Here is a 1153433-nt window from a genome sequence, read left to right as displayed (position 1 = left end):
CCAAAATTTTATTTCAAATTGCATTTGCGCGTACGCCAGTTACATGAAATAAGTTATTTTTAATCAATTTAACGTTTTTAATTATATTTAATGAAGTAACCATGGTTTTTAATGATTATAGTGACGATTTAGTTTATGATGTTATTAGACAAATACGCGAAAATAAATTTATTGATCTTTTTGAAGGTATTGGCTACCATTACAAGTTCAGTGAATGATTATTATTTTAATATGGTTTTGATGTGATACTTGTTGTATTTAGATCCACACGTGAGAGTCGCTGGTCGAACTGATGATGTGAAGCTGGCTCGTGAGAAAATTATCCAGTTATTGGACACAAGGGTATGTAATTAATTAAATTACTTTGAATAATTTTCGTTTCCTGCATTTATTATAAATATTTGTTTTAATAGGTAATAGTTTAGTTCAGTTTTATTTAATGTTGGGTGTTTTGTGTATTTGTTAATTATTTATTGTTAAATTAAAATGACGGCGCATTTTAGGAGATACATTTTAGTTTTACGATTAACGTAAGTTTTTTTTGTATGTGGTTTATCATTTAATTGAAGACTTCAACTTCCAAATTAATGTCTGATATTTGAATAAATGAAATTATGATTTAATAACAAGATATTAAAAAAATCCATGTTTTTTTAAATGTTTTAGTCTCTTTTACCTAGGCACCTTTAAAACCCAACATTTATTTTATAGTTACTGATGAGTTAGACTGACATGGCGCGCACCCATCCAAAAACGAACCTCGGAGGGGGCTGCTTAACTTTACATCTTATTATGATTTACGCTTACTTGCAACTCTATTTTAACCTCATTTATAAGCCTATGAGTCTACGGTTTACAAGTCAGATAGGTCCGGTAATGTATCAGCAGTATATAGGTACATAGATGTATATACGTACTTGTCACGTACGGACAAGTACATTTTAGGTGCAGTGTTATTTAAAATGTAAATTGTAAGTCTAAGTGTAGGTTTTCAACTTTTCTAGAAGCTGAATTACAGTCAATTTTGTGAATAGGGAAAGGTCACTGACCTCTACTGCGTATGATTGAATTAAAAAAAAAACAAGGAATTAGGTTTTCACTGCGGTAGAGCAAAGCTAACCATAGAGTCACCGAAAATACTAATTACTTCTACCTGCTCTACAATCGACTGATCAAAGTGTCTGCGAATAGAAAAAAACGAGACCAATTCCTCACTTCAATTATACGGTCATTTGTTAATAAGTACATTTATTATTTAGAACTTGCTCTCCATTCGATCAAAATATTAATTTAATTATATTTTTCAGAATAACCGTGTTACAATGAAGATAGATGTCAGCTACACGGACCACTCGCACATCATAGGAAAGGTGAGTTTTTTTTTAATCTGTCAAAGGCATCGTTTCACAGGCCAATGTAAATGTCTGTTTAATCTGCCTATTTGCGCTTGCTCATTTGCAATCGCGTCCTCGATTTGTTTTTTCCGCGTCGTTTACGAGCCCACATTAGTGTTGTAAATACATATCAGCGATCTTTAGTTTATTAGGCCAGTCATCAAAGGAGTTTAATATTCGACGCAATTTGTTTTTTTTTTTGTTACATTGGACAAGGAGGTTTTATGTTCTCAATACAATTTTCTTTTAAGAACTTTCATAAAGGTACCTAGTCGTGAAAGCTTGCGATTTGTCTTGAAGCCTTCCATTTTATTTTAATTTTATTTAATATTAAACATTTATTTAATTTACATTGCGCTCAAACTTGACATGCTTTATGCTATGTTAAAAGGTTTTAAGATGGGCTACCATTTTGTATCAGAAATCGTCTTTGTGCGCAACAAAAATTGATTCCTCAACAGAGCTTCCCTGTAACAATCTACTTTCATTTTAGCATGTCTAATAGCGTCGCAATTAACAATAAAAATACTTACCTAGGATCTAAAAAGATGATGACAACAACACAGTTTAAGACCGGTAGTATCTAAAAGTTCAAATGATTTGAACTTATTAATTACTCTACATTGTAATGAAACGGCATGGCAAGTAGCTCTACCTCGTTTTAATCATCATCATGAGCATTATAAACATTTATTACATCATTGATGTATGGCTGCCATCTTGTGGTACGGTTTTTCCAAATACCATATTGATAGGCGTAAGAGAATAACGAAATTACAATTCTTACTTTTTTATGGAAATAAAAAAATGAAATACTTTTACGAATACAAAAGTACTTCCATCAGGATACAATATTGTATGTGTGTGTATTCTCCATAATATATAACAACTTATCTTTCTATTAACAGATGAGACAATGATATCAATCATTAAAAGTAGACGTGATCGAGTTACACTTAATGCTAGGTACCTAACTATTTAAAACGCTATTTACACTGTATACATCTCTCTTGGTATCAAGTAACAGACTAATGTTCCTTGAGTGCTTAAATAAATCAATGTGACAGCGAAACTCGCCGTATTATAGTAGTATCGAGATATCCCCCGTACCATGAAACTTCAAAACCAAACTTTTAACTCGCATAATTAGTTAAGATGCCTCGTATATAATTAAATATATAAGTAACATAATGATATTTGTTTTTTAACTCGACTTGTGTCGCGAGGGTCTCACAAACATTAAAGTCATCATCATGATCCTTTTCCCTACTATTTTGGGGACAGGTTCCAGTCTAATCGCATTCAGTGTTTTTCATGGAGCGACTGCCTATCTGACCTCCTCAACCCAGTGACTTGGGCGACACGATTAAAAATTCTGACAACTAGTCGTAAGGGGTACCTTAGACTAGTTGTCAGAATTTTTAGCTTTGACTACCGACCGTCGGAGATGAATGAATAACAGTGAGGAAAAGCAATTTAACGTGCCTTCCGAAACACGGAGAGAGGGCCCCGATTCTGCTATTTTACAATGGCCGATGAATGAATGGCAATTGGATTAAATTTGAAATTATTCCTATTCTCTTAAGCATTTTGCCAATACAATAATTGGAAGTTAATTATATTGACCTTGGGTGTACCCCGTGTACCGTTACGTACTGAATTTCCAATTATTTAGCAGGAAAAAAATACAAAAAATGTCATTTTTAAAAGCCTTCATCGGCCATTGTAATTGACCAGAATTGGGGCCCTGGTCTCGTTATGACAAAGATGGTCACCCATCTACAGAACGACCGAGTCGATCGTAGCTTAATATATCGATATTTATAGTGCTGTCTCTTTCCAACTGGAATAAAGATACTATTACGTTCGAGCCAAGTTGAGTAGAACTATGCAACTTGTCCTATTTGTAATCCTGACGCTAATGATTTCACATCAATTACAATTCTCGAGTATTCTCGAGTTAGTGCTACCCGCTTATTTGTAGTAATGTTCTTGGAATACCTATATTATGGTTTTATTGCTGCTGGTGTTTTATGATGGGTTGGGTAAGCTTGTGTAGGTCTTTGTTGGTTCTAGATGATATACATAATTTCGAATAATGCACTATGATATTCGTATTGAACTACAAAAGCCTCTCGTTTAACTCGCATTACGTTTTTCCTTAACGTGTGATTGATTTTTTTACAAGTAACATCAGAAAAAAACCACGTGTAGGCCTCTGACATGTCTGAACGCACCCCGTTCGGACATGTCAGAGGCCAACACGTAAACAGAAATGCTGGTTTTCTATCAATGATCTCCTTTACAAGTTTTGGCCAGTTACAATTACTTTATAATTGGCAAACGAATTCGAAAAGACATTGGCGGTTTCCGGGATTTGAACTATTGAACTCTGACTTGGTACTCCACTGTACTGGTCCGCTATTATACCACTTAATTTAATCTGAAACATTTTCAAAAACAAAACAAATCGAAATCGAAAAATCACTTTGAAATTCATAAACGTTTCATAACTATATCCGCTTTTAAATGGTTTCTATAACCAATTAAAAGGAGACTATGCAGCATTATATTATAATACGTTTATAATTACGAAATATTAGTTCAATATCAATAAAGAGCAGGAAGACACGATCTTTCAGAACCAATGAGAATTTATTATAAATATCTTTCACATTATTGTAATTACAATCCTTGGACACCGCCATTGTTATCATTTCAATAATTATAATAAATAATGTCTGCCACCGCCAGGTGTTGTTCACAAGGCCTTGTTTTTACACATTATAAGCAGTTGTAACAAATCTATTACTTCCCTGTTTACTTCATATTTCACACGGTTGTATTTCTCTTTACTGGTAACATTTTAAGTTTGGCACTGGGAGTTTTAAGAGAATAAAAATATATTTTTTCAGTAAAATTAGAACTAGACGTTGTAATGTAATAAATTACGCATTTAATGATATATCGACTAAAAACCGCGTAATCGTAAATCCTGTACCCCTTCACGGAGTCACAGATTACTAAATAGTTTGACGGAGTGTAGTTATTTAATAGAGAAACCATTCACTATAGCAATAACAAGCTGTATTGCATTATCAAGTCATCGGTCTTAAGCTTAACCATCTCATTAGTCATCTTATGATGGGGTTGCTTTCAACGACAAAAACATTACGGAAGGCTAAAAACGGGCTAAAAAGGCTAAAACTTCACAAGTTTTGACAGGATAAACGTGACTTGCTCGACAACACGACACAACTACGACACGACACACGACAACTGTCCTGTAAAACTGTCTCACTACACTACAAGACCTGAATAAGATTTGAAAGGAGGATAGATAGAGGAAGAAAGGTCATTGCCCTGCAGCAATACAAAAACAAAATAAACAATTCTGAATTGAAATAATTACACTTTTTACAATAGACCCATAATAATTTACGTTAAACTGCTCAATAACTTAATCGTCGATCTTGATAAGAACCGACCTTATATCTTGCTTACAGATAAACAATGGCAATTAAAAAAAAAACAAGTATTTACCTGCAATTGAAACTAAACATTAATTATTCGTTAGACGTAACTTAATAATTATTTTATTAAGTGCGTCACTATGTAGTATGTTATTTGCCTTGATTTGCAAGTTAATACGGGTACCCATACTGCAATTACAATTAACTATAAGTAGCATCTATACAATATAAGGTCTTTTCAGTAATAAAAAGTAGTATGTTTATAAATACCTAAGATTATGTCTGTATGATGGAAAATGGTATGGTTATTTCGTTGAAGGAAGTTTGTAAAATTTTACTTCGTTATGCTACGCCTTAACCTTATTATAATAATATGGTCTATTGACTATTTAGCAAGCTACGGAAGTCCAAATTTGGTTTAATTAAGCCACTTGGCACTGCATGATAGGCCAAGAATGTCAAGGTATATAATTCCAAACCTGGACTTGGAAGTCTTCAACAGCTGAAAGCATAGTAAGAGTCGTATATACATACTTTGAAAGCTGAAATGAAAATAAAAATATCGATGCAAACACTAACTTTTTTTCCTGCAAAAAAATATTATATTCAATTCTGTATTATTGTTGACACTTGCAACGTAATTTATTATCTTTAAAAGTATAAAGGTATCAATAATGTAATACCTTTCCTCAAGCAAGGTCTCGAGTTCTCCCAGCATTGCGAATAACTTATAAGTGCTTATTATTAATGTAATATAACATTTTGTAGGGTGGTCTAACGATAAAGCGCGTGATGGAGGAGACGGGCTGTCACATCCACTTCCCGGACTCGAACCGCACCAGCGCCGTGGAGAAGAGCAACCAGGTGTCCATCGCCGGCGATATGGAGCGCGTGGAACGCGCCAGGGCACGCGTCAGGGTCAGTAACACTAATATGAATAATCAATTATGTTGTTTTAACAAAGGAAATGTAAGACATTTCAAATAAAAAAAGTACCGAGCCAAATTTGATGAAGTTTATATGGGATGAATGATAGCTAGTTCAATAAAAAAAGAATAGTCAAAATCGTTTTTTCGGTCATTAAGTCCGAAGTTAACAATTTCTAAATAAAAACTAAAGACTGAATTGAGAGCCTCCTCCTTTTGGAAGTGGAATAAAATTAGTTAAGATTGTTTTCTTTGCTGTATGTTTATTTAATTTTTTGTAAAAATCTACTCGCGCACTAAGTAATTTAATCCTTGTGTCGCGGGGGTTTGACAAACATACAATTCACATGCACAAAGACACCCAGACTCAGCACAAGCATTCGTGGATCGCACAAATGCTTGTCCGGGGGATCGAACCCGCGACACGTCGCGCAAAGTGGGTCTATCCGTGCAGTCATTTCAGTCATGCAGTCAATTCCATAAAATAAGCAATTATTATATGCAACTCTCATTATCATTATATTACTTATTCACTATTTTGTTTGTAGTAGGTTGACACTATTTGATCAATAATTCATGAAGGAAATAGAGGTACAAAGGTAATACCTGTGTGTTACATCATCATAAAAATATTATGTACTCTAGGTACACCTATGTAATTGAGTAGTTACATACAACTCAATTGCAATATTTTTTTTTTCAGTAGGTAATATACACAGAATTGTAATTTTAACCATTATTTTATATTGTTACGTTAAACTGCTTTTTTTATCACTATCATAATAAAAGCTACATTACACAAAAGTGACACAGTTTAAATATTTGGGGCACTGTGTCACGGATGACCTTGGGGATCATGCAGATATTGAACGGGAACGCAGGGCTCTTGCTGTGAGAGCGAATATGTTAGCACGTAGGTTTGCTCGCTGTAGTAAGGAGGTAAAAGTTACTTTGTTTAAAGCGTATTGCCAAACCTTCTACACGAGTAGCCTGTGGTTTAGTTACACGCGTGGAGTATTGGATAAATTGAGAATCCAGTACAATAACGGCTTCAGAATGCTTTTGGGCTTGCCGCGTTTCTGTAGTGCCTCAAACATGTTCGCACAGCATCACACCCATGACTTTTATGCCATGATTCGACTTAAAACGGCGTCACTTCTGCAAAGGGCACGGTCAAGCTCAAATGGCATTCTGGAGATGTTAACAAATAAACTTGACTCGCCTATTATGCAACACTTTATGCAAATACTGGTGAGGCAAGAGTAATGTTAAGGTTTTATTATTATATTTTATGTGTGTGTTACTAACATAGCTTTTATAAGTGTTTCTGTAACTAACCCGTGGACCTCTGTTGTCTGAGAAAAAAAAAAAAATTATTATTACAGCGCCTGATAAAACTACCATAGTCGCGACGCTGAGTAATTGCGCAGACCAATATCCAAAAACCTGTTTGTTGGTTTGTACCCAAATTAATATTTTATCTATTTTATATTATCTGTTTTTACGTGCTAGGCTCTCACCCCGCTGGTGTTTTCCTTCGAGCTGCCTATAACGCACAGCTCGCAGCCGCTGCCCGACATCACCTCGCCTTACGTTCTCAATATTCAGGACCAGTACAATGTGCAGGTTAGTGTCTTCTTAAAGTACACTAAAACTGAGTGTTGTTGTTTCATGTATAATTATTGCGAACCGCTGAAACACTCCCCTTTTATATCTTAATTTTTTGTCTGTTCACAATGTGACTGTAAATTGTTAAGTTGATTTCAATTTGAATCGAAAAAAAAAATTACCTGTATAATCAGTGCTGTAGTAGAAATTTATTCTTTTACCTCCGTCAGTAATCCACATGAGAAATCATCTTTCAAACTCTTATTTGACAATTGGATTTAAATTTTAAATTTTCCCACAATCAAATGATACGAGCCATGATGTGTCGGGTGTTAATGAAACTGTCGCGTCTCGTAGGTAATGTTACGCAACCGTGCTAAGCTGCACGCAAACCTGTTGGTGGTGAAGGGTGTGCAGTGGGAGCTGCACGCCACCATGGAGGCCACCAACCTGCTCATGAACTACATGTGTGGCCCGCTAGCTGTGAGTATACAATATATCCCTGCTTTGATACATACGTGATAATTAGATAATAGCATAAATTTCTTTCATATGATTAATGTACAAACTGGTGTCAGGGTAGGGTTTTGAGCTTCTGACGGACAACCGTCAGGAGGCTTTTAGGGTGTTTATAAAATTCTTGCTTGTGCCGATTTTCTCACGATATTTTCCTTCTCTATTTATAACGACTGATAATATAACTAATAATACGCACACGAATTCGATTAATCATTTTCGTGTGATGTTCTAGAAGTGTTTTTTAAAGAAAGGTCTTCAATAGTGCTACCCACAATGTTGTCAAGTAGTGTTTGTGAAAGCAAGCACGCTTCGACAATTACAACACTCTAAGAATAAAAGATGGCGGGAAGCCCACTTGACTAGGGAGCTCTCGTCTTTTGGGTCTACGATATTCATTTAACTTAGGAAGGAGGTGAAAACACTGTACCAAATTCCTTAAAACTAAACTAACCACAACACTTCCAGAGCCAAACCCAAGTACAGATGTCCCTGGAGATATCCCCGATGCACCACAGCGTGGTGATGGGGCGCGGCGCGGAGCAGCTCAAGGTCATCATGAAGGGCACCAACACGCAGATCATGTTCCCGGACGCCGACGACCCCAACATACCCATGATCAAGAAGAGCTGTGTCACCATCACTGGCAATATCAAGGATGTGTATGCGGCTAGGCAGCAGTTGGTTGTAAGTCACTTGTAAACAGTTCTGGAAAGAAGTATTCAATGTTTTTCTCGTAATAATATAAATGATTCGTTTCCAAATCTATTAAATTATAAAAATATAATAGTGTTATCCATTTAAAGGGTGAAAACTCATCAGTTCTTATTAAGAGCACCATTGGAGTCTAAATACTTTCATGTAGGTAAACCACGAGATTCTGCAATGTGTAATCCATTTCGTGGTTTAAATTGATCAGTTATTAATTATCAAGAGCCCCATTGAAGTCTAATTGTGTTCATCTAATCAGGGGTTTTTTCTGTTATAACGTCTTGGTGCTTAAAAACATGACTCCTGTATCTACCTCATCAGAATCTCACTCATAATCTTTTTTTCTCCTTGCTTTAATTCAGTGCTTATAACCGAGAAACTTCTATAGTCAATTTATTCGTATCTTCATGTAATACGCAGGAACAGAACGGCCACAAAAAAGACTCACACTTTGTTTTATTTTATACGTGCTTCCTCTAATACAAACTAAACTTTCTCCATAACTATACAAATAGGGCAGCCTCCCCCTGGTGGTCATATTCGACGTGTCAGACGAGGCGTGCCGCATCGAGACGGAGACAGCTAACAAGCTCATGCAGAAGTACAACGTGTACATCAACATCAGACGCAAGCCGAAACAGGGGATCACGTCTGTGGTTATTAAGGGGATTGAGAGATGCGCTGGTATGTACCATTTATATTGTATTACTTGTAAACTATAATATATGTCACATGTCCTCAATAATAAATGGTAATAAATGTTGTCCAAAGTGGAATGAACACGCAACAATAACGGCAGTGGTTTAAACAACAACAAACAACACAGTTAACACAAAAGTTAACTATAGTTGTTCACTTACATCGTTTCGTAGAATAAATATTAAAAGGAAAAACTCCCTTATATTATAATTATCGTATGGTACATACATTAATGCTACGGCAATGGCAAAAAATAAGAAAAGGAAAAGGAATAACTAACAAATCAATTTCAGGTGACATCTACGAGGCCCGTCGCGAGCTTCTAAACGACAAAGAACCAGTTATAAACGCTGAAATACCTGAATCTTACAACATCCCGTCCATATCCGCAAATAACTTAGGAGCATTCGGGATGTACAACCCGTTCTCACCCAGTTCAGGCTCACCGTTCAACATCGGGTCCCCTCTCCTGGCCCCACTCGCTATGTCACCACTATCACCACCAGTGTTCGCGACGCCGTGGGTTTTGCCTTCGCCGCCCGCGCCCGTACATCCTGCACACCCAGCTCATCCGAGAGCCTTCCATTATCCCAGTCCCAATTTGATACCGAACCACAATAATGTCATGTATAAGAATCAGCAGGGATCTTGGAACAGTAAGTTACTTTATAATATTTTCATTACTTTATTCAGTTTTGAGATGTTTTCTTTTGTCTTCCGCACTTTGTTATTCAATCCTTGTGTCGCGGGAGGTTTTATAAACATACAATTCACATGCGTAGAAACACCTAGACCAACAACAAGCATTTGTGGATCACACAAAATCATGTCCCACGCGGGGGTCGAACCCGTGACACCTCGCGCGCTTTAGGTTAGGCGGGACCTCAACCACTCACACAAATAGATCCACGGTTCTTTATAACCTCACAGATTTACCTATACTATTTACCTGAGGGCTTGCCGCCACATAACAAAGTAATATTGCAGTTCTGAAAGCTTGACAGCGCACTTAACAACGAAGAGATTTACAAATCTCCGTTTAGTAGGCCCTATGTCTCGGCAAAATGGAACTAGTACGTATCAAAACCCGTGAGGGTTACCTTAACATGAACATTAAATAAGATATAATAACATATTTCAATTGCAGTGATGTCGAATGGAGCTGAAATGGGTCATCCACAGCAGCAAATGAACATGATGCAGCCTCAGTACCAGCAAATGCCGGTTGATAACAGACCTGTTAGTAAAACAATTATTATTAAACTTGTTTTTGTATCACAATTATGATTTAGTGAAGTTATTAAAGTGTCTATATTACAAAAAGATTCCAAGAAAAGAGGTCCCATTGATGGTCTGACTGTATTTAATTATTAAAACATGTATTAAGAAAATTAACACGTAATAAATACAAAAGTTAAACTTTACTCTTTATTGCAGACAACCCTAAGTCAAATACTGAATTCAAGCTCGCAGGCAAGCAGTGGATACCAAAGCAACTTTACAGGCAGCTCTGTGTCTCTTGACGCTCAGAATTTATCTGGTAAGAATTCTTTCAGTATGTTTTTTTTTAATTCCCTTATACCTTAGCCTCCCGCTACTCTAATTTAAGAACCTCATAAAGCAGAGATTTCACGAGCACCGTTTTACTTCTCAGTTAAGTCTACTGACCAAGCATTATAATAGTAGGTTCCCTAAGTATTAAGTTTGTCATGTGATACAGCATGTTACAAACCAGCCATAATATTTTTTAGCTTAAAGTTCATATAGTATGTACAGATGTTTAAACTTCCAACTTTTGGTATACAGGTGGTGATGGCAGCAACGTGGTGTCCCCATCAGTGTCTCCGATCAGCAAGACTCACAGCCCCGCGCCCTCGTCCGACGCTGAACGCTCTCAACAAGGTGCGTTTGCGCATATAATAGAGAAGTACCTGTTTTTAAACAGTACCCTCGTTATTCTGTTTGTTTCTTATGTAACATAGTGTTTATCGATATAAGGATTACTAAGGGACAAAAAAGCGGTAACAATATCTACTAGCACTCTTCTCAAAGCTAATACCTAGCATATACGTTGAGATCGCTTACAAACTAAAATCAATACACAAATTGATGTATTGACCATTTTGTCGGGTATTATTATGACCCAGCAATAATTAACTCCAGATGTAACATTGTAACTTATTTGACTGACAATTCTTTTAACACGGTCTAGTATGTCCAGAACTGGCGAGCATTATATCAGACTTGCCGCTGTCGGACCGGCGCGCTGTGGGCTGCGAGAAGAAGACTCTCGAGACCCTCAACAAGCTGTCCCCACTCTCCGAGTACAGGAAGATGAAGGTCGAGGCTGGAAAGGTTAGTATTCAATATTGTTATAGTAAATTTCGTTAGGCGGATTGGTTATTATACATTTAAGAACGGTTTTCACACGGGATAGCCCGAATACTTTCAGACCCAACCGGAGTACAGTAGTATTAATATAGCTAGTAGCGCAGGCAGCCGTAGTAGTATTAGTACGTAGAGCTTCCGGTGTACGTAAGGTCCTTTATTGGTAAACAAAAGGGTGCGCAAGCGCATTAGATTATACTCTTATACATAGAACCATAATCTTCTTCTTATATATAAAAATGAATTGCCGTTCGTTAGTTTCGCTAAAACTCGAGAAAGGCTGAACCGATTTGGCTCATTTTAGGCTTGAAATATTCGTAGCACGCCAGGGAAGGCTTAAACGGTTTTAAAATATGAAAAATTAAAAAAAAAATACATCAACTGTTAGGCGGTACGTAGTTCGCCGGGAAAGCTAGTTGTGTATAAAATAAAATTGTATGGACTGGAATCACTTGAAATGGTTGATGCTAAAATTCAACATAGTCACAAGGCTTACAAAATATTTATTGTTATTTAGCTAGTGCAAATTAGACTCGAACATCGAACGATGTCTTCAATATATCAATAAGGAAATAAACAAATTTATTGCAATATCGCCCATGGCCCTTCCGAAATAATTTACAACTGCAGCCTTCGTAACAAGGTTTGTGGTACTGGCATACTAATCATACCAATGGTGTTAAGGTCGGGGCAAATTATTTGCCTTAAGTGCAAGCCATGCGCGCATGCATAATGCATCGGAACTGTCAATATCAAGGAGCCAGTTTGGTGATATACGATGTAAGGCGACATAACAATGTTAAAACGAGGATATTATTCCATTTCATTATACTCATGAAGAAGGCGGTATATTGAGTTTTGTAGGTGTTAAAAGACATAGAAAGTATTTCTCAAAAGTGGAATCAAGTTCTTCTTGTAGGCATCGGTCATTCCAAGAAAACAGTTTTTCTCATATCAAAGCCTAATTATGGATATTTTTTTCAAAACGAATCGCGAATAAGGCTGCAATTGTTATTGCTACCAGAGAATTACTTTATTCGCTGAGCCTTTGATTGTTAGCTATCATCCGTGGTTTGTAATGCTCTGCTTTCTTAGTGTAATTTTGAAACTTATTCAATTCAAAACATTATGTCTTAAATATTGTTACCAGAACACATTGTTGTTTTATTCAGCGGCTACTGTCCCACTGATTCCACTGAATACCAAAGGCTTTTTCCTATCTCTCAGATTAGACAGCATTTTAAGTATTGCATGTTACTTAACTAATTTGTCTTGTGTCATGTTCAGGCTATGCGTGAAACTGTGGGCAATGCATACCGCGTGCCGACGCCTCGCTGGTCGGGGTACTACTTCAGCCACACCTCGCCCGGACCCATCAACCTCAACGAGAACCAGGATAACGTTACTACCGTAAGTTTTTCAAAAAATAGTGATCATGTTGGCAGAAATAACTTTAAATCCGTTATCTTTGTTACCCTCTGCTTACTGTTTTTTAAACGGCTCGAAGATATTCATGCATCACCCCTGTTTATTGGTATTTCCTTTAAAATACAGAACGAGTATTTAAGCATTTTTTGCGGAGTTGGTGATTCCGAAAACAAAAATTTTGAGATCCAGAGTTTCCCGCGATATTTTACGTCACCATTAAAAAATATTTTACTAGTTTGGAATCGAATTCAAATTCGCTTCTTGCATCTATAAGCTACACGCTCTGTAGGCTTAACAAAGCCATGGGTACTATTCTGTAGTGATGTTAATTCGTATAGCCAGGTATTGCACATATATGCTTTTGTTTTTCTATATTTTTCGTCCTCTAGTATTCTCCTAATTTAAAACCCTATCCCCAGCCTGAGAAAGCCTGGAACCGCTCCGAGCTGGTCCGGCCCAACATCGCGGAGCCGGTGTGCTCGCCGCCGACGCCTGCGGCCGCGAGCCCCGCCAACAACTGCCGCTACCAGCAGCTGTACGCGCTGCTCAGGGATGTCGGACTGCACAAGTATATTGGTGAGAGAAATTACATATTTGGGTTTTTATGATAGGTTACTGTTGTACCTACTCTGTATCGCGTTACGCTGCTTTCTAAGTGGTCTGAATATGGGAAAGAGACTACATACTAAGTTCAAACGATAACACAATTCGGTAACTACGTACTAAAAGGCCGGCAACGCGCTTGTGACTCGCCTGGTCTTTCGGATGTCCATAGGTGATCGTTTGTCTTCTGTCGAAGGAAAAAGAAACTCAAGTTAAATTTGTTCCTTAAACAACCAATTGCTGTGACATTCGGTGTATAAATACACGGTGATTTTTTAGTCGTCTTACAAAAGCAGCCCAGTTCATGTATCCGACGTAAAATTCCCCTAGGCACGATTATTATTTTTTTATCATCAACTAAGATAATAAGTACGAAGAAAAATTAAACAATAGAAATCTGAAAAATACTCATAAAAATGATAAAAACGCCGCCGATTACAGCTCTGTTGCGCCCGCGCCCCTCACCATTGTTACAAGGCTCGAACCGCGCTCGCAACAGAGCTGTGTTTCTAAAAAACTACAAATTACATCATAATATTGAATATAAATTGCATTTTTAATTTATTGAAATCTCATAAATACCTATTTTTTATCATGAACGTGTTCTAGTCATTGGATACATGAACTGGGCTGCTTTTGTAAGACGACTAAAAAATCAAGGTGTATAAACGTGCAAGTAAAAACTGAAATAATATATACCTAATTTTTTTCTTTCAGATTTGTTCAAGAAGCACGAGTTAGACATGTCGACGTTCACGTCCCTGAACGAGGCGGACCTCGTGGAGATCGGCATCACCGCGTTCGGCGCCCGCAGGAAAATGCTGCTATTGATAGCAGGTAAATACATACTTTAACGTTAACTTACTTAATACGGTTAACTATAGTTATGATAAGGAAATAGGTGTAAGACGGGCCTTTAACCCTCAAAGACTGTTTAAAAAAACAGCGAAAATATAAAATAAAAAAAAATCAAAGAAAGCCTGTCAAAAAAAAGCAAAGTATTTGGGTTCAGTGTTATTGTTCGAAAGTAGTCGACCATTACAAAAATGATATAATCTAAAAGGCCAATGATATATTTACCATATCTTACTGGCGCGAATTCTGTATCTCCATAACATATAATCAAGTATCTCTAATCACTCTCTGTTTTCCACAGATCTAAAAAACCAGAAGGGCGGTTACAACGCTTCAAGTGCTGACCGTCCGATGGTGGGTTCTCCGTCTCGGTTCCCGAATCTAGCACAGGACAAATGGTAAACACGCAGCGTATATGGACATAGGTGCGGTCATTAAATAGCCACCAATCGCATGTACAATTAATTATACCGAGAAATATAAGTACTAAGCAATCAAATCTAGAGTCTTCAATATAATAAATTAAGTCAAGTTTACTATGAGATAAGCAAAACTTAATGGCTATTTAACATGACCAACCTTACCGTAATATGCGTAAAAAGACTGGAGAATTAAGACTGATTCAAAAGTACAAATTAATTTAGATCTTATAATTATTCTCTTCAGTCCCACAGACCAAGTCTGATTGTTGTTTTTTATTATACTCAATGCAATGAAAAGGTAGACTTCATATTTAAGACGGCATTTATCTTTAAGATTTTGTAATGTACTGATATGATTAGAACTACCTTTGTAATAGAATGAGATGTTATTGCAATGAGCTTGTTCCTATCACGTTGATTTTTTGAGAATTTTATCAAATGTAGTCCATAAGATGTTTTTTTATATAGATTTTTACGATAGCTAAAAGCAACGACGATTAGATCTCTACAGGTAATTGTTGAAGTAAACGGGCCAAGCGCCGTAGAATTATAGTTTTTAAGTATTTTTTTCTTAATTATTTTAATCGTAGAATAGAGAGAGCATGTTTTATTTTTTAACCCATCGTTTACAATGTTTTAGCACAGAATATTCAGACTATTTTGATTACATTATTGAGCTTTTAACATTTTATCAACTAGTGCTAAGGAAAATGTTTTCGTAATCATGTGTGCATTCCTTTAATTCCATATTTGGCAAAATATGATTTTCAAGGACACTTTTTAGGTCGAAATTGGAAAATCGCACATTCGATTCTTGTATTATTCATTACATTTATAACACAGGTCAGACCGGCCTCTTTCGAAGTGCCATTTTTCAGTTTAGATACGAAAAATCTTATTCAATCGATCATTTTCCGCACAATCGGCAGAAACAATTTGGACAGCTAGAATTGACTTGATTTTAAATACGACTATTTTTATACTGTTCGGCGATAACTTATGTGACAATTATGTATCAACGCGCGTCACAGTGCTGCATTTTAATCAGTTAACATTTTAATAATGTATCCTCCAATCATTGTGTTTGTGATTATGAATTTAAGTTTTTTTTTACTGCATTTTTGATTTTAACTATATTAACATGCTAATTAAATGTGAATGCTTTTTGTTTTAGATTAGATAGGTGTATTGTTTTACATAGCTATGTAAAGTTTTGATACATAACTGTTGCGAACTTTTAAAACGCAGTCTACAGTTCTATTCTTTTTCATAATTTTTCCACCAAGAAGTTATGTATCATTTCGTTTACTCTATGATTCTTACTTTTATAAGGTCATAAAATGTAGTGTAATGTTTTAATCATGAACTTGTGATTACGATCAATCTGTTTTAAAGTATGATTATGAGATGTTAGTATGTAATTTTTGGTTTTTAGATTATGGAATATTACAATTTAATTTGGTATGTTTGTGTTTTAAATTTAGAGGCTCTAGTTTTAATCATTTCGGTGTCAGGTTGTTTATTTCGTTTTATTTTTATATTTCCTGTAGAAAAGGAAAGTTTTAACTCTAATTTTAAGTTTTGCTTGTCTAATTAAAGTTTGAAATAATTTTGTCGTTTCATTTCGAACTAACATACGCTCTTATATTTAGAGGTACTAAAAGTATTATTATTACATTGCAAAAATGTACTTGGTTGGTGAAAAATTGCGTTCACTTACACTACACGACTTGTCTCATAACGTTGTTTGTAAACGCACACAGTTCTGACGGCAACGACCTTGCATCCATGTGACATCTGTCACTTGTCTGTAGTGTCATGTCAGTTGGTTGTCATTGAAGGTCGAACTTGGCGTGCAAGTGCGATTTTTGCATAGAATTGCATCAGATTTTCGGTATTCTCCTTAACAATGGGTAATGCAGATGCTAAAGCTGCTGATGTGAAAGTAGTGGAGCCTCCGGCGCCGGCGGCAAACGCCGAGAAACCTAAACTGAAGCCGTGTTGTGCTTGCCCGGAGACCAAGCGAGCGCGAGACGCATGGTAAGGTTATAAATTAATTCCTGTTATTACGCAATACAGCTTATTCTAGAATAATAAACACTGTACAGAAATTAGGAACCATCATTTCCAGTATACTCGTGTTAGGTAATATAGTTTCCTACAGAGATTCTACGCCTTATCTAATGTTATTTTAGTCATTAGCACCGCTGCTCGAATTATTTCCGGTGCTGTGGTATACATAATTCTGATTAAATAAAAATGAGTATACTGCAACAGATGTACCAGGCCTTAAATAAATAAATGAATAGGAACAACAGAATAAATCAATTTGTAAATAAAAATAAACAGTATAATGCTCTTGTTGGTATGCCAAATCTTCATAGTGGTTGTCACTGGACATACTTTACCAACAATATTTTCATTGTGGAAAACCCTGATGATATCAGCTATTTATTCTACCTTTTTTTTCCTTAACTAAATTACTTACTACATTAAAACTAATTTGTGGTTTTTACTTTACAGCATTATTGAAAATGGCGAAGAGAACTGTGGCCCGTTGATAGAAGAACACAAAGCTTGTATGAGGAAGATGGGATTCAACATATAATGAGATATGGCTGCGAACAAATATAGTACTTAATTAAGGTCCCTTTTAATTCTATTTAAATCATTCTCATGGAGGCCTCATATCTTAAAACAAATGTTTAAGAAGAAAAAGCAAATGTTAAAGAGGTTTTATTATCTATTAGAGTCAAGGCTCACACTAACATTTTGTGGTGAATATTGATTGAACTTGAAAAAATGTATATATTATAATATCATATTTGCTTCACTTAGTTGAGTTGAGATATGTCACACAATTTTGAAGAACTATAATTACCATTATTGTACAAAGTGATGTGGAAATAAATAAATAATTTCATTGACATTGCTAAGATATTCTACGCACTGCCAGTAACACACCACCAAATTTTGGAAAACTAAAGCGATGAGAATCAAATGGTTTGAATAGAATTTAAAAAGATAAAAGGCACAGATATAATTTATTTTGTTTGAAATTAAAACCTAGTTAGTGAGAAAATAGTACTTTATGGTTTACAATAATTTGCTTTAACAAGAACCTAAATGGCCATTATATTTTAAGAAAGTTTGGATTATGTGTAAATGAAATTGTATGAATGGAGAAAGCATTTTATTATTTATTAAGATTTCAGTCACTAACGGTAGGTAATAAATTGACCGCCAAAGAATATTTCATCTTTCATTTGTCCCCAACTTATGCAGAAGGATTGCAATGTTTAACTGAATTAATGTCAAAAATACATTATACCTTAACTTAATTGAATTCTTGAGGTTATTTATTACATTTTTTATTGCTTAAAGATGCCAGACAGTATAAAAAATGAAGATGAAAAGAAACTATGGACAACCTTGAATATTTAGATTATTTTTATTGCAGTTATGTTACAATAACTCATGCCTTTTAATTTGTTTCTTTTATTTATTGTTAGTAGTATTGCTATTGTAAATAAATATTGATAGTAAATTATTGTTTCATTTGTCTGATTGTTTAATTAGTCTTCGAGATAAGAAAAAGGATGTTATTTGCAATACTAAGTATTAAGTAACTAGAAAATACTAAGTAAAGCTATGTTTCTCAAATTTTCAGTAATTACGTTATTTTTTACACTTGTTATAAGTGTAAAAACATTAATAACAATAGTCAACTAAAACTTCCTTTTGGGCAGTGATAATGTGGTAGGACTATAGCTATTTTTCTAAAGTGATCATCTGAGGAGCAGTAGATTAAAAAAAATACGAGTCCCGCTGTAAGGAATTTAATCCTTGTGTCGCGGGGTGTTTTACATACATACAATTCACAGGCACAATTACACTCAGACTCAGAACAAGCATTTGTGGATCACTCAAATACTTGTCCTACGCGGGGATCGAACCCGCGACAAGTCGCGCACAGTGAGTTTGGCGTATGTTTGAATTACCCGTTTTCAACGGACTTCAAAAACGGGGTGAAAAACGAGGTGGTTCATAGTTCCGCCCTATAATGGGAAAAGGTTAGAGGGAGGCCTTTGCCCAGTAGAGGAACAACACGGTCTTAAAATAATAAATAGTAACGTCAATTACACACTGCGAGACTTAAAGTTGAACGTATAGGTATTTCAAAGCTATTTTTTTTTCGTAAATTGTAGCTTAAAATTTAATTGCTATTTATACAGCAATGTGTGAGTGAAAACGGATATGATCATTATATCAGGCGCTGAACATAATTTTTATCTTAATGTTTTAGCAAATAAAAAACATAATTTTTCTTTATTAATCTGGAAAGGTCGCCAGGTTTATCATAAGAATTTTGTCGCAGTTCCCGATACCGTACTTCTACACAGTTAAGATAACATTTTTTATTTTATCTGCTCTGTTTTGAAATCATACAAAGTGGACGTGACTTGAAAAGCTCAGCTAATTTGTCCGGAGACAAAGCAAGGATCATCCATATTGCACTGCTTTTTATTTTGCAGAAAATAACCTGACGAAAGGAGAAAAGGCTATATAAATTTATCAGGCTATCGATAATATTGGATTCCTAATCTCCAGTCAGTCCGGAATTCAGTTGCCACCAAGCTGGTCTAAGTTAATACCCATTCGATGTACTTACTGCTTAACCGCGGTAAACAATAGAAGTAATGTTGAACTGACTAAGTAAAGATTATAAAGATTAAACAAGCTCAAACAAACGTTTTGCAAAAGAGGGGTAACATCAAAACATAGGACACTAACAGTTTTAATATAATTATGTAACAAAGAACGTATATAATTGCAGGCATTTTGCTTGTACATACCGACGGCTATGAATGACATAACTATTAACAAACGAATTCAAAACACAATAATCCTGAGAGATTAAAATTTAAAATTTCATTTGGTCATAAAACAATGAGATTATCATAATTAAAGGAAATAAGCAGTCACCTAAATCGAAACTTAATTTAAATTACAAACGATTATTAATCCTTCTTGACTACGCAATTCTGACTAGACAGTGTTTTACAAATAATATCTACAAAACCAAGTGAAAATAACTTTAAGCTCTGTTATCTGCCAATAGCAGACTAGCAGTGTGAACTCAGGGCACGGCTGTGGCGCCTGCGTCTTAAAACAGCCTAATTTAAAAAAAAATATAAGTAATACAGATAAGAAATTTGTTGAAGTGATGAGGTACGTCGAGAAAATAATGGCGCGAACGCGGGAAGACGATTCAGCAGCGAGTTCAGTGAGATCTACGGATAGTTACGAGTAAGTGGCATTATTTCTATATGTTAAATATGCTGTAGCAACCTATTATGTGAGGCAACACTTATGTTTGATATATAGATGTTTTTTTGTTTTGTTACACTGGCAACTCTCTCTCTGCAATCGGTCATGGTGGACGTCGGGCGTTTGTAAAACTTCATCTAAATAAAAATCCATTGTGTGTTAACTCTGCATCTGCATTTTATTCCAAAAGTCCTAACAGGTTATGGGCCCAGGCCCGTAAACGTATTTAGGTGAAGATTGGCTTTGGATAAATCGTCTGGAAGGAGCTTGGTCGGGTGTCGACAAGCAAGAAGGAACGCGGTGGCGGCCGGCATTTTTGGCGTCACTCGGTTTGCTTTGTTATTGCGAGACGAAATATCAAGATGGAAAAGCTCGGCGTAATACGACTGGAGGGAGCAAAGAACTGGAGCGTCTGGAGATTCCAGATGGCGGTGATTTTGAGAGAACAAGGATTATACCAGGTTGTAACGAATCCGAATCTCAAACCCAGTAATGGCAGTGCAGCGGCAGCGACAAAACCAGATGAAGTGTCGGCGAAGCCCGGTCAGGCGTCAGCGGAGCCCGAGCAGGCGTCGGCAGACAAGGATTTGAAGGCGATGAGTGCAATTGTGACAAGATTGGCGGAACCAGTTCTACATCAAGTAATTACTTGTCAAACAGCGCATGAAGTATGGAACCGGCTGCACAGTATATATGAAAAAAGTGGAGAAACGTCACTGATGCTGCAACAGCAGCGATTCTTTGCCCTAAAATTTGAAAATGACATGAGTGTCGCGGACTTTATTTCCAAGGTGCAGGAACAGCAGCAGATCTTGAGGCGACTGGGAGAAGCGGTAACCGACAGGATGGCTATGTCGAAAATCATCATGTCACTTCCACCGAAGTATTCTCACTTTGTTAGTGCGTGGGAATCATGTGCAGAAGAAAAACAGACTGTTGATAATTTAACGGCACGGCTCTTAGTTGAAGAGGAACGGCTAAATAATAAGAGTAGCAGTAAGGTAGACGAAAGTGTAGCATTGTTTTCTAAAGGTCAAAAAGGTAAAAACAAAGGTAATTATAAATGTTTTTTATGTAACAAGTCAGGTCATTTGAAGAAAGATTGTAAGCTTAAAGATGTGTGTTTTAACTGTCAAAAGCCAGGTCATTTTAAGGACAAATGTAAAGCTACTAAAAATAATAAGAAAACTGAAAATGCTTTTGTGTCTAAAGTGCCAGTTAGCGCAAGTGATCGTTTAATAGATGAAAAATGGTTGGTAGACAGCGGTGCCAGTCACCATATGACATATCAGAAGGAATTATTTTGTGAATATGAAAGGTTATCCACTCCTAAGGTTGTGATGATAGGTGATGGACGACACCTAAATGCTCTAGGTATAGGCAAAATAAAATTAATGGCATTTGATGGTGAAGAATATGTCAGTTGCTCGATAAACAATGTTTTGCATGTTCCTAAATTAAAGATTAATTTATTTTCTGTAGGTAGTGTGGTATGCAATGGTTTTCAAGTGAGTATGACTAATGATCAGTGTGTATTTTCCAAGGATAATAGAGTGTGTGCTATTGCTAATAAGGAATCATGTTTGAAGCTGTATGTAATGGACTTTAAGTCAGAATCTTTGGCGGCTAATGTAGCTAAACTTGAGTTAAGTGAATGGCATGAGAGGTTAGTACATCAAAATTATACGGAAGTGAAACGAATTTTAAAGAAAAATAATATTGATTTTAGTGAGTCACCAATTGACACATGTACAGCTTGTGTACAAGGCAAACAGCATAGATTACCATTTGATAGTAGTAGAAGATCTACAAGTAAGACAGGTGAGTTGGTGCATGCTGATTTGTGTGGGCCAATAGAAGAAAAGTCAATAGGAGGGTCAAGGTACTTTCTTTTATTAAAGGATGATTTCTCAAACTATAGGACAATTTATTTCTTAACTTACAAGTCGGAAACTGTTGAAAAGATTAAAGAATTTATTATGAGGGCAAAAACATTAAATAATCCAGTTTGTACACTTCGCAGTGATAATGGGACAGAATTTGTAAATGCAGAAATGAAAACCTTATTGGCAGAGCATGGAGTGACACATGAGACTACAGTACCTTATTGTCCAGAGCAAAATGGGAAAGCTGAAAGAGATATGAGGACTCTAGTTGAAGGAGCAAGAACTCTGTTGCATGCAAAAAGAATGGACAAAGTATTCTGGGCTGAAGCGATTAACACAGTTGTGTACACTCTAAATAGAACTTACCATAGCAAAGAAGAAGGAAAAACACCATACGAGTCATGGTCAGGGAATAAGTTTGATGTAAATGGTTTACATACATTTGGCAGTGAAGTCTTTGTGCACATACCAAAAGAAAAAAGGAGGAAATTTGATGCAAAAGGAGAAAAAGGTATTTTTGTAGGTTACGGAGAGTACACAAAAGGGTTTAGGATCTATTTTCCAAGGAAAAATGCAGTGGAAGTAGTGAGAGATGTTACATTTGTGAAGAAACATGATAAACCTGAAAAAGCAGAGCAGGAAGAACAGTGTATATATTTAGATATAGAAGAAAACTTGAACAATGAAGAATACCAGTCTGTGTCGAACACTGAAGAAAATGAAGAATTTGAGGATTGTGAGGTAAGTGACAATATCATGCAAGAAGTGGAATTTCTAGAAGAGGAAATTATAGAGGATGAAGAAATTCAAGAAGTAAATGATAGTAGAAGAACACGCTCTAGAAAAGCACCCAATTGGTTTGATGACTATGAGGTTGGTTTTATAAGCATGCATAATGAACCTAGTACCCTTAAGGAAGCCATGGAGTGTGAAGACAAAGAAAATTGGATAGAAGCTATGAACAGAGAAATTACCACATTGAAAGAAAATAATACATGGAGTGAAGTAGCAATGGTGCCAAAGGGAATAAAGGTAATAAACAGTAAATGGGTGTACAGGATAAAAGAAAATCCAAGCCAAGAAATTCAATACAAGGCCCGATTAGTTGCTAGGGGTTTTGAGCAGACTGATATGGATGGTGCAGAAGTTTATGCCCCCGTTGCAAGTTTGACTTCTTTCCGTACTTTGTTAGCTGTAGCAGTAAAAAAGAAACTTCCAGTATACCAGATGGATGTAACAGGAGCCTTTCTTTACGGTGACATTGATGAACCTGTGTACATGAAACTACCTAATGGAGGAATAGGTAAATTAAATAAGTCTATATACGGATTGAAGAAAAGTCCTAAGTACTGGAATAGAAAGTTTAATGATTTTATGTGTAGTGATGGTTTCATAAAATCCAAAAATGATCCATGTTTGTATTTTAAATGTTGTAAGGAGTATTCCATTTATGTGCTAATTTTTGTAGATGATTTGCTATATTTTAGTGATAGTGACATACAGATCGGAAAGTTCAAGGAGAAATTGTGTAAGAACTTTGCTATGAAAGATTTAGGTATGGCTTGTAACTATTTAGGTATTAGCATTGAACAGGATGTAGAAAATGGAAAGACTGTTATAAATCAGAAGGATTATTTGTTAAAAGTATTAAGAAAGTATGGGATGTCTGATTGCAAAGCTTGTAACATACCTATTGATCAGAATTTTAAGTTTGAATTGTTAAGAAGGGAAAAATCTGAAAGTAAAGAAATCGAATTGAAATGTAGGCAGATAATTGGAAATTTGCTGTACGCTTCTAATGCTACAAGGCCTGATTTGTGTGTAGCGATTGGTTTCTTAAGTAGATATCAGCACTGTGCTAGTATGTTGCTATTAAAATGTTTACAGCGTGTATTGAGATATGTGAAAGGTACAGTAGATTTGTCATTGGTGTATGGTTGTAATGGTAATGATAAATTGGAGGGTTATGTTGATGCTGATTGGGCTGGTGACACAAAAGACAGAAAATCTACTTCAGGATATATATTTAAAGTATTTGATTGTGTAATATCTTGGTGTACTAAAAAGCAATTATGTGTATCTTTGTCATCAACTGAGGCAGAATATGTAGCACTGTGTTTAGGTATAGTTGAGTCATGCTTGTTAAAAAAACTTATTATTAGATTTTGGATTTAAATTGGAAGTAAAGATTAATGAGGATAACCAGAGTGTAATCAAAATAGCAGAAAACAATTTCAGTAATAAGAGGCTTAAGCATATTGATGTAAAATATCATTTTATCATAGAGAAAATTAATGACGGTTGTGTAAGTCTATCCTATGTTAGTAGTTCTGATAATCTTGGAGATATGTTTACTAAAGCATTAGGTGGACAGTTGTATGTAAAACTTAGAAGTAAGATTTTAAAATAAGTTTTCCATTAAGGGGGTGATATTTTATTAGTGTTGCTTCTGAATTTGTTTTAATTTTTACTGATTTTGTTAAGGGGCTGGATGTGTATTATGTTGTTAAGGCAAGTGTGTCCACTGTGTTATAAAGGGGTAGTTATCTTTGATGTTGTTATGCTAGAGTTGCTAGACATAAAGGTAAAGTTAGATATATTAGTTTAAGCAGGTTAATCAATCAAAAATTAAGTGTTGAGGGGGTGTGTTAAATATGCTGTAGCAACCTATTATGTGAGGCAACACTTATGTTTGATATATAGATGTTTTTTTGTTTTGTTACACTGGCAACTCTCTCTCTGCAATCGGTCATGGTGGACGTCGGGCGTTTGTAAAACTTCATCTAAATAAAAATCCATTGTGTGTTAACTCTGCATCTGCATTTTATTCCAAAAGTCCTAACACTATAAAATCGACTTTACTATACAGTAATTTATTGTTTAAAAATGTTTACCCAGTAATTAAATAATTGCTTTTTGCGGTGCTTTTATCGCTGATATAAAATGTATCTATGTTCGTCTAAACACATGTCATATCGGAAAAAATATATATCACAGACCCTATGCCTAAAAACCATTTTACTTAAAAACATCTTCCTATTATAAAGCAGTCTGGTGCACCTATTTACTATTTAGGTAATTTTTCGAGTCATATGCCATTATAGGTACTCTCCTTTTTTAATTTAGGTACACCATTACAATTAGATTTGTGGTGTCCCTGTGATATAGGTACTTTATTAGAACGGCTAGCTGATACCTATTAAATTTATAAAAGTTCCTTATACATATGATTTCCCCTACTGAGCGGATCAAGTCGCAGGTTAATTAATCTTAAAAATTATGATGGAAAATTATAGAATTCTTGCACTATTCTGTATCTAGGCCTAGCTATGGTTTTTTATCCCATCCATCCCATATCACGCCTCTACTACACGCCTGTAAATATAGAAAGTCTACTGCTATAAGCTGTAGGCGCTGTAGCCTATTCTTCGATTTACTAAATTTTAATATTTCATTTATACCATGAACCGTTTAGTGTGGCGAGACATGAAATAAAAAAGTCAACTCTGTCCGGTTTTTTTTCCGAATGCCTGAGAATCCGGGCACCGCCATCTTCCTACGTAAATAAAAAAATTACGAGTACTAACATACCTAGTACCACCTACTTTTATTACTTGAGAGGTCAATAATAGATGTAAATAAGACTAATGTAAGATGACGAAATGTAGATAATTGTGTCGTCAGCCGAGCCCCCGACCCCACACGGCTATATTTACTTTCCTATAAATCAAGTTGCATGTATATGTGACGTCACTGATACTAACTTTAGAATGTTAGTAACTGTCTAGTTATATGTATTCAAGATAGAAAGGTTAATTAATTATTTACTTTCAATCAATATATCAACGTTTTATTTGCCCGCTAAGATCGGTCAGAAAAGTCCGATCTACCATCAGAATTAGAACGCTTTATTTGTACACTAGCTGTTGCCCGCGACTTCGTCTGCGTGGTTAGAAGATATAAGTTATGACTTTTCTTCGCTCCTATTGGTCGCAGCGTGATGATATATAGCCTAAAACCTCTCTCGATGAATGGTCTATTCAACACAAAAATATTTTTTCAATTTGAACCAGTAGTTCCTGAGATTAGCGCGTTCAAACAAACAAACAAACAAACTCTTCAGCTTTATATATTAGTATAAGTATATTAGTATATAGATGCCAACGATATCTTCGCTACGTTTCATCGATTTTTAATTTCTCGCGCGGAGATTTTAATATTACGATAACTCATTACCTATTCACTTTTTTGGTGTAGTGTAAAAGGCAATTTTGTTCTATATTACATGTATAATATATCTAACTTATTTATTTGTATAAGGATTAATACTGTATTGTTAAAAATAGGTTCGTAAATAACCCATAATTTTACTGTATTAAGAAAACACATAAAAATGGTTATTGTGGGTTATCCTTGGAAGATAGACATATACCACCGCGGACTTTTTTGTAGATTTATTAAAGAGGTACAAACCCGCCATACATAGTTTTGTTGTAACTCAAAAGGTTTTGGCAGCGTTCTCGAGGAAAGCTCTCGAATGGCTTAATTTTTTCCGACATGTTTAACTAATATCGTTGTAATATTGTCAGTTTACACAAAACCTAAACTTATTATACACTAAAACCTTCCTCAAGAATTGCTCTATCTATTGTTGAAAACCGCATCAAAATCCATTACGTAGTTTTAAAGATTTAAGCGTTCATAGGGACATACAACATGACACATGACAGAAAAAGCGACTTTGTTTTATACTATGTAGTGAAGATGCGACGAAAAACGGATCATGATTTAGCTGAAGTTGTTTTTTTTTATTAAACAACTCTCAAATTAAGGAATTTAATCCTTGTACGACGGGATATTTCGCAAACATTCATAAATACAGTGTACAGTAAAAATAAATTCTCCATCCCACAGCCCTTATAAAGTCTTCTTTTTGCAAGGATGGCCCTAATCCCTTTTTAATAGCCCTGCAATAGCCCACCTATAATTATATTCCTGTTTTACAATACAAATAAATAATGAATGAAAACAGCACCAACGTATCGTAAGACATTATCTGAACAAAGAATTCCAATCCCGTCCAATGAAGATCGTTCAACCACACAATGTATCATCATTGAAGGGATCAAGGCGATACGGGGTGGGTAGCCTTGCAACCTTTGTTGTGGTTCATGCAAGTTTGTTGCAATATCAACGTCCGCTTTGATAATGAACTTACGAGAGTACCTACATTCCCTTAACTACCTCACTCTCTTTACCAATGCAACCGTGTAAGGGAGATAGGGCTCTACATTGTGTATTTGCGTCCCGCTTTAAGTATGGGCTTCAAGACCTCGTAGCGACTGGCTGGGGAAATATAAATATTGATTAACGGTTTGTTGTGGAATTTCTGATATACTTACAACAGGCCGAAATATGATCGAGTTTTTAAATAAGTAGTAGTATTTTTTAAATAAGTATATATTATCCCGCTCTTAAGAATTGACCTCCTCTCTTAGGCTCACTTCCTATATATCACAGACTTGGGACTAGCATTATATTATGCGTAAAGTATAGGGCTGTAAGAAAAGACAGGTGAAATGCTAATTAACAACAATGCATGCATGCATGCCATTTTTTTTCGGTAATATGTACTTTAATGTGAGTTTCACACCGGCTAATCAAAGTAATTCGTTTCATAATTAATATCGTACTGTAATAATTAAAACGAATTTGCCACTTATTTACCTCAGATAGTGAAACACTTCATTCAATTCAAAGTATATTCAGACTGGGAATCAAACCCGCTTCTAGTCACGTTTTGTATCACGAGAGAGGCCCATACAGAAGACTTTATCTTGTCGTAATTGTAATTCATAGTTACATCGTATTTAATTTTCTTTTAACATTGTATTACAGATAATATTAATTACCTACCTATTATACGTATAATTACGAAGCACTTGTTCAATGTGAGATATGAATAATTAGTGTATTTTTTTATAACAATTACCGTATATTATAATCTGCTGGTACGTATAATGGAACGTAGGTATGGTCATAGAACGCTAATTTTATAGATATCAAATTGTTAATCTTAATTGCGTGCAATGAACTTGAAAAGGTTTGGGGCTCTGGATGGTTAGTACCTAAAGCAGTAATTTTGATACATTTCCATAATTTCTGATTTTCAGAAGTGTATCTATAATTGTACACTTGAAGAATGTCATTTTTTTACCGTTCTTCTTGTAGGTTACTGCGTAATAATGGATACGTATTTTTTAATTCTGTTCCACATTTATATATTGAGCAAATTACTCTATTACAGTGAATGGAAGTTTCTTACGTGGAAGTCACGATTGTGTATAATTTAAAATTTTACGAAATCGTTACGGCTCACGCCCCGTGTAACAAAGCAGTTAATCTTTATCACTTTTATTTGTTCAGAAAAAGACAAAGCTACGTGATAGGTAGTATCATTTAATTATCTATCAGTCTTTTTCTTCCCAAGTTCTTTTTTACAAACAATAATAGGGATGATGACTGGGTATAAAAATAAAAAATTTCATTAGTCCCTCAGATAATTGAAAAGTATGAGACACGTATTTTTCCTTTTTCAGAAAAACTAGAATTGACAAAGATTAACTGCTTTAAAGTTTAGGAGAGGGGGCTTGTGACGTAACGATATTATTATGGTAAAATTTATACTCAATCGTGACGTCACGCGTAAGTTTCATTCACTGTAATTTGGTCAATTTATGTTTGCGGGACAAATAAAAAAATACGTATCCATTATTATACAAAAAACTACAAGACGGACCCTGCAAAAAAAAATGTTATCATCCCTATTACATCTCTAGCTCTGCCACGAAAAATGTTTTCTTAAAATAGATAAGAAGAGGGTAGAAAAAAAAAGTCGACAGAAGTGTCAAATTTTCAAGGTTTCTACATAAATTTTCACACTTCCTATTAATGAATATTAAATAAATAAAATTCAAAGCAGATATCATTTAAAATAAGAGTAATCTTGTACTCCAGTGACGTAAGTAAATACATAGATTGACAGATAAAAACAGTAAAACGTGCGTTGTAGTGTAAACGGGCAGTGGTAATCACTTGACGACAACATACCGACTTTTGCACGCAGTTTATATTTTTTAATTTAATTAAAAAAACTACAAGTAATCATCGCGAAAGTTGTCATTTTACTAATTTTATTCTTGGTAAAATGTTTTTTGTGTTCTTTATTTAAATGTGAATCTGTAAACGATTTTAAATTTAATTTAAGTTTTGCTTCTGTTTTTTTTTTCGTGTGATAGTTTTAAAAGGTTTTAGTTACTAGTTACTTGACAGAAATTTGTGTTTTTGTAGAATATTCGGGAGTGCGTGTTCAGACATAACGGACTGTGAATATTGTGAGGATCGGAGAAGATTCTACGAGAAACATAAAAGGTAAGTCAAAATGTAGGGAGATTTTCATATAATTATTTTATACGAGGCCTCTGTTATAAGAAACACTAAATTACATAGAACAGTGTTTCTTCTTACGGATGGTTTTAATAAAAGCATAAAACTGAAGAGGTGCTAGCGTCAAAACTCATCAATAATTTTGAATTACCCTAACTCAAGTCTCTAACGATGAAATTTAATATTCGAGATGTAGGATGTTAATCAATCATGCCCTCAAAATTAGACTAGACTACAGACAACCCTGAAAAATATAGCAATAAAAGAGTAATAAAACTGACAAAAACTATATACCTTTCTATAGTTATTACAACTCTCCGAGCATCACCAGCCACAGCTACTACAGCGCCATGTCCCGGGCGGAGGCCGAGCCGCTGCTGCAGGGCGCCGCCACCCCCACCTACAGGGCCATCAGCACAGAGAGCATCGACTCCTTGGTGAGTACAAATAGGACTTACGAACCCAGCCTCAGCCCAGCCAAAGGAAATAGCTACAATCGTTACTGACAATAGTAGGCAGTCGAATGTATGGAGATGACAGGTCAGTCACGTGACTTATCGAAATCAAATATGGGTGATATTATCCATCCTTTACAATCTTGGTAAATATCAAAGATGCGGCCAACGTACTGTTTGTGTCCTGAACAGCAACAGTTGAGGAGATTGGCTACGTTTTTCATATAAGGAATCTTATAATAAGTTAGTAATTTTCAAGAGATTTGATTTTGTATCATATCAGTTAAATCCCAACACTCCAAAGACTTTTGTCTTGTCTTCCAATTTTTGTTTTGCCAAAGTGCTTACGAGAATACGAATAGTGTCATTTTAATCATATTTCCATTCATTCATCGGCCATTGTAAATAGCAGAATTCGGGCTCTGTGGTACCTAAAGCCAGTTTATTTTTAACTCGTGTAAAGAGTTTTTTAAACTTAGTAACAAATGGCAAGGTCTTTTTGACTATATTTAGTTACGAATGTTACGCTGTCGATAATGCTTCTCAAGAGGTCAAATCCGTTGGTTGCCATTTTTATCAGGGCATGATAATGTCTGAAACGTGGTTTGCCCCGTGCCCGAAATAAAACAATATATCGCCGTGTCATTGTTTTAAGTTGCTATGACAACACTGTAAATAATGATGTCTTGTTTTTTAATTTCACTGCACGGATATCGCAAGTCATTATGCCAAGCCCACTGTAGTGGGTTCGATCCCCACATAGGGTAAGCATATTTGTTTTATCCACGAATGCTTGTTCGGAGTCTGGGTGTCTTAAGATCTCTGATGAGGCAATAATCGAAAGCTGAATTTCCCGTGTACTTACTTAAGATATAGACCAATACTAATATTTATCGCCAATATTCCTGTACCCAGATGGCAGATAAGGCGCACGTTCCAAACTAGATAAAACCAAATACCATCAATATACAACTATATCTTAAACACGAATAGCCTTAAATAACATTTATCAATTCAAAACTGCTCATTATTAGCTAAATGGACCATCTATATTTAATCAAGGATACTATTTCGATAATACGCATGTTTGTAACGTATTTATCTCACGAATGTTTTGACTGATCGACGCCAATAGCGAGTACATTTAATTTAATTAAAGTTGATATTGTGTGAGATAAGACGTGGCCCTGATTCCTGATAATAGATTATATAGTCATGTTTTGATTATTTGTTTGTTTATAAGGTCTGTAGTGTGCGAGGCAACGCTTAAATCAATTAGTGTTACCATTTATTCAAACTAGGCTCCAAGTAACAATTATTGAACGTCAATTTTACACAGACAGCTCCCTGTACAGCAAACCCTTCACCGCTTCCTAAGGGATTTCCTCTGGAAAGAAAAAACGTCGCAACAAACTCCACAGCAGAACTCAGATCGAACTGGTACTTTCCTCAAAAGGCCAGTCCAAAGAAATACTCAGCATTAGTTTATATATTTATTCTCGCATTTTTAAATTGTCTGGTCTTTAAAAGAGTCTGTGAGACCTGAGATGGTTTCGACATTTCTTCTCAGGGTAGTCAGGTCGGAAATGTCGACATGTAAAAGTTCTCAAAGAAGACATGTAAAAGTGATGATAAATTCTACTCGCAGAAGATATGATTTCATTTCAACATAGCACTCCGCTACATACTAGTTTCCGAAAGCCGACTTGTTTAATATATGACGACTCGTGCTAGTAGATATACCTACAGATGCTTAAGAGTTTCTAGGGGAGTAGCTAAATGGCTGAGATAAATTTTATACCTTTTAAAAACTTCGAGGATCGGAACCTTTCTTGATTCATGTTTGAAGGGGCTGGCTTAACTCGCCAATTTTGCATGAGTAGAAATACATTATTAACTAATATAATTTCTATTATAAAGCGGAATATGGGAAAACATTACTTTTTACCGAACGAGTTACATAACAACTAAGATTCAATAAAATATAATTATTCAGTCTTAATATTGTTTATTTATCATTTTCTCGTAACATCCGATACATTTTAACATCGACCTATCAACTCGATCGTCAAACAATTAATTACACATGTACACATATGTTTAAATAATATATTATACGCAATTACTACAGTAACATCGTAATTAACTTTATGTATGTTTCATCATTGTTGTAATTTCACGTAGTAATGCGTATTACGGTCAAAGGTCTTTTGTTTTTGTATGTTATCGTCTTATTGTTATAACCACTAGTGACAAAAATCAGAAATATGATTATTTTAAACTACTCAAAAAAAGGCATCGAAGATAACGAACATGACAAAACATCTTTAGCAGAATTGCAAATTCTGAGATGCAGTAATTGTTACTCTCATTCGATAATCGGATTCCATTTCCCCACAAGCAATGCCATGTTTTCATCAAAAGAAGCTAAGGAATCTCTTAATTAAGTTATCAATATTCATTTCATCACAATTTCATTCACCCCCCCCACATCTTTTATACCGATCAACTGATTTATTTGAAACGTGTAATTCACCTTTAATACAAATCAAACCAAAATGAAAACGGAAAGGGAATTATAATGCCACAAACAGAAGAGAGAGAGAAGCTGACATACAGCTACCCCTAACTAAAAACAAGGCCATTTTCATAAATTAATTAGCGTACCTTAATTTTGTTTCAGGGCCCAGCAGAAATATCGGCACGAGACATCCTCTCCACATTTAACAAACAATTCGAGAAGTCGATAAAACCAGAAAGGAATAAACAGAGTTCTCTAGTCACTATGTAAGTATGCATTATATGCAAGCATGTAAAGCATTTTTTGTGATCTTCAAATTTTCACCGAGTCTGGATGTCTTCGCATATCCCACTCAAATTTTGTAAAGGACATTAGTGCCGACGTCACCTTAAAAAAAAGTACCTACTGGGGTTTTGATTAATTAAGAATTTTCTTGTAAGCGTTCCTTTTTTGCAACAGTTTTTCAGTATGGAACACGATAATGGGCTCGTCCCTGCTGACGATGGCGTGGGGTGTGGAGCGCGCGGGGCTGCCGGCCGCGCTGGCGCTGGTCGCGTTCATGGCCGCGCTCTGTCTCTACACCGCTTATGTCCTGCTCACCGTCAACAAGCATCATGGTGAGTAGCTTATCATAAGCAGTGGTCTTTGAACGACTAAAATTTAAAGAACGAACCTTAAATTGCGCAGAGAGCCATTCTTATTCAGCTTACTTTAAAAGAGGTTAAAAGGGGTTACTTTAAGAGAGGAGCTCGTGGTTAAGCTCTAACCTCATAAGTGAATCGATCAGAGGCTAAGAGACGCTTGACGTGGTTGGTCCGTAGATGGGTGAAAATCTTTGTCATAACGAGTTTCTCCGTGTTTCGGAAGGCACGTTAAATTGTCGGTCCCAGCTGTCATTCCTACATATTTGACAGTCGTTACAGGTAGTCAGAAGCTTGTAAAGTGTGACAACCAATCTAACTAAGAGATATCTTGTTGCCCATGTAACTGGGTTGAGGAGGTCAGATAGGCAATCGCTCCTTGTAACACAGTACTTAGCTGAATCCGTTTAGACTGGAAGCCAACCTCAACATAGTTGGAAAAGGCTAAGTTACTTTAAGCATACTAGTTAGCTTCCCCCCGCCCTGGGCGCAGGCAGCGACAGCTGCGAGGTGCCGGCGCTGTGCCGCGCGCTGCTGGGGCGCGGCGCGGAGGCGCTGGCGCACGTGTTCTCGCTGCTCGTGCTGCTCGGCGCCAACGTCGTCTACTGGATACTCATCACCAACTTCCTGTACTTCACCGTCAACTATCTCGTGGGTGAGTGGCTCGTAATCAGTAGGTACACGCAAGAAACAAAGATGAAAGTATAATTTGCGATCTCTGCATCAGTTTTTCCCAAAGTTTCCCTATGCGTAAAAACGGCACTCTATTAATGAGGTTATGCTGTTTTTCCGTCCGTCCGTCAGCAAGCTGTATCCCATAAACCGTCATAGCAAGACACTCGAAATTTTCATAGATGATTTATTTTTTTTATGATGTATTTTCTGTCCTACTTTCACGTAATTGGTTTCAGTATATACTTGCAACATAAAAGGACTTAGCCGCACAGATAAAAATGACATATAGATCAATATTTTGCAAGTCGGGCACTTAATATCATCCCATATTTTTTTATACTTTATGATACAGTTCAATTATGATACACTTCAATTAACCCACTATAATACTTTCTTCTTCAGAAAAAACGAGCATCATAATTTGATTTATCATTTACAAAACAGTTAAAACCTTATGACCACCAGATCTCAACACATCAAACACGACGGTATACAACACGAGCCTGCTGTGCCCTCACAACGTGAACCAGTCCCTCATGATAGCTGAACCCGAAGCCGACTCCGTGTACTGGGGGCTCCACACCACAGTACCACTCTACGTGGCGCTCATCGTCTTCCCACTACTCAACTTTAGAGATGTGTCCTTCTTTACCAAGTTCAACTCTTTAGGTAAGTTTGGGAGATACTTTTTGGTTGGATTAATTGATTGTGTGATTCACGAATCCTTGCTTTTTCAAAACCCCCAGCGACAAAAAAAAACAATTTCATAGCGACGCAATTATCCTTTACTTAAATTAGTAAAAAAAAGTCCAGTTCAATCCTTGTAACATAATCAAAATCAAAAGTCACTTATTCAAATTAGGCTACGGGTCAAATTACATTCGACAGCACCCAGTTTCGCCCACCCTTCACAGCTTCCTAAGTGCTTTCGCTGTGAGAGAAGAAACGGCGCAACAAACTCCCCAGCAGCATGCTGTTTTTCCGTTTATGTTTATTATTACTACAGAAAATATAACAAAATAAGTGTGTGGATGCCGTGCCAAACAAACAAATAAATAAATAACCATCTGTCCCCTGCAGGCACGCTATCAGTAGTGTACCTGCTCGTGTTCGTGATAGTGAAGGGCTACACGTGGGGCATCAACATCGGGACCATCTTCACAGAGACACACCCCATCAAGAACGCGGCGGTACTCAGCGGGATGCTGGCCCTGTCCTTCTATATACACAACATTATTATCACTATCATGAGTAATAATGCTAGGCAGGATAAGAATGTGAGTTGGTATATGATACATTTTAAAATTTTAATTGCTATTGTAATATATTTTAGAACTGTCAAGCAACGCTATCTAGGCTCAAACTAAGCAACATTTTCCCAGAGTAATTAGTACCAGAGAGGAATATTATCGACTGGGCAGAAAATCCAATGATGCCGGAAAAGCTCGCAATTACTGTAGATGTAGATTTTTTCTTTTATCCTGACAAAAAAAGTTGTACTGATATTGTTATCCTGAATCCTGAAAATAATATTTAGAAATTTTGAACAACATTTTTTGCAAAACGGAAAAATGGGTAAAGGAGCCCCTAAAATTTGAAAATATCCAAAAAGTCCAGTATTTCAATTATTTGAACTTCTAAAAACGGAAATTGAACTAGGTGTCCCTGAAAATATCAGGAATATGATATTTAAATTTTATCCCTTATGTTTCAGGGTAGAGACCTTACGATAGCATTCATACTAGTCACAGTAACATACACGCTAGTCGGAGCTGTCTTCTACATCTGTTTTCCTCTCGCCAAGTCCTGTATTGAAGATGTAAGTATATATATTACTTATTAAATGGAAAATATAAAAAAAAACCCTGTTTACTAATGACCTTTTTTTGTTTTCAGAACTTATTGAACAACTTCGAAATGCATGACGTCATGACTGCGGTTGCTAGAATATTACTTCTGTTTCAAGTGAGTAGAAATGTGATAAATCTTTTTATTTTTTTTATCCTGGCTGAAGTGTTGCTGGCTTTGTTCAACAAAGTTTAGTATCTGTTTTACGAATGCTAGTTGCAGTATCACTTTCCAGGTGTAGGTCCTCCTAGGTAGGTATTATCAATGGTCTTTATCACTTTATTTGTATTCTTTATCACCTTCTTTTCGGACACGAAATCATCCAATAACTCTTTCCACTTTGGGTTGTGCGGAAGGCAGTCTTACACTTTTACTGACTAAAATCTATACCTTCGTATACCAGGGTCACATTAGCCTCCTAAGTCCTTTTGGACAGTCCCGCTGCCCAGAATTTTTTTCAGTACTTCAGATGTAAGTGATCCATCCCCTTTTAATCTTGCAGGTGGTCACGGTGTACCCGCTGGTGGCCTTCATGCTCCGCTCGGAGGCGATCCTGCTGCTGCCGCTGAAGCAGTCCCGCTGCCTCACCGTCCTCATCAACGTGGCCATCATGAGCATGTGCGTGCTGGTCGCCTGCTTCTGTCCGAGCATAGGGACCATCATCAGGTACATACTGTTCTTTTATGATTATATCGATATTTTATCCCAGGGTGTCATTTGTAATGCTAAGTTGTTGTAATGCTATTCAGTAAGCTAAAAAAAATGTTATTTAGAAAATATTTTTTATCCCACTAAAATAAGGTTTTAATCCCACTTACTGAATAAATACCCTCCTTTCCGAAGCCCCTCATAGCCGTTCTCTTTTTGTGCATAGGACTAGTGACGGATTTAAAGGATTTAAAGCATCAGCATTCAGGTTTTGTTCGCTGACATGGCTGAATTGCCTCCAAAAATAGTGAATTTTCAATTTTGTAAAAAAAAATACGACTCCCGAAGTAAGGAATTTAATCCTTGTGTTGCGAGGGTTTGCACAGACATTTTGAAAGAACAATTCTAGCATGAACAACTTAATTCAGACTCTGAATTATGCAACTTGACTCAGAACAAGGATTCGTAGATCATGCTTGTCCAGTGCAGGGATCGAAACACGACACGTTGTGCACATTGGGTTTGGTGTGATGACATTTACCACAATTATTTGATATTCGTGCAGTCATGTTAATTAAAAAGAAAGTTTCTTATATATTTGACTATACCTATATTTCTTGTTACTAGATACACGGGTGCAGTAAGCGGGCTAGTCCACATCTTCGCGTTACCCTCATTCCTACAGATCCGGTCGCTACAGCTACGCGGTAAGCTGACCTGGTGGAAGACCCTCTTCTATGCTGCTATCGTACTCTTCGGAGCTGGAAACTTGCTCATGCAGTTCTTTATTAATGAATAACTTGGGTTTCGGTTGAAAACAAAGGTCAGGATATCTGAAAATTAATCTGGAGGTAATGAATATCGTGGTCACGTGATGTCAAGTAAAAAATCCTGCGGGTTTTATCACAGATTTTTTCTTGTAAACGTTTTAAAACTTAATATCTTATGATATCAGGGCCTCAGGGCTCAGGGCCCTAATTCTGCCGTTTAAAATTGCCAATGAATGAAAATTGGGTTGAAATTACACTGTTCGTATCCTCTTAAGCATTTTTCCATCACAATAATTGGAAATTCAGCGCAGGGCAGAACACTCACGGTCAAAACAATAAAATTCTAACAACAATTGCAAAATGCTCAGGGGAATACTAAAAGCGTCAAATTTAATCCAGTTACCATTAGTCGGGCACTATATCATTTTAATGTTTGCATCGACTTTGTTAAACATTTGTTGTTTTTACCAAAACTAAAAGCATATCTTGTAAGATGTAAAGTCAAATAATAAGACAATTAGAAAGTCTTACATACTGGCTTCTTTTTAATTATTTTGCCACAAATAATGTATACGGATTTAGTTATTAGATGTTTCCAAACATTAGTAAGCTTAACTTTACTGGCGTGTGGTAGAAATATATCCAGTAAAAGTGCGTTGCCGTAATGTTTGGAAAAGCCTTTATTTTAGTTATTTTAATTTAAGTTAAATATGCTGAATGCCATTCCGCTTGATAATCCAGTTTAAATAATAATAGCGTATATTGTATTACTATATAAAATGTGTAAAAACAACCAAGTATGTGAAGTACCTAAAAACTATTCTTATGATTTATTTTCTTAATAACTTTCTACAGATTCTTAACCATAAGTTTCAAACTAGCTTTCCTGTAAATAAATCTATTAAATAGGTACTTATCACCAAAGTCTATCTAGTCATAGTCTATTTATAAGTCAAATTAGGTTATAATTATTTAAAACACATGTGTGTATACAATCATTTATTAATTCAAACAATTAAATATAAAAATAGGATTTTGTTTCATAATTTCAATTTTAAATCTTTGGTTGAATCATTTAATATACAGTGATATTTATTTTCTACATTAAATGTGATAAAAAAAATTGTATAGATTTTTCAAGAGAATATATTATTGTTATTAAATTACATATATGACAATAAACTTATAAATATTTACAGAAAATAAATACAAAGTGAAACCTGTCTTTCCTTAATTATTTAGACATTTTATTTTTACAACAATCTCTCTTTATATTAATCGATTTTAGCCACCCAATTAAACTTAACATTAAATAAAAATATCAATTTATCAAACACTTGTATCAAAATACATTTCAATAAAAAACATTATAACCAAGTTTCGTTCTTTTATTACAATTAACATCAATGAAACACAGTAGCGATTAATTTCACAACACAACCAAAAAAAAAAACTATGAAACTTTCATCGATCAACAAAAAAAAAGAAAATCCGAAAAAGAAAATTCAATACAAAAGTTGACCTTACAGGTAAATGTAAAAAAAAAAAAAACCGCCTTTTTTACACTGACATATGTCAGCGATATAAAAAATGACCGCAATCTATTTAAAATTGACTTTATATTAATCTTAAACAACAATAGCCTTTACTTAGTATATACCTATGTACTGGTACCTATATACCTACCTGGTACCTATATATTACGTGATGACGGTGGGCGCGTCCCGGCCGGTGTAGTGTTGAAGCCGGGACAACTGCAGAGCGACATCTATGAGCGGCTTCAACATCACCTGAGCATCGCCCAACACGTTCTTAGCCTCGTACGAGTCTATGTATAACCTGCAATATTGAGGTTAGGTTACTTAAGTGACAGGATAGTTTCGATCTCAGAGTAATGTTTGTGTGGTGAGCCCAATCATTTGTTCTGTGTCTGTGGTGTAATTTTTTACCTATAACTAAAGAAAATAATGAAATCGGGAGAACTATACTATGGTTACTATCCTATCCATGTTATAAACTATCTGTGTACCAAGTTTCGTCTTAATACGTTCAATGGTTTTTGCGTGAATGATTAACAAACATCCATCCATCCACATGCAAACTTTTGAATTCATAATATTAACTTAATAATTAATAGTAGGTATTCGTTTTTAAATACTGTTGAACTTATTACAAACCTGACTGTGGCCCCAGAACTGCCGGTACCACTCAGTCGCAGCACGATACGGGAGCCGTCCTCGAAGATGATGCGAAGACCCTGGAAAGTCAAATTTAATAAACAACCAAGATCTTCAAAAATTGGTTTTGGACAGTCAACATACAAACACTCATAATAAATACCAGATTTAAGAAGCTTTTCCTATTTTAGTGTCGGTCAAAATTTTATTAGAAGTACTGTACGTTGTTTCATAGTATTAAAAAAGCGACTCAAGCAATAAGGACTTTAATCATCCCAGTGTCTCGGTTCGTTTCACAAACATTCAAGTCAAATGCTCAAACACACCCAGACTCAGGGCAAGCATTCGTGGAGCACTTAAATTCTTGTACAGCACGGTGAACTCGCAACACTTCGCGCTCATTAAATTCATAGTGACCTCAACCACTCGATTATATTTGCAGCTATCTTATCCTTAAAGAAGAAGTGGCTGCTTTTTGCCGCGAGTATTATAAACATTCTAAGTGCTGTGGAAAGATACAAGGATGACTGATATTAAACAACTATTTATTGATCGGAATACACGTGTTTAATAGATAAAGACCAGATTACGACCAATACATTCTGAGATCACTATACACGTCGTATTTTCTCGCCAAAGATCAGTGTACTCTTTGGAATAACTGTGATGGTTCAAAAAGACGTCCTAATTTCTAGATAACGCAAATTAATTCCCACCTGTTTCATAGCAACACTCTGGTCGATGGGGTCCATGTAAGAGAAGTTGTCGGCTTCTTTGACGACGTAGGTCTTGTCCCCGCTGGAGTGGGAGGATCCCACGAAGCCGGGAGAGGTGATGGTCTTCTCCAACACCTGCATCATCTCGTTACAGGGGTCGCTGGCGCACTCCTCGTAATCGTACCTGTGTGCGGTGTAAGAGGTTTGTTTGAGTAAAGTTGTTTGGTAACTGAGTTGTCTGATATCCGTAGGGCATTCTTAGTTTTTTGTTTTGAGTTATCGTCGGAGTCAAAGAAGAGGCGATTGATTCTTAATTCTATAGAAAATATAGAAATCTATATCTATATAGGATCTGTAAACCAAAATTGGCAATTATGTATATTTTAAATGCGTGTGGGTCTGGTTATTACGCTTTCACAGCCAAACCGCTGAACTAATTTGAATTAATTAATATGGAATTCCAAAAAAAATACTAAATCAGGAAAATTGGAGCAGCGACAAACCATTAGCTGAGGCAAAAAGTAATACCTCGCTTTCAACCTAGACTTCAAACCACGTCAAGGGCACGGGGGACGGGGCCGATATATCTCTCACCCTGGACCCATTCTACTGCGTAAGCCAAAGATACGAGATCGCTGCCCATACTCTGCGCAATTCTACCTGGTAACCTTACCTGGTAAAGTAGTTCCTGCCGAACTGCGCCCAGTGAGCCTTGAGAATGTCCTCGACGCCTTGTCCCTTGGCGGCCAGTACGGAGAGCCACGCCAGCGCCGCCCACAGACCGTCCTTCTCTCTGATGTGATCAGACCCGGTGCCGAAGCTTTCCTCACCGCAGAGTGAGAGTCTGCCCGCGTCCATTAAGTTGCCAAAGTATTTCCAACCTTATGATGGTAGAAATAAGGATTAATTTATATTGTGTTATGTGTTGTGGTTTTTAGAAAGGTTTTTTTATCTTTTATTGTATTTAAATCGGGGTTTTATCAAACATTTTGCGTCCATGAAGTTGCTGAAGTATTATCAAACTTATGTGTCTTAGACTTGGCTCAAAAAAAGCTTAGAGGCTTTAATTCTTTCAAAACTTTCAAAAATATTAAGATTTTAGTCTAAAGAAGTATTTTTAGACCAACGAATTTTGACTCGAACTCGAATTTTGATTGAAGCGTTTAGACAACTTTATATTACAACATTATTAAAACATGATACGGAAAACTTAGATTTATAAAACTCTTACCAGTAGGCACTTCAAACATCTCATTGCCCGTAGCAGCGGCGACCCTGTCCACTGCCGCAGCGGTGGGCATACTGCGGGCGAAGCCCTTCACGCCGGTGCGCTGGAAGTAGGGGATGTGGTGGAGGTGGTTCGCGAGGACAGCCAGCGAGTCGGAGGGGGTCACGAAGAACGCGCCTCTACCGATTATCATGTTCCTGTCACCTGAGAAGATTGGTAATATGTTAGGTAATATGTAAGTAAGTAAATAAATATGTCTTCAAATAATGAACATAGTTTCATAACATAAGTTAGAAGGCAGGAGAAGAAAATACGAGGGTCATTTATGCATAAAATTTAATGATGCGCGATGATAAAAATATCGGCTATACAAAAAGAAAAGAATTTTGATAAATAAGCAGATTGAAATTAAAACAGCATTAAGTACATTACTGCCAGCCTTATCGAACTTTCCATTTAATTTTATTCGAGACAAAAGGTTTCTAATAAGAAGGTAATTACATTATCTAGGTACTGTACCACAGCCAGCTAATTCAATTCATCTATTTGTAACCGCGATAACCGATATAAACGCGAGCGCAACGGCTGGGAAAAGCTAGCCTTACGACGCGTCATGATGAGTCAAGACTTCGGTTGGGTTTGAAACTAGTCAGGCTATCCTGATAAATACATTTGAGTATACCGATACATCGTAAAAGTAGCCATTTTTTTCACTTGCCCATCAGTTGTAATAAATCATATTTTATGATACTAGTACTCACTGTACTCAATCACGGTTACTGCAATAATAAAATATCTATACATTTACATTCTGTCTGACGCACACATAAGTATTGCAACGTCTAAATACAATTATCATTCTTAGTATCAAGGATGTACCTTGTACCTGACAACCAGTTCACACGAAACTCGATAAATGCCTTGTCATGGTGATAGAGATTAATGCAAGACCTCACAAGATCGCGATAAATGAAAACGGATAATTTTCTGGCATACAAAAACATATAAATAATAAACGAGTTTCCGTATTTTTTGGTGTTATTATTTTTTGCAGATTGTTTAGTCATGGAAGTTATAGTTATTTGAGAGGTCTTGTTGGGTCGTTGAGATAGATATTAGATGTTCCGGTTGTTTCATGTATGTGTATTAAGTTGGAAAGGGCAACTCAGGGGAAGATTGCTTTGATTGCGTTGTAGAAAATGGCTTCTTAAGACAGCTTGTATTCTTGACTGTATTCGAAACAAACAGTTTAAAACAACTTTATTTCTCTACTATCTCTCTGTTCTCTTTCTATTAACCAGAATCTACAATGAAACCAACGGAAACCACCGAAACACACTGTTTATCCCAGGGGCATCAATTGACTACCCTGAAACCAGCAACGAAATTATCTAGAAACTAGCTGTTGCCCGCGACTTCGTCCCCGTGGGTAGAAGATATAAGTTATGATTTATACCTGCCTGGTTCTTTTTCACATTTTCCATTATATCTTTGTTCCTATTAGTCGCAGCGTGATGGATTATAGCCTAAAGTCTTCCTCGATTAATGGTCTATTCAACACAACAAGAATTTTTCAATTTGGACCAGTAGTTCCTGAGATTAGCGCGTTCAAACAAACAAACTCTTCAGCTTTATATATTAGTATAGATATAGATAGTAAGAGGGAGGAGCAAGAAAAGTATTCCACTTCCCTCCATAGCAAGTAGAAGACAAAAGGAAGTACATACCGTCACCATCAAAAGCAGCTCCGAAGTCGTAGTCCCCCGCCTTCACCGCGTTCACAAGGTCAGCGGCGTACGTGAGGTTTGGATCCGGATGGGCGCCGCCGAAGTCCTCCAGCGGTATGATGCGACGGACGTTGGCTTCTTTAGCTCCCAGCTCGTCAATAAATATGCGCTTTACGTAGGGACCCGTCACTGGGGATACAAAAATGTTTTTGGTAAAGGGTTATAAGGTATAAGCTATTCGTGAGGCGGATTTATTATTATTCATTTTATGATACACCGCATGATGATTTAGGACTCCGGTGGGGTACGAAACTAGTCGGGTTATACCGATACCGAATACCAGCCTGACACCATTACTCTAATAAATCTGGACCACATAGAATCTATTCATACTGATAAAAGTATTCAGTTACGTAGGAATCTTGTTTTGGGGTAAATATTGAGTACTCGTAGATTTCAGCTATAATGAAACGTTTTTTGGTTTCAAAGGCTAGTAATTTAATACTTTTCGGTCGGATTAAGATTACATTCACACCAAATTCCAGATATATTAGGGGTGGGGAAGGGTATTAGCTAGCTCCATCAAAGACAATATTTAAAACCTGTGTAAGAGGAAAATAATTTTGCAATATCACGCCTAAAATTAGTATATGACGCCGAACACACCCACAAAATATCAAGTCATTTACCACACGTACGTCACAGACAGCTATCAGACAATCCGATACACGGCGGATGTACATCATATCTATACATATATAGATATGCTTGCTTATATAGATAACTGCCACACCACCTTTACAAGTGATTTTGACATAGTTCTAATTATGCAGAAATTCGATTAAGATCAGAATCTTTCAGGGATCGAATTATGATAGGTACCATAAAGCTGATCTAGTGGCAGAGAAACTGCTCGGCTTATCAGTTTGAGTAACTCAGGAGAAAACTTGATGTAATTTATGGGAGCAAATGACAGCTTTTTCACTCCAGAATCAACAAAATTGGTTCACCCAGTCCGGAGTTCTAAGGTGCCGAGAAAAAACAAAATACAGACGAATTGACAACCTCCTTATTTCTGAACTTATTAGACGTTTTACTTTATCATGTAATCAATGTGTTAATTATATTTTAAAGATTATTGTTTGATTTTTGTCAATGATTGTTAATGATATAGTATTGAAGAAAAGGCCTAAACATATGGAAAAATATATAAAGTATGGAAAAATTGTATCGAAAATAATCGTCGACGTCGCCACAATCTAAGATCTAAGCATCTGAAGGACTCCGGTGGTATTTTTTAGAATATTACATCAGACGTTAGTCAGCATTTTGTATTGTGTAATAATTATCTTTAGGTACCTTTACAAATCTACTGGTCATCACGCAAAACGCACGATCCTTGTGACTTGGATGTTTGTGAAACCTCCCGCGACATAAGGATTAAATTCCTCAGTGCGGGAGTCGCTTTTAAAGTAAAAAGAGGACTAAGATGAATCGTTATCATTGTGGATAACCCTTTCAGAGACCACGACTTTCAACTGCATGTTGTATGTCATTACCACATTCTTTTTTTCTTATTTATTTTAAAAACTACGCCTGCACTAGATATTTTAATCTATCTATATATTTATTTGTCTTGGAGGGTTTCACAAATATTCAAGTCACATGCACAGTCACCCAGACTCAAACAAACATTCATGGATCACACAAATACTTGTCCTACGCGGGAACTGAAACCGCGACACGTCACGCACAGTGAGTTTGGCATGGTGACCTCATCCACTCTACTATCTGTGCAGTCCTTTCGTTCGTTCCTTTCTTACCTCCATTCATAGAGTCAATGAGGACGTTGAAGGGTTTCCTCTGTCCGGATCCCTGGATGAGAGTTTTGATCTGCGCGAAATCGAAGATCTCCTTCATGTAAGCCACATAGTCGTTCACTGAGTCTATGACTTCTACTGTGAATTTGTTGCCACCAACCTATTCAAAAGAAATATTGAATTTAATATTGACTGGCTTATAAAAATCTCTACAAGGTAGTTTTAAGTATTTGGGAGAGAAAATGTTACATCTTTAAATGAGAAATGCCAGAATTTTAAGAAAGTGGTGTATTCGTGTTTTTGATACTCAGGTTCATCGAGAGTAAATTTGAAAAAGAAATATATGTTACTGGAAGAAAAGTGAAAAAAAGTGGCGTTAAGGTAGTCCCAATGTTGTGAAAAACAGGTACAGAGCAATTCGGATATCAAAGTACTAGTTCTTAAAAGAAATATATTTTTAGACAAATTTAATTGCAACTACTTAACATGTATTATTAGCACTGATTAAAGAAGACTCAACTCCACTATGTTACAATATGCTGATGATTCTCCAACTAGCAACATTTGGCTATGGTATTCTTAACTACCAAACTTTATTTAAAATTAATTTTTCTTATTTATTAAACTGCAGCTTTCTCTTACCTCATAATTACTGACTCCAAGTTTAGTAATATCGCACACAATATCCGGTACTATTTTGTACTGGTTGATGGTCGTCGTGATCGCGTATATCTGGTTGGTGTTGGCGTCTGGCGCGGGGCCACCGTTGGCGCAGTTGAACTTGATGCCGAAGTCATTGTCGATACCGCCAGGGTTGTGGGAGGCGGTGAGGACGATGCCACCTGGGGCAAATGAGAATATTGGGCGTAAAAAAAGAAGATATAGCATAAATGGTAAAGAGTTGCTATATAACGCATGCAATGAAAACACCTCAGACAAGACTCGAACCTGCGGCTTCTCGCTTAACGAGCCAATCGCTTTACCAATTAGCTACTGGGGTCACTGACCAGGACTACGACTTTAAATTAAACCAACGTCTCTCTTTCATAAGTGCCGCCGTTACAGCCAAGTGATATTTCTACAATCATTAGCGCCAATTGAAAACACCCAAGTTAGTAAGAACTTCAACTTAATGCTAGTTATGACAGCTTTATGTGTTGCTGGACTACAAAATAGAACAGAAACAAGCATACAGCATTTTGAATTTGAGAACTGAATGACAAAATTCTCGTTTGTAACTCGCTATGTGCGATAGGCAGGCCATTATGATCACTTGGACTATTATTCTGCAAATACACAATGCATTTGCTGTGTCTGACCGAAGCTTGGGGGCTATTCCCCAATACCCCCCAAGATTGGGTCAGACTTTAATTATAGTAATCTAAGTTTAATTTATTGTTACCCAGAGCCTTGTATTTCCTGATGAGGCATGACACGGCAGGAGTTGACAGGATACCATTTTGACCAACTAGCAGTTTTCCCACCTAATAAAAATATACACTAAACATTAATAAATAATTACTTTGCGATAAACAGAATTGACATATTTTTTTTGGCTTTAATCAACAATATGATTGCAATATAATACTCTCATTATATATACAGTAGTAATCATGTGTCTGTGGTTGCAACATTCAAGTTGAATCCACAACACGAAAATGTGGCTTTGGCAGACTAATAATTAAAAAAAACACTCCTAATAATATCATTATGTATGCCTTTGAGTTATAATCTGTTTAGGGGGATATTAGGGCAAAAACAATTGTTCACACATTATTTTAAGGCAAAAAAATTACAACAGGCTATCAATTACATTGGCAGAGTGTCAGTATATGTTAAAACATAAATTGTTGAGAAAAATGTAAAAGAACTTGTACAATTTATGATATTTCTATGGTTAATGCAATTTGGAATTATAATTATTATGATTTGATTACAATATGCGAGTTAAATATCAGTGCAAAGATAAAACTTGTTGAAATAAATTATCACCTAACTTTCATAAAACATTTCCAAGATCGGGAGAGCCAATATTCATTTTAATAAACAATTTTATGGTCTGATTTAGGTATACGGCTATTTATGTTGCGTTTAAACATTATATTATCGCAATGCCCTTGCTACAGTTGCTACTGCAATGTGCTTATGTTATTTAAATAATTTTCAATTATTTAATAAAATTGCAGAGCTGCAGGGGATGAAAAATCATAGCCTACAACTGAAGGGTTATAAACTAGGTAGGTAGTAATTAAATTTAAAAATAAATTCAGTCACTTACCCCATTGGCAGCCGAGATCTTAATAATTTTGTCGACAGTCTCCTTCACTAGATACCGGCCGTCCCCGCCAACAACTAACGTGCTCCCAGCCAAGGAGTCCTTATTTGAATCTAAAATAGCTTGTATAAAATTCTCCGTATAGTTTTCTTGAACAAAAACTTTAACTTTTTTACGTAAACCACTTGTACCCGGCTTTTGACCCTCGTAGGGGTTAGTGTTAACCGTAACGACACCAGGCATTTTTTTATAAATTAAAGAATGTTCTAGCTAACGAAACGAGCTATCTGGGCGCTCTGTTCTAATAAAATAACATTTATTATCGGAGTTTGTAAGGTCACGAAGATCGCGCAAAGTTATTACAAAACTATTGTCATGAGTGTCAAACCAATGTCAAAGCAAGGTCATATAATAATGCGTTCAGTAAACTTCAAATATATTAAATTTTGTATTCCAATCATTACATTTTATTTTATTATTATACAATGTTATTCATTATGTTCTACTTGGTATGAAGTACAGTGCAATAGAATACATTTTTATTGTCCTTTTATCAAGTAGCGTTAAATATACCTAACCCAAAAAACTTGCAAAAAACTTTATAAGAACGCACCATTTGAAAACCCTGATAGCGCGATAAATTTGATTTACGATTAATCTCAACATTGATATCACAATTTAATTACTGATATAAAGCTGTTATCAATGCGTTAGGTTTTGCAAGTAATGCTACGTCTGACTACTATACAAAGCAAAGTATCAATGCTATTTATGGATTAATTGTTCAACTGTGCTGTTATCTAGAGTTTTAATCTAACGTATACAGTTAGTAGGTATACAATACATATGTGTACAACTGTGTATGTTAGGTTTTGATCACACAAACTTGGTGCATATATTATATTATGTCTATATTTCAAATGGGTTAAGTTAAGTTATATTGCAATTAAGTCAAGCTTAGTATGTTGTTCATATAAATATTCTTAACATAGATACTAAATTCATTTTTTTAATACTTAGGTACTCTTTAAAGAGACTTGAAATTGCTAGATATTTATTATATTTAAATTCAAAAATTGGGTTCAGAATACTTTCTACCCTGGATAACAAAAAGAAAACACACACATCTTATAAAAAATATAAAATAAGATTTATTAATCCTTCACATGTTTAATTAGACATAGTAACATAATATAATAGGAAACTATTGAGTTCGGTCACGGGTGACCGATGCGACTTAGTCTACAATCTATTTGATTTTGCAAGCCCTGACGGCTCCTCCGAACTCCTTCTCCAAGTACTTGGCGACAGTGAGGCAGAGCGCGTCGTTGTATGGAGCGGCTACCACTTGGATACCCAAGGGTAGGCCTTGGGAGTTCACGCCAAGGGGAACCTGGGAATAGGAACAAGTGTTAGAAGGTGCTTTGGACAGTCCACAAAGTAGTGTTGGATCCATGTTGTAAAAACTCGACTGAAGGTGGCCGTCCTAGTCTACTAATTTTTATCGAATTTATTCGATTGAAAAAATGATAGTTTTTTTTCTTCCTTATATTATGGAAATACTTAGTTTCATATTAACCACTATTTCTGACGAAAGTTTTAAACCGAAAAGGCTGTTTCAATTGAAGCCAATTAAGAAACTATCAGGTCACTTATTAACTCGAAACCTCATGTTTTTTTCTTTATAAGGAAAGTGTTGGCATTTAAAAGTCTCCACGGCTCAACCCTAAAAAAACTAGCCAACTATGTTTTTTTTTTAATAATAACTCAAGTTTCCAAATGAAGGTTTTATATGTATGTCAGAAAAAGAATAAGGCATTACCTGTGTAGCGGGACACTTGAGGGCGTTGACGATGCCCCAGTAGGCGAAGTTGTAGGGCCTCAGGAAGCAGGAGTAGTGGTAGGGCGCCGGCTGCGGACCGCTCGGCATCAGCAGGACACCGTTGTCACCCAGCTTACTCTGAAAATAGCATAAAGAAGATAAAGTGGTTAGTATTTTTGTGCCTTGTAGTCTGAATGAATGCATAAAGACTAGTCGTCAGTCTTGATAGATTCTGGGATAATTACAAGACGATGTAATTATCGACTATTGATTATTACTAGACTATTGATAAACATATTTATATTTTTGAGATAAATTACGCCCAGACACGGAAAAAGAGATCTTATCAATCATCAAAAAAAAAAGACCTCGTCACACAATCAAACCCACAACATCCGGTATAGCAATCAGGGTCTCTTACCACTAGACGATTATATCATTTCTCTGAGCGCTATAAGTGAATAAATCGCTCAAAATGTACTGAAATTAAAAATCTGTCTCGTAACTGGTTTGTAACGTAAATTGTGAGTTCCATTCATTTGGGCGATTCGATTGGCTGATTAAAATTGCCACCTCTTCTACTTAAGTGACGTAAGTAAGTCGATATATAACAAAGGCAGGTATCTACTTACAAATAAGTCATCTTTCAATTCCTTGGAGATCTTCTCCGCCCATTCGGAGTCGATCTTCGGCAGGTACTGGTCCTCGATCAACCGCACGATGGTGAACAGACAGTTGTGGCTCAGACCCACCACCTGGGAAACAAAATTTAATATAATTATTCATTCAATAAATAAATGCAAATGTTTATCAACCAACTTAAAGAAAGAAGAGGTTCTCAATGCTTCAAATTCTAACTGGATGACATAAAGTTAAAGTTAAATTTTCTGGTCAGGTAAGTGGAGAAGAAAAATTAGGAAAGCTGACCCCACCACCATGTGGGACATAATACATATGCATAGCTGGGAAGAGAGAGAGGTTGGAGTTTGGTTTTTAACGACGACTTTTTAGCACTCCAAAATGCTTTTTAGGGCCTTTCCAATGTCACTAGCTTATAGGATACTATGACAAGAACTAAGTCTTAAGGAGTCGGTTACAAACCTACATACATACAAGCAAAGTTAATGAAAGCATAAGCAAAAATACAGGTTTAACACCTACCTTTTTAGCCAACTCAATGAGTCCATTAGCATCGTTAGTCCCGTTAGTGTTTAAGATGCTCTTGTAGTCAGCCTCCTTGGTCATCCAGTACTTCCACAGGTTGTACATGTGGTCGAAGCCGCGGTGGTAGTACGGCTCGGGGGCCTTGTCTGATGAGGTGGTCTCTTGGCTAATCCTGGTTATTACTCTGGAGAAAAAATGGGGTAAAAGTTACTTATAAATGTGATCCTTCGCTTTTCTTTTTGAGAAACTTGGGTAGGGTCGTATTTTTAACATTTGTCAGACAGGTGTTGGAAAAGTTTTTTTTCTTGACTGTCCAAATGCAGGGCAAAGGCCTCCCTTAAATTTTTTCACTCCGTCCGGTAGTTATGCCAGAAAGTTATGTTTGCAAAAATATCGTGCCGTTACGAGGACATGTTTATATTATTCTCCGTAAGATATTGAACTAGTTACTATTTACAAATTACTAATGGAAGTTGTAAAACTATCCTAAAAGCGCAGGTTTCATGTTCTGTTTCGTTCTCACCTCTTCATAGCGCCTCTCAGGTCAGCCCTGATTGTGCTCACCATCAGATCTTTGCTCGTCTCCATATAGTAAAACTTGATGTCCTGTAATATCAAAAAAATCTTTCTGAAGCAAGAAACGCAGAAAGTTTATTTATGTGTATGTTGTTAATTAATGGAATGATCGAATTAATCCTGAAGTCGTTTCAGATCTCCGCAGTTCGCTTGACCTCTAGCTATGTCTGCTTCAGCGGACTTATTTGAACGACTTTGCAAGTCTCCAGCCAGATTCAAAGTAGCACTTTTTGAAGGATAAAAATAAAATAAATGCGGACTACATAACATACATTGTTCCGAACCCAAAGTAAGTTGCTAAAGCACTTGTGTTATGGAATTCAGATACAACGAAGGTTGAACCTTCACAGACACCCAGACCCGAGACAATATGGAAATGTGAATTTTACATTGAACCGACTGGGGATCAATCCTGGGACCTGAGCTAGTGATACCTTGAAACCGGTGCGTACGCCACGCGACCACGGAGGTCGTCACTTTTCGTGGGACAATTTACATTGGACAGCACACAGTTACGCTTCCCAAGTGCTTTTGCTTTGAGAGATGGAACAGCGCAACAAACTCTAGCAGCACATTATCTTCCGTTTATAACAGTGGTTCCCAAACTTATTTTGTCTACTGCCCACTTTGAGAATAAATATTTTTTTAGCGCCCCTATTTTTTCACCTGTTTAAAAACCACTATAACTTGAAGTTAAATTAATTAATAATTGTGACCTATATAATATGTATATTAACGGAGAATTCTAAACGAAACTTTTATTATAACCCGCAACTTGAAACCTCAGCGCAGTCTGTAGGTAACATACAATCACAACGTCCCCATTTTCTTTCTGCGTCTCTTACCGCCCCCCATGAGACCTGCAGCGCCCACAAGGGGGCGTTATCGCCCACTTTGGGAAAGACTGGTTTATAATATGGTATACAAGAAGAATGTAAGTTTGTAGATGCCGTGCCAAACATTAAATATTAGAAGTCGCTATATCTAATAGAACTAAACAATTGTACGAAACTTCTGTATTATATGGTGTCCTCACCTTAATATCGACAACTTTGTCCAGCTTCAGCTTGTCAGCTTTGTCACCGGCGATGACCTTGGAGAGCGGCGCCAGGTCCTCCACGTGCTTGGAGATGAAGCCCAGCGACAGCATCGTGTCCTCTACGTCAGCTTTGCGGAAGCACACTCCTGGGAAGATGAAGTGGAGATTTTAGATTCGAGAATTTGGTTAGGCATTCCATTTTTTTTCCATGTCAGAAATCTGGCGACTTCAACGACCGCTTAATTGTTTGGGATTAAGGTCGCGTCGAAAGTGGAAATTATGGTAAATACATATATTAAATACGCTCGCAAAACATGACCTTTGTTCTGAGGTAGTCGTATCAAAAGGAAACTTGATTCGTAGTTATAATTTTAGTTATTATTGTGAAGGCTTTACTTAGTTCCAAATCGAATTTACGGGGATTAATCAAGAGAATTGTCAGACTGTTGCTAGCTGTTTTATTAAATTTATTGCTCCAATGAGCTGATCGCCTACTTTTTTTGTATTCTCATCCGTTTTCTGTACTTTTTGCTACAATTATCTTTATACTGGAAATGCCTTTTCCATACCTCTTGAGTTAGTGTTGCCGGGAGTGACGTGATGTCCAAACAAGCCGCAGTAGAACGCTGGCATACGGGTGGAACCGCCGAGGTCCGAACCTAGGAATTGTACATGACAGTTTTATGAAAAATATCACTTCTGACGAAAACATCTTTGTTTAATTGAACTTAATACTATTGTACGGGGTAGAGCCGTGTTGTTAAATTAATTAAATTTTTATAACGCAGGCTGTAAGCAGTCAAATAAGATCGAACAAATAAGTTACTAAAATATTTAAAGATTGAATTGCTTTTCTTTATCCTCTTTTGGACATGCTAGTCCTGCTGTCTTGGTTTTTGATGGCGATGCGTTTAGCCAATAGTCAATAGGGCTTTAAGCCCAGACTGCGATTATTTTTTTCCAATCCAGCAAATGATTTTACATTCTAGTTAATTCTAGCAGGTGATGAGATACTGACAGAGGCTGACGACGGAGGCGCAGGTGGCGGAGAGCGCGGCCTCGGCGCCGCTGGAGCCGCCCGGCGAGCGCCCCGTGTGGTGCGGGTTGCGGGACATGCCGTACACCGGGTTGCGGGTCTCCTGCCTGCAGTGTCACAGGAAATGCTCAACAAGGACGTTTTTCCCAGGCAAAGGGTATAATGGAACCCTATTACAAAGCATGTCTGCATGTTTATCCATCACCAGATTGTTTTTCCAGAATCATAATAGCTAAATAATTAGAATTTACACAGATTATGTGCAACGATTGGTAATTTAATTTTCTTCAGGCGCATATTTGTATGGAACTCTTCGTTTTAGAATTGGTCATGTTAGTTAGAGTTTTTTGCCAACCAATGTGCTTGTCGTTAGTGGAGTGCTTTCAAAACCAAGTCTGAAAAGTATAAAACTGGAAAGGGCTTTAATGAATTCTGTAACTTTAAACTGTCTTCAGCAGATTTTTGCGATCGAAGCCAATTTATCCTTACCACTTCAGCTTGCACAACGTCAAAACAACATTTTATTCCATAATACGAATTGCGAGATCCAAGCCCAAAGCTTGTATCGATAAATATTATTTTTAAAATGCCACATCAATGGCAATCAGTATTGACAAACATTTCCGTTACAAGTACTTATCAACGAAGGGAATTAATAATTGTCATGAGTCAACAATATTAAGACTTTCTATCAATATTTGGTGTACAGAAACTGATAAATTAATGATCATACTTTGGAGTTTGGACCTCATTAGGATATATCTTCAACCGGACTCTTTACTTAATATTTAAGTCATTAAGATTATTTAAATAAATAATCGTTAGTATCTATTAATTAGGTACTTGTACAATATCCGTGTCTAATTTTGGTAACTTACGTTTTATGGTGTAGAATTTGCAGGTTGTTAAACATTTTGCCTGAATTTCTGATATCTCAGTGAAAATTAGCCTATGAAGTCGGCAGATATGTATAGTATCTAAGGCAGACATTCAGTTATTACATGAACCTACACTGTACGCTGTTGATTGATTTCAAGTGGAATTCGAGAATAAAATGTATGGGGCGACAGCTTTTGGTCAAACTCACGACCTGTCTCATAAGCTCATTCTTAGAAGGGACGGAACAAAAAAACCTTTGCTAAATAATTCACAATCAGACTGACTGACAGATTATATGATGCAGCACTTTCTCACCAAACCAGCAGCTCCGGCAAGTTGGTTGCAGCTACGACGATGGCTCCGGCCGCCTTCAGCCTGACGATGGCTTCGCTGTCTTCAGTAGCGACCTCCTTGCGGCGCCACCACAGCCCCAGGGTGAAGGGCAGACCTTTCACCGCTTGACTCTCCTTCGACGTGAATGGGACACCTGGGAAAATTAGGAAATTCGTTTTTGGTTCCTTTTGGAAAAATATAGTTAAATGACAAGGTGTTAAAATAAGGTATTTAATGCCACATTCTAAATACTGTGTCCTGAACTGTAAAATGCTGTAATGGCCAATTTGTTCCTTGGCCTCTTTTTCGGATGGGAAATCATCAAAAGAGTTCTTCCACTTTGGGTTGAGCGGATCGGAGTGTCAGACTTCTACTGACTAAAACCTACCCATGTTCCTTACTTTGCCTTACGTGTACCGGGGCCACTGTAAGCCTTTCGGACAATCCCGCTGCACCAGCAGGCATCATCCCTATTGTGCTCCACAGAGATACTCACCTAAGAATGGTTTCTTGCTAGCCTCCTCCTCTGAGATCCCGCTGGCAATGAGTGCGTCCACCTCTTTAGCTTCATAGATCGCAGCTTCGTACCTATCAGCAGCTACAGCATTTATCATTGGGTTAACCTGGAAATTACCGATTGATATAACAATTGCTTTTTAAATTTATTCAAATCTCATAAATACCTATTTTTATCATGAACGTGTTCTAATCATTGGTTACATGAACTGGGCTGCTTTTGTAAGACGACTAAAAATCACCGTGTATATCAATCAAAATAATCAATATAGAAGGATCGTGATCATTAGACAATTAGACTCCTTGTAGAGTCCAAAACAGTTCTTTTTTTATCAAAAAAAAAATGTATGAAACTATCTAATGTACTTCTGGAGTTTACCCATAAGTAATTGTTTAAATTTTTTCTATATTACCTACAAATATATAATATGTTGTTGTTGGTGAAACTTTTTATGAAAAAAATCTAATGGCCACCCATAGAAATATTAAAGTTGAGTGTCTAACTGTCTACACGAAATATACGGTTATAGAACTAGTATAATACATACATACTTGTACTGTGAATAATATGATTGCATTGAAGCATATCAGTTAATCATTAAATTTAATGGATGAATACTTAAACTGATACATATTTATAACTCATTGAAATATCACCCAGACGTGTTAAAATGGACACTGACAAAAAGTAAATATTTTAGCTCCGCCTAGCATGATACTTTTTGCGTTGATTCCAAATCGATGCTGTTTTTGTCAAGTGTGATTGACGTATTTTGTTTTTCTGACATTACCTACTCAATGCCACCTAAAACGGTAAATGATACATGTTGTGTTTTTAAACAAACAATTGTCAAATAGCCGTCCTTCATTGATTGGAATGGTAATTTTTCTAGGACGTCGCCATATGCCCGTCATGTTCATTGCAACTACTGTTAACCAGATAAAATATGAAACCATCATCGAATCGACACTCAAAAAACAATTGACAGTCTTGGAAGATGGGAAGAAATTATTTAGAAATATGTTAACACTAAAAACGAAGAAAAAAATATATAACACCGGACAACTTCAAAGCATGCGGGAGGCTAAAAAAAACAAGTCATCATAAAAAAACCTCCTTAAACTCACCTCCTTAATTCTTTCAATCACAGCTCTAACTAGATCTTCTGACTTGAGTTCTTTCTGCCTTATCTTCTTGGCGAGGGTCACAGCACTCTCTGTCAGAATCGCATGTTTCTTGTCCAGGTCCGGGATGGGTTTCTTCCTTCTGTCCCAGTACAGCGAGAAGAAGAAGTCTACAGCCAGGTCAAAGGCTAACCTCGTATAAATATATAGAGCTCTCCAAATGTTCCCCATTTTCGGATCTTGGTTTCACCTGTAAAGAAAAAAAGAACTATTCAAAATCTAAAACCAATGTCTGCTTTATTAAACAACGTTTGTTTTTGGAGGTGTTTGTTTCTGGGGGCCATTAATATTTTTTCTGTCTTTTAAGAGCTACATCCTTGTCCGTCGCGTAGTGAGTTTTCAGAACTGCAATAATACTCAGTACCTGGTTGAGGTGTAAGGGTTCCTGAAGTTCCAGTTACGTATAGTACTTAATTATCCCTGTTGGCAGGAAAATGAGAGACTCTTTACTGTTTCGGGACAAGTCCTCATTTGAATTTAAAGTTGCATCTGTTTTACCTCGCATACAGAAATTGGGGCTCTTATTTCTACTTACAGACTTCGGTAGGTCCTCGAGATCTATCAGAGTACACTTAATTATACTACTCACTCGTTTATAATTTTAAAATTGCATGTCGACTGTTGTTCATAAAACAAGATTTCTATGATACGTCCAAGTTAATTGGCAATGCCATCTAGATAATGTGCGCAACTCAATTATTAAACGTTATTAAAAATAAGTTATAGTTTATTGTTGTTCTTATGGCAGAAAACAATATCTCTGCCTGTTTCTCCCTTGAACTCGTAAACAAGGGTCATTGGAAGTGAGACGGGTTATACTCTACGTAGCAGTGTTTCGCTTGCACTGCAAAAATAACACTAGTGCTGAGGCAGTGAAGTAAAAAGTCTATGACTTGATCCATTGTATAATAAAATTACGCGTGTGTAAAAATCGTAGGATTTATGACTCATTTATTCTTACATACTTCTCATACATACCATGCATATGGTATATCACACAAAATATTATATCCTCTTTCTTGGAAGGCATCATCGTTTTAAAATAACTTAAAGCTTCTAAAATAAATTTCGAGCAGACTTTTTCATGCTTATGATTATTTTCATATGCATTAAAATAGCCGTATCTCATTACCGTTACTTGAGTTAATCGTGTAGTTACACAAGGCAGTCGGCTGAAGGCGGGAACTTTCCAAATGATCACAATTACTTAACTCGGTCGTCGAACCACCAACCTATTGCTGTATTGCGTAAATTCGTACTGTCATGCACTCATGCATAGAGGTTAGTAACTACAGTAGCTTAAATAACTGGTGGAAACGGTTGTTAGGGTTCCGTAAACAACCGGTACAAACGAAGCCCGTCTGTGCCACTGTCTGTCCGATCGTCATCAGGCTAAATCTCATGAACCATGATACCTAGGCAGTTGTCATTTTTACATAAGATGTATTTGTGTTGCCACACTGTTTGTATGGAACCCTCAATCTCCTGGCTACACTTTACCGGTTTTTAGAATTACCAAATAAAGAATGATTAGGTGAATAAATGTAATTTCTTAACAGAACACAAAATTTTGTAGATGTTTTACAGAAGAGATAAACAAGAAAGCATTACTGCAAAATTTAAAACTGGTATTTAATTTACTTCTTTCATGCAATCCAAAATGACACTTGACTTGACTTATACAATTTTTTAACTTTATCATGCTCGAAAGCATGTCATGGCTGGATTGAGATAAAACTGGATTTCAAAAAAGGCAAAAGTAGATAGATAGAATACTCTTTATTGTACACCATAAGGAAAAACAATTTAGGTCAATACAAATAATATGATGAGTACAAAAGGCGGTCTTATCGCTAAAAAGCAATCTCTTCCAGACAACCTTTGGATGGAATCGAATTATGGAAGAATTTGAAACGGGGTAGTTAATGGCGTACATTTAGATAAATATATATATACTACGTAAACATATTATTAGAACATAGAATAAACTAGGTAAAACTAGGTAGCATTCAGGTAATCAAAAAATATTTTGCGTTGAATCATTTTATGAATAAAACAAATATTTTCAAAATCGTTTTATGCTTTTGCATGTGTAGAAAGAACACACTTTACTAATATAAGGCCGTTAACTCAGTGGCGTTTAAGGAGCGTTTGCGCAGAGGCGACGTTCGTTAAACGTCAGTGGGCTGCGGCTTTAGTGTAAAAGTCTTTTACTATATGTTCATTAGATGCTCAAAGGTCCAACTGCAAATTAACATTCGAATTCGTAACACTAAGTAAGTACCTATTATACGAGAAATAAGTGTTTACCGGGTTAAAGTGCTTGACTTTCAACATTTCCATTAAGAAATCTATAAATAGATTTACTTCATGCGACTAAGTGTCAGCATGTCAGTAAATATTCGTCCAAAAATTAACTTAGGCCCTCATCTAAGTATTTGGGATGAACGAAGACACTAGAGTTTATGTAAAGACAAACCTAAAAATCTCTTTGTAAGGTTTCCACATCAATCAATCGTTGATTATAATGGCGGCGACCGAATATCGAAATTGTCAAGAAAAGTCTATTGATCTTCATCGCCAGTTTCTCGATTGTGTTCGTGTGTATACCCAACATGTTACATTCCCCATAACACCGGTCATTGCCCAGGACAAACCTTACTCGACTTCTTGCAAAACGAGGGCTAAAAACGGTCCTAGAACTATTTTAGTACATCTTTGCACTGGCACCGTTTTTCAGCAAACTAAATTATTTTTAAACCAAGGAGTATTTAAGTAAATAATCTGTATATTGTCTTCTGTTGACAATTCTCTTTTTAAAGATAAACTCAGAATTAAATTTGCATTAAGACTACGTTGACTTAAATCCCGTAAACCTGGCAGCCGACCCTAAATAGATGGGGAAAAGGCTGGGCAGATGATGATGATGATAATCTTTGCCAATACAACGGTCCAAGTCACATCTTTTAATAAGTTTTATTTCGAATGAAACCCTTAAATAGCGACCTTACTGCACTTGCCATCTGTCAAGGTGAACCGGCAATGGTGTCGAGTTTACTCAAAACAAATAAATACAGGCACGTGATAACTCAATCTAGCTATTTTAAACTCCGATGATTTCAATTCATAATAATATGAAAATACTTACAAAAGATCAAACATGTGTATAGAATAATTCTATTTAGGTTTTTTTATGCCGAAAATTTGTAAAACTAATATTGTTTCAACAACAAAAACACAATCGACTTCAAATAAAAAGTACTGAGCCAAAATTGATGACATTTATGGAAGTAAATGACTACGTGCATTGGGTATAACGTGGTGGCCTTTACTATAGGGTTATCCGTGAAATTGGAAATTTTTATAGTTACTGTCGTGAGAATGATTCATTATTAAATGATGTAACGGTTTACTCACGCGTATTTATCGGGGAAGCCCGACTAGTTTCGGACCCAACCGGAGTCCTTAGGGATCGCTTTTGATTTTGGTCAATTATGTGAAAGTGTGAAATTGTAGGGATTCTATATTTGTCCGGACAAAAAATATTTTAATATAATTTCTGAATAGTTACTTCATAGTACAATAATTTCTAAACATTTTAGGTTTTATCTAAAACGTAGATAACCCCCTAATTATCTATGATGTAAAAGTTCACATAACTGGTATGTGTCAGATATTTTGTATCGACGGAACCTACACTATTATTTCAGTATGCATTCAGTATTTAAGCTTGTAAACTTGCTAACCGTATAATAGATAGATAGATAGAATACTCTTTATTGTACACCATAAGGAGAAACAATTTAGGTCAATACAAATAATATGATGAGTACAAAAGGCGGTCTTATCGGTAAAAAGCAATCTCTTCCAGACAACCTTTGGATGGAATCGGATTATGGAAGAATTTGAAACAGGGTAGTTAATGGCGTACATTTAGATAAATATATATATACTACGTAAACATATTATTAGAACATAGAATAAACTAGGTAAATACTAAGAGTGATAGATATTAGAAAAATAAAATAATAATAGGTACCTACAGTGTGGTGACACGATTAACAAGCCAAGTAGTGGACTTTCACCATTTTAAAAAAAAAACGACTATAATAATTGTGTATTTATTTTTACTCTTTCACGTCGTCATGAACGATTACAAAATTGTCATGATCTATGAAAACAAACTTCGAAAAGGCTGAATAATTTGATACTATAAGTATGCAATGCATTTTAGCATACCTACCATATAATGTGTGGTTCAAATTACTTACGCAAGTAAATACGTTCACACATTTCCCACATAAATCACGTCCCCGTAATGCTTACACCTTTGTATCAGCGTTTTAACAATGACGCTCATTACGTATACTTAGCTGTTTTTTACATGTTTATTTCCAAACAGATTTTATGATTGACTTGCGGTTTATTGGGTCCAATAACATTCTACTGATATGCCCATTAGTCCTAAAATAGGAAAGTTGTCTATTTTTCGAGAGTTCAAAAAGAAGGAGTACTTAATTTGTCAGTAATTTGTTTTTTTTTTTACCACAGTCTTTCGAACCGATTTTCTTGTTTTTTTTTTTTTATTCAACGGTAAATAGCCGTTCTTTTGTCCCGTTTGTATATCTATCATCAAATTCGGCACATAAGCTTTTTATTGAATGTCGATTTTGTTTTTAAAACAATATAATTTGAATAAACTATTTATAGTTTTATACATTTGATTTTAAGTTACTTTTTCGTTACGTTTGTATAAATTTACTTAGCGAACTAAGGTGATGTAGATATTAGGTATTCATTTCATATACTGGTAGTTAGAATATGTCAGAGGTTGAGCAGGAGATTGAGTGTGAATTTCCAATATTTTTTTAGTCGGTGGGATGCTACATGTGCTTCTTCCATTTAGGGCATAAGACGAGGGAGTTTACCGGACTCCTGCCGGCTAAACCGGTGTGTTTTGCTTTCCTATTTTCTAAAGCCAGATAGGAACAGGAACGCTTTAGCAAACAACTGCGACAACCGACTCTATCAAGACGAATAAGAAACACTACAGAATTTTGTAAAGATTTTTATATAAATGGTAATTACAATAATTGTAATTGCATGACATGGAAATATTTTTACCAAAGATAAATCAAATGTAAGAAAAACATACTAAATATCGGTACGTGTGGATGACTACAGTCAAAAGTGTCAGAATGCGTAATTAATACATTCATGTTAACTAAGTATTGTGTATTTATGTGAGCAGTCATTAAATATCAATTAAATAGTTGGTTTGATTAACTTCTCAATTTTTATCAACGATATTCATATAGTATTTATCGTTTAGGAATTTTATACGATAATGAAAAAGAAATTCTATTGTTATCTACTAAAACGGTCATTTTACAACTTTTTAAATTGAAACAATAAAAGCAAACAAATAAAAAATCAACGTACACTTTGCGCGCGAAGTGTAGAAATGTTGACAGCTCTATATCCACAATAGATAAACCACTTTTTTTAAAATATATCACAGACGGTCTCACGCGTGCATTCTGCCGCGAGTTTCGGAAGGCACTGAATGATATACTTGAGCGCCTTGATTATTCTCCATTGTACGTATATGCACGTATTTCGTAACATTTAATGCCGGCCGGTGAGTTAAAGGAGAAAAAACATTACGGACTACTGAAATTGCGCAGTAACTCTGAGAAGGTTCTATCGATTGTGGTTTCTATGGCCAATGATAGTACGGAACGTTTAATAGGTAATCTGCCTTTTAACGGCTATAAAACTAGTTATTCCGATGGCTGACTTTGAATGACATAATCATAAATCTACAGCCAGAAAAAATAAATCAAAACTGCTTTCATTCATCAGGTCTTTCATTGCAAAAATCTTTTAATTTCAATACTTTTCCGGCTCCTGGAAGTTACACATATTTGTAGTGTAGGTAATACAAGAGAGACCCATTTAAAAGAGTGGGAATCAAACCTGGAGCATGTCTCATAGTTCCGTTTTGACAACATAATATTGTACAAAATAGACAATATTTTTTTGCCAGCGTGAAATGCTAAGGACTCCAAGATGGCAGTTCCCATAAAATGGCGGATAACTTTTTTTTGCAGCTCTCCATTGACATGAAATTACATTATAGAGACTCTATGTATTAATAATATTGTACTAGTTAGGCTCTAAGTTTGAAGGAAAAACCTTTTTTTTTATTTAAAAGTAAGTCCACGCGGAAGATTTTATTAAATGTATGGTTCCTGTTTCACGCAAAAACCACTGAGCCAATTTTTAAGAAACTTGGTAGGTACACAGATTGTTTATGACCAGGATTAACACATAGGATATATTTTTATCCCGATTTAAGGATTATGTGGGATCATTCTCGATTTGTAGCGGGCGGAACCACAGTAAGAGCTAGTAGTTTATAAGGCATAGTTCATCTTCATAATATTTGTCAGTAACACTAAAAACACGTGAGTTCAAAGCGATATAAATTAGTTTTTTGACATTATTTACCATCTAACTTATTAACATCTAGGAGCAATAAATTGCTTATCAAAATACTGTTGTTTGCACTTGTAGGCTAAGGAAGGACAATGTTCACACCGTGGTGTGCTCAGCAGCCGCAGTCGATAAAGAAACCAGGATTCAGACAATATTGGTTTTCAGTAAAACTATGACCAAATTTGTATAATCTTTTTGACCGTTTTTCGTGATACGTGATAATTATTTATATAAAAGTACGAATAATATAGGCCAAAATACTATTTTTAAAAGACTTCCGCACTAAGGCATTGCATTATTTGTGCCCATAATTCGACTTTCAAGTGCACAAAGACACCAACATCGCGCTCTTTGAAGAAATCTATCGAGTATCCCATCAAAAACATAAATATGAAATAAAGCCAAATTCAATATTATGATATTTGCTTGTGTTGTTGACTTGAATGCTGAAAAAAGTGAGATCTAAATGGCTGCGACGATCAGTCCTGAAACAATATAATAACGACCAATAATATTATTTCTTCTTGTAGCTTTTCATACTTTGATGTCTTAGCGACCGATAGTTGTATCCCTTTCAGGCGTAAATTATATTAGAAAGTAAATCCTTTCTTTTTTTCTTTCTTTAACGAAAGATCTTAGAACTTGTGATGAAAATTTCGAAGGGTCAACAACGTGGCATTGCGTACTAGCCGAGACCACCTACTTAGTTTTGTTATAAACTAACGATGACTAACGGCAATATATTTTATTCATTGTGGACGGACGATGCATCTAAGATGTTCACCTCATAGAAAGTAGAATGTAACAAGGTAAACGACCGCAATGAAAGCATTGGCTGCAGTGCGGAACGTAATGCTACATAGATGTCGGATAACCAGAGCAATTTGCAGCCTTATGACCAGATCATGTTTAATTAATTATACTTTCATAAGATTTCTTACTAAAAAGTATTTATACAAAACTTGAAAATATGTTCCTTTTTTTCGGTAAGACCGAAGCTTGCAGTATCGGGAAATTATAAAAAAACCACCTCTTTGGGACAACCACGTTAACATAGACTTAACATTTGATTGTTTGGAAAGTGGTTATCTAAAATGACTCTCTATTTTTATGAGTTCAAGCGAAAATACTTATATCGCGATATGAAGTGTAATGAACAGGTAAACAGTTTAATAAAAACAAGGTAAAAGAAAAACATACTAATTAGTAGATAAAAGAGGTGCGAGGTCAATAATTAGGGCTTTCACCTCAAAAGGATACTTAGTATTGCTGTGTATTTTTTAAGTCATAGAGAAGGATCACAAAACTGTCTCTAGCAGATATGCTAGGGTTGAAACTTTCCATAGCCACTTGTAATCATAAAATACTAGGGAGAGTTTAAAAAAGTAGGTATGTGGCAATTAATAAAAGTAAATGTATCGATCAAGACATTTTATTTATCTGCTTTCCAACCATTTGTACAGTAGCTATTTGAAGCTGTAATAAATCATTATAGTTTTGCTGAAGTATTTTACTTCACGACTTTCCTTCGAATAATATCCGAACTTCAGAATATTAAACGAAGTGCTAATATTTTCCCACAGGCGTTTTAGTAAATCACCCAAATGAGTAATATATTGAAGGCTACTTAGGAATTTCATTAAATACTGTTTATAAATAGATAGTGTCAAATGATGCTGTAGAAGTGCTGCTCCAAACTGCACAAATATATTTTATCCGTTTTTCCAAACTTGAAATTTATTTCCAAGTAATAGACCTACGTCAAAGGCGATTGACAGGTGACGTGACAGTTTGACATTAGGCAACAACAAACAAGCCTCATCATTCGTACTTCTGTGCGTATCGCAACCTTGAACTTATTTCCATACATGAATACTATTTTCTGATTTGATTATTTTATTTAGAATTAATTACTTAGGTGACTAAAACTGCAAAATAACGGCTTTTAAGATAGAAAACCAGCAACGGCATATAATCAGACAGCAATAAAGTATTTGTGCGACGGAATGCAATTAAAATATTTTTTTGCCTTACTTTAGCTCGCATCTTAATATTTTACAGTTTTAGTCACTAGCGTCAGTGATATTCGAAGCGAACTTTTTGCTTGCTAAGTTGTGAACAACCGCTACCTAGATATTCAATGTACCTATTGATAGTTCCAATCGAGCAATGAGTTCGACAACCAGCGCCAAGAAAGAAGTGACTCAGGTGAGTTTATTGATTATTAAAATAGATAGATAGAATAAGACCCTGGAATAATAACTTAAAATGTGTAAGCATTAAAAAAAACAATCTTGTCCTTGCACTTGCATAGTTCAATGATCTTGACTCTAACAACCAGTTTCAGTATAGAGGTAAGAGGCCGTATATGTCCAATGTTAGTTGCTTTAATATTGTAATTTATGTCCAAAGGGAACAATGGTTAGACTCATACTAATTTAAAACTTGTGGATATCGGGTGTAAATGACTGTATTCTTATCATCACTTTATCAGATCATAAAATGTTATATTTCTAGTTAAGTTGCTATTCATAGTTCAACAGTGGAAGTTGTGTGTGATACTGGATATATTTTATTCTAAAGGTAGAAAATAGTTTATATATTTTTTTCATTTATTATAGAATTAAATTAATCTTAATATTAGTCAAACAATCTATTCATCACATTATTATGGCTATAATGTAAATATAACTTGTGTACCAAAATATTACTGGGCTGTTTACTCAATACCTTGTGTTGACAATGACCATGCAGTTACATTACTATAGAGTAAAAAAGACCATAAACTTTTTTTTTTTATTGTGGCATCAAGTATTTATTGTTGTAATTCTTGTAATAAAGATTACTAGTAGTAACTAAGATACAATATTATTATAACTTATTTACCTCCTTCATAATCAGAATACTTTATTATTCAGTAGTATCTAGTTGGAGTTGAAACCGACTCTAACACAATTTGGAAAAAGGCTGGGGTGGCTTTAAAAAATTGTCTAGATTATTTAGGTAATGTAGACAACTTAATATTTTTTTTTTTAATGTCTAGTGTCTGTCTCACATGCAAATACATGACATGTACATATTTAATTTATATTTGGATGCTTGTTCAATGTTAATATAATAGTAAGTAGTTGTTTTATTGAACAAAGATTGGTTGAGGGTAAAAAGTTACTTGAATTTATTAAATGTTTTTTTTTGTTGCATTGGTTTCTGTATTTTTTTTTTATCTGTTTTTAGCTTTCACTATAATTAGCCAATGTTGTTCTTTTAAGTGAAATCTTCTCTTCCATTTTTAAATAAAGTAAAACTTCTGTATTAAGATATATCTGTGTATCTATGAGTGGTGTTTATTTTATCACAAGATCGCTTATTATATGGTTATGGTATGTAAGGTGATGTAAGATGAACAGTGATAAGAGTGTTCAGTGTCTCTAATGCATAAAAACAAAAGAAGATAAAATCTATACTTATGAAATAAAAAAAATATGTACATTGGACTTTATCTAATTTAGATATATTGATTAAGTAAATAATTAAATGTTAATTGGACTTTGTTTGCTTGATTAGTAAAAATTTGAATATCATTAAAAATAGATTTTTTGACTTTTTTATGTTTAATAATATTATAAAAACTAACAAAACATTTACAATACATTTTTATATATAAATTTTAGTTAACCATCTTTTTCTTCAGAAATGTATTTGAAACAAATTAATAAATAATAAATAATAATATCCTAATAATATCCTGGGACAACTCACACACGGTTATCTGATCCCAAGCTAAGCAGAGCTTGTGTTATGGTAACCAGACAACTGATAAACTTACTTATATATTTCTAAATACATACAGATCACAGACTTTCTAAAAAAAGAAATAAAAAGAAAAAAAAATGATCCCTATATTTCTTCAACTGATTATAATTGAACTCAATTTTAATTCATTTTAATAAATACCTATTTCTACAGTATCATAGAAACAAACCAGACAAGATTTTCATCGGAATGGCGTCCAACATTTTCAAGCATGCCATCATCCTCTTCCGGATGTACATTGACTGGCTCATCGACCTGGTCTTCGGCTTCTACTGGGAGGGGAAGAGGGTCAAGATCCCTGACCTTGAGAAGAGGCACAGCATCCTGACAGAGAGTGCTGTGGATATAGCAGCCAAGATCAGAAACAAACAGTTGAAGTCAGAAGATCTGGTTAAGATCTGCATTGAGAGGATACAACAAGTGAGTCTTTTGTTTAATTTAATGGTTTCTACAAGTCTTAGGTTGTATTCTACAGACAATATCGCACTGCCAGGCAAAGGTTCCCTGTATATATCTCGTTTTTCGGTAAGCTTCGCTTCAGTTACAAATTTCCAGATGTAAAACATTATCCATCACCAGCTTATCCGGTGAACTTTATACGGACGACCTGATTTGACAGTCTTAGTCATTCATGATTAGACGCGGCGGTGATTATGACCCCGAGTTATAAGATTTGTTGATGAATTGCAAAATTATTGTGTGTTCTTCTGCCCGAGTGCGTGAAAATCCTGGTGGTCTGATTTGATTCTCTTGCTTTATTTTTTATTCATAGAAATGTGTTACAATTTCTAATCTAAAATACACCATCCCACCTTGCCCCATAATGACCCACTTCTGGGCAAAGGGCGCCCCTTCTTGCCTTAAACACATCATAATTTCCGAAACCTCGTTAAATATTAGTTTATCATTTTACCTATAACCTATAAATGTTATAAACAATGAAGTAATCTTTTTGATATCGCCACTGTTGTAAATTTACATAAATTCATAAAAGTGAGTTCCCACTTTTTTATTATATGTTTGATAATGGATAACACTTTGTGTAGTAAATAGGATGTTAAATAACTTGTTATGAAATTCGATTAATATCAGATAATATTTAGATATTTATTTGCTTCTTATAAAGCAGCGTGTAGATTGGAAGACCAAGAAACATAGTTGAGAAAAGGATATTCAGATGATGATGAATTTAGACTATTAAATGCTTAAGAAAGACGAAAATTTCCATAGCATAGTAACCAAATTATCTAACTTTCCAGTTTTACAAAATTAATGCTGCAGTTCACATTTTTCGTACCCCTGTTTCACGCCTACTCGTTTGCTTCACAACCTGAAAATATACATAAAAATATCCTTATAAGTAACAGACGTGTTCATACATACATTTCATAGAGCACTTTCGGCTCGGCAGGGCGATATTGATACAGAACTATGATATATTGTAAATGATCCAACGAGAACATAAAATCGGAATAAAAGCTTTCCTCTGTGTTCATCCAAGTTATAAACTATCTGTGTAACAAATTTTGTCCAAATCCGTTTAGTGGTTTTTGCGTAAAAGAGTAACAAGCGTCATTCGTTACCTACAAACTTATTATAGTATTACTTGGATGTTTAGTATTAGGACTTGCATTCCTGAGATAACCAGCTTTAGCCTATTGGATATAGGTGCCTAGACTGCCTAGGTATACTGTGGTAGCACAGATCAATGACCGGTTGCGTATGCGCGAGGTTGTGGGGTGGGATCCTGGCTAGTACCATCCCGACCTTTCACAAGTCGTATTTCCTTTGTACTTATTTTAAGTAATGCTTAACTTACCTGAGTATCGTCTAAATATATAGCTAGTTGGGACGGTACTTAGGTAAGCATTCACTTAAGTAAGTGAAGTTCTGAAGTCATTTAAGCTAGGTGACGTCCGTTCTTATTTTTTTTGTCATATCATTGATGTTGAACTTAGTATTGGAGTTTAAACCTCCCTTAGTCGTATGACGTAACTTTGCATGCAGTTGAAAATTCTCGGGTTTCCTTACGATTAATTTTATTCCGTTTTAAACAAGTACTGATTTATAATTAACAAAAGTAGTACAAAATAATAGTTGTAAAAAAATACATTCCCGTTTTGAGGGATTCGAACCTACGATCTTTGTCTTTCGAGTCGTAATCAAAATCACAAGTCAATTTATTCAAACAGGCCGTTGTCCAGGCACTTCTAAAACGTTATAGTTATGACTCTAGTTGCGCGCTTCCAAAATGTTATTCCTCAAGAGAAGAACCGGCAAGAAACTCCATTCACTACGTCAGCTGAGTTTTTCTTACATAAAAGTCTATCCCAGTAACAAACGTGTGTAGTACAAACGTTAATTTTACGATTATTATATTTAATCTTGTACCGTAACGCTTGTTTTGTACAATCTATTCTACAAGTAATAAAAATGTACATGTGAAAGTAACTGTGCTTGTCTGTCACGCTTTTACGAGTAAACCGCTAAACCGATTTTGACTAATGATGATGAGATTAAATTAGATCTCGACAAAGTATATTTAGCCTAGAGGCCACGGTATAAAACTGTCTTTTTTATTTTTTGTACAACCTGGTGTCAAAATTTTAAACTTCCATGCCTTGCGTTGATTTCCATACCCTTGAGAAAGCCTCTTGTTGTAGGTGGAAAATATATTGGTGCGTGTCGGGATTCGAACCTACACTTTGAACCTACATTTACTTTGAGAGTCCAACGGTCATACCACTAGGCTATCACTGACGAAGCTATTAATATTTTTAAATAGTTTATAATTAGCTTAATAGGCTTACAAATATATCAAAAATATTAATAGACAAAACAAAATTAATCCATACTAATATTATAAATGCGAGAGTAATGAGAGTATCTCTATCTGTCTGTCGCTTTCCGCTTTCACGCAAAAACGATCTACTGAACCGATTGTTATGAAATTTTGATACACAGATATTATAGACTGGTTAAAATAATGAAAAATATTCACAGCTGCTTTTTGGCATTATGGTTGTATGGCGGGGTAATGGGAGCGGAGTGTGAGTCAATTTGTCCCGGCATTCCCACAGAAACGGGAACCACCGCGCTGTAAACTGAACTCAACGCGGACGGAGTCGCGGGCAACAGCTAGTAAAATCATAAATATCATATCATACAGATAAATATTTAATCTATTATCTATAACGAACTAGTCCTATGGTGACCTGATAGTAATTTATAATAGTTTTACAACAGATAACATTATATCTATATCTTAATCGCTTGTACGGTAATGATACTTATCTATATTGCAGGTTAACCCTATAATCAACGCGGTTACCGACGAGAGATACGAGGCGGCGCTCGAAGAAGCCCGCGAAATCGATCAGAAGATTGCTAAAGGATTGCCCGATGAGTATTTCAAGAAGAAACCGTTTTTGGGTAAGTTTAACGTACGTTTCACGATGAATTGCTATGCATTACCGCGCCTACTTAATGCGGGAGACGTCGTACGGCGGTTCAGATTTAGTTAGTAAGAGTCTGACAGTACCCGCTTCCTCCCCAGGTGATGGGTTTCCAAGAAAAACATCAAATCCTCTATGCACGATATGTCGCGCTTTCGATCAGCAGAGGACAAGCGTTTGAGGGAACCACGAATGCTTGTTCTGAGTCTCTTTCAGAACAAGCATTCGCAGTCTCTGGGTGTCTTTGTACACATGACTTTAATGTTTGTGAATCCCCCCACGATATAAGGATAGTATAATCATTGTGGAAGCATCATAGCGCATGACACGGTATTTAAAGCGGCGACACCTCCACAAAATCAATAATATAACTTTCATATAATATATGGTAGTAGTCACACAGACAGCAATTTTGTGATGTGACGTTATTAGTTAAAGTAACTTACTAAAGTGCGTCTCTACCATACAAATTGTAGCTTTAAAAAAGCCTCAAGTTTTTTTACAGTTACCATTTGAAGTATACTCGTGCGTCATCTATGTACTTAGTTCGTTAACGTGCGTCAATATATTTTGATGTAATAAGATTTAAGATTACCAGATAATTATTATTATAGGTCTACTTCGTAGCCAATCTTGGGTGAATGGATTTTTATTTTATTTTATAACTAAAATGTTTTTAGTAATTAATCAAAGCGGGAGAGATATTTTCTTTGGAGTATAGGTACATATAGATAGAGTAGCTGATTTTATAAATACCGAAATTTCGTTATAATTTTTTTTTTAAAACACAATTATCCAATAATCAATCTTGATGTCAATATTAGCACGTGTAAAATGATTGTATCGATGCATATTCAATCCAAATATCACAATTTTTTTGAAGCCATTTTTCCGAGGCTTTCATTATTCATTAAAATTTAATTCAATATCGCTAATTACGTAATAATTTCAAATGCGACAAACATTAAAATGGAAATAGTTTTCTTTTGAAAGTGACTGCGCCCCGGATAACAAGCGGACTGTAGTTTAGAAAGTTCTATAATTACATATTTTATATCTAATTAGAAATATGACTCGGTGTAGTAATTAACGCTTTAAAATGTACTTTCGTTATAAGCTATCTAAAGTAATGATTTGATTGTTGTAGTAAAAGTTTGCAGCTAAAAAGTATAAGAGAAATCGAAATGTTTGCGTTTTTATTGAGGTTTAGTTATAAATATTGGGAGAAATGTTTTGTGCAATTGTTTATTATGATTCAAAGCCCCAGTTCTGCTATTTAAAATGGCGATGAATATATTGAAATTGGATTAAATTGGCACTATTCGTATTTAAACATACAGTGTTAACTTTTAACAGCTGACAAAAACCAATGACATGTTTTCGCTTTTAAGTATCTATGCAGAGCATGCTTGAAGAGAAAAAATAAATAAAAAACTTATTTAGAAGACCGACTAACTCTGAACCACAATTCAGCGTCTCCCAAAATTAATTAAGTGCATAGCATCTTATTCACTGGGAGTATACCTACCTAATCCTTTTTTCCCTCGGGGAGGAATTGGGCTGTGTCAGACTTTTACTGACTAAACCTTGCAGTCCTTCATACACCGACCGCGGGCTTCCACCGGCCAGTAGTGTGGGCCGTTAGGTCACTTTCGAAACCTACCTAACCTAAAACAAACACATATTGATCTACCATCGTTCTCCCCAGGCGTACCCTTCACAGCCAAGGAGAGTCACGCGGTCGCTGGTCTCCTGCACACGCTGGGTGTGCTCGCTCGGAAAGACATCCGCGCCCATGAGGACGCGGAGTGCGTGCGTCTGATGCGCGAGGCCGGGGCCATACCCCTCGCTGTGACTAATGTGCCGGAGATTAACAAGTGGTAAGTTAGGTTATCTCCTAGGTTTGTCCTAGGTTGGCCAGCTTATGTAAACTTCATCATCATCGTCATCATCGGCCTAGCCTTTTCCCAACTATGTTGGGGTCGGCTACCAGTCTAACCAGTGTTTTACAAGGAGCGACTGCCTATCTGACCTCCTCAATCCAGTTACCTGGACAACACGATACTCATTGGTTAGACTGGTTGTCAGACTTTTGGTTGTTAAACTTACAAATTGTAAATTTGGTTTTAGAACGCTAATCGGATATTAAAACAAGATAAAGTTACTAACTATAATATAATATTTCACAATTTTCACACAACGCCATCTAGTCTCAATCTAAGGAAAGCTTGTACGTTGAGACAACTGATAGAAATACTTATATACTTTTAAATATATACATACATATTTGAGTATTAAGTATCTTAAACAATCCCATGCAGATTAATGCATTCATCATTAAGTTATGTATTATTTTGCCATGTGTTATATATTACTTTATTATTTATATTTATAGACTTATTTCATTATTTACATCATAGGTATACACTATCTAGCGACATGAGTAGGTTTTGTCTCACATCGTGCTACTGGCGGTATCGTACCAGATTGTGCGGTTCCCTTAAAATGGTAGAGCTGCATGAGCTATTTGGGGTGTATAAACTTTACAAGGAACCTGATGAACGAGGAGTAAATGATAACACTACAACGAAATTAAAACGTATATATTAATACATTCGGTTAACAAAAAATAAAAAAAATTACAAAAGTATATATTATAGTTTCACATGTAATAAAACCATAGCGCGATCTAATTCGATACCAACGCCATCTATCGAGCCTTGGGTCAAACTTTTTTTACAATTATTGCTGGACTCGATTTCAAATGCGATTGATTGCGTTTCTGCTTCGCGTACAACGCTGAACATGGGGCATACATGCCGCTTGATGGCACAAGCTTGCTCAGATTGATCTAGCGCTTTCTTCCAAAGGCCAGTCCAGGAAAAGCATTTATTTACTCATTACGGAAAACTATATTGTCTGGTCTAAGACGCGATGTCTCATCAATTTGTTTCCACGTTTCTTCTCACCAATTTTTAAGTTTTTTTTCTCTTGAGGATGTTCTGTCTTCATTATATATGACGTTGCAGGATGGAGGCCCGTAACTACGTGTTCGGGCAGACCAACAACCCTCACCACACAGGCCGCACGGCGGGAGGCTCCAGCGGCGGGGAGGCCGCGCTACACGCCGCCGTCACTGTGCCCATCTCGCTCTGTAAGACACAATCGAGTCTACCCTATTATTGGTAGAACTTTTTATTATAGCTATTATCTGTCTGCCTTGCAGCAACTTAGAGTATTTATTTTCATATCCATCCAGTAGGCGAAGTGATGGGAAATCATACAATGATTCCTTCTGCTTTGTCGAGTGCACCATCACTCAGGGTTCCACTAACTAAACCCCACCCATGTTCCTTCCCTTGGTCTTCGTGTACCGGGGTCGCGGTAAACCTTTCGCTTTTCAGACAAGACCGCTGCGTGTTGTGTCTGACGAGCTAACCTGTTCGGACCACAGGTGGATTCGGTACCAACTAAAAATGGCCATCGCTCCTGCAACACCAAGACGAAACCCCCGGAAGATAGACCGCAACAAGTTCAGAAGCTTAACCGCGGAAGGTCTGAGGGAGGCAGACGCCGAAATCCACCACGGCACCACTGCAGACATCGAGAAGCATGTGGAACAAGTAACGCATCTCTTGAATGACTGCTTTGAGAAAGCCTGTCCTTCAACACTACCCCAGGTCAAACCGAGGGGTGCGAACCAATGGTGGGGACCTGAGCTAGACAAACTCCGCCACAGGACAAGACAACTGTTCAACAGAGCAATGAACACCAAATACCAAGAAGACTGGGAGCTCTATAAGGAAGCCCAGCGACGTCTAAAAAAGCGTATCCGACTCAGGAAGACGGAAGCCTGGAGACGTTTCTGCGAAGATATTTCAAGCAACAACCAAGCAGTCAAGGTAAAAAAGATCCTATCATGCGAACCTGAGCGCAATATAGGGTCCCTTAAAAAACCTGACGGTGAATACACCAGAACCGACGATGAAACATGCGAACTTCTACTCCAAACCCACTTCCCGGGCTGTAGGATTACCACGGAGAAAGGATGGCTGGGAACGGAGATACACGTGCCGCAGGCGTCGGACTGGAGCACCGCCCGAAGAATTGTCGACGAGGACAAAGTCAGATGGGCCATAAACACCTTCCTCCCCTTTAAAACAGCGGGCCTAGATGGGATATTCCCGGGTCTGCTGAAATGGAGCGCCGAGGGGCTGATAAAGCATCTGGTAGGTATCTACAGAGCCTGTCTGGCCTTCCGGTACACCCCGCAAAAGTGGAGAGAAGTGAAAGTAGTATTCATACCGAAACCCGGCAAGAGTGACTACACACAACCAAAGTCCTACAGACCTATCAGCCTGACATCCTTCCTTCTGAAGACGATGGAAAGGCTCTGCGACAGGGACATTAGGTCAAACGCGCTACTACAACATCCGCTTCACCCAAACCAGCACGCCTACAGCGCGGGCAAATCAACAGAATCGGCACTACACAGTGTGGTCAGCACGATCGAAAGAGACTTATCGGCAAAGCAGTCGACCCTAGGAGTCTTCATAGACATTGAGGGAGCCTTTGACAAAACCAACTTTACTAGCATTGCAAAGGCTCTAGTACGACATGGCGTTGATCCAACGGTAGCCGGATGGATAGATGACATGCTCAGGAACAGGGCCATACAACTCACCGTAAATGACACAACCAGGGCCATGGTGGCGAGAGGCTGTCCTCAAGGTGGAGTCCACTCTTTTAACTAAAAGCCTATTTTGCATGGCACCAAAATTGTATAATAAACTCCCCAATTCCATTGTGAAAATTGATACTATTGATAAATTTAAAAAAAGACTCAAAGAATTTCTTATTAGTAAATGCTACTATGATATTAGAGAATATTTAGAGGATAAGTTTTGACATTTGTTATTTTGCATTGTTATTGTTTTAGTTATATGTATTTGTCTTTAGAATTTGTATTTTATAGTTACTTTTGAACTTATTATTTTGTATTTTAATATTTAATATTTTGCATGCCTAATGGCGGAATATGTTATAGAACTATTTTAAACCTTAACATCTTTATTATGTACACATATTCGTAAAATAAATTATTTGATTTTGATTTGAGTCCTTTCGCCGCTTCTGTGGAACCTGGTGGTCGACGAGCTCATCACAAGACTCAACGCACAACGCCATTTCACGGTGGGCTACGCGGACGACATCACCGTCCTAATCAGCGGACCATGTGAGAGTACTTTGTGCAATCTTATGAGCTCTGCTCTAAGGACAGTCGAAAAATGGTGCATAGACCACGAGCTTTCCGTAAATCCAACGAAGACGGAACTCATACTATTCACCAACAAACGCAAACTGCCAAGCCTAAAACTACCAAAACTATTCAACACCGAACTCTGTTTGACCAGTGACGTCAAATATCTGGGAGTGACCCTGGATAACAAACTGCTATGGAATAAACATGTAGAACAAAAACTCAACAAAGCCTGCATCACCTTCTGGCAATGTAAAAGACTAATGGGGAAAAGATGGGGCCTTTCACCCAAGATTACCCTGTGGTTGTACACAGCCGTAATAAGGCCAATCATCACATATGGAGCGGTAGTATGGTGGCCCAGGACCAAACTAACTACCGCCATGGATAAACTACAAAGCTTCCAAAGGCTAGCATGCTGTGCTGTCACAGGATGCATGAGAACAACACCAACAGCGGCTCTGGAAGTGCTGCTTGGACTGCCACCGCTGGATCTCTTCATACAACAAGAGGCAGCGGTGGCTGCTACAAGACTACAACACTCGGGACTGTGGCGCGCACAATCTAGAGGTCATGGTGACATATGGCACAAAAGCCTTGAGTCCATACCAATGCTGAATGCACCATGTGACCGAATACCTAGGATGTATGTCTTCAACAAAGCATACACGATACAAACTACAGAAAACAAACAAGATTCCTCGGGAATACACGAGGTACGCGTCTACACAGATAGCTCAAAGACGGACTCAAGCACGGGCGCAGGAGTATTCTCAATGGACCTGAACATCAACATATCAATACCTCTGGGTGCAGATAACTCGATCTTCCAGTGCGAGTGTGTAGCCATCACCCAGGCGGCCAGAGCTATAGAAAGAAGAGGGATCCAGGACCAAGCCATCAGGATTCTCTCCGATAGCATGGCGGTTCTGAAGGCACTGGACAACTACATCATCACATCGTCGCTGATACAAGAGTGTCACCAAGCACTTGAGCGCATTGCTGCAAGCAACATGGTGACCCTGCAATGGATAAAAGGCCACAGCGGATCCCTAGGAAACGACGCTGCTGATCAGCTGGCAAGGAGGGGATCGGACACGCGGATCTTTGGCCCCCGGCCATACCTGCCTGTGCCCTTTGGCCAGTGCAGGTCATGGCTAAGGCGACAGACTACTAACAATCACAACGATCGCTGGGCTACAGTTAACGGCTGCAGACAGTCAAGGGAGGCGGTCCCTATCCGTTCACCGAAACTGTCTCGCGGCCTGATTGGGCTAAAGCGGGTCGACTTACGAATAGTGGTGGGCTCGCTGACCGGGCACATTCCACTCAATAAACACCTTTTCACCATCAATGTTACAGATAGTCCACTATGTAGAGGCTGTCTTCAACATGAAGAATCAGCGGCACACGTGCTCCTGGAGTGCACGGGGGTCGCGGAATGCCGGGCAGGGATCCTCGGTTCACCGAGCTCCGTCACAGAAGCCTGCGAACGTCCCAGGAGACTTCTGCGCTTCTGGAGGGAGTTGGGATGGCTGGACTGACAGCCTCCCAAAGCCACCTGACGCACAATGGGCCGACTTAGAGCCTACGTGCGGAAAAAGGAGCCCATCACCAACAACCAACCAACAACCGCTGCGTGTTGTCTACAATTTTGCCCACACACATGTTCTAGCCTCCACCCCAACCCCGCCTTTTTCTATTACCTAAGTGTTAAAACAAATATATTTATACATTTAAAAATGGACTCAATTTATTTACACAAGTTATTATGTAATCATTATTCAGGTTCTGACATCGGTGGTTCAACCCGGATGCCGGCTTTCTTCAATGGTCTGTACGCGCTCAACCCCACCCCCGGACACACCAGCCTTAAAGGTACAATAGTGAACAAAACACAAATAGAATTACTTTTATATTCATTATATATGAATGGATCTTATGTGTATATATTATTAAAATATTTTGTAAATACTTTAGATAAAGTTTTATAAAACGTATTTTAATGAAAAATCATAATATATTTAAATTAATTATATGAGGGATACCAGCATTATAAAATAGCACATCCTAAGCCTACATATGACTATTGAGCAAAACAATTTAACATACCTTAAAAACTAAATTACCATTCTTATCTTCCTTAACTTAAGAGATTCCTTACCTTCCACTTACCCTCAGGTTCTGGTCTCCGCACGGGTGAGGAGCCGACGATGGCGGCCATCGGGTTCTCCAGCCGCCACCCCGGGGACCTCGCGCCGCTCACCAAGGTCGTGGCCGGGGACAAGGCGCATCTGCTCAACCTGGACAGGGTCGTCGATATTAAGGTACACAGCCTATGGTCTATATTCTTCAAAATGTTGAAATAATCATCATCCGTCCTTTCTCCCCGTTAAAAAAATGTTTGACACACGAATTAATGTATCCAACGTCACCGGTTACTGTATATTTACAAGGGTTGCCCATATTAAGTGGCGCCGTGCGCAAAGATGAGGCGAATTGACAATAAACTAATTATTAGAATTATTACATAAAAAGTGAGCTGCATGCGGATCTCTTTGTTTTTTCAAGCGTTTTGTTTAATTACTGTATGTTTTTTTCACAGAAACTGAAGTTCTACTACGTGGAGAGTTCTGACGACTGGCGCCCCAGCCCCATCTGTGCGGACCAGAGGAACGTCATGAAAAAGTAATAAACAATAATTTAATTGAGACACATATGGTATAAAATCGTAGTATTAATTCCTCACTCCTTTTTGCTGGATGAGTAATCATCAAATTACTCTTCCTGCTGAGCGGAAGAAAATGCCGGACTATAACTGACTCAAACCCAAAGGGTAAAGGCAGGAACATGGGTGTTCCATCCTTTGGCCTTTGTGTACCGGGGCCGCGTTAACCAGGCAGAAATTTCCCACTCCATACTTTCATTTCCTTTCGTCTTAAGTATTTTGTAGATGTCGCCATGGTCGAAATCAGTCGGATACATCATCGTCATCTTTAATATACCATCCCAGACTCGACTGAAAACTGTTTTATACAGAGGCAATCTGTCTTTTTGTTTGATTTATTGCACGAAACAAACTAAATGTTCCTTACTATACATTCCCAGAGCCATAGCCAAGTTGACGGAAGACGCCGTGTCCACCGCCCACGTCCCGCAGCCGTACTACCACTCCGGCTTCAACTACCTGTTCCTGTTGTGGCGCTACTGGATGACGCACGAGGTCGAGGACTTCGCCTCCATGATCACCAACCGCAAGGGCCGCGCTAGCTTCTGGAAGGAGCTCGCTAAGAAGGTACGGTTAAACCAACCAGTAACTATACTATGATGATAATTATAACTGCACGGATAGCTGAATGGTTGAGTTCGCCATGGCGAAACCATTGTGCGGGACGTGTCGCGGGTTTAATCCCCGTTTATGATAAGCGTTGTGTGTTCCACGAAGTCCTGTCTCATCATTCAAATCAGCTGTTAGCAATTCAGTGACCTAAACAAGGACAGTAGAATCACAATAATATAATGATTACGAATTAACGAAGATGCGAGTGTGTATTTATGTTTGTTACCTCTATGGATGGATCGATTCCTATAAAAAAAATGGTACGTGTATATCTAACTCTTTAACTAACACACTGGCTACTTTGAAGCGGGTGAAGTAGTGATCAACTGCTAGTTATATAATTCGTTAACATTCCAGTGTGTGGGTATGTGTGACTACACGTTCCCGGCCCTCATGAAGCTGTTCGACGAGCAGGTCGTGCCGCCCGTCAACAAGGAGTGGGCAGAGACCACCACCAGGGAACTCAAGGACGCTCTCATTGTGAGTACACTGAGGAGATAAGAGGAAAATGGGTCAATACGACTGGTTGAAAGGCTTTGACTATGTGTTATACAGGGAGTGATAATTCTAAAAATGATAAAAAAAAATAGTTATATCTATTATTTATTTTTTATCATTTTTAGAGAGATAAGTAGAATCGAAATAAATACCCACGTTTTTAAATTTTACTCCATCCATTTTTTTTTCAAAATCAGTCCAGCCGTTTTATAGTTGTAAATTGCATTGTCAGGGTTTTAAGCTACCCTGAAAATGTCAGCCTGTTTTCTTATCAAGTGCCTCAAAATTGAGTTACGAAAATCCAACCAATCATACAAACTAGAAAGTGAGTGTATAAAAACGTGGGAATAAAAAACTGCAGTTGTGCAACAGTGAGATATCAACCTATCACTGAAATAAATAAGTTTAAACTGGCCCATGTGTGGTCATAACACGAAACTGGCAAACATTTTTGAAACAATCAGCAGATTATCATAACGAAAAAAAAGAAACAGGGTCCAAACTTACTAATTTACAAAACTAAACAATAATGGAAAATTTAACATAGCAATACGTTTGGTACGGAATTCATGATAAAAACTACATTTATTTATAATTTCAGGAGTTGTTAGGCGATGACGGCGTGTTGTTATTCCCGAGCTGCCCGCTGCTGGCCTCCTACCACTACGCGCCTATTCTGCGCCCTTTCAACTTCGGCTACTGGGCCATCTTCAATGTACTACAGTTTCCTGCCGCACAGGTATATAAATATAAACATTTTTGATAGACTATTTGCTGTTTAAAATGTCTGAATTAGGTAAGTTTTTGTGCTAATTCTATTATGTGCCTCTTCATGTTTGGTAAACAGTTATTTTAATTAAAAATAATTATCTTGGTATTCTGATATTCTCTGTTCGCTATGCGTTGATCTTTTTGACAGATGTCATACAACGTAACAAATTTATAGTGCGGTTTTCGTATTTTTGTAAAACGAAAAACTAATTTTAATTACTTTGAAATGTATTACTATATTAAGCTGTAACCATCAAAATTTTAGGAGCACTTTTTTTATTTAAATTTGACAATCACTACTAGTTATGATCGTTGAGATTTAGCCATAGGTCTAATACTTTCACAAAGTCATTATTACATTATTAAATACATAATAACCCGTCCTTCCCCAGGTCCCGTGCGGTGTGAACAGCGACGGCATCCCTCTGGGTGTCCAGGTGGTGGCGGCGCCGCGACACGACGCGCTCTGCACTGCTGTGGGCGCCAGCCTCGGACAGGCTCTGGGCGGCGCGCAGCCACCCTGCAGGGTACACTAGGGGGCTAGTACTCAGTTGCCTATCAAAACATGGTAAAACAGTGCCTGGTCACACACATAGGAAACATAAATTTAAGTGTTTCAGCATCATCAGAACATGGAACGTAGGAATTAAAATTATTTTTTTATTCTTTGAAAAACGACTCCCCCGAATTTAATCCGTGTGTCGCGGGGGATTTTACAAACATACAAATCAGGGGCACAGATATACCTAGACTCAGAACAAGCATTGGTGGATCACACAAATGCTTATTATAAGGGGTCGAACCCGCGAGATTTGGTGTAGTGACCTCAAATAAACATTAAATCTACAATATTACACAGAAGTAAGCAGGCAAAATCGAAATAACATCCTAGATAATAACTTTTACAAAGGAAATAAAATTCTATCCTATTTTGTTACATCTATTCATATGAATGCATTTAAGCAATTCAATGTTAATTGTCTAGATGTAAGTATAATATTGTTGTAAGCAAATTTTGCTAATTGTATCTTTTAAGCAATAACTTGGTGCCTTGTAGTCATAAGTTAAATATTAATATAAAAATTCTCACTCACTCATTTGACTGCTTTGGTTGTGGAGTATATGAAGAGATGCTATTTACAAATCATTATATGGTCGAATTAGTAATTAAGTATTGAAGTTTATTTATTAAATGTTGGAAGAAACATTGGCTGATGAATAAAGTACCGTAACATATTGATTATTTTTACTGTTAATTGTATAAGTACATAATAAAATCTAAAAATAGCAGATTCACATAAGAAACAAGTGTTTAAAACAATAATATGGTAAAAACAACAGTTACAGTACATTGACATCTCATAATATGAATAACAAGTATGTTTAACAAATGATTAAATTGAATGTAAATTGTTTTGTTGTAAACATCTGTTTTGAAGGGTGTGCATTTATTCATAATTAATAATTTATTTTATAATTAAAACTTTGATGTAATATTTTTATCAATCTATTTTTTGGTTTGAGTTGAAGTCAATGTATTTATTTTATTAACGTACACAATCACGTAAGTCGTATTTATTATTATATTAAATAATATATTTGCATAATTAATTAATTATTTTATTTTAAGACTGATGTCAGTTCTTGGTGGAGGATAAGCAGATAAACATTTGATTACTCAATAAATTATTATTTTATAGTTGTTGTTGTTACTATTTATCCTTCAAGTAATAATAGGGATGATGACGATTTTTTTGCAGTGTAGTTTTTTATATAATAATGGATACGTATTTTTTAATTTGTCCCGCCAACGTAAATTGACCAAATAACAGTGAATGAAACTTACGCGTGACGTCACGATTGAGTATAAATTTTACCATATCGTTACGTCACAAGCCCCCTCTCCTAAACTTTAAAGCAGTTAATCTTTGTCAATTCTAGTTTTTCTGAAAAAGGAAAAAATACGTGTCTCATACTTTTCAATTATCAAACTGAGGGACTAATGAGATTTTTTCTTTTTATACCCAGTCATCATCCCTATTATCATTAAGTTACCCCGTGAATCAAGAGATGATCATAAAATGTATTTATTCGAGCAACAGAGATTCACAGGAAATTGCAGGTAAGGCAGTAAAAATGACATTCATTAATCAAACACATCTCAAGTTTGTATTTTAGCAAATATATCAAATTCAACAATTAACCTTACCTATCTAAACACTACGAATTTTAAGTGACTAACTTGCTTTGTGTAGCAAGTCCACCTATCAACGAATGTCAAGTTAAACATGCTATTTTTTCCAAGTTAGAATTAGCTTCGAAAGTCAATACAATTTTATTAAGGACGTAGTGTTCAGCGAATTTCATGTAGACTTGATACGAATGTAGTTTGTTACACAAAACAATTCCATTTCGCTACGAAGTGTGTGACACGAATGTCATGGATTTTGGTACGAACGTCAAGTGTATTGCGAATGAAAGAAAGTCGAGTACTCTCCTGTCGTTTCACCATTCATGCGAAATGTGCTACCGACACAGGCTATAGCAGGGTAGGCGAACCAATGGCACGCGACAATATTTTGGGCACGTCGCAGAATTAGGTATTTTAAGACGATCAATTTGATAGTATTTATAATTATTATTTTCCAAATAATCAGAAATTCGAAATTAAACTTAAAACGTTTTTTTTTTTAAATGGCACGTTGATGCATAAAGGTTCGCCTACCCTGGGCTATAGTAAGTATATGGGCTACGAATGTCAAGTCGTCTTTGCTACGAACGTCATAGATGCAAAGTTCGAGTAGATTGCTATGGACGTTGAGTGATCAAACAAGGGCTTGCTACGAAAGTAAAAGGTTATTTCTACGAACTCAAGTGGGCTACAAATGAAAGTAGGATTGCCAAGAACGTCAAGTGCTTTATGACTGTCAGGTGGGTTTGCTACGAACGTCAAGTGTCCTGCAATCTCATGTTGTCTTGCAACGAGTGTCAATGCTCGTGCTTATTAAATTGGTTTCTCTGTCTACGGTCGAAAAGTATTGATCAAAAATCGGGATATAAAAAATAAACTGCAATGAAATCCATTCAAAATGGCTTTATTTAAATTCCAATGCTTAGTTACATTAATACCTCATTTCTCTTTAAGGTGTCTTTATTCAGTAATCCTTATTACAAATATCTGTAATTTTGATCTACAAACTATTTTCATTAACGAAGAAATTTGGGTCAAAAAGGTACGAAACGAAGAGGTCAAATACAGAAACATGTCAATAAACTTTTATAATTGTATAATCATTTATTTATAAGATACATCACAACTTTCTTTGTAATCCTTAGACTTATGTACAATAAATATGACATCTTTCTTAGTTTCTATTCAGGGTCTACGTTTACAATGTTGAAATAAAATTCGAATGTGAAGTCGAAATGTTGAGTGAGTGTCGGGCTGGGCGTGCGGGCCGGGCGGGGCCTGGCGGGGCCGCGCGGGGCCGGGCGGGGCCTGGCGGGGCCTAGCGCGGCGGCTCGCAGCACAGCAGGCGCGCGGCGCGGCGCAGCAGCGTGGCCCGGCCCGGCGCCGGCCCTCAGCTCGGGAACTTGCAGTACAGCCCGTACTGCAGCTCGTAGCCCGAGAAGCGGCAGTGCTGCGACTCCAGCGGGGAGTACTCGCCCAGCGCTGGGAACTTCTTCAGCTGCCGCGCCGCAGACGCGCCCGGGGAGTCCTGCGAGGAAACAAACATAAGTACTGGGAACGCTTTAGAATGTATTAAATTGAAACTAGCTGACGACTACCGACCTAAAAGTCGTAAAAATGTTGTATTTTCTTTTTTTATTGTTAAACTAATTACTATTTAATTAGTAAACAATCAGTATATCTAGAGGTAGATAACTCACCGGCGTGGCGAACACGGTGAGCACGAACTTGGCAGGTCGGAAGGCCTGCAGCACGCGCGCGATCACCTCGTTGTAGCTGGAGACCGGCACGTTGGACTCGAACGACACGTACGAGCACGACCGCTCCGGAGTTATGTGGATGGTCATGTAACAGCCCTGAGAGGGAAAACTTATGTTAATTGACTTATAGTTACAGATGAAACACACAATATTTTAATTAATGCTAGCCTGTGAGCATGCGTTGACTGTTTTTTGGACTTTAAAAAAATAGGTGACTTTCTAATGAACGAAAAATGTTATGGAATATTTTTAAAGATCATCGGGGAGGGGAGCTACGCAATATACCGGCTAAGCTAACTTATAAAAGAGTTTACTCACTATCACAGTTCAGATCATATTTAATTTTAAATTGTTTAGCAGACAGATGTCTAATTAATTTTACTTTACCTACTTAGTTCGAAATTGTACTTCAGAAGTAAAACGGAAAGTCGGGTAAAATTGATGACCTACTATGGACAAAAATATGATTGATGGACAACAATTTTGATGTTTTAATTGTAGAATAATAAATCTAAAATCTATCTAATCTAATCATCTACACAACAAGATATTCTTTACAATCGCAATATTTTAGGGCAATATACAAAACTTGTGGAACAGGTCAACATATAAACTTTGGACCCGAATAACTTACAGATGGTAGATCCTTATCTCCCTTTAGCAGCGTGAACAAATATTAAAAGCATTATAATCTTGTATTTATCTTATAAACAAACATATGGACATAACTTGAGAATCCTTATTAAAATTGTATTTACAAAAGCCACTGCTCTACAGTTACAAAACGGTTTTAAGTCAGTCTTGCCTACTGCCTACTGATATATTGTATTAAGGCTAAGCTATAACCGCAGCAGTGAAACGATCACAGGTAAAGCTATGCTTGACACGGTTGGTCCGTAGATGGGTGACCATCTTTGTCATAAGGAGTACCTCCGTGTTTCGGAAGGCACGTTAAATTGTGGGTCCCGGCTGTTATTCTTACATCTTTGACAGTCGTTACAGGTAGTCAGAAGCTTGAAAAGTCTGACAACTAGTCTAACCAAGAGGTATCGTGTTGCCCAGGTAACTGGGTTGAGGAGGTCAGATAGGCAGTCACTCCTTCAACTCCTTGTAAAACACTGGTACTTAGCTGAAACCGGTTAGACTGGTAGCCGACCCCAACATAGTTGGAAAAAGGCTAGGCCAATGAATTGCTAGGTCTTAGCAAATAAAAATAGTTTCGTTTTTTTCAGGACAGTTGCAAAACAGCCTGTCAACAAGTGTCTTCCAACTTAGACGATACTGTTTTATGTGCGACAAGGCTGGGTAGGGAAGACCTGCGACATGGTGCATATAGTATTGCGTAAAACAAATAATTGTTTTATGACTATCTGAATCATAACGCATAAACACCCAGTAATATTTCATGTTTGTTTACATAACTGTAAAAAGCAATTTGAGTCTTACTTTGTAGATCTTAAAACACAAACTCGTGAAACAAATATTACAGATTGTTTTGTAACTAAAAATACTAGTAAGTTAAGTGTTTCGTTTCGATCTATGTTTAGACAGACGTATTAAGATCTAAACTTAGTTAAAAGCTTAACCTCACAACTTACAAGCTTACTAAGTCAGTGAAACATAGTTGAGACAATGAATGAGCAAATGTTGTTTTGTCTAGGTTTCACAATACAACTTGGACTTACACTCCATCTTACTTCTTGATATTTTGTTATTTGACTTATGAACAAATGAAAAATGTGAAAAGATTTAAGGGACTTCCTATCAAGTTATGTTGAGGTTGGCTTCTAGTCTTATTCGACTATCTATCTGACCTTCACAATCCCTTTTGTGGGGTAGTGTAACCCTCAATATTTTCTGGAGAAGCCTGGACTCGGGCAGTATTGAATATAGGAAATAACTTACATCTTTAGCGACTCCATTCATGGAATATCCGCACGGATCAAACAGGAAATCGTCTATGACCATCCCTGGAATTATCTTGTCTATACCAGATTCCTGTCAACAACAAAAAAATAATATTATAACAACTATAGACAAAAGTTCATAACATTCTTTGTTCAATGCAAGCAAAGCGGTTGGTAACCTAAAAATAAATATTTTGGAGTAAAATAATGGCTTCTGATTTAAAACTTGTGTCGCGGGGGGTTTCACAATCATGCAAGTCACATATACAAAAACACCCAGACTCAGGACAAGCATCCGAGGATCACACAAATGCTTGTCGTACGCGGGGATCGAAACCGGGATACGTCGCATCCAGTGGGTTTGGCATGGTGAACTCTACTCGGCTATCCGTGCATAAGTAAACTCCTGTATATAATTGTATGCTCACCTTGGTAGCCTGTGCCGCGTCCGCGGAGTACTGCCTGGTGAAGATGTCCATGACGGCGGGGTCCAGGTCCGACATGAGGATCTCTATGGTCTGGTCGGGCTCGGTCAGACCGCGGCCCTCGCTGGCGTCGCTGTGCTCCTTCTCAAGGGCATCCACAGTGCCTGGAATATTGAAGGAGACGTTAGTGTGTGTAAAAATTATGGGGAGATGGTCTAAGAATGTATAAAATGATCGTGATACATATAAATTGATATTTAGTACCTATCGAAGGCTTAACTTAAACTATGATTGTGATGAAACTATTTGTAGGATCATCAGATATGGCTGACTTTTGGGAGAAGCCTTTTTCGATCTTAAATAGCATGAACAAAAAAAAAACATTTTGAGGAAGTAAATTAAGCTGTAGCAACAATTTAGTGTAACGCCATACCTTCAAGTGGCAGCAGTGTGTAGAGATACCAGCAATCCTTCTCGGGGCCCATGATGTAGGCGCGCCCGTCGCCGAAGTACGAGTCCAGAAGTTTTACCTGAGGACAAATAAATACAAGATATAGTTAAAGAAATTAATTGCGAAAATTAATTAGCGACTTGAACTAAAGATTCTGACTGTTTTTGCTAGGAGTTGGGTAAAATCTTTTGTTGGTTTTTTTGAAAGAGTACTCTACTCTTAAAAAAAGTCAAACTCTTCCAAACTGATCAGGTTGTAATAATCGTCCAAATCGAAAAACTCAAACTTCGCACAGGTTTCATACATCTCGCGAGCTACACGTTAATTGAACAAAGCCGATACAAGACGGATGGCGTATCGCAGTAATTCGATTCTGACTGCGATACCGTTTCCTGCCGCATAACAAAGGTACAATGAGATGACCGCCATTCGAACACCAAGACATGCTAGCGACACGTTAAGACAATTTTACAACACTTTAGTAATCACTTTTTAGGCAAAGTCAAGCTGAAACTTACCCACACCTTAACTTTCCTAAAAGGACACGTCTAATAAGTGATGTAGGTGTTTCAGATATGTTTGCAGCAGTTCAAGCCATGTATGGATAAATTGCCAGTTGCCACGCACCGATCAGAGGCACGGGGCTTACACTTAGTCTGTAAAAGTCTGACAATACACACTTCTTCCACCAAGGAGGTCCATCCATAAGGATTACCCCACTTTAACAAAAAAAAAAGCTCTTCTGAACTATTCAACCAGATCGACTCAATTATTCTTACATGATTGACTTAAAAAAATATAAAAGAATTTCGGTTGTGGTTAAAGCCGGCTAGATTACATAATTTTGCGTCAGATTCCAGTATACCGCTTTATCAAAGCTTTTATCATAACTGGGATAGCCTTGACTAGTGTTTGACACTTGATAACTGTCTCGAATTAGTTTAGGAGTTGCAAAACTTAAGTATCTCCGAAATGAATAACTTATTCTCGGATACTTTTAATTTTAGCGTGAAACCAAATTGTAGGAGAATACTTTATATACAATTAATTAAATTAAAGAAAATGATAAGTTTGGAAAATGAGAATAATTTTAGTAGAGCCGCAAGTCTTTTAGTGGTGTACCTAATATTTTTTGTTTGGTTGGAAAGACACTCAGTGTTGTGGTCAGGGACCGGACAACCCCACTTTAGAGTTAAGCCGTTTGACAGGGTAACCCGTACACGGGGTAACTCATATCGCAGTGTTACCTTTTGTTCGAGTTACATCCTCGAAACCCAGCGAAATGGTTAACACCTTCATTATGGTAACCACGTGAAGGGGTTAACCCTTCAATAACTTAACCCTTTGAAGTGGTTACCTTCACGAAAGGCTTTTATTCGTGTTACCCTGAATTACCCACTAAACTTGAGCTGCATACTTGCACCCTAGCGGCCCCTCATTGCTTTACTAAGACTACAGCTGATTTTCTTCTATCGCCGACGCGTCGCGCCTCTCGGACAAACTACCTACGCGCGAAACGTCATATAGGTAACTAGCTGTTGCCCGCGACTTCGTCCGCGTGGTTAGAAGATATAAAATTAGGAATTTTTGAACGAAAGCCCTCGAAGATTAATATTTTTCCCCGTATTTGCCACATTTTCCATTAAATCTTCGCTCCTATTAGTTGCAGCGTAATTTTATATACCTAGCCTAAAACCTTCCTCGATTATTGGTCTATTGAACACAAAATGAGATCAAATTTTTTAGATGAAATTATTTATAATAATTTTAAAAAAAATCGAATACAAGTTTTTTTTCATTTTTTGCATTTTCTGAGAAGATTTCACGGGTGAATTTTCGATTGAATATAAAAATAAATTACAGCGTATTTGGGACACAAAAAAGTACGTTTTCACCAAATTTCGTTACAAAAATAAATTTTGGTAAAAGATAAAAATAAAAAACCACAATCTTGGTTTTTTAGATTTTTCACATAAATTTTGAGGTTATGTGAAAAAAATGTAAACACAAAAGTTTTAGATCTTTTTCTTTTAGAACTTTGCCATTTGACTTTTTTCGATACGAATTTTAGTTTTGCCGGAAATCGATAAAAACCGTTTTTTTCTCTTCAAATGTCACTCCCACCCCCGTCCCGACCTCAGATCACCCGTAAATTATTTTTCCTTTCATTTTTATAATATTCCCCTCCTTTTCTAATGGGTTTCATCCTACTATTTTTTTTTGGTTTTAAAAATTATCGACCCTGGTCTTCAAGTATAGACACGAAAAATATATATCACAACGTTTGAAAAGTGCGACAAGCAAAATTAAACTGTAAGATCATATCCACAATGATTTTTATTCCATGTTTACAAGTCGCTCGGTAAATGCAACAATGGCGCCGCTGGGCGGTAAGATGTCACGTGCGCTCGTGGTTATACTATTTTCAAACTAATGTCTATGATACAGAGTGCATATTGCATTGTGTTAGGTTGGAGTGGGTTACCCTGTTACAGTGTTACAGGGTAGTAAAGGGTAACCTGTTCGGAACAGGGTTCCAGTAATCCGTTCGAAGGTGTAACATATGTCATAGGGTTTTTTCTTGAAGCGCTTAAAAAAACCCCTTCAAAAACCCTTTCAATGAGTATCCGGCCGGTCCCTGGTTGTGGTTGCCATTAAAATTTTAATTAATATATTCCAAAGAAACTGTTGACGTACTTTCCAATGCGTAATTATTGTAATAAATGTGGTGGGTTTCCTTGTATAGGTTGTCTAAGGATAAAAGTGTATTACAGAGAATCCGCTGTCTGTATGTTCGTCAGTCACCAGGATTTATGGCTTTCACAAATAAAGATTGAAGCAACGGTCTTTTACAAGCTTAGGTACATTTGTTGGCGGGTGATAAATAAATTACAGGATTCTCACACAAGTTTATTTGTCATCAAACTGATTATTTTATCTTCAGACTACTTTTACCCTCACTGTCGCGACTCCGAATCGCACTTGACTATTTTTTGTCTGCCGTTCATAGGAACACTAGGTACGAAAATAAATCAATTTATACACTGCGGTAACACGACAAGCAACTTTGTCACACAAGGGAAATATGAAATGGTCTGAAATGAACACGCGACTTGTAAGCATGCTACACCATTCTTACTGAAATAGAATTACCGCTTGAAATGTAAGCTTGGAGCTTTGACACGACTACGAGAAAGTTCATTCCCTTATTAATGTTAAGAAACGAGGAAGGTTTTTATATATTTAGGTATTTATTTTTACAAGGCTTCTTTGGGAAGCTTGACAAAACGGTAAAGGTCAGCTCTTTTTGTTTTACTTTCATACAGAAAGCTTGTATATCGCATATACATATTTCTAAATACAACCATCACACAAGCATTTGTCTTGGATGGGAATGGAACTCATAATTAGAAGCATAAGACCAAGGGGTCAGCTCACAACAGCCAGCAACAAGTCCCTAAACAAAAGACATTTCTACATTTCCAATCGCTTTACAAGAAAAGAAATGTTAATTACAAGTCTAACAGTCTCTCCTCGAATGCTTGTTCTTAGTGGACTGGGTATTGTGCATGTGACATGTTCGTGAAGCCCCCCGCAATACAGGGATTAAATTCCTGACCGTTGCAAAAAGTTAACAAGCGGCTATTACGTACCCATTACTAACAATACTGATAATTCGTACATGCCGCTCTAGGTGCGTACCTACGCGTCTGAGATACGCTATCAATTGAGGAGATGATTCAATAAGTTCACTTCAATAACCTCTGCGCTGACATCACAGCCACGGGTAAAGCTTATCTGTCCCGTTATCACAGCCGCTTCGAGCGATTCAAAAACTTTACGAGTGCGTGCAAATTGTGTAATTTTTAAGTATTTTTGGACTGCAAGTGAATTTAAGAATGACTGATTAAGATTAGGTAGAGTTTCCAGTTTCTTCCTTCCCTTCTACACAAATCTTAAACAGATGATAACAATTTCGTATAAGATTTTTTTTGTTAAAATTCGAGTTGAATTGACAGTTTTTTTTTTGGGAACAGTTTTGTATTTTCCGCAGACTTATTTATGAAGATATTCCTAGGGCTACTTGAAAACATTGTCTACAACATAAATAATCCTGCATTTAAACAACTTTATCATCAAAATGATTAAAATTTCCGAACTGCTTGCACAATGAAAAAACAATGTAACAGCGGTCTATGCTCCCTACTATTAGGTTCTAGGTGCAGATATTTATCAGTACTGAGAATTACACATTCACACATTGTAACGATACAACAACTTACAACGTTCGTCCGTTTGTCTCCTACGGCTGTCTTTTATCAAGAGTCAAATTTCATAACATTTTTTGCGATGTATGTCTCACAAGAAAATTGAATGACAATCAGATTGTGCAATAAAAGATATCCTGGAATTATGAAAACATGGACAATATTTTTCCCGTAGAATGTTTTTTTATTCAACATTTGACTAATTAGAGAAATTTTTGTATCGTAAGCCACGATTACATTTGCTTAAACAAATACAACTTCTAAATATCATACAGAAATCAAAATGCAATAAAATCTACAGGATTACAGATATAGCCTACCGACCTTCAACGTCCTACAAATATTAAACTTTTCAAAAACTCTTTAACTCACCTAACCTGAACAAACTTCTGCAATTTTTGTTAACCAACGTAAAAAATAAATATAAATTTAAGCTAGACAATTTTCAGGTTAATTAGACCAGGGGCCGATGAGTCGAAGCGTGAACCAATCGGAGACTTGAACATTGGTACGTATCTGGGGCTAATAGACGGAGCGCTTCACTGAAGCGGTATAACTCGCCTGATCAATCTGTTATGTGGAACATGAATACATATTTCACACGGTAATCAGTCGACAAGTGCAGTGCTTGTTTGCTGATGACTTTGACTTATCCAAGGTTGTATTCAAGATTTGTATAGAGGAGAATGATCATGATCATCCATGATCATTGCTGGTTAAAGAGTTACATTAAAGTAGGTTTTTTTTCAACATCCTCCATTACAAGCAGTCTGGAACCGTTATCCATTATGCTTAAAGGGTTAAAGTTGCGAAGTGGGCTCAGGTGTGAATTTAATATTAAGCGGCTTAAAGAGGTTTTCTGTTAAATACGAAGAATTACTTTAAAAAGTGGTGATGACGGTTTATGAATTGAAACCTTAGTATCCTGGGAATTCTAAACGGGAGGAAGTTGCACCACATTTTTCTTCAATGAGATCTAGATGTTATTTCCTAAGCATTTTTTCCTAATGTCTAACTAGCCAAACCTTCAAATTATCAGCCACTTACTTCAGAATCGAAGTTATCATGCGGCTGCAGCTGTGCGGCTGGGCGTGCGAACTCCCGGCGCGAGTAGAACACGTTGTGCACGCGCGCGTGGCCGGCCACGTCGCGCGCGAGCCCCAGCACGGCGCGCACGCAGCGCAGCGGGGTCGTCGTGCCGCACGTCTTCAGGATCCAGCGGCGACGGGACACGAACATGCTGCTCTCGCTGAGGACAAAACATTCAAGATAAGAGAAGCATTGAGCATTAAGGAATATTATTCTTTATTATTCATCATTCAAGTCAAATGGACAAAGACACCCAGACTAAGGAAAAGAATCGAATGCTTGTCCTACGCGCGTCGGTTTGGCGTGGTGATGTCAACTCGACCAGTCGGTTACCCGAGCAGTCGGATTATTGCAATGTATCTTTTTCAGACACCTTCAAAATGTAATGTGTATTGGTTGCGCGATCCCAATATTTTATTTCTATGGAGAAGAACCATAAAAAAATGCTTTCTGCTTATCAGAGTTGAATAACATACAATTATCGTTTGACAGACCGTTACCAATATGAATTTTGAAAAAAAAAAATACCGTAAGATTATAATTATTTCTATTAAATCAATGTTAGCTTATATCACATATATTTTGTAGGTACACAATATGGTATGGACTTCAATGACTTATACAATAGCTTGACCTAAAACACTAAGCGTCCTATTATTCCTTTAATAGAACAGTGTAATATTATAAACCATTTTTATCTTAATTATTGTCCCAAAACACAATAATAGCGTTAACAATTTAGGGCGAGGCAGCAATTAACACACAAAAACATAAACCGAAAAGATGTCAAACCGGTTTCTCTGCAACCGCGACCATTAGGAAGGCCAAAATCATATTTACTAATATTATAAAGCTGAAGAGTTTGTTTGTTTGTTTGAACGCGCTAATGTCAGGAACTACTGGTTCAAATTGAAAAAATCGTGTTCAATAGACCACTCTATGAGGAAGGTTTTAGGCTATAACATCACGCTGCAACTGATACTAGCGAAGAAACAATGGCATGTGGCAAAAACGGGGAAAAATATTAATCGTCGAAGGCTTTCGTTCCAAAATGCCTATGTTATATCTTTTAACCACGCGGAGGAAGTCGCGGGCAACAGCTAGTATTTACTAAAGTTATTAAACATCAATAACTATTTATAAAGTACTTAAACAAGTGTCAACGTTAAACTAAGTAACAGACAACATGATTATTAATCTATTAATAAATGTTTAAATGTTATAAATTCTACTTCCTAATATGATAAACGCGAAAGTTTGTATGTCTGGATGTTTGTTCCTCTTTCACGCAAAAACCACTGAACGGATTTAGACGAAACTTGGTACACAGTTACAACCAGGATTAACACATAGGATAGTTTTTATTCCGATTTTATGTTCCCGTGGGATCCATTTCGATTTGTAGCGGGCGGGGCCGTGCGCCACAGCTAGTACTAGTTAAATTAAGTAACAGATAAAATGATTATTTGACTATTAATGAATGTTATATTCGTTTAAATACTAGATAAATAAATACGCATCACATTATGATAATACGTTAAATATTTTGTGTGTACAAGCCTAATGAATAAATCAATATTTGAAAAGCAGTTAGCAATGTCTGGAACAGATAATTATAATATTTAACAGTTTAATATCATTGTTTTCCGTGAATGAAGATGAATTTGTTTTGACATCTGAGCAATATTCGATGCGTTGATTCTTAAACTTCCTTATGCGATTTTTTTTACTAAACAATGGTATTCAAATTATGGACCTACCAGCAAAATACATGTTATAAGAGTAGTTAATATTGAATTTTATTTTCAAGAGTTAGAAGTTTTAGAAGAATGCTGAAGAGACTGTCTACTTGACAATATAATTAGACTTTTATCGATATTTTCCTCGCAACAATCAAACATTGAGAATAGGTGTTTGTTGTGTCTGGAAATTATTTATCTATTGACGTTTGTATGTGATGTATACTAAGGGAGAATATTTGTTTATTATTTGTCTGGTTATCGTAGTACAGCCTATTTATTAGCTCTATCAAATTGGAAACCGACGGACGGTAATTAATGTAATATAAGTATTTGCTAATCTGTGCTAACAATGCTGTGGAGTTTTTTGCGCCGTTTCTTCTTCACAGCCAGAGCACTTAGCAAGCGGTGAAGGGTGGGCGATACGGGAAGCTGTCTATGTAAAAGAATACATGAGGTTTTAAATGTGCTATTTTGTAGCCTACATGTATTACGAGTACATAGACGCGTTATTTAATAATAATAACGGATTGCAAAGTTTAGAATAATATTTCCTTATTCAGACATTGATAAGGTTCTGATAAATAGGTATTTTTAAAGTACGAACGTACTACGGACCTCTATCTGAGGTCAATATTAGTTGACCTCAAGTCATGTGAGACTATCACACCTTATCAGGTCAGATAACACATCAGTACAATGTTTAATTTGGGTTTTACGCATTAGACTTCCCATAACGCTTTGAACATTAAACTGTGATTACATATCTATCTTAGGTCAAGACGGGGTTATGTTGGACAGATATAAATGTAACAAAAACGTACCCCACGCAAATGTGTTAATTAACATTTAATCAAATGCATGTGTCTGTACCGTGTACTCTTCAATACTGTTGCTATTGTGGAAATAAGACAGCGCGATATACTGTGCATAGTTGCATCTCACTTCTACAACAATAGTTTCATGCATAACGTCTTCATATAGCCTTTAAACCACGTTATAAAGACGTGTCAATATCAGTTCCCAGATTCCCGATAGCTCGCAATAAATCAAGTGAATGCATCCGTCTCGACACACACACACAAACACGATCCATCACACATTATATACAATGTATTTAAGTAACAGTCATCAGTACTGAACCACGCGCCACAGAATGCAGACGTGAAACAGAATGTTCACTCCGCGCAAATATGAATCACCTCCACGCGCCACGAGTTGCATTCCCTGCTTATCACAGTCGTAAATATTGCTGTGTTAATGTGTCGTGTGGTCCGATGACCAATTGCTATGACGGACAAAGTTATTTACGCATATTTATTTAAACTTTAATGTATAGTAGTGATACATAAGGCGGGCTTAATTCCGCAAGAAATTATCTACTTGTCAACCTTTGGGTCAAATGGAGCAACAGCTGGGTTAGGTACAACAGTAAAAAAAACAATATTTACAATTAAAACTACTATATCTAACTACATATTAATATGACCAATTCATATATTATGTACTAATTGAGCAGTGCCCACTATATTTTACGGTTTAATAAATAAAGTGATGCTCAGAAAATAGCAGATATTTTAAAACTGGCATAAAGACAAAAAAAAAAATCGTTTTAGTACACCCAAAGAATACCCTATACAACGTTAACAAATGTAAATTTTTAAGTCTTTTTAATATTAACAAAAATGATTAATATTTCTTTTGTAAGATGACATACTTAACACCCAACTTAGCACTATGCTTGCTTCATATTATGAGATAAATAATAATGCGACAGCTGCATATACATTCGTCATCGTCATAATGTAGGTAATTTCTTGGTTTGGACCTTCTGAGGTCTCCCTTTATGGTCGTACGTGCACAATCAATGCCAATGCTTTGCGCGATAACTATTATGTAATATAGTAAACACGATTAACTTTAACACGTTCCTGGAGTGTGCTATAAGACATTGACTTAATCTTTAATTTATTAGTTTATTTTAATTGCTACAAGTAGGTACTTTTCTCTTTTATAAATAATTGCTTTTTACAGTTTATCCATGCATTAATATGGAATCAGAAGATACAGATGACGTTATTTAGGCAGGTTTTGACAATTGATATACTGACAATATTTCACAAGTCATTTTACGACAGACATCGTTCAAGTATCGACTAAGTATTCGATTGATTTAGGTAGATTAAAAAAAGGTAAAACAATCTTGGTTTTATTTTTTTATACAAACATATTTTAAATAAATACACGACTAACATTACAGTGGTATACTTAATTTGGTAAACTTTATTGTCGTTTTACATTAGTAACTACATTATTCTTTAAAACGACATACCAAGATTGTTTACCTTTTTAAACAACTAAACCAAGCAAATAACGATCAAATCAAAAACAAGCTACCACAAAACATCAACAAATACTATAAAATGGCGCTATTATACATAAACGAATCCAAACCGTCGCCCCTTCACCCGACTACCCAAGTAACATAAGGCCCGCGCAGGGCTCTTAGGTAGTACATAAGCACTAACTACGCAGGTACAATATAAGTTCTACAGGTAACCCCGCTCAATAGCTGGAGGGAGGCGAGCCGTCACTATGACAACCAGACGAATCGATGCGTTGCATGTTGCATCTCACTTGAACGTTACTGATTTCATCTCGACTCCCGATATTGATTTATATGGGCGTTTGAGGTGCTTTATAACGGACAAATGACTGTTTATAGAGAGGGAATTTTGTCGACGTATTTTTGGTAGGGTTCATTATTTTAACTTGAATCCCGATTTTCATTTATGGTGTAAATAAAGTCAGTGTTTTGGTATTGGCTATCTTCGTAATTAGAAGTAAAGCGCTGTTGTGGTCCTTCAAATCGCGGGTATATGACATAATCATGGTTATACTGAGAAAGAGAAAACGGGAAAAATATTGACAATAACATGGGAAACTCCTTAAGATATTTTCTATCGCTTTTCACATTCAATCCCGCCCTTGACGACTGCCCAGCGACCTACATAATACATCAGAAAAGATGCAAAACAATTTATAAAGATTGATCCAAATCGTCGGATAATAGCGAGTCAATTGATTTAACGCTTCTATCCGATGATTACCGAGTCAACCCGATTGATCAATCACGCTCAATAAGAAAAGTGCACTGCACGAGCACGTGGTATGGTCACCAACAGTTTATCTTGTTACGGGGACATAAATAGACCATACTTATTGTTTGCCTGTATTTGTATAGCGTCAGATTTGAAGACAATTTAGAGGTTATTGTAGGTTTTGATGAGGTTGTGATTGCCAGGTCTCAAGTTCGGCACTGCCTGTGTTTTTTGAAATAGATATCACAGCTTCCGTGTTTCAGAAGGCACATAAATTGGTCCTGCACCTGATTTACGGTCATGGTGTCTTGAGACACTAGCCATTGTGTGGGAAATCGGCTAGGACGATATCATAATTAAGTTTTGATGAAAGGGTACTTAGCATTTAGATTATCAAGCACAATAAATGTCTGAAGCTCAAATTTTCCCAACTTGTCATTACAGGTTACACACATTTACAAATAAGTTGTACCAGCAAAAAGCTAACAGTTCCCAAACCAACCTGCTTTCGACATAATTATGGGTCTCCGAAAACAATCCGGTTCTCAAAACTGGGATAATGGGTGCCAAAATGTAGTTTTTGCTTACAGCCAGGCACCGTCTACCGAATAAGGTTATGAACATTTTAATACGACTTCAAATGATTTTGAATCATCTTATTTTCATTTTGCTGAGCTTGGCTGTTGTCTTTAATTATGATATAAGTTTCAAACGTTATTCTTATTCATTTTTTTAAGAATAACTTGTTTTACTTTGCTGGACTTATCCTCCCCCCTTTCACATTTGACGTTTTTTGCTGTTCAGCCACCTTTGTTCCACTGCATCGTAAAGAAACCCCTTCAATTCCCAACATTATAATTTTCCCTTGCAAGTTTATCTATAAACTGTTACAATTACATCTTAATAGATATATAAATAACCTATTTCAACATGCATGCATATCAGTCAGGTCCTAGTGACACAATAACTCCAAGCAAGGTGAACTTGGTCCCCGCACGCTGCGAGACAGATAAGTGACGTTGGTATGACGTGCATCTTACCAATCATTATAATTGTAAGTATAATTACTGCGTATGTGGAGATTTCGCACGTTTACTCCACGCTAGTCAATCTGCACATGGTAAGGCACGTTGATTCAATTTGATATGATCCTACAAATATTATTAACGCGAAAGTTTGTATGTACAAATATGTATAAATAAATTTTACTCTTTAATGCAAAAACCACTAAACGGATTTAGACGAAACTTGGTACAGAGATAGTTAATAACTTGGTTCAACTCATAGGATAGTATGGCACTTGCATCTTGAGGAATGTCTAAGTCCAGCAATAATTTCAGCATATGATTGTCTGATAATAGTTTGTTTCCACAATGAAGGAAATGAATTAAGAATAGTCAAATTATTTAAAATCGATATCTAAAACCAAAGCGAACATCAATCTGATAGAGAACGACAAAGGACTTAAATCAAATACATATTACACAACACAACAACATAAACCTTTATAATAAACGTATTAATCAAATCTGTTGCTGTTTATTTACATGAGATTTCCCAAGTGATAGCGTTATCAATGCTATCTCCGTTATCAGTTAAGCTGAGAGTCAACGTCGTTATGTCTAGAACGTTCGTATCTTTTAATCGGATGATAAGGCGGTGTGGGGTAATCGTGGTGCGGGTGTGTGTCCCATGTGATATGGTGACTTAATGATAAGACAATTGCAATTGTAATTGTAATTGTCGAGTAGAGATTGTGAGACGAGCTGAGATTCTTCAACGAAAGCTATAATATCATTTAACAGAGGAAGCAAAGCTCTGGACTGAGGAGGAGATACAAGGAGATAATGTTAACTTTTTTCATCATACATAGTGGGACAGAAATGAGTAGCAAAAAAACTTGTAATGGTTAAATTTAGTTTTTCGATCGCATGAAACTAAAAAACAGACATGAAGAAAACAAAACGGTCTTACAAGTCGCAAAGCTTATAAATAATTCAATTTATACAGTGTAGGTAAAATAGAAAATTTCAATTTACTCCATGGTCTCCATTTACGATTCCCTTCTCATAATATTGAACCCAGGCCGAAAAGAGACAATACAAATAATACTTTCACGATAAACGCGAAAGTAATATCTTATAATACAATCACGCTGTCCACAAACTCCATAATATTATTGCTATATACTACAAAATCGTAAAGCGAAGCATCGCTCAGTATTAGTCACCCAGTGACCTTGCTGAAACTTGGCCCGATTAGCTGAAATGTTACCGTTTCGTATACAAATATAAGACTTTATGATTTTAACACCTCAATAGATTTATTCACTATCGACACGAACGTGGAACGTTTAGAAGGGCGAAATAGGGTTCTTTTGTTTAATTTTCAGGTAGGTGAAATAACAATTCGACTTTTGTTTGTTTTTAATGCCGGAATATATAGTTATGATAGGTATAACCTGATTCATTTAAAGAAATAAACAAGAATTCATCATCATCTGCCTGCTCTACTCAAAATAAATGCTTTAAATAAAGTTTGAGTCTCTGTCATGTAAGGGAATTGACCGGGCTTAACTATTGCAAAATATTATCAATTTTATAAACAGTCGCAATACATATTTCAGGAGCATCCGCATTAACAGTATAATAGGTACGTTAATAAAAAAAGCTAGCAAAAAAACCCTGCAAACCTAAACATCCTGTTTAATTAATCAGTCTTGCAAACGTATCACTTTACGTAGAATATGTACGATAAGTCTTATATCACAAGTAGGTCAAAAGTTCACGTGAACGCAATAAATCGGTATGTTATTGAACTCGACTGTTACACTCGGATATCAGTCAGTCAATGAATGCAGAGCTAGCAGATTAGAAACTAGACGAGACCAGATAAAACCAGAATTGGCAATATTGTGTTCATGTAATATTATGTTTTTGGTGTGACGTTGCACGCCCACATGTAATGTTTTATCTGTACATGATATTGAATTCGAAAAGTTTCCTGTAATGAGGTAAATATAGCTAAGTGTATGAAATCTAATAAATATGATCAATAATCTGTGCTATATTGGACCATTCTCCGAAATATATACATGCCGCTGTAATGAGCTAGAGACCTCAAAAGATCTCGCTAATTGAATAGCAACCTTTCAAAATACTCAACAAATAAGCCGGGACTTACAGCTAAAAATAGATCAACAAGTTTTCCAAGATGAAATATCGAAAATCGAAAAGTCGAAAGCCTTGCTGAAAGCAGCTTAAGTATTTATATATTTAGAATTATTAATATAAAATCTTTGATGGAAATTTTCCTAAAGAAGAATGAAGGGGCTGCTAAAAGCTCAGTATACAACCGCTTTGCAATTGTGTTAAAACCTCATAATTGTTTGTAGAGGATGCTAAATTCCAAAGGCTACATAGAGACAGTCTAAAAAAGCTCAAACATGGACAGAAAGGTTTTATAGACAAGTACCAACATCGTGAGGTCGCTGAAAAGAGTTACTATACATAAATAAACAGAGGCACATGTTCAGAGGTAACTGCGCCACAGCCTGTTGCTTGCAGGGAGCGCGCAGGCCCCGATCGATACGGGAGCGGGAACGCGACACCACATCAATTATATGCACCGAGTTCCATTCTGATCTAGAAACTTCTACGGGATGAAATACTGCGCAGTTGCCCGCTAGGGGTGGGGGTGTGGCGTACCATCAGAGCTTTGCTTTCACTTTGCTGAAATGATTTACGATTTCAGAGTGCATGGTAGCTGTTTTATACTGTTATGAATAACGTGTCTAATTTATGATGTTGATATTGTTACTAGTTGCATTTGTATTTTATAGTTACTTGCCAAAAATACGTCTTTTAGCCTCAATTGTACGTTTTCCCCTAATGTTTGGAAGGGTTATAAGCAAAAGCATTTCGTGCGTCAGCGACAATTAATAGAGCTTCTATTCCGGAAGATTGTACGCAGACATCTTTCGAAATAAGAAAGCATTTTTAACTCCACGGAAAAATAGGGAAAATATAATAGGCTTTTACCTCAATTAATTTAAAACTGGACCTATCTATAACTACAATATACTGACAACACAAACCTACCTAGTGCATAAACTTATTACCTATAGATAGGGATAGAATTGCGTCGTTCAGAAATATAGGTCATGTAGTTAGCAATACCTTTCACTACGTACAACTGTATAGACAAGCTGATAAATCAATACCGTATGTAGCTTTCAGTAGCAGGTATCGATAGATTAGGTTTTATAACAGGGTTTGGAAGCTGACAATGGAATTCTCGTTTGCATGTTAAAGGAGGATAGGGTATTTGCCAAAAAAACTATTGTATACATACTTTTATCTTGTAAACATGAATGGAATACAGTGATTTAAAATCTTGTGTATCGTCGCTTACTAGTAAGTGATGTTACAAGCCCCCACTACCACACCTTAAGTGATTTTTATCGTCCTCACTTTTTAATGATCTGATAAAATTAGAAATAAGTCTTCAATATTTTTTGGAAACCTGCCTGAAGGACTAATCATATACGCCTAGATTGCAGACATTTACTGAAACTTTTAATGACAAGACTTTTATTAAATTTGATGATGGAGGAATTTCAAACCTTCGGCAGGGTAATAGTAGTTGTTTCAGGTTTCAATCAGGTGCCGGTCATTTTCACAGCCTTAGTTTTGATTCTAGGAAATTTGTTTGCTTCTACACTGGCTTGTTAACATAAGAACTTACATAATATAAAACTAATGCATTATGATGAATGGATTTTTGCATTTTGAGGTATATACAATAGGTAAGATCTGTACATCTGTCCAACTCTCACCCGAAATTTCGATAATGTACTTATTTCTGTTTTGGCTATTGTTTTTTCAAATGTTCATACATCGAACAATTTATATTTTGCTGTTTTTGTAAATCATTATGTATTTCATACATTTAACTTATAGCATTACCATACACTGAATTAACAAATCCAAATAAATACCCGAAAGCCTTATTAAAAACGTGAAAAATAAGGAAAATGTCAAGTGAGCTTCGTAAAAACAATTAAACAGTTACAATTAGCCCTGCACGAGAAAATAAACGTGCTTCTAAAAGGGTAAAATGATTAACCAATAACATAAATAGAAATGCTTTACAAAATAGCCGAGCAACACGTGCTAATCAAGAGGTACTAGAATGTAATGGTTTAGAAATTGAGTTCAAGAAAGTAAAAACATTTGTATCATACTTAATTAAAATTCACTTAACGATGTAGGTGTTAATAGCTAATGATTTTGCAAGTTTTATGAATGATCTCTGTGAAATGTTTAGAAAACCATCATTTCAATATGAGAGTTTCTCTTACTTATAAAATTATGCATCCAACGGTAATAAATTTTGATTAAAAGACACAGAAACGGCACATGAGCATGGTAAACAGATTTTTAATTTTCTAAAAATGACCTAAAATGTCGATCCAGTTTTTGGCAATCTCCCATACTCCCACCGTATATTTGGATAGCGTGATGTAAATAACGGTCAAACTAATATTAGTAAACGAACGATAAGGTGAACATTAGTGCTTGTATATTTAAAGAGTCGTGGACAACCAAAATTTTATTAATTACAAAGCAATAAGACTCAAGACTATTTTTTAGATTTCCTAAATTGCTATTAAGAAAATTGCATTTCAAATGTTTTGTTAGGGTTGCCTACGATAAGGGTAAAAAAATGGGCGTTTTTAGAACAATTTATAAAAATATAATATTTTTTAGCTTCTTTATAGCGGACTCGCAGGATTTTCCTGCGAGTCCGCTTTGCATTTAACCGGTTTTTTTAGTCTAGCTTTAAATCCATCAAAATATTTCGCCCATTTTCGATATACTATCAATACCATATGCCATAATAAAATTTACAAAAGGCACCAACCAGTCTTGACCCTGAAGTTTCAAAGTAAACGTCTCATGTGGTATTCGTAAAGCCAATTCTAATGCGGAGGCTGTTGCAATAGACTGCTGAAAAGGCATATTTCGAAAGTGCAGATGACCCTGTATTTTGTTTATACAACTTCAACAGGTTATCAAGACGCTGCCGCGGAGTCAGCTCATGATTAAGGACTCCAGTTGGGTCCGAAACTAATCCGCGTCACGAAAGTTATTATCAACACGTTACGGCTATAATTTTGTTTATTCTAAGATAAAACCTTAAATAATCCTTTAAGCCGTCCATTATCTTTATCTATATACATTTTTCTATATTCAAATGTTATTAAATGAAAGTGTTATGTTTCTTGAAGAAAAGCAATAAGCGTAAAGACAATTAGCATACAAAGGAGAAAAATAAAAATAGTTTAAATAACATTACGTGAATGGATATAAAGCTAAAATTATTGTTACATAATGAAACACGACACAGCCAGACAACGACCTTGAAGGTAAGTTAAACACTCAAACATTATTATGCAATTCATTATACATCATTCAATAAAAATGTTTTTGCGAAGCATTCGGATATGTTTTTGTATTTTATATTTGGTCAATGAACCGGAGTAGTGATATCATCCTTGAACATTTAGATTGTAAGGAGGCCATAGCAATGAAGACAATAGAAATATTCGCGAGACAAATCTTTGTCGCAATAATGGAGACATAAAAAGAGATTACATTAATAATAGGTACTGAAATAGACACCGTAATAGTGATAAGGTTTCTATATTTAAAGTAGGTCCGAACAAAGAGCAACTGGGATAAAAGTCTGCCTTTTATAGCATGAGGGCGCTTGACTTTAAATTCGACGTTTGAGCGTTACACAAGAGGCCATGCAAGCTTGTATGGAGTACCTGCATCAGCATCTTAAAGTGCAGGGCGCATGCGCGGCGGCGTCTACCTTGACCTTACCCTCGCCCAACCCCTGGCACACCCCACCTCCCGGGAGGCCTGTTGGTAACGACGCTACTATATTTCAAGACAGTGACACACACGATAAACTCTTTGTTCTAGTTTAAAGGATTGAATAAATCAAAAGTTTAGGATCGCAATCTCGAATTTGGGTCACGTACGAGTAGATAGGAACTATCTTTTTAGCGGAGTTATAATTCATAAGCACCTTGATGTGCAACTCATAGTTTCGAAAGATTTATTCTAAAAAAAAAAAGATTATTTTGCAAAAACATTCGCTAACAACAAAGCTTTACGCACAAACGCTTCCTACAGATATTAACAGTTAGCTAGTTTACTTGGCAGCGTCTTAAAATAAATGACATAACGCCTACCCGTTCCGATGTTCCGTTTTTATCGGCGAGGTAAACAAATCGATGGGTAAGGGGCATTCTCAAGGACGTCTGCCAAAATTTTCGACTAAACATTGGTGCATGTGGACTAGCGAACATTTCTTATGCTTTCGCCGAACATTCCAGAAGCATGGGCCCCAGTATGATGCCTTGGAAGAGAACTTTGCAGAAGTAAATTTTCTGAATTGGACATGGATAATATTATTGTTGTCATAATTCAATTTGAGTAATAGATGAATTCTTCCCGCCTCGTGTCAGATCTGCCGGTAGAACGAAACGCTATAAGCGCTGTGTTTTCATATTTGAAATGCGTCGTTAGCGTGACCCAGATTTAGTAGTTGAATGTGAATACCTTTATTTATGTTAGTTCGGATATAGTCATTCGGAGCGTTGCATCTGCTTTGCATAATACATCTTTGGATCAAATCAAGATGCGAGATCAATAAAATTATGGTTCCATCGTTGCTGTTGTTCTAAAATTCGTTAGAATCTATGGAAAGATTGTTCTTCCAATGAATTTCCTCCTACATTTTCATTATTCTGCGGTTCAATTTAAGACGTCGAACCCACAGCAACCCCATTAACTTTACGATTGCGGCGGCAATAAACATTGTAACTAGTTTTGTGTGTAACACTGAAATCATGAGTTTTGTTACCATCCGCCGTTATGTTGCATGAATGGAAAATATTTGTTTAAACAGGGAAACGTACATGTTGAATGTTTCTTTAAAATTGTCAATACTAGTATATAGTTCCTGCTTATATCCAGTATCCAAAAAACTTTTGTTAGTCAGAAGACATTTGCATTTTTTTAATTTCTGTTCTCAAATAAAAGAGAAAAGCCCTATACCATTTTCCCAGCTTCACATTTATCGACAAGATTGCAACCACTATTTCAACAGTCTGATAACAAGGGGATGCACTCAAGCAATCGATCATTCACATTAGCTGATAACAAAATTAATATCAAGGCCTTTTTAAAACGTACAAATATTTTATTGTTACCAAAGAAAAAGCAGATTTTAAAGGAATAGGTAACATTAATCAGTCAGTGATGACGCAAATTGAACTCCATCGAAAACAAATATTGGTAGCATGCTCACCAATATTGGACCAAATATCTGTATCACATATGATTACTCCATTAAACGAAGTGTTTACATACAGCCATGGAACTTTCCAACTTTCCGCCTTTTTTTTTCATAGAGAAATGTATGCTGGAGTTTAAAAGTGAAATATATTTCAATTGAAAGTAGAGCGTAGAGTAAGCGAAATTTTGTTTGAAAAACAACCTATTTTTATTATAAAAAGGAACATGTATTTTAATCAAATGCGAAGCTGCTGCGATCCATTATTTAGAATGTCTGTAAATTTTCGCAACTAACTATATCACCAACTGTATGAGATATAGCGAGCATTTAAATCTGACTAACGTCTTAGATTTCGACAGTCAAAGAAGGAAAGAGTGGCATAACTTTACCAGGAAAAAAAAACAGTGGCTACGACGCTATCATACATTAATTAGGTAAATTTCTGGGCAAAAGCGTCTGTTTACTCGCCAATGTGACGCCAAACATAAATGTGACCCGATATTTTACGTCAGACTACTTTCCCGTAGCGTTTCCACAAACACGAATACAACGACGCGAGCTAAAATCCCAAAATGAAAAGCAGCATTTTATTGTAGGTGTGATAAAATGGCATCAAAGACATACACTGATTTAATAAAGACTTTCCTGCCCCATTACAGTAAGCATGTTTTTTTTGTAGTAGTTAAAAAGGGCGGCCCTTGTTTAGTTCGTGATAGTACAGTATTTTGAATTAAAGCCAATTAATAATATTGCCCCCTCAACTGACGTGATATTATTTCTTGCTAATGTATCGCTATTTGTTTGGATTTTAATGATAATGTACTGTACGTTATAATACTTTATCAAGAATTGATAGCATTTCAATAAGCCCCTTTCCCATTTGTTTTGGTTTATGTGAAGAGCATTTGGTATAAGTCAGAATTGCTTAGAATATGCGTGGCCGATTCTGTGACTCTCTGGTTAGGTTAGGTAAACGTAGGGGACCGGTGTCTTCCTTTCGGCGTGGTTTGACGACATTTGCTTCTCAATCCGACCAAGAAAAAAAGAATACAAAAGCGTAAACTAAATATGTAAGTGGAAATTAGTATCTTTCACTCTTGTGGATTCTTAAAACAACTTGATATGTTTACGTACCTGTTATCCAGGACGAGGATATAGTACGACTCAAGTCTAACCTATACAATTCAGTATTACAATAAACGACTCTTAAATAGTAAACCGTTTGTACTTCGATCATAACGCGCGCCAATAGTTTCAAGATTACGGCTAATTACGTCAACTACCGTCTCTCGTTCCGTCTTGGCGGAGCATTTAGGAAATATTTATAAAATGTTACTTATAATTCCTATAAGTATTACTGCACGCATAGCCGAGTGGTTGAGGTCACCACGCCAAAACCGTGTGCCGCGGGTTCTATCCCTGAGTAGGATAAGCCTTTGTGTGATCCACGAATGCTTGTTCTGAGTCTGGGTGCGTTTGTGAAACTCCCAGCGACACAAGGATTAAATTCCTTAATTTGGGAGTCCCTTTTTTTTATAAGTATTAGTTGCTGTTATGTCTATCTTCTTCTGTTATTTATCTGGAATGGTGTTGTAATTTATATAAATAATCAAAATATATATAATCAATACTAATATTTTAACAGTCTAGTAACTCCTTAGCACCATTTTTCATACATCCCACTTAATTGATCTGATCTTGGTGATCATGGTGTATGGACAATGCAAACTCTACAAAAGGCTATGCTATAACAGGCAGAGCACTAACTAGTATTGAAATACAACAGTAATACTGGAACAGCTTATATTCATACTGGTAAATACATGGTACGTAGTCGTTATAAATAAAGACAATTAACACTTGTTCAAATATCACCAGATATTTCCAGTTTGAAATTACGATTACACTACTGTTAATAGAAATTGGAATAATAGACGTTTTAATTAAGTGTTAAGGTGGTATTCACTCTAGCCAGGTTCATGGCTTGTTTAAATGGTGTTTAGGGATTATACACAGGCATTAAATCATATACAGTTGTTCAAAACATGTAATTCCCAATAGAGTTGACCATAATTACAAATTATTTGACTGTTTGGACGTAAATTAAAAATTGTGTGGACTGTGGAGTTGTTATGAATGTTTTACTATTTTGTTAATTCGGTTCTGTTTCTTGACCCAAAATGATGTTTTGAGTGGGATTATTGTAGCGACTTATTAAGTAAAACAAAAAACTATATCACTCGTCTTTACAAAGCGAACTAATTAATTGCTTTGATAAGTACCTAAGGATAAAAATGTTAGCATAAGTTTTGAAATACTGAAAAATTGTATTTCTTTTGCCGCTTCTCACCACTTATTGATTAGAGAAAAGCAAGCACCTGCTATCAAGGGCAGACTGGTATTGTTCACTATTCCATCTTAAACGATCAATTAACGGCTGAGTACACGTGCTAAGCTTGATTAACAATTAAAGTATTGTTTACTATAGTAGTATAGACCATCCAGTGTGTACTATGAAGTGTTGTATGGAGCTATTGTACGTTGCTCCTTGACTATTATCTAAATTGTTTTATTGTTTTTGTTCTATAGGTTTGACACTGGTTTTAGAATAGTCGGACATGTTTTTTTTTTGGGTTGTATGACCATTGGTTGCATATTTATATTGCATGTATCTATTTGCGATTATAGGTTTTAAATATGATTTATTTATAAACAAATTTAGGAGAAACCTAGAGGGTGGTACATTGATCTGCTGAAGCAATACGCAGTTTTGAAAACACATAAGGAAACTAGCTTTTCGCCCGCGGCTTCGCTCGCGTCGAGGTCAGTTATATCGCGTTTCCAAGAGAACTCTTCAAAATTCCGGGATAAAAACTATCCTATGTTCGTTCTCAAGGTGAACTCTATCTCTGTACCAAATTTCATTACAAACAGTTCAGTGTTTTAGACGTGAAACCGTAACAGACAGACAGACAGACAGAGTAACTTTCGCATTTATAATATTAGTAGGGATTAGTAAAGATAAAAAAGATGGCACGGAACCGATAAAATGGAATATGATTCAAACACGTGCACAATATGATGTTGATGACTATGTTTCAATAACTTGGTAATGACGAACAATAATCTGGTTACTTATAGATGGGGAAAAGGGTTGAGAGCACCCCTGGGCGTAGCCGTAATTATTTTGCTTCTAATTGGAATGTATTGCATGTAGATTGAAGGGGAAATACTAGGAAGGGTGAAATAATGGAAAACTAACATGTTTCGATTTTGAGCTATAAGTCTTGATTAGGTATAGTGACTTTAAAGGTTTGTTGTAAGTATTCATTATATTTTACGGTACCAATAGCAAGGTTTAGCTTGACGTTATTTTTAGTTACACTAGCTAAAAAGCTTTTGTGAACTATTTTTAATGGAAACGTTCCAATTAACATGGACATTTTGTCTAGAGCACTAATAAGATTCGTGTTGAATGCTGTTTCTGTAACAGTTCTGAACATAAGGAAAATTTATTCCAATTGATTAAAAACCTATAATGCATTGAAGAGGAAAATATACCTAGACCATACCTAGGACATAAACGTAGGCCATGTCCCCGTGTCAATAGATATAATTATCACCCATTCGATATGAAGACAATTAGTGATTAGAGCTAAACAGATGGACAAACAGGAATAGTAACTGTTTATGAGTTTTGTATTCAAATGATTTGATGTGTATGATAGTATATACAAAAAGACTCCTTGGTGTCTTAGTAATCAACGTCAAGTCAAAACAGGCGGTAAACCAGGTCGTCATAGTTATCAGAAGAATGAAAAAAAATCTGTCGTTTAATGTCACTGAACTCCTCCTAGAAGGCTCTGCCGGTTTGGATGCTTTTTAATGACTCTCTGGATATTTAAGATTCACAAATTATCCCAGCAGAAGATAGCCGGCCCATGAGCTAGTTGAATATATTATTATATCTGCAGCCCATCCCAATATAGCACGCGTAATTCTAATTCTTTTAAAAAAATGTTATGTGTCTTGAGCTGTAGCAAATCTCAAAAAGAGGTTCAACATCATAAGATAATCCTGACTGTTATTCATTTACAAAATTTTGAACAAGTCAAAACAAAAAAGATCAACCTACACGAAAAAAAAAGAAAAGTCAAAAATAATCTAATTAGATAACCCGAGAAACCTAAACATAACAAATCCAGACAACATGGACGCTTTCACTCGCGTCTGGCGGAGCGCCGAACTGCGTCACTCGTACGCAAGTGACGCAGATGACGCAAATGACGCAAGTGACGTAACACGCATCACCGCTACGTATCAAACGTAAGCGTATAGCCCCTAAATATTTAGTGTTTGGATTAACGAAACGATATTTCAAGTTTACGGCTTGTTTTTATTTGCTAGTTTGATCTCGTTATGGTGGTATTTTAAACTTTTTAAAATTATGACGTGAATACATTTTTAGAGCGTCGCGGACTCGCGTTTTATTATTGAACTTGGTTGTTGACGTTTCAAAGCGTCTTCAAGTGTCATGGCCACGGGTGGACTAAATAAATAATAAAGGAAAAGAATTTGTGCGAAAACAGTTTTATTTTGGTCCGTTTTTATTTTATATACGCGTGAACATGAGAAGTTTACCATAGATAACGTAATCGGTACTTAGACCTATAAGCTGAAAATGTACGAATTAAGCAATGTAGAATATTATAATGATTGCAGTCAAATTTAAAATTCTGTGAACGCGAAGATGCTATCAAAAAGCATCATTGAAATGCAGTGAATAAATTCGCAAGTTTTAAATAACAATTTTGAAAATGTAATAAAAACTGTATCTCGAAATTCAGCTATCGTACAAAAAAACATTCACGGTCTATTAGGTTACACACGCGCACTTGGTACACTTAACATAAATCCATGATTAATGTCAGAAAACAATAAAACCCTCTCTATAAATCAACTGCAATAAACTATGTAATCAAAACCGAAGAACCGGACAACCAATAGAAATACATTGTGACTTTAAGTGGTGTCAAGTAATCACACGTCAACATAACCATTTGTCGTGTCAAGTGTCCGTCAAATCGAGACCATTTAAATTGACAGTTAACGATTCAATCGATTTCAATGATAGCAATCGATAAGTGCACGAAATAAATTGACTGCAGATTGATGCATCAATTGAAAGCTCTTGTAATTTATTTGCAAAATTGTTGTAAGGTCGTTTTTTTAATCAGTTTGTTTTTCAACAATGTATGTAATGAATTCTGAATCCTGCACGTTAAAAATATTTTAACAATTAGTAGATCCGAAATCTGTAATCGCCAAACAGCAATTAGCTAGCGCGGTGATCATTGCTCAAACCTTTCATATATGGGAAGAGCCTGGGGCACTCATAAGCAAGTATTATAACAACACTTAAACCAAATTATAGTAATAAACAATTCACTGTCGCACCATTCAAAATATTACCTACAAATATTCTTCCAGCCACTCTCATCTAAAAATACAAATACATGTGATTAAAAGAAAACAAAAATCACAAGAAACAGCCAGCGTTTATAGTGAGCCGTGACGATTTATTTGTATATCTCGATTGCACATAATCTTTGGCAATCGAAAACATCCGAGTTACCAAGCGTTAAATAATTGTATTATTCATACGTTCAAAGATATCGCATGAATTCCAACTGACTTATGACATGTCAAACTAGAAGCTTCGATCAGATTAAATAACGAGACAATGTTCTTTGTACAAAATTAATTATCGTAAAAAAACACGTCAACTGTTCATTGGTCTCAAAAGACCTCATTGCCACTCACTATGATATGTGATAACCCTAAAATGCTTCCCGATAACCTGCGTTGTCCATGGCACTGGGTGGCATAGGGTTAAAAGTACAACTATAGTTTTAAATATTGATAGGCACGTGCCGCTTTGTCACTATGGCTACAGCGATAACAAGTTACATAATACTATCGATATTTTACAATCGTATAATCGATTTTCGGAACATACATAAATGTCCGTAAAGAAAATCGAGTAAATATTGAATTGTCTTGGACCCGGAATCTATGTGTGTCAGAACATGAAATGTAGTAAGATAAGTGGCTAAATAAAGTCATGTAGACGACCTTACGCACACTTTCGATGATAATATCGTGAGAGAGTTCAACGTCAATTAATTGGAACTTTGAGATACTTTCCGATAGTTTCGTCATCTAAACAAAAAATAATATTTATGTAACAGAAAAAAAAACAAATCACTTCTTCCTAATCATTGCCTAAACTGTATAATACCAGCCTGCCAGCTGAATTGTGCCATCGCTGGTAAAGGCGTCTTCCTAATTAGGTAAGAGTTGAACATCGATCATCAGGCATGCTCTCTGCTAGTAGTCGACTCCCGACTCCAATAATGGTTATCCAGTTTTCCTTATTTTTTTTCACTATGTATGTATAATAAACCAAGCCCCGTCCGCCAAAAACTAGATCTCTTCGCCGGCGTATCGAAAACTTACATCAACAGCTGTCTCATTACAAATTCACTTATCCAACCCTACGACTGCCGCGGTAGACGGTAACCGTCAAATGGCTACAAGGTCACCAACGAAACACGTATTATGAAGGTCAGTTTGGACGTGCATCGCTCAACGGACACGAGTACAAGACCCCGGCGTACAATGGTGATATTTGCTAGCTTTTAAGGTCATTATTTTCAGTACGGGGTGAATAAATTCAAGATTTTTATCCTAAATCTTTCATGCTTCGCAATTTATTGCAGGACACGACAAGAAATTGCAATTTGTGCAGAAACTTACTTGTCAAAAGATCAAAAAATAAATTTCGCATCGTTCTGGAAAATCCATCAGCAATTTTATAGAAGCTGTTCAAATATTTGACAAAAGCGAGTCAATATTCAAAACAAATAAATATTACACAATGAATTTGCAAAATAGGTGTTTAACCTATTAATGAAATATCGTAAAACACTTGATACCTGAATAATCATAATACTTCGGTAATTGGGTCAAAATTTACAAAACCATTTGTTTCTGTGACTAATTTGAGATAATGTATAATTCACGCCAGCTAATTTTCACTGAATGTTGTTTCGATTAGAGTTTACGTGATTGTAGAATCTATAGAATTAATGCAACAGCAATATTTTGATCACCTTTCTACGTATTTTCATGTATATGAAGTATAAACAAACAAATGCTTCTTTCAAGCGACAGTTAGTAGATAAGTATGGTCGTCTATGCTAAAGGGGCTGGTGGTTATTTTCTCGCGCAATTTCTTTGCCAACAAACCGAATAAAATCGATAAGTCAACGAGTGCCCGTAAACGATGTGCTAAAAATAGCCAAGCTACGGTCACATTGTTACTACAAGTTACTGCAGTATTCATTTAAACCTTCTTGAATAAAACAAGAAAATTGTTGTCGATCAACTATCGCCTTGCAAATGTCAAAACTATCGAGAATCGAGTACTCAATTACTCGATTCGTCAATATCAAAAGCTTTAACGATCACTTAATAAGCTGAAATTAATTTGTTTGTGTATTCAAATAGTGAGCCATCATAACACATAAAAACAACTCAATCACAAACGACTTCACTTTCATGTTTACGATTCGTTCGTTTATTTTTAATGGGGAAAATCGATGTAGCTTTACCCATAGCCACGTGTAACATCGCAAGTTATGTATACTTGTGTTATTATACATGGTACATTGGATAGATTGTAATTGACAATTAACGTGTACATGTATATTCGCTGTCATCATTTGAGTCATTCGAGGCAACAAAGAAATATTAAGATAGAAGTACCTACCTATGTTAGATAATTTACATAATACTGTTTCATGTAGTATATTGACATTAAGAAAGTTTTGACGTTATGAGAGCTGGTTATTTTGCGGTTGGAATTGGGCCATGACAAAAAATCATGAACTGCACTTTTTACTTTTCATTTCTACTGTCAAGAAATATATGTTATCTACTACACAATCAATCTACATTAGACTTAGCAGACTGCAGACCTATTTGCCTAGGTTAGAACTCTTTGGTTTAAAGAGTTAATTGAATCACATCAACACGAACAAAGGAGGACATAAAAACTACACTAGGTTGAAACTAGGTTGTACGAAATCGAGAGTGGAATCGATCGTTTTGAACAAGGTTATTATTTACTAAGAAATTATTGCTCTAGACATTGTCTGTACGTTCATTTAAGAACACATTAGGACAGAATTTTATGTCTCATATAAATAGGCAAGTAATTGATTAATTATCGAGTTTTTATTTTATGGCAACATCATAAATCGATTAGAACGTCATTAAACCTATCTAAAATAATTTATGTAAATTGAATTACTGCTCGTGTTTAATTACACATCTTGTATAACACGCTTCAATGTATTAGATTTATTACGACTATGTTTCGCTTGCAAAATGAACCGGTTTGGTCAAGGTCAAGATCGAAACGGTAAGTGCACATCAATTGTATCATTATAACGCTAATAGCACCTTTGTTTGATGGAGGATAAGGTTGATTTTACTATTTCATTGTGACCACTATTTTGCAGTCTACGATAATAAAAACTTGGTATCGTTGACAGTGTAGGCGTGCTATTTTTGGTCGACCATGGAGAAACTAAAAAGGAGTCTTTACGTCTATTTGCTGTAAGGATGTCAGCAAGGATATTTTAGGACTCAGGCCATGAATTTTTAAACTACGTCTGTAGGTCGTTTTTGTCTCGTAGACGAGAATGTATTGTGTGTGAAAAGCATTCTCTCTGTACTCTGACTTAATAAATACGTTCAGTCTATCAGAAAGATTAGCAAAAAAAATATTGGATATGTATTTTGTTTTTTATCTAGTAAACAAAAACAACAAATTTCGTGTGACGTCACTTTCCAGCACACTTTTTACTAGCAAGTGATATTTTAGAGCTCAGTACCAAACTTAAGTGCTTTTAATATTCCTTACTTTTAATGATCAGATTTAGTCAAATACCATATTTAAGTCAAGTCTATATAATGACTAATTGGCAGAGCAAAATTGATACTTAAATACACATTATTAAGTTATTAGAGAGAAAATTTACGATGCTAATAACAACAAGCTATCTTGTTTAACTGGTTGTGTACGTAACGATAATTATTATGTAATGTGATCGATTACGATAGCAGCCGTGACAGTGACCAGGCGAGTATGTGACAAATCTCGTCATTCTTAAAGGCTCATTTAGACGAGGCGAGTAATATCGAGCGAGTAGCTATACCTTGCCGACTGTGATATACAACTTGTGACACTAGAGCTATACGACTCAGCAGTGTATTGCAACTGGTATCATAATTCTTGCATCGTCTAAACGAGGCTTCGCGTTAACTCTTTTGTTTTGAATCACGAGTTGTGTTCGTGGTAAATATCATTACGATTATTTGAATGGAGAGGGGTTGACAGAGAATAGACAAACACTGGTCTATCGTTTCATTGTGTTTTTGTTTAACTGATGTTTAGTACCATATAGATATACAGTTCATTACCCTACTTATTGACTTTGGATTTCACTATTTATTTTTTCAATTAAATTCAATATCTTCATATTATTATCCTCTATTTTCAGACCAGTGTCTAATGTGTCTATACAGTTATTTGATTTATTGCAAGTATTTTAGAGATAATAAAATAACTCTACAAAAATAAGAATGCAAAAAAAATTGAACAATTTACAACATCATTGAAAAAATTTGAACTTTTAGTATTTAGTTGTGACATAAAACTGAATGTACATTGCATTACATATGTACACTACAGTATCGGTTACTATGCTAACAAATGAACAAGTTCCTTAAATGAAACTGCTTTCATGTTTTCAAAATAATTATCTGTTGCCATGTTATTGTAATTTTTTTTTCTGATTCAATCTGTTACATTTAATAAAAATAATGATGTAAATAAGTTAATGGTTTTTTTTTTATTATTAATTTGATTATTTTTAAAAAAGTTACAAGATCATTTGATTGTCTTGTTAAAATTGTAAACATTTTCTCGTCCGAACTCATAAGACTTTTTACAGGTTGGAAGATGTTTCAAATTGGAAGAGGTTCTCAATGTTTGTGTATATTTTTATAATTATTATTGATTATAAACTATTCTTACCTGAGTACGTAAGCGTCGACTTGCTCGCTCTGGGTGAATGAGATGATCTCGCAACGGACTATCTTAAGAACATTGTCCCATTGTTGACTGCAAAGAAAAAAAAACTAACATTATTTTTTTAATTATAACTGGTAGGCAAAGGAAGAATACTTTGCTAAGTTGTGGTTCATACAGAGCTGATATTAATTATAATTAGTATTCAAAGTGAAGATTAAATCAATTTTAAAGTTTTTAGTTGGGTATACAAAATAGTAAATTGAATTTATAATTATACAATCTTGTATATTATTGTCACCATAATTTTGTTGATGCCTCATTTTACATTTAATCAGTCTCTTTTTAATTAATATTTTTATGAGAGCATCAGAAAAATTTGGTATTTGTTATGCTTTATTAGCAGGTGTATTATTAGTATCTTATTGGAAAGTTAATTAGGCAGTTAGAACTCTTGCTTAGTAACAAATGCAAGAGTATTTCATAATTCTTTCAACTTAATTGAATAACTTATAAAGTAAAATATTCTCTATTATTCAATACTTTTTTTAAACCTTGGATATTTGTAACGTTGTATAATTTAGTTGCATTATTTTAGAATGATTTTTGAATTTCGCGCGCCCATCATGGGGCCGTCCTGACATGAGGAGAGGGCCCACTGGCCAACCACGGCACAGGACGACCCTGCTATCACCCAATTGCAGTCTATAAAAGCGAAACAGCTGATTCCAGAACTTTCCAAAATAACTATTTAAAATTTACAACGATTCTAAGTTACATGTTATCAACAAATAAATTTATAAACATAACAATAAATAGCTAAAATACGAAAATTTCTTAACAGAAAAATACCCAATAAAAGTTTTTATTTTCTAGTGTATTTATATTAAGGTTATGAAAACAGGATTTTGCCGGTAACCTAAACACAAAGCTACTAATTACGTAATAATTAGCCAGTACAGTACAGGTAGAAGATGAAGAAGAGACATAATATTACTCACCGAGTGATTTTTCTCAAATCCGCATTTTTTGCCGGTGTAAACCAAATTTCTATGAGCTTTTCGACACCCTCGAAAAACTGCTCATTATTTCCACTATTAGATATTATTTCAGTTTCAGCCATGGCTATTTCTTGTTATTTGTAGTTTTAAAGAATCAAAGTATTTAAATTGGGATTATTTCCACTGAGAACTTGGCGCACAACCGCGATGTTCAGACGTCGGAAGTTGACTGACTGAATGAAATAAAATTATTGGCAAAATGCGGGAGAAAGAAGAGATGGATATATCAACATCTCTTTCTTGCAGAGCGAGCGAGCCGGCGCGCGTTTGCGTTCGGAAGCACGGATCAAGAATAAAGCGACTGCCAGGCCAGAATGTCTTTATATTTTATCGCAACTTTGTATTGCCAATGTGTTAAATAAATAATAACAATCCGCACTCTTTGCTCATTAAATGTGAGGAAATAACCTTTTGTGCGAACAACTCTTTGATACTGTTTGAATCGTTTTTGTAATCAATATTGGGCTTTTCCTCTGTATTTTTTTTTTTAATTCTAGCAAAGCACACTAGTGTCCTCAAACGCATTTTCTTTTTTGTAGGAGAAATGTCCAGAAGCCACAGTCGAATTCATGTCCTTTTCTTTAGTGAATGACTAAAGAACTATGAACACACAGTGGCTACATTAATTCCTATTTAAAATTCACTCATGGATTATGGTGTATATTTTTCCTTTCTTAGGAGTTCACAAAATCCTCTTCATGTGGGAGGAGTAAGGAAACATTGGCAACATTTAAAGGTCATAGATCATAAATCTAAAACGTTTTTTGTCATCTTATCATTATCACCAAAGTTCAGATATTTCTGTAACAGTGATAATTATTTGTGAAAATAAAACACAGAAGGTGGTAGAAAATTCTAAAATATATTAATAATACAAAATTAACACAATAAATTACATAACAAATTATAATAAAAAGTAAATGTTTGTCATAAATCCTCAAAGGCTGAAACTAGTTTGTGTAGGCGGTTGTCTTCTACTTTTTTAATTGGTTTGAACTTGGGTTTGAGCACAGGTATTGTTGGTGGGGAGTCTATTTCTACTTCATCTTCATAGAAGTCTTCAATATTTGGTTCCAGATCTCTTTTTTGAGAAGTAATACTGGATGTTCTCCTGTCTTTCCTACTTTTAGAATTCTCTGCGCTTGCATTCAACTCTATCAGATTCCTGTATATTCTATCATTGAAATGGAAGTTTAGTTTTTTCGTCATCTGTAAAGAATAAATTTATTTTAATTGGTTTACACATTAATATTGCATGCAGAATTGTGATACATAATTTGTACTGTTGTTACCAGATACAGATATTTGATAACATAGACCAAGAATCTAAGCAAGAAAAAAGTAATTACAACATTTTTTAAAGTAGTACAAATTCTTTAACCGACAGCAGTGCTAAGAACTTACTTTGGCACATAGGTGCCCTTTGTCAACATTCAAATCTTCAGAAGAAACTGGCGGAGCAGCCTGTTTCTTTGCATCAGATAAGTAATTAGCTATAGCTCCACTTGAACATAAAGTAGGCTGACATAATTCGTTCTCTTTCTGTGAAGACCGTGTCTGTGAAGTTAAATTTGAAGAACTAGCGGTATCATGAACAACTAACGGCTTCCGGATCGATGGCCTCACTTTAAGTTCATAATTTCGCAGAAGTGTTTTCTTAACTTTCGGATCTGGAGCAGTCTTGTTCATAGTTCTAATAATATTCACAATTTGCCAATAACTACTTTTTGTTTACTGGAAAATTCAAAACAACACTCGACGTTCGTGACAGTTGAATTGACAATTTCTGTCAGGGCTACCAGCAATCAATTTGAAAAAAAGTAAATATGTTTGGTAAAAATCCTATATTATAGAGTATATAATGTCTTTGTTTCCAATGGTCTTCGACGTTTACAAGGCAGTTTTGAATAAATATCTAAATAAATTTATTTTTATATGGATCAGCAGTAGTTTAATTTTCCAGAACAGGACTCATTTCAGTATAAAGTTTAATTAAATTTATGTTTATGTTAATTATTTTTATGAATTATTTGATTATTTTTTAGATAAGAATTAAACTCTACTCATTTATAGTACTTCCAGGATCAATATAATTTTTGTTCGATAAAAACTTTAAGCATTAACATTATCAGAGCCTGTGCATGTACCAGAGCGTGTACAAAATATGGAAATGTATTTGTAACATAGATTTAGAATTACATGTGTGATTCTTTATCTAAGATTTGTAATTCCTTCATAGAACTCCACAAAAATCGACATACCAAACAAGTATTATTTCAAGAGCGAAAATTTCATTTTAAAACGAAATATGATCACACGTTCAGTACCTGTCCATGTCAAATATGTCAAAATACTGTCAAAAAGTATAAACGAAAGAGGAATCGGACTTGTCGACGATTCCAATTTTGCACCATACTTATCATCTATCTATTAAATTTAAATTGTAATAAAACTAGAAGTGGTATATTGACTGAATACTATTAAACAATACAACACCACCGGGTTACCATAGACATGTCTAGCAAGAATGTTGAATTTTGCGTGAGTATTTGCGAACTTTAAGCGAAGTGTGGACTTGCCAACATATTTGAATTGAAACAAAATACTTTTGCAGAACCCTGAGAACTTGCCGGTTGAGAAATTAACATTATCAGTAAAGAATACTGGCGTCGTGCAGGAAATTAAAGCTCTCGTGAGTACTTTTCCGTTGTCAATCATAACATTGTGAAATACTTAGTACCTATTCTAAGTTATTACTATAAAAGTCGGTGAATTCCCCGTACACTTTTATTCTTCCAGTTTTTCCCCCGAACGCCTTTTAATATGGCGGTTCCCTTATTGATAAACATACTCCTACAGAAATTGTGCATACTGTACCTATGGCCTTGAATAGATTGATATTATTAATTATAGTTTCATAGAGGTGTACAAGTATTCGTCTAGATATATAATTAAGATATAGTCGTTTTGAATTAAATTGTTTCATTGTCTGTATTGATTTGCTTACCTAACATAGGTAATGTTCTTTATTTCTTTCATAAAGTATTCCTGTATTAAGTAGAAACTTAGTTTAAGTGCCTTTTTGGTCACCTAATTACCATGAAACAAAATAATATTCTAGTATAAGGAAACCACTAACCCAAGTCTTATACAATTCTTTCAGGATCCATTCTGGGTGGAGGAAAGAGAGTTCACAATATATGAGAGGCCGCCCTCAGGGAGTACCATTGTACTCGGTGCAATAGACACATGGAGGAACCGCATGCAGGGGTACCTGGATGATGTCAAGTGGCTGCTCAGTTTGGAACATTATAGGTGAGGTTTGATGTGATGAATAAAAACGGTAGGTGTAAAGAGTGAAATATTCACTCTTGACTGGGGACAGCAGGACAGCCTGTCTGTAAGCAGGACTGTCCACAAAACAATTACAACTACAACTAAGTGATGTTGGTACTTGGTATTTGATGATGGGCATTCTCTGTATGAGAGCTCCAAATTAGCCCATTGTTCTATGTTATTGTAACTTCACATTTTGTTTAATATTTCCATGTCTTCATATTAATTAATTACATATTAATAGAAAGCTATTTCAAGTGTTTACAATAAGAGTTGTGGATGGATTTTGATGTATAAGAACAAACAATAAAAATTGCAATAAAAATTATGTCTAGAATTATTTGGTTTTTATTAAGCGATTTAAATAAAAATAGGTTCTCAATTATGTTTATACAATAATTTATGGCATAAAAGAAGTACCAGTTCTAATAATATCTTTTTATATATTTTCTGCAGGTTTTGGAGCACAATCCTCTACCATCCACATTGCATGGACTCCCTCGTATCTTTCCTACAAGAGGCTAACCCACCGTATCTACCGCCACATGAATGCAAGGATGTCCAGAAGCTGTACGAGGATATACGGAGAACAGTGCTGGTGGTGTTCAGTAGATTGGTTACTAATAAGGAAAGCAAGGTAAACTTGACTATGAAATAATCTTTGTGATATAATTGGCTGAAAAATTATGTTAGAAGAAGAATCTGAGTACGTAGATTTCATAAAAATATTGTTATTTTAATTTTATTAAATCATATAAAAATAAGATGTAAAAATGTTTCAAAGATGACAATGCATTTGGAAGAGGCGTTATTACGTCACTTGTCGGTAAAAAGTACAAATAAGTTACGTCACACAAGTTTTCGACTGACTTTCATCTTAAATTTTTGTTTACGCGATAAATCAAATATTCGTGATCACATAAATGCTTGTCGTAAGGGGTCGATTGTAATGTATCTAACATTTTACAATTATTTCGACAAAAACCTACAACTCAGCTATTCGAATAGAGTTTTAACAAACAATAAACTACTAATGAACACCACCTTTACAAAGAAAGACCATACATATTACACCTTATTAATTAAACCTTTGTTCTCTTTCCAGTCACAATGGATGAGCAAGGAGTTCATGGCAGATCTCATATACAATAAGTTTATATTCACGATACCGATCGTGTGGGATTTGTGTCTGACGTACGGAGTGGACAACGGCAGGCATGTGGGAAGGGTGCTGGAGTGTGTGTTCGGACTGCAGCCAAGGTACGAGGGCGATGCTGTGGCTGCAGTCGCGTTTGTTAAAGAGGTGAGGTTTATTAAGTTATTAAATGATGCAATGGTTTACTCACGCGTATTTATCGGGAGTGACGCGGTGGGAGTTCGACTCGCGATCCCGCCGCGTCAGCTCATGATTAAGGACTCCGGTTGGGTCCGAAACTAGTCGGGCTAGCCCGATAAATACGCGTGATTAAGCCGTTGCATCATTTAATAATGAAACAGTATCACGATAGTTACTATGAAAATATGTATTATGAAGTAACTTGTTTATTTAGTAACTAGTTGTTGACCGCGGGCCCGAACGCGAAAATTATCTCACGGGAATGTAAATACGGGATAAAATCCTGTGTGTGAAAGTTTTTTTTTATTTCAATTCTACAAAATATGCTACTTATATCATAAATACATCAAAAGTCACAGATAATCAGAACGTCTAAAACAGTTTATGATAAGCTATAATCGTCATTACGATATGAAAATGAAGTAGTATGCATGTAACTATGCAACATAAAGTTATAAGACCACAAATTTAACCATATATTATTTAATCTACAGGCCTTCAAATACATAATTCTACAAGTAAACAAAAACTACGACAGTGATGAACCCCCGAACCTTCCGGAAACCTTCAAGGGGTTCAGTGAGATCCGCCGCCCGCCCAACACGAAGCACCCGGACAAAATCACATTCGATATACTGAGGGACCTGGTCATACACCTGCTGGATACCGCTATGACCATGAGGATATTTATAGAGGTCTACCCCAAAGGTGTCGACATATTTAGGAAAACGAATTTTATTATTAGGTGAGTAAGGTTCTGTTTTGTTTGTTATTTGGGATGGTTCGCTTTTGGATTTAGTTTACAAGTAATATGGTTTATTTTGATCATTTTTGTTTGATTTTGATTCGATATGACGATATATTATAATATTAAGTAATGCAATGGGAGGGTTCGACTATTTCTCAAAATCTGAAATATCAGCTCTCCTCTACAGAATTCACACATAATCATACGATAATTTATTTCGGTATTTTTTATGGTTTCTTATCCAAAGGGTTAAAATGAAACTCTATTACTAATACATCGAAGTGTGTTCGTTCATCTGTCACCACCATAGAAATCTAAATAACAAGGTAATAGAAGTGCCAACGCCGCGTGACCTTGTCGCCACACTGGTGTCTTGGACGACACCAGCGCGCGAACTTACGCTCAGTCGCTCGCGGAACGTCGTCACAGCAAGAACCACTAAAAATGGTGTTTTGCGGGGTTTCTCAGGCTGGAAATTCATCTGCATCGTGTAATAACATAAATAAATAGATAACATTTTATCGGTAAGTGAATTATTGCAGTAATATTGATGTTATTGCAAAATTAAATTTCAAAACATAACCTTCATTATAAACCATATTTATATCGCACCATCCTGCAACAATTGCATTCTTTACTAATCATTGCCTCTGCAGTAAGAAACTTACAGAAATGCACCGTTGTAAAAAGAGAAATGTATAACGAAAAATAATATTTATCAATGCGATCGTATTTGTAGTGGTACGGCCGCACAAAACTGTCGGAAATAGTGATGTGGTTAAGTGCGGACAAATTATCCAAAATGAACATTGTATACGAAAAGTAACAATTTTAATAGTCGTTTGTTTTTGTGAACATATTATTGGATATATTTTTATTTCAGATTCCCACAGGATTGAAATAAATACAAAAGACAAGTGGATGTCTACCACGGGTAAACGAAATTGGTACCCTACAACATAGGCCGAATATACACTATGAAATTAGTTGCATGCTTGATAACTTGCCGCCCGCCCCGCCGCCCGCGCCCCTCTCCATTTTTACGGCTCGGACCGCGCTCGCAACTGAATGTTTCAAAAAGTACGCCTTGCGTTATAGCATAGCATTGAATAAAAATTGCAATTTAAATTTATCCAAATCTCATAAATACCTATTTTTCTATTATGAACGTTTACTAGTCATTGGATACATGAACTGGGCTACTTTTGTAAGACGACTAAAAAACCACCGTAGGTATATACCAAACCTACCTACCAAGTATTTCCTAATATATTTTTTTTGTCAACCGACAATTAGCGAGTTTTTTTTTGTAAGTGCATAATTTAGAAGAATACAACAAAAAACATTGTCACTCATAATTTCGTCTTTCATTATATCCGTAGTCAATCCCTAGTGTAGTTTACGTAATCACTACGACTAACGCAAAAAAATGCAATTACTGTGTGAGTTAGTGAATCCATACAACGACAAAGTCAACCTTATTGTAATAGATGTACAGCCTAGTGTTGTTTGCTTGGTCTTCTCGATGTTAATGTTTGCGTGATTGCGTAGTTATTTGCTGTGAATGTGTTGAAGCCCCGCCCACCGGCGACATGCGTTTCGATAGATCGCCGCGGTGTATGCCATTTCTATTACCTTGTTATTTAGATTTCTATGGTCACCACTAACCAGGCAGTGTCACAAAAATCGATATAAATTTAATGGATAGTTAATTTTGTTATCTTTTTCTTAGTAATTGTGCCCATTAGACCGATACCTGTAACCCTACACCATTAACGTTGGCACTTTTTATTAACAGACAAAACCTCGTACCACTAGCTAGTTTTCCCTAGAACTGTGTGCAGTGTCATTGTGAGTTTGGTACAGTCCGGACGTGTTTTGTGCACTACTCTAAAGTGATTTTGTGATTGGTTAACTGTTGCGTGTTGCAATTCTCGTTTACTCTTAAGGAGATTAAATACACAAATCCCACCCAGGAGGCAGTCTTAGAAAGGGATAAATAGTTTTTGTGAACGTTGTGGACAACGCGGTACCGCCTAGTTTCGAACCAGCGTCCAGTTGCGCCGCAGTCCGCGGCCCCACCTTCGCGACCAGCCGTGTTTGAGCATCGCGCGGCAAAACTACCGACCGCACGGCACGCGCCCCACCCCTGAGTTACTACGTCATTGCGGAGCTAATGAGCGGTATACACCATAGCCCCTACGCAAATTTTTAAGGCAATATTTGACAAATATTATATTGCTATTGTTAATCGAGTAGGAGACCGCATCACCGCGCAGCATGTTTTCAACAAAACGCACGCCGCCCAAAACTGTGCTGCGCACTGAGCAATCAGTCTCTGAACCAGATCTAGCTAAATTACCAACCCTAGACACAGACTTGAATGTAACTATTCGCAAAAGAAAACAGCCGGAGTGCGATCATGAAGCTATGCTGTCGGGTATTCATGCGGATCTTAAGAAGACACTGGAGGATTGGAAAATAAGTACCGATGCCAGTTTGAGTGCAATTAATGAAAATATAAACACCCTGAAGAATAACCTTGATACCTGCGTCATAGAAATGCGGAAGGAAATCGCGGATCTTCGTTCTCAAAACGCGGCCATGAAAGCACAAATAACTGATCTAATACAAGAGGTTGATGGAGCAAAAACATCAACACAATATATCTCAGATCAGTATGATGACTACGCGAAACGTCTCAGCCGCATAGAAAAGCAGCCCTTGGATAATAGCGCAATCAAAAACTTGGAGTCCAAAATTGATAACTTAGAACAGCATGCTAGACAATGCAATATAGAAATAGCGAATATGCCAGAAAAACGTGGTGAAAACCTTGTTATGCTTTTGGAGGACATCGGCAAGAACATTGACTTGACTATTCCACGAGATGAAATCGTATCTATACATCGCGTCCCACACGCGGCTGGACTAGCCAATGATAGACCCAAAAATGTTATCGCGAAGTTGAAAACCCGCAGTTTGCGGGATAATATACTTAGTGCTTTCCGCTTAAAGAAAGGTCTTTCATCCACTCAACTGGGCATCTCTGGACCAACTCGAGTTATTTATGTCAACGAACACCTTACCCTTCAAAAGAAACTGCTTCTTCGTGAAACTCGTGAAGAAGCTAAGAAGCACGGTTTTAAGTACGTATGGGTTAGGCACGCTACAATACTTGTAAAAAAAACTGATACATGTGCTGCCTTAGCCATAAAATCGAGTAACGACTTATTGAAAATGAAGGCTAACTAAATCATTGCACTACCTAGGCATTAATATAACTTAAAATTGTTTAATTTATAATAAAAATGGCTAGCATGTATAATAATCTATGCATTTATTATCAAAATGTAAGAGGCTTACGCACAAAACTTAATTCTATTTATATGAATATACTGTCAAATTGCTACGACATAATTGTGTTAACTGAGACCTGGTTAATACCGAACATAAATAATAACGAGTTCATCGATGACCGTTATGTAGTATTCCGCTGTGACCGTAACAGAGCTGCTATGGGTAAATCGGATGGCGGAGGCGTCTTGATAGCAGTTTTACGCAGATATGATCCGGTTGGTATTACATTGCCGCAACAATGCTTTCTTGAAAAATATTTTGAGCAAACCGTAATAGCTATTCCTACCAATAATAGCACTACAAAAACTCTTATAAGCGTTGTATATCTCCCAAATAACTCACCTCTTTCTGTATATGAACATCATTTTCAAATAATCGATCATTTAATGGGAGAAACGATTGTTGATAGCTTACTGTTACTTGGTGATTATAATATTCCCACAGCTCAATGGGTGTCTAGCCCGAGTCACACATATACCACCTGTCTGGGCACTAGTAATATATGTAATCTTTTGACGAAAGTAATGTCAGTGCATGACTTAAAACAATTTAACCATGTTCAAAACATAAATGGACGTACGCTGGACCTGCTCATCTCGAATGTTACATGCCATGTGATAGTACCTAACCGAGACTTAGTACCCCCTGATAATCACCACCCCCCAATCACTATTCAAATAAACTTGAATCTGTCCGTAAAATCAATTACATCTCAGCATACACCAAAATACAACTTCAAAAAAGCAGATTATATTCAAATAAATACAGACATTAACGAAATCGACTGGGATATGACTTTTAAAAACCTATCGGCTGAAGAATGTTTAAACATGTTCTATGATACTCTATATGGTATAATCAAGCACCGCATACCCTTAATAAAACATAAAAACAATAAATATCCCGTGTGGTTCTCAAAAAGCCTAATTCATATTTTCAACTCTAAGAAAAAAGCATGGTCCAAGTGGAAAACATATGGCAACATTTGTGACTATGAAATATTTTCTTTACATAGACATCGATTCAAAAAAGAGGCAAAAAAATGTTTTTTTAGATATATTAATAACGTCGAAGATAGCATCCCCAAAAATATTAAATATTTCTGGACATATTTACAAAACCGGCAAACCAAAACAAGTATTCCTAGTCGTATGTTTTACAAAAATACCATGTCTAGCGACCCATCGACAATATGTAATATGTTTGCTAGTTTCTTTATGTCGGTTTACGAGCCTTGCAGTTTACCAACTAGTTGGGTTCCGGAGCTGAACGACATTAGCAGCATTACTGATACCCCTCTTAATAATTTAAGTTTTAGTCTAAACACCATTGTTAAAGAATTGAAGTCATTAGACGTTACTAAAGGTCCGGGACCTGATGGAATACCCCCATATTTTCTTAAACGGTCGGCCGATTCGATATCCAAACCTTTACATTTAATATATAATAGCTGTATAAATAACGGTATCTTTCCTTCTAAATGGAAAAAAGCTAACATTATCCCTATTTACAAAGGTGGATCACGACAGGATATAGAAAACTATCGACCAATCTCTCTCCTTAATATACTAGCAAAAATTTTTGAGAGACTAGTCCATCATAAAGTGTATCCAGCCATTGAAAAACATATCTTACCAGAACAACATGGGTTTTTGCAACGTAAATCAACTGTCACCAACTTAATGATATTTACAAACCACCTATTTAGAAACATGGATGCTAGAACTCAAACAGACGTGGTGTATACCGATTTTAAAAAAGCCTTTGACAGAGTGGATCATAAAATCTTATTGAACAAAATCGCCTTCAATGGCATCAGAGGAAATTTGCTCCGATGGTTTTGGTCATATATTAGTAACAGAAATCAGGTCGTTGTGAGTTGTGGCTATCATTCTGACATGTTTGTGGCAACATCTGGCGTTCCACAGGGTTCCATCCTCGGTCCCCTTCTGTTCACAATCTACATAAATGATATAGGGGACTGTTTTCGAAATAGTAAGTTTTTATTATACGCAGATGACCTTAAAGTCTTTCACACAGTTAAAACAATACAAAACGCAGTTCTCTTACAAGACGACCTGCACAGGTTGTCTGATTACTGTGATAAAAACAAACTTAAACTTAATATTTCTAAATGCAAAATAATACGCTTCACCAAAAATAAAAAAGCTATTAATTTTGATTATACCCTGTGCAACGAAACCTTACTCAGTGATTCGACTATCAAAGATCTTGGTATCCTCCTGGACAGCAAACTGCATTTAAATTTACACATCGAAAAGATCACCGCGAAAGCCTTTCAAATGTACAGCTTTGTAATGAGAGCCACAACCGATTTTAAACGGCCCGCCACTTATCTCTATCTTTTCACATCTCTTATCCGCCCTCAAATTGAGTACGCCTGCGCTATATGGGACCCCTATTATTCCAAATATAATACCGCGATTGAAAGGATACAGTGCATGTATTTAAAAGCTATGCAATATAAATGCCACATAGGTTGCTCATCATACACTGACATTCTTAAAAAGTGCAAACTACTCCCGTTAAAATCCAGACGTATATTGTTACAAATAATGTTTCTTTTCGGGCTAATACACAACAACTACGAGTGTCCCGAACTAGTAAATAACATTTATTACATAGTGCCTAGAACAGTGATAAGAAGGGAAGCACGAACGTATCCGCTATTTGCTACATTTACAAGTCGCTCAAATGCGGGAGAACGAGCACCCTTACAGAGAATAGTTAAGATCTATAATGAGAAATTTACCGACATTGATGTTTTTGCCTGCAATCGACAAATATTTAAAAAAAGAATTACGGACAGCCTCAGCATATTTGATAACCTAGATTAGTTGCTTTTACTGTGTTTTGTAAGTAAATCATAGACTAAACATGGATTGTACCTTTAAACTTTGAATTGTAATACGTGGAAACGTCGTGGATTGTACGATTACCTATGTATAATTTGTAACTTGTCTATTGTAAGACACATTGTACAATTGTTTGTTTTCCCAATAAAATAAAATAAAACTACAGCACACCAACCCCACATAATAATACAACCTATTATTCCAGTATAGTCCAGCTGTACGAGTACGGCGTCCCGCTGCTGTACGAGAAACTGGAGGAGACGGGAGACCAGACCAGCGTCGTGTTCACCGAGGTGGAGGGCCACATCGACTGCGCCCGGGCTGAGATCATTGATATATTGAGAGAGATACTCGCCGTCTATAAGAATGCTATCTTTAGTGGAGAGTGAGTATGTTTTTGACTGGACTGGTGTTTTTTGAGATTATAACAACTATTATTGTATTCTAGAAGACAAAGAGATGAAAAAACTTTTTGAACGGTTTTGGCACTGAATAAAAAATATAAAACAGTCGCAGGATTTCACAGGCACTCTTTTAAAATACATGCATGAAAACACCAAGAATTTGAACATGCATTTAAGGCTTTCGGATCGATTCCGCGCAGAGTGGGTTTGTTTATAGCGGGATTAATTTATAAGTATATCTATCAGAAGTCGTACTCAACAATCAACATAGTCATCATACAAGCTTTGCTTAGTTTGAGACTAGACGGCGTTGTGTGAAACTTGTGGAATATTATTATATTATGTTTTCTCGTGGTCATCTATGTCACTCAGCTATCTGCGTATTACAGGGGCAGTATAGAAAGTCACGTGGAAGACTACCTGGCGGTGATGATGGACGGCCTCTCGGAGCGGCTGTTCATCAAGGACTACCAGGCGTGCTACCCCGTGCACGACGATCTAGAGATAGTGCGGCAAGCATACCCTGACATGTATCCTTTGTTATAACTTAAGCTTAGCTTAACCGACTGCAAAAAGAAGGAGGTCCTCAATTTGGTTAGATGGTGTTTAACAGACAGTAGGTATCTGTTCTAATAATAGTTGGGTAGTTTTCAAATAAGCTTTTAAAATGTTCCAGTATTTAAATCAGTTACATAATATGAAAAGTGCTTATGGCAATATATAAGTCACATAGATTATAAGGAAATCCGGAAAATATTTAATCTGCAACCCCTTTTTTTGACAGACTGGTAAAGGTCCATTCTGTCCTATAAATATTCTGTTGCTATATTAATCGCGAATTCTCCCATAAATGTAATGATCTTGTCTCAAACAGCAAGTTTACTGCTAACAAATCAGTATAATATCCTGAACGAAAACCAGTGACACAGTAAAGACTGACTTCATTCTGCAAGCAATCTACTCTAATCTCGACGAACCAATACCAGAGTTAAGCGCCCCACCACCCCCCACCCTGACCAACGGCCATTCTGACGACATCCCCACCACAACCACGGCAAATGACGCAGAAATACCCGACAACGTCAGAGAAGAATCCTTGATAAGCGAGGTCAAAGATATTCTCCCGCATTTAGGGGACGGATTTATATTGAAGTGCTTGCAACACTACGGGTTTAACGCGGAGAGAGTTATTAATAGTATATTGGAAGATACTTTGGCGGATTCTTTAAGAGGTATGTTGGTGGTACCTACAATGTTATGTGATATAATAGAGATATTAGTTACAGAAAAGATGTCACGTGGTTAATTACATTTCTCTTTGTCGATTGCATGACTTTATATTTATGCAGTTGCACTTTTCATAGCCGAGAAATGTGATCGTATAAGAATTTTCAAAATTCATTTAAGAAAATACTTGACATTTCATTTTTCTCAACAGCGTCTATACTTCTAGGAATGTCAATTATTATATGTAATGTTTCAAAACCTAAATTTCAAACTATGTACTTGTCAATATTTCAAAACCAGCAAAAGCTCTTAAGTCACATTAAAGCGTAGGCGAAACTGAGTGCTGTCCAATATAATTTGACCTTCAAAAAGTGCTACTTAGATTAATTTGAAAAAAAAGACGATTCCTTTAATACTAAGTCTATTTATTTTTTGCCATCCAGGTGTAGACCAATCCCTCCCAATAATCCCGGAAGACCCTTGCGATAAGAAGTTCCTAGAGACGGGCATACAGCGTCTGAACGTGTTCGACGGAGACCAGTTCGACATCATGACGCGAGATGACGTCGACCTGTCCAAGATACACGTCGGCAAGAGGAGGTCCAAGTACAAGGACCTGAAGGACATGCTGGACGATAAGACTGACGTCAAACAGAGGGAGGATATTTATAGCAAGTATAAGTGAGTACATAAGCAAATACTCTTTGTAATTGTATAATTATCTTAATGATCTTCCGACTTGCGGACATGAGTGATGGTGTTGATTCATTATAGTTTGTGCGCTGTAGCATGGTGCGGGTGACAGGTGTCAGTCATGTTACGTTTCACTCTTGAAAGTTGCCGCGATTTATGATTATTTCAGGTGCACCATATTTGTATGTAATATATTAAAGCAGTAATCACGGTTATTAATTAAATTTAACCAACCAGAATGTTATAGTCTACAAATAAAATTAAACTGGAAGAAAAAATAAGCAAAGTGTTATGCGTATAATGTAACGCCAAAGACATCTTAAGTGATGGGATGTACTGCTACGATGAAATGTCGATATTTTTATAACGTACATTTTATTCATCTAAACTCATTTCAAAGTCAGAAACATTGAATTGTCACTCAATTCATCATCTGAATCTGTGACTGATATTATTACTGATGACTCAATTAAATTATCAATAGATATATCACGATCCCAATCAGACATAATGTCCCTTTTTGTCTTATTCACGACCTTCGCTTTTAATTTAATATTACAATTATATTTATAATAATAAAAAAAGGAATGTGATTTTAGCTATGAAAAACGTTATCGATAAAATGACTTGCATAACGTTGACGCCATGTGAAACTTATAGATTTCAACGTCATACTGACAATTGTCACCCGCACCATGCTACAGCGAACAGACTATAATTCGCCTTATGATAATTTAACAGCAATTGTGAGAGATTTGTTTGGCGTTGTTTTTGCAAGATACTTAATACGTCATCGGTGGTAGATAGATGTCTTACCTCTGTATCTGTGTTATTTGGCAGCTTCTCCTCAATAAAGAAATAAATTTATATATATGTGCTAAACAAAAACTGATAGCGTGTAACGCTGTGGAGTTTTTTTTGCGCCGTTTCGTCTTCACAACCAGAGCACTTAGGTGAAGAGTGGGTGATATAGGGAGCTGTTTACGTAAAAGATACTTTGACACCCTAAAAGTGCTACTTTGTATCTTTTTTTTTTTTACAAAATAGGACCTTATTTAATTCCTATGTTAATCGGTATAAAGCACTAAGTTATTTTATGTGTGTGCAGCCTGGTGTGTGACGAGGTAGATATGTACTCGGACGAGTACGACGACACGTACGACTCGGAGGGCGTGGCGCCCGCCGCCGACACGCCCGACGAGCGCAGGCCTTTCGTCACGCCGCGCGCGCTGCGGTGCCGACAGGACACCGAGGTCAGTACTCGTAGCACTCGTGCGATGCGGACAGGGACTGCACGAATAGCCGACTGGTTGGGGGGGGGGGGGGCGTAACGTGTTGCGAGTTCGACCCTCGCGTATGACGACCATTTGTGTGATCCACAAGTTTGGATTGATGTGAATCGAATGTTTGTGAAACCCCCTCAACGCAAAGATAAAAGTCCTTACTGCGAACGTTTCAGAGACTGCACTACTACTTAAGATAAAATCACATGGTTATTGATAAAACTCGACGTCGGATCATCAATTATCCTTGCGTCAATCGTCAAATACAACAGAATAACGTATAACCAATATTAAAACACATTAGCGATGGAATATTTAAAAACATACTAACTTAAGCAATCTTTATAAATAACCTCGTCTACGTCGACTATATGTAATTTATACGATTTTATACAATACAATGTAATATTTAACATACAGGAGGAATCAGAAGAAGAGTCGGGAGCTGTGGAAGAAGAGAAACCGAGCAGCAGCAGGAGTAAGATGGACTTCTGCGTGAACCCAGAGGAGTTGCGCGCGCGCAGGGAGGCCAGCTACCTCGCCAGGAGGGGCCGCGGACACAGGCCCGCGCCTGTACCCAGGTACTGTAGCTATACCTATAGAATGCTAGTTATTACTAGGCTAAATTTATTTTTTACAACACCGCGGACAACCGTGGCCTAGACCATGATTACCTGCAAAGGTGTCGAAACGGCGGAAACTGAAGTCTAAAATTAAGCCGCTATCAAATCTGTAAAAGTAGTTTTATTTCAACCGCGGACTACCTTCATAAATGTTTCTCCTTCAAAATTTGTTCAACCAAAGTTTGTCTGGTAAAGGTTGCTTTTAGTGATAAGTCCGCCATTAGTGGCACCGTGTAACTATAGAATATTCCATATAATACTTTTCTGTTTAAAATCTTGTGTTGGCATTAAGGATACAATTTTGATAGAGATTGTCAGGGCTGTCACACAGTGGTAATTAACACAACATTTTTAATGCGTGAGGTCATATATATAAAAAATTGCGCTCGGCGTTCATTATTACGATAATTTATTGCTAATATCTTGGCATCTCATGTTTGCATCCTTGCAAATATTTATATCTTATACTCACCTCTTTTTCACAGGAATACGGACGTGACAGGCAAACCCAAAGGCCAGGGTCAAGAGAAAGAAGTAATCCACAACAGAGATAAAAAGGAGAAGCACAAGTCGGCGCGAGCCAACCACAACCGCCGCCAGGGGGCGCAGTACAAGCGCAGTCAGGGGATGATGCCCTCTTAACACCCTTAGGGGGCATGGGGGCGCGAGGGATGGGGGCTAAAGACGTCAGTTTATGTGGCCTCTTAACATGCCTAGGGGTTTACGGGGGCTAAAGACGCCAGTCTAACGGGGGTCTAAAAACTACGGCCAGTTTCGGATCTTGATACGTATATAGAATTTATTAATTTATATTGTAGAGCCAGGCTCAGAATAACGTATGAACATGGGTAAGACAAGATTGGCAGAATTAGGTATTGATTGATGCCGTCTTAAAAATCCTCAAGTTTATTAGGGAAGGCAAAAACATCAGTTTAATGGGGGTCTTTAAACGTGCGCCCTCGTTTAGAAAGGATAATGTCCATTGCTTACAGTCTGACTGGGAATATTATACTGTAATTATCCGTAATGTATTTATTGGCAATTATCTTAAAATTATAAACCAGTGTATATATTTATATTTTTATACAGTAGAAAGGCAGCGACATTAACTTTTTATACTTATAATAAAAAAGATAAGTCGTTAGAAAAAGCTACTGTAAGCTCGCTAGATACAATAAACTTGGTAATCTAAAATCCATATGAAATTTTGTAAAAAAACATAAAAATATTTAAAATAAAAAAGTTACTGAATTATTTCAATTTACCAACTGGTAAATATCGAACGGATACGACGAAGTATTTTACTTCGAATTTTCATTTTAGGTAATTAATTATTTATTACTTTAAATATTTCAATTGTAACAGCTATGGAATAACTATATTGTATAAGGCCCGAAGCAGATAAAATAGATCATGCCGTTCAGAAAAGAAATTAAAAATATGGTCGTTTTTGTAAACTTTTAACCACGTTACTTTAACTTTTGTAATCATGTTTGTCTCGTTAAAGTCGTATATAAAGTTGATCTTGTATTTTATTTACGTTTGTAATATTATATTTCAAATTATACGTGCCAGTCACGTAGTTATGTGTAAAGTGAGATCAGTTTTTAATTATTATCTGCCTAGATACAACATTTCAATGGTATGTTTATCTCTGAAAAAAAAATATGAACTGTCAAATTGTAAACTGAATTAATTGTTGTAAAACTCTTTCGAGACTTAAACGGTTTGAATCAAAATACAAAATGAGTTGATTTTTGTTTGTCTCAAAACAATTTGTGTTAAAATCAAAGGATAATCAATGCCTGTCCAACGATAGTCAAACGGTTTGATGTCGATGGCCGTTTAGAGCTATGTCCAGTCCATATTACTGCCAGTAGAAAACTTTCTGTTACATTATAAACTAGCAGAAACAGTGCTACGTGATATATAATGAAGTCTTAACGAAAGCCCACGTGATTCGAATTTGTGATTAGTGTAACAATATGTAAAGGTATTGTAACTTTAACTATGTCTAGTGTTTTGTTATTTATATTCACAATGAAGTTTTATTTATTATTTTCTGGTTTTATTTGTATTGATTTTCCCTTCTTTTGGGTTTACATGTTTCCGTGTAAGGTTTTGTACAGCGCCATCTGTTTTTCTATTAACGTACTAAGTTGGGGTCTGAGGTGATCAGTAGTTTGTTGGTGTTTAGAAATTATTGTAGATGTCGCTATTTATTAGCTTCTATTACTGCAGAAAAAAAGGTATTACTACAACCGAATAAAAATATTGAAAGTGAGAGGCTAACACAAAACAAAATAAAAACACGAAAAAATGGAATTTTATCCCATCTTCACTCAGGTTCTGAACTTAATCTAGGGTCCAAAAGGGCAAAAGTCTCACCCTATTACTAAAGCTTCACTTTCTGTTTTTCAACAGCCTGTGTCTCACGAAATTTTCACAAGTGTTTGTATTTTCGTTGCTGTTATAACAAAAAGATCGGTTAAGCAAAGATCGCTTCCGTTGTAAATTATATGAATATATGAATTATGTTATTTCCCTTTTTTGTAGGCAACAATTTTTGCACTTAGCCCTCGAGAGTCGCGAGTCCGAAACGCTTGACCGGTTTTTCTAAATCAATTTAAGACTGTTTCTACAGTTCTTCAAGACATTTATGTAGTTAGCTTGAGCGCGAATTTTGACTTCTGTCCAAGACTGTTTGGGGACCGTCCGTCCGCATCCGAAGTTTCCGGATGCTAGTATTAATATGCATTTTTACCACGTTCAATATTTTCAACCTCAATCTAATATGTACTTTTCATGTCTCTTTGTGTATCGGGACAAGTCTGGGAGGAAAAGGGGCAAGCCTTTGCCCAGTTGTGGGATCTCACACAGGTTACATAGCAAAAGTGTGTAATTTGTGTGTATGTCTGATTCACAGATAAATCAACATAAACATATCAATAAACATGATACCGCACACGTAGTCGATCATCACAAATATAAAAGACATTTAACAGAATAACATTACAAATAAAATTCATGAGAGGAGCGGCGACCGAGGCGATTATAAACGTCGGCTGTGAATAGTGGGCAGAGAATCGAGCGCGTGTCCGGAATAGCAATATCTCATCTTTGTGATGCGCTCGCGGCGGAGAGCGGGTGAAATATAGTGGTGAGCGGAGCGGGGAGCGTTTTTTTCAGCGATTTTTTGTTTAAGTCGTTTCTTGATAGTACACAGATAGTGTGCCTCGCCCTGGGACCATTATGACTACAAAACCTTACCTAGGTATGGGATATTTTGGGAACCATTTAAGGTAACCTAACTCAGCAAATTTTATGACAAATAATTGGACGGTTTAGCCTCAAAAGCCGAAACACAGTGAGCATCAAGGTCACCTAACTTCACCTTCATCACCTTACTTTATTTGCAATTAAAATGTAGTTCCCAGCTTGGTCCAAACAAACCTTCACAAACCAACAGATGCTCAAAAACGCTTAAATCAAAGTCGCACCCAGACCATACCCTTAGCACAAAGCGGGGCCGCATCCATAAAAGTCGTAAGTACAGCCCTAACATCATGCCGATGTCTTCATGTAGCTGCATAAAGCCCGATGTGTCAGCCCTGCAGGCCCTGCGCTGTAGCTAGCTGATAGGGGGAGCTAATATCGGCTATAGACGCGTCGGTTATGAATACTTGGTATTGCCAATTATAAATTATTAGAAATTTTGCAAGGACTTTGTTGTGGGTATTTTATCTTGATTATGCATTTTTTGGCATGAAGATAAAATTGATTTCTAGTATTTCGTGATAGCAAGGCAGTTGTATTTTTCAGACATGATGTATTTTTGTTGCAGCTATTACATATAACAAATAAAATTAGAATTAGGAAACTCCCGGTACCCCCAAAAATCTGATTGGTGTCTGGTCCTTTTGGGTCTTTTTCGTCTTTGTAGAGAACTATTCGCAATGTCGTACTTGCCGGGTTTTTTGATAACTCTCAACTTTCAACTCTTCACATTTCTTCTTCTCCCTCGAGACCGTTTAAACAGTTTAAGAATATAAGTCGCATAAAAACACGATTCAAACTACAAATGACCAATCACAATCAAAGGATAACGACAGTCTAGAATAATTAAAGGCTGTAACAAAACCACGCCATCTAAAACACGAATCTATTCAGATTCCACATCTTATTGTCTTTTACAAATTGCAATTAACCATCTTACAGTGGACTGTGAATTACAGAATAGGTGTTAACTTTTGACCCTGAAATGCCGGTGTTAGACTGGAAGTGTATACTCCGATGTATTGATAAGTAATGATAATGTTATGGGCCTGTAACTGCCAAGTTAAGCATTAGCTGAGCCGCTACAGTTAATGGTAAGTGCTGAAAACGATGTAACTCTTGACGTGGACTAATAAAAGCATTAGCTTTACAGTTTGTCCGTACTTACGTAAGGAATGTTAACTTATTATGCGTTAGAGAAGTGTAGCAGATATACTTGGGATCAGGCAATGAACGAATTAAATCCCTTCGCTTTAGAACTCCTTTTTTTTTTCAATGCTAAAGATATAATCGCTGGCTATCACCACGTTATGTACCCATGTTCACGGAGTTTGGTCATACAAAAATTTGAAACGTGAAATGTCGTGTAAGTCGGTGTAAGCATGGCATTTCACTGTTATTAGTTACATATTCCTCTGTTGTCTTGCCCTTTAAGAAAAACTTCAACATAACTTTACTGTTAAGGCAAGTTTGTATATATTTTTTGCTGCAGTAACTTTCCTCAGCATTTTACCATTATAAGGAATAATACATTATTCATCCCACATCAAACATAGGTGTAATAAAATAAATAAAATACATTAATGTCACTTTAATGACAGGTCTGGGTTCGATCGGGCTGTTTTATTATATTACCTGTAATAGGGGGCATTAGGGCGGGGCGGAAGGATTTAATAAGTGAGCGGCGCGCGCGGCGAAATTGCGATGTTCGCTGCGTGCGCGCACCGCTGCAGGCGCTGCTAGGGCTGGGAAAGGTGAACTGTCGATAAATTTGCTGTGAGAATTTGTAAAGGTTGTAAACGTTACTTTTTAAATAACACCTTGAAAGGTTTTTCTCATCACGGTTTAAGTTTAATAAGCGAAAGGTTAACCGTTGAAAACCCGTTGAAAAGTCGATGCAATCGACGTACATACGCATAACGGTTAACTATTTTAGTCGTTTTCACAAAAGAGTGTCTGTAGAAGTTAATATAGTTTAAAAGAGAAAGAGAGTTCTTTTGATACAATATTAAAAGAGAATCTAAACGAATGTTTTATTTTCGTTTTACATGTAATAATAACAGAATATGCATGTACCTACGATTCAACAGTTATCGATAACATACAAAATTTCCAAACCACATTCCCATCCTTACTGGCGTCGTGTGTAATTTATTTCCCATTCAGTGTACTTGCGTCGATTATTATTATTGTTCCACGAAACTGCGCCGGCGCACACAATGTAGCAATATGTCGCTCTCTGTAAAGTTATTGTTTCATACAAATTGCTGACGAACACGACGTGTTGGAGAAGGTCGTTTTAACTCTTGTTTAAGTTTATGGTAAACTAAGAAAAAATATGTTTAGTGACGACATACGTCAACATAGTATTTAACTCAATACTCATTTTGATTTCTTTCTTTTCTAAGGGATATTTTCTTCTCGTATTATACCTACCTATCTATAGTCTGTAAAAGAAGATGATGAAGAAAGTGGTATTCCCATTTTAAAGAGGTTTTTTCAATTGTGTGTTTCGGTATCCTAACCTTCTGAGTGCCAAAGCATCTCTCCTTTTGAATCCGAGGCAATTTAATTTGTATATGTAACACAAAAATGTAGATTTGGTTTATTATTTAAAAAGGCTGAACCACAGGAACTTAAATTCCGTTACAAATCAATGAAAAAATGAATCATCACATTCATCACAGACTTCCCTCATTTAACATTAAAACAAAATTCGTCCAATCATCGCGTAATCTTGTGTGGCCGCAGATCTATTACACAAAATATTCGAAAAGAGAGGGATGGCAATATGATTTTAAAGTAAGTGCGAGAGGGTGGGGATAAATTTATCTGTGTAGGGCAGGAAATGAGACATCAAAGCGGTCGGTAGTGACCGAGCCAATTAGATAGGCCTGAGTGATGTGCAGGATGTCAGATGCTTCTAGGAACACCACAAAAGATGAGCGATGACGTTATTATTTGATAGAACCGCCTCTATACGGTAACGATTTGTGGGATACGTTCGAATTAAATTGCACAGGAAATTGGCAGGATTTTTTGGTAAGATTATATTTGTTTGAGATACACGCGAGAGTGTCCTTTTCGGTTATTATTTTGATCAAGATTGTGCAAAAAAGATGGAGATATACAAAAAAATGGTAAATACTCAAAATCCTCGAAAAAATTATAGATATCTTGAGTCTACTTCTACGTCTATCTTTTTTTAACACAGTTTAAAATATTATTTTTTTGGAACAGATTTCCGGAATTAGATGTTCACGCCACGCCTAGCACCTTAGTCCCAGGTCAGACCTTTATCATGACCCCACAACCCGCTTGCCGAGTCGTCGGCGCAAGCTATGACCAATATACCCAGTAATCGGTTACCGGGCGCAAAAATAGAACAAAAATCTTGAAAAGATTTTTGTCCATTTCACTATTAATTTAGATGCGTCTTAACTCTTATGTTACTAGCGGATACCTACTCTGTAGATACGTTGCTTTTGTCAGGTCTGGCTGTTGCTTCGATCTTTTTGACTGCACTGATAGCCGATTTGAGCGACCGCGCTAAACCCAGTGTGCGCGACTTTTCGTGGGTTCGAACACCGCGTAGGAAAAGCGTTTGTGTGATCCATGAATGCTTGATCTGAGTCTGGGCGCCTGTGACTTGAATTTTTATGCAAACCCCCGCCACGTAAGGATGAAATTCCTTAGAACGGGAGTCGTTTTTAAGAACAAAAAAATAATAAGTTAGTTTTGTTTTATGAGTTTGGGCATGAGGTGCAACAAATATGTAAACATAGACTCTGTATAGTTTCTGTTATTGTTAAAAAACTACCCATATGTTTACAGATAACTGCAAAACATTAAACGTGTCTGACTGATTGTATGTTCGTTTGTCAAAACAACAGTTGCGGTTCACAAGGTCTAATGTTAATTGTCGTCTGGGTCGCTCATCCGCTCTGTAATTATGCAATCAAGAACTATTGCTCTGCCAATAGATACACCGACAATTGTCATAGATATCGTTTTATAGCCGACATAAATCAATTGAGCTGGTCTGTGAGAATTTTGCTGGTTCTCGGTAAAAGTTAAGGGAGAATTAAAAGAGTTTTTATTGCTTTTAAATTGTTGGACTCAATTTGTAGAGTCGGAAAGTGGTACACTGAGCTATTTTTAGGATTAAATAAATTGGTAACTACATTTTTTTTCGGTTTTTTTAGAGAATCTAAACATCGAATCTCAAGGTCATGATTTTAAACTAGTCGAAGGAATATGAGTTCAGGCTATCCAGATATTTTATCTGCGGGAGAAAGCTGTTTAAAATAAAATTTCAACAATATCTAGGAAAAGCCTCCTACTACTAGTCCTACACCTATACAAAGCTATTAAAAAAAAAAAACTTCTGTCATTTTTCGTAAAATACGACGGTTCTGGAGTAAAATTCTTTCATACTTATAAAGTTAGTCACAGTCAGAGACTATTATTCATCCATTGGCAGATGAAGTACATGCATTACTAAGATAAATCAACTATTTATACGCGTCAGTTTAGCACAATACACTGATATACCGTTACCAAGTGAGAAATGTGAGAATCAGGTAGTTCCCAGCGCAGCTTGACCTGGCAGATGGCAGCACTGAGCCGTCTACAATAGACCCGCCACCAGCCGCCAGCCGGCAGACAATCATTTACGATGATTATACTAACTGTTCTTACATAGGGATGTCAGAAAATAGGCGAGAGAATTGCAAAATGAGTTTGGAACTTGATCAAGGTAGAGCAAATAAATAAATAAATGTAAACGTTAAGTTTAGGGATCCCGAAATATAATTTTGATAAAAAGGCATGCTTTTGGTACATTATGATACGCAATAAGATCAAATATGATAAATGTTAGATCTTATTGCGTATTATAATTATTGTTTTTTTTTTAACATATTTATTTCAGACCATGATAGATCATGCCTTGTATTAGCTATTGCATTTTTGAGTTTTTTTTTCAATTGTATTCCAATTTCGATTTATTGAAACAAGTAGAATATATTACGTCTTTTCTTGGGAACGGGAGTTAACTTTACCTATCGGACTACCCTGAGAAGAAATGCCCAAACAAACTGAGGGGTGGTTCTCTTTCAAAGTCTAGACAATTGTCTGTGCTATAATTTCTACCTACCAATATTCTTGTACTGGCAGCCCTACGTTCCCAATTTCAAAGATGGCTACTACACAGATCGTTTAGATTCGCGGCACTTGACCGCTCACTACAGACACATTAGTATAATTACAGATACATGCGGACAATATCTCACCAGAAAGCGATCTGGTTAGTGTTACTGCATTATTAACTGAACGGCTCAACAAGAGAGCTAGCATATTGTAATATATGTATCATTCTTGGAGTCAGGGAATAATATAAGATGATCTATGTACATATGTCTGTGCTAGTTGTTACCGTAGAAAACTCTTCTTCAGTAAACGTTCTGAAAAGAAATGAGATGCAATATGAAGGCCTAGCACAATACTACGTTGCATCTCTCAACACAGTGTAGTGTTTTTTAACATCAGTTTATTTTTTATTTCGTATTCAAAATCGTCTCTACATTTAAGATCAAGTGACTAAAAAATTTCACAATTCAATTTGCAAAACGCCGAATGGGATTCATGATCGTTTACAAGTTTATTTTACCTACCCCAAAAGTTGAATACTTTTTGATTATATAGAAACAGACTGCTTGACCGAACAGTTTCAAACTGTCTGAAATACGGCTGTCGATTTATAAAAGTAAAAACTTATTAGCGTAGAACTTAATGATTGTTTTGAACACTCCACACAATAGTTACAAATAGCGTGTAATTCCGTCTAATAGCATGCCATTGGCCGCTATCCCGGGGGCACTTAGCCAACATGATCGAGTTACCTGAAACCAATTAGTGTTCTGTAATTACCAATAGATACATACCTCTTTAATGGTTACCTGTTTTCTGAAACGTTTTATAGCTACAGACGAGGCAAACTGTCGATCTTTGCTTCCTCATGGGGGGAAGGGAATTGTTATAGCTAGTTTAAAATTGCATGATGACTTTTCGGTAAATTTTAATGAATTGCAGCTTAAATTCTAGAGCAGGATGGAGTGTCAAAGGTAGAAGGGAAAAATATGATTTATATTATGTTGGATTGCATGATTAAATCCTTCTTGCTTTGTAGTACTCAATCCTGAAGCTTGTGAGCTCAGGGCCTCACTTTCGCATAGATCATGCATCTTCTAAGGAGTGAACTACATCATGGAAGCTGGTTTCGGACCAGCGCATCGGACTTCCACTCCTTGGTCCTTGCCGTCTACTATGTAATTAGGTAGATACATAAACATAAGACCTTTATACTATATTGATGAAAAAAACCAGTGGAGATAACCTTTTTTCTGGAGCATATATTCGTAATGCAGAGCCATTTAATCATAATCACAGGTCTTCTCAAGGTTTGTTTTAGTTCAACATACATATTACGTGACCAATTTAAGCTTCCGAACTCTATTTAGTATCAATTTCCACTTGATCGTCTATGATTTGTTCTTCACCTTGCTAAAACTAACCGATCGAGTATCTTATACCCACATATAATAGATCAAGCTAATATATAATTACTTGGCTATGGGTTCTACCTCCACTGCCCGCACTATTGCGAATGTCCAATAAATTGAGCTCTCAACGTGGGGTCCTTGCGACCAGTAATGTACACTCGGCTACATAGACATGTCAGAATGTAGGAATTTTTTTAAAGGGTTTTTTTTAGATTTATAGATAAAGAGGCGTTAGATATAAAAGAATACTGGACAGGCGTTATATAAACCAGGACTGTACTTTTGTTATATCTTTCGTGCAATTGTTAATATATACGCAGACGTTCGTGCAGTTAAATTTAACTTTCGCTACTAGCATAATAAAAATAATAATAAATCGGTCAATTGCGAATAAGACTCCCGACTCTTAAGGTTCCACGCAAATGTTCTAGGTCCGAAAGAGAACCTAAGAAGAAAGCCGTTTTAGGTTATTAGATGGAATCATCATCGTCATCCTCATCAGCCTTTAGCTGCGCCCTGTCTTCGGCTTGTCACATCCAGCTTCGATTAGATGGAATATCATTCATTAATTTTGATTTCCAAAATCTCGACCTCTTTCCCTTTTCCCAACTTATGAATGACAGCCGGATGAGTTCTCATATCGAAGAGTTTATTAAATATGCATTGTGTCTACATTGCCCACATATCAATCGAGGTCCCATCTACTACAACTACGCAAGTTAATATCACGAGTACATAAATATCATCAAAGTAAATACCGCGGCGGACGCGGGCTGGATCGCCGCTCGGCTGCGCAGGAGTCGCCGGACGCGAATAAATTGCCGCGCTATCGCTCTGACATTTATCGTAATTTAATTATGCGCCGGCGTAGCGCTGCGGTGCATGACGCGGATTTGCCTGCGCCCTTCCTCTGTAATGTGGTTTTTATGTAGCTGTTTATTTAATTTTTTAAGTGAATTAAAAGTTGCTTGACATTCATAATAAATTGTTTTTTTTTTGTTTCAAACTGACAGTTTTAATGAAATTTCCTGCTTTATTAAGTCTTCTTTTTGAACAGTAGCTATGAGTTAAGTGCTTGTGTCCATTTACGAGTTTAATTTTCAAGTTGAATATAGACTTATAAGTTAGCAAGATTATTTTTCTTGCTCGATTTGAACTATTTCTACCTACACAATTTTATACAAATTCATAAATTATATCTGATTTAATGCGTAACTTTTATTTATTCAATAAAAAAAAAATACTACGTATAAGACATACGTATAAGGTATAACTTTACTAGAAAATGTCCTCACAATTCCCTTAAAACATGTCTACTTTCTGCTAAACATTCTAAACACATAGCTCTTCATGGACGACCACACGTACTCATACATACATACATACATCCAACATTTGCATCGCTCGTGACAGCCCGATCGCCTATCGATGCGGCGGCGGCTTTGACGCGCAAACACCTGCACGTTCCACATGCGCGTACTATTAAACTATTATTATGCACTATTAATATTGAATTATCTATATTTACGTAAGAGAAACATTGTTACTTGTTTGCTATGTAAGAACTTAGAAACAAGTAAGAGGTAGTTTTTGTACGAAAGTTTTCAGTTTAAAATTAGAGGCGGCTGAACATTGCAATTCGTTGCTCATTTTAAAATTATGGAAAGTACTTCATCGTTAACTATTTTCACTTTTCTCTTTTTTAACCAATTCCAAAAATCAGGATTTTCTCAATTAGTCTGTATATTTTCAATTAACGTGAAAGATGCCATCATATGGTCCCACAAAGTTTTGGCTAAGTAGGTGTTATTTGAAGTCGTTTGTATATTGTTTTTTTTTTCACCATTGCAAAGAAACTCAAAGATCATTATGCTTATATGCCATACAGATCTAAGTGCTTTCCCGTATTTTTGGCCTACATCCCTCTGCATCCACTGTCGTCGAATAATCTAAGTTTATAGACCCATAAAATTGCTCGCTCTATTTAATATTCATTAATTAATGCTACCTTAATGTCAGATTATCATTTACAAGGCACTTTATTCAATTCATTATGAAATGAATATTAACATCCTTTTAACGCTTGCTACGGTCATAAAGAAAAGCATTTAACTCGGGAGTCTAGTACTTACATTGAAAACTACTTAGTATATACATTATTTATTTTGTAGTTTAAAATAGTGATAATACTTTCTGTTATTAACTGTTCGGTTGTAAGGGACTCTTCAATTGCCGTGGCTTTTTAATAAGACTTCCGTTATATGTAATTAATTGTAAAAACTCGACATTACTGTCGTTTAGATTTAGACTTTCTTCATTAAGTTTTTCAGGTAAAAGTGATACCAGCATTTATAGAATACAAGCCAGCGGCTTCGTCCACGAGGTCGGCCAGATTTTTTTTATGCATTTTTCTGAAAATCCCATTATCATGTTTCATTTAATTATGTCGAGTAGTTTTTGGCTTGAAGGAGTTACAAACATCACAAAAATCTCATTATATTAGTACTAGCTTGTCGCCCGAGTCGAGATCGGTTATATGGCGTTTCCAAGAGAACTCTTCAAAAGTCCAGGATACAAACTATCTTATGTTCTTTTTTAAGGTCGACTCTATCTCATTACCAAATTTCATTAAAATCAGTTCAGTGGCTTAGACGTGAAAGCGTAACAGACAGACAGACAGACCGAGTTACTTTCGGATTTATAATATTAGTAGGGACTACTAGGGATTAGTAGTAAAGTGGGTATAGTATAATACTAACGGTCGCTCTCGGCTAAGTTTCATGACGATCGGTTAAGTATTTTTCGCGTTAGAGCGTAACATACAATATTAGTAGGATTTATATTAATACAATATACATTTGGAATACACTAAACAGCGGGTGTTAATCTCCATGACGAATACTCACTTGATGAGAGTAACAAAACTGCAGAATACAAGTCAAATCTTTTACAAAATGCCATTATCAATTACATGCACCAAAAATGTCATTCAACAATTTCAAGTGGATCTAATGATCAATGAAAAGGGACCAAATAGACCTCCATCACTTAAAACGGAACTATTGTATGAGATAGAGCACTCCAGTGCCCCGATTCTGCTATTTACAACGGACGATGAATGAATGGCAATTGGATCAAATTCGAAACTATTCCTATTCTCTTAAGCATTTTGCTAACATAATTGGAAATTCATTTTATTGACCTTGAGTGTGTCGTTCCGTACTTAATTTCCAATTATTGTGTGAGAAAAATGCTTAAGATAATACGAAAATTGTCATTTTAATCCAAATTAAAATGGCAATTAAGGCGTAAACCTCTGTCTTGCACACCAGTAAAATGTTACTTTCTGAGGCAGTGACAGCTTGGTCCATTTAATAGTTTCTGAATCCTCATATCATCTGTCCTCTCCCAACAATGGGCAATTATGTGAAGCATCATCCCTATGGTTATAGTCTAAGTGTAGGAAGTGCATCAGGGTTGTCAAGTAATTTTTTGTTCTCATCCTGTTCAGGGTTGTCACATCGATCGTCATGGAGGACTGAGCACAATATACGTGGGACTGTATTGTGTTCAGGGTTGTCAGTAAGATAATTTAAATTATTATTTTTTAGATTAAAATTAAAATATTTAGAAGCTTTATCCAAGGAATATGAAATCTTTTTGATCATGTTGCCTGCAAATTGTCTGTAAACTGCAAACAAATTCTGGAAAAAGTTAACTTATTGTAAGTTAACCTCTGCTTGTGTAGTTTAAGCTCTTAAAAAAACTTACTTCAAAAAGGTAACAGTCGTTCTATACGACACACTATCGCCACGATAAATTATTTGACAACATTCTTTTATATTACTTCAAAGTTAGAAAATTTCTACGAAGAAAATTACAAATAAAAAAAATACTGGTATAAAATATCAAATAAAAGTGGCTACCTTAAAAACGCACCTTTAATTAAAACTACAATTACAACTGTAAAATAAATACCTTAACAATTAAAACTTAACAGGACATACAGCTTAAGATAATTATAATTTCAGTTACTATAATTATAATTAAGTTGTAATTAAATAAGGTAATTATGTTGGGGGCAGCCCTAACGTCCGGCCCGCTTCACAAAGAATGCCGCCGACGCGGACGCATGGGCGGGTTCCGTCGCCAGCGATGTCTTCATGACCTGTGTATTGCAGTTCTTAACTTATTTTATTATTGTTTAATATTATTTTATTGAGATGTAAGAATAATATTTTATTGTGCAGAGAATAATTGACGAGATACGATTCTTTATTTTACATTTATTGTGTAGATAAATAAATGACCGACTATGGTCATGATTTGAATTAAACGCATGTGTACGTAGGTACATAATGCACACTAAGTATTATGTCGGTTGTCCGGGAGCAAGATGGGTGGATGACATAATAAAGGTCTCGGGTCGAGTCTCGATGAGGCTAGCACAGGACCGTAGAAATTGGCACGAGAAAGGGGAGGCCTATGCCCAGCAGTGGGAGGATAAAGGCTGTGGATGATGATGATGAAGTATTATGTTATTTTATATTGAGTAATGCATCATGTCAATATTGTGCAATTCAAAAGTTATTCTTCGCGTAAGAATTTTCATGATATACCAAAGTCGAAAAAAGTAATTAAGTTTTTACGAAATTAATATGCACGCTCAATGTTGTTGTAGCCGAAGTTTTTGAACAAAATCCTGTACATGAGTTTAGGTACTGAGCCTTACGCAGGACTACTACTATTACTAAGATTATCTTATACATTAATCTGAATCCATAAACCTCCTTATATTGGACAAAGTAAAAGTATTTGCAATACTCAAAACATCAAAGTGAAAACCGAGACCCACGCGAGCAAAACCGCTGGAAATACCTACATTAAAAACAAACGAATCTTCCAACCGTTTACCTAAAACTAGCTGTTGCCCGTGACTTCGTCCCCGTGGGTAGAAGATATAAGTTATGATTTATACCCGCCCTGTTTTTTTCACATTTTCCATTGTATCTTCGCTCCTATTAGTCGCAGCGTGATGGTTTATAGCCTAAAGCCTTCCTCGATGAATGGTCTATTCAACACAAAAATAATTTTTCAATTTGGACCAGTAGTTCCTGAGATTAGCGCGTTCAAACAAACAAACAAACTCTTCAGTTTTATATATTAGTATAGATATCAGTACCATAATTTAATCTTTATAATCCTCTCTTATAATAAGGAAATATCTCGTTTCACTGACACACAGTTTAGATCCTATCGCTAATTCTGAACGGTGACAAGAGATTGTGTGATAGCTTTGACACGAGTTAGCTAAGTCATGCTTGAAGTTGAGAAGTATAACCTGCTGTACAACTTTCTATTGCAGGATATGTGGAAGCCTTAATCTGTATGGCTAGGCTAGTATATGACGATGAAGAGGCTTTTTTTGGTCGTGGTAATCTCTGAGACGCCGCTATAAAGGGGAGGTTCCATATTTTTTGAAGTTGGATAAAGTAATGGAAAGAGCCTTCTAATTTTGCAGTCGGTTATTTATTATTTAGTTGTCTAATTTATAGTTCTCATACGGCGTCTTGAAAGATATTTAGGCGAGTGATAATGTTAGCCATGTAATTATTGTGCGTCAAGTCGACATTGAACAACACAATGATACGCCGATCCTTCAGCGCCTCCTAACTGCGCTTGCTGTAGAGAAAAAAGTTTGTAACAATTACCCCAGTAAACCCGCTGTATTTCATTTAAAACAATATAAACAAGTCTTCAAGTTTAACCTAAAAGAAAATTTCTTAAAAGCTGACATTTCTGGACGAGATTTTTCCAAATTATCCAGATTCTCATAATTATAAACGGTTAAAATCACGATTAGCAAATGTCCCTCAGCTTTACCTTTTTGCTGACCTCTCATACCTCGCCCTGTGAATCAGTCCAGAGGCCGAAATCCAACATATTTAAAGCCATCATTAAAGATACTCAAAAATGTCATCTATCTACAAAAACGACGCATTTATCTATTTAGTTGGAAATCCTGTCGGAATGACATTGTCCGACACAAAAAACTTGCGTCCTCCGCCGACTAAATTACACCTATAATCGAAGTCAACTTTAAGCCCACGAGACGGACACGACACGAGATGGGAGTATTTTAAACGCGTTTTCGGAGCCGTAGATTCTGAAGAAGTGCGTTTAAAATGTCGTGGTAGCCTTCTGATATGACAAAAAGATGTGCATTGTGCATGCAGGTCGACCAAATAAAGGCAAAGTACTGATGTGACTTTTAAAGTTTTATGAACTTTCTTAATTATTCTAAAACACCACTGATAAGCAGTGAGGAAAACATCGTGTGAAAGCCTCGATTCCAAATATTAGAATCTGAAATCAACCCGTAGTGTCTTGATCGCCAACCCGTAGTGAGCTAACCTTGATGAACCTTCCATGTTATATAATAATATAATATAATAATAATACTACTATACTGTCCACACATGGTTACACACTACGTACAAATTTCTATCTATGTCTTAAACAAATTCATTCAAGTCAATCAAGCACTATTATTTTTTTCCGGGCCAATACCTCCCAGGCATTCATTTTCCAGGGAATGGTTTAGTTAATTGTACTTTAAAGCGCCGTGTTTTTAAGGCGTGAAAAGAATGATGTGCTGTACGAAGTTATATTTTTGTAGCAATTTAATATAAAATGTCATGGTTATTGAATTTTTGCATTAACAGTTTAGGTGTCGTTAAAAACGTCTTTGAAAAGCTCGCAAGACACAATATAGTATATTTTATCTGTGGTTTAAATCACTTGCTATCAAAACCGCTTCGAAATTAACCTTTTTCCTCTTATAATCGATTTCTTTGTTTTACCTAACTTCAGCATTTCCTTGTAAGTGTCGTATCGTCCCGCTACCCATAAAAAGCCCTCTGCTGACGAGCTGGGGATACAGAGCTAATTATTTTTTTAGTCGCATCAAAGTTTGGCTTATTTTGATGACACATAATAACAATAAAAGTATCTTGGCATCGCGTGGGATATTTTTGTATGGAATTACATACGTTTTTGTTTAATTGGGCCCTTTTGTTTTTGTACTGAACCATTTTCATGGCAATTACCGAGTTGTTAAAATGTCAAAGGAATAGCGCTAAATTATCAAACCTGCTCACTTGAGTTATGATAAAAAATATATTTTAAGCTGCAAGGTATTGATATTACTTCATGGAAAGGGCGAAATTATCTACGGAGCGATCTTCATGCAGGAGATGATGGAAATCAGAAGATTGGTCAATAAAATCAAGAGGCCCGATAAAGAATCTGTGAGTTAGTAATCAAGAACGCTATTTATTACTCAGTTTGAATAAGTTTTGGTTATTTCTACAGAGTTTTACATCATTTTTCATGGCTTAAATAAGAAAGTCAAAGGATTTTTTACGTTTTCCCCGGTATTCTTTGCGAAACTTTGCGTTACTCTTTGTTCATTTGATCGTCTCATCAAAATAACCGTTTGAGGCTGCTAGGGTTTAAGATCACTTTATGATGAATGAGATAGCAAGATAGAACAAATGCACATTATGTTTCATTCACAATATCATTGACAATTATTGTACAACTTTTGCGTTTTGATAAATATAAGCTCATGGCTAATCATTTTTTTCGTCACATTATAATGTTATCTATCATACCTAATCGCAGCAAATTCGCATTTTGTCGAACAATCAAACACAAGGATGGCAATGTTGAGATATTAAAAGGCAATATCTGGTTGTTCGTAATGACCATACGCCGCAGTCGGGAGCGGGCCAACCTCTAATGACTGGTAATTACGCCCGTCGTAATGGACGCAGCAATGGCGGCCCGCCACAAAGCGATGCCTCCCTCCATTTTGTTTTTTATTCTTTTTTTATGATGTCTCGCCCGATGCGTTCCGATTCAGCCAGTTTTGATGTTATAAAATGTGTGAAGGTTTTTTAAGATTAATATTTTTTGATTTCGTGTTACTATTGTTAGTGTTTTGTTGTGTTCGAGTTTTGTTAGATAGGTGTTAGAGTTATTGAAGATGGGTTTTGAGTAGATTGTAATTCAATTGCTTGTATCTTGTTTCTTTAACTTTTAACTTGACATTTTATTTTCTTAAAAGAGATTTTGTCTAGGTAGTCCAAATGAATCCTCTAATTTTCACCTATGCAAACTCTTCCTTTCAAGAAGTAACTTCTAAATAGTCAGTTTCACGAAAGAAATTTACAAAAACAGTCAAGTAACATTAAAAAAGCAACAAGAACTTAAGAATCGCTACAGCTACATGCTATACAGCCTGCACATTTAATCTCGACGGATTAATGTTATCCGCAGTAATTACATTCGTACCCATGAAACAAGTAATAAAACGGAATCAATTAGAAAGGTTTTTACTGGATCACAACAAAAACACTAAATTAACTTTACACCTATCACGAAAGGTATATAAATTTATTTCTCTATATTTTTTACAAATTGCCTCCTAGTTCGGAGAAGTCGGTTGGAACAGCACGCATCCCGCCCCGCGCGTAGGGTGACCATCATGCAAGTTTAGATTATTACTTTAATCTGTCGCATAACGGACGTGATTTTATAAGACACGGAAGAGAGAGCGACAGTGACAGAGATGTATTAAAGACTTATTATAAAGGACTCGGACCGCATCAGACATACATATTTTATCTTTGTAAATTCTTCATTTAGTATAAATAGTCCTAAATTTCCATAACAACATTTTTTCCAAGATTTATTATCATTGGAAAACAGTGATGTTTTAGGTGAAAGCCAATTATCACTTCCAAGTTACTAAAAGTTCTATTCCATAGCTCGATTGCTATACACCTGTTGCAGAATCTGCAGCCCTGTGTAAAGCAATTGACATTTTATCCTAACTTCTACATATAGTGTGATCACCACAGTCTGCCCCTCGGCTCATCAGGATGATATGGTTGTTTTTGTGTGTCGGTTTGATTGGTGAGTGCGGTTGATTACGGCGGGTTACGATATTAGACAGGCCGTGTTCACGCGCCCGGCATGGTGTTAGTTTTATGTATGTATGACTTCTGTGCAACTAATATAGGTATATGTATTAATGTTGGAAAATTCTGTATTAAAAAGATAGTGGCGATTTCATAAGCTTAGCAATGTATTGTTACAGGAAACTTAAAAAAATCCTGGGTTTATGATGACCATTATATGTATCTAACAGTTGTATCGCAGCGTTTTTTCTAAAGTAAATTTTGCTTTTAATTTAGGCCCTGATTTTGAGGTTATGTCATTTGATTAAGGATTTCTTATCCATTCTACATTTCTTAACTCCTATAATCTTTGCATATTTAGGGATGATTCAATTCGAGCCTTATTCATCTCTTATCAAATAACTTATTGTTTGACAAAAGACGGTGACGCCATATTTATCGAAACAAAAGACATTCCACTTAACAATTTTACACAAGTATTATGCAATATATTTTACAAGAAAAAATATTATCTCATACCTTAATACATCGATTAGTTCTCAGCGCTCGGCAAAAACAGCTTTCAAAGCTCATATTTAACCCGATATCGATATTAAACTCATCGAGATTTTTTATCGATTAGAAAAAAATATGCCGACGTCACTGCATTGGCCACGAATTTATTAGATGACCGTGGTACTGGATAAGAAAGATGCTTTAAAAATAAAATATTATAATGTTCACATTACTGAATATTAGCGTTTGAAACATTTGACGATGGATATTATATTAATGCTGGTTAATCGGATTCATAATTATGTACTCTATAATGTTAAGCTGCCTATAACAGATAACTTATGAAGCAAAAGCTGCTACGAGATAGCAATAGGAATAGACGCACACAAGAACAATTGTCAGAAAACGTCATAGACTTTTGACATTGTGGAAAAATGGAAGGGATTCCTTTGAGGTCACTGATGGCTAATAAAAAAATAATATAATAAATAAATGCGGACAACATCACATACATTGTTCTGAACCCAAAGTAAGTTGCCAAAGCACTTGTATTATGGAATTCAGATACAACGAAGGTTGGTACCTTCACAGACACCCAGACCCGAGACAATATGGAAATGTGAATTTTACATTGAACCGACTGGGGATCAATCCTGGGACCTGAGCTATTGATACCTTGAAACCGGTGCGTACGCCACTCGACCACGGAGGTCGTCGACCATGGAGCGAATAGAAATGAAAACTTTTACTATTCTAAGAAAACTTATTAATAATTAAATAATAGTTCACAAGTCACCGCAAAAAGCATATTCATGTTCCTAGAACATTTTAATCACGGTTTATATTAATTGATAATAGAAATTTTATTGATAAGCCTATCGTTGATAACAGTCACGAAACTGCAATAATTCATCTGTTTAGATATTACAGATAGTGATATAACTTTGAAATGAGGTCAATGAAATTTAAAAGCTATTTTGTGTTATATTAATTGTTGTCTATTATTATTACAGTTTACTTGCACGCGTTTCTCAGGAATGTTCGTTTAGAAGGCTCCGTACAATTATATACCATATATTATCAGATAATTAAAACAACGAAAATTCTGTGGAATTTGCTAAAATTCTGCCACACTGCCATTTAAGTATTTAATAAAACACAGTGATTTTTTTTATTTAAGAACTGAAACTAAAACGCAAATACGAAACCTCAATTGAATCGTCAAAAATTGTTTTATTTAAATTATCCTATCCTCGACATCAAATTCAAGAAACTAAAACAAAACTTCTTATCCAATCCCTTCGAATCTTCGGAAAAAATAAAACATAAAAATAATCTCGTGGCATTCATTAGTCGTCATTGAAAGCTTACTCGGGTGGCTTTAATACATTCTACACAGTGTTGTTTTGTTTTAAAAATCGCCTAATTACACCTCTCCTTGTAAGGGCAGCTATAGAAAATAGGCGGCCTATTGTGAGGCGTCTTTTAATTAAGATTATTAAAGTGCATTGTGATTGACAATGGAAAGATGATTATTGGCTGTAGTTAAGTACGTTATTAGATGTCGTTGTTATAAGAGGTTGTAGAGGTCTCTATAGATTTTTGTAGCGCCTGAATGTTTTTGAGACAGTTGGGTTTTTAATAAGAAAAGTTAAAAGTCTGTCAGGTATTAAATCAATAAGATGTTATGGAAGATAAAACATGTCAAAGATGGTGGTACCTATGGAAGTGGGAGTTAGTAAAGTCACTTATCGGTGAAGAGTGTACTGACAAGTGACGTCACACGAAATTTCAACTTACTCTATTGTGTGTCTTTTTTTTTGTACAGACACAAACTTATCTTTCTTATCCGTAAGACATGCATTTTATCAAAGCTAAATGCTTTAAAATAAAAGTCTAACCATTAAAAATAAAATAAAATTCAGTACAATTTTCTGATTAAGTGTCAAAATAATTATATATCATGTATTAAATGACGAACTGACCCTGTTCAGAACAGCTTTATCGAATACTCCGTAATCCTAACGTTATAACCATAAAACTCAGACGTAGCCCGAAGCACAACGTTTAGAATTAATTAACTCTCCATAAATCAAAATTCGATCTACTTTTTTTCTGATTACAGTAATTCAATTACGATAAAATCTTGTTTGAATCGTGATAAAAAAAAACCAAAGAAGTTACAATGTCATGTCTTAGCCTACACAATTAAAAATATAAAGATACTTCACCGCCCGCAGTATTTGACATACGAAAATAAAGGATTAAATAAAAAAAAACTATACGTCCCAGTGTAGATAATAAAATGATAATTTTACAAACATTTAATTGCTTCAGCTGAGCTAATTAAAACGCTATTGCATTACTTTTGTCTGGCATTTTGACGCGTTTTCCCTTGGCAGGGTCGGAATTTTTAATTAACGTTAAATACTGACCCAGAAAAGGGTATTAATTGCTAATTTAAAAACGTTTATGATGCTAAAACATTTACATCAAGTAGTATTTTATAGTATACGGGGCCAATCGGCAGACAGACGATTTCTTTAAGATATAAAAGGATAGGTAGATATTATAAATACCATAAAATTTAAGCTTACAATCGTTCGGCTCTCCTTGAACTTTTGAATTCGGAACATTAGCTGCCATCTTGGGATTGTTCTTTTTTTTTAATCCATTTTTTTTATGTTTTACTTTTGGTCACAGTACATCTAGGCTACATTTTTAAAAACATTCGATATGTCAGAATTTACCATTGCATTTCTCGTTATACATACCTATTATAACGACCATGAATAAAACTTTATTTCATAGGAATGTGGAAGAATTGAAATCACAATCACCTTTTATTTCCTGAATGATGTAACATTAAGATATTTATTGCCACATCTGCCGTTAAACCAAAACATAACTCGAATGTGGCTGTATAACATAATAGTGGGGTGCGGGGAATCGAAGCCGCACCGCGAAGTTGCACAGAATCGATTGGACACACCTCGCCGCGGACAGAAAGCAAATTGCTTGCGGCCATCGACGAAAAAAAAGTCGTTCCAAGAATGAGAAATGTGAAGATAATTCATTGATTGTGCTAATGCAAGAATGATTTAAAAAAAAGATTTGTCAATAGTTGTCTTTGCTTTCATCGCGCTTTATGGCAAATTCTTTTTTGCGAATACAGTTGTCTATGAATAGAATTGAAATGTCAGTGTGTGTTCCATTTCACGCGAAAAGCTTAAATAATATTTTGCGAAAATAAATGGCGAGATTTTAAATTTATTTACATACATACCAATTACAAATACAAAAAAACAATATGCCCGTTTTGAACAATTACTAAAAGGTAAGTTATTATGTTATTTTTAACTCTAATTAATAATTATAATCACGTCACGTTATATCTCAACTAAATTGCGATAGTAGAATTTAATTTAGAAACTAGATGCAATAAAAATAAATGGATGTCTAAAATTGCCTCTTGATTAATCTAAAGATAACTTTTATTTTGATTATTGATTAGATAACATAGAGATAAAAATGTTTGGCAATATATAGATTGCAAGTGGTCGATACGAAAAAAAAGAAGTAACAAGTACCTACAGACAAATTGACATAGACATAGTTTGAGGATAAATTGTAAATAAATTCAAATTATAAGATATAATTTTAACCCGTAAGCATCGTTAGGGCTGGCATCTCTATATTTTGGTATCCAGGATAAGAAGCTTGATAACCCTGGATGTTAAGGGCAAGAACTACCTTTTTTTATAACATGCGAATCAGTTCGTCGACTGATCGCGGCGTACAGAGCGAGCGGAAATGGCGCCTAAGGAATATATTTTTTTTTTAACCTGGACCCCCACCCCCCCCTACCCCCCCCTGGACGCTCCCCGGCTCTAATCTAGGACAAATCCGCGAAAACAATGTAATGTGTGACAACCCTAAGTAGAGTTGACACACATCGATTTTTACCTATTTCTTAATAAAATTTAGATCCACGTTCGTGTTTCTCGTATTAGGTAATTCGGTATACACGAAAAGAAAGTTATAAACCACAAAATTATAATGAATGACGTAATCAAATTAAAAACTGTATTAACAGTAAAATCGATTTGAACTACCAACTGCAATAACTATTAACAATAAACTACCATTATAAAATTCAAAATCGAAAGTGTACCAATTAAAATACAAATATTACAAATGATTGCCATCTACATTTTAATGGCATTTACTAAGCGTTAATTGCTATGACCATTTGACAGGTGTTATTTCTTTGGATACGTAAGGAGGTTTTGCAGAAAAAGTCTTGATGTTTCAGCGGGCTGAGGCCACCATAAACCTATTATGTAAAGGATTGCATTTGTCGAAGAGAGATTCGGGTCTATGTCGGGTAGTGCGTTGTTTCTCTTGTTTGTAGGATCCAACATTAGTGGTGGTCCCTAAGTAATTTCTTTGTATTACGTGATTAGGGGAATTTTAACGATATCTGTGGAGAAAAAAGAGGATATTAGATGAGTCTTCAAGCAGGCAGTAGAAGAACTTTGTTATTTTTACCTTTTAAAGAATAAAATGTTAAGAAAATAACATAAACATATACTAAAATAACAACAAATCGTCAACACTCTTCGATTCAAAATTAAAATAACTAACCATAGTAATCATTTTTAGAATCATGAAAATCTTTAGTAGTTACTATAACAATAAAAATTCAAATTCAAGTTTAATGCTGCCGGTCGATTGCATACTTAGTAAATAACGTTCAACATATTATAACGATGAAGGATACAGCGCATGCACATTCCTAACCACCACTTCCCGACCCGGAATCGCTAGGGACCAAAAAACACGACTCACACCTCTGAAGGAAAAAAAAACTTGATCACAATGGTATATATTCTCACATCCCACATAATTAACTCAAAAAATCCTCAGACAATAGTAATTACCTCAAAAAATCTATAATAAAAAGAGAATGATACAAACGTATGTATTAAGGCGATATTAATAACTACTAGAGGCTGCCATGAGACAGGCATCACTAAAAAGGTCCACTCTAAACAATTATGAATCATTAAATTTGTTATGAATGTTTGTAAATATATTATGGATGGTGGTGATATATTGTTTTGTATAATACATAAATCGGTATCTCGTGGTCACTGGAGTAGATATAAAAACAGAACGTGCAAATTTAGACAGATTTAAGTTATTAATCAGGCCATAAGGAGTGACAGGATGTTTCAAGCTTTTACTTGTTTTTTTTTTAAATCATTTATTCATATATAACTTTACATTGCATTTACAAGATTACTCGCCAAGCTATGTCGCTTGTTGGCGAGACACGCTCATTACAACACAACATTATGCGTATTATTTAACACTTTAAAACATTTGTTAAAAACACATCTATAATATATATATTTATATAATATTATATATACTTATATCTATCTATGTTACTACATCTCACTAGTACTAGGGTCAGCTTCGCTAAGCAAAAAGCCCTTCAGCTTAACTTTTAACTTATATTTACTTATTTTAGGTTCAGTTCTTAGTATTTCTATATTGTTAAATATTTTAGGGACTAAATATTCAGTCATTCTCTCTCCGTAATAGTTGTTTATTTTTGGTTTTATTAGTTTTCCTTGTACAACGTTCCTAGTGTTGTATATATTTTCAGTTTTTATTTTGTATGTATCTGTATAATAATGTTCTATGGCTATTAAAAAAATAGTTTTTACATCTATTGGTAATATATTACATATAGGATATAGTTTTTCATATTCTTTATTGCACATTTTTTTAATTTTAGCACTAACTAAATATTTAATGAGCCTTGTTTGAATACATTTTATATCTCGTATATATGTTATAAACGTGCGTCCATATACACTAAGACCATAACTAATTATAGAATCTGCCAGAGCATAGTAGACCATCCTCATCGTATTTTTGTTAATTACTTTTTTAAGTTGGTAAAAATTGGTAAGGACCGGTCTAAGCTTATTACATACATCATTTACATGAGACTTCCAGCTGAAATGTTTGTCGACATTTAAGCCTAAGTATTTATATGTGGTGACTGATTGTATGTTGACACAATTGCAATTTGCTTTATTTCTATGAAGACAGTCATATGTATGCCCTATTATACCTATGCTGCTGTCATCAGCGGCCTTAGCACGGTGATTATACGGTGAGTATATATGCATATACTTGGTTTTTTGAATATTTAAGATTATACCGGTTAAGATTATAAGTCGGATTGAATACTCTCCTGGGCCTCGGTTGACATTAGGTTTTGTAAAAGTGTCTGCACATCTTGCAGCAGTTTGAAGATAGGCTAGTACAAAAAAGACTTACAAGCAAGTTGAGTATCCCTTTTTGAAGTCGATTTTGGAACTCTTGATCATGCCAATTGAAATCTGTCTCTAAACCAATAAGTTTTTTGACAGACTTGACCTTCTGTTTTCTCTTTACGTATAATGATTGTACAATCTGGCGAGTATTATAATAATAAAAAGTAATTTGTGTGGCGCATGCGCGGCGCCGCGGGGCGTGTCTGGGGGGGGGAGGGGGGGAGGCTAATGCACACGATTGTGCGCCTGATCATAGGGTACGAGGCGTGCGCGCAACACTAGTGCCCGGCTAGGGATGTACCAAGTAGAGTAATGTGTTAATTTTCGTTTTTGTTTTTTGATAGTTCGAGTGTTCTCAACATAATCTTATAGCTATAGACCAGACTTAAGGTTGTAACGAGCGCTTTATTGAGTTTGCTAAAACCAAATTTTTTACTTAAAAACATGTGGCCGACAGTTTGAAAAAACCAAAAACAAGCCTATACCAGTAGCTACAAGACCTTCGACAACAGAACACATAAGTTAACATCGATATTTAATAAATTACATGTTTTAATCCCTGTCACCACCCGCGCCCGCGCCGGTACGTCCCTATGATATCGTCGAACTCACGACATGATATCGGCTACTATCTGAAAACTTAGTTCAATCTATCTTATATTCTTATTCCGTTCATTATGATTCAGGAGTTTATGTCATATTAAAACAACTTTTAAATTTGGAAATGTTGTCACACAATCTGCAGCTCTCGTAATCATTAAGTTCACATTTATAAAGTGTACATCTAAAGGTTTTAGTGCCCAACAGTATTCACCTTTAAAATAAAAATCTCAAAGCTATATCCAATGAGGTTTTAAATACGCAAACAAAATTTAGAAGACCGCTGCCGATTTGAGAAACTCTAACAAAACTTTAACGATCAGAATTAAGTAAAAGGTTTACAAAACTGACAGACATATACCTACCAAAAAAAAGCAAATTCCAATGCCTTAAAACCAAATCTTAAATTAAGATAACAGCAACAAAACCCGAAAACCATTTGCAATCCAAATAAACATGAAAATATATCGAGCATTATTAATTAATCGCAAACGCATTCATCTTATCTTCAATACATAAATAATGCGAATGGGTACCATTGATCTTTTATCCTTATCTTGCAGTAACACTATTTTAATTGTGTGAGCGGGATAGCGCGATACACGGTGTAGAGCGACGTCTCACTTGCACATCGACAGTCGAAGGTCAAAAAGTGGTGAGAGGGCCAAGTATTCGTTATAAACCCAGTAAAATGTCAATAAGCATTAACTTGGCGATATCATGAAGCTCAGATTTAACTTTTATTGGTCTTTTGACTGTTAATATCGGAGAATGTAGTCCAGGAGCTTGGACGCAGATGTTTTAAATTATGTTAAGTATTTTTTGTAATTATGAGAATTGATTTTAGAATTGAAGGAAAGCTTTTTAAAAATTAAATACAATACTTCGAAAGGGACAAAGCATAATTAAATTTGTCGTGTTTTGTTATTTGATCCATTTTAAAAATATCCATGTAGGTATCGTTTTGCCATATAAAATGCAAGTTTTCGTAAGAAGTAGAACAATTACATACATTTTGAGGAAGCTTGGATTCCTTATATTAGAAAGTCTGAAATAAGCTAGCGTGATGGTCTATGTTCAAACCTTCCCTATACTGGAATTAGCCTGTGCCCAGCAGTGGCACTTATATAGTATGGTATCATTAGATTAATCAAATAGATAATCTTTTTTCTATAAAAATGTATCACCAATCAAATCAATTATAATATACAAACGTCACATCATTCGATGGTCATGATTAGCTGGCAAAGTGCATGTACATCAACAGCTAATCGTCACTGAATATAATATTTAAATAGAACATTTTCTCAGTACCTATATTTACATTACCAATCATTAATATTCTCATCGCAAACCGACATTTAAATTGAGATGAAGGAAGAATGCAGTAATACAACAATATCGTTGTCTCGCCATAACTATAATGTCACTCTATATTATATTAATTGGCCAATTAAATGCTTTTAATAAGGCTAATTACTAATTAGTAGTAGGACCGATAAATAAGGTAGTTCTTTGAAGCTTTCAAATGGCGTCTTAATGAATGCTATGCAAACGGTACAACTAAAAGTCATTAGGTTAGAAGAAAGAAACACAATTTCACCTCCTTGAGAAAATAGAAAAATTGCTTTTAATCAAGAACTTTGTTACGGAAATGTGGAAACTAAAAATAAAAGAATCCGATTCCTTCGCGAATAAGGCATTTGATTTCTTAAAGAGCATTTATGTTTTTGTTTGATCTTAAATAAATATATAATCACACTCCATAGCTAAGCGATGATTAATTTCGAAGATATGTTTGCAAAATAAAGAAAAAAAAATTGGTCTTTCCTTTAACTAATCACTATTATGCCTATCATATTTGAATAAAAGCCTCGCGATACAAGACCTACCCATTTACGAGAAACGCACTTATCAGGAACATCACGTTTTAATTAAAATTTGTAATTTACAAGTGTCAACTCCAACTTACTGGAAGTCTTAAACAAAAACCTACCAATTACATTATAATTATGGCAACACTTTTCTACCATATCTGTGTAGCAGACATTTTGTTGACAACACCGTCGGCATGTTACCCTTTAGCGCTTTTAGAAACACGCTACGAAAACAATTGCAAAAAACCTTGGCTTAAATGTTTCGCCTTTTCTAATTATCCATTTTAATGACTACAATTAAGTATCGTAAGCTTATTGTCGCGTCTTAAGGGCCTGTAATTACTTTGATGTTGTTCTTAGGAATCAATTTAATGTAACATTCGCATTACTTCGCGCTTGCCACGTTCGAAGGCATTTTTGTGGATGATTACTAGTCAGAAATACTGTACAGCCGTGTGGGGTGGGAGCTAGTAGGATTAGCTGTTATCTATAATTGTAAAAATAAATGAAACTGTAATTGCCACTGGGCGAATAACGTAGAAAACTTTTTGTGGAAAAAGGAATCAGAGAATAACCTTTTTGGTTGGATACTTTATCCACAATTTATTATGTAAACTCTCCTTATTGCCAACAAAAACGATTTCGTTTCACAACGCAATAATACCAACATTTTCTGAAACATAAGTATGTAAATCAGTGCCATATACATAGTGGACTATTTTAGACATCGGCTCCCGGCCTACACGGCTTCACAAAGGGGCCGGATATAATCGAATTGATTCGTTAATTACTTGCTTTATCTGCGTCCACCATTAGCGGGGCCCACGCACACTTAATTGATGCTCATTTGAGGCCACTCACGGCTGGCCTAATACCGATGAATTTATGTTAGATCGATGCTCAGATTATACTGTGATTGCTTCATCTTGTTGCCGAATTTTAAGTAAGCTTTGATGTTAAAACCAAGCATGCAAAGTATGGTAAATATTTTCTGAATCATTCAAGACTTGGACTTGGACTTGTTTTTTTTTTTTTTTTTTGAAGTTACTGAATATAATTATATGTAATTTTAACATAAGTGCAAGTATTAAAGGTTAATTCAGAAGTATGGAAATGTGCGCGCCGTCATGGATTTTTGCGAAGAAGTGATGGCGCTCAAAGAGAGCGCAGAGAGAACACGGGAGAGAAGTGACAATCCTCTACGCGCACGACGAGCAGGGGGCAAAAGAAGGGCACAATTTGCCCTTCTCCAGCCACCCTGATTAGCCTCGGAGAGCAGTATTGGGGAAGACTGCTGTACTGTACCCAGGCAAGGACGGCGCGCGCGATGCTTCAGCGCGCCTCTTAAAGCGATGAGGAAGACACTGCTCTTCCTCTCAATGATGATGCAGCTCTTTTAGGAGCTCCCATGTCGGGGTTCGCGGTAGACTGCGAAAGGGTTCCCGCTTGGCCCCCGACTAAAGGAAGCGGGAAGCATTCCAGTGGTTTTAGCCGGTAGGAGTCCGGCATACCCCTTCGCCTTCCCCAGGGCGAAGGATGTCCATGAGGATTTCCACTGGACAAAAAAAAAAAGAAGTATGGAAATGTAAGCCAATATCGCTTATCACCGAAAACTGAAAAGTATAAAAATTACAACCTATTGTATTTAATATTATGAATTAAGTACAATACGACACCAAAACTTTCAATGTAAACCCGACAGGCCAAAACTGACTTTATAGATCATGATTTAAAAACCATCATATGTATAAAACATTTCTAATTAGAATCGAGTTAATCTTCAAAACGAGTTATGAAAATTAGACAAAAACATCTAAAGGTGAATTTAGGAAAATTCAATTACCTTTGAACAATTGAATTTGAATTCAATTACAATAAATTAATTGAATTATTTAGGTTTATTGAACTGAATTCGCCGACAAAATGTTTTATTGCCAGTGGGGCACTCCCTCGGAGTTGCGGTCATCGGAATGTTCTGCTTGTACTGTTGGTACAGCCAGCAACAGAAGTCGGTTACAAACAGATTTTCAAAACAACTGTACACTATCAAATTCAATGAACTTAAAAAATGGCTTAAATATCGTCAGAAATGGGATATTAAATTACGTAATAGATTACGGAGTTTCATTAATTAATAGCTAATTTTGTGTAGGTAAAAGACTACAGGAGTTGGTGGCTAAGCTAAAACTGCACAATTTGATATGTCATGATGAGTTTCTCTGTTTCCGACTATTATTAATACATCTTTGACAGTCGTTAGGGATAGTTAGAGGATAGTAAGTTTGACAACCAGTCTAGCTAAGCGGTACCGTTTTGCCCAGGGTTGAGGAGGTCGGATAGGCTGTAATTCCTTGTGAAATATTGGTACATAGCCGCATCCTTGGACTAGAAGCCGACCCTAACATAGTTGGAAAAGGCTAGGCTCGTGATGACCTGGTATCATTCAAATATACTAAACACCATTTCTTACATAGCATTATTGAATTCTGACACTTTGTTAACTAGATTGTGTTACAGACTTCTGCCGGTGACTGTACGGTTGTCGTATAACCGTAACATTGTGTTGTATTTTAGCGATTACAATTCAAATTAACGATCTCTTGAATAGTAACATTATGAAATTACTGAATAAAGCACCGGCTAGGAAAGACAAACTGTGTTTTGTTTTACAGGTTTATCAGGAGGTTAAACCACAGTCAAATGAACCAATTATCTATAAAAATATTAAACCGTACCACCAATTGGGACTTTGCTATCTTCAATTGCAATCTACATTAGGTATTACGATTGGGTTTAGGAAGTTTATTTTTTTATTTAATCCGAAAGTTAATGAAAAAGAAAATTACACGTATTTTTGCGTTTATCCAAAAAAAAAAACAAACAAAACTATCTCAGGTGTCACGTAGAAACTTAGCAATATTCATAAATAGAAGTAACGTCACTGACGACACAAATGATGTATCGAATTTGATTGGTTGAGCTAGCCGACTAAAAGTAAAAAGAAAATATCGTCATCCATATGATAATATCAGTTATACTTTGTTTAACTACATATCTATAGAACTTCGCAGCTTGATACTCACGTTTGCCTTTTAAAATACTTAAAGATAAATTTGCAATAAGTTCATTCCATCCGTTCAACCCCAAAAAGGTAAGTATTTATTTACAACTAGTAGACAAAAGTCTAACATAACAGACCTCCGTCTAGACGCCTCAGATTGCATTAACGAGCAACACTTAACAATCATTCGTATCGAGACCACAACTCTACAGATATCAGTGATTAACGTTTATCTGACGCTACAAAAACTCCGGCCATTCATTATGAAAACTTTAATGTAGTTTAAAACAAAAACGATCGTCGCTTGTCGTCACTCTGGGAGCCTACCTCTTAAAATAAGAGAAAGAGGGACAGCGCGCTACGTGAGGGATAGTGGTCTACCACTTTCCCTCAAAAAATACTTTGAATGTATCTTGGGGGTCTAGTGTCTACACTAGACTCCCAAGATACATTCATTTTCGTTATCCTTAGACAGTTTTAAATTGGCCTTTGTAAGTTTCTACCTTTAGTATGAAATACTAATGGTTTAATCTATTTAAAACAGTTTCGCTAGATTTTTATTAGTACCGTAACTTTCGTGAGGATTATTCATACTTACAACATACGACAGTTTCGACTTACCCCGAACCAGCTCATGATCGAGGGCTCCGGTTGGATCCGAAACTAGGCGGACACTCCCATTAATACGCAAGGGTAGACCGTTCCATTTTTAAGTAGTTTTGCTTGAAATCAATTGCCTTATGTTTCCTAAGCTTCTTCTATCAACGTCGATCAGTTGGTATTCTGCAATTTTAGCAGTAAAGTGTTCTCAAGAAGCTTTTTAAGGCAGCGAATCAAATCTAATCAACTTTTATATCGATTCAAGAGAAAAGTGGATATTTAAGCTTCCATATAGAGCAAACCTTCAGTCAGTATTTCAATTTTTGGCATTGATAACCGGTCTATTTACGCTGCCCTATTACAGATGAACTTTTAATGATGTTTGATGGACTTGAAGTTCAAATGTACTACTTCATAGATGTTATCAAAATCCTATATCTAATCGGGTAACTATTGGTCATCAATTTTTTACTCTGTTATTTCTTTAGACTCGCGTATTTTCTACGTAGTTATAAATTGTAAGATATAATATGTAGTAGGTAGCTACACCGCGGCAGACCAATCTAAGATGGCTGCCGATCTACCACCGGGTCACAATTACGCGCAATTAAGCTATCGTTAAGAGTTGTTTTTCTTAGCTGCGCGGGCGCTGCAATTTGTCACGCACGATTCTTATATGTATGACAGTTTGACTACAGAAGTACCATTGTAAATATAGTTGAAAAAGAGTCTAACATGGAAATAGTTTTATTTAGTAATTATTTAGAATTCGGAATTTTAATAAATAATAATAATAATAATAATGTGGTGGCAGTGGATAAGGGCTTCACTCCGCTCTCTCTAGGTAAAGAGAACTGGCACAAACCTATCGTACTAAGCGTCAAAGACCGCAAAGATGTATGGCAAAGCAAGGAGCTACACGGACGCTATTATCGGACCCTTCACGGGGCCGATGTAGATTTCTTAGCGTCCGTGGCCTGGCTACGCTTCGGAGATCTCTTTGGAGAAACCGAAGGGTTTGTATGTGCAATTATGGATGAAGTTATCATGACGAATAACTACCGAAAATATATAATTAAGGATGGTACAGTTGACATCTGTCGGGCATGTCACTCCTCCGGTGAATCCTTGAGACATATAGTTTCGGGATGTTCTCGTCTTGCTAACGGTGAATACTTGCACAGACATAACCAAGTGGCCAGGATTATCCATCAGCAGCTTGCTCTGAAATACAAACTTGTGGAATCTGAGGTGCCGTACTATAAGTATGTGCCCGACCCAGTTCTCGAAAGTGGTCATATCACACTGTACTGGGATCGATCTATCATCACTGACAGGACTATTGTTGCCAATAAGCCTGATATAGTGGTGATCGATCGATCAGAGCGTCGGACAATGATTGTTGATATCACTATCCCCCATGACGAGAACCTCGTGAAAGCAGAAAAAGAAAAACAATTGAAATATTTGGATTTAGCTCACGAGGTTGTCGACTTGTGGGAGGTGGACTCGGCAATCATTGTCCCGATAGTCGTAAGTGCCAATGGCTTAATAGCCAAGAGCCTCGATCAACATCTTCGGAGGCTCTCGTTGGGCGTCTGGGTCAAGGGTTTGATTCAGAAAGCGGTACTTCTGGACACGGCGCGCATCGTGAGGAGGTTCCTCTCTCTGGAGCCCTGACCACCGGCAGCTTGGGCCCTGTACCCGTTGCCGGTTGGACACTATTTTTTATATTTTTAAATGTATGTTGTTTTTTATATATATTTAAAAATGTAATTTATATGTATTTTAATGAAATAAAGGAAATAATAATAATAATAAATCCTGGGACAACTCACACACGGTTATCTGATCCCAAGCTAAGCAGAGCTTGTGTTATGGTAACCAGACAACTGATAAACTTATACTAACTAACTGATATTTCTAAATACATACATATTATAGATAAATTACACCCAGACACCAGAACAAATGATCATGCTCATCACACAACATTTATCCTGGGCGGGAATCGAACCCACGACCTCCGGTATAGCAGTCAGGGTCACTAACCACTAGACCAACAGGCCCGTCAAAATGTTCTTATTTCGGCATTATTTTTAAAATGGTTCACGCAAGATGCTTTCAGTGTCCAACACTTTTTTTTTATTGTCATAGAAACAACTTTTGAGGAGCTCGTGGCTAAGCTATAACCGCATAAGTGATTCGATCACAGGTTAAGCTATGCTTGACGCGGTTGGTCCGTGGATGGGTGATCTTTGTCATAACGAGTTCCTCCGTGTTTCGGAAGGCACGTTTAAATTGTGGGTCCCGGCTGTTATTCCTACATCTTTGACAGTCGTTGCAGATAGTCAGAAGCTGAAAAAGTCTGACAGCCAGTCTAACCAAGGGGTATCGTGTTGCCCAGGTAACTGGGTTGAGGAGGTCAGATAGGCAGTCGCTCCTTGTAAAACACTGGTATTTAGCTGAAACCGGTTGGACTCGTAGCCGACCCCAACATAGTTGGGAAAAGGCTAGGCCGATGATGATGTCATAGAAATAACTTTGAATATTAAATAATTATAAAGTTCCGTTCTTACAACTAATTTACAAAAAAAAAAATTACACAAATGAATGCCAAAACTTAATCTGCATCCAAACAAATTAAGTAACGAACTCTACAATATTTGTTGTATATTAACTCTCGCGCACCACACTGGCCGACAGCGGGCCTGTGAGGGGGGGCATTAATTATGAGGAGCTTCAGATAGGCATTAACTGCTTTGAGGAGCCGCGCCGCATAGGAATGTCTATCAAGTACCCGCTCACCCGTACTCGGCGAGGATGGATTGCCAACACGAAATATAGACGTTCTATCATTCGTGATAGCGAATATATTTGGCGAGGTATAAAGGATGTGTATGTGCATGAACTGCATCAAATTATTTTTGGAAATATGATGAGGAAACCTTTAATTCAAAAGACGTTTTCTCTACTTGAAATGTCCTTTGTTATGTGGAGGCCTCTACCCATATAGGGAAGGGTTGAGGATTGATCTAGTTGGTTTATTATTAATACATCACGTACTTAATTTAATTTTAAAGATTACTTAAAAAATGTGTACCTAGTTAATCCTGTTTGCATAGTAATTAATTTCATTTTATGCTAAACCAACCAAACTTTTTAGAATTGATAGAATAATATGATTATTTCTCGCTAAAAAATACACGTAACACGTTTCTTTTAATAGTTTTCCATTCAACCCAATAATTTCGTACTTCGAAACCCATTAGCAACAATAAAAACATCAATAGTTAAACATTCTAAGGCTTTTGACAATAGGACCGCATCAATGGAGTGAAAGAGCAATTAGCAAACAATTATTGTTAAACAATGGCATTCGCAAAATTGTTGTTCAAAAAGAGTTTGAACACTTTGAACTGTTTATATATATTGTTTAACCTCATGATTGTGTAACGTGCGGCTTACAAGTTATTGTTTCAATTTTGTTGGTTACGTTTTTATGATTTTCGGAAGGGTAACGAATTCTTATAAATGTTGTTGTTTTATTCATGGACACTAAGAGTTAAAAAATACTTCATGTAAGATTGAGAGATCATGAGAACATTTTTTGAATAGACATACCAAATATGTTTACATCAATTATTTTTGGGTCATAGTACAAACACTCGGACTATTAAATAATCTTGGGAATATACATACGTTACATAAGTACATTATTTTCACATTCTTAATAATAATCGCTCCAAAATCAAACGAATTTAATCCTTTGTATAATTTGAATAGTACACTAAAAACTCGAAACTCGGTAATTAAATACTTTTATCTTTATTGCTTCTTTATTTTTTCTATATTGCTTCTCTTTCATCACACCATAAGATCATATTTCGTCCACACACAATCTAATACAGGAACACAGTTGTGGTGCTTCAAAATTAAACAATTAAGCAGTTAAAAATTAATTCGCTCCTACCACATTAACATACATATATTAATAAAGAACATTAAGCCGCCACAATATTCATTGTTAATTTATTAATTAGTCATTAACGCGGTGATAGTTGGTCTCACGCACTACCATCGCATGAGGGTTCTTTATTTCTTGCCACGCCGGATGCGATTCGATAAGCCTACATAATAAACCGATAGGAGTTATTAAAATGCACTTTGTGTGTATAAAAGAAATGTTGGTTGCGCTTCGCGGAGTAAGAGAATAATTCAGTGTGGAGTTACCTTTTTCAACCTTTTTGCGTTGCTACTGGTTGGAATTATGGTTAAGCAGTCTCGTTTTTTTCTAAATACTCTCGCACTAAGGTTTATAATTCTTGTGTCGCTGGGTTTCGCAAATAATCATTTCAAATAAAAAGACATGTAGACTCAGGACGAGCATTCGTGTCGTGGGTCACACAAACGCTTGTCCTACTAGGGAAGCGAACCCGTAACACGTTGCGCACAGTGAACTCAACCATTTGGCTTTCCGTTTACTTATATAGAAATTGAAATGAAACTACTTTACACGGGCAGTTTGCCCGTGACCATGAAACCTGCAAAGGTGTCGAAACGTCGGGAACTAAAATCAAAAATTAGACCGCGATAAAATCCGTAAAAGTAGTTTCATTTGAATGAACATTCGCGTAAACCTAAGAAACCACTATTTAGAAATTATTAAACTCAATTCTATGGTAAGAAAAACCAAATAAAATCTATGAATATCACGATATGCGTTTGTAAATTAAACGTTGAAGTGATTAAACAAAGCGGTGAGTTGCAAAGATATAGGTACCAACAGCGGATATTTGATATTATGCGAATATATATCGAATATTTTGGGTGCAAGGCAAATTATTTCAAATCTCGATCTTATAAGACGTTGCTTCCTAACCTTATATTTTTAACAGCAATACTCTCCATTTAGAAATTTCTCATCTTTTTTTGTACAATAAAGACTGGTTTGTGCTCTGCCCAAGTATTTTACCACAAATCTACGTAGAATCACAAGAAACATTCATCTTAAAAGGCTGTTTTAATTACTTTACTAATGTAAACAAACTTGATACTTCAAGAAAATAAACGGTTTTTTCGTAACGGTCGATCAGGTTTACCTAGGCCCAACTAGATCTAGTGTTTGTAAAAACTAGTAGTAATTGCTTGATCTTAATTGCCTTCAGTAATTAAGGCTTAATGACTATTTAGTTAAGATAGTTGCTAAATTACACGTCCAGGTTAGTTTTTTAATGCTAAATAGTTATTTTAATTCTTTGTGTACCATTGGTCATTTTTTTAGACTGAATTATTGTCACAAATAATCTAGACTAATATATAAAGTTGAAGAGTTTGTTTGTTTGTTTGAACGCGCTAATCTCAGGAACTACTGGTTCAAATTGAAAAAATATTTTTGTGCTGAATACACCATTCTTCATAGGAGCGAAGATACAATGGAAAATGTGGAAAAAAACAGGGCAGATATAAATCATAACATATCTTTTAACCACGCGGACAAATTCGCGGGCAACAGCTAGTAGTATATATAGAAGTAAGACTTTTTACCGGATTTACATGTTTGTCGATCTTCATGATCTCGTAAAAATCTCTTGAATAATTACGAACTAAGAACTACACCCGTCAGTGTTATTATTTACAAATTTCTCCTAGTTTTATGCTCCAAATTTCTAGGAATTACATTCCTGCACCATAGAATTTAATCCTTGTGTTTATACTTTTTTAGTAACAACATAACCCTATTTAACTACAACTGAATCCTTCCAATAATTAGTCTGTTTTAACAATACAAATTACAATTTCCATTAAACAATAGGATACCGTGTAATGTTGCATAGAAGTGAACAAAGCATGAAAACAATAGTTTATACCGTTCAAAGGGTGCACAAAGGTGTGTTGTACAAGTAACAGTGGTCTGCCCGCCGGGTGTGCCCGCCCCGGCTTCAAAGGCGCCGCCATCCTTTGTACTCGCCGCCCCATTGTCCCACACATGTTGTTTTAATACTCTTAATTTCGTGTTGTCATGTTAAAAGTTTATTACGTTTTTGAATGCTGAGCTATTTTGAACCTTAAGTTAAAAGAATTAGTTGATTTTTTTCGTGTTGAAATTATCACTTTGAGATATCTGATCGTTAGTTTTCTTAAGCAAATTTCAATCTTCTTGGCGGGTTTTAAGGTTGGTATTTCGATGTTTCGTTTTCGTACGTATTTTTTTGTCACTTTTTTCGTGTGTTTATAGCAGTTTTTAATAGCGGAAGTGTTAAAAGGGTTCTGTGTCTGTGAAGGAGCCGAGAGGGTGTTGGATGACTTATCTATTAATACTGAATATATACAGGGGCATTAGCGGGGACATGCAATGTGACGGACGGAAATATATTAGTTTTATTAACATATTCCTTTGATATACTTGATACTTCAGTTTTTATATGTTGTGATTTGAAGTAAAATGAGTGTTAGAAGTACTTAAAAAACTCGTAGTCTTTATTCTGAAGGAAATTGGTACTAGTAAAACTACTTTATTAAGGGTAAAACGGAACTCTGTAACTGAGGTTCTGCTGCCTGCTGCTTACCAGGCTCTATCGAAGAAACCGTGACAGGTAGATATTTTAATTTTGATAAGATGGTGTATATATTTCAAAAACAAAAAAAATACCAAAATAACTTCGAGGTAACAACGTTAATAAATTTGATGCTGGGTAGCAAAAGAAAATTGTGACTGGAACACACTTTATTAGTCACAAACCAATCTGTCAAACTTAATTGTACGGAGCCCTCAAAGTCTGTATTCAAACTCACACTTGGCCGATTATTCTTAAGGTAAATTTTGCTCTAAACTAATCGTAGCCTCATAGTATTTTATGAGAAAGAAATCCCTCACTATATATAACTCTTTGACACAAAGAATTGTACCCCACATAGTAACAACTTAATTAGGTGGTACTTCACGTCGCCATATTGCCTCAATATTGTTCGCAAACGTATACATTTTATAGTTCGAAGCATTTGAGAGGTCTCGACAAATTTCACACCGACATTGTCTACACTAACCTTCTTTGTTATATATCTACGTGATATTTACCACAGCAATATCTAAAGATATTAACGTACATTTGAGTTGAATCTTTGTGTGTAAGGATTTAGAGTAGAATTTTCATTGGAGTCAGTTTTAGATTGCTTTTCCGTTGTTTTCGATGATATAGAAAAACCACTTATAAGTTGAGGAGGTTTGTGACGTAATAACTAATCTAAATTAATACGTAAAAGTGTACTTACAATTACTGTACTAAGATAAAATTAATTTTGCGAGATAAAAGAAAATGCTTATTTATAAAATTACAAGTGAAATATTTAAAGATGTTGTCGTAACTATTTTATGTAGGTACAATAAGTTTGAAGTCACTGTGAAGTCTTAGGCTATCTTTAATTTTAAAGACGAAACGAAGAATGACAATGAAGGAATTTCACCGTAAGGCCTTTATATCTTCGTAAGTTCCTTTTTAGTAGTTTTGTAGAGTTTGTATTTGCTTTTTGACATTGTCGTTACTCTCTTACTTATTATCATTTTTTAAAAGTGACTAGAAAACGGCCTTTTTGAAATAGAAACTTTTGATTTTGACTAGATGATAATTATAATTGTCAGCTTTTGTTTTATTACGTAGACACAAGTTTTACATGTTTATGCATAGACGGATGGCGGCCGTATATTAAGTAGATATCCCTTTGACCTTAGGAGTGAAACATGGTGAGTAACACTGACAGTCATAGTCGAGTATATTAAAATGGGGTACGGACAGCAAAGAAAGTGGATGAACAGAGTCACATCTACGAACTGCTTAAAATTTATCAAGATAATTGTTTAATTTGTAGAATTAATTGTGTACAATTAATACTCAAGTAACTGCCGCATCTACTGTATCTCGAAAACATTTTATGAGAATACAAATTAACTCCGAAATTAATCTAGAAAATTATTTTAAAGCAAAGAGTTTTATGATTTTCTGTAAATATCATTATATTAATATTCAGAAGCATTTTAGTAGTATTCCAGTATTTAAGCTAACTAATATGTAATAGTTCCAAAACTAAGTTATTGCAAAAGTCTCGCGAGTCATTAATTGTCCCACTGATAGGCACAGGACTCTTTTCGTAAAGGCAAGTTTCGAGTATTGATCACCACTCTAGCTCACTGCGGGTTGTCGACTTCCGATTTCAACATTGGGAGTCAAAGTTTTCTCACGGTATTTTCTTTCTTAGTCATTGTGACTGGAGTGATATTGATGTGAACTGTGAAATTAATCCACCGTGTCTTTTTGGAAACCGCGAAGGATGGAATGAAATCATTTATTCTGCAAGTAGGATATATCATCACTTTTACTTGTCTTTTTTTGATAACGCTGAAGTCAATGGTTGGCATAATAACCAACCCTTCACGGTTTGTGACTCATAAGCTGTATTTAATTTGACGTTTGTATCATTAAAACTTTGACTTTACTGGATTAAAAATCTATCATACAGAAGCATTTTTTTATGGCCTTTGTAGCTGACTCTACATTTCACAAACAAATCAGTGTTACATAACATACAATGTGTGGCTCCCGGCGCCGGCGGGCGACATGAATAATGCAGGGACTACCACCGCACTCGTCACATTGTCACCGACACACGGACACACCCGCAGACAAATGCTTGTTGTTCAACGTAACAAAAACTGTAGCAGACTACCTACTACAGAGGTACTGGTCTGTTTAGTGTTGGATCTTGAGAGCCAAACAAAAAAAGGAAAAAGCTCATGTATAGATTTGGAAATCTTTGTAAATTCAACTTCATATTTATGCTTAAAACGTTACGTAAAAGTGACTTATCTGAAAAAAAAAATTCCACTTACTATCGACTCTAAGTAAAAGTCTATGAATTGACAGTCATTTGCAGTTCCTATCGAATATATATTGTTTAACAACCAAAATTCGAAAAAGAATGTAAAATATTAGTAAAAGAACATTTTAAAACAAAAAGCGTTAAAAGAAACGAGAGCGGCAACCAAAAAATCCTATAATTTTCAACCAAAAAGCACTAATAATTACACAAGTATTTTCGATTAATACATTTGTATATTTTGACACCTTTATCCTCAATATTTAAAAACAATAGCAAGATTAATGGGTACTGTATTAACGTTATGAACGGAATTGTACATAGAAAGAACAACGGGTGGTCGGCCGTAAAGCAATTTGCTTCGGCCAACTTGAAAGCGAGTGTTTCGCGATTTAGACTTAATTAATTTTAGTATTGATTTATAAACTCTTGCGCACAGCTCGAGTGATTTATAATCGATATTAACTTTAGTTTTTGGTAAGACTGGTTGTGTAGATTATTATTTAGGGCGACTCTGTTTTGTAAATATAAAATATATGTTTAATTTTCATTTCTTAACGGTAGATAAGATGATCTAACCAACCCCATTTTACGAATATATAAAAACATCTTCAATTCAACGCAAGGATTCCCCTTGATACGTATAAAAGTAACTACGTCAATTTTGCATTAACAAAGACCTTTAATTAATAATCAAATCAAAACTAAAAAAGATACAAAAAACATCACGACACGCATTGTCTATCGATAAACACGCTGTTTTCGACTCCTGCGCAGCGGGGGAGCGCATTAACACCTACTCGCGCCCCATGACGTGCGCCCGCGCAGCGCACGGTCGCATGCTGGACTATACACACGCGTGTTTACGATAAATAGTATTATACCTATTATGGTGTCTTGAAGGATACTCAGTGACCTCCCAAGATTTATTTTAGATGTTATTTTGATGTTTTTCAAGCTGGTTGAAGGTCAAAGTCAGTATTGATTTAATTCATGATGCAGGTGTAACTCAGGAATAGGATTTTGTAATCGAAACATTTCAAGAGGTCTACCGACCAATTCTAAAATGATGCTTTTGCTATTGTGAAACGGGATGGCCATCTACTTATAAGGCCTATTGTTACTTTAAAGGGTTAACCCCAGAATATGAGACACCTTTGACCCTGATTTTCTTTGGTGGTGATCTTGTGGTTCTATGTATGACTAGCTGTTGCCCGCGACTTCGTCCTCGTTGGTAGAAGGATATAAGTTATGATTTATACCTGCCCTGTTTTTTTCACATTTTCCATTGTATCTTCGCAGCGTGATGGTTTATAGCCTAAAGCCTTCCTCGATGAATGGTCTATTCAACACAAAAATATGTTTTCAATTTATACCAGTAGTTCCTGAGATTAGCGCGTTCAAACAAACAAACTCTCCAGCTTTATATATTAGAAAAGATTAGAATCTAAAATCGCCAACCCGCAGTGAAACATCGTATTGATCAAAATTATTTCCTATTTGGGAAGAGCTATGTGCCCAACACTAGGACATACAGGCTGCCCAGGCTGGTATTAACTTTTATTATTAACGATTCTCAAGGAATCTCCTTAGATGGGTTAAAGATAGAGTAATAGATTCCTTTAACTAAATAAAAAAATCGGTCAAGTACGAATCGGGCTAGCAACATCTAGGGTTCCTTGCTAATAGGCTTAAAATAAAATATAAACGCTGAAATTTATTTTGTCACCGTCCAAAAAACCTGTAGAAATTCACTTGCCTAAACTCGGTCTTTAATTTTGGCATTTATTGTTAAATCGGCAGGAGAAATACGTAGTCTGTGAAAATATCAACTGTCAATCAAATGTCTACCATAGTTCATGAGATGCACCCTGGTGCCGGACGGTCGGACAGACCTTCAATAAGAGTTTATAACCCTTGGGTACAGAACCCTAACAACGCGTTAACATAAACATTTACTATTCAATTATAACGCATAGTAAATGCGATATTAATTCAGTTTTTGCGACCAAACAAGGGTATTTTACTGAATAAAAAATGGTCTTAAAATGGAAACTTGTAAACATCTTTGAGTGCCATTTGTCTTGTACAATCTAAGTACTTTTCATGTTGTTTTTAAAGCTAGAACTGTTTTTAATATTATCTTTGAGTACATCGTAATTATGCCTGGGGCTAAATGGGTTTAAATATAGTGTTTATTGTGACAAGAGTGAAAGTGCTTTTAAGTAAATGTCACTGAATATATTTCAATGCTGTTTTGAAATACTTTTACATAATGTATATTTAATTTATTTTATTCAATTTGCTTTTATTTTCTGTTTCATATTTATGAACTAAATGCACATAATATTGTTTAACAACTAAAACATAAAATGGTCTTCAAATAAAAACTACTGAACCAAGGTTTATGACATTTTTATGGGACTAAATGACAGATATCTGATGTTATTAAAAAAAAATAAACAACAAATTCGGTTCATCCAGTCCGAAGGTCTGAGGTAATAAAGAAAAAAATACATACGAATTGAGAACCTCATTCTTTTGAAAGTCGGTTGAAAATTGGATCTCGTTGGCTTGAAGATGAAAATATAATAATTAATTACTAAAGAATATGGTAAATTAATTTTTAATATAGATTTGCCGGCTCAAAAGAAATGAAAATTAAATATCTATAATATACGTAGACACTTTCTATGCAATATTGTGTCCTTGTGTGATACATTTTTCTTAGTACTTACAGTCGGTATCAAAATGATACACATGATACATACTTCACCCCTTATGAAGACAAACGGTTTCAGTAACAATTATCAATATTCAAAATTCATATTTCTTGCTGTTCAAATATTCAAACATCGATATTAAAGACTCATTTCGACGTCACGAGAAAGATGACGCAGGTTGCAGTACATTGCGGGGCCACAAAGCATACGTATCAAAAGTGATATGTCATTGCCAGCAATGTATACAACTTGCACATTTTTTCTCGTGCCGTCTTATCATATTTCAGGTTACCAAAAAGCTTGTCATACACTATATCTTAGAAGACATTGGCCAGAATTTTCCGTGTACATTTAACTTAGAGTACAGTTAAGTTTTTGTGTACAGTCGAGGCCGGCGCGCGTTCGTCATAGTTTTTACGTCACCGCGCTCCGCCGGCATTCCGCTCAAATTATACTGACTGTCGAGGCACCATGATTCGTCCAGGACATCAGAATTCGATGAATAAATGAAATATGCAAAAATAATAAAATCCTATTTTGGCCTGGTTCTGTGTGACCCAAGATAGAGAATTGTGGATAGATTTTGGAGCAATCTTCGCCTAGCAGTGGGTCACAGTGGACTAGATAAAAAATTATTCCAAGCCCACAGCTGGGCAAAGGTTTCCCTTCTCTCTTCAGTATTTTCAGAGCGTAAGAGTCGCGCTCGTCATAACATTTCGGGAAAAAAAAATCGGTGATATTTTGTTTCACCACTCTGCTGGCCTTCAGCACATATAGCCTTCCCAATCCCACTATGAACTTACATCTTGACTTTCCAGGTCTTTGATTCGAGCCTAGGAGCACAGTATACATATAACTTACAATTATTCCATATTATTTACATATGGCATTACAATTAGAACTCGTTACGACAGCTGTTACATTATTTGCTACAGGGGCCGCCAGAAGGGTAGAAATTGTTACAAGCGTGTTAATGACGCAACGACTACTAATGTATATTTTATTACTTGACGCAGTTTTTTAATTTAAATATTTATGTTCGAGTTTATTTTCTTCTAATTGTTTTCTTGTTGGTACAGTAAATTAATAATTCTCTTTGTTTATTTAATATTACTTACTTCATGTTCTTCATTCAATAATTGAGGTGAATTTTCAATAATAGGCAAATAAATGTACCTAGTGTAGAAAAGAAAAAAAATATTCTCACAATATGACATTATACTTACTTAACTTAAATCTTAGCTTTCTAGATCGACTCTACATGAACACATAATTTTACTGTTTGCAACATGTACTTTAATAAGACAGACTCATAAAATCTGCTATTGTGGTCACCAGTCCCTAAGGTCCGTCCTCAGTTTTTGTGCCGTCTGTGGCAAATTCAGTTAATTGTGTCTGCGACCCCGCGACTCGCGAGATACGCGGTAATTGCTGGGACCTCGCAAATACGCTTTTTGGACCTCCTTATTATATATAAGACTAGCTCTTCCCAGTTGCTTTGCCTGCATTAATATCAAAAACTACTTAAAATACCACATCCCTCCTTGAAGTTTAAACTATCTCCATATTAGATTTTATCGAAATCGGTAGTGTTGTTCACAGGTTACAAACTGAAACCGATAAACAGACAGACTCATTTGGGGTTTCATATCATGAAGTAAGGTTTCGACAATCCGGCTTTTTGTTGTAACACCGCGTTTAATTGTTTGAGGAGTTATTAGTACTTAAGTTGTCGTTAGAGAATTTAAATTATATTTAGCTCAATGCTGCTATTATATTAATTTGATCTAATTGGTTGTCAGGTGGAGGCTGTGTTGTGTTTTGTTTCTGTGGTAATGGTCTGATACTGCAGATAGTTTCTCATTTTTGTTTTCTATTTAGACTTGGTGTAAGTCTTCTTCTACCTAAACTTTTCCTCTTATGTGAATGCTAAAGGCAGTTCACAGTTATACTTGGGTCAGATGAACGCCATTCTTACATCCACACTAGGAGAAATTGTGTTGCCTATTTTAAATGCTAGTTGTCTGAATTGACGACGTTTCACAGCGTTGATAAAGGCACGAGGGTGTAAACATCACTGCACGTCTTAACTGCTTGTTCTTCTGAGCATTTTTTGACAAAAAATACGCAATATTATACTGTTAGGTTCGGGGTAGTACTCCTCTTGCTGCACAAAAATAACGTGATAGCAAATTCTATTTAATAACTTAAGCTTTTACCTCAACATTGTAATACCCATTGATAAGTCTTGCTAGTTTCATAAATAAACACAGTAGCAGTCATTAGTCACCCTCCCGTTCCAGTCTGTTACACGCGACACTTAGCAACCCGCAACCCGCAACCCGGCAACCCGGTTGCTATAATTACGTAATGCTAAAAACAAACGCAGTTACAACCCACGCCATACGATGGGCAGCTGCTAGCCGTGTGGACATTGCTCAGTCATGCATTTAATAATAATGATAAATTGATTTTGTTATTTACAATTTAAATAAAACGTATGTAGTAATAAGTTACCAATTGTTTATTTTATTCACTCGTCTGCTGCCTGAGATGTGGGTTGTTGCTCCAAAGAGTAATCTAGCCTATAGCTTACGTAGTAATCCAAGGCATTACTTACCACATACAAAATCACCAATTCGGTTAATTCCTTGAAGAGTAAAGAAGCAACAAACACATACTCAAAAATGTCTTCCTTTATTATAATATCGTCACTATGCATGCCAAGCCAGCGGCATTGTCCCAAAAAGCTGCGGTACTCGTGAAAACATGACATAGTAACGAACCTTTGCAATCAGTCGCAATTACACTCAAACCTTTTTAATATAAACAATTAAATCTCACGCACTTCTAGTCAGAAAAAGGATAAAACAAAGTGCACAACTATAAAATCATAAAACATAAGTTCGTGTCACCTTTGTCAAGCGCGTTGATGTCTTTTCTTTGAAGCATTAATTCTAAGGCTGTATTCGTATTGTTACTGACATTAATACTCGCAATCAATGGTAAGAGAGTTTATTGCCGTGGAATATAAATATAAATGACGAAAGGCTTTGATTTTGTAATGAGAAAATATAGCGTGGCGAAATGAATCTTTTTATTTTATTAATTGTTCAAGATAATTACTTAACCAAGGGTTTGTGTGTCTGTAGCATCATTTTTTTCTATTTACAAATAGCGATTCAATATTTTTTATGAAAAGTATTGACCGTCTAATATCAAAGTTTAGGATATTTCAGAGTCGTTTGTTGAATTATTGTTATACATGGTAAATGAGGCAATTATTGTTTTCGTACATATAATTATATATGTCTATCTAATCTGTTGTTTGCATAAAATTATTATTATTATGACATCTCTCTTCTTCGTTTCTTTGGGAATGACCTCTTTAGACCACACACTTAAGGTTTAACTTATGTACTTCAGCAAAAAAATAAACTAACAATATAGTTTTAAAAAGCCTTCATTGTTACAAGATTGCCATTCTTCCTTGGACCTCCAACTTTTAAATAGAGCAATTAAAGAGAGATTTCCAGACTTTTCTACAAAGTAACACGTTCCTTTAGTCAGTCGTAATAACATTCTACCCAATACATACACTCTCATAATCGATACAAGCTATTATTCATCAGCATAAAAGTATTAATAAATAAAGTCTGACAATAACTGATACAGCGCACGTCCGCCATTGTCACAAAGTCACAACACCTCCAATTCAGTGACCGGCGCACGCGCATCAAACGGCGGCGTGTTTCATGACGATATCATGGCGATATTAATATTCGTTTAGTATGTGTCTTCCTGTCAAACAATTGGGCTGTATTAGCATTTGGCGCGAATCGCGGCATCACCGCCGACGCCGCCATATCTGACGTTTTAATTACGATTCCGGACTGTATGTAAGGTGGGTTGGGTTCAGATTATAGCGATCGTGTGATCTAGATAAGATGAGATGAGTTTCAATTGTAAAATCACAAATGATGATAGAGGATTGATCAAGGTAACGTTTAACTACATAATGAAAAGTTCATTTCGATAAAATATCTAGGTATAAAAATATGTATAAACCAAATTTGTGACTATTATCATTCATGATCTCCAAATACTTCTGAGGAGATCAAAATGCTCTCCACAAAGCCTTCATTGTTCTCGCTTATTTCATCCAGCCATGCATGAAGCCTGCCATAAGTATCTCGCGACCCGCTGCTTGCTGTCAGTGGGACCACACCCTGCACTAGTCCACGCATGCGTCCTTAATTAGGCATTCCCGTGGCGTCCGGCCGGCGTACGCGCAGCGTGCAGGCGGCGCCTTTGACACAACCTCGCGCCGTCCCACTCACACAATGCAACTATTCATACTCTCCCACCAACATAACTAAACCTCTCAGATCCTTTCAGTATCAAACATTCTCTCTAAGGACGACAGCTCAAGTTATACTAGTCAAGATATCGGACGCAGATAGGAATACGAACAAGAAAATTTCAACTCTACATATTTTAGCATAAGGTTGGATTTTAGTAGTTGTGATAGCGAGTATCAAAGGTGTTATTGGAGTGATGTAATGAAGGGACCTAATTGTGTATTCTACTTGGGAAGCGCTGAAAGATAAAGGCACGGCCCTCGGCAGAAAGGACGGCGCTGGCTCTTTCACCTAGCTCTACATTATCTTGAGTATTGATATCATTTGAAACATTGCAATCTAATTGCAGAATTTTTTGCTGACTGTCAAGATGTTTATATAAGGCTCTTATGTAACTTTTTGTAGAGTTTATTTGAATTAGTGTTATACTTTGCAAATGCTATTATAAGACTCGTTTGCTGCGACAACAGTGTTATTTAAATAACTTCAAGACAACATATTATTGATAACTAGTCTCTATCAATCTAATTTCCCTCACCACCTATCATTAAAAATCCATTTACTGGTCTCTAAAAAATGAATAACAATTTCATACTTCTTTTGTTTAAAACATTTCAAATTACAAATTCTCCAATTTGTTGAAAAACCATCAGAACAAATACATTAGCAGTATACAAAGACCAAATGATTAATAAATATTCCATTACAGATCATTTGTCAATAGTGCTTGCAAATAACAGCGAATGGCTGGTCAACCTCGCGGTTGGTGGCAACTAATGGAGAGTCACTGAATAAATTACTTTAATAAATGTCTCTTACATTGTAGACAGGTTTTTTTTTATAAATAATAGCTCGTGCTGTCAATTTCACTTAATGAGCACAATTTCATTAATGATGACATGCTTGAAATAAAAATTGGCACGGGAACATGTGTGTGATTATCTTTTTTTTTCTGTGGCCTAATTATGTCACAGAAACTAATGAACTGACGTATTTATATTTATAAAATGCGTAATGTTACACTAAATTGTATGTTCCTTTCAATAGTTGAATATGATTATGGAGCATCCTTTGCTGAATAATGCAATTCTCAAATTGATACAGTTCTTAAACTCTACCATTGATCCTAATCTCTTTTTAATAGAGCAAAATGTATCTTTAAGTTTATGGTATTGCTCTACTCTCTCATACAGTTACAAATATGAATAACTTGTGGTAGAGCTCAGCCATCATCAATACATAACTTGTAGCGCATCAACCGATGTACCTACAACGTAGTAACGTCCAAGCTTTGTAATAAAATTTTAGAACCTCTCAATTACCGACACTTTTATTGCATCAATTTCGTAAAATAAAATCCAACCTCATGGGCAGATACACTTAATTTTATACGTTCTTCATTGTTCTATCCATCCCACTCCATCCCGAATTAAAGACAGAGACGGCTAAAATTACTCCCACTGATTGCAGTGAGCCGTACACGAATTAGGCCCTTTTCGTTTTTTTCTTTTCATCTTAATGCCCTGTTCATGCGTTCAGACCTTTTATCGGAACATATGCATGTTTCTGAACGCACCGGCCGACCGGTTTCGTTCCTTTGCCTTTGAATTGAAACGCCGCGCCGCGTTCGAAATTTAAATCAGTCTGCGTCGAGCTATAGACGAGAGAGGGTGTGCGCTTATTATTTCTAAATATAAAATATGTTTACGATTAACCAGTGTTTACTAATAGTGTTTTTGTGACTGAGTTGATTGAATATGACATGATATACCAGTGATATTTATTATTTGTGAATTATATACGATGGCTCGGATTTTTTGTGTGCTCCTGCTTGTGTGGCTGGTGTCCGCTGACCAGGAAGAGGGTGAAGGTGGCAAGTGCGAGAGGATCAAGCTGCCACTATGCCAGGATTTGGGATACAATTGGACTGCCATGCCCAACCTGATGGGCCACAAGGATCAGAAGGAAGCTGAGGAAGCGGTAAGATTAACTTTCTAGTCATTAAACTTAGTTTAAACTTTCGGTAAAGTTCGGACTTTGTAGAAATAACTGGGTATTCGTAGGAAAACAACTCAACACACATAGATGACTGTAAAATTACATTATTAACCACAGAAAAACATCAATAAGAAATGTAGAGCCAAATTTTCCAACTTTCCAAAACTTTTCGAAGTAACTTTATCAGAATTTGAAACCAATTTCCTTGAACATTTGCACGGACTAGGGGTTTGTAGCGATATATCACGTATAATGTTATATTGTATCATATGTTGAGGCCACCCCATTGTAACTGGTTGATTTACAATGATAGCTGAATAGATTTTATGGTTTGTCAAACTGATATGGGACTTGTAACGCGATGTTCCCGAGGGCCCTATTGTTGACTCTTGCTACCATATTTTTAACGAAGGGTGTCCGTCCCAATTTTCGCCCTTGTTTCACATTCACACGGGAAATCGTTGTTATGATATATCAAGACAGATTCATAAAGGCCATTTCTATTCTAAACGAGATTTGTTTACAGTTTTAGAACGTTTGTTGTGTTAACATCTCAGCGGCTTCCTATATTGTTTCCACTTAAGGAGATCTTATTTAAAAAAAACAACTCATAAAAAAGTATGTTTCCGTTGATAATCTAATTCGTGTTCCATATAGAGTCTTCGCTATTGTTTACGCGATAAATTATAAAGAGTGGGCGTCGGACGACAGACGTGAGCGATAACGGGCAGCAACTAGCGGTCCCTTATCGGGCGGCACATCAAAGCGGCAATCTTGTATCGACACCGCGCTGGCCGCGACCGGCTCACATCCAGCGCGCACCGCTCCGACCACCTGTTCCCCGCGATGTCGCGAATAACGATACCATCAAACTTCTCACTGAAGCTGAGAACTCAAGAACTGATAAAGTAATCGCCTCGCTCCGGCCCCCTTAATAATAATCCCACTTTCCGAGCTGTAAATGATATTGCAAATGACAGGATTAATGTCGGTGGTATGGCAGCATTAAATCAATAAACATACTACCGGCACTTTCATGCGCGTACTATCGCTGATAGCAATATCTTTACAACGGCATAACGCAAGAGTAACCATTTATTTTTATTTATATCCGTTATCGAGGCGCGCTATCTTTGCCTTAAGTGCCGATGTGTATCGGTTAATGCCACTTTATCACCGGCATCGCTTTAAAACTCAATATATCTGATATCTTTAGTTATATATGAATTTGCTAAGCCGATAGTGCAAGACACTATGGTGACGTTGTTTTTGTGTACATCACACATTAAACGGTTTGCGATAAAAATGGAGAAAAAAAATTTTTTTGTGAGGTTAGGTTTGGAAGTTCTTACTTTTCAAGAACTGTAAAGTCAGGAAGCTTTGTTTTTTCGTTAGTTTGAGTACTTAGACTGGTATTAAGGTATGTTAAACAAACTCTACCTGAATTAGCACAAACATAAATCTAAAATCACAAATTACATTTCCGCGTAATGTTATCAACAGAGATAACTTCTATAATAGTTGTACGTTATCTAGTTTTTTTGTTAATTAATGGAACTATTGGAATTCTAATTGGCGGCGTTTATCTTCGATCGGAGAACGATTGGCTCTCATGAATAATCATGTATCGTGCTCGTTACCATTTAAGCTGTATTAATCAGAAGTCAACTTTAACTTCATATCTTTATTTTTATTAAAAAAAACGCCTTCCTAGTACTTAATTTAATATTTCTGACGCGGAGGTTCCACAAACAATCAAGTCACAAGCACAAAGACATTCAGATTTAGGACAAGCATTTGTAGGTCAGACAAATGCTTGTCGGACGCGGGGATCGAACCCGCGACAAGTCGAGTGTAGTGTGTTTGGTTTGGTGACCTCAACCACTCGGCTATCCCTGCCGCATACTTGTATGTACATTTCTAATGTATTTCATTGCCTAGCGTGGTACAGAGTATGCTCTAGCCACATCATTGTAAATTTTAAGAGTCACGTTTTCATAGCTCTGTGGTCCATATTTCTCAAAAATATCCACGACTTTCGACATCCATAATCTCGCGGCATCGCACTCCCACGTGCTTTTTTATCTTTACCCAAATGATCTAAGTCGTTGTTTCTTGAGTTCAGAATAGCGTTACCACGACACAAAAGTGTTGTCTTTCCAGAATTCTGTAGCTCCATAACTCCATCTGTATCTCGATTAGAATCTCTGAGGTGAAGTAGGCCGGTCCATTCACGAGGACTGATGTTCGCCGGACGCGGGCCGTTCACCTTTCGTATTGGGCAATTAATGTTACATTTCTGGGCCGATGATTTGTTACGTGTATTATCGTAGAAACAATTTAATGGCTGGTAAAAATCGAGTTCCTAACTTGTAAGTGTTATCTTCTTGTATTTAAAATTCTCGTGTCTCGGTGTACGAAATAGAAATCCTCCGAAACGGCTTGACCGATTTTCATGAAATTTTGTGTGCGCATGGAAATCGGACAACATTTTTCATAGCCCTATTTTTTTATTCCCTAGAACTAATTCATATTGCAAAACACTAGTAAACTTATAAAACATCATGTTTCTAAACTTGAATGTCTTTACACAAACGTTTTATTTCAACAAATACAATTTCCTCCACATTTTTTGTAACAAATTCAAAATCCCGTACAAACAGTCGTCCAAGGCCAACAAAGACCGGCTTTTAGCTCTGGAAGGTGGTAATGAGCTAATTTTGAGGCACCCACACTGCTCGGCTATTAACACTGTGTAAAACTAACAAACCGCTTCGGCTTTAATACCGCCGTAACAACTAACGTCTATACTTTATGATGTACTGTTGCAATTTGTAGCCTATAAAGCTAATTCAGGTATTTCTGCCCAGCCAGTTGAAATAACTCCGACCGGGAAGTCTCAACTGTGAAGGCACGTTCTTTTGAAGTCAATCCTTTGAACCTGTTGTACAACTTACCTGCCAAAAACAATGAGTTGTTGTTTTTAAATATTCATAAAGCATTATCTCGCAATACCGTTTCGGTAATATCTCTGACAATAAAACAATCAAGTGTGTTTAAAGAGCAATAAAGTTGCGCACATTTTGATAACCCATTTCCCTATAACATTGGTTGCTTTGTGGCCGTTCAAATTGCCGGCGCTTTTTTCGTCGGTTGTTTCGCTGGCACCAGGTACTGGAGGTGTTATTGAGAAGTCCCCGGTATTCTTTGAACCGGCACCCTATCATTAGAGCAGGTATGCGTGTATAATGTAGCATCATAAAAGGCCGGGTGTCTCACGGATGAAAGAAAGTTTTTGATGTTGTTAAATCCTCTTTCGTTATTGTTAAGCTCGTTATTTTCGTCCGTCGCTTCCTCGGGATCAATGATGATGGATATCTTATCTTGCTCTTCATTATCTTTTTCGTTGCATATGTTTTTGTGTCATAATCTACAATGACGATTTCGCTTGCAGGTCAGTTGATTCATTTGTAGCGCTATTTGGTTAAATCAAAATGTATAGGAATTACGAGTGGTCCATTCTGCAAAATCCTCAATTCGTTGTTTTTTCTTTATGTTCTTTTAGGAATGGGAAACTAAATCTTAATTTATACATCTGATGGAGCTCGGAATCATATTTATTGGTTGCGTCGGACCTGTTTTTGAATAACTTAGCACTTTTTATAGTAAAAAAACTGGGCACTTTGTGCGGCCGCCTACCTGAGGTAATTAGGGGCGGCAATTTGTGAGTTCTCCGCTTCGTTTTTGCCGTTTTAACTGCGCAAGCGCCGCGGGGCTTGTCTTCGTCAGTCGGAGCCATTCTCAGCCTTGGACTCAAACTATCACAGAGTGAAACAGATCTATAATTATAGGCCTTACGTGTGATGCACTTTATGATGCATGACTTTTGATGTTCTTGATGATATTTACAGGAAATCATAAACTTTTCTTCATATGATTGTTAATTTCGGAGTTAATTTAGATTCTCATAAAATGTTTTCGAGATACAATAGGCGCGGCGGTAACTTGGGTATTAATTGTAATTAAACCTCTGTTAGAAGTCGCCGCAAATCCGTCACGCATGGCATTGAAAGGGCGAACGATTCTCATATTAAAGACGTGCACTGCAGGCCATTTTAATTGCACTTTAATTGTACCGTTAACAATCACAAATTACTTGTAATAAAGTCGTAGTTAAGTGCGTTGCGGGGGAGGGGCGCGGCGGCGCGGGCGGTGGGTGGCGGCGAGATCAAAGGCGCGCGATTACCGCACGATGCGCGAGCGCATTCGTTTCGTTTTATTGCGTCGCTCGGTGCGTCGACCCGCGCGATGCGATCTGGATGCGTTCACTATACCTACTCGTTGCCGGATCGATGGCGAGCTTTTAATTGTAGATCGCTGTCGGCTTTTTGTTTTATTATTTGTTAATTGATGAGTTGTGTTTAAACCTTTTTTATAGTTGATTATTAAGTGTAACTGGTTTTTGCTAATAGGTGAGCAATTCACTTATAAATTACATTTCAATGCCTTTACACAAAAAAATAAAATAACATTTTTTTATAAACAAGGCAAACTACTATCTAAATGATTTTATCAGCATAATTCGTACACGCGAAATTTCCTAGAACCGTAATCGAACCCCACAGCCTTCAAAGGGCCGAGTCATAGGCAGGAAGGGCCGGTGGGAGGCGCGAGGAATGTTGCCCAATTAGATAGATTCCAACTCCCATCCGACACGCCACAGTCATTACGAACCTCGGATTACAGACACATTTACAACACGCCACGCCACACAAGTTTCCAGTTTTGCATTACGTTACTTTGTTGTTTGACACATTTAATAAGTACCTAAGTCGTTAAGTTAATGTACGCATTAACGGCAATGCTACAATTGCAATTTCTAATGGAATTGACAGATTTTTATAATGATCTTCCGTGTTAATATTTTGTCGCTTAAGTAATTCTAATTGTATGTCATCTACTTATCAACATAGTTTGATGATTTTTTTTGTTTCACCAATTCGTGGCGTGTCGTATCGCTAGTATGTTCCGCAGTAGGTTGCGCACCACTCACCCGTATCTAAATAATGTTCAGTTAATGATCTACAGATATTGTCGACGTTGATTGATATTTTTATCGACGATAGCTCGATCGCTATCTCATGATATGTCGGGAACGAATAAAATAAGTACTTATCCACTTATTATTGTCAGTCTTTTTCGGTTTTCGCAATTTATATATTTCATTCATATTTAAAGTTTTTCATTCATACTAATTCATGAGCTCATTGCTACGGGATAAGCACTTACGCATTTATGCGATAGCGATCTTTCCCAACCACTTACGGCGTCACCATTCATTAGTCGATCGAATTACCGACAATCGATAATTTTAAATTGAAATCGATATACGTGAATGCTCACATTCAAGTTTCTATAGATCCGATACTTCGATATAATTGTAAAGGAAAACGATCGTGAATCGAATCACAGCTAAACACGGGTCACTGCTCGCCTCTATACAATGTAATCGATTAAAACAGTTAAAAAGGTCGCCGGTATTGGCGAGTATTTAATTCAACCCGTGCCTTTTAGAGGATGCTCGTTGGGACCGGCGCGCGCGCATAAATAACCATTAAAAACTGTTTATCTCTGCTCACGACAACGCTGACTCGTTCTCTTGTCAATTACACTTCCACAGGGGACGCATACGTTAACTGCCATACCAGTTGAATGGCTAAAACCTTTTTGTTTGGCGGCATCGGGTTTTACATGTGTTTAAAAATAAATTAACTATCAAATGAACACTAGAAATGCAGGGACACGCACGCACCGCTTAATTTATTCGGTATACTTGTCAATTAACGAGAACAACCATCGGGAATTAACATGCATATCTTTCGGAGCATATAGGTATCGTTCGGAGACATTAAAAGACAAGCCATTTATTAATTTATTCGAAATAATGTATAAAGTTGATGGTTATAATGAAACCACATTAAAGGGAGATAAAACGTTAATGTTTTAAAGTTATGGACATGTTTAAAACAGTCCGCTTAAGAGGCAGGCCGCAGCTGACAAACTTAATTCACCGTCCCATAGAAAATAAAAATAAAAACTGAACCAGAATATTTTAAGCATTCAATAATTGAACTCTACATTTTAAAAACTTGATTTCTGCATTATCATTTCTCAGTAAACACTTACAGAGTTCACAAACCAGTATCCCTTCACAATACTATTAATTATATCTGTGCCGGCTGACTGCGATATGCCATTGACCGCTCGCTATGAAATAATGAGTGGAAAGCAATAGAAAGTCATTAGTGCAACGGCTACGGCGGGAGATAATCGCCGCAGAATGCTATAAATCCAGATTTTTATCTAAAACCAGGTATTTATGAGATCTAGAGATCTTTAAATGACGATTGAGATTCTTGAAACTATAATCGCTTTTTTGTGAGCATTTGTCGAGCTTTACGCGGTAGTTTAATGTTTTTGCATAGGAATTGCAAGATTATGCAAAGATGCCTTTTAATAAAGACATTACCGATTTGTTAATGACAGTTGGCTTTTAAATGACTGCCTGATGCTTATTCTGATTACTTTTTATTTTTACAGAGAAATAAAAACGTTGTTTTTTTAAACATCTGGCCAGCAGTAAATAATCGGAAATAACAATAGATGTGGCTCGGCGGAATAGCTTTCAGTTTTATAGGTGGCCATTTCCTTACGACATAAATTACTCGGTCACTGCCTCGCTTGCCAGATGAACTATACCATCTTGAAATGTCAAATTCGTACGATTTGGCGGCCATCTTGAAAAGTAATAGTCTGTAAGTTTTTTACGTGTGCATGTATTATTGGCAAAGGTATTTGGCAAGCCGGCCTAGACGTTGTTTGAAAACAAATAATGGATGTCAGTGCGCGCAATGTTGACACAGACGATTTTATTTGAGGTCGTTACTGAACGACGTTTCTGCTGTAAATATAAAATGTTTTCTTGGAAATTAGTTTTCAAATAGCTTTATTATTAAACCCAGACAGTAATATTATTCTGGCGCTGTCTAGTTTCCTGTTTTATTGTTTTACTTACATCTGCAGTACATTCATATAATGTTGAAAAGTTTATGATAAATACTTATCTAACTCTCATTACACAGTAGGCAGCTACCAAAACACACAGACAGAAGCTCACGGAAATTTAATTTTATAACATGAAGTCTACGATAAGAATAATTTCCTCCAAATGCTATAAAACTAAGTACTTTATTGTGTTTATTCAAAAAGAAACAAGAATTTAAGAGTGAATGTGTCTTGTGCACGTCCTAATTAAACGTTATCAGCTGATAACAGCTGGCGCCGTCCGCTTGTAAACCATTCACTATACGACTTTTATCCGGCGGTCATGAAACAATTGTCTTGTCGACTGCACCTCGTATTAGCGGCCATTTGCTTGCTAATTGCTGTGATCGGACACCTTGACTAAGCTAATAGGGATGGGTAATAAATGATACTATTATGTTTATATTACTTTCCTGGCCTCTTTATGGTTTTGAAAAGGTTAACTATTCAACTGTTCAAAGTACGCCTATAGAATGGGCGTTGTTCAATGACATTGATCGATTCTGTCTCTATTTCTGGGTACAAATATGATTGCGAAGAATTCCTGTTTTAACCTTTGATACTCCTACTAGTTTCGGACCTCACTAGAGTCCTTGGTCATAAGCTGATGCGGCGGCGGGCGCGTGTCGTGAAACATAAACCTTTGCATTATTTAATTATGTAATATAAAATGTTATATTGTTACACAGATTTACAAACGCACGTGAAAAATAAGGCATTTCGATTTCATGTCCAAGCTTGTGTCGTACTGTGAATAGCCAGCTTTATTCGTAGAGATACGCTAATTATCTCCGTGGCCTGCTATAAAAAGCTGAGATGTGAAATATTCAGTCGAGCACTTAACTACTAATTGTGATTTATACAAGAAAGACCATAAAAGCTTTTTAATTAGTAGATGTCCGTGGTTTAACTATAAATGTACTCTTTTAATGTTAAGACGTAGCAGTTAGAGCATAATAAAGCAAGATTATTAATAATATTGACTGTGATCAAATTTAATTTACGTAATAAATCCAACAAAACATACGTGAAGTACTGAAAAGAAAACATTCAAAAATAGTTTATTTTTTGTTAATGGAATATGAAACTAATTTATCGTCACTCTTTTAAATTAATAAAAATAATATCCCATCAGATCATTCATCAAAGGAGTTTATAATACTTTAATCTGTCTTGGTCATGTCAGCCATGATGTCCATAGGCGGAAGACGATTCGTCACTTCCTTCACATTTGTGACGCTTCCAAAACTACTAAGACATGAGTTTTTACGAGCTGCCTAACGACTGTGACTGCCAGTAGAACGGAACGTATTATATTTATATGTAAATATATAGATATAGATAGATTTTAATGTTTACAGTACTCCAATCATTGTAATTGTTGCTTTAAATCGGGTTAGTTTTATAATAGTGCAAAATTATTCAATACTCTATGAAAAACCAATACGTATTTAGGAATTAATTAATAATAAAAAATCTTATTAACTTAGTGTTTGAGACAAATTCAAACATACCTTAATGTCGTTGACTTGCCCTGTCACAAAAAAACACTTGAAAAATCAAAGAATTGTAACTGGCACTACTGGCAGACACAAAAATATTCATGCTTGAAATAATTTACATTTATTTCACAAGCAAAAATATTTCACACGAAATAATATTTTAAATTAACATACATCATACCTACATAGTTTAGATTTCAACACGATACATTTAACACGACATTATTTTAAACGAATGCTACGTGACTTTTGCCTAACCTTAAAAAAGTTTAAACTGTCACTTTGTTATGTTATGGCCGACAATATAATCTGTCATCAGCCACAAAAAAAAGTAATAAAAACATGTGAAATACTTTATTGTCGCCGGCCAGTAATCTACGCAAAATAAAATGTGTAATAAAAACTACATAGTGATCTAGATTTTAAATTGTGTTGCTTGTAGACTATTATTTTGTTTTTAAAAGCTTCTTTATTTAAATTCGACGTCACAATTATAAAAATTGAAATATTTATTTTATCTTTGTATTTAAGCTGAACGCAACTTTGAATGTTTGCATATACTTTTATTATATTAAGAAAAACAGTTACTATATATTATTAAGTTCAGTATCTGTTCTCCTATTGTTGCCGTGGGAATTTCGACTGTTCTTCAGACAAAGTCGCGATGAAAGTGTAATATAAATAGCTTGAGTTCCCAGCTCTTCTGTCATCAGTCAGGCACTTAAGCCATTGGCTTTCGGCCAGTGCACTTGAATTGATGAATTGGTGGCCATGCACATGGTGTTCAAAAAACCAAATATTAATTTGTCGTGATTAATTGATTAGTACTATTTTTCACGTTCATCTCAGTTTATTAAGTTTGTTTTCATTTTGAAATGCTAACTTATGTAAAAATATTTTTAGTTCATAATGTTTCATACTTTTTTATTACTCCGATTTTATTTATCCAAAATAATTATCTATTTTCTTTCTGTATCTTAATAGTAAGATAATTTTATCGTGTTCAACGATTTATTTAAATATTTCTCTCAATAGACAGCCCTCCAATGATATACAGTGTGTTGACAAAACGATTCACACACGGCTTATGACCCGCTAAGTGCACATACAAAACGACCCGCCGTTAACCGCTTTTAAATATTTTAGCACAAAATGTAAATACTTTTAATATTGACGACGTTATTCTATGTAAATATGTCGCGGTACACTATAAACGGAGCAAACGTTTCGGCGGCGTCTTTGATGTTAAAACGAACTGTTAGGTGTGAAAACGTTTTATCTATTACTGGAAAATGTGTTTTTACAATGATATTGTTGACGTTATGTTGACGTTGAGTCATTTTTACACCAACGTAAAGTTATGATGAAGAATTATATTTTTTGGTCCTGTAAATATGCATTAAATTTAATGTGGATGACACTTAATATTGTATGTCCATATCTGCGCTTAATACACCTAACAATACTATTTACTTTTTGGAGTAGGTAGCAATAGGAACATTGAAAAAAAATTATATTTTACATTTAAATCATAAAGATAATAAGTTGATTCTAGACAAGTCACCACTCAGCATTATAACAGGACAACTTTTAGCAGAAGACTGACAGAAAACTTCTTACTACAACCACACTTTTAGACTTAAAAGTAAAAACTTACGCGACTCACAAGTTAACAACGGACAAAACTTATCATGAACATAAATCTTTAATATGTAATATTACCGGCAAGCAGGGGTCATCACTCCGTACAGAATTCCTTTAATATCTTCATGAATTAACACGCATCAGGGAACAGCCGCAATCACGGCCGATTGTCTTCAGAGGAGCCGCCGAGACGAATCTCACCATCTACAACATAAACGCACACAGCACAAGCAAAAAACAACCTTAAGTCAACCCAATAGAGTCTTACAAAACCGCATTAAACAAGAGCAGCTCAAAATATCATTGGAGGTAGTCGTGGTGGTAGTGACAAAGGATTTTGGGCTTTATTGTCTGGGTGTTAAGGTGTATGTGAAAGGTGTTGGGTCTGGTTAATGGATACCATCAGTGATAGTCACGAACGGCGTACGATTATTATGAATTAGCCACGCTTCAGCGGGAACGCGCAGTTTGTTCCCGACTGGTCGGAACACTGGTAGTTATGGATACAGTTCGGTGGTAGCCACTTCTATGGCAGGTGAACTAAGATTTTTTATCATTGGTTGAATTTAATTCGACCGATTTGTTAGAATTTCAGCAACTTTTCTTTTTAAAGTGTCACTTTTATTTATTTCATAGTCAATTTAGTAAGAGTTTCATCGATAAATGGAAAACAGGTTGAAGAAGATAAAGTAAACAAATAAAACCATGATATCATAAATTAAACCAAAGTAGCTTAGTCTCTCAAAAATATACTTATTATAAACTTTCAAAAAGCTGAAAATTTCAGCTTTTTGTTGCATACTTCAACATCACATTAAACTAAAAACCGAAAAAGAACTCCCCACCTCCTTACAGCAGTGACTAATAAAATAAACCTAATTAATATTTCACAATAAAGCTCTATAAAACGCAACCCTACCGCTCTACATACACCACTTCGATATCCAACGGACATGTAACTGATACAGGAACATTCTGCTAATATCACTAGCCGGACACCAGGTGTCGCCTGTCGCCATTCAGAACCTTACACCTTCATTGACGTTATCCAGTGACGGAATCTGAGTAACATTAGCAGTGTAACTGTAGAGGCTTTCATGGGACCCTAGCGTTCGATAATGTAAGAATGTTTCCGTTGTGCAAGCGGGACGGCGCTATATAAGGTGTAATGTGTTGTCTCGCTTACTCATGTGCAATAGTTTTTTTTATGTGCTGTAGTAGTATCTAAGTAGATAAGTTGGTTGGTGTTGGTTAAAACAAGAGCAAACAGTTTTTTTAAACTTATATGCTTGTACAATACAGTGAACCTAAAAGGAACCTTAAGGTGAAGTACCGAAAAGTCATTTTATCTTAAGTCGCTTATGACTTTTGTATCCTATAACTTTCTTCAAGCGATTTGATTCGATGTCGCTTAATCGATTAAACCAAAGAGCATAATGTATTCAATATTATCTTAAACAGAGATAGCAAAATAACATTCGTATAACATATTCTAATTAATACAAAAACAGTCACGAATAAATGTTGAGAATCTGCATAAAATACAATTAATTAAGATGTCAATGTGACATAATGTCATTTTAATTAATAGTTGTCAATAAATCAGCTGGAGGACATTAATTTAATAGGAAATAAATCTCCGTGTATCACCCGAGGGGACCGGGGTCTATACATCAATGAAACACACTGATTAACGAAAACAATAGTTTATCAACCCATCCTGCTTTGATTAGTTGAACCAAACTAATAAAAGAACGAATGTCGGTCGTAAATCGGCGCGGGCGCACGCTGCCCTCCCGCGGCCGTTGTCAGGGTGAGATAGTGCAGTGGAACCATTCGGGACAATTATGGAAAGTGTAACTATACAACTAAGTATTTGAGAAATTTTGTTTTTGGTCAGTTATGAAACTTCAGTTATTTTTGTTCCTCCACTTTTTGGTTTCTCTGTGCATTTTGTACAAGCTTTTATTTCCAATTTTTGGGTCTTTAGCTCTAGTTGTGACTTAATAAATAACTTAAAGTAAAGAAAGAGGAGAGGGTGGATATTCGACTTACAGGTTAGACCGAATGGCAAGAATTTATTCTATCAAGGAAATGGGAAATATTTTTTGAACATGAAAGTTAGAAGATTTGATAATTTTTGAACCTTTTGCTTTGCTATTCCTCACGTTAAAGCCATGAACCGCCAATTAATCGGTGATGAGGAACAGAGGGCGCTTTCACATTTCAATCCCATAGTTTACGGTGCGCATGCGCCTCGAATACATCAGCGGAGACGGAAGTGCGACTTGAAGCGAGTCAGCTGTAGAAAGTAGGCCGATGGGAGATAGAACAACATGCTTCAAGTACTTGCTGACGTTAAAGCGCTATTTTGGCAAAAGAAAATACATTAGGTAAATGTTTAAAAATAGTCTAGTGCTAGTTTTTGTTCAAAATGGGGCAAGATATAACAAGGTGATTGAATCAATTCCTCTTACCCCTTTGTAGCTACTTTCTATCTCTCTGTATATACAGAGATTTCCACTTTGATACATTGTTTTTTTAGTTTGTATCGTAGTTCATCATTACATCCCAAATTAAGAATATTGTCAGACTATAACTGAAATAGTCAGTAATAAATCCAATTAGTTTTGTTTATTGATAGCTTTGCACAAATTACTGTGTAAAACAATTCGCAGAAAGCAGTTAGCAGTAGTTTGAAACAAGTCATTTACTGCGTCAGGAAATTACTCTGCTAGTCTAATTGTAGTTTTAATGGCGAGTAGAACATTCGCTGGTAACAGAAATTAATTAAAAGAAAGTGCAGTAGATACTTAAAATGTTGCATTTCTTATTTCTTCTTACACAACAAAAACTTTGTTTGTTTGTTTGTTGTAAAAGCATCTTTTTACCCAATCAATGGATGAAATTTGACCTTAAAGTCCCATAGTTAATCATTAAACTTGAACCACCAATACTTCAAATACGGATAAGATATACATATATACTTAATAATCTTCAAAACTAGTCATGATTGAAGATTATTATTACCTTATGTAGGACGAACATCTAACACCGCTTTCATATCTGTACATGGTTAATATACTTAATATTGACCACTAGAGTCGGCAATAAAATCTAAAACATTCCAATTACATAAACCATAAACACTCATTAATCATAAAACTACTGGTCTATGGAAGCCGACGAAATATGTTCGGTAACTTAGAAAATCAATTAAACTTGTAACCAATAAACCAATTTGGGGCAATATAGAGAGGTGAACAGCCTCTGTGTGATCGCTCAGTCTCTCTATACTCTGTGGATCGAATTGCGTAATATGGCGGTAAAGTAATTAAAGAATTTGTTGCAGTCGCTTTGATGGTATCAAAGTAGAGTTTATGGAGACTGCTAAATTGCATGGTTTTATGGTTAAAAACAAGAATGAATAAATGTCTATATTCAATGATATATCATGACTCATGATGAAATAGAATAGTACGATTTAGATACGACTATTATTAGAATATTTCGATACGACTCTTTCAATGACAAAAGCTCTCTAACTTCGACAGCAATTTTTTTTCTCTATCAATTGCCATCACTTTTATAAATCATCATTCCTCTTCTAGTGACAATATTTCAGAACTAGTCAAACAAGAACTCGATTTATCACTTCCAAAAAAAACCAATCAAAAGTCTTTCTTTATGAAAATACTCGGATTTGTATATAAAAGCGATTAATTCCTTAGTATCGATGGATTCGCGCGTGGTGCGCACACGCAACTTGGTGCACAATCAAAATAAACGGTTGTTGCGTTGTTTTTATGACGCCGCGTCACTCGCCGGCTCGCTGTGTTTACGCGCCGACAAAAGCTTTGATGTTACTTAAACGTAGGGCTGGCGATACTGAAAATCTATTTATGGAAAACAATTATGCCGAAATAAATAAAATCTTACGGGAAAGATTAAGTTAGTTAAAGTCCGCTACACGCTGGCGGGTGTCTCACGAAAATAATACGGTTTCAATTAATTATGTGATGTGTATTTATTATATAGCTACATATTATTTTATGAAAAGAAATCCAAAAAGTATTAAAAACATCAAATATCTAAAATAAACCCACATGGTCAAACAATTGTCTTTACTTTCAAAGTAATTCATAATTATGTGCGTACGTATGCGGCTCACTAACAATTTCTATATTGTAGCAACCCTGCTCCGTGCGTAAGGTTTTATCCACGCAACGCTAGATCAAAGGGCTGGCGGGCCTAATGAAGTGATAAATAGCAGTGGAACCATCACCCGCTATAAATAGATATATAACATCAATTGGAACACCCTGTACCCGTGAAAGTGATGCATTTTATCATAAGAACATTGTAACAATGACATACGTAACTTGGTAGATTATAGTTTGAAGTCGTGGTTTTGTCGGTGACAATATTTTTGCGAATCACTTCGCTTGCGTTGGATTTCGAGGAGTGCAGAGTGCAAGAAACTTCTAGCGCTTTTGTTACATATTTAATAACTGCTTTGCTCTCTTTAATCATAGCATAATGGTGTATATTCCTTTCTTAATAAAAGGGCTATCTACTTATTACTTTACTAGAATATTTGTACGATCTCAACTAACTAGCTCTTGGCAGTTGAGTCCATTCATTATTTTCGATTTCTTAAGGAAATGCCAATAATTACACAAAACTCACCATAAATGAAGCATTTTTAATAAATAAATGTAAATAAACTTATCATATTCTTGTTCATTCTCCTGATAAAAACTTCTTGAACTTTGTTCATACTAGAATGTTAATGAACTAATCAAATCAAATATTGTCATTGACATTGTATCATGTTTATCATAATTATAGTTTGTGAGTACAATTGGAAATAAGAGATTACATTCGTGTGAGTCCTGACCGATATTCATAACATACCTATTTATTCTTATAGATTTTCTTCCAAAAAAACAACTTGTCATTTTGTGGATCGCAAAAACCTGACCTGAAACTAAGAACAATGTTCGAGCTTAATTTTCATATGGAGTTAAAAACCATTCTATCTATTATTATATTTGATTGCATCAGCTAATAATACTTCACAAGTTCAGACCATACATGTATTAATGCAAACGTTCGCTAAAACAAACTCCATTACCGTTTGATATCCAACACTCTCGCAAATACAATGTCTTGCGTCATAAATTCGCGTACTTCACGTTTGTAAATCGATCCAGCTATTTGAACCAGCTAGTTCAAAGTAAACGCAAGGCGGTCCGTTTGATCGTGTCGCGGCGAGGCGTGGCTGGTTCCTTTGATGTGCCGCCATCTCCGCCATTCAAATTAAGATGTGTACATGGAACAAATATGTAGTTTGGTTTAAGATATTAATAGATCATACGAAGAAATATGTTTGTTTAGATAATATTTGATTTAGGAGTTCTGCTATTGATTGTAGTTTGTTTTACTTGGTATTGCGGTGGATGTGGATTGATCAATCTGGGTTTTATCGTAGAGCTTTTAAGAAATGTATTGTTCTTTTGGTACAGCAGGTATCATACTTTGTTTCTTCTATGTTGATACAGTCTATTGGTGAGGGTAAGATGAGAATTTATAGAAAAGTAAAGTTACAGAATCTGACTCTTGTGCTCGAAATTTAATTCTTCAACGTCCATAATATTAGTTGTAAAGCTGTATCCGAGTGTCATAAGCTACTAAAACTAATCCACTCAATCCATCCTTGACTAACACATGACGTGAACCAAAAATTACCATTCGCTTAAACTAAAACATTACAAAAACCTCTATATTAACCTCCCATCCCAACAACAGAAGGGTTGTCATCTAAATCCAAATACCACCCGGCTAATATATTTATAAGTCTCTCATCTGTGGGATCTGCCTCCGTAACTACCCAATACCACGGCCCCAATTCTGCTGTTTACAATGGCCGATGAATGAATGGCGAGTGGATTTAATTTGAAATTATTCCTATTCTCTTAAGCAGTTTGCGAATATAATAAGTAATTGGGAGTTAATTGTATTGACCTTGAGTGTACCGTCCCGTACTGAATTTCCATTTTTTTGTGGAAAAATTCTAAGTCTAAGTTTTAAGCCAAATTTCAATCATTCATCGGCCATTGTAAATAGCAGTATCGGGGCCCAGAATAGGGCCCTGCTAGGAATGTCCTGCCACTACCGCGCCGTCAACTGTCCCGTGAACACATCAAAGCCGCGCCTGCGCCGCTACGCTTCGTGTGCTCTCGGCTATTTTCGTAACATGTCGGTAATTAATTTTTTGTCATCCCCTTTGTTGTTCGTAGATGAAGTTTTGTCGTTTGAGTATGTAGTTTAGTTAGTTTGTGATGTTCTTACGGATATAGTTTTATGGTTTATATTTTGATTTCAGTTTAAACGTCTTATAGAAAATGTTTAACGTTATAGAACTATGATTTCGTCCTTTTAATAACCATAAACCTATAGTTCAGAAATGATTGTCCCATTACACGTATTTTGCGTTTATGTCCAAAACCGTAAAACTAAGTAATTAAAAGGTGCAGTATTTTTTATTGTTATTAGCACATTAAAACCCTAATATACCTTAATAAAATCAAGTTATTAAACTCTACAAACTCTAGCGGAAATTCCTCTCCGTAAATTTTTGTAACATCTACAATTATCGAGCAATAAATTTCAACATACTTCTTGTTTCACCTCCACCTACCCGGCTTATTGTAACAGCGCCCATTGAGTGCTACTCAAATACAACCTCCTTTGTCCAACGATGACGTCATCAATCAATCCGCCGCCACTATCGGTGTTTACCCAAGCAAATAAATAATACGACTCCAAGAACTAAATACTCAATGGCTTAGCCAAAGTAAACAATTGATACAACTTTATTGAACACCACTTGAACCTTATCACCTAGACTTAAGGTTGGTATTGCAATGTTTGTTCGGGTATTATAATCTTGGTATTTATATCAATGGGGACCCTTGTATGTGATCCAAAAACATCCGATGCCTCTCATATGGGTAAATGTTTATTAAGGCGACGTAACTACTTACAATCGTTTTAAACAATTGATGTTTGTGAGTGCTTGATTATTGAATTTGAATAATAATAATTATGCTTGAATTTAATAGCTTTAGCTCCTGAACACACGGTCGTTAAGCGATATAATTTTTGACTTTTAATTTCTCACCATACAAAATCTCGAGCCGAGAGGTTGCCCCGCAAAAGCATTACAAACAATTTTTTGTTTTTGTGATGACCATCTAACACATTTTGCTAAAAAAATATTTGCCGCTAACAATGCTTATAAAAAAGGCTTTTTAAACAATAACAAAAAGATTTAACTTTTAACCATTATTTCCGGTAACAATAAGGGACAGGTTTTTAGGATAATACATAATAGCATTTAATAGAGCTATTTTTAAATGGCATTGAAACCAATTTAAACTTTTAAAATCGACAATTTAATTGACCTGAAATACTATAAGTGACGGAATGCGATAATTATTATTCTTAAAAAGGTTGCACCTGTTCTTATAATAACTCGTATGAAACCTTTGTTTATTTTTAAACTACGTATTCTTAAAAATTAAATTATTTTTTCTGTGATCAGTAGGAAAATTAATATCAACTTACGGCTACGTAAACGAGAATCTCGCGGGAAGGGGAAGAGAGAGAGGTATACTTAAAATACATAATATTCAGACCGACATGGCCTTAACAAAAATATCTTAAGTGCCGCCTAAACCTTTTCGGAAAGCAAGCAACGATGTTTGCTCACAATTGTTAGCTTAAAACGAAGCGTTTTGAAAAAAAAACACGAAAATATACTTCACCTTTGAGTGCGATCTACCGTTCTAATAGGATTTACTTACGCAGGTAACTGTCCGGTACTTCTCAAATCCCGATCGATTTGGCAAAAAAACTGGAGTGCTTTTATTAAGTTTTTAACTATCGTGTTTGTTATTATATGGGTAATTTTGGATGGTGTTTTGTTCAGGTTAAGTAGAGCTACTGAGGTATGTTTTGATAGTACTTAAAGACCAGCTTATCCCACAGCTGGGTAAAGGCATCATTCTATATAGAGATTGTTGATGTTGGACGGACAATAAGAGACATAAGTTAAATGTTTTGTGAGCCTTCCACAATGTTTGGAAGTCTCCAAAACGGTGGTTCTAAACATGATTTTAAAAGTTTGAATTTAAAAAATGCAAACATTTTATTATGAATTACTTAGTAGCAACTAGAAAACACCACACTATGGGAGCCAACGGATGGACGGCGTCGTCGTGGGCGACCTAGGAAGCGGTGGCGAGACGACCTTAACGCTTACCGCGCAGACTGGTTCCATGCGGCCCAGAATAGAGAGTCGTGGAAGGATTTGGGGGAGGCCTTTGCCCAGCAGTGGGACACAGTGGGCTAGAGAAAAAAAAAACTAGAAAACATCACATAGTGATGTGATGACAATTAAACATTCCCTTTTTAAGCAAGCATTGACAGTTTTACTTAAAGTGTTTAATACTTAGCAGTATAACGTGAAGGTTTCTACATTAATATGTGTTATTGGACAATGTATTCGTCGTAATAGTCTATCAGCAGGCCCTAAAGATGAAATACTATTTCCTTTTCAAATAACCGGTGACCCAGAAATCGAGACTTTTGATTTTCGACCGTGAGAATGATGTCTTAGTTTAATTTCTTGACGCACAGTTCTCGTCAGGAAATCCTTATGGCTTTATGAAATGGTTAAATATCTCTTGATTACTGACATTAGCGAACATTTGCCACGATTGCGGAACCTCTCATCTTTGAAGAGGTGTTTAATTAAGACATACGTTAAAATTCGACGATACAAATATGTTTTTTCCGTTTTAAATAATATCTGTTGTTTTCAATGTTCTTTATGTAAAAAACATCTGAATTTTTTCGCCATTTATTTCTATTTATGAATCATACTCATCGTATTTATTTACTTTTATCACACTAAGTAATATTGCACTTGCAGAAGTATGGGAATGTGTTCATATGTATGTTTACCTTTTCACGCTCAAACAACTGATTAAGGTAAATTAGGAATAGAGATAGCTCACACCTTGGATAAACTTAAGGATACGTCTAAAAGACTTCTTCAAAAGAGGATACTGTTTTTGCAACTATAACTAAAATCTAGGCAATCGAAGCCACGAATAACATCTATTTTCAGAAAAAACGAGTTAATATGAATAGTACGGGTCTGAAACCTCTCAATATGTAGGTCACAAGTCTCACTTCCCTATTTTGGCACAGGTTTGCGAATAAAACAAGTGCTTGCGATATAGGTTAAGTGGGATTACGCTATCACAGATTATGTCGAGCGATGACCTTTATGGAACAATCAGTTTACAATTCATTTGTAAATTACACGTTATCTTCGATTAGATAGAATCGTCGCATTCCCAATTATCTGATGTTGGTGGCAGGGTGTAAATAAAAAGGCGTAGGTATGCAAAAGGCAAAAGAAGGTACATTATGTTGGTTTTAGTTGGTAAAAGTATTTAACTTCATTAAACTCAACCCAAAGCTGGAAAAGGAATTTAATGTTTTCCCAACCGAAAAATAGTGAATCATGATTTACTTGCTTTAAGTATTGAAAAATGCATATATAAATGAACATTCAAAGCATCATGTCTTAATGGCGAAACTTAACGGCATAGGTACCTTTACAAAACTAAGTTCACAAGACCGCATTAGTGTTGCGCCAGCAGATTGGAACACAAATCAAATGCCAAATGGAATCGAAGCCGTCATTATCCGATAGCTGGAATCGGCGTAAACTCAAATCGACGTATTAGGGGCCAGTTTTAATGGCAAGAGACGTTTAAGCTGTTTAATGGCCCTGTTAAACAGTTAGAGATAAGTTCTTTAGGAAAGAATGGCGAAGTAATGGTGGAATTGAAATATTAACTGTCGCCGTACAAGGAGTAGTGCGTCGTTTGATCGTTTCAGCAGTAATTGGAGAGGTCAGAGATTGATTGCTGTATCTGCTGTATTGTAATTACATAATTAAAGAGGTTCCTCTCTAAAATGCTAGTTAAGTTTACTTTTAAACGATGTGTTTTCACAAACCAGCGCGTATTTAACGATAACAATATCATAAAAACAACCGCGACCAATCAAACTAAGTATCAAATTGCTAATAAAAACTCAACGAAACCAAAGTGATGAGGTAATTACCATTGCAATAAAAACTAAGATGATATATGAATATCTAGCTTTTTATACCATTTAAAACGTAGTAGCAATAATAAATCGCAGTCACAAGAGTTAATGATCAAAAAACTTTATTTCAAATTAGTCGATACGAAATTAGTTTCGGACCGTCATATAATCCGGCCCAAGGCCGGTCGTTTTGAGAAATAAAGTTTTTGCCGTGCGCTGCCTCCGAGGCAATTACCTACAACAATGCGACAGACATTGAAAAAAACCTTTGGAAACGCTCAGCCGACTGAGATGAACGACTGCTTTGAGCGGAATGAATATCTGTGGTTTATATTGAAGTATTTGTGGTGCATGCATTGTTTTGGACCGAGATTTTGAAGTAGAAAGCGATCTATACTTACATCTATGTAACTAAATGGATAGATAATTTCTAATCATTCATAAATTCATCTAATCACTTCTCTATAGGTGTAATTGTTGGTAGCTACTTAATATGTGAATATAAAAGTTATAGATGGCAGGAAATGTGAAACTTGAGCATGATATAACTAGACACTCGGTATCCGTTACAAGGTACAAGGAATTTAATAAATTGGCAAGCTAGTAGCGTGTGAGGTGAAGAAGCCGCCAGTATCCAGTTACAACGAACTGACCGAGAACGTTCCCATGTAACGTGAATAGAAATATGAAATCAATAGTTGCTATTATATCAAATCAATTTAAATTCCAATCGGACTTTGCGCAACTAAAATTACGCTCTGAAATTAAGTTTTAAAACGCCAATTTTAAGCTCGTTAAGAATCATCAAATCAAGTTATAAAATCAATCTTGATTTTCGTATTTAAAACCCCAAACTGAGTCCTCCGGCCTTTGATTCGATAGCGTGACATCCGCTCTCGCTCCAACAAAAACAAGTCTCTCCAACGACCTTGCTATTGTCTTCCAACCTGTCATTTACTGCTTTTTGCTCAACCGTTTCAAGCTCGGAGGCTTGGGAATACTGCCCTTTGTGAGGGTTTACTATAGCAAAACAAAATAACACTTCTCGACAAACTTTCGAGAACGTCAAATTATATTTTATCCTGCAACCATAACTTGAGAGTCGCATAAATTGTTTTCTTAAACAGTTTTGAGTGTAAATATTCTAAATAGATCTGTTTTGTTGTTACAGATGATGACTTTTGCGGGTATCCTGTCTAGCGGGTGCTCTGTCCACGCGCGGTTCCTGCTGTGCTCGGCCTTCGCCCCGCTCTGCTCCGAGGAAGTGTCGGGCTCCGTGAGCGCGTGCAGAGCGCTCTGCGAAACTGTCGTCGACGACTGCAAGGACCAGCTGAAGCAGATGCTGCCTTCAGTGGTGCTCGACTGCTCGGCGTTTCCCCTCCGAGCTGACCGCAGGCTGTGCATGCGGCCGCCTAACGCCAGTGAATCTGAACCCGAGCCGCCGCCGCCATCGCGATGGCCGTTCCATGATCATGAAATAAGAGAACACGGCTGCCCTCCAGCTCACACGCGGGCGCCCACCGGGGAGTGCTGGCCGGCTTGCGGACAACACGCCAGATACAGTCAGAGCGACAAAAGAAAAGCAGAAATATGGATGAACACGCTCGCCTGGTTCTCCCTGCTGTCCACATCGTTCGCTCTACTGACATTCTGCGCGGAGCCGTCGCGGTACAGATACCCTGAGCGACCCGTCGTGTGGATGGCGGCCTGCCACGCTATCGTGGCTCTGGCCTACGTAACACGAGGCTGGCTGGGATCCAAACTGGTCTCCTGCTCCGGGTCTACCCTCGCTGTCGACGGCTTAGCTTCGCCGACTTGTGTGGCCTTCTTCTCACTCACGTACTACTTCACACTGGCGGCGGACGCGTGGTTCGCCAACGCATGTGTCGCGTGGTACCTGACTGCAGCGAGTGAGTGGTCCACTGAAGCGTTAGAGCGTGCCGCAGCGTACCTGCACGCGGTGTCGTGGGGCTGGGCGGGGGCCTGGACGGCGGCTGCCCTGGCGCTAAGACGGGTGACGGCTGATGAGCTGACTGGAACCTGTGGAATCTCTGACGCGGCGGCGGCGGCGCTAGTGGGCGTGCCGCGCGGCGCGCTGCTGGTGACGTCAGTGGCGCTGGCGCTGGGCGCGTGTCCCGGCATCATGCGCGTGCGGCGCGCGCTGGACTCGCGCGGGGCCAAGCGCGTGGGGCGGCTGGCGGCGCGCGCGGCCGCCGCCGGCTTGCTGTACTTCATACTGGCTGCGCTGGGCACCGGGGCGCGGGTTTTAGAAGCGCGCATGAGAGAGACTCAGAGTGGTTTAGGGTTAGTGGTGGCGTTAGACGCGGAGCGGGTGGAGGCGGGGTCGGGCGCGGGCGTGTGGGTGTGCGTGTCGCTGGCGGGCGGCGTGGCGGCGGGCGCGTGGGCCTGGTCGCGCAAGTCGGCGGCGGTGTGGCGGCGCGCGCTGTGTCCGCCGCGCAAGGCGGGCCCAGCGGCGCCGCCGCTGCTGCGCGCGCACCCGCCCTACTACAAGCGGCCGCTGCACGTGTCGCGCGTCTGACCCGCAGCGACCCGCGCGGTGGACTGGACCGTGTGGAGTGTGAATAGTGCCTGATTATGCCTTCTGTGAAGGCGCTCTCGATATATTTGTACATTTTGTAAATAATGTAAATTTTATTAATATACTGTTGTTTTTTATATAAACACTTTCGTTTTATTATGCTTGAGACTCGACTCGATAAACTCTTTAAAAATCCGATGTGATAAGAAAATGAAAACTAATAAGTTCGTAAAAAACGAACTGTCATCTTAAATCTCACACACTACGTGATTAAAGTTCAAATCCTGAATTACTGACACATTGGTTATTACTGTACTCAGTAGATACAAGTAAACAACCCAACCCGAAAGTAATCTTACATCGACAAACATATTTATGAAGCAAAAACATTAAGCTATTCATTTACTTCAGCTCAAAGATACCAACATCACTTTCTTATACCATAACAAGTAAAACCACAGTGTATGTTATAAACATTTTAATAATAAATTGTTAAACATTATATTACATTGATACAATATTAGTTATATATGACTCTCTATACAAAACGAAACAGATAATTACAATTTACATGATCCCTCCGGTCCAAAACCTTACGATTTCATCTAAATATAAACATTGAAAGGACTAAATAACTTAGCGTATATGAACATGTAGTTAAAACCTCCTAGACAAGTGACATTTACGAATGTTACCGATAGATGGCGCTATCAAGAACTTAGATCACGTGACTCACAGCTGTTTGCAAAAACACTTAGATAAGTGGGGTTTTTGTTAGTACATATCAACCTAAGTGGGATATTTTGCTGTGTGTCCTTTTTTAAACTTGGCTTTTGGCCTTTACTTTCATAGTGAGGATCATTATCAGAGTTATCGGCTGTACGAATGCCACTTGCCTGGACGGACTAAAATGACTTCGCAACGAACTATGGGAGAGGTATATAATGGTAAGGAAATTTTAAACAACAGCACAGTACGTAAGTACATATTATTATTACGATGTAAGTACTGACATATTAAGGAATATTAAAGAAGATGAATATTATCAGCAGAAGAAACAATACAAAAGTTGTGTCGGTTGGCTTTCAATAGTCCAATGTCTGTCAGAACTTTTTTTAAAGAAAGTAATGTAATGAAGTGAAAACTGCATAAGTTTTCTCCAGTTCCTCAAAGTTCGTCACGAAGTGATTACAAGTTTTAAATAAATACAAAAATATATTGGCCTGGAATGTGATACATAAAACAATATTTCTAAAATAAATTATAATTCCCAGTTGTTATTAGGCCGATGCGAAGAAATATCACTTGAAAATAATTTAAAAATTGATTAAAATAATTTCTTAAATACCAAGCTAAGAATACATAAATAATGGTGATTGCCCTTATGATATAGGACTTTATTTTAAAGGTGGTAAGGCTAATAATCCCATGTACATTTAAATATATAATTTAATTAAACTATATTATAACATTAAGTGTATTTTCTAACTAGATTGTATGATTAGACCAGAAATGTTGTATTTAGTGACTGCAAATATATGTTATCAGGACTTTTAAACTGCCTGTTCGTATACTCTTTTGTATACAAATTGAAATTCCGGCGAAATTTATATTTACAAGTTGATATTGTTGGAAACTTCTGGCCTTTCTCAATTTCGTTTACAACCACGTGCCCCGGTCGCGGTCGCTCAGCTATCCCTCCTGTGTCGACATCAGGGTGTCAAACACCTCAGACCCGGGCCCTATCGCCTCACTCACAGACCCAAAGTAACTCGAAAAGTTGAACATTCCTGAATCCTGCCTCACGTTGTCACTCGATCCAAATTGAGCCTTATTCGTACTGTGCATAGGTGTTGTATTTGCACTGAAGGATTTCTTATCTAGGACGGCTAGTAGAGGATTTTGCTCGGGGTTCTTGGGGTCCTCGGGATCGTATAGGGTTGCTTCTTTCGTTACATCTTTGATTTCACTGTACGGGTTGGTTAGGTAGTCGGCGTATAGCTCGCTGTGTGCGACTTTATTTTCGGGGGCCTCGTTGTAAATGTATGGCGTTTGTGTGGGGTCTGGTTGGACGAGGTTGATTGGGTACGGCGTGGGGTAGGCGACGTTCTGCATGAGGTCTGGCCGGGATGGGTCTGGTCTGGGTACGGCGGTCTGCGTGTCAGCGCTCTGCGGGTATAGGATCGGCATCTGCGACTGTATCGACATGCCAATAGGGGTCGAAATCATCTGAAAAAGAAATATGAAGCTGTTTAGAAACTTACACACTTAGTCGTAAATAAACAGATGTTATAAAATTCCAGATAGAGTTAAAACAATCCAAGTTAGACCTAATAAATTTCGCTTAAATTCCGACCTACCTCATTCAAAGGCTGCAGTAGCACAGAGGATGTTAATCCAGCCTGATCGTATAAAGGGTTCCTAATGGGTACCATCCCACTGATTGGCGTAGGGGCCACCAACGTTGGCGTGTTGGCGACCAAGGGCGGTGTTTGTACGATGTTAATTGGGGAGTGGGGGTTGGGTACGTTGGGCACGTTGGCCACGTTGGGTGGGAGTGCTGTGGGCTGTGGGAGTGGTGGGGAGACGGGTAGTAGTGTGGGCGTACTGGCCGCGGACACGGGTACTAGGGCCGGCAGCGACGGAGAGGGACCCTGCACGCTGGCCAGGCTGCTGGGCGGCGGGGCTGTGTCTTTCACTGGAACAATAACACTTACATTACATACCAAAGCGAAAAAATATAGACCCGAAAAAAAAAAACGTAACATATTTAGTTTAGTGGTTTCTTAGGTTTACGCGAATGTTAGACATTGAAATGAAACTACTTTTACGGATTTTATCGCGGTTTAATTTTAGACGTATCATGATTTTAGACGTATCATGGTCACGGGCAGACCGTCTGCCCGTGACCATGATACCTGCAAAGGTTTCGAAACGTCGGGAACTAAAATCTAAAATTAAACCGCGATAAAATCCGTAAAAGTAGTTTCATTTCAATATTTAGTTTAATTTAGAAGAATTAATTTAGAAGCATTGTGCTGCTCTACACGTAGAAAGAATATTATGTTATACATATGTACCTTGTGGAAACAGTTCTTCTTTCAAGTTAGGCAGGAACTCGTTGATCTTTTCCCATGTCTGGTACCATAATTCATTGTAGCCGTCGCCGTTGCTGAATATCTGCAAAGATAGCATCAAATATTATCACTTGGGTCGGTACGATTACTCATTTGTGTCGCTCACGTTTTTTCAAGGACCTTCGTGAGTTTGATTCTGAATAAAATAAGTGCAAACTATAAACTGCTAGGGATCGTATCACATAAAAATCTTCATCATATCAAAATTAGTTATCAGCACGATAACGATTCCGCTTTAAAAACTCATTCACAGCTCCTAGAAGCACCGATAAGTTTAGTTAAAATTAAAAAAGAACTCCCCTGTAAAGTAGTTCTAGATAAGAGGAGTTTCTCCAGAAGTGGTTAACATCATCATCATGACCCCATAATTCGTCCACTGCTGGATAGGCCTCCCCAATTGCACGCCATCGAGGTCTATCTTCGGCACTTACCCTGACGGAGTCCATGACTAGGATCATGTTCTTGAGCGACTCGAGCGCGGCCTCGGTGAGCGGGTCGTCGGGCGGCGCGGCCAGCAGCGCGCGCTGGCGCGACACCACGCGCAGCCACACGCGCCCGAACGAGCCGCGCGAGCTCAGGGCCGACAGGTGTTGCAGGAACACCTGCGCACAGCGGCCACACTTGCTGATGACTAGTGGACTACACTAATGTTATGTAACACGAAGCCGACAACAACATAGGTGGGAAAAGACTAGGCCGATGATAATCTTTGCAACATATGGAGTGCAAAGAATTGAGTAGCTGGGAGGATATTAATATTTGTTTATTTAGTGCATTGTGGTATATAAGTAATTGTTGAAAATAACGTTATTAAAAAAAAAGATAGATCTGTTATGACCTGCCACGTTTAATAAGTGATACCAGCCTGTATACGCACGTCCCAGGGAGGGGCACAGACCTCTTCCCTTATGGGAAGGGTGAATATGAGTGTTATGCATTAACTGTATGATATTACACAAAAATGAGTCCCGTACTAAATCAGTAATATGAAATCCTTGTTTAGCTTGAAAACAAACATTAAAGTTACAACACAGCACAAAAATAATTAGACTTATAACAAGCTTTTGTGAAAGAAACAGACATCCGATGCGGTGAATACACGGTACATTGCTTGCTGCCATTGATATGGTGATTTAAATTATAAAGGCTATATTTACAAAATAGAAACAGTCATATATAAAAAAATGGCATGAAATGAAGACAACGAAGAATATGTACGATGTGGACGAAGCGTTTGTTAAGCGTATGCGCAGCGCGGACACCACGACAACTTGCCAAGCACATCGTGGAATATACGATGCGCTTACGCTCAATGTACGCATATGCTGGTGATGTGATGAAACGATGACGGCTTCGTGTTCGGGTTCCGTACGTAAAGGTTCCAGTGATACCCAATTGCTAAGATACCGTATTAGTCAGACAGTTGAATATGTACAAAGATGAGGTATTTTTCTTGCAGCTATGAAAAATGCATGAAAACAGAATTCAATTAATGTTGATTGATGAATGAACAATTTATTTCCACTTTAATAGTAAGCGATTCTGACTCGCTTTTGTTCGATACCTGTAGTACATACCTTGCACATGATAGTATTGGCCCTGGCGGTGGTATCAGCTCTGCGAGGCAGCTGTTCCAGGAGTGGGAACAGAACGCTCTCGAAGCACGCCTCCCAGCCACTGCCCCCCATGGCAGACAGACCAGGCACCAGGAGAGCCCGCTGGAGATATGCTATAGCACTGTTTGCAACCTGCAAGGGAAATTTACTCTTAAGGACCTTGGAAAATAATTAGATTAAGTGCGAAAATCGTATAAAAATTCTGTCTATCGAAAATTTCTTTTTTTGAGCACATATAGCGCTAATACTAAGTATATGAGTGTCTTTGATTTAGTCTAAGGATGTATGGTTTTTAAGTCTTTTCACTCAAACGTCTATACCGATTTCTATGAAGATAGATGGCAGTTTGGATTAGCAAAGGCTACTTTTATCCGACTTCGACGTAGGCGAAACCGCAAGCAACAGCTAGTTAAACAATATAATAATATCTCACCTGTTTCCGTCTGTCCGTGCAGAATTGTGCGATACCTTGCAGTAGTGGCTTCCACGCTACCTCCCATAGGTCGTATTCTTCAGCACCTGAGAGAAAAATATATACATTGGGTGGTCATAGAAAAAAACAATCTAACATTAATTATAATGGCATCAAAAAAGACTGACTTTGTCCCTGGTCGGCTTCGTCTCGCCACCATTTGAAGATCTGTGCTGTGCGGCTGTGTAGCGTGTGCATCAGGTCTAGTAACTGGAAATGATATTCATGTTAAAATTTCGCGACTAATTTTATTTGGTAATGGTAGAAGACATAGCGTCTCCAATCTTATAAAGTAAAATACCATTAATTAAAAATTGAATTCACCATTACCCATTAAACCAACAACCAAGAAAACGTTGACGGGCCAGTTGGTCTAGTGGTTAGTGACCCTGACTGCTATACCGGAGGTCGTGGGTTCGATTCCCGCCCAGGACAAATGTTGTGTGATGAGCATGATCATTTGTTCTGGTGTCTGGGTGTAATTTATCTATAATATGTATGTATTTAGAAATATATAAGTAAGTTTATCAGTTGTCTGGTTACCATAACACAAGCTCTGCTTAGCTTGGGATCCGATAACCGTGTGTGAGTTGTCCCAGGATATAATAGGATATTTTACGTCAAAATGCAATGAAATCATTCAATTAATTTATCAATATTCGTGCAAAATGCAAGTGAGTATTTACCTGTATGCTGACCATATGATACTGATCTAGAGTATCCACCTCCTCGTCGCTGGAGTCATCGTAGTTCTTCCTGCCAGAGCTAGGCCGAGACTTGCGTCCGGAACGAGATTTGCTAGATTTCTTGCCTGTAACATAAATTATTATTATTGCTATTCAGTATAATGTTGGACTTAACAAATACATTGTCTCTTTGATATATTTCAGAGGTCACACAGATAACAGACACAGAACAGATAGTTGAATCATAATGGTGTGCCACGATATATTTTATTTTGGATCAACATTAGCCCATAACTCTCTTTTGCATTCACTTTTTAGTTGGATTCGATATTTTATTATTATGCTTTGTCATCAGTGCAACCTTGACAATAGATAGAATTTGCATCCATTCAAAACTACACGGACAGCCGGGTAATTGAGGTCATCACGCTAAATCCACTGTGCGCGATGTGTTGCGTGTTCGAGCCCCGCGTAGGACAGGCATGTGTGTGATACACGTATACTTCCTCAGTATAGTCTGGGCGAACCTGCTAGCAGGCTATACCCACCATCATGCAGCGTGGCCCTGGCGAACAGCCTGACGGCGCGCACGGCGGCGCGGCAGTTGTAGGGCGTGACGTGCGCCACGTCGCGCACCACCAGCGCCAGCGCCTCGCAGCAGCGCGCCAGCGCGCCCGCGCGGTGCAGCCGCAGCGGCGCCGCGGGGGCCGGGAAGCCGGCCTGCGGACCTGACTCATTTTTCACCTGGTGGACAAGTGCGGAATGGGAAGTTACGGTCTCTATTCGAGTAAAACGAAAAAAACAAAAACAATAAGAAGAAGCATTGGAAATAGAACCCACATCCTGGATTTGAAGCGCGCTCTACACTCGCGCGCGATTCTTGCTGTGAATTCACGCCACGATTCGCGCCGTTCCCCGCAACGAACGGGGAACGGCGCGAAGCGTACGCACGAATCCATCTGCAAACGCGTTTCGCGGCTTTTGCGGTGTTTCGCGCCGCGAGTCTAGAGCGCGCTTTAAAACACAAAAAGTAATTTAAAAAAAAAATAGTTTTAAATTGTCACTCCGTCCCAATTCTTAAAATCAGCCCAGCCGTTTTTATAGTTGTAAATTGCATTGTTATCAGCATTGAAGCTGCCTTGAAATTTCAGCCTGCAAGCTTATCGGAAAGTGCCTCAAAATTGAGTTACAAAAATCCAAGTGGAACGACAAAAAACAAAAGTGTATAAAAACGTGGGAAAAAAATAGATGTAACACGTATAATAAGACTTTCAATATTTGCTTAATCTACTAGTTCTTGATTAGAACCTGGTCTGCAAGTCTTACCAGTATCCATCCCTGTGTCTGCGGCGAGTGTGATAGTTCACTCTCGGAGGAGACGCTGGTCGGTCTCCTGTCGCTCTCGTCTTCTGAACCTTCAGATCTGCTCGAGGCGGCTGGACCTGAACAAAACAGTCGTTTAGGCAAAGCTTCAAAACCATGGAACTGCTAGGCAAGTTCAAATGTGGTGGCTGGTCGGTCTGCTGACCTTAGTCTTAATAGTTGACGGTCTAACTACATTCTGATTTATAGCGACTTCAAATATAATGTTTCTTTGGCACCACACCTACACAATTATATTATTATTGAATATATTATAGTATTGTATATTGTATTGGAAGTGGAAAAGGGTGGGCGAAATTAGATGCGGTCCATAGTAATTATTATTGCTACTTAGAAGCCTTATTTGAATAATTTGTGTATCTTATTTGGGGGTAAGGTAGCTAATAATTATTATCAAACCTGCTAACACTCATGGCAAATAAATAATAATTTTCATATAGTATGTATACTGACTAGTGGGCTGCGCGTCGTTGGGCCAGGCGCCCGCGCCGGCGGCACACAGCAGCGCGAACACGATGTCCCACTCCTGCGCACTGTGCACGTTCTGAGCGGACGTCTTCACTATCTCGTACATGCCGCACGAGATCTGGATCAACCAAATATGAATTTAATCTTTGTTTTGCGGAATTTTTCAACCTCACAGGTCACCATCACAAAGATATCAAGACTTAGGATAAGCATTCGTGGATCACATAAATGCTTGTCCTACGCGGGGATCGAACGTAGGACACATCGCGCTCCGTGGTTTTGGCGTGGTGCCCTCAACCCCTGGGCTATGTGGACATCAGTGGAGACACAGACTTCGTTTGCTCGGTAACGTCGACGGGATGGGAGAAGATTGCGGTGTTAAGAGAGTTTCTTGATATCTCCGGAGTGATGCAGTCGAGGAGGGCCTTCAGACGCTTCAAGCCGGAGCCTGGCCAAGATCAGGTAAAGCGTAGTAGTAAGTACTCACGACGTCCGCCTGCTGGTAGAACAGCTTGTAGGGCAGCTGGAACAGCAGCGTGAGATGGTGCAGCACGTGCGGCGCGGCGGCGTCGCAGCGCATGAGGCGCGCCGCCGTGCGCAGCAGCGCCGTCAGCGCGCGCCGCAGCGGGCCCGGCCCGCGGGGGCCCGCCCACCACACCGCGCGCTGCAGCTGCGCACTGGCGTCCTCCCACACGCTCAGCAGCCGGTCTCTGGAGTGGCAACAAACAATCAATTCTGCGTATCGAGGGACAAACATAAGCCTCAAGATGCGCAAGATGCTTCCGAATCTAGTCAAACCACCTTCTACGTTACCGCTCCTTCGGGCTGTGGGGAGTAATATACTGCGTTTGCCAATTCATCGTGTCCACTCTAATATTCTTCTGCTCAAACTCTAGGCTATGCCGCTAAATCGGTCACTCCAATTCTTCTCCGGATAATCTCGTCCCTGATTTTCAAAAGCCAAAGAAACTCCGAGCAAAGCTCGCTCCATTTTAAATTTGTGAACCAACCCTACTATTAGGGTATTATTATTACTGCAACCTTTTGCCAACCGCAGTTCAGATCCTTATTGAAATAGGTTTTCCTAATAGTTTCGTACTAGACTAAATAAATCCACTATTTATAAAGTTTGAGTTCCTACCTGTTCTGTATTAGAGTCTGTCCCAGTAGCTCTAAAAAGAATATGGTGATGTCTTCCAGTTGAGGGTTGAGCTGAAGACTGTCGGTGTCAGGTGGTGTACCAACTACTACCATGGCACGGACCAACTCCTGCAAACAACGTAATAAATTATTTTTGAACACAACTAGAATATTCATAAAAGTCAGTCTATACCTCACAGGATCTAGTACAAAATTTCAAAAAGGAATAATAAAACAATATTTTTACAATTACATTCGAAATTATTACCAAAAGCATTCTTAGCAGACGAAGTATAACCTATACCAAAGGGCTAAATGATCTAGATATTATTCTTATTTTTAAGCTTAACATACCTGTAAACTATCTAGCTGCAAGAATTTAGTTTCAGTAATAAGCAGACCGGGCAGGTTGCACTTCGCGACGCACTCCGTCGCGGCATCGATCAGCGTCTTCTCATGAGGCGTCGGGGCTCGCATGCCTATAAAGAATCGATTATTATAACACTACTGTACAGAGAAAATAACACGAATATTAGAAACACGATAATAGTATTTTATATGTCAAAAAGCTGGTTTTATCACTTAAGACAAGTTTTAGAGGTAACGTGCAGTCAGCAAAATGAGATACTAAACCCAATCCGATTTAACAAAGCGTCTATTTCACGAATTGGCGGTTCATTTTATATAAACACAATTGTCTTCATGTTGCTGAAAAAGAAAACATACATTTTTCAGAAACATGAAGCAATCGTTGTCTAGTATAAATTTACATTGCGCCTTGTAAATTGGGTTGTGTAAGTCGGCCTGCGTATCTGACTGTATCAAAGAGAAACGTTACTCTCCATTTTTGGACGGTCGTTTTAAAATACAGAAAATTTAAAACTAAAACAGAAGAAATAATAACGAACATATTTTGAGACCGGAAACAATTGAAACAAGGAGGAAAAAAAGAAAAACAATTATAATATACACGCTGCTTATACAAAAAAAATCAACAAATAATATTTCCAAAAATCAGCCCAAGCTCCGAACGATTTTTTCTTTATCGATTTTATAATCGATATTTAGTCGGTCAGTATATTCATGTCGCCGGCAAGCTGTATAAGCTATATAATAACTCGGCAACGTACTAAGCCTGATACTTTATAGGATCACACAGATTGCGGCGAACATAATAAAAACGTTGAAGGGGACTCTTTGCTGGAATGCGTAACGAAGAAAAATAGATAAAATCATATTTTTGAAGTATCGTAACGATGATTGTTAAATGATGTAACATTTTCCTCACGCTTATTTATTGAGATTGGCCGACTATCCCCGCCAAGTCAGCTTATGATTAAAGATTTCGGTTGGGTCCGAAACTAGTCGGCCAATATCTATAAATAGGCGCGAGAGAAAACCAGCTTTATGACAATGCAATAGAGTATGTTTTTGTGAATCATTGGACAGAGACGTATGTTCTTCTGATCTGCCGCTCGTGTAGAAATTTCTCGGGATAGAGAGAAGTACAAAGCGCGAGAGGCGAGTATCATTCTTCGCGCGCGGTGTACTTCATACCCTTCCCGAGATTGTGGCTTGAATGTTGATGAAGACGGAGAAACAACCTGCTTTTGAATATAGAGAAAAAAGGATGTTAATAGATGGAAATTATGTAATAGTCGACTTTTTGTTTTTAAGTCGGTTTAAATTTGATTAACAAAATTAGTTTGAACTTAGCTTGAATATTTTATTGTGTACTGAAAATTACCAAACTTTGAAAAAATTACTTGCAGATTTTAACTTGAAAAGCACTTTCAGAAGTTCTCCTTTCCACTTTCGATAGCAGAAGAAAACATTAACAGCTATAGCAAGATGGCATTGAAACACGGTTTGTTAGTAACCTCATTACGTACAATGTGACCTCATAAGATGTATATGCCTTATATAATTCTCGTCCATTTTTCCAGGATCGCCTGACTAGTTTCAAATCCCACCCCACGATGGTCACCTTCACGCTAGCTCATGTTTAGGTTCCCGCTAGTCTAGACCTAACACGAGCTGTGTGGACAAAGTATTCATATCGTCAACGTCACAATCAGCACGGATAATTTGTAAAATCCATACCAATTGTAACGAATTTGATTCGAATGCTTTGTTATTGCATTTGTAATAGCGCTCTTTTTTTGTCTGAAACTAGACAGGCAGTACCGAAAAATGTACATAAATACTTCGTCTATAGAAAAGTGCAGCCGTCTTTGCCATAGAACTTACCAATAATCAGACAAAATTTACGCGAAGCAACATGCAATTTAGGCAATAGTTAGGAGGAGTTCAATAGTGAACAATTTGGCACTAGATCTTTTTCTATTGTAAGGAATTGCTCTTCTTTAGATAATAGAAAAATCGCGAAATTTGGCACTTATTATGAGGTCTGCGCAACCAACTGGCAAGAGCTGGATACGAGCAGCCGAAGATAAATCTCGATGTCGAGTAAATTGGACGAAGTGAGGACTGATGATGATGGGGATTAGTATTAGTGGATATCCAGAGGAGAATAAATAATGTTCTATTTACGGAGGCAATGCCAGAGGCAATACTTAGTAATTCGATCTCCAAAACCCCACAGAAGAGATTAGTATATACCCATAATACATAATAATGTATAACATAGTGTACCTGTTTCACCGAGCGCTATGTAGGAGTAGATGCTGGAGAGCAGGCCGGCCTCCGAGCCACGCGCGGCTTCCCGTATGAGAGACACAGTGCCGTTCGGGGCTAAGTAGTCCTCGGCTTCTATTAGACACTGCGAACAGACTTTTTATGTATACTCTAGCTTTAGAAAAAATAGGTAGTTAATGGGCATAATAGATAGAAAATGTATAATATTGAAACTAAAAATCTGAAACAATTAAAGTTTGCAGCGAAAATCCTTTATATCAATGTTCCATTTTGTTAATTAAACATTCATAAATTGTTCTGTTGTTAAAGAGCCCTCATGCACAAAACGTTATTCAATATTTGTATCTTTTGAAACAATGGTATTAGATAGTAATAAGCACCTTATTTACCTTAGGTAAAAGCCGTCCAATATACAGAGTTTTTACAATCTCCAGCAGATGGCGCCACGAGTCGCGCACGCAGTCCGCGTGTCGCGCCGCCACTGCGCATGCGCGGCGTAGAGCCAACTGTGCCTTGCTGGACTGACCCAGTGCTACTCCTAAAAAAAAGATTGAAAAGGTTATAGAACAGTCACTTAAAAGATACTGTGAGCAAAACCAATAACAAGCATCTCACAAGCATCAAATCAGACTGGCACTTGAGTATGTGAAACCTCCGGCGACGCGCAAATCTTAATGCGATAATTATCTTTTCAATACTCAATCATTTATTGCATTCCATGTGTTACAGAGATGGTACAAAAAAATAACAGTTACAGATCAATATGGACCCTGTTGGGCACGCAATAATTTAGGAGAGAGGAACTTTTATGTTCTAATAAGTTTCAAAGTCATCGATTTCGAAACAACTTTAACAGTATATTAAGTGTGTAAATAATTCTTACCTATAGCGATATAATTGGCATATTGCGGCGCTAGCAACCCAGTAAACTTGCACAGAGTCAGCAGTAGTGTATCGAGGGTTATGCAGTCGGGAGGCAGTCTTGCGATCAGGGAGGCACAGCGTTCGAGTCCGTTCAGCGCCATCAAGGCTCCCGTCTCCCGGGACTTGTTGGTTTCCAACTCCTCGACGGTAGGTGGTGATGCGCGCTCGAAGGCAGCTGATAGTGCCGTCACCTGGGGAATCATCAGATTTAGTCTAGATCTACAATGTATAAGTTTTGCTGGTTCAATGAATAAGAAATTAACAAAGCACTGCTTAATACGAAAGGAAAAGGAGATACAGTTAATATATTTAAGAGATATAATTATTTCCACACAAAAAAAACAATCTTGACCGCCCTTATCACGGTAATACTGAAACTTATACACATCAATATCAATAAAAACATTAGACATATTTTAGAATACTCAATTATAAGTAATCACAGTGGACCCAGAACATGCTAAAAAGAAGAATAACACAAGACAGCGCAGGTTTTTCCATAAGGAAATATAGCAAGACGTAATATAGTTAAGGTCTCGGGTCGAGCCTGAATGTGGCAGGCACAGGACGAAAAAGGGAAGACATATGCCCAGCAGTTGGATGACAAAAGGTATGAATTATGGTGTGACATAGATCCTTCAGCAAGACCCATTCACACTTACGCAAAGATTCAGATAAGTAAGGATTATCAGAATATTTACGCCACAAAATCACGCTAAAACGAAATAAAGTGACATTTCCTCAAAAAAAGTCAATTCGTTATAACACCCCGTCATTTTTGCGTCGGGGGCTAAAAACAATAATAAAATACAATCGAACAAGTGCAATACCGTTAACTGAAATATTGGGATACGTCAAACACGTTTACAGGCCCGAAAGCCACGTTCAGACTAGCACAAAGTTCATCAATCATTTATTATAGAAATTAAACAAAGTCCAGTTATGTGGTCTTCATATCCTTGCCGCTCTATGTCTGTTTCTTGTGTGTCTATGTTGTATAGTCCACCACACCGCAGACGATTTTGATTTAATCGTTGCTATAAACTGAAGGATTAAATCAAAGTCGCCTCCGGGATAGGGATTGTCTTATCTTGATCTCGATGTCTTCAACTCTTGAGATTTATCCATCGACGAATGCTCATGTGTAATCCCGATCCCGTAGTCCAGAGGTTCTAGACTTGATCCCAGACGCCCCCACGTTGCATATATAGCATGGTGAAACAGAATTTAGATAGAGGGACCGTTTGAAGGTTCCCGAACACTTACTAACGTGACTGTTTAGGTAATGGTGAAAACGAACATAAGTAAGTTATATTGGTGGGATATACGGTGTTGGTATAGGGTACTTACGGTGGGCGGGCAGGCGACGGTGAACAGCCTGGCGTGGTGCTGGTGGTGGGCGGGCACCGCGCGGTAGCGGGCGCCGTTACCTGCGCCACGCCGCTGCAGCACGCGCCACAGGTAGGCTTCACGTACGAGGCCGGTACGTTCTGCTGGCATCACCATTTCTTCGTTCCTAGGAGAAAGTGAAAAGGTCAATCATCGAATTATTGTTTAAACAGTATTTATTATGCTAACAACTTCGCTGTACCAATAGGTATTATAGTCAAACAAGAAAAAAATCATATATAACTCAGGGGTCAGTGAAATGGTCAAAATTAACCTATTAGTAGCCACTAGTTTCACAAATGACATATAGTTACGATGAATTAATAATTTCAATAAAGACAAAACTAAAACTGCAAAATTCAATATTTCGGCTTATCACTAACTAAATAAGTTATCTTTTTCCAGTATAATTGCAAAACTATATCTGATATAATTTTATATTACTTCACAAAACTTAACCAATCTTTGAAACCCGATAGATACGCAGCACAAACAATAAAAAAAACCCAACTCACTTGATAGAATGGAATATAGCTTCAAGCATACTTTGATCGAAGTCCTCAGAGCCATTCAGCCCCCTGAGGTTCTTGACAAAGTCCTCAACCGTCATGGGTACGTTGAGTTTCTTGGCGTTGTGGTTGTGCTGGTCCATGTTCAGCATGATCACGGAGTAGGCCAGCCGGAAGGCCGCGTCAGTGTTCGCGAATGGCTCTCCATTCGTGCTCTGTGGGAGACACAACGAAAGTTATATGAAAATACTGTACTTTCAATAAGAAACTATTTCCATGTGTGGGCGAGAAATCTAAGTAAAGAATCAATCTCTTATTTATTTCTTTTTTATTATGAGCTAAATGTCTACATAACCCATAGTTAAAGAAAATCGTAGGAGCATACGCATAGTATTTGTCAACTGATAAGAGATTAGAAAAAGCAAAAAAGAGATATGTAATTCGGCGGAAAACCATCAAACTATTACTCACATGCCACCGTTCAGCGAATCGCTCCATAACGAGGAAGATGAGTGGTGCTTCTCCGGGAAGTCTGAATGTCTCCAAGTACAGTCGCAGAGCCTGGTCTATCCTCAAGCCGGCGTAGTCGAAGCTGTCTGCGAAGGCGCCCAGGACTGAGGGTCCACCGTCCTCGTCCTCACCGCGAGACGAGCGCTTGCAGATATATTCACCTGGTGAAACAAGATGGTGAGAAATAAGTTCACATCGAATTAACGAGAAACTTTCTAGTCAAACCAAAAATTTAATTCAAAACTATACTATTTAATATTTATGTAGAAGAAATTGTTGTCATAATAGATATATATATACCCTTAACATATTATATACCTTTTTAATATTGTTAAATCTATGAATGAAACCTACCCGGTTGGAACTTACTACAAATATTAAAAGGTCAATGAAAGAAATAGTTTAAATAAGACCGCCATTGTTTGCCATCACATTATATGTATTAAGAATCACTGCTGCAATTCCATGGTGTACAATAAAGTATATTCAAATTTAGTTTTTTTACGAAAGTTTACAAAAACCATTGAACTTAAAGCTAGGAATCTAAACAATTTAGGCAAAGAAACTCACCAATCATTTTCTTGTCCAGATCCGGGTTTTCCCTGAGGAAGATGGCAACTTCGTGCGGGTCTAGCGGCGTGGTCAGCACCCCGTGCTCCTGCAGGAACTCGATGCCGCGCTCCGGCTTCTGGTTGAACATCTCCGTGCCTTGCGTCACCCACTGCATGTCAAGAACAAGGATCGACATCAGTACAACACATATAAGTCGTTAGATAAGCGCAAGCTTTGATTGATTGATAAGGTGATTCTCAAATAAATAAACACCTACCAAGAACCCTGATATTATGCTTTTGCAAAAATATAGAACTTCGATGAAGGAAACCATTGAAAAGTTACACATTAAAATACAAAAAACGAAAATCACGTAAACATTGATTTGAGTTATCTGCATCTATTGTGATTCTTCTAGCAGAAAAATCTTTAGCGCTCCGGACGTATTATTGAAGTTAGCAACCAAGACACACTGAAAATGTTAGCTTCAATAAGACGCCTGGAGAACTAAAACAGCAGTCTTCGGTTCTTCACAGGGAAGAAGTTTCTTCAGCAAAGTATAACAATCTTCTCCTTGAGGAATAGCTTCAGCGCCCCGGACGTATTATTGAAGTTAGCATGCAGCCTATGATGAAATGTTAGCTTCAATAAGACGCCTGGAGAACTAAAGACAGCAGTCTTCGGTTCTTCACGGGGAAGAAGTTTCTTGAGCAAAGTATAACGATCTTCTCCTTGAGGAATACCTTCAGCGCCCCGGACGTATTATTGAAGTTAGCATGCAGCCAATAATGAAATGTTAGCTTCAATAAGTCGCCCGGAGAACTCAAGTCATTAGATCTTCATGGCGACACGGTTATTCTTTTCTGATGAACAAAATGAGGCTGAAAAATTAAGTGTTAAACAGAAGTGTTTTAAATAACGACAACGTTCAAATACCAGGTACTCTTGTACTACAATCAAAAGTCATTATTCTAGTTGTTTTTTTTTTGTTTCGTTGTTCGTGCTAGGTAGTATTTGAATACTATTTCAATGGGAAGCTAGAGAATAACAACAAGTGTTATTAATCGAGAATAAGCCGTAAAACTTCTTGAGCTGTTGTAATTCTTCAGGCAGAAAGGCTTAACGCCCCCGACAGATTATTGAAGTTAGCATCAAAATCACACAAAATTGTTAACTTCAATAAGACGCCCGGAGAATTAAAGATAACACTCTTCACAGTGCTGTATCCAGCTAACAGCACGTTATTTTCGAATTGCTTATCCTGTAATCATTACATCAAATTCTTAAGCAAATTATTAACACTGATATAGAAAAATAACTTCATCTGTTGTTTATTCTTCTAGTTGAAAACCTTTAGCGCTTCGGACGTATTATTGAAGTTAGCAAGCAAAACATACGGCAACTGTTATCTCCAACAAGACGTCCAGAGCACAAAAGACAGGTCAGCCACCAATGGAGAAAATCATCTTTTGGACCTAGCTAGGAAAATCAAAACTAAAATTATCCGAAAACATACATACATGGTAAAGCAAAGAAACACTTAAATATTTGAAAAAAAATACTGCTTAAACGGAGGTAATTCGTGAGGTTTTATTGTTAAAGATGTCAAACTGTTCGCTTCATCTGTCGTTCTTTTGGAAGTAAACCTTCAGCGCTCCGGACGTATTATTGAAGTTAGCAACCAAGACACACTGAAAATGTTAGCTTCAATAAGACGCCTGGAGAACTAAAGACAGCAGACAGCAGTCTTCAGTAGTTCATATTCTTGATAGTCTGTGAATTTACGTTTTTCTGAAAACATACACAATAAAAAACAATCATCAATCACGACAAAAATTGCCACTTAAGCCGCAGTCCTTTAAATAAGTCTTTTAACTTATTATTAAAGACAATTAACTATTTCATCCCTGTTTTTATCAAGAAGAACACCTTAGCGCCCCGGACGTATTATTGAAGTTAGCAACCAAGACACACTGAAAAATGCTATCGTCAACAAGACGCCCGGAGAACTAAAGACAGTAGTCTTCTGGATGCTTCTGATTCTGTATCCAAAGTTTCTTCTTCGGGAACATTCTGCTATCGTTAATCTTCTAGTAGAAAACCTTCAGCGCTCCGGACGTATTATTGAAGTTAGCAACCAAGACACACTGAAAATGTTAGCTTCAATAAGACGCCTGGAGAACTAAAGCCTTCAATTCTTCAAAGCGGGGGATCAGCTTCTCATGAGAACCTACTCTTTTGAAAACATTAAACATCAAAATTATCATATTAGCCAACGAAGAAAGCCGTACAAAAAAAAAACAAGATATTAATAAAGACAGCATGAATGTATTATTCTTCTAGAAGACTACCTTTAGCGCTCCAGCCGTATTATTGAAGTTAGCATATATACAAGACACTGTTATCTTCAATAAGACGGTCAAAGAACTAAAGAAACCGGCTTGGTGTGGAAGTAACTTGTAAAAAATATTTTAGATTTTGATCCTGTAGGTTGGCTTTAAAACATGTACCGCGTATTGGTCTGGTCTTCATTTCTTCTAGTAGAAAACCTTCAGCGCTCCGGACGTATTATTGAAGTTAGCAACCAAGACACACTGAAAATGTTAGCTTCAATAAGACGCCCGGAGAACTAAAGACAGCAGTCTTCGGTTCTTCACGGGGAAGAAGTTTCTTCAGCAAAGTATAATAACCTTCTTCTTGAGGAATACCTTCAGCGCCCCGGACGTATTATTGAAGTTAGCATGCAGCCGACGATGAAATGTTAGCTTCAATAAGACGCCCGGAGAACTAAAGACAGCAGTCTTCGGTTCTTCACGGGGAAGAAGTTTCTTCAGCAAAGTATAACAATCTTCTCCTTGAGGAATATCTTCAGCGCCCCGGACGTATTATTGAAGTTAGCATGCAGCCGACGATGAAATGTTAGCTTCAATAAGACGCCTGGAGAACTTAAGATAGCAGTCTTCAACTCTATATATAGCTGTTGATGAGGGACGGCCATTTAATCTAAGAGGACAGACATGACAGCATTGAAACAATTTATAAGACACGCTTAAGTTACAACATAAAACTAAAACAACCATCAAAACCGAAAAATATCGAAGAAGAATGACCAGACTTAAAACAACTAGCGCTCTCAAGAAATTTCTAAAGAATGTTTTTCGTAAAACAAGGTCTCAAACCAGTTTTCAAAGGAAAACTGCTGTAATAAATATTCAGTGGCATATGAAGGTAGCACAACACAGAAGTACACATACACAAAAACCATCAACACTCATAGAATAACCACAATAACACAAATTACACAACATGAATAAACGGAACATCAGTTTATCAGCTACAACGTGTCGCCCGATGACTGTGATCTAGAGAACACTCTTGAGAGTATTCCAGATGCGTGAAATGCTCTCAAGACTGTCCGCTAGATCAGTATTGCAGCTGCAGTTAGAAAGTACCTAAATAAATATATTTATTAATATAACATTGAAAAATTGAGTAGCAATAAAAACATACCTGAAAATAAATTATTAACAAGACACATGTTTTTACATACATAATCTCAAAAACAGACTATACATTATAAACAACCAGATCAGTTTATACATGACATACATGAACGTGAAAAATGTACACACATAAAATGGTTCAGCTAAAAATAAGTTTAGTTGCAAATTCCTCAAGAGTTGTTGCCCGATGATTGTGATCTAAAGAACACTCTTGAGAGTATTTCTGATGCGTGAAATGCTCTCAAGACTGTCCGCTAGATCAGTATTGCAGCTGCAGTGACGAAGAACCTAAATGAACATATGTATTTAGTAACATTAGAACATTTTGTACCAATAAGAACAAATTATACAACATGAATAAGCACATCAGTTTATCAGCCATATTTGTTACAAGTTCTTCAAGAGTTGTTGCCCGATGACTGTGATCTAAAGAACACTCTTGAGAGTATTTCTGATGCGTGAAATGCTCTCAAGACTGTCCGCTAGATCAGGATTGCAGGTGCAGTGAGGAAGAACCTAAATAAATATATTTATTAATATAACATTGAATAATTGCGAACCATTAGAAAAATACCCGAATGTAAATGATGAACAACATAAAAAAAGGAATTATACAATATATATAACCACATCAGTTTATCAGCCATATTTGTTACAAGTTCTTCAAGACGTGTTGCCCGATGAATGTGATCTAAAGAACACTCTTGAGAGTATTCCAGATGCGTGAAATGCTCTCAAGACTGTCCGCTAGATCAATATCGCAGCTGCAGTTAGAAGGTACCTAAATATACATATTTAATTATTTACACAGATAATATAACATTGAAAAATTGAGAAGACCAGGTACCATTAGAAATATACCCGAATATAAATGATGAACAACATACAAAAACAAATTATAGATACAATATATATAACCACATCAGTTTATCAGCCATATTTGTTACAAGTTCCTGAAGACGTGTCGCCCGATGACTGTGATCTAGAGAACACTCTTGAGAGTATTCCAGATGCGTGAAATGCTCTCAAGACTGTCCGCTAGATCAATATTGCAGCTGCAGTTAGAAAGTACCTAAATTACCTAAATATACATATTTATTAATATAATATTTAAATTGAGTACCAATAAAAACATACCTGAAAATAAATGATTTACAAGACACATGTTTTGACATACATAATCTCAAAAACAGACTATACAATATAAACAACCAGATCAGTTTATATATGACATACATGAACGTGAAAAATGTACACACATAACATGGTTCAGCTAAAAATAAGTATGACTATTTAGTTGCAAGTTCCTCAAGACGTGTCGCCCGATGACTGTGATCTAGAGAACACTCTTGAGAGTATTCCAGATGCGTGAAATGCTCTCAAGACTGTCCGCTAGATCAATATTGCAGCTGCAGTTAGAAAGTACCTGAAGATAAACGATTAACAACATACATGTTTTTACACATCTTACATAAATACAACAACAGATTATACAATATATAAAGACACATCAGTTTACATAAATATACCTGAAAAGTGTACACACATAAAAAATGTTGACCTAAAAAAGACACACCGCAAAATTTTTCAGAGGAAAAACATACAAAAGACTGATATTAAAAGAAAAGACAATTCGCAAAGAAACCAAACCTTATAACATGTACAGTACCAACTTAATCATATTGAAAAAAACGAAGTCTTACCTTTTTCATGTTCTTGATGTTGTCGAGCTCGGCTTCGGACGGCAGGTCGGCGGAGGGCTTGTGCCTGCCGGTCCTCCCGCAGCCGAAGTACTGGCTGATGTCGTGGGTCACGTGGTCGCTCACCACGGACACGTCGTCCAGCCCGCCCAGCTCCAGCGACACGTGCCCGCCTCGAGCGTCCCTCTCTTTCTCGTCTTCCCCATTCGGTATTTCTATTTCGGCTTTCACTTCTTTGTTTTGGTTGCAGCTCATTTCGATTGCTTCGATTATTGTCATTAAGGCTTCTAAAGATAGGGAATGGATGTTGTACGCTGTTGAGGAGACGACGTTTTTGGACAGTAGTTTCGTGAGTTCTTCGAATATGTCCATACAGTACACGTCACAGTCATAGTTGAGGTATATTTCTGCACAGAGTCCTGGTATCCTGAACATCTGTGCGAGGCTTTCGAGCGCAAGATGGTGGATCTCTTTCAACTCGTAAATAGCCTTCGTCGTGTCAGCTGATATGATTTCTATGATCTTCTTGTAGAAAGCTTCCATTTGAAACTTAAGATGGGTACGGAGTGCTTCGAAGAGCAGGAATGATACTTGGAGATCGAGCGCGAATATTGATATCCTCTCCGTGCTCAGTAACTGTAATTAAAACACCCGTTAGTTTCCTTCTAAAATAAATCAATATTTTCTGTATTGCTCAGTGTGTTGTTCTTAGATCTGGTCTGGTGGATACATTGGACGACGTTGGGTTGATCCCAACCTTCAAGACAAATGTTTTTGTAATGAAAATGTATTCTGTGTCCAAGTGTAATCCATTATATGTATGTATTTAAAAAAAAAAGGTTTGTTTGTCAGTTGTCAACTCATCATAATACAAGCATAGGTTAGTTTGAGACTAGATGGCGTTGTGTGAAAGTTGCGGTATACTATATTAACTCTAAATGTATTAAATGTATAACTCTTTATCAGCTTCGTAATAATGAATAACAATACAAGAATAAAGTTAAAAAGATCACATATCACTCTTTATACAAAAACTATATAAATATAAATAAATTGACATTTGTATTTAAAAAAAGAAAACTATAGCAAAAAAACACATACTTGATATTAGCTTAATTCTTCTGAAATTCAATACAAAGTACATCGAAAGAAGAGTATAATTATCAAGGCAATTCACATACAAATTGAAAACTTAATTAAATCACACATAAGATATGATGTCGCAAAGTACCATTAAGGATCTTCCAAGGAATGATGTCAGCTCGACGTCTTAAGTACCAAACCCAAGACCCAATCTCCGATACAGGCCGAGTGCTGTAGCGAGCGATTGGGCCTTGCGTATAATACTTATTTGATCGCTGCTTGCCTGTCCTCTATACAACTTTAAAACAGTCAAAAAAAATTTGCCGTTTGCGCTAGACACAGACAGGGTACGTTACAAAATTTTCAACCCTAATTAATACTATTAAAGTTTACTTTAAAAAGCGTGGTTTTATGAGAATCTTATAGGCGAAACCAGGGGACCTCTCAGTGTGAAATTGTGATTTGTATACACGAGGTTCGAGTTCTGAACCTACTAAAGACAGAGATACCTATGTGAAATTTTCTAATTCTATGTAAACTAAGGTCATTCGTTTTGTGTTGAACTGACGTGAGTAAACCGTTATTAAATAAATAATTATAAATACTCGTCACGAAAGTTGTTATAATAACATTTAATGATTAAATTTTTCAATAGAAAATCTGACTATTGTTATGTGAAATCGCGTGGATTGATCTATGACATTGACCAAGCTAATGTGGCAGAAAGTTTACAAACATTCCATTTATGGACTAGCAGAACTAAACAGAATATTTTTATACGGAACTGTTTTTTTAATTAACCGGTATTCACTCTTGTTTAACCAGCGCATCATTTAACTGAAACTCCCCCTTCTTAGCCAAAACTATGAAATGAATGAATAAGACAAAGACTATTTAAAATCTTAGAAAGTATATCTTTAGACGTTCTTCCAGGAGTCGATGCCTGTAGATGGCCAGCCCTCCACCCCTCACAGGACGTGACTCATGAAATCTAAGACAAGTTACATCCTGTGAGGGATGACGACCTGGTATCTTTATGTTGTCTTCATCTCCAATTGTCCGTAGTCCAGGTTAATCCTGCATAATTTCCTAAAGAGAATTGCTGCTTTGGTTTCCCGTGCAATTTGGGCTGTCTTAGCAAATACTAAGGTTAACTATTAAATCGTTTTTCATTGAATTTGTTTTAGAAAATGTTGAATCTCCAAATCTGAATGATTAATAATAGTTCTGGTGTAAATGCAAGAGAAACCGCAGGCAACAACAATAGTAAAAATATTTAAACTAATTTTAATGAACAATATGAACTCTACAAAAGAACAATTTTTAATTATCTTTCCAAACATACTTGCGATACAGTAAACAAACTTTACAAACATGTAACTGTAAATTATTGAGATAAGTTAAATTACAACTATCAACATCAGGTCTTTGAAATTGATGTCATAATATGTATACCACAACTTTCTCACATATCGCAATTTAAGGATAATTTTGTGGAATATGTATACAAGTTTTGTAATTTTTAAGTTAAATTGATCATTCAATCTGGACCCACAGAGAAGATTTGGTGTGTAGTACATATGTGTTCGGCTTTATTTGGTTTAACAGTGGACCTGTGTTAATGCACCTATCTGACTTGGTGCTCACGCGGCGCAGGTACAATCCTACCCTCTAATCCGAAAAATTACAAGTCAAAAATGCAATTACAAAAATTGCCTTTCAAAACGCTTATCTCATTTCCAAAGGCCCACACTATATCAAAGAAACTCCTAAAAACACACAGAAAATCAAAAACATAAACATAGGTACTTACACTCAATAGGTTTCTGCAGAGCGGGTCTTTGACCAGGTATAACAGGGATGGGTACTTTGCCAGCTGGTCAGCGGACACCTCTAGGGCTGTGCCCACTAGAGACAGGCCTAGGTGCACCATACCAGACGTGTTCTGACTGTCCAGTGGATTGCACAGCGAGATCAGGAACCTGGTGGAGAAATACGGGTTTTAGAAAGTGTTCAAAAGTTACACAAGTTGGGAATGATGATCTCTATGTCCAGCAGTGGACTGCGATAGGCTGGGTTGATTGATTGAAGGTGGAAATGTGGACTGGCTTATTAGCGAAGTTGTTAATGAAAGCTGGACAGGAGACAGTAGGCTGTTTTGTTCTAATATGCATTTAAAATGATGTAAGTAGAACAAGAGTATAGGCTCAATTTGTTTATTAAGTTATCGAAGATAATATTAAACGAGTGTCGAAATAAATCAGTACATGTGCCTTTTTAAAAAAACCACTACAGAATTCTTACGGCGCGGCGAGGGAGAACACTCTCAGAGCGAGCTTTAGAGGATTACATAAACGCTTGTGTCACTGACTGCGCGAGGATCGAACCTCCGACGCATCACGCATTATGGGCTTGGCGTGTTGACTAATTCCACTCGACTATCTGGTTCACATGTTATGGTGTGAAGAGTATACTATGCTACATAAAATACGGCTGTCCTCCAATCAGCCTATATTCCAAGGTACTGACCTGAACAGCTCCCTGACGCAGACCAGCCCGTACGGCTGCAGGTTGGCGTCCTCCTGCGGCGTGAACCTGATGCCGCGGTGGTTGACGTACTCCGCTGGCTTGTCGCTCAGGTCTTCGGTAATTGGTTCCGGTGTCGTAGGTTCTATGCTCTCTGGCTCCGGGACCGGAGCTTCGATTACTAAAACAATAAACACTCCTTGAAGTTACGCAAGTCAGAAACGGTATTATTGCTGAAAAAAAAATACTTATTAAAAAAAATATGCCTAATAAATTATATATAAGATACTTAGTTCTTTCTCATCATTCAAAAATCGTTCATTAAATAAAAATAAAAAAAACAGCACCAGAAATCTTCAACTTTTCTAGCCAATATTAAAACAATAAAAAACTTCTCATCATTCACTTCCCATACCATGCCAAGTTCTAAGCAAATAACCTAATCTAAAAAGAACATCTATCAGCACCCACCTTCCTTCTCCACCTCCTTAACTTCGTCAGTCTTCTCCGCTTCTTCAGCGGGCTCCACCTTTTCGTCAGCACTGTCGGCGCTGACGCACTTCTCCAGCAGCTGCGTGATGGACGTGTTCCCGTTGGCCGCCAGGTCCATGGACGAATGGCGGCCATGTTTCTTGACCGGACTCTTTACTGAGTCGACCGGTTCTATTGTTATCTCGGCTTCGTTTAGAAGGTGTTTGTCTTGACTGTTAAAATAATTAAATAGAGTTAGATAGCGAAATATATATGTTTTATTTGAGGAAGCAGTATAATGTAATTGTAGTAGTTTTATCAAAATAACAATTAATAAATAAAAACAAAGAAAATAATTCATGTTCGACTAAAAAAACAAAGTTATAAAAGAAATACCATGATTGTAGTTGTATAAAACACTTTATAAAAAGAGGTGTTTATACGAATATTCTAATATTTAATCTTGAAAATTTTCAAACTAAAATCTTGAAAATCTTCAAAAAAGTCAAATGAATCTATATTTATAGTTATAGAAACAATCCATAAAAATAAATGTTTTTTTTTTATTTCTCAAATATCTAAGACAAAGTCTAACTAATATCTAATTGAAATGTCAAATGATTCTTTATCTTTAAGTACCACAAATGTGGTGTTACCTGTGTCTGAGGTCAGTTTTGCTTGCATCAGCATCAGCTTCCAACTCCGCGGCGGGAGTCGTGGGCTGTTCACTAATTGACGACTTCCTTTCCAAAGTACTTGTAGCGCCTGAAACAGGATTAACATAAAATGTAAGGTAAATGAAAATATTTGAAAGGCGAACATCATTTGAGAATAATTAGTATGATTGGAAATAAAACATTGAAAATTAGCAGTCTGTAAAAAGTAAATTGTTAGAATAATTTGTGGCTATACACATCCTTGACGAAATATTTATATGTAATTTTTATAAAACTTTTTCAAAAAACTATAAAAACTGAAATGAAAACAATGAAACAACCAATAATGGTGTACGTCAAATGTTTTATTTGTAGAAGAATAGTGCCTGTAGTACCTATACATGTACACTTAATTCCACTGCCATGAAACAGAAAAAAAAAAGATATGTGAAAAATAAAATAGAAGTTCTTCAAAGTGCTTTTAAAATCATTAAATAAAACAATATAATAATACTATTGTCAATAAAAACAACAAATTATAATGAAACATTTGTTAAACAGTTAATTTAAGCTCAACAATGCAGGATTACTATTATTTAAACGTAAATAAAACATTAATTATCGATAAACAACAATTTATTTAATATTATTGATTACCCAGAAATTATTTTCCATTAAAAGACAACAATAATACAATAAAAAATAACAACGAGCAAGAGAAAATAAACGTCTACGTCGAGGCTACTACTGCAATAAGTTTTCCATGCGCCTCAATAGATGGCGATGTTACACAATCCTGAATCGCGCTATGGTTTCGTTACGCGGCCGACTATATAAGGTGCGACCGATACCGGCTCTTATCAAAAAGGGTGTTTGCCGCTTAGATGGCACACGCACCGGAGACGGCGCGTGGGGTATGGCTATCAAGACATACTCAACACATAATTTTTGAAACGGAGAGGCAGTTGGTTACCCACAAGTACCGGCGCCTCCTCTCCAGAATACATTTGGATAGCCGTCGTTGTCATTATATAGACGAAATGCTCGAGTATAACAATACTATACTATTTGTTCCTAAACCTATTTCCTCGTAAAACGAATTTGACACATTTCCCGATTTCCAATCAAACAGATGTTTTACATGCCGTATACCTAACAAATGTAACAATAATAGTTTTATGATGACCTAATGCAGGAGTTGGAAGACTGGGAAGTTTTCCATAGGTGTTCCGCAATAAAACGATACAAACCCATCAAGCTTGGGGTTGTTTGATTCGTATTGACGAGTACTTTGATCCCGTATAGTACCAGGTTAGAAGGTAACCATAGCAACTCCGCAATTAAACGACGCTACCCTGCCCATGTTTTGTTATTAAACAAGTAAAAATATAATCTTGTTCGTAAAAAAAACATTTTTAAATATTTTTCTTTATATGAATAAAACAGATGTCCATAAACATCTGTTTTATTTTGTTAAATGATTGATTGCATTATATCTGACAGAGATTTTAATAATTGCCTACACTGTGGAGTGCAAATATTTTTTTGCTTCTTTATGCCAATATTAGAAATACTCGAAATATTTGTTGACGCATCGGTCGGGCATCAAAGGTAAGGGCTTGCTGTCAATAGCGCTTATAACAAAAGTTAACGTCACCAAAAAAAAAAAGATTTGCAAGGCAACAGGTGTTTGTAAAGTGTTTATTTCGTTTTCTATAAATTTGATGATGTATAAGTACGATAGGCTTATTTCTAAGAAAATATAGAAATAAAAACTGCGAGGGTTGAATGCTGGATTTACATTGATTTATAATTCGATATAAAAGACACATTCAAAATTGTTTGCAGTATCACAAAACCTGCGTTCAGAACGCGCGGGCGTGAATAATTAAAATAATGTACGGTTCCGTACAAAGCCTTCAAATGTAATATTATTAAAGTAAAATTTATTTTAATGTCATCTTACATTTCTTACTTGTGTTATTTGACAAGGTCTAGAAAGGTAACTAACTCAATCATCACAAAAACTAGAGTTGAGCTAGACTGCCTATTTATTGAGGAATGCTATAGGTTTTTTTTATACTATCACGCTATCATCAATAGGAGAAGAGCAGCAATAAGAAATATTAAAAAAAAGTTTAAATTACGTACTAATTGTGACGGAATTGTGTATCATATTCTTTTACTTCAAACTTTTTTCTGGAACTTCTTCTCTGAAAATTCGCGACAGAATTCGTTCATCTTTAAAGGTGACGATATTTATCGATAATAATTACACTAATCAACGTCAATCATTAATCCTTATCAAAATAATTACGTTAAGCGTTACAAGTTTTTAATTATGAACCAAGATGTCCTTAACATAATTTTATTCCAGAGAATATCTTAGATTTCACTGTTTTCTAAAAACTCCGAAGCAAAATAATTATTGTTGCTCGCGGAAGAGGCCGGTCGTTTAAATATTTTTTTAAATCGTACCTTATACCTATGTATATACTTATGTATTATGTTATGTCATAGACACACGGGCTAAGTCGCGGCATCAGCTAATTTATAATAATATTATTAAGCTGCAGACTTTTTTTGATCGATTGTTTGAACGCGTTTATCTTAGAAATCACTAATCCGAATTGAAAAATTATTTCATTGTTAGATCGTTATGCAGGAAGGCTGTGTGACTTATGACATCACGTTATAATTAATCCATCAAGCACTCTAAATCAGAACAATGTTTTTTATTAATTTAAACAAAAGCAAACTAAAAGATTAAAATTCTTTGTTATGATACGATTTAATGCGCAATTCGTAAATTTATTCTTATTTATGTTTAAGCACAGAATAGGCATTCATATCGCCCGAATAGATCTTTTCATAATGATAGTAACGAAATAATTTGTTCCTTATTAGCTTAACATACATTACTTAATAATAGAATGAGCCAAGTGCTTATGAAAATGTATAAAGGTAACACGAGTGCTCGAGTGATCAATGCAAGCATTTCGGAATGTCATGCGCACTGAATGCGTTAAGGTGTGGCCAGTGAGCGCGTCGATGCGATCCGAACGTTGCTATGCAAGCCAGGGGTAAGGGGGTGAGTGGAAGCAGGAAAGTAACAGGGGAGGCTCGCGGAACTGAAGGCGGGGTAGAGGGGTGGGGGGTTAAAGGGACGTATATAACGAGGATGCAGGAGAGCAACGAGTGCAGCGAATGAACTCAGTGGGTGGAAGGGGGAGCTAGAGGAGTGAGTAAACCTAAGCGAAAAGGGGTGAGAGAGATGTGGATCGGGCTGGTGCAAAAGAGGAACGAGCGGAGCGAGGAAACTAGGCATCCGGAAGGAAGATGAGTGAAGCGAGAAATAAGTGGCGGGGTCGGGGGACGGAGACGGGACGGGATCGAAATTGGATACAATAGGGAGAGGGGCAATAGAGGGGTAATGTAATTAGGGGTAGGATTACGTACGGAATCAGAGTTGTGTGGGCTTTGATCACATGTAATGGGAAATTGAAGGGGTGGTCAGCAAGCAAAATGACGATGTGCTAAAGGGTGGCGGGGGCAGAGCTTCCCATAGAGTGAGGGTTATTTAGGCGTGGTCGGCAAGCTAAGAGAAACGAGGAAACGTAGCGGAGCAAGAGTTGAAATGAGATGTGTTCCCAGCAGAGAAGGGACATATAGGGTGTGGTCGGTTAGCAGCGGAATTATGTCGGGAGGGGGTTGTGATATGGAAATTAATATTGGGCGAGCACACCGGTGAGCTAGGCAAAATTAACAAGGCTAAAGAGCTAAGCGAGGAATGAGCGGAGAGCAGCAGGGAGATTTAAAAGAGCATTTGTCTGAGCGCGAGCGAGAGGAAAACTAAACGCGACACGTCGAACAAGGAATTATAGGCAGGGTCGGATAGCGAAGCGAAAATATGGGCGCGATAGACCGAAGGAAAACACATATAAGAAGTAACTGGCATCGCAAGCATAGCAAGTACTAATTGATGAACCAACGAAAAGGGTTGTTCATATAAACATGTGGCTGACGGCGGATCAAATTAATTACGATACGATTTCAAAATGTTTCCCCTAGTACTTGCAAACGCAAATACCAGGGGTCAATTAGCGCGAAAGAGCAGGGGAGCGAGGGGCTGCGCACGCAGTATTGATCACTACCTAGACATATGCATATTGAAATACAATAAAACGAAAGCTTTGCCCGAAAGACCTTCCAAATAATGTTAAAACTCATTACTCAAAAAGACGTGTTAATAGTAATTTGATTTAAAATAGGACAGCTACGTGGTTAAATTCTGGTAAAAGCTACTCAAAACGGCAGTATTACTAACGATTAATGTTCAGAAATTGTTGGAAGAAGGAAAGTATTTTTTTCTTAATTTGGAATAAAACTCGAGTGGGCGAACCCGCCCACGGGAATTTCTAAGAAAACATCGATATCTATTTTTAGAAAACCTTTTCAACATATTCAATTTGCGTAATAAAAAGAATAGAAAAGTTAATGATTAAGAACCGACGAGAAATTGCGTTTAAAAGTGCTACTATAAATTTTGTTCAGATAAGCAGATAAAAAAATTCCGACTTCTATTAAATTTAAAGTAAAAAAAAATATTATTATTAGTTTTAACAATAGTATAATCATCAATGATATAAAATGAAAATTATAGTCAAGTGAGTTAAATGGACAAGAAAAATATTTTGGCACGTTTGAACAAGAAATTGTAAAAAAAATCGTAGAATTTCTGCACCCTTGGCTCGCCATCCTCAAAGTCATTTGGAATCACCTATAAAATTCACAAATACAAAAAAAATTCACGCCGCCGCTCTCACCGCACCACAAGCCCGATGAATCCCTAAAAACTTATTCTATGCACTTACTGTTAATGCTAGTCAAACTCTTCTTCTTGCTGGTCTTTTCTCTTTTCTTTAGCGACAGGCCGACGGTCGAGAAGCTCGCTGAAGCATTGTCCTCCGGCGGGAACTGCGGCAGCCGCATGAAGATCAACTGCGTCATATCTCGAAGACATTGTTCCGCGTTCCTCCGAAGCAACTCTGAAAACGAATAAAGAATTAGTAAAAAGTCACAAAAACTATTAAAAATTATAAAATTAAAAATATTAAAATTATTCTTGAATATTATGGGGATTAAACCTCATAACAATACGCACCTATTTAAACTAACAGCTTTATTTAAATTATGAACCACTGAATTTACAATTAAATGTGTAAGAGAACAAAGGACTTGAAATTGGAATGCCCAACTAGAGCTCAAGGCAGAAGGCACGTCTGATCCCGATGATAGCTGAGGCAGCTCTGGTCGTGTCCCGGGCGGCGCGGACCTAATATGGCTCGAGAATAGATGCGCACGACGCTGCGCAGAGGGTGAAAATGGTGTAGGGTGGGGGGCGTCGGTAGGAGGAAAATCGATACAGCCGTCTGGATTGGTACTCCCAGCCTCCCGCGTAGGTAGTGCTCCCCTTGTGTACCTGAGCTAAGTAAATAGCCTGACTCGATATTATATGTCTACGAATCAAATAACGACCCCCTGTGTCCTTAGTCAAAGGCAGACGAAGGGTGCCTTTGACTAAGGGTAGAGGGTGGCTGTTATTAAAGGACGAATTAATATCAATCTGGTTTGTTGTTGTGAGTGCTTTTTTGTACTTGTAGGTAATTTGTCTAGCAGTGATTATTTTCTCGATTTATTAAATTTTCATATAGGAGTATATTTTTATAACGTTCACGGTACGCTACGCGTATTTTTCGGGGCTCTACTGGAAGTCACACAAGCTAAGCAAAGTGCTTATATTGCAAATGAAAATCAATTTCTAAATAATTTTATCTGCAACTCTATCTAAGTATTTTAAGTTATTTGAAAAAGTTAAAGGAGCGAATGATTGATCAGATATCAAAATTGTAAAAACTCGAAACTTATAATGTAATGTACGAGTATGTATTTGATACCTATGCATAGCTAAGAAAGAGTCACCAATATCGCAAGTCGAAATCAAATCCAAGTACTTATTCAAGTCCACGTGGACTGCGCGGGTAGCATTGTGGTGTGTAACACCTACATAGCAACCGACGATACGCAACGTGCTACAGCTTCGATGTCAAATTCCCAACATGTGACGAAAAATCCAAAATGTATTTAAAAGTGAAAACTCTTTATGTTTATGAACATTAGACAAAAGAACTGGAGAAATTGTTCAAATTGAACTCAAAGCTTTATCCGAAATACTGTATAAATATAAACTATTCAATTTACTAATTGAAAGATGTATTAAGTATCAATGTATTACTAAACTTTCATTCCAAATAATAGTTCGGACCCTAATAAGTAATGTAACTATACATTAACTACATAAGTGTGTACGCGATATGCAGCAGACGCCGCGGGGATTGAGAGGGGTGAGGGGGTTGAGAGAGATGAGTGCGGGTGAAGCCGGGCGTAAGCACGCCGCGTGCTTCGAACGCGTAGGTTTCAATTATTATTAAGTACTCTACAATATTGTTACATATATGTAGTTTTGTGTTAATAATTTGATTTGGAAATGTAAGTTGTATGCCAATATCTTCCTTTAGACAGATAATTAAGGTAGCTAAGTGAAGGAAAAAAGGAAAAACACAAAGAAATCTCTAAATAAACATTGAAGGATTTCTGAGTATGATGTGGGTGCTTTCTTTTGGGTGTCCGAGCTAAATATTTTGTTTAAATTTACAAGATCTGACTTATGATTACAAACAGACTTGATGTTACCTGCGGGCCCGAACGCTACAAATAGAAAATGATCCCACACGAAAACATAAAATCGGGGTAAGGACTAACCTGTGTGATAATCTTGGCAATAACAAGCACTGGTACTAACAAGTTTCGTCTAAATCCGTACACTGTTTTTTTACGAGTGAAAGAGGAACAACTTTCGCGTGTATAATATTTGTAGCATAAACTTTCAAATTTACACTGATTTTCACTGATAGAGAACATTGACATTAATGGGAATGTATAATACTCATGTACCTTATAAGTAAATTAATTAATAAATACATACAGTACAGTACCTAAGGGTGGACGGGATGTGCACCAGACGCCGCGAGATTGAGGGGGTGTGAGAGGGGTGAGGCGCGATGAGTGGGGGGGAGGCAGGGTGTGGTCAGGCCGCGTGCATGGAACGTGCAGTTTCCAATTATTACTTATTCACCAATACATATAGGTATATTTGCAATCCGAATTATTTGACTAAACAACTTAGATTGTACAAAAGCAATAAAATGATGTCCATGTAGATAGAAAGAGTTACATATTCATAAGTCAAGATGTTCAGTCATATACCCGATTTGAATAATTTTACTGGACATTTATCTCGAATGCAGAGAACGCCATTTTAATATGAATTAGATACAGAAACGTAGAGAGTATCAAACCTCAAGAACTCGTGCTCAAAAGACGGATCGCTATCAGTAAAACTGACCCTCAACAACATGCTACAGTTTCAATTCAGACATGGTACAAAGAAATCCACTCGTTATTGGATAGTCTGTGTGCTACGTGTTATGAATAAAAAAGAACTTAAATTATGAGAGGTTACATCTTTGAAAATTTTACTTGAACTTAATGGGCTTGTTACTTCACGCGCTCTTTAAATTATACTATTAGTAACTGTGCAGAACTAAAATCATGGTTTAAATCATTTATTCCCAAAAAGACAATACAGCCACTTACATGAGAATACAAAATAACATTTAGTTTACTTTAATATCTAATTAACCGCCACCGAGATCAGTAAGTAAAAAACTACTTAGAGACTAGGTAGTTTAAAACAAAAAAAGCGACAATTTGGGTAATATTAAACAAAAATCTCTTCTTAAGTCTGCATATCAATCTGATACCTAATAAACTTGTATAAAAGCAACATCAGGACGAACGCGATGTGAAACAGACGCCATGATATCGAGGGGGGAGGGAGGTGAGGGGAGGTGATACAGGGTGTGGCCACGCTGCGTGCATGGTTTGCGCAGTTTCCAATTGCAATTTTATATTAATTAATTATTTTAGTTATAATTCGATCTGAATTATTTAAATTGCATGAAGGATTACTTTTCACATCTAGATATAGGTAGAAATAGGGTTAAGAAGAGAAATAAAAGATAGTAGACACAAAGTCGACTGCAAGATCTCGAGATAAAAGTTCGGACTCATAGATATAAGAACTGACGCTAAGCACGGAATACGGTTCGAACTCCGATATAGAACTTAGAAATCCAAAAAAAAATTGTGAAAGTTTTCTTTATATGGGTAACCGATCGATAAAGAAGTACGCGTAATAAATTAAAAGTTTAACTGTATTAATATTTTAAATAGACTCGATCATTCACTCTTGTAAATTACACTAATTGACAGCGACAATTATCAGTATAACACTAAATTCAAAAACTACAAATAAAAATTCGGTACTTAACAAGTTCTACTACAATTTTCAACAAGTGCGGACGCATGTGCAACAGACGCCGCGGGTTGAGAGGGGTGAGCGGGGGTGAGGCCGGGCGTGGTCTCGCCGCGTGCTTTATTTCTAAATGTTACTAGCCAACTATTATAATAACTTGATGAGACATATTTGATTAGATAATTCATGTAGTGCTAAGATAGGTTCCTATTTAGAGATAGATCAAATGATGTAAGAAACACAAAGAGAATCGAACACCAAGACCACGTGCTCAATAGACAAACTCCTAAGTACGAAATTTGACGCTAAGCAAGATGCTATACGCTCAACCTCGATATAGGACCAACAAATCCAAGAAAAACATTTAGTTAAATAAGTGCTCTTATTTTTTTCGTTTTTTAGGTACATCTGACCCATGCCCTAAGATAGAATTAATACTCTATGCACTTTACTAAAGGATAAAACGTAACTATGGAAAGAATTGAATTCTAACTATACATTAAAAAGTTTAGTAACTTAAACGTGGTTTGATGAGTAGCAGACGCCGTGAGGGTTGAGAGGGGGTGAGAGGGGTAGGGCAGGGTTGAGCGGGGGTGGGTGTAAGCGAACCAAGGCGCGGCACGCCGCGTGCATATATCATATATCGTGCATTGGAAAATATATCTCAAAATAAAATAACGAATACTCATCAATAGGTACCGAGTTATTGTTTACTTCAAATAATTAAGGATATTTAAGCTAAAATCTTTCTATCTACAGATGCGTAGATAGATGAGGGAAGTATGGAAAACAAAAGATACAAAACTACACACACAAAGGGAATCGAACCTCGAGACCGCGTGCTCAAAATACGGACTTATCAGTACATCTATGCGAACTAACGCTACGCAACGTGCTACGTGTTCGATCACGAACATGGGACAAAGAAATGCAAAAATATTCGGGTAGTCAAAATAAATAATTGCGAATAAAACAAAACACAGTAGCGATTTAAAAATAACAGACTCAACACAAGCTCTTTATGTGTAGGTAGGTAATATCTTGTAAAATATTCGCATCGCAATCAATACACAAATTAGTACCTAATAAGCTACTACATTATTCGGTAAGTACGAAAGTGCGGACGCATGTGCAGCAGACGCCATTAGACGCGAGGGGCGGGGGCGGGGGGGGGTGAGACGGGCGTGGTCACGCCGAGTGCATCGAACGCGTAGCGATCAACTATAATCATTAAGTATCAATATATTGCATAATTTTAATTAAGATGCATGAATACCTACAAAAGTATAAAGACAAAGAGAAACAAAAGACATTAGCCTAATAATAAAACTAACGCAATCTACCACTTCGGTCTAGAATGGAAATCAGCTAAATTTACCCCTAATTGGCAGTAATTATTAACCTCTTTACCTACCTAAAACAACATCTAATACGTAATGAAAGAAGGTTATTTCAAGATCGTACAAGAAAACATCTATCTATCAACATAAGTGACTCCAGACTCCTCCGACGTCGAGACAAAGATCCTAAACAAAGGATAAGTCAACAAAAGGAAATAAGATACTCCTCCAACACCCAACGCCCACAGAAAACACGACGGCGACAAGAAATCTGAAACAATATCTGATATTAATATTACTTACCAAAAATAAAACTGCGAACCACACGCGACACAGTCCGCACAAAGGGACGCTTCGGAAACGACTGAATCTAGCACAAACGTTGGCCGGGGTGCAGGGGCCCGGTGCAGCGGCCGGGTGGCAGGGGTTGGACCCCCCGGCCTCGCAGCTCAGCCCAGCCCTATTCAATCTAGATACCTATGTATCATAAATCAATTTCGACGCGCAGACTCTATAAAGCGCGAGGGGTGAGTTGTTAAGGGCAGACCTAACAGTTTGTTTATGCTAAATATTTTATCTGTTTTTAATTTATTCGTAATATCTCGATACAATACGATACCGCTATTTGAGCTGGGTTTTAAAGAAATTGTCTAAGTACACATTTATTACAGTAATAACTGATATTTTTTACTGAAAAGAGTAAACCATTGACTTTGTACCAGGAAATAAGAACAATTGAGGATCACACAATCTTGGTCGATATCGCATCACGTAGCCGATATTGGGGAGGAGAATAAACATCCCTATTGTGCGTTTGAGTCTAACGCAATCTAACAACTCAAGCAACCTCATAGACCAAAAAGAGACAAAATTCACAATATAGACGCAAAGATCAAATCTAACAATCAAGGATCCAATCCAAAAACTGCTATTCAAATAGAATATTTGGCAATAAATCATAAAAAACCACTTGAGCGAATCTGCCCCTTAAAATTTAATTATCTATCCAGACGGGCACTCACAAAGGACTCGTAGGGTCCAGGTAAATACGGGAGTCTATAAGCTTTATTAGGTACTACATAGTTCGTCTGGCATGATCGATCGCTTCTCCCCACGCTGATGTACAGGGGGATCATGTAATTTGGAGCCAGACATTGCTATCTCACTTTATCACCTATGCAGTCCGAATGTCGAATTAATCTCTCCTGTGAATAAATAACGAGGGTCCGAAATGTTTGAGATGGAATGATTCATGGGGCTTGGACAAAACATTTTGAATTGCGTTTTAAAATATTTTGCGAAAATAATTTATTTCGGTTGAGTTGAGTTTGTAGATTTTCTTAGTTATTTAGTTTGATTAGTACCATAATTAGTAATTGATTAAAATAGGTAATTATGTATTTTAGGAGCAATAATTTTCGACACAAAAGGAGAAGACTGTGGTCTTTTAAGTATGTCACATAAATAATTAAGAAACTTAGTGATTTCTTAGGTTTACGCGAATGTTAGACATTGAAATGAAACTACTTTTACGGATTTTATCGCGGTTTAATTTTTGATTTTAGTTCCCGACGTTTCGACACCTTTGCAGGTATCATGGTCACGGGCAGACTCACTTAGGTCGTATCACCCAGCGATTCAATTGTCTGATTCGCGTGCATCAGATTGCAATCTCAATTATTGGCCTAAAATGTGGGTTATTCGAAGTAATGTGTACTTTCCTTCATATACTAAGACAACTAAGATAAACGGTAAACTATAACATTGTAAGGAATCTAGACTTCATATTTTGATAAAGAACCAACTGGTAAGTGATTCAGCGTTGGGACACCAGGTTTTTCCCCTAAAAAGGAGGGTTTACCCCACAGTACGATAATTACAGATAGGTTTAAATAAATTTTAGTCTTTGTGACAGACGCAGAGATATCAAACATATTATTACGGGACCGATATGTCTGGGTCGTGTGGTTATTTTAGCAGTTGGCGTCGAATCCATGAATAGTGTAATGATATAGGGGGTTTCCTGGGCAACCGACACCATGCAACGTGCTTGGGTTCGATGCCTTCATCGAAGGATATTGTTAGTATTTATGTGGGAATCTAATCAAGTGTAGTGCTCGACATACGTAGCAATTTATTCAAGAAAGCTTTATTTTGTTGCTCGTCATGGGAAAATCCTTAAGGATAGAGAAGGAAGGGAAGGTAGAGGACAATCCCAGCTTTTTTAGAGTGAGACTATCATCAACTTACTTTCCGATTTTCACAAAAATCTAAGACATTTACAAAAGAAAAACTACCAAGCAGCACTTTTGCAACGTCAAAATATCGACAGGTTAATTATAATTTTCAATGATTAGTGTTCTTTACCTGTTGAAAAGAAACCTTAGAATCCTCTAGCAACATGATTTAATCATTATTATAGTTTAAGGACCGCGCTTAACACGTGTTTGGACGTAATATGTACAACATTACCGGGATCCATGCTGCATTCTCTAAATAAAGCAAACTACAATGATAGATACTAATTATTAATTGTATTGACATACCAGTGAGTCTTGTTTCGAAGCATATCCGGAAACAGCTGAGCATGATCTCGCAGACGCTCTCATCTGTCAGCATAGCACCTTCGGGGCTCAGCATCAGAGTTCGAAGGACCTGAAATAAGTATGATATTAATCTTCTGTGATTTTTAAATTTAGTAGCAAAGGAGCAGAACAAGTTTATAGTAGTAGTACCTACATTTTCTTATTTTAGGAAAGTCTGCTAAAGTTAAAGACAAGCTCTCGCATAGACAGCATAATAAATATGCTCCACTTTATATCATATCTTTACTAAAAAAGTGGAATTCAAATTAATTAGAATCTAAGTTATTGTTTTTATTTCTACAAACCAATATATTCAAGAATTCAGTGTTTGAAAGAGCTTGTTAATAAAGTAAATAATTTGATTAAGTTATCATAAAAACGATGTTACTTTTAGTGGCGCCCAACGTGGTACTGAGATTCCGATTAGGGCGTCGTTGACAGCATGGTCCAGCATAGTCAATAGTCATAAAACTACTTTTACCACTATTTCATCTATTTATTACAGGCTTTTAAGTAAATATAGGTAGAATAGGAAATTCATTTGTACTGCTGTAGTAGTAATTCCAATTAACCTTATCTACATTTTATAACATATCGGTCAGTCAGTCAGGTACCTATAATATCGTGTTTATATAAATGATGACTAATTTCTAAAATGTATAACTGATGCATTAAAAACTTACAACGATAATTTAAATAATATTATTAAAACTAAAAACCTATTATTTGCTTTAAAATGCCTTATTTTGGTAACAACTTTCGAAATGATTCATAGTCGGACAATCCCGATAAATAGTGTAATGAAACCGCATTTAAAATTTCATTATTAATAACCTTAGAGACTACAGACTTATTATCCCACAAAGTAAAAATATTAAAGGCCAGTCGACCATCTGATTGCCTCGTATGTGCACCCTCCGACAATTTAGTTAGACCAGTACTTAAATCTCAAACAGATGAATTTGACCCTTATCAATCTGCATAGCAACGATAAAAAAAACTAGTCAAGTGCAAGTCAGACTCGCGACATTTAGGGTTCCAGATAAGGAAAAATAATTTTGAAACGAACATTGGACACTGATCAAATTGATGGCCTTGACGACCGTATTCATAATGAATGAAAATTTCAGTTTTCTAGCTGTCACTTCATGAGTACTGAGACTACATGTCACCCTGGGACCCGATCCTGCTATTTATAATCCCTGATGAATGAATAGCAATTGGATTAAATTTGAAACTATTAATATTCTCTTGAGCATTTTGCTAACACACACAATTGGGGGGGGGGGGGGCTGGTGTCAGATAAACGGACAGAAAGACAGACCGCAGAGCTTTAATAACAGGATTTCGTTTTTACAACTTGGATACTGAACCTGAAAGAGAAAGAATCAGCAAAATACTGATTGACGGAATAATATGTAAAAAGCTCACATCTGTCTGTCCACCCCTTTGAGCCGACTTAATATAAGGGAGAAGCTTTGATCAAATACTTCGCTTAGTTCAAAGAGCTATGGAAAATAATGAGACTCGCAAAGCTTAGGTACTGTGTTGAGTGAGGGGTCAGTTGCTATAGGTAACAGTCAGGGATGTCAGCTTTGTAATTGTAACCGTAATTATCGAATATTCGGGTAAAAATATCCGAAGTTGTATTCTAATTTTTAAGTTACCGCTCAGGAAAAAATCTTAAATAATAATAATAAGATTTTTTCCTGAGCGGTAACTTAAAAATTATCATAATGTCTCTTGAGACAGCTAATGCAACTAATAAATTATTAAAAGATTAAATTAAAGGATTATTTAGGCACGTCAGGATTTCACAGGCCTCTTTTTTGAGCTCAAGGTGTCAATCTAAATATAAAAACGTAAACAAAAACGGCCTAAACTTCTAAAGCTTTAATCTGTAACCACCTCATGAAAGGACAAAATTTTGCGTCCAAAATCCTAACGGAAAATTTCATCGAAAATAATATTAACAATCCGTATCCGAGCTTTCATATCGACAACAACCCTAGCGGGATTACGAATATGTATCGACCCTTCTCGAAATAATAACCTAAGTATAAACATACCTATTTGTAATATAAGTACGTCTGATCTGTACTTGAAACACGTGTATGGAATTAGGGATAACATTTTAAAAGGGACCCTTCAAATTCAAGGTTTTTTTGGTCTAAGGGGTCTTATTCGCGAATCAATTCCAGTTTCAGAGACATTCAAATCACTTTTAATATCCACAATAAGTGTTTGTTGATATCACACATATTCTTCCTATGCAGACATTGGGTCGGATGCATGTATTTATTTAATAGTTTATGTACACACATAAAGGTAAAAAAAAAACAAATGAAACAAATCTGTAGCCGAGCCGCGATAGGAGAGGTTGGGAGAGATTAAAGTCTATAAAAGTAAAGTTTATTTGAGAATTGTGGGATTTACGTTAAGATTTGACAATAATTAGTAGCATCACCATTTGTACTTTTAAACCAAATATTACAAGAAAAAAAAATACGGACCTAGGTAGATCCCTATTCAAAAATACGTTATAACTTATTCAATCAGTTGGTACTCACTTGTAATATCTTCATGAGAACCACTCCGTCGGAAGAGTGGTCAGTGCCGACGAACCGTGCGTGTGTCACAGCATCAGCTATGTCCTCCACCGTGGCGGGCACGCTGGGGTGCGTCGGGTCTGGTCACAAAAGAAAAACGTATTCAATATCTAGTTAAATACTATATTTAAAAATTATCACATCGCATGTATGTAATTGAACTCCTAAGAATCGCCTCCACCGATTATCATAAACTAAAGTGCATATTCAATCAAAATCAAAAGCCGTTTGTCCAAATTAGGCTACTAAGTAGAACTTTTTGAAGGTCAGTTTACATTGGACAGCCCCAGTTTCGCCCAGCCTTCACCGCTTTGTAAGTGCTTCTGCTGTGAGAGAAGAAACGGCGCAACAAACTCCCCAGCAGCAAGCTGTGTTTCCGTTTACAATATTATTACAGAATACAATTACAAAATAAGTGTGTAGGCACCGTGTCAAACAAACAAATATTTGTGGTCGCTGTATCTATTGGGTACCTAGTCCTGAGAATCGGACATCTATTTTTCATACCCTATTTGTTTATTTCCTACTATAGAAATCTATGGCAAAACAAAGTTTCTGGGACAGCTAGTATAATAATAAAAAGGGGACAAGTGCGAGTTGAACTCGCGTGAAGAGGGTTCCGTACGATGTTACCTATCATGTTTTTGGAGTTAAAAAATATGTTCTCCCACACATTCCACCTGCAAATGTAAGTTGGTACGCACACTATTGAGTGATTTACCATATTATTTTAATATCATGGACTTCTTATAGGTTTTCCTATAATCTATAAGGAGAAAACTAATTTCTGTATTTTTTTCAAAATTTTAGGTTCAGTAGTTTCGGAGATAAGGGGGGAGGAATGGTCAATTTTCGTCTATTTTCTTGAATAACTTGGAAACTATTTATTTTAAAATTACAAAAAAATACATTTAAGATCTTCTCAACAAGACCTTTCATTTGATATGCCACACGATGAAGGTTTTCAGATATATTTTTTTTAATTTTCCCCTTCCCCCCCAAAAATGACCCCCCATATACAGATTTCATCTGTTCACGTCACACCTCTGTGTTTGGGTCACAGGAATTGATATGTGTACCAAATTTCAACTTAATCGGTCTAATAGATTCGGAGATAATTGACTGTAAGCGACGGACGGACAGACACACGAGTGATCCTATAAGGGTTCCGTTTTTGTATTCAGACGTACGGAACCCTAAAAACGGGCTCTCTCTCTATCCGAGCATTACAACAAGGTAAAGTTCGTGTATTTATGTCGACATAAGGAGTATTCTCAGGGAATGAAGTCGGCTCTTGTCAGTGAAGAGGTGGAGGGTGGAGTGGTGTTCTAACAGCTTTTATATAATTAAATATAAGATCATAATATTGATAATTAGGATATGCGATAAGTGTTTTGCGTTTATTCGGAAGATTGAAAAAAGTAATAAGCGTGTTTGTTTCACTTATCAAGAAGTTTCGCTCAATTTTAATCATACTAATATTATTTCTTCGATCGTACCAACATTGAAATATGAATAACGTCAAAATTGATATACCCATGTTAATAAATAGCAATAGAATCTTTCAACAAAGCAAAGATACAGTGTATCTAACATATATTCCTTACATAGAAACATCGTTAGTTAGACACCTATATTTATCTCCATTATTTAGCATTGAAAACATTTACAGTGGAAATTAAACTTTTTGCAAGTTTTATACGTTTTCATCCCAGCGCCATCTATCGCAAGCCGGTGGTACTATGAAGTCAGCTTTCTCACAAAGGGCTTTGTAGGACAAACTTGCATACTAATGACAATGTTGTTCTGTTCTTAAATTGTAATGATGTGAGGATAAGTTTAGCTTAATAAGTAAGTACAGAAAAATACATAATGCTTAGTCATTTCAGCAAAGGAAAGCCGGGTTTTATCAGTGATGAAATTAAATTCTACATCAACGTTCGACTTTACCGCCGCCGCGTCAGTGTGCGGTTAGGTCCGAAACTAAACGGGCTATCCAGAAAAAGCGAGCATATAAAGCATAATGTTAACATTTTTATAAGCGACGTAAGTCTATGAAAAAGAAAGCAATGTTTTTTTAGTATTCTATAAACTAGTATTTCCCATGGAATTTATAATACCATAGCAATAAAAAGGACTAGTTTAATATCTGGCATTTTTCATGGTGATTTTGCTTTCTTATAAGATTCTTATTAGGGAACTCAATAAAAATAAATAAATAGTGTATTTTGCAAACAAGTCACGTACAATATTTTTTTTTTAATGACTCCGGCATTAAGGAATTTAATCCATATGTCGCGGGGGGTGCACAAACATAGGTACAACTCACATGCACAAAGACACCCAGACTCAGAACAAGCATATTAATTAACTATAATGTTATTCTCCACAGTAAGTATGTTTATTATTATGGTAATCTAAGAACAGCATTTTTATATTTAAAAAAACAAAATTTAACTGTAAGAACCTAAAATATATGCCAATTAGACATGTGGTAGGGACTCAATTATGATCCATAAGAAAACTGGCTCAAGCCAAAAAGATGAATAAGAGTCAAACAAGAAGTTTTTTAACATTGTTATCTACATATCAAAGCCTTTTAATATGTCTTTATTACATTCTAATAACCATCTGGTACAGGTACCTGAAGAGGCATAATCTGAACAACAATATCTAATAAACATACTTATAATTATAAGTACATATAGTATAAGGAGCACTCACACAGAAATATCTTTTACGCACATTAGACAAATGTTTTAACTGTTTTCAATTACTAGAATTAAACCCACAATTTATCAGTTAAGATCACTAACCAGTAGCCAAGTGACCAGTCAAATTGTCATAATATATTATATCTATCATTGGACTGGACAACTACATCATCACGTCGTCGCTGATACAAGAGTGCCACCAAGCTCTCGAGCGCATTGCTGTGGGCAACACGGTGACCCTGCAATGGATAAAAGGCCACAGCGGATCTCTAGGAAACGACGCTGCTGATCAGCTGGCGAGGAGGGGATCGGACACGCGGATTTTTGGCCCCCGGCCATATCTGCCTGTCCCCTTTGGCCAGTGCAGGTCATGGTTAAGGCGACAGACTACTAACAACCACAACGACCGCTGGGCCACGGTAAACGGCTGCAGACAGTCAAGGGAAGCGGTCCCTATCCGCTCACCAAGACTGTCTCGCAGCCTGATTGGGCTAAAGCGAGTCGACTTACGAATAGTGGTGGGCTCGCTGACCGGGCACATTCCACTAAATAAACACCTTTTCACCATCAATGTTACAGATAGTCCACTATGTAGAGGCTGTCTTCACAAGAAGAATCAGCGGCACACGTGCTCCTGGAGTGCACGGGGGTCGCGGAATGCCGGGCAGGGATCCTCGGTTCACCGAGCTCCGTCACAGAAGCCTGCGAACGTCCCAGGAGACTTCTGCGCTTCTGGAGGGAGTTGGGATGGCTGGACTGACAGCCTCCCAAAGCCACCTGACGCACAATGGGCCGACTTGGAGCCTACGTGCGGAAAAAGGAGCCCACCACCAGTAACCAGTAACCAGTATATCTATCATTAATGAATTAAGATTAAAATTTATCATCAATGATTTTAGAAAGGTAATACTGCATTCTGACTGCCAAAGACACAATAATATAATATAATATATCCTGGGACAACTCACACACGGTTATCTGATCCCAAGCTAAGCAGAGCTTGTGTTATGGTAACCAGACAACTGATAAACTTAATTTTATATTTCTAAATACATACATATTATAGAAAAATTACACCCAAACACCAGAACAAATGATCATGCTCACACAACATTTGTCCTGGGCGGGAATTGAACCCACAACCTCCAGTATAGCAGTCAGGGTCACTAACCACTAGAGTACTAGACCAACAGACCCGTCTAATATAAATTTAATGTTATAAATTCAATTACACTTCACTCAAAACATCAAAACTCCAATGTTTCATTACCTTGATAGCAACAACAGATCCCTTTGAGAAATCCAAACATATTCACAACAACTTATTTGTGAAACATAACATTCACACAAAAATACCATTATTTGAGTACAACAATTATAATTGAATTTGATTTTAAATTAGGTAATACTTTCATTAAACAGCTATTAATCTTATGAATTTAATAATTAAGGTGCAACTAGTTAATGACAAGTAATTCCAATTATTGTAATGGGTGCAACACTACTTCTACTTTTGACTTGCTAAAGCTGTACTATTTTCCACTTTTAGCATGTTATCATTTGTTTATTTATTTTTACTCTAGTTTACATAACCATGTAAATACATAATTTACTAGTTCCAAATTCAAGGAAGGAGTGTACCTTAACAAATGTATCAACATTAAAATAATCATTTATAAAATAAATATAAATTAATAAGGAGACCAACATAAAGTTACATATTATCAATGATAGTTTGTAAAACGGAACCGAATAGAAATTTACACATTGACCTATATTATCTATTTCATTGAATATTCAATGCCAACTGAAAAACGTAAACAACATGTTTTGACAATGTTTTTACTTCATGGGTGATATAAACAATACAATATGGCTTTTAATGGAAATTGAATGACATTAAAAGCCAGTGCAGTGTGTTATTATATTTTATAAATAATCGTAAATATATACGGTACGATTAAATTCAAGTATCACCACTTACCTATCAGTCCATAAGATAAAAACTTGTGTATCGCAGAAAGTGCAAGGCTGGTCACTGGACCAGTGGTCTCCTTGCTTCTAATCACTTCTAGGAAGGGGCTCAGATACGTGGCGGGGTCCAGGAGCCGCAAGTCATCCACTTGATTCAAGATAGTCTTGAGATCTTGGAAGGTTCGCATGAGCACATCGTATTCTTCGTTTGGAAAGCTATGAGAGCCCCAGCGAGTACTCCGTCGCATGGCAGTGACGAGCATTGCCATCTCGCCCTGCACGACGAAGATTCCATTACCAGGAAGAGACATTTTGCCAGTTTATCGCACTAAAAGCTGATCACCATCAACAACTTTTGATTACACTTTATTTATTTGAGCAAATACCAGCAAACTTCATATTTTAACCACATAGCCTATAGTGTCACTGTTCACAAAAGTAATTTTTATTAAAATATCCGCAAATTTCGACGTAAATTTTTAAAAAATCAATGAAAATTCACAATTTGATTAGCAGATTCCATCACGATCATGTTGACGTTTCAGAATTTTAGTAACACTATTCTCCGATAGATGGCATCCATATGCATTTGTCATCTGTGTGTAGTTAGTTGACACTTGACAGCAAAATTACAAAATAGTCGATTTTAGAATGACGGTGTGGTTGTGTTACGGTGCCTTTATTTTTTCTTTTGTTATATTGGTAACATTGTTGGGAAAGATGGTTGACGGTGGTACACTTTTCTGACAAAATTTTGGAAAAAATAATCTTTTTGTTATTCTAGAAGTTCTAAACATAGTTTTTTTGCCGTCGTATGTAACTGTAAGTAGGTAATATTTTTATTTATAGCCTATTGGCCTGCTAGTACTTTTCCTGAAAGGCATACGCGATGAATGTGCGTTGTCACGCGTGCAATGGCTATCGACACAGATTTGACATTTTATTCTTTTTGTGTTAGTGCGGTTATTCTTACCACATGTATCTTGTTACGTATTGCAGGCGGTTACATTGAGACGTGACAATGGTTAAGAAAAAGAGACAGAGCGATCCTGGTGAGAACGGCGACGAATCTACTGAATCTTGTGATGAGAACGTGAAGTCCGCATGTCCTCATGTAGCTAAAGCTGTTGATCTCACTCAGCTGAAGAAGGCGCTAAAGACGGGAGGTTTCCTGAAGGAATGCTCTGAATGTAAGAAGTCCTTAAAGAACGAGGTCTCTGACCCCGACTATGAGGAAGATCTTTCGCTATGGATGTGTTTGCGCTGTGGCAGTCAGCTGTGTGGCCGGACACGTAACAAACACGCTCTAAACCACTTCAAGACCCCTCGCTCCGACTGCCATGCACTCACAGCCAACACAACAACTTGGGACATATACTGTTACAACTGTAACAATGAAGTTACAGCTTCAAGTGCTAAAAAACTTCATGAATGTGTTGAGTATCTTAAGAAACAAGCAGTTACGGGTGGGAATGCTAAATCACTCCCAGCTATTGAACTGCCTTATGATGAGGACTCCAAAACTGACTTACCAGCTGTAGAAACTATAATTAAGATAGACCCATTATCAAAAGGGAAAGACAAAGTCATGCACAGTCTACCAAGGGTAAGGGGATTAACAAATCTAGGAAACACTTGCTTCTTTAATTCAGTAATGCAGTGTCTTGTGCAGACACCTTACTTGTTGCAAGTTCTTCAAGAGATGGCCAACCCTGGAGAGAGGTTTATGTTACCCGGTGGCAAATTAAAGCTGAATGGTGATGGTGAGGAGAGCAAGGAGGTTGACTTGCCGCCTATAGCTGGCCAACTGGCTGAGTGGGGCACTCTAACTCGGACATTGGCTGAGACTTTAAGTGAGCTGCAAGCAGGTATGTAGCATTGAATTTGATATATTTTACAAACTTTTAGACTAGAATAAAAAAAGTCCTATCTATTAAATATCTGTTCTGATCTGTTGTTTTCAAAATCTAATCATAATTACCAACAAATTATGATATTTCAGTTTTAATCAGTTCTATCGAGTTTCCAAGATTCTTAATTTATACCTAACCATGACATTGTGATGTCTTTGTTTATCATCAAAGATAAAAATGGTCTTATGATAGAAAACTATAAGATATCACTGGAGAAAAGTCAAATTATACCTACCTTAATTTATAGATAGTTCTAAAAAAGACTATCTTGTGTTTGTTTAAAATTTAATTATTATTTAGAAATATCTAAAGTAACAGCATTCTTAGTTTACTAAAACATTAAAAATGGTTAAATATGTACAGAAATTAGTATAGAATATAAGGCAAGTTAACAAAAAATAAATAAAAAGGATCATTAAGACATTAGCTATACCAGTAATAAAGAAGTTTCGCAATAGCTTCATGAAACAGATTCAAGGTAGCACAAAGGATATAAGAAACAACCATTATCTCCGCAATCATTGCCAAACATTAGTACTTATGTACCAACAATGCTTAATGCAGTCTTTATTTTAAAAAGTGCTTATAACTGAACTTTATAAATAACTAGGTGATTGTTCTGGGTCAAAAGAAATACAAGAATTTGCTGACATTAACATTACTTTTACTAGTAAGAGCAAATAAATGTTTTTAAGGCTTTTTATTATGGATAGAGACAAGTATGCAGAAGAAATATACATTATGTAGATTGAATGCAAAAGCTACTATTTCTAGTACACAAGTATTTGTCCTTGATAAATTATTATGTGTCATACTGAAGTAAAACCCTTTGTTTTCTTTGTTATGGACTTAACAATTAACAAAGACATCTTGATATGAAACAGATTGTGGATTATCATAAAATTGCTTTTATGGAAATATATCAAGGATTTTTATCCAGTTTTGATCAAATTGCACTATTATCTTGGTGTATCTTTGTTTTGTGGAATATTCTATGTTAATATCATTCATGATATGTTTTGTCTAACTTCTAATGCTTTGTGCCTAAACAGCAACTTCAAAAGATGTATGTTTAACATGAATGTTTGCTTATTAAGTTTCCATGAACTATATTTCTTCCCATAGAGCAATTTAAGTTTTGAAGTTTTATGGCATTTTGTGTAACTATGATACACTCAAACCTTCTTCGGAATAGGTCTGTGGAAAGTATAAAGGCTGTTATTGGTCTTCTAAGCAATAGTGTACTTGATGTGCTGTAAAATCAGCATGATTAATTAGACGAGCAAAGACTGTGTCTGTCCTTACTTCCTGTTGATATTATAAATTCATATTGGACTCATTACTTAACCTTTACATGTGTGTGAATGGTAAACCAAAGTAATGATGATGATTTACTCAAAACTATATCTTAAATACAGGAAATGTTTATATTGAGGAGTTTTTTTTTTATTTTATATAATTGACAAATGTTTTAATTTTTTCGAAATCATCATTCCACTGCTTATCCCAATTATTATTTGGGGTCGGCGCAACATGTCTTCTCCTTCCATACCTTTCTATCTGACGTCATCTCACAAGAAACATAATTCGAAATCAGTTGATGAAAACTAAGCTATTGCAGATTAAAAAATATCTGTTACCGAAATTAATTTAAAAATATTTGTATCCGGATCTGAAATTGCGCGCCAAATATTCCTACTCTGTAAGCTAGTTTTGAGCATACTTTTTCCGCAGTCCACTCTATATAGTGTTAATAGATTAGTGTGTACATTTTGGAACCAACCCACATGATAGGTCACCTATATTTAGAAAGCGACCTGATTTCACGCTTTCACTGTCTGGACTTACAGGCTGAACACGTTTTAAATATATTTTTCCACATTTTGTGTCAAATTTAACATGTGATTAATGAGTTATCAAAATATACGAAGATTAAAGATTATTCTTTTTATTTCTCTGATGTGCACTTAATATACGTAGTGGTTAACAGCTCGTCTTAATTAATTAAGTTGATTGGAGTAACGCCAGAATAATGTGTATCTACAATTACTGAAACACATAAATTGTAGATTTTGTTATTAGATGTTGTCGTTTTTCAATTTGAGATGTTTATTTCTATCTCCGAGGCTTTTGCACGCGGTTACTGTATACTTTGGAAATATTATAAGGCAACGTTAATTATCTCCTTTCATAGCATAGTAACATTTATAAAAAAAGCATTAAAACTGTCTAAACTTTTAGCTGTAGTGGACAGTGTATCTAACAAACGGTAACTTTCCGAATAATAATCGAAAATATACTTAAAAAACAGCCCCAACTTTAAAAAGATGCAACTTACAAATAAATTATTATATACAACATTACATAAGTTATTATTATAACATAAGTATTACGCATTCAGATAAGGGACGAACAGTGAAGATAATAATTAAATTATCGTATTGATATAACCACACAGCGAGATCGTCAACCTCGTAGGCGACCGTAGTATTGGTTCGTTTTAAATTGCGCTCAATAGATAATAGGTTTGCCGATAAATGGTCCTAAAGCGCATAATTCCAACTAGTTCGTGTCTAAAGGGTGTTCAGTACTAGATATATTATAAGTTATTATAAATCTTTTATTCTCAAGGCCACGCAATTGATATTATAATAAGCGGTTTACGATGTATAAATACTGCATCGTTGCTTATAAATCAATAGTAAAAGAAATTCTACTTCAATTATAAATGCAAAAGATTGAATGAATGTATAACTTTGTACACGGATAGCTTATAAAGTGAATTAACGCATAGGATAGTTTTTATTCCGATTTTATGATCCTTGTAGGTACGTTTTCGATTTTTAGCGGGTTGGACCGCGGGCAATAGCTAGTTTTATATAAAAAAATGTTTAATACTAAACTAGTTGAGTCACTAATGCGGCTATCGATTGCGAGGCGAAAGACAAATAGCACGTAGAGTCAGATCTGTTTGCGTATATCTTATTTTGTTTGTGTTACTAGTAAGATAGGTTTGTAGAGGTGTAATAGCCAGTCGTTCCATGTAAAGTATACTATTCGGTTGAAGATAGATGGACCTCTTGCCTATTCCTATATAAAAAAAAATGGTGAGATAGATTGATTGACATGTTTCTATTTACAGGATATATGTACATAACCTTGAGCATATCCAAGTACTATTGTCATATAACGGTTCTTTTAATACTCGTAACGTATTTTCGTACCAAGCAGTCCGTTTTCACTCTAATAAACATTTATATTATTCAGGGCACTGTTAAATTTAAATATTTTGTTTACTTATTATGCAATCCTACGCCTTTAAAATGTAGCCGATGTTGTTTAAGTATTCTACTGCCTACTGGACACGTTGGTAGAGATTGAATTAGTTTGCTGTTGCTGTGGTATTCAAACGAAAAATATTCTAAACACTTAAAATTCATTATTTGAAATTTTAATTTGCAAGCTTTGGGCCTAAGTAACGTGATATATATTCTTATACTTTATCACCTGTATCCACGTTCTAGGGATCAAAAAGTTTTGTTTGGAAGACCTTGCTTTGACATTATCAAAAATTGGTCATTAAAAGTTGTGATTGTTGATAAGAGCGTAAACTATATTGACTTTTTCTTGACCTCTAGTAAATAGCTAATATTAAGCCTGAAACAAATTCATGACCTATTCAATTCCGAATAGTAAATATAAATGTACATACAGGGTGTAAGGAACACCGTACCACCAAAGTCGCATAATGACTTTAAAATAACGTGTTAATTAATATTAAAGAAGTCGCTACCGTCGGAGATTGATATTTATAGATTTAGTCATTTTTGAGCACGCAATGAATTGGTTACCGCGCGATCCTTACGCTCAGCGTACGTACTTACACGAACTGTAATGTGGTAGGAGGGCGACACTCGGCGACACGATCGAAACATTCGAAACGCGCGCGCATTTTATAAAAATGTTGTGATGTAACGAAAAACAATCACAAAAAAAATACCAATCAATTTACACTATTCTGACTTCAATCTGTGTCTTGTGTATTATTAAATCAAACCTACTCTTACCTTAATCTCGCTCACTTCTAACCAGATAAGGTTCGAAATGTCCGCCATCTACGTGCACACAAATTTTGGCGCGGCGAAAAATCTGCTGCTGAACCCAGGGCAAAAAGTACCGCGTCCAGTAAATGTTCATCGCGAGACTTGCATTGCCACGTGCTTCGCCATAACACATTAGCATGTTGCCATTCTCCCGGGCGGTAAAATAACCTATCGAGCTACTAGGATCGTAATTTAAATAATACACACACAACACACGCACTTATATCACTTAACACAATAAAATTGTCTGCCTACACGATAATTAGTCCGCGAATTACCCGATTGCACATGCACATTCGATTAGCGTAAGGAACAAACTGAGTAAAAATAGGTACTATTTTGAAAAAAGCCGAACTTTCGGTTTTACCTTTGAGTAGTGTTGGACCTAGGTACCTATGATTCTTTATCGATAAATTACATGAGGTCGAAGTGAATATCGTAAAATTATTCTTGACAATAAAGTACTTAACTTAAACCTTTAAAATTGATTAATCACAAAATGTACTTTTGTGTAAGAACATAATTGTTTTATGTGACTGGAATAATTATTCAGCAGTTCGTAGGAAAAAAAATGATAAAAATTTTTAGGCAGGAATTTCATTAGTAGATGATGGATATTAGTAACAAAACAGAGTTTAATTTTAGAAAAAATAAATAATTGTTTATAACAACATGTTTTAGAACTACAGAATTCTAAACAATAACAAACTGTTAATAATAAAAGGTTTTAATAAATTTCGTAGTACGATAAGTTGATAAACGCTGAGAAAGTGATTTTTTATTTTATAACATGGAACCCGTGTAACAAAAATCGATGTACTATTTTATCCAGTGTCACAGGTACGTCACTCGCCGATACCGCTGTAGGTGTTTGTCGGCGCGCTGGCGGTGTCGTCAAAGGCGGCTAGCGGTGCCTACAAAGCGCGCGGCTTTTTTTAAAGGAATAGTAGGCAGGATTACGAATAATGAGTGCGAGTGCGCGCGCAATAGTTGCGCTATCTCTTACGGTTGACGCTCATGTATTGGTTCGGTTTTGACGTCACTTTCGGTTAGATTTGCGAGAGAGCGATGACCGACGAGTACCTTTACGAATCAGCTGATCGGGAGCAGTTTTTAGTGTTTCATTTACATTGCCTTTTTTCGTGAAAACGGCTTAATAATTACTTTCGTTATGAAAATATTATTGAAATACGTAGGAAAAATGATTTTATGACACATAAAATTAAAAAAACGCGAAAAAAAAATGCAATTTTCATGAAAAGACCGATGAAAAATTCCAACGCAGGGGGGTCTGGAATCATGTCTAGAACTCAGGTCCCACGGAAAAGTCACGGTGTTCCTTACACCCTGTATAGTTCAAGTAAAGTAGTGCCACTATTAGCGCCTATAAACAAGTTACATTACCATACACTTTAAAGGTTGAATATGTACTCCAAACAAAGTTCTATGACCATTTACACTACATTTACGCTGTAGTATACTTTGCGTAAGCCTCGTTTATACAGCGTAACCCTGAGCAATGCGTTTTCCTTGCCGATTGCATAAATACTATATAATCGTACCAACGTAATCGTGCCCTTGTCCTGAACGAGTTTTTACTAATACGGGCATTTAGAGTCCTTGTTGTTTTGCATGAATTTATATGTTTAATAAATATTATAGTTTTATTTTTCTCCATATTTTTGTAATTCAAATTATTTGATGTGTGATTTTAATGTGACATTTATATGCTGGTATTATTAAAAATGTCGTACGGCGGTTTCGGCGGATAATGATTTATCATGAACTATTGATCCATAAATATCTAATACACAGATTTAATCTACTACTATTAGACAAATTACTATTACTCATCATAAATAATAATATTCCCATTAATTAATTCCAGGTGAAGGTGGAGTGTATACGCCGAGGAAGTTGCTTTCGGCGTTAGTGAACAAACTGCCGCAGTTCGGCGGAGGCGATCAGCACGATGCGCACGAACTGCTCAGGCATCTACTGGAGGCTGTGAGGTATGATCTTATGAAATAATTACATTTACCGAGGACCCGTTGGGAGAAAACTTAGTAAAGCATCGCCGGACTGGTGCTGTGAGCTAGTAGCCGTAGCAGGTTTGAATCCTGTTTTAAGTTTTCCTTTGCAATTATCCGCGTGCCATCCCCTTATACATAGTAAATAAATAAAATAGAATATAAACAGATTTTGGAAATTTGATTTTATTGTTTTATCTTCCAATAGAGGTATACACCTATGGTGTGCCTCAATTATTCGTTTTGTATTTGTGTGTATTAATAGAGTGAATCTGGTTTTCAGGTCAGAGGACCTGCGGCGTTACCAACTGGTGATCCTGAACAGCCTCGGCATGAGCTCCAAGGTCGAACCTTCGAAGGTCGACGGGGAGGTCAAGCAGAAGGTCAAGTTCTATGGACAGCAGGCCTCTGATACTATGCTGAGACCAGAACAGGTAAATTGTATTCTGTTTAATGTGTTTCTGCATAACATATGAGATTCTAAAGTTTTTGAGAGCTGAGGAAAAAACAAAGAATTGGTAAAAGCAATAATTCTAAATTAATTCCATAGGGCACCATTATTTTTCTGATGATGGAAAGATGCAAAGGAACTGTTTCACGCACTCTTGCGTTTTGGTGCTACTTACTGGACGATATTAAAAAGTATTTAAAGGGAATGGCCCTTAAAATAATTAGAATAGTTCATTTGTACAACAACTGCGCACATTATGATACGTCTTTACTAACCTCCACTTCTCATTCCAGGTGTTCCGCGGCTTCTTAGTGTCCACCTTGGAATGCCAGGAGTGCCTGCACCAGTCTGACCGCGCGGAGTACTTCCTGGACCTGTCGCTCCCGGTGGCCGCCAGCCGCCCGCAGCCGCCCGCCGTGGTCCGCAGGAAAACGCCCAACGGTACGTTCATTGCCGCATCTAGATCCGGACAAAAAACCTCCCGTTAAAAACGGTAGTGTATTGTTTTATATCCAGGATGTGTCAAATGTTGTGGTGGATATTTTTTTTCGTGTGTAGTTAAGAATTAGAGCCTTATGTGGTTGTGTGTTGTGTTTTATTAGGAAAAATCCTTTCTTTAAAAAGCGTGATTACCAGTTTTGCTTCTTCGTGTTTGTGTTGCATAAAAGTTGGCTTTTGATGTTTATCAGTGTGGTGTGAAACCAAGTGTCCAACACATCCAAAATGCCTACCCTAGGAAATGTTTTCTTTTTCTGTTCTACCCTCCCTTTGCCCAAAAATCTGTCGTGTACTCTTGAAAAACCGCATGCTTTGCTTAACTGTAACGCCTACTGTGTAGTAACTAAGGCATGTAATGACAAGAGAACATATTTTCAGAAGAGAATATGTACAATACGCAAGAGGAGAACAAACCTTCCAAACATCAGTTGAAGAAGGAGCGGATAGCAGCTCGCAAGGCTGCCAGAAAAAATAAAGGTGGTACTAACACACTTTATTTCTGTCATTAAGCCATATTTACATCACGATAGATAATCGAGGTTATTAGTCGCAATACTACCGTATGTTACCGTGACACGCGACATCACATATAATTAGCCATAATTGTGTAACACACAAGCTCGCTACATAACTCTCACTATCATTAATATGCTTTATCAACACAAATATTAATAATAAAACATCTTTACAGGTAATTCGACGTCGAAAGACGAGCCTTCCGGCGACGCGAACGGCACGAAGACAGACGGAAAGTCGTCGTCGGAGCAGTCGGACGCGGACGTGGAGGACAACCTGGAGGAACTGCCGCGCCAGCCCGACACGCACACCGTGTCCGTGGGCACGCAGGCCATCGCGCACACCGCCGCCAACTTCGCGGCCTACCACATGGAGTCCGGCTACAACTCCGAGAAGGTCATCAGCTCCGACTCCATCCGCACCAGCCCCGTGGACCTGGACAAGGAGAAGGCCGACAACACGCCCGAGCACACCGACAAGGACAAGGTCGAGTTCGCGGACAGCTCCACCTCCACCACCGCGATACCGCTGGAGTATAAACCCCTCATATCGCTAGAGAACCTGTCCAACCCCGACTCGGGAGTGGCGAGCCCAGAGGCTACTAAACACAATTCGACTGAAACCGTCGACAATGTCGATTCTCCCACTAACGGCAAGGAACTGGGCAGTCATAGCTCCCTTTCAAGCGAAATTAACCTGGACCTGTCGAGTCCGCAACACAATAAAATGTCTCCCGTCAAAACGGAGTTTGAAAGACCAGTGTCAAGAATATCTTTTGTACCGGAATACACTAATGAAGTCGTCTCACGGGGCATCAGCGTTCAGGGATGTCGAAGTCTGCTCGAACACAGTGGTGAGAGCAGTTATGAGTCCTTACCGGAGAGTAAGACTTTGAACGATTTGAATAATCATTTGGATAAGCTTAATCTGTATATGGATGATTCCAAGACTAAGAAGCCAGCGTTGCCTTCCCCCGTGACTGTGGAAGCTCCTGTAGACCCCCCGCCGCCCGCGCCTAAACCTAAAGTTAATAACATAGAGGCTGAGAAGAGCCAGCGAGACTTCATGCCCTACTCGCGGCAGAGTCCGCTCTCCCCTCGCTACGTCTGCGATGAGGACGAGTGTAGTATCCAGTCGTGTCTCAGCCAGTTCACCGCCCTAGAACTGCTCACGGGAAACAATAAAGTAGGTTGTGAAACGTGCACGGAAAGAATTAACGGTAAAGACGGCAAGACCGTGTACACGAACGCCACGAAGCGGTTCCTGGTGTCGAGTCCGCCGGCCATCCTGATCCTGCACCTGAAGCGGTTCCAGATCGGGCCGCGCTGCATGTTCCGCAAGATGTCGAAGCACGTGGACTTCCCCACGGTGCTGGACCTGGCGCCCTTCTGCGCCATGGACAAGGTGCGCAAGCTGGGCAACGTGGGCGGCGCGCAGACGGCGCTGCTGTACTCGCTGTACGGCGTGGTGGAGCACTCGGGCGGCATGCACGGCGGGCACTACGTGGCCTACGTCAAGGTGCGCGCCGGCGTGCGGCCGGGCGAGCCGCGCTGGTGGTTCGTGCCGCCCGCCGGCGCGCCGCCCGCCGCGGGCGACGCCGCCTCCGACTCCGAGCTGTCGGGCTACGAGTCGGGCGAGGGCCCGCCGCCGCCCGCGCCGCCGCCGCCCGGCCGCTGGTACTACGTGTCCGACAGCATGGTGTCCGAGGTCAGCGAGGAGAAGGTGCTGCGCGCGCAGGCCTACCTGCTGTTCTACGAGCGCATCCTGTGAGCTGCGAACTGAATACTTTACTTTGTTAATGAATTGTTTATGTATGATATTGTCTCGTCTCTTGTCGCTGGTTGTGAGACGCCTCCGCGCGGTCTGCCGCCACGGTTGTTTAGTTTACGCATTGTCACAGTATAATCTTGTTACCATGGGTGCTAAACATATAACCCGACCTAGATGTAAGATAATAGCGGAACATTGTTTTACAACCAGCGGTATCTCGACACATCCTAAGCTTGTTATAACGAACCAATAGTTTTATATGACGAACTTGAGAATACACGTTACTGTCCACAGCCTAATCTGTGCTCTCATTAAATTATGATTTTAATAGCATTTGATTTTTTAAACTATAGCTATAGTATAAATCGTCACTTGTCCTAACGATGCGATGTATTCGAATCGATTTTGTGGCGTATTTTTCACATAAAATATAGATCATAATCACCGCGAAAGATTACTTCGTAAATGTAACGGAATTGACAGTGCATGCGATACAAGGGCACTTTACATTATACGTCACAGTGGTGCATAGTTTCTAATATGTCAATGTAATTGATAATTATGTTACGTTGATAAAAAACGAATATTTAAATTCATCTCATTAAGATTAAATGTTTCACCCGAATGTACGTAACTCGACGATTGTTTTAATGTATTTATTGTTTCTGATTTACGCGAATATCACTTACTGAAATGAGACTATTCCGATACTATCACGGTTTATTATTTTATGTTCCGGAACTTCGAACCTATTACTTAATAAACTATCATTCTTTATTATTTATTATTCGATCTACGCATCAAAAGTTCTTGGGTTTGTCTGACTGGCAAAATAAAAACCGGGGTAGAATAATTTTCATTTAACTATTTATTTCGAGTTCTTTATTTCGTATTTGCCGATGTCGGGGGTACCACGCGCGAGTCATAGTGTCTTGCGACTACTGAGGGTAGGTCAAAATACCCGCCCTTACCTCGTCTCACTCCCAAAGGGAATGTCTTCCAACTAGGTGTCAAATGTACACACACAACATTAATATCGGCTAGCAAATGTTTTAACCGCATTCGATAATCGCTTTTAACGAATTAGATAAGTTATTTATTAAACAATGTGAATTTTGGACTCCATCATCCTAGTTTTAAAGTGTTTCTTTTTTAATAAATTCAACAACAATATGTATGGATAATCTCATAAGATGTATATTTTAACTTTTATCCTTGCGATTATATTTAATGTTATCCAAATAATCTTTTAATTCATGAAATGTACTGAATGGGGTGATTGGTGATTCTTTTATCGAGTTTATGAATAATTGGCTGAAAATAGTGACTAGTTATAGTATATGCGCACCCTAGTCGGTACATTTGTATATAATGGGATATAACAATATGCAATTCTAGATCTCTGTGTGATCTCGCGTTTGTTGGATCATTCTAACCTCGATTTATACCACTTACGGTGCCATTTTTACATAAAAATGGGATCAAATCCAACGCGGACGCGCCCCTATACATTATTGTTCAGAAATACAATTATCACTATTTGTTATGTTAACGACACTTATTTTAAAGTGTTCATGAAAATTTCAACAAAATGAGTTCAATCATTTGATTAAATTTGGGAGTAAGCAAGTGTTATTTTATTCATATCATCCTGTCATTATGTAGTAGGTTGTACATACACTTTTTATAAAGGTTAGGCTACCTTCACGGTAACAGCCGGGTCTAATGCCTGGGTCCGTATGTCTATTTAATTTTTATCGCATATTAAGTTTTAATACAAGCATTATGTAACATTGAGTGCTCAATTTAGTTGTTGCTTTTATCGTGTGCAACTAATTATGTTTTAAGAACTTGTTACACGTTTCATTGGCGTTTGAGAATAAAATACTGGGAACTTTTTGTATTCCATCCTATCATTGACAATTTTGGTTTTCAAAATCGATTTATTTATCGAGTGATGTTTCAATGAATTTACAGTTTTTGCTTGTGATCTTTAGTCAATCAGTGAAGCAATGCTCAGATAGGTACTCTCTCATTTAGTGAGCAATGTTGCTATAGCAAAATCGATGTTGCCATCTCGAATCAGCAATTGATGTAATTAGTAACACATTTTTAATAATGTTTAATTCTAATCAATGGGCGACTTGCAATATCAAACATTCTAATGCCATAGTTCAATTTATATATTTATTAAAATATTTGCATTTGTTATATTTATTGTACTATAAAGTAATTTCTTCTCGAACGCTAAGTGCTGTGTTAAAGTTACACGTTACAATAGACGATTTTTATGATTGCATTTGACATTATGTTAGTCGTATACCGTTAGTTAGCTTGTGTTAATTATTTGATATTTTTTGTATATTATTAATTTCACATAATTGAGTTACGAAAGTGTATTAAAATATAGTTGTAAAATGTCTTTATTGGGTTTTTATTGGTATCGATCCTTACAGGGTACCCGTAGGTCGCAGATTCGATCCTGGATTCAGTTCTTGTTTGAAAACTGTGTTTTATGCTAATGCCTTGAATTCTTGTGGTTCAAATCTCAAAGATTATATTACTCTTACTTCGGAAGTCGTTTTTAATATGAAAGAAAAACAATCCATTTAGAAATAAAGATAATCTTCTTAGCGACTGTAGGAGAAATAAAAATACAGCCTTTTATCGAGCGGCTCGGCCAAATAAAGTCTCTCAGTCGCCTGAGCGTACTCAAGTGGATACAGGTTTAAGTAAATTAAGTCTGATGCTTCACAACCCTTGTAGAAACTTTTGCCTCAGCACAAAGAGTCTAATAAGATAAAACTCAAAGTATTAAAAAAAACATTTAATTTAAAATATTTTACTTACAGACTAAATTCTTTAAGAATAACATTTGATCATAAAGCTCTTCTGTTTAACTGTTCGATGTGTGATGCATCGAACGGAATGAGATTTGTTATTTTGGGAACTTCGAGTATTGTCAATTCTATAATGCAGTATAGTACTTGAAGACTGTCCTTTGCTTTTTGGAGAGCCTGAAATAAAAAAGTATATTAGATAAGTCACATTTGTCTATATACCTATCTATTAGGTAGCTGGTTTTCGTGTTCATTTCGTCACATGATCATTTTACACAATATTTTACGAGGTCATAAAGATTTGTGTATGAAGGATTACAATGCATTGCCATACACCGACACAAAAACGCGGATGAAGTAACACGGCGGTTCAGGTTTAGTCAGTAAAAGTCTGACACTACCCATTTCCTCCCCCGAGGGAGTGGGTGTCCATGAGGAAGGAGGAAAAGATCAGAAGGCCATAAAGATTTATCCAAGTTTAAGTTCTCATGACAAACATTTTTTTACAAAAGAAGTCGTTAATAACGATTAGGACTACGCTGCGCCGCTTTGGAAATAGAATGAACTGCTAGTCACGGCGTTTCAGTCATGAACTAAATCATGAATTAGAAGATTAAAATCAAAGTATCGTCCAACTTTAGGGTCCCGAAACATTTTCCATGTTTACTATTTATCTACATTAAAAAAAAAACTTCTGGCTTTCTCTTAGTGTTTATCATAATTTTAATACTTACACGAAAAACGTCATTTAAAGGTCTTTGCCAAATACTACTTGCATTCATCTAATATCTATACCAACAGCAAAACACTTACAGATATAGCTTTCAACTTCAACTCCGGTTTCTCAGCCATCATCTTCTTCAGAGCATTCATTTCTCGAGGAGTATAACCAACCAATTTCGATAGGACATCACTTGTAAACTCTACATCGAGATTCCCAGTACCATCCACAATAGTACACTTCAGACTCCAACTGTCCTTGCCAACAGACAGTTTCGATAGTAACGTCATCACTTGCCCCTTAACCTTGAACACTTTACCAGCTTTCTGTGACTCACTCATTTCTTTTATCTGCTTTATATACACAAACGGAGCCGCAGATATTGTAGCTGGACCTATATTTGTTTGAGCATAAGATTGAAAATCGTTTGCATCTATTTGTGCTTCAATTTCCCTGAGGTATTCTTCGTCTTCCAATGAAATATCGTGTTCATCAGGATAGTCGTCTGGCTGGTTGACTGTTTCAGTTTTTATTTTCTTTTCTGGGTTTGTAGTACCTGTATTTGATGGTCTTTTGCCTGGTATGTCGGCTATTTGTGCTTCTAGAGCCGCTAGTTGGTCTACATCAATGTCGTCATCAAAGTTGGACGATTGATAGTTGGTTGGCGGATGTTCGTCAAATGTTTGTGGTGGATTGAAGGGGACTTGTTCATGTGATGGTGGGTTGTGGGCGGGCGGCATTTGCTCATGTGGGGTTGGTATATCTGTATTCCTTGTTGTATTTAGTGTTGAGATTGCAGCGTCTGTAATTGAAACGGATTCATATGTTTATTTTATTACTATAATTTACACGAAAAATATGTCATAAATATTAAGTAAACAAACAACATATCAGTAGCATGAGTTTTTATCGGTATTTGTTTCATTTTCTAAGTCTCTACTTATTTTTCGTTTGCAGTTATCTGGTTCCCTTACCCTCTTGTATTAAGACATACCTCTACTTTTCCTTTTGGACCCAGACCATAGAAAAAGGAGAAACCTTTTGCTATCCCGTGTGAAAGGAGTCCATAACTATTTCTACCAGATCTTAAAAAAATATGTCTTTATTTTCCAAGTCATAATGATTGTGTTATATCTTCAAACTTACCCTGAGAGATAGCCAGTCCTAACTTAGCTGCCAGCTGTCCGGCCAGTGAGTTGGTATGGGCTATCTCTTGCACTTCTCCTCCCAATAGATCTATTTTATCTTCCGTTAAAAGCAGCACGCCTCTTCGACATTCAATAGGGCCTGTAATAAACGAAATTTTATTATACTCTTTATTTTTACTGGTTCAAGATTCAAAATACTTTGAGATTTTAATATCTTTGTTTAAATTAAAGTGCTTTTCTGAGATAAGTTGGAAGATTTTTTGGTCTTTATTTAAGGACTTTTAAGTTGGAAGTTTAAATAGCTTTAATTGATACATTTTAGTGAACATATGTTTTTTAGAACTTATACAATATATGTTTAGGTGGTTAACGAAAGGGAAACAATCTTAGTGTGCCTTTTTATACAAACACATATTAAATAAATAAACAACTGATATATTTCAGTTGTAGATTTCATTCAGTAATTTTTATTGTTGTTTTACGTTTGTTTTTAGTTGAGTTTTATTTTTAATTGAGTTTCTAGACAGTAAGACACACCAAGATTGTTTACCAAAATTGAGTATAGTTTGTATTATACAAAATTGCACTTGTATTGAGCTACCTATATCATAAAAAGAATACACATCCAAATGGATTTTTTTGTGTTAAAATACATAGACATACCTTTTATTAGTACTTTTAATCCTGGCGTGATATCACAGGTCAAGTTCCTCATGGGTTTGTACTCAATAGCAGAGATCTCTTGAACACCATCAGTCAGATACAACTTCATCATTCTGGAAATTATAGTAACTTATAAACATATGGGATAATTTTACTAAGTTTTTATTAATAATCTAATTGGTATAAGCTAGTACCTATAGTCTAAGAAATTGACAGACTTAGGATTGTCTATTGGTGAGTGAGGAAACAGAGATTTCTTTTTTAAGTCTCTGCTAAAATATCTTTGTTTGGTTTTACAAACATTTAAGTCATAACATCCATGCTTGACCTGCGGCTCAGTGAACTGTACCAGTCTGCTATTCATGCAGTCAAAACAATGCCCATGCTGCTGGTGGATTTTAGCAAAGCAAAATTAAATAAAAAGTACCATACTAGTTTAGATTCAATCAGCAGAGAATTATAGAAGGGAAGGGAGCCTAGGAAAAAAAGGAAATATCCAGACAACCCTAGACTGACATTGTCATCAATATATAAGTGTAAGACCCCAGACCTACGGCTAGATATCTTGTCCTCATAGTTAGTTGTTGCCTCCACATTCTCCAGGTTCACTTTCAGTAACTTCTGGTACTGCTGATAGGCTGGAGTCCCTGAAAATAGACAAATGTCACATGAAACAGGTAAACACCATCAAGGTATCAAATACAGATCAACTAAGTATTGTGTCTGTAGTTACTGATCCAATAAGTTCTCCGAGCAAGTACATACATTCATAATTTTTAGTTTTTTTGGTTCTGCCATTTATTTTAAGATAAAGACTTGTATATATTCTTTAATTATTAATTATTATTCACTAACAATGGAGAATGTATGGAGAGGCCTATGTCCAGCAGTGGACAATTATAGGCTGAGATGATGATGATGATGATGATTCACTAACATTTAACAATATAGCCAAATTGTTTACACTAGAACACCTTATGGAAACTAGAACTATTTACCTATATCTATAGCGGAATTGATTTGCAGAGCAAACTTTCCTTGCAGGATAGTCCGTGGTTGATTTTTCAGGTTGGCAGGCAAGGACCCAGGGGATATATCCTTCAAGTCATTCAGCATCCACTGCTCTTTAGCAAGGTTCTGTATTTCACTCTCACTATAGTTACTTTCTGTGTCTCCAGAAAAATAATCTAGAAGACTGAATTTTTAAATAGATTAAGATCACTGAACAATCTTTTGGGTAGCTAAGTAACTCCCAAAATATAGTTTTAATACTTTTTTGATTTGATAAAATGAAATTGACGATAAAAGCACTGTTATTTTTGTTCAACAAAATCTGTTTGTTGAGTTGTATGAAGGCACACCTAAATAAATAAAAATTCAATAACATACCCAGACAACCAGTCATCAACAGCATACATGTGATGTGCTGCTAAATAGTCCTTTACTGAATTCATAATGGGTGTTATCATGCTGAGCTGCTGCACCCTTAAATTTATAACTCGACATAGCAAACCACTGCTGCGAGAATTACTATTTGCGTTTTCCCTCTATTTACATTTACCACCCACAATAAATTGACATTGACAGGTTCAAATTCAAGTTGTCATTCTAGCCAATTATCAAACTTGGGATTTTAATTTTATCTTCCAAAAACAATTTCAAATTAAAGTGCAGAAATTAAAAAAAAAAGTATGTAATGTACCTACCGATAAAACCTACTGGGTATTCTTTAGTAATCGGCTGCATTCATAGGAGTGTGGGGATGGGGGGAGGGGGGAGGGATGGTGCCCAGGATATACCCCCTAAAGGGAAAAGATGCGGAAACGTATATTTTTTGAGATTTTTTGAAATTTAGTTTTGAGGTTAGGAGTGTCAAAACGGTGTTATCGGCTCGGTCGACGGAGCCCCGCTTCGCGGGGCTCCTACTTCTGGGTGGTTTAAAAATAAATAACCACGAAGTGGTTGGCGGGGTCTATTCGCTCGCTTCGCTCGCTCAACGACCCCGCCAACCACTTCTAACCTAACCTGTCCATGTCGGGGTGCTCCGAGTCGGGGTGTTAACTATGATGATGGTTCTAGATTTAGTTTTATACATTTCAACATTTTACATAAATTTCGATTTATATGATAATCATCATAACAATTTAGAAAAATCACAATACGAAAACACGGAACATAAACAATCGCGAACGAAAAGCGAATGAACTAAATGAACTATTGGAATGTAATTACACTCTTTGACAGTTGAGTGACACTTCAATATGACGGTTAGAGTGAGAAAACACTAGTTTTTGCCATACATTATAAAATTTTCTGTTTCATTTTTGAGAATTAACCTCAAAACTTTAAATTAAGATTTCTCAAAAACTACACATTTCCGCACAAAAACACTTTATATTATAACTCGGGGCATCATTGCCGATCTATTAAAACCAAAAACACCCAGTAATTCGTGCAGCCCGTTTCTAAAGTCAACCCAACCTACTGAGTAAATATATAAAAAAAAAGGTTAGTCCTTGTCCTCGTTATATCCTGATTATTTTAATTAAACTCTTGCCCTACAAATAAAATAACTACCAAATTAATTTTCAACCTACCATGTTTGTAGGTTAATACTTTGTGGGTTTAGGTGGATTGTGGACTTTGTAGATTAAAATCTAGACATGGCCTTTCACTAGAGGTTTATGAATTTTTTTAACAAAAATATCATTTAATTATGTATTGAAGATAAATTATACTGATGAACTATGTAAAGTTCAAATTATTTTAATCTTTTGCATGTTTTTGTTGATTCAATTCTTTTAAATAGCCTGAAGTTCATCGAGTATCTTATAAATTTAATTTGACAAATGCTACACTTTACCATTCTGGCAAAAACTTCATTTTATTTATCGTTTTAACTTGTATACATTTTTAGAAATGAAATGATAGCTTAATTTGCTATAAACATGAACCTAAAATGAAAGATTATTTATATTGTTAAGCTTAGGTCTAGTATTTAAAGTAGTTAATCAATTATTATTATCAATCATTAAAATAGATTCTTCTTTCGTAGGTGTTACAAAATACTAATAACTTGACATGTATGATCTATTTATACATCTGTGACGTATATACATTGTTTTGTTATGGATGGTTTTTGTGTATTATTCTGGCAACATTTAGTGTGTGAGTGAACGCAAAAAAAGCTTGCCGATATTTCATCCATCTCCCTCGTAAATTTTGGACATAGGCTGATTGACAACAAAAGGCACTATTTTGAGGATCATTGTTGTTTTAAATGTTTCCTTGTAAATAAGTGTTGTGAAAAGAGCGCCTGTATTCGTGACTTACACCGTGGATGAAAAAATATGAAGCGGCGAAATGCCGAAACTGGGAAGTTGCGGCGCCCCTTGAAGCGCACAAAAATCACCGAAGGAATGTACGGAAAGTGAGTGGATACTGTTTATATTGTTAATTTCACACGAGCGCATAGTTATAAATATCATGAGACTTATAATTCTGTGATAAAGTTGACATAAATAACTTGAATTGTATATCCGTGGGTAGAAAGTACCATCTGGCGATCGCTGGCCACCTTCTGTGTGGAGCGAATACAAAAAGAGGATTTTTTTTTCTTTGAAAATGTTTGCGAAAGCGCAACATGTGTAGTCTGCATGTTATTATTGTCTTATTTCTTATGTTGGACAAGTCGTCCATAAAAAGCGTGATACATACCTTGAATACATTAGCCTGACAAATGTAAACATAGTTATGCCTCTACATTCGCGAGATGCTAAAACAGAATAAAGTGAACTGCATTTATATTTGAATAATAAACGAAAGTGAGACTTCCCATTGAATTTGTAAACAAGTGTTCACACATAAACAAATAACTCTATAGAGCTGTAGAGATACATGTATAACACATATATTTCAATCACTGCAGTTATTGATGGCAAGGGCCTGACCTGCATATTGTTTTCTCATCTATTTCAATTAGCTACATGTAAATATAGTGCCCTTATCTAGTTTCACAATGTTTCCTCCAAATTTGTGAGTATTTTCGTAGCTTTACAGCATAAATAAAGGTTTCTATCAAGGTTTAAATAACATATCTGTAGAATGAAATTCAGTACAAAATACATACAATATGTTGTTACATTTAGTAGAATATTGATTGAGTATCACAATAGGAATATTATTGTACAAGACACAATTGCTTATATAGCTTTAGCACTGTTTAATAAATGCCTGATAAAATAATCAAGAGCCATTTTTGTGTAACTCATCATGTATTTAATAAAAGAAAAGGTGCAATGAAGTCATAACATATAAAAATACTGGACTTTCTTCTCTAAGTTTGTTAGAGACAATGATCCTTTATCAATATAAAAGGAGGGAAGAGCTGATTGTTACCCCAATACCTTATAATGTACTACTGCCACTAAGAAATTATATTTCATGATTTAAAACACAAATTATAAAGAAAATTTTATAAGTCAATGTAATAATGACAGGTTTTTAAATTCAAATAATACCATTAAATAATTACTTGTCTGACCTTGAAATATATTGTACCCTATAGTTTAATTTATGGGAGTGGATAATATTAATCAAACATACAGGTCAATAAATTGTTCTTTTTGAACTTATATCCAAGAGACTATTGTACTATATTCCAAATAAGGCTTAATTAGAATGATGTAGACGGAAAAACATTAGCTGATACTATTGTGTACTATACATGGTTAATAAAAGCAAGATTTTGTTCAAGATTTGTATAATAATAACATTTTTAAGAAGCTTTATTTCATAATTTCTCCCTTAGTCATCAAAAAATTACTTAGTGTCAGTAACATTGAATGGTTTCAAAAATAGACTCAACAAATTCTCCAAATCCAGTTCAAGTGAATGTTACTAATTGCCTAACCTGATACAAATTAAACCTAAGTATCTCAAAGCTTTTTTTCAGGATGTATAGTAATTATCCTAAATAATTTCCAGTTCAATGCTGTACCTGAAGTTTGTGATGATTTGGGCAACAGTTGTGATGGCCGACTACATGCTGGAGTTTAGGTTTGAGTTCCTCTGGCCCTTCTGGATGATGCTGAGATCAGTATATGATTCATTTAAATATCAAGGACTTGTGAGTATTACTTTCATAATAATATCAAGTTCTATTTGTCACATTTTTAGAAAAGTTTCTGAAACGATAATCATTAGCTATTTGTCACTATTATTTAAAAGTGGATGCTTGTTTGCTCTTTGTATTAAAAGGGCTGGAATTAATATGAGAGCTTACATAATTACTTAGGCTACAATAACTTTTTACTTGCAGTTAATGTTGAATATCTTGTAAAACTGTAAATTGAGACGTCGGGAAAGAGCTACGAAATATCACTGTCTCTGTTTCACACATCTAGCTTCTATAGTTTGATCTCGCTCTCACAAACTTTTATCTCTTTTCCGATGCGCCAACTTACATCTTCCGTACTCAGAGAGGGTGTTGGTTACCAATTCACACAAACAATTGTGTAGGTGTAGGTAACGATATTTATTTCGATTTACTTGAGTATAAAGTGTATTACGGCGCGGATAAAACCTTATGGCGAAGCTATTATGTAGCTAAAAGTTATAAAAGCTACAAATTAAATTAACAGTTATTTTTAGATTCGAGAACAAAATAAGAAGTCGCAAAGAAAGTGCACAAACCCTTTATTTCTACAGTAATATGAGAACAATTATGACAACTGTAAAAATCACATTACTATATTTAATTCTCATGCTCCAAAATTCGTGAGACATATTTTAAAAGACAAAGATTTATGATCATACAGATGATATTAGCAGTAGTCAGCTTGCGGACCTACTTCAGCCGCGTCGGGTATATCAGAGACTGTACTGTTTATAATAAAAAAAATATCAATACAACTATTTAAAAAAAAACCCTGCTTTTTCCGCGTAAAAAACGACAAAACTGTAATGAATAGTCTATAAACTTTCGTGGTAGTTTAATCGTTGAAGTTATCCCTTAAAAAAAAACATAGAAGTATTCAGATTTACAGTTCAGTCGTGAAAGTATAACAACCAAACATTCGTAATTAAAAAAAATAGCAAAAATTTATCACCAACACAAGAAGAATAAAATTTGAATTTCTGATTAGCATTTCGAGTTTTTGTACCATATCCACTATTTGTCTTTATTTCCAAATGTTAGGATGTTATCAATAATGTGGTTTTTGTTTCAGGCATTTTCCGTATTCTTCATCTGCATAGCACTAACTTCAGATATGATATGTTTCTTCTTTATACCTCTACAGTACATATTCTTTGCAGCAAGTACCTATGTGTGGGTACAATATGTGTGGTACACATGTGAGTCCAACTTTATATACATAAACCTTTCCTCATACATTTAATTACTAAAATATGATATGAACTGAGAGCTAAGTACTAAGATAATTTATATCTTAGTACTTAGCTCTCGTTTTATTATTATTTGATTGGATCCTGGCGTAAGGTCAATGCCTGATGACGTCATGAGTATCTTGTAAGTCGTAAATGAGGATGCATCGTAAATCGAAGTTCAGATAGTACTTAAGTCAAGTGTATCTTTATATTTTCGTGGAAATAGACCTTCAAAAGCGCGTAGTCGCTTGAGACTTTTATTATTTACTAGCTTATTTGCTTATTTGCCCGCGACTTCGTCCACGTGGTTAGAAGATATAAGTTAAGATTTATATCTACCCTGTTTTTTCCACATTTTCCATTGTATCTTCGCTCCTATTAGTAGCAGCGTGATGATTTATAGCTTTTTTCAATTTGAACCAGTAGTTCCTGAGATGAGCGCGTTCAAACAAACAAACAATCAAACAAACAAACTCTTCAGCTTTATATATTAGTATAGAGTATAGATTTAATAGTTTATGTTTACGTGAAATATGAAGAAGTGGTTCGTATTAGCAGTCAACAGTGACAAAACGTATTTTGTAAGACAGTTCGATCCGTTTAAAAGCTAAGTGGATTTGAAATCCACTGCGATATAGGGATCATCTCATTGACCTAATCATCATCTAATTTTATTGTTAGAAAAATTTATTCTTTATTCAAAGTAATGGATTACAAGTTATATTAAAGTCATGTAAATTCAAACAAACAGACTGTTTTATTATAAAGTAAATTTTATTTCCGTGGGAACATTTCGGCACATACATTTCCCAAACTTTACCGATCATATAATTTTATGTGTGCTACACAAATAGCTCGCGTTTGGCTTACATACAAAAGTAACACTTATTACACTCGGTTCTATTAATAGAATAACGCGATAATTTTATAAGGATTACGGCATTGTTTTTGTGAATGTTTATAAGGTTCAATTTGCTTTTTTACGATTTCTGTTTATATTTGAGCGAGCCCATGTGGTTGTGTAAACAGTCACTGACAAAAAATTAGCTGTTAGGGTGAAGTGTTGTTTTTGACTAGGTTTAGTATGAAGTCACTGAGTCAATTACATCATTCATTTGTTTATATTCGCGATAAAATACGACACATGAAACTGGTGAAGGCTGTTGGAAATTTTTTGGTTAAAGCATTTTTCCGTGTTATGATCAACTATTCAAGGTTATGCTTCCTAAAGGAGTTTATTGGGGATACAATGCAAGAAATTGAATTGATTGTTTGAATTCCGGTTTTTAATATGTTCACGTTGAACTGCAGTTTACTTGGTATTTATTTGATTTGACCAATAACTTCTGCGTAATTAAATCAGAAGTAATTTGTTATTTGACATGGAGTTACACAGTCGTCAAAAATAAGTTCAGCGTCATTTACATAGAACATATTAGAGTAACCAAGCAAATCTGTTAACAGTTGCAGATAAAGGCATCTGCGTGCCAACAGTAGCGATATGCTGCCTGCTGGTGTACGTGGAGGGGCTGTGGCGGGGCTCGCGCGGCGGCGGCGGCTCGCTGTGCCGGCCGCTGGCCGCGCACTGCGTGGGCTACCCCGTGGTCACGCTGGGCTTCGGGGCCAAGGCGCTGCTGGCCCACCGCCTGCGCCAGCGCCGCCAGCGACACGTGCGCGCCATGAACGAGTTCTACTTCCAGCTCATGCGGGACGCGCTGCCCGAGACCGCCGTAGACCAGGTGCGACTCTCCAGGCTAGACGACGTGACTCAGGGAAACCATTACCTCATGATAAAGAATCATGAGGTAATGGTTTCCCTGAGTCTGAGTCTGACTTTTGTATTTTTACTGACTTTAAAAGACATGCTAAAACTACATGTATTTAATGGTTAGACACAGAGTCAACAGCAGCCACAGCAGCAAGCGTCCACGAAAGAAGGCGTGGTCGCGAACGGCGGCTCGGAGTGCGGGACACAGACGCAGCCGCAGTCGCAGACGCAGGCGCAGGCGCCGGCCGACGCGCGACACATGAACGGCTCGCTGCGGCGCTGCCGGTTCAAGACCGCCGACCACAACGGACACTGTCCGCAGGAACACGCGCAGCTGCAGGCTAAGGTACGCCCGGAAACACACTTACGCAGTCATTGTCATACGAGCAGTCACTCACACATATACACTTGTGTACTCACACATATACGTCTACAAGTTTATGCAGAAGGGTAACGCTGCCTCGATAATTATCCTGCTAATATTGTAAACGCGAAAATGTTTATTTAAGGACGTTTATTTTTGTTCCCCATTCACGCAAAAACCACTAGACGGTTTAACACGAAAATTTTTACTCCGATAGTTTATAGCCCCAATTTTATGTTTCGGCAAATCCCGCAAATGGACGGGCTCGCGGGACAGCTAAATGTATTTGACTGTGAAAGTTCTGTATTTTAACATTTTGTTTAAAAGCTGTGTCATGATAAAAAAGCTTAGTGTGGTAAAGCTTTATATTTATTGAAGTTTTTATTCTTTAATTGTGCATTTTTCTTTAAATGTTCGATTTAAATATCTACAATAGAAAAGTTTATTCAACAGTTAGAGAAATTAGAGAAGCACTTAGCAGCGCAGAGCGCTAACCGCGAGCGCGAGAAGGCGGGCGGCGGCGGGACCGCGCCCAGCTCCTCCGCCAGCTCCAGCGGCAGCTGCTGCAGCTCGCGCCCGCTCAGCAACGGGGCCGCCGCGCATGCTGACGACGACGACGCCAAAGGTACTCCAGGGACTGGCGAAATGACGGGATTTCGAGCCAATGAATAACAAGTAAAACAAGCTGATTAGATCAGCTGGTAACGGGTTTTTTTATTAGATGAAATGTTATGAGAGCGAAAACTTCTGTTTAAGCCACGTAATCATTAAGAAAAATTGTCTCGCGAATAAATTAATAAGTTTAGTTAAAATTAAAAAATAAATGCATTCATTTAAACAAGCATTCGTGGATCACAAATGCTTCCTACACAGCGATCAAACCCGCGACACTAATCGCCCAGTGGATTTTTTAATTTTTCCCAGACTTGTTGCACGTCGCATCAGTAAACTGCTTAAAATTTTATCAGATATTTAAAATGTTAAAAAAGTCGCCTACAATCACTTCTTCGAAAATTGTAATATCAAATATTTACTCAATTTTCTTATTCACAGGTGGTGTAAAGTTGTCAAAGTTGGAAAAGAAAGAGGCTTATAGTACATTAAAAGAAGAAAAAAGAAAGAATAAAAGCAGAGATAAAGATAAGGAGAACAGCGATAGTCATAAGAGTACAGAAAACAGTGAGTACATTATTATATAACACAAATGAGCATATTGACTTTATAGGAGTAGAAGATGGTCCATTAAGATATTAGGCACAACCTTCAAAATAATTCTAATAAAGAGAATTTGTAGCGACACTGATTGAACGTAATATGTTTTTTAAAGCAAAAACTTACAACAGACTTGAAATTAAAAATTTGGTGACATTTTGATGGGACCAAATGACAGCTATCTCAAGTTAAGAGTAAGAAGTTATGAGGTAGTAAACAAAAAAATACACAAACGAATTGAGTACCTCCTCCTTATTAAAGTGGCTTGAAATAAATCGTTTAGTGACAAAGTGAGTTGGTTCGACGTTAATCTATTGATTGGACACCCGGAAAAAAAGTCAACATCCCCATTTCGTACATTTTCTTGACTCTAAGTATTTAATGTTATTTTTATTTACAGCAAAAGAACATATAGTTAAAGATAAAGATGTAGAGAGTACAAAAGAGTGTATAAAAATTAAGGAATGCAGTAATAAAGAGTTAAAAGAAAAGGAAAAAGAGAAGGAAAGAGAAAGAGAAATGAAGGAGAAAGAGAAGGAACGGGAGAGGGAAAGAGAGCGGGAACTGGTGAGTTTTTTATTTGTCTTAACTAACCAAGTCGGATTAATTTGGTATTTATCTCAACTCGACTAATTCTGTCTGGGAAACTATTGTATAGACCTCCTTATCGTTTTCGATAATGGCGACCCTTGGCAATTGACTTCCTAGCGTGAACCCTGATTTGAATGGCTAGACCGAGTTTAGATCTAAACACTGCAAGTCGCAAGCGCTGCAGTAAAGTTGACCCGCAGAATTGAGAGTATAGGTGTACGATGGCTTTGTGGTCTTTTTGGGCTTGGCGCTTTTCGTCTAGCTTCTGGAGTCGTTTCACCAAGACGAATTGACGTTTTCAAAAATAGTTTTGCGCCAAGAGGACCTATTTAAAGCAAGCCTCTCCCAATCCTTAGGGTCAATAGCGCAAGCCTTCAGATGTCTTTTAAATACGTCCTTGTAGCGCAGATATTGACCTCCAAGCTGCCGTTTACCTACAGCCATCTTGGAGTAGAAGATCGCTTTGGGTAGACGGTGGTCGTCCATACTTAGTGCTTACCATACTACTGGTAAACTAATGTGTTTACTGGTCGACCTTACCCGGCATCGCACGCTGTACGATCTTACGGACACCCACTCTCTCGGGGGCGAAAACGGGTAGTATCCGACTCTTCCTAGCCGCCGGGTGACGTCAGCCACGTCTTGTGCCGACACGTGGTGCTGCATAGCATGGCAACCCGTGCCAGCCGCGGGGACCCGCCGGCCGGGAGCGGCGCGAGCGTGTCAGGAGGCCGACGTCGGCCTCCTCGCCCCATACGTGGGGTCGCACCCGTCACTACCAAAGTGCGATCCCTCGTCGTGGGAATACGTGAACATACTGCACGGGCAAGGGCCCACGATCATAAATTTTAGTTTTTTGTTTATACATCCCCAATAGGCAAAGATTAGCAAAATGAAGCATTCAATTGTGAAGTAGACATGTTTACGAGTTATTATTAACGATTCGAGCGACAATTTATGCGTTTTATTCAAGTGGATGGGCAGGAAAAGTTGAAAAAGTAGAAAAAGCTTCAAAAAACACAGCTTTAATTTTGTCACCTATGTTCTCGACGTCATACGGACCTGAAAATGGCTAAAATGGCTGCAAGAGCAGTTGCACAGCTTCAGGAGGGAGAGTCCCAGAGACCTTCAACTGCACATGAAGACCGTTATATCCGGTTAACTGCATGTCGGGAACTGTAACCGCCCGGACCTTAAAAATGCGACTACGGTGATCAACAGGTACCCAAGTATACCTGACAATCCGAAATCGTCTCCACAAAGATGTTCAATGCTCCAGAGTACGGTCAGTGCGACTCAAACTGACCATTGCTCATCGATCTGCGCGTTTAAGATTGGCTCGGGAACGTTTAGTTTGGACTATAGACAATTGGAGCACGGTACTCTTTACAGACCAATGTAAGGTCAAGTTTTATAGTGACGACAAACGAATACGCGTGTGGAGAAAACAATGTGAACAATTAACAAAACCCTGCATCCATGGAACAGATCGTTTTGGGGAGTCCAAGTGTTATGGTGTGGGGAGGTGGGGGATAGGTCTGCAAAAACCACCAGTTGTGCGCGTCTTGTTCATGTTGAGCGTCATCCAACCTCACATTACCCCATTTTCACAAATAGTCAACAGGAACTCACAAACGCGCTAAAACTCTGTTGGGAACGAATACCAGAGCAAAATGTTACCTATCTAATTGAACGTAAACCAGATAGGCTCAGAGAGTGCATTCAGAGTAGAGGAAGCCCTACTTGTTACTAAGAAAAACATTGCTCTGGGATTATTTGCAAAAAAGTTTATTTGTTAGGTTTAGTTTACAGTGCTCATTATTTTGTTGCAACTTCCCTAAAAAGAGAATTTTGTGTGTATTTAAAAAAATCAATTTTGATGTTAATTATGCTAAAACAGTTTCTTAATATTTAGCGTAACCACATTTATCCAAAAATAACAATAAAGTATGAATACTTTGTAATTACAGCCTAAGAATGTAGTGGGTCCTATTTTATTTTGAGTAGTTTATGTACGTATAAACATACATATTTATGTATGTGTTTTTTTTGTTAAATACATATTTAATATTTTTTTTATAATTATTATACTAGTTTCAAATGAAACTGTCATTAAGACAGCTCATTCAAAATGATTTTGATTAGCTCATTCAAAACTAGGGAATGCAAAACCGGGTTCGCCGAAACCGAAAAACCGGGATTTTTCTCAAAAACAAAACCGGTTTTCAATCGACCAAATCGGTTATTCGACTAATCATCTTATATCAATTTATCGGTCTGGCAACTCTGATAAATATGAAAAAAGTGTGTTGCACTATTAGGGTATAACATTAGAAATGTCTGATGGAAAGGGATAAGAGAGAAACACAGAGATGTTCAAATTTTTGGTTCCAAATGGTTGGTACTAAAAATTTTAACACCTCTGTGTCTCTCTTTATTAAATATACAAATAGATCCACAGATTATCAAGGGGTTATCTGTGAATAGATCTTACTAATTATTAATTAAAAAATTGGCACAAGTTTTCCTTTTTGTTATTTTCTTCTGATTGAAGTTGTGTTTTTGTTTAATTGATTAAACTTTAGCGTAAACCGAATACATCCTTTCCCCAGCATATTTGTCATAATGATTACAGTGATATATCATTTCAAATCTTAATATCTGTTTACTACAGTGTAAATTTGTTAGAAAAGTCAGGACTTTTAAGTTCTTACATTTTTTTGGAAACCCGGTTATCGTCCCAAAACCGAAAAATAAAACCGGTTATGAATTTTCCCCGGGTTCGCAATCCCTATTCAAAACACATTGGAGTGCCTGTACCGGCACTACTGCTCACCCGGTTGTATTTCAAACGCCAGTATCTCACAGCATTGGTAACTCGCGGCGCGGTCGGGTACGGCGCCCCCGCCTGGACTTGCGCCGCCGCAAGGGCACTTAGGAGCGCGTGCCGCTAATAAGCCTATACCTTGGTGCTGCCTCGACTCTAGCTCGTGAAAGCGACGCGCTTGTGTCTGTGCCAGACGCGAGCGCTTCGCAGTCGCCTGTGCGGGTGATTATTAACTGTAACGTGTGTGTTGCCGCAGCGCTCGGCGCGCGAGTGCAGCGAGGAGCTGAAGCGAGTGCGCGTGGAGCTAGCAGCGGCGCGCGCGGCCGAGCAGGACGCCCGCCGCGCGCTGGCCGCCGCCGCCGCCGCCGAGCGCCAGCGCCGCGCCGACCACCACCAGCTCAAGCAGGCGCACCAGGCGCTGCAGCACAAGTAAGGACACGCACTCGTACCTCCCACACTATGTGCGCGTGGGGCTGGCGGGGCCCGCGCGCTCGTCTCTGTGCTGGGTGGGAATCGAACCCGACCTCCAATATAGACGTCAGGGTCACTAACCAATAGACCAAAAGACCAGTCAAATATAATATATCACATCACGAATATAAAGTTATCTTATAAAAAAAACCTTACGTGGTGTGTTCTGATTAAGGTTAGATAAAAAATGATATGAAACATATTGCTTATTTTATTTATTGTTAAACCCAACAAACATCCAAAAAATATATATAATGCATCCATCTCAAAAATATTTCAAAACACATGACAGCATAAAAAAATACACTATCACAACCTTTCACCAACACTCAGTAAAACGTACACCGAAATTCATCCGCGCACTTCGTGGACTCGACACCAAACTTCCTATGATACCAGCACACCCAGCCATCATTCCGATACCTAGAACTGGTACTTTCAGGCCGGTTCGTCTCACAGAACTGAGTTAACAACGTCTCAATACGACGCAGCACATTAATCTGCTCAGATATCAGATGACTCATTCTTGACGTCTCCATATCATTCAGTATTTTCACGAAACGTTTCTCGTCAGACGCACTTAACAAGCGGTTTTTCAAAGCTTCATATTTGCCAGTTCTGGGCGGATCGAATAACAAATCGCTGACCGCTTCAATACTTTCTTTATCCAGTTTCGATATAACCAGATGGTACTTGCTCTTGTCATCTTCTTGTTGTAATGACATGTAAGCCTCGAATTGCTTGAACCATAGTTTAGGTGATTCCGGCCAGTATTGCGGTATTTGTAGATTCATAGCGGCAACGGACAACTGTTGACCGACATTTATAGGTTTTGCCTCCGGAGATGTGGATTTTGTTTCTTCCTGAACAGTTTTTGTTGAGTCCATTTTGTGTGACTTGATAACGTGCGTTCGCTATCGTGTTTGAGCGGCAAGTAACTTGAATACTTTTAATGCTGACGTGGTTTGTTTAAAGGTACCTGTATATTGGATTTATGGTTGAGTTGACGGATACTTTGAGGTTTCTTGTGGGTTTAAAGTGTGTTTTAGCCAGACGTATAGATAGATTAACTTAATTACTGATTGGTGACCAAGATTTATGATGGGCAGAAGATGGAATAGGATGGATGCGAAGGGCAAGAGACAGAGAAGAATAGCATAAACAAAGGCTGATGATGATGAAGAGTTTATTATTCAAGGCAAAACGGTTTCTTCCATTCTTAAATGTGACAAAAAATACTCTTGCTTAGACATTGCAGTATCATAAACGAACTTTTCGGTTATCAAAAGTCATGTGCAGTATAAAAATAGAATTAGGGCGGTATATTACTGTTTTTATTTTTAATTTCCGTTATTTTTCTATATGAGAGCTAGGTCAGTGTGCAGGGTACTTAGGTTTGGTAGTAACGCTTATGGTCTCATTTTACAAGTGTTATCTTTACTTCGAAGCGCCTGCGCATCGTTTTTATTTCTTTCAGTATAATGTTACAGCACTTTGGTCTATATTGTTTATGTTTGTGTTTTAAGTTATGCGCACTGGAGAGTTGTTAATCATATTTACGAGAATAGAATTTGGTAACAAAATTTATGAAAACTTAGTACGCGCATATATCAGGAAGTATGTTGCCGCTATGAATCTACAAATACCGCAATACTGGCCGGAGTCACCTAAACTATGGTTCAAGTAATTCGAAGCTTATATGTTATTGGTACGATTTGAAAAATAACCTTCCTCATGTACTTCAAAAGGTTTTCAAGGTTACTCTCAATTAATCACTCACTCACACAATTTATTATAGCTTAGCTACGAGCCATCATAAATAACCTCGCGCACAAAGTCGCAGGCAATACCTAATATTATTATATCATATGCTATATGAATGTGTCTGTACCTGTAGGTTGTCAGCGTGGCGCACAGGCGAGCGCGCGTCGCTGGAGCGGCGCCTGGGCGAGGAACGGCGCGCGCGCTCCGCCGCCGAGGCGCAGCTGCTGCGGGCCAAGCACGCCGCCAGGCCGCCCAGGTACCTGCACTTATGTGTCTATATGACCTTCATTTTTAAAAGAGTAACTTATGGTGTTTTTTGCCGGTTCTTCTCCATAACAATGACACTTTGGTACCGCGAAACTAAAGTCATAACTGCAACGTTTTGCAAGAGCCTGTTAAACGGCCTACTTGAAATAAAAACTTTTGATGTTTTTGATTTTGATATCATCAGATAACTGCTTATTACATGCTACAATACTGCTGTCAAATTTTGGGTCAAATGGCGTGTATTTGAGACTTGAGAGGAAGGGAGTATCAGACTTTTACGGAGTAAAATCCACCCATGTTCCTTCCAATGGGATCCTCAGTGCTTGATGACATGTCTTTGGAGCAGAGCACAAACGCGCCTTTCTACATGGGTCTGGTCCTGATCGCTGGCCTGTGCCTACAATGACCGGGGGTCATCACTAGGCTCCCTGCCTCCCCATGTTCCTTGTTACTAATCCCGCGTTGTGTCAGCGCGGAGTGCGAGAGCGAGCTGTGCCGGTCGCGGCGCGCGGCGGCCGAGGCGGAGGGCGCGGCGCTGCGCCGGGACCTCACGCGCGCGCGCGAGCGGGCCGCGCAGCTGCAGCGGGACCTCGGCCTCGCCACCGACCAGGTACCCGGCCTCAATACTGTGGGGAGAGAGAGGACCACTCTCATAACCTGAGGGAACGATATACGGCCGCTTTCTATATTCGATCTCAATCCAAAATTTACGGATCGAGATTGACATTTGAATCCATTTACAACTTTTAGTGTTTCTATAACCGATCCATGGATCGTTTTCTCGATCTTTTTCTTCAATCTATCTTTGGGAGGGCGGATCGAGATTTTAGATTGGTATTTGTACGAAAGTGACAGTTATGCGTTTTCTATAACCGATCTCTGGTTTTGACAAATCGATTTTTGGCCTTTTTTGATCTATAATTGCGATCCCCAATTTTTTACGGATTGTACTGAGAAATCTGTTAAAATGGAAATATTTTCAAGTGATAGTGATAGCGATCTTGAAGTATTAGCTCAGCTATCGGACTGGGATAGTAGTGACAGCGAAGTAGAACAAACTCTGTCCTTAAAATTTGTAATTGTGATTTAGGTATCGAGTGGTTGTTCTGTACTTTACTTGTAAACGGGGGTCAAGGATTTAAGCTGAAGACCAGCGCTCAGTAATTCTTTTGGATTGCTAAGCATAAGCTGACGCTTAAACTTTTTTGCTTTCGGTATTATAGTTTTTGTGTACTAAGTACACTTTTACCAATATCTGTAATACTGGAATCAATGGATAACGATTATAATATTCTCGTTTTGATTTATTTATTTAAAACCATGAAGTATCATTACAGGGTTTACCCTAATGCGACAGCAAAGAACTTATACTAAACAAAAATTGAAACACATTTCATTATTAAAAACACGTCAGTCTGATTTTGAAGAAGTTGGTGGTATGGAGAGCTCTTGTAAGAGGTGCTTTGGCGAGCAAATTTGTTCTCGCGGTAGGAACCAGCAGTAGGTGCGGGCTTCGCCGCCCACTCCGCCACTCAAGCACTGCAATACTTCCGGGTGATTCTCCACTCCACGAAGCACCTTCACCAAGTAGACGACCAGTGCAAACTCCCGTCTCATATACAGTTGATTATTGCCAACCATGCCCAGAACAAACAGAGTGGGATCCATGAGTAGGTAGAACGGATGCGCTCGAATATTACCGCTGTATTCTATTGTATAGCTGAGACATCGGAAAAACAAACAACAATTAAACTTGCGATTTTAAAATATATTATGTTAATGTCAAACTGACTGACAACTTTTCGATTGACTGACGTTCCGTTGCTCATCAATAAACGTTTATTGTCGTTTATGCTTTTTCTAATCTTCAGGTAGAATTATAGTATTTACCGCTACGACTTCCCAATCTTTTATTTTTGTATTTTGTGCAATTTCTAGTGATTATACATAAAATAGATAAGCTCTAGGAAAAAAGCCACCATTTTACTCATTAATAATCGCTGAAGTACTTTTTCTGCACATGCGTAAAACAAAACGTTTACCAGGGCGATCTATCCGTTTTTTTTCGATGGATTTCGAGACGAGATCGATTAAAGAAATGCAGATTCAAGCTCAATCGAGGGATTGAGAAAAATCTGGATTGATCGGAATCTTAGATTCGGGATCGAATATAGAAAGCGGCCGATAGCAACGCACCAAGTCCAGGTCCAAACTCCACAAGGAATTCCATTAGTGGATGTTGCTTACATACTTAGTTTCTGTCTTTACTCTCGCTGGGGGTTTGTTAAGTTTTGCCAATAAGTCCGGAAAAACAGTCAAAATTGCGATCAGACTAATTGCAGTAACCAAACGATTCTGTATTAAGTTAGATATAGGATCCTCACTGTTATGTATCTTTAAATAACTAGCAAAACATACATGCACTGATCAAAAAGGATGTCAATGGAACCCCCAACCATTGTTAAAAATGGTTAAAATCAACTAGTTTTTTTTTGTAAGAGCTCGGGTCACTATTGTACCGCAGTCAATTTGTTAATTTCAATAGACAGACGGTCTTTAAATTTTACCCCGGGTTTGCTTTTACAATACACGATACATATTACATCCAATACTAAGAGACAAAACTAAAAAAAAAATATATTTAAAATCCAGGTGCGGTCATTAGAGTCGCTTAAAGAGCAGCACCTAAAGAAGGTGGCGGCGGCTGCAGAGCTGGAGCACGAGTACAACAACCTGCAGAAGAACCACACGTACCTGGAGTCCTCGCTGTCCTCCGAGACGCGCGTCAAGCTGGACCTGCTGTCCGCGCTGGGCGAGGCCAAGCGCAAGCTGCACATACAGGAGGGTGAGCACAACAATCTACTTATTTTTCTTTGCCATTCAAAAAAATAACTCGATTAGGAATTTAAAACTTGTGTCGCTCGGGGTTTCAAAAAGACACCCAGATTCAGGACAAGCATTCGTGCATAAAGGCTTGTCCTGCCTGACCACTCGACTATCCATCGATTTAATTCTTGAAGCTTCGAAATGTATACCTTTTATGTATTTGTGGTAATTTTGGCAACTGTGTAATTGTAAAAGGCTTGTTTGTGTCTGAAACAAGTCCACTTGTTGTGATCTTTTATTTCAAGTATTAGTTATTAACGCGTATCTGGCCTGCGTCAGGTTTAATATCCCGGCAAGACAAGGAGATGGAGGAGCTGAAGGCGCAGCTGCTGGCGGTGATGCCGCCCGCGTTCCCGGGCGCGGGCGCCAGCCAGCGGCGCCTGGACGCGTCGCCGCTGGACCCCAACGCCTGCGTCTACACGCCCAAGCAGCTCGCGCTCGCCTCCGACGCCTGAAGCCCGGCCCGGACCTGCATACCCTAGCTCCCGAACAACCTAGCCGCGATACGCGACCCCCACCAGCATGCGCCGGCGGCCGCGATCCTCCGGCCGGTGGCGCAAGACCCCACCCCTAGAATACAAATAGAAAATAGTACTTCTTAATTTAGGTTCAGAATCAGATTCTAATAATTGTGTGCTGAAACCTAGACGATCACTTCGATTCGAGGGTCGATCCCGGAAGTGTAATAAGAGACGACATCTAGTGCGTACTTAGGTCGCGATGTACCGAGACTACCGAGCTTTGAACCCTACCCGAGCGATGCTGATCTTTGTATGGGCGTTTCCTGATCTCAATTTGTTTTTTTTTTGTTTTCTAATTGATAATGCAAGCTGACAGTTTACATGTTTTCGTTAATTTATTGTGTTAGTTAAAATTAAAAGTGATTTTTTGTAAGTCGGAAGCTAGGTGAGTGATTAAAATTCTGTGTTCATTTTGAAATTACGTATCGTTTTATGATAGTTTGAAATTATAGATGTAAACGCCATTTTAGTTTGTAAATGATATGAATCTGAAGTTTCTGTAGGCGCGTGTCGGCCGCTAAATGTCCATACAAATATCGGTAAAATTAATATACTGGATAAACATTAAAATAATACAAGTGTGTTAGTTTTGTAACAGTGTACGTACATAATGTCGAGACAGAGCGTTTATTTTTTCATATATATATTGAAATATTTTGAATTACACATATTCGTGGTAACTTTATGCTATCACTAGATTGCCCGAAGTAATCGATCCTTAGTGTGGCTGTTCTGTGCTTCCGTCGGTCATTTTTTAGCCGGGGTCGCGCGGACTGCTGTGGTGATTTCATACAAACTTTGTGACCGGGGGTCTGACGCTCCATACAGATGCATCACTAAAAGATTATTATATGTGTCTTAGGTAGCGTCAGACCCGCGGACGACAGTGCATTTTTCGGCATTTCTACGCGTATCGGACTAAAATGATCTCTTCAACCTTAAATTGTATGGATACGAGTCCTCGTGTGATTTGCTGCTGCAGTCAACTAAATACGTGTTCTTTTAAAATTTTATGTGATAAATTGTACAAATTAAGATCTGAGATCGAGTCTTCTTCCTTGTATATTAAATTTGTAGTTTTATTCGACGTTTTTAGTCTAAATTTGTCTGTATTTATGTGTGGCGCCACCTATCGGTACGGTTGTAGAACTTTACGTGTGGCGCGACATTTTCTTGTTGAACATTTGAAAGCTGAATATTGTTTGACGTGTGACAGTTTTTGACAGTCGATTGAACCATGACAGTTGTGATTTTGACAGATGTTCCGGTTTGACAGTACCTGCTTGTTTATAATTCTATGGATGTCTGTGTATTGGAAATTTACTTAAATTAATGTAATTTAAAAGGAACGTTAAATATATTATGTGCAATTTTAAATCGTTATTAATGTTACAAAACAGCAAGAAAATATTAGAACGAGCACATTACTCTACCGTCAGGCGTTATGTGAAACCAAGTATTTTCGCAACAAATCTGTTTGGGATTTAAAATAGACATTCATTTACTTAACAATCACGCTCATAACCAAACTTAACATGCTTTAACAGATAACTAGACTGATATTCAAGCATAATACCTTATTCTTACTTAAACCCTTAGCTCATATACATATATTATTTTATTAAGAAATCTCTTGAGAAACCTTTCCTATCGTCATTAGCCACTAGATCAATTGATCTTTGATATTACGGATTTGGAAGCATGGAAGTCTTATAAACGATGTAACGGTTTACTCCCGCGTATTTATCGGGAGTGCCCGACTAGTTTCGGACCCAACCAGAGTCCTTAATCATGAGCAGACGCGGCGGGGTCGCGATTCGAACGAATTTTTCGACTCGCGACCCCGCCGCATACCTGCATTAATGTAATTGTTACACCAAAAAAAAAAAAAATTCGATTAAGCTATTAATTCACATCAATAAAATTAACGTATCCGAAAATAATGGCCAGTATTAAAAATGAAAAACCCAAACATCCATAGATTTAATTCTGATTTTAATGTATGTATACGTAATGTTACATTGTACCTAAATTTAATGCACTCGCAGTAAGTGCTGTACGTCTGAAATATCTCTGAACGTATTCACGCCAATAAACCTACGCATCGGCTGTTTACTTGAAGATTGCATTTAGAAGACCTACCACCACAATGTATACTGATAGGTCCGTTTGAAGTATTTCCACCTGTCAAAAGGTCCTTCTTAAAACGGACAGCAGAAGCGAAACGCTCTATGCCGCGTACTGCGCTGTCACTCTTCCAAAATAATATAGGTAGGTCTTTAGGGGTTTCAGTATTAATCAAAGTCGCGATAAAGAGGCCAATAGGCCGTACAACTGAATATGTCCAGGTTTGCCTTAAATTGTAATCAATTTTAATACTAACATTCAATTTTACTAAATAGATAAAGAAGAAATATTTATTGACACATGTTATTATAGTAGATTTTATTAGAGTTTTGCAGAGGCTACATTTTAAAAGATTCATTGATATTTCGGTCGTATTATAATAATTTTTGTGCTGTTTACACCCGATTTGTAATTAAAACTAGCGTGATTACTTTTTTAAAATTTAAAGGTCGCGTTGACGAAAAATATCCCATTGATATGTCACAGAAAATATAATAGATATTCTAGCCAGATTTTAAATAAAATACTTATTCAATGCAGATACTACTAGAGCCACTAGAACTTAAAGCAGAATATTTGTAGCGTTAAAAAGGCGGAAGCTAAGAACCACTTCGCTCAGTGCAGTGCGTTGTGTCGCTTCGATATCGATAGTTCGGCTTCTAAAGAACAACATAATTATCTAAATTTTAAATGTGAAGAGTTGCGTATCTATATTTTATGTAACCTTAGCCCCGCCTATTAAAAATGTTCTACTGAATTTAACATTGAAATCAACACTACATTTGTTTATTCTGTAACTAGCTGTTGCCCGCGACTTCGTCCGCATGGTTAGAAGATATAAGTTATGATTTATACCTGCCCTGTTTTTTTTTCACATTTTCCATTGTATCTTCGCTCCTATTAGTCGCAGCGTGATGGTATATTAAAACCTTCCTTGATGAATGGTCTATTCAATACAAAAAGAATTTTTCAATTTGAACCAGTAGTTCCTGAGATTAGCGCATTCAAACAATCTCTTCAGCTTTATATATTAGTATAGATATAGATGTGATATTTTTCGTTGACAGTGAACTTAATACCTTGATTCCATCCAATCTATACGGTATACCACTTGGCATCGCATCTTCCATCTCGAATACCTACAGCTTCCAATCTGTTGCATTTACATAGTACAATTAATTTTATTACATCCAGTACTGGGTAAGAATTGGGATTCAATGTTTGTGTTTATCTAAAATGTATGGTATAGCCATAGACCTTTGCCTGAATGTTGAAAGACTTTCTTAACAGATCAAATACAAAACTACACTCAAACACAAAAGCTTTCGATCAGAGTTATTCATTTAAGGCAAAGACTTATGGTAACACCAAAATATTTTAACAATTATATTGCACAGAATTTTATTGTTATCATTGTTACTATAAACAAAATGGTTGTATGTGCCAATATAGTTCGGAGTAAAGCTCGCTCTTGTTAACTTGTCGACAGATTGAAATGTAACTGGTGTTCAAATACACAAGAATCTCAAGTTCCTGTTGAGTTTGATAAGGAATCTATTTGAATTTAAACGTACTTATGTAATAACCAGGTAGTAGGTAAATCTGTCGGAATAAGTTTGGACTGTGGTGAATAAGTATCAAGTTTCATATTATAAATCAGTATTTTTGGCAATTTAAACAAGAAATTTCAATATTGATTGTTTGAAATCTCATTTCCGTAATTTGTAATCGCCAACCCTAATAAAGCAAGAGCTAAAGAGCATTCACAGAATATCGGCAAGCGATGAAACGCACATTGGTTAAAAGTAAATATTTCTGTATTATTATGAGATTTTTGTTAAATAAAACGTTCACTCTAGTCCTAAAAAGGTCGACTTCAACATTGTCCGGCGGACTACATCACTAGTCAGTTGTTTAAAATATCCGCGGTTAGCACATGCGCAAACATTTTCTTACATTTGATTGCGTATCCATGGCAACGAAATAACGCCCTTATCACCGAGTAGTAAGCAGTAACCCGACGTTATAATTATTGTCTGAAGCTAGATAAGTTGTCAACAATTAATCTTAAAATTGTACTTCAGTTTAATATTGTCACATGCACATATCACAGTTAGTTGATTTCGAGTGAGATTATGGTACCGGTCGCGGACGTGTGAATCGACCTTTACAGTTATTTGTAAACCTTATTTTTAGATGTTTAGTTTTAAATATCAGACTGCGCACTGCCCACGAAGTTTGACTTCCGAGATCCGTTCTATAGTTTGAAACTACGTAAAATGATTGTGAAAAAAGTACTTAATTTTTAGCTTTAGACTTGATGTGATTTTTTGTTCGGAAATAATGAAGTCTGTCTGCCGTACAGACGCCGATGTATATTTTTTCATGAAACCGGATCAATACGAGAGCGTTATCGTAGGAACAAACGTACAATGGAACGATCTGAATTTTCACTAGTGAAATGTAAGTGATAATGTTTGTTTGTATCATAAACAGATGCTGTAACAGCAATAAAAAATCAGACTTGCAAACTTTCGTTTTTATTTGAGAGTTATACCACCCACTCTTACCCCACTTTATGATGTAAAACTTGCATTTGTGGAAGATTGACGCGGCTATAGGCAGTGTAGAGCACTGTCTCATTGCTTTGCCTTATATCAACCCCTTTGAAGACTTTTTTCTTACCAATGGGAAAACTTGGTAAAAGCCTTTCAGGGATTTTTAGTGGACATAACAATGATAATAAAAACCAGTATGGTGTTTACTTTGAACACTTTCACAGTTATTTATTGAGAAACTTATTTCCTTAACCATAGTACATCAGACAATCTTATATACAAAACCCCTTAAAAATATAGGATTTAAACCAAAGTTTAGAAATTGCTAGAAAGTCACAATTTATAAACAAGTGTTGTACTTTCAATTAAATGTATTTACATTTGGTACTTAAGTATTGCCAGTAACAAAATTGATGAATACAATTTGAATTTCAACATACCAGCATTCAATTAAATAAAAATGGTGATTGTTCAGACTAGAAACTAAAAAGGCCTTATCACATGTACTTAACACTGTAACAAAGAGACCACAAGTCTTGGGTAAAACTGTTTGCAAATCAAATTGTGTCCATGAACATTGGTTTTTTAACTGTACCGGCTTATTAACTGTTTAATGTTTCCCATTAAGTCCTGACAGTCTGGCTTCACTCACTAGGCTCTGTATCTCAAGCTGCACCCTCAAAGCTTTCTGCAGATCCATTTTCCTCAACTGAGATGCTATATATTTCCCATAGATATCAAATTCATCCTCTTTTGATGCAGTGTCTGTAGAGTCTATGCTTTCCCTGAAGGTTCTATCAGAATAGTTTGTACTTGGCCTTCTGTGCTTTATTTTTTTCTTTTTACTTTGATATCTTTCGATATGGGATACTTCCCGAGGTTCTGTTTTTAGAATAAGGTTATATTCATCATCTGCTTCTGGAAACGGATCCAAAGTTTCATCCTCAATGTTGTCTTCATTTGGTGACAACCATATTTTTTGGCATGGGTCGTCTGCTGAATCTTGATGCTGGAATTAAATTAAATATCTAAGAAAATAGTTGTTAAGATGAATTTCGATGAACAATTACATAAGCAACATTTAGGGAGCTGGGTAAGAGAGTAAGAGTGCCTTAACTGAGTCAAGTTTGTACACAACTTACATTTTCAAACGAGGAATCATCTGTATTTTTCTTCAAAGCGCCGAAACATTTATGCCATTCGCTAAACCATTTCATGTTCGGTTTATACGTCCATTCCGGGCCGGAGCGTTGCTTTATTTTAGCAATCTCTTGCGAATACGTGGACCTTAGATTCTTAATTTTCATTTTTAATTCGGTTTCGTTTAGCAAGATGCCTGTTGTTTCGTTTAATTCTGCGATTATATCTCGGTAAGCTTTCAGCCTTTTACTTTTTAGTCTGTAGTTTGTGTGCTCCGAATTCCATAAGAATTCGTGATTTAGATATATTTTAACGAATTGATATGTTTCATTTTCACTCCACCTCATTTTATTTGTGTTATTTTCTAATTACACAACCGTAGGTAACGATAAAAGTATAGAAATATTTATTTTGACAACATAAATAACTTTGATTGACATTTGCTCGAAGCTGCTGTCAGTTTCCATTGTTTGAATGTGGTAAGCGTAAAAACTGCTACTCTGAACGAAATGATTTTTGACTACGTTGTTTAGAATTCAATTTATCTTTTTTTTTAACCGAGTGTAAAAATTATATATAGTAAAAATACATTGTAAGATACAAATTCTAGGAAGTGGTTTAAATCGATCTCAGAATAGGTGTGCTGGCAATATTGAAAAGATTATTTTATCATTTCACTTCAGGCTAAAAAAATAATAAGATATCAAGTATCACTTATTTTTATTTACATTCCATATTTCAATCTTTGGTTCATTATTTGCACTTTGGACATAAATTCAATCTAGTTACAAATTGCACTAATTACAAACAAATTGTAAACAAAAATCTATAGTAAATATAAAACTATCTTCCTTCAACTACTTTTAATCACTTGACACTATATCTGAGATCCTGGCTTCACTAACAAGGTTTTGTATCTCCAACTGAAGTCTTAATGCTTTATGTAAATCCATTTTTCTCAGTTGAGAAGCAATGTATTTGCCATAGATATCAAATTCATCATCTTTTGAACATTCTGAAACTGAATCGGATGAATAATTTCTAATAGGAAGACGGTGTTTGACTTTTTTCTTTTTCATTTTCTTGTAATAGACTGGGGAAGTCTGTCTTTCAAGTTTAACTTTAGAGATCGGTTCATCAGGTTTGATTGAGTCATATTCATCATCAGTTTGTGGCACGAGGGGGTCTGGGTTAGCTTCATCTAAGTTGGCACTTTCACTTTCTTGATCAACCCAGATTTGGCACGAAGAGTCTATGTCTAGACTTTCTTGTGACTGAAATAACAAATATTATATTTTAATCCAAAAATTCATAAATAAATATTGTAATCAATATTTTTTGAAAGAACCAAACAATTTTGATCGAATAACATGTTATTATTTATTAGTAAAACTTACATTATATGAAGTAGAATGTCGGCTACTAGGTATATGCTTCAAACAACGATCCATTTCATGAAACCAGACCAGGGAGGGCTCGTAAATGGAGTCAGGACTAGACTTTTGCAGTATCTTGTGTACTTGTTGTGCGTAAGTAGTTCTCAAGTTCTTAATCTTCATCTTAACTTCAGGAACCGTCATTGACTTGGTAGTCATGAATTCTGTACTTATTTCTGAGTAGGCCTTTTCCCTCTGGTATCTTAGTTTGTAGCCGGGATGTGCGGGGTTCCAAAGACATTCATGCTTTATATAAATCTTCACGAATTCTAGAGTCACTGCTTCACTCCACCGCATTTTGATTTACTGTTTAAATAAATAAAGAAAATGTATTTGTTTTCGCTGTTATTGTCGTCCATTTGACAGTGACATTAAAAGTAAATAATAGAATTTTGACATTAAAGTGTTGCCATTGCTTTGTAAAATACTACTATAAGGCCATAATTTCGTTCTGAAAAAACACTTGTAGAAATACAATATAGGTTTAACTATAAGCTGCAGGACACTTGATAACATCATTTTCTTCTGTCTGCGTCGTGACGCATACAAGACACAGCAGGCGACTAGTACATGCTTGGATAGTACCTACTATACCTAATACTTTCTCAGTGTATTTAGAAGTAAACTCCCTTTAAATAGTTTAGATAAACAAGTCGGTGGCAATTAAATTTGTGGGTACCAACTCTCAAAGGTGTTTGTCACCCAACAACTGTGAAATTGTAGCAACTTAATTTTTATTTTGTTGTTATAACGACAATTTAAATTCATCATGAGTGAAAATTTCAACTATCTTGCCATCATTCCGTTTTTTTTCCTTTCTGTACAGAACCCTACATATTGAGCATAAATTGTTGACAGAAACTTACACCAAAATAGATAAATCCGGCAATTTGCATTTACATTTGCGCATAACAAAACAATACGACGGGAAGAAACTTCAACCGAAATAGACTGCTCTGAAATTCAACTATCTGCATGAATTTAATGTGCCACTTCGTTCAATGTAGATTTTAACGTTTACCCTTCCGCCTCATGTAAAACTATGGCTCCTTTTGTAGTTATAACATTAGAAATTGTAATGAGAAGCGAAGCAATGGCAAGCGACTTATTTGTCAGGTTACAGATGCAGCATAAACTTTAGGAGATTCTTAAGATTCTTTGTTTTAAGTGTTACACTTTGAACTAAGTGAAGTGCTTAGTTTGTGTGAGTCAGCCAATAAAATACAAAGATGAGTCAAACATCATCATCATCCTTGTTTTTTTCCCAACTATGTTGATCTCCAGTCTAGGATGCAGCTAAGTTTCAGTGTTGTACTAGGAGCGACTTCCTATTTGATCTCTTCATCCTAGTGACCTGTAGGTTCAACACAATACCTTTTGTTAGACTGGTTGTCATTTTCTAGCTTCTGAAGGTATAATTTCTGTCAAAGAAATGTATAACAGCCGGCATCCATAATTTGACGTGCCATCCAAAAAAACGGAGGAACTCGTGATAATATAGATGGTCACTCATCCGTACCCATACCGATCGTATTAATGTAGCTTGTTTGCTCTTTTTTTTCAAAATGTATTTTCCAGAATTGAAGAGTTGTATCAGTCGCTGTCAGACGTATTTCTGCCCTTGTTCATTTCAAAGTTCTCCAAAACCATTTCCCAATAAGTTACTGTGTTCCTGTGTGTGTAATCTAAATTATAAGACCACCTTCCCGAAGTATCGTTATCTCACCGAACGTGTACCAATTCCAATTGCGGTTTTAATTAAACCGAATAGGTAATTACTCAAGGCGGCCATGCGTTCCTACATTAGCTTTAACTGACCGTAGCTGTAGGAGCCTACCAAACAAACTTATCGCTGTATGTTGTAGGTAGGTATGAAATCGTGGAAGCGAGAGAGTGTGTGTGACTTGTCTCACTCACACGACAGCTTTGGTTCTCAACTTCTTGTCCTGGTGTCACAGTATCCGCATTGAACGATCAACCCAAGGGTGGTTGAACAGTAAATTAATAGAATAATAGATACAGTAATCTTATAATTTATCCGCTGCGTGGCGCTCCCGCAATTTATCTGTGTCAAGTTTGGTGGACAAATAATAAAAGTTTGGCCGCTCTGGGCCCGCATTCTTATAGACTTTGCTTGTTTCCTTGAGCCATTTTGATACATTTTAGAAGTCTCTTATAAGTTACTGCGGAGTTTTATTTGCTACATACATAGGTAATAGATACATTCATCTTGAAGAGGTTGATAAATATCTAGTTAAATAATATACACGCGAAATTTTCGCGAAGTGCCGGAGAAAATAGCAGAGTTAATTAGATTATTTAATCTGTCTGTTCAATAATCACACATTAAAACTATGTTTAGTAATTTTATGTGTCCTTAATGTATTTCAAAAGTTATTAACTAAGTTTTTCGCGGTGTAGACGCTTAATCGATAAATTATGAATTCACGCACACTTTTCCACTACAAAAATAGAATTTAAGATAGAAACAAACAAACAGTTCGTAACTTGGACCATCGAAGGAATAACTAAAAGTGTGTGGTCAAACACTCCTAGACTCTTAGTACACTTAGGCGAGCGCCCCGGCGTCACTCGTGCCAAAACAAACAATGTAGTTCCATCGCAGCTCCACCGAACTTTAGCACAATTTGTGTACACTGCCCGAAAACGATGACATTTATTTCGTTTCAAAGTTAAAACACTGAGTTTCTCGTTTGGATATTTTACGTGATTACTGTTGGACCGGACGTGTTGGTTTATTTATTGTTACAGTTTGTTATTGGGTTATTAAAAAGTTGAAAAGATGGTTTTAGCATGCTCTGCCCGGTGCGATGTATTTATGATATAATTAAAGGCATTTTTATTTGAAATGGTTACCACGTATTATGGATTTCTATGGGACGGTGTTGAGGAGTAGGTATATTTTTCACTCTCTCCGATGCTTCATCATCGATCAGTTACTTTGTAGATTTACAAAATTTCAATTCTGTTATTCTTTCAACTTCATATAGGTACATATTTCTTATAGTCAGCTTTCGTCAAGTGAAGCTTCTAAAGATCATTCATAATAAGGGTGGCGAAATACATCTAACGTCTTACTTCACGACACTATTTATCTTTTCGTCTTATCCTTGCAACGACGATCCAACTTTGTCAGCCCAAAAATTTGCTCCTTTGCTACGAGGATGCCGATGTAACATCAGATCAGCTTACAACCAATATTTGTCACTGGATACTTATTTGGTATCTTTTCATCACCAACAACCAACCTCCAACATTTACAAGCTGACTTCATGTAACTTACATTGTATGTACAGTAGCTACTTCTATACGAAGCAGGAGTCGCCAACTGCTTGAAATTCATGAATATAGAATGGAATATAAAATGGCGGGCAGTCGTCTTCCGAGGTTACTGTCAAATCATGTGCATTGATCATGTGAATAGACAGTTTCATCTTGAGATATAGGTAAACCAGGAAAATGACTTTTGGAGAATGAGTTGATTTTAAGCTAGTGTGTTTGCTTTCAAGTCACCCTTTGAAGGAATTTGAAATACGTAGGTACTATTGCACATGTTGATCTATGGCTTCAGTTTTGACTATCTGTTGCCAGCGGCTCTGCTTTTTCTAAATCGAAAATAATCCTACGAGAATATTAAATCGGAATAAAAACTATCGTATTTCATAACATGAAATCGATATATAATGGATGGATATATAAATATAATATAAATGGATATATTATATCCATTTATATAAAAAAAACATGTGGTCTACTAGAAACAGACCTGTCATAAAAGCCTAAACATCACTAACATAAATAAAATAACGGACTGCGCGTCTAATCAGCCAAGTTTCCAAATTTCAGAAGCCACCACAACAATCTATAAATCGTTTGAGGCGGAAACTGTCAGCTTTTTTCCTACAAAACTTGATTCAACTATTATTTATTGATGGCCTATAAACAAATATCGTAAAACAAACAGTTTAACAAGACAGATGGCGCTGCACGACACTGTTTTATTTATTACCGACGCTCAGATATGATAAGTGGTTGCTATTTCTTTGGATATAGATCGCAAACTTAACTTTTCTCGCCATAATGACGACGAATATCAATATTAAACCTTATTCCCTTGCAATAGAGTTGCAAGGGTAAGGATGTAAGGGTTGGTTTATCATTGTATTGCAAGTTTCGAAGCGCAGTAGTATCGTGAAAGGCGCAGAAATATTTCTTGCTGAATGTGGCTGTGCGATATTCAGAGTTTTTGTGTTGTGTTCAAAGGATTAATAGATTTCTAGGTTTATAGATGTATATTGTTTTTCATGGTGATTGTTGACGCTGGTTGACTAAGATTTTCTCACTCAAAATAACACAAGCATCTAGTATGGTTTTCACTGATGTGTCATCTGCCTATATTATTAAGAAAAAATACAAGACAAATAATAATAATGATGCTAAGTGTTTGAGGTCACTATGTTAAGCCCACCGGATTTACCCGCGTAGTTCAAACAGGTGTGTGATCTACGAGAGCATGTTCTGAGTTTTGATCTCTTTATGAATGTTTTTGAAACTTCTCGCGATACAAATGGATGATATGAATGAACATGGATTAAAAAATTAAAACGACATTAATTTTGATGATCTTTTGCATTTTGATTGAACAATGTATAAAGCGAGGTAGGTAACTCAATTCTTCTTATAGTACGTTTTCATTTCTAAGTCTGAATAACCAGATATAATGACCCCTTCTCTTCCATGGGAGTTCAGACTTATGTTCACGTACATGCGGCCTTGTCTGTAGGGGAAACTTGCCGGTATCAAGGAGGTTGCAGTCGTTAAATTCAAGTGGTAAAAACCCTGGAAGAGAAATAAATATGAGATTTTAAGAATAGGAGTAGGGAAGATGTTATGCAGTTATGCTGTGCTCGTGTTGGTGAAAGGATTTAAATTAATGTGGACAGTACATGGTACCATTTATAATCAAATATAATGGGTTCGATCTGATAGGGCTATCAATATAGCTTAGCCTTGAAGCTGATAGGCAATCGAGGCTAAGCGTTTATGTGATTCATGTAACTTGTTTTGAGTCTGGGTGTCTGTGCATGTGACTTGCATGTTGTGAAACCCCCGCGACACAAGAACTAAATTCATTAGTGCGGGAGTTCTTGAAACTAAAATAAAAATGAAGTATAATGATTTTTGCTATTGCCGTTTTCGGTCTTCGAAACAAGTATAACTTATTTGCAACATTAAAAGTTAAAGTAACAAACACTTACTGGATGATAAGGACAGGTCCTGTTCCCTAAGGACTTCAACAAAGAAACTCCAAAGATGTTATGCTTATCAACAAAATCGCACATCTTCTCACGGATCCCGACGTAGGTGGGCAAATATCTGTTGTTACTGAACTGGTAGAAGTCAAAAATAACCTGTAATGTGGAATTATGTTAGTTATTTATTAATGACCCTGATTTGTGTCAGCCCCGGCGTCTATTGCCACAAGATTCCAACCAACTGCGCAGGACATATTATAGTACTCAAGCTTGCGCAAAAACACAGATGCACAATTTCTCGCGTAGCTCAATTAGACAGCGATCCGACGTGACGACAGATCAGACATACGTTCCACATTTTTTAACTCCGAAACACGAAAGCAGTGATATTGATCTGAAAATTGCACTTAACATTCTAAAAGTCGATGCGGACTTTCGGATCGAAGGTGAGAACTTTGATTGAGCCGTAATGCGGTCAACACAGCTCAGTTACATAAGAATGTTAAATTTCCTTCATCAAGTGACGTTACTTTCATCACTCACACAATCGTCAACAATTCAATTAGCTGCAGCGTTTGGTTGAAGAAAGTGTGCTTGTGTGTTTAAATAAAAGCAGAATTATATCTCACCGTAATATTGTTCCCAAAAACGTCCATCAACTTGCCTTCAATGACCAAGTAGTATAAGGGATCTTTGCGGCTGTATCGAAGACTTGTCACTGTCAAGTTCTCCACATACTGAGTCTTGCAGAGCAGTAACCGAGGTCGTTGTAGGGCTACATATGTCATCTGTAACATATTTATTTTTTACGGTTTTGTACCCAAAAGGTGAAATCTGTCAAGGTTGTGTTAGAGGCTTTCGAGCGGACTAAAATTCTGGTATGTGTTGTAATAGCGGCAAAACTAATAAACTACTTGTGAACATTTCAAGTATCTAGCTATGACGGATCGTAAGATATAGCCTGGTGGCAGACGGACGGGTAGTAGTACAGGCAGCGGAGCCTTAGTTTTAGGGTTTCGTTTCTATTTTCTAAAACCTTTTGGGTACGGTATTCTAAAAATTTTAGACGTAAAACTTTTCACGAGGATTCACTGACTACCTCACAAATGCATATATTAACGAGAACACGAAAAATCTATAAAATGTATATTAACAAAAACCTAAAAAAAACTTACTTTTACTGCCGTATTCGTATAAAAATTACAGAAGATATAAAAGAAGATTCCCAAAATATATCGATCCATATTCATTGTTACATTACAATGAAGTGAACAACGACTGCCAACCAGTTTATCATAAATGTTATCAATAATAATAAATTAAATGCTTTTAGATGTTGAACGGTACCATCCGGCGTTTAATATTAATTTAACCATGTATATACAGTATTTTGCAGAGGGATCTGGATCTAGTATTAGAGGTGTGGAAAAGAGATGCCGCTCTGACGTGTAATGTGATGTCCCGCTTTTAAAATTGCAATAATATTACTTAAGGTTGCTGGTTGGTAGATCTAATATAAGGGAATTATAAAATCCGGTCATTCGCGAGCTGAACTCGCACACGAAGTGGTAATCACCCTTATCATCATCGTCATCAGCCTAGCCTTTTTACAACGTTATGCGAGTGCTTATGCAAGTAAGTACCAGTGTTTTACAAGGAACGACTACCTAACTGACCTCTTTAACCCAGTTACTTGGGTTGCCCAGGTAACTGGGTAGGTACTGGACAGACACCCCTTAGTAAGACTGGTTGTCAGACTTTCTCGCTTCTACCTACCCGATAACAGTCGTTACCGTTAGTTGTACATCTTTCAAACTGTTATTTAGATGGTCACCCTTCCACGGACCAACCGCATCAAGCGTAACTTGTTCAGCTGCAGCTTAGACACGAGCTCATTACCATCGTAAGTACACTTATCTCGTCTAGGTAATAAATAAACATGAAGTACTTTTTATTATTTACGGGTTCAATCCCCGCGTACGACTAGCATGTGTGTGATCCACGAATGCTTGTTCTGAGTCTGTGTGTCTTTAACTTGAATACGAGTCGTTTTGTTTTTTATAAACACATTCATATTTCTACATTTTACTAGAGTTATCGCATATCCAGTTTTCTGTTATCAAACCAACATATCTTGACAATTTACTGACGTCTTTAGTCCGAAGAAACCTCGACTGAGATTACCTTAAATAAGATTAAAAACATGCGTTTTTTGCGTGACGGGAAATATCTTTACCCTAAACTTCACATAAAAGCATCACCCATGTATCACAAAGCATGCACGCTCAAGCTACCAGGGTATCAACCCCTACATTAGCGTGTAATCTGAACACAAATAAGATAAATAGCTTTCGTAATCCCATTCATTAACCATCTAATCTCAATTTTCAGTGAATTGTAGAGCAATGTAAATCTATCGTCCGTGAATAGTTAGAAGATAATCTGAAGCATTAAATTTTAGGGATCACGGATGAGATATTGCGTTGTATCTGGGAGTCGCTGAATTTAGGTCAGGGGACCTGCCATCCTGTAACCTCTTAAACTCGAACGTGATGTGGAAGCAAGACACCGCTATTTGGAGTGTAGCGCGCTTTTTCGCTTCCACATGGGCCAGTCTTTTAAAGATTGTAGTATTGCTACAGGTTTGCTATTGTGCTAGTGTAAAGGGGTTTTGAGAAATTGGGTCTTATTTATACATTTTTGTTTACTACGCCTATTCTGTTATACACAAAGTCATGTCTTGCATTGACAAAGAATCAATATGCCAAACATTGCCTGCAGTGGTTGAGTCACACGCCAATCTTTTTTATGAAAAATATTCGCCACCGGTATTTTAATATTTAAAGTGAACCAATTAATACATGATGCTATAAAATTTATTCATATGGCTGCCCATATATACACGTAGCTAGTATTTGTAAACTTTCATTAAATTTTGCCGAATTTTATTGTTTGTAAAACGTTCGAGTACTTTTCCATGTAGTCAGGTTTCACTTATATTCATTGCTTCAAAATATATTTTTCGCGATAAATAATACTTTTATAGGAAAACGAATTTGAGTGCTTTGTTTTAGTAATGGATATTTATTCATAGTTGCTATTCAGTGGTTTATTTTGAGAAATTAAAAAAAATAGTATTTTTTTTTATTTTCTCAACAGATTGTGATATTTGCGAAGCGAATAATTAATCACAATAGTGTCAATTTAAAGTGCTAAGTATACAGCGGCATCTCATTTCCTGTCATCATTCAGCTTAAAGAGCCTCTGATAGGCTCTCCGTCACGCCAGGAGTCTCAAATACGAATGCTGAACATCGGCAAGATCCTCGGTGCACCGAGCTCCATCACAGACGCCAGCAAACGTTCCAGAAGACTTCTGCGCTTCTGGTTGGAGTTGTAATGGCTGGACTGACAGCCTCCCAAAGCCAATAGACGAATAATGGGACGACTTGGAGCTACCTCAATAGTAACATGGGCAAGTAACCTTATTTTTACCAATCCTGGGGGTTGCCAACCATGGGGAATCCTCATGGAGGAAATGGGTAGTGTCAGACTCTTACTGACTAAACCTGAATCGCCGTGCCACGTCATCCGCGTTTTTATTTCGGTGTATGGCAATCCTTCATACAACGACTGCATGCTTCCAGCGGTCAGAAGTGTGGGCCGTTGGATCACTTCCTCGTGTTGAGTCGAGGCCGAGGTGCAAAGAGCGTCGCCTCCTCGCTTCTTATTGGGACCACATCCATAGCACCGAATGTGGACCTGCTGAGGTTAATACAAAAGTTAATAATACAGATTAAACAAAAGTGGTTGATCCCTTACTGATAAGGAACAATCATTATAATTCGTTATTATCTGATGAGGACAATTTCCGGCATGCAATCGATGTCAGTGGTACTTAATCATCTCATTTCCGGCTAACAGCGGATTGGGTGGCATCAAACTGTTTCATTCATGAACAAGAAATGTATAATTCTAGATTCAGGAAAGTAGATGATCAGGTTTTAGAAGACCATAGAATTATGTATTTGGTGAAAATGTATGATTCACTAAAAGCGTAAGCGTCGTCAATTTTTAGATTATATTAGTATTAGCTTAAAGGTAGGCATTAATGGAGCCCGATAGGAGTTGGAAATTTTATTTTGCAATGTTATCATAGCAAAACATTTTTTTTATATGTACTTAAATAAATACTCATCATCGTCATCATCGGCCTAGCCTTTTCCCAACTATGTTGGGGTCGGCTACTAGTCTAACCGTTTTCAGCTAAGTACCAGTGTTTTACAAGGAGCGCCTGCCTATCTGACCTCTTCAACCCAGTTACCTGGGCAACACGGTTAGACTGGTTGTCAGACTTTTTCATGCTTCTGACTACCTGTAACGACTGTCAAAGATGTAGGAACAGCAGCCGGGGCCCACAATTTAACGTGCCTTCCGAAACACGGTAAATGTGTAAATGAATACTGTCCTACTTATATTATAAACGCGATAGTTTCTAAGTATGGATGGATGTTTGGTACTCTTTCACACAAAAACCACTGAACGGATTTTTTCGAAACTTGGTATACAGATAGTTTATGAGTTATACCTGGATTATATCCTGATTTTATGTTCTCGTACTCAATAACCTTTTTAATCTGATATACTGGTTTGAAAACACTTCCTGAAATGAAAAAATTGGCGTACTACAATACAAATGTTATTGGCATGAAAGGTCTTCTCAAGCCAATAGCTTGAGAAGACTCAGAGAGAGTCGGAGATGAAAATATATTTCCACATTTTGACAAATTCCTCTCGCGAATATCCTTTCCCTTTCTCTACTTGGGTAGTTTTGAAAGATCGATTTGTTTATAGGGTATATATTTACAGGGTATAAACGTAAAACACCTTTCTGCCCATCTGTTGGACACCATGCAGTATCTCATCTCATAAACTGCGATCCCAAGACAGTTAAAATGTTTATGGAGAATGTATTTTAAGTAATGGGTCATCAATCAGAAATCTGATGGGCGACTTATATTTGTGAATTAGTATTTTTCTTTGTAAGAAACGTTTAATATTGCGAATGTGACACGAACTTGACCGGTTTTACTCTTGTCTTACCTATAAGAAGAATAATACGATTATCAAAATCTAGATGGATTTTTATGTATTTCAAAGCAGGGACCGGCCGGATACTCATTGAAAGGGTTTTTGAAGGGGTTTTTTTAAGCGCTTCAAGAAAAAACCCTATGACATATGTTACACCTTCGAACGGGTTACTGGAACCCTGTTCTGAACAGGTTACCCTTTACTACCCTGTAACACTGTAACAGGGTAACCCACTCCAACCTAAGACAATGCAATATGCACTCTTTATCATAGACATTAGTTTGAAAATAGTATAACCACGAGCGCACGTGACATCTTACCGCCCAGCGGCGCCATTGTTGCATTTACCGAGCGACTTGTAAACATGGAATAAAAATCATTGTAGATATGATCTTACAGTTTAATTTTGCTTGTCGCACTTTTCAAACGTTGTGATATATATTTTTCGTGTCTATACTTGTAGACCAGGGTCGATAATTTTTAAAACCAAATTAAAAAATAGTAGGATGAAACCCATTAGAAAAGGAGGGGAATATTATAAAAATGAAAGGAAAAATAATTTACGGGTGATCTGAGGTCGGGAAGGGGGTGGGAGTGACGTTTGAAGAGTAAAAAACGGTTTTTATCAATTTCCGGCAAAACTAAAATTCGTATCGAAAAAAGTCAAATGGCAAAGTTCTAAAAGAAAAAGATCTAAAACTTTTGTGTTTACATTTTTTTCACATAACGTCAAAATTTATGTGAAAAATCTAAAAAACCAAGATTGTGGTTTTTTATTTTTATCTTTTACCAAAATTTATTTTTGTAACGAAATTTGGTGAAAACTTACTTTTTTGTGTCCCAAATACGCTGTAATTTATTTGATTAAAAATATTTATTTTTTCACTTTATTTTGAATTAATATAAAAAAACACTCTAATTTTCAATCGAAAATTCACCCGTCAAATCTTCTCAGAAAATGCAAAAAATGAAAAAAAAAACTTGTATTCGATTTTTTTTTTAATTATTATAAATAATTTCATCTAAAAAATTTGATCTCATTTTGTGTTCAATAGACCAATAATCGAGGAAGGTTTTAGGCTAGGTATATAAAATTACGCTGCAACTAATAGGAGCGAAGACTTAATGGAAAATGTGGCAAATACGGGGAAAAATATTAATCTTCGAGGGCTTTCGTTCAAAAATTCCTAACTTATATCTTCTAACCACGCGGACGAAGTCGCGGGCAACAGCTAGTTACCTATATGACGTTTCGCGCGTAGGTAGTTTGTCCGAGAGGCGCGACGCGTCGGCGATAGAAGAAAATCAGCCGTAGTCTTAGTAAAGCAATGAGGGGCCGCTAGGGTGCAAGTATGCAGCTCAAGTTTAGTGGGTAATTCAGGGTAACACGAATAAAAGCCTTTCGTGAAGGTAACCACTTCAAAGGGTTAAGTTATTGAAGGGGTTAACCCCTTCACGTGGTTACCATAATGAAGGTGTTAACCATTTCGCTGGGTTTCGAGGATGTAACTCGAACAAAAGGTAACACTGCGATATGAGTTACCCCGTGTACGGGTTACCCTGTCAAACGGCTTAACTCTAAAGTGGGGTTGTCCGGTCCCTGTTTCAAAGTAATCTTATCTACTATTTTCATTATTTTTTTAAGACAAACTTTCGTCAAAACGTGACGAAAAATATCGTGCGGGAACCTGAATTTGATGCTGGCGTGGTGATCGTAAACCTTTACCAGAAGTGGTACTTTATATGCAAGACATTTGTCACATTATATTAAAATCTGATCGGAGTTCTATTTCATGTTTTCATCTGAGGGCGTTGTATTATATAACAGTAGTAACAGTGCAATGATCCCTCAAAAAACGTCAGAATTTATCAAAGATCGCTCAGTTGATTTCAATTATAATTTGCTGTAAATTGCCTGCAAATTACTATGTTTACGGTGCATAAAATAAGTTTTTGTTTCCCAATAAGTTATAAAGCCTTCAAATTGTAAAATATTTGCGTGATTTCCTTTACAGTAGCGACACCGTCATGGCAAAGTATTTAACGATATTTTTTAGTTTTATGTTGTGTCTTTATTATAGTTATTCTGCTAAAGAAAAGGTGAGTGAAAATACTTTTTCGTGGAAGTTTAAAAGATACTTTTGATAGTGATTGCAAAGAGAGGCAGAGAAGAGAGGATAAAAAATGTCGGTCTGATGATAAAAAAACAGTATGAAGCTATTCAGTGAGAAGTAACTCGATACTTTTATCAATCACAAAAATGGACCTTTAAAAGAAAGTTTAATGATCAGGTTAAGTTTCGCTTCCCAAAATACATCCCTAATTCCTCTTATTCTAATTCCTATATTCACATTTTAATTTGCACTTTTTTGTCAAATTAGAATAATAGACGAAGCGACCGATCATACTGATAATATATCTCATAATTGAACCCACTTCCCGACTTCTGTTGAGCTGAAATGTTGAATGATGACATGGAGCTGATCTGATGCTGGAGCTGGTCAATGACCTAAGGGGGAGTAATAAAACCTCATCAAGTTTGGGTTCATTTGTCTTTGTCTTGATCCAAAAGCAAGCTATCAAGTATATCTTGAAAATAGTTTGCTCTTGAATTAATATTAGTTCCAATTATGATTTTTTTTTAAACAATTTCCGTAATCATAATTGCGATCTTGATCCATTATTCCCAGATTCAATACTTGAGTGTGGAGCACCCGAAGGTGACGTATTACAATCCCAAGTACCTGAGATACGCGAACTTGACGACCATCAGGTACGGCCGCTCGAACCCGATCTACTACGTCGGCCTTAACCTTGACCTTGTGGTCCCTTTCGACTCAAGCATCTACGTAAGTACTTATATTTAATACTCCTTGATCCTTGTTCAGTTCTCTGGATATATGTATAGAATCCAAGGTACACACTATTTCAACCCATGGTTTATAAGAAAGCTGCGTTGGTAATTAAAAAAAAATGGAAGTTATGATAGTCTAGAGGCAGACACAGAACTGCCTAGTCAAAGTTGGTTCGAACCCAAAGCACTCATCAACTATTCAGAAAATAAATTTCACGGCTTCCATTAACACGAAGGTATGTTAAATGTGAGTCCTGCGCCGAAAACCTGTAGTCGTGTTGGATTGATGTCCCATCCATATTTGATTGCAGAAAAGTGCTCAATCCATATAGGAGGCCCAATTTTACGTAACATTTCACAAAACTGCCCCTGGTATTTAAGCTTGTTCCACCAAGGATTCAAGGATGAGGACCAACTTCCAAGATGTTTCCTTCCATTTTCTGTCAGATCGACGTGTATTTCTACGAGCTCCTGACTGGTCAGTACAAGCGAAGCTTCATAGAGATGCACTTCAACTGGTGCCACCTCGTCGAGAAGGACATGTTCTTCGGAGCCGCTATGAGGACAGCAGGACTTACCAAGCCTTGTCCTCATGGACCGGTAAATAGAAACTTGATATATGATTCCTGGTGTTGAGCCAGTTTTTCAGCCATCCGGGAGGCTAACCGGTAGGTCTTTTTGCGCGACTGGGATTCGTGACCTCCGGATTTTACAGTGTTAGCCGTGATGGCCCTTGCACTACCAAGCCAAAGGTTGTAGGTTCGAAAGCCCGGCACTTACCAATGCAAAGTTTTTATGATTGCATGTGAACATTAAACTAATAATCACTTGCTATGCGTGAGGAAAACCTGCGTGAGGCTTTTGTAAGGGTGTGAAAACCCGCAACAGAGGTCTATGGAAGACTTGAGCTATTTCAGGTAATAAATATACGAAAAGAAGAAAAGTCCCACCAGTAACCGCTTGCATCCGTAGCGTACTAAAGAATGATTTTAGAGTCTTCATATGTACATATACGTTTGGGTGTGCTCTCCTTGACAGTTGAAACATAACATCCTTTTTAGCTAAGTTACTTTCCGCTAACTAGCATTGATCGAAAACGTTCAAATGTATGGAGATGACAGATCAAAGTCACGTGACATTGTATATTTTTTTTGAAATTTCGTTTTGGTAGAGAAATTTAGTTAGGTAAATAAAACTGTTGTGGTGGCGCACAGGTCTCCACCACGTTATGGGTTCCGTGAAATATAACATATGCACAGACCCTGTACTTCTTTCAGGGTCCTATCAACTTACAGAACATGACAGTGAACCCTAATGCGATACCCAGTGGTTTTCCCTTCACCCGAGGCCGGATAATAGCCAACTTCACACACCCCAAGACCAAAACAAGAGTTGGAGATGGATTTATTGATATGAAGCTGGCTTACGTCGATAAGAAACACGCTAAGAACTTATTTTTTAAATAATACAAGGAATATATAGTAGATGTAAGGTATTATGTTCACACAGATGTATTAAAATTATAAAGTTAATCAATGTGTTTTAGTTCCTGTGATAATATGATACCACCGATACAATTGTACTTTAAAGCCTCTAGGTTATTTTCGGCTTCCATACCTACCTCAAAAGTATAAAATTTCCGATGTCTGTCCGCCCGTCTGTCACCAGAGTAGAGTATAGCTCAAGAACTGTTACAACAAGCGAAAATGAAATTTCTAAATCGAAATTAAGCAACGATTACTTTGATGGGTTGGAAATTGTTCTTTAGCTTATCTGTACGGAACCCGCAGTGTCGCGAGTCCGACTCACACTTGATCAGTTTTTAGTTTTCCCTATACTGCAACGGCCCTATTCTAATTTTGTTGCCTTTAGTTATCTGAAATATATTATCAATAAAAGCACGCAAGAATTTGCAATACAACAAGGTACAAAGCGAATAAACTAGAAGTAAATATTTGTTCGTTTAGAAAAACAAATGAAAGTTCCATAGTGACGATGTCCTGGCACCGGTGACGCCAAATATAAAAGGCAGTTGATTGAAACCCCATTTTGTTTTTTACTTTTTTACCAATTTTCACACCGCGCGATACCGCGTTCGAACAACACTAAACGAATGGAAAACAAAAATAAACAATTCTAGTTTATGCCCCCGCCGGATTTCAAAAAAAGAATGATTTGCACATCCCTCTCGTTCATAGAGTTGTTTTTCTCTGGTTTTCGATTTGGTTTCGATTTTCGAATTAAATGTTTTTTATGAGATTTGTTTTAGTTTATTGGAAAATGAGATGTTGTTTTTTTGTTTGTTTTTTTTTGCAACGCAAAACGTTGTGTTTTATGGTCGTATTTGCCAAACAGCTGTTTGACATGGGAGATTTCCTTTACACCATTTTCATAAACGGCTATTTAATATTTACGTGACTTTAATTTATTTTGAACTGAGTATTCAAAAATCGGCAGTGAACATTTTTGAAGGCAAAATGTGCTTAATGCCTAATAACGCAAGCTAACGTAGTGAAAACTAACAAATAAAGACACATGTGATTCAATAAACAATGTTATATTACACATAGAACTACCAGAATAATTCCATATTTCATTCGATAAATTAATTAAAAACAAAGCTACCATTTAAGAAAATAAGGGATTAACGTTTTATTACGGGGCCTAAAGAGCTGTTGCCACCGAGTATAGAATTGAGGGATGCGACTTCACTTTTGTAGGGAAATTGCCATAGACTAAACGTTTTTCTTAGATCAGAAATGTTCGGTTTTTTGTTCAATGTTAGTCCAGATCAGCCAATCCCTTACTGACTTTAGCCAATCCCACTTCTATACATTTCCTCATTGATGCGTCATCTTTGTATTTTTTTATATTCGATTCAATAAAATGATACCTTTAACAATACTTATTAGAAATCTACCTCTTTTTATACTTCGTGCATCCTCGTCGTCACGTTAACCTGCCCAACTTGTGCCCATTAAATTAACTACCGCCATTGTTTACGGCTACGCGTAATCTTTTCAATTATTTTTTGTCCTCATAAAATTTGTAATTACTGCGGCCCGTCTGTTTTCTAGACCTGTACTGAAGGGTGTGGGCGTGTTGTTATAAAATATGTACCAGATTACCGCCACAAAAAGGAAGGTTTGTATTTGATTATCGTTTTAATGGTACCTATATGTATTTGTTTAGATTTCACACGGCCCTTATAACTTAAATACCAGTAACCAAGTAATATTTGGAGAACTCTGTAATGACAGAGTCCGCTTATTTTCTTTATTCTTCAAACCACTCCCGCAGTAAGAGCTTGTGTCATGGGGGTTTCACGAACAATTATGTCACATGCACAAAGACTTCACAGAAAATGACATCTCTTTATACATTATGTTTTTAAAACCCTGTACTGTCAGTTAAGGGAATGTAGAGCAGCGTAAAATGATTCAGTGCTCGTGATTATTTCATGGACAAAAAAACAAAAGACGTTTCCCTGATCAATTTAAATAATTTGAAGTAATATTGTACTGATTATCTAAGACGCCTACAGATCTGTGTGCTTATCAAGGTTGGCTTTATATGGCGTGGGGTTTTGTGTAGTTTGTATGTCCTAGGTGTAGGATCTATTCCAACTTCAGCAAAGTACTAGCGCGACTGGTTCCGATTTAGACGTTATTCTAAAACACCACTGACTAACGGTGAGGAAAAAAGACGTCAGGCGTAAAGCGTAGGGATTAAATCACCAAACTTTCATATAGAGGAATGCGAAAAACAGTAAGCCACTAGGCTGTTATTATATCGCATATCAACTCAACACAATTAAATATCCTTCACCAATTGAAAGTACAAAAACAGGATGATCAAAAGCCTCTTTAAAAGGCAACTACAGTTCCTTTGAGCAGTTACGATAACGACTTTGTCTCGAAAACACAAGCCATCAGAGAATCAATCTCCAAAAATGATTCAATTTCATCTCCCGCCCGTTAACGATCACTCAGATTGTATTTGTATTAACAATGTCAAAACAAAGCTTTTAAAAAGTTATTTTTTGTTGGAAAACATCTTGTGTATTACTAGGATTATGGATGTTGACTTGCTTCTGTTTTAAGACTTTTATTTAATAATTCCCTTGAGTAGAATTTGTTTGTTTTTAAAGTACTTTTAAAAGCTGATGGATGTAAATTATCGTGCCTTATTATTATAGGATTAAATGAAAGTTGAATTTCAGTTTCCTTTTGTTAGATTGAAAATAATAATAATAATAATATTCTTCATGTCTGTTCTCCCATAGAGCGGAGATGAATGATCCCTAGTAGATACCCCATCTCAAATTAGATTAAAATTCTCAACAAGGCCTCTACATGTTGGACCTGTGTCCCCGTGCAAGCCTTTAAAAAGGACCGGGTGTCTTCACATGAAGTGATCCCGTGACTATAAAGAGATACAAATAATAATAATATATCCGGGGACAACTCACACACGGTTATCTGATCCCTAGCTAAGCAGAGCTTGTGTTATGGTAACCAGACAACTGATAAACTTACTTATATATTTCTAAATACATACATATTATAGATAAATTACACCCAAAATCAACAGCTATATGAAAATACAGTGCTTCTTATATGTTTGTTCCAATCGTCGGCATTAGCGCCAGATTCACTGACACCTTGAAAAGTCATGACGCACAATAGGGTGGGTATGCAACACGGAAGGTTGCTAAGAGTACTCCAGACCTTGGCCCCTGCCCCTCGCTGTGTATCGCCTGCTTAGAAGATTTAGTCTGTTGGCTCAAATTCTTTATTTTTCATGAAGTCCATAAATTCACAACTAACGCTAATATAGTTTCAAATATACACCAATCTGCATGAAACGTTAGTTTAAATTATCTACAATGTATTTAATATCCCAAAATGGTAAAAAGCAATAGCACTGCTTATTTCAAAAGCATTCACCGGCAGACCTGAGACATTAGAAGTGCTTGATAATTTATTGGCCAAGCAACAATAACTTATCCAGATTCATTCAAGAAATAACCTCAAAACTTAATTACTCTACAAGAGCTCAGCATGCCTGAGTACATTTTGTTTAAAAAATAAAAATATATAAGGTATTCCTTTATATATAAATATATACAATAGTATCCCACTAATGTTATAAACGCGAATATTTGTATGTATGGATGTAGAGATAGTTCTTTCAGGCCAAAACCACTGAACGGATTTTGACGAAACTTGGTATACAGATAGTACTTAATTTAATACCAGGGTTTAACTATCAGCGAATTGAGTTGCCAGGTTGAGTTGATGTGTAAGGGTTAACACATAAGATAGCCCGATACACATAGGAGTTTTAATCCGGATTTGTAGCAAGCAGGCCCGCGTGCAACAGCTAGTATTATAATAGAGATTGCTGAAAATCCCAACAAGCGTGAAGTCGTATATTTACACAAGTGTATGAAACTTGTTTGTCTGTATTTGTTGTTGATGTGTGTGTAGCGTATTTCCCCGAGGCCCACCTGACCGCAGTTACGATGTTTAAACTCGCCTTATTGCTATTTGTTACTTGTTTTGCACAATCTGTCGCGATATACCTCGAAGTGTATTATGACATAGCTTTTTATAATTATATACTCTGAATTTGAAGTTTTGATGGGTATTGAAGAATTGAATATTACTTTCAAGTAAAATTGGCACGAGGAAGGGAGGCCTATGCAGCCCATGCAGCAGTGGGAGGACAAAGGCTGTGGATGATGATGATGATGAAATAGGAAATAGCGACTTCGAAAAGTATTGCATTAGTTTTGTAGAAATGGTCATTGGAGATGCAGGAGGAGAGAATGAATAAAACAACACTTAAGGCCCTGTAAATAGTAAAGCGATCGATATTATATTTAATTTTGATAAACCGAGGTACTTATTCGCGTATTTTTAAAACCTGGAAGAAATAGTTTCCATGGAAACTGGCCAGGATTATAACTGCAATCAATATTACGTAGCTGTTGACTAACAAACCGTCTCTAAAATTTACCGTTATACATTTATTTAGCGAAGGACAATGGAGCTTATAATAAGCGCAGTGAAGCTTTATTCAGAGATAAATGCTCAAGCCACGAAGATCACGTAACTTGATCACAACGTAACAGTTCAAACAGACTATAACAATGATGGTATTGCCACAGTTAAATAATCCCGGCATCCGTCTTGCCAGAACAAACAAAAACTACTTATTAGTTGAGAAATTCGCTATTTCAGTGTTGTTATAAGGTAAACAGTGAACCGGCTTAGTGGGATTTTGGGATGGAACACGATTAGTTTGTTAATAACGAAGAACTATAGTTTTAAGATAAGGCAGAGGGAATGTAAATAGAACTCCTATTTTAATTTTATTTCTGCAAGGACTCTGTAGAGCACCGGCAAGATTTTTTTTTCACAGACCATGAAGAGAAACAGCATGTGCACGTCGATAAAGTATTTATAATTTTTTAGGTTTCTATGCCTAAGGGCTGAATGTGGAAGATTAAACAAAAGCTGTGTTGTCTGTCTGTTCGTGGGTCAGTAGGCAGTATCTGTGATGATGTATTTCTGTTGCTGTTGTGGCATACCGAATTGATCGGTTGTTACGGTACAATCATTCATACATCTTTGGGGCTCTTAAGTTAGTTTTGCATACAAATGACGGGAAACTCTTCATTCAATACTTCAGAATCTTGAATGAAAGTCGACTACAACAAAAGCCTGCATGATGGACCTGAAGCCTGCACCGACTAAATGGGGACGCTGTACGGCGGTTCAGGTTTAGTCAGTAAGAGTCTGACACTACCCGTTAATACATATATTTCAATATAAAAATATTGAAAATATGTTTATATTTACTTAGAACACAATACTTATTATTTAAGGGTTACACTTCCAGCATAGTAACTCCATGTTTTACGCTATTTGTTCAGGACAGGACAAGTTTTTGACTGCTTCCACATTATATTAAAAGCTCGTTAAAGTGAGTTTGTTTGTCCACACCTGACTACTTTGGGCCCGCACAGATTTCATTCCGAGCCGAGAGCAAACAACTTGAATGTAGCCGTAATCAAGAGACTTTCTAAGAGATACGATAAATTCTACCAAGATAGGGATACAAGAAAACATTTTGTTGTACTTTTACCTTTCCAATGCTGGTTACCTTTCGAACATTGAAGTTTGATAAGAGTAAACAGAGCAATGGATTAGAAAATAGTTTTTATGTCGCATTCGCTGTTCATATTCAGGCTTTCAATGCTTAGTTTTGTTTGGTAACTCTAGTAATATTTGGATGTGGTCCACCCTTTCTTTGCCTGAACTCTAACACTAAATGTCAGGTGTTCTTAGGGCTTTTAGCTTGTACAAAATCTTATGTTTTGGACGTCGGTACATATTACAAGAAATATATTCATGTAGGCTAAAGTCAAAAAGGTTGAATGTTCATTTTCATTTTATATTTAAGAAAATGCTTTGATGAAGTTTGGAAACAAACTATTTATAGTTTTAATATGCATTATGACAATGAAATAATCTATACATATAATAAAATTGTAGAAAAGTGAAAACTGTACATTGAATATTTTTTAAAAAGAATAATTGCAGGGTGGTCTACGAACGATTCCGATGCCGAAAATATGATTTTTAGAATTTTTGTCTGTTTGTCTGTTTGTCTGTATGTCTGTATGTATGTCCGGAAAGATCTCGGAAAGTACTGGATTGATTTGATTCAAATTTTCAGAGAATATCAACAAGAGGTCCGGTCAACATACTTTTTACTTATTATCCCGCTTTTCGTTACAGGGGGTGAGCAGAAGCCTTTTATATCTATAAACAAATATCAAATTATCTCATAAACTACTGTATATATTTCGTTCAAATTTTGCATGAACCTTATCGTACACATGATACAACAAATATACAAAAACCATAACGCTACTATGCAGGGGGCATGAGCAGGAAAGTTTTAAATTTTTGGACTCACCCGTAACATCGTGTAATACAATTATGAGGTGTATTTTCACCCCATTGAGTAGTAGGCAGCACGGTCATCAATTTACACAAAAAACATCACGGTATTTATCTTAAGACTTTTGGCAGAGCAATAATAGGATTTTTCGAAAATAAATTATTTTCACAAAATTAGTCATTTTATTCTCTTTCAAATCTGATATAGGCCTACCGCGACTTTCCACAAGTAAAATAAAAGAAACATAAACTAATACGTTTTTTTTTATGCAATTGTTACCGTAATCGGTACATTCTTGAAAGAAAGGAACTTAAATTATTTTGAAATTACTCAAGTTCAAATGTGGAATATGATTTTGTATTTATTTACGATAGGTGTATATACCTAAGTTTTTAGCTCGGTAATGTTGGCGATGCTACTCCAAGATCAAAACACTCGTAGTGACACTCAACCCAAAGTTGCATGTAGTTCACATTGATCTCATCTATAATTATGCATAACAATAAATTACTAAACGACAATTAATTATTACCTTGGTTCATCTGTAACAACTAGCAACAAAGATATAAACTTTCAAACAAAAAAAGTCTTTCAAATAATGAAATAATGTTTTCTTAAATTTGCAACATTACATAGGCCAAAAGTATTTCGGATAAAAAAGCCCTGAACTTGCATAAAAACTGCATAATAGGTATGCAATGTGAAAGATCTATAAGAACAAAGCTATCAATGAATAAGAGCGTACGCTAGACAGTTTTTGACATTATGTGTCCATTTATATTTTTCAATATTTTAACGATTTGATCGGTCTACATCCGCCATTAGAGAAACTGAGAAATTTATTGTAATCTCTACTTATTTAAAATTTCCTTCTTTCGTAGCCTTGTAAAAACAGGGGAAGGAACGAGACTGAAAGAGTTTTTGAGATCCCAAAGCTAAGCCGACGAGGATTAGGAACACATTTTTGGAAATTTCCCCCATTAAGGCTGATAATAGCGTGTAGAGCTATCAGCACTTACATCCGTCATACAATGTCTGGAAAAATCATTTTGGCTGTCGGTATCGACAGCGTAACCTCATAACCCACCTCATGTAGTCTTTATTTAAGTTCCATTTATGCAGTAGGGATGACGGTATTTTACTTCAATGATCGTCAGGTAGGTTAACGAATAAAATACGTATTTTTTTTTGTAAATTGGTACAGTAAATAGAACTCATGCGCATGAAGTCAATTTTATGTTCATATTTTGCTTTATCGTAACATCACAAATTACACATATCCTATACTTTTTTTATTATCACGCGATTTATTTATCACCAATTTAAAGGCAAATCATGACCAAAACACCAGGGGTCCAAGATAACACGTTTACCAACTTTTTTATTTTGGAAATATTCCAAATGCTTGCCAGGAAGATCAGTTTTAATATTAAGAGGACAATCAAACATAACGTGTTTCAGGAAACCGTTTATCTGGGCGCAATTTTGCAAAATCTTATATCTTATGACACTATGTAAAATCCATAGTTACCGAGCCCGACTCTCACTTCACCAGCTCCGTCCACAAAAATAATTTGACATCTTCTTTATATCGTCAGAAAACATCGTGTGTGAAAATAACAACTGTCTGGCTATCACAGTTCCTGAGAAACAGCCAGGTAACAGACAGACGAACGGACACCGGGGCCTCAGTAATATGGTTCTGGTTTACCTCTTTGGTTACAGTACGCGGTAGGCGGGCCAAAGAACAGATGTGCTCGAAAATCATAACCCACCCAATTGGAAAATGGAAAACCCTCGAAAGTAAAACATTTTTGTTTCAGTTTTGTCTGTTATTTTTTCCTACTTGCATCCCCCACCCTTTTTTTAAACGGCTCGATTTGTCAAACATGTTTAAACGAACACTCGCACATAATTCACGTTTAAAATAAAATAGTTCAATTCGTTCGGAAGCTATGATGTCACAGACAGACAGACAGGCAGGCAGATATGTCAAAGTTTTAAATCCCTCTTTTTGGGATTAAATAAGAAAAAGTCATTAAAACAGCTGTGAAATATTTGACACCAGGATAGTATCATAAACGATGAAATCTGTTTGATTCAAACATTTGATAGTCTTTGGGCCGCTCAAGATTCATTATAATTTAGAAATAAAAAATCAAGCTTAAAATGTAAAAAAAAGTGTTTCATTTTCAATATTGCATTACATTTTTGCGATGACCGTTATTATTAAACTTCATAGTTTTTTATATCTTGAAAATCACGCAGACAAAGTCGCGGGCAACAGCTAGTATGTAATGAAATCTTAACAACAACTATTTAAGAAAATAAAATAATTATTTCTAAAACTCTTACGTGTAAAGCAATATCCCAATAAATAAATTCCTAAAGGACTTCGGCAGGTCCTTTGTGAGGTTTTCCTCGACATTTCCCAGCGTCACGGCTACCAGGGGGGCAGAGGTTTCAGGAGGTGTAATGGCGGCCATACATCGACAATTTGTATCTATTGTGACGCGTCGCATTGGACTCGGACAGTCTGCGCTCTGCGTTGATATGATACCCTAGTACCTTCGGTGTGGTATCGAATGTAGGTATTTGGGTTTGGTGCAAGATTAATTTGAAATACCTTTTTTTTTCGTTGTGGAAATGCTTAGAAAGAAAGTTCACATATTGACACTCATTTTGATGACTTTTGTAGCGTATTTTAAATAGATACAAGTTCGAGTAGAATCCAATTATTAGGCTTAGGTTGGGCTATTTTTTTGTGATTCGTATTAATCATGGCGAAAATCATAATTGACAAAACTTGTGAGAGAAAAGTTGGCCGCAGAAAAAAGTCTTGTTTTCGGTACATCAAGGATTGGACCCAGATAACTTTTCAGTACTTTTCCATCAAGCTACTGATGATGAGGACTACAACTAGCTGTTTCAGTAGTATGAGAGGCACCGCTTTAAAAAAAATATACTTTCCCTACATAGGTACGCTTTAATCTATAATTTTACAAAAGGGACCAAAAAGTTAAAATAATCGACAATTACTTAAGGCACGTATTAAAATGAAAAGCTCAAAAACCGAATAGCACGTACTACAGATTAAATATATGAAATAATAAAACGTTTAACAAGCACTACTGCGTCACGGGATGAATGTTAAATCTCAACTGATCTCGTTAGCGAGTAACATAAAAATAATATGGTGGTCCTCTGCCTGTGTAATGCGTGTTTTAAAACTATGCTACGGAAATAATTAAGCACGGTTAAGCGGTTTCGTTTGTTTGAATGGATTAAGTTAGGTCTCATGTTATAGTGGTCATTATAAATAATGACTTCTTTACATTTGGCTAGTGTCTAACATAATGGAGTTAGGTTTTGGAAAATAAATCTTAAGCTGCGGCTATTTTTGGGGTTTGATTTACAAAGGTTAAAAATGAAACCTTATTACTGAGGGTCAGCTCTCCGTGCGTTTATCTGTCTGTTCGCCCGTCGTTGGGCTGTATCTCATGAGTTGTGATACCTAGATGGTTGAATTTTTCAGTAGTTTATATATTTCTGTTACCGCTGTAAAAACAAATATATAGAGAGTTAGCTATGGCCGTTTCGGGCATAAATTTGAGGGTGGGTGATACTCCAAAAGTTTTTAAATCCTGCAATATTATTCTTATCTTTAACCTATTTCTATGGAACCGTCATATTACCGATTCCAACATGCAATTGACCACTTCTCTCTTTGCTGGAAATGACATCGCAAAATGATCTCTATCCGCTTTTCTTGCGAATATCATATTGTTTCTTGTAAACATTTGTCATTTAAACTCATCTAACATTATAACTTGCTAAGCTTTAACAAACCGGAGATTAACCAGGTTTAACTATAATAATCGGCGATTAAGACGCGTCTGTCTGTGCTGCCAGCAGCAACGTCGTTATTATTAGAAAACTTTCGGAAACGTGAACGTTTTCATAAATAAATACAAGAAGTGACATAACTACTAACATTGACTGGCATGGTCTAGTGGTTAGTAGCCCTAACTGACTAATACTAGAGGTCGTGGGTTCGATTGAACGAAGACAAATGTTTGTTTGATGAGTATGACTACTTGTTTTTGTATCCGGGTTTAATTTATATTTATTATGTATGCATTAACAATTATATAAGCATGTTGATCCGTTGCCTTCATAATAGGTATTTAGTTTAAAACAAGATGGAGTTGTGATGATGTATGTGACATTTGAGTCTCACATTAAGAAAACACTCAAATGTTTAGAAATTACGTTTCATTTTCATTAGTCACGTGACTTCGATCGTTTTCTATTGACGTTTGAGATTGTAGAAATCTCACTTGGCTAGCGGGGCTGGTACCCGGATTCGTAAATTCCTGTCGCATCCAGTTTTAACGTTACAGGTTCCCTGTATCCCGCTGTTCGTGTGAGCTCCCTGTACTAACAGACAGGCTCCACCTTTGATCTTCCCTAAAATTAACTATTACAAGTTCGCCTTTTGATTCGAACTCTTGTAAGAAAATTTACTTTTTGAACATGTTTTGTGCGTGAGTTCTGTAAATTCGGTATTTGACTAAAAATATAATTAGAGCTACTAATGTTTTAAAAAAGAAATCGGTAACGTATTTATTCTTTTAACTGCACTGATAGCCAAGTGGTTGAGGTCACCACGCCAAACCCACTGAGCGCGACGTGTCGCGGGTTCAATTCTCGTGTGAAACAAGCATTTGCGTGATCTATTAATACTTACTTGTTCTGGGTGTTTCTGTGCATGTATTTTGTATGTTTGTGAAACAAGGATTAAAAGTCCTTACTGCGGGAGTCGTTTTTCTTAAAAAATAATAATGTGAGACAGTAATAAATAATAAATGACTAGTCTTATTATTACTTCTCCATATAGTACACTTCGCAAGTTTCAAATCCAAACAGCTCTTCTATTATAAGACTATAATTGAGTTAATTACGTATTAAGAGGTCATCACAATTGATTGTGCTCAATTTAACTAAACTCAAATGTGATTTGCAACCTACTTAAGGTGTTGCCAACTTAATAGGTGGGTCATGCAACTATAAATACATCTGCCGCAAGGTTACCTGATTGCATGACTTAATTAGTGACTGAGGAACATGTGCAGTGGAATGTGGAAGATAGGCAGACATCCCTTATTAAAACTGGGTGTCATTTAAAAAAAACGCTTCGCAAACATTCAATTGACATGAAAAAAGACACACAGACTCAGGTCAAGCATTCGTGGATTACACAAATACTAGTCATCCGCGGGGATCGAACCCACGACTCGTCGCGCACAGTGGTTTTGGCTTGGTGACCTCAACCACTCGGCTATCGGTGCTGTCATTTTAAAACATTCGAGAGTTTTCCATTAACTCAAAGGAGAGGTCACATGGCTGAGACGACTTTCTAACCCCGTTTTACTTGTTTGTTCAGCAGCCATAAAACTGGCATTAAATAAAAATTATGCTTTTCCACTTCTGTATACCGAATGCCTATCTAAACCATTAATTTGGCCACAAATTATCAGATCTTCGAGCAATTGTGTCAGCGAAGTTATCGCATCCATCAACCGTAAGACGACATTAATTAGTCGAATTAACATTCCATCCAGTTATAATTACCCCCCATCCCCCAGACCCGCGGGGGCCACCCTAATAGCCCCCCGGACTTTTATAGGCCAAGTTTTGGTAAAATTACGAATTAATGCTGATTTTCGTTGGTATTCAATTAGCATCGGACCATTAGTTTGGTGCCATCTGGCTCTTTGAGGTGAGATTCGTGAAATGAAAGTAGATAAGGACCAGTTTTTTTGGAGTGTCATTGTTTTTGGTATTTTGGTACGGTTTAATTTGTTAGTGTGCTCGCTTTGTTTGTTCCTAATTGATCAATTTGTCCTTCCAAAAGCATTTTTGAAGATTATAAATCTGTTGCATTATAATTTTTCAGATGGTATGTGAATAAAAACCTTCATACATACACACATACTTACAGACTAAACTCAGAACCTCCCTTTTTTGAGTCGGTTAAAGCATTAAAACCTTTTTCTGAACATAAGAAATACTTTTTGGAAAACTGGATCCTAATTGCTTCAGCCAAAAGCAAGAAAATCTTTCTCCTTTTTTTTTTAAATCGGTTAAAAAGGACTAGGTGTGACAAAACTCATTTGAAAATGTTAAATGTATAGTTTATCATGTTTTTAATTAAAAAAGCACTGCGTTTATTACATTTTCCGCATCACAATTTAACTACAAAGTAAAGAAGTCTATCTCTTTTCAACTTCTTTGTAGATGCTATAGCTGTCTCACTTGTTTATGAGAGGCTCTGAAAATAGTATATTTTACCATGAAGACAGTTGTTTGTAGGGTTGTGAGCAGAATGCTGATTTAAACGGCCAAACGCATAGTAGTACAAAACTGGTCTGAATTAATTTTTCATCCTTTTGAGAGATTTAAACTATACTAAATGTGTATAGTTTAAATCGAAGCGTCTCTCAGCTCTTTTCGCAAGTAGTGATAGGAAAGTGGTATGTCTGTTGGACTGCCAAGTCCAAGATCAAGGCCAATCGTAAAAAAAATCAGCACGTCTGAGAATTTTCCAAATGTGTTTAAAGCTCCCAGTTTTCATTGGAATGAAATAATTGCATTAGTATAAAATTGAACAAGCAATTAAATTGCGTCCTATTTGGATGGAAACCACCTTTTTGGAACTATAACATAAGTTAAGTTTACGAAAATGCGCTTTTTTTCTTTCTTGTGAAAACATCAAACAATTCTTAAAGTGTAGAAAACTAATTACAAACTCACATCAAGGTCCTTTGCTATCAAGTAAGGCGTAAACGGATCAGATTACAAAAAAAAACTATAAATACAAAACACCCACTCTAATAATTCAAAAGAGAAAAAAAAAACAATTCCTAAAATGAAACTTTTCAAAACGACCGTAATTATTTAATGATGCAACATATTAAATTGCAAAATCCGAGTGGCAGCCCTAAGGGCGGGGGCGAATTCGCGGAACTTTTAACGAGTTCACCCTTTGTCCGCGTGGCAATTAGTTATTCTTTTCAAGGGTACAATTAATGTTTAATATCTGTAAAAGTTGCAACGCTGCTTTCCAATACCGTATTTTAAAAGTTACAAGTACTTATCCCGGAATTTTCATGGATCAACGATTTTCTAATCAAAAGGGAGATTGATTAATTGTGGTTCCAAAAATTCTTCTTATTTTTTTTTAATATTTTATTTTGCCAATAAGATTGTGGTTCAATAGTTCTGGTTTCGTTTGACGAGTTTTTATATCTGAAGATGAAATGGAAACAGTCATAGAAAATAAATAGTTTAATAGGTATTCTGTTATTTTTTTTATCTGTGTTTTTGTATATCCTTGTGGAAGATTGTGATTTTTCGAAAAGAAAAGTTTTTGACGAGTAATATGCCTATTGTCCAGTAGTTTTTTTAAAGCGCAACTTATTTTAAATACATAAATAAATAAATATATAGAAATTTGTATTATTATTACTACCCTAGTTTTCGGAATAGAACAAAGTGTCAACCCGAAAAACATTTGCTATCTACATCGAAACATCGAATATCATCCATTTAGCAACCCGAGTATCTCTGATTTCCAAATGTACGTCACAATGTTCGCGAACCAGAGACACAGGAAAAATCATTACGCAAAAACGTCTGTTACCTTTTGTAATGTTTCATTAAGAATGTAATTAAAACTCAGAATGGCCGTCCCTCCTTTAATTTAGCCTTAAGAGTTCAAAAGGGGACAATGGCCGACGGAAACAAACAATTTTTCTCATAATAAAAAATATACATTTTCATTTATTTCTACCATTGTGCTTCAATGCTTCCGTTGTGTTAAAACTTTATTTTTTATTTTCTACCTGGAATTGTTTTTTTTGGTTTTATTAAGCTTTGAAGTCGAAAATAATTTTTATTGTAATTGCTTTGATTTGTTTGTGTATAAAGGAAAGATGTTTAAGGTGTGTTTTATTGTTTTTGATTGATTAAGAAATTAATTAATGTCTTTGTGTTTTCTTTTCTTATATTGTCAACGCTAAGATTGTTTTGGTTAGCGCGTTTTATTTTTCTGGGATGCTACAACATTTGGAGAGGATGCGTGCAATTGCTATGTATATCGATTTGTCGCACAATGTTACAGTGGACCTAAATAACGCCACATCGCCTTAAAATAGACCTAGATTACAATTTTATTATCGTGACGTGACTTTGAGATAGCAGTTCCAAGTAAATTTTTATAAATAAAAATAAAATAATCGTAATTAATCGTCACCGTAGGCATATTATGTCCAATGTAATTGAAAATCGGTTTATTTAAATATATTTTAAACATTGATTGTTTCAATCCCCTCAACTAAGCTAGGTATTTAGACACAATTCAAAGGGATAAAACGATGAAACAGACACGTATTGGAAAACAAAAAGGGATCTACTTGTCACGAGATTTTTAATATAAATCCCTGCTCTTTTCTGCGATAGTTTTATACAATGAAACCTACTTGGTTCATTCTTGAATAAGTTTAGTTTTTATAGCTGTTGAATTTGATCTTCAATTTGTTTACCTAATTGTCTAAAAGTTTTCATATATTTTGACATCGTGAGAGAATTTATTAGTTTGAATCATTGTGGTTATTTAGTAAATTCCGTCTTAATTTTATATTTTGATTTGTCTTAATCTGAAGTCCCGCACTAAGGACTTATTCTTTGCGTCGCGGAGGTCTTTACAAACATTTAGCACAAGACAGCCAGAAAACAATCATTAAAATTTGTGGATCACACAGATGACGGGCCTACGTCTAGATGGGCACAGTAGGTTGGCGTGGTGATTGGCTATTCTTGCGACCAGTTTTTGACTGACTTTCAGTCACTAAAGTTACGAAAACTAGTTACGTAAGATTTCAAGTTGTATGTGTGTATTGTTTCCCCTTAAATGTTTGTTCAGGTCAGATAGACAACTCCTTTCAAGAAACCCTTTATTATCTGAATGCGGTAAGACTGCAGTCTGTCCTAAAAATTGCTCAGAAAGAAAGCAAAGTCTACCAAGAAGGTTGGTCCTTCACTTATTTCAATCTATACTAATATATAAAGCTGAAGAGTTTGTTAGAACGCGCTAATCTCAGGAACTGCTGATCCAAATTGAAAAATTATTTTTGTGTTGAATAGACCATTCATCGAGGAACGCTTTGGGCTATAAACCATCACGCTGCAACTAATAGAAGCTAAGATACAATGGAAAACGTGCAAATAACAGGGCAGGTATAAATCATAATTTAAATCTTCTACCCACGGGGACGAAGTCGCGGGCAACAGCTAGTTACAAATAATATTCTTAGAATTTAATAAGAATTATTTAAATGTCTGCGGGGTACAATTAAGTAACGTTTAAAATCCACCGCGGTCCATCCAGTGTCTTTCAAAAGCAAACAGGGAAGTCTCAATATTTTAATAGTCCAGTAATAACGTGAAATCGTACAAATTTAATATAAGAAGGAGAGGACTGAAGACAGTATTAACAGAGGAGACCCGACTTAATTTTCAAATTAGTTGACAATTATGAGACGGTGGAACGCGACGCGAGGTCTAAGGCGAGGTGTACACTGGATAATGAGTCCTAGTTAGTAGTTTTTGGTAGGTATTTTTTGGAATTCATATTGTCGATAAAACGGACAGTTATTTTTTTAATACATTTTTACACATATTAACAAAAACATAGATAGTCCTCAATGTTTCTGTCATCAATCGGATATATTAACCAAACTCGTATTGCAGTCATAACAGGAATTCCATTCGTTTTCGCGAACCACTTCAACACAATATTATCAAGAACCACAAAAACCTTTACAAAACAAGTGAAATGAAAGCATAATTTTATAAAAATGTCGGAGAGCTTGTCACGCCAGCAGCTGCAGTCACTTAGTAATATTGTATTAGTTTCCTAGCACAAGCCACGTGTGTTCTCCGCTTAACTACAAAGTAACACAGTTTGCTCGTAACAATTTCATTTAACAGTGAAAGAAAATAATGTTTTCTACACAAAATAACGTTTTATTTTACAGAGGGAGTCGCCAAACGTCCCAGTTATGTTTTGTTGGAATAAACGGGGAATTCTGTAGTCATAATTGTTTATAATTGCTTCGTACGGAACAATTTCTTCTTGGTTAAAGTTGCTGTGTGGGTCAGGAGTTGTTTGGCTGTTGCGAGAAGCGGTGAAAGACGATAGAATTTGCGTGACGTCATGCAAGGAGTATAATTATCGATACGGTTATTAAAGCTGAGCAGTTTGCTTGTTTGTTTAATGTCGCTAATGTTAGGCACAATTGGTCCGATTTGATAAAGTATGGATTGACTGGTGCAACTTGGAGAGACCAATGAAATTGCCAGAAGGTGGTAGAACACAACCTTCTGGAAGTTTATTAAGAATGAGACACAATACCACCTTGAAAGTTTCAAGTTCACGAAATTCCAACCGCTTTATTTGTTTGAAGTAAGGACTCCCTTAACAAACTCCTTGCTTCTATTTTAGTATGACATTCAAAGTTTAATAATTAAATGTGATATTATGTGTTGGAAACATTTAAGTGCGGAGGCGTTGACTTGTTATAAAGTCGGAAAGTAGCTTAATTAATATTACTATCCTTGAGAAGTTCTCGGCTTCTTCCATCATAAATAAGGTATTGGTCACTTAAAGATATAACGACTTACTTTCACGCACTTTCTGGGATCGCCCATCTAGTTTTGGACCCAAAGCCCAAATTGTGAGCAGAATGTGGCGAAACTAGTGGGCCGATTCTGATGAATGCGTAATCAGCCGTTGTACTATTTAAGTAGGAACTACTACTGAAGTCGGTTGAAAATTGTAGCACGAGTGCGAGCAAGACGGTGAGATATACACGTAGAGCATCTTCTCTCTTCCACAACTAGAATTAGATTAAGGAGTGGGGTTGGGTTGGAGGGACATTGATGAATACACTGTGAAATCTAGTCATCTCATTCTAACATCTGTCGAACTGCCCTACAAACAATTTTAGAACGCAAATTGTGTAATTTCAATAGTAATTGATGTACAAACCGCGAATATTCGACACATCTCATTGCTTTGATAATTTAAAATTAATGATTCCCATGATTTGTCCGACAATGGTCATTCAGTGTGATAGACATTGGTGACCAGGGCCCCGATTCTGCTATTTACAATGGCCGATGAATTAATGGTAATTTTGAAATTATTCCTATTCTCCTAAGCATTTTACCAACACAATAATTGGAAATTCATTGTATTGACCTTGAGTGTAGCGAAACGTACTGAATTTCCAATTATTGTGTCAGAAAAATGCTTAAAAAGATACGAAAAATATCATTTTAAGCAAATTTTCATTCATTCATCGACCGTAAATAGCAGAATTGGGACCCAGTTTCTATTCGACCGATGCAATTGTTGGCTATCAATTGTCTATTTACGTATAATGTGTGGGATGTTTATTTTGCTTTAATAATATTCATGTTGCATAGTTTGTCCGGTATCGTTAAACTTGGGGAAAAAAACGAATAGGTATTTCTAAAATCTGACTTTACAAAACGTCGTCGTATCTGATGTAATAAAATTGTCTCTACTTTAAATAAGACCTTGAGTTCTGAGTTTTTTTCTGAGGGTAGGCGTATAGTAAATTTCGACTCCAGTGTTCTCAGAAAAAGTAATGCAAAGGTGATCCTACTATATGACAGAGAAAATGATGTCATTTCATTTCAATCATTCAACTTTTCTTGTATGTGAAAAGGCCTGTATCCAGTAGTGGGGATCATATAATTGAATTTAAGTAACAAACTATAAGTAGGCATTTCATTACTAGCTCGAAAATGTAAGCATGTAAGATCATCAACCCTGACACAACACATAAATTTATTATAACACTTAAAATTAAATGCTTGGCTTCAAACCGCTAGGTCCCAAAGACCAACAAACTAGCCCGTTCTGGAAATAGACAAACTTCTGCAGCCCGTTTAATAAAAGGGAGCAGGGCAGGCGGCAAACACGAGGTCCAGTGTGCGAAGTCCAACCCTCTCCCTGTCAGACTTAATTAAAACCAAGTCCGGATCAAATTAGATCCGAAAAACAATCTCGGAATTTACAGGTTAACTCGGCTTCATGTGTTATAATTTTGTGGTCACGTGTGAAGCAGTGGTTTAGGCTTGATTTTTGGTTGAATATACTCGAAGTAGTATGTGGTTTTGTTTACAAGAAGTCTTTATATTTTTTTGTATAAATCTCTTTTTAAACGGCTCTCGCAGTAATGTACTTTAACTCGTGTAGCTGGGGTTTCACATTCATTCAATTCAAATGCACTTAGACACTCAGCCTCAGAACATGCTTTAGAATTTTTTTCACATAAAAGCTTGTCCTACTTGGGGATCGAACCCGTGGCACATCGCGCGCAATGATCTATACCACTCAGCTATCCGCGCAGTCTTCAGTTCAACGTCAATTTCAAAACTAGAGAAATATTTCTTACCTTATATAGTTTTACGTGGGGACACGGCTCTGGTAAGCAAAATCCTTGTTGGGTGTTGCATAGTGTTAGTTTAAAGTTTAATTAGTTTGAGCCAACCAGTTCGACTCGCGATCCCGCCGCGTCTGCTCATGATTGAGGACTCCGGTTGGGTCCGAAACTAGTCGGGCTACCCCGATAAATACGCGTGAGTAAACCGTTACATCTTTTAATAATGAATCAGTCTCACGATAGTTATTATAAAAATATTATAAAAACCTAAAATGATTAACGAGTAAAAATTTGGTGCGACAATACATTGTCTCAATCAAAATTATAATTTATCAACTCCCAAACTGTTAAAGTATTGAAAATAAAGAAAAGAATGTTACGTAAAGAATCCAAGAAAGAAAAAACACTAAGTAATAAATGGAAATCACAAAAATCTAAATCCACACACAGATTTATTTAACGCGGGCTGAGTGCTCTCGTAGGGAGATCTGAGACCCGGTATTATTACGCTGAACTTTACGTCTTGATTGAAAAACCTCTCAAACGTCCTCCGATATCTTTGGTGGAGCAAATTTTATGAGGGCCCGCCCAAAAGCATCGCATTTTGATGCAAATTATATTCAAACACTCCACCTCGGGCCGAGACAGACAAGATTGAAACAACTGCTCCGGATTGATGCAGGATTAGATTATTTCTGAAAGAGTTTCCTTAAATCATGCATCGTCTGGTATTTTGGATTGATTGGATGGAACTGATTTGGAAACAAGACATTGATTCCAAATCAGTCATGAAATAGTTGTGGTTCTTTCTTAAGTCCTAAGGAAAGAGTAAATATGAAACCATTGTAATATTTGCCAATTAGAAATGCATTTTTAGCAGTCTTTTAATACAAGCCATCGTGTGGATGGCTTCATTATTAACTGAGTGTTTACCAACTGCCTGACTAGTTTCAGACCCAACCAGAATCCTTAAGATTTACGATACTTCCACATAAACTGAAAAATAAGAATTATACGAATTCGGCACACAATGGCAGTGAAAACAAAGATAAATGTAGGTGAGAACAGCCGCAGCCATAGTGAACTGCGAAACATAATAAAGGCTAGTGTACCGCCAGTAAATCTCGACGATCCCTACACAAAAATAACTGCTAACAAAAATTGGAAAGAAACATTTGCTTTTATCAATAGTCCGGTAGAAAGGGCAGGCAATAAGGCTGTATTTTAGCGGCGCCATTCCCCAAGACAAGTGGGCAAGCGTCCTGGCGGTGAAATTGGATGTGTCCATCGGTTTATTTATGGCCCCGCGATCTGTTCCATTGAATTGCGTATTGTATGGCCAACGGAAAAATACCAACGATGTCTGGGTAGTGAAAGTTACTGGACGAGGCTACTTTTTGTCTACAATACTGTTTTAGTTCCCGAATTAAATTTAACAAAAGAGTCGATTCTGAAAGCAGTTTTAAATAGATTCATAGTATTGGTACTTAATTGCTTCCACGCTCTCTAATGAAATAGCGTTATTTTAAGTTGTTATAAAGGATGATAATTTTCTTTTGGAAAAAAAAAATTGTTCCGCCGATTCTTCTACACTACACAGGAAGCGATGAAAGGTGAGAGAATCAGGGTATTGTCCACGAAAACTCTACTAAAATAAAAGATTTTAAAAATCTAAATACCTACGTTTTAAATTGTCACTCCAGTCAAATTTTATCGGAAAATATAGTAAGTAGTGAAAATAATGCTGAAATTACCTTAAAAAGTTAGCAGTCGCTTCTAGATATTCTAATTCCTGTACAGAGGGGAGATCGAAGGATAGATTTTGATGATAGCGAACGGATAACAATAGACGAGCTTGTCTGTGGCTAATTAAAGTACTATGTGTTGTCTCTGGTATACTTACGTAATACAGAATACATTTCTTATGATCATGTTGAAGAATAATCTGAGAAATATCGCACTGACATTTGAATACAAAGCAGTTTTGTTTTTAATTGTATCGTTATCCTTTTATATATTTTTCCTATAAACCAGATATACTTAAGAAAATTCAATTCAATTTCAATTTTAGTCATGATCTTTAGAGGTTAAAAAAACTAGGTAGGAGCAAGAAAAAAGAGACAACTATTCTATGCTTAGTAGATTTATAAGTATATTGTTATTGTTTAACTACATTTTTCGAAAACTCTCCCTATTCTATTTACTTTCCTCTTAAATCCCAATACATTTCAATTGATACAAATCCTCATCTAAATGTGTATTCCATCAAACGGATGCCGGATACGTGCCACCGATACATAAATGTACTTCAATTGGTTCCCTGATATTAAAGCAAACAAAATCTGAAACAATAGCATTCAATTATTGCGAATGAACACGTTTTTGAATTGGGATTTAAGAGGAGATTGAGGTACTCTGGGTACTAGGATATTGACGCCATGGTGCGTGTTGTGCGTCGTGTGCATGCACACCTACTAAATGCGGGGACGCTGTACGGCGGTTCAGGTTTAGTCAGTAAGAGTCTGACACTACCCACTTCCTCCCCCGAGGAGGTGGGTGTCCACGAGGATTCCCCCGCCTAACCATAAAAAAAGGATATCGAAGCCATGTTTTTTGAAAAAAAAAGGAAAATCACATTTCTTTTTGACAAACCTTTAGAATTAGACGTGTCACTTCATATCGAAGCTTACGTTTGAACGTTTTTCTTTATCTTAGCAGGAATGGTAGTTAGCATTGTATATCGCACAGTCTTAATATTGCGATTAGCCATTAGATGAGGGTCAAATAACAGCGACTGTTCCTTGAATGCTGGGTCTAAGTCTGGGTGTCTGGCTGTCTTTATGTTTTTGAAACTTGCCGCCACAGAAAGGTAAGTTAAATTCTATAGAACGAAACTCATTTTTAAATGAATAATCGAAGCTAATTCGAGCATAATATTATTAAATCTTTAATTCCAAAGTAAATTTTCAAATCAAGGTTTGAAATAACAATGGCAGATATTCATTAAGAATGTAATCTGAGTCCTGAACACTTGGGGGTCTCAGGAAGCGCTCTTGCCGGCTCCCCGGCTACGTTTTTACTGGCGAGTTTATTTAAATCCATAATTTAAATGCAGATGAGCAGTGGCCCAGCTCCGCCGTCGAAACTCTAAGAATTAGGATAATTTCTGCATAAATCGCTTTAGACGCTTTAATGATTGGATGTTTTACTTTTCTGTTGTTTTTTTTTGTTTTGAGTAGATATTGTTTGATAAGATTTCATTTCTATCGTCACGAATTTGTTTTTTACCCTTTTAAGATTTTTAAAGAGTATATCAGTACCAAGTGCGTATTTCACTTTTCATTATTTGAAAATTGGTTAAGTGTGAGTCGGATTCGCGAAACTAAGGGTCAAACTAAAGTAAAGAAAACTAAAGAGGCATTGTGCATCCATCAAAATTAAGATTGTTACAATCACCATAAGCTTTAACAGAAAACACAACAATCACACACTCATTCAAAATTAACCCCAAACCTTCGAAACAGTGGATATTCCACAAATCTAGCACAAAGCATCTGAATTCTCTTTGTTAGTGACACGTCAAACGCTTAATATCCTGAGTGAGTCTGACTGAAACGCTGTTTCATTGAACTAAGCAAACGAAGCTACGTAATTGGTGCAGAACGGATATTACACTCGTAAAAACTGAACCAAGACTCGGTGCAGTCCCTGTAGCGCTGGCTGGGAACAGAGCGACTTAAAAGATTAAATAAGAGAACTAATTATTGAGTATTATATCGTTTTATTGTATTGGCAAGGTTAATTAATTTCTTCTTAACGTCTTGTTGGACGTGGATTTTGATTAAGATATATTTTTTCCTTTTTACAGATTGTTACTTTGAAAATAGGTAATTATAAATTAATTATTTTTATGGAAACTGTATTGCTGTTTTCAATAGGTCTAATTTTTACTAACAAGCAACAGGGATCGAATACGCTATATGTCGCGCGCCGTAGGTTTTGGGCTACTTCAATCACTGGATTATACGTGCAGTCATTAATACAAACAGCAAGATGTAGCCTATTTTGAAACTTGTAAGTTACTGCCCTATTTCGTCTATCGCCCATTTTGGTAATCTGTTATTCTGAGCCCTAACTACCTCTATATAGGACCTAAACGGGCTTTATTGCTCACTAGCTGTTGCCCGCGACTGCGTCCCCGTGGGTAGAAGATATAAGTTATGATTTATACCTGCCCTGTTTTTTTTCACATTTTCCATTGTATCTTCGCTCCTATTAGTCGCCGCGTGATGGTTTATAGCTTAAAGCCTTCCTCGGTGAATGGTCTATTCAACACAAAAATAATTTTTCAATTTGGACTAGTAGTTCCTGAGATTAGCGCGTTCAAACAAACAAACAATCAAACAAACAAACTCTTCAGCTTTATATATTAGTATAGAAGTATAGAAGTATAGATATTAGTATAGATTTAAAGAAAATCAGGCTATACTAATCTAAATCACCCAGTTATGAAAATTAATTTAAGTGGCCACGTACAATACATTTTTACTTTACAAGTAAGGTACTAAATTAGAACTTCTAATTAAACTTTACCCACAACAGAACATACATTCACATTTCATTTGCGTTCAGTTATGTGAATCTACAATGTGAGCACACATCGGTTGTCAATCGGTCACGTGCTATATTCCATATTTGAACTAACACAATAGAGATTTAATATTGTAGTGACGTAAGTTATGTTTGTTTAATCTGTGGCGGCCATTGTTATGTAAATCTACAGATTATGACTGCTCTAGTTAGGTCCAGTCATAAGCATTTTTTTTTTTTGGAAACTGATAATCTTTTTTCTTGATAGCTTCGTTGCGTAATTGATATAAAACGTGGTTTAGATTAAAATGGTAGTATTTTCAGTTATAACAAAATATGATTACTTTTTAGTTCTCATTTATCGGTAAAATATCATGTTTTTGGTTATTAATAGTCCGACTAGTTTCGGATTCAAAAGCAGTGTTAAATTTTAAGCTGACGCTTTGATTGGTAATTGAAATGAAGCGTAATTTGGTTTACGAAAAAATATTACTAATCATTTATAATAAATTATTCATTATTTAAGAGAATATCCAAAACTCAACTTGAATAAACTTTTTACTACCCACTGTGAACTTGTCACTTTCTATTTAGTTTTTACAAAAGCTTTCACATCATCCAACGTCTATTGCCATGACAACACGTAACTCCAACTTCTGCGGTGAATATGAATCACAACAGACAATAGTTCGTTGGAGATATTTTTCGCACAATTACTCACACATATGGAGTTCCTATACCTATGCATATTAGTTCAATTTGAAGCTACACGGTCAGTGGGCAGAACCTGGAAGCTAACTAGTACTAACTACGTATTGAACTGTGTCTGACCGAGGGTTGCCATGTGTAAAATTTGGGAATTAATCGAGCTGCGTGGTAGCCAAGGATTTTAGAGAACCTCGATAAATCAGATTTTTTAGACAGTCAGTTCGTCGGTTGATCGTTGTGAGAAAGAACTGTACCTGTTACGGGCGCAGAAAGAGATTTTTTTAAACAAGGTCTCCCCGGATGGTCCCCGAATGCAATTTAAACTACGACCGGGGAAGCCTGGACCTTAGTCCGCTCTATATTTGTTTTGATGCAAATGTTGTTTAATTATCACTAACTTAGTAATTTGTGTTTTGGAAAGAAAGTTCAACAGGTTTTTATTAATGGAGGCACGGCCAGACAGACGGACAGACAGAGGACGCGTAATATTGTTTAATTTTTACCCTATTCCGAGTTAAAATCCCTTTTAACTCAGAACTTTAAAATAATAAACATATAATAAAAACTAAGATTGCCAAGAAGTTCCAACAGCACAGCTGGTGAGGTCAACAGCCTCGACACACAGACGGCTGGCTAGACATTCAATATCAATAGAGAGTCCCACTCCTCACAATATCAACAATTCATACTTTGCTCAGGGAAATTGGCAAGAGCACTTACGGTCATGCCATCACGTCATACGGTTTGACGAAAAACTAGCCTACTCTAGTCTTATTGTAATACGGAGTGAAGAGGACTGGCAAGGTACAAAAATGGGAAAGGAAAGAAGATATGCATTTTGTAATGGTCTAAAAAACATTTTAGAAAAAGATTACAATGACTCTGTACTGTTTAAGGAATTGCAAGAAAGCCAATTAAACGAAACAAAGCTAGTATTCATGCAAATCGAAAAAAAAAATGATAAATTGCTTTGAAGATTGGTAGGCTGTGCGTGTCGTAGAAGTCTTGTGACGTAACGACTCTCGTGTCAGTTACATTGTAATGGAAAACAATCCAAAAAAGTACCAAATATTATTCATTATACGACTAAGTGTTGTTATCCCTTTTTGAATGCTTGTATCAGTTTGGAGTGATGCTGTGTGGACCTGTCCTGAATTCCCACCTTTATAGATGAAGTTCGAAGCTGTAGGCACTTCGAGATTGATTTTCGTGTGTTGTGGGATACGTTCTGTTTGGAGTAAAAAATTGAGGATTCTGTGTATGAAGGTCGGTTTCGATGAACGATATCTAGGTATTATCAATAGGTATTTATTTTACGAGTAAGTATTTTGAAAGGGATTTGAAAATTTTAACATCATTGTTTTCAGGATTTCAATCATCAATATTATAAAGAATTTATTTCAGGTAGGCCTTCTTTAGGCACTTTCTAAGCGATAGATGTTATTGACAACCCTCTATCATGGATGAAAAATGTAATAATCTTTTGCAGAAAAAACAACAAGAAATTTCATGAGTAACTTTTAAAATGAATAGATTTAAAAAATTGAAAAACCCACGTTTTTATCAAATTTTGACAATTTTTAGTTGTTAATTGCAATGTAATCGGGTTTAAGCTACCCTGAACTAGCTTATCGGGATGTGCTTCAAAATTGAGTTGCAAAAATCCAACCCGAACGACCAACAAACAAACATCGTGTATGTTTGTTTGTTGGTCGTTCGGGTTGGAATAAACGTAGTTTGTGTCGGTACATCTTTATAGTAAGTATGCAACATCAACGTGAATCAATTAAATTTTTTAATGTACCTCTCGTTATGACATAGATAGTCACCCATCTACGGACCGAATGACTGGCGAACCTGTGATCGATTAACTGGTGCAGTTGTAGAAAGTCTTTAACTTAATGCTTTCGTAAATAATCATAAATAATTTGGATCGATTTCAGTAAATTATAAAAATAATAATTGGGAAGCACTACATTATAAAATATTTAATTACTCGCTGCTTTACCCAGAAATGTCATACGCAAATACGCTTCGAATCGATGTAAGGGTTAATGAACATTCGGTTTTCCATTTACAGGGTGTTACGGATATTCGTGGGCTTATTTTTAATACCTACGCACCTACAGTATGATCAGTGGTGATAATAAAATGACTACAGAATTCATAGAATCAATTTCTTTTAGAAAAACAATCAGTTATTTTCCAAAAGAGAACTTACCATATAACGCTATTGTCAAGTCATGCGAATACAACATAGGGCCTATTGCCATGTGTGTGAAGGATTGCAACGCATTGCCATACACCGACACAAAACACGGATGACGTAGCACGGCGGTTCAGCTTTAGTCAGTAAAAGTCTGACACTAGCCATTTCCTCCTCCGAGGGATTTGACAGGATTTGACACATTTCCAGACATTGTGTCAATGAGGATTCCCCCGCCTTACCAAAAAAAGGGCCTATTGCTATGTCTCAAGTAGTAAGTATTATTGCTCTTGTTCAAAAGTGACTATGAACTATATGCCCTAAAGTGATGTTTACAACTACAATATAATACTTATAGAAGTTGTAGTAGACCATGAGGCAGATGGATCAAAGGCTTGCAAAAACATATCGGATTTTATAGTAATAAACATACCTTGCATTTGCGTAACACCCTCTATATGAAATCTTGAATACGTTTTGAAAACTTAACATTTTAATAAACATTGAAATCTCCCACGTTCCAAGCTCAGCCACCCGTCATTTTAATCATTTCGTTTCTTACGCCGAGGGAGAGTTAATGCCGGAGTGAAACAAACTTCTTGTTTGCTGCCAATGAGGGTTTTATTTTTAAGTCGGTTTATCAAAAACTTTTTTTAAATCAACTTAGGTAAGAATTTTATATTTATACTAGCTGACCCAGCAAACGTTGTTTCACCGATTTTTTTTCTAGTTCTATGTATTTTTAATGCCAAATTATAAAAAAAATAAAAACAAACAATTTCGTCCAAAAAATTTTTTTTACTGTGAGCAACCCTTATCATTTACAGGGCTTATCATTCTCAGACCTACCCCATATGTATACAAAATTTCATACGAATCGGTCGAACCGTATCAGAGGAGTACGGTAACTAACATCGTGACACGGGAATTTTATATAATAGAAGATTTAAATCAATTGTGAAGGCAAATCAAAGTCAAAGTTTAAAATCAAACAAACTAAACAAACTAAAATATTTAAGTTTTTCCTTGTTTTCTTTGCCTTTACAAAAAAAAGGAAAATGAAAAACAAAAAAAAAAATACTTAAATGGATGATTATTTTCATTTATTGTTTATGCACACAAAGTATTCACAAACTTAATAAATCGTTAAAACATAATACTAGCATACGTTTTTACAACAAATTTCGCACAGGTATACAACAATTTCTATTAATCTTCACAATTCAGCAACTTCAAAGTTTCCATTGAAACTGCACCCCCAACGTAACTTCACGAACGCGCCGTCGCGACGTTACAAGTTAAATAATTTGTCAAATTTTAACACAAATACTTAGTTCTTGCTAAAATATGAAGCTACCTGCGGAAATGACTGGAAAGTTTGCGTACAGTCGGTAGCGAGGGCTTGATATTAAAAGACTTTAGGTAAATACCTTGGCTTTGGCAGGAAAGACTTTTGTTGTCGGGTGTATAGAACGGATTGCGAGTTTTTATTTTAAAAAAGAAAACTATAATCGTTTTCTTAATGCTTCGTGGAGTTTAATTTAATTTTCAGCTAAGACCTTTTTTAGGATTTCGTACGTGTTAGGCAAAACGGCATCCTATTACTAGGGTTGTCTTATGTCTGTCATCATTCTGTTTTGTATGAAACGTAATAGACAATTGATGTTTTCCTTTTGTTAAGTAATGCTTGGGACCTAAGTAATTTTTGTTGCAAATTGATTTTTCTCTTGTTGTACCGAACTCTGTTTCGCGCGTCCTATAATATAGCGCACCTCAAAACAACAGCGTCATATTAAAGAAATACCTTGTTATATTTAAGCTAAATGCCCCAAATTACGACATTGCAGTGGTATGCGGTGTGCAACAATATATCATCGCTATAACAATATGTCCCATATTTCTTGTTAACATGAGGCGCCTCGGGAATACCGGGAAGAGGAAAAAGGCAGAAAGAACGCTGTTGTGACATAATAGTTTACTATAATGAGTTTTGAAGGTGAAATAATAGATTGATTTAAAGATTGTAATTGCATCGTCGTTAAATACTGGTTTATTTTGGTGCGATCCTTTGATAATCTAATTTAGTAACGGGGTTATAATTGAATTTCTGGCTGGTTACTACCATTTCGTTTCCATACCTAGAGCACTTAGGAAACGATGTAGGATGGGCGATACGGGGTTCAGTCTATTGGTGTTTTTCGTGACGTGACGTAATTCGCGAGCTCTTTGCAATATTAAAAGCAAATATATTCTTTTTCTGGATCTTTTTCCTCTATTTCAAAGCTACCACTTTACCCAGCCAGCTTTATTGCATAAAAGCATAGTAAAATAACCTTATATTAAGGATATAAGGTTATTTTACTATATATGACTAGGATTCGTCGCGGACTCTATATAAATTTTCACACCGCATTACAATGGGTGATAAAAATTCTACGGCTCGGGACCGATCCTATACTCCCCGATAGCTCGCATTAAACTTTAGAGGCTTTTAATATTTATATTATTGGTCTAGAGAGGATTTTTATAATGATGTCATATGATAGTAAAATTGGAATATTTTCAGTGATGTCATATTTTGGACTTATTTGCGGTATTTTTTTTAAGGCAAAATTGTATGATATGTCCGAAGTCGAGGGTGGTTTCAACCCTAAATTAAAGCAGTTCGTGAACTGAATTGCCAAGTGATCATTAATGTCTATCTTAACATTCCGAAACTATCGGCGTGCAAGATAAACTTAAAAGCCTCTAGTCAACCAATCTATTAAATCCATAATTTACCACAGAGAGGGAAAGCCTGCAAGACAGTATATTGTCCTTAGATTTTACTAACACAACATAAAAACAGTAAAATGTGAATCGGACTCTCGAAACTGAGGTTCTTTACAAATGGGCTAAAAAATATATTGGTAAGATTACAAAAACCCTTGATTTTCTCTCCCACTGTTAGAGTTATATTATGACTCTTGCTTAACCGCAACCTTTCTTCGTTATTATAGCGTCAATGAGAATACATCTTCTGTGAAATTGTCAAACGTCCATGGAGTCGGACTTTGTAGGTAGGGTTTTGTTTTAACCTGTTTGGTACCCAAAAAAGAATTCTCTCAGTTCTCTCCAGCTCACCTGAATAAGGAGATTTTGTATAAATATTTACGGCACGGTAAGCGTTTTATAGACGTAATAAAATCACTCGGCACCGCACTAAATTGCTGGAGTATTACGCTTTTCGCGGGTTTCCCTCGCGATGCTAATGCTAGTTGATATCCTCCGCCTATTTCGTTTATTGCAACTTCTAATAGGCTACCTCGGGTTTGTGAAATACGAATCAATTTTTGTGTCTTATTTAATTGCGAGGGAACGTGGATGGTGAACTTTTAAGAAATGGGCAGGGGTCAACCCTTCTCTGATGTTTAAAATTATATAGGTATCTATCTGCAAAGACACATCAATTATTCTCATGCTGGCCCAATTCTTTATAAGCAAACTGGGAACATGCTTACATGAAAAATAATAAGATTCTAGATAATGAGAACATTTTCCGATTTCAAAGTTCATTAAATCTCAGAAAACAATTTTCACCAGTCAACGTATCTATAATCTTCATATGACCTTTAGTCTTTATGCCTCTGGGTAAATACACGACTGAGAATAGAAAACCTCAGAACAATGACATATAGCAAGAATAACTGCATGATTTAACAATTTTAGATTCAGAAAAATAGTTAAAGTTGAGATATAAGTCCTGAAAATTATCGCACTGGGGACCTACCTCCTCTCACAATAAAACTACAGGTTGGTGTGAAAGAGATGGTGCTATATGCTACAGTGCGCCGCCTCGCGTTCACAACTTGCAAAATATTTTGGTGGTGATAGGTAGGCGTGCTTTGTGAATTGTAAATCTGAAATTCTTGGAATAAAAATTATTTTATCTTGTCTTTATTCAGAAGGCTTATGTATTTTATTTGACTCTCTGACTACAATATAAATACTTTTCTTGGTAATAGTTTAATATTCACTGTACATTAAAAACTCTAATTATTCAAATGGATTATTCATTCAGCTGTTCTTTATTATTAAATTTTATTTATTTTATTAAACACTAGCTTTTGCACGTGGTTTCACCGGCATGGATGTCGGTAACGATCTCACTAGCTAAAAAGTATAAGCCGAGATTTTACCTACATGTACACAAAATTTCGTCAAAATGAGTCCAGGCGTTTTAGCATAAAGAGAGACACATAAACTTTCGCCATAATAATATTCCTATATGATATAGTTATACACATTTATTCACGTAGTTTTTTATGACTGTAATACTAATTAAATTATTTTCCGCAATCTAATTACCCCGCTTGTGTAAAATATGTTAAGCTTTTAAAAGATAATAGTCTAAATTGTAAACAAGTTTTGGCAGTTTTAATTTTGTGTTCAAGTAACCGTAATTACTCTAATTAGTGGTACTTTAATTAATGAGTATGATTTAGAGATTTTTATGTTACTTTTAATTATATTTTAGCCTTTGCCAGCTGCTTTGCATCAGTAGATATGTAACGTAGTCTAGGCATCTATGTTTTGTGGGGCCTGTTAGGGCCGATGCCTACCGGGCTAAGAGTTACCATGTCCCGGTACACGAGGGGCAAAGGAAAGAACATGGGTGGGTTTTAATCAGTAGGAGATTGACACTCCTTTCCGCTCAACCCAAAAAGAAGGAGTCATTTGATGATTGACTTTGTGATAAGAATTATTAGTGAGGAGCAATAGAATTTATTCTTTAGTCTAAGTTTAAGTCGGAAATGTACAAAAGGTGGTAAACCATGGCCCCGTACGGAAAGGAAAAATAAGAGAACATGGCAGAATTTTGATCAGACACTCACTTCCATAAAACCCAAAGCAGGCGGTGTCATTTGATCATATTTCAACCAGAAAAAAAGTGTTAGGTCATTGGGTTTCAGAGACCTGTGTTGCAATATACTAAGGTCCAAATCGTGTCATCGAGCCCTTAGAAACCGTTTAACAAGAAAACAGTGACTCCCAAACCGTGTCGGCATTTCTTTCTCAAATAAATTTCATTGAAATAACTTCGCCTGAGTTATTTACTTAGTGCTTACATTTTCTGAGAAACGTCTAGAATTCTGGATATTCGGAATTCCCTTTGCAAACGGTTGATTTAAAATTTAGATTTAAGGTCGCTTAGCGAAGTTCAGTTTGGTTGTAAGGACTCGGATTCTTTAGCTACATTATAACACTGTGAGTTACCGATCAGGGTTGAAAAGGGCTAAATAGGAACGTTGTCAGGATGTAAGAAAACAAAAATACATTATAAAATATTAAATTAATTATTCTTTCGTACATCTTAAAAATCTTTTAATGATTGGTTTTATTGTATCAATTTTCTACCCTATTTAATATATCTGTACGTCTATCTTTCTTTATCAAAAGTGTTGGCGTCGGAAAAATACGTCTTGGACAAATGCTAGAGAGGAAATCTAACACCAGGTTCACAACAATTTCTTCAGAACCTTGCCTCGGCTGCCTACGTAGCATTACAAAAACCTAACATCAACGCAAACGTGTGAAGCCAAGCGTAAAACCTAGTCCTCCATTTATAGGATTACCATTATAATGTAGTCTATGTATAAAACATGGCGTGACGGCCGGTCCACAAGACACAAGCCCGCCGACCAAATTTGCAGACTTTGTTATTCAGATTTGTAATAGCGGTATCAAAGACCCCGTGTTTGTCGACATCGCAGCCCTAGGGGTGGCACTAACTGCATTTGTTTTGTGGGGCCCTTATGTGTATAGAGAAAAGATGTGTTTTCTTGAAGTCTGTGGGTAAAGTGGTTTTTTTTGTGGTTTTAAGTTAGGAATTGATTGCTGGATATTCTAAAGTGTTTTCTGCTATTTTCTTAATTCTAGTTTCTCAAAAATATTAGAAAAAAAATAGGTACTTAAAGTTAAGTGTGACATATCTATAAGCAAAAATAGTAATAGAAATCATCAACTCAGAATCAGAAAATAACTGTTTCCATTTGAGTTATCATATCTTGACTTTTAATTTCATGTGAAAAACGAATAACACTGAATCTATTGACCGCAATCTATCATATTTAACGTATCTTAACGTGGATCTTCCAAAAAGTATTAATTGCAATACAGTTATATTACTGTTGCTAATAAATCTGGAAACTAGTTTTCGTTCACTATTATAAAATATTTTTCATATTAACAACGCCTTGAACCCCCAATCAAAATATTCAAAGATCAAAGGTTTTTCCACTCAGCTAACAGGCCGAAAGTTTCAAAATCGATTTTCCGTTCCAGTTCCACGTTACACAATGTTATATCATATACCTATCTCTCGATCCCTCAAGCATACAAGCAAAAAACTGAAAACCGTTTTTAATCAATCCGCCGATCAGGATTAATTAATTTTAAATTCCCGGGGCTGGCAACCCTGTCTACGCAGACGGTCGGCCGCCCAGACCCGTTCAATTTTCTATTGAAACTATCTTGTACAGTCAAAGCCAACGTGCATATTACACGATTGAAAACTTTGTAGTGGTTTAAAATGTTTCTAAATTTGTTAATGCCTTGTGGTAAATTGTAAGGTGTTAATAGGAAAAAAGAGGAGGAAGGCTTAATTTTCAGTTGAAAATGTTTTTTTTAATTCTATTTTTTCTATTACCCTAATATACCCTATAATATACCCAGAAAAATATGTTATAGTATATAACATATTTTTCTGGATGTAGCCAATGTTTATTTCTCTCCCACAAAAAAACTCCAAAATTTGACACAGGTATAGCTAAATCCCTTGAATAACAAATCTAGGACTTATTAAACAACTTAAAGTACAGGGTTAGTTAAACAGTGCTGACATCCACGCGGTTAAGTTCCGGGTAAAAAGTTAGTGCTAAATATAGGTCACTAGACTCAGACTAGAACAACGAACTAACCAACAAATTATACATAAAACACTCCGGAAAACCAAACAGTAATGTTTAAGTTGTAATTACCGCAATTTATGTTTACATTAGAAGCAAAACCACTGTTATATTTGAACTAGATTGAAATGGTTACAATACTAATCTATATCTATACTAATATATAAACCTGAAGAGTTTGTTTGTTTGTTTGTTTGTTTGTTTGAACGCGCTAATCTCAGGAACTACTGGTCCAAATTGAAAAATTCTTTTTGTGTTTAGTAGACAATTAATCGAGGAAGGCTTTAGGCTATAAACCATCACGCTGCGACTAATAGGAGCGAAGATACAATGGAAAATGTGAAAGAAAAACAGGACGGGTATAAATCATAACTTACATCTTCTTCTACCCACGGGAACGAAGTCGCGGGCAACAGCTAGTAATAATTATAATCATTTATTTAAATGTACCAACGTGAATAACTTTGTGTTTATTTTGACCGGACTTCCCGAGCATTCAAGCGATACCTGTAAAAGATTGTCGAAAGGTAAATAACTTAGAACCTGCTTATTGGAACTAAAGTGCTGGGTTATTCAAATTAAACCCTAAATAAAAATACTTGTGCACGAGCACAAACGAACGAAAAAGGAAACCAAACTATTAGAAACTCAGAAACGGAACAAATGTTTTCATTGTCCACATCATTTGTCATCAGATCATTTTATTTTGACAGCAACAAATAAAGAACTTGAAATTACGTCCATGTTTTTTTACAAGTTAATCGTGTGGAACTACTTTCAAAGTAAAATCTTCTTAATGGTTTTCGTACCCGACTGTACTGAAATGGTGCGGGCCGAGCGCAAATTAAAATTAAATGCAATATTACTGGAGTGTTCAGATGTTGCATTTACTTAAAGCTACAATTTGATGGGCAGACCATTGTGTGAAAATAATTTAAAAATGTACAACACATTTTAAGAGACACCTCAGTTGTTTTTGAAGAATCTTCTGTATTTTCGAAGATAAAACAATTTAAAGTATGAAGTTTAGTCACATTTTCCTAATTGGAATGCAAATTTGTTTTTCAGTATCGGAGAGGACCGTTACCCTTCTTCTACACTTCAAGAATACTAGTTATATAAAAAAAAAATTCGGCTTATCAAAAATTCTACGGGAACACCAATTTTTTTGAGGATATTACTTTCTTTTAGAAATTTGTTAATTCCCATTCATAGACGATGTATTCATGTACACAATGTATTATATATGTACATGTGAAATATACAGCTTTAATTTGGTTAGTCTGTCCGTTTGTCTTTGTAAGTGCAACAGACTGAAATGGAATTGGGTTTAGTACCTAGCTGTAATTGCTTATCAAGGTGAAAACTCTTATCATAATTATTAATGTAGGGATGAACAATTGCAACTTTTGGTAGATAGCAGATAGAGAGAGACACTGTATTATAGTCCAAGTATAATTTGCCACACAGATCTTCTAAACGATCGATTCTTCTGCGAAATTTGTTGTGTCTTTGGTATCGCTAGACGGTAAACGGATGGACCAATTTCGATCAAATTTGAAATGGACCTAGCTGATTGTATAAAGACTTGACGTATAATTCTTTTGCGAACACCGGGAGGTATTTAGCATGTTTTTTGTCATGATTTATACTTCTGCACTTCTGGTAAAAGATGAGGTTGGCCGTTGGACTAACTGACACCCCAAAACACTCTACCGTTAATCGCCCAACTGGAGTCTACAAGGACAAAAGATAGCCAACCAGTAACATATAACTTGTATAGAACCTAAATCACTGCATATAACCTTTCAATATCTCTTTTTTGTGTATCTAATAAACCGCGGGCAAAACTGTAGATCACAGCTAGTTCATTCATTTTGCCACAGGACGAAGTGTAGTGCAGATACTAGACTCTAAACTTGTCAAATGTCGTAATACAGAGGACTAGATACGTTTGAAACTAGAACTGACAATGTAAATATGGAGAGAAACTCAAAGAGAGGCGACGACGATAGCTTTGACCGCTGTGACGAATTTAATGGTATACGTAAAGTGGTCTATGTGAGTCAATACGTGACGGAAAATTAAGGAGAGGAGAAATTGCTCTACCAACTGATGGTAATGAATTAGTCGGTAGTGATTATTGTCAAAATCAAAATCAAAATCAAAAAGTTTTTATTTCAATATATCTCAGGCACTTTTAAAACGTTACATTACTGACTCTAGTTGCACGGTTCCAAAGTGTCATTCTTATGGAGAAGAACCGGCAAGAAACTCCATAAGTTACTCTTTTCAAAATAAAATTTTACAGTAGCATTTTACATTAAAATGAATGTCTGCAAAAACAGCGTAAATTAGCAAAACAAGTATCAAATAGCAAAATGATTATGGTTTTCTATAAAAACTGACCTCCAGAGAAGAAAAAATAAAATAACGTTACAATGAAGTAAGTTTTGCTGAGGTTTACACTGTTGATACATATACAAAGCATATTTCACAAAAAAAAAAGGAAAACAATAATAATTTAATGATAATTTTACATAATCTAAATATGTAGTCCTAATCAAATCCTTAACAGGAATGTCAAGGCATGTCATAGCTTCTATGAATAGAGCTGAGGCTAAACTAATAGTAGGTAACAAGGAAAATAAGATAATGATCTAGTAGACCGCCAGGGAGACCACATGTACAGAGATAATACTAAGTGTGAATAATACTAGATTGTGATAACGATATGCAAGGATAGCCGCGCGGTTGAAGTCACCATGCCAAGCCCAATGTATCGCTGGTTTGATCCCGACAAGCGTTTATGGTCCAAAGCCTTTGTACATGTGACTTGAATGTTAATGGAACCCGCAACACAAGGGCTCAATTCATTAGTGCGGGATTATATAATTCAATAATATTGCATTAACGTGCAATTTTGACCACTGGATTTTCATTAGTACTCATAATTGTAGCTCTAACTCTACAAGTTACACATTGTTCGTCAATTTTCATCAGACATTTCCCACGTCAATATTTCATCTCTTTTCTTCACAATTACCAGTCGTTTTTTAGTCACTGTCACGTGACTACAAGTCTCTATTAATAACCCTTTTTGTTCGCAGTCGGGCAAAAAGCTCGTACATTTACTAATTAAGGAATAAAATACCTGACGTGCTACAAAGGCGTGAGAGTGTGGAAATCGACTGTAATATTGAAACATGGTCGTTGTCATGTTGCTCGGCACTTGTTTACTTGCATATTTTAACGAGGTAACTGCAAACTCATTTATCTCTCTTAATAGACAGTGGAAAGTCGACACAAGGAAAAAAAAGATCGTTTGTTTTTATTCGTTTAGTTTTAAGCATTTCTTTTGGTTTTAGTGTCGTGCCACTCTAGGTGAGTGATATATCTGATATCGTCAATGAAATTACTCAAATTTATAGTAACGTCATTTTTATTCGATGAATCACGTGACTTTAGATTCGATTATTTTCTATCGATGAAAATGATTGTCGAAAGGGTGGAAGAGCTCTACAGTCTGTTCATGTGACAATTTGTTACTGTCACGCAAAAAATATTGAATGAAAATGATGAAATTTGGCACAAAAATTGAATTTAGGATTTTGAGAACACATAGAGTACTTTTTACAGCACGGTATACATAGATCGGTACTTACTAGGCCTTTACTAGGCCTCATTGTTTCAGAAACTCGATTTAACTCATTATATAAATTTATATCACACCTAAGCATTACAAAAATTCTCAACACCACGCAGATCCCGTCTCTTATAACAACGGCTTGTACACGGCGCTGCGAGTTAAGCCTTTGTCTGTAGTCACACCATACAAGGTATGTATGCATATATCACCAGTACATGTATGTATGTGTGTATGTATATGTAACACGCTCATTATTTGTACTCATCGTACCGTGAATCGCGCGCGACGCCGTCCTGGGGCTGACAACCTTTGGTTTGTATTCAAAATTTAATTTGAGGTTTCTTTTTTGTTAGTTGTACATACGTCTGAAATAATTATATGTGCGTATTTATGTACCTTTGTGAACATACTACAGTTTAAGAAGCTTTTGAAGGATTTATTTGCTTCTACAAGAAGGCGATTTAAAAAAATGTAGTTTTAGCATTCATTCATTAAAATACTGCATATACACGTCTAACATTATGAAGCATTTACAAACTCTGATCTTCTATAATTAATATCACATAAGGAAGGTAAAAATCATACACTTAATAAGTCCTAATGTCATGGAAGGATGACATTGTGGGTTTAAAACCACCGAAGATTGTTAACCCATGTCTCAAGCATACACGTGTCCCATCTTTTTACTCACTCCTCGCGATATTGTCACAAGACAAGCTCTCAAACTATGACCTGTTTGTCATCTGACATGAAAACGAACGCCCGACCGTTATTTTCTTAGCTAAGACATACGAAACCTTGAGAAGATGTCTTAAGCTTAAAATATAACCAATTTTTTTTAAGCTATAATTATACCGTATAGTATTTCATAAAATCGGCACTTAAAACTGAAAAAGGTAATTTATTACAAATAGCTTTCGGATTATACCGGAGCCTCCTTAATCATTGACTACACAAATAGCCGAGTGGTTAAAGGCACCACGCCAAACCCACAGAGCGCGACAAGCATATGTGTCCACGAATGCTTGTCTTGAGTCTGGGTGTCTTCGAGCATGTGAATTGAATGCTAGTGAAACCGCAACACGAGGATGAAATGTTAAAATGATCCCTTAACCCGGGAGTCGATGTTTTTTAAAACCTTTGACCTGACGTAGGCTAGTTATCTAAAGGTCTGTATTTTTCAAATGTAAACAGGTAGTTGTACTAGTGATATATCATATTATGGTACGGTAAACACATAAAATACGAGCTGGGCTGGTATTAATTATTCTAAATTCTCTTTTCTGCAAATTAATTGGGCTATAGAGATAGTATCAGGAACAGTCATTATATAGGCCGGCTATACAATATCTGCTTTAAATATAAACGAACGCTTACGGCATACATTTTGCTTACCCCTTGCACTCTTGCTTACCTTCACACCTTAAGCGCTCGCTCTTGCCTCATTCACTCCCGTTTTCGTTTTTGCCCACCCCGCTGGTTCCACTGATACCCTGCTCTCTCGTTTTTCCCTAACGCTTTGATTTACCCCTTGCATGGTGACTAACTTCTTTTGCCCAGTCGTGGACCCTCCAGCTCTCGCTGACCACCTCGACACTCTTTCATCGCCTTTCCCCTAGTTTACGTCCGCCATTCTTGCTTTGCTTATTCTAATGCTGTGTCAGCCTCTAGCGACTGAAATTGACAGCTTGACTGTTGATCAAAAGCTATCTCTTCCAAAAGTACGTAAAAGGTAGGCCTTAGATGCCCATTATGATAAGCAAAGTAAATACCAATTTCACGGGTGGTTGCGATCAAAAATACTAACTAAACGATTGGATGTTCACCAAAAAATATTTATTCATATATGTACTTAGGTAAATGTATCTGACAACTCTTTCCATTACTTGAATAGTTGAATAGAAACTGTTGCAAAAATGATTTTGAAACTGGTCCTAATAATTTCTTGGTGCATTGAATTCCAAAGATTTTTTGTGGAGACGGTGAGTACCTTTTGTTTTGTCTTATATGATTTTTAAGTTATTTTATTGCTATTTTAGATAATTTCGTTCAAAACCGGAGTCCTTGTATGTTTAGTCACATCTGAAAATTATTTCTTTTTTCTCAAACTACATTTTTAAGATGAAATTCTGTTTTCTTTTACAGTATAGTTACATAAGTACCGAGCGTCCTGTTATAGAGTATTTTAATCCGATATATGTAAACAACTTTACCACGACTAGTCGCCGTATCAATCGAAAAGATCCGAGGTACTACATTGACTTCTTCGCAGACACAAATTTTACAATCGACGAACATACTTCGGTAAGTCAATTTCTTGGCAATTTTCTTTTTATTTTTACGTAAGTGTGAAAAATTGTAAGCATTGCAATTTAGTCAAGTTTCTAAGATTCATTTCTTTTGACAAACTTTATTTTTATTGTCCGTGAAGAGGCTACTTAATGTGGGTGCTGCGGACCCTCGCCAACTGAAACACCCCGGGCCCCTACCATAGCCTAAACCAGAGTCACGGAATCGTTCAGACATGCTCTGCGCGACTCTGGCAAGCCTTAGTTCTTTAGGATTATTCCTTGAGGAGTGGGCGTAAAGAACCCATCTCTCACTCTTCGGGACGTGCAGGGCCTCTTGTCCTGTTAGTGGATCTGGTGGTGGGATGCAATACCCGTCTCCAAAGGTCTCCTTTTAACCCCTACAGTAGAAAGTAAAGTAAAGTTTTTATTTACAGATAAGTGTATACTTCAACCAATTCCTAACGAACCGTTATCGTCCCAGTTTCATTGAGATGCATTTCAATTTTTGCGAATTGATAAAAGATAATAAGTTTCTTGGATCTCCAATTAGAATTGCTTTGAATAATCAAACGTGTCCCTTTCCGCCTGTAAGTACTATACTTTGAACTTTCACTAGCTGATCCAGTGAACTCCGTTCCTAAATCTGAACCATCCAGGTTGCAATCTTAATGCATACAAAAAACACTCAAATCGGTCCAGCCGTTTAGTAGTTCAGTGGCATATGTTTACCACCCAGGGTATAGCTAAGTATATCGAACATTAAATACAATATGCTTAAATTAAGGAACGATATGTTCAGAATTCAGAAAAGAAACAGTTATGATTAAATTGTAAAATTGAACACCTTCACAATTGAAATTTAACAAAAAAATAAATAAAAAAAATGGTGAATCCAATTATGTATTTAAAAATTTACTTAAATTAATATACTTGTTATGTGTCTTATTTCAGGGAAAGTATTATCTGCGGAACATTAATTTATTACCCGTAGTACCGCCGGGATTCCCGTTTTCAAAAGGCAGGATCCTTGCAAATGGTACCTTTAGTGACGGTAAGGTGAATGTGACACTCGCGTACGGCTACATCGATATTGAAGTGAAGACAACCAAAATTAAATCTAATTTGTAAATGTTAAATAAAATATTTTGGTGACGTCATATTTTAATAATTTGAGTATACCATACTCAAGTTATTAAAGAATGTTTTTAATAAAAAGAATAATCTAAATTATAAATCATTCATTAAAACATAACATGACTTTATTTATCATCATCATTCCCCTGCCCTTATCGCAATTTTATTTGGGTAGGCGCAACGTGTTTTCTTCTCCCATACCTTTCTATATGACGTTACCTCACAAGATTCTGTGAATGTATGACTCTGTGAATGTATGAGTTTGCCATGTTTATCGTTTAAAGAACTGAGCATTTCGATTTATTGAAGTAGTGTTAATTGGTGACTTTGAGTCTTCCCCTAGATGAGCCATTCTGAGGCCTTCCTAATAATATTATATAAACGCTATAAGTTAAAACTGCCACATCCTTGTACACAATAGACCGTTACTTTGGACTCTATATCTGATATTAAAACCAAAAGCTAACAGAATAAAAAGAGTAATCGTCTGATATTCTGAAGCGCAATAAATCCTATTTGTAACTAAATAAAATTTAAATTCGCTTGGACGTCTTCGTTCTTAGGACATCTAAAAACGGCTAATAACTGATCATTTCATCGCCGACTTTCCATCGTAGACTTACCCCACTGTTGGGTTTGTGACCCATTTATTCGGGTTGAAAGCTATTCGTCATTGTCGCAGTTCTGTGTAAATGGGGATTACTTTTCGCTAAGGTCACCGATAACGGAGTTTCTACGGACAACCGTTTTGTAAAGGTGACAACTGACAACTTTGGATTCGGAGAATTTGTCACGATATTATCAAGATAACTTCGGAACCAGTTTAGACCAACTTTTGTACTTTGTTAGTTACCTATAGTATGATTTAAACTGAATCATTGGATGTACAATTCTGCCTTGTATTTAGAGAGTATTTTGAAACGAACAATGGAGTTGCTTGCCTATAGAACTAGCTTGTATGCCCATGTTACTGATAAGGGCTATATAGTTTCTAGAATAGCTGCCCACACTAAGGAGTTTAATGTAAGTGACGCGAGGGTCACATGGCACCTAGATTCAGAACAAGTATTCGTGGATCATTCAAATGATTGCGATGATCGAAGTAAGTGAAGAAAGTGCAGGTAAATATAGTGAAAAAGTGTTATGATATACGCAGACTTTGTATGAGTGGGCAGAAGCTTTCCCAACAATGGGTCATTTAGACACACGTGCCTACACACTTATTTTGTTGTTACAATATTAAAATAGAGTATCTATTATAATATTGTAAACGGAAAGACAGCGTGCTGCGTTGTGAGTTTGTTTCACCGTTTCTTCTTTCAGCAAAAACACTTAGGAAGCGGTGAAGGGTAGGCGTAACTGATTGCTGTCCAACGTAATCTGACCTTCAAGATCCTTAGTAGCCTAATTTGAATAAATGACTTTTGATTTTGATTGATTGATACACTTGGCCACCTATATCTTACACAGAACAATTATCAAATCCTATAAGTCTTCGAAAAAAACCTGACCTAGATTGATATACCTACCTAAGTCATATACATAGATCGCTAAGTTTTGGGCATAGATAATTCAGCAAAGACTCACATATGCCTGTAGTAGTGTAATTACTTCGCTCCTAAGTAATTGTTTGGTTACGCCATTATTCTTGGTTACACCGATGTTAATCATGTATTGTACAAATGATTGTAAATTAGGTACCTTACATCCAATTTGGAGATAATAATTAGAACAATGTTTAGAGTTTCATTGTAACTTTCATGAAACCTGCTTACTGTATAGCAGGTTTCATAATAATCTTAAGGATAGATGAAGGAACATACATATATTAGCTACTAGCTGTTGCCCGCGACTTCGTCCCCGTGGGTAGAAGATATAAGTTATGATTTATACCTTGTATCTTCGCTCCTATTAGTCGCAGCGTGATGGTTTATAGCCTAAAGCCTTCCTCGATGGATGGTCTATTCAACACAAAAATAATTTTTAATTTGGACCAGCAGTTCCTGAGATCAGTGCGTTCAAACAAACAAACTCTTCAGCTTTATATATTAGTATAGATATAGATTTCTGATTGCCTGGATAGCTGCGTGGGCCATCCTTGAGGCTTGTGAGGCTTGTGAGTGTGAGGAAAGAAAAGATTCAGAGCCCAGCACAAATATAAAATCATGAAATTGAAACAATATAGAAACCTTGATTTTCGTGCTTCAATCATCGAAACATCTTTCGTTCTGTTGTTAATTGTTGTCTATCTTTCTGGTCTAATTTCTAAGATACAAAGCATTACTATTCAAGTCACATTTATACAATCGTGAACGTCAATAAACAATGCCCAATATATGGAAATGACATCTGTATTACTTTTCGATAAGTCACGTGACTTCGATCTGTCATAAGTTTAGCCGTATATAATAAATCGCTCGCTCTTTGAGTTAGAACCTTTACTTACTAGTTTCGAGTAATTTTAATTCTATTGTCATTGCTGAGTCAAAATTAGTAATAGCTTTCTTTATTTGAAAGTTAGACGTAACTGTTATGTGAACGTGAAATTGGACTTAAAATCTAGACTTAAACTTTTATGAACTAAGTCCAGCGTAGCGTGGAGAGTCAGCCGGGAATTTAATATACCACACACCGGGGGCTAGCTCCACAAACACTTTATAAGGTTTAGTTGCGATATAAACGTATTAGAAATTAAAAAGACTCTTAAAAGACAGTAATTACGTAAAATAATAATTTCGTCTGTTTATTGAATAAAAGAAAGTAAAAGTTAAAGGTAGCCATAGTGGTTTCTTAGGTTTACGCGAATGTTAGACATTGAAATGACGGGCAGACTGAGATGGCTGTCAGGAAGAACGCCATCTCAGTCTGCCCGTGACCATGATACCTGCAAAGGTTTCGAAACGTCGGGAACTAAAATCTAAAATTAAACCGCGAAAAAATCCGTAAAAGTTTCAATTTTAAAGGTAGCCAGTTAGCCATAAAATGTAAAAGTGATTTATCCTTTTCGAGGAATAAACTATTTCGTTTTTGTATGTCATAAATATCAGTATTTTTGAAATGTTGAACATTTAATAAGTGTGCGTGTGTTAAATATGCTTTTCGGTCTATTTACAAAATGTTTTAAATGGTTGCAAGTTGACCGAATATAACATCATTGTTTTTATCATCGCAGTGTTGCTTTGGTCTTTAGAGGGTCTACCACCACGTCTTGAAGTAACATTATTCTTATAAAAGAGCAGCAATTCTCTTCCACATCCACAATGGCTGAAAACCCCAAATTCTCTTAATGAGAAAGGCGTGAGTAGACTTAACAACGAAATACTTGTAGATTATGATCGTTTTGGTATCCAAAATAACAAGATACATATTACAGTATAGTTTACTATGTGAAATGACAAGCAGAACATCTACAAGAAGTAGTTTTTCCATCATTTATGATGTGAAAAGAAACAGCATAGAGGTTTCTATATATTAACCCCATTATTTTCTTTTCTCTAGCCTACGACATCATAACGAAAGTTAAACGCAAAAGAAAACAAATAGAAAATTCAAAGAACTAAGAAAATATGAAAGTTGAAAACTTTAAGCAACTACTCACACAAAAAATAATCCTGCAGAAAAGCTGTTTCCGCTACTAAAATACACGCTACTTTCGAAGCAATAAATTGCCTATTGTCCCCTCAATATGAGATCAGGGCGATGTTGTGAAGAGACACCATCTGTTGGCAAAATATCGGGACACTATGGGAATAAACAATAAGACGTTTAATAGGAAGAAATACATATTTTTAAGAACATTTGCTCGATTTTGAACAATAAATAATAATCTATGAATAATTTGGTTTCAATATTTTTGTACTAAGACTAGACGATATCAGAGACTGCACAGATAGCTAAATGGCAGAGTTCACCGCACCAAAATCCATTGCGCGAATCGCGTTGTTGTTCGATCCCAAATAAAAACAGGACATACAATAATTCACATATTATGAGAAAAAAAAACTCTAAATACCTACTTTATGATAAACTGCAAGGGAAAACGTGATTTTTGTTGAGAATTATCACAAAGTAGCTATTTCGAATCAAAATTTGTTGCGTTTAGACATATAGTATTGAGCTAAGGAACAAATCACTAGGTCCTATTTCTGGACACAGTGTCCAGAGATATAATATAATCCTCTCATAACCAAAGATCATGGTTACAACACAGTCGATCGCTCACATCGGTGGAACGGCTCGGAAATGAGCTATTCGGTGGTGGCGCCCTGCAGGAAATTGTAGGCTTTACTGCCCCCCACCGGCCGACGTCACAATGAAGTCAATTCCCATCAGTGGGAACTTATTGGTAATCTATAATTTAAAATATGTGCCCTGTGATATATTGTGGTCGAAGGTTGAGTATAAGGTACAGTTGTGATTTCGTTATTATTTTTGTTGTATCGTTTTTTTTATGTTATTGTACTAGTGGAGTTACGCAGTATTTTATAGATTTTTTTTTAAGATGGGAGAACATTTACCAATGGTTTTGTTTAGCTGTGTCAAAAGCCTAAAGAGGGTTTAAACTGTAGCATCAAGTTGTACATAAACTACATACGAAAGGAAGAAAGCTTTTTCATATGGAAATCTGTCCGAACATGATCTTACCTATCGTTTATCAACACATAAATGCAATTTGTCTAAAGTAACTAATAAAAAAATAGCTTATTAACACTATCAAAAATTGTCCTCTTATATTATCTTTCGGCTTACGACGGTTTCAACTGAGGAAGCCCAAACATGCTTTTAATCTACAAAAGCATCGGAGAAGTCTTCAAAAGGCAACCGAAGCTAATAATAGATAAATGCCCCGTACAATGAGCAACGAAAGTCGGTCAATACAATTGGATTTGAAGCCAATATTTATCAAAATCTTGCAGGACTTGATGTTCAGTATGACATGTATTGAGTAGGTGTCAAGACTATTTTGTTTCCCAATAGCACAATAGCAGTTCATTGATTTTGATTTTGTAAGTTCTTTTTTAAAGGTTAAGCTACGCTTGGTACGGCCGGTCTGCGGATGGGTGACCATCTATATCTCTATCATAACGAGTTCTTGAGTGTTTCGGAACTTATTGATGATAAAACAGGCTACGAAACTACAAAATAATTAGTCGGTGCTTGTTCTCGTTTCAAAAAGTTTACATATTATGATTTGAAATAAAAATGGCGTACTTACTATATACTATATATATATATATATATATATATTTGAGGAGCTCGTGGCTAAGCTATAACCGCATAAGTGATTCGATCACAGGTTAAGCTATGCTTGACGTGGTTGGTCCGTAGATGGGTGACCATTTTTGTCATAACGAGTTCCTCCGTGTTTCGGAAGGCACGTTAAATTGTGGGTCCCGGCTTTTATTCCTACATCTTTGACAGTCGTTACAGATAGTCAGAAGCTTGAAAAAGTCTGACAGCCAGTCTAACCAAGGGGTATCGTGTTGCCCAGGTAACTGGGTTGAGGAGGTCAGATAGGCAGTCGCTCCTTGTAAAACACTGGCACACACTTAGCTGAAACCGGTTGGACTGGTAGCCGACCCCAACATAGTTGGGAAAAGGCTAGGCCAATGATGATATATATATTTTTTGTATGTGCCACACGTTTTCAACTATTTTGAACACCAGTTCTATTAAGTAATTTTTCCGGCTGACTGTACTTATAAAGCTCACCTTACCTATTTATTAAATCAAATAGAGACGAACGCTTAATATCTTCGGGGAAATGAGATATTCCTCCGTTTTATTAAGGATTTAGAGATTTAAGGATTTGAATTTATGATTTACGAAATAAAAGGTACGATCAATCAAGGGCCTTTGTTCTTAATCTTGAACAGAAATTGGTATTTGTAAGCTCTTTGATTGAAGTTGCGGGGCATATCAGGCATCGTAGCGTGAATACGAGGACTGTGGTTCAATTAGATAATCTTCCTGAATATATATTATTAGCTGATTATTGAAGTTTTCTATAACTATACAGTGATGACTGAATACTGAAATATTAATTAGTGAGAAATGTGGAGTCTATTAATGTTTAATGTATATGTATACTTAATATAATCTTTTACATAAGGATTTAAAAGACTGCGGAATGCGATCAAAACAAATGAAAAATATGTATTGATTAAAACATAAACCAGTCACTTGGATTCATTCATTGGTGCTAGCGCGACTATTGCTTCTTAAATTATGGAAATGAATACTACTTGCATTTACTTCCGAACACTTCCATAGTTTAAAACCGTTGGATACTAAAGCCATCGGTTATGAGTCTTTGGAATTTAGCATCAAGTTGTTAATTTTGAAAGAATAAAGAAACAAGACACGTCGTAAAAATGCTCAAAGGTACCACCAAATAATTTACCTCATACATACATAGCCGGAAGCAAATTTACTTAATTACAAAACACACAAACAATATGACAAAGAAATTTGTCCGTATTCCATCATTGTTCTACATTTCCCATTCTAAGATTTCAAGTAAACCTGAGCATATACTTTTCCACTCGGAGAAACTTTTCTTTTGTGTGTTGAACACATTTCGAGGTATTCAAAAGATATTTAGGTAAAAAAAACTCATATTAAAGTACATAGCGGTATACTTAGGTCACATAACAATAAGGCTGGATACGGACGCACGATTTTTCTTCGATAATATTAAATAGAAATAAATTTTCTATAGACCCTTTATAGTTTTAAAACAAAAAAGACTTGTTATAGATATGCGCGTAGGTTCATTTGTTCTATTTTCAATAATGAAACTTTTACGCTATCAAAAAATCGATAACTACTTCTTTTTAAAAACTATGGTATCTGTACTTTGATGGAGTACGTTGAAATAATAATCTGCTTTCCTTGTGGTTCTTTGAATGGATTTGTATGCAAAGGCGTAGGTTTAATCAAAACGCCAAGAACCAATGTGACATTTAGATGTTATACTTTCTTAATCATTCTAAGACACGACTGACTAAAAATGAAGGGATCATCGTAATAAAATCTGGCTACTAAATATTGGAATCTGAAATCGCCACTCCGCAGTGAGCTAGCGCGGTGATCTATGCTCAACCCTTCCCTGCATGGTAGGAGGCCTATGCCCAGCTATGAGACGTTTATAAGTAGTCTTTTATTATTATATTTATATTATATTATATTACATTAAAATAATATGATTCCTAATAAGTATCATTGCAGAGTTATTCCTAATGCTGATTGTGGAAACATGTCTAGGTCCTTAAACTACTCCTAAACGGCATAAAAAACACTTCATAGTCCGCTGCTGACGGCGACAGGCAACCATCAATAAAAAATCGTTTAAGCTTCACAAAAATAATCGCACCCTCGTAATCTTGTTCGTCGATCTGTATTTACCCTATCACCGGCTGTCGTAAGAACCTTTTTGCATGAAATATGAAAGGTACACATTCTATAAGAGATCAGCCTGTTTTGTGTATATTACACGGCTCAAATGTTGCCCACAATACCCTGAGCCCTGTTATCTTACGACAAATATGGACCATCTATTCTGACCTACTTATGGTTTTTGGGTAACGTTTAGGGAGATGACGAATATTGGTATAACTGGCGGAGAATTGATAATTTATCTTATATTTGCTAATTTGACTTTTTCTTTCTATTCTTTAAAAGACCGAAGATTTGAGGATATCAATTTATTCATTAATAGTCAGCCATCTAACTGACCCTGCCGCGGCTAGCACAGCTTAAATTACAAATCAAAGATCCATAATATAAACAGTGTATCTAAAATGGAAATTGATTAGATATCCCATGTTTGACCGCTGTGCAAACATTTTCCAACAAATACCAATTTAGCGATGAGGTAATTGGTATAGGGAAATTAGATACATCAAACATGCGATCATGTCTGTTACATAAACTGTGTAATTTATTATGCATACGATGGTTTAAATGCAGTTCAATTTATACTACAGACCTGCCACCTAATCTGAGGCTATAGTGGAAGGGAGATGACGAATTACAGGGCCTAGAGTGCGCCTTTTTTACTGCAACTGATTTCTTTTCGGGAGTGGCAGGGTCACTCAGTCAGTTTTCTGCATGAGATTGTCTTATGCCTTTTGCAAATGAGATATTTACGACGAGTATGTATTTTTATTGGATGTAAAATCTACGTTATGGGTAGTGGGTCGTACTTCCGTACGGCAGTGTACATATTATAAATAGTCGAAATGATTGCCAACCTCCGAAAGTGACGGCATTATAAGAAGAAGATCGTCATTCTAGCCTTTTCCCGACTATATTTTGGTCGATTTCCAGACTAACCGGAGGCACCTAAATACTTTCTATAAGTTCTCCCTATAAGGTCTTCCTTCTTCATTTTATAAGGAGCGACTGCCTATCTGGCCTATAAGAAAAAGAAGACGTACATGTAAAATATTTGAAGCACAACCAGAGTACACCATACAGTTACCGAATGATTACCTAAATATTTTTCACAGTTGATATTTCCAGATGCAAAATATTTTTATTGCCGTCGTCATTTGGTTAAACAGGATAATAAAACAACACAATTTTCGTTATTCATATATTTTATTGTTTGGGTTTCTTTTCCCGATTAATATTTTTTGCCACTTTGACTTCTATGTCAATGTATCCGTGTCCAACGTATTTGGTTGTGCCAGACCGCTCGGTCATCGTGAGGTTGCAGATAATACGGCCTTTTGTGAATGGAAAGCCTTTTGGTACGTAAGCTAGGGACAGGTTTTCAAGGTCGTAAATACCCTGAAATAGAAATTTCGTTTTATTTGTAGTAAGCGGATGAATTATGTCGTGGTGACGTGGTGATCTAGCAGATTTAGGTATATGTGAATTTGTATCACGAGGTAAGAATTGGACTTTTTCGAAGTAATTTACACCATTGATAAACAGTGACGGGAAAAAATACTTTTTGGTAAATAAATATAAGGTAATACAGATTAAACCTTGCTTGATACGAAACTGATGAGGTGCCATCAAAGTAATTTGTTATTATCTGATGAAAAGTTCCGCTGGAGTGGAGTCAGTTACTTAATCATGTCATTTCCGTTTGGTGTCAGTATGTATAATGATGGAAACACGGAATTACTGTATTAAATCATTATTCATACCAGATGACCACAGTTTACATGAGAAGACTAACATCTTTTTTTCGAAATCTTTGCTACCGCTATATCTACCGAAAGGTATCTTATAATGTCAAAAAACGTTGTAAGTATATATTAATTACAGTGCTTCATTTTTATTATTACGGAGCCTACCACCATATATAATTCATTGTATCTCCTTGTGGAAGAGAGTACGTACTAGCGAGAGAGAGAGAGAGATGTACTACAATATCTCAATTCTTTTTGCTTACCGGAGGATAAGGACAGGTCCTGTCGTTGAAGGCTCGTTTCAAAGTAGCTCCAATGAACGAGTCCGCTACAAGTTCACAGAATTTAAAGTGCATCTCTATGAAACTCGGACGATACCTGTTCGTTAGGAACTGGTAGAAATAGAAGTCCAACTGAAAGTAACAATATGTGTATTATTTTATAAGTATTTAATATTTTTATAGAATTCTTGTCCGAAAGGCCAGCTTCAATTCTTATAACACGGCATGGAGTGGTGTTCTGCTTTCACAACTGCATTTATTTTACTAAATTAAGCCTCCTGTTCCCCACTACTAGGCAAAGGCATTCCAAAAACCTCCATACTCCGTACTACCATCCACGCGGGATAGCACAACTACCCCGAAAAGGCATAATATTCTTTTATTTTTTAAAGTGTGTATTTAAAATATTCAGGGATGTTAGAGATAAAATGAAAGTTTATAAAATACAATTGTTTTTGCTCAAAAAATAATTGACTCAAATATCGCATTCGTAACTTACTACCAGGGTGACACAAATCCAAAAAACGAAGACGATAACTCTTAGCAGACTAGAAGTCCTACCCATAACTTATTTGGGAAGGGCGCACATGACCAAAAAATACACGGATGGACAGGGAGCGTGCAAGACTTGGACTATTTGATACATCCTCGTCTTAAGTCTTTTCTGTTTATCGCGGCCCCCAAAAAACACATGTCAATACTGACAGACTTCTTTTCCTCTAGAAAGTAAGCTTGATAGTAGATAGTAAAGGAAAGAATTACCTTTATATTGTTACCGACTACAACCAACGTCTTGGTGTTTATTCCAACGTAGTATCTGGGGTCGTGCCGGTTCATTCGATGATTTGTCAAATTGAAGTATTCGAAGACATTCTTGTCTACATATGTGACCACGGGGTGCTCAGTATTTATGTACGTCAACTGAAAAATTGTTATTTAAATTAAATAATTCATGATCAATACCTGAAAAATAATTCATGATTAATTATTTCTCTTGTTAATTATAATTATGTGGTAGCGAAAACAAAACTATTTATTAGCATAGGCAGTATATGAAAGAGCAGAAAAAATAATGAGAATTAAAGAAAAGAAAAGATCAAACACAACCGACTAAAAATAAAAAAAGTTAAAGGGTCAAGGCTTGATGAAATTATGGATATAAATGGGATCCCATAATTTCACGTTAAATGAAACAAGAATCAACATAATCGCTTCACCCAGTCCTAAGTTCTGGGGGCACAAACATAAAAATACTGTCGAATTGAGAACCTACTATTTTTTTAAGTCGGTTGATAATGGGAGGCCTATAGTTACTTAACACTGGGTGATTCCGGTCTGAAATTATGACAATGACAAAAATAACTAGTTTCATAGACTTACAGGTTCAGAATAACACATATTAAAATGATAGTCCAAGTAAAGCAAAGCTAAATACATTAAAAACTTTTTGATCATATTGTGAAGTAAACACGACTATACCGCGGTAATAATATCTACGCGACTGTACTGGGATTAAAACTATAATATTATGTTTTATTGACAATAATTAACTCTCCACAAATAAAGTCATTAATTTTTCAAGCGTCATTACCTAGGCATAAGTACTTAGTATACAGTATGTGTTCAAAAATCTGTGTGATCAATTAGGGGTTGTCGTGTAACGTAAAATTACTAACACAAGTATTTATGTTTATTTATTGGTAGAAAACAAAATCATTTTCCCCGATAAATTTAATTAATTTTAAATAATATCGTTCAGATTACCTAAAGGCTGCACAGGAAACTAATAAATCTAAAAATCTCTAAAAAGGTTTTGTCAGTTATGGAATTTTCCGAAACATTTTTCATTAATGCTGTGCTAAAAAAATACATTTTTATGGTATGTGAAGACCTTATATTTTTTTAATATTTTTAGCTCGTCTTTCAATCACTTATACATTGATGCGTATGTCAATCAAGGATCGGATTTTTTATACTTTTTTATTCGACGACCTCCGTGGTCGAGTGGCGTACGCACCGGTTTCAAGGTGTCGCTAGCTCTGAGGTCCCGGGTTCGATCCCCGGTCGGGTCAATGTAAAAATTCACATTTCTACATTGTCTCGGGTCTGGGTGTTTGTGGTACCTTCGTTGTATCTGAATTCCATAACACAAGTGCTTTAGCAACTTACTTTGGGTTCAGAACAATGTATGTGATGTTGTCCGCATTTATTTATTTATTTATACATACTGTATAGTAAGACCGTATGAAGGTAATGCCATTTTAATTGGCCCATGGCATTTCATTAAAATGAAATTAATATAAAATGTTATGTTGAAATTACATAGAGACGCCTGTTCTACGAGCTAAAATAGTAATGATAAATTTAAACTACAACTGCAAAAGTTAAAATTGATGCGATCGATCCCTGGTTGGGTGTCTATGTTTGTGTGTCATAATGAGTTCTTCCATGTTTCGGAAAGCTCTTTAAATTGTGGATACCGGCTGTTATTTAAGCTAGAAGAAACTATGTCTAACTGGTATCGTGTTGCCCAGGATGTCCTTGTTATAATACAACAAGCCGCCCGCTGTAATGCTCTATCGTATTATTATTGTGTATGTGTGTGTGTACACACAGTTAGTAAGTTCATACATATGATGACAGCAGCAAGCTTAAAAAATGACAAGTAAAGTTCATATTACCAATTTTTGAAAATCTACAGTAATCTACAATATCTAAAGATAAACTTTCGCTTATTTAGCTTGCACCTGCAGTGTCGAAAGTCCGAATCGCACGTGGCCTGGCTAGCTTTTTAATTGAATACATAATATTTTTGTCAATGCTTTTGTCAGCGACGTCTTTATAGCATTAGATTCAAAAGTTAGGCAATCCCCGACCCATACAATTTTTCCTATACTAATGTATATTGAGAGAGCTTTATTCCTCAGGATTTAACAGTTTAAAGCTGCACATAGATATGAAATCACGTAGGTATTGCGTTGACATCGTCGAGGCTGAAGGTTGACAAAGGTTTACGCACTGTGGGCCTGTTTTGAACTCTGACATGATTTATGATGGCTTTCAGGCTGTATTAACACTTGTTTGACGAACTGTAGTGATGTCTGACTTGCGCATAAACTTACAAAGAAACTGAGAAGTAATATCGGTTTGTAACAATCCCACTGTTCAACAGTCTCTTTCTGTAGAAGAGCCGAGCAAAAATCAGTCTTAGATCGGATGTAACGGGCTTTATTTCTACCTTTTTTTTAAACGACTCTCGCTTAAACAATGAATTCTTTATGTCACTGAGGTTTAATAAACATTCAACTCACATGCACATAGACAGCCAAACTGTCCCAGACAGAAAGACTCGTGGGGAACGAACCCGCGACACGTCGCATACAGTAGGTTTGGCGTGGTGTCCTATACCTCGGCTATCCGGGCTGTTGTAGGTACTTTGTGAATAATGCTAGAATACCTCTGACAAACGATAGTCTTCGAGTGAGGCGATCATCAATGGTTCCCTATTTTATGAGAAGATATTTGTTAAGGCTTGTGTTAGTAATTAGTATTGATTTAAACTTTAGGTATTCCGTATCAAACGCCTTTTGAAACTTAGAAGCAATGCGACGAATTGTAAATCATCGACGAAAATTATCTGCACCGAACAGCACATGAGTCCAGCTTCAAGCATTAATTGCTACAATATTACACGAAGGCGTTATTGAAAAAAAAATCTGTTCTATCTATTCTTTAGATAGCAGAATATGCGTATATTTTGTCATGTAGTGCTTTGAAGCATTCAGAAAATGACGTACATGTATTAATGATACAGAAGTTAACAAGGCACCGCAATAACTCAGCCGTCTGTTTGTTATAAATAAGGAAATCTTTTAAAACTAATTGCGTACTTAACTTTATAAACACAACTTAAAACCAACCCGAGTCCCAATTTTACGAGGCCATTGAAAACTCTGAACCGCCGAAATAGCATAATATTCAAAGGAAAGCTCCAAATTCACGTTACGTTTCCACAATCGTTTGGCACGGAACAAACTGAATACGACCGAGGGCCCGGACGTCCGTCGCTTAACAATAAAGATTCGGGGTACCGTACAGGTACATAACAGAAGAACAAGGTTAAATTTCCCTTAAGAACGAATGAAACCCGACGATCCGGGGGTTACCGCTTATCCTACGAGAGAATTGTACTCGTGATACATCATGCACAATGTATTTTGTTTCCGATACTACTCGGCTATTTTTGCAATTTTAATTTTAATTATTTTTAGATGCATCTGTCAATATACAAGATTCAAACTACCAAATCCTCGAACGTCGGATTTGTTCCCAAGTCCTTCAATGGAGACTACGGATCGGCAAACGCAGTGTGGGACTAAGCCCAAGCCGAAGTGGTGATGACGAAAGGTTCCAATGCCAATGTCCAGCTGTGGACCGCGCTAGGCGGAATCGATTCGTTGATGCTTAATCTTCTAGTTGTACTTCTGCACCAAACTTCCATATTGACATTAAAATTTCTTCTATTTGCCTGAAGGGAAAATTCGGGATCAAACGCAGCACCGTCACCACGTGTTATAAAAAATGACAAATAAATTGTTCCCGCAGCGCCAGGGAGGGGATGGGAGGAGACAGCTGTCGGGGGGGGGGGGGGTATAGGGGGTGTTTTGTAGTGCTTGATAACACCGGGGCAGGTTTGATTGGATGCCGGTCAAAGTTTTAAAGATCGATTAAAGGTATGCAGGTTAGTATAGGTAAAGTGTTTGAGTTTTTAGGATTGTTTAGGATTTCGCTGTTTATTTGTTAACAGGCTGTATATCATATACCGTGATAGACATTTTAATTTTCCTAGATTATGTTTGTATATATTACTCTTTTACGAGGTCTACTAATTGCTAGTTGCATCTATTTCATGCATAACTCCTATTCCTAAATATTCATACTAATCTACAGTATTTATACCTAGGCATAGAATTATCTAGGACGGGATTAGTCTGGAATCCCAGCAATAACCAATGAAACACGTTCGGACCCGCCGCACACGAAATATAGTATTTAATTTATTCCTAACTATTAGAGGGATTAGGTCATAGTTCTATTTGTTTTCGGTTAAATGATGGGTTAGAAACTGGTTTCGTAATTTACGTAAGTATTGAAAAAAAAAATGTTTGTCGCATTTAGAAGTAAAAAGGTTTACAGACACGTACGTAAGATTTAAACCAACCAAGTGGTGTAGGTTTAAATAAAAAACCCACGGAGAAAAATATGTAAATTAAAAAAAAAAACAAAAAGTCTAATAATTAGTATTAAAAGAAAAGGAGAATATTTTCCAAAGCAATGGTATACTAGAAGAATAGTCAATATACATAATATGCGTGCCAATTTCAAGAGTTAGAGGCGTATGTATTTCAATAGTTGCTAAACTACTAAGATTGTCAATTACCAATGTTACCCTTGCAAAAAGTATAATAAAATTCATCTACAGAATAAAAAAATCCATTATTCAAAATCTCAATTCATGTTACACCTAAAAAAGCACATACTTCATAACACAAACAGCAAACCAAGGTTTGTATACACCTTGGTTGCCATGACAACGGACGAAATTATACTCCTTGCATCGATTTTTAGCCGCTGACCCACTGCAGTACTTTTTTAAGGTAAAGGGGTGGCTTGACGGCCGGCGGTAGTGCGTCGGACTTGGATTAATTATACCGCAATGATGAGGTAAATTTATAAGAAGGTGCCTTTAAAACTATTGATTCGTTACTAATTGGGTCTATCGGACGATATTTCGAGAAAGAATAAATATATTGTCGATTTTTTTTTGTTTTCGTTTTCAAATAATGTTCTTTTGTCGTATTTGTAATTATTTTAATGATTGTTCTTTTCTGTAACATTGAACGTACAAATGTTACATAGCATCGATGCTTTGTATAGCTCTGAAGTTTAACGGAACAATCAAAGCCTGCCTTCAGGCGCTTTTTATGCTAATTAAATATAAGTAATAAGATCTTGTAGTCTAAATAATTAAAGTATTTTTTTCTTCTCTTTTTCTCAATGAATAGCAAACATATTTTTCTAGATTTTTTAGGTGAAGTTCAGTTATAACTTTTTTTGTTTTTCCGGGTGATATCTACTTTCGGCTCTTGAGGACTGAAAACACTCTACAGCAGTTTAACTAATATCGGTAATAGTTTTCGGCAGGTGGCTAACTTCATAAGAAATTTCACCAAAATTGGTCAAGGCGTTCAAAAGTAAAGAGGCTACAAACACACACATTTGCAAACATTCAACTTTAGAAAGTAAGTGTGGAAAAGCAACTAATAAATAAATACAAAGAAATCATTAAAAATTTAACAAACTATGCTTGAGATATAAACACATGTGATTTACACCTCAGCTCACTTTAATAGCGTGATATGTTTATTCTAAGTGCGCAGAGGAGGTCAGATGGGTGCCGAGGTCAAGGTCACGTCATGCATTATGCAACGTACCAAACGTACACGTTCACGAGATCGCGTGTAAACGTAGAAACACCGTCAGACCGACAGGTTAATGTTAATATTTTAATGGTTTCACCAACTTAAAAGATAAGGTCTTATGCCATGTGTATTGCCATGATATAAGAACAGAAAAAGAATCGAAAGTTTCAAATGGATAGGAACGACTTGAACTTTCTATTCGACAAATGACGTAACTATGACTTTTTAGATCCATACACTGGAAAGATCATTTTGGGTGTGAGAAGATTTTTTTCTTAAAAAGAAGGAATTTCGTCAAAATTTGACACAAGAATCCAAGTCCCTCAATCAAACCCAAATCCTTCATTAAAACATTCAAGTTACATAAGACACCAAACTTCTTGAATCATTCATGGATCAAACAAATTCTTGTCCTTCGCGAGGATCGAATGACAGATGGCTGACCGCCACAGAACGCTCCACCATATCCTCCTAGCGAGATCCTCACAACGGTGACTTAAGGGCGTTTCTTTTCTCTGATTTTCCTGTCCATGTGTTTCCCGAAAAAGCCAGTTTCTGGTGAAGATCAATGTCAGATAGAATTTTCTATTATACTACTTTACAAAATGGTTTCAATGTTTAATTAAATACAATATTCCCATTTGTATCGGATAACAGCACAGTAATGGGTTTAAATCATTATCTTCACATAATATGACTAATTAATAAATAACCAAATTGGTATGGACGACCCATAGCAAAATTATCATAATGTGCATTAATTAAACAAATTATATGAAATTTTAATGTGAATTATAGATTAATATGTCACAAATAACGTATTGTTTTAGTGAATTCAAACGTTACACAGACACAGTCCAAAAATGAAGAGAGGGAAATAGAGCTGCCTTTTTTCATTATCAAATGTCTCCGCCCAATTTAGGTTGAGCGGGACGGAGCGTCAGATTCTTACTGATCGAAAACCAGAGATGTTCCTTATTTTGCCTTTTGTGCACTGGGGTAAGGTTAATCTTTTCGGACAACCCCGCCGGAATGAGAGATGCCTAATATTTTTCTTTCGATTTTTATTATCCTTTAATATTTTTTTTGGGCGTAAAACAGAAACGACACCCTAAACCGTATAGAGAGCGCCTCGCTCTTGCAGCTCAGTGTTTTTGCTTCGATTGGTGATTATAGTGCATGTGACACAGGGATTAAATTCCTTTTTTACCGTTCCGTTTTTTCATTTTAAAATTTATGCAAGTTTTTATTTTGGCAATCGGCCTTTGCCTACTAGAAGGTAATACAGGGGCTCCTTTTTATTTCTAAGTATATTTTGTGTGCATACTGTACTGCCCAAATTAAGGGTAATCGCTGAAGATTTCACTGACCTTGACTCGACGAGCTATTATGATTTAAGATGCGCATAATCTTTTGTAAGTATCTCGCATGCTGCACACAACACTGATGCTCTAATCTCGAGAAACAAGGGCAAATACTATTTCAGAGCATTTGTTATTGAGATCTTATTAGACTGTATTTCATTTAGATTTTAGGGTTAACGTGAAACAAATGAACGGCAAAAATAATGACTAATGTTGCATGTGCCATGTTTGCAGAAAGAGGTTTTTACTCTGGCCTTTTTTGTGTATGACCGTTTTAATTGCAAGTAAATCGACTTTAAATTGTACTATCAGCACGAAAAGATTTAACGGTTAACAAAATCCATAAGACAAAGACACTTCAAATAAATTTATATTTGCAGTTAACCCATAATGTTGCGAGTCCAACTCGCAGTTGACATGTTTAAAAAAATAAATTTATTCTATTGTATGTTTTTTAATTTTATTCCAAGAACAAGACTATACAGGGTGTAAGGAACACCGTGACTTTTCCGTGGGACCTGAGTTCTAGACATGATTCCAGACCCCCCTGCGTTGGAATTTTTCATCGGTCTTTTCATGAAAATTGCATTTTTTTTTCGCGTTTTTTTAATTTTATGTGTCATAAAATCATTTTTCCTACGTATTTCAATAATATTTTCATAACGAAAGTAATTATTAAGCCGTTTTCACGAAAAAAGGCAATGTAAATGAAACACTAAAAACTGCTCCCGATCAGCTGATTCGTAAAGGTACTCGTCGGTCATCGCTCTCTCGCAAATCTAACCGAAAGTGACGTCAAAACCGAACCAATACATGAGCGTCAACCGTAAGAGATAGCGCAACTATTGCGCGCGCACTCGCACTCATTATTCGTAATCCTGCCTACTATTCCTTTAAAAAAAGCCGCGCGCTTTGTAGGCACCGCTAGCCGCCTTTGTCGACACCGCCAGCGCGCCGACAAACACCTACAGCGGTATCGGCGAGTGACGTACCTGTGACACTGGATAAAATAGTACATCGATTTTTGTTACACGGGTTCCATGTTATAAAATAAAAAATCACTTTCTCAGCGTTTATCAACTTATCGTACTACGAAATTTATTAAAACCTTTTATTATTAACAGTTTGTTATTGTTTAGAATTCTGTAGTTCTAAAACATGTTGTTATAAACAATAATTTATTTTTTCTAAAATTAAACTCTGTTTTGTTACTAATATCCATCATCTACTAATGAAATTCCTGCCTAAAAATTTTAATCATTTTTTTTCCTACGAACTGCTGAATAATTATTCCAGTCACATAAAACAATTATGTTCTTACACAAAAGTACATTTTGTGATTAATCAATTTTAAAGGTTTAAGTTAAGTACTTTATTGTCAAGAATAATTTTACGATATTCACTTCGACCTCATGTAATTTATCGATAAAGAATCATAGGTACCTAGGTCCAACACTACTCAAAGGTAAAACCGAAAGTTCGGCTTTTTTCAAAATAGTACCTATTTTTACTCAGTTTGTTCCTTACGCTAATCGAATGTGCATGTGCAATCGGGTAATTCGCGGACTAATTATCGTGTAGGCAGACAATTTTATTGTGTTAAGTGATATAAGTGCGTGTGTTGTGTGTGTATTATTTAAATTACGATCCTAGTAGCTCGATAGGTTATTTTACCGCCCGGGAGAATGGCAACATGCTAATGTGTTATGGCGAAGCACGTGGCAATGCAAGTCTCGCGATGAACATTTACTGGACGCGGTACTTTTTGCCCTGGGTTCAGCAGCAGATTTTTCGCCGCGCCAAAATTTGTGTGCACGTAGATGGCGGACATTTCGAACCTTATCTGGTTAGAAGTGAGCGAGATTAAGGTAAGAGTAGGTTTGATTTAATAATACACAAGACACAGATTGAAGTCAGAATAGTGTAAATTGATTGGTATTTTTTTTGTGATTGTTTTTCGTTACATCACAACATTTTTATAAAATGCGCGCGCGTTTCGAATGTTTCGATCGTGTCGCCGAGTGTCGCCCTCCTACCACATTACAGTTCGTGTAAGTACGTACGCTGAGCGTAAGGTTCGCGCGGTAACCAATTCATTGCGTGCTCAAAAATGACTAAATCTATAAATATTAATCTCCGACGGTAGCGACTTCTTTAATATTAATTAACACGTTATTTTAAAGTCATTATGCGACTTTGGTGGTACGGTGTTCCTTACACCCTGTATAAACCACAAAAACTACCAACGGACTATTGACAATGAAAACTTGAACCAAATAATCATGTAATTATCCAGTTCGATGGCTCGCAGCATGAGGAAACATGGAGGAAGGTGACGAAAACCAACGCGATGGTAATGAGTAAATAGGGATGTGAAACAAACTTATTTTGAAGTTTGGACTTTGTAACAAGAGGTTATTTCGTTGAAGCATCGTTAGAAGATGAGCGACTGTGACAAATATTGGAATATAAGTCATCATCTTGATCCTAGCCTTTTCATAACTATGTTAGGGTTGCTTTCCTGTCTAGCTGAGCAAGTTTTGTAGCTCTTGAGGTGTGACAGAGCATTACAAGGCGTAGAACGGCTTCTATCTTTCACAACTGTTTTAATATATCTCTGTGAGATGCTGATACAATTATCACTTTTTAGAGTTGACAACAATCGTATGAACCCATAATACTTTATTTTAGACCTTTGAAAATCCTATAAATAATATAAATGTGAAAGTGTTTGACTGGATGGATTTTTGTTCATCAAATGTGAAATTTGGTAACCAAAAAACTTTAATAAAATTCCTTTGTTGACAATACAACTTTATTCGGATACCACACCTTCTTAAATCTTTTATAATAATCTTTAAACCGTACACCAAGCGTAGACGTATTTTTCAATGCTCCCGCCAGAATCGCCCGTCATGAATTGTCCCTTTCGCTTCCCGCCAATTTTCATATTTTTTTTCTGTTCTTTTATTTCCTTTTTTTAAATATCCAGACAGCCTCATTTGGTCACGCACGCGAATTAGTCAAATGACCTTCTAAAATCATTACATTTAATATCGCGCCTTACAAAACCATAGGATAGTTTTTAACCCCATTTAATGTTCCATAGGGATCATTTTCAATTTGCAGCGGTTGAAGTTGGCAACATCCAGAATTTTAATAAAATACAAATAATCAAGTGTTAATTATGACATGTCTCTCACCACACATATCTGACGTAATTAAAATTTGTTGAAATGTATTTCATTCTGAGTTTCGGTCGCGAGCTACTCTGATTCAAAAGTTTGCGGTATGACTGGATATCGGTTTTGGTTAAAATGGAAAGATTGACCATTTATTTAATTAATTTGGTACAAAAGTGCATGCGATATGGATCAAGTGGTCATTATTTGTGGATGTAAGGTAGGTAGAATGTGGTGGGTGTTATTGTGCATGTGATTTGTATATTTGTGTTGCTAGGATTAGATTCCTTAGTGCGGGAGTCGTTTTTATGAATCTTATACTTTATGTAGTAGGTAAACGGTTGTGTTTTGATCAAGATTTCACCTTCCAAACTAAGATAGTTGCAGTTGTGAAATGTCTTAAATAATAGCACTGTATCCTGAGACATGGGAAGATAGTAGAGAACCCTGTACCCTGCAGTACACCTTTAATTTAATAAGTCGCAGCTATTTTTTACCAATAATTACAATACTAGACTTGATTGACACCTAGCTATTCTTGACGCTTACTGCGACATAGCATCTCCATAACTTTTCCATCACTCGGAAAACCTTTACATAACATTAAGTCGCAGATGCCACCTGTTCACCATAAAACTACCATTAAACCGCCATGATTCAGCTGCAATCACAATATTACTTAAATAACGTATCATTTTAACTACTCCATAACAAATACATATTTATTTAAATCTCCTTATTACAAGGGAATAAGGTTGAAGATCGTGTGGCGTGCTTTGTTCTGCTTATGACGTTTTTGGTGTTGTGATTGGTTCGTGATCGTGCTGCATTGCACAGTGAGGTGACCTTCAAACACTCACGCGCAGTTTGTACAGACGCGGTCAGAAGTGGTAGGAATTTGTCTATGAGTTGTTTTATTCTAAGGAAGGTAAAGATTGGATCTTATGACAATATGATTGGAATAAAATTATTTAGTTGTTTTTGTTCTTAAAAAAAAATACATTATGGAGGTTGAATAGGTTAGTCGAAGTATAGAGCAGTGTTCAATTAATTTTCGGTGAGACAAAGCAAATAACTCGTACAGACTACAAGCTCAAAAGGCTATTTTTCAGTTATTAGGCATTATTTCGGGCTACAATCTACCTCTGTACTTAGAAAATATCATAACCTATTCAGTATTTTAACGGTAAATATTAAAAAGGAATTCATGAATTCTCACAAACTTTTGCCTTTATGATATTAGCTAGGAGAAAGATAGTTTAAAAAATAAAATATTATAGTAAACATTCACTTAAGTTGTACTTACATGTTAACTCGACTAGTGACTTCACTTAACATATGAAGCTTAGTATTAGAATATTCCATCACAGTTTAAGTTTTGATTCGGCTTAATAGCGGGTGTAACTTGACTAGCAGAACTTTGGCGGGTGCGTCTCTATCATAGGGAGTTACAAAGTTAAGACCGTCTTGTCATGCGGCGGTAAGCGATGCTATGTGAAGCTATAGGATTCATGGAAAATGGCGGTAGGTTTTTAGTAATTTACGAATATGGTATGTGTAAGGTAATGGTATGGGTAAAGACAAAGCTATCATGTTTGGAAGAAATTTAACCTCCTAAACGGACTAATTTAATGTATTTTTTGTGTGCTTTTGGGTGGTGCTCTGGATCATGTAGTTTCGTTATTCAGCCTAGCAGATCATAGTTGGATTACCTGGTTTATTTAAAACTTGACTGTATTTTATCCATGTAGGCATAAGGCATTTGATTGGCTTTGTATCGCATTTCTTAACATTCTATACCAAGGTATATTGCTCGTTTTAAAGACGAGGAAAGATGAATAAACATAATGGGGCCCTACCGAATCATTTCAAAGCAAAATCATTGCAGGTGGGAAGGACATGCCGCTCTAAGAAGTGTGTTGCGCTGACAATCTTTCACAACCATAATCATCATCATCATCAGCCCATATTCGTCCACTGCTGGACATAGACCTCGACTATTGCACGCATCGAGGTCTATCTTCGGCTGCTCGCATCCAGATCTTGCCAGCCATCTTGCGCAGGTATAATAATATCACTTTAAGACGTGGTGGTCTCTAGACGTATTCGATGTGGAAATCAAACAAATATATAATTAGATAAATTCAAACTATATTTTGTTCTAGAATGTTCTATCAACGTCCACAATAGTACTATAAACAGTGAGAATTGGTTAATCTACGCGAGATTGAAGTCAATGGACGGGATTAAATAATTGTTGCTCAATATAATAAAACTCCGTAAACTCAGTCGGTAGCTTTATTCATAGCATTGTGTTCTTGAGTCACCTTCGAGAAGATTCCTTGTATCGCTATGTATACTATAATTACTTCTATTTTCCTCTTTTTTCAAGTTTATATTTATGGGAATAAATAATTATAACTTGTCAAACTTACAACCCACCAACTGCGGGAGATATTGCTCGGCAGTTCTGGTTAAGTCAGTGAGAGCCTGAGACAACCTGGTTTCTCCCCCAAGGAGGTTGGTTTCTGTGAGGACTCCTTGAAACAAGGGTATTTCCCTCTACAATTGATAAAGTTACTAGAAATCCCTCAAATATTTGGACATCGTATTTCGATCAATCACGTGATTTAGACTGCTTATCACTTTTATTGCACCAGTTCAGGCTACTTATAGGCAGGTTCTGGGCTTACCAGAAATATACCGAACATTGCGTAATAAACCTTCGCCCAGTGTTCAAATAATAAATATTAATACTACATATAATAGAATTAAATTCAATGTTAATATTTTTTGCCCGCAAGCTGCGCACGCATGCTACTCACTAATGACTACAAAAAATCAACCAGCAATTAGTGGACATAGTAATATACATATATGGTTCAAATTACGCTATATTGACCTCATAAACTTGGTCAGTTATCACGTTACCTACCCAATTTTATTTACAATGATGTGCTATGTAGTTTGTTATACCCCATTTCAAGAGATGAAAAATCAGTATTTGACGTTGTAAATCTTATCGCGTAAACAAAAAAAACATAAAATGTTGTATATTATAGCACCTAAGTTTAACTCTCTCTTAGACGACATTTATCACTACGCACCACCTCCTTTTTTGCAAACACCGATCTAGCTTTAGGTTAGGTATTCCCTAGTGGAGATTGCTACACACCAGAAAAAAGTCTTGATTTTTTACAGTTGATTCAATGACTGAAATTCAATACAAACAACTTTATAGCTTCGCATCGGTTTTCACGTGGGACACAGCGTGTGTGGCGCGATCCTAAATGTGTTAAATTCAGTAGAAGCTCCCGTCTCTAAAACGTGCCGCTTCAACCGATATCCGACGTATCCCACACAGTAAACTATAAAGTAAGTAACTGTAATGTTTTTGAATTAATAAGGAAAGCGCAGTAGATGAGAGAGATGAGGTTTGTAAATTATATGAATTGGATCGATAGTGAATTCTTGTTGAACTTGAGTTGGCTAAACTTTTAGAGATGTACTGACACGATTTTTTTCGTCTTTTTTCGTTTATTGTTTTATTTTTCACCTGTAAACAAACATTCGAATCCCATGCGCAAAGACACCAAGACTAAAAACAAGCTTTTCGGATCATAAAGATGATTGACCTAAACGGTGATCGAATCCGAGACACGATGCGCACAGTGAGCTTTGCGTGGTGACCGCAACCACTCCACCATCCGTACAGTCGTTCCAGTTATTCTGAAGTTACGACACACACAACAACACTGGCATATCTGCAATAAACAACTGCCAAAAAGAGAGAATATTGAACATAACCTATAGGTATATCAATTTGGAAAAAAAGTTACAAAAACAATAAAAATAAAGATAATTTATTTGTCATTCAATCGTGAGCCGGTTCCATTAAGAGTACCTTAAGATTTGAAAAGCATAAAGCTTCTTAACCAGTCGGGTATAAACAATATAAAATAATAATTTAAAAAACAAAAAACCCGCCTGCACGGATAACTACAATTAAAAATCAACTGAAAAGACTGAAACAAGATAAAAATTCAAAACAGAATTGCAGTCGGAGGCATGCGCAAAGAGATAATAATTTATCATATTATAGAAGCACTTAATTTCATGCCTCCGAAGTTCCTTTAGTTTAGGATTAATTCCTTAAATGAGTTTATGTCATGTGGTTGATTTAGCAATTTTATTATTATTATTTATTTATTTAATATTAAAAATGCAAGTTATGTACATACTTAGAATCAGGGTTTAAAATCCTTCATTTTGATACCCCACTTAATATGCCTGGTAGATTTATTTTTATTTCCTCACATTATGGCTTCAAACAGCCGCTATATTGTTTTTTTTTTTTATATTTCACCTACCTAAAAACACTCGGCTATTAAGACAAATCTAACGATACCTCAAATGTGAAAATCCATTCAACGGTTCTAGAGATTGATTTTGATATTGATTTGATTTTGATTTTGATTTTGATTACATACATACAAGATACGTGCTAAACACATAACCCTCCTGGCAGTCGGGTAAAAATAGGTAAGAGTGAAGACTTGCGCGTTCGATTGTACCAGTTGGTCGACTATGCAAGTTAGATGTCAAGTACAGTCGCCCGCTTATGTATGTGCAGTGTCGCTTTGTTTACAATTCGGAGATGCTTTAGTGTTGGCATCTTATGAGCTGATAATTATTTGATAAGATTGACGTAATCTGAGCTTTTGAGTAGTAGGTAGCAGCTCAGTACTCAAAATCAAAATCAAAATCCATTTATTCAAAATAGTCTACAAGGTAGCACTTATTGAACGTCAAAATATACAGACAGCTCCCCGTATCGCCCACCCTTCACTTTTGAACCCCGACGTGAAAAAGGAGTGTTATTTGTATATGAAGAGATATAAAACTTATGTTGTAAACAGATCAGATTAGAATATTCTTTATTGTACACCATCGAATTGCAGCAGTGATTCTTAATACATACAACGTTAGGGTACAATGGCGGTCTTATCGCTAAAAGCGATATCTTCCAGACAACCTTTGGATGGACAGGAAAGTTGTATATACAGAGGTGGTGGAGATGGTGCACTATTTTTAAAAACATAATACATATATATATACAGGGCCGGATCTAGCGAGGCCTCGAGAAGTGGACGCCCCCTTGGGTCAAGTTATTTTCATTCGGTGAAAAATTTATCGATCTTTTTTTAGATGCATAGTGTCAATAATGTGGGGTTCTAACGTGGTTTCATTTTTTTCGTCGGGCCTGCTTTCCCCTAGTCATAGTGGTGGGCCCCTGTATAATGGGCCGCTAGGCACTGGCCTAAAGTGCCTTATGGATAATACGGCACTGCATATATTATATAAACATACATAATACAGAAATAAAATGTGTAGATTTATAAACTAGGTTAATCATATTACAACTAGAACGGTTACTTGTAAGTTATGAAAATAACGAGCATTTTAAATTTCATGATTATACTTTTCTATTCGGAAGATAAGATTCGATAAAAATTGAATAAAAGAGCATTTTTTCATCTTTAATCTCAGATAACTAGTAGAATCCAATCTGAGAGCTAATTACGAGATTTTTTCTTAAATCACGCAATTGTTTACCTGACAAATTAAGCAATGCGGTTTTGTTAAACGAAATTGATCTTTATACTGATAGAAATAGAGATTTTATGAGCATTTTTCTTGTTTATGATCAAGTGGCTGTTAGTAATCATCTTTACTATACAAAATGTTCAGTAAATCAATGATTTCTGATGTTAGGAATTGAAAGAAAGAGTCAAGTTAAGTCAGGCCCTATGCTACTATATATTGCCCTCAGCTTTAAGAAGAAATCATATATCGTATGTTGCTCTAAATAAAGTTCAGGACTGATCATTTAACATCACGCAACAAGAGACATCAATTGAAACATTGCCTAAAAAAGGCCTTTTTTAAATAAAAACTTTTTGGTTTTGATTTCAACTAGTATTCCAAATTTCTTCTCCTAAATTCTTTATTCTTGAACAAAATAAGGGATGGTTCTTCATATCAAACGGCGTTCTAAAGGTTCAAATAATTAAATTAAGTGGTATTATTAGCCCAGAACACACCTTAAATCTCGTGACTAGAACATGTTCTAACACAGTATTAAATCATTGAAGAATATCATAGTTGAGAAGTTATGAGTCACAGCGCATGCGCTAAAGGTTACCGTGGAAACACGATTTGTTGGCTTAAGAATGTTATGTAATTCTGTATAGGTGCTTAGTTGTATGACTACAAATTAATTTTGTTAAGCGGGTCTGAGGGGGTTTTATTTTAAGTAAAACGGTATGGTTTTATAGTGTAGTTTTGCATTGCTCACGCTCTCGTAATTATAGGTTTCGGTTGGGTCCGAAACTAAACGGGCGATGCTGATAAATATGTGTAAGCAAAAATACAAGTCGAAAAAAAGATTAAGGTAACATACTAAATATAATAAAACTTTACCAAATATAATTCGTCTAAACGACACCGCCATATTTAGTCTTTACTCAACAAAATGTGTATCTCTACCTCATTAAAATTATTATTATGTTTCTTTTTTATTTTTATAGACTTTAAAATCTAGAATTTTTTCAATTCATCGGTATTTTTTTTTGGTGATTCTTCTTTCATTTAACTTGAAATAACCCTTACCGGGTCCGAAAAAAATCATCAAGTAAGGCTCAGCAGTTTTTATTTGCAGTCTGATGTACGTTTTTGTTCTAAAAAAAATATTAGGTATATCATAATCAGATGTTTAAATTGACAGTAAAATCGTGTTTATCCCTATTTTAATAGATGTGTATTAGATTGAATAGTGACAAAGTTCTGTACGAACTTGTTCTACTGCAACTGTTTCTCCACAGTTAACGAATACCAGATAAAAACAAAAGGTGTGACGTCACATAGTTTTTGCTGTCCAGTGCCTGGCGGTGCCATGACAGAGTATCCTTATAGCATTATCTATTAAGAGGATATTAATACAGATCAGATATCTGATGGTAAAGGCAAATAGTCGTTGTATTGCGTATGTGTGTGTTTGTTGATTTTGTTGACTTAATATGGAGGTGATGCTCTACAAAGTATTTATTTAATGGATAGAAAGACTTCTTTTGGGAGATTATTCCTTTTTTATAGTTATGGAAATGTGATAGCGTAAAGCGGCATAGAGAAATAGTGAGGTCCCCAGATGAAATATGTGAAATACGAGCGGGGTCTGGTGGTCTACTTGCAAAATATCAATTCACAGCAAATTTCAATTTGCTATCTTATGAACTTTAAGCCATTAAACAAAGCTGACTTTACTAGAGTAATCTAAAAAATACGCAGAATATCATTGAGAAATTCATCTATTCCGTACTTCTTTCAATACCTATAGTATCTCGAAAGATGTACCATACTTACTGTTATTAAAGATTCATTGTTATCTTGTACGAAGACTATATTAGTATTTACATTACATTATTATCAAAATAAATATCCTGTAACTCCGTTTAGACAGGAAATTGATTCAGATTCAAACACAATTTTTGGAAAATTACTTTATATCATACATACTATTCGTAGACAAAGAAACATATTTTATATGTTATATTTGGAAGGCTTTGGAGGTACAGAGTGCGGACGATATAAAGGCTATGATGATGATGAAGATCTATCATATATAGATCGATTCTAGCTCTATTTGAAGTTACAAATACCCAGTAGAAGATATACAAAATTACTAACCCATACTTCAACTGCCACCACAAAAAAATCACCATCACTCTTCTCTGAGATAGGAAACTCATCTTTGAAACGATACGCGTAAGGTCTATTTTCTACTGAAGCAAGAACTATAGAAGTAAAGTCACCAACTTAATACACCTGTAATGTAACCTTACAAACAGGACTGTTCCGGTGCGAGCGAGATGCCACTACATACAGAAGAACGCTGTCTCTTTTCCGCAGAAACAGCTGTCTTACTTAAACATATCATAGTAAGTTATTAAGTAAAAAATCTTACATAATTATAGAAACATGACCAGACTTACCGGCGCACGAATTCGTTGCGGCTATAGTGTGAAGTTTGACATTTAACACATTGCCTATTATACAACTGATTGCGTGTTAAGTCAAGGGCAGAACTGCATTGTACAATAATTGTGCGATGATTGTCTAACGCGCCTATCTCATAAATCTTGTTGATGGTGAAGTATGGTTTACGTGGAATGTTTTACATAAACGTACGTGTATTTATTATAAGCTTCTTATTTGCCTGGACTGCCCTTGACCTTGTTGGTTACAAAAGGGTTTTTAGAGTTTCGTAAACAATCTGTAGAAACGGAACCATAGGTATACAGGCTGTTGCTGTTGTCACCAGACTGAATCTCTAGAACCGTGACGGGTAGACCTTTGAAATGTTTACCGCAAAAATTCTAAAAATAATGGTCAGTGCCAAGTCATGGTTGTGTTGAAATTTGAGGATGGATACCTAAAATATATTTGTCACCCAGCCGATTTTGACTGCGAATCGTCGTTAAATAGCCTGCTCAGAGGTATAATTTAAATATATTTTATATGTACCTATAACGTAATCAAGGTAATACACTATTACTAGCAAAAAAACAACTAAAATCACGGGATAATCTTATTGTACTTTAAAAAATAAACTAAAAGCGAAACACGACAAAAAATCAAAAATACCAAAACATCTATGAAACGTATTAATATTAATAAAATCAATAATTCCCCACAAATTGTGTTTGGAAATATTTTAAAAGCTCGGTCCTCTAGTTATAATCCAATGGAGCCCAAGTAGGTTGTCATAAATTCTATTAGCAGTAGCTTATTGACCTTTCGAACTGAGGCTAACAAGATTATGAGCTTAGTTATTGGATGTCAATCAGATCGGATTTTATCTTTGTATTTTGAGTAGAGGGATACTTGTTTAATAGGTAAACTAATAAGCCAAGTGGTTGAGTTCATCACACTAAACTTACTATGGTCACGGGCTCGATCCCAGAGGACTATAATTTGTGTGATAGACGAATGCTTGTTCTGATCTGAGTGTCTTTATACATGACTTGAACGTTTGTGAAATTTGATGCTATGCAAGGAAAAAAAATCCTTAGAACTTAGTTGTTTTAAAAAAAGAAAAAATAATTAATGTTTAAGTGAGCCTACGACGATCTATTTAAATTAACTACTACTATACTATCTATTAGCTGTTGCCCGCGGGAATGCATGCTTCAAATCGAAATTGATCCCACGAAAACTTAAAATCGGGATAAAAACTATCCTATGTTTTCCTAGATATAAACTATCGGTGAACTAAGTTTCGTATAAATCCATTCTGCGGTTTCAGCGAGAAAGAGGAACAAACATCCATGCATACAAAAATTTGCGTTTATAATATTAGTAGGATTATATTAAATACCAATGTACTATGCAAGGTTCAAGGTAATGTTAACGTTGTAAGATAGTTCCAATCAACTCTATACCAATATAAACAGAGCAATTATTATAATCAATTTGTTCAAGGATCGAGTTTGAGCAGTACTTAGATTTAATCATAATGTATTTTTTTTAACCATTGATTATAGATATTTTTAAGAGACGAAAGGAGTTTCTAAAGTTGTTTGTTTTGAGGATTCCCAATGATTCGGAAAGACCTATGGCTTTCATTTCTTTATTTGTGCGTTTGTCAGTCAGTCCGTTTATCGGTCACCAGGCTGTACTTATGTAAAGATATAGGGGTAACTAGGTATTTTTAAAATTTTCTCAAAAAATAATGAAATACATATTTAAGGTTGCTCCCATAAAACAAACATGTGATTTTTGGCATTTTTATAAACGGTACGGAACCATTAAATATACGTTATTTATAAAACTGTCTCGCTCTTGGCCAGCTTTTGTATTCAATCTAAAACTAAATAGTTTATTACTAGGGGTATGTTTTTTAGCGTTTTCTGATAGGGTGAGATGGTTAAAGTATCTACTTAGATACTTTAAGATTTCTTTCACAAAAATGAACAAAGAATAAAAGATTGTCTATTTAATAATACTTGATTACTTATAACTAAATATTATTACGGCATTTCTTATTAGATTCCCGGAAAACGATGAGAGCAAAGAAATTAATGCGTTACCACGTGCGGTCTCAACGAAAAATGTTCAACGAATTTAAAATTGAAATTTTAGATTCAGATTTGGCGAATGAGAGATGAGCTCAAGTATTTTTTATTTACTTTAAAACACCACAACATTCGAAAATGAACCTAGACTCTTTAGCAACAAGAATTGTTTTCAAATGATCACAACAGTACCGAAAAAACTGTTTGTGAAATATAATACACTGCCAAATCTTTTCGAAACTACTGGCATGATAGAAAATAAAACATTTGAATAATAAAGACTAAAACTGAAATCTAAGAATTACACAAAAACGAAACTAGATCAATCATTGAATGCCCTAAATGTCAATTTGACCGTGGCGTAACAAACGGTTTGACAAAAAACTTGGCGTCCTCGGCTATAGTACAAGTATTGTTTTTATCATCATTATAATGATATGTTATCTGCAAAATAGGTACAGAGAAATAAAGTAAGTATTAGTATTGATAGGCAGCCGTGTGGTCTTCATATAATATTTATCTTCGAAGAGTAATTTATGGTGTTTCTTGCCGGTTCTCCTCCATAAGAATGACACTTTGGAACCGCGCAACTAGAGTCACTTTTATAATGTTTTAAAAGTGCCTGAGAAACGGCCTATTTGAAATAAAAACTTGATTTTGATATTGATCATGGAAGTTTTCTATAAGGTCTGACAAAACGACGATATATAATTTTAAATACATACATATTATGAGTAGGTTATATTTAGACACAGAATAAATGATCATGCTCATCACAAAAGCATTTATCGATGTGAGATTCGAACCTAAGTCCTATTTTACAGCAGCCAGGGCCTCAAACCACTAAACCAACAAGCCGAGCAATTGCAATTGTCGGGCATTCGGAAATCAAAGATTTTACTAACAAGATTGAAACATAAACTCACCAAGTTTAATTTCAATTTCCTGGCTCAGAATATCAGTGTTTTAGGTACCTTTACGTAATCATTATTGAATTTCTGTAATAGGTCCTGAATTCAAATCAATTATACATTGAATTTTAAAAGAATATCGATTTTGTGTATAAATTAAGGGCAGTTTTATGAAATACTAGCTGTTGCCCGCGACTTCGCCTGCGTGGTTAGAAGATATAGGTTAGGAATTTTTGAACGGAAGCCCTCGAAGTTGAATATTTTCCCCCGTTTTTGCCACATTTTACATTGTATCTTCGCTCCTATTAGTCGCAGCGTGATGGTTTATAGCCTAAAGCCTTCCTCGGTAAATGGTCTATTAAACACAAAAATAATTTTTCAATTTGGACCAGGAGTTCCTGAGATTAGCGCGTTCAAACAAACAAACAAACAAACTCTTCAGCTTTATATATTAGTATAGACTATAGAAGTATAGATTATACACAATATATAATATACACAACGTTGGAAAGCCAATATACACGACGTGTTTCAAGTTCGATCCCCGTGTGTGGCAAACATTTGTGTGATTCACATCATATCCTTGTCACATGATGTTTAGTACAAATAACTTATTTTTTTATGAAAAGCATACACAAGGATTAAATTCCATAATGTCGATAGTCACTCATTTTCCCACGTTTTATACATTCACTTTTCTTGCTTTTTTGCTTGTTTGTCGATTCGGTTGGAATCTTGCAACTCAAATATGAGGCACTTCCCGATAAGCTGGCAGGCTGAAATTTTCAAGGCAGCTTAAAACCCGATGACAATGCAATTGACCGATTTCGGTTACCTAAATTTGAATGGAGTGACAACGTGGCTTTTTAGGTTTTTTAAATCAACTCATTTAAAGAAAAAAAAAACTTTTTCTAACATTTTAACACGATTCTCTATTTACTTAATTGGTAAACATAACCTTGTAACCAATTTCCCATGTCCCTTACAATTATACCTACATAAGTTCATAATCATAAAAATACGTGCTCATATATAATATACAATGTTTATGCAAACAGCTGTTGTCAACATATTGTCATATATTACTATGTAAAGATGTCACCGGTGTGTTAGAAATATTGTCGTTAACATACTAGCTTCGGGCTGACAGCATAATAACGTTATTTAAGTAATCTTTTGTTTAACATAGTTGTGTTCAATGTTTGTGTATAAATAATGTTCTATCTATCCTTACTAATATTATAAATATTAAAAAAAACATACTCAATTACTCAAAAACGGCTGAACGGATTTGGATGAAATTTGACAAGCGCATAGCCCTTATTGACATGGAAAAGAACATAGGCTTTTATCCTCATTTTTAAATAGATCCCCCTGGAAAGGTGTGTAAAAGCTATAAGATCACTAAGGGGATGTATTCCCGTGGAAACGGGGACCACCGAACGCTGTAAACTAAAGTCCACGCAGACGAAGTCGCGTGCAACAGCTAGTTTATTATAATTACAATATTGCTGTACATTTAACCGCTTTTACGTAGTCTAGGTCAAGTAAAACTTTGGCCTAATGTAAATTGGTAGCAGACGGATGGACAGACGATTTTTAAGAGAGTTATTCATCCTTTGGGTACCACCCTAACCACTTCTTGTGTTTTGAAAGGTTTTTAGCACACAAAGAGTTCCAAACTTGCGTAAATACGGAACCCAATTACTAAGGCTCCGATGTCTACCTGCCCAAGTCTTTCTAACTGTCCATCATTAGAACCGTGATAAATAAGTTGTTGAAATTTTGGAGATTACGTTTGTTGCTGCCATAACAATTTTTTTTTAACTGCAAATGTATTTGCTACCCAACTAATTTGTTTTCTTATCCAATTTGTACGGAACCCACAGTTTCGCCAGCCCGACTCGTGCATTACCGGTTTTATTAAAATGTTGTAATCAGCTGATCAAGCACAATTTGTTGTTTTTTCTTTTATCTAAATTGTATATAGGTGTGCTCTGACTCCATCCACGCTAGTTCTTTGCGATTCGCTAACTAAGTTACTCGCCGGCGTTCATTAAAACTTCAAAGAACTGTAGTCTTAGTGCTCTTGTTAATTGTTTTTTAATTATTGGTGTCTACACTGTTTACCTGTACTCTGAGACTAAGAGTTGTATTCAATTCTTAGTTAATTCTACAAAAACATGTGATTTTATTTACTTATTTTTTTTAGTGACGTCTTACTAATATTTACTTGGCATTTTGATTTAGGTATAGGTTTTTTTCTTGATTCATTTGGAAGTAAAATAATATGAATCAAAGCATTCCGTGTTTGGACTCACCTTTAACATCTTTACACATCTAATTATCCTTATAGTTTTTTTTTTTTAATTAGATACCTCTTTCATTTGGTCAGCTATCACAGTTCATTATCTACAGCCAGGCGACAACAGACAGCACAGATTCAAATCAATCAGATTCAATTTTTACTTTTTAGTTACGGAATCATAAAAACTAAACATGAAATCTATAACCTACATTTTTATCAATAAATATAAAAACAAAATAAACCGTACAAATAAATCATCCCCAGCACTTTTATATTTCAATTTCGCAAGTATACGAGTTTATCCGATTATTCAACAACGCTCGCTGGTTCGAATACCAATGCGTTGTCGATAAGGCACTCGCTTCCGAGCCCGCCTGGTGAACGCGCAATGAATATCTTACCATGTGTGTTAACTTAATGTAAGTGGAACTAGTAAAAATATTGACTGTTATTGTTTGGATTTTAATGACTTGTATTGAAAGACTTGAAAAAAAAAAACGTCTCTCACAGTAAGGAATTTATTCCTCATGTCGCGGTTACACAAACATAAAAATCACATGCACAACGACACCCAGACTCAGAACAAGCATTCGTGGATCACACGAACGCTTGTCCTACGCGGAGATCGAACCTGCGACACGTCGCGCAGATTGGGTTTATCGTGATTTATCTCAACCACTCGGCTATCCGTGCAGTCAACATGATTTGAGATACAAAAACTAGGTATATCATAAGTACTTTAAAATATGGGTGTAACCATGAGTGAACATGAGTGTGAACCACACCTCTACCTGACCCTCTTAAAAACATTAACATTCTTAAAAGTTAAACTATGGCAACAGCATTTCCTAAAAACATGAAAATAAACCGGTCAATTGCGAGTCAGACTCGTAATACTGAGGATTCCGTACGAAAAAGGCTAAAAGAAAATTAATTTACAACAAAAAAATAGCCATCAAATTTCGTGACTTTACTAACTGTAGCTTAACCTTGATGCAAAATTTGATTATTTGTAGTTATAGCAGCAACGAAAATACAGCATCTTTAAATAGTTCAACTACATAACTATCTCGGTTCACGAGATACAGCCTGGTGATTGACGCACGGACAGACGTATGACGTATGGACCTTATCATAACGAAATCTTCAAAACGGCCTAAATGAAAAAAAAAATTGTTTCGTTGTTATATCAAACATTTCAGCCTGTGGTTGCGGAACCCAAACTAATATAAGTTCATTAGTAAGTAACAACTTAAAAGAAAAGAAATGTATACATAATAATTAAACAGCTATTAAATTTGACATTCCCGCCATTTTGTTTTGTCGGTAATTTACGTCATAATCGATTGTTTTCGATGGCTACTGATTGCCATAAGCAACGTGTGGCGAATCCGTCAATGAGTGATTAAAGAGTTCTTATAAACATATAATTGGTGAGTTTAGAACGTTTAACAGACAGTTTTTCGGTTAAATTCGAAGGCCTTTGTTGTTTTAATGTGTTTTGTTTATTAATAATGTAATATTAAAGTTGCGAAGTAAAAGCAAAGTGATGTTTGTGTGAAATGTTTGCAGTTAAGATGATGATTTGTAGTATTCTTTTATAATATCAAAATGTTAGGATTTTAACAGCAATATTTGTGAATTAACGTTGTGAGTTGCCACTGTTTGGGTATATGCTCAGAACCTATCGAAATGGCAAAATAAAAGTCGGTTCAAATCTTCAAGAAAATCATAATTACTCCTCACTACATTCTCAATTATTTTTATTATTCTTTCGTTTTTTTATTTATCCAAATATTCAAGTAGTAAAATTTTTTCAATTCTTTTCGCGTATTGCATGAAAATGATTAACGAATCCAAAGACGGAAGGCAAATCACTGAAAAGCGGAATTATTCATCAAATTCAACAATAAAACATCGTCAGTCAGTTTTGTTCAGGAATGCGTCTAATCCAATAAGTGCTAATAATTAATAAATCAATTCTCTGACAAGGTACATGCCCAACAAATATAGGTTTAACACGCATTTACCGACAAGTATACACACTTTGCCATCCATTGCTCTTTTCCTATTAACATTACAATTACTCTTTTCACTAACTCAGCAATGTATGCGCTTTAAGCGAAACTTTCTGTAAAAAACAAGTAAGGCAATGTTATTCAATCGATATTCAAATATTTGGAACGGAACGCTTTTTTTTATTAATAAATCATGAGGTCATATCGTTATTTGTGGCCTGTTACATTTGTGTCACGATTTAAATAAAAAATGGATGTAATACATGTATGTTTTTAATAATTTTTATTTGTGCAAATTGAAAGGATTAATTAGTAAACACAATTACCTAACTTAATTCATTGTAACATTCTTTGTAAACTTTAGCTCGATTTTAAGTATGTTTTTATTCATCATTTCTTAAGGAAGTTAATTATTGTCAAAATAAAAGTTTATTAATTAAAAATACCTTGGCATTGTGTAAATTGGGTGAAGTCTAAGTAAAATCGAAGGAAGTCGTGGTGACCCAAAGGGTTCTATTATAATAACAGCCTATGAAAGTCCCAATTCTTGTGTACTGATGGTCTGAGGACTGATCACTGATGATATGATTGTGATGATGATAGGGTTTCGAAAAATGTGATCAGCTAAGCAAAATTTTCTAACAAAGGACTACAAAAAAATTATAGATATACAAATTTTCATAAAGAGACATGTTAAATATGTTGTAACGAGAGTTATTAAGCAACACCGGACTCTTTACTAAAACCATCTATTCTCAGTAAATTCTCATGCTTTAAACCCTGTTACAAGTGTTACAACATTAAAACAAACTTACCTATACGTCACTAAAAGTACATAAACATAAACCAAACATTTCTTTTTCTAGTCCGCGTTAGCATTTGTGATGCAATTGAAGAAAGCAACGCACACTGCTTACCCAATGGTTTGGTTTACATGCATCAGTGAGCACACCTCTACTCTTTGCTTCCACATGTTTTAATGTTCAACTAATCGAATTAATATGCTTTATTTACTGGTTTAAGTGAATGAGTTTGTTTAGTTCAAGTAGGCCTTTTGCAGGCATTTTTGAAAATTAAAAGTGTTGATTATTTTGATCCTGTTTCAAATATGGACATGGTACATGTGGAGAATAATTGACAAGAAATTTCATTAGCAACTTTTGTCACATTTTTACAAAGATGCTATATGTACCTAATACCTACTTAAATTAATTCTAATAAACAAGTTTTAAATAAGGGCTGTTTATACTTTAGGTACTGACCTATAATAAAAACTCTACAATGAACAGCATAACAATTTTGACATAATTACAGAGTTTTTCAGTGTATCATATCAAAATAAACATTTAAAGTGGAACTTCTACATTTTATAAATTGCATCCAAGGTAAGCCGTTAATCGTAAAATACGGCAAATAATTATTTTTATAACTTACCTCTTTGGAGATGTTATCTTTCCGAAATATTATATTTGAGGTTAATATTATTACAACCTTGTGTGTTATGCAACGTTTTTTATTGTGATAGTACATTTTCATAAATGTGGCTTTAAGGCTAAAATATAATCGAATATTGTACAAAATTCGGAACGTTCTTTGATGGTTACTTAATCAGAAAAGTTGAAAGGATTTGCTTGTTCAGCACGCTTAATCTATAATTAGTTAAACCCCTATCATATTTTTTATGTATCTAAAAAACCAAAAGCTCTTAATTCACAGATCACAATCGCTTCCAGAGAAGTAAAAAATCGAATACCTCTGGCTAAAATGTCTAAAGACTTCATTACTAAGATAAAGGACTCGCAAAAAACTCCTTCATCGTAATATGAAGGGTAATACCATCGTACAGCAGACTTGCATAACGCTAACGAAACAGCCCTGATTAGCACCAGGTCTGGCCATGAACGAGGAGTGAAATCGATAGGCGTCACGCTCGCGAGCAAGCAGCCCGATACATCTGCGATTCGGTTCATGGCACCTGACTTACTTGGCTGCCTACCTAAAGTCATTTATTATTTGTATCTCTTTTCAATCATGGGAAGACAGACAGTTTTTATTTTCATCCAATTATGGTAATTTTGTTCATACAATCCCGCTTCATTCACCTCCTTTTTTTGGTGAGGTGGCGGCAAAAAATGTCACTGTTAAACTATTACATTTGTACAATATTCGATTATATTTTAACAGTGATATTTAAACCAGAAAAGGGTCTCCCGTATTGAAAAAAGCCTGTGCACTAAAATGCCCAGTCCATCATCACCGCTGAGAGCACAGACCTCAAAAATCTAAAGTAGACCGAAGTTGTTTCAGTAACATTGAAACTATTTCAAATTTTATATCAAATCAAATGGTGTAATAAAAGCCTTCTATTTGATAAAAATGTGTCAATCAAGTGTCTCAACAGCAGATAACCTCTGCCTGAGGTCATTATCAATGAGCCTTGTTCACGCAGATGTGTAAATTGTGACAAAATTCTCGTTTTTTACGCTGTACAAAAAAATAAGAAGGTTATTTAAAAACAAATACAAAAAAGTACATAAAATAAATCTTTTCCAAAAATTTTATTATTATATTACACAATGTAACAATGCAATGTAATATAATGATTTATTCATGATAAAAGTGAACCTTGGTACCTTCTCTAACATCTTTGTCCTACAAGAAACTACCAAAACTTATATTAATTTCATCAGATTATTAATTACTCGTATTTTAGTATCCTTTGGTGTACCACTTACATATTTTGATGTCTTGCCACTAGTCACAATAGTTCAACAATACAAGTATTCACAAATGACTCACGCCAAAAAACAATGGTTAATTTATTTTAATAATTAAAAAAAAAACATAACCGACCGACATAACCTTCTGCGTATACTTGCCTAGTGTAATCTATAATAATGTTCGCGGTCCAAATTCGGTTGAGTGATAATTATTATTGAAACGAATTGAGGGTTAACCACGATCAATGTTAGAATAACTCACACATGAGCAGGAAGGGTTTGAAGGTACTTTAATGTAAATACATTCTATAAACACTACATCGTACGTATTCATTATAGTTTTGTATTAATGTGGAAAATGGGGTCTTTTTCTTCGCCAGTTACTAGGCTGTATCAAATCAGCCGTGATAGATAGACAGTTTTCATTTCGGCTGATGTTTTATTTCTGGTCCCACTACAACAATGTGGGTGTGGTGCGGAACCCTTCATGCGAGAGTCCAAGTCCCGATTAGCCTTTTAACAGTAGGATAAATTAAAAAGTTTATTCAAACTTATTAAATGTATGTAGAATTATGCACTGTAACTAAAACCTAATTTATTTCAAAATTATAGTTCGTAATTAAAAAAAACTCGTAAAATCATTCTCGACGTATATTAATATTTATATAGAAACAATTGTGATGAACATACATAAATATGAGATCTAACTACTAAAGGAGAAAATTATCTTACTTGAAATAGATCTGCAATCAAGGTATCTGATATTTTTTGATCGTATCGGATGGCTGGCTGTCTAAGAAAGTTTGGAAACTAAGTACACCTTAACACCTACAGTATGACCCACTGCTGTTTCTCTTCCCATAATAATATGAGGAAGTTTAGGGCATTGATAACCACGTTTGCTCATTGCAATTTGGTGATTTCAGATACCAGTTTTCATGACAATCCAACATAATAATTGAAAGAGCATTTGACATATCTCAGAATAATTAATAAATAAATAAATAAATAAATAATACATACACATACATTGTTCTGAACCCAAAGTAACTTGCTAAAGCACTTGTGTTATGGAATTCAGATACAACGAAGGTACCACAAACACCCAGACCCGAGACAATGTAGAAATGTGAATTTTTTACATTGACCCGACCGGGGATCGAACCCGGGACCTCAGAGCTAGCGACACCTTGAAACCGGTGCGTGCGCCACTCGACCACGGAAGTCGTCTTAAATAATAATTAAAAAGTGCATTTAACTTTAAAAGTCACAATGGTACTATTCTTGCGGCGGAATCGATTATGCAACTCGATCGCAGAAATCCGTACATAGGTCCTCAAGACCATCACGAATAGCTCAACATAAAAATAAACGATTCCCAAAAACCGAAACCGAGTTATTAGAATAAGACCCTCATGAGGCCGTATCACCAGAATAGACCCCCCATCTCACAATGACACACGAATTCCATTATAAACATGATCTAAATATTACTTCAGTAAATACAGGCATGAGATCGCAATCTTTATCTCAATCCATTTTCGTACGTAGCCAACATATATGGTTTCAAGAGGCACCCCGGCCTGGGGGCTCGGATAACCCCTTAAGGCTTTAAGGGGAAGGGTGCATAAATCCGATATGTTTCCCCGAATATCGAGATAAAGGCTATTGGTGTAATATGGCGATTGGTTTTTATACGGCCTCGGCTAATAACGGAATTTCGGCTAATTGCGATAAACATTGATGAAATCGATTTGACGTTATGTTGACAGTTAACGTTGGGGTGTGGAAGTCTTTGTCTAGATATAGATTATTATAGCTGTAGAGATAATAGGGTTAACGTAATTTACTAATTAAATGATGGTATGGTCATTGCTTCAGCTGACTAAAAAGTTCGCGTCAGAATAAGAGCAAAGGTACGTCACCGAACATTGGATCAGAAACTTAATTTTTAAGATTTTCCTTATCCCATATCTGACACAATTCAATTGGCTAAAGATGAATAATTTTTCAAATTTTAACAAACTTTATAGCATCATTAAAAGCGGCTGCAGAAATACCCACATCATGGGTAAAATCAATTCTCTAACCATTACAATTTATAAGATATAGCTTAGTGACAGATACACAGACAGACAGCGGAGTTTTTAATATGTTTCCGATTTAAACCTTCGGGTACGGAACTTTAAAAAATAACAGAAAAAAAGTAACTACTGAAAATTGTGTCATGTTCCAACATTTTTACAAACACAAGAAAGACAAAGGCTCTCGTCATGGAAGAAGTCATAATTTTAATGGAGCTTCTACCTATTACTATACTAGTCCATTCAAATCTGGTTAACAAACCACTGGGCCATAACACATTACTCAGCAATTGTTTTTTAACGAAAACATTAAAAAACAATCGACTATATCGTAATGTTGATGTAAGCGCTCTTTGTTGTACACCCGAGTATAAAATATACCTTGAATACAATTGGAAAACCGAAACATGTATTGAAATGAAAACGAATTGAAAAGTGACGACATTGTGACAACATAGGCTATCACCACAGCTTGAGGCAAGACCGTTGTACTTGTGGAAGCAAGACGGGGCACTATATGTAGAGCAGAGACTCTCTTTCATAGATTTTTTTTTGGTTGGGAAACCATCAAATGACTTCTTCTGATTTGGGTTGAGCGGAGAGAAGTGTCAGACTTCTGCTGACTAAAATCCACCCATATTCCATCCTTTGCTCTTTGTATGCTATTGCCACGATAATCCTTTTGGACAATCACGCTACACCGGCAAACTCTCTTTCATACCTGCTGAAGTCTTGCTGCATGTTGGTGATGGTAGTCCATATAATAATAACCAACTTGGTCTGACCAAAAGGTGTCGTGTTGCCCAGGTAACTGGGTAGAGGAGCCTACGACTGCCTATCTGCTGCACCTGAGTCGCTCGTTGTAAAACACTAGGTAGCTGCATCCGGATAGACTGGAAGCTGACCCCAGCTGTGTTCGAAAAAGGCTAGGCTGATGATGGTTTACGAATAAATCGAATTCCTTAAGGAAAGAGAATTTTAAAAATAGATCGCGTAAATCCGGAGATGATAACCAACGGCGCAAACTTTACGCCTTTACCAAAAACTTAATCGTGATTTTTACTTTCTTCTCAAATGTGTATAAACCTGTTCAAGGTTTATAAACATTTACTGGTTTGCCGATGGCCGTCATCTGATACTGAAAACTGTAATGAATATTTATCAAAATATGACATCGTTTTTCATTGGAATACACTTATATTACAAGTTTATAGAGATTCATACGTAAATGACGACCTTCGTGGTCGAGTGGCGTACGCACCGGTTTCAAGGTGCCGCTAGCTCTGAGGTCCCGGGTTCGATCCCCGGTCGGGTCAATGTAAAAATTCACATTTCTACATTGTCTCGGGTCTGGGTGTTTGTGGTACCTTCGTTGTATCTGAATTCCATAACACAAGTGCTTTAGCGACTTACTTTGGGTTCAGAACAATGTATGTGATGTTGTCTGCATTTATTTATTTAAATACCACTATTCAAAAGAAAAATTGACAACCCAATCTTAACAAGACGAAGATTTGAACCAAACTTAATTAAACACTTCTTTTTCAGTTTAGCACTATTTACTTAGCTTATTATTTAATAATATTAGGACGATGTAAATCCTTTTTCAGAAAAAAAAAACCTTTTTGGATTATAAATACATGTCTTACCTTAAAACAATTGAATAATAAAAACGTGGAAATTGACTGTCCTCAAAAATGAAAACGAAAAGAGACGTAACGAAAGAAAACTGAAATTTTCATCGCATATTTCATTTTCACAGCTAAGTGCAACAAAAACCACCCCACAGCGTTGACATTGAAAACTACAAACGAATCCAATTAGTGAAAAAAAAGCGATCGATGCGCCCATTTCTGTGACCTTGGGAGGTGTTATATCGCTCCATAGACACTTGAATACTGTAAATAAACCTTTGTTTAATAATGGCATAAACAAATCATTGTTTTATGTGTAAGTGGCGGGTGGACTCAGGCTGCCCGACGTTCCACCGTCAGTTGCCGCGCGTGGCTCGTACAGCGCGGACCGTTTCACCAAAACGGATTACATCGCTCGCCGCTATTTCGCCGCGTGTGTACCGAATTTGTGTTTCATATTTTTTTTATTTTCATCTGTGATTTGTGTGAGGATTTTTATTTACGAAACAGGTTGGTAGTTTTTTACAATATTCTCTATTGATTGGTATTTTTTTAGAGAGAATTGTAGAGCAAAAAAGGTGCGAAAATCACTCGCGGTTGAACAAAAGGCTTGATATTGCAGTAGTAAAAAGTGTTATTGTTTCAATTTTGTTTCATAAGAGGTTTACCTAACATGATATAAAAATATTTATACGAGGAACGATGGACTCTCAATTATTTTCTTCGGCAAAATAAAAATAACTAGCAACAATATAAATAAAAAGACAAGAAACGTCCCTAATGAAAAACGATTAAAAAGCTCGAAAGTTTATTTGTGTATATGAAAAAACAACAAAATAATTGATACTCTTTTTAAAGGTCAAAATACTGCGTCACAGGAACAAGTTTCTTAATTAAATATCGATCTTCTAAATCTGTTCTATTTTTAATTTTGACATTTTGTTGTCATTGTTTTTATTTTCTTTATACAAACTTAAGTCACACATAAATTAATTTCAAATTATAAAAACAGAATATTCTCGTAAGATTACTTAAATATGATAAAAGGTGATTAAAACCTAGACTCTGTGGTTAAAGATTCTGTAGGTAAGACTCTGCAAGCCTGCCTCCAACTAACCATGAAGTAAAAAATCTCGCAAAAACAGTTCGTAACAAATTCGTAACAGGTTTAAAAAATAAAACCTTGACTTTGCTTCACTATTGTTGCTTCAAAAACATCGTTGAAGGTGCTCTGTACGTTGGGAATCGATTTGAATTGGCAAAATGGAGAGTCGAACTAAACTATGCATTTGTTTCAAATCATCTATCATTTTTTTTTATTGTATCTGCTCGGCACATGTATCGTTCAGAAGGTACTTTTAGTGTAACAATGTGTTATTTTAATCATATTATATTAAATTAAAATAATATTATAAGATTAAAATAATATAAAAAGCCATTAGGAATAACATCAGTATAACATTTCTACTTCTTGACTTATATCTTAAAAAAATAAAATGTTTCTTTTTCTGTTTTCTAACCTCGGAAAAACGTCATCTCTCACAATTGAAAAATGAAAATTAAATATAATGTACTCTTCCACGGTATATTATATGCCAGTCGGGACCAAAGTCTCTGGTCTCTTGGGGCTGCGCTCGTAAATCCTTCGTTTATTCTCGAAACAAACATTTAGAGGTCATACTAGTATTTTACAGCTTTAGAATAAATAGCTGAGAAGAAAAATGTCTGCAATAATACACGAACATGTTTAATGTTGTCTAGTGGATATTTCACGCATCTTTGTTAAAATGTAGAAAATTGAAAATATTTTTTTAAAATTTGGTTAAAATTGGTCTTTTAGTTCTCATTCGTGATTATTTTTGTGAAATTATATTATGTCGTGACCATATAAAAAACAAGGAAAAGGAAGTTGTTTAGAATCTACTTTTGATTCTACAAATTCAATTTTCAATATCGCATAAAATATATGAAACATAAAAAAAACAGTGGTTTAAAATCTAAACCCTAAACTTAGTTTGACACGTCCATCATTTATTAGTATTATTTTTTATAGTGTATTATGCGCCAAATAGAAACATAATAAAAAGTCAAATATTTACCAAAACTTTTCACAACAAGAACCATTTTTACCCAGTTCGTGTTACCTTACTGACACTGATATGAAATACCGAAACACGTCAGAGGTCAAGGTCACTTTAAACCAGATTAGATAAAAGCTCACGTCGCGACGTAGGGTTGACATCTCAACTGACCCTCGCTGGTATACCATAACCATAAATATGAAAGTTTGTCACTTGTTTTTGAACTTCAACAACCCTTTATTGTATTCAGTTTTGGAACTTTTTAGATGAATGCCGTTCTATTGTGTATCCGGTATATTTATTTGCGATTAACAGACCATTTGAATCGAATTTCGAATGTGCTTCGAGATAACCAGTCAAAATCCAAATAAAATTTCACTTAAGTGCGATGTAAAGGTGTCATCAGCTGATCTCAATTTGTATGTGAGCCCGGATAATTCCAAGATAATTATTTTAGAAAAAAAAAAAATATTTTCCTGTCCTGAAGGTGTGAATTTTCATTTTATCGGAAATCTTTTCGGGTAATGGGTGTGTTTAGGTAATAATATTTACCTAATAATCAGCGAATTAAAAAGGCTAGGCCGATGATGAATTAAAGAAAGGGATCATTTCTCTCCTGATCACATAATTTTACAATAAAGTCAATTGGTACATAAAATCGGGATAATAAAACTATCCCATGTATTAATCCTGGTTTTAAACTATCTGTATACCAAGTTTCGTCTAAATCCGTTCAGTGAAAAAGGAACAAATATTGTTTGCAGATGTTTCGTAGTCCTAAATAACGCCTCCAACCTTGATTTTTTTTAATACTTACTGGCCTCCAATAATAATAACCGAGACTTTATTTTTTTTTTGTATATTGTGTGCATTAATATTATAATTATGCAAATTATGCATTGTTCAATGTTGATTGTAAAATTCACATTAATATTATATTGTAGCCGTTTGGTGTAGATGAGCACAAGTTCTATTTTGTTGAAGTTTCAAGCCTTAATGTATTTAAAAACTCAAAAAAAAATCTTCATGTATAGCCTAAAGGATAAAAATTACTAAATACTACAAAAAAACGACTTAACATACCAGTTCATAAACCCATGTAGTTTTTGCAAATAAGAATCTCTCTATCTGATACATCAAAATCGGTTCAGGTATTTAGAATGTTCTGTGGCATAAAAAAGCAAATATGAAAGAGACAACATGGACCTTGAAATCATAACACTCCATTCTTGATTGGCGTTTTTTTTTCAAAGTAAACTTATTTTACGTGACATTTACGTTAAGTGACTTTAAAGTTATATAACAATGTTGGATGTGTGACTTGGAGCGCGTGACGTCATCGCCATTGTTTTTATTTATTATTGCTGATGGCTGATGGAAGCTGAAGACAAAAAAACAGATGACAATAAGTGTGATGATTGAAATTAGAATACGTTTGGTCTTTGTGGAACATTCTGGAAGATCTGTTCCTAGTGGCAACACATTGGTTTTTTTTAAGTTTGGATCGATATAGTATGCAACTGTGGATATATGGACACTGCAGAAAAAAACTTTTTTTATATCCCTAGCTATGTAGTTTGTAATGTTTTTAAAAAATCACCAGAAATATGGAATACTCGACGATTACGCGAAATTCAAGGAAAAAATAAAAAATCTTCTAAAAATATTTTAGTAAACTAAGCAAGGCAAGTCAAGAATGTAAAATTTAACGACTTTTTTCAATAATGGACGATAAAATAACTTCATACTTCTTTCTTACTTCATATTCAAGAAAAAACACAATTTAATACACAATTCTCCCAAAAAAAGATAGTTGAATTCAACTACAATTTTTTTTGCCGACCTTCCAAAGAGCACTTTACCACATTGGATTTCCACATCGCTGTTCATACATCTGCGGTCTCTGTCCACTTCAGACAAAGTAGACATGTTTATAAAACCTACGCTTGTCAGTGTCACATGACTATTGACAATAGCATTATGTAACATAATGTAAGTTTAACGAGAACCGGTTTGTGTTATTAGTAGTCATTTTCTTCTAGGTTTCAAAAGTTCTTGATTTGAACTTGACTTTGGTGTGTTGAAAAGAAGTGAAGAGACTATGATGAATGATTAAAATACAGATTAGGGAGACATAAACGTCCCACTGCTGGGCACAGGCCTCTTTACGTATAGAGAAGGTTTGAGCATTGATCAAAACGGTACCTGACAACGGGTTGCAGGTTCACAGGGTTTTCCTTCAGAATTTTGTCAGAGATGTCTTAAAATAATTAAAAACTTACATAATATAGCTTTGAAAAAACACATTGGCACTTTGTCTGCCTTGGGATGGAACCTGCACTTCGTGCAAACCGCAAGGCCACCATGGTAATCTAATCATGAAAGGAAGCAAAATGTATCAAGAGATATTCCAACATATGAATTTTAACATCCCATTTCTGTAATGTAAAATCATAGATGTCAAATTATAGAACAATGAATACAAATAATGACTCGTGCCTTTTCTAGGACGATCGTTTACAGTCACGACATTCTTAGTAATAGCAGTTTCAGATATATTGGGCAAAATAATCCATCTTGCAACACCTCTATATCTTCAAGGTCATCTATGTGTGCAATTTATAATATTTTTTAGACGAAAAAGAGTCAATAGGACTTATCTTAGAATAACTGAAAATATTTTATAATGCACATCGAATAATCAACGAATAAGCAAATACGGAAACAACTATTTCTGCCAAATTAATGTGACTATAATTATATTATTCTTGGCAACACTATTCGTATTGCCATAGTAATATTAAATTTTATTGTTTATTCATTACTTCTCGTTCTCACGGAAGACACTTCTACATTCATTTACCTTGTAGTTATTTTAAAAATCTGTTAATTTGTTGGAAATATTGTTAGCCATAAGGATTGTGTGGTAATTTTCAGAACGTGACTATTCCCATGTCGGTATAGGAAATTACCGGTAAAGACTAAGTTATGTGGTGTAAAATGTTATAATTATACATATTTTATTAATAGCTGGGGGTAACTTCCCCGGACAGTGGTATTATCCGAAAGGGTTACCCTGGCTCCGGTACACGAAGGACGAAGGAAGGATCATGGATGGGTTTAAGTCAAAAGAAGTCTGACACTCTCTTACATTCAAGCCAAAGCGGAAGGAGTAATGAGGGAGTAATGATTTAAAAAAAGAGGGGGGGGGGGGAACATCTGCCACTTTCTTTCTAAATCCGCAAAGAGATGCTTGAGCTTGGGAGAAGAGTTATTTTTCACTGCAAACTTCAGTATCCTTTGGGGAGATAAAGGCTAAAGTTTCCGGCTGGAATTTTTGATAGCTTTTAAGGATGCTCAAGGTTTCCTGACTGAATTTCTTCCAGATTCCAATAACACTGAAGTGGACTTAATATCTTCTAAGAGAGCGACCGACTATCTTAGATCTACAACCCACTTAACTACCAGAACTTTTCAAAACAAGTCTGGCCAACTCCTAAATATTTTTCGACACAGTCCTTTGCTTTCAGATCCAATATCATTGATGTAGAAACTGACTAGAACAAGTCAAAACAACTAGAGACATCTGTTCAGCTCCAGGTGGGCTGAATGTTATGAGTTAATCTCAATCTGTTGAGAGTGCGTTACAGCTTGCCTGAGGATTATATAATGGGATGTAGTCACTTCTATGTTTAATCATGATCATTGTGGACCTTATGATTGAGCAGTTAAAATCAATTTTTGTTTAAAACTATTCTTTTTATGTTTTGCTCTTTCCTGCTTCAATATTTTTATCTCAATAAAATTACCTTAGTATACTTAATATGTGATGAAAATAAAACATACAATGCCCAAATTTTTGCTGTTTTTCCGTTCTGGGAATTTGTCTGTGCAACAAAGATATATCAGTTTATCCAGCTTTCATTCGTTTTAGATACAGAAACTACGGAATAAAATGAGCAAGACAGTTTTGGACCAACACAAATTCTCAATTTTTTCGTTAAACGGAAAATATGTGAACAATAACAGAATCATACTTTAGTAATTGTCCGAGGACTTTACGTATATGTTGAAAGAACTTATTACAGTAAAATATTATTATGTTGTAGCATAATTTAAGTTAATTTTGTTAATTAGTAAAGGATGAGATGTGTCGAAACCTGGATGTTACTACAGGTCACTTTAATACGGTAAGCAAGCAGGCCAAGGTGCACTAACACAAGTAGTAATAAGGATTTGAAAGACAGGTGTCATGTTATTTGATCATATTATGAAGTTTTGATTATAATCCAGGTATTTAGATTATACTGCATTTCCTGTTGTCGAATTCTCGTAAATAACTTTTTGGTTATATTTTTTCATATGATTTTATATCTAATATCACCTCTAGCTACTTGCTTCTATAGATTTTGGATTTTGGTGTGAATCAAACCATAATTAAATACGTAAATAAGAGTTTCATTCCAGTTATTTACCTATTTCTCGCAACACAATTTATATTTGATACGAAAACATTGACTTTCATAAAAAAACATACAAATTTGAAAAAACCAATAGAATATTATGAGAAATAAAATCATAATTATTTATAAACAGAACGCACGAACAAAAATCTCCAACGTTTACAAACATTTGGCCAACATATATGTGTACAGTCAGGCCCATATATCAATACTCTATTGTTTGCAGCCATTGTTTTTGTCGAGCGCGCGACGCAGTGAAATTTACTTAATGACGCTGTCACTTTTGACGGACGATGAGTCATTCGCTTTATTAAATGTACAAAGCATTGTTCCCAATGTGTATTGATTTTAGTTTTTCAATATTACATGATCATTTTTTTTGGTGGGCTTTTTAGCTTTATATTTACGCGGCAAAGTATTACTGAGGCTCCTATTTGTTGTCAGTCCGTAACTACGCTGTATCTCATGATACCGCGATAACCTAATAGTTGATCATAATAGATGATGTATTTCTGTAACAATAAAAGCTAAAATAGAAGGAGGTAGGTAGAAGTAGGGTAGAAGATATAAGTTATGATTTATACCTGCCCTGTTTTTTTCCACATTTTCCATTGTATCTTCGCTCCTTTTAGTCACAGCGTGATGGTTTATAGCCTAAAGCCTTCCTCGATGAATGGTCTATTCAACACAAAAATAATTTTTCAATTTGAACCAATAGTTCCTGAGATTAGCGCGTTCAAACAAACAAACTCTTCAGCTTTATATATTAGTATATAGATGAGAAATGAATCTGTAGGTAAAAAAATGAACACTCAAATAACAATTATAGAATCTGGTGTTTCTTTGAACTTATACATAATTTCCTTTGCCGTAATATTTAAATGAATTCATACTGAATACTGAATTCATTCGCCCTTGTGAATAATTATGAATCTGTTCTCAAGAAGGGTTAATTTTTTACTGTAATAAATATTTAAATACTTAATTGTTTCGTTGGCCTTACAGTTCAAATGTTTTAAATATTATTTCTAAATCATAAACAGGAAAGAAATTGATTAGATTACATCACAACTGTTAGCAAGTTTTATTTGCTAGATCGGCTGCTTATACAAATTAATGATGCCAAAATTGGGGGCTATCTTTGCAAAAAATTACATTAAATTCGGCATAGCCTTTGCGGAAACGCCTCGTTTAAACAAATCAAAATTTTTCCGCTGACATTCCGCTAATACAAATAGGCACAAAATTAAGCCTTTAGTAACAGGAAATGACTCTCAATAGCAGAACAAAGTAATTACCTAATTTATACAAATACGAGTAAAAACGAACAAGAGAACTAACTCGAGAAGGTTCCTTCCTCGCCTTTTTGTCTGACCTTACTCATTAAAAACGTTCGATATATTTTTTGTGCTGACTGTACGTTTTGATTGTGTCGCTCATTAGCGTGGCATTGAGGTGCTGGCAATGAGGTTTAAACGCTTTTTAAATACACACTGTAGTGTTACAGGCAGTTGATGAAAATTTGTATTTTTTTGGTATTTTTAACTAGTGATGTGAGTAATTAGTGATGTGTGGCCTATAATGATCACCGAAAAAGCCCAAACAACATTGAATATGTATGTTAATAGGAAATGGCTTCTAAATTCTATGTGGTAATAAACAAGGTTAACCGATTAATTTGGCGAGGTAAAGTAAATATTAATAGTGAAATGCTTTAGGTAATTGGAAATTGTATGACTTCTAAGATATTTTTCTTACATCTCTAAGCTGAAAAAAGATCTCAAATAACCGAATGAAAAAACATTATCACCAAAAAATCCTCTAGTAATTTCCAAACTCGTCCAATTTAATACAATAGCTGTAACTCGCACAATACATATGTTAATGAGGTTGTTACGTGAAAAGTCTGTTATTTGGTAGTTTGACTGTAGCCTTTGTAATTAGCGGGATATTTACTTTAATTTGAATGTGAGAGAAATATGTCAAAAAGGTTCTGGCTGATCTCTCATTAACAACGTAGATATATTTTGGCCTGTAAAAGGAGAGCTTTTGAAATACATTTTTTAAATAATTGTAGTATCTATATGAGGCTTTAAATACGGTCACGTGCGATTTGGACTCGCGCCACAGAGGTTTTTGTAGAAATAGAGGGCTTGAGCAGACATATTTCTAATCACACATCATATGTGCACATGTTTGTATCGGAGTTTAACTCTACTCCTCAGAATTAAAGACTATCGATTATTTCAATAAAAACACGATGACACGACAACCGGGATCTTAGATTAGATTAGAATATTCTTTATTGTACACCATGTAATTGCAGCAGTGATTCTTAATACATACAATGTTAAGGTAAAATTGCGGTCATCTAGCTGATGCAATAGCACACGATAGCAGACATATTTTTACATGCCACCCGCAACACGGAAGCTGTGATATTTATTTCTAAAGAGCACCAACATTCGAAAAGTTCGTGCAACGGTGCGTGTCTTCAGAATCGAACTCGAATAGGGGCTTAGCCGTCCTACAGTTTCACCAATAGGCTAATACAACGTCTCAGTATTACCATCTTAGCTACAACTTTACAGATTCACTATCAAGATGGTATACAGTATCTCCTCTATAGGTTTATTGGCCTCTGCCAAATGTTTGCCAGTCTGGAAAATTGGTATTCTCAATCTACATAATAAATATCCTACTACTACCTTCCTTTGTCTAAACTTCCTCAGAAACTGTATTCTTGCATCAAACCAGACACCCCTGGAATAGGTATCTTCTTCAAATTGAAAAAAAATGACAATGTGTCACGTTTTTTTAAATATTTGTTTGCATAGAATCCGACAGGGTCCATAATTGTTTCTAAACTTAGTATAATATAAAAATAACAACTTGCATACATTATGGTAAGCAATAAAGAATGGAGAATTGAAAATTCACATTTCATTTTTATTTACTTTAGTGCTGAAAAGAAGTAAAGCTGTCTTGTTAGCAATTTATTTAGTCTAATAAACAAGACGGTTGTGAAATAAAACTGGGTTTAACCGATTCACATGAAAAATATAATTCCGGAAAAAGAATTATTCAAATTAAATAAAGTTTCCTCCCTTTTTCCTTATCTTCCAAGTTCAAGGTCAGTACAAGGTTATGAAATTCAAAATTCTGTTTGCAATTAAATATTTATAGGGTTACGAGTTGAATGCTAAAACAAAGCTGAGTTATTTATCAAAGGGAAATGATCTAAAGTATTTATTAGAAGAGTTTCGAGATAAACGGATGAATGATGTGAGTAGGAGTAAGAAGAGAGATTTTGTTTAGGTCTTGAAGGAATTTTATGTTTTCTAGTTGAAATGATGCGAATTAAAGCATGACATTTTTGGAGCCTCTACATTCCCCATATAGGATGATTTTGAAGTTAAATTCATTAGGAGAATCGGTTCTCCTTTTACGCTGAGAAGGATATGCATTGACGGGAGCTGAAGAGATGAAAAACAAAGACAGCCGATTTGAAAAATCGAGACTATACAATGGCAAAAAGAAAATGGAAAGTGATATTAGAATTTAACATGAGCAGAGCTAGTAATAAACCAATACAGATTAATATCCCTCATTTGCCGTACCCTAGAACTCAGTACAAGTATACTTCGAAAAATAAAACAAATCTAAAATTTTCAATACAGTTTCTAATATTGAAACCATGTTACTACTAATTAGACCATTTCTAGCACAATATCCAAGTTTTACTTTTATCGTTTAAAAAGTAAGCTCAAACACACGTTCACGATATGAGACAAAATATTCACGTTATCCCACTGTGAATTGTTCGCTGAACGTCTGTGAGGGACAGTTGAAAAGTTCTTGTTTACCCCACTTCCACGCAGATGTACCTGGAGTTTTCAAATAAAGCAGGAAATGTTTATATCATTGTACTTATATCCGTATGGGGGTGGAGCAGTACTGTGAATACGTGTTTTAATATTGGTCTGTTCAGTTTCTGATTACGACTTATGTATGCACATGGAAATGAAATATTTTTTAAATAACTGCAAAATAATGGTCTTCGAAAAATCATGAACTTTTGACTATTATTTCTCGTTTCTGAGGACCAGATAGAGGGAGTACCTAGATATTCCCTCGTGTACAACTCATCTGCCGAAAATAAATACTTAATTTTGGACTTTTCAAAATACCAAAATTAAGTCAGCAGAGTACAATATTCTGCCCCACATGCCCGTCGTCGCAACTCCTGTAAGCCTAAATCTATAATGAAACCACTAAAATATTTTTTGTGTCCCAGTATCAGAATCGATTGACTTTCTTGGTGAACACGGTAGTCAACTTTCCGAAATTATAATTATAGAACATAATATTCCTAATTTACATTTCAAGTCTGACCATAAGTCCTAACCTAACCTACAACGTAACTAATGTAGGTCCCACTCATAATTTCGCAACCAAACAGATTATGAAGTCAAATAATAATAATTTTAAGCCTAAGCTCACCCTGACTACCTACCACCACTTCCAACGGCAAAACAGTTGCAGGCGTGGAAGGGAGACAACGTACTATTGGGTGTAGAGCGACTTCTCACTTCCACATCTCCAAGAGTCTTATGTAAAAAGCTGGTGGTACACGGTGAAGGCTAGTGCCACGCCAAATTAGCGGACGGTTAAGAAACCCTTAAGTATTCATGGAGTTAATTATCCCAAATATATTTTGGGGGCGTTGTGCATAATTATGGACGTTAACGACTAATTACAACTCATTATATAATCTTAAGTACTTGCGTTTTATCTTTACTAATTTATTCCTGCTTTTGTATGGGAAAGGTTGCGTTCTTAATGTTTTATTTTGGGAAGTTATTTTTGTATTGTTTAGCTCAAATAGTATAATTTAGTAAAATACGCTTAACTATCCCAATACTATTTTCTACTAGTCCAATATTTAATGGTGGACCATTGAAGAGCTCGTTGGCTTTTCAGCTAGGTATATATATATACCTTCAAATAATTGTTTGGTGAAGGTTTGATTATCTTTTGATTTAAAGTAAAATAGTTGTCAATTGATACCAGAAATCATCAAGTTTCGCTCAGTAGTTTAATTCAAAGTCAGTTGAAGTTTTTATTCTTAAAAAAATATTATCAAGACCTAATAGGTACATTCAAATTCTTTGAAGAAATTAACCATTCTCCCATACTGTTTAGTAACACCAAACTCACCGAAACATAAACATCAGAGATCTTCATAACCTTCCCAACAATCTTGTTCACAATATACATCTAACAATATCAATGAATGGTATCTATATACAATAAACAATAGCATTCATTGAGATGTTTGTCTTTCTCTACCAAAACATGGAATGGTGCTGAGTAAAAGATGTGCATCTATCTCGTTAACCTAAATGCGTAGTCGGCGAGCGAACGATGACATTTTGTAGGTGGTTGGGCAGAAGTTCCATGTCAGATGATTGATCTTCCTTCTGATCATCTCTCGTAATTCTAGATGTTACTGTACCTAAAATATACAACGCTTTATAGGGTTCAGAACGGAAAGGGTAAAAAAGCAACCCTGTTACTAAGGTACCGTTGTCAGTATGTTTGTCTATCTGTCTATCACCAGGCTGTGAATGAACCCCGATAGCTAGACAGTAACATTGTTCATAGATAAATTATTTCTGTAGCCTAAAACTCTTTACTACGAGCATAAACTAGATGGGTGACCAGTTTTGTTTTTAAATTAGGTTTTATTTGCCTTATTTTTTTGTACACTCATTTCACTTTGTTGCTCTGTAAACATATTTACATATCAATCTACTGATATAGTTTTGATAGTAAACCTTCTGGCCTACCCTAGCACAATGTGTCCGTCATTGACTAATTGCAGCTCGTCACGTAATCTTATGGCTGCTGGTTTCGTTGCATGGACGATGACGTCACAATGTATCCTCAGTTGACATCTCTAACGAATGACATTTCGACAGTCCAAGGAGTTCTTGTTTGTTCTATTTTTGTAAATACTACACTCTGTCTAATATTATGAATTGGCTGTTCTATGTTTTTAGGAAAAATAATAAAAACGTGTTAATGAATGATGATTAAGCAAAAATACATCTTTGTTTACATTCTCGTTTTAATTAGTTAGGTATCGGTCTAAATTCAGCTCAAAATCCTCTTTATGTGTCATAATTCACTTGAATTGAAGTTCGTTTAAAACTGAAGTAAAATAATCTTTTGTTAGAACATTGCGTCGAGGCTCTATAGCATGCCTTTAATATTTTTAGTGACGCGTTATGTTGGAAAATAATGATTTTCTTGTGAGATCTAAAGTTTAGTAGTCAAATCTGCTACTTAACATAAGATCTCTTCCCACCAAGGAAAGATTTGAGCTTTGAACACCTCGTTGCCTCCAAATTACTAACAACATTTTCATCTTTTGTAAGTAGTATCTTAAAATGAATAAGATATCAATATAACTTTTAAAAAGACAAATAAGACTCACCTCATTTAAAATCAAATCTGTTTCCTCTTATACGTACATATTTACTTTACATTTTAAAACCGCCTCGTATAACCTAAGGGGTTTATTTTTATACCCAGGTACACATAATTAAGTCAGTTATAGGTCGCTTATTTCTTCTCTCATCTTATCTAATGACGTCATAAGTAAAAAGTCTTGTTTTGCCCAGTTTTATGGGAATCGACTCGTAAAATGTTAGGATTTTAACGAGCGTTTAATGTTTCGTCTGCAAAATGTTTACAAAATTGTCTGTTTATATTGTGTATTGCAAGTTTTGAATTCGAGGTTTTAAAGCTTTTCGAGGGTTCCAAGGTTACATGTCAAAATGAAATGTTACAAGAAGTTCTTTATTTGGAAACAGTTTGCTTAGAGATTTTTGTATGATTACTGTGTACCATGCTTAAGTAGAACTTCACTGACTTACTAACGAGACTCACATCCACATATAAGTATTTGAACTCGCCTTTCTGCCTCCTCTTCCTATTTTTTCCGTGTACCACAGTATAAATAGCTTCCAAAGTTCAAAGGCCAGCTCTATCCGCAATAATATCGGATATATTTGTAAAGCATATTCCTACAAGTCGTTAAAAGTACACTATGTATTTTCCAGGTTAAAATACCGTCTTTACAATAATTCTAGGCTATACCTTTATACCAAATCTCATCAAAATCTGTTCAGTAGTTTTCGCGTGAAGGAGTAACAAACGTGCACAATCAACGTTTATACTTTTAGAATGACTTCATACATTGTGGAGTGAAAATAAAGTATTGAGAAATTTAAAATTTTACATTTATCATTGGATAAATTACCTCTTATCTAAGGCACGAGTCTTTAATTCTAGTGTTAACACGTGCCCCGATTAAGCGAATGTGATTGAATGCTAATTCACTTTATGTAACAGAAGAATAGCCATTGTTGGTAATAACTAGTGCAGTTTTTATGAACCCGCGTTGTTTGACATGTGTTCATCGGATAATCTGTTAATAGATCATTAATTAAGAGAAGGAAATAGTTTGTGAAGTCAAAATTATTCAAGCTAGCCTAGTGGTAAGACTGACAATGGAGTGACTCCTACCGCCTTGGGTTGAGCGGAAGGGAGTGTCAGACTTCTACTGACTAAAACCATTTTCAACTAACCAACTCATTTTTTTTCCTTTGCCCTTTATGTACCGGGGCCACGGTAACCCTTTCGGATAATAACGCTGCCCCGGCAGGCAACAGTAAAACTGGGTTCTATAGAGCTTGCTGACTTCTCTTTGGGGTCGAGTTTGGTCCTAAGGCATGAGGCTCTGAGTTTTCGAATGCTGCGTGCATTTTATAAATAAACATCACAGCTTCCTTGTTTTGGAAGGCACGTAAAAAGTGGGTTTCACCAAGCTAAAAGGGACCTGAGTCTGTATTCTTATGCAATAATAAGAATAACCTATCAAAAAATTAAACATTTACAAACTAGAATTTACAAGCAAAAATTCACCCTTATGTGTCATGCTGTCCTTTTCATTATCAAGTGTCAAAGACAAATAGACATATTTGAGCATCATTGATCTAAGTGCTGTTGCTGCTAAAGGTGTACATGCTAATTAAAAAACTATTAATAACTACATATTGATTAAAAAAGTATCATTGATTCGCTAAATTAAAAGTGATCTCATATTTTATCGTTCATCGATAATATCTTTAGTACACTGTTATTATTTGTGGCTTCTAATGTTTGCTATATCATTAAGTGTTAAAAATAAACTATTACAATTAAGTATGATGTAATCCATTCAAATATCAAATTCAAATACACGTTTTTGTTTGAAACTTGTTTTGATGCAGCAAATGACGTGTCCTGTGACTCATGGTAATTAATTTTTTATTTTAAATAATGTAAGATAATAATGGTTGGTCATTGATCATAATAATATAAAAAAACAAGAATCACACTCCCTGTATCAAAAGACTAAATCACAAAACCACTCAAAATTTTAAAACACGATCATTTTGCTTTAGTTAAAACCCAGGGCAAATAAATCTGGGCAAGGGAGAAACTGAGGGTTAAAGGGGACTCCCAATAAGAGTTCCGTACAACTTAAAAGAAACAAATTCTCAATAAAAAATGGCCGCCATCCATATTACGACTCCACCAACGGCACGACGTTTATTTTTATAAATTTGGTTGTACCGGCAACAAAAATACATTTAATTAATGAGCGTTACGTAATTTTAAACTAAAAAAAAATATTAAAATATCTCGATCGCAATTGGAAGCCATGTCCAGCAGTGGACGAATATGGGCCGGTGATGATGATAATGATGAATACAGTATCTCAAATACTTACCTAACTTCGTATTTCCAACTTTTTCTAAGCGCTGTATAATGTCTAGGCGTGTTAGTTTGTCACATTCTCGTGCATATTAAGGGTGTGATAGACAATAGCTGAAGATTTGCATAACTTTCTGATTCTTTTGCCAACACGGCAACGGTTGTATTTACATAAAGTGTCGTATGGAATTCCGTTACATGTTACATTATTGCAATTAGAATGCTCTTGATGTTTTCGATGCAAGAGTAATATGATAGAGTTTTTGTGTCTAGATCTGTATTTATTTTATGTACCGGTGAAATTATTTTGGACTTTCCCTCTGGGGAAGTCGAAGGTCGAGACTCTTACCAAAAAGCTTGTTTCGAACTACTCCTTTAAATAAAAAAGCTCCTTAGAATATATAACCTCTTTTCGCGTGTTCTTGTACTCTTTGCCTTTTTCATATAGCTCCCAAACATTTTTTGACAGTCATTGAAATCAATCTTCAGTTAATAACAAACATTTCAATTCTTCTTTCAATTACTATGAAAAATACTTTCAATAATATGAATCAGATCACCTCAATACAACATACTCCTACCTACACATCTATAACCAGATTCCATCATTTATCACATGTTAGTTTCGTCTACAATACAACAGATCCCATAGTTAGATAGAGGTGAACAATGCCTGCCCCGCGATATCAAATTCCATGTCTTAATGTCGTGTCATGGGCGCCATTGTAACTTATCAGCACATTATCTGAGATAACGCGTTAATTAAACGGTACACGTTAATGTTCGTCAAGGGTTAAGTTTAACATCTCAATTTTGTATTGACTTTTGTGAGGATAATTTGTGCTTAAATGATACAACGAACTACTCATACGAATTAGACGGGTTCGTCGTAAAATGGCCCTTAACTATGAAACCAAAGCAACAAAAGCAGTCGGGGTTTTTTTTATATTATTAATATAAAATTAATAAAGTAAAAATCCAATAATTTTGGACAAATTAATGTTAAATCAAAGAAAGACAATATATCAGAAAAAGAACAATATGAAAATTCTTTTAGCACTAAATAACCGAATCGTGGATACGTTAGTTTATATGCGTATGTGTAGAAGGCTTAAAAACAAAAGCATTCAATTAATTTCGACGATTGAATCCAGAGTATCAGATCATCCAATCAAAACAACTAATTTGTACGCCATTTTGTATCCCAGCTGATAATATTGCCACGCTGAAAAGGCCTGTCGACCAGTCACATTTCTCTATGCACTGAATTGATATGTCAAAATAACGTCACTCATTTTACAAGAATGTCATTCCTATATATATTTGAAGATCTAGATAAATACCTATATTATAAACGATCTACGAGGCGAAAGAAGCGTCGGTCGGAGCAAGATGGGTCGACAACATAGTTAGTCTCGGATCGAGTCTGGATGAGGCTAGGACAGGACCGTAGAAAATATCGCGAGAATAGGGAGGCAGCAGTGCGAGGATAAAGGCAGTGGACGATGATGATGATGATGACGATGTAACATTACCTTAGCACTCAGATCAGCAGTTATTATTCCCTAGTTGAAAAGGCAAGGTTAAATAAATTACTTGGTTGCAATGTAGGTGGCGTCCGCAGATTGTTTCGTAAATAATTGCAAAGTACTATCGGTGCTCGGTACGGAATCCAAGCTGCGATGGGAACTTAGCATTAATTGTAATCGTACTGACGTTAACACAATGGCTGGCATTTCAATGTGTAATGGGAAATTAAATAATCGAAGACGAATAGGGAAAACAATATTAAAAAGAAAAAATGTCTGATTATTTTTTATGATGAAGCATCTAGAAAGTAAAATTGGAATACTGTTACTCTGTTTATTTGTTCATCCGTCTGTCCGTGAAAACTTGAAAGAAATATTTCATCATGTTGCAGCTATCAGTAGGTACCTAAAACAGAAAAATAATAAAAATCGACGCTTAGCAGCGCGAGCGTTTAGAACGGGTACGGTGACCAATGTTTTCACATTTCTTTTTCTAAAGTTTTTTCTGTAGCTTGTTTTAATTTATTTGAGATTTCGTTTGAATTAATCTTAATAATTAAAAACTGTCTTTGGCATGAGTTTAATGCGTTTTACTGTTAGAAACTCACATCTTTTACAAAAGTCTTGTTCATCTTGTCAAACACTATGATTGAAAAACTAGTACCGTCTACGTATTGGTTGCCAACAGAGTTGTAATTACCACATATGCAACTAGATCAGTTGCATCAACGATAGGTATGTGTGGAGCAATGTCAGCTCACACGCGAACACAACTTGTAACATGTCTCCCGTTCACTAGGAACGATTGGAAATCAATTCGGAAGAGGAGCTCGTGGCTAAGCTATAACCCTATAAGTGAACCGATCACAGGTTAAGCTACGCTTGACGCGGTTGGTCCGTAGATGGGTGACCATCTCTGTCATAACGAGTTCCTCCGTGTATTGGAAGGCACGTTAAATTGTGGGTTCCGGCTGTTATTCCTACATCTGGGTTGAGGAGGTCAGATAGACAGTCGTTCCTTATAAAACACTGGTACCTAGCTGAATCCGGTTAGACTGGAAGCCGACCTCAACATAGTTGGGAAAAAGGCTAGGCCTATGATAAATCAATTTTGAACTCTCTAAACTTTTGGAGAGGGCAATAATTCTCTGAAAAGAGCAACAAGTATTTTAATATCATTTTTCCCTGTAATACTTATATACTGGTACCGGTACTGGTATTTAAATTTGTTATATTCTCTCTTTGATAAAACTGGGTACCTATAAGTTCTAACAAAATAGGGAAAGTGATTTATCATTTTGTTTATATTTTTCCATTTTGTTTTATAATATTTAGTTGTTTACATCATAAACGCAAATATAATACACTATAAATAACCGGTCAAGTGCGAGTGTGATTCCAACTCTGAAGGATCTGCCATACAAATAGTGTGTCAACAAATAAAGTACTCTCAAATTACATACTCAAAAAATGTATGACCTTAACAACCATTGCTTAACACCGATCTTCATTTTTAGTACTTGATGTTATCACTGCAACTTTAACACATCATGTGTAAAAATGTCAACTCTCCAGTTGTCAAGGTTCATGAGAAACAGCTTGGTGACAGACGGACAGAGATCGCCGCGACATAATAGCATTCCTTTTTCATCCTTTGGGTACTGAACATGTGATCAAATAAACCCAAATATATAATAAAGATAATAAAACAACGTAACACAACAGTACTCGAAAATATATTCACCAAAAATATAACCAACCGAGTTAAACGAATGTTCGTTAAGCCCAGTTCTCACAGACAAAATACGAGTAATATTACAATATGACAGAGACGTAAAGCTCTCTTCATAAAGACTGCCGGCTATTAATGGGACAATATTATTTGTTGGAGCAGCAAGCACTGCTTGTGCACTACCGCGGACATTTTTCATTTCGTAAAGCATTGTGAACGCACGATGCTACTTCGAAGTAATACCTTTGTGGTTGGTGCAAGTTAAGACAATTAATTTATTATTGTGTTGTATTAATGTTTAGAATATATTAATTTTATAAATTTGCATGCCTACCAGCAAAATATGGCTGAACGAATGTTACTTTTATGTCACAACTGTAATACCCATATTTGCAAATAAATATCTTTTACCTTTATCTTTAAATGGAAAATGTTAGTAATGAAAATTAAGACTGTCTTTTCATTGTTTTGTTATTGTTGCTTAAATAGACATTTCTTAGTGTGTTTTTTTTCTTGGAAAAGGTGAAGGTTTTTGATTTATAATTTGGGTTTACCATAGAAAATTATTAGAACAGGTATTTTAATCTTTTTAACTAAGTAGATGTCCAAGTATCAATAAAATGTATCAGTGCTTGTTCCTGGCATTGATAAGTCAGCAATTTATTTCATTTTATTTAGCATTTTTAGCAAAGTCTCTTCATAATCCAAGAGAATCCTTTTTGTACGAAAATTATTGACTCAATTTTAGAATAACTAAGCTGTTTTTATGTTTACAGGTAAACACTACATCCTGCACATCCACAGACTATTTTGTGGGCTGCGTGGACATCTTAAAAGGTAATTTACCATCAGTAATACAATTAACCATCCGTCACGTCCTAAAGTTTAACAAATCAGATATAGTCCATGTTGCATGTCATAAACTTTGTTCGTTTTAAACTCACCGCTTCTTGTAAAGTGAAAAGAGGGTAATGTGTGAAATAAATCCATAGCACACTTGTCTTAATAATAATAAAAATACCAGCTTTAAATTTCCCACTGCTAGGAATAGACTTATTCCCATAAAGTGAAAGTTGGAATATTGATCACCAAGCTAGCTCACTGCGGGTTGGACATTTCAGATTCCAATATTCAGATTTACCAACGATGATTTCCTTCCACGTTCGACCCAATTAATGTATATTAATTGCCAGTATCATCCTTAATTACCCTCAAATTTCCACGCCCACATTTTTCCGACGCCATTACAAATTATAAATAGCCGCGAACTTGGACCATACGTCAAAGAAAAAAAAAGCGTATTCATTTTAATTTGTCCTCGAGAGGATTTGTCCCCTACAGTCTTTGGACTTGATTTATTACCGGGCCTAGACGTCTAGGCCTATTTTATGGCCTTATTTGACATATGTGTACATTAAACCCGGTTTCGTGTTTCATTATTTTGGGGAAAATTTGGGTGTTCGAGAATCAAAAGATGAAGCCTTTTGATCATAATGTGGAAATGAAGACGAAAATGTGCAGAATGTTATTTCTTTATTATGTTAATGTTCTTGTATGAGTATGTTCCATATATTTACGTGTGGTGAGGGTTAAAGTAACCTGGAACTATGTATTAGTACCTTGAGATATTAAATCAGGAATACTGTGGAAACAAGATGATGAACGTGGCAGCATCTCACTTCGTTATGAAGCTTCTTGTAGGTCGATGCATTTAATCATTAGTATATAATATAACGTTTCTTAAGGTCCTGTTTTGGGTCTAATAAAAATAAAAACATTTAGATTTTGACAGTGGCAACAAGGCCGCATGCTCTTCAATACTCATAAAAAACGCGTTAACCTTTATCCAAAATACAAACCAAAAACGAATCAATACGAAAAATCTTAAAGAAACAACGAAACACGTTCATCTATTAACCTTTCAGAACTTCACAACGAAAACCGCTCCACTGACTTACAATCGATCATTTTGCAAATTTATGCGGCAAGCAACACAAAGGCCTGGCCTACAAGATAAGGCCTTACGCTGATCAGGCCAGGCCATCAAAGTAACGGCCTGGCGGAATTGAGTGGCCTTACACGGCAATTTAGTGGTCCGTAATGAAGTGTTGGGACATTAATATTAGTGATCTTATGAGGGAATGATCTGGGTTTATGTAAACTAAGATTTCTGAGCAGTACTTACTTTAAGTGGGCCGTTAAGATTTCTGTTTACTTCCAGTTGACTTACTGAACTGTTGCGTTATTATAACGCTTAATTTAATGGATATGTTCAATGATAAAAGTGTTAAATTGAATTAAATTGCATGTTAGTGGTTAGTTTAATTTGTACAAATGTCGTTACATAGGTATTCTATATTAACTAAATGTCCAATTAATCTGAAATATTTTTTTGAGTTTTTTTTTTATATATCGAATATAGTATAAAGTCTGCTTAACTAATCGTCGACTTTAACTTCTTAAATCCTTACCTTTCTGTTAACTTTAATGAGATGAAAACTTCATAAAAACTCACTGCCTCATTTCATGTGTTTTTGCACATCTCAGATTATGTATATTATACGTATTCATGTGGCTATGCTGCAGATGTTTCTGTCTCCTACACGAGTCTGCTTGTCACTCATATTTAGGCAGAGTAATTGAGTATCTGTGCCTCATCGCTCACCGTCCTACATGCGGTTACTCGTACCCTACACTCTGCCACCACGATGATTTGGAGATGTTTGCTTTTCGCGTTACCATGGCAACGCTATTCTTCGTTCGTACTGTGTTTGCTAGGACATGTATTTTGTATTATGTTATTTTTGATACGTTTACTTTTTTACTTTTTATTTTGGATGCGAAATTTTAATTGTATGTTATGATATTATCTTAATACAAGGCGAGGAAATATGATTTATTAATTTCTTAGGTCTGACACTCCCTTCTGCCTAACCCAAAGCAGGAGAAATCATATTTTGATGATTTCCCATCAAATAAATACACAAAAATAATTAAAATTGAACGTATTCTGCCAATTCCACCCAATATCTATTTTTGTATTATATAACTGGCTAACTATCAAAATACTTTTCCATTTCAACATCCTGCCTAGATATGACAGCTGTTCATCCTATCAGACTTGTCTATGCCTGTCACACAATCAACTATTGTCTATGGTTCAACAAAGGACAATTATATTTAATTTGATAGCACTTATCATTCGAGACCTTTGTCTCGGCTATCTTTGTTACGTATGAGGACGATTTCCTGGGGATAGGTCAAATGGAGTTTGAATTATTATTATTTTGTGTTTGTTAAAGTAGGTCGCAGTGGGTTTCATATAAGGCTGGTTTTACGTTGAGTTTTGTGCATCGTCTAGTTTAAGTAGAGCCTGGTCTTGCTTGAAGCAGTCTGTAAATGGTAATGGTTACTGTGATCTTAAAATTTTGAAATTAAATCAAGAAGTGCTTATTTTTACTAGGTATTTTTTTCTGACCCTTTCCAAATGTCAATAAGAAAAACAAGAAAAGTGTTTTTGATGGAAAGGAACCGAATAGATTAAAAAAACAGATAAACATATTGTTGTAAATATTTAAGCTGTAGTTTTATATTAAACCATTCATTTAAAACAATCACTACCGTTTACAATATAAAACCTAACATATCCAATACGAGTCACTCTCATAGTCATCAGAAAAATACAAGAAGACAATAAAGAATCGTATTTCAAGCAAATCAAAGAGAAACTCGCACACAATAGCTCCGCAGTAAAAACATAACTCTAACAATAATTCTTTGCGATTTACTCACATAAATAACATGTATAAACAGCGGGTTAGTTTGTGAACCTCGTTTATATGTTTAAATAGTATTTTTCTGTGTCATTGTATAGGAAATATGTTAAGGTGTATAAGATCTTTATTACTGAATACCTACGCAAAAAGCGCTGCTTGGGATTATTTTTTGTAATTTAACAAGTGGTAAACTTCATTTTAACTACTTTTCATTACGCTTTAAGATTTGCAAAATTGTGGGCATCCAGGATGTCTACACTCCGATAAGTATTTCTGAAACACTCTGAGCCTCTCTCATCCATTTTACTCTTTCCCTAAAAAAAAGGTGACACATTTATATATTATAAGCCCTGACACAGTCAGATCACCTTGAATATTTCTCTTCTAACATTTATCATTATGATGTATCAGATTCTACTTATAAAATCCTATTGCTTATGAATATAATATATGATATCTCCTCTTTGGAACGGTGAGTAGGTACCTAGGTAATTTTAAAAATCTGATTGTGTTCATACTTTCGTTGCCATCTGTACTAAATATAAGGACGATTCAAACGAGCCAAATGATTACAGTTAGAGGTGTTTAAGGCGCCCCTCCCTGCTTAATCCCATTATCCCACGGCGTTAGGCACGTTACAAGAAAATGCGTTTTAATACCGAATTCGCATCTATTTAACTTGTCGGAGCTTAAAGTAGGCCCGGGTTTTGGTTATAGGAGGAGCGGGTAAACCATTTTAATTTTATGTTTTTAGAGTCTTCTTTACAGGAATGGAGGAATCTTTGGTCTGACGCATTATGACAATTTCTCAGTCTCATGAAAACTCCTTTAAATAATGACTAACTCTCATTATGCCAAATACAAGATCGTCATCTGTTCATCCTTACTTATCATCTATGATAGCATTTAGAATCTAAACTTTTATTTTTTTCACGTAAATAAAAAATAAACGCGTCTAATTTATTTTTAGCACCCAACTGACACATATAAAACGGACTAAAATAAATAGGGATAAGCAACCAGTCTTACCAAGGGGTATCGTGTTGCCCATTAGACTGGGTTCAGGATATCAAATAGGCAGTCGCTCCTTATAAAACTTTGGTAGTAACAGCATCTTGTTAGTCTTGCAGCCGATCTAAACATGGTTGGAAATAGGTTGATGATGACTCCGTTACCTATTATAACACTTTTATGTTTCCGCTACAACTGCGAACATGATCCCCGCTCCGCTTGCCCACAGTCTCAGCCTTACTCTCCCCTACCGGTGTAAGACGCGTATTAACGAACTGTCATGCGGCTTACAACTAAGTGCGTAGCCATCACTTAATATGTAACGTTTACCTACCAGGGTTCAGGAATATGCAGCCGTGGGAAATGGATTACTAGAGGATGGGAAATAGGTGTGGCTGGGTGACGTGTGCTAATAGGTAAACTTTCATATTGAAAATCATTGTCTTTTATTGATGTTTGTACTAGATAATTATGGGTAGCGAGTGTTACAGTTGTTAAATGTTGAAGTATATCTCCATAGGGGATTATGCAGAAAAAAGTAATTGATCACCATAAAATATATTGTATGCAATATATGCTGTTGTATCATTTCTTCGTTTTGCAGTTATATTGACGAAGCATCACAGCTGTCAAAATCCAAAATTATATAATCCTCCTTAATTATTCCGAGCGTGCCTTAAAACAATCCGGAAGTAAAATGTTCCCCACACTCCCATTCCCAATACAATGTTTTTCTTCGAAGTAATAGCAAACATTCTCGTTTGCCAGTTACTTAATTATGCTCGAGTCAAGCACACAGTCAAGCAAACACACGCGCCATAAATATTCAAATTAGTTATTGTAAAATGCAAATTTGTACCCACGCGTCGTATTTAGGCGGTGTCAGACACCAAATCGAATTGTGTCTGTCTGTTCTGACATTTGTGACATAAATGTGGCGCGTGTAATGGAGTTTGGATTCGCTGCCGTCGTTCAGCTATATCATATGTCCCGTAGTAGGAATTGAACTGGGGTATTGCGCTTGACAGGATTTCGGATGTGTATGCAGTATATTAATCGTACAATTACTAAGCTTACATTAGTTTGGTTCTGTTATCTCTTGTATCCTATGTTTATAAATGAATTATTTTGTTGATAACGTAACAAGATTTGGGAAATATTCTTCCAATACCGTTTAAATGAAAGAGTTGCAAAACGAATTACTACGAGCAACTGCTTTGCAAAAATCTTGCGTGTTATGAGCATAAAAAGATGACAAAATGTTATGCTCATGAGGCTTAAAGAAAATGTAGCAGCTATAAAACGAATCTTTACACCACTGTTTACCTGTTCGCTTCAGGACCTCTTAGTCTAAATTAGCTGTATTTTCTTTTCGATACATTAGTTGTAAGGTCTATCTCTGATCACATATTACAATCCGAAGAGGGTAATTAGCACTATCCCCATCGTCATCTGGTCCACAAAAACAAACGAGTGTCGCAAGCTTGCTGCCAAGACGCTCAGCTTGTTCTTGGCTCAACAACTCTTCACATTGCAGCTGAGAGGGATAATTGCCAGTAATTTTAATCCACTCCTCTAAAAGAGGTTTTATACTTTGACTTTTTTTGAGGATATTTTGCAGTCTAAATTGCGGTTCTTTTTAAAGTTTGTTTTGATATTTTGAATAGTTGTATACTGAGTTATCAATCTGTTTTAAGCTCACGGTCTCGTATGGTCATTAGAATTTCGAAATGATTAGAGATAGACAGGTTTTTAAATTCCTGGATAAATTACAGTACATAGTGAAGTGGACTGAATGCTTTTTTTATACTTTTGGTAAAGGCCTTAAGAAAAAATATTTTGCTCACAAATAGACTGAGTGTTAACTGTCTAAAACAATATTCAATATTTGGTTTCGTTTGAACAACGTCGAGAATTTTAGTTCATCAGGCCATCAAAATATTTTTCAGTATTTTAGACAGGTACGCGCTTCAATTTAGCTGCGTAAAAAATTTTTTTGGAACTAAAAAACTGTTTGAAATTGACCGACCCAAAACAGGTGTGAAAATGGAGAACTTTTGTTGGATACTAATTTTGCTTTGCTTAGACGCGTTTTATGAAAATTGACAGAGACATTTTTGTGTGATAGTGGATAGGATATTCAAGGCAATCAATTAAATTGTGGGAATCGACAGTACATATCATCAGCGTACGTATTAAACATGTTATTATATTTATGATTAATTAGAAAGCTTTTCATATTTCTTAGTATGATGCCCTGATACTATATCATATTATTCGTCAGGTCTTTCCATTAAATGTAAAGGACATTCAATGGAAAGGCTGTCTAACAATTACAGAAAAATTATACTTAGCAAACTTTTCATTCTAACTCACAAATACAACTAGACACGTATTTACAGCCTAGGTTTCGTGTTAACAAGCAAATTACAATTCATTGCAATTTAATGGCATTTGATAGCAATTTGCACCACCCACAGCCCCATAAGTGGTGATCCCACTTCACGTAATGGATATTGGGTGTAGTGTGATATAATTGAGATGGTGACCGACACTTATTGATGCCTGATGTGATCGAGGTTGTATCACACGCATTCCTCGCTCTGGTATCGGGTCTCCTTTGATTATAATTATGAATGGCATTCGTTTACGTCCATCATTCAATTAAATGCTGTTGGTATTGGAATGACATTTTGTGATTTGGAATAAATATTAATCCGTTTATATGGTTTTGTGTCTGAATATTCAAAAACAACATCAAAATCAAAAGTTTTTATTTCAAGTAGGCCTTTTTTCAGGCACTTTCGGAATGTATAGGTACATATGTATATGACCTTATGTGCACGGTTCCAAAATCTCATTCTTATAAAGAAGAACTGGCAAGAAACTTCAAGTAGATTATATTCATTGAATATAAGAGAATTTTCATTGCATCTGATAAAGTTTTACAATTTTAGGTAGATATACATTTTAACGATATCAGAAATGACTTTAATCTTGATTTTTAAAACAAAGAATGATACTGTACCAGATAAACAAAAATTATCTGACTTTAAAAGTTCACCTCTTAAAAGTTTAAAAACGCCATTAAGTCCATTAATCTAATTTGAATCTCTTAAACATCCTCATTACGAGTATTTCTCCCGCGTCCGCTTCCATCCTTCGATTGCACCATCTCGGTCCTCTCGGCGCGTACTTTTAGATTGTACCCAACTGTCCAACAGGATGTGCCCATTGCCACATACTTGCTCCTTTGTCATCTTCGATACAGTACAATTCCCTGAGCTATTGTAAGAAAGACTATACCCATCTCAATCTAACTACACCAGATAAGCAATGTTAGTAAGGGATGGAGATATCATGGTTATAACGTTATGATATTATATTATGTGATGAAATGAACCTGTGCTATATTGATTTGTTTCGCGTATCTTCTGACGTATTTGCCGGCATTTGGTGTAATAGCTCTTTTATGAGATGCCATTGTTGGAGGAGAGATGCGTAAATCTTATTACGGTGGTTCTTATGGTGTGTCAGTCACACGTTATCAGCGCCACGGGAAATGGGAGCGCGGAACGAAAGCGTATTTTCTCCATAGAATGAGTAACGGCAGTGGATTTTTGGCCATTCGAGGGATATTAGAACTTCCTGAAACGAGAACTCGTTGGATATTGAGGTACATTAGTCTTTTGTAGACTGTAATGTTATAAGTATTTAAAATATGATGTACAAATGTAATTTTTAAAAAAATACACCAAAAAGAACATGCAAGCAGAAATATTGATTTCAACTCCAAAAGAACTCTGTAAAATACTATGCGGAAAATCAGAAAATCGAACAACTAAGATTTTTTTACAAAATAATTAATTTAATTGGATCATTAAAAAGGTTTCGCGATCAAATTAATAAGTGAAAATATTCTCCGTGAATAATAAAAAATACCGCAAAAGCTTTACCGATATTTTGCTTTTATTTTTCTGATAAGCTCTTAAGAGTGGACTTAGTCCGTCGTGTAAGTGGGATGCCGATACATACTGTATAGAGTGTTGTCTCGCTTCCACAATCACATGTGTCGTGCTTTGGAGGTCATAGTACAAATGAAGATTTTGAATTAGTACAGAATTCTTGGAACACCTAATTTATTTTCGTTTTGTGCTATGAATACTGTCTCGTTATGTTTGCCTTTCTGTGACTTGGATTCTCGAAACAAAAATTACTTTACTTATTACTTACATAAACATTTACAATTAATTTCTTCTTGGGGTTTACTTGAAGAGACCTTATTATAAATAAAAAAATTAATAATCCTCTAAAATTACGTATTATAAGTATTATATAAGCTAACCGGTGGTTTAGTCATAAATAAATCAACAAAAAAGTTCCACAGATCATGAATAAAGTTTCCTCAGCAGTTACGACTTACCAACAAGACTTGTTAAAAGTTTTTAAGTCTTTGCCCTAAAATAATAACACCGTCCTCTATCTCTGTTGTCGGCAAGAGACGAACGCTACGTATTGTAGAGCGTTCTCTTGCTCCCACCGTGACAAATGTACCTCGAGAAAAATCAAAGACTTCGTTTTAGACTTAGTCCCAAACAACAAAGAAATTCATTGGAAAATTAATTATTTATTTAAAGGTTTATCCATTCGCATTTATTTAAACTTTCATGTACATTTGTGGTACATAAGGTAGAATTAATTCCGCAAGGCATTATCTACCAGTCAACCTTAGGGTCAAATGAAGAAGCAGCTGGAATAGGTAGGAACAACAGTATAATACGAAAGAATTATTATATCTAAGTGTCTATTTATTGAGATTGCCCTCCCGTCATCTAGATAAGCGCGTGAGTAAACCGTTTTTGAATAATTTATTATGAATTCGCTTCAAGAAAGTTATTGAAATAATATGACTGAAAAATATTCTCAAATAAAATTAAATGAAAAACCTTTTGGTTTTCGTAAAATGTCAACAAGTTTTTGTTAATTATATTTCTTAAATAATTTTGCTATGCATATTTACTATGACTTTCATAAACTTGATATGCTAGTATCAAGCGAAAAAAAAAATTGGTACTTATTATTTCAATCAATGCCCCTTAAAAAATATTCTCGCAAAAATAATTATCTTTAGAACTGAAAGTCTATTAAAACGTTTCTTAAATATTTCATTGTGGAAGTTCACGGCTTATAACTTTGCTTTTAAGGGTTTCGAAGTACGTCTTAAGAGTTTCGTGGACTTGGTCGGCAGACGCTTATGTTCAAGTGTATTTGTATATGTACAATTGTGGATTGTTATAGGGGGGGGAGGCTTTGATTTTAATACTGTCTTCTTTATGCAACTGCCAAAAAGGGAGCCATGCTTTCGGATTTCTTGTTTGTGTGAGTTTCTTTGTTTTATTAAATATCTTTTGTTCACGTGTTTGTTTGGCTGTGAATTTGTGTGGATTTGTATGTAGGTGCAGGTTTGAATACAACACAAGCACGTACCATGTACAAGTACCAATGTGATTTTTTCAGTAGCTACATATGGTGTCATTACTGCGAGCCCAACTCGCTCTTGATCAGTTTTTATTTAGTTTTTGCTGTTCGGTTAATTCTTTACTGGTTGGTAACCTGGATTAGGATCTACACATTAAATAATGTATATTTTTTTGTAGGTATTATAGTTGTATTAATATTGTTTTCGAAAATCAGTCGGATTAATTTCCAATTACGGACATGATTAATTTCCTGTAATCTTCTTTCCCTTTTTCAAAATCAATTAATATTTCAGTCCTTTAATATACAATGAGAATCTAATTATTTATTGAAATAATTAATTAAATCCTGTTACACCGAAATAATATTCCATTTTTAGCAGCTTTATTATTGTAGTTCACGGATTATCGTAACTCATATACTTAGGGTTTTGGCTTATTTAACCTTATTTTACCACAAACAAAACGCACAATTATTATTTTTCTTATCTATACTTCCATACTAATATATAAAGCGGAAGAGTTTGTTTGTTTGAACGCGCTAAGCTCAGGAACTACTAGTCCAAATTGAAAAATTATTTTTGTGTTGAATAGACCATTAATCGAGGAAGGCTTTAGGCTATAAACCATCACGCTGCGACTAATAGGAGCGAAGATACAATGGAAAATGTGAAAACAACAGGGCAGGTATAAATCATAACTTATATCTTCTACCCACGGGGACGAAGTCGCGGGCAACAGCTAGTAAGACATATATACCTACCATTTGTAACTTAACTAGCTTCTTTACGCGGGTTTTCCTACTTCTCGCGTTACCTTTGTTAGTAGCAAAAACTTCCTCAAAATAAATTAAGCTGATCAAAACCAAATAGATAAATGCAGTAATCATGTCAGATATAACATAAGTATCAAAGTGTAATCAATAGATTCATTTATGAAACATGAATTTAAAGCTAATGAGATTTTTTAAAAGAGATTGGCTTCAAAAGGTAATTATTAAGTCGACTTCGTACCTTCGTTCTTTATTGCAATATTGAGTTTCATAGAGGATTTCAATTAATAACGAAGTTCAGTTTCCTTAATTTTCGTAACCATTTTCGTCAGAAATTTATTTTTCTTTTAATTCACGCCGTGGACCGAGGAAACCGAGCTTTTTTAAAACATATCCATTTTAAGTTTACTTTAAGACTAAGTGAAATGAAATATTTAATATTTGCTCCAGTGAATATGAAAGATTGGTTTTTGTATCAATAAATTGAGTTGTTGTTATTATACTTATTGTGTTGTAGTATGTCAGTCTTATATTGTTTTGAGATTTTGTGTTTTGGGTTATTAATGAAATTTCTTTTCGTGTTCTAGATCAATTTTGACACTTACGTTGCTTGTTCCTAAATACTTATCACTTGCTTAAAACGATGAAAGACAACATGGAAACAAAACCTTGCATTTTTTTGGATAATGTATATAATGTCACGTAAAAGGCCTACAGGCAGAAGTTTAACTGTTCAGGTCGTACAAAAACCATACAAAAAAGGGAGCATCCTAAAATAGACCTCTATATTTAAAATCTCAAGTCGCCTCTCCTAATATTAGCACAAGCACATCACTCATTCTCGTCAGAGCTGCGTTCGACATTATCAAAAATTCTCATAAGTCACCCCTGATTTATGAAACCTGTCCGTTCAACGTAACGACCCTTTCAAAATACTTCAACTAATTAAAAATTCTTAGCTCAAGAAGACGTGACGGGAGGCTTTTGATGCGTGAAGGTATTCTTTTAAAGTTTTTCAAAGGTAATTTGGGTTGGATCATGTATTGTGATGTGTGGAGATCGATGATTCATTCATTACGTTTGTATCTGTTTTGTATGAATGTGTCTTGTCTCCGAACCTTTTAACAGTGTTCCATCATTTAATTTCTGGCAAATTTATTGAAAGACAGTCACTACCGTTATTCGGAGTGTTATGCAACTCATGTGGTGGTTTAAAAAATGTATTCGAATTTATTTGTTACACAAAATGCTGAAATTCTGTTTACTAGTAAAAAATACTTCTAAATTCTTCTAAAAATACAGTTACTTAGCTACAGCTAGTTAAACTGGAAGCCGACCCCAACATGTTTACCTAAGATGATGATTAAAAAAATATTTTTTTATCCACGAATTCCTACAAAGTAACACTTTAATTGAAAGCTAGGCTAAACGCTGTGGCTAAGTGAAACAGCTATATTCGCAAGAATGCAAAATTCAAATGCATGCGCCTATTAAAAAGTCCTCTAAAGATTTTTTACAATGTCTCGGTTGTTTGGTCTCGAGGGGATTTTCAAATAAACAATTGATGATCGCTGTCCCTGGTTTTATGGCACATAAAACTAATACCTCTACAATGTTATTTGATGTTCTTTTGATGGTCGTGCCATGGACCATTACGTTGGAGCCAATTCAATTACCTATTGGGCAGTAAATTGTTGAATATTGTATTACCTTCGTTACTTTTACCATTTTAAAGGTTCGGTTTAAGGTTGACAGGATTTAAAAAATTTAAAGCAAGATATTTCCACGTCCCAAAAAAACTCAATTATTTTGTCCCTGTCATCATCGCCCTAGCCTTTTCCCAACTATGTTGGGGTCGGCTACCAGTCCAACCGGTTTCAGCTAAGTACCAGTGTTTTACAAGGAGCGACTGCCTATCTTACCTCCTCAACCCAGTTACCTGGGCAACACGACACCCCTTGGTTAGACTGGCTGTCAGACTTTGATTAGTCATCTTGTATATAGTATATTATTAATTGTTTTTCGTGGAATAGAGGGAAATGAGCTCTCATGATTTAAGATAGAAATACGGATCTAAAATGTTTCCTTAAGCTGTGACTACTAGGACCCAAAGGAGGAAAAATTACCTTTTTTTTTGGACCGGCAAGAAAAAATGGCGCGAATAAATATAGTCGTTCTAGAGGAGTTTTGCTGGAGGTCATCAACCTTTATCTAGTAATTTTGTGCGACGATTAGCAAACCACAAGATAGCTTGCAGACCACATAATGAGTGCTGAGGCACCTCATGGTGACTCCTAGGAATGCCAAGGTTTTTTACCGCGCTCTACTTTAAGAGTTAAATAGATTTTTCTTAAGGGCTGCCGAGAATATCATTTTATGATGTTTAATAGGGGATCGAAACTGCGACACGTCATCTACTCGCCACGACTCGGCTCGACCGATTTTTATCACACATATAACTCGCATATAATTCACATTTAACTCAAAAAACCCTTTCCTTGATAAATGCTTTATTTATTTTTAAGGATCTACATATGTACACTTAAAATAAATACTAAAAACAAAGACAATAATTAAAGTAATCTATCAAAAAAAAACTAAATAAAAATCGCTCTATCCGTTCCGGAGCTATGATGCCCCAAATAGATATGTCAAACTCATAACACCCCTTTTTTGCGTCGCTGTTTTAGAACCTTAAAACAACTCGCGTATAAAGAATATCCTTAATGAAAGCCTGCTGAGTAACCCTAGTGCTTTCCAGTTTCCATTACCCTACATTCAGGTACCTTCGCAAACAATTAAGCCTTAATGACTTAACACAAATCTGTAGTAATATTATAAATGCGATGTTTTGAATGGATGGGCGGACGTTACGTCATAACTACAGGGCTGGTTCTCGATTGTGGATGAGGCTTGGTACGTATTAAGTTTAAAACCTTAAATAGTCATCTTAATATGTAAACGTATGTGAAATACCATTTAACTGCGGAAGAACCTCAAGACAACTATAGGTCTGAAATTGCATGTTTGAGACATAGCTAATATCAAGGTTATCATATTTATTTTTTTAAAGTTTTAGAAATACGAAGTATTTTCTTTCTTGTTCATTATTACGTTTCGTTACCCACTTGGACCCCAAACCTGTAAAATGATCTTATGCAATTCATTTTTTCTTTGTTAGACTTTTTTTATTTATTATTAAGGAACTTTGTGGAAAAGCGAATATACTTGAACTATAAATTACGCAGAAGTTAAAGCTACACGAGAAAAAAACAAAAATAAAAAAGAATTGACTACTGCTGAACGCTATGATTGATACCTTACACAGTACACACGATCTCTGTTAGACTTTGGAAATAAGTATTGCGCAAGCACACCCGCAAAGCAAAACTAGTACAAATCAAACTAAGACTTCATTGTACTGTGAGGTCACTTATTAATAAGCACAAGTGTGGGAACCGACTGGGACTAGGTTCGATAATTGATGGCTCAATTAACGTATTTGTTACGCCCTTGGCTTGTGAACTTAAAGGCAAAGGTTCCAACTTCTGCGTAGTTTAATTATTTGACCCACTTTCAGGAATATGGTCAATATTGACATAGGTAAGTTATGTATAAAAATTATCAAGAAATAAAACTACTTTGATAGTAACTGTCGTGAGAATGATTCATTATTAAATGATGTAACAGTTTACGCACGCGTATTTATCGGGGTAGCCCGACTAGTTTTGGACCCAAGCGGAGTCCTTAATCATGAGCAGACGCGGCGGGATTTATTTTTAGATTTGAATTTCCGAAGTTTCGACACCTTTGCAAGTATCATGGTCATGGCCCGCATCCGTAAAAGTAGTTTATTCAAATGTCTAACATTCGCGTAAACTTAAGAAACCATTAATTATCAAGATTTTTTATGTGATTTCTTTGGTTTTTTAAATGCTTGTGTGAGTAGAAATTCTCGAAAAAAAGGTTGTAGTTGAAATACCAGCATTTTATATGATTTTCTTTTCACACGGTAGGGAAAACTAGTATACAACGCCATCTTGTGGATTTTATCTTGTGCTGATTTTTGTCGAACATAGTTACGAACACTCCCGACCAATAAATCTTTTATTAAAGGACTTCTATTTTAATTGGCAGTTATGAATAGAAAATAAAAATAAAAGCAGCGTATTTTCTTGGCCGTATGTATTTATCCAAGCCTTACTTATAAAACATAGGCCTTACGAAAGATAAATGTGCCTAGACTTAGGTGTAATTAGGGTAAAGGATATATAAGAAATATGCTTAAGACATTTCTAGATAAGCACCTATATTTTTTGTACTGTATAGGGCCTAGCTTACCCTAAACTTACGATACATAAAACGTTTTAGTGATTTTTTCTAAGGGATCGAACAAATTGATAAATAAAAAGGTGTGTTTTTTCTTTATTTATTTTTCCTAACATAAGTTATCTCGATATATTTATATACTGCCTTAATAAAATGCTTCTAAAATAACGATGTTACAACTATTATTTTGCAATTTTTATTTTTTGAAACGAGTCTCTCAAAGGAGGACGAGATGGCTCGACATAATTTTTCGTAAAATATAAAGCAGTACTTACGTCACTTGTTATTCGCAAGCTTCGCATGGGTATTTAAATTTTAATCAAAATTTGTTTAGCACTTCAAGAGAACTGAGAACTGGAATCCACAAAGCAATCTAGATTCCAGTTGCATCATATTATCGCTTTCTTATCTTATGAGTGTTATTTTTAAAATCCCTTATTCACTAAAATGCACCAAAAGTGAGCGAAAAGTTTGAATATGAACCTAGGTACGTTGGTAACGTTACGAAATTTCTTTGACGTGACGAAGACGCGTTTCACCACCAAATGTGTCCGCTCTATTTGAAATAGGAGAGACGAATGAAGAATAACAAGTTAGGTGTGAATATCATTAAGATATTTATCATATAATGGTAAGCAGAAAACGTAGCAGTCATTAAAATACTTACCGAGGGATATACAGTATATTTTCACATTATTATCTATTGCGTATTACTTTGCAATAATTTGTTTGTTTCGTTCCAAAAGATGAAGAAATAAAATTTAATTTATGACCCTATCAATGATTCCTTTTTTCTGACAAGGTTTGTAAGACCAGTCACCAGGCTCTAAGCTGGTGACAGATACTAAACTGACGGCGAAATATTAATAATTTACTTACGTTTTTCGCTTTACACTTTACACTTTACACTTTTTGCGTTTTATTTTATTGACCACCAAGTAAGATTATAAAGCAGCCAATTCAATACTTTAGTTTCATATGTTCCAAAGCAATAACAGTTGATTTTATTGTAACTTTAAAACCATTTCGCATGGTCCTGTAACACAATTTCAATTTGTACAAATTTTGATCTTGTAGTTTCCTTCATTGCAGTCTTATTACATGTCTTCATCTAGCCAAGACAATAGAAACGTCAGAATTAATTATCTATGCCACCACAGTCTAGACATAAATCTACCATTTTAGAAGCACACGTACTGTTATTAAGGGTTGCCAGACTTTGAATTTTCGGCAAAGTTTGAACGTTGCCCACAATTGTTCTATATTCAGTGTTACCATGTGATAAAATTATGTAACTTTGGTAGCAACTATGTACGTGTTTTGTAAGTAATTAAAAAGTTATACTGAGTTAGTTACGAGTTGTTTTATTCTTTTAATACTTTAACCTTTTATGAAGAATAGTTAGAGATTATATTATTGTGATAATAGGCATGTAATAATTTGAGTGTTATATTGTGTGTATTATTGTTTAAGTAGTTAAACGGAGAAGTAAAAGCAGTATACGAAATATTATTTTATTTCTTTTATACAAAAAATAAAAATTGGCGTTCATGGCATTACTAGCTTCAGCTGTGATCGCGGAAATGCTTTACATTAATCACCTGGACGGGCGACAAATACATAAATAAACCATCAAACGCCATGGCGGTCAGCAGTGACCGACAAATAATACAGATGATATTGCTTAGCAAGCAACGTGTGTAAAATAAATTCGACCGATCTAATTACATCCATATTATCTTCTCAAATCTTTAATGATGACGTTAATGATAGCAGAAATTTCACTCGACTGCAGGGGTACCTACCTGTATACTATGATAAGTCAATAACATAAACTTCAATATTACAATACAACAGCCCTACATGAAGCTACACACGAGATAGTATCTCGAGATGCAATGCTGTATAAATGTAGTTGATGAGACCGCCTCTGCGGATAATCACATCCTCTTTAATGAAATGTTGCTCGTACAGACGTACAGTCAGCGACGCAAGCCGATGAACAATGAAATGTAAAATTCTATTTTGAGGTGAAAATTATTTATCGACGTTGGGAAAATTTTATCGTCACGTGTCACTTTTTTTTAATCTTACTAATCTATTAAAAGGATGAATATGAGCAGAGCCTGTGCCTCGAGCGGGGTCGACGCGACATCTTAATTTTTTTTAAAGTTTTTTTTTTATTTTATTAATCCGTTCCATTTAACTTTTACGTGTCAAGTATGAGTTGGAGTCGCGAAACCAAAGTTTTCAGACTTATAGAATAGAAAAAAAAACCAAATTTGCAAAAAAAATCGTTGTTCAGTTTTTTTCATAACCCTTACTAGTTATTCCATTTTATTTTGCGTTTTTTTTTAATATTTTATGTTTCATTTTACTATCTGGTTTTAATTTATGTTTAAGTATCAATAAGTCCAATTAATACAGCATTAGCCTCTTAAACTGTTTTTATTATAAAAGAGTTTTTTTCACTCTGCTATGTTTAGTTCTTGCATACTTATTTGTTGAATATGTCATGTAAATTTAATACGGTTTTCAGAGTTTTGTTGCTGTCTGTACCTTCATGCAGAATGAGGTCGAAGATCATTCTTATGATTGTTACAGCGGGATTTATCTGGATTAGACACTATCGTTTCGTAATCTCCCTTGTAGATATGTTCTGTATACGAGGAAACGTGTCGTATTATTTAGAGTAATGTTTTCATGTGATTTTTTGGCTTAATAATAATACTAGCTTACTACTGTTTCACTGTTGGGCGGAGGCCTCTTGGCGTATAGAAAAGTGTTTTTTACATTAAATGAAAGTTTTTGTTGAAGAAGTCAAGAAAAAAACAATATTTTTCTAAATCTTTCAGTATCATTCAAAAAGCTAATGTCATACAATGAGTTAATTTAAGTAAAAGTTCTAATGACAATACGAAAGCTACAAAAATTACAGTCTTTTTAGAAACAGCTCATAATTATAGAGGTCACGTCATCACTTTAATGACACCTTCACTTCACATCACACCTGTCAAAACCCAAAGATTATTCTAAAACAACTGACTGTAGTTTCGAACCTTTAATACTTACCTACCCACTATCCCAGTACCATCATTGTGTATAACAAATAATCGCGGGCCAAGCGTGCGTTATCTACATCACGGAGCGAGGGCGGCGTGACGAGAAACACCCGACAAGGGGCAGGGGTGATGGGGGGGGGGAATCTATGGGACCATCTACCTTGGCTTTGGATGTATTGAGGTGGAGCTTAAGATTTAAAAGTGTGTTAAATTAGGACCATGAGGGATATAGCCTGTTGGAATCACTCAGCTCATTCTATAGTTTATTGCAGTCTTTGCCTGGGGACAGGTATTTTCCAATCACAAATGCTCAAGGATAGACAGACAAATATACTTCTTATTCTTTCCATATAGTTTGTTTACAACCTGGTGTCAACGCGCGTACGCATCTGAAATGGCTTCACAAGTTCACACACCATTGTAAAAATATATTTATTTGTTTTATGTCTTCCGCGGTAAGGAATTTAATCCTTTTGTCGAAGAGGGTTTCACAAGCATACAAATCACGTGCACAAAGACACCCAGACTCAGAAAAATCATTCATGGATCACACAAATGCTTGTCCTACGCGGGGATCGAACCCGCGACACGACGCACCCTGTGGGTTTGGCGTGGTGACCTCAACCTCTGCTATCTATGTTTGTCATTTCGCTTCCCTTTATATGTATATTAGAAAAAAAAAACTAATCCACTATTATCACACATTTAATAAACAATATATACAAAACAACAATCAGCATACAACATCTACATCCAGTCGCTTCACCATTGACATACCGGTCTGCGACGGTCGTACGATTATTGCACAACTCCCGCGCAACCAGTTACAGATCTTGATATTGAACGGTCTTTGAACTTGTTATGTTGTCTACTTTGTTGCAGTGATGTGGACTAGTTCGTACCCCCGGTTTTGGTTGCAATTTACTATTTACGTAATAGTGTTATAACATACAAATATTTTAAATTTTCTTCACGGATGCTTTATTTACTGTCTTCAATTCATAATGTTAAATCAATTTCTGTATCCTTTCAAATTATCCTGTATTTTGTTTGCAAAAAATAAAATAAATAATTTAAAATTAACGGGGATCTCGTATGAAAAAATATTACTAATTGATTCTGTTCAAATTAAAGGCTAAATGAAAAAAAAAATGATTTCGATAAAACACAGATTTTATAAGAACCAGCCTGCTATGACTTTCACTTTACCACGTTTCGCCAAACCAACAAATAATACCGTTACCGTAATAACACCGTTTTCCCTCTGTCCTCAGGTAAACATCGCCACGTTCCCGGATTTGTCTGCTTTTTCTAAAAGTAAGTGTTCAAAGTCAAAGCCCAATTACGACACGTCATGCGTCCCACTTCGTCTGACGATGGCTTTTACAACCAGTGTAGCGACATCCAAAAATCTTTGAACCCCATTGACAAGTTTACACGAGGTGTGATGTATGTTGACGTTGAAAGGCAGCAATGTATGTGCTGACACCTGATGTAGTCGTATGTAGTGTAGGGGATTTTCGTACGGTTCGATAGCGATTTCTTTTGCTGGAAAGTTAAACGTATCGTGGTGATATTTGCATGGAGAGTACGAATACAAGTTTTACCTTAAACTGGCGTAGCTAGATCTTGAAGCTACGACTTGATAATTTACTTCTAAGTTGGTCACCAGCTGCTGAAATGTAGAGTAGAATTCGAATGTCTCATTGTTTTTCTATTTTATTACTAACCTTTCCGAAACATATTTTGAGTATAGGATTTAGACACAGCATAGCTATGAAAAATACGACTAGAACTACAAATACATTTTCAGTCGGGTAAAAGTTTAGCTGTAACAATTTAACTAACCGAGCGTATTCCGAGCACTTTTTTAAGTCCTACAAAAATGTAAAAAACATACCAAGGAGCACATTTTACGTATTTTATTCATAGTTACTACATAAAATTATAACGATAACCAGAAGGCAGGTTCAAAGGCACAATTTGCTCTATTAAAAATATCCGAGCAAACTTTCAAACGCACCGCATCATTGTGTTGAGTTACAAAGGGCAGGGAACGGAATAGGGTTGGGAATTACGCCCGGTAATACTGTAGCCACGATTTACGAAATTCAGATAGTTGTTCCTTTCAGCAATGTTCATTTTATGTGGCCAGTACAGCAATTTACCGTGTACGTCCTTATTTTGTTTTTGCCTCATTGTTTCACTGCAAATTCTTTCCGGTTTGACGTTTGTCTCAATGTTCGCTACTTTTACTATTGCCTGTTTGCTGTACTACGACAGGGAAAATGTCTTCCTACTTTTGGAATTTCTGTTTTTGTTAAAACAGAAACCCTTGCTAAAGTCCAATTAGACAGTGTCGCTTCATATTTAACATACTTACACAGTATTTTTCAGAAAGATACCTGTTTTTTTTTGTAAATAATTTTCTTTTTAAATAACAATAAAAAATATAAATTACATTCAATAAAAACTCTATTACATCATATTATCATATCCAGTCTCAAAAGTTAACATACAGTTCACATTTACAGGGAAAACAATATCATAATTTAAATTGAATATCTCAGCTGAGCTGCAGATGTAGGACATTTAGCTTCGTATGTAAGACGTGTAATTACCATAACTTGTCATGCAAGTCGCGGCTTGGTGTCATCGCATATATAAATAGAAGGGAATTTCCTAATGCGATGCTATACACCATACACCGAGAATATACACCCAATTACAGCTTCGGTGTTTGGTGTAAGTGTGAGACATTTATTTCAAGACTCTGTTGTTTGAATCAAATGGTTCATTAATCACTTTACGACAGTTAAAGACCTTTAAACATTAAAAAAGCCTTATAATTTTACGTGACAGTCTGTAAGAATGATTGCTTATTTTGTAAGCAGTATCAATAGTCAAGTAAGTATCAGACATTGATGTCATCATTATTAACAGCCTTGAATAACCTTCTGCTGGGGATAGGCCTTGCTGGTCGTAGTCACAACAAATTCGATCAATGCAAAAGCGATAGTTTTGTTTGATATCGGTCGATTAAAGACTTTAAACAATATTGATTGAACGATTATAGCAAACGTTATATATAAACAGTTTATTACATAAAAAATAACTAGTAATTACTGAGATTTTGTAATAAAAACATAACAAAAGATTGTGACTCACAGACAGACGGAAACAGAAAATATACAAATATATCATAGATTACTAATCAAACACAATGCAATACTAATATTAGATCTAGATAGAATTGATCTAGATAATATTTCAGACCTTGTTCTATAAATGTAACTAATGTCAAACTGTAGTGCGATTGTGTTTTGTTATAACCTCTCACTTACCTTCTAAAAATATAATAATGTCATTGTAGGACTTTTTTATTAGAATTTCACAATTCTGATAAACCACTCGAATTTAATTACCAGAATTGGACGTTTGAGTGTTAAAATAGGTGAAAGACTATCCAATGGAAAAAATGGGCTTTGTGTAACGTAATGTGAATACTTCACTGACTTTATTTGTGCTAAATAGTATCGCTCGTATCACTTACACTGACGTAAAAACCGTTCAAATGCGATTAAAATACTGAATTTAACAACCTAAAAAAAAGTTGAGTTAAAAAGTAAAACATACAACCTTTAACAGCACCAATCGTTGTTCAACGTCGATTTTAATTTTTATTATAGCAGCAACAGATATACTCCATCTGTGACTCTACACAATCTGGATGCGAGCAGCCGAAGGTAGATCTCAATGGCGTGCAATTGGGGAGACCTATGTCCAGCAGTGGACAAATATGGGCTGATGATGATGTGACAATCAGTTATCTAACTATCACGGGTTTTAAGATATCTTTAGTCTGATGACAGTCACAAGGACAGACGGACATACGGACAGACGGTGAACTGAACAGACAGCGGAGCCTCAGGATTATATTTTTACTCCTATTAAAAGCCCTCAAAAAAAAAACCCTAGAAAAAAAACTATAGTTATGTAAAATATTATGAATCTCGCTTTAGTCTGTCCTAATTATAATAGTAGTTATATTCACTGTAGCCGCCAACGAGACTGTTAATTAACTAAAACTGTTCATGTGATGATTAATAAATTAGCAAAGGACGTTAAAGGCATGCAACATACGTGTTTCATTCCGCATTAGTTTTTATTAATTAGTAATTTTATAAGGGACTCGAGAGGAAAATTATTTCTACAGTTTTATGTTGCGTTCCCTGCTTTGGTGAAAGTTTATTTATAAAAGTGGAGATGAAATTGTTATTTATTTTAAAACTGTAAAAAATGATAAATGTGATGATGTAGTTTTTGTGACAACACGATCATTAGTTCTGTGTCTGTGTTTTATCTATATTATGTATGTATATATAATTATGTTTATCAGTTGTCTATTAATCATAATACAACTTTTGCTTACTTTGAAACTAGATGGCGCTATGTAAAAAAATAAATTGTAATATCATCGACCCATCTAGCTCAGCGCTAAAGACATCCCTTTTTTCCTTCCTTAGCGACCGGGTTTACCCAAATTGTCGGTCAATAATAAACTTCCTATGTTTACTCATACACAAGTTACCCCTACAACTGGCAAGCATGAAGCAGTTGATTACGACGGGTGGCCGACTCGTATTACAGCCGGGCATTTACGGGTTAATACGATATCAGGCCGGCAGAAACCACGTTGAGGGTACAAAACTAAGAGTGTACAGAAGGGTTAAGTGGCTGGATATCGGAAGTTGATATAACATATGATAATTGAAAGTTTGACTAATATTAAAATACTGCCTAAATATAATACGGCTTAAAATATTGGTTAAGTATTTAAGAAAAAAATATGTATATGTTACTCTGTCGAATTAGGTTAAGTTATATCTGTAATGACAAATAAAATTAAGGAAATAAATAAAAAAAGAAAGAAAAATTCGTTAACATAATTTTTAGTAATTTATTCGACGTATTCAATTGTTTAGACAAAAATCATTAATCTTATAAAGCTCTTTATCTTATAGTTCAGATGATGAAAACTGAGTCTTGGACTGGTTAGATAAAGTGTTTTCAAAATTGACAAAAAATATAGCTAGATCGTCTTTCGAAGGTTTACCAATTCCATGCCCACATTTTTCTCAATTTTTCCTGACGAGCTCTACCGATTGAATGATTTAGACTGAATGAATGAATGAATGAATGAGATCTCTGGTGCATTCTGTAAGATGTGTCGTATACGAAAATAAAGACAGATCACCTGCGGGATTTCACAACTGCAATATATGGTCTGCATACAGTGCTTTTGAACTTGTAGCTTCTAGTTGCATACACATGATCAAGTAGATATTATGTATACTAGGGGAATAATACATACCTATATAGTTATATTTTCAAACGAATTCAACGTGATATTTTTGAAAATTTACACGTGTCGAGTCGGGCTAGCATACGAGGAGTACCACTAGTTTAATCTAGTGGTAATACCGTAGAACTGACAAGTCGAAGGTCTCAAGTTCGATCCTTAGAGAACATTGACTTTTTGTGAGTGTTTTAGAAATAAACATCACAGCTTCCGTAAATGGATGTAGGTTATACCTAATCTGTCTCCGGTGGTGTTGGGTTGCCGTCCTGTCAGACTATGAGAGTAAAGGAACAGAGAGTGAACCTGTTTTTGCGCACACGCATAATATATCCTACGCAGCTGGCTGGTAACACTAACCACAGTGGCCGAAATCGATCAAGACATTATTATTATTCACCAGAGATTTTTTATACAAAAGACGACTCCCGCACTAAGGACTTTAATCCTTGTGTCACTGCGGGTCGCAAAACCATACAAGTCACATACTCGAGACATCCAGATGAAATCAGAATAACAGGCATTGCGTAGCTCTGGCTAATGACTAATGCCATGTTTTAAATACATTTAATTCAGTATTCCATTGTTTTAAATGTAACTCATCAACAATTGTATCGAGTTTATAATAATCTTTTTGCGATTACTCATATTTTTATATTATACAAATTACGCAAAGGCTGTGTAGGAAAGCTTGTAATGAAAATTATTGTCAACAAAGTTCAATTACATGTTACGGTTAAGTACTCGTATTTAATATAGTGGCAGTGGCCATCTTTTTATTCTTTTAAAATATGAAAACCTATTGGATCGTATATTTCTTTCTGCTGTTTAAGTTGGTTAAAAAGAAGTTAGGTAAAGTACTTTGTTAATGTGAGTAACAGACTAACGCACGAAGAGTTCTGAGAGTTGCAAAATGGTCAAAATTTTTGTGTATCTCTATCAATATTAATTTTATTTACTTATTTTTTTGTATTTGATAAAGCGGTTAGGTTATAAATTTATGAGATTTGTAATTGACTGCAGAACTGTAATTTAAGGGTCAATTTTACGCTTTGGCATGGAAAAAAATGAACAAATTATACACATACCATAAACATAAGTTAACAATAATCTTGTTTCTATTAATACCACCGATCTAACACTAACACTGAACCTAACACCATAGACTCACGAACAGCTGTCAAATTAGACAGTTATGCAACATAACAATCAAACAATTAACGTTTATGTGTTGCCAGAACTGTCTAAATACAGGAAACTATAACTCTGTATTGTTATGATGTGTAATAACAATAGCGGTTCATAGTTAGAGGCTTGTTTGTCAAACTGACTTATTCTTAACAGTTTGGACTGTCTGTTGTTAACGTGATGTAAAGTCACAAGAGAGTTTTTTGGTTTATTATATCTAAGCACTGTTTTTTGTAACATATATCTAATGGAATTTGTGGCAAAAATATTTTAGGTCGGGTTTTAATTCAATTCAAAGTAGCTAATTCAATGTAGTTTGTACAAGATACTTACTTCGAATAAGATTTTTTTTATTAATTGGCCTTTGTTGGAATCAAATCTACCCCTCGTGCATGCATACTAACATACATATGCATACAAATTACAAATCAATTATTAAAAAGCATAATGAACATGCTAAACTTTGTATCGTAAACTAAATCATAACACAAAGTATTTAAGTACATTTTTTCGCCGTTTTATCGTGAAAACGTAACAAACATTCGTCCAGCAATAACTTTCTCGTCAGTAATATTTCCTATTCAATTTCACAGCACTAAGCCTAATTGCGAATAGAAAGCACGTTCGCCGTTTTCATGTTAACTGTCCAACAATTACTAAAAAGGGTTGCATAAAAAAACTTCACAGCCCGTTTTCTAAATCGGTCATTATTTTTCGTAGCACGTTTGAGGCTATCAAACAAAAGGTGCGTAATATCTGTAATTCGATGGCGAGGCCAAAGAGTATGTAGCCTCACAGAGACAAACATACCTCACGGTAATTTATAGTAGTCAGACTGTCCACTTGAACAAGGATTTTTTGTCACAATAAAGCTATTAGTTTTGTCGTCATGTGAGTTTTTTTTAACCTAATGCCTGCACCTGTTAACAGATTTTTGGCCGTCTTTTCATCCGCCTGTTACCAGTCGGTACCTCTTGAACAATTTTATAACCAGACAGTGGGAATTGGGCAGATGATGCGTCTGTTTTTGATGCCGCTATACAGATTTTAAGCAACTCATTTAGTCAGTAATAAGATCGGTGGCATATTGAAAATGTGTCTTTTTATTCTATTGCACTTGACCGATACTCTTCTGCTTTAATTGAAAGCTCAGTGTCGCGTCTGTACCCCTGTATTTGTTAGTCTGTGGTTACGTCACAGTACAGTCGCGCTAATAACGTTTTATGAATGCACGGAGCGTGTCCACAATATGAATATGGAACCACGTGCGACACGCCGACCGACTGGAACACTTTCTTCGGACTTGTAATCACTAGGCCGGTGTACGTCATGAGCGGTAGCGGGTTCCATTGCTTGGACTTTAGTACCATTGTCAATATCGGCTGTTGTTTTATAATTCTAGATGCCAAGAGTATTTAATATATATTTTGTTTGTGATTCACGAATGCTTGGCCTGAGTCTGGGTGTATTTGAACATTCAGTCTGGCTGTAGATATTTGAACATATAGCTTGATTGTTTGAGAAACTTCATGCGAAACAAGAAAAATTCCTGAACGTGCCCCTTCTTTTAGAATTTATAAAAAATAAGAAGTGAGAATTAAATTGTTGTCATTTTTTTAAATTAAATATCAGAATAATCATACCTAATTTAATTTTTTTACCGTAATGTGGGAACTTCTATTATTATTATTTTTAATCGCTTCAGCCTACCCCTTCACCCGCTCGATCAATCAGTAGTATCGGCTACCGCGAGCGCCAGTTGCTACACGCAACGTTACATAACAAGAAAGAAATTCACGCGTTTACTCAAAACGCGTACCTATTCTGTAGCGCATTAGCGATCGAGTTACGATTGTGAAGCAGGAAGACTTCCGAATTCTATTTGTCGGAAGATGTTGGATGTCAGTTGCGGTTGTGATCTTTGCGTGTAGGCTTGGTTTGTAGTTTTTTTTTGTGTAATTGTTTGAAATAATGATAAGTATTTCACAATTGGTTTGTTTTATTATCATGCTATTTTTGATGTCGTTTTTTTCAGCCTAAGTGTGGATATTGTATGGCTGGCTACGCTACGGCGTTGCATATCAAAAATACCAAGACAAAAACAAATATTACTTTTTTTTGAAGCAGTCGGGCAAAAATTTAGCAAAAACACTTCTAACATAATATTTTTAAAAAACAATACCTACCCATTTATTTAGTCCTTGTGTCGCGAAAGCACAAAACACCCCGAATTCCGTACAAGAATTTATTTAAGTAGGTATTTATCGTTTAACGAAAACAGCCTAAACAAATAGAATAGATCTCCCACTATCTATTTCTGCCACAAGTGCAGGAAACTACACGTCAGCATCCAAGCATTCATCTCCGTAATGTGTCCCCCTCCCCACACTTAAATCTCAATCTTGAAGAAAAAGGTTGCAGTGTTTACAAGTTTGGGGTAATGCGTGTCTTATGACCCCCATGGGCTTGTATGGGCTTTGAGAAATCGTTGTTGTTTTTAAAGGGTTAGAGAAAACGTCTAGAGAAAAAAGAACAATAAAAACTATGGGAAAGGCGAAAAACGCATATATTTGGAGGTATTTGGTGACTGTGATCGGTAGCTAAATTCAAGCAAATAGATCAACTTATCGAATCAGTCAATTATAATGAGTTGAGAAGCAATAAGAAAGTTTAAGGTCAACATCATGACTTGAAATACGAAATTTTAAAAATTCAAATTGAAATTTAACTACGTAAGTACAAGAATATTGTAAAAACTTTACAGAATAAGACACCGGATAAATGAATTTATAGCTAGGAAATCAGCTAAACCGTATTACAATCTACACGACACGCTGTGTAGGCAGTAATTAACGCATAAAGGAAAAACGCGGAAATGTGCAATACACTTTAACTTTTACTAACACGAAAATAAAATCAAAAATGTGTAAACCAATATTTATACTGACTAGTTGTATAAAAACCTACATCGTTTTACCATCAAACATCTCCTGCGGTAAAGTATTTCAGCATGCAGTCCCGATGTCATATCAACATTCAAATGATAATCACGAATTCGTCTAGATTTAGACCAAGCATTTGTGAATGACGTATTATAGCCAGCTCGAGACAGCCCTGAAAAAAAATAAGTACTTACTCAACCCTATCATTGAGGCACCGATGTCTATCCTTCCATCTGTGACCAGGCTTTATCTAATAAACGAAGACAGCTACAAAGTTAAAATTCTAGATTCTATTTCTATTGCCGCTACAAAAAAAAGGGCCGAGATTAAGCAACAATATCGCGGTCTAAAATTTGTTGGGCTAATAAAAGGCGCGCACTCGAATTTCTTTGACACCCGAACAATTTGTTTCTGCAAAAACTTTTCATAGGGATCCTCTAGCGTCTCGTCTTGACCGGTTATTTTGAATAGTTATTTACTTCTGTATACAAAAGCGGTATGCAACACGAAACGCCTGATTCCCGACTAACTTACGTCTAAAAAACACATATGTATGTACTAGTAAAGTCACTACAAAACGCTCGTGATACTACTTATTATAATCATACTAGCTTTTCGCCCGCGGCTTCGCTCGCGTCGAGGTCGGCTGTATTGCGTTTCCAAGAGAACTCTTCAAAAGTCCGCGATAAAAACTATCCTATGTTCTTTCTCAAGGTCAACACTATCTCTGTACCAAATATCATTGAAATCAGTTCAGTGGTTTAGACGTAAAAGCGTAACAGACAGACAAAGTTACTTTCGCATTTATAATATTAGTAGGGATTTGTTTGAGCTACATTAATTCGCCGGCATTTGACTGCGATCATTACATTTGCCCGATCCGATCACGAAGCCATTTCGAGTTATTGTTAACTATCACGTTTGTAACAAGGAAACCATGTTTCTAAGTGAGTAAAAAATATTATTGTTAAATGTTATCAAGGTGATGTAAGATTAGTGCCTCTATTATGAGGTCTGATAGTATGATTTTTTGCATTGTGGAAGCAAGAGAGCGCTATCCATTTACTTAACTGCACCTCTTTTTCATTTCACAATATCTTCAGTCCTGGGCCCTATTGGAGATTTACATTAGCCGATGGCCAGTTTCCATTTATTCATTGGCCGCAGAATTAGGGTCCTCTTTTAAGAGCTTGCTGTGCTATCAGTAGTGAGATAAAAACAAAACTGACGGTATACTTAGTGACGTTAATATAAACTCTTACGCGAACTCCTAAATGTCGTATGTTTGTCAAATGTCTAAAAACAGGTCTTAGTCACGTGACTCGAAAAAAGGCTAAGTCTTTTCCATACATGTCATAAACTCGATTGCCGCTAACGCGTGTAAAATTCTTTCATTATTTCACTTTTGTTTCTCACCTTACCTTGCAGAAACAACAAAACACTGTCTCACCCGCCTGTACGTATAGATCACGTGTACGATGACGTCACAGCTACAAAGGTCCCGGGAATAGTTCCATTTCCTTACAAACACATACGACATAGTTCTCCAATTTCCGATATGTTGTATGCGTCTTTAGTTTCAGACTAGGCGAGCGTTTGGATGCGCTTGCTTACTTGGTTATTAAGAAATACATACTGTTCATTTTTATGGATAAGACGTTTATGGTTTTAATTTTGTAGAAATCTGGCGACAACCAAAAATTATAGGTCCTGTTTGAGGTGTTTTTTTTTTCGATTACAATGTTTTTATTCATCCAAAATCTTTACACAACGCCATCTAGTCACACTCAAACTGAAGCTTGAAGATGCGCAAGTAGTGGAAACAATTACACCCAGAGTCTCAGACATATATCAATGTGTGCTCGTGCTTATCACACAAACATTTGTCCTGGACGGCAACTAAACCCATGACCACCCTGATATAGCAGTCTGAGCCACTAACCGCTAGACCAATAGGCTATAAACATACTTGCGTCGTTTGGTTTTTACAGAAAAAAAACTTTTTTTCATATAAAATAAAACAATATATAAAACTAAAAAGTATTCAGGAAAGCATACGTCACATCCGTGCGCCACGGTAATGCTCCGCATATGCATGCGCATTATGTAATATTAGCATAATGTCTGCCGCTGTAAACAGCTCTTCTTTCACAAGTTTTCTGTTTTAACGTTTGTCTAGTGTTGCGTGGAATAGAAAATAAATAGCACCTTGTTATTCAGCAATGGTTGGTGTATGAAAATGTTTCTCAACTTAGACACAAGAAAGGGGTAGAAACTTTAAAAATTATTTCATTGTTCTATCGCAGTAGGTTTAAAAAATATCCAAGTCATATACACATGATAAGTAAACTCAGAACAACGTGAATAGTCTTTATGCTGGTTTATAGTTCCAATAAATCAGCAAAGTATAGAGTAGACACCCCCCCCCCTCCATAATGGTGTGAAGCTTAAGTTTTTATTATCTATACTCTATACTAATATATAAAGCTGAAGAATTTGTTTGTTTGTTTGAACGCGCTAATCTCAGGAACTACTGGTCCAAATTGAAAAAATATTTTTGTGTTGAATAGACCATTCATCGAGGAAGGCTTTAGGCTATAAACCATCACGCTGCGACTAAAAGGAGCGGAGATACAATGGAAAATGTAAAAAAATACAGGGCAGGTATAAATCATAACTTATATTTTCTACCCACGGGGACGAAGTCGCGGGCAACAGCTAGTAATAATATAACCTTAAATAATAATATAGAGTAGAACCCCCCCCCCCATAATGGTGTGAAGTGAGTTTTAATTATTGTTTATTAACATTAGTCATAAGTTGTGTTTTTACTAACAAAATTACCTGCCTATGGACTTTGTATTGTCTGAAATAAATGTTTTTTATTATTATAATAGTTTTTATAGTATATCACGCAGGACGATGTCGACCGGGTCCGCTAGTATCAGCAATAAATAATTAACAGTACATATACTTACTTAGGTATTATTTTGGCTATGTAAACAGGTCTGCACATGTGTACCGTTTGGCAGGAGCTCAGCAAACAGCTGCGGATAATGTAACAAGCAGGGTTCAACGTCGCGACAACCTGCCACATAGAAGATATTAGGTGACCATATAAGGGTTAGGAGGAATTGGTGTTTCTTTGCAATAATTTTGGGTTCTAACAATTGGATACCGTTGGCAAAGAGTATAGAGTTAACTTAAACCACTTATTTCAATACTTCTTTAAGTTTCTTCTACAAAGAGCCGGTTCCTCTCAATAAGAATGACATTTTGAAAATATGAAACTCTGGTGTCATCACTATTAATGTTTCGGAAGCACTTGAATAAAACTTTTGAATTAAAAACCTTTTGATTTACTATTTAAAGAGTTTTCTGGCAAAATGAGTATATTTTTAGTAGAGACAGACTCAGCAGGTTGTCCAAGGACATCAAAAATAATAATAGCTCTATCATTATGGTACTAGATACAGAAAAATATCATCAAAACAATCATGATTTTAAATGTGGATTTTAGTGGAAATTAAATGGAAAAAACAAAAGGTTGTGTGGAAAATCATATTTTTCTATAAAAAAAATGTGGTATACTGAAAGATTATAAAAACAATTCCAAGTTAATTAATTAATTAGTCATTTTAGCTTAATCAAAACTAAACTAAATCTTAGGATAGGACACTCCATATCAATTAGCAAGTTGACTTGCTAACACAATTATCTGCGGTAATGGATTAGACACTTAATTACCACGAGCCTAGACCATTTAGATAATCTAGACTTTTCTAAATATTCTTAAATATATAGGCATAAGTTACACTGATTATAAAGCTAAATATTTTGTTAATAATACTAGTAAGTCTACGAAAACAAATCAGTGATATTCATTAAATATTTTGAAATCGTAATATATCCAGTTTTAACGACAAATATTTTAATTTAATTCGAAAATTAACAAACGATAAATCAATATGTCACTGACCCTATTCTCAACAGTTATTATTTAAATTAGGAATAGTATTATCTAAATTTAAAAAAACGTGTTCTATATTTATTCTTTTATTATTAAGAGGTAAAGTTTGTGACGTTGTAATCTCTAGAAATACTAAACCGATTTTGAAAATTATTTTATCACTAAAAAGCCACGTTCGTGTGTGGCTCATCGTGGTGTCTATTAACTCAATACGCTAAACCGACGTGTCGCGGGTTCAATTCCCGTAAAGGACAAGCATTCGTGTAATCCACGAATTGTTGTTCTGAGTCTGGATGTTTTTGTGGTGTGACTGTGTGCGGGAGTCGTTTTTAAAAGCAAAAGCAAACAAACAACAGGTCACTTTCACTCCATGTGATTAGTAACTAAAGGAAACATATTAAATTATTTTTTGACAAATTATCCAGTTCAAAATAAAAAAGCAATTTAACATTTTCTTGCTTTCACAAACACATCGGGATGCTCTACAACCTTCACTTTAACATAAATACCCAACCGAATGAAGGATAGTTTGAATATAATCTTGTTTTATACAAATACTGGGCAGCACTGTTCAGTAAGTCCCTTATTGTGGTCGTCGCATCCGGAATGGTCCGGATTACACCGGACTGAACTGGTTCAGTGTGGGAGGAGAGCAGGAAACAGTGGTTTAGTCTCACGTGTGGAGCTGTGGACAACCGATGTCCATTAAAATGACATCATTAGAGAAGCAGGCTGGTTCACGAAGAAGGTAATACTGTTTCTTGTAGAATTACAGAGAACTAGGCACATATAAAGAAAAATGAGAGAGATTTTTTGTTGTTCCAAGTCCAAGTTTTTTTTTCAACAATAATTTTATTGAGAAAAACAATTAATAAAGTCACTGGAATTGGTAAAACGTATCTTTACGTCAGACCAAAAAATGCCTACCTATTGTTACAGAATCACAAAATTTTCGTTCTCTTGTCTAAACTATCATCACACTTAATGTTTATTATACGTAGGTAATGTTAGTAACTTTACTTGACAAACATATTTCATAAGCAAATATCACAAATATCTGCAGATCGCCCATAAAACGGTGTTCGGATAATAAAAAGTATGTTGCCACGTTATGACAACAAAATCCTCCCCAATTTCCGGGTGGTTGTCGTAAAGTGGGGGTGGGGTAAAACAATTTTATTGCCTGGTCACACCACTATCGGTCTTTATTGCCGAACTACACTGGTGTAGCCACTTTTATTGGTTATTACCCGATGTATGTTTTAACCGCGACAAAAAGAGGGTAGTTGTGTGTTTTTGGGGTTTACATGTAGTTTTCGTTGGTTTCTTTGGATAGTTCTCCTAGAACATTAGTTTTAAGATTGATAAACTTATCTATTCTGTAAATACGGTGTGTAGAAAAATAGTAGTCCTATGAAATAATATCAAATACTATTTGTTTTCCGAGTCATTGTTTTCTGTTTGACTGTTTACGTTGTTCTTGAATAGCTATCGATTTAATATTAAATGTTTTGATAATTTTTTTGTGGGTAATTCTTTTTCACAATAAACCATCCTTAGATAATAAGTATTGAATATTTCGTTAAAAAATATACCTATCTGTTGTATAATACGTACAAACACGACAAACAAACAATTATTTACCAACAATACAGTAATTTTCCTCTCCAGTAAGTAAACGTGACCGAATTAAATTAGCTCACATTTTTCCACACCACGTGCGGTGTTGCCAGACCAAATAATGTGCATAACAGAAATTGAGGTGTTATTAGCGGCAGAGCTACGAAATGGCTGACATCCGGTTCATGCGCCATTGTTCCCCTGATGAGCACTTCCTGTCGGCATGATCACTTAATGTCAAGGTTAGCGATTGATCGGTAGATAATTGCAATTGGATTGTTTTTTTGAACAGCAAAGAGATTTTGAGATTTATGTTTAGCAAAGGTCATACCTTTGCTAAACATAAATCATAGATCATCAAAAAGTAAAAAAACCGTCAGCTGTTTACGTGTGCGCTAAACATACATTCTAATATGGATTTAAAACAATGACCTATTTTCGGATTAAATTTGGATCACTTCTATAATTAGAACCACGACTTTGAGCAAGTTCGACAAATAATTATTCATGAGGTTACAACAATAAAATGTATCCTGGATTATTCTTCCTCAGGAAGTACAAAAACAAAAAAGAATCTTTATTACAATAACAAAAACGTTGTTATTGTTAGCATGGCGTGTTTACGATCCATTGCGCGCGGAGTACGACAGGTGTCCAAGCATTATATCGAGAAATAATCGATTGTTATGCAAACATCGCAAAGATCCGCCTCTGTGGGAAGAATCCGAAATGAGATTTGAGACTTTTGCCTCCAAATATTTAATGTTTTCGTTTCAACGATTTTATTGTTTTGTGTTATTGTAATGCTAATAATATCACCCCTTGGCTTTGTTTCGAAGTCAATGGATGCTAGACGCAACGACGCCGATCCTGTGTGATGAGCGATATAAGGGTGTGTTTAAAGATAAATAAACTATATCCCATAAGTCTTGCAATTAGAAATCGTCTGCAAAAATCTAGGTAAGAAACATCTGTATTTACTAAAACTTTTACTTATACTGAAATATACAACTACAAATAGACGGATATTTAAATGATACAAAGGTTTACTGACGCGTATTTTCCGGGATAGAGCATCTAGAGTCGATCCAACCGGAGTCCTAAGTCATGAGCTGATGCGAAAGCGGGGTCGCGAGTCGAACTAAAGAAACATTCATGAGTGTCCCGTACAAATAGGCTTAAGATAAATAGGTCGGTTTTGTGACTAATAGTTTGTGACCGCAACAACCGCTGCTTAACCATGACCTTTATTCGTAGTACTTGTTTTTTATATCTACAACAAAAATACATCATCTGTGAAACATACAACAGCCTAGATATCACGGTTCATGAGATAGGTACAGCTGGGTGACGGATGAACGTTTAGACCGCAGAGCCTTGGTAATAGGGGTTCCGTATTTACCCTTTGGGTACAGAACCTTAAAAAAGAAGAAAGTTATTAAAAGAAACAACTCTTTCGACGTGTAATGATTACAAGAAAGAACTAGAATCTAAACAAAACCCTGTCTAGAATTTATCCCTAGCCCTAAGCCTTCCAAATAAAGGTTTGAACGCTCCCCTCAGTATTTAGCCCAAATTACATCTATACAAATGGACCTAATACTTTTAGCTTTTGTTACAAACACAATGGTAACTGGAAACGTATTGTGTCTGTTTTCCCAGAATGCTACCGAGGAAAGTGATCCTTCAGTCGCTTTTCAGTTTGGATTATAATATTGTAAGGTCTCGGATACTGACCCTATTCAGACTATGAAAGACTCGCTTACAAAACTTATAAAGCGAAAATAATGATGGCCGACATTTTCTTTCGGTTATAAAGTCGCTTTAAATAAACAATTGAAAGGCGTTCGAAATTTGCAAGAATGTATTTATTGATTTTTTTTTGTTCCTGCTCCCTTTCCAAAAATGGGCTCAAATAGGACTATGAATATAATGTAATATAAGGTGTGGCAACGTTAATCTACATAGTTCCTATTATTGTATATGCATCCTTTTGTTCAATAAAAAAGTAGTTATCATTTCTTTCTTTTTTAAAACGACTCCCGCCGAAAGGAATTTCGTCCTTGTGTCGCGAGGTGTTACAAACATACAAATCACGTACCCAAAGACACCCAGAAGCATTCGTGGATCACACAAATGCTTGTCCTGCGGGGAACAAACCCGCGACACGTCGCGCTCAGTGGGTAACCTCAACCACTCGGCTATCCGTGCAATCGAATTATTTACCAGACATACTTAATTATCACAAACAATATACAAGAAGTATACCAGTCTCTATTAACCGGCGGTGAACATCTTCATGGCATTAACTTCATCATATCAGTTGAAACAGTATTGATATCTGTACAAGTGTTATCAAGTGCCAGTCACTGAAGCATTGTCTCCAAATACCTTTGATGTTCGCCGCAGACACTCGGAGATAACAAGTTGTAACAGAGCGGGCGGGGTCGGGGTACGTGCGTAGTGTGGAAGTATGGTTATATTGAGAAGTATGTAATGTTGTATCTCTTCGTTGTAAAAGCAATATTCCTATACTACATTGCATTTGAATGTGTGGGTAATCAGGTGGTCAAATTTAAACAGCCCCAATCTCACTAAGGAGAAGATGGGATTGGCATGTGATGTTAATTAGATAGCAGAAATAGGATGGATGCGATGAGCAAAAGACAGAGGAACAGGGTATAAACCAAGGGAAGCCAAGGGAATGCCCTATAAGTGTCATAATGGAAAGAGAAACAAGTTACAATTGCGGACCCTGTCTGAATCCATTATGTGCCATGATTATTCCCGCTTTTTCGTCGGCAACACTAGGTATCACAAATCGTAAAAGTAGCTCTTTGGTTGTAAGAAGTCGTAATTTTTAATCATTAAAATTGGTTCAGCGTTTGTGCTATGAAGGTTTGACTAACAAACAGTCAATCAGAATTACTTTTGCTTTTATAATGTTAGTTTTGCTGAATGGAAAAAAATGAAAAAAAACGAAATATAACCTACTAGCTGTTGCCCACGACTTCGTCCCCGTGGGTAAAAGATATAAGTTATGATTTATACTCGCCCTGTTTTTTTCACATTTGCCATTGTATCTTCGCTCCTATTAGTCGCAGCGTGATGGTTTATAGCCTAAAGCCTTCCTCGATGAATGGTCTATTCAACACAAAAATAATTTTTCAATTTGGACCAGTAGTTCCTGAGATTAGCGCGTTCAAACAAACAAACAAACACTTCAGCTTTATATATTACGACGATAGATTATGTTACAAAAGAACGACCATATCAAATACACCTTCTATCATAGAACAGTCTAGCTTCCTCGGTATTCCATTGATATCATATGCCATCGATACAAAAAGGAATCCTAAATAATTTCCGCGCCACGCCACGCCGCCGGCAGGTCGTAAAGGCCCGCATGCCGGAAAACGTCAGCGCATCGTGCGGCAGACGACAGGTTGTTCCTGAGTGCGCTGCCAACTACCGCAGTTCAGGGTTAACTGAGTACAACACCGAGTAATAGTTTAAAAATGATTTTTTTTTTGTAATTTTACTTTGTTAGTAGTTTGAAGTTTGAAGTTTGAATTCAGGAGGGGAAAAAGCGAAATAAGGTCACCGGTGAGGGAATTTGTGTCACGTATTGAGATAAAAACGTGTTTTCAGGTTTAATTACAAATTTAAATGTAATTTCGTTATGATGTCCGTCGCATTAAGTTCCTTGCCAGTTATTCCTCATATAACGAGAGAAATCATCTGGCTTATTAAATGATTACATTTAAAACAAGCATTTCTGAAGCAACCTTTTATTTACGCTCGTAAGTTAAGCAATAAATTAGTTAAACAAATCAAGCTACAGCTTAAAACATTCAACCAATCCCAGTGTAATAACCTAGATTTTGTTTTAACCGTTTAAGAAGCAATCGCGGGGTCGTTTCGACCCGTCACCCCCGTCACACCTTCGTCACTTAGCAATCTAAGCACGGGTTATTAATCTACCTGAAAACTTGGATTACGACCGATAGGTAATTACTTGCTGAAGAAATTCGCGTTACAACGACTATGAATAAAATTTGTATAAGTTTTGGGAGTCGCGGAGGCGTAGGTTTTGAGGACGCGAATTTTGGTCGGATTATTTTCATGTTTCTATCTGACTAGCTTTCTAGCCTGAATAAATTTAATTGCTATACCGTGACGTGATAAAAAATAAATGAAATTATACGTGTATCTAGTTATAATATGTGGAAAACGTAGAAATAAAAATTGAGTGCTAACGTAGGTGACTTAAAATGTTATTATTTAGCGAGGGTTTCTATTTTAAAAATGTTCTTTATTAGTTTAAGTTTTACTACGTTTATATTTTAACACATTCAACTACCTATATTTAAATTTTGTTGTGTAACGAAACAAAACATTTATTTATTTATTTTACGTATTTTTGAAAAAGCCCGTGGAATTTTGAACGTGGCTTAAACCCAAAAAATGCCTTTTTTAAGTAAAGCCTCTGTTTTCTTTACACTTTTAATTAATTTATGAGTATTTCTCATGATAAAACCGCGTTACAATCTAGGCAAATTGAGCCAAGCTTTCAAATTAAACTGTTCAACACCTGTGCCTAATGACAGCTTGTCAAGTACGGTCGTTTAGACCACTCGCGGCGAGCGACGGTTAATTTTCTCTTCGAATTTCTAAGGGTATTCATCATTAATAGTTTTCAGCTTTTTAGAATAACTTTACCTATAAATATGTGTTACATACACATAGCGTTTTTGAATAAACTATTGAAGAAGCTTGTGTCGACCTGTAAAGCTAAAAAAATAATAATTATAAGCTTTATAATAATATAATTACAAAAAAAAAATGCCAAAATATTTCTCTAACAGTGTATTTGTAAACTGGAATTTGTTTTTACCTTAAGTAGTCCCCAATTTCTGCAGACCCTTCTACCTTCATTATGGTTTAAAAAAATCAAATCCACGTCAAAGACAATATGCTCCTTAACTTTTACCCACTAAAGATCTCAATTAAGAGCATTTTTAAAAAACTTGAGGTCCAGTATCATACTTAAATCAAAGCAATCGAATGTAGTTGACATAAAGTCCATTGTTTAATGACCATCAATTTTTGTGTCACAAACATCCATGTTAACTGGTGTACGAAGCTATTGTGGTATTGGCAGCGTCTGATTGGCTGCGTGCCAGTGTCTGGCAACCTACCACTATCTCTTAAACACTATCGTGGTTGTGGAAGTAAGATAGCGCATTATACAGGGTATAGCGGCATCTCTATCCCACGGCTGCAGAAGTTGAACTTCAAGTGGTTTAATGGTAGGTGCTCAGTACGGTAGTCACAACGATTCCCAGGCTTCCATACCTCACCATACCTTCGAGATGCCGTGGCTTTGCTTCATTCTTGAAACTTGGATTAAGGATGGGGATGTAGCGAGTTGGATTTCCTAAGTTTTTATACACACACTTTTGGATTTTTATACACTCACTCACTCGTGGTTGGATCTTTGTAACTCAATTTTGAGGCACCTCCCGATAAGCTAGCAGGCTAAAATTTTCAGTGTAGCTTCAAACCCGATGACAATACTATTTATTAAGTCTTTTTTAACCCAAGAAAATATAGTCCTTCTCGGCTCTAGGCAAAACTAAGAAATATGCTGTCTTCGGTCTTCTTTCCCTTTTGCCGCACTTCAAACAATAACTTTTTTTAACCGTTTTTTTCGGAATTGTTTTGACAGCGATTTACCCCCTATTGCTGTTCCATTGCCAGTTACGGAATACCTATACCGGTAACTATACGGTATTAGCATGTACCTAGTTGTGTGACATGTTATAATAAACATTAATCTCTATTAGTCTGGGTAATTGATAAACGCGGTGCTACAATGGCGCGTTTCATGTTGAGTTACTATTGTTCACTAATTACACGTTTTTGTTATTGATTAGTTGAGTGCGGTGTTGTATTTCGCGCCCAATTTTGATTGAAATATTAGTCGTGTTTATTAGTAGGTACATTTACTGCTAAATATCTAAGCACACTTTAGTTTAATATTACAGTAAAGTAGATACTATTACCTCACTATTACTGTGCTAATATCAAATAAAATCAGGCGAGTTTGAGGTGGATTCGTGGCTATGAGGGAACTGTAAAAACGGACAAAAGATAAAACCATATACCTATCAAATTTGTGACCGTGCCAATCGCTGCTTAGCCTCGATATTTTAAGTTTTATAGCAACAAAAGCACTTTTGTTCTTTTGCCTTTTGGCACTTTTTTTCATGTTTGGTACGAAACCCCTTATAATTGAATTCTAACACTAAGAATTAAAAATGTTAACTACAGTTCAATAAATTTTTTGACCTGAAACTTACACGTAGAACATTTTATTCGACTGTCACATTCAATTTAGATTCCCTTTCAAATAAATCTTTAAAAACATCTTCAGAACAATATTTGGCAATAAAGATAAAAAGTAAGGTCACTCGGTGTCCGTTAAAGTGCCACAGTATATTTATGTCACCAATAATACCACGTTATTTGGTACTTTTTCTACCAATTTGGAAGATACGGACACTAACGAGGCAGTATAAATTATTTATGTGGATTTTGTGGTACTCTCTTTATTGTGATTGAAGAGGGTTTTCAGATTACAAACATGGATTTTGGAAACATAGGTTTTATGACCATAATCTGTTCTTTGGATTCAATCTGAAATGGTAGGTATAATCATCTTGAGGAATTTAACGTTTTTCTTGAAACCTTATCTGAAATTTTAAAGATTGCTTAATGTTTGCTAAAGTTTTAAAACATTTCTTACAAGTGACTGTGTTAATACTTGAGAGCTCATCTGATTTACTATTAAATTTCCGAGTATTTCTACATTTTTTTTAAGTATATTGTTTTTATAAAAACCCTCTTTCCTCACTCACCTGCTCTCAAAGGCAGAGTCTAAGAAAATAGAATATATTTTAAATTACCACACTCATTAAAAAAATAATTGATATCCGTCATAAAATTCCACAATTGATTGCACAATACAATGATGATGCATTCTGTACCATCTGTATTATTGTAAAAAACAAAAACATAAGGAAACAAAAGCTAGGAAGTAAAGACATGTATATTGTTTATTGTAAAGGTACGCGCACATGTGCGGGCGAGCGGTAACAGTGTGGCATGAACATCGCGAACATCCCTACTAATATTATAAATGCGAAAGTAACTCTGTCTGTCTGCCTGTCTGTTACGATTTCACGTCTAAACCACTGAACTGATTTTAATGAAATTTGGTACAGATATAGAGTTGACCTTGAGAAAGAACATAGGATAGTTTTTATCCCGGACTTTTGAAGAGTTCTCTTGGAAACGCGATATAACGGATGTCGACGCGGGTGAAGCCGCGGGCGAATAGCTAGTTCTGTATAGTTAGTATTGGCGAACTTTTAGCGCATCTTAAAGTGATGTAGCTTCTGTTGTCATTTGCGCCTTCTTACTTCCTCAACTGCGTTAGTGTGACTCCAAGTATTGGTGGTAGAGCATAAAGCTATAAACAAAAAAGCGCTTTTGTAAAATTCCTGATACAATAAATTTTAACAAACCACTTTTACTGGAATGGACTGGAAAAAATACTTGTGTAGTGAAAAAAATATTTAACTATTTTAAACTCTTAACTCATATAATGAAAAAAATTATACCTACAATTAGTTGGTATACAGTTTGTTAATATAATATTAAACTTACGATCACCTGCTTAATATAGTGAACATAGAGGCTACTTATAAGTCAATAAGTCATAATTATATCATAATGATGTCGACCTGAATGACATCAATAAAACGAGTACTAAGATAATAATGTAATAAATAATTTTATTTTAATTCCTCACACTTAAAACTATCGGTATATTCAGTCTTCATATCCTGATTTCTCTTAAATAAGGAAACCGAATACTCTTTCAAATTATTTTCTATATAAAATACTGTTTATTTACTATAATAACCTCAATTTCCTTTACACATTAAAGCCTTATACGTGACTATACAATGAGAAACCACGATTCCCTTAAGTTCGCTAACATTCCTTCCCAATACCCCAAACGGCCTACTAGTACATCTTACAGTAGAACTGTGACAGCTGTGGGAGCGAGAAAGCGCACTCAGTGTAGAGCGCCATCCCGCTTCCACAAGTACAATATTCTCAACTTACTGTGCAACGGTTTTCCCCGCGTGAATACGTAGGTCTCGTTCCCGGTGCCTTTATATTATTAGGGGCGGATATGGGTCCAACATATCACTATCGTAATAAATGTCAGGATTACTTAATATGGTAGTTAAGTGTTCTTAAATTTTCCAATTTTTCACACATATTTCTATGTTTTTTCCTTTTATAAGAACCTTTTCTTGATAATAACAAATAAAACAAAAAAAGAATTAGCGAAATCGGTCCAGCCGTTCACGCGTGATGCCGTGACCAAGTGAAATAGGGATTCATTTTTGTACTTACAGATTTAGAAGGCGGTTCATATAGTGTGTACGTACCCTAACATCCACCACACTGCGTAGTGACTTCCATACCATAACCGCACTTATAAATTATGCAGTAATGTTATGTACGCATATTCAAACGCCATGAATATTGATGATTTTGTTTTTTTTTGCAGGTTTCGCTGTGATCTGCGTTGATGTAAGTGTTACATACTTATGGTAATTGTTTATGGGAAGACAGGAAGACAGGTGTGAGGTATTTGCAAGAATGTTTAGTTGTTTTTGTAAATGATATAATTTTTTTTTAGTACGATGAGGACCTTAATATGTATAACATTGCAATAGAAATACCTTTTCGACTAGTAATGTTACTTTGACTTGCTTGACAAGCACTACAGGCCCAAATATGGGTGAAGAATTATACACTATATTTTTGTTCGTTAATTTATTTTAAATTAGTTTATTCTCATGTTGGAAAGCAAAGAAATATGTATGTATTGTAGTGTACAGAGTAAAATTTTATAAACTAATGAACTAAGATACTTTTCGGTATTGTTTTTTGTATCGGACAAGCATTTGTTCGATTCATAATTAATACTAATTCTTAGTCTGTTTTTTTCTGGAAGTGACGTAAATGTTTGTGAACCCCTGCAGAAAAAACTAATTCAAGTAGGACTTTTTTCTCTTAATTGACAACTTCTTACTCGGATTTATTTTTCTCTTTTCTTTCTCGATCACCATGGTAGGTGATCATAATAACGGACTTAGTCAATATTTTCATCACGATAACAATATTATTTTAAATACACCTATTCACATATAAGTTAAAACCTTGTTCTAACAATGGGAGATGAAACAAGCTCCTATTACCGCTTATTCCTCCATTTGTTTAAACAATACGTGACCTTAGTGTATGACATTGGCAATCTGTCATACAGTATGTCATAATGGTTAGAGGCCAAGTATTTGTTGCCATACACGAAAAATATTTGCATATTTTTTTCGGTTGTTAACACTCTGTTTGTTTGTTTTGGTTAGTCTTTGTTGAGTAATGAGAGAATATTGTTATTTGAGGTTTCTTTTGAATTTAAATAGTAAATAGACTTTTATTTTTATTTCGAACCAATATTTTTGAAATAGAATCCTATCCATGTTTTTTTTTCATTATTGTTTTCTTCCCATATGGCACTCATTAGGTAATAATAAATTCTATTATATAATTCACAAGCAATAGATAACATTAATTAAATTATTACTAGCAATTATTAAATTGCATTGCAAATAGTAAATAATGTAATTAATTCCTCAACAATGTATTAATTGTCATTTAATTGCTGTAATTTATATAATATAATTACTGAGACGCTAATATAGCACGTTTTATTGAAGAAATAAAATTGTTATTTTCTGAACATCTTAGAATTTCTATGTCTAGTTAAAAAAAGAATTTGGTGAAGTGTGACCGCCCTCTACACACCATAGTTCATTATGTATTAAAAAAGACTTACAGACACAAAATCGCTATGTACAAGCCTCCACACGTAGAGAAAAAAAAAACATCGACAAAAAAATGCATCGAGATAGCATCGAAAGACGTTAGTTAATTATTGAAACAGTTCTGCCCTATTTGAGGACTCCACACCGGTGCAGAACAAATTGATTCATCAACTCTTGCTCTAAGTAACTAAAGGTTATTTAAAAAGCAAACCAATTACCGAACCTAACCTTAGCCTATCTTGACAAAATAAATTTGTTTTTTTTTTAAGTAGCAATTTTTGAACGTCCAATTCATTTAACATAGAGAGCTCCCTGTATCGCCCACCCTTCACCGCTTTTTAATGCTTTGTCTGTGAAGAAGAAACGTCAACATACTCCACGGCATACCACTGTCACTTTTCATAGCACGCCGTATAAACTAAAGTCTTTCAGCCCTAAAAGTGACACAGAACAAAATGAACTCGAATCAAATCTATACCCAAACAACGTAGCAATCAAACCTTCTTTGATGGCTGAACACAACTCAATACAATCTCCATATAAGGTAAACTAAACAAGTTAATCAGTACCTTGACCGATGAAGAAGACTCGCTAACCTTAACATCAATAGTATGTTCATAAAATGTTCATACAAATTGTCCACACAGCCGTATTGTAGCTGTATCGGGTATCGCCTGTCATTTCATTAAATCACTTCATTATGTTGGTACGTCGTACGTCGTTTGTGTATTTGTAATTAAGACTGAAATACTTAAGCAGTGGCAGATGATAGTGATTTTGGTAAATGTTCTATTTACTGTACCTATATTGATAAAGGTCTATCATGTAATAAGATCTAGACAATATTTTGTTTTTGGTGGAGCTTGTCGCTAAGCTGTAACTGCATACATGAATCGATCACAGCTTAAGCTACGCTTGACGCGGTAGGCCCGTAGATGGCTGACTATCTTTGTCATGACGAGTTCCTCCGTGTTTCGGAAGGCACGTTAAATTGTGCGTCCCGGCTGTTATTCATACATCTTTATCAGTCGCTACAAGGTAGTCAGAAGCTTGAAAGTCTGTCAACCAGTCTAACTAAGGGGTGTCGTGTTGCCCAGGTAACTGGGTTGTGGAGGTCAGAAAGACAGTCGCTCCTTGTAAAACACTGGTACTTATCTGAATCCAGCTAGACTGGGAGCCGACCCCAACATAGTTTGGAAAAGTCAGCCATTCAATTTAGTTTACCGGACCTTTAAATTTTAATCTTTTGCGTCCACCGTTCCGGCAGTTTTACCTATAAAATGACTACGAAACTATTCGATCTTGAGCAACTTTAAATCAAATCTTTTCCATCGATGTTATCTCAACAATAATCAGTAATAATCAGTCTTCCTCATTTACAACTCGTAACATTAGTATATACCCAGAAACGAATTACCTTACTGTGCAACTAGAGTCATTATTTTAACGTATTAAAAATGCCTGAATAACGGCCTATTTGAAATAAAAAATTATAATTTTGATTTTTTGGAATTTACCTATCAATACTCTATTAAAAACTATTAAAACATACTAACAAGAAAGTAAACAGACAAACACAACATCGACTAAAACGTTCCAATTCAAAAGCACTCAATCAATGATTATCATCATATCGTCACGTTACATAAAGGTCACATTTGTGTGTTGACCTCTACCGGTGTCATTGACCTTTCTGTCGGCTATGACCTTAATCTTTCCAAGTGTCGTCTATTTTTAAAGAAACCAATTTTTGTCTAATTAGTCTTCGTGAGGTTGTGTAGAGGTTTGGAGATTATCAGAGTTTATTATTGAGTTTCTTTATTAAGGTTTTATTGTAGTTGCAAATTAAATATCTGATCCAATTTTGAGGTACTTGTGGTTTTTATAAATTGGATTAATAATAACCAAGGATTATAGGTGTATACATGTAATCGTGGATAGCAGTAATTCTATATAATGATATCCAGGAAAAACCACTCAATAACGAGTTTAAACCGATTCCTGGCATTAGTTCACGAATCAAATACAAATAGCTACTTACCCAAAACAACAACCTCTAAAACTAAATAGGGCAATTAGTATAAGGATTCTCAGTCCATTGCTTCTAAATCTCCCTAATTATGAGATTACCAACCTAAATCAGACACAAACCGTTCCTAATCTGGAACATTTACAAACCGCCCACGTTTCCACCGTAAACAGCTCCCTCAAAGACCCCAAGTCATGCGATCCACAACCAGCCATCTTCCCAACCCCCCGATTTCTATAAAAAGTTATATTTCAACCCCTGTCAGCTCTCCGTCACCGAAAATAGATTGAATGCGTATGACGTCATCGCAATCAAACATCATAACATTCATGAGATAATGGTTATAAACGAGCCAGCATCGGAAACTCACCTATCTGATAACCGAACAATTTACGACCAAGCAAAAAGGAACTTTACGCGACCGTAATAAAGTTGAGATAAAGAAGCGTTAATGTGATGGTCAGTGCATTATGGGAGCTCGTTTACAGGTGAAGGAAATTGAACTCTATTTATCATGGGATAAAGGTTTTATTGCGGAAGTGTTATCTTGAAGGTGCTGGTTGGTGAGGATGGGTGCGTTTTTCTAAGTCACGTTTGGAGTTAATATAATTGTTTTTTATGAAGATGATCAGCGCTTTACATAAGGTCGTGCAACACGATGAGATCGATATGTCACGGACAATTAATTGCATCCTTAATTAATGTTTACTTTGTTAAGTAAACGGATTCTGGGATTATGTAACCGTGTATTAATTACATGGAATTAACATTAATACGCTATATTTATGGCTCGCTTTTGTGCCCTCAAGGCAAATGACGTGGAAATCTTAATATTATTTAATTTTATTTCACTGGACTTTAAAACATTGCGTTTATATTTCAACGAAAATCTTTATGTATGGGTATCGCTCATACTTTATGCAACTCTAATTCTGGTAATTTAAGTTGATGGATTTTCCATATTCAAGTGGAGGTATAATTAGTATTATTTTAGCGCGCATCAATAAAAGTAGGCTTCATTGCTAGTCAGAGTTTAAAAAACATTAGTCCTAGGATGCCCGCGCCAAACGCAATCAATGTCGCGAAAAAGTGGCAAACTCATATTTTGTAAAAAAAACAGTTGGTTGCTGTCTTGCCCTGGCTGAGAAAAAGAGAGTAATCCAATATATATAATATTATATTCAGATATTACATTAAAACTCCAATAATGTGTCTTCAATAAAACAAAAACTCCAAACTAAACTGATTCAAATACCATCGAACATTTTAGGATTTACGATTTCTTACTAAATAATGCAACAGTTCAAGCGTATTTATCGGGAGTGCCCGACTAGTTTCAAACCCAACCGGAGTCCTTAATCATGAGCTGACACGACGGGGTCGCGAGTCGAACAAACGAAGTTTATTAAACAAAAAGTCTTAATAACTCCAATACAATTTAATTGTTAGTTATAAAGACCTTGATTACATCATTTATTCTATGGTGTCGATATTTCTTCCGCGTTAAGTAACATTAATATTTCAAAACACATGAGCATCGACCTTTAGGATCGCACATCAAAACAGAACGGTACGGAAGCGAGTACACTACATTATAAAGTTCCTGGATACCAGCACAAGCGAAACTCGACCTTATTGGTAGAAAATAGAGCAGGTTTACTATTGTACAGGATCTCTTAATGAGTACTTTTTTTTTAATTCCTACCAAAATTTCGTTTCGTCCTGACTTTAATTAAAACGTTGAGAATTAAGGTGTTTTTACAAGATTCGTAGTTTAAAAGGTTATATTTTCGGGTTAGGTTATGTTTCAGTTTTAATTTAAATTTACTTTTAAGTTTCATAGAGTCTTATTTTGAAACCTTATTAGATTTTATTGAGTTTTCCCGTAAATTAATTTACCTGTCTCAATTTTACTTAACTTTCAAAGTTTTGATTAATAACTATTTTAATATAAATTTTCTGTTTCGAAACGATCAATTAATGTGGCGAGTTTCAGAATATTTATTAGGGAAACTTATTAATTAGTATTTAGTTGGAAAAAATAGAGTGTTTTAATGAAATAACCTAATAATAAAACAAGATTTTTGTCATTAAAACGGTGAAATAACAAATAACAATTTTATTACCATTCCCGTGCCATAAAATGCAAAAACTAATTTCGGAAACGATTCCAGTTCATTGCCCCCACACAAACAAGTCATTTGCAAACAATTATAAATCATGATCGTTTAAATCTCACACCAAACTAGTTTATTTAAAGGTTACAGACCTATCGATGTGTTTGTATTATTATTGATCGACACACGAAGATACACAAACGATTTTTAAACGACTTTTTTATTTTTAACACAACGCCATCTAGTGTCGCACTAAACAAAGCTTGTATTTTGAGTACTAGGCTACTGACAGACAATATTTTTTTTTCTTAATATAAATATTTAAGATAAATTACACCCAGACACAGAACAAAAGATCGTACTCATCAAACAAACATTTGTCCAGGTGGGAATCGAAGCCAAGACCTCCTCTGTACAGCAGACAGAAAAATTAACCCTAGACCAACAGGGCAGTCCAAATACTCATTCTATTCTATAGACATTACATGGCAAAGGACTTTACATTCATTCACCTGAATAACCTAGATATGAAACGAGATTGTTTGAATGTTTCAAATGCTTTTATGACGAGGGGATCCAACGTTTCCCAAAGTTCGCGAGCCTATAGACAAGTCCCATTATCCCGAGCACTAACGCTGGTGCTCAAATGTATTGAACTGACATGTCAAAGCCACGTCACTTGTCAAAAAAGTATGTCTGAATGTAATATAAGTTTTCCACTATATCGGCATTGGAAGTTTTGTATTCGGCTTGTATACTAATGCATTAAAACAATGTTTTACTATTCGGCTGTTTCTTTCTACAGACAAAAGTAATTTCAGAGGGTGTTTTTTATGCCGCGTCTAAAACTACTATTGTTATTATAGTTCAAATTTGAAAAAAATCATAGTCATCGGCCTAATCTTTTCCCAACTATGTTGGGGTCGGCTACCAGTCCAATCGGTTTCAGCTAAGTACCAGTATGTCACAAGGAGCGACTGCCTATCTGACCTCCTCAACCCAGTTACCTGGGCAACACGATACCCCTTGGTTAGACTGGCTGTCAGACTTTTCAAGCTTCTGACTACCTGTTACGACTGTCAAAGATGTAGGAAAAACAGCCGGGACCCACAATTTAACGTGCCTTCCGAAACACGGAGGAGCTCGTTATGACAAAGATGGTCACCCATCTACGGACCAACCATAGCTTAACCTGTGATCGAATCACTTATGCGGTTATAGCTTAGCCACGAGCTCCTCCTTGAAAAAAATCATAGTATGTGTAATAATATAAGACTATAAGAGACTACATTTTTAATAGTAAAGTTCTCTTAATTAATATCAGCCTATTTACGTTTCTAACGATGTTTTTATTCGACTTTAATCAGTAGCTAGAATAATAATTAAAAGAATTTTGACTTTGATGAAGTCACATTAGTACTTCTCCTGGGTTAGGTTAGAACCTACATCTAGTGTATTCCAGCCAACGACAATCTATGTAACTACAGAGTCATAACGACATCGACTTGTGTGAAAATAACAAAATAATTCCTAACAATACATCGTATTCGATCAGCTAATATCTATCTAAGGCACAACCGGTCAGAAATATCAGTGGTCAGTCTTATTAGATCCAAAAAGATTGATCAGGGTCTTTGACATTTCCTAAAAAGGATTCGACTATAAAACAAGCAAACATAGTCTAAGGAATCAGAACATTAATATGGGTTTTTTTTTTGTAGAAACCTTGGTTTGTTAATGAAAATTAAATAATGCACGATTGCGTATAAATCTATTCCGAAACCAGCCGAGTTATGTGATCTATCTAATATTCAAAAGATTAGAACAAAAAATTTGCTTAATCATTTTCGAACATCCATACATTTCTCAATACGTAAAAAATATAGATAATTTCCATCCAGATACAGAACAAATCGTGCTCATCACACAAACATCTATCCTGGTTTAGAATCGAACTCACGACCTCCGATATAGCAGTCAGGCCTACTAACCACGACACCAACATACCAGTCATCACAATTATTATCACGACGAGGATACGAAATGATTGTTTTTCTTGAAAACCGGTTCTTGTCATTCCTTGCGATTAGGGCCATATTATTGTTGCGTTCGTGCAAAACTGCGCATGTCTCGATCATTATAGACGACACGAGAACAGATCCAACCAAAGAAATTGAATTAACTTTAATTGGATAATTGGATGATTATAATGAAAACAATGAGTTACTTTGTACTTATAGTATGGAAAAGTTATTGTATTGTATTTCTTCTTAATGCTTAATCGAGAGGGGAACGGGTGTATTTCAATAATAATAGTGTCAAAACATTTTAAAAATGAGAAAACCAATAAATAGATGTGATGATAATGTTTTGGAAAAATAAAAAGCCACCACTTTTATAACAAACACATTTTGCGTCTTATATATTTTGCACGTGCGTGGTCGATATTAATTAAAAGATGAGCTTCAAATACCGGCATTAAATAATTCACAGAAAGTAGTTGTTTGTATCGGGATCGAACCAGCACCCTCATGCAGAGAAATCTCTACTCAGAACAGCAAGACCAAAACGACGATTAATTGGATCTTACGTAAGACGCAATTGAATCCAGTACAAAAATCTTACGCAGTATAGCTTTAAGTACCTTACTGCAATTGGTCCTTACCGTACTGCAATTTATAGACAAAACGAAAACAAATCTTGCCTTAAATTATATACTTAAACCAATATTTTACCGTACGTTTATCATTTTACACAGCAAAAAAACTTTAAGAAGCTACGACAAACTTAGTCTTACCATATGATCACGTCACATATTACAAACATGATATCCATTGTGTAAAAGGTTTACCTGCAACCCTCTGACCTCAAGATAATGGGTGTCTATCGTCACAACAATTAATTCTTATGTAACGTAATAACTGGGACCTTGATAAAGGTGTATTGTCAACTGTTCAAGAAGGGAACTATTATAATTATGTTCGCCTAATGTAGACGCTCTAGGTCATGTAGTTTAATGTGGTTTTTTATTGCTTTGAGTATTGCATACGACTGAACAACTGATTGAATGAAAAATTCTGCTGAACAGGAAAATGTCGTTTCTGAGTCACGAATAATAAAACTATAATAGACGAAGTGTCATGATTTTAAATCTTTTTTTTTGTTTTTGTTGTTAGTCTGGTAAAATAAATATATAATTTGTGGTATACAGCCTGGTGATAGACGGATGGACAGACCACGGAACGTTAGTAATAGGGATCAGCTTTTTCCCTTTAGGTACGAAGCGTTAAAAACGTCAGTACTCAACCGTAAATTGGTGATATAAGATCATGCTTGTTGATAATCTGTCTTACGACTCTGTACTTCAAATACGGGGTTTTAAAATAATATCCTGATTGAAATTGATTTTCGGCCACAGCGTCCAATGTCGCGATACACCGGGCAGCTGCAAGATGTATTACAGTTCATAAGAGAGTGCCATAACACAAGTGCACTCTCTGATCTCATACAGCCCAAAGGGACGTCAATCTGCCACAACGGAGAAGAGATCAAGCTAAACATTAAACGTGCCTTCCGAAACACTTAATGTGTGGCATTTGTCATATTTATTTATATATTGTTTTTTTTTCATTATTTATTTCTATAATGAATTTAAAAAAAAATGAATACGACACAGATGATCGCAAGACCCGCAACAATTTTTTGAATGTATAAAATCGATGCGGGCCTTGGGATCGAACTCAAGACATTAGACTTGGCCCTCTGCCCTCTTACTGGCTATCACAGCTTTACCAGATTACTATGTACGTATATAATTCAATTATGCTAACGGAGTCAGCTGTTCAACAAAAGCGGACTGTACAGTAAGTACCAGCTGACCTCAACATGGTAATTATGAGACTATACTAACGACAGGCCTGCATTAGCATCCTTGGTCAATAGATGTTTATAATTCAGATGAGGATAATCTGCTTCATTATAAGTATATTTTATTGAATATTGTTGAGCCCTGCTAATTAATATAAGTATAGAGTCGATCTGGAATTAAAATTTTACTTGTTACAAAGTTAATCACCCCATTTATTTCCATGTTTTTAAGTAAATATACATTTAGCTTAAACATCTATGACGACAAATTAAAATGAATGAAATGAAAATCGGGGTTAAGCAACGTATAAAGCAATGTAATAAACAACAAAAAATAAGGCTTTTTCTGCTTTTTTAAACGTATACTTAATACAAACTTATACAAATGCAAGGCAAAATAGCCGTGATCGGTTCAAATAAAAAATAATGAATCACACCTATATAAGACAAATTAACTATCTTTTCACGCCCAAACCACTAAACAGTTTTTGATAGAATTTGGTTTTAAGATAGATGGCAACTAACACACACGCTTAGCTGGTTGATTACAATCATCAGATCTTTTCTAACCAGGTCAAATTAAATCATCAAACAAGCTCAAGATCGGTCGTCATTTGATTCTTCACTCACATAGTTGTCGCGACAATAAAATAACAATTAACTAATTAATGCTTAGATAACTCGGTGCAGATGTAGTTAGCCTTGATACTGCGAGCCGCATACAGATCAGAAGGGACGGAGGAAGGCGCGTGCGCATTGCGTAGGGCTGCCACGCAAGAATTAGGTTTATGAGTTTAGAATTATTTATTAGTAATTTTGTTTATTTATTTGGTGTATGAACTACCTATTAACGAACTTTAAGCTGGTGAATAGTGATCGGTGATTGTCGAAAGAATTTTATTAAAAAAAGAAACTGACTGCACAGATAGCCATGTGCCAATATGTAATGGGTTTGATCCCTATGTGTAGGATAAGCCTTTTTATGATCCACAAACGCTTTTTTTTAGACGGGGTGTCATTGTTCATGACTCGAATGTTTATGAAAACACCTTCGGTAAAACGATTAAAATCCTTATGGATTTTTTTTATGATCTTTAATGTCTTCCATCGTTTTCGGTGATGAGCTTATTTTAATAGAATAATAACAATCCAGCAGAGCAATATTTGTTATTGAGTGATAAGGAATAGACAGATGTTGGGAAGATCCTGAACCTAAAGAAACTCTAGTCTTAATATAAGATGATGTAGGAACAACAATATCTCAGGTGGTGACAAAACTCTGACTTGCAAATTCACTTGGCATGAACTGAAGGAAGTATTAAAATGAGACAATAATTATAATAAATTGATTTGTTTCTTTGTTGCAATATGCTAACGTCAATGTCAGTATTTAAATAATTCAGTCTACCTTGGACTTATACAGTAGTAGCTGTTGCTCGCGGTTTCGTCTGCCTAGATCTTGGTTATAGCATTACCTTCTTTTAACGAACTGGATATAGGTCTATGTGTTTACTAGTATCAGTTATCTCCATACCAAATATCGTAGAAATCGGTTACCCGTACTTACAAACCCACAGCGGGCTCGCGTATTAGTCGATGCTCAAATTTTCCACATATGAGAAGACCGTGCTCCATAGCACGGGGCACGGGAGTCTTTGGTCCATACCAGTGGGGTATTTATAGGGTGATATTATTTTTTTAAACCTATAACCTAATTATACACATACTATTTAGTCTATAGGGCCTATTTTGTCTATAGGGTTTAGCAGTCTTTTGTTCACAAATAGTCTACCTATTAAGATCGTTCCAGGAAGGAGTGAGAATAATTATTTATAAATATAAATAATCTTAGAGTATAACACTTAAGAGTGACAACCCTGTAACCACAAACGCGCGTAACGTTACCCGTTTAGGAAGCAAGGACTTTGCGGTTATGGTCAGAATATTTTTGTCTGTCCGTATGTTTTCAATCGATTTTTTTTGTTAAATGTCACCCATATACTATTTCAATACAGCTAAAGCAACTACACACGTGGGACTAGTTACATAAGTAGTTTACGAATCGCTAAAAATGTATGAATTTCCCATTCCCTTTTTAGTAGTTCTTCTTGACATTAATAATTATTACTTTGTTTTTTAATATAAATAAACTTTATACATATACTAGCTGACCCAGCAAACGTCGTTTTGCCGATTTTTTTTTCTAGTTGTATGTATTTTTAGAGCCACATTATAAAAAAGATAAAAACAAACAATATCGTCTAAAAAATAAAATATATTTTTTTCGTGTGGGCAACCCTTGTCACTTAGAGGTATGAAAAATAGATGTTGTTCTATTCTCAGACCTACCCAATATGTATACAAAATTTCATAAGAATCGGTCGTACCGTTTTGGAGGAGTACGGTAACTAACATCGTGATACGGGAATTTTATATATTAGATTATCGCTAGTATTTGCGTAATTATGATAATGTAATTCTTATTTCATTTATTGAACCAACAATTTGTATACCCATTGTAATGACACTAATCACCAAAAAATAGCATAAAATTATTTCAAATTATTAAAGTCACTCAACCCTAATAATACGACAATATTGATGCAAGTTGCCCTTGCGCAGTTTTCACAATTGCCCGCTTGGGAGCGCACGCGCAGGTCGCCGTGCAAACAGCAGTCGCGAAGGCTCGCTTGGGTAACATCCGTTGGATGTGTGTGTTTGACAAATATTTCGTTGACGTTTAGTGCAATGTTGTGTAAGAAGATGACATGGTATGAATGTCAAAAATAGTGAGGGGACATTTTGCGATTTACATTCCTTTTATAGGAGTTATGGATAAACGTGAAGTCTGTTAAGAACTGTTTAGTAAGTTTTAAAATTATGTTTTTTTTTTAATATTTGTGTATGTAATATAGGCATATAATGTAACTGTTCGACGGATTCTAGACACGAAATATCTTTCGGCGTTCAGGAGTTGATGTTGAACAAAATTTATATAATCATACAATTGGATTGACACTGTAAAAAATATTTATCTTTTGGGTAGTCATGAAAAGATTCATACAGCAACATCCAGTTAGGTACAGTTGTCTACAATTTAAATGAACATATTCACATATATGTTACCGTATCTATACTTTGTCTGACTTTCACACCGTATTGAACATATGCAAGCAACAAAACCGTCATATAGAAAAATGCAGACAAAATACAAAAACCAATAGGTATTAAAACTTACCACAGAAGCGACAAAGATGCAAATGTCGTCCTAACAATAATACGTTTACGCGGAAAACAAGGAATAAACATGATATAACGATAAAACCATAGACATTTTCACCTCGGCCAAACCGACGCCACGTCAATGGGAAAAAAATCTTTATTGTTTCCGCGATAGCTCTGATTTCAGAAATCTCTTTTCACTACGCCATTGTTCCCGCCTTTTTATAGATACGACCATTCACAAGGATTCCACCGATCCTTTTGTTTTCCGATTCAATGGCGATGTGTTTTTTTCAACGTATTTTTTTCTTTTCTGTCCGCCGATGATGTTCCATTCTGAATTTGAAATTTCGAATGCACCGACTGTGAGAATTTTATATTTGAGCTTTGAGTGCTTTGGTGGTGTGGGATGTTTTTAATAATGGGACATAGAAAAATAACGAAATGTTGATGTAATCAAATTGAAAATCAAGTGTAATGCATTATAAGACTGTTTACGATTACGATCTATTCAAGACTTTATTGCGACCAGAACATATTTCGATGCACTCAGAAGCTTTTGACATGCTTATAATTTAAAACAGAAACTGCTAGCAATATAATCTTACGAACCCTAAATATAAAAATGCTGTTTATTGATGGTGGTAACTCAGTTGCTGATGTCTTATTCCTGGTGTAGCTTACCTTTGCTTTTTGTCTCCCACATGCGGACAAACCGAGCTATGGGTATACTAGCTGTTGCCCGCGACTTCGTCCGCGTGGTTAGAAGATATAAGTAAGGAATTTTTGAACGGAAGCCCTCGAAGTTGAATATTTGTCTCCGTTTTTGCCACATTTTCCATTGAATCAAGAATTTTTCAATTTGGACCAGTATCTCCTGAGATTAGCGCGTTCAAACAAATAAACTCTTCAGCTTTATATATTAGTATAGAATATAGATTTGTTGGTTATGACAGTTGATTCTAGTTAGGATTTGCTATGATGAGCGGGAGGCGCAGGTTGGTCCCATAAAAAAAGTAAAATCATCAATTTATTCAGGTACTTCATTAAAAAAATCAAACAGAATGCTTCAAACCTTAAATAAAATCTAATAAAATATACATTTGAATGTCATATTTAAAATCCTGAATTTCGTTAACCCGCCATTTAAAATTCATATTTACACCCCTCGACTAACCATATAACAATTGGCGAAGCAAATTGTTCGTGAAATTTCAATTTTACGAATTCATACCGAGTGCTGGCAAACAGCCAGCTGCTATTGTTTTCTTTTAAATAATCTAATTCGCGTTCCACACCAAATACGAAAAACGACCACTCTTCACTCTTTAAAAAACGAACGCTTACCAAAGAGTACAGACGTACTAATTCAACGTTAAATATAAAATCCAAAATGGCCGCGAAAGGACGGACGAATGTATAAAAAAGGCTGCTTTTAAAAAATTGCATCAGATTCTGAATTTCAGCGGACGAAGCGCAGCGATGACAAGGAAACTTTTAAATTTGAAATTCCATTCGCGTTGTGCGACTGAAAATAACTCATCAAAGAAGAGTTGCAGAATGGAAAAACTTAATCACACTAGCTAGACTCGCAAGCGAGCTTTATTTTTTAAATGTTGGTACCGCTGAATTTTAAATTTGTGCGGTGTTAGCGTCGCTAAATATAAACCAAGCAATACTATTTTTCAAGTATTATTTTTGAACGAGCAACTTTTGAAGAATACTTTTAGGTATTTTTTAAAACTTTCATGTTACACATAGGCATATCTACATAAGGGAAAAACAGAGCAAAAAGAAATAAACCTTTCAGTCTAGTAACCCGCTCAACCAACGTTCAACCACAGACCCGCTGCGAATATTCTCAGATAATATGGAGCAAACTAGTAAAGAGATCGCGCAAAAAGGAATAGAAAGTTTTACTTTAGTTCTAAAACACGGCCTCAGTATGAGATGAAAATACGATAGCTCAAACACTTTAAGAACTACTTCAAACGATCTTTAACGCTAAATTGAGGCAAAGTTTATTATCTAGCAAAACATCTAAAAGTTTAAAAGCAGAAAATAATATTGAAAAGACTTTCCTTTGTTTAAAATTTGCCAACCTTTATAGAGGTGTTCAATTTTAATACGGCAAACAACTCCGATCAAACATAGCCGCAACTACATTCCAACTTCAAAAATACGAAATTATAATTGGTGAACAGAATGGCATGCTGTCGTGTCGCGGCCAGTTCCATTTGAATACTTTCAAATTGAGAATTTTTTAACTGGCATAACACTAAAATGGCCGTACGATATTCTATTTTCATATTGACGCAACGTTGTGGAAAATGGAATGTAAAATATTATGTTCGGTCTTTTCGTTTTGATGCCTCTATATTTAAAAAATTGTTATAGTTTTAAATGTATTTTTTTATTGTTGTTGTTGCTGTTATTGAATATTATTTTAAATTGCGTTGTTTTACGGGCGTTTTCGGAATGCATAACAATAAAGCATAGCTGTTCGTTTTTCAAAAAATTGTGCTGTTGTACGCAGAGAGGATTTTTTCTGTTTTATTAAATTTTAAATCGGTTACTTTATTTTAAGTTAAAAATACGCGCTTTTACGCTTACGTACAAATTTTAGAAATGTATTTGTGCATGGCAGTGAACAAGGGTCATATCGATCAACATCACAGTTGGCAACATTGGGAGATTTGTGTGTAACTGACAACACCCTCGTCACAGCTAAACTCCAACTACAAATAAAGTTATACACAGATTTAGGATGCGATTTAAACATACATACATTTACATACGTACGGCTTTAAAATTTAATTTACAATGTTTGTTGTTGCCATGGTAACGACTGTTTGAAGCGTTATATTGTGGAGCAGAATGCGTTTTTATTAATCTGTAGTGAAAAAACAATGGAATAGATAAATCCTGGTTTAATTGGAATGCAGACTTTGAATTGATTACTCGATTTTTAAAGCGCTTTTTTGCTATTGGCTTTCGTTGTTACATTTACAAATTCGAATTCAAAAATTCGTAACTTCAAAACATGATCACTATCTATATATAGAAAATATTAGCGGTATCACAAAAAAGGTTCCACACGTAACAAACATGCCCGTCTAAAAACGTTAAACGCCAAATACAAATAACAAAAAAAAAACATTTTAAAACTTAATCCATACCCAACCCTTCCTAAATTAAAGCCAAAGCAAAGACACGAGACAGGGCAATTATTGTCAGCGCCACACTATATATCCTCCCCCCATGTCAACCCTTCTACCCTAGAGAGCCAAGTGCCTGAAATTTAATCCGGGAAAAACCCAATCGGTACATCTTGACCCGAGCCTGAGCATGCGAAGGGTTAAGAATGTAATACACTGAGCGCGAGGTTTTACTTTTTATGTGTACTGCAGTACCTACATTTTACTTAAATTGCGTTTGTATTCCATTTTTGAATTGAAATCTAGTATGCAATATCGAACTACCGTATGTACGTAAAAGAAAAAAAACGAATGTACGGAGTATTGAAAATTGAGATTGAATATTGTTTTTTTTTTTTATTGATGTTTGAGGCAGTGAACCTATGACACAGCCAGTCTGTTTTTGTTTAGTTTTAGGTTATAATGGTGTAACCATTAGTCATAACTTACGTTTCCATTGATAAAACATACATTCCTGGTACCAATACGCCATTAGGCTAGAAATGCTATTCGAAGCTCTAAATCATCATATTGCAGCAGATACAAAGGTGAACGATGATATACGAGCTTTAAGCCTGAACTAAATAACAATAATCCTAGCCTTTCTCTGGGGTCAGTTTCCAGTCTAAACGGATGCAACTAAGTACCAGTGTTGTACAAGGAGTGACTGCCTATCTGACCTCTTCAACCCAGTTATTTGGGCAACACAATACCCCTGAGCACGACAGGTTGTCAGTCTTAGTCTAGCTTCCGACTACCCGTGACCGAGCTTTGTTAATACAAGCTAGGACTCAAAATTTAACGTGCGTTACGAAACACGGAGGAACTCGTTAAGACATTCATGATCACCTATCCAGGGCCCAACCATGTCAAGTGCAGCTTAACCGGATGGATCAAGTTGTACAGTTGTAGTTTACCCACGAGCTCCTCCCTACCCTACCTAAGCTACCTAAATAACAGTAACCATTCTTTACCAACATACCAACCGAACAAAAAATCAATCATTCACTCACTTCATTCACTCACTCCGTTCTTTAATGAAAATGGATTCCAAAATCGTTTGACAATCGCAGGGTTATAATAATCACTCCCTCAGTATGATGGCCGCGCCCGCCCGCGGTCAAATGGTAATAGAAATAAATCGGTACGGATCTAACCCTTCGCATCCCGGTCACTTTGACCCTCAGGACTATACACACTTTTCAACCGAAATTGTTATACTTTGCCGCTGATCTCAATTGAATGTTTATAGGGTTAAATGGCTTTCAATGATTTTTAGGGAAGGGTATTAAGTTTTATGCCGAGTGATGTTATCTACTTTTTTGTTATGATTTACTGGTGGAAATATCTTGAACATACATATTCGTAGTCAATCGAATGAAAAGGAATATGTGCTTCAATTATTTAGTCGATTTTGACTTACATTACAATTTTCAAGAGAAAAACAATCGTAAGTAATACATGTCGAGAGGCGGATTCATTATTTTTAAGACTGGATAATTTACGCGTATTTATTTGGATCGTGAGCTACAATACCATGTTCCTAAGTCTTGCCTTCAATTTAATAAAGCTTTAAGTTAAATAAAGCAGAAAATAGTTCACAAAAACTATAACATTTTGAAATCGGTAACCATCACAGTAAAGTGGGACAAAGTACTTATTTGTCCAGCAAAGAGTAAGCTACTATCTTTTATAACCTTAAATGTGTCGTCAAAATTAATGTAACGTGACAAAATAAAATAATTTTATTTAAACCGAGGAGGCTTACGTGCCTTCTTCGGGTTAATAAACGTGCCTTAAATAAACTTACAATATTATTCTGAGGGTATCCCATTTTAGATAAGTAAGACTTGTTGGCAAGTTGTACATTAGGTAAAAAGAAAAGCATTTTGATAAAATTCAGTCAAAGAGGAATTAAAAATAAGTGAGTCGATTATCGTTTTTAAGCTGCTATTCTTGCTACAAAATCTTAATTCAAATAAAGAATCACTCCTAAATCCTAAAAAAAACACATTCAAATAAAGAATCCAATGCGTAAAAATCCATTGAGCAGTATTCCATTTTTAAATAACCCTCCAGAATAGTAGCGTTCACTACATTCACGTCCCCAAAATAAACGGAACGGTTAATTTTATGTAACTCCAAGTTTCGAGACAAGAGCTTAACTTAGAGTCGCAAAAACTTTGACGTTGACAGGCTTTCGACGGAAGTTCCCGACAATATTACAACGTTAATTTCTGGCAAGTTACATTGAGAACATTATTATCTATTGAGCAAGGAATTTAACAAGGAACCCCAAAATTTCATATGAACTCTTGGGAATAGTTTTGGGTCTAATGACGTCATCATTTGCGTGAAAGCTTTTATGCGCGTTTAATATGAGGTAGGAGTCTTTGGGCTAAAAATGTACCTTGTTGTAAAACATGCAATATTACAACGATATTTGCTATCTATTTCTTTATGTTATTAAAGAAAATAAACTTAAAAAGATTCATAAATATTTATAACCTGATTTGAATTATTTTAAGAACAAAAAAACTGTTGTCTCATTACTAACAAAATAGTATATATGTTAAATAAAACTGGTGCATAGAATTTTATATTTTCTTCATATAGAAGTTTTTGTATCTATTTAGCAGGATTTACATAAAAATACAACAATGTCACTTAAGGGTTATGCAAAGTTGACCGGGTTAACACCGTCAGTATATCATAAAGCGCTGCTTCATAAATTGAGAAAACAGAAGCATTACAGGGTTATCTAAGAATGTAAAAATATAATATTACGAACCGGCTCACCTTGATAAAAATTTTATGATATTTTTATTAAACGCCTAATTCATATTAAATTCATAATTTCATAGCTATTAAACGTACTAAATTAAATAAGATTTTTATAACTCACGGCTTTTAATTTTACCAAATAGTTTTTATTTAGAGGCTGTAAGATAAATCCTTCTTCCAAAAAAACTCGAGTTGAAAAAGTAAAAAACACCGAGTACATTTATAAACTGCCAATAAAATTCCTTTTCCAAAAAAAAAGCTTAATCATGAATCGAGAAACAAAACGCGCCAATCAAAATCGACCACAGATAAAAACAAAGCTGTCACTTTTCCCGCGCAAACAGTAATAGCAGTTGAAACATTTATCATAATGTAAAATACCATAAAAGTGGTAATAAACCGTGATAGAATCACCTCGGATCCGGCGACATGTTATAACAGCTCTGGGGAGGTGTAAATAGGCTGAACAGGCGACCGGGGCGCCATGTCACGTTAAATATTGTTCCCGTACGGCGAGACGGCCGTTATGGCGGAAAATTGCGGAAAAAAAACAACTTTGATAAGTTATGGGGTCTTCGGGTGAAGTTTTGTTTAATTTGTCTTGCAGATTTCCGTGTTTATTTTTAAAGCAGTTAAGTGTTTCTTATCGTGTTTGGGGTCATTCTGTAGACAGTCTGTTTAATTTTACATGGTTTTTTATGCTGTGTTTCTATGCAGGGCCTCTTAACTGCAAGTATGTTTCTGATACGAATTACCTTTATGATATTCCTTAGAATTTATAACAAGTTATTCACAATAAGTTATACATAATTATTATAGTTAAACAATTAACTTTAATAAAATCTTTATTTAAAATCACTCTAATAAATCGATTATACACATTCATGTATATTCTTTACAATTTAAAAGTTTCAATGATTTTTTCTTACAGTTTCCCTAAGTAACTTAAGTCTATTTATTTATAGACATCTCTAGACCCAGAAATAGCATCCAATGAAATACGAAAATGAGTCCCAAAACACATATCATCAATATTGTAACACTGACTCTGTACGGTCCGTAGTTTAGTATTCTCCTCTTGGCCCGAAGTTAGCTAGCCGGCAGTTGACAGGACAGTCCCAACGGATAAATATTTGACAAGCGATCACTCACGATCCAAGTTTGAAGTTTCAGAGTATTCTTTTTTGGAAATTTGCAAGTTTTTTTCGACGTTTCATTATTGATGTGTTTAACGGTTTTGGGGGAGAGTTTGAATATTGCATTGTAAGTTAATTTCGAATTGATTTTCTGTGACTCGTATTACTATCATATTTCCTACTATTATTATTAACGCGAAAATTTGTATATATGTATGTTTGTTCCTCTTTCACCCACAAACCATTGAACGGATTCAGGTGAAACTTGGTACAGAGATAGTTTATAACCAGGATTTTTAGTTTTTATCTCGATTTTGTAACTGTGTGATGATTTTCGACTTGGAGCGAGCGGGCCCGAGGGCAACAGCTAGTGTTTCAATACATTTAAGTTAACGAAGTAAGCTTCATACCACATATTGAAAATTCGTTGTAACATTTGTTGTTAATTTACTGCAAATACCATAAAATACAATGTTATTAGTTGGTGTTGTAAATAATGTGTTGTCATAGCAATAAAACATGAATTGTTTGTAAATGTTTACTCATGTATTTGTTTGTTTGTTGCAGGTTTCGCATGCTTCCAGCAAGTTGTTAAGAAGAATCCAAAGGGTTCTATCCCAAACCAAAGGTGAGCCTTTTATACAAATACCACATTTATTTCTGTAGTTGGTTATTGTTTAGAAGAGCTTGAATGCGTGTGAGACATGCACAACCTAGCCTAGGAAAAACCAGAAAAAGAATAAGCTCACACTTACAACTTAATAAAAATGATGTTAAAATTACTTTCATCGATCTCAAACTACCGAAAAATACATTTCTCAACCTGCTTCCTATTTATAAGTGCCGCTTCCCGACACCTAGGCTAGGCATAGGCAATATAATGTATTTGCTACTTGTAGATTCAAGTCGCGTGACTAGACGAATCGACTGGCATAAATCTGAAGAAATAATCTAGGTTATAAAAGTGAACCAGCCCTCGAATCATATGGATGATAAGAATCACTGAAATGTATGAAAGTAACAAACCTAAGTCACGTGACTTATCGAAAGATATTTATCCTACTCATTTCTATACATTTATACATATGTTGAAACTCGTTTGTTAGTTAAAGTTTGAAGAAATACCCGTTAAAATTTTAAACGCTTCCGCAAAATGTTTCCTAATAAAATCTGTATCCAAAAAAAACATTATATCTCCTCTTGCCATTGATTTATGACATATAAATGGATTATAAATTGTCTAGTATTAAGGAATAATAGTCGTATTTGTTGCGTTCGATATACTATAGTTTATGTAATATTTATTTAGGAATACACTTATTGTAACTATACATTGTCCAGCAAATAAAACGGGCCATCTTGAAAGTGTGATTAGCTTTTCTAAGAAAAACCTCACTACAACGAAAGTTCAAAACAGAAATTTCTAAACGCAGTACAGTAAAATTGATTTAAATCATTCCGAAAAGTACACAAAACTGTCACACACAGAAAACCATAAAAAAATAAACACAAAAATAAAAAGGCCGAAACAAGAACCAGGAGCCCAATAAATCTATCAAGACGTGACGAAATCCGAAATAAAAAAAAATTGAACTATAAGAAATACCCCAGTTTCCATTTATTCACCCCACAATCGTGCTCACCATTACTCATGGCGATACATTCGCCTCGTGAATTATGGATAGTATCGCAATACAAATATATTTATTTACTTATCTTACACACAAATGGACAAACGCACATTAATTTTATTAAAAATCGGAGTTAGTACGGAATCGTTCAGGTTAATTTTATGCAGGTGATAAAAATTGCTGTAATAATTGTTGTGACTTCTTATCTTTCTCTCAACGTTTATGTGATACCGCCTGGTTAAGGACGGACTGACAATTTACACTTGCGGTACGGAACCCTGTTGTGGCACAAAATGCACTAGCATTCTACTTTATAAATTTTATTGCTTTGCTATAATAGGGTATTGACTAAATCTAATAACATGAACGTCAGACAGATTTCTAAAAAAAAAATGATTACGCATTTTGCATTTTATCACATCGTTACAAAGTTAGAAAGATTAAAAGCACTTAAGATGGTGAAATATATAGTAGTGGAGGCTAGTAATATCACTTGCTAGTAACAAGCGTACTGGTAAATGACCTTATTTTTTTGTTTACGAGTTAAAAGAAAATAACGTATTCAATATTTCCTGAAAATCTGTCTGACGGTCTAAACAGATTTTTTTAGCCAAATATGTTACTGTATTTATTGTCAAACATCTTATCATTAAAACAAAGTAGTATAAAACAGATAACAAAATCGTTAACTTGACTGTCAGTTCACAATCATGAGTAATTTATTAGCTATAGGCGAGCCTCAACTTCATAAACTGATTTATTGTTGTATTTCAGAAACAAATTGAACAATAAATCAATAACGTACCAGTCGTCTTTACAAAAGTATGGCTTTTAAGGCCAACGGCAGGATTAGGTAAATGGTTTTTTGTCAACTCAAAAGTAATAGAGGGCTAGTTGGACTTGTGACACTGAGGGGTATTAAATAGGCTAAAAACAAACAGAACTATTGGGTGATAAATGATTTATATTTCTAGTTGAATGAATTTTTAATGCCACATTATAAAAAATAAAAACAAAAAATTTCGTCCAAGTATTTCGTATTAAATAAGACTTTCTCTTGTTTTGTGAAACAAAAGACTAAGGGAATGTATCAACACCGCCACATAATTTCCCGTTAAATTATATGACATATTTTTCAGACGAAGAATTTCATTTTTTTCAACTTATCTGCCAGATACCGGGTCATCACAGGCGCTAAAAGTCATTATTTACTTAAGATTTGACTCTTCATGTTTCGGTCTGAGAAAGTTTATTAAACCCCTACTATCTTCCATTTTTCTCCTTCTTTTCGTATTATTAATTTACCTAGTATCAGAATGAGAACCACCCTTAGTGTGGCTTAACTCAAACTTGAAATAATCTTAGTCGCTCTGGTTTCTTTGCCTTTTTTCTGTATCTTGGTAATACGCATTTAATTCGACAAGATATTGGTGTGTGCCGGGATTCGAAATACTTGCCTTTGACTTGTCAGCCCAACGGTTTTACAACTAGGATTTCACTGCTTTCATCAGTCATCTCCCAAATATACATAATTTAGAAGACCACTTTGTGTACACCAATATTCAATCATCTGTTGAAAAAATTGTTACGAAATATTCTCAAGAATTTTATCGTAAAAGCTGAGGTCTCTGTAACGCTATTCATTACTCGTGCCTCCCGTATTACCTAAGTGCCTACAAATAAATATTAAATTTGGTTAAACCAGCATTACTTGAATACGCGATTGGGAACATTTCTCTCTTAGGTTACTGAGTGATGCGGAATCCTTTTTTAAGATCGTAAGTAATCATTTAGATCCTGAAATAGTTCATGAGCAAAATTGTTTATAGAAGTCGTTATAAATGGCCTCGTGAAAGTTTATATAAAAACCTTCTGTTCGCGACGTGTCGTGAGTTCGATTTCTGTTGACAAGCGTTTGTATGACCCACGAATGGTTGTCCTGTGTTTGAATGTTTATGATTGTATAATTTTACATTTACATTATAATCTTAAGTTGATTTACTAACTTAGTACAAAAGTTTTGATATCACTAACACGTGTGGTTTAACGATATTTGTTAGAGTTCTTGTATCCTTAATCAGGAACCAGTAGTAAGATAACAGATATCTGGCCAAAATGGTACTGTACAAATCAGTACAAGGATTATTAATATTGTAAATACATGCAAACCGAGCACATGAATTTATATTCTATTCCATCCTTAGCAAGTCGTTCCAAGTCAACGTCCCACTTCCCAAAAGCTAAACACCTCTTACATACCTACCTACCAATGTATAACAATGTCACCCGTAAATACATTTCCACTTTTCAATATAGATCGATGCGTATCTATCGACATAACTCAACTGTTAGGCAACAAAAGGCGCAATGTAAACGGAATCGTAGTATCTTCGAATACTGTTTACTGAAACCTGATTGAGTTTACGTTAGATATCTGATATTTGATTGCTGTGTTCCAATTTCAACGAATATTTGTTTATTATTATTTTTCGTTCACAATGATAAGGGCTGTCGGTTTGACGGTTTTAATAAATGTTTATTCTTTCAATGATGGACTCGGAATGAAAATATGAACAAACAAGCATTAGGGGAAATTTGAAAGTAAATAAATCGGAAATAATGTGTGATGAGGTATTTGTTTATATTTGATTCGTTTTTCGAGCTTCATCACAGAGATCTAATTTTGAGCTTCTGGAGCGAATTGGGGCTGACTAGACTGATCGCTTCCCAATACCAGGTGTGAAAAACCATCAAGTACCATGGTTTTATTCGATTTGGAGAACAGCTTTTTCTACATACTGTTTGTATTTATGGAGTATCAAATTCGACTCTAAGATACAAGCCACATTTAATTATGCTAACTTTATCGCTTACAAGCTTAATGACCACACGGATAGCAGAGTGGTTGAGGTCACCACACTTAAACGACTGTGTGCGATAAGTCTCGCGTACGATTTCCAAGAGAATCGTTTGTGTGAAACAAGAATTAAATTCCTTAGTGTAGAGTCTTTCTTCCTAACACAAAAATCTAACACCAAGACGTCTAAGTCTGACACTTTTCAGTGTCATTCTCAAGTACGGGCGATCTATCTACATATACTCAGAAGTGTCGTAGCACTTCCCTTTATATCTCGTCATACTTCACAAGTACCACAACACAGCCATATAATGTAGAGTCGAAACATTTGACAACTGTACTTCACTGAGAGAAAGGTCCTCAAAAAGTTTATACTTAAGAGCAACACAAAGTGAAACTCGGGGAAGGTGAATGGTTTGAAATTGCTTGACAGTGACGAGTATATAGACAATGACCTGACATACTAATACAGTAGGCTTGACGAAGTATTATCGATTAAACGTTGTTATATGATACTAAATGATAACGCCAATTCTTCTATGAATGTAGCCGATGTCCCCCTTTTCTTTGGACACAAAAATTTGCTATATAACTGACTAGCTGTACTAACTTCGTCCGCGTGGTTATGAAGATATACTTCCTTTTATCTGACAAATATTTTAAGAGTCCATACTGCTCTGTTAATCCATTATTCTTATTAATCATAGCGTGATAGAGTATAAGTGTATGTATAAGCCTTCCTCAAAAAATTGACTATTTAACCCATTTTTTGGTGGTAGGTAGTTTCTGAGATTAGTAAATTTAAACAAATTAACTCTACACCTTTTAATATGGTAAAATAAATTTTCGTTCGACTCGCGATCTCGCCGCGTCTGCTCATGATTAAGGACTCTGGTTGGGTCTGAAACTAGTCGGGCTACCCCGATAAATACGCGTGAGTAAACCGTTACATCATTTAATAATAAAATAAATTTTGTTGCTGCAGTTTTCGGTGGTAAATATACGCTCGTAATTGGCGGTTTTGAATCGTTTGAAACTGAAATATATTATTTTACGCTTATTTGTTTTTATTTGATGAAGCAATTATTTTTAACACCCTCCAAATATTAAGCTCTTTGGCCTACATAAATATTCAATTAAAAATCTAATCAAGATAATCAGTATGGGGTACATCATTTTGTAAGCAATCCAATATTTAATGGATTTTCCATTAAATATAATTTTTATTACAAAACCCAATGTATCGTATTAAATCCTGTGTTGGATATCGGAGCAAAGCCACAAAAATTGATTTCGTACCTTTATGAAAAACTTATTAAAGTCAAAATTAAAATCAAATTAAACTTTGTAATACGCTTCGATGAACATGAAAAATAGGCATCGACAATGTGAAATTTCCACACAATGTTATTTTTATATTATTACTCCTAATTATAGCATCTGCTTGGAGGAGCTCGTGGCTAAGCTATAACCGCATAAGTGATACAATCACAGGTTAAGCTATGCTTGACGCGGTTGGTCTGTAGATTTGTGACCATCTTTGTCATAACGAGTTCCTCCGTGTTTCGGAAGGCACGTTAAATTGTGGGTCCCGGCTGTTATCCCTACATCTTTGACAGTCGTTACAGGTAGTCAGAAGCTTGAAAAAAAGTCTGACAGCCAGTCTAACCAAGGGGTATCGTGTTGCCCAGGTAACTGGGTTAAGGAGGTCAGATAGGCAGTCGCTCCTTGTAAAACACAGGTACTTAGCTGAAACCGGTTGGACTGGTAGCCGACCCCAACATATTTGGGAAAAGGCTAGGCCAATGATATAGTATCTGCTTCAATTTCTTCATTTTCGTATTTGGTTGCGATCAAATTATAAGTTTCAAAGACATTGTTAGTGAATAAGGCTTTTACATCTAAGGTTAAAGCAGGTAAATACAAATTAAACGTTATTTATTTGACGAAATGCTCAAATCTCGAATCAGATCATTCATATATCAAAAGCTTCTTATTCGTGGAATTTTGTTAAAAACTGATTTATTTATAACTAGCTGTTACCCGCAACTTCGTGCGCGTGGTTAGAAGATAAGTATAAGTTATTATTTATACCTACCCACATGATTTATACTTGTCCACATTTTCCATTGTATCTTCGCTCCTTTTAGTCGCAGCGTGATGGTTTATAGCTTAAAACCTTCCTCGATGAATGGTCTATTCAATACAAAAAGAATTTTTCAATTTGAACTAGTAGTTCCTGAGATTAGCGCGTTCAAACAAACAAACAAACTCTTCAGCTTTATATATTAGTATAGAAGTATAGATTTTTATTATAAACCCATTCTGTCCCACTGCTTGGCAAAAACTGCCTTTACCTCTTTCCATTTCCCGTTAAAAAATTACATAATTTTTTGTCTCTACAATATTTTTAAGCTCATCATCAATACTATGAAACCTCAATACCCTCCAAAGAGATGATTACTATAGTTATACAACCTATATAAAAATACGGCCTCTTTATTAAAAGACAATGGCGTAGACTGGCACCACACAGCAGTAAGCCAATTGTTTGCCAGATGACTCTTACCGGCCTTATCTAACGCGTGCAAACGTAGGCCGCTCCATAGATTATGCCATTCAATTGGGGACAATAGCTGAATGGGATCTTGACGTTTGTAGTGTATCAATGCAACTTTATACAATACTAGCTGTTGCCCGCGACTTCGTCCGCGTGGTTAGAAGATATAAGTTATAATTTATACCTGCCTTCTATCTATCTTGTAGGATTCAGTCAGCGTTTGCAATGTAAGCGCAAAAAATATGTTTTTTTACGACCTCACATTAGAAACCTCAAAAATTGTAGCCTATGTGTTATTCTGATGTATAAGCTATATTGTGGTAAAGTTTCATTCAAATCCATTCAGTAGTTTTTACGTGAAAGAGTAACAAACATCCATACATCCATACTTACAAACTTTCGCCTTTATAATAGTAGTAGGATCGTGCACTTCGAAGTACGTACTAATATTTTATACGTGAAAGTTTGTATGTATGGATGTTTGTAGCTCTTTCACGCAAAAGCCACTGAACGGATTGATACGAAACTTGGTACGCAGATAGTTTAAAACCAGTATTAAAACATGGGATTTTTGTACTTTTTTTGTACGATTTTGTGTTCCGGTAAAATTATTTTCCGTTTGTAGTGGGCGGGCCCGCGGGCAACAGCTGGTACTATATATATTTAACCAACAAACTAATGAGAGCCAACAGACAAACTTTATAGATATAGTTTTGTTGGACGTTTACTAAATTAAATGTTTTAACATGTTTCTCTAATAATAAATGAAGTGCTAACCTTTGTTTGTAGGTAGAGTTGATTATTTTCCCTTCAAGCGTGCGTAAATGGTAAGTAAAATAACGATAAACTGGAACTGCTTTATGTCCCAAATATTTAGTTTCATGATATTATAATAAGAAAGTATTTCTTTATCCTTCTGAAATAATAAAGTGTTTATAAATAAGCTAAAAATTTTAATTTTTTGCCTCCCTCTTTGAACTGTCTATACATACTACACGTTTAAACTTCATTCGTCTATTTTCTCTATACAAAAAACAAGTATCGATTTGTTTTTATTTCAGTTTAATACAAAATTACCTTCTGTTTACTCTTGTGCAAATGTATACACGAATTGGACTTACGGAAACCCCTGCTCTTAAAAATTACTCGCTTGACTAACCACAATGCTTTACAAAAATCTTTCAAAGCGACAGAATGCGAGTGGTCTACTCGTTAATAGTAAACCCCAGAGCATAGAGCTTCGTTTGATACGGCCATTGTGATACGTTCGCTTTAATTATTCATGTATAAACAGCAGTTTGGGTTATGTAATCAAGCCGCTTATACGCCGTTCAGACCGTATTGTGCCGCCGGCAACAAGGCGGGAGCACAATGGGAATATATTGACGATACACTGACGTATCCCACCTTCTGTTTGGAAGTAGAGCTGCTCTATTTTTAGGTGAATAAGGTGTAAATATAAATGTGGAACTGTGAAACTTGTTGACATTATTATTATAACCACTTACGTGAGGTGGATGCTCAGGCATTTTTATCGAGGTATCTCAACTAGTTTCAGACCTAACTGAAGCTCTATACAAAGAGGTGACGCTGCGGCGGGGTCGCGAGTCAAACTCCGCGTCAAAACTAGTCGGTGAAATTATGAAACTGGTGTTAATATAAGAATGAGTGTAGAATTATCTTTGTATCAATTCAAATAACAGTAAAGTATCTACGACAGTAATTGACAATACAATGTGTTTACGTATCTCATTTATGAAACTCTTCAAATTATCATTATTGCAGTAGTTTGTTAATTCTCTAGGGCTCTTATAAATATGTGCATCAATACTTGCCCGACGTCTAACAACTTTACACAAGAATGCAATTTATAACAAATTCCCTCCACCTCCTTCACTTTCGTCACAAGCAAACATTTACAACAAAAATAAAACACTCCTTTTAACCTCCCACTCAGTGTACTGTGTACATATACTTGCCGTAACGGGTCACCGCACATAAAACCGCGGCGGCGTTCGTATAACGGCTGTAATGCAACTTACACGAGCCCGACTCTACTAAAACACCTTCGAATAAACTCACACATCTTTTACATACACTTTAGATAAAAATATGTAGGTCATATTTCGTAGAAATACATTAAAAACACAGTAACACAAGACATGTTCCACAGCTGGGCATAGTCCCCTTACGTGATGTTAGGTATCATCAATCATCACCACGCCAGCTACGATTTCAGATTTTCATATTCAGGATCAATGGAGTTTTAGACTAGTTTCGAATATACATGTATAACTTTAAAGAATACAGATCTTTAGGTTATATCCTGTGTTAGGGATCTTACTTACACTTTCGTTAATGCTAATCCGTTTATAAAACCTTTATTGAAATACAGAATTATCCTCTATTTCAATAAAGTAGTTAACAAAGTTTTTTCGACTTGTCCCAGGGGTATAGAAATGTACATTTAAAACCTGTTTGATGAATGCTATTAATGATGAATTTATATTAATAATTATACTGTAATTAGGTTATCATTTCATTTAGTAGTTTTATTAAGTTAACAAAATTATGTGATATATTTTAAGCTCCATTATTATTACTTGATTAGCACGTTCTGTAACCGTAATTAAATAGGCGGACTATATAATAAAAAGTTTGAGATAAAGTTTAGCTTACATTACATTATTAACATTTTCTATTACTACAAGATAAGCCTGAGATAGAGAATAAATGAAGAAAATTCATAATAAGTATGAACGTAAAACCAGCTTCGCAACAGCAAATTTTAATGTTCCTACTTAGTCACAATTACAAGTCCTTACTGATCGTCCGTTTCTGCTGAAAACTTTTTAATTGCATCAATAAAACCACAGATTGAAATGCGTCATCAAAATTTAACCGGCCACATTCAAAAGTTAGTGTTCCCAGTGAAATAAAACAAAGAAGTCAATTAATATAAAACTGTGGGTTTACCACAGAACGCGGTCCGACGCGCAATCATGGCGTAGCCCGTAGCCGCGTAGCAATTACGCTCTCGTAGCGGTCTCGTAGCGCTCTACGAACGCTCGAATAAAAAGCTTGTAGAAAATTTCAGAGTTGAAAACTTGAAAAGAGAGTTTTGTGGGCCAAAGAAAATTCCTCTTGATACTATGAAAAGGGTTGCCGAGTTATTGGCTTATTACATTTCCTCGGGAATTCTTTGGAACTCGAATACTAGGTATGATTTATCGGATCATTTGGTATCGAGTATTGTTATTAAAAGGAATACGGCTGGCGGACAAATACGCGTATGAAATATTAAGATTGATTTATATTTACGTTAGTTTTCCTCAATTTTACTTGAGTAAATAGCATTTGTACTGATTTGTGGACATAAATGTTTGTTTACGCAACAGAAGGTCAACTTGTTATTTTGTTTGTACAGATATTATTCTGCAATATTTATTCTGTTTCATATATGTATAAGTACAACAGAATGTATATAGTATTACTTCATTGAGTAAATCAAAGGTACCTCGGGTACAAGAATAATTAGAAATATCAAAGGCTTTATGAAATAAACCGCGTCAATGGCTTCGTGACAAACATAAATATTGAGAGCCAAGCCTTGGTTTCGATTCTCCGAAACTGCGGTTTGGTTTTGTGGCTAAAGTCTTTGGGGTCCTTAATTATGAATCTAAATAAATTCTGAACGTAACTGATTCAGGCCCGAAATATTTTATAGGTAATCAAAGTTGGTGGAGTTATCTTACTAATAGGTGTTCTTAACGCAAACGTTTGTACGTATGTTTGAATGTTTGTTCCTCTTTCATGCAAAAACTACTGAAAGGATTTAGACGAAACTTGGCACACAGATAGGTTAAAGCCAGGATTAACACAAGATAGTTATGGATTTTTTATCCCGATGTTATGTTCCCGTGTGATAATTATGGATTTGTAGTGAGCAAGCCTGCGGGTAACAGCTAGTTCTCTATATTTGAATGTATCAAGGCAACTTTAAAATTAATTAATCATGTTCTGCTCTATATTGACAGTAATGAATATATCTTTTCCACAGATGAGAGGGGCGGCGCGGGGACTGGCGCTGCTGGCGCTTTTTGTCTTCACGATAGCTGAGTCCACTGAAGGTATGTAATGCTAAAACAGTCAATCTTTTCCCACATACATATATCTTGTTCTTAGCGGGCTGATCAATGCTTGTAGTACTCCTTCACCTTGGGTTAATTGTCAGTGGCGTGATACTTATGAGAACCCGTACAACGTCTACAAGGTAGGGAAGATGAGACTTGCTGAGCTACCAGAGGCTGTGGTTTCAGGAACGTGTCTTACATAGTTTAACTTGTTGCTTCTATATTTGAGTCTACCCAAAGGACGACTTTTAGAGCATTTCTTATAACTCTACCGTATTCTTAAACAGTTTTTTGTAATACAAATAAACTAGTTGATAAAACTGTTTCATTAAAGAACTAAATGGCAAAACTATTCAAAACTACAAAAATCAAGCACCAACTAGCATTCACAACAAATTAATAAATGACACTTATAACGATTCAAACCATCATCTCGTCGCTACGCCAACAATTCATTTAACTGATGTTAAACAATTATTCACTGATTCCGAATCAACCTTTAACAGAGATAGCTAATCTCACGACGTGCCCCATTCTGCCTCTCATCGCTCAACAGGAAACAGTTGAATAATCATCATTTATCCAGTCACCTTGAAATGGAAGGGTTGACATACCAAACCAAACAAATCAATCGACAAAGGGTTTTTCTTGATGTCAAATAAAATATTATTACTTAATTAAATTTAAGCATATTCACGTATGAGAATCTCGAATGATTACAAGTAAGCAAGAAGAAAATGGAACTTAACGTTTTTATATTTGTTAAAAATAGGACTCACCATAACATTAACTTTAAAGTATTAATATGCTCTTAAAAACAAATTGAATTTACAAGGAGATAAAATCATGGCGAAATTTCGACATTAGTTTACTGAATGTATTTAACCGGGAGAATAATTTTCCTTTACGTGTTAGGTCCTGGCTCAAAATATCATTCACACTGTGTACCCCTTTCATTGAATACCTGTATCCTCTGTTTATATCAATATGCACCTATTTGTGGTCTACAAACATTTTCCCCGGTATATTTAGTCTCTATTGAGACGGCAGGACCGAAATTTAGGTCAGCAGACATTACACTAAGCTGTTCTAAGTTATCAATAGCTAGTACGGTATTTCTATCCTTAGATACGTTGATAGTATTAAGCCTTTTGAATAACATACCGCAAAACGAATACAGCTATATATTTAATACAGTCTTAAAGTGTGCAGTGTACAGTGCATGTCTGAAACAAAAACTTGAACCTGATCTGAAATCAAGTCTGAAACTCACAATGTATGACTTGGACGTTCAACTCATTTTGGTGGTAAAGGTAAAAAAGATTGAATTGTTTTAAGTGTCATGTAGCAATTTTCCCGACATTAGCTTTTTATTAATTCCTAAAATAATTCTTTTTTATTAATTAATTTTAATTATGAAAGCAACATTCTGTAATGTTGTTTCTTTTTACTTTTTTTATGTAAAGAAATGTTAAATAAATAAATAACATCCAAAACAAGAACTCTACATTTTCAAACGTAGCTTCACACAACATTTTCCCTCGACGAATTCCATCCACATTTTTGAGTTACCAACATGATAACAGCTCAACACGGAGGGTATCGATATATCAGAATTTTCATTTTATCCTGATACGAGTGTAGTGACTCGGAAGAGCCTCCAACCGTTGCATTATTAAACGCGACAACGTTCCAGAATAACTCGCTCAATTCAAACCGACATATTTTTAGTGATACATTATTTTCATTAGTGTACCCGTGAGGTATTTGTACTGAATTTTCGCGTTATTTGGTGTAAATATTTCTGTTGCCATTTAAATTGGTATGCAGATATGTCATTTAAATGGAATAAATGGTTCACAGTTTGGCTAATAGAATGTGCGTTAATCGATATATTTGCAGACATTTTTGACTGCACTCATTACCGACAACGTTACGTGTCGTGGGTCCGATCCCCTCATGGGGCAAACATGTGTCATCATTTGACCCTGGGTTTGTGAGCTCATTCATTTGATTGTAGGTGTGTTTGTACAAGTGACTTAAGTGTTTGTAAAAAAATGAGCAATTTTTTTGTATGTCCTTAACTCGCTTTTCATTAATCTTCATTAATAATCACAGCCAGCCGGCAGCAGCTAGTAGATTTACTCCCAAGAACTTAGTATATAATATCAAATAGTGTCAGACAGAATCGTGACGCAAACACCTTTGAGCACTGTTTCTATATAAAGACTAGTATCCTATTTCGTGTTAGATTAAAAGCTTTAGCAGACGTCTTAGGTGTCAGTAAGTACATAGTACAGACAGCAACAAAAGGCGTTTGATATCATCACATTTAAAATAAACTGTACTCAATCTAACTCTACAATTTTTAACACCACTATGTGATACCAAAATGGACTTGTCACCTTTTATAGTTAAACTAAATGTAACTGAATGATACTGTAACGTCGTAAAACGGTTTGTATGTAACGGTTTTTTTTGTTGACTGTACTGTACGCACGTCACCGGTGTGACTAGAAGAGGCTCATGTTAAGTGTAAGTAGGTTCCTACATTGCTAAGGGCCCAGGGCCATCTCCAAAAGTAATATGGTTTCAGTCGTGTAAGCGTGAAAGCGCTCTATATTGCATAGAGCCACGTCTCTTTTTCACAATTGCAATAAAATTGCTTTCAGCGATGGAAGTTGCCTGTTAAGTGTTACTTAAACTGCTCTCTAAATGTATTTTACCTATTTAGATAACTTAAACTCTGAAGGTTTCAACTCAATTGTCTTTCAATTTCGCTTTAACTTAAAATACCTATTGTTTTTAATATAAATCCTTTAACGTGCAAAGCGGTAACAACACTCACTGATAAATTACAAATAGTTTTGTACAAAATTGAAAAACGCTAACATAATAAAAGTGATATTGAAATTAGTAAGTTCACAACACTCGTGGATTTCTAAATAGCAACTTTATTTTAATAGTAACTTTCGTGAGAATGATTCATTATTAAATGATGTAACGGTTTACTCACGCGTATTTAACGGGTTAGCCCGACTAGTTTCGGACCCAACCGGAGTCCTTAATCATGAGCAGACGCGGCGGGATTGCGAGTCGAACTTTATTACACATTAATTCTTGTTATAGTTAAACTAGAATGTAACTGCATAAACTATACTAAGAAGCACAAAAATAAATGCCAAAACAACAGCATAAACGAATATAATTCGCAACAACATTCATAACTGCAGACGAAATAAAAATCATGAAATCGTGTGAAAATTAAAATCGCTTCGTTTATCGAGTCCGCACGTTAGCTTTTATTATTTTTGACAGTTAAACTCTTTTCGCAAATAGAGTTTCAAGTGTGACATGTAGTTGGCAGTTATTATCGGCCTTGCGTTTTAATAAGTGTTAATTAATTCATACCTGCTTTTGCAAGTACCCGTCACCAAGAATTTGTAGGCTAGCATTGTTATCGATATAAAATTCCGATTTGATTTAAAAGGGTAAAATAAAGAATAAAGGCCTATAATATAACAATATATATAGGCTCACCAAACTTAAAAATGTGTTACTTTTAAGTACATAATGCATAAACCTTATGGTTTTTCATAATAAACCTCAGTTTATTTTCACTTCATAAAATGTAATAACTTGCCTACTAAGCAGACTCAATAAGAATACAAAAGACGCACACAACACTGAAATGAACACCACTCAATACGTTTATAAATGGCAACCAAACTAAGCTAAGTTTAATATCACGTTATCAAAACAGACAAAACTTCCAACTCACAGCGTGGCCGGCGATGTACAAACAACTCGCCGACGACCGCTAGAGGGCGTGTTTGTCGCCCGATAAAGGTTTAAGCTTAAAACTAGTTGTTCCTGTACCTCTACTATGAACGCTTAACATTAGACTGTTGAATGTGGGAGCGGGATGAAACTACGCGTTTTATAGAGCGCCTTCTCGCTCCCACTATTGTTTCAGTTTTACTTGAGTTCTTAGTAAGTGCGCTGAAATAAGGACAATGAGTATCAAAGGCTTTTTCAAACATGCTATAATTAGTCTGTCTTTTTGTTAGGGATATGTATGAGATTGATAATTATTTGAATAGCGCTGCGGTTTGTTTTTTTTTTAAATGTGAGGTTGGAATTCTTTTATAAATAAACTATCAACATTCTTAGGAACAGTTATCGTACCTATCGTAGCGGACAAACAGGATTTCGTTGTTTTAAAATTAGGCTCAATTTTATAACATCAAATTGTTGTTGCTTACTCACAATACAAGTGTAGCTTTTAAAAAATCTGTTTCTTGGACATGTTTATTATTGAAATCTCTCTATTACAAATATTTGTAATTGAAATAAAGACAGAGAGAGATATAATGTATGTCTTAAATTACTTACTGTCAGAAACTAGCTGGAAACTTACCGGAAGAAGAAATATGCAGAGTCGCAGCATTTGAGTTACTATGTTTTAATATTTAATAGATCAAAAGCGAAATTCTCTTTCATATTCAAGACCAGTACAGTACAGAAGGTGGAAACGTCTAGAAATACCCAAACTAGAACTTATTACAAAGTGCTTATGGACAAAGATGACAAAAACAAATAAAAAGATAGGTTTAATAATATAAAGCGTGTATTTTTGCTTGAATGTTTTTATTTCCTTAGTTTATGATTTGCATCTACTATTTCGGTGTGCTGGCAATGTAATAGGGTGAATTCAATATTTTTATTCAGTTAAATAAATTTATTTTTCTCAATATAATATATACAATTTCAGATCAATCGTAAAACCGGAATTAGGTCAAATTTTACTAGCAAGATTTGACAAACAAGGGGGCAGGTGAAAACAAATAAACCCTTGTAATAAAATATATCAATAAGAATCAAGTATTACAACATATCAGATTTTGAAAACTCGTTATATTTCGCTCTTTAATCCGCTGTCACAAACAAACACAAATACAAACGAATCCATTACAGGGAGGGTAGTATTTAATTATCGTCACCATTCACACGCCGCTCAATCAGAGGGTAGGGCGAAATTCGGTGCAGCCACAATGCTAGAGTTGTTTTAATTAATCTCCTTTTATCCCTGATTATTGGTACTTTCTCATTGGTTTCTGTTTATTTCGTGTTAAAGAATATTTTCTGCTGGCCATTCCATTTGATATACGATGATAAAGAATAAGCCACAATTGGATACGGTCGTTGTGGGTCCCAACTATTATTTACACATCTTTGAGTGTCTTTACAGATAGTCAGAAGTGAAAAATCAGAAAACCAGTGTAACTAAGTTGCATCGTGTTACCCAGGTAACTGGTTGAGGAGGTCAGATATTCAGTCGCTCCTTGTAGAACGCTAGTACTAAGTGGCATCTCGTTTGACTTCAAGCTGACCCCAACATAGTTGGGAATTGGCTAGGCTGATGAACAAAAAATTAAAATTTCTCTTGAAAAAAAGTGTTGAATTTTAAGCAGAATCAGTCGAAAAAAACATGACACCTATCTAAAGTAAATATCCACAAAAAAATTTCAACAATTTTTTCAGCTACTTATGCCAGTCTGAGAGTCTTTGAGGTCACATGCTTCAATACTCCATAGCAACAACAAAACGTGTCGCCTACCAAGCACAGGCTCTATAAAGCAAGCCTTCACCTGCTTCTGTACTTTAACTTAAAAGACTAATATTACAATGAAACATAAAAGCCTTAACTAGGTCAGATCCATTAAAAGCTGAATAAAAATCAATATTCGTGTAAACAGCAAGTCATGCACTTTGTTTTAACACTTGATATTGCTTACGTAGGATACTAATAGGATTTTGTTGTAGACACTTCCCGTGACCCAAAGGCTAGCTTTTGCCTCGAAGAGAGAATTAGCATTGCTATTCAACATGGCAATGCCGCCAGCCTCGTGGCACACTCACAGCCAATTTTTTGATGCCTTATTTTATTTATTTATTTTTTGTTTTTAAATGTACATATTATTATTTTTAAATATTCTATATAAAAAATAATTCCCATTATGACGATAGACGGGTGAACGAATATGAAAAAAAATCATTTTAAGTTATTTTTCTTTTCAATATTCAGATAAAGTCTACTATGTATTTGTCGGTTTTTTTTATCTTTCAACAGTTAAACGTAACTAAACGATAAACTTCCAATAAGTCGCAGAGCAGCACAAAACCTTACCCTTTTTGTCCTAACAAAATTACATATCAATAGTAAAAAAGACAATTGAATGGTCGTAGCGATTTCATCAAATTAAATCTAGCAACAATACATCATTCCAGTCTGCCGATATCTGACCTCTTTCGGTTAGGGGGATGTCGGCAAATAAACTTAATGGATCTACCTCTATATCTGACACACGGACTTAAAAAGATATTACAATATATAAATTTAAATTAACATTTGTATTATTAAATCTTTCGTTTTTTCAATTACTGTTTGTATCATTAAATCTTATATTTTTTTTCCCACAAGATAAATTTATAGAAAGGGTTATTTTCAAAGGCTTATACGGAAACACAGGTCCAACATCCATCTGGTCCAAAAATAGAAGACAACTTTCAAACAACGCCATCTAGCCTCAAACTAAGCAAAGCTTGATTTATGAGTACTAGACGATTGATAAATTACACCCAGACAGAAAAAGGTCGTTCTCATCACACAAACATTTGTTCTGGGCGGGAATCGAACTTAAATCTATACTAATATATAAAGCTAAAGAGTTTGTTTGTTTGTTTGAACACGCTTATCTGAGGAACTACTGGTCCAAATTGAAAAATTCTTTTTGTGTTGAATAGACCATTCATTGAGGAAGGCTTTAGGCTATAAACCATCACGCTGCGACTAATAGGAACGAAGATCCAATGGAAAATGTGAAAAAAACAGGGCAGGTAGGTATAAATCATAACTTATATCTTCTACCCACGGGGACGAAGTCGCGGGCAACAGCTAGTCTAAAATATTATGGTGAATCTATTTCCTATATATTTGCTGCTCTCGTTTATTTGATGCAACACGATACCGAAGCAATTATGAATATCTTTTTGATGCTTATAATTATATTAATTGCAGTGAACTAAACAATAGTATCAGTTGCTTGTTGTTTATCCTCAACACCAAAATTGTCAAAATCAATAACCAAATTATGATGAAACTTTGTTAAATTTCCAACAACGCAACATCCTGTAGACTTTCTCCTGACAAAATCGAATAGAATAGATTTTTTCGGCCGAATCGAGTTGGTTTTTTAATCCGACACTATTGTCGGAATCGAGTTATACTTCAATTGAATCGAAATCGAACATTTAATACTCTATAACCCCAATTCGTGCCGTGGTACAAATTAAAACTAAGCTCAATCGACAAAAAACTAACCCAGTACCTTGAAAAACTACTCGATCTAGGTTCGGTACGAGTGAATCATTTCAGGACTGAATCGAGAAAACAATCAAAACCAAAAACAGAACCAATATATAGGTAACTAGCTGTTGCCCGCGACTTCGTGTCCGTGGGTAGAAGATATAAGTTACGATTTAGTCCGGCCCTGTTTTTTTCACATTTTCCATTGTATCTTCGCTCCTATTAGTCGCAGCGTGATGGTTTATAGCCTAAAGCCTTCCTCAATGAATGGTCTATTCAACACAAAAAGATTTTTTCAATTTGGACCAGTAGTTCCTGAGATTAGCACGCTTAAACAAACAAACAAACTCTTCAGCTTTATATATTAGTATAGAAGTATAGATTACGAGACTAAACGAGCTGCAGAGAAAAATAACCTAGAGCTGCTAGCATATATTCATATACTTATATATTCTCCAGCTGGTACATATTTACATACATACTTATATGTATAGCCTCTAAGTACGTCTACATTTTAATTAAATAAACAACTCGCATTCCAAACTACACGTGTTAACATATAATCAATGTAATGTCGTATAACATATTATTTAAATGGTAATGTTTCATGAATAAACATTTTTGTTGTTGTTTACTAGATTACGTAATATTATCACTAGTTATATCTACTTCTATTACTTTGTTAATATATTATTGTAAATGTTCTTTTGATATCTGCAAGAACGGTTTAGTTACGCAAGTCGGGACTATTGTATCGGGATTCCGCGTATAATTTACATATTACGTAAATATATTTTTTTTAAGTAATTTGTAAGTATTTTAGTCATAATTTTGTAAAACAAATTTTGATACAATAACAAATGTCAGAGGTTTTTTTTTGAGGTTTCGCTTCCAAAGCAGTCATTTTGACAATCAATATTTTTTTCATCGATTACGAGTAAACTGATTGTAACTTCAAGATGGCAAAGCAAATAGCAAGCAGGTGTAACACCATAAAGTTTTAAGAAGAAAAGCCTCAAATACAAAACACCTCTCCCCCAACACACCTGTTTATCCGACATGAGGCTTTTACAAACAAATGAGGCTACATGTTATCACGAGTCGCGAGTTCAACTCTCCGTAATAAAATCGTATCACGTTCACTAAAATTTCACTTAGGGATCCAATGTGCCGGAATATTGCTGTAATTTTTGTTACGTGAGCATTCGTTTCAACAGGCTTTGTTTTATTGCCGTTTTCATTCATTTTTGTTTTTGAATACGAACAAAAGTTGTTCTGCTGTTTTGTTTAAATTGTTTTCGGGATTTTTGAGTAGTGTTTTTTTTAGGTTTTTGTTGATTTTGAGAACGTATTTAGTTTTTAGAAGTGTTCTTTATTTATGTTTTATAGTTTATCGATTTTTTTAATGTAAGGATTTGTTTCATAAAATTAAGTGCAAAATTTTAATATAATTCAGTTAAAAATATTCGTTTATTCATATATTATTATATCCTCCGTGGTCTTTAAATTAATTATGTTATAACATAATCACCTACGAAATATTCACAAAAATTATAAAAACACACCAAATTATTTGTTCGTGTGTATCACAACAAAAACACAGGAAACCGCGTCGACGTCGAAATCTTTCATTTCTTATCGTGAAGGCGAACACTCACAAATATCAAAGCCGCGATATGAGCCGCCCTTTGTGTTCCCCTGCTCTTATGCCAGCCCTGTCTATATCTGTACAATCTATATTCTATAGGTACGAGATAAAATACTGTAAGTAAGTAACAGTTTTCTGGAAACTTAAGGCAAGTCGACTATTAAATAATTATGAAACTTTATAGTGAGATCTAATAAAACTTGAATCGCATGGAAAATGTATTTAAAAATCATTGAATCAGTGTGCCCGTGACCATGACACCTGCAAGGGTGTCGAAACGTCGGGAACTAAAATCTAAAATTAAACCGCGATAAAATCCGGAAAAGTAGTTTCATTTCAATCATTGATAGTTATTTGAGATTTTAAAATATCCATTAGGAGTAATAATAAGAATTACCAAATCTCCAAAATATGGAATCTCAGTTTAAAATAAAAATGCATTTCCAACCAAAACCATCAAAAACCCTTTCCATAAAATAGAGAAAAAAAGAACAGAATTAAAACCCTGTTACTAGTTAGTTAATTCACAAACATTCGTTTTTACTGAACATAAGTTAGCCGTGCAAAATGGCCGCGGGCCCAAGAGTTTTATCAAAGCGTTTAATGAAACTGAAGCTCTCTCCATATTTTACATTCAGCTGACACAGACTACAGCGCTAATAGATGTGCAATGAATATTAGGCTTTCAACTAAAAGGGGCACGAAATTAACTCCGAACCAGCCAAGCGAAAAACGTTATTGTTTTCTTGTAATTAAAGCATAAATTCGGGATTCAGAATTTTGAGAAGTTTAAGAACAAAATTCGATGTTAATTTTGTAGATGCTTTGAATTTTATATTATATTGAACCTTGAATGAGTCAGTGAACAGTTTTCAATTAGCGTAAATTTTTAAATAGTTGGTCTGAAACAATTCGATCGCCAGTCTAAAGAAGCTAACATTTAAAAATACCTTAAATGTCTGTTTAATATCTTTCGACATCCGTTAAAAGTTTCTTTAGGTTTTTTACTAATTAATGAAAACCAAAAAACAATTAAGCCTTAACATAATTGCTGTACAACCACGACTATTCATTTAATGCTATTTCAAAATAGTTTTCATCTTCACCTGTCTGAATAGTCACATAACATGTCCCACTATTTACGCCTACATAGTTTCCACGTACCCCTGCCGCGTCTAACCATCAATAAGTCTGTCCCACTCATGTTAATAAGTGTGGAATGCTCTATCCCCTAAGATTTACGGCTCGGAGGACTATCAACACATCTCCTCGTGAACAGGTACAGCTTGTTTTATGGATACGATCCTATTATCCTGAGAGCTAGCTAAATAACTTGGCTAATGACTTGTCATTATTAGAGTGTTTGAAAATTATCTAAAGGAGGTGTTTATTCGTGTGTTTGATGATTTGTGGGTACGTACTCGAGATATTTGCCTGGTTTTAGGCTTTAAAAATATTTGGTTTTTGCAAAATACAACCATCTGTCTTTATCAAGTCAAAGATCCATATCCATCCACCCATCTCCAGTTGACAACTGTGAAAACTTCTGGTTGAAAACCAATGCTAATCATCATTATCTTCATCGTCAGCCCATATTCGTCCACTGCTCCGGCATAGGCCTCCCCAATTGCACGCCATCGAGATCTATCTTCGGCTGCTCTCTTTTTAAACACCTTAAAAACAACAAGCTTCCTCAAAACCTCTATTTTTAATAAAACATGTCAGCATAATTCCAGAACGTTCTCCTAAAATCCTCCCACGTGAGTACATACGGGGACATTTCACATTTCACAGAATTCACCATTTTAATCCAACTCGCATTTGACGCAATATCGTTGACGCGGTATGCGCGCTCCACGTAATTTACTCACTGTTATTTAACTTGAAAACGTGCACGATCTAGGCAGGTTTAGAACATGAAATTACGGAGATATTAAAACATTTTAATGCGAGCTCTAGTACTTTAATTGGTTTGATTTGAAATGTTTTTATCAGCAAATAAAACTGTCTGTGTGTAGAAAGAAACTTTTATTCGTTTAACAATGTGTGGTTATGAAAATTAATTTAATAAGCTGGGAATTTGTCTGGCTGCTATATAATTATTTTATTCAATATACATCGTCGATTGAGAATAAAATATTGAGTGTTGTAAATCAAAAGTCATAATTCAAGAGAAAAATGTAGTAGTTCATCATCGGCCTAGCCTTTTCCCAACTATGTATGTCGGGGTTCCAGTCCAACCGGATTCAGCTAAGTACCAGTTTTTTACAAGGACCTTGTCAGACATGTCAAGCTTCTGACTATCTGTACCAACTGTCAAAGATGTAGGAATAACAGCCGGGACCCACGAGACAGATTTCTTTATAATATACACAATTGATCACTTCATCCTTTACCTACATAAATAGCTGTACAAGTACCTTGACTTAATGTGGGTAGTATTGAATCTACATCAAAGCTTTGACCTTTTGGCATTTTATTTGTGAAATATAAGCTTAGCTTTCAATTCGACCTTTTTAAAATACCTATTTTAAAGCGACGAACGATTTTACGAATTCCGACATTTTTTGTAGGAAATAGGATACTAAAGGATTTTGAGTCTAAAAATGTACTGCTGCTTTTAAAATCTATCGAGTTCTAAATTGATGTCTGGATGATTAGAGGTTTATTTTTAGATATTTAATTGTTCGCGTATCCTTAATAGCTACAATGAGATTATTGTTGCGGCTTTTTATAAATTAATTACGTTTCAATACTAAGCCCTTAATTGTACAGTTTTTTTAACCAAGCCAATGTGTACGGTCTAGTCGTCCTTTGCAATTCATGTAAATCAATGAATGTTAAACGCATTAGGTATTTTTATAATCACTGACGACAGGTTGTGCAACAATCATAAGAATACTATTTTGAGTTTTTGACTCACACGACACATTTCAAACTCATTTTTTAAATCCACAATAAATTTTACCATTATTTAAATTCTAGCCTTCATCACATAAAAACTATAAATGCGAAAATATGTAAGTGTGTTTGTGTGTTTGTTGCCTTTCACAACCAAACAGACGCACCGATATTGAGTTAACGAAATCTTCATTTACCCGACTTTGTCGAAGGAGACATATTTTTGCAGCTATAACCAGCGAAGGCGCAAGCTACAATACAGTATAAAACTCTTCTACCTGTACCCACTTGTAGTCAGCTAAAATGTAAAGTAAATTCTTAGCCGCAGCCGCTAAGTAAACATTGATTAACTCGGAGCACCGCGTGGAGGGCGCCGCATATGTTACGGGGACTCGCTCTTTAATCTAGGGCAGACTAAACGTAAGGTAAATAATTATTTAGCACTTTAGTGTAAACGAGTCTGTAGAGAAATGCTTTAAATAGAAAAATGTGACTTATGTCAGGTACACAAAAGTACTTTTCGATTGATTTGTGTATTTGTAAAGTCATACTTTATTCGGATGGGAAATCGTGAAATATAATAGTAGTGAGCTATAAGTCTTTAGACAATAATATAATACGTAATAGCAAGTCAAGTCCGAGTCTAAATCTCTTTTGACTTCTTCTTTCAAATGACTAGCTGTCTCAGTTCACTCTGACACACTGACAAACGAACAAACAGCAATGCTTCAGTACTAGCTACGTTTTTACCCGTCAGGTACAGAAACCTAAACAAGACTTAAATCCACAAAGCTCTTAAACACAATATGCTTACGAATCCTTCTCTAACACATTACAAATTCCATAGGTATCCGACACCCATTAAACCGCGCAATATTTCCTTTAAGCAACAATTACGTTGCTCTAGTATTAATATTGCCAGAACCCCGCAGTATAAACAAACGGGACTTAATTTACGATCTGTCTCTTAGCTTATAGCACACGCGATTTTGTGTAGAAGCACTGAAGACTTACCACGACACCTTGAATAAAGATTTTTGCAGTTGAGAGAGCGGGATAGAGCATTACACAGTGTAGAGCGCCCTCTCTTTTCCGCACTGCAAGAGTCTTGAGGTATCGGTAAGCCCCCTGGAATGTAGGCAAAGAGCCTAGCGATCCTTGAATTCATTAAGCGACGAATATCTGAGAAAATCTCGATCAACGATGCATAAGTTTTATATTAGAATACTTGGTGCACTGTCTCCTGGAGTATTTAGATACGTGATTTGTTGTTTGTGTTCTGTGAAGTCTTGGAATAATTAGGAATTTATTAGGTCAATTAAAAAACGCAGTTGAAATAAAAATAAATACTAGACGAAGATGGATAGCATTACAAAGCATTTATTTTTAACCTAAGTATTTATTCCTTTACAACATCTTATACCACAGCACAAGAACACGGCATAAGAATATAAAATACACAGTAAACACCAAGAAAAGTACGAAACATTTCAGCAAAATTATTTCAGGTGTCTCGAAACACGACAAGACACCAACTCCGGGTATTTTATGCGCGAAGTAAGAATACACGACATTCCGAACAATATTCAGAAACCTCCCTCCAAAGTTGGAGATACTCTGATTCAATAACACCCAAAAACAAATTATTGTAACAGCCATACATTAGGCTCCGACAAAGTAATTTTCAGTCCATACTGAATCCGGTCATTACTATTCATGAAGGCACAGGTTCGAATCCAACCCTTTGGATTCCATGAAATGGGAACCCTTATGAAAACTCGGTTTACTGATAGTATTGGTTCCGTATAAAATCAACAGCTACAGAAAGACAAATTTGCAACGAAAATTGGTCACCTATCAATTTTAAAACCGTACCAACCGTTCTTTGACCTATTTGAATATTTTTGTTAGGGCGGCAAAGCAAATTCAACCTTTTTAAAAATGTCTATTGCCTAGCTATAACCTTAATATAAGGGGTTTCGCTTTTATCTTTTCAGTACGGAATCCTAAAAACCTCACATAAATATTTAGTACGAAACTTTTCAAACAAAATTATACTTTACACGTTAAGTGATAAAGTAAATTTTTATTCAGAGGTTTTTGTATTTTGATTTCAATTGTGCAAATCAGGGAGGTACCTACCTGTTGAAGTCTCTATATTATTGTTTTAACATTATTTTATTGTGACTTACTTTACTTAACACTTAGTATGTCTTAGTATTGTGTTAAATGGGATGACCAAGCAGCTTGATACGTGCCATAATAATGTTACGATAAGTCATGCGACTTTGACGTGTCATCCCTATTTTGAGCTTTTTCTATTGAAGTTTACGATTGTGAAAAGTCACTTGACAAGACAGGCTGGTATCAGAGTTATGAACAGCCCGCAGGCCTCTGACATGACTTAAAACACCCTGATAAGCTCTCAGGTGTGCTGGTATCCTATCCATGTTTTCCTTTACTAAAAGAAATACATGCTCAGTTCGACTCGCGACCCACTGCATCATTTAAAAATGAATCATTCTCACGATCGTTACCATCAAAGTATTAAATTCTGTTAAACGCATGTGAATTCGGAAAGACATGAATACCATACCGTAACCATCGCAACACTCAAGCACCATACAAATTCTAAGTTGGACTTGCAACAAAACGTAAACGAATAAAACCGAGGCTGATGAACAAAGGTTAAAACAAAAGGTTATTACTTCCCGGCGAGGACTCCAGCTAAGGATAAGGGTCGCTGCGAACACTAGGAGCATATAGCTACAGGAGCTGGGTTGGACATACTGTTACAAAGGTAATATTCAAAATATGGGAAGGGAATAATCGTTTCAACCTCCATATAAGTCGCAAATGTGAAGCTGTTTGTTTAATATACATAATTACTCCATACTCAACATTTTTATATTTGAATAAAACACACAATTTTTTTTAACGCTGACTGCATGGATTGCTGCGGGTTTGATCCCCGCGTAGAACAAGCATTTGTTTGATCCACGCATCTCTATCCTGAGTCTGGGTATCTTGGTGCATGTGATTTGAATTTTTCTTAACATACATACGCGACATAAGGATTAAATTCCTTACAGCGTAATGGCTGCCATTTAAAAAAATGGTCTGTAAAAATTACAATCTCCGTTGGTACAAGCAGTGTGTCAGCAGCCCCGGCAGTGCCGCTACTACAAGTGTTTGCCGCGACGTCGCCCGCCACTTCACATTACAGCGGTGCGCGAACAATTTCTTAGCTACACATAATCACACCTCACATGCACTTGGAGATAGCACTCGTTACATTTAAAACGCGATGCGCTAACGCTTGCGAAACACTTTGACACGACGTTCTACTAAGGATGATTTTAATTTCTCTCAGATACTTTTTTTTAACGAATAATTTTAATGTCCTAGACCTTTATAATGAAATAAATAATGCTATCGATTTCAAAACAAGAACTATTTAAAATCCGAAAACTACAAAAAAAAAGTTAAAGTATAATAATATATATATATATATATATCTTCAATGTATTATATTTATAATGTTTTTAATCGAATTGAAAGATCGTAATTCATACTTAATATTAATTTCAATATGACATTTTGTTTCTTGAAGACACCTATCGCAGGTATATCGACGGACGGATAAACAGACGAAAGCACAAGCAATTCAGCCTAAAAGCTAAACAAAATATTAAATCAGGAATATTTCAATGAGTACAGGTCATTCATTTGATAAATTAAAGAAGAGAAGAAACTTGATAATTTAATGTAAACTAACCTAACTCTTGTTATTCTACGGTTATTGAAATAGGTGTACCAACAAGACCGCTTTACCATTTTCTCGGGTCCATTAGCATAAATTAGAAACTGCAACTTTAAAACTGTTCTGCAATCCTGTGATTTTTAATTCCACTGTACTTTTTGAACGTTAATGAAAGTGTCTGAGCGTCGGCCATTGTTTTTTTATCCGCTGCCGGTTTATTTACGTTATTCCGGTGAATGAAAAGTGTTTCGTTTTTTATTAAGCTTGTCGCTACACTGCACTGGATTATATATACATGTTGCTGTTCGTATTTCACTGATGGACCGGGTTTTTCTGTAGGAATTTTGTGTTATAGTCTGCTATTTGATCTGTTAAATTGTCTCTTTAATAGAAACATATTAATTTGTCGACGTGATTTTGTCCGAAAATTACCTTCACTTAACAGTTGAAGATGTGCCACTATTAGAATGTCAGATACGTCTTTACAGTACATAGGTAGGTACATCCAGTGATACCTGTCCAAAGATCACACAAGCCTGAATTCCAGTGCACGGTGACGTACGAAAGCACTTCTGCTTTTCAGTTCCCGCTCATTATTTATTAATTCTGGCTTCGTGCCGACCTGCCGATACATTACCCACCTTATTGCCTCGCCCTAAGGCTCAGGCCAAATTTAATACACTTCCTTCATCTACATTATCATAATCTACCGACTTGGCAGCCAACACAAATGATTTTTCTCCGCCTCTCATAGCACTTACCTGGTTATTTTCCGTCAAAAAAGTACTTTCACACAATTTCTCCGGGTTAAGCCCGTGGGGACTAGTTATCATACAGATTGTTGCGTTTCAGAAAATATGTGGTAAATTGAAGCGTGTGCTCGGGCAATTTGCGTTGATTTCTTTATCCGGGGCCCGCCGCGGACGTGAGGTGCCCGAGATGAATCCCAATGAGATCGGCGAAGTGGCCGCACTGATAGCGGGAACAAGGAACCAATAAGCTGTGTAACACACATTGACTCAAAAAGATTCAGCAGTTTGAAATAAAGTTACAATCAATTGTAGTTACTGAATTGGCGTTTGGCTTTAGGACTGTAAAAATATTATATTCGTCACTCAAAATAACTATGCCACTTATTACTAAAGTTTCAATAACACTGTTCTATAAAACATATTAAATTAGATCCTCATGTAACATGAATTAACAAAACATTTGGAATTAGTTCAAAAACAATTTTAATATCTCGTTATTATGTTCTCCATCTTTTGTTTTAGAAACCATTTTCCAAATCAGTGACACGTTTGCTCTACAAAAGATCTTTTGTTTCGTGATGAAGGTAGATAGTATAAAAGCCTACATCAAGTGATCGAACAAACCGAATGCCAACATAAAAAGTGTAACAACGTTTAAATAACATCAAAACATTATTTCCTTCCAGGAATTAATGTTTAGTTAGATACGGTATTGAGTAATAAAAAACTTAGATAAAACATTTTTGAGTACAACTGTCCTTTATGGAACCTATTTTGATACGATATTTTTGCTTTTCGTCGCCCGCGACGTTGCCCCGCTCGACTTTTCAGTATTAACTATATTATTTAATTAAGAACAAAACTAAACTTAGTATTTACATATTTTTAGAACTCTAACAATACAAAATGAAGTTGTTCTTTTTCCATTGTTGAACAATCAAGCCTAATAAAATTTTGTGCCATCGTTGACGTCAATACAAAACGCTCAAATGTATAGAGATCCCAGTCATGTGACTTACCGAAAGTAAAATGACATCTCCATACATCCAAGTGTTATTTATTGAATAAAGCTGTAACAGTCAAAATAATTTGCGTAAAACGATTTGTTCAAATTAAAGTTAAATTTCGCGATTCATTGTGGACACCATAACTCCGATAATTTTAATAAATAATTTCTTCATAAAATAAATCAAAGTTAAGCCATCAATGACAATATTACAATACTATTTTAAATAAATATGGATCATACGAAATTTATTTGGTTTTAATGAGGCCATTGAATTCGGATATTGAAGCAGGCCGGTTAATATAAGATGATAATATTAGCCGTTTAATATAGTAAATATTTAGAAACAAATTAATTATGTTTAGATTTCATATAAAGGGAATGAATCTCTAAATGAAAAGGACGTTAAACATGGTTCATTCAAATTCCTTCTGGCTCTATTCTAAATAACCTTCAGTCAAACTATTTTCTATCACCCAACCGCTTATCGCCACTAATGGCGCCCAACTTGGGGCATCTCTTTTTGACATTTATATTCGCATAGACGCCCAGCCAGAGTATAGATGACCTTTTTATCGGAGGAGGAGCGGTCCCGGTCAGAATTGGCTTTTAAATACTTCAAAGGGCTTTTGAAGTACGACAGTGTAGTTCGGTACTTACGGAGGAGTTTCCGTGGTCGTTTTAATGTCCCGAACCTCTTTGTCAAGCGGTTCCACTCCATAATGTTTACTTTTGTTTAAATATTGTCTAAGCAGGGTCGAAAGGATGAATACTATATCAGTGAAGCTATTTCGGCTTTGGGTAAAAGTATTTTTAGTCAACTTCGACTACTTGAATATTAGATGGGACTGTTTGCCCGATTTTAGATTTTGATCGGCTTATAAATATTAATCTTGTTTAGTTTGTTATTTAATTTATTTTCATGTCGGGATTGATCTTTTAATATAAATTAGAGATTACAGAGAAAATACGTAGTCTTCGTCATAAATATTTTAGGCTCTTACAGAAAATTACGTAGGTACAGCAATAGATTCTTAAAATTTGGGTTCTTTTGCCTATAGTGCTGTGCACTATATACAGTCAGCATAAATATTAATGGTAAAAAAACAGAATGTGAACGAATATCTCATAAACCCACTCATCTTTTGCCAACAGAATTAAAAAATGAATCAGTGGAGAGCGCAAGCGTCTCAACAGGCAGTTCTCAAGAAGAGATTGAAGAGCCCAAGGCCTATATGAGGGCTCCAGCAGTCGGAGGAGTCGCAGTCAGGAGCGGAGAGGACGCCCTCCTCACCTGCGTGGTCCTTGGTGCTAAGGGCCGGCCGGTCCTCTGGCGGAGAGCCAAGGATCTCCAGCTGCTAACCGCTGGAGGAGTCAGGGTAACCAGAGACGATAGAGTCGATGTTCTCCACGATGATGGTAAGAATACAGGTAAATGCTAACGGCTTCTCATCTTACTAACGTATGTATTGCATGGTTCTCATACACTCATGACACGATAATGTAGCTCGGTACTGATGATAGTGATAACGATTCATGTAGTTACTGCTTAGTATATAAATTATTTGACTATAGTATCAGTCTGATTTGTGATTTAATAATTAGACTTTACTGACAAGATTTCTAAGTTTGGTAGTACCTGATAATTAAACTTCATTGTTTGAAAATATATTTATTTCATTAAATTGAAATGCAATTTTTGTTAAACAATTTAACAACATAAGATTTCTTTTTTATATTTATGTACTTGAAACAAAATTTTCAAATCACAAGAGTGCTAGATTTAGTCTTAACTTACTCTAAAAGAAAACCAAAGAGTTTTGACCATTACAAACCTCACCGTGACCTTGTACCAAATACATTAGTAACACAAACATCAAAATTAGCAATTATAATCTGTACAACAAGACACGACAAAGGTCTACTTAGCGCTGTCCGAATCAACATCTCCAAGATACAGAATTCATGAATTACTTACTGAAATGAGTTTTACAAGTCTTTTATGCTGAAGTCAAAAGTTTCAGTATGTTACAACTTACTTGTAACTTTAGTACAGACATATTGTTAAGACTAGCTGTCTTTTCTTGAAACAATTATTTGCTGGCAATCTGGAAACTCTTACACTCAAAATATAAAGGTTTTGTATAAATAAATTGAAATTTGATACGAGTGATGGCATTTTATAGGCTTATATAAGCTTTACTAGTTTTAAATGAATATACATATAAAATATTGTGCTAAATATTACTCACGTCTAGGTCTGTCGTTGTGCCTATACTAAAATATAAAATATATATTATATTTTATATTTTATGATTCTACTATATGTGTATGTCAATAAACTCCTCCAAAATAGCTAGAAAGATTTGCATATCTTGGTGTGTGTATATTTATGATTTAGTTCCTCAAATCAGCATTCAACCCATCATTTAAATGGAAAAAATACCTAATCGTAACATAAACTCATAATCCACAACACTAAGATTCACTCACTGTATCGCTACACCGATGCCATAGACTTTTGTTATTATATCTACATAAGCTCACTCACATCTCTCCTTGTTTAGCGGACGACCCGCTGCCCGGGCCAGGGATCGCGAAGGGCGGCGACGTGTGGGCCCTCGTCATCAAGGCGGTGAAAGCGTCTGATGCCGGCTTGTACATGTGTGAACTAAACACGGAACCCCCTGTCAGAAGTTTCCATAGACTTACAGGTTAGTATACAAGAATACATTTTAAAAAACCCTGTTAAATGTGTAAGTCCCTTGAGCGGAAAATACCAAGATTCAAGAAAATTTCATCGCCCAGTGTCGAGTCCAGTGGGGAGACCTTTGCCTAGTTGTATAGCATAAATGAGGTTGAAGAAAAAAGCTAACAGCAGCGCTTTAGCAGTGTTAACATTTTATAAAAAGTCGTTTTAAATTTATTCCAAGTTTCGTCTTAAATTTTAATTATACATATGTTTTTATTAATATACCTTTTTTGGTTTAACCATATTATTATTATGGAAATAATAGCTTTTTTAATGAAAGATACACCCGCACCAAAAGTTTTTTCAAACTGTGTCAATTACTTCTAAAAGAAGAAAAATAATACAAATTCAGTGAGTCAGTCGGTCAGTTTTAAAAAACATTTATATTATAATCAATTAAACATCATGTCCCTTTATCCCCAATCTTGGGGATTATAAACTCGCAGTCATTTGGGACTGTATGATTCAAAGTTACCCAAAAGTAAAGGTTTATCACTTATAAACATTAAATTCCCTGTGTTATATAACTGTTTGCTCTCAAGGGGCTGGATGTACAGGCAACCACACAAGTTTGATAAAATATAGATACTAATAACACCCTTATGGTTACGACATAAGGTTCATTTTTGAATACCGTTGTTGTTGCAGTCGGGTGTAAGATTGTACAACCGTTAGCGTTTTCTATTTATAAATGCTTACCACGCTCTGTTTGAAAACTTATCTGACCTTTTTAAAGTACATTTGTACACACAATAGGCTAATTTAATTTGAGTTTAGACTTTATTAACTCAAAGGTAATTATAATGTCATTGTCTCTCTGTCTTTTGTTTGAAGTTGATAGAAATAGAATTATGTTAGTTAAAAACAACATGCTTTGATTATGTTCTACGTATTCCCTGAGGTCTGTTTTGTTTAGTTTAAATTTATGTGTAGAAATAGAGGTGGGTGTTAGTTCACATACGTATATGAATAAAAAAAATATGCTTGGAATAAATTTAAAACGAGTTTTTTATAAAATACTAGCTGACTCAGCAAACGTTGTTTTGCCTCGAAATTATATCTAGTTATATGTATTTTTAATGCCACATTATAAAAAAATAAAAACAAAAAATTTCGTCAAAGAAATAAAAAAATAAATTTTATTGTGAGGCACCCTTATCACTTAGGGGTATGAAAAATAGATGTTAGTCGATTCTCAGACCTACTGAATACGCATATAAAATTTGGTAAAAATCGGTAAAGCCGTTTCGGAGGAGTACGGTAACTAACATCGTGACACGGGAATTTTATTTATTAGATCAGATATCACTCCTGAAGCGCTGCTGCTGCGTTTTGGTAACTAAATTCTTTTTCATAAATACTGGATTTCAAGAGTTTACAAATAGACAAGGCAATTCAGAAAACCAAAAGATCAAGAATGCTTGGCGCCTTTGATTTTACAGTCTCATTTATGCTATGCAACTAGGCAATGGTCACCCCACTGGACTCCAGACTTCTGGCTTTAGGGGTCCACTCATTCACATATTTTAAGATTTTACTTGAAATAATCTTTATTTACGAATACATAATAAATGTTTTAACAACAAAAATATACAACCGACTGAGGTAACAAACATAAAACCGGTTAATTGAGAACCTCCCCCTTTCTGAAGTCGGTTGAAAGCAACTAGATGTGACCAGTTTCATATAGAAGAAGATATACGCTGTTTTCTTTGTTACAGTGATATCACGAGGTCTGACGCCGCCTGAGAACCAGAACGTGACTGACAGCTACTCAGCTAACGTGCCGACACTATCGTCTCTCGCTCTCTCACACAACTACACGGATTGCTGCGTGGCCGCTAACGTCACGAAGACATGCCTCGGCTTCTGCAGCATACAGACCATTCTAGAAGGAACGGGACAGGATCCTGAGACCTGTCAACCAGACTTCCCAGCTATTGTCAAGTAAGTCTTAGAAAAGGGTATGAATATTGGACAGGAAAACTTCTTGGCACATACTATTTCTAGAACATAGCTACTGAAACTAAAATAAGTATACTTGGCTTGGCTTTTACGTAGACGTGGCATGAAATTGATATTGGCAGTAATACAAAACTTGTTTTTAGATTTTTTAGTAAGCTGAGTGGTTGTGATCATCACGCCAAATCCAATTTGCGCGACGTGTCGCTAGTTCGATCCTCGCGTAGGACAACCATTTGTGTGATCCACGAATGCTTGTTCTGAGTCTGGGTGTCCTTGTGCATGTGAATTGTATGTTTGTGAAAAACCCCGCGACACAAGGAATAAATTCTTTAGTGCGGGAGTTGTATTAAAAAAAACAAAAAATACAAATCCAAAGACCCTTACTCTTCTAAACATTTTGGTATTCGCAACAAAACGCGAAGTCTCAATTATAATCAACTTTGATAACATTTACATCTTAAATCAATCACCATACATCTAAGTAAGATAAATTGTAGGGACCTCAAGTCGTCCCTAAGTTTTTCAACAACAATTTATCAAGGCCCTGATATCAATTTGGGAGGGTCCGTTTGACCCGACTTTTGTACTTAAGTAATCCAAAATACACCTCAAGTTTCATTCTGATTGGCGCCAATTTTCTAACCAATATGAAAGTTGACTAAAGTAATTTAACTCATGAAATGACAAATAGACTCACATCGAATCACAGATACGTAGTATTTTGCATTCATGGCAAATTGTCTAACATAGTAGTTGGAAAAGCTATCTCTGAATGGACTGATTATTTCAAATTTGTAGTTAGACAGTTAAGTAGAAGACAATTAATGAATGATTTTATTGCACACCTTGGAGAAAACATATTATGCCCATCAATAGAGCTTAATAAAAGGTGAGCCTAGCCTTTTTCCAAATCTGCGGGGATCGTCTTCCACTCTAACCGGATACAGCTTTACCAGAAGCCATTGCCTATTTGACCTCCTTAACACAGTTATTTGGACACAGTTATATTAGTGATCACTGGTAAAGTGATCACTAATACAAGAACAAAACCATCTTCTAACTGAACATCGTAAACCTAACAATGTAACATGTTCTCATCCCACACCTTGTCACCAGATGCATGGCAGACGGACGCAACCACGTCCCCTGCTGCGTTCAGGAGCGGGTCCCGGACATCTGCCAGGATGTCTGCCGGGGAGAGTTCACCCCAGTCACTGATAACATCAAAACACATTACTCCTGTGCCTCCTACATGGAGAAGACGTTAGCTTGTATTGTCGAGGGTATTGGTAAGTTATTTGATTTGTTACCATTTTGAGAATATACTTATATAAGGAGTAGAAAAAAATTGTTTAGAAAAGGTGAAATAATTTACAATTTACGTTCTTTAATTTAAAATGATTTGGTCTCATTTAGAAGCGTTCTGAAATTCATTCATTTAATTTTTCTATGATATTACGACCAATTTTATTTTACAGAACTCCTCCCAAGTCCTCCTGAAGACGTTGAAGTGGAACCTCTAAACGAGAAACAATTGAATGTGTCGTGGAATCCTCCTATTGAGAACACAGACTCGGTCACAGAGTATGTCGTCAACGTCACCACTCTCCGTTCCTTCGATGCCCACCTCATCGACCCCTCAGAGAGCTCCATCAAAAACAACGGCTCCATGAAGAGCGTCCAGTCCATGACGTACAAAGTCCTATCCAACAAGACTTTCTTCATCCTGAATGATCTTCTGCCATTCACAATGTATGAAATCACCGTGACGTCATACAATATTCACGGCTCAAGCTTGCCCAGTTACGCGATCAGGTAAGTTACAGAAGTTTGGAAATTTTATATCAGTAATGGAGATTGATATGGGTTCGCCCGAAACAAATCACTTTGAAAAAACTTACTTATGGATAAACTTACGAGCATGTTAAGACTTAGGTACATTTAGAGTTTATTTTTAAGGACCATGTTTTATCCTAGTCTTTTTTTTTGTCTAGGAATATCTTTAATATTGTAGATGAAATTCGTGTACTATAGAACAATTGAAAAACTTAAGACATCGTAGATCCAAAATGATTTGTGGTTAATAGTAATACGAGTCAATTAATAAATAATAATACCAGTTTCGAAAGGTTTCTCCTCTTGTAGAGAAGGAGATCATTGATGTGCGAAAAATTAAGTGAAAAAGTCCTCAATAACATAATCTCCTCCTAGGTCACTAACCCTGACTCCTGGGAAGATGAAGTCTACGGAAGTAGCAGCAGCCCCCAAACTGCCCGATGTGAGAGGGTGCTGTGTCTCCGCCGGAGTCAACCACTACGGCTGCGTCGACAAGCTCTGCGACCCCACCAAGACCTTCGAGATCGCAGTAAGTTGGACCGACAGGTTCAGGAACAAGTCACCAAACATCTATGTGTTGCATTCAGGAATTACTGAAAAGATCATTGTTTTTTTTTCATGTCATGTTTTAGTGCAAGTTTTACTCAAATTCACGTAGCTTATTATGAAATTCTGCACTTAAAATAATATGAAATGTTTTTTTATTTAATCATCCGAAGCGTTTAATTAATTGTAACTAAAGAAGGAACCTACCCAATCACAAACATACGAGAATTTCAATAATGTTAAACTGTTTTATTCATAGTTATTTGCTGAACATCAACCAGACTGTCATCTCGTAGACCATGCACAACATTTTAGCCCTATCACAGACAGGACAAGCTTCAAGAAGAACATTATCACCAATCATGATCACCTAACCCTTCACTGCGACGGATCAAACAATCCACGCGCTCGCCACATCTGTGACTAACGCACGATCACCCATTAGAACGGCTTTTAACCCTCAGTTGCAGGTCACAGATCTGATGATCTGCGCGCCCTGGGCTGGGGTGACCTTCGGATGTCTGGCGAACGGTATGGACCATACTCCTTGCTGCCGCTCCCGGGGCCTGCCGGAGTCATGTTTGCCGCTCTGCAGTGGAAACATCACTACCCTTGATTTCAATCATTTTAAGTAAGTAAGATAAAAAATACCTAAAATGAACGACCTCGTAGACAACTAAAATTTAACCTATAGGTTTACGTAGGTAGAAAAACTACACAAAACTAAACTTAACTAAATTCGGTGACTCACGAGTTAATTATGAGTTCCAGTATGTCCAAGCTCCCGTAGATACTTCAACAATCCCTGGCCATTCAGGCCAAAGTTTCGCTTTTAACCCTAATCTTAGAGCGAGTGCAGTTCTGACTCCGCTTAGCTCACATCAGGGACGTCGAAGTTCTAAGTCTTAGCTTCTAAGTTCATACAAGCATAATACTTCGAAACTTAGAAATATCGAAGGAAAAATGATTTTAAAGTAAATATTTAAGCAGAGAGCTTAAACTTAGACTGGGATAGAACTTTGACCACTATCTAGTGAAGTTTATCTTCAAGTATTTTGCTTGTACAAGTTTCGATACTTGCTTGAACTTATCTGATGCCCGAAGATATATTTTAAAGTTTATGTTTGCAAAGATTAAGTTTAGTGTTTGATGGTGCGTAAAATAATCAAAATTTTGACATATATATTAACCTTAATAAAGCAGTTAGACTATTTACTACTAATATTTGGACAGCCTATGATTGTTGAAACCTATTAATTATAATTCTGGTGTAAGTATAATAAATACTTCATCAATCTGTATTTATCATTAGCATTAGATTATTCCCACGTTTTTATACAGCCACTTTCTTGTTTGTTTCTCATTCCGGTTGGATATCTGGCAACTCTATTTTGAGGCACTTCCCGATAAACTAGCAAGCTGAAATTTACAGGGTAGCTTTAAACCAGATGACAATGCAATTTACAACTATAAAAACCACTAGACCGATTTTGATAGAACTTTAATAGACATTTCAAAACATAGGATTTGGATTTTTTAAATATTGCAATTGCAATATTCATATATGCTGCTATGCATTCTTTAGATTTATTCCCCGATACTGTAGTTTTACAATGACTAATCAATACTTACCTCCACCAGATGTCTCCGCTACATGACCTCCTACACGAACTGTTTGCTACGCGGCTACGGCGTCCTGCCAGGCGCTCCGTCACGCCTCTACCTCACAAACATCGACACAGACTACGCCGTAGTACACTGGTCCCCGCCTGCCGCCCTGGCGGACACCGTGCAACACTACAACTTGCATTTCAAGACGTTACAGGCTGGTGATGAATATAGGGTGCTGGAGAAGGTAAGAGTCGATAGAGAAACTTAATTGTTCAAAACTCTTTTTTGTTAGTGTTTGATCAAACCACAGTTATGAATGAAGGTCGTGTTTAACAGATTTTAATGCTTAACTGTAAACCAAAAGTGAATTTAAGCCAAAAATATTTTTTTCTCTTGTTTTTACTAATAGAATTGAGAAACCGCCAGCAAAATTGTAATGTGTAGTATCTTTCTTCCCTTCTCAGAAAATTTATATAGTGTTCCACAATTCCGAGAGTTTCCTTTACGCTTGGTACTTTTCGTAAAGACAAAATGTTATATGTTTCGTTGTATACAGGTACATTCTCCTTATATTCTTGAGGACTTAGAATCGAACATGGACTATGAAATTTATGTGGAGGCAGTCAATGAGCATGGCGTGGGAGATGCTTCTCCCAGACTTATATTCAGGACGCAGAGCCAGGTGAGATTTTTTCATCATTTAAAGCATTTTTTCACCAGCGTTATGTCTAAGTAACTCCAACATATCGAAAGCTTCCCAACCTCAAAACAAGCAAAGCAAAAATGTAACCGCTTATATTAAAAAAAAATACTATACCTTTTTGTCCCACTTTAGGGCAATCTACTGTAATGATCGGATAGATCTATTTACAGTTAAAGTAGGTAATCAAAATTATAAGCCTAATTTCATCACACACACAAAAACCATCCCTTTTTTGAGTTATAACCTACCTATATCTTGACGATCAAACTATTGTTATAACTCTTTTGATAAATACCTGTGTGTATAAGTGCTCTTGGTATGCTCAAAAATGAACTGTAATTTTCTTGAGAAAAAATAAAGTTCTTTAAAATTATATGAAAATGTTAATATACCAGGTTATCGAAGAAGAAGAGGAAATAGCGAATGCCTACAATGTGACGGCGTGTTGTGAACGGGTGCAGCTGGCCGGGGTCTGCATGCCGCTGTGCTCCTACGACGCCAAGATGTCCGACCTCAGGATGTTGGCTCCGCTATGTGCGCAGGACTTCCACAAACTGTTGAGATGTGGTGCTGGAGGTAAATTTGGGTATTTTGTTTATAAATGATTCAGATGAAAAAGCTGAAGACTGTGAATAACTTTTCGTCTATTTCATTTTTATGGGTTTACGTATTAGATCAGTTTAAAAAAAAAAATTTCACCATCGATCCGCGAAGCAAAAGTATCAATGAGCTCAATCAATATAATTACAAACGCGGAACTATTTTGAAGAATTCTTCACATAATACCTTGAATATGGGTATAACATTGTATCGGTGTCAGGTCGCAACCACGAGTCGTGCTGCGCGCGGCGCGGCGTGGCGGCGGCGTGCCGCGGCGTGTGCGCGGGCGCGCTCGGCGGCGGCGTCAACTCCTGCGTGCCCTACATCGGGAACATCGTGCAGTGCTTCGAGGAGGGTACGGCTAACAATGTCCTTTTAAAGTACTCTTCTAGATGTCTTGGAGGAATTAGGAAGGAGGATAGCGGGATAGCATAGAACACTATGTCAAACCCACTGTCCCATGCACAAATGCCTGTTCTGAGTCTGAGTGTCTTTGTGCGTGTGACTTGAATGTTTGTGTAAAATCCCCCATGTAAATCGCGGGAGTCATTTACAACAAAAACGAAAAGTGTTAAAGTTTCGACTATTACATAGTGTCTTGAACCTTAGTCAAACTCGTTTTTTTTTTATAATTGTTTATGCAGGTTAAAAATGCCATGTTATGAATTAAAGTTGCTATGTAAAATGACGTACAATGAACTCAGCTGATAAAATAAGCCTTTTTCTTAACACTAGTCTTCTCCCCTTATTAGAAGCTAAAACTTCACTTCTTTCAAGCAGTAACCTTAAATTCCTTCATATGACAAAATACTTTATCCTCCCCTTTTCCCCACCAGGTACTGGTCTCCTACCAGGTCCGCCGCGCGAGCTGCACGCGCTGGTGAGCAGCGGGCGCGTGACGCTGGAGTGGGGCGCGCCCCCCGACGGCGCCAACACCACCGCCTACGTGGTGCACTGGCAGAAGATAGACAACAACACGCAGCCCTACAGCTACAACACCATGCAGTCCACTTATAATGTAAGTAGGGCTGTTCTCACATTTTGGTGGAAGAGTTTTTTTAAAGGTTTTTATTTGTTCACTTATAATTTCATGTACAACTAGCAACCCGCCCAAATTTCGCACGCGAGCAATGCTAATATTCGCTACAGAAGTTCTTTTTTATTTTGATAAGGTTGTTTCGTAATGAACCAAGTTAGGAATAAGCGTTTGAAATGTCGGAGTTAATCTCTAAGGCATTCTCTGCCAGTCAACTAAAGAGAGAAATAGATCTTTCATCCCTTAACGTAATGTCAGTTTAGAATGAACCTGAGTCGAAATTCGTGTAGGTGGACTTGACCTTTAACCCTTTTACTCGAGTTTATTCAATTTGAGACCATATTCAACATATATCAACAAAGACAAAAATTATACTTAAAATCACTCTTTTCTTTAACCAATACTAGTTATCAATACCATTCAGTTAACTTTAGTTTAATATAACAAAATGGCCGTCTGTGTTCGCCCTATCGTCCCGCCATTAAATTCTTCTGTTCCAATAAGCATTTTCCATTCGGATTCCAGAGCGACGTACAGTGAAAATACACGAAGCTACCAATAATAGAATTGGTTTGACTAGTTCTATGAATTTAACTGGCTCCGGTTTAAAATAAAGCTACGTTTGAGCGTTCGGGGCGCATAAAATAGACCTGATTTTAATCAACGTGATTGTTCCTTAATTAGTATTTGAAATAGAACAGCAATGTTTTATGTATGAAGATTTTTTTTTAAATGAAGATAAAAATGCAATGTGTCCTACGCCATTTACTTCTATATCATATTTTCTAGGCAGTATTTTAAAGGTCGTATTCGGTCGGGAATTACTTAAGCTTGTTCACCAACTATCTCGACTGACTGGACGGATAACTGAGTGGTATAATTCACTATACAACGCCATAGTACGCGACTTCGATCTCCTCGTAGAGCGTTTGTGTGATCCACGAATACTTATTCTGTTTGTTTAATTATTATTAAACTCACGATTATAGGCGTCAAAAACTCCGAAAACAGAACTGTTACCATTGCTGCAGTTCGACAACGCTACCTGCATTATAGAGCGCCGTCTCGCTTCCTCATTTACATTAAAGACGTCATTGTACAAACACTAATATTTTCCTACAGAAAATGAACGTGACGGACACAGTGGCGAAGCTGGAAGGTTTGGAACCAAACAGTACGTACCACGTGTTTGTGGTGGCAAGCAACAGCTTCGGAGAGTCCCTACCGTCCAGCATGCTGCTGTTCAACGTCACTGATGCTGGTAAGATACCTTCTGGGATTTTAGCTTTTAGGTATATGGTAACACCTTGAGTTTTGAGCCTTGAGCGTAATGCCTTGCATTTTAAAATATATAACTAAGATACAGAGAAGACTAGCATAATTACAGGATCACTATACCCAGCAGTAGGCGAAAAAAATTGATAAAGGCTTTTTCCTAACAGTAGTACAGAATAAAAAAAAGTAATTCCCTACATAGTTAAAGATAAAGCTAAGTGGTGAGAGTAAATCGACTCTTTCCTAAAGTTCGAGATAATAGTCGAATCACATCTTTGATCAAAGATCCTAACCACCTTTCCACCTTTTATAATACTGAATTCTTCCTCTAAAGTTTGCAGTCCCCTAGAGGTAAAGTTACCACCATAACCCTCATTATCTTGAACAGAAGAGAAGGAGATAGCAGGCATCCCGTCTCCCCCTCACTCGCTCTCCGTGTCCTCGCACTCCGCCACCTGGCTGACCCTCACCTGGCAGCCACCGCAGTTCTCGCAGCCCGACGAGAAGATATCATACACGTGAGTATACCTATTGAAGACGTCAGACTTGTATTACACAATTTTTTAATCGGAAAAATCTAACGATAACCAGTGTATAAATGACAAGTCGAAGTATGATTGACGAAAGAATATAACTACGAACAGATACTGATGATGCTCGCTTTTTGAACAGATTTATTCAGGCCGTTGACTGTTTGCTTTTGTTGTCAGTAAGAGATGACTCTGTTAAGAATGTAATTGTTCAGATCTTACTTTGAGAACCAGTTTCAAGTAAACTGAGTTTAAGCCTACCTCTACTACTATTACCAACACAGGTATGGCTTGATTCCAAATTCCAGCCCAAAAGCTCAACCCATAAATTCCACAGGTTATTCTACAAATCGCCGACACAGCTAACCCAAACAAACATCACGAATATAACAACGACGGTACCGGGACATACCCTGGAGAAGCTGTCCCCGAACACGCAGTACGTGGTGTGGGTGAAGGCGCACGCGGCGGCCGGAGACTCGCAGCCGTCAGAGACACTGCTGGCCTGGACTGACCCTGCGTACCCTGCGTATGTCGAGGTAAGGACTGTCAGGACCACAGGAGCATTCCAGTGGTTTTAATCTGTAAGGAACCAGGTCACCCCATCGCCTGCCCTAAGAGTGAAGAAAGTTGACCTGGTCAGAAATATTATAATCCCTTGTTTTCCCGCTCATGGGCAAAGAGATCCCTCTCCTCTTTGAATTTTTCCCCTTTCTAAGGCAAGAGTTTACCAGTCCCTTAGTTAGAAGTAGAGCTCTACTATTAGGCAGAGTACGCAAGATCTTTTATGGTTTTGAGGAAACGAATAAGGGTGAAACAGCTCTTCGACTTGATTTGAGATGTTTTTGTTCGAATAATTACCATTCTTCAGTAAACAAATATTTCTATGAAGACCTCGACATTATAGTTCACTTTATGCTACAGTTGATCTTAACTTTTATACACGCAAAATGGAATATTCCCGTTTTTCTCTAGATTCCATTCAGCAAAAATAACATGGTCTCCGATAACCAAAATAAATCGTTTATGCAAAGTCTTCCGACAATAACTGCCATGCAAATGGCTTTAAACGGAAGATATGGATTGCTATGCTATTAAAAATGTAAATATTCTGCATATTTTTCCATTATTGCTGATTCTGGATGAACCTTGTTATAATTTTATTGTTTTACTAATGACTTTACGGGATGTTATGGTCAAACTTTAACATGGTGAATATATCTGTTTCAACAATTATTAATCTTAGTTGCATGTCTGGATTGCTTTACATTATATCTATTTTCTAGAGTTAAAGGTAGTGAGGCTTGTCAGCTGATTGGGTGTTGGAACAAACCGTCAAAACTTTTCCTTAACTTCCGACGTGCCGCAAATCCGACTCCCGCTGTTTGATCCACAAATGTTATCGTGAATACAATCGGTCTGGTTATCTTGTCCATGAGACTTTAATATTCTTTATATCTGTCAGGATTGGATGTCCCCATTGGCAAGCCGCAGATCCCAATCGTAGGCTTTTCCAGATTGGTGTATAAGGTATTGCAACGCATTGCCATATTTAGACATAAAAAAGTGCTGATGACGTCTCACGGCTTTTAAATTTAGTCAGTAAGAGTCTGACACTACTCTTTCCCTCCCCCGAGGGAGCCCCAAGGGTCCATGAGGATTACCCAGCCTGACAAAAAAAGGCTTTCCAGATTCTCCACATCAGACCTAAAAGGCTAGGTTCTCGGCTCTTTTCTGGGTCAAATCCTCAGCCAAATCCTTTATAACTAAGAAGACTAAGTGATATTATTTTATCCCACCAGCCCCCGTCGGTGAACCCCGTGAACCTGGTAGTGGAAGGCTCCAGCATGACCATCCTGTGCATCGCCATGGGGACCCCCACACCCACCATCTCTCTCTATATCTCCGGTAAGTACATAGCAATAAAATACAAGATGTTTGTTAGCTTACATTAAAGATTATGAAGGATAACAAAGTCAGTCTGATTGACCTTTCATGAGCAGTGTAAAGCACTTTCTGCCGCACAAACTCTTCTTACTTTAAAAAACACTTCTGCTGTCGTAAACCTTAGAAAAGGGCATCACATAAAAATATTGACAGGTCCTATACTCCCTTTGACGTCACGATCCCACCGATAGCACATTCATCAAAATCAATTTAGGAATTCACAAGTTGAAGTGGATTAAAAACCCACATACGTAGACCTACGCGTTACGTAAACCTACATGTACCGGCTACAAAGTTTTACTCTCAAAAAATTGCACTACTTTTTAACCCTTGAAAAACGACGGCGTGTTAAAAGTTTGATGAAAATCGGTACAACATGGTGGAGGACACATAATGGCGGATAGTATGTTTTTTATTTTTCTAAACATAGAAATGAAATAGAAAATATCTACTAGTCTAATAACACAGTGGGAAATTTTCAAATACTTTCACAGAAATCTAAATATTGGTATTGTTTTAGCTATTTGCATAATAGCCTAACAAACAAATCCAAGTGTGTTTTTTTTTATTAAATTAAGATGGCGGATTCTATCAAGTTTTCTAATATTATAAAGAGGAAATGATTGTTTGTTTGACACGAATAGGCTTCGAAACTACTGGTCCGGTTTGAAAAATTCTTTCACTGTTGAGAAGTTGCATTATCTTCGCTGAACATAGGCTATAATTTATTTAAAAAAAATTTAGGCTTCCGTAAGAAAATTGCAATAATGTAAGCAAAGGTGTAAAATCGGAAACCTATTTCCGCGTACGCCGCTAATACTATTGTCAATAGAACAAAATAATATACTACGGGTTTGCTTACCACGCGGACGAAGTCGCGGGCGACTGCTAGTATAATATAAAGCTCAACAATATAGCAACTAATCAGTATAGTGTATCTACATTGAAGGATACCTGTATCACATTAATATAATCCTCGCATAAATCTCGCACGATCATCACGTTCTAATTGTTGTCAACCCTTATTTATGAGGGTCTCAACACCAGCTTAAAATCCTGATTTATTTCCTTACTCAGACATTTAGAATCCTTGTATCGAAACCACATATAAGTATTATAAAGATAATAAAAAGTTTGAGAAACTGTTTCTAATTTAAGTTTAAATTAATGATCAACAATTTTTTCAGTGTGTCGACACGGATTAAGTCGTTAATCCGTTTCAAATTGTTTTTATAACAATAATACTTACCTTAATCTACATCCAAATAATATTATTTTATTGAAGAAAAGCTAAAACAAATTTCAACATTGAAAACCCAATCGCAATCATGTGAATAAAATAGCTCCACCAAGTGGTTATTTATACAAAAATACTTATTTTTTCTGTTTAGTTGTTAGGCATTTGTGCATGCTCACCACGCCGGTTTTCATAATCTAACTCCAGGTACCAACATAAGGTGAAAACCGCATTATAAGAATGGGTGTCGTTGTGCACGTGATTTGAAGGTTTGTGAAACCCCCCGCGACACAAGGATCAATTTCCTTAGGGCAGGAATCGTTTTAAAAAAATAGTTGAAAATATCACACACAAACCTCTTTCATTCTCTGTCTCTCTCAGGGTTGCAGCATTAAGCTGAGCGACGGCCGTATTGCGTGTTTGCGACGCATATTCTTACCTTAATGTCTCATTTTTGTACAATTCGTCCTTATGTATTTCTGGGTCACAAGCACGTAATAAAAGTTATTTTCTTTCTTCTTCTTTTCTTTCATTCTATGAAGTTAATTATCCACGTCTCTAGAACAGTATATCGGTTATTTAATATTACCGTTAAACAAAAGGCAAGATGTTGGAGCAAGAGCAGTAATAACATTGTGGGTGACATTACGTAATAGGAAAATGTCAGTAGTACTGTTTTCAACAAGAAATCCGAACATTTTCATTAACTGACATGGTTCTCATTCATTATAATAAATTTGACATTACAAATTGAATTCTTAATAGTCGAAATATAGTCGCATTCTGTTTGGGATTTGGTTTAAAAAGAAACACTCGCATATTTTTTTAGTATTTACTAACTTTATTTTACTAGACTTTTAGCAATCGGTTTTTTTTTAAGCGCTCATTTCTTGTCCCTATTCTTATCGTATAGTGCGATGTTTACTCATGCGTATTATGTTGGGATCACCTTTAACCCCTTTAGGCCTTTAACCATGAGCTAACGCGGTTCTGTTCTAGTCAACTGATTCCCATAAAGACACAAGAGTAATGAGTTATCAAGTAAACTCTTGTGTGAAAAATGGTACTTCTGTAGCCATATTTGCATGGTAACAAGGCTAGTACGGAGGTTGGCTCCGAGCGCGATCGTTTTCCAATACAGCGTCGTTCCATGTTGATTGGCCTAATCTAAACCTTGGATTATTGATTTCAATAAAACAGCTGTTGTCTGATGTTTTATTAAAACAAATGTTATTGTTTTGCGTTGCTTTGCAAGCGTGTTGTTTTTGTTTCTTTACTTAAGGCGATTTCGACTTGTTTAAGCTGTTTTTTCCCTGATACCTCTCTGTTATTTTTTGTACCGCTTTTCAGATAAACTTTACACTAAAAAAATAAAATAAAGGACTAGTTACTTAAATACCACAAAGACTTGTTCCAAAATTTTGATTTCGTTCTCGACGCAAATTAATCACAACTAAAAAAACCTTTTCAAACCATATATATTAGCTTTCGTAAGCCCTAACTCAAAAATGTCACTCGACTCGAACAATCCACTCTCATCATCATGATCTTAAAGCTGACCATCCTCTCTCAGGTCGCCTGGTGAGGCAGGAGGTGACTCGGCACATGGTCACTGTGATCCACAACGTGACTCGTGACATGGACCAGATCTCCTGCTACGCTGACAACGGTTACGGCACCCCCATGCAGGCTTCCAGGAAGATTAACATCTCACGTGAGTTTATTACATCTTTTCATTATTATTGGTATAAACATGGACTACTGTTACGAATAACTCTATTTATTTAGAACATAATTAAAATACAAATTCCGTTTTTTCGTTTGTACCTAACTTACCTACATATGTATTGTCGTATCCGTATTTTTAGTAACATCAAACTATAAAAAAATTGTGAACCCTGCATACTGTACAGAAACAGGTTCTGACTGCACGTATAGCCGAGTGATTGAAGTCACCACGCCAAAACCACTGAGCGCGACGTGTCGCAGTTTCATCATTTGTGCGATCCCTCCATGCTGACTGAGTCTGGGTGTCTTTGTACATGTGACTTGAATGTTCGTGAAACTCGATACAAGGATTAAATTCCACAATGCAGGAGCAGTGTAAAAAAAGTTGTCTATAAGAGTTCTTACCCTTAACTTCATTCTCATAGACACGCCAACGATCCAAGCATCGGGCATCACAATGGCCGCAGCCGGCGACGCCGTGATCCTCGAGTGCCGCGTGGAGGCGCTCCCCAAACCCACCATCGCGTTCTGGAGAGACCCCCACGGAAGGACACCAGTTATTGACGGACCTAACTACCATATACAGTTACTGGCTGATCCAGAGGTAAGCAAAAACATGATTTAAATGTAAAAATTACAAGATTTTTTTTGTTCTAAATTTCGTGAGGATTTATTATTCAATGAAGTAACGCATGACATATGATTAGGGACTAAGGATCTGACTAGTCGCGAAATCTCAATAAATACACTTTAAGAAACCATTGTTATATTGAATACAGAATAGACGAAAAGCAAAAATACCTACAAGTATCAAATCTATTCTATACAGCACGTTATAATATATGTCAAAGCTTTTCAAATTACAACATTGGAACATGACAAATAACTTCCCGAAGTTCAAAACTATTAATTGGTACTACACCCAATCGTCACCCCAAACAGACAACTCCTTAATTAAAACTACATATCACGGCAAGTTTCAACAATCTGAACATCGATTGGGAGACCTCGTCGAAACTTTTGGACACTGTTTAAGAGACGTAACATTCGTTATATGACTTTATTAGGGATAGGTAGACTGGTCGTATCGGGGTTCCCGCGGTCACTATTAATATGGAACCTTATAGCCTCCTATATGCACCATTTTGTATCGTTTACGGAACTTCGGCAGTCTTATAAATTATCAGGATAGTGTCACTGCTCCCGAACTTCGAATTATTTGAAATTGACCCAACGGACTGTTTATGGAAGTTTGTTTATGAAATTGATTACGTTTATTTTGGAAGGATGTTTTGCATGTATTTGTAAAAGCAATTATATTTTTGATAGTCTCCTAGTTCTGTTGACCTTGGCCCTTCAAGGAGATAGTAATAGCAAAAGGCACCGCGATTTAAAATAACAGAAATTAAAATGTGACACAATATATCACAAGTTTGTGCAAAGTATTTTTATTAATTTTATTATAGTCACCTTTTAACGGTACTCTTTATCAATTCTGACACAACTCAGCTTAAACAGCCTGATGTCTAGACTTCGGAACTAAAGACAAAAATCAGTAAAACAGATACAAAAAACTAACGTAACCATTTATTTCTCGTAGGAGCAAACGAAATACACAATGCGTCTTATAATAAAGAAGATAGCAGAGACAGATGAGGGTGACTACTACTGTCACGCAGAGAACGCTTTCGGTAAAACTCTGAGACCGGTCTCGGTGCGACTCAGGCCGACCACGCCGCATCACAACGTCACCGAGTGCTGCACACAAGTAAGTAACTACTGACATTCGTGGTGTTTTTATGAAGGTGTGTGTGTGTGTGTTTCCATTAATTCAAGGAAGGAGTATAGAAAGAGATGTAAGTGATGAATTTGAGAATCGAAAATAGAATCGTCAAGGACTTTTCAAATTTTACTGCGGCTATTTAATATAGGCTATTTAATATGAAAACAATTATAATCAAGAACGATACTATGATGAAAATTTGACTTTGACATCACTGATAAACTAATCTTAGGAGTTCAAAGAAAGTTCTGCTCGCATAGGCAAAAAAGTCAAAGGCTTTTATAGAGATAGATATCATTGACAATGTAATGTTTGATAACAAGAACAGATTAAAAGAACACTAATATTAGTTTAAAAATACGGACAATTGATTTTCATTGACTTTCAATTTTCGACGGCCAAGATCCCCTAGTTATCGCCTAAATTTCTTCCCACAATGTTAACATACCGAAAATGCAACATGTTTATCTATATCGGTGTATATAAGGTATATGTAATATATACTAAAATCCATTACAGTTAGAATCTCCAGACTCACAAATCTCGTTAACTTAATCAAGACTTCAGTATTAGAGGTTCCACTTGTCTTCCAAATTGGTTCGAGTGTTGCTACATCTAAATATAAACTACGAATATCTGGCAGCATATTGTAGCAGCTTGGAACACATTATTATTGGAAACTGTTCTATTAAAACTTTGGGTCTTTATATATTGTGTAAGTGAGAAAGTTTAATTAATTCCAGTGTTATTATGGAACTATCCACCCATACCAAAAAATTCTAGTGAAAATAATCACACCGTAAAACTAGTGAAAATAATGGGTACTTAATTAATTATATGTAGGACACAAAGCTACACGCAATAAGCACAAATATGAAATTTATCAAATCCGAATGTTAGAATATCAAAAACATTTTAAGCACTTATTTCGACAAATCAAATAGCCATCGATCTGACTTTTATATAAAACATATTCCCAGATAAAAAGACATTCAGCAATCTAAGTGTGAAAATAAATCTGGGAGCATGGCAGTGCTCTCGCCAAGTCGCCTTCGTATATAACATTTCGTTCCATAATTCGTGTTTAACTAACAGGGTCGATATTCTTGCTTTACTACGTAGGTCTTATGAGACTAGCCCGCCACACATGCCTGTAAGCAATGAAACCAGCGAAAACCACCGAAACATTTAAGTTCGTTGTGTCCCATGGGAAACAATTAAATTACAACATAAGTGTCTGAATACAGATGAACGTATCGTCGACGTGTATCGACGCGTGCAGCTTCCACCTCGACATGGACAACATCATGGACCGGCCCGAGTGCATGAACGACTTCGACAAACTCATGAAGTGCGCCGCTGATGGCTCTGGTAATACATTCATTCAACTATTTGTTTGTAGGATTGGCCAAACTTCGTGCAAGAAATATTGCTTATTAAGCTCACGCATCTATGATGAGAACCCTTGTTTTGTCATTTTTTTATACACAACCTTTCTTATACATTTTTATTGGATGTCATCTAATTATAGCAAAAATAATACGTGAATGATGAGCATCTTCAAGCTTCCTACAGTTAAAATACCTTCCTAATATGGATTTGTCAATTTTACATTAATAGGACAACCATAACTTAAAAAGAAACATAACCAGACTCATTATGGACAACCTTACTCTACCAATACGAATGCCATCGCAAGATTACAAGGCACACATATCAAGAAATATCGATGGTTGCCAAAATAAGTTTTTTTGATATAATCATTTAGGAAACTCAATCCCAACCCTGTTATGCTGTGCAGCATTTGACAATTTCCGCTTTTGTCCCAGACCACCGCAGCTGCTGCGCATCATGGGGCGTGCCCCGCAACTGCCTGGAGCTGTGTCGCGGCGGCGCGGTGTCGCGCTCGTGCGCGCTGCAGCACGCGCGGCGCGCGCTGGCGTGCTTCCGGGACTCGGGCGCGCGCCTGCCCGGCCCGCCGCGGAACCTCAAGGCGCATGTCGCGCCCACGCCCAACTCTGTGCTGCTCAGGTATGTGCATGAACGATGAAGCAGTTAGGAAAGTCGAAGTATAAGTGAACAGTAGTGGAATACTTAAGAAAAAGACTGAAACCGACTTTCCAAAAAGTACAAATCTGGTTTGCGTATTTATCCTTCTGCCTTCATTGTTGGTCTTTAAGTTCGTCCACATTTCCCTATCAGCTCTCAGTTTTGTTCTCCTCTTTCTTAACCATATCGACCGCCACACAATCAGTTTATCTTTGTATTAATATCTAGGTCCCTTTGATTACTAGAGAGAAACATCGCTGATTCCGAATACAGGATCCTGGAATATCCCGAAACGGCAATCAATCTACTAGACGCATTCCAAGTACATTTCCTTGAAGCTTCCTCAAAATATAACCTAAAACCAAAATTTCACAACGAAATTAACTCAATACTTTCTTTCCTGTACAGTTGGGAAGCTCCTCTCAAGAACCCTCAGACAGTATACCTGTACCGGGTGTTCTGGCGCGCGTACGGAGCTAAGGTCCCGGAGAAGCTGGACACCAGCGAGACCAGCGTCGTGCTCACCGGCCTGCAGGACGACGTGCGCTACGAATGCGTTGTCAAGGCTGCCAACGATGTCGGTGAGTGTAGACCACGACAAACCAGAAGATCAGGACTGGCTTATGTATATAGAGATTAAACAAAAGTTAATCCCGCATTAAGGGACCTAATCCTTGTATTGCAGAGGTTTTACAAACATTCAAGTACAATCTGCGCTGTCTGAAAGTAAGATTGAAGCCAAGAGGGTTCATAGAGACTGTAGATTCTTGGCTGGTTTTATTGGTTAGCTTCTGGCTTAGTCAGATATAGTAACATAACAACGATGAAAACGAAGAAAATTAGATTTTTGTATTTCGTGTATTTGTAATTAGAGCAGAAAATTGGTAATATTGAAGATTGGAAAGAGCTACGTCAAACTGTTTTAACGCGTGAGTTAAAACAGTTTGATAGACTGGATTAGTTTGATTTTAGCTACCTTTTTCCCTCAAACGTTTTGCGCAAATTCGATGCCACATTGTTTTCACGAAAATTTTCGATTTCGATCTCCTCGGTATCATAAGATCCTTGAATGACAGCAAGCTATGTGTCCAGGTACATCGTCGCTGAGCCCGGCCATCCTGTTCACGACGGCGGGGCAGGAGGCGGGCGCGGCGGCGGCGCCGGTGCGCGGGGGGGGCGCCGCCTCCGCCGTGGGCGTCGCGCTCGCCTGCGTGCTCGTGGCCGCCATACTGCTGGCCGCGGCGCTCTACTATAGGTATAGGAAGGTAAGAACAACTATGAACTTCTTGTATTCTGCTTTCTCGTCTTCTTTTAAGTTTTTGCTAGTGAATTTAAGTTCCTTGCTACTGGGAAAAATGAAAACGACGACGAAATTTTAAATATTTACTTTTCATTGCAGAATCTTAGACTTAAGGCACAAGGAGGTGTAGCATTTGAAAACCCAAGCTACCTCAGGGAACCCAATCCTGATACAGCCGTTAACGTAAGTGATCATTCTTTCATTTTCGTTTTGTTTTAAAGTGGATTGGTCTTTTAATAATCAGATCATATCTAACTCACAGGGCACAGTACCAAACGGCACCGCCAACGGAGCCAACGGCACAAACGGCGTCGCGCCGATAGCCAACGGCGTGTCGAACAGCTCCGCGTGGAGACAAGAGACGCTGAACAACCCCGGTACCACGATACCCACCGCGCGGGAGGTGGACCCCACGCTGTACGAGGAGCTGAAGTTAGGGCACGACGGCGCGGGCTTCAAGAGGCTGAAGCCATAGCCCGAGAGCGCGCGCCGCTCGCCGCTCCGCTCACCGCTCCGCTCGCCGCGACTGTCCTCGCCGCGGGTGGCGCCGCGCTACTGAGCCGCGAGCCCGCGCGCGCGCCCACACACACAGACTCGCTCGCAAACTATTACACAATAAATTTTAATAAATGACGTGAAGTCAGTTGCGAGTAACGTTTATGTATTTGGTCATAAATCGCGATCAACCCATCGATAGTGTTTTTAAATTAGGAATGAGAATCGCGATTAAAAACCATTTGTTCTAAATTCGAAATTCAAAATTTGATTATTGCCAGTATTTTACCATTTATGAAACGTTAAATTCAAAAGTGTTAAGTGAGCGAGTGAAACAAAATTGGACATTCAGTAGTGTTGCAGAATAGGATAGTTAACGTGGCCGGAGCGGATTGTAGATAATAAATATAAATAAAAAAAGTAATTATATTTTCAGTATCGTACTTGTTGTGATTTTAACCAAAAAAAAGAAGACCTCATAACTTCTTGTCATTTCATGTAAATATTTATAACTACCGACCAACGGAGATAAAATCTATGGTTTAGAAAGATTTTATACCGATCGTTCGATAGTGATAAAGACGGAGTTTCTTTTACGCGCTCAACTTCACCCCTAACACTGACGTTTAATTAAACCTACGAGCAAGTTTGTAAATATGAAATTGAAACATTTTAGCGCGTAAATGAATCGCCGTCTTAACGAAGTTCTATAGATCACTAGCTTCAGAATAAAGACGGAATTAAATTAGGTCATTCTTTAAACAAAAATGTGCCTTCGAATGTTATATGAAGTAATTAGTGATAGCTTAGTTACCTGTTCGGCATGTAAATTGTATTTAGTGTAAATATACCGTTCTTATACACCCATGATCAGGACTCCTTAGTACAGAGCGGGGAGAAACGTAGTTTTGTTCAAATTTAGAATAATTATAAATAAATATGTATATTTTTTGTATAGTATTTCTTCTTCTCTTACTTTTTGGTAAAAAATTAAGAGATATTATCCGTTCTCTATAAACCCTTGGTCGTTTAAAAATGTATTATGTAAAAACACCAATTCTTACATTTTGAAGACTTGGCAAACGTCTTTTCTCCCCAATATTATTGTAAAGTAGTGACGACATGAGATTCTAAAACAATCTATACTGTAATAAATAATTAGGAAATTTTGATAACGTAAAAAAAACAATCATTCCAACCTCTATTTAGAAGGGTCTCGGACTGGCTCTGCCATATCAAGTTAGGATTATTTTATAAAAAAAAATGTAAATTAAAAATAGTTTACAATTTAATTTGAAAATATAGTAAATATTTTTAATAACAAAAAAAACATGACCTAATTTCAATTAATCTTTAAAATTCGAATCACACTATGTATGTACGAAACTTTTTTAAATCATTAAAAATATTAAAATGATCTCATTGATGACCATTCCATTAAATGTCGACAAAAAAAAACGAAATTCATAATAAAAATAAAATATTTTACGTTGTGAAAAAAAAACATTATTATTTTTCATTATTATTTACACTTTATTTTTTTATCTGTATTCTAAGTATTACTTGACATTGTTAATTAAGATTGTTCTGTTAATTAACGTATGGCCTAATCCCCGTACAAGTACTGTGACATAGTGTGTACTTGCTCAGTCGATGTGATTGATAGTTTATTTAGCACCTCTACCATACTAATTGTATAATTTAGATGAACAAACGGATGTGATTAGATTTGTAAATAATATTAATAAAAAAAGGACAAATACGTTTATGTTGTTGTTTCATTTACGAGAATTTTATCTTAGCTAGTGTATCCCACTGCTGGGCAAAGGTCTCCCCCAAATCCCTCCACGATTCTCTGTTCTGGGCTTCATGGAACGCAGCGCATGGCAAGCGTTAAGATCGTCACGCCACCGCTTCCTAGGCCTTCCATGGCGAGAATTAAAAAGGTATTTGAATTTTTGTGGTATCCAACTTAAAGTCAAACCTTATGGGACCATCACCCATCAAGTATCTAAGAAGAATAATTTTGGCCGTAACGATTCAATGTACTTGACAAATAGCAAGCCCTTGACAAAAAACATTTCACTATTAACCAAACACCCAACCTGGCGGGAGCAAATACGTTCAAACATTGTCTTTACCTAACTATGCGATCTTAATTCACTCTATAAACAACTTAAAACAATGTTAGACATTGAAATGAAACTACTTTTACGGATTTTATCGCGGTTTAATTTTTGATTTTAGTTCCCGACGTTTCGACACCTTTGCAGGTATCATGGTCACGGGTAGACTGTGACAGTCTACCCGTCTACTAAAATCAAAAATTAAACCGCGTTAAAATCCGTAAAAGTAGTTTCATTTCAACTTAAAACAAACTAACAAACGCTCTCAGCTTAGTTATTTCGCTCTCTCTTTAGCTCCAGCAACAGATCAGCTTCATTATGGATCAATACTGCTACTGTAACAATACTGTGCAAAATAACAGTTTCTTAGAAATTAGAATCAATCAGTATGCTAGCACATCTGCACATACATGCAATTGTTTACCTCAGTCGGAATCCGGAAAGTATGTCAAATCTGACTTGCAAGATTTTATAACAGAGTTACTATAATCGTGTCTAATCCCTTTCGTATTAAAAACAATATTTCAAGCACTTTCACTTCGGTACCTATTGCATTTGGTAAGATGAAAACCACCATTAGACAGCTTTCTTTGTCCTTCAGAAGGCACCTCTCATTTAATCGCACAATGGCTTTGTAATCGATTCAAGGCATCGTTACAATGGCGCCGGTAATGGCTGCTCTCTCCTGATTACTACTGACTGTCTGAATGTCTACTCAATATAATGCAAGGTGATTTTGATGGGGATTGGGAGTATTGAAATGTTTTAACTCCTTTATGGAAGAAATGGCAAATTCTCTATTTTTTAACTCTCTCGGACTAAGTAATTGAATGCTTTGCTTAGGTTGTTTACAAATATTCAAATGACATATAACAAGACGCCTAGATTTAACAAGCAAGCGTATTTTAGGCACGATGATCAATATTTTTTTAAATTTTGACCATATCTAATTTTTGATAATTGACATATTTCATCCATCCAATTCGAAACAAGAAAGATTTATCCAAATCAAAAATATTTTGCCCACACTAAAATCAACGGGCAAGTAGACAACTCATCTACAATATACCGCTTCAAACCAGTTCGATCCAACCATTGTTTAGGAGATATTTGCCATTATACGCTCAATTAACCGTAGCCGACTATCCCGGGTCAGCCGGTGAGCGAGGCTCGCAAATTGCTCAAAGTGAGACGCTACCTACCTACCTTTCTGCCTATCCCACTACAATTACGGTAGTTCCCGACTCCCGTGAACTTTAATTTTCCAGCCTTTTGAAACGGTAAAAAGAGCATGTTTATTCTCTTTGATTAGTCGCACAGATTTGAATGTCCTTTGAGCCTAAATTGTTTTCTGCTTCTATGATTTGGTTGGCAATTTTAGTACCATGGCAACTTAACATTAGAATGTAACGATTCCAAGAAATATAATCAATTTGGAACTTGAACGTTAAAACTGCATTCTGCCACAATTCAAGTGTCAAGTTTACTCACATACGATGCAGCGATGTTACAAATAAAGAGAACGGATCTGCTCAGCGCCCATTGTATCCGTCACAAGAGGCAACTCCAAGAAAAACAATGCTTTCGTTTATACAATAATTATACTTAACGCCTGGACTGAAAAGAGACAGTGAGTTTATTTCGACATTTTTTAAGGTATTCAAATAGCCCGGATAATGCATGACTTGCAATGCATTGCCACGCATCGGCCAAACGTGGGAGACGTTGCACGGCAGATTTCGGGTTTGGTCAGTAAGAATCTGACACTACCTACTACTCAGTGTTTATGACGATACCCTGGATTTACCAAAAATAAGGCTATTCACATAGAATATTTCGAGTACTACAAAAATATACAATAAAAGCGATGATATAACCTACTTACAGAAAAATATTAATAACCTTTTCATTTCATATCTTTTTCTATAGCAACAGAAGGCGATGATACGTAGATTACAGAAATACAAAACAACAGTCACTAGGTAGAGTCAGCAACAGAAATCTGTAAACTAGAACAAACTTACAAGGCACCATTACAAAACTTCGTATTTCCATAAGGGACACAACGTAACCTAAACACCAAAATATCTAAAAAAACTCAACACTAACGTTACAGACATTTTGAAACATTTTTAGGTTGAAAACATCAGACGACACTACTTTTGTTCACGGGTTTGCCTAGCTGACCATACTTTGAAAGCGTTTAATTTCATCGACACAGCGAGAGAAACACTGAGTTAATTAACTCAAAGCCCTCGGGATCGAACCAGTTGCATACAGAAATAGTATTATTAAGTTAGTATTTATTAAGCTGTTATTTACAAATCTTTGACAAGAAGAGGAGGTCAGGTAGACTACTTCTAAAACAGCGCAGCTCTTTGCTGCATCCAGTTAGACTGGATCAGTATATACCGAGGAGCTCGTGACTAAGCTACAACTGCAGAAGTTGATCCATCACAGGTTAAGCTACGCATGATACAGTTGGTCAATGGATGGGTGGCCATCTATGTGAAAACGAGGTACGCCGTGTTTCGGAAGGCTCGTTCGACGTGAGTCCTGGCTGTTATTTATAAAGTTTTGGGTACCATTTATACCTTTTGTCAAAAATCAAATAAGCCCATTTTTACGTTTGCTTTTCATCAAGAAAGTTTTTGTACAAAAACTGTACCCAAGTATTTACCGACCGGAGTCTGTTCAAGCCAGTTTATAGAAATATCCAACCAGCTCAATATGCAAATAACACCAAGTATTATCAATTAAAGTAAAAGTCGCTACATGTGCAATAAAATTCAAATATTTGTTGTCGCTCGGGATTGTGCAATACAGCGTATTTTTCGCGTCCAGTGTGGGGTAATATAGCCCCCTGAGGGCGGAGGGGCGGAGGGGTCAGGTGGGCCACGCGACCTCAACGAATATATTAATATCAGCAAAAAATATTTTATCTTAGGATAGGGAAAGTGTGGAGACGTGATTGTTTTTTTTCCCACGTTTTTATACACTCTCTTTCTTGTTTGTTAGTCGTTCCGGTTGGATTTTTGAAACTCAATTTTGACGCACTTCCCGATAAGCTAGCAGGCAGAATTTTCAGGGTAGCTTCAAACCCGATGAGGACTGGACCGATTTTGATAAAATTTCAATGGAGTAACTTTTAAAAACGTGAGTTTTCATTTTATTTTTTTATTTAACCTTCATTGACCATAAATAAAACCCTTTTTCAACGAAATCCCAATTTCAACCAACTCAAATTACTTTACTTCAAAACTAGTTTGAATGTCTACTCCATAGCTTTACAAAACACGTAGTCCTTTGGTCCAGAGCACGGAGATTACAATAATCCTCTCGGCGAAGCGTAAACATATGTAAAACGCAATAATACGTGATCCTCAACGCCTTTGCCACTCTTATACAAATAAACACAATAGTTGGATACAAAACTTGCTTACATTTACTTTAAAAGATTCAGTATTTACATAAGTTGTATTAAAGAACAGTGTATTCGAGGGGTCAAATTATAGTGGTGCAAAGTGAGAAATGAGAAAATTGCAAATTTGATTAAAAATTCGTGTGATGTGTACCGTGTGAGTGTAGTGAGTGACATTGTCATTGATTTGTGGATTTGTTTGATTCATATTGACGGATACTTTGATCTTAACGAGGGAAAGAAAGCATACAATTTTTAGGGTACTGTATTCGAAGGGCAGAATCAGAGCCCTAATTGATTCCCCGCTGTCTCTCCGTCTATCACCATTCTATCTCATGAACCTTCAAAGGAGGAGGATGTCCAAACCAGTTCACTCGTTTAAGGACTACAGTTCCACAGACAATCACATACACAAACAGAAAGACACGCATAGCGATCAAACTTATAACATGCGTCTAGAAAAGAGAAATAGCTGGACTGATTTTGATAGAAAATGTCCGCGAATAATCCATGGAAAGAGGGATTCAAAGAGGAAAACACGTGTCCATTCTTTTTTAAAGTTCCTTTCTTAAGGTTGATTTATACTCAAATGACAACCTTTTAATAATCGGGGTTGCCCGACTAGTTTCGAACCGAAATTCTCAGCCATGAGTCGACGCGTCGTTGGGGTCATGTATGTTTTCAAAACGTATGTCGCTACTATTTTTTTTCTTTAATTTACTTCATTCCATAACAAAATTACATTGTTTTTGAATGACAATGTCAATTCCTGAATCTCAAATAAGTATTTAATCCACTTATCAAACCGAATTGTGCGCCATCATAACATAATTAAAACTACAATCAACGGAACAAAAGATTCAGCGCTAACTTCAAGTCGATCGTTAATTTAATTATTGAACTTTTAACTACAGTTAACGTAAGTTTATAAGTGGACTTAATGAAAGCCTATTACATGGTACTCTTATAGATTATTTTAAATTGACCTACATTTTCGATTCTTATCACGTGCTACGTGCCCAGAATTCTCTCAGATGTTGTTTTGAGAAGTTTCTATAAACTTCGTTGGCTAATCCTATATTTATACATATTTTCGACAAGCGTGACTCCACAATATACTTAATACTGATTTTTCCTTTTTACCCGACTGCCAGGAGGGTTATGTGTTTAGCGCGTATCTTGTATGTATGTAATATTCTTTATTACCTTGTATCTCTAGAACCGTTGAATGGATTTTCACTCCGACTGCAATTCTGTTTTGAATTTTTATCTTGTTTCAGTTTTTTCAGTTGATTTTTAATTGTAGTTATCCGTGCAGGCGGGTTTTTTGTTTTTTAAATTATTATTAATATGGTGGTAAGAATATGTGGCTGCATTGTGGTTTCATTTATGGATTCGTATGCGCGAGGTGTAGGTTCGATCCCAGCAAAATATTAAACCTGGTTATATAGCTGTGTACCAAATTTCGTCTAAATAAAAACAAACATCCACACATACAAACCTTCGCGTTTATAATATAAGTACTATAGCACACCCAATCTATAAAAAAAATGTTCATGATATCACAAACAAAAACAAGTCAACAAGATAAGCACATTTATGTTGGTTAAGACGAGTTCAAGCAAGATATCAAATGGCGAGGGCAAAATAACCCTTAATTGGGCAGCCGAGACCCAAAGCGTCCCTTCGTTATCCTTTTGAGGGCTGTTTCTGTGCCCTTTGACCGATGTATAGAGTGTCCGCTTCGTGCCACGTATTGTTCAGCTTACATACGAGTAATGGTTGCTTTTATATTTTTAATGTAACATTAGAGGCATTGGCCTTTGCTTGTATTCTAATGGTTTTCTTCAAGAGACTGGGTATGATGACGAATTTGGTTTATATATCGTTATAATCTACAAGAAATTGTTGCTTAGAATTCCGTACGTAATGGACAAAAATGAGAGACTATTATTGAAGGTCCGCTGTCCGTCAATCGATTTACCTTTAGCCTCATTGTACGGAACCCTAACTATCACGAGTCCGACTCGCACTTGTGTTTTACTTTCATAAATCTTTTCATTTTCATTCTATAGCTATTGAAAAAGTTTAACGTACTCGACAAAGAAGTTGATTTATGAAAACGATTTCTAAAATTAAAGACCTACGAACCAAGACCAAAGCATAAATAATAAAATTGAGATTCTATATTAAAACCTCCTTTACCTAAATACTTACAATTGGCTCAATCATATCCCAATTCCTAGAACCTTAATTATTCCTACTTAACCAAAATTAATTAAAATACTATTCGAAAAGTTCCATCATAAAGGTAACCCGATCAATTATATTTTGTATGAAGCTATTGGCTTTCCTTTCCGGTATCCCAGAGGATCAAATTGAAATCAAATATTGATACTCTATTGTCAAGCTTGTTTCTTTGAACTCAGTTTTACAGAAGCATTCAGGGCCCCAATTCTGCTATTTACAATGGCCGATGAATGAATGAAAATTTTCTTAAAATGACATTTTTTGTATTTTTTTCCTGCAAAATAATTGGAAATCCAGTACGGAACGGTACACCAAAGGTCAATACAATTAACTTCTAATTATTGTATTGGCAAAATGCTTAAGGTAATAGGAATAATTTCAAATTTAATTCAATTCCCATTCATTCATCGGCCATTGTAAAATAGCAGAATCTCTATATCCTATTGCACATCCAATAATTGGCTGAACGCTTTGAGGATATTCTGTATCTGCAACTGGTAGCTAGTATTGACACAGAACAAGTTCTAAGTAACAAAAATACCTTTTAATTGATTTGTGAAATAAAAACGCCATTCTGTGTTCTGAAGTATGCTGTCTCGCTTCCACACTTAGCACAGAATTGTAATGAACGTGTAATATGGGGCATATGTTAGAGGAGCTCATGGCTAAGCAACAACTGCATAAGTGGATCGATCACATATTGTCATAACAAGTTTCTCCGTGTTTCGGAAGGCACGTTAAATTGTGGCTCCCGGCTGTTATTCATACATCTTTAAATCGTGGGGTAGGTAGTCAGAAGCTTGAAAGTCTCACAACCAGTCTTACCAAAGGGTATCGTGATGCCCAGATAAATGGGTTGAGGTGGTTAGAAAGGAAGTGGCTCCCTGTAAAACCCTGGTACTAAGCTGAATCTGATTAGACTGGAAGCTGACCCCACTATAGTTGGGAAAAAGCTAGGATGATGATGAAGGGACATTTGTTATTTGGAACGATTTGCTTATCGCGTTTTAATTTGTTCTGACTGTTCCATCACATCATAATTATTTTTCCTCAAATTAATATTAACATAAAAACCTTTGATATAATTTAAGCCACGTGTAGGGGATCAATCGTTTCATAATTTAATTACAAGTAGGGTAGTGTTCGAACAAAATTAATCAAGGCTCCCGGAGTTATTATTTACTTACTTAAACAATAATAATAAAATGTGCTTTATTAGAAATTGTAGCATTACTACATACTTTTAAAAGAAGAAAATATTTATCATTGAAAATTTCATAATTAAGATGATGCATCGTGGTTTCTATTTTGACTAAGCGCTAATCATCAGGTGTCAAGTGTAGTGTAAATATATTATGTATAAAATTCACTAAATCTAAAAGGTTCAAGCTCTGCCTTCTGCCTGCATTACTCTCTAGCTTAAACGAAGTTTCATTTGTTCACACTGGACTCAAAAGTAGTATAACTCGAGTATGACCCTTTAATTGTAGCCATCAGACATTTATAGTTCACGTTCACAAAGCTCCCGGCAGAGAGGACTGTGATCCTCTGCGAGTTCTGTAACATTATGAGGACCATCCTCATATTGTTCTTGTCGAAGTTCTCCCAGCCACAGGCGTACACCGCCCTGGAGAACACGATACCGGCATCCTTCATTCTCTGCCCGATAAAGCAATCCATAGCTATTTGCAGAAAAACAAAAGGTAGATGCATGTACGTATTACGTAAGCCCCCAAGAAGATTAAATAATAGTCCAGCTATTAATACAAAGAAAGCAATTCCTAGAAAACCTTTGAGCACGTCTCTTACTTTAAGGTAGAATTGCTTGAGTGTAGCGTGTTGGGCGATAATGACCTTAAGTCTGTCAGAGACATATTGATTCAAGATTCTTTGTTTCTTTGCTTCATCTTTGTTTATTTCTATTTCAAGGTTCCTTGTTGTTCTGAAGTGATCTTGTGCGTCTTTCCAAATGTTTTCGAGTTCGTGGCTGACAGCCAGCATCTGGGCTTCAACGTACCCCGTGATGATTATGATGTAGGCGGTCATGTTCCCTGAGAACCCGTTTATGAATGTAACGCACACGGCCATCATGGCGGCAACTATTTCATAGTTTGGTGATTCCTCCATCGACCCAAACCCTGTAGAATAGATTCAGATGTTTAGTTATTTAAGAAAAAGGTGCGAAGAAAAATGTAGAAAATAGACAGCACGAATAGACGAGTGGCCACTCAGCGCGAGGTGTCGCTGGAGTAGATCCCAGCGTATCATAGAACAATCATTAGTTTGATCTACGAGAGCTTGTCCTGTGTGTGGTTGTCTTTATGCTTGTAACTGGAATGATTGTGAAAACCCCGCACAAAAGGATTAAATTACCAAATATCGGGAGTTTACCTTAATTTTTAATTATAATAATATTCTATTACCATAAGGAGCAAAAGTATCATCAGTCAAGTGCTCGGGAGCGATGAAATGTTTGATGATGAACATGAAACCGGTCCCTACGATTACTAGCCACAGCACGATGGCTCTCTTCTTCACGTCGCGTAGATGTTTGAGGACGTTTCTTGAGCGACGGTGGTCGGGGAGCGTTTTCGAATCGAACTCCAGGAGGTCATCAGTTAGACTTCGAATTTGATCTCTAGAACAGAACTGCCTGATTAAAAATATAAACTTTCTTCATATAAAACGAGAAAGAAAGTAACGATTAGTTTCTAAAAAAATCTTAAACGTCTGTAACCACACCGTTTCATCTAATAAAGACAATCTGAATCTAAGCAAACTTCAATCATGATTACTACAATGTAATACTACATGAGTAATACATGACAACGGATAAACGTAACCAATGTACTTACACTTATACTTACATTTGTAGTTTCATATAGAACAGCCTCAGGGTTCCGATCTCGGAAGGCACTCCGAGAGACAGTGCCCACATAGCTTCCAACGTCTGACCAGTCTGCGGACATATCACGAATACGAACCACAGCATACTGAACAGATAAATGTAGTAATAGCAGATGGATGACAGCGTTACTGCTACGTAAACAAATATCGGTATTCCTGTAGACATAAAAAAAAACCAGATCATTGATATTTTGGTCCAGTACTGCTAGTTCGTGTTGTGTTTGTCCTTATCAAGAGTTTTTCTCACTTATAGCATGCCTCTCGTGAATAGACATTCTAAAAACTCTAGTGACCAACTCCATGACTCGTAGAAATTATTGGAAAAGACAACTACCTACAGTTCATAGAACTGAATCAGAGAGAGAGGCTGCATATACTTGTAGTGACGCTGTTGCACATGTGGACGAGAGACGCCACGCTCACTGGTCAGAAGGACTCTCGTCTTCAAAGTCTTATAACGTTTAAGTATGTGAGTGTATCATTTATTAATTTTACCTTTTTTGTATTTGCTATCAATATTGACTGTGAACAGTCTGAGGAACACGGACACGTTCCACATCATCGTCGGCAGGTCGCAGTAGCCCAGGCCGAACTTACGAACCTTCTCCCACATTTTTACAATTTTAAACTTATTTTCTACTTCAGATAATAAGAAAAACTAAAATGTATACAAACAAAATTACGATGCAACTGTAAGAGCTAAGTAGTATTGGATAAATCCAGACCTTAAAACTTAAACATGAGTCTTCCTCACTCAAACTGTTCTCAAAATGTCTAGCAAAAACAATTAAGTATTTAAGTAATTTGAAACAATTATTAATAAGTAGTGTGGTGTGGTGTTGACGTTGACATTAAATACCACCTACAGGTAGTAATTATGCTATCAATGAAAGTTTTTCTGAAAACTCCCATATAATTGCTTCATTGTTTGAATTATTTAAAGGAAAAGCTAGCATATTTTTTTGAGTCTAGAGGAATCAGTCTTAGTTAGTAAGAGATCTCTACCCTAGCCATAAAATTTGTAAGCAAGTCTAGCTAGATCTTTAACTCAAATAATAAACATTTCCTAACAATTGAAAGTCTGTAATTATAAAATCAAAAAAACCATGACGTCTTTTCTAAAATAATAAAAACAGTCTACGAGGATTTGAATTCCTTGTCTCTAGAAGCAAACCTTGTCGTTCTTCTTCCTCTCTTCTCCTGCGTGTCCCTCCCCACACTTCGATTCGTGATGACTCGTTTACCGAGTGTAACTGCGCGAGCCTCACAGGCTTCGGAATTCCGTTCCTAACGCTATTCGCGAAAGCCCATCGTTGGATCTTTTCAGGAGACAAATCAAGGAATATTTCCTATCAGCATAACCTGTATTTATGCATGAATGTATGCATTTGTTACTGTTTATTTGCGTAAATCAGTGAGAGAGCCGATTAACGAGGGATTCTGCACATTATATGGCTAAGTCAGTTTAAGTGGAAAAAGTGCAATAAAGTATAAATAAATAAGCTTTATCATCCTTCCGAACATTAGACATACTTCTTGACTATGTAACATATTCTTTGAAACGAGCAATATAGGTTCAGGAAACAGGCACATTAATACGAAATATAATATGCTATTATTTCGAAAGCTTTCGACTTTGTCAACCACTTCAAAATGTTGACGCCATCTGAGGTAATATACTGAACCGTATAAAAACTTATTAAACTAGTCATAAACAGATGACATAAATTAACTTTATTAGTACCTCATCAAAATTAGAGTAAATTTTATATCTTCCAAAACAGAAATTTAGTTTGGAGCATCTCAAGGATGTGTTCTCGGACCATTGTTCTTATAATAAATACACTAGAATATTTTATGTTGCACTCCATACAAATAGTTTTATTAAACAATGTACAGTTTACACCATGATTTTGCACCATAGAAAGTATTTATATTTTTTCTGAAGCGCTTAACAGTTAGTTCAATAATACCTATAAACCGGCTCTAAGCCTAACAGCTTCGAATACTGCATTCTAACTGCATTACAATCTAGAGTACATAGAATATTATTTGTTGACACTGGACTCAAAAGCGGCATAACTCGAATATGACCCTCTCATGGTTGCCATCAGACATTTATAGTTCACGTTCATAATGCCCCCGGCAGAGAGGACTGTTATCCTCTGCGAGTTTTGTAACATTACGAGGACCATCTTCATATTACTCTTTTCGAAGTTCTCCCAGCCACAGGCGTACACAGACCTGTAGAACACGACAGCGGCATCCTTCATTTTCTGCCCGATGAAGCAATCCATAGCCATTTGCATAAACACAAAAGGTACCATCATGTACGTGTTACGTAAGCCACCAAGAAGATTAAATAATAGTCCGGCGATTAATAAAAATAAACCAATTCCTAGGATTCCTTTGAGCTCGTCTTTAAGTTTAGCGTAGAACAGCTTGAGTGTAGCGTGTTGGGCGATAATGTCCTTAAGTCTGTCAGAGACATATTGATTCAAGATTCTTTGTTTCTTTGCTTCATCTTTTCTTTTTCCTATTTCAAAGTTTGTTAAAGTTCTGTAGTGATCTTGTGCTTCTTTCCAAATGTTATCGAGTTCGTGACTGAGAGAAAGCATCCGGGCTTCAGCGTACCCCGTGATGATGATGATGTAGGCTGTCACGTTCGCCGATATCCCGGATATCAATGTAACACTCACGATCATCATGACGGCTACTATTTCATAGTCTGGTGATTCCTTCATCGACCTGAACCCTGTAGGTAAAGCAGATTCAGGTGTTTAGTAATGTAAGAAATTATCGGGAAAATCTTATCTTCGTTTCTATTACCATAAGCGACAAACGTTTCATCAGACAAGTGGACTGGAGCGATGAAATGTTTGATGATGAAGATGATTCCACAGCCTACGATGATTATCCACAATACGATGGCTCTCTTCTTCACATCGCGTAGATGTCTGTGGACGTTCTTTGAGAGACGAGTGCCGGGGACCATTTTGGAATCGAACTCTAGGAAGTCAACAGTAAGTTTCCGTATTTTTTCTCTAAAATAAACATGTATTATTGTAATGAATTATATTAAAAAGGGTTTTTAATATATATCAATAAATCTGAAACAAAAATCCGCTCGCAATACGAGACTGTTTTGAAACATGAAAACTTTGCAACAGAATTACGGTAACCTTAAAAATCACTAACAAAATAGATCTCATTTTCATCCATGCTCACGGATAAACTTTATTCTATGATGTACCTTAAATTACTATGGCAATAATTCTTTAAAACATACTCATACATTTTTAACTTCATGTACATCAGCTTCAGGATTCCAATCTCAGTGGGCACTCCGATAGACAGTGCCATCATGGTGGCCACCGTCTGGCCAGACCCCGAGCTCCTCACGAATACGAACCACAGCATACTGAACAAGTAGATGTAGAAATAGCAGAAGGATGCAAAAGCTATCGCTACGTAAACCAATGTCGGTATTCCTGTAGACATTGAAAACGTACATGATAATAGTGTACTTGACAAATATACTGTTTAGTCCGTCGGGCAGATTTTCAAAAAATATTGGATACGTATATAACATTTAGTCAAATATAATATTGATAATTATAATGTGATCAAATTTCCCTCTTAAACCAGGCCTCTCGATTCAAAATATCCCAAAAATTTATCCACAGAGGCTACATCTACTTGTAGTAAGTCTCTTTCACCAGTTTGCAGGCCTGCAGCACTCCTGCTACATAAGGTGTGGGTCAGCCTACTGACTGCACTGGTAAGGAGGACTCTCGTTCTAAAATCTTACAAATATTACCTTTTTTGTGTTTGCTGTCAATATTGAGTGTGAACAGTCTGAGGAACACGGACACGTTCCACAACATCGTCGGCAGGTCGCAGTAGCCCAGACCGAACTTACGAACCTGCTCCCACATTCTTAGAATTTCTAATTTATTTACAATCGCAATAAATAACTAGTCAACTAAAAACATTAATGTCTTTATTTACTCTTAAATCAGTATGAAATAGAACCTGTGAGAAACCCAAAATATTGACAAGGTATAGACCAAATTTAAAAAGTTAAAGGGGTTTCCCTCAGTCAAACTTTTCACCTAATGTGTAACAAAAACAATGAAGTATTTAACAAGTTAGTAATTAACGATTATTAACAAGAGGTGTGATGTTGACGATGACACTAAATACCACCTGCACGTAGTAATTATGATATCATCGTAACAATACATACGTGTGACAATTATTTACACTTGCAGACTCCCTAAGAGTCTAGTTAGACTATTTTAAAATGAGTATCAGAAACTTCTTTTTAGAACATATTTTTTATGTTTATTTATTTTATTTTGGTATAATCATAATTCATAGCGTGAGAATGGAAGAAGAAAATCAAAAAAGGTTGATCGAGTTGGTCTGACTCGGAAATAAAGATTGAGAACAAATAAAATGTATAATTTCTTTTTGAGACTTCGCTGTTTGCACGTCACCGGGCCGTATCTCATGTTCCTCCATAGCTTAAGAGTTGACATTTCGAACAGGTGTCTGCTGCCGCTACAATCCATCGAAAATTTTACCATTTTGCGATTTGGTACTAGTTTTGCTAATTTACGCCGTGTTTGCAAACATTAATATTTAATCTATACTGATATATAAAGCTGAAGAGTTTGTTTGTTTGATTGTTTGTTTGAACGCGTTAATCTCAGAAACTACTGGTCCGAATTGAAAAATTATTTTTGTGTTGAATAGACCATTCATCGAGGAAGGCTTAGGCTACTGCTACCGCTGCGACTAATAGGAGCGAAGATACAATGGAAAATGTGAAAAAAACAGGGCAGGTATAAATCATAACTTATATCTTCTACCCACGGGGACGAAGTCGCGGGCAACAGCTAGTAATCTATAAGGAGAAAACTAATTTCTGTATTTTTTAAAAAATTTTAGGTTCAGTAGTTTCGGAGATAAGGGGGGGGGGGGAATGGTCAATTTTCGTCTATTTTCTTGAATAACTTGGAAACTATTTCTTTTAAAATTACAAAAAAATACATTTAAGATCTTCTCAACAAGACCTTTCATTTGATATGCCACACGATGCAGTTTTCAGTTTTTTTTTTTAATTTTCCTCTTCCCCCCAAAAATGACCCCCCGTATACAGATTTCATCTGCTCTCGTCACACCTCTGTGTTTGGGTCACAGGAATTTTAAATTTCAACTTAATCGGTCTGATAGATTCGGAGATAATTGACTGTAAGCGACGGACGGACAGACACACGAGTGATCCTATAAGGGTTCCGTTTTTGTATTCAGACGTACGGAACCCTAAAAAGTTAACATTATTACATATTTATTAAAAAAAAAAACATAGTTTTGCCTGTAATACGCTAATAAAACATCGCGCGTGCATACCTAATCATGCTATAAGGATTATTTTTGTGTATCGGTTGTCGCACTCGATGCACTTCGCGGCGTAGTCCACGCGCAAACTTCGTGCAATACTGTTCGACCTTATTGACAGTAATTGTTATTACCAAACCGTGCTTATCAGCGCTACTTTTAGTCTTTAATGTGTTTATTATTTATTTATTTATTTATCTTTAAACAAATAGGTAGGTAACTTATTAACTAAGCCCCACAAAACCGTTGCAATGGTTTGACTGTGGGGTCGATGAGTCTCTAGACATAGTTACTATCTTACTTAAATGTACTTATTACTAAATATTTTTATTTTTAGATTTGTTTTGTTGTTATTGTATGAAATAGGTATGAGTGGTTTTGCTAGTGTTTAAATATATTCATAGTTTACTTTTATTTCTTCATAGTTGACTTAATAGTTGTTACGAATATTAGTTATTATGGTGGTGTTTAAATTTATTAATAGGTTCATGTAGATAATAATATACTTAATTAGGCATAATTGGATAGAATTTTGTGTGTATTTAAATAAAAAGTTATATACTTTAGGTACCTAATTATATATTTTTTAGATTTTAATTTTGTAGTTATTTAGGATCAGTTTTATTATTAAAGTACTATAATTTAAGTAGACAAATATATTTCGTAAAATATGTTAGGTAGCTTCATAAACCTTCCATTAAAAATACACAATGCCACCTAAAAAACAACGATCTATATCCCGAAATTCGAGTGATGCCAAGAGGAGAAAATATCCGCGTTCTCAAGAATCAGCAGAGGAAAGGGCACATCGGTTAAACTCTATGAGAGTTAGAACCTCAACTTCTCGAGCCAATGTAATCTCTGGACTGAAAATGATGCGAAGAGCAAGGAGTATTAGATTAGATTGGTCGTGGACTATCTATCTGTACTCAGCTGTTGGAAGTCACTATTCCACGCGGACAAAGTCACGGGCGAAAGCTAGTTTCAAATAAAAACTTTTGATTTTGATTTGGAATAAGAAGTACTTAAAAGAGTGGTCAAAGTTAAGCAACGATTTTTACCCACAGCTAAATAAAGGGCACCCACAAGCGTATTTGTCACCTTACCGAATTCTTTATCTTTAGCCTATACTATATATGAGCGGAATACTTCAAAATCAATATTTTTTCTTTCTATTAATAGCCAGCGAATTATCCGCGTCGAAAAATGACTTTGGCTTATTTTTTTTTAAGATACATCCTTTAACTAGGTACATGTAAAGTACATGACTCCGTTGCCTACGATGACTATCCACACTATGATTGCCCTCTTTTTTTCATCGCGTAGACGTTCGATTACGTTCTTTGAGATACGATTATCGGGGAGCATTTTGGAATCAAACTCTAGGAAGTCATCAGTAAGATTACGAATTTTATGTCTACAAGAAACTAAATATTTATTTATATTATTATTATTTCAAAGTAATTATTATGTGTAACAGAAATGTCTGGTGAAGAATTAAAATTGCTTATGAAATTATACGCTGTTTACAAGAAGTTAATTGTCAATTCTGAAAAACTCTTAAATCTCCGCGGCCTTGGCCACACATCATTTGAAATAAACTTACTCAACTCATCAACAACATCGTTCATCACAATCCCACATCTCACATAGCAGTAAGAGGAAGAAAGATAAATGTTACGCGCTGCTAATCATGGTATCAATGTCTTTCAAAACTGCTCTTACATTTGTAGTTACATAAATAGTAGCTTCAGGATCCCGATCTCAGTGGGCACTCCGAGAGATAGCGCCAACAGGGCGTCCACCGTCTGACCAGTCTGCGGACTTCTCACAAATGCGAAGCACAACACACTGATCAGGTTAATGTAGAAATAGCAGAAGTATGCCAGCTCTACCGCTACGTATACTAATATCGATATTCCTGTAGAAACATAAATGATTATTAATATTTTGGTCAAGGATTGTTCCAGGGACTAGTTCCCGTAAGTCATCCACTTTTTCAATGACCGACTCACAAATCACCAAATCACAGATAGCAGTGTAGAACTAAAGGCTGCATTCAATTGTAGTGACACTTTTGCACTTGTGGAAGAGAGAGACCGCTTTACACCAAATAATGCGCTGTCACGCTTCACCACTGCAGCAGTCTGGCTATAAAAGACTGAAAGAAAGAGACAAAGAAAGACACGAAAATGATCCCACGGTGGCATAAAATCGGTGTTTATCCTGGCTATAAACTTTCTGTGTACCAAGTTTCGACTAAATCTGTTCAGTGGTTTTCGCGTGAAAGAGGAACATACAGCCATACATAGTTTCGCGTTAATAATATAAGACGTCGCTTGGTTCACTGGTCACGGGGACTCTCGTCTTCTAAGTCTTGTAGTGTTTAAGTATGTGTCTGGTATTCTTATTACCTTATTTGTGTTTGCTGTCAATATTGAGTGTGAACAGCCTGAGGAACACTGATACGTTCCACAACATCGTCGGCAGGTCACAATAGCCCAGCCCGAACTTACGTACCTGCTCCCACATTGTTTTTAATTTCATATTTATTTTCGGCCCCAGATAATAAACCGAACAACTAATAACAAACCTAGAAGGTATTAAAAATATATAGTAATTTAGAGAAAAATGGTAGACCAACATTTAAGTTGGTCGAAACCAGTCTTCCTCAATCAAAATGTTTCACCTAATGTCTAGCAACTCTAGGAAAACCAATGAAGTATTAAACTTGAAACGGTTATTCATAAGAGGTGTGGTTGACGATGATGTAAAATACCACCTGGAGTTAGTAATTATGATATCATTGTAACCAAACATAGTTAAATATTCTATTTTAGAAGTGTGATAATTATTTACACGTGGATAGAAGTCTAGGTGGACTATTTCAAAATTACCATTAAAAACTCCTTTCTCGCCTTCGCTTATTAAAAAAGGAAAAATATAAAATGTTATTTTCTTTAATTTCGGTTCACCCCTTAGGAAAATATCTCTATCTGGAAATCATCCTAGCTCAATTTGGCTCACAACCTGGTCCTCCGCCTTCCGCGTCCAGTCCGAACAAGCTGCATTTTAGATCATCGACCCATCTTTGTAAAGGACGTCCTACACTGCGTTTGCCGATTCATGGTGTCCGGTCACATACAGGCTTACATGAGGACACCGGTCCTTTCCAACTTGTCCAGGATCAACAAGCGGAAGCTGTTAACGCCGTATCTCTAGCGCGATACACCCTACAACAGCCGGCGTACCCCACAATACCGTTTCTCGTTAAAGCAGGTTCTGGGTATTAGGTTTGTATAATAAAAACACTAAAGTAACACCACTAAATATATTAATTTTCAATAAAGGTTCCATTTGTGAAATGCTAGGTGCTTGGTTCATTTTGAAATACTCCAAAAACGACATTACTAACTAGTGTAAGTGCAGCGACAACTACGTTCTACTGGAAAATCCGCTCGGGTTTCCGAAATTCAGTTCTCAATACTGGATCTAAAAGTAGTATAAGTCGAATAAGTAGCCTTCATAGTAGCCATTAAACATACGTAGTCCATTTCAACAAAGTCTAAAGCGGAGACAACAGCAATCTTCTGAGCATTCTGTAGGATGATGAGAACCATCTTCATATTCCGACTGTTGAAGTTCTCCCATTGGCAGTCATACACGGCCTGCTCAAACACGACGCCCGCATCCTTCATCCTCTGCCCAATGTAGCAGTCTAGGCCGACGAGTAGGATCCCGAAAGGCAGTTGCATATATGTGTTCTCCAGCCCACCAAGAAGAACGCAGATCACTCCAAGAAGAAGCAAGAACAGACCGATGCCTATACTTCCCTTGAAGACCTCATTGAGTTGGTAGAAGAATTTCTTAATGGTAGCGTGGAGAGGGATGATGCGGCAAAGACTATCAAAGACGTATTTATTCATAATGATTTGCTTTCTTCTTCCATCTTCAGACACACTTGATGCCTCTACCTCCGCTACCAGCTCATAGTGGAGTTCTGCATCGTCCCAAAGATGTAAGAGCTCTTCACTCAGAGCTAACAGTTGGGATTCGGCGTATCCAGTCATCATTATAAAGTAAGTCGTCACACTTGCGGAGATCGCAATTATTAATGATACGGCAAAAACCATCATGGCGCTAGATATTTCAAAATTTGGGGATTCGTTCATAGGTTCAAGTCCTGGAGGAAGGTAAAAAGTAAAGAATTTTAGATCTATTGAACAAGAATAAATAACATTTCATCTAGTTGAGTTTATTACCGTAAAGAACAAAAGTGTCCTGAGTCAAATGTTCAGGGATGATGAAATGTTTCGTCATGAACAGAACCCCATTGATCGACATGAAAGTCCAATATGTGATGGCCCTTTTCTTGGTGCTCCGCAAATGCTTTTGAAGGTTTTTCGAGAATCGGCTGCTCAGGGCCGTTTTGGAGTCAAAGTCACGGAATTCGTCTGTAAGCGCTCGTATTTTGTCTCTAAAAGTAAAATATAATTAATCCAATATCAGGAGCGAAAAAAAAATACACTCTAAACTTGAAATTTTCAAAGCTAATTGTGCAGATTCTTAATTTGAGTTCCTTTAAGTCCTTAAATGATAAAAACTAAGTTTTCATCAAGAATTGTAATTAACTCCAATTCGGAAGTCGGTTAAATAATTTATCTAACTTCCCTCTTCTGAACATGATGATCCTTACATATAAAGCAACATAAACAGTAGTTTGATTGTCCCGATCTCGCTGCATATGCCCAGGGACGCGGCTATCATGGCGGAGTCCTTCTGCCCCGTGACCGGGCTCCGGACGAACACGAACCACAGCATGCAGATCAAGTATATGTAGAGATAGAAGATATACGAGACCCCTGTCACTATGTAGAAGATAAGAGGTATTCCTGAAAATAGAAATTGACTAAGTGATTTTTTTGTTAAGAATGGCTTAGGAACACATTTAATTTCTATTATTACTTCTATTAGTACAATCATTTGCTATATGATTGTACTAATAGAAGTAATAATTAATTTAATCAAGGCATAAAAAAATTCATCGGCATCGCTGCCGGCTGGGAGTGTGCCCAAAAAGCTGGAGTGGTTACTTTCTCAATCCCACACTAAGCGATTTTTATTATTGAAACGATTTTAATGAATCCTAGGCCATCTAGCCGATATCAACTATATAAAAACATTCTAAAACAACCAACTGTTGTCAAAAGGGTTTAGTTAGGCTCAAACATGTTTGATCATTTACGATTCGATAGCACGGATAGCCGAGTGGTTCAGGTCATCACGCAAAAGCCACCAATCGCGACGTGTTGCGTGTTTGATCCCCGCGTAAAAAAGCATGTACCCCGAATGCTTGTCCTGATTCTGAGTCTGTGTGCCTGTAACTTGTATTCGTAAAGCCCTGCAAAAGAGAGCTTTATTCAAATCCGTCTGTTAAATACATTAATGCAGGAGTAGTGGTTTTTTTAAAGTAAATCATTTGATAAAAAATAAATACTCCCGTGAATCCTTGTATCGCGGGGGTTTCACAAACATACAATTCACATGGACAAAGACACCCAGACTCAGAACAAGCTCAAGCACTCGGCTATCCGTGCAGTCGCGACATACCTTTTTTGTATGTGCTGTCTATATTGACTGTAAGTGGTCTCAGCAGCACCCCGATGTTCCCTATCATAGTCGGTAGGTCACAGTACTCCAGACCGAACTTACGAAGTTCTTCCCACATTGCCCGAAAATTAAACATGCAAGTATGATGACTTAAAGCAACAGAAATATTAATATATACTATGAGTACTTTGTGTAGACAGTAATTTGTCGATGCGAGACCCAAGATATGTATGCTTTAGCCTTCTTTCAAAAGTGAACCGTAAATTCTTAAAGCCGATATAGACGGTGCGGAAAATGTCGCGCAAGTTGTCATACATTGAAGGCCATGTTACATCGCTTTTGAAACTATGGCTACGAGACTCCTCAAAGTATGTTCTTGCACAACAACCCTCGAATCATCTAATCGAACCTTAACTTACTCCCTATTTTCTGAGAAGTTGAAACAGGCAATTAAGTGGTTAGTATATATTAACAAAGTGACGTATACTGTTGACAGGTAAACACTGGCTGCAGTCAGTAATTATGCCGGTTGAGTAGCTAGTGTCAAAATTGTATGCAATAGGTGTTTGTTGTTGAATTTCCTAATACGCTAATTACAGAGTACATGTTTCTGTTTTGAGCTGTTTGTTAAGGGGAGGGTTTAGTTAAGATAGTTGTTAGTGATATTAATTGGTATAGGAACTATTAATTTCTGCATCTATTTTGGATTGTTCATGTCTGTTCTCCCATTGGCTGGTACTGATGATAGCTTGTAGATGAGACTCATTATAGTTTTTGTTAACAAGGCTGTTGCTTTCTCGTGACAGACTTGTTTTTCCGTGTAAACCTTTCATCCCTTAAAGTTATAGCAAGACTTACAAAATATGTCACGAGTGTTTCAGCATCCACTTATAGGTTGGTAAAGATTAATAAAAATATCTAAAAGGGTCAATTAAGACTCAGCGTCTGCCTTAAGATATTTTTTTAATCTTTTCCAGTGAATAAAATTCTGTCACTAGTGGCGCTGCAAGGCTACATAAACCTTCTGGTGAGTAGTGGCAAAAAGCTTCACGGCAGCTCGCATGTAACCATTTACTTCTTGTGAAATGTATTGCATCCTAGTCGACTAATTTAACACGAGAACGAACGACACGTCTTTAATCATTCAACGACACGTTTAGCCCGTATTTTGTGTATACGATACACAATATGCAGGGGTTCTGAACATTTTGCGTACTGCATTAGTATCTGAATGAGTCCTTTGTAACAAGCTCAGTGAGAACGTGTAAACACGGCGGTACCGTATTCCGATTAATTCCGCGTTTGTGGGCACTATTGCACCGGCTGTTTGCCTAATCGATTCAAAACTTTGGCCCGATACACTTTTACAGATAATCTATTCGTATAGGAACTCGTATTGGAGGTGGTATGTCGTTCATTTGTTAATTTTGGTCAATAAAAATCAAATCAAGAACTTTTTTCTTTATTTCGTAAACACTACACTACTATATCTTGATATTTAAAAGTATTGTACAATACAAACTAGTCTATTAACTCAAATGTAAAAAAATATAAATCGATTATCTTTTTAACACATAATACGTAATAAGTATTTCTACTCCTCATTTGTCATACTTTACAAGGCCGACCTAAGTGTGGTGTAGGCAGAGTAGATTCCCCTAGTAACAGACATGAGACAGCTGAAGCTCAGCATGCTGATGCCGCCAGCGGACAGCGTCATGGTCTTCTGCGAGCTCTGCAGGATCACCAGCACCATCTTCATGTTGGCCTTGTCGAACTTCTCCCATTTACAGTCGTAAACTGCAGCTTCGAAGACGATGCTGGCATCCATGAGGCGTTGGCCAGAGAAACAGTCCATTGCCACCTGGAAATACAAGAACGCGATTTTGTCTCGGGTCCTGTTTGACAGGTGTATATGTTTTTCATTCTAGCTACACGGGATTGGATTATGAGAACATTACAATACAAATATTTTTGGAGTGCTTTACTTTAGTATATGTAACTAACCAGTCACCTACCTGCATGAATGCGAAAGGCATCTGAAGGTACGTGTTCTCTAACTTCCCAAGCAGTTCTGCTATCAGTCCAAGTATCAACAGGACGAAGCCCATGGCTATCGCTCCTCTGAACACGCTCTCCACCTGTCGCAGCAAATTGATGACAATCGAATGCCGAGCCACGATCTCCTTTAGCCGCTTTGCTAGATACTTATTAATGATAAGCTTGGTCTCATGATCATATTCATTGAAGTTTGCTATAGAATTAGTCTCTTCTATTTGTGACCTCGCGTCTTTGACGGCGTCGGGCCAAACGTTCAGCATCTCCTCGCTCAGAGCCAGCATCTGTGATTCTGTGTAGCCTGTAATGACGATGAGATACGCAGTCACGGTTGCTGGAGGATAGCAAATGAAGAATATTCCAGCGATCGTCATAAGATAAGCGATCTCGTAGTTTGGAGTTACGAACATTGGTTCAAGACCTGGAAATAATCTTGGCTTAGAGAAAAGTGAAAGAAAAAAAATAAGTGAAATAAAGAATTGGACTGACTATCGACAAAAATACAAAACAAATGTTTGTGCGTCCATAAAATGTTATACGTGCAAGCTCAAATAACAAAAGTTAATATCCTTCACTTTGATGAAACACCGGACTATCTTAGGGCAAGATTAGCAACCCCGTTACCATCTCGGTAGCTAAATACTTTACCATAAATAACGTAGTAGTTCTCCGGCAGGTTCCTCCCGGACATCACAATGGGCTTCATGAGGTACAGCACTCCGTTCCCGACCAGCACCATCCAGTAGATGATGGCGCGCTTCTTCACGTTCCTCAGGGACTTCAGCAGGTTCGCCTGGAAACGGCTGCCCTGGACCACCTGCGAGTCGCACTCCAAGTAGTCGTCAGCTATCTTCTTGTATTTGTCACTGTTCACAACAATAATGCAGGGGGGCATAATTTATTTGAAGCTAGTAGAACGCCTGTAATCCGAATTAATTGGGACCGGGGTCGAAACGGATACTCACTTTGGTTTTTCTGTTTCTCTGTAATTCATAATTTGAAGAATATTTTGGACAACTTTTATAGACTTCATTTTATTTAAATTGTGATTATACTTTATTTGAATTGTCTCAACACATCTCATGATACTAAAAATTATCATATACCAAACACACTTACATATAAACCCACATATACAGCAGCTTGAGGGTTCCGATCTCGCTGGAGATGCCGAGGGACAGCACCACCATGGCCGCCACCAGCTCGCCCGTGATGCGGCAGCGCCAGAACACGAACCACGCCATGCTGAACAGGTACACGTAGAAGTAGCACGCGGCCGTCACGATGGAGACCAGGTAGCAGATGAAGGGGATACCTGGAGGGACATCTACTTGTCTTAATAACTTCAGAAAAAACATGAATGATTCACGGATTCAAATGGTCCAAAATAAAAAGCTAAGAATGGAGTATTTTGGTATACCTTGGTTGAAGGCCTGTGTCCAGTCTAGCGGTGGGATGCAATGACCACACATTTTTTTCAACCTTTTAAGGATTAGATATTACTGCCACTCTTACTAAGTATTACGCATAATACTTTTTCATAAGTTTGTAGTCGGAGTTTGGTAATGGCACTAAAACTTTACGGTGGAACTGAGGTCACGTCTTAAAATTAATTGATTGAGGGTATGTAAAACTAATACTCATATACATCCATGATAATACTACTTTAAGACGCGTTGGTAGACGCCTTGGAGCTATGGATTTCATTTTAATATTGCCAATTTCTCATTATACATTACCTTCATGGTACTTGCTGTCTATATTAACAGTCAGGAACCTCAGCAGCACAGCCACATTGCTGAGCATAGTCGTCAGATCGCAGTACTCCAAACTGAACTTACGAATGGCATCCATCTTAGAAAAATAATCGATTGCTGGAAATTTTATGGAGAATTCTAGAACATTTTTTTTATCAGATGTACTGTCATTCACGTACTTCTTGATATTTCTTTCTTTCTTCTTCAGTTTATATATAGAAGAAAACGATCATCCATTTAGCGTATATGGTACAGTACGTCAATGAAAAAAGAACTTAAGAAGGAATATTAAGATGTTTTAAAGGTAAAAAATATAAAAACCCTTTTATACAAAGAGTTAATTAGTGAGACATGAATTTAAAATGAAATAACAAGCGGTTATACATGTACTATAGCGGTAACCGAACTATAAAGATCTATAATCAGGTGCTGACGGGTTAACACCTGTGAATTGACGGGTTTTCCAAATACACGACCATGTTTGGGTTTAAATGTGAGACAAATTTAAAACTAGTAAGCTTACAGCCATAGATTGATATGATATTAAGCTTTGATATACTCTTAAATATCTCTCATGTTAAGAAAACCTGTATTAACAAAATAGACAAAGTTATGTTTAAAGGAATCTGAAAGGTGATTGACGTTTAAGCATTTGGTCTTAAGAGGAATATAAAAATAAAAATACATACTCATTAAAAGCTGTTTTGTTCTAAAATTGTCTTTTGTGTTGAGTATGAGTCCTTAAAAATGAGCTGACGTGGGGTCGCACCGCCAAAAACTTAGGATGCTAGTCGCAAAATACGCAAGAGTAAAACGCTATGAAGTAATTTTGAAATTTCCTTAAGAAAGATATGAAAATAATGTAGGCTAGTAATGTATTTGCATCCTCAAGGAATTACTGTTTAGGAATGTTAGATATCCAAAAAAGGCACAACGCATCTTGTCAATCGCCGAATACTTAGTAACACAGTTAAACAACGCAACTATTTGTAATATGGATTAGCTTTTTACAAATGTTGTTAATATTTTGCAACTACTAATGCCATCTATCGTCACGAAAAGTTGTTACATTAACACACACCTTTTATCTTCTTTCCAAATATCTTGTGTAATGCGCCATCTCTTGGCGAAGAAAGGTATCAAATTCAACATGCTTTTTTCGGAAACGGAAGCAAACGGGATCGTTTCTCATTTTAGTCTATGTGAAACACAATCACCTTAAAATCGTTTTTATTTAATAATTTGGGACAATGTTCTAAACGCACATAATTCCCTAATATAATCTAAAAATTAACAACTGACTTTCAATAGTGCTTGTAACAAGATACATTTTCCTGGCTAGCGCCGAACAAATCGTTCACATGTACTGAACTTAAGCGTTTAAATACTTTCCCGAAAAGATTGTTATTCCTTCCCATTTGTACATTCATTTTAGTGGAATGACGTAATTGACACTCATACAAAAAAAAGACCTTAATTAAGTAGTAGGTACAGTGTCTACTACAAACATGATATCAAGGACAATTCCTGCAAACAATAGCCACATGGCCACCCTTATGCTCTGTGTGTTTTATAATAACACGTCACTTTTTATTTCTGACAAACATTTGATAATACAGTAAAAACACGTATGAGTAGGAGTCAATAACGAATGTGGAATCATAAATCCACCTTAAATAATTGACTTATTAGTTCTTTTTTTTTTCTTAATTCACGATCATGTTTTCCTAACAGCCATCTTACATAATTAACTTCGGTAAGCGTTAACGATTATAAAAAAAACTGGCATTTCGTCCTACTGTATAAGTATTTGAGAATTTTCGATGAATATCGTGAATTAAACGGGTCAGTACCATACATTATAGAAATTAATTTAATGTTTAATCTTGTAGAAACATGACTTCGGTTTCGGTTCGGGTAAATATTCTTACATACATTCAAATAAAGCTGAAGTAAAACATTTTTTTTTGCTAGTGCACATATATTTATTTAGTGACGAAAAGAACATATAATAAAAATGTGTGACAACAAGTGTTATCATTACAAATATTTTAAATTAGCATGTGAAAGAATGGTACAGTTATAAGTAGAAAAAAAGCGGAACCGCTTTCATCTTAATCCATAGTAGACCTCAAAGTGGTGTAAGTAGAATAAATAGACTTAATGATAGCCATGAAGCTGACGTAGTTCAGTGTAGTGACTCCACCAGCGGTCACAGACATCGACTGCTGGGAATTCAACAGCATGATCATCACGGACTTCATGTTCTTCTTATCAAACCTCTCCCATTTACAATCGTACACGGCTTGCTCGAACATCACACTAGCGTCGATCACTCTCTGCCCCGTCAGACAGTCCATGCCAACTTGCATTAATGCAAACGGTACCTCCATATACGTATTTTCGAGTCCTCCAAGCAATTCTGCTATTAGAGCAGTGATTAAGAGACAGAATTCTATTGCTATAGCTCCATTGAAGGTCCCTTCAATTTGACCAAGTAGGTCTAGATTTACCGCGTGACTCTTTCCTATCTTCTTCAAATTTTCTTTGACATACATATTAATGATTTTGTCTTTAGAGTCATCAGTCTCGGATATATCAACAGCTTCTTTATTTTGAAAATATTTTTCTTCAGCATCATCCCATACATGCTTAAGTTCTTCAGCTAAAGCGGTCATTTGAGCCTGAACGTACCCTGTTATGATGATAAGAAAGGCCGAAATATTTGCGGTGAGATAGCAAATTAAACAGTCTGACATCGCCATCATTATGAAAGAGATTTGGAAGTTAGGCGTCTCAAACATGGGTTCCAAACCTGTAAATATAGAAAGGCTTTTGTGAAATTGTGTACCTAATATTTATAATATTCTCTAGACAGAAAAAGATAGGAGAGAAGTAGTCAAAAAACAAACCATAAAGTACCAAGACGTCGTCCATAAAATGTCTGCCCGGCAAGAGGATGGGTTTAGCGATATACATCAAGCCGTTCCCGATGATAACCATCCAGAACAACATAGCTCTCTTCTTCACGTCTCTGAGGGTCTTCAATAGGTTGCCTGAGAAGCGGGACCCAGGGACCACTTTGGAGTCACACAATAGACAATCGGATACGATTTGGCGAACATCCTTGCTGGAATTGTTTTATAATTGGTAAATATTATTTTTTATCCGATTCCGGTTTAGAATTAACAAAAAAGTGAAAAATTTACTACGGCTGACTCGGGACTCAGACTCGTTTTTTGAGGAACGCTCCTTATAAACTTACTCACATGTAAATAAGCATATACAGAAACTTGACCGCACTGATTTCGCTGGCGATGCCCAATGAGAACACAATGAGAGCCGCCAGCAAGTCTCCCGTCTCTGGACATCGACAGAAGACAAACCATATCATAGAGACGAAATACACGTAGAGATAGCAGAGAACTGCCACCGGCGTCAGGATGAAGAAGATGATGGGGATACCTGAAAAATGATGTAAATTTAAATAAGAACGTAAAGTCGAAGCAGTTAGGTTCACTTTAGAAAGTCTTTATTTTAGATTCGATTCGATTATTTACTATCTCTTTGCTCTATTTTGACCCTTAACTACGACCGCAAGTGCACAAAAGCCCGTTTCTTTTCAACAATGAAAAGAAAAAATACAGAATGCTTGTTTTGAGTCTTTATATCTTGTGCCTGTGACTTTAATGTTCATGAAATCCTCTCGATACAAGTATTAGATTCCATAGTTCGACGACCTCCGTGGTCGAGTGGCGACAGTACGCACGCGTACGCACCGGTTTCAAGGTGTCGCTAGCTCTGAGGTCCCGGGTTCGATCCCCGGTCGAGTCAATGTAAAAATTCACATTCCTACATTGTCTCGGGTCTGGGTGTTTATGGTACCTTCGTTGTATCTGAATTCCTTTAGCAACTTACTTTGGGTTCAGAACAATGTATGTGATGTTGTCCGCATTTATTTATTTATAGTTCAAGTAAAAGTGAAAATAAATGGTAACTTTAATACTTACGCTTTTCATCACGTACATCAATTTTCAATGTAAGCGCCTTCAATAGAAAAGCAACATTTCCCATAGAAGATTTTAAGTCGGAATATTCTAGCCCGTATTTTCGAATGGCCGCCATCATGGTTTACCGATGTACGATGCTTTTTAAACCACTTCAAGCTTTTTGTTATTTCTTCAAATAAATACTTGTACTCCTTTACTTTTGACTAAGCAAACAGTTTTTTTTTTACAGTTTCAGTATATAATTGTGTAATTCCTTAACAGGCTACTACTTAACATAATTTTACCTATATGTGCTAAATTTCTAACTTGTACCTAAAATCCAAAAAATATATAACGGATCCATTTTATACCTGTCCTAATGTTTGTATTCTTACATAAATATCTACCTATTAACTGTCGCTTTTATGTATTTTGTATCAAAATAATAACTACAACTGTTCCTCTAAATATTAAAATAGCCGTGTTCATTAAATCATGGACCCTAGCGTAGTGTAAGCTGAGTACGAGGACTTTATAATTGACATGAAACTACTGAAGCTCAGCGTGGCCATGCCCCCGGCAGACAACGTCATCGTCTTCTGCGAGTTCTGAAGCATCACCAACACTATCTTTTTATTCGACTCATTAAAGTTCTCCCATTTGCAGTCGTACACAGCTTGTTCGAACCTAATGTTGGCATCCATGACCTTTTGCCCTATGTAACAGTCTACCCCTACTTGTATTAACGTGAATGGTATCTGTAGCATAGTGTTGTTTAGTCCACCGAGCAACTCCGCTATTAAACCAGTAATAAGGAATAGGAATCCGACAGCGTTTGGTCCTCTCATTGCATATTCGATCTCCTCCAACAGATTGACATTGACGGCGTGTCTTCCTATAATGTCAACAAGATTCTCTTTTATGTACTGATTAAGTATATCCTCTTCTTTATAATCACTGAATATTTTGTTTTCAAAATAAACTGATTCAAAATTGCTCCATTCTTTCATAGTTTTCTGGTAATGGTTCTGGGCGTCACTCCATAGGTGTAGCATTTCGTCGCTTAGGGATAGCATTTGAGCCTCCGTGTACCCGATGATAACTATGAGGAAGCCAGAAACATTGGCGACTGTGTAACAGATGAAGATGACGTCGATGGCCATCACTACGGCGGCTATCTCGTAGTTAGGAGACTGAAACATTGGCTCTAGACCTAAAAAAATGGGTATTTTGACTATTTTAGGTGGTAGAATAACAGTTTTAGGAATAAAAATAAACATTTTGGTGTTGAGATTCGAATGGCTAACTGGGTCAAACAGATCTTTTTTTATATTGCAATTTGATCATACCTACCGAATAACAAATATCAATACACATGTTGACAGTTCGCTAACTTAGGTACTTACCGAAAATGACGTAAGCGTCGACAGTGAGATGCTGTCCTGGCGTGACGATGGGCTGTGCCACATACAGCACGGCGTCCACCATGAGCACCAGCCAGTAGATGATGGCTCGCTTCTTCACACTCCTGAGAGCCTTCGTCATGTTCTGTGCAAACCGGCTTCCCTTGACCACAAGGGCGTCACACGCTAGATATCTGTTTGTTAAGTTCTTGAGTTTTTTCCTGAAAAATAATAAAACTTAAAAAAAAAATTCGTAAAGGAAGAAGAGAGGAGAATATAAAAAGTATAGGAATATTATTAGGCACAGAGCATGAATAACAAAAGCGGTAAACGAGGACAATCGATTTTCATTGTCAATGCGAGTTTGAAACCTCATTTTGTAAAGTTTAACGTTTCAGTTTATCGGGATCGCACGATAAATAACTTTAGTGTTTAACCGTGAGCTGAGATGGCGACAGAGCCTCAAGTCGAACGGAAATCAAAGACATCGAGACAGACGACGAGACGGCCAATCCAGATAAACTCGTGAGTAAATGAATTATTATAAATTCGCTCCAGGAAAGTTGTAATAATAATACAGTGCTTGGATTTTGTCTTGTGTTAATCAGAGTAGCGTAAAAGTTTAAATGCAGACTGTTGAGAATTATAGGCCTTGTTTTTGTACACCATACTAACTCATATATCCTCATGTAGAACAGCTTGATGATGGCGACCTCGCTGGTGCTGTTCAGGGAGAAGACGATGGCGGCGGCCACCAGGTCACCTGTCTCGCGGCAGCGGACGAACGTGAACCAGATGCCGGAGAACACGTACACGTAGAAATACGTTATGGATACCGATATCGTTAACACGTAGAAAAACGTGGGGATGGCTGTAAATGTAATACTGGATTTAGAGAAGATGATTCAAATGTTAAAGTTATGTGACGAACGCCAAGAATTACCATTAGAATTACAATTACTATTTAGAATATTTGAATGAAATGGGGCAACTAACCTGTTCTAAAGAATACTTTGATGCAAAAATCACAGCAAGGGATTACATCAGATCCATACCAGACTATATCATTTTTAATTGTATAGCAAGAATGACATTCACCTTACAATTTTGTTAACTATGTTTTAATACATATTATTTGGAATGTGTTGACTAAAAACTAAATAAGTCCAATTAAAGTGATTTACTTGTACATACGTTTGTTGTTTCGTCCATCGATGTTTAGAGTCAATATTCTCAGCATATCAGACACATTGGATAACATTGTCGGCAGATCACAATACTCCAAGCCAAACTTGCGAATTTCTTCAGTAATTTTTCGACCCATTTTGATAAGCTCAAATATCTTCACATTCTCAAACAAAAGGTGTCTGCATCACTCTGATATTTAGAATGAAGGATTCTTAAGACAAATAATGATTGTAACTTTGGTAATAATTTCGGTTTTTTCATTGAATTACTCAAGCAAATGATAGTTATAACGTTTTATGGAAAAAGTTTTGTAATCCTTCATGTAATTACTATATTACGATTTAATGTTATTCATAAACTTTGTTTCTTTTCAATCTGGTAACTTTTGTTTGTGCTCGGTAGTTATTGCATGACGTAGCTTCGACGACAGGTCATCAGTGTAGTCATTATGTAAGCATATTTAGTTTCATATTGCAGGGTGATTTTGCCACGACACTTTGTTTTTTTTTTGTATAGGAAACGTTTTATAGCGCTGCATTTTCTTGGAGGTATAATTGGAGATCATTGTTTTTCTCTCTATTTCCTTTTACCAGTGATCTATCTAGATCTACATATCAGTGAGACTAATACAACTATTTACTTTTATTTCTTTTGAAATTAACTCATTGTAGTTCTTAGCGTCGTGTACGCTGAATATATAGACCTGATGACGTGCATCAAGCAGCTGAGGTTCAGCACGATGACGCCGCCGGCCGACAGCTGCATCGTCTTCTGCGAGTTCTGTAGCATTATCAGTATAGTCTTCATATTCTTTATATTGAAATTCTCCCATTTGCAGTCGTACACTGCTTTTTCGAACTTGATGCTGGCATCCATCAACCGCTGGCCCGTGAAGCAATCCATACCGACTTGCATCAAAGCGAATGGGAGCTCTATCCAAGTGTTCTCCAACCCACCCAACAGTTCTGCTATAAGAGCTATCACTAGAAGTAAGAATTCCAGTACTATAGCAACCCTGAACACCGTTTCAATTTCAAATAATTAGGTTAGGTTAGGTTAGGTAAGATTATTTTCGAGATAGTCGTTAATTATTTTGGTTTTAACAGCATTCTTGTCTTCGTTTCTATCAGTAATTGAATTAGATATCGCATCATCGTAATGTTTTTCAGCGTCTTCCCATAGATGTAATAGTTCTTCTGTTAGTGCCAGCATTTGAGCCTCAACGTACCCGGAGACGACGATGAGGAAGGCGGTGATGTTGGCGGGGAGGTAACAGCAGAACGTCACTCCAGCCACGAATAGCATGAAGGCTATCTCGTAATTTGGAGTTTTTAGCATCGGCTCTAAACCTGTGGATGGAAATTTGGTTTTATAAAACGATAATAAGAAGGTTTCTTCGTTGAGTTGTCTAAGTTTTTGTCAATTTGCTAAGAACATGTTGTTCAACAAGTACATGCCAATTTCGTTTCTAAAAATAATCGTCGTAAATAAAATGTTAATAAATACAAAACCAGCCGATAAGCCTAACAGAATTTGGAAAAAGTAAAATAAAGTAAGGCGCCAAATAGTGTATTTAATAAATCCAATAAAATCCGTAGTTAATAATTTTGGAACAATTTTGAAAAACCCGTCATACGAAAACCATGACAATCTCGTAGGTACTCACTATTTAATCATCTTCGCGAAATGTTCTTTTAGAGGTGTTGTGGAGTTTTCGAGATCTTCTATTCATTTTGCCTTATTTTTAAAGGTTGCTAAGTTCAATTTATTAGAGTTGCGTTTGGTTTAGTTTTCTACGTTACATGTGATTTTTTAATTTATCAAATTAGCATCATCCATCTTTATTCTTCATTTACGAGAAGATATTACTTAATTGAAATTAATATGAATTTACTTTATGGGGGTATGTAAATAACTCAGCTAAATCTTTCTCTAGTCAGTCTCAACGCTTCCTTCAGCTTCTCACGTCATGTCCGTTGACTCTCATAAATGATTTTGAAGCATGAATAACTAATTAATTTAAAGCATTATTTTTTCAATTATTAGGTTTTAAGTTTTCATTCTCATCTACTAGTCCATTGTCGTCCTTAGCGTTGTGTACGCGGAGTATACAGAATTGAATATCTGCATCAAACAGCAGAAGTCTAAGACGATGATGCCACCCGCAGACAGCTGCATCTTCTTCTGTGAACTTTGCAGCATCATCAACACGATCTTCATGTTTGTGACGTTATAATGCTCCCATTTACAGTCGTACACCGCGTTCTCAAATATGACCCCCGCATCTATTACCCGCTGACCTATGAAGCAGTCCATCCCAACGCAAATCAAAGCGAATGGGACTTCCAAATATGTGTTCTCTAGCCCACCAAGTAGTTCTGATATCAGACCAACGGTTAGGAGGAAGAATTCCAAGACAATAGCTCCTCGAAATACAGTTTCAATTTGTCGTAACAGATTTATGTTTCGACCGTGCGTAGTAATTATAATTTTCAAATGTTTTTCTACATAGTCGTTCATTATTTTGTTTTTGGTGTCGTTGAGTTCTTCGGTTTCGTTGAGGATGCTGAAGGATTTTGTTTTGTAGTAGTATTCTTCGGCATCGCCCCATAGGAGTATGAGTTCTTGCGCGAGGCCCAGCATCTGAGCCTCGATGTAGCCGATGACGACGATCAGGAAGGCGGTGATGTTGGCGGGGAGGTAGCAGCAGAAGATGACTCCTGCCACGCACGCGACGAACGATAACTCGTAGTTAGGAGACTCAAGCATTGGCTCTAACCCTGCAGATAGAAAGATCAGTCTCGTCTATACAAAAAAGTACAAGTTACCACGGACCTCATACCAACTGCTATGTTTGTACCTGAAAAGCATTTATTGAACGCGCAGCAAGACTACGGGCCCAGTAATACAAAAAAAAAACAAGTTTCCAGTATAATCATGTTATATTTGATTCTAGCTTGGCTTGATTTAAAACGATAATCTAAATAAACAACACATTTTTTTTAGGAAAACGTAATTTTGGGTTTGTTATATCCGAACACCATTTACACAAACTTACTCTTGAAGGAGAAGCGACGGACAACAGGTAGGTAATGTCAACTTATAAATATAGGATTTAATGAAAACAAAAATTATGCAACAATAATACTATTTGTAATTGCATTACGATAAAGATAACAATTTACAAAAACGAAGAGGTAATTAAACCTTTTTTCAATAAATTGTACTTATTTAATGGTTTAGCTACTTTTTGAGTCATATTATAACAGAAGTATTAACCTTTTTTTCATTCCCTCTTGTAAATTTTATAGAATTCACAAACTTGAATTCTAATCTTTGTCATGTTCAATGTTATCTATCTCGTAGGGGTCTAACTAGCAGGGGCTAAATAATATAAGTTAAGCCTGATATTTAAGTACGGTACTCAATAACATGTCAAATAATATTCTCTGACATCTTTCATTTTATATTTCAAATAATTGATGACTGCAAAAAAACTCTGGTTGGTTTTCGACCATTCCTTTATGTTTTTTCACTTAATTTTGCGTACCATCTGTAGCTCCAAATTTCAAACTATTTAACAAATTAAGAACTCCGATACGGAACATAATATTTTGCCGCTCATTCAGTGACGTCATATCCGGTAGTAATGACAGCAAGAAGTTTTGATTCGCCGTCACGTTTAGATCTTGGTCTGGTTTCTCGAGAGGCACGTGCAGCGGGAATGCCATGGCTTGTGGACTTCTCTCTTCCTCTTTTATATATGGAGCTTCGTTCGAATCCTCTGTTATGAAACACGGTTCATATGTAATATCATTTGACATATCTAAATCTTCACCATTCGTCACTTCGTCTCTATCACTTATACTGTAAGATCTGCTCTTAAAAACAGCATCTAGGAAGCGGAGTTGATCGTAATAGTAGTATCTCTTTTTCTTTGAAGCCTTTTTCGGGTGTTCTTGAATATAGCTGTCTCGCTTTTTTGATCGCATGTAGTAGTCCCTCACGTTCCGCCATTTTCTAACTAAATAGTCCACTGAAACAAAAAATATTTTTACTGTTTGATGTAAACACACATATGACATATGAATAAAATTAAGAGAAACGCTAGCAGTAAACAAATAGTAGATATTAATAGTACGTATCAATATTCTTTAGTTTTAGACTTGTTTTAGACTATCAAAAAGCTACAAAATCAAATGTTTTTATTTCAAGTACTTAGGCAGTTTTTCATTTTAATAATTCACTTCATTAGCAAAAAACAATCAAGAAATATTTACAATCACTAATCCATTCAATTAGTAAACCTTATTAATAATTCAACGTATTTAAATTAAAGACACTAAAATAACAATACAGAGTAATCAAAAACAAACAATGACAAGCGTTGTTCAATTGTTATCAAAAAAATTAAACGTACCCGTCCGTACGGATCACTGAAAAAAAAAACAATAATAACCACTCCTTATGTTTATGTTTAAATGAATCTTTCACTTCTTTACGATAATTAAGAATAATTAATTAAAGTTCTTACCTCTTGTATCCTTTTCTTCAGATGAAACTGTGTCCCAATCATCATGATACAACCTTCCTATTTCTTCCCAAGCCTCCCTTCTGGCCCCTTTATCTAAATAGCCTTTACTCTTGCTATTCCACAGACATTCCCTGCGTTGTATTTCCGTAATTAATTTTTCCGTATCGAACATTCTGGAACGTTAGCGAGCGGACGCCGTGTAATAAGCTGTAGAGTAGTATAGTCTGTGACGCGCACGGACGCAAACTGCGCGGTTCGGTTGGAATCACAACACGTTTTGCAGCGTTGCCGTTATGACTCTGCATTACGTACCTACCTAGTTGATATCTATTTTGTATTATTGAAAAGTTTATTTCGTAATTTATAAATGGAAAAGTTTACCGCATACGTCTTGTTAGTAATACGTATTTTTTTTTATTTGTAATGTAAGTTGGATATGGAGTAATTCAGTTTTATTAATTAATTTTGTTGGTATCGTTTAAGCAAATACAGAATGGGAAACAACAAACACATAATATGTATGCTAAAAGATTTTAAAATACCTAATAGTGAATAAATTACTTAACAAAAAACAATAATAAATCTACGATTTTTGAAGTACAACTGTACGACGTGTCTTGACTAAAAGTTGTCCAAGTAAAAATCGTCTAGAAAGATCAAGAACAAAATTATTCAAATATCACAAAAAAAATGCTTTGAAATCAATTCGCATGACTTGGCAATACGCATAATCACACAATTCCTAAAACTTACCATACAGGATGAAGAGATCCTCAGTAAAATGTCTGCCGGGAGTGACGAGCGGCTTCATGACGTACACCACGCCGTTCCCGATGATCACCATCCAGAAGATGATGGCCCTCTTCTTGACGTGGCGCAGCGTCACCATGAGGTTCTCCGAGAACCGGCTGCCGGGGATCACGGAGGCATCGCAAGCGAGGCACTCTGATACTATCCAACGTACCTTTTTACTGGGGATATAAAAAATTGAGTAATTGATTTTGTTTGCCCAAAACAGACCTTATAATTTTTGTTATGTATGGAAATCATAAATTTGGTATCCGTTATTTTTTTGTAATTCTTAGTCTAACTTCTCCGCAGTTAGTCTAAGCGTAAGCTTTGACTGTTTACACATAAAGTTGTAAAAAAATGTATTGCTGGCAATTAACTAAAGAACTGTTGAACTGAAGGGTCTACTATTAATACTTTTTTAGATGAAATCCTAGTACTTGTTACTATATTTTTTCTAATCTTTATTATCTTATATCATTAGCTGAGTAAAAAGTTGCGAATACTCTTTAGATGATCTCTCCTTACACTCGTAGCGAGTGTTTTAGTATTTAACTTTATATTTTTTATGTTTACTATCACAACTTACATATACACAAACATGAAGCTAAGTTTAACAGTTCCGATCTCGCTGGAGGAGCCGAGTGAGAAGATAATGATGGCGGCCAACAGGTCGCCTGTCTCCGCACATCGGTAGAACACGAACCACACCATGGATATCAGGTACACGTAGAAGTAGCCCACGGATATCGACACCGCCAGAATGTAGTACAGTATTGGGATGGCTGAAAAACAAAAAGGAAAAATATAGGTGGATAAAGGAAAGGTATATATATATAAAGGATAAAAAGATCAGAAATGTGATTATAAGTTATCACCGAGCTTTATTGAGGCAGATTGAAAATACATGGATTTTAGACCTGGAGCTACCGACACCTCTTAAAATTACTGCTAGATGTGGTAATAGACCCCCAGAGGCACGACAGTCTCACGACTGTAGTTCTTGTTTAAGCAAGACGCCGCGCCGTTTAGAGCGATGTCAGCAGTGTTTCCTTCTGATAACTCTTAGAAGCTTTACAGCTAAGTATTTTCTCTTCTGAATTTTAGATGGTCTAATTAGGTACGGTCCTTGTAAAGTATTTGGCGCCTGAACCCTGACAAGACTGGATTTCGGGTGTTTAAGATGACTGACCAGGGACCCATTAGCCAAGTAACATACCTACAATCGTTAATGTAATTTTTATACATTTGAGGGCCATTTAATGACGAGAGGTGATAAACCAATATTTAAGATTAGTTTCGATCAACCTCAGTACCTTTTCATCTGAAATTCGAATTTCCAACACTCAAAGACACTCTTTTTCACTCTATTTCTACATATAACTAGCTGATCCAGCGACCTTCTTTCCGCTGGAATCTAAACGATCCAGTTCGCCACCCAAACGCATACAAAAAAAACCATCCAAATCGGGCGAGCCGTTTAGGAGGAGTTCAGTTATCAACACAATATAAATCAATATAAGCATAACAGAGACTGATACTTACGTTTCTTATTCCGGCTGTCTACATTTAGCAATAAGGGCCTCAGCAACACGGAAACATTCCATAACATTGTCTCCACATCACAGTACTTCAGACCAAACTTCCGAACGGATTCCAACATCATTAAAAATTCCTTATCTGTATTTGGTAGTCAATAGTTCAGCCGTCAATCAAACGCGTTGAGACACGCCTTGTCAAATAGTAAACTAGCAATTTAATCATAACTGCATAACACCGGTATTGTTTTACGATATCGATTTCGGTGTATTTAATATTTGTATAATGTTAAGATAATTTGAGGTTAGGTTTAGGCAAAGACAACTTAGTCGGAGCTTATATGGTAGTTAAGTTTTACGGGAGTCTTGTTATCTGAAGTGATGGCTACCGATCTTCCTATGCCCTATTTTTTTTCAAATTTAGTTAACTTACAATCGTTTGGATTAGGTAGTGTGGTGTGTTAAAGCAACATAAATTCACATTATCTGCGATAATATTAACTTCATTGTGATATTAAAAGACGTGAACACTATCAATAAATCGCCAACTTAACAGTGAGACAGAATCGTTATTTGCAGCTACATAAAAAACTTCAAGAAAAAGGAAACAAAATTAATAAGATACCTATCACAAATATTTTAATTTTTCTTCTGAAATATGCTAAAGGGCTATTGTAGGTAGATGTTAAAGAAAATTATACATTTCGAAGGCAAACTTTCTTCAAAAGTAATTTTACAAGTTATTCAAAGATTTTTCACTTATATTTTAACTGGAGAAAGTTGAAATCTGTTTTACTATACATACTTAAACGATTATTTCTTTTATTTTCAGATGTGATTCTTTATTTTTCGGGCTGAAGTTTAATGTAGTCAAAAATTTGCATTTTATTGTTATCTTGTTAATACTGAAAGTTGTATTCTTAATTGTATTATTTGTATAATTTTGGAGTTGTATTCTAAAAGACTTTGAAACTTAAAACCTTAGCAGTCAACTTTTTTTTCTACTAAGCAAAGGATCTATCACTCACGTCTAGCCTCTTTGCTGTAACAAAACGGACTAGGTGTTCAAAGCTCAAGTCAATTTAATTCCTATATTAATTATAAATGTAACCTTTTCATCCATAATTACGTTAACTAATACTTAATACCTAAATTATAGCTTAACCAAGTTGTTAATAACCGAATCATGCATTTTTAAACACTTAGCCTGAATAACAGTTGCCTTTGTCATTCGGTTTATAACACGTACTATTAAATAAATCAGATTTGAATTAAGAATGATTTAGGTGTTGGATTCAAAAGCTAAATCTGATAAAGATGGATGCCGACGTCGCTATAGCTTGGGCAAAGACTAGGCTGAAAAATATTGTCAGGAAAAAAATAAGAAATAATATAACAAAAAAAGATAGTTATGAAGGTTAAAAGCGTTTAAAATAAAATCTGCTTGCGAAACATTTTTTTTAGGGCCTATCCCTTAGCAGATACAAAGAAATATGTACTTAATTTTGTAGTAATTTTGGACCCTTGGTTTTGTTTATCATTCGCTGGACCGTATCTATATATTTTATCCAGTCTTCGTAACTTATGGCCCCAACAACAGTTAATCAAATATTAATTTCGAAGTATCAAGTGTAATTAATAACCATCCACTATGCAATTTTCCATTTTCGATACATTTTGTATTAAAATCGATTTCGCGAACGGTGAATTTGCTGAGCACCTGCCTTCAGACACTGTCTTCCCATGTAAATTGTTTTCAACACCTAGATTTATTTTTTACTAAGCAAGTTAAAAGTCTGATGACCGAAATTGACAAAAAAATATTCGAAAATCCAAGACCTGATTGACCTGACCTGAATTGTCAAATGGTGTCTTTGAATTTTTTTTGTTGTAGGTAGGGGCTAGCAGAAATACATACATCATCTGTAAAAAATCAACTGTCGAACTATCACTGGTAATGCGATACAGCCTGGTAACGGACAGATAGAACCAACACAGAAGTGAGTACCAACTGCATAAAGATCCCATAATGTCTTCTGTGCCCTACTATGAGTGGTTAGGTAAAATGTGGCCAATTTTGCGGATCATTAGCTTTAGTTCTCAACGGGTACAGCGAGGCATCAGATGCTGTGATTGATCTGCCACTAACTTAATCGGTTTCGTATGTTGGATGGCAGTTTATGGATGAGATGCTTCAGGAAATTTGGTTCAAACTTGTGTCATATTAGGTAATGATGTTATGATGGCGAAATGGTAAGTAGAAGATTAGAAATATGGTGATTTTTGTTTCGAAGTTAACCTAGTATATGTAACGTATAATTTTGATCCCTAACTGATTGACTTTCAAAACGATCGTATCGAACATTCGTGATTGTCGTGGTGACACGCGGCTATCCGCTATATCTTTGTATACCTGACCGATTTGTCTTTAAAAGCCACATTTGTTGGTGAGAGAAAATGCAAATTTTCTCTCACCAACAAATGTTGCTTACAAATCCGTGATCCTTTATCTAAATAAACGTGAGCATTACAAAATGGCGACGAATACCGCGCCGTGATTAGCTCGAAACAGACTGACTGAAACAAATAGGATGCTAATAAATTGGGCTAACGGCGGTTACAGCCAGTTACGTCTGGCATAGCTAACCTACATGGTACAAGGTCCTACCACCTACCTACCATCTCTTCACGAATATTGTAATTGTGGAAGCGAGATAGTGCTCTACATTTCGTAGAGCGGTGTCTTCCTCCAACACCTGCATAGGAATTTGCGGGATGTTGGTAGGCCCTCTAGATACATAACGTTAGCCGGCTGTGCTAACAATGCTGCGGCGAGCCGCGGATTAGCGATACACATGAACTAAACGATACTACCAAATTACAAATAGGTAATGTTCCTGTCCAAATAGACACGACTTAGTATGGCTAAACGATGAACAACACGAACCTATAAAACTTTTACTCAAAGAACATCCGAAGTTTCGAAAATTGTGTTGTAATAAAATTGTTTTAACAACAAAAACATACAACCGACTTCAAATAAATAACTGTAGAGCCAAACTTGATGAAATTATCACGGGACCAAATGACGGCTTTCACGTTAAATGAAAAATCGGTTTAGCCAGCCTGAAATAGAACGAATTGATGAATGAATGATGAACCTCGAATTTTAGATGTAAGATATTATAGGTAGGGGAAGGTGGGGTAAGACGGGGACCTTAAGGTATTTCATAAATAAAACCCATCTTTTTTAATTGCACAACGTAGGAACTTTTATTAATTAAATAATCAGTCTTTCTTCTTTTAATAACAATCAGTCAAAACAAAAAAAAATAAGTTCTTCTCATAAAAATATAAACTTTTAAAAAATAACTGAATCACCCCATCTTACCCCACCTATAGGGTAAGATGGGGTATACCCCTGGGGTAAGATGGGGTATAGACTATTTAAGCGCCGTCATCTTCACAAACCGGGCAGATATGTTCAGCTTCGTCATCGCTGTCTTCCACTCCTGCACAGACACAATGCGCTCACTTGCCTCAAGTACGATAAGTGATACAAGTATGATAATCGGAATACAAGCCGCGACAGTATAGACATTCTGTATCTTCTTCTTCTGTGCCTTTTCGCTTTTTCGGTTTTTCAAGTTCTCTTTATTGTTATTTTTGTCATTTACTTTTTGTTTGTTACATGTGGTTTTAGTTTCTACCTATTTTAGTTTTCCTCTCATTCTTTTTTATATAGAAAAGCAGTAATAATAGCTGCTTTTCCCCTTCTTCGAACTTGTCTTGGTCTTTTTTCGGCGAATCGCGAATAAGGCATTAACTTTTTCGGGCTAACCAGATGGAATGCATCATTATCTATATAATCATTTACTGTTGCCTGCTTGAGACATGAGGTTGAAGCAGTTGGTGGAGGTGGAGAGTTTGCTAAATGATTTACGGCGGTGTAGCCATTTAAGCATCAGGAAATGACAACATTACTGTTTTTGGAACTGTACTATAAAAAAATAGTTAATGTTGAATGCAATCTCAATACAAACTGAATAACAACTCAGCGGATAAGATCGGGTACCTACCCCGTCTTGCCCCACATAAGTGTCCCATCTTTCCCAAACTGGACTTAAAAGTTGTATTGAATTTTTAGAGGTTATAAATCAAAAGAAACCGGCATGAATTAATGAGTTTACAATAGTAAAATAAATACAAATTAACAAAAAAAATATGTCACACATTATGTTTATCATACATTATAACAGTCATGCACTTTATATGCTTCAATAATTAGATAAAACCACTTCAAATTTTAAAAATGTACTTACCATGAAGAATCGTGCGCTCCTTCGAACAAACTTTTTGCGACTCTAACAAGTACTGATAAATACGACTAGATGGCGTCAAAATAACTTTTCAATTAATACTGTATTATATATTTTTGGAGGGTCCCCATCTTACCTCGCTACCCCGTCTTACCCCACCTTCCCATAGTTATTGAGTTTGCGCCTTAAAGTCTTAAAGGTAATTTTTTAGATTTCCAATTATTTCTGTTGTAATTCCACAAGAAACTCGTAATTTAAAAAAAAATAACATTTCAGAATGTAATTAATTTCCGGTATCTTAATAAACCTGAAACTTTATTCCCTGGACTAATTATAGACAGAGCAACGAACATAAAACAGACACTATTACATACCAGCTACATCTATCCCAGACCCTCACGAGTTCCTATACCGGGAGTAACAATGTACTGTCTCAATTAGCGGGATTAGACCGATTAGATCGAAGGCAGTCGGAGCAGACTGCAGACTCCTAATAATCCAACGTCGTGGCGTCTTGAAATGCGATCCCGAGGAAGGTGGAAATTCTACTGCATTGTATCGGGATTTAATAATTCTGAAGTAGGTATTGTTTTGAGTGTGTTTTCAATTAATCTTATACATAAGATTTTAACTCATTGATCAAAACGAAATAGATTGAAACAAGTGGGAGGTCATCAGCATTGACAGTGGCCTCTAACATCTTTGATTTAAAATCTGAGAGGTATAGGTACCTATATCTTTATTTTTTTATTTTTAAAGTATCTATTTTTAATGCCTTTTTAACAGTTTTGATTAAAACCATCAATCATCATATCACAGCACCTGTACCTATTTATTTTAAAATATTTTAGTACTTTTTATTACTTCTTCATTTTGTCATCTATCCGTTGTCGCACTTGTATCAGATGTCCGGAGATCGGTCGCAGCGCTATGTCTATCTTCATCTGCATGTTGTCTGCCTGGGACACGAACTCCAGCTCCCTCAGGCAGTGAGCCAGTATCGTCTTCAGAATCGCCATTGCGTATTTCTTACCTAGGGGAAAAGGGTTAAATTATAATTTATTAATTTGATAGATTTTCTAATGTGTGGATGAACTAGGCAATGTTTTAATGCATTGAAGCTACAACAAACAGTTGAAAGTCGAAACCGTTGTTTTTTTTGTGCACGTTGAAAATTATAGTAAACCACTACTATGAATAACAAAGCCATAAAAATACTTAAAATATAATATGTAATTAATATCATCATTACATTTAAATATGACTGCTACGTTTATCATATCTCTTTTATTAAATAGTTAGCCATCGGCCACCTACACTATTAATTTTAATATCATAATTGCTTCGATAACACCACAAACATGGCTGTTGAGTTTAACCATATCATTAAACTATCATGAGGGTACAAAGTCAACGCATTTATTATTCCGTTGAAATAATTAGTGGTTTACCTGATTTGTCCTCACTGTTACTCAAATTATTATGTCACAAGCTTTTTCCAAGGCTTCGCTTATGTTATTTGGGCAAAAATAGCATATTTCATACTAATTTTTGGATTTTAAGCTTAATTCACGGCAATTTTTTTTCATAATCGGCTACTATATTCTTCACGAAATAATGAAATGAAAATATTTATTCGCAGAGATATAGTAAATACAAAAGGTGTTATAACAAAATAAGTTTCTTAGCAAACCTCGCCTTCAATAGGCATTCGAAAAATCTGAATAGGGATAGCAAAGTCGGGACAAATAAATAAATTAGAGGACCGGGTGCTGTACCATTTGCAAAAGGATTTATCGAACTTAGAAAGCTGGTAATGGTGTTAGGCCGCGTTAAGTTAGTTTTGCCAAAGGTTCTGACCTATACAAGCTCTTCTCCCATAGCTAAAGGCGAGGAAGCCGGCAGGGTTCCCCGGCGGTGTGTCGCTCAGCCAGCGCTCCGGCCGGTACAGCGCAGCGTCGGGCCCCCACGTGCGCGTCGAGCGGCCCGCGCCCCAGCCGCTGATCCCACACACTGTGCCCTTCGGGATCTTGCACGACTCTGAGGCAGATCAAAACCTTGAATCAAAACGTGGAAGTGACAAAATCTCGCTTTCGTCGTCGTCTTTTAATGTTTAGGTATCAATTTGTCAGTAGTGACATGATTTTCTAGGTGTCGACAAAAAACACTTTTTATTGTAAATTAGATCAGTGAGGGTGAAACAGAACTTACTAAGCTGCAGGTCTCTATCGGAGTACCTCATGACGCCGGGCACGGGAGGGTACAGGCGGAGGGTCTCGTAGATCACAGCCTCGCAGTACTTCATCTCAGAGAGATCCTCCTTACGCACGGGGCGCTTGCTGTCCCCGAATATCCTTCTCATCCTGCGAAGCGGAAGTGAAACAAAAATCTAATATAAAGTCTTTCTAAAATTAGTCATCTTCCTCGTCTATACAGACTAGCTGTAATCATGGATACTTTTTGCGACAATTACCCATTTAAAGTCCCATAAATAGGGGTGCTACTAGTTTCGTCATCTCCCACACCCTGAAATGACTCTTATTAAACGATTCTAAAAAGCTTCCGTTCTAAACCACTTACTCATCATACATCTTGTTCTGTATCCCGGGCTTGCAGCCTATCATCAGTAGAGTGAAGAGTATAGTGGATGCGACGGTCTCCTGCCCCCCCACTATGATGGTATCCACCTCCGACTTGATCTGCTGTTCCGTGAGGCTCGGGTCCAGCTCGCTCAACTCCATCAATATGTCCAGAAATGCCTTGAATCTTGGTTCCTCTCCTGTTCCAAGCAGAAAAAAAAGTCAAAAAATTACAAAACTTTTTTTTTCAATCTCTAAAATAGAAGGCATTCAAGTAATTGTTTCAAAAATAATTGAAGAATACTAACCGTTATTTTCATTTTTTGTTTTATTGCGTTTCTTTTTCTCTTCTCGTTCTAGTTTTCTTTTTTTCATTACCTAAAAAATATATAATTATTACATATTCTTTAGAACGGTTTACGTAGTAAAAAATGAATGGGGTTTTGTTACTTCCTCGTACAAACTACGAAACAAGTATTTCTTCACCTTTTAGAAGGCATCGGGAAAAAACAGCTGAAGTGGCTTATCCTTCCTTTTACAGGAATAACGATCTAGAAAACAATGGGCACCCCAAACATAGCTCAGCCTGTACCAATGTCACCAATGTGTAATAGCCTGAAACTTAACTCCGCTCCACCCAAAGCATGAGAAGCCACTTAATGATTTCCCATCCAAAAACGAAATCAAAACCTGTACCAATGTACTTACAGTTTCGGATACATTATGTATAATGGCGACGCATCTCTTTATCTCCCGGTGCGCCGGCGTGAGGCGGTAGATGACGTCAGGGTAGAGGAACACGTTCAGCCCACGCGCTGTCAGCAGCTCCAGACAACGGTTGAAAGCCTCGTAGTACTCCGATGTCACTATGCTTTCAGATATCTTGGATACTCCTAAAGCTGTTTCTGGTGATAACATGAACATTTCTGAACAATCAGACATTTTGCAAGTAAATAAATGAATAAAAGTCGATGCCTCAGCTCATGATTAAGGATTTAGTTGCTGAAACTCTAGAACAGCTGCACCGATATATTTTAGTCTTGAAATATTTATAGCAGTCCAGGGAAGGTTCAACCGGTTTTAAAATACGGAAAAAAAAAACAAAAAAAGAATTGTACATCAGCTATTAGGCGGTACGTAGTTCGCAGGGCAGCTAGTATATAATGATAATAGTGATTCCCAAACTCACGGCAAATGGCTTCAAGCGTGGTGTACGCGAGGTACTTGTTGATGATGTCGAAGGGTTCCTTTCCCACTTCCGTCTTCAGCCCCGCCACCAGCTTCTCAGCCTGAGCATTGAACACTCCCAAATAACCGTCAACCACAGAGCTCGTGAACGTGCCGGATAGCTTTTTGATGTTGTGCTTCCAAACGGCGGCTGTAGAAAATTACCATTTTGAAAATATACTTTGAGGGGCGAAATATTTGTTATATATTAGTCAGTTTTGTCACACCTGGCAAAGCAGATCTATGCCTTTTGGTTCTAGTAATTTACATTGCGGATGCTAGTTACATCCTTACACTATATAAAAAATGTACTAATAAATGATTTAAGAACGTTTCCCAATAGAATTTTTAAACAATTTTGCAGTGTCACCGGTTGCTGGTTTAATTTCCGGACCCCGTTTACAGGGTTATGCAGCATCCTTAAGCAAAACTACAATTATATCTAAATCCTGTAGTGTTTCAGCTAGGTTTACCTGGAGCCGTGACCAGTCCATGCCCGAGCCACACCCTTCCGAAGTTGTAAAGGAACGGCTTCTCGACGCAAGAGTTCGTGATCACTTTCACATCTTCCGGGTCATGCGTTACTATGGTAACACAAAAAAACTTTTAGAACGAACTTTGAAATTGTAACTGAACAAAACAAATGCTTATCTAACTCGCAATTGGAGAAAAAAATAAGCCATCCCTTTTTCGCAAGTGGGTTCCAAATCAGGCCATTGTGCATACGATTGCTTCGGTAGGCTGTCAGTCTAGCCATCCCATAGGTAGTCAAAATACACACTCAATTTCAGATTTGTAGGTAGATAGAATACCTTCCAATGCCATTCAGTGGTCCATACTAAAGTAATTGTCAACATTCTCTCTTTTCAATAGTATTAATTGAATCTTGAAAATCAAACTCACTGAATATGGGATAAAGTCCCAGCCACGCGATGCACGGTGAATTATTCGTATCACAGATCTCTGCCACGGATTTTAAAAGGCGAAATAACACTGAAAAATTAAGTTTTATTATATATTATATTTTTTAACCAAATTCTGGATGTCTTTACATCATGATTCAATCACTTTCGCTAAAGCTTTTAATACTAGTTGCTTGTTTGACGTCTCATTTTATCATATAAGAACCGAGTTATGTAGGTACATATGCTTTCACATACCTCTGCCATCCCCAAGAACCTGATGTATATTGCCAATGATTGGCAGCGGCGGCAACGTCGGTATCCCTTTGAAGACACTGCGCACACGCCGCTCATAGCTCCACAACGCCGCGCATGCGCATATCAGCATCACACACACAATATATACCCATAGTGGCATCTGTGGTGTAAAAAAACAAATTAAAATTTAAAAAAAAAACTGTTAAATACTAAGCCTTTAGACATCTACTGCTGGACCTTCCCCTACAGCCGATACAAGATTCGCTCTCCCACGCCAAGTATATGTATGTCAGTAAAAGGTACTTTTTCCTCGCATATTTATCAAATTACCATGAGGAAACCTTTTTTTTATTCTACTTATATCAAGATAACTTACGTCGATACACCTAAACACTATGCCTTAGAACAAAGAGTAACAGCTTTATTAATGTCGCCGGCATGTAAATTACACTGATTAGATTTAATATACTTTGTATCTCGCATCTTGTTAATGTGCGTACAACCGCTTACAAAACAGCAGTAATAAGAAGCCTATACTTGTACCTTTTATTGTAATGGTTGGAATGTTGCATCTTGCCTTCGGTTTCAGTCCGGCAATTGACTACACCAAATGTTCAGTCTTGCTGCCGGCTACCGTGTCTGGTGTTATCATATTTACAAGTTAATATGTACTTTATTTTATAAATTGGTGCAAAAACGTAGTCTTACCTGATAATATGAGATTTTGCCTTCGTCTTACTACAATACTAGATTCGAGTCCATTATTTTCTACTATATTGTTCCCGTGATTTCATCTGCGCAGAATTACGCAGGATTATTTTATATAGGATTATTTATAAACAAATAATATTATGAGGATGACATCAAAGGGAGAAGCGACTAAAATCTATTTTTATTTAGGAATCAATTTATTTATGATGCTGTTTCGCTATTTTGGCTAAAGTCATACATAAGATATTCACTGTGGCTTTTTGTAGGACGATTTGATTTAAACGTTTCTATCATACATACGTAACATATGTGTAACTGTTTTGTCAGCGCACTTCAGGAGAGCTCGCAGATAGTTCATTTTTTCCTACTTAATGTTTCTATCCATACAAATATACTTTTAAGTTGTAGCCTATGTGTTATTCTGATGTGTGAGCTATATTGTGTCAATAAATTCATTCTGTAGATTCTACGATGATAAATTAATAACATGAATGCGTGTTATTAATTCATTCTTCTTTCATTTTTTTGTTTATAATATTAGAAGGATAGCCGAAGGCGACTGCCCACAACTTTTCTGCATAAATACACATTTCAACAACATATAAATAGTATACAATTGTTAAGATAACCGGTTACCCTGTATTAATGACACAGAATTAGCACTTTCAAGTGGTCGTTGAGTCTATGATAGTACTACTACAACGAACATGATATTTTACGCCCAAGACGTTATGCAAAATTGTTATGTGATTTATGAGATGACTACGAAACATGGGTTTAATTTTTAGAACTTCCCAATCGCAATACAATTATTTCGACTTCCGTATCCGCTATAGCCAAGTTTAAACAAAGAATAGACATTTGATATAAATTACATGTAAAATATTATTTTCGTCTGCTTTAGAATCCTCCTCCCCAGACTCTGTACTTAAAATAGTCTAACCACTGAGATCTGGTATATTATTCTATGCTACGCTTTATTTATTGATGTCCAGTCATGTTGCAAGGTTTGCTGCTCGTCTACGCGACGAAGAAACAAAACGCATATGTCAATACTCACTGTTCCTGATTGAATTTTTATAAAATGAAGCATTCGATCATTTTGTTAGTAGCTCTTACTCGCTCTGTTTTTGGACAAGTGAGAAAGAGAATAAAAAAATATGCTCAAAACATCAACTATTACGTAGTAACATTTAAAATGTCAGTTTGAAGTCAGATGTGCGACGAAATAGGAATCCAGATTTAAAAATGAAAATAATAATTAAAAAATAAACATGAAAAGGAATACACAGTTATTTGATTTATACTGGGAAGACATATTAGTATCCAAGGTTCTGCCACATTTGACATTACGAGAATGTTTTCATTTTCGTTGCGTTTCTAAAACTTGTTTGCAAATTATAAATATATACTTTGCAAAGCTAAAATCATTAAAACTGATGAACAAGGGATTTTCGCCACACACGTTTAATGTAAGTGATACGTACAGAGCATGATTCACACTAAATTAAGTGAGTAAGTGTAGTTATTGATTGTTTTTGTTGTATTATTTTCACAGGTGCTTGCTGTAACATGCCAAAGACTGACCATTTTAAATCTGAGTCGTTGTGCATCCATCACAGATGACGATCTGATTCCGTTGTTGTTAAATAACAAAAGATTAATAAATTTGAACTTGAGTCAGTGCAAGAGTTTGTCGGCCAAATGTTTGCAGCCTGTAATATTGTACTGTAACGATCTACGAATATTGAAGCTGGCTCGCTGTGCGTGGCTGACGACGGGAGCTATGGAGGCGCTGGCACTGCACCAGTGTATGCTGGAAGATGTTGACCTGTCGTACTGTGTTTCAATCTCTGAGAGCTGCATATTGATATTTATAAAGAAGTTCCTCCGGCTGAAAACATTGAACTTGGAAGGTAATAAGCAGGTGTCAGACAAGTCGCTGTATGCTCTGGCCAAGTACAGTGTGGAGCTGAAGCTGTTGAACCTGACCGGGTGTTCAGAGATCTCGGATAAAGGTATTAGGTATGTATAAAACATAAACATTCATAATAAATAATCTAGACTGTATTTACACATGCGAGATGATTGAATTTAATGGGTAGATGAAGTACAATTCTTCATAGCATATATTATTCCTAAAAAATGTGATAGCAATAAGGTGACATTTGTAGTAATTAACAATAATTGCAATATTTCAGAGCTCTAGCGCTGCACAGCAAGAAACTAGAAGGCCTGCTAGTTCGAGGGTGCTCAAAGGTAACAGAAAATAGCCTCAAGCTGATGAGGAATAGAGTGCACCTGGATCGAAGACCAACAGAGTCCTTTCCTATACCTGTTTATGTTCAGGTGTAGACACCAGATATTAAAACTCACCAAATAAGATTGATATTTAATCTTTTTGATTATTTATATAATTATGTAAATGTATGACTTTCCTATTAAAAATTTCTTGGTAAATAAGAGGAAAAAATACCAAAGAGCATACTAATTACTAGGTCAAGAACATAATATAAATTAATAACTGTATGGCCCATTTCTTTAAGTTAAGTGTCACCTTGGCTGACCTTCAAAATGTATTCATTAATACAAGCAATGCAGTGTTGAACATTGCTTCCATTTTATTCAATATTTATATGCAAAACGATAAGGCCTATCACTTAATCATGACATACTTTTACCTACTTAATTTAGTTATAAGGTGCAATTTTGTGGACATGTTGTGAAATTAGGTTGTCTGGAGGCAAAGATTGCTTAGAGGTACAAAAATCACCCTCATCCTCTACCATACATAGTCAAGCCAATTTACTTATTACGGGGGTATGAGCAGTAATAGTAACACCAATTGCCAAATAGGGATGACGAATGGGTATAAAAAGAAATAATCGAATTACTCCCTCAGTTAGATAGTTGAAAAGTATTTTTTCCTTTTTCAGAAAACCTAAAATTAACAGAGATTAACTGCTTTAAAGTTATGGTAAAAATTATACTCAATCGTGACGTCACGCGTATGTTTCATTCACTGTATATTATGTTTGCGGAATAAATTAAAAATACGTATCCATTATTATACAATAAACTACAAGACGGACACTGGAAAAATATATTGTCATCATCCCTATTACCGTAGTTCGGGCTCCTAGCAGTTGTCCCTCTGGTCAGTCGTCTGGCAGTCGTGGTATAAAGATATTAGCTAATTAACTTTTTCGTATGACAAAATCTAGGGGAACTGATATTGGAGAAAATCTTTATTTAATATTATTAAGTGTATCTGTGATGATTGTGTATTAGATCGATAAATTAATTATTTAAATTATCTTTACGATATTTAACTTTATAATTGCTTATACATACCAATAAATGTATTCTTAGGATAATTATACTTACTATGAGCTTTTCGACGCAAGAACAGCAACACCAGCTCTAAAAGCTTATAATAAGCACGGGGTGCGTGCCATCAACTCTCAAATTGAGATTGTTGCAATGTCCAAGGGAGTCGATGCATAACAACACATATAGCGGTGTCTCACTTCTACATCTGCAACAGACTCACTTGAGGTGATGTCAGGCTCCTTTGAACATGATTTTATCGATTTTGTCTGTACCTGTAATGGCTGTTATACGAGTTGTAAGTTTTATTTATGTCTAAAAATATGTTTACCTACTGCTTGTTCAATATAAATGTGAACTCATGAACACGTGGGCAAAATAAACTCTTTGTACTCACTACTCTATTATCGATCTAAGTGAATATGGTACTATGTTCACTTGCTAATTACGAATCAAATGCTCCAAAATAAAGGTTTATTAGGTAACGCCTAAAATATATAGGTTTAAAGAATTGAAGAGTCAAGTATTTCCAGGCCCACGATATTTACGCACACAATTGGTCGTTTTTATAAAGAATTTGTGTAAGTATTGTGTTTTGCTAGTCAGATAGGCATAGGTTATGTATGTATTTATAATATGGTGTGTAAACTTGGACAAAAAAAAATAACTCGTGTCTAGGTATGAGACCAATTAGTGGTCCATTGCCATGCAAATTATAAAATGTAAATCTGGTAGGAAGAACAGGCTAACCATTTCAATATTATGGACACAGATTCTATTAAAATGCGTCAATCGAGATCCACTGCTGAACATCGATAGGCCTCCCAAAAGTTGCGCCATACAGAATTCTTAATACCTTGATATAAAACTATGGGAAGCATGAAAACAGTTTATTTTCAGAAGCCAGAACATGGACTTTCTCTCTAACAACACACTACCATTTGCTAAGTCAGGCTATAGTTAGTTTTTTTGTCGTGAGTTTATTTGCGGTCACAATACTTCATAGGTGATTTGTGTCAAATAGTTAATAAGTATAAATAATACAATGATTTTTTTTATTAGATTTATAAGCATGTATGTGGACTGACATTATTAGTTAGTCTTGTTGTTCTTCCAAATTTATTGGTGTTGTAATTTTATTGTTATGTATATTTAGGCACAATTTGAATGTCATTTGGAAATATAAATGTTGTGTAACATTTCATTTGTTTGTATAAATTATTTCATTGTCAGTGTAAGGTTGTTTACTTGAAGCTATCCAATGTAAAGGCTATTAAACAATGGTTTAGAAAAATTAAGGATTTTATTTGTTCTTATTGTAATACTTAATATTAACAAATGAGGCAGCAAGTGTTACTTGAAACATATCTGCAAACTTTAACATTAAGCTTTCAATGAAATCTCCAAAAGTTACAATAGTTCTGACAAACAACTCGTAAAATAACATAACACAATAAAATAAAAAGACTGATCGAGATTCAGGAACGAATAAAACTACGCAGTTTTTTTCACAAAATTATATTTTGTGTGATAACACCTGCTACATGTATCTTACTGTTATTGTATTTACAATATTTTATATACTACACATTAGTAACAAATAACATTCATAACCTTAGAGGAGCAGATCTTACAAGTAAGTCGGGACGGGCGGCCGCAGCCCCCGCCCGCGAGCCTAACCAATACGTGCGGGAGGACGAAACTAAACGCGACCTAACTAATACTTAAAAACGTAAGTGTTAATAACATTTGGCAATAAATTACTGGGATAAAACGAACATAATCCTTAAGCGAAGCATTAAAACAAAGTTATCATCGCAATTATAAAACGTTAAAACTAACAGTTGTAAAAAGAATATAAAATATAAAAAATCTCCGTCCAAGGGGCCTGCTTACGTAAGTAACCTCGGGACGAGCACGTCGCACTCCTCACTCCTCGTTCTGCACTCTATCACATTGATCAAATTAAAAACGGTATCGTACAAATTCACTTATTTTATCAGCTCTATATGTATACAAGCCTTGTTCCAATCCAAAGCGATTACATTTACAATATGTTACACGGAAGTCAAGCAGACAGACGGGACGTGAGAGGCACTTCAGAACAGATCAGACAAACTAGGAGCCTACAGTTAAACTATAATTACACAACGACAACTGTACAGGCGGCACTACGCTGCCGCGACACGATACAAGAACATCAAAACGTAAACACCATATACATATCAAATACGCGAGTTCTAAACGAATCTTACATCTCGAGTGCAATCTGCGTCAGGCCAGTAAAAACATTGCACTTAACAATATAACCAAAGACTTAACATTACATTGTTTCTTTGGACATCGCGAGCTAATCGAGAGTCGAGCCCGCGCCGGTCATCACCGATACGAGACGAAGCGGATCACTATCAGCGAACATACATTTATTGCACTATATAATTATGCTACAATTCAGTGACGTAGTCATTATTATTATAAACAGATTTAAATAGTTTTATCTGCAATTTTGTACTTTGATTGAGGTCCGCGGCGGGCGGGCGGCAGGCGGGCGGCGACGCTACCGGCGCACGGAGGAGTTGAGCGTCTGCATGGCGAGCGGCGGCGGGTTGATGTACCCGTAGGCGTACACGTTGCCCTGCTGCGCGCGCGGGTCGCCGCCGCCGTACTGCACGCCCACGCCGCCCTGCACGTTCATCATCTGCAGGTTGTTGAACTGCTGCTGCGGCGGCACGCGGTACCCGTTGAGCCCGTACTGGCTGATGAGGTGCGAGCCCGGCGCCATCTGCATGTGCTGCATGGGGCTCAGGTTGCCTGCAACCACACGCACATTAGCGACTACTCATCACAATCACAAGTTAATACTGAACAGGGAATTTATTGAATATCTTTAAAATGTAATTTACGACTGCTAAGACAACATTCTATGAGAGAAAACGTCAAGCTGTCGTAAATATTAATGTTGCATGTTCTTAGAAGACTGTGGCTACGTAGCACACCGACTGTGGAACCATGCTCTTATGTCTTTAATGAAATTGTTGACTTGTCTTGAGGCAAAACAAAAAAATATTGTATTTGATATAGGGTTTGTGGTTTTCGGCGAAGGCATAACCACAAGAAATCTTTTAGCATCTTAATGACATATTTTGCATATATAAAAGACGATAGGATAAATAAAATATAAGTTGGACTGACTGGAGGTGTTCCGTATGTTCCTGGGCGCGTCGAGCTGGTTGTGCGGCGGGTAGTACTTGGCGGCGGCGTGGTAGTGGCCCGCGCCCGCCGGCGGAGTGCTGGCCTGCTGCCCGTACTGCATGTCACACACAAACTTCCCAGTCGGCTCAATCAAATCGTTTTTACTCGTTACATTTGATTAATTATAGAAGGGAATTTATTCTTATAAATTTTTCAAAGACTATTTATAATTCATTACTCAAGAATTAAATATTAATGAATTAACTACAATTGTATTGTTGTAGAGATATAGGGACACAATGAACAAAAATACGTGTCTAAATTGAAAAAAATTAAAGGGAATTTAAGGTACAGAGAAAGTAAAGCTTGGTAGATATGAGATACGTGTAGAGCAGTGAGTGTAGTCACCTGATGCGGCGGATGATGCTGCGGGGCCTCGGCCATCTGCTGCAGCTTGGCCAGCGAGCAGGACGGCGGCCAGCCGCCCGAGTGGTACTGCTGCTGCTGCTGGAACGACAGGTAGCCGCCCTGGTAGCCCGCGCCGCCGCCCTGCATCACGCTGCCACCCGCGCCTGCTACACCACAACAGTTACACTTACCGACCTACTACTACTTATATTTAGGTTGGATTTATTTCACCGATAAAAAATGAAATCGTGCGCCAAATTTTGCGAACGAAAGAAAATCCATTTTGAGTCGTCATTAGCTTTACTTTTACTCAGTTAATAATATTCATAGATGTGCTTAAAATTGTACAAATAATGAATAAGTAAAGATTGAAGGGGAATTGTAGTGTATAGTTATAGCGTGTACTGACCGTGCGGCTGTATGGGCGGCGTGGCGCGGTGCCTGGCGGGCGGCGTGGCGGCGCCGCGCCCCGGCTTGGGCTCGCCCGCGCCGCTGCCGCCGCTGCCGCCGCTCCTGCACACGGGCGGGACTCTCAGCGGGGAACACAGGCAACACATGGGACCAATTTACAAAAGCAAAAGTTTGTACGCGTCTTAAACAATAGCAACTGACCTATTTCTGTTGTTGATCTTCTGCTGCTTGGGCGGCTGATTGGGCTGGCTCATGATGGACGGGATATGGATGGAGGAGTACTGCGGCGAAGGAGCAGGATGCATGTGCATCATGGAGCAGGGCGAGGCCAGGTCGGAGCCGATGCTGGTGGGGGACTCCAGGCCCAGCTGGCTGACGTCTAGCTCGCAGGCGGGGTACTGCACGGAGTGGACGGAGTTGCTGGTGGAGTCGGGCGTGTACACTCCCATGGACTGCAGGGCCGGGCTCACCGCCTCGCACAGCTCCTCCTTGTTCGCTTCCTTCGGAGATTCCTCCTTCTTGTGCTGTCGAGACTTCTTCTCGATCTCCGTCTTTTCCTGACCACAAGGTCCATTTTGATTAAACCCTGGTTTACAGCCTGGAGACGTTAAGATCTGAGGACTTTGCTGCCTGTACTCTGCACAGCTCGTAACGACCTCCGGCTGTTTATTCACCTGCCGCTGCATCATTTGCTTTATTTGGTCGGCTGTGGTTTGCGACTTCTTGGGTTCGCACTGAGTCTGGCAAGCAGTCGTGGTCTTCGACTGCTTTGACGGTTTACACTCGCTCTTTTGTGAGCACTCAGCTTTGGAAGTCGGTGTTTTGGTCTCTTTGAAGTGTGGCAGCCCCGTCGTCGCGTATAAACTTCCACTTAACGCTCCGTACGCGATATTGTGAAAATCTTTCTGGTCGTACTTAGGAAGCAATTTCTGAGGCGACTTTTGAACCTGGTCTAAATGCGGAAGGTTAAATCCTTGGAATTTATCCAAGTAGTTTTTGTCGCTTACGCTATTTTTCATATCTAAAAATCTATTATGTTCCCAAGAGCCCTGTATCCTCGTAGGATCCCAGGGCGGCCACTGATACTGGCCGTGGGTAGTGTGGTAGTTCGGAATTTGGTTCATCGCATAATCCGCCTTAGGCACCAATTCGTTGTCATACTTAAATTTTGGCAACATTTTGTTCAGGTCATTCTGGTCTGGTTTCAAATTTAGCTGTGTAGTGCAACCTTTGTCATGTTTGACGGACGCATTTTTTGAATCACATTTAGAGGCATTCGATTTCTCTTTCTTAAAGTAATCTTGTTTCTTGGGAACTTCGTTCGTTGTTTTGGTTTCTTTGCTGGTGATCGGCACGGAGTTAATGACATTTATGGGGACAGACGTTTCTGGCTTCCGCGAGTTCGCGTTTGGTTCTGGAAAAAACATCTTGGGCTCCGGCGTGCTCCTGGGCGTGTCATTTTTATTGGTCTTCTTGTCAGTTTTCTCCAGCTTGCTATGAGCCGAATTTACTCTTACATCTCGTAGTTTACTCTTCTCCCTCGGCTTTAAATTAGGATCGTTCTTGCAATCTTGAGAATTAGTCTGGACGATGCTCATAGACCCAGTCAAAGAGTTTTGCATAGCATTGCTGTTGACAAAGTTAGCTTCCAGATCTGCTCTGTCTAAGCCCATACTGACAGCAGCGTTAGCGCTTTGGCATCGAGGTAAAAAATTAATATCAGTCACATTGGGAACTTTCGGTATTACTGGATTTATCACTGGGGAAGATATAGGATGCGGGACTTCCAGTTTGGTCGTAGTTTTACTCACGACAGGAGTTGAATCAAGGGTATTATTTATTACGCGATTCTGCTCACTCGTTTTGACCAAAACTTTGTCAGTCTGTACAGCTTGCGATTCTTTGCTAACATTTGCTCTGTGATTCAGAAAAGAATGCTGAGCCGTATTGATCTGTTGTATTGTCATGGAATTGCTAACAGGATTTTGAAAGCTCAACATTGATGCGGGCTCTATAACATTTCTAGTTATTATTATTTCGTCTTTTCTTGTGTTCATGAGCATGTCATTCCGAAATGGCATTTCATTTTCTCTGCTAACTATTGGATTGGGTAATTTATTTCTATTATCAATTTCAGTAAAACTATCTATTTTGATGGGGTCTGGCTTCTTCATACCACATGTATCTCTTTGCGTATCTAAGTTTTGTATTATAGAATCTATTTTATTCGGCGACTTCTTCTCGGCGTTTGTACTTTCGTCAATATTTTGATGTTGTATGACAGTTTCTTTTCTCATCTCACTTTGTTTTTGCTCACAATTCGCATCAATATTTAAGGGCTCTGGAGATTTTTTAGGTTTTGGCGACTCATTGATAATAGATTTGTCAGGTTTCTTTGGCGAAACACCAGCGTGCGGGGAATTCGTGGTGTCTGATTCCGGTTCGACTACAATGGTCTCAATCTGGTGTATTTTCGGGACAATCAGGTCCACTGCCGGTCTTGTTGTGTTCACCTCCTCCTGTACTCGAGCACTGGGATCGAGTACTATATGCGCGTTCTCCGTGGACACAACTGGTATTACCTTGGAAGGACTGTCCTTTTCTTCCACCTCTTTGGGTTTATTTTCATTGTTCGGTTGAACAGGCGCCACCATGTTAGGTTTAGGTGACGGCAAGGGACAGCTCTGACTGTTATTGTCATCAGATTCAGATATAATGATCGTTTCTTTTTCGTCGACAGCTGGTTTAGCTGGTGACTTCATTTCCCCATTTCTAGGTTCAGTCATTTTGTTATCCTCTACCTGATTATTAGCTGTAGTTGTTTCTTCCTCAGTAGTTGCAGGAGTTGCTTCAGCTGTTTTACTGTCGCTTGGAGCATCATTCGATTTGTCTCCTGTCTCATTAATGACTTGATCCTTTTCAGCTATGGACTTTGGGGAGTCCATATGTATGCTGTCGAGTTCCATGTCGCTAGTATGGTGGTCTGTGCTGTTTTCCTCGATGTGTCGGGGAGATGCGGGTTTGCTGTTAATGTTTTTTCTTTCTTCGCCTTCCTCGACATCCATTTCATCATCAGCTTCTCCGGATGAATCTTCAGAGCTGGCATCAGAGCACTTGTTTTTCTCTTCCGTCTTTTCCTCGAGCTTATTCTTTGGAGATTTATTGTGGTCTTCAGTTGGGACTGTATTGCTCGGCTCCATAGAGTCGTCAGTTTTATAATCTTGGTCAACTTGTTCTTTAGTTTCGTCAATTTTGGCTTTTTTAGCTGCCGGTGAGGCGTTCCTTGCAGGCGTTTTGGTAATCTTTTGCCGCTTGCGTTGTCGACCCCTCCAAGCCAGTTTTCTTTTTATTTTGGCTTTGACTGGGACGGCAGTAGCCGGGGTAGTTGCACTCATGTCCATACTTTCCTGACTCTCCTGGCTATCAGAGCCATACGCTGCTTCTTTCACACTCTGCCTTCTATTTCTAGGCGTTGCTTCCTCTGCGGGCTCATTCTGCGTTACGCGAGACGATCTTCTGGCAACACTCTTACTCCTCTGTCTTCGAGGAGTCTCTTCTTCTTTGTCTTTCTTATCTTCATCTGGATTAGATTCTGATATTTTTCTGCTGACTTCCCGTTTTCTTTTCCGGTTTCCCTCAGTAAGGGTGGGCGTCGTTTGATAAGTAGTTTCACTGTACTTGAGAGGCCTTGTCCGTCTTCTGCCAGAAGATGTTACTTCCACGGGTGGCTCTGGTGACTCTGCTTCTGCATTACTTACAGCTTTAGGCTCCTCTTCTTTATACGCAGGGGTTTCAGATTCTGTTGCTGTATCCTCACTCTCTGTCTTAGGTTCAGCTTCATCGTTTTCAGTATCTTGATCTACAGAAGCTTCTTCTGGTGATCTAAATGGATTAATTGTAGGTGCCAATAGTGGAGTCCACCTCAGACATTCGGGATCTATCTCTAGCCGTGGTCTGCTCTTAACTTTCTTCATGTGATTGTCAACTTTATTCCAATCTATGCAGAGCCCCAGTTTGGTGGTCTCGTTGTTAGGAATGTATCTCACAAATCCAAGTAACTGAAACGTTACCGCTATATCGTTCATATGCATCCCCGTCGTGTGGCCGATGTCTTCGAAGGTGAATGGTTTTTCTTTGTGGTCATACAGAAATTCGAGGATTACAGATTTCCAGTACGCGTGGTACGAAACTCTACCGAGGTCAGATAGCGGCTTTTCTGGTGTGCCAGGTTGTCCTTCTTCTTTTGATAGTAGATAACCTGGTGAGAAAGTTCACATTGTTAGTTTTGTTTTTTTAATAATTTTGAAGATTATTTATTATTCACTATTAAGATTATGGAATAAAGATTCCACCACTCACTAAAATGGATGAGGAACCTCCCATATCCCTGTCTCTGGTATTGCGGCATTGTCATTATACACGAAACATTATATTTCTGCTGACAATGTTTTTCTTTGGAGAAGTAGCCAACTAGATGGCAGCCTTTGCTGTCATTTTTCGTCAATACGTAGAAAAGGAAGGGTTCCACGTCGTAGTACAGCGTTTTGTGGTCTAGGAACAACTTGGCGAGGAGGCAGAGGTTTTGGCAGTAGATCTTGTTGGCATTGCCGTCCACTTCGAAGACCGAGATGTCCCCGCAGCGGTAGATCTCGGTGGCGGGCGGGTGGCGCCACAGACACTTGTCTAGGTGTCGCACCAGTACGGCCCGACTCTTGGCGTACTTCAGGCAGAACTCGCACAGGAACAGCTTGGGTAAGCTGGAACCAACAACCACTACAGTCAGCCTCGGAAATCAGACACTGAAAATATGCACTAATAGCAGTTGTATATTTTTTTTCTAGTCTTAATGTTATGTAACAACAACAACAGTAGAAGTACAGATTGAGTAATATGCAAGGACACAAGTACAGCTCGTGCGAGTATTACCGTGCGTACTCCTGCGGGAAGGGGCTGGAGTACCAGGTGTCGATCTCCCACTGGCCGAACTCGATGGCGGAGGGGCAGCGCGCGGGGGCGGGCAGCGGCGCCGCGTCCGCCGCCGCGCCCGCGCCCGCCGCCGCGAACAGCGCCGCGTCCGCCGCCGACACGCCCGCCGGCAGCCGCGCGCCCTCTGCCACACACACGCTGCACTCCGCCGCCGCCAAGCGGGGCCCGGCCGGCCGAGGCTTGCCGGCCGAGGCTTGCCGGCGGCGGCCACAATAATATCAAAAGTGTCATGCATTACATCTTGTCAGATGCTATCAAATACAAAGAGGAAAAATAATACAAAGCAGTCACTCCCGAGTACCCGCACGTGGCACGTGAGCTCGGCCGAGCTGCGCCGGTGCGAGTGCTCGGGTCTCCGTCCTTCACGCCCAGAGGCGCGAGCGAAAGTGCATGTGTGGATACTGCCGAAACCCGAATAACAAATGTTTTGTCATCGGCGCTCGGTGTCCGAATGGAGAAGCTAATACGAAGAGCGCGGGGCTCACTCACCCGTCCCGAACAGAGAATTCGGAAGAGAAACGAATACGACGCGAGAGCGGAGCGCCGGCCAGCAATCAGAGCGAGCGAGTCGGTCAGATCCACCACGACACTTTCACCGCACCTCACGAACCGATCTTACCCGTCTGATTGGTGGCCGGGCGCGCGGCCAGGCGCAGGCCGCGGATCAGTTTGTGCGCCTCGGCCGGGCCCGCGCGGTGCTTGCCGGCCGCCAGAGACCTAACCAGCTGCGAGGCCGACAGGCGCGGGCCCGGCGCGGGCGAGGCCGAGCGCGAGCGGCTGCGCGCGCCGAGCAGCGCCGCCTGATACTTTCGGAACGTGCTGCGCGTCTCCTTGAGCACGGCGGGCTCGGCCCCGGCCCCGGCCCCGGCCCCGGCCCCGGCCCCGGGCCCCGCCGGGCTGGCCGCGCGCGAGCGCCCCCGCGCGCGTGACGCCGAGCGCGACCCGGACCGCACCGAATAGAACTCCGAAAGCCCGTCAAATAACGTCGTGAGCAGTCTCTCGCCGCATCTACTCCGCCTCCGCGCAACGCGGTGTCTCTCAGGCTCGGGCCGGGGCGATTCTGGCTCAAGTCTACTCTGTACAGACTCAGTGTCTAGAATTGACAGTAGAGGCTCGGCTTCCAGTCTTTGAATTTTTTGAGGTTCTACTTCCAGTCTTCTTTGTTTTATCAATTCGACTTCGAGTCTTTTCTGTTTCTGTAACTCTACTTCGAGCCTCTTTTGTTTTCGCGGTTCGACATCTGATCGTCTCTGTCTAGGAGAACCTGCCTCTATTCGTTTTGGTCTCTGGAGGTCGACCTCGATCCGCGCGTGATTTTGTAGCTCAGGTTCTAACCGTTTCTGTTTCTGTGCCTCGGCTGCGAAGCCCCAAACGCCATCGGGTCCAGAATCGGCCGCCAAACGTTCGAACACGGTAGATACGTACGCGGGAGCGGGACGCGGTTCACTATCACTCGAAGACACCGGCGATCCGGGGGAAGCGGGAGTACCGGGGGAGCTGGGAGAGCCGCGGGAGTCGGGCGAGCCCGGGGAGGTGCGGGAGGCGGCCGAGTCGGGGGAGGCGGGCGAGGCGGGCGAGGCGGGGGAGGCGGGCGAGTCGGAAGCGGACGCGGCGGACTCGGGGTCGGGCGGGGCGAGCAGCGACGGGGGCGACGCGGGCGGCGAGGGGGCGGGCGCGGGGCGGCGCTCCAGGCGCAGCTCGAGGCGCTGCACGCGGGTCACGCGCACGCCGCCCCAGCCCTCCCACTCGCCGGACGACGAGCGGCGGCGGCGCCGCTTCACTAGATTGAACGCGGAGAATCTGAAAAACTTCTGCTTCTCTCTCGACATTCTCTGTTCGGTCGGGGGGCGCAGGGGCCGCGGTGGGGCGTTACCGTCGGAATGCTCGTCGTCGGAGTCCGGCCGCCGCGCCGGCGTGCGGGGCTTTCTGCCGCGAGGTGTCCCAGCTACCGATGACCTGGACAAACAGAGTACTTCAAAATTTATTTCACTTATGAGATTTTTTTTTTTGTAAGTATGTATAAATGCAAACTGTATTATACACTCATTTATTATTATTTTCATGAAAAGATGTGACTTGCTCACTAAGGCATTTAATCTTTGTGTTGGTTACAGAAACATTTAAATCATGTGAAGAACAACCATTATTTAATCATACCAATGCCTGGTTTACATTGGTGTGATACGCGGGGTCGAAACCGCGAACCGCGTTTTGGAAAAGTGGTCATTTCTTTTTGACTATGCATGCGTGCAGTCATATTATAGTTTAACGATGTGTCTATGAGCACAAGCCCTTGCTACTGACCGCTTGTTGTTGGGCGGGCGCGTGCAGTGCGCGCAGCACCAGGGCGGCGGCGCGCAGCGCGCGTGCGCGGCGCGGGCGCAGTGGGCGCAGCGCGCCGCCCAGCCCGCGCCCGCGCCCGCGCCTGCGCCCGCGCCGCACGCCTCGCACGCCGCGCACGACCCGCACACCCAGCGCACCGACTGCACGGGGACAACCCACACATTATTCCATATGGACACTCAACAAAAATTCCTATTACATACATCAAAATTAACTGCTCAGATCATTTCAGATACATACTTAGACAGTTATTACTTTAACCCTTATTTCTGTTACATTACAACTTTTTGTTACAGATTTACGTTAACCGCACAATGATACTCCTCAGCGCATTGTAAAATATTTAAAGCACAATTATAAACATTTTATGACAGTGATGATGAGAAATAAATATTTTGAGTCTATATTTATTATTCATTTTCTAAAAACTCACTAGGGGTCCCCGGTTCATGTTATATTTAGACCTTTGGAAAGATAAGCACAGTTTGTGATCTAACTTTTGCTCAATAAGAGTATTTTTTAAAGATCTCTTTTTAGGATAGTTGTAATAACTTGTAGGGAAGGTGGACAAATAGACTTTAAATATATATTTAATATTTACCTTTATAACAGGAAGAGCAACCTCATCAGTGAGGTTCAGGCACGTCGGATGAGCATAGGACTTGCACTGCTGACAACATATGAGAGCCTCGAGGGCTCCTAACCTATTCCTAGCATCAGTACCAAGGCACTCAGTACACACGGGAACTCCACCTTGAACTGGCTTCTGCAACAAGTTATTTACCAATCAGTGACAGATATAATGATGATAATACAATACTGAAGTCATTTAAAACATCCTGGATTGTAAATTCAAATTGACCTTAACAATTTATGATTGAGATTGATTCTATATGATAGCCCATTGTTACAAGTTAATTGCTTGCTAAGTTAATTCAAATCTTATTCTTTATGTTTTGTGGCATAAATACATAATATTTTATAATCATTATGCTATTTACTTATTTTTTTTTAATCTACCTTAGTTCTGAAAACATTTCTTTTATGGACTACAATGTAATCCTATTGGTTACCAAAAATATTTGGTTTAATGATTATCGGAAATGGTCTTATTTTATTCAATATTTTGGATTAACAATGAGTCAGAGTCTTCAGACTCTTTTGGATTTGTTGACTAATGTATTAAAAGTGTGTGACACAGTTGTGTAAGTGAGTCATCGTGACTTCAATTTCTTCAAAAACTCTGTATAACCAATATAAATGAGGGGGTTCTTGTACCAGTAAGCAGAGGGTCCCTGTTTGCCTTCATTTGTCTGAAATGACGTAGATAAATGGTGGAAATAGTATGTCACGGTATTTCTTGTATTATAACATAATTCTCAAATAAATAAACTAAATTTGCATAATTTTATAACTGCTATCACTTCAATTGAATACGCACTTCACCAAAATCATCAGTTTGTTGAAAATATTTCAAATAAAAACAAATATTTTCAAAATAAATAAACAGTTCTTGTTTTTTTTTTTCAAATTGAAATAGGTTAAACATACAAAGTTTATTCTAGTAAATTCAAAAGTAGTTATGTTCATTTTTTAGTTAAATGTTTTGGATAAATTCAATAATTTTATCTGTATAGGTCAAAAATAAGTTACAAGTCTTCAATAAGTTAGTAAAAAAAAAATCTCTTCTAAAAAATCAAATGTTTGATCATTTTGTGTATAAACTAGATAATCAAAATTGAACCCCAATAAGGAACAAACTCATAAAATAAATATGAATAACATTTGTTAAAGGATTTACTGTACAATAGAGACTGGTTCAAATAACTTCCAAATCAATAAAGATAGTATGTTTAACAATAATTAACAAAGAAAACACTTCTAACCAAAGAGTTTTAAATGTACAAAAAAGTATTTGTTCAACTCATACACAGATTAAAAATCTGTGAACCATGTTTGTGGTCTAAAAGTATATCCATAAATGTTAAATGGTTGAGTTTATTGTAACACTGGATCATTTTTTGCCACCATAGCCATTGTGGCCTTGAACATAGAGAAGGTCAACAACCTTCATATTAAAGAGAATATTTGTTAAGATATTACTCATAATTTAATCATTTATAGGCATAGTAGTGTCAGACCCTGAGATAAATACTACAGGAATACCTTATTATTATAACTAAAAGTTATTACCATTTTAATAGTTAATCATAACTTTGATATGTTAATTTTTTGTTACAAGTTGCTGATGAAATAACAAGGTTTAACCTATTAGAATCATACATAATTGAAGGAATATAGTGCACATTACAAAATACTTAGAATTTATTTACAATGTGAATAAATGAAAACATAACCATACAAAACTGATATTAATTTGGAACAGAAAAAAATATAATTTTGTTTTTACTCTTTTTGTCTACTTCACATTTGAAGATAATGATTTTGGGTACAACTACTTGTGGAATAAAATTTGAATTTGTAAAGATAATGCCAAGAGCAGCTAATATTTGAATTAAGGCTACATCTGGTACAATAAGAAGTTGGATAGTACTTACTATATACATGTGGGAAGTATTTGTATAGCACTGTTTACAAACAAACTTATCAATTGCATAATGAAAAAGCTTTCAGATTCTATAGTAGCAACACATAAACAAAGTATATAAACATTGTAGCATTTGTTTCTATCAAGTCTTACCTTCTCAGGGGAGTCCTGTGCACTCTTAGATCTCTGTTTAGAGCTGCGGTCCGAGGAGGTGGTCAGGGGTCTCTCGGTCGCCTTGAAAGCGCCTGCTTGGTGCGTGAGCAAACCCCGCGCCACGGCGCGTTTGGCAGCGGCTCTTAACACTGCGCGCACATCAACTTCCGCTACAACTGTCACTTGGTATGCTTGGTGCAAATGTCTTTCAATAGTCTTTAACGTGGAACCGTCTCGTTCGCCTAACTCACGCACTGCTTTAGCCACAACCCTAGAGAGATCCACATCTTGCGTGACCCTCAGTATTTTACTCTGCAGGCCACCAGGATCTTTATACGAGCTTTGGCCCTTATTGTACACTTTCAGCACTACACCTTCGCGTACGGCCCTCTCCAGCCGCTCTGACACAACATCTTCGTGATAATTGTGATGCTGTCTGATCGCGTGACAGATACGCTCGACACTGGGCCTCTGCTTCTGCGAGCGTATCTTGTGTATGGCTTCCAGTATCCATCGCTTCCACACTTCTTTGCCGACTTCGTCTGGCTCACACATCTTCGTCACTGATTATTAGGTTCTGCCGCCTGAGTAACGGTACGGTATTGCACTTATGTCAACACCCGTCGCATTTTGGCGCCTCGAGCGAAATTCCATTTTATGAAATGGAACCTCGCCGTATGCGGCCGGTGAATACGGCCGCGGTGCGAGACGCCGGTTTACAGCATGTCACCGAAGCTCTCGCAACCCGATGACACATCGGGCCCCGCGAGCGGGTTTTGGCGGAGCGGGCATCCAATGGCCGCCATCTTGTGGCGATCTAAATTTTACGTAGTGAACAAAACACGCGATGTAAATATTAACGGCCGTTTTAACTAGTCAACCAGACTTAAACACAACAGCCGTAAAATTATACCTTTCCACTGTCACAGTTACTGTCTTTATTTCATGAGATTTTTTCCACAATACATAAATACGGCTAAGTTCTTTCCGGTTTTTTTTTCACAATGCGCCTTCACCAAAATAACAACACTATAATGTAAAATGTACTGATTTAATGTTTAGTCAATGCAATATGACTTGTGTATTGAAAACACTTTCATATCATAGAAATATTAGAAAATTTTGATGAAAACATTCACAAAACACCAACAAAAGGCTCTTCAAAATGGCTATCAATTAGATTGCCTTGTTAAAAAAATATTTTTGATATCCTGTCGGTCACAAATGTATTGCCATTTTAATTAGAATTACATCATAATTTAAAAACTTCTTCATCGTTTTCCTCCTTGTCTATGCCTTCTCGAAAAGATGGACTCACAAAACAAACAGACTCTCATAATAATTGCTCTCATACCAATTTGAAGTGTACAATGTGAGTTAAATCATCGCCAATGTGAATAAATCATGTTTTCTAAACGATTATAAAGCTTTTACACGGCGATAATAATTTGATAAAAAAAACCAGTTGATGAGGTTTTTCGTCTATTTTCGATAGCTTACAAATAAGCTAGTAAATAAAATATCCTTAAATATTAGAATAATGTGAGCATAAAATTGCTCCAATTACAACTTTTTAATAAGAAATAATTTGAAATGGCTAACTAAGCAATAAAATTATTTACTATCGACTATTGATGCCTTTTATTTCAATTATATTTTGGTGTTGATGAAGTAGGTAGTTTGAAATTAAAACACGGTCAGGATCGTCTCGTTTCAGCATTAAATTAACATTTAACATGAAGCAGGTATTTTTGACTTGCAACACCCACAGTCTCACAGAAATGCGCGGTCAGCGGCTATTTTGTAAATAGTTTTGACTATAAAGTTATTGTTCTTTCTCGAAAAGTTGCTTTTTTTATTAAATAAAAAAGCTTTTTTATAAAATTTTTTGCTTCGTTAACATGGGAAGAAATTGTCTTACATGTAAAAGTGACTTGAAATCCAAACAAAATTTATTTGTGTTAGCAAAACGAGTATTTAACAAGATGAGGTTGGTGATTTTACTTTTCACAAGTCCACCGATTGTATGAGTTGCCGCAATCACAAATGCCCAAGTGTTTATGATTGCAGCAGCTACTCAAATTAATTATTCATCAAGTCAGCAGAATACATTTACAAGAATGTAAATCCACATGTCGAAAAAGTTTAAATGTACTTTTCCGAATTCGAATTAGTTCAGTTACACTGCATTCAAGTCCAAAGTGATATGAAACTAATTCGATTTTCAACCCGATTATAATTTAACCATAATAATGAAAAGTATTGAAAGGTGCTTTGAAATTAAATTAAACATTAAAGGTTACAAAACACATTTATTTGACAACAATAATTACAAACATAAGTACATCAAAACCATTTTATGCATTAACTTACAGGGCACCAAAAATAAAAACAATTATAAAACCTGGTTGCGTCCTATGTCGAGGAAAAAGCTGTATAGATGAGGACACATCAAAAGATATCTACCAAAGAATAATTACAAGAAGTATTTCGAAGTTGATCAAAGATTTTATTATAATAGAAACCTATAGATGTATGCCCCTATTGGGTGATGAGCAAGAAACTGTCCCGGACTGGGATGTGCATATTGTGCGATATTCTATAGTATTTATTAGCAGTATTTATTCCTCTCCAAATCAACGTTCTAGAAGTTAAGCATTATAATTTTTAAGATTTGACTTTTATTGTTCCTGTTGTTTACTTTTTAAGATTATTCACTATATTTAGAAACAAATCTGCCTATAGTAAACTTATTTTGTTATGAAACCACTTTGACATAAGATTTAGTTGATTATTTTATAACAGGTAATTAACTAATACCATTTTCATTTTTTTATAATTATTTATGTTTATAACATACTTTTTATAAAGATTACATTTTTTTGTAAGATCTGGTTTATTATAACTATTATGATTTACCTTGAAGGTAAATTGGAGTAAAAAAATTGTGTATAAAAATGTTGGTTTAAATTCACTTTTACCCACAGATGACATTGTTAAATTTAACTTAAACACGCAAGGGAACATCATTTAAGTTAAATGTGAATCATGCCTCTTTATTTCATACAAATTTTGCTTGAAGCACGTAAAAGGCACACTCAATTTATGTTTATTCTTAAATTTACTAATATAAAGAAGAAGCTTCTAATAATGAGTAAGTTTTTTCGCCTTTAAGGTTTTTCTTGCATTACAATGATTTTTCAGTTCAAAAGTTGTTATTCAACTTAACAAACAAAGACACTATTTTTATTGTCTACTTTAAATTATTAAAAACATTAACAAGGTTTGGGTTTGTAAATCAAGGGAAATTACATAGAAATATTAAACATTTTATTTTAAATAACACATTTTGGTGCAACTATTTGCTGTCAGATCTATTCATAATACTATCATTTATTAATTATTGGGGTGTTATCAACAGTTCTAGCTTGACAGTTACATGCAAGTCTGTTAATTATTCGAATGTTACGGCCTATGGCTTCTAAAGAGAGTACTTATGATATTATAGATCAATACAGTTGTTAAATGTTGTTCAGACTGGACAATACACCATTGAGCAAATGAAATTTATGTATTTACAAATTAGAACTCTGAACACACGGGTGGATGTGCTGTGCAGTGTAATGCTGTGTTTGATGCAGGTTTAGAGGCTATTCTATTCTCAGCACATCCAAAAAAGTTTACTAGAAAACTTAAAAATGTTTCAGAATCAAGTTGGTTATTTACTGATTAAACTAGGTCTACAACATTTAATTTGGTTATTACTAACATTGACTGGTTTTTTAAAACATTCACATTTGTAAAGAATATAATATATATAAATATACAAGTTGCATGTTTTCATGTAAATAATACATGACATACAAATGAGTAACAAAAGTTAATAAAAAAAGAAAAATGATTTTTATATGAAATTGTGCGTCACTAAAATATACTTACTCTATGTACATTATTGCCGTACTGGAAGAACTTAGGACAACGGTTTTCTAGACACAGCTCTCTTGTGGTGAGGCTTTGTGGCCCACTGAGCTTTTTGCGTAAAACGAGAAGTGGAATTATATTCTTGATCCAATTTACTTTCCTGCATCACGTAAATAAATTAGGCTCAATGAAATTACAGCAGCTTAGTATCAATGCTAACTAACTACCAGGGGCGGCCAGTACTGAGCTCTGTGTATAGACACAAAAACTCAAGTCGCACGTCCATTAAAAACTTACTACATGGTCTATAGCTTGTCTCGTGTCGCGAAAACCGTTCAAAGATTTTTTATCAGTCCTCCTTATACTCACTTTCGCCAGTAAACGTGCAGCCTGAGTGCTGAATGACGTGCCTCGCCGCGTATATCCCATAGTTCACACATTCCGTGTAAGGTTTACCCAGCAATAGTTGAGCAAGGAATCCTCCAGTAAATGCGTCGCCGGCTCCGTTAGTATCTACAATCTCGTCAGTGCTTAACGGTTTCACTGGTGTTACGATTACTTTCCCATTTTCCACGAGGACCACAGGCGCATTGCCTTGCGTGATAACAACCACTCTTGGCCTATCATCCATTTTGGGAAGACGGGATATTTCAAGGGCAATTTCTTCAATAGTTGTTCCTTTAAAGTCAAAATCTTTTGCAAAGACTTTTGCTTCCTGTAAAATAAATTAATATAAACGATAATCTAAAGTTACTTAGCGACATTACATACTTCAAAATTGAATGATGGTTTTGTTATAGTGGAAAAATCTGAGGAAATGAAGATGATGCTCCAACAAGCACAACAGTAGATTACCGTGAAAGGAGTATTTAGTAAGAAAACTACACTTGTGGCCAATAGTTGAAAAGTGAAATATGTACATGATCTTTTTTTGGGAATCTTTCGGCTGTCTGCAAAAGATGTATCCGAAAATAATGCCCAAAGTCACTTTTCGACGCGCATGAAGTCTTATTTATAGATAGTTCATAATATTCATGGTTTGATTTGACAGTCTTATCATCCATGTCATTTTTTTGACCAAATGATATCCTATATTGAAATAAAACTTCGCACAACTCTGCCTCACACGGGCTTTGAACTGCGTCCTAACTATATTTAGGTATATGATATGCACGTGAATAACTCACCTCTAGGTTTCCGAAAAATAAGTCGACGTAAGGTAATAGTTTTTCAAGTGGTTCTTTGTAGAATTGTGAGACGAACGCCGCACTGACGTTAAACACGAAGGTTTGTTTGTTCTCGAGCGAGTGCTTTGCTAATCGCATCATGGACTCAGGTGACACCGCTACGAAGAAACCCTGGAATAGACAACCTCCGTGAAATAACTTTTTTTACTAAGAAATGAAATACATCTTGAGCCTGCTTCCTTTATGGGGTGTAGTTTTTTTATAACGAGTTTTGTTACTGTCTTTTTGCAGTCGACCATTATGAATATAAAAATTACACATGGTTTACTTAGTTCTAGAATCACTGACATAAAGACATCATCGTACTTGACGGTAATATAACCAGCGTGTACATTTCATTCATTTTCTTACTCTGGAAAAAACGGATAGGCCATTTAACTTCTGGCTTTTCTGTGTTAACAAAAACTTCACGCCTATCCCGTCAACCCGTTATTCTTGGCTCACCTAACTTTATGTTTTTGATTCGATGCAGTCACTACTTAAACAATTGGTTAGACTGAAAGCCTGCCACATTTCAGAGAAGGATCACTTGTTATCAAGGGCCGGAGACCTTTGCCCGGCGGTTCAGTGTATTTCCCGTCTTACCAAAAAAGGAAAAGGATGATTTGTTGTATGTACTTACAGAAGTGTAAAAGAATTTAGCGCTTTCGATGGCCTTTTTGCACTCCTCCTGAGAAAGGTGATCGTCTGTAAACTTCTGCGCGGCGGCGAGGTTGGCGCACAGCGAGCGGTTCTGACCCGTCACCAGCACGGCGCACGTGCCTGTTGGGTGCTCCTTGTTCACTTGATACATAACGTTAACTCCATCCGCACTGGGGAACAACAAAATGTACTGTTAGTTACAAAAATAAAGGAAATAGAATAGTAGGACAGTACATCTCAATAGGTAAGTTTTTGAACGTTTTGTATGGTATGTGAAAAGAGATTTACATGGGAATAGCGGTGTTAATGGTCATGACGCCATGAAAGATTCGGATGCTACAGTATTGTATAGCTTTGTTATCTTCCGTTAATCTTGCAGTACGCATATTGTAACGCAACAACAATGTTGGGCTTTTATTCATTCGCTTGCTGACGGGGTGAATAGCTAATGACTTGACCTTACGTGCACAGGGATGAGATATGGCGGACTCGTAACGACTAAGACATTTCAGGCATTCGTTCAACTTGAGAGGTTGTGGGAAGCGGAGAATAGTAGAAGGGTGTAAAATGTTAGACGGAAAATATAAGTTGCCTATAACCTACAACTAAGTATCATCATATTGATGCATCATTCCATATGTACTAGCAAGGAGGAAACTACATCACTTTATTAAGTAACATTTTGCCACCAATCTTAGCAACGAAGCAATTGTCGACCCACATTCTTCTACCATTTGCAGTCCAACGGAAAAACACACTTGCGGGCAAATTTTGTATCTGACCGTGACCAATAATAAGTAGGATATAGGTAAATAGGTATAGTCAATCAGGTCTTATTATCAATGTCTATTTAAAGGCGGAAAACAAAGTTAGAGCAAACACTGTGGCTCTATCTACTCGCTGTATCTGCACTAGAATAAGCAAGGACTAAATGCCCGTATGAATAATTGAACACATCACAACGTCATGTGTTTGTCAATTGCGAACCTGAATAAAACTTTATTCAAGGTCGCTCTGTTGTTAAGGAAAAAGACAATAAGATCAAAGATGTGATCACGTCGAGATAAAATCATATAAAAATAAAATATTTGCAGAGATTTTTGGTTTAACTTGAGATAAAACTCCCATTTCAGCACTCGCCATTTTTAGACATCTTGCAACAACGAAAGTTTATGGTGTGGTGAGGGCTGGGCGAATCGAGTACTGTCTGTACTGTACTATTATATTTGGACAAATAAAGTGCTTTCGTAGACTAATTTGAATAAATGTGAACTTTTATTAAGCACCTACTAGACATTTCTTTACGGCTTTTCGACTAATTTTATTAATATTTAGATAGTAGGTGTATTAATTAACAACAATCATCATTTTATACAAACATCGAACATTTTTCAACAACAATATTATGCGATAACGAACTAAAAATAAAATCAGTTGCAAGGTAATAACTCTTCGAAAGTACGATCAATAAAATTTCATTGGAAACAAATTGGTCGGGCGATTGCCAATCATTTATTACCGCTATACAGAAATATCTGCATCGAGCAAAGACATTACGTAATAGCCGTAATGACATAAAGTGCTCGCTATTATCAAACATTGGCGCATATTTCTTCATGCTTGTGCTTTTTAAATGGTACTCTACAGCTATAATTTCTTTCCTTTAATAAGTTAAATGGTGTGTCTACTTAGACATAAACTTACGGTGCGGAATGAGGAATTAAATTCCCCCTATGGCGTCGTGCAGTCGGTTGAAAAGGTTTTCCGGTAATTACCGGGATTCCCTTTTTGCTTTTAGAAACAATATCTAGCGATAGTAGCGATGGGTAAATTGGGAAAATAGCCAAGTTCCAGTACCTACGACTTTAAACAGTATGAGTAGGCGGTGGTAGGTACTATTTTTATAGGGCGTTAAGTCTTTAATTCCGGATTACCTGTTAGCCTTTTACAGTTGATCGGATTATCCTTAGTAAATTGAGGAAGGTAAGTAGAAGCTTTTCAAATTTTCGTGTAGGTAAAATAGTTTTGTTATATATCTAATCTTACAGTCGAAGTCGAGTGGAGTCGTAGATATTTATGTAGCTAGGTACAAATACTATTTACATATGTAGGTACAATTTATCTTAATGCGATTATGTCGACTTAAAGATACAAATGGTTAAAAATTAAATTATTAGTGTCAATATCACCAATGTATTCGTTTTTAAACTTGTTTTCAAGACAATTTTCGATCTTTTTTATGCTTATAATAATATCTCAGTATAAACTTGTTTTTTTTTCTCAATAACCCCGTCTTATTTATGAATAAATATGAATTGTAGATTAGTTCAATTTACACACACTGGTTGTAGTAGCCTGAAAAACCATAGAAGCTAAAATCGCTATATCGAAAATGGGAATGAATGCTCTTTAATTCTCTATACAGGGGTTTGCCCAATGTTGGGACAAGCAGGAATTGAGCATGCTCTAAAGATATCAATAAATAAAGGTATTAAAAACCGTTTGAATTATTACTAGCGCTTTTAAAACCACTACATTTAAATGGTTTACTCGCCGTTTTTTTAGCATCAATATCTTAACGATTGAAATAACATTTTGTGTGAGCAGACCGACAGATAAGGAGATGTTAGCGACCGAGCACAACAGGGCTAAATGTTATCTCTTAGCAAACATAACACTTATCTCGATTGCACTATTACTTACATCATTTACTATTTATTATATGTTCCAAAAACGTGTAACGTAACGAATATTATACCTACATGGATAATTGATTTATATATAAGTAGACGCCATATTGTTTTAAACTACAAAATATAATAATAGTTACAACATTAATCCGCTAAACAGCTGCTCATAGAAAGTTTCTCATAAGCAAGTTTAGAGTATTGATCGCTCCCTGCGAGTTGCGAGTTGGAAATTCCGGATTCCGACAATTGTTTTTTTTTTCTCTGATTTTTTTATTTATCGTTCGTCATTGTTACTTTAGAATTTAAAAAAGTAAACTTTGAACATGTCAACATTGGTGGCACCTCTTACATACAAATCCTTAAGTTGAACCGCTCAGACTTGGCCGTTATCGTGGTATTGTTAGGATATGGCTGACAACATGAGCAAAACTATGCCTGATTTAACTATAGCCTTATGACAATTTAAAGCCACCTTTTGTCACTGAACAAACAGCCATATTTAGTAATACATTTTGGCGGTTTGCGGTTGGCGCGAACAGTAATATGATTCCATGCGAATGTCCTTGTATCGTACGAGGCATCACGACAGATATAGGCTAGATTGACTGACACTATCTTGGAGAGATTAGTTTTAGATATGATGTGTCATGCATCAAAATTGATTTCACAAAATTGAGGTGCACATAGATGAAACTGATAGCTTAAAGAAAACCTTCGGACCGAAAAACCACGAATGTGTTAAAACAGATTTAATGCGATGCTACATATTCTTAAGTTAGAATTATACACCAAATGTTATGGTAATATCCTTCAAGGTTCAGAATTACTGAACAGAAAAATACAGAATTAATGAAGTTAAAATAACAAAACAGACTAATTTAAATGAGTCTTTATCGAAATTCTCTTATCTAATTAACTTTTGTTTTCATGACAGCGTCGCAGTTCAAAGATCAAGAATAAGTAAGATTAATAATCAAGTATCAAGATTAATATAAGAATAAAACGTACAGTCATGACAGGAAACATGATAATGTGTTTATTGATCCGAAAGAAGGCAATGTTCTCTAATAATAGTGCGAAATTATTTGCGTAGTATGTTGACGGCATCTATTGGCTTCAAAAATATGTTACGGTATTTGAATATTTTAAATAGTTAATTATGCTATAATATCGACCGCAAGCTGATGGACGTATACGGAAAATTAGTAACTTTTACTCAAAAAAAAAAACATTGCGGAATAGTATCGACTGTAAAAAAACTGTATAAAAATATTTAAAAAAGAAACTTGGTTAGTACGGTATTGTGAAATTAAACTTACGCACCTAGCTCTCTCTTTTAATATCTGCGCGAATTTGTCGTCGCCCACGCAGCCGAAGTAGGTGCAGACTTTGGGCTTCTTGATCAGCCACTGGATGACGCGCAAGGAGTTCTGAACACTGCCTCCAGCTATGTACTCGGCGTTGTACCTGTTCCGAGAAAAAAATATTTCATGATGGCAAAAGAAAAGATAATAAGGAATAATAAGCCTTATATGGCTCCTGCTAACATTGCAATAATGAAAAATGATTTGCAACCACAAGATTATTATTTTTAATTGGATTATATTAATCTTCGGATGATTTATGGAGACTTTTAGAAGTTTTACTTTTGAAAATGGAGATTTATCTGATCTATCAAGTTTTTTGGGTGTTTTGAATTAGTTTTAGACAAAAAACGTAAGAATTTATGTGAACAAGGAATGTAACAATAATGTATTAAATCTTTAGTGTCATCTGTTATAGAAATTAATTCAAGAAAATATTAGCATTTTTATGTTCTTATTGTTTCAATATAAAGTAAATTGAAATAGGTAACAAGCTTATCAATATTAATGGATTTTTTACTTTAGAACTTAATAAAAACGCTGCCGAGAATAATATTAAATTAGAAAACATTATGAGATGAGATTTGTGACACATAAAAAGTACTTTTCCTAGCTCGCGATTGTTTTCAATCGAGAGCAGCTAGGTGACCTAGGTGTTAAAATGCGAAATCAAATTATAACTACTTAGTTCAAGCTTTATCAATTAGTAAACATTTTCTAACTGATTAAGCATGAACCATATCATAAAGGAATATAAACTTACTTCTCAGTTAGTTCTTTGTACAGCGGCATGTGTTTCGCGTCCGCCATGATCGCGTCGTTCGGTTTCAGGTCATATTTCTGAAGGACAGATTCATCCACGACTGCGGAGATATCCAACAACGGGTTCCCCATCCCGATGAGGAGGTTTTCCGGAAGACTGTAAATATATGACGAAATAAAAAATATAGTATAACCTTCTTCTTCTTTAAAAGCTCGTAGATGTAACTAGGTTTCTGATTAAACTAAATACCTACTAGCTACACGCATTTCAAGTCCAGACTGATGTAAGATATACACGACTAGGTATCTGTGGTATGTGAGGAGTGGGCACACTAAGTCAAGATAATATCGATTTCTATTTTTTATGGCTCCGAAGGACAAATAATTTTTAACCTGTTAAACGCCTTAGACGACAAGAGACGACCATCGGGCCAGACACGCCACTTTCGGGACTGGACGATACAAAATTGAAACCTATGAAATATAATATTATTTTTGGGTTCCTCCTCTATCGATAGTTACTTTACTCAAGTTATTCTGGGAAAAATTTATTAAATTTTGACATTTCTGAATGTATCAAATATTTTCAGATTTTGGTGGCTTAGGTTGCTGTTTTTTAATATTTTACATGCACATTTAGTAAGAATATGTGTCAATCCAGGACTATATGAAAGGTTTAATGTAGTAGTCATCCAAGCATTTGGATTTACTTATAAGTCATTTAATGACATTGCCCATTCTCATATAATGTTACAAAATAAAAATATGTGCCCACTTGCAGTGCAAGATGAAATACCGGGTTACCGCAGATTCAAAATGTATCTATCAACAGCAAAGACAGAATCTGCAATATCCCTGCTAAGACTACACTATGATATAATTAATTTAAATAATACATAGTAATGAATTCACATCACCGGCTCAATGGCATATTTTCAAGGAAGTGGGGACTTTTCCAGTCGAGGTGACTTAGAACTGCCTTAAAGTTTCAAAAATATTAAAATACTACTTATAAATAAAAACAAAATTCACATAAAGAATGTTAACTAAAACCTTATGTTCTCTGTTAAGAATAAAATATTAAATTCCTTATCATATCAGATGGTCCAATCCAAAAAAATATATTCAAGCTTGGTCACTAAAAACAAAATATAACATTTAAAAAAGAATTGTATTTAATAGTTTAATATTACTACACTTAAAAAGGTACTTCAACTTAAATTAAAGAAAAAAAAAAACATTAGATAAAAGCTATAAAAAATTACAAAATCTAGCTGCCTGAGTTTTAGGTAATTTTATCCTTTAGAGTTCATCTAAGCAGGAAAAACTAAAGATTATTACTTCAAATGCATGTGGTGTACAAAATGTACAAGCATCCAGCACAGACATAAAAAATAACATAACTTAAAATATGCCTAAAACTTAAAAATGAGCATTAAAAATATATTACCAATACAAAATTCCTGTTAACGTAACATATACCGTACATAATTCACAGAATGTTATTTTTTGCCGTGTAATTTTACAAGAGACTCGTTCCGGCAAATTAACCAAATTAAAACAGCCGTCTCTTGAAGGAAGTTCTTAATAAGATGAAAAATAACTTACCTAGTATTTTCCATTATGTAATATCAATAAAATACTACAATCAAAATAAAGTAATAATTTACAACACGTTTCGAGTCAGTAATATAATGGGACAAGTTATTACTTTCCTACTACCGACTACCGCATGTTTTTGTTGATGCAGATTTTTAAAACGTGTTCGATATCCACGACTCGCAAGCTTGAAATGTCAAGCCAGACAACTGCCAAAAATAAATTCACATTTCGTACAAAATGTCAGATGTCTTTCGTTCGGATACGATCGGAAAATAGTTTTGGTAAAGTCATTTAGTTTTCCTTAAACTTAAAAATATAATATTTCAATCTGCAAGGTAAATCTTTTATTGACGCAACGATATTAATATAAATTCTAATTGTTTGAATTTAACTTTCCAATTTTTTCCGTATTTCGACCCCTGATGTCGTACCGTATCCATGCCGATACCTGTATTATTAACATTTCGATTTTTTATCTACTACATGCATTTTATAGCACGGCACACAAGTGAAATAAATACTTGTAAGAAAAAAATAGAATAAAATAAATAAATATGAAATCCACCTGATATTATTAATTCCCGGTTTGTTCTAGGGCAAAATCTTTAGATATATCGCGATAAACTTATGCCTCACTTTATGTATTATTGTATTATATATGTTATTTAAAAAATAAAATTTAAGTAATTAAAGTCTACTACGGCCTTGAAATATTTCATTTGCTCGGTATGTTGCCTTGCCCTTTGAAACAAGACAGTTTCCTTTATTTTCTGGATAATAGACATGAACTATTTTGTTTCACTTAAATTATAAAAATAAACCAAATTTAGATTGTTGTATGTAATGGGTAACCTTTTCAGACGCATCTTATTCTTTGAGCTATAAAGACCATCGACAATGGTGAGTCCTATTTTTTTAAATATTGGTATTTCTTTTTTGAGCCTTTGTTAATTCGTTTGCTAGCCTCTATCTCTCGCTTTAATAGCTTAAGAGGAAAAGAGACAAGCATATGTTACGGTACAGGCCGATTTCTCCAATGATTCTAAAATACCATAGACTTCGGCCATAGTGCAGGTTTGTAAGAAGGTAGAGATACCGCGTTAGTATTTCATAACCTACAACCGGCGGAAGATCACGTTTTGCGATCTCGGCGAGAATTTTCGAGAATAAAGGTTGGGATTTCTTTTTGAAGTACTGAAATATCATTCCAATCAACACTAAAATGCTGCGCCTACCACGTGTTGTTCGCCAAACTGCATCATTCCACAAATCTCACCAACTTTCAAGATTTTACGCGAAAGATGTGAGGTTCGGCGCTGATGTAAGAGCCCTCATGCTACAGGGCGTAGACGTCCTTGCTGATGCAGTCGCTGTCACAATGGGTCCTAAGGGCAGAAATGTCATTTTGGAACAATCTTGGGGCTCACCAAAAATTACAAAAGACGGTGTGACAGTTGCCAAGGGTGTCGAACTCAAAGACAAGTTCCAGAACATCGGCGCAAAATTAGTTCAAAATGTCGCGAATAACACAAATGAGGAAGCCGGCGATGGCACGACTACAGCCACAGTTCTCGCCAGGGCTATTGCTAAGGAGGGATTCGAAAAAATCTCAAAGGGTGCCAACCCTATTGAGATCAGACGAGGTGTCATGATCGCAGTAGATGCGGTTAAGGATAAGTTGAAGAGCATGTCTAAGCCCGTGACAACACCTGAAGAGATCGCACAGGTGGCCACCATCTCCGCCAACGGAGACCTCGCCGTCGGTCAGCTCATCGCCGATGCCATGAAGAAGGTCGGAAGGGACGGAGTCATCACTGTTAAGGATGGCAAGACCCTTAACGACGAATTGGAAATCATCGAAGGTATGAAGTTTGACAGAGGTTACATTTCACCATATTTCATCAACTCTTCCAAGGGTGCTAAAGTTGAGTTCCAAGATGCTTTAGTTCTCTTCTCTGAGAAGAAAATCAGCAATGTCCAAACAATTATTCCTGCTCTGGAATTGGCTAACCAACAAAGGAAGCCCCTGGTCATTGTAGCTGAGGATGTTGATGGTGAGGCCTTGTCCACCCTGGTTGTTAATAGGCTTAAGATCGGGCTCCAGGTGGCTGCTGTCAAAGCCCCAGGTTTTGGGGACAACCGCAAGGCTACCCTCAGTGACATGGCTATTGCAACTGGTGGTGTAGTATTTGGTGATGATGAAAACCTTCTTAAACTTGAGAATCTCCAACCATCAGACCTTGGTCAAGTAGGTGAGGCCATTATTACAAAAGATGACACTTTGTTCCTCAAAGGAAAAGGTAAGAAGGCTGACATTGACCGTAGGGCTGAACAGATCCGTGACCAAATTCAGGAAACAAGCTCTGAATATGAAAAGGAAAAGTTGCAGGAACGTCTTGCCCGACTTGCATCTGGTGTTGCTGTTTTACATGTCGGAGGATCCAGTGAAGTTGAGGTCAATGAGAAGAAGGATCGTGTCAATGATGCCCTGAATGCAACCCGTGCTGCTGTGGAGGAAGGTATTGTTCCCGGAGGTGGCTCTGCTCTCCTTAGATGTATCCCAGACCTTGCAGGACTGAAGACTGCTAACAGTGACCAGGCCACAGGAGTAGAAATCGTCAGAAAGGCGCTCAGAATGCCCTGCATGACTATCGCCCGTAATGCTGGTATTGATGGCTCAGTTGTTGTTGCTAAGGTTGAAGACTTAGGACCTGAATTTGGGTATGATGCGCTCAACAATGAATATGTCAACATGATTGAGAAGGGTATCATTGACCCCACCAAGGTCGTAAGGACAGCACTGACTGACGCCAGTGGAGTAGCGTCACTCCTCACCACCGCAGAAGCCGTCATATGCGAAATCCCACAAGAGAAGGAGCCAAACCCTATGGGTGGCATGGGAGGTATGGGCGGTATGGGTGGCATGGGAGGAATGATGTAAAGCTCCAGTATGGACATCAAAATGCATTTATCGTGTAAAGAGAACTGTTATAGTAGTTATATCGCTGTTATGGGTATTTCAATGATATCTGATAGATTGATTGATTTTTTTTACAAATTGTGGAGTGAATGTGTATTTCCCAGTTTTATTTTGAGTCTGATTGAGTTACAAATGTAGGAAGGCAATTGTCTGTCTTGTTAGAATTATTTAGTTTATTTGCTTGAATAGTGCGAGCAAAGTGTTATTTTTAAATAAATGATTAATGTTTCTATATAATCTTTTTATTCTATATACCTGATTGTCACTGCATCATGCCCTAGAAGACAACATTTAAGTCTAGAAAAATTCCGTCATTCTCTAGCCTCTGTATATATTGACGTTATTTGCATAACATTAAAATTCAAGGTAAATAAGGCATTTTACTTAAATCAAGATTATTAATATTTCAAGTCAATAACTTTCAAAGTGATTTTTCTTTCACAAAAATACCTTGCATTGGCGCTATTTGTAGAAATTAAGCCTGAATACAGCTTAATAAAATTGTCCACTTATTTAGTCTTATCTTTAGAATAGAATGACTGTAAGTACAAAAAAGAAGAAAACCGGTTTATGCTGACCTGCATTAATATTTTAGCGAATTCATAAAAAGTACATGTGCTCGTTCAACAAGAAGTTTCTAGGTCATTCTTGAGTTAAAACCGGCACGCAGTCGAACAAAATTACATAACCTGAAATGCGATAAAAACGCCGCCTTAATTTGCTCGCATCTCGAAGAGTGATAAGAATATTACGTTTATCAAAGTTCATCGTCCAACTGGCATGGCAGTTAGATGGAAGTTAGAAATTGCGCCACAATGCTCAGAACTAGTACAAAGGAATAAGAGATAGGTATTCTAAGTACCTATGTGTATGCTAAACTCCAAAGTTGATTGAGTCGATGTACCTACACGCGGAGTTAGTTGCTAGTTGTTTTTTTCGTATTTCAGATAAGTTTTGTACTGCAGATATGAAGGGCATAATGTAGATATAATAGTTATCGGTAGGTTCTATGTTGTTCACTTAACCTAGTGGCACTAGTAATATAATTTTTTAAGAAAGTTGTCTTTAGGATCTTTTTTTAATATGATTCTTCCCGCTCCAATTTAGATAAAAAGTAATATTTTGGAATCCAACAATCCCGATTCATCATCTTAGCGACTGCTAAAAGCTAAGAGTACGTTTTTTGTGCATTTAAATAGTTCTCAAAGTTATTGCATCAGCAATACTTATGTGCCGGTAGGTAGGATAGGTTAATGTTTGGCCTTATTGTTGCATTCAATGTAGGTAATGCTATTGTTTTAGTCCGCAACGTAAAGATGGGAATAAAATTAGTAACTACATAATAAAACAGAATCTTGGAAGAAGCTTCAACTACCTACACAATAAACATTAAAAAAATAAATGATAACAATAAATAAATGCAGGCCATTTAGTTAGTCACAATAATATGATTTATTATTTGTCCTCTTAAACTTAACGTATAATATACATATAAAATAATTCCTATATTTATAAGTAGGTAGGCAGGTAAATAATATATATAACATAATAACAATTTACAAAAATATCTGATCTTCGTCCGAGTCTCCAGCACCATACACGAAGTGCTTTCGCGTCACATTCTCGCTAACGATTGCACTCTGCTCAGTCTCAACATTGCTATTCTTACAGGGTGTCACAGGGTACCTCACCGGGCCCAACCATCGCCGACTAAACCCAAAATTACGTGGTAACGCTACGTTCTTGGAAGAACTACTCTTTATGGACTTATCTAAGCTATTAAGTGACGATTGTATAGATTTCAAGGATGATTTCTTGAGAAGCTCGTCAGAGTTGTCGTTTAAGTAATCATCAGGAATATCTACATCTGTGGGTATACTTAGACTTAAAGGTCGTCGCTTTAACCTATTATTGGAAATCAGACCACGCCAGGTGTTAAATTTCTGTGTATTCCTCTTTTGCGGTGTGTTCTCCTGGGAAGAATAATTCCCTACGTCTGATTCTTCATAAACCATATTCTCCGAATAGCACTTCTGCAAGTTACTTTTGTTAGGGGTTGTTTGTTTGCTGGATTTATCTTTCATCCTACTTATAACTTTATCCTTTGTTAGCTTTATCAGAGCGTATATCGTTTTTAAAGCTTCTTCATTCAATAATTCGTCGTCAGTTATTTCAACGTCCAAGGCACTAGCGACGCTCCTACTAGTGCATGTTTGGCTTATATTTTTATTGGTACTATCCTCCAATTGACTCTCCATACTGTGTTGATATTCTATATTGCATGCTTTATTAGCGTTTTGTAGAACAATAAGTTCAACTTTTCGTGGAGCTGTCTGTAGCATAACTAATGCTTTATCATATTTTACATTTAACAAGGTTTTTCCATTAACAGATATGATTTGATCTCCAGCCAAAAGTTTCTTGCACATGTCAGCAGGACTCCCTGAAGTTATTGATTTAATATAAACATTTCCATCAGAGCCCTCTGCTACTTGCAGTCCTAAAGCATTCATCTCATCCCTTTCTAAAACAGCAGTGACAAATATTCTCTCGCCTTGTACACACTCCATATTATCTAGCTTTTCAAAAAGTGATGTATTCAGACATGACTCATTATGGGCTGCATTATAATTAAAAACATCTGGATAAACCTTAGGAGATTCTAGTACATAGGCTGTTGGTGCACTTGTCATATTTTGAATGTAGTGTCTTTCTGGTAACAGTTGCATACTATTTATATTACAGTGCTGTCTTTGTTCAGAACTCAGATCATCAGAATCACTCTGTGTCATTGCTAGGTCACCTTCAGATCTAGAACATGGATTTATAGGACCAACTGGTGATGTGGTATACCTGCTATCTGTAACAGTTTTTATGCCATGGAACACTCTAGTGCCCATTTTAACTCCTTGCCTTCTTGGTATACTGCAACTTTCTGAGGATGATAACCCATCATTAGAAGAATTTTCATGGCCATGAATACCTGATACATTTGGGACATTATCGTCACTTGATTGTGGTGATAAAATTCTTCTTAATAACTCTTCTGTGTTAGGTTTTTCATTTTCTTTATTCTGAGCTTTCTTTTCTCCAAAAAGGTCTACTTTAAACCTTCTCCTTGTGGGCCTCCTCATTCTGATAGGGTTTCTAACAGCGAGGTTGTAGCTGTCCTGGTAATTACTACAATCATATCTTTTGGGGCTTCCAGCAACATTCAGAGGGCAATTTAGCTCATCTGATAGGTAAGTCAGAAAGTCTTCTTTAGCATACAGTTTCAAGTATAACCTATGATGAAGTGAAGCTAACCAAAATGTAAAATAGCTTTTATTATCTGCCATTTTCAGTTTATATTTTACACCAATTTTCGATAAGCCTGAATATGAATTAGGCATAATATACAAGCTCTTCTTATTGTAGTAAAATGTGTGTATATGATGCCAAGGAAGACTTTGCAAGACAATCCTATTTGTATGAGTTCCAGTATCATCCGTTGCATGATTGTTTCTTGAATACAGAGTAACTCCTCTGGGGCCAATAGAAAGCCAGACGTCTCTGCAGAACCCATCTCTAGTAGCCCAAATAGCAGAGTAAAAATGCGCCCCATAATCACGAAATGTTTGGGCAAGAGTTATGTAATTTATAATTGCTTTACTTCTATCTAGACCACGTCTAGATTCGTGAGCTCTTTTCATTCTTAGTTTAATGTCAGCCATATCATTAGTTATAATATTTTCAGGTAAATAGTGTTCTAATAAAAAGTAATCTGCTGTGCCATGTTCTCTAAGAGAGAACTCTCCAAACTCTATATGCAAAGCATACCCAGCAAGTAATATGAGATTCTGGATTGTTGAAGTCAGCTGACCTTCAAGTGTGGCTCTTCTTAGCTGTAGATAGACTCTGTACCGCCACTCCCCACCCTGTATGTTAGTGGCAATATTTTTGGGCAAGAAAAACTTTATTCTTAAAAACAAAGTCAATGGAGTGTCTTCTTCATACATCTTCTTTTTACTGTTGGTTTTATGCCAAGCTTCTGGAGCAACCTTCTTAATTTTGTAATCATCTGGCAAGAATACAAAATCACCACCTATCAATATGGCTATACCAAGCATAAAGTTATGTTCATATTTTTCACTGTGTACTAATGCTTCAAATAATTGTCCTGCCGTTATAATGTGAGGGTCACAAAGTACTTCAACTTTCTGGCCATTAAGTAAAACAACAGTAATTATTCTTTTGTCAGAAACGCCTGAGAGACATAAGTCTATGTGTTTAGGTGGTTGTGAAGCTCTGACTATGAACTCTGGGCCTGTACAGCCTTCTCTGCCTTTAAAACCACATTCAGCTTTATACAGCCTTGAAGCAGCTCTCTGTACTGGCTTCCCTCTTCTAAAATTTGTGTTGACTGGCTGTGGTCTACCAACATTGTCATTGGTGGATATGGCTGTCATTGACACAGTATTCATTTGGACTTTGGATTCCTCAATTTGAGTGCTGCAGGCAATTTCCAAAGTTGAGTGAGCATTGCTTAGGCCTCCTCTTCTGGGAGTATCAAATAAATTAAAAACAGCTTTTCTTTGATTCCTTGGAATTCTGCAGCTGGGAAAAGGGTCTCTTTCATCTGGGGATTTTAGGAGTCCAACACAGCTTCGTGGACGGACACTGACTTTCAGTTCTGTGTTGGTGATGGTCTCCTGAACCCTGGTAGGTCTTCTTTTGACGTGATGTAAATCGTCATCAATGTGGAAGTCCATGACTGGGCTCAGGCCGATGGAAGCGGCCGAGCAAGAGCTCCGGCCTGAATCTGCGTCACAATTACGCAGCATGGTGCTGAAACAACGGAAACGAACATAAATATAAAATAGAGCCATTAGTGATGTGAATATTTTTAAGGTCAAAAGTTTCGTCAACATCTAAACGATGATATTATTTACCGTGTGAACAAAAAGCACTATCGTATATAACTATGTTATACAATAAAAAAGATCAGCAGGAAGGCAGTTCTGGTATCGAGTCGCAATACATTGAAAGCTTTCGATTACTTAGTGCATAAACATGATCACTGAATGAGCATTAACTATTCAAATAGTATAACCATTAGGCATAAGCTGAATTCTAAAACCACGCTTGGAGAAAGTATCTACGATACAATCGATGTGTAAAGCTTGAATATTAAACCTTAAATATTACACGGCCTCACGTTACAAGTTAACTTGTATTTTTATGTATATTTACTACTATAGCTCAGTAAGCAATTTAAACTTTGACCGATGTTTTTAAAAGTTTAAAAACAACCAACTTACTTGCAAAGTGGTAGTTGAGATAAAATATTACTTAGTTACATTATATTTCTTCACTTTCACTCTCATTATTTCGAACAATAAACTTTATTACGAGACTAAATCAAGTCATTGTACCACACTACACTATTAAAATCTTAAATGAAATCACGATCGCACGCATAAGTTGCACACAAGTCACAACATACATTCTTGGAACACTTGTAGCATTCCAATCTATTACGTTACATGATTAATACTTTACTTAAATGTTTTAAAAAGAAAAGCTAGTCAGTTAAGAACTAAGAAGTGAATAAATCTGAAAATTTCGTAAATTATTGTAATGGATAAAAGAACAGTAAAAAGCAAAACAAAAAAAAATAACATTATTTTGTGGCTAACAAAACGTTTTGAATTGTCAACCGAACACCGAAGTAAACCAAACCTGTCATGATTTCAGGTGTCACCTGTGACATGGGCAAGTGTAAGCCTTGTCTCCTTTACTCTTAAAGAATTTCGAATATGCCTTCCTTTTCTTATGCTAATGATATTGTGATCCTTATTTAACCGGAGTACATTTTCGTGATCCGTCGCATTTACTTGTCAGGACAGTCAGTCATTCAGTCATGACTTTTTCCACATTACGTGTTTTATTTTAACATAAGTTATTGATTACTGGGTCATACGTTGTTTGATTATTAAAATGGCTACGTTAATTCAATCTTACGAGCAGCAGTATTCAGTGCTTACGGCAGACATTACGGCGAAAATAGGGCGTCTGAAATCTGGCAGTGATGGTATTTATTCTCTGATAATTATTTTACCGTCGTCAATGTTATTAGAAACCGGTCGTTTAAAATTTTTATATTTCTATCAAATTTCATTCATACAAAATTGATAACTTAGCCTGTTAATAAGAAAATAAAAAAACATTGTGATTTATAGTAAAATGTTTGCCTAAAAGTATTGCAATAGAAACAGAATAACAATAAGCGAGCTCAGTCTAAAAGAATGGGCACATTCATAAGCCATATCTCTTTTAATCAGATAATCTTATAAATTTTTTAGATAATCGTGACCAGTTAACACGGGAAATACAAGCTAATTTTGAGGAAGCTAATGACTTGGTAAGTTTTTAGTTGATTGTTTTTATTTTTTATCTTACATTGTCATTGATTTAACGCTGATATATAACGCAATATTCGTATTGTGAACAGAGTTTATAATATGTGACCATTGTCATAACTAATGAGATAATTCACCCCTTTGGGCAGGATGCTTTCAGACTGTCCTGCTATCCCCTATTAAGAGTGAAAATGTCCCAATATTATTGCTAGCAAGTTGTTTACATTAAGAAACATAGTAATGTATAATTTAGGAAACTTTAAAGACTGGCAACATAAAAATAAATTTTCCTACATTGTGTTTAGCAGATAATATTATATTGAAGCCCTTTCTTTTAATAACACCATTAGGCATCCTGCTTAGACAAGATAAATAAATGTTCAAGTAAGTCACAGTGACAGTTTTGTCCATGCAAATAAGCAAGGGGAGATTCTTAGGGAAATTGATTTGCTACTATAAATGGAACAAGTAAGTAGTTAATGACCCACTCTCTCTTAAAAACATTGTGGATTCAAAGTCAAACTTATGTAGGTTTATGCCAAGTCTAGCAGATGTAATCAATTTCATAATGTTCAAAAGTTTCTATGTAGAGTTGTGTGTTAGGTAAATGTGTAGAAACCAAAAAAAATATTTAAGGAAATCTTGGTAATGAAAAAGATTTGTTATTGTCTTGTTGAAGAAGATAAACCTCAGAATATGTTCTTTCTATACTCTTACAATGTTGGTATGCATATGGTGGGATAATTAGAATAAAAAATACTTCGTAACATTTTTACTTTCTCTGGGTCTAGCTGGAGCAGTTGGAGTTGGAGTCTCGCGGCGCAGGTGCCGGCTCCCGCGTAGCCGCCTACCGAGCCGAACTGCAGCGTGTCAGGGATGAATACCGCTCTGTCGTCAATAACACTGGAACATGTAATACTATTTATTTCATGTCAAGAAACAGCGTCATTAAGACAAAGTGGAAAATGTCGGTATCTTTAAGAAAATTCTTAGATTATGAAAGGCATTTGCAATGGGAGCTGTTTTGTATTTGGAGTGCCATTTTACATACTAATTAAAACTCGGTTCGATTTCTTTATCAATAGCTGTTAGACATAATGAAATTAAGAACCCTAACCTACCCACCCACCAAATTACCAAATACTCCATTAAAATCAGTTAAAAATTAATTCTTGGTTGTCCAGACAATTTCGACAATGACGAAGTGTACGACGACTGGAGCGGCGCGCACGAGCAGCACCGCAAGCTGCTGGACAACACGGAGCGGCTCGAGCGCAGCGGGAAGAGCCTCACCGAGGGGTACCGCGTCGTGCTCGAGACCGAGCAGATCGGGGCCGCCGTGCTGCAGGACCTCAGTCTGCAGCGGGAGACCATCCAGAGGTCGAGGGGGCGGGTGAGGAACTGTACTGCCTAGACAATATGTGCCGTAAACGTTGTACGTTAGTGACCTCGGTGGCTAAGTTGTAAAAGCGGCTGATGCGTTAAGCCAGGAGTAGCAATTTCCCACGTAAAGCGATGAGGAAGACATTGCCGTTCGCGGTAGTTTGCGACAGCGTTCCCGCTTGGTTCTCGACCAAAGGGATTGCGGAAGCAAGAGTAAGAGTTCGGCACACCCCTCCGCCTTCCCCAGAGCGAAGGAAGTCCATGAGGATTTCCACTGACTAAAAAAATCAGTACATTAATATCTAAGCATGTATTTCCCAGCTCCGCGAGACGGACGAGCAGCTGAACCGCTCGAGCCGGCTGATGAACACGATGGTGATGCGCGCGCTGCAGGACCGGCTGGCGCTGCTGCTGGTGTTCCTGTCGCTGGGCGCGCTGCTGTGCGTGGCCGCCTACCTGTACGTCACGTAGCGGGCGCCCAGGGCCTGCGCAAGGCCCGTCGTGCATGTCTGCATGTTCAAGGACGAGAATCGGATTCGCTTCTATGTTTAATGTGTATGTGACAGGTAGGATGGCTCTGGTTTTGTTGTCAACTACTATATACTATTAAAAACTTCTCTGCAGTCGTCTTTTAGTATATTATAGGTGATATAATATACTTACTACTTATGTATGGAGTTGTATGATAAGGACGGCTATAGATAAAAAAAATACGTAGAAATGTTAAATTGGACGAGTCTAAATGCATTAGTAAAAAAACAGCATTTGCAATAATTTTATTTTGTGATAAACAGAATCAGAGCCAATGTTAACAGCTGTACTTACCGTGAGTGCAGTCACATAGTTCTTAAGTTTAATATCACACAACTTATTTCTTTAGGAAGTAAGTATATTCCTTAACAAAAGTCAATATCAACATTTCCTATACAAATCTCACTATTAGATAAGGATCAGTTTTAATTTTATTAATTTAAAATATTTGAATAAAAAAAAAAGAAATTTGAGCTATTAAAATAATCCACTCCTTTTTCTTAGATCTTTTAACAATAAACTAACATTATATTTGTTGGATCCCTTGTGTAATGAAGATAATCAGTCATAAATAAATACTTTCAGCCTTGAATAACCTTCTGCTGGACATTTTCTGCCTTTGCTTAGATATATATAGATCTATAATAATAAGCATCAAACAATATGGATAAACTATTTCAAATTATTCTGACATACTTACAAGTTATTATAACTTTCATAGATGTAAGAAATATAATTATGACTACACAGAAATTATTACATGCAGTATAAACGCAAAATGATATAAAATTAACATTAGCTAAAGTAAATAACACCTTTCAGAAATTACATTATAAAAAATATTCGCTATATCATGCAAACTCATATTATCATGTAATTAAAATTGCAAATCTACTCACATAATGAAGTAAAGATTTGCGTTTCATTACTATGTATAGTTACCGGCACGGATCTTGAGCGCTGACCTTCACCTACGCAGAAGTGAATTTTTGGGTCCCTTTTGCGGTATGGAGTGAGGCGCGGGGCGGATAACGTGCAGTGATTGGCCCGCAACGCCTCGTGCCATAGCCGTCGCTAGTGATTGGATGAAATTTGTTCTTTGCTGCAGTTGCATGCATCACAAGACGAGTTCGCACAATCGATTGGCGTTTTATTTTACGATGCGCAAAGCGATCCCCACTCTTCCGCCGAGCGCTCAAGATCCGTGCCGGTAACTATATCAAGTATTAAAATTATCATAACCGAAATAGATCTTAGTTATAATTGACTGCGAGCTGTATCTTCGCAAGTAATTTTATTCATAATCGTATTAAATAAACGCATTCCTGTCAGGTTGTTCTTAATATATTTAATGTTAGCACTCATTGTAATCCGTTAGAAGTATGTATTCCTAATTATTATAAGGTTTGATGTGAACAACGACTATTGGCGCGGAAATGGCAAATGATATTCTTTAAAAAAATGGCGGTTCTTGATAAAATTTATAATTGTAGGTATGCAGTTCAGACACAAAATTTGATGTATCACACTTAAATATTGTTAGCATAAGAATGGTTTTTACGTAAAATTCGAATCATATTTTATATGTAGTAAACTTTGAAATACCCCAGCTTTCAAATATAAATAATTATAGTTGTCTAACAACACATACAGTCATTGATATACATTTCAATATGTAGTAATATTTGTATTTATACTTTATCCATTATATTAGTAGCCCAAGTCTTTGTTATATTCAGCAAAAAATTAGGCATTTATAGTAGGAAGTAGGATAGGGTGAATTTGTAATCAAACTATTTAGCTTATTTTTGTTAAACTGTCAGAAATGCCAGATGACTATTGACATCGCTCTCATTGGAGTCAAGACAATTTCATAACTTTAATCTGTCTCACAAATAGACCCCTGTTTAAAATAATAAAATTGTTTATACGTAATGCGTATAATATGACGCGTGGGAATGGGAAATGGTTGAGACAGACGATCTTTCTGCATTATTTATGAACTGCATGGTGACACATGTGTAAGTTTGTCTTAAAACTGTCTTGACTCAAATGAGCGGTCGACTTTATTATTTTAATTGCCTGCTATCGCTGGTTTAGGACGTTGTGAAATAAAAAGGAGTTGTGAGAACTAGCAAGTGTACAGCGACATTATACTCTGTCCGTTTCAATCGAATCAGTAACCTGTGACTTTGGGACAATTAATTACCTGTCTAAAGATTACTCATAAAACGGACAGTGTAAAAATTTTAGATTTTACGTTGTTTATTTAAGCTGATGTTCACGATATCGCAAGTGTTCATCAGCCGTGGACGACGAGGACGGATCCTCGAGGTGTCTGTGAGTTTAGTCTGTACTTCTCATGCTAAACAATTGTTTTGTTTTCTCACTTGTTTTGTTTAAATCACTTATAAATCATGTTTATGAGACTGTTTTGTATATTAATGTAGATAGACAAATATTTATTGTAATAATCGTAAGTATCTCGGGATAAGAAGTGTATTAAATGTTTTAACTTTTAACGAAAATTTGAGTTTTATTTCTGGACGACTACTATGTGATAGAGAACCGACACAGCTTCGCGTTGAAACAGCATTATATATTATCTTTAATGTCATATAGAAAAGAACAAGATAAAGGAAAACAGCAGTAAAACATGATGATACAAACAAAATCAGCGTAACATTTTATTAATACATTTTTACAATTCAATCACAATATCTTTACACAATGTCGAAATATATTACTGAAATATATTAATTGATATAACACATACAATATACACCGCTAATTGTCGCGGACTACTTAATGGAAAAGAAGAAAATATTAATCTTTAACCTATTATATTTATATTTAGATTGCCAGACAATAATAGGAGAACAGTATTTTTACATCTGTCATAGAAGTATTATTTAACTGGTAACATTAAGTTAAATCGTGTGTTCAAACCTCTTTGTAAGCTACCTACTCTAACAATTTCATTTATTCACACACACTGTAGATGTAACTTTACGTTCAGTTGGTCAAGTCAATTTTATTAGTGAGAAGAAAATATTGAGAGTCAAACTTCCCTGATTATTTTACCACATCTTATAAAAATGTTGCTAGGCCTATTTGTATTATAATGATATAAAACATGAAATATTTTCAATGTTCAATGTAGAACCAGGTCACTATGTATTTCTAATCTAAACCTGATATTACATTTAAAAAATCGGCAATCCTTCTATTTTTATACTCAAACCAAGCTATTTCTTAATAAGTTACGTAATGTAGTATTAAGATTGCATTCTATATAAACATAAATCGTTTCTTTGATTTTTACAGTCGCAATTGGGATGAACTAAATCGATCGGACTTAATATCGGCGACTAGACAAAGTAAACATGCTTTGTAAACGTTAAATTCCTAAAAGGCAGCATATTCAGAAACAAGTCTTTCCTATATTGTACAAATAGCAAGAAGCATTCATTTCCTATACATACTCCATGCCATTATATCGTGAACGTTATTTATTCTATACAAAATCATTTATATTCAAATATTTCATACATATTGTTAACATCACAACTTCTATTGTAATCCTCTACTATTGTCTTTACCGCAGCTTCTAAACACACGAACTCATTTTATTTTGACCTCTCATCTTAGGAAGATCTTTTGTTAATGTGGAAGCGAGACAACAAAACAATTAGCGTAACTGCGTCTTGCTTCCGCAACAACAGGGCCTGTGGACAAGTTACATATCTCCTATCGCTACTGAACTGCACCAATGTATTGAACTGACAAGTCAAAGTCACGTCACTTGTCGAGAAGGAATGTCATTCCAATACATTTGAAGTATTTTAGTCGTTTTCTAATCTAATACGATGTAACACTGTCTAGGCCTTCAATCCTGAATTAAGAGGTCTTATTAAGCTGGTCTTACACCAAGTTCAGTACAACGTTGGTCTGGTGTGAGGACAGCGGTACGTGGAGATGAGCTGCAGATGTGGTGGGTATCATGTGGGAGGCTGCGCGGGCGCCGGCGTGTCGTCGTCCACAGCCTGGCCCAGGGACAGCAGGCGCAGCTTGTAGTCGTTCAGTTTTGTGTCCTGAGGAACAATTTATTTTGGGTGACTGGTCATCTAATGATATTTTTTTTACATTTCTTTTTTTAGAGGTTTGATAAAGATGATGATATATTTTGAAATAGAGATATTTTAGTACTTTACATCCAGAAACGCATTCTATGGCGGTATTTTGCTGGGCATAGGTCTATCCTAATATTATTTTCTTTTGCCACTGATTTTAGAAAATAAATACGGGAAATAAACAGTTTCATCACTCCTCTAATATACAAATCCTACAAACCTGATCAGCAAGCAACTCCAACAGATCATCCTGATCCTTCCTCATCTTCTCCAACTCCTCGCCCATGCTCTTCTGTCCCTCCTGGCTGGTCTTCAGCTCGCTACTCAGCCGCGCCACTTCAGCCGCCAAGGTCTGCAGCTTGGCCTCATACTCCACCCTGACGTCGTCCTGACTCGGAGTTGGTACTTGGACGCCACTTGGTACGGACTTGGCGGCTGACACTTGTGCTTTTAAAAGAGTGTTCTCGTCTTTCAGAAGAGAATTTGCTGATAGTGAGTCGTTTAGGGCTCCCTGAAAATCGAATACGATGTATTATAAAAATTGCAAAGAATTGGAGGTTACTATGGTGAATTAAGTAACTCAATTTGACAATCAGTGCTGGCCTAGTGGCAGTCTTGCCATGGACTGGCGTTGGTTTGTATTAAATAACTATTAGATTTGGGATTTACCGGCGGAGTAAACACTGACTCTAGGTTGTACTTCAACCATACAATAAGGAGAGCAATTGTTTTATCTTATGCCTCCCGATACGTTCGGAGTTCTCTTTGGAGATTCTGTGGAGCTTTACTTTAATATGGTAATGTTTTTCATTTCTTTTATGATACGACTCCTGCGTAAAGGAATGTAACCCTTATGTCTGGGGGTGTCTGAAATATTTAAGCTACATGCACAAACACATCCAGACTCAAGACAAGCATTCTTGAGTCACAAGAACGCTGGTCATGAGGGGAACCCACGTCACGCCGCGCAATGGGTTTGGCGTGAGGGTAGTGACCTGTAGCGACTGGTTCTGCTGCAGCAGGCCCTCCAGCTGCGCCATGAGCTCCTGCAGGCGCGCGTCCTGCTGGCGGATCAGCGTCTTGTACTGCTCCAGCGTGCCGCTGTCCGGGGACCCGCGCTCCGGCGCCGGGGACGACGCGCCGTTCTGCTGCGGCCCGGACAGGCTCTGGATCAGGACGCCTGGGGGAAAGAAAGACTTCATTAAATTTTCAATACCAGAATATGACTGTGTTTAACAAAAAAGGAAGCATTATTTTTATTACAGCACTTTTACCTTTACATTGGAATTGTAGTCAGAATTTTACTAAACTAATTAAACTAAACTGGTCTTAAAAATTACAAATAAGTTGATATACATGTTGGTACCAGAAATACAAGAAACAAAAGCAAAATCGTCTGTGTTTTTCTTCATTTGTTGACTTTGCTGTAAACCTGAACGCAGGCTTCAACTGCTTTGTGATATAATGTCAGCGATTATAGGTTTAGATTATTTTAGACTTCAATGTATTGCGATTTCAACGCTTCGACGGTGTCAATGCTTCGACATACTCTCAAGTACTTTGAAGAGGCGACAGAACTCGTAGTCGATGAGCACGTCTGCGGGCAGCTTGGCGCGCAGCTGCGGGTGCTTGGCCGCCTTGTTGTACAGCTCGTGGCGGGACACCTCGCTCAGCTTGGACGAGAACACCTCCAGGCCGATGCGCTTCGTCAGCAGCTGCCGGAGCGACTCCTGGGAAACACGGGCTATTTATTTAACACTCTTTTTGAATTAGTGGCCCACTATAGTATTTAATCTTTGTTCTGCAGAGGGTTTCACAAATATTCAAGTCACATGCTCACTCAGACTCAGGACAAACATTCAACACATATACGCGGGGATCGAACCTGTAACACGAAGCACTAAATGAGTTTGGTGTGATGTGACCTCCACCGCTCGGCTATCCGTGCAGTCAAACAGTGGTAAGACTGCTCAAATTGTTTTGTCACAGAACTTGTGGACTTATTTGCCAACTGCACTAGCCAGAGAGAAGGCAATATGACCTTCTCTGTTATGAGTCCGTAAGTATACCTTGGAGTAGTTCTCGACGGAGTCGTCGTTGAAGTGTAAGCAGATGGCGAGCAGCAGCGCGCAGAGCCCCTGCAGCAGCACCTCGTTGTCGTCGTGCTCGTTGGCGCAGGTCTGCGCCACCAGCCAGCCCACGCCGCCCGGCGCGCGCAGGAACGCCGCCACCGCCGCGGGGCAGTGGCTCATCCACTGCGACAGCAGCATTAGCAGGGCCACCTGCGGGGGGAAATTAAATTAAATCACTTATTCTGCAAATAGGATATTTTATCACAGGTCTCTTTTGAGAACGCTGTAGCCGACATTTCCTATGTGACTACCCTGAGAAGAAATGTCGGAACAAACTCAGGGGTCGCAGTCTCTTTTAAAGTCCAGACTTGTAGCTGGCTCAAGTGGCAGTATGTTGGAAATAAATGTTACGAGAGATTGTAAGAAATCTTGGGGAAACAGAATTAAGAAGCAATAGCACTATAGCATAAAGGAGTTTTTTTACTAACATTTTATAGGACCTATCTATAATATATATTTTAACAAAGAATAATAGATATTTTCGAATAGGTAATAGGTAAATTGTAATAAAAAATTGAAACTAAATAACGCATCTCCAACAAACCTTCGATTTCAGTTTGGTAGTCTGCTGGAGCAGTAACGTGCACTGATGCAGCAGCGACACCGGCGAGCTACCAATATTCGTGGCTAGCAACACTCTGAGCAACTGTTCCTTTTGCACGGGGTTCTCTATGAGGCCATGCATCAGGGCTACGGCGGAGAACCAGTTGGAGAGCACGTCGGATGAGAACAGTCCTCCGCACAGAAGCTGGCCGCTTGTTAAACAAGACATGTCCGTTGATGACGGTAGAAGAGTCTGTACGAGACCCGCTTGGCTCATCTCGTTGTGGTATAAGTAGCATTGGAAGCAGTAGAGGACAGCACATCTGTGGAGAGAGAAAAAGCATTAAGTAAATTTCTATGACACATATTTCAGGAGGAATTTCTGTATTTGAGCTGGGGCACTTTTATGACAAGGACTTCATCTTAGTCGATTTTCAGTCAGTCATCAATTGGGATCGGTTTTTAGTTACACAAGTTGGTAAATGTCATAAAATAACCTTTTTTATAATGCGACGTTAAGTATTTTAATCAACTTTCGCATACAGATATCGTGACATATACAGAAATAATCTCACCTTAATGAAAATGGCTGCTTCTCATTGACCATAGACATCAAGAGCACTACGATAGCTGGTCTCGGCGGGTTAGAGGGCGCCATCACATTCCCCAGGAACTCCTGGTTGGTGACCTCTCCCCGCACGGTCTCACCCACCGTGTTGATCGTCTCCGTCAGGATATCAGCGGGAACCCCACTCGACATCAAAATGTTACAGAGAGCATCCAACAGACCAACATTCTTCATAATTTTCTGGCAGCTTGTGATAATTTGTGCTGAGTTGCTAGGCGAAACTAAAGTCCTAACAATTAACAGCATGCAATGGACATTGGAGACCTTCTGCGGCGACCAGCCAGCTTCCTCGGTCTCCTCGGGAGTGTTGAACATCGGCAGCATCTTCTGGATGTAGCTGCCTTCTTTGAAGAAGTTGATGTTACTGCTGTTGTTTTTTAAAAGATTCAACATGAGCAACAGGCAGTCCTCGACAATGATTCCTCCGTCGGAGTAACCCTCCGTGGACACGATTTCAAACAGTCTATCGAATGCGTTTTCGAAGGCCACGATCTTCTGTATATTAGCATTCCCTTTCGTTAATTTAATTAAGAGTAGCAATGTTTCATTCCTAATCACTTCTCTAGTATCACCTAAAAGATCCATCATTTTGGAGACACCCATAGGCTTCACTAGAATGATTTCTTGAATGTCTTTTGGTCTATTTGTGAGGAGTGAGGTGAGAAGTTGTACGGTGGACAGCCTAACCCTGAAGTCATATTCGTCTAAGAGGTCTAGCACTAGCTGTATGTTGTGGTGGTCTTTGATGAACATTTCGGTGAACTGCTCGCCGATGTTCATGGGCACGCGGGGGTTGTTCTCCTCCTCCTCGAACTGTGTGGGCGACATGACGTTGTTGAGCGTGTCTAATGCGTAGTTTATAGTCTCGTTGTCTGCTCGATCTAGTTCTAACACCTGTAGACATACATACACTTTATTAGACTTCTTCTAAACTGCTTAGTATACACTCTACAATGGGAACAGCATGTATTTTATAAATATATACATTTACAAATCGACGTGCGTTTCGCTGCCAAAAGAAAGAAATACATCAATCACAATTTTTTCAAGGAAACCTTTTAACTGACCTTTACATAGATTCCATGTCAATGCAAACACACGTTTAGCCTGACTCAGTACATAGAGAAGAAAAGCAACATCAATAATATTCATCATTGTACATTTGTTGTTGGCTGACCTGTTTGAGGGTGTCCATGCCCTGCGCGCCGACCTCGACGCGGTAGGTGCGCGACATCGCCTTCAGCGCGCGGCATGCGTCGCGCCGATCCTCCAGCAGGGTCGAGTTGTTCACACGGTCCACTAGGCGCTCAACCTGAACCAACGAATACATAAAAAAATAAATAAGTACATAGGTATTAAAAAGTGCTTACCCACTCAATTATTTCTAGCTTTCAAAAATATTTTGTATTTTTTTTATAATCATTCCCTATGCTTATTTCACCTTCCTGTCTGCTTAAACTGAGTTCTGTCTTATTAAATAATTAAAAACAATCAAAGGCAGGTCTATATTCAGCAGTGGATTATTCAAGGCTGGCTCAATCACAAAAATCACCCCAAAATAATAAGTCCAACAGTTACAAAGTCAGTAATGTATGTTGACAAGATATACTGTGCTATTTGACTGTTTTGTAATACCATCCTGTGTATTAGTAAACTTTGGAAGATATTTTGGAAAACAAGAACAAGAAAAACTGATAATAGAGGAGAAAAGTATTTCTAGATCCATTATTCCCTTTCCTTTAGTGTTCTAAACTTCAGAGTGAGATGATGATCCTATGCTGGTGGGTATTTTTATACTTTCTATATTTATAAAATACATATTTTGAATGTAGCATACATAGTGAATTGAGAGTGAGTGCCCCGGAGATGTTCTTCCCATATTACTTGATTTAATTCCTTTAATTAGCACTTAATATTTTTTATGTTTGAAAGAAGTCTGATACTTCAAAATTAACACTGAACTACAGACCTATAAGCAGAAGTTACATCATTCACTATTTCAATTTTAAAAATACTTTTCAAGGTGCAATGTTTAAGTTTTAAGATAAACATTACTAGTATTCACATGTTTGATTTGTTACAAGTTGTAGGTTTTCTCTTATCAGTGAAGTAACAGCTACTTTCATACTGCAAAATTAATTTACAATTAAATTCTCATTATGATAGCATGTAATTAAATGTTTTATAAGTATTGAAACTAGCTGAGACTAGACCACAAAGATTACTTCACCTAATATTTGAATTGTTCAGTGATTAGAAACTAATACTTTTCTGCATTTTGAAAGTATTTTTCTTTGAACAGTATGAATTTGGAGAGTTACAAAAATGTCTATATTAAGAACCCAATCTCTCAACACGATAAGAAACAGTTAAAGCCAGGTTAGTATCGCAAATATCAGCATTTTCCCATAAAATATGTGGGAAACATACAAACTAATATGCATCAATAAAATTCGAGACATTGCTGCTGTCAAATTCATAGAATATAAAACTAATTGAAGGGTATCTGGAGCCGCCTACGCTAATATAATAGACAAGACATAGCTACACTACATGGCAAACTATAAATAGGTCAACGTATGTTTTAATTCTAGAAAGTAAATATTAAAGCACTCACGATCTCGGCTCCCGAAGGCTGGTGGCCAGGTTCCGGAGCTCCGAGAACGGTCTTTAGACCGCTCTTAAAAAAATCCATTTTTTATAAAGCCGTCCTTCAATATTAAAATACAGTTAAAACTTAATTATACGAAATCATTGCATTAAATAGTTATATTCCCAAAAATTATATCAACCCTACACGACACGTCAAAGCATTTTTGACATACTGTTGGAACCTATGACATTCGTGAATTGCGTTTAGTTGCCTATTGATAACATTGTTTTATTTTCGATACGAGTCAATTACCTTTGAAACTATTTTGTTAATGTTTTAAGTGTTTCACAACGGTCAACAGAATGTAGGTTTTCATTTCGTGCGTGTAACGTGTTTCGAAAAATGGTTAAAAGAAAATATATATCTACTCTGTCAGTGTCACAATCAACTGACAGCTAATCAGCTTACAACTGAAGACTTTGGCGCTGTGTTTGTTTGTTATGTTATTTACGTTATTTGAAGACATGAAAACAATAATAGTGGTGATCTGACAATATCTTTTAATGTGAAGAGCAATGTCGACGGACTCGTATGCTAGCTTTAATGAGCAATATATAAAAATCAACTCAAAGATGAAAAAGTAAGTTTTTAAATACTAATTTCGTTATTTGAATACACTCTTTCGCGTGTTACATTAGTGTTATTTATAAATTTGTTACCTTTTAATTGTTGCAGGCGGTTTATGAGGAAGCCAAATATCTTTGAAGCTATAAATGAGTTCATAGCTTTAGCTATACAGTGCGAACATTCTGACCAGCCAGCATTCGCTGGGCATGCTTATGTCGGTGCGGCGAAGTGTGAAGCCTCTGTGGGCCACTTACTGAGCGAGGCTGAGAACTTCCTCGCCGCCGCCAGGCAATTTATGAAAGCCGAAAAAAAGTTGAAGTCACTAAATTTTTTTTAAGTGGAGATAGAGAGAATTTGGAGGTCAGTTATTATTATTATTTTCTTTGTTTTCTCCAACCTTTTTTCTTTAACGAAATACTTACTCAGGCTTGAATAATTAAAGGCTAGCAAAGTTATTATTTTGTATAATTTGTTGTTAGAAAATGTAGGTATCATTAATTGTTTTAAAAGCATGCCTTTAAGTTATTAAATTCAGATATATCCATCCAAGGCAAATAATTACATTAACATTCAGTTATTGCAGGTAGCTGAGTGTTTCATTTAAGCACTAAGTACCCTGAGAAGTCACCAATAAGGACATCAATTTTTGTGGAGCTAGCCAATAAACTGACCGACTTGAACCACAAGATGGATTCCGCATCATACTATGAGCAGGCAATAGAAACTATCACAGACATCATGTGTTTGAAGATCATGCTGAAGGTCTGACCCTCTGAAGATCATGTGTTTGAGGAAGCTGTTGAATCTTAGGGTTGACTGTGGTTAGTATTAGTCAATACAACTATTAGTAGTAGTAGTAACAATAGTAGTTAATAAAACAATACAGTAATATTACAGTACAGTATAAAAGGGCCACAAATGGAAGTTGACACCTAACTTCCATTTAATTTTGTGGCCTTATTGTACCAGAAACTCATACAGTTAACAAATTATATACTACCCTCATTCTGCCCATACCACAGTTATGCTTCCTTGAAGCAGTTATTATATTAGATTCTTAATTCATAAATATGAGGGTGATTCCTAATAATTTTCTTCTCATCACAGGGCAATACAATATTGCTTTAGAAATTGCTAACAAGATATATGTGACTCAAATGTAAATGTACCTGAAGAAATTCTTGCAGAGTGAGTGTATCCTTAACATTGGATATTGGACATAACTATGAAATTAAATATATAAAAAAAAATTTGTTCATTAAATTTAATTAAATCTGTCAATGAACCTGAATTAACTTACTTTCGATTTATTTCATAAGAAACATTTTGGAGTGTAAATTAAGTATTGAGTATAATTTGTTAATATTCTAATATTTAATGTTTCTTTCTTGTTTTTCAGAGTGGAGGTGATTTGAATTCTTCTCGCCCTTCTTGTAAAGCCCCTGAAGACACCAAGCCGCCTTCGTTCAAGCAGCTCCTCATAGATCTCATGAATTACTGTGACACTGATAGTGAGTTTTAAGTCTGTTGTTTTAGAAAACATATCACATATGCATGATATTTTTATTGTGTATTTATATGTGTATTGTGTATGTGTGTTTGTTACCTGATTACTTCTTGAATTTGGATAAAATTTTGTATTGTGGTAGCTGATCCATTGCATTAATGCAGGGAACCTATCTCCTACCTCAAACAAATTACCTAACTCTAAAACTTTCTACGCTCTCTCTAAACTCTCGACCTCCGTGGTCGAGTGGCGTACGCACCGGTTTCAAGGTGTCGCTAGCTCCGAGGTCCCGGGTTCGATCCCCGGTGGGGTCAATGAAAAATTCACATTTCTACATTTCTCCCGGTTCTGGGTGTTTGTGGTACCTTGGTTGTATCTGAATGCCATAACACAAGTGCTTTAGCAACTTACTTTGGGTTCAGAACAATGTATGTGATGTTGTCGGCATTTATTTATTTATCTCCAGCTCTACCATTAAACACAGATTTAAGACTGGGACTGGAGGAGAGAGTGATCTCCCCTCTGCTATTTCTTGATTGCCCGAGTAATCAATGTGTTGGTTAGTCGGCTCATGCCATGCAATGCAATTCGAATGTTTTGTTCAGGAAACTTGTTCCGAAATTGCCAAATAATCTACGAGATTTAACAAATATTATTATTAACCAATAACATCACCTTCATGCATTAAACATCGTAATCACCAGGGTATTCACTCCCTCCGACTTTTTCCTAGTCTCAAAAAGAGAATAAACCAATGGAAGAAAATCACTTTGCTAGAATTTGAAAACGACATAACTCCGAATCGCAAATCAAATGATTGCCACATCCAAAACGGCATTGCAAAATTGCTTTGAAGATAAGAAGCATTGGCATGAGTGTAATTTATCTAAGGAGATTACTGTGAAGAGAAAAAACTGGGGATAGAAAATAAAAACAAAATAAAAAAAACACCTTGTTTTTTAAACAGACTGTATAATGTGCATTTAATGATTTATCCATTTTGACCAATCAACTAATGTCTAATAAGTTGTGTGTAATACTCACATCAATATGTCATCTGCACATGTCATTGATTATTGTCGTTTTTTACGTGATAAATATTTTTATAGTACATGACTCATTATTATATTATGCAAGGGTATACTTACGCGTATTAGTCGAGATTGCCCGATAAAAGATATTGACTAGTTCCGGACCCAACCAGAGGCCTTTATCATGAGCTGACGAGGCGTTAGCTCATGATTAAGGACTCCGGTTGCGTAAACTGTTGCATCGTTTCATAATGTTAAAAAATAGTTTGTAATGAATTACAGAAAAACACGTTGCTCTTTTATACTGATTTGAGAATTATCTGTACTACATTTTACATCATTTGTGATGGGTAACATATTGCTGAAGTTGACTTTCTTGGCCACAATCTGTAGACTTGGCTGAGTCTACAGCCTTTGTTTTCATGAAGTTGAACCACATCTCTTCATCCTTGTCTTATGCACCAGCACTTATATCACTCTTAGCTTTGGGCTCACTAGACTTCTTCCAGTAGTGGTCAAATGGGTAGATGACGTTTTTGTTGTCAGCTGGTGCTATTTCAAAGCGTGATGTCAAAGGGTTGTAACTTGTTCGAATGAATTTTATGAAATTCAAATCAATCTCATTAAAACCTGTGATGGACTTGAAGAGCTTTACAGGAGGCATCACATCAGGCACACCTTTTTTCATAAAGAACTGGAATGGATAAAGAATAAATTTTATAGTTTCATAGTTATTGCACAACATTTGTTTACTAATAAGCAAGTAAGATAGACAGTGCCTAAAGTAAGTAGTAAATAATGAATCATGTTTTAGTGATAGTATTTTCTTATCAATATTTTATAATACTAATTCAGTCTATGTGTCTATGCAGACAATTAAATAGACAACGAACAATGACTGTATCTGCCTATGTGTGTGTAAAAGTATGCTATAATAATACTTACATGGGCTATATTACAACAGTCCCTCAGCAGGGATCTCAGGGCTTTAGGATGGTCTGGCAGGACTGACTGTGACACATCAATAAACCAGCATTTATTGTCCCACCACAGAATATTGTTTTCTGACAAATCAGCATGGATCAAGTGCCCAACATTGTACAACTTATGTACTGCTTCCACAACCTCATTGTATGCACTCTGCCATTGCTCTGGTTTCAAAAGGGCTTCCCTCAATGTCAGGGCAGGTTTAGCGTTTATACCTATGAAAGACATCACCAAGACATTTTTCTTCAGACGCACTATATCAGGGCAGTTCAGGCCAATCTTCTTCAGGCGAATCATGTTGTGCATCTCTTTCTCAGACCAAGTATCAACAATTTTACGAGGATTTTGCATGGACTCGTCTAAGTGGTAGTCTGGTTCTATATACTTATCTTGAATTTTTAACTCCTTAGGTGTCTTAAAAACCTTGATTGCACATTCTTTAGGAACTGTTAAGTCAGGGTTGTTAGTGTTACCATTTGCATGTAACACAACTGATTTTCTGCCAGTCGTGATGATCCCACCTATATCATCCAGCACTTCACTAACTATTAGTTTGTGCAATATAATTTTGCTTTCTTCGTCTATACCCAAGTCGGCAGTGGCTTGGCTAACTTTATAATAAGCCATTTTCTGTTTGCGAGTTTGTTTCCTTAATACAGTAACATTTTTTGTGATGACCTTACCACCTGTCGAGACGTGTCCGCGACGAGGCAGGTAACCGAACTCTTTTTCAAAAGCTGCTATTTGATCACAATCTTTCTTACTTCTATTAATGACATCATCTTCAGAATCTTCAGAATCTGAATCGTCAATCACTTTTTGAGGGACGTTGAAATAGTTAACGTACGGCACTGATACTTTAAAGTCGCAACATTCCTTTACATTTGATTCTTGTAACAATTCTTGTGGTATATTCTTCGACGTTCTCACATCCTGGTTTGAAAGCTGCTCGGAAAACTTTAATTCTTCTTTCATAATATCTGATAAACACTTAACTTCAGCAGGTGCAGGTACTTTCTTCCAGGGATTCGACATTTTGTTAAATTTATATAAATCTATATCACAGCACTTGTTAATAAATAAAAACTTCCAGGAAGTTTATTACTAAATAATTATAACTATAATAATATAAATAAGTAGTTACGAATGAACACAAACCTTTACAAGGTTTGACAATTACGACGTTGAACAACAAAGTATGAATCATTCACGTCGTGTCAGTAAGTTTTATTCACTTTAGAATGAGAAGGAAAACAAAATCTGTACAAGACAAAAAGAGAAAGGTATATGTTTTGTTTGTAATCCGTTCTATGTTGAATGTAGACTACGACATATTTTGTGAATCGCATACTATGTCCATGATTGCATGTAGTTGCTTGTTGTTGACAATTTTGTTACTACGGCTATTGATGAATATTATTATTTATAGATGAACATTATTATTATAACTTATTTTTAGAGTATATTTGAGGGTTTTTATAAACTTTAAAAGCTCAGTATCAGTCATAATGCGAACTATTTTATATGACAGCAGCAGTGACAGTGACAGTTGGTCAGCTGAAAAGTAGGAGGTGCAGTGTTTGTTATTAATTGTATTAAATTCGATAGCTAAACATTTGTTTATCTAAGGCTAAACACAAAAAAATATTTTCTTATTTGTTATTCTTTTTCAATCTCACCAGCAATGTCGACGGACCTGAATGCTAGCTTTAACGAGCAATATATGAACATCAACACAAAGATGAAGAAGTAAGTTTCTAAATATTGTTTTCCTTATTTGAAGGTTCTCTTTCGCGTGTTAAATTAGTGTTGTTTATAAATTTGATACCCTTTACTTGTTGCAGGCGCTTTATGAGGAAGCCAAATATCTTTGAAGCGACAAATGAGTTCATAGCTTTAGCTATACAGTGCGAACATTCTGACCAGCCAGCATTCGCTGGTCATGCTTATGTCGGTGCGGCGAAGTGTGAAGCCTCTGTGGGCCACTTCCTGAGCGAGGCTGAGAACTTCCTCGCCGCCGCCAGACAGTTCATGAAAGCCGAAAAAAAGTTGAAGTCGCTAAAATTTTACAGTGGAGATAGAGAGAATTTGGAGGTCAGTTATCAATTTATAAACAATTAATTTAACTTTATTGCAAAAGTCTTCTCTATACTGAAAGAGGCCTTTGGTTAGCCGTCAAGAAGTTACCAGGCTTGAGAATTATAATGGCACATATCTACTCTGAAAGAAGGCATGGTTTTTAATATAGTACTTAATTCTGATTAAATTCACTACTTATAACAAATAATAAAATTTACATTCACTCATTACAGGCAGCTATAGGGTGTTTCATTCAAGCACTAACTAAGTACCCTGAGAAGTCACCAATAAGGACATCTATATTGATGGAGCTAGCCAATGACCTGACAGAGCTGAACCACAAGATGGAGGCTGCATCATACTATGAGCAGGCAATAGAAACTGTCACAGAGAGCACTCTGAGGATCATGTGTTTGAGGAATCTCTTGAATCTGAGGGTTGACTGTAGTAAGTATCATGAACAAACTTTTTAGCAATCCATTTTCTTATTGATAAATATAAAATCTTACAGCCTTATTATTAGTACATCACACAGCAGTACAAGATAAAATAAATACTAATATAAAACTATTATGAAAACAATAAAATATGGATAGTAATTGATACTCCCTCTTGACAATAAGATTTTGATATCCCATATTCTGACCAAGAAGATTACCATCAAACAAAGCTACAAACTCTCCCAATGAAGTCATCAATACTGTATTGCATTTTGGCTTGTTTTGTTTTATATGAGAATGTTTCAAACTAAGTTTTCTTCTTATTACAGAGAAATATGATATTGCTTTAGAAATTGCCAACAAGATATGTGACTACAGTGTAAAAGTACCTGAAGAAGTTCTTGCAGAGTGAGTATAACCCAAATCATTGGGAATTAAACTTATTAAAAATAAATTATGTATTTCTCACAATGATGGTCCACTTAAAATAAAAAACACTAAATTAACATGAGAATATTTAAGTTTTAACAATTTTGCTGTTTGTATTTCAGAGTGCAGGTAACTAGAATACTACTGACACTTCTTGTGAAGCCACCAGAGGACAGTAAACCTCCTTCCTTGAAGCAGCTGTTCATAGATCTCATGAATGACAATGAAACTGATAGTAAGTATAGCCATTCTTACTATCTATTTTAATACTATTTTAATAAAATTTGGTACAGAGATAGAGTTGACCTTAAGAAAGAACATAGGATAGTTTTTATCCCGGACTTTTGAAGAGTTCTCTTGGAATCGCGATATAACCGACCTCGATGCGGGCGAAAAGCTAGTAAAACATAAATCTTTACAGTTACCCTTTTGAAACTAGCAACTAGTCTTTTTATGGTATTTTGTTTACAGCTTTACCATTAAACACGGACTTAAGACTGAAGCTGCAGTCTCTAATCCTGTGCCAGACGACCGGCGACACCCACTCCATCATCAGCGTCGCCGCAGACACCAAGCAGTTCCTCACCATGCAGCAGGTTGAGTTGCTGCACACGTTGACCTCAGACGACAAGCTACTATAGTTGCGTTGTTGGTATATTCAGTTTTTGTGAAAAGATGTGTGAGGTGTATGAGTGTGTTGATGATAGAATACACAGAGAAAGCTGTAATTGGTTGTAGAACATGTAACCTAGTATTAATTACCTACGTCAAGTTGAATGAGAAATATAAGTTTTAGGAAATATGATAAAGTCTGTCTGACCTATTCATCAGACATTAAAATTATAGATGCAAAGATATGAAATGTCAGGTGCATCGGTAACTCGATCGGCAGTGACCCCAGCTCGCTGCAGTGCACGCGTACTATGCGGGTACAAAAGAGAAGGGTCAGACTAAACATTCCCTATAGTTTTAGAATATTCAATGCGCAGTCTGCTGTTTGCTATTTCTCACATCTCAACAAGATGCAATATTTTAAAAATGGCACTCATTAGAGATATGGATCATTGATATATTGTGTAAGCAACTTGTACATACCATGATTTGCTTGAAATAATATTCTTCATAGTTCACACATTACATATTACTACGTAATTAATGGTGAGTGATATGACATTGCACAATGTTTTTTTTTCGAAAATAGAAACATTGTGCAATATCGTACCTATATCACTAATTGCGTGAAAAGGTAAACACTCATGGCGTCGTTTAGCCTAAAATCTGTATAAAAATAAAATGCAACTAAAAAAAAGTATGTAATACTAGATAGAAATACCAATGTAAAACAACAATAAAGATTACCAAATCAAATATTCCAGTGTTTTATTTATTGTGTTTAAGTAAGAGGCACAACCAGACAACAAAGACACGTCAAGTCTTGGTGTGTCTATTTATAAGTATACATAGATTTAGAATTACATTTTAATTAAATTTACAATGTAAATCTTTATCTAAGTCACTTTACCTTTTTTGAAGAACCTAAGTGTTTTTTTTATTTTGTTTTCTGATTTTTGTATCATGTTAAATTAAATTAAAAATGTGTGATTTATATACATTGTTAAAATGTAAAATGATAATGCAGTCATTTTTAACACTCAATTTAATTGCTTCAATTCCCAATGGCATAGTAGATAAATAATAGTATGCAGATATACAAACACTTGTATTCTTTTTTTTTGGTTTTTACGTATTTCCAGTAAAACACCTACATTTTTTCTTTGTTACCTCAGTAAAAACTGCTTTTCTACAATGATTTAAGACTTTTTATCTGTACTACTTTTATCATCTATCTTAGGTATGACAACCTCTAGCTCATTGGCAAAGTTGACCTTGTTGTCTACAATCTCTTTTGAGCTACTCCCTTTGACCTGTACCTCATTTCCAAAGTTAGGGGCTGAGTCTAAAGCTTTTGTCTGAATGGAGTGTGACCACATCTCTTCAAACTCGTCCTCCTGCTCTTCGTCTTCTTCATCAGCACTCTTGTCGCTCTTAGCTTTGGCCTCACTAGACTTCTGCCAGCAGTACTCAAATGGGTAGCTGACATTTCTGTTGTCATCTGGTGCTATCTCGAAGCGTGATGACAAAGAATTGTAAGTTGTGTGAACACCTTCAAGGAAGTTCACATCAATCTCATCAAAGCCTGTGATGGACTTGAAGAGGTCAACACCAGATTTGACATCAGTAACACCCTTTTTCTCAAAGAACTGGAATAGACAAACATTTCATAGTTATTGCACAACATTTGTTTATCAATAAGCATGTAGCATTAACAATACCTACTTCACTGGTACTTAAAAACTTAGTTTAAAAACTACAAACAAAAACAAAGATGAATAATGCAATTACTCCAATGAAACATATCAATAATTTAATTATTTAATATGCATTGGTACCCAAAGATACCAGAGATGTTAGTTAACCTTTTTTAAGTACCTTTACCAAGTACATCGAGTAATGATTTCTTTTTATTACATTCAAAAATATAATGAAAAATATTTTAGTTATATTTGCTTTTCCATGTTTTTTTAATTTAATTTCATATGAGGTAGGTTACTACAAAAAAGATAAAATACGATTATGTTTTTCCTGCAATACTTGTCATGTATGTGTTCTTATGTAAGTGTAGGGAGTAAAAATCAGTATGCAATTATAATACTTACATTAGCAATATTATTGCAGTCCCTCAGCAGGAATCTAAGTCCATTAGGATGGTCTGGCTGGACTGACTGTGACACATCAATGAACCAACATTTGTTGTCCCACCATAGAATGTTGTACTCTGACAGATCAGCATGGATCAAGTGCCCAACATTGTACAACTTATGTACTGACTCCACAACCTCATTGTACACACTCTGCCATTGGTCTGGTTTCAAAATCACTTCCCTTAATTTCAGAGCAGGCTTACTGTCTTTACCAATGAATGACATCACCAAAATATGTTTTTTCAAACACACCATGTCAGGGCAGTTTAGACCAATCTTCTTCATGCGGATCATGTTGTGCATCTCTTTCTCAGCCCACATGTGTACAATCTTACGAGGATTCTGCTTGGAGTAGCGGTCTTTAAAACGGTAGTCTGCCTCTATATACTTGTCCCGAGTTTTGAACTCATTGAGTGTAGTCTTGAACACCTTGATTGCACATTCTTTAGGAACTGTTAAGTCAGGGTTGTTAGTGTTACCATTTGCATGTAACACAACTGATTCTTTGCCAGTGGAGATGATCCCATTGATATCATCCAGAACTTCATTGTTAATTAGTTTAAACAGAATGAGTCTGGTTGGCTCGTCCAGACCCATTTCGGCAGTGGCATGGCTTTCTTTACGATCTAACATTTTGTGCTTGCGAGTCTGATGGTGTCTTGTTTGCTCTCTCAAATGGTTGAACACAGAGTTGGATAACTTCATGTCGAAACCAGCACCGTCACCAGTGCACACTTCTGGTGGAAAGGCCATAACTTTGCAAGCATTCCTCCGGGCATTTATTACACCATCGTGTTTTGTGATCAACTGTCCATCTTTCAAGACGTAACCGCGACGAGGCAGGTTTGCGAACTCTTTCTCATTAGTTTCAAAGCGGTCCCAATCTTTCTTTCCTCCATTAAAGTCATCATCTTCAGAATCAGAATCGTAAATCAAATGTTGTGGGACGTTGAAATAGTTATCGTACGACACCGATACTTTAGCGTCGCCGTTACGTTTCTTCTCAACCATTTTGAGTTCATCATCGTATTCTCTATCGAACTGACATTGCAACACTTTTGCAATAATCGCATCTGAGTCGCAATATTCTTTGACATTTGATTCCTCGAGTTCTTGCAACAATTCTTGTGGTATTTCCTTCGAAGTACTTACATGCTGGTCTGAAAGCTGCTCAGCAAACTTTAATTCTTCTTTTATTTGAAGACCTCTAGCGATCTCTTCGGACATAATATCCGATAAACCTTGAACTTCCGAAGGTGCAGCTATTTTCTTCCAGGGGTTCGACATTTCGTTAAATTAATATAAATCTATATCACAGCACTTGGAGATTATGTTATTTAATTAATATATCCCTGTAGCAGGAAGTTTATTACACAATATGATTAAATTACGGATGAACACAAACCTTTACAAGGTTTGACAATTTTGACGTTGAACGCTTGAACAATGAACCAGTCTGAACGTGTCGGTCCGTTTTGTTTCTCCTACGATTCCTACCTAACTTCTCGTAAAATGAGAGGAAACAAAATCTGACAATTAATAAAAGAGGAAGGTAGAATTATGTTTTAAACTTTAAACATGACTGGATTATCTCAGAGCATTGTGTTATTTATTGTACTTGCTTACTCTGGTTCGTTATAAATGATTGTTGAGTATTATACTCCAAAAGTAGATTGTTGTCAGCTATGGCTTAAGGCGTAGCCTCATGGAGTCGTTCGTTTCCAGCGACTAATATGATCACGTGTCCCCATTTTAAATTTCCGGCGACTCAAAAAGTCGCTGCTTCATGCAGTCGCTGGTCGCTCGCTTGCAGCCATTAATCTTGGTCAGTGGCAGTGATACAAATGATGTAAATAGATTTGAGTGGTGTTTTTTGTTTAGATTTTTCGATTCCGTTATTTACGGGAATTAATTTAGAGACCGTCACAGCACCACTTTTGTATCGACTTGTCTCGCCGCTCGCTCTCATCGTTTTCCATTTTTTTTTCTCTATTTTATAGTGTATAAATTACGTATGATCTTTTCCAGCGACAAAGCTCAACATTTTCAGCTTGGTCGCTACCATTCCTGCGACCATATTTTGTCACTTTTTCGAGACGCGGGAAATTTAAAATGGGGTTACGTGATCAGATCTGTCGCTGCAAACGAGCGACTGTGAGGCTACGCCTTAAGACCAACCCAACTTTTCAGGGAAGCGATTTCATTCTGTCCACGGTGAAGCACGCCGCGCTCCTGCTGCGAGACAGGCAACGATGAGGAAAGCAATCGACTCTTTCGCCGCATTGCGAAAGTTGAGTTACGATACGATGCATTGGAAACCTACCCGAACGCAAATTTATCGCGAGAAAAAAGTTTATATAGTAAAACTTATAATTTTTAGAGTGACATACTACTCCGGACGGGCCTGTCTGACAAACCAGTTAGCCTGGCTGGGAATTTAAGCAGAAAAGCTGGAAGTTCCCAACATCATTGAGGGGTCTGCGTTCAGTCTTAATAAGGGTACGACAATACTTAATACAATTAAAAAATCTAAATACCCAAGTTTTAAAATTTCATCAAAATCGGTCCAGCATTTTTAATTTGTAAATCGCTTTGTCATTGGTTTTGAAGTTACCCAAAATTTCAGCCTGCTAGATTATCGGGAAGTACTTCAAAATAGAGTTACATAAGTAACCAGAACGACTAACAAGAAAGCGAGTATGATAACGTGCGAAAAAAAGTGTAAAAACTATCTTTTTTACTGTTATCATAACTCGTGTTAAGTTCTAATGAGAATCCAGAATTTCAGAATTGATCGCTTTTTATCCTAATGCTACATCAGCTCGTTGCTCTAAAAAAAGGATTTCGAATTTAATAATTGATAAATTGAAAATTGCATACAGGCTCAATTAAAATTCTCGAAAAATTATCATCTGCGTGTACACATACGCTTACATTATTTATATCATTAGAATAGGTAAAGGTTTTGAGAATAAAACAAATAAATGATTTTTCCTTTATATTTTTAGCCTAACATTTACTTAGTCGCTTTCTTGCCGCCGCCACCGCTCTTTACGCTCGCCTGTTGCGCCTTGAGGACCTTGACGATCTTCTGCTCCTCAATGAGGAAAGCTCTGACGATGCGCTGCTTGACACACTTGTGGCAGAGGACACCTCCATACACGCGCTTCACGGTCTTCTTGCGGTAGCAGAGGCGGGAACGCTCGGCGGGCCTGGCGGGCTGGATACCGCGCAGTTTGCTCTTGCACTGACCACACCTCGGGATCTTCTTAGGCTTCTTCACATATTGATAGACCAGACGGCCGCCAGGAGTTCTTACTCTGAAGACAAAATAAATATACATTAGTTTTATGTTGGAAACTTATTCATCAGCTTTTCAGGAACAACTACAAGTTAAGAAGAGGACTCAAATAATCGTGCCGAGAAGGTTACTTTCAATAGTGCATTTACGATAAACATTTTTTTTTTCAAATACAATAACATTTTGTACAGCACTGGCTGTATAGCAAGATAAATGAAAGGAAGCCAAGATAAAGGAACAATTTCACAGTTTTCTTCTTTCTTCTGGTTGAAAAGCTTAAGCCTAGTTAAGACTTCAACCCATGCCAAGGTAAAAATCATGATAATTTTGAATTCCCGCTTACTAAAAACATCCCTAGCATTTTCAACTGCCTGAGCCAATGGATATCTAGCCCATGCTGTACGGGACACTGGCCAGAGGCTTTTAACCTGCAGAAGGAGACTAGTGGCTCATAAGAATAACATTGATTTAGCTCTATTAGTTTATTGCTGCAATTCCATACCAAAACAATTTTAGTACTTAGTGAGACATTCAGCTTGATGTTGACATAATGTCACAAATGAGATGGGGGATGTCTAAGAGGGGCCATTCAATAATGCAGAACTTGACAGACAAGTAATTAATAAATATATGAAAATCTCTGGATAGTGTTGGTTGAGGACTTTTTGCAGTTTTGGTCCGTGAAAATGTGTAAGTTAAACAATGTTGAATAAGTGTGGGTAACAAAGTTAGACTGCTGAAAAAGGGAGCATAGTAACTAATTAAGGTTAAAGTAAGGCAAGGATTCAACAATATCACATATGAACTTATTATGTTTAGCGCTAGAAGTAATACCTACATCAAAATAAGGAATATGTATTGTAACGCAACTGTAAATATACAAGTTAGACTTGTAGCAGGAGTTTATCACATGTTTGTAGTATGGCATAGAATCTAGTATCAGAGACCTGTTCAGATATCAAACCATGTTTCTGAAATTATTATTATTTTTGGCTCATGCACACATTTGTTTACCATAAATAAAGGTTTAGATTGAATGAGCACGCTGTAACAAATATGATATTAGTTAAGACTTCTAACTAAATAGTCGCGATATTTGAGAAACTTGTTTTACTCACTAGGTACTCTTACAAGTTTGAGGTTAGGTTGGGATATAAAGCACTTTTAAATACCACTTTGCAATTCAGTTATAACTAAGAGTAATTAAGTATGTAAGAGGCTTATAATGTTAATAATATTGAGGCTTGTACAAAGAATACTCACATTCTCCTTTGGTTAGATTTAGTATTGTACGACAAACGTCGCCTAAACGTAAGCCGCTGCACCATTTCAAAGCTGAAATATGAAAGAAATTATAAGTAACACGACTCCCACTACTCGAATCACTATTTATATTTCAAATTTCTATTATGAGAATTAAGATTGAGATCGATTTTATTAAATTCTTTCGGTAACACACAAATCCCAACCTTTTTGACAGCTGTTGATAGGAAAAGAAAAACAACCGGTGTTTATGGCAACATTTAAATTGGTACAGATTATACAATACGGTAGTGTCAAATGGATGCAATTTTCATTATTTTGAAAATTTTTCATGAAATTTTTGTCATGTCCTTGTAATAAGCAGTTTTGTAATTTAATTTCATTATAAATGAACGATTGGAAAGTATTTCACCTACGTTTCTCAAAATATTAAACAAAATTTAAATAATTTGTGAAAGAAATCTAACCATTAAATAAAACATCAAGAACTTATTTAAAGATATTATTATTTGTGCTTCGGTGAAGATGAGACAAATATTTATCATCTTGATCTGATAAGTCTTGTTAAAAACACAAGGCTTCATTAATATTTTAATCTTGCAACATTTGACGAAAAGAGGAAAATGGCTGCTAATGTCTTGTGTTTGTGGTGATGTTTTTCTGTGTTTAGTGTTATTGACAGTGATTTTTGAGTGAATTCATCTTAAAATGGGTAAGTTTATGTAATTACTTACTATGTAGCTGCAGAATTTGGTTATTGTTTATGTTCTGTATTGATTAATCTGCCACCTAGCGGTGTTGAGAAGTCAGATGTTTACGATGAATGAACTCTTGAAAAATATGTATCTGTACCTTCTAGGTAAATAAGCAATTATGATCTTCGATGTACTGTAGCTAGATTCGTAATCTAAAGACCTAATAAGAAGTAGGTATTTTTGTCGTAGATGAAAGCCTCATTTTTAAGTGATGCTCAGTTAGTGTTTATCATAATAAATATTCACTTTTTATTTTAAATGTTCTTAGGCCTATAACTTTATATGTCATAAATTTTTGGTAACTTTTTTACTGTCGGCTTATTTAGAACATCCTTTAAACATAAAAAATATGAAAATAAATCAGATTATAAGTTATATTTACAGGTTCAAATGCTTTTCAATAGATGCCACTACTGGTCCGAAAATATTGATAACAACAACAAAATATTCGTGTACTTCAAATCATGTTTGATAATTAGTTCTACATAAAAAATGGTTAAATATATTAATTAAATTTTAATTATAAGAGAACAATAAAGTTAAAGTTTACAACATTTCAAGAAAAGATGTTTTTGAAGGAAAAAAAAATTTCAAGATCGCCTGTGTCCGCTAGTCGCAAGCAGGGAAAAAAACATAATGAGTCATCCAGGATTCGAACCACGACATATAGAAATATAATAATATACATTTTAGTGTAGCCCCTTAAACAAGTATTTAACGGCGTGATAATTCTCGATTAGACCCGAAGTTACGGCGCTACTTTTTCCGCAAATTACTTAAGTCAATCCGAGAACAACACCATAATCAGGTCAGCCTTGTTTATAACAACCACGATTATTCTACCTGATGGCTTTAAAAGCTTATATCATCGTATTTCAACTCCTATATTATGTATTCCCTTATTCAAGATTCACCAAACTGTATTGTACTAGGTGTTTGTGTTTTTGTAGTCTAGGTTTAGGTTTTCTTAGGAGTAGGTCTAGGTTTTCTTTAATTTGACGCTGGCAGTAAAACTCCAGATTACTTCGCCTGCGCAGTCTTCTGTGTCTAAAAAAGAAGACGATCTGAATTAACATGAAGAATTTGAACAAACGTATCCATGAAAAACACCTTTTGTACGTAATTATTTTTTTAATGGACCTGCGCCTTTTACTTTGAGTTTCTCATGTACGAATCCATCTCTCGGTTGTTCATTGATGTGTGTTTATGTATATCCATTCTAATAGGCGAATATTTTGTAGTCCCGGCTGGAAACCTTGAGAGAAAAACTATTTTTTGAAACCCACTAAGGATTTTCTTGCCCCTCGTATCTACGGCTAGCTTGTAATAATAGTAGAATATAAACGATTGCCTTGCCTACTGTATTGCCGAGCGTAGCAATGTTCTACCACTCGATAAAAACCGACAAGCCAATCTAACTATCTCTCAATCTCAAATCCTAATCGAATTTTATATTAATATATAATATAGTAGGTATTCTAATACCTACTCAGGTAAAATAACTAAGTATTATTATACATGTAGATACGAAATAAGTTTTAGTGATTTAATTAATTGCTTACCAATTTACGTGGAGGCGCCGACGTCCATAAAACGGCTTAGCCTTTGCCCTGATTGGGGCACCTCTCACAACGATTATTCCATTAACTTAATGTCACAGATTATGGTAATTTTTGATCAGTCTTGACTCTGGAACGACTTGTATTTAGAAACGGTATCTGAATTAAGTATAACATGTTTGTTGTCATTTTCTTTTCATTATAAATGGATTATAATTGGCTCTTAGGTCATGAGGAGGTAGTAAACAGGGTTGATTGCTTTTTCTTAGGTGTAACTGTAATTAACAGCCGATAGAGAAACCTTTACTACCTACTGGTAACTGCTAAGCACGGACCGTTAGGGGTTAGGGTAAATTACCACTATGTTTAATGCGCAGATCTTTACATACGTGCCTTACGTTTTTGAAAATCCTGTTCATAAAAATATTCTTCTTACCCATTTACGAAATAAAAAAGTTTATCTGAAGAAAAACCTCTTATAATTAATTAAAGATCTTGGATCACACCTCAAATATGATTCTTAAATCTAAAATATAAATGAGATAGGTACGTAAACCGTTTAAGTTAATACCCGTATATAAATCGTTGTAACCAATTTGGTATCCCATTCTGTGAGGTACACCTTTATGGGCTCATCCCGTCGATGCGCGTACGCATTCGTTATGCGCCATGTTTCATCCGAGGTGTCAGAAATAAGCCTTTATAAAATGCTCAAAGGCGCTTACGTTATACAAAATTTCAACCGCGAAGAACTTGGTTCTGAGAAGCGTCCGACATTGAGATGGGTCATTTTGTAATAACAATGGCCCGGGCTTCACGTAGGGCTGCCTCCACTACGAAACCATGAAAACTTATATTTATAAATTATAATTGGCAAGTGATTTTATGAATCATAAAAATCGTTTGGCATACCTATGTCTTAGTCTTAGATATGTGGTTTTCATTAAACATTCGAACAAATTGTCACGTTTTGTGGACCACTGAACGAATGGAAAGTTATTTTGCTCTGTGACTCACGGAAATTTATTATAATGGTGTCAGAGTTCAATTTAAGCTGTTAGATTTTAATTCTATAAATAATTACATTCGTTGAGTTTTCTGTACTATTTGTGTTCGTATTCTAATTAATTTTGGTATGTGATGCGGATGCCGTTTAAATAAATATGTATGTTGTTTTATCGGTGTCTGAGATAAGGCTAGTTAAATCAAGAAAAATATTAACATGCGTACGGCGGATGCTTATCTTTTGTGTGGAAGTTCTTTACTGAACGGAAATACCTAACGGTTTAAGTTAATGTAAATGTTCGATTAAAGTACTATTATTTAAATGTTATTACAGTTTAGCAACCCTAGGTCGAGATGTTTTTTACGTTTTCCGTTTGTCGAGATTCGGAGCCCGACACCTTGTGACAATGGCGCTAGTGCGCGCCCGTCAAACTGACGAGTGTATTGTTGCTATAAGCTCATTGAACTTGAAATGCATTTTCTTTGACAACATAAGAAAGAGTTTAGAAGAAATAATATTTATGATGAATTATAAGAGACGATATCTAAAAAAAAAATTATGGCTCTTAACTTGTACCACTGATTCTGTATGAAACTTAAATACTTCTATTATGTACCTTAAGTAAACAAGGTAATAAATATATCTAATACTGTACATAAGTATAGGGAAATGCTACATCCAGCTGTGTGCATGCTGTGCTAATTGGAAACTGGTGTCACTTAGGACGAAGAGCTTTATAAATATTAAGAACCGCTCAGTCATATTTACATATCAATGCTAAAGAAAATGTATGTTTTTGTCTTTTATTGCACCTACACATTACACTATGAGACTTATTAAAAATATAAGTGTTTTCAAATAACGTGTTGCAATCTAAAATGATAATTGAAATATAGTCACGATTTTTCAGACGATCTTATCTTTATTATATTGAAATAGAATTGTATGTGCATTTATTTAATAAAATATTGCAAACTAATTATTTGCCTCAGGGTTGCAAGCGTCCAATTACTTCGAGCTAATAACGACCTATGTTGATTAACAACAGATTGCATATTGTAACCCACATAAATGTAAAATTGCTACGTAAAGATATATCATTTCTAAGAAATCTCTACTAGGGCATATAACTTATACAGTTTTTTCTAACCTGACTTGACATTTCTATTCATGTCACAGGCTATAATGTGTATTTTTTTTCGACCTTCGCGCATGACAATATCTCATCCCACCTACTCGCGACCTCATGCGACTATTGTTGCATTTGAAAAGTTATGATAATTGTAATATCATTCTGGTATTCAGTCTTACCCGTACTGCTCTATTGGTAGGCGTACTCAAATGAAACTTGTTATGTAATTGAACAACATTAGAATGAAGCGTGTAATGTTTTGTTGATGTAATTCACAAGAATATTACAGGTACTTGTGTTCGATGCAATATTTGGGAAGAACATAATATAAGACATTTGATATTAAAAACGCAACAGTTTTGTTATTTGAATGTTCCGAGATCTTTATCTTAGGTGTGGGATCATTCTAAATATTCACACAACATAAAATTTATTGCAAACCATTAACATGGACGTTTGACCGGCAGATTGATGGTAAAGACAAAAAATACAATAAAGTTAAATAAAAATTAAGAGGTGAACATCTAAACATGGTATGAACAAAAACTCAAATTGAGTAGATTATTGTCGGCTTGGATGCAACGCCATACCATTTGTAGCTTACAGAAATATAATATCGTTCATTTTAATGTCCTGATGCCGCGTGACGAATTGGAAACTCGACTTGATGCGCTCACGTATTAAAGTGATTCCCTTCCAGATGGTCTTGTCAAGATCAAAGACACGACGTCCACGTTCGACGATGAACATCAAGGAAAACCTACCTTCAGACACATCATGGAGGAAATTGTGATTTCAGTGGTTAATACAAGAAAATCGTTATGACCTGAGCATCCGGCCGATATGTGGTACCGTTTGAAGATAGCGGTAATACTTTATCAGCGTTAATTTTAAATAGCGATTATGTTGTGGTCTTATCATTGCAAATCAAGATGCACACAAAGATTCAGATAAAATAGCAATCGATGTGGACGATATGGTGGTCTAATTGATAGAGTTTCTCGAAATAAGTGTTATTATATTGAAATGCGCTTATGATCAGTCATCATTTTCTGTAGCCACTTAGATAAATGGTCTGATTGGAGTATCGGTATGATTCCTTCACTGCTATTGTCGACGCTAAGAGCCTCTGTGATTTTATTCTATCTCTGGTTTATATCGGCCTCTCGGATGTTCTTTTATAGTTTTTTAAAGGTTCCCTCTTATCGTAGCATCTTTCACTTAGTATTATTACTTAAATCTTAACATAATGGTCTATTTCGGTCGGGTTTTGATCACGAGATAAACTTAAGTCGTAAGGTTGACCATTTTCACGTGTCATTGCTCGGTCGTTGAGTGTATAATACAGACGGTGGACAAAAATGTACCGAGTTTCCATATTAATCTCATTGCACGTCACGATTCTCACGAGTTTAGTACACATTATTTCTGTACAAATCCACGCATACGTTTGTTTACAAGTCGCTGACCCGAACGGAAAATACTAAGAACGTATTGTTGTAAGTATAAAACAGTTTACAATCTAGGGCGTTACCCCTCTAAAATGAGCTATTTGTTTAACAACAAGCGCTGTTTGGATTATAACAATGTAACATTCCAATGAATTTCCTTACTGGTGCAACACTTTCTACGTTCGAAATTGTCGACGCCGTATACCACGGTTTAGTCTACTACAACTATTTCGAGGCTATGTTTGACAGAACGAGTCCTGCTTTGTTCTTTGAAGTATAACGAGATAATAAACAGAACTGTTAATCATAAAGCCTAGACGTGGTCTAATAAAAACATGTGTTTAATGACATTCATATTTTAACTGAAACAGATGACCTGTTTAAAGGTAAATTAAATGTAATTTAGATATTTATTTATTGTTATTTAATGGTTTGGAAACACACGGTAACGCATAGAATTTGCGATTAGTAGAATTGTGTTCAACCATTCGTGGTTATCAAGCGCAGTTCTTCAAGATTATTTGACATGTAACTTAAATTCTAATGGTAGAAAGGTTAGTATCAAAGAATTTAAATCAGTTACGTATAATGTAGGCGGCCTGCTCCCTTTAGGAATTGAATGTCAACGGGCGAGATGCGGTGATAATACTGTCGAACGTAACGTGAGCAGTCTTCTCCGCCGCATTATGAACCCAGTTTAAAGATTATCCGACTAGTGTCCAGCTATTGAGTTACACGCGCTACAACTTCACGCGCTCACTTATTATACGCAATTTGATTAGATAATGATATAAGTTTTGCACTAACTAGTCGAGAAAATAATTTATAGTTTATGTAATCGAGTCTGACTTGTATCTTTCCACTAATGCGTGTAATGTTTCTTTAACAGTGCTATTACGCATTGAGTCTGTGCAGAGCGTGTGCAGCACGGTTTCAGCGCATCCTTTATGTTACCTAGCCATCGTCTCGAGCCGCCGTACGCCTACGACCGCCTTACATAACTGAAAACAAACCGTAAATCTTGTCTCGTTGAAGGATGCTTGGATCACATGTGCGATGGTACGATAATCCGGTTATTTATTCATCCTGTCCATGCCCTTAATTAAACGTGGGCTTAACTTCCAATAATACTGACACGAAAAGGTATTTATTTCGGGTACTACCCCATGGATTCCTTTAGAATCGTTAAGCTCTACATAATGACCTCTTTCCGTCTTGAAATCGGATTTCAAAAGTTCTGAGAACGTTAACTTTAGTGTATGTGCGCGTTTTTTTTTGTCACAGACACATCAATCTACGTGGCTGATAGTTGTTATTGCCATCACAATCTTCATAAATCGTTCAAATGGTTTTTCATCGCGACACGATCGATCATTGGTTTGTATTTACATTTCTTTTGCGCTTGGAAAATGGAGTAGTTGATGGCGTTTCTCTATCCTGCATGATGTGTGATTAGTGATGCAGTGCGCCGGAGGGGTACCTCTCGCGCGTCACTTTACCTGTACTGCGCCGTGCGTGTTGTACGTGGAGTTTTTGCGGTCGAGCGGCCAGCCCTGCTGCCTGCAATTTATTCGTACGTGCGAAGAGGAATTGCTTCCCCTAATTGCAGTTTGCGCTTACTCCGACGACCATTTTACTTACCTCACATTACCTCTCACGTCGAATTTACTTCTCGGAAGTGGTCAATTTGTCAGTCGAGGCTGGAAATCTTTAATGTGACTTGATTACCCATCATTTTCTCCAGGTAATCTATAACCAAATTTTTCTGAAGATACTCAGATCCTTAAACATTTCCTTATTTTTTGTTAACGTTATTAACACCTTGGGAAACTGAAGTTTGTTACCAGTTTTTATTGTCGCAGGCTGTTTTAAATTGTCGTATCTCTGCGTATAAGGCTCTCGTGCCGCCGTCAAAGGCACGTGGGAGTTACGGCCGTGCTTATAAGGTATTAAAATAGACGCCGGCGAAGCGTACGGATTGACTCTGAATGGCGAATATTGGGGATGTGCGCGGCTCGTGGTTAACTCGATGGTACACGTCGTTTTTTGTTGGGTCGGGCGTTGCGAACGAAATTACGCCTCGTTCGGCGCCGCACGGCCGCTTCCACTCGTCTTTTTAACATGGTCCGCGTCGAATTTTATTATTTTTATTTAACACCTGCGCCCGGTAATCTGTATTCAACGATCTCCCGAACGCTTAACTCTTTTTAGGCTTGTTTTTGTGTCGGGGTAGGCCGATTTATAGCGTTCATGTTTTGTTCACCCAAAAGTGTCGTTTAATTTTCGTTGTCGCGCCGTTCATAATCGATTATACACGCCACATGATGACACGATGGGTAAATCTCGTAGGTCGATTTAATGATTGAGGATTAGGTATATTAACAATATGTTATGTATGCAGGTGCTTGTAGAAATATTTCACCCTGCGGCTCTACTGTTACTTATTTCTTCATAATGTACAAATAATCGTTTGATCACATACCTATCGCTTGAGGCAACCTAAAGCTACCGATCTGTTATTTCTATGGATAAACTACAAAACCTTGTTTACATAAAAATATACAAATACTATACACAACTAAACACACACTATTAAATACTATCTAGTATCTTCGCTCATTACATGTGATTCCTACCCATTCATAAATACACAATCTCTGAGTGTATCTTTAGAAATGGTGTTCGTAGCATTTTTTGTTCCCATGTTCAATTACATCGATTTGTAGCAATAATTGTATGGGTCTAAACGCTAATTGCTACCGGCACGCGGTCGGCGGCGCGGTGCGCGGTGGGCGAAGCTGCGCCTGCGTCACTCACCCCTGTTATTATCTAAATGCACTGCCGTGTACCTGCCAAGTTCCCAGCGATGGGCACGCATTCATATTCGTTTTACTTGAGACTATTCCACACAGATTTTCTGCAGTTAGTATCTTCTTATAGTATTTATACAATGCTCACTGCAGCGAGAAAGACTCCCAATTAAAATTAATGTGTCTGTGTAATTAAAATGCTTTACGATGGCGTGATTTGAAACTATTACAATAACAAAACCATCGGAACGCCTCCTAAATCCCGTCTTACACCATTCTATTGCGTGAGGTGATATCATACAGCCAAATGAAAAACGGCCATTTATCAAAGTTCTAAGAAACTCACGATAATTATTGCCTACACGTTCCGGACTAATTGAAAGTAACACTTTGGTTCCTAATCGTGACCCCTGCATTATCTACCAATAGTTTAATACTCCAGTTTATTAATCATGTTATCGAATAACTTGTTAATTACGGATTAATTCCATTACTCGTGTCGTAAACAAGAGGGTGGTATCGTAAAATTATTTCGTATCCAGTTACGTAAGCCATGTGTCAATTTATTTGTAAAATGGCTGTTATTTATTTCAGTGGGTTATGTTTTTGATTTATTACGAGTAGCTCTACTAAATATTGTAAATCTTAAAATGATTTTCGTAGTTCATACCAATCTGCCACTTTAACTGTTTGCAAAAGCCTCATCTCTAAATATAATATCATAAAGAATTTTTCCGTCAATGTTTGTGAGCTATTTACGCAACAGTGATATCATTAGAATGATATATTTCGTAATATGATCGCCGTCTGTCTGCACCCGTACCTGTGGTATCCATCAACCAATCGGTATTCCTATCCGACCTCGGATAATAAAATAAAATCTCCACGAGAAAAAACGCGGCTCCCCGGCGCCTGCCTCGACCTTCGAATACGGACACAAAATATGTACCAATCACCTTATAACAACACCAATAAGGTACATTTTTGTAGAGTTTTGTGGTAAATAAAAGTTTGTCATCTTATAAATCATATTCGCCTCAGTATGCCATACGAATGCGTGTTTTTACACAAATATACAATAACAAATGGAATAATTATATGTTTTTTTTTTCTAATGAATAATGGCTGACGTTTGAGGCGGGCTCGTCCTAATTGTGATTGCCATTAGGTGTTGCATTAAAATGACGAAGGTTTGCCTTAGGTACCAAAATATGATGATTACTAACTATTTTTTAAAACACCCAAAGTTTTATTTATATTAGGTAGTAATAAAATGATGATATTTAGCTGATTTTATACTTGCTTGGAATTTAATGATATCGGAAGGCCATTACGAACAGTTTATTGATACAGGTCCACCATAATCCTTGTATATTGGGATGCTGAGTACAAATATGTTAAAGATGCAGCCGTGAATATTATATTTATAATGTTTATGATTTTCGAACTAAGTTTCTTTTCAATAAAACTGAAATAAACGAGCTCTATACTATTTAAGGTGAAGTTGAGAAACGGAGTTATTTCTTATCCAGTTACATATTTATTCTTAATTGTTTTTTAATCATTTATAACGCCAACTTATTACATCATAAATGTTTTGTAATACCAGCTTCATGTTTAATCAAATTTAATTAAATTTATTCATTCTGTCATAAATATTATTAATTCTCTTAATGTGTTTTTGTCTAGTCTTCTGGCGGTTCTATAAAAGTTATAGCATTTTTTGCCGTTGATAACATAACCGGCGGTTTTAAGCTATCCATTATGCAAAAAGAATAAAATTCTGTAATTAAAGAGGCGCCATAGAATTGGTCACGCCTATCGCCGGAAATACCTTTGCCATTGTGATTGCATATTAACTCAGAAAAAAAATATAGATGAAACTTTATGCTAATGAAACACACATTTCTATAGAATTGGAAATTCAAATGTTTGGACAATAATTTTCATTGGCTGCTACTATACAAGCTTTTAATATTATCAACACCGGAAATAAGCTCTGTCGTTCTATTTCAAACGTGTTCAACAGTTATTTAACGATCGTTTAAATGATCATTATCTTTGAACTTTTCTTCAAAGAAGCCTTTAGAAATTTTAATACTGGATGTTTTTGTAGCTATTCAAATTCTTGTTGAGATCGCATATATTTGATACGGTTTACTTTAACTGCTCCAACGCGAACTCATTTTGATTATTATTTGGTATTTGAATATAAGGTTGGTTCTTATGTCTCTTTCAATTTCTTCAGGTATCTCTTTCAATGCGCAGTGATTGGGAATCCGTGAGGATTACTCTGCTTTATTTTTGTTTCATATCACTTTAGATATGCATTCACCTCTGAATAAAACCATCCATTTGGAGTAGTATTGTCCACAGTGATATAACAGTTTGATTGACGTTCAGGTTCCTTCGTTAGAGCCCTCTTCAAAAGCGCATTGTGAGCTGTACCCGACACACTCGTAAATAATACGGACTCATCTCCATTTACGACGTGTGATATTTCTTGTGGTGGCACCAAAATGATTTTGTTTGACCCTTAACAGCGCAGGGCCTAGCACGCAATCGTATTGTTCGACGGGGCCGTATTGAAACGCTTTCCTTTTCTTTTTTAAGACGTTCGAAGCCTGCTGCAGTTCGTGCCTATAAATCTGTGTTTTTCCAATTATAGTTTCCTGTTTCGTATGAATTGTGTTTACTTCAATGGATTGTATTGTTCTGTGTAGCGTTTAGGCTGGCTCAAATGGACTGACATGATCGTACATATACAATCTACAACAGTTGTTATTCCTATAGTGTAAACAAAATTCTGAACTAAAATAAATAATTTTAGACCACAACATTTTGCGTATGTTCCAGTTACGAAGTTATAAAATATTCTCGTGTCAAATGAATCAGTAGAAGTTTTATTCAGTCATGTTTTTCCTAAATATAAATACAATTTGTACTAACGCTTTCATCCGCTTCGAATCCGAGAAGTTTACTCAGCACGTGTTTTATTAAGGAACCCAGGAATGATAGGATGTCAGTTTGATTGACGGCAGGCGCCGTTCCCCGGTCTACTTCTAATGATTATAGTGATACAGCCCGCATGGTGCGGGAGTGCCTTTCATACAAACTAACAGATACTCTTGCTCAATCTACTTAAACCCTGTACACAGTAACCTTTAAAACATGATTTAATACAGAGCATTAAACTGAAGGGAGCTTAAATTGAATGTTTGACAAATCCATGCGTGTCTCTTCGATCTTGTTGTAACTAAATCTAAATTAGCAACCAGAAATACGCCATCTATCACAGCGTAACGACCGCTCATCTTGTTTTAAATACTTTAGTACATAAATAGGCATCCTACATCACGGTACGGTAGTTTGAGGCTAGCCGTAGTTCGTGACCAGGTTCCTAACGCCAAGCGTAGGCGACAACTTAAAAACAAACCCATGGCACGTTATAAATTTAAAGAAATATATGGAAATGTCAATTGGCTACGGTTAAATAATGATTTCCGTCGGTTCCCTGAGAGGGCCACAAAGGGGTCTCATTAACAAAATCCGACACCGGACCTAATCCTTTCGTTAGACATGTAAAGTGGCGGACGAGAGTACCGAGCCCTTCCAGCCGGCAACTCATTAAACTTATTTGTTGTGTTAATACTTCATCAGACGCACGCATTTGGTTTCTTTAAAAATGCGAAAACTAAATAACCTCTATAGTGATTGTTGTGTATTTATTTGTCGTTAGCTAGGATCGTCGGCGCCCCAATTAACCTAGATTGGGCTCTCGTTGTCCTTACCTCAGTAGGTAGGTTCCTAATTGCCGTACTTAACATACATTCACTTTTATCTGTGATTTCTTAACGAGGATTTCTTCTTCTTTTTTCTGCATACATACATAATGTGATCAGACAATTATTTAAAACCGACGAAATACTATTCCTCGAAATTAAAATGCTAGTTCTGTTAAGAATATTAAGCAAACTGTTTACTTTGTAGTCATTGTAAAATGTTACTACGTAATAAATGGCGTGTTCGTCATCAAAATGTTGAGATACCAGTGGAATGCGTTTAAGCTAACTGCGCAAGTGCGAAAGGGTCAATTAACAAATTACTCAGCGTGGTAGCTGGTGTACTGTGTGAATATCATATAGGTTTTATTTCACCTGATTTTACCATAGACCATAGTCCATATCATTATAGACTTAAACCGGTGCTAATTCTGCTCAGGTAACTAATTACATACAACAAATACTTAACAAATCATAATTTATACGTACCAGATTCAATCACTTACAATAATCAAAGAGTTTCATGTGACCAGCCATAGTATATTTGATCAAATGACGCACATTTGCAAATTGTGCATATAGTCGGAGCGGGAGTCAATTGAGACGAATGCTGGTCTAATCGAAGCACGGTACCCCTCACAATTGTTATTGCGATGCCGATATGATGAGCTCATACTCTTACTAGCTACTGACGTTGCTTCGACGTAGCGTAATCTATGTTGTAATGTTTGATCGGAACTGCAATTATTGTGCAGATGGTTTTCCCGTATATTCATGAATATGACTTTAGTGTAATTCGTATTTTTTGGCTTCCTATATTCTTCGTTATATTTTGTGTGTACGACCAGAAAAGTAAAGTGATTTATTTGGCGAATTTCTTAACGATATCATGTTAATTTAAAAAAAAGATATATTTCCATCATCTAAAATTTTTACACAATTTCTTGTGCCTTCAAAACAGTTTAAAGTTTTTTTTTTAATATTTACAATTATATCTCACCGTGAAAGTTGTAAAGTCAATTTCGTTGAACGAGTTACAATGGTGCTTGAACAGATAAGATAAAGCCTCGTCGCTAATTGTCTGTTCCGTAATCTTACCGCTCCATAATTTGTGTTAAAGTGGTTCATAGTTGTAAATATTACTTAAACACACCAAACTTTCCCCAAGAATATGTACACTTTAAAAATATATGAAGGTTTTTTTATCCCATTAATCAGTAATACGGGCCAGCTTTAATCTGTCAACCCGACTATTAAACGGAATTATGACCATATAAGTAACTCTCGTTGATTTACGGTCATCTAGCTGAATAAGCAACATTTCCCCTATAAATAGTTTTAATAACTCCGATCAACGACTAAAGTGCGACGGCGCGGCGACATCAAAGTGAGTTTTATCTCACGTTGACAGCTAACAAAATCCTTTTAATTAGCGGGTGTCTGCGCCAGCGCACCTTACACGTCGTCCCTCTCCCACGCCGAACATCGCACCAATCCGATCTTTTTTATTGACTCATATTCGTGAACCGAAAGAGATAAATTAAATCGATTATTGACTTATTTAGCGATTTTTATTAACAAGTTTTTATGTTAATCGATATTTAATTGGCAATTGTGTTAAAGAGTCTCATTTGGACACTTGGTTGGGTCAGTTAGAACAACTTCTGGTAGAGATCATAGTAAACTGTGTGCCCCATCGACCTGCGCACTAAAATAACATGTTATGTTTATGGAAGAGGCTTAAACACGTTTAGGTGAGGTAAATATGTATGGAGCCACGCTTCTTGACTTTACAAGGAGACCAGTATAATACGGTTATATCAAATGAGATGATTCTTGTGTGGTCTTTCTTGATATCAAACTCGTCAAAATTACAAAATTTTGTTATAAAGACAGTAATCGCAATATTTATACCTACGTGCTGTTCTATTATTGCTATCTTCTTAGATAAAAAATTTGCCTTATAATTCCTAAGTACAGTGATTATGGAAATTCCCATAGGTTGTCTAGTTGTGTTGATTCGTATGAAAAAAATAATTAATAGAGTTGAGAACTTTCAGCAAATGATATGAATACATAAACTTAGCTGCTTCCACGAAATAAAACTTAAATGGTATTATTACTCTTATAGATATTGAAAGACATCCCTTGTAGCGGAATTTTCAAACTAAATATTATTCCAGATATACTATCGTATTTGTACGTACAAGTTAAAGCTTCGATCAGCAACATTGTACGGATTAGACAAGTCTTACACTTGGCTTTATGTGTGCAAGAAATACTTGTTTACGTATAATTTAAGAGTTTTTAATAAGCATATTTCAGGATTGTTGCTGTAAAGTCATCCGAGTCTTGTCCGCTTTTTAATTAATTATACATTTTCATGACTTGTATTTTTCCACCAACTCAAAGCATGTTCTAACATTTATTTGCTAGGAAATAGCAAACAGGATGGCTGTAACACAATTAAGAAATTAATGTATGTAAACAATAAAGTTTCAGATCTAATCTCAAGATTATTAAAACAGTAAATTTAAAAAATGACAGGCGACACACGTCGATATTGTTTTGATAGTATAATTATTGATGAACATAAATTGTATTACAAAAGGACATTCTTATCGACAGCAGCCGTCGTTAAAGTCCACATAAACTTTATGCTGCGGCCAATATGAAAATGTTTATTTATATATTTGTGGATTTACTGCTGAGGAAGACTGCTAGCATCCGCCGGACCAAAATACTCGGTCGCCTGCTAAATTCCGCGACGTCTAGTGGGTGAACGAACCCGCAATGAGATTCAACTCCTAATGATAACATTGGACCATGATACCTCCAAGTTTACGGGTGAAGCCTTGAGAGATAAACATCTTCATTGATGTATGAGGTTTCACGAAGGACTTTTCGTTGTATATCCTTTTTTTGTCTGATCCAAATCAACGACGACAAGTGTTGAAGTTTTTGGCAAGAATTAAAATATTTAAACACTAAAGTAAAAATATCGTCAGAGCTATCTTTAGCTCGTTCTTGAACCATAGACTGTTTGTACCATTTCGAGATAAGTTAACACTTTGAGTCACTGCTATTCAGATGAATTCGTACGAAATCCACTTGACTTGTGATTACATTAATCAAGTTCATTGTGAAATCGTTCGTGTTTACTCTGATAAATTTCGGAAGTGTGTAATTGAGTCATCAGAATGTTGTAGATAAATAATACTACAAAGATTACGCGTGACTGGCCGGTATTTGTGACCTCTTACGCATGTCGTGGATTGTTTGATTCGGGTCATTTGTATTAGAGTTCTTCATGTATCTAAAAATATAATGTTGTCATAATAAATGTCATCTTACCTGTACACCTATAATGCAGTGCTCTGAATTCTATCTGTACAAAAACACGCAATAACAAGGAGATGAAAACGCTTCGATTAAACGTCGACGTCCCCAAATTCCATTCCTGTACCATTTATAACATCCATTCGAATGCTCAAATCCGAAAGTCGAGTGCTTCGAGAGAATTTATTCGTGAAATTACGATTCTTATTCCGAGTTTATCGGTTTCGTTGTAGCCGAGTTTGAGATGCTCATTGTATATGGTGTGAAGTCCTGTGGTGTCCAATTATTCTGCCGGCGGTGGTCGTCGGGCAGGCGCCTCGCCCCCTATCGCGGCTCGCCATCGATATTACTAACCGGTTCGGTTTTTCGTTTATAGGTCGGACCATCTTGATATTCAACTTCGTATAATTCTTCGTACCGAATTCCTAACTCGGGATGATACGATTGTTCATTTTAACGTTTGTTACTGATTTACAAGGTCGTGGTGTGGGTTTTCTCTAGTTTTGAACCCTGTGCATTAAAATATTTTTTCCTTTGGAGCAAATTGTGAGTCAATTTGTGTTATTCACATTGTTAGTATAAATATTGTAGTTTGTATTTCTAGCATACCTATCATTTCTTACCTGCAAGGATTTTCACTGCGACCACGTCAAGTTCCTAGCATTTATTATTTTCATTAAACAAGGGATTTCCACGTATGGTCACATAATCAGTGCTTATTCACGCATGTTTAATCATCTACAATTGTTTAATCACCTACAAATGAGCAATGCAAACGTCACCAGAATGCATAAACTTATCGTAAATAAACCTTTTATAAACACTTTGTTGTCGATTTTAATTAAATGCCATAATTGGTGGTGTGCCGCGCATACTATGCACAAATTACACCGCTTACTGTTCTCACTAAGGATATAATTTGTCTGTACTCGACGTAATTACGGTGCTAAGCGACTCAAAATATTCTCTGTATAAAGTACCCACAACTGGTTTTACCTCAGCTCTCATGTCACATAAATATTATCATCTAGTTTTACTGTTTCCTTCGGTGCGATGCAAAAAACCTTATCATTTACATCGTACACGACTCAAAAGGATTCCGTGACTCCAAGTTGGGGTTATTTATTTTAAAAGTGGTCATTAAGTACAGAAGCAGCAATTTGGTTCTCACATGACCCCGTTCTGCGGACCGTGAGATAATCGCAAACGGTAGTGTCCAAGCACGTACTAGGTCCTTATTAGGCAAGTGAGATTTTTTCTGTCGCCGGCTGGCTCGGAGCCGCGTCGTGTCGAGCCATGGGATTGAGCGCGCATGCATGATTCCTACCGCTGCGCCCCGTCGCTACTCCGCACCATTTACAGATTATTGAGTAATGTTGCGCTTCTTCTTGCATTCATGTGTTTCAACTAAATACCTACTTCTTACAACTTCGAAGAACTCGACTACATACCGGTCTAAAATTAAATTGATCAGCACTATTTATGATTATAATGTTTGACTTTTGACTAACTAGCACACATTTCCGGCATCATATTTTATTACAGATGTATTTTTTTCAACTAGTCATTAAATTCTCGAGACTCGTAAAAACGTTGTTTATAAAATTATTTCTGTCATCAGTTTCTGAGTTTATAAGTCTGTAGGTCATTTTCAATGATATTTTAAATAAATTTCTTCGGGATCGTACGACCCTCATAACCCATAAAAGTCAGGCGTGAGTGCCATAGTGAAATATGATAATTTTCCAGCATCACTTGTACGGTCGAACAACAAAACGATCGTGCGCCGGCGCCAGCGGTCCTGCCCTCGCTGTTGTGTATAAACGACCAGTTTTTATTCCATTCCAATATGGACCATTTATGTGAGCAGATTTTTAACTTCGCGCTTCAATGACAGCTCGCTGTTATTATTTCTCTTGTTTAGTACAACCACAAAACTTTGGCGTCTCAACTTTATGAACAGTACTTTCCGAATGGATAATCATTTTGTAATAAAACTAGAAATGCTTGGTTGCAATCGTATAACAAAGGGGTTGCGTAATTTACAAAACGGGCTAGCTGTCAACAAAGCCATAACGGGCCGGTTTAACAAATCTATAGCCAGCTTATTAAGCTACCATTTTGGGTAAACAATAAAGTTGAATCGGCAACCCGGAAGAGTGGTTTCCTCCGTAACCAGGTCCGGCTCTCGATGGAGACCCGCGCCCTTATGAATTATCCAAACGTCTGGGCGTCTCAGCGGCGCCCGCGCATGCGCTAGTATCGTACGCAACAGTAAACATCGGCCAAGATAATAAACGAATGAGTCTGTTTGTTTCCTTTGTGTAAATCTTGTCTGTCATAAAGTTGCAACTGTTGCAACATACTTATACCCAGCTGGTATGTATGCAACGCGCGTAGTAAAAATTCTTGACGCATCAAAGGACTATAAGTCAGTGACAATTAAGGCTCAACTTTATAGCTTCACATTAAAGTTTTTTATTCCCTTTGATTCTGCACGTCAGCAAGAAACTATCGCAACTGCCAACTATTAAATATTATAAACGAGCTTGGTCTATTCTGATAAGGACTAGCTTATAACCAGGTTTAGAAATTCGCCGTAAAACGATAGTCGTTACTGCTCGGCGCACCTTTTGTTATTTATTATAATAAGTTGTATTTAACTATAATCTTAAACGGCGCGATAACATCTGTATTAATCTATGCATTGTTCATAACATAACGTGTACATTGTCAGCACAACGTAATACGGACAGGTTCCCTTATAAGGTAGCAGGGTCCTGACGTCGACGCTAAGGAGATAATCTTTGTAAAGGCGTAAAAGTTTATTGCTTCGTCGACAAGTTTGTTTAATTTAATCAAAGTACGCGTTATGTAATGGCCGATCGCTGTCTTGGCTCCCAACAATCCCAGATCGAGGATGTTTGTTTCTTTTCATGCTAAAAGATAGCCGACATCCATATGGACCACTTTACGTTAATGCATTCTCTCCATAGAGCTTTTAGCAATGTATTAACAATGTTATGATACAGGTACTAAACATCTACATCTGAAAGCTTGTTAAATAAATACAAAGTTGTTGGGGCAATTTATCCTGAATCACCCCCGCGTGAAATTAGAAACTATTAGCTGGTGCACATTAAGCGGTTGGTATCATATTTCACTTGAAGCGATCACCGATAGAAATGTTGTGTTGTCGTGCGGTCCCATTGCGAACAGGGCCGGGTGTCCGACCGCATTCGTTTATCTTTAGAATTATAACAGATGCGAGGTGCGCACGCGACGCTTCCCCTTCCCCCAGCGCCGCAGCGCCACTACCAACAGTAGGACCTAATAGCTGCGCACTTTGATTCTTCGCCGCGGGACTTTCATCTTATGACATTTTTATGGCCGTTTATTAATTACATCTCTGATTAATACTGCAGCTTCTACATATTTACAAGTCACCATTCGTTTGCCTTTCGAAAAATCTCAAAGCTAACAAGCTTGATTATTTGTTTCTTGTTGATGTTACAGGGTCACTAATTTCTTAACTCCGGATGCGTGCACTCAACGACCGGAAAGAGAGATTTATTATTTGTGTCCACAATAAAATGGTTTTAACGACCTTTCAGGCCAAAATTAAAATAACAAACTCCCTTATTCGCTTCCGCGAGAAAATATAGCAAACGAAATGTTTTTAAATGCATTACATGAACATGCCGCTTTGTTAACATAATAAATAATATTTAAAAGACGTTCATTTCGCCATATATTTTTATGTCTGACTCGTAGACCGACTTTTAAATAGATGTGACCTATTTTTCTTGTAAATTGTCCTATATCAAAGATGATCTCAATTCTGGACTTGGTTGTTGGGTTTATGTGACTAGGTTTAAAATAACGTATCATGTCATAAGTATTACACTCTCTGAAAGTCTAGGAAACCTGCAAGCTACTACTACTCCTCATGTAATGTGTACAATCTTATATAGGCTTGCGTTGCATCATGTACGAAGTGCCTTACATGACACTTGCACGACTTGCGCTTTTATGTTGTAAAGTTTTATGCGGTGACATCCAGTTTATTGGAATAGCTTGTAGCCACATTTACGATAGCACTAAAGGTTAATTGACTATTAAAACACTCGAGAGACGATAGGAAACTTCAACAATTTGAGTTTTAATCAATTTTATATGAAAGGAAATCGCATGAGCTTATGTTGCACAGGAGTCTTAAGTTTAGTTTGTTTCCACTAAACGAATTTACTCAGTATGGATTTTAATTATTGTGTTGCGGGGAGTTCCAAAAACATTGATGTCACATACTCAAAGACACCCAGACTCGAAACAAGCATTCGCTGATCACACAAATGCTTGTCTAATGCGGGTATCGAACCTGCGACACGCCTCGCATAGTGGGTTTAGCGTGGTAACCTACACCCCTCGGCTATCCGTGCAGTCAAAAGTTAGTGTTGACTAATAGTGTGTAGAGGACAATTAGCCGTGCGCTTGTCTCAACGGCACCAATTAAACTGGAAATCAGGACGCGTACGCTCACAACTTGATCATTAATTGTAATGTACACCGCGGACTCATGAATGGCCCGCTACGATACGACCCGTACGGAATACGTAATAGGTGGTCATGCGAACACGTTCAATTGTTTGGTGATTTATTAACCAGCTTAGACCGCCTAATATAACGTCACGCTGTTCCTGGTAGCGGACTGTTTTGTAAGATGCCTATAAGTTATAATGATGCTTATAATCCACTCTATCCGAACGTGATTAGCTCATGAATTAGTTGTCCATGTACTTAGAACTTGCAAAGTCTTGACATTCGCCAAATTATTTAAGAGGTGTCATATTTGTCGACTTTTATGTTTGAATAAACAAATTTACTTTCGATATAGACATCCAGTGAGTTTTAGATATTGAACGATTACTTGATTTTTGTATGCAGGTATTTTCTCCTATGAATATCGTTTAAGGGGAAGTTAAAAATGCATAATTTCCATTTTTAATTTAATCTCGGAGATTGGAATCACACATATGTAAATAATATATTTGTGCAATAACGATTAAGCTTCATCTAACATTAGCTACATCAAACAAGTCGTTTGTCTTCATATCACCTTAACTGGCTTGATATGTTATTTTATTTATTTCACCGCTCCTCAGACCACAAGCATCTTGAAAGTTTACGATAGTGTACAATTATTTTATCTAGCAATGAATCTTGTCGTTTGCACTGCAATGTAGCGATCATATTACATTATTCATTTCAGTGGTATTCTTAGGGTCTTATCTTATGAACAACAAGATCTGATTTGTCAGACTGCATCGGACAAAGTTCTCTCAAGTTAATTCAGTTATTGAAATAGAAATGTTCCTAGCCATGGACGTATATTTCAGGTGGTTGCAGTAAACCTGTCATTTGTGTGCAAATGAGTGTTGCAACAAGATTTAAAGTGTTGGATGTCGGATGGTCGTGCCAACGACTCGGCACGGTGATTAGCGATTGGTTACGGGACGAAATGGTAACGCGATGTTACCGCCTAACCGTAGCCGTGGAATCAACTGGAATTTCAGTTTTTTAGTCCCTGGGAAGCTCGCGAGGGTTGAATTATGTTTTGATTTAGAACCTTGTTGTGGAACGAAAATAAGGAGGCAGATTGTACTTTTTTGTTGCATTAAATCAGCTCGTTTTGGTTTATCATGTTCTTATATCAATATAACAAAATTTTCTCGCATCCTATCCTGATTGTATATTACGTCTAACAGTAGGGTTTAAAATGACTATCATTACGGCATCCGTTCTATTTTTTGCGAAAAGATTAAAATAGACCTTCAACGAAACATACACATTGCGCAAACTATGAATCTCGGTAATGTGTGCCTACTCGTACTGGCTGACAATGACGAATGAGCGTATAAAGTTTATGTAGAGATAGAGCCCGTAAACTTGGCCCCGTGGGGCGAGGTCACATCTGTTTGTACTAGCACTAGCATCGCGCTGGCCGTACTGCCCGATCGTCGCCAACGTATTTATTGATATGGACTGTTAAGGACCACATCATGACCGGTTCTTGCCACCATAAACGTACCAAGACGCGAGGTCAGTAAATTATTTATTAGAAAATATTATAGACTAATCTAACTACTTGGATTCACATGAATGGATAGTTTCCTGGGCTTATTATTGGTCGACAATAAAACTATGTCTCGATGTGACGTGTGAGTCACTTAAATGTTAAATGTATGATGTATCTGATTACAAGGCGACTGAGATCTGTTAAACGGATGGATGATAGACGTCTATCGAGGAGTGGCTTGATGGATAGGTGTATGCTACTTGCGACTTGCAAGTCAACGTTTCTTATACGAGATGAGTTTTGATGCAGTCAACTATCTATAATCACTCATGAACTATATAACACTCCTTCAAAACTGTGAAGTTTGCTTGGAGTATAGGAAAATAACTGTAAATTGAACTTTAATAGTTTTGCCAAAGAGCAAAACCTATAAATTGCAATAAAAAAAAAAGCTTGAAAAAGAGAATCAAGTTTTGGGGCCTGTTTTGAAACTGTTCGAGCTAACCTTTTAGTTTAAAGCCCTATTGATTGGCATTGAAAACACAGGCACAAATAACCCACAAAGAAATTCTTGCACAAGTTAGCAAGTCAATGTAAAGTGTGGTCCACATGCACACATCGATTGGTGTTCGAGATAAGCGCTGTGTGCCTTAAATGTTGAGTCGAGTTTAAATCAATCGCGTCTGCTGCGTATCAAATGTCGGGCTACGTGCCTATAGCGTCGCGCATGAACAAACTTTATCATCTAATACTAATGGCGTGTTTGTTTCCTTTTGTTCTGCGCGTGTACTTTTTTATTATGGTACGTACTTGCTCCATCGAGAGAAAACATTTTGTTTTGTCTTGTTAGCACCTTTCTGTAACAATGTCTTGTAAGTTTTATACAAAGTATTTTTTTGTTGTTTAATTAGTTACCTACTTATTATTTTTTGCCTTGCTCTTCATTTATTGTTTCAAATGCCATTGTTGAATAAATATCTGCAGCTTCGATAAGGTATTATCACATTCTTTCTTCATGGAGCTTTCCGCATACATTGCCCATACCGTGCATATCACGTACGAGTCACCGTGGGAAACTAGATCTGCACAGCGCGAGATATAATCGATACATCGACTGAATGACATATCGAATCATGTAATTGTATATCGTGACCCATTCGGACAAGCCGTGTTTTGAAATCGACACTGATCGCGCCGAGCTTCAAAACGCGTTCCGCCGGAAATAGTGGTTTACACGTCATTTTATACACGCCATCTCGATTGATAGGTATCCGGCGATCTGTTCTGGTTGAGATGCTATCTGCTCGACGTGGAAGTTGTCTGAGATCCATCACCCTTTACTTTATCTGCGGTGGGTCGTCCGGCCTGCTTAGCTTTCGAGTTATGTCTTCCCCGAAAGGCTCGGTCTCGTTGCTACTTTACCGTTTAAACATCAAGATTGCGATAGCTAAAACTATTGCATCACTAAAATGGTAAGACCGCTGCCTTTTATCGTCTCGTTTTCACCTTATTAAATTCGCAATATGCAAATGATAAACGGTATGTCAAATCGGAATATTGTCTTGTAAATGGAACAAAGCGTCTAATCCAGTTATTCATTCATCAATACGCAGACATTGTCTCGCAGCCATCTGACAGATACTAATCTTATGTGTACAAAAGAGCGCAATTTCAACAAGATCGTTTAACTGGAATCCATTAATCATTTTGTCAGTAGTGTCGATTGTCGAAACTTCGGTTCGTATTCGATTAAAGCTGTTGATGCGTTTTGATCGAGCTCGTGGTGATTATTTCGACTTTAAAAGTTTATTTATGTTCATAATGAAAGGTACGGAATGCTTCTTCACGCCATTAATATTCGAGTCCTTTTGTTTAATCTATTCGAATATGTCTGTATGGGTTTAATATTACATGTTAACGCTAGCTTTGCAAAGCATTGTGTAGAGGATATCTCACGGTTTATTAATAAAAGGACTGTGTCGTAACCCGTTTAACTGCACTTGATGCGAAATTTTGTGTTAACAACCAACATCGCCATAAACTACTACCATAAAACCAAATGATCGAGGAACATTAGAGTTATATCCGTAAATCTTGTTTGTGACAGGGATTCACATTATCATTAAGGAAGTATATTTTACCTAATGAATAAATACGTATAATTTTCAACGGTAGGTTTCATATTCAACATCCCAGCGATCCTAACTTTAAAGTCCATCATTGAATTTAAAACGCTATTAAATTCTCTATATCGTGATCTCAAGCTAAAAGCGATCGATTTATCTATAAACCATTTTTATTATATTATATCTACTATCTATTTTATTACAACGACTCTTCAATTTTATCACTATCGTTTATTGTTCCAGACAGGTTATGTTAGTTTATTCTCGCCACGCTGCATTTGATGGGCGTAATAATGTCCTTTAGATTTTTTTTTCTAATCCTATAGAGATGCGCACTCTTAAGGTATGACTAGTCGACCAATCCTTCCTTCCACTCAGATGATTTCAACTCCGAGAAGTGATTGAAGTAACGTCTGCTGAATTGGAATAAATTAATTGAATCATTGCCCGCTGAAGGAAATCGAAGGAACAGAATAATCAAATCCAATAAATTGAATCACTTCAATTTACAAAGCAAATGCGACCAATTTAGTGGCATCAATTGAGATTGTCTCCGATGATGATGATGTATGCAGCCACCCCGAGGCGGACGATCAGTTTCCTGTAATCATTCAATTACATACAAGTTTATATGATTGTAAATGCGGGCTGGTCTGGATAAATTATGTTATACAAATCGCTAGGGGCCGAGATTACTGTAAATTGATACTACTGGGTAGCTGGTGGCCGGGCGTGGCTCATACACATGCACCTACTGTCTACGTATACCATGCAATCTGATTGAACTATAAAACTTGAAAGCAAGTAGGTATTTGTCATGATTTGAGAAACCTTGTTGTAGATATTTTAGGATATTAATACAATTTTAAATCAAAATTTAGGTGTAAGATATAGCAAAACAAAAAAATGAATACCTTGGAACAATCCGTAAAATCAATGATAAAAAAATACAACCTGCAATTGAAGACATTAGCTTAAATCGTCGCAATTACAGTTGTATTTAATTTGTGGCTTCCGTCGCAGTTTCCCCGGCACAGTACAGTCAGAGGTGCGGAGTTGGCCGCGGGCGGTTTGCCATTACGTTCACCTGTAATGAAGTGGTGCCATTCTCGACCGTTTGCTGGCCGCTGGCCCCTCTGGCAGCCGCGACCGAGCTCGTGTGGATTGGCCCATTTGTAACAGGATTCAGGCTAGCTATAGTACCGCAGGGCTGCCAGCTTGCTGTATTATACTTGGGACTTATTGGACCAGGGTGTAAGCTGGGGTTTCAATTTTATATGAAATTTAGAAATGCCGAATAAAATTAACATTACATGACATTCCACGCTTATTTCTTAATAAGATACTGAGAATCACATTTGTGCACTTGTTCAAGCTTGCCAGACGACACAACCCTACGTGAAATACAGCACGGCTAACTCCAAACGTAGAATTACGCTCGATACTGACAAGCTATTCTAAATTATTGCAATTTGTATGGATTTGCGTGGGACGATTTCGTGAGCTTGATGCATTACATTTTGTGGACTAATTCTTAAGTTTATATCGTCACGACTGCTCGATTGCCGGCCGTGTCCGACTTGTTTACGTATTTATTAAGTCTCTATTAGGTGTTGCAATTATATACATCCCAGTTGGAAATATTTGTGGTTTGACATCATATCTCAATTTTGTATACCAGACTTGTAATTAATGTAAGTAATTTCGCAATTATTTGCACAACGCGATGTTTAAACCAAAGGGTTACGTGAATTTTGTAAAATTCGGGAACACGATTTCGGTTTTTGTGTTTTAGCGATCGGAAGGTGCCAATAAATTGCGGGTTTTTTTGCTGCGAGCTTGCGAAAAGGAATCGGTCTGCGTATTCTGGAGAGTATTATGTATACAGGCGAAAATATATTAAGTGTACAAGAGTAGCAGCGCTGCGGGACGTGTATAAATCCAATATACCCATTGTCCTGTCGCGCGCTCACAAAAGTACACTTTTGTTTTTACTCGATCGAGAACAAACTCCCATGGAGTCGACCACACATATTAACCCTAGAAGTTTCTCTATTATGGCAACTAGTAAATTATGCAACCGTATAAATAAATTCAAGTTCTTCTACGGAAAACGAGATACAGGTATGGAATTGATTATGTACAGAAAAAAGGAATTGCAGATCAAGCGACCAGTAAATCCGATAAAATTGTGCTTGTATGTATTATCAAGTGAAGTAAACAAAAAATCATATGCACAAAAACGTATCAAGAATTATACTCGGATTATGGTGATGCAGGTGTAATTATGAAATGGTCGTTCAAACTGTTATTTATTCCGAATTGTAGCGGATTAAAATTTATTTATTCTCACATGAAAGCTCCGCGGATTCGTGTTCTTTGGGATGTCGTCTGGCATAGCATTAAAGGCGAATGTTTTACAATCCCCCCAACTGTGGATTTTTTATTCGTCTCTGTCGCAGGAAGTGTGAATTTCGCGCCGTTCTTAACACAATAAAAATACAAACTAACGTAGTAACCATTGATCACACGAAACGAATCAACCTAAGATCAAATCAATAAAACTCTTGGAAGGCCTCGAATCCATAACTCCAACAATAAAATTATTTAAGTCTGCATCAGTCGACTTAAATAATATTTTTCGATCGTAAACCAAACCTAGAGATGGAAACAGTCGTTCACCAGGAGGAACGTTTTATTATACGTTTCACAATATTTTATTGATCATCTTCTATAAATCATGATCTATAAACGTTAGGACTATACTCACGAGGTGCAATGTATCACACCCGAGTTCTTTTATCGATAAATCACACCGAGCTGAATGCTTATTAAAATACCCAGTCTCGGTGCATCAGTCTGCCCTCACGCACCGATCATACACGTGAAGAAATTCTAATGTTTATATTTAACTTGAATTTATTACTTAATAAAACTACAGCAATGGGGAAAGTTCTAAAGCGTGTTGGGTATCTCGAAAGAGCGAGATTTATCCTTTCTGGGAACGCAGCCGCGGCCGACATGTGTGCGGAAATGTCCTGTTTACTTTCCGTTTTCGTATTCGGACTGCGCCTTTTAAGTCTCTTGTTTATTGCGCTCTGTGTACGGATAACAAGCGATTTTGTAACTCGCCTATTTCTGGTAAACAATGAAATGGTATCTGCTTACGATCGGTGGGTGGATATCTGAACGCGAACTATGAATGCCGTGGCGGTCCATTTTGGCCCTGCTCTATGACATGTTTGTAATGCTTAGTTGGGCTCGCTAGATAATCGCCGCGATCGACCGAATAAAGTAAAACTACGTTTAATTTATTTTATATGGTAATACGGCACGCGGTCGGCACCCGTTCAAAGCGAGCTCTTAATAAGGACGTGTCCCCTTAATTCTCGCCGGTGTGGTCACTAACATTCCTACAAGGGTTTGCTCTCTACATTTTTGTGAGTTCGGTGTTCGTTTTTCTCGTCGAACATTTCCCACCTCGGTTTGTCGTCGGGAATTTAAACGAGCACAGCGATCTCGATCGCACACCATTCGGACGCGTTTTATTGGTCCGCCGTGCGAGAAAAATTACAAGACTCCACTCTATTCAAAAAGTACGCCGCCATGCACTTTTTATTTCTCTTTGAAGTGCCCTTTATGTTATTTTATGTGCCATTTATGTACGTTCATGCAGCTATAATATATGATTGTGTACTCTTATATATATTTTTCTTCATCATATCTTTATTTATTGAAGTTTATCATGTTAAGAAGTTGAGCCTTAACATTGATTGTTATGTTGGAAGATAATAGGTAAATTAAGAATTAAAGTTTTTTTTATCTGATAACAAATTTTAAACATTCTAGTGATGAAAGAAATATAACTTCAAAAAAAATACCCAGAACAAAATCTCTAATAGTGCGGTGTCGTTTCAAATATCATCTCAATACTTTCGAAATACACCTGTCTTTTCAAAATATTCATGAGTCGAGAGCCTTCATCCATTGTATTGAATCTGGTTTATAAAAATATGTCCTTGCATTTCTTATTTTATGTGGTCGGTTCGGCGTTTGTTTTGTTTTTTGTCGCGGGCATTGTGCGATGGACAGCGGATTAACAAGGGCGTCGGCGCCAGGGCGTGCGGCCACAGCGGCGGCTGAATAGCAAATGCGTCTTGGTGTGCGGTGCCTGTATCTAGATGCAAGCTCGCTGCGCGCGCGCCGCTCCCGTGCAGATGCGCCTGATTGGACGCATTAACATAGTACCACGGTGCTTGTTTTTATAAATCCACCAATGTATTGTATCTGTACCGCTCTTTTGTAATTCATATTTTGTGTTCGGTTATTACATGCAAGTGTAATCTTACACTTAGCGGGATTAACCCTATCTCCGGCCGCTGGCTAATTGACACACGGAGAGCGTCGTGCCTTCAAATTGTGTTCAAATATTTGCTTTGTGGACGCGTAAAGCGCAAAGCAAACACGTCGCTCCGTCCGTTTGTTTATTGAGTCCAACGAGCCCAGGCGAGTTGTGTTTGCCCCGGTTATCTGTGCCGTGCGTGATCTCGAGACGGACAGCTTTACCTCATCCCGTGGGTTTTCTTTTGTCTTCCTTATACGGAGCGCAATTTGAACGTGGTATCGGTCTGCTTGCTCGTCGACACGTAGCGCGTATTAACTAGACGTCGATACTACACTGTTAGTCCTTAACATCACGTTTCATTTGAATTGACAACATTTTTCTTAGCTCTTCTTAAGTTTTGTGTTTTTTATTAAGAACAATATTAACGTTATCCTCCAATTTGTTTCAGGTATGTACCATGTTTCGGCATCATTATTCCTGGAACCTATTTCAAATCTTACATGGTTTATTTAATTGTATAACGTAAGTAATATTAACAAGAAAGTTTATTACGCCGATATCAGTTAACATTGGTGCTGTATCCACACCGGGCGGCGGCCGCTCTCCGTTCCGGATCTATTAATTTATTCAATTAAACAGTAATCAACTAATAAATTTGTACATAATATATAATTTACACCATTACCGTAAGTTGTTGGAAACACGCAACGTTATTATTTAAATATCTAACTAACTTTGTTTATGCCGATACACGTCAAGGCGAGTGGCTTGCCACGGTAGTCTTGCCGCGCCACTAAATTTATTAATCTTTATGGGCTGATCGTCAGTCGGTTTCCCCGCGGCGATGCGAGTACCTGTCGGCGACCAGACAGTCGCAGGCTCGCCGGCCATCGTTGACGATTCGTTGCGCATCAGCCGCGGGAAACTTATAAAAAAATAAGCTAAAGAACTCTAATAACACGGTGAAGGCGGCGATACGGAAAATTGTCGTATCTCAACGACAGCACGGCGGAATAGTCGCGTGACAGTCGCCCGTGATGCGCGTCCCCGGCCGGCGGCCGCGCACACTCGCCGCATGTCGGCATTATCTCTTCACGTCGTTAATGATAATCAAGGTTGATCGTAATGTGTAATGACTTCTTTTTTCCTCGCAATCGTTTTTAAGTCGAGTCGTAGATATGTCTGATTAAAGGAAAAATACAGATTCTTGGATCGCAAGCCCACTTTTTACCTTGATAGAATGTTACGCCGGTGAATGTGCTAATGTACGTTAATTGGCGAACGAAGCAAGACTTGTACTGCCGAGTTAGGGACGATGCCCCTGCTATGTACAGCACTTGATCAGCATTATCGTAACTCTTTTGGTCTGAATAATTTATGCCAAGTAATAAAAATAAGCTAACTCCAACTTACAAAATACATATATCTTAGTTCACGTTTCACCTACACTACTCGATGGTAAAAAAAGCGAAACTAATTATTTTCTGTCAGCTTTTACGTACAAAGAGGTCATATAGTACGATATTTATATGACAGTTATTTAGCTGAAACGAACACGTTCCAAAAGTGCATTAGAAAGTTAGTAATTGACATGTCATTAGTCCTAAGTGCGAAAACTTCGATTAGTTCTGTCAATTTAAGATTTGTTTGTTTCCCACAACACTCGTACAAATACAAGTAAAGTTCAAATTGTAAAAATAACAGCATTTCGAGTCACGTACGACAAATACAAGCACGGTGAAGGTATAAATTGAGTCGGAGTGATGGCAAGTGGGCGATATGCCTTACCTCAGATTAGAAAGGTGCACAGCCGTGGGCGGGGTCAAATGTCAGCGTGTGTTGTGGTCGGACGCTAATCTGGATAGACCACTGCACAATATTGTAACTCGAGCAGTGATTCGACGCGACTAAGTATCGCGGAGACTGTCGGTATGGTTAGAGATTGGATGTATGGGTGACTTAATGATAGCGTTGAGCTGAGTGACGCGGTCAGAGCCATGGAAAGTTAACAAGACTTTTTTTCTCATTTGATTCAACTATTTATACCAGTATCGTGTAATGTCCATATTATTCTTGAGTTTGTTATTCTTAACAAAGCACATAAGCTGAAATACTCATTCTACTTTTCCTGTTTTTTATCCTTATCTCTATCCTCATTTCTTTTTGCTTTTTGTCTGATATCATCAAAATGTACTCGTACGTTTGATGGCGAGTACGCATGCACACATGACAGTTAACAACATACGGTTTACATAAACCCTGGCAAGTTGTTGCCATGCAAATGAGCTTGCATTTTTTCAAGCTCCGTCGCCTCGTTAGACCTTCCAGTCACATAGTGATTGTGTCCGGTTCGCCGATACCGTTGTAGTAAACAACATTGTTCGATTCTCTGAGGTTTTTCATCGATTCTCTCGATTGACGCAACCAATCTACCATTATATGGTTCTCAATAAAAAGATGCGAGCTTTCTTTGTAATCGATTGTTATCATGAATTACAATGTCTGTGGCGGCTGGTTTCCGCGAGATTGTGTTTTTTTTCTTTTGGAATTCCTTTTAGGAAAAAAAGCATTTAGGCTGTGAACTATGTATATTGTGAGCTCTAAATTTTTTCAGGTCATGGTAGGGCGTTTTAACCGTTTATTAGTTGTTAAACTGTCGATGTTTCTTTTGATGTCAATGCCTATTAATGAGCAATTAATTAATATACTTTTCCTCGTTTAATTGTCCTTTCTGCGTTTTCCTTAAATCACACTACAATACAGGAAAAAGAAATCATACTATGAGTTATAAAACATGCAATGATTATATCTCCAAACCCCATTACAGCACATGTCGAGCGTCAGGTTTCCATTACAGCATCAATTTAAAACAGTATCAACACGAGACTTCATAATAAATGTGGAGTAATAATCTACATGATTTAAAAATCGCAGAGCCTCGTGAATAATGTCAGTTAGCCGCCTACGAGCATAATTAAATAACTCGTAGCTCATTTTGCTCGAGACACGCGCTCGATAAACCTTACTGCCCTTTTTTCTCAGATGAGCAAGGAATCTTATTTTATCTCGACAGGTATTTAGCATAAACTATGCTGTATTAAATTCGTACTTGCCTCATTTGCTTGCGTATAACACGCTTTAGGCCCCCGGCGTTTCTGTCTTGTAAAGTTTATTTTAGGTATCTCGGTAGGCTTAGCTTGAAAGTTATTTGGTTACGTTCTAAATCTTATGAATAGATTATTGTAATGAGGTAGTTATTATTGATTTTACTGATAGTTATATGACTTATTTATTTATTTTTGTCTATTTATCTAAATATACGCTTGGCCAATGGGCTTATATAGTAGGACAGAAATGTCGTAACTGCTTGCTGGAACAACAGGGTAGCATCGTGATGAGCGACTGAGCAGCCTGCCCAAACCGGCTAGGATTACATTGATACATAAGCGGTCAGCTTATAATTACACTATATTAGAATTAGTTTGATTGCGAGTGGTGTTTGGAATATTGTCGCCATTACTGGCCGGTCGTTAGAAAGGCAGCATGCCGGCCGAGTCGTGCCGGCCCACTCACGGAACTATTTCAGGCATCCGACCATTCATACTAATACCACAAGTATTGTTCTTTGACACACAGATTTGAATAGATGAGCTGATTGAAACACCAGTCGCTTGTTCTGTTCTACTATAGTACTGGTTTACTAGGTAATTAAACATATTATAGTGTATAATATTTGTAATAAATTATGAGTTTATTGAATGCATAATGAGCTACGTATTGCGCAAACAGGATCAGGTTCTACTAGGATAATATCTATGTAAAACCGTAAGTTAGTGATGATTGTATTGAATGTATTTATATAGTAAATTGCTTACAATCGTTCGGGTTTCCGGCGTTTATTTCGTTTCCTCAGAATTTTTTTAACAAGCTTATATCGTATTTACAAAAAACGTGTATTTTAATAGTTTGTCGTCACCATTGACGTATCTTTCACACTTCATGACGAATTGTTTTGATTCGTTCTGAACAATTATTACCATATATTTATAGGATAATTTGATTAAACATTTTATATCCGTGAAAAATACCCAATTTCACACATATAACATGTTTTTACCATGATCGATAATTTCTCAATCACGTATTAACATTTAATGTTTACGTAGATTTTTTTAACTCATTGTTTCAAAACATTTACGTTTTAAGCAGTACTTGTCATAAATGTGTTTACCGTAAAAATAATAACAATTTATTATAATACTAATTATTTTGCATGCTCATTGTATTTTTCTAGTTGCCTAGATTGCATCAGAATACACCATAACTCTCAAGTACCAACTGCTTCCATGCAGTGGCACTCAAATCACTTGGCTACAGCGCCAATTGGGTCATCAAATGGTTTTAGTATCGTTAATATTATGCATGCATATTATAAAGCAACCCTAAATTAAAATCACTACTCTAGCTCTAATCATTGAACTGTTAAAGATTTAATAGACTCACTGCAATATTTCATTACCGGTTTAAAGGTGCGCACACATTGCTTGCGATCGCTGTTTAGAAACTTGGCATGTCTCCTACGTTCCAAGTTACGAATGCGTTACGCTTGACCTATTGTATTTAAACTTACCTAGCATATACAATTGCTAGTTTTCATAACAAATTACCGTAAAATTTTAGCTGTACTTACAACACATGGTAATTTGGTGTGTTTTAGCGTACCTAGTGAATTTATTGTTGGGTTGCATATGTTACTAAAAGCTTGTTGTAATAAAGCATTTACATACGGCTTTGTTTAATTCTCTTGGCCTAAAGTCGTAATAAATTTAATGGAAATGAGATGCATTCCAAACTTTGACAAGAGAATTGATGTTTTATTTTTGGTGTTGAAACAAAAGAGATGAAATTAATGTTTTACTCAACTAATTTGCAGAATTGCCGAGTGATTGAGTTCACCACACCAAACCCACTGTGCTTGACGTGCCACGGATTCTATCCCCCCGAAGGTCTATCATTTATGTCCACGAATGCTTGTTCTAAGTCTGGGTTCCTTTGCATGTGACTTGAATGTTTGTGAAATTCCCCGCGATGCAGTTATAAACCTTTAGGGCGGGAGTCTTTATTTATTTTGAAGACTTCGATCTCCGCTGTCTTGGTCACAATGTACCCACCTGAAGGTAGGTGCGGTCAGCAAGCTCAGAGGCGGGCGACAGAGCGTGTCATGATCCGCCGATGTAGACCACAGCCTGCCGTGCTAGTCATCCGTGGTCTGGCCGCGCCGCCGAGCTGGCCGCGCCGAGCGTTGAACCTGATGCGCTTCAACAGATCCCGTGCTAGACGCAGCGACGCGATCTATTTCATTACACCTAAATATACAAACACCTCTTAATTCATACTTACTTTCTTGTTAGGGCGCCAGAATAACATTCTTAAGTCTATGTTTATGAAACGTAGTATGTAATGTATTGGCCAAATACAATGAATACGAGGGAAACATAATTTAAACTGTTTCGTGTTTTGTATAGTAAAGCTAAAGCAATTAATACAATTCATTAATTGCGTTTTATAAATAGCGATGTCATTACCAAGGAAACTCTTCACTTTCTTAAGTCATCACTCTGCTATATTTGTTTGAAACATGAAGTTGAATTTACGCATAAAATCCCTAGAATGGAATGGAAGAAAATCACCAACTAATGAATTTCTCCTACCAATTCTAATTTGAATGTGCCCATTTGTATTTTACTCTCGTTTCACGCTGATTGGTAGTGCTTACTTAACTCAAAAATAAAATGTTCATGGGAACCTAGGTGTCAAATGTTCACAATGTCCAGCGAGCGGAAAAGGTTGAAAGAACTAAAGAGAAACTGTTTCTTATTAACTTATTAACTTATCTTATACCTAGTAATCGGAATAGGCAACGAGAATGATTTAGAACAACAAAATTAGTGCTGTAAAAACACGTAATTGCCTACCGATTAATGATTCCAATTAAGATTACTCTGGAATGAGCATTAAGACGACCAACATAGCTCGGATAGACGCAACAGCGATGTTAAACGTCTCCTAAATTGGTGTGAAATAAATTGCCTCGTTTACAGAGAAAACATCGTGCCAACAAAAAAGTAACTTGACAGGGTTAGAATTAACCGCCCGTCCGAGGTACGTGTTCAAAGAATTCAGTCTTTGTTGTCGCTCCTACGAAACGAGCCACGGAATTCTTCAAAGCTCTATCGAGGTGAGATCTTCAGGGTCATCACTTGGTCACATCTTAACAGCTAAATACATAGCCACGTTTTGTCGTTGTTTTTATAATTTTTAATCACTTGTCTTACTGTCGCATGCTGATTGCAAGTGGCGATTGTGAGGTCGTTTTCAAGGTAGCCTGAACGACTGTAAGAAGCGATTGGTCCTCTAGATGAAAGTGTTTATTTTCGAATACAACAAGCTGACAAGAACTTTACGAAAGGAAACAATATTATTGTTACAAGATAAATATGTATTTATTTCACCCAATCAACTTTGATTTTACAGCTTTGCTACAAATCAAATTCTACTTTTTACATAATTATCCGAAATTGTTTTGACCCACACACGAGCTATTACTGCTAAAATCGATTTGTTAACTTATTTCTTTCTTTTAATATGTATCTGTAGGTATTTGTCACGACCTCTAAAACATTCATCGAGACTCGAGTCGCTCGTGCTCGCGCTTCCACTTTTTGTTTGCTATACCGTCGCGCCGCCATTTTTCCAAGAACTGTCGCTTTACAGAAAAAAAACTAACCCGAATACTCAGTTGCGGTGGACAAAGGTGTGAATATAATTAATGGTTTATCAAAGGCTCCGCCTACCTCTAAAGTTGCTCGATGCAACAGATTTGGACATGAGCTCATTTGAGGTTGACTCCTGAATTCTGATTCCTTAATTTTTTATCGCACCAAACAAAACAGAACGTCATTAGTCTTTCTGAATATTATTTTCTCGTACATCAATCAAGATACGGTTCCTTCTCGAAATTTAATTGGACTGACTATAAATCTTGAATATGAAAGAGTCTGATTTCATCGCTGCACTTGGGCATCAGTGAGCCTAACAACGTCATTAGTCGACACCTTGGCTGCATTATTTTATAACTGTCACATTTGTCGTAGTTATCATCATATTTGTTCAGATAAAACCGGCTATTTCTGTGAGCTTATTGCGTCCGCTCGATCGAATTTCTCATGTTATCATGGAGGAAGGGTTCTAGTTTCTTAATGTGTCACTTGATCATTTAGAGTTGTATAATATAGGACAGTATAACATTTGATTGAAAAACGAAACTTGTCGCTCATCAAAAAAAGGCTTGGACACATTTATGTTACGTAGCTTGCGATTTTTCCTGTCATTCTCAGTGTAGTCTAATCTTAATTGCTACTGTTATCTGACCTAAGGTCCTATCTACAGTAAGGAACATTGCTGTTGCCACAAACAACTCTCATTGCACCAAGGTAGCGGCGTGAATTCCAGGGTATCGGTTAACCTGACGATTGCTCCTCTTGTGACAACAGAACGAGGCATTGTCTCCCGGTGTCGGTGCGGTGCTTACCTGGAACCATCGCCGGGTCAATGGCTTAGTGCGCGGCTCTAATTACAGCGATCGTTATGATTTAGGTAATGGTGTTGTTATGCCCGGCTTCACCTGATACCCGCTCTACGTGTCCGTTACGTTTTATGTTCCTTACTGACTTACGATGTCTCGACTTGCCACAACCAATTATGGTTATCGTGTACTCGTTAGCGAAGTTTTCTTTTATACTTGAATACATTCATTAGATCTAAAGTAAATGAGACGGTTGGGTGGGAATTAAATAACATTATTTTTTTCATACAAAAATATTAAATGGGTAATAAATGTCTTGGATATCCTTTCTCATAGACTTTTATATTTTGATATATATTCTATCGCTTTTAATGCTGGTCATTAAAAAGTAGGTTTTATTTACGATTCGCAGCAGTCGCCACACAATAGCATCGCAGGTACCGCGCAGGTAGCTCTTTGTGTCGAGGTGTTCTCAAAACGGACGACGGAGCATTGTCAGTTATTAAACCTGACGACACCGTGTCTGCCAGATGCGCTGCCCTATTGTCCGGACTATGAGAAAAAGTGGATTTTCTAAGAATTCTACAGTTTCGCTGCACATGTGGCGCTGGACACGGATTTTGTACCTGCACCTATGTCTCGTAAAATAGAACCTTTTGTAAGATATTGTATAGAGCTTTATGTGCATTTCGGTCGGTTGCGTTACTGTTTGTTACCTTTTACGGCTGGTAATCATTAATTCCTCTTTGTTAAATAAAATTTACTATTCTTCAACAAAAAAGTTTCTTCTTTGAGCAACGTGAATGTACCTGTACTCCACAAACGCACTCTCTTTGAGTGATTCTTTGAAATATTGTTATTACGGAAATCTATTTCCTGTCTATTGATTAATATTCATCGTTAGAAATGACAATTAATAATTATGCATGGAGTAGAATGAAGTTTCATGCGAAAGGTGCCAATATAAGATTAATGTCTGTCTTTCAACAGTTGTCTTGTGCGGAAAGTAGAGTTAGTGAGTACTTGTTAATATGACTATTTTATGATTTCAATTTATAAAAGCTTAACACTTTTTCCTTATTTCTTTATTTGATTTCAAGCAGTTAGTTTGACCTTTATATAAATAAAAATGATTTATTGTCTCGATAAATTTTACAGTCGTAGATGAAGCCTCGAACCCCAAACTAGATTCCCTTTGTTATAAACTATGATCGTAGTATTGTAAGTTGAATGAATCGTAGAAAAAGTTAAACCCATTTCCATTACAGAAGAAAATGAACGTAGCTCATATAGAAGGAGAACTTTGTGCGTAATATTTCAGCGTGGCCCACCTGATCACAGGATAATGCCTATATCGGGCGCATAGTTCCGCCCGAGACGGCCCGGCGCGCGCGCACCCGCCGTTGGCACCGCATCGCGGATGTCACCGTATGTTATGTCTAGCTAGCCGAACACCTGCAATTCAGATTACTGCATTTCAGAATTAATACGATAATAAATGTATCATTACGTGGTGCATTTATGATAGCTATCTGATTGCGTGGCCGGCTAGCTGCCAAAACAAACTCTACGTTGATGAGTACTGACTATTGCGGTCTGTGTCATTATTTTACATTCGATGTTATCAATTTAGAACAGATTCATATTATTGCCAACTCATGAAGGCATTTTCGTAATAAACGACAACATTTCTAAACAACTCTGAAACCTTTAGTAGTGATATTTCAGATTGTTTGCACATGTATTCGGAGCCATCTATTTCTTGTAGTTCAAGTGTGCTGAGCTCAGAGCAGTCACGATTTCAAATGCCTTTGCGACTTCTCGTATGCACGATTCTGGCCTCACCTTTATGTTTCATAAGTTTTAAGAACATGATTTGTGTTCTTAATCGTTATATGGTCGTATATAGAAAAATAAATATGTATAACGAAGAGTATTTACAGGCACTGATATAAATGTTTCAGAAGTGATTGAAGAAGGCTTATTTGAAAAAAAAAAACATTCTGATCTCGTTTCAGTATTCTAATTTAAGCACTAAAAACAAATAACTCAAGTTTCGCCGAACTCCTCGTTCCGTTCCACAAAATCAACGGGTAATTAATTGTATGCACTTTTTGAAACATCCCACACAAGTTGAAGTCGGCCAGCCATGGGACATGATTCTTAGTTAATGACTCCTACCGACACAGATACCTAGATATACAGCTTATATTATGTTCCCGCGTATTTCTATAATAATGTATCATTAAGAATTAAATGGCAACTGCACTTCATTCCGATTTACAAGAATGTTTGCAAACGTTAGGAGCGGCCAAGTGGCCGGCTGGGGTCAATATTGAGGCAAGGTAATTGAGAGACGGCGAAACTTGATAGCCGGTCGTTGGTGCCTCCACTGCTGCATAATGTGCGGACACAATGTTCACAAGTATTGTGCGGCGGCGTACCGTTATCCCGGCCGAGACCGCCGAGACTTGTATCTCGCAAATCTGAAGGATCTCGCAGCATACTGTAAAGAGGCATGCGGATAATCTAAGCTGCAATACACTTATATTATAAAGAGATAGGAAATGTTTGTTTAAATGGACGTTTAGGACTATTTACGATCCTATAGAAGCTTCCAACATTCTCGTACCGTTAGGAAAATATAATATTCAAAGTCATCATAACTCGCAAAACGAATTTATTTATTTATTAAAGTTATTAAGAGAACGCAAAAAAGAAACTAAAAATAAAATCGTGTTTGAGCTTCTATAATGATCAATAGCGAATTTCGCTTCCACACAGGTGTACAGTTAATTAAACTAATGAACGTTCACTTGATTGACTAATATCTAGGTGAGAACAAGTCTAGTATTTTGCACTTGGAACGGAACCAGTTGTTGGCGATGTGTATCTCAACGCTGCCCCGATCTCACGACCAGATTTGGGTCTTCAGGAAGTGTAGCGGGCCAGTTCGATGGACACGGAGAGGCTAAATAAGTAGGTGTATCACAACGGACGACATCATCCGTTCTCAAATCAGCAATCAGCAGGAGGATCGACATCCAATTGAGAAAATTAATTATTTAAATTGCGAACACAACCATCCGCAATATAAATAATTAATTATCAAGACTCTCAAGACGTGAAGCTTCCCGCACTGACTCGGTTAGTTGAACTTGTACCAAATTTATTGCAACTATGATTAGATTTTTTTACTCTTACCTATCATTGAGAGACTCTCATATTCATATGTTATGAACTTTTCGCGAAATTCACTTTAATAATTATAGAATGATTTATTAAAATGAAGAAAATATTAAATAAAACATTTCGTAGCTGGCGGAGAAGCAACTTCCGCTAGATTGGATTTAACTTGCGAAAGTTCACATCATTATTTATGTATATTATATTGATATTAGTTTAAAATAATATATGGAGAAGAGATAAGGAGACGTGTCCTGTACTTAAAGATTGATAAGATATTATTAAAGCCAAGATATAAAACTTCTAATCAACCTCATAAAACATCCATTGTAACAATATTTTAAGCTTGTTCATTATTACCTCTTAATGTTCATACATCTTAATATACGCTATCTAAAGATATACATACATGTGTTGTAATGAGACCAGATGATGAACAGCCATAAAGCTCATGCGATTTCAGGCAACATACATACAATCATTATGCTGTTTTATTATATACTCATAAAGGAAACTCAATAAGATTTATGGTGCCTACGTACCAAACTAAATTATTTATCTCGGAAGCAGTTAAAATTATCTATATATAAATTACTTTCAATATAAAACCGATACTAAATGTTACTCGTAATAGGCTGGGATGCAACACTGTTGCTTTGGACTTAGTATTTTATGATGGTGTTTAAATAGCTATTCACGAAACTGTGACTCCCAGGGACTGAACATTGGTCAAGTATCAACTGGGCTCGGTCAGGAAGCAGCCTCATTTCAACTCACTGTATGAGTGACGGGCTCGTAGACACGAAGTCTTGATGGCTATAATAGAAGGCAGTTTGCATTTAAATTCAGTTCTTTTAAACGGTCGCGCTGGCGTATTGGCCCATAAATACTTTAAATAGTTATGCTAATTTAATTCACATTTGCTAATAATACATTGTCATCAATGAATTGAAGCGTCCATGCTACGAGCTAATTTAATTTGATTTTATAACGAGTCTTCGTAAGTCGGTAGCGTCGTCTGAATATTTAACTATAGAAGTAAGGACAGCAATGTGACTGAATCATAAATATTTAAATTTGCGAGGCTACCGGGGTCGCAGATTAGAAACAAATGTCTTGAGCTTGACCTGTCGAATAGTGCGCAGTAGATACGCCTGTCGGCACCATTTAAACAAATCCAACAAAGCAGTATGAAAAGGTCAACACCTATATCGTTGGCTCGCGCACCGCTCTCGGCTATGCACACGTAGAAATTGGTAGTGTAATGAATGATGACGTATTACCGTTCCGAAATGATCGACAGCCGGCCACAGAGCGGTAGTAAACATGCGTAAGCGTCATTCACAGACGCGACCGGATATTGTGCGTGTGTGAGTGCGCCCTCGCGTCACACACCCGCGAATAGGTGCGTGTGCGCAGGGAAATTATGAAGTCATTTCTATACTGAATACGCTCGATCCCTATATATTGTGCGAGGACAGTTGCATCACGTTTCGACTTTGAGACAAGTGTAGTTCGGTCTATTATGCTTGTTTGTAACTTCGTACGGAGTCCTTGCGTAATAGCTGTAATGATATTCATATCATCCGATTGTTCTCGGGTGTGCATATTATCTGCGCCCGATGTATGTCATCGAACTATAATACTGGCTGTCTGATCTATTTGAGACTCTGATACACAACTACGAGTAATATGTATAATATTATACTTGTAATTTCGAAAATATTTATTTCTTTATCTATTTTTAAGATAGAAAAACTATAATAAATGATATAATTAAACAAGAAATCATTGTCATCAGACAAGACTTTAATGAATATTTTGGGCATTATCAAGATATGACTTCTCATTCATAGATTAATGATTTACGTACCGGAAAGCAAGTAGAAATATGTACATAAGTTATCGCAAGCTGTGTTTGGAATCTCGTAATGTGATTTGTGCCTTCAACGACGCAATAACTAGTGTAGGATTGGTCTTTTTGACGTTGACGTAAGTAGAAGCAGATTTGTACCTGCCCTTTGAAATGTATAACATTTTTTATTGTAGTAATTGATCCATATTCGACGCTATCACTCGCTACGCAAGCAATAAAGTCCTGTAGAGCCGAGCAATTGAAATTCAGTAGAGAGGCTGAGACAAACAAGACCTAACATTACAGAGCACAGGTGGATGACCAGTGTCATATAATACAGGTTTGACCAAAAAGAAAGTCGGATTAAATCCCGACTAGTCGCGACTCGTCTACCAGTAAGAGGTCATGAGTCGAGTCGCGACTGACAAAACTAGTTTCGTGATAGCAATTTAAAACCAACACACTCAATATTGGACAAATTAATGTTCCGCCTTACGTGGCCCGGTCTGGTCTAAAGTGATCCGCGGACTCGTAATTGTACCACTTATTATTGTGATGTATGGATTTATGTTTTTATGATGCTTCGTTGTGAATGATACCGCTGGCTTGTTGCTTATTAATAAAACGCTCCTAGCTTTACGGTCCGACATTCTTGATAAGATAAATTAATTAAGAATTTAATTTGCGAAATTTATGAAAAAGAATTATTTCAATTAAAGTTTTCCCTCAAATGGTTAAGGTTGATGACAGAATTAAACAAAATATTTTATGTAAAGTTAATTTCTTTGCAACATTTACTAGACATTTATTGCTTTTGGAAAATATTGTGACAGCGGCACACCTGCGTATAATAAAAACGTCTACAATTTAAGGCGGTGAAATGACTAATAAAGTTCTAAGAATTGGCGAAGTATTTTCTGCAATTAGCGCATACGTGTATAATAATGGACAAGTTTTAATGTTTGTATTACAAAAACTTGGCTTTTAAGGAAAAAATCTTGTGAACATACCAACGGCAACGGAATTAAATGTTTTCTTGAAGGAAATTGGCTTTCTTAGAAATTTTATAAGTAGATAATTAGAATTAGCAATTCTGTTCCAACTTATGTCTTAGAACTGACAGTATTGAATTCGTAACCATTACAAGTGTATTTAAAATCAGCAGAATATTTTTTTATACAAAACAAAATCAGTAAATTCTGACGATAAAACCTAATTTAGCTGTATCTTTTTCCTCAAATAAAACTATAAATTACCAATCAATTAATACTATCTTTAATTGATAATCAATATTGTGGTGTGTGTGCGTGCCGGTGGCTGTCGCGGACCAGTCTCGGGCCCGTTACACTCTCAATGGGCCCCATCAATGGAGCACGGCTATTTGCATAAACATTCTATAGTAACATCATGATTACCGCTTCATTCATCTGCACCGAACTTACTTATAGCTGTAAATTGATTAGCTGACTTGTTTTTTTATTTATATTACATACAGACGGATTGTTGTCTGTTCATTTACATTTCTCAAGTGCTGTATTATGTTGGAATGTTATTTGCTTTACATATTACATGTAAGTCTTTACGCCGGATTATTCATGAAAATAATAAATAGAAGAGGATTTAGCTGTTTATTTAGATGGTCCGAGATTCTCATTTGTTTTTGTTTTCACTTCGGACTTGTCTGAAAATGTAAAGTTATGATGCAACCATGTTTATCGATGACTCGAGAGATATTTTTATTGACTTGAAGCATTTAATCAAATACAAACTAGATGATGTACAATATGTCACGTATTTGGTAAGGAATGTTTAGGTATTTCAGTGTTTGCGTGGGTCTCGGCATCATATCACCTTTGAACCGGTTGTACGGTGTTTTTATGTTCCGCAACGACTACCTTGATTAGTCAGGTGGCTGGCAGACATTAATATATTATTATCGACAACCAATTATTATAATCACCTAGCATGTGATTTAAAAAATATTCTATTTTAATATGATATGCTAACAAATGTCATTTCAATTGTAATTTAACTCGTTATGGACCTCTCAAGTTACTAACATGTTTAATTGCGTATTTAGTATTTGAGTATTATGATTTCATGAATTTAAATTCCTTCCACAACATTTAACAAATGTGTTTACTAGCACTGTATGTATATTGTACGAAATGAGATGTGAAAACACAAATTATTTCATAAAAACATTTTTACATATTACTGGAATCGATATAACATAATGACGTCAAACTTTGAGGGATACGTTTATTTCGGAAAGATTTATATGGCGCTCGAAATTGATAAAATATACCAAGATTGATGTACCAAGTTTTTCATCGGACTTTGCGACTATTAAAAATAAAACAGTAGTGTATTGTCTGCCACTTATGGATCACCATGGAAGGTTAATGATACATTTAACCTCACCTTATCGTCGCTAATTATATAGCATTGCTACATGCCAATGCTCAATGACTTCATTTTTTTTTCACAATCGCTCTCTGTTCTATTTATGATTTATTGTCGATACAGAAATAACATCTTGTTTTTAATCCTCGCTATAAATAAATGTTTCACCAGTATTTCTTTAAGTACGGTGACCCCAGGCTTTCCGTCGAGAGCAGAGGAAGTATACCTTCTAAACTATTGATATTCGAAATATTTTCTCACCTCAATATGTTTTTTGTTTTTGATATTATACCGTGATATAACTGTGATGATCTTAAATACTCTTCAAAATATTTTTTTGCTTTATACTTTTTCAGCAATAGTCGGGGAAAGTGAACAAGCTTCCATATATGTATAGATCAAGACATTTCTCCTCTAGTTGTTTATCTCATTAAAAATCTGAAATCTGCTTTCGCGATGCCAGATAACGATCAGAACATCAACAAACATGTTTAGAATCCTAACGCACTTATAGTTACACTTAGATCATTTAAATAAGAACAAAAGCGAATTAAAAATTCTGGCCTCGATCGAAAGCGCATCCGATTTGCAATTGTGATGTTACTCACATCCGTAATTATATCGTACGAGTATTAGCGCAGCCAACGATATTATTAAGAGCTTTCATCGTGTTGCAAATTACTATCGGAATAACACTAATTATTTTTTTGTTCTTTATCCAAGTATTGCAGATGTGGTGATAGGCATCAATTTGTATTCTCATAATTCGTGTTTTTGTTACGTTTCAACAGACATGCACGCGAAATTATGTACACCTTTCCGCGCTGCAAATTCGGTGTTTTTATTTTTTGTAAATGTAGAGTTTTTAAATGTAATGTTTTAGTTTTAAAGAGTGTCTGTCTGCCATTGAAATAGATTGTACTGGAGACAACTTTGAATTTTCTTGAATGCACATGCTTTGCACTTTGCAGCATTTCCACAGCGTTTTTGTCATTGATGTATGATTCTTCAGTTTGTTCGGTAATGGTATTAACTTAAGAAAAAGCTCGTCACATCCATTAAGTTTGATGTAGTGCCGAGTTTTTTGTTCCGTTATCTCGGAGATCGTGGATCATATTGTTAACGTTTTATTGGTGCAATCAGTCATGTCTTCAATCCGCCCTCGATCGCATCGCTAATGGCGCGCGCCCACCGCGCTGTTTCGCAATAATCATCAATTTACGGTAATTGGCCGACGAACACCTCCGAAGGCTTGTTCTCTTATTTCCCAATAGTAATCGTTGGGGTAGTGTGGGCGGTGGTGACCTCTCGGCACGCGTGGGTGAGCTTTCTACTCGCAGCCGACGCTCCACGCTCGTCTAATGGCTCTCCGACCACGTATCGATACGTGAATGTTACTTTTATGACGTTCTTTAGCGCTTATGATCAATGACTTTATAGAGATCTTGACGTTTTAATTTGTTTCCGCCGTCGTTTAGGCCACACGCTATCTTTCCCGTGGGTGTTGTCAGAGATATATCCAAAAGATAAATGTCAACATTATTCTGAGTGGTTATCACATCGTCAGCATTTCGCTAGGCGCCTCTGGCTACAACAACAATAGACCCGCTTATCCCAACTGTCTTAATAAAGGTCCGTGTAACGATTTCAACAGTGGGATGTAAATTCTCACTTGTGTTAATATTGTTGTCAGGCGTATTTGTTCCTCGTTGCAAACAGGTTGCAAAGATCATAATACTGAATTATGCAACAGGATAGTCAAGTCGTGGACCGCCCACTGCACTTCTATGTTGTTTTCTGTTGAAGTCCATTCGCGCAGTTTAGTTCCCAAAGAATGTGTTATACGTTGTATGAAGCCGCGGCCTTTTGTTTTTTATAAATCATTAGTGTCGGTTACACGAGCTCGGGCTGGAACAGGCAAGGTTGATTACACCGCAGCTGTCAATGGGCAGTGTTTAGTTTCACAATAAAAAGCAGAGTATTAGTTGACGAAACAAAATTCTCCGCGAACAACGACCGAGACATGTTTTGGGGTTCCGCAAGTACTTAAGAAAACTTTTCAAGTCGAGAATACATTAACATGGTTACCTTATTTCATCAAAATGTCCGTCATATGAGTAATAAATAACATTATTTACGCTATCGGTGTACAGTTGATGAAGCAAACAAATACAGATGATTATCTGTAAGAACCCCGTAAAAAGTCGTGGGGTTCGCTCTTGACACTTTTTGTCCTCCGACCCGGATAGAATGTGCCTTTCTGGTGATAAAATATCATATTACACATTTGGCCGCCGAAGCTAATGAAGTGTTTTAATGTCATATTATTTTACTTTGCATAGGCGTAGGATTATAATAATAATATTAAAATACTCGAACATATTTTTATAAGAGTATTGAATATATTTGTAGATTTGGCACTAAGCCTGCCTCCTAGGTTTTCCAAGTACTTAGTTCAAGCCCAGTGGTAAAAATAGATTATACATATTTAAAACAGTATTACCTATTGATCATAAGGTACCACAATAAAACAAGCAATACCGTATTTTTCCAATCCAGTCGATTTCTTGCAAAAATAAAACTAAAATAGTGACATCCATTAGGTCTCATAAACCATTCCAAACCTGAATTATAAGAAATTTGATCAATTCATATCAGTATGTTAGTCGAGCCATTATGTAAAATTATAATGGTAATGGGCGTCGTGTGTCAGACGCAGGTTCGAAACGTCGTCGCAGCGTTTAATGTACCGGAAGTCGCCTACGCGCCGCGATTAAACGCGGGCCGCTGCGACAAAATAGTCGCGAGTGTTTCGATCATCGGTCGGTATGGTAATCTTAATTACTGCCTGTTCTATCCAGTTATCTCTGACAATCCAATTAGATACATAAACGAACAACGTTTTGGTGGATTTATTTAGAAATAGATTATTTAAATTATCAGATATGCGTTATATTATGACTTGTACTTTGGTATTTCAATGAATTTTCCTTTTTGCAAAGTTTTAATTGAAGTAGGTGACTAAACTTAGATCCTCTACTGCATACCTACCGAATAAGTTGGTAACATTCCTTTAATATATAATTTAGGCCCGATTTTTCAATCGTCAGATAACTTTTATATGAGGAATAAATATGGTCGTTTGACATATTTTTTATACAAAAGCTGTCAAAACGTCAAACATATTCGTCGAATAAAAGTTACCTGGTGATTGAAAAATCGGCCCTTAGTCTAATTTTTGTTAATGTTATTTGTAGTAATATGTACAGTTGTGTATTTTTGTTAGCACGTGCGCGGCTGTGTTCGCGTGCTCATTGCGACGCGTGCTCCTTGTAAGTTGTTATCAAAACATTTAGGTAGCACTTAATCCGTTACGATTAGACTCCGTTGTAACCAGGTTATTAGGCGATCACTGTAAATTATGATTAGTTCATCCTTGGCTACCGTGTCACCTGGACCCGAAAGATTAAATTCTAATAATAAACGAGATTAGATGTGATATAACTACGCTACTACGCACTACGACTTATCATAATCCTTCAGTGTAAGCAACCGGATTAATTACATTCCATAGGATTTCCTCACTGGATGCAGATTTCAACTTGTTAATATTATTTTACATTTTCTTTTAATGGTTTGCGTCAATAACATAAAATCAGTCAACATTTTGACTCATACCCATGATTTACGCTTATTACTAGAAAATCAGACACGTTACAAGGAAAACTATATTTTAAAAGGTAATTAACGTCGGACGTAAACCACCCATCAATAATACCAAATAAATTGATTCGTAAATAATTAAATTCAGTCCAAAATTCCTATGTAACATGAGATGTGATAACTTCATAACCTATAGTTTAATATATCAAATATCTGACGTGAAATGCATCTAAGGAATAGATATTTTATGTAAATAGTGGAAGGCTCATGGTTACGTAGCGTCGACCGCGGCGAGTGCGCCCGCGCCGGTCAAAAGTTCGCTCGCACACGCCCACGATATTTGTGAAGAGATTATACTAGGAAACAGAAGCAGAAGGCTCACGGAAACATGGCAATTCTTTGTATAAAATAAAACTTCACTTGTTATAAAGGGAGTCAGCTCAAACCTGGTATTCCCCGATTTCCTCAACCATCACCCACACTTATTTACTTATGAATTAACTATGACTAATATGTAATCCCTGGTTTTGTACTACAATCACTTATTTTACTAGAAGATCTCATTAGTTAAACCCATTTATAATAGAATTCTGGAAATTAAATACAGGTAAAATTATCATTGTTATTCATAATTTTATGACGTATATCATGTAAGTAATGTATTAAATAATTAATTATTTAATCAGAGTTATAGTAAACGAAACGGACAAAAGTCTGTTCTAATTAAACGTGAATGATTTAACGCGTCTATTTTCCTTGTCGATATAAATTGGTCCAATTAATATTGCAAACGTTTTCCACTTCCGAATGATACTTCTGATAGTTTTTTTATAATATCTTATTCATAACGTTTTCGGATCACCACCGGCGCGACACCTTATCGTTACTCATTATTAATGACCATACTCTATAACAGAACCTCTAACTTAACGGAACAAAGCCTATAATCGCTTGATTTATGTGTTCCGTAGTCCCCCGACTGTTGGAGTTGAATTGTTCATGTTATTCTAAGACGTGAGTTACGACAAAATTGTTATTTATTGATACGGCCTTTGTTCGTAGGTGTAGGTGAAATTTTTACATATTGATACATAGCTCTTAAGTTTATTGATATCGTTCGAGAGGTTTGTAAACCAGATATTTATAACAGATAACTTCCATCACTAAGTTTCATTTTTTTATGGTAGCGTAAAATATTACAGTTAGCTTTCAATTGCAATCCGTTTTACTAGTTGTATGATGTGGTTTTTGCTTCATTCATGTTTTATTCTAAGTCTGGTTTTCATTCAAAGCGCACATTTAATACCGACCGGTGCTTATTATTTATTGGTGTACAGTGGTTCAGTTCATTAGCTCTCAGCCAGCTAGGCGCTCGTCGATGTGATAGTCCAATAAGTCAGCCACCCCCGAGGCCACGTTCCGAGCCGACACGACTTTCTCGCTGTGGGCGTCACCTGTCGTGCCATACCGTGTCCATCTGGCACGCTGCACCCACTATCACGACTACTAAAATATATCTTATATGTCAACCTATAAGAACCAGATTGTAAGAGATCTCTGGCCGACGCAACCTTGCCAGGTTTCGCCCACAAACGCTCATTGGACTTGGATCTAGCTCGTCTACAGACACAGCATTCATTATTTTGAGATTAATTAAATTTTGTTTTATAACAAAGCTTTTCTTGTACGTAGACTCGTACTATCTATGACCTTTACGTGAATATGCTTCGTAGATTATATTGGGTGTATGTATTTCATCAAACCATACCTACAACAAAGATAGCCTTTATAATTTCTATATCACGTATTTAATAGACATGTTGCGATTCCGATCGATTTAGCTTGTGAACCTCTTTTGTTAACGAGTACCGCCGAGTCATGCAATATTCTATTATTCTGTTTGCTCGTTGCTTCATAATAGTTTTTCAATGTAACGCATCATTTGTTTTACATACTCGTTTAGCGTTTCTGGTTCGCCTACATGTACAGTTTTTGTGTTGCCATTAAAAGTGATTGTCTGTAGTCAGTTGGACAGACAGTCTCTCAAATGGCGACATTGTATGGAGTTTGAGTGACGTTCGATTTGTGTGCATTTGTCCAACTATCGCCCACTGTCGGATTTGTACCTTTCAATCGTTATCTTTTTATCCATCTCTACGTTCATTGACAGATCATTAATTACATCTGTTGCTGTCAAAACGATTTGTTCTCTTTGTTTTTCTAATTTTATCCGACCGGTGTCGGCTCCGTAATCCGTTATATATAATCTCCTCGATAAGATTCTCAGTATCTAAGCAAATTACATATCTTTTGTAGTGGCTATCTGTAGATATGTTATCGTTTCCAAAATGTAACTGCGTAGTATTTGAGCACCAGCGTACCTGTAGCCCTGTCGCGCTGGGCGCTGCATTTATCAGCATTTTTGTAACGTGTCAATTTATCATGCGCCGCGTGTCTCGACGTGGCGGTTGCACAACTCGTACATCGACACATCGCATGATACACACAACACAAATACATTGTTTGTCACCTTAAGATAGCCAGCCACATGGCAGCGTCTCTCCGTGCCTCTGATAACGGCCGCGCCCCTACTATTAAGATTATCACGGCGTGATTAACTGATTACATCCGACCTCAAACTGTGCGTGTTATGGTTTGACACTATTTCTTCGTATCGAGGAGTTTTCGCTACCGAATTTATTAAGTGCTCCGATTATTTGGGACGCGCTTATCTCGATGGCATGTATGGAATGTTAAATGTGAAAAGTTTACTCAATGACGCTTATAGCGCGTTGTATCAATAGACGTTATCAAATTGTGTGCAAGTGTGTTGACAATTAAACGTGTAATCTATCGCGAGCAAACCGCCGCCGCGCCGTCCATTCACTACAGATAATGCTGTACCAATATGTTGTTGTTTTCATAGATTCCGCTACAAATGGGACGAGTCGCGGTATCGTGCGGTTTACACTCTAACGCGCTGGACCTATGCCCTGCCCTCTGTTGCAATTGTCACAAAAACACAGTTATTCACAAATCTATTTTAAACATCTACGTTCTGTCACAAGGTGCGCGCTTTATGACGACCTCGGGTTATGACATTTTTATAGTCTGTCGTCGTTATATTTACTAAGACGTTTAAAAATATCATGTAGTTTGTTTCGCGGATGTTTACAGCGCGGCTTTGAATAAACAGAGAACGTTGTTATACGGTATGATCAGAGGTAGTAGAACATTATATGCGGCGGTGACCGGCTTCGTTACCTCGGGGTAACGGTCGATCAATCGAGTGGGTCGCGCATAGAGAACGACATTACTTGCAATCTGCGTGCGCGCATGAATATGCAGAGCAGATCCATCAGCATGCTAATACAGTCACCTGACCGCCTCCTAGTGGCGTCAATTACGTACACGACGTATTTACGACAAGCTGTCGTTGTCATTTGAAAAATTACTTACTTTGGGACCGACACCAGTGTTTACCTTAGTAGACTCGTAACAACTGAGTTTCATTTGAACGAACCTGTAAAATTCGCTGCCGAACTTATACAGAATATAATTGTGACTTAGGCTGTATCAGCGACTTACCCTTTCATTTTCAGCTATCACGACGAACACTATCTAGCTTACAATATGGTGACAAATCTCGGGTGTCACTAGTTATTACGTTACTTTTATAATCACGGCAGCGTAGTGGGCTGGAGCCTTTTTCCGTGTTGAAGTTCTATCTGATGGATAACTATTGTCGTATTCTGCAATTCATTCTGGCTAATACACGAGGTAGACATGTGCTCACCTGTTAGTGATTCTAGATTCATCAAACTATCAGTGTAATAGTTTAGTTTACAGCCCTATAATTGCGGAGTACTTTTAATTGCATTACTTAGGAAGAGATGGCTTGTCCTTAAGGTAGTAAAAAAATAAGTATGCATATCGTTTTTATTACGCATTCGTATAATTAAGAATATACTTTGAAATAGTATAGTTTATCTTATATTTAAAAGTTTATTTTAATTAAATACATTCACAAACACGAAAGGATATTGAAATTTTAACAGCTTCACCTTGAATGGTTTCCACGAGGTCTTATGCACAAAAAGTAGAGTAGTTTTTGGTAATTTCAAAATATCATTTGTAAACAAATAATGTTCATGCGCGGAAAGCGTGGCTTCTGTCACGTATTGCCCTAATTCTTATAATGTTCGCTATTTCTGCATAAAACCTTATCTACATTAAAACAGATTAAAGCTGATTAACATTTAAATGAGTATATTTTGATACTATATATAAATCGATAATTATCTTTTTATTTCTTCTTACCGTCCACGATCGATAGACTTTGTATGAACAAGGTATTCTCATTATTCGGTAAACATCATAGAAAACACAGCGAGAGATATTAAATTTATCAGTGGTTCTCGCTGTAAAAAATCGTTATAAAAATTATAAAAAGATACATTTTATAGACAAATTTTAAGTATACACATAGAAAACCTGCGAAGCCTGTAAATACAGGCGCAATTCACGAGAGACTGTTTATAAATAAATGTCACATTATAAGCAGAATGTTGATGTTAATTTGGCATCTTATCTCAGAGCACAGCAGGTTAATAAACTTGAGATAGTTGTCAAAGAAGATAAAGTATACACACAGTAATTCTCACGTCAGGTAACAAGATAACAGTTCACACTCGCGACATGTTTGGTAAATATTGATCTACTGTCCAGTTTACAAGTTTATCACAGACCCAATGTACCCCGAGTAACGACTCCTAACTGCCATTTAGAAATTTTGAAACAGCCTGTCCGTATCATTGGTCACGGATATGTTAATGATGACAAAAACAACGCTTCATAGATGCGGAGAAAATATGCACATTTAGCATTCTTGTGTGGGCATCTCTTGGCTAATGTAAGTTTCGTAATCCATAAAAACTTGATCATCTCAATAATTAAAAATGGACAGCCAAGTTATATTGTTAAACTGGTGAGGTGAACGGTGTGTATATGAACAGCAATCAAGAAAACTCGTTGACTGATAAAACTCATGGTATGTTATTGCGTATGCGCAAATATCGATGGAACTAACGGTCTTATCGCGTAAATGGGTCGTTAGCAGGTTGTATCCGAACAAGCTGGGCTCGGAAAAAATATCTCTACCAAATGCACTTAAAAATAAAATTATTAATATCCGACCTCGTCCCAAAGGCCGTGGAAGATTAAGGGTGTGTAAAAACTATTACGTAACCTGCGTTTAAACCCGATACTCCTTAATCCTCAGCCCACAAAAAATAGTGCCGGGATCCTGTTTTGAAAGGAGCGTGGAGATGCGCGGGCGCGGGGAGCGGGCGCGGCACCTCCGAGGCGCGCCACTCTGCCGCCGAATAAATTATGTTCTTTGGCCCGTATCACGCGCCGCGCGTCCCGCCCGGCCCCCTCGGGACCTTATCGATCGACTTGGATAATCCTAGAGGTCGCTAGATCGCCGGCGCCTGCGCGCTGTGCGATGATGACCTTTCGCCCCGGCAGCATGATCGGAACCGAATGCCATTTGCAACAGTCACGACCAAATTGTTTCCCGATATCTAGGGGGCGTCGCAGCCAGCTAAACTATTATTTGTTTTAATTATATTTGCCATCTGTGTCCAGATGATCGTATTATATCGCACTTACTACCCACTATGATATTCATCGATTAATTCAGTTCCGTGGCTAGAACGGCAGCCGTGCTATTCATATCTAAAACAAGATTGAGTGCGATCCAGAGTTCCACATCGAATTCATCTTGATCGATTGCCCTTTTACTTGTATCTTTAACAAATCGATTTATACGATCGCTTGCAATTGCAGCACTCGCAACGTCGATTCGTTCTCGTGTACATTAACCGATACCAGAACATCTGCGCCGGTTGCCGAATCTAAGGAACTAGTTTTGCACGTGCGATGCCCAGACATGCGGCCTATTCTCAGAATGTCACTATCAGTGCTTTATAAACAACGTGAAAGTTTTATACTTAATGTGGCCGTTGTTGATGAGGTTCTGATGGCGTGTTTAAACCTCGTCAGGAGATTTCCCACGAGAAACATCCGTGTCGCTTGTCACTGCATTACTGTCACAGGGAATAAAATAATATGTTCGAACATAATCAAACATGGCATTGGAATCCCAATCGCGAGCCCACTTAGGCTAATAACGATGATTATTCGCAGATTGATGTCATAGACAGGACACAGAACAATAGTATCGAATCTCTGGGCAGTCATTTAAATTCATAACAGTAATTTGCATGTGATTCGGCAACCGTCACGTGCTTCCGAGTTTCGCATTTTCGGATCCTTGAGATACATTAGTGGACAGTGGACCCGTACGCTTATTGACAGCCGCATTTAGAGGCTGTGTGTGTCGAGTGCAAGCAAACTCAGCTGCATGCACCAGCACGATGCGGCTCAGCTCCTATCACACTCTGCGTCACTTAACTGTATTACTACATGTGTTGATTATATATATTAAGCAGGAAGTAAGTACTAAACCAAGTAAGGAAATAAAACAAAATGTGTTGATCATAAAACCATCTCATTAATGACGTTCTGATTAGATAGCCCCGTATGGTTTTATAGCTCGCCTCTCTCTAGTAACATGTGGAAGTAGGAGTATTAGTGCTCCTCGTAAACTATAAAAAGCATCAGCTTCCGACAGATGTTGGATTTTCAGAACAGCTAACGAAATGTCTTTCGCTGAAAATATATGCCCGCGTTAACGATATCTGGTAACGCGTTCTTTACATCTTAAACAGTTGCGACTTTATGAACAGCTTCTTTATTCTTATAGTTTTATCAAATTCCTGTTTTTACTTTTCCTCATCCAGAAATAATCACTCTTTAGTTTAGTACTCAATGCTTCTTTGTTATTGTAATGTCTACATCGTCATATTTGGAGTAGATAGATTCTTTCCGTGTCCCATACAATAAGTTGTTTGTGTTGATTAATAGCTGGCCGATCAAACGCAACGTTCGCTTAATACATTTGTAAGTAGATCATAATAAACAGTTGGCAATGTAGTGTTGGCGTCAATGAATCGCATCGCACGCCGCATTTGTGTATCTGATGAGTGTTGTGTGATCTCGGCTCGGTGCTCGCGTTATCTCGGCGGAGCCATGTGGAGGCTGTGCAGCGGTGCATAATGCACGGGGCGGGGGCGCGGCGCGGGGCGGAGGCCCAGGGGGACGCCGCGCGCGCTCCGCCCGTCATTCGCGCCGTGGGCGTCGCTCTGCCTACACGTATCGCTCACTGTTGTCCAGTCGCTCCGTGTCGCGCGCGAACCATAACGTCTCCCGTGAGACAGCGTGCGTTGTGACTGTCCACATATAATCTCAGTGGTGTAAAAATAAAGCCGGCGACAGACGGCGGCTTCCCAAGTTATATTTAAATGATAGCGCGGACGCGGGGCCGGGCTCGCCTCGAACACTCTCCGACGGCATGAGACGAAGTACGTGCAGCACCTAAGTCTAACACCTAAACCAGATCATAAATGTTAGCTGTAGTGATCGCCCTCGGGCCTGGGTATTGTGTATCCTCGGTGTGATGTCGCAGTGGTGCGACACCTGAACACGAGTCCGCTGCTTTTCTGTTTGTTGTCACAAGTGTTTGCCCCGGGACATGATGTTGTGATCTCGGCGCCCGCGGGATGTTTCCGCTTTCTGAACTGATTCGCTACTAGCCAAGGATGTGGATGTTGAATCATTCATAGTTTCCCGTCTTTGTTGTATGTATAATGTGTACGTCGTTGTTTGTGTCTTGTCGTAAGTAAACTGGTAAAATCATCGACGTATATTTAGACGTCTATTTAGGATTATTGTTCAATTTGTGTTGGTGGCACCAATGTGTTGTGTTTATGTAAGTCATTCACGAACACATTGATTCATAGCTAGTTAGTTACCTCTAGTGTTATTGTATGATCTCAGGTCTCAGATTTCTGCACCACCCAGTACCTAGCAGTAATTACTAACCGCAGCTATATTACTGCCGACTAATAATAAACATTATGTACTCATAAAGCAACATTGGGTAAATTTGTACCATATCGCAGTTTCAGTTTTATACTCCCGACAGTCAGACATCATTAAACTTAATAGTCAAATAATAATGTCTCGTAACTTTTCCAAGGCGTCATATTCGATAAATTTTATTACTTGAAGTTATAACCAAATATAAATGATATAAGTAAGCTCATAACAGTCGTGTAGTATCTAGGTAAAAGTCGTTTGTTTATAATTCTGTTTAGTGTACAAGTGTAGGCTGTGTAGGGTCTACCTGACGTTACAGTGAGGACGGGCCGTGTCCCTCGGAGCGCGTCGGGTGTCGGCGGCCGCCGGGAGGTTACCTGTTGCGCTTGCAAAAAAATATCGGCTTCGACACTCAAGGGACGTTTAACGTCCCTATGTTTATGCCTGTTCAAAATTAGATATTATTGTCAGTAGGGATATTTGGAATAATTTCAATTTACTCTGACGATGTGATAAAAAATATGCATAATTCTATTACCAAACACTTATAAATTATCTATAATGAAAGACCTAAGTGCAATTTAATGTTCAAACCTAATGAAACTGCATATTAAATGCGATGAATGCAGTCCAGATGCACTTCAAAAATGTAATCGGAACGGAGTGGGTTTACTTAATATTCGCATGAATAAACTGTCGTTGAATTTAGGGAGTGGGCTTACCGATACAAACTAGGCTGGCTACAATCTGCAAATGCCAAATACATCAAACTGCTGCAATCAAATTACCACGACTGTTTAAACACAGATTTATTTATGAATTGAGAAGCTGGAGCCGCACCTCACAGTTGGGTTTCATTAGCCCGTCGTACTCACTCAGTAATTAACTTAATTGACTGTCTTACGACGTTTTCACCTTTAATTATGATACTATTAACAATTTTACCGTTGTTGACAATTTCAGGTTTCAGATCTCTCATTACTTACCTACTCTCCTTTTAACTACAACTCTCTTGTTGTTTGGTATTAAATGACAGACATCGCAGCTTGGTCGGCAAGACTTTTTCAAGATTTTCCATAGTATATGTGTCCGAAGTGAATCTTTTTTACAGGAAGCATACGCTTCAGAAGTTAAACATTCAATGTCAATTGTGCAGACTCATTACCCGTGACTGTTGTGATCTTTGTACGTTGTCCGCTATTCTTGCGAATCATTTGTTGTCGTACGATCAATAAAACTGATGGTTAAATAATGCCGTTAGTATTCAAAAGTAGCTGTTGTTGATAGAGTATTGGTGTAATGTATGTGTGTACTGTTATTTTCCTCCTTTCCTAATTGCAAATATTCACTTAGAAGCAACTTGGCAGTCCTTATCGCCAAGTTTCTCTTTGCCTTTTTGTTTTGTGTCACTTTCTCGTTAATAAATCAGTTTCTTTCTGGCTGTTGCCCTTTCGGATTCGTTACTTCCATCAATCATCCTCCTCAGTTTATATTTCTTTTAAAATGCACATGTCATTAATTTTGTACTGAAATCATTACCGCATAAATTACTCACTCCAGTTATATCATCTTTCAGTCCATACCGACGTCGTGTGGAAAGTTTTTTCTCATCGTTAGTGTACAAACACGGACGGGCATTACGCGAGTCTTTCATATCAGATTCCTTCATTATAAATTCATCGACGCGTTATCTGTTAAGATTTCGTACAGTCGAGCCTGACGTGGCGAGCCATGATTTATTGTACGAGCACTGCCTAATATAATTAGGACAATGTGCGTTGTTCGTTAATTTATCTTGAGTAATAAGGATTTTGAATACTGTGTTCTTTTTTGTTGTTTTTGTGATAGGATTTGGTATTTCATTTCATACATCATTGTTCCGACGGAAATGTATTCGCCCACCGAGGAAACCAAAACCTAAATCAGTTAATTCCGTAACTACAATTCGTATGTAGTAAGTCGTCATATACATATATTTGATTTGAAGTAATTAACAATTAGTAATTGTATTTCCAGGCCGGGGCCTAGTGTGCGAGTGCCTGGGTGCCAGCGCGTGCCCTGACGGCGCGGCCAACGGCACCTGCGTCACGCAGCCCGGCAGCTACTGCTTCGTCTCCGTCGAGGAGGTGCTCGACGACAATGGGCTCGTCGTGCTCGACCGCACCGCCGGCTGCATGCCGCCCGACGAGTCGGGGCTCATGCAAGTGAGTGCCTTCATTATTGTTGACAAAACAGTTTTTGGTTGTCTGCAAATAGTCACTTACATTAAGTAACAATTTTAGTGTTAAACAATGTTATTGTGGATCTACAAGGATCCTCATTAATATAACCGTATATTTATTTCAGTGCAAAAGCTCCCAAGTGCCTCACCAGCACCCTAAGGTGATAGAATGCTGCAACGAGAGCGACCTGTGCAACCGGCGGCTGCAGCCCCAGCTGGCCGAGCCGCCGCCCGACGTGACGGAGACGCCGGGGCTGCACGGCGGCGGCGGCGGCGCGGCGGCGCTGCTGGTGGCCGCGGCGCTGTGCGTGGCGCTGCTGGCGGCGCTGGCCGGCTTCCTGCTGCTGTGCCGCCGCCGCCGCCGCGCGCACAAGCGCCCGCCCTCGCCGCCCGCGCCGCTGCCGCCCGACGTGTCCTCGGGCTCCGGCTCCGGCCTGCCACTGCTGGTGCAGCGCACCGTGGCCAAGCAGATCCAGATGGTCGAGTCTATCGGCAAGGGTCGCTACGGCGAGGTCTGGCTCGCGCGCTGGCGCGGCGAGCGTGTTGCTGTCAAGGTTTTCTTCACTACCGAAGAGGCATCGTGGTTCCGTGAAACTGAAATCTATCAAACTGTACTTATGCGACACGAAAACATCTTGGGTTTCATCGCTGCCGACATCAAGGGAACCGGGTCCTGGACTCAGATGCTCTTAATTACGGATTACCATGAGAACGGCTCGCTCCATGACTACCTACAGACCGTGGTTCTCGACAATCACAGTTTGATGACCATGGCTTACTCCATAGTTAGCGGGTTAGCACACTTACACATGGATATTTTCGGAACGAAGGGCAAGCCGGCGATCGCGCATCGAGACATAAAGAGTAAGAACATACTAGTGAAGCGGAACGGGCAGTGCGCCATCGCGGACTTCGGGCTGGCGGTGCGGTACGTGGCGGAGCGGAACGAGGTGGACATCGCGCCCAACACGCGCGTGGGCACGCGCCGGTACATGGCGCCAGAGGTGCTGGACGAGAAGCTGGACGTGAGCAACTTCGAGGCCTTCAAGATGGCCGACATGTACTCGCTGGGGCTGGTGCTGTGGGAGATGTGTCGGCGCTGCGCCACGGGCGACAAGGCGCAGGACGTGGAGCCGTACGCGCTGCCGTACGCGGGGCTGGTGCCGCCCGACCCCAGCTTCGAGCACATGCACGCGCTGGTGGTGCGCGGCGGCGCGCGGCCGGCGCTGGCGGCGCGCTGGCGGGCCGCCGCCGCGCCCGCCGCGCTGGCCGCGCTGCTGCCCGAGTGCTGGCACGCCGACCCGCGCGTGCGGCTCACGGCGCTGCGCGTCAAGAAGACGCTGGCGCGCTACCACGCCGACACCGCCGTCAAGATGCTCTGAGCCCGGGCCCTTCCTGTTCTGCACTATTTATTACGACTCCGCGGAGTGACACGCTGCGAAGCCCCATCGATGTGAAAATTCAGTTCGACCACCGTTCTTGTTTAAATCTCAGTATTGTTAAGTTTATTCGGATAGCGGGCCGCCCCTCGGTTATGACTGACTTATGAACGTTCCCGATGGAATCTCTCGTCGACTGTACGATTTTGATTTTAGTTTTGTTCTAAAGTAATGTTTTATTTTATTACTGTTACTTAGATGTAATGTTGAAGTGATTCTATAAAGAAACATTTGTTGTCTTCCGTTTGTATAAGCAATGGTAGTGTTCGCGTGGAGGCAGCTGCGGTATGGGAGTGTACATATGAAACAATACTCTGTTTACGTTTCTCCTGTATATTAGGTCACTATTGTGAAGTGCCCTGCCGACGTGCGACATGTATTGTGATATTTTGACAATAAGACGCCTTTATATTCGTACAAAACAAGTGTTGCTTTCAAAATTATTCACGTAGCCGTGGAACATGCATTTTGTATTCATATTTGTGTCGGTACAGGTAGCTAATGTGGATTGTACTTAAACAATGATAAAAAGACTAATAGTAGTGTGAGTATTAAATATATGTAAGAGTTTCTGGTTTGACGCGGTGTTCTGTAAGGGCATGGTTCGCAACAGACCCGCCGACGTTGGACCATGTCTCGAGTGCCTGCGACTTACGAGTCACTAGCGGACCTTGTGTACTATAAGTACACCTCTGCCTTGATGAGAAGGCGTACTGTTATACACTCGTGTTGTGTAGCGACGTCCTTGGTCTGAAGTGCCTTACCTTACTGTACGAGTGTACCTTGTGACGACGATATAACTATTGAATCAGTTCCACTTGTGTATTACACTTACTTTGAATTGCTCATGAAGTATTTATACCCAATATGTATAGAATGTAATATTGAAAATGTTACATTACTGAATACTTGTAGTATATTGCCGCGAATAGACATGTCGAAGTTGTAGTTTCTTGTTCACAATGTTAAAGTGGTCTTACAGGTCTGTTTGTACGTGGTATGCTCAGTCCAGCTCACTTGAACAAATTCATGATTGGATAACAGTAATGGTCCTCGTGATGCCTATTCGCCGCACATGTAACGGCAGCTGTAATATAATGGATTTGAAAATGTTTGTAGATGTAGACCAAGTGACCGCCTAGCATTTACTCGTGCACACGCACCCTGTACAGTGTTTGTAAATATAGCCGGTAGCTGACATTGCATAGGTCTTTATAATACGTGTTAAGTTACAAATAAAACATTAATGGACATAGATTACGTCTATTTATTTTTATACCTCATCGACCTACTTCATAAAATATTTCGCCGACTGCCTTCGACGCATTCCGAATCCGCAAAACATCGGAAACCCAAATGACGGTTCCCTTTGAGTTTTACGTTGGTTTTACGCCTAGAGTGGGATAAAAGTATGTGGAATAATGTCTATTTTACAATGTTGAGTATGGTGAAAATTGGCAGAGCGATGGAAATCTGTGGTTTGGTACAAATCACGACTTGTTTAAAATCTAAGTACTAGTACTTCTAGTGAATGCCTTGTAGTACATTAAGCATTTTTTTAGATGCCCAGTGCTAGAGGTGATCCATAAGAGCTTTATGGATCTTTATGGAAAGAGCAAAAAAAAATATTTCATTTCATGTGGGGTTGCCAACCTTGGGTAAAATCTACCATTTAGGATAATTTTATACCGTAAAATAAAAGAAAGATATTTGACCCATGACTAGGTCCATGCCCATGACACGCATTCGTATATCACTAAAACGCATGTCCTGCGTCCCCTACATAGGATTGTGATGATTTAGGTGTGAAGGTCGGATTTCTAATTGTATAGAAATTTGGACTTAAAGGCGCCATAAATTTTATATATAAAATAAATTTGGAAAGCTTGAAGGCGCATATATCGTATTTATTATCTGTTCAGGAGTATTCTGCTCTGGGTAAATGTGCAAGGTGTGGTGAAAAAAAAATGAAATGGCAACACCAACTGAACGAAGCTTGACTTATTCAGTCTACTTGAAAACGAAGTGTACTTAAATAATCCACCGATCTCAGCAATTTTTTGTAATAAATGACACGAATATGTAACAAAATTAACTCGGTATTTAAGATTTGGAACGGAATTTCACCAAGCCAATTAGTATGAAACTATGGACCTAAAAGGTTCAATAAGGTACAACTTCATCCGTTCAATGGAGATAGTACCAACCTATGATAACAGAGGTCGCGCGGTGACACGTTCTCAGACATGACATTTGGTCCATGTGAACGTTTCTTCGATTTTTTCTTGCCATAGGGACTTTTCAGCATTGAGATTTGGAGAGAAGTGTTGTCGAGGCTAGGCAATTTCAAAAAACGGCTAACGCAGCTTGATTTGTTAGCCATTTAACAATTAAATGGTCAAATGTTCAAGTACAGTTACTATAGTTGAAACCAGACCTGTTCAGATGCAAATAAATTACACATGTGTACTTAAAATGATATTTAATTTTACTTATTTACATTCAGTCACAAGATACATTCATAAGCTTCCATGACAATCGCACATTTGTGGAAATCGCTCATCAGTCACTCCCACCTCAACTTATACAAATTATAATTACCTATATAAAACGGTACTAACTATTGTCAGCCAGTCAGTAGTGTGAATTACAATTGATGTAACTGAGCTTTAGACAACTAAATCTAGTCTAGTATTATGCTAATAAGGCGCGTATCTTCTGGAGGGCGATGGTCCACGCATGCCCGGCCTGAAACAACAACATTATTTGGTTAGCGAATCTAATGTTTGCAATGCAGTCAGCAAATTCAAAGTTTTAATATCTTACCTTCTGTCATCAAATGTGTCTCTGCTAAAATCTTCATACATTCTGTAGGGAAAGAGATAACAACATTATTTTGAGATGTTCAAGTCAATGAGGTTATTTGTTATTATTATAGTGATAACAGCTTAAGTGATTCCACTATTCATCAATATATTAGATGGCAATATAGTATGGGAGGTGAGAGTTGTGTTAATGAAAAATTTTGAAGAAAATTAAAATGAGATATAAATCATAAGAGTTGAACATGAAATGTGATGACAAATCTATAACTACATGGGTGCACTAGAAAGTTAAGAAATCAGAAATGGTAACACAACATTGACACAAGTCAGTTCTCACCCCCGGGACATTTGTGGTCCTTGAGGGGGACTTCGTCGGCTGTACATAGCATCATACGACGACCTCATGGATCCCATCGAGCTGCGCATGGGTGGCAGACTGGGCATCGGCGGCATCGGCTCACGGCGCAGTGGAGGAGACACGAAGTCTCCCCGACCACCTCGTGAGGCTCCCATCTCTAGCCCGCGCGAAGCTCCCACAGGGTACCGGCGCTCGAACAAGTCCCGTGGCGACTCGAATCTCGCACGTTCGTAGTACCCATCATATGGATCCTGGAGTAATAAATAAAATTAGTTCGAGTAAAACGATAGACATTTCATAACAAAATCCAATGCTTGTGTATGTAGGTATGTTATCAGCGTAAACATGACATAGTTTAGTGAGGGTGAGCAGCGACTGTAGCATCACCGAGTCCGATCATGTTATTTCGGCCCGGGTTAGGATCCGCGTGCGAAGACAGACTCTACGCGCTCGGCCTACGTGATGCATCGAAAGCGGTCAGATGGAAACCGACGGTTCGGAAAGTAAGAGAGAACGCGTTACCCCAAATCCTCCCATCATGCGATCGCGAAGGAACGGCGGCGGCGGCGGCGGGGGGTAGGGGTCGCGGCCGAAAGCTCGATCGCGGAAACCGTTTCGGTCTGGTCCTAGGGCCTTCGGGCACTCCTTAGACCAATGACCGCCCCGACCGCAGCGGTAGCACTGCTCGGGGTCGCCCATGCCCGGGCGCTGACGGACGCGGCTCGTTGACAGCTGCACCTTCATTGGCTGTCCGTCCACCATCATACCGTTCAACTCTTTGATAGCTTCGTTGACGTCGCCCGACGCGTCCAAGTGCACGAAGCCATAATTACGAACGATATCGCATTCGACGACCGTGCCGAACTTCTGAAACAGCTCGCGGACTTCGGGCGCGCGCGTCTTGTCCGTTAGGTTACCGACGAATATTTTGGTGGTCGGCGTAGACGGTGCCTTTCGGCTCTTGGCAGCTTCTATTTTGATTGCTTGGCCATGAACTATCTCTCCGTTTAAGAACTGAATGGCTTCGCGGCCGACTTCCTCGTTTTCCATGTGCACGAAACCGTAATTTCTGACGATATCGCATTCTACGACCGTACCGTACTTTTCGAATAGCGGTCTAAGATCGGCGTCCGTCGTTTTATCGGATAGATTCCCGACGAAGATTTTGAAAGTACCGGCGCCCGGCATTTTAGATTCTGAAACGCATACATAATTTGACGAAATGAGTCAGCAGCGTCCATGACAATGGAAGTTCGTATTACCGAGCAAAGTTAAGTATTTAACGATGTGTAACCAATTTGTAGGTGAAACTTACCTTACCCAAATAAAACTACGCGTAAACAAATCACAACTGAAGGAAAATAACACAAGATTATACAATTACTCAGGTTAACGTTTTAATCGCACAGTGAGCTCGAGCACAAAATGGCGACCTGAACTAAACAAATTGAAAGATCGAGACCGCGTTACTTGATTGTTGATTGGTTGGTACCCTTGAGTCTGAAAATTGTCATTGGTTGGTACGACTGTATTACGTTGTTGGGCACTTCGTAGTTTACGCGACTGATGACGACATTATTTCGATTCCACTCATTCATTCTCTTCCGTTTCCGACTTACCATAAACAAAATAAGTCAGAGCCATGTCAGAGCCAAAGTGGACAGCATTGTGATAAAGTAAAATATTCAGTGTCTATAAAGGCTTTGTATCAAGGTTTAACTCCGGAGAACCGGTTGTTGTGGCGAAACTTAGGCAAGGCATATAAGTCTAGATATGAAACTAGATAGACTGTATTGAATGTTGATTGAATAAATTCAAAGGTATACTTGGTTGCGTAATAATTTTTGACTGTTCACATAATATAAATGATGTAGCAAGAACTCCTGTTAAAAACAAATAATAATATAAAGTCACGACAGTTTTCCACAAAATTCTGGCAAAAATTCTAAAGACAATTTTATTTAATAAAATACAAAAAAGCGTATTTTTACTTTCTAGTTGAAACATTTAATTTTTCTGATTCCCATAACCGAAACTTTTGAATCATCTTCTCAGAAAGAGGATCCATTAAAAGTGAAATCAAATTCCTACGAAATAATATATTTATCCCATTACTAGAAAAGAAATAATATAAAATGTTATTAAATCCTTTATTTCCAAAACATATAATTATATAATGGTAACACTTTTTTCTAAATGGCAATAACAAAAGTTGAATGTCAAAATCCGTCACTCTGTCGACGTCTATTCATATAAAAATATTGAATAATTCGTGTTTTAAAACATTTTATTTTCGTGAGAACAGTGTTTTTGTTGCAAAACTATATATATGCTGCAATCGTGACCCTCCGCTTATTTATCGGTAAGTTCATTTTTAAATCTTTATTTTAGATAACGTGGGATGCGAAAATAGATCGAATGGCATTTTGAATTATTAAATTATTGTCGCTATTGCTAATTGTGTTGTCGGCGATAGTAGTGTGTTGTGGAATGCGGCGGCGGAATTCGAGTCTGGCTGTCTGCTACGTAAGCTTTATGTCAAAAGAGAAGTAGGAATTTATAGGAGGAACGTTATGTATGTATATTTTGAGATCTATTGATAGCGATACGGACGTCGATGTTGTGATACGAAAGTCAACTGATACAGTATTGCAGCCGGCGTTTCTACGACTTCTTACGATTAACTATAAACTTACATTGAAATAAACTGTTGTCTTGATACTCATGCTGTTCAAAAGTGGACTATTCAACTAAGGAACAAATATATGTCTATCAGTGGGTATTCCCTTTGAGTGAGCTTATTATTAACTCTCATAAAAAAGTAATAAGAAATTCAGTAATTCAGGAACAATTTCTAATTTTTTAATTTGTGTATAATGGGACTATTTATCGGGTGGTCTTCTCATTTTGTCTTTTATTCTTGTCACTTAGAATGAGTTAGCATAATGAAACACTGATCATCACAATATGTGCAAAAATATTATGTAGGCACAACAATTCATTACTAAAATTTTAACCAAATTATATTTTTAATATATTACAACCTTGAAGATTGCATAATTAAAAAAGCATATTTTTTATGCAAAATAAAATCTGAATTGGTCATTGCTGGTTGGATATTAATAATGTGTATTTATATGAGTTTTAGCTAATTATAGGTAATAAAAAATAATTGGTCTTATCAAGTTACCTGCGTCAGAATATAATAACTACAGCCAGGTGGTACAGTGATATCTATACTTATAATAAAATTGTCATTAATAAATATGTAACAGGTTTTAATATTATTACATTGTTGTGACATTATGTCTAAAGAATTTTAAAATGTGTTTATATTATTAAGATTGTATGGTAGTTAAACAAACAATAAACACAATATTTAATATAATTCCATCCATGGAAGTCTTCATGTAGCTAGAAAAAGAAACAATATTCTAAGGCCCTAATAGCCTGAATGAAGCCAAGGTGTGTTAATTGTATATTTTTCTCCAAAATTCAACCCATTTCTAATAGTTGTGAATTACAAAATCATATAAAATAAAAGGGTGGTTCTGACAAATGTAATTTTTAAAAATATATCACACAATACCTTTTCTTTTTGCAATGTTTTTTTTACTACAGAAATTCAATTTAAAAAAAATGAAGTTCATTGATTTTTGAGATTTCAGTTTATATTTCTGACAATACATAAGATATTTACTGTACTGGACTCAATAGCCTTTCGCCGTTCACAACTCTGAAATCAATGTCTATTCATGTAACTTTCTCAATGTACCTCGTACATTGGTGGTACATAGGTTTATTATGTTACGCGTTCTGCGGCGCAATGAATGACGTCGGTGGAAAGGATCGGTGCTGTCACGTCCGGTATCTGAGTACGCGGGTGCGAGAGAGAGGCACCTGTGGAAGAGGGACGGCCGTCGCTCGATACCGCTCGTATTGTTGGGGCGTCCCTCACCCCGCGCCGCGTTCAAGAGGGTTATATAATTTAGGCGAGGCTTCGAAGTTAGCGGGCTTTGCGATCTGGAGAAATGGCGGAAATTTAAGATATATGAGTACGATCGAAATCACCTTTATTAACAGAAAGTCCATTGAAATATTACCTCTTCAGTATGTGTATATCCACGTAACTACGGTTGCAAAATCTCAAGTTCTAAAATATAATTTTTATTTGCCAATTTTATCGGAAGGATTCATTGATATCAACGTCTACTAAACAATATGATTCATACACGGACGGTCTACAAGATTTTATCGAAGTAAGAGTTTGCATCTAATCTGGTCCTATTTAGGCATTAGTCATACAAAAACGTAATATTACGATTACAATTAGTATTGCTCGTATAGTAGATAACCGCTTGTCTCAAAGCCCGGCTCCTCCATGGGAAATGGTAGGAATGTATCCCCGCTACTATAGTAATTGGCTCGTGATATTCGCAATTTGAGACACAATATGCCGTATTGTTTCACGTAATGTACTGAAAAGAGGATAACCGTCATTACCTGGCCCACATTGTCTGGAGCCGCATACGCAGCCGCGTTCTCCTATTTTCCGTTTTAAGGTTTTCATAATTTCGCTGCCCACGCAATGTAGAGAGCTTGAGTCAATTTGTTTAATGTAAAGAGTTTGCCGCTTAAATGATAAATTTATGCGTAATCTAAACTTTCAAAACGAAAAACTCGAGGCAGTGGCAGGGTCCGAGTCCCCCGGGATTCATTGCCAGCAGTTAGCCACCTTTCGTTTTATATCCCACTACTTTGTCCAAGTCGCGCCTGTAATGCCAGCTGTATATAACACTGTACAAAAAGTTTGGTAACTCCCAGTTTTTTCTTAATTTTGATAGCAAGGTTTCCAAGCCGAAAAAATCTCAAGTCAACATTCATCCGAGTAGAATGGCAAAAAGTTATAAGAGTAGGTGACAAACTTAGTTCTTTTGTTTGTGCAAAAAATCGATGCGTAATCTAAAATGATTCATTTCGTAAAATTGACTAGATTTGTGTTAATGCTCCCGGTCTCGGCGTACTCTCGTTAGGTAATTGTTGTGTGGCCTCGGAAGATAATCTTTTTATGGAGCAATCAAGAGAAATGAGCCTGCCTAGATTCTAAATAGAGGTGTATTTGCGGAGTTAGAGCTGGCATTAGTTTGTATCTAAAGGGACAGTGGTATGAGGTAAATTACTCCATCTTCGAACGTATCAGCGTGTTTCTTGTCTGTTTAAATAGAGTATCCTTTTGTCATCAGTAGTATTTGAAGCACTTTTACATATTTCTTTCTTCACGCACTGGAGTTGAAACCAATTAAATCAGAGAGTTATAGAAACCAACGTCACTTCGTGAAACGCTTGTTTTTTTGCAACAATCGCCATATGATTATAAAAAATAGATTAACGATTAGGTGAATTAAAAGGATGTAAACTCTATAAAAATTCTAAGAAGGAACGTAAATTAATGTGTCGTTCATATAAATGTCGCAGAAGACAAGCAAACACACGAAACCCTCGTCACGGAACTTGTAAGTTCGGTGCTTAAATGTCATTGTACTCGCTGGCTGGAAACAAGACTGTTGCAGACATGTTCAATGGGAAAGTTTGCTGTGCACTGGCTTAGAAGATATGGGTATTGCTTAGACTACCACGCCGATAGTCCCCGATGCAGATGCGATATGAACGTAGATGATGTATTACCGGTCTCTCACCCGCTCTCCACAATATATAGTATGAACTATGATGTAGATAATGCATGCATCTTCCGTGGAAATTGATATGTTTGCGGGCCATAACTTATGTTTTGTGTAAAATATGAAGCATTCTTTGTGATATATTTTAACGAAAAATTGTTGTAGCAATTGTACGGCTGAATAGAAAATATTTGTTAAAGAGTTGACACAAACGAATCTTACACTTACTTTTTTAATGAAATAAATAAAGTTCATCGATTGATTGACTAAGTTTAAACTTTCGGTCATTGCTCGGTGACTCCAGTCTTCAGTGTTTAAAGGACAGGCATTAGCTAATGCTGTTTACTTGTTGTGTCGTGCTAAAATTCTTGAAACAAAATACTTTTAAGCATATATTTTTTTCCAAAGTAATCATTAAGTTGGTACAATTGTTGAAAACTGTTCTATTTGATGGCCTGTTGTCTACAAGACTCGTGTGTAATAGATTACTATCTATATCTGTTCTCGTTGAAGGAAATTAAATATAGCACTACCTAATGGGGCTACTTGTTCATTAGATGAGGTTACGTTTTAACTAAATCCCTTGTTCAGTCACGTGTACCTTAAACAAACCTGCAAGGGCCGACCTTATTAAAGATAAATGATCTTTTTCCCTTTTTATATTACACTGTAATCATGATAATAACTTGACCCACATTCATAATCTGCAATTCTCAAGAGATAACGTCCGGAAATTGTGCTCGCATATTTTTACTCTGAATCATGAAAACATTTATCTGTTGTTTCCAAACGCAATAAAACCGTTGCTTGTTTAAGTGTGAGTTGTTGCGTTAATTTATTTAATTAGTAACTGTCGTGTAATATTTGCACATAATTTACTGAAATATAATTGTGCAAAGTGTACTGTCATGTGATCCGTTTTTACGTGCGGTGCGTCATTCATTTTGCTCTTCACTTTCCTGTCGATAAGTTTGTCTAGAACCTGCAAGTAAGATTTTCATTAATTAAAATAGAAGTCTTCAAACTTGAATAAGTTAACTTCGAAAGTTGCTTAGATAAAACATTGACTTAATCAGTTTATTTCTAATAGCCTAGTGGAGGCATATTGTAGAAAAACGGTCAGAGATCAGATGAAACTTCTTTTTTAAACTTTCACATTACGCCATCTATTCTCAAACTAAGCAAAGCCTGTATTTTGAGTACTAGGCAATTGATAAACATACTAATACATTTCTAAATACATACATATTATAGATAAATTAGCCCCCACTGTAGTATAAAAACAGTTATTACAGCACAACAAACCTTTTTAAGATAATATCCAATTTTTTACGAAGATGGCAACTACCCAAAACGGCTGAAACGTACATTCATTAGAAATTCTTGCTTTGGTCTGGGCTAAACCACCTGGGGGGAAAGGCTGGCCGAAAGAGGCTCTTATTATAGAAACGCAAATTAGATGATACCGTGATTTAAAAAAGAGGTTCTATTTCCGCTTTCAGGTTACTACCTTCGCATTCAGGAATTGATGAAGTATTACTTTTGTAAGCTGCTGTTAATTCTCAGGCTTTCTCTACCACTTTAATTTGTAAAATAGGCATGGGACAAAATCCATATTCCATCATTTTTCGTAACATCTTTTATTCTGAGGTCATACAGCAAGTTTCGAGGGTTTTGTTTAGTTAAGAAATTTTGACAAATATTTGTGGGCAGTACTTTCTGTACCCGTATGGGTTTTGTTTGATAAGGATCTAAAGTCAACCTTTTTCGGGCCAATATAGTTGTCGTCTAAATGTTATTGAGTGTTTCCCATTGCCGAAGGGTCACGTGATGATATTTCCAAAAACATACTCATGTGACGTTAGTGACGTCATAAATAAATAATGGCTTATAATGTAAAAGGGTTATTTCCAGCATTGTTCGTGTGAATTGATCTCTGTTTTGGTTTGTTTGTTTAGTGATGGCTCCGGTATTGATCCGCTTCGACCATTAACTGGTAATCGTGAGATCCTATTACCTGATTACTCTTTTGTTATATTTGTATAGGTTTACTGTTGGCTTAATGATAGCTATGAAAATCTTTTGAAATAACAAAAGTAAATAGATTTTTTTGCTACAGAATGTAGAAAAGATTAAATGTATTCTTAATCAATTTGTGTTTTTAGCTAGACCTTTAATGTTATTTTTCTTAGAAGAATTGCTTGATTGGAGGGCAAGAAGCTCCTGCTGAGTTAAAAATGTTGCCTAGTTATGTTCAATCAGGAGAATGCATCCAATTTAAGACCTTCTTATAAAAGTAATTGAATTTATTTGCCTTTAATGAGTTAGTATTGATAATATTAAACATAAATTGGAAATTATCCCAATATGTGGGTGCAAGTTGAACTAATTTTTCTCATAATATTTAGTTAAAATCATTTTGAATCAGTGTTTAATAACTCACAACTTTTACACAAATTAGTCACGAGTGCTGCCCCCAGATTAACCTCACCCTATGCCCGCGTAAACACCGCAGCCTCCTGCCGCACTACATTACATAACTATGCAAACTGAATAAAAAACAACTGAAGTTTTATTAATTACTGTTCGAGTGCGAAGTTTTGAAATACCCTCTATCAATAAACTTAATTAACAGTACAATAAATTCTCGTCGTGTCCCATCCGCGGCAGCCGGCATAGTGGCGGGGTGCGCCCGGGCCGGCGGGGCTGGCAGGAGGTGGGGAGGCAGCTTCGTTCGACGTCAGTTCCATTGATCGCGTGTGACGTCACGCGGCCGCCGCCGCTACTGCAGCGGTCGCGTGGCCCGACGTTCGCGCCTTCGCCCGGGGCGCGTTCGGTTAGCTCCTTGTAAATGAGGCTGTTTGGTTTTCTGCCCTTGCCTGGTTGCGGTATGTAAAAATAGATTTGTCGATGTTTTCCTTCAACGTAGCGTTTTGTTATGCCGAATGGTAAGGCTGATGAAAATTGTACAACAGTCAAAAAGGAAAAACGTTTTGAAGAATGTTTTGAAATCGGAAACCTTTCAAAATATTTTTTCTGTCTTATGTTCCTTATACTCGAATGGTCTCATTAACGTATCCCTTTTTGAAAAGTCGAAACTTTCGATATAGCCTCCAGAAGTGTTTCAGGTAGTGCCAGTGGCAGTGTTTCAAAATATGCCTTTATTTCTATAAAAACATGGTTCAATTTGATTCGACAGGTTAGTCTCCGCCTGAGTGCTCCCTAGCAAAGTTGCTCAGTGTTTGAGTTACAAACTTCTCCGTGCCTGCACTCCTGCTCTACCGCAAAATTTAAATAAGCCTTCTAAATTTTATTTTTGCACTACTTTTTTCGTCTCGCTGCAGATATTTTCACTCTTCTTTTTATTTACAAAGTTTCCAGTTGTTCATTTCATTATAAACGAAGAGTTCACTATTATCTTCACACTTAAAGTATTATTTTATGAATATCATACTTAACTTGGCTTGTTCGCTATACATTCATAGGTCAGACTTTAATACTTGAGTATTTCATTACCCAGTTTAAATATTAAAAGATTATTAAACGTGGGACCATCTCCGGAAATTAACTTTCGTTTTTAGTCTACGGTATCGCGAAATGAAGTTTTAAATTAATTAAATCGCCATGATACCTTCTGCGAGGGATGTTGTGTTGACGTGCTAGCTATATGCTAATAGTGAGACGCGGAATCTGTTTTCCAATCTACATATGTATAACATGCATTGAAATTCCAGTGTACATGGCATGTCGAATTTTAACTCCTCCTTTCATTGATCACTATAAAAAAGTTCAGGCCATGGAACAATATGTACATCGTTTTTTTATAACCAAACAAATAAGGTTCCAAACTGAAGGTGTGTCTCTGAGCGAACTTTAATGGGGCTTTCACTCAAGAACCTCGAAAACCACAAGGGGTGGTTATACGTCATTACCCACCCCTGGCAATACGCGGGAAAGTAGGCATCGCTTTAAAAAAATATTTCTATCGAAAATTTAAATCTTGCGAAAGTAGATTTATAAATTACCAATATATTACAGACGTCCAAAGTCCAAATCGTTTAGCTAAAAAAAGTCTGATATAAAAATTGTATTGAAGCTGTGTCGGATTTACCCCAACCTCCCTTTTATCGTTCCGGGGAGAGAGGGTAAAGTTGATTACTGATTACGACACTGGCTGTCAAACAATTTTACCGTTCCAGAGCCTCTTCGCTAGCGTTTATTTTTCGACTCATTTATTTAAACTGTCTACTTGTACTCATTTCCTTTTAAAATATTTGTTGGTGCTATATAATAAGATTCATCACGAAATGGCGACAGTGTTATTTGAAGACTCGGATTAATTTGGACGAAGTGTTACCAGCGGCGACCTTTTACCGAGATTACTTGCTATCTTTAAATACGGATTTCTTCGTCGCCTCGGTTCTATTCGGAAAGCGTTATGTAAAGTTTTACAAAATGCCTGGGAAATGTTGGATTCTTCTTTGCATTTCGTGCACTGAATTTATTGTCCTAGATTCTTATTTAAGTACAGATTTCCAATATTTGTAATATACTATAAAGCTTTATTTCTTTTATTTGGATTGGTCGTATTCGTTTGCAGTCAGATGCACCTTTGTCCAGATGTAGACTTGTTTAAAGCATTTTTGAACGATAATATCAGACTATCGATTAGATAGGTTCTCGCTATGGCCATCAATAAATAATTCACGTTTTATTTATATCGGTATTAACGTCACCAGTAACGGTGCGTATGGAATTGTCATGGAGCCTGAAAACAATGGTATAGTCATAACAATGTGACGTTTTGGAACACTATTAATTTATTACTTGTTCGTAATATAAAACACGCTTTTCTTAATGCGAATACTAATACTTAATGCTTAGAAAAATAACTTAACTTAGTCGTGTAACATTTTATTTTCATCCTTTACTACTGTCTGCCGAAGTAAGTATCGCCTAATGCGACAGTAAACACTTATACCTGTATAACCGTTTGATTGTATTATAAACAGTCTACAAATCTGTTGATATTATAATGCTGAACAAATGTTGAGCATCATAGACTCGTCGGCAGATAATTTGATGAAACGCCCGCCGGTGCTACCTGTTTGAATTCGTAGCCCGGGGTCGGTGACCGATGCACTTAATGTTATTATCAGCGCTAAGGGCTTAACCCTTCCCTATGTTGTAATAATTATGCACGATGCTGTCCATATATTTTTCGCATTATATTTTCATTATGGACGATTTTTATGTAGTAGGAGGCGTAGGAGCCTACTCTATGAGTAAATAGGTATAATATAATAACATATATACATATTATAGATATATTACTATTTAAGGATGTTTGTACTATACTTAATAAATTCCTAACTTTTATATAAGATGGATCTGAAAGGTCAAGTTAGGGTCTGAACCTATTACATTTTGTCCTCCGATAACGATTTTGTAATTGAAGAGGTTTTTTGGTGGGAAATTATTTATAGATTAAGCCGGTATTTATTTAAATAACGGGTTTAAGTAGAACCGAGATATAAATTAAGAAGAGATCATGAAATCCTTTGTAAAAATGTGAATAAGAGGAATGTTTTCTAGGGAATAGATTATTTTTATATCCATGTACGGTATTTAAGATGCCTAGGGTTTACCTTCATTCTTAGATTACAAGTATTTTTGTTGATCCGTTTGTGTTACATAACCTAGCGTGTTGAACACGATCCGACACCTAAGCCAACGCTTAATACATAATGCCTTTGAAATATGATGTTTTTGCGGAACATTTTCTCCTTTCAATAGGCTCGACTAATGTTTCGTAATATAACATGTCTTTGAAGAATATGCTGTAGGTACATAGCAATAAGATAAACATAATCTTAATATTATCCAAGGTATCTAGATACTCCTCTGAGTTACACCCACGGGTTTCCTCCGCCCACGTATAAAATAATATTTTGGTAATGTTTGCCGATGTTTTTGTAACGATTAATTTTGAATATTGAAAATTTTGTCTAAACCTGTATACTCCTTTATTCTTATAATAACTATCGTGAGACTGATTCATTATTAAATGATGTAACGGTTTACTCACGCGTATTTATCGGGGTAGCCCGACTAGTTTCGGACCCAACCGGACAGTCGAACAGTTCGACTCGCGATCCCGCCGCGTCTGCTCATGATTAAGGACTCCGGTTGGGTCCGAAACTAGTCGGGCTACCCCGATAAATACGCGTGAGTAAACCGTTACATCATTTAATAACTCCTTTATTCTATCTGCTGGGGGATTCTTTCAAAGAATACTCTCCTAGAGGGGATTTGGGTTGTTGTATTTAGGACTATAAATGCTTTATAGGTAATCTAATAAGTGGCAGCCATTTCGAAACGTTTTCGCTGGTTGTCTGTATTCCATCCTTCACAATTAGTGGTTAGCTACAAATACGAAACCTAGCAATAACCTGATTTGTCACTAAATTTCATTACTCTGCAACGAATTTTGAAGCTGGATCTGTGATCTCATTTATGTAGAAAGAAAAAAACGACTTAATGCAAGACTCGTGACACTGAACACATCGTACTAATAGGGCAAAGGCAAAGAGTAATTGTAAATTGTAATTGGTTATATCAACAACAGAATAACGGTTCATGAGAAATAGCCTAATGAATGACGGATAGACGGCTTCGCGTCATTGATTCCGTTTTTACTCGTTGCTATGGAATCCTAAGGAATTAAATCATCGAATCAAAATAATTGACCGATAACGATGACCGTAGAATACGATTTTAAAAATCAATCGAAAGATATGTGCAAAATAATAAAATAATACTGCAACAGATTTGCAAAGACATTTTTGAAGACCTGCAATACTTTACATCTTCACGAATTCACGTCCGTTTATGGAAAACAAGTTAAAGTTAGTAGAGAGCAAATTTACAAACTTTATCTGTTCCCTCATATTTGACGCCGTAAGTTAGACGCGAACTACTTTGTGTAGTGTATTGTTTGCAATATAACTGAGAAATGGCCTATATTACACTGTGCTGGGTTGTGACACTGCTATATTTCAAGGATTCTTGAAGGGCACCGAGCTAGGCTAGACGCTAGCTCGTATATAACTTTATATTACGTGCCTAAATCATTATATTGTTAAATTAAATGTCCAGGATTTGAATAATGTAGTTACGATTATTTTAAACATTTTTTACTTGACTTGACAAGGGAAATGACACAAACTAAAAGCAACAAACCCTAATTTTCATTAACAAAAACTTTGACCATAATTTCATCAAACTTTACTTACACAAATACATCTTTACAATATTCACGGTGTCAAGTTTTTGCGCCATGAAGCAAAGGGTTGCGACCCCAAAATTAATAAGCGTGGTAATATGAAGTTGATGGTAAATAGAGACGGCGCCCTCGTAACTCATTTACTTTTCTTGGAGCGGACGAAGGCTTGTTGTCACCTCACTGGGTCGACGACACCCTGGACAAAATATCTTATGGTTCCACTTACTAAGATAAATTCAATAAGAGATGGATGATAACAAAATCCTTAGCTTAAAGGATTTTACGCTTGCTTTGGTAATCTGAGCGAAGGTCGAGTGACAAAGAATTTGCAAATATTTGCTCCTGCATAGTATGAACAAATACTCCATAGAAGTGCTTCACATGCTTCACCGAGCGAGTTTTATAAGATTTTTATGAGAATGTAAGCTTTATTCAAAATAGCTCATGTTTTCCACTTTTTAAACCTTGGTTAAGTTATTGCAACTTAACAACGAAGAAAAACTTTTTTCCTCTTCAGGTAGGTATTTCTGTCAGGATTTCAGTAATCTTCGCAACCGTGACCTTTAAACTAGGGATCGCTGGAAGCCGATCTAACCCAATAACGGGCCCATTTGATTGGAACGTGGTATCATGGAACTCAATTAATCGCTCAATATTGACTCATGAATAGCCGACAATGTTCCGCTATTACCTACCAAATTAATATTCTATTAGCCATGGTAATGAGTAGCTTGATGATTTCCTGTTGTTTTCTTCAAAGTAATCAGTTAAGTAGTAGCCTAAAGCCTCCTTGGTCGAGTTTTATTTGTATCGAAAGCACAAACAACCTCTTTTATTTCCTTTCAGGTGGTAAAATCAATAAAGCAAATTCTAGCTAACAACTGCCCCAGAAAAAACATTTTGAAGTCAATCACTCGTAAATATTATTACGCATAATGTATGTGTTAAAAGCTTTTGGTCAATGATATTGTGAGCGCTACGGCATTCACAAAGGGTCGATAGCCCCAATGGCGTGAATGTATGTGGCGTGTGCCGATCGCTTGTATGCAAAAATACCATTTCAATCGGCAGGTCCGTTGTATAACCGCCTTTTATATATAACGGAGGTTTATAAATGTGTGACATAAGTAGGTTATTGAAAGGCAGGAGGGGATTCGAATAAATGTGAATTTACACCAGGTTACAGGCTGTTACCTCCTTCCCATGTAATTTATATAGGTTCAAGAATTTTTCAGTCAGCATAATCTTATTGAACTCTGTATTCAAAACAAAGTATTAAAAGAAAAATACAGCAGACGATTGTTGGGTGAAGTGATAATGGTCTGTATCAATTACAAATAAGCCCCTTAGAAATATCAGCTTGAAACACAAAGTAATTCTGCGACGATTCCGAATTGCTCAATAAAACCCTACTCAATACCAGTTTTTCGTTTTCAGTTATAAGATTTCAATTGTAAGAGAGTATTCGGAATATGCCGATCCGAGCTCTAATCATTCACTCGATACAAGAACATTTCAAATAAATCTTCGTTTTTATTTCTGAGAATCTACGTTATTTCCGGTCGTTTAACAAAAGTCATATCTTATCTCGGTACATCCCAGGTGCGCGATAATGAATTCCAGATACCCTCGTTTCATATATATTTCTCGTTTTATTAACTTTCCCTATTGGTGTTTTACGGTTGGATTTGTGAATCTGATTCGTCCTAATCGTTTCGAATAGGATAAAGAGAAAATTTTACTAAAAGGCATGTGAATGGGAAATAAAGTGCCATTATTATAGTCGCATCATGTATGTGTAGACAGGGTTGGCTGAAAAGAACAAGTTAATTAGTAGCCCATCGAAAAGACTATGGATAAACCAGAGGAATTGCAATTCCTTGGCGTATAAATCATTCATAATTACCACTACCCTCTAAACAGCAGTTTTAAGATTAAGCTTCATGAGGTACAAGAATTAGTTTCACAAGAAAAATAATTAAAGCATTAAACTCTCAGTGCTAGTTAAAAAGACAAATAGAGATTTACAAGACACATACAAAGTCACAAAGAGTGCAAGAAAGTCGTTTCAAGCTGGAACAGCAGCAATAAAAGTCGTACTTAATACGTCTTATGAAACCACTTCTGGACAACGCAATTCTGCGGCGATACGGCTGCGATCACTCGCTTTACAGGCTGCTAATGTTACACTATTAGTAGAATGGCGAACGATATCAGAACAGGTGGACGTTACACTCAAGTAATACCACTTCATTAAGAAGAAAACGAGGTTTCCTTTAAAGGGAATTCTAAAGTATAATTTGTTTAAAAGGACTTCAGAGTAAACTGAAACATTCTGAGCTGTTCTATCAAACTTCTTGTGCTCACATAGCTGAACTAATTGAAGAACTTTTATTTACCGTGAAATTCATAAATGTCGTCCAACTTTGCAGATTTTGGTAGAAAATCTCGAGAGGGTTGCAGAGGTTGTAAGAGCTGCTTATAACCGTGGTGTGGAATTTGAGAATCCATCCGCATATCATTTGATATACAAAAATGGATTTGATACTAGAACTGAACAGAGAAGTTGAGATTTCTCAGATAAATATGATTTCAAAGGCTTATACAAACGGGCTGTTGAAACAACTTCTGATTATTGAGGTCTTCAAACTTCCCCAAGTGCCTATCTAATTGAGTACTTGACGTTTATAAACACTTACCCATTTTGACGGGCTGTTTGTTCTCGTTTACGATTTAAACATTATTTTATTTTAATTTGTAATCCTCTTTGTATATAAATATATTAGTTGGCTACTTTGAGGTAGATTCAATTAGACAGCACGAGAACTTCGCCGTGGCTACTGACGGAAATAAAAATAAAATACTTTAGTCAGTCGGGCTCTTTGAACCCCTTCATGCGAGAAATCTTCAGTAGCGCAGGATTGTATGACCTCTGCCTTTCTAAATAAGTGTTATGTTCGTTTGAACGATAGCATGTTGTTATGGCTATGTGTTTCCAGTGGACTGAAAGTTTCGCTTGGCGTGCGCTCTGGACAGCCGTGAAACGTTTGAACTCTTAGGCATTGAAGACGGTGTGACAGACGAAATTGAACATTTTTAAGTTCCTGAATTTCTTTCCTTTTATACAGACCATCAAGAAACGTATACAATGGAGTCGGTATGTACAATGATATTCTTCTCAATACTTTTTATTATTATAACGATTACTTATTTAAGCAATTATAAATAAGTATAGTTTCTATACCATGGTTGGGCAACCCAACAAAGGTACACAAAAAGTGTTTTTTACTTCTTTTTACTCAATGTCACCTAGTCTCAAACGTACAAAGCTTGCAATATATTTACCAGGCAACTGATAAATATACTTTTAGACGGAACAAATCACTGTCCTGTTTTTGGACTAAAAGCAAGTCAAATTGTTACATACCTAAATAAACTGTAGCGGTCCTTAAACCAATAAAAGTAAATTCGTCCATGTCCTGATAAAAATCCGGAGACAGGATGCTGTTATAAGTAAAATACTACCAAACACTTGTTCAATGAGAACGCGAAATAAATGAAGTTACGACCTGTCTCGTGTAAACAATGGGTAAATTTACAGCGCTTTGTCAAGTCAATTGAGATTACCGTCGCCTTTATCACCAGCTTTCTTTCTCCAGAATCTTTGACGTCAGAGTAGCTTAAATCTTCTTTACGTCTCATTTCTGCCTAATCTTGGAAAGTATCACAAAAGCAAACATCAGTTTTATTGCTGTATTAACTTTTTGTTTGTACGCTCCTTTTTCTCAGTAAGCATATCATTAAAGCTACCTATAGCTCGGTTATTGACCGTAACTTGTCTACAAAGTTAGAAAACTAAATGTTTTTGATTGACTACACTCAATCTCTAGAACTGAAAGTATTTCTAGCATCTCACAAGTCTGCAAAACGTCAAAATGAAAGAGATTTATGGGAATGAGGAGGGTATTTGGCGACAGGTGGCGTCCAAGTCACTTTAGTGAACAAAAAACGCTAATGGCTCCTGTTACCTCAGCATTTTATTGGATTTCCGTCGCCGCGCCGGGAGCAAATATCGAAACTTTTAAGGGTTGCATCCTTCTAAAAGATTGTTGCTCTTAACTTTATTTACGATGTTTGCGAAATTGAAACATAACTGAAAACGTCCATAATACCTTTCGTCCTTCGTAATGCGGATTTTATGGCACAGATGATCATCCTGGGGCGGGTTGTAAATGCGCGTTGTTGCCGAGCGTCAGTCAGAATAACTTAACTGGAACTAGAAGTGTGAAGGGTATTGATTGATGGGCTAAACTTTGTGGTGGGTGGACGTGACCGCATGGAAACAGCCTCCCAGATAATTAACCGAAAATGTATAGTTTCTAAAAAGAAAGCTTAGCTTTAGTAGAAAACGTGATGTATTTCGGAATTCTAGACTAGGTGCTTAGATTTTGAAATGGTGCTTGATTATCTAGTTGAATTGTACGATGTCCACATTGAATACAATGACAGGGCAGTTCGCAGCCCACCCAGCTCCCGCGGGGCTAACGCGCACAATCATTTATCTCGTGTGAGCTCGGATACAACTGCATTGTTTCTGCAGCATCACTGACGACTTCATCGCCATTAGGTACTTGTCTGTAAATCCCTCTCACTTTGATTTAATATGTCAAGTACTTTACTTTTGTGAAGTTTTGGCATGTGCAGGAACGTCTAAGAATGTTTTCATTGGACAGTAAGTGTTAGTTTTCCGCAAATTTTGGACATAAAATGTCTCGTAAATACTGCTGGCAAAGAAAACGTCGACGAAAAGAAAGTTACCTGTACTTTTTCTGGGATTTGAGGTGTTGATGCATATACAAAGCATATACCAATAAATAAACAAGCAAACCTTTTCCCGATACCGCCATAAAATACAGTATTCAAATAAACGCAATTTTTCTAATCATTAATAACAATAATTTAAATCTCTTGATAGACCAGACAAATACAAGACGTCGAGTGCTTGAATTCCAGAGTAATTGAATCGAAACGGTCTCGGTTATCCGGCCGGCTTTGTTTGTTGAACTGTTATCTTTCTAGGATATCACATTTAACTTCCTAAGTTTCAAGATAGATTTGATGAGTCAGTCAATTAGGATAATCGACCCTGGATACATTAACTGAATGTTTGTGAAGGCTCTGATAGCCATGAACTGGCAATTTTCAATGATGTGAAGTACACAATCATAAGTCCATTCACTATAGTTAAAAATGTGTGCCTTCTCTTCAAAGTATTTCTCAAGTATTTCTTTGTAAAATCTCGGGACAACATTCATCTGAGTTAACGGAATGTAGTCCCGATTTGAATGTCCCTTACAGAGGGTACGAATAATAAAATGAAGCTAGCGGTTTTTTGCTCTTTCTCCCACCTCGGAGGGATGCCATGGTTTATCGCACGAAGATGCTGAAAATCCAATTTCTCGGGGGGCCTATTCACAAACCGTCCGACAGAGATGACGCTGAGGGGTCTAATATGTTGGTCATCAATATTTTTTCGTTCAGTTTTACGACAATACTACTCTCTGTGATAACAGTGATTTGGTTTTATAGTATGACATTGATTTTGTTTTCTTATGTAATCTTTTAGACGAAATCAATTCGAAGTCGCTTTAGAAGAATTTCACAGAGTCCTAACGTTATTACTTTGGCGGTTCTTCATGAATTTTAAGAGCAACTTGGTATGAATTTTCGCGGCTTTATGTAAAAATCTTTTTAAAATCCCAGTTGGAACCGTTTTCGTTTACAGAACTAATTACATTTAAATAGAGTGTTGATTTATTTAAGATAGCTTGCTCTTTCATTTGCTCGAATAACGTAAGTACCTTGTTTGCTTATACAATACGAAACCATTACTGAAAATGTTTTTCGCAAAACATTATTTTCATTTAGTATTATGTTCGAAGCTTATTCCTTTGTATTTGTGAACTTTGAAACTGTAGACAGAGCAGATAGTTGGTGAACTGAATAACAAGTTATGTAGAGTTAAAAATAATGAAGTAAAGCAGTTTAACTACAGACGAGGTACAAGTTTGAAATATCTGTACTGAAAGTTTATAACTGTTGAGGTATGGCGGCTATTGTCGGTACGTGGGGATAGTGAGCACAAGTTAAAAAAGGAGTGGTTATAACAGCTTGTAAAGCTCGGCAAATGTTGTGTTTAACTGGTACAGTTTGGCGCTAGGCCAGCCCGGGGCTGTAAAACACATGTTCATAGTTAAACTTCATCCTCATATTGAAATTGATTGGAATACAATGTTAAAGAACTACTTTGAATGTGGATCGACAGGCGCCATTTCCGATTATGTATGTTACTATTCCGACACTTACACTGATAGCTATATTTGGTAAGTCTTTGAAAAACTCTTTTAGAAATAAGCAGTACCTTTGTACAACTTATTCTAAATTTTTATTATTCATTGATTGTTGGTGTATACAAATCGTCAAATAAATAATTTGCACAATATTCTAGTCGGCTAGTAGCTTGACACGGACTCAGATCGTTGTATGTGCATTATTAAATAAAACCAAAGTTCACAGAACCGTAAACGTTGTGTTCAAACCGACTATTTAAAAGCATCCTTTACAAGAAATAGACGCTTTTAAAAGCACGCTATATACGACAAAGACCCTTTCAACTTATAATTTCTAAGTCATTAAGACCACAACAACTCAATTAGCTCCGTCATCGTGTCTCAAAATGTGTGCGAACATAAACAGCTTTCAGTATATTTTCTTTAATTTCGCCGTTAACATGTAAATTCTATGTCCCCTTTATTTTAGAAACATTTTCATAAACGATAAGTAATTGGTGAAATAATATTCAAGTTCTTTCATGTTTAACTTTGTATTCAATTGTTTTTTTTATAAACGAATTTTGTACGAATAACCAGTAAGGTTTAAGTTTAACCCGGTACGAAAACATAGAAAATTAAAACGATGTTAACTTTCCGAGCCATTTTCTCATAATCCTTCATCATGACAGCATCATATATAATGTAATATGTGATGAGAACTCCCGATGTATCAGCAAGCTATCGTTAGCGAGGGATAATGTGTCGTGATAACCTCTCAGGAAGGGATGCTGTCCGCTGGAGCATAAATAACGCGGCTACGCCTCTCCCGCCATTTATACGGACCCGTAGAGCCTTGTGAAGATGGATAACATGTTTTTAGCTCCTTTAAGATTTTGAGAATTATTCTAAGACTATTTTACAATAATTGAACCCTAACGATAACGTTTGTTTAATGTACTGTAGGGTAATAATCGTCATGCTGGACTTTGTACTACATGTTGGTTTTGGTAAAGGCTTAGTACGATAAATTGTATTAATGTTCAGGATTGTTATATAAATTTGCTATTCAGCGTAATGAATTCCGAATAAGTTTGTACGCTAATAAACGTGGTTTATCAAAATTAAGATACTTGTATGTATTATTATATCGAATAGATCGTATCAATTACTAATTATGAAGACTTCTAAGAAGTTAACACATGTAAGTTATAATTGGTATTCAGCTTTGTTCCAAAAACTTTACACTGCTATTAACCGTAATTCTTTGATAATAATTAATGAAAAATGTTCTCCAGATCTATTTTTTATTAGAATGTGCTTTTTTACGTACTTGCATGTTATTTAGCCTAGCTTTTCACATATATTTAAAATTTTATAGAAAATACTGGTTTTCTTGAGCCATTTAAATTTAACGTAAATTACATTGTAACTTTACGAACGCTGTCTGCAGCCAATCTCGCGTTAATTGTATTAAAACAAATGTTGCGTATACAACGTGTAATGCTGTTCGCTTTGTTTATGTGCCGGCCGGAACATTAATAGAATCACTTGAGAGGTTTCTCTTATTGTATTGGCTTGAAGATTCCATATAATGCTGCCTTTGAAATCTTCGATTACGTGCGTTCAAGTATCTTTGCAATTATTGTGATGTGCAGGTCAATCGCAGGTTGTTCGTATGATAAATATGATAAGGTAAACTGGATTTATGCTGTGTGTAGTGTTAAAATTTATGTTACGTATTTCAACACTTTTCTGTAAACTCACACATAGGATTTTTTTAAATTAGCATTAGCAAAACATTAACAGTAAATTCAATTTAAAGGGTGCCTGTGTGAGTAATAAATTTATGTCCTCCTCGTATTTTAGTGAAGGTAATTTATTCAGTCCCTAATATCAATCACTTTTATCTGCCGCTACTATCTCCAGTGCTCCTAACTTGGTAAATATCGGTATAATGTCGACCACGCCACGTCCTAAGCTCGCCGGCCGTCATAGCTAGGCCCGACTCTGTCTTCTCCGCTAACTAAATCCATTAGGACCTACCCCCTGGCCTATATCGTGTGTAGTTCGAGTTTTCTAGGTCAATGAGGGCTTCTGTAAGCCATTCTGAGAATATATCAGTGAGCTATCAAAATGTTTTTCGTACTGCGGTGAATAAGAATGGAATGGCTTGCCTAATGTTAGCTTGAACAATGATAATAAGGTTGGTTGGTCGTATATTAAGAGTGTTATGTATACTTAACGTTACACAGAAAAATGATGCATAGCTTTTTTCTATAATTCTCCTTCCTGCATTAGTTTTGATGCCCTCAAATTTTAGTGAAATTCAGTAAAATAAAACTCGATTAACTTACCATAAGCTTAACCATGTATTAAAACGGCTTAACTTTTGATCCCATTAAGTTAATCGTCATAACTTAATTATTTGATAAGTTAAGAATTTTCCGGGTAAAGTTGTGAATGTAGTTTGGGTTGTCACATCTTAGCGTCGCGTATTCTTTGTCTCGGGGACGTCGGTACGGGGTTAGGTTATGGCGCGCATGCCGGGGGCGCCGGGCGCAGCGGGGCGCGCCGCGGCAGTCCGCCCGCGTCGCCGGCCCGCCCTGCACGACCGCGCCACGCACCACGACTGCCGCTCACTGTACACCTAGTGCTTGCTTGTACACTCGCGCTCACAAACAACTGTGATCTTGTGTTATTGTGTATGACAATACTATTCCCTGTGAGTGCACTGACAGAACAAATCATTCTTATTAAATTCGTAATTTAAATTCATCGGTTCACACATTATTGGTAAGTTTTTTCGAATTAAGGTATGCGGCGTGTTCGGCGTTCAGGCCCGGATGTTTGGCGGCCAATAGATGGCGCTGGAGTTCCGCGCCCGTATTGCAGTTGTAATGGTTTTGTAACTGTTCTCTAGTTGAAAAAAAAATACTTGTTTATTACATAACATTACAATTTTAGCATTAGTAAGTGTATTGAGAAGCAAGAATTTTAAAATAACTGTTTTAAGTAAGAAAGTTGAGGTTACTTCATTTTACCGGGTTTAAAAAGTGCCGGTTATGTAAAGAGTTTTTAATTCAACTTATGTACGTTTGAAATGTTGGTAGATAACGGAAAACTTTTATTACGGTACTTAGGTACCAAAAAATAAGTGGTTAGTAAAATCTAATCTACTTAGTTTTGATTTATTTTTGGTACATTACTGTTAATGTTAGTATAGCGTGCTTTGTATAACCTTAGCCATAGCCTTGCTTGTACTACTTTTATCCATTCCGTTATCATTAAGTGAGTCGGTTAAGGTTACATACAAAAGATTACACTATATTCAACTAAAGCGATAAATTGAAAACGTCGAAGGCTTATGATATTCCCTATAAAATCTAGGACAGAGTTTAATCTCAACTTTGCCGGCGTCGCAATTTGGTTTTTCCGCTACAAACTTTCAGCAATATAAACGAAGACTAAAACAAATTGTTCTTGTACAGGGAGAAAAATTAAGTTTTTTTATGAAACTTTTGTGAAGTCTCTTCTTAGTTATAATTCTTGTATGTTTAATTAGTGTATTGAAATTGGAATCTTTTCATCAATTATTTTTATCGAGGCGATTCAAAATTATAGTAATTCAAAAGTTTTAAATTTTTTTTCTCATTCAAAATAAATTAAAGATAATATGCTTAATAAGTAAGTATCAAGAGATAACCTAATGAGCTATTCGGCGCGGTTAATTTAAACCCAGAATTTCATCGATGGTCTTTTAGTCACAGTTAATTGTCCGCGGATGCCTTAACTGCGGCTCATTTTAATTGTTAAGAGTGTTCCTGTTTGCCTTCATTGTTTATCAGTTAGTATCTCACTGAATATCTCGGGTTCTCGGGTATCGTTCCGTTAATTTATAGGTTTAATTAACTTTCGATGATAATACGGCTTTTCTTTATTACGAGATTTCAGTTACGGCTTATTTGTTATGAAGCATTTCTTTAAATGATCATATCGTCGTTACGCAACTAGGTTTCTGTAAAAAACGTTGTTTATGCAATCAATCGAATAGCTAATCGATATAAAGATTTTCTTGTGATAAGAGTTAGACTGCAGTGTTATGTGGTATTCTGCGCAAAGGTTAGGCGTGGGTTTGATTCTGAAGAGCCAAATTTCTGTAAACTTCAGATGTTATGCGAATTATAATATACTATGAGAACAGCAGCAAATCACCAATCACCAAATCGAAATAACAGCTGTTACTTAAAATTGGTTATTTTGACACATTTGTTTGTAAATAACGTCTTTTTTATTAAATTTATTTCGCAAAAATATTTCTGTTTCGAAATCCCGCACAATTTACTGAGTTAACTCGTTAACGATAATTCCCTTTTATTTATTGTGGCGAAATAATCACATAAACATTGACTACAAAAGAGGAGTCCATTTAAATATTTTGGCGAAAAACCTTTCTTTCGAAACTGTGTTTAAAAATCGCGAGCAATCAGTCGGACAAAGGGCTGCAGGTACCCTCGTTAGGCACCCTCCTAAACAGTGTGCTATTAACCTTATTTAGGTGTCGCTCCGTCCCCGGCCCTCGGCCCTGCATGCATGTTTACTTGAGGGACAGAGCGGTTCGCCCACTGGACACTAAATCAAGTCTATTTGCAAATACTAGACTTAGCAAACCGAAGCGTCGGAGACTATAGACGGAGATTTGACTAAGAAAACTCACATTGAATCCGGTGACATTATTATTTATTGTAGTTAAAAATACTGTTATGAATGTTTTCTTAGTTTTAATTTATGCTTTCGTGCAACATTAGTTTACAATTTTCAACAATAAGTTAGATAAAGTTTAGGTATATAACTATGACGATATAACGAAAGAACGCATCGATCTATTTGTGAGTGTAGGCGGCATCATTATTGTCATAGAAAAGCAAAACACTGAGTCACGATTATGGACGAAGGACAAAGTATTCGTGGAAATCTCGATATACATGAAATTAAACTTGGATTAGTTTAATTCCCAGTTCTTACGAACATTATATTCCAATTTAACAATCGCCCTCTTGACTCAAACTCATTATTAAATCTTTTTTAGAATCATTTATGTGTCTTCTAGTCCTTAACTGGCTATTCCAGTCTGAAACGAGTCTAACTTTCTCAGTTCAATCCATCTGCGAGGCCATTAAGGACGGCCGCCCTTTAAAGTGTAGTTAATCTAATATAGTGCTTGGATTTTACGTCTCTCAAGTAACAGATGCCGAGACTTGAATGAAGTTGACCGGCTGTCTCAAACCAATGATTTATAGCTTTAGACTTACTTTCTATTAGAGATTTTCTCCAGTCATTTTGATAAGTGGTGGTTGTGTGAGTGGGATCAATTACAAGTAGGTCATGCATAAATAATTTCGTTTCCTCTTGTCTAAAAAAATATACTCAAAAAAGACCATCAATATTTCATTATTAGATTTGTCTGTTGGTTGTTTTTCGGTTCCATTTACTGTAACTTGCAAAGTAACCTTTTTAGTTACGTAACTATCCTGGCAGATCACCAAGCCTGCGAGTTATCTTGGCGTGAAGCCGTTTCTCATTGGAATGACCCACTATTACTGGCCGGCGGTAAGCTTCCAATCAATATGCGTATCGTACCATTAGAGGTGTTTGAGGACTGAAATAACGATGTGGATTTGAATACGATCGTAGAAACACATGAGAATGAGTAAAATAAGATATAAAATGTCGTATCGTCTTAAGGTTAACCTCGCAATTGGCTTTGTAGTTTTCAAATTTCAAAAAAAAGGGTCACAATATATCTCCAAGGGTTAAGGGTGGACAGAACTCATTTTTTTTGTCCAACAACAATGATAAATCTTCACGGAAAATATAAAGGTGTTATCCGTGCAGAGAATAAGTCCGCTAAGCATAGTGTTCGACCATTTTTATTCCACTCACGTTGAGACATTGTCGAAACTAGAAACTGCTGCGTTCGTGCATATTTATGATTGTCCATGTTTTTATTCTCCCACTTTTATTTATCTAATTTACCTAATCACAAAATTTACGGATAAAAAAGTTTATTACACCTATAAAACGTTATTAAAATATTTACAGACATTGTTATGAAAATTAAATATTTTCGCTGAAAAGTATCAGTATAAAGCGGGATCAAATGAATTCCGAGAAAATTATTGCTTTGTTTAACTGTCGGGATTACCTGTTGTACGAGAGTAATAAATTATAATTGATGTGACAGTTCTATTTTAGGTCAAGACAAATGCTAGAAGCTATGCCGGTGAAAAATTATTAATTTCGTCAAAAATATTTTTATCTTTGATATTTAGAGTTTAGTGGATTTTGGTCACTAGCTTTAGCCTTAAGCTCAATGATTAGTTAATCTTTTAGATTCTTATAGACATTTTAGTTTTTTTTGTCTTTAAGTGGCTGCGGACATTTCCGAGGTCACTCAGCAAGGTCAGGGCTTCGGCAGAGTCTACCGCAAGCTTGTTGGCTAATGGATATATGTCAAATGTTTCCGCTTCTTTCTTTTATTTGCCGACCAATGAGGATAGAACGAATGTGCCAGTTTGTTGCCAAGCCGAACTCCGCCTAGCAACGAGATAATTTTGTAGAGACATTTCTCGGTTGATAGGAGTCCAACATTTTTACGAAAATATGTAAAGTATAAGTTAAGTTGTATAAGGTCTCTTTTAATTATAAAATTTTAATCACGGAAAGTGGCTACACCGGACCTGAACTTAGAAATTGAATCTGAACCATCAGACAGTTTGCATTACGTATGTATTGGGTTCACTAGACTAAACCATGTCACTTGTCCTAAAATAATGTGACTCCAATTCATTAGAAGTTTTGTTTTCGAGACTGAGTAACCCAAATAAGTCCCACTCATTTGTTTTATAGGTACAAGTAGATCAAAGCGTAGAGCGTATACATTGCTGGTTGCGATGGAAACTGTGGTCACCATTGACCGGTTCTTTTGACATTGTCGAGTGAACCGCAGGAGCCGAGCGTTTGATTGTGTGGCCCGACCGTATACAGCCTTTGTAGAGCACTCTCATTTTTAAAAGCTATTAAATATTCGATTTTAAATGTGTTGTTAATGGAATTATAACCGCCAATAGGATTATAGATATGTGAATGTTTAATGGGAGTATAACTTAATTTTCGTTTTCGGCGTTTGACGATATTTTTACAGACGATATTTTTTTCAACCGTTATTTATCTCTACTGCAATGTTAATAATTTTGAGTAAAAAAACACATTCTTTCTAAGATAAACCAAACTTATGCTTTCTTTCAGATAAATAGAATTAAATAAATTCGTTCATCATTACCGAAATAAATACACTAATATTCGGCTTAATATCACATTACACGGCCGCCTGACGAGCGTTGTTTTTATGTCCCCAACTATATTTAGCCCGGGCGAGCTGGCGAGGGCAGACAGTTGACAACATATCACCTTTTCACTTATGTATGCTTAACTTACGGTTAGGCTACTCGTTGGACTAAGGACGTCATAACCACACTTTCGTCATTTTATATTCAACGCTCATATAAATATGTAATTTCGTGTTAAAACACCTGGTACGTACACGCTGGCGTAAATCCTGAGTGGCTCGAACTAATTAACTTTACTTCTTTACTGTTACTGCTGATGAGTAATTACGAACTGATCTTTGCTTGTATAAAGAAGAGAAGAGAGAAGGATATCAAGATCAATTATTTAGGTATAAATATGTGTTGGACGACGAAAAAAAAGAACGTAAGAGTGCATATGAAGTTAAGTCCCTCAGTCACAAACATACTAAAAAAGTTCTTAAACGTCTTTTTGTCATTGTTTCACACTTTGATTTTGCTTTTGATTCAACTGCAACTTAGCAGTTGCGTTTTATTATTCGACCATAAATCTTTCGCTTTACCGACGTTATAAAGAAAGTGATGCATGGTGGGAGTGTCCGGCACCCCCCTCTTCCCGCACCCCTACGGCTAGACTAACGAGCGTCGTTAACGTGACTAGGACAACAACCCTGCCGACACGCTGATAGACTACTATAATACTATACGGATTTTCTCACATAAAATTGTATAGAAAATAAAAAAAGATGAGGGTAGTTTGCTGTTTTTTCTTTCATGCGATTTTAGTATGATCAGAATGCGATTTGTGTTTACCGTTATGTAGATGTGGCATAAGTAATTTTAAAACCTGATAAGAAAATTAATAATAAAAGGTAGTCATATTATTGTTTAATTTTACTTAATAAATTTCCATTATTCAAATTTCAATTAAAATAGTTACGCAAACATCATACTTACATATTCTCAGATTATCTTTAAAGGTGAATTCTAGTCAAGTTGCCGTAGTTTTGTGAACTGTCGCTAGAGAATTAGCGCTCATTGAGCCGAGCTTCACCTGTAATCCCTAGCTCTCGAGCTACGACGCTACGGTGCTACGTCGTAGACCCGCTACGCATACCGACTACGTAGCAAACAGAAGTTTTAATATGTAACTATGTTTACATTATGTTGCTGGTGGAGTTTAATGCTTGAGTAGAGGGAAGAGTTTCACAGCTTTCGTTTTTTGACGAAGGGCTACAGATCTCAAAACAAATTATCGTCAAAATATTTGATTTTGATTCTCAAATATTTATTTTTAATATGTCCAATCCTGGGAAACGAAATACCAAGTTGTTTTAATCAGACAGACATATTCCGATGCAATATACATAGGGATGGCGACTCTGAATGACGTCTGTATGAAGGCTCGCTAAGTTTATTGTCTTTTGTCTCATGTTGGGAATGTTTTGTATTTCCATTTCTCTGAGGGTCAAGGCATACTGCGGCGAAATGTCTTGCGTCATCGTCGTATCTCTCTGTCTCACGTATTGGAAATCGACGAAATAGGGCATTCAACTCCACTTGTCTGTTCTTATTATAGCTTCATTGTGCTCTTTGATGTCGTCAAGTAATCCAAATTGAGCATTGATCAAATATTAGAAATATGTTCACTATAATATAGCACGTTATTGTGTTTGTAAGTGCATTTGTATGTCTAACGAAAAAATTAGAATATCCATGGCTTATCTTTGGATTTCCTTAACAAAATATTTGCTTTCTATTTGTTACCAGGCTATATCTCAACCTTGATAACAGCACAGTCGAAATTTACACAGATGTATTTCTGTTGCCTACATACCGTTTTATTATGCAATGATTAGTATGGTCGTAAATGGCTGATCAATTGCTTTTTATATTTTTAACCTATTTGTATGAAGCCCTTTATCAAACGAGCACAAGTCGCACTAGAGCGGTATTGAAAATAGAATATGACTTTCATCAAGCAAAATGATTCATTTTCGGACACAAAAATGTTTAAAACATTGTTACTGTTCGGTTATAATCATTTAAATGTTTTTCTGTAATATAGACATTACAGATGAATTTTGTCTGTGTCAGAACAATTCGTTTGAACATTCGCGCAAATAGATTAATCACGTCGGTGGCTGTTCTGATGTTTGTTATTGTCGCTTTTATTGTAGCCTGTCTGAAACAAGGGAAAAACATCGGACGTGATTTACTTTAATTGGTTTCATTCATTGGTGATGAATCAGTTGGATTTTTGAAGTATTTTTTTTAATATTTTGGTGATTTCATGTGTTGGTTTACTATTCTGTAAAAGTTCTTTTTTAAATAATGTTTCATTTATACAAATGCTTTATTTAAAGGTTTCTCATAAGAAAATCACCCGTACAATTTTTTAGACACCCCTACTATTTTTTGTATGTAATAAGAAAGGAAAAATAATAGCTTCTTCTTAAAAGCTGACACTGTAATACTTCTGGTATTACATTGTCAGCTTAAAAATAATATAACATTTTTACTATTTCTATACAAAGTGAATGTCCAAAACCAGTCTTGCACTTATCATTATAACCAGGCCGGTCTGGACCGGGGCGGTTCGTATGTACCCGTTATTTGATAACTACAGCCGGCTGCACTCTCCGCGAAAACAATTAGCTATTACCAGATACTCTCACGTCGAATTACACTAAATACGGTCTGTTATTTAGTTTTTTAATTAGCTTTTTTAAATATAATTATATAGTTTCAGTTCATTTTGTAGAAGTATGTTGTGGATTGTTTCACCGTAGTAAAACCATTTGAATAGCTCAAAATCCAATTATTTCTTAAAAAAAGACAATCTAAATGCTTTAATTCAAATTCTTCAAAAGCCTATTAAGATATCAATTATATTATTTATAAGACATTTTTTGTAATTGTTGTCCAAAGTTGGCCCCTTTGTAATCTAAAGTTTCAGTCTGGCTTTAGTGTCGGGCGTAAGTCTCAAACCAACTTAAATCTGACGTCCAAAGTTGTTGACGTGTTAACCAATTACTGCGGTCCAAACTTTGTCAGGACCCAGCAGGTTTACTGTGGGCTTCTTAAAACAGGACCGATGTGCGAACTTGACCACGCTATACGGAATGTAAGTGCTCTGTTTCGCTTGACGGATCTCTGGATGGCCACTCGAGAACAAGAGACAGCTATGTATGCGTTAGTCTTGGCAATATTGAATTTGTTTAGGCTTGACCCCACTTTACCCGTCGCCGTTCTAAGACTGTAATAATGATGAAGATCTAAACCTATATTCTTATGTAATCCATGTGTACACAGTCCTAAGATTACATACCTACTGAAATGATGAGTTTTCTAAAAATTATAAGACCGAAAATATCTTCTTTTGTAATTAAAGAAATCTACGCCTACAAACGATCCGTACTATGGGAAGCTATGTGTTAATTGCATAGTAGTATTATAATGTCATTGTTTACTCTATGAACTGACGAAAGCCATGATTTGACAGCTAACATCAATAAACCATTAGAAGCTTTAGAGCAGAGAAGTCTGATCCGCAAGTCACGGCCTCACCCGGTGTCAAAGACCCGCCTTAATTGATGATAGCTCAAGACAAGACTACTAATGCTTAGTTTATCTCGCTATCCAGTGCTTAATAGCATACGAATGTTCAGTTTAAATAAGATATGTAAATGTTATTTTTAATAAAAACTTATTCGATCCTTCGAACTTGTTTCTAAAATTATTCGCATAAGTTTGGTCGTATGCCAGTTTACTTTGTTACTAACTTGCCTGATTTTTTGGTTGCCACACATCTGTCACTGCCTTCAGATGGACAAAGTCGCGTGTGTCTGTCATATCTCATGCCTGACTAATGTATGCTGACAATCTCACCCGACTCGGACCAATCAGACACAAATCTGAAGTCAGTTATAACTCTGTAATCTCAATCTCAGTCGTGACTTTCACCCCTCTCTCTCAGAAGACGCTTCACGGTACACAAGTCTAACATCAGACGCTCTCTGACTAGCCACCCATTAGCTAATCAATTTATTTTTAATTGATCTAAGTCTAGCTCAGTCACAAGTTTTATAAAGTTAATTCGGATTTCTAAGAATAACCTTTTAGTACGTGTTGAAATACATCAAATACTGTATTTATTTTCTAGTAAATGGTGTCTAATCGAATAAGTCTGAAGACAGCCAACACGTTACAACGTAAACCTAATTTTATTTCAGTCCTCAACACGTTTTCATTTTCATGGAGGGTAGTCTGTAATTAGTGATCTCCGAGGCGATAGTAGCTCGTTCATTACAGAAGCTAACTTTGTTTTAGCGCTGTAGGTGGCCTGAATCGAGCGGCTAAACTTATTTACACAACCGGCTTGTTGACGTGTTTGCTTTTTACTAGTTAATTACATTAAGGCTTGAGCTAAACCATAGAGCCAAGTGATGTACAATTTTGTGTTTATTTTTTACTAACGTTGATTAATTTTAGACCCCTTTTTTCTTAAATCGTTTTCAAATTCATAGATAAATAATGAGGTTGAATCTAATAAATTATTAATGTTTGGCTGTTACATTTCCACTGCCATTGCAATCTGGTTGTCAGAACAATATGTTTTAGGTAATTTATTAATCATTAAAATAGAAGCAGTAATAATAGAGTAATCATTGATCTAGAGCCTTATAACAAAAGTAATTTATATAGACTGAAACCTTATATATCATGTGGCAATCTAAAACTGCTTTTTTATATGCACGATTCATGTGTCGGCTCGTAGTTAAATTGCCAAGTTAGTAAAACTTCTGGCCTATATGAAAGTGTTTATTTTGCCACCGCTATACTCAACCAACTTTATCTTTTCCAGGTAAGCCTCATTCAATATACAGCAGTCTACAAGCACGTAAGACTTTAAAATAACTTTAACTTTATTTTCCTACTTGTTTTCTGAATCTAATGTTGTCAAAATTCTACTGAATATAACATTACTCCTACGACGTAGTTTTGTAGCAGCTACGGTGACGTGTAGCACTTTGCTACGCCGTAGTTGTTTCTCGAAACAACTTTGTTGTATCAATGTAGTAGTGCTTTTCATATTTTCTTCTTATATCAGTCACTTTTCCGGTATCTTAAATCAGCTTAAAAGTAAAATTCAGGTAATTTTATACTGCAGATTCCTTTACATGGCTATTTTTCTCAACAATACATAAAATAAACTATATTAAATAGTTAAATATTTTCATTTTCTGTAATTAATTTACGTATCTCTTTTATTTTCTAAGACAGTATTCAAAGTCTTTCTTTTATTTTTCTGAAAAGTAATTTAACTTAGATAGAACACTGTCTAACTTAGATAGAATTTTTAACTGTGGTGATAAATAGTTTGCGAAAGTTGCAACTATAGTAATCAGTTCAGATATCGATAAATTAACGAATGGCAATACAAGAGCTCTCCACAGCAATTAAGCTTACTAAATAGTTTTATGCAAGTAACACAATTCATTCTGTGAATTGTAGTTACACTCTTAGTTTCCACTAATGATATAAATTGGTCATTAATAGGTGTAATCGAAAAACAAACCAATCACATTTTTTTCGATGTAATAATTTTATTTTTATTTTATTTTAAATGATTCGCCTACAATTGTTACACATTTTTATGCCAAAGTTACATAGTACAATAGTAAAAGTCCATTGTGTACAATATTAATCGGCAAACACAGCATTCAAATAAAATATGGGATACAATAAGAAAGTGGTTTTCCTTAATGCTAGTAGATACAGTGATATGACAAATGAATCTGTTCTAAAACAATCTTACATATTTTTAATATTTCTTAAAAAAAAAAAATGTAAACGTAATAATGCCTACGGTCAGTAACTAAAATATAAACAACCCCTAAAGGTCATTGAACCTATTCAGTTTATTGACACATTAATAAGCTCGGATACCGTCGCATCAAGTTGCACACTAAAAAAAAACAGCTCTTTAACGTCCGAATCAAATTCCCATTCGCTTTATCCTTGGGCATTAGGGTTGGCACAAAGGGTACATCACAATTTTCAGAACTTCTAATGGAAAGTCCGTTGGATCTGTCTTGCGGGTTTTTGAGGATGTAGTAGCCCTAATGTGCACCCAAAATGCAAACAAAGCGTTTTCGGAAATGATTGTAAGCTTGAGGGGACGCCCCCTTCAATTACGTCGAACAATGGCTATGGGTTACTGCTAACTATGTTCATGGTTTGTTTGTACACTAACGTCTTGTTATCGAAATGAGAAATCTAAATTTCAAATGAACTTGGTATGTAGACATTGTTAATCGGTATTATATTGGCCTGCGGGTTTGCTCGCTTGATTGGATTATTAATAATGATGGAGTCTCATAGATGAAATTGGTTCTCCGTAACATTGTGTATGTCAGACTCGAAATAAACCTTAAATTAATTTAAACAGAACAGATTTTTTTCATTTTGTCCCATGTTATGTTAAAATTTATCTTTGAAGATACAGACGTGTAAAAAATATATAAGTCCACATTTGCTATATAGTCTTCGGTGTGCCAGCCGGGCAGCCCTAGAAGAGATCAGTTAACGGCCGCTTTAGAACGCATTAAGTTGATGGCCGCGGACGAGTGACGAGCTTAGAGTTACGTGTCACACGTCAAAGCCATTGCAGTAAAACAACTGTGTATCTTATGAAAGAGGATTAGTCTGTTAGTTCTTACTACTACCGCCTGTCTGTCAAACAAACAAAATGACCTAAAAACCTGTCTAGAACCGTTTTTATTATTACGTTTGTATGTCGTAACTGTAAACCATTGTTAAGTTACGGACTTATTTTTATATTAAACAAGCACATGAAAAGCTAATTATCTCTGAATGTACATACTTTTAACGTGCTACAAAATTTATCTGTAAAAAAATCTACGTGTGATATATAAAATTCCCGTGTCTCGATGTTAGTTACCGTACTCCTCCGAAACGGTTGGAGCGATTTTTATGAAATTTTGTATACATATTGGGTAGGTCTGAGCATAGAACAACATCTATTTTTCATACAAAAAAAAAAAAAAAATTAATGTTGCACTAAAGATACATACAACTAGAAAAAAAAAATCGGCAAAACAACGTTTGCTGGGTCAGCTAGTATTTTTATATAATTCTTCCTTTTAAAACTTACCTATGCCATCCATATATCTTGGATAACCTACATTACAATACAAGTACAGTTGCATCTTCCTCTATTTGCACATTGCGGAGTGGATTTTCTCTATTCTTCTTTGTTGTGGCTACGTGCAGCGTATACAAGTTGTCCGATACAGCTACGTGAATAATTACAGCGCGGCGAGTGCATTAGGTCTGCACCTTAATGGATGGGAAGATGTCCGCCTGAATTATTATTTATGGGTGTTTTTATACTGTTGCTAGGTGGGGTCCCAAATTACACTATTAGATTGGTATTGTGTATTGATTTGCTTAGGGTTTTTTTGGGTAGAAAACGCTTCGTTGTTTCATGAACCAGTTAATTGTTGCCTTGAGTTTATGCATTGTCTGAGGAGCCATTTCTTATTATATTTTAAAAGGAGATTCTTTATAGTTGTTCAGAGCAATGAACAAAAATCCTTTGTTTTGTGAAAGGCTTCCTTTAATAAAACATGGTATTATAATATTTTGATGTATCCATTATAAAGTACAGAAAACATTAAATTTATTAAACACAACAGAATTGATTAAAGAAAGCCAATTATAATTTGTTTTTCAAGCCTCGTTGTATTGTTTTACGTATAACCATGCCAGTAAATGTTGAATTCTTGCTATTCAACCTTGAACTTTTCACGACAAATTGGTTTTATAGCAGAAATAAAAAGATATTATTTTTCCCAGAATATATAAATAGAATAATATATAATGTCATAATGTCTAAAAGGATAGTAGGCGTTATCATGAGAAACTGAGGTCCCAACCTAGATAAATATGACACTGAAATTTACTGAACATAATCTACTTTTATTATTTTAACTTTCTATGCCGAAAAGGCTAAACCAAAACTCGCAGTAACCATGATACGTCCAGACACATAAAACTTGACTAAAACATGGATAATGAGACTGTAAGTGGTTATGCCAGGGTCGTCTGTCGGCCGTGAGCGAAACTATTAGCGATTCGGGCAACGTGACGAGACTCCGTCGCTTTGCTTTCAATTAATGCCAGCAGACCTCCCATCGCCTGCTCCCGTCTGCAGACTGCCTGCCTAAATGTGTCCCGATTTATTCATGTTAGGCCAGCCAAGGTCGAGGAGAATTATTTTTTAATAGTGTTTGATTTTTCCATCGTCATGACTACTACTAATAGGTATTTGTAGGAATCATTTTAAACGCAATTTTATAAATTACTTTCTTAACATGGAATTATGGAGCTATATTTAAACGCAAATTTATTTCCTGACTTTACTTGAGCCGATGGTGTACCCAAAAAGTGGCAAGGTTAACGTTACGTTCGTACCCCTAATCGCAAGTCCACTGTGTAGCTAAACCTATTACATCACAAAATGTTATTAAAATCCCGACATTTTTAAATTAAACGTCTAGTCTATACATTCAGGCGTGTTGCTTTAGGTATTAAAATATTTGAATATTATCTTCCTAAAATAAAGCCTAGTTCGCAGGCTTTGATCGATGGTAGCCACCGCGTCAGCTCGCCTGGAATATTATACAGGAGCTTGTCAAATATTTGCGCGCTACCCGTCCCTCGAAACTTAATAACAGACTCTACTTATGAGCACTCCGCTGTGATCCTGTTTGAGTTTTTAGAAAGTATAACAACGCTTGTCTTATGCAAACTTTGTAAATCTTCTCCATGTGCGCACACGTGTGTTATTAACTTTTAGCAATTGTATGGAGTTATGGCATTTATTTTGTAAGGTTTTGACTGAAAGTCTGCCTAGCTTGAGTATGATCAGTTGTCTGTAATAAAGGTTTACGCATAGGAGTAGTTATTAGTATTAAAGCAAATTACCAATTTTAAAATTGCTATGAGACATTCAATATTAAATGATCGCATCGCATCGTTTTCGTAATTTACAAAAACATTTCTTCCAATTCCTAAAAGGGTTAAGAGATTCCGCTCGCACACGCCTGCTTAACCTGAAACAAAACGGAACAAACACACACAATCAGTCAAGTTTATAAGTAAACCCCAATTCCCCGGCATCGCCCGCTCACCTCAGGCAATGAAGTGTAAGACCCTCGAAGACTACAACACTGGTAGAGACCCTCTCCGCCCTCCGGGAGGGTTGTCGTCAAATTAGTGCCTCCCGCCGCGGGGGATGCTGATACGTGAAATATTATTATTAGGCTGTTCGTGTATAACATACATTGAGCTGAATCTGGTGTGACTGGAAGTCGACCCCAAGGCAAAATGTACTTAGTTCTCTGACGTCATTCGAATTTAAACAAATGTTGCAATCATAGTACCTGATAGAAATGTTCACTCATGTTTTCACGAGTGTCTAGTTAATGACGGGTATAAATAGAAGTCACTTGCTGCTATGTGAGTGACTCATCTTAAGACTTTACCCTCTATGTTTGCCTATCTTCCCCTTAGTTTGTGATATCGAAACCATTCTTTATTTCCCAGAAGCATTTTGTTTGTCTTTGGTTCTTTGATGCTTAGACTAAAAATATGTGACTAAATAATTCTCGTAACAAGTTAAATGTTGGACCAATGCTGGAAAAACAATATTAAAAGAAAACAAAAGGTTTTGTTCAAGGATAAACCTGAAAGTAACCTGCGGTGAAAAGTTGCGTGGGTTTATGATTTACTGACATAAAACCCAGCTCTTTTTGTACAGCCTACGCAAACGAAAAATAATTTAATATCGTCAGAAGGCCGGACGAAAATCGTTGACCCCTAGTCAAGTTACACTACCTTCTATATATTCATAGCCAATCAGTTAAGTTTACATCAAATCCCTTAATATACACATGACACGTAAAGGTTACATAAATTAATATCGCCATTAATTTAACCGAGGGTCTACGCAGCTGCTACGACGTAGCACGTGTAATTGCTACGTATAATGCCATTTGCAGGTGGATAAATATAGACGTTTACGCTTACGTTTACGACGGCCATTGGACGCGCCATTGCATTTGTATAAACAAAACTACGAAGCGAGTTATTATTTGCGTACCTGTAGTGTAATTGTTAATTGTATCCATTGATTACTAATGTCCATGTTAAAGACCCGAAAATTTAATATGTTTAGAGTTACAAAGGGCAATATTAAAGTAAATAATAATTAAACAAACCCATAATAGAAGCAAACGTTAATGAAACGTATAAAGCAGATTAAAATTTCGATTTAATTAACGAATTAAATATGTCTATAAAATCTTACTATAATAAAGCAGTAACATGAAAATTTTATGAATTTCATAAAAGAGATTAGTGAACCGAAATCGACGCCGTCTCGGAAGGAATTGAACCTACAATATTCATAATCGGATTCACGATATTACATTATTGACTCAAAGGTAGCTCTTGTTTTATTAATATACATTTTTAATAGCTTTTATATAACATAAATTCGTGACCGTCGTTGTAACTAAGCAAAGATCAAACGCGGATCAACTTATTCGAGAACGTTTTGTAAATTAAATTTAAATATATTTCTTTTATTAGAATTTAGTATAAAAAGCTTTCTTCGTTGCTGTCTATTGAGAGATATCAAGAAATGCTTACTCCTTAGATACCACCTAAACGTGACCTAATCTTAGCTAGTTTAGTTTTTTTTTCTGTCTTAAAATCCTAAATGTTTCTTTTGTAAATAAACATAATTGGTTCTTTAATTAATAAATCTCTGCACACCGTAGAATCACGTTAGAACCCGCTTGTAAATAAAACAAATACGTTTGAGTTCCTCTCAAATCGCGGCTTCCAATGCTTTGATACAATCGTTTCGAAATGCTTCAATCAATTTTAAGCCGCCCCTTTTTCCCCTTTTTTTTTCAAAGGGAAGTTAACAACCGCTTGTGTCCGCATTTGGTTAACAAAGTTTTCAGTTTTGTTTGACTTTTAATATATTTATTTCCGTCTCGGTGCTTTGCTAACTCGATGTAAATGTTTACGTTGTAGTGCCGGCAGCGTTTATTTAAATGAGGGTCTTTAATAGAGAAGTATTGCATATGAATAAGGATGGAAAGTAGAGACTGTTCTGGGACGGAATGCTAACGATAAGAATTTTCTTATTTCTGCTCAGTACTCTTAGAACTGAATTGAATATTTTCATTTTAATATTCACTAAGTACCAGTTAAATACGACCAGTTCCAAAATCTCTACAAATGACTCTACATTATACCATGCAAAGTAATCGTTGTAGGCGGAAACTTTACCGTGCCGAGAACCGCAAGTATCGGAGCTCGGCGTGAAGGAAGCTTGTGGCTCGCCCGAGTGCAACGTGCTCACGAAATAATTACACATGTATGCCACCCACTACCCAGAACCACGCGCTTTCCTTTGCGACACTGTATGGAGGTAATCAGAAGAACCAAGTTAAAAAACTATTTATAAAATGTTGCATTAATGTTCTTATATTTAACGAGTCTTTAAAAGGATCTTAAACAAAGTCACCAATTAAATGAGAGACCTTTGTATGTTATTTAAGTACAAATAAAACATTTTATAATAATTATGGTTTGTTAGACAGCAGTAGATACAGGGAAGACATAATGGACGTAAGAAGATCATAACTATTAAGGTGTTTATGACGTCATTATCTGTACTAGTATCACTCATCTTTATATGTACAATAAACATACGCAATGGCGCTATTACCTTAACAGTAGCCCAATTCCACAATCTAGAAACTAACAATTTTCTTGTCTATCTATTTTACATTCTTAAGAGGGGTTCGTTATAAAAAAAAAAAACACTACAATAAGTTAAGGTAATCCAATGAAACGGAGTGAGCCTTCAAAGAAACTGAGTAATAATGACCAATAGGTTAGCATAAACTGAACTGGAACAGATTTTTAACAATCCAATTAATTAAAGTTCCTCCGTATTCCTCTCCGCTCGCTCTCTCCACTTCAGTGTACAGGCAAACTAGTAAGATATTTATCATGTTGTAAGTTTTCTGCATATTTCTTGTGCTATGGCAATTCCCTCCCGAATAATACCAGCCCTCTGCGCGAGTACATCGCCGGTGACGGCGGCGCATTAATTTGTGACGTCACTGTCCTTTTATGGTATTCCTCAGCGTATTAATGCGTGTTCCATGTTAATGTCTCCTAACCGCATATTTTGAAGCTGTTTTTGTGTCTGAATTTTATTCGTAAAAGTGTGTTAGCACAAAAATAGTACGACATACGACCTGTATGTTGTATATTTTTTACAAGAAGAGTCATTATTCTTCGTTATACATGTTCTGTAATTCGCCTACGTAAAAACAGATTTGTCTTGCCTGTGTGACATTAATGTTAGAGCATGGAATAGTAATGTATTTAAAATAAAAATTAGACACTTCATCCTACGTTCCCGGTGTTATATAGAAAAAGTATAAAAAAATATTAAAACAGTCATAACTAATTAGAAATCTTTCTTTGCAAACATTTCTACCACTTTCCCATCTTTCTTTTCAATTCCAATTCAAGAAACATCGTAGCTAAATAGAATGAGTGTACATATACATATGTGGCGCCAGTATCGGTGGCCGGGTTATCGTCCCCCACAGCTGCGGCACTCACGACGCCGTGTAATGCCCAATCGATGCCTTAGGCATGTTGTTACTTACTAATGTGTACTGTGGTAGATATCTACTGTTCTTATGTATTTGTGTGGTACGCTTTCCTTAAACTTCACTTTGATACTACAAAGCTATTGGATTTCAATCGGTTTGGATTCGTGTTAAACATTTTTTCTGCAACCGCTTCGATTAGATTTAGAATTTAGATTTGAATTTTGGAAGTCTATAAGAAGATAGAGATAACAGATATGATACATAGGAGATGGAATAATTGCTTCCCTTTTTTGTGTAAATAGCGTATGAAACTCCGAGGTTGTTTTAAAGAAAACAATAAAAGTTGTTTTTCGGATATGTCCGATGTGTGATCCATTAGTCCAAATTTATCGCCATTGACGTAACAAAGCCCAAACGAAATAAACCCACAACGTTTATCTGACCATCAATCCATTAATACAAATTGAAACTATCCTCGGAACTGGCGTCAAATAGGAACAGTTATGATAGATAGTCCGCGATAGCCCCGCGGGGAGACCCGGCCCATCCATTACACGTGAGCCACAAACACCGAGCTGCGTCAGTCATCAGTCATGCCACTGCAAGGACTACCACGCAAACTAAGACTATTGAAGATGTAGAAAAGAGACAACGCTCTACATTTGTAGCGCAGCTTCTCGCTTTCACAATCCACCAGCATTACTTTAAGAGGTGGTTGTAGGTGAGGACGTGGCCGACCTTAAGAAGGATCGTGGTTTCTATAAATAATAACGGTGTCTCCCCTGAGTGTGTGTTGACACTATTCACTCCCAAATTTCTCAAGCCTTGCGGAATATGATAAGTGATGTTTGCCATGTTGTTTGCGCTGAATGTTTGAATATATCAGCTTTCTTTGTAACTAGAAACCCACGCTAAGTTTTCATTGAAATAATTACGCTTCATTCAATATTTTTCTTTAATACTATAGTCTATTTCTTTTAAATCTGTCGCGTCCTGAATTTCCACTCAGTTTCCTTACAGAGTTTCCAGCTATGTGTAGGTGTACAATGACTTTTTATCTAATATCTAAGTACTGATGTCCCTTAGGTCCTTGATAATGTATTATCTCGACAGTTGTAAACCGCAACTAGTGGCGGTTAATCCAATATTCATAGATCGGGATTGGCCCTAAGTGCACTTGTTCCCGGCTAGTGCCCGGGGTAATGACGTCACGAGCCCGACCTGTCGCCTCCCAGTGATTATCGCCCGACTCGTGACTCGACTCCGCCGATCACCGCTCTCACTGTTGTACATTGCTCTAACAAAAGCTTTTAAGAGTTTTATAGCCACACTATATTGTTGGCTGAGTCTACCCTAAGAGGAGGTACTTTCAAAATATTGACAAAGTAAGGATGTTCTCTTTGTTGTCTTACAGTTATGGATGTGATGATATACTTATACACCGTGATTTTTAGTCGTCATACAAAAGCAGCCCAGTTCATGTTTCCAATGACTAGAACACGTTCATGATAAAAAAAATTGGTATTTATGAGGTTTGAATAAATTTAAAATGCAAGTTTTATTCAATATTATAATGCAATTCGTAGTTTTTTAGAAACACAGCTCTGTTGCGAGTGCGGTCCGAGCCTTGTAACAATGGTGAGGGGCGCGGGCGGCGTTTTTATCATTTTTAAGAGTATATTTCAGATTTCTCTTGTTAAATTTTTCTGCTTACTTATTATCTTAGTTGATGATAAAAAAATAATAATCGCGCCTAGGGGTATTTTACGTCGGATACATGAACTGGGCTGCTTTTGTAAGACGACTAAAAATTTACCTTCAATCAAGTGTCTGTTTCAAAATTAAAAATAATTGTATTTCCAGAAGGTTTTGTTCAAGCTTACATCAAAAAAAGATTTAGTAAGGGACGGGGAATAAAATGTCACACCAATTGTTAAGAATATCGCAGCAACAAAACCTCGTCTTAAAATACCGTTACATTTTCAAACAAATCAAGTATAAAGCTGCTAAAGATTTAAGTCTAAAATAAATTTTATTCACGCCGACGTAGAATTATTCACAAGTATTTTATTTTTACATTACACCGCCGTCGAACCCCGAGTAAGCGGCTTTATTTTCTTTCTCAACCCTAAAGTTGGCGTTCCAATCTAAATCAGCGTAACATTCTTAGCATAATAATATAGAATTGAAAATGGGATCTGTTAAATTGGTGTCGATGCCCGTCGACGCAGTAAAATAAAACGATTGTGGTAAAAAATGTGGTAGTTCTGATCTTTTGAATTTGTTTCGCCTCTTACAGCTTAGTGTTAAATTATTAAGTCTGGGTGATATTCTTTAGTTATTTTAAACTAGAATAGAAATATCGCCTTTTCTTTGTGTAAAACAACTTTAAATACAAAAGTCGAGTCAGTATATTTTAGACTCTGGTATTTGCCTATTCTTTAACTAACCTTCATTGGTAAACCTTTTATTGATTATCGATTTAGAATTCCAAGGTGTGTTATTTCTTGATTGTTTCTCAGTAGTTATGAAGGGCGTGGATTCTTTATGTTGCCATCCTAAATGTGTACTTCCACGCCCCAGCTAGCTGGTTACCATTGGTTCATCGCCCACACCCGTGACCCCGCTTGACCCCTGCCAATCTTATCCATACAGACGTCATGCCGTATTTATGAAAAAATATACACGAAAATATGCTGATATCTGAGTGAACTTTCTGCTTCATTGAGTTACATTGCTATGATAAATGTGTAAAAGAGTATGCGCACACATGCTGCCTTTACATTAGAGTAATTTATTTAAAAACAACGTCGCGGAGTACGCTCGCCACGGCAACACATAATGTATTCAGGCGAGTTATATTCGGCGTACATTGCGGTAACACGCCTTTCTGAATTCATATTACGTCGGACCCGGCTAAGCTTTATGTGTTACTCAAATTTAATATCGTATTTATTAAACACTAAACAGCTTTGAATAATCGTATGAGCATTTAAAATTGTATTTGAAAAGCTATGTTGACAATTTCGTGAAATTGTTTTCGTTTAATGCTTAAAATGCAAATAACTTCATAAGGTAAATAATGTTTTGCTGTACTGTACTGTATTACGTCGCTAGCATTTATATTATTTCAAAAGTAAAATAGTTTGGTGGAATATCCTATTATGTTATTATAACAAGTGAGACTTGTTTATTCCTTAAGGTAACATGTAAATATACTAATATACAGGGAGGAAGGGGCGTCATACCGATCCCGTGGTCCAGGGGTTCTGGAAATGATTCCAGACCGATGAAAACTGCATTTTTTTTTCGTGTGTTTTTTATTTTACCCATCCTGTATATGCAAATGTCTAATATACTTTTGTCTACGTACAAGCAGTACGATTACCCAGTGATATTTATTATCTTTGCCATAAAAAAAATAATTAACAAAATATCCATGCAAAGATTTTCAAAATGCAAAGAAAAAATGCTTTGTAATATACCTAAACTACATTTTCAAAGGACATTTTTATTTCGTAGTGATTTATTAGGCGCCGCCGGTCTAGACAGCGGTGTGTCGTGCGATCACCTTGACTCGAAGCTTCGAACACATAATGCCTGGCAAAGGGAGTTTTCTTGTCTAGCGCCCTGACGTAGGGTAATGTCGGAATGCAGTGACATGACGATATGAAGATAATGAACTAAAGGAAAAGATACCTACCTATTAGTTTTATTATTTTTAGAAACTAAGTGTCTTTGAAGCGTTATTATAAAAAGTCCATAAAATCGTGTATGAGAACACACTACTACTCGTGTATAAAGTTTTCTTTGTCTCATCTATGTATAGTTCCATCGCTTTAATATTTTACAACATATATTTAAATCATCGCAACCAAATGTATTCAATACATTATTATATACTCGTGTAATATTTTCTTAGTTAACTACCAGTCGAAAATGTGTTCTCTAAATTTTTGTGAAGAAAATACTTTGAAACTTAAAACATCTCACTTCCAAATGGTTGTAAATTTAAATAAGACTAAGCCAATTTAAGAGTGTTGTTGGGTGAAGTCGTTTCGTCGTATCACAAAGTTTGGGCGCGCCATAAGGAAACATCGCCCTAACATCCCCTATTACTGACAATCTGTATATTTGTCCCCGGGGGCACGTTCCCCGTATACATCAGGCCGGCTCTGCTCCGCGTGACTGCGGCCCTGTCTGCTCGGTCTAGACGCCTCGTGTGATATTAATAACACTAACTGCTCGAGACGTGGACGGTTCAACTCTCATAACTTGATTCGATTGACCGTTAAATTCGATTGAGAGTTGAGCACTTGCAACTTTGTGAAATCACTTAGAGAATATTGCTCTAAGTCTATTATGTGTTAAATGTTCTGACGGAATTTATACCATAAAAGTAAATTGTCTTGCAGTTCAAGAAGCAGCTTTCAACATTAATAATAGGATTTCTGAAGGCTATTTAAAGGCCATATCTGAACAAATATCATCATCATCAGCCTATCGCAGTCCACTGCTGGACATAGGCCTCTCCAAATATAAGTCGGTAGTATAATAAGAGTACATTTGGCATACAAAAGTAATAAAATTCTGTTACAATCAATGCTATAATTTATTTCGGCGACTGTAGCTGAATCTTCTTTTCCTTTTTGTTAGGACTCGAATACGAAATAAACTGTGGCATTTGGAGTGCACACCGGCGGAGCTCGCGGCCGGAACCTGAATTATTGATTGCCGCGATTCCCCGTGACGTCACTGCTAATATTGCGCCAAATTCTCGGGCCGTGTGTCCGCCGCTTTACCGACAAACAACCACGTTCCGAAGCTTCCCGGTGTTTCATATTTAAACATTCATAATTCTTCATGAAATTTTACCGGCTTTGGACCAGCGTCGTTATGTATCGTTTTATTTTTTCAAATGGAAGCTTTCAGTAAACATTACTGGCCAGTTTTAATTGGATATTTGTGGAAAAGTTGGAATGTTTTGTTGATGTTCGTGTTTATAGATTGTGGTTCGTCGGAAAATTCTGAATTGCTTTCGAAAACGAAGGTCAAAGCGTGTGTTGGAATGAGTTGGAAGTGCTTCGATAAACGCAATTATAGTTATCGAACTATTGCCATGGTTACACAAACAAACTTATGCTATTTGCTTTGACCAATGTTCTGCAATGACCTTTACTGGGGGCCGGTGACGGCAACGCTGTTAAATAAATAACATATGCATTAGTCTAATCGATGGTGAATGCTTGTGAGAAATCAATGTGTTACAATGTATTACGTACGGCGGTCCCTATTAAATATTTGTAGACTCGGGTTGTGGGTTAGAAAGGGTAGTGTGGTAAACAGAATTTTAAGTCAAAACTGGCTTTTAGACATGTGTTGTGTTACTGCGGCTCTCGGATTTAGAATAAACATTCGTGTTCAAATATTAATGCTCAACGTGAAATTGTAGAGTCACATTTTTTTTCTATCAATTTTGTCTCTTAAAAAGACATTGAATGTGATCCTTATGTAATAATCATACCTTAAAAGCAAATCGACCCTGTACTGGTGTCGTTGTATAAGTTCGCGTGTCATTTGTTTGAAGGTCTGATCGACTTTGAAGCCTGAACAACGGGTGACAGCGCTATGGCCTTTGGCACGAGTCGGGTAACGATATTGATGGGGAACTTGGTATTGTGTAGGCGTATCTATCACGGACCATCGGAAATATTCGAGTTAGGTTTTTTTAGTTTGTAGTACCTTTTTTCATGTTTCTATATTTTGTTTATGAAATCACGTAAAACATTGCTAGTGATGCGAAATGTACCCAAATTAGGCTATATATTGATTATTTCTTTCTTTGCTCAAAATTTTATGAATTCTTTCGAGTCTTTATAAATCAAAGTCAACAAAAATCTGTGACTTTTGTATTAATTGTATTAATCAATTGTTTTATTTCACAATAAGGCTCTTTTTACACCACCTACTCATGCTGAAGTGTTAATACATTATTAACAAGTGTCTAATACAGCCTCACCCACTTACAAATTATAAAATAAAAACTAAAGTCAAAAGACCTAAAAGCTACCAAAAACTGAAACAGCTCACCAGTCTGCATTGGTAAGCGGTTGGCAATGCGCCGAATAAAAACATACCAGTCAAGTTTACGGCCTCGTAATGATCGCGTATTGAAGGCAATCTTCACTAAATTACGTCATAATGTGACGTCACCAGTATGACGATTACACTACACGAGTTAGAAGTGTTCTTGGTTGACGGACAGTGTTAAAATCTTAAGACTATTATTAGAATTTTATTGAACGATGAAGTTTTCGTGGGACTTCTTTTGAAAACTATACAATATTCCCAGAAAGTGTGGGGAGAAGAATTTTTATTTTCTCAAAGAAAAATTCGTGTCTGCGTCGATGTCTGAATATCGTAATGCTAGGTTTTTAAGTTAGAATTTTCTTGAAATCAAGGCTTTGTCCAAGTTAAAGCAGATAGGTATGGCGTTTTATTGTAAATATATACGGATAGTTGATGAACCCTCAAACTTTGGTTTGCCTACTGATTTTGCATATGTCATTAGGTACATAAAGTTCCGTCAATCCCCTTTTGGACTAGTTTGGTAACTAACATTATGACACGAGTATTTATATCAATTTTACTATCGATTCACTCCTAGTACATAAAATATAATGTATTGAAACATTGCCACGGTCTTTAGATCGATTTAAAGTTTGGATTCATGACTCCAACTCAAAAACTAAACCGTAACCTCTGCGTCTATCGCGTTATCTTATTTACGTTTGCGTATAATTATGTAGTAACTTCTCCGTTCACCCCTTCTCAAAGTAAACCCTTTCTTCCCCTTCAGTGTTGAGACCCGGGGTTGTAATACCGCGGCCAGGTAATAGCGTCTTTACTGCCGGAGAATGTACTGATTATAGCATGGAGACCTCCTTGGGCAATTATGCAAACCTAGTATATTTGCTTTGTTCCTGAGAGTGAAGAAACACAAAAGATTTTTGAAATTCAAGAATTGTTATTGGATGCGTGTGCGTGTGTTTCAGTAGCTTTGAATGCGGAAAACTAGACGAAAAATACTGGAATACTCTCTGATTATACCTTACATTATATTTGTTTTTAATTTGAGTTCTACTCATATTTAGGTATGTAGGTAGATTTTCAACGTTATTATAGCAAATTAAGAAATTAATCAGACTCTGCAACATTTTTAGCTTATAAAAATAATAAAAAACAAACATAAAGTATTCTGTATTTAAATTAGGAATAAAAAACAAAATGGATGGTTATTCTCAGGAAGGCACAAATAATTGGTGTAACAACAATGAAAGTTACCCTACTGTGAAGGTTCTGCGCACCGGGGGCGATGACCTCCATTAAATTGCAAGAGATAAGAGCTCGTACAAATGTTGTCATTCTGTATATCTTATACAAGGTTTTTGTAAAACCTTGAGTTATTTTTAATACAAATTCTGTGGAAACAAACACCTTTCTTTATAAAGTTATTATGCCATGCTTTAAGTAAAGAGGTTCCAGAATCATACACCCACAAAACCAGCTATTTACAATTAGTTTTGTCTTTACCAAAATCTATTTCTATACAATTTGCTTGCTCCATTTACCGCAACTCCTAAACTATCCCTGGGTTGACATAAAACATATCGTCACTGATCTTGTTTATGTAAATAATTGGAACGTCATTCGTCAGCTGTTTACGTAACACTCATACGCATCGAATAACGAACCACAAAGTTTGTTTATTTTTACTAAATCTCGGGAGAGTGATACTGTGCGACGCGCGACGCGGGGATATGCGGTGCGGGGCTATGCGGTGCGATGCGGTGCGGTGCGGCGAGGCTGCGTAAACTACACTGTGTTATTTTAGAGGGTGCCGCTCTCCGAGGGTTCGCTCGGCCATGTTTTGTTATCGAACAAGAAATTCAGATTTCAACTCGTGACAGTTTGAGAGCTTTTTTATTTTGTAAAGTTTTGGATTACTTTGATGTTATGAAATATGTATGGTTAGGTGCGAAAGCAATCTCTCGACATATTTTGAAACGACCAGGTTCTATAATATGATAGATTAGCCCTCTAGAAGCTCTAAAAGAAAAGCAAATAATTTGGTATGGTGATTATTTTATATCTATTTATCTAAAAGATAATATATTTTTTCATTTATACTGTACATAGGCTAATCTATAAAAAACGAAAATTGACAGATTTTATTATAGACTAAAAAAATATGTTTCAATAATTTTGTCACTCTTTCCTAATTATGATATCTTTAAGCATGGTACAAAACTAATACGAATCTGGTGCGAACCTTTTTAAACTGATGAAGGACCCTCGAGAATGTGCCGCGTCAGCACCTTTTGAGTCATTAGCGACCTGACACTGCAACATTTCACAGAGTTTTTTACTCATATGTGCTGTCGAAACCTTTTTATACTTTAATTGCTAGATTTAAATGTGTCAGAAAAAAGGATTTTCCTTTTATAAATTGAAAAAAAAAATCAGAAAGGGTTATTTGTGTCTGGTCCATTATTTCCATTATCATGAATGTGTAGAAAAAAGGCATGTTCAAGGGAGGATAATTCTTTGTCTTTTTTATCTAAAAATGTTTTATAATAATTATAGGCATTCTATTTTGATATGACAGTTCCAACGGAATGTCTACAGAAGTAAGTACAAACAGACTTAATACATACAGTATTCTATATTCATTGCAGCAGTTAATTATATTTCGCCTACGCCGTAGCATCGTAGAGGTCGTAGACATACGCGAAAACACCTGCCGCCGGCAACCCTAAACCGTTCGCGTCTAAATTACTGCATACAATAATTAACATATATTTATTTTATGATGATCTGTTATGAATTTGTATTGACGCTTATGCTATAGACTTCCTTTATCAATTGAGGGGTCTAGCTGTAAACGTAATAAAAAAGGGAAAAAAATCAATAAAACGTCCATCATTCAAAAGATATAATACAAAAAAATATTATATCAACAATGTAAAGTACTAAGAATTTCCTTGTATTTCACATCCAAGCAAACAAATTAGTATAAACGTTATAACTTTATGTATTTGTTCATTTAACAAGCAGACATACTCGTATCAAACAAAATGAAGTATTTCTATTACTCCTTGTTTATTTGTTCAGTCTAATTGTATTTGTAGTCTTTGATATTTCTGGCGACTCTTTTATCGATATTTCAACGTAAATCGAAACGATAAAAAAAAAACTTTATTTCTCATAAATTTTTTACTTTTTTTTTAATATTCATTTTCATGTCAACTACACAAAGAAGAGTTGGTATTCATCTCCATAATTATAATAACGATGCATCTTTTATCTTTCGAGTACGTTTTTATCTCGGTCCACGGTCCGCGTACAAAAGGTCAGTGCGACCCGTGTTTGTGAATAGTTATTTCTATTTCGGCCGACGAAGGGTTAACCCTTCAGATTACCTTTGTTGCTGTGTTGTGGATTTATGTTTTTATTAAAGGCTTATATGGATTATATTTAGCTCAGGCAGGTTGGTTAGTGTTGTTCGATATACTTTTTGGGTAGGCATTGTTGTATTTTTCATTTAAACTATCAATATCCTAAAAGTAAATAAAATTCGTTACTAGATCAGATTCTTATGACCGAATTCAAATCTTTTTTATTTAACCTAAACAAGTTGCATTTAATCATTACATACACAATGATAAATTTATTAATTCAGATGTGGCTTAAATAAACATAATTTATGAATTGAGTTAGTTTGAGCTTATGCTTACCGTTATAATTTGGTTCTCAACAACCTCTAATTAATGCGCAATCGTGCGCCAGACTTTGTAAATAGACACCAATTTGCTACCACTACCTCTACGTGTCTACGCCGCTACGCCGTAGGGGCTACGAGAGCTACGCATTTGTAGCGATGATTTATGACTCACTGTGCCTTATGCCAGCTATCCTTGGAGGCTGTATATTTTATTGTAGATGTAATATAAAGGATTTTTTCAAAGGAAAAGTAACGACTTGTTCGAAAAATAGGCTGTAGTAAGAAAAAATACTGTTTCTGTGTATACTTTTGTAATTTTTCGATTTGTATGGAATTGGTCACGTTTCATTATAAATGATAACGTGTTTGTATTGTATCGGGAACACAATGAATCAAATATTCATCTGATTTTCTTTTGCAGGTAATTGAGATCGAACTTGGAAGTTATTCTGGTGAGTATCTTGTATTTGTTTTAATTTCGTGTTAAGTAGTTTTTTTTATTCATTGTTTATCGATTATAGATCGTTGTCCTAACATACTTTTTTAATTACCTTGTAAGGTTAATGCCATATCCGAGAAAGAAAATTCATAGTCAAAACTTAAAAATAAAACAGTTATTATCATAAAAAAATAAGGTAGAGAATGATGGCAGTCATCATAAAGGCCTCCCGGTGTGCGGTTTATTATCTTATGAATAATTCCTTTTATTTAACACCTTTGTCGTCGCCTCTATAAATAATACATACATCTTTTATCTCTTTCCTTGTTATGGGGAGATCTTGCCTTTCATTCGTGATGCAATTAATTTTCTTTGAATAAAGGTTGTTAGGTGACAGGCTTGTGGTGTAGGCACTGTAACGATATTTATCTATGCATTAGTTTTAGTTTCATCTTGTTTCATTGTTTATTCATTTACTGCTGACTCCTTATGAAGTCGACAGCGCTATTCCCAAAAATATATTTTTTTTAAGGTGACAGTCTTGTAATATTTTAATACATTTTTATGCGTTTATTTTAAAACAATCATTCAATACCGCCATCGGTCGTATGTTTATATTTTGTTGGTTAGCAATAAATTCCCCAACCTCTCTAAACTTTTTCTATCTCGTCCGCAGAATATAAGCCCCTTATAAAATAATCGTAATGTTTATTTCCGGCAATTTAGTCAACGCGTAACATACATTAATACACTACACTCTGTAAATGATAGTATCGCTACAACTTTTAATCAATCAAGGTATGAAGCAATCTTATAAATTGTTCTGGTGAAGCGTCGCTCCTCCTATAGCGGCGATCAATCATACCGCCCCCCCCCCACCTCGAGGGAATCACACGATACCACCACAGGACTATCAACTTTAAAACATTTTCCATAAGCTTGATATTACATTTTTGTTTTTTTGAAGGTGCGGTATGCGTTATCTCCTAACAATCATCAACTTTAAACCACCATGTGTAAGGTTGAAATTACTTTGATTTTTATAAAGCCGTTTGAAACTTTTTTGTGTAAAAGAAATAGTGACTTGATCAATTTGAGCGATGAAACATGTGAAGGATTTTAGGGTTGCGGCGGATTTCATTATCGTCAGTTTCAATGTTACGTCAATTCGTTTTATTGTGGATGCGGTTTTATTGAGTTCATTTACATTACTGACGCTTCGTTTGAGACTTGATAACGTCTCGGGAGTATTCCAATTTCTATAACGGTTCAGTACTAAAGGTAGGAAACCTGAATAGGTTTTTGTTTTTACCACGGTATAAACCTTTTTCTTTGTTACCTTTTTGACGTGAAATAAATCAAGCATTATCGATTACATGACGAGAAGAGGAATATTATTATATTTGAATTTTGATAATCATTATCTTAATAAAGAATCATTTTATCTCCAGAATCTTGAACTCTTACGTTGATGAAGTAACTTAACCAGATTTCAATAATCAGATGCTATTTATAAATACCACACAAATATCATATCACCATCTATCTACACATATGATTAACACTAGACTGTTATAGATTTAACATAACATTAATTTGCTACAAACACACATTCGGTCAGTGCCCGGCATGGCCCCACAGTACGTGTAGTATATGTAAAGCCCGCGGGTGTAACCGCACGAGCAAATACACCGCCTGTAAATTGGATTGGCGGCTATCATCCCTCCGTAAATAATATAATAGTTTAAATTAAACTAGTGCCATTTTGTGGTGTTTGACTTTTAGGCGATAGTCGGAAAACAGATTATAATATCAAGCTAATTCTAATAGTCGTTTAATATAAATGCTAAATATAATTGTGTCACTCTTGGGCATAGGCTCTTCCCACATGGAGATGGTTGATTCTACTTTTACACCCTTTTTCATGATAGTAATTGGACAATGTTAATGAGTTTTACCAAAGGTTCAAGCAAGGTCTAAAATCCTACAGCGAGAAATCCTGAGATTCCAATTCGCACAATTTTGAATACGCTTTCAAATGATCGCTTAGTAGATCTTCCCTTCAATCGTCTATCCTCCGTACCCAGTTCCGATCCATTACGGGATTAACGCGATATGGAATCGTTGACCCTGCAAACATGTTAATAAAGGACTGTGAATACGGAGTGTGTTGCGAAGACCAAATGAAGATGTGGTCAGTAACTTCAAATTGGATGATTAGTACACAAATGGAAGGTAAAATAATAAATGAGTTCTTAGTAGTCAACAATTTATTAAATGCTACAAATGTTTATTTTACTGTTTCCTTGATAGGTTTGGTACCCTATCATAAGATCCTAGCTTGGTGACCCTCGGACCAAAAGGAAAATTTAGAAAATTGTCCACGTAGTTTTCGATTAGATCCTAAAAAAGTTGATAGCTCTCCTTTTACTTACTCATAAAGTCATTTACTTAGATGGATCCAGATTATTATTACCTCAATTATTTTATGACAAGTAATGGCTTCTATCCATAACCCAACAGGATTATAAGATAACAAATGTTTTAGACTTAGCGTTGTATGATATTTGTTGTTTTGTCACCGCTTTTACTTTATCTCATCATACGAACTATTACTGTATTATATGTTGATATAATATCGTAATACAAATTAAAGGCAGGATCTTAAAACTAATTTTATTTGAATTTTTCGAGTACCTTAGTGAGTTTGTGTTTATACCTAATAAATAGAATAGCCAAATTATTCGATTGTTAGATATTTCTTCCGCTGTAATGTAAATCAGATGATTATTCTTTCGTAGCAAGCAGGAGATAGTTTCTTATGCCGATGTTTCAAGTAATGAAAATACACCCAGTACTAGGGAAAAACCGCAGCGCCTGCCAAGTATTCATAAACACATGCGTTCCCGTCTACCCTCATGTGTGCGCTTTATCAATAGTTTTAGACAAGTCTTTGTGCTCGGAAATATTGCGAACAAAGCTTCAAACAAACTTTTATTACTATTTCTCTTGTTATTTATGTTTTATTTGTTCTTTACTTGAAACAGTTCGCGTCTGCTCCGCAATGCAAGAAACGGGAGACTTCTTTGTGAACACGATCAAACAAATTGTAGAAATAGGCTGCAAATAGTCTGAATAAGTATTAAAATTGGTATAATGGTATATGATGAAGTCATAATAAGTGTGTTAAAGTTAGATTAGATCGTGGGACTTTCTTTTAATTAAAATTCTATAGACCTAAAGCTATCCCAAAACGTTACACTAAAGAAGGTAAAGCATAATTGTGTTCATATTATTGTATTAACTAACTATGAGATGAGCTAATAAGATCAAACCATATTTTTCCATTTAACCCAAAGATTTTTAGATATTCTTCTCTTAAGTAACATCAACTTATTTCAATTTATAATTAAACAGTAATACAAAATAAAATCTTTTGTTATAAGTTCTTGAAATAAACTATTTTTGTTGACCTAACCTCTGTAAGAGTCCACCCACACAGCAGCCTGCTCGTGGCTTCCACCTACACACCTTCAACTTATCACCCACACTGTTTACCTGAATTTTTGCTAATTATTTTTCTTCTTTGTTAAGTTTTACTGAATTTAAAACTCAATAACACTAAAGTACACTGTAAGTATATATTTAGATCATTTTGTGCGTACGTTTTGAAACATTATAGGTTGTTTAGTTTGCAAGGTAAGCTTTGACAGCAGTTTTCGCATTTTGTTCAAAATAATATTATCCGACGATATAGTCAAATATTTATTTAGTCTAGGAATTTCAATAAACAAATACCTCCAAACAAAATAGCGATTGAATTTTTATTGAACGAAAATATTTGCACGATTCGTACAGAGAATTTTAAAACGTGATCAATGGTAGGTGCGGGTTGTTCGTTCCGTGTCTATGTATATTGCGACTAAAATATGCAGGCATGTCAAAAGTCGGGCAGTGGTCGCGCAAACACGGGAAATTACTCTGTATGCTTAAACATTTAGTAGAGTGGCCGGCGTGGCCGCCGTGGCCGCGACTGCCAGTAATTTATTACGACACTAATAGCCTAAAATACTGGACGGTTCGCGTTCTAACTCGCTAATTGCGTTCGCAGACAATTCGCGGTTAAATTGACGCGCTATTTGTGGTTAGAATTAAGCTATTTCGTGATTGATATAGATACGACTGATTAGGAGATCACTTGAAACTAGGTAAATTAGGTTGGCGACCCTTTTCTCGAATAAGTAAATAATAATAATTAAAACCATTATTGCCTTGCAGCTTAATACATGAAAATATTACGCCTATAACCTACGCGTTATGGAATAACTCTCTCTGAATACAAATGAAGCTTTATTTTTTATTATTTCAATCGATTTATACAACAATCTTTTCAATAGCGTTACGGTTAATAGACAAAACTTCATTACAAAATCACAGTAACCTAAACTTGCATACTCACAATACGAACACACTCATACAAATACAATTTTGAACCGTACAAATACAACACAATTGTAACAGCAACATGTCAGTGTCGGGCATTGTGTCACTAAGCCCGGGTTTACCGGGATGTGGGCTGCAGGAGTCACATGCCATGCCCGAGCTGACACTTGCCCGTACTACAACATGAATGTATTCGTTTTTAGTAACACGTTTTAAGATGCTTCTTTAGTCTTGTAGTGATAGAAACAGCTGTAAATTTGTGCTATATGGTAGTTCAGGGATCTTCGAAATTTTACTCAGTCTTAAGCTTCAACAGTTAGGTGTCTAAATCGTCGTATAAGCAGTTTTAATTTCATCTTCTGTCGAAATGTGTGGCTGTCCCAAAGCTTTCACCAAACAATTCCATACACTACGTCATAAGTACACGGAATGTTAATAAATATCGTCAATATTTACCGCCCTCTGGCTGCCAAAATAAGGCAGGTAAACGACCTCGCCCTTCCTTCCTACTGATGTGCACAGAATATCAATTAGTTGATCCTCTGTTCCTTCTTCCTACGTCAATAATGTTAAATCCTTCGCCTGATGGTTAGCCGGTTCGTATCGATAACTGATGTTAGCAACTCATGTTGTAGATGATCTTTAGTGGTACGTATTAAGGCTATTTTGCCGCATTTCTTTACTTTAAATCTAAATTTGTAGTTGCATTTTGAGTTTTGAATTCGACAATACAGAAACTTGAGTCAGCGGATCAGATTTGTTATGACGTAATTAATTTTACTTCATATCAAATTTATGTCGCATGTACCCCTAAAACGTTATCCCTATATTATCGATCCCTCGCAAAGTCACAAGTATCGTCCAGTGCACAGTTTCTTAGTGCCAGGGGGACGAAAAACGAAGATAATTAAACTGTTGCTCCGAGTTGTTGGGTCCTGCCCTCTAATGTGAAACTAGTTTCATGGTTCACTGTCTCTGCGATTCATTGTAATGTAAAAATAATTCAGGCGTCGTACATGCGCCATCTTTAGTCGGAACGGACTTTTGGTTCAAATTGGTTTGGGTGGGCGAAAACAGGACAGTAGGACTATATTTAGAAATGATTTTACTTTTACTTGTAGTTTATTAACTCATTGATTGTTGTATTTTTATTTATTACAAAATGATACACTAACAATATTGGTAAATGCCTGCAGTATCATTGGTAGTTGGACTGATTATTTTAGAGACAATTTAAATTAAAAATACCTTATCTAGCCGCAGTCAATTTACTTGTTCCCACAGAATTAACCGCACATGTACCTAAAATAGCTTTTAAAATCCCCCAATAAATTGTAAAATTCGCTTCGTACATGCTGGCTCAGCGAGGGTAGTTGTATAAATCCCGTCGTACGTCATAAAACTAATTTTATATACTGCCGGGCCACGCCGGGTATGGGGTGGTCTCGAATCATTCGCCATGAGCGGGGAGATTGCTCGGTGCGGGGCGCCGGTGCCAGCGATAGCAAGGAAGCGTCTTTTAACAACGTAACTTACACATTGTTTGGATGAATCGTCTAGATTTATTACCTTTTTAGTTTGTAAGCAGATTTTAATAAGTAGGAATTAAGTCAGTATTATAATCAAAAATTGTATTTGTTACTGTGTATAATGTTTATCATAGCGCCCTGAAGCGCTCCCAGTGGCACCCCACCTGAAATGTCTGTCGTCGCCCAACCTGGGGCCGGAATGCATTAGATTATTTTATTACGGTTTCTTTTGCTCGGTTTTTACTGGCGAGCAATATTTCACAGCAAACTGCATTCCTGTGGTGAAAATTAACTCGCAGAGAAATGAAGCCAGCCACGTGAAATTACACTCTTTTTAGTTTTCTTTGAGTTGTGACGCAATCAAATTCTTTCACAAGTAAATACACTGGAGTTTTTTTCTGATATGAATCTTATTAATTGACCTATTAATGCCAAATATTTAATGGCGCGTGCGAAGTGTATATTTTATGTTGTAGGTGAACATTACTGAAACAAATGGAACGCGATAACTGCCTATAAACGTCCCATAAACATGTCATGGTGGAGTGTTTAATAAAACGCTTGAATATTCCACTGACATTTTTTGGATAAGTAATTATTTTTTATGACTAGACCACCTTATCTCTACTTGGGTGGGCTGGTTCTAAATCTTTTTTTACTAGCAGCATATTTCTTTCACAAATCTCTACGAACTTCATATTCTAATTGAATCAAAAGATGTGAAAATTATTAAAATGAAAATCAAATACGAAAAATGTTATGCTCCTACAAACTAAATCCAATAAAACGTGATAGGTAATACTAAGGTTATCACATTTCCCCGCCAGAGGGCGCCACCGCGAGCCATGTAAAGTTAACCCGCTCGCGCCGATGGGCTTTCAATATTGAATCTTGTAAATATGATTTGAACGCCGCGTTCGCGCCAGCCGTATATTCTCACGTAGCTTTTAAAATGTTACCTACGTTGAAATGTAAATTTTCCATTTTATTTCGTTTTATAGGTAACTCCATTACTTTAAGTGCGGCCGTTATTACTTTACAGAGGTTTTTAAAGGTTACATTTCACGTTGTAATTTTTTAGACGAGTACAAAATATCTGTTAACTCGATACTATATGAAAGGGCTTTATGAAAGTGACGTGAACCAAATAAAAGTATTTGTTTCGCTTTCTAAGCGTACATGTCATTTTTTATTTGATATCTTAATTTCTAATTTGTTAAATATGTATGTTATGCTGTTGGTATACCTAATAAATAAATAAATAAATATCTATCTAAGACTCAACTCTTAAAGTTTCTTTGATAAAATGCATTAGAAATGGAGTGTGACTAAATGAATCCATTTGTTTAGGTCGACTTTATGTTTTAAACTCGAAATCTATAAAAGTCAATAAAGAAAAGAAACGTTCTTTCAATACAATATGAAAGTGTTAATCAGCTAAGTAATCGTGATCGAACGCCACAAACTTGGATAGTTTCCTGTCATACAATTACCGAAGACTAAGGAGTTCAGTCGAGTGAAACAATAATGTAACCCGCCTTATTTTTCTGTCGTGTTTATGAGCTGAAGAGAGAAAACAAATGAAGGGACCAGACTATCTGATTAGATGTTGTGACACGCGGTAATTGTTTGATAACTTGTTTGTTTTTAGGAAATAGAAAGAGATGTAATAATTAACGTCGACGCTTCGTTACTAAATTAAATAAAAATGTTATCCCACTTATGAAAACCGAGTCAACTATTGGCGACCCATCACTTCTTAAAGTATACTATTGTAGTGGTGGACAAAAGACGAGATTCGTGTAGTGCGTGAATAGGTTTTAAAACTGCAATCGTTTCATGTACTAAGATTTTACAGAATAAAGCAGAATAAGAATTTAAATATAAACTAAATAGAATTTGCTTATTCTCCTTTGAAAAACAATGCGGTTCTTAATAAAACCCCGTCATTCAAATTAATCATCCGAGTAATAAATACCCTTCCGCTTGAATAAATCCGCAGGATATCTGAAGAACGATGCGCACAACGTGGCTTGAAACCAAACGATCATATTAATCCCTTAAGACCATTTTCTTAGTGGAATGAGATATTAGGAACCATTTCTATTATTATTAGGGGTGAGTATCATGCTATAAGATAGCAAATTGTTGGGAATCATAAGAAAGTTTATGATGATGCCGATTGATCACTTCCACTTAGTACTTCACCTTGAAATATGTGAAAAGGACGTGCCGAAATTACAGAAAGTTCTTAATGTATCTTAGAAATACTTTGGTAGGTCATTCGAAGACCTGCCCTCTTTCTTCAACACCTATCTGTATACCGTGATTCCACGCGGCCACTTGCTCTCCTTATATGTGACTAGAAAGATCATCGACGACCTGCGCGGTGAAAAGACCTACAACAAACATTTAATATTTCCAAAAGCAATGTTTGGTTTATTACACGCCGGGAATTGTATCTTATTTGTATTATACCGACCAGGTTACCTCAGCTTTAGATCTAAACCTTACATATCTGTCTCTGAAATGTATTACATAAATCAAGTACAATGATAAAACCATAATCTCCGGTACGTAAGGACGACACGTGCGATACATGGTCGCCTGCAATACGCTGAGAACTTTCAGCTATAAACACATATAATAAACATATTTTAATGTAGCTTCCTGTATGACGCAAGCTTTCTGAGAGCCTACCACCACGTGCTAAAGCAAGACTGGGATAGTTATGAAAATGACGACTCTACATTTTGTAGCGCGCCCTCTCTCTTCAAAATCAAAAATCAAAAAGTTTTTATTTCAAATATCTCAGGCACTTTTAAAACGTTATATTACTGATTCTAGTTGCGACACACACATCGACAACTACAACAGCTTTAACAAGTGATGCTATACGACTGTTTACTCAAGACGCCTAAGGTGTGCAGTACATGTTGCGCTTGTTGTTACAACCATGTTTGCGCTCACTGTATTACGAGCAAATATGCTGTGGTACGTTGACGTTGCGCTATTGACGCTGTTGCAGTAACGTGTTGCAAGACGACGAGGATTAATTGATAAGTGTTCCATTTTTGTGTTTATGTAGGAGGAGATAACATTATTTGTTATTAAATATATATGTTTGAATTAGGTATTTTTATTCTTTACGTAAACATACCATAATCTTGAACTGTAAAATGTACCCTCATGTATAAAATATGTATGTACACAATAAGTGCAATGAAATTATGGTGTTAAAGATTCTTGATAGTGTTATTTAATTAAAGTTACTACGAGTTAAAAATGATATATTGTAAAACTCGTGTTCTCAATAAACACGATATTTTCCATATAATTGCCTGAACCAATATCGCTGTATGCAACACAAATATTGACTCGTTGGAAAATATTGCGAGCTTTTATTTGATGCGAGACGATTGCACTTGGTATACAGCACTCGTCCCGGCTCTTAGTAAAGCAATATTTTACAAAAATACTCGTAAAATCTGCATTTCATTTTCTAAAATTTGTGTATTTTCATAAGTGCCCTGTATAGCTGTTCGTTAGCTACATGAAACTACAAATTATATTAGCTAGAAAGATATTACTTTGGAAGTTTTTTAGATACATTTTAAAAGTAGGTATTACGTACATTCGTAACTGGATATAACATTTCCCCACGCATTTAGTAAGGTATTGCGCTGTTTTAAAATGCAGCAGTAAACTTCTGAAATAGCAAACCAAGCGACAATTTTATTAGAAATGTAGCAACATTTCGAGAAAAGAATTCAGCAATTTAAACCCTATTACAAGTTCTCAGTTGCACGCACTGCAATGGCAGCGAGAGCTCCCAACAACGGGAACAGCCCCGGTCTCAATGACCCATTATCGCGGCCCGAGGGCTGCGCCTGTTTTTACAGTGCGCTCTTATTTTTGTATTTTGTTTTATGTGAATTTCGTGAACCCATTTTCATTATTTCAAGAAAGTCCTGGCTGTCGATGCCTCACTTCTTTTTACGTTTTTGTAATATTTGAAATAAATGACTCCTGGCATCTGTAGTTAAAATTCGCGCTTAATGGCTCTCGATAACAGTCAAGATAACGCAAATGGTGGGCGACACAAGTGTTTATTGTAAAGTTAGTTACAACCCTACATCCCGAGTCACGACGAAGATAAACAAACTTCTCCACATCATCGGTGACAAGGAGCTGGTAGCACAACTACGTCCACTCAATCCGACACCACCCAAAATTTATGGTTTGCCAAAAATACACAAATCAAATTGGCCCCTACGACCTATAGTTAGCCAGATAGACGCACCGACCTATAAACTGTCGCGTCACCTGGCTACACTATTACAACCATACACGGGCCAAACGAGTAGCTACGTGAGAGACTCCCGTCATTTTGTTGAGTTGCTAGAGGGTATACAGCTGCAGGACACAGATATAATGGTTAGTTTTGACATTACGTCGCTGTTTACCAACGTACCAGTAGATGAGGTCATACGAATTATCACAACCCTTTTAGGCGGAACTACACTACCTACTGGCTACGTTGAGAGTATCACGTATTGTCTTAAAAGTGGATATTTCCTGTGGCGAGGGGACTTTTACCTCCAAATTGACGGAGTGGCTATGGGCTCACCACTGGCGCCCGTTGTGGCAAACATCTTCATGGAGTGGTTTGAGAAAAAAGCACTAGACTCTGCAAACGTGAAACCGCGATACTGGTGGCGATATGTAGATGATATCTTTGCTGTCGTCGCCCGGGACGCATTGAAGGACCTGACGTCACACCTAAATCGGGTGCACGCGAAGATAGAGGTCACCATAGAGGAGGAAAAAGAAGGAAAGTTACCGTTCCTGGACGTACTGGTCATCCGAGAGCCGAACGGACGGGTGACTCATACCGTATACCGGAAGCCAACGCACACAGACCGGTACCTACGAGCCGACTCCCATCACCACCCCTCACACCTATCTTCGGTGCCTCGTACGCTGCTGAACCGAGCACTCGCTCTCTGCGACCATGAATACGTCAATGCGGAACTGAGGCATGTACGTGACGTATTAGAGCGCAATGGATATCAGTGGCGTAAGTGTAGACGTCTCCTGGGATCTGCGGGCGAAGCTCGCAAGCGTCCGGCGGAGGCTGAGCGGACTCCTGCGTACTTACCATACGTGCAGGGTGTCACAGACAAGATAGGTCGCTTGTTACGCCGGAGATATAGCATCAAGACGATCTATCGGCCACCCGGACAACTGCGACAGATGATCCGCTCTCCCAAGGACAAGGATCCTTTAGGCTTCCCGGGAGTATACAAAATACCGTGCGACTGCGGCCTGAGCTACATTGGGGAAACCCGGCGTAATGTAGCAACCAGACTTGGCGAACATATACGCAGCATGAAGAACATGGACACCGACAAGTCGGCAGTGGCAGAACATGTGTGTAATGCGGGGACGGCACACTACATACGTTTCGACAAAGCCTCCGTACTAGCGAAGGAGAAATACTTCGTGCCGCGAAAAGTACGTGAGGCTATAGAAATCAGCCGTCACCCGAATTTCAATAGAGATCGTGGATGGACACTGCCACCAGCGTGGAAACCAGCATTGAATGCTGCGTTATGTCATACGAAGCCAAGCCTGGAAAGCGACGCGGTCAGCATAGTATGCACTGACTCAGCCAGTACGGGAGCACGGACGATGCCAATGACGACAGCAGACCCCCACCCGCGCCACCGGCGTCGCCGGCCCCACCGCCGCTCACGGCGCGGGCGCGACGCTACGCAGCGAGATGCGCGGCCGCTGACGTCAGTTCGACTCGCGATCCCGCCGCGTCTGCTCATGATTAAGGACTCCGGTTGGGTCCGAAACTAGTCGGGCTACCCCGATAAATACGCGTGAGTAAACCGTTACATCATTTAATAATGAATCAGTCTCACGATAGTTATTATAAAAATACATTTGCAAGAATTATTTTGTAACGAAAACCTATCGTTATTATGTAAAACAAAAAAACCGTACCTCATAAGGGTTGCGTCGAAACATACACCACCAATGAAACCTATTTTCTCCCAGAATATATAAAATCAAATGGTGTAAACAGTACATATAGCTGCACTATTAGCTCTGTTATACGTACACTAGTTTGTTCCCATAGCGCCGTTCATTTGTCGCGGGTCGGTCTCAACGACCCATTACTGCAGGCGCGGGGTTACACACACCGACCTACTGTTTGGTTCCTCTTGTTTTCTGATAAACTAGAACCTTGCTTCTATTTATTTTGGTATTTTAAACGAAGAATACTGTTTCTGTTTTTGTAGTCAATACTGTAATACCTGTAAACTAATCGTAAGCAAATAACAAATGTCTTTGAAATAAAAAAGATTACAGTCAGACCGTGTTTCGGTTGTTGACACCCAGTGAAAATATTCATTTTCCAAATTGATTTAAAATTCTCTCTTCTTTAAACTAAAAACGATCTCAAAACCGCCACAATTCATTACCAAATTGAAACTTAAACAGCATTCTAGATGAATATATATTATTATGTATGCTGCTATTCACATGCAATACGTACTTACGTTATGTAGCAAAATACTCTGCAGCGCTCTCAATGATACTTGGCTACACAAACTCGTACCATTTGCGTTTACTACGCCATATTCATATTACGTAACTTTTAAATTCAAAATATGAAAATGTAGATCGTATGTGTGTGTGAGTGATTCAATAACATTTGATGTTATTGAATCTGTATTGCGGTGGTGTAGTTAAAGTTGATAGGTATTTAGTAAATGATTATATGACGGTAGTTTGTTAAATAGAGAAGTTAGTAATATTAATATACAATGAAATTGGTTGTTAAATGCTATATGCTGTTAAACCCGACACCTATGCCTCTTTTGTTACCCTTGCAAATGGAGAAGTCCTCTTGGTTTTTTTTTCGCCTAGCGGTATGAACTGCTGAAACAACCGCAGTGCTTCACACTTCCTCTGCACTAGAGACCAGAGGAGCGCGGTGCTAACTACCGTGGTACCCGGTGAGAAGAAGCGTTCTCCAGGATGGCTTAAAAAATACGTATAATATGTGATCGTGATTGCGTTCATAAATTTTAATGAGGCCTCATCCAGGGCTTAGTAATTTCAGAAGGCAACTTTCATCCGTTGCTAACTCAAATTCAAGGAAGGCCATAAAGATAAAATTTCCCTCATAAAACGATAATACCTATAAACTGCCTGAAATTGGTTTAGTTTCGCGTATAGTTCCCGAGTTGACGCAGAATATACGTCACCCCGTTACCCTTGAACTCTCCTAAATATACAAATTGAGTGCGGACCAAATTGTCCCAAAAACCCGCCGATCTAAATTACACCACTCATAAATTACTTTTTTGTTAACCTTCGAACGCTACAATGGGTCGTTAAGACCGCGCCGATATTCGGATTTTCGTCAACTTTCGCTTAAAATAAGGTTACTTTGGTGGAATGTGTTTTATATATTTTTTGTGGAGTTTTTTCGGTTGTTGTATGAAATATCCGAGGGCTGCGGCAGCGGATCATTTCAGTTCACTCGCGTAGATTGGGATTGGCTCTCGGCTCGTGCTAAGCGGCGGGGGTCGGAAAATTGCGGATATACGCATGGGATGTAACTCTCAATAGCTTTTTGTATCGGTTCATTGAGCTCTATTAAAGCGATAGAGCTTTTGTCCTAACATATTGGTGGCCTCATTTTTAATTACTTGAAAATTTAAAGATTACAAAATGTTTGGTATTATCGTTTTTTGAAGGAAAATATTTCCGTGACATTTGTAAAGATATGCACATTTACCAATATGCAGAAGAAAAGCTTTTGAAAGAGAATTTAAAACGTAGCGAAACTCAATTTGGCACATGTTTATGATGATGTAAAGTGAGGGCACTGTACCGGCTTTAAATGTGTAAATATTCCAACAATATCGTAACGTATGAACCCTCCATTAATATTTAATGTACCTTGTGTTGGCAGCTCACAAATCAATATTTTAAACAACTTCCTTGTACCTTAGCCTATGCCGTGAATATTACATGCATCCTGATGGTTGTTAGTTATTAAATGATTAAAAAAGTGACAGCGTGCTATGCTGTGGAGTTTGTTGCGCCATTTCTTCTATTAACCTTAAACCGAGAAAATCCTACATTCATTTTCAATGAAGCAGGCAAAAACGCTAGAAATAAACTAATAACACATAACATACAACTTATATTTGGGAAAATAAAAAGCAAAACAAACCAACAAATACCAATTAGGAATTAAATGTCTTAGAAAGCCAAATTAATAATTACACAGTATTACGTAATGTGAACCGTTGTTCTTTGACTATCCGAAGCCAAGTTGTAATCCCAGAGAGAACCCGACACGCTGAGATTACAAACTTTGAGATTTAAATTAAACGGTTACCGCTAAGTAATCTTGTTTAGAAATTGTCGCGTATTTTTAAGGAAGATTGAAGTTAATTGTCATTTGTGTTGAGCCTTAATTTTTGTTACATGGTTTAGAATTATTACAACAGCACTTTAAGGTTTTGCTGCTTAAAACAATTAAGTATGGATGACTGTAGTTGGTGAAGCTTTAGACGTCTTTGGTGTTTCAAAGTAAATCGATTTTAGAGTTTCTTAATCCAAAGTGTAAATCGTAACTCCTTTCTGATATTCCGCTGTCTGTGCGCCCGTCCTTCATATATATAACTCGCACTTAACCCTTTGTTTAGCATTACAATAAATTTTATTAACGACCCTACTTAAGCCTAAAATAAATTAACATTCTTGCTTTTAATACTAACGTTTTTTATGTGTAACTTCATCAATAGAAGTAAAAATAGACTACGATAAATACATCCTTTGAAAAAGCATCGAAATAAACATTTTTAGTTGGGAACGTTTCCAAGTGAACTTGGCAACGCTAGCAATACTGAGGCTTTTTGTTTAAAATGTTTAAGTGAACTCGTAATGCAGCTGCGTACCGCGTTACGCAGTATGCCTGTAATGTTTAGCGTCCTTGGCAATATGTGCACAGACATCTAGAGAGACAATGTAATTGTCTTATTGCACCGTAAGTACCGACCCCGATGAATAACAAGTAATCTGTTGTTTTGTTGAAGAAAGATATAATTGAAAATTAAAAGACCCATTCTCTTCATTTCATAATGTCATGGTCATAAATCTGTAGGGTTTGGACTTAGAGCTAAACTTGATTAGTATAAGTTTATACTATGTACAGAATCGACTAGTTAATAATGAATGAATGCGATATCTGGTTGCAACTGACAGTGGCGTTGTATTTACCTCGAAGCTAATTAATTATTCACCTCTGTAAAGAACATAATAAATCCAAATACAGGCTGATTAAAAAATCGTTGCTAATTATTAGTTCTATATATTATGTGTTCACACACAATTATTTATAATCTCCTGTCTCAATTCCTCAGTGAAATTGAATTCGCTACAAAAAACAACAAATAAAATAAACCTGAATGAACGTCGGGCTTGTATGAAAAGTTCTCCGGTTTCCGAGATTAAAATTCTATTTCTGTACGAACACAACTTTCGAATAAATCCGTTCACCAGTTACGGTGCTATTGAGTTACGAACTTTACGTAGTATTTAAACTTTTACATTCATCATAATAGTGGCCCATTAATATCGGACTTTTATCATTGTATCTGTATTTTATAGCTCTACTTTTCAAGTGCACACAACTTTAACTGTAACACATCTCAGCTAGCTCAAATTATATCAGAATAAGTGACACATGTCATTGAAATTATGTCACTTGCGTCAGCCCGCGTCATTCAGCGGGCCACGGGTTAATTATTTTTGACAGTTACGCGACGTGACTGCAGCGCTACGGTTAATTGCCAATTTACATATAGATAGTCGTACAGACCGCAGGGGAGGTTTAATGAAAGCCCCGAGTGAACACAACATTTGAATCGCACAATTACGTAATCCCAGCTCATGTATATATGACTGTGATTAATTTGTAGTTCTGTTTGTTTTAATCATAAACAAAAGCATAAATATATTAATCGTGAAGGTAAGTCCTGTTGGTCCTATTCACAGAGGTGGATTAATATCAAGTCCGGCGATGTGTGGAGGCCCAGGCGGGCGCGGTGCCCTGCCCAGCAATTATTCTGCTCCGATGAACATCGCTTTATTGAAAGCTAAACCTTCGATCTCTCAGCCGATACAGGAGGATATCTATCGGTATACATCCATTGTCGAGTATTTCGGATAACTTGCTATTTTCGTACTTTGTGGTCCTTTTTCCGGGTTTACAGGCTCGATAGCGTAATCTTGACAAATCGTTTCGGGGATTTTACTAAAACTTTTTTAGTGAGCAGTTCGAACTATTATCTACTTTTATTTCTATTTATATTCGTAAATGGATACATTTTTGTGTACGTTCGTTTGTAACATTTTGTTATTTTAACTACTAACGGATTAGCAGACGTTTTCCCTTTGAGCTAGTTTCGCTAGCTATTTTAATCATGGACAAACATTCAATCCTAAGTGAATAGAACGCTTGAAAGTTCCGCTGTGTAAAGTTGCCGTTGCTTTGAGCGGCACCGAATCTGAACCAGTGGGCTGTGAACGCTGAGTGCATCGGAAATGCGAACAACTCTCAACATCAAACCTTACTGTGGTCGCGGACGCCAACGTTTGCTTACTCAACTAATTAAAAAACAGAAAATAAACATGATTAATCCAATCCCGTGTATTCAGGACCGCCTATGCGACGGTTGGACTACCGGTATGGGTCCTGGTAAATAGTATTCAAACATTGTTTGTCCATGACAAATGATAGTGGTCTGATCATTAAATTATTTGTAAAATGATCTAAAGACACCAAACGTATAATAATTTTTCATTGAACAACCTTTTGTTACCAAAGTTCCGAAATAAAATCTTTTATAAGTTTCAATTTATAACTACGGAAATGTTATGACAAGAATGAGAAATAACAGTAATATCAATTTATATTATTGTACCGGTTTAATCTAAAAACCGCAAGTAATTACCTGTTCAGTAATAAATAGCAAACCAAATAGTCAACAAGTCAAAGCCTATAACTGTTATCGAAATGTTACAGACCTCTGGTGACGTCATGTTTAATCCCTGAATGCTAAGTAATGATAGTGGCCCACGATTTGTATAAATAGGACCACTCGTTACGATTCTGTTGTACAAGCACGTAAATTATACATTTTAGGAAGTTTTTTTTACATCTATAGTAAGTCTCCACTCACTGCAGTGTCTGAAGTGAAGTGAGTACGATGAAACAAAAATGTTTTCATGAATGAATAGCTTGATGAGCAATTGTCCATAAATGTTTTATGCATATTTTGACTGGCCTGCTGCTCTAGTGGGAAGTGGCCCAGACTGCTCTACCGGAGGTCGTGGGTTCGATACACACGCAGGATAATTTATTTTGTAGTTTACTCATACTTGCTTTGCTTAGTTTGAGACAATATGGCGTTGTGTGAAATCTATAAAAAAAGCATTTGTCGGACATTCCTCTTAGCCAACTTTGGTTCTGGAAAATTGACTCGTGATGTTTTGTCTTACAATTACAAATCATCGTTTAATAAATGCTGAATCTTGATGTCGACTCTTTGTAGATAAACCTACCCTATATATTTTTCAGTTGGCAACACTCAGCTAGAAATTATTCAGCTCTCGTAAAACTCTTATTGAGCTCATTATGGTAATGTATACGATGAGGACCGAGAGTACCGGGAGGGGACCAGGCCTCCGTTATTGTTGGTCCCATCCGAGTATCCTTGAATCTTTTAATTAGATCATATCCCGCCCTTTTTGTAAGCTTTGCTCTTACGTTAGACTTTTTTGTTGACAATGTCTTAATTTTATACATTTTATTTTACTCGAAATTTTTGTCTCATATAGGAGTAGCCATGTGTACTTATTAATGGTTATTTACACAACCTTTAGTCTCGCAAAAATATACATATAACAAAGCTTTATTTGTAGTACACTTTTCAGAACATGAAAAAGCAAAACATTGATTAGTAAATCAAAGTAATCAAAACAGTGCTTTTACTATCCCAGTCAATCCTGTATGTATCAAATAATAAAAATATGAAGTAACCTTAAACATGTTATTTATCGCTAAGCAGGATGTCGTAATAATACCTATAATGTGACAGGAAATCCTGTACTGATAACATAGACGAGCTCTCACTATAAATAAATGTCGGAATAATAAGAAAACTGCTTGGAAAGAATACACCTACTCACGAACTAGAATAGGGTGATTAAATAATCACTTTATCTAGAAAGATTGTGAACTCACGTCTTATTTTGTCCTCATTATATTATTCATTAGCGCATTACTCTCTCAAAGCTATAATTTATTAATAAAGACTATATTGAGATAGATTCAGCGTTGATCACCACGCTAGCTCGCGCGTTGGCGATTTTGGAATGCAGCTTTTCTCACGATGATTTCTCAGATATCAATATCATATTTCATGAATATGAATGTACATCTAACTTGGGAAGAATCACATTGGTACTTACCTACGTTGAGATTGAACCTGTAACTTTTCCTCCCCAAACTCACACATAGCTTCACAAAGCCAACACGAGAGTATTATTTAAAATCATCATCGGCCTAGCCTTATCCCAACATGTTTGGGTCGGCTTCCTACCCTACCCGGTTGGGGTAATTATACATTGATTACACACAGCCCTATAGACTTTGTGAAAACTGCAGATAAAATTAACTAGTCTAACTTTTCCAAACTTTTCAAGCATAATAAAACCGTAACGAAGTGAAAACTAAACATAAAAGATCCCTTGAAAGTCCCTGTATCGATATGTGAAAGGAAGCCTCCGTCACCTCCACAAACATTATTTCCGGCAACCAAAGGCTGTGTTTGCTAATCTCACGCTTTCAGCCGCTGAATGCACCACAAGTGGCTGCCTGAAAGAAAGCAAATAGCTTGTGAGGGGACAGCGGCTGTGTAAAGTTACCTCAGTTTTGTTGAACTTTGCTAATGTGTTAGATAGAGTTCGGGTATTTTATTGATAGTCGATACGTCATGTTACAATATAGGAACTACATAGTAGATTAATAAGAGCTTTGACTGTGCCTGTTTATGTCTCCACCTGATCTTCTATAGTGTTTTTAAATCATATGTTTGCAAATAAAATGAAATGAATGTTAAAAAGACTACTCCTTAAATAGAATCCTCAATCCGAATCCTTTAATAATATTAATGTTGGAGGTAGGAAGTAGGAGGAATAGGAGAAATTTTATGTAAAAAATGCAATACACTACAAAACGCTACTCCTAGACTTATTTAGCTCTCAAGCAAGAAATAATAAACTCTCAAGTAGAAAAACGAACAAAGGAACTGAAGATAAAATCACAATCACAAGGATCCAAGCAAAGTACGAGATGCTATCCTTAAAGCATTCGCTATGTATTGAAGTAAACAAAAGCGTAGCGTGCGAGGTATTTCTCATCGTCCCGAGGCTACGCCTGCTACGACGTAGGCAGCCTACGGCGCTACGAGCGTGCAACTGCATTCACGCCTTGAGATTTAGGTCAACTATGCTTAGAACGTCGTAGCACCGAGTGAGAATATTACAGAGGTTCTATTCCTAACATTTATGAGATGCGGAGTTTATAAATAAGCTAATTTAAGTTACTTGTGTCAACAGATATTATCAACTTTATGAGTTTGGTTGTAGAGTGGCAAATGTTAGCTTTTGAAATGTTATTATATTGTTCGTTTTCACGTACATTACACGGGTAAAATAATACTAGTTTTAAATATTAACTATTCTATTGTAAGATAATAGCTGCTTTGAGACTAGTCAATAAACGTAAAACGTAAAAGTACCTTACTTCAATATTACGTGAGAAGTAGTTGAGAATCTGTCGACGCGAGCCAATAAAGGCGAAAACAAATTTTAGGATATTACATTTAGTAGGTCAAGAGGACATAAGCCTTATAACGGCCACTTGGTAGAGCTAGGGTTGTCACCATACAGTAAAAACTATTTCATTAAAGCTCCAATGGCATCGGGTGATGATGTTTCTTTATATTGCCTTTTGTTCAAGTAAGGTTAAAATTACAGCAGTATTTTGAATGGTTGCAATGCAATATTTAGCCAATTTAATCAAAAATATTTTATCAGTTATTATTATGGAATACTAGATAAGTTATTTATAGCTATGAAGTTGTACTCATTTAATAAACTATATTGTTTCTTGTTTGTCTTTGCCAGCCCTATGGCATTCTATTTCAGGTCAAGAAAGCGTCAGCCTCCTAAGAATTCCAATTTAATTCATAGCACCCGTTTTATCGTAATCCTCGGCTGTTACGCTCGAAGCCCTCGCATAAATTATCTCGACATCTGCCATTAACATCGAATTATACTTTCAATTTCAAAGAAAAACTTCAAAAGTTTCATTATAAAATACAACCGTAACTCCAAGCGAGTTATACTGTTCTGAACGAACTATAGTTTCTAACTGTGTAACTACAAAGTTTTGACGATGACAGTTTTATTTCAAAACTTTACGAAGTATAAATTGTGGATTTTTACTTATGCTTTAAGTTTGAGCAAAAGTATAAAAGTTTTTTTCTATTCTAAAATGCCCCGATCGAATATCCCATTCATTATAAAATATGTGTCTGATAGCGTACCTTCTTCTACGTATTGTAACAAAATGTATTTTTGCATTAAGGCTCCGTTTCCATAAACATTTTTATATAACTAGCCTTTAACATTTGTTGGCAGATGAATAAGTACTAAAAACGTAGAGCAGTAGCGCAGTAGGGCGACATTCAATATGATTGCGTGTCCATTGCTCGTTATTCCCGCACCGCTAGATGTAATCGGCGACAATAACGCCAGTGTACAGGCATAAAGTAGAAACAGTCGCCAGCGGATGAAATATGACCAGCAATTACATTGCGTGGTTTGTTATTTTCATTCCAAAAATTAATATTTTTCGCTCATGAGGTATACACACGATATGACGTTGTTGCTAGGTGTGAATACGAAAGGAAAGCTGTTGATGTGCTTTTACAGTTGTTGTTGACCTAGTTATGTGATTGAAAGTTTGGGCTATAGACTGAAGATATACCTATGTATGTCGGATTGTTCAATGTATTGTATCCCTGCGACCTAATACTGAATAAAATCTAACCATTTTTTTTTTAATTTCTTCAAAATACGTATCTTCGCACACTTTTACGTACAAGTTCTGCAAATTTCATGGTCCCACATTACAGTTTTGCATCAGGCATCTCATTAACGTTCACGACCGTTTGTTCCAGGGCGCGATCATAACCAACGCCATTTTATCTCAACATGAACGCCGGAAACTTATGGTAAGTTTACATTCTACTAAACTCTAAAGTAAGGTACACATTCACAGAATGTAGCAATAAGAAATGTGAAACATTTCAAAAGATGAATGTAATTCTGTGTTGTAGCTCTTAAGTTAGTTGTGTATACCTACATCTTACAGCGTTAATTCGGTTGGTAGTCAACTAAAACTTAGCTGTAATCAATAAAACAAAAGTTTTATTACCTGTCGCAGTGCCAAAAAGTACAGGGGAGTGAAAAAAGCTTTTAAATCATTAACTGGAATAGAATTTTAACATTAATATTCAGAAATGAAAAAATCTCGTCATCGAAAGAAAAAAGAATCATATTTTCCCTATATCGATATACCAATCTCTTACCCAATAATACACGTCTGCGCCTATCGCTGAAAAATCTGCTGCCATAAATAAGAATACGTCAAAAATAGTCTACTCTGAAGCCTCCCTGCGGATCCCGATAATCATCGGTAATTCACAAAAAGTCAGATTACATTTTGAATCGAGGTTTGAAAAGGGAAAATAAATTATAGAGGCGGGCCTTGATAAATCGTAGCGCCGCCGAGCTATGGCGGACGACATTTTTCTACCCGTTTTCGTTTAAGCTCAGAATTTGGTGAACATTTTAAGGATACAATGTCGTCGTAAGTTAGTGTCCGCATGTCCCCGTATTAAGGGTATTTGTTTGGTCGTTTCTTATGCCAATTAACTTTTTTTCGGGTAAATTATTTAAATAAAGACTGTTACTAATATAACAATTTAAATTGTAACAATGTTCAGACGTACTACATAATCTGTTTAATCTATAGTGAAAAGGATATCTGAAACTGAGACTGACATAATATACCAAACCTGATTCAGCCGCAAATGATTTAAAACCTCCTTCATTTGCAAATCTGATTCTAGTGCCACTAAAAGCCTTAAGCTAATAAGTGTAATAGCTTTAATCCTAAGTTAATCAAGTCTGGCTGGCAGTTTATTCCAGATTTTAATTAGCATTCAGTAGGCGCAACGACGCCGACGCTTTAAACTCTATGGAGGTATAACTAAGAAGGTATTAAACCTGCCTACTCATATATAGTGACTGGGGTCATTACTTAAACTTTGATAAATTAGATTTAGTACAGTAGTTTCTAGTATAGCTTTGAAATATCAGTTGTTGCAAACTTAAACGTTAAGTATCGGGAAAGAGGGACGCTATACGCTACGGTCCTGTCTCTAATGTGGAAGTTAGACGAAAGGTGCTGGTGGTTAACGATACGTCGGTGTGTTAACCACCGCGGCGTGACCTCACACCTCACCCATCGACTATCTTCAGCCACTTTCGCCATTCCCCTTATAAATACCTCCAAATTAACACTGGGGTACAAAGCATTTTATTTTTATAGCTTATGGTAGACCTACTAACTGTGCCTACCAATTGCCATTCCAGCGTACTTATCTCTGCCGCAACTGCATCGGTATTCCCCTCAGTTCGCTGCAGTAAGCTTAAGTCCTAACCCTTGTTAGTGATGGGGATCAAACCGTAGTTATCGCGGATTTATGTCCACTTGCGACTGTTCTGCTGGCGCTGCAGGTAATACTGCCAGCTCTTGTAAGGTTGAAAACATTTATCAAATTGTGTTCGAAACACGTCTAATGTAACTTGGATGCATGGATTTAAGAACTGCACATTTCCTCACTCAATCCGTTACCTATGTCAATTAATAAAAATATTTAAAATACTTTTTTTTAATAACAGGAAACGTGTAAAAAGAAGGTAAATCTTTGCTCAAAATATGACGTCATTTGTTATGTAGATTAATGGTTCTCAACGAAAACACCAAGAATTTGCGTTCATAAATAATCCCCACGAAAAAGGAAACTTGAGTTATTGTTATACCATAACTTAGGCAAACTTCTTGAGATTTATTCATGGTGCCCATGGCAACAGCCGAGTGAATGTGTTTGAAGGACTTCGGCTACCTCACGCCCTACGGAATGCGCTGAAAAGGGACGGTACCCTTCCTCACTAAGGCTCATGACAGACTTGATTGAAAAAGGATGCGTGTCCACAATTCATGCTAAAAATAAACCCGTGTACGGTATTTTTCATAAGGGAATTGGGAAGCTGAGATAAATAGGATTGCGGTTTAACAACAATAGAGGTAATTCTTAAATTGTGACATATGAAAGATGGGTGGTCCCAAACTGAAGCAGGTAACTTAAATTGCTGTAAAGACAGACGAACGTATTTTGCCTACATTTTCCGATACACACATTCCTCTATTCAAATAAGAACTCCCAACTATTCCACATGCGCCAGAAATCAAATAAAAAATGTACAAAATGGCCGCCAACTTTAATACCTTAGCGGCTCAGCTCCCGATAGACATTAGACCTTAACTTAAAGCGCTAGAGATAGTATTCCTTCGCGACACGGCTCTGAGTGTCCTGGTTTGAGCTGAATTTTGCATTCATTTCCCTGGACGATATGAATGAACTAGGACGGTGGTTTACTGCGCAGGCATTACGAATTAGGGCCACAAAGTGCACTAATACATAACTAATATGCCCTCGACGATAGTTTGCCTAACTTTAGTTATATTGCGGCCTCTGGCCTGTCCCCGGTGCTTACTCTACTAATGTTTAAATATGTGAAGCGAGACTAACAAATATGGCTAGTTAGTTAACTAATCTGGTTCCTAGGCTATGCGATGTTTTCAGATAGTTGTTAGTATTTCTTTAACATGTAAAGTTTTTAATTAACAAACTTCAGAATCGGAAAGCCGGTCGAGGTTAAATATCAATGTAAAGAAGAAACAAAACCTTGTCAAACAAATTTTGCTTTTTAAAATCAGTACTTTTATTTATATTCTACCTTTCTATTAACTAAGCTGGCAACATTTATTCGGTAATGCTACCTTAAATGTAAATGTAGCCTATTTATTGTGTAAGCAAAGCCAGGGCTCGAAGTTGGCAGCTAGCCAGCGATGTAGCGCCCATGGTGTCTGGCTGCCAGGGTTGCGAGACAGTTTGGCTTCCAGCTCCATTGTCTGAAGCCTTCGTAACTTTACCAATGAAAAAGAAATTCCGTTCGTTCGTCTGATGACGTCACAGCTGACTTTTCAGTGGATTATTGTTACTTCTCCGTAACCCAATTAATGGGCAAAAGCAATTTCGGGTTTTCGATTGGCCGTAACGATTGACGTTTGTATGTCAACCACTGTTCGATGTAAACGACTTTTAAGAGTTGATAGTCATATCTGTCGCTTTTTATATGAAAGTATTTGATCAAGAAACATACAAAAACATATCAAGAGACCAAAGCGCTAATGTTTTGAGTACTTCACCGACCACCTACTTCGCCACCTAAAAATACTGAAATCTATTCCAAAGTAAAATTAATAAAAATGAATATATTCAATATAGAGTTTTAGAAATAAAACTCTGAAATACGCCCTTCTTTTTCGTCGATATACTCGTATAATTTATTATAGTTCTATTTGTCGGACAGCGGACAGCCCTAGCGCTGTCACAATCAGCTTAGGTGACAACCGATATTGAATTGTTATCGATTGTTACGTAACGAGTGCTTGTTGCCTATTCATCGGATTTACAGTTGGAAGCTTTTTTACGGATTTATGGTAATAAAACTCACAAACCTTGCCATGAATTTCCTACACTTCCTTCCTTCCTTGTTTTTTGTTAATTTATATTGTGATTCCTATAGTATTGCTTAAGCATTTTGCATATTTTTAAGTTGTGCATGTAAAAATTACCGTTGATATTACAAATATAGACCTAACTTGGATGAAATTAAAAGAGCTAGCAATAAATTGAGCAGTGATCACTAGCCAGTTAGATGGCGGCGTGATTCCGGTCCTCCCCTGGGCCCGTTCACCTCGCTCGCCGGTAATGGCGGCTCACGAACAAACTGATGAACTACATTTCCCACCAGCGGTCGGACGAACTAATTATTTATTCAGAGAATAACGCCAACATTTTTGGGTCTTTATGTGTTGCTATTTATTTTGTTTACGACACCGTTTTCCCGTGTGACGTACGTTGGTACGCAGTTGTTACGTCACTGGTCCTGTGTTTAACTAAAGATATGGTTTGAGGCTGCTTTTGCGACAGAATGGCTTCACATTGGAGTTTCTGTGAAAAGTGATTCGTCCCACTGTGCCGTGTTACTTAAAAATATTTGTTTATTTTATGAGAGCAACTGAATGGAAAAATATAAATTTGTGATTGTTTTGTCGACTACTTTGTTTGGTTTCTGTTGAGTCATTAGTACAGAGTACAAAGAAGCCTCAAGTACCTTTGTCATACCGCCTGAGAAACACAAGAAAATGTCGAAAATACAAACGTCAAGGTTTATTTCATCTCGACAAGATGACGTTTACTGTAATAACCGCGCTGATATATTGACAGAAAACTGTACAAATGTCACTACAACGCCTAAAGATAACAAAGTGGATGTCAGCTAAGAAAAATGCCGAAATATAATATCATTATTTATTTTGTGCGCACCGTCGTATATCTTTGTTAGAGAAATGGAACGAGACTGAATCATTAATCATTTCGTCTTAGATATTCAATGTACGCCAATATTAACTTATTCGAGCTACATTTGTGAAGATTCCTTATATGTTTACAACATGAATTGATTATTAGGAACTCATATCGACGGGTATAAAAGACTTTTGGATTCTATCTAATCAAAGGAAATTTCATTTGATTTTTGAAAAGATACAAAAGTCATCTATACAAAAATTTACAAGATACCGTTCTTTACCTTATTTTGACTTTGAGGAAATTTTTAAATAGCCCCTTTCAAGGAATGAAATGTACTTTATCAGTGACGGTTTGGCGACGGGAAAATGTAACAAAAACTAAAGTAGCACAATAATGTAGACGGGCATTTTAAATTAAAAGCAACGGCAATACCGAAATAGCATCAGGCTGTAGCTCACCGAGCACTTCCCTATTTCGTATGAACTGCTTGTGAAGCTTGTGAAGCCAGCAGGCGAGCTACTCGCCCCTCCACTGGCGCTGGAGTGCCCGCAACCGTGTCGAGTGCTAGCTGCGGGGCGAGTGCTGCGTAATTGGAGCGAGTCGAGTCGTACTCGCCTCCACGACTCGCGAAATTTTACCTTCCTTATGTTTAGAAGAACACCCGTCACTATTTACTGTGACTATTTATAAGTTTCACGTCTTGTGTCTTTCTCCCGCGAAGTATTATCTATTGCTGGTTGGTTGTTCCAAGAAACATATTTATGAAAATTATGGTTATTTTATAACAGCGGGAGACAAGAAAGGCTAACATAGGCCCATGGGAAATCGCCGTTGACTTATAACCACGAGTCACGATATTATAAAAAGGGGTCGAAAATAGTAGTATACGCGTTGAACATTATTTGTTTCTTTAAAAAGTCGTTGATGAGCAATGTGGATAGTATTTAACAAACTAAGAGACCACTACTAAAACGAAAGTTTTACGATTTGAATCAATCCAAATTGATGCATCTTCATATCTCCATTTTTTTTTTCAACTCAAAATACTTTGCTTTTGTTTTGTTCCCCAATTTACTTAATGAATCTCTTTCAGTCTTGATTGCCAGATAGGCGGTGATAGCGCTATCATTATAAATAAATTGCTCGGCGTTAATCCACAAAGCACCTTACAATATCAATAGAATGGCTTTTCAGCGCGATACGTCTCAATAGCCCGCACTACACGCTGTAAATTAAGGCCAAAAGTCACATTTAAAATTGGGTTCCCGGGAACTAAGTTTTGCATAATTGAGTTTACAATTACAAATGATTCAGAATAGGTCTTTGTTTCTCGATTGTATCAAAATCAAAAGTTTTTATTTCAAGAAGGCCCTGATCCAGTCACTTTAGAAACGATACAATATTGACTCTTGGTTAACGGTTCCAAAATGTAATTCTTGTGGAGAAGAACCGGCAAGAAGCTCCATAAATATACCATAGTATACGATGTCATGGAGTTTATTTACTTACTGCCATCGGTTAATGCCTTAAAATAACAATATAATATGATTGATTTCTAGTCTTCAGATACATAAACTAATCGAAGATTATAATGAAAACTAATTGGAACATAGACTGCGATAAGTCGCGCGCGTGAAATCCGTCCTGCGTCCTCCGATTGAGTGCGCGGCTTATCTATTCAGGAGCGCTGTTAAATCGTGTGTGCTACTGTGATACATCTATATGTATGTACCTAGTTTATATGTTATACATGTACATGTGTTCATTAGTGATAATGATGCGATTAGTTCCACAGAGTATCTGTATGTATCCCTATGATCATTCAAGCGTTAGCTATGCAAAGGAGCGGAGAAACCAAAGGATTTATAGAAGAGTTTATGTGTAGCTATTCATTATTGCTTTCATTCAGATATCCTTTCTATTTTCCTCTCAGATGTTTAAAATATATGAATGATTATTAATATTGATTTATGTGATGTGTGAATAAATCAAAGAAACGATGGATGGATTGTGTGAAAGACGATATGGCTGTAAAGTGTGTTTCTTGTGAGATGACGGCCGATAGGAAGGTATGGAAGAAGATGACATGTTGCGCCGACCCCAAATAAAATAATTGGGATAAGGGCAGGGGAATGATGATGATGATGATGATTTGATGTGTGAATAATGAGTCGGATCAGTCTACGGCGCGGCTACTTAACAAAATTATTCAATTTAAAACTGTTGAGATTAAAGTCGAACCCATCATAGCTCTACCAAAAGGGCTAGACTACGAGATATGAAATTCAAGTCTTACGTTCAACAATGAAACCCAAGCGAACATAAAGGGTTGGATCCAAAGCGCCCGTCACCGAAACAATCGGCACAACAATTCTCATTCAAACTTATGCATTGTTGTTCAGTTCTTAATGTACATAAACACAATTAGACACCGTCTTCGCCACAGTGAAGCGCACGCATCTTGCAAATTATTGTCTGGGTATTAGCATTTCTAGTGAACATTAAGAAAGGTCTTTGGTCTCGCCATAATTAAGGTTTTTTAAATGTCTGAGCTGTAAAGATTTTTTAACTTAAAGGTTCACTAATTAAAATCAAGTATTAAAAAAATAAGGATCTTTAATTGTTCGTATGCTCATCCTTTCATAGTTCTATTATAATAACTTTCGTGGGTTGTGTTGTTGTTCAAAATTTTCATGACGCAGTGACGGCAGTTTCGCAAATCAACTTAGACGCGTTCGACTCGTGATTAAGGACTCCGGTTCGATTTGAAACTAGCTGGGTAATCCCGTTATATATAATAAATCAAATAAAATAAAAAACTCGTTAAAGTTTAATAGAACTGGTCAAGAGCGAGTCGGACTCGCGGAGGCCTATTGAGATGGTTCCGTTTTTACCCATCAGCTAACTAACCCTAAAAAAGCAATCATAACCAACAGGACAGTAATTCCCGTCGGTTCTGTATACTCAAAGCTCACCGCGAAGCATGTTCAACTTGACTTTGATATAACCTTGTTACCTTGCGCGGTCCCCGCACCTAACACAGGCCTACACAGATGACCTACTGGGGCTGTGTTCACAGTCGAGTGGCCACCCTCCACACCGCCTGAAGGGACCCGCCTCACCTTCACAAACCCTTAATCACACCCGCCGCTCTAATAAATTTAAAAGTTAGCGATCTTTAAAACTGTTCATTCGAGAAATTCTTTACTGTTTCCTTTTAATCGCTGATATATGATGTTTTGGGTGCTTAAGTTCTCATAGTCAATAAAAGACGTAATAGATGCAGTCCAAAAGAATGAGTTTGTTTATTTTTAATAAGCTTTAATCTGGCATGTCGGCTGTTATTGCCCGGTAAAATTCATGCTACTTATGTATATTTTCCTCTAGCTTATCACACTTTTTTCTTCGTCCGCAGACGTAATAATACCGTGAGCCAGCCGCCAGCAAGACTGACCGTGTGAACCGGCGCCGACGCTGTCGACAACAAGCGAACCCGATATATGGACTGCGCCCGCGCACTCTGTACACACATTCACGTAAAGTAAGTACATCTACACAAATACTTATAACTTTTCTCACAAAACGTACGTTAGTCCTTACGGATTTTCCATTATACAACCAAAAGTCATTAACTATTTTAAACGTCATCAACTCTTCTATCCCGATATTCCCGTTGTGGGATTATGTTGATATTTCTCCGCTCTCGGATGGTTTTAAGTGCTTAGGTACAAATGGTTTCATGAAGCGTGAAAGCCTACCTGCACGTTTTCCGCCTAGGCTCCAAATTAGGAAAATTACAGTACCGCGGGGGCGCCCACGATCAAAGACACATTGACGTCTACATTACTACACCCCATCACATTATTTCAATTCACATCTTAAACCAAGATCTCTCGGGAGTCTAGGTGTATCACACCTTCCATAGCATTTTGAACTCTATTTCCTTTAAATACAACTTAAAATCAAAGAGTAGCCAGTACGGTTGCAGTTTTGTATAAAGGGTATTAAACTTTAATAAGCATTTGATCCTTTGATGCCTTTTAGAAGGGTGACATCTCTCGTCATAAAAATTGAATATGTATATCTCATGCATGTGTCAGAAAGGGGAGCTTAATGTGTTCTTTTGAGGGTGTTACATGAGATAACTTAGTTAAACTTCTGTATAGAGCCAGGATTTCATAAACACGAATAAATCAGATGAATAAATACTGAATGGGAGAGACTCGTAAAACTGAACAAGTATAATATAATCGCTACCTCTTTGATCGATAAAGTTTTATGTAAGATTTTGGCCCCCACCATACAACAGTCAACTTGAAACGTTTCTATGCTGAAAACTTAATATGAAATTAAGTACATTAAGTGTTCTTAATTTCATATTTCCCGAGAAACAATCATACTGCACGTGGTGACGTCACCATTATGGACAAGAAATTGTTGTGACCCTGAAATGCTTGTACTCATACTTGGTGTGTCTACTAAACATTTAATGCTATTTTTCGGGAAGCCCCTTGCGACACATGGAATTAATTTATTTCTGCACAAATTGTTTCTTTCTTCCTTTTTAACCACCAGCGCAAAAAGACGGGTGACATAAGTTTTTCATGCCTGTCTGTAGCATCATACTATATAAAAAATCGCTTATGCCGTTTAATTGGTTATGGGCTGTTTCCAGCAGTTTCTTAGTTTCATCTAGGTTCAGAACTCATGTTGTGTTGCTGTTGTGGTGTCTCCAGGTAGGGGTGGTCCATGCCCCACGCGGCGCCACCAGCCTCCGCCATGTCGGCCCCGCCGCGCCACCCCCACTTCTACACCGTCGAGGTCGGCGACACCCGCTTCACCATCCTCAAACGTTACCAGAACTTGAAGCCCATCGGATCCGGAGCACAGGGAATAGTATGGTAAGCTGACCATTGTACCTGCACCCTTACAAATGTAGACTAGAATTTAACAGAGCTTTAGTCATTTTGTTTTGAAGTATTCCAAAATGTGTGACTACATTTTGGGGACTTAGTTTATTTTTTTGTTTATTAAGAGAGCTTCCTTAGCCTGTCTGGTTATTTTCAGCTAAGGCATTTATGTTATATAATTTTAATTGTATTTTCTTATTGTTCGGAAAAAATACTGTGTTCATTAAGCACCGCGGTTACACTGAAATAATTCACTTGGTTTACCGTTGAAACTTAAGCTGAAAATATTTTACTTGAAACACAAGATTGACAGAACCCTGAAAGTTGAGATATTTTGTAGAACCTCCCGAGAAACCGAAGGTATGAAGTTTTCTAATTACGCGGCAAACGTTTCTCATACTTTGATACGCGCGAGCTAATTATTTCGTTAATTATCTCTGCCGCAATGTTTTTGTTAATGTGGTACACTTTTGTAAATTATTATCATCTAACAATGTTGTCACACACATTCATATAAAGCATTTTGGTCTCATTTCCCTTCGAGCTTTCATCTTTATTTCGACAATACAAAAGCATGACAATTATTCTCCGTAACTTCTTCCTTATTACTTCCAACACACCACATATGATATATTCTGAAAATGTTTAACCGACTTAACAATTGTCGTTAAGCGTTATTATTCTTTATGCTTCGAGTTAATTATTCAAGTCTTATTACATGATATGTAAATAGTACAAAGTTATTCCACCGCGAACACTTTATATCACAAATTATATTCTTTACTCTCTACAGCACGCCTAATCGCGTGTGAAACGTGACACGACTCCACTGCATCCCTGTTCGCACGCACACACGCATGTACTCGCACACTACCACACCTTATATTTACGTAATTTTATGCACTGTAGAGGCTTGTCTTGTGGGCGGAGCCAGGTACCGACAAAAAACTACTTTTCGAATCATTTGTTTTTCCAAATTCTAACAAGTCATTTTCATGCTTAAGTTATCTTACCGTGCTCATATACAATTGGAGAATAACCCGAGCCTGGCCACGCCCACAGTCACCAATATAATATGTTTCTTTTATAGCTGATCCAGTAGTGTACGTTAGCCGGTTAGAGATGGTTCAGTATTACTCAGTCACACTCGGTGACTCTGTGTTCACGATACCGACCCGGTACACTGAGCTAGTGAGCCGCGGCGCGGGCGCCCAAGGGATGGTGTGGTAAGACCGGGCGCCATCTTGCAAACATGGCCGCCGCTTTCAATGTTTTCGTCTGCTTTGGTTTTAGGATTTAATACTAATATGACAAGACGACAGAACTCTATCAGGAATTGATTGACGGTTACATGTGGCCCATAGTTTGTTCCGACCAACTTTGTACGAAATTTGTCAGCAAATTATTTATAAACTGATGTCTACCCACCTTTTTTGTGTCACTGTGAACCACCGTGTATTGTTTTTTTATTATTATTATATTTAAATATTCTATTATTATGTAAAAAATGATTTTAATGTAATATATACGACACAAAATGGTTCCATTTGTATACATTTCACTATTTTTGTGTACTGGTTTTCTCTGGGTCATGGTGGAAAATTCGTTCATTTTCATGGGAATTTTAAAGGGATTTTATGATTTTAAACAAAATTTTGAATGTGGACTGGTTAACATATAATTGAATTGCATAGTTATCACTAATCATAACCCAAATATTTATTCAAACATCCTTTTTATTGTATTTTAAAGCAACTAATATGCTGTCCAATAACAAATATTGACAAGCCCACCTGCATGGCTTCAGCATCGAGGGATATTCAAATAATTTATGGATTGTTCGAGTTTTTTGAGAACCTTCCCTGTATCGACATCCATTGCTTGCTCCTGTAGTAAACGTGTTGAATGTTTCGTTCCAGTGCCGCATACGATACGGTGACACAACAAAATGTAGCCATCAAGAAGCTATCACGGCCGTTCCAGAATGTAACGCACGCGAAACGTGCGTATCGTGAGTTTAAACTCATGAAATTGGTCAATCATAAAAATGTAAGTACACAGTATGTTTGTTAATATATTGTGGGTATTAATAACTTAATATTTATACTTTAAAAAAAATAGTTTTCTTATAAGGTATCTTTCATCATTTTGTCTACTAGGATTTCTAGTTATAATCTAATATTGTTTTGAATCTTAAATTCCAATGCTATGTTTCTAATATGTTATCCAATACATAGTTTGATAGGCTTGACATATAATGCTTAATATTTTCTGTAGAAAGATAAAGCTTTGAATTCAATTAATCCTATTAATAACTAAAAATAATGAAAACTAAACCCAACCAATCCTTGAGGTTAATTGGGTTAAATTTTTATTATTTATTCGACATAGAATCATTTCATAGCCTTAACTCATGTAATTATTGTTGTTAATTAAACACATAATTAATTCCAGATAATCGGGCTCCTAAACGCCTTCACGCCACAGAAGAGCCTTGAGGAGTTCCAGGACGTGTACCTGGTGATGGAGTTGATGGATGCCAACCTGTGCCAGGTCATCCAGATGGACCTGGACCATGAGCGCATGAGCTACCTGCTCTACCAGATGCTGTGCGGTATCAAGCACTTGCATCTTGCTGGGATTATACATCGGGTACACATCACAATATTTTTATAGCCATGCATTTACTTTGCCCTTCCCCCATTGGGCAAGAAGACGTTATGTACATGATGATATAATAATTTGGTGATTCTCAGGAAAAAACTACACAAGTTAAAGGCCTCATTATCCTCACTAAATGGTTAAAATAACAGTAGTGTTTAATTGTATTTGTTTTTACTTAATCTAATAATAGCCAAGCCGATTAGCCGATACTGTACGAGCGTAGACACAGGATAACATCTATTTTAACAATTTGCTGTATTAAAATTATGCTGAGGATAATAACATCCTTAATTTGTGTTACTTGTCCTGAGAATAACCCAATTACTAATCTTATGATGATGAATTTCGTGTTCTAATTAGTTCTGTGTCGCTAGGATCTGAAGCCCTCCAACATAGTGGTGAAGAGCGACTGCACGCTGAAGATCCTGGACTTCGGCCTGGCGCGCACCGCCGGGACCACCTTCATGATGACGCCCTACGTCGTCACCAGATACTACCGCGCGCCTGAGGTACACACCACACAACTAACTATTCTGTTACTAACGTGTTTTTTTTTAATAGTGGATTTATCTTAAGATAACCAAGAGCACTTCCCAGTCTAAACAGAAAATCAGAGTGAGTGCAATTCTTATAACAGCCCAAAATTTTTTTATTGTATTTAGATCTTTATCTTTATTTGGTACAACATTTAACAATAAAGATATTACAAGTAATGTGGAACCCGCTATTCCACAACATATCTAATCATCGTCTTGTATTCTCTAATATTCCGTAATATGTGTGGTGATCAGGTGATCCTGGGCATGGGCTACACGGAGAACGTGGACATCTGGTCGGTGGGCTGCATCATGGGCGAGATGATCCGCGGCGGCGTGCTGTTCCCCGGGACTGACCACATCGACCAGTGGAACAAGATCATCGGTCAGACATTTAATTACTAAATCTTTAATAATATCGAAATCTTTTTGTGCGTCAACAACCGGCACCAAGATAGTAAACCATTCTGAAAAATGGATGACAATGGACGATGCTAACTTTGATCAGCTGATTTTTTTTATCATGTTGGTATTTGGAAAATTAAATTAGTATCAAAAATGTTCGCATCTACCCACAGCTGTCTTTAAAATATCACCGAAGCCTGTTTCCACTCGATACAGAAATAATTCAACATAGTCAGCTATCTGGGTTCAGATATCTTCATTTCATTGATTTGACTTGACATTACCGCTGCAGAGCAACTGGGCACTCCGTCGGCCGCGTTCATGGCGCGGCTGCAGCCCACCGTGCGCAACTACGTGGAGAACCGGCCGCGCTACACCGGCTACAGCTTCGAGAGGCTGTTCCCGGACATACTGTTCCCCAGCGACAGCAACGAGCACAACCGTCTCAAGGTACGCACATCATAGCTGTTATTGAACCTTCATGATACCAGTATTCTGTTAGTTTATTTTCATACCAAGTGAGTTTATAGTAAGGTGTCGTAGTCTGGTCAGTCACTAGGACCCTTCAAATAGCATTATCTTCCAGTTAACCGTGCGAAATATGACGCAAAGGTCAAATTTCGCATTGTTTAAAAATTGTATATAGTCTGGGTAATGATCCACTTTGAAGTGCAATTTTTCCTTAATAAAGTTTAATACAAATGTCAGAAAAAGAAGTCTGTCTGATCGCTTGTGTGTCGCGCAGGCGTCCCAGGCCCGCGACCTGCTGTCGCGCATGCTGGTCATCGACCCCGAGCGCCGCATCTCGGTGGACGAGGCGCTGCTGCACCCCTACATCAACGTGTGGTACGACGAGGGAGAGGTCAACGCGGTACGGACACACATACACTACGCCAGCTGCTCTCAAACTAAGCTAAACCTTTATTATAAGTATTAGACACTGGGTTGGAATTGAAGCTAAGACCAATTAGACATAGCAGTTAGGGCAACTAACTTGTGGTCCTTGGTATAGGTCAGTCAACAACGTAACATACACGCCTCGCGCTCAGTTCGCAAGCTGTAAACATTATCGTTCATTAGTGCGATTACTTGCTCGCATTAGGAGCTCGTGGCTAAGCTTTAAGCGCATAAGTGAATCAATCACAGGTTAAGCTACGCTTGACGCGGTTGGTCTGTATATGGGCGACCATCTTTGTCATAACGAGTTCCTCCGTGTTTCGGAAGGCACGTTAAATTGTGGGTCCCTGCTATTATCCTACATCTTTGACAGTCGTTAGAGGTAGTCAGAAGCTTGAAAAGTCTGACAACCAGTCTAACCAAAGGGTATCGTGTTGCCTGTGTTGAGGATGTCAGATAGGCAGTCGCTCCTTGTAAAACACTGGTACTTAGCTGAAACCGGTTAGACTGGAAGCCGACCTCAACATAGTGGGAAAAGGCTAAGCCGATGATAGCGCAATTACTTGCAGTTATCGTATACGAAGTTGCGCATACTGTGGGAACGTAAGTGTAGCAGATGTTACTCATGATCAGTTGGTTCTGTGACGTGCTCAAATGCATATGCAGTGTGCACAGTCGGACACACACACAAATCAAATCTGTTATCTCGTGGATAAAATAACAGTATGTGGTGCAATGTATTCCTAATGTAGTTCGTTGTGTATTGCCAGCCGGCCCCCGCGTCGTACGACCACTCGGTGGACGAGCGCGAGCACACGGTGGAGCAGTGGAAGCAGCTCATCTACCAGGAGGTGGTGGAGTACGCCGCGCCGCCGCCGCCGCCGCAACACCAGCCCCCGCCCGACCACGCGCAGCCCGCACTCACCACATAGGTAACACCGCTGGGCCACACGCACCGGCCGGCACCTGGGAACACAACTGTGCAATGGACAATCGCTGACGTATAACCCCCTGACGTAAGTGTCGTGTTGCAGGTCTGAGCGGTCGCGGCCGGAGCGGGCGGCGGCTGCGGGGCTCGCCACACGTTGTACACAATAACTATGATGTATATATTTATCGTGGAAATGTTATGTGCAATACTCGACCCAATACTATCAAGTGCAAACTTAGAAGAACATTTGACGCGTTCATACTCTCGCGAGAGTGAATGCCTCAGAGACTACCGTAAGGTTAGGCAGCGTAACACAATAACCCGTAGTGTAGCTGAAGTAATTTGTACTCTATTATGTACTGGTTTGTTTGTATTATTTTAAATACCGTTATCGACTTGTCTATTTGTAGTTTCTTCCTGTTTCTTATGATATAAATAGTGGTAAGCTGTAATTTTAATTTACCAATATGGGACGCTTCTAACATATTAAGCTCAACAGTTTGAATGATACTCCCCCCCCCTCCTACGATACTCCCCTCTCCCCCCCTCTCCTCTTCCCGCGTCTCACTACTTAAATTTGCAGTAAGGAGTGCCTTTTGCGAATTGCTAATAAAAAGTTGGTGATAGTCAGTGTATGGACTGACTTTGATATGTTTGAATATTTTTGTAATGAAATTCATTAATTAATAAATAACTTAAGTGATTCCCTGTTTAATGATGCAATATTTTATCTATGGACTTTATCTTTTAATTTATATGCTAATTGAATTATTCGTAATTATTCTAATATTATAGAGTTGAGCTTATACTGTTTTATTGTAAAATATTACGTTCAATATAATTGTGCAATTTATTATTTTATATTTACTATTATTTAATTTTAATGATCACTTTTGCAAATTTCTCTTCTTATTCCCAAATGCCAATAACTTGTTGAATTTCCAAACGAATTATAAGTACAGTGCCATTCAGACCCTGTTTGCCATAGGTACTACTCGCGTACTAGTGACTCTGAGTGTTGTAAGGATTTGCAATTGTGAAATATTAACGAGTGATTCATGAAGGTGTAATATAATTTGTTTCTTAGCCATACACATCGTCAGATAGTTACTCGGGATTTTGTGATGTTCATAGTTTTTCGTAAGTAGGCCCTAGTTACGTTGTTGATAATATTGTATTGAGTGTACGAGAGTAGATCATTAAGTACATTTCTACCTAATTAGTCTCTTATAGGTCACCTCACACGTTGCTGGAGAGAACGGCAATCGAAATACGTAATAGTCATCGAGTTCTCGTAGTGATAGTGTGACGCGGCGCCCGGGCGGCCGCGCTCGCTCCCTAGGACCGACAAGTCTTAGCTAATCTTATGATATCGTCTGTAGTTCAGGACTCTTCTGCGTTATCATAGTACAGCCAAGTAGGACGCTAACATGATTTTGTTTACTCTTCGTAAGGCTTAACGTGTGAGGGGTTCGTAGGTTATTGTTTGAAACCTCACTAGGTGATATAATTATAAATAAGGATAATAAAGAATGATGATAGTGTAACGGATGGTTTCAGCAAATAGCACAATTTATTAGCTATAGATAAAGCTGGGCGGTAACATGTTTGTGATGCGCGCATCATTGTGTATAATCGTTAATAATGTTATTATGAAAGCAATAATACATCGTTTTGTATTCGCCTCCGTGAGCGGTCATGCATCAGTCACTTCATATTACTTTCATGAGTTTGGCTCTAAACATATCACGGACGATACAATAGATTTCATTTTCCACGAGATTTTTCATTAAACGATGAAGTGATCGCTCCAACTCTCGGAATGTTACTTAACTTTTGTTCCATGACGTTATAGAGGTATACGTGAGTGATAAGTATATTATGCTCGTCGCTAGTGTCAATTTGGTTGCCTCTGGGCAGAGGTAACGGCTTGGCAAACTCATCGCCTACAGAGCATTATAACCAGCAGTACATAAAATATAAAATTATAATAAATCTTCAAGAGTATACAATAATATTTAATATTTTAGGTCTAGTGTAAAATCTGTAAATATGATCGCTACGTATGGAACGAAAGTGAAGCGAACATGCATTACCTTAGGACATTCTGTTTATCACTATAGTAAATAAAAACCACAACTGTACGTCCAAATTGTCCATTTATATGTTAATGTACCTAATACAAATTACAATAATATAATCATTAGAACGTATTATAGTACACTTGGTAACAAGACAAGTTAAGGTAGTCGCAATGTTAAGAACGCTGGCCGCGCGGCTTCTAGCGATATACATACTTGAGTTAACACTTCAATGACTATCTAAAAACAACTTATTTTTACTGTACACGTAAGTTATTTCATATTTTAACTGAATAAAATCGAAATGGTTATTATATAAAGTGTTTTTTATTGTACAATTCATGACCAACCCATACCTAAATAGTCACCTGACAGGTGGCCAGGTACTCACTACTGTCTCCTTTCTGAAAATAAATATGAAATGCTAGATATAAATATCTCATCTATAAGTATCTTAAAAATCAACACCCGCACATTTTAACCATTGCTGCTAAGTACCCTACACATCGCTAAGTCATGCTGCGTGTTAAGAGTTGCGGCCTTCAATATATTCAAAGGATGCTGATTCCATCAGAAGTGTAATAAACTAACATGTTTTGGTACAATTAACTAATTCCAAATTAACACTTTTTGTGATTCTGATATTCCCAAGCATCTAATTGCTTGTATTTAGTAGTGATGGTTATGCGTTAGTCATTAGAACAGGAAATAATAATAGCATAAACTTATCCCCTATAAAATGAATATCAAATGCTGAGGCTTGGGTTATGGTACAGTTTCAAAATAACTCATTTGCCCACTCTCTGCAAGAAATCCGCCATTAGTATATAGTCTGTGATTTCAGTGCTGAGTGCACATTATTTATTTCTATTTTTAAACTATTGTTCCTTTTTCTAAAAAATTGGGCTTAGATAATTACTAACTTATACTCCTCTGAATTAGTCTGCATAATTTAAATCTTAAGATTTTTTTTATTTGGCAACACAGGTTCTTGAGTTTTGACATTTCTAGAACTTAACCAAAATGTCGGCTATGTTGTCAGTGTCTGTCAACAAAGTAGAAAACGACTACGCGATCCGTGAGAGTGGGAAAATAAAAATAATCCGTATAAGAGTAAACAAAGTCAATAAAAGTGGCACTCTTGGCACCGTGAATATATTTTTGTCGTAGATATATGATCCCTGGCCATTACAATACAGTAAATCTATTAAAATGTCTGAGAAAGATAAATCCAAGGCGATGGTCCAAACAAAACACATTCCTAAGGACGCACAAGTTATCATGTCTATTATGAAGGAGGTTGGTATCTCAGACTATGAGCCGCGAGTAGTGAACCAGCTGCTGGAGTTCACTTACCGCTACGTTACCTCAGTATTAGACGACGCGCGGGTGTTTGCGACCCATGCTAAGAAGAAGACTATAGATCTGGATGACGTTCGGTTAGCGGTTCAGATGCAGTTGGACAAGTCTTTCACGAGTCCTCCTCCACGGGAGGTGCTCCTGGAGATATCACGAGTTAAAAATGTCAACCCTCTGCCTCTTATCAAACCACACTGTGGGTTGAGACTACCGCCTGATCGGTAAGATGCTGTTTACTTCTCGGAAAATTATACATTTATACACTGAAGCTCTAAATTGAATGGAATTGATCCTTCATTCTATTCAATTTAGAACTTCATTAGAGCTTGCACTAATGTATCTTATTGATAAACAATTTATACAACTAAATTTTAACTAAACCCTAATATCCTTGCATTTACAGTTACTGCCTATCAGCTTGCAATTACCGCCTAAAGCAGGCCACCAAGAAAGCAATAACCAAGACCACGATCTCAGCTGTACCATCTCTCAAGACGGTGACAACGCCAAAGCCACCACCTCCTCAGAATGTGGTGGTAAAGAGACCACCGGGCACCATTGTCAATGTCTCCACATCCAAGCCAACTGTAGTTCCTAAACCTGTTCTCAAATTCACTTCTGGTAGTAAGGTAAGGAAATATTACCCAATTCTTTAATTCAGCCAATATTTCAATTTCAGACCCAACAATGTTTGTATTTATTGGAATACACTAAAAATAAAAACTTTCACATTTTCCTATTCATGAGTAGTCTTTTACGTTAATTTTTCTGACTTTGCCACTTGTGCTGATGGCTAACAAGGCCCATATGGGAGCGACAATGCTGGCCACTATGAGTGTAATATTGATACTTGTTTATGCCAACTGTCTGTCCATAATGTTTGTGTTCAAAATTACACTTACAATACATATAATACCAACCAGCAGTCTTATCAATCAAAGCTTGTTCAGGATATACATACAAAGGTTTACAAAAAGAAGTATTAATATCACCTTAAACAACAACCATAATATATAAATTATTTACTTATACTTTTCTCAGGTGGTTGCCAAGCCCGCAGTCAGAGTGACAGCGGGCCCGTCCTCACATCTCGTCAAAATGGAGATTGATGAACAAACCGCGCAGAAACGGAAGCGAGAAGACGACGACTACGAGACGTAATTTTATGGAAATAAGGATAAATTTGTGTAATTTTTATGTTAATTATATATATAGTGATATTTTCGTTTTGTAGTTTTCTTTACCATTTAATTCCGTTTATTCTAGTCAGGTCAGCAGCTATTAATAATATAAACCAATCATGCCAAATAGCAAACACCGTTTTTTTTTCATACTTTCTTTTAGAACATGCTCCATTGATGTAGTATGAAACTATGAACTACAAATATTTTTGTAGAGATATGTTACTGCACGTTTAAACACAATAGATAGATATATATATTATAGATAGGCTCTCAGCTCCGAGTTTTCGCCTGAACAGTGGGCTTACAGAAATTTAAACTGCACGAATAGCCGTGTTTAAGGGCATCTCGCCAATCCCATGGAGTGCGACGTGTCGCGGGTTCAACGCCCGCGTAGGCAATCTATTAGTGTGATCCACGAATACCATCTTGAGTCAGGGTGTCTTTAAATTAAGGATTGAGAATCCTCTCGCGACAAAAGGACTAAATTAGTTAATGCGTGTTTAGTTGTCATTTGTTTCTTCAGAAACTAATTCTGTTACAATCGAATTGCTTCTCTGGAACAAATTGGAATTACGGATAGAAAGCTAATGATGCCGATAACACTCGACAGCTACTCAATCTTGGTGTGGTTTGATAATACCATTTCGAGAACTGACCGTATCTGGAATGTGTTATGCACCATGCCAGCGAATACAGCTGAGGGGAGCTGTATTTTCGAGCATAGAAAACAAGCGAGAGATGTGTGCAATGAATATGTTGCGACGTTTGCTACATACTGTGTACCACTTGTACCAGCCAACGCATCTGGGCACCAGCTGTACCTCGTGCGAAATATTTTCCTAACACAACTATGATGGAATCGCAGCCCATCTCTGAATGTCAGTTATTACTTATATCTGCAGGCCTGGGCTGCGGTACTATTAACAGTCTCAGTAGGCAGGTTCTGATAACAATAAAATTACGTTCCGTCATGGAAGTCCTTGTAAGAACTAATGTGGCCTACTTAATAAGCATGATCATGTGTGGACATTGTGTGGACTTCATGGGCCTTATTATACGCAACTTAATCAGTGTACTCATTAATTGCTTCCGAAAGCTATGAAAGCCTTGGCTTAGGTATTATAATCTATACTAATATATAAAGCTGAAGAGTTTGTTTGAACGCGCTAATCTCAGGAACTACTGGTCCAAATTGAAAAATTCTTTTTGTGTTGAATAGACCATTAATCGAGGAAGGCTTTAGGCTATAAACCATCACGCTGCGACTAATAGGAGCGACGATACAATGGAAAAAGTGAAAAAAGCAGGGCAGGTATAAATCATAACTTATATCTTCTACCCACGGGGACGAAGTCGCGGGCAATAGCTAGTAAATTAATAATAAGGCAGGTCTACAGCAGTAAGTCATGCTTGATTATGTACCATGTAAGTTTGTCTTTCAAACTTTTCACTTACATGGCAATGATTAGATTTAAGGTCTGAAAAATATTGTAGCGTTGGAAGAAACAGAGTTGAGGAAGGGCTACGAAAAATGGCAGTAAAGGGTAGAGTTACAGAAATGATAAAACAGTTTTGATTTTTACATTTTATTGTTAATCACTTCACTTCCTCTGCACGTTCTGTGGGCGCTGCATGTCCCTGGGGAAGGTGCTCTTGGGTGGCGTACGGATCCTCCTGTCCTTCTTCGACCTGTTGCGCACTACTTTGCTGTGGATTGCGCATGAAACGCAGTAGTGGAGCTTAGCATACAGCTTCGGGAGCTGGAATGCTGTGGAATAAATAATAAATATATTAATACACAAGTAATTGGGTATGCATAGGCACATTTTGATAAGAAGATTTTGTTTCTATGACCCTTAGCAAATTTTAATACACAGAATAATTCGACTTTTTACCAATATTATGATTAATATTGGAACTTGGTTGGTCATGAGTTTTAAAGAAAATAATAGAATATAAAAAAATCGAGCACTTGATACCTAGTAGATGACAACGAAACTAAAGAAAGAATGGCTTTACCAGAAGTTACAAGATAATTACTTCTTTATCAACAAAATTCTAAAAGCTAGGCAACCAATGACTTTTGAGAGATCAAAACAGCTCTTAGAACCTCTTTCAATAAGGTGAGTAGAGTAGACAAGTAATAATAGTAAAGATACATATTATGAAAAAGGGTTCATCACAAGAGTACAGGTTATGTTGATTTACATGTATATAATGATTCGGCATGAACTGTAAGGCCATAACATCAAATAAATACGAGTTTAAAATAAACTAGAATGATTCTTACATGCATATACGGAGGCTTCGTTAATGTCTCTGACAGCGGCGGCTTCGACGATATTCCTAATCACGAATTTTTTGATCGCCTTGTCCTTCGGCACGCAACGCGCGCAGTTGGTGCACCTCACAGCTTTCACGTGGCCACGGCCGTGCTTGGCGCGTCCTCCATTACGGCGTTTGCGAGTCTGAAAACAGATATCGTTCTTTCCTGAAGCCACATGCTCGACTTGACAAAGGTGCGGCGTGCATTTCAGACGACGCCTAATTCATATACACTGATTGAATTTCATTAATATTGTTGCTCGTGGAACTTTAGCGGTTAATAATTTACTATTTGTGTGACTTTGTTCATATTTATTTTATAAAAGTTTACGCACCATGTTTCTAACCTCCGAATCTGTGAACGAAAACCAATGGAAAAGAAATTCGTAGCATAGACAATTGACTGGGTCAGTGACATTGAACGATTTCCTTCCAACTTTCATTCACTTTGATATGTTGCCACTGTTAAAAAGTATGTTGAACTTTTCAACATTTAAATGATCAGTTGATGGCATTACGTTTTACATTATGTATCAAAACGCTCCTCATAAACTTTTTATTAAAGTGGTTCATAAATCCAGAAAGAATTGAAGTCGACAAACAAATGACTATCGTGCTGTCACCTTCTCGACGAAAAAAGAATACCAAAATAGTCCATTGACAACGCAAGGTTCCACGTTCCGAATGGTCAAATGACTCATTCATTCCATCTTAAAAAAAGTTCACCATCAATCAACAGAAAAAAAATAATCGTCTGTCACGAAGAATTTATTTCACTGTAATATTATTTTTGTTGTAAAATAATAATAGATTAGTAAAAAAATTCCTTTGTTTTCCTGTTTCGCGTAATTTAAACAATAATTGCAACCATGTTAGATGTCTGTCCGTAGCAGTGAATATAACATTACTCCGTCATCGTGCGATTGTCCCAAGTGCTCCGTGTCTTATTTAACTTTGTGAAAACATTTCTGTGAATTGCGATGTTGTGCAGATAGTCAATTGTTGTGTACCGCGTGTGAAATGTCACAACATGGATGCCCAGAGAGACTGTCGAATAGATCTAAAGGTTTCCAGGATGACGGACCGAGCCAGTCTACGATGGAGGTTCTTGTGGAGACACTCACTGGAACCGCATTTGAAATGACCGTGTTGCCCACGGACACCATATTTGCCATTAAATCGAAGATATTCAGGGTTGAAGGTGAGTCGTACGTGCGATTGTGTATTACACAACTATATGTGTTGTTTGACAGGGTAGGCTCGAATGTGCGTCATCCACGTTCGACAAAGGATCCTGTGGTGTTTGTACGACGTAAATTACTGTACTTAGCTGATAACCCAGCTTGGAAAGGCGAAACCATCGTACAAGGATAATAAATTATGTTTACAGGGCAAAGTGAATGTGAATTAATAAGTAAGTAATTTAATTAAGTCATTGTGTAAGGAGTTAAGTCCAATGGCAATGTAAACAAGTATGTATGTGCAGCTATATCTGTGTTGGTGTATCCAGCCTGGAGCTGCACAATACCTTGTGTTTGTATACAAAAACTGTATGGGCCTCTTTCATTGCCAATCAAAATAGCACAAACAAACCAGACTAAGTTAATGTAAACTTTCCATGCATTAATCTGATTAGTGCTACATGTTCAGTCTATTTCTGTTCATATAATTATAAGTCTCATTTTCCCAGCATAACCCTGCCTGGCAGAATACCAATATAACACAAAAAATGATATTGGGGCAGGTTATGGGCATTCTAAAAAAATATGACATTGAACAAGGTTCCCACTAAAGAGATTTGTATGGCTTCTGTTACTAAGCAGTTCTAGTCTAGATTATAATTAATAATCAAAATATTTTTATTTTTAATACAATTCCATTCATCATAAAATATGATTGATAATCCTTACACTTAATTTAAATAGAGTATTTCCTAGTAAGGTCCATATTTATCATTCAGTTTTCTACACACATTACACTATAGAATTTTTGATGTTTCTTTTTATCTATAAAATAATCTAGTTTTTGAATTACAGAATCTACAGTTCTGGTTGAAAGCAAACTATTTTTATGAGGCCCTTTGCAAGCCATGTTTGTTTTTACCTTACTTTTCTTAACTTCCCACTTAAAGCATCTTACAGGAAGCCATTGATGCGTTTCATGCATTCATACTTACCTTGGCAGGAAAAAAGTTGAACAACACATAAATACCTGTTATCTGTTACAATGAAGTGACTTTGTAATCTTATGCTTCCTTCTTCAGCAGAAGGACACTCAATGTATTGTGTGCAACTGACTGACTCACAAACATTGTGTGCATTGACGGGGAAAAGAGATAATATGAGTATTACAAATACCAAAACACACTTTATAAATTATATTGAATTCTGTGAGTTTAGTTCTCAATGATAATCACATTGTCATATTGATACTAATTTGGTCTGGTTTTTGGTGTTAAAATTAATGTTTATTTAAAGACATAAGCTTATTTCAGGATCTTTTACAAAATTAACCTCAAGAGAGTACAGATAAAGAAGTAGAAATTATTTAATTTTATTTCATGAAAGTAATTAAAATGCTTAACAATGAAGTGTGTATACACAATGCAAGACTTAACAGGTGTTTTGAAAGCTTCAAGAGTTGATAAATTAACATTCAATTTATAGTGAAACCAAACAGAGTTAAATACAGTTTTAGGTCGCAACTTTCAATTGAAACATGCATACACGTTTGTGGAGCGATTATGCTCACGCGCACATTCGGAAATTCCCGTCTAGGACTCTAATAGAGTGGTCATCACGCGGCGATGTCTCGGCCCGCCTCGCATCGCTTGTTATTGTACTTCTATTATTTGGCTATAAAAATAGACGCGTACCTAATGGCTTTTTGAACGAAGTCATATTAGTTTTTTTTTTATCTCTTTTGGGAGACTTCATATCCTCTTAAAGAGCGATATCTTCGAGTCTTAATTCACTCGGTTTTTGCTCGGGTTCCGTATCACAGTACGTATTGTTTTACGCTTATACCAACTCGATAGCCTATAAATAGAATGAGAATCAATTTTATTGAGTGATGTTTCTTTTTTTCCCCTAGCTCAGATCGATCTGGTACTTTCCTCAAAAGACCAGTCCAAAGAAATACCGTGCACTGGTTTATGCATTTCTATTCGCATTTAAATTGTCTGGACTTCAAAAGAGACTGTGACCCCTGAGTTTGTTTCGACATTTCTTTTCAAAGTAGTCATAGGAAATAACGATTCCAGCGTTCTCAAAAAAAAAGACTTGTAAAAGTGATGATATATCCTACTTACAGAATAAACGATTTCATTTCATTGGAACTGTTTTTATGGATGGAATGGATCTTCAATTCCGGTTCGGAATCCTAATAAATATGAATGTATAAAATCACGCGAACAGCTGATGTTATTTCAGGATATAAAGGTGTGATCAAAATGTCAGTTGTATCGCTCAGGTCAATGGGGTTTATGTTAAAAACTTTGATGTGATGCCAAAACGATCGGTTTGAGATATGTGTACCGCGGCCCGCTCTCATATCGTTCTATTGTGATTGATTTATTGCCGCACGCTCACACAATTTGTGTGGAACCCGCTTAATGGCTGCCGATTCAAAAATAATATTGTTTGAATGTTTAATGTTTGTTTGACGACCTGAATAAACAGTTTTAAAGCTTGTATAGGTACATCTAGGCCAAACAGGCCAGCACTAAATAATGATACAAATGTAATATTCAGGAGTCCAAAGGCCTAATCAAAAGGCCTTGACCCCTAGAGAGGTGGCTGTGGTAGGCAAATGTGAACAGTTGCCTACCCATATCGTTCTAAAAATAGAACAAGTCTAGCGTCTTGAGGGCGACCTGTGTCCATTAATCAGGCAATATAAAACCCCGGTCTGCGTAGAATGAAAAATATAGTCGGCAATCATTCTAGAATACTCTTTTTGATGACCGTATTCGTCCATCGGAGAAAGAAAAGAAAGATGTATTTTTCGTTGAATTTGTTCTGCCTACCTGCGGTATTTTATCTCGAAGAGTATCGAGAACACCTGAGAGAATTTCCAATAAGCGATTCAATGTTTATAAAAAGCGTACTTAACTTTTCTCTCAATGTAAATATTATAAGTCTTGAATAAAATTATGTAAGTTTATGTTATATGTTTCCCCATGTTTTGTTTCTCCCAAATGACGCACCAGTGGCGGTGACGACGGCACGTGCCGCTACATCGTGACGCATTTGATGTCGCAACCAGATGACGCCCGCTCTACGTTACGGTAGAATTGTTGACAAGAAATTCGCAATCACAAATAAAATTAACTTTGTGTTCTAGAAGATTAAACCGTTTTAGTGTTCCGTAACAATATGGTTAAGCGGGCAGCTGTTTGCGTCGCTTTGAAACAGATGCCCTTTGCAATACGCTACCTGTAGCAGGCACGAATGGAAGATTGTAGACAATAAATGTATTCGCTTATTTTATGTTAGTTATATCAGCTCATGTGAGGCTATTCCTTCTACGCATTTATTTATAATTAGCAGCTTTAACTTTCTTCTTGGTGATGACTTTATTTTGAGCCATTGCTACCACTTACGTTTCTCTCGCAAATACAGCAAGGTCGTCTCACCACCTACGTGGCGACTGACCCCGGTGTCCAGGCGTCCAATAGTGACGTGATCTTACAACATACGGAAATTATATCTATGGTCATAAAGCAGGCGAACATTTCGCGATACTTTTATTAGTACATAAAAAGCTATATCAATTTAGTTTAATACTCTAGTCACATATAAACAAACAATAGCCTCGGATTTTACAAGCTTTTTCGCTTCACGGAATTTTATAGTACAACCAATAGATTTGTCATTGTAATCGGAATTGTGACAGCGTCGGCCCGACTTATCTAGAACATTCTATTCAGATTAGTCACTATCACACATCTGTTTCTTTTTTTTCTAAAAGAAAGTTTGTATAAAGTAGTTCACCATGGTGACAGGATGATTTTCTCTTGGCCGCCCTCCAGGCAGTGAATCACGTAGCCGGCGCACGCGCAGATTGCCACTTATCAGATGTTATAGTTTTATAAAGTCATTGCCAAATTCGTTTAAATTCAGTCTTAAACGCCAGTCCTGTTGCGAAATATATTCAAGGTCCCGTTCAGACATGGATATTTTTGTTATGATTTTATTTTGATATAATGATAAGTATATTATTGTTTTACTTAGCGTGTCAATATACAGAAATATATTTATCTAGAGTAATCTGTTCTGTACTCAGTCACACGCCACAGAATTTTTATAACAGTTTTATTTTGCTACAGTTTTTTCACTGTACAGGTATGAAGACAGTTCATTAGATCGATTCAAAATTTGAGCCATTTAAGAACAGACACCTCATTCAAACGGCTCACGTGTGCCATAGCCATTAAATATATATAATTATATACTATCACTTGAAATGTCAACAAACACAAATAGTCAATGGTCATTAAACATGGATCTGATAAGCTCAGGGCTTTGAAACACGTTCTATTATAACTATACTATATTTATTTTAACACTACCCGATCACATGCACACATATCTTTTGAATTATTGCCATGTAATGTTTTATCTTTATAGACAGCTGTGGGTCGTAAAACCATTATTCTTCATATTTTGGAGAATTCTAATAAATGCAATGATTCGGTAAATTAGGGCAATCAGCATTTTTAGTATGTGTAATTTGGTGAATAAGATAAAAAGATCTCTGTACACGATGTACAATAATATCTATTCAGGTTTCACCCTCAAATATGTTGAATTGCCTTTCCCTAAAAATATAATTTGACCTTTTCAATCGTTTCGCTAGCTAGAACGACGCATTTGAAGAATTAATGGAGATCAATCGATCGAGAGACTGAAACATAGGCATTGGTAGACCTGTAGATTATGACGTCAACTTAGTTTAGAGCTCTTGCAGTTTGGCTTATTCTTTCCCAACCTTTCTAACCTCCCAATGACCCAATGTGAACTAGGCAACTTCTCTTACGACACTAGGAAGTCTAGAGCTGATTTAAGAGTGCCATGGTAAAGGCATTGCTTAAAGAATCGGTGTGAAGTGGCTCAAGACAGAATAGTCTAGAATCAAATGAGGAAGACCTTTGGTCTGCATTAGGGCACAATTAAGTTACACAAAATGAGGGTCAAGACGCCGAAAGAAACAAAGATGCAGTTCTCTTGACTTGGTGATTTGTGGGATTATTTCTCACATTTCTCACCCACGACCAATAATTGTGTGTTGAGGTGTTAGCTCTGTGTCTGGGTTTTATTTATCCATCTATGTATATAAGCAAAAGAGGTCTGGTTTGACCAGTAAAGTCTCATCATAGTAGGGGTGTAAAAACGATATGAAGAATGTTTGTTTGCGCAGGTATCCCGGTGTCCCAGCAGCACCTGCTGTACAACCTGAAGGAGCTGGAGGACTCGTCGTCCTTGCGCGAGCACTGCATCGGCGACGGCGCGCGACTGCGGCTGGTGCTGGGCATGCGCGGCGGGCCCATCTCCACGCGCCGCCTGCCGCCGCCGCCCAACGCCGAGCCCTGGCGCGACATCGAGCGCCTGCTCGACACCAACAGGTAACCCGCAATGTTGTACTGCTATTACTTTCAGGTCGCTTACTACGCGGCCGTTGTTAAAACGACCCTGCGTTACGAGTTTAGTACTTCAAAAGCAGAAAGGAACTTTTAAACGCTTACTTTGTTGCCTCTCAGTCTGTTTTGAGTTAACTTTTTTTTGTACGAAATATGGTAAGTACATGAAGTTGTTACAGTTTTTGAATTAGATCCTATTATTATACTTTACCGTTTTGGTATACAAATGTCTAAAATAGTTGACTGTTTCCCCTGTTACTTTTATTGAACTTCAATACTTTATTTTGATACCAAACCCCAATAAGTATAATACTATTGACCGAATAAAGTAATGATAGAAAAATAAAGGTTTTCTCGTAATTTCACGAATTAAAAGTACGCTAGAAGTCGATTCCTATTTGAAGCAGTGTTGACATGTATATTTGTATAATGCCCAGAGATGACGTGGACTGGGGCAGCAGCGGCTGCAAGGTGACGGTGCTGGTGTTCCGCGACGGCGAGCGCGTCAACATGCTGCGCGTCAAGGAGAACCACGACGGGACGTACTCGCCGCTCGAACACAACAAATGTAGGAATACCATACTCTGTTATATGTTTCACTTAGTACAAATATTTGTGTCACTTGTAATTCTTGCTGGATTTTTTTTTGGAATCAAGTTAGCTCTTTATGTTTATTTATTGAATAATATTTATTGTGTAGAAATATAAAACTTTGCTATTACTCAAGATCGCAGCTCTTGGATCTGGTGGTAAATCCTTTGGTCGGACATCATATTTTATTATTTGTCTATGTAACGTATACCGTGTGCCTGCAGTCTCTTCGGCGTCTACATCCCTGACGCAGCTGGTGGAGCGCGAGGCCCCGCGGGCGGGCGGGGCCGGGGCCGGGGCCGGGGCCGCGTCGGGGGCCGGGGCCGGGGCCGGCTCGCTGCACGACAACGCCGTCACCATGACCAAGATGCTGGAGCTGCGCCGCCGCATGGAGGCGCTCTCCGTACAACGGCCCGCGCACGACCACAGACAAGGTGCGGCTAGGAAGGAGTGGTGGGACAAATAGCCAGAACTTAAATTAAAAGAACAGTCAATAACAATAGAATTTTCTGATCCCCAGATAAAGTAGACATTCAGAAGACAAGGAGCGAGGAAACCCTATCCGTCCCTAGTTTGTTAGACGACAGGCCGGGGCCGCTGAAGCAGCGCGCGGGCTCGTACGCGCTGAGCGAGGCGGACGCGTTCGCGCCGCTGTACGACGGCAACTACACGCGCTACGACTACGACTGCGCCTTCAGCGACCGCTACACGCTGCTGCCGCCGCTGGCGCCGCCCGAGCCCGACGCGCGCCTGCCCGACGACATCCTGGAGGAGTGTCTGGAGCCCGACCAGCCGCCGCTGCCCAGCGCCATGGCGCCCGTCTCCGCCGCCGACTACGGTCAGTATACCACACACACACTCATCTATTTTGATGGTAGTAAGGGTTTCGCAATTACCGTATCGTAACAGTGATCACGTTGCGTCGCTACTTAGTCTGATTTTCCCAATCTCTCACTTAGATTAGTTTAAGCTAGAAGTCCTGTGTAGCGCGTCTGAGACGAACCTCTTTTATAATGAATGTTGTCCCGGGGCGCAGCGGGCCCGCTGGTGTGCGGCTCGTCCCGCTCGTGGGTGTCGCTGGGCGGCGCGCGGGGCTCGTCGCAGTCGGCGTCGTCGCTGCAGGCGCGCGCGCCGCCGCCGCGCCGCCCCGCGCCGCTCGCCGACGCGCTGTTCTCCTCCTCCACCTCCGACCTCGAGAAGCTCAAGAGGAACAGGTCAGTCTATATCTACAATTGTCTTCTTGTCTTTATACTTACTTCTTCAAATTTTCAGTAGTATAATAATAGTCTACAAATCGGTTTTTAGTTAGTTTTGGTTTCGGTTCGACTCCTAGAAATTTTTTTTTGTTGCTAACTAAATATGTTCTGTACTAAAATTTATATTCTATGGAAAAATACATAATTTTGGTTTTAAAACAGGATATTCATAGTAAAATTATTTTTAATAAATAGATTGTCTGTCAAAAGTATCTAATTAGTCCGTCAGACAGGTTTCCCAAAAATAAATAGAATAGATAGATAGAATACTCTTTATTGTACACCATAAGGAAAAACAATTTAGGCCAATACAAACAAATATGATGAGTACAAAAGGCGGTCTTATCGCTAAAAAGCAATCTCTTTCAGACAACCTTTGGATGTTATGGAGGCGTTTATGTTGACTTTGAAAAGAGAGAAAACGTTTTTAGTGCAATGAGTTGTATAATGTTAACAGCCGTATCCTGCCGGCCCTGTCCCGCCACCGGCCGCGCGAGCACCTGCACCTCAGCGACGAGCGCCTCGAGGCGGCCGGGGCCGCGCCGCCCGCCGGGGCCGGGGCCGCGGGGGCGGGGGCCGGGGCCGGGGCCGCGGGGCCGGGCGAGGCGCGCAAGGCCCGCGCGCGCTGCGGGCTGTGCCGCAAGCGGCTGAGCATCGCGACGCTGCACCGCTGCCGCTGCGGGGGCGCGTACTGCGCGCCGCACCGCTACGCGGAGGCTCACGGCTGCGCCTGGGACTACCGCAGCCCGCCGCGCGCCGACCCGCCGCCCGCCGCGCCCTACCTGCCGCGCATCTAGCGCTCCTCCCGAGGGGGCTTTTCTAATCAAATCGTTGTGGAAACCCTAAAAAAATCTATGTAACGGTTCGCTCCCGGCGAGCCCGTCCGCGAGACGACCGCGCGGCGTCGGGATCGGCGCTCAAATTGTTATATTTTATTACTAAGGACCGACCGAACGCCTCGACGTGTCGGAACTCGAGTTCCAAATGAAAAAATGAGTTAATCCAGTACAAATGAAAAATAGAAAATATAGAAAACAAGTTATTATAAAAAGCAAGTCCGCCGCGGCGCCGTCGAGGCTCGGCCGGCGACGATCCCTCCCCTTGTTGTTATAGTGCGGACTCTTTTGAGTCGCTTGTTACGTGTCTTTTGTAAATACTTTCATAAGTAGTACTCGTAGTACAGGAAAGTATCTGTAATGTAAACAAAAGACTGCGATATGTAAAGTAATGCGCGTCCGCCGGCGAGCCCGGGCGCGGCGGCGAGCGTCGTCCGCGAGACTCGGCCCGATTGTTGTTGTATATTACTTTGTATAACACTAGATTAATTATTGCTTAAACATATTAATTTTGTATGAACTATTATAGTTGGCTGGTCGTGTAACGCTACTGAATGTGTCGGAGTCCGTCGAGGACGCCCAGTGTTTGAAGAGAACGTTTGGCGGTGACGGCGGTCGTCTGAACGCGTTGATGTTGTTCCAAATCACTAATAAGTAATGTGTATTAGGAGGTACTAACCACTTTCCAGTTAACATTTCACACTTAAATTGGCTTGCGCACCGCAGACGTTGTTCTCCAAACATAATGTACTGTTTAATGGCCTGTACTGTAAATATTCGGGTTCTATATAGATTAGAACTATTGATAGATATATTTTGTTTCCATATATTAGCATAGAATGTGACCCTCACAGACCACGGTACGCTGTGACGGTGCTCGGTGCAACACTACAGTCCACTCATTAATCATTATATTGTCGGCTGATTTGCCTATTTTTTCGTATTTGATTGTATAATTTAAGTTTATAGTTAATGTTTATTTGGGAGAAATAATTTTGGCTGATTTCGATAATAAATATTTATAACGCGAAAGCGTAAAAACAATTTATTTACATTTTCACACTAATATAACAAATATAAAACTATTATTTGGAATAATAAAATCTATTTAAGTACTAAAATATTTTGACTTAGTCCCGAAGTTGAAATACCTAACTAGTAACAAATGGAATTGTTTATAAAATTGAGCATTAGCTTTGAGTTCACAAGACTGGGTACTATATTAATATAATCACTTTATAACAATTAGGTCTTAGAAGTTTACATTAGTCTGATATATTAGAAATAAATCTTTTACAATAATAAATATACATTAAACAATGTTGACCTTCAATTTTTATACGAATTAGTATTAATAATATATTTTTATAATTAGTTTCTAACTACACTGGTTCTTCAATACTATACATTAACGAATTTTGACACACGAAGAGCACATAGTACTGTACAATGTTTGAACGTCACACATAGAAATGTCAAAAGAGGTGCGTGGCGGGGGTTGGTGGGAGATACAGTCATGATACACTGAAGTCAGATTCTATATCCGCCACGAAAAGGTTTTTCTATTATCTTACGACTTAACATGTCTCATGAGTACGACAGCTACAAAAAACCACTTCACTTAAATGTAATACTGCCATCTGTTGGATGACGTCAAAACTACAAGTTATCAAATAACTTGGTCGTCAGTTTCACGCAGGAAGCTCTCGAATATCGCGACGAAATTATCGATGCCTTCCCGGAAGTTCTCATCCACTGCCCTCTCCTCTTCCTCATTGAAGAACGCGTGAGCGAAGTCAATGACCTTGACGGTCGCCCAAGGACTCGGCTTGGGGGAGTCGTACGACAGCTGGTCGAGCACCGCCTTGTAGTCCATCTTGATCTTGCAGAGTTTGTCCTCGTAGTTGTGTTCGAAGGAGTGGTTGTGGGTGAAGCTGGCGAGGGCTTCCGACCAGGGCGAGCTGATGGGCGGCGGCGGGGAGAAGGACTCCTGCGCTAAGGACAGCGGCGTGAGGCGCACGGACTGCAGCTTCTTGTAGACAGGCCCGCGCGCGCTCAGCTGCCCGCTGAAGCTGTCCGCGCACGGGACCGACTGCCGCCGCGAGGGCCGCCGCGCGCGACACGCCGCCCTGCGGACACGCCGGTTAGCGAGGGGACTGCAGCGGGGCTGGGGCAGGAGCCACGGTAACGAACATCTCGTATGATTTGATAAATGATTTTAGAAAATTAAGTAAAATGAAATATAGGACCAGAAAATCTAAAAATCTATTTCATTGAAAGTGTATGGTAGCCAAGCTACGTTACAGTAAGTATTAAGTCCATTATTTGAAAGTATAAAATAAATCTAAACCACATAGGTGTATAATCATATCCTAATCATAATTACTACCACTTTTATACTCTATTCCGTTAGGTAAAGGTAAACAACTTGGTGTGTGTTAGTCTCAAAACTAAAAAGCAAGGTAAAAAAATAATAAACATTACCAAACCATTTATTAATAATTTAAGACCACCCTCAAAATTATTTGAGCCTTAGCCGATTTTTTTAGCATTAGCCTAGAATACAAAACTTGCCTCACCAGATCTTCTATTCGTAATTACGAATAATTATTCCCTCTTTAAACTAAGTTCCCGTATTGAGTGTATTCTGGAGAGGAGGCGCCGGTACTTGTGGGTAGCCAACTGCCTCTCCTTTACAAAAATTACGTGTTGAGTATGTCTTGATAACCACACCCCACGCACCGTTACCGGCGCGTGTACCATCTAAGCGGCAAACACCCTTTTTAAATGTGAGAAATATTCGCTCGACCCCAACTCATGCCGTGTAACGAAACCATAGCGCGATTCAGGATTGCCCTAACAACGCCATCTCTTGACAGAAAAAGGAACCTCTTTTTGTTATGGTGCGGTTTTAGGTAAATGTTTCTAAGATATTACAGCACAAATGTAAACACAATTACTTTTATTTATTTTTTTATTCGTGGAGTTAGAAAGAAGCAAATGGTAACAACTGAGTCGATTTATAAGTCAATACAATTGTTACAGAAATTGTAAAATTTGGCATGTACCTATGTAACAGACATACATAAATAAATAAATAAATAAATAAATAAATAAATGCGGACAACATCACATACATTGTTCTGAACCCAAAGTAAGTTGCTAAAGCACTTGTGTTATGGAATTCAGATACAACGAAGGTACCACAAACACCCAGACCCGAGACAATGTAGAAATGTGAATTTTTACATTGACCCGACCGGGGATCGAACCCGGGACCTCAGAGATAGCGACACTTTGAAACCGGTGCGTACGCCACTCGACCACGGAGGTCGTCAAAAAATACAAATCTTACAAAAGGCCTTAACTAAACTTATATTTACTTTACTATTTAATTTATATTCCTTTTTTCTTATTCCACGAATAAAACTAATGTTAATTCTATTTACATTTGTAAAAATAGCCGCACCATAACAAAACAAGTTCCTTTTCCTGTCAAGAGATGGCGCTGTTAGGGCAATCCTGAATCGCGCTATGGTTTCGTTACACGGCATGAGTTGGGGTCGAGCGAATATTTCTCACATTAAAAAGGGTGTTTGCCGCTTAGATGGTACACGCGCCGGTAACGGTGCGTGGGGTATGGTTATCAAGACATACTCAACACGTAATTTTTGTAACGGAGAGGCAGTTGGCTACCCACAAGTACCGGCGCCTCCTCTCCAGAATACACTCAATAAGGGAAATTGATTAATTGAGGATATAATAACATTATACTTAATTTGGTTTAGGTAGGTCAAGAGCAAGTCTAAATATAAAAAATGGTTGGGGTGAAATAAATTTGTAAGTATCTTTATAACTTTACATATTTTACTCATCAATGATCGTTATTTAATCTCGATTTCTATTAAAATTTTTAGTTTTGTAGAATAGAATTAAAAAATTGATGGGGCAATATGAGTTTCTTTTTTAGAACATAGATCAATATGAAATAGTTTGATTATTAGCTCAAAAAAAATCTTTTATATTCTATTTGTTATTTAAAAAAGTAAACAATTTTACTATATAAAATCTAAAACTTATACCTTGGTGTATGTTTTTATCCAAACATTTGTCATATTAAATATTATTATACCCGAGTAATTTGTATTATCTTTATAGTTGTTTTACTTGTTTTTGTCGATTTTTAGCCAAAAATACACATTAAGATTATTTCCCATTTAAAGTATGTACCCAAAGAGAGGCTAGTATAGTACAGGTAGGTGAGCGACTCACTGTTGGACGTCGGCGCCCCTGCAGCAGGCGCGCAGGCGCGCGGCGTCGTACACGAGCAGCAGCGAGGCGGCGGCCAGCGCGGCGGCGGGCTGCGCGCGCGCCCAGCGCTGCAGGCGCCACAGCGCGCCCAGCTGCTGCAGCAGCAGCGCGCGGCACAGCCCCGGCCCGTTCAGGTACGTGCGCAGCGCTGCCGCACGGGGGGAGGCTTTAGGCCCAATGGAACTACGTCGCGGCGCGGCGGCGGTGCGTGAGCGAGACGAATGTTCAATTCGCGACGCCACGTCACATCCGTAATTAATGCAACTAATTATCCGAAAATCAACAGGTGGATACCTTACGAAAATTATGTCAATGAGGTTTAGCGCAAAAAATTACTAAGTTATATTAATATATAATAAACCTATATAAGCAATACAATATAACTTTTCTAGTGCCTTATTCAGTATCATTATAAAAATGTTTAATCATAAATCATTAGTATCTTGTTTAAGTTAATTATTTTATTAGTTTCTTATTTGACCCTCTCCTGCAGTTACTAATAAGTTGATTATCTAAAACTAAAGCTAATTAAAAATTAAAATTTCTTTTTTTGGTAAATAGATGCAACCATTACCATCCCATTATAGGCAATCCATCAAATCAAAACTGAAAAGAAAAAATGCCATACAACATCTATACTTGTACAACATTAAAGGCACCCTCACCATCCTTAACAGCTTGTCCGTGCAGCTTCTTGCCGTAGTCCTTGTTGTACTTGCAGAGCTTGCCGCCGGCCACGCGGTACACCTGGAAGCCGGGGATACAGAACGCGTACTCCTGCTTGCACGCCGCGTACTTCGACTCCTCGTTCTTTATCTTCTCCGGCGTCGCTAAGCGGTCCCATGTTCTTCTGCCTACAAGTGATGGTTATTTTGGTGTTTTTCAGGTCAGACTTGTGTTGGCACTACAGATGGATTTTTAGCTAGTATGGGTACTTTCCGATAACGTTATTTTTTACCTATTCTACTGATCTATTTGACTTAACGAAACATGACGTTGAAACTGGGTGGGTGCCCGGTTGGGACCGGGTGAGTCCAGGTGTCGTGGCGCAACTTGGGGGATGCCTATGTCCAACTGTGGACCGCAACAGGCTGAATCGATTGATTGATGTTGAGACTGTAATAAAACCACAAAAATTCCGAGAGATATGCTTCTAATATTGTAAATAAAGCCATTTTACTGAGATCCCTCTACAGTCCAATGAATCCACTAAGTACCCTTGACCGACACTATAATTATATACAAACTCTCACCAATCTTAACATCCATGATGCAGGGCTCCAGCATCCTAAGCGTGAGGTCCTCAAGTATGATGTAGTCCTGTTCGAAGCCGTTGTAAGTGAACTTCCTGCAGCCGAAGTACTTCGGCACGAAGGACCGCAGTTCCAGGAGATACTCGTCTGTTGTGGTCGAGAGACGCTCGTAGAAGTCCACTTCACGCTTCTGAGCCTCTTTTATTATTGGCTTGAGGATGGTACCGTTGTTGCATTGAAGAAGACCTTGAGTGGAATGGAATGGGCAATTTTTTTTTGGTAGATACTAGGTACGTATACTAGGTAGGTATTGTAGGGTCCAAGGCCATGGACTGTCTGGATAGAAGAGTGATTTAGGTCGCCACACCACTGAGCGCAAGGTGTCAAGAGTCTGGATGTCTCTCTGTATGTAAATTGAATGTTTGTGACATCCCCGCAACATAAGGATTAATTTCCTTAACTGCATTAAGAGTCAGATTAGCGATTGTCTGATCAAAGAGAGACATGTCGGGAAGGTAGAGGTCTTTTGGCCCGCAGTAGGATAGAAATAGCTAGAAATATAATGGGTACCTATCTTTACGCCTCATAAATGATTTAGATTATTCTTTTATTTCAATGCTAGCGTCATTCCGTCGCAAGCCAACACTGATAAATGGGTGGAGAAAAAAAATATTTATATTTTATATAGAATATAGATCAGCTCGTTTATTTCTACATGGGCTTTTACATAATACTGAGTCTAGAACCTAGAGAGCCAAGGTTTTGTATCGTCATAAGCAGAGTCCATATTTCTATTTCTCACAAGAATAATAATTATCAATTACATATCGACTTCACGGCTTTAAAAACAAACATTGTACAATAAAATTATTGATAAGATATAGCCATATAAAGCAATTTATTAAAACAGCAATCTAAATAAGGAAAAAGCAGAGTATATGGTATCAAGAAATAGATTTTACATCAGGTCAATTAGTTTTTATTACGTACAGGTTGATTCATTTCTGCTGTCAACATTAGTAATATAATTTGCTGAGAACGCTAACATACTTCGCATGAAGGAAACTAAGCCCCATAACTGATGAAAGGTGGGACTTGTATCAGCGTCTACCGAGATATCGTCATATATTCGTAAGGGTACGCGCCTAGTTCGGGATACATAATTTTACTGTTGAAATTTCTCATTTCGTTAAGTTACGCGTTCAGTAATTTATGGATAATAAATATGGGTTTTTTATGGAAGAAGAAAATTATTATAATAGTTACTCAAACCGTCCAATAGGGTATCTACCATATATGGACCTAAAAATCCTTAAGTTATATTTCGGGATTTTCTCATGGCTATACCTTGTGCGAATGTTTCTATTTCAATAGTTAATAGCCGTCGTTACCTAAATACTTGGTGTCCTCGCACTTGTTGTGTCCGGCCACCTGCCGGGCGAAGGCCTGGATCTCTAGCGAGTCGGTGGGCTGCACCAGCGGCTTGGCCGTCATCTCGTCCTCCAGCCGCTTGATGGCGTAGTGCACCTGGTAGATGGACCGCTGCCGACGTACGCTACGCCGCTTTGGTTTCTCTGATACATCGTTCATTTATTCTTAAACCTGAAAATAAAGTTACTTATTAAATGCACAGTTTTTTTGCCTTTCTTTTTTAGCCGATGCGCAAGCGCCGTTAAACCGTTTTTATAATTAAAAGACTTAATAGTAGGGACTAAATAGTGCGCGTCCGCCAACAAACTGTTGTAAGTTGTATAAATTAATGTTAAATGACACAAGTCGTCGAAAACTCAATAAGTACTTAGGTACATATATGTTTTGAATCTGTAGTCTATAACAACCACTAATTGGGCAAACCAGTGACGTCAACATAATTTGAATTAAAAAAATAGTTCCCTGAGGATATTTCTTCTATGAAATATTTAAAGCCATCCAAATATTTAAATACACATACTATTATCAATAATAAAAAAAAAACTGTCTTAGTATTTACTATAGTTACACGTAATCGTATCAACAAAAACTATTATGGGTAAGGTAAAGGGCCGCCTTGTGTAGCAGTTGCTATTACCCTACATATCGCTTAATAATGTAACTGTCATTCGGAAAAACCCATGAAGCCATAACTTACATAAATAACTGTACACAACACACGAATATATCCACTTTGTCGCCTAGACAACACACAACACAAACTTAGACAGATACAACGACCTCCTTACACACACGTGACACCCTACCATTAAAGGATTACCGACCACAAGGAGACAAACGCGAATATTTATATCGCACTAATTAATTACTTAGAAGAGTGATGTAATGTTTCTAACACATTTATATACCCATAGTAAGTACACACCGTGGGGTCGTAAATTTTACTATTACTTCAAGTATTATCTACTATGTCCCGTAGTTGTATTAACATCGATCACTTTTTGACAACTAATGCGGGTGTTTTCACATTCAAATGATACTGACTTTTGTTCAGAATACATGGGTATTTAAGAAGTTGTTTTCCAAGTATTAAGTACATAAACGATGATAATATTTTTCCTAGAAGCCAGAAATATTGAAACAATGCTACAATAAATATAATTTTACATCGAGAATAGTTATTTGTTTGTGTGAATCATTAAAAGGATAAATTGGAATTTACACGTACGTTAATAGGCTGTTGCGGTTCTGGTATTGTATAGTTTTTTCTTCAGATAATTAGGTATTCTGAATATATCAATTTGTCAGTCTAGAACTCCAAAAGCAAGCTAATGATTTTGCGAATAATAAAACTGAAAATTGGTTGTTTGGTTGATATTCAAGGACCGCTAAATATGAAGGTACCTAAAGTTTAGAATAAAACCATACTCTCGTACCCACTTTTTATTCAAAACACTTGATTAATTACCGATATGCATTCGCAAAAACAACACAAAGAAATCACAACACTACTTTTAGAACAGCACAACGGACAAACAACAACGAAATAACTGAATGCATGACGATGCTTAATTGAAACAAATAACCATAAATATTTTGTTTATACCCTTTTCGCGAGCGAAATCAAAGTGCAAAGAAATAGATTCCGTAGTGGACTGAACAAATTCGCGACATTGATACAATTTCAGGGATAAGTACTGATATCTAATCGACGCATAAATCAAGATTGACTTGTCTTTATCTATAAATATATTACGGCGTTCGAGATAATGTTTTAAAGCGAAGGTTTTTATTTGGTTAGTTCAATATCAGTTGGTATGTTTGTACTAATATATGATAACATGATGATACATAAGCACACACACATACATAAGTGCATGGGTACAAACGATTCGGAATTAAATACTATACTTAAAAGAAAAATAGCAAAAAGCTCAAAAGGATACGATTTCTAATTTGAGAAAAGGGGAGAAAATGTTCTACCATTATGTGCTTACAAAATCAAAATTCATTTACCTACACAATGCTAACATGATAAAACTTTGAAAGTCTACCTAACTGCCAGCGCTCGCCAACGCTTACAGAATACTCTAGCTGCAAAGGGCGTAAACTCTTTGAACTACAGCTCTTCTCTGGCTCATACTAGAGGTAAATGCTAGGTAGGCTACCGTTTCATGCCAATTCATTAGGTACCCAATCGTCTATCATAGGATCTAAACAACGGGAATGATGATGCATGTACATATGTGGTACCTAGGTATGAAAAAAACTTTTCCGTTAGATAGGAAATAAATGTAACGCGGAAACGATTCATTTATCAATATCGTGTATTTTAAGAGTTCTTATCTACCGACTTGGTTTAAGTATCATCGTCCCCGATGAGTCTTTTTATCTCCGAAATAGTCACTACATTCCGTTAGAAACATGTTACCTGATCCTGATCCGGACTAGGTACGGCATAGAATTTTGAACGATTTCAGAAAAAGTGATTATCTAATAGATATTCGTAAAACCTATTTTGGATCAGCTAGAAACACACCATATCGCAGATTGGTTTGTGAGATAAAAATGATTTAGGCAATCAAGATTTTTATAAATTAGAATTACTGAAATAGGCGCGTATTCGTATCAAACAAGAAGATGCTTTTTACTTATTATACTATTTAATGAGAAATCAATTGTAGTGGAAATAAGAAGTGTAGGAAAATAAGAATCCAGGGCACGATTAAACCAACAGGATTTTCCGAAAGGATTACCGCGGCTCGGTAAGAAGGGAACATGGTGGGTGTTAGTCAGTAAAAGTTTGTCTTTCTCTTCCGCTCAATCCAAATCGGGAAGAATTATTTTTAATGATTTCCCATTCCAGAAAATAACGGGTAAGGTTAAAGGTGTAATAAAACTAATATAGAAATGATTAAATCTACCTATAATTCAAATAACACAACATAAACGAGATCACTTGTTATATTTATACAATCCTTCACCAGTTTTCCGTCCCAACTTCCCTTGCTCCACCAACTTGTCCAACATCGGTATCGGCTTGAACACGGGATGTCCCGTCCGTTTCAACATGATGCCGAGGATGTAGGTCTTGGTGTCGAGTCCCGTGTAGTCGGACAGCTCCAGCGGGCCCATGGGGTACCCGGCGCCCAGCCTCATGGCTGTGTCGATATCCTCCGCAGATGCGTCACCTGAAGAATTGTGAGCAGGTAATTGTATTGAAATATCGTTTCAAAGTAGACCCAGAAGGAGATGGTGGTATTAACTTGAGGCGTTTGGAAGACAGTGGTACTTAGATAAGAGTTGTTATCACAGAGAAAGGAGGAAGAAAAGTAAAGAGACATTTAACATGCAACAAGACGAAAACAGATGGAAAAAGGATATGTATGTAAATAAATATGTGCGGAGAGAAAACTTAGTGTAAGTTCGAAATTGATTTCAAGATTTCATTGACTTACTGTGATGACAAAAATGATGGATAGTGATAACGTTATTATAAGTCACTAAAATGATTAAATAAGATGAATGACCGACGAACCGATAAACAATACGAGCCTTTCCAAAAAATGCTATTTTCTACCTTTTACCGAAGTAAATTTGACGACCATTAAAACAAATAGGAAATTGTTTATTGATTTCCGTATAATTTATATTTAACATTGACGCTAACCAGTCAACTGTGATATTGAATTGAGCTTTTTACAAGTTTTTACAGGTAAAAAAAACTTTTTCTTATGGGAATTAATTTTTCAGACGTTTTGCTGCAGATACCCTTGAAGGGGTCTCTCCATTTCACTGGCCACCCGGCGGATAATGGTTACTTTATAATAAGCATATTATGACAATTTTTATCAGCTATTATATCGTGTAATATAGCACACGATTATTATCAGATGTGATGACGTCCACACAACAATTAAGTATATCTAAAGGGAGCTTAGAATAAGATGCATATCAATAAATATTTTAAGATTAGTTTTGTTTTTATTTTCGTATGAATTATTGTTTTTTACCTACTTCTTTATTACCGTGATGATTCCTTAGAATCCAGAAACCTTTCAAAGAGTAATATGCTCAAAAGAACTACATATTATATTGTTATGTGAAGAAGTAAAGTTGTTTTTTCCCTGAGAATAATATAATTGACTGCACGGATAGTCGAGTAATTGGTCACCACACCACACCCACTGTGCTTGTCGTGGGTTCAATCCCCGCGTAGGACACCAATGCTTGTTCTGAGTCAGGATGTCATTGTGCATGTATTGTGATTTGTATGTTTGTGAAACCCCCCGCGACACGAGGATTAAATCCTTAATGCGAGAATCGATTTTTTTTAAACCAAACAAAAAAACTAAGAACAGAAAAAATATATTTTTATTAGCATCATAAATATAACATAACAAAAAATAATATCTTTCTTTTCCTTCCTTTTCTTCACTTCTTGTTGTACTTATAGAATCCTTCACCAGACTTGATCCCCAGCTTGCCTTCCTTCACCATGTTCTCCAGGAGCTTGATGGGCGCGAAGACGGGGTTCTTGGTCTTCTCGTACATGACGCCGAGGGCGAACAGGTTGGTGTCATTGCCAGTGTAGTCTGCCAGCTCGAAGGGGCCCATCGGGTAGCCGGCGCCCAGCTTCATGCCAATGTCAATATCCTCTTTAGTGGCGTCACCTGAGGATTAGAATACGGATATAGGTTTTTTTTATGTATATTTTTGGGTTCGAAAAATGAGCGGAAGTAAATGAACAGTTTGGAGGACACAATTGCACCCCCACGGCGTTGAAATGGTTAGGCGTTATGATGATTAGTTGAGCATACTGTAAAGCATTTACTATATTTTGTTTGGTCTTAAGTTAAACTTAATAAGAAATAAGCAAGGTTATTTTCTATTAAACAATTTAAGTGTAGGAATAAAAAAAATAAATTGAATCACGAATTTTAACCAGTTGATAAGTTCTTTGTATAAGAGGAGCTCGTGGCTAAGCTATAACCGCATAAGTGATACGATCACAGGTTAAGCTATGCTTGACGCGGTTGGTCTGTAGATGGGTGACCATTTTTGTCATAACGAGTTCCTCCGTGTTTCGGAAGGCACGTTAAATTGTGGGTCCCGGCTGTTATTCCTACATCTTTGACAGTCGTTACAGGTAGTCAGAAGCTTGAAAAAGTCTGACAGCCAGTCTAACCACGGGGTATCGTGTTGCCCAGGTAACTGGGTTAAGGAGGTCAGATAGGCAGTCGCTCCTTGTAAAACACTGGTACTTAGCTGAAACCGGTTGGACTGGTAGCCGACCCCAACATAGTTGGGAAAAGGCTAGGCCAATGATGATGATAAGTTCTTTGTGAGGCTTTTGTACAATGAATTAAAAAAAGTTTGTCAATGGGTTAAATAAATATTCACGTCTTCATAATTTATATTAATAGAGTTTCTATAAAACTGGTAATGATAATAATGTTAAATAAATTAAAAAAGATAAGCGAAAATAAACGATTAAGGCCCGATTTTTCAATCGTCAGATAACTTTTATCTGAGGAATAAATATGTCCGTTTGACATATTTTCTATACAAAAGCTGTCAAAAAGTCAAACATATTCTTCGAATAAAAGTTATCTAGCAATTGAAAAATCGGCCCTAAATAAAATAAATATAATATGTACTTACAAAACAAATAAAGGAGCCAATCCGCATGCATATAATAAATTCCGAACACCAGAAAATAATAAAATACTTATAATAGACCACATTTGTAAACCCAATCCATAACATAAAATTACATTTTATAATGAGAAAGTAAAAAAAGAAACACATTTGCGAACTACTGTTGTATCGTTTCAAAAATGTCCGTGCAGTAGTAAAATACAGCAAGCGGCGATAAAATAAATGAGTAATACAAATCACACATCACGTATTGGTAATTGTGAAGATACAGAATCATCCAAAAATCCCAAACAATTTGAAACTTACCCATACATTACATAAAGCTAGGTTCCTCTTTATGGAGGCCTTAATTTTTGACGATATGAATTAGTAAAAGCTAATAAACCAGTAAAACCTTTTTTTTAACATTAATAGAAGACCCAAAGAGGTTTATTAATATATCAACCTCTCTCCAGCATTCTCAGGGCTTCAGCAGTGTAAGGTCCTAGCAGCCTGTTGACCACGAACCCGGGAGTATCCTTGCAGGTAATGCAGGTCTTGCCGACAGACTGGCCCCACTCCATCATGGCCTTGTGAGTCTCTGCTGAAGTCTCATCACCCTTCACCACTTCTAGAAGACGCATCACAGGCACTGGGTTGAAGAAATGAAGACCGCCGTATCTGAAAGAGTTTTAAACTAAGTTATTAGAGGTCAAATTAGGTAGAGTTTGATATGACAGCCTGTGGTACTGTGTAATTTTCTTTAGCAGATTACCACTTTGCTTAGTACGTTTCGCTCTTTTGATCAAATTGAGGATCGGTTTGATTCTAAATATACTCGACAGTATTCGTATGAGTTTGATTCATTTGACTGTGGTACCAATTCGGGATCGATAAAAAGATCATAGTAGTAGCTATTTTTAATAAATCATTTTGTTACATCTTGTAGTGGCTTTTTATATCGGTTTTCTATTTTATTTAAACATTGAGTCCTGGTTACCTGTCTTTCCTCTTGATGCCGGCACCAATTTCATTGACAGAGATGGAAGAAGTGTTGGTGGCCAGGATAGTGTGAGCAGGTGCTATCTGGAAAATATAATTGTTTTATGTTAATTGATTCCAAACCACAACCTTGACCACTTTGAACATAATTTAAGCATAATTAGCAAAACATCTTGTGATAGTGCTCATAAGTGGAACCAAGAGCAAATAAAGCTCTAAATACCAAGCATAGAGTTACAATACATATAACATTAAGATAGTATTTTTGCAATAAGCAGATTTTACTTGTGGGAGGAATAGAGATGATTGAATTGTACAGCAGATTTATATCAAAGTATTTACAAAGACATACCTGATCGAGCTTGTTAAACAGCTCTTGCTTGACATCCAGCTTCTCAACAATAGCTTCTACCACCAAATCTACATCAGCACCATCCTCCAACTTAGTGGACACCTTCACCCTGTCAAAGGATTCCTTCACAAAGCTGTCCACTTTAGCCGCATCTCCCTTATACAGCTTCTTGCCGACTCTTGTAAGGTTTGTGTGGATAGACTTCTGTGCTTTCTCCAAGAGTTCCCCATTCACATCTATGATGGTTACATTCTGGCCGGCTTGAGCTGCAACCTTTCATCAAAAATATAGTAGGAGAATTTAAAAATTATTGTTATTATTCTAATACCAAAAGGTAAGAAATACTTATAAGTGGAATTTCATCTATTTAAATTTCCTATTCTTAATATTTATAAGAGTATGTATTTTTAATGTATACTATAAGATATTTATTGGAAGGCAATGGCACATCCAAGTGGCCATATCAATGTAAAAAAGAGACTTTTCCCAGTGGGAGAAGCGGGCTGTTATTAACATTATGCTGCATAGCATATTTTGATATTAACATTATAATAGATAAAAGTATATCTTAGTCATCTGTATGAATATAGATCTTAATTAGCCCCACATCCAGCTTGCCATGTTTTCTAATCATTTAAAATAGAATGATAGACATTTAATTGAAAACAAGTACTAGTATTGGTTAAATTTATTCAACTGATAATGTCAATTGATAAACATACTTTTCAGATTATGATAAGGCTTATAAATGAAGGTGTATATGTTTATCTATGGGTCAAAGTATGTTCATGGGCTTTAAGCCAAGAGTAAAACAAAATATGATAAATGGGCATTAATCATTATTAATATAAATGAAGTAGGTTTATATAGTTAGTGTCAGGTTACTTTGAATAATGTAATATTTAACTGCAACTAAACTGAGTACAAAGTGCAACAGTTAATGATTAAGGAATAGTAATTTGCATGAAAAATTATTCAAGAGCTGATTAATGTACTCCATTGTTCTTTTATTATTATTTTTCTGTCTGGTTGTAATTTATTATGTGTGGGTAGACATTATAAAATATTATGTAAACTGATTCTATAACACTCATCTTACCACATTATAGTCAATGTAATAAAACTTAATATAAAATACAAAGTTATGACTATTTATAAAATGTAACTTATTGAGCTTAAACATCCTTATATATCCATAGTTATATTGTGTTTATGCAAGTATGTCACAAGATAAGCTGATTAAATGACTGCATTTATACATTAAACAGTTGAATAACCTCAGTATCTTATATATATGCTGCATGCGGGGGAAAGTTTGAATCACCATAAGTTATGTTACTAGATAGTAAAAGAAGCTTACCTGGGCGATTCCCGAGCCCATAAGCCCACCGCCAACTACTGTGACTGTTTTTATGGCATTTAAAGACGTTGATGATGAAAAGTTTCTAGTTATTCCGATTAATTTGTTCATTTTAACTTATTTTAGGTGATACCTTTACGAAAGCCGGCCGCGGAATGGCGTAAACAACTCCCACTTGAACTGAACTTCACGCTAAATGTGTACGAGCGATAATTCGCACGGTTCGGTGAGTAAAAAGTCGAATGAACCAGTTTGTTCTGAACTGGATATGAACGAAAATAAATTCATCCCCGCCACGAATTGTGCAAATAGCGATAAAAGAAAAATAATACCTTATCTAATATCTACAGAGTCATATTTTGACTTAAGATCTACATACTCGCCATAAAGGGATTTGTCGCTTGATTTGATAACACTACACATTTTGATAACTAAATTTATAGATAATTTTGAAATATTTTTTCTCCACACACTGTTTATTTATGAGACAATTATGATTCTTTTTACGTAAGAGTTCAGGGTTTTAAACATGTTTTATTAGAATGGTTTTATAAATGAAAACACTGTGAAAAAGCTTTTGAAAGAAACTAATTCTTTAATTTTAAAATTGAAGATTAAAAAAATCCTTAGCATAATACATGCTTTACTGAAAGTTATGTTAAAATCCTAAGAAAATATTGCATAACGGAGCGGCGAAAAACCACATGTTGATTTGACATTGAAAATGTACAGTTCGTTCAGAAACTTCAGATTATGTTCCAAATTCAGATCGATGTAAAACCACTAATAAAGCACAGTGTAATGCGCTGTTTTTAGAATAAGGTTTTAAAGATTCTGTTCCGTTGAAAATATATTTATTGAAAATATAGTAAATACATTCGGGATTTGATATGTTTTGCTAGCAAAAGTCGTCGTTCGGAGGAAGTAATCCTAAACGAAAGTTATGAGCGCCTACTATTTGTTTGTTGTTGCGGCTAACTATATCTCATCTTGTGTTCAATGAAAAAGCCACAAATATATTCACTTATATTTCATTTAATTTCTGTCATAATACAGCACATGATTCTCATTGCTTGCTTTGTTTGGTTATTTCAATAAATATAATATACGTTTTCATATGAATAAAGTAGATCTTGCCTTTAAAATAGTAAAGTAAAAGTGATAGCAGAGTGTGTACGAGAATATAATGAGATCTTATAGTAGGTAGTTTTTTAGGTGACGAATTGAACTTTGGAGTTTCTATCTTACAACTTTTGATAAGTCTTCAGAGCAAGTCCTGTGATATTTTTTATTGTAATATATAAACTAGGTTGCTAAAAAATGAAGAAAATGGTCCAATTTGGCGTTATTGCCAGGAACTTCTCGAATTCCTCGGCTATGCAAAGTGCAATTAAAAATATTACAGTTATCGGCGGAGGGTTAATGGGTTCCGGTATCGCCCAGGTCAGTACCTAATTAAGGGTTGACTTTAGAAACGGGCTGCACGAATTACTGGGTGTTTTTGGTTTTAATAGATCGGCAATGATGCCCCGAGTTATAATATAAAGTGTTTTTGTGCGGAAATGTGTAGTTTTTGAGAAATCTTAATTTAAAGTTTTGAGGTTAATTCTCAAAAATGAAACAGAAAATTTTATAATGTTTGGCAAAAACTAGTGTTTTCTCACTCTAACCGTCATATTGAAGTGTCACTCAACTGTCAAAGAGTGTAATTACATTCCAATAGTTCATTTAGTTCATTCGCTTTTCGTTCGCGATTGTTTATGTTCCGTGTTTTCGTATTGTGATTTTTCTAAATTGTTATGATGATTATCATATAAATCGAAATTTATGTAAAATGTATAAAACTAAATCTAGAACCATCATCATAGTTAACACCCCGACTCGGAGCACCCCGACATGGACAGGTTAGGTTAGAAGTGGTTGGCGGGGTCGTTGAGCGAGCGAAGCGAGCGAATAGACCCCGCCAACCACTTCGTGGTTATTTATTTTTAAACCACCCAGAAGTAGGAGCCCCGCGAAGCGGGGCTCCGTCGACCGAGCCGATAACACCGTTTTGACACTCCTAACCTCAAAACTAAATTTCAAAAAATCTCAAAAAATATACGTTTCCGCATCTTTTCCCTTTAGGGGGTATATCCTGGGCACCACCCCTCCCCCCTCCCCCATCCCCACACTCCTATGAATGCAGCCGATTACTAAAGAATACCCCTAATTAATATTAATGAAACCTATCACAATATTTGTGCTTTTAAAAGACATTTAGCTTTTTGCTACTTGTTTACCACCTAATCATTATTAATCCAAATAAAGACCTATCGTTTGATATTTATTGGTTGCCGACTTGACTTCAAAATTTTTAACCCGTAAAATGAAAGAAATTATAATTATTTTTCACTTAAATTTTTAATACAAGGTAGGTACAAATCTACATATTTTTATTAATTAAAGTATTAATGAAAATGAGAATATTTTTTATTATAAACTTGGTTAAGTGCTCAACTAAGGCGAATTGAGAATCGAGTTATTATACATAGAAAGTTCGAAAATGTGTTTATTTTTCCAACTTGTAAAATTTGGAAATAAACCTCATTGGTTTCCGTTTTATTTCCATTGTGTCAAGCGGTTTAAAGACCAACTAGTCACTTACAAGTTTTATTTACTGTTTAAATAAATACAGTAACAAATGTGTATGAAATTTTGTCTGAATAATTGAGACAGTGTACCCTGGGACGTAAATATTATAATAAAGTTTTTCACTTTCAGGTCTCTGCTCAAGCTGGTCAGAATGTTACCCTAGTAGATCTTAGCCCAGAAGTACTAGCCAAGTCCCAGAAGTCCATTGGTGCCAACCTTGGCAGGGTTGCCAAGAAGGTGTACAAGGACAAGCCTCAAGATGGAGAGAAGTTTGTGGCCGAGTCCATGGCCAGGATCAAGACCAGCACGGACCCTGCAGCAGCTGCCAAGTCCGCAGACCTGGTTGTTGAGGCCATTGTTGAAAATATGGGCGTCAAACACAAGTTGTTTAAACAACTTGACGCGGTAAAATGTTTGTTTAATTACAAACTTAGTTTGCATAAATAGGATAATAGCATTTCAATGAAGGTTTACGACCTCGTTTAGAAGTATAAGACGTATGCAATCAAGTGTCGAGAAGATTTAATTTTATAATTTGCTTAACTAACATACAAATCTTAATCTATAGAAACTAACAAATATTTTAATCACCATGATTAAATAAGAATGTCGGGACACTGATAAGCTCTTGTGGTATAATAAAAGTAACACTTTTGGAAATTACGTTTACTTAAACCTAATAATAAATAATGTAATAATGAATGCCGTTATTGCTATCTTCTTTTCCAGGTAGCTCCCGAGCACACCATCTTTGCATCCAACACATCATCGTTATCAATCAATGAGATTTGCTCTGTTGTAAAGAGGAAAGACAGGTAAAGTAACATTTCAAATACAAATTCCGAATATCGTCTCCGATTTTGCGCTTGCGGTGTGTGTTATGTAATTGTCCACCGAAAAAAACAGTATAAGGTACATAGTACACACGGTGTGGCTCGCCACTTTTCCGCGATATCGACTTTTGGAGCTTCGTCGAGCTACGCCAGGCTACGAAACCCTCGAGAAACGAAAAATAACAAAACTCACAGATCATGGCGATATCGACTATTCCGAGCTATGCTATGTATGAAACGGAAAACGTTAAAACAACGCGATTAACTTGGCTTGACACGCTGCCGCGTGTCTGGATACAGAATGTAACGTAACAATATTTACGAAATCACCACATACTTCATCGCAGTATACTTTACCTACTACTGTCCGAAATCCACTCCTCGAATATCATGCATCGAAATAAAATAAAAACTTTCCAGGTTCGGTGGTCTTCACTTCTTCAACCCGGTACCCGTGATGCGACTTCTCGAAGTGGTAAGAGGAGCTGAGACTTCCGACGCTACTTACAAGACCATGATGGAGTGGGGCAAGGCTGTCGGCAAGACCTGCATCACCTGCAAGGACACGCCCGGGTTCGTGGTCAACAGGCTGCTGGTGCCATACATCTGTGAGGCTATCAGACTGTACGAAAGAGGTTCGTAAATATTTTCCAGTTCGAGTACCAACCTTTGTGTACTTATATTCAAAACTCGATCGCTGATTTTGTATCTCGTTGTTTCACGGCATTAATTGTTACAGCTATGTATGTAGGTACCCTATGCATCCAATAATTCAATGTTAGATTTTATATAAAGGTCGCGTTTCTTCATTCTTTACCAGGCGATGCCTCAGCCCGCGACATCGACACGGCGATGAAGCTGGGAGCCGGCTACCCGATGGGCCCGCTGGAGCTAGCTGACTACGTCGGCCTGGACACCAACAAGTTCATCCTGGACGGCTGGCACAACAAGTACCCCGACCAGCCCCTCTTCAAGCCCATCCCTCTGCTCAACAAACTCGTGTCTGAAGGAAAACTCGGAGTCAAGGCAGGAGAAGGATTCTACAAGTATGAGAAGAAATAAAAAAATCTAAAGAGGTCAATTACAAGTGATGTTTGTTTAATGTTGAATCAGAATCATGTAAGGAAAACTATTATTATATCGAAGTTATACAATTAAAATGTATTATTTTCTATTCTGTTGTATTTATTCTTTATTCCGGATTCAATTTATGTAACAATATAGTGTCAATTTTAATTGAGGGTTACCTTGGAGGCTAACGCCTTAACTGAACAAGTTGATTGATCATAGTTTTAGCTTTGCTTAATCCGGTCGATCCGTGGATAGGTACCCACGTCATTGATCCCTATACGTTCACCAATCCATGGAATAAGTAGTTCCTCCGTGTTTGGAAGGCACGTTAAATTGAGGGTCCGGGCTTTTAATGCTGATGTTGTAAAGGTTGATGATGATGTTATTTTTATGTGGTTAGATTGATGATGATAAGAATAATAATGATTGACTTGAGATTATACAGCAATTTAGGAAGCCTATCTGATATTCTGATAAGTACCTAACAGTGCATTAAAAGTTTGAAATGTTTTTTTCTTATTTATACCTTCCCTATAATTTACTGAACAGCACAAAGCAGCAGGTAGAAATAAATAGATACAAAGACGAGAAAGTTCATAAAATTAAATAAAAAGAACTCTTCAGCTTTATACACGGTGATTTTTTAATCGTCTTACAAAAGGAGCCCAGTTCATGTACCCGGCGTAAAATACCCTTAGGCGCGGTTATAATTTTTTTTTTATCATCAACTAAGATAATAAGTACGAAGAAAAATTAAACAAGAGAAATCTGAAAAATACTATTAAAAATGATAAAAACGCCGCCGCCCGCGCCCCTCACCATTGTTACAAGGCTCGGACCGCGCTCGCAACAGAGCTGTGTTTCTAAAATCACGGTGTATATTAGTATACATTACATTCCTTTCAGCTTACAGTTAAGTGGGTAAAACATACGTATAACGCAGTGTTGTTTGCTTCATAAGCATTCCTTTTACAAGGCAGCTCTTGGTGTTAGCATAAATAATAAACATGTATACAGCATATCCCTTTATTTTTCTAGATATATATGATAAACATTATTGAATGAAAATTGCATTTTCAACAAGATACGTAATTATACTGCAAATATTTAAATAACAGCTATTAGGACAAAGCTGATAATTATGTCTTTTGAGCAACACCTGTCAAAAATAACATTCATAACAATTGTTGATTTCATAGACAAAATTACTGTTTAGTGTGGTATTTCATTTATTTGGTTTAATTTTAAAATCCAAGTAGTTTCATAAAATTTTTGGTGGTTTTAAGTTGCTTCAGGTGTTAGTGAAAGTTTAAAATTGAATTATAACAAATAACTAGATATTACGAAAAAACAGCAAGAGTATAATGTGCTTTCTACATATAGTTAGTGGTCTGATGTCTTAATAGAATTCTACTAAACAATATTTGTATACTTGACATCATAAGCTAGTTAATTCTTAACAAGTGTATAAAATGGCACCCCTCACAGGTGTAATGAAAGCTATATTAATACTATCATATTCCCAATCAATTCCGAGGTACAAATTGCTAATTCAATCACGTAGGCAAGTTTGTAAAAACAAGCTAAATTAGTTATTACAAGATTATACTACAGAAACTAGGCAAAAACTACATTTTAATGCTAATTTCAGAGCACTTTAAACATCCACTTTGGACAGCCATTTTGTAGCCATATTAAAACATGAAATGATATATATATAATATCAAATAGAGTGAGCATGCAATAACTCTCCTTACATTCTTATTTTTCAAATATCTTGACAAAAACCTTATTGATGATCATAGACTCGAATGTTTGTTCAAACCATGAATTTCTCAGACTAAAATCTGTGGCAGACTTACTTCGGTTGTTAAACACTATTTTGGTCAATTGTTGCAAATTTATAGTAAGTATTCAAACATTCTCTTCTGGGATTCAGCAATCAATAAGGTGAGATAGTAATAGTCTATGGCTGAACAATATGGCTGTCCTAAGTAGCTTGAATATATTATATCCTATGTATTTTGTACATCATGGACCTTTAATTTTGTAGATAGTTTGTGGTAGTTTAGGTATTGCAGGTTTATTATCTGCCTGTTCAAGAGCTTGCTTTAAATTTTTCTCAAATACTTTCTTAGCATCACAGAAGCCTTGCTTTGTCTTTCCAAAGGAGTTTGGTCCCGCAGATGTTGGTGTTTCTCTGTAAAATTATTTGTTTAAATATAGTAAAATGTACAAGGATTCTTAATTTAACATTTATTTTTGGTATATGTCTGAGCAAATAAATATAGATTCCAGTATTTTACTTTTATTTAGTTGCTTTACAATTATATTTTTCTCTTGTCAATAAGAAATAAACTGGATAATCAAGAATATCTGAGTCATAAACTCAAAAAAATATGCTTTGTAGAGCAGTAGTAAACAATAATTTGTTTGTGTTACTTTTATCAACTTTTAAGTACTGTATGCATTTTGTTTTATCAAACTGACCTTCCAATATTCCTCATCCTCATACGAGCCTCTGCCGGCATCTCTTCTGGCTCGTCATCATCATCATTGAACACTGATGCTACGGTAGGCTTGGCCACTGGCTTTGCCGGCCCACCAATGTTCATCTTGATGGGACCTTTGGGCTTGTTGAACCCGATAGATATTTTAGTGATACGTGGTGGAGGTGGCGGTGCTGGTACATCCTCTGATTCATCCCAATCAAGTACATGCCTGTCACTTGAGTCTGAAACGAAAATAATCACCACACTATAAATAAGCAAAATTAATAACAATGCAATGTAATATATAGCAACCAATAGCAAGAAACTTTTACCATTAAATACCACACAAAGTTATCGATCTATTGTTGCGCAATTTAGGTCAATCTGTGTAATGATAGGTTTGTTGTTGTGTCCAAGCTCTTTAACTTTGTTGGGAACTTACCTTCATAGGATCTGGTGTCCCTTTCCCTACTGTGCGTAGATCTGTCAGGCTCATAGTCGTCTCTTCTCGACGGAGACCACCGTCTGGGTGAGCGCGACCTCGACCGTCGCCTCTCTCGACCATCTCGCCTCTCCTTGTACGGCCTAGAATCATCGCGCGTGGATCGAGACGACCCTGCCAATGCGAAAACACTGGCAAAGATAAATAAAAATACATTTTTGGATATAATATTTCTAAGGATTTTTAATTATTGATGGAAAAATATTGAATCAATCAAAAAGGTTTATTTCAAATGTAAATTCACTCCATGCCATTCTAATACCTTTATCAAAATCACGATATCGACCGCTCATGGTAGTACAGTTCTATCTATTCTATGTATTCATAAAGGTTTTTGATGATTACACTCAAAATTACAAAACTTCACATTCACTGAGTATGATCTCTACTGCTACGACATTTCGGCAGCCATTTTATTTTTTCTTTTCTATTATGAATGGTGCAACGTTTTGTTCGATGCAGTTAATTTCATTTAGAGGAATAACATCAATTTAAATAAAAAAAGGTACCTATTCAATAACCAAACCTTTAATTTTCATAATTTTTTGCAACACTCATTACACTTGTAACCACCAAAGAAATGTACAAACTTCTTTGAGACACGTTTTGTTTACAGTTAATTTGTGACCCTTTTGACAGCTATTATGCTACCAAATGTGGGCAACTATTCATTGACATTATGTTTTGATCATCCTTTCCTTGCAGGACTGCAAATGAACATCCTATCGAATTTAGTTGGATGTATCTGAGTGTCGAAAGAGGATGATATTGTAGGTTATGTGATCCAATAATGTTTATTTTGTTCTTAATTCGCATCAAATAATATTTTAAACATTTATTAAGGAAACAATTTGATCCATAATGATGTTTATAAGACGTGTACACCGTTTATCTAATCTTATAACCAATAAATCATGCAAGAAATGCCGATTCTATTCGGACTACGATCGAGTAACTACAATAAAAGAAAAAATTAAACAGGGGCCTAGTTTAAAAGATTTTTTAGTTGAAAACTCTGAACCCATACTTACAGAAAGTCCTCGAATACCATATTTACTGGAAAAATCTAAGATACCCACTAGAAGAAAAGTTTTCTTTGATGTGTATGGTTGCCAGATGAATTTAAATGACACTGATATTGTATGGTCAATTTTGAAAAAAGAGGGTTTTATTAAGACCGATATTGAAGAAGAAGCAGACATATTTTTGGTTATGACTTGTGCCATAAGGGAGGGTGCGGAAACTAAGATATGGCATCGTTTGGATCATCTGAGAGGATATAAAAGGCGCGCAAAAGATCGATCAGTTAAAATAGGAATACTGGGTTGTATGGCAGAGAGGCTGAAGGAAAAACTTATTGAAAAGGAAAAAGCAGTTGATGTTGGTTAGTTACAAATAAAAAAAAACATTTATTCTTTACTTTATTAACTTCAATCTCACTCATTTTGATTCTGCCAAAAAATAAATGCGATAAGTAGATCGAAATTCATAATTTCTTAAATACTCCTGATCTAATTTTTAATAAATCATAGCAGCTCTCATCACCATCCATTATAATTTCATTTAGTTTTTTTTTTAATTAATACTTTTCTGTATTTTTACAGTGGCAGGTCCAGACAGTTACAGGGACTTGCCGAGGTTACTGGCACTCACTGAGAGTGGTCAGACTGCTGTCAATGTTTTACTGTCCTTAGATGAGACCTATGCTGATGTGGTACCTGTCAGGCTAAACCAGGACAGTGTGTCGGCTTTCATGTAAGAATGGAATTATTACTTATTTATTATGCCTCATTAATGCTGGCTGTGTATGGTAATAAATGAATTAATTTAAAAATAGCTTTTAGATGGCCCATAAAAAATATTGTGAATAGATATAAAAAATATACTTTTTGATAACTCTATATTATAATAGTGCTGATTCAAATGGGTTGTATAAAAATGTTTTATGCGGATGTTTATTACTCTTTCATCAAAACCCATTGAACATATTTGGACAATATTTAGTACACTGATAGTTCATAGCCTGTATTGACCCAGGATAGTTTTATCCCAATTTATTGTTCCTGTGGAAGCATTCTCGACTAGGAGCTGGTGGCAAAAGCTACTATACAGTTTTTCTTGTTCCTATCTTAGTATCATTACTTGTTCCAGTTTTGGTAATGTTAAGATTTTGTTGCTAGTTCAATAATGCGCGGCTGTGACAACATGTGCACATACTGTATAGTGCCGTTCACCCGCGGCCGGGAGCGCTCGCGTCCAGTCCACTCCATCGTGGATGAAGTGCGCCAGTTGGCAGACCAGGGCGTCAAGGAGGTCACCCTGCTTGGCCAGAATGTGAACAGTTATAGAGATGTCAGTCAAGCCACGGAGAAGTTTGATACTCATATGGTTAAAGGTATGTTTGTAGTTTCATTTTGAATGAGAAAAGAAAAGCGCGTGTTTTGCGTTGATGATAATAAATTGGTTTTCTTCTGGGATTAATCCATGCTATTTTGTAAAAAAAACCGATTACTTCTACAAATGGGCAAATCGTTTAATTATAATTCATGAAAACAATTGCACTTATTCTTTCCAAGTTCCAAAAGGGACAAGATATATCTAAAACAATGTAAAATCGCTATATCATTGAATCCAACAGGTTTCAAGACAGTCTACAAAACCAAAAAAGGTGGATTGAGGTTTGCTGATCTCCTGGATAAAGTGTCTGCTGTGGACCCTGAAATGAGGATCAGATTCACTGCTGCACATCCAAAGGATTTTCCTGATGAGGTAACCTGGAAATGTATTACTCTAATTAGAAGAAAAAAATGTACGAATTTATTTATTTTGTACCCTTTTCCTATAGGGTACAGATACATATCCAAAAAATGTTATATACGTATTTATCTTTTATCTCGTAAACAAAAAACAAGAACACCAGCTTATCGTCACCACCATCTCTCAAACGATGTTTTCCTCTCTCATATCAAGTATACACATGCAGTGCTGTATTATCCATAAGGCACTTTAGGCCAGTGCCTAGGAGCCCACTATGACCAGGGGCCCACCACTATGACTAGGGGGCCAGCACTCCCTAAAAACAAATTATGAAACCACGGTAGAAGCCCACATTATTGTCACTATGCATCTAAAAAGAAAGCTCGATAAATTTTTCACTGAATGAAAATACCTTGAACTGAGGGGGCCCCCACTCCTTTGTTGCTTCGAGGCCTCGAGGCCCCCGGGCCCCAAGATCCGGCCGTGTACAAATGCTCACTAGAAACAGACTTCTAACCACAAGCGTGTAACCTGTCCAGGTCCTCCAGATAATATCAGAACGTCCGAACCTGTGCAAGCTGCTGCACCTGCCCGCGCAGTCGGGCTCGTCCGCCGTGTTGGACAGGATGCGGCGCGGGTACTCGCGGGAGGCCTACCTCGACCTCATACAACATGTCAAGAACACCATCCCTGGAGGTTATCTTCAATTACTTTCATTAGTTCCATATATAGACTATGTATGTGTGTGCTTGTAATTACAATATTACTAAAGAGCAAACTCAAACTCAACTTAAAATTTTGGACAGGCTTACTTCCTTGAAAATGGCTGCGAACTCTTGAAAAAGATTAAATATTACTTTCAATAAAGGTGTTCTAATCTTTGCCTACCAGTAACCTTATGGCAATCATCAAATAGCTTTACATGAACTTTGATAGAAGAATAACAAAGGCCATTGATAGTAGGTTTCGCTAGCTACGGCAAATGTTAGATATATTCAAACTTTTAACAATGAAATCTGTCTGTGAATTATAAGGGGCAATGACTGTATTTTCTGTTCATCAGTTGGGCTATCAACAGACATGATCTGCGGCTTCTGCGGCGAGACGGAGGAAGAGTTTCAGGAGACGATATCTTTGATGGAGCTGGTGGACTATAATATAGCATTCCTCTTTCCATATAGTATGAGAGAGGTGAGATTTGTTGCATAATATTTATTTCATCAATAAAAAGGCTTCACCAGTAGTGAAACTGGTTTTACAACTGTCATGATGATGGCAAGCTTGCTACGAAGTCAGGTCTGCTACGGATGTCCTGTCGCTACGAATGTCTTGTTTACTCAGTGTGCTACTGATAATTTATTTGCTAAAATAGTTTCCATTGCTACGATTATCTCGATTACTACAATTGTCAAACTTGGTACAATACTTCATTTGTTAAGAACTCCAAATTAAATACTTCGATAACCAATTTATGTGTCCCAAATAATCGTTGCTACGAATGTTTCGAGACTTGGCACAATCATTTCGTTTGCCATAAGGTAGTCCATTTCGACATAGTAGAATATGTGTATATCAATTTAGTTTCGCGGAATTAAGTGTAGTATATTATGTAGTTAGATTACATTCAGTCAGATGGCCGTCAGGCAAAGCGCATCTTCAGCACTCAATTTAAAATAAAGAGAGTCTTCAAAGAATCCTTACAACCTGATTCTTTATTAGAAATTGCTAAACCAGTAAAATATCATTCACAGAAAACCACAGCGTACCGCCGTTACAAAGATGATGTTCCAGAACTAATAAAGAAGGAACGCCACAACAGGATGCTCGAGGTCTACAGAAGGAAGTGCCAAGTTCTGAACGAGGCAGAAATTGGAAACACACACCTTGTGCTCGTCGAAGGCACTGCGAAGAAGTCTGGGAAAATACTCGGAAGAAACGAGTTCTACCTCAGAGTTATATTCGATCAAGCTGATATTTTGGCAGAAGATGGTGGGAGAAGGCAGGCGAAACCTGGTGATTATGTAGCTGTGAAGATTGTTGGTGCCAGGTCAGCCACCCTTACTGGTGTGCCACTTTACCATACTACTTTGAGTGAGTTTTACAGGGATCGCCAGTGGGGGGCGGCCAGATGTTTAAATGGTTGAAATACCAAAGGTTTGAATTTCTTTTTAAGATATTTTGTTGTAAATATTCTGTAGATAAAATATAGTTATTGTTATCATTTATTTAGTTGATACCGTAGTTTTATTTACTTTTATTTTAATGGTCTCCATGCCGGGTTTTCTGTGGATAATTTGGTGTTACCAACCAGTTAACTGGAATTTGACATTTCATCGACCTCACGTTCGAAGCGTCTGTACTGGAAAATTGAAAGGCGTATCAAAACTTGAATGTTACAGTAAAAAAAAACGTAATTTAGTTGTGACACTTCAAAAGTGCATTTATTTGTCAATAAATCAGTACAAAGTTATCAATCAATCAAATACAAAATGCACACAATAAATATAGGTTATGTTACACACAGACTAAAAACTTTGTGACTTTAGTTTACATTTAAAATAACGCACAATTTAATATTATGCTTAGTTTCCAAATTCTGTATTTTATTTAAATAGGACCTATTGAACAAATAGAGTGGAACATTTTTAAATTTAAACTAATCTAGAGAGTATTACTTAAATTAAAGAACATTTAAAGATTATGTTTGTGATCATTAGACTCTTTAGAAGTAACATTCTTTATAATTTTGATGTCTTTGTATAAAAAAATTAGTCACGTTACCTACAATATTAGAAACTATAAAGTTCAATGGTCCACCCAAAAGAAAACCAACAATAAAGACTACAGAATACCTCCGCAAACGTCACCTGACTTTGAATAGCAAAAATGAGTATTTTACAAATAAAAATTACAATAAAAACAACAAAACTTACACTTATAATTAAATTACAATTACTGTGATACATGGCATCGTTAAACTAACATTAAATTTGTACTTTATGTAATTTTTATGAGTTACTGTTAGTTCGTGATCGTGTGATGTGACTTAGATTACCACAAACACCGTGCCGCGGTTTACTACAAGTATTTAGTAACTATTCCTGTGATGATTAATTTAAAACATAAATACTAGCCTGAACTGTGTCCTATTTATTAAATACTAGGTATTTATTTATCAGTTTTAGGAAGCCAGTCGTTTTCCTTATTAAAATATTTTGCCCATATGGCAAGAAAAACTTCAGCGGGCATTTAGCTATATTGCTTTAGTAATAATACATCTTTTGTAAATCAATTGATGTTCAGACTGTCGTCGACATATTTGTGCATAAGTAGTGAAAATAGACTCAGAAAACAGGCACTTATTGTCAAACTAAGCTCGAAGCCCCAATCTGGCCTCCCATGGCCTTGGCGCCGGGCACTAGGTTGACCCTCTGCCCCGACAGGTTGTCGGAGCCGTCCGCATGGCCCGACAGGCTCGGCGAGGGTCCCTGCGAGCTGCCGTACACCTTCGTGCTGTACCCGGAGTCGTTGTGCGACTCCCTATCCGTCTGACTCTGAGTTTCAGTCAGGTGGGTGTTTATCGCCAACGATTGCAACCGACTGTGAAGCAGACTATGGTCTGGATTCGGTTTCCTGGTCATTCCATGCGGGTTCCCCCTAAAATTCGGGTACATTGGGTCGTAACACATCCGAAAATCATTCTGATTCGCTATTTCCACTTCCGTATTCTGATCTAAGTGGTCGCTGTAGCAGTGCGGAATTCGCTCCATTTCTCTCATGATGTGATCCTGCATCATGGCGTCGAATACGCCCGTCTGGTGGTGGTATAATGGATTCCTATTCCGAGGCTGTATTTGGTTCGGTAACCCTGGCTGGTTGTAATCATACTGAGGGCAAGCAAACTGGGGTACTGGAAGTCCATGTCCACTGTCCATGTAAGGCATCTGCCTATTGGAGATATCATGGAAGTAAGCGTCCTTAGGAATCATAGACCGGACGTCGTGCGGGTAAGGGTTCTGAGTCATTGGTGCAGGTGACGGAGACTTGGAGACGGTTTCAAAGTTGGGCATTGGTAACGTCTGAAGCAGGTTGGTGTTCCTCATGGGCCCCGGCTGCATGGAACTTCTGATTGGGTTGTCTTCTTCATCGCTACTCTCTGAGTTGTTTCCATTATCTTTCGGTGGGTTTTGAAATGTTTTTCGAGTAGGAAATGGTATGAGATTGTGCAAGCTGAAGCGTTTGCTCTTCGGTGGCTTCTCCTTCAGCACAGGCGCTGGTCTTTGAGGTTGTTGCGGCATCTTCAAAATACCTGGGTTCTGTTGGCTTGTTGACGATATGGGTTCTAAGTTTTCGGTGGGCTGTATTTTCCTCGCCATGGGTGTCACCATGGATTCTGGTGACACGCACCTTTGCTGTTCTACTTGAGCCACTAGTTCTTGTACTGATTTTCTAGGCTCCCTATCTACTTCATCTTTAGGGTGATAATTGTGTTGTTTTCTTAGCTTTACGTAGCCATCCTGCGATATATCTAAAGACTTGTTCGTCCTAGACATAATTTCAGTCATTTCTTTTTCTAAGGCTACCCTTTTTCTGATGTCGTCTGCTGTCCTCTGTAGCACCTGACTCTTCCATAAAGGCACATTTTGGTCTTTCGAGCTTCTGACGTCTTCGTCCAGGTCACTGGGGTGCTTGTGGCTGCTGCTTGGTGATTTTGCATCAGATTGCCGGCTTGTGGGGACGTACCTATGATTATAATTTTCTACTTCCATAGAAACAGGTGATTGTGACACCGAAATTTTATTAGCTTTGACATGGATCTCTGCGGTAACATTCTGCATATGACTGTCCTTGAGCGACTTAGTCACGGGAGGAACTGGAGGCCTGCTGGGTCCGGCGTCGAGCTGATCGCTGCTTTTGGAGTTCTTTAGTGGATATCTCCGTCGAGGACTGGTAGATTGTCTACTGTCTAAGACTTCGGTGCTCTTAGATGTCGCTTTGCTATCGTTTAGATCTTTGGTATTACTTTCATACTGTTCAGTGTTTTTATTGAAGCTCTTTATTATCCTATGGACCTTGTTCCATTCTTCTGTGTCAGCATCTAGTAACTCTAAACTTCTAGTTCTTTTGAGCGGCGGTATATCTAAGGACCCTTTAGGACTGAAGTCTAACTTCTTCACTCTTTCCGAAGCTCTGAACATTATGCCTCGCGTCAGCCATTGCTCCAAGTGTTTGTGCCTCTCTTTGCACATCGCTCGTTCAGCTGCAACAAATCTCGTCAATTCAGATATCTGTCCCTGAGTTTTCATTTCCAAGTCTGTTACTTTCTGATCCAATCTTTCGTGCGCTCTGTCTATATGCTTCTTCAAGTCCTTTTTATCTTCATTAAGTTTGTCTTCCATATGTTTGAAGAAGGGCGCACAGTAGCAAGTGTAGCCAGCACCTATAGGACCCTTTTTAATGTTTCCAGCCAAATCTAAATAGTACTGCTCGCCTTTTTTTAAAGGTTCGGTGGGAAGCGAGCTTAGTTTTGGTTTGGGGAAGAATTTAGGATCAGGATAGTAGTGGCAGCCGTATGGCGACCACTGGACAGGTGGAGTTGTCTCAAAATGTACGTTTTTCTTTCGCTTATCTTTGTCCTTGCCTTTATCTTTTTCTTTCTTTTTACCCTCATCAGGTTCATCTATCGTTCTTTCTTTGCTCTTGTCTCTATGTTTTTTCTTGGTTTGTTTGGAGACTGGCGTGTTGAGTATGCTGATTATTTCTTCCAAGCCTTTTCTGGTGGCGATATCTCTGGCCGTCTCACCTTGGTGATTACGGATGGATTTATCGCAGCCAGCTTCTAGAAGTATCCTGGTAAGTTTCCGGCGTCCCATGGCGGCGGCGATGTGCAGTGCCGTGTCGCCGTTCTTGTTCTGCTCGGAGACCTTGCACTGCGCTGAGATGAGGATGCGAGTGACGCCCGCGTGGCCGTACCGAGCTGCCGTGTGCAGGGATGTGTCGCCGTACTGAAAAGTCAAAAACGTCACGATTAGTCATGTTTTAAAACTTGAACAAAATGACTTTTACATAGTAGACACTGAGTTTGTTTCGAAATTTCTTGTCAGGGTAGTCAGATAGGAAATGTGGACTCCAGCGTTCTTAAAAATACATGTAAAAGTGATATATCCTACATACTTGCAGAATAAATGCTTTTATTTCCCTTGATTTAGTATTTTAGGGATCGTATTTAGGAGGATCCCTAATTGAGCACTGCCTCTTCTGGTCGTGGGGCGCAGGGGGTTGATAGAAACAACATACAACATACATACTTACATGTGTCCCTACAGTATCTTCTAAATGTATCAGTTTAATTAATTTTTTTTGATCTCGTATAAACATAAGGTACGAGGAGATTGTTATTTAAACTACACTCTTAGGAATTTATATTTACTACGAGTATGGATTTACTTGTACTCACATTGTTCTGCAAGTCCGGCGGGGCTCCGGCGAGCAGGATCTCCCGGCAGGACTGGTTGTGTCCGTTCTGGCAGGCGAGGTGCAGCGGCGCGAAGCCGGCCGCGTTGCGCGCGCGCAGGTCCGCGCCCGCGTGCGCCAGCAGCGCCACGCAACGCGAGTAGCCCTTCCACGCGGCCTCGTGAGCCGCTGTGTTGCCGTGCTACATGAAATAAGAACATACGTATTAAACGTTGCTTTATTGTTTTAAAGAAAACTGTGCGGTGAAAAGATCCTAATGAAGAGAAGTATATGATATGCCAAATACATATTGAATTGGTTTTCAATAATTCAAGCCTCGCTCTACTGAGCTTAAGGAGGCTTGAAGTTAGTAACTATACTTTGTTCGAAAACAAGCAACTTCTGTCTTTTCTAACAGCTATTCGATCATTCCCAATCCCTTGCTCCTGATATAAAATATGTCTTGTTTTGTCTTAAGTGCCGTTCGTTGAACGGATGATGTGTGTAACGTAATTTTATTAAAAGCTACGGTCATTGTACGGTCGGTCTATCGGTCTCGGTCATTGTTACTATAACTTGTTACATAATATGTTGTGTGTACATACCACATTGTCCTGCTTGTTGGGGTCTCCGCCGTGCTGCAGCAACAGTTGCACCACCTCGACATGGCCGTCAGCCGCCGCGCGCTGCAACGCCGTGCAGCCGATCTGTAACCAAACATTCGTTACTTCTTTTTTATAAGTACTAAAATACTCCTTGGGCATTCGTGTAACTAACTTATAATTAACGGTCTATTAATCAGTCACGAATCGTGTTTTTGAATTAATAAAAACGTCTTTCGCAATTTAAAAAGAAGAAAGTCCTTTTAAACTTAATCAGGGAAGAGTATAAGAAATTCTATTCAAATACCACAATTTACCAGCTTAATTCAACGACACGTCCGTAATATAAACAATTAATTCTGAAGTACAATGTCCTCTTATCACGGAAAAAATAATTGATAGATACCTATTAATAATTCATAAGCCGTAGACTTTAGAAATTATCACTTTTATATAGCAAAGTCCAATTAGACCAGTGTAAGGGCTTGAGCGATTTTAATTAACGCATTTCCAGTGCTGCGACGTTTTTAATAAGTAGTGAAGCGAGCCAACGGCCGCTCCGTAATGGGCAGCGGATAATTTTCCACTCGGATAAGTAGACAAGGTGCGTAATTTTTATACGTTACGAAACTCGCCACTTGTTACTTGTAGGAAGTTATGTGTGCCGATAAAATGGCGACAGTCGCTCCGTGGAACTTTCTGTCTTGGACGTAGCTATGACAGTTTTTCATTTGCTCTAATGTTCATACATTATTTAATGGGTTTAAATTGATATTTTGTATTCTATACACGTTGAAAGCCTTTATTCTATAAAGTAATTTGTATGTGTTGTGTAATATTTATTAGCAGAGCTGTGTGTTCGCTCTCCTTGGATACACACCCGATGCTAAACTGTGACTTAGTGTGTGCGATAGTTATTCTTACAGTACTTAAGAAAGGACTCTAATTAAGGGGAACGGAAGTAATGGCAAACTTTAAACATTTCGAGGAGACGAAAATAATAAAAGGTTTTTTTTTAATAGTCTTAAAAAGCATTTGTTAAATATTCTACCATAATCATAATTAGAAACACTGCTCTTTGTAACAATGAAGTTAATCTTGTGTTAATTTTCGATATCGACACCTGAGATTGTGCGACACCTTTATATATAAAAAAAAAAACAATATGCGAGAGGACTAAGGCAGATAAATAAATAAATGCATAAATAATAAATAAATGCGGACAACATCACATACATTGTTCTGAACCCAAAGTAAGTTGCTGAAGCACTTGTGTTATGGAATTCAGATACAACGAAGGTACCACAAACACCCAGACCCGAGACAATGTAGAAAATGTTAATTTTTACATTGACCCGACCGGGGATCGAACCCGGGACCTCAGAGCTAGCGACACCTTGAAACCGGTGCGTACGCCACCCGACCACGGAGGTCGTCAAATCAATTTTAACGTCACGCAGATGACGTTAAAATTGACTTGGTAAAGCGTTTGACTACTGAAATGCTTTTCCAATCTAATTGAAGTTAATAGTACAAACGGCGGTAGTAAATAACAATCAAGATTACAATTAAGCTATGATACGTCAATATATCGCAATAAAACAGTCACCACTGAGACTAGATAATTGGGCACAAACTGGGTCATATCAACTTAGCAACAGATCTATTGACTAAATACTACCTAGGCAGTCTTGGCACGACATGTGCTAGTGGCGCCAATATAGAATTAACTCGTAATACAGTATTCCATTAAGAAAAAAGTTTCTACTTAAAATGCCAGTTATTTTTTGTCTGGTGTTTTTCTTCTTTGGGCAAAAACTTTAGCTTTTTAAAGTGACCTTGTAATCTACCTAACCTGCCTAGGTTCGAAAAACGGAAATTAGGTTGATTCTTCTTAGTAATCCTCTCAAGAGGTACTTTGATTGGTATCTAAAAGAAAAAGAGAGACACTCCGTGTGTCCCAAAATTAAATCCGCGTCTAGTAATAACTTTATTATTAGCCGTCTATAAATTATAAGGATCTACAAAATATTATTTCAATAATGATATATTTCCTTTGCCGTTCTAACAACAAATACTAAAATTAAAGTTCGAGGTTAAGTAACGATTGGTACGGTCATCAATATTGGAGGGTGAGAGTCACGAATTATTTCGCAAAATGTTTTTATTTAGAATATTTGAACAAAACCCTTTGTGTTACGAGTCCGACTCGCGCTTGTCCGGTTTATACTGTCCCTTACTCTACAAAGGACGTTATTGTACCCGAGATAGTAGTGCTTAATTCAGAATGTTGTTACTCGAGAGAGATGCGGTAAATACTAAGTCCCAACAATTTTAAATACACCTTTTAAATAAGAATGGCGGGCTATTCAATGTCTGCGATTGTAAATTACGATTTAAATCTCTTTGGTCTTTACTTTAATAATATTTATGCTATCTATTCATAAGATTTGCGACCTACGTAATTGGGTACTAAATCGGTCTGTGGGCCTTTGCTCTGCGTACGTAATGACTTTATTATAAGGTTTTCTATGCTCCTGTAGGCTTTATTTGTTGCTTGGTTAATGTTTACTGAAAAGTGGAAATATACCCGTCAACATGTTTTAAAAAAAAAATATATTAGAGTTGGAAGCAACTCTTAAAATATAATCCTAAAAAATGAGTTTATGAAGAATCTGGCGACAAAATTGTTAAAATGCACAATGTTTAAAATATTTTTATAACATATATTTACTTTAGTACCTACATATGTATATTGATAAATAACATCAAAGTACCTAACCTCCATTATGTAGGTATTATATATAAGGTATTTTCCTCTATGTATAAAACCCAGTTGTGTTTCAATATCTTATTCTCACTCTGAATGAACTAGGTTTATCCTGAACGATCTAACTCGTTACCCGGGACCGGTCGAGACCAGGTTTTTTAGGAACTAGTAAGGATCAAGTGCCTGATGTCTTGGTTTAAATATAAAAGCTATAAACAGATAATGATGCACACATCGTCATGTGAATTATAAAGCTTGAGATAATAGAATATCTGAGATGTTTTGATATTGTTATTTCAAAATAGTAAGAACTTAGTAAGAATTCGAAAGGATTTAAAGAAAAGTTTGAAAATAATGTAATATTCAAGAGTACATTTTTTTTTTACTTTTTACGAACTATCAAGAACCTGTAGATGTATTTTAAAATTCTACCAAAAGAATAGAATAGTTTTTTTTAGCATACCACCCAGTCTTCGGAGCAAAACTAAAAATAATGTAATGACAGAATAATAGGACGAACTTTTAAAAGTAACATTACAGACAAACGACATCTTTGAATAGAAGACACGTTGTGAGCAAGTCTCTTGTCCCTTTTTATGATCGATAACGTTTAACATGACGACGACATACAAGTCCTGTGGCTTTAATTAAAACTCCCGTGCCTGGTTATAAAAATGTCAACGCGGCCATTTTAATTTGAGATTATTTAAAGTGAACGACATAAAGATGATGAATTGCCGCAAGTTTATGATAACAGGATGGAAGTTACTATTACGGGATTTATTAAGAAGTCCTGGGGATGGATTATACTATCTATAATTACGTATAATGATAATGTTTTGCTATTTTTAAAAGTCGCTAGTAGAGGATAAGTAATTTCTAATTGAGGCTTTAGAATACACAATAATAATCATTTTATAGCACATAAAAACAATTTGCTGATGAGATACAATCTTGAACAGTGTTATTTATTCGTCTAACAAAAGTTTATAGTACACAAACAAAGATAATCTTACACAGATGCTTTCGTACAACCCGCAACGCAAGTCTCTACAAAACTTTTCATCCTATTTCTATCTAAATACAGACTAATACGGAAAGTGTGAAACAACTTTCGTTGCCCACCCTACAAGTAGATAAGATGTCAGATTACAGATATCGTTGTGTTTCGAATTGAAATAGCAAGCCCACGCCTTTCTCCAGTACCCGACACTTGGTTTTGTTGGATATGCAAATGTTATAGTAAAATCGTGATTTTATTGCGGTTCAGATTGCTCTAGTGATTCCAAGTGATCTTCTATGGAGATTGAGAGTCCTCGTACACAAGTACCAATGACAGAAAGATCTTGTTACGACGAAGAAATTTATAATGCTTTTATTTTTAATCTTGCATATTTAAGTAGAAACTGTTGGAAAAGTGATACTGCAGTTAAACCAACTAATATATCTGGTTAATTTTTAGAGATGATTTTCTTTGGAAGTCGCTGCGGTATTTGTTTTTTTTTTGTTTGGCAAAAGACATTATCGTAAGTACATACATATCTGTAAAAAAGATTGAGGAATAATATTATCATAAAAAATACACTATATTCTTATTGAGATATAATAAAAGAAGCTCGTTAAATATGATTAATGTTTTTTATAGTTTGGTTCGGTTAGTGACATTGTACTTACGAAGGTGACAAACAGACCACCCAGAAGAAGAAAAACTAATTTAAAATATTATGATGGAAAAGACAGCATTTACTTACAAACAATATTTTCCAGCGACTCATGGTAATGACCAGGCAATCATGGCTTGCCGGAGATGAGCGTAAGACATCAAACACCGTTACAATACGGCGACAATCATGCACTCACATTTGCAACGAAATGACGATAGATAAGTACATGTGTAGAATGGTAGGAAAGATAGAAACGTTATTTATTTATTAAGAATATTATGCCTAGAGAATAAGAAGCTGTAAAGTAGTGTGTTGTCCGAACTATATATTATTCTAAGTAACGGTGTGTATTTTCATTTGCCCTATTAAAAACATATTATTACATCTAAATAAGGACCCTTTAAACATTTCTTATTCGGTTTCGCCTTAAGAGACCTATCAATTTTATTGCAATTCCTATAATTTAGTATTTCAAGTTATTGCAATGTTTATACCTTTACATGTACTAAGCTGGAACATGTTCGTAGCATCAGGTATGGCTGAGTTCCGCGTATTCCAAAGGATTATGCGAGGTTATTTCCTTTCCTCGAGCTTTCGGTCTTTTGTTCGTTTTCGCAATCCCGTCTATTCTTCCGAGCGCGCCGCTATTGAACTGTGACTGCGAATCCACACTCCGAGGAATAATAAAGAGTTGACAAAGGAAACTAAATTTTATCGTCTTTATTTGAACGGTCATTATTGTTTGCAGTTTAGTCAGTGCAATTGTTTCGAGACGTGGTGTAGGGCCGGAATGCCCGGACAAGGGACGATTGTTACGCAAACGATTCTCAGCCAGAGGCGTCGTGCCCGATACAACTCTACCTGGTGATGTGAAAATGTCGATAAATACTCGATGTCCAACTCTGGATTTATAGGTATTGTTGGTTCCGATGTTGTGGTCGTATTTCTCAGCGGGGAGCGAGAGGTCTGTCTGTATTTGACTAACAGCTAATCTTTATCTACATAGTACAATAGATCGTATATTTACTTTGCATCTTTAGCCAATGCAGTGTAAAATGATTGTATATAAAGCATTGATTTTATGATACGTGTCGTACAAAATTTAATCGGCAGTTAGTTATTTCTTTTATATAGATACTTGAAAGTACTCTTTCTCCAAAACCTCTGTCATGTATTTCAGCTGAAATATTTAGAATTTAAATACAAAAAGAAATGAGATTTAAAGTTAGCATGAATTCATTTTCTTTTTCATGAAGCTTAATAAAAAAAACCTTTGCTATATATTCCGAGTTAACATCACTAACAAGATGGCGTCATTGCGTTTTTTCGCGGCAAAACGCTCTGTAAGTGACACCGTCCGTGTTAATTAAGAGGCTCTACAAAAAGTCGGAATGTTTTAAATGTTACAAAACAGGCCGTGTTTAGTTGTATGTAACATTTCACACAAAAATACTGACAGATTAAAAACGTTTAAATAAAGGTAAAAGAAAAAAAGGTAAGCCCGCACTTATTTATTTACAGCCAAAGGATTTAAAGCTGTGCCAGAAAGTAAGGTTTTCTGTATTTGAAATTATCAAGCAGTTTCATGATGGATAGCCTTACATTAATAGATTTATAATGTTGTATATTTAATAATCTATAGGTGGCTTAATGAAAAAAGTATAAGAGACCTTGGGTTGTCTATGATTTTTGACATCTTTAAAGCAAATGGTTTTCCCGCTCAAAATATTGACTGCTATCAATAACCTCATTTTAAAAGCCCATTAACCGTTTAATAATTGTTATTAAACTTTTATTACTTCAAGTAATCTTCATGTGTTACTACTAGCTTCTGGTTTACGTATTTGATTGCATCGTAAAGTCTTTGGAAACGTTTCCTCTTAACAAATCGTGTCATAGCGGAAGCTTTACATAAATAAGTAGTAAAATAGCAATTACAGGTATGACAAGCGATAAGGTATCTACTGTATCAAGTTAAATGAACGACGCCGCGCTTAAAGCCAGCTCATACAATTTCATAGTTTTAAGGTTCTGTTCCCGCAGCGTAAAATGGAATTCTATTTACTAATCGTTAGCTGTGAGCCAGCTGTTTCCACTTCTATTAGTTTTTAAAACCTGGTGCACAATTATGTAAAATAAAAGAACTAGATAAACTAAGACCAAAAGCCCTACAAATCGTTCGTAAAGAAGTAATTTTTTTAAGTATTTTTTTTCTAAGAATAAGATACTATAATCGCGTTATTAACATTCTTGAGAGATGACATCATCAACCTGAGATTACCAACACTAATCTGCAGTAACGGAAAACATATGAAAGGATTTGAAAGAATGGTTTAAGCAGGATATTATTTTGACCACTAAGTACCCTGAGAGACATATCGAAACAAAATCAAAAGGTTTCTTTGGTTTTATTATGACCTGTCTCTCCATAAGTCAGAAAATCAATCAGTAAGCAACAACGACCGCTTCGATCTACTTCTGTATGTATACAAAAATTTTAATAGCATTATGATGGTTCGGACTACATAATCTAACACTCGTTAACCATATCAAGTTACGGACAAATCAATTTGAATTTTATTTCAATACGCTTTGAATTAGTTTCTCTCTGGCATTAGAACAGCTACTGGCTACTTGCTATGTGATTAATGATACGCTCTGGCACCTCGGACCGTTTCTGACAGATGTGTGCTCACATTCCGAAGGCCATGTGACCCGAATTCTCGGACAAACTGCTCTCAAACGGCTTAGCCTCATAAATCTTACCAAATAACTGAAATTAAAAGTAGCCGTAACGAGTGGAGCGAAATGATAGCTTCCTCCTATTTTAACGAGCTTCAAATATAATCGTTGAGTTAATCAATTTTAACAGAAATAATTGATTACGAGTTGCAGGTAAAAAACTAACAAACAGATTAATCGTTGATTAAAAACTAAATCATAGAAATTATCTAATCTGAAAAGTGGAAGTACCTTAGTAGAGCAGGCCTCATACAATTCAACATATTTACTTCTTCGAAGTTCAAATTGAGTTTACTTTGATTAAGACGGATCATTTTTAATTAGTATAAGTAGTAACAGGGCTAATCGCCTCACAGACACCTACACAAGTACAGACGTCTACTAGAAAAGTATCCGCTGTCTAGTTTCAAGCGCGTCGCCATACTTGGCCAATGACATTCTACAGGGGGATTAAAAAAGTTGATTACACATACAGACGATTTCTTTTCGAACACAACTCGCATAGTTTAATAGATAAATTAACGGCTAGTGTTTCACTGTCTTGCTCATGTTAAGTATGTTTATAGGCGATAGACATCGTAATGTGTTGGCCGGCTTACAGAAGGAGTCGCGGCTTTATCAATAGGTTTCAACAAGTTCGCTGCATTTTTCTCACACTGTTTTTATTACAGCCTATAGAAACGCAAATTAAATACTAAGTGGAGATGGGAATTAATTGAATTGGATGTTTATCAGACCGATTTTATTGGAAAAAAGGATGAGGATTCTTGTTTAGTACGAGTCAGGTAATTGTGTTATACTGGGGGTAAATAGTATGTTTGGTATAAGATCTTAATCAAAAATAAAAAGAAGCCATTTGTCGCGTTTTCGATCGTTTCTCTTCAGCCACTTAACGGACAGAAATGGACGAAAAAGGTTCCATCGGCGTTAACAAACGCCAACCTTCCATACCCAAGATCGTTTGCTAAACCCTTTTGTGTTTATATATCCACATTAAAAGTAAAACGAATGTAAAGAGCTTAACGTTCCTGCTTTAAGTAGTCAATAACATTTAAAGCTCTTTAGAAGATATAACTTACCCTCTAATCGCATATAACTGCAGACATTCCGGTGTTAATGTTGACCATTTAACCGCAAATGTCTCAATCAAGCTTTTAAGACGTACTTATAATATTAGGAGTGTTAAATATATCTTGCCAACGAAAATTCGCATTAATTAACTTACCGTAGGATATTCAGCTGATTATAAAAACATTAAGTCAGATAAAATGTTATTAACCTCTTCTTTATATTCTAAATGCTATAAATTCGTCCGTTTTATATCCCTTTCCGTATAAATTACATGTTTATAACTTTATTAGAGTAAAACGTAAATAATATAATTTCATAGAGGATTATTCGATGGATAATAATATTACAGAAACATGAAACAAGCCGATTACTTGTTTTAATCGAGAATCTCGTTAAATACAAACAAGATTTTTTTTATGAAAAATTAAAATGATAATAAAATTAAAACACATATGCTAAAGTTTTATAGCTTAAGGATATACGCGAATTACTAGGCGGAGGTAGGTAGCGAGATTATAAAACTGTTGGTGATTCTTTTGATCAGTACCGAGAATTAATATTACTGCTTATAAACATAACATAAAATCCTAATTCAAAAACAGTATTTGACTGACTCAATACGTTGCCATATTACGGAACCTAACATTTTAATCCTTATCATATCCTGTAGCATAGATATTTTCAAGGAAGTAAAAAATAGGGCTTTCCTGATTAAGCTCATTTTATTGACTGAAGCGTATCCATAAACAAAGATGGCCATCCCTTTTTGAGGGATCTCCTCTTAAATTATCTGTTTCAGGTGTAGAAGAAAGACGGCACGCGTCGCCGTGTATCGCGCTGTCCCGTTTCCACAGCTGCTGTCAGCATACTTCGTAAAGTGGTACTTGGTAGGCCCTCCAAGTCGGCGTGACGTTACAGTGCAGGCTGTAGGTGGGCAAGTCACTTGGGCAGAACTGGTTCCCCAATATGGTGTGAGATCGTCTAGCAGCCCATAACTACTCGGGGCTTTAAACCGCGGGTTAAGGTTGGGGTTATGTGTGTCTGCTGTGTTTAGAACCACTATTATGGATTAACCTGGTATTATGTATTGCGACGATATTACTATTTGTGTTTCTTTCAGAAGAAGACTAAGGACTAATCATTTCTATTTTGAATGTTTGTAATTAGGATTTGAGGGTCAATTAAGTAAAAATGTATCCAAAACAATATAGGTATCTATCGTAAAATTATTGAAAATCAAAATTGAAAGCCGACCAATCACAGTTACTTTTGAAAAAATTGCCCTATCCAATGTGTGGTCTCGCGTACAACGCACAATTAAAACGAAACATATAGAAGCCAGTATAAAAAACAAAGTTATTTTGACACCCGATGCAGAAAAGATAGTGTGGAACAAAAAAGCGAAATAGACCGCAACCGGTCCACGACGGACTAGTTATTTAATGATCTCAAGCTGAGGCTCACTTGCTTACAGATGACACGAGATAACGAAACAGATTGTGAATACATTAATTGTTTGGAAACTTTAAAGGAGTTTTTTTAGAACAGTGCCTATACCACGAACACTTAAACCGGTGCTGTTATTACTCTGGAAGCGAGACAGCACATTCCACAGCGCGTCGTGGCGTCTCGTTTTCTCTAAAGCAACAATCAAAGTTAAGGATTTCGTAGTACCAGCCAGGTTTTTAATAAAGAAGGCCCGCTACGCAGAGGACACTTGTTGGTAGCTCCCTCGAATAAACTAATTTATCTTCAAAGACTTCTTTTTTTAAATGTGACAAGCGTCTGCTTGTCTGGCATTTAGTTTCGTTTTAAAAGCACCGATATTTTACATGTATTTGTAACGTAAAGTGCGGTAATCTTTAAGTAACTGTAAGAGTTCTATCGGTGTATAAGGCTGTTAATAAAAAGCTTAAGTATGATGTTTGCTGAATACGATTGCAATAAATGTGTTTCTTGTAATTTTTCAAAGTACTGTGCATGAATAGGTGCTTACTGAGGTTATACATTTCCGTCTACACCGCCGCGAGTACTTTCTTGAAGCTTAATTTTATTACACCTATAACAAAACGCGTCAGGTTATTAAGTTACAATCGTAAACTTTATGGCATTTAGAATATCTTAAAATAAAGAAAAAGAAACAATAAAATATGAAATACCTTAATTTATTCAAAACAACATGATTTATTAAATTGTTATGGTAATTCCAGCCTACTATTTAAATAATAAGAATATAATAAATACATTTATTACTAAAAAAATACTATGTTTGTCTACTTAATGTTACCGGGAAATAAAGCAATAAAATTAACTTGCTGTTTATAATAAGCATAAAACTGGTCTAAAATAACACCTTTTCGACTATAAAACTAATTTCCGAATTTACGATTCACATACTAATAAAAATAGTGCGACAAATAAGCAGAAACAGTGTCTTAACATATTTAAATAATGTCAATTTGTGATCAAGTCTAATGTTTGTTAAGTAGGCTGTACTTGGCTGAATAAAACATGCCACGATCAATCATTACCGAAAGAAACTTGAAATGATTAGTTTCCGCACGAATCGTGTTATGTCAACAATTCGAAATGGCGGGCGACTACTGGATTTGTGTTTTAACGAGACACTGGTGACACCTGTTCTGTAAAACTAGTTATTGATATCAAACTAAATAATGTAAGATGCTGTTACGGCCTGCTTCTTGTATTTTATATCTATTATTTACGAGTATATTGAACCTAAGTGCAGTTTACTAACACAAAAAGAAATAAATTCCTTACTCCTTACTAGCTGATTTCAATTGCAATCTATAAGTAATTTCTGTGTGAAAATATTACAAACATGTAGACATTCTAACTTTCCCATTATTTATGGTTTTCCGCAAAGTTAAGGTTTACGCATAGACAATATTCGCAGAGATGTAGCGATACGGCGGCAGGGGTCGCGCCTCGCCATGCTTACGTGATTCAGTAGCTGACCTTAACCTCTCCTGCGCTTGTATAGGGGGAAGGTATATTATATTATTATTTTCAAAATATCAGTATGTCGACACTTCGACATAAATTTTTGCCGTGACAGATGTTATCTGATGAAAATTTCAGGCAGATCGTCTTTAGACGTCATCGAAAACATCATTTGCAAACAAAATATAGTAATCCAATAATTTAATAGGTAAATGCGTAAGTATGTAATTTTAGAAAAAAAAAAAATAGTAAGTTGGAGTGAAGAGACTGCATTCTTACACAAGATAGTTTCCCTGGTACAGACATTTTTAATTAATTGACCAGGCATTAAAGTTGACACTGTTATTAACTACACCGTTGCACCGGTTCTAGTGAATTTTACATTTATTATTACTTACAATATTCTACCGCTCAGCATTCTCCTTTAATTAACATTTGGTGAGGTTGAAAAAATAGCGTCATTAGAAAAACTGGGCCTAGTCACCAGCTAACTTTGATTGATAGTGGCGCACCGTGGGACCCAATTAGAGCCTTGTACTCGTAAATGCTCCAGATGGACAATTACGATTGTTTTCACTTTTTATTGAAAATAAGATATTAGAAGATACTATTAGGTACCGCTTTTAATTGTAGCAAAGATAGTATCTGAGAGAATGTTGTTTTTTTTTTTAAGAGCAGTTGCTTACGTACAGCAAATTAAACCTTTTTTGTTGCCATAGTAAGCCTCGTTAATGTGTTTCACGATAGACAGAAAATGACTAGAAATCTAGAATGTTTCTGATTTATAAAACTTGTAAGTATGTTCGCTCGATAAAAGTCACATTAATGTAATCCAGGAAATACGCAAGTTATACTCTTCTATTTTGTTGTGTTTTCAATTGCTTTTTTATTCTCTCTATGCTTTGGAATACACTCCTACTACCTACTTCATGTTTTATATTCTACAGAACGAACGTTTGTACTTGAAGATACCTAGCGGGCCTATCCCTCTAGTCAGTGCGTCCAGGTGCAGCACTTCATTTATTTCTTTATAAACTGCGCTTACAAATTACAATATCCAACCAGCCTGTAGCAACACAACCAGATAAATCGATACCGACTCTACGATATATCGATGCATTTTAATTATTTATTAATCGATTCAGAAAGCGACAACAGTGTGGACGATGGGAACACATTGGCCATTAATAAAGCACTTTGTTGAAGCTAGGAGGCAGTTATTGAATATTAAACTTTATCTTTAAGTCTTATGATTCAAATTAGAGCGCTTAATTGGGTACATTAATTTCGCGAGGTATTAATTTGTTCGCAGTTGGGTGCCGATTCGATATTGAACGATGCTACTGCGTAAAACGGATCGCATCGGACATTGTTGGCTGCCATAGCGCTAACGTTTATTACGTTCCCGCCATTTATCATAAAGGCAATTTATATTTATTACCTTTTGTATAAAATATAAGTCCCCTTTGGGTTTATTGTCAAGTTGTATATTTTTAAATTTTGTTTCGGTAACATTGTTGTGTCGACCGCTTTAAAAATAATATAAGAAGTGAACCTCTTCATTGGTATTAGCGCGTGGGCGGAGCTCGTCGGATATTGTATGAGAAAAAAGAAAGAGAACATGTTTTATGTTCTCGAGAGAGGCTAATCCATTTATTTATTTTGACAATGAAGATAAATCTCGGTCAGAATGCTTTTTATTATAGAGCCTTTCCTGTTTAGACTAAAACGATTATTCTCCGTCATGTCTGACATTGAACCAAGGGTTTCGTAACAAGCTTTATAATGAGGAGATAGGAGTGAATTGAAAATAATATGCTTTTGTCAGTGGAAGACCGACCAGTTGGCTCTACGGGCGCTACTCTTTGCGAGGCTTATAAAACTCTTAGTAATCGGAACGTCATAAATTATCGTTTACTGCAAACAAATCTCCATCAAGCCCTTATGTTTAATCTTAGAAAACTTTTTCATAGTGGAGCTCAATAAGTATCTTACGAAATCTCAAACAATTAGTGTCTATACACCAAAGGCAAGTTAGCTATGCTTACACTTGGTTGGTAGAGTCGTTGCAGTTGGCGTAGAGCATCCTTAGTTGTTTGATTAAGGGAAAACTGATTCTTAATATTTTGAATCTTTTAATGGCTTTTATACGCACCTCATCGGTAACATTGATGTCCCTGGAGTCCGCGGCCAGCAGGCTCGCGAGCCGGGCCGCATCGCCGCGCGCAGCCGCCTCCAGCAGCGCCGCGGCCAGACCCATGCGCGCTCACACCATCACTGAAACAACATACACCTTACTTATTTACACTACATGAAAAGGGCAAGATTGTCCAGAACTGGAACGATGACTATTGGATCGGCTAAGGCTGAAGAAAGAGGTAGATTTAAGTTTAGTTCCAATAAAATACGAACAATATAAGCCATTTATAACTAGGACCTCTTTCAAAATAACAAAAGAACTGTAGATCTGGAGTGACATTGCGTAGGTAAATAGAAAACTCGCCATCATTTACTGTAAACACCACTATTAACAAACATAGCCTTTAAAACATTAAGTAGAGTCGACACAAAGCTTGTAATCCGCGACATTTATAATAATGATTACATAAAACCCGCATTTGTATAAAACCTTAGTGTTTTCATAAATGAGTATCATTAAGCGCAGCCGGGTTAAATAACACTGCGATCCCGTTTACAGAACCATTCACTGGCTACAAAACAAATCCTTCTAATAACCTAATTCCAACTCTATGTTAACTGAATATGGTTTGTAATTCAATGTGCTGAAGTTTTGTTAAAAAAGGTTGGGAGTCTAAACAGTTTTACGTCCTTAATTTGAAGCTGTCTGCCTATTTGCGGGGGAGCCTATTTTGCGGCTACTGAAGCGACCGACCAACGTGCTACCGCGCAGTTTAAATCAAAGGGTACAATTTTATAACGTCAATTACATCAGAGTTTTATTGATATTCTTTGCCTGTTTTTATTTAAATGTAAGTTCTAATAACGTGTAATTGTATTGCGATTATTAGCGTAATTTAGTAGTAAAGAACTCTGAGTTGAAGATACGTATGCATTTTGTGGTTTTGTCTGGTGTCATAAAATGGTAGATGATGCTTTTCTTAAATAGCAATTTTATTTATTGAATACTATATTGCACATACATACACACTTGGACAATATGTTTTTGGTAAGCAAAGGCGAGTTTAACCCAGAGTTGGGTTCTCTAAGTTCTCTTACAGCAAAACTAGTGTCATTGAGAGATTGTCAGAGAGAAGAAGACTAGTAAAAGTAATTTAAACTTTATAAAGCGCTTAATTTGAAATACTTACAAGTATAACAACGTACAAATATTTTGTGCTCTTATATACAGAACAGCTTATTCTGTAGCCCATTTTTTTTCTACCCCAACATACTTCGCAGTTATGACCGGCAGCAGTAAACGATTAATACCAATATTTATATGTCGGCAATATAATTATCGTGATCGCAAGTATTGCTACAGCTCAGTAAAAATACGTAATTATACTGTTAAGTACTTGCACTATTTCAATTTTACTGATCGTAATAACACTCATCTGATTTTATTAATCCGTTCCTTATAACAGCTCTTCGTATACAATAGTATAGAATTATGTACACTACTCATATTATCACGATCATTTCGTAAGACTCGTCAGAAAAAAATATATTGATAGGTTTTTTATTTACTTCACGATAGTAAGTTTAAAAATATATTTTAGGCTGATTGAAAATGCTGAAATATGTAAAGTGTATCAGTATTTAAAAAAAACAAGTTAATAAATAGAATTTCAATTTAAAATAATTCAACATTAACAATGTACAAATTAAGTACTATTAATAGGTATCTGTGAGGAGGGCTGTATGTCGTTGTGCCTTTGCCATCCTTGCGTTTGTTTTTTCGCGGGAATCAAACATGGCTATCTATATCGCTTCAATTAACTGCATTCTGTTTTGCATTGTATCATTATGTATGACGGCAATTCAATTCAGTTTCGCTAACGATGAGCATTATGCATAGAAACAAGAATTTATAATAAAAAGGGTGTGAAAAATTGCTAATAAATGCATGCCGCGACTCGCTTGTCGTCGCCATTTTGGTTTATGCATTGTGATGGTAATGCATATTATGAACTGTGTTATGATGCCCCTTTCGTCCTTTACTCAAAGAAAGAAAAAAAGTGAGTAAGTATCTAAGTATTTCAGATATAATTTGGTTGAGAAATATGTGTAAGTACTGTCATTCTATAAATCTGTCTTATGATCATAAGAAAGGTTAAACAATATAGTAAGTAAGTACGTAATATAATAAGTCTACATCTTACTAAAAATTGTGTGCGCCTACTGTGACATCCGATAAACCTTCACACGATATTATAGAATTGGCGTAACTAATGACCATTTATTCAATTATGAATATTAATCTGAACATTTTGTATATAGATAAATAAGTGCCTTGATAATTATCGTATAAGAATTTAATAGACAGGTCTATAATTATGTATTTATAAGTATCTAGGAAAGAGATCTTAAGCGGAACTCATAAATACGTTCAATTTCCTAATAACATTTACTTACACTAGTTTTTTTAACGTAACACTTTTCGGAGATTTATCACATTTTAAAATGTTTTGACCAAGTAAAGTTATAACCTATCATAATTTTTATAAATTAACATAAGGCTAATTAATTCTACTTGCAATTCATTATTTTTATCTCTAATGGAGTCTTGTGTATACATGAAGGTAATTTTTCATTTTTAATTAATTCTGTACATAGTTTACCTATCGTTAATGGGCGCACCATCACGAGTAACCAGGAAGTACCAGTACTCATACTTAAGTTCTGTTACTCGAAAGAAACTGGTACTTTCTGGTAGATAATTGATTTTTCTATGTACGAGAATATTTACCATAATTATTAAAGACACAGGCTGCAAATTATATTTTCGATAGTATTTAACAAATGTAAAACTATTTCACATTTGTTAAAAAGTATAATTTACAATCGAAATATACAGAATCCTATCCTGACACGGGAAGTTAACTTACTTGCTCTCAGTGGCGCTAACAAACACTTGACTATAAACGAAGAACTCTATAAATATTAATAAAACCAAAGATACACGTTTTTATTAAAAAAAAAAACGCATATTAATAAGAAATGCATGATTGGCCGCAAGTTATTTAATTAGTTAAACAATCAGACTATCCCATGGCCGTTTTCTCATGAAGCTTCTGTAAATACTTTTAAATTACTCGTAAACATATACTTTATTACTTTGCCCTGTTGTTATTAAACAAGTAATTATGAGTTCTTTGTAATTTGAGCATCAATTAGGGTTTGTTCTGAGGCCAATGGCACTATCTGTAAATTTTATTGTATGTATGAGAGGAGGCCTTTGTTCTGCAACAGAAAACACAACAAGGCTTTCTTTATCTGGAAAGGTTATGGTATTAGGCTTATTTTGATATTTAAGACCTTATTTTATCAAAAAGAGGTTTTTAACATTTCAGATATGTTCAAGAGAAGCATTATATTTTAGTTTAGTTTTATTTATTTTATTTATTTGTTGTCCACATTTATTATTATAGAAAATTCGTAACTGGCAACGTGATAAAAAAGAAAATGATTAACCGTTAGTATTTTTACAAACTTCTATTTTTAAAATTAAAACAAGTTCTTCACAATTACAAACAACATATTATATTTAATGTATGCGGTCTGTACAAGATAAGCAGACTATGAATAAACTTTTACAACATTGATTAACTTATTTTTTATGTAAAACTTACGTAATTAATCACACTTAGTGATGTAAGATGCAAATAACGTGTGTCGGTATCACTGGCACTTCACTGGCGCTCGTGACATCGCGTGCGCTTAGATCAGCACTAATACTGACTGTCTAGTAAGTTGTATTACACAGATAAATGGACGTCGTTATAGTAAACAGCGGGAGCGGCCATGTTAACAGGAGGAAGCGGAAACATACACTTAATACACATAAGAATTTATAGAATGTGTGAAAGTGTGCTTGAAAGAAAGTAGTTATAAAAAAGCACTAAAAAGATTATGTACAGATAACTACAAATAAGATACTTAAATATACTGTTATGTGTTCTTATTTGTTTCTGCTAAAGTTTTAAGGAAAAAGCTAATAAAACTATATTAATTAAAATAAACGGAAATGTATCATTTGAATAGCAATTTGTCAAATTCAAATGTGTTTACTTAAAATAAAATCTTGTATCCTTATTCCACCAATCAAATATTTTAATATAATTAATTATGCTCTCTTTAATAAATATATTTAGGTATGATACTAGTGCCCTAATGAACATAAGATCTGGTCATTTTTTGACATTTGTACATCAACCATTGCTGGCGAGAAGAGCGTGTTACAATAGCCACATAGGTTACGACAAGCGTCGTAAAATAAACAATAGTGAAACAAAGTTTATTGTAGTCTCGTAGTAAGGGTGTTCTAGTATATTTTATATTATAAAGATAATGTCACAAATATTCGCTACCGCCGCGTTCCATTGTACTTTATTGATAGATGGTATCATTCTGAACATTGAAAGTTCTGAGTAACAGGAGTTATGATTGTATTGTTGTAAACAGGATTCTGCGCAGATGTACTTGTTAGTTAAGAAAAGCTATTGAGATTTGTTATAGCAATGTACATTTGTTCCGAGATTGTAATATGTTCACTAGAATACAGAATCTGCGAGCCTGCTGCCATGTCTTAAGTAATTTTACTAAAGAGTTTTCGAAGAACGTTAGACCACTTTACTATTAATAAAGTCAGCACTTTCCACAAATGCAATAATATTTCGTATGGACGATGAGCCGAGTAGTAATCACATCAAACATGAGCGAAGTGTCACGGGTCCGATCCCCGCGTAGTACAAGAGTTTGTGTGATGCACGTATGCTTGTCCTGAGTCTGGGTGTCTTTGTGCATGTGAATGTTTGCGAACCCCGAGATAAAAGGATTAAATTAATAACTAAGGCAGTCAATAATCCTTAAAAAATGAAATGTGTATTGGTTTGAGATGTGGTGGACCCTAACCTCAACCTTTTTTTAATGATAAAACTTACACATATTAATTAGACCGTTAAAAAGGTGTTGACGTGAAACAAGCCCATATATCTTGGAATACTTTTAGAAGTTTGATAATTAATAATCACATCCTCGCGTGTGTAACTAAAGCTTGCGCTTGGCGTTAATAAATAATGATAAGACGATACGAATTAAAATATGTGTATAATGAATGATCCGACTAATTTAAATTGTAAAATGACAACATTTTTGCATTCTAGTGAGACGAAATTAGTGGCTCGGTCGTGTCATGGCAATAGATAAACATCGACGGAAACTATATTTATGGTAAAATTGTATTAATTAGCAGGAATGATGGTAATTTGATAAATATGTATATGGAAAAGTATGTTTGTACAATATTTATGTACAGATAAAGAAATTTCTGTATTATACCTAATTAGTAAAATCATAACGAAAAAACTGGTAAGTATTTTAGCAGGTTTACATTTTATAATATTTACGAGTATATTGGCTGTTTCGAATACGAATGTCATATTAATAAATAACGGAAATAAATAATCTAAATTTATTAAAAATAACGAATTAAAATCTACAATAATTTTATGCGAAAAATATTAAATATAGCATTAATGTTTTTCGTAAAAACTTATTGCAGAAATTAATTCACTTAAATATCACCCACAATTATTAAAATTAAAATTTATTATTTATCGAAATTAAACTTTCCCAAAATTAAAGAGCTCTTTCATCACAAGATTGTTGCCATATAAACTAAGTGCTTTGTCATTGGATATTGTTTCATTTCTAAACCGAATATTATCTTTTTATATTTAACCCTGTATCCAAATCGCCAATCGCTATTCCTCTCACTGCCCACCAGCCAGCACAGACAATGCACAATTACTCCCGGTCCAGTGGCGGCGCGCCCTTCCGCCCGTCTTGAGGATGCGCTATAAGTCAGGTCACTTTATTGTCTCACTGTACCTACTGATTGGTTTAAGTCAAGTACGGACAGCCTTGTGACGTATTGGTATCGTCGACGACGAAACTGCGTTGTTCTTATGTTTGGGTTAGTTTATAAATCCTTGATAGTTTTCGTTGTAGAAGACTTTTCTAGTTTAACTTTAAGGACATTTTTCAGTTTTAAATACAACTTAAGTGTATGTAAATTAAATACGGCTCTGTATTTATGCCTTTTAATAATCCATTAATTGAAAAACTATTATAATATTTTTAAGCATTACTGTCAGACATGTAGGTAGTGTATACAATTAGATAAAATCTAACGGTTTGGTTAGTTATTACTTTAAAAATTTCTGTCTGTTGCATATGAACATAAAACTCGATGTTACTTTGCTACACTTGCTATTTTTTTTTAGACTTAGCTTATCAATTAATTCAGCCCATAGAAGTCCACCGCTGGACATAGGCCTTCCCTGGTAGCGCCACAACACCCGGTTCACCATCTCTTGCGTTCAGTGACAGGTTATAGTTAGCAACAACTACAACCTACGATACAACATTTGCTTATGCTCACATAATTCCACCCCGCGCGCATGGTGTATGAGCGCGGATGTATGCTCGTGTCACTTCCGCCAGTCACGCCCTGTGAGCAGCTCACCTACATTTGCACATCTGTCGCTGATTTACAACATCATTGCTTTGATGTAAGTGGTGCAAGGTACAAGAAAGAGCGGGATTACTAACTAATACTTGCCTAAATACAGCCGTAGTATAATTAGCTAACAATACTTTCGGTAAAAAAGTTTCAGTCTGCGCTCAATCAACTGCAGAGTTCGGATAGAAAAGCAGATTGTGAAGTATTTATCATTAAGTCTCCACTGTTTTCATTTTAAACTCATCAAACATGACCAATTTTCTACTTTTGTTTTTAGGAACATAACTACCAGTTTAAAATGGAGGGCAAATAGGGAGCTTGTTTCTTGACCCAAAAAAATACCCAAATTAAACGCAGATTCGGACTGGAACTTGGACCACACATTCAAAAACGAAACACACTATACCTTATTACGTAGGTGTTAAAGTGAACATTGTCTTAATTACACTGTAAACGGGGTTTGTTTCCCTATGTTAATTAGTTTTGTAACTCGTGCGCAGCGTGGCAACTCACACGCGACCTGCGCCTGCGTCACTTATTAAAAGTCACCGCTTATTTAAATATGATTTGCGTGACTTTTGTTTTTAGTTTTTACACTTTCACTTGTAAATGCCATGTGAATGGAATGTGGAGAGAGATTTAAGATACGATATAATTTCCAAGTTATAAATTGCTTTCCCATACTATTATTTACGGTATATTAAAAATTTTCTCAAAGTTGGCATAAAGTTATTAAGTATAATGCTTCATTAATTTAGTAACAGATTCTTGTATATTTAAAGGGGCTGAAAATGCGGTGATCGATTGTAATGAAACGAAAACTTTTGCTATAAAGCAGGATAGGATAACTTGAAATTTTTAATGAGGGTTCTGAGCTAATGTTGAAAAATCTCATGAAACTTAAAAAAATCTCTGACACGGGAAAGCTAGGACATAGCTCTAACTCCCTTCAAGAGTTGCCTTAAACAAATTTATTTTCCTTCCATATTTGGCGCGGTAGTGGGCAAGTCTCGACATAGCCGTTTTGCATTACTTTACTTAAAATTAGCCTTTAATGTGACTATTAGTTAAGTTATGTAAGCAGGCGACTAGACATCGACTAGTAGTTACAAATAACCTACAGGTTAGGTTATTTATTAAACGACAAATTAAACTAGTACCGCGGGTTTAACGTTTAGAAATGTGGCAGTTAACGGTAATGTAGGGTGGCCTACGTATCTGGAACTTATAGTTGTTTAACTATTACATCTAGTATTTAACCGTATTTGAGTAGATGTGGTGATCAATTTTCTGTCTTCTATACTGAGGAATTACTTTTACCAAGTGTTAAACTAATTTACGTAAAAGTTCATGTAGGTACATAATTAATTTAAGAAGTTCAACCATCAAAATATAATCAAAAGACTTTTCAGTAACTTTTGTTTCAAATTGATTAATGAACGAGACTTTGCAGAAACACTTTATCAAGATGACTAATATTCAATGATGCATTCAATTAATAAGCCAGGGTAGCTTACATACAGCCAGTACGCGCCATCGCAGCGGGGTACACTCGCGCCCACATTCTTCGCGCGTTAATTGTCACAGATACATTATTCATGCGCGGTACAGTCGCGACATGAATTATCTGTACACTTGTAGATTTTGTTTTGTCATGTCATATTCAGATACTTGAAATAACATATAATATGAAGTATGAGTTGCTAATGTTTGTGGCTCACAGTCCCAATGTGGTAGTTTGGGATTAAACAAATTCTAAATGTAGGTATTAAAGTTCCGTTACTGGTCAATTTTGAAGCATCTTTTTATATATTTTTAGTAAAAATAAAACTTTATTTAATTGGCTGTCATAAAACTATACAACGTTTCTGCATAAAGATCTGAATATTTAAACTAATTAGTGTCCTAGTATTCATGTTCGTAGTCTAGTAAAACCTTTTTACTAGCTTGTTGTGAAAGTTTTAATTTTTAGAAAAAAAAAAATGGAATAAATGTTTCATCATTTATGTGTTTGTGCCTTGAATTACTAAAAGTATGAGTGTCATTGGCGTGTCACATTGGTTTGGTACCTACTTGCAGGCTGAGTGCATTGTTTAAATGTGCTCTCTCAAGAATACTAATCAGTTTATCATACGAATCAGGCCAGGTATGAGGTATTGTTACATCATACAAATATTTCAATAATTTTATTGACGTCAGAAAAGTATTTTGTTTTATTTGGACTGTAAACCTTATGGGGTAGGTATTAGGTCTAAAAATGTAGAGCCATAGTTGAAAGAGTTAGCTAAAATCTAAATTCGCTTCTCATATATAAAGACCAGGATCAAGCATAGGTCACTAGCTGAGAAAAATTTACAAAGTTTTTTTTTGGCCAGTCAATAGTAGTAAAATAATATTTTATGAATCTACTATATTTGCGTCTGTATTGTTCCTATCTCATTGTATTTCTCTCAACTGTACCCACTGTGTATGGCAGGTGCCTTCCGGAAAACGATAGCTCTCTAGCTTTTTAAGATTCCTAGGATAGAGGCCTGCATCCGGCCCCGATTAGCCTTTCCTTTATTAAGGCCTAATGGCTACTGGTTATAATCAGGCCCAACAGACTACTGTTCTCCCTCGGCTTGATTGTATAAAACCATTTAAACGTTGTTTGGAAGATTAGATCAATAAAATATGTAACTGTTCTTATGAGATAAGAAGCTACTGTATTTGTGGGTTTTTTAGATAATTCTTGTTTGGTTTTAATACATACTTATGAGTTGTCCCGGCGGGGTCGTGGGTCAAACCAAAGACAAGTAAATTAGAATTAAAGAAGATGAAGGAATTACAACTTAAGCTGGATATAAAGCTTAAACTTATCGAAAACAATTGAATAATGAGGTTGTACAGTCAGCGCCAAAAGTCGATGAACGAATCAACTTTACAAAACAGCTGTTCACAATAAAATGCCATAAGTTATAGTCGCAACTGGGAAACAAAATAGAATGTACACCAGAAATTTACAAAAGTCGTTAAACACGAGTATTTCAAAAGTATCTGTGCACTAGTATTCCTAATGTCGCTGAACATCATTCTATCAAAAGTCACTAAACAGCAGATAAAACAAAATTAGGCTAACAAAGTGTATTTTTAATGTTGCCGTGACTGTGTTAATGTACCTACTTTTGACGCTTATGTTTTTTATAGCGGACTGCTTGTCAAATCCCAGGTTCGAAAGAGGTTTCACTAAGGATCTTGAAGGAGGTTTCACTTTGAGAAGAAGGTTTCGTTAACAATATCTAAAATATTTTCATTTGAATTATTACTTAAAGTAATAAATGAAATATGTGAAATAATAAAAATATTTAAAATATATTTTTTTATATTATTTTAATATTTTACAAAAAAATAATGGATTAAAAATTCTAAATATCCATGTTTTTAAATGTCACTCCACTCAAATTGTATCAAAATCGGTCCAGCATTTTTAAAGTTATAAATTGTATTGATATAGATACAGCAAGCACTGTCCCAAAAGTAGCTCAACAACATAATCGTCAAAAGTAGGTACATTAACACAGTCACGGCAACATTAAAAATATACTTTGTTAGCCTAATTTTGTTTTTTCTGCTGTTTAGTGACTTTTGATAGAATGATGTTCAGCGACATTAGGAATACTAGTGCACAGATACTTTTGAAATACTCGTGTTTAACGACTTTTGTAAATTTCTGGTGTACATTCTATTTTGTTTCCTAGTTGCGACTATAACTTATGGCATTTTAGTGTGAACAGCTGTTTTGTAAAGTTGATTCTGTTCATCGACTTTTGGCGCTGACTGTACGATATGTTACAAACTCTTTATTGACGTGGGAATGACAGATATAGTTATACGTTTAGACTTTATAAATAAGAAGTGCGTGTAACAATAGGTTTAAACTTCTCATAAAGATAGGAATCACAGAATACCACGCACTCACCTGAAGGTGTCTATTTGAAATGCGCATCATTGTTTTTACTTACGTCTTCCGCATACCGGCGCCCGCGCAGGCATTTTGATGAGGTTTTTTTAAAGCCATTGTAGAGGCCTTTTTGAGATCGTGATACATGCATCAATTTACCGCGTATTGTTGCATCAATGATCTATTTGTCATTGTTTGACGAATGATGCCTGCAATATGATGCACCGTAAGAAAAGTATTTACTATGATACACAGGTTTACGTTTATGTATTTGAAACGGGAGTTTAGATTACCTTTGTCTTAAGTAAAATGTACTTTTTACAGCACACTTGTAAAGTTATTTAATATAAATATGTTTGTACGAAAGTAACATGAAAGTAACATAAGTTGTTGGTCGTGGAAGGTAAAGACCACCCACAGTTTTATCCATAAATTTAGATCTATCCTTAACGGATACTACGTGTTTTGTTTAAATGAAAACAGACAGTAAATGTAGCAGTTTAATGTAAAATGGAATAATACACACAATTATTTAGTAGTTTTTCAACATTTCAGACAGAAAAACAGTTATATACGACTTTTTAATAAAAGCTCTATGTAATTTAATCCTAGCATTGCAGGGAGTTTCACAAACATTCAAGTACAAAGACACATAGACTCAGAACATTCGTGGAACTCACAAATACTTGTCCTACGCGGTATCAAACCCACGGTGCATCGCTTATAGGGCTTTTGGTGTGGTGACTTATAAAACTCAGCTAACCTTGCAGTTAAAATAAAAACAGTAGTTTTATTTTAGTTTAAGATAAAAAATGTGTCGTTCAATTTTCGTTGTACACAATGCAACTGATATTGTTTTTCTTTATTTTTTATTTCGTAATTTGTTTTTACAACAAATTTCACTTTTACCGTCGTTTCAACATCTCGGAATGCAAGTTATTGTGTATTTAATTAATGTGTTTGGCGCGTACTTATCAGAGCAGAACCTTGGCTAAAGAAACACCGCAACGAATTATAATGAGGTGTTACCAGGTCACTGTGTTGAAGGAATTTAACCTCTAAATACCTTGATAAATAGACAATTTTATATTTATCTTATTTTTCTAGAAGTAAGTCAAGTGTAAACTATTAACCTGACTATTTCAAGGAAGATATGTTCAATTTGTTAACCTTTACAACCTTTTTTTTGTTCATTTTCTAAATAAGCCTTCGAGACATCTAAACTTTACCAACACAATTATAAATTGATTTACTACATATACTAGAAATATCTAGTTACAGAACACAAACATTTCTTTTGCCATGACTAGTTCTCAAACACAAATCAAATCTACTCTCCATTCACACCTTCCAACTGACATTAACGGTCTCCTATAAATCAAGTCAACTTATGAACTATGACGTCACATAATCACTTCAGCTTAAGCATCAACATAGTTCAGGATTTAAACCGTGTTTACAGAACAATGTGACTTTAAGAGACCGTTTCGTGCAATTTACCACACATTAAGTGCACTAAGACATAAGCATAGTCTTTATTTCAAGGGACTAAGATGTATTTTCGTACTTCATTGTTATGTATTAATGTATTACTGCAAAGGAGGTAAACATAGTCCTTATCACAAGGTAATAAGGTTGAAATTCGTGCTTAATATGTGTGAGTGTAACATGGTTTATTGTACAAGTAGTTTTGGTATAAAACCGGCTTTCTTGAGGTTTATTGTTAGGTTAAAGGTGTTTGGACATGTTTGAGTGCCGTCTATGTTGTATTGCATTTGCTATGCCCAATAAGTTTCGTACAGTTCGCTTTGGCTGTACAAATGACTGTTTTGTTTTGCATTATTTTAATTATGCGCGGAAAATTGAGGTCGTTAGTGTGATATTCTTGAACGAGCCTAAACAAAGGAAATTATGAATTTAATTTGAAAATTAGTAGGTGGTCTTTAGAATAAGTACCTATGAGCAGTGTGCTGTTTTAGCTGAATGCTTTTTAGCGTTATTTGACCATACATTAGAAGGAGTTTTACGAATGTATCCAATGAAAAACAATGCTGGAAGCAAGCAATTCATTTAAAACTTTAAATAACCACACATATTATATTTTGACATGTTTCCAGGCATAGGAAATATAAAACTAAGAAACCTATCATAATTCATTGACTATATTCATAAATGTTTACTGTGTTCTCCCCTGGGAACAGCTCAGCGGCGCGGAGTGCGGTAACTGAGCTAACTGTACAGGTTTGCATATGTGGACGTTTGAACTTAGTGAAAGTATGATAATTACCGAGGACTCAGGATGTACACGATGAAAGTAAAAGTTTGAAGTGTAGTTAGTTGAGGAGCATTACGACCATTTGTGTAAGAAGGAATAGTAAAAATAATAACTGGACTTTTGCAACAAAATTTACCTAAATTATCATCTTTTATGTTCGGCTGACAGAGAAGAACTAATGTATTTTTGAAAATTAAATTATACAGCAAGGACATAAGTATTCCGTACACTTTTTTATAAAAATGAATGGTAAGTTAGTGTAGTTCATCAACAACAGAGTTTTCTTTACCAAATATTGTTTGATTGTTAAATATAATACAGCATTAATGATATTTGTGACTAAGTATATACTACCAATAGGCAAGTTCTACACAGGCATTCAACCAGTGCCGGCGTGAGGGCCACTGACACCCCGGGCGAAAATATTGTGACGCCCACTTGAGGGAAGCAATATCAAGTGTTAGTTTTTTGCTGATCCCAAGTAAAATTTTATTAAGAAATTTCATCTTTCCTTTAGCGTTACGTTTGGCGATGGAAGTATTCCACCTCTAGCGTAGAGCACAGTTCTGAGGGTTTGCGCCAGGAGAGGCAAGAGACTCCAATTTCAGACCTTGGCGCCCCCCAGAATTTGTCACCCTAGGCCATCGCCCCATCACGCCCCCACCTAACGCCGGCACTGCATTCAACATAACCACCACCACGTGCCATACAGCAGCAACATTCTTGTCGCGACCTTTCAAATACTCTCCTCAAACAATATTTTATCTAAACGATGATCATTTAACACATTTACCACTTATTTGACACGCAATACGAACAAAACCTTTTAGCGGTCGGTAAATATTTATAGTTATTGACATTGGACCTTCAGTACTCCAGTCTAAAGTTTACGATATGAAATACTTATGCAAAAATATCTTTTTAAAACATGGCACGGTGGAATGCGCGCGTGTGTGTGAATATAAAGCAGCTGTCGTTATAGGTATATTATGTTTTATTTTTTAATGCTTGAGTGTTTTTTGCAATTGTTGAACGTCCTTTTAGCAAAGAGAAGGGAGTCTTGATTCTTTAGGTAGTTTACTCCAGATACATTTTTAATTGATCGCTCCAAAAAAGCATTATATTAATATAACCCGTAGATAAATCAAAAACACTTCTTTGCAATCATAATGTCGCACAATAAATTCTCTAGCAAGAGCAAAATTCAGGAGAATAATCAAAATTATTGTAAAAGTCGACACTGAAAAGAGGCCTTTATTTGTTACTTGTCACCACAATACATAAACGCTTATTCACTCAGATCATTCAAGTCTCTTTTGAATACCTTACTTGGCGATAACGTAGTGAATTAACAAAACAGTTTTATATTGAGATCACTTTCTCTTGTTTTTATTATATATGCATACTAATAAAATATCTAGATCACTATAACGCGGTATTAAACGAAAGATTTGGAAAGTTTGCGACTTTTTAACACATGTATTTGTTGTTTTTTTCCTGTAGTTGATTGCTTTATATGGATTTGGGTTATGGTGTGATTGTGGTATGGTTATCTTTTTATGAGCACTTCTTTTAGAATCTGACAACAGGATTGACATATATTTTAACCACTGTTTGTAATCGTGCATCAAAACTGAATCAACAACAACTGGAATTGAATATTAGCATGCGCGCATAACTCTATTATTTTCACACTACAAATACTAAAACATTCTTATAAATATCGTAAAAATGTGACATTTAATATAAAATTTCAAAACGTCTGAGTCTCATATGATCACTGCCTAAACAAATAAAAAAGCCCTAAACGTGTATATCTAAAATTTACAACTTAATTATATTCAGTGTTCGGTATCAATTACAACGATTGTGTATAAACGATACTTAATTTAAAACGTAACTCTCGTGTTTTAGTGATACAGCCTCGTAAAATGGGTTTTTATTGTTGAAACGCTATTTCAATTTAGTCGGTTTTATGTGCGGGACTAATGTTTGTGTGGTCGACAAATTATATGCTGAGCGAGACAAGTAATATTTGGTTTGGTTTCTTTATTTAATTTTTTAGTGAAATATCTGAAGTCATTATAAAGTTAATGTCTTGTTCTTGCGATGGCGTGTACGTTTACTTTCGCTAAAGTAGTTTTATAATTAAAGTCCTTTCATAAGTTTTTGACAATCATACCGAGCCTTCAACATGACATAGATTTCAAAATGGGTTTTGCACTTTTATTTTAACATATGTTATAAATTCTAATCGATTGGAAAAAACAGTTAAGTTTAAAGTTCCCTAATGAGCGTCGTGGTGGACGACAACAAATCCAGGTAGAACTATTTAAGTTACTGTCTTAATTACTGTACATGGGAAGAGATTAACCGTGTTGCTCTCAGAATGCGGTCCAGATATTAACGAGTCGAATATCTCATAACATACGAAGCTTGATGTCTGTTTCTAAATTATGAAACAACATTTTTTACATTTAAATGTTAGAAGAGACGCAGAATGAATTTTCTGTCAATTTTAATGAGAGGATGAAGTTTATTAAGTTCTGATTATAGCTAAATATAGGAACTAGTCTATATTATAAATGTGAGAATGATGCTAAATACTTGTTTGTCAACATAAAGTTTTAACTTTATATTATTATGATATAAATTGGACTAATAAGGGGTCAGAGATGTCGTAAACTTAAGAAGCAAAAAGTAAGTCAGTAGTTTATACATTATTGATGCATATAGTTTTACAAATACATGTATAATTTCTTCTGCGTATATGTCCTTAATAATATATTACTTACCAGTTGATAATGATGGTAATAAATTGCAGAGCATGTTACGTGTATGGGCAATTTCTAGATCAAAACTCAAAGATACACAAGCCACACTGAACAATTAATTGGTTCATAACTTTCACCGCCTAACCAAACAATTACCTTCTAAATTAAATTTGTAGTTCCTATCAAAATATCTAAAACGATTAATAAGAGCCTCGGCCACACGCGATCACAGTGCCATAGCAGAGTAACGGTATCTTACCGAGTGCCGGTAATATGTGGTAACTTATGGTAAGGCTCTGATACGTGGGCGAACGCCATTGTCAAAAGATTTATTGTCACTCCAAATATAGACAATTCTAGGATTTATCAAATTCTGTGCGTCGCGTCGTGAGCATTTGCCGTTTTTGTTTAAATTAAAAATTTAATTAATTAATTCCGTGTTGTAGGTTTATGTCTTAATTATCTGTTGTATACGCCCACGTGACGTTGATTAGGAATTAGTCATTTTATTACATACGGCGCTTATATAAAAAGTGATAATTAATCAGATTGTAACGTTTCAGAGTAAGATAAATTAGGGATTAATAATAAAGTTTTATAATTTCTTATGATTATCTATTAATATATCTTACTTATAAGTATAGCTGTCGGACAGACAGGTAACTTTTTATAAACCAATGAAGTATATAAATACCTAAGTAGTATATGTATATAACTAGTATAGGTGCATCTAAAATATAATATAATAAGTATAAACTAAAACATTCCAATATTTGTATGGTATCTAACTATCGTGGGGATTGTTAATTATTAAATGCAACAGTTTACTCACGCGTATTTATCGGGATTGCCAGACTTGTTCCGGAGTGTTAGTAACCGGAGTCCTTAATCATGACCTGACGCGGCGGTGTCGCGAGTCAAACTGTCGTCGTTGCGTCATATAATAGTTAAACAGCTTATTATTCAAATCTAATCAAAAAACATCGTCCTCCATGAAACTAAAGCTTACCTCACAATCCAGTTAATAAACATCTTTGTTCACACATCTCAAACAATTGTTTTTTGTTCTTTCTTAAGTCAAAGCCTTCGGTTAATGCAGGCATTGTTTCTGAACAAACAGAAGTAAACGGATATTAGTGGAGGCTTCTGTTGCGCCATATTTGCTTTCCATTCTGAACGCACGCGTAAAGGTGCGCGCGAGCCGGTAGCGCAGGCTTTGTGGTATGACGGGGCGACTTCGGCTTGAATAATAATTTTTGGGATTTTTAAATAGAGTTGAGATTTCATATTGTAATGTTTGGACTTTGGGTCGTGTTGTTTAAAGCCTGTTATTTTCTATAGCATTGTAAGGAGTTAGAATATATAAAATGTTCTGATTCAATGCTTTTTTTTTTCTGGTGAATTAATCGTACCTACAGCTCTAATTAGTAAATAACCGTCTCTTCACAAAAGATTACTAAATTGCTTCCCACTTCCGTCAATTTAAAAGCATGTCAAGTAGTCAAATATAATCTCCAAAAATATAAGTACCTAATAATAAATCATATTCTATGACTTAATAGCGTCTCGGTGTGAATTGGTTTCATAAAAACTAAACGTGTGTGAAGCGAAACACTTGTTCTAATTATTCCATACATGTTCATACGCTTTTAATAAACACATACATGATACATGGTCAACGGATATAAGCTCACACTCTATCACTTAATTAAACCGAAACTTATATTATGATACTTATAATCTGTACTACTATAACATTTTAAAGTTGATGAAACGCCAATATACTTTATATAGAGCATCGTCTTGCTTCCACAATGAGAACAGTGGTATTTTAATAACACATGTTATGGGTAATGTATGGAAACTTGATTTTAAACGAGGGTCATTTTAATTTTGATCTTTTAAAAGATCACGCCTTTAAGTGATTTACATTGACATAGTTAAAAGTAGGGTTACATAGCCTTTCAGAAGGTGACAAGCAACTAGTTTAATAAGGCTTTATAGAGCGCGTTAAATATTAATATTCTTAATTAAATATCTGTAATATATGAGGCGAATCTAGTTTAGGCGAATGTAGTTCTGTAGGTGTCCGGTATAAAAAGTTAATTTAGTTCACTTATTTCTCAAGAAAGCTTTTGAATCTAGCCGTAATACGTCTCTAGCACAAATAACAAACTTTTCCAATAATGTGGTGATTAAAAAAATATTCTACTGCTCTGAACCAGACGACATACAGTGGCATAATATATGATAGGCACACGTAACTGACACCACACGAGTTGACACAACGTGCAGCGAATACAATCTCAATACTCATATATTTATACGTACTTTTTCATAAATATTTACAATCCTTTGTCCTATTTTAAAATCAATTGAATGATGTGAAATCAATTGAATTGATTCCAAACGCCAACGCTGAGACATTATTCTGGAAAGACGTTTATATTTCTATGATAAAATACAATAGTATTATCATAATCACGTAGGCTTTATTACGACCACAGTCAGGTAAGGCCTGGAGTTTATAGAGCCTGCATTGTGATGGCGGATAGCCGGGTCACGGGTTAATTGCGACCCTCGGCTGATATCCGCAGATCTATGGGAACATAAGATGCAGACTTATGATCGATTGTGGATCAAACCTGTATGGTCCGGCCTCTATAGCCGATACTTATTTCAGGACCGTTCTAACATGTCTATTCGTCTCTACATTCCAGTTGAAAATTACAAAGACGTTATTATGCTATAAGTAAATCTTATAGAGGCACTACGTTCACTTCTTAAAGGGACACTGTTGTACTTATAAAAGTGAAAATTGGCTCTACTCGAAGTTGCATGGTGTCTTGCTTTTACAGCTGCAAGTCTTACTTGAACAATCCCGGTGAGCTTTTATACCCGATAATTCAGCATTATTTATACTTAGCGCTGGTGGAACAACAGCACGCTCTGTCCATTCCATTTAAAAACCGAATCGATTAGCAATGCTTGATGAATTTGCATTTGACTGATTTATGTTACTAGTAAGTTCTAAGTCCACACATAACATGGCAGCTCGACTGATAATATTATTTGAATAATAAAATAAATAACATTGATATCGTCAAGAATCGCTCTACATTTATCACGTTACTATCCAAATAGCTAAATTAAAATCTACACGTTGACTAAAACTATTCACAAATGTAATTCAAATATATTAGTATAATTATAGAGCGCGTTAAATATTAATATTCTTAATTAAATATCTGTAATATATGAGGCGAATCTAGTTTATTAACATGTTAAACCCATTACATGAGAGCTGCGAAAAGAGAAATAATCATTTACAAAGCGGATAATGTCATATTCGAGACATTTGTAAATGTATTTTTCCTATAGGCAGCTCGATATCCAGATAGATATTAGCTTTGCCACTTAGACACGTACTTCGTAAATTCTTGACTTAACTGTGAGGACGTTTATAAAAAGAAAGATAATGGTAACATTTACACACATTTTGTTATTTCTACTTATGAGTTTTTCATACTTCAGTACTATTATTAAGTTTAAAAAATAGCTGCCTATGCTGCTGTTTTTTTGTGCCTTCTTTTATAACTATTAATGACAATGATATTCTGATGGCTTAGTACTAGTAAAGATAAAATGTAATTGTCGTTTTTAAAGGAGATTTCAATCCCCTCTTAAAGTAATATAATTGTGTTTGTAAAAGAGGGACGACGCTCTACGAGATGAATAAAGCGGTCTCATTCCCACAACTGCGATACTATGTTAGTAATACGTGACTATCGGTACTCAGATCCACTTTTAAAAACCAAAAAATGTATTTTTTTTTATTAATTAATTATTATTTCATTTATTTAAAGGTGCTCTTCAATAGATTTTATGAGAAATGTATAGTGAATATCCCTACTAATATTATAAAGTAACTCTTTTTGTCTGTATGTCTGTCTGTTACGCTTTCACGTCTAAACCACTGAACGGATTTTAATGAAATTTAATACAGAGATCGAGTTGACCTTGAGGTTGAACATAGAATAGTTTTTATCCCGGACTTTTGAAGAGTTCTCTTGGAAACGCGATATAACTGACCTCGACGCGGGCGAAGCCGCGGGCGAAAAGCTAGTAAAAAATAAAACTCAATTTTACCATCCAAGACCTTTTCAACTTCAGAATATAAAACAAGACATCACATTTGACAGTTATGTATGTAGAGTTGTACGACCTGATAGGAATCTATAAATTATCACTTAAAGTGTGATTAAATGTCAAATATGTTAATGCTAAGGAAGACATATGCATATTAATAGTGTTTATGTATCGATATGGAAATCATTGAATTTGAATTGAGATGAGAAAATGGCACAGTAGTATTTACATGTTATGTACTATATTATATATATACCTACATAAGAATCATCTTTCAATATCCAAAATGTAAAATTTCAATCGAAAGTAAAGACCGTTTGTGATACTTTTAAGACTAAATCGATTTTGAAAATATATGTTTCGGAGACTGTTTGACCTCTTATTTTTAAGCTATTTTTACATTGAAAACAGAATATATCCAAGCGGAGTCGCGTACAGAACCGCGATTAAGACATTGATACAATTTTATGTAGCGGAGTGTTCGCCACCCGCTGCAATTTACAAGCATATGCATATCTTATCTATTCCACACTAACATTAAATTTATATTTTCAGACCTCCTTTTTACACAACATGAAGATTTACACTACGATCGCTAACATTAAACAGAGCAATACAAATAAATAATAAGAACAATAACCATCAATTTCATTCACTTAATTTATAGTTCAACAAAAGTCGTTGAACAAAAAGTTTTTAACAAAAGTCCGGCTTTAAAGACCGGGCGGCCTAAAGTCGGGGCTTTGTTTTAATTGCCTGTAGTGACGTCACGATAGGATCGCGGGCGACGCCGCGCGGCAGGCGAGTCTCGTTTGGAAAACAAATGATTAATTGGAGGCGCGCACGCTTTGTAATTAATTGGGGTCTAAGGTTTTAGGGAGCCTGAATAGATTGCAGAATAATGGGAACGGAAATAAATCTAGATTTTGATTGCGGTTTCATTTTAGATTTATTGGTTTTCTAGCATTATGAATGCCTTTATTTTAATTGATTACATTTAGCACAGTGGGCGTAAGTTTGTAAATGTGTTTAAGTGTCTATGACAAAAAAATGTTTTTTTTTTCCTTAGTTTTATAATGTCTATCTACTTCGAAAAAGTTGTCAAAAACATGTCCGCTGCTACATAGGACACATTATTATCTATATACTTTATAAACTAACCGTGCCACGTATTTGCTTAATATCGTCACGAAGCGCACACAACTGCCACAACTCCCGAAGCTCTCTCTTCCAGTTATTGCTGGTTATTACATACATAATGTATGTAAATAGTTTAGTATGCACAACCATGATGGCCGCGGTCGCTCTCTCCGAACAGATCACACGGAGCCTTCGACCAACAATAGGCTCGTGAAAATAGATCTAATAACCTAACATCATTCCAACTTGAACCCTAACACTTTAACTTAAGATACAGATTTGCTTGTCAGTTTGATATCGGTTGGCTTATCTTAATAAGTTGTGCCACAGATTAGTAAACAAATGAAATGCTAATTTGAAATTGTATGTGCGTGCTCGAGTTTTGCTCACACTGTGTTTAATGACAGTTTCTAAACAGGTATTAAAACAGTTATCTTAATTTAGTCTGTCAGACATTACTTGTTACATTAGTTATTTTAAACTTTTACTTTAAATAACTTACGATTGATTGATTGATCGATTTCGTTTTATTTAGTAAAATACGTATATATCAAGGGGAGTACACGAAAAACTAGCGATAAAAATTGATCTCGATTTGAATTAAAAGAATTCCATTGTACAATCATGAGTATTCTGTAGTACACCAGAAAAACACATGCAATTACTCCATTAACTTACCAATCTGTGTGAAAACATTGGCCGGCTAAGTGTACTCGCTATCTCAGTATGTATTGTAGTAAGATTTAGTTCTCATACTTTAGCGATGTTTCTGGCTCGATCCGAGCAAGGGCTATTAACTTGTTACAAGGTCGGAGGTCGAACTCGTAAATATATTTTACGAAAGGTAACCGTTTCGGGTTTTCTTACTTAAGATTTTTGACTCTACACTATAATCACTGTTTTCCAATTTAAGAAGGCTTGACTAGCGTCTTCAAATGTTATGGTCAAGCTCGTAAACCTAAATGAAAAAGTGCCATTGTTTTCCATAAACGACTGGGAATTTAGTTAAAAAGAGGTAGATTTGAGAAAGATAACTAAATATAGAGAGGTTATTAAAAGTGGGGAGACAAAACAAAATAACCTGAGGAGACTATATATTAGATATGAGCAGTGGACATAATGTAGAGTCACAAACAAAATTACATATTACAGTACATCATAACTTTTAAATTAATTTAAATACTATGAAGATGAACAATTCAATGTATGTATAAGTCATTTAACCAGCTCTACACTCTCTCTGCTAACTCTACATTTACAAGCAGTCGTGAACGCTGCGCCCGCGCCGGTACAATTGTCAGGACGCAGGTGCAACGTCAGCCGTCCTGTGCCCTTTACATCCCTCTTTTATATGTACTTATAGTGAACGCATTCCGACTGCTAACACAAAAAGTACCATCACGTAATAACTAATAGTCTTGATAAACACACTTTGTTAAACGATGTTAGAAAAGTGGCAGTTTATGTAGTTTACATTGTGGTTTAATTTCAAACAGAAAGTTTTAGCATTCTTGCATGCATTGGAAGTAGTGTGTAGTAATCATAAAATTACATTTTCGATTTAGAGATTCATTTTGAATCGTTAAAATTCTCCAAATATCTTTTAAATATTTAGTTTGTTTCATAAAACACTTTAAAAGCACTACACTAAGGTTTGCAGTAAAATATGTGACTTTAGGCTGCCTAAAATTGTAGGTGTTATAAATATTGTAAGTGGTGCTTCTAACTTAACCGTCAACGCTATAATTCATGTTTAAGTAGATAATATCATAAGTAATGGCATCGTTTTCGATCTCACGAATGTAAAGGCCAAGGTCCGCGTCTTTTGGAACAAGGCTCTACTAACAATGTAGGGGCTGACCTTCTGATGACCTTAGAGAGGTGTTTAAAAACTCATGTATGGTATAATACAATTATTTAGCATGAGGTTTTATTAAAGACTCTCAAGCCTGAGCAGAGCTAAAATCAGACTGTATCAATAAATTTCCACTACTCAGCTACGAGTAGGTTCCGGATCGCCTGAGTGTATTTTTAATAATATTTTCAAGACTCATTTTTTGAGTTGTCTTGCCGCCTATGGCGATTACAGCAACAAATAAAATGTATAATGACATAACAAAATAACCTGTTTCTCAGTCTAGCTTAAAACCAGCAATAAAGTCTGTCTCTTTAGCTTTTACGTCATCAAACCAGTCAGATATAGAAACGTCAAAAGAAAATGTTTTCCCATGACAAGTCATGCCAAAGTTTCTCCGTTCATAACACATTATGTAACATTATCAGTATTTACTTGTGTTATGTAAGTGACAGGTGTGTGTGGGCGGTGGTTGACGAGCGTCGTGATTGGTGTTGGTCAGATAAATAAGATATTGCTGATAAAAAATGTCCCTGTTTCTGTTCGTATCGCGGAAGATAATGTAACGAAATAATACGAAATGATTGGTTTTTATGCTAAGTCGGATAGAGCACGGAGTTTTATTTATTGAATGCTTAATCTATGTATATGTAGCAATTTTGTTTATCTAGGCACTGGTTACTGATTTCATTATAGACCAGCACGATCAATAAATATCAGACTAGAAATAATACGAAATGTCCAACAAATAAAAGGCAAAAATCCTACACAATCTCTCCCATAACTATTATTATCAAGAATTTCATTTTAAAACCTTAAACATCATGGAACAAAGTCCAAATTCCAATAATTCGAAAGCTTTAATATTAATTTCGCGGAACCTGCCTTGCATACAAATTCTCTGCTAAATCTGTTCCAGAGAAATTCAACTTTGTTCAGTCTTGGTAGAGTCGATATTGTGTTGTAGGCATCTGAGGCAGTGTTTCAATCGTTATCGCATTTATTGGCGACATTGATGTCTGCATGGCTTCATGAGACACCGGAGGTATGCAAATAACAACTTTTAAGTATTCCCGCCTTAAAATAAGATGTTTTAGAGTTTATCTCGAGATTTACAGCAAATATTGCGAAAGAGGTAATTTCGAGAATGTGATACTCGACTTAAGAAGTTTATAGTTTCTTAGGCTTTTGAATGGATGGCTTTTTATTGACTGGAAGGGCTCGAGTGCTAAGTAATAAGTAAAGTTTCTTATTCATTCAGAGATGTGGCTTGAGTTTGTATGAAATTGTGTGTAGTCGTCACAGAGACAGACACACATAAATTTGTCACAGTTTTCTTTAAATATTTTGTATGCTTTCTATTTAGTGGGCATACTTACAGGTATCCTGTTGTGTCACAAATCTGTGTGAAGTCATAGAGACAGTTTGAATCTTTTCTGCGGGTAGTAAGATCCAGTTCATGTTATTTCAGTGTACTAATCTTGTGTGATAATGTACGTATAAAAAACATGATATGTCTGTACGACGAAACATCAAAACAAATTAAACATTGATGTCAAATCAGATTGCTAATCTAAGACACAAAAACGTTAACCAAACCTACGCAATATTTAGTTAACATTCCATCGAAGTTTGCTATAAAAACCTTTCTAATTTGTATTATAAAGGCATTAATAAGTACAGTTTGCTACACAAACATATCAAAAGAAAAACATCAAATAAGTTTATATAATTTTCAAGGATATCAAAAAATCTATTTTATTTGGTAAATTAGTATGTAAACTTGGTAATGTCAACCTAATTTTATTTTAAAATAACTTTGGAATGAGAAAGCATTTTTATTTCTGTAACATATTCCACTCTACATACATTGTCCATATTGAACCTTTCAACGCGAACGCGTTGATGTCTTTTCTTAGATAAGATCTCTAACGATACGCTTTGCATATCTCTCGCTACATCAGATACATATTTCATTTATATTTCGTCCGACATAACGACCTATTGTCACTAACGATTTTATCGTTATGAGAGGCTTTGATTAATGATCTATATTATTCGTACAACGTTGATGTGAAAGAGATTTTTCCGTTCAGTCATTTCGATTATGTAACCTTTGTACGAGGTGTCAAGTATTAATATTTTTACCGTTCACAATCATAAAACATTTTCAGTCAAGCTTAATGAGCAAAGTTAATTAAGGACAGGTCGGAGTATTTCTCTGGACATAAGTTATGACATATCTCAATTTTAAAGCGTTGGGAAGTGTTCGGTAATAACTCGAGGTGTAATAAACATCACATCTCCATAATAATAATAGCGTATCAACAATAAAACAAAACTTTACCTCGAGCAAATCCAATAACCATCGGCGTGAGCAACACGACAGACGAAACACAACTCACAGCACAGCACTCAAAGTACACTAGTACAACACTTACACACAAACACACAGCGCTCTGATAACTATAGTATGACCACTTTATATTAAATATATTTAATTTGTTTTTATGTTCACATCGGACGCGACTTTCCCGTGCAACGGTTTTTGGCGACTGACGCGGCGCAGCAGACGACGCGCGCGCAGCTCTTGCGATGTAGCGCAGTCTCGTTTGCTCCCACACGACTCCCCATGCGCGGCTGCAACAGAAATACAGGTATGATTAATGTATACAACTTTGATGACCGAGAGCTTTCGTTAAAAAAGTTGATTTGTAATTTTATGAAGGTTTTGCGATGGAGACAATCGGGTGTTACTAGTTCAACTTGTGCTCATGTGTGTGTGGAGGTAATAAACACTTGTTTCTTTTTGGAGAGAACATAATTATATCTTATAATTGTCTTCGTATAAGAGAGAGATTAACGTCATTCTGCTAAGCTTAAATTATTCAGTGTTTTAAAATACCTTACAAAACAATGCTCAAAATAAACGTATACACGGTAATTTATTAGTCGTCTTACAAAAGCAGCCCAGTTCATATATCCGACGTAAAATACCCCTAGGCGCGATTTTTTTTTTTATCATCAACTAAAATAATAAGTACGAAGAAAAATTAAACAAGAGAAATCTGAAATATACTCTTAAAATGATAAGAACGCCGCCGCCCGCACCAATCACCATTGTTACAAATTTATTCAAATCTCATAAATACCTATTTTTTTTATCATGAACGTGTTCTTGGATACATGCACTGGGCTGCTTTTGTAAGACGACTAAAAAATCACCGTGTATATCGAAATTAAAACATGGGTTCTATATCTAATATATAAAAGTTACGTTGTTCGAGATGAATTTTAAATACTATAAGAAATACATTCTCTAATAAGCTAAGTATTAGTCAAATTTTTTTTTTTTTCATGTATTGTGTTTCTTTGGTTTAGCAAATACTTTTCCATAATTTTGTTATTATAATATGTCATGTGCTTGTATGTCAACTAATGTAGGTATTTTAAATTTTCTCAAACATTTGCATGCTGTTCTATAACCGCGGAATGTGTCTTGCTCTGTAAAAAAATTGTATACCAACTCTTGTACCACATTTTATGCAAATAAATGATATTATTATTATTATTATTATTATTTATAATTATCTCAAGAGATAATTACGAAAGTGTAAAAGCCAAAAAACCTTTAAAGTGCAATTTATTGCTTATTATAAGCACATACGTGGAGTCGAAGATTTATAGTCCAGGAGTCCAACTCGTTAGGAACAGTAATAGCTATCTTCTGGCACCTACCACGACCACAAACTGTTATGATAATGGCAGAGAATGGTCTGTCACTGTTAAATCACTCAGAGGAGGCTGTAAGGCTGCGCGTGGTCGCAAATTGTCGTTCGCTCGCAATTTGCGAATTGATTACGTTTTTTTGTTTGATCCCGTTTGCTGTGCTTGGAATTCTTTCCTAAGCAAATGGACTATTCATTATCATGACAAACTAAGTGTTGAAGGTTTCATATAACTAATGTAGCTATACAACTTACTTATAAGTACTCCGATTTTTAGCTATATTTATTGCTTTTAGCGTTTTAATTCTTGTTAAAATATACTCCCCTTGAGAGCTTGAGTTGTGTACACCTATGAAAAATCAGCGTTTCGCTTCAATCGAGTGCCGAAAAACAAACACTGAATACCAAAGTGCAATAGAATGAAACAGGCTGTATTTTAAAATAAAGTTTTAATCCACGAATAACAAAGTCTGAACTTCGGAACAACATCTAGGCTTTGTCTTTCTGAAGTTTACTAACAAAAATAGTCGCAAACAAGCGTTGAAAACGAACTCTACAGAAAAAATACAAATATATTCCTTTTAGATATCAGTCCCGCAGCCTTAGAGCCTAACCGAAGTATTTTTACACACATCGGTACTTTATACGCAAGGTACGCGATGGTATCGCACTTGCGCCTGCGCTTGTAAATGATACGAGAGCCTATAATATTGTTGTTAACAGTTATAAACACTCTTCTTTCTGTGCTCGAAGTATACTTGTGTGTTTTAATAAAACTACGGATAGTGTTGTGAAAATAACTGGAGAAATATAATTACTTTTAGATGAGATGGCTAAAACCTTCGCCTTCTTAATTTAAATACTAGTTTAACTGGTATTTATGACTAAAATTTTAAACTGGAACAAAAAAAACGGAAACATCTCAAAAAATAGAGCCATTTTCATGTCAAGTATTTTATAACCTGGAGTGTAGAGTTCTAGACCACATACGAGACCAGTTCGCCGAGTCAGACCATAAAACATTATGGGAACTTACGTTTATACGATGCGGGCAAAACCGCAGGCCCGTACTATTCGTAGGAGGCTTATTAAAAGCTCTACGTATGCACAGGAGTGGAGCGGCGCTCTTTCAAGTGCTGTAAGGAAATCATTGGACGGTATTGTTTGACTTTGGCCGTACTGCCTTTTTGAATTTAATAGTTCCCAGTATCTGAGGTTCATAGCCTTACGGTAAGCTTGATTTTTTGTGTCTTGTAGCAATGGGGTAGAGTCAGTTTTCGCATAGTTGTAAATGTAAAACAATTGTTTGTTAAGTTCGGGTTGTGAGGTGAACCTATTGTTGTTTATTTGATTTTGCGTTTCGAACTCAAACTGTCAAAGTACACCAATTGCAAAGCTTCATGAGTTTTCACGATTTCTTATCTTATCTTTCTTAGAACAAATGTCCACATTTTGTAGACAAAATCCATACATAACAATTTAAAAAACTCTAACATTACTATGTTGTCGTTCGCCATGCATGCTAAGGCCTTCGACCTTCGAAGGACAGTTATAAGCTCGTCATGATTGCCACACACAGGTCGAACCTATCATTACCGGCCAGACTCGCGACGTCCTAGCCATGCGAGCTATGTGACGGTTCACAGATATCCCCGACTAACTACCAATGTTGAATTTGTTTGAGAGGGATAGCGCTCTACAAAGTTTAGTGTGCTCTCTCGCTTTAAAAATTGCAATTGACTTATCTTAAAAGGTCGTGGTAGTTCCAGGTCGAGCCTATTCCAGCTATTCCCAGAAGTTCCCCGTTTACTCGCTGGACCATGCTTTCTTTTACCTTTTAGAGATGTCGTTTCAAATCAATCTCATTCTTTTCCTAATATAGTGTAAGTCTAATGATTATAGAATAACGTTAATGTACTTTTTTGTGTCTCTTTTTTCTCACGATATTAATTACTTATTGACTTTAAGTGTTAATTGAGTACAAGTTATTAACTTTATTTTTCTGTATGTTTATAAATTGGATTATGTGAAAAAGAGTTTTTAAATTACATGTCTATATTTAACGACTGCTATCCTCATACAGTGCCAACATACTTAGTTAACTATATCGTTTTAAAATAAGCGTTTATTTAACACATTTCAAAACAAGTGTAATATCATACAGTACCCAGTTAATATCAGATTGCAACACTAGTGCCAGGATACAAGCTCTCGGTATCCAATATCACATTACCCACATCATCACGTGTGAGCTGTAGCATAGCTAACATAACCTGGCCTCTTTGATGTTAAGATGGTTTTACACCGGCTCTATTAATTTCTATTCACGTTTGGATCATCATTGGTGACTATCATAAGGAATATGAGGAAAAAATTTAAATAACAGTTTTTTTTGCTTAAACTCTTTCAATCTCATTTGTATCACGATTATTTATCAAATAAAGACAATATTGATCTGTTTCTATCTATAAGCTTAGGACAACAGTTTCTGAACGGTCACGCTCTCCTGGTATAAATAACCTTTTGCTATATACAAAAAAAAATACAAGTACGAGATGGTATGTATCTAACTTAAAGAGGTCAACTAAAACTGGTGGCTGTATAAAGTGTACGTGCTCAAGTGTTGGTTGTGACACAAAAACAAACGAGTGTCGACGTATCGACGGCAATATCGCTTCAATATGATTTATCGATGACGAGACGATTTATAAGCAGACTAGTTATCTAGGAGACGGTGTTAAATTCTAGGCTGGAATGTGATACACTAGCTAGATAGCGGTTAGTCAGAATTGCAATGTGCTGACTGCAAAATGTGACAGATTAAATGAGGTTTTTTTTCTGTCTAATACAAATTGTAGAGCCTTTTGTAATTAAGTTTAAGTTGTTATTGGATAGTCTTGTGAAACGGTCAAAGTCTGCGCTCAGATTAACTGCATAGGTCAAATAAATCTGTTAAAAACAAGCCTTACTCGATACCCCAGTAATAGACACCGGGACCGAACTCTGCATACTATGTTGTTGCATTGATAGAGAACATTTATTTAATTCATCAGTATTCTTACCGCGGCACCTTAAGTAAAGTTATATAATTGCAGTTGTAGAAAACAGTTAAATCTCTACACCATGTAATGCGCTGTCATGTTTCTTCAACTATTACGATATGCGCTCTTAAACTCATTTTTTACAAACTATAAGTTTAAATAGAACATCTTCTTCTTAATCGCATTTAGGGTTACTACATTACTAAGCTTTGCTCATTTATAATATGTATGCTTCGGCCTGAACATGATTGGCAATTGATCTCAATTGATTCTTTTGCGACTCTACTTTGAAACAAGTGCCGCTCTCCTCAGCTATACTACAAATGTGTATATTTACTTAGATGCAACGTTTCGTGCTTGTTCTCCACTTGATATTTGGTCACGATCGATATCGCGTGACTTTACTAAAGCAGCTTTGTATCGACCTGCATCAGTGACGAGAATATTAACAAGGTTAGTGACCTTCAAAATAGAGGGAAATAGGTCTTTATTTGGCAATAAAATTTATTTTTGTCCGGTATTGGAACATCACTATACTAATGGCGATGAATTTAATGATGTATGTCCTTACCGTAAAGAATTAGCTGATGATACATACATATATGTATGTATAAACAAACCTCATTGTAAAATGTGCACTTAAATCTATTGAGAGTCCAACAAACAACTGCTCATATAGAGGAGTGGTTGCGGTCACCAAGCCTAACCCACTGTAGGCGACGTGTCGTGGGAGTCGAACCTTGTGTAGGACAAGCATTAATATGATCCACGAATACTTGTCCTAAGTCTGGGTGTGTTTGTGCATGTGACTTGGAATTTTTCGTGAAACTTCGCGACACAGGGATTCTGAAACTCTGAAATCTTTATTGCGAGAGTCGCCTAAAAATATGATGTAAAACATATATGTATATCGAAGACAGCTGAGAGAGTCTTCCTGCTCATATTTCTTTATTATACCTTCGAATAATAAATACATAAACATTTAGTATCAACATTTCCGAAATTCCATCAATTCAAAGAACATGAGAAAATGTTCGCTCGCCTCTCGGCTGTGGCAAGCCCTCGGCCCCCGCCGTGTCGTGATTGCAGATCATAATACTAATTACCTAATTAATATGCGCGCTCAATTAATTCAGACATAATCCGCGTTGTCTTAATTAGGGAAGCTACCTGTGGCGGCTTTTGCGGTAACGGCGGGTACAGATGGGCGACTGTCGCGTCTGACACGGCATTTGTACCTTTAAGATAGTGTGAGCAATCGTTGAGGAATGAGAAGTGAGGTTTCATTTGACTTAGTAGATTAGAGTATATGCATAATTATTGGTAAGGTATGAATTTTATTTATTTATTACTTCATGTTCACACAAAACAGTGAAGATCAGAATATTAAAGAAAAGATGTACAATGCCGCTGCCTATTTCCGAAGAAATCATTTCGTAGTTGTTGATGACTATAGGAATAGGAAGTTAGCATTGCATGTTTTATAACAATAGTATTGCAGATTATTCATTAGATTATTCATCATACACATCTCTCTAGTTTTATCTGTGCTCTCTGAACAAAGTTTTATATAGGCTGTGATTATAAGATATTGGAATTTATAAACAGAATATCATGCTGATCGGAATGTTTTAAACATTTAACAAATCGTTCATAAATTAGTGTGACAGCGAGCATTACATTAATACACATCACATTTATAAGTTAATATTTAGACATGAGATAATTTTGTGATTAATAACATCTTATTAAATTGTTATTGGAAGGATTTAGTATATTTATAGCTGGTTAGACAAAAAAATATTATGTTTAGAAACAACAGAAGCATTTTAGTATTAATTAGACCCATTAATCAGAATTAGGAAAGAAAAAGCATTTATACCTTGCTACAAGGCAAAATAGGCCAACATTGAATTAACTAACAGTAGTTAGTCAAAGAACGGTAAAAAATATTTGATATCTACAAATAATTTATTCTATTAATCCAAGATTTAAAGGCAAACCAAAAAAACAGCAAACGAAATGTGTTATGGAGTACCTTGTTAATTTAAAAGGTTTCATTACAATATTCAAATGTCTTACATTCTACATTTATGCCGCAGTGCTTTTTAATGAAAAAAGGATATCATGAACATTGAAATCGATCATCCTACCAAAAGCCTACCAGCCTCTCTAAAAATACGACCGTTGATTTCGAGAAAGGGAGATGTCTTTATACACCGCACAGCGCGCCGTCTCTTTCCACACGACATTCTTTAAGGCGTGGTGATAGGTCCTGAGGCTAATCCGATATATTATACAAACACATAGAAATCGGCAGACGAGACAAGATTCGATTACACAGATCGACAGATAACAGACACAGCCGGTACATCTGTAATTACTTTACAATTACAAAGTTGTTAAACGCATAAATTTAATCGGTTACCGCATGCAAATTGTAGGGTTAACATGTAGGGTGGGCTCGGGTTGGTACGCCTACACTCTGATGTTTTATTGCCTATTGACGAGTAATGGAGTGTCCGTCTATTTCACTTTAGACTTAGGCTTTTAAATAGCTTTTTATAGAAAAATGGAGGAAGTAAAATACGTACTGCATACCTACATACCATAATGAGATACTTAGACTCAGATGTATGGGATATTTGCCATAAATCGAACACACATAAGCCTGCGCTGTCGCTCGCTTTTGATATGAAAATTAATAATAATGATATATTTCAATACTTTCACACGACACCCTCCAGTCTCAAAACATGCAAAGGTTAAACCTAGACAACTGATAAACATTCTTATATTTCTATGTAATTACATATTATAGACAGAATTAAACCCAGACAGAAAACAAATGATGATGCTAATTACAAAAACATTTTTCTGGGTGGGACTAACCAACAGGCCAGTCAATTCAATTTACTTCATTTTTTTATTCAATACAAAAGTCGAGAATTACCTAATTCCTCCTTCTTTATACTACTTAATTCTCGCCTCTTAAAATGTTAAAACTGAGAAACGAATCCTTAAAATCACTTACCACGGAATCGAGGTAGTGAATCCATATTAAAGAGCTTGTCACCACAAACGGTTCAGCCCGTCCTGAGCTGTCCGCGTCTTGATCACCGAGTCCAATTACTTTGACAGGTCCTCTCATACAGTGGCAACGGGGACCGGAGTCTGACCGCTAATCGTATCGGGGACCACCCGGGACCACGGACAGATTAGTAATATGATAAGTATGATGTGTATTTGTTTTAAACTTTTTATGGAATTGGTGTTGTGTTGAAGTTTGAGATGTGGTGTGGTGAATATGATCCTTTAGAGTTCATGGTTATTTTAGCAGGGTATCAATTTAGAGTGCATTGTTTTGATGTATGTAAGAAATGTGAAAACGAATAAAGGAATGCAACTTTATAACTAAGAAAAAATTCCAACAATTATTAGTTATAAGTAAGACAAATTAATATTAATTACATCGTTAATTACCTTCTTTCTCTCCTATAAATACCATATCTAATAATGAAAGATCTTTTGCTTAAACAAATAAACTTTCTCAATACGGAACCAATGGTTCTCGACATACATTCACACCTATCCCAATTCTGAACTTCGTCGGTTTTCTTTGAAAACTGTCATAAATCTAATCGCTTTCTAAATAAAAGTGTTTGTCAGTGTGTCAGCTGTATTTATTGTTGTTATTAGTGATTAAACTTTGATCTTTGAGGAAATACCGCATGAATTAGAGGTACAGCAGTCAACGCTATCCATCGATTTATGAAAATCAATCTTATTGCTATGTAATAAGGTCGCTGTTAATGTTGAACTGTTTGTTATGTCTGGTGTACTGTATGAAGATTAATTACCTTCTTAATTTATTTATTGTGTATTTAAGCTCTTTAGGGGCATGTCTGTTTTATGTGTTTCCATCCTACAATTCACGTTATTTTACTAAAGAAATATATTATCAAGATTCTAGGGTGTTGTTATTTATTGTAGGTATCTGTATCTATTTTTTCTTTGACATAATCAGAGAGCCTCCTGTCAGCTTCTTGTGTTTTAATGGACCGCAAACGTATCCGTCTCACTTGAGTGGTAGTCCTTTTGTAAGAACCTTTGAATAACTATTTGGGCATAGTTAGTTAAAGAAATAATAGTTATCGTGTCTGTATCCAATGAGAGCGAAGATACACTTCATACTTTTCTATCGATAAATGTTCAAAATATTTTATGACATCACGTCTTTCAATATATCGATCCATTCCCAATGGGAAGTCATAATATTGCATCCAATATCTAATCCTCAGCAAAGTTTTTCCAGTACTCGTCAATCTGTTAATTCAAGTATACTCACAACAACTATAACTACAATCATATAACTTATATAGAAAGTTGTATTATTGTAGTTATAGTTTGTATTATTGTAGCCCCAGAACATAAAATTCAAGCATTCCCATAAATGCCTGATAGATTTGTAAAATCCTATTGTCAATTTGATATCAAAGTAAATTATTTCGTATATTTTTATAGCTTTGAATATATTAGCGGTAGGTATTGTATACCTTCTCGAATATCTCGTAAAATATTTTAACGCCATATAAAAAGCATAATTTATGAGTATTTGACACCCACGCATTGATTTCAAGGAAGCTGGAAATTATAGTGTACGTGAGAAAGTGTTTTGCGTAACAGTATAATTTCGTTGTTGAGAAAAACATGACTTTACATGGACAAAATGGTTAAAATTAGGTAAAGTACTAAAATCCCCGGTGATATACTGGTCTGAGCGATAAAATACTTGAGTATTCATGACTTTACACTTTTTACAACTTCTAATATTTCTGCAAGTTAATATCTTCTACAGGACAGTAATAAAATAATAGTGTCAGGTACAGTAGTAATAAACCGTAAATATAGGTAAATTTGATTCTATTGATACCTACTTCAACATTTATGCTAGTTAAGCCAAGTCCTATGTAATTTTTTACACAAACCTAGTTGTGTCTCCTTCTTTCCCATTTGATTACTTAAATCCTTTCCCTCTATCCTTTAATATACGTTACACGTATATTGCCTCAAAAGTTTGGAAATGACGTTTCGTATAGGTCACGTGACTTTATCTGTCAACTATATGCATTCGAGTGTTTTCTATTGACATGAACAATTGTAGAAATACAAGTTCTCTACATGTCTAGGTATTTAGTAACATCGCACCTGCGAAAGGTGTTGAAAACAAAACAATAACTTTAAACAAGGATAATCCATTATAATTTATTAATATCCTATTTAAGCTCTGCATATCAAGGATCAGGTTAACTGAGCTTAATCAGTGAGTTATGGAGTGGGTGTTGTGACACCAACCACCATACCACCACCCATTCAATTAAGACTGCAGTTATTGTGGAAGGGAGACACTGCTCTCGCCATGCAGAGCGCTATCTCGCTCGCACAGTGACAAGAGACATTTTTTAAGATACAGTCGTAGGCTCCCAGCGGTGGTCTTATTAATGCCTGCTGCACTTAACACTGAATTAATCGCGTCGTTATAATCAATGTTTCCCTTTAGCTTTATTTATTGGCACGATTAAGATAACGACTTTGACACGTTTTTCGTGTATTCTTTGTGGCGAAAGCTTGATTGATGTACCTTTAATGTTTGGCAAACAGACTTGTTTTGTCAGTTTATGTATTGATTTTGTGAATTGTTTTGACTTTGTTTTTTATAAAACATCGGGATTTAAGAGGTTGTTTAAATATTTTGTTTGAAATGATATCAATGAATAAATTAAAAGTTTGTTGGTATCAGCCTTAAACAACCCACAGCTGAAACTGAAAGAGCCCTTTACCGATACACATATAGAATTTGTGGAACAAAATCTTTGTAGCTTCTAACATAAAATATGGCTAATGTTCCGTATATCATAAATAAATCTTTCTGTTATCAAGTCAGAGACGTTTTTATTACTTTTTGTCTATATTGATTTATACTTATCTATAAAACAACTAGACGATTTGGAAATTCCACACGAAATTACCATTAAGTCCATTAACTACAAATATTTAACTGTCAAAATAAAGTAAAAGATTAAAGTAAAACGTATCAATTCTAAATCTATTAAATATAAGTTCAGCTATATATCACGGTAGTCAAACATGACCATCGTTCAAGGAAATAATCAAATTGACGTTTATAACAGAATAAAATATTGTTATATCCAAAAACAGGTTTAGTTCTAGAATATGTCGATTAGAACAGACACTGTGCAGTGTTTTACATATAAAGATGAAGAAAAACATGTTTTTCGAGTGTTTTTGAGTAAGGTAAATAACAGCCAATTAAGTATTGCAATCAGTGAGGAGGCTAGGTTGAGTTACAGTGAGTTTTTTCGAGCACTTTTGTATATTTTTGTGACAAATATAGTGTTTATAATTGAGGATTGGATTAACTTACCTAAGTGACATCCAATCGTAATTTTATGAAGGTTGATCTGAAATATAATTGATTAACAGAGTAGTATTCCCATTCGCTACTGTGTGGCATCGCGAATTTTTTCAGAGAATAAAAAAAAAAAAAGTTTTTTAGTCTATGGCAACTCACAACTAAACGTCACTGATTTAGAGCTAACCATGATTTTGTGGGTCCCATTATGCCAGGGTTCAGCTATTGATGCTGGGGTTGGGGTGGGTGATTATATTTCAGATCAACCTTCATAAAATTACGATTGGATGTCACTTAGGTAAGTTAATCCAATCCTCAATTTTATTTCATGTTGATCTGAAATATAATTGATTAACAGAGTAGTTGTTCAGAGATTGAGGCATAATGGGTACATCTTATAAGCCTGGATATGATGAATAACGGTTAAGGCTTTATAATTATTAAGATATCTATTTATAGTGGCATATTATCCTAATATTAGTATCTATATTTGTTTTTATCCATATATTCTGTCATACACATTGATTATTGATCAACTATTAATTTTCATTTTTTATAAAATTAGTCTGTAGTAATTAACAAATTTTTCTAAATGCCAAATTTGTAAGCCAAAAGGGCAGAACATGTTGATGCATATATTGTCCTTATATTTTCACCACATCAAAAAATGTTTAATACATATATTCTGTCATACACATTGATTATTGATCAACTATTAATTTTCATTTTTTATAAAATTAGTCTGTAGTAATTAACATTTTTTTCTAAATGCCAAATTTGTAAGCCAAAAGGGCAGAACATGTTGATGCATATATTGTCCTTATATTTTCACCACATCAAAAAATGTTTAATACATATATTCTGTCATACACATTGATTATTGATCAACTATTAATTTTCATTTTTTATAAAATTAGTCTGTAGTAATTAACATTTTTTTCTAAATGCCAAATTTGTAAGCCAAAAGGGCAGAACATGTTGATGCATATATTGTCCTTATATTTTCACCACATCAAAAAATGTTTAATACATGTTTTAGGCAAATAAATACTTCTTTATCTTTGTTCTATTACTGAGATTAATGTAATATGAGTTTTTAAGTGGAACAATGAACAAATTTTATGTTATGTTACACATGTTTATGCAAATAAATATATCTTTATCAATCGTTCCACATATTGTGGAGACTGTGTCCACCAATTTCATGATTGACTATTAATTACCAATTTGTGCTCTTTTTGACATCAATGTAACTATGACTTTTTTTAAGTCATACAAATTTCCTGCACCTTGTGCAATTTGATACTTAACCATTAGCTTTTAACAATGTAACTATGGATTTTGAGTAAGACACATTTCCAATACATAGTGATATTGTGTACAGTTTGATAATTAATTATTCATTATTAACAATGTAACAATAAATTTTTAGTAACAAATTTTCTACACATTGTGTTAATTGTGTCAAACAATTTGATAATTATTTTTAATTATTTACAATGTAATTATGATTTTTTTAGTAATACAGATTTTCTTCATATTGTTTTAATTTTGCCATAAAATTAGATAATTAGTTACTAATTTTTGCTCTTTTTTAGCGCAGTAATAATAAGAGTATTTAAGGTACTGCAAATATTTCTTATTTATAAGCTATTAATAAGAAATAACAAGATGATAATGAGATATTCCATTTACTGTCAGTTGCAGTTTGTAAGTCACTCAATTATGATTAAAATTAAATTAAAATTTTTGTCACTGCAGTTGTCGGTTCCTAAGACATGAGCTATAAGGCCTTGCAAAAGTAGTAGAACCTATAACCAAACCACCTTTTTCCCTGATTAAACTCAAGAGCATTCCTGCTGCTCTTGCAGATGTACTGCTGGAGTGTGGGATACAGCTGTCAGCAGGTATAAATTTGATACCTGATTAACTGTTTTGAAGGCCAAGGGTAAAATTTTTAATATGGTAAAGTTAACTTATTTCAGGTATTGGTTAAGGCTACAAGGATCTTTAAATCTTAGAAGTTAGCCATAATTTATGATCTTAAAAGTAAAAAGTACATTATGGTTCCTTTCCTTTTTTACTGAGAGTAAGGTTGGTTATCACAATTCTCATCCTATTAATTGTCAGGGTGTGACATGGGCTATGTTATTTAGTTTAATGTATGAGAGGGCGGCTAGTACCCATTGAGCAGCTATCCAAGCTAGGAGTTAGAAGATTTTTGTGTCTTGGTTCAAATAAATAACTAAATAATTCTGTGTCTTCAGATACAGGTGTATTGTATGTTTCATTAACATAATATATGTATGTTTGTGTCTATTGTCAACAGAGTTATTCCTGTGCCATATAATTATGTTCTAGCCTATTTTGTCATCATGTTGCTTGTAACCAGTTGTTGCAAGTTCTATTTAATAACCATCTATACTTTCTTAACCGATAAGCAATATGTTTATAATATTGTGTTTTGAGGCAGCTAGCAGATGAGTTAGCTGGTTCAATACAAAATATGGGTTCTGGCTTTCTGTAATACAGGCAAATCTCAATCTGAGTAAGCCTCTCAGAAATCCTTTGTTATCCATGCCTAATTCCTCTCCCATCTTTAGAGTCAATGCTGATTTGTAGAAATTTAGGGTTTTGAAGCTAGCTCCATTCTCTAAACTTTCTATTAATGTTTCCTAATTAATAAGGGTGAAGATCAAAATTGGATCCCGGTTACTGCTTTGTTGACACAGATGGTAACATGATGGTTAATGAGCTATCTAACGTTGGCTTCTAACTGCTTCCCCTAAGAGATGCTTTTTGTCAGGGCACCTAGTCTGCTCAGTGTGTGTTGTCGGTTAAAAATCCCAAAATTGGGTGAATAAGAACTTAGTGACTTTTTGCTTTGTCATTATTAATATTCTGAAACATTTAGTAAGGTAAACAAATGTTGGGAATGCTTAAAAAACATATTCATGTCCACTAAGTATTGATGCATATACATTTAGTGTTTAGTAGCATTAATGTTATTGGGTTCCTCACTTCTTAGAGATGTGTGTGTCACATTGTTTTTATTGCTATAGATAAACTTGTGGGGCCCAAAATCTATTGATAACGAAACAAGTATGGTTTTTTCATTGACTTACATGTGGAACTGAGCACTATTTATCTTACTTATGTATTTGCAGCCATGTTACTCTGGCTGTATAATCTTGCAATGTGTTTTAATCCAGTTAATATTATGTTCTAATTGATGTATTAAATGCAAGTCATCATTCTAAACAAGGCACCACACTACAATTGTTTTCGCCATTACAATGTGTCACCATTCTATTAGAAAAGCTTTAGAAACTAGTTCTAGTATACATTTTCTATAATGTTCTTATAGTTTCGGATTATGTAATGGGGCCCCATCTTAGGTCAGTTGACAGCATCAAGATTGCTATTGTTATGCAACAAGGCTAAGTACTTAACTTGTTCTATTATTTTTTGTGTGTGTTTGAACATAACCTCTTGGGCAGGTTCACAGAAGGTTCCCAACAATCTTGCCAATTTGCTGATTGGGCAATGTTTAATATCATTGATATTTAGTATCTCTATAGGAGTTGCATTCTTGCTGTATTTCTGATGTTAACTAGTCTCTATTTATAGTAAACCTAAAGTATTTATTGCACTAATATACTTTAATCATAGTTAACAATGAGGGAAAATCATTTAGATAAATGTGAGTGTAGCCCCTCTGTCAGCCAGACATTTATACTGATTCTAACCAATGGGTGGTCATTCAGACAACAGTTTGTTAAATTTCTAGTCTGTAAGGACTGTGGGTGCTGTACATGGACTACATGGAATTGCAGTAAATTTATATGACATTTTCAAACTCAAAGCGGATTAATTTTTCTGAGTTTAGGTGTTATTGAACCTAAGGAATCAGTTTTATCTTAAGACTGTGCAAGACATGTGATATTGATGGTCCAAGGTTCCCATATCCACAATTTGAAAACTATAATATTTTTCTATATATATTTTTGGTTTTCAGTTAAGAACAAATCTGATCTGTCCGTTGAGTTTGGTGGTCTTAAGAATATTAAATCTTTAGACATATATGTATATAGATAGAAATTTTTACTGTGAGTGCATATTTGTACAGCCCCTAACTCATGAGTTATTGATGGTCTGACACATATTGTTGATTTCATTTATATGTATATTGTTTATATAAACAATGTTATGTTCAAGTATTTTAAGGTACATTAGTGGTGGTATGTTCACAACATGAAAGACAGTTAGATATATTACATATACCTGGTTGACAATTGCCTGCTGGATGCATGGCATGGTGTACCCTCTCGGGGCCACCCTTCCTGTGTCCTGTTCAGCGAGGGTGTCACAGTTGTATCATACCACTCTTGGGTCCACCTTGCTGTGCTAGCACTTTGGTTTGATGCCGGACCACTTATGTTTTCCACAGTCCTTGCTTAGGTTTAGAGGTGGTATTCGGTTATAACTTTTGTTATACATTCTTGATAGTTGCATTGGTCTTGTTTCTATCTTGAGCCTCGAATCCACCTCGAAGAGTGTCACCATTGGTTCTTGTTGTGGACTGTGAGAACCAGTGAACATAGTACGTTCTTCATCAAAACTGTCGTATCTCGTACGAAGTTTTGATCTTCGAGCTGTCTCGCGTACAAGCTCGGTTATACTTAATGCATGTTGTTCTATCAAAGTTGCGGGCTCGCGTCCCGAACTTTGTAGTAATGCATGTTGTTTGTGTAACATCAAAGTTGCGGGCTCGCGTCCCGAACTTTGTAGTAATGCATGTTGTTTGTGTACCATCAAAGTTGCGGGCTCGCGTCCCGAACTTTGCAGTAGGGTTTATCAGAGCTACGACGTCTCGCGAAGAGCCCGATCTTCGAGCTAAAGTCTCTCGTACCCGCTCGGTTCATGCATGTCCTTAGTACTTCGCATCATCTCACATCATATTTGTGTCCTTGTTCACTGAACCTAAAATCAGAGAAAACCTCACCTGTTGGCCCCCTCTTTGAGGTTATGGGTCAGTGTTCCATCGTTTATATTCCGTAATTTGGGGGCGCCCACAATTTAACATCGAGCGTGGAGCATCGCGTACTAGCTCGGTTATACGTAATGCATGTTGTTTTGTGTACTATCAAAGTTGCGGGCTCGCGTCCCGAACTTTGCAGTAGGGTTTATCAGAGCTACGACGTCTCGCGAAGAGCCCGATCTTCGAGCTAAAGTCTCTCGGACCCGCTCGGTTCATGCATTTTTTTAGTATTTCGCATCATCTCACATCATATTTGCGTCCTTGTTCGCTGAACCTAAAATCAGAGAAAACCTCACCTGTTGGCCCCCCTCTTTGAGGTTATGGGTCAGTGTTCCATCGTTTATATTCCGTAATTTGAGGTTCCATCCCACGGCGATGAACCTAGGGCAAGGGCTGCGTACACGCATCCTGCATTAACTCCGCAGCGCCTTTATAGTCTCGAAGATCACTTTTAAACATCTTGGCCAGTATTTTCAAGGCTTTTGTATCACTTGGCAATACTTTTTCGACTTGAAATATGCCAAAAAACTATTTAAATAACGTAATTAAAGTGTAATTAACAAAATCACCACGATGCCGTTAAGTCGCGAAAAAAGAAAGTGACGTTTAGTTGTGAGTTGCCATAGACTAAAAAACTTTTTTTTTTTTTTATTCTCTGAAAAAATTCGCGATGCCACACAGTAGCGAATGGGAATACTACTCTGTTAATCAATTATATTTCAGATCAACATGAAATAAAATCAAGCACATTTATCATTTTCTATCATAAAAAAGACTGTTGCAGAAAATAAACAATAAATCTTCAAACATCTGTTCTACTATGCGTGAATTGTGTGAAAATCTAGTATTACTTAACATGTTATGTGACCAAGAAATGCTGCCTTACACCTACAAAGACCTCACACGTTCACAACACTTAAGCAAATTTATTCAAAAGTAAAAAAAAACTGTTGTCCAAAAAGCCAGTCAAATTTATTATCAGCTAAATCCAAAATCACGCACAATAGAAACAGGTTGCCCCACGTGGGACCCTGGTGGTGGCATACGTGGTTTAAGTGGTACTGGTAGTGCCACATTCGCGTAACCTCCGTCTGACACGCTTTCCAATGATAATTGCCCATAATTGTTTGTATTAGATTCAACGTGCGAACGTTTTTTGTATATCGAATTGCAAAATCAATTGTTTGTAGGAATTTTTGGTGAGCTTTCCAAAATTTTCTTGTTTTCATGGTATTTAGATTGTTAACGTATTTGCTTTGGTATAAGTTGTTTAGTAGTTTGACAAGTGTCACACACTTACCATATAGGCAAGAAAGTTGGGCGCCGTACCCAAAGGGTAAAAACTAAGCACAATGATTGAACCTCCGCTGTTTGTCCCCTGTCCGTCCTTGACCTTCTTAGTATAGAACAGACGGGTGTTCTGACAACTGAACAAATGTGTGCAACTCGTTGTTTCAAAAAGTACGTTTTGCGGAAGTGATTTACGTAAAGAACCAATCACCGCATCTCATCTTAATGTATCAGTTATTCAAATCTTGATAATCATGGTCTCAACACCCAATACTTTTGTCTCAATTGATTCCACATTGAATACAAACTACCCTTTTATACTTTTTTCCTCAGCAATAAACACGAAAAAAATATTCACATCGGTATTTCTCGGCAAAGATACTGCGATGTACTACCGAAGCATTCCCATAGCGACTACAAAGTATGTGCATTTATCACGAAGAAAATAAAGTAAAACGAGCACCGAACCTCGGACCACGCGAAACTATAGAGTTGTCAGCACAGACCGTACCGTCGCGAAATTTGAATAACACAACACAAATTTACTCCAACACACTGGTCACTAAATAAACGATCTTATTGTTACTGACATAAGGTCGTAAGTGATCGCATTATCATTTCTGCAATCATACAATGGCATGTTCATGTACTAAAACAACGACTTTTTTTGCAGTAATCAAATCTGAACTTTAAATACATACGCTAAAGTTAAAAATGAGTTGTACAGTTTGGATGCATTAAATTATGCACGTACTTATATTGTACTAATACACATGGCTTAAGAATTTAGACATTTGAAGCCAAGGGCCATACACAGCTGAGTTGTCCGTCGCGAGCGGGCCAAGCCCACCCATTTTCCATAGACAAAGTTATTCGAGAGCGAAGTTATGGTAATGGACGAACATAATATAAACGCACATTGAATCTGTCTTCAACTGCAGAACTGTATGACAATAATGTAGGAAATATTGCGAAGGGAATATACTGAGGACATGTTCCGGAGAATATATTATTTATATACAGAGGAAAACATTGTCATGAATTTTATCAATAACGGGGAGTTTGTAGGAGATAGTTCAACGAGTAAATATGCTGAGGCTTTCTCAGCACTGTGTCAAAAAAGCAACTTTAAATGCTAAAACCGCGTGAGCGTTTCTTATTAACCGTCTCTTGAGGTGACTGATCGCATTTCGGGAGACATCCATTTACCAAAACTATGAGTGTACCACTGTCTGTATCTCCACCGTGTACAATATACGATGCCGTCACCACGTCACCCGTGATCTCGGGCTAACGTTAAGCGAATCACGTCCAATTAGTTCCGAATTTAACGGATGTGGCGCATTGCCCCCCGGAGCTGCCAAAATGAAAGAAATGGAGCGGACGCCATAACGCCATTAATGTCAAAAAATCGAATAAAAAACACTAGAACCTGTCATTTATCTGTAACCAGCAGGATACAATCATCATTTGCTTTGTAATGGAATAAAATTGCAAATTAAATGGCGACGAAATAATAATAATAATTTGTCTTTTTAATTTCAATACACGGATTGATACAACTTTTTTATATCTTACATCCTTTGTTAACATATTCTGGAAGTTATATATTTTTGAGATAATAGTAGATACTTTATTCTCTTGTTACCCGGTAGCTATCTGCAACGAACTATGATTAGTCCCTATGAGTAGTTTTAAATTCAGTCATATTTTGAGTTAACGCATAACTGGCAGTTTTACTTGTACTTAAAATTTATCTATTTAATATCTTTTATTCTCTAAAACTGTTCAAATCAATACGAATAAATATATATTCACCACATTCAAATAAATATCACCACGTTAAAATCCAAAATTAAAATCGCTGCGTCCAAAAACGTTCTGGATATTGTTATTATATATATATTGACTGGACCCGAAAAACGATAATCATAACGTTATCTCTTCAAAAATGTGATACAGTTAAAAGTATAGCACATATAATCTCTAGTCCACGATTCCACGGCTTCCCTCGCCGAAGCCCGACAGGTTAACTTTCGAATTTCGGTTCTATAACGGTCGGTGCGCGTGCGCAGTTTTTGTGTGCCCCCAGCGAACAAACGCGAGGGTATAACTGTGATGGAGAGGCGTGAAAATCACAACCAACTGTGGGCTATTGACTTTTAGAGCAAAACAAAGACTGATTGAAATGTGGGAGGTTAATATGTATTATGTGTATTCACAATAATGTACTATCTGATGTCATGTGGTCAGTTTTAAATTAAATATTCCATAACTGATTTCTGTTTACTTGTTGATGATTTTTTTTTGTTTTTTTTTTTTAAATAATAAATAAATAATAATAAATGCGGACAACATCACATACATTGTTCGGAACCCAAAGTAAGTTGCTAAAGCACTTGTGTTATGGAATTCAGATACAACGAAGGTACCACAAACACCCAGACCCGAGACAATGTAGAAATGTGAATTTTTATATTGACCCGACCGGGGATCGAACCCGGGACCTCAGAGCTAGCGACACCTTGAAACCGGTGCATACGCCACTCGACTACGGAGGTCGTCATAATATAATTGTAAAAAAAATGTAATTGTAATTGTGTAATTTACAATTTGTGTAGGACACTAAAATGTCTAGACCTGTGTAGACCCTTCTTAGGGATGTCTCCCCAAAGGATAAATTACTAAAGCTCCGCTGTCTGTTTGTCAGTCCGCACGTCGGTCACCAGGATGCATCTCATGAACCACTTCAGGTAAAGTTCAAATATTTGCAGGTTTATGTAAATAAAAAATGTTAGACAACTACAGTAGTATTATTTTAAGAGGTGGCGATAGGTCCCTAAACTATTCACCTTCATTTTTTTTAAAGAAAACGTGCCCTAGATCTCGCACTAGGATCATCTGTGTTCCCGTTCACAAAACTTAATTCTAGAACTTATACTAGGTAGCTATTCTGGGGCACTATTTATCCTCTTCCATTCCCCTCAATCCTCGCTTGTGAGATGTATCGATAAGCGTCGATAGCGTAATAGATATACGCCGGCACTTTATCTGCCACTGCGCCACTGAAATGTTACTGCGCTGGATATTTATTGGGGCTGTAAAAATACCAGTCTGGTTATAAATAGAGGGGAGGCTTCAAGTGCCCGTTACCGAGGAGTTTGTGTGGATGTCACGGATTAATTCGAGTGATAATGAGGACAAATGGGTTAGAAAAAGTCCAAATCGCCTTTTATCATGTATACATTAAAATGTTTGAATACAAAGAAAAAACACGTGTGGTATTTCAGAAAGACCTTGAATCTCAAATTTGAGTTACATTTTAAGCAGTCGCGTAGCTAGGGGGCTGGGGGCGGAGGGGCGGTCTGCCCCGGGCTCTACTATCAGGGCGGCAAAAATTGAGAAAAGGCAGCAAATTATCATGAAATTTTTGGGCGCCAAGGTGTGAATCCGCCCTGGGCGACGGTGACCCAAGCTACGCCACAGATTTTAAGACGATTCCTTTCGATAAGTCATGTAACTCATACATCCTTGAGTCATCACCGTTAACGATGCGGAAACGTCACTAACAACTAACGTCCCTAATCTCAGGTGACTGTAGTAAACTTAGAGAAAAAGTACACTACGCATAGAACAGTTATTCCACCTAATTTCCAGAACTCTTTTTCTTTGAACCTTCACCTTTGCCACCCACGTAAGAGCCAGTGAGCCGCGTTGAATCGAGTCGTGCGGCAATCAGCCCGCGCCGGCCGAGTCCGTCACAGATAACCCAGAACCAACAGAATTAGTTTTATTATAACATTTAATGCTAATTGCCTGTTTACAGCTAATGACCGTGTCTAAGGGCCTCGAGAGCCGCGGCCTCTTTGTGGAGTTTGGAAATCGTGTGATATATTGTGCTGTCTCGTTATTACTTATTTAATTAATAAAAGTATGCATTCTTACTTGGTTTTTGTTGTTTTATTAATTTAAGAGCTTTATGTGTTGAAATAGACTGCGTTCAAATTTAATACCGCGTGTAATATTGTGTGTGGTTATAAATATCTGTACCCACATGTTACCTGTTTCAAAAATGTTTTTTTATCCTATATCGTAATTTTGATCTAGTGAATTAGTCGGATTAGTATACTTTCAATATTTCGTACGGACTAATATAAGCAAAATAAATTATCGTCAATTTAAATTCTAAAGCGTAAACATATTGATGGTTTATCTATCAGAAGTATAAGCAAATACACATTTCAGAGATACCTGCATATGCATATAAAATAACCTGAACAGTTAAGGTAATTAATGAAACCATCATTTTGACAAGAATTTTATGGCGATGAGCTGAAGCTTAATTTCTTAAGCCGTTAACGTAATCTTTATTGACAATCTTTGAAGTTATGATTAAAAGTAATATTGGCTTTAAATTTTCACTTGTTTCCACACTGGCAAGTGCATCACTAAGCTTTTAAGCTTTCTCTTAAGATTTAGATCAATTACCACCTCACCACACGTGGCTTTTTGTAAACAGAGTAGCTAATGATCTAAAATCAGCTCGCACGTGTTCGATTTTTTTGACACTATATTTCGCTCTGATATTATTTTTTATTATTACTTTTTTTACTATTTCCTTTTATTTATTATTACTGATATCCAATGACACGCTCAAATTATGTTCTTTTTTTTGTTGATTTTTTGAATTCGGTTAATTAGTATTTTAACAAAGCTCCAGGTCAACACACTTTAAGTTCTAAGGAAGTATCCTTTGGTGTAACTCATTATCACTCAAATCAAGTTACAAATTCTCCATCAAACTGCCATCGCATTAGACTACACAGTATAACCACCTGCCCTGAACTACCGCCTGGCATGTATGCCCGCCTCTAATGGCCTGCCTCTCATGACAGAACTCGCACTAGTTTCACCGAGTTTGCATCTTAATTAGCTCAAACCGGGCCAGTGTGTGATATTCACACGTTAATATAAGGTGTGTATCACAAAATACGGGCGTGGAATGTTCACCGCATTCCAAATATACGTTTATGTAACTAATGATAAAAAATCCATGTTAGTTACTGCGGTAATTCTGGATTCATATAAATCTATTTACGTATAATGCATAAAATAATAAATATTTTTCCATTTTGTGAATATTTCGGCAAAAATAGCAATAAATAGTCAAAAACTTTACTTTCACATTATACGATTGATCGCTTTATGTCTGCTTGGAATTTGATTAGAGAAATGCAAGAGCTTAAAAACAAAAACAAAAAAGTTTATCTGACTGTACCTACAATACAAAGATATACAAAATCTACACAAAGTCTGTACACAGCTTAACCGCTGATAAACCGTAGCACTTACAGCAGATACATATCTCGGTTAGATCTAAGACTGCATGCGAGCTCGGAGCCACAATTATGCGCGTGCGCATCTCTCGTACCCCCGGGCAGACAGAGCTACACTGATGGTACGCTGCAGCAGACACGCAGATATTTCTAGATTTATACAAATTATGTGTAATAGTGCGTTTGTCGAAGTTCCTTGTTAAAACTAGAGTAGGTTTAACGGGTTTAAATTAACCCGTAGGTTTAGCTGGCGGGTACTGAAAATCTTCCCAATAATGTTCAGACCATAAATATTCACTTTTTCTCTTGCTTAACTGGCATTACGGTTACTACGCTATGTTTTATGTTACCTTTCAGATACGATTTTTTATTGAGACTTCCTTAAAGTCGCAATAAAAGTGTAGATTAAGCCAAATGCGGGTCATAACTTTACACTTACATATGGTACTGCTAGGTGGCGCCACCGTCGTCCGACTGGCGCTATCAATTAATATGTTAATCGGTCCCGCGGTTACGAAAACATGATAAAGTATAATTTTATTAATGGCCGCCACGCCTTCTACTCGATTTACTTGTAACTGTTTTGTAGAAATTTCGTGATAGCATTTAACTTGAATCGAAGCGGGCAATTAGGAAATCGAAAAGAAAAAAGACTTATAATGTATGCAGAATTAAAAGCAGAACTTCGGTAAGTTTAAAATGATTATTAGGTATCATTTGTAAAGCATGTCAAAATTGTCTAAGTGTCAAAGAAATCCAATACAGGAAGTGAAGTTAACAAAATAGTCTTCAAACCTTAATTCATAAGGTTGTTCTCCCATTATGCTGAAAATTGAAAAAGTATATCTGGTTTATCACATAGAAAAAATATTCTTATTATAATAGGTAAATATCTATGGTAAAGCTATATAAAGTCATGGATCACAGAATCATGACGTCACTTACTGATGACACTGGAGATCCTCGACGTCTTCCAGGTTATAAAAACATTTCCATCCACGAATTTAGTTGAAAAGCTAAAGGAGCACATACTTAGTAGCTACATGAGCAACGCATATTAATATTTCAACTACAATATCATCATCCGACTCTCACTATTCTATTCACAATGGATGAATTTTTTAAGTATAGCAACGATTTAAAAGCCTAACAGTCCGATCTCATTCTAAGCCACACATAATTAAATTATTACAACCAAAAGTCCCTTTCGGTGTTCTTTGATCTCATATTAGTTAGGATGACGCAGCATCAGATCTTTTGTGGAGTTAAGTGAACATTATTATGTAATTGGTTGCGTAATAACGGGTTCGGTTCCCGTGCTCTTGTGATGTTATTAACACTTATTACTGGGGAATGTTCGGCTATTGTTAAGATGTTGTTTCCGTAGTGAGTTAAAGCTTTATAGCTGAATTTTGTCAATGATGTATTTTCTATACTACATTAAACCTGGAAGTTAAAAAAAAACGACTCCTGCACTAAAAAATCAAAATCCTTGTATCGTGTTAGGTTAGGTTAGGTTAGGTTAGGACATGCACAAGACACCCAAACTCAAGACAAGCATTCGTGAATCACACAAACGCTTGTCCTACGCCGGGATTGAACCCTTTTTCGCGTGGTGACACGACAAGAATTTTGCATAGAGTGATTACCTAAATCCCTCATGATCCAAATAAAGTTAACCCTTAACTGTGCACCTGAACTCTCATGTTGAATTATTGCTGTCATTTAGTTGATGATAAGTTGGGCAATTTGGTCAACAATGTTTTATATATCGGAAACCCGTAACCAACTCCTAATATGCAAGACCTAGTTTATTAATAATAAACACATAAATACTTAAATCCCAAAAGGATATACCGAATAAGTACATCTATATCCAAGGCAGCAATGATTGCTCACACCAACACGCTACTGTAAGCTCTGCCCACCATACTCGGCGGAATGGCGTGATAATAAGGACATAACTAGAAGCTGATGTTAGACAAGCCACAGGTGACGTGTAGTCCTATTTGACAGGTAAACTCCATCATGGATAAGGCTGGTACATACTGAAACTGGAATATTTAAAGTTAGGAAAATCCTACGGAAAATATAATGTTTTAAAGAAGAATGGAAATTATAAATGGACGATGTTAAATAAATATGGTTATGTTTTAAAGGGAATTGAAAATTTCAAGTTGAAATTTTAAGAAAGAAAAATAAATTCTTGATGCTACAAAAGAGGCGACCATTATTTTTTGGAAATCATTTATTTGCTCTCTTGTTTCTTCTCAAAGTAGCCAGACACCGACTGAAAATGTCGACATTTAACATTGCTGATCTCTTTCTTATAAAGAGCATAAAACTGCTCTTTTACTGCTCAGGCTCAGCAATAAATACATATGTGCCTGTACATTTGATGTCTATGTAAAGTGGACACAACTATTTACGCTTTGTCAGTCAATCATTTGAATATTTCTACCCTAATTAATCCATAAAGCCTTGGGGGCTAATGACGAATGAATGATCATTACTTTCGTTCCCATGAGCTTTACTGTCATTAGCATAGCACTGGAAACATCTCAAATTATACGGTTGTGTAACATCATTTCTCTAAAAAAACTATCATCGTTTGTAGTCAATAGAAATAATGATTATTTTATATGAATTACTTATTACCTAAGAAATTCTACGTACTACTAAATGAATTAAATAGAAATACTTTACATTTTTTCGTATTATATTTAATACATACCAAAAAATCTTGACTGTATAAAAACGTGAAAGAATTTTAAAATATCTTGTGTTTTACATAATTAGGTAAAATCAAAATTAAGTTACTACTATTTATTAAATAAATATATAGATAAATGTCTTTATAACTTGGTGACAGTGTGACCCCCGCCTGGCTTAATGAAATATTAATGACATGGGCGCGCACGCGTCTCGTCGCCGAGAAATGCGCCGGCGCAGCCGACTGACGTGTCGTTAGAAAGCCGCCAAATACATCGATACCTAACTATATACCGTATAGATAGTGATTTGTCGACTTTAGATCAGGACGTCTACCATCATCTCAGCAACTAAAACTGCAACACGTGTGGAAGGGAGATAAAGCTATAAGCCATGTAGAGCGTTATCTTGCTTCCACATTACCATAAACTCTTACGTTAAGAGGTTTTAGACCTCCTTGTTGGTTCCTGTTTTAAGTAAAAGCCAACTAAGGAAATGATAGATCGACCGCCAGTATGTAATCTAGGCTTTCTTGTAAACCTGGTTCTATTCTCAAGTAGATAGACTTGTTTATTCGGATGCAGAAATAAGACGTTACTTCCAAGTTGAAAACTGAGTAAAACATCAGTAGGTGACACATAGTAATCAGTTGAGTGACGGAAAGTTCTTAAGGCTCATGTTGTAAGCCATTCTGATAATCATTTTAAAATATGTTTGTAGCAGTATTAATGTTATTGATAAGGTTCAAAATAATTTCGTTACCGTCGTTGGCAAGGTTGCAAATTATGAACCATTTTAGGAGTCTGTCCTTTGACCAGCTACTTTAATCATCATAACTTCTCTATAAGGAACAGTCTTCTATCATATGCCAGACCTCATATACGTAAACATCACGCTATTTACAGATTAGCATAGAGACACTTGGATCACTTGCTACAAAAATAACTTAATGTGAGATAGACTTTATAATGATTAATTCTATACGATGTTCCTTCTATTTACTTACAAGACAATATCCGTCATATAACATGTAAGACGATCGAACATGATTCAATGACGTCAAGCCGTGCTAAAGAAAATGAATACATTCTTGCGCCCGCGCAGCCGCTGCGATCTCACCATCCCGAGACATCACAGGAACGTCCTTAATAAGCTATTACTGGTGTGCTATAAGTTATAGGAGGGAGCGGGGAATAATATGAGAGAGAAACTTTAGGTTGGAATGAACGAGAATGTCATTAATTTATTGGTAAAGCTAACTAATGTAAATCTAAAGGGTGGTTCTTAAAATGGAATGGAAAAGGCTAGGCCAATGATGAATGGTTCTTAAAATCTTTTGTCTCTTTCAAGTTTAAAACCTGCCTACACGAAAAAGTCTGATTTCTGCCTTCTTTGTTGGCCTACAACCACTTCTAGAAGAAAAACTATGGCAATTGTGTAAGAGAAAAACTGCTCTCGTAGACGTTAATACGTTGTAAATGTTACTTCGAAAAGTATTTTCATTTCGCCATTTCCTATAACTTAGACCACCACCATTCTTGTCTCAGGTAGTACAGACCAGAGAGCGTAGCCTCAAGCTATAACTCGTACCACAGCTATCCACTATGTCCGCACACCATTTCGTTCCGCATACATTACTCATTAAGCCCCACTTGGACGTCCGAACGTCATACAAAACCGGCAATGGATGTGTAATTATCAATAGTTTCGATATTGTGTTGCCCGTTTCACTTGTATGGTAGCGGTGGATGTTTCAAGGAAGGAAAGTAAAACAATAGGCTATACAACAGGTTTTTCATACAAAATGCTTAAATAAAGGTCGGCTGTTCCTCGACAGTAATATGTGAAGTACAAACATGTTTAAATGGAAACGATAACTACATGAATACTGCAGCAAGTTACACTTTTAAGTCAAGGTAAATAAATGTGCAGATAAAAACCTAGTATACGGTGGCTTTTTTTTAAGGTGGGAGAAGGGAGATAAAGATAAATAAATACAGAGATCCGAAAAAGAAAACAGCATAATTTTTTGATTTTCTAAAGCCTCGCGAGCAGTGATTTTTGGATTGAGACATCAAACCTGACTGCTCTTGAAATTTATAAACTGTTTCACGATGTACATCATTACGAAGTAGTCTTAACAAGTCCCACAGCAAATACTAGATATTCAAGTATTCTGATATTCATCTAATGAAAGATAAGTGCCCAATCGATTTGCGTACCGATTGCACTCGATAACATCTCCGATAAAAACAAGATCCTGACTAACATCTCTTAAGGTAAGTCTCCAGTAGACGTGCAAGCGAGACGACGAACTGTATGGCGTATAGCGCTGTCTTGCTCCCACACCTAAGATTGTATGGCTTTATGATTTGCTGGTAGGTTCCACTGTTGTATTTTGGTACATTATTGCTTAATTAAGTTTTAAATTGTCATACACCGCGGTATGCGATGTCGGCTCAATACGATCTTCTCAGAAATGATCGGACGACATTTTTCTTTCGCATTTGGTTGCTGTCGCTATTATTATCGGTTTAAGAGTTGAGTTTTTTCTGTTGACCGCATTTATATTGAACAGTTCCGGGTTTTGTATGATCTTCTCCTATAGTTTTCAAAATCGAAAATAAATACTTTAATGTTTTCACTCTCATAAACTGTTCGTTGTCTACTAGCTAATTTCTACGTCAAGTCTTTGTTTCTTTTGGCAGGGAAAGCTTATGAACACCCACTTCCTTAGTTTAACCTTATCTACCTAGCTACATCTCCCGCATTCGTTCAATGCGTAGATCTCCTTCAAGCCTGCCAATAAAACCAATATTATTAAACCCATAATGAAGAGTAAGGTTAGCTCACAAGAAGGACTATACACAACATGCTTTTTGCAATATCTGGCAACACCGGTCAAAACCAAAGGAAAGAAAACAACACACACAATTGTTATTAGAAACCACCGACAAAAAGAAATCCAACCAAATACTTAATGATCGAAGTAACACATATTAAACGCATATCATCAGACCGTTCCGGGCAATTATCTAACGATGTAACAACCCGGATATTTATTGCAGCACACGTATTTGTATAAAAACAGTCTGAATCGAACCGGGAAATAGCAAAAAGTGTTGTCCGAACACAGACAGAAACTGAACGCCCACTCACACCCACTCACTTGAAAGTATACTTTACATAGATAAGTAAATAGTCAGTAGGAGGAATAATAATATCGTGCAAATCAAGTTACTGTTTTCATTCGTCATGCTTTTGGTAAATAGTCAGTTATTTGTTAAGATTTTGATTGTTATCCTTTTGGTTCTGTGTTTATTTGCATTTAGTGTGGTTTTGATTGACTAAAAGCTTGACTTTCAAAAAGCTGTAACTCTAACGATATCTAAACTTTCAAATTCATTAAAAAACACTTTCAAAAATAGTAATCTACTATAATTTAGTTGCTTGCAATAAACACTATGAAATACTTGGCGTATTTTCGCGAAGGCGGAGTGCAGTGACACGCCGTTGACGAATTGCAAGCGGTCGATGACCCGCGTCTGCGCCTGCGCACGCCGCCGCCCATTCAACTATATGTATGTAATTTTAGGTATGTATGTTCTAGGATGCATTGTGTTGTCTAAGGTAAGCTTTCAATATGTTCTATATGCGTTATAATATGTAGTAGAGGGTAGTAACTAATATTGGTGAAGACCTTTCATTTATACATATTTAAATCTGTATTGCTTATTTTCTTCTTAAGTGATTTCATTTAATTTCATATTAAAGTAAACGAAGAAATTTTAATAAAGCTTGTTGTTTGTTATTTAAGAGATGATAACTAGATATATGAATATATCTATATATAGAGTAAAGATTTTAATATTAACCGCTCGTAAAATATTGAAAAACCTGGCTCTAAATTTATACACTAGCATTGGTTCGGACTGGTATTACACAGCAATTAGAAATTAATTATCAACAGCGATAAGATTAAAGATAATGACCACTATGGAAAGCTATTTCCTTCAATGAAGCAAACGGTAAAATAAGAAATAATTACTTATTTACAGCGTCCCTTAATTAGCAAGTAAAATTCAATTAATTAAGGTTCAGATAAAACATTAATTGGAATGCAAGACTCGTTAGATCTGGTCTAGACTTAGCCGACGGCCTGAGTGTGTCTGGCACACTTTCTTTAGATCCAGACAGTTACTAGAATGTCTAGATTGTAATTTTATTTTACGATCTTGTTAGTCTGTTGACAATATATTCTACGCATGGATTTCTATGTACGGGGTGCATGTTCGATTCCAACGCAGGCAAAATAACAGTGTGACTTTTTGAAAATTTTATGTATATTTTTATTACTCCAGGCACTACATACAGAAGGTGTAGAACATTGTGAGAAAAAGTTATGACGAAAAAGTAGTTTTTGTTATATTTTCAAGCGACTACAAAGCTTAGTAGGTTGACAATTTGTCTATATTTCTATTCTTCTTCTATCCTTTTTATGTTATACAAATTTCATCATGTTTGGTCCGGTAGTTTTTATTCGAAATCGATTGTATTGTCTTCGTCGTTAAAATAGTAGTTATAACAGTTATCTTACAGAGGACTATTGACGACTTATCACTTCTCAAGTTTAGCACAAAACATCATTTCCAGAGGTGCTATTAGGGGTACAAAACATTTTCTTAATTACTAATTAATTGCCGTCACTTGTAAAGCCTGTCTTGTTGTTTGTTCGTTAATTTAAAACCATTCACATTAAGTATAGTTGTCATATCCGTCCGCCTATTCAACTGTCTCCATTCACATCTTATCTTAAAGGTCCTCCTCTTAAAACAATACTGTTGTGTTGTGGGAGCAGGACAGCGCCTACACCTTGTAGAGCGACGTCCCGCTTCTACGTCTGTTACATTCTTACTTCATGTTGTAGTGGTAGGCCTCTAGTACACGTTAGGTGCATTATAATTCATAAGCTAAGCATTAAATGGTTTATTAAATAATTGCTTGATATACCGTTAGTAGTTACTGCTTGGAGATGTAATTAATGTTTTATTCTTCCGTGTTATTGCAGTGTCTGATGCGTAGAGTTCTAAAATACTCGTATAAGTTTTCAAAATCCGTATATTGAGTCTTCTTTTTTTTATTAATAGAGGTAGAGGTTTTAGGATACCATAGAAACAGGTTAAAAACGAACTCCTTTTATTGTAGCACCGCTGTCAGTCTGCCTGTATGATTTTCCGTCCGTCTGTCACCAGGTTCTTCAAGGTACAAATTAATGTCTTTCAAACTTGGTTTAAAAAAAAGATTTTTCTAAATGGATTTTCAATGTATGTTAACAGAAAGCAGCAGTAAGTAAAGTCGTATAAAACTTTATACATACAGTATAACTATAACGTATCTAAGAATACATATTACCTAAAAACTCAATTCCTAGATAGTTTCAAACTTGCATAAACAAACAAGCACACCTACCAATCCACCCTTTTATAAATCACGTTAGTAAAGTATCGCGGCCCGTGTGGAATATCATCCGCGCTCACACTGCCGGCGTGTGCCTGACCTGTCTAACATAACGTTACCCTTAAACGGCTTCAACACTCAAGTTACATTAAATCTGACATAATCGATGAAATATTTATTAAATGAACTTTTGTTGGAGACGGAGTTAAAGTTACGTGATATGTTAGTGGGTAATTTAAATATAGACGCTTTTTTTTTCGGTTGCTAACCACAGTACTAACGTAAATCCTAATTTTTCTGTATATTCCATCATCAAAATCAATGCAATTCTCTCTGAAATAAAGCTTGTTTAATCATACCTATATGTATTATGCCAAATTCCAGTTTAACATTGGGAAAAGGTGTAGGCGCCACGTACGTGAAACTTCGAACATAGGGCCATGGGATAAGCATATTATTATGATATGATTATGATTATGAGTCTAGTGATGGGATAACAGTAATGTCAAACCTCATACATAAGTAACTGTCTCAACCAGCTTCCATCTTAATATTTACGTATTGACAATAGTGTACTAGTCATCTTCCTCTACAAATCTATCTTTCCAGTCCATCCAAAGGTTGTCTGGATGATATCGCTATTAGCGGTAAGACCGTCATTGTACCCTAACACTGTATGTACAGTAAAGAATATCCTAAACCATTCTAATGTAATTAAAATAAACAAAACAGGATAATGTTACCTACATTACCATAGTCATTTATTTGTAAGTTCATTTAAAAAACTCGCAAAACCAGCATTGAAATAACTCCATCGCTACAAGATAGCAATCAGCATTTTATCTGACAAATTAAATTACAATCAGGCACATTGTACTGGTGGTTTTATTATCATTTGACCGACAGACATCCTTGCTAAGAGGGAGCTGACCTCCAACGTACACTAAACAGCGAATGGCAACAAGAGAGGTAATACAGAATACAAAGGAATTAGTATTCATCAGACTTGTATGAAACGAACAAAAAAAGCCAGTTTTTCTGGCATCCTTTCAATTACAGTGCAAAGATTTAACAATAACTTTCAATTTGACTGTCTGTTATAATTTCGAGGAAGATGTGTGGAAAAATTTGGTAAGGAACATATATTATCTGAATATGTTTAGAACTTCTACAAAACAGATAGATACGTAATATATAGTTTTAGTTGAATATAAAATTTAATTGAATATTTCAATTATGAAGAACTGTTATTACTATTATTTAAAAAAAAATATATCTGATATTTTTATAACGGAATATTAGATACCCAGATATACCAGGCTTTTTTCTAAGCTATGCATAAACATCAAGGTTTATGTATATAAGCACATACAATATCAAACAAGTTATGTCAATGCCGTGGGAAAATTCCTTTATTCTATAACTAGGATATCTCATCTCTTTTCATATTGGTTTAAATTCGTTGTTTCCGACTCTACCTTTGACTACCCTGAGAAGAAATATCGTAACAAACTCATAGATCACCGTTAAAGTTCAGACATTAATAAAATTGTTGAAATATGAGTATCTTTATTACCTTACCTTAAGTAATCAGATCTAAAATATAATAAAAAGGTAGGTACTCAAACTGCTCTACTAAATAACTAATAACTATTGTTGGACAAGTTTTTTGACCGGCTTTAAAAACATGTACTCTGTAACCGCGCCCAGACACGTCGACCCGATTTACCGTAAAAAGATATTTATTTCCCGATACCGATCGCCTTAGAGTTTATGTTCCAATAGATTTATTGTCTGTGGATAGGCTGCCGGTAGCGGGTAAAGGCTGTACAGCCAGTGCGGCCTGTATTGGGGATTAGGTTACCACAGCTGATACTGCGTGTCGTAAGTTGGTAAAACGGTAATGCTATATGAATCACAGTTAAATATAATTATTGGAAAATTAAATGGAATTGATCAGGGAATCTAAAATAACCTTCAAGAGTAAGAATGTTTTACTTGTGGAAACGTTGCAGCGTATTACCGACCAGGGTTAAGTGCGTCGTTCCTTTTCCACAATGGCTGGTTTTCTAATAGATCATTATATAGTACTAAAAACATTATAGTAGATAGAGGAATAATTTTTATCACTCGATTTGAGACATCAATATTGTGTTCACTTACACATCAGAAGAAAATGCATGCATTCAGGCATGCGGTATGCAGACACAGTAAAGCAGTAACTAGAAGTCTCTATAATTATAAAATAAAATTATATTAATTTTTCTTCTTTTTTTGGTAAGGTGGGGAATCCCCTTGAACACCTATCTCCTCAGGAGAGGAAGTGAGAAGCGCCTGGCTCTAATCGACTAAACCTGAACTTTCAAATCATTTTACTTTGTACGTCTTTCTATTTTAATAAAGCATCGAAAGTTTTATTTGTTTAATAAACCCCACGAGTTATTTATAGAAGAATAATTCTTAAAGGAATGCCGGTGGCAGTAATATAAGGGCGGCGCGCACTTGCGACTATTAGGCCAATTACACACGTAACGACTGGGACTGTCGGCAAGTCGCACACTTTTATTTTCTACCAGTCCTTTAACTTTATTGCCGGCTATTAATAGAGCAGCATTTTATGGGTGTCCTTAAACAATATATTTCTTTGACTCATTAAAAGCACGTTACTGCGTTCCGTAGTGAGTCGAAAGTAATTTAAAGTAACCTAATGAAATAAGTTTTCCTGCACGGGTGTTATTTTCTGATATGTGTTATCACTGATCGCAAATAGCCGCTACAGCCGCCGATATTTGCGATTAAAGGCCGTCCGTAAAGGAATTTCGCCGTCTTTATTTCGGGGATTCTTCGTGTATATTTTATTTACAAACAAGTCAAAAAGTAAACTAGTAATGAGGGTAACTCCATTAACCGCTGCAAATTACTTTACTGCTACCCAATGAGCTAATACACTCTATTTATAAATTTACCCTTCAACATAAAACGCTATCTTTCTTTAAAACAACTACAACTACCTATGAACTGCGAAAGCAAGACTGTTGACGTTGTAGAAGCGAGACACAGCTACGCATGTACAGCGTCATCTCGCTTCCACATTGCCTATCGTACGGGTTGGATGTTTCTTAGTACAGGCACAGGTTTGTTGCAAACGGTCCATCGTTCTCACATCATTTGTAATGGCCGATGATTTGTATTTCGTGACACTGACTGATGGATACAGAGGAATTTCTTCGCAGTTCTTAAAATAACTCGCTGCTAATGTCGAGGCTATTAAAGATATTTCAAAGAATCGTGAAAAAAGAACGCGACGTTGACAGGTTGAAGCTGAAATTAGTTAATTGTGAGCTTCTTTTTTATATCGAGAATAATTAAAGTAGATATTCAGTTAACGGGGTGTAAGGAATAAACAATCAATAAAATTCGAACCTCTTTCGATTGTAAATTGAGTTTCATATTCGTAATATTGACAATCATCAAGTATTGATGTAACTTTTGCTCTCTTTCTCAATCCTATGCCATCTGTATATTTATTTCTCTTTTGTACCTTTACTCTTATATCCTCAAATAACTTTCAATTGATACAATTAGCCTAGTTCTCGTGTCCCGGTATCTCTCAATTTACTAGCAGTTGTGTGGTTTATTTGGAACAACCTCCTTGGAGCGGGCTGCGGGCTGCGGTATCTCCCGATCTAAACACACCCGGTCACGCGACATCCATCGATTGTGATTCTTTTACTTTTGTTTAGGTCCACTCGTTCTGGTACTTCATTTGCTGTCTAGGATTTTATGGTTGAAATGTATAAAGTAATTTTTAATGTTGTTTGTAAAAAAATCAAGTTTAGCAGCTCAAATACCTATTGAGTCGTCATTTTTTATTTATTTACACTTTTTATACATGCACAGGCATTATTTACCAGTCAAATACGGGGTGATGCAGAGGAGACGAGACCGGCGCTTTGATGTCTCTCTCCTCTGCCTTCTTACTTCATACTTTCATTAAATATCAATGTAGGCTTATTCATGAAAATAAACTACGTAGACTACCAATAGGGTATGTAAAACGTAATAAAAATGAACAAGATTTTTTAAGTCGTCGATAAGAAAGTTATATCCAGTAATATTGGCCCTTTCAGTCAGAAAATAAGTCGTATACAAGAAGAGACGGTTTGATATAATTCTTAACTAGAATAAAGACAATCCTCAGTGGTACAAGTAGAGTCAGAGCCGGCACGGCGCGGTACCGACGATAATAATAAATCCGCGACCCCCGCCGCGGGGCGCTGGCGTGCCCTTTTAATGGACAACTGCGGTGTACTCAGTAAAAGAATACTTTGTTACGACAGGATAAGTCCAAAGATATAGAATGCACTTAATCTGTTGACCTCATACGCAGAATAAAAGATTTTTTACTAACTTATATGTGACATTTGTAAAACGCTAACATTCTTCTTTTATTAAAATCAGTCAATTTCGTGACTCGTCGAAAACGATTGTAATTCATTTTTAAGTGTTTTGCTCTGTACTGAATGGAACAGAGCAAAGCAAAAAAAAATAATCCTCGCTATCACTTGTAAAATTATCATTTATTGACGGGCTCTGGGCCAATCTTTATTAATGAAGAATCGGGAAACGTACATAAGATACGAACATTACCAACTATCTGAAAAATGTAAGAAACCTAATGTCAACTATACTCTGTAAAACGGAACATTTCTGTTTACACAATTAAGTAAATTAGGTTATGTCTGATCAATGATGGATGGACAGTGAGATATTGTCTAAAGAAAAAATGGTTGGATTATTTGTACCTATCGAAGTTCTTGCCTTGGTATAAACGATACATAATAAAAATGAAAGCACTTACTTACAAAGTAACTTATCAACTGAATTGACCTCGATTATTTTTAGTATCTGCTTCCCGAATGTCGCAAACCATTCATTTATGTCCGTGACGTCGTAATTCAGAAATGTCGCGAATATTTACTGTCTTGAGTGAACACGAGGGGTACCGCATGGCACGAACTTCAGTTGATTGCAAAAATAAGGAACAAGAACAATGTATTCTTTAAATCAATTGTGATTGTGAAAAACTGGAAACAAAGAGATTATTTTTTACCCAGCTATGTTGGTTTGGTTTCCAGTCCAAACCAAAACCCCAGATATCTGTGGCATGGTGTGGACTGTCTGTGCTTATGTTAAAATCAAAATGGGATGATAGTTATTTACTAGAGAGAAATGTACCTAAAAAAAAGCACTGGGAATCAAACCAAATACTTCTTGTTCATTTATCGGTAACCGTACCTCAAACAAAGCGTTTAATTAAATTATAATCATAGCCTTCTTTTATAGTTCGTCTTAAAAACTTTCCACGCACACCTGTAATTACATATACTAACAACTCTTCCAGTCTCGCTATAAGTTGCTATTGGCACAGAATCCTCCTTTACAAGTAGGTACTGTCACGACGAAAAACAAGTATTTTTTTTAAATCTCTACTTTTTGTTTTATATATTTCTGAGCTACTGCAATATTATTAAGTTGTTTCTGAATAACAAAGTTTTATTTTAATTGCGCTGAGGCTCTAATTTCGTTGAGGAAATATACAAAAACAGTCTTCGTCGTACACAAAATACAAATTGAATACGTTTTGTACAGTAGGATGGCTTTAAATTTTCTTCTTGAATTCCCTAGTCATCTAATGATGTTTTCTCAATAGTATAAGTGTTACCACCATTGTTAGTGGCTGTACTAGTTACTTTATAAGTTAGCGGCATCGAGCGGTTACCGCGACGGTAACTGATGGCTTTCTCTAACAGTTGGATGACACCAGTCATTACACCAACCATTGTTCTGTGAAGTTACAAAAAGCCGCCGGTTAAACTGTCATTTATATTCAAATTGTTGAGAAATCTCGGATCGAGGTTAAAAGGTGCTCTTAACCGACTATTTGCTGATATTGGACATTATAGGAGGGAATAAGGTATGATAAACTGACAACGAAGGTTGGAACACAGCCTGGGGTAGTGTGCGAACCCAATGCATACTCGTATATAGCCACCGACTGCAATAGGCAGTTCATCGTCTTTTCATTTATATTGATTTTTTCCATCACTTAACCTAACGTTAGTACCCTCAACGCTCTTGTTGCCTAGCCTGGGTAAAACAACCAAAAGCTTGGTCATTATCACAAGTCCGACAATTAACGATAATCATTTAGGCGTGCAGGAACGAAAAAGCTGAAAGTACCTTTACATGTACATTAAGAATAAACTTGTAATTGATACTCATAACTTTGATTCAATTAAAACCCACATGAGCACAGGATATTCCCACAACGAGACCGACGCAGATTAGATCTCTACCTTCAACTTTAATCGTATTACATAATAATAAAACGTAATAAAAACCTGGTCTAAGTTATTTATCCAATTTCACTTGATCCGTTTAAAAAGCTATAAAGCGACTAAAATATATGTGTTCGCCCCAAGATCATAATCCGCGATGATTTCTTAATACAACCGGGCGATAATGGTTCTTATGGTTTAATACCACCATAAAATACTGGGAGAGTTAAATATCGCTTTTAAGATCACGTGGTATTCACTAATGACGTTCCTGGAGGGCTTGACTTCACTATTAATGTATGTTTTCGGTTGTGTATGGGATACATGGGATCTTTTATAAAGATTTAATGGTGTTGGTGGTTCGGAATGTTGGTAGTACTGGAGATGTATGGACTTTGTGGTGATAGAGTGGGGGTAATAGGTTGAATAGAGGGTATCTATAGGTAGGGGACGAGCAAATAAATGATGGGGAAAAAATCATATCTGTGGAAATGCTAGTGTAGAAAAATATTTTTTTACTGCGGCAGTGTACTTTGAGACCCAAAAATAATTAAAAAATCCTTGGAAATAATTCCATAAAATTACAGAAATAAGATTTCAAGATAAATTCTGAGAAGCGTCGTCTCGTTTTGTCTTCCACGACGGCAAAAGACAAAAATTTTGCCTTCCTAACATCTCTAAAAGCAGAACTATCGCTGTGATGTAAAAGAGATGCCGCTCTACGCATTGTAATGCACTGTCTCACCTGTAAATGCTGGTAGCGGTACATTGGTTTTATAGATACACATGCAGGTGTGATATCACCTTATCTTATTAAAGCCGAACAGTTAGGAGCGCATCTCGTATCAGTTACGCGGTTGCGGTACAAGCCGACACCATGCCACAGATTACACAGTCTCCCGCAGGTGTGAATACCGATCGATTTCAGCAAGCACGCTTATCGTAAACTAGGTAACTTGGAACTTTGTAGTCTTAAGAATTGTAAGCGAAGTATAAAATTGCGATGAAAGAAACATTCTTCAAAGACAAAAATCTTAAACTGCTTTCAAGTGTGATAGTCATCCGTGTAAGCTGAGGAGTGATTGGAGAGTACTATACACATGTATACTAATTTTGTGAGGTATAAAGGGATACATATATTATACATTCTGTATTAGCTAGTTATTCGATTCGAAAATTATCTAGTTTTATCAAAAGAAGAGGCTATATAAGACACCTGCAGTTTTAATGCCGTAGTTACTCACCCTTATAACTGTTGACCTACGCGACAATCAATCAAATTCTTTAAATATTCGATAAGGTACCAAAAAATTACTTGTGACACTTACTATAACCTCATAAAGCAATGGAAATATACACTATAAAACGCCGTGCTAGCGCTCTCTCGCTTCCACAACGGAAAGAGTCCTTTTATAAAGGTAGCACGGCCTTAACTGTGTGTCAATAAAAATCGATCGAACAGTTCAATGGCAAGTATTATGAAAGAGTAAGCAATATCTATTTACTAAGTACCATCTGTATTGATTATGATGTAACAGCTAGTATTGAAGCAAATAAATTACTGAGACGTAAAAATTGAGATATTTAATAACATTCTGAAGAGGTCTTACAAGTAATTGAAGCTTCGATCCGAAGCTTTATAGAACTGGGTTAAAATCCAAATTGTGTTTTCGAACTTAGTTAATCTACTGTCTGAGTATAACATACTTTTAAGGTCTATATTATTAGTCGAGCATTTTTTTTTCAATTTTGAGAAGGATCAAATAAACCATGCAATCAATGAAAATAACTTTGCAATGCTGTTTTTGAAATAATAATATATCCTGGGAGAACTCACACACGGTTATCTGATCCCAAGCTAAGCAGAGCTTGTGGTATGGTAACCAGACCACTGATAAACTTACTTATATATTTCTAAATACATACATATTATAGATAAATTACACCCAGACACCAGAACAAATGATCATGCTCATCACACAAACATTTGTCCTAGGCGGGAATCGAACCCACGACCTCCGGTATAGCAGTCAGGGTCGCTAACCACTAGACCATCAGGCCCGTGAAAATGAGTTGATTAAAAGGTAAATATTATAAAGGTACGTTCAGTGGTACATTGAAAATGTGCTAATAGCTTGATGACTAGGTACCTAATTAGTAAATATGTCCACTATATACGACGTGGGATAACAATGAAAGCTAAACATCATTCGGATGACAAACGTAGAACAGTGTAAGTATGCACGTTGTTGACGGAGTCGCGCTCGTATTTGATTATGTATTGTGATAACATTGCATATACATCCTCTTTTGCTCAGAGATTTGCTTAAATTATTTCCCACTACAAATCTTAAACTTTATTTATCTGCCTATACTAATATATAAAGCTGAAGAGTATGTTTGTTTGAACGCGCTAATCTCAGGAACTACTGGTCCAAATTGAAAAATTCTTTTTGTGTTAAATAGACCATTCATCGAGGATGACTTTAGGCTATAAACAATCACGCTGCGACTAATAGGAGCGAAGACACAATGGAAAATGTGAAAAAAACAGGGCGGGTATAAATCGTAACTTATATCTTCTACCCACGGGGACGAAGTCGCGGGCAACAGCTAGTATTCTATAAATGCTCAAAGGTTACGTGATGCAGACTTTATGCTATGCTTACCTGTATAGATTGTTCCACTAGATTTTTAAACAAATAATGGAACCCAGACCATCTCTACGTTTAGAGTTGTTAAGCCAAATGATTCCCGAACCTAGCAGTAGGACGTTTACAGGCTGACATTATTGCTACTGCACTACCAACAGCACTGAAACTGATTACCTTATTGACAGCACAAGATATGCCTCAATATCCATCAAACTGACGCTGCGGGCGCAGGCGCATCGTGGCGGCACAGCGCCATCTGTCGGCCTCATGAACTCATTACGCTCCGTCACGCATTGTCATTTATTTAATTGCAGACGAGCTGGCGATGGCATCGGACGTATGCTGTAGTAAATCAATTTATAAAGAGGAATAGCTTATTTATATTACCGTCTTTTAACATATCCATATTGATGTATTAATTTCATAATACTGAAGAAGTAATGTGCAAATCATACAATCGCTCCTTAGAACTAACATAGCATAAGCTCAATACATTAAACTAATATAACCGTAACACTTTGTACCTATTTTAATAAAGCAGTCATATCCCCATAATCCTATTACAAAAGCACATTTAAAAATAATTAAAATAAAAAGAAATATATTACTCGCCATAAAACCGTCTCTGTTCCAAAGCTTAACCGAATTTATAGATTTAAATAAGGCTCAATGAGCATAAGACATTATTCATAGAATAATACTCTATGCCTGTCCCGGTAATAATGAGATATAGCCGCCATGACACTGCTTGTCTATGATACTGTCGTTTAATAACGTCGTCAACGTTCCTTATATTTTAATAGCTATATATATCATTTCGTAAGAATTTCCCATTTTGCAAGTAATTAAATATGGCTATGGAAATTTAGCAAATTGTCGGTAGTTGTTCGGAGATCCTAACACCGCTTTTACAATCACAAATGTTTTTTTACGAGGTTCAGACAGTAGGTTCTCAAAATTTGCTGGTTTACATTGAGCTTGCCGTGTATTTTGTTTTTAATCAGTCAGAAAATTAACACACTTTGAAGTTGTATCGCATCATGGTCGCTAAAAACAGACTATTACCTACCTACTTGTTTTTCTCTTAAAACGTTTGACATTTACGCAGAGCCAATAAACGCCTTTGCTCTATAATACGAACATACAGTGTTTAATGAGAGCTGTATTTTCCAAAGTATTACAGCCCTAGTGTATATATCTTCACGACGCTGCCTCGGGGCGGCAGTCAGAACAGATAGCCGTTAAATTGGAGCCTGTTTCCACGTCCATAACTATTGTGGAAACACCTCGCACATGTCGCGGTTATTGCAATATCAACTAGTATTTGCCGCCATTATTAATGTAAGTGGTATAATAGTAGTAGCGATTTTAAATATACAGTAAAGTGGACTAGAATGAGACAAGTTAAGTGCTAACAATTTTTTTATGACCCTAAATATCCCTACTAATCCCTATATTCCCTACATACCTAATATTATATATGCGAAAGTAACTCTGTCTGTCTGTCTGTTACGCTTTCACGTCTAAACCACTGAACTGATTTTAATGAAATTTGGTACAGAGATAGAGTTGACCTTGAGAAATAACCTAGGATAGTTTTTATCCTGGACTTTTGAAGAGTTCTCTTGGAAACGCGATATAACCGACATCGGCGCGGGCGAAGCCGCGGGCGAAAAGCTAGTATTCTCTATATTACGAAGCTTAAAATAATTAGTCACTGTTTTATTTCAAGTACGACTTTGGAATGTGCTCTAGTGTTTTAAAGCAGGGTTTTCAGTACTAGCTGTGGTGTACAATGTCAGCCAACTTCCTTAACATTCCTAAGATTTCAACAAAACATGCCTGAGCTTAGATACCGGGATACAAGTCGTTTCCCATACAGAACAGAGACGAACATTGATCACAACGCTTGTTCTCTGTAACTTGCATATTGCAAGGCTGCGGGCTATTGAATTAAGTCCAGACCTCATTGTTAATACTTGAACTGCACGTATAGCCGAGTGGTTGAAGTCACCACGTCAAACCCACTGAGAGAACGAGTCGAGGGTTCGATCCCCGCGTAGGTCATGTTTGTTTATAGATGTGATTTGAATGTTTGTGAAAACCCCTGCGAGACAAGGATTAGGTAATAACTGCGGGAGCTGTTTAAAAACAAAAGAAGAAAGAAAATGTTATCATAGTATATTTTTACTATAACTACGAGTGTGTAGAGGCTTATCAACTTTTGGAATCCAAATAAAACGACATTGGACAAAGTGCGGTCTCTGTACGTCTTCAAGAGATCAAAGGTAATTCTATAGAATAGAGTCCATGACTGAACTTTATAATTGAACTTTAGTTTGATATTTTGTGATCTAATATAGTTATTAACACAACACTGTGACTTGCGCCCTAAATTAGAAATAACCTTTCGTGTCATTATTGAGGCACTGTGGCCCTGCGTTCTACCTAGGGGCTATCATTCGGCCTTCCAATAGTGCCAACAAAAACACTCTGTACTTTTTAAAGTTGTCATATGGATATCATTTTTTACCTTAACAAATTAGATTGTAATAAGTACAGCATGTCATGTTTAAGAGATGTCTAGTACTTAGTTAAGCTAGGATTTGAGTCCTGGTCGGAGGTTTGTAAAGTGTCTCCAATAAATCTGGTCAGGCCCTCAAAGCCTACGCTTAGGCTAACTGCAGAGAAAAAGACAATAAAAAAATAGATGTGGTAATTATGAGAGTAAAGAGTGTGACATAAAGTTAGTTAATTTTATTTCCTGAAAACTTACTTCCTCACTCGCGCAGGTCACCACGTTCCAGTTACATTTCATACCACCTCACTCCCATTCACAATAACCACAAAAACGACCACTGTTTATTTTTTACAAAACCAAAAAAGCACGTGACGGAAAATATAACGAATTTTTAATAAGCATCGGACGCGTTCGTGCGTCTCCGGCAAGCACCGCGGGAATACAAACGTAAGGCTTCGTACTGGCGAACATTTCTGTCCCTCTCTAGCACAAACTAGTTGCTGGGGAATGAGCGAGATGTGGAATTTTCTGCAAAACCTTTGATGGGACTGCAAAAAATGCAGCTTTTCGTATTGCCGTAGTGTTTTTTCTTCGAACTTAATTCTTATTACGTCGCGTTCCTATAGGTTATTGCAGTTTTTCTTGCGGTGTTGACAAGAGACCTTTAGTTTTTCAATCAATCAAGCATATTGGGTAGATGATATAGTCTAAATAAGTGCAATGTTTTGTGCTGCAAGCTGACTGATTACCGAACATTAGTACCTACTGGTAGTTAAACGATTTTTTTTGATGCTACAGGGAGTAGCGCAGTATTGATATGCCTTGCTCATCTGTAACTTCTGCAAGTAACATAGTAAGGTATTTAGTGCGATTAATTTGAGTATACTTCCAAATAGGTTTTTTTTTTATATATCCTACTGCCCAACATCAAAACTTTCCAACTATCAAAAGTTTAAACTGTATGCTTGCTCCCGACAGAATCAAGTCCTGTTCAGTTATAAGTCTGGTGCCGATGCCAATATCAACTGCTAATTTGTGCACGAATTGAAACTACACTCAATCCACAGCTAATGAAGCTAATAACACTGGATCATTACTCGATTTCAGGACCGAATGAAATGTGAATCTAAATCAAAAACAAAATCAAACCAGTTTCGTGAGTACCTAAGCCTGTTGGACAAAACGTTCTACTAGACAGGACGTCGCGATCCAGTTGATCATCCTCCCTCAACAGATGGCGCTATACAGAGCCAGCTAAATCGCGCTGTGGTTGTATAATTTGGATTCATATAATCGGCACTGATGATAAGAATAAAAACGGATCCGTATTATTGAGACACCGCTGACAGACCGTCTGTTCATTTGTCTGTCACGCGGCTGTGTCTCAATTTGAACCAAGATATCATTGGCTAACCCTTTGAAATACTCAAAGACGATGTATTATATAAAACAGTTAAAAACAAATTAATTAATCTCTCGACTAGTTCCCTGACTTGTTGTCAGGCGCCGTTTTCCGCATCCCCTCAACAGATGGCGCTGTACAGGGTCGTCTGAATCACGCTATGGTTGCGTTACACGGACTTTCATATTTCGCACTAATGTACTCTTTTTACATGCACGAATAAAAGAAAAATCTCAATTTTTGAAAAAATCTCGCCTTCGAGATTTTGTTCACTGATAAAAGCTATATAAACCAGCATCGCTCAATGTCGGATTTCAATGTCCAGAAATTTAAAAAAAATAAAAGCTTACGCCTCTGGAAGGTCAGCAATCTAATAACAGTAACAACACGGTTAATCCGAGCGAACCATAAATATGACACTACCTGTTCCAAAAAAAAAAGGATTTTAGCGGTGATTTTGTTGATAAATAATAGTAAGTTAATCTATACAAAAATTGGAACAAATAACTTTAATTATTTTGCTACAATAGTAGGTGTTCGGTAAATTGGAACTTAGAGACAGATTTATATTATTAATTAATATTTAATATTTTAATATTTATAAATAATTATTAATTATAAATTAAGGAAACTACTCAGTAAAATAAACAACGCAATTTATTAAAACTAAAATAATTACAACACTTTGGTTACTTATTAAAATGACATTTGGCATAGAATTTGATGATGTAAATAATGACATCATAATTATGACGTGAGATTTTTTTTTGTAACTATAATGAAAACCCCGTCGTGCCCCATTGTAGAAGCACGATGGGGTACGTATTTCTTTTGCGACACAGTACAAGCAGATGTGGATTTCTTCTATATTGACGTCACCGACACAAGCACAAGCTGTATGAGCCCACCGTACATATAGTTGGCAAGCCACTCAACGAAAACTTTAAATAAGTGTGGTTCAAGGCAGTACAGGCACATGTTATCCTCGTCGGTATTCTTTACTCTAGAGGGAGCTTGTTGGGTCTTCTTTTTCTTAGGGTTCTTCTGTAACTTGGGGTCATTTGGATTAGAACACAGTCTTGTCTTAAAAGTTTTTCGTTATTCTATATCTTGTGCTCGTAGCCATGTCCCCGTCATGCCCTCATTCTCCCTGTATTTAAAATAACAAACGAAATAAAATAAATGACGATTAGAGTATTTTCGTTCAGACATATCAATTTATCTTCAAAATTAAAATAAATTCAATAATAGTAGCCACATAAACACTTACCTTTCTAAATGCGTATTCGCTTCTACTGAAAATTGCATAAAATTAGGTTAAAAATCGTGATTTGTTTTAAATATCAAACGCTCGCAGTTTAGTCGCCGGACCGCCGCGCGCCGCGCCCGTCTAGTTTCAGACCCAACCGACTCCTTTATCAAGAATTGACCCCTGAATAGAAAAACGCATCAAAAGGAACCCACCTTTACCACATGGATATATTCAGCGTTTAACAAAGACTATGCCTTGGTAGAAATAGAACTTAGATAAAACCCTTGAAACTTTTGGTAAAATAGCTTTCTACATATACATAGACATCTTTTTTGTCTCTGGAATGTCGCAAACTCGACAATGTCTGACCTCCACAATAAGTACATCATTAAACGAGGAGTTTCCAAAGTTAAAAATAACCTTAAAAGATCAATATTCAATTTAATCAGCATTCAACCCTTACGTAAAAGATACCGTCAATTATATCCTTTTTAATTTTGAACGATAAATAAAAGAGTTGTGAGATCAGCAAGATATTGTGCTCTCGACATTAACACGGGTATTGGCGGCAAAATAAGAAAGCCGCCATCTTGCGGTTCGTTACAAAGGAACTAATGAAAAGCGAATCCATAATGGGATGATGACGGTAGACGGATCATGGTTCGAAGAAACATTATTTCATAAATAAAGGATTTCGTGCCTGAGATGTAGGCTGAAGAATCTAGACTTAAAGAAAAAGATATACAAAATAAAAGCGAACATATAATTATTAATTACCTAGTTTGTTTTGTCAGTCTAGTCTATTTTTAACATTCGTTACATCGTTATAATCTTATCGCTAAAATATCATAACAATATATGTATTTTGTTTTGATAAGTCACGTGACATTGATCTGTCACCTTTATAGTATAGTAGCACATAGTAGTGTGATAGTAGTTTGTGACGATTCACCTTATAAATTGTAATGTATTTAGTAAAATTGAAGAGTAAGTATAAACATGGTATTAAACCGCGCAATATCTCCTATTTCCCGTATGGAGATGGCAGAATAAAGTGACATAAAGTTCATAGACCTTACACATTTGAGTGTTTTCTTTATGATAACGATTGTAAATTTCAGTTGGCTAGAGACTGAATAGGTTAGGTATAATAGTAGTAGGTACCTACGTCCTTCATCTCTGGTCATCATATAGGTTTCAGATTAAGCCTATTGATAATATTCGCTCAAACATTAACGCAAGCTCTCACACGTCTCCCCGCGATCCGATGTCTGCAGATTCACGATGATAAAGCTTTCTTACGGACGATTTAATTAATAAAACATCCTCATCCTATTTTTACGACAGCACATAGTGTTGGCGATATAAAAAATCGGAGGAATTCTTTAAAATAAATACTTTATTTATGTGTGTTGCGATAGTTTATGCCAAGTCAAAGGTCTCGAGTTCGATCCCAATTTTCTAATCTTGTGTGCGGTTTAGAAATGTTGCTAGGGCGGCATAAATTGGCACAGACTCTCCTTTAACACAGAACTCTATCCTTAAAATAAAAAAGGGCACATCGCCTCTACTTTATATCCACCTATATGAAACATACACGCGATTTTTACACACCGGGATTTAAAAAAAAATAAGCACTTTATAACAATATCACTTAAAGTCTGAATATCGTCTTTCTACTTTGTTTTTTACCACTCAACCCGACACTACGATAATCCAACAAGTGCTAGGCGTCAGTCAAATCTCTGAGAACGAGTTACTTGTGTCAAATACCTATAATACTCAGATTACTTTAGATATGTCAGACCGTTAAGAAATGCCAGCTTGTTTATTAAAACACATTACTGGTACAAATACTCGGGTTTACGCTTCAGCCCACTCAGTCTTAAAAACACCGTTACCTAACTCTAAGGATTTCTATTTAGCTGTTTCTTGGTTTAATTCTTTATAAGATTTAAATTAGTAGACACTAGTAAATGGCCTTTATTTATTGCAGATGCCAAAGTACAAAAAGTAAAACACGCAATAAATTAAGACTTTAAATAGCCCTTTATATAAGCATATAGCCTATTTTTAACAACAAAAATATGTTCATGTACAACACAACACATAAACTACATATATCCCTTATTAAATTAAAGTATATACAAAATCGAGATGTAAATACCTCCTAACTTTTATACTTCAACCGCACCTAGATATTTACTGCTAGTTGTATCAGTATTTCAGCTTTATCACTCTATAGTCACATATTGAATCTACATAATATAATAGGTCATACACACCTACATACATTGATGATACCGTGGCCGTGGGAGCCATCAACTGGCAGAAAAATATTTGTGACGCGATGACGTTATAACATGTACAGCATTGTACAGCGCGATGTAAAAACACATTACCTTTATACCTTATAATAATCTCAACATAAGAGAAATCTTTTCGTAGTTCTAAATAAACAAGCCTTTAGATTCCTTTTTTGCTTTGGAATCATAGTACTCGAAAAGAAAACCTAATTTCTATCTGCCTAGATGTGAAAATGAAAACTAATATCAGTGCCAGTATAAACAGGTATTGACATAAATATTACTAAGTGGCTAACAATTTATAACTTGCTTTATTCATTTCAAACTAATTACTACTTAATACGATGAGTTGATTATCACTCTTCAACTCACATACTATTTGATATCATTATCAAACACCATGTATATATACTATACCACAGTCGACGCATTGTATATTGTAGTCTGATTAAATTATGTGTTATGCAAATTCGATTTTGGCAATTCTAAGCCAATGGTTATCCCTTCAACGAGGTGAAGTATTGCAACGCAATGCCATACACCGACACAAAACTGCGGATGACGTAGCACAGAGGTTCAGGTTTAGTCAGTAAGAGTCTGACACTACCCATTCCCAGCCTTAACAAAAAGGAGCATGGCTTAGTGTAGATACTACTTTATCATTTATTAAATACTAGCGGTCACCCACATGGAGACTCACTGTAAAGCATAATCTTGTTTTCTTTAAGTTGAGCTAAACGAACTCTATAAAGAAGAACAGTGTTAAAAGTTTGATATTCGGTTCAGTATTTTTGCGTGCATACTTACATTTACATTTCACATATTAGTAGGGATGTTATAGCTCAATATCCGTTTATAATAATTTAGATATGTAACTTATAATTATACGCATGAAGTTTATATCCAATTACCTAAGTATAAATATCATAACATGTAGGTTGTCCTATCCATTAAAAAACCTGAACTATAAAACACCATTAACTAAAACGGAAAGCATAACGAACTGGACAATCCATAAATATTCCTTCATATTGAAACACAATTATAATTGGACAGGCGACGGAATCTTGTCTTTTCAGCTAAGTCATACAAGTGTCGGACGCACATCGGACAAGAAAATCACCGCAACGATACACAAGATACATTACCCCTTCATTTATCTAGACTGGCCGTTAATTGGAACGTATTACGCAGTATTTGTTAGTACAACACTCATTTGCGGGCTGTTGAGGCCTATCTATCATACTCAGCCTTAGCGAGTCCGAAGACATGCTTTATGACTTACGTTTAAGGCTGTGGGAAGTCTTCTTTTAAGGTAATCGAACATATTTTTTATTACATTTTTTATGTTACATGAAAAATCAACAATGAAAACTACATAGCTTATTGCCAATTTAATTCTATTTATAAGATGTATTTACTTTATTGCAAGAAATATCGTTATTTAAGACCCGTGATAAGACGAAGGCAGTGATAAAATTAGCTTCTGACACCTTTACCAATTAGACTATTGGAATAAATCAATCTAATACCGAACATAATCTAGTGTAACTTGTTGTAAATAAGTCTTGCATCAGGCATCCGATAGCACGTGATGTGTAGAGGGAACACTCGCGACTAACATGTACGTGGTGTCAAATGGCAGCCATAAACATGAAGGCACGCGATGAGACGTACGCCAGACATGCGGAGACTTTTAACGACATAACAGTTGTACGGAGGTTAATGAATTATAGAAATACTCGATCTTCTTCGATGGGAAATATCCCTTTTCATTTTATTTTTGGATATGAATCGTAAAACGGTTCACAGATTTTATTTGTGAAATTCAACTGTGTAATTCAAATAGAAAAGTTTCGCAATGAAGTGGTTGTGACATACGGACAGCTAAATCAGTGAGCCGTGTTTTTTTTTGTCAAAGAAAGGAAACCAAAACGGGTTCTGTGTAAAACATATTTATTTTATTTGTAATATCGATTTCAATTATTTTAAACAACATACGTCTGCACAATTTGTGTTAAGCTTTGTATCAAACTGTTTTTATATTCACAATCTAATTTTGAACTCATATTACTGCTTTTCAGAGCTAGGGCATCATTCGATAGCAACGCTTTAGTGAGTAACCTGATAACTTCACTGTCTTTAAACATAACACCGACTTTGTTTACCAAACTTAACAACTGCTTCTTTGACAAGCTCTTAATAGTTCTCTTAGACATTAACCTATAAATATTCACGTAATCAGCAACATCACTCACTTCTAAATCATCTAAATGCTTCAACAAATCATAGTGTATCACCAGAATTTCTTGTTCTACATCCTTATTTGTTCGGAGTTCAATATACTCATTAACTCTTCCATTTTTGGCAGATATGTTTCTGGAAAAAGCTGCAATGTTCATGCTGTAGATCATGTTGTTGATCAGTGCGAAAATACCTTTAATGAGTGACTTGTCGGTCGTCTGTCGCACAACGGAGTGGAGCCACGACAACAGTCCGTATCCTTCGACCAATATTTCAAAAGCTCTCGGTACAGACACTATGGAACTCACAACGCTTAGGATCCTTTCCTTCACCCTCCGATCGCTCAAAATTGAAGAGTAAAAGTCCATGATCATCTTTAGACACATCGTTTTGAAAACGACATCGATATCTGTCATGGTTTTCGTTCCGTCTCTAATGATGCCTAATATCCAGAGTCGTCTGTCGATAGCTTCCACATCGCTGTCGTGGAAAAGACTTAAGAAGTCAGGGACGAGAGTGCAGTCCACGAAGTTCTTGGCAATGAGGAAGTTGTTGACTGACTTGTAGAGGGGATCGGACGGGGCTGTGGAGACCATGAGGGCTCTCGCGAAGTACAGCGCGTCGATGGCCGGGAGCTTCGGGTTCTTCAGCTCCTGGCCGTTGAAGGGCTCCGTGCTGTTGATGGCTGACGCAAGACTGCGACGCAACGTGTTAATATAGTCCGTCAGGAATAGTTTTTCGTTCTTGTGACGTCTGAAATAATAATAATATATAAAATATTGTATTAATGAAAACTTATAACCGTTCATCTATGTATTAATATCCACATTGTGCTATGAATATACTTTTTTCGCGTCATATTTTCGTTATATTTCAAAAGGGACATTAAATAATTAAACCGCATTAGAAACCTATTTAAGTTAAAGTTGAGAATTTTCAGACTTACGTTTCAGTCTCTAGAAGCAAGCAGAACCGATGTAGAACATGGTAAGCGGCCGCCCTCATGGTAGGGCAGTGCGAGCTCAGCGCCATGACCGGCACGGACAGCAGCCCGGTCCGGAGCATCTTGAAGCAGGAGGCGACTGACCCCGGCGCCAGCAGGTGGCCCAACAGTGGGAACACGAACACAGGGTCATATATACCATCATCCACATCCAAATTAGAAGTATGCAACAAATCTTTCCCAACAAACTGAGTAGTCACACATTCATATTTTCCCCTGACACACAAACTCTTTATCCCTCCTTCATTATCTTTAGCTACGGTCGGCTTAAACACGCCATCTTCAAACATCTCATTCAACACTGATCGAATAGAATCAGTAACTTCACTTTCCACGCCAATATTGTGTGTTAACTCATAATGGTACTCAAATTTCTGTGTCACGGGGAAGTTCCTTACAGTCCGCTCTATGATCTCTCGATCAAATAAGTTCAGGACTTGATTCGGTGTTGGATGGGACCACAAAGATGACGACCTGTTTTTGCGCACAGCGTAGTAATTTGCAGCTGAATCGCCCCATACGTAAGGCTTGTACTCGTTCACTGGTTGTCCATTTGTCTCATAGTAATGTAATAGGGCGACAATGAGACGATCACAAGGACTCCTGGTAGCGTGATAAGCGCTCAAGTAGACTGGGATGTGTTGCGTTTTCATAACGGATTTGTTGAGTCTGATCAAGGTGTACAAAAATTCTATTAGTCTTGATTTAATATCTGAACTATGGAGACTCAGCATCACGTTCAAAAATTCTGAATGGGAAGTGACCATGTCGAATAATGTGACGATATCCTCGTGGTTTTCAGAGTAAAATAGTTTTACTAGGTCTGTTAATAATGCTACAAGCTTAGGTCCGACTGCATTCACTTGGCCTGCTGTCTTTACTTTTAATGAATCTTTTAAAGTAAGTTTGCAGAAGTTTTGGAAGATTGCGCTCTCGGTGACTTTTTTAAATTCTTCCTTCTGTTCTATATGTAACCCCTCGACGACTTTACAAGCTTGTATCACTTTGAAAATGCTTGCTACGATTTCATGTAACGCATCGACTTTGCCTTCTTTTAAAGCAAAGGTTGTCAAGTTTAACATTGATAAGAGGTAGTTAATCAGGTGTTCTTTCTTAGCTACATTTTCACATACCTTTAAAAATATACTCTGTAAAATCTGAACATGACTTGACTCTATAACTTCGAACTTGTGCGTTTTATTAAACAACTTCAAGCAGTCCTGTACTTCCATACACTCTATAGCTAATTTCTTAATGAATTGCCAACACGAAATATAGATTTGTCCGGCTTTGTGAGGCTTTTCCAGCATTTTAGTGATATTTGATTTGTATTCATTATACACAGTAGCTAAGAATTCTTTGTTTTCTAATATGAATTGTTGGTGGTTTATGACTGCATTACCCAAAGGAAGTGTCAATTCTCTTTGAGCTAATACTTCGGGTCTAGATATTTCCTCTTTGAAAATTTTACAGAATTGTTCGTTGAATTTTAATAAAACGGACGCGAGGTTGGCTGTTGATTTCCTTAAAGTACTAAAATAGAAGAACTTTTTAAAATCTTCATCCGATACTCGTAACGCTTGATGCGGTTTGTTTTCAAAATACTTTGTAAGTGCCGTCTCCAAATTGGTCAAATTAGGATTCAACTCTTTGTTTGAGAGCAAGTCTGTGTAAAGCGTAATACTCTTTTTTAGAACGTTTGGTTGTAGCTCTAAACTAATCGTTTCTGAATATTTCTCTATTAAATATCTCAACAGCTCAAGTACTAGACTTGGTTCTCTATCATCTTTTAAGCAAGAGTCTGTTTCTGCACTGAATATTAGATTGAACAGTTTCATGTCATCCTCATTTGATAAACCCATAACTTCTAGAACACGGATAGTGTATTCACTGTCAACGTTTTTCCTTTTATTTATTTTAACAAAAGCCTTTACGATTTCATTATAATTCTTCTGCTGGTATGATTTAGTTAATATATGTTTGTTGTTCAGATACTCTACTAAATCCCTGTGTTGTGTGAACACCTCTAACAGGAATCCGGTAGCATATAAACTTGAAGGGTCTTTGCCAGTATTAAGAGGTTTATAGATTTTAAGCAGCTGCGGGTTTTTAACCAAAGTCAATATTACTGTCCTACATGCATCCATCAGTAAATGTTTCTTCCCTATTGCAATTATACATTGGAAATAGTCTGTTATATTCTTTTGTTGTTCCTCACTCAACTGTCCCATGTTCGTCAACCGAATGGTACAGAATATCAAATATTTCGCCCATATTAATAATTCTGAACTGTCAGCCACTTTCGACAGGTCGACTTTGTAGGAAATATTGTCAATAACAATGTCACTTTCTTCGCTATCCTCTTCAAGGTGATGGAATATGTCTTTCAAAAGAATGGCTTCTTTATTAACGATGGAATCTGATATTGCTTTTAGAACATTGTCTCGTCCCGCTATGGTGTCGGGCATTGGGACAGGTTCTCCGATCCAACTGGCGACGTAATTCCTGGCATCCAGTTTACAATCTCCTATCAACACTTCTGTCAATTCTGGTGAATAGTTACTGTGAAGTAAATTCGCGACGTACAATGAGAGGAAATGTTTTAAGCTCTTCTTGGCTTCTTTATGCAACTGTAAATATTGTATGCATCCCACGATGAAAGGAGACGGCAGCTTGCTTTCCAGGAATACATTATCTTCAGTATTCTTATTCTCCATTAGATCATTAAAAAGCTTTTTAAGGCTATCTTCACTGTTCTCTGAACAAATTTCGAAGTGAACCAGTTGATTTCTAACATATTCTGTCAGCTCAGTTATATTTTCTAGTACATATTCAACAACATCGCCAACCAACGATGAAGGATCGACTTTAGCATTTCTTAACGTGTAAAGCATCAAATGAATTTCGTCTTCATCTCCTTCGAATATTGATGTGTTTTTGAAGAAGATATGTAAGGTATCTTTGGCTTCGATCCAAGTGGTGTCATCGTCACTCATGTACACATCCAACATGATAAGGAATAGTTCCTTGAACATTGGGTTCTTCAGGGAGATTGCAGAGCTGTCCAATATGAGCCATAGAGACACAACTTTAAACTTCAACAGAGACACATGACCAATGGTTAAAGTTTTAGAGAAGTCTAATATCTTTTTCATATCAATACTTCCTTCCAAAGTTTCAAAGTAAGCAGGGTTAATATCATTATAAAGTAGAAGTAGATCAACAAGTGATACCAAAGCCTCTGTGTCGTTTATTTTCGGAAGTCTGTAATCTTTAGTGGTCTCTTCGGGTTTTTTATTTGCGATCACATTTTCTATCAATGATACTATTGAAGCCGGGGCCGGCAAATGCTTCGGAATAAAATATTCAAGTTTAGATTTCAAATCAGCAATCTGAGCACTCTCTTTAGTTTCCAAAATCTGAATATATCTCCTCAGAGACTGCAGCATCTTTACTAAAACCTTAACACAATATAAAGATACTGTTTGATCCTTTCCAAGATTGATATGAATGAATTTTAATAGTGGGACAGGTAAGGTAATAAACCTCACAAAATTAGCAATTTGAACAGGATTCAGATGAGTCATTCTTGCAACCATTTCTTCAGGTTTTAATTTATGTAGTAACTTATTTGTAAAGTCTACTGTTCTTTCCCATATTGGTGAATGTTGGGGTTCGAAACTTTGTTCCATCACACTGAATATAGCTCTGTGCAGGTCGGGACATTTGTAAATAATATTTAATACAACTTCGCGCTCAGGATCATTCTCCCAAGGTCTTTTCAATGTCAGCAACGCCTTATATAAATTCTGGTTTTTGTTTGCATCCACAGTTCCCAAGGAGTTGTCAATAAAGTAGAGGCCCAGTTTGTGAGATGTAAATAATGTTAAGACAATATCACTGAGTAAAGTCATAATCTCCGGGCGCATTTCATTCCGTGCCTCCTGACTCAGCTCCGGTGGTCCCTTCCATGAAAACACTTTAAATAAGTTATGTAGAACCTGGTGGCTGAAGGTCTTCAACTTCAAGCTTTTTGAAATCAATGGGTTGTCAACTACATTTTTCTTTAAGATATTCAAAAACATTAGTGCTGCCTCTGCTTCATCATTCACTAGGCCAGGTATGACCAAAGCTAGGAGACCTTGCTTTTCTAACAATGCCTTAATCAGAGGCAAGTGGCCCTCGACCAGAAAAGATGTCATGAAGAAAACAAATGAAGTTCTGACATTGTCCTTTTCTTTGAAGTTGGGCTTTTCTACTACATGCTGTAAATGTTTGGGGGTCAGCGGTGCCTGGTTCAGCACTTCAACCCCTAGGTCAGAATTTAAGGTGACCATTGAGGTTAATAGCTTTAAGACTATTTTCCTATGGCGAGGGCCAGAGCTCTCGCTAATCATTATCTCTATGGTTGACATGAATGTGTTGAGGAAGTAGCGGCAAGCTTCCTCAGTGATAGTTATCATGTGTGGGAGGGAGGACTGGACCTTGAGGATGATGAGGTGGAAGATGTGGAAAGCCGGAGTGGCCAGTGTGAGGTTTTTCTTGTTCTCTTGTGTGATCTGACGCAAGATTTCATGTGAATTTCCACCACTTTTCAGGTACTGCAGCAAGTAGTCTGCTGGACTGTCAGGGTTGAGGCAGACTTGCAGGAACTGTGTCAAGGCTGAAAAGTAATGGACATATATTTGAGTAATTTTGATTGGCATTAACTCAATTAATTTCAGTTAGTTATAAATTATTTTTTAATTTTAAAACTTGATTATAGTAAAATATGGAATTATATTTCAAAATGGGACATATTAGATTAGATACATCTTTTCTATGTTAGGGTTGGCTTCCAGTCCAAACCCGATGCAGCTTGCATACAAAGCAGTAAGAAACTTACATGTTTCAACAAGATGGTAAAATTTATAATATGACTGGCGTTTTATTCAACATAAGTAACATAAAGTACATCCGAATATAATTGCCTCTCACAGCTCCTAGCGCAAGTGCACACAAATAACATAAGTAATTTTCTCTAGTTACATTAATTCTTACTGGTATTGCGGTCAGTATCAAGACACGTTAAAGTAAACTACTTACCCATGGTCTGTCCCTGCTTCGCAGCAAGTTCTTTCCGGAAATATTTAACATCAAACCCGTCTGTGTCCACATCGTCCATATTCTCCTCATTTTGAGGTTGTTCTTCTTCCACGCCGTCATTTCCCTCAGACTCACTTTGCCTAGCCTTTTTCGGCGACTTTTCCTTTTCGCTATCAAACTTACGCTTGCCCATTTCTGTTAATAAATTGTTAATATCAAGTTATAACCTAGTCCATAACACCGCGCACGTGAAGTTGTTGTTATGACGGATGACGTTTGTTACTTTTTCTTGTTGTGTTAATTTGGTTGACGTATGAATTGGTGCTCCGGCGATAGGTCTTTTTAGTTTAAGTCATGAATGTATATTTAAATAATTTATGAAGAGTTTACATCCAATTAATATTATATCATCAAATTCATACTTTATATGTTCTTTTTGTGTAAAAGTACGGCCGACCATATTCGTCGTCGGAAATGAGCTTCGAACGGCTGCATGAGGCCGTAGCTTAATGATATTATTTAAAGTTATTTAACTTTACAGTTAATTATGACAAACACGAAACAACTGTTTAATTTATTTTATTTATTTTGTACCATTAAATCACAAGAGGCTTTTACAAAAATAATGAGAGCTTATAGTAATAGTACCCTTGCGCTAGAGACCTTACAAAGTAATCATAGTTATGTTGGCTGTTAACATTTCCTGTAATTAGTAAATAAATACAGAAAAATGTATCTGTAAGTGGATGTACTAAATTTACAGTCATTTATCTCCATTGAAAAAATATATTTATACAGAACTTTAAGTACATGATTTCTACGTGAATTTTTTACATGTACATCAGGGTCAAGTTTCTAATATAGTTTCTTAAAAGAAACATAATATAAACAGGTTATAGATTATATTAAATGATTGTAAGAAGACTTTTAATATTTGGCTCTTCTAAATGGGATACCCATGTAACAACCTCTACCGTCTAATTGAGGGACGACTGAATATTTTAATCGCTAAACATTATATATTGGTTACAAAATATATAATTACAATATAAAAATACAAAATTTATTAAAACCCTTACTGATTTACATATAAGTGCTTTTTTAGTATTTGCTGGTTTGCAAACATAATATGTGCTTACTAAAAATATTAAAAGAATGAACACAATCATTTATTATAATCATAATTAAATCAAATATTTCAAGACCACGTTATTTTTTACGACATTATGCATAATAATTTTTATGGCCACAATGATTTTATACCACTTGCGTTACTTATTTCAAGTGTTTATTATATTAGATATCAGTATTTTTTACTTATTTGTCTAATTTTGCATGTGTGCATAACAGGTCTCACTTGTTTACATATCCACAACATAATTGTAAAAAAAATCAATTTCAATAATTGACTCGCAATTTACTAACACACCCTGGGCCCCGATTCTGTTATTTATAATGGCCGATGAATTAATGCCACAAGGTTAAATTTGTAACTATTCATATTATCTTATCCTTTTGCCAACACAATAATTTTAAATTCAAAATACGAAAATTGTCATTTTAATCCAATTTCCATTCATAAATAGGTCACTGAAAATTGCGAATGTGGGGCCCAAAATTTTCACTTTCCATTTTCTTTTATTGCGACAAAGTTTCTATGCTAGCAATTTGTGGGGGTTATCAATTTTAATATCTCATATTAAAAAAGCTTTACAAATGATACTAAGAACATCAAATGACTATATTGTTTACAACAGTATAACTTACAATAAGGATGTCATGTTGACTAGTCGCTTTACTTATATCTAAATAAACTATCATTAAACATGAATACAGTCACAGTTTTTCTTAAATTCCCATATTTTTTATATAATCCGATGTTTTTTTTTTAATTAGATAGAATGTACGTTAAGAAAATTGTTGATTGTCCTCGACTCAAGAAATGTGATTAGAAAAACAAAACAAGTACAAAAAATATATGAATGTCCTTTTGATTTTTATAACAAATAATACTAATAACTAAATATAATGTTTATATTATGTCATATTTTTATCTTTTTTTCATACAAATTATCATTTTTATCTCTAAAAATAAGTAATTATTAAATTTTCATCCATCATCCGCTTGCTTGCGCCGTCTCGATTATTTTTTCAAAGTTTGGTTCAATTTCACGGATTCTGTCTAGAAGTACATCTGCGAAGTTTAATTGTGGATCGGTGTCTGTAAAGCGAAACGCAGATATATGTAAGAGGTATCTTTTGTGTAGTCTTTACGAATGGACAAATTGTAAAATATAAATTTTCTGGAAAACAAACATTTTGCTGACTTTAGATTTTAAGAACGTCATGAGGCTTAAAAAATTTAAATCCTAATAAAAATAATATATGAGATATTCTATTTGTGAAAAAAAAAGCAGTTCCCACTATTTTAACATTATGTTGATTAACATGTATAAGTTAATAATTATAATGACAGTTTATTTAAAATGGAACAAATTATATTATATTTAATGAGAGTAATAGATAGTTACCATCGAAATATATGATCTCGCACTTGCCCCGGCATTCGGGACTGTTGGCTATGATCTTACGAAGAGTGTTTGTGAAGTCAGAGACGATGTCGTCTACGTTCACATCGGCCAGTACTGAAAACAACAAATTTTACTGTAATCAAGTGCATGTACAATATTTGGACGCCAACTTGCTGTGACATATAACTTAAACTAATCGTCAAGATTGAAAATTGTTACCTGTTCCCCGAAGAGACATTCGGAGAAAAAGTGTGTGATTTCAGGGTGTCAGCTGCTTCGATCAAATTATTCTACAATTGGTCAAGCTTTAGAGATTGAACATTACTCATATGGATTAAACAGTCGACTTTGTAATATCAGAGTGACACACATTTCTAGGTTCATAAACGTTTATACTATGTTCCCTATCCATCACCAACCATTAGCCCGCTGGTTGGTGTGCTTTGAGCCATTGCTATCATGAAAGTTTTTTTTTATAAAGTGACTCCCGCATTAAGGAATTTAATCCGTATTTCGCTGTTCACAAAAAATCACATACACAAAGGCACTCAGAACAAGTATTCATGGATCACAGAAAAGCTTGTCCTACGCGGGGATCGAACCTGTTGCACGACGCGCACGGTAGGTTTGGTGAGGTGTCCTCAACCACTCAGCTATCCGTGCACTCGACTCGAGATTTTTATCACTCGGGTGACAAATCCAACTTCAAAATAGAGTTAAATGGAATATAGGTACATATACTAGCTGACCCGTCAAACGTTGTCTTGCCTTAGAAATTCTTTCTAGTTTCTAGTTTAATTTTAGTGTAGACAAAGTAAGTAATACCACATTAAGATTCTCAGACCTACTGAATGCGCATATTTAAAATTTGGTAAAGCCGTTTCGGAGGAGTACGGTAACTAACATCGTAACACAGGTGTTTTATATATTAGATACTTATGGTAGAAGTGTGAGCTACCTTCGTAGAGGTCCCTGTTCTTGGTGACCCTGTAGAGCGTGTGCAGGAGCGTGGCGCACTCGGCGGCCACGCACACGGGGCGGCGCGGCGCGCGGTAGATCTTGTACGCCGTGTTCTTGTAGATGCGGTTGCGGACGCCCGCCACGTCCTTCTCTATCGCATCCAGGGACTGTCACATGGGTTATATGATGTATTGTATACTATGGTTGTATTGAGTACTTTGGGTTTATTTATATAGGTAATAGTACTACGTTCAGAAGTTGCACTGCTTTGATATAGAAGCTGTCATTATAATAGACTACAAATGACCATAATTTCTTTAAAGTATAGTGTCGGAAAACATGGACATAGTGTGTACGATACGATGCGAGCGTGCTGAGCTAGGCGGCCCCAAATGCTTGGGTCAACTTTAGGTTAACGCGCGCTATATAATAGGTGCCTAACGTCTATAAAGTAAGTGTTCAGAATCAGGATCCCCATTCGAATAACACTAACAATTCCAGAAATGTTCCATTAAATTTTTCAAATAAAAAAGACTTAGACTTACTCTGCACGCCTCTATCGAGGAGGCTTCTTCCCTATTAGTCTTGTTGAACTGTTTCAGGTCTGGCGGGCTGAACAGCGACTTGGTGACGATGACGAAGAGTTTCTTGACGGGGAAGACGACGCCCTGCTTGCTCTCGAAGCGCCGGATGTTCTCCTCGAAGCCCACGAACCGCGCGCCGTCAGACGGCAGCACGTGCGTCAGGTAGCCCTCGAAGAAGCTGCATGCCATGCCCACGCCGTAGTTAACGCTCGTTTTAGATTTTGTTTCCTTAAATAAAAATATTGACATTTAAATTAATATTAAAAATAAATAATCAGTTTCAAAACAGAGAACCTGTTGAGAAACTAGATTTGCCAAACATTGTGATTGAACAAAACAATTAATTGACTTGTTGTGTTATGCAGATCGCTTCACTGCTTCAAGGGAATATTAAAAAAAGAAAAGGATAACATATGAAATCATCAGAAATAACTTACAATAACCGGATATTTGACAATTAAACTTGCGATTAACATCTGAGAGAAGTCTCCGTCTATAACAGTCTGCTCGTTGAGGACTAGGAAACCTATGAAGCCGAGATACAGCATGACCTGGTGCCGGTTGACCTTCTTCAGGAATTTGAGATCCAAGTCGCCACGTTTTAAGTACATGTCGTAAAGTACCGTGCAAGCCCATTTCGTGCCTTGTATGGTTAATACGTATATAACGTATCGAGCTGAAAAGAAAGATGTAATATAAATGGCGGCAGCGGAAAAAAAGCATTTTTCTAAACGGTGAAAGTGATTTAAAAACTTTCTGGCTTCGATTAATGTATCAGTAGGATGCAAGGAAAAACCTCGAAGATTTTAAATTCAACCTTTTAGATTTAAGAAGACAAACCGTACATCTTTTACATAAAGCTTTAGAGTTATATCATGTCTAATTAAAAAAAACGTACAGCAACGGTAAACAAATATTGTTTATATGATTAACAAAACGCATAGACGGTAACTAAGAATACTGGAAAGACTTTTAAATCAAATCAAATCTTCATTGCATACCATAATGTTACATAGGTGGTAAATTATAACTAGGTTCACAGCGCATTATCACTTTATAAAACTTCTTAAAATAAAATGATAAATAACTAAATTGTTTACCTATACCTAATTTCACTTACCGACACTTATCGCCCACTTGTCTTTATCATTTAAGCTAAAACTTTTGGAACCTACAACAAATAAAATAAACAATTTAAGAAGTGTGTTACTGCGTGCCAACATGTTGTGTTCCTATCGAGACCTCCACAATAGTGCCTTGTTTCCAACTCCTGGCTGTAACGGAGCTTTTTGTTATCGCTTGTAGAGTCAGCAGAACTGATTATGTTATAAAAAATAATTGTTTTTTGTTTACTTAGTTTAAGAGACTAAAAAGTAAAAAAAAATTAAGAGTTAATGCAGACTGATTGTTATAATATGAAGACGTTGAAATCTTGTCAAAACACAACTAATTTTCTTTGAAAGAAATGTAACAAACAATAAGATATTTTTTCTATAGTAGGTAGTCTACTATTAAGTCTTTATATGATTGTTATAGGAATGGAAAGGGGCCTCTGCCTAGCAGTGGACTAGATAAAAAGAAATGGAGTACGAAATTAAATAAAAGCGTCAACTTCTTTTGTCTCCCTCTCTCTAACAGATTCTCTATATATATAATTGAATCCACATCTCTCCAAGTTTCTTTGGATACCAAAAGCCTATACATGATAACTATTTTGAAAATTGTTGAATTATTTAAATATACAAGGGCTTCATATTGCAAGGCTTTTTCTGCAGGCAGTACTTTGGGCAACTTGAGCTGTTTAAACATAAACATTAGTTCCTGTATTTCCTGGAAATTAATAAACTAAATCAACAATGTAATCTTTCAATAATAAAAGCAATAACTATATGCCTTGTGGCATTAAGTCCGCCTTATGTACCACAATTCTACATGACAGTACATAAATAAAAGATTTTACACATATTAATCTGCTGATCCAAAAGCTTAATCTATCTAAACATACCTAAAGACGTCTAATAATTACTTTCCACTGCCTTAATTTTTTAATTCTTACATAACTTGATGACAAAACACATATATTTGGACTTTTTTGTTGTTTTAGGACTCATATCTATTTTTAGCTTTATAAAGAGCTCATTGTACAGTCAGTGTGTGGGGCCAAGCAAGTAAAAAAACAACACAATCATAACAAAGAGGCATTGTTTTGGGTACCGACACATACTTTTATTTAAGAGGTGTAGGTACTTTGCCACCAAAAATTTTGAATCAACAATTACAAGTACGTTGAAATAGTAAGCTTTAATTGTTTGACTGATAATTTATAATATTTAATTCTATATGAAACTCATTTGTTTTTTTTATTTTTTCTATCTTTTCTTTTGTAAGTATAAACCTCATGTGGAGATTTTATTGATAACTGTTACGTAAGCATTCATTTCAACTTGGCAATTTGAGTAATTTTTTGCCTATCTCTCGGGTTGTGGGGCTTATGAAAATATAGAAGAGAGGCTTGTGTCCTGCAAAGGGACACTTAAAGCTCTCTTTATTATTTAAAAACCCTTACAACTATATTTCCAGGAAATCCAGCCTATACAACAAGATTTTAAAAAAGAAGTTTTGCACCTTCAATATGTTATGAATGCAAAACTTCTTTTTGTGTATTTTTGTTATCTTTTTAATTACACAGCATAACTTTAACTATGATAAAAAAGGTAAAAAAAAAATACACATGAACACATATTACAGAGGAAACCAAAAAGAAATAGAGCAGATTAAACATATGGAAAGTATTTAATCAGAGCCCAATCTAATGTTTTTTTTTTCAATAAGTAGCCATACTTTTTTCCACAAATACAATTTCTTAAAAGTGTAGGTATACAGCTTTTTTTGTACTTTCCATACTAAGCAATTTTAGAAAATATTTACAAGTATTATAGGTATAATATAAAATCATAGTTGGGTTGAAATATTACATTATAATTAAATACTTGTTAGTTGCATGCATACTTACCTAATGTGATGCCACTCAGAAATAAAATCTGCATTATAAAAATGTGAAACTGATCCATTTTTGGTGCTCTGCAACAAAAATATAACATGAAGAATTAAACACAACACAGGGTGACTATTAAAGGTAATATCACAACACTGTCTGACTTGGAGATAGATGAATTAATTATTAAAACTGTTTACTTAATAATATAATTTCATACTTTGTACACTTCCTTTTTTTCATGCATAAAGACTTACAATAATTATTGAAAAGTATGAGATACGTATTTTTTCCTTCTTCAGGAAAACTAGAATTGACAAAGATTAACTGCTTTAAAGTTTAGGAGAGGGGGCTTGTGATGTAATGATAGAGTAAAATTTATACTCAATTGTGACGTCACACATAAGTTTCATTCACTGTAATTTGGTCAATTTATGTTTGCGAGACAAATAAAAAAATATGTGTCCATTATTATACAAAAAACTACAAGGCGGAAACTGCAAAAAAAAATTGTCATCATCCCTATTGTTTACTTCCAGCTCAATAGGGTATTTAAGCAAAGGTAAATAAAAATATGTTTTCAATCTGACTGACCATAGGTACTGATTTGTATTATAATTTATAAGATTTAGTCAAATGATCTATTGCAAATGGTAATGATGTTTTCTAGTGATTGCCCCACTGCTGGGAAAATGCTTATAAGCTCTTATATATAAGGAAAGTAACATCAAACATAGATCATCAACCTTGTTCAGCTTGGCTTTTTTTCAAATTAAGAATCGAAATTAAAAATTTCAGGTGTAACAAGTAACTATTATCTGACTAACTGTTCGTAGTATATAATTGTTAACTAAAATTCTAAATAATTTTAGAATTTAATCTAATTAGTATGTACATTTTATGCATAGATAATACATATAATACTGGTACTACTAATTTTATGGTTGTTCTTGTTTTGTGAGATACCTTTCTCCTTTATGTATACGACTGCTGCTATAGTTATAATTTAATGTAATAAAATAACCTTTTGAAACTAAATGTAACTAAGAATAAAATAGAAGATGATAATAGTAAATACATTGTTGTGAAATAGCAACCACTAACCTTTATTATCATTTGTTCAAAAAAAGATTAATTGTGAACTGTGATTATGTAAATTATCTTATGTACAAAGACTTACATAATTTCCAAATAGCTAAAGTTTTAAATTAAATTGTAACTCAAAAAGTATAAAAAGCGCCAAAGAAAAAGAATTGTTATCATTCATGGTTCATCAAAACCAAAACATTTTGTATTTGTCTTTGACAGTTGTCCGGCACAGCAGTAAACAGATAAAAAAATATCAATTTAACGAAGCGTTCATTTCTTAATATTTTTGCAGCCGTTCTACGAATTAATGCAGCGTTGCTTTGTGAGGTGTTTATTATTTTAGTCCAAAATGCATCATTATAACCAGGGACCGGCCGGATACTCATTGAAAGGGTTTTTGAAGGGGTTTTTTTAAGCGCTTCAAGAAAAAACCCTATGACATATGTTACACCTTCGAACGGATTACTGTAACCCTGTTCCGAACAGGTTACCCTTTCACTACCCTGTAACACTGTAACAGGGTAACCCACTCCAACCTAAGACAATGCAATATGCACTCTTTATCATAGACATTAGTTTGAAAATAGTATAACCACGAGCGCACGTGACATCTTACCGCCCAGCGGCGCCATTGTTGCATTTACCGAGCGACTTGTAAACATGGAATAAAAATCATTGTGGATATGATCTTACAGTTTAATTTTGCTTGTCGCACTTTTCAAACGTTGTGATATATATTTTTCGTGTCTATACTTGTAGACCAGGGTCGATAATTTTTAAAACCAAAAAAAAAAATAGTAGGATGAAACCCATTAGAAAAGGAGGGGAATATTATAAAAATGAAAGGAAAAATAATTTACGGGTGATCTGAGGTCGGGAAGGGGGTGGGAGTGACGTTTGAAGAGTAAAAAACGGTTTTTATCGATTTCCGGCAAAACTAAAATTCGTATCGAAAAAAGTCAAATGGCAAAGTTCTAAAAGAAAAAGATCTAAAACTTTTGTGTTTACATTTTTTTCACATAACCTCAAAATTTATGTGAAAAATCTTAAAAACCAAGATTGTGATTTTTTATTTTTATCTTTTACAAAAATTTATTTTTGTAACGAAATTTGGTGAAAACTTACTTTTTTGTGTCCCAAATACGCTGTAATTTATTTGATTAAAAATATTTATTTTTTCACCTTATTTTGAATTAATATAAAAAAACACTCTAATTTTCAATCGAAAATTCACCCGTCAAATCTTCTCAGAAAATGCAAAAAAACTTGTATTCATTTTTTTTTAAATTATTATAAATAATTTCATCTAAAAAATTTGATCTCATTTTGTGTTCAATAGACCAATAATCGAGGAAGGTTTTAGGCTAGGTATATAAAATTACGCTGCAACTAATAGGAGCTAAAATTTAATGGAAAGTGTGGCAAATACGGGGAAAAATATTAATCTTCGAGGGCTTTCGTTAAAAAATTCCTAACTTATATCTTCTAACCACGCGGACGAAGTCGCGGGCAACAGCTAGTTACCTATATGACGTTTCGCGCGTAGGTAGTTTGTCCGAGAGGCGCGAGTCGCGGCGCGACGCGTCGGCGATAGAAGAAAATCAGCTGTAGTCTTAGTAAAGCAATGAGGGGCCGCTAGGGTGCAAGTATGCAGCTCAAGTTTAGTGGGTAATTCAGGGTAACACGAATAAAAGCCTTTCGTGAAGGTAACCACTTCAAAGGGTTAAGTTATTGAAGGGGTTAACCCCTTCACGTGGTTACCATAATGAAGGTGTTAACCATTTCGCTGGGTTTCGAGGATGTAACTCGAACAAAAGGTAACACTGCGATATGAGTTACCCCGTGTACGGGTTACCCTGTCAAACGGCTTAACTCTAAAGTGGGGTTGTCCGGTCCCTGATTATAACTACAGATCGAACTAATTCCAGCAATTTCTGTTAACTTTATAACCTAACTTTTACGCAGCTAACTAGCTACTAAACTTTTTATCGTATGCTTGTCTTGCTGGAATGGTTTTACTAGGTTAAGGTTAAGGAGTTTCGTGAAAAAAAAAAACAATTAAAATAATGTTCCTCTTTATTCTGATTGGTTCTTAGGACACTTTAAAATATTGATAACAAAAATAGCAATATTAAATATATCGTACAACAATACAAAATGTAACTTATACCTTACCTAATTGTAACAATATTTTAGCCCAATGCTACTCATTTTAAATGCACAAGACTAACAACTAGTATTAGGTTCAAACGTTAATATCAGACTTTAATTTCAATTGAAACTATCTCAAACGTATACCTAAACTTAAAATATTTTGAATCAATTTTCATAAATCAATACAAGTAAAATTGTTTATTTAATAACGGTGTAGTTATCGTTCCGTTATTATATAAATTATTATGAATCCGTTTCACCATAATATATTATGTATCATAATAGTCGAAAAATTTCTCTAATATATTTGGTATTATCGTAATTATTTTGTATGTAGACATTTTACATTTAGGCATTATTATTTTTCCTCCTAATTTATAATAAACAAAAATAAATCAATTAAAATTACTTCTTAGCAATGATTAAGTTTTCAAAATTCGGTTCCAGTTCACGTATTTTGTCCAGCAGGACTTCCGCCAGGTTGGATTCTGGATTTGTATCTGTGAATGGGAAATATTAATAGGAGTTTCTTCATGATAAATATTTTATCGACGAGGGACGAAAAGGAAAAAGAGGAAAATATATTATATTATTTTCATCATCATCTTCGGTGGGTGTGCGGTCATTTCCATTGATGTAACACCTATTTACTACCTATGTTCTACGAATAAAGACTTTGTATTTGTATCTTGGTGATTGATTATGATTTATATATTTTTGACAACCCTATGTCACGTTATTTAATATATGGAGGTAATATAATAAGTACGTCTTCCGACTTAATGAACCAATTTTTAAAGTAAATGTAGTGGGGTAATTTTCACGAAATTCCGAAATTCTTGTCCTTGGAGTTTATAGAAAAATCCAACAAAGAAATAGATGTTACTAATGTTTCTATACAATCACCATAGCTATACCTAAAAGTTTCACATAAGATTTAAGAGCCGTATAAATAAATAAATAAAAATTCAGAACTATAATGTTCCTAATATCATTCCCTCACTGTGTCCCAAGTACCTATTTTATTTATTTTTATTTACAAAACAAACACAAAAATCATTCTGATCATATTCGAGTAGGTTGCATTGTTTAAGAATATTATAAATTTATGGGAAAAATTAGCGGTACAAAGTGAAAAACGCGTTAAAAATTTGAATATTCATATGTGTCTCACAAAAATAAATCATTCCCTCACACTATTACTGGCAGTTGAATTATGAACGAATTTTAAATAAAATACGAACGCTACCGTCAGCTTTTGAAAGTTGGCACTAATGTCAATTTATCAAAATGGCGGATTTTCTGTGATTGTGTTCGGGTGTCCGCTCAAAAAAGTTTTTATTAATTTTATTGTTAAAATAAACTTTTTGATCGTCATTTCATCACATTCTAAAAAAACAAAAGGTAAGTACTATAACTGATTATAAGTTGCACAGCTAAGATGGCTTTTGGGAGTTATTTCCATAACCAGAAAAATCGTTTTAAAAGTAAGGTTATGTTACGAGTTCTTTACGGTTATTCTTTATTTCGTCATTCCCTCACCATCATTCCCTCCTAAAAATGTATGGTGAGGGAATGATGATATATGAGGGAATGATTTTTGGTGGGCTAACTGGCTTTTTTTTTGTTTGCTTTTATTAACACTTGAATTTATTGCTGCAATATTGTTGTAGATTAAAAAATGTCAAGAAAAAAGAAGATAAGCAAAGAAGAAGCTAAATTAAAAAAGCGAGAATATGACCGAAAGCGCAGGGAAAACATGAAAGCTGATCCTGAAACACTTCAAATACTTCGCGAAAAAGAAAGAGTTAAATGTAGAAAAAAAAAAGAAAAAGGTCAAGTAAAACCTATATCCGCAATGAGTTTCCGAGAAAGAAGACAAAAAAGGAAAAACTGGAGGAAAAATAGCCAAATATATAGAGACAAAAAAGTAAAAGTGCGCAAGAATTTAGCAAGACTGTTAGATGAGACACCACCTCCTAGCCCAGAACCTGGACAAAATAATGATCAATTAAGAAATCTGGCAGTTAATCGGAGAAGGCAGCAACTCAGAAGGCGTAGAGGAATACTTTATGCAAGAATATCCAGATTACAGGAAAGACTGAAACAAGAAATAAGAAGAAAAGAGAGATTCCGTAAGAGATGTCAAAGACAAAATAAAAATAATCAGACTTCACCGGAAGCTAAAGTATCAGCTCTCTTAAAGAACGTCCGAGTTCCTGAAATTGTGAAGAAGAAGCTTCTCCTATCAGAAGTTATTACTAAACAGCTAAAAGATAGGTACAGTAATTTAAAGAAACATTGTGAAAAGAAAAAGTACTATGAAATAGTAAAACCAGATCTTTTGAAGAAGCACAAACTACTCAGCTTATCGAAACAGTTTTTCAAACATGATTCTTACAAAAAGAGCGTTTCTAGGAAAGTCAGTGCTAAATTGATGAAGGTCAAAAAGGATGTTCAAGATTTTTTGGAAAAAGATGAAAGTTCTCGTATGTGCCCAGGAAAGAAGGATTTCGTAAGGTCAAAGGGACAGGTGAAACAAAAACGTTTACTGTGCGATACCATGAAAAATTTGCACAATAAATTCCTGACTACAGTTGATTATAAAATAAGCTTGACAACTTTCTGCAGATTTCGGCCTTTTTGGGTGACTTGGGCAAATATAAAAGACCGTAACACATGCAAATGTGTAATCCACGCAAATGTTCAACGGATAATCATGAAGTTACATGAAAATAAAGTATTGCCTTGCTGTAATCTAACTAAATTTTTGACCATGAAAACATGCAATGTCTATTCAACTAAATGTCTGTTACGAGAATGTGAAGGTTGTGCAAACAAAATGGTAGAGTATTATCTTCCACAGCCAAACAGAATAGTGACTTATGAACAGTGGATGTATGAAACTATATCCTACGAAAAAAATGGAAAGATGAAGACATAAGAAAACCTATTTTAAAAGAGATCAAGGTTTCACTAAGATCATTGGTAGTTCAATTAGAAAATACTTTGCCTTCATTCTTTAAACACATAGCCACAATAACACACCAGTATCAGACCATATCAGAACTTAAAAATACTTTAACTGACAATGAAGTCCTTATTCACATAGATTTCAGTGAAAACTATTGTTGCAAATATAATGAAGAGATTCAGGCAGTACATTTTGGAGGTGCAAGACAACAAGTTACACTACATACAGGAGTATTATATTTACGTGAAAATGACACTGTAAAACCCTACACGTTTTGTTCTCTTTCTGAAAATAATAGACACGATGCAATGGCAGTATGGGCACACTTACTACCAGTTTTTGAGTGGCTTATAAGTTACAATCCAAACATTCACAGAATACACATGCTAAGTGATAGTCCTGTCAACCAGTACAAGAACAAATTCATGTTTCACCTAGTATATCATCATATAAATGATTTGTTTCCGGGTGCGACATTTTTTGCGTGGAATTATTCAGAACCAGGCCATGGTAAAGGTGCTCCTGATGGTGTAGGTGGCACATTAAAAAGAACAGCGGATAAAGCGGTTGCTGAAGGCAAGGACATCGTAAATTTGAAATCTCTTAAAGAAATTTTGTTGGCGAGATGTTCTTCAATAAAGCTTTTTGAAGTTACCACTGCTAATATCGCGAAGATAGAAGACTTAGTCAAACAGTCAACCATCATTGCTGCATTTCGTGGAACCCAGAAAATGCGTCAATTTGTGTTCAGTAATGATGTCTTGGAATTTAGAAGTCTTTCATGTTATGAATGTTCAGAAAAATGTAAACATTTTCACATGGGATATTACAAATCTTCAAAACGTTGCATTGAAAAACCAAAGTCCTCTGAATCAAAAACACGTAAAAAAATCTAATGATGATGGACATTCGTCAAACGATGTTAAAAAGCCAGTTAAGTTATAAATTTTGTTTGTGATACTAAACATTTATTTTATTTAAAGTTTAAAATAAGAAGTTTTTCTGTTGTTAAAAATGCTGTTAGAGGAATGTTTAAGTTAGCAAGGATTTTGTTGTCATTGTTATTTAATTAAAAGCCTTAATTAAGTGCCATAATAAATAAAAATAAGTTTAAATTAAAGTTATGCAAAAATGCTGCAATGATTTTGTGACTTGCTAGAATTACTCATTAATCTTACTTATTGTTTAAGAAAAAAAATTCATTCAATAAAAAGATTTCATTGAAAGAAAACTAATTTTATTTAAAAAGCTTCATGACTTGTACTCTATAATAATCATTCCCTCACCTTAATTGTCATTCCCTCACTTTTATTTTTTTTAATGTCCTCATAACTTTCATACAACGCGATAATTTTTGGGACTACTACATAAATAAATTCTAGTAACATTAGTACTATCAAATTCACCTAAAATAAATATCAAATATTTTAATATTTTTTGTCATTTTAAGATAGCCGAATTTCGGAATTTCGTGAAAATTACCCAGTGATAGCTTACCATCATAGAAAACTAACACTATTTTGTCTCTGCATTCAGAGCTTTTGGATAATATAGTGGTCAGTGTGTTGCAGAAGTCTTCAGCCACATCATCTGGATTGACATCTGATAATTCTGTAACAAAAAAATACTTCTTTAATAAATAGTAGTAAATATAAAAAATAGTTTGCTAATAAGTACCCAGTAGTCATCCAGCATTGTCTAGCACAAGTATTACGCCAGTACAAGCAATCCGCATCATGTAGCTCGTCCCGTATCGAGTATCGTGGGACATCAGCTTTAGGGTCACACACACGTCACACACTGTCTGCTTGTAGAAATGAGATGTAACCTTCATAGAGGTCCCTGTTGTCCATGACGCGGCGCAGCGTGTGCAGCGGCGTGGCGCACTCGGCCACGAGGTAGGCGGGCGCGGAGGGGGGGGAGCCGGCCCGCCGCAGCTTGTACACAGAGTTCTTGTAGATGCGGTCCTTCACGCCCGCCACGTCCTTCTTCACGAACTCCAGCGACTGGAACATTACATGGTCAACGGATGGCGCACACTCTAAAGGCTGCGGAACAAATAGAATTACGTCACGATTGTTCGTGCGGTTTTTGAATAAATTTTGATTGGATTAGATTTTCAAGCAACGTTAAAAAGAAAACAGAGTTGCATATAGGCACTTTACTTTTTCTTCAATATGAGGCTATTATCACAACATATAGGTAAAGCTAGTGAAATAAAGGTACAAAGATATACTTAACTACAAATGGAAATCATACCAAACAAGACTCAAGCTTAATAACATCATCCTGGGGCTTATTGAAGAGTTCTAGGTTCGGAGGACTGTATAGCGACTTGGTGATGACCACAAACAGTTTCTTGACAGGCACAACGACGCCGTGCGTGGCCTCATAGCTCGTCACGTTCTGCTCGAAGCCGCCGTAGCTGCCACCATCAGAAGGAATAACATGCATGAGATACCCTTCATAGAAACTGCAAGCCATACCCACACCATAGTTTGCCGACATTGGTTTCTTTTCCTAAAAAAAACAAAATATAGAGTAAGCTTTGTGTGAAAATTTAACTTTTCAAACGAATCATTCTTCATTAATTAATAACATATTTTGTGAAATATTGATATAAATTGTAAAGTCACACAAATTGTAAACAATTATTTTGGTAGAAAAAGAGCATATATTATATTTAGTACATGCATCACTTACCAAGTCTGGATATTTGACAATCAGACATGCAACAAAAATCAAAGGGAAGTCTTCAGCAAAAAACTTCTGTTGGTTGATGATAAGAACCATGACGGAAAATGCATACATGACCAACTGTAACATGTTGATATTCTGCAGGACTCGCACATCCAACTCACGCTTCTCATGGAAAACATTATAAGCTATCACACTCAGGCCTTTGCTTCCCTGTATAGTCAGAATGTAAAGGATGTATCGCACTGAAAATAAGACGGTAAAATAAAGTCACTGGAAGAATTACCAACAGCCATATTCTTCAGGGACTATCACATCATTAAACAACACTTTGAATATAATAGAAAAAAGCTTTAAAGCCAGGCAAGACATAACAAACTTACCTATTGTTAACATCCATTTATGTTTGTCATTTAAATCCAAACTTTTTGAGGCTATAACAAACAGTAGTGTTACTAGTGAAATAACTATAAACAAAACAGACATATTAATTCACTACAAAAAGTTCTATAACAATGAGTTCTTATAATCTCAGTGGCAGTTCAAACAATGGTGGAAATTCTGAAAAGCTTAAATAAAACTTGAATCAGTATTTTGGGTACACAGACTGTGAGGTCTTTGTTGTGGGTCACAACCACATAATATTATGATGATTCACTAGTGAGCTTATGTATACCGAATTATAAACAAAGACTTTTACAAAAAGGATGTAAGTGATTAAGATAAATAGTGCTGTATATAGTAGCATTCGGGAACTAAAGGCTTCATTGTCAGACTGGACAATATTACTACTGAGAAACTGCAATAAAGATGAATATGTCTTGTGATAAACATTGCCTATAATTAACCGTCACTTTGAAGTAGCTCCAGGGAAAAATTGAAACTACATTTATGTCCCGATTTTGGTAAGATTAAAAACTTTTGATGATATTGTTCACTTACCAACTGTTATACAAATTGCGAGAATTACTTGCAGCGCAAAAACATGCATTCGATTATGTTTCTCCATTATCTGTAACAGCACAAATAAACGTAGGAAGGAATAATTCGAATAACGTCAATAATAAAGATAAGTCATTCATGTTTATTCATTAGTTACTCAAAATTGAAAGTTACTTTTATAATTACAATTTTGTGACTTTTAATTGAATACCTATTCTGGTTTTCATCATGAAATATTTGAAAAAGGATAAATAAATAGCTGTTTTAAAAACGTTACTTATATAGAGGTAAGGGGAACACCCGCTTCCGCTCTCACATTTCTCACAACTCAACTCACAACACAAACTCAAAACAAAGTTTTGACAGTTGATTGAAATATTGGCTTTTAACCGTGACATATAATTTCACAGAGTAACTAAGTGTTAGGTATAAAATTGTATTAATTGCATATTGTTTGACATTAAAGGTGCGGCGTCATGAAGTTGTTTGTCATTCGTTTGCAGTGATAAATCTAGTCTCGACGCGACCTCATTCGTATCCCATGGCATTGGCAGTGATACAAGGGAAAAAAATAAGAATCTTATTTTGTTTGGTTCCATTATTTCCAGGAATTAATTTATTAGCCGTATAAGCATCACAATTATGTCAACTTGTTTCATCCCTCACTCTCGATTAAACAAAGCTGAAAATGTTGAGCTTTGTCGCTACATTATCACTTGACTATATTTGTTGCTGAAAACGATGTCGCGCGGCTGCGTGAGGCCGTAACTTAATTGCTACAATTTTTTTAGTCTGTACACGCAGCATATCATGAATTTTTCATGACACTATGACAGTGACGTTTGTCCTTGTTTAAATTGTTGCAACAGAATCTATCGAATCTATACATGTACCCAAAAACCTATAGATATCAAAATATTGTGGGGCTTAAAATATCCATACTTGATTAAAAATGGTTGTTTGTAAATTTTTCCAACAAGGATATTGTCGTTTTGGAAAGAATTGCAGAAATGAACACATATACGGATCCAAATATTCTTATCATGGTAAGTACTGCCTATTGTTCGCATATATAGTGACAAACGGTGCTCCAAATTATCCACGTAGCTTCGGGTAGTGTCTATAACACCTACCTTTTTTCTGAAGCCTTGAAGCTTATGGGATTTGCTATACGTGTTATGATTTACAGCAAACGCACCCGCGGCTGCACCAGCCCCTGCGGCGGTAGTACAACAGCCTGGTGGAGTGACAGATGAGCAACTTGTGAACCAGGTGCAGTCTGACATCCAGGCAGTTCTTCGAGGAGGACAGTGGATTCACTCGTGCTATTCTCCTTTTAAAGACAAACCTTACTCGTTCCCGGGACTCACCGACCTATCGCCAGAGGAAGCTCGACTCTTTATGTATGAGGCTAAAAAGAATAACACTCTTGGAGTTGCAGTAAGTTACAATTGTTTTACAATGACAAAGTAATTGAAAATCTACTTTCCAGTTTCATTAATAATAGTAGAATGTGATATTATAATTGTATAAATACATATATAGAAGTGTTATGTTGGCCTGGACAGATTCCTATTTAAAGTCTCAAGACTCATTTTAAATACAGGTCTTATAATTTTCCAGGTTAACTATATGAATGAACTAGAAAAAACAACAAAACAAAAATATGCTCAACTGCTGCAACCAAATGTGGCCATCATCAAGGTATTAAGAAGCCTTTACAAAGGAGAGTATGCCACATCACCATTTGGGAATGCACAAGAGAGCAATGTAGGACAGAATGCATTCGCTAGTAACAACGCAGCATCTTCAATATTCCGCAGTGCAGTCCAAGCAGCACCAATGAATGCTGAATCTCCTAACAATGCTCAATCAATATTCAGCCAGGCACAAAAAAGTATATTCAACACCCAACCAAGTCAACCAATGGATTCAGCCAAAGATTTATTTGCTGCAGCCAATAACACAAATGTTTTCGGACCCAGCGTTCCTCCAGCTAATATATTTCAAACCCAGCAGAACCAGGACACAGCTGCTAAATCAATATTTGCTTCAGCAGTTCAGAGTAATTTTAATACAAATAATCAAAGTAATCCAGCCAGTATATTTGCTGCTGCAAATCAAAATACCTCACCATTTAGTCAAGGAAATGTCTTTCAGGCAAGTCCTAATCAAGGACCTGTATTTGGACAGCAAAGCAAACCTCCATTACAAAGTGATCCAGGTGTGTACAGTATGGTAGATGACTTGGCAGAAAGTGATTTGGAAGCATTCAAAGGTGACAGTTTCCAGTTAGGCTTCATACCTGACCTTCCACCACCATACGAGCTTTGTATGGCTCCTGCGAACTCAACCTTTTTCAGTTAAGACTCAAATTTTTTTTTTGTTTTTACAGTATTTGAGTTAAGGTGTTACTTGTTTTAATTTAACATGAAATACTAGTCTATCAATATTATGTTTTGTATTCAGTAAAAAAAGTATTGTAGTATCAAATACACTGTTATTAGTTGTCTATAATCCATATTTTTCAACCCTAAAATCTTTATTTGATATTGTAATTTTCTGTTTCAATATTTATTAAAATACATGAATACCAATAATGATATTAAGGAAGTTAATAAATTATGCTGATTGACTATAAGCCCTCATAGGTCCTCTTCCCATGTTCATTGGCGCTCCTTCAAACTCTGTACAGCGCCATCTATGCGCAGTCACGACGTTAACATAACGTTATCATTTCTAAAAACGGTATCACTATTCTATTCCGCTCTGTCTGTGTGGGAAGGGCGAGACAACAACAAGAACAACGCGTCTGCGTGACGTTGGAGGAGCGCCTATGCGAAACGCCAGTGGGATAGGGGCGTTACCTATAACCTTTTAACTGGACCGCGCAGCCGACCCCTTTTTAAGTTTTTCAATGCAACAGCCGTGTGTTATCAGAACATGCGGTTGTATTCACTAGTACATAAGGAAAGTAAGATGTATATGTAGAGTGTAAGTTTTTATGTAGTTTGTATATTGTATTACTCAAGTATGTTTAGGAAAAAAAGAGTTGGTTACTTCACATACAATAAGTGAAAATTTTCTTTTCTAGAACTGAGATTTTTTCCTGAGTGCTCATGACTCATCTGCTTTTGCTGCACACATTTAAATTTGTTTTTTTTCGAAATAGTTAATTACCTTTTTCATTCGTTTTATCACAATGTCCACAATGTGTGAAGTATTTATTTTCTGTTTGTATTGTTATAATTTGTTGTAAAAATCATGTTATCTGACTCAACTATATTTGACTGTGATGATTGGTTTAGATTTAAGAAAGTAAATGACTGAATAAACTGAAATAACTGAATAAATCTATGTTTTACAGAATGTAGTTTTATTTACCTTAAAATATATTCTATGTATTAATTGTAAAAAACCTAAGATACAATAGTCAATCACTTGTATAATGTTTTTACTCCATTCCACTATAACAGTAAGATTACAATTTTGAACACCTGTAACAGTTTGACAGTATTCTGGGAAATGCGAAATATGTTACTCTAACAATTGTTGCTATTATTGTAGAAGTAGGTTATAAATGATACTTTCAAAACAACGGACTGTTAAATATATTGCTGTATATCAAATCCGTCAAAGTTGCATCAATATTTTCACGTTTAATGATCGATTTCGCCGAGGTACAGTTGCTTGTCGCTGGAGGCAGAGAGCACGATGGGCTCGTTACGATGGAAGTCGACGTCGTTGACGGAGCCGTTGTGTCCCGGCAGCTTGTACAGCACGCGCCGCGACGTCGTGTCCCAGATGTACAGGTAGCGGTCCGCAGAACCCGCCGCCACCTACGAATCAATCAAATAAACTCAATAAAAAACCAAATTCTTTAAAGGTAGAAAATATTTGGTTTCCGAATAATCAATCACCTTTAAAACTGCTATCCTTATCCAAACGGTTGTCCATTTAGTTCAAAGCCTCTACGAATTTAAACCTTGATCACAACTGCTAGGATCTATTTTTTTGTTTCTGTTAATATTAACGTTAGCTACGATGTACTAATTCATAAAATACGAGTCGCAAAATTAGTTGAAAATTTGCTACGACTCTGCAACTTAGTTCAAAATTATGAATGTTAAATTTTGACACGACTCTCCAAACTGGTTCATAATGTCAAGCATTTTTTTTTAAATAGTTATAATTTTGGGATACCTTAGATCCGTCGTGTGACCAGGCGCAGCGCAGCAGGTTCTTCTCGAAGTTGTGCTGGTGTCCCGACATGAGCTTGACGCAGCGCTCGGACGGCGCGAAGGGCCGCACGTCCCATATCCGAAGCGAGTTGTCCATCGAGTTCGACAGCAGGTACGAGCCGTCGTACGAGAGGGCCATGCCTGGAGGCAACAGGAGTTACTTAAAATAATCTTATAGGATGGATGGCGTAGCGAGGAGGGCGGCAAAATTGAGAAATTATCGGCATATATCATGTAAAATTTCAATGTTCCGCGCGCGAACAAAACATGAACAAACAGGTGTAACTTTTCTTCATGACAAATAAAAGGAGCTTTTTTATATTCCTATTTTGGGCGACAAGGTGTGATCAGATCACATTAGAATGATCGGTCTTAGTAACTAATTTATCCGTGCATAAGCTGACGCGTCGATATGTAGGTCCTCATCAACAGATGCTTGACTGCAATTAAACTTCAATTTCGTGAAAGAATAACAAACAAATAACATAACATATACACACACACAATAACATTTCTTTCACATTTTTAGTGGGAAATGAATTGGGCATACTTACAAAACTGATCATTATTAATTTGATTAGGACAGACATTAATAACTATAAAAAAAAATTCAGTTACCTGTGATAGTATCAGTGTGGCCCTTAATCTTGTATGATAGCTGATTGTTTCTGATGTCCCAAACCTTGACTACATTGTCTATGCCTCCTGATATTATTTTCTCAGCCGTGTCATTAAACAGGACTGATGTCACGGGGTACCCGCTATCAAATGACGCTATGGGGTTACGCTTTCTTGCATCCCATAGCTTTATTGTGTTATCATCTGAAGCTGATACTAGGAGCTCTGGACCTCTTCTCGCACCTAGAAATATATTATATCTGTTTAGGAAATAAATTTTGGAAACAAGACTATTATTACTTCCAAGAGTGTAGAGTACTTTTTAAGTTATTTTGGTAGTAGTCAAACAGGATTTTATCAAACTTGGATATCACTATCTAACCTGAGCAAGAGTTAACAAAACTAGCATGTCCTTTAAGTTTCTTGATTCTTGTGCCTGTAGGTACATCCCATACAGCCACCGTGTTGTCTGTGGCACAGGAGTACAGGTGGGAGCCATCAGGAGAAAAGCACAGCTCCATGACAGCGCCAGTGTGGCCTTTCATCACCATTACATTTTCACACTGTCCATACACATTCCATAGAACTGAAAGATATAAAAAAGAACTGAATAAATTGTAATTACATAAAATTTAAAAAATTATCAGTTCTTCGTACTATTTTAAATACAACTTTAGACCACACTTACATATTTGCCTATCAAAGCCAGCCGAAGCCAAATGTTTACCTTCAGGGTGAAATTTAGATGCAAATATTTCACCCTGATGTCCTTCTAATAACATTATAGGTGCATAAAGATTCGATGTTCTGGGCACCTGGAAAGCGTAATATATATGTAATTAATTGTGTCATGTCGTTAAAATATTGTATTGTTGAGTAAAACTTACCGACGAAGTCACCACAGCCTTCTCTCTAGTACCAACAACAGATATCTCATGACGGGTTCGTTTTGCGGGAACTAGGGATAAATCATCCGCTTTTCTTTTTGCTTCTATTTCTGGCATTTTGTTTAGTTTTAGTAACTATTTATGTTTCACAGATTTCATTAACTTTCTAACCTACAACGTTGTTATTATTGACGCACAGACCACAGACAATTGGTTTACAAATGTAACTTTTATTTTGTTGATGTTTTGTAGGTTAAAAATCCATATGGTTCATAGACAACTAATAAGTTTTCCGAGAAAAACTTTGGATAAGAAAGGCTAGTAACAATATTTCTCAAGACTGCAGTTTATGAATCTTATTATAGCGAACTATGTAATATAAATTCTTATTTTTTAGAGCTTAAATTATCTAATTAAAGGTATCACTATTCTATTCCGCTCTGTCTGTGTGGGAAGGGCGAGACAACAACAAGAACAACGCGTCTGCGTGACGTTGGAGGAGCGCCTATGCGAAACGCCAGTGGGATAGGGGCGTTACCTATAACCTTTTAACTGGACCGCGCAGCCGACCCCTTTTTAAGTTTTTCAATGCAACAGCCGTGTGTTATCAGAACATGCGGTTGTATTCACTAGTACATAAGGAAAGTAAGATGTATATGTAGAGTGTAAGTTTTTATGTAGTTTGTATATTGTATTACTCAAGTATGTTTAGGAAAAAAAGAGTTGGTTACTTCACATACAATAAGTGAAAATTTTCTTTTCTAGAACTGAGATTTTTTCCTGAGTGCTCATGACTCATCTGCTTTTGCTGCACACATTTAAATTTGTTTTTTTTCGAAATAGTTAATTACCTTTTTCATTCGTTTTATCACAATGTCCACAATGTGTGAAGTATTTATTTTCTGTTTGTATTGTTATAATTTGTTGTAAAAATCATGTTATCTGACTCAACTATATTTGACTGTGATGATTGGTTTAGATTTAAGAAAGTAAATGACTGAATAAACTGAAATAACTGAATAAATCTATGTTTTACAGAATGTAGTTTTATTTACCTTAAAATATATTCTATGTATTAATTGTAAAAAACCTAAGATACAATAGTCAATCACTTGTATAATGTTTTTACTCCATTCCACTATAACAGTAAGATTACAATTTTGAACACCTGTAACAGTTTGACAGTATTCTGGGAAATGCGAAATATGTTACTCTAACAATTGTTGCTATTATTGTAGAAGTAGGTTATAAATGATACTTTCAAAACAACGGACTGTTAAATATATTGCTGTATATCAAATCCGTCAAAGTTGCATCAATATTTTCACGTTTAATGATCGATTTCGCCGAGGTACAGTTGCTTGTCGCTGGAGGCAGAGAGCACGATGGGCTCGTTACGATGGAAGTCGACGTCGTTGACGGAGCCGTTGTGTCCCGGCAGCTTGTACAGCACGCGCCGCGACGTCGTGTCCCAGATGTACAGGTAGCGGTCCGCAGAACCCGCCGCCACCTACGAATCAATCAAATAAACTCAATAAAAAACCAAATTCTTTAAAGGTAGAAAATATTTGGTTTCCGAATAATCAATCACCTTTAAAACTGCTATCCTTATCCAAACGGTTGTCCATTTAGTTCAAAGCCTCTACGAATTTAAACCTTGATCACAACTGCTAGGATCTATTTTTTTGTTTCTGTTAATATTAACGTTAGCTACGATGTACTAATTCATAAAATACGAGTCGCAAAATTAGTTGAAAATTTGCTACGACTCTGCAACTTAGTTCAAAATTATGAATGTTAAATTTTGACACGACTCTCCAAACTGGTTCATAATGTCAAGCATTTTTTTTTAAATAGTTATAATTTTGGGATACCTTAGATCCGTCGTGTGACCAGGCGCAGCGCAGCAGGTTCTTCTCGAAGTTGTGTGGACAACTAATAAGTTTTCCGAGAAAAACTTTGGATAAGAAAGGCTAGTAACAATATTTCTCAAGACTGCAGTTTATGAATCTTATTATAGCGAACTATGTAATATAAATTCTTATTTTTTAGAGCTTAAAATGCGAGCACGTTTCTGCATTGCTCATCGGGCCTTCGTATTGCATCTCCGTTATCATAGCTGTCAGTCAGTTGTCATCATGTCATTCAAACTTCAAAAGAAGAAAAGCGAGAGAAAAACAGAAAATATATGGGAAATCTGTTTACATAATTATAAAAACGGAATAAAAGTAATTAATATGAGAGAAAGTTAAGTTAATAAACAATTATTTAAAATGCAACAACTTCAACTAACATTGGCTATCATTAAACCGCACGCGGTAAAGAATCCAGTAGCATTGTCATTCATCAGAAATGTATTAAAACAAAATTTCATTGTAGTAAAAACCAAAAGAGTTACTTTAGACCAAAATGCAGCTAGTGTATTTTACAAGGAACACGTAGGAAAGTTCTTTTATAATCGTTTAACAACGTTTATGACTAGGTGAGTAAACGAATAAAGAGCGAGTTTTTTTATAGCCTAACCATGGTTTAGTGATGATTATTTGAAATTCATAATGACTATTTTCTCTACATAATTTCCTTATGTTTCTATTCCAGTGGTTCCATTGATTTACATGTTTTAGCTCATATGAATGCAATTCAGCTTTGGAGAAAAATTTTAGGCCCAACTAGTGTATACAAAGGACAATTTCAAGAACCGTATTGTTTGCGAGGCATGTTTGGTCTCTCTGATACAAGAAATGTGGCACATGGCTCAGGTAAGTGCATTATTGCATAAACAAAGCTAGTGTACCTCTCATAAATATTTAGTAAATAAGTAGAATAATGAACTGAAGTACTTAACCATTCCAGATTCACCCGACTCTGCAGAAAGGGAGATCAAGTTCTTCTTTCCTGAGTTCTCAGTATACCAATGGCGTAAAGAGGATGAAGAATGGTATAGAAAAGGCCCCATAGTGTTCAACCAACATTTGTTCCAACATGTTAAGAGATTGTGATGTTTGCCTAAAGACCAAAGTATAGCATAATTTTAAAAAGTGATAAATGGTAATTGCTTGTAACTTAGCCTTTCGTAAAGGCCAATTTTGTAGAAGTTTAAAATAATCTATTTTCTATAACCCATCCTTTTTAATTTCTTTTTAAGTTTAGCCATGTGTAGCATGCCATTTGATATGCACATAAAATCTAAACGTTTTTTACGACATGGCCTCTCAGGCTAAAACAAATATTTAATATCTTGATTGATATTGTTCCTTTTGGTGCCACACAATATACCTATCTATCCTTGTGTTCTATCTTGATATTACAATGAGTATTTAGGTATATAGAAAAAACAATTGATCTTTCAGTGGGTTTTTAAAATTAATCAATAAAATATAAAAAACCTACACCTGTCAGGAAAAGATTAGTTTGCCTCTGCCACTGTGGGGCTAAAATAATAGCGATGGGATCAGCCAGCAGGGATTTGAAAAGCAATTACAAACTGTTAGTAGATTTCAAACACCCACTAGGTATAATACTAGTAACTCTCAGCACTGTGGGAGTCAACTGATGTATTATGTACCACAGAAACTGCTTTCACTTGACTACTGGCTGTTGCCATATTGGTGTCACTTGAATCTTTTAAGTAGTAGCCTAGTCCATACTGTGATTTAACTACAAAAACATTGTTTTACTGTATAGTATATAATTATGTAAAAATAAACAAGATGATGATATCTATGTAAAACTAACAGAAAAATATTACTCCTTGTAACGTTATGATATATTATAAAGATGATACTACTTAAAGACTTGATAAAACATTGTGATTTTAAAACAAACTGCTCGTGAATAGTTTACTCTGAGTAAACTAAATAGGATTTAACTGCAAATTTTAAGGAGCTGACAGTTTGTTTCTGTGCATGATTCAAAATCGTATAATAGCTTTAGTTAATTTATTTTATAAATCAAATAATGTCATCTAGTTGTTGCAAGTCATAGAAATATAATTTCTATTTAAAACCACAACCTGTTTTCATTTGTCAAAGAAATGGACTAAAAACACAAATAATTGTATTTAAATCTCCAAAAAAAGTTATAGAAACACTGTAAATCATACAAACGTATCTAATTATATTAGTTACAACAATGAATAACATACAATAATATAATTAATACTAACATACGATAACGTCTGATTATCTTAACTGAGCGATATCACAAATAATTTACAGGAATCATACAACAAACGTGACATACAATTTAGATTTGGCTAGGACGGAATCTGTTAGACAGGGATGCTGCAGTCAGATTTACTGGATTGAAGAGGATTGTCAACAAAATAACATCATACAATTTGATTTGATTTCTAGCAAAGAAATGTAACTAGATTCTGAGATGGATGCAATAATTTCGATATGAATATCGCAAATTAAGACATTCAACATTTAACCACTAGTTCTAGACATAATCTCTACTGCTATCAATTTGTTCTTAATTAAAAATAAAAATACCATGTCTGCTTTCATTGATGAGCAGTTCAATTAACCTAAATGCAATCCTGGCATTTGAGTAATGCATAAATCTGACTGCACCATAGTCCCCAAAAGATCACCATAAATTTACAAGTTCTGACTCAGAACAAACACTGGCCACTCACTCCCCTATTTTTACAAACACCTTGGGCCGGGAAAACACCTTGATGCCCTCCTCAAGCTTTGCTAATTGTTTTTCTAGCTCCATTTTTCTATTACGCATTTTCAATGTGTCTGTTTTCACTGGCAATTTATTCAGTTCACTTACTAATTCTGCAAAACCTGAAAAGTGCGTTTTACAATATCAGTTAGGCATCACACAAAAAAATGAACTTAATTCAGAGATTAAAAATTGTATCTACTTAATGTTATTTTTGGCTACATATGAATTATTGTTTGAAATAAAACATCTTAATTCAAATTCATAAAGCCCAACAACTTTTTGCATCGCTACTAATATTATAAATGCGGAAGTAACTCTGTCTGTCTGTCTGTTACGCTTTCGCGTCTAAACCACTGAACTGATTTTAATGAAATTTGGTACAGAGATAGAGTTGACCTTGAGAAAGAACATAGGATAGTTTCTATCCCAGACTATTTAAAAAGTTTTCTTGGAAGTGCGATATAACCCGACCTCGACGCGGGCTAAGCCGCGGGCGAAAAGCTAGTAGTAATATATAGTTGGAATGTCTAAGCAGACTTACTATTCCTAAGCATCCGCAACGTCTCCTTTCGTTCAGTGTCTGGTAGCGTGACATGACCGGGCGGACATACTGAGTGGTCTTCGTCCGCTCTCGCGCCCTCCGTGTCCTTGGACCCCTGTTCCTTGCGCTCACGTAGGTATTTTGGTAGAACGCCTTTTTGGTAACCTGGAGATCAAAAAAACAATGATAAAGACTGTAAATGCCTGCAGTTTCTTAGGCTATTATTAGGCTAGCAAGAAGTGCTTTTTGAAGATCAAAACTACATCAGAGAGCACCTTGACTCTGCAGACACCTATACCAGCACTTTAAGTGCTTAATTTCAGTGTAGTAGTTGCAATGGTATTGTGGGAAATTAACATAAAAGAATGTTTGTTCAAGAATTTCTTTAAATAAATAAATAATAATAAATGATGTTACCTGATGGCAAGTAAGGATCTTTGGTGTCTTTCCTTTCCAGAATAGAATTTAACCGGCTGCGGTTCCTCTCCATGTCTATTAGATCATCTCCGGCCCGTCTGGGAGTGTGTGATGGAGGGGGACTTCTGTGGTGTCCCGTGTCTCCACTAGCTTTCATCTTTGCTTCAGTATCATCCCCCTCTTTCTTAGGGTATAACATGGTTAGCTTTGCACTTTCAGCCAGTTTCTGAGCAAGGTTGGACTCAATAGTTTGGCAACCAATATCCCGAAGGCGTCCTGATGATTCGGTTGACTTTACTTCTTCATCAGCGCAGTCTTCCACTGCTTTTGACTGTCTTAACTCTTTTCTTTTGAGAAACTCTGCCATGTCACCTTTTTTGATTCTAATGTCGGTCATTTTTTTGCGTGTGTTCGTAGAGCTAGTCTTTGCTATGTTGAGTGAGGTTTTCCCACTTTTGTTTGATGGTGATGACTTCACTTGGCCGAGAGAACTCCCTGCTGCTATAGGGTTCGTCAACCGCGGGGGGTGGACGTTTTTCGTGGTGTATTTGGGTTCTTTAGGAGATTTGCTTTGTATATATTTTAATTGTTTCATGTTTTCTCTGATGAAGTTCTTTTTTTGTTCTTTCTCTGAAAATAATTAATTTGACTCTTAAAAAAGTGTATGCTACAGTCAGAATTAAGACTAGAACCTATATAGCAGAACAGTGTTGCAGTATTCTTTATGTCTAGATGATTGCAAAACGTGACGTTTAAGTTAATTATAATAATGTTTCGTAACACATATTATAAAAACAAGAATTAACTAAAACGACTGTCTAACCACTGAACCATCCAACTGATACTGCAGTCTGCAGCTTGTATCCTCGATTGATAGCCATGACAGTTGTCTCTCAAAATTCACTCAGTCATTTAACACAATCACCATAATATGACCTGGTAACTACGTCACAACAAATAAATCTGATGGCCATGACAACAAGCTCTATGTATTTTGTATAAAATTAAAAGTAACGGAACTCACTTGGTTCGGGGAAGATACCCTTCAAAGTATACATTATTATTATCAAACGTTAACAAAATCTAAACAAAGAAAATATACACTCATTATTTAGCGTTCGATATAAAGTACACTTTTCTAATTGGTGTAAATGTTCATACTTCTGCACTTTAAATATTTTCAAGATTAAAAAATAATTCAGTGATTTTTTGTAATTTGCGCTCGGTTTTTGTCACTTTTTCAAAAAACTGTCAACTGTATTATCTATGGTCGCGTTTTGTTTCTGGCCACTTTTTGTTTTCGTTTACAATTTAATTAAATTATAATAAACAAATATACCGTTACGTGTAATGTTTCAGATAATTTATTATTATTTTATAAATAATCAGTTGATATTGCATTGCCAAGGAGAATAATCCTTGATAGGATTCACCGCAAGCTATGAGATAAAGTACATTAGATAATGAATGACGAATTGTTTAATAAATGGTTGCAGCAGTTTAGTTATAGATTTACCTGATAAAATATATCGCTGGATTATTAATAACACGTTTATGTATCGTATATTCAATCTTGACTTTTTTTCAGTACTTTGGCTTCACAGATGACTAGTAGAAGTACCGGTAAATAAATAAGTCCTTTATTTATTTACCGGTACTAAGGATAAAATATAATGTATAATTTTGATTAAAGCATGGGATTTCCAAAGTATATCAATAGAAAGAGCAAATGGAAACCTAGAAGCGTTTCCATGGTCATAATAATATCGTTTCCATCCGTGCATAAACAAACGGTCTTCACCCAAGTCAAAAGGTCAAACTGCCGGTAATGATGATAATGAATGATCGTTAAGTGGAGACCGTCTATGAAAGAAGGTAAATATAATCTAAGAAGCTGAACAGAGGTATGGTCTTATGGAAAAACATTTTTCCCCAACGTTGCTGTAAAAAATGTTGCGGCAATCATTGCAGCCAACCTAAATATTAAACCAATAAGTTTTTAATTCAAGAGACCTAAAAAGTCTGTTAAAAAAGAAAAAACAATTTCCTCTGTCACATCGTCAAATCACAAATTTTGTTTGACATGCGTGGACGTCCATGATTTCGATAGCATATTTTACCTATTTTTTATAAAGTACCTATTTCATTTTAGCAAAAATTGTTCTGCTTGTCGTTTACAAATAGCAATCATGACCACCGTAACACCGTCAGCAAGTAAATACAAGATTTCTCGTCGAGGTCGGAAGCTTCAGGTTTCTGATGATCAAAGGACCTTGGTTGCTTTGCCAAAGGATGTTCCTGAGCGTACATGGTACAGTTTTCAGATTAATATAGTTTAGTCATTTTATTGGATGTTTGATTTAGCATAGAACAGTGTCAGGTTGTTAAGAGCTTCGGTGCAGCTGAGAACCTCTGACAAGAGTGTAAAACCTAACAAATGTTTGGAACAAAATTAGTTTTTTTTTCTGTCTAGGGCTGAGATACTGCAGAAGGAGGAAAATGACTTAGTAGTGTTTGACATCAGAGAGGAGATTTTGGAAATGGCGCTTAAGATTGGCTACCAGGACTACATGGAGAAGCAGACCGCTGTTTTCACTGTGCACTGTGCCGCCGAGGCCTGGCTCAAGTTGATTGATTGGTAATCATAAAGAATCAGCCATATCCTACTTTGAATTATATTTATATGAACATTTTTTTCATTACATATTGAATTAATAGTTTTTATAAGTACGTGGTAATGGTATCTACTCAAAATATAGTCTCTTAAAAAGTACATTTACCAACCGTAGTTTAAGCAGTATCAATAAACGATCAAATTAAAATTACGTAGGAATTTCTACCGCCACGACCCCGGAGAAGATCCGACCGCAAGTCCTGCCTGTTACATTCCCAGAAGGACAGAGTCCTGGATCCCCGACGAGCTGCCTGACCCGTCTCCGAAGGACACGTGGGGTCGGCAGGACCTGGCCGTGGTGGAGGAAATGCAGGAAGAGAGCTTGCAGAAGTGGCCCAGCTCTTCGTCACTAGACATGCCAGTTGTAGAAGATATTCCACAAGAATACTGGTAAAGCTTCTATGTAGCTTTCTCTTTCTCAGCATGTTTGGACAGTCATCTGGCCTTTGACATATCTAAAGCATTTGCGTATGAATTCGGAAAGCTGTTTTTTGGTCATCTGGCATGTTTTCGTGGACTTAATACTATTACTTATATAGATCTTGATTTCTAGGTACCCACTAGGTATCTAGGTTTATTTTGAAGAACATAATGGATAACCCTAACTTTCCATTGTAGGTTCCCTGGCAAAGTAAACGTGCCAGACACACGAAAGAAAGAAGTAGAAAAAATTGATTACGACGTAAGTAGCACATGTACTTTTATCATTATTTAAATCTTGTGTATAAACAAGATGAAATTATAAGGGAAAATGATTCAAGGACCTTAGGCAATATTGATTTCTTACTACAAAATAAGTGCAGTTGCACTTCTGTTTCAACTGGTTAAATAACAAAATTAAACAAATTAAATGTATACCAGACAATCATTTTATCGAATACACAGATATAACATTGTTTTTTAGAGCAAACTAAAAACTTTTATGAAGTTTATTTGAGCCGTGAACAGATCATGGAGGCTTACCGTGGATCATATAGAGATGATAAGGTGTTGGGTTTTATGCAGGAATCGAGCACCGAGAGTCAACCGACGTCAGAGGAGAACCTGAACACGGAGAGTGAAGTGCTGCAGAAGGTGACGGACTACAGCACCACCGGGACGTCCGGGAAGGTACGCCCAGTCCAACTGTCGCTTTCGGGCAGTTCACTTATAAATATTTTGTTAAAGAACGACAATTTAAATGACAACTATAGATTATATTTCATGACTACGTTGGTGATCTTGAAGTTCGTAGACAATTATTGGTCTTATTGTTTTCTGGTGAAGCCACGATATTTCGGTATCAAATCTTGGCTACAAATTTGAGCCCTGTTTCTCAAAATCACACATCAAGGATTTCGTAAGAGGTTATTAGTATTACATTTTGTAATGATCGGTGGCTAGTATCGCAAAGCGCCGTAGCCAGCTGTGAAGTAGTTATTATCATACACGCGAACACAGAAGCACTGTCTGTCCACTTACTCTTTGTCCAATGCAACGGCAATCGGTCACTACCGGGGAGAGAGCAGGCGTAGACACTTATTTGTACGTTCCTTCCGAAACTCGTAAGCTTCTTTGTCTTGCTACGCTATGCTTCTTTGTCAACATTGGGATGGAACATCTATCTAACTACCATTTCAATTATTTATGAAGACTAAAGTAAAGGTTTGTTCGTGTGGCAGAACTCGTCGTACAGCGCGCTGAAGACCACGTCGCCGGTGGACGGGTCGCTGCACGGCGCCGGCGACTCCACCGTCGTGCGCCCCAAGAGGCGCCTCACCGAGAAGAGCAAGAGCTTCATCAAGGCCGGGTGGGGATACTTCTTATAGTATGGTTGATGTAGAACCTGGTGACGGAGTATAAATTCGTCGTCGACCTCTGGCATAAGGCTACTGTTATAGTGACACCACACATAAACTAGCTGCCATCTATTATCGACTTAAATGGTTTTCAATTCAATTTAAGCTACTGTGTATTCTGGGAGGCTATACGATTTTTGCCAAAACTTAAAACGGGCACACAAAATCCCAGAAAATTATTAAAGAGCTAGATACACCACGTTCGTTCCGATGAATTCTAGTTTAAAGGCGCTTCTTACGCGTTTTTCACACTTAGCAAACTAACCTGATAATACATTACATCAATATGCAATGTTTCCTTTGTGTATACAGCGGCAGATCGAAGGGCACGCTCCCGCCTCTGGAGATGGGAGACTCCCGATCACGGATGAGTATCATATCGGACTGTCGCTTGAGAAACCTGAGGTATGGACTTTATTCTTAAAGAACAGTATTAAGTATACAGTATTCCAGCAATTCTACCTCTTGATCTAGGTTGGTGAAACGAGTAAAGATTATAGGTCTGTGTTTCTAAATCAAGTTTATAGATTTATTTACAGATGTATTTTATGCAAATAACGCGTTATATGCACAGCTTTCAAGAGTATTGAGTTGATATAATAAAATTTCTGATGTAGTTTGCTACGGCAATGTGTAGTTATTTGCATAGGGGAAGTCCAAGTACCTATTACTGTAAATCCCACATAATAATATAACAATTAAATCACAAAACAGAAACTATTACAATAGCAACCATAATACTTAGCATATAATCATTCCGTTTCAAATACTTTTAATGGCTTTTATAGTCGGTGAAAATAAAGGGGTTGCCATGGGAAAAAGAAGTTGGGTTGCCACGTGCAAAATAACAATAGGCTTGTTGTCAATAGGTGTGCGTTCACAGAGTGAGTATTATTCGGAATGAGGGTAACGTTGTATGGGGCTAGGACAAGACAAGTGTGAGCTACCGGTTCTTTATGTTGACCAGGGATTTATCGTTATTAGGGGGTTGCCAGATAAGTGCTTTGTTTTCGAACACATTGGCGGTAGTTACCTTTATTAATAGAGACATATTTGTTAGAGATAAAATACTAACCTAGGGGTTAAAACCAAGTCAAAACAGTATCTGCTTACATGCAGTTAAAAATCTATCTTATCTATTACCTATCTTCTAAAAGTATGTACTCGCTCTTACAAGAGAGCAAATAAAACATGTTTTAACATGAAGCACACTGTATAACTAAGTTGAATCGAGTCGTTGAACTACGCTCAAGTCAAGATCCTTTGTCTTGGCACAAAGCGATCCAATTTGAATGACATGAACCGCTTTGAATTAATCTTCGGAGGGGAGTGAAACTAGTTGATAATCAATGCGTTATATTATGAACAAGGTTTGTTGATAACGTGGACACTTGTGAACTCCGCTTAGGGTTGGCAAAATGCTTTTTTTAATTTTAATTTGTTTCGTTGATGCTCGAACCCATCTCGTGGGCTTCCATCCTTTGATTATGAATTTAGTGACAAAACATTATCAACCTGGGTAAGCCTAGATAATAAATTAAAGTAGAATGTATTACCTACTTTAAGTATCGTTTTGTGGAAGTGCTTTGCCACACTTAAAAAGTTTCTTTAAACAGATTTACATGAATGCTCTTTGTGGTACCTAATTTCTGAACCGCGTTAAGACCAGTCCATAAGTATGGTATGTGAGACTTTTTCATGTTTGATGAAAACTTAATTTTCAGGCACTTGAGGTTGTTTTATTTTGAAAATGAGATTCATCAGTGGCAGCCCTGTGTAAGGGCGAGTGGCCCAGGTGCGCGGAGGTCAACGCTCGCTCCTCACCGCACATTATTTCTATACCTTTAAATCTTTGTCCGTATGTACTGCGCTCTCTGCCGATGCCGTTTATTGCTTATTGCCGTTCATTTATATACTGGTCAGACTTAGGACCTATTCGTTTGACTTAAAGGTTAACTTGAACCAGCAAACGATTGATTTAATGTTGACGGAAATTGTTTCTCCGAGGGAGCTTTATTTGCACCACATCAATTATAAATAATGTTTTGATGGGATGCTCGGATGTCGTCCATTTAGCTCGGGCCTTGCTCATCAAAGTAATCTACCGACCGTCTTGAATTCCGTACTACCCGATCCACCACATTTAATTATTCGCAAGCCTATAGACTTGGGTATTTCGGGTATTACAATTTGGTTGTAATTAATTACGCGGTCGTTTGGGGCTCTGTAATCGTAATTTGATTACAAGTAGACAATAGATACAGCTTTGATGTTAACTGAAGCCGTACCTAAGGGTCGCGACGTAGCTATAGCGATTCATTTAAAATAATTACACAAATTATCAGTTTGGTTCATAATTATAATTATACCCTGAAATACTGAACGGAAATGACAAGAAAATGATACGGCAATAAAGATTTTTTAATCGAATAATAAGTACCTATACATTACCATTTGCAGGATTTAATGATGCTTTAAAGAAAATTATTTCCAAGGATCCCTAATTAAAATAGTTTTGGAACTATTATTTTCTTTAGCGACATTTTCGTTATATTGCCCATATACTAATACCTCTTTCCTCTAAATTAAATTCAAGTGAAACTATTATCGCATGAAGTAAAACACCATGGCCATGTTTAAGTTACAAAGTTATCGCGCATCAAATACGATTTTCTTAGGAGAGGGTGTGTGTTCGAAATTAATTAACGTTTCATATGTTCAATGCGTCAAAGGCATTGTTGGTTGATTTTAGAGGAATTCCCAATTTGACTTTATAATGCAGGTAAAGAACCTTTGATTATGCTTAAAGGAATGAAACAGTCAATAATAGGTCCTTTTTTGGTGGTGTTTATTTTAAAAATGAAACTTTCAGTAACCATAATGATGGTTACTGAAAGTACATAGGTAACTTATGCCTATTAGTTTACCAACATAATCACAAATTTGAGTAACGCGATATCCTCATTAAAATTCTTGCCTCATATTCCCCAAAATGGCGCGTGCAATAAGGCTGATTGCATACATCGTGACGTGCGTCGTGTTGCCGCGCCGCGCGCCGGCCCGCGACCCGCGGCTCCGCGCGACACGCGACGCGTCGCTTTCCCGCTTTGTACAACTAAAAGCTTTTGTTCGTTACTGCCATGATGGATGACCGGCCAGAGACTGTTTTTCATTTGCTAACTTGTATCGCGAAATTATTTCTTTTTGTTGATATTTTTGCGGCTACAATACCAAATGTGGTCACGCTGGATTTGTGAGTGCGTTGTCGAGTATTTTACCTTCATGTACATTTTTTTATTACGTGCTAAAGCTGATAACGTCATGGAATTAAATAATGCTGCAGGAGTTGGTGGCTAAGCTACAACTGTAAAAATGTATCGGTCATGGGTTAAGATACCCTTGATACGGTCGGTCCGTAGATGGGTAACCTCCGTAGATGGGTTCCTCCGTTTTTTGGCAAGCTTGTTAGCTGGTATACATAAATATTTGGCAGTCGTTAGGGATAGTAGAAGCTAGACAGACTGGCCACCAGTCTTAGAACCTTCTTTAAATCGTAAATAGCTTTTGTTTCACGGTATTAAATGCTTTGGACAATCATTCATTACATCTAAATCGTTCCAAACATGTAACGAATACTGAAAATTAAACTAATTTATTTCAATTTACGAATTACGTGGCAGATAGAGACGTTACCGCCGGAACGTAACAAAGGGATGTTTTGTAACACATTGTCGCGCCGGAGGTCTATTAAATTATGTCTGACAATCCGAAGAGTCCCACAATACGCTCGAGTACACGTTTGCAAACGCGTTTGCAAACGCGTTTTAATCAAAAAGGGAAGACGCTACAATAAAGGCTATTCACTCCCTGCCCTAATTTCCGAATAGCGACCATCTAGTGCACTCGAATAAATTAATATCTCTTTATAAAGTACGGGCGTGAAGGTTGAGAATCGCGTGAGTTTGTGGCAGGCCTTATTTTGTTTGGGACACGTGCACCATTGATGTAATTGATAGAATGTTCGTACTTGCAAGTTTCGTGGTCGCCCGTACTCGCTGAATAGGATTTTGATTGTGGAGTTGAAAGCACCATTCTTTGTCGTAACCGCCGCAATATTACTGGCTTGTTTTCGTCTCGATGGGGTTTTTACTTAACTTGTGATAAAGAAAGCTAGTAATTCGATTACTTTCGTTTGTGTTTAGTGTGCTTCACTACTTTTACAGCGATGAGATTAAGCAACGGTGGCTAGGTATGGAATGAAATTTGAATAATTTGTTTTTGACATTTCATAAACATGTTTCAGAGCTAACCTTCCTATGTAAATATAGTTCACGCCATCATGTAGCTTATTATTGACACTTAAAAATTTCGATAAATTAATTAGTTTTCTACCTATTCCTTTTTCCTCAGGGCCGGGCATACTCTCAAATTCAATATCAAGTGTTAAAAACTGTTCTGTGAAGCCAAACAGCGTGTTTCCCATAACGTTTTACATACAAGTGCCATGGGAGATGCCTCGCATGCATACTTATTTGTATGAAAACATCAATTTGTTACCCTATTTCCTTGCATCTTAATTTTTTACAACCCCTGGAGGTCCATATGTTACGCGCTATGGAAAGTATGAATAATAAAATGCTTGCTCCGCCGTATTGTTCGAAACTACTCGCGTGCCTATTCATATTTAAATAAAACTAGTTTCTGATGCTGAAGTTTTCAGAGGATTATCTAGATGCTGGGTGCAGTCGGGTTGATATGATGGTGCTTTTGTCCAACAGTGAAGTGAAAGCAGGAAAGAATCACCCTTTTCAAACTTTGAAACTGTCGAATTTTGAAAATAGCTTTATTGTAAATTAACATGTTTCTACTTAGATCAAAAAACTTCTTCAATTTTCTCTTCTCTCTTCAACAATTCCAGAAAGTTTAATAATCAAAAATTTTCGGAAAGAGGTTCAGCCATGTTTTTGTCGTATTTCCTTGTCCAGTTATAAACAAATAGTATAATATACACTTATCATTTTGTAAAACCCATTTGGAATTCTTCGCCAAACACCAATTTCCATGAACGGACTCAATTTAGGCGGGAAAATGTTTAGAATAAATATAAGTAATGTAATAAACAGCCCTATGCAGGGTCTGATCGCTGCCTTTTGCGTTAAAGGTCTCGGATTCGATTTCCGCATACAAATATATAAATGGTTATTTGTTTTGGGTCAATGTTTGTGCTTGTGCAATTATTACAAAAATTGTTGGACTCTCTTGAAAAATGTTCAAAGTGTTGCGTATATTTTTTCTCTGAAGACCCTTTTGGAATCACGTTCGCATCGTCCTTTTCTATTAGATTGAGTTAAACTGGGTAGTGGGCAGGAAGTCTGAGAGGGTACTACACAAAAGGTTATTGGGTATAACTAAATTTTGAAGGAAATTCGGGTGTTTGTTGATTGTCCCGTGTTAGAGACGCGTGACACACAGGGCTTGGTCCTATGTATCGAGAGGTCTTCATCTTATCTTACGCAGTGATTCTTGTTCGCCCCTGTCCAGTAATAACCGGTCATAAATGTGCATGTGGATGACGTCAGCCGTCATATTTCCCTCTAATACATTTTCATACATCATCCATATTAAAATCTTTCCAGAAACCTTAAGAAGTCAATGCCATAGGTGATCGGCCTCGCACCTCGCGGGTCCGGGTTTGATTCCCGCCGCGACCTGTATAATCACACGCGAATTATACTATAAAAATATGTATATTTGAATGTTTTTTAATGTTGTAACGTTTGGAACTTGATTCTATGAATGTTGATTGTTCGGTCGCCGTGCCTACTGAATGGCTGATGCGCTCAGATTGCTGACTGTGCCCTGGACGGACAGGGTATCGAACTCTGAACTTTTGTGTAGTATAATATATGGAATGCGTTTTCTAATGTATTCGTTGTATCTAATATGCGGTAGTAAACACATCTAAGATGAAAGGAAAGTAAATTCTATATTTAGTAATAATAAGTTTAGAAAAACACAGCGCATAAAGTTTTAAATAGGGTCATAGCTTACTTCTAGACGATGAAAACTTAGTTGCTACCTAAAGCATACATTTTTACCATTTCTGTTTTTATTTCTTGAGCAATTATCTTAATATAACATCCAACATCAATATAACCTCATTACGCAGGTAATGTATTTTTTATTGACCCGGTCAGTTAATTCTGTTGTTGATCCCACTAATGCTATCGCGAGCCGCGGCGGGCGGCCATCACACTCGGATCATGTCTCGTTCATTAATTATAATTATGTTATTTGGTCATTAGTGTTGCCCAGCAAGGATATATACCGTATATAATCAGCTAAGTAGTACTTATACTGGTTATGTTATACAAGCTAAATCTGTTATTTCAGGACAAAGAAATGTTTGTCCTCTAAATAAAATTATTTAAATCAAAGTGTTTTAAAGGGCTTTTGAAGTTTTCTTGGTAGCTTATGAATTGTGGAAGGGGATTGAGGATTATAAGCTGACGAAGATTGATTGATTGAATGTGGCCACAAGTGTGGAGTACAAGTCCAGTCGAAAAAAGTTACAATATTTAATAGTTTCATTCCATGCTATCCGAACACAAACGGTGACGATACGATAAATTCGTTCAAATTCATGGCTCGGATTCTGTGACTGAATGATTTCGTTTAAGATACGATAGAACTAACACAAGCCGACCCGTTACCTAAATAGAAGTAGCTGGCTCGTATGTCTAGCGTCGATATACTGAATTGATGGATAAGCTATGGAGGCCCCATAAAAAATAGATGAAAAATGCATTCTGCGGGTGCGGGAAATGATGAGTATTCTTAATGAACTTATATCTTAATTAATTCTAACGAAAACGGATATTGCTTTTCATTTTTCTATGATTATGTAGTGTACACACATTTAAACAATTTTAGCAAAAAGATATGGTGTTTACTGAATCGCAAACCTCGATATTTTCGCATGTCATGTCACTACTCCACAACGATAACACACAGAAAGCGAGTGTGTAAACAACTGTGTAAATGTGGAAATAGAAAATGTTGTTTTGTTCGGGAAAATATGTGAGAAAAATAGTGTTCATGAAATAAGTACCCGCCGTTGACATGTTGTACTAAGTAACTGCTAAGTTTTCCTTAAAAGTGTTGGCTGAGTAGTGCGACTGTCAAATACGAAACTTGGTATTGTTTAAATTCTTGACTCCCTAAATATGTGTTTTTGTGCTCTACTAGGGATATTTCTTCCTGCAAACAATTTCCTAATGGTCTGATGTAGCAGTTTGAATTGCTTAGGTACTCATTTTACTACTAAAACCCTCATCAAATTGCCGATGCCAATTTATGTAGCAAACATCTCGCAAAATAATTCAAATACACCTATTGCATACGGAAATTTATACACTAGGTATCTGTATCCATTTGTAAAACTACAAACATCTAATGCGTAGTGTACTCTATAATAAAGCTGTCGATTCGTGTGAATTTCCCATTTATTTATACATGGTGTTCATGAATAAGTTATTTGGGTATAGTTGAAGTATTCTCATGTACGATAGATATGCAGATGGCAGTATTATGCATACGGATTCCTTGCCGGCGGCATCTACGAATCACCTTCGAATTTAGCGGTCGTTAACTCTGGTGATGGAGAGCTCCCCATGATACCGAATGGCGGCGTGGGGCCATGGGAAGCGCGGGCTGGGAATATATATTTTAGTTGCATAGTATATTTTGTGATACTTAAAGCACGAGATTTTTGTCCCTCATTCAGTTTTTGGTGATGAAGGCATTAACTATCATCTTGTTTTTTTTATTTAAAATATACGATACCCGTATGATTGAACATAATTTATTTAAAAAAAAACATTTATTCAATTAAGTCGTAATAAGTACTTTTTGAACGTAGGACAATACACAGCACCACGGTACTCCCTTCATGGACACACCGTTTACCGCTTCTTAAGTGCATTTGCGTTGGAGAAGAAACGGTGCGACATATTCTTAAGCAACACGCTCTTTTCTTTACCTTTTAAAATTGTCCAGGTTTCATGGCAACTGCAGATGTCACGGTGACTTGTACACTGTAGTCTATGAAAATCTAATGTACACTTTGCAATTTAAAACGTGCTCAAGGTTTCGAGTGTCGAGTTCATTGGCTGTGTGGTCCGGGCCTGGGGAAGACAAGTGACATATACCTAAGATTTTATTCAGATTTTGTTGAGAACTGCGCGCCTACTGTGGAAAAAGACTAGCTGTTGTGGAAGTGAGACACTGCTACTCTCATATATAGTTGTCTCGCTTTAAAATGGCAGTCTTCTTTATGGGTTTCTAATACCTTCAGATTTATAATCAGATACAAATTTTCGTACAAGTTTTAGTTAGTACCTAGAATTTCGTTTCAATCATTCCCCAACATTTTTTTTTTGCAATTTGCTATCTCTTCTTTCAGTAAACGTTTCAGAATTCTTGTTTAAATTAGTCATTGGTATTTACTCATTAGATTATTGTGCAGACACTTGATGTTTTCAGAACAGTTGTCTCACCATTACACCTAAATAAAAACAGGGTTCAGATCGTTTTGTGATCGGCTTCAACTTACATCAATGTACATCCATTTTCCTTAGATCTCATGTTACAAATACTTCAACATTGTATTTTGTTCACAGATTGGATACCCAATACGAGATAACTTCGGAAAAAGTGGACACGCCGCCAGGAGAGGTTGTCAAACGAAAATAATGTTGGTTCCGACATGTTTTCTGCTGCGTCTCGAGGTATTATGTAGGTACTTAGTTATATATCAGCTGAAGCTTGGTAAGCAAACAGCTAAATTGCTTAGGTAATGTATACTTTTGGCAATAAATTGAGAAAGGTAGTGGTAGTGCATACGTGTTTTATTTGTCAACCTGCTTGTTTTGTAGGTGCTTTCTTCCAGCCTCCCGAATTTTTGGTGCCTCAGCCAGTTTATTGTAATTGTAATTAAGAGATAGGAAGGTACTGGATGCTACTGGACAGAAATGTGCTGCATATTACCCTAAAAATAATAATAATAAAATTAAACGCCATTTAAAAGTTGTACGCTTGTTAGGAAATATTAAAATGGATAAGGTTATCCGAAATCGATCATGTTTAACCCTGAATCCGAACAAACCACTTAACAAAGATTACTCTATCCAGCTTTTAGTTTAAACCCTTATAACTTAACGACTGTCAACAAAGGGGTGAGCAGAGCGAGGGTTATTGATCACATGTGCAGTGTCCGATGTTCGCAGTGTTCGGACACACCATCCATCATTGTGACAGACAGACGGACAATGTTTTAGGGTAATTCACGCTTGTTGGTTTGCGGGGCTGGCCAGAGATGTAGCTGGTGACCTGTTATGTAAGGCTGCGGGCCTCAAGGGGGTCGTTACTGAAAAGGGGTTCCTGGTTCAACGAATACGTCATGAGGTTTGTATAATTTATTATAATTAGGAAATGTTAGGCAACCTGTGCTTTTGCTACAATGGACGTGTAACAATAGCCAGGGTTAGTTTGAGTATCTGTTAAGCTCCAAAAAACCAGTCCAGTTTATGTTACATACGCGATGGGTTTTGAGGCTAAAAAAGGTCAGCTTATTTAAAAGATAAATCTGTTAGTTTTATAGACGCATGTTTATTTTAATACTTATTTGTATTATACTAGTATTAAATAAATAACCCTAGTACTAACAAATATAAACAAACTAGGGGAATCGCAGAAACAATAAACGGTAAGCAATTTAAGAATTCGTTACGTTTTCAGCTTACACTGTCACAGTAATCCTTAAAGGCGGTAAAAATAACTCAACATAATAATATGATGTGTATCTTGTAGAACGCCTCGAGTTATAATAATTTGTTTTGATGTTAGTTTTATCTGAGCTAACAAACGCGGCTTCCGTGTGGCGTGTAGGCCTGACTGCCTGAGTGATAGCATCTTATCTGCCGCCGCCGTTTGGACAGCGCCGTGAGGCATAGGCCGCTACAACAAATTGATTGTATCTCTGACTAGCTTGCTTTGAATGCGGGTAGGTTATGCTTGATAACGCAGAAATATTATAGGTACCTAAATTGCTCCTACTCTAAAACTACAGTAGTCGAACTTATATCTCTCGAATAGTTTTCGTTTTGAATAATTTCGTCGTTGTTGGAGAGCGCATCTCTCTATCAAATGTAATAGTTTGCGAGTAGTAGTTTTAGCGAGTTTAGAAAATGAGACTTTGTATGGTACATTATACATATTTTAAAATAAAGGTAAACTAGGTTTAGATATGTGTCTGTACTTATTCCAATGATTAATTATGCTGTATGTATTTAAATAGAAGCATATTTATCCTTTTTTAACTTTCTCTTGAATACTCGGGTTCAATTGAGCATATAAAAACTATTTTTCATTAAAGTTACAGTTTCGCTTTAAATACAGTACGTATTTTCAAAATCCGTGGAGCGGTTCACAGCATTAAGGCAAGCCTAGCAGACTGTTACTAACGTGGCCGGTGGTAGCATGCACGCATGAACGCGCCTCTGCCCAGCGATAGTTCACCAAAGGGATGCGAGCCGGCCAAATACTCTCAAAACGCACGTAGCTTTACGAATAGATAGTTAGAAACAAGGTTATGGTAGAGATTTCATGCTTAATTAGTAAGGCTATGCTTTTTATACAGTACCAGCTGATCTGGCGAAGTGTGCTTCCTATCTTTTAAGTTGATGAAAAAAGACATGGTTCGCAATTTTGAAAATTTGATCGGTTAAGTAATTTAGGAGTCTATGACAGACAAACAACGTGACACGTAATTTATACATAAGAAAGAATATGAGAATAGAACGTATGTTGAGCGCTGCATTTCTAAAGCTTGAACTTTTTGAGATCTCCAAAACATCATTTACAGTTAGCACAGTGGTCTATGTAAAGTGATGTCTTCAACTAATTATTCCCTTGTTGCGATAGTTGCATCATGTCTGATCTCCAGATATATCCTTAGATAAGCTACATTTTATATACTTTTAATAAATTTTCATTAATAATTTGCAGTCGTTTCCCGACTGATTATAACTATGTTGGTATCAGTTAAGATCGTTTGGTACCGGGGTAGGCACCGTACGCTCGGTGGCATGGTCTACAGATAATTGCCGGTAGATAATTGCTGCGGAGTTTTAGGAAAACGTTAGCGGGTCGGTGTTGCTGCCTGTTTGCAATGTACCACGACATGTATCAAGAGAAGAGATGTGATTTAATACAGGTTTAATTAAGTGTTGGACGTATTTCGGAACAAATGAACGCTATGCAGCGCCGGCTTGAAGGTGCTTGCTTTAGTAGAGATTTTTAAATACAGTCTTCAGTTTTTTATACTAAGTAACATGTTTAATACCTCAGCAGAAGAAATTATTTTCGTTTTATTGTCAGTTCATCCCTGTCCTGTTTGTATCGAAGACGTGTTTGTATTACTTTCTTGTATATGTTTAGATATATAAGTACCAAATATGAACTGTTTAAGGCCGGCAGGTGGTGTTGAAAGGCTTAAGTATAATTTTCTCGTGTAGCAACGGGAACCGTCTCAAATCGTGATACGCAACAGTAAGCCGGCCGCGATACTGATCGCTTGCCGCCTCAATTATGGATTGTAGGCAGAGAGCTAGGCAACATCCTGCACCTGCTACTTAGAGCGTCAGAACTTTGAGACATATTGTTTGAGAGGCAGTCACGCCTCTGTACGACATGATTACGAAACTGATTTTAAAGATTTTCAGACTTTCTTCGAAATTAGGGGATAATATTTTATGACGAACATTGAAAAGGCACTGATGTTTCAAATGTCTATATTTAAGTTTACATTTACTTAAATTAACTACAATATCCCATATTTTTGGCCTAGTTTTTCCAAATTTAAGTTTTATCTTACCACACATTTCAAGTCATAATAAAAGTTAATGTATATCCATAGTTTTTTTATGCCACGGTCTCCTTGACTACAGGTCCCTGCAGCTCCCGGTCCGACTTATGAGACCTATACATAACGGACACCACGGAGTAACGGGGGTTTATGGGAAAAATGGCGGCACTGGGACAGGTTAGCTCTCTTCTAAATAGGGTTATTTTAATAGCCCGTGTTGTAGAGCAATCTGCATTGGCACCCAGTTTCCAGACCGTTTATTGGATGGAATAGATTCAATATCAATCATTCTCTTTATTAAAATACGCAGAGTTTCTTCGTCTTATAAACTTTTTAGTGTGACAGTAGAAGGGACTTTAGACCTAAAGCTTAAAATTTAAATATACCATAACTTTCGACCCTAAAAACCCTAAATCCGTATCTCGTGGATGTTATGCAGAATACATAAACCCGGAATACGCCGGCGCCCTTCAAATCGGCGCGTATGACGTCACGTCCTGAGTTGATGGTGGACCGCACGTGACGTCATCCCATACACCTGACTACGGTGCGCACACGACACCCGATGCCGGGGATGGATGGACTGGCATATGTTAGCCTTTGAGTTATGAGGAACTGCCTCTAGGGCGAGGTAAGACTATCAGTTTTGACAGCTACTACAGAAATACTACTTTACTCCCGTCTAAGACGGCATTTGTTTGTAAGATGTGCAAATATTAATATGTGGGAAAAGAATTCCCGGCTGGAGATATTATGTGAAACGTTCAGTTATTTCCATATAAAACACTAAACACAAATTGAAGGCAAAAACGCAGCAAAAAATGTAAGAAGAAAAAAAACATTTACCCAAAAGAAATACACAGTTAATATAAAGGACGAGACATGAGCATTGTGGTTACCCCACACATTTGTCAATGTCGGATGAAAATTGCCGTTCATCGGGATATTTACGAAATGTTCGAGAACGGAGGCACATTACATCTAGCTGAGGAAATCTGATGGAATCCTGTTTTCAATATGTCCTCATGTATAAAAGCGATGCCTTCGACGAATACGAATGAATAGACGTGGATGTCGTGGATGCCGCGGATGTCGATCACCAGATTTACGGCAGAAAGGTTTTATATCCCCGAACTTATAGCGAGGCTGTCTATTTATATGGAAATTTGTGAGAGTATGCTCTAGCCAGCCGGCGCGGGTTGCAGTCTCTTCACAAATGAATCGATCAGGTGTATTCACAATTTATTGTATCTGAGAGTTCAATAATTCTGCAAAGTTGACATCGGAAAATACTGCAAAAAAATGAATGCGGAATGCTACTGAGTTTGTAGATTATGATTGTTATTTAAGGTTAGTTTTAGGAATTACGAACAAGTCAAGACGGTAATATAAGAGACAATATAGGTTCTCTAAACGAAGCTCAAGCTACCTTTAAGGTAGACCAAAAACATGTATCACAAAAGGATGCTATGTAAGATGTTCAAAGAGATGTTTGAATATTAGAGCGGAAATCCCGTTAGTAACAAATTTAAAAGGTCTGTTTTGCTTCCACTCAACCATGTAATTCTATGTATAGATGGGCACTCACTCAGTACATAAGTAGCGGTAAATAAAATGTAAAGGAAAACATTGCGTTTGAAGATAATCAGAAACAAGGGTTGTACAGGATATGGAGCGAAAGTTATAAATAACAAGGGATGTCGACGCACTGAACAGAAATAAATAAAATTTCAAATAACAGAATGAAACTACGCTTGGATTGCGTCATGGTGGATAGGGATAGTGAGCGACTAGGTTTGAATTAAAAGCTTTAAATCTAATTATTGATGATTCAATTAGGGTCGTGAATAGTTTTAATTGTAGTTGAGGAAGTTTTGCAGTTCCAATAAGAAACACTAGTAACTATGCAAAAGTAATCTTCAAAGATACGTAAATAAAATAAAAATAATTTCTTATTAATCATCATCGAATTTAATTTACTACCTATCCAGTTTGTTAGAATCCTGCCGTTCGTCCGCGCTTAGATGGATCAATTTGTTTTGAAGCTGACCCATCTTTGATGACGCCGTTCCATAATAAATAGTCGTTTATCCTTGGAGTACTGCGGGAACTTGAAAGAGCACGTATTCAAACATCAACAGTTTCTTTGTACCGCTGCGAGGCAACAATCCCAGTGTTTTCGTGTTTATAATAACGCGCCATCTTAAGGGCGACGTCACAATTTGAAACGTATTTCATGTACTTTTCTTTGTGTAAAGTGCTTTTATGATTTTTGTAATAATGTCGGCACATTTTGGCGTGCAATTGGCTGTATTTTTTAAATAAGTACCGCACTTAGGGCTCGGGTAATATTTGTGGAATGTTTTTGTGCTAAACGATTACTTGAAAGTGGCATTATGTCGAACTGTTTGTGAACTAAGTGCTTTGGGTTTCTGAGCTCATATTTTTCGTTTTGGACTTTCTCACAAAGGACTCGTGTTTGTGTGTGAACGGGCACAGGTCCGGTTACATTAATATACGCGGACTTTGCGATAAGCAATTGATCGAGATTAAAATCCTTTTTTTATTCAACGCATTTAATAGGATACAACTTTTTTGGCCAACTAAATTAGTATCTGTAACAACTGGGGTCTTAAATAATGCTCTACATTCTACAGTAACACTTTTATTTTCTTTTATCTTCACGTAAAAACATTTCTAAACGTTACCTATCAAACAAAGCTCTGTTTAAGGTGAACTGTCAACAAATAAAATATTTATAAAAACGTTACGAGCGGCTCAACCGAATACAACCCGTCCCAATATACTCGTTTGTATATTAAAAAATGCTCGCTTATTTGTATTTCTATAAATAAATATTTATCGAGCGTCGCTTTGTGAAACTCTTCAAGCGTTTCTCGTTAAAATAAAAGGGAGAAAACGTTTTGCGATTGATAAAGGATGAGAAAATGGCCGTCCTTTTACTGGTAGCTACGGGCGCCGCCGCCGCGCCCGCGCGCCGTCTCCATGGGGATCAATTCTATTTATGGAAGACGATTTTTTTCTTTTCACCCAATCTTTGTTTGGCCCTTTTGATGTGATGGACGTTTGCTGTTTATTGACCTTTTTATTGAAAATTTTCATGGTAATCTTAGGGAGAAAGTACCTATGAATTTGATGGGGTCTCTTTATCTTTTCTGAGTTAAGCTTCCGAGCTTTATCTTTACAAAGTCCCGGTTCTTTGGCTAAAGAAGGAAGCCTATTCAGATCATTCTTTCACTAGTTTGTATTTTAACGCTATTATGACTTCATAGACATTTTATTTTGTTAAAGGGCTTAAATATATGTCCTTTGCAGTTTGCACTCATGTACTGGGACTCCTTATAGACTCTTAGTTGTAATGTCTTTGCAACTCCTAATTGCAGCTGGTATTTTTTTTTTCATTTTCCCACCGTAGTAAGTCTTACATTAGGTGTTATATTGATCTTAGGTTCTTTATACAGTCCAAGAGTGAAAAGAGCAAATTAAGTAGTTTCTCTCTCTTCTAAATTAAATATAGACCTCTAAAACCTCTAAAACTTATTTTCGGTTGAAAACCGAAAATAAATTCCAAAATTAGTTAAGTACCTACATATTCAGGAACTCCTAACTAAGTCCAGTGTAATTAAAAGCTGGCCAACAATTTTGAAGGGCGTTATTAAGCCTGGAATTTCATTCATGAATAGGTATATGAGAGGCCGGCCCTCTGGCCCTCTCGCAATGATGTCAGTCCCTCCTACTAAATAAGTTAGCCGGGTAAATTGCTTTTCAACGTAACTTATAATGCGTGTCATTTTTGTAATACGTTACCCTGCAGGTATCACCGAGGACTGCTTTTTAATTTTGACACGTAACAATATGCATAATTATGTTATTTTATGGGCTTTCCATGGTTAATGAAATATTCACACGGAGCGCGTCTTTTGTTTGTAACATAATCCATGCTATATTTACAAAGCAATAGAACATTTTGTATTGATGCGTGTGTATATTGCATGTAGTACTATTCTCTACCACCACCTATTGGTTTTTAAATGTCAACTAAAGAAATGGATGGTTGGCGCTCTTTGGGGGAGGCCTACGTTCAGCAGTGGACGGCGATAGGCTGAGATGATGATGATGATGAACTAAAGAAAATTTAGCGACATTTACTCAAACATTAGAATTGCCAACAATGGCATTTCCTCATTATGTATGTTCAAAAGACCGTTTCTCGTGACAAGGAATAATACTCATTAAGGACTAAAATACCTAAATTATCACAATTAGAGAAACAACTTTGGAACTAAAATGGCGGCCGGTATCGGTGAACCGCAGCCAGTGATGGTAATAGGAAGTCATTAGATCCGGGCCACCTTGGGAAACATTCAATAAATCCGCCCAAAGCCCAGGGTCTCAAAATTTAATAAATTGTTAACCATTACAATGTATTCGAGCCCATTTGTCAAATTACACCATAATTTACATCGCTCCTGTATCATTTTCTGTTAGAAATAATTTCTCTGGATGGTTGTTCATTGCCTGTTTTGATCGTTAGTGAAATTGCGTGGTAGAATTAAAGCAGCATTGTATGTCGAGAATAGAGAGCTGTAGATATGTTCGAATGCTGTTAGAGTAATGGGAATGAAAAGGTTGATCGCTTTTAGTGGAAACATACGTCTGTGAAAAGTGAATCGACGCGTCGAGCAACCGTTATACATTTATATGTGGAACTTCTCCCTGAATGAAAAATAATTTTTTTTTACCGAAACATTTGTATTCGGTCACCATTCCTGCTACTTTCCAAGTAGTTATAGGGAGATTTTAAATAGAATAAAGATGTTAGTTTTTCCGATAGATTTTTCATTATACACTTCTTGTAGGACTAATTACTGTTACTGGTCAGTGTACAACAGAAGCCTCAACACAATATAATAGATTTTTAGACAACACGACTTGGTTCTTATTGTAAAAGCACATTACATCATGATGTGAACGAAATACTATAGTATTGAACCAGGGTAAGTTCGCCTCCGCACCAGATAAGCTCCCGTGTCCCCTCAACCAGGAGATTCGTGTTCCAGGCTAGTTTCTGGTCTCGCCAGTAATGAATAGCCGCTATTATTTAACGTGTAGCCCATATTGTGGCCATTTTCATTCGTAATTTGGCTCAGAATTGAACTGAGTTCCTTTAATTAACAGTCCATATACAGTTATATGCGTACAGGGTGCCATTTGTTTTGTGGAATTAACTTATAGGGATTCGGAATATATAGTATTGATCGGTGGCCTTCAGTGGTGAATTAAAATTTGTAATGATTTGTGCTAAATGTGTTTATGGAAATGAAAACGTATTCTATGTGTGATGTATGCGTACAATCTTTACATGAATGCTTTGGAACTCTTTATGGGCGAGTCCGACTAGCTCTTGGCCAGTTTAACATAGAATAGTTAGTTAGTAGTTTAACACAAAAGAAAAGACACAATTATCCTTGAAAACATCAAAACAATTTCATGAATATTTGTTAAAAAAAGGGGATATCTAAAAACACAAAAAAACAAATTACATAATACAGTAATTAACCGAATAAGTATCAAAACAGCAATAACTCCGCCACGTGTACTTAGTAAATACTTACTTTATGTAATAAATAATACAAAGCGTCCATTTTGACGCGCCGCCGTGTTTTAGCAAACATTTAATATGTTTTTCGACCTTGAACTAAAACAATGGCGTTTGATATCGTGTTCAACATAGTTTATTATCATAGAGATATTACAGTAATTCAATTTGGAAAGGTTTTACTTGAACTACGAGTATGTAAAATTATCTGCTCGGCTAAGGAACTGTACTGTGGTTGGCACTAATTGTTGGATGTGTGCTTGTGAGGAGAGTAATTTGCATTTGGAAAAATAAGTAAATGGTAAAAATACAAAACTAGTAACAACTTAAGCTGTTCCACCATACTGCAATCATCGTTACACTACTAGTGGTATCGTGTTGCCCAGGTTACTGGGTTGAGGGGCTCAGATAGCCAATTCTTGTAAAACACAGGCACTTAGCTAAATCCGGTTGAATTGAAAGCCGACCCTAACATAGTTTGGAAAAGGCTAGGATGATGATGAAATAAAGCTCTTTCGCAGGGATCTATCTCAGAAACGGTTATAGCTAGGCAATTAAGTTTCATTACCTTGATCACAGATTTTGTATTTCTGTTGCCACCGTTACAACTGTGACTAACAAAAAGCCCTTAAATTCATTTCCCATCCAGCCAATTTGTTTTTCATTAGCCCATTTGTACAGAACCCTCCTCAGTGTTGTGAGTCTTATTCGCTAGTGACCAGATATATATTTTATCTGTTTCTAAACTTCTATTTATTTCTGTACAAGAATTTCTATTGCTCCGGTCTATATTTTTGTAGAGCTTCTATTTTGGCGCTAATACTTGCGTGTTCAGTGGATCGATTTCAGAGGCCTACCACCGCCTATCGAAGCAGTGCTGGCGTCGTTACAGAAGAGAGACGCCGCTATCCATCGTGTATCACGCTGTCTCGCTCCCACAACAGCGACAGTTCTACTGTAAGGGGTGATAGTAGGTGTCCCGGAGTTCGTAAACTGATGTAATGATGATGGATGAAGCTCTTCCAGTTTTCATCACGTTTTCCTTCGGGAGACGAAGGAAAAGTTCTTCTGTGTAGTTTATCAAAATATTTATTAACGTGCTCAATTTTAGGGTGAAATTGAATTCTGCTGCTTTGTTTTCCGATCAAAAGAAAATTACTTTTTATTGTTGTTATTATATAAATTTGCATGGCGATGGTTTTAGAGTTATCATAGTTTTCACTAGGTAAATTACGTAATGATGCCTAGATTTTTCAAATAGATTTTTTTGCTGTATTAAAAGAACTTCTAAAGATTTTCACATCTTACTACAACAAACTAACACAAAAACAGAGTTATCACTCGATTCAAGTGTTTCTGCTACGAGTTCAAATCGATAATATAAATCAATTACTGCAATAATCTCTCAACATGTTCTCAAATACGCGGGGGTCGGATATTGAATCTTTTTGCCATCGATTACACGAAGAATGCAATTATAAAAAAGTTTAGGGGCTGTGGGTGAGCAGTAAAAATAAATATATGATTACAATGTTCCCCCACTAGCGTTCCTGGATCAAACAGATAGCAGGATAAGAAATTCCGTACGCGATTTGAGAGCGATGGTAATGTTTTTCCAATTCTAGTTTTTACTTATCCACTTCACAAAGTAATTTGGTTCAAGTTCGTTTCGATTATTATAAAAGTAATTGGAACAAACAATTTACAGATAAGTATTTTACATGACATCAATATCATAGATGACATTACAGCTTACCGAGTGTAGTTAACAAGTAACTGTCAACTTCTAGAAAACTAAAGTTAAATTGAATATATCTCCTCAAGTCCATTCCTGTCACAGGTAATCCATGAGCGTAATACAATCAAACATTACCGCAGTATTTGGCAATGTGTTGGTACATCATGTGGAGTTCCCCCCTCGTCGTGACGTCATGCCATGGAGAGGGAGGGGGTGGAGCAACTTATATGGGGGAGCAACGGTTATTACGCCAAGGAGGATAAATATTAAAGGTTATCAACAATGGTAATTGCCGGGGATGCATGGAAATATAAGGAACAGTGTAATCGAGGCATCGTCACGCGCGCGCGTTATTAGGGGGCAACTTTAGGACTATGAAAAAGGGAGACATTGCTTCTGTAGCAACCTTAAATGTTGCAGAATTAATCACGTAATTACTGAGCTAGGTAGTAGAAATTTCTAACGATGCATGCAGAAAATATTACAATTTGTTCGTCATTATGGTGAATAGTATTTCCTTATTCCATTAATTATTCCATTAGTTCCATGGTTCCTTTTAATTCCTAAATTGTATAATTAAAAAGCCTTGTCGAATAACGTATGATACTTAAAAAATAAAATAAACAGCTAACTTAATTTACCAACAACTCACAAATTTCCATACCTAACGGAAAATAATATTTTATCGTGCATATACCAAGAAGCAAACCCACGTGTAACAGTTAGTTCACAAGCAAGTTTCCTAGGAAAAGAGAGTGTTGCCGTTCTCTCCAGTAATCACTTAATTACATACAGTGTGTGTAATTTCACAGTTTTCCATAGCTAACTAATATTCAGCGGCTAGTTTCTTGCCGTCCCTTGCTCAGTGCAATTATCTCGGTAACTACTACTTTTACGATCAAACTTATTAACAGCGTTATGTAATGTGGGCATTTAACGTTGCCTTACAATGTATTTATAGTAATTTAGTCGTTTTAAGTAGGCTTCCTCGGTGATTCAACGTTTAGTAATCGGATGTAATTGCTTTGGAGAATTTACCTATACAAACACGGAGTTATGGCAGGCTTTAACTTTCTGTTTTATAGTCAAGCGAGAGTTATCTTGTAAAGACATACATTTATAGCATGTACCTTCATATGTAAAAATGTGATATACGTTCTATAGTTCTCTCTGTAACTATTCCACTCTTACAACCTAAACCCCTGCCTACTCCACATAGGCACACGGTACGTATCCCGCCGTACCGAACGCTCAGCTAATTGTATTTGTTCCGGTTTCCGTCGAAGCAAGCAATTTCCGAACAACCAGCTTACCGAATAAACGTTTGAACGCCTGCCGAAATTGTTATAGCAAAATTTGGTGTAATGCAACAATGTCATGTCATGTTTCAGCGTTATTATACAGTCACGTTAGGAGGCTTAACATGTATAATATAGGTCGTTACTCTGCTAGCATATTTAGACAGTTACGGAGCAATGATAATGTAACAAAATAGCTCAAACTACTGGCTGTATGTTTACAAAAAGTCATAAATTTCTTCGTAAACGCTAGGTCAAGATAACAGGTCTGCTTCTCACTAGTTTTAACTGCCATAATTATACTCATATTGTTACAAAACGCGTATACACATATAGAATGAACTCGATACATGATCAAATATTATCGAAACACTCATAATGTAGGAAAAAAACTCTTTCACAAACTCCTTTGTACCCGAACTCATGAAATTGCTGCCAAAAATATTCTTATCGAACGTAAAAACAAGGAATAAAGAGAAACAACGGAAAGTAGTATCAAGAGGAAATATAATCGCTTTACTTTGCCCTCAGAAACAAATTCTAAGTTATTCATACTTTATATTGAACGATGAACGAACATGTTTTATTATATGAGGTACTTACAGAGGAGAGTTTCCAAGAAATAATCTATCGGGATATTAAATGTCGCCCTGTTTATCTGGGACACAGGAAAAATACAAATATTATTATTTAAAGGGACTTCCGAAGTCGTATTGGGTTTACTGATCTCGGGTATAAACCTAAAGGTTTTATTGCGTAGGCTAGCCAAGATTGCCTTCGATTTTTGTCTATCCAAGAATCCTGTAAGGATATACTCAGGTAATATTTATGGAAGCCTATTGTAGAATGATTTGTCAAGAAAAATCCACTTATTGGGCAAAATTAAATCATTTTGGCTCACATTTAATGAGTTCTGTCCATAAACAACAATACTTAGAAATCTAAGCTCAAAACATTAATGTTGAGATATTTTGCGGTTCCCGCGCAGTGTTCAGCTTTCACCGAATGCGGCCAATATTGCGATGAAACAAATCAATCATTTAGCGCGTTTCGCGTGTTGACAAATCAATAATCGGACCTTCGTGGCCCAACACAACCACGCCCAGGATCACCTTTTACTAACTTTTTAATGTTACTAGGTTGAAGAAATATCTCCACGAACGTTTGTCAGTTGACTGGCAACCCATATCTCACGAGTTGTTTTGAAGAAATCTTCAATCTTTCGTCCCAGGGGTGCAGGAATAAAAATGCCTAAAATTTCTATAATGGGGCGATAACAATATTGAGTTCGGTTCCCCACTTTGGAGACAAAACATTACACTATAGAGTATCGGTGGTATCCCCACGAGAAATACTTTGAACGGAAACTGTATTAGTTTCCGTTCAGTGTCTGTCTTCGAAGAAAAACTTTTCACTCTGATCGTATCTTTATGTAGACAATTCAAATATATTGTTTATCTAATTCCCTATCTTAAATTTTTAATGAATACAGAAAAGTTAGGTTTTTAATCCTCGGGAAAAAACACGACAGTATTTAGGACGTCTTAAAAGGAATATTTCCAAAGATGGGTAGCAAATTTTGGAACCTTTTTGGAGAAAATGGACACAGTCTTTAGGCCAAACTAATTTCGGACAAAACCAGGCACTATTTAACTACTTATAAATGAACTTCAGTCATGATACTTGAAACGATAATTGATGTAAACAGTAGGTATCCAAGAAAAGATATATACCTAAGCCACATTAATGGCTAATTACCTTCATCAAATCCAAAACGCACCTCATTTTAGTTCAATAAATGAGATGTGTTGAAACGTCAAGATTTCGCCTGCTCAGTGCCGGCCAGTACCGGTTGGCAATCATAGATCTGTAGGGCAAGCGGAGCCGCAGGGCGCCACTAACTGTACTCAAAGGTCACGCCGAGAGTAACTAGTACCTTCATATCGAACATAATCAGCTTTTTAATTATGTGGATGTATCTGGCTTTCATGCTATGTACTGTGTAGTAAACTAACAAAGAAGTCTTTATTGAACGTTAATTAAAAATGTGTACAAGCCAGAATTAATGAAAGTATTGAGATGCTTTCATTGTGCTGATGTCAAAGTATTGAAATCAATGCGTTTGGTGAAATTTGACTGGTATGATACGAAGGGCCCTTAACAAGCTCGGAATCGATTGAAAACAATCAAACTGATTATGATGTCTTTATTGATGTATCTTTCCGTATTGATTACAGTTTTTTTTCTATTTGTGATATACAATATCAAAATTGTATGCCTTATGGTGTGCCAAATGACTATCACATCAGTAACTACTCGTAGTTACTTGGCCAAATAAAACCTCCTCCTCCATTTTCAACTATGCCGAAGATTGGTACCTCCAAATCGCATGACCAACCATTCTAATCACACAAAAGCTAAATTGCATTGCTTAGCTAATGAAAGCACAGCATAGACCCCGAGACATACAATTTACGTGTCTACTATGCTTTCTTCTGCTGGCGCCGGCGCCTCTCATTAGAAAGGTAGCTGATGTATTGCTCAACGTCACTCCCTCCTCTCGCCTCCTCCGTAACCCGTTCCCTTTGCTGCGGGCGCAGCGAGAGTTGCCATACATTAAACTTGGCACAGAAGGTTTAGATATCCATTTTGATATTTGAGTAGTATGATTTCTACTTCCGATTGATTTCGTTGGTTGTTCTAAGACCGACCATTTTCACCGGACAGACAAGTCGATTTATCCTGGATAAGAGCAGTTCTATACTGAGAATGAACATCCCGGCGGAAAAAAAACTAGGATTCATGAAATAGAAAACAATAATGTCATAAAAAGGGTAAAGTGGATTGAGTCAAAATCATTTCGATTTGAATCAATCGATTAATCAATTTGCATCTTCTAAATTGCTCTGGCCAATGCATAGAAAATCAAAATGTCTGCAAGAAAAGCTTACTCTTTTGGGGGTGTCAAATAAATTGTACTTTACTTATACTTACAGTCATTTTCCTTTCCTACATCGTATTGAGTGAGCCTACTGTAACTTATATTTGGTATAAAGCTATTGATATAATCAAGTTTATTGATTTGATAATAAACTTGTCCCTTCCAGAGTGCTGCAGTGTTTTGGTTGACTATCATAATAATGTCCAGTTAGATTAGCTTAATATTTATAAAATCGTCGTGTACTGGCAGGACAGGTAGAGAACCATTGTCAGTTAATACATAACTAAGTATATTAATATATAGATCCAGAGCCTTATAGCTACCATGAAGCGGAGAAATAGATTTGGGCAGTGCTTTTTGAGGTGTGAGGAGTATTTAAGTACCAAGGGCTGTTACTTAGATACTCTGTTTTAAGTTCCAAGACCTGGAATTTGATTAAAAAGAGACAATTCAGATTTTTTTTAGGTATATTATAAAATGAGCATTTTTTTAAGACTTAAGTATACCACAAATCACCGAGAAGTTTTGCCCAAGTTCGTTAAACAGATGTAGTGTTTTCGATAAGCAGCGTTACGTAACTCAAATACATAATTATGACGGCTTTACATACATGAGCAAAATTTCTCCATTATCTCTGCACAGTCGCATGGAATATTTAAAATATAGTAAGCTGAATATCCATGGCGTGTTCTGTGCAGTTTGCAGAGATCTTATACTCACCCTTTTTGCTCCCTTATTTATTGTATAAACACCATCAAAACAAACAGAGGGCGAACACCATTTGTCTTCGCGAAATTATTATTAACATCGGAATATGATGTAACGTGTAATATGTTGTTACGCAAAAAAACAATATGAACACATTTGTTTGAACAGAACGAACAGACAAACACGGTTAAATTTTTATTATATTTGGTTCGGCTAAGTGTTTTTTTAAGGAAATTCTTTTTTTTTTTTATAACAATCTCATCCAATTATATTCTGTTTTATTGTAAATTTAAACGTCTTATAAAAAGTTTGCAGAAATATATTCTATTTCAAAAGGAAAGTGTATTGACGTCAGCACGGAGGCACACTCAATAGCTTCAGGTGATAAAGTTTTCTAACAAAAAGTCTTGGAAACTGTCTCCCATGAAAAATGTCTCTGAAAGTTAGCAAGTAAAGACAATGGGTCCCTCTAGCGGCGCTCAAAAATTACGAACAATAATAAAAATAAACAAGTAACTGTATAAATTACAGAGTCCCTACAAAAAATCGTTTGTTTCTTTACGGAGACTTAAAAACTTGCTCGGTGAACTTTTCTCCTATTATTTCTGTAGGGTTGCCACACAGGTAACATTTAAAATATATTTATTATTCAAAACCCATTCAATGGCACTTACTTCATACAGTATGATTACTCGAGAAGATCTTTTGAGTCAAGTGGTTTATAACTTAAAATTGAAAAGCCCTCGAACCAAGTCAGATTTAATTCTGCATGTTGTAGTCAAATAGTTTGACTTCAACAGCCATTATTCCTCCTTAGCTTTAGGCCTGTCTTCTTTGGCGATTTTAGACGACCTAAAATTGTAGGTATCTTTAATATTTTAGCGTTCCAGTGCGAAGCTCTTTTTGTGTTTCGTAAATACGAGGTTTATGCGTGTGACAGCCCTAAAGGTTCATTACTTAGGGCGGAGTAGAGCCTCCCGATAGGATAACATGACTGTCGCCGCTTCCGCCTTACATCACCTGAAGGCCGAGGACCGCTGAAACTTATACCTTTGTTTTTATGTGTTCCTGAAGAATTATTGTGAAAGTATCATTACGCCAGCGTCTTGTAAGAAATAGAGCAGAGACATAAGGTAAGTTATTCGTCAATCGAAGTGTGTAAAGAAAGTGGGGTCTCTAAAATCCGGGAGACTCAAAGTTATGTATTTTAGACCAGTTCTTTCTCTTGGTCTATACAGGTACTTTTCGATGTTGTTTATTTGTATGCAAAACTTTTTAAAGATACAAATAAACAAACATTCATACGATACGACCCCGCATTAGTTATAATTTCAATAGGATATCTACTGCGATTATCCTAATGTAAAACCAAGTCCTCCTTTAATATTTTTCCACCTTATTATGATGTTCTGACATCTTTCATCGCCTAACACCGCCTGTCTATAATAACTCACTGATCGACATTACTGGCGGACATGAAGCCATCATAGTTTGTTAACCACATCGTAACACGTCACGTAACCATAGCAACCGAGACATATTTATTTTCTGACACCATAAAACATTTCCATAGATGCAGCGACCAACTTGGCTCATGGATAGTCACCGAGAAAAGTGTTTATGTTACTATTTGTGATTTGATTAACAGTTAGTTTAGTAACATCACTGCAGGTTAAATGATAAATATGATATTTATATAGGCTTTTCTAAAGGTTACACTTGACATTTATTTTACTTAATCATTAGAAAAAGTAATTATTAGGCTAATGATTGTTAAACTGAATTGGTTATACGAAATAACAGTAAGATGTTTTTGAAGTGAAATGCATGATGCTTGCGTAATACCTTGGATGACACCAATAACTCCCCAAAAACAGTTACCTATAAAAATGACATATGCATAAATCATAAAGTATCAAACATTAAAACACGACTTTTTGAAAATGATCAATTATTATGGACTGTTTCCACAAGCTTATAAAGAACACATACATCAATCATGTTCGAAAATCACCGAATAAATCATTTATACATTTGTTTATACAAACATGTAAATAAAACTCCATTGTCCGGCTTTGATAAATGACTGGACAAAAGCGATTAATAAAATCAATCACTTGTGCGATCGTCTGTCCGGCAATACGCGTCATAAGTTTCTGTTGACATGGCCGCCGCCCACGCGACACACTGTTTATTCTCCGTACACACATACACTCATACAAGCCATACTTCAACATGGGGTGGTCGACTCGGTAAATATAAATTTCGAGACTGTTTTGGGAGATTTACTTCACGGTTGCATTAAAAAACTGTCATGGAAGATTACGTTCTCGAGGAGAGACTTTGGTTAGCGGAAAATGTTACCGACATTTTTATTAAGAGTATCTTGCAATGTCAGTATAGCTCCACTCAAATCAATCATTCAGTTCAGTGACTCTTGTAATCCTACTAATATTATAAACGCCAATATTTGTATGTATCAATGGATGCGAGGATGTTTGTTCCTCTTTTACGCAAAAACCTGTGGACGGATTTAGACCAAACACAGATTGTTATAACCAAGATTAGCACATAGGATTAATAGGATAGTTTTTATGCCATGATGAATATGTTCAATCTGTAGCGATTTGTAAAACACCACTTATTTTCACACATTAAGTATTGTGGACACAAGATATCCGGATTTATCCCAAAAAGTACCAATACATAGCGTCATGCGACATTTTCAATCAACGCACTGCAGTACACAAAAAGACAAAATACTAATTGACATTTCAAGATCTAATTATTTACGCATAAAGTGTAAACTATTACCAGTCATTAAATATGAAGTGTTACAATTTCTATAGTATGTTCTCCACGTGGATGTCCCACGGCAGCCCCGCATGCAGCTACTACGCCCCAAACTGAGACGTGTGACAGACAGCACTCGTACTCATTACGTATTAACGATAAATGCGCATTTCTATTGCGATCGTATTAAATAATGTCGTATTGTTATGACTTAATATGATATTAATAATGATAACACCTACACAAAGTCCATTTAAGATTATCGGTGTCTTTTAAATATAGTTGTTGTTATTAGTTTTGTATGTGTATTTATACTGTACTACGATGTATGTAGTGTAGTATAGATGTGCCAATTATTGATATAGGTAAGGATTCGCATGATGCTGTTGGTCTTTGGATTGGTGGCCACTTAGTATTGAGAACTCTAAGAGCCTCAGACTGTTGTAATAGTTTCTTAATTAGTCTGGTGTCGATAATCGACAGTCCTTAATCTTCAATCTGTTCTATCCTACCTTGCTTATTGTACTTTTAATTGTTAGTGTTCTGTACTATAATGAGGAAACGCTGTCTGTTCGTCTGTCACTAAGTTCTCATGAACTGTGATAGTTAGACAGTTAAAATGTCCAAAGATAATGTAGTTTTGTCAGCGGTATAACTAAAAATCGAGTGCAGTCGGGTTATAACAAATGTATTTTCTTAAGTAATCGTTTTGAAGAAATTACTGAAGCGAGCAAAACGTGTTTGACCGACATATTATATTGTTTATATTGCTCGGGGATAACGTTATCAACATTATACTTAGTTATATTTAACATAATGTTATGAAAATATATGTAAACATACATTTGATAAAAACTAGGTATAACATAGCTCTAAAATTGTCGGGCAAAGGACTGTTCCCATGAACAGAAAAACACAAATTAGAGTTTCATTACATGTCAAGTTTAAGAATCAGACAACTGTGAATGTTTGAATATAAAATGATATAAACTATACCACGTTTACCATTTACTAAAACCGATGCTACAACACCAAAAAGAAAAAAAATGTACAAAGTTTAGGTATATTCTGAAAAATAATTTAAAAAGAGACAAGAATGTGTGATCAACAAATGCTTGTCCTGAGTCTGGGTGTCTTTGTGCATATGAATTGAATGTTTGTGAAACTCCCGCGATACAAGGGTAAAGTTCCCAATATTGAATAGCATATTGCATCCATAATGTAGTTACAGGTGGTAATTTTAGGTACAATGAACAATTATTGACCCCGTAGGGCACAGCATTATGGTAGGAGAGAGGAAGAGCTCTGTTGTCCCTAGAGCCAAAGCCGTTTTATTCTTAATCAGGTCATAGGTTATTCGTTAAAATACCTTTACAATAAGTATAACAAAACAAACTGTCTGTTATTTGATGCCTGGCGTCGTTACTGTGCCGATAAGAGGGTATTTGTCTATTTGACGTCAAGCCGGGTCATACGAGTCACCTGGGTATCAGCCCGGCCCCCAGATGTCAATGATGCTATTGATGCGCTAGAGGTCTGGACCTATATCTACTTAGGTCTGGGATATAGAACTTTCTAGGCGTCGCGCGTCAAGCTGCTGTCTTGAGGATACTTGCATCTATAGACTTAAGTTCATTATAGTAAAGAAATAGTATTTATTTGTTAATAAGTTCATATAAACACAAAAAAGGAAAGAAACATAACATACAAGAATAAAATAAATGGTTTAAAGGGATGCTGCTTCATTCATTACAAATCTCTACCAGCAAACTATTTCTTTTAATAAGTTTTATAGATCGAAATTTGCATTCGATTTTTTTAGGATTTAAGACTTCTTTCAAATATAGAAGAAACGGAAACAGCTACCATGCTCTCTCATTAAAAAAAATCGAATCGATATTTACTGAATTGACGGCACACAGATTTTCCAACGATTTTTTCCGCAATGTAAGTATATAACACCTGTCCTGCTTCTTTGCATACAATTTAATCGGGAATCTTCGTTTGCTATAATAATTGTCAGTCATACAATAACCTAAGTTCCATAAGTTTTCAGTTCGTCAGCACCGTACCAGAAGTAACGACGTAGATCTGCCACGCGCCGACTAATTGCTAGTATCTGTTTATTGAGCGATATCGTGTTACCCTTTGTTTGTGCTCGGATTAATTAGTTATAGATTAGGCTAGTTCAAGGCAGGTACCCGGCCAAAGGGAAGGAAGAAACACTATAGTTTTGTTTGGTAGAACCGGTGAAAATTGACTTTCGGGCGGACGAAATCTATGGGGAGAAAAATGATCGAATACATTGCTGGCATTTGATAAATATTTGAAAACTTGGATGATTAATAAGTTGCCTATATACCTCATAATCCATATCCCAATGAACTGTACTAAATAATATTATAAACTTTTAGCTGTTTATCAAAAATGAGTTAATACTATCTAGGGTAATCACCATCAATGATCTTTGTTGTATTAATTGACAACGTAAAACCGACCACCAAATGTAATGATTAAATATTCCTTCGTCTAACAGATTCAGTTTCCGACTATATTTGGACTACTTAATAATGTAAGGGCTCCCTCAGATTTCTTAGAACTGCTCTAATGGCTGAAGGGATTTGCAGCAAGCAGGAGGGACCCTAATTGTTTCTTAAAAAGCGTTTCTTTGTAGGGAGGGTTAATCCCGGAGGTGCGGACTGTGAGGCCCTTGTAAAACTTTTGCCTTCTTAAAATATATTTTTTAATAATTGAGGACTTGAAAATGTTAACTGAATTAAAGTTGAAGTTATGGGTTTATATTTGGAGGGTTAATTAATCAATATGGGCTAAGTGTATTAAATGCGTTTAAAAATGTTATAATATAAGAAGAATATACATAAAATGAGAATTTTATGAATTACTCTAAATAAAGAGATATTAACCCTGCAATACTACAATAGCTAATATAATAATATTATTTAAAGTAAGATACAAAAAAGTAAACATTATTCAACATCATCCGATTACAACAAACAATTTACTACAAGTACTTAAGTTTAACATAATATTGGTGCTTTACAAACAGACTCACATTACAGCATAACTCTTTATAATAATGTAAATAAACACGAACACACACAGACAAACATGGATAGTTGCATAACGTCAAACACGTGTGGCCTTGGACGATATTATCTCTATATAGCTAGCATATAACTATATACACACAGATACACATATATATGTTATATGTATGTATATACAAACAGGATTGAGTTACAATAGTGTGATCCACGTGTTAAACTTATAATTATAGCTATTTATGCTATTCTCTGTTAATTGGATAATTAATTTTTTTTCAAGATGTATGTAAACGGCAGATTAATGTTGTTTTTTTTGAAACTAGTTTGCTTTACATTTAATAGTTACTTGTACGCACATATAAGTTATCATGTTGTAATGTCTTTGGGCGAGTAATTAATGGCTAGGTAAAACGATACTTTTTTGTTGAACGAAACTTGATTGTTGTTTTTAATTTCACCACCTTGTAATGACTGTCTCAGTTGGAGGTTTTAAGATAGTTTAACAATTCTATATGAGTTGTAGATCTTCACGGTACTCGGAGATCTATGTCCGATATACCACCATTTCCGTCTTTTGGTACATTGATTAGACTTTGATTCTACTGAAATAAAATGAAATGAAATCATTTATTCTGCATATACGATTTATCATCACTTTTGCATGTTTTTTTTTATTAAGAACGTTGGAGACGACATTTCCTATCTGACTACCCTGAGAAAAAACGTCAAAACAAACTCTGGGGTGTCGGTCTCTTTTAAAGTCCAGGTAATTTTAAAATGCGAGTATAAGTATATAAACTAATGTAGAGTATTTCTTTTGACTGTCCTTTTACTTTGTACACTACATAACCTCAAATAGGCAAATTAAGGGTAAGTATTTCAAAGAAGATACCCCACTGTTTAATAGCCACGCCTCTCATTATGAGTCTTCTAAAATACTCGTAAATAATTCGTATAGTAATAATCCTATCATTCATTTAAATAGGCAAATTTCCAGTGTTCTATACACCTATATACCTACATATATGTATGTATAATACCATTATTTAGCTCGCCTTTCAGTCAGTCTGGCGTCCACATGAATCATTTGCAGATATCGTTTTATTGTTTGTTATGTACACAACACATGTACTCACATACCTACATATATTTATAACTATGTGCTTATGTAAAGCAGATATTTACTATTGTTATGTCATGACTCATTACAATGATTTATATTAAGTGTTGGTTTAGGTGTCGGTAAGTAATTTTATGGTATTTTTAAGTTGAATGTAAATTAGGTGTGATAAGTATTCTTGCCTAAGTATCGTGTAGAGGTCTTTGCAATCATTGTTCTGAAAGTCGTGATTACTGGTTTAATAGTCAAGAGTTTCGACTTAGGGGTGCTCTCGTCTAGCATCTGGAGACGGGGATTGGTTCAGAACTAGACAAAACTAACAGAGCAAACAGACTAGACAGACTAGTTCAGACAGAAGAGAAAAGCTCAAAGCGTTTTTTTCTTTTCTCATCTGTCTCTGGATATCTAACAACCGGCAGCTTAGACCCTGTTCCCGATTCTTGACGGAGACATTTTTTAAATGTGTTTTTTTTGTATATAGTTAATCAATATATTTCAATATCTAAATCCAGAATATAAATAAGAACGATTTATTAACTTAGTTATAGCGTCATGTTTGTACCTTAATCAATTTCTAGCTATTTTCTGTCTATAACAGTTTTTGACATACTCATATCGCCTCATGGTATGACTATCAGATCAGTGTCGGTATTCATGTTTACAATCTATTTAACTTTTTATTTTACATTGTGGTCTAGACTTTACGGCCCCAAAAATAATGTTATATGTGTGAGAAGAAAGTAAGACACAGGACGCGTCAGGTCGCCGCACGACCGCGACATCCTGCGACACCGGCGCTGTGGCATGTGTGGCGAATACAAGCCATTTGGGTGGAAATAAAGGTATAAATAAACTAATAATGATCAAACTATGTTTCGTTTTTCATTTGACTTTTGGGTTATAGTGACTTAGTTCAGGTTTTTAAATAGCACTTCATGACATGATATTGAAAACTAAGTGTTTTATGTGATGATTTCTGACGGACAAACATACTGTGTTGTTTTATAACGTGTAAATGCTACATCGCTCGTACTTAATTGTCAGATATATGTTTTTAGAAATATAAACAGTTCTTATTTTAGCTCTACTTAATATGCGCTGTGCACGATTGTCATTCAATATATTTACAAGTTAAGCTAAGTAAAATAATATAAAATTGAGTAGTCGACTGCAATAAATACATAAAGATACTCAAGTGTGTTTGCTTATAAAATCCAACCTGCACCGTACAACCGGGTCATCACACCTTAAACCAAACAGAAATAAACATGGTACCAATAAATTACTGAAACCAATTAATTTTCCTTAAAGGATGCATCTATTTTGTCAGGCGTTTACCCTGAACTCCAGTTATCTTAATTATAATTTATGTATAACAACATTAACACCGGTTCGTGTGAAAAGCATTTATTTATTATTTTAAGACAACCACGATTTTGTTAAAGTAAGGCTGCTTCAGCTGTTGAAGAGTGATAGCATACTACTCGGTATAGTGCCGTCTCTTTTTCACACCTTTAATATTATTTTAAGCGGTATAGTAGACGCTTGAGCACATATGGGCTGTGTCAGTAAGTACCTATTGTGAAGTAAACAATAGCAACACGCTATGGTAATTAGCGATAGCGTAGCGTTAATTACAGCTAAATATTTAAATTTGGATCAAGGCGAATTGATTGATAGCTTGTCTACGACTTTTTGTAGTTTTAATTTGTTATTGGCGAAGGTATTTATTTAAGGGCTTCTTGTGTCACTGCAGTTTTTGTCTTCACTGATCTGCTCATTCTAAAGACAAATTGTCTTAGAAGCTTATTTATTACATTTTTTTTTATAATAGATTAAATCGAATTTGAATCTAGACACCTAGACAGAAAATCTGAATAGAAGAACAGATAGATACATGTTATTAATATGTGTGAAATCATAACTCATTCTCTTTATCCCCTAAACTCCTTCACCTCACGTAATCTACAAGTTAAACTGAACAAAATCTGATGTCACGCAAGAACCGTGCTTATGGCCCCTTAAACAAACTCTGGTCAAGTAATTAATTCAAGTGGTGGCCGGGCCAGCGCGAGGTTTGATCAACAAACTTGTGGAGGGCTGCCCGTACAAACACCTCAGATAACATCCTTGCAGTTGTTGAAGGGAGACAACGCTCTATGGCGTGTACTGCGCTATCTTGCTCCCACACCAGAAATAATTTTTCTTTAAGACTCGGTGGTAGGTCTTTTGAAGGGCTAAAGGGGTAGGCAGAAGGGTAATCAAGTGTTTGGCTATGGCCGGATGAGCCGCGCTCAAATTTTAATGGATTCCTCGATGTGATGAGATTACTTTACGCTCATTATAATGGAAGCGTTTGTTTGTTGCTTTAGGGTTTCTAAAACCAATTCACTTTGCTTTGGTATGTACTGTATCATCTCGGAGGTCCCGAGAGGTTTGTACGGATTAAGCGTAAATGTGTCTCGTAAGGAAATTATCGAGGGATTCAGGATCTATACGTAGCTGTATATACTCGTCCTTGGCTTATATTGAAGATACTGCTTCACAAACCTTACCTAATAGTGTAGAAACCGCTGATTAAACAGCGGAACAATTGTTAATTCATGATATTGATATTTGTTGCTTACCTCTAATTCAATAGTACCTCTGATCTTCCTCTGCATCAGTTCAACACAGATTCCATTGTGCCATACAGTTATTAATAACCACAAGGCGTTCTGTTCGCTTTATCGGCCAAAGAGGTCCGATGTCAAAACAAATGCTCCACCTCCGCGAGTCACGTGACTCACACACACACACACACATGACCCGCGTATTTTTATCACAACCAATTAATTTTATGATGTTTTCGTAGGTATATATGACATAATTTATTTGTTGTTATGTGGAACCATCAACCAGGAAGCGTGACCTCGAAATATTCGCGAAAACCTGTTTACTAAACGATTTTTTGTCCAATATGTACTCTATAACAATAACGTTAGACTCAAATTAGATTGGACACGGGCTGCGGTTGATTGGATACGGGAATATAGCCGCTATTTAACAGCGTTTAAGAATACAATTTGAATTTTTAAATTTGAAATACAATCGCACAATGACTAACACGTGTTTTGAATCACCAAAGTATGTTTGCGTTCTATTTATTTCAAATTCGACCTTACTGGGTTGTGATAAAATTTGTTATGAGTGTAGAAAAATGTTGGTGTACGTTGTTATTTTGTAGGACTCAAGGCTGTGTTGATATGGGAGCTATCCACATGTGAATAGTGGGTTATTTAATGCACCATTGGTTTTGGCTGTCAGGCACCCGATACTATGGGGCATTCGGTGACATGTATTCGCCATTGTTTAAATTTATGGTATAAGTGAGTCAACATAACATATTGTTGTTTTTAAACGTGCCCTACATACACACAATACTTGTTTTTCTGTTTCATATTACCAATTAGCCAGAGATTTATTTACTTATTCATAGTCTATAATTAAGATATTAAACACATAGGTAACTATATATTGTTTTCCTGTAATGATTGTTTACGGCAAAAAACGAAATCTTGTTCAGAGTACAGAATAAAAAATCATTTGTATTTTTATGTCTTTTGTTTTTAAGAAACCGCCAATAATTAGATTAGATTAGATTAGATTAGAATATTCTTTATTGTACACCATGGAATTACAGCAGTGATTCGTAATACATACAATGTTAGGGTACAAGGGCGGTCTTATCGCTAAAAGCGATATCTTCCCGACAACCTTTGGATGGACAGGAAAATTATCAGTATGTACAGAGGTAGGTGGTGCACTATTGTTAAAAACATGTAAAGGTATACATAAACATACATAGCATAAAAATAAGAAATAAAATTAATACATACAATAATCAGATAATCATGTTATTGTCTATAGATTGACAGTTTCAAATCGTGGCAGTTTAAAAAAATTCAAAATTATTTATCACCAGCCAGTAATGAACCCACACCAACGAGTTTTGTAATAGATAAATAATAATGAGACAAATAATTTGACGTAAACAAATGGTTTGCACAAACGGCTTGTTTTGTTCCAAAGATATTTGAATAAATGTTTTATTTATTTTGCTATTGTGTTACAGACACTTGCTGGTTGTTGTTGTAAGTGATGGTGAAGAATGAGTTTGTGGTTCGATTCCCTGTTCGTATGAAGGTATTTTGTTGCGGTCATCTTAGTTAGTAGAATTTATTAAACATGCTATATGATTGATTTAAGGTATACATATTTTAAGGTACCTAATGGAAAATGGAACTCAAAATGGAGACAGATCTGTCGTTTGAAAAACATAAAGGAATAAATAGCTTCAAAAAGAAAAACTACTGAGCCTAGCTCGATTCGAAATTTTGGGAAAGTTCCTTACAGTTCAAGGTTCTGATTCGAGATAGGAAACAAAAAAAAATGAAAAAAAGGAGAACGTCCTCCCTTCTGAAGTCGGTTGAAAGTAACTTTTGCAATCCCTTCAAAAAACATGATAAACATCGATACAATGACGTCAGCCACTCTGAAGATAGCTCCGCCTGCTTTCAATCAACACATCTTCAAACCCAACAGCATGCTGTCACATCAACTATAAATTAATTGGAACCCTTTAATCTTAAAGAACTGGTGTAGCCATAAACATTAATTCATCATAAAATGTGTTCGGGGCACCCGGGGATCTATTTCCGTGATGCGTGTGGTCGCTCAGGCCTTTTACTTATGGGTAAAGAAGTCTAGTTAGTAATGGGTAAAATGTATGGGATTGGGAGAAAGTAACAGCCTTGTGTATAAGAAATAAAGCTGGAGTGCATGTGAGTGGTGATGAAATAAACTATAGGAGATGTTCACACAGATAGCCGATTGGTACCTATAGGTCACAATACTCACAACTCCAAATTCACAGGGTGCCACGTGGCGCGGGTTTCATCGAATAAACATTTGTGTGATCTATTAAAGTTTGTACTTAGTCATCTATCTTAGAGTATCTTAGCTCTTGTCAGTTGATGTTTTAAAAAGCCCCGCGAGGTATTCTCGAGGAATGAAACTTCGGTATACTATTTCTGATTCTAAACGTGTCTACAATTCTACTCTACATCCGTAAAACTACTACTATAACTACTACCCCTGCTGACAACTTACCTCTACAGTCAATAAAACCAACGCAAGCTATTATAACGACTCTCATGACAATACGAAAAAAAACCTAGTAAAGTTAAGACGGCAACCGAAAATACATCACATCGTAAAATCCTTGTATTCTACAACAAATCAAATACCACAAGACTGTAACTATTAAAACGTCAGTCAAAAATACGTTTCCAAATCGTTTGGTTGGTAATAGTGCCATCACACACACATTTGTTACTAATAAACATACATATTTACTGACTACTACTCGTAAATGGCTTCAATCGTTAAACTAAGAGTGTCAAACGCTTCCTTGAAGTCTTTATTACGTCCCTTGAAGGACCCCCACGTAAATAGATTGTGGAGTGCCGGGAATAGGGCGTTTTTATTACAAGGCAATCTTTGAAGTCATCCAAATTGTATATTTTTTTCAACATTCAGTTACCAAATAGTGACTACTTATTAAAAAAATCTGTATGGACTGTCTAATGAAATTCAAATGGTTATGGAAACGTTAATAATTTTTTGTAATACTATACTCTCATATTTGGAAGCAGTCCTTTCTATTTATGGCCCTACTGTATTATAATTTATATTTTAAATCACTAATTAGTCTGTGCATAATGTAAACTTAATTAATTATTAATCAAGGCTCTGTCTTCAAATTGATTGAAAAAATAAATTCAGTATCAGCGATAAAAAATACGAATGAACGTAATATTCTTCGCGTCTGCATGTTAATATACCAGTGTCGCATTTTTTGCAGATATTAATATGAAGCAGGCAGCACGTGATGATATGTGAGTACTTACAATACATGTGCTTGTTACAATTATCATAATATCATAATACTGCAAGCGGCCATGTAAGCGATATCGGTACATAATAAATGCTGACGCTCACACCGACGCAGTCACGTGCCATACTTGTGCTTATAACTTATTAATTTTATTCGAAACTTTGTAATTAGATTCGTATGCTTACTATGTAGTTCTGTGTTAATAGTGTACGAGTCACGTGACTAATTAAGAGATTAAGGTAACACATGACTGGTTATTGGTTATTCTCTTTGACTTGGCTCGTTCCAATTAGCTGGGGCTTAATAAAGTGTGTACAACTATATGTACTGGTATACTGATTACTATCTGATGTTGTGTATGTTACATAACCATGTTATATGTTTTAATAGGTTTTTAGGTGGTAAACTTTAATTGTTACGCAACCTAAACAAAAAAATATTATGGTATATTTTATATCCTTGTATGATAAACTGTGTTAATTGCGAATAAGTAAGCTGTTACAAACCGCATTTCACTCGACATTACAAATCGCGAACACTAAGGATCAGGGTACTAATCGTCTAATTTAAAATTTCTGCAACACCTCAACAACTTAAAATTTGAAGCACGTTCGTTCGCTCGCGTTAATATTTCACTGCTCACACATCAGAATACAAACGCCCGAGTAATTAAGTAACTCAAACAAGATAACGCTTAAGATGAAAACTTTTAGCTCCTTCCGAATATCCAGGAGAGAGGGTTTTGCCATTTACGTGCCAACTTACCCGTGTTCGAAACATGCGGTGCCAAATGAGCCGCGAGTCGGTTACGCTACGGTGTAAATGAGGAACAGACGCGGTTTCGAAACTAGTTTTAATTTTTTTAATGTTAATATACCGGTTAAAATAAAAACGTCTCTACTGCATTTCCAATGCCAGCGCAAAATGTTATCGAAAAAACAATTTGTTTGTCTCTACAGTTTAATAATTAGTCTGCTACCGTCTGATGTCTGTTGACTTAATACTATTTGTTATGCACAAGTCGCGTTAGAGCTAGTTTCTTGCTGATATTATTTTCTATTTTAGATTATTACTTCTTTTCATCGTTTATCGCTCTTAACTTAAGTTGCATATTGTGAGTTTACGGCATAATTTCACTAACGTGTCGAATAAGGCGTAAGGGTTAATCTCTCATGCCTTGCGCCCTATAATACTACGCACAGTAAAACTTTCGCCGAATCATAATTTGTAATAAGTGCTGAGACACTTCTGTAAACACGAGCACTTTCTACGGAACCCGCACCCACAGCGAGTGTGCCTCGAATCCAAAACGGTGTTTCAACTAAAACTGAAGGATTTAATTTGGTTATGATATTACCTTTAGTTTAATAGCTGATGTGAATATTAAATACTTCATTGCTTTGTGCCATATGTGTTAGTTTCTATTAAAGGGCTCTCTGTTTACATATGGCTGGAGCGTTACGCTTGCTTATTACTGAACTTGTTATTTACGTTAAATCAAGTTTGGAATCCTTTCGCTAGAATCAAATTCGATTTTTCTATTTTTGCGCTTCATACCCCACATAGTTTAATTAACGTATGAAATGGAAAACTCGGAATGTTTCGGGTGAAGTACCCCGAAAAACGAAAAGGTCGCGATACATTTACGTCAGCAACATAACTGGTACTAGAAAGTTATTTTTATGTGGTACTTATAGTCCCGATGTAATTTATAGAATATTTAGTGTATTTTAGCGAAAGTTGCGGGAGGGAAATGCTAGATTATGGCTTAGAAACTAGTCGCTATAAATAACGCAGTTCGATGACTTGAGAAGCAATGCGTTCAGCCACTTGTACATGAAACTTTAATTAACATGTACTTTCTATTGGCGGACGTATCTGGAACTAACTCGAGATTAATTTGAGATGTTTGTGGGGAGTCTTGGTGGGTATGTAAGAGTCGCCTAGTCCGTGTGCCCAGCTACTCAAATACAGCTATTTGGCTCCGGGAATAAAGGTGGATAAGGTTTTACTTGCAATTGCTTACAGCGAATGTCCTTCGTTAGCTCATAAGATGTCTATGGTAGCCGAGTATTTTTCCGAATGCTTCAGATTTTTCAAGTTATTTTCGTGCATTCTTTCCTGAAACGTAGAGTTGCCAGTTGTTGTAATTGTTGTAAGGTAAACCTTTAATATAAGAATACAATTTCCTTGTCTACATTTTATCTGAGTGCTGTAGGCGTCTGACTTTCAATTAAGTCCCTGTAGACTGTCGGACCCTGCTCCTTAGTATAAAAACAGGGAAATTTCATTTCCTGCAAGCTGTTTAAAGAGGGCGTACTGATAATTAAATTCTTTATATTTTGACGACGCCATTCTTTGTTTTATGTGCTGAAGGGGTTCGAACCCCGGAACCGACGGCTGCGTCGCCGACAGGTATTTATTCTGTGTGTCTGTGTGTGTCATGTTAATAACTGTTTCATGATATTGCAGATTTTGGGGAACGTCTTGTCGAGGATACCAATTAAATTGTGTCGGCACAGAAATTGGTGCGAGTGTTACTATGTCAGGAACACTATAGGCATTGTTACATTGTTATTTACTTATATCGTTATTAAAAGGTTTTTTGTTTACAAACTATTAACTCAACATAACTTTAATGATGATAAATATGAAGGTTTTTAGGAAGACCTGACCCCAAAAGTCTTAAATTCTCTAAATTTAATAACCTTTTAACTTATATTAAATATAATTTCAGCAACATTCAGCGTTTCCTGACCCTTGCCTTCACGGTGACCTCCTAATACGACACGTCTCTTGTCGCCCAAATTAATTTTATTTTAGGTCTTCCGCTAACAATATTTTCCTTACAATTTTCCCCTGTCAAGTATACCTAGTTATTTCGTATCTAATAATAAAGTAAACGACGCCAACGTAAAAAAAAATGAGTAAAATAACAAGGTTCTTAAAAAAGTTGGTAACACATTATTGTCGTTATCAAATAACAAATCATCAGTAAATTGCGACTAAAATTTCAAAACAAACCAACAATTTAGTTATATTTTGGCCCTTAGGTCAAAACAAATAAATCAATCTTAAAATTGTGTCAGTAGGCCCTACGGCCAGACAAAGGACCATAGGAGACCAAAACGGGTTACTATAACACAGAGACCCAAGGTCGCTCACTCAAAAACAACTTGAATAATAAGTAAACCAAACTGGTTGGAACGTGACTCAAATAAACGCGATTAATTATATTTTGAGGAACTACTTGCTCGGCAGTGGGTTAGCGAAGCTTTGCACGAAGGAGTTAAAAAAATATCAGAAGATAATTGTTAAGATATCTAATTATTATTGTATTGTACCTCTATGCTGGTGATTTGAGTAGTTAGTAGTGATTAGTTTTGTCTTCATTTAATTGTCTATATTGCTTAAATTAATTCTGAATGTTTTTAGGTGTTTTCGTTTCGTCGAAGATGTCTTAGTCGTATGTATGTTCCTTTTTTTTTCTGATTTTAGATTAGACCTGACTGGAAGTTTTTGCTACTCGGTTTCTTATAGACAGAAGTGACAAAAACGTCAACAAAAACCGTTCTGACGACGCGAAAGCCTTGAAACAAAGAACCAGTTTGACACACCCTCGCCATTTTGTGTCGCCAAAATGTATAACTAACAAAACTGCAATATTAAATTTAAATGAGTTCTAAATTAACCAAATTTCTTGCTAGCATATCTCAAATATAGGCTGACCTTGATGATAACGTTTCTTCAACGGTATCGCGGACCCCTAAAAGCTGGTTAGCCAAACATTGTTATAAAAACTGTAACCCATCTGGTTTGGAGTGACCTTCGTATAATTCGCACATAACTATTCATGATATAACAGCGGGCAAATAATTGTGTTTACTGTACTTACTAACCAACTGAATAAATATACCTATGTGTGGCTTAGATTTATATTTAGACCACTTTATCAAGGATAAACGGAAACTTGAATTACATTAGTGTGTATATAGGTGAGTTTATTTAACGAAGAGTTTCCTCGTGGCCTAGTTAGCGAGAGACAACAAGATACGGAGCAACAGGACGAGGTTTAGCAAGACATTGTTTTAATCTGTTGCTATCTCAGCTTCGTCAAGGTGACAGACACCAAATGTAATTGAAATTCGAGTTTGTTATTCTGTCCGAATACTTTTAAAGACTATCCTGGCTTCTAGTAAACTCACAATTTACTTATTGAAAAGGCATTTTTCCACGTTTCCTTCGTATTAATTTTTGATCATGATAGAGCAACGGTTATTAATCCCATGAAATGTAATCACCACTCTTACATTTGCTCATTTCTTCCGGATCCAGCCCATATGATATGGGGTACGAACATTTAGGATATCCCATATGAAGTCATTAGGTGTATCATAAAATTCTATGCATTATTTTGTATAATTTCCCGCTCACATGGGGTGGGTTCCCCGGATATCGTACCGCGCATTAATTCCTCCAGCCATACCATGGATTGTGTTATTTATATGGTAATTGATTGTAATCGTTTTATTTTGGAACATGTATTTGTATGTGACGTTATCTCGTTATGGAACATCCTGTAATTGTGGATGATTGGATGTCTCGGTATGTTTATAGTTGGATGCCTAATTACTGTTTATGTGACTTGAATGTCGGTCCAAAATAGATCGGTTTACATGCAAAGCAGGATGGCGGAGGAGATATAATAACAGTGTTATTGATACGTAATCTTGATTGACAGTGATGTGCTCTGCCCTGGGGGCCGTGAGTACACCTCGTGTTTCAAACCAAACAACTCGCAGCGCGAAGAGATCCGCGTCGATGAGATGATCGCGCAGCCTCCGGGGAAATGCAACTGTTACGTTGACGAGCCGAGCATGGAAATGAAATCCCATCCGCGATTTGCCCCGCGGGGTAGGTACGGTATACGTTTCCAATATTCCCATTTATTTGGTAGCTGTACACAATATGTAGAGAATTCTTACCTTTGGCGTATCGATTTCACTAGAAATATGAAATGGTGTTCGAGGAAATTGGGAATTCGATATACAGAATCGTGTTCTACCGATTTTTATGTACTTCCTTACTTGGAATTTTTTGTGCCCGAAATGGGAATCAAAATAAAGACGTACCGATTTTATTTCTGAACCGGTAAGGACTTCACAGAAACCTTTCTGATTACTTACTAGTACCTAAATATCAAAAATAAACAGTCGGAAGCCCCGCAAAAAGATAACAGATCTTCATAACTCAGTGCTGTTTTAAAAAAACAATTACCCCCCCCCCCCAATCCCGGGCCTAATTAAAACAGCGTTTGTGACCAAAACCGCGTGATTTCCCCGGGGCGACGGCCAAAGAGAAATTGTTACGTAAAATGCATTATTTAACAAATGTCTATAAATCTTGGGTATTTTAACTTCGGGATCTTTTTTATGGGTTTTTTACTCAGTTTGGAAAGTTATACCGCAGCTCTTGATGTTTTATGGTCTATGGAGCCCTGATCGAGTGCTGATGCGGGAGCTTCCGGGGATGGTGTGGAAATTAATAATTTTATAGGATTTTCATGTTACAAACGGGCTTTTACTTAAAAGGGATTTAATGGTTTTTGATGGAGAATTCGGGAGTGTAATAAAATATGTAAATGTAAATGAAAATTGTTGAGTTTATCTCTTAACTTTATTAGCTATAGATTTATGACGGGCAGCCGGGGAATTTAAACCAATGGTATGGTAATGGTATTATTACGAATTTTGAGATTCTTTATGACATACATTTCTTCATTTCAAGTTATGTAGATTTGTTTAAAAAAAACCGATATATTTTGTATAGAGGCAGCTGATACAAGGAAAGCGACAAATAATAAGACAACATATTATTTCCAAATACTTATTATTCCGTCCACCTTTACCTATCCTTTATTATACATTCGCAAGTCCTTTTGTCTTTCCTAAAAGCGACCGACCACTTACATAACAAATATAATATAATAACCTGTTATCTACAAAGCAATTGTTTTATAATCAGTAGGTATATAGCTAATCTATTGTTTTGCCGACCTTACGGTAGCGTCTGCATATTATATTAATTATCATTTAAGTTATTCCAGTAGGCCGCCATTATTGATACGTTCGTATTCGATGCGTGTGCGCACGTCATATTGTTTGAATATTAAGTTAGGCCAGGAGTAAGGACGACTTTAGCTTTTTTATTATAAAGTAGTATCCTGTGTTAAGTTGCATTTTTTTTAATGTTTTAAATAAATAAATGCGGACAATATCACATACATTGTTCTGAACCCAAAGTAAGTTGCTAAAGCACTTGAGTTATGGAATTCAGATAAAACGAAGGTACCACTAACACCCAGACCCGAGACAATGTAGAAATTTGAATTTTTACATTGGCCCGACCGGGGATCGAACCCGGGGCCTCAGAGATAGCGACACCTTGAAACCGGTGCGTACGCCACTCGACCACGGAGGTCGTCTATAAATATAATGTAATGTAAAACAAAAGAACACACTAATTTGCTTACTCTTCATCGCTTCTCGACTGCTTTTAGCGGAGTATGATGTTTTTTTATATAAAAAGGCAATTTTTTTTCAAAAATGATTTTATCTAATGTTAATTATTATTCAGATCTCCGCATTAAGTCAAGTTTTATCTTATATACCTAGTATACTAAACTTTAATCTCACCTCTCTATCTATCACTGTCCGAAACATAAGTAATAATATCAAACTAACATTCATCTCCACTTTTTGCCGCTATTTATGACGTTAAAGCTGACATTATACTTATTTTCTTTTTGCTTTTATCTTTTAAAAACAGGTTTTTGTTATAAACTCCTTTAATGTCTGTCTCTTGGTCTATCTCCATGGGTGCTGTGTCGCTATTCGCTATTCGCGATGCGTACGCGCAGCGCACATGTAAACAATGGCGGCCATTAGTATGCCGCGCAGGTTCCCGCCAGAACTGATCGCTTGTTGCTATACCGTCGCTGTGCTGATGATCACTCTCCAAGTCTCGACCTTTTTGCAAAGTAAATACTCTTTACTGACTACCATATTATGTTGAGGTAATATTTATTTTTAGATCTTACTGAATATGTGTTTGCTCATTGAATTATATTTAACTTAGTGCCCTATAAGTAAAACTACGTATTTGAGAGCAAATATTAAAAGAATACAGTTTGATACTTAGACTAAGGTTTGTTTACTATCCATATCTGTACTGTATGACAGTTACAACTACGCTACGCACATAAGTACTATTAATATATTCATTCCAAACGAGTTCTAGGTTCGGCCAAACATTAATAGGCCTTCATCATCATCATCATCAGCCTATCGCAGTCCTCTGCTGGACATAGGCCTATTCAAATTTAAATTACGAACAATCAATCCAAATATGAAACAAAAATAACGAATTATAATAAATATTTGAATTTGGAGCGATGATTCCAAGTTCGAATTATTATAATACATCGGGCGTGATCTATCATTTGTCAGTTACTGCCATTCGCTAGTAGCCGATGCGTATGCGCAACGCGACAAGTAAACAATAGTGGTCATCAGTATGCCGCTGGCAACATTAACACCTGATCGGTTTATGCAACAGAAGACTAGCCGTGCCTCGCGACGCTGTCTGTTTGTGTTTCAACATATTCAATGCGATGCAGATTGTTCGGAGAAATTGCATTGCGTGATTCTAAAATTCAAATATTTTGTGTTTTTGTATAACTGGCGTTTTCCTCATCCTAAAACAGGATTATTCCCGTTTCTATTTTTAAATATCATTTTAAACTTGAATGAGAAAGAAATAAACTGATTAAAATATTGGTTTACCACTATCTACCGTGTAAGCGATTCAAACCTAAGTACAATTTAAATTCACTGAAAGTTCAGCACAAAGGTAGATCCTGATTAAGTACAAGGATGCGACATTTTATGATCTCTATTCTTCTTCCAGCATTTCATTTCAAATTTCCTCAATCGAAACCGTACTCCAACTTTTTCCGCCAAGGCTCGCCGTACCGTCTTCAGGCTATCGTGGTATCGGATAGAGAGTAGGTACCCTATACTAAGTCTACCATTTCCACAAAATTTCTCAATCTCTATAACAAGTCCTATAGCTTCCAAAGCCTACTAAACCATAGCCTCTGACTACTGGCTCGTGTAACTCACGTGACGTTAACAACAACTGTTGCACCTAGTTTAAGGCTTTAATATTCTAAACGCGGGGAATAAGTAAGCGGCACGTAGCACCTATGTATGTATGTGGCCTATACATATCTATACTAGGTATGTTTATATAGATTTAAGCGAGTGATGTATAACAATCAGGAGTACAGACACTCATCCCGGCGTATCGTGGATAATGTTAATATATTATTGATATAGGGCTGTGTATATTTCGAGCTTTGCAGTTTTTTTTAAGTTCTTTTGCAAAAAAAATGAGAACTGTCTGCGTTCCTTTCAAAATCGTTATGTTTTTGTTTATAAAGACGATATTGGATTTTATTAGACATTTGAATATTATAATTTTGTGAGATAGGTGCACAACTTGAAAGTTATATCCTGTATTTCAGACTGCTTTGAAACGGAAGAAGTACACATAGGGGACTGTTTATTTTTATTGTTTATTCTTTTAACATAGGATTAGAACGTTTTCTATTGACAAAACTATTCTATTGGTTTCTAATACGCTTCCCTGATGCGAACGCGGCCTTATATCGCTGGAAGGGGAGACAACCAGTTACAAAGATGTTTCTAGTTCAATAAATCAAGATGCTCAACAAACATGCAACAACAACTTATGTAGATGCAAGGACTCCAAATGCAACAAACATGTCACTTCCTTTTTTATGCTAGTGTCTTAAAGGCATAGTAGTGTTTACAACTTGTTTGAATATATTATTTATAAGTGTGTAGTAGGAGTTCAGGGGTAAACCGCTACATCCTAAAGTAATATTATTAATGGATGTGGAAGCCTGATAGCAGCCCTTCGTCTGCCTTCGACCACATCAATCATATTACTCTAACAGATAACCTAGTAGTAAATAACCTTTAGACCGCAAAGAGACAGGTCTTAGATCCAAATCCCAGCTCGTTCCGATGTCTTTTCATAGTCATGTACGGATTAAAAAAGGAATTTTCACTTACTGAAACGCTGAAAGAAGATACCGCTAGGAAACTGTCACACACTTGAGAACTTATCAAAGGTGAGTTAAGCTACGTCACAGGCCTAGGACATCAACCACTTGATAAAAAGCAGCTCAAAGTGTTGATGGTAGATACCTGTCCTTCAGTAGGTCATGGGTAGCAGCCCAAAGAAATATCGCTAGGGAATCGTCACACTTTAGGTTTTTCCAAAGGTGTTAAGTCACATCCGACACTTAAGACATCAACCATTCAATAAAAAGTAACTCTAAGTCTTGATGGTAGATACCTGCCCCTCAGTGTGTCACGGGTGGCAGCCCTGAGCCCAGCTCACTTTCTCGCAGGACATCAGTATGCGGCGCTCGGTCGGCGCACACTCGGATTAATAAGTCCCATCCGTGCTCTGACACTATAAAATCTGAAAGTCCTACTCACACGAAAACGGTTCCATTTATATTGGTTTTGGATATAACTTATACCTTAAGAGATATTCCTCGTTTCAAAAAGCTGATAGGTTTTTAAGGACATTTATCATATATTTCTCTTTTGCAACATCACATTGAGGTTATTACATAGTCGGAAGCTATCGCTTCATAAACGATGTATATAGCGTAATTAGTAATAGGACTTGCTTAAAATGTAAAGAGATAATGATACTTCTTTTGGACATTACGTGATTTTTACTTGTCAATTTGATCGACTTGAACATTTAATAGATAGATAGAACAGATAGGATAATGTAGACGCGGGAAATACGACGACTGTTATTTTTTTTGATATGAGCAAAGCTTTTGACTTTGTCTCACACCGAATATTGTTAAAAAAAATAGAAGCTTATGGTATTCGTGGAACCGCATTAACTTGGTTGGAATCATATTTGAGTAATCGTAAGCAGTGTGTTGAGATTAGTCACATAAATAAGTCGCAAACGTTGGAAGCCGTTCATTCAGATTACAAAACTAACAATTATGGTGTTCCACAAGGAAGTGTGTTAGGCCCACTTCTTTTTTTACTTTATATTAATGATCTACCAGACATAACTCAATATCCTTGTACTTTATTTGCTGATGACATTTCTTTAATTATGACTACTAATTCTAATGATATTGACAAATTTAACACTGACATTAATACAACAATTGACTCCATAATAACATGGCTGGACGATAACAATTTACATGTAAATTTGACTAAAACGAAATTTATTCAATTCAGCACCTATGGTCGCAAAGACAAAAACTTGAATATCACTTGTCGGCATGTCGAAATAGAAGAAGTAAACGAGATGAGATTCTTGGGAGTAATATTGGACAAGAATATAAATTGGAAAAGTCACGTAAACAATGTATGCAGTAAACTGAATCGTTTTGTCTATGTCCTAGCTAAATTAAGAAAGATATCTGCTCAAAGCACAGTCCTTACCGCCTATCATGGCTATGTAACTTCGGTGCTCAACTACGGGATAATACTTTGGGGAAATTCCACTGACGTGAACAAAGCATTCGTAGCGCAAAAAAAGTGCATCAGAGCCATATGTGGTGAACCACCCTGGATATCTTGCAAACCCATATTTAAAAAGTTAAAATTGCTTACACTACCTTGTATGTACATATTTGAAATTGCAAAGTTTGTCAAGTTAAATCGCCATATCTTTAAAACGGCGAGTGATATATTTCCAAGAAACACCAGAAATCCAGACAGAATTGTACTGCCGAGAATCCCTAAAACTCAACTGTATAAAAATAATTGTTTGGCTATTAGTGGCTTTATATATAATAAGATACCTAGAGAAATAAAAGAACTTCCATATAAATTATTCATAAAAAATCTAAAAGGATGGTTGATAGAAAAATCTTTTTATTCTGTATCCGAATTCTTGGAAAGGCCATTATAGTACTTTAATTATGAATGTTGTGTAGTAGTATTATCATCAATTCTGTGTAAATAAATTTGACATAATAATGTAATAATATTTAAGTTGAAAGTAATATCTATAATTTTAATGTAAAACTTAGAAAAAATGGATGGCAACAATGATGGCAATATTTTAACACTTTTCTTGTAAAGTCAATAATTTATAATGTTTGCATGCCCTATAAAGGCAGAATATTATGTACTGTTCAACCTAAAAATTTAACATCTTATGTATGCACTATATTCTTGCAAATAAAATGAATTTGAATTTGAATTTGAATTTGAATTTAAAGTTTTTTTGAACTGCGAGTACATAATAAAACCTGTTTAAGAGTACAAAAAGTAGAGAAGCGTTGAAATAAATCGTTTTCTTTGGTGAGTCGTTCAACAAATAATTTATTTAACCACAAAAGTACAAAGTAAAGACATTAAGTCAATGACGAATGTGAGATAAATTCAATAAGCTTGCTGATCTAACCGCTACTGGTTTATAGACAAAAAAACAACGAGTAAAAACTGCCAACAGACTTATATATGTAAATTAAATCAACCGCAGAATAAACAAAAAGCAATCAATAACATTGACAGCGTTTTAAAATAATAAAAGGTATAAAATCTTTATATGATTATATATTATTACCATTTTATTATTTATCTCATTATATCACCATGACATGACGAATTTTCTAAGAACTCTTGATCCGATCCGTAGAATGATCTTCGGGTGATGTCGATGTGACCCGAGTCTAGCCGACACTAGCCGAAGTCTTCCGAATAAGGCCGAATGTTGATAAACAAAGAAGGTGTACAGTTGACCTGAAAGTAAGAGACAGAAGGATTATTATTAACAAAAAAATCTCTACTTTCAACAAGTTGTTTGGCCATTGTACATATATAAAATAATAAAACAATCTGCAAGGGTTCTTAATGTAGCTAAATAGTTTAGGCCCGTTGATATATTAATTGAATCCTTGTTCAGTTAATCTATCAATGAATTCGGTAATAGCCTAGTAGGTCCAAAGATGGGCATAGGCCTCCCCGATGTTGCACCACTGCGACCGGTCCTCCTGCGGAGGAGTTTTGGAGAGCTACCCACTTCTCGGTCTAAGTAGGACTTCTGTTTTTCAACTGTTGCGTACCTGCGCCCGCGCCTCTGATCGAGCACGCCCACTATACTGGTTTTCTAATTACCATAACGCGTTTAGTAGTCGTGTTTGGTTCCATTGCATATACATACATATATACATGATCTATACAAGCACTAGTGTATGTATGACCTACAGACTACTTCGGTTTGTACTCAGTGTATGATCGTTTGTTGGTCTGTTCGAACTAGCTTGCTTGGATGTCCTTTTGTTCTTGTAGATACTTGTAGTTGGAAAAGCTTATGAAGGGGGCCAACTATGATAAATGGCTACTTGATTGAATTAAGAATAGAAAATTTATTATACTATTATTTATTTATTTAAATTACATTTCTAAGTTTTCGTATTCCGATGGGATATGTACATTATGTCTGTATATTTGGCTGAGACAAGAATTGTTTTTGAAAGAGACTAAGGACGCTAGGAAGTCAAATAGTAAAAGTTGACTCTAGCCAAGATAGACAATAAAAAGACATGTGGTGATATCAAGGTTTTTTAAATTACACGTTTCCAGTTGCTTAATTCTTTAATAAGCAATGATAGTCTAGACGTAAAACCGTTGGACTGCCAAGTCAAAGTTTATAAGTCCCAGCATATACCAATGTCTTTTCACATTCATGTGCGTATTACAAAATCAATATCAGTTGCTGATTGAAGTAAAAGACCAAGAAGAAGCTAGCATACCTGAGAATTTTCAAGAGCCCTACAGACCTTGTACTCCGGCACCAGGTTGTAGATGAAAAATCGTTCTTAAGTTAATATTATATTATTTTGAAATATTGAAATGCCCCTGACCATGATACCTGCAAAGCTGTCGAAACGTCGGGAAGTGAAATCTAAAATTAAACCGCGATAAAATCAGTAAAAGTAGTTTTATTTCAATGTCTGACATTCGCCTAAACCTAAGAAACCACTAGAAATATTATTTTACTGTAATATAATGTAGTACAGCATTGAAAACGCACATTAACCAGTTATAATGATTTGTTTTGTATCGGATCGTGATAGTTGCAATGAAAAGGTCGTAGGTTCGGCGCTGTGCAGTGCTAGTGACTGTTTAGGTCATTCTACTTAATAGCTAATGTTTATGTTGTTGTAGTAATAATAATAGTTTTAATGATTTTAGGTTCGGTTGTGTGAATTGTGAAATTTGGTTGTAGTTTTGATTTTGTGTAATGTTCACAATACGTCATAGCGCTTTTAAATTGTTCTTTGTTACTGTAATTAGATATCCAATCCAATAGATATCCACTATCTTATAATACTTAATATTTATTGCGATCCGATGTACCTCAGTCTGCTCATTAAATTTCAAGTTATTCATACGGCATTTGTGCCTAGAAATTAAGAGCTTTCTCTAAGACCGCTGTGCTATTTTTGCGAAAAACAAACTGGGAACAAAAATTTATAATTTAAGCAATTCATTTGCTCTTTGATATATTTAGTCGTAACATAAAGTACATGTAAACGAAAACAACCTAATCTGCTTCGGCCACAACAGACGGAAGCCTCTAACCAGCTGCCATAATCAAATCCCCAAACCTCGTAATAACTCAAAGAGAGGCAAGCAACACATCTCCATGCAACAGTGGTGTACGTGTTAATTAAAATAAATAATAAATAAATATAAATAAATAAATGCGGACAACATCACATACATTGTTCTGAACCCAAAGTAAGTTGCTAAAGCACTTGTGTTATGGAATTCAGATACAACGAAGGTACCACAAACACCCAGACCCAAGACAATGTAGAAATGACAATTTTTACATTGACCCGACCGGGGATCGAACCCGGGACCTCAGAGCTAGCGACACCTTGAAACCGGTGCGTACGCCACTCGACCACGGAGGTCGTCAAAATTGTAATTGAAGCATTAGTCGGACAAACACATCTACTAATACTAATGCATTCTTGTTTAGATGTTATCATTATGATGGTGAGCTTGTTTGTTTGTCTTGTTAGATGTAGCCCTGCTTTCTATTGATCAGAAACGGATTTACTTTGTAAAGAAATTTCAATTTCGATGTTTGGTGTTAGAAATAGTGTGAATAACAGACCATGTTAGTAAGACAGTGTTCGGTAATATAAAAGCAATAATAGATCAATTTGATTAGTACAAAGGAGAGACTAAGGAATATATTGTAGGTTTGTGACAGAATTAAAATCATTTATTCTGCAATTAGGATATATCATCACTTTTACATATCTATTTTGAGAACGCTGGAAATATCAGAACAAACTCAGCGGCCGCGGTGTGTTTTAAGGTCCAGAGAATTGTAAAATACAAATATATGTGTATAAAGTGCAGACTATTTCTTTAGACTGTCCTTTTGAAAAGTACTAGATCGAACTGAACAAGGTTTACGGTTTCTAAAATCTAAGTCATAAAATAGAGCATAGTACCTAATGTAAAAGCATTACAAAAATACAAAACTACGGATGCAATATGACAATGTAAACTTCTTGACTCCGGAATCTACTAAATATTTTATTACTGAAAATCCCAAAAACCATACTCGTCCCAAGTTTCAAACTCAGAACTCGTGCTTTCTGCCAATAGAACAACAAGACAGCCGTAGAGTCATTTACCTAAGATAAACGTTATCCAACAGAGACAGCAGAAGCTCTCCAAAACAACAATACACTCTAAACATGTCCATCCTAGAGATATGTATAACTATACATATAACCGGTTTGTTTAATACTAATAATAACGCGTTATTATATATGCTAACTGCCTTGTTTGTGCGCCTGACGCAGACCAGCGAAGTATCTCTACATTTCTTATACATAGTAGGTATTGCAATTTGAATGGTAATTTTATGCTACCATAACAGAATTCTTGAGAAACTTCTCGAAACAAAGTTTTGTAGACAATATCTTAACCTACTTTGACAATAGAGGTAATTCTCTTGAACGCTTTTTAACGAAATATGAAGTGGTTTTCATAAGCTAATAATAAGGTTTTAATTAATTAAAAGCTGGTGTTTGTGTTTCAGTAAAACGGATACATAATGAATTTAATTGGTTTATATTTATCTTCACACACACACATACACAATTGTTTTTCTCTTTTGTCTCATTATTAAAATATTAAAAAAAAACTATATGTATATCAATTTACATTACAAGTTCTTTTTATTTTTAACAAGCTTTGTAGAGCATTAATTTGTAAACAGTTTTGAAAGGTTTCCTTTTAACAATAGGACACAAAATACTAATATTAATATTTATTTATATATTTTGTTGGTCAAGGATAAAACACTTAAACATATTTTCCTAGTTAAGCTTCAATTTAGTAACGCTTTTTTATGCGTTCATGACTAACATATTCATATTTTATTACAAGTATTCGATAAGAATAAAATTGAAGATACAAATTAATTTTACAGATAGTAAAGGTCACACCGAAAATGACCTCGAACAAATTCGGGTTCAATTGATGGAATAAACTATTGAGATTGATCCCTAGACTGCCTACCACTATCTATTAAAGTAATAAAATAACAGTTTTGTTAGAAAGGGACGCTGCTCTACATCTCTCTCTCTATCTCTACTCTCTTCCACAACTATAATAATATTACTAAAAGAGGTGGACCTGTAGTCATCATTAACATAATGTATGTTCATATTCCTTTTTTCATCTCACGTTGCTACGAAACTCTCGAAATAGATTTCTTATAAATGGATTATGTTAATCTTTCAGTCTCTATAAGTTCTTTTGAATATCCTCGCCTACTTATAATAATATAAAGTCGACGAACAAAGATGAATGGTAATGACTTCCCTGTTCAGTAGAAGTCGTCTTGAAGCCGATTCCATGAAGACTGGGAGACTCTACCGTGAATTTTACTTCAAAGCGAGCTGGCTTATTGCAGGGGTGGTGAAGCTATAAGTTTTTTATTATTTTCGTCTTTGGTGGTAAGGGAAATCTTATTTAAAGAGTTTAATGGGGAATGAAAGAAATTAAGTTTTTATGGAACCTCAAATAGTTGTCTGAGTAAAATATTACCTGCCTGTTATCTTTTTCTCGCAAAGACTTTCCAAGTTTATAAGGGAATTAATTTATTTACTCAATATTGCGCATTTATCTGTGGGTCAAATTAATATAAAAACTTTTTTTCGTCACTAACTTACTTTTTTGTTTGTTATTCAATACAGTCCACATAAAAAAAAGGTTGAGTACCCCTGGCGAGGCGTGTCACAAATTCACTGTTTTAACGACTTTCCAAAAACCAAGTTTCAGTTTAATGTTTATTTTTGTTACGAGTCGCACGCATTCACACCGTTACGTAACAGTCTTGTTTTGAACCAAATATTATGCCCTGATAATTTTAAACACATAAAAATACCATTTTATAATTATTTTTAATGTATTATAAACATTATCTCCGTTTATCATAGCCTCGCTAGCTTAAAAAACAACTAAAATAAGTTTGTTATTATATTCATATAAGCTCATAATTATGAATTTAAAATTATGATAACACGAAAAAGATAACAGTAGTAATTAAATCTTTGTAATGTATGCAAGAATACTTGTCTTCAAATGTTGTTTTCTAACTCAATTATAAATGTATTATGTATTCTGTTAGATTAAAATTTTAATATCACTCATCACTATATGCATACACGAAGACAGAGGTTTCGTATTTGATAACACTAGCTTTTGCCCCGGCTCTGCTCGAAGTGGCAAGTTGCATCCCGCAGCAAAACGAATGACATTACTTGAAGTTAGAGGGGAGTTAAATCGTTTCGGTAGTTCACCCATGAAACTAAATAAATTTCCAAAATATGCTCTTGTCTGTGTTACGCTACGGTGTGACAGGTGGTCATCTAACAAGATACCAGTATTTCTAGAGCCACTGACATTAATTACTTGATTTATTTATACATGTATCAGCTGTTTTATATACTGTCCTTTCTAATACACGCATTTTTAATGCACTCTGTAATAGTTGTTGACTAAGGGCCCATACACACAACATTTGAAGACAGCTAAGACCGCAAACGAATGATAACTGAACACCTACGCTGAAATCGCTATTGTGTATGGTCTTTTAAACTTTACTTTAAGTCGTTTACTGGATTTAGTTGTGACCTCGCTCCAGAGGTCACTTATACCTGCTCGGTTTACTTACAAATGTATTATGATTACTGTTATTATTCACTTAATTTAAATATGTAATGTGCAAGGCTAGCCCGGTAAGTTATGTCGTCCATTAAAGTTGTAGAGCTTGGTATAAAATCAAGTGGATTTAGGATAATAACGTCAAGTTTACATATTTTTAGAATAAAGATAGGTTTTTTGTAGAGAAATATTCTGAGGCCGCGTTGCGGGTTTCAAGTATGCGTTTATGTAAATCTACGTTATAAAGTAACTCCATTCCATCAAATCAAAATTAGGCTGCTATTTGCGTATAAAAAGGTAAAATATATACATAAACTTTTATCTTCCTGGTTATCGCAATAATTATAATAGATGGCTTTGAAATGAGCTACTTTATGGTCTAAGTTTGGAGCCAAAACTTTCATAGATACAAAATTTCATCACGACCTTTACTTAAAGAAAGGCTTTTAAAATCCTTATTAAAACTTACAAACAATATGAATAAATGATGTAATAATAAAGTTTTAATGATAAGCAAAGTTGGAAGTAACGATAAATAAGATTGTACAATAAATTAGCTTTGCATAATAAAGAGGGGCTGGTCGCGTGTTCACAATTATGACTAGCTATGCAAATAGCCGACCTTGGCTTGCGGCTAGCTTTTTGTACGTAATTGTAGGGAGTTTTGAATTATTTATTAGCATAGAAGAAAGCATTTTTAATGGATTTATGTGAAAGTTGTTTCATTAAAATCTATTGCCCTTCTTTTAACACGATTACCCAAAAAATGTAAGTTTTTCACTCTATTTCATCATGAAACTGTTGAATAGCTTCACCGTTTCTGAAAGCCCCACACTGTTGTCGGAATACTATTTATCAAAAAGAAATACTCGTATTTAAAGTATGAAACCATTTTGGGCCTTTTTAGTCGGGTGAATTATCCTCTTACTACGAATAACATCTATGGGGATAGCATAATAATAAAATCAAAGTATTCTTTAAAATACTTCATTAACACAACACAGACCGCTATTGTGAACTTGTTTGAAAGTTCAAACCTATACAAATCATTATAATACCAGTTTAGTAACTTAATCAATACTTTTTTTGTTCTGGTTACATAACAACATACTAATCGGAACTTTATGCTGGTTCATTAATATCCTAGACAAACTAATAGATTGGAGTCTATATTCTCAACCGGTGATGCGTGTAAATGCTAACTAAACGCCTTTAGTTCGCACGTTTTTAATGGTTTTTTCTTACCAAATGCGACAGAATTAGGTAAATTTTTATGTTTCAAATTCAAGGAATATAATTGTTTGTGATTGAAGTTTAATTAACGTTATTTGATGATATTTTGAATGTAGTTGATTTTGACAGCTTTTTCGTGATTTAAGTCTCGTAGGAATTTTAAATGTATCAATGAAGATTATGTTCACTTTATAAATAGGATAAAACTATTTGAAATGAAACTGCTTTTACGGATTTTATCGCGGTTTAATTTTAGTTTTTTCCAGGTGCAGGTACTTTGCAAAATCCGTAAAAGTAGTTTCATTTCCATGTCTAACATTCGCGTAAACCTAAGAAACCAGTATAAACATTTTTCTTCATCTCCTAACAACAGACTTATAACCTATCTTAGTAAAAAGGAATTAAATTTCTAGGTTCCCAGGTGGAAAACACTAGATTTATTATCAGGTTAATACCATTAAACAGGAGACTAACGATTATTTTATTCGTCAACAAATCGCTTGACTTGTGAAGTTGAGACCGACTTGAGATCAGATTTGATGGTAATATAGACTGACGCAATACTGTCACAGAATTACCAAGACAACAAATTGCGTACAATCTATAAACATGTTAATATATCTTTAGAATTATTTTACAATATTTTTTTTGGGAGATATTCATTTTTTAGGTTATAAGATCTCGACCTTAAATTATGTCAGACTGATGCAACAAGTATTTGAGATTGCATCGTTATTGATAAATAACACCACTTAAATTTAATGAAATATTTATATTTGATTCATTCTTAAGAGATATAAGTCGCATGACTAGTTTCAACTTCATTAAGTACTTCGATTGGTTCTGCAACTAGTCATGCAATCCTGAAATCATCGAAAGTATGGATCATTTACTTACTTTCTAGGTTTTTAATGTTTTATTGTTTTGATTGTAACCATACACTGTGTGTAATTAATTTTGCTTATATTTTTCTATTCTATTTTAAAACAGGTGAATACTGTACATAAATATGTACAGTGTACATGAAAACCAATAAACTTTTGTTATAAAACATGTTCTTACTCTCTGCTATATTCGCCGTACCTGGCAGGGACAGAGCAAATGAAGTAATGACTGGCCTGTTGGTCCAGTGGTTAGTGGCCCTGACTGCTACACCGGAGATCGAGGGTTCGATTCCCACCGCGTTATAATTTATTAGTTTGTTTATCAGTTGTGTATTACTCATAACAAAAACTTTGATTAGTTTGACACTAGATGGCGTTATGTGAAAGCTTAGTGTAATATTATATAATTGACTTTCTATTTGTAAACCATTGCAAAAATGAATCTTTAGTCTAAATAATCAATCCTTTATCACATTCCATATGTAATAGTTATAAATATACCATATTATTACATAAACATCCTATTCACACTCCTAAAATGATTAAACAATACCATTACACATTAATTTAGATGTAGAGATACATTTGTAGCGAACAAAACATATTCATTGTGAGCACGCTATATTTTGAAGCTCATTAAATATAATTACATATTCAAATGAAAACCGAAGCGATTTCAAACCCACACGTTATTATCTTTCAACTAATCTTATATGTGAGTACACAGCACTGTTTAAGGTGAAGACTAATGTTACGAGTGTTATTATTTGCTTGTCAATAGTCTTTGACTTTAAATACACTATTAGTATTTCATTACTCGAAGGAAAATCTGTTTAATCTATATATTTTTTTAATTTAAGTGTCATTTTCTGTCTGAAGAACCTTCTTCTTTTTTGTTCTGGGGTAAAGCGACTGGCACGTATACCCAAGAGTCGCAGTTACAAGCACTGTCTGAGGTTTTTTTTTCATTTAATTGCAAATGTTATCTGATACGTTACGTCTGATAGTTCTTTCTGTTTATTCAAATTATTAATGAAAAAAGTAAGTAATCTAGTAAAGGAAAATCAAAGAAGTGATTTTTAAGATCCATGTTTGAGAGAGATTTTTGATAATTACTAGAATAAACTTAATTAAGAACTCCTTTTCAATCGTCTAGTTATCATTATAGAGACAAGTGTAAGTACCTACGTAACTAATGTTTAAAACGCAACTATGAGAGTTAATATAGTGTCGTTTTATCTGTGGTTTATTACAAAACTTAACTTTTATATCGTGTAATAAATACAGCTTATAATAAACAAGGAGTTAGGGTTTGGGCGTCAGGTAATGATCTCGAAATGTCTTGTCGCACCTTAAACTCAGCTCTACGTATGTGTGTACTTCTAAACAAACGTGTACACGTGTACATGTGTGTGTGTGTGTGTTAGTGCAACGCTCAGCTGTTGTTTGTTGGGTATCGGTAGGCCTCGAGTGCGGGGTCGACGACCGACCACAGAGCATCGCGCAGACACGACTCACCTAACTAGGTAGAGTCAACAGTACCCTCACATTTACGAACTGTTTATTTTAGTATTATAAAGATAAATCGTTAACTGTCGTTTTATAATTGGAACGTTATTTGTTTTAGAAAAGGAACTGTTGTCTAAGTGTAATTAATGTTGCGTCTATTTAATGAGACTTGAGAAAGGGTTGGGGATTGTTTTCTTTAGTATTTATACTGTCAAGCGAAATTGTATATCATTATAAATCAAGACCCAAAAAGAGTTTTGGGAGTACATTTTTATGTCTTTAATTCCATGTCGTTTTAAAACACAATTTATTCATTTTTATTTTATTAAATAAAAATTGTCCAACAAAGGTCACAGAGATAGCCAACTCAGTAACATACGTGACTTATCGTGCAATACAAAGTAATTATCACTTCCTTTTTAATTAAGAATATATTGTAAAGGCAAATAAATTATTATCATATTTGAAATTAATCAAGTCAACATTATTTTATTTGGTAATGCCTCTGGCGTGTTTAGTGAAGTAGGCAGAATACTTTCAACGGTATCCCTTTCTTTAAATACATAATCTTAGTGCCTAGCAACAGCGTTAGCAAGCTAGTCGATTGCGCAAGTGGGTTCGAGCCCGCTCAAGGCCCGTTTGAACGTAAACAAGGCATTGTGCTGCCTTCCTCTGCTGGGCTAGCGGCCTATGGATCCAATGAGCTACGATTTGTTCAACCTTCGACATTACGAGTTTATTTGTAGTATAATAACATTTGTTGGGTTTGCTGGGTAATTTGAGATCGTTTATTTAATGTATTATTGGTTTCTATCGTATGCGAAAGGTATACGATTGCTGTAATGTTTGCATCTCTGATAGGAAATGGTAATGATGAATGTTCAAAATGACATTTACTTTAATATTTTTGGCTTTAATGCAAGGAGAACTTGATTGTTGTATATTCATTTTTCTATATCATTTTAAATTAGAAAAAAAGAACATTTAAGGAGGTTGAAAGAAGGAGGTTGCAAAACTGTTACGTATGTAAGTATGTATAAGTCTATAGGCTGTATAGCTTATTCCATAGAAGTTTTTTGTTAACAAGATTAAATCAATACATTGAATTGTACATAATGTTCACTATACCGCAGTTTCTATCGATACTCGATACAATTAGCTATTGTTGTCTGCGTGACAGTCGCGATATCTGTAATCAGTGTGATTGATTGTCCGTCCGAGTGTACTAAGATTGTTTATGAGACTAAATAAATCAAATATTTATAGGAATCGCTTTGATATCGGAAATAATAGTTGTATTTTGTCGTTCTGGCGTTTATGGAAGATAGAATGGAGATTGTAACTAAAGTGACAGATGAGACTAATAGCCTTATAGTTCACCGTTAAGGCTCATGCTGTCTCTTTCATATTGACGTATAGAGTAGGGACATTGTAAAGACTTTGGATGTTAGATAGAGTTTTAGTATTAACGTTACGTGAGAGACAAGTATGTAATGAAAACATGTTTTAATGTTGATCTTAAAGCGCACTTCATTAGTTTAGTAGTTTCAGTATAATAATATGCTGTGTACAATTAAAAGACTCTAGTTTTTATTAATTCAAACATTACGGTATTTGATTCTATCGATGAATAAAATATCTAGACTTTATAACTAGTTAGGTACCTTTGACACTAAATCTACCAATCTAGGTCACAATTCCCGAAACTTAACCTCCCAATCTCCGGTAAACAACATCGACAAGTAGCTACACGTCATTATATTTATTTGGACACGCGAAATGACAATAACTGAAGCTATTTTTACCATTGAGCGGCATCAAGGCAATATCAATATTCCTTAATAGGCCATAATAACAATAAAGATCACCCTTTATTAGGTATTATAGACAGGTAATAGGACCGCGTAATGGTACGGTTATAGCTGGGGGCTACCACGACATCGTGATGTAACTTGTGAAAGAGAGAGAACGCTCTATCTAATGTAGCGCGCTGTCTCCTTCACACAGCTGCCACAGGCTTACAGTTAGAAGAGGTGGTAGCCCCCCTGATGCTAGTTTACGAGGCCCGGGCTTTTGAGTTTTATTGAAAGTTTAGGCGTAAGCAGAGCTACTAGCTCTGCGATCGGCTTAAGATGCGGATGTCGTAAATTGACGAGTATAGTTTATGGAATCGCCAAAATCGCGTTTAGGAAACGAATATTATATATTACTTGGTATTCACAAGAAATCAATCGAAAGGCCCTGTTAGGTAAAGCTTATCCCCTTTTATTAATTTATAATGGAAAAATGTTGCAATTTACAATAAGAACCAATTAAAACTGCTAATAACCCATTAAAAATATTGTTATCGTCATAATATTTACATTTTTAATGTAGCGGTGTGCGGCGCGGGCGCAGCGCAGATAACCGCGCCCCGGGGCCGCTACAACGCGCGACTTTTCACCTTTGGCCGCGCGATATCGCGACTTAACTGTATTTTCAATGTTAATTGTGTTTCTTTTTTAATAATCGATGTATTTCCTGTGTTATTGCGCGGTATTTATTTATAGTTTGTTTATCAACAAGTAATCTACAAGCATAAGGTGTAATAATGACATATTGTGAAAAACAAAAGACTGCGTACATATTTAATTTAAAAGTATTTTTATATTTTGAGAGTCTTCGTAAACATAACGTCCTTTTAGATTTTTTAAGAGTTTCTTTCTGTCTTAAAATAAATTGCATATACGAAAATAGATAGTGCTCAGTAAACGGACTTTTATAACATTAATAAAAATGCACTTGATTGATATCAAGTTAAACTACTTAGTAAAGGATTTCTATGTTTTTGTTTTCTAAAATAATATAATGAATTGGATCGAAAAATACAAATTACAAACACAAATGTAAATTTAATTTGAAGCCTATCCCAATTACTATTATAGGATTACGCAATCGACGTCTCCAGTAACGACATTGAAATTTCATTTTCCTGAAAAAGTATAAAACGGAGATAAATTACCCTAAAACCTGTCCTATACTTCTATTTCAAGGTCCGTAATGTAAAATAATAAAAATAAAATATTTATATTTAGCAAACTAGGGTGCTTCAGAAATATCGTGGTATAAATAAATGCCGCCGAACTCGAATCAATAATCTATTTATTAAAGGTCACAGCTTGGGGTCTAGGGAACCAAAAATAGCATATAAATGTATAAATAAAATAATCACACCATTTCCTTTCAGAAATAGTGCTAGTAAACTGTATAGTAGCTTGATTACATGTTAATATTGACATAAAACAGTGTGTTACGGTAAGTCAAAGAACAATAGAAACTTTATGCCTATGCTACGAACCTACATCTAAGTGTAAATGTGTGTGTAACTATAGTCTTTGTCTGTTTTCGGTAACCTCTATTTGCTAGAAGTCAAGTAATATGATTTTAACCTACTTCGAAAAAGGAGAGTCTCTATATTCGTTATCTTTGTTATATTCAAAGTTTTGATGCAGGAAGCTATGTACGTGTCATAATAACAAATTTTATACAATATATCAGTTGCATAATTGACGTCTAAAACTTTATTTTCATAAATTCAATCTTCCAAGCTTCCTACAACGTCACAACTTACCATATTCACAAAAATAAACAGAATAAACATTATAAACAACCATTTGTATATGTATCACCGAACATTTATTTGAATGTATATCAACGTCAAATGATTTCGTTTGATGCCCTCCATCCTCTAACAGAATCGATTCTCGCCAGTGAGCTACAACTCTTTCCAGGCGATATTCAAAGCGCCAGTTACTTTAACGATCGCACAAACGTCAACTGATTGGTAATTTACTGTAGACCACAAGCTTGCCGTTCGAAAACCACCAGAAGCTAGGAACCAACTCTTAAAGCAAGGGAATAAGGTTGAATGTTGTATAGAAGTGTATTTTTGGAAAGTTTTCGAAGCAGAGCGAACCCGCCCTAGGGAAATGAGTTTAGATAGAATATAAAAAAGATGAAGTTGTGAGATAAAAACGTGAAAGTTAGGGGTGGGGCCGATAAGCGGCCACCTGATAACGTGTTACCAACCTGCTCATTATTATTTGTGTGTTTATGAATATTAAACAGGTGTAATTTGGTCGGATTGTGTCGCCGTTAATGAGAATGACTCATTTCTGGTATACGTTACGTGTGCTATTGTGAAAACAGAATGTTTTATGTAACTTAGTGTTATACGTTCATGATTATACTTATTATAGTTGATAGAGATCGGAGGCATTAATCAGTTTGTCAAAACAACGTAATCAGTGTGACGGGTTCTTTTATTTGTAACTCCGGCCTAAATAGTTATGTAAAAATGAAAATATAATCGTAGTGGCCCTCAGTATATTCTCGATTTAACATTCAAAGATAGATACTCATAGAAATATACGAGTTCAATAGGACAAGTATAAGCCAACCAATTTCAATTCCATATGCATCTTATATTGATAACCATTTCGGTTTTATTTCCTTGAAATCCAAACCTCTTGAATATTAACAAGGTCAAAATCAAAACATAGTTATAGAAAAACGTAAAACCAGTTATTGATATCTAAAATTAATTCTATCTCATAAATTATACGAGAGAGTCATAAAATTATGCTAATCGGCATGTCGCCTACGGAACAACTGTTATTAAAAAATAATACTATACGTAATGGAGTTTCGAAATAATTATAGTTGAAACCTCGAAATGGCTGTTTAAAGGTCTAATTAAGATAAATCATTAAGTTATTTGGGAAACAGTGCTTGTGAAGACCTCCCGCGTAATGCTGGTTCAGTGTATATTGATATTGAAGTAAAGAAAGTATTAATCCTTATCAACGACGTATCACGGCCTCTAAAGAGAGACTATAGGAATTGTGGGAGAGAAACGTCATTTCTTTTTTGTCTTGTGCGCAACGTATACGTGGACGAAAGAGACATCAAAACCAAGTACATTAAAAAGAAAACGATTCCCGCATTTATTAATTTATACCTTATATCGCGGGGATCCCACAAACATGCAAGTTACATGAATATAAACATGCAGATTTCAGAACTTGACTACTCGGCTATCCGTATAGTCGAAATTTTATTTTATGTCGTAATCCGAACATGCATCCTCTTTTGCATAATAAATTAATAAATGATACATTTAATTCAATAAAATATTAAATATAAAAATAAATAATGCAATCATGTTTACAGTAAGGTTCAATACTAGCGTGTTATCGTGCAACCGAACTCGTTTCACAAAAATAGATAAAAAAACTTCCCGGTTAAAGTACGTATATGTACCGCTATACCGCTGTTGTACTATGACTAAACAAATGAGGCTTGGTGATGTAGCTATCATCATCATCATCAGCCCGTATTCGTCTAATGCCGGACATAGGTCTACCCAATAGGGATGACGACTGGGTATAAAAAGAAAAAATCTCATTAGTCTCTCAGTTAGATAATTGAAAAGTATGAGACACGTATTTTTTCCTTTTTCAGAAAAACTAGAATTGACAAAGATTAAATGTTTTAAAGTTTAGGAAAGGGGGCTTGTGACGTAACGATATGGTAAAATTTATACTCAATCGTGACGTCACTGTAATTTGGTCAATTTATGTTTGTGGGACAAACTAAAAAATACGTATCCATTATTATACAAAAAACTACAAGCCGGACACTGCAAAAAAAATTTGTCATCATCCCTATTGCACGCCAGCCATCTATAGCTATAGTTTGAACATACTAAACACCAATGACTACAAGACACTAAAAACCGATACTTTGTAAAAGTGTTGCTCTGACCGACTTAAACCCCTTTCCGGTTAGGAAGCGACTAGTGTCAGAGTCTTACTGACTAAATCTAAACCGCCGTGATACGTCATCCGAGTTTTGGTGTCGGTGCAAGGCAATGTGTTCTTATTCTTTATGCAACTTCATATTCCATAGCAAAGTGACATTTTGATAAAAGAAAACTCTAAAGTGTAATAACATGACAGCTCCAAGTCACGTGACTATTCAAAACGTAATGTCATTTACATATATTTTGAAGCGTTTTCTACCAACGGGGCACTTGCTGACTATATTATGAAATTATTGTATAATTCTGAATAATTGCGAGTATTAATAAAGTTTTCTTGATTAACTAAGAGCTGTCTCCGCAATATTAATTAGTTTTATAAATTATTGCGTTGTTTTTCTTGGCAACGAGTCCAAAGCTTATTTACGGCAGTTTTTACTTAACTTTCTTATACAGAGGAGTTTATTCAAGTTGAAAAGTCGAGTCAATAAAAACGTATTGCTGTTTAAAACCTTTTTGAGTAAGAATATGCATAAGCAAACCAGAAAAACTAGTAATTGTAGAAGAACTAGCGGATTTTTGATGATGGTGATGATCTGTAGAAGATGGCTGGCAGGAGCTGGGACTAGCCGAAAATAGACCTCAATGGCGTATAATTGGGGAGGCCTTTGTCCAGCAGTGGACGGATATGAGCTGATGATGATGATGATTTAATACGAAGTAGTTTATAACGGTTATTTTATAGACAAACTCAGTATAAGAATACAACTATTAGAACCGTATTAAAGCATTACTAATAGTCTATTGTGTTGACCCGGAAACTCTTAGGTTCAATAGTAACATACAATACAACTTGAATGACAATCAATTATTAAACAATATTCATATTTACTCTGTCCATTTTAGGTTGTCCTTTCTGACAGTCTGTCACAGATTCAATAAAGCAATCATTAAAAAAATGACAAAAATCGCACTTCACTTAGGTATTATGTGTTAATTACTATGAAAAATGACAAAAAGGACAACGTAGGACGGACAGAGTACATAGTAAATGGTCGTTATTTAAGGCTTGGGGCACAACCATCATCATATTTTAACATAAGTGCTAATGAGAGCACAACATAACAGTTTCTCGTACATTTCTATAACCGTCGAGATAGATAACGTATCATTACATTAAAGCTAAGATTACTCGTGTACACTAAGCCTAAGGAACGGCGACATTTTCACACAAAATAACATCTTAGCTATAAATTTATGGTACTCTATACCGCGAATGAGACCAGTGTGGAAAGAACTAGCTTCACCCTTGTGTGTAAGGCGGTGTGAGGTCAGGTTATGTTGGTCGGTTTGCGTATTTCCGCGTACCAATTGCGTTTATTTATAATGCTTCGCGAATATAGGGCGAGGTTGGTAGCGATTTGATTCGATGCCAGATATTGCATTTTTCCATAACACACGATTTTATACTGTGTCCGCTCTAAGAAAGAACTTTTGATAGGTCTACAAATTGTAGAGAACTCTCGATCAAAGTAAGTAATTGGTTCGATTTAAAGTTAAAATCCATCTTAAACCGAAATTTCACTATCAATTGCATCAACAACGTGTTGCTTTGCTTTTTGGTAAATACTACGACTTTTCAGAAGTTTCTTCTTGAAACGGACAGTTTATAATATCACGTTGTTATTGTTAACATCTCGTAATAATGCTATTCTAACAGATTATTTTAATATTTCTGAATTCGCGGCTGACTTGTGGACAATATCAACATTAATTGGGATATAAAAGATTATCGTAATGTGTGTTTTCACTTTTCAGTAACATTTATATAATTTACGAAGAGATTTCATGAACTATTTTCTCTTATTTATTGTAGAATACAGTTAATATTAAAGTAGGTCGCGTTTAATAGCTATTTTACTTTTAATACTTTTTATTTATTACTCTCGCATCGTACAGATGATTTCGTTAATTCAGAATTAGGGTTCACGAGATTTATGTATGTAAATGTCTCCACAATTAATGAAGATACAACACTAGTGTGACTTTGTAAAATACAACTTCAAACGTAACATAAATATCTTTAACAAACATACACTTTATAAGTTATTTTAAATCCCTGTTTGTACTTAAGAACAAATACGATCCTAAAATAACGCTGAGAGCAAACAATGCAAGGCGAAAAAACTCATTTAAACCTAAACAGATATACGTGAAACAAGAATACACATTTTTAATCCATGACTTATGCTAACTTACGTCAAATAATATAGAAACAGTCCTTCACACAAGTTGACGCTTACCAACTTTATTCACATCTTTGAGACCTTGTGATAAGGTTCATTTTTATCTGTGAATTTGTTAAGTGTCGTGTGGCAGGGTGTACAAATTAAATAAAGTATGGCAAACATTTGCTGATTAGTTTTACGTGTGTTTGTGATTATTGTCAAACAGAATGTTGGTGTGTTGGTCGTGTTGGCGCCAATGATTACTGAAATTATTACAAGGATGGCCATGTTTGCGGATTTGTACAATCGTATGTACTTGCACTGTATGTGCTAATAACTAAATTTTATGATGACCAAATAGTTTGATGTTTGTGGATGTATTTTTATCTTAATTTTGAGAAGGTCGCGGTGACATCTAATCCTAATTAACATCGATTTAAAATGACTGAAATGATTCTTGACCATCCGAATAATCCCACAAACGAATCTTATAACTTGAAAGCATTTCTCGACATTTAAATAACAGCTTTAACTTACAGCTACACTCAATGCCCTTTATCAATAAACAACTCCCTATCACAATTTTGAAATATCACTAGCACAGCACAAAGCGAGTCTTTGAAATGAAATCATCTATCAAACAAAGAGAGCCCTTTGTGAGTGACCTCACAATAACTAATATATCCAAGCTAGTATCATCTGTCAATCGTAATGACTGCGATATTTCTGCCTACCACAACTCTGTCGTATCTACGCAATAATCTTTTTGCTTGACCTCTAACAAATTAATGCAGGCATTGTGTAATGTGTGCCCGCGCCTTTATGTTCGGTCGCACGTGTGCACGGCACCTTAGTTTGTACTGTCATGTTTCAGATGTAATAAAAATATACTCGCGATTTTTAATCGTGACATCGCAACAAGATTGTTTATTATGATATGTTCAATGGTCAATGTGCTTTAGAGTTCTTTACACACAAGCACCGCTGTTTGTCCGTCTGTTACCTATTTCTATTCAATTGATATATTTCTGGTGCTGTTGTAGGAATAAGTAATTAAACATGTAAATTAGCTTTCTTTTAGTTTATTTGTATGGAACCCGTATTACGCCAAATCAAATTTAATCGTTTTTTACCTTAATAAACCTACACCATATTATAACTACACTATCGTGATTTAGCTTTTCACCATAAATATGAATATGACCATATAAAAAACTTATTTAAGTATTTATCAGAGGAGATCAAAACATGATTTTTTACATAACTTTAAAGAGGTTTCGAAATTAACAAAATTGTAACAAATTATGCAACGCGCTCATTATGGCGTATTGGCCCATGACCAGCTACGGTATAATTTGAACATAATTCTATAATGTTTATGACGATTATGACTTTTATGGGTATTACGACATCAACAGCCATAAACTTACAATGCGCCTGCGCCGGTATGATGTATTGTGATCTATAGAATATAAATTGTGTATTATACTTGAGAGATGCTTACAGACAAACGAATCGAACTTGAATATAATCGTATTTCACACCACCATATTACTGGTTATTCTGAAAATTCAGGTACTCGATCGGGCCGATAGGCAATCTATTTTGTAAACCAGCCTTAAGTCTTATGTGATGCAAACTATTAATCATATGCTTTATGTAGGTATTTAAAGAGAAAAAAAGTATTCATATTAGAATTTACAAAATAAAATGAAAAAGAATCTTTTGTCGGCTTAATTTTTTGCCTATTGTAGGTTGTCGGCAACGTGGTTACCACACAATGACCACAGGTTGCACAAGACGTGTCTTATCAGTAATCTGATAGTGCACTGATAGCGGCTTTCTCCAACCAACTCTCGGTAAGCCGCTTGAACTCACCGAATGTTGATAACTCAGGTTTCGTAAACGTTACAAACTTTATAATCTTTGAATAGGAGTGCTGTGATGCCATACATTAGCAATTTTCATAATCCACTGGTTCGTGAATCGGGAGCTGTATAGTAAAGAAATAGTTATTAACTTATCACATACAAAGGTGTATCCGCGTCAAATACACATGTCAGCTATGAACAAGTAGTGCCTGAGATATAAATATACAAGATGTTTATCTAATTATCTAGGAAAAAACTTCAATGAAACTGATGAACAAAAATGTTGATTTTTCACATCGTGGGATGTGAAAAATCAACTTCATGAATTAGTAAGGTCTTGCTTTCTGCCCCTCGCTAGGCTCAGCTGGTACCATGGCATGGTCTCCTCGACCTATATTCCTGCTGATAGATGACAACTCGCCTCTTCCTGCCTCTATATTTCTCTCGGCCTCTGAGAAACAGGTTAACATCCATTCTTTTATGATTTGTTGAGAGAAAGACTTATGTTCCGCTGTAAATTTATTATCACACCTTTATATCTTGATGGGATGAATAGAACTGGCTGAAGTAGTGTGGTGACCTAATTTCAGGTTTCTAATAAGATTGCTTTGAATAAATTGTCTTTTAGCGATAAGGCTGATTAAGGCTAGTTTTAAGAAATAGATAAGCTTTGCAACACAATCTTTCGAGTCGAAAATGTAGAGTCATTAAAAAAAAGAGATTCCAATTCACCTTTATTTAGAGGCAAAAAATAGTATTATCAATTATATCTAAAGAATAAATATCCATTTATTTTTGTAACAAGATAGTCCTACAGTGGTGTAATGAAAAACAAAACACACCAGCCATCACAGGAAAGTATTAATTGTATAAGTATCGGTATAGTTTATTAATACCGCGCTATTAACTTCTTAAGAAGGTCGCAGTTGTAGAAGCGAGACGGCACATTACACATCGTATAACGGCGTCTCTTTCCCACATCTTCAATGAGCCTATTTTATTTATTTAGAGATGATGGTAGAAGGTCTGGTATCAGCAGCATAATAACAATATATTGATCAGTACGCGCAAGGTTAACATTATATTTGGTTGGTGTGTTAAAACGGTGTGCCCTTTGAAACGAGTTTTAAAATCGTTCAATAGAAAGGCTGCATGGGTAACAGAACCAGTAAAACTATTGTAAAAATAAGAAGTACTTTTTTGGAAAATAATTACATTTTTATCTATTAGTCTTTATCGGAAGGAAACGACATGGGAAAAACATTTTGTAAAATTTTAGTAGTTACACCAGATTTCTATGCATGTGAAAGAAAGGGTGAATTGATTTCAGTATAGCACCCATATCTTATCATTTCTATTAATTTGCATAAAATTAAATGATTACGAAATTAATATTATTAATTTGCTGGTTCTTTGTCATTATACATCGTCCATCTTTATTTCCATGCGTATGCGCAACTTCATTTATTATGCTATAAATCGCTTTTGCCTGAATGCTCCAGCAATTAATGTGCACCATGTCTTAAGTAAGTGTATATATATATACTTATTAATAGCACTCGGTACTCGAAAACTTGACAGCAACGTTAAGTATAATAATGATGAGAATAATGTCTGACATTTTAGGTGACAAAGAAAAAAGGTTTAATTTCATTACAAAGAAGATAATTTAAAAAGAGCAGCACGTAGACGTAGCAAAGAATAATCATGAAAATTACGGAAATTATTGGAACAATTATGATATTTTTTACGGCAAGTCGCCTATAAAAATGATTTAAAATTCGGTTTGTTTTCCGAAAAAATAAGAAAGGCAATTCACTTTTACTGTTATGAATTAATTAAGTCAATATGATCTATTAACTATTATGGTTAGTATCAATTTCAATTTTAAATGCACATAGCACCAAAATCATTTGCAGACATATGTTAAGAGGCGTAATCTTGCTCACACCACCTTACAAACCTCGAAGGTAATTCCATAAAATGTATGGCATAACATAACGTGATCACAAAAAAAATACGTTTGTTCTATTTCCCAAACCACAAGTAGGTATAAAGCCTTGTACACACTATAACAACAGAGGCTCCGTAGCCGAGGCCCCAAGGTCCAGGCTCTTGTCAGTGTGCACTCGACCTTAACAATTGTGTTTACATGAAGGGCTTGTACCTTCCTTTTCCGTGTTATTATAATATTGACTTGTGTAGCGCAGGAACTAAAGGTATGAGGTAAATATAACGACGTGGAGGTGTAGTGTGACTCGAGATAGAGGTTACGTGTGGCATCATGGAAGTATTGTAGCGAAATTTCTTTTTGAAGCCAAAAATATTCGGTCTATGTCGAGAATTAAGGTAAATAAGTAGGTACTTGGAAACACTAGATTTCAAGTTATTGAGATTTGACATCATTTTGAGCTGCATGATATCAAAATTATTTTCCTTTCAATGTGATGTAAATATAATTATAAATTATCGGCGGACTAACTGCTTAAGACCAGGATCCAAATTCAATATTATGCATACATCTATTGTTCTAAGACCATATCACTTCTGGCTTGTGTCGTGCTGTAAAGTGTGTGTTATTTCGTGCAACTTAGCAATTAGCTCATGAGTGTGTTGTCGTTAATTGTGGGTTTGTATGTGTGTGTAGGGTTGTGATAAATGTATGGTGTTGTATACACGTGCATATTAAAACAAAAATTAACACTTCAATTAGAACTGACTTTAAATTACAAGATTGATGAATTAAAACAAAGTAGAAATGCAGGATGAAAAGCAAACAATTGAAAGAAAAATAGTATTTCAGAGACACAGATTTTAGGATGTTTTTAAGGATGTAATTCCTAACCAAAACACATTGAATTTCCATACAAAAACAAAATGGAAGCCTAATCCCGGCAGTTCCGGGAAAGCTTGCCTGTCAAATAATCTCGAAATTATTTCCAAAATTTTTCCTTAATAATATCTGGGAATAGCATTAAACAGATAATAGGAAATAATTGGCGTCCACTTACACCGGATTTATGTAATTTCTTTTGCGATGGTACTTTCAGAGGCGGCCATTTTGTAATTGGGCCCCGAGTGAGTCGCTATGCTAATTTAATATGCGTCTGTAATGGCTCTAGAACGTCAACAACAATTTTCCCGGCATTATGTACAAGACCAGCTGTGCAGCTATCTATTGCTATAATTGAGCATTAGTAGATCAGCATAATTTTTAGATTCAGTTAGCTAAGATGTTCCTAAATGATCTCAGGGATTGTTTGGATGGAGTGAAGGAACGACGTGTAGGCACAGCTGGAAATGTTGGACAAGTAAAGACAATCCCATGGATGACATTAGAATATACGTTAAGAAAATGTTCATAAAGTTACATACTTAAATTAAAGGTAAACGACATCTCACCTAATTTAGCAGTAGACAAAAGATCCATAAAGCAACTTTGTACTTGCTTATATTTAGAAAAGAAAAAGTTAAATCGTTCTAAAAATACCAAAGTACATTTAGCTGAAAATGTACTTTAGAAAGACATCAGCAGCTTATCTTTCGCTGAGGGGCCTCCCTAAAAGTTAGTGAAGTCCTCCCCTCCTGTACAAAAGTGTTCCGTATCTTTAATTAGTGAAATATGCTAAGCAGCTCCAATTGACCCCATTAGACCTTTAGATTTAGCCTCGAAAGCGCTCACATTTACGAGAATCCAAATAAACTTTAACGAAGTTCGTTTTAATGATATTTTTACAAGTTGTTTTTTTATGGCTTGCTGTACGTGTCGTGTTACTCAATGTTGCTTTTGTTGTTCCTCGTTTAATAAAGAAAGGAATCCACGGGTTGTTTGTTGTGTTTAGTGTTGGTATCCACGCAGGTTGTGTTTGAAGGGGCGTGTGTGTTATCCATAGTAATGGCGTGAAGCATTAAAAATCATCGTTTATTTTGTCTTTTCTGTTTCATGTTTTTTCCTCTTGCTGCGGGTTCAACTGTTTCGTTGGAGCGCTGGTCCTGAAAGTGGTGCAACATCGTTGTTGTTGTGTCCTATTCACAAAGTAATTTAACTTTTGTCTGACATTTTGTGGATTTTACCCTTTTTGGCATTTTCGCTTTTGTTATCATGTGTATTGTCACCCTAATATACACAACTAGCTAAGCCTCGCAGTTTCGCTTTCTTATTTCCTGTAGTGCCGAACTAATAATAGATTCTTGTGCAATTCATCCACGAATTAAACCACACATTTCTATGACAAATATCATTAACCTCATAGTAATTGTCGATTGCTTAATAAATATTATTTATTTTATTTTAAATATATTATATATATATATATTAAACAAATTTCTTCAATATCCCTTTAAATCTATCCAGTTATGTTGTGAACCCAATGCAAAAAGTGTATGTACCTCCCAGTTTGCTTAAAAAATCGAATAATATGATTTCAAGAGTCCAAGTACCGAGTGACATCACATCCAATACTATTCTCTATTCTAATTCCACAGACAGCCAGGCAGACATATTTATGATACTTAAAGAAATATTTGGCCTGAAAACTAAAGCTGACACTGAAATTAGTCTGGACTAGATCTAAATTATTTGAAATTGAATGAGAATTTCCTCTTAGAGGAGGCTGGTACAAAGTGCCTGTGAAGTGAAGATACGGTTTATGTGTAGTAGTATATATCAGCTGAATTCTGTATTACTGAAATCTGATTCCTACTTAATGTCGATGCAGAGAGTATTATTTTTAAGCCAAGCTCCATGATTTGAATAAAGAATAAAAATGGCTATTAGTGTTCTCTCGCCGGAGTTTGGTTAAAGTTTAATATTGCAAGTGATGGTTCAATTAATTCTGTCTTCATTTTTCTTGAGTGCAAATCAGTTTACTCACCTTGTTCCAAGCGAATGTATTTCAACGTTTCCCTTTCTCTTTAAAAAAAATAATTTTGTACAAAAAAAATCATCAACGATAATGTAGGTACTCATACATTTTACCCCGCCTCACTCTGTACATTCATGTACGAGCTACAAATATCTTTGATATAAAAATTCTAGGTCGTTCCCCGTACCGTCAGCAGATTCATCGCCACTTATTGTTACTACTGTACTCACGTGCGCTCCCAGACTGTGGCGCAGACTCTACATGTAAAAAGCGACTATATTACCTATCTAATAGTTCCCTCTCTGAAGCTTCAGATCTCACGGTCGTAATGGAGATAGAAATAGATAAGTTTCCATTTTGCCTTATGATACGAACATAATTTTGGTAAAGATATGAAAAAGTTTTAATAATTACTGTTCCTCAAAAAGCTAAGCATTTTGCATATTGAATACAGTAATTAAAACATCCTTCCTTTACGCAAGTCCACGGTATTCTACAGATATCTAACCTTTTGGTGACTAATTAAGCTACAGATAATTAATGAATCAGCAGGATCCCTTGACTGCCAACCAGACAAACTGGCTTCTATCGGATATAATGAAAGGTAAACTTTCAAACGCGTGTTTATTTCCCAATAAACGAGATTAATTTTATTAATAGTCTTGTCCAGGCCCGCGTCCCCGGTAGCTCAAACTGGCCCAAGTAATGACCCCACTTAATGAGGTACACTATAAATTAATACTTAAAAAATACGTTGAGTTTTCATAACATGAAGAAACTTGTCCATATCATAATCATTTTTTAATAAAAATGCAAATGTCTTAAGACGACATTATTTATTGTCTATTTTCAATGATCTTGTGTGCAACCGTTGACAAACATTGACCACTGTCCGTGCAATACAGAAGTTTCAACTGAAAAAAAGAGCTTTTTTATTTGTATATTTTACTGGAATAAATTATATAGAGTGAAACCGATTTGATTCTTATTTTTTTCCTTCAATTCAAATGCATTAGTATAGTATTGGTCTTAATTGTTTTTGATAACAATTATTCTATCCAGTTTTTAAGAATAGGTATCACTGACCTAAAACCTTCTTGTTAGACACGTAAACATAAATGTTACTTTTCAACGTCTAGCGATATGTTAACCGTAAGTTAATTATTTCATTTCCCATAGATACGATGGTAAATTTTCATGTGTTTTCTAAACTAGGCCTTCTGGTTTTCCCGTTTTGCGTGTAGTACAGTATAGGACCGGTATGAACTTCCTACATAATATTTTGGATTGAATTAAGTTTTGGTGTAATTTGAGTAGAACCTGTTCAGTGGCGCCGGTGTCGGCTCTCAACTGGGTTAAAACTTCGGTAGGAAGTTGTAAATTTGATTGTAAATTACTCATATTTAAATTATCTTCTGTTGTGTATCCATAGGAACATTGGGGTTTTTGTAAAAGCCCCGAAACAAACTGTAGTTTATTTTTGCAATGTAATATAGTGCCTTGTTAGCGTTGCTTAAAGACGCTCAATGTGAATTGAAGGAGGTAAAGTCGACGACAAATACAACACTATCCTTTCAAGGGGGATTTTTAAGGCAAATTAGATTCCGATTAAAAAGAACTTTTAAATTCCTATTACAAGTAACTTGACTGATTTAAAAAAGTGTTTTAGAACTCCGATGGTAAAAAAGTCATAAAGTTTTATAGGGCCGACTTGTAAACTTTCTAATGCGAAAATCCCATTAAGATAGTCGCCGGTACAGCGGAGATAAATCAAAAAGGTGGTATACAACCTGCTTGGTACAACAGGTGTGTTTACACTTATATGTTTATTATTCATACATATGGTTCTGGTATCGTAGACTAGTATCAAAGTATTGGTAGAAGAACTTTATCTATGAGATGATGGCTTGACGAAATTCGATTCGATTTGTGCTCAAAAAATTGGGCCTTATTGGCTGCCAAACAGCCAAAAATAAGGATAACTGATAGGAGTGAGACCATTGCAGTAGCTAGAAATTATAATTATAATTCGGTCTGTCAAAGTATATTTTTTTACATCTATTTTCTACATCATAAAATGAGCTAGGTAAGTTGTAAATCATATCTACTCCAGTATACAAATATTTTATACATTTTTACATTTTGCGTGCATAAATAGTTCTGCGATGTAGAAAGTTAATCTTTGATTTGATTTAATCCAGATCACCGCATCGATATAGGTCAGTTCGCCGGCGCGCGCGCATCGAATTATCACTTACGGTGACCTACTTGGAGCTGAGCTAAAAGACAACATTATTTCTTTTTATAATTAATGGCATCGGTTAAAAGTTGCTTTTTAATTCTATAAGATTGGGAAACCTGTGTGCCAGAGTGTCAGAGTGCCAGTCCCGAGTGCCAGAGATAATGCTATTAATTTTTTTGAGACATTATGCTATATTGTTGCTATTCTGTGTAAAACATGTGTTTCTGTCAGAAAGGATTAATCTTCAGATATTACTGAGATTTCTTTTCATCACTGCTTTTTATATGCATTTGTTTTGGATTATGACAATAGGTACTATTACTTGTCTCTTTACTAGGTTCTACTCTCTTCTTCATCCGCGTTGGTTTAGATTATTATTATGCCAGCACAAAATCTTTTGTCCAATGTTGGTATAGCAGCTTATTTTACAATAAGTGTTATAAAAGTTCAACAGGCAGTCAGCACTTATAATATAATATGTGTAGATGGAACTCTCCGCTTAGGTAAATGCTGGTAGCTACTAAATATCAACAGTATAATATAATAAATTGATAATAACTTATAATAAGATGTAAAGGTCTCATAACACCAATCCAATATGCAATATCATTTGAATATTATAATTACGGAGTTATCTGGCAGCAATGGTCTGCGTGGGTGACACCAGATTTATTGCAGTCACAATATAGTTTGACCGACTTGCTGACTGAGGTGTCAAATAAAAGAATTTAATACGAAAATAGGTTTGTTTCATGTATTTTTGTTGAGGAAATGATTCCTCATAGTGTAGAAGAAGATGACATTATTTTATCGGAGTAGGTTTCTGAGCTTCTATCGTATTAGTAAAATTATCTTCCTGAAAATAACGGCTATTAACAAATTTCTTGAACAATATATTCTTATTATTATAGATAGAGTAATTTTTCGCTCTTTTAACCAGATAGTTAAAATGAAGAATTTGAAATCGTAGTACCTAACATAGGTCAATTGAAAATTAAATGAAAATCTTTTGTGCTCGAAACTGTCTGATAACCCTGAAACGAAAAGAGGAAATAAAATTCTTGAATCATAGTTATAATCGTTACAAAAATCCAAATAATTGTTCAAGCATGAATTCTGAACAAAGAAACCTAGATCACCAGTCTGGTTTTGTTTTTCAAACAAAAAAAAAATCTTATTATTATGCTTTCCAATCGATTTCCGTAATATCATCCAATACGTATGCACAACAAAATATCTCCCACGTAATGTAAAGAATCTATGAAAACAAGGCAATGACGTAAAACCGCATTCCTACATGACTGCCGGTGACAAACCAGGAATTGACCATGAACGTATTTACATCTTCAGTGGAAAATAATAGTGAGCTCGATGAAAGTGCGAAATGAATGGTATCAGTTGATAGAGGCGGAAGATAAATGGTAAAAATAGATTCAGTATTTCTCGTTGGTTCAAATTTTACAGTAGAAATATCTAGAAGAGTTAGCTTTTAAGAATCTATCGTTTATGTACGATACTGGCACAAAACTGTAGGTCAGTAAATCTTTCTGAAAATTTGTGCAAAACGCGACTACTATAATTGAAGATTGTTCGTAAAAAATGATTTGAACTATCTTTTGAGCTTGCTAAAAAGTTGCTTGTTACTTGCTTGTCAAATTTGACGTATTTGGATTAAGAAATGGGAAACTCAATGGAGCTGTGTATTTTATGGCGGAGCTTCTCATTATAATATTGCATAGTCACGCAATATATGTAGATATGCCAAATTTCAGGTCAATTAGAAACCATCAAGTTGGTTAATTGTTTAACCTTGCAAGATTTGAAAAAGAAAGAAGAGAAAGCAACGATCCTTATTTATATAATTCGTTGTTATAGCGGCAGAAAAACTAAATCATCTATGGAAATTTCAATTATAGCTATCATCGTTTATGTGATACAGCCTGATGACGGACGGATGGACAGCAAGATCCTCAGTAATAGGGATCCTATTTTTCCCTACGGAACTCCAACAGTCTTATAAATAGAACACAGTTTAAGCGTCACAATTTCCATGTCGTATCTATTCCAAGACAATTAAACGAGATGCAAATGACTGTGAGCCGGCCACAGTCAATTTAACGATTACTTTATTGTGGGGAAGACATTAGCATTTCCTGAGATATCGCATATTAATGAATGTAGACAATGTACGGGGTCTCTGTTGTTGGAACATTAGGGGGAAAGCTGTTTCGTATGAGAGTAGAGAGAGACTAGATGTATCATAGAGCCGTAGAGGGTGTGTTAGTAAAATAATGATAATCGAAAAAATCATTGAACTTTATATTATTTCTAACTGTTGCCCGCGACTTCGTCCACGTGGTTAGAAGAACTTGCACCGTTTTCGCAGCGCACGCAACGGAAGCCTTCAAAGATTAATAATTTTCCTCGTTTTTCCACATTTTCTATTGTATCTTCGTTCTTATTAGTCGCAGCGTGATGGTACATAGCCTAAAACCTTCCTCGATGAATGATCTATTCAACACAAAAATATTTTTTCAATTTGAACCAGTAGTTCCTGAGATTAGCGCGTTCAAACAAACAAGCGAACTCTTCAGCTTTAAATATTAGTATATAGATATTAATTAAAAAAAAATAAGAACGTTAACTTATAACCGCCCTCAAATAAAGACAACCTAATGATTCAAACTTGGTCCTTATGATAGCTATTTCAAAGAAAAAGCAACAAAATCAGTTCATCCAGGCGGAAGTTCTCAGCCAAGAATAAAAAATAGAGATGAATTGAGAACCTTCTCTTTTCTGAAGTTAAAAATAAATACTCCAATATTGTAAGAATAAGGCAAGGTTACACCTTCGAATATCAGTAACAATTGATTTAACCTAGAGCCCAATTGGTGAGTGTCGGACACGAGACATTAAATCAGCAGTCGGCACAAACATCTTAAAAATAAAAAGAAGAACAAATCCTACCATCGACAAATCATCAGCATCTCACTTCACCATCAGTACAAGTAGATGATGACCCCAAAAACAAGTGACAACGAACTGTTAATTCTCATCACCTACTTACAAACAATAACATGAGATTATACGCCACTATAAGACAACAAACCCACGCGTATAATTTATTTCTGTTTAAATATAAATAGTAATAATAGTCAGCGAATATGCTAACGATATCACACGACCCAGTTCGAGCCGTCTCGCGGTTCACGTAATAAAATAGGAATAAAATCTAGTGCGACGGTTAGGCTGGGCTCGCACTGACGATTGCGAAATTTCTCAAAATCAATTATACCATTTCTTATTCCGTTTCGGTTTAGGGATAAACGTAGATGGGTTTTGTATTCGTCGGTGCTTTTCTGTGTGGTTGAAGTAATGATGCGGAAAGGTTCTTAACGTTATGGATATTGAATGATAGGAATATAAGTTATCTCTACTTAATTATTGTCTGATCTGAAAGTCCCCTCTTCATGTTATTTAGAAGATGTTGCTTTTTGAATAAAAACAATTTGGTTTCACATGAGTAACGTTATCTGAATTTACCCAAAGAAATAAATTTTATTTTGCGGATATTTCGAGAATTTTACTGAGCATACATTTTCGCTAAAAGTGTCTAGAGTTTTTTTTATCAAAATGACAATGCTTCGTGCATTAAGTCCGTCATTGTGCATTGTTCAAGTATCAAGCATGAAAATAAATTCCACATATCGGTCCATGTATTAGCGCCCTTATATTCTCAATGCGTATGTTTATGACTGTCGTGTCTGCAATAGTCGTAAACGAGGTTGTTTTAAAAGATATTTTTTTACTAATAGGTGTTGTTTCAGCTGTCTCTTCATACTCAGAATGGACCGCGAATGACGATTTTATAAGCCGGACTTTATTTTATGTGTGTCAAGTCGAGAATATGCACATCCGATGAAAAGATCGTGTTTATTTTTGTTTTCTTTAAATAAATATTGGACCTCTTATTCTAAAAGTCAAAGCTGTGACTTGAAATTTAAATTATTAGTATTTTTGCGTCAACCCTTTGAAAGCCTTAAAGGACCCTTATAAAGCATTGCAACTTAAGGACTTTGATTCATTATTACTAGGCTTTTAAGTCAGATATCGTAAGTTGTAGTTCCCACTAAATATTTATGAGTAGAATGTATGTGTGTACGTCATCAGCCAAGCGGGAATACTCACAAACGGCTCATCATATTTCGTGGGTCTACAGAAAAATGCCCGCAATATAATGTGAGACAGGTAACAAAGTGTATCCCGGGTTATTTATGATTCGGACCTTGTGCCAACACAGCTGATTTCCGGGATTCCAAACGTTTTTGCCGAAGCCATTAATAATACCAGGTAACTGCCCAATGGATCCATAAGTATCCCGACCTTATATAACGACTACCTGTATTATATTTCAGTTTACAATGTAAAAGTTCTGAAAATGAAAAAAAAATACTTTTACAAAAGGTCGCTTTAAAGTTGAACTTCCTTTACTCCATTTTGCTTTTGGAAACCAATAATTCAACAGAATATCTAAAGAAAAAGTTCGATACTGGTCACGTGGTTATGTTGCGATTTGTTAAACATAGTATCTATGTATGTGTAAACCTTTCTTCTAACTAAAATTTAACGCAAGCAGTTAACTTTCCTGGGCTTAAGCAATATTAACACAATTTCCTCAATTACAGAAATACTTGAGCCTAAAATACTACCGACCTACACTAAGCAATTAATAAAGATAATAAAATAATTGTGTTTCATTTTGTGTCATTGACTGTGCTAAAAATAATTAGGGAATGCGAGAAAAATGAGCGCCAGCTGTAATCTCCCACGCAATACGAATTATTTGCCGAAAGTATGCGGGCTTCCCTTCCGATCTCACGCGGTCTTCCGCAGACGATGTGTGCCAGGGAATATACGTGGATCGTATACTGCAACCTTGGAGAATAAGTCCTTGGAGGTACTGGAAAGTTCTAGAATGCGTTCACGAGGGCTATTTATTTCAGGAGATTTTCATTTGCTGTATATATTTTTCGAAAAGTGCCAAATGTCATGGGTCAAATGACGGTATCTTGACGTAAAAAGAAGTACTATGAAGATGAATTGAAAAAAAAGCTCACAGAAAAGAATCGCATCCAAATCAGTTTACCCGTTTAAGTCCTACAGTGCCACAAACATACACACAGCCACGCACACACATAAAAAAAATGTAAAATTCACAGTTTTCATGAACCGTAGCAGCTATCTATGTTCTTGAAGCTATCTATGCATTTGAAAGGTCGGTCTTGACCTGCTTTTAACCGACTCCAAAAAGGAGGAGATTCTCAATTTCAGTTTATATAAGAAATAGCTGTCATTTGATCCCAGAAAACGTTTGGCTCAGTAGTTTTTATTTGATGTCGGATGTACCTTCTTGCTCTTATTTTTTTTTTGGATTTTTTTTTTTCGAATTGAGAGTTTATTTCAGTCAAGGTACCTACTTTATCTACATGGATCTTCATAGTCTGATCGAAAATCAACTATAATTCTGATCCCATCGAATTACCTAAAGATTTTCCATCACAACTGTGACCGTAGTTTGTTTTCTAAAGTAGTTCATATTGTGGCTTTGTTTGCGAATTATTTCCTGTCACGTGTACTTTATAACTCAGCTGGTACATTAAACCAGTTATACATTATTATACTTTTTGTACATTTTCTCAAGGATCCATGTTAGGTTAGGTAATGAACACAACAATGAACGTCGTGACATTTTTTATCTCACACTAAAAGCCAAGTAAATATTACCGATATTTTTTCTTGCTTTGAAGTTTTTGCTCTTGGTTTTGTCGATAGATAATTTATATTCCATAGTGGCAAAAAACTACTTTTCATTATATTTGCTTTTATAAATCTTGTTCCTTTTAGCAACGTATCAAACACTTGACAAAATGTTTATTTTATAATATGCAGTCTTTAAAACTTTTTTTTGCTATCGTAAACAGTATCCCTAATTTAATCTCGTTTATTATAAGTTACTTTCAACAGTCTTACATAAAAACCGACGCGCGACGCAAGCGGCTTTTCACAGAGCAAGCAAAATTCAAGTGTTAATAAATTTTTCAGGCCATAAAATGTTTTTTTTTCAGTAAATTTATCAGCGAGAGCTTTGCACCGCTCAATAAAAACAAGGGGGCATCGACCTGCGGGCCGGCTAGTGACGTCACACGGCACGTGGGCGGCCATTGTCTCTGCCGGTGACATATCACGAAGCGGGACTAGCTTTATTTACATTAAACTGACATTTTTAAAGGGTACCTGTTTGTGTTTTAGACAGTTATACATAATTATGTCGAGTCAGTTTCTCTTAGAGACATTCATATTTAAGCAACTGGTTGATATGGTGACAGCAAATACTAATACGTTGGTTGCATTTCGAATGGTCAGGGGCCTATTGATAAGTGAGTGATGAATTGCAACGAATTGCCAAGCAGAGCCCAAACGCGGGAGATGTTGCACGGCAGCTTAGGTTAAGTCAGTTAAGTGAGGGTCTGACACTACCCACTTCCTCTCCCGAGACACCCACTCTCTGAGATTTCCCCTGCCTTGACAAAAGCAGAGGACTGAAGGTGAATTTATTTTCAACTTAAATTATAGAAAGGAATACTTAACAACAAGCATAACATAACAGTTTTCTAGAAAATCATATAAACACGTTTTGCTTGACTCAGATGTCAAACACGGGACCTCACGTTCCAAGCACACCAATGGCGCTGATAAGTAGAAAAGCGCAGGTTACACAAGTAGATACAATCTTAAGATATGTCTAACGATTTCATTAGATAAATTATGTTGATTGGCGGCTATGAAAGTTGCTTTCTACCGCACGAAGCCTATTTTGGTTTGGACCAACATTAGGGCCTTAGATATAATTGAGATTGAAGGATTTAGACAAATATACATTTTGGAATGTTAGTTCGCTAAGTATGGTTCTTTTCTTACTGAAGCTGGTAGCGTAAGTCTCTTACTAACGAAACCTGAACAATCGAACAGCATCGGTTTAGGCATAACAATTCATCATGATTGTTCAGCGTGCTGCCTCATACCAAAGATTAAGGTTTATTAATTATTCTTGAAAGACTCCTAATTTAATACCATAGAGACTTTATTGATCAATAAACAACAGTTAGACAAAACATAAGAAATCCAGTATTATATACCTACCTATTTATATAAATGACATAGAACATGACATTATTCTCTCAGTACGACACCAAGTGTCCACTGTTTACATATGTTTCGCATATTTTCACGACGATACGTCTTCGTTTTGTCAGCAGCCATTTATCTGACGCACTTTCTTTTAATGAAGAAACAAATGTTTAGATAATTGTGTTGACGGCTAGGTAATGGGCTGTGGGCTAAACTTTGTATTACACCGGACAGATTTATGAGTTTCAGCGTCAAATAGTCTAGATATAAGTCAGGCAGAAATTTACGAAAATAACCGACCTATGCCATTGTGAAGAGTCCGTTTATTGGGCACACGTGTTAGCTCTATGTATCGTTATGCGTCATCAGCTGGTATTGATAAAGAAACTACTCGTGTGTGAAAACCTAGTTAGCATTTATAGAGAAAATTATCAATATTAAATATGTATGGAATCTCTCTGAAGTTCTATCACTGTCAGAAGGAGATTTGTTGCTTTATATATCTTGTTGGGAATATCTCAACAATATACCGACATGACGCTTTATTAATTTGAAGAAGAGAAAGATCAAGAGACACGGAAATAGCATATATGATTTTTCTTAATAATAATGAGATCCGGTTAGTTCTTCTGTGTCTCTCGAATCAAATCCCATGGTCTAGTATGATGTATATTATCTGAAAGTCAAAGTCATAATGAACAGTAGCTGGTAGTCTATAGGTTGAAAGCTTACTCCAACAAACGTTTTTTGTATATATCGTGGATTTTTTAATGAAGCGAGTGTTGATGCTTTATCGTAAGGTGGAACATCAAACTAATGTCATGTGAGTGAGTGAGAAACGCGAAAGTATGTGGGGGTGTATGTTACTTCTTGACGCCCAAATGTGAGGAACGATTTTGATAAATTTTGTTATGCAGGTAGTTGATACTTTTAATTAAGACAGAGGCTACCTTTAGGGCATTTATTTTGCAGCTATACTCAAACCACAGAAGACGAAGCCGCTTGAAACAACAATAAAATTTATCTATAAATGCGACACCAAAACAAACGATTACAAAACATGTAATATCCTGGTATACATATATCTATTACCAATTAGTTGTCACACAGGCCTGCCTTCCTACTAGCGGAAAAGCGTGACGATATATAAATGAAGCTCTTATAATAAATTCTATTAGTGTTTTTTACTGGAAGCAATCAGTTCGCCGTGTAGTGATACACTGAGTTTTTGCCGCGACTATTTCTGTTGCGATAGCCACGAGTCATGTAGCTTAACTGTCCGGTTATCGACACAGTATATATTGAACAGTGATACAACTCTGTGTAGTAGTTGATAGAGATGGAAGTCTTCGCAAAACTGAGTGAATTTCCTTCCATCGTGGAAAATCAAAGAGTAACCAAGTTTATAGCTGGTTTGATTGGAGAAAGTTTTTGGCATGAAAATTTTCTGTACGTGAATATGTGTGTTCTCATAAACGGCTGCACCAATTTGAATGTTTTTTTACTATGCGTATGTCACTGAACTTCTCTGTCTCTTGCGTTTGGGTGGCACCGTGGATAGTTTATATTTTCAAATTAGCAATCAGACAACAGAACGATCAACGAATAATCTAGTTCGCAGGATCAGATACCTAGTCAAACGTATAAAAAAGACCATAGTCCGTAAATAAGTAGGATCACTTTACTTACCAGGAAAAACGTTAATACATGTAAAAGATAGCAACAACTGAACCAAACACGTTTTCTACGAAAGCACGCCTTGCTACGCGAAAATGAAACAGAAATTTCCTTACCACAAATGTAACTATTAAACTTGCTATACTGCAGCTCCGGCACTACGTATCCTGCAAGTCATGTTCACCTAGTCCCTTATTACGTGGCCGCGGTACCCCCCCACCGCGAGTGGTACCAAAAGTACCTCCGCTCACGATCTAGTGTGGGCATTTACTTTAATTGCAAGCCGCTTGTTATCTAGCCGGCTTTTTATGTACTTCTCTATAGAAAGGGATTAGATGTAAAAAGGTTTGTCACCACTGGAGTAGATAGCTTTAGATTGTTAAAGTTAATTGTGTGTCAGTTTCATTTACTCGTAAGTAAAGTGTAGTTTTTGTCAAGTACTGCGATCGTATTAAAGTTCTTGCTTTTTCGTTTATTTGTAAGTCTTTTTTGATGTTCGTTATACATGACTTAGTAGAAAGGTAATGCGCTGTTATACTTTGTATTTATGACATAGAATGTGTCAGGCGATACAGGGTGCTTCGCTATAGGTTGTTTTGTAATGTGCTAAAACTGCTGTCCTTCCTGGAATAAATGAAATTGGTTTTGATTGTAAGCGATTTCCTTCCCTGAATTCAGATATCCTATTACTATAATAGATATTTACCATTAATTTCGACCTTTCCCTTTCATATGTTAAGATTATTACTAGAAAATATTAATGTGATTAAAAACATAAATAAGCGATATCCATAAAATACAAACTAATGTGTGATTACCTCACCCCCGATTACATCTAGTTAACAAAAGTAATTTAAACGTATTCATAATTACATAAAAGGCTATAATTTCAGTAGGCTGACCATGATTTACGTGAAACGAGGCGGTAATTAAATTGAAAGCGAATGAGGTGTGTCTCGTATGCAGTCGGGAATAATAGAGCGACTAAATTAATTGATATGGCAGCTATTAGCCGGGCACCTGTCATAAACTTAGATGGACGAGTTAGGGCAATTAGGGTCCCGTGCACAATTTGTAAAAACGGAACCCTATCACTGGCGGTTTGGTTCGTTCGCCACCAGGCTCTATCACATGAGGTAGTTCGATAGAAATGTTCACAGATGATGTATTTCTCTACCTGATACAAAGATCCACATAGTTTAAAAAACGGGTTTTTACGCATATAAATTTGGTGGTGCGGTGGCAAATCACTTTGGAGGTAGCAATTAATTTATTTATCACTCGACCGATTTGTTTAACCTTTTGCATAGAACCCTCTGTGTCACGAGTCCGACTTGTACATGACTCCTTTTATAGTGTGAATTAACACTGTGTTTGAAAGTCCATAGAGTTTTGCTTTACTCGTCCAAAAGTGTATAAATAGGTAAGAACAGTTCGATGCCCTTTTCTGAAAAAAGATGCTTCAAATTATGTGAAATAATGATCGAAGTGTAATTACCGTTCGCAGAAAGAAATTGATATAATGACTTCTCTTTGTCGACAAATCATGACTTTTTACGAAGATCAAAAACTCTACAATTGAAGTGGTGTAATTTATCAGACCATGTCATGCATTTATGAAAAACTATGAGAAAGTCTCGAACGATACAAATTAAAGAAACAAACAATTGTGAGTGCAGTCAGTTCACACATTAATATAATTATATCTGCGCCGCTTATGTATTTTATCGCATCCTGGGCGAGGTGTGTTCACGTCAGACGGCAGTACTTAATAAAATCGAAAGTCTGTAAACCAACATGGCGATTATTTTCGCGTGTATCCCGCCATATTCGACTTTGTTATGGTCATAAAAAGAACCTGTTACAACTAGTTATGTGTAATCTTATAACAAACTGTGTACGTGCACGCAACGCTTGACTATTTAACACAAATAATAGAATAAAGCGCGGTTAGCAACAGCGGCTCTGCGCGGGCGCAGCGATCTAGGTCGGAGCGATGACCCGTGCCGAGCTTAGCCGAACACACCCGAGCCAACACGAAGGCTCCCGAATGTTCCCGAATGCGATTTTTAATCCTTCACCAATAAGAATAAATAATCTATAATTTCACTTAATGGTACCAATGTAATTGCGTATGCTTGGCTGTAATTTGTCGTCACGCCAAATACGAATCAAAGTAATGACGTAACCGGCGCTAGTGCGGCCGGAACAAACAAACAAATAATTGTTTTCTTTATTAAATGTCAGAGCGAAATCAAGTCCGGTACAGAGAAACATACAGTACAGTTAGAAACGAAATGGTAATGGAAATTGATTTTTAATTAAACAATCTTGTACGGGAAGTAGGTGTGTTGTTTTTTATTTATTTGGAGATCGAACAATTAGAATGGAATTTATTTTTGTTTGTTTTCATTTCATACCATGTTAGCCCTAGGGCGGTCTAGATGTTCAGAAGGCTAGCTGTTGTCACGCAATATTCATAAACGTCACTCAATTAGAAGGTGCACTTTAGTGCCATGCCTCTGTCACTATAAAGTGTAATCCAGTGGCAAATGGTCATGTAAAACGTTACTTAGTAAAACAGTTGCAAGTCGTTTGACTCCTCGAAACAATATTAGCACATCATACATTTTAGTTTTAAGTGATAAATGTAAATGTTAATAAATACTTACAGAAATGATAATTGTCATCAGATGGCTAATAAGAAACAAGTAAATAAGCTAGTTTTCATTTTAATTCTTTGAATTTCAATGCATTGATCTATATTTTTTTAATCTATTTTCATTCTATTGTAGCTGTGACATAAGGTAATACGAATAGACGGTAATAAATGAGATTTATAGCCATTTGAAGGTGAATAGTGTGTTGCGAACGGTACGGTATGGTCCACAAAACACGCAGAGATGACTGTCAGTTACAATAGTTGTGACGGACGGACAGACAGCTTGTTTACACGTAGCTGTCCAAACACGGTATACCATCATGTTGCTTATTTGTCATGTTTTTTTTATTATATTTATTATTTTACTTAATGCTTTTAGAAGTCGCTGTGTTGAAAACTTTTTTCGTGAACATGTCTGATCTTAGTGTAATAATGCGATAATTGATTTGATCAAACTCTAAAATTGTTTATAATGGAAACAGATCGCGGTAGAAACTATGAACTACTGAACTGCAATATACTGAACAGCAATATCAGAAAAGAAATGGAAATGTGGCACTTATCAATAATTGGTCTTTAATTTTTCTGCAAGTCTAGTTAGGGCTACAAGTATCTAGCTAATTGACATTTCGCGAATAGGTACCTTTGATAGAAAACGCTCCAGCGTATGGCGATACCAGATAACAGTCACTTGACTTATCACAACCATGCTATATCCATACAATTAACGGTTTATCTAGCCCCTAATGATTCTCCAAATATCACTTGCCTACGCAGGTTACACATTAGAAGCCCCAGCACACCTATAACAAGATACTTCAAAACTTAACTAAACCTCCTTTCTTCACATTCAAGAAGTAAATCTACTTTAGCAGTACACAGACCTACATACAGGTACTCTCGCAAATAAAAGTGCTGGACAATCTCTAACGCGTTGCTTAGCAACAGAGTGCCGGCTATCCGGCCGTCCGGTCGCCCCGTCCGGTTGCGGCCGGTTGCGAGCCCGGTTGCGGAGCTTTTAGCACAAACAGACAACTTTCATATATCTGTGCCGGTGTAATTAAAGAAGACGCCGGCGCCACGAGGCTGCGTCATCGCGCTTTCTAATATCGACTGTGTACTGTCGCGTACACAAGCTTTATGATTTTCTTGACCTCTGACTTTGTAGTTTTAAAATGGTTGAGTAGATTTTACAAAGGACTATAAGTATAGAATAGGCTTTCGAAATTTAAATAAATATTATTGTACTAATGCCACAGATATTTGATCTTTTAGATACGCATTTTGTGTGCACTAGACAACTTACCTACTAACTGTTAAACTTAATTCGAATATGTAGAGAATTGTCTATATGTCTCTTGCCTTGTGGTATTTAGTAGGACTGATAAATAAATAAATGACGATAATTTTTACATTTTTTTCACAGATACCACTTGTCTGCGTGTCTGTACCCACCAGTAGGACAAGAGATCACCTCGCCTAGCAACACGCCACCGGTCCCGTACAATATACTTTATTCGAAGCAAATTAATACGACACAAGAAAATATACGACATAGTTTCTTTTTTATGGAAGTAGTGTCAAGTTATCTATGTAGTAGGGGGATAGGCTAGTCTAAACTTAGTCCTGAAATATGTAGCTTGGCATAAGACAGCATTAAAGTTCCTTACTTAGTGCCTGATTAGATTTATAAATGTAATTGCAAATATTAACTAGCAAATGTAATGAACATGCTTTCATTTTAGTTTATTTCCTGTGGAAAGTAAAGTGGAAAAACTCAGAGGACGCGGTGTCTTTTCTGAATAAGATCTCACCATAACTGTTACCAAGTTATTGATCAGTTAAAAGTATGTTTTAAAATTATGAAACAATATTCGCAGCTGTTATTTACACCAGAAACCAATAAATCTCTAAAAAATATATTCTCAACGACAAAAACATTCACAATGCCTATTTTCGTGTTCTATTACAGCAATATAGGCGATAGGCTCATATAATAAATAACAATCGTTTGGCGGGCGGGGCCGGGGGGCGGGCCATACATCTCGCGAGAGAAGGCTTCGATCACATTGTTACTGGCGTGATGGGCTGCCGTATCGAGGGCTCGGGATCGATTTCCAGGTCAGAGGGAATTTACTTTGGTCGTAAAGTTCAAAATTACTTGAAGATTTTTATAAGAAAACTCTTAGAGAAACTAGAGTATTGAAAATCTATTTGTAAATGTTCAAGAAACTGTAGAAGATTAGTATCAAGCTACCATGCCTAAAACACATTAGAAAATAGTAGAATTGTTTTCTAGACTAAAATTCTAAATTTTGTAGACGAAACCTGCTAAAGTTCTTGTCAAGTGTAAGTTAAAGCTAAACTTCTATAGAAATTCATTAATGTTTATGTTATTTGGCCCTGAAAATATTATTAGTTTTGCTCTTTCAGTGAACCACCCACTGAAGAAGTTAAAAACTTTTCCAATTAGTTTATTTTTAGGTGTAACATTGTCCTACAAAAAAAGCACTTAATTAAAATTGAGTCCCACCGTAATGTCGAAAAGCCTTTTAAAGTTACTCAGCTCAGCTCAACACAGATCATATACAAACAAATTTGAAAAACATGTCACATATACATACATCAAGCTTATAAATGTAAAATCTTCGCTTCGATCTTGTTTTATTTCTAAAGCGTCATCATCATCAGGGATACCTACATCATCTGTGAAAACTGTTTAACTATAACGGCGCATGAGGTGCAACCTGGTGATAGACTTACAGACAGCAGTGCCTTAGTAATGTAGTACGGAACTCTTACAAAAGACATTACAAACATATATAGACAAGAAACGCAACAGTTTTGGGCAGGCCTGTAATAAAATACTAGGTAAGGCATTATTAATATAAATAGCTTTAAAAAATACTCCTATTCACTATCTAAAATTGTAAACCCACTTACGGCACGGCTATAAAAGCAACCAGTTTGAATGGAGACGCAATCGGAGTGTCTCCAAATTATGGGCAGCCTCATAACTCTGCCCATTCGACCGGACCAGTGAATAAAAATCCGATAAAGATACCCATACACGATACGACGGGCGTTAGTCGCATGTTAAATATGTCCATCGGTTAAAAATACGTGGTATTAAATGTTACCCGAGTTTCGTTATAGAAATAGATGTCGACATTTCCTGTAGTTTCGATAGATAATTTACTGAAACTGGCGTTTGGATTGAAATCATAGTTTCTTTTTTGTGATACCTACTAATGTTGTGTTTTTAAGAGACAAAGACACTCCCTGTGTATTTCACGTAATAAATGTAGAGTTGGCCACAGGGCAGGAAGAGGAAAATCTTAATTCCATTCGATCGATAACGAGGTTGAACTCTTGGAAATCAGGCAAAGATTGATATTGTCGAATCTCTATCCTTAAAAGTGATTTCCAACACCTTCAAAATTATATAAGCCTCAACAGTAAATAAACGGTCTCTAAAGTGTAAGACCCAAATCGAAATGACATTAAGTGAACTCGATTCGCAACTAAGTGCAGTGAAAATTACCATAACAGTCGGCCCTCTTAGTTTGTAGGCAGCGATGTTCACCGGCCGCCAGCCGCGCTCAGCAGGTCCAAAATAGACAGAAAAATAAAGCCACTAGATCTAACTCGTGTCACTTTAGAAAGTAATGACAGATGATTACAACACTAGTTAGCACTCGGAAATACTTATATTTTTCGAGTTGGGGTAGGTTCGCCCGAGATACGGGTCGATGACTTTGCACACAACACTCACACCACCGAAATACGTCACTTTTATACACACACAAATTACACTAAACATTTATTTAATAACCTCGAAACTATTTATCCTTATAAATAGAGTTCAATCTCCTGCAAACTTCAGTTTCTGAACGGCAAAACTAAATTTGCTTTTGTCATAATCGAATGCAGTCTGCACTTGTGTGCGTGCCGCTCGAAAGATAATAATAGTGTTGTGAAACAGCGAGTTGCGAAATTTTTTGTCGAAACTGATTATAAGACATTAGGAATCGCGCCGATTGTCTTAGATTGCGCGTAAAAGGTTGCAGTTATGAAACCACCTGTAATTGGTTTGTTTTTAAATTGGTTTAGGGACTTAATTGTTGTTTGGTTGTGTGGTAATGTTGTATTGTAGGTATTGTCGGTGGAAATCTATTATAATTATTATTGCTTCATTCAAATTTATCATTAAACTTTTATCAGATCTAATTTGATTTTAAGCATGCTTATAAATTATGTATTCTAATTAAACTTATTATAGTAGCTCACATATGTGGTCCAAATTGAAATTATCATTTAATAGACTACAAATTTAGAAGTTGAAGTAGAAGCAACACTAAATCATTTTCGCTTTCTATTTATAAATGTATTTCGTCTTAGTGTTTCAACAGAACCCTTGTAGGTCCAACATCGATAAGAAACACAGTCGATAACATCGACAGCACGTCACTACAGCCTCGGGCACTGCACTCACGCACACATGCAAGCCTCTCGCTTAGCAACCGAAGTGAAGGCAGAAAGATCTACTACAGCGGCCTACACCAGCGCGCTAGACGATACCTTTCTCTTCAAACACCGATAGAAACCATTGCTGGCTATCCGCAATACTGCACAGAAGGTTCCATAGGTAAAAGGGAATGGATGCTGCTCACAACGGGATATCGCTATTACGTAAACGCATAGTACGAGTTCATAGAACCGCGATCTATTTTCTAGGTTATATAGCTGTTATAAAGTAAAAACATGTTGGCACATGGACTTATATTTTAAATGGCGGATGCATTTGCCATGTAGGACGGGACTAGGTTTTCTAAAACAGTCTAGAAATGCATTCTCAGTGCGGAGCAGGTTAAAAAAAGATGTAGCAATAATCCGACGAGGTTTCTCTTGGATGTTGAATTTGCATTTTTATATGGATAAAGGTAATTTGTTAGTTTTTAGACTGGTTTGATGTTTCATAAATGTCGAGCTTGCGGTTTGTGATATAATTATGTTATTTTTTGTATCGTTTGTTGGGGAGTTACGAAAGCGGCTTGGCAGACTATTAAGAATACGGCGGGCCTTTGTTTGTTACGATTGATGGTACTTTCACCGTATTTTATAGTCGTCACGCATACAGCCCCGAAAGGGTTTGTTTACTGTCGTTAACCTTTTTTTACGTGAGCAAGCCCTTTTTGAATACCTTTAGGGAGAAGTATGTGGAGGTGGAGGGTACGAGCGGTAACGAGCACATCATCCCTGCTGAGAGGACCAGGGACCCTGTCATTACCTAGTAAAGCGTTTCTGACACAGCTGTAGAAGCAGGATGGCGATTTAAAAGATGTAGAGCGGTGTCCCACTCCCACAACTGGAAGAATCTAACTTTGTCAGGAGGAGGTGGGCCCCTGGACGCTCTTTCATTTATACTGAGTTACCTTATGACTTGTGCAGGCGGATATTATTTAATTTACTCTAAAAAAAACAAGGTTTGCCATGACTTACAATGAAGCTGATGTTTGTGAAGGAAAATATATCGCAACAATGTTTTTAATGAAAATTCATGTTTTTATCCAAAAAAGTCTTTTCGCCTGTGAAAATTGATAGGTGTTCTTTACAGAATACAATTATTCACTATTATTACTTCTTAATAACATATTTGTATTTCTCGAAACCCCAAGTAATACACAAAAACTTACTTCACCACAGGTATTCAAGCATTATTCCACAAAAAAACTCTATCCACACCAATTACACAGCACAACACACCGTCCATTACCACTTCTGCGTGACCCTGTAGCCAATTGATTGAAAGAAATGCTGTCCGTGTGACAAACCTTGGAAGAGCCGGCAAGTATGCGGTAATCGATTCAGTAATCTGAACCGAGCGTAACTATATCAAAGTGTCAATTGTCAGGAGTAATGGAACACTTAGTAAGAATTAGAACGAGTTTTCGACGAAAAAGTAGCGAAGGTGTGTAGATATGTTGATCTATTTGGTAGTTTTCTTGTAGTTTTAAATGATGTGGTTTCATTTTAATACCTATGGATAGTTTTGTGTTTAGATTTTCTTTTTAGGTTTTCGTACGTAAAAGACGGAAATTACATAAGCCCCGTTTGTTTGTCAAAATCAAAATCAAAAGTTTTTGTTTCAAGTAGACCTTATTACAGGCACTTTCAAAACGTTACAATATTCTAGACTCGCGGTTTTTTGTTCATTCTTATGTAGAAGAACCGGCGAGAAACTGCATAAGTTACTCTTCTATAAATATACATGTATACAACTCAGTGGCGTGCACTTGGAGAGGCCTATGTCCAGCAGTGGACTGCGATAGGCTGATGATGATGATGATGATGATGATGCATACAACATATGTTATACATTATTGTTTTGTCCATCTGTTACGAAGTTGTATCATATAAACTGAGATAACTAGACAGAAATTTTCACAGATTATGTAGATATTTGTTTAATGGTAATAATGGTAGTAACTGTTACGCTTAAACAGTGACTGATCTTTTTGTAATTCTTTTTTCGGCCTTCTTGTACATTTTTAACTATCAAGTCGTGAGTTGGATTTTCACTTGACTGGTTACTCTTTTAACACATTGTAAAACAAAGAATCAAATTAAGACGAAACTATAGGACCCCTTGTTAACAGCCTAAAAAGGCTTCTAAATGAAAAATGTAGAGACACAAAAACTTTACATTTAACCCGATCAAAAATTATTAAAAAAATACTCAATACCAACTGTTTTTTACAAATTGCTGAAGTTTGACTAAAGTATATTAAAGCACAATAGTAAAGTTAGCACAAATTCTGCTTGTTTGAGCAGTAGGTCACCGACACAAACCCGTGTGCTGTATAACATAGTGGTGTGCACCAAGATGGCTGACCACGCAGCATGGGCATCACGATGGAGGACACGTGATCGGTTGAACTGCGGTTAGAGTAAGACTAAATGCAATTATGTTATTGTAATGTGGTGTAAGCTAAATACTGTGATTGATTTGTATAGGTGGGTATCTGTAGTAGCAGTGAATAAAATAAATGTTTTCAGCTCGTAATGTTTTTAGTTCTCTTTAGTTGAAAAATAAAAATATAATTTACTAGTAATTCTAGTTGACTAGCCTCATAGGCAGGCTAAAGAAATTTGACATCTATCAAATGTAGAGGAGCTCGTGGCTAAGCTATAACCGCGTAAGTGATTCGATCACAGGTTAAGCTGAGCTTGACACGGAGATGGGTGACCATCTTTGTCATAACGAGTTCCTCCGTGTTTCGGAAGGCACGTTAAATTGTGGGTCACAGCTGTTATTCCTACATCTTTGACAGTCGTTACAGGTAGTCAGAAGCTTGAAAAAGTCTGACAGCCAGTCTAACCAAGGGGTGTCGTGTTGCCCAGGTAACTGGGTTGAGGAGGTCAGATAGGCAGTCGCTCCTTGTAAAACACTGGTACTTAGCTGAAACCGGTTGGACTGGTAGCCGACCCCAACATAGTTGGGAAAAGGCTAGGCCAATCAATGATCAAATGTATGACTGTTCATTATTTATTATAGCGGCAAAATAACTAAATTATCTGTGAATGATTCAACTGTTTAGCTATTGCGGTTCATAAGGTATAGCCTGATGACCTGATGGATGGAGAGTGGAGCCTTAGTAGTTTGGTACCTTTTTCCCTTCAGATACGGAACTCACAAAGAGTACTATCCTAACCAGAAGTGCTAACCTAACATACCTACTAATACCTGTTTTCTTTATTTGAACTCGCTAATCTCTGATTTCAGCCAGTATTTCGTGAATCTATAGTAATATATAGAAGCTCAAGAGTTTGTTCGTTAAATTGAACACGCTTATTTAAATAGCCACGAGTCCGCTTATAAAATAAATATTTTAGGGTTACATAGCCCATTTATTCAAGAAGGCTATAGGATACATACTATCACGCTAATGAAAGATGTTACAAAAACTAGAAGCTGATGTATAAATTTTCAAATTATAACTTCTATTTTTAGAATATATGTACTATCTCATAACTTCACAAATACGCGAACGTAGTCGCACGCAACAACTAGTATAAACTGTACTTTACAAACTAATTTCTTTAAACATTGTAATCTCATGTAAAAGTAGGTTTATTGGCAACAACTGATCTAATTAGCTTCGTCTAAGAATAACTAACATCTTAGTGCAACATTGTAAGGCGCATGTGTTCATAATGACATTATAGCAACGGTACTAGTGGCTCAGGTTGTGCACGAGGGCGAGGCTGATAATCCAGACAAAACGGATTTTTTATAAGTAGGTACCATGTATTTCTTCTGCTTTTGTTTTCGATGTCGGTGATACAGAAATAACCTTACTTAATTTAAAATCGGTTTTGGACGAACAGTTAAAAAATTTAAAAGTTCCCTCAGGATTGACTACATTCTAAATTCTTGGAATGGCTTAATTTAACATGCTAGATATCGTTAACGTATATTTTTTCTACATGCTAGATATTTAAGAAGAGAGACAGGCTCCGGTCTATAGAGATAGGTGGCTCCAAAAATACGTCAGTCGTTGGTGATTCCAGATTTCAACTTAACTTAATAATCAGCCATTTCAGATTTCCCGAAAAACTAGGTATAGCCGAGTGGTACTGGACATCATGTAGAAACAACGGCGCGACGTGATGCTCGTTCTATCCTCGTATAGGATTTAAAGCGCGGGCCACATGCTTGTCCTAAATCTAGGTGTCATGTGACTTCAAAGTCTTTTGCAGACCCCAGCGACATTAAAATAATTTTCTAACTATTAGTTTCTTTTTGATGTTGGAATCCCAGTTATTCAATCATATTTAAAAAATTGAAATCAACAATTCCGTCGATTCCACAGTATTCATACATTTACGCTTATCAAGTCATAAAAAGCGACATACGACGACTATCAGCAGCAAGCTGTGCACTCTGCAGTTTTATGGAGTCGTGTCGCATCACGCAGTAGCGCACGTGACGGGCACCTACTGTGTGTGGTAGGAACTGACAATATCTGGACACATGGAAGGATTATCATTTTATAGTTTTACTTTACGTTTTTAGGTATAACGACTGCTGTTACAGGGAATTTACTTTGTAATGACTGAGAGTTTTAGGTCCTATAATCACATTTATTAACTCGCAATGTAGGTACCTATTTGACTTTTATGTGAAGTCAGAATCGTTCCCGTAGGCTTTAGAAATCCTAATTTTCAAAAGAAATTGGCTGAAAATTGATGACTAAAACCAATCGTCACTTAGCACAGATATTTTTTTTTTTATAGGAAACAGATATATATATTTATAAAGATAACATTTTTAAATTACCTGAGATGACTTAGATTACCTGACATGAGGAGCTCGTGGCTAAGCTATAACCGCATAAGTGAAACGCTCACAGGTTAAGCTATGCTTGACGCGGTTGGTCCGTAGATGGGTGACCATCTGTGTCATAGCGAGTTCCTCCGTGTATCGGAAGGCACGTTAAATTGTGGGTCCCGGCTGTTATTCCTACATCTTTGATAGTTGTTACAGGTAGTCAGAAGCTTGAAAAAGTCTGACAGCCAGTCTAACCAAGGGGTGTCGTGTTGCCCAGGTAACTGGGTTGAGGAGGTCAGATAGGCAGTCGCTCCTTGTAAAACACAGGTACTCAGCTGAAACCGGTTGGACTGGTAGCCGACCCCAACATAGTTGGGAAAAGGCTAGGCCAATGATGAACATTTTTAAATTACCTGTCTATAACAGTTTCTGAGATATGGCTTGGTGACGTATATTTGGATAGACTGACAAACTGTGGAGCCTTAATGATTTAGTTCCATTTTGATCCTTGAGGTGTTGAGCTCAAAAAATATTGACTGAACGATTAAAGGGAATAAGGTAGAGCTACTTTTAGATAAATTGTAGCATGTTTAAGGAAGTGCAGACATGTGTCAAAATAGTATATAATTGTTTTATAATATTAAATAAAAGGATATGAATAACGTGCACACGGATGATAGTAAGTTGTACCAAATATTAGAAAATATGTGAAAACTACGTCATTTCGACAAATCTTTTGGCGAAAGACTCCTCTTGCACAATGATGATTGATCACTTAAAAAAGTGTTCTCACTAAAATATTTGTAAAACTCTTTTTCCTCATACAAAAATAGATTTTTACAGCAAATTTAACATTTAATTTTTCTGCTAAATTATTGTAAAACTAAAAGGTTCACGCTGTGTTGGCATTTGTTTGATTCGCACAAAAATCGCAAGCTAGCAAGTATAAGGCTCGTATCAGATATCATATTAATTGTAATTAATGCACGTGATTTTCTATATATAAGTGTAACCTAACGCGGTGGCACAGTCCCGCTGACCAAGTACTTCGGGAGTTTGTTATGTAAATGTTCATTTTTCACTGACACTGAACAAAATTTGAAACGCGTTAGGTTGCGCTGGTCATGGTACGGCGTCACGTTTTTTATGCATAAGCGTTATCGGAATTGTATAACACATCACACGAATACAACCTTTATTCTTTACACTGAAAGGGTGAAATTCTTTTAAAGTTTTAAAGTAAACAAAACTATAAAATTGTGTCGTCAAAATGCCGATAAGCAGTTTGATGGAAACATTAATAGAAAAGTGTTTTCGCTTCAAAGTAACATTGTTTGCTGCGTAACCCGGTGTAATCTCTACGCTTTGTTAATAACAATACTGTAATATTAAACCAAGGTTCTCTGCAAATATACGATGTTATGTAACGACCTATCGGCAGTAACTCCAACCTTAACTGCTGTTAATCAAATGATTGTACTGTTTCGGTCGGCCTTCACAATTCTTTCTGCTTCGCTTTCTGTAGGTACATTATTCTAGGTAGGTATGCTTTCTTTAAATCTTACATTACTTTCGAGATTGAAGATTAAGACTGAAGGTCGAATGAAATATTTCAAAGCTTCAGACATGACTTTAAAAAATAGGGACATCTTATTTATTTTTCCTGATAAATCCAGTAATTGTAACTGGAATCAGTGTAGATCCGTGCAAATAGTTTTAAGGAAAACAAATCGCTTGATACCTAACCCCAAATTTATTTGGCACCAGCCAAAATATTAATGACGTACAAAAATGACAATATTTTTTGTTAGAGCGACAAAGCAAATACATCATCTGTAAAAAAATATTAGGTACAGCCTGGGCACCGATGGACAGATAGGCAGACGGACGGATAAATTCCAGTGGAGACTCCATATTCTTACCCGGGTTCCGTTTTTACCCTCTGTGTACGAAAACCTAAAGAAGATCCATCTCTTTTTTTTTTAATCCCTCAAGCCACGCCACGTATTCGTGTATTGACAATGTCGTCAGTAGAATTCCCTTCAAAAGTCACAAGCTAGTCTGGTGGTCCGATGTAGCAAAGTAAACATCTGAAATCACATTCCTGCATGCAAATACCTTCGGGAACAAATGCTCTCGTGACGTCATATAACATTATGTACCTATTATCTGCCCATGTTACAAGATGCATCGTCTGACACATTGTGACTGAGACAGTACTGACCTATCCCAAGTAATATAATATTCCTTGCTAGTGCTGTGCATTACGCAGAGGTGACCTTTCATTAGGTACACTGATAACACTTTACTGCAATCTTGTACTTTGCTGATTAGTTCCGCTAGTGTGTTACTAGATGCCGCTTTCGATACGATGCGATGTGTTGTTGTTGGTAGAAATTATTCAAGGATTTTGTAGTTTGATTTATGTTGTTGCTGTTTTTAAAGATAATTAGAATGTTTGGAATATACATAATTGATACTGTAAAGGTAAAAATACCTACTTTATTCCGCTGTATAAATGATATCTTAATGCAAAAAAAATAGGCTCCATCATCATCATCCCAAAAAATGAAGTCAAGTATGCAGAATGTATGTATCAACAATGCAGAATTAAAGAAAAATCTGCAACCTTATACTGTAGTATTGACGTCAAAATTCACAAAACAAAACAGCTCATATCATATTCTCAAACAGTACTCTCTAAGGCATAGCTATCACAAAACAAGCAACACATATTGTTCAGAGTTTTTGCTGTCAAATCAACGAACAACTAGAAACTAGTTTACCAATTAACGAAGTCAGCTCTTTGTTTACCGGCCTAGCAACAAGATAGTGCAGCGCTGTGTAAAGCAGACACGTATACAATAAGTTCGTAAAGAACCGTGTTTCCCATAGAGCCGTGATAAGGAACAAAGAGAGCCATTTATGTGCGCGGCGGGCGAGGAGCGCGAGGCGCGTGGCAACAGCGGATTAAGCAATACGCAGTAGTTAGAGCGTGTGGTGCAAGCTGAAGCGGGATGCGTGCTCATACCGGTGAAGGTCATAGGATGTAGCGGGGAACGGTGGCTGGGTAGGTGTATGAAGTGTATTTTATGGTATAACGTATATATGTGACGACTGTTGGGTTCGCCCTCGCAAAAAAATAATTAGAATCTAAGCGAATACCGAAGGTACCTTAGTTTTGTTTCAGATTAAAAGTACTAATAATTATTTGTTTTATTAATGTTAAAACTTATCAGAGAACCTAAACCATGAAAAATTGCACCTAAGTAAAGCAAATACTATAAAAAAATGTTTAGTTGTTTTTCCCCCGCTGCCTCCCATACCTCGCACCGCGCGTGATTGTCGACACAACAGCGGTTCATGTAGAATATTGGCCAGCTGCTTGCCACGCACCACGCACCACGCACAGGGCCTCTACTATTTTTATTCAACGCTATTTTAGTATTACTACTATGTATCTACGCTGCGCGATAGTTTTTTATCCAAACTGTTTTGTTTATAATTTGCTGGCGAGTCTGTAACAGGAAAAAAGCTTGGCAACAGGTTTAGACGGCACTTGGCACGCCACATGTTGTCAAAATTCATATACTTTTAATTTTTTTATGTTGCTGTTGAGTAATGTAGCAACGTGTAATTAGAATAAACTATTTTGATTTTGTAATTTTTTTGCTTGGTTTTTGTTTTTGTTAAAAAAACTACGTTACGCACATTGTATGTACCTACACTTAACAGTTAAAAAATTACAATATTAAGGAAACTTCTGTTCTATAGCTTCTAGCTAATCTGCAACGAACTATGGTTACATGCAACAAAGTACACTGCCACTTAATAGCTCGCTAGTACAGCTACTCGTAGCTGCACATATATGCTACGAATATGGCTCTTTGCTACGAGAGATTTTCATGCTACTATTTAATTTTGTACAGCTTCAAAATAGAGCTACTGATTAAATTTACATCTGGGCTACGGAAATTATGTATAGCTAATTGCTACAGTCGCTACGAGCTACTGCTAATAGCTACAAAAGTATGCTACGAGAATATTACAGAGCTGGTAAATGCTACAACTTGTGCTCTCATGCACACACTTTACCTACAATCATGTACTACATCAAAAAACAATCTCTCAAAACTTTCCCATTGATTTTCCTTCGCCCCTAATGAGTTGTTTAGTGATAGTTTCACCCTATAACACATAACCCTTAGCACGGGACGCGTATAATGACAGCTGTGGAGTGTTTGGGGAGAGCTGGCAATTAGCTGAGAGCCTGAGGGTGCGACCTGCGGGGCGAGGCCTGGTCGCCTACCACCACACCTTGAACTTACACTGTCGGAGTTGTAGAGCGGGACACCGCTCTACATCGTGTAGAGCAGCGTCTTGCTTCCTCAGCTGCATCAGTGTTGCTGTAAGAGTTGGTGGTAGGTGTTCTATAGTGCTTGGAGCACCTGTTTGAAGCCGCGTGTGGAAACATCCCGCTTGTAATAGGTAGTTTTGTATGTGCTGTACTTGTATATGTAAGTATGATGGAACATTTTGTAAGGCTTTGTTCTTTGCATTATTTTGTTGGTGCTTTTTGTTTGTGATTGTCAAATATCCTCACTGTTTGTAAGCATTTGTTTAGTTCTCTGGGTCAATCTATGGAAAATATGTTTAACACAACTATGCATTTCAAAATTAAATTAAATAAATCGACTGCTAATAAAAATAAAAAGATCTAAGAAAACAATTCTCGTGAGTTATCAATAGTAAGGGCTCCAGGAGTGATATAAAACTATCAGGCTGTATTCGACACGCCTTTGCTGCGTCCCATCTCCGCCATAGACCAGCACTTGACCCCTCTCAAGTGGACCTTCCCTGTTTCCTGCATCCCCTGTACACAATGGTCGATAGTGGACACTCGTGACGTCACAGTCCTGTAATTGTCACGACCAAATAGGTTGTTATCAAGTAGTTTATAATAGATAATTTCGAAAGCAAAATTGTTGGTAATGTTTGATTTCCGCATGGATTTTGTATTACAACGTATTATGTACGTATTTTGTAGATAGATCTGCTACTGAAATAATTAAATATACATTATTATATTTGATACAATTTTTTTTTTATAATCGCTATAATGCTTAAACACTGAATGCGTAGTTTAATAAAATGTTCGTGCTGCATTCCATTGTAGAACCATAAAATATATTTTTATGTGACGATTACAATAACAATTATTTAATTTTAGAAATTCATTATATAATATAATAGAAAAAAAATCTCAACTACTTCTAACAATCAAGATACCTAATACTTACTATTAACTTCATAATATTACAATCTAGCGGTAAAATCTATACAAAACGATCGTCCTTCAAATCAAAAATAGGCACACAACACAAATAAACAGAAAAAACCAAATCGTTAAGACGAAAGTCAAAAAACAGACTCACTTTTGTAACAATATTTTAATATCTATAGGAAACAAATAAATAAGGCGCTGTTTTGATTACCTCTCATACTGATTCTGATTTATAAACGCTTATGGTAAACTCTTGCGCAAGTCGCGGTGGCTTTTACATCGACTTTTGGTTTAGGAGCGCCGTGTATGGGATATAGTATAAATAACATGGCTTACGTAACTCAGTTTATTATATTTGTATGGCCATATTTTATGTATCTTCGTGTACGTTTGTGCGTGAATGTTTTATATTCCTAGATAAGCGTTATTTATTTTAATTGTTGTTGGCTTAGGTAAAGTTATGGGTCTCGCTTTTCAATTGTTTATTACATTTAATAGTGTACTGTGAAGTAACAATATTGTTTTGTTTGTCATTTGTGTTCTTGAATCTAAAAATATGCTTTGTAGAGTTTGCTGATGTGAACTCTACATTACTACGAACGCGTTGTCATGACAATATAATTATAATAAAACATAAATGAAACCAAAGCTCAGCATGCCTTTTCTCACATAACCTTTTTATTTTTTCTCTTACCAATTTCTGGTGTTTCAGCGACACTAGTAGCCGCTCATCATGTGTTCAATATCTTAAATCAAAATCAAAATCAAAAGTCATTTATTCAAATTAGGCTACTAAGTAGCACTTTTTGAAGGTCAAATTACATTGACAGCACCCAGTTTTGCCCACCCGTCACCGCTTCCTAAGTGCTTTTGCTGTGAGAGAAGAAACGGCGCAACAAACTCTCCCTTAAACTAAGACTAAGGTCACTTGCAAAGATACTACATTTGTTAAATCATTCGAAAACACTACATTTTCTAGACTTAAAACAAAGCAATAACATTTAAGTTAGTTTCGACATTTCTTCTCAATTCAGATATGTTGTCTTCAACGAGCTTAATAAAAATAATTTAATACGTAAAAGTGATATAAATTAAATGCAGAAAAGTACCATTTAATTTTACGAGGGATAATTCCCCCATATATCTCATACTATGTCACCCTACTACCCCACAGGTGCCGTGTCCTGCCATGAACCGGGAATTATGCACATAATATTCTAACGTATGCGTCTGATGGAGTCAACGTGTCGGCCAGAAGGTCAGCTGGGCGTATGGCAACGGCGGAGATACAAGGACAGGATAACTGATGGTTGGTAATAAGTACTTACTATGAAATTATAGCTACAGTATTCTTTTACAAATATATCGAAACAATTTACTTTTAAATACTGTGAGAAAACGTTAGGAGCACACGATCTCAAAACTCTATCCGACTCTACTTGGTGTTTTAAAATGACAGAGACGGAATAAGACGTCATAAGGACTAGTTATTTAAGTTTCAGTAGACATAGAGAAAATACTTCCGTTGTAATACATTCAATCCGTTAGTTTTGAAGGGTTTCGCAAACATTAAAAATCTCATGCGCTCTCACACCCAATTCATTCGTGGATCATAAAAATGTTTGATTCTGCGAGGAACGAGCCTGTAACCCAGTACACCTATAGTGTACCGTATTCGCACATGTAGATGCCGGTGGCCGTCAAAAGTAGTCTATATGAGAGGAGAGAGGTCCAAGAGGTTGTGACGCAATGGCTGTACAAATTACGCTGTCAATTATTATCTGATTGTTTGTACATTACTAACAGCCTAGACTGTTTATAAGGCATTTTTCATCCTAAGAGCTTTATTGATAGAATCGTTCATTCCTTTTTAAGTGATCCTTCGTGCAGTTTTAACTCAAGTCTGAGAATTACAGACGGTGTGATGTCTAAATAAAATGTAATCGTTTGATAAACAACACCGATTGTGTCGTAAACACTCGCCTATTATTACAGGTCTCGTACTCTGATACTGTAAGCCAGGATTGTTGACGCTGTTGAAGCGAGAGGGCAATATGCGCTTTGTAAAGCGCCATCTCACTTCAACGGCTACAGCTCTGCCAGCCCAAAGTAAGTCTATTTATAATGTATAGTACTATTGCCTTCTATTTATACATATAAGTGTCGTTATAAATGTCGTTGCAAGGTAAACACGGTATTTTTAAAACCATGTTTTCTTTATAAATCTAGAATCTGTTTTGATAACTTGTTTTTATCGTTTGTTTTTCAAAGCGACGAGGTGATCTAGGGAGATCTTTTTGACCTCTTGAGTAAATAAATAAATTAAACGCGTGTTTTATTTTGTATTGTTTTCTTGCTTTTTAGTGAAAATATTATTTCGTGCAAGATTTTTTACTTTTGCACTATGATTAAAGGCAGTAGAGCAGCAGGCGGGCTTATGAGTTTGTGACGTTGTAATGGTCATCTCAGGAACAATATAACCGATTTTGATGATTCTTGAATTGCAAAAAAGTTATTGGTTAATACTATAGCCCAGCAAAATAAGCGTAAGTTGTTTGAGAAATTGGAACTAAACTGTATTCCGTGATATAATAAACTGTGCCTTCAAAATTGTTTATACTCTATTAAAATGCAACCTAATTTCACAAAGAATAAAATCAGACTTACTTATCACATTACCAACAATAATTGTGAACAACAGCAACAGTATTCATGATAAATATTATAAAACACCTTAACAAAAACAAACGACTGCCTGCACAGTGGGACGCATGTTCGATAGTCGTGCAAAAACTGGCTCCCAGTGTATCGAGGTCGGCTGGTAGAAAAACTGAGTATTGAATAATTTTGTATTCAAATGCACACAATGGGGTAAATAATTGTTTTAAATGCTTTGCGTTTGAAGAGGTTTTTTGATTAATATGTTGATATCATGGCATCAAGCCTTGTTAGAACAATGGCCATGGCACGTGTTACCTAAGAAAAAGTTAATTTAATACTTGGCCGCTTATGTTTAAAAAGCTATATGTCTATCCTGGTTTGGTGTTTTCACTCTTATTAAGTGATTACAATTCTTTTATAATAACTATCGTGAGACTGATTCATTATTAAATGATGTAACGATTTACTCACGCGTATTTATCGGGGTAGCCCGACTAGTTTCGGACCCAACCAAGATTAAGGACTCCGGTTGGGTCCGAAACTAGTCGGGCTACCCCGATAAATACGCGTCAGTAAACCGTTACATCATTTAATAATGATTACAATTCTGTTACTACAACTGAGAGCTTCCTAATATATTCAATTTTGAATATCAGCTGATGTTTTCAGGTTAGGCAAACCAAAAATCGAAACGTCTCCCATCGAGAATTATTTGACAAACACACATACAAATCTCTTTCAAATGTCAATACTTTCTAGTTAGACCTGCCCTTTGCAAAAGTACCGTCAGTATAATAAGGATGTATTTCCACTTAAGATGTATTTATAGTTTGTTGATGTCCCTGTATTGATGCTCCAGGACAGGGGGTTGTTTGCTGCCGGGGTTCACATCGATATTGTCATTTTGTTAAGGGTTGGAAGCCTGAACTTTAATGTTATAGCTTTTAAAGTTCAGGGCGTTTATCAAGAGCGGCTTGCATAGCTTGTTGAGAACAGAAAAGTATAGTGTAGTGTGTTATCTCTGTTCTACAACTGCATGTGTGGCACCTTTAGACACAGTGGCAAAGTGGCGAATAATTAAGATTGTAATGATGTAATTGTCCAGAGATTTGACACAATTGGTATTCTTCTACAGGACTCGCAGTAGTACGCTGTCTCGCTCTTTCGATAGCAACAGTACCTACTGCTTTGATAGGTACAGGTACGGACAAAAATTGTAATTATCATGCATATGGTTTTGATATTATCCGCACTACATATTTTTTTAGTGTTCAGAATACATTTTATATATTAATCTTCAAGTCGTTTAACTAGCTTCAATATCTCGGGTTTATGAAACATGAGTGACCAACAAATGTTTTATAGAGAAAAAATGCAAAATATTTCCACGCATTCGATACATTATTAAAGCTATGTCACACATACATTTAATATTTTCAAAGGAGAACACAGCATAAACAACACATTTAGTTTTGAATTGTAAAACAAATTGTAAATTCAATAGTTTTCATTTTAACTTCATCAAAATAAACCTGAAAATAACATGTCGTGTTGTGGCTGCAAATATGCTGCATTTGTTATTATAATTGAAATGTTTGCATTCCTAATTTGTGTCTATTTCCGGCAAAGACTCCCGAGTTGAAGCCGAAAGTATGTAGGTAGGCTTCTGACTATTCAAAAAAAAATATTGATAATATTGTAGAAAAACACTTTTCGAAAGAGACCACCCTCATTTGATCTAGCACACATTGTCACACTTTAGATAATTCCGAAAGTTACTTAAACACTAAGTGTGGTCTATTTTAACAAAAAATAAGATGAGAGTTCATCCTGTAAATGAAATAATAAGTGACTTATTAAGTCATTCAAAACGAAGAAAAGGTGTATACAAGGTAAATGATATTCAAATATTTTCTAAAACACCTTCTTATCAGCCCTGCTCCAGTATAATTGTGTGGCGATCCGTCAGCGGGCTCCCCGCGGCCCCAGCGCTCCTGCGGCACATCAATAACAGTTAACAACCCTTAACCGACTTTGAAAAAGTGGTGTTTCCTCCAGATTTGTGTATATTTGTGTATCAAGCAGCTTACTTCACGCGCGTCTTGTAATAGGGTTATTTGTTAAGAGGAAACAACACTGATATGTATTTGAAGGAGGTTTCCTTTTTTAGAAGGCTCGTATAAAAGTAGATCGTACTTTTTTGAGTTAAATATTGAAGGTTCTATATCTTGACTATCTTGACGGTGTGTGCTGATTGAAATACCTACTTATGTATTTGCTTGATAAAGTATCTCAAATATTGAGTTGATATGTAAATGCAGTCATGCAGATGCTTATAAAACAATACCCGGTGATGTAGCTTGTTACAGCATAGGATAAATGACAAGTAAAAAAAATCATTTGAGTTTTTCACTTGACTCATGTCTAAACACCTCTACTGACACCACACTTCCGCCTCTCATTGCCATGATCAACAAGCCCAACTCTTCTAGAATAACAGATGCGATCTAGACAGCTAGGCCACGGCGCTCCCCGCAGTAGTGCAGCCACGGCGTCACGGCGTCACGTGTACAGTTCCTTGCACTCACTTACGCATGCTAATGGCGTCTGTAGGAAAGCGCCGAGGGCCGAGCATCTCAATATTCTATCAGGTGGACGATCGTTAATAATGTATGGACCAATTGATTATATTATCATGTTGTTCTCTTCGAACCATGATCGAGAGGAATAGGTTAAGAGACTGTTTGCATAGGTAATAGGGAAATTTACATGAGAATCGGTCGCTTTTTTTAATTTGGAAGGAACTATTAAGAAAAGCATGGTTCAAAATTTTGTTAAAATTTACAACTTCTTCTTAAAGGTTTTAATATAAGTTAGGTTGTTTTTTTTATTAATTGTTGACCAAAAGATTGACCGATGATTATCAAATCACTTGATTGTATATTTTTAATTCTTTAGATAGGGTGTCAATCAGTAGCTCCATAGGCCGGAGAAATAATCTAAGCCTACGCTGTGGTAATATTAAGAAAACACACATTTTAACTGCACTGATCTTTTATAAGCTATTTCTCTTATGATGGGCAAATAAAACGTACAAGCGACGTTATCAATTGACAGAAAATCATGATATCTAGAAATATCTCAATGAAAGCTAAAAATACATTTCCGAAAGTGTTTTTGTGTTTCGCTTGTATGTGAGTGACATGTTGAATTGATTTGAATTGATGCTCTCTTGTGACACGACCGCATAATGTCGCTTTCATAATTTTCGCATTTGACTTGCAAAGATTGACAAAATATGAAAATATTTGGCTTTTTCCAAAATTTCTGATTCTATTTATTTTTATTTTTTAAGGTCTGTCCATTACACACTGTAAATGTGAGTTTTGAAAAAGAGCATGATTTTTAATAATGATCTTTTACATATAAATTGCTAATGGTTTGGCGCTACCATCCTAGTGTGACATGCACGCAAGCAGTGACATGATATTTCCTGCTGTACCCTAATTGTCCGTTTGACCAATTATTTACACACACTTTAAATAAGACTACTGTCAGAATGATTAAATAACTTAAGCATTAGTAAATGTCAAATAAATTGACTCCATCAATTTTCGCCGAAAATAATACATAAAAATATGTTTTCATTTGTAACGTTAAAATAATTTGAAGGGCGCACGAGTCAAGCATTACGTCGTTTTTTAAACTTTGGCGTAGTAATCCTGAACGAAACGTAAGCTGTCATAACTGTCATTAATACAAAATGGCTGCCAAGTGACAGCGCGAGTTGGATCCACGCGCTGATCAAAATAAATGTTGCAACACACGTGTCGATTAAATAAGAAAGTTATTTACAGGGACCCGAAAATAACTGTGTCGTAAAAATATGCTATTGTTAGGTTTTCGGGAAACTTGAAGATTTGCATCTGCACTCTCTCGAGTTGCCAAAAACAATACAATTACCATAAATATGGTCTATAAAAGTATTTTCTACTTTTACTGGTACTTCACAATAAAGTCCTGTCTTTAAATTCTATATGGTTCATAAATATGCGTAAAATATCCAGCTTCCATTTTATTATATTTTCTGTAACATCTTTTCGTTTGCCGCCTAACATTATGGAATGCAATAAAGAATTTGAGTGTTGATAACAGTAACATTTTCAAAAGCAATTTCCAAAAAGGCTACTCTCAAAAACTAAAAGAAACTCCTTACATTTAACATTTAGGTATTAAAACAAGGATGCCTAGGTAACCAGGTGTGACCCGCTAACGACATGTCACGAGCCAAAATACAAAATGACGTCATCGGCAGATAAATTATGCTCTTGTTATTTAGTTAGAGACTTACACAGTTCCCAATCAGGCCCAAGGTTATCTGATTGATCGTAATTGGCTTCCGCAGGTCTTTTGATGGCAGATAACATTATCTTACGTTTAGAATACAACTTTTCAACACTTAACAAGGTCTAACTAGCTAACCAAAGATTTCAGATTTATTATTTCCCTTCGTAATTATTCTTAATATTTTTTGATAAATATATCGATCATAATTGAGTAGTTTTAATTTCTATTCAATTCTGAATCAGCATACATAATGTACAAAAATATTTTCAGCGATGTCATAATAAAGATATGGTTTTACATAAGCAGAAATAAACTTTCTGATCTAAAATGCTAGATGCCTAAACCCAAGTAAGAAGTGCCTCACCAAAGCTCGGAGAATACTTGCCCAATATAATTTGCTCAAGCTGAAAGCTCCACGCGTCGCATTCTGAAAACAACATCCTAATTAAAAAACCCACATCCTTCAATTTCGAAACCACAATTAGAACTAAAAAAAACATTTTAATAATCAACACATGTTAACCACGAATTAATTAGCCATTAAGCGGTCGTAAATCTCCGTCACTTTTCGGAGCACATCGGGCGTATGCCATTTAAAAATAGGACGGGAAAGCTGCGCGTGCGCCGATGGACGCAAAACAGCGAGTTGGAAGCTTGCCAAAGATATGGATGGATAAAATTGACTGGAAGGGCAATAGGGTTGAGTATTAGTCCTTGTCCGTCGTTTACTAAATATATTCTGGTGAGATGTTACGTACTCCATTATCTGGCGTTTACATGTATGTCTTAGATAATTAGTTGGAACTATACTTTATTTGCTTCATATAAATGATGTAATTTTTAATAGAACGAAACTACAGTTTTGTGTTGGAGATTTGTAAGATAGAGACTTAGGAGTAAATTCTGTGTCTTTCATTTGATGCACTAACAGTATTTATCTGCATCGTGGAGCCCTTACCGAAGTACGTTGAGTTCGCCTTCCAGCCTCGCCTGAAATCTCTCGAAAAATCTCACTTCTCATGATGCAATAATCTGTTTACAATCTAGCAAGAAAATGCAAAAGCATTTTTGTTTTTTAACAACAGCTTCTAATTGTAATTGCTGAGTAGAAGAAACTCTATCTCCCAGCACACTGTCACAGTATTAATCAGTAAAAAATTCAGGTGAGTCCGAAATAGAGGTTAGTGTTAGACAGATTGGCATTACGTCTGTCTGTACATCTACATCCATAGCATGGTCGCCAGCATGTCTGCCAAACAAATCAAACTAGCTCACAGTACAGTCTTGCTTCGAAATAGCCCCGTCTGTTTGTCTGTTTGGCATGCTAATAGCTTTCAACCTTCAAATTCGAATTTTATCTTCCATATTTTCGTACTTTGACGTACGTTTATGATATTGATTCACCTTTATGTTATTGGTTAAAAACAATCATCTGTTTTTTCGTCATAAATAAAATCACAGATGATTGTTTTCCTCTGGTTGTAATAGACATTTTCTAAATTAACTTAAGTCTATCTAAGTTGAAGATCGATATTTGTTATTTGCGATTCTCTGATCTCAAATTAAGTTTTCTCAGCTTTTTCTATCGATGAAGCAACTAATACACATTTCTCATACACACACCAGCGGTTTTCAACCTGACCGTGCTTTACTTACACACGTTATGTAAATAAGTACCATCCCACAACATCAAAGTCATTGTCTGTCAACAAAAGTGTTGTGATGTCAGAAACAACAGAACAGTTGTTGGAGTGGCGACTGTTGAGCAACACCCGGTCCCGAGGATGCTGCGGCGCCCCCCCCCTGCCCCCCCACTCGTCACAAGAGCAATTAGAAGGAGGGTGATTGACACCAGTTATTAACAAGTATTGTTTTTCAATACTGTTTTAAACCTAATGTGTGATTTCTCTCATACACGTTTTACGTTAATATTAATTCGTAGCTTTTTTTATTGTGTTCACAAGCTAACTGTATTATAACGGTTTGAAGGTTGTTGTTATAAATAATTATATACTATTGATACAGTATCATCATCGGCCTAGACTTTTCCCAACTATGTTGGGGTCGGCTGCCAGTCCACCCGGTTTCAGCTGAGTACCACTGTACAAGGAGCGTATTGCTTCATTATAAAGTTTAAAAAAAAATGAAGTGGTCTTCTGATTGTTTTTAATAACTTTATATTGTCATAAAAAGTGACTATTTTTCAATGAGCCATATATATTGATAGCAATCAATTAGCTACCTAACTCCATCAAAATAAAACACAAAGTTGTTTGTTTTGATTGCAATTTATTTTCAGTACGAAACTGCTGGCTGTAAAGTGATAAATGGCAGTTTATTATACTATATAATGTAACGGTTTCCCTTCCCAATCATCATGGCAACACCTGAGACTTTTGGACTCGATCCAACTCGATAACCCAATAAATAAACACTTTGCGAACTTTAAGGCCCTTTGTACACGAGGTAACACAAGTCTCTGATGCCCGACGACTGGTCTGTTTAATCCATAACTAGACGAGCCTTTGTATACACACCACATCCCTCTGAGGCTTTGTTCCACTTAACAACGTTAATACCGATTGTCATAAGTTTATCTTCGACAGTAGTTAAGTCAACACGATTCTGTCAGACAATTACACCGATTTATAATACCCACTTCTAGTTAGGCAGGGTATTTAGGGCTCATTGAAATGACAACTTCAGTGTAACAGAAAAGTCGTGGTAGATTGTGCTGAAAGTTGCTATAAGTGTGTAAACGTATCTTAAATGTATGATTCGGGTTCCCAGTCGTGTCATACATACATAAATGAAATGCACAGACTCCTCATACATACACAAAATCTATCTTAACACATCATGAATATTTGTGCTCATCCCGGAATCGACTTACCATAGCGTGTTGCTTGCATGCATGCATGGGTTTTTGTTTATATTCTGTCTGTTAAATACTTGGCATCTCATGACATTTTCATCTGTATGGACTGGGAGAAAATCATTACTATAGTTTCGCAATGCCTGAAATGAATAATATTTTTCTGGATCCACTTTTTTTGCTTTTCAGTGAATCAAAATAGTGCCAAATTCCTGAGGATTTGAAATACGCCAGAGATCCGAAAAAATCCCACGGAAAATTCTAGATGGTTCTAGCAAAAAAACTTTGAACCCGTTGGCTTTCAGTTAGCAACCGCAGATCAGCAATAAATAGCACTCGGGCCAACAGGCCAGCATCAGATGTTGATCTCTTGACGACAGCGCAGTTATTCGCATCTCGTCAAAACATGTTTATCCAAGCCAGCCAGAATGGCAGCGATGTGTTCAAACTCTTTAAAAACTTGTTATAATGTACGTCATTAGGCGTGACGTCATCGGGGTTACTAATTTATCCGCTGGCACTCCATGCGTACGCGCACACGTGTCAAATGTTAGTGACATTAGCGAGTCTGAGATGTGTCTTGTTAGATAATGAGATATAAAAAGAATCACGCTGTCAATATAGAAATATACTTAAGAATTAATATACTTTCTTTAATTCAATACATATGAATTTGATGCATTTCTCTGACGTCTTTGGTTGCATGACACGAAGTTAATAAATGTTTCGGACATTTTTCTTCTTGGTCATGGTTTTTCTTTACCTCCTTAATTTAATAAAGATTTTTTTTAAATCCGTCTCTAATTTCTCACACAAATTGTCAAAACAACGTATATCTTAATATATGCAATACGAGCTGATTTGGCAAAAGCTTAGTTGGCAAGACATGAACGTCCACAACGAACTTTCACATGTACATTGTGTAATACCTATTTATGAAACCCTTCGAAAAATCACTTTTTAAATTAGTGAGGTGAAAATATTAAAACATTTAATCATCGGCCTAGCCTTTTCCCAACTATGTTGGGGTCGGCTACCAGTCTAACCGGTTTCAGCTAAGTACCAGTGTTTTACAAGGAGCGACTGCCTATCTGACTTCCTCAACCCAGTCACCTGGGCAACATGACACCCCTTGTTTAGACTGGCTGTCAGACTTTTTCAAGCTTCTGACTACCTGTAACGACTGACAAAGATGTAGGAATAACAGCCGGGACCCACAATTTAACGTGCCTTCTGAAACACGGAGGAACTCGCTATGACAAAGATGGTCACCCATACAGACCAACCGCGTCAAGCATAGCTTAACCTGTGATCGAATCACTTATGCGGTTATAGCACAGCCACGAGCTCCTCAACTTTTACCGGATATAAAAAACATTTACCAATAGTTAAATGGCACAGTTTGGAGCCCGTATTGAGACATTTGAAACATCCAAAAATTGGTTGATTGTACCTATGGCTATTTCTTGTAATTTATCAGACCCCGTCATACGGTTTAATAAAACCACTTGAAAATAATCTAAACTTTTTACTTGTTTCCTGAAGCTAAAAATAAGTCTGGAATGAGACAAGCAACAAATAAAATAAAAAATGCTAGACTTTACAACGAACATAGTTTTTTAACAAGTTTCAGTACGAATATTGTGTACTCGAAGGTGAAAAATAAGTTCACTCGTGTTAAATGATTGAAGATAATTTTTACACGTGTCTTTGCACAGCCATACAAATATAAGGAATCTCCACATTTTGAGATATTAACAACAATGTTCGCTCGATAGTGTTACATTTGTTGTATTTTTATCTGAATCCTCGATCAGAATACAAATAGCACACTCCACGTGTATCCAATGTGTACTATTGCAGAGGTTACCAACATTTTCGTGGAAGATAAAAGTATAAAAAGAGTAAACAGATGGAAAAATATAGTTCAGACTATTTTAAAAAAATTAATTTGTAATGACGTCACTTTAATTCAAACTCCTTCTTCAAGTTAAGGTCCAAGTAATCTATATCAGTCTTTTACTTACCACAAAAATGGTTTTAAATTATAATCTCAAAACAAAACACACAAAAAAAAAATACATATAAAACTTTGAGTCATTAACATCCTCAAAAAACCAAACTGTCCAAGTGCCGCAGGTTGGGCGCCCCTGCAAGCGCGCACGCATACACAGCGTGAGCATCGGAATCATGCGCCGAACAATTTATATGTTTACCGCGTTACATCTCACCCGGAATCGAACCCACGTAACGTAAGCATCCATGCTCACATGAAAAGGGCTCTTGCACAATTTATGATACAGTTGATTAGTTGATAGTTATGATTCTATGAGATATTTATATAAATAGAACATACATTCGGCGTCAGATCGTCTGCCTGAACTCTTTCATAATATGTGATGAAATATATAAAGCACAGCGCATAGGAAGTGGTGGAAGGTGGGCGAGACAGGTCGTAATTTTGCTTTCAAAAACTTAATTTGAACAAAATGACGATTATAAAATAAAGCGTTTATGCATAAATTGTTTTCAACTTGTATTTAATTATTTAATGCAGTCAAATATACATGATATTTATTGTTAGGAAGCCTAGGGTTGGACACAGAAACACTAGGCACTAAGGTCCATAAATAATTTCTATACAAAGATCTTCTGTATTAATAATAACAAAACAAGCTTAATATTTGAAGTGCGGCAGTGTAGAAAATGTATTTGATGGTGTAAAAGCTATAATTCATGGGGTATCAGCAGAGGCGCTCGCTCGGAAACATCTGATAGGGGCAGCTAACAGGGTGCCAGGTACACAGGGCTGGAGGAGGAGGGGGGGTATGGGCGACGAGGGAAGTGTTGGATGGAGAGTAATGATTTTTGAATCTTTTTTGTTGGAAATTGGCATCGATCGTTGTGGAAGTACTTATCGCAAATTTTCTATTTCATCTGTAGATAGTTTAAGATGACTGTATAATAATTAATAACATTCTTGTCTACCTATTCGTATTTAATCATAAAGTCGCGTAGAATATTTTATTTTCTGTACATAAATGGTTTTCAGGCAATACACACATATATATTAAACCATCGCTGTCCACTACTAAACATACGTCTCCATCCATGCCCATCCTATAAGTGTCCCTGTCCATTCCAACCGTTTTATGCCCACGAAATAAAAATAATCTCCAGTTTTTTCATCACAATAAAACTTTTATCACCGCCTGTACGGAGGGCTATCATTTCGGGCCAGTAAGAAACCGGACCCTCCTTATCGGCTCCCAAATTTCCATTCTTACCTTCTTCTGGTTAACGGGGAAGCAGAAAATTGTACGTCAAATATATTTATTTACTTTCCTTAAACTTACACGCTTCTATGATTTCGGTTGAGATTTTTGGGAACATTTTCATTAATATTGACGGTCTCTTAAGTAGGGTGGGCTCGTATCTCGTTAGACCATATTTACTTGTATTGGGGATATTAGTGTCAAATTATGTTCAATAGAGGGGCTTTAGACGGTACTTAATTTATAAAAGAAAAGACTAAATATAATGTAATATTTTTGTTCTTTGGCAGAGTTAAAACCCTTTTTGATTTTCTTTCTCATACCGGAATAGTTGACGTTGTAATATTTTAGCATATTTCATAATGAGTTAATACTTTTACTATATTTTAATTAGGCACAACCATATAACGCCATTTATATCTAGGTATGTTTGTCCATATCTGAGATGAAAATAGCATAAAATGTAAAGCAAGATAAGAAATATTTTTATAATGTACAATGTTTATAAGAACGTAAGATGTGGCGGTTTATTCTCATTTGTTATTAATATAATATTATTATGGAGCGTTTGCGTCAGCGGTGGCGCGACTCGCGAGTGACTCCGCGCGTCGGACATGTGTTGTGACGGAGGGCACTGGTGAGGTAAGCAGCGGCGCAGGGGTTAACTAAACTTTGCTTAGTGGGCTGTTAAGGCGATGTCTGTTGCAAATAAGTTTTTTACTAAAGGTATCCTAAAAATTAGTAGCTGGCTCGAACACTATGCGGAAGGTGGACAACCGAGTGTTGTGGCGTAACTTTGGCTGGAGTCCAGCTGTGGACCTCTATAGGCTGAATTGATTGAAATAAAACTCAATGAGTCCTTGAATAAGGTAAATTGGGGACGGTACAAAAAATCCTATATGCATTTTTGGACTTGAAGTAATGAGATTCTTTTACGTAACATTTAGTGAGGATTGTTTCGGACTCAAAAAATGAGTATCAAAATTTCAAATAGCCTTGTTAATCGGCAACCTGAATGTACCTGTGGCGGTTTACGAAATAAAAGCAAAGAGCCGTACGATACTATATATAGTTATTTTCCCACCAGAGTGGACGGACATAGAACTAGCTGGTAGTGAGAAACAGTTCTGATATACCCAAAATAAAACGTCTTAATTTCTTTAATAAAAAAATAAAATTTATTCCATTTATCATCACCTTAACTCAAGGTTTAAACTGACGTTAAGTGTATGCTGCAAATGATTTAATTTTCTGATTATTATTATAAACTATGACGATATTGGTCATATTGTTTATTCTAGGACATCAGCTGATATCAGTTGCCTAGGTCTTTATGTGTATTTATCTTAGTAGTAGTGTTTATCTATTTGTTAGAAGCACTTGATTGCAAACTGGACCTTTATAATCTTCACGCAAAAAACGAAGCTAGGGTCAATAAACCGCTCTATTCCTTTTAAAGTAAATAAACAAATATTTCTTAACTGTTCAAAAGCGACCTATTTTTTATTCCCTTTTTTCTTTAAAATACAACTAAGTAGTTTTGTATAATTTACTGCCAACCTATTCCATTCAACCGTAAGTCGAAAATAGTTCAAAAACATTCAAAACACAACAGTACGGTAATTTGGACAAACAACAGACCGCCTGCAAAACAAACGAAACTCTGTAAGGTTCGGTGCACATCTGGCTATATTCGACGCACTAACACATTATCCGGTAAGTGCGAGAGGTTAAATGTCATTCTACTATAATATTATAACCGCGAAAGCTTGTTTGTATGTATGGATGTTTGTTCCTCTTTCACGCAAAAAACACTGAATGGATTAAGACAAAATTTGTACACATGGAGTTTATAATCGGGATTAAGAAATAGGATAGTTTTTATGTTTCCGTGGGATTATTTTTGAATTGTAGCTTGCGGGTCCACGGGCAACAGCTAGTATTATTTATTTGTCTGTTCTGGTGTTAAGGAACAGCAAAGCAGGACACGTTTTCCCTCACATGTCTCTTTTTCGACGAGTGATATGATAATGATAATTAAGAAGTCATGTCAGATCAGTTTTTACAGATTCATCCAAGAAAACGCACCAAAAAAAACAACGAGTCTTCACACAGGCTCTGTAGTTATGTGATCACTCTTTATCTGGCTTCCGTCAGGTATGTACCAACCCTAAAACATACAAAAATAATTAGCGGCACGGTCTGCTGTATCTCAGCAGACCTTGATCTGAAACTGGGGCACTCCAACCGAACACAGAACAAACTGAACCACTCGTAAACAATACTCAATAATAGTATTGTTCCACATACTAAGAGTTAACTATATTTTAGGACTAACTGAAATTTTGAAGAATTTTCGACTACTCTACAATTATATCAGCTCGAGGTGCGGAAATTCTATCAATATGGGGAAATAACTAGATTTGGTGACCACGATTTTGGGCTTGTAAGTTTTGGGATCCAGATTTCCTTCCAGTTTTCCTTCCACTGAAAAATCATTCGACTTCACCATTGAACACAACCACGCTCATACGAATCTGTTAATAATAACTGCTGGGCAATCACGATGTTTTTTCCTCACAGCGTGTACTTGCTCTACATTAATGTTCATTCATCCGAGTTGTCTTTATCTTTCCAGGCACACAAACATCACAGAGCCCGCCGCCAGTACTTCCAGTCCACTCTTGCATGGTAACGTGACTAACCAACCTACTTAAACAACAAAACATCAATTAATTCTAACACTAGATTTTTTACTGCCACGGAAAAACAAGTTAAGATCAACACAGCATAGCTAATTGCTGAGTAATTAATGCAAATTGTTGATAGGAGATAACCGCTCGATAGCAAACCATCAGAACAATGATTTATAAAATGAAATTGGTTTAATTGTCGGTTGATGGAAACTGGCCGGCTATTGCATCAGACAAGGCTGTTGTGCTGTTACGTCACGTTTCAGCCTAGACATAGAACTTTCCAGGCAAGCCGAGCAGTCAGTCAACCCTAGCCGAAGTACCCATCTGCTAGAGGCTAGGGCCAGCCGGAGGTCACTCGTAATTGATTGCTGCTCTCATTATAATCTATTTATCGACTAAGTACTTGCTTGGAAATAAATCACTCGTCCGTGAACCGACGAGCTATTTACTATGTTTGTCTGTATTTACAACTTCAAGATGACAATACAATGTATTTTGAATGTAATCACATGACATCCCATAAACAATTTCGACAAACAACGATTAAAAGTGATTCTTGCAGAAATTAACCATTTTTTAATTTATTTGTTTTCCACGCTGTAATATTATCTAAAACATTATTTTTTTTTATTTTTTTCCATATTTATAGGTAAAAGTCATTTCAATTATAACATATTTCAGTTAAATTTTCATTCTTCTGCATAAAGGAATGTGTTTTCATTTATTAAGAAAACATTTTATTCACGCATTTTTATCGAAGTCATAGGAAATGCAAAATAAATGACCATGTTATACTATACCGTATAATTAAAATCAATTTAAATCTATACAAATGTATAAATTTTTATATTAATATGTTAATCACTACGTGTAATCTCACACCAACCTCATTGTCCGGAGAACGGACACGATCATTTTCATAGTTCATCGTTTAGATTTATGTAACTGATATGAATGCAAGTATAATATTAAAATACGATTCCCGTAGATCATTAAAATGGTAAAAAGATCTTTCTAAAATAAAAATATGTTTTTTAAAGTAAGCCACATATTTTGGTGGACTGGTAGAGAATGCCTCAGGCCTTAAGTCCGCCCTTGCGCATATTGTCATGTAAAAGAAGTTTAAATGAATAAACAGTAGAATATTTTGACTAGGGGGTGGAGTTTGTGAAGTTAAGCCTTCTAGAGTTAGTAGGTAGACAGTCAAAAATATCGCCCTACATCATAGAGTCAAATGATTTTCTGATGTTAGCATTTTACATGTATGTTGTAAAGTATGAAAAGTATATTCAGAAACTAAAACCAGAAAGATAGTAATCATTGATTTACACTTGAAAAAACTCTAAAAAAAAACGAAAGTATGAGTATGTAAATTTTTTGGTGATAAAAAGACATTAACATAACGATTGTTGATTTGGTCACGAAAACAAAGCGTTCCGGGTGTTGGAGCTAATATGTGAAATGTTTGCTGATGGCGAGGATAAATTAAATGATCCGGGCCAGTTGCGAAGCACAAAGGTGGTGGAAAGTGTCCAGCCGACTGTGTCTCCTGGGCATGAGTTATGGTGATACCATTAGCAGCCTTGAGTTTATAATATATGTAGTGTTATTTTTACTGTAGCCGTTGGAAAAGAAAGCTTTTTAATAGCGTTGTGCAGGTTTTATATATAGGCTGTTCTATGAATCTGGAAAATAGGTCGTTAAAATACGTTTTTTTTTGTATAAAAATAATAGGTTCCCTATTGTACCGTTGTATTGTACGTATGATGCGGTTTTTAATGAACCTAATCCTTCCACTACCTATTGTATAGATTAGAAAGAATTTTAGTACTATCAGAACATTCAGAGAAATCCAAATAATTGATGAATCTTTGTAGTTTTATATTAGGCGAATTTAATTGATATGGTAGCTTTGATATTTATATATAACCTGAATGTGTACAGTTTGTTCATCAACATGAAACATTGTTTCATCCCAACTACAGATGGTCTGTGATCAGCAAACACAACTCGCATTATGTTGTTTCTCAAGACATTATCGAAATTAATTTGCTTTTTGCTCGATTAAACATACAAGCAATCTAAGTCTTAGGTAACAGGAAGCGAAGTTGTTTCAACTTTTAGAAAGAGATGGGGATATACGAGAGTCTAATGCCAGAGGAAGATGGCGATACTCTTTGTTTTTTGGTAACAATAGTGAGGCAGGATTTATGAGCTTTAACTTGCGCTATTGTTTTAGGGTTCCGCAAGAGAATGCGACAAGATATTTGTGGGTGAAGCAAATATTGCCGAAAGTGTTTTACTTGGTTAGTGGTCATTTATCTTCGGGGGAAAACTTAGTTTTTATGACATTGTCGTAACATTGTGGTTTAGATGGCTTATTTTCGGTTGGGGGCAGAAATAAAGTTATTATTTTATTCTCAAAAAATGTTTTCCTTTGTTCGTGGAAAGGACGTCACGTTTGAGAGTTCTGGTTTATATAATCTGATCAATACTATATCTTTTCTAAAACAATAATGTTACTAATATAATAAACGCGGAAGCTTATGTGTGTGTGTATGTATGTATGTTCCTCTTTCACGCAAATACCATTGAACTGATTTAGACGAAACAGATATTTTATAACTAGGCTTATCAAATAGGATAGTCTTATCCTAATTTTATATTCCCCTGAGATCATTTTTGATTTGTGTGATTTGTTCGCGGGCAACACTAACTATTAAAATACAAGTAATGAAACTTTACAATAACTACTCTATAACTAACAAAACATGGTCAATAAACAACAATCTTACTATCATAAATTATTTATATTCAATTATAAATAAACAATACTAATGCAATATTATGTTACAATTACTACAGCCATCTTTATTAACGTTCCATTTTGTTTATAGGTAACATATTAAAAATTCTTATTTCTTATAAATACTATGATTTTTTATATTTTATTATTGAACCAAACAATACCTTGTAAAAAGGCTTTAGGTACTTATGTTATAAGTATGTCACAATGTTAGTTAATATCATATTCCTCTGAAACGGCTTGACCGATTTTCATGAAATTTGAGTGAGAATCATCTTATTTTTCTGTAATGTATTTTTTCTGCACTAAATACAAAAATCATTTCAAAAGAACAAAATGAAAATCATCCCGATGTCTTATATGTTTTAAAATAAGGAACACTTACAACTTGCGGAATAAATTCTAAACAGGAATGAAGACAAGAACAAACAAAGGCTATAAATAACAACAAAAACCTTTCCTACCTAAACCGTTACAATCAAATATTTATTCGAAAGAAAACAAACGCTGTAACACAACACACACACAACACGCCACCACGAACCTACAATAAAAAAGATTACGCGAACCGCAGTAAATAACTATGTCAACCTATCAGACATTAACGCCGGTTAAATGTAAAACTACAGTTAAATTTAACATGGAAAGTGACACATGGTACGGGGGCACGCGAACCTGTGACCCTAAAGGTACCATTTAAGGGCAAGAGGTCGCTTTCCACCCCCTACCCCCGCACCCCCGTAGCAAACGAGATTATCGTAACTATCTTAACAGTAAACTTTGATTAATTCGTGACTAGTTTCAGTTCATTTAAATGTAGTTAAATTAACCTTTTCGTGGTAAAGGTCGCCTTGTTTCTTACTGAGTTAGTCGACACAAATTAAAGGTATTTTTAAAACAGTTGGAAACTTTCAATGTTGTGTTCAGTAATTATATTTGGAATTATATAGTTTGTTTCAAATTTACCGAAATTTCGAACGAATTGTTTTTTAACAATTGTTTCGATGAAGTTTGAGAGTCTTTGTAACCTTACCCCATAATCATACTAATATGTCCTCTTTAATATAAAACGGCTAGAGCAATTTTGAAAAAATGTGGTATGAAATAAGAATATAATAGCTTTTTACCCGACTGGAGAAGTAGGATAATGGGTGCTACAAGACGAAGATTCAGTCGACGACGAAGCCGTGTTAGATCAATATGGATTAAGAGACATTTCGTCACCCATCCCAAACATTCACCTTATAACTCCTCTGGTAATACAAACTCTTATGAAAGCTCACGTAAAGACATGAGCCACCCCAAAACCTTTCACAGTGGAATTAAAAAGGGAGTTTACTTGACTGCGGAGCTGCTCTCCAGACGTACAGACATAAGTCAGGGGTCGCGAAACGCATTCAATGCGGTGTCGTGAGTGACATGAGGCTATTGTAACACGTGTCATATGAAGTAAGGGGGTTCAAGGCGAGGTGGGGTGGGTAAAGTAATTGCTCTGGTAGTTCTTTGTGGCGCTAAGTTGGAAGGGCGTTTCTAGGTCCTTAGATTTATAATATTTTTTTTTGTGATTTTTACTTACAAACTTCTATTAATTTCATGAGCTGCAGTCAAGTTAAATGTCTTGGAAGGTTAACGCTATTAAATCATGTATTCAACTGACAATTCGAAGCCTCAAAAAATATTGTTATCTCACACATTTAAAGTTTTCTTACGCAATGTAAAATCATCCAGGCCCTTCTGTATAACATTACCGTAATACAAGAACATTACAAAACAACCGCTTTAGCTAATGTTGTCAAGTTGTCGCTAACACGATTTTCGAAAGACACAACTGCCAAAAACGTAGTTAAACATAGCCCAAATATGATGGCGCACACAATAGGATGTGGTGTCATGGCGGTCCTTACGCAAGTGATGGCAGGGTACAGGTGCAACTGTGACGCAAGCCCGATGCGATTGTTTCGACGCCTAGCATGACAACCGACAGTTAACTTCTACTGCTATTTGATACCGCCCAATACACAAGAACTAGCGGGTTGCTAGTCGTTATAACATGATAATTAGTTCAATACAATAAAATGATTACAGAATTCTTGGTAATTTTATTGTTTTGTAATTTAATGTTAATGTTTTTATTGCTATGGCCTAAGGTATTTTGAAATAAAAATATTATTTAGGTTTGATAAAAATGGATCTGTAGGATTTTTATTTTCGTTTCTAATTTAGAAAAACATCTAGTAACACCATTCAAAATCCTGACGTTTCTTGCCGTATTGTGTATTTAATTTCAAAATATTTGCGTCAATCCACAGAATGTGTGAATTTCCTAAACTGTTCACCATGCGTCATTGTGAAGATTCAAAGATCTTGATATATGAAATCAAATCACCCTTCATCTGTAAAAGACAAATGTTTGTATAAAATCAAAATCGATCATCGCGCCAACTTGACGTGTCGGCGGATCCCCGCGTTGGACAAGTGTTAGTGTGATCCACAAATGCTTGTTCTGAATTTGGGTGCATGTGAATGGTATGTTTATGAAACCACCCGCGGCACAAGGATTAATTCTTTAATGCGGGAGTCTTTTTTTTAAACAAACGAAGACAAAACGCTCTCTGTCCCGCTACCAGCGCCTCCCAGCCCGCTACCGCTCATGGCCCGCGCCACACTCAGGTTGATTACAATTTATTACCTGTTTACGTGAACTTAGACAACAATCGCTGCAATTTCGCGTCGATTAAACTTGCAAATGTGTTGAGAAACCGTTCAGCTTGTTTTTGTATCGTTCGAGTTGTTGGCGGTGGGCGCGGCTTATTAACATAATGTGACGTCGGCCTCATTAACTTTTTAATTATTATGGGCCTTTGAATTGTTTGTATTTAAGAAACTGTGTATGTTTGGAACTTGTTTTTGAGAGTTAATGTCTAGTATTTATTGAAGTTAGGTACTAATTGCTCCTCGTAGTTTTACTTAGGTTTTACAAAAAAATTACTTAAAGGTATATTTCTAAAAGAATAGTTTATCGCTTAAACTGACTGTCACAAATAGAAAGAGCTAGCCTCAAAATTGATCAGGACTTTGGTAAGCTTTAGTGGTACGAAATTAAACTCATTATAAAAGTAGCGGCAAGTATAAATTAAAAAGAGTGGAACAGCGGGACACTGCGTAGTTTGCTTTATTGTTTGTTTGTCTGCTGACGGGGCCTTTTACTACCCTCGCTGTTATACCATACACTGCGGTACATGGGAAACGAACACCCATTTCTGTAAAAATAAAATAACTTTTTTAATCTTTGTAAATAATTAAACTTAGCTGCTTGTGCTATGAAATTAATGTTTTGAACTCTAACTCTATGTGCTTAATTCTCAAACACATCTTTGAAGTAGTTTTTATATAGTTGAAACAGAAAAAGTCTTTGTCTAATAGATAAAAACTGGCTGGTACTTTTTTTTATAGCCTTACACCAAACACATGACACGACACGATGTCCGACTAGTTCTCAAGTTTTTTTACCAACCAAACAGGTTCCAAGACATCTTTCAACAAAAACCAATAATGACACCAGAAGGTACTCCTTGACACATAATTAACATGAAATCGCTGCTCTCGCGGACATTTAAATATAACCTTACAATGTATTACAACCTTTACTTCCGACCGGAAACTCGCCGTTTTTCGTACACTTGTAATTTATTTGTTTCGCGTTAAGTACAAGTGATAATTGAATTTACAATGTTGAGGAGCAACGGAAACGAAACGCTGATTTATGAGGTAACACAAAAAGTATTTGCGTGTTGTTTCATGTAGGTAAACAATGATTGTTACGTGCTTAGCGTATCCAAATTAATTTTTGATATTTTTTTAGCACACACTGGGGTAATAAGTTCTAAATTATCAATATATAACGTCCATAAGTTACCTAAATAAAACATATATTTTATTTTATAACTCGGTGATAAAATAAAACTTCATTTGTGTCACTTATTTTGTCCTCCAGTGTATAAACAGTTACGTCCTGAAAGCACGCGAAGGAAACACGTAGTATATTTTTTCAGGCAACTTCCGGCAGTAGTTAATAACTTTCATAATGTTTGTCTGAATGTTTCACTTGTTTTTGTGCAACGCTTTTGTGGCCAAACTTTGGGAAACGTAATGGGAAATTTATTATGTGGGAAATATTGTTTTAGGAAAGCAAATTTATTGCGGGTACGGTATGGTTTAATAATTTCAAAGTATTTTAAGCATTGTTTTTATTTGCAATAATCCAGTTATTTGTAGGAATGATTTCCCTTAATTGGCTTCTTAAAAAGGTACAAAATATCAACATAATATCAATTTATGAAAGCATGCTCGGGTCCCGGTACCTAATTACCCGAGCCCGGGGCAACCTACTTGTAAAGTGCAGAGAAAAGTTCCCAAATTGTTTATACAAGGACAAAAGTCCCGGTTGCTGAGAGTTGGGCTGCTCGTATGCGCCCTCAGGGTGTATTGAAGTATACATATTTATGATTCCCTTCATACCTTACTTTTGAGAAAAAATAATTTTCTTTGCTTTTTCGTAGCAAAAAGTTTGGTTGTAATTTCATTATACTACTTTTACAGGGTACTTTGTGTTTACTATAAAGGAATTTTTTTTGATGCTCTTTCTTTTTTTAATATTGGGGAAACCGATACTGTTTACATTTGAACCAATCAAGGACTCTGCAACAAACCTAAGTTTCGTAGGTATTAGTTTCCTTTTAAAAGTTACTTGTTTTAGATCGTCCGTCTTTACGCCTTCCGGTGAAGTAGCTTCATAACAAATTCCTAGCTTGAAATTCAATTTCGGCTTGTTAAAAATTCAATAGTTTCATGGCACAGGACCGTAGAAATTGGCATGAGGCAGGTGAGGAATATGCCCAGCAGTGGGAGTACAAAGGCTGTGGATGATGACGATGAAAATTAATCATAAAGAACTTGATAAGATTAAAGTGTGATCGTAGTTCAATGAATGCCTCACGCTTTCAGTCCGCGGTCACGCAGCCACAGACATACACTACGTTTTCGCTGCATATGAATATTAATACAATAATAACTCAACAGTAAAAACTTACACATCTGTCCTCATAAAGTTGAGGTTTACGATGGCCGACCTCAATGCCTTAACGAGGATATTAAAAGTACAATTAAACACAAAAATATTGGCATTCTGGTGACGTAACAAAAGGAGAGCCCTTTCGTTAATTTGCATTTCGCTAGACAATGTGAATTTAATTGCGTTACATGGCGAGTTTTATGAGGAGTTCTTTTTTGTGTTCTTTTTATGGAGGGCTGTAAAGCTTTAGCAGTAATTAAGCCTTGTGTTGGTGCGTTTAGAGATATTAAATTTAAGCTAAAGTTTGCAAATTTTAAGATATTTTCACTATTTTCGAGACATTTTCTTTCTGGCTTAAAATACGATTAGTCACACACAACTCTTTTGTTCAAATTTAGAATACTAATTAGTAATATAAAAAAACCTAACTACATACTTTTTTTTGCGTAATTTCAGTAATTCCTAGTAAATTGCACACGTATAAAACATTGTGTGACATCAAAATTCTTGGATTTTGGTGTCTTGTGTGGTTTGTCTTTTATAATTTAGTTAAAAACAAAATATGACGTAAGCACTCTTCACAGCATCCCTTAATGTTTAGTAATCTGGTGGAATGATCTGAGCTAGTGGTTGATATCGCCGCCATTAGGGACGGTTAATTTAAACCGACCGGTTGTTAGCTAACTAATGAACCGGAGGACACCACTGGTAACTGTTATCTTACTAGGGTGACTATGATCCCTGGGGAGTTTAGGTAAGAAGTCAATTGTGAAAGAATTTACTATGAGATTTTTTTATTAGGTAGATGTCACGTAAATGATCTGATGAAGTAAGAAACTTGAATATTAATTTGAAGATATTTGTATTTTTTTAATGACGCGACTGTACACCTTAAAGTGACAGCAATGGAATAAGACTTCTTGGCAATTTATAATCAACTGAAAACATTTTTTTTTAGGTTCTTCTAATTGAGCCATTAACAACGCCGTTCTTAAGTCCCATTTGAAGATTTTACAATGGATTTTTTCCAGGACTACCTGGCAGAAATATTAATACAGGATTCCTAAATGTCTTGTAAAAATAATGTACCTATTACGTAGATATCCTAAGACCCTCTGTTCCCCTGGCCCCCCTACCGAGGGTGCCCCTACATTTCCATCCCCAAACATTAGCGGTGTTATCTCGCGAGACGTTCGCTGCTGATTAAAATGTACCATAATGACAATCCTTTCGGAGAGCCTTCTTAATAGTGCCAGCTGTCGTAATGTGTGCAGAGCGCCGTTTGTGTGGGAACTGCTCATCAAATATGGTAATGTAAGCGGTTTGTGGTTTCAGTTTTCAGTAGTGTTTTGGTGATATGAGTTGTAGGAATTAAGATGATGTTTGTAATGGTTATACAATTTGAAAAGCTATAAAGTCTTTTAGAATTGAAGCTAAGAAAATGCATTCAATATTTAACACGAAACAAAAGTGACAAAAAAGTATGGGTGTGTTACGTATGTCAGCAAATGGATTAAAGAGTCACTCTCTTAATAATAAAAATGAAAGGTTTCATGAAATAAGGGGGTTGAAGTTATGTATCATTCACCATGGTACTATTATTTAACGATTCCCCAGAAAGAAGTGTTAAGGAGTTAAAACTAATTAGAGTGTGGTATAGACGAGTTTCTCAAGGATAACCAAAACTATAACGAACACAAGTTTTATAACCGTCACTTGTTAGAAGCCAAGTTTCGGTATAAGATAATGGGTTAGCGTTGCAACAGCAAGCGGTGCGCACGCGCAGCTCCATGACCTTTCATCGCTCGGTGCGGAGCCACGCCATGATCTGAATCCGATGGTGCTGACATTCAACATTTGTTATTGGAAGTATCTTCACGCCTTTGATATTCAAAACTTTAGAAATGACATTTGCCCAGCCATGGATGGGGGAGAGGGAATTCAAAAGGCGCAAAAGAAACATAGATATGTTTCCAATCTAATGACATTGCTTTATTATGATAGAAGTTCAAAAACAGAGCCTTCAGGTTTGAAGGACACATCATTATAGTCGTATGGGCAAAATAATAATCTATAACACTTACTTGTAATCAATTAAGTTAGTCCCTGCACTGAAACTAGTTTTTTATAAGCATTTATTTAGTTTCACCTGTTCTTTTGTCTGTTCGTGTTCAAACTTTACAAGTTGAATTCGCTTAAATTGCCCTTTCAAATTCTCTTGCCGCAAACAGCTTGTTTTTCATTTTACCTCATGAAGAAAAATTAATCATCGCCAATAAAGAAAAGTGATTATAATTAAGGCCTTTAACAAGTCCTCTCCTTGCAAGTACTAATAGTGGGGGAAGAAGAAACGTTCGCTTCAAAGCAATGTTGAGTACGTCTCAGAGCGTCCTCGCGTCCGCTACGCTGCGCTCCAATACCATACAGACTTATATGAAAGTGTGAAAATAAGGGTTTAATTACTGCGAAAGGGTTGAGAAATCCTTGACGTAATAATCCCATTAGTCGACCTCCATGGGGAAACATGAAATGGGAATTTTACGAAGGTAAATCCTCTCGCAGGTGAAATTTTGTAATGAAGCTATATTTATAAACTGTATTGGGATTTGTTTACGGTTACTTAATTGATAGTAGAATATAATTTCCGTTCAACCCGATGTAAAATAAACTAAACTATAGTTGTTCTCATAGTAACAATTTTGAGTGACTTCTCAATAACTTTAAGTGATGATTACATTCAAATGTATTATGTTATATTTATTTTTGGTAATAACGTGACTTTGATTGGTCACTTCAGTCAGAATGCAGTTCAAAATATTCTTGTGTAACTTTCAATTCGGTCATACTTCGTCGTGCCTACTACATTGTCACAAGACTGCTACAAATAACTACACCACAGTCAATTCTATAGTGTTGCACCACCCACTAAATCGTACTCACGAAACATTATTGCTCTGACATTTGAACTGAACATTAAAGAAATGTCACTTTAAAAGCCTTTCTCGGCCTAGCCGTGCAATATACATTAAAATAAAACCATCGAACAGTTAATTGCTAACTACCGGCGTATGTAGGGCGGTGCCGACATTTGTTAAGGTTCAACTGAACTTTTGATGTTGCGAAAACAGTGCCACGTAGTGCTGCCCGCGCCGCGCGATCCCGGGAACGACGGGATTAGCTATCGCGGGATTTAATGACGGACTTTGTAATAAGCAAGTCAGTTTAATGGCAGCCTTAGCTAAGCAAGTTCGTTTATTTTCACCCCTCTTATTATCTTGCGGTGTGGGGAAAGGCAGTTTAATAATCCTCTCATTTGTCTCCTAAGCGAGCGGAATGAGTTGAATCTTGAGTAGGCACGTAATGAGTGTTTATTTTGGTTAATACTAAACCCGAAGTGGATATAACGATGCAATTTATAGCTTAACTGAGATTAAGTTGTAAATTCATTGACAGCCTTCATTTGCTTAAAATATTTGTTTACTGTTTACATTCTGCCTGTAAAAGAAAGTTTATAAGAGGCTTTATACTGCTGTTTTGCATAAGCCATTCCTCACAAAATATTTATATCACTTATTCAGAATTAAAAAACAATCGCTTGGATCTACAATTCCCGGCATCGCGTCCCATCACTAGTGACCTATGCTCCTCACGGAAATTATTTGGGAGGGTAGTCATAAATCAGTAATATGGCTCCCGAACGTTTCCACTACATTGACTCTGAGGCGAGGCCAAATTAACCAGCGTACCTTTATAGTTTTATGTTAATAACAAAAGCTGTGTTTATATTATTTTATGTAAATGCGAATGGAAGTTGGGGTCCGTGGTTTGGTAAAAGCCTTAAGAGATTATGGGTGGAAAAGGTTAAGCCTCTCTTGCCGGGTTCAGATGGGTGACCGTCCATTAACATACCGAAACCCTGTGTCCTTTTGAAAACATGTTGTCCATTAATTCCTGAGCATTTTCGGTAATCTTAAACAATGGTTACAATAAAAAACAGGCCAATGCGAGTCAAATTCGCAACCCGACGTTCGTAATCTCCCAATCTTCATTTTTAGTATGTGTTGTTTTAACGACTGCGAAATCTATACACAACCGAATAGAAGACGAATCATTCAAATCGGTCCAGCCGTTTAGGAGGAGTTATTTAGTGTCGTACGCACGTTTCGTCTATTGTATTCGTATGGCAGCAGAGTCACGTAGGTAAACCTAGCTCAATACAAAATCCAAATACGTTTTGCTAGACCTGCTTAGCTTAATATATTAACTTCCTTGCTTTACTGTTTAGCCCCTAACCAAAACAGAATAGTCACAAGTATTAGTAAACTCTTTTAATACATTGTAGTATAAAACCTACTATTACATTTTACAGTAAAACAGTTGCAAGTGTCAGAAAGAGACGCCGCTACATAACGTGTATCGTTGTCTCTCTCCCACTTTTGGAACAGGTTCATTTCAACAGGTGCTGGTATATTCTAGTGTTGATGTTTAGGTCTCGTTTCCGACCTACATTTTAATTACCTATACCTTGGAGATGTAGTTTATAGAGACCAGTTATGCAATAAGGTTAATTAGTGCGGCTATGTTAATTAGGGTTTTAAAACTTGTTAATGTATTGATCTACTGGATTTGATTTTGAGATTTTTTGTTGGTTAGCAGATTTTGGGTTGTATAATAGTAATCCCTTTTTTTTTTTAATACCGGATTATAAATGTCCAACTGCTAAGCACAGACGTCTTATCATATGGGGTAGGATTGAGCACAGATCACTAATTCCGCTATTGTCTTTTAATTAATTTATAAACCACTTTGGTATTTTACTGAAATGGGAACCTGCAGCTCATGCACTTAAATTCACACATTTTGGGCTAAAGTAACAAGTTTGCACTACATTGATTTTTGCTGCCTAGTTGGTGCATTAATTTGACCCCACAATAATATTGCCTTATTTTACATTTTAGCAAAAGATCAGAAATCTTTGAATGTCTACTGCCAGTATGATTAAACAATAGCCTAATCTTAGAAATAGTTTTATTGTTCTGCTCACACCGAAACATGAAAAGGGCGTGATCATACAATACAAACAAGACATAAATCGCTGACGAAATCACGTTGATGTGACCTTGAATTATACAGATATCACTGTCAAGATATAAAGAAACAAAATGCAGAAATACCACTGTTTACGTGCTTCGTCCTAAGAGTCTACCAACACGCCTTGAAGTATTAATTTTGCAGTGTGTGGAAGAGTGACAGCGCTATAAAGGTATAGAGTGGCATCCCTCTTCCACACCCGTAATATAATATTAGTTTAAGATGTGGTACTCTGTATTTACTGTGTCTGGGATATCAGGACACTATTAAACTAATATACACGAAAGGAATCAATGAACTTAGCCTATCAGTGTCTGCCTTTCGAAAAATATACTCTAGTGCACACATTGAACATTTGTATACTGACTTTGATAATACTACTTAATAATTAATAGATTTGAAAAATCTAAAAACCCACGTTGTTAATTGTCACTCCATTCAAATTTTACCAAAATCGGTGCATAGTCGTCGGGTTCGAAGCCACCCTGAAATTTTCAGCTCTCTGCTTATCGGTAAGGGCCTCTAAATTGAGTTGCATAAATTCAACCCGCACGACAACAAACAAGAAAAGTGAGTAGGAAAAATGATCTGCTTTCTTTACAAGCTCACTATTTTCTCGTGAAATGTAAAGTGGACCTTCTGAGCATGCTTGTTCTCTGTGATTGCATAATCCAGTCATAATGTACATACACTGTAGCTCATACGATTATGTAATTAAACACGATGTGCTTACTAAGAGATACGAGTTCATTATGACGCTTCGATTTGACTGCTTTGCTTTTTGTTATTGTTATTTACAGTATTTTCAAAGTTAAACTGATAATAATTTGGTAATTACTGCTAAATCGAATGGAATCTTAACTATCTAATATTAATGAGTAAAAAAAATCTTAACCACCGTTGTTTTACGACAACGATGTTGAATTGGCAACTTTAGCATTAAATATACCGGTGCAATTAAAAGATACCACACCCACCACCAATCCAAAAATTAAAACCAATTTGAATGTACTGGGCTTCGAACCCGTTACCACAGCAATCGTAAAAGACGAGAAGCGAAAGAAAACATAATATAAAATGTAAAAATTGTATAAATATTCATTGAACCAAAACAAACTTGCAAATTACGAAAAATAAAGCGAGTATTAAAATATAAAATTAATTAATGAAATGTTTATGGTGCATAATTTAACGTTTAAATCTGATATAAGCGCAGAGATATATTTACACATCTGAGTATTAATAAAATTGACCTCCTGAGCGTGAGGTCGGACAACAGGTAAGGACTGCTGTTCACTGGCCGTGATTCCCGTCGCTGTATTATAATAAAATACTGGTAACTCGAATTCAGACAAAAGAGAGTCAAATCGAGGTCCAAAAATTAAAATGTTCTAAAATGATTTAATTTATTTTCGCATTCAGTCATAGAATTCGATAACTTTAAGCGCGTCACTTTTCTAAAGCTTGGATAATCTTACTTATAAAAAGAAACCCAAATTGTGCAAAAAATATATAATCCCAATACTTAGTTACTAACACACCCTTGTCTCAGAAAGACTCCAATAATACAAACATACCCACCCACATACTTTAAACTAAATATTAAAACAAAGTCGCAACGTGAACAGGCATCTTTAATTTTCCATATAAATGTATATATGCCAGTGTTTAACGGCATCGCCTTGGCTCGCGATCGTTTGTTAAAATATACATATACATAATAAAACATATTATGTACAAAAATATTATGGTTTCCCTCTCAAACCGGTACAAATATATGCTTTTATCGCGAGTTTCTTTTCAGCTTTTTTAATTAATGAATCTGTTGACTTCGTGTTTTAATTAGATGGAGCATAAAAGCTTAAAAACAAAATAATTTTGATACAGGATATACTTTTTAATGGCTTTTGCATGGCTATGTTTTATTATAGATGGTGTTGAAGTCAAATTACAGCTATAAGTTTGAGTCTTACTTGGAGGAAAGGAGGTCATCCTCAGATAAGTGCTGGGTATAACTTGTCACACATAGAAAATTATTCGAAATACGAGAAATATCTTCATACTCTTACTAATGTGCCCTTAAACATACACTTCTAACACAAGAACTCCAGAACAAAAATACGTTGAACAATAGTTTTGATAATAAGCCCCCGCGTATCCCACCCAAGTATCTTTACACCAACATATTAGGACCCCAGTAATTAGTTTGTGAAGTTTCTGATGGCTGTCTTACTGTGTATTAAGGCTTATTTGATTAGGATACGAACCCCAATACTCGGGGAGCACGCCATGAATATTAATCAATATGTATAGGTTTACCTGCTAACCTATACATAGTGATGGATAGTTCCAAATACAGTACTTGTGTGAGCCTTAAATTTAGCATGATGTTAAATGTATATCTGTCTCTATTCTATATATTGAAGACAGAGTGATAGCATGAGACTTTTCGGTCACTCGAACTATATTTACACAAGATTTTCCTCGCATTTTCAATCCAATACGTGATAAGCCGATTAAATATGTTCAATCAGCTTCTAAGGGTCGCTAGTCGCTACCCTCTCCAAAAGGTACGCAATCTATTGAAATTTTAAACAATTTTCAAATTAGATTTATAGGTTAAAAAGCAAAATATCAATTAGCTGATCGCGATCAGCGGCTGGACGACGAAGGACTGCGCCTTCCGCATCCTATTTGGGTCCGCAACTAGTTAGCCTTTGCAGACATAAGTAATAAGGTATTTCTTAATCAAAAATAAACATCTACATAGAAAATAATAATACTCGACAATAGAGACTTAATAGTTCAACAATTTGATGTTCATAACTGCATGATTTACTGAATAGCATTGACTTCAAATTGAATTCGAATTGAAAACTTACAAGCATTACAAAAGCCAAATCTTTATAATTTCACATCGCGCACAGGACGCAATCCATCGGCGCGTGAAGCAATAAATTTGGAAGGCAGGCACGCTTGTCAGCAAGTAATGTATAGCGACCAAAGTAGGGAAAGCCTTTTATTGCATTACATTGGAGTTAACTTGCATGAGTTATGGTCTGACGGTATTTGCATTAATGAAGGGACCATGTGATTGGTTAGCAAGAGACGCAAGATGCAAAACTCTAAGGAGGAAGGGAGACAAACGATTGATACTGCATTTCGGTGTAACAAGAATTGGATCTTTATGTTAATGTCGGATATAGAGACAATATCCGTTACATGATATTTCAATTTAGTTTTATAGTTCTAGGCGGTTGTAACCCTCTCTCATAGTTAGCCGAGCGGAAAATTAAATACATTCGAATTAAGTTATTGACTTGAAAACGATCTAAATCAGTTCATATTATTTGGACATTATAAGTTTCGTGAGTTTTTACATAATTTTTCCTATTATCGTATAAAAAAGTGCGCTAATTTGGCTTATGTTTCAATAATTGTATGATTCTAATATATAAAAGGAGATTATCTTTTGGGTGCAAAGGGCCTATCTCCAGCAATGAATCCCGATAGGCTAAGTTAATTGATATATTTAAATATCTTCATAGGTAACTGAAACATTTCCCTTTTTAAATGCTAGTTTATGACAACACGCTACTTCTTATAAGTGCTCCTCCTTTCTCTAACTCCAGGGCTTAAAACAAAAAACATATTATGACATCACCTTCCATGACACATCTAGACAATCAAACGGAAACTGACATAATAGCTGTCTTAGCAAAACTTAAGCTTAGAAAGCAAAATAAATTGCAAATTAAACAAAAATTTAAGGATTTTAGGACAAATATATCGTATTTAATTCACAATCGTCGTAATAAGAGACCGCTAACGAGACTGTTGTTAGGTAACCGACCCAATTGTTTTGTTATTTTACAATAGTAATATTACACTATTGCCTTCTCCCTCACTCTTATGGTATGTTATATATTGTTGTCTATCGCGAAAATGTTTGTTTTTCTTTACCTTTATGGTTAATATATGTAGATGGAATTTGTTTTACGGCAGTAATATCTTATAAGTTGTCTGGTGATCTATTGAGGACAGTACTGCACAAACATAGTTTCAAATCTTATAATAATTGAGAATACCGAAACTCTTACTGTATTTTTACACTCAAAACGTTTGGACCGATTTCGATGAAATTTAATCTTGGATTAAAAAAACCTAGGCTACTTTTAACCAGGGTAATGTTTATAGGTGTAGCCGACATATTCGTCAAAAATGTAAATCATATTAATTCTTTACGCCAGTCCGCGTCCACCCAACACGGTCCCAGTATCTTGTGTAAACACGATTCATTTCCCCAATTTCCCCGCTTAAGTTTCCAATTAATTATGAAGTAATCCCCAAAGCGGTGTACAAACAACTTTCCATTTCACCCCCGCTTCCTTGGATTTCAAAAACCTCGTAACCTCGTAGCTCGTGGCTCGTGGCTCGTGGCTCGTGATATTTCTTGGTATTGGACATCGGGAACGTTTAACTGTCGAGACAATCTTGCTAAGTGCCTCCCTCAGGGACTTTGGCCAATCCACGGCTTGTAATTTTGGGGTTACAAATGTTTATGGCCAGTTCAGGGCTGTTTGCTTAAAATTACTTACTTAAGTTATAAGTGAGTTTGGACGTTTCCTGAGAATTAGATTCAAGATTTTCTTGCTGTGAACTGTGTAGGGATGTTTAATATTGCGTTGTGGAATGAGGATTGTATTTACTTAGGAAGGAAGTTAGGATTCTTGGACTGATCTTAGAGACAACTCATCTGCTAAAAATAATATTATTAGGAATGCTTGCATCACACTCGCGATCTAAGAGTTTTGTTCCAGCAGGCTAAGGAAAACCAAATTAAAAAAAAACATACTCCCACAATTTCTGTACCAACCGTTTCTGAACCTCGATTTTTACTTTTTGTTATAAATGCAACAGAAAAACATACCTGTCGATATAAATTCAAATATCTATCCTACATTCATGAGATACGGACTGATGACAGATGGACAAATGAACGGTCAGTGGAGCCGCATATGAAATACTAATTAGAATCGAATGGGAGAAGTATTCTCTTGAGATGGAAATTATTAAGTTGCCAAGATCCAAACTGCTAGCAATAAACAACTTGACTATTATTCAGATTATCATTACCCACGAGACTCGCATGTTAATTTATAACATGTTAAGTAAAATTCCGAACATAAAACAATATTGTCTCATTATCAAACTCATTGTGTTCAAAAATGGACACGAAAATAACAAGCAAGATGTAAATCCGATTATAATACATGTTAACAGTTATTACGAGAACATTTTACAGATTTATATAGTTAAATACCGAGGTTCTTGTGACTCTGTGGAGCTTCTTAATAAGCCCGCCATTTTGTACTAACTGCCGCCTTGACTTTTAGTTTTAGACTACAAATAGCTTACATCAACTGTAATAAACTGTTAACAAATTAGTGTTAATTTTTAACTGAAATAATGGTTCTTTTTATGGATTGTGTCATTACACAATTTGTGAATGGATTTTAAAATATTAGTATTAATAGCTCGTCATTTTATTTACTATATTTAGAACTTATTAATACGTATTGTAGAATCTGCTTAAATAATGGACAGTTACAAAGCAACACAAGCCTTAGCCTTAGTCAGGCTGGTTATCAGACATTCTAGCTTCTGACTACCCGTAACGACTGTCAAAGAATTATAAATAACAGCCGGGACCCACAATATAACGTGCTTTCTGAAACACGGAGAAACACCCATCCATGGACCGAGCGTGTCAAATCTGGGGGCACGGTAGTGCCTCCGCCAAGACGAGCAATAAGTATCTCGACCTGTGATCGTTCAACTAGCACTTCTACATTTAAAACAGTTACAATCTCCTTACCATATGTGGTTCTTGAAATAACCCACCTAAAAAAATCATCATCCATAAACTAATATCAGCATAAAACTAAACTGTATTTATACAATAATAGTATTTCCGAATTCCACATACCATTGCAATACATCCACTGACAAACACAGCGTATAAGATGACAATGAGCATTATTCCGCCATTGTTATTCAAACGTCGCCAACGCAGACGAGGAAATCAAAGCGGTCTGCGGAAGGCTCTGCTTAGCAACAGGAGAATTATGCTCTGGTTTCCTAACACATAATTCCTATTGTAAATAGTATAATAATATGAAGGTGGAGGTCGAAGGCAGAAATAGCTTGACAGTGATTACTGAAGTGTTGGTCATTTATAAATAAATGTTTGTCCTATGTCTTAGAATGTAGCAGTCTAAATATAAAGTATTTTTTGCTCCACTTTTTGTAGCAAATATGAGTAAATTGTTTTTCTGCTAACAGTACAGTAGAGGAGAAAGAGTGTCTTCCATGTGGAGTCCCAAATATCCTACAGCTGCTAAAATACAAGTATTTTTAATTCCCTGGACTTTGAGTTTTAGCGAGATTGTCCGAAAGAGTTAGCGGGGCTTACAAAGGGAGCAGAAGGAAAATGTTTGGGTTTATGTCTGTGAAACACTGATACTCCCTTGGGCTCAACCCAAAGCGAGAGGGGTCATTTGATGATTTCTCATCTAGAAACAAGAACCACTAAATTTCACGCCACAGTTAAGTTACACTATATTTTTAAATTAACTGTAAGAGCCTCTTAAAATTAAGTTCTAAAGGACAAATGAACAAGTACCTTCACAACAAAACAACCAAGTACAGAAAATTATCAAATTAAATAACGACTTCCGACCATAATAGCAGTCAGGTCAAACTGACCACAATAGCCTGAACTAGATTATAAACATTATTAACCAGTTTTGATAAGAACTCATTATTACAGCGTCAGTTAATTAATTTACTGGCTCGCCTGTGTGTGTGTGTTTCCTGTGCGACCTACAAGCGATAGTAAACAATGTTTTCGTGAAGCCTCGTAGTTGTTATTTTGTTATAATTTATTGCTTCATTCGTTAGTTTTTTTGTTGTTTTTCTTCCCTTTCAGTGCGATGTTATTGCTACATTTATGACGGTTAGATTTTTTGTCAAGTTAACCCGGGATTTTGAGTGTTAATCTCTGAACTAGTAATATGTATTAAAGTTTAGTCTAATTTATTACCTATGTTTAAAATATGCTTTTTGCTCACCGTAAAAACTAACTTATTTCTTTTTTAACTATGTGGTCTTTAACTGAACGTGAACTGCTGAACTGGTTAGTTAACTGACTTTATTGATACCACTTTTCAAATGAATTAAGTAATGTTTTAAAGACACAAGACGTTGTTTATACAATATAAGCGCTAAGAGAACGAATTGTATAAAAACTTGTAATTAATAAATAGCAGGCTACATTTATATTAGTAACTAGCTGTTGCCCGCGACTTCGTCCCCGCGGGTAGAAGATATAAGTTATGATTTATACCTGCCCGGTTTTTTTCACATTTTCCATTGTATCCTCGCTCCTTTTAGTCGCAGCGTGATGGTTTATAGCCTAAAGCCTTCCTCAAAGGATGGTCTATTTAACACAAAAATAATTTTTCAATTTGGACAAGTAGTCCCTGAGATTAGCGCGTTCAAACAAACAAACAAACTCTTCAGCTTTATATATTAGTATAGATAGATTGAAAATAATTAAATCTCCTAATTGTTTGAATGTGGTAGTTTGTATTCAAGGAAAATAAATACCTAACTTTAAATGAGATTTTTCGGAAACTCCTTTGTTCTGCAGTAGACTTATTCCGCATCCATACTTTAAACGCGTTAACACTGAATTAAGGGAATTCGGTCAAACTGAAAACCATCTCCTAGTCAATTAATTTACAATTTATACATGGTGTATTAAAGTAACAAAGACAATAATCAATTGATATATTTACCTATATAACTCTGACTACACCTAAAATTCGCACTTCTCGCCGGCTCGCTACTGCGCAGGCGCGCGAACAGTTTCAAAGAAACCCATGAAAAAGTTTGTATTATTGATTTATTTTGTTACTCAACCGAGGAAAGTTACAACAAAGAAAACAGCTGATTTCATGACTTCATTTCGTACGAAGAGAAACTTTTATAGCCTTACTTGCTAGGGAATAGGGAATTATTTTCGTTCCATTGTGGAAACTTTTCACTGACGCTCTTTGGTTTCGTATTGTTCCCAATTGTTCTTATTTACTGAGAATAAATTAATTGTGTTAGCTCTATATTTTTACGCTCATTTATTTTGCCACCCCCGCAATATCGGACTACTTCATTTCTAATATATTATTTTATCAATGTTAGGTATCTTACTGCACATTAGATTGATAGATTACAGTAAAAAAAATATGAACCATTTTACACTTTCACTACAAAACTGCTGAACCGACTTTAATGGAATATGGTATTTAAATTTAAAATATTCGTACGATATTAAGTTTTAGCTCTACAAATCTAAGTATCTTTTGCCAGCGAAACTCCGGCAAAAATACTACAAATAACGAATCCCTACTAATATAATAAATGCGAAAGTAACTCTGTCTGTCTGTTACGCTTTCATGTCTAAACCACTGAACTCATTTTAATGCAATTTGGTACAGAGATAGATTTGACCTTGAGAAAGAACATAGCATAGTTTTTATCCCGGAATTTTAAAGAGTTCTCTTGGAAACGCGATATAACCGACCTCGACGCGGGCGAAGCCGCGGGCGAAAAGCTAGTCAAATATATACATTAAAAGCTAAATAACACAACATGTCCCTCTCCCTCTTCGTGAAAGCTCGGTCGCAGGCTGCCAGCCGCCGCTTGCCAAACCCCGGTGAAATACAGCGGCTCGCGTGTGACATTGTGTGTCATTCGCAAATTATTAGATGTACCTCTTGCCAATGTATCGTGAAACTCATCTTCTTGGATAACTTTTACCTTGATGCAAAGAATGTAAGTACATGAGTATGTTATAAAATAAAGTTTGAAGTGTTGAAGATAAATCTTACGAGTTGATTTGAAAATATAGTTGAATGGAAATCATTAGGATACGCAAAAGGGAGTGAAAAGCAAATAATAACGGATACATAAACGAAAATATTTTCTTGGTCTTTCAGCATTTTTTAGCAGTAACTGCAGGATTTTTAGTAGAAGTAGGAATGAATTTCGTGATGCACCCTTTCTGATTATACTTTTCAATTAAACTACTAACTAAGCCAATTAAAAAGATGATTATACTTGTACCAAATTATACTTACAGGCCGTAAAAGGCCGATAAAAGGTGCCGTCTATTTTATTTTTCGCGTTCAAGAGTTGCTACTTAGCCTACAATGTATGAATTAATTTTTGATTTTGAAAAATTTTGCAGTTTTAAATAGATAACATGACCTCAATCGTAACTAACATGTAAAACAACTTATTGTTGATATTAAATGTCCGTATATCCGAGCATTATGTTTATTCTTCATAATTACACCGATACGCAGCCTACTTTGATAATTATAATAATTAATAATGCAGTACTGCAAAATAACAATGTTTATAATTTATGTTAACTCTTGTATTATTGTTTATTTCTCGGTAAAGTTACAATCTTGTTATTTGTTATAGACAGTAATGTATTCAGCCTACATTACAATATACAAGTGATTTTTAATATCTTCTAGTCACTACTTTATACCAGGGACCGGCCGGATACTCATTGAAAGGGTTTTTGAAGGGGTTTTTTTAAGCGCTTCAAGAAAAAACCCTATGACATATGTTACACCTTCGAACGGATTACTGGAACCCTGTTCCGAACAGGTTACCCTTTACTACCCTGTAACACTGTAACAGGGTAACCCACTCCAACCTAAGACAATGCAATATGCACTCTTTATCATAGACATTAGTTTGAAAATAGTATAACCACGAGCGCACGTGACATCTTACCGCCCAGCGGCGCCATTGTTGCATTTACCGAGCGACTTGTAAACATGGAATAAAAATCATTGTGGATATGATCTTACAGTTTAATTTTGCTTGTCGCACTTTTCAAACGTTGTGATATATATTTTTCGTGTCTATACTTGAAGACCAGGGTCGATAATTTTTAAAACCAAAAAAAAAAATAGTAGGATGAAACCCATTAGAAAAGGAGGGGAATATTATAAAAATGAAAGGAAAAATAATTTACGGGTGATCTGAGGTCGGGAAGGGGGTGGGAGTGACGTTTGAAGAGTAAAAAACGGTTTTTATCGATTTCCGGCAAAACTAAAATTCGTATCGAAAAAAGTCAAATGGCAAAGTTCTAAAAGAAAAAGATCTAAAACTTTTGTGTTTACATTTTTTTCACATAACCTCAAAATTTATGTGAAAAATCTAAAAAACCAAGATTGTGGTTTTTTATTTTTATCTTTTACAAAAATTTATTTTTGTAACGAAATTTGGTGAAAACGTACTTTTTTGTGTCCTAAATACGCTGTAATTTATTTGATTAAAAATATTTATTTTTTCACCTTATTTTGAATTAATATATAAAAACACTCTAATTTTCAATCGAAAATTCACCCGTCAAATCTTCTCAGAAAATGCAAAAAATGAAAAAAAACTTGTATTCGATTTTTTTTTAAATTATTATAAATAATTTCATCTAAAAAATTTGATCTCATTTTGTGTTCAATAGACCAATAATCGAGGAAGGTTTTAGGCTAGGTATATAAAATTACGCTGCAACTAATAGGAGCGAAGATTTAATGGAAAATGTGGCAAATACGGGGAAAAATATTAATCTTCGAGGGCTTTCGTTCAAAAATTCCTAACTTATATCTTCTAACCACGCGGACGAAGTCGCGGGCAACAGCTAGTTACCTAAATGACGTTTCGCGCGTAGGTAGCTTGTCCTAGAGGCGCGAGTCGCGGCGCGACGCGTCGGCGATAGAAGAAAATCAGCTGTAGTCTTAGTAAAGCAATGAGGGGCCGCTAGGGTGCAAGTACCTATGCAGCTCAAGTTTAGTGGGTAATTCAGGGTAACACGAATAAAAGCCTTTCGTGAAGGTAACCACTTCAAAGGGTTAAGTTATTGAAGGGGTTAACCCCTTCACGTGGTTACCATAATGAAGGTGTTAACCATTTCGCTGGGTTTCGAGGATGTAACTCGAACAAAAGGTAACACTGCGATATGAGTTACCCCGTGTACGGGTTACCCTGTCAAACGGCTTAACTCTAAAGTGGGGTTGTCCGGTCCCTGCTTTATACTTTAAAAATAATATAACACTTAACGGCTTGAGTTGTGTCAGTAAAACTGGGTGTTAATTTCCCCATAACTTAACCTTTAATATTAAATACCAAAGCGTCGCCGCGCGTCATCACTAGTGCTACTGTGCGCAAGCTATTGACCTGCCGCAACACGCGTGCTCGGGCGCACGTACGCCGGCACTCGCTGACGTTCAGGGTTCCGGGTTTAACTCCCGGCTGTTGAACATACATGGTTTAACTACTTTCTCTTTTGATTGAATAAATTAGAGAAAAGAAGATTTGTCTGGATTTGTTTTGCGGTGTCACGCCGGATTGTATCTAGGCTAGTATTTATGATAGCTAAACTATAATTATTAGTAAAAACCTTTCCTATCTTGGTTTATTCACCAGGGGTCTTCCACCACGCCTTAAAGTATAACACTATTACGGTTGGAGAAGCGTGAAAGAGGCAAATACAGCATATAGCGACACCTCCACCTCCAAAAATGCTTATTAACTAGCTCGAAAGTAACAATCTAGTCCATTTTGACCTGCTTGGTACCTCTAGGGCGATGCAAACCCCTTCAGGAATGTGACATCATCGTGTAAAACCTATCAATACCCATGAGAGCACACGCCACGATAGGGAAGTGTTCATAACAAGTTGTTACACTCTCTGGCTCGCAGCCAAACGCATTTGTCCTCGGCTATATGCATTTTAAAAGTGTCATTGAACTATATTATCTAATCACCTAACATTATAGATTATTATGAAATTTTATGATTTAAATGAATGGATTTATTTGTTTTGTGAGAGGCTGTTTCAGTGATGCAAAAAGAAGATGTTATTTTTAGCGAGTTCCGTCGTAACTTCTAAACGGGTGGATTTATTGTGATGCAGTTTTAGTTGAAAGCTTAGATAATGCTAATGCCACGTCAAGCAATCAAATCAATCAATGTTGATAGATACGTGCAACTAGAGTCAGTAATATAACGTTTTAAAAGTGCCTGAGATACGGCCTATTCGAAATAAAAACTTTTTGATTTTGATAATTAAATATTATCGATATTTTTCTAGTTAATGAGACTTCCTAATATTATAAATATGTAAGTAGGTTAAAGTTCATATCACCACGGGCGAGTTGCAAGACATGAAGTATCGTCATATAAATTCTTAAATCTAGTAAAATCAAGTAACAGGTCCTAAGATATTCTTACGCTAAGCTGCAGGTAATTATAAAAACGGCTGTAAACTTTAAGTCACCTTATATGTATGTCATGTTACATCTCTCACTTAAAGTGACAAAGTGGATATTTGAGAACGTCTTAATGTTCAGTAACGTCTGAAGACCACTCAAGTAATACAAATCTATACATAACTTTAATGAATGATGAATCATGTATTTTTTCATTCACAATAATATTTAAAAATTAAGTAAGTAATATGAACTTTTTGTTATTTAAATAATTTCTAAATTAACTAAATGTGACGTCAATGGTCGTCTAGTTACAATGTAAGCATAGTTTATGTTACATATTACCCAGAGTGTTTCAGTTTCACAAAACGTTGCAACAAACGAACAAAATAATAAATGTCACTGCAAGCCATGCTGCTACCATTGTAAACGCATTAGAACTAAAACCGAGCTGTTTACGTAAAATGTTATAATCTATACTGATATCTAAAGCTGAAGAGTTTGTTTGTTTGATTGATTGCTTCTTTTTTTTGTTTGTTTGAAAATATTTTTGTGTTCAATAGACCATTCATTGAGGAACTTGTTAGGCTATATAACATCACGCTGCAACTAATAGGAGCGAAGATACAATGGAAAATGCAAAAACGGGGAAAAATAGTAATCTTCGAGGACTTTCGTTCAAAAATTCCTAACTTATATCTTTTAACCACGCGGACAAAGTCACGGGCAACAGCTAATACGAGATGAAATAATATATGTCATACTAATACATATTATAGAGAAATCAGTTTGTTTGTGTGTTTTACTAAACCGAATCTAAAGAATAACTAATTTACAAAATGAAAATCACCCATGAAACATAGCCCCATTTTTTAACTCTCTATCTTTCTCGTTTCTTGAGATACAGCCTGCTGACAGACGGAGTGACAGAGAGCGGTGCCTAAGCAATAGAGTTCTGTTTTCATCCTTCGAGAACGGACTCATAAAAATGAAATATGAAACCTGTGTAATAATTATTGATTCACGACACAAACAACAATTAAACTCTGTCGTTACGAATAACTACAATAGTTTTAGTATAGTTAACACATATATTATCTAGAACGGACATAAACAATTAAAGATATGTACAAGTGAAGATAAACGCCCATGCCATGAGTTATGGGCACTCCGCTATCGGGTCTAGCAGTAAACATCATTACAACTCAAGGCTGACCTACCGCAAAGCATTTTTGCGTTACTTCGTTTTAAACAATGTTATAAGGAAGGTATTAACAAAACATATTTATTACAATGTTAGCAATTGTTATATAAACACAGAATCTTGGAGTTAGCTCCTAGAATTAGAAATTAGAACTCGGGACTCTTTTGTAATTACAAAGTTACCTGAAGTATGGTCACGTGAGTCTTAGGTTTCATGAAGCCGGGTGGTTCTGCTTCTGGTTTTGCAAGCTCAACGTGCTAAATTCAGACTGGTCAGACTTTCTTAATTAAGTATTGTTGATAAGAAATTATCTTGATTCGACAGATTTCCATTCGTTGTATGGGTTCTATATCAGAATGGTTACAATGGAATCCATTACTGAGGCACCGCTGTCTGTCCGTCTTTACGACTGTTCGTCCATCTGTCCGTCAGTAACCAGGCTGTCCGTGATGTGTACCTCATAAACTGCAATTGATGAAATTTTCGCAGACTTTTTTGAATTTTCAACAAATAATTATTGAGTTTCAACAATAATTGCTGCGGTTATGAATTCGTTAAAAATTTATATTTATTTCTCACTAAACCGATTTTAAGGCTTCTTACTGCCCTCTTTTTAATGAATGCAAGCTATGGTGTATTCTTTCATATTGAAGCTATCAAGCTAGTCTTCTATCTGCATCTACTATCACCATGCCACATTGAGCAACAGAAAAAGCGATTAAAATAAAGAAGCTTCGGTCAAGCCCGGCCAAGATATACTGGAGTTAGTTAAACTCAATCAATAATGAAGTACGTGAATATTCCCAGTTTGAACTGGTCTCCTAAACGTTTAGCATGTTTAACCTCCAGACTGCAGTTACACAAATAGCCTGAAGGCTGACCTACGACAATACACTCCTACGTGGTAACGTAGTCACGTTTAAAAACAACGTGCTCTAAACATATAATATTTACGATGTTCTGTGCAATAACGGAAGCGATACACTTCGATATAAAATACTATGTTGCAGTTATTGCTTTGGCAGCCTTGAGGGCATGGAAACTGTCAACAGCGGTTGTTGTCATGTAGCAGCTGATTCTCATTAGAACCCATTGAGAATTTACATATTTATTTGTCTATGTCGTGGTGGGAATACGCATGCAATCTTGGCTGTTCTATTGGTAGCTATCAGGAGGTGCTTACTGAATTAGGCTTTGGAAATTTCGGTCGTCAGGTTAAAAGTTTACTCCAGAAATCGCTGTTTATAATCAGGGTACCTATCTCTCGTCCGAAAGTAAACTATGGCTGAACATTAATATTTCAATATTATCAACATTTGGAATCGACAGTTTCTACTTTACGTTTGGAAGATACGTCTCATTTTCACATTTTCTTTTCAGTATCAGCCGCCCACCGTTGTCTGCCGTCTCGCTCGCCGTGTCTTGAAGTCGGAATCCAGTCTGAAAGAACAAAATTTTTCTAAAGAGTATTAAGGGCTAACACAGAAAATGTTTCAATAATCTATTTTAACGAACAAAACACAACATGAGCAATTTATAGTTGTTTCCTAGTACATATGTAGGGTCGTAAATCCCAAGGCTGACCTACCACAACACTTACGTAACTCACCAATAAAACAAAAACTATACTTCACTACTAAGTTATTGGCACATAAACAATTTACATTGTTGCTACAGCAATCAATATTATTAATTTAAAATAGGTGATGAGGAATGAGCAGTACTTAAGTATTTACGGAGTAGGTTAAAACATAGGCGTATTATTTCTGCATAGTTTGCACCGGAATGTGTACTCTAAATATTAGTATACTTATAACTGAATGGTGGCCAAGACTTGGATGGCATAATCCCATTAAGTCGAAGGAATATGATGGCAGAGGAAAATGGAATAAACAATAGGAGGCCTATGTGGGGTACTCAGGGCTGATGATGATACTATCTGTTTTCCAAGACTTTTTGATGATATTTTGTCTCTGGTGGTTCTATTGTCTCCTAAGACAGATAAGACTCCTAAGACAAGACCTATGCTTCTTACAAACTGTTTGACATTTCAATGATATATGCATTTAGGAGTTTGTCTGAAACTAAAAAAATATGGTTTATCTACCAGGGACCGTCTAATCGCTAGAAGATGAGACATAGTAACCCAAAGAAATCGACTCCCGCATTACTGAATTTAATCCTTGTGTCGTTTAGCATGTTTTCGTGGATGCATGCATGTCCTAAGCGGGGATCAAACCAACTTCAGGTTGCGTACTTGCGTTTGGCGTATTGGCGACTGTAGTCCTCTATCCGTGCAATCAAGGAGGCTGTAATTATTACATTTATATTGTAAGATTATTTTATAATTATCACCGCTGGTGACGTGGTTATCTGGCGAACTCTCTTGTTTTTCTGATCGGTGTTTGTTAGGCATATAATTGTTTTCAATAACACCGACTGCGTCCGAGATTAATGTCACTTTAGTACCACTTTAATGTCACTATTTTGTCTTCTGTAAACATTTAGCAAAGTAATTATATTGCGAAGATTTGTTACATTATTTTGAATTTTAATTCTAAGTCATAGAGGTGAACTAATTGACATTTGTTGCGGTAATATGTAAGTATATTTAAATAATGTTTTTGGAATTATAAATAGTTATAACAATATACTGTTTTTTAGTCCCACATGTGGGCAAAGGTTTCCGTATAGAGAAGGAACAAGCATCATTAGAGAGGCATTAGATTACATTTTTGAATTCAGGTTTCCATCTGGCTAAATCTGCATCAGAAAACAAATAACATACATTTGATATGTCGCTATAGTATATGATGTCACAGCGAAGTAAACTCACTGACATACATATCACTCACGAAAGTTGTTACATAAAATAGTAAATATATGCATTGGAATACATTAATAGGCAGTTACCAGCAGATATCATGCATGAACATACACTGCCTGCGGCTCAGCCTTGCAAAGAAATTGCAATATGCCAGGTCAACAACCGACCTCAAGGGTAGCCCGCACACTACGAAACCCAACCCTGTATCGTAGGCATTATGGTTGGAATTCCTTTGCCAAGTGAACTCACAGTTTATAAATTAGATACGGAAAATGGAAACCTATGAAAACAATTGTGAATAATTTCCCTTTGTGACTAATTGTGAAGTGTTTTTCTTAATTGAAATTTATTTTATATTTTTAATCATTCGTTTTTCTTTCGTCCAAGTCTTCAGTCTGAATTAATGGTGAGCGGGGGATGGTGGGGGGGGGGGAGAACTCTGAACGTCTTGAAACTGTGTTACTTACATATAATAGTTAGACAGTTTTACAGAATCATAAATACTCATATTTTCTCTGTATAACACATTTAGGTTACCAGCAACAAAGAGTCACATCATACATCACACATCTTAAAGTAACAGTTGCTGGTGTGTGAGCAAGATAGCGCACTACACAACTTATACTGGCGTCTCTTTCTTTTACAATTGCCGAAATCACACTTTCGAGTTGATGGTACTACCAATTACTACCTGTGTAGACTATTTTGAGATATGGTATGATAATGCTCCTTCTATCCTCCAATACCTATCTGGAATAAATGACTAATTTTAATTGGTCGTAAGTTGAACGCCCGGACAGAAAACAACAGGAAAAATTGTTTAACGCTGGATATTGATTAAGGCAATTATTCATTATTATTGTCACGATTTCATTTGTAAAGGTAACTTAATTTCAATTATAATTATCTGTTATGAGAATTAAAACAATCAAGCAACTTAGTAACAACGCTAAAAAAAATCATTTTTAGCATATTAACCCAGTTCATTATTATTAGCACATTAAAACACAAATCTTTGTTCCTTTCCTGCACAAGTCTTGGTTTTCGAGAAAAACTGTTTTTCTTTACATCATATCTATTAACATCAGCAAAGAACATCTCCATGATTCATTTTTTAACCGAAAATATGTTAAATAAATTTCGAATGTCATGGTATGGGCTGCGGAGGAATGAAAATCATGTGGTGAGGAAGGCGTTGAGCATGGATGTGGATGGATATAGGGGAAGAGGACGACCAAAGAAACGATGGATGGATTGTGTGAAAGGCGATATGGCTGTAAAGAGTGTTTTTTGTGAGATGACGTCAGATCTAGAAAGGTATGAAAGAAGAAGACATGTTGCGCCGACCACAAATAAAATAATTGGGATAAGGGCAGGGGAATGATGATGATGATAATGAAATTCCGAATGCATAATAAACTCGCAGTTCATTTGTTTTCATGTTACTTTTTCTGAACTGAAACCAGTACAATAATTAACTAATTTAGCAAAAGCAATCAATCATTGTATTGTAAAAACGCTAAGTGTTCAGTAAACAGCGTTGTTTAACACAAACACGTTAGAAACAAGCTACTGGTACTATAAGTACCCGCGGTCCTAGTGGCGGCACTCCGTGGTATCGACCTGTAACTAGGTGACGGTCGTCGGCGTGTTATTGTTTGTACAATCTCCACTATCTGATTGCCTGTTTATCAGCCTAGGATTTAGACGAATGCTAATCCATAAATCCAGTCTTCAAGTCAACTGAATATGTAAAAAGATGTTTTTGTGACACATTTTTATCATGATCGAGTGAGGTTGTTTTGACTTGTCGACATTCCAAAATATAGTATTGAATCTTATATTTGTAGCAATATGGAAAAACTATTGAGACAAAACGAATTAAAGTAGGTACCTATATTTAAGAGTAAATTCATGACGTCACTGAAAGATGATACACGGCGGATACATTGATGACGACATAAAGTCCCCACTCCTTAACTTTAATTTGCTGTAATATTTTTTTTTACACTTCGACTGATCAAAAAATATGTAGTTAATATATTTTGCAATAATCAACAACAGGAACAATAAAAATAGTTAATATCCTCGTTATTCAGTAATGAAACATCTATTACCCATTATTATAAGCATACTTATTGAACGATAAATTATATTCATTTATATAGAGCGATGATTGAATCAACAGTTACAACAACCAGTTCCTACAGGAAATACATAATAATTAGTTTTTAAAGAGACCGCGTAATTAGTGATGTTATCAGACGGCTACCTCTTGCAGACATCCTTTGGAACCTCCATGCTGTGTAGACTGGAATCAAATATCTATACACATTAAATAGATACACAACAAATATACGTGGTCGCGCCTTTTCCCAAGGTTGGACTTGGCTTCAAGGCTTAGTAGCGGTCTTTTTCTGTGATTTAGTTTGAAATAAATTGACAACTTAGTATTTGGTCTAGCCCGTCCCCAAGGAATTGGAATGGGGCTAAATTCTGGGGCTTTTCGATTATAGCGTTATAAAAGAGACGCGACTATTCGCTTATATAGCACTTTCTCGCTTTTTCAACCGCAACAAAGTTATTAAGATAGTTCTCATAATTCTCTAAAATAATTTTTTAATTTCACTTATTACGCTAGAGTGTATTTTTGAAAACTTTAAATGGCATATCTTTACGGTAATTAACGTGAGAGAATCATTTGTTTCCCCAAAAAATAATCTAATGTTATTTAGCTGCAAACTTCATACTCTACTTGCTAAATTAAGGAAAAGGCACTATACCTAATAAAGTACTATAACAACCGTTAACAAGTCAGATGTTTTTAGAATAAATATAATTGAGAGTTTAATATCCCTTTCTAAGTATACATACAATTTGTTTAATGTCGGTAATCTCTGTTAATGACAGACATGATCTGGAGTAATTTACGATGACGAAGCATTTTCAGTTTTAATTGTAAAGAAATATGAAAAACTTTAGTGCAACAAAAATATGTTAATAATATGTAGGTATTTGTATCCTCGGATTCCAGGAAGTGGTGATAGGAATCCTGATCTTCTTCAGACCTCTTCCATAATCTACTGATAGTAAATTAGGCTGCCAACATAATTTGAGTACGAAAGAAGACAGTCTTCATTGAAATATGAGAGGTGTGATCTACACTATTAAGAATAATATGTCTAGTTCATTATAAACCTTCATTGTCTCAACTTTTACTTGTAAGTTAAACCTGTTTCACCCTTTTTTCAAGATGGCGGACTATCCCGAAAAATGGCAAACAAATAAAATCGGCTTCAACCCTTCCATAAATGAACCTAGCGGCATGTATGAAAAAAAAATCTGCGTACGTTAAGTACAGATTTTGATTTCTGTCACTTTCCAATGGACTATTCATATACTTGATCGCCAAAACAAATTATTCAGTTAGATAAGGTTAAAACATCTAGTAGTAATATAAAAGGCACTGTTCGCTGTATTTAGCGTATCCGGCGGGGTCTACGACCTGCCCCAAGCCTCGCATGTGCAGATAACGCAATGATTTATGTTGTGTGCGCCTGCGCAGCCCCTGATAGCGATAGGCTAGGAGCCGCGAGTACTTGGCGATAGTCACTTGTTTTTAAAATATTGTATAGTGATTTTGCAGAGGTGAATTTTATTGAATGAAATATAGTTTTGGCTGAATAATGAGTGACTCTTTTATTAAGTTCCTAAAACCTGAATCTAAAACGTTTTATTGCTTAAGTTAATTTTGAATAACAAAATTTGACTTAAATAACGAATTATCATATTGTTTTTGAAATCCACACTAAAATAATCAATTTACATGTAAAGTCATAACCACATATTTAATATTCTTTACATATTAAATACGAAATAATTTCATCATTATGATTGCCATAGTAACAAAATAGATTATGTTTGTGACAATTCACAATAATAACTTTCCCTGTAACAGTTAATATTATTTCCGATTATTCATTTTACTACTGCGCGGCTGCGGTACCTACGTATGATAAAACGGACATTGCCTGAAAATAATAGAACCTTTTAAGGACTCCGTGCCCTAAGGCTTTATCTCTAACCCTGATATTAAGGCTTCGCTTTGCCGTCCTTCTGTCGCCAGTCTTTATCCCATGAACTGTGATAGCTAGACCTTGAAAGTTAGGAATTTTTACAGATTATATATTTCTGTTGCCCCTAAACAGTAAATAACACTAATGAACATTGGGCCAAGGTTTGGTCGTTTTTTTCTGTTATAAAGGTTGATTAGTGCTTGACCAATATCTTTAGAAATCGTTGTTTTTTTCTTTAGCCTATATGTACGGAACCCGCGTGTCAAACTCGCACTTTTGAAATTCTAAATACAGTTTAATAATAAGAGGAAAACGATGGCTAACAACAACCTCAACTGAATCTTATCTTGATTGAGTGTATTGTAGCTAATTATAGTCATTGTTAAGCGCTCATTAACATAAGCTCATAACATTAGCTGTTTCATTCACATCTCGTTTCGAAGAGCGGTTGAACTTTTTGTGAAGTTTCGATCATTGAAAAGGTTTCATATAAAAAAAATGATGGAAGGTTTTATTTTATTGTTAATTAATCGTATTTAGACTTAATGAGTTTGTTTCGCGTTTATGCATGAAAAGCTTCTAACTTTCTACAAGAGATCTCTTCAAACTTCTATTAATATTGTTTTAGGACCATTTTAAAATTTCGATACCTGGGTGTTTCTTTTTGCATGTTACTTTGAATCCTCCAACCCACCGTGTTTCCAACACACGTGGATTCAAGTTTTAAGGGACTAAGTCGTAGTTTAAATAAATCAAAACATTGATTAGTAAAAGATATTTTTATTTAAAAATTACTTAACATTATTAATTACCACTTTTTGTAATTCCGGGTACCCATAATATTACGCTGATATAGTATGTGATACCCTAGATCACCTACACAGATTGATGTGTCTCATGACATAATATAACGGCTGTGTACCAGATCTCCTGGCCTGTAATGCTATTTCCATAATGTTGTAACTTTGCACGTTAATAATAATTGCCGCATAATGAGCGAGGCAAGGGAAATAGACATTCAGAAGTCTAACTTTACGTGTCCTTTAACTTTACTCTACGTACAAGAAACGTTTGGGCAACTTATTTAAAAAAAAATTTTTTTCATCCCTCTGTTTCCCACTACTAGGCAGAGGCCTCCCCCAAAACCTTCCACGATTCTGTCCTTGGCCACACGGAACTAAACCTCACAATAAGTGTGAAAAAAAAAATATACTGTCGTTAAGGAAAACTCCAACTTAAAAGCAAATATAAGATCACCATATGCAAAATAATATTTTTAACATGAATTTTAGAAAGGCGCGTGAAATCATCTTTCGTATAGACACGAATATGTAACGGACCTTCTGTTTCTACTGTGTATGTTGTTGCACAATACTTCTCACGTGGATTTGTCCGGCATAATAACAGAAATAAAATTATGATACCGATAGCTGAGGTCATTAGTAACTTGTAATTATACAGTAATATATTACACTGTAGAAAGTACTTTTGAAATTAATCTCTTATATTTAAATATACATATAAAAATACAACTGTCTAAGTAGTATTTGAAAATAACATTTATGTTTGTGACGGTCTTAATTAACGTGGTGACTAGGTCTTACGTGGTAAATAGTATGTGTATCTTCCAAAACTGCTGAACTGGTAGCTCACTATATGAGGATCGTATACTCGTATGTAATAACGAAATTTAGCACAAAGACTCTTTATGATGTCTATGTATCTCTACATTCCATTTGACACTGACAGTCTGACACCCAAGGGCGACATTTAGCTAGCTGTAGCTACCTGTGCGTCGTTTTAGAAATCACTGTTAGTCTTATTTTTTAGGATAAATGACTTTATTAGAGTAGATAATTGGGCTTCAAACTCTTACTCATTTCTTTACCTATGTACCAGGGTGGTTCGCCACTCAAGGACATAATATACAGCTTCAGTAATTGTATGTTAATAACATAAATGCTAAGATTTTAATTAACGATTTACACACATTTAATTTGATAATTATGTTATTGTTTTGTAATGTTTCTGTTTTTTGCTCCTCGCATGTTAAGTATATCATTCGAGTATATGTTTGATATAAAACATGATAAGAGTAATGGGTAGAGATTAAGACAAGCGGTTTATCACCAGTCATCGTTTAAATTAAATTATGTAACGGGAATAATATGAATTGAATGTTTTTTAATGACTTGACGATTTGATCACGGCGGGTGTTTTGTATATCGTGATGGTTTACCAGTCGTAGTTATATTATAAGGTATTACTAACAACCAGTCGACTGCACGTATATCCGAGAAGTACAACACTCAGCAATAGTTTATGGCAGAACTAAAGGTCACCACTCCAAACTATCTGTGCGTCAGATGTCGCGGGTTCGATCCCCACTTAGATCAATTACTGAAAAATCGAATCTAGGTAACTTTGTGTAGGTATGTCAATTGAATTTTTGTGTAAAATCGATAATTTTCAGAAAACAAAAGTGATGAAGAACGTTTAGAAAACTGGAATTTCATGATCGCTTACCCTCAATCAAATGTATTTTATTTATATTGGAGAATTGTTATCCCAGCTATTTGACACAAAGAGTTACCACTATCGCTACTGTTACATAATCATAGGCGTTAATAGTTATAATATTAGATACCCGATTACCTATTCCTAGTCGCAGTTACCTAGCATTAAGTCACCTCCTATCTATGTCTTATCTGTGAGGGAGTTAGCAACAGTTGGCCTATTTCTACGCCAGTTAACCTATGCCTATGCTGGGGTCTATATCATCAGATACATTAGACCCATGGCTTTAAGGTTAATTGGTAGGTAATCATTATTACCGTTTATCGTTTTATTATATTTAGTTCTTATGCTTGTTGTATAGACAGCTGTTAGGTCAGATATGAATAATCGTTGAGAACAGATTATAAATAGCTGTGATATAATATTCATAAGTCAAACCGTGACTCTAAATCTATAAAACAATATAAACTTATTTCGATTAAGTTTTTGCTTCCCCTGACAGCATACTTATTTATAAAAGATACTAACGTTTTGCCTGTCTTTTGTATTGCAGTTTATTAATAAAATCTGTTTCTGATTTTTTTCTATCCCTTTTCTAGATAACAAGGTAATGAATAAAATTGTATTTAGCTCTGAAGAGCTTACTGTCAATACGAATACATAACCTTTTTCACAAAATCTACTCATTACGCCACAAAGAGAAAAACATTTTCACGTGAAACAAAGAAATTGACAAGTACTAAAATGACATTTATAAGATACAAGTAAAACTTAACCGAAATTACTTCCAGCAAATGAATTTACGAGGCATGCCACGAAAGCAGACTTCCTGAAGACTTCAAGGATCATAAAACTGTATTGGCGAGCAGGAAGCTATCACAAACCAACGACTCACGCAAATACTTCGTTCATTAACACTGAGACGAGACAAAGTCTCCATTCTGTCGTTATGGCAATATGGAAGCTTATAAACAAAGCATTTTATTTTATCATCTTTTTTGTTCAGAAAGACTTATTCTTAATTTTTGCAGTAATTAGTTTTATCCTTGTGTCGCGGGGAATTTTTCATATAGTTAGGTATCATACACGAAAACATAAAGACATAGAAAGCGCATTCGTTTATCACAAAAATGCTTGTCCTAAGCGGGGATCGAACCCGTGACACGTAATTTGGTGAGGTAGCACACTCCACTCGACTACCCGTTACATTGATACATTTTGGAATCTGTATGTATCACTTATTTTGAAATTAACTACTTTTCCTCACTTTTAACTTTGTTTGAATTGAAAACGATTAATGAAAATTTTTGTTATGAAATGATTTAATACCAAATATATTAATCTTCACACCAATACCAAACTCCTTGTAATAAGAATTTTATTTTTATTACAACACACATACATTATTTAACTTATTGGCCGATAACCAAGTTACAGCCTTGCAAACGTTTCTTTTAAAACAAAGACCACATATTTTATTTAAAACGTTCATCGCTAAATTTGGAGATTTATAAATAGTTTTAATACATACGGCATATATTTGGATTGACTCAAGTGTGTCAGAGCTGGGACAACAATGCTGAATGGGCATTGATTATCGTTAGACTTGTTCAGGTGGTCATACACATATGTATGTATGTATGATGTGTATGTTTCAGTTTTGGGATGTTACTCATACTTGTTTTGATGTGTGGAATGTGGATGTAAATCATTGTTTATTGGAGTGGATAATGAAAGTTATATTTATGGAAGGTTTTGGAGTTCACGGTGATTTTGAAAAGTGAAAATAGTTTTTGTATGATATCAAAAATTGTTGATACGATTGTAATCGTGTGAAGCTGAAGTACTATAACTGCACCAGCCTGACTTTAAGAGAAAGTGATTTGTGTACCTAATTTTCTTTTACTTATGTTAAGGTTACAATAATAAATTTGATGGATGTTATCGAGAAGAGTTCTACGCTGAGCGAATTTATCATTTTAAGAGTCAAAGGCTTTTCAGGGAAAGATGCTAAGCATAGATCTGATCAGATCAGAAACCTATAGATATTGAAAAAAGAAACAACTAGAAGTTCTATCATTACTTTTTTATATTTCAGGTTCTGCAATAGATGACTAATAGCCCTCTGATACCTCAGTACTTGTAGGTGAGACATCAATATTATAAAGACAAGGCGAAAGCAAATATAATGGTAATATAATAATAATAATAATGAAAAGTTCCGCGTTTCACATACATTGTGTTACATTACAGCCTTTTGTTGTTTCAGCCTTGGAGAGTGACTCATGCGCGCATGCATGTACCTATTGTTTTACTTTAATGCAATATTATGATGATTCAAGCTCTATATTAAGTTACTTAATTGTCCTTTATGGATTTAATTTGAAGAGAATTAATTAGGATCAGTGAATACCTTGTTCGCACCGTGTTAAATGTTGGTAAGTGATGAATAGAGTTGTATGCTGAATAATTTTAAAAAGCAAATGACATTGCAGTATTTTCTTCTGAATGACTGCGGAAAATATTAAAAAATAGGTAAAACACGAAATCTTTAAAACTTAGGAGTTAGTCCGGAAAAGCTACAAAGGACAAAGTCTTTTTCAAAAAAGCGTCGATCACTTTCTGGCAATATGTAGTTCTTCGATGGTAAACCGCAAAAAATATTTAGGAAACTTCACATCCAAAGACAGGTGTTCCTGCAGCCAGGGTAACAGGTATCAATCATGAATCACAAAGCCATATAAAACAAAGATATTCACAGCAACAATTGGAATCTATTTCTTAGGCTGTTAATCGGTTTGACCTATTTTACTGCATCGGGCCCGCATTACGTGTGCCTACAGCGATAGCAATAGACATTGCTTGGCGATCTCCTTCTGTTATTTTTAATTGTATTTAAAATATGAGCCTTGTAGTATGTTAAAGTTAACATATTTATAATTGTTTTTTTTTATGAAATCATTAACAAAATTAATTAGGCGTTGCTTTACGCGCCGCCATGTTAAGCTTTATAAGATTAAAACAGAGGTAATATTACTATATTTTGGTTTTGTTTCGCAAAGTGTTATTTCAAAAAGCTTATTTATAAATAACTTAACATGATCTTAAGTTAAATTGTCTAGTAACCGGTGACTTTGTTAATGAGTTAAGCTATAGTTAAATTGATAAATTACTCAACGAAGTTAGTTTACGGAGAAACTCGGGAGATACGTTTTCTGAATAAATTCGAAGAAAGCATTTTGTAACTTTTGAATTGAATAAATGAACTGCCATTACCTGCAGAAACTTGGGGATATATTACTCTCACTTAGAATTAAATTCCGAAGAGGGAGGAACATCGGGAACCGCGATAAAGTCTAAAACATTGAAAACAATTACAAGTACTGACGGTATTTATAAAATGATTTTAGATTCCAATGCCTTTAAACAAAAATACATTTTCTTTGAACTCACTACCTAATCCGTGAAACTAGAATGTGTAATTGGTTCGTGCCGCATTAATACAAAATCAATAATTTTGAAATCAGTCCATAGCCATACTAAAGTTAATGATTCGCTTTCCCAAAGGCAGACCAATCGGGACCGAACTAACTAATGTCGACTTCACGATTACCACATTAGGCACCTGAGTCGCTGTTACTATGCCGACACTAGTCGTTTGCCGCGGCTCCGCCCACAGTGTCGCAACTGTTTCTGTAAATGCAAATTCTCATGTCTTCATAACACTCGCAGCATATAACAGTAAATGGCCATAGACTCCAATAAAGTCTATTGCGTAACAGTACCTTCAGCTCGGCGGACACGTAATGCAGCACATGTGTCTAAAGCTGGTACCATCCGGTTCTATCAACCTACTTTATTATCTTCCTTTTTGCAAATCGCTCGCACTATCAACTATCCACCACACACTAAATTCTACCTTATGGAATAGAAATAAAGTATGTTTCAAATTGTCCAGAATTTAGGAGTTAGGATGTTCTGGTTCTAAAGGCTAATCTATTCAAATAATATTTTAGTTCTTGTGATAATATAAATTCAGTATGGAGGTCGGGCCAGTTCGCTGTTATCTCGACTGTAGTCTGTTTATTGTTTCATTAATATAATTTAATGTTTATAATATGTTTGAGAGCTCATCCTCGCGGCCTTGGCGGGACTGCCAAATGTTTTATGATGTTGCGATAGCTCTGACACGTGCGGTATCATACGCGGAAGGGAATCGCTGTACTGTAACATCCATCAAGAGAAAAAGTAAACTATGTTGGTAGCTTTTCAAGTGAACACGAAACATTTATTTATGGCACACAAATCGAGAAGACAGCTAATAGTAATAAATCTTCTACTTTATAACTATAGCCATTCATCCAAATTAATGATTGAGGTCATTTCGACACCACGTCGACGTTTTATGGAATACGAATTTCTTTTAGACCGCGTCACAAAAGAAAAACCGAATATTATCAGTCATCACAATTCATAATAGTTTACTTGAAGTTATTTAAAGTAAAATCAGAGACTCAACGATAACCTAATTTATCTTCAAGCTTTTACGTACACTGCAAAATAAAAACGAAAATGAAACTTCGGTAAAGAAAAGACTATTAATAAGAATTCCGAGTACACACCAGCTATATCTACCAAAATGTAACCTTGTGATAAACACGAAGGCGACACGTACACACAACAGAATTACCATATAAATAACATTGGCCAAAGAAATAATTGAAAACACAATTTTGCATCATACATTGGCTTGTTCAAATACGTCAAAAACGGCTTTGAAACGAATAAACACACCTGTAGTCTATATGTAGGTAATTTTGGTCGCTTGTAATTGTAGAATGGTCACTTGGTAACAGGTGATGAGCAATTATAGACTAACTAGCTGTTGCCCGCGACTCCGTCTGCGTGGACTTCAGTTTACAGCGTCCGGTGGTCCCTGTTTCCATGGAAATATATCCCCTTAGCGATGTTATAGCTTTTACACACCTTTGCAAATTTCAATTTCAAAAGGTTATGTGCTTTTCCATGTCAATGGCTATATGCATGCCAAATTTCATCCAAATCCGTTCAGCCATTTTTGCCAACCAAACATCCAAACATCCACACTTTCACATTTATAATATTAGGAAGGATAATACCATCCTATAAATGTCCCAAAACTGAGTGCAGACCTTTTCTCTTAAAGGAAAGGTTTAAGCGTTGATCACCACGCTAGCTCACTGCGGATTGGCGGTTTCAGATTCAAACGTTTCAATGCGCTGGGATCGAACCTGCACTTTGTGCATAATAATTCATGCGTTGACCCGAAAGGCCATCATAATAGAATTAGGAGATGTTTTTACTTTTAAACTTTTTACTTAATACGAGGCGATAACCCATGATTTAGTTGCTGCGCTTCTTCTCAGGGAAGCCAGTTTGAAAATTTGTACTCCAGCTCAAACTAAAGCATACACTAAAACACTAAAGTTTTCAGTAATGATTATAAATACTTCATCCGCAATTTTTCAGGAAACTGATAAAGCATCCTCATGAATTGTAAGAAGAAAGAACACAGGAATTGTCAACACTTGAGTGATGTCAAACGAGTGGCTTGTTGCCATGCCGAGTAGCAGAGATAACAAACCTTTTTAACATCATCGCGATAAACATTGTTACTGTGTATTTATATCACAGATAAGTTCCTCATATGATAAAATTAATGTTACGTCTGAGTTTTGTTACTCTTTAATTGGAATTTAGATACTTGTACAGATTATTTATATTTATTTACGATCTAGTTGTTAAACTAGACGGCAGCTTTGATCGTCCTAATGGAATATGTATGTTATCCATTTTTTCATAAAAAATATTTACTAGTAATTTTTCACAACAGCAAGCAAACTAGGCACGTTGTCATTTAAAAATGCTTACATGACATCTTATAATTTTCCACTAAAAATATTAAAAGAAATAGTCTCAGACCAATGGTTGAGTATCCCTGGCTAAGCAAGGTCCGCAGCTCTGCCACCACAGCGCCTGACAACAGCTCCTGCCACGCGGATATGACCTCCGCCTGCTGACGTCGCCGAGTCCGCGATAATGCTGCTTACCTAAAGCACGCCTTTAAATCAATACTTTTCATATTAGTGTATCATCAAGCCAACATTGCTTTATAGATAAATACAGTAAAAGGTACGCGGAAACGTATTTAAATTGAGTTTGAACACAATGCTTCATTATGTAATAATGTGTGTCCTTACTTAATGTTTCAATTCGAAAACAATTTGTCTGTCTGTCTTTCACAGAGAAAATAACGAACTTGGCTATACTTTAGTACGAAGATAGCTTGATTTCGACATCAAGACAAGCTTTTTACTACGTTACCTGACAATCACCCAGGCAAAGATGATAAAAGAAATATATGGAACAAAAAGCATTTATCAATAACAGAAACAAGCTAGTCGCTCATAATGAAATGTGTTGGCAACAGCCTTTTGGAGGCCGCATCCGTAACGCAATGCAAGCGAACTGTTGCTAAGCAGAGATTTCACCTCTAGCCACCACGGCGACGTAAACCAGCGTGATAATACACCACAATGGAACTGGACTAGAAGAAGTTACGTAACAAGAGTGACAGTGACCATTGCTATGTGACATTTGGGTATAACTAATCGTATTGTCAGGAAAATGAGTTGCGTAGAAAGTCGCGAAATAAACGGAGATCAGATGAGACGAAGTTTGTGGATACAAGTAGTATGTTTTATGTTCATGGTTACTTGGAATTGAGGAGATGGAAGATCCCTTGACGTATTCAGCTCTGGTTAATGGCATGCAAGGAAAAAAAATCGTCGTTTGTGATAAGTCTGTTATACTTATATCCAAGCTTGGCTTAGTTTGAAGGTATAAGGCTTTTAAACAAATAAAAACTGTGTGATAACGATGAAAATGTGCTTGGTGTGTAACTGCCGATTAAAGAACGTTTTTTTTAAGTGAGAGTCCTCAATTCCTAGTTTCCCCAGTCAATGTGGTTCACAGAGGAAAATAGCACATGGATTGATACTTATCTATTTGGAGGGGGTCGAACACACATAATAACGGGTAAGAAACTTATCAAATGGTGTCAAAATTGCATTATATACATAGAAAATTAAACTTTAGGAAAAAAAATGTGATTAAGGTTAGGTCTGTGTGAGAACCAAGAACCAGTTTCAGTATCTCACCGCGATCTTAATAGTCGACCAAATAAAGTTAACCGCAGAAAAATAAACAGTTTTTAACACTATTTATGCAAATCATAATGCAAATATGTTAACCGCGACGTTTAACTGGTCGTTAAAATGTAAAAATGAAATACATCTATCAGTTTTATGAGCAATATTTGTTTTTATGAATAAATGTATTACTTAATTGAATTGGATGCTTAACTCTAACCACAAAATTTGGCAAATATAGTTAACCTGTGAATATATTAAAACACAGATAAAAACCGTCCAAGTGCGAGACGGACACGCGACACTAAGGGTTTCCATCAATATAAGCAACAAATAAAAAATCCAATTTGCAACCAAAATTGATCACCTATCAGATTTATGACCTTACCAACTATTGCTTAAACCTCATTATTACATAGTAGACAGAGAATTGTATTAATTTGTTTCTTTTATAGCGACAACAGAAATATGTCTTCTGTGGAATAGTTTTCCTAGTAACATTAAGTAGTATTTTTTCAGTTCAGTTATTTTTCTGTCTTCTAGACCGGAACAAATATCTTAAAAACTTATTCATTACTCTACAAGGAATAATAATCCAGCAGACATCATGAAAAACACTCGTATTCACTACGAAAGCCAAATATTTACAGCAATTAAACTTACCAATACAAATACTGTTATTAAAACTTGTTTTTGAAAAAACCACATTTCCTAGAAAAACATATTTAATTTCATGTTAAGTCATTCATATTTTCGTCTTTGTCTTCACCAAATGTTCACTACGTCATATAATTTAATTATAATTTCATAATTAATATTAATAATTATATATCACGAATTACTTGATTAGCATTTATCTATTAATATTTCTAACGATTCTCGTCTAATTTTATGTTCGGGTAATATTTTTGTCACACAATTTACATACTTACGTAGACACTAAGTTAATGTCGATTAGGAAATAAACAAGTGTACTAAACATATTAATAATAAAATGGTCATTAAACAAAAAAACCAGGAACATTTATAAACAGTTTTAAGGAAGCAAAAATCACGTCCAATTTTATCAAATGTACATATTTAATTTAAATTTGTAAATACAGAGATACAAGGCTTATATCAATATCAATTAAGATTATTACTTTCAATTGTAGAATAGGATCAGAGCACTACATGACATGAGCTACGTCACTCTCCCATACATGTAAGAATTAAGAGATTCTACCGGTCTTTACCATGAGTTTAGAGGAGTCCAAATCAGCTTAAAATAAATATTCAATTTCAGTCAGTTCAATATTATTATAGACAGCTGTGACTTTAGCGTTTACGGCCTACCAAAACAACATCTAAAAAAACGCAATAAGCTAAGTATATTTCTTGAATGTTGGTACTCCTGTCCCTATACTAAGCTCTACAATGACGGAGACAACATGTTACTTAAAGGCGACTTATGACTCGTTTTTAAATAACCCTGTTTTTCTAGTCGATTGACAGATCCTCTTTGTCCCGCCCCTCATGGTCACACTACCCCTATCAGCTGCAAGTCACGTCTGATAACCGATGTCTTCACACCGATTCTACATTGACTTGTATCATAACACATACATACAAATATGGCGACCGTCTGTTACTTAACGTTTGACAAAATATTTGCATTTCAATACTTTACACTCAACGTGACTGGTTTCGTAGTGATTGCTAATGAATGAATGCAATAGCAGATACATCTAAGCCTATAAGTTAAACGCTGCCCAAAATATAAACCCTGAAAAATATTTATTTTTTATGCCTTGGCTGTTTTTAATGTTTGGCGATGGAGTCAAAGCATCACTGCGATTCACACTGGCTATTTTCCTTTTACGGAAAATTAATCAATCCACATGCTTCATTAATTAATTTTGAATTTTTTGCTGGAAAACATAGGTTTCATTTTTCCTAAACACTTTCTTTTTAGGGTTTCGCATTGAAATACTAAAAATGGATATTTTTCTGTTGCCTCTCTAACATTGGTACTTCCATTATACATATAAGATGTTCATTTCTTTTTAAAAACAGTTTTTCTTTCGCCTACTTAAATAAATTCCTCTTTGTACCCCACACAGTACGCAGTACAGACAACACGAGATGAGGTAACTTAACAGCTTAGCAACAGATCATCCATGCACTCGTCGTTGCCCACGCATGGCAAATAGAAACCGCACGGCTGTGGCAGGTTGCGCAACCACTCATAGGTACATATGTATATATACATATATTGTATGTTTAGCCAACATATAGTATACGTAGTACTATGTCGCCTTTGCTTCTGCATATAATGCTTGTTTCCAGACACTAACCTAGAACCTCCTTCGTTTCGTAATATGTAGGTTATTTAAGGACATGTAGGACGAATCTGAATGAATATTGACCACGCGCTAAGTTGTAACTAATTAAATGAGTTAAGAAATACAATTGTAAAAAAATATCTTGAGATATATATTTTTAAAGATATAGGTATGGTGTAAAGATTACGACATTACAATGTAATGAAATGCACTTTGCACTCTTTCATCTTCCTTATTCAAGTACTTGTAGGTACGTATTTTGTAAATAAAAAAATGTTTTGAAAAGTATAAAATTCTATAAGTAATTAAAACTATAAATATAATTTAACCTCTATGAGAAAGCCGCAGCGGACGTCCAAAGTAAATCAAATAATATTAATCATAATAAAAGAAGTATTTTCGCAACTGAAACCGTACGAACCAAACCGAGGACAAAGCTTCACCCTTGGCAGAGGTCAACCTAACAAAGTCACAAAGTTAAATTAAACTGAAAACAACCTTCAAATAGTGTTCTACATAGTGCGCAACCGGGGCAGCTGCGCCGGGCCTCGAACCCGCGACCCCATTGTATGCTAAGTGCCACTGAGTCACTGTCGCCTCACATCGGTACGATAATAATTTATCGCAGACTGTGAGTCGCCTTTGATAACAACACAAATATTTTCTGTAAACTTGATAGTCACGAAAATATGTGTACTTAATAGATATAATGTGGTTGGTAAACATAGATTAAATGTTTAGCTAAAATTCTGTCACGTTTCACTGAATACCTAAGTCGGTCCTAAGTTTAATTTTCAGGTGATAAAAAAAAACTTGGAGTTCCAACAGTTCCAAGTTTTCTTGCAGCTTCAGTAAAAGATGACGTAGAAAAAATAATTTTAACTGTTATAATTTGTAAGTACTGGATTCGAATTTACACGTCGCGTCGTCCAGAATCAACTATAAGAATAATAGAAATCGTTTTCTTTATCTCTGAAGTTGAGCAACAGTCGAGAATAAGTTTATTTTAGCCCAGAACTAATTAGGAATGCGATAACGCTTAGAATATGAATTGCTATTGCTTTTCAAACTGTAGTGGTCGTGACAAACTTCTTCAACATTCTGCAAACCTGCATATATTTTACTCAAATGTAAACCTTATGTTTTGTTGCAAATGACTCATCATCGTGTTTCAAGTCTGTGATATTCAATTGTTTTAATTTTAAACAACCAAATAGGTTGAATAGTTTACTATTCATAGTATTCGGTAGGTCTGAATTGAATTCAAGCATCTAATACGAAGATGTGTATATCTATACTAATATATAAAGCTGAAGTTTGTTTGAACGCGCTAATCTCAAGAACTACTAGTCCAAATTGATTTTTTTTGTGTTGAATAGACTATTCATCGAGGAAGGCTTTAGGCTATAAATCATCACGCTGCGACTAATATGAGCGAAGATACAATGGAAAATGTGAAAAAAACAGGACAGGTATAAATCATAACTTAAATCTTCTACCCACGGGGACGAAGTCGCGGGCAACAGCTAGTTTTAAACATAAATGTAGATGTCACCATGAACAGTGTCCATAGATATGATGTTGATGTACAGTCAAATTACACTTCGAAATGCCCATGACTTTGAAGTTGGCTACGTACCAATTTCACATAATAATAGTTAGTATATTTGAAATTGGTACTTTCTTCAAGCGGTGAAGGAAAAATTTGTAGTACAGCAAACCTGAGTCCATGTATTGGTGTCTAAAACGCTACAAACCTCCCGCATCTATAAATTCGTATTATAAGTGAGAGTTTTAAAGTTGGTTTTCTGGCATGTATTCCCAAATAAAATTCCTACTAAACCAAGCTTAACATTTCCTACAACGATGTTTGAACGATATTTTGCAGTGCCTGAAGCAAGTATCTAAAAATATCTACCATTTTCAGTTTGCGGAATGTTTACAAGCAATAATTTACAGGCTTATGTAAAGTTACTCACATATGTATGAGACACCTTACGCCCTGCCTATCATGTAGACGACTAGCTATAAATCAACTTGTTTTTCAAACTGTTATTAACTGGTCGCCCGAGAATTCAGACAACAGTCCCACTTGAATGTTAAAACTGTTGTCACTATACAAGTACATTAACAGAAGTACCATTTAGAACTATACTCAAAATGTTACAACTATAAAGAAAATTAAATCCATTTCTAATAGCTAATACTGGCTATAAAGGGCATTTTTTTAAATAATTTGGACTTAATTTGGACTTTTAAGACTTAACTATCAAGTGGTGTATATTTTTAACATCTGAAAATTTGACCTTTTGCATTCACCTCTCACACATCATAGGTAAAGAAAATTTCAATACTAACCTTGAAGACTTCAAGTTTAGCCACGGTCATTTACATACCATTCAAGCGAATATCGATCCTGTTCCAATACACATAAGATAGTTATCAAAAGTAAATAGTTCGTGGTAATAGCACGTTATCGAATAAAATATGCATAAAAAAACATGTTTACGCTACGTTACATGATTACGTAAGGCGATATTTTTCAAATTCATCCTTGAGATATGTTATCTGTGCGTCTGTTTGTTCCAGGGTTCAATATTTGTCTAATTGATGTTTATTGTTTTATTATTATGACTGGATTTGGGTGTGTACGTGACAAACGTACCATGTGTGGTGTAAATAGATTTTTTTTACTCGTCTTATTTTTCGTAAGGTTTTCATTCCCAATTTGTAAGATACAGTTCCTTTTTAATTTATTTATTATATTTCATTTTAATTAGGAGAGCTTACAAAGAAAACACTAACAAATACACACGCTGAAAGCAGGTTTAAAAATAACTAACCAATGTGAAGGAAAACATATCTATAGCTAAAAGTTTTAACAAATGTTGGGAAAAGGATAGGCCGATGATGATGAACACTTTTAATAAATGTTTCTTATGCGGCTTAAAAAAAAAATATGGGAATTTAATAAGTGCTAAAATCCTAAACGAAAATAAATCCGAAAAGCACGGAACCCGAATCGAATGAAATATTCACATATAACCGGCAGTAATAATCGCGAATATGCGAGTATTTGATAACATAGCGTTGATGTTATTGCTAAAATTTAAACGTGCCTTAAACTGTGTCAAAGGCCAAGCTTCCTGGAACACAGACATCAACCCATTTGAGGGTTAAAATGACCCAAATATCACAGGTGGGTCACGTTTCACGCTAGTACCGAGAACTAGCAACAATTAGACTTACAGAAATAGATTTCAAACGAATCGCGGTTTTGATCGAGCGGTTACAGTGGGTCAATTTCAAAGTGCAAATCTCTAAGGCATCTGAGGAACGTGACCCCCCCCCGGGCCGCCCCCGCCCCCCACACGCGTGTGAGCTCGGAAGTCAACCCCTATATCCCGATATAGGGATTATTGAACAATCGTTCAAAATGAACTTGACTGAAAAAGAAGAAATAATGAAAAATATATTTTTCACTACGGTCTGTGATCGATATTACAGACTAGAGATGCGAGGTTGCATTTTAAGAGTAAAATGGTTTAAAAATGCTTCAATGTTATCAATTATCAACATCTATCATATCAGTATATACGTTAACTTATATTAACATACAATTTAAGTTCCTGAATTCAAAAGCCTCGACTGTTCAATGTTCTAGATTATAATATTTGATTGAATTTCAATTTGATAATAAGAGAGTTTTTTTTTAAAGAACTAAACGTTCACCTGCACTACTGAAACAAGGTACAGACCTCACGTATCTAAACATATCTAATTGAAACACGACTGCACGAATAGTCGAGTGGTACAGGTCAACAAGCCAAACCCACTGTGCGCGACGTGTCGCGAGTTCGATCCCCGCATACGACAAGCGTTTTGCATTCCACTTAGCATGTTCTATATATTTGCATCTGTAACTTTCATGTTTTTCCAGGAGTCGTTTAGAGTAGCTACAGATATTTTGAGCAACCAAAAAGGTGGGTCATTCTAATTCCACCAAGGGTCACGTGTCCCTTTATCAGTCAATCATTAATTATAATGGATGAACCAGTTGCACCAGAAAGGAGGGTAATGATTTACACGAGCCGCATATAATGCCCACATTGTTACCCGGGCAATACGTCACAAGTAAACTATATAGAATAACGATCGCTCTGTCAGTTATCGGCTAATTGCTCCGAATGTATGTTAACACTCTGGCACACAATGTTAGAAGCTGGATTCTAATGGACTTGATGAAGATAATAATTTAACTAAACTAGCGTACTTAAGTGGGTTTGATTATTAATGTGAAACTGCCGCTGAGTGATGTGCAAGGCGTTGTTCTCATGAGACAATATAAAAATAAACATTTACTGTTACTAAAATTATGTTAAAAAAAATGAAATAAAATGCTGGTATACTATGTATTAAATAAATAAGTATTTTTGATAAATTACACCCAAATATTAAATAAAAGATCGTGGAAAACACAAGATTCTTTCTGGGTGGGAATGGAAATCACGAACTCCTGTACAGCAGAAGGGCCTCTTAACCACTTCACCGACACACCAGTCAATATAATTATTCGGAGATATTTGAACTTATTTTGGTTTGGATTATTCTGATATCTCATATTATCCGCCGTTCTGTCAAGTTTTTCAACACTAACATTAAATTGAAAAAAATATGAAATAGTTTTTAGATGATGATACAAATAAAAACAACAGATGACATCATTGTTGACACTTCGGAAATTCAAGAAAATCGTTCACTTCTTATTTTTTATTGACATAGCAACAGCTGCATAAATATTATTCTTGACTAATATCTCTCTCGATAGGTAAAACCGAAAACATTAATATCAGATAAAATATGGACAGCGATGAAATAAGTCAAAAATGTCAATAGCAAAATGTAGATGTTTACATCATAACATATACCTACTTATTTACTTAGAGGTGATACGACTTCGCTGATATTAGGGTTCCTTATTTAAAGGGTAAAAACCTTCCGTGTCTGCTGTTCCAGGCAGTACCTTCATCTTATGAAGCGGGATAGCTAGACATTTAAACTGTGAAATTTTGACAGATGATGTTATTCTGTTGCCTAATAATAAAAAATAAAACATAATTTAGTCAAATTATGGATGCCAATTTTGTTTTTCTTTATTCTGGCCTATTTTTGCGGAACCTTCAGTAACACGAGTCCGACTCGCACTTGACCAGTTATTTTATATTTTATTCTTTAGATGAAGTAGGTATAGTTTGCATAGCGACAAGGTCACACGTACACGAGTATTTTATGTCAATATTTTCAAAACTAAAATATTTTTCGATAATTTTTCACTACGGTAGTCGGTTATATCGCAAATTAGGGTTGGCCTATATTCGGGGATATGTAAATGAAATCGAGTTATTTTTGGTTGCCCTTTTTCAATTACCTAAGGAGAAAATTGTGAGGCAAACTACTTTTTTGACAGTTATTTAAAATATTCTCTAGTAGAAAATTGAAAACGCACTGTCACAGGGTAACAGATTCATAATTTATTTCCTGTAGAGAATAATAAATCCATTTCTGTTGTAAGGTGTGTGTGAAAAATACTTATTAAAAGAATTTGATAGAATATTTTATAAAAGTAGAACTAATAGATATATTCATAAACTAGTTTAATCAAAGTACTAATCGACTAAATTCTAAAATCCAATAAAAATAAAAGTCTATTATTAGTAGGCGACATAATTAAAACATTTAATTAATTGAATGTAACTGTTTAACATAATTTACTTCCCATCAAAATTGCAGCACTTTTACAAAAATGCTACAAAAACGTGAGTATAATGTAATTGTAGCGCATGCGCCTAGGCGATTAATCTTAGGCAATCTAAATACATTAGGTCTTCAAGATCTGCCAAAAAGCTTTTTGACGTAAACACTAACAAACAGACAGCGCTAATAGTCTTTTTATTATACGATCTAACTAGAATTTAAATCTAGTTTTTATTCGCACTTTGAAAGTATTTTTGAGTACCACTAGACATGGAAAGACAGACATGGCTATGGTCCAGCGTATAAGTAAGTAAATGATTTTCTCCAAGCAAAGAATTAAGAAGTGTGTATCTATGGTGCTCTTCATTTTGAACACTTATTTTGTTCAGTTAATGACATTTCTTCGTGGTTAGCTAAATCTAAACGCATAAGGCATGGGCTAGTTTCAAGTCTCCCAGGATAGACAACACTGGATTTGAGCGAAGTTTTTGTTCAACAGGACACAATTTTCTAGATATAAAGTGATTTATAATTATAATTAACCACAGAAAAACTATTTAAATTGCACGCGGAACGTCTTCAAACGCGTTTTCTTTATCAGACATTCTAAAATATTATATTCTAATAACTAATCTGGGCCATCCAATACTTGTAAACTGAAATCATCTAAAAAACATTATAATCATGGATTATCACTATCTGCTAATTAACATACAAGTCTGCTCAGCAGAGGCTATCATGATAACACTACAAAAGAACAATTATTATTAAATAGTTTTGTTAATTATTGTCACGTACGTACCAGTGATTATGTTGTATCATCACGTTTAACAGCCAAGGTGATCAGCAGTAGAGTAAATTAGACATTAAACAAAATTTAAATAATATTTTTATTTGGACTACATAATAAATAACTAGTCAGACATAAAAAAAAAACACAAAATAGGTACCAACGTAATTTTAATTTTGAAAAATTGGAAGTGTGTGCGTTTGCAAATTTAAAAAAAACTGGTTTCTACAACTCTACTTGTATAGACTGAAATAATAGAGTTTTCATGAAAAAAAAGCCGCAGCTCGCTCATATAGGTGTAGGTTGTCGCTACAAAAACATATATGTTAATCCAAAGTGTCAAATACGTCCAAAACAATGGTAGAAACAGTTCAACGTGAAGATTCTCCTTCCAATAGTTTAGGCTTTTAGCAAGAAAAAATAACAAACATACACAAACTAATACCATGCCAATATTCTTTACAAGTAAAACAGTTCTAGAAGTAATCAAAACATGTCACTTTAAAAACTATGATAATACAACAGTGCCCATACATATCAATAAGTTAGTTTTTCTTCACGTCGACGCTAACCTTTCCTGTGTGTTTTCCTGAACGCTCAAGGCTTCTACTCCATCATGTAAGGTTACATTGTCAGATAAATGTATTTCAATTGAATTCTTGAATACATTTTCTGCGTTTATTATGGTGCATGTTCAAAAAGAACTATTGAGTAGGGTTTTCAAATGTTATCTTCGGTTCTTTATTTTTTTATGAAATAAAATGAAATCATTTATTCTGTACATAGGCTAGACGTCATCACTCAAATGCTTGTTCTGTGTCTGGGTGTTATGCAATTTGTATGTTTGTGAAACTCCTCACGACACAAGGATCAAACTCCTTAGTGCGGGAGCTGTTTTAAAAAAAACCGTTTTGAAACGGACGATATTCAAACAGTCTTTATAACATGTAAGTCTCTATATAAGATCTCTTCGCATGAATATTTCAGAGTCATGTTTATTCATGACGTGTGTAATGCAACTATGTAACAAAGAAAGCAGTGTGGAACAGTAACAGCAGTTCTTTAGCTAACGACGTACACGTTCCGACTCTCATTGCAGCTTAGTGGGTATTTAGTATTTATAGATAATACTAACTTTCGACCTCGTTTCCAATGCGTGGATATCAATAATAAGGGAAGAGTACAAACGAAATGTGTTTATTTAAACAACTCCCGCAGTAAGGAATTTCATCCTTGTGTCGCGAGGGTTTTACAAACATACAAATAACATGCACAAAGACACCCAGACTCAGAACAAGCATTCGTGAATCACAGAATTGCTTGTCCTACGCGGGGATCGAGACCGCGACACGTCGTGCACAGTGGGTTTGGTGTGGTGACCTCAACCACTCGGCTATCCGCAGCATTTTTCTATTTTTTTCTGTGATTTAGCTATAACAGGCTAACACAGAGGCAGTTTTGATCAATCAGTTTCGTAGAAACATGTATATGTGAAAATTCGACTGTCTAGCTGTCATGATTTATGAGCTACGAGCTGGTGACCGTAATAGGGTTCTATCTTTACCCTTGAGGTTTTATAACTCTAAATCCTAAGTGATTTTAGACTCAAAATGATTCTGAGAAAAAAGATTTTTGAAAAAAATGATGTTTTACTGGCCTTTGCAATGAGGTATCATCAGAACTATTAATGTACCGACGATCATCGAACTCCGAACTCTTCGCGCGGAAGGTCAATTAATTAATCATTGTGCCAATGAACTGGTTGTTAACACTAACGTTTTCATAATTAAACATTGTTAGAATATTTTTTGTTTTACGTTTTTAAAGTCGCTTTATCATAATAATAATGTAGGAAACAGTTTAGAGGTCAAAATATTTGATCTGTTTTAATATGTTTGATCTTCACCATTCAGATCAAATTGTGATCAAATATTAATAGTTTTCGAATCTTGAAGGCTGGTCAACTAGAAGAGGTTACTTACTGTCTTACTGTCGCTACACTACCTAAAGGCTAGGGCCAATGGTTATTACTTAAAACTTAGCTGCCATAGAAAACCGAGGATCGTAGAACTTCTTTCGTTTATCGGACTACAAGTCTTAACCGTAGAACCAATTCAATGCTACTTACAACTCTATATATAAATGAAAAATAATATCTACAAAACTGATCAACAAGGTCCCTTAGCTGACACGTATGATGCAGTTCCTAAATCAGAAGCCAATAAACCTTTAAATAAATAAGTAATTATGTCAAAGGATTTACATAACGAATCGTGCGCATCACGCCACGTGTCGCATGCGCCCGCGCATGTGTGCGCCCTGTCGGTGTGTGAGTGTGTGTGCGTGTGCGCAACGCTCACAAAATTTCATTGAGCGTAATCATGTCAAGGTCTTGTGTGAATGAACTCGGGATCAATGTGTGCGTGACGTTCCTATGTGGGTGTGTACATTCAATTACATAAGGGATTGTTTTTTGGAAAAAGAATATCAGTCTGGAGTTTTCAAACAGATTTGATTATTATTTTGTTTTTTTTTCTGTTTTATGGTTTAATTTCAATGTTTATGAGATTCGGAATTGAATTGACGTATTCCTAACAAGAACATTTTCTAGAAATTGAATACAGCAAAGATTGTATGCTCAATTACGTACAGCTCTTAAGTTTTCATGAATAATGTAATGTCTAAAATATTGTGGAACAAATGTTTTGTATAATAATACCGTAACTAACAATATTGTCGTAAGCAGAAATGGTTTCTGTCATTACAGCCGTGATGTAAGTGGAGTTAATCAAATTTTATGTAACCAACTATTTGATCTTATTTTACATACTGTGTTGTAACTGGGCGTTGCGTTTGTTTCATGTGATAAAACAAAACTACTGTCTTTTTTAAAGTTTCAGTTACAACAGCCGCTATTATACAAAGTTTTCGTAATGTATAAGATCATATTTTTTTTTAATTGCTAAATAAAAAAATCTTTTTCCTTCAGTTACATATTTGTACGAAACCCTCAGTCTCGCCAGTCCGACTCTCACTTGTACGGTTTTCGAAATGCTATCGATGATTCAAAAAACTTAATCTAATTTAATTAAATCGAAATCATAAAATTTTGACTTGTTTACTGAATATAGAACATATCAAGTCCTCATAAAAACGACTCCTTCACTTTTGCACCCGACTGTACCTACTAAAAACCAATTAAAAGGCAATAATAACATTACCAATGTCACGTAAGCATTTATCAAATCAAATAGACATCTCATTTGTGTCTGAATTACTTTCTAGCTCGGAAACTAGCCCAGATTGTCTAGACTAAGGTTCGTAAAAATCTAGTTTTCTTGTAATTAAGTGACGCGATACGTCGCCTTGGAACATACTTTATTGCAATAGCCGTATTCGAAATTAAAAAGTAAGTTGTTATTCCCAATTATTTGTCACTGAGGGTACAAAACGGCAATAAGTATTAAACTCATTATTATTTACCTTAAATTTAACTAACTATTACTTCTTTAACTTATTTTTATTTTACTTACTTGCATATTGTTGTCAATTTTTTTAACTTGCCTCATCCTGTATCCTCAATCTGCATAAAATTCAACAATGTTTCTTCAAAATCTTGCTTCAAACTTGGTCAAATTATTATTATACCTACCTAAGTAAGTATACATAAATCATATGATATACGTAGATAGGCATAGATGTGGCTAGTGTTTAGAATCTGAATAACGCGATGCAGCAGGGAGTTCCATCAAATCGTCACCCACACAGGCGTACTACGAGAGGCGTGCAAATGCGTGTAACTAGTACAGAGATACACAGAAATACCACTCCGAACAACACCTGGAAGAACATGGTACCTAATCCAACATAAAAGTGACCCATGACTTAAGTGGTGTAAAACCTTCTTTTCTTCTTGCTTTGTAACACCAAATTTCTTGGCCGACCTTGTCCGAGGCTGACGATAGCTGAGATTGGAAGAAACGGCCAAAGGATCAAATTAAAGTAGGAATTCTTTTAAAAACTTCTTCAACAGTATAAGCACTTAAGAGCCACAGCTTAAGAGCAAACGCACCGGACTACAGCGATTGTACTTCTGCGATGTTACTTACCTGTGTTGTGCACCGATGCGTGCCCCTGCCAAGATCTATTTGTGCATGCGTGTGCGCACGACTCCCCCCCCCCCTCTGCCTCCGCTGCGGCTGCGTGCGATCACCTCATCGATTAGCAGCTCTCAATGTGTGAAACATCTCAGGTGAAATTATGATGCGCCTGTCATAAAGATGATAATTTTATGATAAAATGAAACGTGTGCTTAATTTTGCGTTAAATTTTTGTTCTACGGATGGTGTAGTTGTTTTTTTATTGCGGTAAAAGTATGCTTCGTTTACATTGTAAGTGGTCCTGTAGTTGGGGAGCAAGTTTTAAATACGAAGTTACCCACAAAGAAGCTATTTTTTTTGGATTGGTGTAATTATACGAGGTCATGTGGTAGAGGTTACTAACTGTAATACTGTTTTGGGAAACATAAATTACTAAAATGGTGGTGGTGACTAGAGCGTTTAATGTGAAATTCGTGCCATTGGTCGGCGAAACGCTAACAGCGAGTTTGGCTTACCTTTATTTTTGTTGAAATATCTAACTTCGCCAATCGCATGGAAAATGTTCGAATCGTGGAAGGGGCAACATTTCAGTAAGCCACGTATTGCCCTTTTACAAGTAAATTCTAGAGCTCTATCATCTTGTAATTAAGGCCCGTGGCAAAATCGACTTTTTGGACCTCCTGAACATCCATCTAGTTTAAATCCATCTAGTTTAAAAAGTTTAAATTCTATATTTTCATCAAATGAAAGAGAAAATCGCTAATTCCTTCAAACCCGCTGTCAGTGTGACCGCCGCCCCTCCGCCAGTTTCTACCTAATGGGGCAGTGTAATGTAGATGAATTGTCTCAATTGAGCAGATAGCAGTAGATTGGCTAATTGTGGCGGTTATTTTTAGTGTCCCCAAGTGTAATACAATTAGATCACTTACACGTGCTTTCTAGTAGTCTGGTTACAGTAGCCGCAGGACATGGCGACGTGTACGTAGATTTGTCCTAATGATCGTTTTCCGGACTGGCACTACTCCAGGTCATAACAACACTACCCAAAATGAAACTGTGGAATCGAGACAATGAAATGAAACCATTTAAATCTGTAAGTTGGATAATTGTGTCATCACTTTTACATGTCTTTTTTCAGGACGCTGGAGTCGATATTTTCCTATCTGGCTACCCTGAGAACAAATGTCGAACAGTCTAAACGATTTAAAATTAGAGAACAGATTAATTCTTGGGACTGGCCTTTTGAAAAAGTACCAGATCAATCTGACCAAGTCTGTGCCGGCAAGCAGCACGCATGCATAGACTAACTTATGGGGCTCAAACATTTTTGAGGGAGTCCTATAGCCCTACACGCAACATAACCACTAGTGACCTTATCAAAAGGGAAGAAAGAACTACTCACAGACAACTACGACAAGGGCAACGCTATATACGATTTAGAGCGTTGTCTCTCTCCCACAATCTGTACGCAATGGCAGAGAGGTTATACGTATAAAACAAAATGTATATAATTTATTTTGTCGCATAAACTTTGTACCAATTCTAATAAAGCAAAATTGTATCAGCTGGATGGTGACTGTTTATATCTATAATTGATAGTAAAACTGGTAAAAACTAGTTACGATTAATAACAATATCCGTAATGGTCGCAATCACTCCGTCGATCAGTCATTTTTATCATCATCTTTTCTAATGTGTAAGATATACATACATGTACGTGTTACTTAGTGAGATAGAGTGTTCCTGCAACTAGTTGTCATTTAACATTGATTGCTTTTAATATCATTGATTACAATGTAATTAATGCGAAGTGGAGATTAATGAAATGCAGGTTTTGATGCTAGGCCCCTAGCTGTAAACGAAAAAAATCTCTTTTCAAATACTGTAGCTCTACAAAGATGACTTTAAATAATGTTAACACTTAATTTTAAAATTCTGGGAAAAGGACATTAAAATAAACACACAACATTTTGAAATAAGTTAAAGTGACTTAAACCAATTATAGTCTTCAATTTCACTCGCTACGTTAAAAATAACGGGCATTTCCATAGAAATTAGTCCAAAAGCCAGTCAAAAAGTGTTCACATCATCCCACTTATAGTATAAAGTTACTAACTCCACACAACACATAATCTAACTAATTCAATTTGATGGCCACGCACACACATACACACACACACATACGGACCTAAAAATAACACCGATCATGAAGGGCCATTTACGGTACTTACAAACTTAGTGCTACACTCCAAAAACGCAATAACAGGCCTTATGAAGAAAGTGATAGAGTTCAGAATGAGAATGTTTAGTTGTGTTTGTAAGTTGGTGTATATGAACGATTTTATTACGGACGGTTAATTTATTTGTTTGTGCGTTCTCTGTGACAAAGACGCTATAGTTGACTATAGTTAGCATAATAAATGACTGTAATGTAATGCCTGATAGATTTAAGGTTTTGTAGCTTTGATTGTAAAATTGAAACGTCTTTTGAAAAGACTTGTTTATTGTGGCGGGTTTAGGATGTGAAGGTAAAAAGACAAACATATTTTTAAAGCACTCTTTGTGACTACGCCCGTGTATATTTGGATTTTGAAACCACACAAAATCTAAACTGTTTTGGAATCATAATGACTAGCTAAGGTAGTTGTATTTAGCGTTACGTTATAAGCCGAAAAAAAATTAATTTTATTATATTTGCTATATGACAAGAAACTTATAAAGAAGTAATGGGCACGTGGTATATAGCTAGTGGGGTTTCGTGTAAATATCTAGCGTTTGACAAAGTACTTTATTTTATTCTGTCATTTGTGTATAAACCTCTTTTAATTAGCACTAACTACCGAACCACTGACGACACTTCATCTCTGTCGTGACTCTATGACTCGTTGCCTCTGTCAATAATTAAAAGACCTACAACAAATATAATTATTAATTAAAACTGTTGTTTTCCCTCTTGTTAGACAGCGCAATATTCATGAATCACGAATTCGCGTGTATTTTATGTATCAACACGCCCTAGTATGAGGAATTTTATGTTTATTTATGGGCATAAACAAAATTTTACTGTGAAAATCCCTGGTCGACAGCGACGGTTAAATATTAGGTAAATAGTATTTTTCCTTTATTACTTTCGTAACTACCACTATACCAAATTATTTAACAGCTAATCCTAAGTTTAAGACAAAAGAAAAACATAAAAATCTTGCAAATTAAAAGTTATTTGTCTGTAAATATGAACTACTACAAAATGCCGGTCAGAGACTTCCATACAACATTATAAACATCTCAGACATTATTTTATGAATACAATTCGATCACAGCCATAGCGATCTAAACAATTAATTAAACCCAGCAGCCGAACCAAAGTTTTCCTACAAATAAATAGCAACTGACTAATATAAATAAGTACAGCATTTCGCTGAAAAACTTCCATTGAAAAACAGTCGATTCAAAACTCCAGTTGCTTTATCCAAACAAACTCTACCAAGTAACATCAGTCTTACTCGAATTTACATTAATAATACAGAATTAGAAATAAGACCCCATTCGGAGAGATTTTGTGCTGAAAATAACCGAATAAACATTGTAAAATTTAATGGTAACAGACCGTCTTACCGTTTCATTACGCCACACTGTATCTGATGATCATCTTTTAACCCTTTCTGAAACTGATTTACATTGAGGATTTTGTTGAACAACTTTACCAGTGATCCATATCAAATCAGCAATGGAAACAAAATGTATAGAATGACTCGCTATGGAAGCGAAGGATTTCGCGCTCGGTACAGAGGTATGGAGTAAATCCAGACTGCTGTCAGTTGGCTGTGGTAAACAACACAATTAAGGCCGGAGTTTCAATTGACGATGATGCGCTTTCCAGCAGCGCAGGCACGGTGTAACACAGTGTCCGTCAAGCTTCGTGTAAAACACGAACTGTGTCTGTGTTGTACTCGGCCCGCGTCTGTGTTCAAGATGGAATCGCGTGGACTTATTTAGAACTCGTTGCTATGTGAGCATGTCCAATTTGCTTTTCCTATTTAGAAAAACAAGTGAGCTTGTTAGGTTATTTGTGGGGTATGGTGAGATTCGCCATGGCGCGGATTGGGGGCAGAGCTGTAGCTATTATATTAATGGCCTCCATCATGTTAAGTACACATGTTTCCTTATCAAGAGCTCGTACCATTGGAGCATGGTGTTCTTATTACTCAAGTACATGTATTATATTGGTCTTGCTTCTAACACCGTGTTATTTGGATAAGTTGGTGAAAGGCAATCAAAAGACCACTACCCATTAGCATGGGGCCAAAAAATATAGGAGCGAATTCAAAGACTTCTTTGCATTAGGAACAATGATTTCTTCTGACAAAAATAACTGTTACATGCCATTGACGGCATCGAAGTTCAAACCCTTTTCGTTTCGCTTGTTTCGGTTATTTTGTACGTTTTTCTCCACGTGGAGTATCGTCCAGAAGATTTGTTCACTAAACTAGTTTTTATCGGATGCCTGACCTTTCTGAACTGATGAAATAATTGATCTTGCTTAAAAAAACATCCTTATCGTCACGACTTGTAGGTAGTCGTGTGTGGCATCTTATAAATATTACGTAAGAACGGCAGTTTACTGGACCACTATGGGTTTGGTTCCGATAATGCGAAATGTAGTGGAAAGTTTTCTTTGAAGAAGCTTATTTTTTAAACAATAATTATTTTGTCCAAAATATTGATATCGTCATGTTCTTTGTTACATCGAAAACCGGTATCAAAGTAAATTGGTTTCCCAATCAATAAAGATATTAAGAAGGCATCGCATTCAGTATATTTGAATTTTATAACAGCATCGTAAAATAAGTCATAACCGAGTCTCGAAGTAACGTCGTTACAACTTTTCTAATTAACACCAATTACTTTTGTTTTAGCCGGGACTCGTCAGGAAGTCAGCCAGTTACCTTCACTCAATAACTAATGGAAGTTTTACTAACTACACTATTTAATTAAACCTCTATGGTAAGTAGTAATGCTACCGTATCACTCGTGTATATATCGCGGTTAAAATTCCGTGTAGTTATTTTGCATGTTTAAAATTACAAGGGAAAAAACCCTTACTGAAGAATTTTTTCATTTGGTTTAGTGAGTCAATGTGAATCTTATTAGACAATGCGTTTTGTCACCCATATTTAATTGTCACCGAGTTCGACTCGCGCTTGACCGGTTTTGAGTTCAGCTGTGTCTCTTAAAGAAACTACTAGACAAAGGCTACAGATGTCTCGCATATTATTAGACGCGAGACTAAAAAGTAGTTTGTGTGTTTGCGATAAAAGTCGCGTGTAATAAAAAAAGTCCGTTACACATGTGAATGGGTATTATCAACCCGCGGGTCATAGTGAGGGGTGACTTGTTATCTAGCATTCCGAATTGTTACATACCGGCCATCCTGACGTCAGCTCTCGTTATATTACTGTAATCAGGAGTGTCCAGACAATTTGGTTCCCACCTAATCTAATTGTGACACTTATTGTGTGTCTTCATTGCGTTATTATCAGAATTCAATAGGTACCTTAGATATGTTTCCTTATTTGAACCTCAGGAACGACTGGTCTGATTTGAAAAAAAACTTTCTGTGTTAGATAGTCCAGTTATTGAGAAAGGCGAGGGAGGATATTATTATCACGTTGTGATTAACAGGAGCAGAGGAGTACTGAACTGTGTTGCAAAAACGGGGAGATGTTACATTCTAAAACTATTAATCTAAATGTTGTAACGTGCAACAGCAAGTTGTCAATGAATCTAATATTTAATTATTGATCTGTGGGGCTATATGTGGGAGGAGGGGGTGTTGGTATTCATGAATGAAAAAAATGAATAAAAAATATTGTTAGTACTTGTTTATGTCTGATATAATTAGTAACTACCCACGATATTTATATTTGAAATGATTTGATTGACTTGACATTTTGTACAAAACCGTGACGTCACGAATCAAATATAAGCCTAATATCATTTATTTTATCACCAACTATCAAAATACATTTAGACCTATTCTGATATTAATGCCTATTCTATTCTAATGGGCTTTCTTTACTAAAATAATACTTTAACCACACTGAGGCAAGCAGTTTCTATGATCGGGCCGATTACGTCACCGCAAACCACAATCGATAAACTGCCTCACGTAAAAACTAACCGTAACCAATGCCTGGTACTTATAGATAACTATCTCTTAAGGCTGCCTTTACACTACGACACTTATTGTAGACTATTGTGAGGTACTAGTTTGTTAGGCTTAATTGGTGACTTTACTAACTGACTTTTTGTGTCTCGAAAGTTCCTTTTTTATTAAGTCCAGATATTTCGTGTAAACGGTGCTCATGGTATATTCAACCGGAAAAAAAAACTCTATCACTGAGGCACCGGTGAGTGTGAGTCTGTCTGTCACCAGGCTGTATCTCTTGAACCGTGATAGATAGACAGTTGAAATTATCACAAATTTCAACTGTCGCTATTGCCGCTTGAAGATTAAATACTAAAAATAAAGATCGAAGTTAAGCAACGTTTTTTACGGTCAATATATGGTTATTAGGTGACAAAGAAATTTATTTGTACCCTCAAATTTCTTATCACCAAATCGTTTTGTATAACCCTCGCTTTGGACAAGTTTTATTTGAAGTAGATATTTAAACATTGTTGTTGCAAGAAGTGCCATAGTGTGTATGTAGCTTTAGTGCCCGTTACTATGATATAAGTTACCCCTTCGGCAGATGGGCCCTGTGATAATAAATATAATAATATATCGGTGATAATAGGCTGAAGGCTCGTCTTATCGACTCCGGTTAAAAGGGAAAGGGTATTTTAATGCTGACCTGGCAATATTATTACTATTATATTTTAGTTTCATATGTTAAAACTCCTAGCAGATATAATCCGGTCGGTGCCCTTATTTGTACTTAAAATTTTGAATGCCATGTCTTCTTTTAATCTAATTAAGAAAAGAGTCGCTCCCACCTACATATTTGAGGGCTAATTAATTATTCCATTACAATCACACTCATAAATAGATACTGATTAAAAAATGCTATAACATACAAACATACTTATGAATAGAGATAAACGAATAAAAGTAGCCTTTGAAAAACACTCGGCAGTCCACAGTGAATCATCAAAACCCTTTGATTTCTATTCAATACAATCAATGAAAGAAAATTGCTCCGGAAAAATCCGGAATATAATATTATTTTTATGAAGGTATCGACATAAATAGCCCGGCCTTAGCAACACTTGAATCAATATTAGTTTAGTTGAGCAAATAACCACACCACAAAACATCTTTAATTGTCCGCCAAACAAAAATATACCCTAACGCAACGAGCCACGGTCGAGAATCACAAAAACCTCCAGTTTGTTATGTTGAACATATTTTCAATATTATTATACGATAATTTTATTCTGTGTCTGTAAAAATAACGGTATGCCTTGTTTCAGTTGAAAAGTTCATAGCGTTTAGTTTCGCAAGTCAGTAAGAGATGGCGTTGGGTTGCGCGTTCGCGATTCCAGCGCGCCTAGCAACAGCGAAATAATCAATGTTTTCCAATTCTTTCTAAATTGATTTCAGTTTAGTGCTTGTAATTCTCATTTAATATAGTACCGAATGAGTTTGATTCGTAACTTACACATTCATTTTATTCAATAATAATAACTTATGGAAATGCTTGAGTATCGGTTTAATCTAAATTGTTTTGCATTTTATTTCTGGTATTGATTCTACAATTGAAAATTAATCAGCGGTACTTATCGAGTTTATTAAAAGTAATTTCTTGGCTAGTGATGGGCGGCGGTGGTCGAGTGTTGATAATTGTAATGTCGATAGTCATTGGTCGATGGTAAATCGGCATCGTCACGACCGGTGCCACAATCATCGGTGGGTTTGCGGTTAGAAAGTTAAATCACCCTTGTTTTGGTATCAAATTATATATTGCACAAATTGCTGGATTTCGTTGTGATTTGACGTAATTATGATTGGTTATTGTGAATAGTAGAGCAGCCATGTTGATTAACGACGTGTTTATCGTTAAATGTTTGTTAGCAACTTCTTATATTTAGTCGCGAATAAACTCTTGGCTACATCTAGACCTTTTACAATGGAGAATTAAACATAGTTGTAATAAAAGTTGATACCGAATTATTTCCAATTATTATCTACTTCCAAGTTTATAACATGCTACTAAAAGAATATAAATATAAGCAGCCCGACACCTCTCCAATAATATATGATAATATACGAAGACAAATAAATCTTTTCACAAGTCATAAAATACACACGAAATACAGGAGATAATTCTTTAGTCACACATTCGGAAGTAGTTGGCCATTTTTTGCGGATTAAAAGCGATAATTTATGTTGACCAAAACCGTCCAGTTATGCTAGCCATGCATAACATTATAGCCTTTAACGACAAACTCGTAGGTGCTACAATCGCTTGCACTCACTTTCCAAATCTTGTTGCTACGTCCGCTGGTCCAATTTCTTTAGAATCGATACAAAGACCTCTCCATGTTAATTTGTTTACTTCGAACGATCGAACGGAACGAATTTATTTTTATGTTTTCGCATTCACAAAAAACTTACACGTTCGCAAATCAAGAAAAAAATGAAGCGAACATAACAGCCAAATAAAAATTGATGATTGCTTTTAATTTAGACGAGCATTGTGAGTTAGACGCAGATATATTGTAGACACAGCCAGCTTGTATGCAGACGAGTGTTGTTTATAAAACAGTGATCTAAGAGTGGATCGTATAAAGATGTGAGTCTACGATAGAGAACGATAATAAAATGCAATGCCAATTTACTGCAAACACAGAGTCAGCGACTCGGCACTCTGGGATAACATCCTATATTTTATCCTTACGGGCTCTTGCATTACTGGAACACATCAGAGCTATTTGGCAGCATCCCCCGACACGAGCCGGCGATGTAATTTATCTCACATCGCAATCTGCACATATTCCCAGTCAGCATTTAGATTCCAGCTCCACTCGTACGATAAACTCGGCATGTAGCAATACCGACTTGTCTATAAACGGAACATTCGTAAAAACTGTACCAACTCGTTGTGTGCTCACTAATTATACAAAAAATAAACGAGGATGGGGTTGCACCAATCTCTAGCGAGGACCGGTCCCCGAACCGGTTGAGACCGGTTCAGACCGGTCTTACTAAAATATTGCCTCGGCTTTCTGCTTGTTTTTACCTAGCATACATTTATGATAATGTATGAAAACGATGTTCTTCGCTCTTTGTTTTTTAAATGTCACTCGATGGAATATTATCTTCTTTATTGTGGACATAAGGTGTTCGTTTTGTGGGCGAGCCTGTCGGCTGCGAGCGAGTGTGTGCGTGATGATGCAGAGCATCTTCATACGTGTGTAGGGGTAGGGATGCGTATTGAAACAATATATTTCCATTTTGAAACTATGTATTTTTTTTTCTTCAATATTTCTACATTTTCTTTTACGGTCTATCAAATAAATATCAATTATAAACAATTGATACATTTATTATTATTGTTAGTTTTTGTATATGTCGACATTTCAAGTTTTAGAAGTAAAATGTTTTTGTAGCTTTTTAAAATCTTTTTATTATCGATGAAAGTGAACTCTAGTACTATGATATTGTGCGTTTAAAACACTGGACCCTACAAACATTTAGATTTCGTTTAAAAACGGTTAGTCTATTGATTTACATTTAATGTAGTAATTACACTGGATGAAGAAAATGCATTCTGCAATAATAACATCTCGTCAATGTACTGTTAGTACAAGTAGCTCTTATCACCCACTGGACTGTCGTAACGCAGCTTGGCGATACTAAATAATCTTACAAAAAATTTCATTTTATATTAACTTAAATAACTTAATACTTTTAATAACTATCAATAATATAACCTGAGATCTTTTGCCTGCAGCTGGCGGGGCCCGGGCGCGGGGGCGCGCGCGCGGCCTGCGCCCCCGCCCGCGGGCCCCAGACATCCCTACTCACCACTCTATGATACACATCTCTAATATTTATAAATCTGCATTCATGTTTTCACATTCATAAAAAGTAATATTTTTCTCGCATTTAAATTTTATACATTACAAAAGTAGTATCACAAACAAATGTACAAACTAGTACAATTACGAAAAACGTACACATATCGGACCTCTACAGAGATCGCCTCTAATAAATACAGTTACGATACATGAAAATACGAACTCTACGCAACTTCAGAATAGAATCGAACTCAAAACAAAATAATACCTAAGACTATATCGTTCAGGGTATCAGTATCACACGCGCGGCGGCGGCTGAGATCAGGGGTGCGCACGAACGCCGCCACGCCACTCACGCGAACAACCACCAACACTCACATTCATTAAAATATCCAAAATACAAACAATGATCATACAATGATTAACATAAGTACGAGCGGCGCGGGGAGGCGAGCGCAGCGGTGGGCAACAGCAACCGTCGTCCGGGAGGAGGCGCGGGATGGCCGCCCGCCGCCGCGCGCCGCCGCGACAACACCGGCGCTGTTCCGCGCGCTTATACTACTACTATACGTTACATATCACGCTGTGCTTTTTTTCTCTTATTAAAAATATATAATAATTAATATAATATATAATAATATGATATTTGTTAAAATAACGATACGTAGACATCGAGGAGGGCTGTCAGTCGGCTCGCTCGCATCACGCGCATATCACAGGCCTGTTCACTCTGCCTGGCTCCTGAACAATTTCTTCTTTTCTATCGTGAACTGGGGGCTGATGATGATGGTGCCGCCTCGCGTTAAGTTTCTGTAACAATAGAGAGCTGCCGTTAGTACCGCTCGGCCGAGTGGTTGCTAGGCTGACGCAAGTCCACTAATGAAACGTTTGCTTCGTCGAAGAGCGATAAGAGAGCTCAACTTACTTTAAGAATTGCGGCAACAGGCTGGTCCAGTTCGTCGCGTCATGTTCCAGGTGAAGATGTATTTCGTGCGTAGTTAACGTGTTGGGGTCTATTTTGAAAGCTGCTAATCTTCTGCCCGCGACGTCCACTATGACGGCGGCCCCCCGGGAGCCGCAGGGCTCGCCCTCCGCCAGCGCCAGCGTCTGCCGCGAGGCTCGCGCCAGCAGCTCGGCCGGCACCAGCACCTCAGCCGTGGCTAGCTCGCTGGCTCCTTTCGCCGCTCGAAGTTCTCTCTCGAGCCTCTGAGCCAGCGCCGCTTCCGTCGGAACCGGCACCGGTGCTTCCCGCCAAGTTGGCCCATTCCAAGCTATAACAAAAGAAAACAATGCTTAGATTCGAGTAATTCATTTAACTTTGAAATCCTAACAATCGCAAAGTTAGTCATTATTTTTCTAATAAGAGTACCTCCTTTTTCCAACTATGAGTGAAGTTAAATATGAATCGTAATGGAGGTTAAAACTGCTTTATATAAAGTTAATGTAATGTATATGGAGCTAGTGCGCACCAAGGGCGAGGAGCGCGGCGCAGCGGAACAGCTGACACGTCAGCTGACACTGACGTTTGGGCCCCGGGCCGGTGCACAACAAGCGAGAACAGCTGGGCCGGCCAGAGTTACTTCACCGGCCTCTACTGGCCACAAGTGATGCACAAAACTAAGTATGATCGTCATCTAGAGTGACGGGCGGCTGAGCGCAGTGCGCGCGCCGCATAGCAACAACCGTGAGCCGGTTAGAAAGCCACTTCCCTCCCTCGCCTCTCCACTCCAAATAGAAAGTCAACTCACCTTTTTCGCTATTGAATCCGACAAACTGATTCGTGACCGGCAGGATCTCCATGTTTTCCAAATTTTTACTTATATTGTACACTTTTAAAACGACAAAAAATTAAAGTGTTCCGCTGCGGAACTTAATATTACTAGAAAAATATCACAAGTCTCTTTTGTACTGCGAATGCGCACTGAACGAACCGGCTCCACACCACCGGCGACTAGTAATCGTGTAGAGATCGATGGGAAATTGATAAAATGTCCGAAGCTCACGACCGCATCAGATCTGATCTCGTAACCATAGGGCTTCGTCACTCGCCCCCGGCTCACTATTCGACCCACCCAACCCTGTCGCTCTCTGTGACGGACTGGCGAGTTTCTGGCCTCACGCACATTATATAGAAGGCCGCGGCGGGGGTGCGGGGGGACTCTCCGCGGGCCGCAGAGGGGGCCCCGCGCGCCAGTTTCGCCCGGCCTCGGTAGACGCAGGTCGTCTCCACGCCGCTCCGTGCCGGCTCCGGGTACAAGCCGGCCGGCTTCTTTGTTCGCATCCCACCGGTGGGCAGCTTCAGTTCTAGCGCATTACAAAGTGTTTTTTGCTTAGATTCTCGTGTGTTTCTTTATTTTCTCATGTCGCTAGCATAAATGTCTTTGTTCGTTGTTCTAGTAATGTTAAGAAATTGCTAGAACTCTAAATTTGTTAGGAACATTGAAAAATTATCTTTCTAGAGTAGATGATGAAAATCATTATCTATCTGCAGTGTAATCGGCCAGTCTAGCCATGTTCTTCTGTATCATTAAGATAAAGACTTTAAACTGATAAGCGGCTTTCATTGTTTTTTATTGTGAAGCTTTGTGTATTGTTTATACCTAGATGTAAAAATGTATTGTAATTAGGTAAGTCGTGAGAAAATTAGAAACAGATTTCTGTACCCTGGATATTTAAAATGTTGTGTGAACTTTTTAAAATTTGTCGTACGATGACGATAACCAATAAATCGATTTCATTTGGTAGCGATAAGATAATTTTCTGCAGTAGATAGCCACTGCAGAGACATTCATGTAAAATATAATGCCGAAGTCGTGTGACATAAGAGTCATAGGAAAGAAAACATCTTTAACTATTTACACCAAACCTCCCAACCATAAAATAATTTCTGAGGCGAAATAAAATTAAGAATCTCACTTGTGAAAAGCAGAACAAATCAAAGCAGATCAAAATAGGGACAAAGTGGAAGAAAAAGAAAATTCCACTTTTTTTCTCCACAGATAGGTAACTAATCAACTAAAAAGAGAAAAAAATGGTACTCCTGAAAAAAAGGCAACTCCCAAAGACACATAAATCCATCCAAATTTCCAAAACGAATAAAACTTGGCAGTCAGATACCGGCTTCAAAAAAACCGAACTAAAACAAGGCTTGTCTAAAACTTTATCGACATCGTACCTACAAGGCTGTTCAAAAATCCCAAAAACGGGTCTTTAAAAAATCTCTTCTGCCAGAAAAGATTTAATCCGCATCAGTGTTATTGCGGTAGGTGTAAAAAGAAATGACTTCGTGACGAGGTGACAAGCTATCCAAAGTTAAACAATGCCTGATCGATATTCAGCAATTTTATAAAAAGTAACTCTTGGCTTACTAACGCAAAGACCCAAAATTTTTAGAAATGTAAAATAAATCTTCTTTCTCTAAGAAACGTGGAAAAGCTAGAAATAAAAAGAACTACTCCTGAGAATGTGTTTTTTTAGTATTGAACTCCAAGTAAACCTTGGTTTATGAATTCAAAAGAAGTCGATAGCTTTGTCAACAATCAAGTAGGTAATTCAGAAATTATGTTGCATCAGCCAACTAGAAATTTCTCTCGTTAAACTTCACTTGGTAACTTTGGTTCAGTATTACTCGTTCCTTTTCACCTCTGTCAGGCATCCCATTCTGGGTGTGTTTGTTCGACATCAGATTTTTTTCTAAGTTTACGTGTACTTAGTAAGAATGTTTACATGAAAAGTGTTGTTTAATGTCAATAAAGATTGTGGCTTCATTATCGCGTGTCTTATCGCGCGACTAATGTTTTGCATAAATTGATAAACTTCTTTCTAACAGTCATCGCGCAAAACATCTCCATGAATTGCAAAAGTAATAAAGATCGACATCGTACCAAAAAAATTACTTTGAAATGTAAGTGAAGAAAACGGAACGATTTCAAATAATAATAACTGGAAAGCCACAAAAACAATTGAACAAAAAGAAATGGAGAAAAAAATTGGTTTGGTTGCCAAGCGTTGCCGGCCGGCGTTTCGGCCTTGGACGAACATGAGTCACGTTTGACAAGCGAGCCGAATCGCTCATGCCACTAGCCTGTTCGTGACTACAGCTCTATGCTTTTAATGTTAATGCCAAATCATATCTAATCAAAGTTCACGGGTCGATTTTTCTGTTTATGTTTGTGCTACAAACACGTTTGGCTACCTCATTCTGCAGTTTCTATGTTTAGATCTTCATTAAGCAATTCGATCGTCTGTTAAGTATGCATTTTATGTCTATATGTTAATACAAGTAAATAAAAGACACGAAAAATTGTGTTTAACGTCCTTATAAATACGTCCAATTTATGTTCTAGTTTTGGCTTCGTGTCCGTTTTTTTTTCAGTATTACCAATTACATCAAGTTCTTTGTTCTTCCAAAGTGTTACGATAGTTATGTAATACATAAGAGTCCAGGTAATAAGAAACGGCTATCATGAGTTCCGTACCTAAAGCGTTTATCGTAAAACACATAAAAGTGTGTAAATGATAATGCGAGGCTCGCTCCGAACAAAGCCGACGCCGGCGAGTATCTTTGTTTTATTAACGACAATGATGTAATTGTTTAACAAACGTGATTATTAACATTGTGTACAGTTTCATTGCATATCGATAGTTTCGTGAATAAACTCGTGTTTATATATAATATGTTGGTGATTAGTTTGTCTGGCTCGCGCTGCTCAGGGCCGTCGATGTAATCACTTAAATTGATATTTATTCTAGATAGATCTCAAGTGCCTGCTCCGCTCAGCAGCACTCATTTATTTCGTTTATTGAAGTTTCGTTTCCTTTCATTGAGAAGTTTCATTTCATTGAGCATGTTTTAACTCGTTTAACATTTCAACAATGGATTTTTAACTGTTTAATCAAAACATTGCATTCATGACTAAAAATGGATTTTTATTATTAACTTGCCTCCCCAAGCTATTTGAAATCCTCACCTACATTTCCTAAACTAACAATAACATCTATCGAAAGAAAAAATAAATAATGTCTTAGAAAAAAGATGAAGGGAAAACTCGGCCTTATAAGGAAGATTAAATAAAACCCAACGGAAATTAAAAGGGCGCCCAACCTGTCGCTGAAGATTCCCGTCCGCCACACAATACATCCCTTAGTCCCTTCTTATTCTTACAATCCCTTAACAAAGGGGACAATGCGACCTAAACGCACTTTACTTGTAACACGTCCCAACCTGTTCCTATTAGACTATCCTTGTCTGCTCGTCTCTCTCTAGCAGCTACGAAACAGAATCATTATTCGCATAATATTACAAAATCTCAATAAATTATTTCTTTGTATTCACAACATAGCAAGCGTTGCTCGAACGTTGCTATAACACGACCGCTGTTGGGGAAGCGAGTTTGTAAATAAATTGCTTGGCATCAACAACATTTTCATTTGGCCGGGTTTTAAGTGATTTATAGAACCAATATTTGCTGTAATCAGTATTCAACGCTCGTGCATACTCCATGCCAAGTTTAGGCAACGATTCATTAGCAATTTTAATATGTTTCTGTTTATGTCTCTCCTAGCCACGTGCATATTGTAACACGCTGTATCTACCTACACACTGTTTTTGTGCTGTTGGCCTTGTCGGCTTTTACATCTATCTAAACACCAATATTGTATTATTAAGATAAGCATCATAAGCTGACGTGAATTATCGATTTCTATTAATATCTTGTCCATGTATTGTCATTTTTTACTTCAATATTTCCAACAGGTCTGGTTTGGCAACTTAAACTGGATGTACTTTATATCAAAAGAAGGATTATACAACAATTGTTAAAATTATCAAAGATCTTTTTGTTGAAGCTAAAAAACTTGAAATAAAGCGTTGTATAAGATTTTTGCATTTTTATTTCTCCAATTAATTTTCCTTGTTAAGTTAATAAAAGTAACAATAACCGAGTGTTGCTTTTTCACTTCAATTACTTAATTAAAGACACTAAACCCTTTATTGTAAGGCGAAGATGCAAGAGTAATGCAGGTTATGCTTGATGACTCATTTTCATTTTTACACCTTTAAGCTATTAAAATTTTATGCTGATCATAAACACACTTAATTAATTAAAAGAAAATAACGATTTATGTGAATGAAATAACGAAACATAATGATCAATTTATTATACAACAGTTATAGCTATTAAAGTAAGAAAAGTTCTGACAAACGAAGAAATAACAATCGAAATTTCAATTTCAAAGAAAAAAGAATTAAATTCAAATACTAGATAATTAGATAAAAGTTAAGCAAATATAGGTTATCATGCAGTTAACTTATCAGGGTTCATTATGGCACTCCGTGACATAGTATTCGGTAATTAAGATATTACAAGTAATGACGATGATGATAAAACAGAACTATCTAGATACAAATTAGTTACATACATTATATTAACATATAAAGTAATTCTGATAACGGATGAGCTTCCACAATGGCAGTGTCCGGCTGTAAGAGCTTAAATAGGCATTGGTGGCAATTCAAGTTCTAAATGTATTTGACGCTGGTGAAGAAATTGGGCGAAGTGGGATGGGGAAGTGAAGGACTCTCAACAACTGACGATTTAATTTAAGTAAGTATAAGTATAATGGGAAACCATAACTCTGGTATATCGTTGAAAAAGACGCGCTAAGTTATGAACAAAATTACGAGGAAGCTAAATGCTTTGATAAAGAAATTATTTTCACAGACAAAAATAATAAGGAAGGAATAGATTGTGTCGGATTGTGTAATATGACTTAACATGGTAAAGATATTAAGTCAGAACAAACAGGAATAAAAGTGAACAAAACACTTTACCCAAGATAACACAATGTTTGTCATTAGCTTAACCAGCTAATTGTATTTGTTCTGCCAAAAATAAATCGCTACGTCACATGACATTGATTTTACTTAATACCAAGGAAGGGTATAGAACGTATGAAAATGTCACTTGAGCAACTTTAATTATAGATATTTATGTAAATTCTACTAATGTCACTTACATACTCGTAGAAAAGTTAGACAATAAATTTAGTTATTTGAAACATCGCTTTGACATAATTTCTACGGCTCTAACGGTAGAAAGCCAATTCAATTCACGAAGGGCATGTACTTGTTTAAAAATAAATCAACTTCTATCCAATAAAGTTTCATTTTTGGTCTGAAAAGCAATCAGAAAGCAATTCTGTTGAGCATCGGCAACTACAAAGTTGCCAATGAATTGCGCACCGACACGGAAGGGGTGAAAACGATTATGTCGGCAATAAGTCGACCCTCTCGCCCCGGAGTGACTCGTAAAACTGCTTATTGATTCGTTTTATTTAGAAAATGTTTAGCTCCGAACTCTTTTTCAAGGGTGCAATGATTGCTGTTGTTAACGGAAAACAAATGATTCAGCTTTTCATTTAAATCTTAATGTAATTTGTTTCCATCGCGTCTTTCAAAGTTTAATAAAAGACGAGTCGTACCTAATACTTTTTTACTTACAAGGCATGATGTACCAAAATCGATATCTATATTTAGAAAACTTGTTACAAAACTAGATTGTTATGAAGATAAAAGTGTCAGCAAAAAGGTCTGCTCTTTATTTGGACACAATAATTCCAACCCAATCTCGATTCAATTTAAATACAAACCAAGTTTATTTTTAAATCACGTTGCCTTGATAACAAAAACATCCCTTGCTCGCCCCGTACGAACCCCACACGTAGTGTAAACACCAAATTACTAACATTTTCGGTTATTTCATATGATTTACGGCTCAAATTGTATCCTGCGCGGCCATTACACTTTGGGAGTTAAGCGATTTATAATTATGGCTACACTTATATCGTATTCCATTTTGGTGTTAGGTATGGGGCGTAATGGGACGGTAGCCGTGATTGTGTGAGAACATGGATGCTTCTAGATGTAGTGGTTTTATTACATTAGGGATTTGTAGAGTTCTGAGTCTCTGGTTTAAGAAACAACAAAATAAAAGAACAATAAGTATGAATATGTAGTTTAGATACTTTTACGTTTAGATATTCTTATCAGGTACCTTTATATAACCTACATACTTATTTCAGATTCTAATGTCATCATCCGGCCTACTTCTGAAAGATGCTACTTTTCAGAAACGTTCATATCTTAGGCGGATCTTCCGGTGACGAATGAACTAAAATATGTTGATACATATAATTTTTATCTTGAAATACAATTCAGATTGACATTATTATCTGTTGCGAGTCATACACATCCCACTTACGTCTCACATTCCTTATATATTTATCAACTCTACGTTTCTTTAAAGTAGGTAGGTATAGTTATCAAGTCACATATTTTGAAATTACCAATTATACAAATAAGCAGAAAAAAAACGGTAGATTCGAACATAATGATATAATAACAAAACGTAATAATTTTCTCGAAACAGCATTTAATAAAATAAATGTGAAAAAAGTAATAAATGAACTGGCAACACACACAAAGAACCATTAACTCCGTTCTTGTATAAAATTTAAATTTAAACTTCGAACACAAAGAACCAGGGCAAACAACAACAATACACAGAGCGATCAAAACGGTAAGTATCTCGATTCAAATCGTTCGCGATTATCACAAAGCAATTCGAGTCACGCACGAGTGACAAACAAAAAACAGGCGAACTGTTTTAATTGTCATAGAACGGTAGCGGTTGCTAGGCGACCCCTACCACTGTAGCGGCGGACCGCCGTGCGAGTTGCCGCGGTAGGGGTAAAGGTGTAACAATATTTGCACATTTGTAGTAATAATGACACTGTATGCGTGTATTGAAACGTTCGGGGGATTGTTGTGATCGCACCTTGAGCTGATCGATCATCAAGCTGTTCTATTCTTCGAGTCAGATGTTTGTGCACAATTCAAATTTGTCATTAATCTTAAAGCAATTATACAGAAAAAGTTTTCAAAAGCACCGTGACTCTGACTACATATCACATTTCTATTGAGCGGATTATTTTTGTAAAAACGGTCTAGTCACGCGAATTTAGGTAGCAACTAGCATAGCAACTCGAACGTCATGTAATTTTGGTAATAGTTGAGTAACTAAATATAACGGTTTGTGATTCAGTGCGTAATAGCGTGGACTAATGATATTTTCAGACAGTTTAGGCAGTGTGTATCAAATTTAAATCGGAAAATAACTTACGAATAATCGTGGCACATGAAAGTAAAATAGCTTAAACCAAAAGCCGTACTTTAGCTACGAGTAGTTTATTTCGTAGCGGAAACGCAGAACAATAGTGCAACCTACGGGGCGAGCTAGTCCGCCGCTCTAAGGCCATACATGTCATTATATCAGAGCCGTTAAACAAACCATTTCTCCGAGCATTTCAATGTCAATAGCGAATCGCGTCGTCTATCGCGTGGCGGTACTAATGTGTTGCTATGCCGATATAAACTTAATGGAAATGGTACCATTAAGTGCCCCTACTGTCATAAAACTCTGTCTGTAACGTTTAATGTCAAAGGAGGTACTATTGTTCTTTGTTCTATTGTTCAGGCTAATCTCGGAAACTTCTGAACCGATTCACATACGAGTTTAAGTCTTTTTGAAATGCGTTCACAGTCAGCAGTACTGGCTCTACTGGGTTTCTATTAAAATTGCTCACATTTGAAATTAGGTAAAATAAATATGAAAAAGAATACTGCAATTATTATTATTCGTAAATCGACCGTAAAATAAAAATCTTTAAGTAAATAAATCAGTGAATCACCTCCCGTGACATTTACTACAACAATTTAAATATTCAAAGCAATCTTGTTTGAAACGTTGCGTGAAAAAATACAGGCATCTGTCCCCCGTCTCCCCTCAATCAA

General features: G+C 36.3%; 63 protein-coding genes, 2 long non-coding RNA genes, 3 other non-coding genes and 1 pseudogene across 119 annotated transcripts in view; 27 read left to right on the top strand and 42 right to left on the bottom strand.

The window, feature by feature from the left end:
* LOC113503813 (protein bicaudal C-like) overlaps positions 1-16610 on the top strand; it is a 17579-nt gene extending 969 nt beyond the window's left edge. The window contains exons 5-20 of one of the 2 annotated variants that reach the window (XM_026885912.1): positions 263-342; positions 1308-1370; positions 5636-5785; positions 7306-7419; positions 7759-7884; positions 8386-8604; positions 9144-9312; positions 9621-9983; positions 10475-10566; positions 10765-10867; positions 11134-11229; positions 11549-11682; positions 13003-13125; positions 13563-13719; positions 14464-14583; positions 14903-16610. In XM_026885912.1, coding sequence (XP_026741713.1) covers positions 263-342; positions 1308-1370; positions 5636-5785; positions 7306-7419; positions 7759-7884; positions 8386-8604; positions 9144-9312; positions 9621-9983; positions 10475-10566; positions 10765-10867; positions 11134-11229; positions 11549-11682; positions 13003-13125; positions 13563-13719; positions 14464-14583; positions 14903-15003 — 2210 coding nt within the window. In that variant the 3' untranslated portion in view covers positions 15004-16610. Of the gene's footprint in view, positions 1-262; positions 343-1307; positions 1371-5635; positions 5786-7305; positions 7420-7758; positions 7885-8385; positions 8605-9143; positions 9313-9620; positions 9984-10474; positions 10567-10764; positions 10868-11133; positions 11230-11539; positions 11683-13002; positions 13126-13562; positions 13720-14463; positions 14584-14902 lie in introns of both variants that reach the window. The other variant, XM_026885910.1, reaches the window with a different exon arrangement.
* A 3617-nt stretch (positions 16611-20227) lies between these two features.
* On the top strand, positions 20228-38238 carry LOC113503660 (sodium-coupled neutral amino acid transporter 9 homolog). Of its 4 annotated transcripts, none has more exons than XM_026885693.1 (12): positions 20228-20333; positions 29591-29671; positions 29991-30123; positions 32825-32928; positions 33122-33279; positions 33797-33958; positions 34444-34647; positions 35059-35255; positions 35693-35797; positions 35875-35943; positions 36329-36492; positions 37102-38238. In XM_026885693.1, the coding sequence occupies exons 1-12, from the start codon at positions 20251-20253 to the stop codon at positions 37271-37273; spliced, it is 1632 nt and encodes a 543-aa protein (XP_026741494.1). In that variant the 5' UTR covers positions 20228-20250; the 3' UTR covers positions 37274-38238. The 4 variants fall into 4 exon arrangements, with proteins under 4 accessions (XP_026741494.1, XP_026741498.1, XP_026741496.1 ...); XM_026885697.1 differs by lacking the exon at positions 20228-20333 and adding an exon at positions 28338-28360; XM_026885695.1 differs by lacking the exon at positions 20228-20333 and adding an exon at positions 29132-29261.
* A 220-nt stretch (positions 38239-38458) lies between these two features.
* LOC113503659 (phosphoglucomutase) lies at positions 38459-47560 on the bottom strand. Its single transcript, XM_026885692.1, has 10 exons — positions 47191-47560; positions 46315-46396; positions 45555-45754; positions 44916-45072; positions 43093-43281; positions 41369-41569; positions 40811-41018; positions 40138-40321; positions 39422-39501; positions 38459-39083 (listed from the first exon to the last, which is right to left on the bottom strand). The coding sequence occupies exons 1-10, from the start codon at positions 47428-47430 to the stop codon at positions 38945-38947; spliced, it is 1680 nt and encodes a 559-aa protein (XP_026741493.1). The 5' UTR covers positions 47431-47560; the 3' UTR covers positions 38459-38944.
* Positions 47561-48313: 753 nt separating this feature from the next.
* On the bottom strand, positions 48314-61304 carry LOC113503744 (fatty-acid amide hydrolase 2-like). Its single transcript, XM_026885827.1, has 12 exons — positions 61180-61304; positions 55681-55927; positions 54533-54659; positions 54019-54190; positions 52807-52931; positions 52358-52447; positions 51786-51934; positions 50697-50779; positions 50171-50357; positions 49642-49764; positions 49010-49147; positions 48314-48580 (listed from the first exon to the last, which is right to left on the bottom strand). The coding sequence occupies exons 2-12, from the start codon at positions 55906-55908 to the stop codon at positions 48437-48439; spliced, it is 1566 nt and encodes a 521-aa protein (XP_026741628.1). The 5' UTR covers positions 55909-55927; positions 61180-61304; the 3' UTR covers positions 48314-48436.
* Positions 61305-64045: 2741 nt separating this feature from the next.
* On the top strand, positions 64046-81074 carry LOC113503701 (fatty-acid amide hydrolase 2). Of its 3 annotated transcripts, none has more exons than XM_026885767.1 (12): positions 64046-64446; positions 66205-66471; positions 69357-69483; positions 71215-71386; positions 72536-72660; positions 76555-76644; positions 76948-77093; positions 77372-77454; positions 77875-78061; positions 78464-78586; positions 79206-79343; positions 79768-81074. In XM_026885767.1, exons 1-12 carry the CDS (start codon positions 64408-64410, stop codon positions 79909-79911), a joined length of 1641 nt encoding a protein of 546 aa, XP_026741568.1. In that variant the 5' UTR covers positions 64046-64407; the 3' UTR covers positions 79912-81074. The 3 variants fall into 3 exon arrangements, with proteins under 3 accessions (XP_026741568.1, XP_026741570.1, XP_026741569.1); XM_026885769.1 differs by lacking the exon at positions 64046-64446 and adding an exon at positions 64618-64821; XM_026885768.1 differs by lacking the exon at positions 64046-64446 and adding an exon at positions 65144-65241.
* Positions 81075-82454: 1380 nt separating this feature from the next.
* Positions 82455-116216, bottom strand: LOC113503990 (S-adenosylmethionine decarboxylase proenzyme). The gene is made up of 8 exons (XM_026886145.1): positions 115846-116216; positions 114851-114937; positions 91425-91626; positions 86092-86188; positions 85662-85822; positions 85232-85324; positions 83267-83422; positions 82455-83094 (listed from the first exon to the last, which is right to left on the bottom strand). Exons 1-8 carry the CDS (start codon positions 115965-115967, stop codon positions 82957-82959), a joined length of 1056 nt encoding a protein of 351 aa, XP_026741946.1. The 5' UTR covers positions 115968-116216; the 3' UTR covers positions 82455-82956.
* A 540-nt stretch (positions 116217-116756) lies between these two features.
* On the bottom strand, positions 116757-117731 carry LOC113503991. Its single transcript, XM_026886146.1, has 2 exons — positions 117310-117731; positions 116757-117114 (listed from the first exon to the last, which is right to left on the bottom strand). Exons 1-2 carry the CDS (start codon positions 117592-117594, stop codon positions 116833-116835), a joined length of 567 nt encoding a protein of 188 aa, XP_026741947.1. The 5' UTR covers positions 117595-117731; the 3' UTR covers positions 116757-116832.
* Positions 117732-118247: 516 nt separating this feature from the next.
* Positions 118248-133849, top strand: LOC113503989 (activating signal cointegrator 1 complex subunit 2). Of its 2 annotated transcripts, XM_026886142.1 has the most exons (13): positions 118248-118446; positions 118520-118597; positions 119069-119220; positions 119698-119878; positions 120347-120544; positions 121072-121322; positions 127767-127946; positions 128355-128495; positions 128887-129197; positions 129636-129873; positions 130994-131138; positions 131589-131749; positions 132277-133849. In XM_026886142.1, exons 1-13 carry the CDS (start codon positions 118420-118422, stop codon positions 132431-132433), a joined length of 2220 nt encoding a protein of 739 aa, XP_026741943.1. In that variant the 5' UTR covers positions 118248-118419; the 3' UTR covers positions 132434-133849. The 2 variants fall into 2 exon arrangements, with proteins under 2 accessions (XP_026741943.1, XP_026741944.1); XM_026886143.1 differs by lacking the exons at positions 118248-118446; positions 118520-118597 and adding an exon at positions 118627-118921.
* A 47168-nt stretch (positions 133850-181017) lies between these two features.
* On the top strand, positions 181018-204685 carry LOC113503892 (frizzled-10-like). Its single transcript, XM_026886027.1, has 2 exons — positions 181018-181541; positions 203175-204685. The coding sequence occupies exons 1-2, from the start codon at positions 181365-181367 to the stop codon at positions 204540-204542; spliced, it is 1545 nt and encodes a 514-aa protein (XP_026741828.1). The 5' UTR covers positions 181018-181364; the 3' UTR covers positions 204543-204685.
* Positions 204686-205005: 320 nt separating this feature from the next.
* Positions 205006-250130, bottom strand: LOC113503891 (Golgi-specific brefeldin A-resistance guanine nucleotide exchange factor 1). The gene is made up of 30 exons (XM_026886026.1): positions 249595-250130; positions 244858-244976; positions 242249-242357; positions 234800-234973; positions 229926-230034; positions 229270-229502; positions 228802-228979; positions 228086-228254; positions 225193-225825; positions 220005-220155; positions 219396-219595; positions 218931-219139; positions 218377-218542; positions 216986-217217; positions 216492-216640; positions 216100-216226; positions 213799-213923; positions 213446-213573; positions 212792-213014; positions 212290-212422; positions 211780-211895; positions 211002-211197; positions 210454-210578; positions 209896-209977; positions 209729-209814; positions 209257-209427; positions 208111-208281; positions 207623-207722; positions 206903-207240; positions 205006-206771 (listed from the first exon to the last, which is right to left on the bottom strand). The coding sequence occupies exons 1-30, from the start codon at positions 249893-249895 to the stop codon at positions 206235-206237; spliced, it is 5790 nt and encodes a 1929-aa protein (XP_026741827.1). The 5' UTR covers positions 249896-250130; the 3' UTR covers positions 205006-206234.
* LOC113503995 lies at positions 230788-230918 on the top strand. The gene has a single exon (XR_003401526.1). It is a non-coding gene; the product is annotated as a U11 spliceosomal RNA (small nuclear RNA).
* Positions 250131-250246: 116 nt separating the features above from the next.
* On the top strand, positions 250247-262494 carry LOC113503645 (ubiquitin carboxyl-terminal hydrolase 16). 4 transcript variants are annotated; one of them, XM_026885670.1, is made up of 7 exons: positions 250249-250406; positions 250584-251452; positions 257489-257612; positions 257914-258064; positions 258375-258522; positions 258958-259056; positions 259271-262494. In XM_026885670.1, exons 2-7 carry the CDS (start codon positions 250606-250608, stop codon positions 260863-260865), a joined length of 2964 nt encoding a protein of 987 aa, XP_026741471.1. In that variant the 5' UTR covers positions 250249-250406; positions 250584-250605; the 3' UTR covers positions 260866-262494. The 4 variants fall into 4 exon arrangements, with proteins under 4 accessions (XP_026741474.1, XP_026741471.1, XP_026741472.1 ...); XM_026885671.1 differs by having other exon boundaries at positions 250249-250410; XM_026885672.1 differs by having other exon boundaries at positions 250249-250414.
* Positions 262495-263677: 1183 nt separating this feature from the next.
* Positions 263678-268580, bottom strand: LOC113503646 (recQ-mediated genome instability protein 1-like). Of its 4 annotated transcripts, none has more exons than XM_026885676.1 (8): positions 268263-268580; positions 267944-267952; positions 267236-267432; positions 266788-266884; positions 266238-266350; positions 265573-265713; positions 264519-265228; positions 263678-263882 (listed from the first exon to the last, which is right to left on the bottom strand). In XM_026885676.1, exons 1-8 carry the CDS (start codon positions 268268-268270, stop codon positions 263745-263747), a joined length of 1413 nt encoding a protein of 470 aa, XP_026741477.1. In that variant the 5' UTR covers positions 268271-268580; the 3' UTR covers positions 263678-263744. The 4 variants fall into 4 exon arrangements, with proteins under 4 accessions (XP_026741477.1, XP_026741475.1, XP_026741476.1 ...); XM_026885674.1 differs by lacking the exon at positions 267944-267952 and adding an exon at positions 267627-267722; XM_026885675.1 differs by lacking the exon at positions 268263-268580 and adding an exon at positions 267627-267722 and having other exon boundaries at positions 267944-267950.
* A 579-nt stretch (positions 268581-269159) lies between these two features.
* On the top strand, positions 269160-285877 carry LOC113503961 (macoilin-1-like). Its single transcript, XM_026886106.1, has 13 exons — positions 269160-269667; positions 271224-271365; positions 272468-272594; positions 274092-274366; positions 274520-274741; positions 275213-275384; positions 275813-275938; positions 276372-276538; positions 279646-279818; positions 281758-282078; positions 282363-282501; positions 284544-284736; positions 285057-285877. The coding sequence occupies exons 1-13, from the start codon at positions 269588-269590 to the stop codon at positions 285230-285232; spliced, it is 2313 nt and encodes a 770-aa protein (XP_026741907.1). The 5' UTR covers positions 269160-269587; the 3' UTR covers positions 285233-285877.
* A 4303-nt stretch (positions 285878-290180) lies between these two features.
* Positions 290181-292862, bottom strand: LOC113503960. The gene is made up of 4 exons (XM_026886104.1): positions 292521-292862; positions 291990-292397; positions 291126-291491; positions 290181-290992 (listed from the first exon to the last, which is right to left on the bottom strand). Exons 1-4 carry the CDS (start codon positions 292854-292856, stop codon positions 290594-290596), a joined length of 1509 nt encoding a protein of 502 aa, XP_026741905.1. The 5' UTR covers positions 292857-292862; the 3' UTR covers positions 290181-290593.
* A 4279-nt stretch (positions 292863-297141) lies between these two features.
* Positions 297142-298623, bottom strand: LOC113503822. Its single transcript, XM_026885919.1, has 3 exons — positions 298465-298623; positions 297839-297991; positions 297142-297419 (listed from the first exon to the last, which is right to left on the bottom strand). The coding sequence occupies exons 1-3, from the start codon at positions 298621-298623 to the stop codon at positions 297249-297251; spliced, it is 483 nt and encodes a 160-aa protein (XP_026741720.1). The 3' UTR covers positions 297142-297248.
* Positions 298624-305573: 6950 nt separating this feature from the next.
* Positions 305574-307245, top strand: LOC113503959 (the record flags this gene model as incomplete). The annotated part of the gene is made up of 3 exons (XM_026886103.1): positions 305574-305774; positions 306227-306379; positions 307057-307245. Coding segments are annotated over 3 exons (543 nt in total), but the record flags the coding sequence as incomplete, so codon positions are not given.
* A 47387-nt stretch (positions 307246-354632) lies between these two features.
* LOC113503783 lies at positions 354633-426387 on the bottom strand. Its single transcript, XM_026885875.1, has 4 exons — positions 424962-426387; positions 358010-358168; positions 357230-357379; positions 354633-356616 (listed from the first exon to the last, which is right to left on the bottom strand). The coding sequence occupies exons 2-4, from the start codon at positions 358082-358084 to the stop codon at positions 356425-356427; spliced, it is 417 nt and encodes a 138-aa protein (XP_026741676.1). The 5' UTR covers positions 358085-358168; positions 424962-426387; the 3' UTR covers positions 354633-356424.
* On the top strand, positions 390386-524330 carry LOC113503782 (Ig-like and fibronectin type-III domain-containing protein 2). Of its 6 annotated transcripts, XM_026885870.1 has the most exons (31): positions 390386-390593; positions 409494-409554; positions 428419-428461; positions 450877-450899; positions 471117-471177; positions 481658-481727; positions 500325-500600; positions 501737-501883; positions 503643-503868; positions 505003-505175; positions 505365-505701; positions 506098-506251; positions 506733-506899; positions 507910-508123; positions 508436-508561; positions 508978-509158; positions 509403-509537; positions 510019-510200; positions 511341-511479; positions 511882-512011; positions 512361-512562; positions 513826-513931; positions 516781-516921; positions 517361-517539; positions 518536-518703; positions 519966-520089; positions 520548-520749; positions 521176-521348; positions 521860-522032; positions 522167-522250; positions 522330-524330. In XM_026885870.1, exons 6-31 carry the CDS (start codon positions 481658-481660, stop codon positions 522540-522542), a joined length of 4422 nt encoding a protein of 1473 aa, XP_026741671.1. In that variant the 5' UTR covers positions 390386-390593; positions 409494-409554; positions 428419-428461; positions 450877-450899; positions 471117-471177; the 3' UTR covers positions 522543-524330. The 6 variants fall into 6 exon arrangements, with proteins under 6 accessions (XP_026741671.1, XP_026741675.1, XP_026741674.1 ...); XM_026885874.1 differs by lacking the exon at positions 428419-428461 and having other exon boundaries at positions 500325-500588; XM_026885873.1 differs by lacking the exon at positions 428419-428461 and having other exon boundaries at positions 506739-506899.
* Positions 524331-531156: 6826 nt separating this feature from the next.
* Positions 531157-534596, bottom strand: LOC113503958. Its single transcript, XM_026886102.1, has 4 exons — positions 533762-534596; positions 533227-533422; positions 532783-533012; positions 531157-532497 (listed from the first exon to the last, which is right to left on the bottom strand). Exons 1-4 carry the CDS (start codon positions 533877-533879, stop codon positions 531791-531793), a joined length of 1251 nt encoding a protein of 416 aa, XP_026741903.1. The 5' UTR covers positions 533880-534596; the 3' UTR covers positions 531157-531790.
* Positions 534597-535214: 618 nt separating this feature from the next.
* LOC113503824 lies at positions 535215-537311 on the bottom strand. Its single transcript, XM_026885921.1, has one exon. The coding sequence runs from the start codon at positions 536008-536010 to the stop codon at positions 535315-535317; it is 696 nt and encodes a 231-aa protein (XP_026741722.1). The 5' UTR covers positions 536011-537311; the 3' UTR covers positions 535215-535314.
* Positions 537312-542052: 4741 nt separating this feature from the next.
* On the bottom strand, positions 542053-542864 carry LOC113503755. The gene has a single exon (XM_026885840.1). It carries the CDS (start codon positions 542842-542844, stop codon positions 542146-542148), a length of 699 nt encoding a protein of 232 aa, XP_026741641.1. The 5' UTR covers positions 542845-542864; the 3' UTR covers positions 542053-542145.
* Positions 542865-542908: 44 nt separating this feature from the next.
* On the bottom strand, positions 542909-544437 carry LOC113503956. Its single transcript, XM_026886101.1, has 4 exons — positions 544270-544437; positions 543986-544073; positions 543369-543607; positions 542909-543149 (listed from the first exon to the last, which is right to left on the bottom strand). Exons 1-4 carry the CDS (start codon positions 544416-544418, stop codon positions 542918-542920), a joined length of 708 nt encoding a protein of 235 aa, XP_026741902.1. The 5' UTR covers positions 544419-544437; the 3' UTR covers positions 542909-542917.
* Positions 544438-545880: 1443 nt separating this feature from the next.
* LOC113503753 lies at positions 545881-548671 on the bottom strand. Its single transcript, XM_026885838.1, has 5 exons — positions 548080-548671; positions 547460-547655; positions 546989-547206; positions 546301-546761; positions 545881-546146 (listed from the first exon to the last, which is right to left on the bottom strand). The coding sequence occupies exons 1-5, from the start codon at positions 548192-548194 to the stop codon at positions 545898-545900; spliced, it is 1239 nt and encodes a 412-aa protein (XP_026741639.1). The 5' UTR covers positions 548195-548671; the 3' UTR covers positions 545881-545897.
* Positions 548672-550114: 1443 nt separating this feature from the next.
* Positions 550115-552238, bottom strand: LOC113503752. Its single transcript, XM_026885836.1, has 4 exons — positions 552108-552238; positions 551367-551562; positions 551010-551227; positions 550115-550912 (listed from the first exon to the last, which is right to left on the bottom strand). Exons 1-4 carry the CDS (start codon positions 552223-552225, stop codon positions 550212-550214), a joined length of 1233 nt encoding a protein of 410 aa, XP_026741637.1. The 5' UTR covers positions 552226-552238; the 3' UTR covers positions 550115-550211.
* A 323-nt stretch (positions 552239-552561) lies between these two features.
* LOC113503751 lies at positions 552562-554834 on the bottom strand. Its single transcript, XM_026885835.1, has 4 exons — positions 554684-554834; positions 554165-554360; positions 553493-553710; positions 552562-553299 (listed from the first exon to the last, which is right to left on the bottom strand). The coding sequence occupies exons 1-4, from the start codon at positions 554811-554813 to the stop codon at positions 552575-552577; spliced, it is 1269 nt and encodes a 422-aa protein (XP_026741636.1). The 5' UTR covers positions 554814-554834; the 3' UTR covers positions 552562-552574.
* Positions 554835-555313: 479 nt separating this feature from the next.
* On the bottom strand, positions 555314-556394 carry LOC113503756. Its single transcript, XM_026885841.1, is given in 2 exon segments — positions 555314-556026; positions 556344-556394. A coding segment is annotated over 1 exon segment (681 nt). The 5' UTR covers positions 556016-556026; positions 556344-556394; the 3' UTR covers positions 555314-555334.
* Positions 556395-556728: 334 nt separating this feature from the next.
* Positions 556729-557711, bottom strand: LOC113503754. The gene has a single exon (XM_026885839.1). The coding sequence runs from the start codon at positions 557444-557446 to the stop codon at positions 556748-556750; it is 699 nt and encodes a 232-aa protein (XP_026741640.1). The 5' UTR covers positions 557447-557711; the 3' UTR covers positions 556729-556747.
* Positions 557712-557811: 100 nt separating this feature from the next.
* Positions 557812-559621, bottom strand: LOC113503757. Its single transcript, XM_026885842.1, has 2 exons — positions 559212-559621; positions 557812-558713 (listed from the first exon to the last, which is right to left on the bottom strand). The coding sequence occupies exons 1-2, from the start codon at positions 559381-559383 to the stop codon at positions 558214-558216; spliced, it is 672 nt and encodes a 223-aa protein (XP_026741643.1). The 5' UTR covers positions 559384-559621; the 3' UTR covers positions 557812-558213.
* Positions 559622-560119: 498 nt separating this feature from the next.
* On the bottom strand, positions 560120-572595 carry LOC113503758 (cytochrome P450 4c21-like). Its single transcript, XM_026885843.1, has 11 exons — positions 570824-572595; positions 570567-570656; positions 570137-570247; positions 569626-569814; positions 569145-569341; positions 568745-568814; positions 568438-568636; positions 568069-568220; positions 567718-567897; positions 566722-566890; positions 560120-560785 (listed from the first exon to the last, which is right to left on the bottom strand). The coding sequence occupies exons 1-11, from the start codon at positions 570981-570983 to the stop codon at positions 560614-560616; spliced, it is 1689 nt and encodes a 562-aa protein (XP_026741644.1). The 5' UTR covers positions 570984-572595; the 3' UTR covers positions 560120-560613.
* A 131-nt stretch (positions 572596-572726) lies between these two features.
* Positions 572727-576158, top strand: LOC113503890 (F-box/LRR-repeat protein 15). The gene is made up of 3 exons (XM_026886025.1): positions 572727-573006; positions 573093-573559; positions 573736-576158. The coding sequence occupies exons 1-3, from the start codon at positions 572809-572811 to the stop codon at positions 573887-573889; spliced, it is 819 nt and encodes a 272-aa protein (XP_026741826.1). The 5' UTR covers positions 572727-572808; the 3' UTR covers positions 573890-576158.
* A 1210-nt stretch (positions 576159-577368) lies between these two features.
* LOC113503955 lies at positions 577369-590120 on the bottom strand. Its single transcript, XM_026886100.1, has 12 exons — positions 588906-590120; positions 586806-586970; positions 586287-586344; positions 586132-586138; positions 584481-585958; positions 583802-583985; positions 583235-583632; positions 579077-583133; positions 578874-578977; positions 578465-578631; positions 578057-578189; positions 577369-577675 (listed from the first exon to the last, which is right to left on the bottom strand). The coding sequence occupies exons 1-12, from the start codon at positions 589458-589460 to the stop codon at positions 577422-577424; spliced, it is 7560 nt and encodes a 2519-aa protein (XP_026741901.1). The 5' UTR covers positions 589461-590120; the 3' UTR covers positions 577369-577421.
* A 1077-nt stretch (positions 590121-591197) lies between these two features.
* On the bottom strand, positions 591198-601342 carry LOC113503681 (adenosine kinase 2). 4 transcript variants are annotated; one of them, XM_026885732.1, is made up of 8 exons: positions 601140-601342; positions 599925-600005; positions 599533-599688; positions 598729-598872; positions 594696-594885; positions 594014-594184; positions 593196-593541; positions 591198-592986 (listed from the first exon to the last, which is right to left on the bottom strand). In XM_026885732.1, exons 1-8 carry the CDS (start codon positions 601151-601153, stop codon positions 592979-592981), a joined length of 1110 nt encoding a protein of 369 aa, XP_026741533.1. In that variant the 5' UTR covers positions 601154-601342; the 3' UTR covers positions 591198-592978. The 4 variants fall into 4 exon arrangements, with proteins under 4 accessions (XP_026741533.1, XP_026741531.1, XP_026741532.1 ...); XM_026885730.1 differs by having other exon boundaries at positions 591198-593541; XM_026885731.1 differs by lacking the exon at positions 601140-601342 and adding an exon at positions 600449-600535 and having other exon boundaries at positions 591198-593541.
* An 880-nt stretch (positions 601343-602222) lies between these two features.
* On the top strand, positions 602223-604345 carry LOC113503680 (heat shock protein 60A-like). Its single transcript, XM_026885729.1, has one exon. The coding sequence runs from the start codon at positions 602356-602358 to the stop codon at positions 604072-604074; it is 1719 nt and encodes a 572-aa protein (XP_026741530.1). The 5' UTR covers positions 602223-602355; the 3' UTR covers positions 604075-604345.
* A 1274-nt stretch (positions 604346-605619) lies between these two features.
* On the bottom strand, positions 605620-609830 carry LOC113503673 (tyrosine-protein phosphatase non-receptor type 13-like). The gene is made up of 2 exons (XM_026885717.1): positions 609414-609830; positions 605620-608940 (listed from the first exon to the last, which is right to left on the bottom strand). The coding sequence occupies exon 2, from the start codon at positions 608934-608936 to the stop codon at positions 605670-605672; it is 3267 nt and encodes a 1088-aa protein (XP_026741518.1). The 5' UTR covers positions 608937-608940; positions 609414-609830; the 3' UTR covers positions 605620-605669.
* A 135-nt stretch (positions 609831-609965) lies between these two features.
* Positions 609966-614956, top strand: LOC113503677 (vesicle transport through interaction with t-SNAREs homolog 1A). The gene is made up of 5 exons (XM_026885725.1): positions 609966-610186; positions 610458-610516; positions 611306-611426; positions 611699-611907; positions 612219-614956. The coding sequence occupies exons 1-5, from the start codon at positions 610093-610095 to the stop codon at positions 612366-612368; spliced, it is 633 nt and encodes a 210-aa protein (XP_026741526.1). The 5' UTR covers positions 609966-610092; the 3' UTR covers positions 612369-614956.
* Positions 614957-615091: 135 nt separating this feature from the next.
* On the bottom strand, positions 615092-622710 carry LOC113503674 (general vesicular transport factor p115). The gene is made up of 9 exons (XM_026885718.1): positions 622482-622710; positions 621042-621176; positions 619812-620758; positions 619238-619559; positions 618631-618843; positions 618111-618291; positions 617557-617741; positions 616782-617072; positions 615092-616522 (listed from the first exon to the last, which is right to left on the bottom strand). The coding sequence occupies exons 1-9, from the start codon at positions 622557-622559 to the stop codon at positions 616430-616432; spliced, it is 2445 nt and encodes an 814-aa protein (XP_026741519.1). The 5' UTR covers positions 622560-622710; the 3' UTR covers positions 615092-616429.
* A 211-nt stretch (positions 622711-622921) lies between these two features.
* Positions 622922-630312, top strand: LOC113503676. Of its 4 annotated transcripts, none has more exons than XM_026885722.1 (11): positions 622922-623097; positions 623193-623444; positions 623668-623905; positions 624192-624272; positions 624484-624595; positions 628292-628358; positions 628454-628703; positions 628922-629135; positions 629458-629536; positions 629680-629792; positions 630029-630312. In XM_026885722.1, exons 5-11 carry the CDS (start codon positions 624574-624576, stop codon positions 630196-630198), a joined length of 915 nt encoding a protein of 304 aa, XP_026741523.1. In that variant the 5' UTR covers positions 622922-623097; positions 623193-623444; positions 623668-623905; positions 624192-624272; positions 624484-624573; the 3' UTR covers positions 630199-630312. The 4 variants fall into 4 exon arrangements, with proteins under 4 accessions (XP_026741523.1, XP_026741522.1, XP_026741524.1 ...); XM_026885721.1 differs by having other exon boundaries at positions 623659-623905; XM_026885723.1 differs by lacking the exon at positions 624192-624272 and having other exon boundaries at positions 623659-623905.
* LOC113503679 (serine/threonine-protein kinase RIO3-like) lies at positions 625554-627685 on the bottom strand. Its single transcript, XM_026885727.1, has 2 exons — positions 626568-627685; positions 625554-626316 (listed from the first exon to the last, which is right to left on the bottom strand). Exons 1-2 carry the CDS (start codon positions 627642-627644, stop codon positions 626077-626079), a joined length of 1317 nt encoding a protein of 438 aa, XP_026741528.1. The 5' UTR covers positions 627645-627685; the 3' UTR covers positions 625554-626076.
* Positions 630313-630920: 608 nt separating the features above from the next.
* On the bottom strand, positions 630921-633879 carry LOC113503675 (serine/threonine-protein kinase RIO3). The gene is made up of 2 exons (XM_026885720.1): positions 632275-633879; positions 630921-631818 (listed from the first exon to the last, which is right to left on the bottom strand). The coding sequence occupies exons 1-2, from the start codon at positions 633604-633606 to the stop codon at positions 631369-631371; spliced, it is 1782 nt and encodes a 593-aa protein (XP_026741521.1). The 5' UTR covers positions 633607-633879; the 3' UTR covers positions 630921-631368.
* Positions 633880-635304: 1425 nt separating this feature from the next.
* LOC113503678 (60S ribosomal protein L34-like) lies at positions 635305-637155 on the bottom strand. The gene is made up of 3 exons (XM_026885726.1): positions 637090-637155; positions 636884-636955; positions 635305-635639 (listed from the first exon to the last, which is right to left on the bottom strand). The coding sequence occupies exons 2-3, from the start codon at positions 636946-636948 to the stop codon at positions 635336-635338; spliced, it is 369 nt and encodes a 122-aa protein (XP_026741527.1). The 5' UTR covers positions 636949-636955; positions 637090-637155; the 3' UTR covers positions 635305-635335.
* A 332-nt stretch (positions 637156-637487) lies between these two features.
* On the top strand, positions 637488-696880 carry LOC113503669 (bone morphogenetic protein receptor type-1B). 3 transcript variants are annotated; one of them, XM_026885708.1, is made up of 4 exons: positions 691195-691446; positions 693980-694167; positions 694310-694437; positions 694582-696880. In XM_026885708.1, the coding sequence occupies exons 1-4, from the start codon at positions 691437-691439 to the stop codon at positions 695564-695566; spliced, it is 1311 nt and encodes a 436-aa protein (XP_026741509.1). In that variant the 5' UTR covers positions 691195-691436; the 3' UTR covers positions 695567-696880. The 3 variants fall into 3 exon arrangements, with proteins under 3 accessions (XP_026741508.1, XP_026741509.1, XP_026741507.1); XM_026885707.1 differs by lacking the exon at positions 691195-691446 and adding an exon at positions 637488-637595 and having other exon boundaries at positions 694310-696880; XM_026885706.1 differs by having other exon boundaries at positions 694310-696880.
* Positions 696881-698088: 1208 nt separating this feature from the next.
* On the bottom strand, positions 698089-700284 carry LOC113503671 (RNA-binding protein lark). 3 transcript variants are annotated; one of them, XM_026885714.1, is made up of 5 exons: positions 700127-700284; positions 699329-700002; positions 698786-699057; positions 698450-698491; positions 698089-698371 (listed from the first exon to the last, which is right to left on the bottom strand). In XM_026885714.1, the coding sequence occupies exons 2-5, from the start codon at positions 699992-699994 to the stop codon at positions 698323-698325; spliced, it is 1029 nt and encodes a 342-aa protein (XP_026741515.1). In that variant the 5' UTR covers positions 699995-700002; positions 700127-700284; the 3' UTR covers positions 698089-698322. The 3 variants fall into 3 exon arrangements, with proteins under 3 accessions (XP_026741515.1, XP_026741516.1, XP_026741514.1); XM_026885715.1 differs by having other exon boundaries at positions 698849-699057; positions 700122-700281; XM_026885713.1 differs by having other exon boundaries at positions 700122-700279.
* Positions 700285-701007: 723 nt separating this feature from the next.
* Positions 701008-787035, top strand: LOC113503670 (stress-activated protein kinase JNK). Of its 3 annotated transcripts, XM_026885709.1 has the most exons (13): positions 701008-701168; positions 748411-748441; positions 769748-769801; positions 777711-777836; positions 779032-779196; positions 781125-781254; positions 781660-781857; positions 782244-782378; positions 782661-782790; positions 783103-783260; positions 783556-783681; positions 784478-784639; positions 784742-787035. In XM_026885709.1, the coding sequence occupies exons 5-12, from the start codon at positions 779045-779047 to the stop codon at positions 784637-784639; spliced, it is 1191 nt and encodes a 396-aa protein (XP_026741510.1). In that variant the 5' UTR covers positions 701008-701168; positions 748411-748441; positions 769748-769801; positions 777711-777836; positions 779032-779044; the 3' UTR covers positions 784742-787035. The 3 variants fall into 3 exon arrangements, with proteins under 3 accessions (XP_026741510.1, XP_026741512.1, XP_026741513.1); XM_026885711.1 differs by lacking the exon at positions 769748-769801; XM_026885712.1 differs by lacking the exons at positions 701008-701168; positions 748411-748441; positions 769748-769801; positions 777711-777836 and adding an exon at positions 780296-780431 and having other exon boundaries at positions 779108-779196.
* Positions 758490-765203, top strand: LOC113503954. The gene is made up of 2 exons (XM_026886099.1): positions 758490-759443; positions 765156-765203. Exons 1-2 carry the CDS (start codon positions 758490-758492, stop codon positions 765201-765203), a joined length of 1002 nt encoding a protein of 333 aa, XP_026741900.1.
* Positions 787036-787727: 692 nt separating the features above from the next.
* Positions 787728-789303, top strand: LOC113503672 (transcription initiation factor TFIID subunit 9). Its single transcript, XM_026885716.1, has 3 exons — positions 787728-788299; positions 788482-788707; positions 789120-789303. The coding sequence occupies exons 1-3, from the start codon at positions 787932-787934 to the stop codon at positions 789237-789239; spliced, it is 714 nt and encodes a 237-aa protein (XP_026741517.1). The 5' UTR covers positions 787728-787931; the 3' UTR covers positions 789240-789303.
* Positions 789304-790832: 1529 nt separating this feature from the next.
* LOC113503792 (40S ribosomal protein S26) lies at positions 790833-792030 on the bottom strand. Its single transcript, XM_026885887.1, has 3 exons — positions 791923-792030; positions 791553-791730; positions 790833-791030 (listed from the first exon to the last, which is right to left on the bottom strand). Exons 1-3 carry the CDS (start codon positions 792028-792030, stop codon positions 790864-790866), a joined length of 453 nt encoding a protein of 150 aa, XP_026741688.1. The 3' UTR covers positions 790833-790863.
* Positions 792031-792120: 90 nt separating this feature from the next.
* Positions 792121-801951, top strand: LOC113503787 (AN1-type zinc finger protein 4-like). Its single transcript, XM_026885879.1, has 7 exons — positions 792121-792788; positions 798008-798212; positions 798665-798795; positions 799043-799252; positions 799339-799656; positions 799855-800032; positions 800532-801951. Exons 1-7 carry the CDS (start codon positions 792608-792610, stop codon positions 800869-800871), a joined length of 1563 nt encoding a protein of 520 aa, XP_026741680.1. The 5' UTR covers positions 792121-792607; the 3' UTR covers positions 800872-801951.
* Positions 801858-816722, bottom strand: LOC113503788 (inositol polyphosphate multikinase). Of its 5 annotated transcripts, none has more exons than XM_026885883.1 (6): positions 816643-816722; positions 807866-808076; positions 806475-806720; positions 805887-806075; positions 805183-805369; positions 801858-803039 (listed from the first exon to the last, which is right to left on the bottom strand). In XM_026885883.1, the coding sequence occupies exons 2-6, from the start codon at positions 808062-808064 to the stop codon at positions 802580-802582; spliced, it is 1281 nt and encodes a 426-aa protein (XP_026741684.1). In that variant the 5' UTR covers positions 808065-808076; positions 816643-816722; the 3' UTR covers positions 801858-802579. The 5 variants fall into 5 exon arrangements, with proteins under 5 accessions (XP_026741684.1, XP_026741681.1, XP_026741683.1 ...); XM_026885880.1 differs by lacking the exon at positions 816643-816722 and adding an exon at positions 809512-809607; XM_026885882.1 differs by lacking the exon at positions 816643-816722 and adding an exon at positions 809134-809334.
* Positions 803565-803695, bottom strand: LOC113503997. Its single transcript, XR_003401528.1, has one exon. It is a non-coding gene; the product is annotated as a U11 spliceosomal RNA (small nuclear RNA).
* Positions 804496-804626, top strand: LOC113503996. The gene has a single exon (XR_003401527.1). It is a non-coding gene; the product is annotated as a U11 spliceosomal RNA (small nuclear RNA).
* LOC113503793 (hydroxyacyl-coenzyme A dehydrogenase, mitochondrial-like) lies at positions 810813-816722 on the bottom strand. Of its 2 annotated transcripts, none has more exons than XM_026885889.1 (2): positions 816639-816722; positions 810813-811096 (listed from the first exon to the last, which is right to left on the bottom strand). In XM_026885889.1, the coding sequence occupies exons 1-2, from the start codon at positions 816643-816645 to the stop codon at positions 810861-810863; spliced, it is 243 nt and encodes an 80-aa protein (XP_026741690.1). In that variant the 5' UTR covers positions 816646-816722; the 3' UTR covers positions 810813-810860. The 2 variants fall into 2 exon arrangements, with proteins under 2 accessions (XP_026741690.1, XP_026741689.1); XM_026885888.1 differs by lacking the exon at positions 816639-816722 and adding an exon at positions 811486-811663.
* Positions 812334-816541, bottom strand: LOC113503790 (probable 3-hydroxyacyl-CoA dehydrogenase B0272.3). The gene is made up of 5 exons (XM_026885886.1): positions 816260-816541; positions 814900-815172; positions 814546-814631; positions 814012-814226; positions 812334-812578 (listed from the first exon to the last, which is right to left on the bottom strand). Exons 1-5 carry the CDS (start codon positions 816368-816370, stop codon positions 812340-812342), a joined length of 924 nt encoding a protein of 307 aa, XP_026741687.1. The 5' UTR covers positions 816371-816541; the 3' UTR covers positions 812334-812339.
* A 778-nt stretch (positions 816723-817500) lies between the features above and the next one.
* LOC113503789 (hydroxyacyl-coenzyme A dehydrogenase, mitochondrial-like) lies at positions 817501-820900 on the top strand. Its single transcript, XM_026885885.1, has 5 exons — positions 817501-817702; positions 819023-819298; positions 819623-819708; positions 820147-820361; positions 820547-820900. Exons 1-5 carry the CDS (start codon positions 817580-817582, stop codon positions 820786-820788), a joined length of 942 nt encoding a protein of 313 aa, XP_026741686.1. The 5' UTR covers positions 817501-817579; the 3' UTR covers positions 820789-820900.
* Positions 820901-821809: 909 nt separating this feature from the next.
* Positions 821810-824205, bottom strand: LOC113503904 (PEST proteolytic signal-containing nuclear protein-like). The gene is made up of 4 exons (XM_026886042.1): positions 824054-824205; positions 823732-823905; positions 823288-823531; positions 821810-822997 (listed from the first exon to the last, which is right to left on the bottom strand). Exons 1-4 carry the CDS (start codon positions 824082-824084, stop codon positions 822829-822831), a joined length of 618 nt encoding a protein of 205 aa, XP_026741843.1. The 5' UTR covers positions 824085-824205; the 3' UTR covers positions 821810-822828.
* Positions 824206-824501: 296 nt separating this feature from the next.
* On the top strand, positions 824502-828782 carry LOC113503903 (CDK5 regulatory subunit-associated protein 1). 2 transcript variants are annotated; one of them, XM_026886041.1, is made up of 7 exons: positions 824502-825175; positions 825396-825546; positions 825972-826186; positions 826430-826560; positions 827088-827244; positions 827627-827739; positions 828300-828782. In XM_026886041.1, exons 1-7 carry the CDS (start codon positions 824653-824655, stop codon positions 828690-828692), a joined length of 1683 nt encoding a protein of 560 aa, XP_026741842.1. In that variant the 5' UTR covers positions 824502-824652; the 3' UTR covers positions 828693-828782. The 2 variants fall into 2 exon arrangements, with proteins under 2 accessions (XP_026741842.1, XP_026741841.1); XM_026886040.1 differs by having other exon boundaries at positions 824504-825175; positions 827612-827739.
* Positions 828783-828959: 177 nt separating this feature from the next.
* LOC113503901 (ankycorbin) lies at positions 828960-915733 on the bottom strand. 4 transcript variants are annotated; one of them, XM_026886039.1, is made up of 6 exons: positions 914464-915733; positions 872002-872294; positions 846970-847091; positions 833607-833708; positions 833006-833203; positions 828960-832553 (listed from the first exon to the last, which is right to left on the bottom strand). In XM_026886039.1, the coding sequence occupies exons 3-6, from the start codon at positions 847072-847074 to the stop codon at positions 829914-829916; spliced, it is 3045 nt and encodes a 1014-aa protein (XP_026741840.1). In that variant the 5' UTR covers positions 847075-847091; positions 872002-872294; positions 914464-915733; the 3' UTR covers positions 828960-829913. The 4 variants fall into 4 exon arrangements, with proteins under 4 accessions (XP_026741840.1, XP_026741839.1, XP_026741837.1 ...); XM_026886038.1 differs by lacking the exon at positions 914464-915733 and adding an exon at positions 888194-888212; XM_026886036.1 differs by lacking the exon at positions 914464-915733 and adding an exon at positions 887141-887179.
* Positions 915734-916237: 504 nt separating this feature from the next.
* LOC113503666 lies at positions 916238-921632 on the top strand. The gene is made up of 3 exons (XR_003401476.1): positions 916238-920483; positions 921253-921283; positions 921540-921632. It is a non-coding gene; the product is annotated as an uncharacterized LOC113503666 (long non-coding RNA).
* Positions 921108-927987, bottom strand: LOC113503664. Its single transcript, XM_026885699.1, has 3 exons — positions 927501-927987; positions 922359-927078; positions 921108-922165 (listed from the first exon to the last, which is right to left on the bottom strand). The coding sequence occupies exons 1-3, from the start codon at positions 927691-927693 to the stop codon at positions 921157-921159; spliced, it is 5922 nt and encodes a 1973-aa protein (XP_026741500.1). The 5' UTR covers positions 927694-927987; the 3' UTR covers positions 921108-921156.
* Positions 927988-928654: 667 nt separating this feature from the next.
* Positions 928655-935864, bottom strand: LOC113503665 (stimulator of interferon genes protein-like). Of its 2 annotated transcripts, none has more exons than XM_026885700.1 (8): positions 935675-935864; positions 934589-934656; positions 932696-932746; positions 932013-932251; positions 931537-931803; positions 930990-931158; positions 930032-930145; positions 928655-929721 (listed from the first exon to the last, which is right to left on the bottom strand). In XM_026885700.1, the coding sequence occupies exons 2-8, from the start codon at positions 934644-934646 to the stop codon at positions 929618-929620; spliced, it is 1002 nt and encodes a 333-aa protein (XP_026741501.1). In that variant the 5' UTR covers positions 934647-934656; positions 935675-935864; the 3' UTR covers positions 928655-929617. The 2 variants fall into 2 exon arrangements, with proteins under 2 accessions (XP_026741501.1, XP_026741502.1); XM_026885701.1 differs by having other exon boundaries at positions 935751-935864.
* Positions 935865-938087: 2223 nt separating this feature from the next.
* On the bottom strand, positions 938088-944812 carry LOC113503863 (stimulator of interferon genes protein-like). Of its 10 annotated transcripts, none has more exons than XM_026885979.1 (8): positions 944704-944812; positions 944427-944496; positions 943868-943951; positions 943491-943729; positions 943047-943307; positions 942616-942835; positions 942285-942398; positions 938088-938313 (listed from the first exon to the last, which is right to left on the bottom strand). In XM_026885979.1, the coding sequence occupies exons 2-8, from the start codon at positions 944491-944493 to the stop codon at positions 938219-938221; spliced, it is 1080 nt and encodes a 359-aa protein (XP_026741780.1). In that variant the 5' UTR covers positions 944494-944496; positions 944704-944812; the 3' UTR covers positions 938088-938218. The 10 variants fall into 10 exon arrangements, with proteins under 10 accessions (XP_026741780.1, XP_026741790.1, XP_026741788.1 ...); XM_026885989.1 differs by having other exon boundaries at positions 942302-942398; XM_026885987.1 differs by having other exon boundaries at positions 942616-942793.
* Positions 944813-945255: 443 nt separating this feature from the next.
* LOC113503862 (nucleoporin-like protein 2) lies at positions 945256-947792 on the top strand. Its single transcript, XM_026885977.1, has 3 exons — positions 945256-945472; positions 945616-945866; positions 946050-947792. Exons 1-3 carry the CDS (start codon positions 945379-945381, stop codon positions 946791-946793), a joined length of 1089 nt encoding a protein of 362 aa, XP_026741778.1. The 5' UTR covers positions 945256-945378; the 3' UTR covers positions 946794-947792.
* LOC113503864 (U5 small nuclear ribonucleoprotein 40 kDa protein-like) lies at positions 947786-950399 on the bottom strand. Its single transcript, XM_026885990.1, has 6 exons — positions 950173-950399; positions 949974-950100; positions 949668-949871; positions 949286-949528; positions 948630-948808; positions 947786-948265 (listed from the first exon to the last, which is right to left on the bottom strand). The coding sequence occupies exons 1-6, from the start codon at positions 950287-950289 to the stop codon at positions 948086-948088; spliced, it is 1050 nt and encodes a 349-aa protein (XP_026741791.1). The 5' UTR covers positions 950290-950399; the 3' UTR covers positions 947786-948085.
* Positions 950400-951198: 799 nt separating this feature from the next.
* Positions 951199-952289, bottom strand: LOC113503953 (annotated as a pseudogene).
* On the top strand, positions 952243-954180 carry LOC113503867 (nucleoside diphosphate kinase 6-like). Its single transcript, XM_026885995.1, has 3 exons — positions 952243-952654; positions 952771-952931; positions 953026-954180. The coding sequence occupies exons 1-3, from the start codon at positions 952446-952448 to the stop codon at positions 953169-953171; spliced, it is 516 nt and encodes a 171-aa protein (XP_026741796.1). The 5' UTR covers positions 952243-952445; the 3' UTR covers positions 953172-954180.
* Positions 954181-954268: 88 nt separating this feature from the next.
* Positions 954269-957056, bottom strand: LOC113503865. 2 transcript variants are annotated; one of them, XM_026885992.1, is made up of 4 exons: positions 956835-957056; positions 955811-956440; positions 955394-955558; positions 954269-954971 (listed from the first exon to the last, which is right to left on the bottom strand). In XM_026885992.1, the coding sequence occupies exons 1-4, from the start codon at positions 956866-956868 to the stop codon at positions 954811-954813; spliced, it is 990 nt and encodes a 329-aa protein (XP_026741793.1). In that variant the 5' UTR covers positions 956869-957056; the 3' UTR covers positions 954269-954810. The 2 variants fall into 2 exon arrangements, with proteins under 2 accessions (XP_026741793.1, XP_026741792.1); XM_026885991.1 differs by lacking the exon at positions 956835-957056 and adding an exon at positions 956634-956766.
* A 757-nt stretch (positions 957057-957813) lies between these two features.
* Positions 957814-969221, top strand: LOC113503866. 2 transcript variants are annotated; one of them, XM_026885993.1, is made up of 8 exons: positions 957825-958121; positions 958284-958448; positions 958641-958874; positions 959103-959166; positions 959490-959594; positions 960146-960273; positions 960635-960727; positions 969004-969221. In XM_026885993.1, exons 1-8 carry the CDS (start codon positions 958000-958002, stop codon positions 969074-969076), a joined length of 984 nt encoding a protein of 327 aa, XP_026741794.1. In that variant the 5' UTR covers positions 957825-957999; the 3' UTR covers positions 969077-969221. The 2 variants fall into 2 exon arrangements, with proteins under 2 accessions (XP_026741795.1, XP_026741794.1); XM_026885994.1 differs by lacking the exon at positions 958284-958448 and having other exon boundaries at positions 957814-958121.
* Positions 969222-1133008: 163787 nt separating this feature from the next.
* LOC113503649 lies at positions 1133009-1143199 on the top strand. The gene is made up of 2 exons (XR_003401473.1): positions 1133009-1136657; positions 1138471-1143199. It is a non-coding gene; the product is annotated as an uncharacterized LOC113503649 (long non-coding RNA).
* A 488-nt stretch (positions 1143200-1143687) lies between these two features.
* LOC113503647 (protein charybde-like) lies at positions 1143688-1145688 on the bottom strand. Its single transcript, XM_026885678.1, has 3 exons — positions 1145329-1145688; positions 1144506-1144851; positions 1143688-1144390 (listed from the first exon to the last, which is right to left on the bottom strand). The coding sequence occupies exons 1-3, from the start codon at positions 1145378-1145380 to the stop codon at positions 1144306-1144308; spliced, it is 483 nt and encodes a 160-aa protein (XP_026741479.1). The 5' UTR covers positions 1145381-1145688; the 3' UTR covers positions 1143688-1144305.
* Between the last annotated feature and the right edge of the window lie 7745 nt (positions 1145689-1153433).

The sequence above is a fragment of the Trichoplusia ni genome, chromosome 20 (genome assembly GCF_003590095.1).
Source record: "Trichoplusia ni isolate ovarian cell line Hi5 chromosome 20, tn1, whole genome shotgun sequence".
Lineage (NCBI taxonomy): Eukaryota > Metazoa > Arthropoda > Insecta > Lepidoptera > Noctuidae > Trichoplusia > Trichoplusia ni.
Note: the sequence above shows the minus strand (reverse complement) of the source record. Positions and strands in the feature narration are given on the sequence as shown.

Bases quoted from the DNA above. Each gene is read 5' to 3' on its own strand.
- LOC113503670 (XM_026885711.1), top strand. From the start codon at position 779,045: ATGCCCCACGCGGCGCCACCAGCCTCCGCCATGTCGGCCCCGCCGCGC. The intron at 782,791-783,102 runs GTCAGACATTTA...TTACCGCTGCAG, and splicing joins CCAGTGGAACAAGATCATCG to AGCAACTGGGCACTCCGTCG. The intron at 783,261-783,555 runs GTACGCACATCA...TGTGTCGCGCAG, and splicing joins ACGAGCACAACCGTCTCAAG to GCGTCCCAGGCCCGCGACCT.
- LOC113503646 (XM_026885674.1), bottom strand. The intron at 267,433-267,626 runs GTATGTTATTGA...TTAAAAATTCAG, and splicing joins GTTGATGACTGGTTGTCTGG to TCTTCTAGATTATTTTTCTG. The intron at 265,714-266,237 runs GTATGTCTATGT...CGTTTATTACAG, and splicing joins ATTAAAAGTACTAATAAAAG to GCCCTATTGAATGTCGAAGA.
- LOC113503680 (XM_026885729.1), top strand. From the start codon at position 602,356: ATGCTGCGCCTACCACGTGTTGTTCGCCAAACTGCATCATTCCACAAA.
- LOC113503751 (XM_026885835.1), bottom strand. From the start codon at position 554,813: ATGGGTCGAAAAATTACTGAAGAAATTCGCAAGTTTGGCTTGGAGTAT. The intron at 554,361-554,683 runs GTATGTACAAGT...TTACATTTACAG, and splicing joins CGATGGACGAAACAACAAAC to CCATCCCCACGTTTTTCTAC. The intron at 553,300-553,492 runs GTAAGTACCTAA...CCATTTTTTTAG, and splicing joins CGACGCTTACGTCATTTTCG to GTCTAGAGCCAATGTTTCAG.
- LOC113503755 (XM_026885840.1), bottom strand. From the start codon at position 542,844: ATGAACGAATCCCCAAATTTTGAAATATCTAGCGCCATGATGGTTTTT.
- LOC113503758 (XM_026885843.1), bottom strand. From the start codon at position 570,983: ATGCCACTATGGGTATATATTGTGTGTGTGATGCTGATATGCGCATGC. The intron at 570,657-570,823 runs GTATGTGAAAGC...TTAATTTTTCAG, and splicing joins GGTTCTTGGGGATGGCAGAG to TGTTATTTCGCCTTTTAAAA. The intron at 560,786-566,721 runs GTAATAAAAAGT...TTTGTTTTTCAG, and splicing joins ATAGATGACAAAATGAAGAA to CCATCCCAATACTGTACTAC.
- LOC113503789 (XM_026885885.1), top strand. From the start codon at position 817,580: ATGAAGAAAATGGTCCAATTTGGCGTTATTGCCAGGAACTTCTCGAAT. The intron at 819,299-819,622 runs GTAAAATGTTTG...CTTCTTTTCCAG, and splicing joins TGTTTAAACAACTTGACGCG to GTAGCTCCCGAGCACACCAT. The intron at 820,362-820,546 runs GTTCGTAAATAT...ATTCTTTACCAG, and splicing joins TATCAGACTGTACGAAAGAG to GCGATGCCTCAGCCCGCGAC.
- LOC113503793 (XM_026885888.1), bottom strand. From the start codon at position 811,513: ATGGTCGTCAAATTTACTTCGGTAAAAG. The intron at 811,097-811,485 runs GTAGAAAATAGC...ACAATTCTTCAG, and splicing joins CAAATTTACTTCGGTAAAAG to GTGACGCATCTGCGGAGGAT.
- LOC113503788 (XM_026885883.1), bottom strand. From the start codon at position 808,064: ATGAACGATGTATCAGAGAAACCAAAGCGGCGTAGCGTACGTCGGCAG. The intron at 806,721-807,865 runs GTAACGACGGCT...ATTCCACTCAAG, and splicing joins CGAGGACACCAAGTATTTAG to GTCTTCTTCAATGCAACAAC. The intron at 803,040-805,182 runs GTGAGTCGCTCA...GCGTGTCCGCAG, and splicing joins AGGGGCGCCGACGTCCAACA to GGCGGCGTGTCGCGCGCGGC.
- LOC113503677 (XM_026885725.1), top strand. From the start codon at position 610,093: ATGGCTACGTTAATTCAATCTTACGAGCAGCAGTATTCAGTGCTTACG. The intron at 610,517-611,305 runs GTAAGTTTTTAG...CTCTGGGTCTAG, and splicing joins TTGAGGAAGCTAATGACTTG to CTGGAGCAGTTGGAGTTGGA. The intron at 611,908-612,218 runs GTGAGGAACTGT...TGTATTTCCCAG, and splicing joins TCCAGAGGTCGAGGGGGCGG to CTCCGCGAGACGGACGAGCA.
- LOC113503862 (XM_026885977.1), top strand. From the start codon at position 945,379: ATGGTTGTTTGTAAATTTTTCCAACAAGGATATTGTCGTTTTGGAAAG. The intron at 945,473-945,615 runs GTAAGTACTGCC...TATGATTTACAG, and splicing joins ATCCAAATATTCTTATCATG to CAAACGCACCCGCGGCTGCA. The intron at 945,867-946,049 runs GTAAGTTACAAT...ATAATTTTCCAG, and splicing joins ATAACACTCTTGGAGTTGCA to GTTAACTATATGAATGAACT.
- LOC113503664 (XM_026885699.1), bottom strand. From the start codon at position 927,693: ATGGGCAAGCGTAAGTTTGATAGCGAAAAGGAAAAGTCGCCGAAAAAG. The intron at 927,079-927,500 runs GTAAGTAGTTTA...ATTACTTTTCAG, and splicing joins GAAGCAGGGACAGACCATGG to CCTTGACACAGTTCCTGCAA. The intron at 922,166-922,358 runs GTAAGTCTGAAA...TTATTATTTCAG, and splicing joins TTGCTTCTAGAGACTGAAAC to ACGTCACAAGAACGAAAAAC.
- LOC113503956 (XM_026886101.1), bottom strand. From the start codon at position 544,418: ATGTTTAATTTTCGGGCAATGTGGGAAGAACTTCGTAAGTTCGGTCTG. The intron at 543,608-543,985 runs GCAACACGTCGC...TGTGTTCCTAAG, and splicing joins TTTACGCGGGGATCAAACAC to CCATTCTTAACAAAAAAATC. The intron at 543,150-543,368 runs GTAAGGATCATC...TTTTACTTTTAG, and splicing joins CTGTTTATGTTGCTTTATAT to AGACAAAATACGAGCGCTTA.
- LOC113503753 (XM_026885838.1), bottom strand. From the start codon at position 548,194: ATGGATGCCATTCGTAAGTTCAGTTTGGAGTACTGCGATCTGACGACT. The intron at 547,656-548,079 runs GTAATGTATAAT...ATGTCCCTCCAG, and splicing joins AGACAGCAAGTACCATGAAG to GTATCCCCTTCATCTGCTAC. The intron at 546,762-546,988 runs GTAAAGTATTTA...GATTATTTCCAG, and splicing joins GAACTACTACGTTATTTATG to GTCTTGAACCAATGTTCGTA.
- LOC113503958 (XM_026886102.1), bottom strand. From the start codon at position 533,879: ATGTGGGAGAAGGTTCGTAAGTTCGGCCTGGGCTACTGCGACCTGCCG. The intron at 533,423-533,761 runs GTAAAATTAATA...TTATGTCTACAG, and splicing joins TGATAGCAAATACAAAAAAG to GAATACCGATATTTGTTTAC. The intron at 533,013-533,226 runs GTAAGTATAAGT...ATTTTTAATCAG, and splicing joins TTCTATATGAAACTACAAAT to GCAGTTCTGTTCTAGAGATC.
- LOC113503674 (XM_026885718.1), bottom strand. From the start codon at position 622,559: ATGGATTTTTTTAAGAGCGGTCTAAAGACCGTTCTCGGAGCTCCGGAA. The intron at 617,742-618,110 runs GTATGTCGAAGC...TCTTTCCCCCAG, and splicing joins CCTCTTCAAAGTACTTGAGA to GCGTCCTGATCCAGAGCCTG. The intron at 617,073-617,556 runs GTCACTACCCTC...TTCGATTTTCAG, and splicing joins AGCAGAACCAGTCGCTACAG to GGAGCCCTAAACGACTCACT.
- LOC113503754 (XM_026885839.1), bottom strand. From the start codon at position 557,446: ATGCTTGAGTCTCCTAACTACGAGTTATCGTTCGTCGCGTGCGTGGCA.
- LOC113503867 (XM_026885995.1), top strand. From the start codon at position 952,446: ATGCAACAACTTCAACTAACATTGGCTATCATTAAACCGCACGCGGTA. The intron at 952,655-952,770 runs GTGAGTAAACGA...TTTCTATTCCAG, and splicing joins TTAACAACGTTTATGACTAG to TGGTTCCATTGATTTACATG. The intron at 952,932-953,025 runs GTAAGTGCATTA...TAACCATTCCAG, and splicing joins AAATGTGGCACATGGCTCAG to ATTCACCCGACTCTGCAGAA.
- LOC113503783 (XM_026885875.1), bottom strand. From the start codon at position 358,084: ATGAACCGGCACGACCCCAGATACTACGTTGGAATAAACACCAAGACG. The intron at 357,380-358,009 runs GTAATTCTTTCC...TGTTACTTTCAG, and splicing joins TAGTCGGTAACAATATAAAG to TTGGACTTCTATTTCTACCA. The intron at 356,617-357,229 runs GTAAGCAAAAAG...TTTCTATTTCAG, and splicing joins GGACCTGTCCTTATCCTCCG to GGTATTTACGACCTTGAAAA.
- LOC113503890 (XM_026886025.1), top strand. From the start codon at position 572,809: ATGAAAAGGAATACACAGTTATTTGATTTATACTGGGAAGACATATTA. The intron at 573,007-573,092 runs GTAAGTGATACG...TTATTTTCACAG, and splicing joins TTTCGCCACACACGTTTAAT to GTGCTTGCTGTAACATGCCA. The intron at 573,560-573,735 runs GTATGTATAAAA...GCAATATTTCAG, and splicing joins ATCTCGGATAAAGGTATTAG to AGCTCTAGCGCTGCACAGCA.
- LOC113503866 (XM_026885993.1), top strand. From the start codon at position 958,000: ATGACCACCGTAACACCGTCAGCAAGTAAATACAAGATTTCTCGTCGA. The intron at 958,449-958,640 runs GTAATCATAAAG...AAAATTACGTAG, and splicing joins TGGCTCAAGTTGATTGATTG to GAATTTCTACCGCCACGACC. The intron at 959,595-960,145 runs GTACGCCCAGTC...TTCGTGTGGCAG, and splicing joins CCACCGGGACGTCCGGGAAG to AACTCGTCGTACAGCGCGCT.
- LOC113503659 (XM_026885692.1), bottom strand. From the start codon at position 47,430: ATGCCTGGTGTCGTTACGGTTAACACTAACCCCTACGAGGGTCAAAAG. The intron at 41,019-41,368 runs GTAAGAGTTTTA...TACCATCATAAG, and splicing joins GATGTTTGAAGTGCCTACTG to GTTGGAAATACTTTGGCAAC. The intron at 39,502-40,137 runs GTGGGAATTAAT...TTGACTTTCCAG, and splicing joins AGAGTGTTGCTATGAAACAG to GGTCTTCGCATCATCTTCGA.
- LOC113503865 (XM_026885991.1), bottom strand. From the start codon at position 956,691: ATGGCTATCAATCGAGGATACAAGCTGCAGACTGCAGTATCAGTTGGA. The intron at 956,441-956,633 runs GTTAGACAGTCG...AATTATTTTCAG, and splicing joins ATCAGTTGGATGGTTCAGTG to AGAAAGAACAAAAAAAGAAC. The intron at 955,559-955,810 runs GTAACATCATTT...TTTGATCTCCAG, and splicing joins AGATCCTTACTTGCCATCAG to GTTACCAAAAAGGCGTTCTA.
- LOC113503782 (XM_026885871.1), top strand. From the start codon at position 481,658: ATGAGAGGGGCGGCGCGGGGACTGGCGCTGCTGGCGCTTTTTGTCTTC. The intron at 501,884-503,642 runs GTTAGTATACAA...TCTTTGTTACAG, and splicing joins AAGTTTCCATAGACTTACAG to TGATATCACGAGGTCTGACG. The intron at 521,349-521,859 runs GTGAGTGTAGAC...CTATGTGTCCAG, and splicing joins CAAGGCTGCCAACGATGTCG to GTACATCGTCGCTGAGCCCG.
- LOC113503864 (XM_026885990.1), bottom strand. From the start codon at position 950,289: ATGCCAGAAATAGAAGCAAAAAGAAAAGCGGATGATTTATCCCTAGTT. The intron at 950,101-950,172 runs GTAAGTTTTACT...TACGCTTTCCAG, and splicing joins AGGCTGTGGTGACTTCGTCG to GTGCCCAGAACATCGAATCT. The intron at 949,529-949,667 runs GTTAGATAGTGA...ATATATTTCTAG, and splicing joins TTTTGTTAACTCTTGCTCAG to GTGCGAGAAGAGGTCCAGAG.
- LOC113503989 (XM_026886142.1), top strand. From the start codon at position 118,420: ATGTCTAGCAAGAATGTTGAATTTTGC. The intron at 121,323-127,766 runs GTGAGTAAGGTT...CTATTATTCCAG, and splicing joins AAAACGAATTTTATTATTAG to TATAGTCCAGCTGTACGAGT. The intron at 128,496-128,886 runs GTATCCTTTGTT...AACGAAAACCAG, and splicing joins CGGCAAGCATACCCTGACAT to TGACACAGTAAAGACTGACT.
- LOC113503673 (XM_026885717.1), bottom strand. From the start codon at position 608,936: ATGCTGCGTAATTGTGACGCAGATTCAGGCCGGAGCTCTTGCTCGGCC.
- LOC113503672 (XM_026885716.1), top strand. From the start codon at position 787,932: ATGTCTGAGAAAGATAAATCCAAGGCGATGGTCCAAACAAAACACATT. The intron at 788,300-788,481 runs GTAAGATGCTGT...TTGCATTTACAG, and splicing joins TTGAGACTACCGCCTGATCG to TTACTGCCTATCAGCTTGCA. The intron at 788,708-789,119 runs GTAAGGAAATAT...TACTTTTCTCAG, and splicing joins AATTCACTTCTGGTAGTAAG to GTGGTTGCCAAGCCCGCAGT.
- LOC113503744 (XM_026885827.1), bottom strand. From the start codon at position 55,908: ATGGGGAACATTTGGAGAGCTCTATATATTTATACGAGGTTAGCCTTT. The intron at 50,358-50,696 runs GTGAGAACGAAA...TTTTTTCTCCAG, and splicing joins CTGAGAGGCGCTATGAAGAG to AGTAATAACCAGGATTAGCC. The intron at 49,765-50,170 runs GTAGGTGTTAAA...TTTGTTTCCCAG, and splicing joins TCATTGAGTTGGCTAAAAAG to GTGGTGGGTCTGAGCCACAA.
- LOC113503824 (XM_026885921.1), bottom strand. From the start codon at position 536,010: ATGAAGGAATCACCAGACTATGAAATAGTAGCCGTCATGATGATCGTG.
- LOC113503681 (XM_026885730.1), bottom strand. The intron at 599,689-599,924 runs GTTAAAAATTAT...ATATATTTACAG, and splicing joins TCGTCTAAGGCGTTTAACAG to TCTTCCGGAAAACCTCCTCA. The intron at 594,886-598,728 runs GTGCGTAAGTTT...GTTGTTCCCCAG, and splicing joins ATATTAAAAGAGAGAGCTAG to TGCGGATGGAGTTAACGTTA.
- LOC113503671 (XM_026885714.1), bottom strand. From the start codon at position 699,994: ATGCCGGGCGCCGGTACTTTCAAAATCTTCGTCGGGAATCTATCCGAT. The intron at 699,058-699,328 runs GTAACGCGTTCT...TTATTACTCCAG, and splicing joins GCATGATGGGAGGATTTGGG to GATCCATATGATGGGTACTA. The intron at 698,492-698,785 runs GTGAGAACTGAC...CTTTCCCTACAG, and splicing joins GGACCACAAATGTCCCGGGG to AATGTATGAAGATTTTAGCA.
- LOC113503790 (XM_026885886.1), bottom strand. From the start codon at position 816,370: ATGAACAAATTAATCGGAATAACTAGAAACTTTTCATCATCAACGTCT. The intron at 814,632-814,899 runs GTATGTCTTTGT...TATATTTTCCAG, and splicing joins TGTTTAACAAGCTCGATCAG to ATAGCACCTGCTCACACTAT. The intron at 812,579-814,011 runs GTTGATATATTA...TCTAATCCTCAG, and splicing joins CCTGAGAATGCTGGAGAGAG to GTGACGCCACTAAAGAGGAT.
- LOC113503990 (XM_026886145.1), bottom strand. From the start codon at position 115,967: ATGGCTGAAACTGAAATAATATCTAATAGTGGAAATAATGAGCAGTTT. The intron at 114,938-115,845 runs GTGAGTAATATT...TTTTCTTTGCAG, and splicing joins GATTTGAGAAAAATCACTCG to TCAACAATGGGACAATGTTC. The intron at 91,627-114,850 runs GTAAGAATAGTT...TTTTGTCCTCAG, and splicing joins GTCGACGCTTACGTACTCAG to CGAGAGCAGCATGTTCGTGT.
- LOC113503679 (XM_026885727.1), bottom strand. From the start codon at position 627,644: ATGTCGAATCCCTGGAAGAAAGTACCTGCACCTGCTGAAGTTAAGTGT. The intron at 626,317-626,567 runs GTAAGTATTATT...TATCCATTCCAG, and splicing joins ACTGTTGTAATATAGCCCAT to TTCTTTATGAAAAAAGGTGT.
- LOC113503660 (XM_026885693.1), top strand. From the start codon at position 20,251: ATGAGGTACGTCGAGAAAATAATGGCGCGAACGCGGGAAGACGATTCA. The intron at 33,280-33,796 runs GTGAGTAGCTTA...CCCTGGGCGCAG, and splicing joins CACCGTCAACAAGCATCATG to GCAGCGACAGCTGCGAGGTG. The intron at 35,798-35,874 runs GTAAGTATATAT...TTTTGTTTTCAG, and splicing joins CCAAGTCCTGTATTGAAGAT to AACTTATTGAACAACTTCGA.
- LOC113503863 (XM_026885979.1), bottom strand. From the start codon at position 944,493: ATGGAGAAACATAATCGAATGCATGTTTTTGCGCTGCAAGTAATTCTC. The intron at 943,730-943,867 runs GTAAGTTTGTTA...TCTTATTTTCAG, and splicing joins TAAATGGATGTTAACAATAG to TGCGATACATCCTTTACATT. The intron at 942,836-943,046 runs GTATGATTTCCA...TTTGTTCCGCAG, and splicing joins TTAAGCTTGAGTCTTGTTTG to CCTTTAGAGTGTGCGCCATC.
- LOC113503891 (XM_026886026.1), bottom strand. From the start codon at position 249,895: ATGTCTCTTCCTGGTAATGGAATCTTCGTCGTGCAGGGCGAGATGGCA. The intron at 213,924-216,099 runs GTACACTATGTT...GATTCTTTATAG, and splicing joins CATAGCGCTCGGTGAAACAG to GCATGCGAGCCCCGACGCCT. The intron at 213,574-213,798 runs GTATGTTAAGCT...CGTTGTTTGCAG, and splicing joins TGCAGCTAGATAGTTTACAG to GAGTTGGTCCGTGCCATGGT.
- LOC113503645 (XM_026885670.1), top strand. From the start codon at position 250,606: ATGGTTAAGAAAAAGAGACAGAGCGATCCTGGTGAGAACGGCGACGAA. The intron at 258,065-258,374 runs GTAAATTGTATT...TTCTCATTCCAG, and splicing joins CTATGCTGAGACCAGAACAG to GTGTTCCGCGGCTTCTTAGT. The intron at 258,523-258,957 runs GTACGTTCATTG...ACATATTTTCAG, and splicing joins CCGCAGGAAAACGCCCAACG to AAGAGAATATGTACAATACG.
- LOC113503792 (XM_026885887.1), bottom strand. From the start codon at position 792,030: ATGAAAGTTGGAAGGAAATCGTTCAATGTCACTGACCCAGTCAATTGT. The intron at 791,731-791,922 runs GTGCGTAAACTT...ATCTGTTTTCAG, and splicing joins ATTCGGAGGTTAGAAACATG to ACTCGCAAACGCCGTAATGG. The intron at 791,031-791,552 runs GTAAGAATCATT...TTTATTCCACAG, and splicing joins CGAAGCCTCCGTATATGCAT to CATTCCAGCTCCCGAAGCTG.
- LOC113503901 (XM_026886039.1), bottom strand. From the start codon at position 847,074: ATGGGTCTGGCCGCGGCGCTGCTGGAGGCGGCTGCGCGCGGCGATGCG. The intron at 833,709-846,969 runs GTGCGTATAAAA...GTTTGGTTACAG, and splicing joins ACATCAATGTTACCGATGAG to ATCGGCTGCACGGCGTTGCA. The intron at 832,554-833,005 runs GTGAGTACAAGT...TTGACTTTTCAG, and splicing joins CGCCGGACTTGCAGAACAAT to TACGGCGACACATCCCTGCA.
- LOC113503903 (XM_026886040.1), top strand. From the start codon at position 824,653: ATGATGTTTATAAGACGTGTACACCGTTTATCTAATCTTATAACCAAT. The intron at 826,187-826,429 runs GTATGTTTGTAG...TGAATCCAACAG, and splicing joins TGATACTCATATGGTTAAAG to GTTTCAAGACAGTCTACAAA. The intron at 827,245-827,611 runs GTTATCTTCAAT...TCTGTTCATCAG, and splicing joins CAAGAACACCATCCCTGGAG to TTGGGCTATCAACAGACATG.
- LOC113503991 (XM_026886146.1), bottom strand. From the start codon at position 117,594: ATGAACAAGACTGCTCCAGATCCGAAAGTTAAGAAAACACTTCTGCGA. The intron at 117,115-117,309 runs GTAAGTTCTTAG...TATTCTTTACAG, and splicing joins AAGGGCACCTATGTGCCAAA to ATGACGAAAAAACTAAACTT.
- LOC113503757 (XM_026885842.1), bottom strand. From the start codon at position 559,383: ATGTTCGATACGGAAAAATTAATTACGGAAATACAACGCAGGGAATGT. The intron at 558,714-559,211 runs GTAAGAACTTTA...TTTTTGTTTCAG, and splicing joins TGAAGAAAAGGATACAAGAG to TGGACTATTTAGTTAGAAAA.
- LOC113503701 (XM_026885767.1), top strand. From the start codon at position 64,408: ATGAGTTCGACAACCAGCGCCAAGAAAGAAGTGACTCAG. The intron at 77,094-77,371 runs GTACACAGCCTA...TTTTTTTCACAG, and splicing joins ACAGGGTCGTCGATATTAAG to AAACTGAAGTTCTACTACGT. The intron at 78,062-78,463 runs GTACGGTTAAAC...TTAACATTCCAG, and splicing joins GGAAGGAGCTCGCTAAGAAG to TGTGTGGGTATGTGTGACTA.
- LOC113503787 (XM_026885879.1), top strand. From the start codon at position 792,608: ATGTCACAACATGGATGCCCAGAGAGACTGTCGAATAGATCTAAAGGT. The intron at 792,789-798,007 runs GTGAGTCGTACG...TTGTTTGCGCAG, and splicing joins GAAGATATTCAGGGTTGAAG to GTATCCCGGTGTCCCAGCAG. The intron at 798,796-799,042 runs GTAGGAATACCA...GTGTGCCTGCAG, and splicing joins GCCGCTCGAACACAACAAAT to TCTCTTCGGCGTCTACATCC.
- LOC113503892 (XM_026886027.1), top strand. From the start codon at position 181,365: ATGGCTCGGATTTTTTGTGTGCTCCTGCTTGTGTGGCTGGTGTCCGCT. The intron at 181,542-203,174 runs GTAAGATTAACT...TTGTTGTTACAG, and splicing joins AGAAGGAAGCTGAGGAAGCG to ATGATGACTTTTGCGGGTAT.
- LOC113503954 (XM_026886099.1), top strand. From the start codon at position 758,490: ATGGTGGGCGACACAAGTGTTTATTGTAAAGTTAGTTACAACCCTACA. The intron at 759,444-765,155 runs GTACGTGACGTA...CCGTGTATTCAG, and splicing joins TCAATGCGGAACTGAGGCAT to GACCGCCTATGCGACGGTTG.
- LOC113503955 (XM_026886100.1), bottom strand. From the start codon at position 589,460: ATGTGTGAGCCAGACGAAGTCGGCAAAGAAGTGTGGAAGCGATGGATA. The intron at 583,633-583,801 runs GTAATACTCGCA...TGTTGGTTCCAG, and splicing joins TTCCCGCAGGAGTACGCACG to CTTACCCAAGCTGTTCCTGT. The intron at 577,676-578,056 runs GTCAGTCCAACT...GTGTGGTTGCAG, and splicing joins GAACATACGGAACACCTCCA to GCAACCTGAGCCCCATGCAG.
- LOC113503822 (XM_026885919.1), bottom strand. From the start codon at position 298,623: ATGACATATGTAGCCCTACAACGACCTCGGTTACTGCTCTGCAAGACT. The intron at 297,992-298,464 runs GTGAGATATAAT...TCCACATTACAG, and splicing joins TTTTTGGGAACAATATTACG to GTTATTTTTGACTTCTACCA. The intron at 297,420-297,838 runs GTAAGTGTTTGT...TTTCTCTTCCAG, and splicing joins GGACCTGTCCTTATCATCCA to GGTTTTTACCACTTGAATTT.
- LOC113503961 (XM_026886106.1), top strand. From the start codon at position 269,588: ATGAAGCGGCGAAATGCCGAAACTGGGAAGTTGCGGCGCCCCTTGAAG. The intron at 271,366-272,467 runs GTGAGTATTACT...TTTTTGTTTCAG, and splicing joins CATTTAAATATCAAGGACTT to GCATTTTCCGTATTCTTCAT. The intron at 274,367-274,519 runs GTGCGACTCTCC...TTTAATGGTTAG, and splicing joins CCGAGACCGCCGTAGACCAG to ACACAGAGTCAACAGCAGCC.
- LOC113503904 (XM_026886042.1), bottom strand. From the start codon at position 824,084: ATGAGCGGTCGATATCGTGATTTTGATAAAG. The intron at 823,532-823,731 runs GTAAGTTCCCAA...TTTTCGTTTCAG, and splicing joins GGACACCAGATCCTATGAAG to ACTCAAGTGACAGGCATGTA. The intron at 822,998-823,287 runs GTCAGTTTGATA...ATAATTTTACAG, and splicing joins AGGATGAGGAATATTGGAAG to AGAAACACCAACATCTGCGG.
- LOC113503669 (XM_026885706.1), top strand. The intron at 694,168-694,309 runs GTGAGTGCCTTC...TATTTATTTCAG, and splicing joins ACGAGTCGGGGCTCATGCAA to TGCAAAAGCTCCCAAGTGCC.
- LOC113503647 (XM_026885678.1), bottom strand. From the start codon at position 1,145,380: ATGGAGATCCTGCCGGTCACGAATCAGTTTGTCGGATTCAATAGCGAA. The intron at 1,144,852-1,145,328 runs GTGAGTTGACTT...CTTTTGTTATAG, and splicing joins CGGATTCAATAGCGAAAAAG to CTTGGAATGGGCCAACTTGG. The intron at 1,144,391-1,144,505 runs GTAAGTTGAGCT...CTATTGTTACAG, and splicing joins CTGTTGCCGCAATTCTTAAA to AAACTTAACGCGAGGCGGCA.
- LOC113503676 (XM_026885722.1), top strand. From the start codon at position 624,574: ATGAATTACTGTGACACTGATA. The intron at 624,596-628,291 runs GTGAGTTTTAAG...CAATCTCACCAG, and splicing joins GAATTACTGTGACACTGATA to CAATGTCGACGGACCTGAAT. The intron at 628,359-628,453 runs GTAAGTTTCTAA...TACTTGTTGCAG, and splicing joins ATCAACACAAAGATGAAGAA to GCGCTTTATGAGGAAGCCAA.
- LOC113503960 (XM_026886104.1), bottom strand. From the start codon at position 292,856: ATGCGGTGGAGTGAAGCAGTGACTCTAGAATTCGTGAAGATTTATATA. The intron at 292,398-292,520 runs GTAAGTTTTACT...TTGTTATTTCAG, and splicing joins GACATTCTACTTCATATAAT to TCACAAGAAAGTCTAGACAT. The intron at 290,993-291,125 runs GTAAGTTGTGTA...ATTTAATTCCAG, and splicing joins ATGATTCCTCGTTTGAAAAT to CATCAAGATTCAGCAGACGA.
- LOC113503675 (XM_026885720.1), bottom strand. From the start codon at position 633,606: ATGTCGAACCCCTGGAAGAAAATAGCTGCACCTTCGGAAGTTCAAGGT. The intron at 631,819-632,274 runs GTAAGTATTATA...TGTCTATTCCAG, and splicing joins ACTGCAATAATATTGCTAAT to TTCTTTGAGAAAAAGGGTGT.
- LOC113503678 (XM_026885726.1), bottom strand. From the start codon at position 636,948: ATGGTGCAGCGGCTTACGTTTAGGCGACGTTTGTCGTACAATACTAAA. The intron at 635,640-636,883 runs GTGAGTATTCTT...TTTTGTCTTCAG, and splicing joins AAATCTAACCAAAGGAGAAT to AGTAAGAACTCCTGGCGGCC.
- LOC113503665 (XM_026885700.1), bottom strand. From the start codon at position 934,646: ATGGATCAGTTTCACATTTTTATAATGCAGATTTTATTTCTGAGTGGC. The intron at 930,146-930,989 runs GTAGCTCACACT...TGTTGTTTTCAG, and splicing joins GAACAGGGACCTCTACGAAG to TACTGGCCGATGTGAACGTA. The intron at 929,722-930,031 runs GTAACTATCTAT...TTCGCTTTACAG, and splicing joins CGAGATCATATATTTCGATG to ACACCGATCCACAATTAAAC.
- LOC113503752 (XM_026885836.1), bottom strand. From the start codon at position 552,225: ATGATGGCGGCCATTCGAAAATACGGGCTAGAATATTCCGACTTAAAA. The intron at 551,228-551,366 runs GTGAGTAAGTTT...AAACAATTCCAG, and splicing joins CTGTATATGCTTATTTACAT to CAAGGATGTTCGCCAAATCG. The intron at 550,913-551,009 runs GTTTGTTTTTTG...CTATATTTACAG, and splicing joins CGACGTCTTGGTACTTTATG to GTTTGGAACCCATGTTTGAG.